This window comes from Phalacrocorax carbo, chromosome 5 (assembly GCF_963921805.1).
Source record: "Phalacrocorax carbo chromosome 5, bPhaCar2.1, whole genome shotgun sequence".
Lineage (NCBI taxonomy): Eukaryota > Metazoa > Chordata > Aves > Suliformes > Phalacrocoracidae > Phalacrocorax > Phalacrocorax carbo.
The window spans coordinates 39046715-40164152 of NC_087517.1; the positions used below are offsets into that span (position 1 = coordinate 39046715).

General features: G+C 42.7%; 2 protein-coding genes across 5 annotated transcripts; both read right to left on the bottom strand.

Moving 5' to 3' along the window:
* Positions 1-187318: 187318 nt before the first annotated feature.
* On the bottom strand, positions 187319-838832 carry ERBB4 (erb-b2 receptor tyrosine kinase 4). Of its 4 annotated transcripts, none has more exons than XM_064452100.1 (28): positions 838718-838832; positions 592519-592670; positions 501144-501330; positions 411277-411411; positions 390087-390152; positions 381565-381683; positions 377637-377778; positions 376122-376235; positions 374368-374494; positions 369009-369082; positions 367170-367260; positions 365474-365673; positions 355132-355264; positions 352576-352669; positions 350942-351096; positions 344760-344834; positions 324059-324191; positions 321389-321511; positions 320127-320225; positions 296352-296537; positions 226181-226336; positions 222624-222699; positions 220746-220892; positions 218705-218802; positions 216123-216293; positions 200671-200718; positions 198545-198836; positions 187319-196407 (listed from the first exon to the last, which is right to left on the bottom strand). In XM_064452100.1, exons 1-28 carry the CDS (start codon positions 838809-838811, stop codon positions 195971-195973), a joined length of 3924 nt encoding a protein of 1307 aa, XP_064308170.1. In that variant the 5' UTR covers positions 838812-838832; the 3' UTR covers positions 187319-195970. The 4 variants fall into 4 exon arrangements, with proteins under 4 accessions (XP_064308170.1, XP_064308171.1, XP_064308172.1 ...); XM_064452101.1 differs by lacking the exon at positions 344760-344834 and adding an exon at positions 344955-344999; XM_064452102.1 differs by lacking the exon at positions 200671-200718.
* Positions 838833-943411: 104579 nt separating this feature from the next.
* On the bottom strand, positions 943412-1066339 carry IKZF2 (IKAROS family zinc finger 2). The gene is made up of 8 exons (XM_064452105.1): positions 1066067-1066339; positions 1063299-1063347; positions 1062446-1062550; positions 1003723-1003989; positions 993965-994132; positions 971045-971182; positions 963570-963713; positions 943412-953815 (listed from the first exon to the last, which is right to left on the bottom strand). The coding sequence occupies exons 2-8, from the start codon at positions 1063330-1063332 to the stop codon at positions 953091-953093; spliced, it is 1581 nt and encodes a 526-aa protein (XP_064308175.1). The 5' UTR covers positions 1063333-1063347; positions 1066067-1066339; the 3' UTR covers positions 943412-953090.
* Between the last annotated feature and the right edge of the window lie 51099 nt (positions 1066340-1117438).

Consider the following 1117438-nt stretch of genomic DNA (forward strand, 5'->3'; position numbering starts at 1 on the left):
TGCGGTTGCATGAGAACTGTATAAAATAGAATAGTACAGTGCTTAATACAGTGTGGCTTCACTCTTAGGCTGTGTTTTTGGTGGGTTAGAGTGCTTCAGAGGTGGCATTTATAATAAGGAGATGTTTTCTCTCAAAGTAGGGTGCTGCTCTTATGGACAAGTCCTATAAAATTTTTATACACTTATACAAATTATGTAGAGTATTAGGCCCTTTGTTACAAACCTTGAGAGTTTAGCAGACAAAGACTTGCTCCCTCTGAATTGTGATAACTTCTGGAATTGAATGGATTTAATTTAATTACCTGTCCCGTGGAAAGTTATCACTGTCTATTCAGCTCCAGGACATAGCAGAAGGTAGGAGTCATTTGCTCTGTAGAAATGGAAGAATTAGAGTGTAAGTAGTATAGTCACAGAGAATTTATGTGGACAGTTTCCAGTCCAGCTGAATTACTTTACATAAGTGAAAATATTAATAAAATGGGTTTCATTAAAATGTGTTAATGGCAGCGAGGAATGCCCTCAATTGCTCAGTTCAGCAGCTAATCTGTCTATAGGCACTTGGATAAGCAGCACCACATATCACTTTGATCCCAGCTGGAGAGGATTACAGCCTTGAGCTCCTCCTCTAGGATGCTGTGATTTTTGCTACCCATCTCGGAAGGGAAACACTTGGGTGAAGCTGGACAGCCAGCTTATCTGGTCTGTCTGATCAGACCTGCTGCTCAGTGGTTTTCTCACATGCCCCCTAAGCACATGGGTTGCTTTATAATATGAGGAAGGATTCCCCCCTCCAGATATGTGAATTGTGCCACTAATAGCAATTCATCTTCCCTGCAAAGCTTGCTCTGGGCAAATGAGTGCTAGCATTATCAGGAGTGATCTGCTGTCCCCAGAGATGTACACCTGGTAGTAAGTGTAACCTAGCAGCTTGGGTGCTAAAGAGGGGTAATCCCTTTGATGACTTTGCTGCCTTAAGCAGGTCAATAGGCTAAATTCATACCTGGGGTCACAGGGATTTTCATTACTCTGGTTAAGGATCCCAGACTGAAGCTGCTGAGAGATTTTGCTGGCTGGTTCCCAGGTGCCCTGGACACATCTTTTTATCTGTGGTACCTCCCCTGGACTGCAGTGCTGGCATCCCATATCGGGACCTGACAGGGAAAAGTATTCACAGAAGGAAGTCTTATTCCTTTCCATTGGGTTTATTTCAGTGTTTCTTTTTTAAAAGAAAACAAGAAAAGAGGGAAAATGTTTAAGTCATCTTTTCAGGATCATTTTTGTTTATGCTTGTGTTAAAAAACATAAAGAAAGAAGCTCCTAAAAACCAGACTCTCTTCACAGTAAAACGGGTAGCAAATAGTGCCACTTCAGTAAATGTTACCATTCATTTTTCAATAAATTACCAATTTATACTTCTGAATGTGGTAATAAAAAGAGATAAAAGGACAGAAGAAGGAGGAAAACTTAGGAGGTTTATGTTTACTGCCAAGCATTTGGTTTTATGTTTATCTCATGGAAAGTAACTCCATATATCATGATAATTGGCTTCGCTAAGTACCTTTGGAAAAAAAAAAAGGGCTTTGCTACAAAATAGCATCTTATCATAGATAAGACTATGCATGGCTTTTCTACTAGGTAAAACATTCTCTTTTGAATCAATGGTTTAATCTTTTCACAATGTTCCTATTTTGTGGTTCATGTGCCCAGTTGGTGGCTGAGAACATGCATGGCCATGACATAAATAAAAGCAAAATTATTATAGTTCCCTTAAACCCAAACAAATAATCACTTGTCTACCATCACTCCAGACTAATTGATTCCTGAGAACTTTATGGAGTGAAGGCTTCCCTCCACCCCACTTACTTCCATCTACTTGCTTGTTACCGTTTTAACTGCAGTGATTTACAGGCAGCTCTTCCACACTCCTAACCAGTGATTTTGATCCAACAGACTTCCAAGGGGCCACTAGATTTTGCCTTCGTATCCTGCGACAGGAAACAAGAACAGCTTGAGTACTTAAGCAGCTGAGATTCTGAATTTTTTCCATCATTTAACACAACAAAAGCAAGTTTCATTGCTGATCTATTTTGGCAAAATCATTTGTGGCAGATTCCTCTCTGAGTCAGTCAGAAGAGCAAAGAATGGGATCGTGGCAGGCAGTAAAAAACCCTGCTGCTTCTATAAGGACTTTAATTACTCACCTCGTTACAGGTGAGACCAAGGGAGGCTGGCAGCAGTGCCAGCTCCAGCACAGCTGCGAAGGATTTATTTTTCTCAATGATGAGTGGAAAAGGTTGTAAAAATACTGTACAAGGTTGGCTAATAAACTGTATTTTATTAGCCATACTTACTACGAGTGTTTACAAGCTACTGTGCTGATAGGCATTTTGATGAGATAGTATTCCTTAATTGCAATCATTCTGGGATTACAAAACAAAGGATAGAAAGCCAGAAAGCTGGAAAACATAGCATATGCATATGTCATTCAAGATTATAGCCAGATAGTGAGTAGCTAGCTTGGCAGCAGGTACTCTAAATTGTTACAGTGCTGGCCTCGTCAAGTCATTTGCGGCTCGTTCAAAGCAGATTGATAGTGCTGATTTGTGGATGTTTGTGATAGCGAGGAAAATGCATGTGCTTTATCCATGGATCTCCTTGGAGCATCTCAGGCCCCTGAGGTCTGATAGCAGACCAGCAAGCCGATGATGTCCCCTTCAGCCAGCATGGGTTTATGAAAGGGAGGTCCGGCCTCACTAACCTGATCTCCTTCTATGATAAGGTGACCCTCTTAGTGGACAAGGGGAAGGCTGTGGATGTTGTCTACTGGACTTTAGTAAGGCCTTTGACACTGTCTCCCACAGCATTCTCCTGGAGAAGCTGGCTGCTCACGGCTTGGACAAGTGCACTCTGCGCTGGGTTAAAAGCTGGCTGGACGGCTGAGCCCGGAGAGTGGTGGTGAATGGAGTCAAATCCAGTTGGTGGCCGGTCACGAGTGGTGTTCCCCGGGGCTCAGTGCTGGGGCCAGTCTTGTTTAATATCTTTATCAGTGATCTGGATGAGGGGATCGAGTGCACCCTCAGTAAGTTTGCAGATGACACCAATTCAGGCAGGAGTGTTGATCTGCTGGAGGGCAGGAAGGCCCTACAGAGGGACCTGGACAGGCTGGATCATTGGGCCGAGGCCAATTGTATGCGGTTTAACAAGGCCAAGCACCAGGTCCTGCACTTTGGTCACAACAACCCCATGCAACACTACAGGCTTGGGGAAGAATGGCTGGAGAGCTGCCCAGCAGAGAAAGACCTGAGGGTGTTGGTTGACAGCCGGCTGGACATGAGCCAGCAGCGTGCCCAGGTGGCCATGAAGGACAACAGCATCCTGGCTTGTATCAGGAATAGTGTGGCCAGCAGGAGCAGGGAGGTGATCGTGCCCCTGTACTCGGCACTGGTGAGGCCACACCTCAACTACTGTGTTCAGTTTTGGGCCCCTCACTACAAGGACATTGAGTTGCTGGAGCGTGCCCAGAGAAGGGCAACGAAGCTGGTGAAGGGTCTGGAGAGCAAGTCTTGTGAGGAGAGGCTGAGGGAACTGGGGTTCTTTAGCCTGGAGAAGAGGAGGCTGAGGGGAGACCTTATCGCTCTCTACAGCTACCTGAAAAGAGGTTGTATTGAGGTGGGTGTTGTTCTCCCAGGTCACTGTCGATAGAATGAGAGAAAACAGCTGCAAGGTGCATCAGGGGAGGTTTAGGTTGGATATTGGGAAAAATTTCTTTACTGAAGGAGAGGTCAGGCATTGGAACAGGCTGCCCAGAGAGGTGGTGGAGTCGCCATCCCTGGAGGTATTTAAAAGAAGGGTAGACGTGGTGCTTGAGGATATGGTTTAGTGGTGGACATGGTAGTGATAGGTTAGCGGTTGGGCTCGATGATATTAAGGGTCTTTTCCAACCTTAATGATTCTATGATTTTATGATTCTATCCTGTTTTCCCTTGGTGTCTGTGGCGGACATAGGGAAAGGATGAAAAGGCCTGGACAGCCTCCCCATCCTGTCTCATGCAACAAGCCCCTTGCCAAGTTGACTTAAACTTGGGGTTTTTGAGTTCCATTCTAAAACAAGCAAGCCCTACCATGGTTTTGCTTGTGTGGAGTTACAGTACAATTTCCCTTTCCTAATGCCTGCTAGCAAACTGGAATCTTCCAGGTTGGAGCCATTTTCTTGAGTGCTTCCAGCTAGCAATACTAGTGCACTTCCTAGAAATGCTTTTTGGTTAGGGGTTTTGCTATGGTTACATGTTGGCAGCATTACATCTCAGGCTATGGTACAGCAATAGTAATAGTCCTTTAATCAATGTAATGACAGACTAGTGGGAAATTAAGTTTAATCTGAGAAGAGGCTCTGTGAAAATGCCGTTGTGCTTATTGTCTTTGGCGGTGTTTATTGCCTTTCAGTCATGCAACCAAAAATGTGCTCTGCTTATGAGCAAAAAGGTGTTACTGATTTTTTTTTTTTTTGTTCCTATTGTACTTCCTTCTTGTCCTCCCCCTTTGCTGGCAATCCTGCAAATCCAGCCAGAGTTCCAGGGTTGTGCTGGTTTCTTTACTTTTATGCCTAATCTCCAGTAGTAAGTGTTCTGCAGGCAAGCCACATCCTCAGTGGTAACTCCTCAAGCCTGTTGTGGGCTGCTGATTTGCCCTGGTGCATCTGCATGGTGCTTAGGTACAAACTGTGACGAATGCAAAGGAGCAGCTCTGTGCATGGCTGCACCACTTAGCCATGGAGGTTCTGCAGTTCTGACAGCTAAAAAGGGAAAAGGGCCGTGGAAAGCAGATAGCATTCAGGGCAGTAGTCACCTAGGACCAAATTTTTCAGGAAATTAGGTATGTGAAGATGCAGATCAGGGGAAGTTTCATAGCTGCATGCTTTTGTAAATCATACTTTGTACCAGTGGCCTCTTTAGGAGTCTTAATCCCGTTCAAACCTTGCCTTTTATCTCAGTCCTTCCCTGATAAAGATGGAAAAGCAGGTATGCCCTGTTCTGTTAGAGTGCTGTAAGAATACATCTGTGAATATCCATGATGGGAATGCAGTTTCTGACTTGAGGCCTAGTGAATCCTCTTGGGAGACTTTCCATTAATTTCTTTGGGTTTATGGAGATCCCAGAGGATTATTTCCTCAGATATGAAAGGATCAAATAGATTTGTAACTTCTCTTCTTCTCTCCCTGGGCTGACTCTCTTTTCATTGTTTGCATCTGGGAAAAGAAGCAAGAATATGTATATCGTAATATTTTAGGATGTAAGCAATGGCTACCAGCTGTCATGGGAATGTAATGCATTCATGATGGGCATAGTAAGTGTTCTGTGTATTTTGCTACAAAACAAGTAGCACGAATGAGGTAGTCATCCAGTTAAAGATGTGGTCCATGCTACCAGACATCTCTTTGCTAAGACAGGTCAAACAGCATCCAATTTCTGCTTGAGCTGGTGAGGAAGTTTGCACAGAGTTTAATTATGCTAAGCAGACTTTTACCAGAAGACTTCTGCAGCATTTAAATGGTTTATCAATATGTTCTACGTTGTGAGGGTTGATTTGTTTGGGTTTTTTTTTGTCTAGTTTTGACAATATCTTAGAAATTGCATGGGACTTTTATTTTGAAAATAAAATGCTGTTCTCTTTAAACTTCAAAAAGTGGTCTTGAAATGGTTTTCATTTTACAAATGCAACAGAAAAGCCCTCAAACCTCTTAATATGAGTGCTGCAAGAGTTAAAAACAGGGACTATTTTGAAAGCTGATAGATTAAAGACAATTTCAAACAGATTTATAAAAATTATTTCTTTTGTGCCCAGTGGTTTAACATCAGATCTTGAAACAATACAGCTAGGTAGAACAGCTGGACCATGTCGCTGTCAACTTACCAAAACCAGCCTCCGGCCAACTGCAGAGCAGGTTCACCATTAGGTCCAAGATGAAAGGAGACACTTTACTAAATCATTCATACCCCATCTTTTCCTTAAAGGTCACCTATCTAAATATTGAGTAAGTACAACCTTATGTAATTGTAGGGCAGCTGGAAGATTTTAACTTTTTTTTGAGAGAGAGATATCAATGCCTAAACAAAAAAGAAATCCAGCAAAACTGTCTGCATTTCTCACAAATCAGATGAGTACTCATTTCCTAATGAACAGTCTTTGTGTTTCTGTCTTCAGTTCAGGGAGTACAGTGTTTGTCTAGCTGAAGAGAGAAGGAAGATAACAAGCAGGGAAATTAGGGTTAGGTCTGTCAGTCTGTAAGTACTCTAAAGCTTGAAGATAGGAACAAGTTGGTCTTGCCTGTTTGATGAGCACCATGAGGATAGTGGCCATATGCATTAACATCTGCACTGGAAGATCTAGGACTAATCACGCCAAATGAATGAGACTCACACAAATACAACTGTGTCTCCCTGCATATGCTATCTGTAAAATTGCAGGTGGCCATTATGATGTGGGAAGGGGACATATGGCTAGTGATCTATAGAGAAGACGTTTGTCAGACCATAAATTTAAGATTTAAATTTAAGAGCAGGAAAAGATTGAGATTAAACCCCCAGAAGGTACATACACTTGGTGCAAAAGGGGAAGTTCCATAGTCAGCTGGTGTCAGGTACATAGCTGTGCCAGTGGAGTATGCTGTACTGCATCTTGTGGTTCTCAGCACTGTTGACAAGAAGGGAGGAGAAGGGAAAGTCTGCAGACATAAAGGACTGAAACTTGAGCCTTTTGACTCCGACTCCAATACTAATTCTAATACTAATCCTGTTCTGCCAGGAATTGCAGACCCACTTTTCTGTCTGGTCGTATAGAGGGGCTTGAGATCACAGGAGCTTTCTTATGCCTGCCTTCACAAACTTGGGGATTAGAGCTCCACAGTGGCATTCATCCCGGCTAACTTTTACTGTCTAAACATTGCAGATCTTGTGGAGAGAAAGAAACAGTTAAACATCCTGCTTATCTGAAATGTCTGTCTTGGGAAGATAAAAATCTCTCTTTGGAGGGGCCTGTCTCTATTCTGATGGTACAAGAGTTATTTAGGGTAGGGGACAAAGCCTGCAAACATCTTCATGAGACTTTGTGAGTGAGCAGTAGTGTGAGCTAAAACACAATGTAACATAATGCCATTAAGAAAAAATAAACCTAGCATTTTATGGAAAATGGTGGGCTTTGAGTTGACCATTACCAATGAAGAGAGAGATTAGAGCTACAATGGAAAGTCTCATGAAAATTTGAGCCCAGTGCTTAGCAGAAGCCCCAAAATACTTGTGGGATTGGGAGAGCAGTAGGGGACATGTCTCAGCACTGCTATACAAATCGATGGCTGGCCCACACCTTGAATCCTATAGGCAGTTCTTCTCTCTACATCTCATAAAGAATATAGTAGAATGGAAAGAGGCTCAGGAAAAGGCAACAAGGCTGATGAAGAGTTTAGTTTTCACAGGAGGAATAAGTTGGAAAGCTCTGATTCTCTGTGGTGGAGTCTATAAAAACCTGCATGGGAAAGAGACAACAAGTGGAAATCAGAAGGTCACCATAAGTTTATACGTATTCAAGAGAATTTGGAACATATTCATTAAAAAGAAATCCACTGCATTATAAATGCACAGCAATCACGTGCAGTGCTGGAAGGTGATGAGCTGGAAACAGTTGGAGGTACAGACATCTTAATCAGAAATTATGGCAAAAATTCATAGGGAGCTGATTCTTTGGCTAGATAAGGTTGTGCCTTTGTATGAGGACCACATGTCTGTGGTGGTTTGGTGGTTTATAGTTCATGAAGAATCTAGTAGCAGACACTCTGGTTTGTGGCTGACTACACTGTGCTACTTAAGATCCCTACAGAATTCTCCGTGTAAGGTCTCAAACCTGTCAAGCTAAATTAAGCTCCTCTGCTAGACCAAGTTTTTAATGTCCTAGTCTATGCTTACAAATTCACATAGATAATGCTAAAAAATTAGTATGCCTGGAGTTGTCTTAAGGAAAAATGCTGCTCTGGAATCCGTGCTGGGATATGTGCAATGAAGGCAGGTATCAAAGATAAAACCGCCTGTGTATATCTTGTAGTCATTCACACAATCTTTTTCAGCAAGATGTGAAAGAGGGATTTGACTGGGGCTAATCCAGTGCTTTGTGGCAGCAAGTGTAGAAGAGGCATTGAGAGCCTGAGTCTCGGGGCTGTTACAAGTTATTACAGAGATGTCACGACTGACATTGGCTTAATGGGACAAACTGTGGTGTAATGGGACAGATTCCTTCTTTCAGTTGTGTATGACCTCCTTGATAGTGAATGTGTGAGGACAGGACTTTGCCTCTGTGAAAGGGTTACCCACCAAAGGGCAGGGGATGTGATACTGTAAGTACTGTGGATTTGCAGAAAGCATAAATCAGGTCTGAACCTGGTCTGTGGGCTGCTGCAGCCTTCTCTCTGTCTGTTGCTCCCAATTTCAGACACGGTTTGGGACTACTGAGAAATTTTGAAACTGATGGTCTGATTAGATTTGAAATCCCTCCCCCAGCATTGTCCCTGCTTAAAATTCCTAGCTATCAAACAGCTACTTCCTCACAGATTATTGGCTTTTCATGTTGCTCAAGTGCAGGCTTTTCATCAGATCGCATATGTTCTGATCACTTTCTGGCAATTTTTCTTATTGTAAATAGAGCCCATTCAGCCACAGTTTATATAACCACTATCCAGATAATACCCTGCTAATGACCATTTTCCCTGGAGAAACACAATTATATCTCTTTCCCTATTTCTGCCAATTGCATTTGAGTTTGCCACAGAGCCAAACATGGCCCCGCTATTGTACTAGTGCAGATGGGTGGGAGCCACAAAAGCCTGAACTGGAAAATTCCCAATCTCTGGGTGAGAGCTTTGGTTTACTACTTTCTGCTGTAGGGGCCCTGACTGGATGAGCTGGATAGAACTTTTCTGTACTTTCAGACTTTTTTACAAATTTGAAGTGACATGATTTCAAAGGGTTTGTGGAAAACTAGAAGGTTTGCATTTAGATAGGATTGCCAACAGGAAATGTACTCAAATTCCTGCCTGATGGAGCGTTGTCTGCAAGTAAGGGCATGGACCATGGACTCACTTTTGCCATAGGTATGCATTGTTCACTTCTAAGATTATTAGGGTCCATTTAAGCTGCTACAGTTGTATGCAGCCTGGGGATCCAGGGCAGGTGAGCACTGGAGGACAAGTGAGAGGTTATCAAAAGGAATAGCCAATAGCTTTGCCAGGGGCTGGCGGGCAGTAGCAAACTGTGCAAGCAGACATACTGGCAGCAGGCTACACTGGTTGGTTGCATTGCCAAAATTCCACTAAATTCTGTGGTATTTGAAAGTGCTGAGTTCCGAAAACATACCTCTGACACAGTGGAGCTGGAGTGAGGAGTAGTGCTGAGCATGGTGCGGCTAGGTCAGTACTTCTACAAGTGTTGACCCCAAAGCTAAAGTGCTTGCTGGGTAAAGCCTACTTCCCTGTCTCAATATCTCTGTGTGAGTAATTTGGGTGCCTGTGTGTGTCTGACCTGTTCTCGTGAGCCTGGCAGAAAAGGGGCAAGAATATCCTTGCCCCTGCTTTTCTGCAGGTTTCCCTGAGCTCCGTGACAGAGGAAGATCTCAGGGAAAGGGGAACAAGAGCACAGATGCCAAATGAGCTGCACATCTCTGAGCCAGGAGGTCAATATTACCTCTCTCCACCTCCTCATCATGTGTCAGGTGGGGCCAGTGAAGAGTAGGTGTTTGACAAGATGACCTCTTTTGGTTAGATGACAAACTGAACAGTTTGGGAAACTAGAGACAAATTTTAAAAGGCTTTCACCAAGCTTTTCAGCTGCCTGCATGCTTAGGCATCCACCAGAAGGCTCAATACAGGGACCATATTTTCATAGTGTTTTCTAAAAAATGTTGGTCCTTTTAATACATTTGAAGTGCAGAATGTGAAATTGTTAGTTAGGTAGAATTACTAGGCTGCAGATTTGGCTTCTTCAAAAGGGAAGTTAAATACTCCCAGGACTGCTGCTGCTGCAACTAAAGTGATCTCAGGTCACCCAGAAGACAGTAATAATTACCCAAATATCAAAGCAGGTGCAACTATTTAATTCTGTAACTTTTAGACTCAGCTAGAAAAATTGAAGGAGGAGAGCCAGGAAAGTCTGAGCTAGGATGGTGCCTTCCCATGGGCAGCGATGGGTATGATAATACAGGTTTAATGTTATTCTTGCACAAATAAATGGCATGTGGCTGTTTTAGAAAAGGCATGGTGGCCTTGTATCTGCTTACAAAGGGTGATATAGATGTATTCTAAGAATAGCTGTAGTAGTATGCACATGTACACGTGTAGATGCATGCAATTATAGACATTCAGAAAGTAAAATGTCTCTCAGAGGAATACTGATGTGTTTAGAATTTATTTTGGTTTTAGGGAAGCAAGACAAATTGTGCATTATTTCCCCTTCACAAATAGCTAAGTAACACAGCTTAGAAATATCCCAGTAAGGAAACCTGCTGGCAAAATGCAAAGGCATGTTCTCAGATCAAGCAGAACAAAGAAAGGGAGGGGAAAACCCAAAATGTCTTTCAAATGCCTTCATGTGAATCAGGCAGACAGAAAGTTAATTATCATTCCATCCTTTTCTGGTGGGAATAACATAATTTGTTGCCCTCTCTGGGAAAAACTCCAGATCCCTTGCAGACAATGCATGTTGTCAGTGCTGAGAGAGCACAGCTTGCTTGTTTTAGCTGGAAGCACATTGACAAGGTGGAGCTCCTTGACTCAGACTGGATGCATGGCTCAAGGCTCCCTGTTTTGCCAGGGGACCATGTGTACAACATGGACTGACAGCCTGGCTGGAAGTAATACGTGGCAGAGGTTTCCCATTAGGCAATGAGAGAGAGAAAGAGAATCAGTTTTTGATGTCTGCAGTAGCCTTTGTTCATCATGAGAGCCCACCCGTCCATTGCTCTTCCTCATGTTTCTTTCCCAGCAGTTCATTATCTGTAATAATCTCAGCCTAATGGTAGGTTGTGGGCCAGTAACATATTGTGCTACGTGCTACATGGACCCCAAAGATGACCGTTGCTGCTCACAAGATGTGGCCAAATTGGAAATTACACAGCTAGATAAATGTACCCCAAAACTGTGGAAAATTAATCCCCCATTTGTTACATTAGGCTACAGCAGGATTTTTGCAAACTATTAGCAGGGAATTTTAATGTGAAATATTTATAAATTCTTTTATATTTTTAATATTCTGTGGGGATTTGGCTGATACCGCAATCATTAAAATTGCACAGAAACATGATATATGGCATACTCAATGGCCCAGAATGTATCGGCATGTCTCTCCAAATCACTGCTAGCACACTGGGGATGTTTTCAAGGTATGTCTGTATGGTAAAATCACTGCTGGCTCAGTGGTGTGAGTGTCAGTCCCAAGTCCTGTGACACTGGATCACAGCTTCCATTGCTTCCAAACACCCTGATTCTGCTTTGTTACATTGCCAGTGACGCCCTTGTGAAAAGAAATCAAGCCTGGGCTCCTTCTTGGGCCAGGTGGCCTCTCAAACCTGGAGGTCAGGCTCCAATCTTGCTGACGCAAGGCTGGAACCACCGCAGTGTCACATCACCCTTCATCTTGCTTGAGTCACACTGGGCTTATGTGGGTAGGTGACAGAGAGCTGTGGGTTTGGCTAAATGATCAATGAGGCCTTTGTGGCTTGCTGCAAAATTTTAAATCCCTCTGTGGGGTCTTGCAGTGAATAAAACCCTGGAAGGAATTAGCCCCAAATGACTAATAGCGGCTGGCTCAGACAAAGGTGTCATCAGCACTCAGACTCTCAGAGAAAACAGTAGCAGATTTTCAGTCCAGAAAAAAAAAGGGAAAGTGAACCACAGGGCTCAAAGTAACAGTCTGGCAGAGAAAATATATCCTGAACACCAAATGATTTAAACAGGCACACTGATTTTGCTGCTCTCTTGTGTCAGCGCTATCCATCTATTGCTTTATTTATTTATTTGTAAGGAAGGGATTTACAGGGTAATGGCCAAGTAGTAGAAGCTCCCAAAGTCTAGGAGACTGATTTTTCTACTGCAAAGGTTGCTCACAGCAGTGCGTCCCATCAGTTGGATCAGACTTCAGCTGGGGAGCATTCAAATAGTATGAGTGGGGTCCAACCTCATGTTAGCTGGCTGCAGCATTTCACTGTGTGGTTCACATTACACTGGGTAGAAGCTCGCTCCTGTTTAGCAGATTACTTAATGTTTGCTTTGTGAAACCTCCACATGGCATTGTTCACAGGATCTGTCCCAAGTTTTGTTTAAAAAAAAGGTGTAATGAGAAATTCTGAACCCTAATCTTGGTGGACAGACTGCCACTGATCAGAGCTGTCCTTGCCCAGGTGATTTGAGCATAGCCACAGGTCAGCGCAGTGACCCTCCAAGGTCAGGCAGAAGAGTCCGTGGAGCATTTCCTGATCATCTCAAGAGGCATCAGAACCTCTTTTGTACACACACATCTCCATGGCAGAAGATGTGTGTCTGGACCTCCTCCAGGCATCCCCAAACTGGCTGTAAATTACCAACTTCAAGTGTTGCTACCAGTTAACACTGCAGCCCTGGAACTGCCTGAAGGAGGTTTAACCTTGATTTACCCTTTATTTTATAAAGTTTACCCCTTATTCAGAGTAATGTACCCTACGTACAATACCTCCAATCAATCCTGTTTAAGATAGGCACCTCTTCCCAGCCCAGCTCTGGTGGTAAGAGAAATGGGCGATGATGAAGCCTTGTGTTTGTTCAACCCTGTTTGGAATTTATAGCGCTTCGTAAACGATTTATTGCAATCGTAAATAATTGATGTCTCTGGAAATGGATTCATGTCAACAATACATTCAGACCTAGGCCTTCATTTCAGCATCATGGTGGCAATATGCCTTTAATGGGGAAATTGGCCTGGTTCCTGTAGGTTCTTATTTATGTCTTGAAATGTAGTGCTTATACACCTGTTGGTGGTTCTCGCTTCTGTAAAAGGAAAACTGTGGAAGGTGCAGGAGCTGTGGTACACGTCCCACCTGTGTTGGGCAATGCCCTGCTTTGTGGAGGAGTGATGCGAGGAATTGCAGCATGGGCTTTCTGTTATTCTGTTAGTCTGAAAAGTGGAGTCTTCCCAGGAAAACAGCATCCCCAGAAGGTCTTGACTGATGGGGGTGGACATAAACAGATGAAAATGTTAAGGCAGATCTTTGTCTCTCACTATTCACTTCCCCTCAGCTTGAGATGGAGACTCCTTCGCTTGCCTTTTCTCGTCAAGACTTCTAGAGACCATGTAGGTTCTTACTTGTATTCCTTTCTGGTCGTAACTCATGGTAAGGAGATAGGAGAAACATCTACGATGCAGACCAGTTTTAGGCTTTTCACTAGGTTTTCCCTTTCTTTCTCCCTGACATGCTGTGAAAGCTTCTGGATGAGAGTCCTGGTCTTGCAGGATTGGGGCTGTTGCCCTGTTGTTAGATTCGGTTCCCATCTGCTTCCACCAGTGTCAAGAGCTCTTCTACTGACAGCACTAAGTGCTCTCTGCCTACATGAAACCGGGACACTGTCGGATTGTGGAGAAACTGGCTGTTCCCCCGTAGATGTGGTCACAGTTGCTCCTGCCAGGGCAAACATCACCATGGAAAACAGCAGCCTGGAAAATATGGGGATGTTGCACTCGTTCAATAACGGGCATTTGTCTGTGAACTCACCACCACCATGTGAACTGACTGCCAAGGAGGAATTCAAGGAAGGAAAGGTCCCTTACCAGGACGCACAGATCTGCTGGCTAAGTTGGCCATATCTGCATTCACAAGTCCATTCACCCTCTTCTTCAGAGTTTTGATATCTACAGCTTCAGCCACATTGACCTTTTGACTCAGCTGTGAGAATAAGTATAGTTCTGTTAAGTGAAGCACATTGCTTATGTATTTTTGAAGTAAGGATAAAAAGCTTGTATGGATTTGTGAATAAATGCAATAGAAAAATATTTCAACTTGTCCTTTAGAGCCAGTAATCCCAAATAGCCAGAGGTTAGGCATTTCACCTAGTGCCTGATTACTATTTTCAATCATCTCATTAAGTGCCTGGTTTCACAGTGACTGTAACACATTATCTCTGAGGGGATTAGCACACCAAATACAGAGTAATGGAGACCTTGTGATCATTCTGTCACAAGTATCAGCAGAAGGGAGGAAAAACTGTTATTTTTTTAAACAAGATACTTCAAGGGAAGGAATTGCCTTCCAAAAATAGAAGCTAACGCTTTCAGAAGTCACTTGTGATTTTAAGGTGTCACTGTTGTTTGATACATGACTTGGTACATCTTAAGGGCTGCAGGTTTTAGAGAAGTGATGTCTCTTCACTGTGCAATTTACTGAGTTGTGTATAGGGTCCAATCAACAGCACAAAGGGAATATAAAGGCTGGCTGGGAAGTCTTTTCTAGGTATGACCCTCCAACATGCCCATGGGTGGGCTGGCCTGACCCTGTAAGATAGCCCTATATCATGTCTGGAGTTGCCTGAAACAAGGTGGGACAGACTTGATGCTCCAAATGGCTTTTTTGCTTTTGTCTTAAATACTCAAGTACGGTTTGTTTTTTTTTAATTATTTTTGGTTGTGGCTCAGAGCAAAGCCACCTTTGAGCCCACAGCAAGAACAGATCAGCTGAGATTTATCTGCTGGGGACTCTTCTTCAAACCTTTGCCTCTCCCTTTCCTTTGGGTAATTTCCTGGCTGATCAAGATCCAGTTTTCATTATTTTCCATCACATGTGTTTTGCTGGTGGGTTTTGTTTTAATGCAAGGCTGTCTTTGCTCCTATTGGGAAGACTGAGACATGGTGATACGCTGCTAAAGTCTCGGGATGCATTAGTGTGACTGGCAGATGGAAACAGCCAGCATTTTAGGGACTAATCAAGATGACATGGCTGCAGGGCCTGCTGGAAAGCCTTCAAAAGGCCAGAGGAGCCAAAGGAATTCAACAAGTTTCCCAAAACCTAGCTGCAAAACAAGGGGTGTAAAACTGCTTCGCTAATTCAAGCAGAAACGAAGCAGGACATTTGATGGCGTTGCCACACATGCAGGCTGCTGCTGACAGCTCGCAGCTTCGCCTTTGTGTTTCACTATTTGCTGTGGTGGTTTTTTTCTTCCAGAGATAGGTACATAATCATGAGCCCATGGGTCCCCAGGCATTAGGTGCTTGCACTGGTGTGCTGTGCTCTCCTCTGCAGCAAGAAAACAATGGTGCTGGTTCCTGCAGACGACTCTGTGCAAGTAAGGAGTGAATATTAAGCAAACCTATGATAGAGGCTTCCCTGAGCAGTGCTGATGGCTCAGCAACAGCAGCTTGGAGCCACTGTGCTGATGAGAGCTCGATGACAGTTTCACAGGCTGTCAGTGACCGTTGTCCCTGAGTGAGCCAGCTGAGGGGTAATGGGTTTTAATTGCTCTTTGGAGCAGAGGAGGGGGGGCGGGGTTGGGTTGGGGTATTATTTTTTGGCACTGTGGGATACATTTATAAAACACTTTATGAGGTGAGGTTGGAGGGGGAGAGGGAGAGGAAATGGATATCTGCCTTTATGGAGTAGGACGAAGCAGCTTTGGAAAGCAAAGAGAATTCTTTGATACATATTTAAGTGGTTCTGTGGATTATAAGGTAGGTAGTCAGCTGACACAAATGGTCTTGGAAAGAGTGGAACAAGGTGGTTTTGCCCTGCTGAGCATCTGCCCCTCTTCTTTTTGCGTTCCCCAGCCTTCCCACTCCCCCGTGGCTCACAGGGCTCAGGCTCTGATGACAGGCACTGCATCATGGCTGCTGGGTCCATGCTGCCATGGGGCTCCCAGCCAGTCTGGGGGACTCCATGGGACTGTTTTACTTCCATTCTCCAGACTGTCTGTGCAAGCCACAGAAATCACCTGGTAACTTAATTTGACTCCATCTCATAGAATCATAGAATCATAGAATCATTAAGGTTGGAAAAGACATCTAGGATCATCAAGTCCAACCATCAACCCAACACCCCCATGCCTCCTAAACCATGCCCTGAAGTGGCACCTCTACATATCTTTCAAATACCTCCAGGGATGGTGACTCCACCACCTCTCTGGGCAGCCTGTTCCAATGCCTGACCTCTCCTTCAGTAAAGAAATTTTTCCCAATATCCAACCTAAACCTCCCCTGATGCACCTTGCAGCTGTTTTCTCTCATTCTATCGCCGGTGACCTGGGAGAAGATAACAACACCCACCTCAATACAACCTCTTTTCAGGTAGCTGTAGAGAGCGATAAGGTCTCCCCTCAGCCTCCTCTTCTCCAGGCTAAAGAACCCCAGTTCCCTCAGCCTCTCCTCACAAGACTTGCTCTCCAGACCCTTCACCAGCTTCGTTGCCCTTCTCTGGACACGCTCCAGCAACTCAATGTCCTTGTAGTGAGGGGCCCAAAACTGAACACAGTAGTTGAGGTGTGGCCTCACCAGTGCCGAGTACAGGGGCACAATCACCTCCCTGCTCCTGCTGGCCACACTATTCCTGATACAAGCCAGGATGCTGTTGTCCTTCATGGCCACCTGGGCACGCTGCTGGCTCATGTCCAGCCGGCTGTCAACCAACACCCTCAGGTCTTTCTCTGCTGGGCAGCTCTCCAGCCATTCTTCCCCAAGCCTGTAGTGTTGCATGGGGTTGTTGTGACCAAAGTGCAGGACCTGGTGCTTGGCCTTGTTAAACCGCATACAATTGGCCTCGGCCCAATGATCCAGCCTGTCCAGGTCCCTCTGTAGGGCCTTCCTGCCCTCCAGCAGATCAACACTCCTGCCTGAATTGGTGTCATCTGCAAACTTACTGAGGGTGCACTCGATCCCCTCATCCAGATCACTGATAAAGATATTAAACAAGACTGGCCCCAGCACTGAGCCCCGGGGAACACCACTCGTGACCGGCCACCAACTGGATTTGACTCCATTCACCACCACTCTCCGGGCTCAGCCGTCCAGCCAGCTTTTAACCCAGCGCAGAGTGCACTTGTCCAAGCCGTGAGCAGCCAGCTTCTCCAGGAGAATGCTGTGGGAGACAGTGTCAAAGGCCTTACTAAAGTCCAGGTAGACAACATCCACAGCCCTTCCCTCATCTACCAGGCAGGTCACCCTGTCATAGAAGAAGACCAGGTTAGTCAGGCAGGACCTGCCTTTCATGAACCCATGCTGGCTGCGCCTGATCCCCTGGTTGTCCTGACTTGCCTGGTGAGCTCACTCAAGATGAACTGCTCCATAACCTTCCCTGGTACCGAGGTCAGGCTGACTGGCCTGTAGTTTCCCGGATCCTCCTTCCGCCCCTTCTTGTAGATGGGCATCACATCAGCAAGTGTCCATTCATCTGGGACCTCCCCTGTTAACCAGGACTGCTGATAAATGATGGAGAGTGGCTTGGTGATCTCCTCTGCCAACTCCCTCAGTACTTCTGGGTGGATCCCATCCAGCCCCACCATTTCACATGGTTTGGCTCTGTCTCTGCAAGAAGGAAATGTTGCTGACATTGGCAAGGCAGCACAGAAGTGAATCTCACCCAGTGGTAGCAGGGAGCCCCTGTCCACACCGTGCCAGGCACCAGCACCAGCTCTTAGTCTCCCCCTTAAGTCCCTCCTTCCCAAGGAAGTAAAAAGAGATGTCTTGGCTCCTTTCTCCCCCAGCAAGTGTCCTGGCAATGGAGGAAGGTCAGTAATAGTTTTTCCTTCCCTTCTTTTTTCCTGTTCCTTTGGTCTGGCACAAGGATCCCTGGCAAATCCAATTTATTTTTTCATTTTTCATTCTTGGTTGTGCATTTGAAGCGCTAACTGGTGCCACAGGAAATGAGCTGTGGTAGAAGCCTGCGGGGACTTGGGGCTGCGCTGGCACTGATGGATTGTGCAAGACAGGAGAGTAAAGGAGCCGCTCTCTTCATATTTAAAGGTACCATAAAACATACTGCCTGGGATGAGCACACCCACAGAGGTTTCTTGTTGGAGGCATGTTTATCTATATTACAAATATTCATGGCTCCTTGTTTGTGAAAACTCTTGCAATTTTCCTTCTTTAAGAGTGGGATAAACGTAATTCACTATCTGTGTTTAAATAGTTTTCCAACACAGGACTGCATTTGGCTTTACCTACTTGCTTCTAGGTCATAGTTGTATTATGTTTTGTTTTCTGCTTTGTTTATTAATTTCTACCAAATTAACCTCTTCTTTTTCCATCTAGCCAGGAGATAATGAACTTGAATGAGTCTTTCATGGTGTCTGTTAAACACTACTTTTGAAGCAAGCTAAGCTAATGACATGGGTAATTAAACCTCACACGTCATCTTATAAGATGATTAGTGGCAGACTCAGAATGGCTTTATTCCTTCCCCACCTCCGCTCTCCCTGGCAACTGTGGCTATGCACAGATGCCTACCACCATTGTGTGGGGGAATGTCACCTTTCTCTGGAGCAGTGAGTTTTATGAGAAAGACTAGGGTTAACAGGGGGTAATACACACCCATGGTCTGTACCAGTGTGCCAGACTTCATGAATGAGGGTCTGGGTGTCTCAGCAGACCTCAGTTCCCTGAAATCTCAGCCTGAGTCCTGGCAAGGGGATGCTCCTACCTGGAGTGAGGGAGCCCACATGCTTTACTGTCCAAGAAGCATCTTGGACAGGCCCTTGAAATTAAAGGGTGACTCTACCCATGTGAACATTAAAAGTCCTTATGGAATCTCTAGTAGCTGAAACAGTCTCCTTGGCCAAAATTAATGTTCCTTCCAGATAGCTCTTCACCTTGCTATGCAGTTGGATATGCTCCTTCCTTTCCTTATCCTGCACTTTTTGGGATGCAGAGACACCTAGGCACTGGCATGCACTAGAAGCAGCCATGCATAGATCAGGGAAGGGTTGGTGCTTTGCTATCAAGAGTAGAGAGATGATAGTGATGAGCACTTGTGGAAAAATCTCACCCTAGATCTTCTATTTTCTATCTGCTTTGGCTCTGAAATGAGAGAGAGGAGCTCACATTTTTAAAATATTACTTAATAAATTAGTAGAGATTAATTCCTATCCTGCAAAAGATGGAACTTCAGCATAAGAAACAGCAAGCAGATCGTTAGCTGTTAGAGATGTGATAAGTTACTTGCTGGGGAAAGTGATAAAATTGTTCTCTTGCACATTTGCACACTTTCCTCTTACCTCCTCCTGTCCTTCCTCAGATAGTTAAGACCGTTTAAGGGCAATTACTGTGACCCAAGCATGTCACTGACCCATGCTGGCATGAGCTGATGAGTCCTCTGTGGCATACAATGCATTGGTGCTCGTTTTTGCAGAGTTCAGGGTAACACCACTCCAGTTGTGGGTACCTGTATCAAGCGGGCACCATCTATAGCATCATATAGTTGTTCAAAGCAAATGGAAAAGCAATGCAAAAAAAGCCCCAAGGGAAAAGATAAACTGTAGATAAGTTTATATTTTCTATTCTGAACAATAGATCAGAGACTTGCAGTAATAACTACATCAGCATTTATTGCATCTCTGATCCAAAAGCTGTTTGATAAATTCTAGCTAATTTCCAGACTTGGTTTAGAATGAAGCAGCAATCTCTTCTGAACCTGTTTTATATGCTCATTTTTATTGTAAAGCCATAAAGTAATTTTTTTTTATGATTTGCCTTTTAATGTCCTCCAGTGTTATGCCTCTGCTCATCCATTAACTACCACACTGGTCTGACACACTGCAGCCTAGCTCTGTTAATACTGAAAGGCAGTACCAGTCGATGCTTCAGGAGTCACAAGCTTAGTTTCAGAGCTGATCTAAACTTCACACTTGCATGACAGAAAGCGTACAGCCTCGGTCAGCAGGTCCTCTGCAGGACTGAACAACAACCTTTCCTTGGCAAAGCCGCTTAGGCCCTATCTTCAGAGATACTGACTGGAGCGGGAATTTATATACCCTGAGGTGTAATGTGCATTCCTTTGTAACTGCATTCTGCCCAAGCTGAAGCTTCTCGGCACTGTCCTCATAAGAACTTAATATTTTCTAATAAAAATAGCTGCAGTTTTATCTTTTCGTTATTTCATTACAAGTACTTCCAACAAGTATTTTTAGACAATATTCTACTTTATTTTCAAGAGTTTGGTATTAATTTTGGGTGTTAACTCTTGCATTTTCTTAATATTTTTTGCTTTTCACAGTTATATGGCCTACACCTTTGAATTGTTATTATTATTGTGATTTAAGATTCTTACCAAACCCTGTGTTTTTATTGTGCGTCTTGTGCATCTGTCCCAGATTCAGGACCCTGAATATCAGTATTGCAGCATATGTGATAAAAAGCCAAATCCCCAGAGGCTTCCAGTTTGGAAGCCCAGCTCCCTTTTTTTCTGATTTCCTATGGAAATGCCACCAGGAGCCCCAGTTTGAGCAGAGACCAAAGCGGCCACTTCCTTGGGAGTAGGAGCGCCAGCTCCCTGGGAATGCTGACTTGCTCCTGGGGAAGGACAGTAATTTGGCTGCCTAAAAAGTGCCCTCGAGGGTGGGAAATCCAGGGACAAACATTAGCCTCCATTGAAATGAATCAGCAAGTTAATGGTCTTTCTAAGACCCAAGCCTGCAAGCTGTTTGTTTGCAATGTGGTGTTAACCATCCTAAAGGGCTGACGGTTCAAAATAAGCAAAACAAGACATTCTCCTTCCCCCAGTCACCAAATACTTTCATAGGGAATTCTTCAACACTGGGAAAAAAAATACAATAAAAAGAATGAGCCCTCTCAAGGACTCTGTTAATGGCCCAGGGACTGAGCTATAGCCTGGGAGATGGAGCTGTCTGGCTTATACAAGGGCTGCAAAGCCTGCTGGAAAAACACATATACCCAAGAACATGTTCATTACGACTCCATTAAGCTCTGCGTGATATGCTGAAAGATAAGGACAGAGTCTAGCCAGTCATCATTTCTGTCCCTTTCTCCCTTTACTCCCACATTTCCACACTGAAGCCTGGAGTTCCTGGTCTCCACCAGCCCAGTGAACTTTTTTAAAGGCAGAAAATGTGGTAGAGCAAGTGATACTGTGTCCAAGAGAAAAATCACCTCCCCCCTCCGCCCGTGAGAACTGCTGGGGATCTGATGTAAACGAGCGTGCTTTCACTGATACCAAATTACTTCAGTGAAGAAAATTTTGATGATATTGAGATTTTGATAGTATTTGGGGGAAGGTGTGGAACCACCACCGATGACACATCTCTTAGGATATGTAACCTAACTGACCCTACATCCCTCTCATGCAATCTGCTGAGCTGCAAATGCAATGAAGCATTTTTAATTCCCCACTCATATTGCTTTGCAGAGTTCACATAGCCTCTTTGGGTTGGGTGCTCTGTGGTGCTGAGGGTTGGGAGTATGTTAGCGCAACCACCTTGTGGTTACGAGGCCAGGGAGAGGTGTGTGATAGTTTTCTTCAGCTGTATATGGAAGAGATGATAAGTTATATGTTAGAAAATCAGAGCACTGGAGCACTGGATATCGTGAAGATGGTGTCACTTTGCATGTGATGATGGAGGCTGTGGGAGCCCTGGGCAACCAGCTCTCAGAAAGAAAGGGCAGGATTTTTGAAGTGCTCAGCAAGAACACATGTAACATTTTGTACTGATGGCCATTCCAAGAGCCGTGTTTGTGCTCACGGCACCCTCTGCCTGCAGGCCCCCATAGAAACTCCTGGAGAAAATTGGATGCCTGTGGATTGAGAGTTGCAGAATAAAATCAAAGCAGGGTGCAGAGACTGGAAACCAATAACTGCATAATCTGATGTTAATTGTGTGTGTGGTATCCTTTGCATGGAGATTAGTGTCGGGCTGATGATCTGGAAGTGGCACCATCTCAAGTTTAGCTTAGACAGAAGACCTGGACTCAGCGAAATCAAGTATAAGCATCCCCAGCTCTCACCAATAAAGAGCAGACACTCACTTTTCAATCTAGTTATCAACCATCTCTGATCAGATCAGTGGGTTGTTGTTTTGAAAGACCTAATACAGCTTTGTGGCCAGATCTCTTAAAGAAAGAGTATATACCTAGAAAATACTTTGTTTCCTTTTGTTTTGCTGCTGGTTAATAATCATAACAAAGGGAGAAGCGATTTAGGCTGTTATGCCATCATCAGTGGTGGCTTTTTTATATCTACTAGAAAAAAAATCCCTTGAATAGAAGATTAGAAGGACAGTAAAATGGCACATGGTAGAGGACAGGAGAGTCTCTTTCGTAGCATGGTAGTTTGGTCCCAGTGCTGTGTCCCTAACCTCAGGAGGATAAGGCCAACTGTTGAGAATCATTACTTACCTCGGTGTGTCTTGTGAACATTTATAAGTGGAATTACTGGTATGACATTTCTGATGGAAGTCTTTAGCTGTGTATCACCGAGGGTGGAACAGGATGGGAGCTCCAGTTTTGGAGATGAAATTTTACTCCCAGCTGAAGTTTAGAAAGCAGAGTGTGTTCTCTGAAGCTGTTATTTTGATAGATAATGACCAGGTCTCACCCAGCTGAAACCTCCCTGTGCCTTAGCAACCACCTTCCCCTCCCGGGAAATGATGGATTAAGTAATCTGTGTTGGAGCGCTGCTGGCCCTAAGGTTGTAAATCGCATGCATGTGCTTCCAGAAATATGAGCTCCCGCATTGGTTTTTAAAGAACTACCACAACAGTAATGCTGATAAAATCTCCCTCTTTCAGGGGGTACGCGCTGAACCAAAATCTGCTCTCAGACAGGCCCATGCATCAATGGGTGATGAGCACACGCCTCTGACAGCAGATGCTTCCCTTTAAGGGCTGCTGAGCTGAGTGAAATATCTCTTCCTGAGACATTTTGCAGTAGGTTGGCATGTTACTGTACGTGAACTACTGCTGAGGCAATTGCAGGCAAACAAGAGCCGTTTAGAAATAAAATGAGAATGAAACAAATCATAGAAACAAAGCCTTTCCATTTCAAAAGGATGCCTCTGTCACACAGCCCTGGGCCTTGCTGCGGATTGGGTCAGTAGCTGGTGCAGTTGTCCGTCTTTTTTGTTGGCTTCAAGCAGGTGATGCCAGTTTGTACCAGTCAAGACCCAAGGTCAGATGCTCATGTCAGCAGAGCAACAGAAGTAGCAATGCAAGAGCAATAAGCTCATTTTTATCATCCTCAGCAGTGACTTAGTAGGACCTCGGCAACATCTGCCTCCCAAGGAATAAGCTGTGGCTCTGAATCTGTGCTTCGTGCTGACTGTTGCCTTTCTCTGGCAGTAAAAGTGATGTTTGCTATCTCCCACTTGTTGTCATCCAAGTAATTGTGGGGCCATGCTCTCCAGTCATAACAGTGCAGTAATAAGGATTTCAGTGACTTTCAAAGGCTTGTTGCATTTGGTTTTTTGATTTGCTTCCGTGTTCTGGTTAGAGCAAAGCCTTGCAAGCTGTTGTACTGGTATAACTGGGGGGGAAAGAGAGGGGTGTGCCATATCATCCACAGGCTGATGCCAGGAAGAGAACAAAATACTGCCTCGAGCCCAGAGGGAAAGCATGAAGCTTGTCTCTCCCTGTAAGCCTGGCTCCTCAGATGGGCAGCTGTCTGAAGGCTGCCTTGCAATAGCCCATTCATCTCGTGGAACTGCCCTCTCTTTTAAATGAGCTCCTCTGAAAGAGTCTCTCATTTGGATTTTGTCTGTTTTGTCCCTGTGCTTGGTCTCCTGTGTGCTAAAAGCTGTGTATTTCCTACCTGCTCAGAGACCACAGTCTAGCTGGGGCCAAACTCATGTTTCAGAGGGAAGAGAAAGGCAGCAGAAATCCAGAAGTGCATTCACAAGGTGGGATGTGATTTCACTCCTTTTGGGTCGATGGGACCGTAACTGAGAGCTGCTCATCTCAAGCAGAGCCAATCTCCATTTTGGAGCCTGGCAGGAGCCCCAACACTGGCTCCAATTTTGCTAAAGATGATGTTTTGGGCTGGCAGCTGTAATACTGCACGGCTGTCTGACAGCAAGGGGAAAAGTCCCCTTCTGGCATTTGTTTCTAAAGAAAGTGCTGCAGGGATCTTCAGAAATGAAATATAAAGCAGTAGAAAAGTGAATTGTCTCCAATCTAGCTCACAGTCACCCCAAAGTTGTTTGTAGATGAACCGCAGGTTAGGAAAGGCAGTAGGACCTGGACTAACAGGTAAGGGGAGGTAACTAACATACTCTGGGGACCCTGCAGCAGTGTTGCTTTTTGCTCAGGGCTAGAGGTTTGACCCCACCTCATCCCTCTGGGAATGGCTCTACTGGGAAGCAGCAGCTCCCAGTGTGAGCTTGAGCGAGGTCTCCTGTAGGCTGGCCGTCAGCCAGAAAGGCTCGCCCTTCCCTCCCACCCAAGTGTGGCCGGAGTCTTCCTGCCACGTCAGTCCACCAACGAAAAGCCAAGCCGCCTGTTAAATGATGATTTTACAATACAGCCCAGAGGGGAATTGAAGGAGTCCAACAAACTGACTGTTTGCATTAGCGATGCAAGGTGGAGCATGGCAGCAGTGGGCAGCAACTGCCCTGTCCAGCTACTGCTGCTTCCCGAGAGCCAGAGCAGGCAGGAGCCTGTGGGGGCTTTGCTCCAAAATCACTGCCTGCTCCATCCAACCAGTAGAGAAGCTGCCTTAGCACTGCTAGAGGGAGAAGTGACAGAACTGCAATCTAAATGTGGCTCTTTCTAACTCTCTGAATGACAGAAAACCCCTGACACACTGTGTTGGGAAAGGCTGGGTGTTTCTTTCTGCATGCTGACAGGGGCATTAAAATGTATTTATAACAGCTGGGGATGGCTTGCCCTGAGGAGTGAACTTAATTCTTAGTCTGCCAGGCACTGCTTTGTGAGTGACAGTGATTTGTCCCCTGTGTGTTCGTTCTCCTTCTTGCCCTCTTGCATACCCCTTGCATTTTATAGAGCTGTATTTGACAGTCTAATTTCATATAACTAATAACATTATGTAGTGAAATGAACTCAAATGTCCGTTTATCTCTCCAATGCTGAACTACTTGGTAAACACAACTTTGCCCACCTCTCCTGTTGAGCCTCTGCTGTGGTTCAGTTTTCTGATCTCCCTTTAAAGCAAATATTTTTATGAGAGAAGTACTCCAACTTCTCTATTCCATGTGACTAAGCCAGGGAAGTGCTCTACAGAGCCAAAAGAGGCCCTTTGGTGACAAGTTGCAACAAGTAACTAAGCAAAAAGCTAACCTGAAATCGGTTATTTTAATTTTTCAGGTAGAAATCTTGACAGTACATCTCAACCCTCCCCCTCACCTTGACATCAAAACAAAATGAATGCAGAAATCCCAGCTCTGCTGAAATCAGGGTGAGTGCTGCTGTTGACTTTGGCAGGCATCAGGCTTTGCCTCTGCAGCGTCTGGTCTTTCTTATTCACTGTTGAACTGGAGCCACGGAGATCTGGACTGTCTTGTCCAGCCGAGAAGGGCCTTTCAGGTAGAGGGCTTGGATGCGTATGTTACAGCCCCCCTCTCGCTGGGTGGGGTGGTGGAGGGGGGAACTGTGGAAATGCAGAGCTTCAGGTTGGTGCAGGACACCTGAGACAACTGTCAACCCTGGTTGCCTAATTAGAGACATTTTCTTAATAAGGCTCACCAGGAGGTTTGTAGCTGAGGATATATATTGCACACAGGCTATGACTGCATACAGGTTCCATTCACCCAGAGAAATGACTGATGGGTTTTGTAACAACTTCTTAAGTTTTTGCTCTTGGCCACCGAAATACCTCAGGGCAATCAGTTCCACTGGGTAAGTCTATAGGGAGAAATTTTCTTTCAGTAGCTCATCTTAATCACAAGCAGGCAGACACATCTCCTTGGTATTGTGTGGAAAAGGTACAAATGAGATTATAAGTATCATCATCAACTTCTTTGTCCTGCTCTTGATCTTCTAAACTTCCATCATCCCCTTATTGTCCTCTTTGGAAATCCCATCTTCATCCTCTGTTCCTGCAAGGAAGAGTCAGATGCGAGTCACTTTTGAAGAATCAAACTTTTCAGACCTGTTTTGAAGATAATTCTTTTAAAATAATTTTCATTTTTATTTTTTTCTGATTCTTTGCTTTTTCCATCACATTACAGCTATGAATAATTTGTTTTGGTAAATCTTCCATCAAATGCTTTTTAGCCAGGTACAACAGAGCCCTTTGATTGAAAACTGCATCTTTTACAATGTAACTCTAGCCCCTGGCCTCATCTTTTCCTAGCCATGGCTCAGCCTTGGTTTCTGACATTAGCATGGATTTTCCTGACAAAATAAATTCTCAATAAAGGGAAGAGGAGGGGGGAGGCACAGTTCAAAGCTTGCAGTTTCACACTCATCCATTTAACAGAGCAGTGCAAATCACTCTGCTTATTACCTGCTTTGCAGGATATCATAGCACATCCTCCAGAAATAGGAGAAACAGATGTTTTTCTACTCATTGCCTGTACTCCCACTTCCCAAGTGGGAACAGAATGTGAAGGGAGGCGGCTGGTAGCAGTGCAGCACACCTTGCCCACCTGTCCTGCCACAGCATATATAAATACATATGTGAATCCATAGATAACTTGCATATATGAGGTGGGTTAGCCTTATGATTGTATACAGCATGTGATAAAGCAAGTTAAAAGCATGGACACAGGTCCCTCAGGTACTGGAGCCCTCCTCAGCAGCAAAACTGTTTGCTTTCTTCCTTGGCCTTTGCTCCTTTTCTCTGTGGGCTGAGAGTGGTGGTCTCTCAAGAGGGAAACAGTGGTCCTGCCTGCTGGACCACCACTGCTACTCTATGGCTTGTTTATAGCCACAGTATGAAGCAAATTTGGGATATAGCTGCAGTTGACAGCACTGGTTTCTCCTGCTATAGGAAGCTGATCCACAAGACACTGGATGTTTCCTGCCCATTGAGGGATCGGTAGGGATAGAAATAATAGCTACATGGTGGAGTTTGGGCAAGATCTGTGTGTGTTGTCCATCCTCTGTAGTTCAGTAAAATGGCTTTAGGTGAGAATGAGGATCCCATTTGCTAGACGTGCACTGAAAGACTGGTCCTGCACCGAGTGATTTGCAACTAGTCCAGAGACAGAAAGGAGGAGAAATTACCTCAGTTTACAGTGAGGAAGCAGAATGCTAGGGAGAATAAATGAGCATGGACAAAATAGTGGGTCAGCGATATATTTCAACTCAGACTTTGGAGCACTGGATCTAGCCCTAAGATCCTTCCGCTCATGTTTTGCCTTTTCTGTTCCTCACCATGCCATGAAAACAAAAACCAACAAGGAACAGCAATTTCCCTTCAGGATGGAGGAGGAGGGAGAACATCACATGGATAGCAAGTGTGCACTCCTCATTCTCTCAGCCCATATGGAGTGCAAACTCAGTTCTGAAGAAGAAGCTAGGAAATTATTTAATATTTTATTTTTAATCATAAATATGGCCATATGGAGTAATTAGAAAGATGGCAAGTGCTAGACCATGAAAGGGTTACTTTCAGATGTTTCCACTGACATCAGTTCTTTTGGCCGGCCTCAAAATCACAGTTGATATGACCTAAATTACCAGAATTGAGCTGCAAAACTGAGAAAAGCTGCAGATCTTTTTGCTTCCATCCTAGCATTCTCTGTAAGGTTGGCTCAATGGTTTTTTTCCTCTCAAATTCATTAATATACATTTTATATGCTTAATTTAGAAACAACCGCAGTTCTTGATCACCTTCCTGTTTACATTTTGACGTTGCACTCAGAGCAAAGGGACCCCTCTTGTACTTCTTATCCCTCCTCCATTCTCTGAGCTTTGTCACCATCCATCGGGATCTCTTTTCAAAAGATCAAGAGTAGAGAAAAGGCTTCAGATGGCATAAATATTTCAGGAACCAGTGTTCATCAGAGAACGGCCTCCTTTAAGATCAATATGTCTTCCTGAGGGGGCATTCAGTCCTTCAAAGTAAACAAGCTGGGAACATTAATTCAAATGCTTTTATACTAAATACATATACATGAATTAGTCTGTGTGGCTGTGATAAATAAGTATTATATAAGTGAGGTTTAAAGCAAACTACACATGCAAAAAAAAGGCAGACTCTGCAAATTTGCTAGGCACAAGCCAGTTTCTACTGCCGATCTTCTGATGACCGAGATAATTTTGTTAAAGGGCTAAAAGGAAATTCTCTCCACCTTTATGAATGCATTGATCTGGGCTCTCAGAATCTTTTCTTGAGAGGAGGAATACCATTATACTGATGTGTAAGTTGAGATATTTTGCAAAATATGCTGAGTCTACATTTTGCAGTCTGTTATTATCTGGGTTTGGAAATGCGGTTGTTTCTTGGTGCAGGGAGAGAAATGGAGACAGGGTTACCTCCATCTCAGGGAGGGAAGGTGGAAGCAATGTGTCTTTATTTCTTTCTGTGTCAGTCATTGAAAACTGGCTAAGACTGATGTCAGACATTCTGAGCAGGTTTGTAACCTGCCAGTCCTCCCCACAGTGGGCGAATTGTGGAGCTGTAACTGCCCTGCAGTGAGAGCAGGAACCTGGCAAAGGTTTGGCTTGAACTGGAGGTGGGTAATACCGTATGATTCTTTCATGATTCTGATACCAGCTTCCCTCTTCTCAGTGCCACTGCGTACCAGTACAAATGAAACTTGTTGGTGAAGGGGACCATGGAAATTCAGGAAAATTGGGATGGTCCTGAATGGAATATTTGGGTCTGTTCATGTTCAGGATAGCCTCTGTCCCTCAGTGAAATCACAGTCTCCTGCAACCCTGGAGGAGGTAAGTGTTCTTAAGAACATTTGAGTCTCTAGGCTATTAACTCTGGATAATGGTTTCAAGAAAATCCTTCCCTCATAAAATACAACAGGAGCGAGAAGACAGCAAAAAAAATTGATAGTAACATAGGAGAGGTTGATAATAGAGAAAATGTTTTTCATTATGATGCATTTGAAAAACATGTTAGAATAAGAAAGTGGAAGAAAAGGGAAGGAGAAATAGTCTAAATGAGTATGAGAATTAATACAAAAAGAGCCTTGTGGTCCTTAATTCAGATCTGGCACAGCTGGTAATTCAAAAGATACACTTCATATGTCAAAAAACAGACTGACTGGTGGCCAAAGCATAAGACAAAATGGGTGTTTGTTGTTTCATTTTTTCACACTGCTGTGGCCTGTGCCTTTTTTGTGTTTGGACAACTGGAGGATTTCCTCTTAACCTATGAGCTCTCTAATTCAGCAGGATGGAAAAAATCAAAGCCTTCAGCATGACTTGGCAAAACCTTCTGATTGTGCCAGGTGTCAGTGCAGCAAAAGTCTCTGGGCCCATGCAGACACAAGCTCAGAATTTTGCAGACATGATAGAGTACCAGCATCTTTATGTCAATGAAAGTACGTATGTTTTCGTTTTCATCCCTTAAAAGAGTTTAAGCCTTCTAAATTTTTGATCAACTAACTTTATGCACTGTTTAATTCCTTTTCTGCCAGGTGTTCATGTCTGAAGTCTCTGATCTTGGGTTGTGGTGAGCAAGCAGATTTATATCACAGCATGGGGTGCTGAGCTACTCAGATGTGAGGATGTACCTTCCATGCACTGAGGCCGGGGTGAGTCCACCTGTTTTTCTGAGCACAGTTTCCTTCGGAATCACATAATCTCCATCCAGCAGCCTTGAGTGCTGTGACTAAGAATCATGAAGAGACCAGCACTAGGACTATGCAGTCCGCAAGGGCAGGCTTTGCTGGGTCCTTAGTAGAAGAGAGCTTTGTAAAGTGAGAAGCAGGGCAAGCAGCTAAAAGGTTGTAGCTGAGAGGTGGTCATGCTATCCTCCAAGCTTTTGGTGTTGAAGGGTGGAGTCCGCTGGTTTTCTGCAGAAAGATAGAGTTGCAAATAATTTTGGCAAATGACATTGCCTGCTCACAGGTCCTAAGGCACCTCTAGGCTTCCCCAGCCAGCCACTGAAATGGAATTTCAATTCATCGTACACTTTACCCTTAAACTAATGGGCTGAAATCTCCAAGTAGTTTTCTTCTGGTCTTTCCAGTTTGGGGCTGTGATTCTATGAAAGGAAGACTAAGTGAATGCAAAACTACGAGCCAGGAGGGTCAGTTTTCATGTGGGCATTCTCGTCCTGACATGCCACAGATAAAATTTAAAGGGATTTCATACAGGAGGGATAGAGAACCAAATGGTAAATCCAGCAGGCCTGGTAAGGCTGCTGTGAGTTATTCCTTGACCTTGGGCAGCTCCACAGTATTTATGTGCATTTTGTTCATGGCCTTCCATCTCACAGATCCATCTGTGCTGACTACTTAATGGGGACAATAAAGACTCCTGATGCATTTCCCAGGGCCTCTGATACAAAAGCCACAAACTCCTCTCCATCAACCTCATTAGACACTGTTGGCATTGGTCTGTTTGATTAGGCCTGTGCTTATTCTGTTCCTCTGAAAGTGTTTTATACTCTGAAAAGTGTAAAAACAGCCATGTGCGCAGAGTGTGTGGAGTATCAATTCAGACTAAAATCTGTGTAATTATATATATTTTAATCAATATTTGCAGCATTGTAAATAACTACGAGGTGGTGTTTGACTAGCTTTTGGACTTACTGGATGGACATATTTTCCACATGTATAGCTTGGAGGTCTCTTTCCGAATTTATATTATTCTTCTGCAAATAAAGTTTGACAGGAATCAGAATAAAGCAAAAGCATCCAAACAACCTTGAAGGGAGGTGCCTCCTGCACAACGCATTCTGCAGGATAAATGTACATGTCTCCCTGAGCAGCGCATCATAATTTGTCCTTTCATTAACTCTAGCTCTTGTGCTCAAGTCATTGTTTCACTTCAATGAAAGCTCTTGATAGCTGCAATTCTCCCCCTTCTTCCCAAATCAAATTCTGGTCCAAAGCCTCCTCTAGGCAATGCGGAGACTCTTGTTGACTTCAGGTTTTTTTGAATCAGACCTTAGTGGGTTTTTTTAGACAGAGAGAAATGTAGTTACAGCCTCTCCATTCCACTCTTCCCCTACTCTTTCTCTTGGTGTTCATGGTTATGAGTCTGCAGGTTCTTTTCTGATATTAATTTTTCTTTCTCAAGAAGGGATTCCCTGTGCTCCATACCATATAGACCACATGTCCATATGGTCGGTATTGACATGGAAAGCCAATTCTACCTAAGCAATGGGCTAGTATAATATAAACCACCAATCTGGAAGCTGTGAAACAAGTTAGGGTGGGTTTGTGCCCAAGTGATTTAATTTGCTGCTAAAAATCTGTTCCTCAGGCTCAGCAGAGCAGTGGGGTACGGGTAGCAGTCCAGCAGAGAGCACATCAGGCTGCTGAAGTTGCACAAAATGAGACTTTGGTGTACATGAGAGCTTGATGAGAACAGGGCAAATACGTAATGGGATTAGCTCTGTGCAATGCTTCCATAAAAACATACCTTTGTCTTTTACCGTTTGGGATTTTCAGACTACAGGGAGCTGGGCTGGTCTGGTCCTTCAAGGCCGCGTGAGGCAGGCTGTTGCTCAGTAAGGGTGGCCTGGGAAATAAAAATGCAGCAAAAGGTTTCCTGCAACTTCTCATTCTGTTGTAGCTCTGGTTTAATTTGACTCCTGCTATGTCTAAAGGTGGTGAAGACACAACACAAACAGGCAGGCAGCGATATAAAAGGTTAGCTTCAGAAAGAAGTGTGGATGTATGAACAAGCAGAAGCTGACACTAAAAAAGGTCAGCTATTTAAATGGCCTGATTTAAATAAGGCACACAGCAGGCTGTACTGCCCCCAGAGGAGATTCCTCGTGTGGGTTTATGAACTCTGGGAAAGGGGCCAAGTTAGCCCTAATTATATTTTGTTTAATCAGCTATTTAAATAGCGAACTGTTTTCTTGGCTCTCTTCCCCATCGAGATTACATCTTTATACTCTTGACCTTTTTATTTTATGCAAGAGGCTCTCTTATTGGTTTGGGACATACTTCTGAATCCAGGTAAGACAGCTGCACTTAGCTTGCTCTTACATCATCTCTCTTGCAGGAGAGAAAGCCCAAGGTTATTTATTCCCCATGCTCTCTATAAAGAAATATAGAACTTCATTTTTTTCCATTTTCACTATGCAAAATCAAGAAGACCCTCTAGAATAAAGGGAAGTATGTTTAAGGATGTAACGTAAGTGGACTTCCAGACAATACCAGGAACATCTTGTAGTTTTGCTTTGAACAGTGTTTGGAGAAAACCACAGCTTAGCTATCTTCCACAGATATATTACTCCTCTCTCCTAAAGCTTCATTTAGCTGTAAAGAAATGACAGGAGGGCAGAGGAATTAACTCTCTGAGACATCCATGCATTGTGTTTCACAGGACCATTCTCCACCATGAACACTGCATTCCTTTGAAATTCAACAGGGTTTGGATGTATATTGGTTGAAGAATAGAAGACTGAAACGATGCTCATGCCTTTCCCACCTCTCAGTTTGGGAATGAGAGACATCTGGGCCATATACAGCTTCCTTTCTAAAGAGCTAATATCATATGTTTTAGCCTGGAGCCCACCTGCTGGTGGACAGAGATCTGCATGTTACCTTTGGAAGATGGAGACAGTCGTATCACAGTTAGTTTTGTCATTTCCTTCACAGCATTTCTAATCATTTCAGTTAGTTCTCAAGAGCTTGGAAAACAATTTAATTACAGGTGTGGGTTTAACAAGAACAAGACACAATCAAACAGCAGCCAGGTGGATTTTAATGAGGAACATGCTGGTCCTCCAGTTTATCTTGTAGCTAAGACTCTTGCTTCCCAAGCAGACATGGAAATTTTAGCAGCATTTTAGACTTTTTGCCCTTGGCTGGGAGCAGCTCCTCTGGCTTTCCCTCTTGAAAAAAGAGCATCCTCACACTTTAGTCCCTGAGCTAGCCCTCTCCAAGAGAGATCTCTTCCTTCTCACCTCATTATGGTGTGTTTGTGGTTACAGAAATCTTGAAAATAGGGTTGTAAAAAAAAGTACCACTGATGCTGCTGAACCCTGTCTAACTGAGCCCTGCTCCCGTTCCCCTTGCTGCCCTCACTGCACGGTCCAGGGAGGTCAGGTTTGTCTCTTTGAATGCCACAGTTCAGATTGCCGTGCCCCAGTTACAAGCTCCTCTCTGGACTCAGCAAGTCCTGTGTGTTTAATCATCCCCTCTGCAGTGCTGGCAGGGTGATGAGGGGATGGTTTCCTCTTTGCTCTGGCAGCAGGGTGGGATTCTGCTTGCTCAGGAGCAGGAGACCATGGGTTGCTTGTGCACCGAGGTGATATATATCCTGAGAAATATACAGGCTTTCAAAGAGGTATGAGCATTACCATTTTACTGGTGTGACACTGATGTGCTTCTGGTGCAAATTCTGCTTCCTACTGTTGTCTCCTTTCTCCCTAATCTTCCTCTTGTGCTATGTGTACCCAGGGGTGGCATCTCAAGGAAAGTTAATATTTTTCTGCAGTGTTGGTAAATGCAGTTTTTCTAAGGGGGAGGCCTGTAATTCTTTGGCATCAAGTGCATCTGTCCCCTCACCCCCACACAGCTCATTTACACTCTGGTCCTGAGGGGACAGACAGAATGGATTTTATATGGCAAATTGGCACCGATCTTTCCTTGGCACACCTTGGCTTTAGAAGGAATGTCTGAAAACAAAGGCAACTTGCATCAACGGGGACCTTGGACAGGGGAGAGAAATATAGCTAAAAATCGTCTTCTTTTCAAAACAACAGAGTTCCCCTTCTGCCACACATTCCCCTTCAACACCTCTGTCTCCCAGAGGGAAATAGCTCCGCGCATCCAAGATTGGGAGAGCCTAAATGAGTCAGACCTCCCTTTCCCTCTTTGGTAAGGTAGGGCAGGCTCCAGGATTAGTTATGCAGCTGATTGTGCCTCTAATAAACTAAATGTAATTAAAAAATAGAGCTGGGCCATTGCATTTTAACAGCTTGGAGCTTTCCCTGTGGAAGGATCAGCAAACAGAGAAAGAATATGAAGATTCAGCTCCCCAGCACCTGCTGGGCAGCCTCTGTCAAGATTAACAGCATCTCACCAGTTTATTAGAGTGAACATGAATACTTTGGAGGCTCTGTGGGTAGTTATGGTATCACATTTTATTATCTTCCACTGAAATGAAATTACTTATTGTAATTGCTTGTCAGTCACAGGCCAACAAATCTGACAAAGGAAAGCTTTTGTGCTCTGAACGGGGAGCAGGAGACAGAAGGGAGAAGATGGACTGAGCAAAATTCTGCTCTGATGTTTTTGGGGGAAGGGGGGATGCTGAGAAAATATAACTAGAGAGGAAGGGAAAGAAAGGGCTTCTGCCTTGCGTAGTGAGCTGAGACAAACAATTCTGGCCAAATGACCTAAATCAAGCAAGCGTCTTTAAGAGCTGTGAAGGGAGGGAATGAGCTAATCCAGGGTGGTGCATTAGGCTGGGTGGCAGTGACTGCTTTGTGGGTAGTGTATCAGCCACAGCAGCTCAGCAGTTTCCTGATAACATCAAATATTATCTCTCTTGGAGACACTGCTGAAGTTTGATGCCTGGGGACTACCAGCCAGCAGGAGATGTAAGCTTTGCACATTGCAGAGATCTGAGTCAGACAAGAAAATGATCCATTTGGTTTGTTTGCTTTTGGATGGTTCAGTCTTTTCTGTTAGACTTGGACTTAAAGGAGGGAGAGCGGCATCTGGGAACAAATGGGCTGGGAGCAAAAGAGAGAGCAAGGGAGCACTACAGATATTTGGAAGTGAAGATTGCTGGACCAGCAGATAGACATGCTCTTTTAAGAAGAGCTCAGGGAGCCAAGATTGCAGGAGCCCAGTAATCATGCGTAATCTGTTATGGTGCAAGGGAGAGATGTGATCTCTGACTGCAGGCAGTCAGCAGTTCCAACCCTACCAGGAGAGAGGAGCTTGCTGCAGCTGTCAAGGCAGGGGTTGCCTTTTCCATCTGAAGAGCATCTCTCAGCTTTGCACCAATGGAAGGCAAAGGACTCAAGGTGTAATTAAGATGGAAGTGTGCCACTGATGAGGCAAATGGCCCCAGTGTTTGCCATTTGCCATGAAATTACATAAATCCACCAAGTAACCACGTTTCTCAGCTGTTTGAAAGCATTACAGTGAGCCCTAATGGGGTGTGACAAAAAAAGAATAGAGGAAAAAGAAAAACAAGACAGGCCCAATTTCAAAATTTCTAAGAGAAAGGATGGCCTTGAAAGGATTCTGTGTCTTGTGTGCAGCCATAGCCAACATCAGGCAACAGGAATGGGTAAGGCCTCAGGAACAAGGCAATCATTCCCTATTTCCCCAGTCTTCATGCTGTTTCCTGGCATTTGCAGCTCCAACTTCCAACTCAGAAATATTGCATTTCCTTTTGCATCCATGATGCTGATATTTCATCGCTTTTGGAATCTCTTTTGGTATATTGTAGTACCTGCAGCCTTCTGCAATATTTGAAATACATAGCTTCCTTCATGTACTCTGAACTTGTTACTTCCTGACTTCATTTGATGCCTCCTCATTGCTGCTTCAGAAGAGACTGAGCAGCTGCTCCTTATGCTACAGCTCATGCTACTTAGAAAATTATGTGACTCAGTGACCAGTTAAGTCAAACCAGTTATATGAAAAGCATGGGAAATAGCAGCTTCTAGCTTCATCGTAGGCATAGAAGCAAACCATAGCAGTGAACCTGACAGATCATGTTGGAAGTCCAACATCACATAGATGACCAGCCCAGATGGTTCTTCTGTGCCACAGCTGAAAGATACAGTCCTGCATTTACACAAGCATAAATGTACTAGATGCTGTTCCAGAAGCAAGTATGTTCAGCTCTTTAATTATTGTTTTGTCTACTGTATCTAATTTCCTAGTGCATTAATCCCTGTCTTGAGATAGTTTTTGTTATGTAATTGCTGTTAACGATTAGAGCTCAGCATTAATTAAACAGATCGGTTTTCATTCTCAGACATTTTAGTTAAGATGCCTTCAGGCTATTAGACTGGGAGGGGGTTCTTTTTTTTTTGAGCATGTCTTCATTAAAGCTTATGCCTCTTTTATCTGCAGATGAGGATTCTCTACTTCCTTTGTACTGCAGTATCAACCGGAGTAGTATCAGCTTTTCCTCCTCTCAGCAGAAACTAAACTCCAGCGCTTTATTAGAGACATAAAGGATGCCTAGTGATACAATTACAGCTCATACCTTTTGTTATTTTGGTTCCTGTGCTACTGGCTGCTTTTTAAATCATGAATGATAGCACGATATTTATGTACCAATTTTACAACTTAATCTTAAAAATAGCTGTATGCCATGAGCTGGTGTTTTCAGCTAAGCTCTAGAGTTTAACAATATAATTTCCTTCTTTAAAGTTTATTCTATGATGAAGCCATGTAAAAGTGGACTGCTTATGATAACAATTGCAAATTTTGTTAACAACAAAGGCAGGAGGAATCATTGGAATTGTTCAGACACAAAGTGAAAAATGTCATTTAATAATTCCTATTTTGCTCCTGTCTTATGTGTGAGCTACAACAAACTCTTGGGAAAGTCATCCAGTCTTCACTTAGAGCAGAGCTGAATCCATCACATTCCTGTGTTCCCATAGTTAATTGTCTTCATCACTGGAATTGTGAATCTTATTTTGAATCAGAGCCTGTGCATTTTCAGTGTTTGGGCCCTGAGCCTTGTAATTTCTCTGCCTGATATATGTAAAGTGCCCTCATATAATGAAAATCTTCACTTCCATAAAGATAATTATAGGTGCTCAAGTATTATGTCCAATTTGAATTTCAAAGTGGAAGTGATTAAAACTCCTGTAATCATTAGTGAGGAGGTTTGAACCATTCTAGATTTTAATGATTTTAGAAGGTGGGATGCTTCTGTAATGAGTTAATCAATATCCTTCTCTAAGAGGTAGGAGTTGGTTCTGTAGGTCTCTGATCAGAAAATCTGACCAAATGAGCAGGGCCAGGTGGATTTGCTGCACCGTATGCTGGTTAGTGTGAAACAAGTGCCCCTCTTTTCCAGGAAGGTAGGATTTTGGTTTTGCTGCTTGTTACTTCATTTCCTACTGGTCTTTGGGCTATAGATGATAATGTTTGATGACTTGTGTTGCACTGGGTAAAGTCTATAGCAATGTGGACACCTTGTGTACTATGGGTATTGTCCTTTATAAGATGATCTGATAGCCTTCGTAGTATTAACCTGTGAACTGTGCTGTGCATAGCTGTTTAGAGTCATGGCCTAAGTTCACTTTGAAGAAATTAGTAAGAGCTTGGGTAGGACTGAGAGTATAGAAAAGGCCCAGATTTTTTGCACTCTGTGGCAACAGTTACCCCAAAGTGCCTTAGGTCTTGTGGCTCAGAAGCTAGTGGGAAAGAAGAAAATACAAAAGCAGCAACGAAATATAACCTTGCCTTGGTTTTCTCAATATCAGGTGACAGAGGCCACCAACAAGAAACAAATAACAGAGCTGGCTAAATAGTCCTGAATGCTACTGTCCGGCCATTTGCAAAAATGAAGGTTTCTTAGCACGACACGCTTGTAAGTACTTCATCTTCTTTTGGATGCCTGTAAACCCTTTCACAAATTATTGCAGTTCCTTATTGATCACTTAGTCGTATTACCTAACACAAATCACAATTTACCTCTTTTTAGTTTCAGTCCATTGCATCCTGCTATGACACATACAGCTTGGCCACATAGTGGGATTCTTCTCCTAAGCACTCATGGTTACTTACAACTTTATCTCAATTTTAACCTTCTCTTTGTCATCTCCTCATGCTTCTGGTCTTGACCTCTTTGTGGAGAGTGTGTTAGAGTCATTAGTTAAATGTTAGGTTTGGTTTTATTTACATGGGACAAATATCCAAACTACAAGGCTGGGTTGCAATTTCACCTCTCTCATTAATGGCAGTCTTCATGTTCATGCCTTCTTCCATTAGCAAACAAACATGTAATAAAGTAAATTGGAAAAAGAGCAAGGCTGGGGTTCTGATCCTTGCTTTGCCCTAATGCTGTAACCAGGGCAGCCTTCAGCACCACAGTCTAGCCCTAGGGGCCTTTTTCAAGGCTCTGTTAAGTCAACTGGGACCATTGATTTAAAGTGATGAATTGGCTTTTTATTGCTCATGTGGGTAAGCTTTGCAAAATAAAGTCCTCTGGATGGAAGTAATGGCCAGGAGACATAACCCCATCCTGATTTCCCAGTATATCTTTCCTTATTTGAAAAGATTTATGTGATTTTTTTTTTAATATAATTTTCCTCAGAAATTAAATTGTAACCAAATACATTGTGATACAGGTTTCAAGGCTCATTTCCTTGGTGGATATTCTTAAATCTCTATTGCTCTAATGCTTTAACACTTTCAGAGTCAGTAAATTACAACTTGGTGACAGCAGTTTTCACTCAGAAATGTTTTCCTCTGTAAGGTGTCTTCATAACAAGGGGGCTGCAAAATATAATAATTGTGTGGTATTTTAAAATGACTGTTTAAATGTGCTTTACCTCATAGTAAAATGGGTTGATATAAACAGTGTTTTGTTTAAACACTGTTTAAAAGGACATATTTAAAGCTCCTAGAAGCACAGCTGGCTTTTTTTTTTACTAGCTAATCAGATTAAGTGTAATATACTACGCCTTTCTGTAAAGGAAAGTAGAATGCACTTCTCATCAATTTAAGAGGAGCCTGTGGCAGTATTAAAAAAAAATTAATTAAAAGTTGTTCTGTTTAGAGGAGCCAGCCTGAAGCATAGATCCTCCTACACAAGTTTACATTTCTAAAGGCTGCCTGCAAGAAAAGCATGTACTTCTGCAAAATGCTCCAGTCCAGCTCGTTCACACTGATGGTTTATGGGGTTTACAGAGCAGCCAAAAGAGCAGTGGGGGACTGGCCGTAATCGGGAACACTCCAGAGTTACTGATTTTGTACTTATTATAAGGCTCCACCCTATTTTCCATCTTGGATCAGGAAATTTCACCTGGGAAAATGTAAACATTTGTAAATAAGTCTCTTTACTGCCATCTGTCACACGGGGTTTCAGGTCTTTGCTGTATCACTGAACCAAAATACAGAGCAGACTAGACAGAAGTAGAAAGGAAAAGGCCAGACTGCGGAACTGGCTTGCACATATCTGAAAATCAAGTGAGATTTTGAAGACCTGCATTTCTAATCTTAGTGCTTTTGGACATGGGCAAAGCATTTGCTCCCACTGCTTTGAGTAGTGCCTGTCTCCCTGAAGATAATGAGAAACCGTTGCTATCCTGTCAGCTGAGCATTTGGTGGCCAGAAAAAAAAGGGAATAAAATAAGTCATTCATAACCATACAAAAGTAGCAGTTGGCGATTAAGAAACACAACATGCTTTTTTATAGGGCTTGATGCTCTTTACTTGCCTGAAGCCTTTTTTATCTTTTTTTTTCTTCTTTTTTTACTTTTTCTTTTTGCAAGGTGAGATTGTGTGGTTGAAAGTGTGTGGCATCTCATTGCTGAGGGACAAAAGCTGTGACTGGGCTATGTTTTCAAGCAGACAATGCAAAGAATGCATGAAATCAGACAAATGAAATAAATGCTCTATCTAAATTCCGTAGGTCTAGTGGGGGATCCTCCTTGAAGAGCAGTATGAAAGGGAACGAAGTAAGAGCCAAAGAAATTGAGCAGCCTTGAAATTGCTCCATAGTCCTCTTCCTGTTCCTGGGGCTGGGGACACTACATTTACACCGAGTGGTGTTCTCTCTAAAAGGTAACTAAATGGGGCATGAACAGCAATTCAGGTCCCTGGGGAAATATAAGGAAACTAAATCAGATTGAGCATGTAGGAAAGAATTGTCAAAAACATCCCAGGTGATAGAGTTATGGGAGAACAAAGAAGGACGTAGACAAATGTGGGAAGGAGAAATAGATGGCGAGTGCTGTGAAGCCTCCTGCATCAATCCAATCGGGACTAGGGGCATTGTGACCTTCCCAGGAAGGAAGGAAGCTGCTCCGGAGACTGATGGCTACTTGTCCTCAGTGTCTTCAAAAAACAAAGCTGAAAAAGACCTAGCTAGTAAAAAATGAAGGCTGTGTAATTCTGAGTGTTTACTAAATGAAGGTCCTAGCCCAGGATTTTCTTGCGCCAGGTAAAGAAGCACATCTGCATGTTTTCTGGTTACGGATGGAATCAGATGTTACAAGATGTTACACTGTCCGGGATCACAGCCACTGTGAGAGCAAGCACTGTCAGGTCAAGCAAACCCAGCCAAAAAATTGCTCATCCCTCTGCAGTCATTTCTGGTTTATAAAAAAGACTATTTTATGATGCAGCAAGGAACCTGAGTTAAGGAATTCCTACTCATTAGCTGTCCACAGATCCAGAATCAAGATCAGTGCATCATTTGTAGCCGTGACTGGGAGCAAAGGGAATTGAACAACTGTAAGAAATTAGTTCATTGTCAATGAAATGTATCCCTTTTTACTGGAGTGTAGGGGAATAGACAGGGATCGGCGACCGGAAGATTACGGGATGTGACGGAAAGATAGACTCCTCCCCATAGGAGTGGCAGGAACAGGAAGCGCAAGAGCTATATAAGCGTGTGACGCAGCTAAATAGACGGACATTTTGTATCCATTATATTGATGTCTGTGCATCACTGTCCCCAGGGTGGGTAGAGCCCTGTGTCCCGGAGGTATGCGGCCCAAGATAAGTTCTCCCGTAGAAGCGTACAGCTACACTGGAGTATCTCAAGATCTTGTAAGTACCACCTCTTCTGTGGCCTTTGCCACTGGCAAAAATTTCACAACAAATGAAGGTTTATGTATTATAATTCAGAAAAAAATATCTTCTGGGGAATAAGAAACCCAGAAAATAGATGACAATAGATAGTCTGTACTGGGGAAAGAGCATCCTAAGGTAATCCTAAGGTATCCTAAAGGATGCCATTAATGGCATCTTTGGAAGAAAGGAATTCAGGGAAGAAAATGCAGGTAACCTCTCCATGGGAAGCTACTTAGAGATGACATTTTGAAGAAAACTGCCTATAATTGAAAGAGACATGAGAGAATGAGCATGAAAAAGGAGCACCCTGTAGGTGAAAGCAAGCAGGTGCAAAAATGAGAGCAGCAAATCCCTCCGCCCCTTGTCAGCTTCCTCCATCTGCAAATAAGTTTCAAGATAAATTGTTTAGAAGGGAATAATGGACACAATGAATTAAAACTGAAGTAACAAAGACTAAAAAAGCAATGCACAGAAAGGAGAATAAATGAGAAATGCACCTAATTCCTGTTGTGTGAAGATCAAGATCTGTCATCTAATTACGCACTCCGTGATACGTATAAGGGATGGTATTGGAGATGGCTCTCCAAGTTTTTAGCCTTGTGTCTATGTTCAGAGTTGGCTGCAGGCTAGCAATATTTTCCTGCAACCAAGTCGATCTATAATGAATTTGTGTGGGATGGATAATTCTTTCTTTTCCATCTGAACTTGAATAAATTACATTAACTGTTATTGGAATTGGAAGGGAATTCCAGGGGAAAAAAAAAAAAAAAAGACATCTTGAGTGAACTGCAGTGACAGTCTACAATTTTATGCCTCTCTTTCTCTTACATGGCTCTAGACAGTATATGATAAAGCCTACTCTGGGTGGAGATTCTCCAGAAGGACTGATTTAAAAGTTACATCTGGGGGAAAAAAAAGGGGAAAAAAGTAAAAAAGAAAAAAAGGCAGGGGGAGCTCTTCAGGTCCTGAGCAAGATTGGCTGTGGTGCAGAAAAAGCAGGTATCGATTCAAACTTAGGACAAGAGAAGCTGAAAATACGGGAAGGAAATGCTTGTTTTTCTCTGCTGAGGACACAGCATGGAACAGGTACAAGAAAGGCAGATAATATATATGATCCCTGCAGGATAAAGGTCTTGTCTCAGTCAACATTTACTCTCTAGATGAAGGAGATGAAATCATCCCAAATGTACACACTGCTCTGTCTCTTCCTCATACCCTTTCCCGGGGGTGCAGTCTGAGGTGTTTCAACCTGCAATGGTGGTATTAAATTACAGAGTATGAGGCTTTTCCTGTGCTTCCTTCCCTGGCAGGGAAGAGTAGGCCAATGAGTAGGTTGTAGCAGCATGAGTAAGCTCCCTAGTATCCACATGTAGCACCGCTGAAAAGGGGCTTAGAAGAGTGTGAATCCCTTTGATTATGTTCCATGCCCCAGATGGCTGATTGATTTATGAACATGGAAAATCACAAGTCCACCAATGCCGGCCCAACAAGCAGTTTGTTTGTATAAAGGTAGAAGAGGCTCAAAATTACCAGTTTTCATGTTTACAGGGATGTTTTTTGTTCAATATTTATGTCAAACATACTGTCCTCCCCCAGAAAAAATTCAGCTGTCAGCGTGATTGAAAATAGCAGGGGACTCTTTCCTTTAACTGTCAATTTGATTGAGGAAATTCAGCAGTACAGATTTTATAGTATTTCAACTTGTCATTAAAAAGTGGCAAGTAAAGGGTGACAAAATCCTGCAGAACTTCTCCCTGGCTTTGCTGCTGCATTTCTTGATTCTGGGAATTGCAGCAAAACAGTCGTGTGGGACTCTCAAACCAGAGGGCTCACGTAGCTTGTGTTCACCTGTTACTTTTGTCTAGGAGAACTGCTGGACTCATAGTCATGAGACCATGGTTAGAAGAAAATAAGTTTGATCTGTTTGCCATAAATCTGTGAACCAAACATCCTTTCAAGTATGTATTGTCTAGGTATTTTAATGCTGTTTCATTATATTTGGATGTTCAGAATAGTACCTTGCTGCTCCTATATTACTGTAGCTGTCCTGAAGGCAGAGCTGAATCCATCACAGTTTCTTCATGGTGTGTTAATGAGTTGTTCATGTCCAAGAAGAGAGAGCAAAGATTGTTTTCAGAGAGGTTTCTGAGGTGCAGGTTGTTTACATGTATTTCAAGCAGATATTTGCATCCAGTCTCCCACTTGCTTATCCTAAATACCTGAGTAACAAGATGTCTGTAAAGCAGCATGGGCTTTGTCCATCTTCTAGACTGTGACTCTGACTGTGTGAAGTCTGCTGCCCTGGTGCTTAAATAAAGAGTAGGTTTTATCATTGTACTACAGAAGTAAAAAAGATTTCAGCAAAGGCCATGGTTTTCTTCAAAGCCTTGGAATTATATGTTTAGTCCCTGCCAAATCTCAGTGAGATTTTGGATACTTACAGATGCCTTCCAAAAACCCCAAAAAACTCTGTCTGAATATTTCCTGTGTTTGCTGTTCCCCTCGTCCAACAACCCACTCCAAGAGGTCTCTAGGCTTCATCCAGGGGGAATGTGCCCAGAACAGGCTGAAATATTTTGGAATGTGCCCTGGGGCATGTGAAATAGAATGAACCAGACCAAGTAATAGGAATGACTTATAAAAGATGGCTGGACTACTGCCTATGCTGAGATCACTCAAAGAGTGAATTGGGAAGTAATGGGGTAATAGGGAAATATATTCAGAATTAATGTATTCATATAAATACTGTACAGTAAATTATTTGCCAAATAGCATTCATTACTTTGCAGCAGAGGTCAAATAATGGAGAAAATGTATTTGTGAATAAATTATTCAACAATTAATGCAAAACATAGCAGCTAAATTATTCACAGAGACTAATTCAACCAGTTCAAATTCATTTCCACTTTGAAAGTGTTTCTGGATACATCTACATGAGCATTTCAGCTGGGGTCATGAGTGCACTTTTGAAGTGAATTTCCCAGTTGCCAGCACTCGCACAGCTTCAGCTCCCATCTCTGTGTCGCCTCGCAGCACATGAGCAGGATTTGGGGGAAGCCAGACCGGGAGGTACGCTCTGGGACAGCTACTGACATGCTCCCTCCACAGCACGTGAGGGTCAGTCCTCCTCCATGCCAGAGCGACCACCCTGCAACACACGCATGATGGAGCTGCCATGTCCTCGGTGCTGTCTGCTTCCCTCTGTGGATGTGTTTCTGCGGTGCCATGCTGCTGCCTAACCTGGGCGTAGCCTGTGGGGAGCCCACACACCACAGCCAAGCCCTGTAGGAAGGCTGAGGTCCTGGTGCTCCTTAGTGGTGTGGGATAGGGGGAGGAGGAATGAAATGTGAAATGAGAGCAACATGGGATTTGTGCAAGAACGCTGCCCTGTTTCACCCACCCCAGCATGGAGACCCAAGCTGATGGGAAACGCGTTTAATCTGATCAGGAGCTGCTTTCCTGGAGGGGTGCTAGATAGCAAGCTTGCTGTGATATCAGCTCATGGCTTCCGCAGCGCTCAGTAACTCACACTGCAGTTACTGAATTTCATCCACTAAGGCCTGTGTGGAGCTTGATAACTTGTGCTTAACTACATAAATCCATAAAAGTGTTTATTTTTGACTTGAAGATACAAATAACGTATTGATTTTCTGGACCATCTCTCCCAGTGTTGACTATCCTGGTATAAAAAAAACCCAACAATAACAACAAAAAAAACCTCTGCAAATTATTCTTAAATTGCATTTGGTTTCAAGAAGTACTTCACTGGAAATTGTTATGCCCCTTCCCACCAGCCCAAAGACTTTGTAGTAACCAAAACTCATTCTGCTTACGGATCTTAATATTCTTTTTCAGTTAGATAAGTGGTTCTATCTCTGGTAGCTGCAACCTGTGAGATTGTTTCTCGATCCTTCAAATCATGGATGTGCAGAAGAGACTCAAACTCCTTTTTGTTGGGTATGTTCAAAGAGAAGTAAGCAGACCTCCATGAGGTATTTAATTACCAGTTTGACTAATAATATAGACCTGGAATAATGGCACTGCTTCTGCTCATTAGCATTTACTTTTCCTTTTTCTAAGGCAGGGAATGAGCAGCACTATTTTGTGATGGCATTGCAGTCAGTCCCTTTGCAAAGGGCCCCCATATAGGGGTGGTTTTGAGGGGCTGTTGGACCCACTTTGCCATGTGGCAGCTCTGATTGTGTCAGAGCCTCAGATGCGTGTTTGTAGGACCAGGGAAAGGCTGGGGATGGTTCCCCATGGCTGCTGTAATGTCAATCAAACTAATGGAAGTGCAGGAGGGAGATAAGAATTACATATGTATTAAGGAGGTTAAGACATGTCAGCAAAGATGACTAAAAAATGTAATTTTTCATAGTTAATTGCAGTTTAGAGTATCAAAAAGTACAGTGTGCTTCTCGAGGTAAAATCTGAATGCAGAGAAACACAAAAGGGAAACATAGTAACATGTTTTGAGCCCCCATGTTTCCTTTGTACGAGTGAGCAAGCTGCTTTGCCAGCAGTGCTCCCCAACTGCTGTGAGCCAGCCACTGAGCGGACTTTAGGGGACAGTCAGCTGGCAAGTGGGTTTCCCCTGGGCAGAGGCACCTCATGGGCCCATGGCACACACAGGTCACTGGTGGTATCTAGTTGTCTAGCTTGAAGATGGCTTTTGTTTGAATTTCATTGTATGGAGTCAGGATTTCTGGGTGCACATGCAGGAGTGTGAGCAGGAGCAGAAGGTGGTGCAGAGCAGCAGGGAAGGTGGAGGAGCATCAGGAGGTAGTGCAGGTACAGGAGCAGAAGGTGGTACAAGTGCATGAGATGGGCATAAGCACCAGGAGGTGGCAGAGGAGCAGGCAGTGGTATGGGTGCAGGAGCAGGGGATGGTGCGGAAGCATGTGTATGGCCTGTCCCAGCTTGCTTAATTGCCTGACTGCCCAAGTGGGCTCAGGTGTGCACCTCTCCTCACCCAGCCCTTTGCTCCTCAGAGCAGCCTTAGCCCAGGCAGGCAGGAGGTGTGGGTGCCATAGGAAGGGTTCCTGGTGTGTTCACAGGTGGTGGGAGCTGCTTGGGAAGCACGATCCCCTCAGCAGGCACCTGAGGGAAGCCCTGTGTGGGCTTGCAGGTTGAGACCCTGAGGACTTCTGCCTTTCTCCTGCCTCTCCTGACCCAGCTTATGGCATCTACAGAGGATTTGGGCTTGGAAAGGTGCAAGCATGCAGGTCAGACATCCCCAAGTCCAGCAGCCATCTCCTCACCATGTGGCACAAGGCCCAGGAGATGGGTCCCCCTTTCCTGGTGGAAAAGGGCATAAAATGGCACCTGGTCCCATGGGTGTGGGGGGCTGTGGGGTGAGGTGGCGCTTGGGGCTTTTCCGAGGAGAGAAGGATGGGGAAAAATGTCTTCCAAAGTGAAACAGGTATCCCAGCAACATATGCCATGACAGGGCTGCTCCATAGTTATTTTAGGGCTGCTGTGAAGAAGTGAGAACTGGTGGGCTTTTGTTATGAGGTGTGTTAGAGCCCAGAGCTCATGGAGGTGTGCAAGCAAGCTGCCCAGCGAGGGTATGAAAATTATGCCATTAGAGAAGGTAAAAGTTTCTCTGTTTCTGGTGGTTTCCTTCATCAAGAAGCGAAGCATAGTGTTGACTGGTTGCTATCATCAAACTTTATTTTCCTTCTGAGCCCAGTTTGAATCAGCCTGCTAAACCCTGCTTGCAAGTGGAGGAGCAAGTGTCCTGCTCCTAAAACCACAACATTTTAAGCCGGCCACTTTGTCAAAAAGACAAGTTTTTAAGCTCAGAAATGTTAGGAAATGAGAATCTTAGTGAATTTATGGCATGTGAGAAGGTGTTACGGGCATTTGTTGATAACTGCTTCCAGCACAGACAGGGTATGGTAAGGTACATCAAAAATACCCAGAACTTCAGGAGCTGAATCTATGGTGTTTATCTGGATTTACTTTTGGGAGATGGGGTTTAACATAGCCTTTATCTGGTAGAGTGGAAGTCTTACCCAAAGTGAATGAACATTTTAATCTTTTTCTCTATTTCAAGGACATACTATTTTAAGATAGCTGTTGTCTTTTAATATTCCTTACTTCTTTTCTTTTTTTTTTTTTAACATTTTCTACCATATATCATAACCAGAAATTTGGAACAGGTCACTTGTTCCATTGACACAATTTCTTATTCCCACTGAACTAGAATCCCCAAATTTGCAGTATTCATTTACGCCTTCATTACGTGCCACTGAAGTGTAATGAATACATGGACACCTCAGTAGCAGACCCAGGTGCCTGGCAAAATAATCATGAAAATCAACCAGCTCAGGCATAAAATGCCCTTACCACAGTTGTATTGGTATTAATCAGGGGGAAAAGAAGATATTAACTGACTCACAAAGACTACGAAATAAATTATTCATTTCCAGTGAGTGAAATGCTGGAGTTTTCACTAGAAATCTGTATTTTGCGGTCTCCTAAGAGTCCGAGTGGGCGCTGCTGCTCAGCCCCTACCTGCCCATGGCCACAGGGTCCTAGGGGTGAAGCTTTTCGGCAGGCAGGCCTGGGCACAGGATCTTGGCACTCAGTGGTGCTGGGGCACCAGCACCAGCTCAAGATGTGCTGCTTTTGCTCTATGTTTTTATGGGAGGCTTAGCAACAACTTCTGTGTGAAGAAAACACGTTAGGCTTTGTAGCATTTCATGCTGTGGTCTCCCGGGACTAAATCTGCTTTTGTGTTGCCAGTACCGGGAGTAACTGCCGACACCTCTGGTGTTACAGCAATGAAATACCAAAATCTGTGCCTGAAAGAAGAGATCCAGTTCAACAGCACTCAGGCTCAAAATCAGGTTACCAAGGCTTTATGTGTTTTCCTGCATTAGCTGAACATTATGCGCCTTTACCCAAAATGTGAAATAAAGCCATGTTAGAGAATGTCTCTGTCATTAAGGTTTAAAACAGGTAACCTGGTGTTTGCCACGTTTTGAGTGGATGCCTGGCAGCTGTCTGCCTGGTGACCAACAAGAGGTGGCAGTGTTTCTGTGCTGTGGCAGTGTTTCTATTGCTGGCTCTTCATTTACCACAGTGTCTGACAGAAGGGTGTTGTGACTACACAGAAATATACTTTTTATAATCGCCTCTAAGAATTTTATGTCAGATGATTAATAATCTCACAGCAAAGTAACTATTTTTAATGGCTTTAAATGAACACTTTATTTCATCTTTGAACTGATCCTCCCTGTAATCCTGTTACTGCAATAAAAGTTCGGGTGGCTGAATATGTGCTGGCCTCGCTCTGCCTTGGTGAGACCTGTGCTGGCAGGAGCAACATGTCCAGCACTAACACAAAAGCCTCAGGGCAGAATTGGCCTGATGGGGCATGTAAATATGGGAGCAACTTAGTTATAAAAACATGTTAATTAACCTCAAAGCAATATGGGGTTTTTTAGGTGGTGATTTTTGTTTGGAGAGAGAATTTCATAAGTTTGAGGATATACACCTGGTTTTTAAAGAGGGCCACTGAGTTGTGCACAGCGTACTCCAGAGCTCTGGTTTTCCTGTTACAGAACATAAACCTTCATGCAGATTCTGCTGAACTGAGTTTAAATAGTTTGCAAGGTGAACTTGGAGTATTCCCAGCAACTTCTGTGAGCTTAAGATGAAATTTTGCGTAGCTCATTGGTACGTGAGCATCCTTGGTAAGGCTTATTCTGCTAGTCTGATCATAGGTACCGGCTTCCTTACTCCTGGTTTCCACCTATTGCAGTTTTCATTTGAGAATCTAAAACCTGCTGTTAATAAAGTCCAGGGGAAAATGATGTCTTGTCCTTAGATACAGCTTTTGAAAAATAATAAACAAAGTCACTTGGCACCTGTAGAGAAGGCTGTATAGCTTTCAGCTAAAACTATGGCACTTTAGCAACATGCTGAACTGTACAATAAATTGTTTTTTCCTGTACTGTGTGCCAATACACAATGTGTGTATTTGAATATACACACACAAAATATAAAATATTTTGAATGGTCATTGGTAAATGTTACATTGTACATGGCTTAAATCCAGAATGTGACAGATACTGCAGCTGGCTGTGATTCAGGTAAGGAACATGAATGATTCACAAGGTTGGTAGAAGTGGAGTAAGTAGTTCTTTCATCTTGATCATTTTCTCCCTGAAGCCAAATATCTTGCATATGCTGACAGCTTTGTAAAATAGTGTGATGGCCAGTAAGGATAGGGGGAGCTTAGAAAAGACCTGCTAAAACAGATTTGATTTGGATGTATGAGATGGAGCCTGTCTCTTTTTTTTTTTTTTTTTTTTTTTCTTTTTCCTCCTCTTTTTCTTTCCCTTTCCCTGGCTTTCTCCCCAGGTACGCAGGGAATTGTTAGGAATGAAAGGTAGCTGGTCCAGAATGCTAATATCTCTGCTTTGATAACTCTGAGAGATGTTTTAATTAGGAAGAGGATGCTAAGACTTAGAAGAATGTTGTTATTCGTGTAATTTGAAAACCCTGGAAACAATCCTAAGGGGCAATAGCCTGAGGAACAAATGCAGTTTATTTCTCTGGGAAAATATAGCCAGATGTATCTTACATGTAGATTTCTGATGAGCTTTATTGGAAAATGCCCATGTGATTCAGTTTCTGTTGGCTGTTCTCCAGACAGAAGAGCCCTAAAATGCACTTAGCAGGTTTGCAACTGCTACTACCCTGGACCTTCTCACTTGCTTTAACAAAGTAGATAAAAAGCATCTTTACCTGAGCCAAACCCATAATCTAGTAGACATAGGATGAATCCATGGAGGAATCCCTGCAGTTAGTTGGAGGAGAGGGAATAATTTGGTACACTGCCAAACATCAGTAAAATTCATTGCCAGAAGTTGAATCTTGCCAAAGAGGCTTTGCAGTACCAAACCTGGCCATTCGAGCCCACTGGAGACTGGCCAGTCACATAAAAAAGGAAGGACAGTCTCTGTGCCAGCCCTAGCATAAATAGTTAGAAGCTCCTTGTTCCTATGATCATGATCACCTCAAAATTGCTGCCAGGCTCAGTACTCTGGAGAGGATGATTTAACATAACGTAGAATTAACTTCAGTATCTGTTCCTACCTTCTTTTTTCTCTGCTTCTCTTTGACTTTTTTTTTTTTAATTTTTCCCTTTCTTTCTTCTTCTGTCCCCTACTCTCCTGAGGCCTAATTGCAGGTCATCAGCACAAGGCTTCCTCCAGCCCACCTTCTCTGCATCAGAAAGAGGAGTTTCATGAGCCAGTGGAAGGCATTGTTGCCTTCTCTCTTGCCTGCAGTGAACTCCTCAACACAATGATAAACTACTTGTATTGAACAACAGAAGAAGAATTCTGAGGCAATAAATAAATCTTCTGCCTGCAGAGCAAATCAGTAAATGTGAACAGGGTAAGCTTTAAGCAGTTCCAACCTCAGGAGCCACAGCATGTGTAGGGATTTGGTCCAACCCTGCTGAAGTCAGTGAAAAGAATCCTGCAGGCTTCTAGGAGCTTTGGATTGAGATTTGTGATTTCTGGGGGAACATGAACTGTTGATATTCTCATTCCCCCAGCTGCCTCAATCAAAAAACTAAACAAGTCTCACATGTTCTATTTTCACTCTGATCCTCAAATGGCTCTCTGATCCAGCAGTGGTACTAGGGCAAGTAGGAAGCTGGACGTTTGCAAACACCAGTATTACCATTTCTCTCTTCCAAAATGCTCAGTGGCAATGTTTCTCTTCTTGTCATTTAGAAAAGTAGATTTCAAATGAGTTATTCACAATAATTTGCTTTCTGCTGCTTGTTAAGTTTTATGTTTTGACAATTTACATTTTGACAATTACTTTCACTGATAACACCTCAATCAATTTTAATGTTTACTGTAATTATGAGCTTTGTGAGCCTATAATCCACTGTTTTGCATTTATTCCGCAAAATGTTGATCACGTGACCTATAAAGGTGATCAGAAACTTGGGTTTTGTTTTGCACAGAGAAAGAAATAGCCTTTAAGGTTACCTTATCCTACCTCCCTTATTGTCTCTGGTCACAGAACTTTGTGTATTGGGATGAAAGCCGACCTTACTCGAGAGAAAGCAACGTTTCTCAGCAAATCCACTTGCAAGAAAGCTCAAAAGCAATTACATTAGGTAAACAAGAAAGGATGTTGTAGATCTTGTCCCTTTTTCTAGCTGGGTACTAAATGCAAAGCTGATGGGATTATTTGATTTCACCCTTCCAAATCCTACTGTGTGTTATCTTTGCCGAATGACTTTTTATGTAATCTTTAGTGTGCATAAATACATGTTAACAGAAAATGATGCAATGAAAGCAAAATGGCAAACATCGAAAGCAAAGCATTATCATGCAAATATCATGATACTTGTGAACTGTGTTTTTTTTTTTTTCCCTGTGAAAGGTAAGCCCATTGGCTCGGATACCGCAAGAATTCATTATGTTCTTTCTCCGGAGTGCAGATTCATAAGAAATCTAATGTGGTATGGGAGCTGAACAAATATTATTAGATTAAAGCAACGAAGAAAGCTTTGTGTGGTTGTAATCATGATTTTCACCTGATTTAGTTGCATTTGTTCTCCTGGTTTCTATCGGATACTAATCAAACTGAAGGGAATCTTGCTTTCAGAGCTCTAACTCTGTTCTCTTGTACATGTTTGTCCTTGTAAGTCTTGTAGTCAATGTATACCATAAATCTCCCCAGCCCATAAGGAAATGCATGCCCTGTTTTAGAGGGCATGATGAAACCTTTCGTCAGAGCTTGTCACCTTTTCTTCAGGGGGGTTCTTAGGAATCAGCAGTAGAGAAGGAAATGTAAAGAGCTGTGCAGCAATGATGATGATTCTTCATCTCATCACAGCTGCTATCCGGAGGGGCTGCTGTCCCTCATTGCACATTCCAGATGGTGCTGTGGCTTCTGTGCTGAAGTTTTGAGCCTCTTTAACACTCCTCATAGCCGTTTTGGAAGGAAGTAAATTACATCCTTTGGAATCAAATGGACAAGAGGAAATCAACTAGATCGTTCCTCATTTCTGCATTTCAGGGAAAGCAAAGTACTCCAAGAATTTAAACAGCAGTTTAGAAACACATATTCCATACTGGCTATGTCAGGTGCATTAACCATTGAAGCAGCATGCCGCTTTCTGCTGTGTCCAGCTTCTGCCTGTGACCTGCACTGTAACACGGTGGGCATGCAACCAATTCTTCAGTTCCATTGCTCAGATACCAGCCTGGCCTTACCTTCCTTACCTGAGGTCCCAAAGGTGTGCCTAGGGAATGAGAGCATCTACTTTAGAAGTTCAGGGAGCAGTGCCTTATATTACATCTTGCATTTCTGATTGTGAATTTGCTTCTATGTTTGTGGAGTATATTGAGGTTTAACGGCTTGCAAAGCGCCCTCTCTTCCAGATTTGATTGCACATTCATTACTCGTTACCTAGCAGTATGCAGCTTGCTCTACCCAGTAGCAGTAGTGCTATCAGTAATATCTAGGGTAATTAGCGTTTGAAGATAGGAACTCTGGAATCAGGCCAGCCAAGTCCAATTTTGCATCTTAGAAATGACAAACAGGAAAACTGTGCATGCATGAAATAATGTCACCTTAGGCTTGGGCAATTTTCTAATTACGGCATGATGGACCTTCTACTGTAGGAATGGATGGGGGGTGCAGGTCCATCTCCCTTCCCGGACCGGAAAAAGCATCATGAGTGTATCACTGCAGCAATGGCATCTCCATGTCTCTGCAGCGTTCATACCATTCATAACTGCTGTCTGATCGCATTTCAATTCAGCCCTGTCTGACATTTAGATGTCTTGCAATAGGAAATTCCATCAGGTGCCCACGTGCTGTGTAAAGTGGCATCTTTCATTTTTTTAACACTGGCATGCTGGTAATTTCATTGCTTGAACTTCTGTTCTTGTATTATGAATCAGTAGAAAAAGGAGATGGATCATTTTCACATTATGCCCTTCATAATCATAAATACTTTAATAAAATTGCTTCTAACTGTACTATAAAGTGCGAATGCAGATTTAATAGTGTTTTACAAAAGATTTGAACAAAAAAGGCTGTGTCTTTTTTTTTTTTTTAATTCTTTATGATGGTTACAGAACAGGAGAAAGGATTGGAGATATAATGTTTTTTAACTTAATTGTAGCTGGAATGGAGTTAGCGAGAACACTGTGGGTAAAATAACAATTCAGTCAAAATGTTATTTTATCAAAGCTGGAGGGTTTTGCAGAGGCATATTTATTTCTAAGATCCTCTTGCCAGGGACTCTTGGGTCTGTGGCAGAAAGCAGGGTTTTACGCACTGACCTCAGTTGCAAAGAACTCGTGTTCAAATCCCTTATTTTAGGATGAAAGGAAAAAAAAGGAAAAAGAGAGAATAAAAAAGTGCTTTATAATTTGCAGTCCTGGGACTTTGCGTATGGGATTTTTGCATTGCAGATCTTCATACGTGTTCTTTTAGAAAAATGTGCAAATGTTTCTCTTCTTCGTTTGGCAGGAAGGCAAATTTTGGCGTCTTAGCTTTTACCTTGAAATTACAATTGTTGCCTTCTGCTCCAAGTACTTCATCTTCTCTGGATTTGCTGGGGAAGTCTGGGGTACTCTGGGAGAAGGCTGCAGCAGATTCCTGGTACCTGCGGGGGGAGGGTGTCAGTCAAATTGTTGTTTAAAGGTTTCTATGGGTATTTGTTTTAAAGTATCACCCAGGGGACCAGTCACAATTTGGATTCATTGGTGCTACAAATGCTGCAGAAAGGGATGCCCTTTTCCTGAGGAACTGGAGTCGTAAAGTAGGTGAGGCAGAAAGTGCATGGGAGGAGGGAAATGCTCTTGTGGTTTTATGGAGGGGAAACAGAGATGTGGAGATATATAACGATCACCTCGAGCTTGACAGGAGCCCACAGTAGTGTCAGAACTGCAGGTCTAAGATTGCCCAAGGCTCAGAGGAGTCCTTCAGCCTCTCCTCGAGCCTGGGGAGTTCCTCTGCCTCCCCCTTTCCCAGAGACAGCCAGGAGGTGCCTTGCAGTGAGCCAAGGCAGGTGCTGAGTGCAGTAGATGTTCCTTTTATGTTTAGTGCTTTATTTCCTTATGCCAAATGAGGTAAGTGACGTTGACTTTCATAAAGCTCCTAATGGAATACACCCACTAGACAGTAACTGTGGCACTTTGTGCTCCACAAACCCTCCCAAGCATCAGGCCCTAGTTTCATTGGTCACTGTGCAAATGAAGAGCTGCATCTTACCACTGCCCCAGCTGAGGATGTGGTTTCAGAGTGCAAGTGGGGGATGATACAGAGTCCTCCACTCTCCTTGCTCGGAAGAGGACAAGGCAAGGTAAATTTAGTAACCAAAACTATGAAATGAAGACGTCTCAGCTTACCACTTCTCACACCAATTTTTGGGAGTCCTTTGTGGGCAACTGCCAGATGATGGAGCTGAATGCAATAGGATATTATTAGTATGAGAGTAAACTATCAATTGAATGCAAATAATATTTCATATAATAATGTGACTTAGTAATGCAATGCAAGTTAAAGACTCAATCATGAGTACCCAGCCTTTTTTCATGCCAGGTAGTGGTATACTTAGGTTCTTCCACCAAGACACATCTGGCTATTAGCCCCCCTTCCGTGGACTACCAACGGCTTGGCAGTCTGCACCAGAAAGACTTCTTATTCCTCCACTCAACTTTGCAAGAGTTTGTCGTTGACTTCACAAAGACGAAGACTGCAACCTTATACATTGGCACTGGCGGTTAGTGTCACTTAACGATTTCAGAAATCCTTAAGCTGGGTACAGAAGCACTATGTCAATGCAGCAGCACTTCCAGACCAGGGACTAGTCTTTCTGTGATGCAGGATTATGCCAAGAAGGCTCCATGTGCTTTCACAAGAGCTGGAAGAACGACAGCTGGTTGTTATGATGCTTTATCACAAGATCCGAGTGTTGGTGGAGGGAGGGAGGGAGGGCTGCATTACCCCTTCATTAGATTTGTACTCTGCTCATGTTGCTTGGTGTGAAATTCTGGTCTGCTGCAGTTAGTGGGGCTGCTAGCACTGATGCTGAGATTTCACCACTGGTACTTTAAGGGTGACTAAGATTTGCATTTGGTTTCCTGACAGAAAGTTGAAGGAACTGAGAGATGGAAGGAAGGCCTGCAGCCTGGTTCTCTTGTGCCTTCCTATGGGGTGTAAGAGAAACAGCTCCTTCTCAGAACACCAACTCTTCAGATTCATTGGCTGTTAGCTTATTGTAAAATAGTCTTGATTTAAGGGACATTGAAGCAGCTGCAGTCAGGCTGATTTTAGGCCTTTCTGAATTGTTTCCTAAATGTAATGTAAGTTGCAGTGAGAAATTTACAGCAGTATGAGAACAGGCATTTCAAAATGTCAGATTGTGTCTGTAAATTGCCATGTCTGGTAATAAACCCACCTGTCAAGTAACTGGCAATCGCAGCCTACTGGTGAATTTGATTTTGCTGCGTGCCATTTCTTGAGTGAATCACAGACAGAGCGAAACTAGTGATTCTTTCTCGTACTCTCAATGAATTTTTGGAAATTCAGGTGAAAGCGAAGGTGAAGTTGTTAAGTAAAATGCCAGAGCTAGTTAAAAGCAACTTGGGAGATAAAATTTTAAAGCTATACAGTTAAGCACTTGAATCAGGAATTCTCTAAACTAAGGTTTTATCTTCAAACCTGATCCTTAGTGTTGGTTATATGCATAAGAAACAGTAGCCTACAAGATCTTCCTTTAAATATTTGGTTCACTGTATATTGTGTATTATCCTTGCTGAGCATTTTGAGCACACACATGCGGTGTAATGTCTGACGGGCTTTAATTCTTTCAGCTCAGCCATCTGATCTGAAGAGGGAAGCAAAATTATAGCCGTAAAACTGTACCCTCTGATTCACCTTCCTGTTCTATTTATGATTTTTGCAACTGAGATGAATAAACTCCGTAGTCAGCATTCAGATGGGCGGGTGTATAGTTAGCTTGTTTCTCTGCACGTGTCCTCAGAACAGAATAGTAAATCTGGCTATTTTTGAAAACACTTTACTGCAATATTGTCATTATAATTCTTTTGGCATGTTTGTGTTTCAATGTGGTATATGAGGTGAATGAGACTGAAAGGCATTTTTGGAGTGCTACTCGTGAAGGTCATGCGTAAGTTCAGTAGATGTCAATTGTATTAAGACACTGAAAAGATAGTGGGGACCAAGGTCTCTGCATTGGTAATTATCCAAAAAGCCTTGACCATTGTCTGTTACTGTCTTGTCTTCCTCTCACCAGCACACCCAAAAAATGGTAACAAGTAGAATTTGCAATGGGGCGTGTTCTTAATAAACAATGGTATCCCCAAAATGGTTGACTTTCAGAAAGTGCGTGCCTATCTCTTTAATGGTTGCTGAGGCAATTGCCACGTAAATTGCAAAAATGTACATCTTGACCCTGAAATTCTGCCAGCATCCTAAAAATCTATTTGATCTACAACTTGCCCAGTTAGGTGGGCATTTGTTTGGTAGTTTTATTCTTCTAATTTTTTTTTTTTTAATTTTCCCCTTAATTAATTTTTGCAAGTGTTCAAGCTCAGGCATTGGCATCTTTTCCTTGCAAGGAAAACCACACCAAAACCCCTGTCCCGAGCTTGAGTGCTAACAGCTGTACTTCAGGTACCAGCAGCTAGGTGGGGTCAGCAGCCTGGTTTGAGGCTCTGTCCTCTCAGGCTACCTGAACGGTGAATCTTTCAGTGTTTATGACCTGGTGGGGAATGTTACAGTGTTTATCAGTAAACAGTGAGGCTGCAGGTATGCAGGGTTCTATATTCTTCCAACTAATCTGTTTCAGCACATCTTGATCCTGGAGATTTTTTGAAAAATTTTGTGACTTCTAGGGCATAGTTTATTTTAGCCTCCAACTATCCCTTGCTATGGATGGCAATACTTTCTAGAGCTCTTCAAATTTCCATTAGTATTTCCACGGTAAAAATCTTTCTCCGTTGTAAACTCTTTGTAGGAGCGGGGAGAAAAAAATTGTTTTCCTTTGTCCTTTGCATCCTATTTGGCAAGGAAGATTCACGTTTAACTGTACTTCACTGATCTTCCCCACCAAAGTTGAAGCTGGTGCTGCGGTGCTGTTATCTCCTCTTGTGCAGTGGAGGCAACTCAGCAAGGGGAGTCTGAGCACATGCAGGAGATGAGGGACAGTGCAGAGACTGGATCCCAGGTTGGTTGTCAGCCCTGTTCAGGTGCCCCCGAAAGGATGTTCATTTGGGCAGAAGAAACATCAAGATGTAGCAAATACACAAAACGGGCTGAGGGATTTAACGAGATAGTATCTTGTATAATTACAATATCACTCATTACAATATATCCACAGCCTAATAAAGGAGCAGACTGAACAGAAGTGGGAGATATGCCAGCTTGGTGCTGTGCCAGAAATCAGCCTGGCATTTTAAAACCCATTTCGGTCATTCTTTTCCACTCAACAAAGTACTTCTACATGTGCTTAAGAAATGCTTTCTTGTTGTGGGACGTTACATGCCCCTATCTTTGGTACATTCCTATCTGCTCTCCTATAGGCAGTGCTTCACCTGGTATGGTGTGTAGCAGAACAGTTTTAGCGCAGCTGTATTGCTGCAGAAAATAATAAATCAGGTTTCTTTAGGAGTGTTATAAAAGCATTTACACAGATGACATTCCTGAAACTCAGTAATAGCACAAATGTATTGGGGATGTTTCTCAAGCATTTAATATCCTCATACATCCCCTTCCCCCATCTCCTTTCACCCCGCTCCTTGTAACTTCTAACAACGGGGGTGGCTATGACAAAAGAAAATAGATTTTTCCCTATTCATGATAAAGCATGAAAATTCAAATCACCTGAGGGAAGCCTACAAAATCACAATAGCTCCAGATATCTGAAGATGCTGCAGGTTTTACTGAGAATGCAAATGCTCTGGTGAAATTGTTTTGGATGCTCATAACAGGAGATTAATTCAATTAGCAGAGCTGGGAAATGCTGGCGCAACTGAAGGATGCTTGTAACAGGCCATACTGCTGTTTATTATGGGAAACTTCATGGGCCAGGGATAAAGGAGAGCGATTCTTTTAGGAAATTTCTCTAGTAAAGCCGATAGCCTACCAACTAATTATGTCACTTGTCCGCTAGCCCAACCTGATAGAAAATAAGTGTCCTTGGAAGGCTGTTAGTTAGGGGGTCACTGGGCTTATGGGAAAATAAAGGTTAGGAAATGGCTGTTGTACCAGAAATGAGCATGGAGAATTTCCTAAATCTAACAGGGTGCATTATTCATTGCCTCTCTTCAGAGCCACAGAGGTGTGCCTGGCAGGCACACTACTAACTGGGGTGTACAGAGTAATACTGAGTGCGCACTGGTGGGTATATTTGCTACAGATTCAAGCTGGTGTGGATGCACAACAGAAGAGATCATTTCCTTAAGCTGTTTTTAGCAGTAAGGTCATAAAGAATGAAATCGCTTCTCCTCTTTTAAGTGACTCCACTTTAATCCAGCTGAGAAACAATACCAGCCTTTATTGGTGTAAAGGGACTTTCCTCCTCTTTGCCTGTAGAGTTCCTATTCTACAAATCAATAAAAGCCTGCAATATTTATGTGACGTCTTGAAGTTCCCTATACAAAAGCTCACTCCAACAACAAATATATGAAAATTCCCTCCACTTTCTGTCCATTAGAACCTTCAGCTGGGAAATGTCAGCGAAGGACTGCTCAGTTGAAACATGACCTGCAGTTTTTCTTGAATGAGAGAGACATTGATGTTGCAAAGTATTGATGCCATCAGAAAGATGCAGTTAAAGAGCATTTTTATTTACTTTACAACATCAACCTCTGTGCTAACTCAGTGCCCACAAATGAAGTCACCTCTTACAAATGACTCTAACGCAGAAATAACCAGCTCCTGCTGCAGTTTTCACTCTAAGAGTTGGAAAAGATCTCTGCTGGAGTAGCACTGGGAAGGAAAATAGGAGGTTTGTTTATTTGGCTGTTATTGGTAAAGACCTAGATTTACTAAAGCTTTGCCATACACTCCTGTTAAGGTCCTTGTTTTGGTCATCTTCTGTGCCTGTTACCTGATTCTCTCTTTAACTCTATAAATTAATATTAACTGATGCTGATTCTGTTTTTTATTGGGACATTCCTAGAAAAGCAGGGGAGGGCAGAAGCCGCTTCGTGTCCTTGCATTCTACGCTTAACTTAGCCCATTAGTTCTAATATTACAAACTGGTTTTAGACCTAGATCAGATTCAGCAATTAGCAAGTGAAATACAGCTATTGCAAAAGAGAGATGTAATATTCCTGTTTGTTCTTTTGCATATACTGTGGCATCTCAATTAAACATGATGGTGTTTTTTCTAAAGCTGCTGAGCAGAATATTTTTAGATAAAGAATCTGGCACAGCCCACTAATGAGAAGTTTGTTCCTTGCTGCTGCTAGCCATGGCCTCTTTTTTTTTTTTTTAAAAAAAAAAAAACAAACAACTTTGCTTAAAAGCCAAATAAATATTGCTGGGCTTTTGCTTTTTTAATCTGAAGATCAAATAATTCCCATGAGGATCTTCTGTCTCTTCTCATACAGCTGTAATCCTTCATAATCAAGGGCCAGCATTTTAAAGTGGCTGATACATTGAGTGCCTTAAATTCTGGGTGCTCGGTTTGCCATGTTCAAAGGGCTAATCTTTGGAAAGTCCCGAGCAACCCACTATTAAAATACCAGGTTCTGCTAGATGGCTGCACAAAATTCCCAGCCAAACACTACTACTTTATGTCATTGGTTTGAATTTACCTTTGGGACTGTAAAACAATATAGAAACTCAAATGTATACCCCCTGGTTCTGCCTCCTTGTTACCAGATACAGGCGAGGAGAGGGTGACCTGGGGATGGGGATGAAGTCCTGTGGCTGTCAGTGGCACTTCATGGTGGCCAGGTACTGGGACAGGCAGGGTGAAGGGAGCCTGCAGAAACTGAGGGCTGCTCCCTTCAGCAGTCATCAGGGGCAATCTTGGGTAAGCGCAGTTTTCGTCTTCTCATTTTAGTACATTTGCTCTCTTCTCAAGCATACCAATCAGATAAGCTTGCATATGTGTGTGTGTGTTTACTGCTCTGTTGCTGTTCTTCTACCATCCCAGAAGCTTGGTGAGTGAAGCAAATTACAAACTGCCACTCAGCAATAGCTGGCCACAAACAAAACTCATCTCTGAAAGCAGAGCATGCTGGGGTCAAAGCACATCCCCACCAGTCACTCTCAGTTTTGCCATCAATTTCTGAGGCATCTGGCAATGACTTCAGTGGAGTAAAATTGCTTTCAGCCAGCTGACGGTCTGCTTCTTGGGCACCTTTGTTTGCAATGCATAAAAACATCTCTTCCAGCAGGATTTTCACCTGTGGTAAATCCCTGCACTTCCATGAAAGTCAGCAGAGCTGTGTCGATTTATGCCAGATGAGCACCTGACCTTTGCAGTACAACTTGCTGAATTCCTTCCTCAGCAGCACCTTAATTCTGAGTGGGCATTATGCAGCTGCAGAAGATGAGGGACATTGCTTATGGTCTGTCATAAAGATTCCAAAGCTTTCCAGGGAAAAGTCCTTAATTTCAATCACTCTCATGTCTAATATTTCATAATGGAGACAGTCTATCACTGGTGAAGCTTTTTCCTCGTCTCCTGCTATTTCAGTGCTAAAGAAAGCGTGGTTCTTAGAAAGAGGCTTCTGCTGTTATGGCTAAGAGAGTTGATGATTTTTCAGCCTGGGTGTGTTAAGATGAACAGCTTTTAATTTGTCATGGAAATTAGTAATTTAAAATAGATGTTTTCATATTTAAGTGGACTCGCTCAGTGTGAATCACTGTGTGAAAAGCCACACAGAGCCAGCCTCACTTGGTGCTCCATGTGAATATGGAGCAACACTTCATCAAAATCAGTAAATTTAATTTAAATAAAGTAAATCCATTGTGAATGAGTCTGGAATCAAGTCTCATGTTTTCAGACATCTTCAGTGGTTTCAGACCGAACTGGAAACTGTTGAGAGACTGCCACTGGGTGATTTTAATGGCCCACTGGAGAGTGCCTCTATAAAAATGATGGAGTGGCACTACTCATTAGCTGCAAGCTCTGAAGGTGAAATAGATAAACCTCACAGTAAAAAAAGCGGGTCTGCCAGCCGTTTGTAGGACATGTATATGTCACGCAGTTGAGTCTGAGAAAGCACCCACTGAATTGCCTGTCTGCATACACAGCGTGGGGCTGCTGTAGCTGCCACATCGCTGCTGCTGTCTGCCACGTGCTACTTCCCTGCCCTTGGCACACACTGCCTGTAGGCACAGAAGAGGTAACTCATTTAGGTCCTAGACGGTTTGACTTTTAAATAAGTGATATTGGATCATAAGGTAGGATTTCAAGTAGATTAAGTGATTTAGGAGCCATGCATAATTTTTTGCATTTGCTCTAGACTGCTTTGTCAGTGTCAATCCACCTCAGAGACCACCAGCGTAAGCAGTGGGGGTTGAGTTTCCCATGTCTGGGCTTCAGGGCTGGAGAGTATTCCTGTTATGTGTCCAGGATTAGTGGCCTCTATCATCTGTGTGGACCTTTGAAGCTTTTTAAATCTGTAAATTCCAGATTTCCCATGATGTTCATGTAAAGGCAGTTTTCCCAGGTACTCCACATTGGGTATGGACGTGGCCCTGCCCTGGCTCATGCCTTGGAGGATTTATAAGGATACCCATGGGGGTTCTACTGAAGTGCAAGGGCCCAATTTACTAAAAGGAGTGTGAAGAAAGTAAGAAAAGTAGCTGGTTATCCAAACTTCAAAAATTCAGATATGCATTTGAAAATGTCTACTACCACTGTATCTCTGCATAGTTTCATAGCTCCTGCTGCTTGGCCAGATGGCAAGTTAATTAGTAGCCCATGCAGCTCTGATGACTTTTGCCAAGAGCTTGCTAGCAAAATGGTGCTGTGGATTTGTATTTCTTTTTTTCTGCCATCACTGGATGCAGCAGCAGAAAGCTGATAGCAAGGCAAAGGAAAGCACATTCATATGTCCTCTTTTCTGTGAGCAAAACGGCATTGCCAGTTTGTTGGAGGGTTTCTGATTAGCAGATGCTGGCTAGAATGACTTGGACCTTGGAATACATTTTGGTTCCTTGTTTGCAAGTGAAGAGGTATGGAAAACCCTGATGACATTCAGTTCTATTTATTTTAAATTTAACCTTTATTAATTTTTGCAAATTATGCCCTTTTACTTCTGGAAGAGCAGAGTCTGGATTGCCTTAGCATACTGTGCTAGACATTACAGAGTCACAGACTGGCAGGGGTTGGAAGGGACCTCTGGAGATCATCTTGTCCAACCCCCCTGCTTGAGCAGGCACACCCAGAGCAGGGGGCACAGGAACGTGTCCAGGTGGGTTCTGAATGTCTCCAGGGAAGGAGACTCCACAGCCTCCCTGGGCAGCCCGTGCCACTGCTCTGGCACCCTCACAGGAAAGACCTTTTTTCTCATGTTTAGCTGGAACTTGCTGTGTTCCAGCTTGTGCCCATTGCCCCTTGTCCTGTTGTTGGACACTACTGAAACAAGTCCAGTACCATCCTCCTGACACCCACCCTTCAGATATTTATAAGAACTGATGAGATCCCCCCTCAGTCTTCTCTTCTCCAGGCTGAACAAACCCAGGTCTCTCAGCTTTTCCTCATGAGAGAGATGCTCCGGTCCCCTGATCATCTTGGTAGCTCTCCGCTGGTCTCTCTTCAGTAGTTCCCTGCCTGTCTTAAACTTGTGAGCCCAAAACTGGACACAGTACTCCAGATGTGGCCTCACTAGGGCACAGTAGAGGGGAAGGATAACCTCCCTTAACCTGCTGGACGCACTCCTTTTATTGCAGTCCATTCCTGATGCAAATCAGACCACTCCCCTGACAGCTAATGTCCACCAGCTGAGGATCTGGCCTGTGCTATTTTATTACTTGTTGGTTCTCCTGTGATATTCAGATCCCGCCAAAATAAAAAGCTCTCCGATGGAGTCAGATAAAGCATGTCTGTCTGGAAATGGTGTTTTATGTACGGAGATGATGAGTAGAAAAGTTCTTCCCCACCACTTGTCTTGCTGAACTCAGAAATGCTCCAGTTGGAGTAGACTGGGTGGACTAGGCTGACAGAGGCTCATCGTTGTTATGCTGTGGTCAGCAGAGGCCTCAAAAACTTATGTGTCTCTGAAAAATAAGGTGTTGCTGTATATTCCTCTGTGCTGGATGTGGTATGTACTGGTGATGAGACTTTTCACCCTCAGCACTGTGAGCTAATGACAGAGGTCTCCCGAGTAAGAGTAAGGTTTGCATGTTATATGTCTGTTACTGGCGTTGACTGTGCTTTGGAGACCCTCCTTCGGGACCTGGTCAGTGATCTGGACAAAAGGTGGAAAGATACAAGTTGCCTTCTCCTCATACATGATCGCTTCCCAGCATGGATGTTCAACTCTTGCATGTTTGGGTGCCTGGTGATTTCAGCAAGTGATAGACAAGCGGTGAAGGTCAGTTTTTGACCTTACATCTTGTACTGGTTTTTCCCTGTTTCAGTGTTGAATTCCACACCTGGTGTTAAGGTAAGCAGCTCCAGGGAAACCACTGTTCTTGATTTTCTTCCCCTCCATTATAAAATTAAAAGGCTCTTGAAGCTTCTGATCCTGCAAATGAGAGCACTGCTGGGAATTTGAGTGCATCATTGGCTTTATTAGAGCTAGTCCTGAAAGTAAATTTACTTAGGTGTGTTAGTGTTTGCAGAGGGAGGTTTTGATCCTATAAACTGTCATGCAGGGGAGAGGGTTTCCCAAGCATTTTGAGGGATAGGAATGAGCCCCTAACAAGTGCACCTCTAAGTCATTTAGAAACTTGTAATCTTGCTTTAGTGTTAGCACACTTTCAGAAGAGTAAGCTTCCTGTGCACCATGTCTGGCAACACTTTACTCAGGAACCAGTTAAATGCAGCTGGGGGGAGCTGGCTGAAAATGTTGGCTCAAACTGCCTGTGCTTCATTCTGTCTGGATATTGCTGACATAAATATGGATGATGAGAGTCTCTGCAGCTGTCAGTGCATTTACCCCAGTGCAAAACCAACATGACAGGGCTATGTCTGGTGTCTGTCAGATGTCACGTTGCTTAACTTTTTCATGTCAGGATTTTTTTTTCACTTTCATTTTAGTTTGGCATGCCAAACATTTCAACATATGTAATTTTTTTTTTTTAATAAACCCTAAACCTTGCATGATGATGATGTGGTCCTAACTATTTCTGAAGTGTGAGGTATAGTAAAACAAGGTAGTTGTTGAATAAGATAATTCTGATTCTTCTGGGTCACTGTGTTATGTCTTGGGAGTTATATGTGGGCTGAAATAAAGCAGGTGTTTAGTCCATTTTGATAAGGAAATGTCAGCTTTAGTCTATGACATACAATGAAATCAATAAGCTCAACAAAGCTGTGAATGGGAGAGTTGGCCGACTAAGCAGAGGGTTGAATCCCACAGCTCCGTTTGCAAAACAATAGCTGCTCTCTAGAACTGCCAGGGTGAGATTGTAACCTGGGCGTTGCCAGGGGCTCACGAGAGGCTGTGGGAAGGCTGGTAACTGCTGGAGCTAGCAGCAGCAAGTTGGCTGGCACCAGGCAGCTGTGCAACTTGGCTAGAGAAGACCTCTGAAATGCAGATGTTACTTCAAAGCTAATGCCAACTTCAAGGCATTAAGCGTAGTTCTGTATGGGATGAGGCCAGAAATGCTTCACATGTGTCTTCTGCAATGCCTTTGTATCCCTTTAAAGCCCAGGAATGCACAGACTTCTAAAGCAGGATCTTTTTAAAGGTTTTTTACTCCATTCATTTAAAGCTTCCTAGAAAACGCACAGCTAATTTTGATCAATGGGCAGTGGTATCATTAGTCTCTTGAGCTGTTCCTGCCCTAAAAGGGGGCATGACTGAGGACTTATCTCCAGATTTTTCCAAGGGTGGTATGACTCAAGGAAAGAAGGGCTAGCTAAAAGCTCTGCCAGTCAGCTGGGGACCCAAAGAGCACGAGCAAGGGGGAAGGCCGGCTCTGAAGAACAGCGATGGTTGTTTTTAAAGTTTGAGGGAAAAGGTTCATTTGTCTTGTGCTGAGTGTTGAGCACGTCAGCAATCTCAGGACCACTATGTTTAGGCAATAGGGAGAGAAGGGTGAAAAACTCAGGTCAGATTTGTTTCAAGCAACTGCTTGTGTCAGGTTCACAGGTCTGTTTTGAGGAATGAGCAGAGGTTTGTGGCGCGTCATGCAATGCAACTGGTTCAGCCATCCACGCAATATTAATGCGGCTTCATGTAAGAGAAACCACTATAAGGGGGTTATAGGTGGCCTGACCTACCGTTAGGGAACCCTGTACAGGTAAAATTCGGTTGCTTAAGATGATAATTGAGCTGCTGGGGAAGACAACAGCTGAGGCCTGACTTGGATCCTCTACTGACAATGCATGTTATGAACTCAGCAGGGCTCTCTGGCAAGGATGGGTGCTGTGGGTAGCAAGAGCTGCCCAGGCCTCCATTTAGAGGAGAAAACATAACTTTTCAGGTCAACTGTTACTGCTGGCCTTTCTTTATTTGTGTTTGGTTTCTCTGCATGGTTGGTGTCCTTTTTTTGCACGGCGTTTTTGCCTGCCTTGCTATGCCAGGTGTATCAGGTGCCAGCCACTGGCTCAAAGAGGTGGAGAGGAATGGAAGGACCTGCTCACCAGGGAGGATGCAGTTCTTCAGCATGGCCTGGTGCTTGAAGGAGGGGTGTTTTGGATCCTGGCACCTGGTCCATCCCTTGTACAGATCTAGGTACTGTGGTGGTTTTCTTCCTAGTGTAGTAAGCTAAGGGGATTTCAGGCAAACTACTCTCTTGAAGTGCATAGGAGGCATTCTGATGTGGGGGGGGGGGGGTATTATAATATGGCAGTTGACCCTCTCTTTTTGTCTACAGTATGACTTTGTCTCATGAATTTTCTTTGACTTTCACATAACATCTTCAAAGTGTGGATACAGCTTCTTCTTTTTTGTGGTTTTTCTTCCCCTCCTTTTCCTTCCTTTGATAAAAGTACTGTGGATTCTGGGTTGCATCCTGCATTCACATTCATGAGCTTCACACTCTTGTTACTCCATGGATGCCCATAGCGTTACTCTGATTCACCCTTGTGCAAGTGGAAGCAGAATCAAACCTTTTATCTATAGCTGGGTTATGGGACTCCTGTCAAAATAATATATTTATTTTTTAATACATTGCTATTCCAGGCCAAATTCTGGGATTTTTTTTTCTTTCTTTCTCGACAACCCTAGGGACAGAAGGGACTGACTGTGCAGAGTTTCTTGAAACAGTAGTGTATGATGAGTGACTCCTGCCATCTGTATGGAGGGCACTCAGCAATGTGCCTCCTGATACACAGTGATTTTCTGTCTTTCCAAACCTCTGCTGCATGGGACCAGTGCCCAGGTGAGCATGTTTGCACAGCCACCGGGCTTTGGGGAACCACTGACCACAACAGCAACTTTGCTGAACTTACTGACCAGTTGGAAATGCTGCATCATTTCTTGCCAGCGCGCAGCACCCTTTGTGTTGACTGGCTGATGCCTACTTGCACATGTGTGTGCACAACGCTTGGGACCGGCCAGCCTGTGAGTGCTAGAAACATATATGCCCAGACTTTCATATATCAGAATAGGAAGAACATGTTTCATACAGGGTCGTCTTAGTTTCTGTTTCTTATATTCCCAGTTCTGTGGGAGTGTGTGTAGTTTTATTAAATGTACTGTTTCATTTATAATTTCTCATGTGATACATTCACATGCCTACAGAAGTGTCGTGCTTATGAAGCACACTCATAGCAGGGTTATGAAACACAGCTGAGTAGATTAGGTGCCTCAGTGTTCATGTGATGCACGTCTGCTTTCCTTTCAGCTCCTCCTTCGCTGTGCATGATTCCAAAGACATTTCCTGTTGTCTACCTACACTCGAATGTAGTGTCAGGTGGGGTTTCTTTGCCTTTACCTCTTCTCATTTACTAGCCATTTTCCCTTTCAGCAGGACTGCCTGAGGCTGGATGAAATAGTAGTACTGAGGACTCTTAATAAGAGGATGTATTATGGCTCCAAAACGATTTCCTGACATTAATTAATATATTATAACCTCATTCTAATTTAGTCCCACCTTCTTCTTCCTCTTTGCCTTCCCACCCACCTGCCCTCTTTTTATAACCTCCAATATTCTCCTTACACGGCAGAATGTGTGTGATCTCGTTACAAAAGCAATTTCTTCTTTTTGGGCAGTAGAGTATTAAGATTTCCCTGTGCATCTGCAGTAATAACATAATTAAATAAAGTAATAATAATAATAATTCTGATGTTTTGCTGTAATAATGTGATGGCCACTACTAGTGTGATCAGCATGGAGATGTCTCTTGCTGCTGGTAAATATTTGCTATTAACATGGAGCTCTGGCGTTTTGTTTTTTCCATTCCATATTAATTCTTTTTTCTTTTTTTTTTTTTTTTAATTGTGTTTTTAAGGAACACAGAAAGAGCCAGTAGAAAACTTCCTGTACCTTTCACTTCATATTGCCCACCTTACTCAACCCATGAAAACTGAATTCCAGCCAGGTTCTTCCTGTCTGTCATGCTTGCTGGCTGTTCGTGGACCTCTGTGGCATGAGGTCTTAGGTATCGACATACTGAAATTTGTAATGAACAGCCATTACTTATGGATGGCCTGGATGTTTTTCTCTCACCAGAAGGCTTGAGTCATTCATGTTTCATGTGTTTCTCAGGAGGCAATGGGCTGGAGTGACCTCAGGCAGCATGTACTCTTTGCTGCTGGAAAGGTAATTAAAAATGAGAACTGGTAAATAGGGCTATGGCTGGTTCTCAGCCACACAGGAAACAACCCCCACTTCCATGTTAGACTTCTTCCTGGACAGGGAGAATGTGCACAAGCTTGAGCTTAAGCTCAGCATGTTTTGCTGAATCCCCAGAGACTGTTGGCAAAGATCACCTCCTTGCTCTCTGCTGAGACAGAGGAAGAGGTGATAGGACACAGGAGTCACGGGCCTCTGCTTGGAGAGAGTCACAGCCGACATCACTCCTGCCCCAAAATATTGCAGCTCCTCTCAGCTCCCGTAGAAACAGCAGGAGTCTGGTACCACCGTACGTGGGGGCACTGCAGTTGTAAGCATGTCTGCCTGGACCTGATTTGCGAAGATGCTGAATGTAAAGGCTCCTGCCAGCCTCCCTGAGTGCTTTCATGGCTTAGCAGCCTTTCAGGAAAGGTCAACAGAGGGGTGAAAGGCTGTAGTTTTCCTCCTGTTGTGCAGGTGAGCGGGACTGCGGCATGGGAGGGGAAGAGTGCATTTCAGTGGGGTGGTGGCAAAGGGGAAGGGGAGCCCAAGCAGCTGTCTGGCCCCCAGCCCTCCACCTGAATGCCAGTGCTGTGAAAGTGGCAGACTGGCCCTGTAATTAAATCTCAGCAACTGTGCAGTGCTCAAGAGCCTGTCCTCCCAGCTCATCAAAAACCCATCACTCAAGAGAGATCCTATTAATTGCCCATGGAGATAAGCAAGAGGCATATGCAGCAAGGTGTGTCAAACTAGCTGCTCCCAGCCCACCAAAATTTGCTTCCAGAAGGCTGCATTTAGTCAAGCCAATGTGTGGGGCCAGCAAGGACTCAGAGCTGTAATTTGCACCTCCTAGCATGATTCAATGGTAATGGGATGAAATGTTATGGCAGGGTATTGACCTCTCGCTGCTGCAGTTGCTCTGGCATTGAGAGTAAACAAATATTAACGTGGGGGCGGTGATTCTCTCATAAACAGGCAGCAGGGATGCTTGGATGCTGTTTTGTCACAATGAATAGATCACACTGAAAACAACAGATGCTGATTTCAATAAAATAATGGCATTTTCAGGCAATGGGTCTCTGCAACTTCAAAGAGCTTTGCAGGCCAGAATTAATAAGCTGGCGTTACTGTGGGTTGTTGCTGCGCAGCACAGCAATAGACCTGTTCCATTGCTGGCTTTCAACTAAGCCCCTGTTCTTCATTTCAGTTAACAGTAAACTGCTCTGCACAAAGGTAGTTTAAACGAAAATGTTGTACTGGCTTTTATGAATGGGCAGAACTCTGAATGACAAGAGGTTCGAGGTGCATTATCTTTTCAGGTATTTAGTAATGTGGCTGGTGGACAGCCCAGCACGGTACTGAGCATAATGTACTTATCTGCAATTAATAGAGAGGTCTTTTTCAAGTCCTTACAGGGGGAGAACACTGATTGTTCCAGCCTTCTGGCTCAATTTGCAATCTCGGCACCACTCTCAGCTGGGTGAATCTGTGTACTGAAATTGCTCCCTGCCCTGATTCACTATTCCAAGATCTCTGAATCTTAGACATTCCCTGAAGAGCAACGAAAAGCTGAAATGCAAAATTGAACAGGACAGTGGACTGGAGAATACAGAATGAGAATATTTTATTTCCTGGTAGCAACATGGCAGCAGATATCTTTTTCTCCGTTTCTACTTTTCTATTAAGTTGGGAAAGGAATAGAAAACCCGTTCTTTTGGGGTTACACTCTAAACATACTGCAGGCTGAACAACTGTTTGGTAATTACATTGGTACAAAAGCCTGGTGGAAGACAAATAGTTTAAAGCTGTGTATTACTGCAGGAAAAGAAAAGCATCAGTAAACGTTTCCTTCTCCATGCACCATTTTTCTCATCCCCGTGGTGTGGGACCCCTCTATCCTCAGTGCCAGTCATTTTCCAGTACTGACACTGCACAGTTAGTGAGTCTCCACCTTTCAGGAAATGTCGTCTCCTCCCAAATCTGTTCTGCAATGTAAACGTTGCATGTATGTGAATAGAGGGTTTAGTAAGATGTTTTGGGTAATCAAGAAAAGGTTTTTAGTACAAGCTCTGTGTATTGCAGTCCCCTTTCCTGGAGATGAGGTAGATTTTCTGACCCTCCTTAGGAGACTGTTCCAGATCCTCGCTGCTGCAACAGTTGGAGATGTTTTCCCCTTTTTTCCTATGCAGGTACTATGTCGTCCCTTCTCTAAATGGTGGTTATGACTTAGAAGATGATCTGAGATCAAAATGAACTCATTACCCTCACTTTAGTGCTTTGAAAGGTCTCGTGCTCTTTGTGTAGTGCTCTCTCTTTTTTTTTTTTTTTTTGTTGTTGTTGTTGCTGAAAGATCTCTTATTATTTGTCCTGATTTCCTTCAGAAGATATGACCTGGTTTGTTTGTCGGGCAGCCCTCATTCTGGGGGGGGAGTGCTCCTCCACTGCAGCAACAGCAGCTTTACTGGCTTTCAAAAAATAACAGGCTCAAGTGTTTTCAGAGACCTGCAGATGGCACTGCCTTACTGGGCTATTTGAGTGCCCGTTGCATGCCCCTGTGGTGGGCTCTGTAATCTTCAGTGACAAAGGCTCTTCTTGAAGCTGGAGTAAATAGTTCAAAAGTTCTGGCTGTGGGATGTTTTTAGTTAACAACAAAAAATAACATGGAAATTGGTAGGAACCTTTCCCCTTACTCCTCCTCAGGTGGTTTTGTTTCCTGGACTTCCGTTCTTTTTGAGGTTTATCTTCAAAGGGTTTTCAACAACTTCTTTGTACAGCTATTTTATCTCCCCCTGACATTTCCCTGTGCCAATTAAGTACCGAATTGGCCGTGCAGTTACTTGCCTTTTCCTAGGAGGACCATACTAGCAGGGACCAGGGGAGGGAGCATTTTTGTCATCAGTGTTTCCTGGAAGACTCCCCCTCCCGGGGCAGAAATGCCTTCCTCGTAAAGAAAGGCAGCATCAAGGATATTGTGGTAATGATGCATCTCATGTTGTTGTTGTTGCCTCTTTCCTACTGCTGCAGTTGCTTTGTTTTCACATACCGTTCAGTTCCCACAGCTTTCCCTGAAGGCTTCTGAGGTGTTGGGGACATACCTTTCCCATTATGCGAAGATGGAGCACTGCACAACCCCTGGGAACCTGCTGCCTGTAGCTAGCAGTGGCTGGTTCTCCAGGGGTGGTCATACACCCTCTAAGACTCTTACCCTGGGCCTTCCAGTCCATTTTTACATCATCTTCTGTCCTACACTGGCTGCAACACAGAGAGACTGCGACCGGTTCAAAACCTGCTGATGTTGCAAGTTGCTGACAAGCAAATGGAGGTCTATTTTCTATGATTGCTCTCTCTGGGATTTCATGGCAGATGAAACAATTTGTTCGCTGTTGCAGTGTTTAACAGAAGCAGCAGCTCTCATATGTGAGGGATCTGCCATATTTCCCAAGAGTCAAAATGAAATTCAGCCATGGTGAGGTGTTCTTGGTTGCTCTCTGTACATAAATCCTCAGCTACCTTGCTTCAAGGTCAATCGGGTATTTCATGCCTCATAAGTGGTTCGCTTTGTCGAGTGACTGGGATGTAATGCTGCCCAGACATATCAAATCTCTGATTTCACTGCTTATATTTCTTCTGTATGGAAACACTTGAATTCTGCTTTGCTTCATTGCCAATATGACTAATCACATATGCACACTAGCAGTTCTGGACAAGCTGCTTTCAGGATGATGGCCCTGCAGCCGTTTGTAGGGAACTCCATTTTGTGATTGCAGGTGGAGAGCTGCTGCCTGCATATGCCGAGCTTTTTTTGCATCTAGCTTCCCGGTGTGGAACGGATGTTTGAAATGCACCATCTCCTTGGGATCAGTTAGCGCTTTTCACTTGGAGTATTTGGAAGGGACGTTTTGTGTCTCTGCTGCCAATAAACTTGACTGAGCTGGCTTTTACGTTGAGAAGGCTAATCTGCAGCACGTATGGCAAAATTTCTGGGTTTGATGCTTTGATAGTTTTCTTCATTCCTCAATATACTTTTAGAGTGGTTTTGTACATTCATACATGTAAAATTAAGTTTGAGATTTTTTGTGTATCTCAGCTCCCAGAGACAAGTGGTCAATGTTCAAACCTTGGGTTGGGAACAAAAGGAAATGAAATCTCTGCCTATGAAGAAAAGCCTGAAAGCCAATGAACGGTTCAAAATCCAGAAGGTAGCCAGGCATAAATTCAGAAATAATATTTTGGTCGGAATGTAGTTCACCTGGTTGTACAGCCAGATAGGTTTCACCTGCTTGTGACTATGTATTGCAACAATGTGAGGACTGGTTGAGGGAACATACACAGTCTGGGTTCCTGGCTTTGGTGCCCCAGAGTACACAAACTTTACCCATTAAGCTGTACATCAAATCCTCATGATGAGATTAATTAGCAAAACTACCATTCATGTTACAGTATTGGTAGCATCAAATTATTTTAAAAATTTCTGTAGGACATGGGTCTTTTATGTAGCCAGTTGTGTTTTTAATTAGCGTTGGTCAGGAATTAGAAGTTAGGTTGCTCTTAAATAGCTGTGCTTTATCTCAAAGACTTCGTATATCTTTGCCAAATTTAGGTGGGCGGTAAGCTGTGTGTGCCTGCCGCAGTGGCTGCTTGCAGGATATCAAATACATGTTCTTTGGTATGGTGATGACAGAATTTTCTGCAGGGAAGAGAACCATCTCCAGAATAATTACTATTATTTTTTAATCCTTAAAACAGTTTCCCCTCCTACCCACACCCCACTTAATTTTGCAAATAGCTAAACTGTTAAAACCAAAATTCCCTTTCTTCCTCCAAACAAAAAGGCTGCCTTTTACAACACCTCTCACAGAAGACTTCAGTCTGAATGGGGGTAGTCTGACAGAGCAAATAACCAAACCAGCATGCCATCATGTAGTGGGAAAGTTTGAGTAATGGTAGTATCCGTGAACATTGTCTACAGTTGCGTGGGGTCAAGAACTGGAATAGGTTTTGGTTACTTGAGCCTTTAGAAAAAAAGCCCTTCAAATACTATTGTTGTCTTATTTTTGAGAATTAATGAGCATTAGTATCCAGAGATACAGAGGGAGGGTAACAGGTGAAAGGCATTTGGAAAAGTGAACATGTGGAAATATGTATGTAGGGGTCCTGGTGTCTTTAGTTCTGCCGCTCTCCCGACATTAATCTTGCTCATTCCATCTTTATTTGTGCATGTTCTGGGGCCAGGTCTTTTCTTTTCCATTCTTGGCATGTAGATGTAAATTTGTAGAAATTTAGTGTGGGAACAGCAGCCACAAAATTCTCAGCTTTCCACTCCCTCCTTATTGTCCTTTCATTTTTTCTGGGGCATGCAGAAATACTCAGTACTGAACACACTGAGTACTGCAACCACTTGGAGCCCTCCTGCTATGCTTGCTTCCTATCGTAGCTACTGCTCAGAGGCAGCAGCCAGATTTCCTGAAAGTAAACTGAATGGGTGAAAGAGTGCACAGAGGAGTTTATCAGCAAGATCAGCAAAAAACAGTTCTGGCAAGCAGATGGGCACCAGTAGAGAAGGCCTCCTTGCAACTTTGTGGAGACTTCCACCAAGGAATGGTAGATGCGGGTGTTAGAGTGTAAGGACCATTTCATGCTGTGCTCATGTGAAACTTCTAATGCAGGCCTCTAAAGCACTGTAGGAGAAATGTTGTAGCTTCAAGGCTTGGGGTGATGCACAGTGACTCTTCAGCTAGTGCAAACAGGCAGAGCTGCAGTCTGGGCCACAGGACCCTACTCTTTGCCCCACAAACCAGTCTGTGGCAGGCTTTAGGCTGCTCATTTGAGGATAGGGTTGCCCCACAGTGGCCCATGTCATATCTGCAGAAATGTGCCTGTTTTGGAGAATTTTCATTTTAATGCTTTAGGATATTTGTGGTTTGGGAAAAATTTTGGATGTCAGCAAATGGTAAGAAGATGCTGACAATGCTGGCAAAGACACAAGTTTTCTCTCATGGCTCTGAGCTAAACCCAAGCAAAAATATCCTTTGAAGGGTGACTAGGGCCATGCTCTGTTTTTATATTTGCTTAAAATCTTGACTTACAAATGGGTTCTTATTATATGCCTTTCTAAAAATTAGATCATTTTTTTTAAAAAACTGCCTTTTGAAGTTATTGACTTACCAGCCCTGTTACTAAAGCAGAATTGAATCTAGCACCTCCTGATTGTTATCAACTGTTCCTGGTTGGCTACAGTGCGTGATTGGTATCGATCTTGTCGGAATAAAACTAACAATGCTTTTGGTTTTGGATCTGGAAAGATATTTATCTTTTCATCTGTAACTATCATTTTCTATAAAAGAACACATCCAGGTCTGTAAATTCACATTACGGTTATACATTTTATTATTTTCTACCAATGGTTTTCACTGGAAATATTGAGCAAGGTGCTGGGTTTTTTTGTACAACTTTCCACTCTGCTTTTGTCTGGTAATGCTCCCAAGGGCTAATGGATATCGATATGTAGTATTCTGGGAGATGGAGAGGGGTGGAATCATTTTACAGCCTAGGTCTTCATCATCTATCAGAACTATATGATGATTTAGATTTTATTGCATATATATTTTATTTCTATATTGTATTTGGGTTAGATGCACAGCTATTTAATGAGTGTATTGATTATCAGGTTTATGGACCTATCAAAAAGGGAGGAGAGACATGAATGTAATAAATAGACATTAGTATTAGTTCATCTTATGCCATGATGTTTATTCAGATGGGTTTTCTGCATCGAACTCAATCTGAAAAAGGGGAAAGTAGTCGTAACCCTTCTTTTTGCTCATTTTCCCCCTCTGATGCCAGGGTACGAGGTTCCTGGGAAATGGAGGGAATGGAGCAGCTGCAGGGGAGAGTGACCAGATCCCTCCATTTGCCAGGTTTGTTCCTGTTATATCTGGCAATCCCAAACAATAGGACGCTACAAGAGTATCTCACTGCTTTAGTGTGATGAGACAAATGGAGGCATCTAAGCCACTTTCTTTAGCTGCTTCTTTACTTCCAGCCTGGGAGAGTTTGCTGGCCTGGATGAGGTTGCTGCTCACCCTTGTAGAAGCAGCATTCACCTCCCATGAGTGCTGGGGCATGTTTCAGTGTTAATGTCGTCCATGGGGTTTGTCTGCTTGACTTAAGCGGGTACAGGCTGAGACATACACACAAGCCTGGATCAAATTAAATACTAGTGTTTATTCTGCTATGTTTCAGCAAAGCTCCTGTGCATGAGTTCGTGACAGGATCAGTTTCAGGTTAATGGGACCTTGGAGGTGCCAAAAGGTGGATCCTGGCTTGTGTGGTGTGGTGGTTAGAAAGGGTTTGGCCATTGCTCTAAAACACGTTGCTGAACTGAGGCTTCTAAAGTTCTCCTTAGAGCCAGAAAAGAAATCAGAAGGGAGCAAGCTGACAGCGCAGACTGGTTTGATCTTATGACGTTACGAATGCTGTAGAGTGAAAAAAAGGTTGTTCCCTTTTAGTTTGCATATGGAAATTACTAGAGATGTACAGAATTTAACACAGGGAGAGAAGCCTGGTTTTTGTTGCCCTTCACTCTTGAGGTTTCATAGCATTGGTTTGAGTTTAATTTAAAATGCTTCAAGAGGAGCCCATCTTATGGAGCAAACTGAATTTTCTGTGAAGCATGTATTGATATAATGGGGTTCGTTTATTTCACTTCCTTTTCATTAAGATGTGCACTGCTTGATATGGCTTAATCATTATTTATATATTAGTAAATAATATGCTATTTTAGATTCATTCATGTAATTTCTAAATTCATGTATATGTGATAATAACTTTTTACTCATCTTCTGTCATTTTCAGTGAATAGGAATTTAAACACTGCCTCCCAAGATGCCAGAGCAATTTTGCTTGTTGTTGACCTAAATGCTGTATATAGAGAGGAATTGTAGCCAATGTTTTTCTGATACTTTTTTTTTTTTTTAATAAAAAATTAACTTTTCTAAATAATTTTTCTGGAAAAATACTGGACCACAAAATTATCACCGAAGTGTCAGCGTCCTGGAAAGATGGACTATTGGCAGCACATTATGAAAAAAACATCATAAAGTAAACTTCATATCGCACAAAACTGAAGCACCTTCAAAACGTTGTGGTGTATTGTGGTTCAGATGAACAACTGTAAAATTGTCACATGTCAAGAATTGACTGGACGTGTCCTCTAAATTCTCCACTACTGAAGGGACAGTTAAATAAAGGTAGTACTCACGGTTTTCTGGTGCACCTTTATAAGCTGCATAATGCCGTGAGACACTCTTAATGGTAGGCAAGTATGATGGGCCACAGAAAGAAGCTCTGCCTGAAGAAGAGTGAGGGAAGAGTGTCATAATGCCTCTCTGAATTCTGCATTGCTAAGTTCTTCAGTTTGTTTGTATGCACAGAGAGAGCTGGTAAAACAAGACAGAATAATCTGAATAATTGCTGTCAATAGAAAAACATGCAGAGAGGAGATATAATGAGAGATAGACGGTACATTAGTGTGTGAGTTGCAAACGTTATCAAAAGGTTATCTTCAGCTGCTGCTGCAAACAGGTAGTGGAAATAGCAGCAGAGCTGCTAAAATGAGTGCTTATGCAGGAAAAGAAATGAAAAAAGTCTTCTAAGTTCCTGATTTTCTGAGCTTTATATGTGGAGTTTTGGAATTCGGACAGCTTTCCCCATGTGAGAGGTTTGAATGATCAGAAGGAGACAAGGACTCTGTCTTACAGGCTGCTAAGAGAAAATCCAGAGTGCTGATATTGTGCTCTCTGCAGCAAATATGCAGAGGTCATTAGCTGGTGAGTGCTGCGAACATTTAAAAACCTAACTTGATGTTAGTTTCATTGCCCTTTGGTGGAGGAATGGGCTCTTGGGATATGAGATAATTACATTTCTAGGTTTTCCTGCATCATCATGGATGTTAGGAACTACTTTTCAATGAAAACATGATTTCCTAGTCCTATGGGTCTAGGAGCTAAGATTTCAAAACTATTTTGAGAGCTGGCATTAAATTTGTGGCAATCGGCCACTGCCTGTTAGCTGTGATCACTTTGTATGTGTTCAGCTCCTATAAAGAGCAACCTTCCCTATAAGAGAACAGCACATAACTCGTAATACAGTCTGATAAACCAAGGTCTGTCCCTCCACTGAAATGTGTTTATTGCTGACAGTGAAAAAGTGGCTATCAATAAGGCAGTAGAAGAGACCTGAAGAAAAAAAACAGGCATTAAATGGTGTTTGACATAATGGCAATTCTTAAATTTTTTCTTATTTTTTTTCCACTGAGGGAAAACATACTGTCTGAGCTGTGTGGCCCTCTCTCACGTGACTTTTTCCGTTGCACTGAGCAGGGTGGTGGCTGTAGGTGGTGAAGACCCTCTCCAGCACCCTCTTGCAGAAGAGTGCTGTCATCCACACAGAGGTTAAAACACTCAGATGAAAGGCAGAGTCCCAGCCTTAAATCAGGAAGGTTTCCCTGATCTGCTTTAACAAAAGTTAGTATTTCCTTTCCTTTTCACACAAGCAAATGGAACAAAACATTTCATTTCAAAGCAAATGGAATGTCAAGTGAAATGATTTGGTGGGGGGATTTTGTTCTGCAGAGAAAAAAACAAATGAAATTTGATCCAGGACTGTTTAATTTTTTTTATTTTCACTCTCTATTTTTTGGTTCAGCAGCTGAACCAGAAAACCAATTGTTCCTACAGCCTCTGCATAGAGGGGGAAATACAGATGCAACTAGAACCATATCATTTTAATCTGGGCTTGTGATTTAGAGGTGGCACCGAAAACTCTTTTGAGGTACACAAAGGTCTAAATAGTGCTTTAAAGAGAGTGATAGAAATGTGTTTGGATAATTGTCATTTGTTCATAGAATAATTGCATAGAAAAACCAGGCAGAAACTGTACATTTTAAAATAAGAATTATGGCATTTAATCCTGATAATTTAAATTAGTTTCACAGACTTTGTTATCCAACTTGATTGTGATCACATGCATGGCTTAGCCCACCCAATGAATGAATGGTTGTTAGGCACTGAAATTAGATGTTTCTGCAAAATATTGTTTTATTTATGTCTCTGCAACAAATGAGCCCAGAGACAAAGCTGGGATCAGTACCCTGCCTGCTATGTTTGAAGCCAGGTAGGGGATGATGACGTTGAGGCAGCTGCTTAGGCAGGATTATGGTGAGAAACGATGTGCTCAAGACACATGTGTGTTATGGGTAAGGTTAAAACTAAGGCTGGGGGCAGCGTGGGGTCATGGATTAGGGATAAAGTTGGAAACATTTGGAGTTCCCCTGGTACTGTTAGGATGGGGCTGGTAGGAGTTAGTTTCCCAGACAGGATCATGGTTGGCCTTGTATAGGTTTTGCTGTTAGTTTCATAATTGCTCTGTAATTATAACAAAGAAGCGATAATATTAATATGTAAAAGCCTGGTAACCTGAAGAGCGAAGTGATGCAGCCTTGCAGCAACTCTGGAGCAGTGGGAGTGAAGAGTTATTGATCCAGACATCCTAGAGGCACAGGTCCCCTTTTAATCAATGACAAACAGATTTCAGAGAGTCCATGGCTTCATTGCAAGTGCACAGATGTTTGTTTGGCCCTCTTTTACAGCCACTCTGTGACTGGTTTAGAAGCTCGTCTCTTTAGGCTGTTAGTCTAATCTGTAGAGAGAAGATCCTCCAGAATGGAATGTGGGGCTGTGAGTCATTTTCAGAAAGAAGCTAATTTCTGTCACCTGATGATGGAAGTAGCCTAAGGGAAAGCATCATCAGGCTGAGTGAACACTCCCTAGAACAACCACCTCCTGCTCTTTGTTGTAGTAGTTTCCCATTAACTTTTATAAACAGCTTTACTGCTGAAGGATGGAGCAGTCTCACTGGGTTTCAGGTCAATGTACTCAGTTTTTATAGTTTTGTTGAATGTTTTGCGCTGGGGAGCACTTCAGATCTTCCCCAGATGGGAATTCAGCCTACATCATAATGATCTTCCCTTCTCATAGCTGTCAGTGATCTCTGCTGGTCCCAACAACTGATTTGGTCTTTCTGGAGCTACCTTTAAGTGTTGGCCTCAAAGCTGCACAGAGGCTGAGATCTATCCTTAGCCTAGTCCCTTCTCATATTCATTAAACACCTTTATTCAAGCAGCCAGTTGGTGGCCAACTTCAGAAAGTGTCACAGCTGAAAGTCCTTCTAACTTGTATGTTGGTGCCTAGTGTGTGCCTAGTGTGTGCCTGTGGCTGCCAGGGGTGGCACAGGCACTGGGTGTCCCTCAAAGGGTGTTGTGAGTTCAGCAAAGCTTACGCCTCTTCTTTTTCAGGAAATGAAAACTTGAGCAAATAATTGAGCATAAAGAAGCTCAATTCTTGTTCTTAGCTCAATTTGAGCTGGAAAAATGCTGTATCTGAGGAAAGCATGTCACGCTGTTGGTGTCATAGGCGGCTGGGGTTTAGTCAATGGCTTGTAGTGGAAGCAATGCTGACTTAAATTTTTCATCTTAGTCTAGAAATTCTTCTTGAATTAAATATTCCAAGGCTACTATTGAAATCTGTAAAGGCAACTCCTGTTTTTAAGACATACTTAACATAGTATAATATTCCCAAGTATAGCAAAACTCACTGTAGACAGGTCGTCTTTAACTTACAAAATGGTCTTGTGCTTCTTAAACACCTTCCATTACTGTCTAACTACACTGGGGAAAAAAAAATCTCTCTTTTAAAAATTTGCAGTGTATTTTAGAAGAATACTATGTAATTTATAATGCTGTAAAAGCCCTATTATTGACTCATGGGTAGACTCCATTAAAATATAAGATTATAGAGCCTGTCTAAAAAAATCACTAGGAGAGATGCATGAACTCTGAGTATTTAGATGGGTCAGTGTAACTCTAGTTACAGCGGTGGGTCACTGTAATCCTGATACCATCACATGGTTCTTAGTGACAGCAATCGTACTCCCACACAAACGAAAAGTAAAATTTCAGCATTTCCAAAACTCTGAGCCCCTGGGAATTTTCCCAGGCTTGGTGAGTTCAAAAATTGGCATCTGTTGTTCCTAATTATTCCATAATAATTAGCGATGCAAATCCCACTTGGGGAGGATCTTCTCTGTGCTTTTAGAAACTAACAACAGAAGACAGAGCCCTCCGAGCTGAGGTTCAGTGCTCAGTGAGGTGATTATGCAGTTATGTTAGTAAGTTTCTAATGAAGGAGCAAGCCAGCTGCCTCTGCTGCTCCTGATAATCCAGGAATTTGTATTTTCTACTTGGTGTGATTTTTCAAGACAAAATGCAAAATATTATCTGATGCATCAGTGATTTACAGCTGAGCAAGTCTATATAGACTAAATTATAATTTTTGTTTTTAAATACCCAGCTCCCCCCCCCCCCCCCCCAAAAAAAAAAAAAAGTTTAATGTTTTACCATTAAAGCAGCTAACTAATTAGAATTATTTCAGATGGAATACATTTCCAGTTGGTTGACAAAATTCCTCCGGTAATTCTGTTCTCAATGATCTTATCTTACATGATGTCTGTCAAACCCAGTTGTGAGAGAGGATTTTGGCCCTCTGATTTCAATCTTTTCTGTAAATGTTTATCTCAGCTTGAACGTTTTTCTTGTAAGATAGAAAATTATATCTTTTTGTACAGTTACAGTAATTACACTATATCTCAAGAGAGATTGTGAATAATTCAGAAAAGGATGTATACTGTCTAGCAACAGTTATCCTTAGGCAGTATGGAGTCAGAATAACATGGGTAATATGGAAGACCATTCATTCTGGATCATGAAATAAAAAGATTTTGTGTTTCTGTTGTTCCTGTTCCCAAGAAGAGGTGGCTCTGATTTTGTGCTACAACTTCCACAAGGTATCTCTGCTGTCCCATCTCCAGTGTCATGGCCAAATGTTTCTCTCTGTCAGAAATGGGTGTTGGGCTTTCCAGTAAAGAGTCATCGCTACTGCTGTTTCGTCATGCCAGGCCACCCCTCAAGACCCTTTTTCTGTCTCTCTCTTTCAATTTGTCTCTCAGTAATATGTAAAGTCTGATTAGTCCCAGAAGTGATCAGCTGTCTAGATTGCATCAGGAAATTTCATATTCATGAAATAACTTAAATATATTTCTTACCCTCTCAGATGATTTAGTTTCAGTGTACAATTTATCTTTGCAGACTCTTAATGTCTCATGAAAAAAACAAGAGGTCACAGAATGACAAGAATGTTGGCTGGGGGAGCTCTCTGCGGGTCTCTAGTCTAGCCTCCTGCTTGGAGCAGGACTGTCACCAACACTAGACCAAGTCAGTTCTGGCTTTCTCCAGCCAAACCTTGGAAATCTCCAAGGATGCACTTTCTACCACCTCTCCAGGTACCTATTTCAGGGCTGCACTGCTGGCTTGATGAAACAACTTTTCCTAGTGTCCAGTCTTTACCTCCTAAGCTACATCTTGTGGCTGCCATCCTGACTTTCACAGTCTGCCACTACCAGGAAGAGTTTGGCCCTATTGTCATCATAACTCCTTTCAAGTATCTCTAGGCTCCTCTTTGTCAGGCTAACCAAGCTCAATTCCCTCAAGCTCTTTTTCTAGGTCTTCTACCCTGAACCCTTATCCCTGGTTGCCCTTCCCTGGATTCTCTAGTTTCTGGGGATCCAAAACTGGGCACTGTTAACATCACGTTTGCAGTCTTGCCAGCAGAGGCACCATGTAGAGGGTGATTATTGTTTCCCTCAGTCTCCTAGCCAGGATCTTCTCAGGCATCCCAGTAGGCAGTTTGCCTTGCTTATGATGGGAGCCCACCACTGGCTCATGTGCAACTTTGTGTCTGCCACAACCCTAGCTGCTTTTCAGCAGGATAACTACTCAGCCAGCAGTGATGCTGCGTGTGACCATTTCAGCCCAGCTGCTCAAGATTTTACTTCTCCTTGTCGAACTTTGTGTGGTTTCCTTCAGCCCACTCCCCAGGTGTCTCAAAGTCACCTTGGTTGAAACAACACGGGATACAGAAAGGCGCTACTAATGCAGAACTGGTGAGACCTGTTTCTCATTAATTTCTAGTGTGATGAGAATGAACCTGATATCTTTGTGCAATATCATGCGATACCATACATATATATCGTAGTTGAGGAAGGGGATCCATAGTCACCCACATGCATGCAGAAACACACACTATCTTTGTCATGTAGGATGCAAGGTTTGGTAAAATAGCAGGGCAAACATTTTCAATGCTTGTTTTAAACTTCTGGTTCATCATCCATGCTCAAAAATATATCACCTTTGTGCTGCAAAGGTTCTGGCTATTGCCCTTGGCTTGTTTGAAGCACATCGTAGCACTGCCTTGTGTTCTATGAGCCACGGCACATGAGGTATCTACAGTCAAAAAAACTACACAAGAAGCTAATGCTTGGTACTGGATGCACACCTGAAATGGGAGCCATGGCTGTTAATTAAAAAAAAAAAATTGAGACCCCCATCTTTGACTTGCTGAAGTTAATGGAAAAGTAATCTGCCATTGCCTTTGGTGGCTTTTGGGCCATCCCTGTGCAAGACCACCGCACAAGGGGCTGCTTTTCTATTCTCTGTGACTTACTAAGGTTTTGGAAAGCCTCTAATTTTGCATGCAGAGAGCAAGCAGGACATTGTGTTTTTTCGCTTAGACCCTGAGCAAGACACCCCAGTGGTCATGCGATCAGAGTCCTTTGCCTGAATGTTACACAATGAACTTTAAGTTTCCTACCTGCCTGCGTCAGCCCAGGCTCAGTTATCTTGGCCTCTTACATAGCAGGCAAGTGCTTTAGCTGCTGCTTCTGCTCTGCACCTCTCTGGTTTTGACCAGATATTTCATTCAGGACCTGAGGAATGCAGACAACAATAAACACTGTTCAAACTTTCAGTGGTAAATAACAGATGCAATTTCGATGAGAACATATTCTGACAAAAGCAAAATGCGATCAGGAAATCCCTGACCTGATCTAAACCTTGCCAAAGTTTTGGTCAGTGTGTAGATTTTCTTCACTGCGAAGTTGTAAATCATCACTTTACCATGGACATTGAAAAATTCTGCTCTCCTGATGCAGAAACAGTGCTGCCATCTCTTCCGATTAATTTTCATCAGCCTCTTCATAGTAATTGTTGTTTTTAAATCTCCTTCACATAAATTCCTGTGAATATTGGCTTGGTTTCTGTCTGTGGGGGTTTGTCTGTTTGCTGGGGGGGTGGGGGTGGATTTTTTTGTTTTGTTTTAAGCAATTTTTCTACCCTTACAACTAAAGAAAAAAACCTTTAAAACCCAGAAGCAAAACCCAAAGTACAAACAGAAAGAACAAATAACAACACTCCCCCTGGATTTTTCAGCCAGCTTTAAGAACATTTAAATGTAGGTACTGGTATTACGTAATGTGGGCTGCACATACCTCCTGTTGGAGTCGGAGTAGGAGCTGAATGACGGCAAACTTTGTACGTCATCTGCATCATCTACATCTTACACCAGACTGATGTTTTACTTCCACATGTAAATACTGTGATGTTTTCCCTCTCTTCACTGTTCTTTCTGCTGGCTGTTTTGGTTGCATAATTAATTGTAGAGGTGTTTATTAAAAGGGGCTTATTCTTTAAAAATACTTGGTCCAGACTTCGCTGTCCCCTGCTGTTGTTGCAATAAAGTGCGCTTCCACAATTAACCATTAAGCGGGGATGTAAATTAAGCTGCTGGACTAGCAGATAAATGAAACTGTCACATGTGTAATTGCTAGGCAAAGTGGCTACAATTTTAGCTATTTTCATTGTCCTATTATTGCAGCTTTCTATTGCTAAAATAATAAATCATTGTTTGTGTAAAAAGAGGTATGTACCATATGAGAGAGGGGGAGAATTATTTCATATGCAATAGGTAGAATGTCGGGAGATTTTTAAGCAGCGATTTTGTATAGGAGAGTTTTGGCAAGGCCCCAGGTCCATTTTAAGTTAAAAAATAATTGTTTAAATGGGATGTAGTGCTGAACTGGATGCTCTGCCAGTGTGTGTGGACAGTGTGCTTGAAGGAGATGCTGAGAGACGAGCGTGGGGGTAGGCACGCCAGGGAAGCACCAGGCTGGTGCTCTACCAATGCCCGTTCCCTGGTGGTGCCCAAGAGTGGGTCAGTAGCTCCACATGAAGTCACCCTCTGCCTTGTCTGTTCAACTGTGAGCCTGTATCAGGGACCATATCTCACCATGTGCATATACCATAGTTCACTCAGCGATTTGCACTGGGACATAAAGCAGCGCCATGATACAAAACACAGCAAATAACTTTAAAATTATTGGCAAGCTTTAATTTTTTCCCCCCAAAGTAATTATTGTTTAATATTTTTTTCCGCTTAAAGGAAAGTATGGGTGTATTTGATCATTTACTTTCTTGTATGACATCCAAGAAACTTATTCATATACTAGGTGACTAGAACATATCTTTCACTTAGAAGTGAAATGAGAACAGTTTGGTACATGCTTTTTTTGCATTTTTCAGATTGCTCTGTGTAACTTTATCCTATCTGTTATTGCACAGGTATTTGGACCACCCAATAGTATTTGCTTTGGTATATCAACTGGATGTTTTGATTAGTTAAAACTTCCATTTGGGGAAAACACAAGATTAGAAATTCAAGTTTTATTAACTGTGCCTACAGCAGAAAGTCATCAGAGTTTCAAATAGGTCTCAGGAGCCCAAGAAGCTATAAATCATTGAAGCTCATTAGAATGTTGCTTATGCTCTTTTGTTTACTACCTTAAAATTCTCTATTATGCAGTATTTTATCCTATATATAGAGTCCCTACAACTCATTGTTATGAAAAATAAATCCAGATCTTTGTAATTGTTTGGTCTGTTTTCATAGAAGAAACTTTTGAGATATCACATGAAGGATATATATTGCACGTTAAGGAAAAAAAAAAAAAACCAAACCAACCAACCAACCAAACAAAAAAAACCCCAAAAACCCCCCCCAAAAAAACCCACAAAAAAACCCCAAACCAAACCAAAACAACCACAAGACACTGACTTCGGGCACTTTTTGACAAAGTTTCTGAGGATATTCAATTCCTCAAAGAGATGATAGTCCAGTGATGGAAGCCCCATCTTTAGTAAGTTATGCCACTCTAAGGAGCCTGAGGTGAGTCACTCAAACATACTGTCTGCTTCTAAAAATACTGACCTCAGTGTCTCTTTTTACCCTAAAACTTGCCAGTAGCATTGACAAAGGAACCCTATCTTGGACTGAATTTCTTACTTTCAATTGGAGGATATCACATACTGTAGGCTCTGAATAGGTCCAGCATAGTTGCAGATCCGATTCAATATAAGCAAGGTGTTTGGTCTTTCTGCAATTTCCCAATATTACAATTTTCCCAGAAGTATTAGCAGATAAAGATAAAGCAATTTTAGTTATTCCTCAGTGGCATCCTCTGTACTGATTTCAGGCTCTTCTTGAAATGCTAATATATCATCCCCACTGCTGTACCCTTGCAGCCTGTTCCTCGATGGGGATTCATTTTGCCTTCTTAGTAGCCGATTATTTCCTGATCACATTTCTCATATTAGGGAATACATGCATTCAGCAAGAGGCCAAAGCACAATGATCATTTTACAATTTAGCTTTATCTAGTCATCTATTAGCAAGTCATATGATATTTCAAGTCCTTTTAGCTTTGATGAGGAAAAGAGCTTACTAAGACATTAATCACTCAGTAGTTTGTATACAAAGCAAATCGGTGCCTCAAAGCATCTAAGTAAAAGACTGTCTCTTTGCGTAAAAACCAGATATTCTTGCTATCAAGGGCACTGGAGGGTGTTTACAGATGCCTTCATGTGTCTACTTTGCTGGACCATTTGATGCTAATCTAGTGTTAGATTACCTTTCTGAAACTACTAATAAAATCTGTTACATTACTGTGTTTAGCTGAGGCCCCAGGGCTTCTGAGATGAGATTTCTATCCCCTGACAAATTGTGGCTGGGTGAAAACTCAAAGCAGATACTTTTCTGCATCAGGTGTGAAACACACTTGCATCCTAATCCTGCCAAATGATACGGTAATGGAGAGATGTGTAAAAGGTTTGTTTATTCCACAGAAGAGATTTCATCTGGGGATGAGGGCAGGGGAAATATATATCCTTAAGCTATATGCAATTGCAGGAAGGCCAAAGTGAATGAAGTGAATGTAAAATGCCATTTGGCGCTCAGGGAATGCATATTTTAAGGTCTGTACACAGTGCAGATTGGTAAAGGCTAAGACCCTATTTGTCTTCCCAGACCTGCTAGTCTCACTGGTTCGCACAGGCTATGGAATTCAGGAACACAAAATGCACCTCAGTGAAGAAGGGCTTGATAAGAGATTTGCAGCTGGCATAAATCCATATCATTCTCTCATGTCCTGGTGTAATTATGGCTGTTAAACTTTTGGGGCAAGGACTGCAAGAGTTGGTGAGTAAAATGGGCCCTGCAAAGCATCCCTCCATATGGCAGCAGAACTGGAATACTGAGATTTTTCCAAGACTAATGTGACCCATTCGAGTTTGGTGCTCATGTTATTGATGGAGTTACTGTATTGCATTTATTGTCCAAATGACAAACTGTATTTTACAACTCTTGGTGTTCTTGAGGATTCCCCTGGAAAACATCTCAAATTCCTCTGACTAGGATGCTTTTGTGGGTCTTTAATGTTTTGGATGGATTGTGCTGGCTAGTGCCCAATAGGAACACAATTTAGAAGGAAGCTTGAGTTTGATTTTTCACAGCATTGTATCTTGTGCAGCCCTTGAAATCCAGGCACTGAGAGCAGGAGATAAAACACCTCCCATACAGAAATTCAGGGCACTACACTGGCTTTGTTCTCTCTGTAGTGCCACCTGAAACTGGAAACCAGCAGGAAATAAAGCCTTCTCTTTCTGCTTTCCAAGTAATGCATCCAATTCCTTCTAATTCAGATGGCAGCAGATGAGCTTCTCATCCAGACTTTCTTTATAATCACTGGTAAGAAATAGGCATTTCTAGAGCATGATTCATCTGATCTATTTCAGATGTCTGCATTAGGAGGAGGTGGGATGCACTGCTTCTCTCTGACACCTGTGAAGGGAGGCTCTCCATGTCTAGTTCAGAGGTAGGCATCTAATCTTAGCTGACAGAGATCCTAGCCCATATGTTTAGCCCCTTCCTTTGACAATCTTAGTTGTCCCTTCTAGAGAAAAGTCCTCTTCTGAGTCAGACTCTGTGGTTTTTTTGGCAGCTGAGCAGTGCAAAAACACAAAGCCCAGTACAGGGATGTAATTTGTCCTCCAACATAAAAAAGGTAATTCCCAGATTAAAATCGACATGTTTTCATGGCTTGCTTCTGTTGGAAGAAATGCTCAGTGATGGTCTTCCACCAGAAGCACTGAGCTCTGCAAGAGGTGAATTACTCTTTGCCAAAGTAGAACCCCAGACCTGGTGGGACGTTGCTTCCCTTTGGCTGCTTCTAAAAGGATATGGCAATTGCCTTTCAGAAGCACATGTGAAAAGCAAAGCTGGGGCTTGACCCCCAGTTGTCTGCCCTTATTACAGACAAGGATCAACTCTGCACATGGCAGCCTTCTGCCATACTTCTTGCTTCACCTGCCCACCCCCTCTCCTGGGACATTTTGCCTGGGTGACCAGGTTTTCAGACTTACCCCTTGCTGCCAGTCTAATGGGAGAAAAATGAAGAATGACTCAAAGGCACCATCTGAAAAGAAGAGCTAAATAGCTTTGTTTATAAAGGGGGAAAGAAGTTAAGAGTTGGTCTATAAAAAAGGCTAGGAGATTAAATGAAGATAAACTAGAAAACAGCAAGCAGTCAGTAGACTGGATGGTCATTTTTTGTTCTTGAAAACTCTTTGCTCTTATGAATACCAGTGACCCTTGAAGGATCTCTTTGATTGATTGGACAACCCCAGCTAAGTGGGGAACATGGTATATTTTTCATAGACCCTAGAGACAGGCCTGCTAGCACAGGCTCAGTAGCAGCTTGGATGGCTCTTTTCTAACCATTTTGCACTGCTGTTAGACATTCTGCAGGCTGCCAAAGGAGGGATAATGAAAATCAAGCCAAGGGAGGTCTAAAAACCTCACTCCATCAAGGACAGTGTCTGCTGTGTGAATTGTCAGGAAAGGTTTAGATATTGGCACAGTGTTCTCTCCTGGAGGCAGGACAGTCAGGCAACTGAATTCTCCATAAATTTTCCTGTCATTCATCTGCCAGGAGTATTTTTCAGAAAGGCTGCTGTTCCATACAGGTACTCCCCTTTTGTAATTGAATGATGATTTATTATCGAAGCAATGAAGAAAAATATTTTACCTTGGAATTTATGAATGCATAATGGTATGTAAGTCATAATAATGAATCACTCTTTTCCCTCCCCTCCTTCCCTCATGTATATTTGGATGTTTATTTCCATATAAATTTCCATTTATTTATGTCCTCCAAAGTTTTCCTTCACAAAGGGGAATTCCCAAGTTAAGGTGTTGGAGAGTTTGAGATACCTGAGTTAAAGAACAAATAATCAAAACCTATACCCCTTCTAGCTTTCCACTTCCCTGTTTACTTGCTTTCCCAACACTTGCTCGCTCTCCTTGTCTGACCTATCAATACTACAGCTCCTTGCAGATGTGTTTTTGACTCTAGTAACTATTTACTTAAGGTCTGGGTGTGGAGCATTGTCCAAGTCTGAGCACAGCCTAAGGCAAGCCAAGGTCCTTGACCACTTTGTTGCCATTGCATGGTTCATCAAGGACTGGTGTAGAGTCAGAGAAGTGCTGGATCCCCTGCAGGTTGTCCTGGTAAGGGATGGCCAAGGGATGACCCACAGGATAGCAGTGTTACAAGCCTTAGAGCCTTTCTTTAGGCCATAGTCTTAAGTTTTATTTATGTTTGAGTAAAATCAAAGGAGCCAAGGGTCTAACATAATCCAGGCTGGAGTAGGAGAAAAAAAACCTGTTGTTAAACCCTTGAGGGAGCAGTGCTGGAGAGTGAAATTAAGCTTGTGACACAACCTGTTCAAAGTAACTCCAAATGTATCTGCTGCATTCAGGTGTTGAACTCAGCTATCATGATGCCTAGCCTTCACTGCAAGGTTATTTTTCCACTCTAATGCGTCACTCCATCTGGACCCATTTGGAAGACAAGGTAGTGACATGCACAATGGCAGAGCCGTTATGAAAGAAGAAATCTATCTGAACTGGACTGAAAATTGTTTAAGTTGATTCAGTGGCATGGCCTTGGCCAATGCTGTGCTCTACAAGATGGGGTAGATCAAGAGTAATTCCATGATAGGTGGAAGTGACACCAGTTAAAGCATACCCGATTTCCCTGCCACACACTCCTCAAGCCTCTGTTGCTGGTTGCCAGGGAATCTTCTAGCTAGGCTGTTACATATGTTTATTTTCTGGAGTTATTTGCAAATATTTGTTTGCCATTTACACATGCTTCCCCTGTTGGTTACTGTAAATGTGTGCTTGAAATGTAGTTGGCAAAATGAGTTCTTTTAGTCTGGAGATGTCAAAGGAACGTTGTGGTGCTTAGGGACACAGATCTACTGAAATTTGCAAGGAGCTGAGTATCCAGCACATAGAAGTTTCACTGAAAATCCCAGGCTAGGACATTTGTTATACTTGGTATATTCAGAGCATGTCACAGAAAAAAAATTGTTGCCCATAAAAGCTGTAGGGAACAATCCCCCAGTTTTGGCTGCTGTTAAAGTCTCATAAGGCAGGATAGACACTGCAGCAGGCTTCATCCCTTTGGGGCTACAACATGTGGTTCTGAAGGGATTAATAAACCCACTGTATTTCAATGAGTGCTGTAACAAGACAGTATTGCAAAAGTGTCTCAAATACTGAGTAGGACTTTGGCCAGAGGCAGGCTTTTCAGTGTCTGGAACTGCACACACACAGGCGCTCTTAGCTCACTCAAGACTAAGTTGGTCTTAAGCAAAATGAAGCTGTTACTAGAAAAGCATAAAACTTTTTCCATCCTTGCAGGCTGCATTTGCATTTGAATGGGTTTTATTCTTTTCATGCTCATAAAAAGTGTTATATTAAATATTAATATGGTATTTTTCTTGTGTTACTGTACGGTTTCCACACACCTGTAAATTAACTCAATTGTAACCACAATAACCCCTAAAAGAGGACAAAAGACCTGTTTATACTAGTGGAGAATATTGCAAAAGCAGATTGAAGTTTCATTTTTCCAGAAGCCTGCCAAATTCCTTGACTGACATCAATGAAGATATATTCATGACTATATTTATGTTCCTTTATTATTAAAAGGCAGAAGAACAGCAGGGCAGGCAGTGTTTGGTAAAACATGGGGAAGGAACTCTGCTTAACAGCCTTATCTTATCTTATCTTAGGGAGTTTCACTCTATGGAGGCAAGTCCAAATGAATGTGAAAATTTTGGCTTGAGCTGCAGGGTGTGTCATCCATGATTTTTCTGCAAGCTGGAGTGGGACATGTATGTGCGTTGTGGGGAGACAAGATGGGAGAGGGACCACATGAATTCCCTTGCACTGGCTGGTGCCATGAAGGCACACCAGAAACATCCTCATTAATGTTGCCATGAACTCAAGGGCAGGTGGTTGCCATTGATTCTGGTGCAGTTCCTTTTGCACTTACACTGTCTTGAGTAGAATTTGGTGCAGGTTGCTCGCTGAAGCAATATCTCTGCTCTGATTGCTTTCAATTCTTTCAGTGTTAGGTTCTGGCATTTCTGAGCAAGATGTGACTATGTGAATTTAAACTTGAATTTAGAGCAGCACAGAAAACGAAGAAGGAAATTTTCCATGGGTGTAATGGACTTTAGACACATAATATCTAAAAGCACAGTAATTACATTTTCATGCTTTCAGTATGAAATCTACTAAGGAATCTCAGCTGTAGTCCCTCATTAAATTGCTATTTTATCTGAAGGTTTGTCCTGGAAACTCCATGTCAAACTTCACACCTAAGGATGAAGCCTCTCTTCTTCTGAGGAACAGACTGATACATATACTTATGTTATGCCAAATTCTTCCTGCCAGTTGCTAGCGATTAAATAAAAATAGGGAAAAGATTCTTTTGCATGGTGCTGGTTGACTTTCTTATATGTTGCATACCAGCTGACTGGTCTTCTTATCGGGCTGACCTTACAGAGAGGGGAAAAGGTGAAAGAATCAAGACCGACCCTGCATCATAAGACAAGAACCGCTGACTCAGCTAAGCCATATGTTTGAATTGCACATGCTAAGCTAACAGACCATAGTATTTACAACACTTCACTAAACACTTAAATCTATTTTGTGGACAAAAGGATTTTAAGTTAATTTATTTTGTGGAGAGAATAATTTAAGCAAGTTAGCATTTTGTTGACAGAATTATGATGAAATTCATTTTGTCTACATAACTGATTGGGCAGTTAGCTGAATGCATTTCCTCCACAGAATCAAGTATGTGCCAGGACTGTCAAACAGGGTTTCCTCTACAGTTTCAAGTCAGTTTGTCAATAAAATGAATTCAAAATCCTTTTGTCTACAAAATGAACTTAGGTGTTAATTGTTTGTCAATAAGGAGTGCAAAGCCAAATGATCCTCTGTTGAACACTGATAAAAATGTATAGGGGTATGAGGGTGTGTGTACACAAACACGCAGAGCTGTGTACCCTATTTTGTTGTCAGAGTCCAAATGCCACAAACCAAGTGCCTGACAGGGAACAGTGTCCAGTCCAAGCTGGGATGAGACATGGTCTGGATATCATGTTCACGTTGAGAGCATCACAAGGAATTAACTAGTGTAGCAATGCAAAACACGGCAGTGGAAAGCTATCAGTATTGTTTCTAGCAGGGATTCAAAGCCTCCCATTGTGAGTGTTATTTCCAGTTCTACTTGATATGGTACAAGCACAGGTGGGATGCAGTGGTTTTCCTACCTTGAAGAATTGTATCACAAATAGATGTGGCAGATGAGGAGCAGGGAGAGGACATGTTGTGTTCAGATCATGCTGGCTGGGAGCTAAGGCATAATGAAGCAAACTCATTAGTATGAAATCCTACAGGGAAACACTTCTCAGAGACCAGGAATAGATTTGAGTCTTCTTGACCACATAAACCACCCTCTCCTTCTGGACAGACACTAACTAAGGTGGTATACCATGAACCATGTGCCCATACAGGATGGAAATTTCACTGCAACCTTGATTTTAAGCACAAATGGGCTCATATGAAGCCCACTGATGGGTAATTTTCTTTTGGTACTTTCATTTTTTTCATATTTTTGCAGGTACAATGTGATTGCAAGTATTCCCAGGGCTCAGTTTTGAAGATAGCATCTGGGGTGTCAGCTCAGAGCACCTCTGGGGTAGACCTGGAAACAACAGAAAATCTGTGTGTATTTTATTCTGAAAATACCATCGTACTTTTGGACCAGTCTGCTTAGTGTTAAATATTTGAAAAGACACAAGAAAAAAACCAAAATATTCACTCATTAATTATGTCATTAAAATTGCATAAAATCTTTTTTTTTCCTTTTCTCTTTCCTCCTTTATGCTTTTAAGAGGGTTAAAGTCAACGGAGGGTAGGAAAAATATGAAATAGAGCTATGAAGAGATATGACAGTGTCATAGTGCAACATAAAAGTTCGGCCCTCTAATATGTTTTCATGTTCATTCAGGGGGAAACAACCAACTAATCGCCAAGTTCATTTATACTGTTTAAAGTACCCTGGCTTTCAGGTCTGCTAATTGTCAGAAAAGCCAGAAGGAAAGAAAAGCAGTCACTTTTCAGCTGTGTTTTCTTTAAATATTCCAGTCACTGCCAGAGTGTTGAGGTTAAGGAGAGGTACATTGCGTATGGAGAGGCGAGGTTAAAGGCACGAATGCTGTATCTCCTAATGAGGTTTGTCATTTACAAGGGCACAATCATCTCTGTTTTCTGCAAGGGAACATTTATGTCAGGACCACTACGTGAGACGCCGTTTTCACATTCTTTTTCCAGAATGTGACCTTTCAGAGAAATGCAGCCCTGTACCTGAGGCTGCTCAGACATGGCACACATTGCAGCAGCACTGGCAGGAGCTTGGCTGATGGGGGGGCCTTCCAGCTGACGTTGGACACAAAGAGCAACTGGCCTCATGACAGGAGGTGACAACCCTGTTTGGGTTTGAGTGTCCATTGCTCTTTATCATGTGCATTTTTTACAGTCCTTCCAAAAGGCTTTTGCCTTTTGCTTTCTGGTGTGAACAACTGGTCTGTGGCGCTGAGCAGGAGCAGCAATGGGGGTTTTGCAGTTTGATTATACCATTTATTCACACTTTTTCGGTTGAGCACATTATGCTGTGTCCTGTGAAGAGCCACGATTGCTCTTGCTGCGGAAGGTAAAGCAAATCAGACGTGTCAGACTCCCTTGTTGCTCAACAGTCACTAATGACTGCAGCATATGTTGTTGCTTCCCAGGCCACTGGGAGCTTGGTGCATCTGTTACTTCTCCAGGAGCCAAGTCCTGATTGTCAATACCATGATCCCGGTACACTTAGTCAGCAGAACGGCGGTGGTGTTAGCTGGTCCCAGGTCAGTGCCAATGAAGCTCGAGAGGGACCATGCTGGAGAGGGAGTGCTGGGAAACCTAGGGAGAATTAGGCAACAGCTGGGGACCATGGCGTGCTAATCTGTAATACATAAATGCTGTGTTTCGCAGAAATCCCAACCTGGAAATAAAAAGGTTGCAAATTGCAGATGTTGTATTAACAGAGGTGCATAAGACACTCACTGGGGGCTGCATGCATAAATTGTCCAGGTAATAAAAAACTGCAGTGCTAGTGCTGAGGGACCTCTCGAAAGCCAGGATTTTTCAAAAGGATGCAGTACCTGTAGTGTGGGGTGTCTGGAAATCTGGCTAGTATGCTATGAATGTAAAGCTGGGAGACCACATTTTTAAAATAGCCTACTAAAAACAAAACGACAAAACCGGCTTTAGTCACCTCTGTATTTCAGATACCTCCTCACTGCTCACCAGCTTGTATATTTGCATACTTCCCAGCAGATCACACTGCATCTCCATTTTACCCTGAGGTCAAGCCTGCGGTGTAGGCATTCCAAGTCACACCTATTCATAAAACTGATTTTGCAGCCTAATAACTCTTCAGGGCCAGGGAGAGGAGAGTGGGAATTTAATGCAGGCAAAGGCAGGACACTTACTTGGAAAAATAAAAAGTCTGTACTATGTGCTGTAAGGAGGAGAGAAAGGAGTACTTGCTATTAAACTTAAAATGTCATACCATATAATAAAACCAAAATTTGAACCACTAGAAAGGGCAAATCCTGCTCTCTTTTGCCTACGTGCATTTTCTTTGCTAATGTAGCTATTCCTGCTGCCGGCTCTAGCACAATCATCTCCTAAATGACTTCGCCTACATTACATCTCACTTTCTGGGGGAAACCGCAAGTGTCATTTTAGTATGTTGAGGTGATGTAACAGACCTTCTCAGTATGTAAATTATTATCAGCTTCGTTTAAAGCCCTAATAACTAAGTGCATGAATGACTAGAGACTCTCAGTAAGGTCTGTCTGCAAAGGTCATATATGATTATTTTGAGTATAAACTGCAGAAATGGGTTCTGGAAAGTCTGTGTGGTATTTTGATATGAGAAGCATAAATGGCAGTAGTGATTCCACCTATATCAAAAAGAATCGAGATGTATGTGGTTTACAGCTTTGTGTGAACTAGAGTTCTGTAAAGGGTGGTTGGATCACCCTGGCTGCATGCAGGTCACTGGAGGTTTCTGCTGTTCAAGGCATTTGCTCTTGTTTTGTCCAACAGAATCCCAAACTAATGGAGCTGTCATTGTAATCTGACAGGTAGCTAACATTTAAAGGGGGAAAGATACATGACTCAGAGCAGCACTTGTTTGGAGCTATCTCATTAGTCATATGTAGGAAATCAATCAGAGTGCACTGGGGCCCCTGTAATTCAAATGAAAATAAAATAAAATAAAATATATGTATACTTCATAGTCTGCACAGGTGACCATTTTAGATCTGTGCTGGAGAGCTTTTCTGGCTCTGAGACAATTTTTTGTGGTACTCCCACAGGTACTTCTGGGTGTAGAGAGGTTAACAGTACCTCCCTGAACACATTTGCTTAAAGACATGATCCAGCTACCCTGCCTGTCCTTGCAGAAGTGACAACAGGCTGAAGAGATGGTCTGAGTGCTCTGCTGGGGGAGCACAGAGGGAAAAGGGGGCAAGATTTCCTTCTTGGAAGAAACCCAAGCTGGTTTGCTACACAGACATACTGGATTTGTAGATAGCCTGAATCTAGGGTAAGGGCAGCCTCCTTATAAGAGGCCCTGTGGATGGGCAATGCGCGGTCTTGGGGACAGTCTGGGATTCAGAGCAGAGTTGCCCTTTCCCATGGCCTTGGAACGAAGTTGTCACTCGTCAACATGCTGAAGCCCTTGTGCATGTCCAGAAGGCTTCTGTGTTGCTCATTTTGCTGCTTCTAAGTCTTATCCTGGTCACCTTGTACTTTCCAGCAGCCTTGCTCTTAGTCTCTCACTTACCTGGATCTACGTGGCTGGCAGGGCCACCTCTCCATTAAACACTCAGGGTGCCCATCATGAAACAGGTGATTTCCTCTCTGGACTGCTCAGCGCAGGAGACCCACCACCAGATCCCTGCGTTTGAAAGGAGCAGGTAGAGGCACCTGGCAACTGAGGTGCTAGAGATGTGTCATATTAAACTCTTATTAAAGCAAATAACTTTTTCAAGCTTACCTTTAGCCTGATTGAGGCCCCACTATACCCATCTTGGAAATAGATTTCATTCTTGATGACCAAAGACAAATTCTACCTTTTTTTTTTTTTCTCCCAAAAGGGCTCAATTCTGTTCAGTTTATTAGGGCAGCTGCATCAGTGTTATCTTTCTTCACTTTTTATAGCCTAATGAAAAAGCATAAGAATGATGCTTAGAAACAATAGCATTGACTCATAAGGGATGACTGTATATGACTCATAAAATGTGAGATTATTCCAGAGACTTGAAGTACATATACATGCACTGACACTTGGGCTTGGGGGGGTTATTTTTCGTAACTGGAAGAAGAATGTCATGTGTATTTTGAGATGTGCCTGACACATAAAATAACATGTTCCTTGCTGTTGTATATGCAACTTATAAGATTCAGTGGCCTTTCTAAAATATTCCCAGTCTCTGAGGAAATCCAGCATTAATCACACTTTCCACATCCTTTGCTTTAACTTGGAAGGCTACAGCTGATGGCTGGTACAGTGGGAACTGTAACTTTCTGAAGAAATTGAAATCACCAGCTTCTGTTAGAGACAGCCTGGGAAGGAAGGGTCCCAAACCAAGGGTTGGCCTGTGAAGATCCCCAGTGTCATCCTGGGATTTTGCACAAACTGAAGCCAGGTCTACCCTTTTGCTTTGAAAACCAGGAAAGCCTGATTGAGAAATGTCTGTGCAAGGGACAGATACCCTGAGGATTAATGGCCTGTCCCTTTAAGCAGCACAATTAAGCACCAAGTGTCCCTTAGTGACAAAGATGTGCACTTTCACTGTTACAGCCTCTCTAACAAACCCTTGTGATCTATCAACCGTCCTGTTCAATTAGAAAAGAAAGATGTCACTTGCCTTCCTGCTACCAAAGGTGTCCTTGCAGTCAGCTGGGTGGAGGCACTAACCTGACCCCACCTGGAGCAAGACTGAGGGTCACTGCTGACAAATGCTTGTTCCTTGCCCAGGGAGCTTCACTGGTTTCCCAGCCAGAGAAGGCTTTTGCAGCTCTTTGTTGCCATGTGCTGGCAAGGAAAGACAGCATGATGGATTAATGAAACAAGTCTGCTTGAATGGGGCTAGTAAGCTATCGATGAGTTTCCCCTATACTTCCATTGCTCTCCTGGATTATAACCAAAGCTACTTTTTCCTTAAAATGAAGAAAGCTCTTGGGATTACACCTGCCAACATTATTTTCCAGTACTTTGACATGTAGTGGCATATCGTCCCATTAATTTGCAACTTGGAGAATATAAAAATCTTAAAAGAACAGATCACAATAAGGCGGGACAGTTCACACATATGAAACGCAGGGACCCATTAATCCACAGGGAAAAATCTCTCCTTCCAGCTTGATGGTTTCCTTTATTTGACTGCACATAGCACAAACAGTAGCTTTTCCTCATATGCATCCAGGTCTTTACTGCCCTTGAACTGTGTGCCATGCTCTAGTTATTGAAGTGCCTGAATAGCCTAAATGAAAGGAGAACATCCTTGGCATACTTTTTATTTAAAATTGATTAGTTCGATGTGCACCTTGTGCTGCATATGATAGTTTAACCTGGGCTGTGAGGATACCTTCTGAGAAATCCCAGCTGCTTTGCAGTTGATTCAAGCAGACGAATTGCTCCTCCAACTTGTCACCTTTTTAAAGAGCCATCAGTTGGGGTGGAAGGGAAAATGCCAATGTAGCTCAGTTGGTCTTTTGGGCCACATCCCAGGTGATGGTTATTTCCAAGATGATGCTTGCATGTTGGGCTGTGCAGATGCTTGGGTGGGATGGAATCACAGAATCACAGGTTGGAAGGGACCTCAGGGATCATCTAGTCCAACCTTTCTAGGAAGAGCACAGTCTAGACAAGATGGCCCAGCACCCTGTCCGGACGACTCTTGAAGGTGTCCAACGTGGCTGAGTCAACCACTTCCCTGGGGAGATTATTTCAATGGTTGACTGTCCTCACTGTGAAAAATTTCCCTCTGGTGTCCAATTGGAATCTCCCCAAGAGCAACTTGTGTCCATTCCCCCTTGTCCTCTCCATGTGACTAATTGTAGAAAGGGAGTCTCCATCTTCTTTGTAGCTACTCCTTAAGTACTGGTACATGGTGATGAGATCCCCTCTAAGCCTCCTTTTCTCAAGGCTGAACAAACCCAGTTCTCCCAGCCTATCCTCTTATGGCAGCTTCCCAGTCCTGTGATCATCTTGGTGGCCCTTCTCTGGACCCCTTCCGGCCTGTCCACATCCTTTTTGTATAGAGGGGACCAGAACTGTACACAGTACTCCAGGTGTGGCCTGACAAGTGCTGAGTAGAGTGGGATAATGACTTCTTTCTCTCTGCTGGCAATGCTGTTTTTGATGCAACCCAGCATCCTGTTGGCCTTCTTGGCCGCAGCAGCACCAGTTTGCTCATGTTGAGCTTCCTGTCCACCAGGATCCCCAGGTCCCTTTCCACAGAGCTGCTCTCCAGCCAGGTGGATCCCAGTCTGTGCTGCACTCCCAGATTATGTTTTCCCACGTGCATGACCTTACACTTCTCCTTGTTAAACTTCATAAGGTTCTTGCTGGCCCACTTTTCCAGCCTATCCAGATCTCCCTGCAGAGCAGCTCTCCCTTCTGGAGTGCCTACTTCCCCACTCAACTTGGTGTCATCTACAAACTTCATCAGGCTACACTTGATGCCATTATCCAGATCACTTATAAAGATATTGAATAACATTGGGCCCAATATTGATCCCTGGGGGATGCCACTTGTGACAGGTCGCCATTTGGAAAAGGAGCTATTTACCACCACCCTTTGGGTGCAGCCCATCAGCCTGTTCCCCACCCACTGCACAGACCACTTGTCTAGGCTATAACGCATCAATTTCTCCATGAGGAGACTGTGGGGAACCGTATCAAAGGCCTTGGAGAAGTCCAGGTAGACAATGTCCACCGCCCGCCCCATGTCAACCAGGCAGTCACTCTGTCATAGAAGGCCACCAGGTTTGTCAAGCACGATCTGCCCTTAGGGAAGCCATGTTGGCTTTTCCCAATCACGTGCTTCATTTAACTTGTGATGATCCCCAGGAGGATTTGTTCCATAACTTTCCCAGGGATTGAGGTAAGGCTGATGGGCCTATAGTTACCTGGATCCTCCCTCAAGCCTTTATTGTAGATAGGGGTAACATTTGCCTTCCTCCAGTCCTCTGGGACATCCCCCATTCTCCACGACTTCTCGAAGATTATGGAAAATGGCCTTGCAATGATGTCAGCCAGCTCTCTCAACACCCTTGGGTTGTTGATGTGTAGGGGCCCATTGTGATGGGCCCATTGATGTGATGGGCCCATTGATGTGTAGGGGTCAAGCTCCTGTAGTAATTCATGTACTAACTCTTCCTTCACTGATGGTGGGTCAGTGTTTGGATCAACCAGCAATTTTGTTCCCAAAGCCTGGGACCCAACAACGTTGGTAAAGACAGAGGTGAAGAAAGTGTTGAGGATCTCTGCCTTTTCAGCATTGTTGGTGATTGATTCTCCTTTTCCGTTTAACAGTGGGCCTATGTTTTCCTTCTTTTTCTGCTTGTGGTTGACATGTCTGAAGAAACCTTTCTTGTTATTTTTGACATCTACAGCCATTTTCAATTCGAGCTGGGCTTTTGCTTTTCTAACTGCATCTCTGCACACTCTGGCAATGCCCTTGTAGCTCTTGACGGATAATCCTCCGCTTCTCCATCTCTGGTATGCTTCCCTTTTGGATTTGAGTAGACCCAGGAGGTCATCGTTGAGCCAAGGGGACCTCTTGCTCCGCTTACTTCCCTTTCCTTTGTAGGGGATAAATTGGCTTTGTGCTTCCAATAGAGTGTTCTTGGGGAACTCCCAGCACTCACTAGCTCCTTTGCCGTCCATGGAAGCTTCCCATGGAATCCCTCCCAACTGAGCCCTGAGTGAATTGAAGTTTGCTCCTCTAAAATCCATAATCCTTGTCTTAGAGCTGACCTTCAGCACGCTTAGCAGGATCCTGAACTCCACAATATTGTGGTCACTGCAGCCAAGGCTATCACTAACCGAGATATTACAAAGCAGGCTTTCTCGGTTTGTGAATATCAAGTCCAGCAGTGCCTCATTGCTGGTTGGCACATCTAACATTTGTACCAGGAAGCAGTCCTCTATACATCCCAGGAACTTGGTGGATGACACGTGAGCTGCCATATTGTTCTTCCAGCAGATGTCTGGGTAGTTGAAGTCACCCATCAGGACCAGGTTCTGTTGGCCTGAAGCTTGCTTTAGCGCCCCAAGTATCGCTTCGTCAGCATCGTCATCATGGTTAGGAGGCCGATAGCAGACGCCCACTGTGAGGTCCTGCTTGGAGATGACCCCTTTGACTTTAACCCAGAGGCTTTCGATAGAGCAGTCGCAATCACCATAGTTGACTGTGATACATTCAAGGTTTTCCTTAATGTAGAGTGCAACTCCTCCACCTCTCCTACCCTGCCTGTCCTTATGAAAGAGCCTGTAACTGTCCATTGTGATCCCCCAGTCATTTGAGTTGTCCCACCACGTTTCAGTTACTCATATGATGTCATACCCTTCTGAGTGGGCACAGAGCTCCAGTTCCTCCTGTTTGTTACCTAGACTGTGTGCATTTGTATACATACACTTGAGGTGACTACTCTTCTGTTTCACCTCTTGGGAGACAGCTAAGGAACCTTTATCACCGCACTGCTTGGCCTGACTTCCTCCCCCGTTGGACATGCTGGTGTGAGCATTTTTGCAATGGATCCCACCTCCCAAGTCCTTCAGTTTAAAGCCCACCTCACCAAGTTAGCCAGCCTACTGCTGAAGATTCCCTTACCCCTTTTAGACAGATGGGTTCCATCCCTCCCTAGCATGTTGTCGTCATTGAAGAACACCCCGTCGTCATTCAGCATTCAACATTTTACTGCGTCACCAAATCAGCTAATGTGAAATCAGAGGTCAGAAGATTTTATTGGGAAACTTGCACCTTGTACCAGCCCAAAAACCCTCAAGCTGCCAGACATGGTTCCCAGCATACTACAGATGTATGCTCAAGCACTGATCACCTCTTCTCTCCATACTCTATTTGCAATCGTTTATCAAAAGGAATGCAAAGAGGCTGTTGTGAAAGTGTGCCGTGCTATAAATAATGGCTTTGCTGTGCTGAATATGAGCCACTGAGTGACTGGAGCAGAGACTGGAGCTGTTGACAGAAGGCTGAATTGTTCAGCAACAGCAGACACCAGGATTAAGTGTGAGATTTGGAAACTGCCTCATAACTTGCACAGGGATGTTAACATGTGATATCAAAGGTTATTGGTGTTGTCGGGCATGCATTCTCAGAGTGAGCTTTCTTTGGGTCAGATTTTCCTCCTGGAAAAAAATAATAACACAGATTTTTGTAACTCTTTCCAAATTCTTAGCCTATTTTGAAGCTACAGTCTGTCACTCCCCTCTACAGCATGCAGCCCTTATCCCAGCTCTAGCTAGCATCCATGCAGCAGTGCTTAGGGTCAGATGTGCACATACCGACTACAGATAGTAATTTAAAGAACAAGGTGTCTTCTGAAAAAAACTCATTTGATAAATTAACCCTTTCAGTCTTGTGTGTGTCCAGCACCAGACTTGTCCACCAACTACATATCATACGCAGAAACCTGTGCTCAAGTTGGGATTTAGCCAGCATCAGAGAGCTCAGTACTCCTAGCCTAAATTTGCCACCTTTAGATAGAGATTGAGTTACTTCTATACATGTGCGCACATTGGTGTGAACATGTGCCCTGGCCCCAAGGTGTCAGGGTGCAGTGCAACCCAGCAGGCTGGAGCACACTCAGCACTCTTGCTGTGGACTGCTGGGGCACGGGGAGGGAGTGAGTGAGTTTGGCAGCTCCCCTTTCAGCTGAGAAACTACCCTGGGCCACTCATCTGAACGATTTGCAGGGTAGCTGCTCCTGGGCTTACCCAGCAAGGCGCAAGTCCTGGTGGCTGCCTTGGTTAAGACTGTTCAAGGCTGGACCACAGTGTAGGAGTACTCAGGGCACCTGAACAGCCGGGTGTATGACATCCTCATTTATTAAGGAAATCCACATTATGTCTCCGACACCGGTTGCTATAAACCACCACGAGGATCTGCTTAGATGGGAGAGAGTAGGATGTAAGAGGAAACCCCCTATTTCCTTGGGCCTGTTTTTTGTTTTGTCTATCTTTTTACAAATAGCAAAAATAATGTGTTAAAGACTTTACAAGACACAGAGGTACCTTTTCATGGTAACTATGGTTTGGAAAAGGGGGTAAATATTAGACCCCCATATTACAAAGTGCAGCAATCCAGCAGGTTCATATTTGGAGCTTAAAATCACAGGTTTTGTGATTTTGAATATCACAATTCATTCCTTCTTGCTTGTAACAAAATCAATAAGCAGAGTCTATATTAACAGTGAAACAGAGCCTTGTCAAGAGATCCAGAATCTTGGCAGGAGTTAAAAAGAATCAGAGTGAATCCACAAATCTTTTTTTTTCAGGAAAGGAGTAATATTAATTGTGTCTGACCATGCAGTTGGACATGTATGGTGGGGAAAAACCAAACTATTCTGTTATGGTGAAATAGGGACAAGGTGGGGGTATAACTCAGCATGGTTCCTGGCTTCAGAGTGGAAATTGGCACTAGGAATTTGTCTGTGTGCAGCTGGGAGGGTTTTGAATCTGTGCCAGTCTGAGCTAGCTTGATTGTTTTCCGTCACTGACGAGTATTTTTCTGCTGTAGTATTTAACATACGAAACAGGGCTTTTCCTGCTCTCTCTGAGCGGCACTGCCACAGACCTGTGAGATTAGTTGCAGGAAGGTTTTCCTGGTGGTTATCCTACATTTTCCCTCACACAATTCCAGCCCATTTTTCATCATTAGAATTGGTTGAAGTGGGACAAATAAGAAAGTTCTTTATTTTAGGGAATTTGTTGAAAATCTACCCACACTGCTCATCTTTTTTAAGGGAGAGACGTGTAATTGGCAGCATCGGAAGTTTTGATGAAATGCTTTGTAGACTTATTAAGGTGTAAAACTCTCTCTCTACTTGGTAATGGTGAGGTAACCTTCTCGCACTCCTTCCCATCTCTTCACTTGAGAGTTTGGGCAAGCACTGAACTTTCATTACAACCTCATTTCACTGCCAGCTTCCTTGAGGACTTTCCTCCATCCCTCTGTCCTCTCCAGGAGCTGCTTGGCACCAGCTTTGTTCCTTACAGCAGTGGTGCAGTGACACTTTGCCAAGCTATACTGGTGCATGGGGCTGCCAGTGGCCCTGTGAGGAGAGGAATGCAACTGTTTCCAGGTGGCTTCAACAGACCCATCAGTGCACAGCTGAGGCTGTCAGTGTTGCTGGTGGTGTCTCTGGGGGAAGATATTGAAGAAAGGGAAAAAAAAAAAAAAACACCACACAGAGAGAGGAATGGGTGGGGGGAAAAGTGAGAAAGGGAGAAGGCCAGAGTCAGAGAAGGAGGAGGCAGAGGAGGTGCTCCAGGCATGAGAGCAGGTGCCACCTGCGGTCTGTGGAGAAGACCGTGGTGGAACAGGTACCACCAGCAGCCCATGGAGAGGATCACAGTGGAGCAGGTACAACCTGCAGGCCATGGAAGACCATGGTGGAGCAGAGGGAAGGTGTAAGAAGCAGCAGTGTTCGCCTCCACCCCCTGTTTCTCATTCCAGGGAGGAGGTAGAGGAGTTGGGAATGAAGGACTGAGGTTGAGCATGGGAAAGGAGATGAGGGGGAAGGTGTTGGTTTAGTTTTGCTTTTGTTTCTTATGCTCCAATTCTATTTTAATTGGCTATTAATTGATTTTTCCCCACATCCAGTCTGTTTTGCCCATGACAGTAATTGGTAAGGGATCTCCCTGTCTTTATCTTGATCCATGAGCTTTTCATCTTATTTTGTCCCTGTCCTGTTTGAGGAGAGTAAATGATAGAGCAGCTGGGTGGGCGTCTGGCAGCTGGCCAAGGCCAACCCACCACAGAAGAAACATGAGGGCATGTGGCATTGGCAGAAGTGACTCTGCCGGCGATGCACCACACAGAGATTTGCCGTGATCACATTTGCACCTCCCCAGTCCTCCTAGCTGCGACAATAAAATGGAGGCACCATTTTCTCCTTCTTTGGTGCGGAGTTGGCAGGAGGTGTCTGTTGATTAGGATCAACCAGCATAGCAGCCATATGTGTTTGCTTCTGCCTTGCCAGGGGACTGTGCCTGGCAAAAATTCAGCAGCTAGCATTCAAGGTCTTCTGAACCTCCTTGTGTTTGTCCTGGATGGAAATAGGCCCGTTGGACTATAAACACCCTTACTTGACTTTGGGATTTTTGTTTCTGCCTGTAAGGGTGGTTGAAGGTCTTTGAGGTTGGAAGCAATCAGTGTCATGTTCACTGAGGTACAAACTGTCTATTGTTACTTTACAAGCTATAGACACAGAAAGATTAACGAGGAATAAGCTACACAGGTTGAGGATGGGCTCGTTTTTTATTTAATTTCTGCAGCACTTCAACAGTACTAAGAAAGAAATAGAAAAGAAATAATGCTAAGGAGTTTCAGAGATGAGTAATTATTGTTTTGGGAGTGAAATCTCATTTCTTTTCAGTGTCCCAAATAAATACCTGATCATTGCAGGAGGAGGGATTAGCAGTTACCCCAAAATATCCCTCCAACATCAGTCACTTTTTGCAGTTGACTAGTTTTCTAACTCAACTGGTAATCCAACTTGCCTATTTTTCTGGTATGTTTGAAGTCAGCTGCCTCTTCCTTACTGGGTACTTTTCTTCTTGGAGCCCAGTGTATGTAATTAAGCAGAAGATGATATTGCAATGTGTAATCCATCATGTGGAAAGCAAGAACTTCAAGACAGAGATGGTTGCAAACAGATACTAGAAATGCAGCTCTTCTGAATTTCTTGCCTCACCCTCAGCAACTGTGTACCTCCCTGCCTCCCTGCTTTTACTGGACCAAAACTGGATCATCTTATGCTGCATCTGCTGGAACATGTTTGTCATAAGTGTCTCAGCCACTACTCACCTCTCTCCAAATCTCTGCTGAAAGCACATCATCCTTTGCTGCATCTTTTTTTTTATCGCTTTTCCGTTATTATTCATAGTCCCTTGACTGTCCCCTCTTTCTGAAGGACAAATACTCTTTTAGATTATGTGAAGCTGGAAGCAAAGCCGCATATCTTTGTGGATCTTACAGGTACAGATACAGAAATTGTTCATGTCCTGTGGCCTGTATTGGACATAGTCTTGTAAGCAGTGACTTCAAAGTCTGCCCTTACCTGCTCAATGCTTAAAGAAGTTCACAGTGGTTTCACAATATAGCAAGGCATAAATCTACCATCTACATACAATTCACGTATTGTATGTATAAAGGCATGCATGTATATATTTATATAGATAGTAAATATTTTCAAATTAGAGCTTTTGTTTCTCTTCCTTGCAAGTGGCTATGCTTCCATATAATTTAATCATGTATTTACCATCTTAGCATGAATAAATAGAGGCAGGATGGAAAGGGAGGTGGAATTTCAATAGACAAGCCTTAGCGGGAAAACTTCAGGTGGTATAAGCAGAGGAGGAGGACAGGTGGCTCCGAAGGCCTTGTCAGATGCACCTGCTTCCAGTTAAAAGCGCCTGCTCCCAGTGCGTAGGCAGGGCATATACGAGAGCAGGGAAAAAGCAAATTTATTCAAGTGGGATCTGATTGTGCTGTGAGTGAGAGGAGGGTGCAGAGACAACCCCCTGGAGAAAAACTCCACATCAGAAGTGACCTCTTAGTCCCACAGCTGATTCACAGGACTCCTGCCTCCCACTTGCAGAGACAAGCTAAATGTCTTTGATCCTGTGCAGGGCTTGACCCTGCAAGAGAGGATGAGGATTGCAGGAAATTCATTAGGGACTTGGCTCCTGCTTTTTATGAAGATTATAGAGAAAGGCAGCAAGAAAAAACCTTGCAATGAAGGAAAGGAAAGATTAGGGTGTGGTTTAGGCAGTGATGTAGCCTGGAATGCTGGAGGTGCCAGGGCGCATGTTCAGAAGTCACTGTGGAGGAGGAGGATGATTGCCGCCTGCTGCCCTGTGGGGAGCAGTACTTGCCCCCTTGATAGCTCCTCTCCTTTCTTTGGCACTCTAAGGTTTAAGGATAGTTTGTCCCATTGTAAAGGTACACTACTGCTACTTGTGTCAGGGAAAATTGAATTTACATGTTACGTATATTGAGCTTCATAGTATCTTACCTGTAAGGGGACTGCTGTCTCATTTTCATTGCAAAATGAGACAGTCACAGATAGCTGAGGGGATAGCAAAACCTATGCAAGCAAAAATAGCTCTGGTATTTATCCAGTGTGTGAACAATGCTGCAAAAAACTGTGTGTGAATTACAATAGATGTGTCAGATAGTGCTTTCTTTACCTCCGTTTCCTGGAAATTGCAAGGCTGGTTTTAGTTGCTGATAATTTTGTCAGACTTAATTGCTTGGGCTGATCTTCTCTACAAACACAGCTGTAGGCTGTGTGTAGGTATTCTAAAATTACTATTATTTTAGCCAAGTCTGTTCACCTGTTTTTTGGAAACAAGGCATTGTGAATGCTGCTTTGATCTGTACGTACTAAAAAATTCTAGAAACTTCTTCATGAGCAGTTTGGGTGGTGGTGGCTGTTGCATTCAGCATGTGGCTTTCTGCTCTGCTGTGCAAAGTTAGACTATGCTTGATCAGTTGTTTGGGAAATAAAGTTTGCACATGGTGGAGAGACCTGTTGATTTTAGCAGGGAAAAGCTTCCAAAGAGTTGAAACTCTTGGAGCATGTGCCATCCCTTTCTATCCACTAGCTGATGGGTGCAGGTTTCACTCCCACTGAGTGACTGCCCATGCCTCCCTGGCCCAGGACTGCAGTGCTAGGTCAGTGTTTGAAATTACTGCAGCTGTCTGCCTGGGGGGACATTTTTATTGCCATGTGAGTTTGCATTTGTGTGTCCCCCTTGTGTTTGCACAGTGCAGGCAGGGGACCCATCCTGTTCAAATGCAGAGCAGATGCAGGGGTGAGGAAAATTAGGCTTTAGTGCTGGTGTTCTGTGACCTCTGAGCGCATGATGTTGCAGTACTAACAATAATATTTAGTATGTCCTGGAGCTCATGTACAGAGTTATGCTGGAGACAGCTTTCAGCAAAGCATCTATGGTGCTGAAGTTCCTGTTCTGGTTTCAGCTGGATGGAGTTAATTTTCTTCCTAATAGCTGGTACAGTGCTGTGTTTTGTATTTAGGGTGGGAACAATGTTGATCACGTACTGATGTTTTAGTTGTTGCTAAGTAGCGCTTACACCAAGTGGAGGACTTTTCAGCTTCTCATGCTCTACTGACTGAGAAGGCTGGAAATGCACAAGAAGCTGGAAGGTGGAACAGCCAGGACAGCTGACCCCAACTGACCAAAGGGATATCCCACACCATATGACATCATGCTCAGCATATACTACTGGGGGAAGAAGAAGGAAGAGGGGGACATTTGGAGTGATGGTGTTTGTCTTCCCAAGTAACGGTTACATGTGATAGAGCCCTGCTTTCCTGGAGATGGCTGAACACCTGCCTGCCCATGGGAAGCAGTGCATAAATTCCTTGTTTTGCTTTCCTTGCATGGACAGCTTTCGGTTTACCTATTGAACTATCTTTATCTAGACCCACAAGTTTTCTCACTTTTACTCCTCCGATTCTCTCTCCCATCCCACCCGGGGGGAGCAAGCAAGCAGCTGGGTGGTGCTTAGTTGTTGGCTGGGGTTAAACCTCAACAGTTCCTTTTTAAAACAGCTGGGACTGGTAAAGGGACAGTTGCTCACAGCTTCAGAACAACATTTCACTCGCAGAAGGATTCACTTGTGCTTTATCAAATAGGAAAACAATTTGAAATATGCAGTGGATTTTGAATTATAGATGTCCAAAGCCTGCAGAAACCACTGAACCCAACTCACTTATCATTCTGTATCATCACATCAGGATGATTCCTGATTTCCCAAAGAAGGTCCTGAACACATATTGGTTAAATTTTAAAGATATCAGGAAAGTGTCCAGATTCTGTCTTCTTGCTTCTGTTCGTTATTAAATTGCTTGTTAACATTGCAGGTGGGTTGAACTGAACCTTCTAGCACACTTGCACCATGGATCATAACTGCTACATGCTCACAGTGGGATGAGTATGCTAATTCCTGCCACATGCACCCAGCTACCGTCTTCTGGTGGGCTGGTTGTTCCAGATCAGTTCATTGATTTGAGCAGTGGCCATGCCACTTCTGCATCTGGAAATCCTCCTGAAAGTAGGAATATAAACATAATCCATGCAGGGACCAGAAAGGATCTTCTGCAGAGCAGGAAGAAGACTTTGCCTCAGAGGATCTGTGGGCGCACGAGCTGAGGTTTTTGATCTCAGGCTGTGGCTGGCTGGGCAGCCAGCAAGGGTCTGCATTTCTCTGAAGAGAGCAGATGGAGAAAACTCCTCATCCCAGCCTTGTTTCCTCTTGTGAGGAAACTGAGAGTGAATTGCTTTCTGGAAAGCATGCAGAATGGAGATACTGACCTGGCATTACACATCTTTAAGCTCTGGGCAACCCCATCATACATCATTGCTGACCCTGCTTTGAGCAGGGGTTGGACTAGAGATTTCCTGAGGTACTTTCCCGCCCTAATTATCCTATGATTACCACATGCAACAGCTGCCTCAGAAATTTCTGTCCCAGTTCACTCACCTGTTCTGGCACAGGCTTTGCATAATGAGCTGGAATGATACTGAGGAGAGCTGGAATTACAGGCAAGGTATGAGGGGCTTTCACCAGGTCCTGTTGGATGTCCTGGCACCTAGAGCCTTGGGAGCATCCTGCAGAATGTGGTGGCTCTTCGGCCACTGCTTTCTTCTAGAGCTGGATTTATGACAGAGTTGGGGGAAGCATGGGAAGAGAGGTTCCAGTGCTGCTCCATGTCCTAGGTGGGAGTTGGTTTACTCTTTGTTACAGTCCCTTCTTCCCTTCCTTCCCAGGCATTTGGTCTGATATTTGTAATGCAGCTCAATTAAGGCCTCTACATTGTGGTTATTATGTGTGATTAAATGCAGAAGGAACAGGACAGTTGGGAAATATGGGGTGTTGGTTTCTTCTGGTGTGAACAAAGGGTAAAAGTTGACCTGTTCAGGAGTCTGGATATTTGTCACCCTTGTTGAATATTAAATTCGGGCTCTGTGGCTGCAGTTTATTCTTTCCTTTAGTGCCTATTCACCTTCCCTCCTTCTCCCTCTTTTTATTATTTTTCAGATGCCTAAATGAGGGGCTTTGCAAAACGCACAGTGTGTTTTCCTTATGTTTCTGCCCAGTGTAAGAATAAATTATAACTTAAACTTGGGAATGCTACATCTGTCACTAGTTGTAAAGCGGCCTTGAAGAATTTTGCCTTGGCAAGCCATAATTGCTGATAACTGCTCCTTTTATGCAAATCTCAGCATGTGTGGGACTGCTAATGTGATGGTGGGCTCATGGAGGCACGCAGCTGCAGTGGGCAGGACGGCTTCGCAGGCACTGCTCTGCATTGCAATGGGATGCCCCAGGAATCTGTGTTTTGAATTATCATTAGTTTAGGTACCTGCAAACAAACCATGAGGCATTGAATCCAATCTAGAAAAACCCCTACTTCTCTAAGTTCCTGCTCATCACTAAATTAGTCTTCAGTATTTATTTTTAAATACAAAGAAATTACCTTTTGAGCTCTGGTTGCTTTTATTGCCTGGCTCCCTTGCCTTTGGTGGTAAATACAACTGCAATGTGATCGCGCTGCCTGCCAGCTTGGCTCACGGGACTCTCACTGAATTACTACATGATCTTACCTGCTTCTTGCTTATCGTAGAAGCAGTTATTGCTTGGCAGAAGCTGGAATTATAAACTCATAAGGCTGCCAGCCCCATCCTTGGCCTCCAGATGTGGTTATGGTGCTAAGTGAGCGGCTTTGCAGCCTCTGAGCTGCGATAACCCATATGTACCTTGCAGAAAATAAGGTGACTCATTCTTTTTCTACTCCTTCAGCAAAGGAGTAACTGCTAAAAGGGTGGTAGCTGGGAAGAACGTTAAGATAAGGCTACATGCTTTGCTGAGCATCCTATAGAGCAGTCTTTTCTTGCTTTAAGGCTTTGTGGAAGCATATTCACATCACTGGGAATCTGACCACCCAGTTAACAGTCCCAGAGACAGGTACTGTTACGGCAACAAATCTGAGCATAAGGTGCAAACCATTAGCTAGCTGGCATCTAGCTGCTGAGGTTTGCACTACCAAAAATGGAGTGATTATAGAGCACAGTGAGGCTTGGTACAGTGTGTGAAGCATATGTTCAATGCTGCATGGCTAATAGTACAAATTGTAATACCTGACTTACCTGGAAAGGTCAGAAAGCAATGCAGCTGGGTGGCTGTCTTGCGGTTGGCTGGGCTGTCTCTCTGCAGCCTCTTGTCAAAGGCTGATTTCAGCACATGGATGCTCCAGTGAGGCTGGCACTCAGTAGACTTTTCCTTTTTTTCTTCCAGGGTACAACAGAGGTTCTGAATCCCAGTGTGGTACATGATGCAGATGTGCAGGGCCCAGCAGGATAAGACAGCCCGGGTTCAGCAAGTCCTTGTCCTTGCCTTGTTAACAGGGAACAATTGAGTGGTGATTTGTTGTTTGTGCAGAAGTGGCACTTCCCTGGGTGCTGGTGCAGGAGAGTCCTCAAGCTGGGAGGTGTGATAAGGAGCATGAATGCTCCGTTTGTGTGAGAGCTGGGCATGTGCTTTTGGAGAGGAGAGGGCTTTGCACTGTCAGCTTAGGAGTGTGTCCTTCAGCGTGGTCCTGCTGCGAGGTCTGCTGAGGAAAGTTTTCCTGCCCTGTGAACCTTTTCAACCAGATGTAAGCTGGAATGCAACAGAAAGCTCAATGCTGTGCTGCAAATCCATGTGGAGCAGCTGACACAGGGAGGGAGGTGAGGAGCTCACAGAGGGACCCTGAAATTAAGTATCAACTAGACACTTTGAATGAAATCTGGGCCCCACTGTAGTAAACCCTTTAAAAATACATCAGGACAGAGACACTTTCCTTCCTTTTTACAAGTGATGGGGTTGATTTCCTTGAAAGGTGTGCTGGCACTCTAAGGGACACTAGGTAACATTGACCAGGAGATGAGTTATCAGCTCACATGTCTGGGACTTTTTATCAGGTTGCACCATTTGCATTAGCAGCAGCTTGCAAGAGCAGAGGCAATATTTTGTTGCTGTAGTGTGAGTTTGGCAGGTACAGTTATCAATGCCATAGACTGTGTGTCCTCTCATTTATCTGTTTGTAGTTAGACTCCTCCTAATATGTCATAGATTTCACTTGCTGAGGAAGAAATAGGGCTTTAATTGCATAATTCAGAGTGTACAGGGACCATATCAACCTGAAGAATTCCTGCTGCGTCCCACTCCATTTCCATCACCTCTACCGCACTGAGGTCCTTGCTCAGGTTTGCTGTCACAAGCATGTGTGACACCATGCTGCAGACCAAGTTGGGGTACTACAGTAAAATGGAAATAACACAGCTTACTTTTTCTTGGCTCTTTGCATACTTCTGGAGGGATGGTTTTTTTCCTGTTTACAGCACAGCTCCATGAACAATTTGGGACAGTCTTGATGCAAAGTAGGATGACATACTGGGAAAGGATGGAGAGGACAGGCTCCTTCACCTGGCCTTGTCATCAGCACCTCTATGTGGTGAAGCTACAGCCTGAAGAAACTTTTTGCTGAGGGGTGGAGGGTAGCATGACTGGGTTATTTATCTTTTCCTGGCTTGAGATTTTTGTGACCTCTGCTGGAGAAAGAAGGAAACCTTTGGTCTGACTGTATACTGGATCTTCTTATGTTTTTATGAAAGGTAATGCTGGGTTGCCTCCATTTCATGTGCCTGTTGAGAGATGGGCTCAAATGTCTGATTGATTTGCTACTTTTGGGTGCTTTGTGTTTCCTGAAGTTGGGTTCTTCTAAGAGATTTTCAGTGAGAAATACAGAAACTGAGGTGGTCTGAGATCACCAGGGATTTCTGAAAGTTTGGGTTTACATTCACTCCAAGGTACTGTGGGGCCCAGCATAGTTCACTGTGTATCTGTATTGCCAACTGAGACTGCTGCCCCTTGGTACTGGATTTTACACAAACATACCATGAGAGATGGGGCCTGCCCTGAGAAAAGTATAGGCTGCCCAGGCAGCAGATGTGCAAAAGGAATAAACTTCTGCAGATCATCATCTCCTCATCGCAGTGCTTTGCCCACTGGACCATATAACCTCTTGTACCTGCAATAGGTTCTCTCTGATACCAAAGACTTAAAGGCAGTCAGTATAGCCCCATACATCACCAGTTGAATGAGGATGTTACCCACGTCTCCCAGATCTGATCATCATTCTGCCCACAGTGCTTTGGAAGTTTGGGCCACAGACCTAGTTCTTACCCTGCGAACTTGAAAGAAGGTGCAGGTCTTACCACTGCACTATTTTGTCTGCTGGATTTCATAGTGTTTCTGGGCTTCTTAGGAGGCAAGGTGCACACCGTTTAAACCATGTCCTTGCAAAATAGAAAGCAAAGGTGACATTGGGGTCATCCTTGTGAACTCCACTAATGAACTGATTATTGCCTTTCTAGTAGCTAGAATAACAATGAAGGAGTGCCACTGTGCTTATAATCTCAGGGACAAAAATCGCCTGAAAGCAGGGTTTTAATACGGAAGGCAGAATATAAAGTGAAATAAATTTTGCAGTAATTCTCTCACAAATTGTTCTAGACATGTAAATGTTGCATGGCTATCCCCTATTAGTCACCTAGGGGTCTTTATTATAGAGTGGGAAGACTCAAGAGTAGACTAGGAATAGTTGGTATGATTATACCCATTAAGGAATAATTACACCTATTCTGCAGATGGGCAATATAGATACATAAAGGTATTATCTTACTTGTTTCACTTAATAAAAGTTCTGAGGTTTGGGGAATTTGGAATCCTTGCTCTTCCCAGCAATATCTCCTTCATCTCCCCGGTACACGGGCACACCAAGCATTTTGCCTGGAGAATACAGGACAATAATAAGGAAAAGTGTTTAAACTTACTGACTAGGCATGCTGCTTCAGTGTTACCTGGCACTCAGGGCCATCAGATATCTTAGCTAGCAAGTATATCACAACAGAAGGAGAAAAATTAGGTATTTGTATGAGTAATGAAATGTTTAGTAGTGCAAATGAGAACACCCAGGGAGATTTTGGAAGGATAGCCTTCATGCTTCAGTCTACAGAACAATTTTGCAAAGGAAGAAAGTTCCTTTACAAGGAAGAATATTTCCTTGTGGAAGCTTTTTCTGCAGCAGTTCCTTTACTTTGCTCTGGAGAAGCTGGTGTGTACTGGCTCCATCAGCATTTGTTTTAAGTCACTGTGGTGCTCCTTGGGTCTGGTGTTTCAAAGCCCTGCACTGTAGCGTTTACAGCCCATAATAGATTTGCCTGGAGGAGAACACTGCATAGGCATACACTGAAATGTGACTCCAAAATTCTGCATTTAATATTGTCAACAACCTCTGCAAACTAAAACCAGAAAGGAGAGTGTATCTAGTCTGTTCCCCTGATAACCACGTATTCTTGACTAGTAGTAGCTTTGGGGCAAGATGCTGCAGGATGATGGAATTAAATAGACAGTTTAAAAGTCCTAGTGTAACTTTCTTTTTCCTGTTCAGGTAGTTGTGGTTTAGGCAAGGAAGCGAGGGAAGTGGGTACCTTTGAAAGCTTTTGTGGCAATGAGCAGAACAGCCATGGCATCCGCATGAAAGTGGCTGTTCTCTCTCAGCATGGAAGATCACCACAAGCCTTACTTGTAGCTCAGTCCTTTTGCCCTCGCTGTGTTTAGTGAAGAAACTCATGTAAGCAAGACAAAGGAAAAGATGGCCTTTATGGTTCAGCTCCATGACTACATTAGTGCCTGTAATTATTTAGAAACAAATATGACTGTAGATATCTCCCATAGTCACAGGCAATATTGAACAAGTCATCTACTTAACGGGGACTGTACATCTGAAACTGCTTCAGCTATGTGGACGGTTGGGTCCTTTCTATGTATATAAATCTGCAAATGTACAGTAGGTTGTAAAATTTATGAGCACTTTAGCCCTTGTAAATTTTTATCAAGTGTGGCCTTTAAAACCAAGAGTTATTATTAGTGTTACATGGAGACTTTCATTATTATTAACCCCCTGCTCACCCTCTGCCTTATGGGGGGGAAAAAGACGGAAAATAAATGCTAAAGAAAAGGAAGAGAGAAGATTTAGTTCATCGGATGAAAGTAGTGAAACCATTTTCAGGTCCACAGATTGGTGGACTAAGGCCTGCTAGTAAAGATTATATAATCCAGATGGGAGGAATTTAAAGGAGGATATTCCCATTAAATTCTAACTGCCTAAATGCAGTGATGCTAAAATAAAATATTTATCAAATAAATCACTGTTAACTACAGATAAATGGAAATCGAATGGTTTTCTTGCCAGAATTTAAGTCAATTAAGAATATAAGACATAGTGCTGTTGAAACTTGCTGGACTAACATTACGAGGAAGGAATTGGTAACTGGAACCTTGATTCTGCATCTGTGCTCCTTTTTCCTTTTTTCCATTATTTCATGTTATTCATAGGAGTCCTGCCAAAGCATGTGCAGGGCTGGAGCATGCTGGGGACTGGGGGAGGATGAGGCAATGCAGAGCTGGGCTGCAGAGCAGAGCCACTTTGCAGATCTAGAGGGACCCTGGGAGAGACATAGGGAGCCACGGTCCTCACAGATTTGTTGGTGGGCTAGAAAAACTTATCCCAGTGCAGTGTAAGGATATCCATGCTCCATTGCAGGCTTTGGACCCGTCCTCATTACTATCAGTGCGTGGTATGTTCTCAGTCCTGTATTTTCTTCTTTCCTTCCATGCTTTTTTTTTTTTTTTTTTGTCGTGGAGTCCTTTTTTCTCCTTCTTTTTAAAAGAAGGAAAAACTGCTGTTAGGATTATGTCCTATTACTTAAAGTGCTTGTTCTGCTACATGTACACGTAAATTTAATTATATTGGCCATATGAAAGATGCATGAAGGTTCGCTTTTGGGAAGTATGCCAAAGATATCTTCAGAATGTGTAGCTGTTTGATGTAGGCTTGTGCATGGTAATTGAATTACTGATCAAGTACTGTATCAATGAAATAATCTTGGTAAATTCTGTGTACTTAAATAACTATAGCCTTGAGGCTGTGGTAACTGGAGTAACCCTGTTATTGATTTTTTTTGTTGAATATGCATATTTTATACCTCTTAATAAGACTGTCCTTTTCTAGCTGTTTCTGTGTCCTTCAGAAGTGAGATTTTTCTTTCAATCACTCGTGAAGGATTTTCCTGTCACTGCTTATACTAAGGGACTTCTCAGACGTCCTTCTCACAGCCCTGTTGCTGCCTTCCTTCTCAGCCGTGGGGAATCTTGCCGCAATGCCACCCCAGTGAATGCCTTCTGCTTCCCCCTCTCTCTCCTGTGGCCCTTGTGAGACAGGAAAAGTAGGACGTTCTTATCCTCTTCTCACTGCTTTCCATACAAAAAGTCCTTGCTCTAATTCAGCTGGAGTTTTGTGGGAAGTCCATTTGCATCTTCTCCATTGCTTCCTCCTGGTCTATATGTCTCTATCTACACTTCATACTGTCAGGGAGACTTAAGATCATAGGACTGGGGCATGACAGTAGCAAATATAATCCAGCCTGGGAGGGTCCCAGGGACCAGAATTGAGTCCATCAAGATCCTGTTAATATTACAGAATCTAAGTTAATTGATTTGTCTTTCCCTTCCTTCCTTGTATGTTTCTTTTCTCCTCTCCATTAGGCTGCTCCATAGTTAAGCTCTGGTCCAAGGAGTAGCTAAATTTGTGCTCTTCACAACATTGCTATCAAATTGCAGAAAAAAGCAGCTGAAGTAGTAGTGAGCGTCATCCTAGGATCAACTTCTGCAAACAGCTGTTGAAGACGCTTCAAGGCAGTGTACAATGGCAAATATAGTAACCCATAACACAGTAACTCCATGAATATATGACCCCACCCACTTATATATAGGGGCATGTATAGTATGCAGTGGATGGACTTGAGTAGAAGTTATTTTACAGACCTTAATTTTGGAGTCAGTCTGAAGCTCAGAGTGAGATCTGAGCATGTACCTTCCACATTTCCTAGAGCAAAGCTGTTTACTTCACCTTTGTCAGCACTAGACATGACTTATAGTATAGATGGTAGTAATATAAATGACTGATAAAGGTCATTTAAACTCATTTCTGGATATAGGCATTACATATAAACTCCTATAGTATGGCATCAGCAAAAAGCGCAGCCTTAAAAATTGACCCAAACCTTCTGTCCTGAAACGTATGACTTATGAAACGCACTTAGTCAATTCTTTTTGGTATTTTAGAGACTGAAGATTTTAAAGAAAATTTCTGGCTTGTTTGAAATCATTCATTGTTCACTGCATTATGCAGGTATTGTTACAGGTCGGATCTGACATGCTCCTTTAGCAGCTGTAGTCTCAGGTGGCCTGTTCCAGCAATTCCTTCACGCGTTCAGGTTTTCCAGTGAAATTGAACCCCAGCATTGCGCTCAAGAGATATGGCATGCAGAACCTGGCTTTCTTCAGCTGGAGAAACAGCACTTGGGGGCGTATTAAGAAGCTGGATTGGACACAGCCAATGCATGGGGAATTGAACGACTGTTGTTCAGGTTTCATGGACAAAAGCTTGCAGCCGGATGAGCTGCATGATCACTAAAAGAAATTCCTCAGTGATCAGAGTCTCCTGGCAAGAGCTGAGCAGGTCTTGGACTGCGTAGCCTGGCTCAGGAGGGAGGCAAAGCATCAGGCAGATGCGATGAGATGTCTGCTAAGCGTGCACTGCTCTACTCAAGGGAGACTCTCACTCTTCATTTTGAATGTTGCCGTGTGTCTCTTCTATCAGCGCATCTGCCAAAACTGGAGGGACAGTTTTTCTTTTCTCCTCCAGGATCTTGGCACTTTGTGTCCTTTGTTTTGGTGCCTTTTTTTTTCCCATTTAAAGAAAAGAGAAAAAAATCAAAATCAGAAATTATCAGGCATTAATATGTTTCCACTTTCTGCTTGTGTCCACACAGAGAACTTAAATGCAAGTCCTCTTCTAGCAAGAAGAATTAATTGTTTCCCACTCTTTGTTCTTGTTAGGGCTGATGTGTGAAACAATGGAAAAAGAAATGTTTGATTTTCTTAAGCTTGAATAACCCTATAAAAGAGGCACTAAAACCAATGTGTCTTCACTTGTAAACCGAACAAAAGTGATGTAAATACCTCTGAACACGAGTTTTTAGATTGTGATCTAGCAAACTGAATGCTGTAACTGTTCTTTCTTTGATGTTTGAAGTGAGAAAAAGCCAACGTCTGACATCACATTCATAAAAATAACATCCTATTTCTTGTCATTGATAGCAGGTGGTGCAGGAACTTACGCATCAAACAATTTTTTCTGCCTTCTCTTCTTTCCCACAAACCACTCTTTTGGCATTCTGTCTCAACATTATCAAGCTATAGTTTCATTCACCTCTTTGGGTTTGGGGTTTTGTTTTGTTTTGTTTCCTGCTAAATAGAGCAGCCAAAGGAGGTGGGAAGAACCAGGTGTCGGAGGCTCTAGTGTAGAATTTATCATACTTGGTCTACTCCTTTAATTCCCACCCCCCCAGCCCCACCCCCAAGATCTGCAGTGTGTTTAGTTATGTTTTCAGGCCAGGACATAGTCAGGCCACAACACGTAATGGCAGTTCGAGTGTTGATCACACCTTTGCTGCACATGACAGGGACGTCTCAGCTTCATTAACAAGGCTGCTGCTCTGAGCCTCCCGAGCGTCCACTGGCACCTGCCCTCTCCCTGCTTCCACAGACCTCTGGCAAATCCTTGTTTTCTCCCAGTGCTTTGGTCTGCCAAGCGTAGAACACACAGGTTTTCTGCAAGGGAGCAAGGCTGTGTTTTCACAGCTGCTAGAATCACATAGGCCGGCTCCATCACCAGCATTTCTAATGGCCATGGCAGTAGCAGTATATATGAATAAAACTGAAGGATTACAGGCCAGATTTTGGTCCTGTAGGGCTTGGTAAGGATTCCTGACCTCAGTGGAGTGTGTCAACTCGCAGCAGCTGGGGGCACGACCTCTCTCTCTGTGCTTTTACTCTCTGCTGTATTAACTTGATTCAGAATGGCAAGGATTATGGTTGGGGACCGTTACCTAAACATTAGGCAGAGGGCAACAGCAAGAATGCATTTATGGTTATTTTTATACAATGCCATGGCCAATGAAAATTTCTGAAGTCTGTTTAATGCTTTTTACCCAGGGTAATTGATGTTCAGATACTCTCAGACCTTTAAAATCAGCAATACCTCAGGCTTTGTGGTACTGTCTCATTCCTTTACCCCTGCCTTTTTCCCAGTCTCTTGCAGTTCAATACTTGCATTTCCCTCACCTCTGCTGTACAGTTTAGCTCCAATTGCACTAAGCCCCAGAGGCCAATTCTTTATAAAAATCAGCCAGTAGTGCCACTGGGCAGCATTAACAGAAAAGCAGCTTCTTCCAGCTTTCTGCCACAAGAAAACATCCGTGTGTAACCCACGCCTGGGGAGGTGGTTTGTGTGAAGCTTCCCCCAAACCTCTGTGAGCGATGTGGGAAAGAGTAGCAAGACTATACCTGACTTATACCCCCTTCATTGCATCTGTCCTGTTGTTTAGAAGAAAAATTATTCCCTTTACAGGTAGGCAATCTCGCTCCTGCAACATGAAATTAATTTTCTCAGTGTTAATCAGATTTTGAGTCCCTTTTAAGTCATGGGATGTAATTTTAATAGCAGATGATTATCTGTTTTTAAAGAGGCCTCTTAAAACCGTGCCTTCTCAGATGGTCTTTGAGATCTCCATGCTGAACTGTTTTATTTTTAATAAAATTAAAGTTTTCTTTAACTCCTGCAAATATTCCACTGTATTTCCTATTGCCTGCCACCCAGGGAAGATGGAGAAGAGATGCCCAGGAAGATGAGCACTGTTTCCCCATGTGGGACTGGTAGCCCAAATAAAATGGTATTTTTGGAATTTTCTGCTAAGCCATAACAATTAACCATGTTTTGCCAGGCTCACAGAATTTGAGGGCCAGAGAAGAGAACTGAGAGATAGGGAAGCACTTGTTTTATTACTATATCCTTAAGGAGAGCTGAGAGACTGATCAAAGCAAACATCCCACCTCAGAAGACACCGAGAACAGGGTGATAAAGTGTATAGAAGAACAACCAATTGGTATGTTGCTAAGAACTAAAACAAAGTGCTCCTCAGGTGAACGAACTATCCTCATTATAATACTGAAAATCATGCCCATAGGCCAGGACCACACCCCACCGCACCCCTTAAATAAGCCCCTTACTCTCTGAGCATGCATGGTAAATTAAAAGGGAGCTGTACATTTAAGTTGAAGCGAGAAAGAAATTAACCAATTATTAGCTGAGACATGTGAATATTAGCTGTGACTGACACATTATCTGTATAAATGCCTTGTAGTTTCTTGGTGCAGTGCGCTAGCGTTGTGGAGTTACTGCCTAGCACCCATCTTTGCACAAAAATGAATTAAATAAAATACCTCTGCTCTGTGTGTAGTTTGGCATTTTGCACACCTGGCGAATGAACCTGCTTTTCAGGGTAAGAGGACCATGGCAAAGGACTGGGCAGAGCTGGCGCTGCTGGAGCCCCCCCTGTGCTGGCCTGCGGGGTGCTCCTCTGTGCCTGCAGTGGCCTGGCCACAAGGGCAGCAGAGATAGGCTGCTGTTAGGTTGTCCTCAAGGCACGATATACTTGATGATTGTTTGCACATTTTCTTGAAGAGTCAGGATGTCTCCTATTCCCTCCCAGTGAACAAACCTGGCACTGAATATATGTTAACTTCATTGTTTTCAGAGATTCATGGCAGGTGTTCTGAAAAGGGAAATAGGTTACAAAAATTTTCAATAGAGAAAATAGAAGAGGGGAGAGGGAGAGGGAAGGGAGGGGAGAGGCCCCCTCTCAAGGAAAAGTTCCATTGTTCATGAAAAGCTGTGAACAGATTTCAGGGAATTGACACTGTATGGGAATTTGAGGGATCTGCATTATTCTGAGAAAGGACAGTAAGAAAGTGTATTGAATTTATTAAAGGTTCCATTGCTTTTCTATATTTTAATTTCAATTTCTAATCTAATTAATGTATTTAGTTAAAAAATGGCATAATAGCAATCCTTGAAATGTTTTCCAAGGCATGTGTAAACATTTTAAAAAAATAAACACAAACAAACAAAAAACCCCAGACCTTACAATGTGATGCATGTTTTGCCTCAGAAGAAGTATTTAAAATAAGTGGTCATGTTTAGAAACCTGTATAAACAGAGCCCTTTAAAAGTGGTAGAAATGTAATCCATGGAGATTACAACTATAGAAAATATTGCACTACTAAGACTTACGCTTTCCTCAGCAAAATATAGCTAATGAGACCACTTCAGCTTCCAGTTCTCATATGAATGCTAAATTCATTGTTGAAAAAAATAAAAAAGCAGGAGTGGGAGTATTATTTATTAAGCATGGTAAACAGTTTGGCTGTCCCATGGGGAGCAGTTGCTTCTGCAGATTCCAAGCGGAGGTAACGGCCAGGTTTTGTGAAGGGTAGATATCATTAGTGGTTTCATTTCACATGGAGATTAATAACCTCATTTTCTGTTCCTTTCTCATGACATTAAAACTGTTACAAAAGCAAATAATCTGGTTTAAGGTGTGAAAGAACAGTGGAGAATAGAAGTTCAGTACACACACAAAAATAAAAGAGAAGGAGGCTAGTACCTCAGGGTAACATGTGCAGAAGGACAGAGTGTAGTACAGGTAGAGGAAAGCATTTATTAATTTCTTGACCATAGATCTGACTCATTAGAAAAGTCTGAGCTAAATATATGCTTGCCTCTGTGTATCTGTTTTAATAAAATCTTTTCTGATTTTATTCCTCCTTGCAGTTGTGAATCAAAGACCGATAGCAGTGATAAATTGGAGGTCAGCAATTTAACAGCATCTTGCAGAAAAGATTTGGAGGTGAGTGAAATTAAATGGTTGTCTGAATTAGACATTTCTCCCATGAGGGGCTTCAAGCTCAAAATTCATTAGGTCACCTGTAGGGATATTTGGGATTTTCCAAAGCAGCAGGATCCATAATGTTGGGAACAGACATAGAAATTGAGGGCTCTGTGACAACTCTTGGAGAACCTAACTGATATTGGGGCCCCACTGTGTAGTACCATGTTCTTGGCCTGAAAGCTTTTGGCTCTAGTCTCTGATTTACCAGCGAGATGAACTGATTAAAGTGCCAAATTATTTTCTTTCAATTCATTGGATTTTAAATACTTAGAGCTAAGCTGAGCTTCAGGTCCTGCTGGCTCAGAGGTTACAGGGACAAAAAAAGAGAGATTATAATGTCAGCTGTACTGGGGCAGACCAAAAGTACCTGTCTGGGCTGCCTCTCTCTGGGGTCACAGCTGTAGACTATGCTGGAAATGTGACTTTGGGGAACGTCATGAGTGGGAGACTGTGGTCCAAAGCCCTTTTTGCTGGCTATAGGCTGCAGGAACTGAGTGATGCTGTATCCATCTGGGTTGTAAATTGTTACTGGAAAAAAGGTACAGTAACTGTTTAAAACCAAAGCAGTGCCTCAGAGAGGATGCTAAAGGCAAGTATAAAAATGAATGAAGGTCTGACGATCACTAATTTAGCAGGAGAGAGGTTTGTGAGAGGTGAGGGTTGACAGGTGGACATAAAGGGTGGGGTTGCTCCATCCTGGGATCTGATCTCTAACCCCAGCCAACACTTCCCTTCAGGAGAGTCATCCTGCCCCGCAGCAGCATCTCCCCACTCTTACTCAGACTATTATCTCGTACTCTAAGCTACTTTTTGGGAAGAAAAAAACCCAAATTCTTCAAGCAGAAAGCAAAAATGTCCAGCAGCTTCCAAAAGTTTGTACTGTGCTGTATAGGAAGATTAACGCTCTCTGCATGTACGTCACCTACTGATGTTTCTACTTTGTTTTTAAATTTCGTTTTCTGAGTGTGTGAGCAAGCTGTGTCTGTCGGGGAGATGTGCTGTGTCATTGGCTTTGGGTTACAGCTGTGGGATAGAAGGGCCTCTGTGAGCAATCAGGTGCACTTGCTGTTCTGGCTGTAGTTTGTTTTTAAGGTGAAGTTATCCCAGGAGAGCCAAGAACTGGTGTGTGCTGTATTTTCTTCAGAGAAAGGTTTGTTTGCACGTAGTTGAAATTGTGGGTTGATGTAGTCATGTAACACCTTCAAGTCTGCATGGAGGCTGCTCTGCTGTATCTCTGTTCTGGGAACCACATCCACTACTAGCTGAAAGAAAGGCAGTACTGGTAACAAAAGAAGGTATGAAACTGGCTTAAATTGAGATAAGCCTTAGCTTATAAACTCAGATATGAATTAAGAGCAGAATTTGGAGTATTTTAGGGTGCTCAGGCCTATGGTTTTGCTATGAAATTTCTGTCGATGCCCTACTTTTTGACTGCTGTAATAAACATCAAGGGGCTAAATTTTCAAAAAGTGCTCTCCATCTGTCCTCTCAGTTTTACTATTTAAAAACTTTTCTCTGTTTAAAAGGTCCTCATGTGAGGGTCTTCAAATACCTGAAAAAATGTGAAGTAGTTAAATGCTTGGTTATGTTTTGGTTGTTTTAAGCAACTCCAAATTTCCGTGGTATTACAGTCACTGCTCTGATTTACATCCAACCACTGATTATTCAGATTCGGTAACTGCTGATCAATACAGTTTGTGGCTCTTGTACATTGTTGCACAGAATAATACCAGTTCTCAATCTGTATATGTCAGTTCTCCTTTTTGTGGCTTGAAAAATTAATACAGCTTTCCACTCAGTAAATGCAGCTACCACTGTCTTCCTGTTGGAGTGATTTAAGTCTGTTACTGGAGTAGGATACATGCAGAAATGTCATTAAAAATCTGGCATCTCCAAAGAGATAGACAGAGCAAATGTAATGACAGTCATAAGCATTTGATTTTTGAATACAGCCTTCACAAATACTCTTCTCAAACACCATTTTGCTGCAAAACTGTAAACCATTGTGAAGTGCAAACTTCACATCTCTCTCTAAGTGATAAAAGAAAAAGAAAAGCTGATCAGATCAACACATTGTAGGTAAATGATAGGTGATGTTTAAGCCTTTTAATATAATAAATCCTATTCATCAAAGCCTTCAGGGATGTAGACAGGCCCAATATGGGCTGAGGTTTTGCAACACATCAGAAGTTGATTTCTTTCTGCCTATGTGACACTTTGTGAGAGTGCAGGTGCTTTTTATAAATGTCTCTCAGAGGGCTATCAGTAATGATAGTGGGAAGGGCCACCACATTTTAACTGATAGTTGCTGGGTCCCTAAACCCATCCATAACACTCTCTGCCAATGTGCTTGTTGCTGTCTCCCACAAGAGTTGCTTGTCTGCAAAGTCCCTTAATCATTCATGAACTCTTTAAAGAGGGATCCTCCACAGAAAGCATGTTTCAAAATCACCTCTGCTTTTGCCTTTTTTTAAAAAAACAAACAAACAAACAAAACAACAAAAAAACCAACAACAAAAAAGATCTGTGTGTGATTTTTAGTCATGCCATCATATTAATCATGTTACTAATGCTCACAGGGAGGGTCTGTTCCTACAAGCACTTGTTACTATGGTCTTTCTTTGCTGTTGCAAATTCCTTTAAGGCCCTTATGTTATTAATTTAGCAACAGTGGAAAACCTTCAGCCCAATCTTTAAAAAAGATACAATAAATGAACTCTTTAGGCACTGTAAAAGATGCAGTTGTTAAGCAAACGAAGAATAGGGGAGGAATAAGCTTCTCCCTTAGCACCCATATCTTGTCTGCACAGGCTCCTTCCTAGTACAGAGCTAGAAGCCCCATTCTGCACCACGGGCTGAATGCCCTTTGCTCTGCCTTGTGTAGGAAAGTTGCACCTGGGGCAAACTGAGTCTGAATTTATTCAGAGCCTGTTGCATTATAACAGACTTCTCAGCCTGGAGGGAAAAAAAAAAATCACTGTCTGCAGAAAGCATGCAGCTGAGAAAATGCTTTTACAGACTGTTGTAGCCTTTCTTCATGGTATCAAGCTTGAAAAGAAGTGTACCATTTTATGCAGTCTGAAGCAAGAGAGACCGTTTCCAATGCAGTTTGCATTTCTATTGGCTGTGTATCCAATACTAGGCCTAATCTGTAAGCCTGGTGGGAAGGGTTTACTGCTGAAAGGTTGTAAAAATAAAAGGATTCATAAAGATTCTGTCCTCTCTTGTGAACTCACTGGCTTTGTGATTGATGTGCTTTACTTCCACTGCATGCTGTAGTAATTTGTAAACATTGGGTTTGCTTATTTGACCAAAGCAAATCAATTTTTGCCAGATGAAACAAGAGAACTGAGCAGGTTTAAGCCAATCCTTGTAAAAAGAAGCAGCTAAAACTCTGTGCAGAGTCTCTGGGTTACCCCAGGAGGGTAGGGGGCTGAAGCTGTAGGACTGGGTCCTGCCCCGTTGAAAGGCCGTTCCTGAAAAGGGAGTAGCCAGAGGGCATTGCTGCTGTTGGTATTGTGGTCCTCTTCAAAAAGAGCTGCTAAGCCACTTTCCTCTCCCTGTTTATTACCAGGAAGAAGAAAAATGACAACAGCTGCCTGATCTTCAACTGTAGCCTAACTGGCTAGAAAGCATGCTATCAGTCTGTCCTGTTTTCTCTGTGTATTTTCTTGATTGCTTTATCTAGTGATGTTTAGTATTCTTCATTCCTTTGTCATCTGATCTGTTGGATGATAACAGCAGACATCAATAGTGAGGATTTTGTTTTAGAAACCCTCTCAAGGACAGCACAGACTTGATGTGGCAGAAGCAATAAGCTCTGCATCTGCTGGTGTGCAGTGAGAACTGTCTTATCAATTAGACCGTCACTCACGGGTTTGTGCCAGCTTGCCAACCCTGCAATGTGTGCTGATAATAGCAAAGTAATGATGGAGATAACTCTGCTTTCTGTATCAGGTAAGATTGTTTTGCTGTAACTTTCTCCCCCTCTGTATTTCTCTCCAGCTGTTTTCTCTCCAGCTGTACAACTCTTTAGGCAAGGGCCATCTCTGAATTGCGATCATACGCTAAGAGTTGTGTGCAAAACACTGGTGGACCTTCAGCATCAATATGTGCATGGCTTCAGGTCAGTTAAGTAGTCCTGGCCCCTCCTTGTTTAGCAAACCACCCTGTACAAGCAATCAGGCTTAATCCCACACTTAACATTCAGCACAGTCACAGGAGTTTTGCTGCATAGGACTTGATCCTCTTTCTGATGAAAATTACAGGTCCAAATATATAATAGACAAATTTAACGGAGGGTGAGCACTGCCAGGGGCTGGGGGGGTGCCCAGAGGAAGGCAGGGCAGAGGCAGTGTGTGCTATGCCCATGTGTATAGGAGCTGGGAGAGGGTGACAGCCTGCCAGCACATCCCAGGCAGCACATCCAGCCCCACTGGTGATAGATGAGTGGTCCTTCCTTGGGTCCTGGGGCAGATGGCTCTGCAGGGTGGTTAGACCCTGCAGATGGGTTGTTTGTAGGCAGTGGTTAATGCAGATTATGGGTCAGAAGTACCTTAACTATAAACAGAATCTGCCAGTCTGCTGGGATATGTGGAATTTTGTGGTCCAAAAGCCCTTCCCCAGGCCAAGCATGCTGTACCAGCTGCGAAATAGGGGCTGGGGGTGAGGGAGACTGTCATCCTTCTCCTCCCTGGGAGTGCCAGGCTTTGGGAGGGAATGGGAGGGCTCGGGGGGTGCTAGAAGGCAGCCGCATGGCAGAGAATGGCAGTCGTTAATCCCATCTGTAGCCAAAGCATCTGGATTTGAGACCTATGTTCTATTTTTAGAAAACTGAAATATTGATAATGGAAATTTTTTCCTGCTTTTAGAAAATTGGCCACGTTTCTGACATGTTCCCTGAGAGTTATAACCTAGTAGCTGTTTTTTATGTTCTTAGAAATCACCTGTTCCTACCCCTGGTTTTGCTTCCTAGAAGTTGAAACCATCACTTTCAGTGTTCCTGTATGCGAGAAAAGTATTTCTCCTCAACCAAAACCAAGGGGCTGCAGACTTAGGACTAGAAACTGGCCTACTTACGAAGTGTACTGGGCTCCCTTGAAACACAGAGTTTTATAGAGTTGGTCAATAATAAAAAAGCCCCAGCATAACAGTATTAACTGCAGCTTGGAACTGAGAGTTATGGGCTGCAGTCTAGGCGAGCTTGCAGACTTCCCCATATCAATCCCATTCAATTCCATACTGTTTTACAATTATTCTTGTAGTTCCTATGGATTTATGTGTTCAGATCTTTTTTGGAAACACATTGAAAACTGAACTTATCCTGGGCAAAGGTAGACAGCATTCCCAGAGTTTTTAGGAAGCGCATTACTTTCGCTTACAGACCTGTCTGCAGGAAAATGCTGCAAAGTGTCTAGCCAGATGCTTGTAATACTAAAAATGCTATGGGCAGGGTTCTAGCAATTTAAACACGCTTGGTTTAGGATGATTATTCCCCTCTTCTGGTCCAAGCAGACCAGTATACTGCTTGTTTTCTTCTTTACACCAGCAAGTGTTGGCACAACGTGGTCTTTTGGTAAGCTTGCAGGGGTCAGTCCTCAGTGTGTGGTGGGGAAGCTCAGGCTGCCTGCACAAAAATTATGGGGCTGGAGGCAGCAAATACAGTGCCCAGACACCTCCAACATGGCTGCTCTGCATAGGGTTGAGCATGTTGCCTCCATGTCGCACCTTGGATTAGCTTGACTTTTGTGTCTTCAGTGGGGCCTTTGAGCAAAATTACGTGTTCCACATTTGAGAAATCCCCTTCTGCCCTTGCTCTCTGAAGAGCTGAGGAGCCAGATGGCAGCTATCTGTAACACGTAACACACTTCTCAACTGCTGCTCCTCTCTCTGCCACAAGTTGCTGCTCAGGGCACCAGAGTTTTGAGTCCAAATCAGAGGCTGAATGGTCAGGGCTAATTCTGAACTGGCCACATTTGATGCTGGCCCAGATTCTCATATAGCATAAGTTACTGACAGAGTGCACAGGACAGACAGTCAAAGGAAAGATCACTGGTTTATTCCCTGTATGAACTTGTTTTAAGGATATTGTGCTGGCTAAAGGTGTGCAGTGAAATTCTGGATGTTGCTGTTACAATTACTGGGATTTACATAATCCTTTTTAGAACATCTGAAATTAATTTCTTATATATAATATAATTTACAATAATACGTCTGTGTCTTTTGTTTTGTTTTGTTTATTTGCCTGTTCCATGGTGGTAACACTATTTCAATTCTAAAAGCAACCCAGCGGCCAGATCTCTTCATTAGAAAGACGATATTTGAGGAAGACTCCCTTGCCCTCCGCCTGTCCTTTGCCCATAGCAATCCAGGCCACAGTCCTAGCCAAACCCTGGCAAAACATAATCCAGCTCCTCCATGAGCTCCTGCAAACATGCTAACTGGGGTACTGAGATGCAGGCAGTCCTCCCAGAGAGCTCATTCCCTGGGGCTGCATCAGTGTCTCAGTTTGTCCCATCTGCTACCAGAGCTGTCCTCTTTCCTTGCACATCAGAGTGGATGTCTCCCGCACTAATTGCTGGAGACCAGAGCTTCTGCAAAGGTCCTCATTTGCTTTGGGACTAGGAAATCATCTCCCTGGGACACTGCAAAGTGCTGCCTCAAAGGCAAGTGTGTTTATTTCAAGGTGTAAAGGCTCAAAGCCCGCTGTGGACTCAGATGGCCACATTCTGTTCATTTTAAAGGGAACTGGGAGAGCGGGAGAGACACTCTTTTTGGCAGCTTTGAATGTCTGTGCTTAAAACTACAGAGTCTTGCTAATGGAATGTGTTGCATCTGCTGGCATGGAAAATGAGAATCTTATTTTTGAACTATTGTTCTTTGACTAACATAACATGTGCTTCCAAACTGCTTTGTTTCTAAATACCCAAATAATGTAAAATTTCCCAGGAATCAGTGTGACTTTCTCCAAAGTTTTCATGTCCTTCCTATTTTTCAGCATATTTCTTTTCCCCTTTTAGGCCTTTGTTATTTGCCAGACTTGTCTCTAAGACTTTTTCTGTCCCTGATTCTCTGTGCGCTAGTAGTATAGCTGTTTTACAAGCATGATATTTGTTTGTGGGAGAAGCTAAAATGCTTTCCTGGCATAGGAGAAATCTCTGCCCTGAGGAGTTCAAAGATTAAGACTAGAAAGCCTGGACTAAGAAGATAACAGACCGTTAGTGGTTCGGGTATTACAGCCTGACTCGGGTGACCAGATTATATTCTTCCCGCAAGCACAAACCTACTGTTTGACCTGGGGCAGATCATGCAGATCCAAATAGTCAAAGATATGCAGGCATCAGTGATTTGGGCAATAGATAACCCCACTCCTCCTTGTAAGATAGCTCTGCTCCCACCTCCATGGAGCACTTCAGCAACAAATGCATTAGAGACAGTAAGACCTCCAGATACTAGCAAGAAGGAACAGATTAAGTGCATTAGCTGGGATCAGGGAAAGGGAAGCTCCTGCACAAAGGACCATCATTTGTTGCAAGCTGGAATTAAATTTTAAAACACAAGAGAGGTGGTTACACTGAGAGCTCCTTCACAAAGTAATCTGGCATGTACTGAACCTCTGCTGGCACAGGGAAACAGCTTCCTCAGCCCAACCATCCTACTATGTGCTGAAGGGATTCATACTGTATCGGCACGCTGGACAGAAGGAGGAGACGGCCAAAAAGTAGCAGGAGTTCGAAGCTGAAAAGTTTGGATATGATGTGAAAATTTCCAAGAACTGCTAAGGAAGGAGACAAAAAGGTGACTAATAATTTTAATCTGTGAAAGGGATTTGTGAGATGGTCAAGCATATAGCCCATGCTGTATACTCAGCAGAGGTCAAATATTTTCCTGCAATCCTCTTTCTGTGTTTGCCTCATTGAACTTTGATGGGTGCATTGCTGCATATCCTGCCAGTCAGCCTGGAATTGCCCATGTACCTAGTGGAAAATGACCCATACAAGCAATGGCATTGTTTTTTTCAAACCAAGGATACTACCTTGTGTTTGAATTTGCGTGGCATGCAGGATACCCATTTCTGTATCAGACAGCTTCAGTTCAGAATGAATAGGGTTAAATGAAGGCCAAATATCCGGGAGTAAATATGCTTGTTTTCTGTAATACAGACTGTCCTGCAAATCTCTCATGGTGAGTGATGGACAAAAATGGTGACATAATAGAGTAGTAAGGAACTACCTAGCCCAAGTCAGATGTTAGCGCAGATAGGTCCAAGACTAACGGAGGTCCCAGATGACTGGATGCTTGCTGATGTGATGCCCATCTACGAAAAGGGCTGGAAGGAGGATCTGAGGAACTACAGGCCAGTCAGCCTGACCTCGGTACCGGGGAAGGTTATGGAGCAATACAGCTTGAGCGAGCTCACCAGGCAAGTGCAGCACAACTAGGGGATCAGGCCCAGCCAGCATGGGTTCATGAAAGGCAGGTCCTGCCTGACCAACCTGATCTCCTTCTATGACCAGATGATCTGCCTGGTAGATGAGGGAAGGGCTGTGGATGTTGTCTACATGGACTTTAGCAAAGCCTTTGATTCTGTCTCCCACAGTATCCTCCTAGAGAAGCTGGCGGCTCATGGCTTGGGGGGACGTACTCTTTGCCGGGTAAAATCTGGCTGGATGGCCGAGCCCAGGGAGTTGTGTTGAACGGAGCTAAATCCAGTTTGCGACTGGTCGTAAGTGGTGTTCCCCAGGGCTCAGTGCTGGGGTCAGTCTTGCTTAGTATCTTTATCAATGATCTGGATGAGGGGATTGAGTGCACCCTCAGTAAGTTTGCAGATGACCCCAAGCTGTGCAGGAGTATTGATCTGCTTGGGGGTAGGATGTCTCTGCGGAGGGACCTGGACAGGCTGGATCAGTGGGCCAAGGCCAATTGTATGAAGTTTAACAAGGCCAAGTGCCAGGTCCTGCACTTCGGTCACAACAACCCCATGCAACGCTACAGGCTTGGGGAGGAGTGGCTGGAGAGCTGCCCAGCAGAGAAGGACCTGGGGGTGTTGGTTGACAGCCAGCTGGACGTAAGCCAGCAGCGTGCCCAGGTGGCCAAGAAGGCCAACAGCATCCTGGCTTGTATCAGGAATAGTGTGGCCAGCAGGAGCAGGGAGGTGATTGCGCCCCTGTACTCGGCACTGGTGAGGCCGCACCTCTAGTACTGTGTTCAGTTTTGGGCCCCTCACTACAAGGACATTGAGTTGCTGGAGCGTGTCCAGAGAAGGGCAACGAAGCTGGTGAAGGGTCTGGAGAGCAAGTCTTATGAGGAGAGGTTGAGGGAACTGGGGTTGTTCAGCCTGGAGAAGAGGAGGCTGAGGGGAGACCTTATCGCTTTCTACAACTACCTGAAAGGAGGTTGTAATGAGGTGGGTGTTGGTCTCTTCTCCCAGGTCACTGGCGATAGAATGAGAGAAAACAGCTGCAAGGTGCATCAGGGAAGGTTTAGGTTGGATATTAGGGAAAATTTCTTTACTGAAGGAGTGGTCAGGCATTGGACCAGGCTACCCAGAGAGGTGGTGGAGTCACCATCCCTGGAGGTATTTAAAAGATATGTAGACGTGGCACTTCAGGGCATGGTTTAGGAGACATGGTAGTGTTGGGTTGATGGTTGGACTTGATGATCTTAGAGTTCTTTCCCAGCCTTAATGATTCTATGATTCTATGAATCTAAATGCTCTGCTTTTTATACATATGACAAGAATTGCGCCCTCAGAAGTACTAGGAGTAAGGTGTGGGAGGTGTATCAAGATTTCAGTGTTCCTTTGAGCTTCCAAAGACAACATATATTGACCGTACAGCTGGGGAGACACTGACTGTGGTGAGCAGGCTGCTGGGGTGTGTGAAATTGCCACTTGAAAATCAGTATTTCTAATACATTGTTCCCTCTTGTCCTCTATTCAACAGCTCTGAGAATTAAATGGTTTTATGCAATCTTCTGGTCTATAACAATTGATTAAGCATTTATTAAAATGTCTATTAAGCATGTATTACCCCTTTCCTAAAGCATTTATGAAGATATTGCTTGAGCACTGTGTGACTGTGTTACAGTTGCTATCCATGTACTCCAGCAGAGTTCTTTGGGATGTAAAGATGCACAGACAATTAAAAGTCTTATTATATTATAGCCACAAACATCTTGCTTGGTTTTTTCCACTCTAGATGACTCTAGTTAGCAGAACAGGGTGGTTCAAGAAAAACATGTCTGCAGCAAACTGTCTCTCGGATAATTTTCCATGAAAGGGGCCTTCAGTTCTTGTTTTATTGCAGCTATGTGTGCAATGAATGAAATAAAACTTTGGGATAGGGTGTATTTTAAAGGGCTAAAAGGGACTAGAAAACCAAACTGATTATTTAGATGACATATGTTGCATTTCTACCTTGCTTTACTTAATTAAATATGGTAAATTTTTATGCTATCCTATCCACTTTAGCTACAATTTACTTTGCCTCAGATAAGAACCTTTGAAATATCCATTGGCACAACCTGAAGAGAAGACAGTGATGTGCTTGAAGCAGAAATTTTAAGAACAAAAATTGTGGCCATTTCCTAGCAATAATAAGAAGATGACAGAACCTATAGCTCTCTACAAGGAGGAACAAGTAGGTAATGGGCTCTCTATGAGAACTGATCATCACCACTTTAATGATACAGACCCAATGCCAGCATTGCATAAGCCGTGAAATCTATAGCCTGATGAAACCAGGGATGCTCTGCCCATGTCTTTTGAGTCTGGGAGCCCACTGCTTCTGTTGGCACCAAAGAGTGGGTTGGTTTGAAGTGCTTGCCTTTCCTAGAGCTCAGTTGTGGCTAATAACGTAATATTAACTGACAGTTCATCTGTCGAAGCTGTGGTTCTAGTTGTGATGAACATTTACATGGAAATTAACAAAGTATCCCTCAACAGAAGTTTTTTCTGCCCATCTGATGGGAAAAATATGTGGTTCAGGGGTGAGAGTACCCAGTCCCTCCTAGACAAGACCCTGCCACATGCCCAGCCTGCTAGGGGGGCCCTTATCCTGGGGTGTTCCCACGCTCCATCCCTTCCCACCCTTTCTTCCCTATCCCCACTGGTGACTGCCTGCTAGAGGCTCTGACACAGTCTTTCTCTTTACCCTTCCCCATGAAAAAACTCTATCTGTATTCCTTCTGGATTCACAGGGTCAATCCTCAGCTGCTGTTTAATGTCACTGGTTTCAGAGGGACAGCTGTCTGCCACCTTGGGTTCTCTCTGTCTTAGGTGCTCATGTTTCAGGGGAGCACAGGGGTGCCAGGTAGGCTGATGTCTGAGGTACATCTTCTCTGTCATACCACCACAGCTGCTGACAGGGGCTGCTGTAGAGGGAGTTAACTAAGGAAACAATGAAAAGTGTGTCACTTGCCCCCCCGAATTTTATCTTAACAGAGACTAGGCTAAGCCTGGACCTCTTTTTTTGAAATAATTGCTATAATGTGGAATAGCCTTCTTACCCATCCAGAATTTCTGTTTTGGTGTTATGACTGAGTAATACCAAAATTAGAAAAAGGAGCCAGTCCTTTCTGTTTTATTACAAACATCTTTCCTCCTTCAACATTTTCACGTAAAGCATAGGGGTGAGTTAGACCTGAAGTGCACAGGAAACAGGCATGCATTCCCTAAAGGGTTCCCTTCCTCACTCTGCTTGAAATGACTGCTTGCGGGTGGGAAAAATCTGCAGCAGTGCTGCCTGGGCCTTGCACAGTGCTGTAGGCAGAGATCAGTTTAGCTCACTGTGCCACACAGGCTATGCGAGGGTATGGGTATGCCTGGCAAGGCAGATGTGGGAAGCATGCCATGGTTTTGTCCATCCTCACCCTGCATGGAATGGGGCTGTCAGGAGTCACCCCCCTCCCCTTCTGGGCAAGAGCAGAAACTCAGTCTGTCATTGTTAGGTCTTCATTAGCCCTTGGCGCAACAGAACTTGATTTATTGTGCATGAAAGTGTGCAAATTTACATGGGGGTTCATTCCTGAACTCACGCTTTAACTTTATTCTTACCTTTGTCTTTGAATGTCTTCTACAAAAACGCAGCTGAAATCTAAAGGATTCTGTTTTTAAGTAAATAGCTATATAAGATATTAGAGTCCTGAATGCACTCTGTGGTGAGGCTAGCAGTGAAATGTTCACAGGTTTGAGGTATTATTTGAATCTTCTTTCAGGTGGCTTGCTGAGGGAAGCATTCATCATCTGCCTGAATTTCCAGTGTAGCCAATATAAAAAGAAAAAAAAAGTTGGAAGCAGAAGTAATTAAACTGATAGTTAAACCCACACTGAAGGAACTGCGGGGTGTAAAAGGCACATAGCCTTTTTTTTTTTTTTTTCAGGAGTTTTCCTTTTGTTGCTTTCTTTCAAGTGATTTCAAAGGCTTTTCAAAGGGAAGATTAGTACTGTTCCTGAGTTATGCTCCACGTCAGAGCAGTCGCATGGGGTTTGTTTCACCTAGAGTTCCTTGCCCAGCCTCCCTGGGCTTAGGTCCTCTGCCTCAAAACCTGCCACACACCAGGGTATCCATTTGTGTCATGAATAGTGCTGTGTCTCATTATCTTCCTATTCTTGTCTGGATCAAAAGCAAAGATTGTGAATATATATCTGTTCTGGTCATGCCAGTTTCAATGGAAGCTGAAAACAAGTTTATAATCTTTTATGTTTTTGAATCACAGATCCAAAATCCATCTTTGACCTCCTCCTTTTGCCATAGGCTTGGCTAAGTAGTAGGTGGCACCCTTAGAACAACTGTAAAACAATATATCCCTTGCCTTCCTTCCTGGGTCTGCCCATGTGGATAGTGCTGGGGCTTAAGGCACAGCAGTCCCAGGGGAGAGGAAAGAAACTGAAAATTTTCTTTTGGGCTGTACAACTCCCTGTGCTCTCAAGGAAAAAAAAGCAAGAAGAACAGTTAATAGAATTTGTAGGGGGGATTTACAGAGTACAAATTAGCCATTGCGCCAAATATCTCATTTGATTGTTGTGTCATGCACTAGTTTTCAGTATTGCTATTGCTGTTACCAAGTAGGAAATAAATGAAAACAAAGATGCAAAAGGAACATTTATGTATGAATTAATTCAGTTGCCTCCAAAGCTAAGGCTGTTCTTATATTTCAACGCTGCAAAAAGTGCCTGCATTTTACTTTTTTCCTCTACTTCTACAGGGTCATTCAGGGGCCCCTCTGTTTCTTTTCCCTCTGCCATGTGAATGAGTGAGCAGATAAGTGCTTGATCAATACAGGGGAGTACAGCTCTTGCTGGAGACAGCTGGAAAGAAACTGGTGGGATTTTTTTCCCTTGCAGCCAAACATTTTGCATTGAACTAACATCTTTTCATCACTTTTTGGTGCCTAGGAAGTGGAGAAGTGGTTAGGGGTAAACCACAAAACCTTTTGCAGCCTCTCAAGCCATTGAGCTCAAAAAAGTATAAACATAAGTGAACAGGAACCTATGATTTCTTTCCCAATGAAGTGTCAGTGCTTTCTCATGTTCCCACAGGACCCATGCACAGAGACTTGCAGTGAACATTAATAGAGGGCTGGGCTGGGAGATGACGGGCACCAAAATGAGTGGGGTTTTTTTTTTTTCCCTTTACTTGGAGGAGGAGGAGGGGAGATAGATGATTCCTTTCATTTCTGGTCTTGATACGATATTCTAGAGTCAAAGATGCGAGGCCAGGAAAAAAAACCAAGCAGGTAATATTACATAGCTCATGCTAACAGTGGCAGGAGTATTTGTGTGCTGCAAGATGAGCATGGGCTTGGCTTGCTGGCTGTATTCAGGCTGTTTTAAACTGAAAAAATGTGCAAGTAGAGTTTTACAGAGATTTTGCTGAGGGAAGTCTGGGAACAGAACTAGAAAGCTTGGAAATTTGTCTTGAATTTATTTCTTGCATGTTTGTTAGATAGTTTTACATTATTTTTTGTCATAACATAATAGAATTGATGTAGTTTTACTTTTAGCTGTTGGCAGGGAATTGAAATTTAGTGATGATTGAAATATTTTAGTAGTAGCTGCCCAAAATTGTTTTGAAGAGAATTATTTAAAAATGTATCATTTTATTCTACTAAAACATGCCAGTAACGGCCATGTATATTTTGTAGAATGCACACATAAATATAAAAGTGAAAAAGAAGCATGGTATTCTGAAACTCATAATCTTTGGATGTATTTGTTGTCAGTCTGTATTGGAAAGAAAACAAATGTTGGCATATCAAAATATTCTGCAGACCAGAAATCCTATCATCTAGCCAAGTATGCTGGTTAAAAAGAAAAGGACAGTGAAAGAGAAAAATTAGAAAGCAAACTTGAATGAGAAACAAATGAAGTCTCAGAAAGATGAGAGAGAGGTAACAGAATTTATTTTTAACAATTAATATTCAGAGTCAGGCAAAACAGTCAATGACAGAACAGCATGGTATTCCCAGAAGGAATCAGGAGCAGTTCAGTTCCACATACCATCCCTTCTTATGTAGTAGTCTGTAGCTGTACGCTTCTACGGGAGAACTTATCTTGGGCCGCATACCTCCGGGACACAGGGCTCTACCCACCCTGGGGACAGTGATGCACAGACATCAATATAATGGATACAAAATGTCCGTCTATTTAGCTGCGTCACACGCTTATATAGCTCTTGCGCTTCCTGTTCCTGCCACTCCTATGGGGAGGAGTCTATCTTTCCGTCACATCCCGTAATCTTCCGGTCGCCGATCCCTGTCTATTCCCCTACATCAGTCAAAGTAGATATTTACCATATATATTTATTTTTTTATTAATAAATGATGGCTAGATCCTCCCACTTTGCTTGCACCAAGTGACCAGCTTCTCGCTGACCCTAAGGTCTGTCTACATCATCCGAGGAGAGTAAAACACCCTTTGAAGTTACTTAGTGCACTTTAACACCCCCAAAGGGCTGGTAATAATAATGGGGGATGCACAAAATATGGTTGAAGGAAGCAGCCTTAGATATGGTTTAAGCCAGAGGCTCTGTACTTCTGCCTGGCAAAGAGTGTAGAACAGCATTAAGGACAGGAATGCAGTGTCCAAGATGGGAGTTTGTGGATCTGGATGTCTCAAGGTCTCTAACTCTCAAAACATCCCCAAGAGAGGTTGTTGTCAGAGACTTCACATGGGACAGTGTCTGAAGAGCAGAGCCTGTTTCAGCTAGTCATCCTTTCCAGTTCAGGTCAATATTAGGACTCTCAGAAAAATGCATTAAAATAAAAATTACTGATCCTTTTTACTTCTCTAATTTTGAGTGAAAATTGAAGTAATTTACAGATTAACCTGATTTCTTGCATCCAGCTCTCCACCTCAAAGAGAAGCAAATGTCTCTCACCACAAGGAACTTTCCCCCTGCTTAGTGAAATGTGTCCATGTTGGAGGTACAGAAGCAACGCATGGTCCTAATTTGTGCCTTTTCTTTCCCCTTGGAGGAAAAAACACAGGTGTCTTTTCCAGCGTGGAAGGTTCAAAGACCATGTATACACATATGAATACAATGGGACCAAATGTAAGGTTTCAGTCTTTGCTGTGTTAATGAATAGTCACACCCTGGTGATAATGGCACAATTTATTAATGCCCAGTGTAAATGTTGAGGGGGGATATTGCTGGAGGAGAGGGCAGCGGCGCTGCTGGAGGACGTTTGTAGGTTGACAGCTTCTGCCTAGAAGTCTCAGGGTGATGTGTGGTTTATTTTGTTGATTCGGAGGACATGAGTTTGCATGGTATGCTACCAGAGGAAGGGGTGGAATTATTCTGAATGCAGGTTAAATAGACAAGTGTTCCCTTCCCATTCAGTGCTCTCTTCCTTGCTTTTCTGTCTTTGCCCAGGTTTCTCTCCCTCTGCCTCCCAAGTGAGTCTGGTATTGTAGAATTGGTTTGACAGAGTAGCCATGTAGTTTGTGAATAACAGCATGGTTTCTCCTTGGAATATTGCAAATTAAGTACCACAAGATTCAATCATTTCAGCTGAATTTCACATCTTTCCACCTGATGGATAGCAAATAGTGGTCAAAACAGGAATAAAAGGATTAATTTGAATCACACTGGAGTTTCTCCGGTGTTCCTTGGCCTACAATTTAATCAGAGATCTGATTGAAAACTGAGTGAGCTAAAATGAAACAAACTTCACTGGATATTGTCTCAAGCCTTCTCAGTACTGCACCCTAGTAAAAGAAATTTGAAGCCTGAGTGTGAGGACAACACGACGAGTGCTTCAGAAATTGGAGAGGTAGGCCACTTAATATCTGTGCTGTGATTATTCCTTATGACAAAGTTCAGGGTCTTACCTCATTCCAAGACTGCAAGTCTTGGTTAACTGACCCACTTTTTTTTCAGTATGATATTACTCTCTTCTGCTCCCAGATTTAAAAAAAAAAAAAGTTTGATTTTTTTTGATTTTTTTCCCAGTTGTCCCTTTAGTCTGAAGGTAGGGTGCATAGGCAGGCATCATTCATCCAGGGAAGGGATAGAAACCTAAGGCTACAGAAAGCTCCGAACATCATTTCTCTGCAGAAGTGTAAATGTATTGCATCTCTACATCCCATGTCCCAGAGCTCTCAAAAGCCATGTTTCCACCCTTTACAGCTCCTCCATTTTGCCACCCCTTTCTCTTGACCTTTGCTCTTACCCAGGGCTTCCTGCCTGCTCCTGGGAGTGCATGGAGAAATCATGTCTGCTTGGAGGTTGCTGGGGAGCCAAGTGGGAGTCCATGGGGGGATCAGTCACCCTAGGACATCTTGTGTGGTCATATTGGCTCTAGGAGGGTTGTGGTGCTTGTATGTCATGGGGCAGCCCCCATCTCCTCTCTCCTTTCCTTCTCCACAAACCCAAAGTTGGTGTAGCTGCAGCCAGCTGGAAATCTGGCCTTGTACCAGATAACCACAGTATAACTCAGACCATTTTCCATTCTCCCCTGCCTCTCCCTCCATGAATTAGTGGCTGTAAAGCACAGCTATGGGCGGCAGCAAATCTTTCCATAATTTCTGCTTTCCAGAGCCAGGTAACAGTCCAGGTTTCTCATCATCTCTCTCTCCCCCTCTTTCTTGCTCTCTTTTAGGGGCAGGTAACAATAACACTACACATTACATGTCCTCCTTACAGCTAGATAACTAATGATTGCCATTATATCTCTGCCAGAACTAGGTAACTGCAATACTCTTCGTTATATATCTGTCTTAAAGACAGTAACAGCAGTACTCTAAATTATGTACCTTTCTTCCTTTTTCTCTTCCAGGCAGGTAATTGTTATGCTCATCTTTATGTGTCTTTCCTGGAGCTGTAATAGTTTTCATTGTATGTCCTTAGAGCTTATTATGGTAATGTTCCTTACAGAATATTTCAGAGTCATAAGCTGATATTTTTGGAGTCACCTCTGTAGTATTTTGCTTTATATATTTCTTACAATTTAAGTAATTAAAAGAGTGTCCTTAGGTTAACAGCTTTCAGAAGGAATGTGCTTTTCCTCTCAGGAGCTCTCTGTGGACTGTCTTGGGGTTGGAAGTATCCTGTGAAGTGGCCTCTGCCCGCTCGTGACCCCAGGGCTGGCTGGTGCCATTCGCCTTTTGGATTTTAGCAGTGCTTCACTGCCAAGCCACCACAACTGTGCGTTCAGCTGTGGAGGATGCCACAAGGGGCTTGGCCTCCCCTGGTACTCGGGGCCCACCTTCAGAAATCAAGTTGTCCTACATGTCCACATTTCCATGTCCAGCATTTTGCAAATTGAGAGGCCAAGTTATTCAGAGGAACTGCTGCTCCTTTACAATGCCTAGCACCGTTCCTCCTGATTTTGATCTCAGCCTTCTTTCTTATCTCATAATATAAAATCTGCTGTGCATGGGTAACTGAGGCAAGTTTCACAAACTCAGCTATGACTCCTTGATTATTATTAAGAAGTATCTGGGATTTCAGTGTTTGCTCTTCATTTTTCTTCTGTGAGGTCCTGATGGATCAGAAATAATACTGTGCGGTTTAGGTGATCTTCCTCCTTGCAGCTTGTATACTAAACAGGTTAATAAAACAGTAGTTGGTGATCAATTTATGTAAAATAACTCCAAGAAGCAAGCCCAATCTGAAAATCACTTGATAAACTATTCAATAAATGTATCTGCATAAATAACACACAGGAATAAATTGGAACTGGTTTGAGAGCAGAATAGGAGGGCTACATTTGCAGCATGGTTCAGAGACTGTAAATCAAATCAAACCAATTTTGTCTCCTGTTCCAGCTTTTATTAGAGAATCAAAATTCAGAGCAGTCTCATGAAAAAATTTCCTTGTACTGCTTGAATCTCGTAAGTAAGCCTGACTCTACTTGCAAGTGAACACCGCCTCTAAAACAAAAATGGAAACGCTGCCTGCCCATATCCCCAACATGAAATAGCTGAAAAGTAAAATACATTTCAAAAAACATTTTGTTTGAATTTTGAGATGAACTAGAGCAGAAGCTGCTTAGAAAAGCAACGTGACATGGCTCCAGGTTAGGGTCATAAAGTATGGAGAACTCTTAAACTTCACGGGAAATTAATAGGTATAGCTGAAGTGGGTAATTTCAAGACTGGAGCCATAGAAGTTGATGCAGACCTGTGAATAACATTACATCCAAGAGCTGTGTTATTAAAATTGCCACCTTATTGACTGGCATGGAAAAAAGTCACAGAGGAAATCAGTCAGAAGTATTAAGGTCTAATCACAACAAGCCAGCAAAAATGGAGGGCATTCTGCAACTTAGAAAGAAGCTGCAAAGTTCATTGCAAAGAGCACTGTATTTAGGAGAAAGGCTTCTAGCAAAGCCAATCTAAGTGAAGTTACCTTTAGCTTAGATGAGAAAGATATGCTGGAAATATTTTTTCATATAAAAGAAAATTGTATTCTTAGCCAGAATAAGGAGAAAAAAAATCAGAATCTAGTGTGATTGTGAAATTCCCTCTGTGGTAATCCAATCTGGAGACCATCAGCCAGGGGAGGCTTTATCTGTCATTGCCTGACAAGGAGAATTTCCAAAGTAAAATTTCCAAAGGAGTCAGGAGAGGTGATTGCTGTCAGCGGCAAAAGTCCATTGACTGTCATAAGAGCAGAGCTAGGGTAGTGCTGAGCACCTCCTGTGGCAATAGTTCGTATATAAACTAATGCCATGAGGTATTTGGTGTAAATTGCTGTTGATTTCAGTGGGTATAAAACCAGCCTTCATAAAGAGCTTGAAAGTAATGTATAAGTACCTACTGCCCAAAGTGCTTCACTTCTCTGCACCTCTGTTTCTTGGATGAAATGTTTTTATGTCTCATTTCCCCATCTATAAAACAGGTATGTGGGCACTCCTGCCTTTGCCTTATACATAGAAGGTGATGGACAGTGAAAGGCTACCAGATTGCATCATAACTTTAAATGTTAAATGATCAATTTATCAAATTGAACCAGGGTATGAGTATTAATGTGGTATCTGCAATACAGTTTTGTGCAGTCCATCCCAGGCTGGTTTTTGATCCCCAGAAACTCAACAGACCATGAGTTCACCAGTACTGGGCAGCTCCTAGGCTATGTGGTACACAGCACCAAACAAGCAGGCTCCCTTGTCTCAGATGAAGTGGTTTTATGTTACAATCCCTGCCCCCCCACTCCCACCCCCCCCCCCAAAAAAAAAAGAAAAGCCCCAACCTGCTTAGTACTTGTTATATTGCAATGACTAAGTTAAATAAATTATTTCTATCTACCTGCTAATATAAGGAAAAACAAAATGAGCCATACTGTGTGTGACAAGGTCTACCAGTCTCAGCTAATAACATGCCAGCGTAGGCAGCTGTAATGAAAGCCAAGCAACTTATTGATGAGCAGCTGAAGGAATCAAATTCTGATAAAATAAATAATTTACACTGAGGCATTTCTGTAATTATTTTCAAATGAGGTCGAGTCATTCGATTCTTTCTTTAAACAACTGGAAAGTTTTTACAGGTTTCATAATGTGTTCAAGGTAGCTTATGCTTTTGCAAGAGAGCTGCTTTCAGAGAGCTTCAAATACTTATGTTCTGATGGGGGTGGTACTAAACAAAGAAGAGTTACATAAATGCATTGTAGCTTAGGCTTCATGTGTTAGGAATATTAAAAATAACTCCTTAATGCTCACAGGGTCTTATTTCAGTAAAGCGTGCTACGTTTTCCATCCTTTTATGCATGACTTCAACTACAAAACCATTATGGAATTGAAATGTATCTGAATATCCAATACACAATGCCCCTTGGCAAAACCCATGTGGAAATAATAGGGCTAAAGAGGGAAAACATTTAATATTCATATATTAATTGACTATATAGTCAATACACTGGCTTGCATTTTTGCTTAGTCTTCAGTTAAGTGTAACCATTTTGTGTCCAGTTTCCATCACACTTCAAAAAACCAGCATGCAAAAAAGAACAACCTATTTGTAAGCAGAGAACAGGTCACAAATATAAATTTGACTTCCCCACATTTGTGATTGGTAAGATCCACAGTTTGGGGCTTTCTGTTATAAGGCCAGGCCCAACTTTAAATGTCTAGGTCCAGATTTCCAGATTCAGAGAAGGTCTTGAAGTCAGACTCTCTTAATTCTGCTTTCAAGTTTTATATGAATCCATAGCAAATCTCTTCCTGCACTTCTGCCTGACTTCTCATATAAAATGCCTCTCTGGATGGGACAGTCTGTCATTCTTTCCCCAATAACTTTTGAAGTTGTTCAGTTTCAACATTTCCCAAGGGATCAAAAGCTTCAAAACAGTATTCCTATAAGCATAATGAATACAAACAGTTGGATAAAGGAGAAAGATTGTAGAACTGTTCCCCACTACAAAAAAAGAGGTTGCAATGGACCGTCTTCATAGCCATCCAGGAGTTGTGAACCATGAGAAAATCTCAGGATAGAGCCCTTTTCTCCTTAGATTTCAAAAATCTAAGCACAAGACGTGGACTCATAGTAAAATAGGCTCTTATTCAGCTGTCTGGGAACCCTCACCTGTTTTCTTTGCTAGTCTGGGAAAATACTTTTAAGCTTTTAGCATAAGATTTGTTCCTATCTGAGACTAGCAAACAAGGTGGGATAGGAACCTATTACCTTTGAAAATTAATGTCTATATGCAAACCAGTTCCTCAAATACACACTTGACACCTGATTCACAGAAGACATAAGAGTGATTGAAACCAGATTGTAGTCCTGAAGAGAACGAAATAATTTTGTGAAGAGTTAGGGTTTAGTTTTCTGGTTTTTAAATCTAATTAGTTGGGAGGAAGAGAACAGAGAATGAGATCTCTCAGGACCTTTCAGACCTCTCTGGAGAAGAGGAAAAAAACCCAAGCAAATAGAAAATCTTGATTATTAAAGCCATTTTTAGGAGTTGCCAGGAAATTTGAATACCATAAATTACTTATGTGCAACACAAATTCCCATGTTTTTGTATTCACAAAGGCCTTAAAACTAATGCGGGGAACTAATTTCTCTTAATCTCACATGCAGTATGTAAATCAAAGAAAGACCTCTTTTAACAGAAACAGTATTTCTAGCACTTACAAAATCTCTAATAACTTTTGCCTATTTAAAATTTCCGAGGTGCATGTACATGTGCTTTCCTACGAGGGCCTGTTATCTGTCTCCTCCTAATGGCAAAAACTGGGTGTGAGTTTCCAGTTTTCGTCAGGTATCTCTGAGCCAAACTGCACTGGACAGGTGTCATATTAGATGGTTGGCTCATGTTTAATGTACCAGCAGAAACTGAAATTGTATTAGTTTGGAAGTTTTAGAAATATAAGGCAGTGTTAATAGGTTTTTCATCTTAATCACTCCCAGGACATGAGAAAGGATGAAGAGTCTTGGGGGAAGGATTAAAGGAGCAGCTTTGGCACAGTTTTGGTGGAGGTAGCGATTGCCTGGCATCGTTTACTCTCCATTCAAGCTGGGTTTCAGAAAAATGTTCCCACTGTATCATATAGGTCCAGCAACATGAAATAAGGCTAAATCTGTGTAAGGGGAAATCTTTCAAGATTAGTGTTGCAATGGAAAACAGATCAAGATATTTCAGACTAGGCATGGTAAATTCAGGATTTTGTAAGGGAAGGAATGAAGAGAGTAGTTTTCTTCTGAATAGGTCATGGCACAGAGAGCAATGAGGAGAGACAGGCTTTTTCTAGGGTTATAGCAGACACCAGTTTCCCATGTCTCTACCATGGTAAGGCTAGGGTTTTTGAAAGAAAGTAATTGGAAAAAAAATTTCAATAATTTTTTTGTTACCCTAAAAGCTGAGCTGGGAAATGGCATTTGTGAGAGAAAGTGGCTTTACATGAAGTAAATTCTCATACAGCACTGTTCACTTTGGCTTTGTTCACCTGGTGTTAAGCATTAGGGTTAGGATTCCTAAAAGAAAGAGGGACCTTTTTTCCATGTATGTTTATATGTCTGTAGGTATCTTCATATGGAATTATACCTATATATATAAAAACATATATTTCAAACATATATAAATATGTATCTGTAGGTATGCATTCAGTCTTAAAAATTGCAATGGCAAGGACCGTTTGTCTGGAAAATTTTTCTTGTTGTTGATTCAGAAACTACTTATCATGGTGTAGTTGAAGGTAAGGGTGAAGGGTAGCGTTACCCTTCCAGAAAGGCAAACAAAGGGAAGAAGTGTTTCTGGTGATGAGTTTACTAGCTATAAAGATAGCATGAGAAACAACAGCTTAAGGAAGTGAATGACATCTTGTATGTTTTTGTAGAGGCACCACCAACCCAGGTGTAGTTTTTCCTGGGGTTGTGGTTAGAATGAAAGCCGAGGAGATTGTTTTCTACATATTCTTTTATGGCCAAATAAGATCAAACCATTTTCCATTGGTTTGGATACAGATATTACTATTGTGGATATGGTTTTCTAGGTAATTAGAAACAAGGTTTTTAAAAGAAAGTGTCGTGCAGAGCAGTTTTCATCCAGGCATGGTACCGTTTAGAGGGAGAACAGTCCTTGTAGAAGCAAATGCATTTATATAATTTTTTTTTGTGTAGACACTACTTAACTGGATGTGGTTTTTGCTAGGGATTTAGGAAGAAAGCAATGAGGTGTGGAGTTTCCTACTGATTATTTTATGGCCCTTGGGATTAGTAAGAAGAATCGTGTTTGGTAGGAGCAAGCAGCCTCAGATTTGTTTCAATACAGAGACTGCTTAACTGGGTATGGTTTTCTGCCCCACCAGCAATCTCAGGGACAGCCAGAGCATGGCTTTCTGGAAGAAAGCACTCAGGAGGGTGATCATCCACGGCTTCTGCTGTGTCCAGGCAGCTGGGTAGAGAAGTGGGATTCATATGAGCTCTGTTGATGTAGGGCAGGGGTTTCCAAAGTAAGCAGTCAGGAGAGCAGCTTTCTTCTGATTCTGCTGGATTTGGAGGAAGAGGGTTTCTAGGAGCAAATGCTGAATTACCCTGTCAGTTAGAGAAAGGAAAGGAGAGAAGGGCCTGCTGTCAACTTAGGGACAGATATGGGAAGGGTTTCATGGTTCTGGTTGGGCACAAGCTGGTTTGGGTTTTGTTTGTTTTGCTAGTGTTACATTTATGGTCTCAGAAAGGGAGCTTTAAGTGTAGCGGGTGCTCTCAAATTCTTTCATGGTCTATAGATTTAGAAAGAGAGAATGTGTCTGTAGGAGTGCATGGCTTTGTATTAGTATTGGTGTAGACTCTGGATTGCTTTCATTAAGTTTCATACACATCAGGTTAGGGTTTCAGAAAGGCAACATCATGAAGAGTACATTTTTCTTCTGTTTTCTTTACCCTGATATTAGAATGTGGAAAAATGCTCTATAGAATTGGATATATACACTTTATTTTTTATATAGATACTATTTGTGCTGGTACATTTTGGTCAAAGTTCACTATAGAGATCAGGTTTCAGAAAAGAAGCACTTAGGAGGATGGTTTTCCACTGAAACTTTGTTTGGCCCACAGCAGGGACAATTTTGAATGAGACCATGATTTTTATGTTTTGCACACAGTGGTTACCCAAGTGCTGTTTTCCTCAGAATTTAGGTTACATGTATTAACCTGTAACATTTTGAAGAGCAAATATTAAGGAAAGACATATGTCTGGGATGAAGAATCATATTGAAAGGAACAAGTAGTTTTGATTCAGCTCCTTGAGCAATTTGTTTTACACTGGGCTTATGATTAACATTAGAGTTTCAGAAAGGGAGCAGGGAGGACTTTGTTTTCCTATTGATTGTTGAATGTTCCACCAAAGTATGATAAAGACCATGGTTCACAGGATAAACAACATTTATTTAGTTTGAAGAAAATATCAGCCACTCAGGTTTAGAATTAGTGTAAGATTAAGATTCTAGAAAGAAGAAAACAAAACTCTGGTTTTCTACTGCTTCTTTATTGGGTACGGAATTTGGAAGAAAGCTCCTCCCCCAAAAAATATTTTTAATAGAAGCTTGAGGATTTGGGGATATTTCAAAGCAGAACAGGATTAAGGGAATGCAGAGCTTTTGTGTAAGTGTCACAATTGCACTGTAGTTTGCTGGACCATCTGTCTAACTGAGGCAGATCACTTCTGAGAGGAAAAAGCAAAAGTTAAAACAGACTGATATGTTTCCAGGGAAAGGCACTGTCCTGAGACTTTCTGACACCCCTGTAGGCTGGGCAGCCAAGGCACACGGAGAATGAGAAACACTGTTCCAGAGAATGATCTCTTATCCCCCAATTGCCAAGTCATACTCTGTAAATGAGATGCAGGGCTCAGGTAAAACATGTTTGCCTGTGTCTTTCTTAAAACTGGCTGAACAGGATTGCACTGCTATCGAGGAGTCCTAAAATGACATACAAGCAGGTGAGCTCCATGTGCCCTGTCAGCCTTGACAGTGTGCTGGAGGCAAGCGGGAGCACCTAGCATCCAAAAATTTTGTGGATGGAGACAATGTTGTTAAGAGCCACTAAGAAGATGCTCTGGCTTGTAGCAGACGTGAAGGCCAAAGAATGGAAAGATGCAAAAGTGTTAGAGTCATGGCATGGCTGGACCCAGGAGTTTTTTGCTGTTAGGGTTCTTATTAGATTATTAATTGGCTCTTGGCTTATTAACATGGGCAGTGTCCAGCAAAAAAACTGAGTTTACCGTTGTCCTAACCCCCATGATTACAGTAGAGTAGCATCATGGTGTGCTGGAGTGAAATGAGATCATAAAAATATAGCAGTAACAGAGCAGCAGCAGATTTGTCAGCCTGGGGAGGTTGCAAGAACTACATTAAAGATGGGCAGGGTGATCTGGGGACAAAGCCTGTGATATCTGGAGCTCTTATAAATGGTAGTCATTTTTAATGGGAGGTGGTGGAGCTTGGTAGCACTACAGCTTGTTATTTCAAAAAAATGTTGTAAAGGTAATGTTATGCCCTGTTTCTGAAGGAAATGACAACAGTTTCCCCTTTGGAAAAGACTCCCCAGAGCCAAGTTGATGATTGAGTTTTGCATAAATTAAAGCATATACAGACTCATTCAGAGGGGCTGCTGTACCAGTGAAGGGGAGGAATAAATCCCTCAGAGACAGAAAATAGCAGAGACAGATGTGGTGTGTATGAGATTGGCAGCCCTATACAGTGCAGTACAGGTATGTGGCCTGCCCAGAAACATACAGTCTGAGTCAGAAAGCTATCAGCAGTCCTCATCATCCCTTGGAGGTGAGAGAAGCTCTAAAGGATGGAGCTAGGCAGTGGACTAGCCTGCCAGCAACATCCTGCCAAAACCGCTATACTACACCGGCTGGTAAGGGTCAAATAGCATTGCAAAAATATCTCCAAGGGGGAATATCCGAGTGAGGAGTTGAGAGACAAAATATGTCAAACATATAGCCTGTGTCTGAAAGAGCCCTCGGTGGCAGCACGCTGCTGCCAAAGCATGGGGCTGGGATCTGCCTGGCTCAGGGCTCTCTGCTGCCAGGGCAAAGAATGGTGACACTATGTGCCATGGAGGCTCTTGATCCTCCACAGTGGGAAACGGCATGCCAAAAGACCTGCATTTCTGCTCCTGCTGCATGAAACTTCCTAGGCTGTGCAGGATGTAATGTGATCCTTCTGGAGGCTGGCAACAATTCTGCCAGGCAGAGTTGGACCCTCAGTGCCAGAGGGAAACACTCAGTCTGTCCTGAAGCATGCTTCTCACCCCAGTGCAGACTAGAAATTCTGCCTTCTTTCATATTATACTGGGAAATTCCTTTTAGAGATAGCCCTACAGTGTAGATCACTTAGGTATTACAAAAAGTGCTGTGCATCTGCGGTCTTTAATACAACAATACTCCCTTCCTCTGTTTTCATGTGTTCTAATGGGAATTTGCAAGGACTGTTCTAACAACACGTGAGCAAGACAGATAAATGTGTCTGTGATTTCGTGTAGCTTATGCAGTTGGTTTTCTATAGAGGTTGGATGTTATTTTGGATGATATTGATTGGTGTTATTTTGCTTTTGCAACTGGCCAGGTTTTGTATAATCATACCTGTGTGAAACGAAGTCTCTCCTTTAAGGCTATGAAGGGCTGGAACAATGATGGAAGAAAGGACATTTATGCTTTTACTTTCTCCACAGATCTGGAAAGCACCTTCTGCTTTTCTGAGTGGAAAGCTCTTAGAAGAGAAGTGCCTTTTGGGGCAAAAGATAAGCCTGGAGGGCAATGACCCAGCTGCTCCGTGGGCCAGTAAACACCAAGGGGAGCTTTCCCAGAGCAAAGCTGTCCATTGTCCCCAGTGTGGGGCACTCAGGGACACTTCTTCCCTGTGTTGTTCCCCACCCTGCATCTAGTTTGTCTTTTTGCTCTGTACCTTCTTCAGGACAGGCATAGATGAGGCTCTGTTTTGTTAGACACTCCACATCCTGGTTTGGCATATACCGTCTTAGCCTGTCTTTGCAGAGGGGTAAATATTTTTTACTTCTGGATGGAGAACACTTTTTGATATTTTTTTGAATTACTGGAAGCTAGTACTTACATATAATACTGAATGTATTAGTTATATGTGCAGCCAGTCTATTTCAGAGGTGTCTCATTTGGCTATGATCATTTGGGTAACTGCTCTGTTATGTGTACCTGAAGAATCCTAGAAAATCTTTTATTGGCAAATAAGACATAGTCCTAACCTTCAGCAATTGGGAAAAATAGAGAAAAGAACTTAACAAATATGTAGTTTTGTGTTTTTTTTCAGCAGTTCTCTTTTTATTAACTCGGTAAAGCAATTTTCAAAATTACATTTCAGGGCTTTCAAATGACCATAGTCTCTGGACTGATCATTATCTTTAGGCTATTCAATACATTTGTACTCTATTTTCTGCACAGTGTACATTTTTTGCTCTTTTTTTTCGTGTTGAGAGAAATATTGATTTATCCAAAGAAAGATAATTAATTTAGGGGTAAATGTGTCATCCGCAAGGGAAAGATGGAGAGCAGGAATATTTGGACAATGCATATATAGTAGAAAACATTCTTTGCATAGTTGACCTCATTGAGGTTAAAGGGAATATAGTTCCTCGCTGCTCTGGAGAATAATTTCATCACCGACTGAAGACAGGTTTCCTGAATCTTTCTATACACAGGCAGTGATATGGACACTGAAATGCTGCAGATCATCTGATGTCGATCCGTATGTTAGGGTATGGTCACAAATGCACTATACTATATTAGTGCATTCGGTGCCCAATCCAGTCAGCCATGTCCTTCAATGTGTTTTAGACAGGATTTTAGCAAATATCTTGAGAAGGAAGGAGTGGGAGAAATCTTTCCCATGCAGCTCCTTCCAGGCTCATGATGGGAAAAGTCATGGCATGCTAAATTCCCATGGTCCAGGATGAAAGATCAGACAGTCTTCTGCACATTGCACCCACTCAAGCCCCCTTGGGTGGTCTTGCATCCTGCAGGTTGAGACTGATGGTTTGTGTTTACTCTTTGGGGTATTGTGCCTTCTAGTGGTTTGGCATGGAAATAATACATGCAGGTAGGTGCTGGGAAGGAAGGTTGAAACGGGCTGAAAGCTTGGTCTTGCCAACACGAGCTGGATCTAGAAGCCTAAGACATGGTGGGTGCAGGCAGATGGCTGAATTTAATATGGCAATGAGGTGTTATTAATCTGAATTATTGGTAGTAGAACATACAACCAGAAATTTGCAGGTTTAGTTATATATTTATTTTAGTATACATATATAATTTCTATGTGTATTCTCAAATTTGTATCCAGCTTGCAGCTCGCAAAATAGCCAAAAAGACCTCAGGTGGGACCCACTCCCTGGACTTTAAGGCCTTGTAAATATCCATCTCCTACATGGCTCTTGATGTGCCTCTCCACCTGGGAGATGAACTCTTCACACAGGAAAGCTGCAGTTCCAGCAAAACTTTAGCACTGTCCCTGTTTGGTTACATCAGTATAACTGGGGTTGGCACTGGAGTCGATACTACCTGTCAGCTTTGCAGGTGTGCGTGCTTCCTACTGAAGGGATTTGGAGAAGGATATGAAGAAGGGTCATGAGGTCATGAAAAATCTTGTCTTGAGGCAACTGGATGTTGGATCCTGAGGCTTGCTCTGGCCTGAAGGCAGTAACTGGGTCTCCAAGTGCTTTGGGCACAGACTGCCCCTGCACGGCGGTGTGCCTGCCACACCACCTGCAGCCTGCCTTGCTGGGGTGGGAGAGGAGGGTGACATACAATCAGATAAATCCCCTGATCTGCTCCCTCATGAAGTCAGTCTGCACAACAGCCTGATTGGCAGCTGGAGACCAGGAGGAGGAATATTCCCCATGACCCGTCTTCAAAGCTGTTTCCCCAAATCCCTGCACCTGGCCTACCTTAGCCATAACAGAAATTGCTGGGAAAGGATATTTGTCTTCCATTTTGTGTGTGGTTTCTTCTTTTCTTAAAGTATTAGCGTTTGTTCTGTTTTTCCTTTTTGAGGGGGGAAATTCTGTCTCATGGAGAGATGAAACTTGACATGCTGCAATAAACAGCCAGTGGGCTAGTTATATATTTAGACAATTTTGAAAACTTGTCATATTGCTTGTATTTTGGAGTTGTGCTATCTTTCGCATCGGGTTAGCAGAAAGCTGAAAGAAGTGCTAACCACACACCAGGTGATCAGATTAAAATCACCACAGTGACAATGGACAATGGAAAAAAATTTTCAAATGCAGTGTTTAGTGTCTTACTTTAAGGTGACCTCCAAAACAAGCCAGTCTAAAGGAGAATGTGGGTTTAATGCGAAGTGTGACTGAAAGCGGATGTTTGAGTGGATCCTTAGTCATGCCTGGAGGCACTTTAGTGCCCAGCAGTTATATGGGCAAGCTCATCTTCTTCATCTCAGTCACTGTTCTTGAATTTGTTTAGTTTTGGTCCACAGTAAAATAGCAGCCTCAGGGGACTATCTCTTCAGAGAGTATTTCATTTTACTCTCTGAATCCAGATGTATGACCTCTGGAGCATAGTACAAATATGGAGGTAAATTTTCTTTTCTAAAAGACCAGGATATGGTCTTCATTTGTACCAAAACAGCTCTTACTACACCTATTGCAGTCCTGTGGAAATATTGTCACAGCTGGCTTGGCTATCCAATATTTTGGTGGTGTGCAGAGGATCGTGTTTTACCTGCATTCTCCTGGCTCCAAAATAATACCATGAGTGCCCCATGTTATTCTGCCAAAGTATGGCTTAGAAGTGTAAGAAGAAAGAAAAATCCTTTTTCATTCCCTTACTGAGATTCCTTTAAAGTGCCTTTCTCCAAATGGCTCCCACTAGCTTCCCTACAAACAATTAAAATAAAAAGAAAACTAGCAAAAATTTTGAAACACAAAGGCTAACGAAAATTAAACAAAAACCATCTGTCTATGCACAGTAGCCTTGACTAAAGCACATACTTTCCTATGAAGTGTAATTTACCAAATACTTAGATAAACAGCAATAGTTAGTCTCTTTTGCAAAATCAAAGGCTTTCCTACATTTCTTTATCTTACTTCAGCTAGTACCAACTCCTCTCATTAATTTAAACCTGAAGGGAGTACTTCTCTTCAGTGTCTAGGAATAAACTTAAAATATATTAAAATAAATGCAGTAGATCCACTTTTCTTTTTAGCTTTGTGTATATAAGAGACATCCAGTAGCAAGTACCATTCTCCAGATGTGTCTGATCTGATTAATCCATGCTCCAGGTTGAACAGAGCAGCCAAAGAATGGGCAGGGTGCAGTGGACAGGAAATGTTATTAGTAGGAACAGCAGTAGTATTGATTCCCCGGGTTTCTTCAGCCTTTTCAGCAGGAAGTTTCAGTGCGCTTAATGGTGCCAGGAGCATCCCCATTTCACGAGGGAAGAATCCAGTCTACAGAGGGGGAAAGTAGCTTGTCCCAGAGAGCCAGAAACTGAGCCCAGGCCTCCTCTGCTGCTTTCAGTTTAAATACTCAACTGCTTCCCAGGGGATAGAGGAGAATGTGCTGGGAAAATAAATAATTTTGATGCTTACTGAGAATAATAGTGTTTTTCTTCTCTCTGGGTCGAGGCAGCTTGGATAATAGGGAGGAATTCAGATATTGGTGGCCTAGAGCCTAGCTGATGTAAATAACTGCAACTCTCTTGACTTCAATCACAACAGTTCATGCCAACTGAGAATTAGGGCTGTGTTTGCAGAGCTCTTTGAACAATAAACCAGCCATCTTCTCTCAGTACCATTTCCCTCTGATGAGAAGCTGTCTCCCAGAGAACAGCTGGGAAAATCAAAACAAGTCAATGTATAAGGGGGTGACAGGACAGAAGGCTGTTTTGCCGTCAGTGAAGAGGAGCTGCTCTGTCCTCAGGGGTGGCCGTGCAGGGAACAGGGTTTCTCCAAGGTGAGTCATGGTCAAGCCCTTTTTGCCATACAGGAATGGGAGGCATAATTGAAGCCTTCCTCCACATGGTTCTTGTGGTATAGATGAGTTGAACTTTAAAAGAATAATAGGGGTAATATAGACGTTCAGTTACTAGCAGCAGCCAGCAGCAGAGGGAGATGAAGCATGAAGATTTGAGTGTGTCATCACTGAATGCTTTGCCCTCAATTACATATGTAGTGGAGGAGGGAAAGCAAGTCTGGGATTTTTTTCTCCTTAGCATGATGAGAGCCTTGGACTGCAGTAACGCTGTTAGCCTTGACATGGCGATGTCAGCACTAGTCCATGCATTAAGATTTCAGGTTTTATTAGGACATCAAGCAAAGACAATAACCCAAACAAATTTTTTTTAAAATTTAAAAACTAGATGCAAATACCTTTATGGCAGTATCAAAATGTGTAGCACCTATAGTATTTCCAAAGTGGATGGCAGAAGTTATTTACAAAAGCCTTTTTTCAAGGGCTAGGGGCTCTGCACCTATTATCCTGTGAGCTTCCTCAGATGACAAAAAAGGACAGTCTCCTTTATTTGGCAACAACCTGTGAATGGAATGAGTTCAGGAGAGACACTTTGCTAAGGCAGCAAAGTCCTCAAATGTTACAGGCAATGTTCCAAGTTCAGCAGAGCAATTGCATTCACAAAGGCTACTGGGGAACAAAGACAAATGATCACTTAGTGAACCAGAAATGCTTATTTTCTCTCTGTCTCTTACCCTCTCTTTCCTGTGAAGCAATGCACTCATTTTGTAACATTTCTACTAGTTGTTTTAGTTTCTGCATGGAAATCTGCAGCTGTAAGGGTATTCCTTCTACTTCTCATCCTACCATGAGTGAGGTCATTAACTTTGAGAACATCTGGGTAGAGGTAGAGTGAATCCTTTCTCTGTAATTAAAAAACAGTCAGGCTATAAGGCAGCTGTGGCTCTGTAATGTGTTTGCTGTTGTGCTACCATGTGTTTTGCAAGGTTATGGTTATTAATTAGAAAATATTACAAAACAGAAAGACCAGTGCTTATGTCAGTTGTTTCTTATGGTAAATACATAGCTTCTAAAGATGCATCTATTCGCGGTTTGAAATTGCTGTTTCAAACTCCAGATTGTTGTTCTGCCTTTTTTCCTTTAGTTCAAAGAGTCCTTCAGTGCCTCGGGTTTTCTTCCCATACAGTGGTTTTTCACATCTCTGGATCAGTTCTGAAATTAAAGGGGAGAGCACGTTTACCAAGGGAGTCTTCTCTCTGGCACTGGGTGAAGACGTGGCGCTAGAGAGTCCCTCTTCCCTGTGCTGGCACTGTGGAATGAAAAAATATGTCTGACCCAGTCCAGATGTCTTGAATGTAACAAATAAATCCTGTTGGATCCTTTGGGTGACCAACCCCACGCCTTCCTTGTAGCCAAATGAATCCTCTTTTTAAGGGAAGAGTTAAAATTCACTCCTTTGAACCTAATCAGCTTTTGCTCAAGCCCTTTTCTTGAAGAAACAATTTACTTTCTGTTATTGAGTCTATCCCAACATACACACTCACACATGGATGTGGCAAGCTCTGTATTGATCTTGTGAGTGGCAGTTGCAGAAGGCAACACATGACTTGGGGACATGCTTCTCAAAGGGCATGGCCATGTCCTTCTGCTGTAGCTTAGGCACTGTCAGGCTGAAAATAATTTGGTTTCAGTATGGGGGAGATGCTAGAAAACTCCCAAAAGCATTTTAAACTGTCATACACTTTCTCCCTTGAGCCCATAAATTGTGTATGTTCAATCCCTCAGCATACAGCAAAAACTATTTCCTCTTCTAGGCAGGTAGAAAGATGGGACATAGGCTTGTAATATATAGATGGCAATTGATTAGGACTGGCAGAAATTATTTTAATTTCTCAGCTTTTGTTGGGTTGGATTGGTGAGTTTTGGTTTTGACCATTAGCAATAAAAGATAGTGAGGATTTGAAAAGACAGTAGTTGGGTGTTTGACACTTTTCATTTCAGCCCTCCTTTGCAAATACTATCAGGGATTGGCCCATACTGGAGCATGTCTGGTTTGGAGGATGCAAGAGAAATGCTGACAAACTGGAGCAAGTTCAGTGGAGGACCATGAAGGTATTTGGCAGATGGAGCACACAAGCCAGGGAAGTGGGGGACAGGCTTGTTCAGCCTGGAGGAGAGAAGGCTTTGGGTATGGGGGGACTAAGTGCAGACTGTCACTACCGAAGTGGGGTCATTACAGAGGTGCTAGACCATTCCCAGGGGAGCACAGCAACAGGGCAAGAGGCATCAGGCACAGGTTGCAACGTGAGCAATTCTTGTTGGGTAGAAGGTTTGGTCCTGGTTGTCCCAGCTTCGTGCAATTTCCATTGTTGCAGGTTTTGAGAATTTGAGTGGGAAAGGTGCTGAGCAATCAGACCTAGGTTTGAAGTTAGCCCTGCTCTGAGCAGGGGACAGACTAGAGACCTCGAGAGGCCCCTTCCCACTTGGATTGTTCTATGATCACGTTGTACTTTGCACACATTACAGTTATGTGTGCTTTAGCCTATGGTTACAGACCTTTAGCAAAGGGGAATAAAATCTTAAAACAATATGATTATAATTCCTATCGAATTCACTTGTATAAATATTTATAAATATTCAATTTCCACAATGAATTTTCCTGAAGATCTCTGGTTAGAAACAAAAGCATTAAGAGCTCCCCTGTCCCTGCTTAACATGGCACTCTTGGCTTGATAGTGAAACCTGCCTGTTGAGTGCCCATCTGTACTCATTCTGTCCTCCTGAAGAGCAAATCCTGATTGTCCTGTTGCCATAACCTCACTAAGTCTATTTATTTGCTGATTAGCTCTAGGCTTGATTATTCCCTTTAAGCACTGAGAAAACATGCTGAAAACAAGGTATACACATGACTAAATTTGGATAAACAGAAGTATCAAGGAAATACTAGAGAAAGTCCAGAACACAGCACTGAAGATGTAGAGATGTCTGTTCACAGCCATTAGTCTTAGGTGGAAATCAAGGGTAGATTTAGGTGAGTAATGTGGGGAAAATGGGGAATATATAGGTGCTTGTGATAAGGGACTCAGATTTTTCATCTCATGACAACTGATCAAACTATGCTTACTTCAGTGGAACTGCACTGATTTATTCTAGCTAAGGATCTGGCCTTGTGGTTCGTAAAATCAGCTGTGAATATGCAATGGAGATGGTTTGGGTTTCTTTAGAAAATCTGAGACCTTTTAAATAAATATTCAGCATACTTAATATGTTGCTAGAGGAGGACCAGCTGCAGGAGAACCAAAGGATTTCATAGTGTCTTACACATTACATCTCATAAGAATGGCACCCCGTGGTTTTAGACTGACCTCGAGAATAAAACAGCCCATAGTATTTTGTCCTGTGCACATTCCTGTGTTAAGCTGATACCCTTTTTTGAGTTACCACAGAGCTTTTAGAAGGCAGATTTCCTGCTTAGTTTTAAAGACATCAGGTGTTTATATCAAGTCCCTAGGCCAATTGTTTCAGTGGTTAATTACTCCTCACTGTTAAAAGAAAATAATGCTTAATGTGGCCTGAATTTATGTAGCCTTATCCCCTGGCCACTGGATCTTTTTATGTTTTTATGTGCTAGGTTAAGGAACTGCTGGTAACTGAAATGTTCTCCCTGGGTGTTTGGTTAGAGACTGGCAATATTTGCTTAAGCTTTTAGGTTTCAGTTGTGGCTTTCTTACCAAAGTTTGTTTCCCAAGACAATAGGCTAAACAGCTTTAAAGTATGCTATGCAGCCCATATTTACCTGGCTATATTCCACCCGAACCCTTGTTCCTGTTGGTTTCAGCCACCTTTGGTCCCGCAGAAGTGTCTAATTGATGACAACCACAGACACAGTTTGAGATGGAGTTTAGACTCACTACATCTGAGAATATCTTTAAAGAGGATATCGCCAAACAGGGTTATTGTAACAAGTTCTGGGATTTCATTTGCCTGTTATTGCTAATTTAGTCACAAATAACAATGCATAAAATCAGTTCATGAGAATATATACAGACACTGTGCAGTAGTAATGAATTCATATCGTTAGTGTGATGAAAATAGCAATTGTGTTAATGAATATGGAAAGAAACACGTTTATTTAATACAGACTTCTGGAGTCAGATGTCTGAACTTTTTAGAAGTAAATAATAGACGTGTTATCTGCCCAACACACACTTTTCCATTTTCCACCCTTCTGGTTTCTTTGGTAAATGTATGGCATTAAATGATGGGAACAGCTTAGGTCTGTCCCATAGAGCAAAGCTGATTCTTACAGGTGTTCTGCATTGCCAGCACTCCGCAAACCTGTCCAAGGGTATCAGTGCATATCCCCTACTACACTGATGTTGTATTGTCTGCTAATGCAATTAACAAACTTTGAAGGATGGTCCCTGTACATGGTACCACGTTTGAAGTTAGTGCTCAAGTCTGTTCCTATTCAGATGCTCTTATTTACTGAGTTTTACCTCTGGCTCCATTGAGAGAAGACTTGAGCTGGCCTTTGTGGGAGCTTACCTTTCATATGATTTCCAAAGTACCGTTTTTAAAGTGCTTTCTCTCCACTTCTATGATTTTAAAATGGCCAGATAGATTAAAATTTGGGCACACAAAAATATATTGCCTTCAAAATTCATCTTTTAGGAAATATAGCTTAGTGCTGGACATGGAGGGGTCAGAAAGATTTTAGATCATATCCAATTGCTCACCTTACTCCCCAGCATGTTCCTGCACAGAACCAGAGTCCAGGAACATAGAAAAATTGCTGTGAGTAAGAAGTAGAAACAGGCAAGGAATAAATGAAGATTTGTTCCTGTCCCCTCTCATGCCGTATGATGCCTCCTGAAGATACTGGTTTACCATGAACGTCAGCCAGCGTTGCAAGAGCTAAATAGAGGAAGGAGGTTATTATACACTCTGTAGTTCACTGGACCTTATGTAGGCCATCTCTTATTTGTAGAAGACTAGCTGATAAATATCACAACATATTTTTAGCAACCTGACACATTGTTCTTCTCCTGTCATGGGTATGAGGCAGGAGAATGCCAATCTGCTGTCTGCACAGCAGTAATTCCCCACAGTGAATGTTAGGAGTAATTAAAACAGCTTCTCCACAATGAAAAACACATTGTAATACCTAATTAGGAGAACTTTTGAAACAGAAAGAATATAATGCCTGATGCTTCCCTTGTCCCTCTGACAAAGGTGTTACTGTGGGACAGACTTTGTTGCTTTTAAACATGTGCAGGGAACTCTTTATTTTAATTCTCCTGAAGTATACAGCAGTGTTTTCCATGTGGGAAGCAGCTTCAGGCCTTTATTTTATTTGAGGTCAGTAGGAACCTCAAACTGAGGGTGCCAGAGTGGTGGCACAGGCTGCCCAGGGAGGTTGAGGAGTCTCCTTCCCTGGAGACATTCAAACCCCACCTGGACATGTTCTTGTGCCCCCTGCTCTAGGTGTCCCTGCTCAAGCAGGGGGGTTGGACAAGATGATCTCCAGAGGTCCCTTCCAACCCCTGCCAGTCTGTGATTCTGTGAACTTCTTGCAGCTGAGGAAGCGCTAAACATGAGTGCTGCACATCCCCTTCCCCGGGTGTCCATCGGTCCAGGAGGCCAGGACTACTGCTTACTTTCTGTGCTGTCCTCTGTTTCAGCCTCACTTGCAAATCAGGTAGCAGCCTGGCTGCCTGCAATACAAAACTTCCTCTAACTCTTAAAAAATGTAGCACAGTGCTATAACTTTGAGTGCTAATTGCTGACACAACCTAAATTATGGAGTCATAAACAGAGAACTTTTACTGTTGCATGGGGGATTATTTACAGTAGAGGAGTATGAGAATACTGAATTCTCTGAGTGATTCCTGGGTGGATTTCACATTTAACTTATATAACTACCTTGATAAAAGCCCTGGGAGAATAATTCCATCTTGTAGGTTTTTCACGGTTGCTATTGTACAGGTTATAGATCTTACACTTTTCATTTAGATATGCTAAATAGGTTTTTTCTTCCATTAAAAATGAGAAAATTTCCCCTTTTTTGTATGCTTTTCAGAATTAAAATTAGTATTAACATTATTTGGCTATCTGGTTGTGAAGGGAATTTCAATGATGTGAGCATGAAAGTTAATTTCATTTTTAGGAGAATAATACTGGGTGGAGAAGAGTCATACAAAAGAGAATTTGTGGGATCAGTCTTCTCTCTATCAGATTCATGCCTGCAATAATAAAATTATTTTCTTTTTGCAGAAGTTTTGGAAACCCCAACAAGCTCCTCCCTGCCTTAGAAGTAATGTCCTTATTGTGTAAAACTCTAAAATTTGGGCTGCCAATGAAACCACATTTTTGTAGCCTCTTTAAAGACCTCAGATTAATGGTGATGGAAGGGCTAAGCTGTGCCCTGCCTCAGTTTCTCCTGCACCATAGCAGAAATGAGTGCAGCAGTTTGCAGTGCCGGATGGTAGCATCTCTGCTCCTGGGGCTTTCTAGACTGACTGGGCAGCTTGTTTTGCTGTTTACGTCATCTTTGTGTCCCTGTCCCCAGTGCTCTCAACAGGTACCTGGGTTCCTGTGACATGCCTGGCAATTGATTTTAACTAAAACCAGTCTTAGCAAATATGGCACATTATGGATTTTGGATTTCTAGCATAAAACAACTGACTCCATCCCCCTCCTCTTTGTTGCCTGGATTTTTTTAGAACCTTGCCTGGTCCCAACCTACTTCACAAATGTGGTGACCTTTTTCTTCCAACACCAACCCTACGGCAGGCCCAAATGGGCTTACAGGTATAACACAGGGGAATTATTTCTAAAGGCCAACTTTAGCTTAATAAGGCTAATCTCATTAGGTGCCCTGTATAGTCCATGGAGAGAAACTTAGATTCTCCCCAGGGACCCCAGCGAAGAATGGGTTGTTGGGTTAATAGTGTGTTAGTCCTCTCTTGTCCATTCTGAACCCTCGTCTGAAAGGCCTTACCCCATCCATCACAGAAGTAGAGAACAGAATTTTTATCATTTCTCAAGACTGTTATTGGGCCCTGCCTCAGTTTTGCCCTTTTAGGGTAAACTGTTGAAATTCTTGCGGTCCTTTCCACATAAATTTTGTTTTCTGGACCTCTGATCCTGTTCAGTGCTCCAGTCTAAACTCTTCCCGGATGGCATCTGATTTTCTAGAAATGCAGAGCACAAATGCGGTTCTTCCCCAAGGCCTTTTCCCTGCTGAAGAGAGCAGGAGGATTGTTCCATGTACCTCACAGGTAAAATGAGCCCTCGGACCTATTAAAGAGCATTCTGGTGTTTGGGGTTAGAGCTCTCATTTGTTAAATCATTTTCAGTTCCAGGTCTGTTCTCCAAAGGATGTGTTGCTCTTCCTCCACTGGCATCGCCTGCAGACTTAATAAGCATGATTTCTGTTTTATCATCCAGATCATTAGTGGAATTATTGAATAGTCCTAGACCCAGGGCAGCCCCACGGAACACGTGGGCCCATACTGCTATTCTGATGCCGAAACATTGATAACTTCTTTCCAAGTACTGCTTTCCAAACACTTTTTCATTCTCCCTGCAATGTCAAACCCCCACGTTTCCTTACTTCAGCTATGAGACTGCTATAAAAAACAATGTCTGAAGTCAGGATATATGGCATCTGCTGCTGTTCTTCTACCTACAGAACCTATCACCCTCTCACAAGAAGAAATTATATTGGTTTGACACTATTTGTTCTCGAGAAATCCATGGTGGCTGCCACTCAAGTCCTGCTTTCTCCTAGGGGCATACATGCAATGTGTTCAACTATTTGTTCCAATTTGTTTTTTCTTTTCTTTTCCCAATATTTCACATTGCTTCTATTTCATTTCTCCTTTCGGAGAAGGAGCCAAAACCAAGAGCTGTGGATTTAGAGAAATGGACACTGATAAGACTCATTCCACGTGTGAGTACTGCTTGTGGTAGGGGGAGGGATGGCTTTTTTGTGAGGACTGGAGGCAGAAGCGTTCTCCTTGAGGCTGCCACATTTCCAGGGTAATAAATTTCAGTGCCCCGAGGCTCTTTGCAGAAGGTTTCCAGGTAAGGTTTCGCTGCTCACACAATTCTCATTAGCCTTTTTGGGTTGTGGTCTTTTTGCACTCATGCTGTGAGTCAAGGACTACTACTACTACTGGCTCAAGAGCTCAGAACTGACCCTGATTTTAAAGTGTGATTTAGTTTCAGGTATAAACTTTACAGGCAGTTACAAAATGAAAGCTATCTGTTACAGAAAATGGTGGTGTTTTCTTTCTTTTTGTCAGTTCCCTCCCCTGTAAATGAGGTCAGGAATGTTATGAAGCTAACATCGTTAATGGTTGCAAAGTGTTTTGAGATCCCTGAATGGAAGGGCTTATATAAGCAGGAAAGTCTTATTAGGATAATTATAATTGCCAACTGTACTGGTACAATATAGATCACTTAATGAATTATTTGGTTTTCCTTTCTCTCTCTCTCCACCCCTCAGCTCCCCAAAGCAACATAAACAGACTGATTTTAATTGTCAACTTTCATTTCTAGCAAATGGATTTTTTACTGATGTTCAAACCCAGCAGCAACATTTAGAAAATAAAAGTTGGTTTCAGATCAATTGGAATTTGCAGGGCCACTGTAAAGAGGAAAGTCTCTATGCTCTTTACTAGAGAAGTACCTGCCTTTTGAATTATGAGCGCTTCTCTCTCCGTTACCTTGCAGGCTGTTCCCTGCAAGAGCTGTGCTCAGCTGTTGACAGATGCTTGTCACTAATATGATGAAGGTGAATTGATGACTTAGGCTGGCAACTAACGTGTTATAGCTAATGGTCTCTGTAGAGGAAAAGAAATCCCCTTTGTAGTTTGATCTCCCACTGCTGTGATTTACTCTCTTTGTTTTGCCAGCATTTCACCTGTGTTGGTTTGAATGTGTGGTCTTCTGGAACTGACCCAGAGGTGGGATGAGGAAATCAGCTCTTGCTGGCTTTTTTAGGACTTAAAGGACTATTGATGATCAGCTACCTTCCTTCCCATAAGGCTTTTTCTCTCAGAGCAGTAACCACTCATGTTCATCCCTGTGAGTGAGAAGTGGATACTTAAGGCTTTATAAAAATGGCATAAGAAAGCTATTAAGATTTAGGAAGTTATAATCTCCTTGTACATGTTACTACTTTACAGTCAGTAATAACAGTGCTTAAATCAGTAGGAGGTTACTTCTTGTTGAGCCCTGAAAATTGTATCTAATATGCAGCGTGGACCCATTTGGAAGTGGCAAGTGTGTTGACTGCTATAGAGGATGTATGCCCTTTCTTTCCGTCTTAGTTCTTGTGGGTTCCTTAGAAGTGGTCCCAGAGGTTGTTTGCCCATGCATTGAAACACCATGTGTTTAATTTATACAACTGCCAAAATAAGGAATGTGATACTTTATTATTAATATTGCTATACAGTATTTAGCTGGAACTCATTCCTATAGGTCTGTCCCTTTCTGCTAAATGTTTTTCAAATATACAAGGAGTGAAAGCTCCACCCTTTAAAACAAATAATGTAACACAAAAGGTTTTTCCCCAGCTTTTCAAGTTCACCTTCATTCCTGCTCTCAGCATGGGGGGAAAACAGCTCTTACAGCACAATCCAGAGGCTCGTGAATCCTAGTGTTGAGGAGAAAGTGCCTTTGCTCAGCTGTGAGACCAGAGAGGGGTTGGTTGCTTAACCATCACCTATCTAGGCTTAATGCTGAAGGAGCTGTGAAAGAAATTCTTAGTGAACAACAGCAACCCAGAGGACTGTGCAGTTCTACTCTGCCTGTGCCTAGCTGCCAAGCTGAGAAACCCTTGTGGAATAGCACAAGGTAAGATGATGTGCAAATGGGCATATTTATGGCAATGTCCAAGGGTTGTGATGATAGTTTTTTACATCATAAACGAGTGATGTGGCATAGCCCTGCAGCACTGTATTCAGTTGGGAGGAAGACAAGTCCCAGTCTGTATTTGCTGCTCTATCAGTATTTTGCTCTGCACAGTGCTGATGACCACACTACTTAGCAACAAAACAAAGCCACATCTACTACTCATTTCAGCTTTCAAAAGCAGCTGAGGTTTTTAATGCACTATTCTTTAGGTTGCTGTATTTACCTCTGGATAAATCACCATGGACTGAATCATGCTTTTAAAACACAGGGGGTGTCAGATGTGTAAATCCTGAATTGTGTCTAAGAGTCCTTCTGAAGCAGCAAAATGGGATGGGTTCTGCCTGTTCCCCTTTCCACCACCCCCCGCATGCTTGGCGGAGGGGACAGCTTATGCTATAGAGCTGCTGTCAGGTTTTTCCTAGGACAAGTTAAAAATTTAAATCTCACTGCCATCCTTACTAAAGATAATGCTGATGTTTACAGCCCCTGGAAACCCTTAGATAAATATACTATGTCCATATTGCTTGCCTTGAATCCAAAAATGTTACAGCAGGAATCACATCCCATACAAGACTACCAGCTATGGCCTTGCTACAGCAGAGCCCTGTTGCATGTCTAATTAGCTTTGTATCTCACTTATGTGTATGTGTGCATGTATGTCAAAAAACACCCTGACATTAAAGCCCCAGAACATGGCCGGGTCTCTGGGGGGATGCTGCCTCACCTCTGCTCTCTGTTCAGCCTCAGACCCACCTTGTGGATAATACTCAGTATAATGTTCCTGGTCCTGTTGGCAGGGTTTAGCTGAACATTTCAGGTACAGCTCTGGGGACTCTTGTTTTGCGTGCCTGTTCCTTCAGTTAACTGTTGTGCCATCTAAGCCCAGGGACGAGGAGATGCCACACACTGAAGCATGCTGCTGTGCACCATGGCTCTGCAGTAAGCCCAAGCCATAGTTTTGTGCTGCCCCAACAGCGTTATCTCCCTCTAGACCTCCTCAGCCCTGTACAGATACATGCATCTGCATGGCAGCCCTAAGAAGAGTTTGGGTATCTTGAGATACCCAGTCTGAGATACCCTTGTTCTGGCCAGCCATGCCAATGAACAGGAGGAAATCTAAGACTAAAAACTCCAGTTTTGTTTCAGTCTCAGAGGTGTGATCTCAGTGTGTACAACGTGGCTTTACTTTCACTAGGACAAATAACCCCAAGCAGCCCAGGACCTGGCTTACTTCTTCAGGAGCTTCAGTCACTGCTTCATCTTCTGTTACTAGTCAGCCTGTTTCCACACGGATTGAGAGCACCAAGGTGCGATGCAGCGCCACATGAACATCAGTAGCAGCACTGCACTTGGCATAGGAAGCATTTCTTTGTGTGAGGAGTTGTTAGTTGTGGTGACAGCTCTCATTTTTTCCCAGGGAAAGGTTATTTTAAAAGGCATTTCCCTTCAGTTAAAACAGAAATTGTTAATATTGAAGGTACATTACAGTTTTTAGAAGCAGAGGGAAAAAACGCTTAGAATAGCCATTAGTGACATTTTCCACTGTAACCAGTGCCATCAGCCTCCTTGCTGAGCAAGTTTCCATTAAATGCTTCATCTCACACTACCTGACGGCTCAGCATCGTGGGGACCTGTGCGGCGGAGTGGACTGCTGTGGTTACAGGCTCAGTGCCATTCCTGGGGGCTCTGGGCACTGTGAGTTAGAACGAGGAGGCATTTGTATAATTTCACGAATGTGTTGCCTTTTCTTCATATGAAATATTCCCATGCCCTTAAAATACTTTTTTTTTATTAACACCATAGTTCTCTCTCTGAGAACTCTAACACTTTGAAGGGAAGATCTGATTTCTGATGTTCTGCAGAGGTGATGTGTTTATAGCATCCCTCCTCACTCCTTTCTCCCAGCTTTTACAGCTTTTAAAGAAGGAATTGGACCAGGACTATGCATCAGCTGTAGGTGAGGCGGGTGCTGGTGGGTGGCAGGTCCAGGCAGTCCCGCCTGCTGCTGGCCGGAGACTGCCCAGAGTAGCGGTAGGAAAAGCTCGTGACAAATAGTGAATATATCAGAAAATGGAAGAGAACTGACATCACTTACTGGTTCAGTGGGGACTTGGCAAGCCCTAATAGCCCCAAAAGGGGAAAGGAAAAGTTCTGATATTTAAAATCTTTCTGATTTCCCCCTTTTTATTTATTAATGTCAAAGAAATAGGAAATTCTCAGCTAATTCATTCCTGTGGTTTGCAAACAAAACTTGGTTGTTTTTCTGCTTTCCTTTCAAAAAGGTGTTTCTTTATTTAAATACTGACCTACCAATTTAAAAGGAGAAGAGGTTTAGAAAAAGGATCAATAATCTCAAAATGGGATGAAGGAATTTGTGTTAGACTGAATGGAGCATTTTACCCAAAATGTCATTTTTAGGGATTTTTCTTTTTGTTGGCTGAAATATATTTTTATTTGGACTGGAGTTGCTTTGTTTCAGCTTTACAAACTGCTGTATAATTCCAGAGAGACACAAGCAGAGGAGACTCCAGTAATTGTTTATTAGCTATGGACAGTGAAGCTAAGGGAATTAATTCTTGGAGTTAGGATTTTTTTCTGCTGTTTTCCCATGCTTTATGTGTTTTGGCTAATCTTTTCTTCTTGCTCCCTTGCGTTAACCCTCCTGCATTAAGCATCTCTTTAGTTGTGAATCTCACAGCAATTTTTTGTTTTCTCTCTGTGTGTTTGTTTTATTTTAACTGCTCCACATACAAACTGATGAAACTCTTCAGGTATCATCAAGGAGAGGGAAACATGGATCGGGACTGGGCCAGCAAGTGCTGCAGGCTCAGCTGCGGCATTCCTGGAGACATGGGCTTTTAAAGTAAAAGAAATGATGATTGATAGGTGTATAGCCAGGACATTTAGGTGCCAAAATTCAGTTCAGGGCACTATTATGATGCCAACCACTAGTGCAAGAATTATTCCCTGCCCAGAACACCTCGTAGTCTAGGTAGACACTGGGATAGATAGGTAAAAGCAGCATATTCAACAGGTCTCGAGCAGAGTTGCAGCACCAGAAGATGGAGGTGTTTGCTGGGAATTAAGGGGCCATCAGCAGTGCAACACTGGCTGCAGGGACCTGAGTGTGTACCTGTGCCATTAGGAGGGATGGAGCACTGGGAAGGAGCTGTGGGAGATCCCCGCTGTCCTCACCAATTGTGAGCAAAAAAGCCAGAAGGCAACGTGCCATTTCATAGAGTCAGCCTGCTGTTATCCTGATCTAGCATGACAAATTGGTGTTCCCAGAGTGGCAGCAGAGTAATCAGACTGTGACAAATGGTTTACTTAGAGCAATTTGTTTTCATTTTACCGAAAATTTCCGCAGCCTTAACAAAAGGTTCCCCCTGCCTCCTCACTCCCACTGCCTCCTTCTTCCTTTAATGGCATTTGCATGTTGTTGAGAGAGGGACTTGGACCCGACCTGTGGACAAGGGGGCAGCATGGCAGCAGGGAGATTGCATTTCTGGGGACCCTGGGCTTTTCTTGGCTGGAAGCAGTTGCTGGAGGCAACGCGCTGATGGGTGTGAAGCTCCTCATCCATTAGCCATAGGGCTGTCCACATGTTTTTGCCTACGTTTCTCACACAGGAGCTGAGCTACCTCTCACCTTTTGCAGATTGATTCCTGGTAGATGAAGGGTGTGTGGGAGCACAGGTTTCCCTGAGGGTCCAAAAAGGGTGTCTGTCAGTCTGGCACCTTTCAACAGGCACTAAAAAACAAGCACAGCACTATAGCAGTGATATAACTGGGAAATGAGAGGTGTGTCTACCTGAAGCACTGCCAGCCGTATCTGCCCTGTAGGTGACAGGGCAGCTGTGCAGCTTCATCCTCTTTCATGACACAGCTGGATCCGTCTGCTTTAGCATGCTTGCAAAAGCCAAAGAATACAGAGAGAAGGGGAAAACTGCTATAACTGAACCAATGCCAAAACCTGCTATTTCAACTGCTTAGTTAAAATAACTAACTAGGAATTTGGGAGTGTTCAAGTCCCTGTCATGAGAGTGCTTCCAGCTGACCCTAAGATGACCTTACTGCCCTTCCCTGCTCAAATATCAGCCCAGTCTTCCAAGGGGCTTCTCAATACTGCAGTGCCACTGCAAGGTTAAAACTTGGGTGGATTTACCTGTTTGGCTTTCCTGGCAGAGAGATGAGAAATGGGTAGACTCTGCATTGCTTGTTTAGCAGAGCTCCACCCTGCCCTGCTACAGGGAAGTAGCCAGTGCTTTCCATGCGCTGCAAATAAGGGAGACTGACACCTTGTGTAAAATAAAAGGGTGGTAGTATGGCGGGGGGGGCGGGGGGGGGGGTTGGAGCCAGGGGCTCTGTGCTGCGGAGAAGAGGCTGGGAGGGCAGGGAAGAGTTAGGATGGTAGCAGGGGAATCTGCTGCAGTTGGCCTTTAGACATGGGTTATTGAGATGAATACTGAGAATGCCCCACTCAATACCATTCTCCAAAATCATGCACCAGGATGGGCTTTGCAGCAGATGTGGCCAGCAGGCCTATGCCATCCGGCTCTTTTTCAGTTCTGGCTTCTTTCCTGTCTGTTCTTTTCCAAAAATGCATTGCTGCCCAGAGCAGAGTACCTGGGGCTCTGCAGGCATGACATGTGCTGCTGCACTCCTTTGAACCCACAACAAAGCCAGAAAAAATATTTAGGGCCTTCTGGATGAATGGTGGGCCTGGAGCGTTAGAGGGTGAAGTGATGGAGTCAAAGATTTCTCCGTCATGCTGCTTGTGGCTGCTACTTTTTTATATCTGCATGCAGTTGTTAAAGATTGCTTCAGTCTAGGCTAATGGGATGAAATGCTCAAGCCACTCTCATATGGGAGGTTGGACATGACAGCCTATAATGCTCTCCTTTGATTCCGAGGTCTGCCCGTAACCTCAAGGGCTTGATTTGGCAAGCTGCTGAATTAGATGCTGGTACTACATCTTGCATCCTTGTGCTACTGCACAAATACTCAGCAATGTGATGCAATTCACTGCTGCGTCCCCCATCCAGCCACCAGAGGCATCCATCAAGGTCTGGGGAGCAGCCAGCCCTGCCTTCTCCCTGCACTTTGTCGCAATGGCAGTTTTGTCTGAAAACAGCGCGGTGCCACTTAGAGAGCCCGGCAGTGTAATGGTTTTCCTTAAATGACATTCTCATTCTGTTGGCAATTTTGCTTTTTGCAGAAGCCCTTGGAAATAGCATAGTGGTGTGTAACTAACTCATGCCCGCTGGAACGTGTCCCTGGCCTTGGGTGGAACGCGCTTTCTGGTATATGCTCATACAACAAAATTACTTAAGTAAGACCGTTATCACAACATGGTTTTCATAATGTATTAGCAAACATAATAAAGCGATGGAAAATTACTTGTACTAATCGGACGTCCATAAATAGACTCAAATGGTATGTTTGACTCTCAACTGGAGAGAGTAATTTATCAGCTGATTAAATCTGATCATTTTGTACAACCTGCCAGTAGTTTTCCAGTTCATGTTTTTACTGTCCATATGTCTCCATTAGATTGACGGATTTGGGTGGTTCAGAATGGTAATAGTCAGGGAAATGCCACGTGTAAGTAAATAAAGCTGGATTTACAGCATTGGGGCACCTCTTTCAGGTAGCTAACACTAAAATGGGGTGCTGTTACATGTTTAAATAATAGCTGCTCTGTACCTCAAAGGTGATTTCTGTGATCTAGGGAGAAAAAAGAAAAAACAGAAACCCAAACCCCCAACTACCAAATATAACCTTCCAGATATTGCAAGTAGGGCATGAAAGCTGCCCAGAGCCCCCACACCACCTTCTGGGGTTGCTCAAAGACAGCACTGGGGTGGGGTGGCAAGCAGAGGGGATCATGGCGCTTGGTCTTTCAGTCCTGCTTTGTCAGGGACGGTAAGTCCCGGTGGTGAACACCCTTCAGATTCCATCTTTCCATCTCCCCTCTCCTCTGTCCACATCTCCTCTTGCTGTACCTGCTCCCATCTGCATTTGCATGCTGTCTTGCACCCACATGGGGATTTTCTGAATGGTTTGGTGTTTGCTTTCCTACCTTGATGTTAAATACTAGTTCTCTTTTGCTGTTTGGATATGAGACATTTCCTTTGATGACACAGTAAAGTCTATATTTGGGTGCAGAATCCCATATGGCTGCAAAACTTCCAAAGAGATACAATTAAAAAGAAATTGCAATTATGCATAAAGTGAATATTAGATGGCTGCAGAGGTCTTAGGCAAAGTCTCCTGAGAAGTGTGCTATTCGGGTATTAGTGAAGGCAAAGCCTGAGAGCCCGTGCTTTGGCTTGCTCTGTAAGGTCACCTCATCTTGTGCCATACAGACCTGAAATCCCTGCATCCCCACACCTTTGGAGGCTGGTGCAGGATCCCAGGACGCTGCTCCGGTGCCCTACAGCAGGCAGCGCGGAGCTGACATTGCACCCTGGCCAGGTTGGTGCCAGGAACTGGGCTGCTGCAGGCCCTGAAAGGGGAGATGGACTCCCCACTCCTTCAATATGTGCAGCTCACATTTAATCTGTGGAAATCAGAGGGCGGTCAGTCGAAAAGGGTGATGATGAAGCTTAATTGCTCTTTACTCTGCAAACAGGATAGGTGTACAGGAATGCAAATACAGATACTCTCTGGATTTGTTTGGCTTCTTCTTTTGCACTGAGGGAATGTGCCAACAGTCCGTCATAAACCGAGGAGCACCAGTTTCAGTGCTTAGTGTGATAGTCCCAGTTCTGCTCTCCTTTGAGAACCATACCGGTGAAACTCTTGCTGACTTCTGTAGAAGGAAAGGGAGGAACTTGGCATCAGATGATTTGCAGGGTTGCTTAGCAGTAATTTAAAGGAATTAAAATGAAAAGCACCAAGGGGATGAACCAGTCAGCCAGGGAGCATTCGTAGGGCTAGCTGTGTGTGAAGCAGGGATAATAACTGTTGCCTTTTCCCTTCAAATTTGTAGCTGAAATGTCCCTATTATCCCCAAAAGCTGTCAGTTCAGTCCCTGACTAAGGAATAAGGAGAAATGAGAGAAAGAGAACAGATTTTCAGTACTGGATAAATACTTTGGGCAGATAGAGGTACTAGTATAGAATTAGTATAAAAATATAACTATACACCAGCATATAAAAGTAGGCATATGAAATATATACCTTTTGCAAGTCAATAAAGTCAGTGTTAGCGTTGTTACTTTGTACTGGAAGTATTTCCTGTGCCTATCTCAGAGTGGTGGCAGGTTAGGACCCAGAATTAGCAGTGGTTGATAGGAGAAAAAAAAAAAGCTTTTTTTTTTCTGTATCAAATTGCTGCAAAACTAGATCCCAGCCTGGACTGGCACAGAGACATGAAACCTGGAGAGTACTTGGGAAGATCCAGTGTTATTTTGAAAGGAGAGAGGGTCTATGTACACCAGGAACACAGTCATCGTTTTTCACTCAATGACAGTGTGGCTTGTTATTTAGAAAACTAAAGTAGTTTTTCTAACATTTCCTTTTGTCACTCTTCACGCCAGCCAGGGCTCAGTATGGTGTGGATGAGGGATGTGGCCCAACAAGGAAAAAATGGCCAAAGCTTTGGATTTGGCAGAGCTCCCTATGCTTGCATTTCTTGAGCTCAGTCCTGGTCCCAATGTGTCTGTGGGAGTACTGCTGCTGCTTTCAGTGGGAATAGCTTTTGTCCAAGGCTCCGGATAATTAGCACCGCTGGCAGCATTATTCTCCTCAGATACACTTAGCCAAATAATGCTGTTGTGTGGCTCTGGGCTGGCAAGCTGGGACATGCCAGGGCTGTCATTCAGAGGCTGGGGCTGTGTCTTGCCTCTTGCCAGCCCTCGCACAAGAAGAATTTGCTTAAACTCAGATTCACTTGTTCAGGTCTTCTGGGAAGGCACAGAAATGCTGATCCGCAACAATTTCTGTTCTAGCTTCTTCAGGTCTGTTTACACTAATGAAGCTGATGATGTTTTTAGCCCTAGCACACAGCTCTGTGTCTTGTAGCACTGGCCATGATTCCTGTAATACAAGGACTGGTTCTTCCAAAATGTCTTTCTCAGCTTGGACTGGACAGTGTGATTCATCTCTTCTTTCTCCCTTGGGGATAAAACCCAAGTTATTCTTGCACAACTTGTTGAATGGAATGGTGTATGGGAGTATGTGCCAAGCATGTCTTGAAGGATGGCATCAAAATTCGTAATGGGGTTTCATAAAATCCAACATTTTCTTTGCATCATTAAATATCAGTCTTGAGGACATTCCCTGGGTTTTGTTGTTTACAAATTGCTAAGGTGACATTTGACACTTCAAGTAGGAAAGACAAATTGCAGTGTTTGGCAAAGCTGCTAAATGTTCATCAGTTAGTGATGACCTAGTTAGTGATAAGAAATTGATGTTCAGGTATTTGGGTAATATCCAAAGCAAACAGATAAGGTCAAATCCTTTACCCATCTGCATCAGCATCCGCCTGTTGACTTAAGTGGGGTTAGACAATTTACCAGCTACATACCTCAAAAGAGTACTTATTTCCTGGTGCATTAGCAGCAACATCATTGCCTAGGAGAGTTATTTAGCTGTGAATATGCAGTATGTTCAGTGCTGATTCCCTGCAGGCTCCCTTGTGCGTGCAGGCAGAACTCACTGCTTCCTTGCTCGCTCAGTCAGCCTGCTCTTCCTTTTGGACATGGCGTGTGTTTCAGCATTTGTTGTTTGCTGTGTGCTTTTCTCTTTCAAGCCTGACATGGCCACCAATGATTTTGTGTGCCCCTTCTCTTCCTACCCCAAATAAGGAGACCAGGAGCTTCTTAATCAACAGTGTTTCATTGTCATAATTTTGCAGACAGATAGTAGCTGCTGATAAGGCCACAGCATTTTCTGTCACCATTTTATATGACACCATTTGCAACTGGAAGGGAAGATGGTGATGTAAGGGAAAACACTAGGCTTTACTTCTCTGCATCATCTTGCCCAAGGAAGATATTCCTTTTGAAACTCAAGGAATTTGCAGCTCAGCTGTTGCAAATTATTATAGCCATAAAGCACAAAACCTGAGACATTTAGCAAGGCCAAAACACCACTCAGGACTGAGACAGATGAGGCAGAGGAAGGTGCAACCCGTCTCCCCTCCCTGAGGTTGTCTGGGGATTGTGGAGAGGTTGACAAGGGAATGGGGTTGTGGAAAAACATATCTCATCCCAGTTACACCCCAGTTATCTCTGACTTGAGAGCTGCAGCAGTGCACAAATGTGTTTGTTCCAGGGACAAAATGAAATGTTACGTTTTTGGAGAGCAGCATCAGTGCTTTTTCCCAGTGTTTGCTATGGCAGGGCTCTGGCCTGCGTCTGATATAGTAAAGCTGGAAAAGGAGGTTGATTTCTATTTTCATTCATGACCTAAGGCTTAAACTGTCTTCTTCAGCCTTGTACATTTGTCCAGTATATGATCTACTCCCCGATCCTGCCAGTGACCTGTTGATGCTACATTGGCTTTAGCACAGCATTGCCATCTTTTAACATTGCTCTGAGGTTCATGGCTGCATGAAGCAGGGATGGGGGATCACAGGAAAGACTGATTTCCAAAAACTGAAACAACATATTACTGGAGAGCTCTGGAGGTAGCCCTGGTAATGATTAAGTCTGCAAGTTTGCTGTTTGAGCCTTTACCCGCTGACGTGTTTGAGTATTCCCAGCAGGGAGGAGCAGTGGCTGGGTATGCAGTCAGGGTTTTGTGTCTCCTAAAGATTCATGAACAAACCAACCATCAAATCCTGAGGAGTATAAATAAAGCTGGAAAATCCAGGCAGATATTCACCTTCATTCCCTCCAAAGTGGAAAGGACTGACTGTATGAAATTCCATCTGAAAGAAAAAACCTTCATATTTACTATTTATTACAATAAAACTGAAAGCAGCCCACATTGTCTTTGAAATAGGAAGCGTGACACAGCGAGTATTACATTTTTCTTTCTGGATGCAAGAAAATGACCTTCATAGCTCACTTGAGGCTTTGTCTCTTTAGAGTTATGGGCCATTCCCTTGTTAGTGGTAATAAACTGCATTATATTCCACTTCACACTGATGGGGTTTTTCTACATAATGCCAGGGAACTTAAAAAAAAAAAAAAAGAAAGAAAAAGGTCAGTGAGTTTCAAAATGTGCTTTATTAAAAAGGATATAAAAGGGAAAGAGCTCGTATCACTTCTCAAATGGTATGTGTTATATTAATAAGCCATTATGTTTTAAGCACTATTTGTAAGTGTTGTGCACATGTAGTTTGGGATGTTATTATACCATACAGGAGGGTACCAGATGTTCAGCACACAGAAGGGACTGGGACAAAAATTAGAGGACGCCATGGAGAGGGTTGCTTCTCCGCTGCTGAGCACGGTCGAGTAGCTTCCCCTTGGCCATCTGAGTCAACGGCAGGTCGCAAAGCCCCAACCCCTCCCAAACTTTTGGCTCTGTTCTTAAATAACCCTACATGAATAACAAAGACCAGGACACTGTGTTAGTGCAAGTCAAAAACCCCACTGATGTTGATGCCGTGCCTTTAAATAATGCTCAAAACCCCCTTATCGCCCTCTGCACTTTCAGCCTCCTGACAGGCCTGTAATTAGCACAGATTTTTTACATTCATGGATAGATTGGAAATTTGGAAGCACTTAATGAAAAAGGTCAGTTACCTTGACCAGGCTGAAATTGCAGTTAGAGGACATTTGCTTGCTCCCAAGGCTGGCAGCATACAAATACATGAATATAACGTACTGCACGCAAAATTGGAAACACTGTGTGTAATGTCTGCAAAGATAGGACCTCGCATTCAGTGTGACTCCAGCCCTGAGGGCTTTCTCATATTTTTGGGGCATTTCCTCCAAGGCTCACTAAGGCAGGGCTTGCACACAGTCCCCATGTCTAGAGCTGGATTAGGACATGACTCCAGGTCCAGATTAACTAGCAATCAAGATTACCACCCTCCCATATGATTTGAGCCAAAGACTAGGTCCAAGCCACATATTTCTTTCATGGTAGGTCAAGCACCTTACCCACCACAGCTATTGCACTTGGTGGTGGTGCCAAAGCCTATTTCCAATAGGTTTTGTCTTGGGGAGCTAGTTTCAATAGGAAAATAGGTGGTGTTTTGCTTTGGGGTCAGGACCAGGGCCTCAAAGGTCACTGCCCAGTTTGGTTTTATATTCCTGAAATAAGTAAGTGCAGGAAACACCCCACCTGCAGTCTTTTGGGCTTTGGGGTGACATTAAAAAATACAGTTAATAAAATAACACCCTCTGGATACAGGAAGGGAGTCCTGCTGTGGCGCGGGACTGGTTTTTCTCCCATGGCATCTTCTGTGATGCGTCCTGTTTGATATTTGTGGGCTGGAGGATGACAGTGGAGGTCAGAGGAGGCTGCCTCCTAAACTTTACATACAGGCTGAGAAAGTGATTAGAAGAGTCCTGTGGAAATAGAAAAAGATATGTGAAGCATAATATGATTTCCTGTCTCTCTGTAGTTCATTAGTTTAATGCGGATTTCTAAGGCACTGGGCAATAAGTGCATAATGCATTTTTATTTATCTGTTTTAATCTCTTAGACTATGCTAAATTATGACAAAAGTAAAATAAGAAACTCACACAGCAAATCTTCCAAACAACTGTTAAGTTAGGAAAGCTCAGATCCTTTCATTTCTGGATCTCTTAGGTGCATTTAATACATAATGGGAGAAGAAGAAAGTCCCTGGTAATAATTATGCAGTTTGAACTGAAGCTTAGGATCGGCAGCAGCAAGGATTTTTTACAATAATGTGCAAGACAACATGTCCTATACTCATTAAAAAAAAACCACGTGCCTTTTAAACATTTATTTCTACTGTGTGTGTGTTTAATACTAAAAGTGATTATAGCACATTGCTCTTCACCTTAATTGTTTGGCAAATGTCATACTGTAAAAGCAAATCCCTCTCTCGTACTTACGGAGTACTATGACATTCTTGTGCTGCCAAGAAGCCTCTGCAAGATGCTTACAAGAGCACCCTCCCTGTAGCACAGTTTGTGAGCATTTCATAAACCTCTCCTCACAGAGCACCCCTCAGAGAGGAAGAAATTATTTTATTCCTACTTCTTCACACCTGTAGAGCTGAAGTACAGAAAAAGCTGCTGGTCCCCTATGGTGCTCAGATGCATAAATCTTCTGTGACCAAGTCCTAAGTTCATTGCACCTGACTTTCAGGGTGTGGCTGAAAGGAGGGTTGTGCTGGAAGTTTCATTACCCTTAAAAATCAGTCCTCGAACACCAGACCACTTTGTTGCTTCCCCTTCCATCTCTCTGCAGCCTAAAGCTGGCTTGCCCACCAAGTGCAGAGCTGGATCTCCAGCAATGCATGGCCAGGTTGCCAAAAGATGTCAGCACCAATTATTTGAACATCCGGCACCATTTGGGCCTAGTGGTTTTTTGGGTTTGTCTTTAGAAACTGTGTTTGTTCGTTTTCAGAAACTGTGCACCAGTGCACATGTGCACCATGTGTTCATTAGCACGGAAGAATGACAATCGTGATAAGCTACTCTTACCTAGGAGTAAAGCAGAGCAGAGTAAGACTCGCAGCTCAACACAGCCAGAGCTGTCAGGGCAGAACCAGCACCTCTGTGATAAGCTAGATGGATACAGCAGGGACAGTTGGGTCTTCTCCAGGACCGTCTTCTCCTTCGACTGCCTGTGAAGGTGCAGGTGGTGAGACTGCAGTGATATGGCTGAATCACCACTAGGAAAGGAAATTCAGGACCTTCAAACTTGTTGCCTCTGGGAAAGTTAGTGCCTGGCTGATGGTGCTCTTTGCTATTATTTGCTCATTGTCATTTATAGAATAGAGCAAATAAAGCTATCAGCATCTCAGGAGACGCCTGATGCCTTGCAAGATCAGGTTCTGGGAATAAGGAATCTACTTTATATCACAATGACTGTCACCTGCACGCCCTGCTCCACTAACTGGATGTATTGTAAAGCTGCATCAAACAAATGGAGTCATAAGCTGTGCTATCCCCAGGGTGACTGGAGGAATTAAAATATCCAAGACAATGCTGAACGCTACCAAAGGGTGTTGATATTGGGCTGCTGGACCTGTGGTCTCCGGCAAAGCCCAAAAATAGTCTTGTTGCAGGGAGACTCCAGAGTTATCATTATCAGCAACAGAGGGGAATTGGGTTCCTGTTTCCTCTGCCTTTACTATCAAAGGGGCAGCCAGGCCCTGTGATAAAGCGTGTTGACTCTCCACACTTCTGAGAATGAAAAGCTTTGTATCTTCAAATGTAGCTTTCACAGGTCTCATCACCTCCTTCCCTCCACTGCTCCAAAATTCAGCTAAATAAAATGTAGATCAAAACATCCAGCAAAATATTTTGGGCACTATGCAGCTCCTGCTGAAATCAGCAGTGACAAAACTCCTTGTTGTTTTGATGGCATGAGATCAGGCATATGGTTGTACATTTTGGCTGTGCGTTGTTATAATATTCTTTGTGTGTGTCCGTGCACGTGCATTTTATGTTACATATGCTTATACAGGTATCTACTCTTAGGAGAGAGGAGCGCCAGGTTATCTTCAGCAAGCATGTGTCTGTGTACACGTGTGTGTATGTCTGTCTGTCTGTGTGTGCGTGCGCATGCTGCTAACATACATTTAAACTGGCATAAGGCCAGGACTGTGTGTCTTTGTAAGGTGGCTATCCCTGTATGAGTATGTAAAAAGGTAGTCTGCTTTCAAATTGCAGAAGCCAGTTCTAGATGTAAGCTGTAATGGAGACCTTTGATTTATAAAACCTTCTCTCTTGGTGGCTCTTTATGTAGGATATCCATGTGATGCAAAATCTGAAATTGATGATGGATCATTATCTGCTGGGCTGCAAGGAGAAAGCTCCGTGTGTAACACCGTCAGGTACAAGCTCCTTGTACGATGCCATTTTACTTTACAGGTGGGCAGCCATCCGAGGGGAAATTTTAATTTGCTGTACTTAACAGCAGCCATGTCCTTTCCATCAGCTCCTTTTGTTCCTTTCTAAAGAATGATTGGGAGGCCCTTCACGGGGTGGGGGGGAAGTCAAGGAGGGTAACAATATGTCTGTTCGAAGGAGCAATGGCCAGCCCGGCTCTTGGCTGACTGCTGCCTTGTGCTGACAGCCCTGCAAATGAGCCCCTGCCAGGAAACATTACAAAGGAGAGGGGTTTTGGCAGTGCAACCCTCGGGCACTCACGGAGTTCCCACGGAGGAACTGTGACCCCTGGGAAGGCCAGGAGCGGGCTCTGTGCTTGGAGGAGGAGCAGGGTTACGCATGGGCCCCTGTGCTCGGAGGGTGACTCAAAATCAGAGTGAGGTGGGCATGGATCTGCTCACATGCAGAAGAAATCCATCCATTGCACCTATGTCAGCTGTACTGAATCAGTCATGCAGCTGCAGCCACCCGGGGCTGCACACTTATACACAGAAATTATACAGCCTCACCTCCAGCAGCCCCCTTCTCACCTGGTGCGCATCTTCCCTTTCCCCAGCCTCATCCTCCCCTGTTTGCACATTTCTGTCTCCACAGAAATCACTAAGGGAGAGAGATATTTCTTTTCAGCATCATTCTGACCCCCTTTCTCCTCCCCCCAAGCCCTGAAATTAATTAAATGATGTCACGCTTGATTTTATCTGATTTGGAAGTAATTCATCACCCCTTTGCTGGTTCTATTAGTCCAAGCGATCAGCACATTAATTCATTTGTGAGACTAAGCTCAAGGGTAATTACAGTGAGGAAGCTTAATGCCTAAACGTGTTAATGTCTGTAATCAGAACTATTTTCTCAGTGCGGAACAATTGTTAGACAATTACACTTGGATATGATTGCCCTGGTAGGCAACAGACGCTGTGTCAAGAGGGGAATAGCAGAAGCTTGTTTTGCTAGTAGTGTATTATCAGCAAATTCGACTCTTTGCAATCTCTCCTTCTCTGGATGCTGCGCAACTCGCCACTTCCTCAGGTTTTGCATTATTAATCCAGTTGAAAAGTCATCTCTCTCTCTTTTCCAGGCTGCATAGTATGAGGCACAGAGGGAAAAAGACTCCCCTGCTTTTTACTGACATAAATGTCAGAGGCTTTTGCTTCTGGTGGCCTGGTTTATGACCATAGAGAGAAATCGTGAATGTAATAGGTGTCCCTTTACTTCCCAGTAGACCCAATTTTTTTTCCATCTAACAATCAGTGCTTTCCAGTCAAAAGATATCTGCAATCAGATGGACTTCAGGATTGAGATTCTCCCTCTTTTGCCCATCTGGAGGACTCTCTGTTGACTTCATGGTGGGGAAGTGTCCTGCCAGGGTGAGTCTAGACTTACTTCAAAGGAAAAGTAGCTGTTGATCAAGGGACCCATACACAAGGCGCAGTGGGACCACACAAGCATAGCAAGCGGGCACAAAATCTTTCTAGGCAAGTCCATTTCCCCTTGCTCTCTCCTTTTCTGACTGACGTGACAGTGCCCTTGTCTGACCAAAAAGCTTCTAGTTTTAGGTCAAGTATCCTAAATGCGTCTATTTTCTTCATGCCTAGCTCCAGAAGGAAGAGATAAAACTTAACAGCTAAATGTAAAAAATTTGGCTCCTAATAAAAAGGCACGTGCCCACAGAGTGTCAGGAAATATCCTGTCCGTGTGATTACCCTGCTCAGCGCTCAGCGATAACCCCACATACGCTGCGCGGCGTGTATGATACACAGCGGTAGCGTCTGCTAATACACGGCCGCGTGGGCTGAGCAGGCACACCGCAGACTGCATGGACGCCGTGTTGCAAAGGGGTTTTGAGGAAAGATGCAGTTCTGGCTCCTGCCTGCACAGGGTGGGCTGTGGTGGAAAGCAGTGTTGCTTGGCCACACAGAGGCTGTTGCCTCCATGCAGCAGGAAAGGGACAGGGGCACGGCTAGGGGTAAGGATCAGGAGTGTAGCAGTGAGCACAACGCCATGGGAGAGGCAATCATGCCCGCAGCATGGACCAAGGGGAGATGGGGCAGCCCAGCACCTGCAACCCAGTGCTGCTGGTTCAGGGCTGGTTCAGGCCTTATGGGACTGCTGACCCCTGCCCACCTTATTCCTTCCTCCAGCTGGTGTGTGGCATTTGCAGGTAGGTTTTGTTCAGCCTCTTCCCTCCGGATGCATAAGCCCTCTCAAAGTGAGGATGAATTTGCTGCAGTCTGAGTGAGCTGGATGGTGTGTCCGGGAAGAGGGACGGCCAGGAACCCCGCAAAGTCATTCCTCTTCCTTCCCAGATGGCCACAGTGACCTCTGCTTTTGTCAGGCAAGTCGAAACACTTGTGCTTTTCACTTGTGGAGAGATTTTATTCCAGCTCAACCTGGAGGTCCTCCAACGTGCCAGGCACTGTACCTTGCAGAAATTCTCATTTGGGGTAATGTCCCATACACCGCTGGTCTTGAAAAATGCATTTCTTGGTATTTGAAGAAAAGACTCTAGCTGTGCTGGATTGGCAGCGTCCTCAGAGGCCCCTGTGTTAGTTCTTAGCAGCAGTCCCAGCCTCCTGCCACAAATGAGGCAGGGGAGGAAATGAGTTTACAATGATGTGTTTTGCAGACACGGTGAAGCTTGTGCCAGTGACAAGCACAAGAAGAGCAGTCTGCTCAGATGGTTTCAGAGGCTGTTTGCACCCAGAGGAAGGTAGGAATAAATCTAAAGTTTCTGTTGGCATTAGTGGTAAAGATGAAGAACAAATTATTTCTTTTCCTCAAAAAAGCAATCCCCTCTGGTCTCTGGCTGCACTTGCAAAAGGGCTGCGGCAGTGTCCTCCTGTCTCCACATCTTACTCGGCAGGGCTGGTATTAGCACCTCCCTGCTTTCTCTAAAACCTGGGACTCAACAAACCCTTGAGAGCGTCCCAGAAGAAAAAAAACAGCATATGCCAAGGGTTTCATATAGTGCCCAGCGTGCCAGCGAGAGCAGCTTCAGGGGGCAGAGTGGGAAACCTGCCCAAAGGGCTGTGAGGGCTGCTGCCGCCCGAGGGCAGCGGTTAGGGCTGGGGCAGGCTGCATGGGGACAAGGCAGGCAAATTTCTCCTGCTGAGGCTGGCCGGGCCATGGTGATGGCTGGGTTTGCTGTCCGTCATCCCAACGTGGTCTTCTGAGGTCTTGCTGTAGCTTTGCCAAGCAGCGTGGCACAGCAGGCAGATTTTGACAAAATGCTGTGAAAGCCAACAAGATATCTCCACTGTTGAACAAGTTAAAAAAAAATATGAAATTCAGCACAATCTCACATCTGTTCCCACCCAGCTATCACGTCTGACAATAGAGAACGTAAGCACAATAGGATGTTATGTGAAGAGCTCTGAATTTTGCTTTGCTTCTTCTCTTTTATGCTGGAATACTTTCTTAGCAGTGTAGAAAACCCATTTCTCACCCTTTCGCATTCTCCAGGTAGATCTTTGAATATTAATGCTGACACTGGCTTCCGTAAGTTGAAGCGCTCTGCACTGGGTTGATGAGGGTTGCAGGACACAAGTGATGTTCCTCTGCCTCCCCCTCTCCTGTGCAGGCAGCAAGCAAAGCCCCGGGGCTGCAGTGGCGTGGCATGCCGCAATACAGGGCACTCACCTGCTCAGCTGGACCCTGGCCCGGGAATCAGGAGGCTGGGATTTATTTGCTGGCTCTGGCACTGGCTTGCCGGGGAAGATTAGGCAAGGCATCTCCTCCCATCTTTTCCCTGCCTTGTGATTTTAATCCAAAGTCCCTCCGGTCCTTGCGCTGCTGGTGAGGTTGAAAGCACATTAACCCTGTTGTTCAGAAAGGCACTGAAGCCTGGATTGGCTGAGTCCATTGTACCATTCAAGGCCTCCAAATTTTTCCTCTGCTGTCCAAGTTGCAAGGAGACATAGCCCATCTGTTGTGTTATGGATCTTACTCCTCAAAATTAGTCCCAAGTTACTGTAGATATCATTTGACACTATGTTATTCGAACAATAGCTTCTAAAATATTCACCTACTCCTCCTCTTTTTGTCTTTATTAAAAGCTACAGAATATTTCTAATGTGACAGGAAACATGCCCATTGTTTCTCCACTATATTTGACTGAAATGAAGTTGCTTCCCTGCACAAAGGTACCCACCTCTGAATAGTTTGCTATTCTGAGCCCTGTTAAATTTGGAGTCTAACTTAGTTTAACTAGTGCAGTCTCAGAGAGCCACCCTGTAAAGTTCTTCCATGCCATTAAAGCTCAATGAGGTTTTACCCTGTTCACCAACAGAGACCCAGAACAATACATGGATTCCAATGAAATACAAAATACAATCAGCTGAATCAACTAGGAGATTCATTTCTCCATCTTTTCTCTTGTGTTTGGTGGGTGAATGCTTTGAGATCCTTTCTGCCCACCAGAATGCAGTCTCCTTCTCCACTGCACATTTAGCCAGTGGTGCTGGGATAACAGATGTAGTAAGAAGAAAAAACTAAGTTGCCCAGGAGATCCCAGACCCACGGATGAGATCCCAGTGCTCCCAGCAAAGCCTGCTGAGCCCTGCTGTGCCCAGTGAGGCTGGCTGCAGGGCGCAGGTGCAAGGCTTGTGCCATAACCCCATCGCCAGACACAGCTCATGCACCAGCATCCCCCCACGGGGAGGGCTGTCTCCCCACGCATCACTGCGGCAGCCCTGTGCAAATGCTCTCAGACCTCTCTGTCCCATCTGCAGTATTAAGGGATGGCTCTTGAACGGTTCTTCTGTGAGAACAACACTCTTCTCACAGACCTGCCAGTCGGGGGCAATGCACAGGTAAAAGCCAAGCAGCTCTGTGGGTACAGATGACTTGGAGAAGTGAGTTTTTGCTGAGAACAGACTGATGCATATCATCATGATGCAAGAGGTGCAAACGCTGTCAGTGTTACTACCCTGGATGCGATGAAGGAGGGGGGGTAGAGGCAGATCTCCGCCATGCCTGGGGTACTGCAGCTTCGCAGCCTCAGGTGTCACAGGCTTTGTGCTGCAGAGCAAATAGCTGCCTGTATTGATTTACATTGCAAATGCACAACTATAAACCACCTGCAAACTTCTTTGCAAACTTGTCTGACTGCAAAACTCATCAGAAGAACGAAACTCCTTGCTCACAGATTTCGGTTCCTTTGCCCCTGGTTATGGCTTACAGAACCAAAGAAAACAGCCTTTTATGATGCAGGAACACGAAAGTTACTGAGACTGAATTGTTTTTCCTTGTCACACAGCCGCGAGTGCTGGAGGACTCCACCAGCATCAGACCAGAAACACCGCTGGACTAAAAATAGCTGGAGTTCAGAGGGCTGTGGGGAGCGGAATGGCAGCACTCAGCAGGACACCTGAGGTCTCCTCCAGCCAAAATGATCCATCACTCCTGGCCTCACTGGTATGCACAGCTTTGCACTCACCGAAGGATGAAGCTGTCTGCGTATGGTTTGGCGTGACATACCAGCATGTCTGCCTGCACCTTCCCTGAAGTCAGTGAGCAGATAGTGGGTGCGTTGGTGTAGGCAAGCCACGGCTTGCCAGCCTTAGCTCGTAGTTCTGCTGCCCTTGAGGGCTTGGGAGCCAGCTCCGGACATGGTCACTGTGCCATGGACCAGCACTGGAAAATTACTAGGTTGCTACTCCTGCCTTCCATACATGATCATTTTCTTCTTCACCCTTACAAATACATTCAATCAAAATGAGCATGTTTTACTCTTCTCTGTAAACAATGCAAATGCAATGCAAACATTTCACTGTCTGCTGCTCGGTATTTCTGCATAATCTGGCAATCCTGCACGGAGCAGATAAAACGGTAGAGAAAGGAAGTTCTTACCTCATTTCTCTTTTCTGGCCAGGACAATACAACTAATGGCAGGACACGCAAGCTGTCTGCCACAGATACACAAACACTTCCTGGCTAAGTCTGGCTAATATCACCTCTGCTGGGGTCCTGGGGGGGCTTTGCAGTCCCCAGTTCCTGCCATAGCTCCTGATTCCTGGTTGGAAGCCATCATCACTCCATCAAATGCTCTCAATTTAGCAAATCAGCAAAGTCAGACAAGAAAATATTTCTTGAACAATTTCTCCTTTCCTGCTGCCCTGCTCCCTCCTCAGGTCATTTGGGCCACATTGCAGAGCATGACAGTGTTTCGGCAGCTGGCTTTGCTCGTGGGCTGGTGCCCACGTGTGTGCGCCTCCGCTTGCTCAGTCCCTCCCAAAATGCCTCATTCAGCGATGTGAATTGCTCTGCTGCGGGTGTCTGTAGCACGCTCAGAGCATCTTAGAAAGTGCAAACTTACTATCTTGTAAACTTGCAGCAGAGGGGAAGCACCCTGACAGCGCCAGGCTGGGGGCTCCTGCTGGGTTCCTCCGGGCTGTCGGGGCAGCACATCTGTAAATTATGTTTTATAGACAGCAGTGCAGGTGGGGTGGCCTTTGGGTAAGACTGACGTTGCTATTCAGGGTTGTCCTATTAAGTAGGTAGTCATTAACTATAGTTTATTTTCCTCAGTTTGGCAGGATTCAGGGGTGCCACAACCCCTTTGAAACATAAAGCAGCGAGGTGGCATTCAGTGCAGCATAGTGACCCCAAACCTTCCATCTGCTGTGTTAGAAAGCAACAGAAGAAGGAAACAACTCACATGTGGAAAGCTGCTCCTATACACAGCAAAGGAGGAGCAAAGGGCAGGTCGTTCCCATCCCCAGGTGCTGCTTTGTGCTCCTCGGAGCTGACGGTGCGCAGGGCCGCTCGCTGCTGACTGACATGGTGGTTGAGTTGCTGGGGCCCGTTGCTGGCAAGCACGATTTCGCTGCAGCCTGCAGCTCTGTCCGGGTTTGCTTTCCAGGTTGCCTTCCCTGTGCTGTGCTGCAGCGTGCGATGCCTTGAGCCATGGTTCAGCTGCTGAGGAAAGTGGGGGGAGTCCTGCAGTCCCCAGCCCCAACCAGAGCAGCAGAGGGGGATGGAGGCAGAGGCACAAAGACACAAGTGCCAAAGCAGCAGGTCGCGAAAGCAGTCAGTTTGCTTTTCATACAGTACAGTTGTTTCTTTGTCCCTCCCACCCTCCCCTGCTCCCAACCCCTCCCCAGGAGCACACTTTGGTACAAAGGTCTGAAAAGTCAAGACCATTTCTAGTCTGTGGGAGCAAAAGTTTTCCGACGTTGTAATTCCTCTGGTCAGCTCTGCACAAGGCCCTCGCATGGGGCACAGCAACACACTCCCTGTATGGCAGGGACAAGAGCAGATTGCTGTGGGGATGGCTGAAAGGAAACCATGACCCGTTCTGTCGTTGCTGCATTCTTGTTGACTTGCCAGTGCTTTGAAGGCAGAAATTCATACAGATTTTTCTTTGCATAATAATAGTAAAGGCTTTTCTTGGTGGGGAAAAAACAGGGGGTTGGGGGGGATTTATCACAGGGGCAAACACAGCCTTGCCAGAAACAGTTAATACGATTTATGGACAATGAAATTATTTTTTCTGCTTCCCATTGGCGCTCAGTGTTATGGACCTGATTCAGCGTGGTGGAGAGGGTGATGTGAAGGGCTGGGGCTCAAAGGCCATGTTAAACTCTCATGTCACTGCTGGCCACGACAGGAGAGTGCAGCAGAGAGAGAGGAGAGCAGCTGGGCTTTGCTAAGACCAGCCTGCTACACAGCTTGACTTGGTGTTGGTGTTTGGTGTTTTTTTTTTAAAAAAAACCTTTTGCATATATTTGGAAAAAAAGTAGGCCTGTGTTAAAGGTCATGATTAACATGCACTTGACACCTCTCGGACTTCTGCAGCCCGCTCCTGCTGTCTGAGTCGCAGCCCACTGTCCTGGTCCCGCTGTGCCCAGTCTGGTGGCCTCCAGCATCGGCTACGAGGGTGGGGGGGGCCAGGGTGGGGGAGTAAGCAGTAGAAACACCCACTTTTACAGGTTGTTTGGGGTTTTTTCCTGGTAAGGAAAGGTGGCTTTTGCACCTGTGCTGGCTGTTTGTCAGCTGTTCCTTCTGGGGAGGTGCGCAGGCACAACAGGTTGGGGCCACAGAGCGGGTGTCTCTTTGGAGATGCCAGCTGTCCCCTTGAACAAGGAGTCTGGGAGGACTTCAATGGTCAGGCTTAAACCCAGCGATGCTCTGGTGGAAACAGTTTTGTAAGTGTAAGCATTTAATTTCCCCCTCCCCCAACAGTGACTGAGCTGGGCTGCGGGCATGCTGGAGGACTTCACCTAGCTGCCTGCTTCCAGCTGCATCATCTCTTGGAAGACATGGATGCTCCCGGCAGTCTTGGGGGGCTCTTCCAAGGGCAAGGTGTTCTCACAGGCAGTCATGACTCTGCCCACACAATTAACTTTTAGCTCCCGTCGCATCATAACCCTCCATCTCCCCTTTTTCTCTGTGGCTGCTGAGGTAGTCTGGGTATTGCGTGGTGGCCCACAGGGACATACCCTTGGTGGCTGCACTGGAGGCTGGAGGGGGCTCAGGCTCAGAAACAGCCGTCCCCAGGTGAGAGAGGAACAAAGGCCTGAGCTGTTTGACAGCTGTGCCTCCTTCCTGGCCAACCTTCAGAATCAGTTTTGCCCTGGGAAGGACGAAGACATGGCTGCAGGAGAGCAACAATACAAAACGCTCAGGCAACAAATCCACCTTTTCAGGTAAGAGCCCCACCCACTCCCGCTCCAGCACTGGTCCCAGCGCTCGCTTGCAATCGCCTGTGCCCTGTCCCTTTTTTCACCCATCCCTGGGGCAAAATCTAGTCAGAGGATGGTCAAATGCTTGAGACCTGCAGTGCTTCTGGGCTGAGCTCCTCATGCCATTGGGGTGAGCACTTTGCACAGCCTGTACCTGCTGGTGTGATGAGCACTTTATACTACTGGCAGGGAGAGCGAGCAATGTATTGTAGGCAGATCAAAGAAGCCAAAGGGAAGGTCGTTTGCTGCGCTTTAGCTTTTTGGTTTGACTTTTTCTAGCTTCTAGCAGCAAGTACTAAAATAAATATTTGCTTGGCCAGTTTGCGCTCTGATATAGGAAACACATTGGGCTACTGGGCTAGCAATAGCCACAGCCACACCAGTGGAGCTGAGCTCATTTTTAGCTGCTGGTGGTTTCTGCTTGATATACATTTTTTAATAATGCATTGGGGCGGGGTGGGTGTGTTTTAACTGGGATGTTCTTTGGGCCTCTTGAGTAGCTTCAGAGTCATAGTCTGGTGTGTGACCTGAGAGCAAATGTTAAAGTGATTTCTTTGCCTTTTGGGACTGATGCAGTGTTACTGAAATTGATAAAAAAGCCCCTCCTGCCTGGAAGGTCCTAGGCCGTAACGGAGGCATTACCGTGCCAGCAGCACCTGCGTACTTTGATTTTGGGGAAAGCAGAAGCCACCTCCCAGTGTTCAGGGCACGGAGCTGTAGCGGTGGACCAAAAAATGTGCTGCTGGCAGTGTGAGCTGGCCCAGTGTGCTGCTGCAAAGCCATGTAAGCAAAACGCTGGGCAGTCGTGGGCCAGGTTGTAAAGCCCAGTGTTGGGCTCCACCGCCCCGGCGGTGCGGGGTTGGTTCTGACTGTTTTGTTTGGTTTTTTTTTTTTTTGGGGGGTGGGGTGGTGTGTGTGTGTGTTTTTTAGTTTGTTTTTCTTAATCTGAAAGATTGACTTTCTTCAGAAATGAACCCTCAGGTCTGAACAATTTGACATGCATGTGCCCATCTGGTCCATGAGTGACACAGAGAACATCATCGCCATTAATGCAGCCTGAAACCACTTGCTAAAGCTGAAGTGTGCTTTTCAGTGGCAGCTTTAACACCTGAAGTCAAGGGCCTTTGCGGAGCTTTTCTGAAGGAGCCACAGAGGGCCTTAAATTAATATTAGTTCACTGGAGAATGGTTGGTTAATTGTTTTGGAGGGGTGGGTTTATTTGGTGCTTTTTTTGTTGTTGTTAGCTGGTTCCTGACAGCTGGTAAACCCCACTTGGGGAAGGTATGAAGGGGAGAGGAGGTATCTAATGCCACTTGGCTCTGGGGTTTATTTGTTCTGATGTATTGCTTAAATTCTACTGTGATCCTGGCACTAGTGTTTATAGCAAGTCTCTGCCTTTGCCTCAGACAACTCTGCGCTGGATTAAACTGGCTGCGGCCTCCCGCGGCGTGCGTGCTGCTTGCGTGCAGGTCTGCCATGGAAAGGCCCTCAGGGTGCAGGGGTGGACATGGCCTCGCCTCCTGCGAGCGCCTTCCCGCACAGCCCAGCACCCTCCTGGGAAGGGTGGGCTCGCAGCAGCGCCCAGTACCACTAATGACCAGTGCTTCGCCCCTATGGAGAATATAGTTTATAATATGTACAGTGTAAAGCGGGCATGCTTGATAATGTAGCACCAAGAGCTTTGCAGCGAGAGCTTGTGCTCCTGGCTGAAGGCTGGCTGCCTTCATCGCACTACCTGAAACTAGGAGGGAAAGTTAACAGCAAGGCTCCAAGCGAGCACTGTACCAGGCCCTTAGGAGAATTGTATATATCTGTGCAATGACCTTTCCAGACTGCTGGGTATAAAATGCTGAGGTCATTCATGAAACAAATAGTTGCAATCCAGGGAGATTGAAGTATTTTAAAATGCACCTCAAAGAGCCAAATGACCTTTACTGTTTCTAGCTAAATTTAAAATGCTCTCCAGGGTCCCGGTAATGCGGTCAGCCAGGGCAGCAGATTGGGGGCGGTGAGAACATTTTGATTTCGGGTGCGTGCCAGATCCCATGGGATTAATGGCAGCTTTTGAAGTGAATGCCGAGCTGGGAATGGCCATGAGCTCGGGGGGGGGCAGGGGGTCTGGGCAGCCCTGGGACTGTGCACTGGTCATGGGATTTAAGCCAGCCACGGGGCGACAGTGGGCATTTGGCTGAGGGTGTGTGGCAGCACCCATGGTCTTATTCATCCCCTTTGGTGGGGGCTGTGGGCAGCAGCCACACATTTTCTAACTGGATTTAAAGGTGCATCTGCCAAAGCCTGAGGAATAATTGGCCAGGCTGCGGCACTGGGGGAGCGTTGCCAGTACAGGACCATGAGTGCTTGTGCAGCCTGGAGGATGCCTGCTTGCATAGTGGGGTTTTGGTTCTTCCATTTAAATGGTATTTATGGCACTGAGGTTTTGTGTCTTAATAAACGTGTCACACTGCCACATGCCCCCACCCCAATATCCTCTGCAGCGAAGAAGCTGTAAACCACAGCCTGGCTCAGGCTGGGGCTGCGGTGGGTGAGGGTGGGGTAATGAGCTGCAGCCAGTCACCAGGTGGGCAGCTCAGGGCACAGGGCATGGGACTGAAACCACACACCGGCCTTTTTGTAAAAGGAATAAAAGCCCTGAATTGCACAACCCTGGGACCAAGCTGGGGGTACGACACACCCAGAGAGGTGTGGGTGTGTCAGTGTTCAGAAGGGAAGTGTGTCGCTGGAGGAGCTAACTTCAGTGCCTGTTAGCATGGGAGCATCGCTGCCCCAGTGGAGCATGGCAGGCCTGGGGTGCCAGAACTGGGGGTTCGGGCAGGGGTGGGGAGAAAGGGAGGGACTTTGGGTTTTGGCAGGGTGATCTTCCAGCAGACCCCAGGGGCGCCGAGGGCTGGGAGTGGGCCGATTCAGGTCAGGACGGCCTGCCCCGGCCCAGCTGAGGAGCCCAGCATGAGGCTTCCCCCAGGCAGGTCTGGGACCACTCACTCTGCCGGGACACGGGGAGTCCCTGTTGCTGGAAGCTCTCAAGCCTTGGCAAGAAATTTCACACATACAGAGGGACTTTGTTTCATATTTTATTGAATTTCATTTATATTAAATTAAAAATATATTTCTGACAGATTCATGTAACAAAAAGGCAGAACAGTTTTCAAATTGTTCAGCTGGGATGAGCGTGGGTTGATGCAAGGTGGGTCGCAGTCTACATTTGCCCTACAAACAGATAAAGCTCTACCCCAAGGACCATGAGGAGAAACTCGGGACTGCACACGGGGAGGGGAAAATATAACCACACAAAGAGAAGATCCACAGGTTTCTCCCCAGCCTCCAAACATGACAAAAGGGGAGGGAAAGGGGAAGAAAAAAAAAAAGAAAAAAACCAAGAAACCATGAAAAGAAGGGAAATTATGCTAAAATATGTACCTAATATTAACCCAGGTCAGTAAGTATTTTAACAGTGCATAATCCTCAATAGCTAAAATATGAGAAACGAAAGGTTAAAGTAACATTACGCCACACACAATTGGCATACCCTACTGTGTAAGCAAGTGCAGAAAGTCGTCTGAACACACCACAATAGTGCTAAAACACAGAGTCACACAGAATGCCAAAATGGTACTTCTAACCAAAACCAGAGGGTGGGAAGGGAGAGAAAGAAAAGGGGAGGAGCGGCTTAAATCACAAGCAAATTACCTATATACAAATCAACCCTAAGGACAATTATGTTCCAAATAATGGTGTCCACAAGGAAAATAAAAGCAACATTATCCTTATTTACAAATGCAACTAGCTGTGTCTTTAACAAGCTATAAAAATACTATTCACATTTTCAAAGTAACATACAGTAGTTTTTGTTTGTTTGTTTGTTTTTTAATTTTTGTTTCAGAAAGGCAGCTAACTCTGAATGCATCACTGCAAGAAATGAGTGTCTTCCCCAACATGCTGATGCTTCTCTTCTTCTGAAGGTACTTCATAAGGCAGAAATATTGTTGTTTTGTCTCTTTGCGCTTTGAGAACATGGAGATTGGCTAAAACCCAGAGGGCCCCACCGCAGCCTCTCACCCACCTCCCGGTAGGTGTCCGGGCTGGCTCCTCTGGGACAGGCTGGCTGCAGCGAGTGCGGCCCATGGAGGCAGCCACCGCCAGTGGAGCATCTGGCAGGAGCTCGGTGCTATTCCCACGTTGCCTCCCAGAAGGGCTTGGCCTTTGATTTTGAGGGGACAGTAATGTCATCCTCCGGGCCTGCGACTTTGAGCCTCATCAGAAAAGAAAAAGTCAATAGTTCAAGACCGCCAGGTCAGGAGATGATACATTTTAGATATCTCCGTTTTCGGAGAGAGACTGCTTTTTCCCCTCAATTTCCCCTCCCTTCACCAGGGCTGCTAGCTCTTCAGAAGTTCCAGCTTACAATATTGGGGAAATTGCAAATACTGGGCAAAAAGAAGGGTTAAAACCATAGTGAGTAATGTATCGAATATGTACCAATTTTCAACATCAAAATGCTATAAAAAATTATCTTTTCACTGACCTGCGTTCTCCTTTTAACACACCCCACCATTACAAGGCAAGTACCCACAACTACTTTCAGTCCCCGTCTTCAAAGGAACGGTGGTTTAGTGCATTCAAAGTTAGCTACCCCTTACACAGCTGCTCAGTTAATAATCGACCCATTTAACAGCAGTACCAGTTTATGCTACATATGTCATAGTTACCTTACCTCAAAAGAACGGCATACATATCTACACTTACTTATAAAATACCATTCACAGTTTATTACTGTGGTTATCCCAAAAGGGTTTAGTCTTCGGAGTGCTATGGACAATACAGTGTTTTCTCCCTAAGAGGGCTCAAAGGTTGGGCCGGGCACAGGGTCGGCGGCGCCACAGGGACCAAACCGCTGGCACACGGAGCTCACAGCCGGCGCACAGCAGCGAGGGCTGATGGCTCGATGTGCGGGTGCGCCCTGGTCACACCAGAGCCATCAGCGAGGGGGTGCTGTGTGGGATGAACCTTTGCCCTGGCAGTTTCATCCACAACATGCCTGGAGCACGATTTCATGGCTTTTTTTTTATTGGGGAGGGGAGAAGAACTGGGACATAATTACTCACACTGTATAACACCTTACCAATCTCCCCTTAAAACTCCTCTCTTCCAAGGTCCACAAAGCTCTCTCTCAAAATTAAATAATACAAAAGGAAAAGAAAAACCCCAGCTCTGAGACCTCTAGTTTCCTAATCGCGATAGCGTCCTTAGGGTCCCCCTCAGACCTTTTCCTGGCTTGTCGGCACAGGCCCCAACTGGAGGATGCCTTGGCTGGAAGCACCCCTTTCGGTCTGGCTCTGGTTAGGAGGTGTGCTTGGCTGGAGGCCAGGCAAGTCCTAGTGAGTCCCACCACCACCAGTCAGACCTGAACACCTCAAGTTTCCCTGAAAGGTGCTCTGCATCCCCCAGACCTGCAGGCAGGTCCCAGCCATCGCTGCGGTACCACTGACGGCAGCCTTGCCTGTCAGTAACTTCCCCAAGAGCCATGAGCCTACCAGCATAACGACGTACTCATCCACACAATGGTACAGGAATATGACCTTGTGCTGAAATAAAATTAAAACAAAGGTGGAGGCATGTGACTTCTGGACATTTTAGAGTGGTGCTTGTAGCCACAGAGCTTTATTTCTGTTATTTATTCCCAGTTCAAGAGCCCCATTTATAACAGTGACGTTTTCTACCTGTGTAACGCTTAGGAAGAGCCAGAAAATTTAAAAAAGAGACGGGATCTTGCAAACACAGCGAGGCTGCACAGAGGCTGCCCTGTGGGATGACCATGGCTCCTTGCACGTGGTGGAGCATCAATATTGCAGCCAACCGACCTCACTCCACATAGCCTTGGCTTTCTAATATAAAAGTTTGAACCCAAACCCAAGGTTTTATAGAACAATAGATGAGCTGGTTTGTCAGCAGCAGAGGTCTAAGCTCCACGGGAATGAGAATATTGCAAGTGACAGAGCTAAAAATGAAGGGGTGCACGGTCTTCATATAACTATGAATAACACCACCTTGTGAAAAATATTTGCCGAAGGGAACTCGAGGTGGTACTGTCCCCTTTGAGGTGCTCTCTAAGAGCCAAAGAGGTGATGGATAACTGGAGACCTGGCTCTGGTTCATGCTAAGACCTCTGTTCCGCCAGTCTCCCTTAAGCTAAAGAGCCTTCAAAGCAGGTAAATCCCTACCTGAGCTCAATAGCTCCAAACCGTGAGTGGGAAATCAGGGTGAAAGCCCCAACATTCCAGTTGTGCAAAGCGAGGGACAAATCCATCCCAACAAGTAAGCGAGCTGTCAGTCCCTGGCGCTTTTCCATTACTCCCATTCCCTCCCCCTAAATGGGTCGGCAGACAGAGGGTGCGAGTGTCCGGGTGTCCGTGCACATGGGCACTGCAGTGGCTGCTACCCTTTCCATAAAGAGATACCTGCACAGGGCTACCAGGGGAGGCAAGGCTGACTGGGATGCCCCCAGTTATCCTGGGGAACTACATGACCAACTGCCTAATTCTGTCCTGTGCCAAAGTCTCCTCATCTCCCGGGTGGTATAAAGGAGCCCAAATAATCCCTTCATTCCTTTAGCTGCCACCATGCTGCAGGACACCTGCACTGACACCTCATCAGAAAAAAAAAAAAAAAAAAAATTTTTTTTCTTTAATATCTGAGTTTCCCATATAGGCCTATCCTCAAACCTCCCCCCCGCCCCAAGCTATACCTCTGGGCTGACTTACCTGCAGCTAAAGCTGCTCAGCCCTACCACCACCTATAACTATAGAAAGAACTGATCCATAGAGAGTCAGGGTCTTTCAGAGTCGCTGTTTTCTTTGCTTCTAGGCTGGGATTGGTGGCAGCTGAGGGTGGGGGGAAAGGCTCCCCTCTGGCTCCCTTTCAAATCTTCAGTGCAAACAGGTGTGGGATCAGTGGCATGCCTGCAGGCTGCCCAGCCCCAGCACCGCTTCTACACAGGTGCCCTTCACTCACAGCCTCCGGGCTTACCAGCTGTGGGGCAGGACGGGAAAGGGATTTCCCATTTAATCAAGGGAATAAATGGAATGAGATCATTGCATACAACTCCTGCAGCAGGAAATGCATTTCCAATCAAATAAGCGATACAACCAGGGCTAACGCAACCTTTCTCTGGGCAGAGGAAAGGATTTCTGGACTGATCTTAAGGTACCCGAAGCAGACCCGCACGGTGGCTCCTACTGCTGATGCTCGCTCAGATTTATTTCTGTTGCTTGCTACCTGTGAGAGATGACCTGTTTGAAAGCAAGTTGTAAATACACTGCCACATCTGAGCAAAGGTCATGTAAGAATCCCTCCTGGCTATTTTGCAGAAAAAGAAAAATTTGAAAAGAGCTGAAGAAGGAAACTCAGAAATAGTTGGTTTCAGACAATTACATTACAGCAAGTCAATCAGATCCCGCATCTACGTTTGTTTGAAATACCCCTCAGGTAGATAATAACATCTAAGACAAGTATCACTGAAAGAGATTAGGAAAAAAATAAGCTGTTATTCTCTTTCATTTAGCGCTTTTGCTCTGTGCCTTGGACAACGGCTGATACACACTTGGGTATCTGCTCTTGAAAAGTCAGTCGCTGCTCTTCTGTCACGCGGGCTATGATAAGGGGAAGGAAAACATTTACAAATGGGAGACCGCATTATAAAAACCATAAAAACCTACAGTGCTGCGCACACATCCCATCGTAGAACTAGAGAATTAATTACAGCCAGTCAAAATACTTGTGCTGATGCTCTCACCCACTGCTTTGTGCTGACGAAATGCAGCTTGTGTGTAGAAATATCTGCTTTTCCCCAAACTAGTAATTATTTATTAAAAAACCTGACCCTCCTCTTTCACATAATCGGTTCAGTATCTGCCATGATTTTGCCACGTGTGTTTGCCTGACTCCTACCCACAAGCCAGCAGCTGTACCTGCAAAGGCAAATTTGTGAGTTAGGGCCAGCCAGGTATTTCTGCTGATCAGATTAAAGCAGCCAAACAGGTCTGCTCCCAGTTTTGCTTTTTTAACCATGGTTAAACTTTATTTGGCAAAGAGACAGAAACCTGCCAAGGTAGCTCAGCGGCACTACTGTTCCGGGGGAACGTTCACACTTCCAGGCCGTGCTCAGAGGACTGCTGTTCTTACTGTGGAAAAGGAACTGGCTAACGGGACGCTCGGCACCACACAGGCCCACGCGCTGCAGCAAAGGTCACTGGCACAGTGGGAAACGCGAGGGCCATTTTGGGCAACTGCACTTCAAACCAGAAGCTCAGAAAATAAAACAAAAAAGCCCATTTGTGAAGCTGCAGTCTGTTGAGTTTTCCATCATCACAAAACACCGTGTTCATTAACCCTTTGTTTGCCCTCTGCTATTCAAGACACAGCTGGCACAGCTCAGCATGGCTGCCGTGTCAGGGCCCCAACATAAGGTAGCTCCCGTTGTGGCCTTCATGCTGCCTCACTTCAAGGAACCTCTGCACTTCCCTGCTACTTAATATACCACACCCACAGTCAACAATTAAAATGAATAAATAATTCAAGTATTGTAAGAAATAAAATGTTAAATTGTTAAAAACCACAATTATTTACATTTGGATTATTCGATGGGCTTGTTTCCAACACCGGTGCTACTTAATTACCAGAGAAACAAACAGGCCTCACCTTCCTTTAGCAGCTACATCCCAGCACCATCCCACATCGGTTTGGCGGTGTGCGTGCTTCTGCCCCAGCAGCCTTTGAGTGCGCCTCTTTGAACTCAAACACATAAACTGTACCAGGATTTTTTTTTTTTTCTCCATCAGGAGTTACTCTGTTACAAGACTTGTTCAGGGACAAATCAACCCTCTTCTCCACCTAACTATGTAACCGAGCTGCTTTTGCACTGAAACACAACATCCACAATTCTGTGCCGGTCTTTGTCCCCGGGCAGCTTGGCAATCATGCCCCAACCTGGCAGACCTCGGCCTGTGCTTCAGATGACACCCTGCAAGCGCTACCACTGGCAAACCTTCCTTGGAGCAGTGGCTCCAGGACCTGTGGCCACCACTCTGCGCCCCCAGCCCCTGCACAATGCTGGCCTCTGTCTCCTGCCAAGATCATGAGGAGTTATGGGAGGGCACCAGGAGGAGGTAAGGCCTCTCAGATGCATGATGTTTTTGTAACCATCTATCCCACTTCTGTGGTCTGCTGATCATTTTGTTCTGCCACCACAAACCACCATAGCATCACCTGACCCAACATCTCTTTTTAATAGCTTCAAAGATCTGTACTTGTTCTTGCTGTTTTCAGACTCTTCAGCTACGTACTCAGTTCACAGGTTTAATATCCGCCCTGCAGCTGGTTCAAGCTGCCCTGAACACACCTGATGCAGAAAGTGATCATAGACAGTTTGTTTCCCATCTACAAGCATAACAGCCCACCCAGGTTTCAGATCTCTTCATACCTTTGTCAAGCTGACCCTCAGCCACCAAGATCTGGGTGACTATTACTTATTCCTTACTCCTTCCTCTGCTTCCCTACGATCCAAGGCGGCAAGCTGTTGAGATGGTAGGAACTGGGAGGAGGTTGACGTCATTTCCAGACCACTGGTTGCTGCTGGTTTTGCTCCCAGCTTCGGTCACCCCAAAGATCTCGACTTTAACAGTACTGAAGTGCATAAACTGAAATACTGTTGTATCACCTAAGGCGGCCATCCACTGGGGATCGTTCCTTCCCCTTTAAAAGCCTGATGGATACAGGCACAGGCAGAGCTTCAAAGGTACTGAACAGCTCCTTAAGATTTTTTGGTGGGAACCAGGTATGCAAATGCTCTTACACACATTGGTCTTGTCATGTCAGAAGCAAGCCGTCAGTGTTTCTGGCCCTTCCGCCTCCCTTCCCAGCTCCATCTGCCTCCGGTTGCTAAAAACGTCCAGAACTCTCGCTGAAAGGTATTTCCAAAGAGGAGCAGGCTGGGGGGTGGGGTGTCTACCTAAAAATTGAGGTTGATGAAAGCAGAACTAAATGCAAGGAGACTGACTGATATTTACTTACATTTTTGAAGGAAACCTCTGCGAGTCATGCACATTTTGACTTCTCAAACCTCATATGCACCATCTTCTGTGCCAGAGTAATCCTCCTTTTAGAAGAAAACATTCCATACTGTGCTGCAAGCCAGAGCAAGACATTTGTCTCCAATCCCTTTCAGGGCATGCTCTGCTGTCCTTCACATGGCAGTAGTAAGAGTTGGTTGCTCTGTCACTGTATTCTCTGAAGCAGTCAATGCACTGACCTCTCAGAACTTGTAGACATTGTTCCAAAGACTTAATTTGCTTCATTTTGGCATTTCCACAGTCATCCTTTACATATAATTTTTTTTTTAATTTAAAATTATTGTTTTGTATTTTGCTGGTCACTTCCATATTGCTTCATTCAAAATCCAGAAAACAGTTCAAATAAAATCGGAGCTCAAGTGCAAACTAACTTTCCAGTGAACCGCTATATGTGTTTTCTCCAGTCCAGTGTCTGTCTTCCAGTTTAAAGGACCCTTCCCACCACCACCCCACAGAATGCCAGCAGACTTCATGACCCATATCAAACTCTCCAGTTCTCCATCTTGTCCTCAGTGTTGCCTGACAGCATCCCCAACTCCCTTCCTGATCAAGAAGAAGAAAAAGAGGGAAGAATTTGTTTGGGTCTTTTTATGTATCTATATAGCCAGCAGATATAAAACAGGAAAGCAAAGATTTTTGCATACAAATCTTGGTTTCTTGGCCTGTCTTTTAGCCTCAAAAAGAATGTGTTTGAGGTGTGGTTTTGTTACCCTCTTCTGAAAGGGTTTTTGTGTTTAAAGTGTTTGTCATGTTGGCACATATACAAAAATGGTCGTGTCATGTACCAGTTCTGAGCTGGGGTCTCTGCAGTTAGGAACTGGCACAAAATCATGGTGTGGCCCAGAAAAAGAGTTTAGCCGTATATTAGAGTCACGTCATCATTTCTTGGAAAGCCACGATGAAGATCTGAACGATTATGAAAAGCCACGTTAGCCATTCTCTCTCAGTTGCTGGGATAGAAAGTGTTAGAGAAAGAAATTGGATTTTCAACCCCAATTACTATGCTATCACACGATATAAAAATTGTCCATTTTTCCCCTAATGGAAACTGCATTGAGGCTTCCAGGAATGCTGTACAGACTCTCATCAGTTCCTGCTGAAAGAAACAGCCTTTCTGTGGCTTCCCTACAGTGTCTGGGTTCAATCACTGAGGACTAGCTTGGCAGCAGGCAACACTGCCACTGGCCTTTACTGGTACTGTCTGGCTTCTCTGACCATCCAACACTCTGGATCTGTGGAAAGTGAGAAAGGCCAGGTTGTACACACCTTCTTCCAGTCTCTTTCTTTCCTTCTTTCCTTCTTTCCTTCCAGGTTCCCAACCCAATCTGCAAACGACTCCAAGACATTCTTTCACTTGGAAATATCAAAAATGAGTGAACTGGCAAGAAGAGGAAGCTCATGGAGAAAGAAAGGGAAGGAGGGGAGAGAGAGAAAAGGGGAGCGAGAGAGAAAGAGTGAGGCAGCTAGAAGGGGTTGCCTTTCCACTTCCATAAGACCATGGTCACTACACCACGGTATTTCGGTGTCTGTAGGGTGGTGGGGGCAGCACAGTGCCAGGCTTCAGGGAGAACTCAGAGAGGTATTCAGGATTCTCTGCCACAATGGGCCGGATCCGTCCATTCTGTTTGTAAAAGTATTTTGTGCTGTACTCTTGCAGGTAGTCCGGGTGCTGGAGGGTGCTTCGTGGGGGCAGGCTGTGATTCCAGTAGTCTGGGTTGTCAAAGGCCTTCTTGGCTTTCTCTGGCAAATTGTTCTTCAGGTACTCAGCATTTTCCAAGGTGTTTGCAAAAGTGTTGAGGTACAATGGCTCATTTATGTACTCATCCTCTGCTTTGGGCTGCCCATTCGGAGCGTTGTGGTACTCTGGGTTGTCCACAGCTTGGAGATCTCCATTCTTTCGTCGGGAAACAAATGGGTTCTCTTCCACTGGGTTTAGGTAATCTAAGGAAAGATTAAAAATACATCAGCGAAGAGGGGGAGTAATCCATCCATGCAGCAAGCATCATGCATGCGTTACTACCAGGCTGTACCAGAAGCAGTACTCGGCCTTGTGCATCTTTCCACCCCAGCCACTCATTCCAGCAAAACTGGAAACTAAACTAATAGCCTGTGTGCCTCGTTTGGTCCTGAACTTCCTCTCAGAGCATGACCTACAGAGCCAAACATGCCGAGTGACTTTTGCTGACTCCCTTGGCAACCTTGGACATATCAGTCTGCAGTCTTTCCATCCAGAAAGCTCTATAGAAATCTTAGTTAAGCCTCTCTGCACAAAAACCATCCCCAAGGGCTAACTTCTAAGACAGCTTCATTTCTAACAGAACAATTTGTCTGATTAAAAACCTTCCATCCCTGAAGGACAAAGGGCCACGAAGCATTATGAAAAAAATAATTTAAATGAGCCCTGGAAAGAGTACAAGAGAATCCTACATCAGCTCCAAAACAGGACCTGGAGCAGGTAACAGTTGCTTCAAATCACTTTCTGTGGATTAACACCACAAAAAATTGTAGCTGATTTGCAGAAAGGTTTTAAGACATATGGAGCTTTCATGGAAAGCCAGACAGGGCATGGGGATGGAAGAGAAACATAAAAAGACTGGTGGTCCTAGGTTAAAAAGACATGTTTAGTAAGCTCCCTCCCACAGTCACACACAGGTAACTGACCCACAGAGCAATGGATTCGCTGGGTGTCACTTCCTGCCTTGCTCTGTGCATAACGAGGTCTTGCTGCAAAACACAAAGCCAGTCAGCCAGGGTGACACTGCAAGTGGGCAGCAAAGGAAATGGCTTGGAGCTGGGCCACAGACAAAAGGAACTGGGGTGGGCCTTCAACTCCGCTTTTATCCAGGAAGGGGCCAAAACTATTAAATGCAAAAGCTCAAGACTTAATACCTTTGACCACAAAGCTAAAGCTTTGCTGAATCTGAGAGGTGGAACAGGCACATGTGCCCACAACAAGAGCACAGTGGAAGCAACGACAACCAAGCATTGCTTGATTTGAGTCCCCCAGCTGACAGAAAGCATGCAGCATCATGGCCGCACTGTGACATCCCTGCATCTGTGCCCAGAAAGACAAGGAGGTGCGTTCTCCTGAGCTGCTACTACCACATCCCCAAGGGCTCAGGTAGCACCTGTGAAGTGTTAAGCTCCTGCAGAACTCTGAGGCTCCCCAGGGTGAACCTGTATGTGAAGATACCGGTGGGTTCACACTGAAGCAAGCTCACAGCATCAAACCTCTTCTTGCAAGGGCTGTTGCTGAAGAGTAGGGCCACAAGTGCACTCCCACAATTGCTACTGCCACGGGTCAAGCCCCAGGACTCCCTCCATTTCCACCATGTAACACAAAGGGTAAGTGGCTTTCAAATTCTGGAGCAAACCCAGTAGTTACTTGACATTTACATTTGCATTAATTGATTTCTTTATAGCTAATGCAAAGGTTTGAAAGCAAATGACTAATGACACATCCCCTTACATCTAAATGAGTGCTGTCACTATTTAAAAAGGAAGAAACGAATGATGGCAAACTGGGAAGCGTAGCACTCCAAGCTGGCACAGATCTAGGCAAACTTCACCTTGCAGTGATGGTCTCTCTGAAGCACATCTCGTTCTTTCAGTCCTAAACTTCTCTTGGGTATAAAATGCCGGCTGTGTGTATCAGTTCTGTGATATGTTCAACAGGACATTTACCATGCACAATGCCATGAAGATAAAGAAGATCAATAAACAAAGCGAAGTGGAGACTACGGCTGGCCAAAGATAGATCCTTTTCTTGGAAATAACTGAATATTTGTGTTTGGAAAAGAAGGCGGTTTGGGTTTTTTCATTCCTTGTTATTCCCCAGAAAAAAGACTTAAAGGGGGAATTACCAAACTTGACATTTTGGTACATTTGAACTTTTCTAAGTAGCAAATTGAGCAAAGAGAAAGGAATCGCCATGCAAAGAAATATTAACCAAGTCAGAATGTTTCAACCTTGCTGGGTTATTCAATAAAGCCATTTTTGGTGAAAAGCTGCTGATGTAGAAGAAAGAAGAATGCAGTTAGACTAGAGCAGGAACTTCTCCAGAAAGACAATATTTTACCTGTTTTAGGTTTGTCTCGCATTGGTGTCATGTACCCGTCCTCATCCAGCTCTCCCCGGATGACCCGCTCGGGTATGAAGACCGTGGGATCAGCGCTGTACCTCTGAGTGCTGCTGTCCTCTTTTGTCAGGGTTGCCACCTGTTTTCGTAGTGTGCCATTACAGCAAGTATCTTCAAAGATCTCTGCTGTGGCCCCTTGAGCAACGGGGGCTTCTGGTATTATGCAGCCAGGAGCTCTGTATGGCATCGGCACTTCTGCAGCATAGCCACCATCTCTATACACAAACTGGTTCTGTTGAAAAAGAAAAGGCAGCATGAGAAAGGACGTTACAAAAGGAGGTTCAACAGCAAGTCACCTCTGTGGCTCTTGTGCCTTTCCTGCCACACTTGCTCAATGATGCATTTCACCGGGCAGGTGAAACCTTGTCCATCCTGCAGACTACTGTGTTTCAAGTGCTGCAGGATCATCAGCAGCACAAGCTCTGTTGTGGACTGGCAAAGAGTCCATCTGCCCGGTGGTGCTGAGCTGGCTTCCCCTCCCAGGGAGGCACCGTCGGTGTAGCCAGGGGGGTAGGGAAGCAAGCTGGCTGCTCAGGGCTGGAAATGGGGCTAGAAATGGGGCAAGAAAACTTGTCTCCTACCTAGACCTGTGGAGATTGGATATACACAGCTGTAAGAGGCAAATACGGTATCTACTCTTCTATTACTTTGGCAATCTCCCGTGATTTCTGAACAAAACCCTTGCACCTCATGTTAGGGAAATCTCCTTCTTCAAAGGGGACTGGTGTTAGAGGGCATTATTATGTTTGAACTCTTGGGGGGGGCCTACTTTTAGGGTGTCCTGCAGTGACAATCACACGGTCACCCAAACACACATGTAATTCCATCAGGTAGTGCATTTCAGGCTGGTGAACTGTGCTTACATTGATACCTCAACTCAATGGTTCAACTCAACCTACCACTTTGCTTGTCAGCAAGGGTGTGCAAGGATATTTCAACAGCATGACCTATAAATAGGACAGAAAAATGTACAGATTCATTCAAGCCTGTTACCTAAATGGTTTTTCAAGAAAAGTTGGCAGTTAGCAAAATTTTGGGTGTAGGTCTATATAGCTTGCACATGAATTCAGGCTGAGTGTAGAGGTGACAGAATCACAGACTGGTAGGGGTTGGAAGGTACCTCTGGAGACCATCATGTCCAACCCCCCTGCTTGAGCAGGCACACCTAAGAGCAGGGGGCACAGGAACGTGTCCAGGTGGGGTTTGAATGTCTCCAGCGAAGGAGACTCCACAGCCTCCCTGGGCAGCCTGTGCCACTGCTCTGGCACCCTCACAGGAAAGACGTTTTTTCTCATGTTTAGCTGGAACTTGCTGTGTTCCAACTTCTGCCCATTGCCCCGTGTCCTGTTGTTGGGCACCACTGAAAAGAGTCTGGCCCCGTCCCCTTGACACCCGTCCTTCAGGTATTTATAAGCACTGATGAGATCCCCCCTCAGTTTTCTCTTCTCCAGGCTGAACAAACCCAGGTCTCTCAGCTTTTCCTCATAAGGGAGATGCTCCAGCCCCCTGATCATCTTGGTAGCTCTCCGCTGGACTTGCTCAAGCAGTTCCACATCCTTCTTAAACTGGGGGACCTAGAACTGGACACAGTACTCCAAATGTGGCCTCACTAGGGCACAGTAGAGGGGGAGGATAACCTCCCTTGACCTGCTGGACACACTCCTTTTAATGCAGACCACGGTACCATTGGCCTTCTTGGCCACAAGGGCACAGTGCTGGCTCAGGGTCACCTTGCTGTCCACCAGCACTCCCAGGTCCTTCTTAGCCGAGCTGCTTTCCAGCAGTTCAGCCCCCAGCCTGTACTGGTACATGGGGTTGTTCCTCGCCAGGTGCAGGACCTTGCACTTGCTCTTGTTGAATTTCATTAGGTTCCCCTGGGCCCAGCTCTCCAGCCTGTCCAGGTCTCCTTGGATCCTGACTATTTTATTGCTTGCATACACACTTCATTCACTGTTGGCTTTTGGGCTTTTTATGTAGAAAAAGGAGTTTGAAACAGAAAATACATAGTGAAGGAGGGAGGAAAACCTAAACGATTGTGAATGTGAATGTGAATGTGAAATACTTACTCCTGACATAGGGGTGTAGGCAGGAGGAGGGCTGTGTCCAATTTCACTCTAATAGGAAAGAAAAATGGAATGATGGATACGTAATAAGAGGTCACATGAATGAAACAAGTCACATGAGCTGTATGAGCTAATGGGGAGAAACATGCACATCAGTTAGATTTCCTAACTGAATCCAAAATTCAAAGAATTCAGTCATGGCAAATGTCTCACCAATGCCAACAAGCTGTGTGCCTCATCAGTCTGAGGGAGGCCTAATGAGCTCCTCTTGCTGGGTAAGGCAAGTGCCACATTACACCTGCTGACAACTGTATATCCTGCAAATGTCTTGTGTCTCATGTTTGGAGAGGCAGATTGTACAGAAAGAATGATAGAGGTGCATTCAACTTCAGAGGAAATATAGGCCAGGTGAAGTGCAGAAAGTATCTAGCTCCAAGCCAAGGCTTCCTTTCCCAGGGACCAAGCAGGAGAGGGATAACCGGGAGGGCAGGAAGGCACAGGACTGTGATTAGAATGCCACAGCTAGCTTAGGTATCACAGGAAAAACAGTCCCTAGGCTTTGGTAAACCCAAATAGTACAGCAGCTACTGGCTTTCCAGACTCCAATGTGCCACAGTCCTGCTCTCAATATATACCACCCTTCTAATGTTACCTCTGTGTCACAGGCTAAGGGGTTTTATCAAGAAGTATAGAGGCTGTACATCAAAGTATCCATGCAGAGAGTACATCAAAGTATCCATGCAGAGATCTTAACTTTGGTGTCTGGAAACATCTTGCACTGCCGTGTGGATCCTGAACTGCTATAACATTACCAGCACAGCAGCTGTATTTATAATTATTACCACTACTCAAAACCGGCCTGTTTTTCATTGAGGTAACACTGATTTCTGGAGGAAAATAAAAATAAAACCAAGAACCCTTTATTTTTCATGTGTTTTTTCTACAGCCAAAATGTTATTTTTGAGACTACAAGTTCAGTTCTTCATAATTACTTTGTTGCCTGTTTTGTTTCAAAAACTGTATTGTATTTCCCCCGTCTCCTAGTTGGGGGAAAGAAAAAGTCAGGGTTTGAAAAAAGAAGATCTAAACTTGAGATGAATTAAGAGGAGAAACCCACCACCTCAGGAAAGAAGTCTAACCAACCTCAGGGTCACTGTCAAATACCATACTTTATGAAGGAATGTTTTGTGGTTAAGCAAAATACCTCCATCAGGAAAAGCCTTAAAAACAAACATAAACTTTTTTGAAATGCAGGCTGCCTGTCTGAAGACCCTTTTCTGCTGATTAAAAAAATATATCCACTTCTTTCGATCCAGAGAAGAAATACAAAGTGGTTCCTACAGAGTCAACTCTCTTAACAGCGAGGAATCCAAAGCTCTGCATAGAATCCTCTACCTCCTTGTAAAGCTTCCCAGCTCCCCCTCCTCCCATCTGCAGGCTGTGAGACTCCAAAGAGGGAATTTGCTTCTTCTGGTTTCCAAGGTGGCTACAGGACTCCAGACTGTATAAGAGTGAAAAGAGCTGCAGCAATACTGTGTTAGTATTATATACAGGAAATTGGAGTTCACTGCTGTCTGCTTTTCACAGACACTAAACCAGTGATTGTAACCACTCCTTTCCTATTTGGTACTCTCCCGTGCTATACTACACACCTTTCTTCTATGTCTTTCTGTTTTCATAGAGGCACTCCCATGAATTTCAACTTATGGGTCATTGATTCTGGATGACTAAAGGGAGAGCTGTCTTGACCCACTTTTAGTTCACAGTCAACAGTGACCTCTTAAGGGTAACTCGGAAAAGCAAGTCTTTTGTCAACAGGCTTGACTTCAGTACACGGGGCTATGCTCCTCCACCAGTAAATGTTTAGATGATTAGCAACTTTAAAAAAACTATTGTTCTAGGATGGCTGCATGATCTATCTGCGGGCATGTTTTGCTCCACCCCATCACAAAAGGCTAAACCCATGGTGCTATCTTTAGATCTTCTTGGCCATGACTTCAACATTTAAATACATACTATGCAACTATAACAACATAATAACAGGCCCTCTTAGAATAGCCCTGTCCCAAGATGTCAGGAGGGAAAGGACTAGCGTTAATACATTTATTGCTATTTTTGCTGACACGACCGTTCCTAGTCAGCAACGTGCCAACTAAGATCACAGTAATGGTATTTTCTTCATGCCTCCCCTTTAGCTCTGTACTAAACATAGCTGTCTTGCACACCCTTAACAGAGAACTTTACAGCTTGACTCTTCTCCAAACCAGTGGTGCCTGCACACTTTTTTAATTCTTTACTGTTCTTCCCCATAAGTTAATACCATGGGCCACTGCTCCAAAAAAAGGAGGCAAAGAAAACAGCTGTGGTGCCAATCAGTGGGGCTAAAAATGTGATAGAATTGTTTTAATGCCTTTAAATTGCCTGCTAATTGCAATATGATGTCATAATTTTGTAGGCTTCCAAGATAAGTACCGAAAGCCCCAGCCAACTCCTATTGGTCAGGACATGAATCACACTGTGGATAGAAAATACATTTGGACCTTTCCAAGTAAAACTTAAATAGCTTGATTTATATGTGTAATCCGATTTACTTTGTTCGTTCTTTTTTTGGTTGTTGTTTTTGCATCTTAAATACTGTACTGAAAAAAAGAGCTGATGGTCCTTTACTGAGAAGATCTGGGTTTTAGATTTCTGATCCTGAAATTCTGACCTGAATGATCAAGATCTTTAGCTTGTTGAGATGGACAGAGATTTCAGAGGCTGGTTACTCAAAGATCTCACTACATAAACCTACTTAAAGTCTCAACATGCATACTAAAAAAATTTTTAAAAAATTAATCAATATTCACCCCCTTTTGATAGTATAATATGCATTATATCCATTAGTTCTGAAGTGCACACATCCATTGACATTTAAACTCCAAGGATCCTCCAGAAGGAGCCTTGCCTTTTTAACTGCCCATGAGCAGCCTTAACCAGAAATGCCCAAGATTTCATTCTTTATACCAAGACTGAATTTTAGGGGCAAACGTGACATAAGGGAGAAAAGACAAAAAAACAAACAAGCAAATGTCCTCTAAAGCCTTTTTAGAGGCCCTCTGGTATTACCTACCAGTGACATATCAGCTATTATAACTGCTAATATTTGTGTAAAATGAGCCTTGATAAAGGGAGGTAAATAACACTTCTGTGAATATTGGCTTGTGTTATTGCTTTCTATTCATTAATTTCATTTTCCAACTCCTTGCTTCTAAAATCTCCCAAAGGTAAATATCTCCTCCTTTATAGCAGGGACATAATATTTTCTGGCTGCATGCTAAACTCTAATGAAATCAAAACCTTGTTGGGTCCTGTGCTCATATTTACGTAGTTGTGTGAATATACCTCTGCCTTGAGTCTTTTCATTTTGAGTCTAACATCATGCCTGGAGTATAGCACCCAGAACTGTGTTCCTCCCGCAGCTTGCGCTACAGCTCATCCCACAGCAGCCCTATGGTAACCACAGCTGCTTTCAAAGCTGCACCCACAGCAGATTTCAGGTGGAAGAAATGCTGAAGGTACTCAGTGATGTGATGCTGCTGTGGGACTATGGGTGGTACAGGACTATCAACAAATAGGAAAGAAATAACACTTTATTTTACAGCATGATTTGGTACCCACGTGCTTTGCTTGCCAGCACAGCCTCCCAACATCACCCTCGCTGCTGCAGAGCTGGTTTTCCTTGTCACCCACTGAGGCACGCACACACATTGCATAGGGTTGCATAATTATTACTGTTTCTTGTTCTTAAGCAGCCTACTAAGCTCATGGGACTGAAAGATTTTTCTTTACTAAAGGCAAGGCTCTGCCATCATCAGTGTACACACACACACATTTGAACCCACTCTGAAACTGCTCTTATCCACGTGAAAAACCAATTCCCTTTCACTTTCCTTCTGCTCTTGTATGCAAAAAGCACCAAACCACAAAGCAGGAGTAAAACACTCCCACCTTGTCACTGGGATGCTCCTCACATGTACTCTTCAGGGGCATCTCATGGTCCATGTTTTGGGCAACACAGTGATTATCTGTTTTGATCAAGCTCTGCAACACTTCTTTGTACCAGTTCATTCCTGGGCTGTGTGCCCGCAGAAATAACTCTCTTTCCTCCTTCCCCTAGAAACTGTTTACCTGATTTGAAACCAAGTCAGTATCAAGGCTCAAGCCACCAACATACCAGGCTGAGCAGATCTTGCTGTATGCACCAAGATTTCAGCAGTTCCCTAGGAAGGAGAGCTGATTTATGCGAGTGGATCTGAATAATGTGTTTGGGATGCTCTGGCGGGGCTGCAGGCAGAGCACAAAACACAGAGCTGTCCCATCAGCCCTGAGTAAACTCCAGATGCATTTCAAGGGAGCAGCCTGCTATTTACAACTGATCTGAACTGAAATTCAAATAGGAAAGACCACCCCAGGAGAGCAGCCACCTCTGCTCAGGAGCCATCCCGCTTCCCTCTGACCACAGAGCTAACAGCTTATTCTGCCCTGCAAACACAGCAAACATGTCTGAGATGAAAATCAAAGGAAAGAAAAAATGTGTACCATGAGATCACTGTGTAATGTTAAATAGAAATGAAATGCTGTTTATACAGTAATAGCTAGAAGGCTTTGCAGACCTCTGGAGATTTCCGGTCCTAGCCCCTAATCAGAGCAGGGCCATATACAAAAAGAAAGGACTAGATGCCCTCCATGGCTGTTACAGTTAATGCATATCCATCCCTACAGCTTGAAGCAACTGATACATGTCTGGCATTCCTCATGTTCTCTCTCTCCTGTTCAGCCCGGACTCCTGACCCTACTTAAGAAAACTCCGTCCCCACTGGGCACTTTCCTCCAGGACCATGAAGAAAAGTTCCCATTAGCATCACTGCCGAGCGTCATGCCTCGGTCCTAGGTACAGGTAGGTCATTGCTGGCACCCTGCGTCATTTCAGCACAGAAAAACAGTCCCAGCGTATGGGAGATGTACATCCTCTGAAACTGGTTTGGGATATGTGTGTGCATGTCTCTTACATCACCTATTTCAGGCACACAAACAGCAATGTGGCCCACCTGAGGTAATGTAGCAAGACAGGACATTTTTCCAGTGAGAGGAATGAGGAAACTATTATTCAACAACAACAACAAAAAAAGGTAGGAATAATATACACATGTGTGGACAATAGCTGTGCAACAATTTACAGTGCCCTTAGTTCAATGGCCATAAAGTTCCATTGGGGATCAATGAATCTTTATTGGAAATGATGAAACCTGAGTCCCTCTGCCAGCATTACCCTTTCTCAGAATGTGTGTAAACATTTTAGCTTGAATGTTGATACACAAGTACAGAAAAGAATGTAAGCACCATTCTGTGTTAGCTAAAGTGTTTGTTCCAGTCTCTGACCACTGCTCCTAAACATACAGTTTAGGTCAGTGAAGGAAAAAAAACCCCAAAAAACAAAGAAAACCACAGAATAAATAAGGAATAAAGTCTTTTCTGCACATAAGTTTTTTGGGTCACTACCTGGCAGAAAAGGGGTAAGATTTGCAGGCAGCCTGAGTTCTAACTCAGTTCACTTAGGCTGCCTGTATCATCTGGATGTGCCAGACCACGTCCTGACAGCATGGTGGGTTTAAGACATCCCCGAACTTGTTCAATATCAGTATCGATGTTTCACTGGTGACCAGGGTTCAAGTCAGTACTGACTTACTTCATAGCTTCAGATGAGTCATTTAAACTCTCTTGCATAATTTTCTCTCCAAACAGCTGCCTGTTTTCGGACTTATAAACTCTTTTAGAGAAGTCCATATGCAGTGGATGCCTAAATCTGAATACAGCCTTCTAGGAGTAAGTTAGCCTGGACTGTGAAAAGTAAATAGCAAACTGCATATATCACAAACAAAACATGCCTAACAATCTTGGCATAGTGGTATAGGAAACAACATACCTAGGTATTGCACAGAACATTTCCTGTGCTGTTACTGGAAAATACCAGACATGTACCATGTATTTTCAGTCTAACACTTTACCAAGTAGAGTTACAAGATGACCAATGGAAATAACCTGCTAAGAGATGCAAAATGTGGCCACAAAACTCACTATCCAGGCATGCTGACAGGGAAAAATAGGTGAAATGCTTTTCCGTAAACTCATCTCCTATACCTGGGCTGGGAATAAAAGCATTCTTCTGCTGTATAGCATGAAAAGCTCTCCCTGGAAAGCCCCCTGTCCTCCAGACCTCGGAAACCTTTGCTGTTCTAACTTCAGAACGCTGGCAAACAGGCTTCAGCTGGCACGCTATGTAATTTGATCTAAGCATGACACACAAATGAAGATGGAAGAATTCATTTTCCCTATTATTTTTTATTAACACACCATGAGTGTCAAACAGACAGCAGAGTAGGAAGAGAGACAGTTTGCATGTGTCTATCTTTCCCTTTCAGTCTCTTTTACTCCCGTATCATTCCTGTCACCCTTGACTAGCTTTCTGTCACTCCTTTTTGAATACACTCTCCAAGACATTTTACAGTAAATGGCACCCTCTAACACTGGGCCAATTCCCCACAGTTTGGAAGAGACAACATACCATTTCCTAGCTGCTCTAACAATTCGCTGGGGGAGAGAAGGGTCAAGGCACTTTTCCTGCTCATATGCTGTAGCATCTGTCCAAAACACAGGAGCAGCAGAAGCTCCTTTTCTGTACAAACCTCGAGCTTCAAATCCCAAAACAGGGAGAGGATGGGGAATGGGACCGAAACCACAACACGGTCATGATTTTTGATTGCGACATGGCAGACAAGAAAAAAAAGCACAAAAGAAAGTTGATGAGCAACACTCGGAGCAGCAGCCCCCTCCTATGCCGCACGCTGCATTGCCATCTTCCCCAGTCTGTTTTATACAGTAATCAAAGGATATTCTGAGCCTCTCAAAATGCCATCAACCCTCATTGAGAATGAAATAGAGCACATCTCCACTGAAGCCTTTACAGCAGTAATCATTACAGCATGCTGGCCTGAACAGGGAGCTCTTACAGACAAAGATGGGTTTTAAAAATAAAATAAAAAAGCCTTCCTAAAATCTGAATAGAAACTTGATGATAATCTCCCAATTTTATTATGCAAGGGGGAAAAGAAACTCATAATTGTGCACTCTTGGTCTCTTATAGCAAAGAATAGGCTTCTTGATGAAATGCTGAGTTGATTTAGAGCAGGGCTGAGGTTCTGGTGGCAATAATACACTAAAAGAAATAACCATCCAGCTGATTTGGATAAAATAATCATTTTTTTAACCTCTAAATCTAAACTTCATCTGTGCCTCCTCCCACTTCTCCCCACCTCATTTTTTGGAGAGTCTTTTTATATCTTTGAGAATTTTTTTTCCCTCCCCTACCACAGCATTTAACAAGAAAGACAGACTCTACTGTGGCTAACAAAGTACATTTTAGGCTGTGCTGGCATTTATCCCCACTGTATGTATGTACAGAAAGTACAGTATTTGGCACAGGATGCTCCGGAGTCCTCCTGCCACCTTACACTTGAAGCATTACCACAGGAGTCCCATTGCCATGGGACACGGTGGACGGCACTCTCTGGCTCATGAGCCCCTACCATCGCAGGCAGACAGGTGTTTAAATGACAACTCCTTGGAGCCCTGCTGGGTGCATTTCCAAATCACGGTCCCTTATATTTTCAGGTGCTTTTATTGTTTTAAGAAAATCACAAACATGATTCCTCAAAAATGGACATTCTTCACTAACAATTTCTGTTTCAAATCTAGCCACTGAAGGAAAATTTTTTTCCCGGCTCTCATAATTATTTCCTGACTCTTAGTCCACTTTTCTATCTACTGAATTATGTAGAGTTGTTTAGCTTGCTGTTTTCCAAGAATGCCTCATCAGTGCTGTGTAGAAATATTTATTACTTACGCTCTTTATATCTATTGACTTTTTTTCTTTTCAGGAGAGAAAAGAAAATGGATCAGCTGTGAGCTCTCTTGACTGTTAACAGAGCCAGCAGCTATTCATGGATTAAGCAGATGCTGCCTGATTTTAAACCAGTTTGTATTAAAGCTCAATAAATTTACATGTCACGCATTAAGGTTTGAAGCAATATACAGCTACTGATTCTTCCACCGACACCACTGAGCGTTAACCTGCTGTAGATCTCACCAGGAAGTACTGTGAGTTGGTGATTTGTAATTAAATACGTATTAAATTTGTAGAAACCAAAATGCCACCCACCACTTTTGGAAAGTCTGACTCTAAATCTATATGCCTAAATTCAGGAGCCCGAATGTGACAGAAAACAGCTAACGCATTAGAAAAATTCCTGTTTTAAGGCACTTGTCCTGCAAAACCATGAGACTATTTGACAAGTTGGTCCTGACAATCTTTTCAGGCTGAGAGGGGCTTACTCCTTGAGAACCACCGCTGATTTCAACTGGCCTGGTTGCAAGGCAAGAGACTAACTTCCATAAAGCACTTTCAAAAAATTCTCTGTGAAAAGTGGGACACCATCTATTCTGTTTGAGTCCTTCATATGAATTGTCTTCCTTTTTCCTCCGGCAAACTTAGCACATTTTAAAAAGGTACTTAAATACTCTAAATATACAGATTTTGTGACAAGCTTTCCTTTTTCATTTAAATTATTAAGACTAAAAAAACCTTTCATCTAATGTACTTTACAGTGTATTTTTGCATGTTTATTCTTCGTACTTCATTCACCCTGAGTGATGAAATTAGGCTGACTAGTATCAGTCTGGGTTCACCTCATGCTTTTCATGGACAAAGATGGCCTTATGTAATCTACATTTCCAACAAAGACTAGAAATAGACCCAGAAGAATTTCTTAGAATTAGAAAGTTACAGTAGGTAAAATACTTGTGATGGCTGACTAGGTACCAACAAAACACTAACAGCTACTGAAAACTGCTTAATGTAAAAGGCAGAGCAGAACAGAAAGGAACCTCCCAACACCAGGATGTCATTAAAACTTAGGGAAGCAGAAAACGGGAATTTGAGATCTTGAAAGAGAGCTTGGTGGGACTTCCAGAATTACTCTGAAGGTTTGATGGCAGCAACTGCAGTATCCGCTACACTGTTGCCTAGACTCTACTAGGAAAATACACAAAATGTACTATTCAATGAAAGACATACAGAATGGATTCACACAAACTTTCCTAACTAATCAAGCAGTTTTTCAAGAAGCAAGAGAGCAAATATAGAGACAGTGTCAGTGTAATCTTCTGAAATGTCATGAAACCCTTTGATACAATATCTAGTTAATTTACAGGCTCATCTGTTCTGGCATTGGATATTTCATTGCAACACTTGCATAAGGAAGCAACAGAGTCTAGAAGAAAGGCAAGAAAATGTCTACTAAGATTTTCAGAAAGTTTTGATCACCTTTTAAAGAGAAGGAATTAAAGAAATGGGATAGAAATAAATGAAAAAGTCTACAACCTGACAGACTGCAGTAATAAGCATCAAATTTAAGGAACGATTTGGTCATATTACTTTTGGGAAGATATTGAAGAAGCAGAGGGGTGGCGAACACTGCAAATAAACCAAATAAAAAGGAGACATCAGTGTTGTCCTTCTTTAACAACAATCATGTACAAATGGTAATATTCTACTCAGCCCCTTAAGCAGAAGAGATTTCTGATAACTGGCAGCTCCTTAATCTAGCACAAAAAAGGGTGTGTGGCAGACAGTAATAGGATCCAAACCCTGCTGAAGAGTCAGCATTAATTGCCCAGTGAGACTTTTCTACACTGTGATGTATTTTCAATCCCACTGGATGCAACCAAGAAAATCTTTTTAGAAGACAAACTCTACCTGAAATAGAATTTATGAACTTGATGCAGAAATTAAGAGACAAGAGACTCTGGCCTATGTTATGCGAGAAGGTTAGACAAAATACTTGCTATGGCCCCATCTAGCCTTGATATCTCTTCATACAAAGTATCCATTGACTTCAGGATGAAGTAGTTTTACTGCCATCAGCCCCACATGGCCAGGACACACCTGGAAAGATAACTGGAGCTTGGGCAGGAGCAGTTAACTGCCTTTTCGTACAGAGAAAGGAACAGGGACCAGGAAGGCACTGATTTCTCCTAATGCCTTGGACACATGGAGAATCATGGGCAAATCATGACTCCCTCTTACTGCCTTCTTTGCCAAGAGGAAAGAATGCTATAACCAACTGCTAGCTCTCCCCACCTGCAACGACAGTACCTCTCAGACTATCTCAGCTGTGATGACATACTGGGAAGTGCCCCCCCAAATTCTGACCGCTCTCCAAAATCCCTCCTTCCAGCTGTAAATGAAGATGGTAGTGCTTACAGTCCCCACCTTCCAAGTCTGCTGTATTTCAGTATGTAAAGGAGGTCATATTAGACCTCAGATCTGATTTTGTACCACTGGAGCACTGCAGGTGCCTAAGAAAATCAGCCCTGTTACTTAAAAATCTAATAAGAGACACTTAATTCTGGTAGTGATCCCACTGGGTGAATAGTTCCTATTGTCCGTGATAAGCTTTGGAAGGAAAGATGCTATATGCCATACTGATGTGAAACATCTGAAAATGACTAACAACCATCTCCTTTGTAATCTTGTGATTTGAAAATGGCTACCTTTCAAATTTAGAAACCAGAACAAATTAATCATAAAGATAACTTCTTGCCTGGTTTCTCTCTGGAATAATCTTTCTATATGCAGACACATACAGCTGTTCAGCCATGAAACACTACAAGACCTAATACCACACCAGGACTGCCGCAATGGCATAATAGACGCTACTCTGGGAACTGAAAACTGGCCTTTGGCATACCAGAGTCTGCTTTGGCCAAGCAGAATAGTCTCCCTGGACATATGAATTAGGCATCTCTGAAAAAAATAGCTTGATATTTACTTGCAGGGTTGGCAGGTACTTCCATGATAAATAGCATATGGATTAAAATTAGAGGGACAGTATCAGCGAGTAATAACCAGTATAGACAGTTTTCAGCAGGAATTAGCCAAGGATTTAGAGCAAAAAGCATCATGGGGTACACAGAGTGCTTTCTGTATTTGTATTATCTCTGTGCACACAGGACAGTACTCGTTACAAATACCTGAATGAATCATCTAATAGCTGTGAATGTAGGACACTTGAGCACTAGCTGGGGTCCTGTGCTCATGGAAACGCTGCCGAGGATTCAGCTTATCTCTCAGAAGCACAGAGCTTCTAAAACTCCATATTTCTAGAATATCTCTAAACAACACAAAATAAAAGCTGGAAAAAGCCAAAGAGCTAAAATTGTAACTAAAGAGTTTCAGATTAAATGAAAGAATTCAATTTAGTTTAGGATGCTAATTTTCATTTAAAAGCTGCATCAGTCTTAGGCTGGACTTCATAACAGAGGGCACTGTTATGGGCTAGAGTGTGTGCAGGCTTCTGCTCCTGGCAGTAGAGGTCCCAAAGACATTCTATTATGGAGCCAGTGTGGGTGTGATGGAAATCTGAATCTGTGTCTGAGCCTCGCAGCTTCGTAAATCTCAGTAATCCCTGGAGGAAGAAGGATGTGACACTTCCCAGGGAGCTGGAAACTCCCTGGAACGCTTCCCTCTTTCCAGTCTTCTTTCCATGGCTGCAGCTCTGTGCTATGAATTCATATCCAAATAGCTTTTCTCTTCACATGGGACGGAGATGGCAGGCAGTGTTTTAGGCAAACCTCATCCAGCGGTGCCTCTCCCAGGCAACGATCTGCAAGGATTTAGGACCGAGACCACCCTAGAGAAACTTCAGAGCTTTCCTTAGAAAGAAAATGTTCTTACTCTTCCTTAATTCCCTGACTTCAAAGCCTAAGTGTGAGGAGGCTCACGATCTCTCTGCTTTCTTCCTGCAAACTTTTGTCCCCAGTAGCGCTGTGCTGCTGGAACATTCAACTAAAGCTGTCATTACAACATGTCCAGAGAAGGAGCACAATGCTCTGCCATCACATAAGTCTTTCTTCACTAAAACTACAATCAGAACAACTAAGATGGGAAAAATCTTTCATACTTCTGATCTCTGAAAATAGCATGAAGATCATGTAGCCCTTGTCTGTGTGTTTTACTTCACCAAATTGCCTGGCAATCTCCCCATAAAATTTAATTTGCCAGACACAGTGGACACAAACTACCTAAGCTGTATCAATTCATTTGGCATCTACGGCTGCAGCAGCACCATAATGAGTCTGTGTAATATTAATATTCACTACAGCAAACAAGCATAAATCACAACCTATCCAAAGGAAACACAGACAAAATCAGACAACTGCAGAAAGAGCGCTCTGACAGCATTTCATTCTAAGTGATTCTTGTAGCTGACATCCATCTGTACTGAACTATCCACAGCAGATGCACTACTACCTTAAAGGAGCTACTGTGTATTTTGTTTTAAAACAACACAAATCTTCACTGGAAGAATAGTTAACGTACCAAGAACCTGAGTGCTTCAGAAAACCAGTACGTAGCTTTCTGCACAGAGGAAACAAATGTATTACATCCAGAAGAAACCTCTCTGCAAAGGAAACCAGGAATGCTACACCTATATGGCAGTACTAGGTGTACGTTTAGGAGATGCAGAATTGTTAGAAAACAAAGCTGAGACTGAAGCTAATCTGAGACACTGGACAAGTGTCAAAATTCTACTGGCAATCTTGTTACGGGACAGGAGTCGGTCTCCAATGATACCAGCAAGTGCTATTAGAAATCGGCTGGTTGTTCACAGGGAACTTCTTTGCCCATCTCTTATTTTGGCCTTAAAAATGACCCCTCCATAAAGAGGCTTCTACAATAAATAAGAACATTATAAAGATGGAAGGTGTGCAAAAACACAGAGCTGAGTGCAAGCTTTCTGTCCCCCGGCTGCTTTTTCTGAGGTTACCTGGGTCAGAAAACTTGGCTCAGAATCTGAAAACTCTTGACAAAGGCTAATTCCAGATTTAAGCATTAGATTGTTGTATGATGCCAGAGAAAAATTCCCAGCAGTAGGAGTTACTGAAAGAAGGATATAGTCTCACTACTGTCATTAAATTGAATTGCAAAGCAAAGCTCCTACTGACTTTAGTGGTACAAGATCACAATCTCAAACCAAGATGGGAAACTGTGAGCTGCCGAGAGGAGATGTCACATCAAGAATGTGATGGAGCCTCTGTGTGACAAAAATAAAGGGATGGGGTATTTTCCTGCAGCTCTGCTGACTTCAAGGGGATCACATGTGTGCAAGCAGCTGCAACAGTGTGGTTTAAAGTTGGGCAAAGGCTGTGAGAAAGTTACTTGAATTGTCATGTAATAATAATACAAATAAATGCCTGTGTTTGCCTTCTGTGAATATCTCAGTGAGCATGTTGGCTGCCTGAACAGCACATTTTAAATAACTCTTTCAGAATATTTACTCTAGGATTTTTGTTGGTATTAATTCCCCCAGCTCTAGTGCACTCTTCTGCTCAGCTGGCACTAAACACAGAGGGCAAAAGGAACTGTTGAAAATTTTCCTACTAATCCTTTCTCCTTTAAATGTGCCCCAGTGTTTCCAGTGAATATAGGAGTGAGACAAACATAGCAAACCTTACGGGTCTGACTCTGCTCTCTCAACCCTACACTGGTGTAAATGGTAGTACTCCACTGTATAAAACTAAGCAACAGTGATTTACGTCAGTGTGACAACAAGCACCTTTCAAAGGTAACTATTGTTGTTTCCTTCTTCTCTCAGAAGTTGGCAGCAAAGGAAACAGAACCTTTCCAGAGACAGCTAGGAGCAAAACTGACTTGTTTCAGATCAGCACCAACACTAAAAATTAACTCTTGTTGTCATAAAGAGGAAGTTTCTTGCTTATTACTAAATCATGCATCATCCCCCCTTCACCGCCTTTCAGTGATGCAGGAGGAACACGACATGAATCCAGCTTAGCCAGTGGGACCAGAAGCCAGCCTCTTCCAAAGACCTCTCTAGTCTCCTTGCCTTTACAAACAGTAGCAATTTCCTTATGAATTGACTGGATATTATTTAAGATCAGATTTTGTCTTCCTTATTCCAGAAAAGCACGGCTTTACTCAGGAGAGATGAAAGAACTCCATGCAGTGTATGGTCAGAGCATGAATACTGACCCAGCTTATCCATCTTGGCTCTTTTGCTTACCTCTTCCCTGCCTTACATGATGTAATCACTTCAGACCAGCATACAAATTTGGAACTACCTCAGCTAAGCAGAAATGTCCAAAAGGTTTCTAAAGCATGAGGAATAAACACCAACATTTCAATGAGACTCCGCTTAGCATTTAAAATGTGACTTTCCACTAAAAGGAGCACAGAGAGAAAAAAGACAAGTCCCTAATTACTAAACACATCTGACGCTTGTGCTAATGTCCTACATTAGTAATGCACTTCACCACCTCTTAGTTTTGTGAGAAGGGGTGGCACCTGAACTGTTAAAAGAACAGAGCCAAGTGCAGGAACAGGCAGAAGTCAGAGCCGCGGGTAGGGAGCTCAGGAGTGAAAAGGAATTCCGGAAACCTGAACTCAGGACCTCACCTGCAGCAGGGCTCTTGTGACACTGAGGATGAGGCATTTAGGACAGGGTCCAATTCACCAGAGCTCACGCACCAGGTCTGAGACTGCTCTGGAGCTGTCAGTAGTCAGTGGATAGAAAAAGACACCTCCAGAAAGTAACTTATCCCACTGTAAATGTCCAAGGCAGGCAGCAATAATCACCCACTGGACGCATCCACTTTTCTCCAATGACACAAAATGAAGTCTAGATGAAGAGCTTAGATTATATCCCTATTCTTTTGATGGTTAGAGTTATGTGAGCTTAATTCCACCTGAAAACTCTCTGTGCCTGAGGTCCCCCTGTAAAATGAACACCATTTCCTCCCATGACAGGGATGTTACCAAGATCAACATGCTAAAATCTGTGATGTGCTCAGCAAAAACACATGCTTGTGAAGGAGGGCCATGAATGCATCACATACAAACAGGAAAAGGGGCTGGGTCTGAAATCTGGCTCTGTACACAAAAGCAGCGTTATCTATATATTCCAGCTGCCCTCCATTACATCAGTGCCAACCCTGTCAAGACAACGGGATTGCAGGGATGGGAGAATCAGAGCTCTGCACTTCCTGGCCAGAATGGTATGCAACTGAGAAACAACACTGCTTGACTTCACAAGCGTCAGCTGTATTTTCAGGACAGGCAGTTCAAGTCAAGCCTTTGTTCACTCAAGGCTGAGCAATTAATTTACAATTCACTGAGGCACAATGAACAGGGAACCCAGTGACAACATTTTTATAGTCACTCTCCTTACAATGGGAGATTGTAATTCCCAAGGCAAGTCTGGCCTGTGTTTGATTAGTGTACTTAAATCTCCACCTGTGTTTTTATATAAGCAGTATTTTCTGTCAGAGCTTGCTCTTACCCTGTTGGAATCAATTCTTGTCCTGGAGGTGTAGATGGGAGGAGGGATGTTGAAGGCTTGAGGAACAAGATACTCTTCAGCATCCATCATATCTTCCAGGTCTTCCTCATCGAGAAGGTTTTGGAAGAACTTGCTGTCGTTTGGGCTTGGGAGCTTCATACGATCATCTCCCTAAATAGATTGTATCAAGAGAGGAAAACGGTCAAAAGATGAATTAACTTCCCAAACAGGGAACTTCAGCCTTCCTCATTCCCTGGCAGCCAGGCTGCAGGGACCACACATGCTGCTTCGCTTGTTCTAAAGCACCATATCCACATCATTTGTTTTTGATTTTTTTTTTTAAACCGGGAATATGATGACAGAAAGGGAATAACTGCATAAATCAATGCATAAATCAAGCAAAGTAATTTTTTGGTGTTCTTGTGATTGAGCTTTTATTCTTTCTTCTCTCTTTTTCCTATACAAGCTCAGTTTCTGACCCAAGTTCTGTCAAGGTCTGATGTATTTTGTGAAATATCTTGGCTATTTAGGCTCACATGGTGGGGGAAAAATAACATGGGAACTGCTGTGTCTGGGTGTTTGCTTTATTCTCATTTGTATTTTTTGCGACTTAGAGGCCAAATTTCCCTCTCATCCATATGGAAAGTTCTGCAGAATGTAACAGAGCTGAAAGCAATAAAAATCAAACCAGGGAACAACAGCAACAACAATGATATGTATTTTTATTGAAATAGCATCTACAAGCTGAAGAGGCAAAGCAGGGCTGCACTTTGCTTGGCGCCACAAAACATCACAAAAGGCAGCCCATGCCCCAAACACCTAACAGCCCATATAAATGATGCTAAACTTAACTGCATGGCTAAAGAATGGCCTCCCACTCCACAAGAATTATTATGCCATGTGTGGAATCTAGCAGGGAATAACGGCTGTGCTACAGGGTGCACACAGACCAGTTTAAAAGCTCAACAGCAAGCTTGTCATTCTTGATGGCATCTAGGGGGAATGGGAAGTCATAATGGCAGAGATACCAGTGCAATGGAGTTACCCTGGTTTCTCCTCAAGAAGCAGCACAATGCCAGTATTGTCTGCAAGGATCATTGGGAAAGAAGCCTCGCAGGATGAAATACTCACCAGACTGTACAACAGGGGAGAGAAGGGCAGGGGAGAGAAAGAGAGGGAAGAGGTATTTGGAATAGGGAAACATGTTCTATCTAATGAAGTAATTTAATCAGACTGATTTTTCCAGAATCTCTTGTATCAGCTGAACTTACAATTTAACACAGTGGGGAATATTGCAAGAGAAATTCCACATTCAACACCACAAATCCTCTTGACTAGTATTTTACTTTTCAAATATACTTTATTTCTTCTCACACTGAGAGTAGTGTACATTCACGTTGTGCAATAATATACCATGAGTAAGCTAGCATGTCTACACAGTGAAATGAAACACCATACAGTGAGACTAGCACTAGATCCAAAAGAAATCAGGAAACCTAAAGTAGCAATGACTGTATTTCTGGAGGCTCTTCAGCTAGAAATTCTTATGCCAGTATGAAGCTAAGGACCAACTGGATGCAACTCTGCCCTGTACTCCATGATGTGGAGTAGATACAGCATGAGATAATAGCATGAGAGTATCATTACCTGGATCAAACTAATTCCACACTTTCATCTCAGGTGTTTCAACAGTACCTTACCTTACTTCTTTTAATTTTTCATTTTCATTCAAACTGCTCACACACTGGAACCATCCAAGGACCTTACCAAATAGTTGGATTAATTTTCTGTGGCTTGAGTGTGAGTTGTAATAAACATACATGACTCTAGGCTTCTGCAGAATGTAGGAGTGAAAGGACAAAAATTTCCACATAGACCTGTACTCAGAGCATACACAGCTACAGCTAGATGTAAACAAATATGGCTATATTGGTATTGCCCTGCTGCCACACTGTAGTTTCATATGATGAATCATGCTGTTGTGGGTCTATCACAGGGACTGTGAAGCACTACAGAGCCTACACAGCCTAAGGAGGACACAGAGGGAAGCTCCTCTCCAGCATCAGAGGTACCAATGTGACACAACTCCCCGTCTTCTCATAAACCTTTATGTTCAGACTATGAAAAGACACTTTCTTATGATCTCAGCAGTGCAGGGAAGAGTCTTTTCAGAACAGTCCTCTGAGATTCAGCCTAACCACGTGTTGAACCAAGCAAGTCCTTGGTCCAAAGTAGTCCACAGTCCACTGATGGACAAATCTTGTCCCCACTTTCATGAGAGAATACAAAGTACTGAGCAGCTTGCAAAGCCAGATCTTGTATATGTGCTCACAAATACAAGCTTAGGAAGTGAATTTCAGATTTTTTTATTGTTGTTGTTGTTGTTATTATTATTATTATTATTATTATTGAGATACTGACACTAGCCATTCTACTCGTTCTTGTATAGTACTGTGGTCACTGTTTGCTTTAAGTTCAAGAGCACATCGAACCTAAAGAGATTCAAAGGCAACCCCTGTAACAGTCAGGTTTGGCAGCCAAAATGTTTTTTTTCTTCCCCCTGATACTGCAGAGTTGCTTACCTGAATTACCAGGTATCTCTGAGGGTCTCGAGCCATTCTAGAGAATTCAGCAGCTAGCTCCTTGAATTTTGGTCGACTGTCAGCATCAATCATCCAGCCTGGGGACAGATGAAAGATGAGAAAGAAAATAGTTATTTGTCAAGGGAAGAAATCATTCAATTTAAAAAAAAATGCACAAGTTTGAAGTCCTTGATATCTTTGATAGCTCTGTCCTAAAGAAAGTTGCAATAAGGAGCCCAGAAGAATGGAAAGGTAGAACTATATGATGCATCTAAAATGCGAAACATCTGGTCTTGGCCAGAGATGACTAGATTGTTCCACACTGCATGAACATCTTAATTTCCTCTGAACTCCTGTTCCCCATGCCCAAAACCAAGACACCAACAATGCCCTGCAATTTTCTGTGTCTGTCTTGCCCATTTAGATGTCAGTTCGGCTGTCTTTTATTATGGACGTGTCCAACCTCTAATATAATGAATCTGATCTCATCTGAGTCTAGTGGGTTTATTACAAAGTTACAACTAAATACAGTCTTACTTTAACTGACCTACTGTTCCACAGTGACTTAGGTTAAAAAGAGCTGTTCAACAGATCTACAGGATGACTGACCTCGCATTTGCCTTTTAGGTAATATTGCATTCACGTGTCTGCATTATTAACACAGACCTCACGCAAGGCATTAGATGCTATTTTAATTGAGTAAGGGTAATTCATTTGTCCTTCACTCTCCAAGAAACACTCATTAGGAACAACAGAACAACAGTTCTCAATCCCTGCTACCGCTTTCTGCTAAAGAAGCAAGTAGTATAGACAGTCACTACCAGCAACTAGTTTATCTCAGTGACAGCTTTTTCTAATGGAAGATCCTATCAGCAGCTTCTCAACGTGTTCTCATTTGGCAGGGAGGCTAAACGAAGGAGGCCTTATCTCCTTCATGCTGTTTAACTGAAGAAGCGACCAATGCAGGAAAAACAAAGCTACTATAGCTTATAAAGAATTTCACACAAACATTACAGGACTAAGTCTGTACATCTAGCTGTTACTTTCCACCTTCCAGAATTCCCCATCTACTAGGACTTCCTTTTGCCCACTGAGATTCGCCTCATACTCATTAGAAATCCTATCAGATGGAACATTTTTGCACTCAACCAACATTAACCCCTTGCACCATTCAGACAATTTCCATACCTGCATGCACAGTACAGCTGTTTTCAGAAGATATGTTATTTACCTCTCCTAGTTTTATTTTCTTTCAGTGTTTTTTGTGTATGAAGCAAAAGGGAAAGGACTATGTAAGATGGATGAGATGTCTGTATGTTAATCTCACTTAAATTAAGTCAGAAACGCCAGAGAGATGTTCCAAATTCTTTTTAAATTAGAAGCATAGCCTTGGAGGATACTGTCACTAGTGTAGGTATCTTGGAGATAAAAGGGTAGGAAGAAACCATGGCCAGACTGTTTTCCTTTCTTGCTAAAGTAAAAATCCTCATAAATTATTGTACTGGACTAGGAATGGTAAAAAATTACCCTCTCTGTAGCATTTATTGTATTAATTTAATTTTAGTTTTTATTAGTACTGTTGCAATCATCATTCTCGTTACTAACAATAAAACATTCATGTTTTCTTTCCTCAATATTTGGAACAAGTATTTCCCCTCACAACCTTCACTGGCTGTGTAACCATGTACCATAATTATGTTTAATACTATTTTTTTTTAACACCAAAATCAATTGGCATGGAAATGACAAGGGTTTACAATAACAATCATACAATTTTGACTTCACAGCAAGAATATGAGATACCATCTGACAGTAATAAGAAGCTGAGTTAACTCAGTCCTTCATGGCTAAATTTATATCTCTTGCAATTGCAAAAACATGCATACAGTATTTAAATGGAATTTACGGTATCTTGGGAAGCTTTTGCTTTGAAGCAGCCTGCCCTATTACCCAGCACTGTCAGAGACTATAGGTGTAAATGTTCTAAAACAGTGTCCCTCTTGCACTGAGCATATGGATATTAAAAGCGACAATTACTTACACTTCACCATCACCATATAAACATCAATAGTGCAAATTGGAGGTTGGGGCAACCGCTCTCCTTTCTCCAAGAGGTCGGGGATCTCTCGAGTTGGGATTCCATCATACGGCTTCCCACCAAAGGTCATAAGCTCCCAGATAGTGACTCCTAGACAGAAGAAAAAAAAAAAAGAAAAGAAAAAGGTACAAGAGAAAGGTCTAAGACAAGCAAACAGTGGTAAATTGATGCAATAACAAAAGAATGCATCGCACTCTTTTATCATATCAAAAAAGAAAATGAATGGCTGATGTACTCTATTATTTTAAGGGGAAAAAATGGAGATGCTCCCTAACTTAGAGCATCAATCTCCCACAAAGCTACAGCACTGAGCAACATTATGTCATTGTCTTTGCTTTGTAAATCACTCACAGCCACCTGTATTATTTTTTTCCTTAAATGCCCTTATGGATTTGAGTGATGACAATGCTGTGCTTCAAAATCATGATTATCCTTTTGAATAGCCATAGGATTTGTTTTGGCATTGGAGCTGGAAATAAAGATCATAAGTAACAGAATTCATCCCCCAACAAAATCTTAAATATTGAAAATTATGTTCTCATACCACTTTAACTTTTATTTTTATTGCAAAGGTCATTTTAAACACACCTCCTGATCAGTAACCGTATTTTGCCAGCTGTCACGCTAATGGGAAAGGTGATGGGCAAAATTACCGTATGTATAAAACATGTATTTATTTCATCCCCGTTCACCTCTTTGTTGATGTTCATTACCTATAACTTGCCATTTGTTTTTGGTCTTGTCCTTTCTGATTATAGATATTCTGGGATTCCTGCATTTAAGATGAATTTCATAAATGGAGGCATATTTTTTTCCTAAGTGATATGAGGTATTCAGAATTTGAGGAGAATTTGAGCTTTATATGATTGATTTAACTTTCACATGTTTTTCTCAGCTGAATAGGAGAGGGCAGCTAACCAGTCACACAGCAAACAGTGTCTTTTGCTGCTACCCACAGGTAAAAGTGAGTAATGAATACAACTGTACACCTTTTTGTTTCAAAATTATATGGCAACAGGAAATACAAATAGGACTCCATAGCCCTAGATACTGTTAAAGAATTCCACTTACAAAGGCACATATGATTTTATTAGTAATAGCTATACCAGATAAACCGGCAGACACCTCAGCAGATGTGGCACAATAGCTTGTCTGTATAACAGAATTAACAAGAGTAAATGAAATCTCATTTCTCAAATGTGACTTTTTTTTTGTGTGCGTGTGGAGTCCACATAAGCTGACTTGTCTAACCAATTCCCAGGTTAACTGTGAAATTAAAAGGATGTTTGTTTTAGTTAGCTTGGAGAGCTCATCTCTTTCTCTCCTTTTTCTTGCTGTATTTGCTCTGTATTATGACAAATTCCCTTTTATCTAACTGTAGGTACAGAAAGTCCCGTAAGCCTGAAAATGGTTTTTGACACTCATGGCCTTTAGAGTTAAGATTTTCAAAGGACTGATGAAAATTATGACCTGCAGCTGTATTTTTATGAATCTGTGACTGAGCTGAAAGAGGCCTTCTTCTGTCATAATAATCAGCCAAACTGCTACCAGCCCAGACCTTACGGCAGTCACCCCAGCAGGGACATCATGATAATCTATTTTAGTGAGCGGGGAAGTAACACAGGAGACAAGTAACAATTGCTGTTTGGAGTTACACACATTTAAAAGAAAAAAAAAAAAAAAGGACAAGGAAAACCAGAAGAACCAAAACCACTAGAATTAACTCCTCTAGGAAGAGAGCATATCTTTAACATCATAACACAACATGGTTTAATGCTTTACAAGAGACAAATTTTTTAACTAATCACATGAAGATTTTACCATAGCTCCAAACATCACTCTGATGGGTAAACTTCCTGTAGTGTATGCACTCCAGAGCCATCCACTTAATTGGCATCTAGGGAAAGACAAGAGAAATGTAACCTTAAAAATATAATTTTAAAACAATACAGATAGATCCCGTATGTAGACGTCAGCTTCCTCCGTGTTTCCTTTTTCAACTTTAAGCTTAAAAACCAAGCAGCACTGCCCAGCAGAGGAAATCTTTGCTCCTGCCCTCTAGAATGGGGCTTTGCCTCATAAAACATATGGAGGTGAGAAATACAAACCAGTCACCTGCAAAACTTCTTGTACCACTCAAATTTTACTGATTCAGGTGTAGTGGAACAACTTTTTCATCATACCCATGTAAAGATGGGATCAATGCAGAAATTACATCCAACCCCCCTAAAGCTGAAGTGCAGCAGAGAAGGTAGAATACAGAAGCTCTTTTGCCTCAACAGTCTGCAGAACAAGACACTGCCATCTTGATTGCTCTCTAATGAGGTTAGTTAATAATGCAGTGTCCATAATACACAGAATCACAGACTGGTAGGGGTTGGAAGGTACCTCTGGAGACCATCATGTCCAACCCCCCTGCTTGAGCAGGCACACCTAAGAGCAGGGGGCACAGGAACGTGTCCAGGTGGGGTTTGAATGTCTCCAGCGAAGGAGACTCCACAGCCTCCCTGGGCAGCCTGTGCCACTGCTCTGGCACCCTCACAGGAAAGACGTTTTTTCTCATGTTTAGCTGGAACTTGCTGTGTTCCAACTTCTGCCCATTGCCCTTTGTCCTGTTGTTGGGCACCACTGAAAAGAGTCTGGCCCCGTCCCCTTGACACCCGTCCTTCAGGTATTTATAAGCACTGATGAGATCCCCCCTCAGTTTTCTCTTCTCCAGGCTGAACAAACCCAGGTCTCTCAGCTTTTCCTCATAAGGGAGATGCTCCAGCCCCCTGATCATCTTGGTAGCTCTCCGCTGGACTTGCTCAAGCAGTTCCACATCCTTCTTAAACTGGGGGACCTAGAACTGGACACAGCACTCCAGATGTGGCCTCACTAGGGCACAGTAAAGGGGGAGGATAACCTCCCTTGACCTGCTGGACACACTCCTTTTAATGCAGACCATGGTACCATTGGCCTTCTTGGCCACAAGGGCACAGTGCTGGCTCACGGTCACCTTGCTGTCCACCAGCACTCCCAGGTCCTTCTTAGCCGAGCTGCTTTCCAGCAGGTCAGCCCCCAGCCTGTACCAGTGCATACTTCACAGTCCGCATAATCATCATCAGAGTAAAAAGGCAATGGAGAGAATTAAATTCTAACTCCTAATATTCGTTAGGAACTTTGCCTTCCCAGTTCTCTGTATCATTACTGCAGTGAAAAAAGTTGCTCCTGAAAGCAAGTCAAAAGTCCCAAGTTAGCCTTTGGTTCTGAATCACCCTTGGGGGGAGCTCATCTCTTCTGACAGAGAAGGCTGTGTAGGCAAACACAAACCTAGGTTTTACATAAGGGTTTGCCCTCTTGAGTTTGTGTTCAAATGATATTCACGGTGTTTCCTATTCCTGAGCTGGGCCTGTGAAGCACAGTCTTGCAGTCCATTAATTTCTAATGGAAGGACATTAAAAACAGATTTTTACCTGGCATGGACTTGTATGGGTTGCCTCTAATTTGGAAATATTGAAGATGTACTGGAATAAACCAGAGAGATATGTAACTGCATGCAGTATCTGAACAGACGGGGGGTGTAAAAGCAGAGGATGTATCTTCATTCAAACCCTTATGAAAATACCTTCCATGAAGTCGACTAATGAACATAACCTATACAGTTATGGCAAAAATAGCACTCTTTTAATAACGGTTGGCTTAGCACTTGCAAAGACAGTTCATCCTCCTCTACTAAACTCTACAGAAGTGTATCACTTTCATTCCATTTAAATACGACTGGGTCATTCCAAACTCGAACAATTGCTGAAGTAGCAAAGCTGCATTGCTCATCATGGAATAACTCAGGTTGGAAGGGACCTCAGGAGGTCTCTAGTCCAACCCCAGGCTCAAATCAGGTTCAGCTATGAGATCAAACCAAGTTACTCAGGGCTTTATCCAGTCTGGACTTGAAAATCTCCAAGGATGGAAACTGCACCAACTCCCTGGGAAACCTGATCAATAACCTGATTGTCCTCACGGTGAAGAAGTTTTTCCTTTATCCAGTCTGAATCTGTCTTAGCATGCTCTCAAGACAACTTTAAGCTGCAGTTGTTTTCTGGATTTCATAGGATACTTCTCTGGAACTGGCAAGTGACACATGTTGTGTGTAAGTCCTGTTCCAGAACTCCCAGCAGTGTGATTGGCCTCACAAGTTCAAGACACCATCTAACAGCTGCCAGGGAACAGCTGGTTTGCAAGGACAAGCTCATTTTCAGTCAATCCCTGGCTGATGGAGGGAAGAGGCAGAGGGGTTACTGAAGAGGGGATTAGAGAACTGAAGGAATCAGGGAAGACTGCCAAAACTCCACCTTCCCTGCCAGGAGGTCTCTTTGCTGGGGAAATGGGAAAGCACCGGTGACTTCTTTCGAACTCTTCACCTCATTGACTGAAATGCCAAGGTAATCCATGCAACAGCTGCAAGGGCAGCAGCCACACAAATAAAGCAGCAGCCCATCCAGGAGAGAGGCACACACTGGCAACAACTGTTTGTCCCAGACAAGGGCGTGAGTGAGCACAGAAAAACACAGCAAGTAGACAGAAAGAAAGCCAAACATTCAGGAAAAGGAATGACAGGAGAGGCAGAATCCCTTGGGATTTTGTGACAGGTTGAAATGTGGAATTTCAAGATGTTTAAGGAGCAGCCGATAGCAGTATGTACTTAGAGCCTTTACTTACAGCCGCTGAATTATATAATTTGTTAATCTGAAGACACTAGAAATGAGGTGAGGGACTACATGGATGTTGTGCGGTATGCTGAAAAGTAATATGGGAAAATGTCTCTTTTCAGAATTATCCTCAAGCCATCTTTCTAGTGGCCTGGCATTCAGCATGGTATTGGAGACTTGATGCAAGAGATAGCATACGCAGACTCTTCCAATGTGATAGAAGAGGTGGCTCTTTGCTGAGCATATGTAAACTCCCATATGCTACAAATACAGTCTCTTCCATATCTTCCTTTTTGTTTTCTGGAAAATTACTTGTCTGGGAAGATGGGACCACAAACTATTGAGGTCCATACTGACCAGAGAAAGAGGCTTGGCAGAAATGCCTTAGAACATCTGTCACTCATTGAACTGACTTCAGAAATCTTCAAAACAAGACACAAAAAGAAGCGTATGAACAAAACCTAATTCTAAGTGTGCAAACTGTTCAGATAATTATATTTTAGCACCTGGAGAAGCTCACTGGGCAAAAAATTAGCAGCCTTTATGTGTGCTGGCACCACACGGTTTGTTAAGTCACTGACAGACTTTCTTACATAGATAATAGTCCCACAGGGATACACTTCCCTAAAGAGTAACTTCAGGAGGTTTGTCACAGTGATACTTTTACTTCCAGACATGTACAGCACTCACCTTCCCTCCATCAGCATTATACTCCTTCTCATCCCCTTCCAAAAGCCTGGCTAAGCCAAAGTCAGTGATCTTCACGTGGTTTGGTGATTTCACCAAAACATTACGGGCTGCCAAGTCCCGGTGGACAAGTCTCCTCTCTTCCAGGTACATCATTCCCTGAAGGACAAAGAACAGTAAAATAATCCTAATGAGTCTTACATGACTTTTTAGACCTTCTTTTCAGTGGTGACATGTAAAATTTATGGTTCCCTTATTAGTATTCACAATAAGAAAATGGCCTAGAGGGCAGAAGTTCAAAACTGCCCTTGCTTGGAGCAGTAGATGGGATTAGATGACTTAGGTTCCTTCCAATTTGAACAATACTACAAGATTCTATGGTAACCACCAAAGCAAAAAAACCCGAAAACCCACATAGATATCTCCTTTGCTCCAGGAAGTTTAAAATCTGGAAATGTGAGACAAAGAAAAGAAATATTACAGCCCTTATTTTTCAGACAGGAAAGCTGAAGACCATAAAATATATTCAACTCAGCCAGATCCCCACAGAAATTAGGCCAGACTGGGAAACAATCCCAGCTCTTATACATTCCAGGCAACTGCCTTCAATTCAAGATGAAGCTTCTTATCCGTCTCCAAATGCTTTTAAGTTGGACCCAAATTTTCACTATGTTCAGCGGTTAAGAAGTAAAACAATTCTTTATACCAAGTGCTGCAACACACTTGCCTTTTCACTCCCTTAAAATTTTGCATGTAGTCTTATAATAAGACAGTAGATCAATGGCCTTTTTTTTTTCTTTAATGAGCATATATGTTCTGTTAGAAGTACTTTTGTTAACAAGCCAATCCAACTGCCTTTAAAGGTAAGGTAACATATACTCAAGCTGCCTGGCCTTAACCTTATTCTTTCTCTGATGAGAGACTAACCATCTACCATCAGTATGGAAGTTTACATGATGCCTTGTGACACTGAGATGAACACCAAAGGTTGGTTTTATTAATTATATGACACACAAAGGATAGTCAGGCAGGGATACAAGCCTATAATTTCATTAAAAGGCATTTATGACATTAACCATCATTATAAGAACCTACAGAGGAAATTACACACTTGCTAATTACCCTTAAGGTATCTCTTAATATATTAGCTCTGTATAATATATATGGTAATTTTTAAAAAGTCATTGTTGAATACCGAAGAGATCATATTATCCCATAATACAGATGATAATTCAGAGAGTCACAGGTAGTGATTAAAATAACCAGATTACTCAGTGTCATGGGCCAGATTTTATTCCCTTTCACAACACAAGAAGCTCACACGCACCTATTGCCATATATACCAGGAGGACAATGTGTATGCGTAAGCCACCACTCATGGTCACCGGGCCAGAATGTAGCCCATTCTTGACAGAAAGTAGATGTCTTTACAAAAAGCATCAAGTGGAGCTCTGAACTGCTGTGGCTTTTGGGTGAAAAATTCCAGTGCAAATGCCACTAAAAGGTTTGAAAATATGTGGGAGAACATTTGGCATAAACTCTATTTCCTTTTTAACATGGTAGGCTTTGCTGCAGTTGACATGAAGGTGGATTGAAAGGGACACAGGGACTCTTTGGCATAAAGCAAATGGAATTAATTTTGAAAAGCACTGCTAGTTGAAGCAAACACCCTCCTGCCAACTGCAAATCAATACTTTTGGCTGTTGAACATCAGAACTGTACGTCTTTGAAAGCATAATGGTTTTTTGACATCAAATTAAAACCTGTAGAAAAAGGACAAATAAATCTCATAGGTCAAACAATCGTGAGTCACACAACAAACACACCATGAAATCACAGGCACCATGACTTGGTGCAAGAATTACCATCTGAAGAGAACCAACTAGAAAAAGACAACACAGTCAATAGTACCAACACTGTGTAATAGAGGACAACCAACCACAAAAATGGCCCTGCAAAATTCAGACAGATTGGGAATTCATACAAAACCCGTTTCACATCTCTACCACTGACTTGTAACCAGAAAGCACTTCAAGGCAGTGTCAACATTGCTCATACCAAGTACTCTGGGAAGTAGGTGGACTACAGCAACCTCCCAGTCTCATGTCCCTCCCTTTCACCTGGAGGTCTTGCAGCCATTCAGATGAGATGTCTGTGGGTAGGTGCCAACCAGCCTGTCTGGACGTGCCTCAGAAAGCCACTGAGAGAGCACCATGCCCATGCTGTGTCAGGCTGAACAGTGTGTGCAGGAAAGCAGGGCTCTGCATGTTTTGCAGAGCAGCCTCTGGCCCATAATAACATGCCCAGTTTTGCTGCTCCTAGATAGTGAATCTAACCTTAAGAGTGGCTTCAGGGTGCCTTTAAACATACTGCATAGTCATTCCTCACACATCTAATGTTACACTGGTTCTTTGCAGTTCCTGAAAGTGCTGCCCTTGAAGTCAGGATTGCAGTCATGTAAACAGACAGGCGCCCTTGTGCTTCCCCCAGACACTTCTCTCCCGCAGCTCACAGTCTCTTCTTCTAGCTTCCATGGGATTAAGCACCTCTCTTCAGTCTTGCATCTTTCACTGCAAAATAGCTCCTCCCTGAACAAAAAGTCTCAAGGTGCTGCTTGCACTTCCTTTCTACTTAGTTTAAGAAATCTCAGATTTTTAGAATGAACAGAAATATTTCTAAAACTTCATAGATTTCACATAATTTCCAATATTCTTATTTGGTCAAAATTCTCAGTACCTCAGAGTGGGGGGTGGGGGGATAGAAAAGAAAGGCCCAAACCTGCAGACAGATCTTTGTGGGAAGAATCTGATGAGGACACAAGAACCCAGAGAATTTAATGACAGAATTCTGTTGGTATCAGAAGACATTAGGCACGAATAAAATTGTCATTTTTATTAATTTAATTTGCACCTATCTGCACTGAAATGATATTAAGATATTGCAGATTTATTTTTGCAGAAATGAAGTAACAGAATTTATGTCTTGTTAAAATCAAAACAGATGACCTGTATCAAGGCTTTAGCCTCACATCTTTAGCTCATGATTGCAGGAATGGATGGTAAGGTGTCCAGAAACATTTTTCGTTGAAAGAGTTAAACAATCAAACCCTTAATCATGCCTCCTTGGTCTTATTTTACCTTCTCTACATATTTAGCTTCCAAGCATTTTTTAAACATGTAGGCTAACACTTTAGGATGTTTCACTGTTTATTCTACTCATTCAGTTCCTTTTATTTAAATCTTACGCTTTTGTTTAGTATCGTCTTAGTAAGATTATATTTTATTCAACCTAACCTCATACTCTCTTATGAACTAGGAAGATGTCTCATCACCAGCTTGAATACTCCTAACCAATATCACACCTGGTTTTCTTTTCTATCCAGAAAGAGGGCAGAAATAGCTGCCTGTGTATCACTGTACTTATGGTTTACTTCACCTCTGTCAAACAAGCTTCTCAGGGCTTTTTCCCAACTATGTTATCTGCAAAGCTAAAAACAACCCATGTAGGATTGACAGCTACAAAATCCTCTGCAGGTCCATGACCTAGAGAAATGTAAAACCTCTTAGGAATACCCAGTGTAAACATGTTTGATTTTCCTGATATCCTATCAAGAAGTTTTAAAGGTGGATAGTGGAAGTATAAGAGAAAAGGTGTGTATATATATGTATATGTTTTCAATAAATGAGATTGTACGAGCAGAATGAAAACAACCTAAAAATGGGAATCCTACAGTTATCCACTGCAGCAATACTGTCTAAACATATACTATGCCAAGAATCATCATCTGAAGGCATTTTCAAACCTGGCAGGAAAAGTGCTCTATATGCATCTCTAATCTTTTTATATGACACAGAAATACAAAAACAAAAATATACTCTCTACATGACACAGCTGATTCCATCACCACTCAATAAGCCTATGATCAAATACTAAGAGGACATTTTATGAGAGTTACAAGACAGAACTACAAGTGATCCTAGACCCTGACATTGGAAAGCAATCTGTTTGTAAAAATGACACTTTAGAGCTCGATCTAAACGACACTATGCTGTGCCATTTGATGTGTGATCTGTGAGGCTGGGGAAATGAAGTGCCCTTCAGGACTTGTCCAAATTAGAGCTATGCAGATCCCACATAATTATCAAAGCATAAAATGTCCAGATAAGAAACCCCACACTTTAGTACATGTATTAGAATATCCACAATCGGGTGGGACTTTTAGGCTGAAACCACTGAGAGGAAAAAGTTCAACATTAAGCCATTGAGGGTCAGTTGTCCCATTATCTCTGAGCCCAGATTCCTCTCACACAAACACAAGAATCGGCCATGACCTATCTGTCACTGACACTTCCTCATCACAGTCATGGCAGAGGTTTCCTCACAGAGAATATCATTAGAAATGCAATTACTGCTAGGATCCCTTAACATAAAATCACTCTCTGAATCAGCGCCTAATGCTATTAAGAAGTCAAACAGCCACTGCAAACAGCTATAACACAGATAAGTTGAAGAAGTCCCTTTGGAACCTCAGGATGAGTAAGGAATAGCCTTTTATCTTTCACAACTGCACCTCTTATCCTCACCCAGCACCAGAGTCACGTACAATGACAAACGTGTGCTATATGGATCTCTACCTAGACATACATAGCAGCATAACTGCCTGTAGCCTAGATTCCTTCTACCCATGTGGTTATGCAACTGTGAAAATGTAAATTTTCCTTTCAGAAGCAGACACAAATGCCCTTGCCAGGACATCTGATTAGTGTTAAAGGTCTTTTATCCTTGCCTACAAAATTACTAACCTGACCTGCCCACGTGTTTATACATTTTACACAAGGCTTGCAACAGCACCAGGAAAACTAAAAGCAATGCTGAGGGGCTTGTAAATAGCCCAGACATCTTTGTTTAAAGAAGGGAGGTGGACAGGAAAGATGTAAATGGCCACGAGGAACTTAACTCCAGTAAGAATTTCCTACCTGTCACTTTTCAGCCTTGATAATTTTCTATGTAATAACTAGAGGGGAAAAAAAATCAGCAGTTGTATTAGCTGAGATGAATTCTGCTCTCTACCCATCTGTTTAATTTTGGAGCTGGCTAACAATAACAGAGAACAAAAATTATCTTCTTGAATAAGAGTTAGTCATTAAGAGCTATAAAAGAACAAAGTCTTTCCCAATTTTATTTTGCAGTGTTTGTGAAGTGTCCAGGACTGTGGGATAGACAGATGTGGTACAGTCATTTCAGGTACGGTCAGGTATGCTTATGCTCTTTTCCTGAGGAAAATGACAGACCTGAAAATGAGATAACGTGTGCCAGCAACAAACTGAAGTGGGACAGTGGAAAGGAGACTATGTCAAAAAATCCATGGGAGGAGAGAAGACAATGAGATGGGACAGCTTTTTGATTTTTCCAAATGCTGAGCTGCAGCAGAAAGTATCAAATCAGGTTCACAAAATACCAGGACTTCCAGTGCTGCAGACACCTTTAGAGGAGTATCATCAAAGGTGGGCTGGTGGTGGAAATAAAGGAATAGAAGGATTTTTTTAAAAAAGCAAAATGAAACTTCTCTGAAAAGTTACGTGTTTGTCCCCTGAGTTCTCCTGCTTTTAAGACATGGTCACAATTTGCTGTTTTCTTACTTTACTACCAGCATTACTTTCTGCTGCTGTCATTTGTCTCCCAGTTGCTGAGGGCAGCTTTTGAGCACAGCCTCCATTTGTACAGCTCAGAGTGTAAGAGTTTCAAGCACAGACTGTTTCAGATGCTTTTATTTCATTTCCTTCACTTTTCTGGACTTTTCAGAGCCCCACCTCCCCACTGAGGATGCTTCTCGATTCGTTTCAAAGGTAGCAGCTGCTGTTCAGGGAATGTCCAACTCTTTGAATTGCCTGAAAGCTCTTTCCCTTATGTGCCTGTACCACATTTCCAGAAAAAAAGGTATTCGTTAGTCAGGACAGAGTTTAAGCAGGTACATATATTTCATTAAATGCAAAGTCCCTTTGGGATGATTACTGGAGATGAACTGAAGTGTGTTGAATCACTAACTGAAGTGTATACATATGTCTTTGCAAGATACCATTCTGCAAGACCATTCAGATAAAAAATACATAGGATAAAGACCTTCACCTGCCCCAAGAATTTCAGCAGCACCCGCAGACAGCAGGTGTACTATACACATTTTTTTCTTCTGTTGTGGCTTTTTGCTGTTTTCTATAATAAACATTATTTCCTCCCTAAATAGAGGGAACATTGATCTTAACCCATCCAGAAATTAAAAGCAGCCTTCCTTTCTTCAAAAATAGCTTCCACCCACTAAAGCCAGCACACATGGCAGATTCATCAAACAGGTATGCGAAGGAAGAAAATTTCAAACCCAACTCAAATCTCACGGACATTAATCTCCAGCCTTGGAGACTGCCCTCTTTTCATCCTAATAACTGGGGGCTAGCTTAATAACAGGAATTACTACAGAAAACTTGAAATTATCATCTTTCCCTCTGCTTGCCCCATGGAAAAAGTGTAATTTTACCTGGGGCTAAATATGCTTTCAAGGAAAATGCAGTGCCCTTTGTTGTCAGGAGCAACCAGAATCGTCTAAGTAGCTGTTACTCCAGAGAGAGCTGTGGGAGGGAAAAACTGACACTGCTCTGAAATACACTGACTCAGCTGTAGAGGTGTGATTTGTTATGTAGGTCTTCTTCGGAGCTGGGACTGGAGGTCATCCTCACAGCCAAGGGAGAGTGAAGGATGCTAACAATTTCAGCCAAAGCTGCCTGTCTGAGCTGGGGACTCACACCTTCTGCTATGCATGCTTCCACCAGCTCAGCTGCCAAGGACTTCCAAAAATGTCTGGGGTTCATCCAACTCCAGTAAAGCTAACACAGGAGGTCCATTCCTGCATCCCGGGCTGTGGTGTAATCCCAAATATTTAGGAGCTCAATTACTTCAGATTTATATGGGTCAAGTTAATAACTCTCTCTTTGGTAAAAGTAGACAAAGACAGCTTATGTGATAGCAATATATTTTTTCTCATCTCCTGTTCCCTTGACTAAGCTTGCTCTATCAAGGCTTCTCTACAGTTGACTTAAGTTTGAAGCAATGAGCTATTCACATGTAACAAGCCACATCTTGGTGTATCGGTGCTTTTATCTCAAGCTGGCTGTCTTTAAATGCAGCCTTACGATACAAAGCTGACATAACTAGCTGGCTTTTCTGACAGCCACTTTGGACCAGTCCACCAGACTGGGACCAGACAACTGAAACCTTGCTAGACCTGCACATGAGCAGTGTGGATGCTGTGTATTCATGCCTGCTAATAAATCCCTTTTCTCTTAGTCCTGTTGTGATGTTGCTAAATGGCTTTGGACTTAACAGTTCAAAGTACACAGAAGCAAGCCCAAGGCTATCTATATTTGCCTTAAGTGGCAGGATCCCAGTGCAGCTGGATTATTACCTCTATGGAAAGATAAACAGTGCACATACAACTCCTGCACAGGTAACTCAAGCTAGTTCTGCCATGAAAAGAGTTAGCGGTGATGTGCTGCACACAGGTTAGTCTTACATCTCTCCACTTGTGGATCACCCAGAAGTATAAATGCTGTCTGCTCACACATGGGAGTGTGATTGCACATTGACTCAGCTGAAGCACAAAATTGAGATGAGCTGGCTTCATACCAACCACAGGAGGACATGCGCTACCTGTGGCAATATAAATGTGTCAGTTACACATCAAAAGAACAAGTCTGGAAAAAACAAAGTCTACACAAAGATCTTTGCTCTGCATCATGTACCAGTATATTTGTTGCAGTAAATGGAGTTCTAATGCCTGATTTACTGCATTGCTGAGCTATGGCCCAAGACACAAAATAAAAAAAGACGCTAAAGTATAATAGGTCAAAAGAAAGTCAGGAAGCAAAAAGGAAGGAAAGAGGCTAGGAGGCTAAAGTTTAGATGAGAATTACAGGAAAAAATGCAGGCTACTCCAAAATGACAGGTGATTCATAAAGGGAGAAAAGACTAAAAGAAATGAGAGGAGAAGCAAGTTCATAAGCTTATGACATTTCAAGACTTAATTGACTGGACTGAGCAGACATTTTGATGGTCCCAGACCCATTGCAATCTTAAATTAAAATATCAGGAGTGCCTTCTCACCCCTTCAAAGCACAGATAAATGGGCCACTGCTGAACTGACTGACTGGTTCACAGTTCTTAGGTTGTGGGGTCCTTAAAAAGATGCTGTCTATCTTAGGTGGGTGTTGAAGTTCCTCTGGGCATCACCAGGAGGGGAGTTTGTTCCACTGCCATCATCGAATGTCCTTTGTCTGAACTACTGTGAAAAGTATGAGTTGTCTCCCTGGCTCCCTCAAATTATGCAGATATCTAGATTAGGTGGTGCTGAATATAAAGAGTCTGTGAAGCACTTCATGTTCTTCTGATGAAAGATGTTACATAAATATATTTAGTAGCATAAGGGATGAGATGCAATACAGGTATTTCTATACTGTCCATATTGTGTGCGCCTCCAAGTTCTGGTCCCACCTACAGGCACATCTGTGTAGCTGCTACATGGGCTGTTCAGGATGGGAGAAAAAAAAAAGTGCATTCCTATGCATGACATTACCGAGGGAGGGAGCTCTGGAGTTGTATCTAATCTCCATTTTGCCATTTACTCAGACTCTTGCCGCATGCCTCCTTAAGAGAGCTGGGTGCAAGGTGGTCTCCTGTGCCAGCTTTAGTGCCTTCAATGGGCAAAGTTCCTCATATAGGCTGCATTACCACTTCCCTTAGGCCAGGCGTCTAAGCCTCCTGGGCTGTGTGGACACAGGCTACCTTAGTCTCCTGAAGTACCTTCTCCCTATTCTTGAAGTGATCAAAAGGGCAGGGATGTTCTCCTATAATCTCTGAAGAAAATCACAGCTCAAGCTGCCAATACTGCAGCCCAAAGAGGTGACAGAAATTCTAGCTTGTAGCTGTGCTTATAATAAGCATATCACCAGTAAGGACACAGTAACCTGGATACAGCTTTGCAGCTCCTCTCGTACCCTCACTAGGCCAACACAGACGCGATGCACAAATATATGTTGCAGCAGAGACACACCAAAAGAGTTTCTGCCCCTCCAATTACTGATCGGGCCCAAGAGCTGTAACAGGAAAAACTTAATAAAGTCAGGGACCCATGGGTAAAGGGTCACCCCAACACTTTGATAAAGTCCTTGGCATCTGATGCCTTCCTGCTAGCTCTGCAGTATCTGCTTCTGACAAGGGCTTCTGAACGCGTGCACACAAACCAGTCAGGTGTTTTCAAGAGACTGTCCTTTGGGTACATTACCCTATGTAGGGAAAAAAAAAAGCAGGCAGAAATGTACTGATGGTCCCTGTGTAAGAAAAAGACTGACTGTTTTGACACAGATTTCTGTTCTGCTGCAGGGATGCCCTTCCCCAGATGTACCATGGGGCCTGGGCTCTCTAAGTCAGAATTTAACACTTGCTGTGCCCACTAATGCTACCACAACGCACCTTAGTCCAGGAAGCACAGAAGTACTTAGCACTCTTTTGGCTGCAACCACGGCTACGTGTTGTCAAAATCTTTTTCTGTAAAAGAAGCCTTTAAATAAGAACTAACTGCCTAAATAAGAGACTTATTACTGCAAAACTCTTCTTTCTGGGCAATAAATACGCATTGCCAAGTAACTACAGTTAAGAGGCTGGCAGGAACACAGACCTTATGACAAAGGCTGTGAATTGTTTCAAAAGCAAATCCTAGTAACCTGTGCTACGCATGCCAGCAGGAAGAATCTACGTATCCTCTGATTTGGGGAGTGCTCAGAGACTTAAGGTTTCAGCTCCCAGTGGATCACATACTCCTGGAAAGTGTTTGATGCTTTTCAAAGTGGCAACCAGAGAGAGAGGTATCAGCGCATTAACGATTTGAAAGGGCTTTTTGAATGCTATTCTTCTCTCTTAGATTAATTGCTACAGTTAGACTAGCTCCAGCTCCTTCCTCTGAAGAGGCAGGCAGGCTAAATCTGTCCTATAAAGGAGCTCCCAGTGCAACTTTAACAGTCGAGCTCTGACCAGTGCTTTCTTAATACTCTGTAGTTATAAATTGCCCATAAGGGAGGGAACTTGGCTTTCTTGGAACGATGCCTGCAGAGAAGCCTGCGCTTGGAGGGCCAGCAGCATACTAAACAACGGGCTACCTTTCCCCCACCCCAGCCGCTGACCTCTTGCCAATACAATTACAATTGGGAGAGTATATCGTGTAGTGCATTCACTCTCTCCAAGAAAGTGTATTTAAAATGGATTACTTCTGCTCCTTAGGCAGGCGATCAATAGAGATGTGGACTGCAATAAGTACAGAGATGTCTGTGGGCTGCAGCACTTATCCTCTGTGTCTCTTCAGAAATTAATTAAAAATCAATGAAGTGTGCAGGCTATTAATAAGGAACCTCCAGATTAACAGATACAAGCACAGCCTTCCCTCAGTTTCAGAATGAATGCAGCTACAGTACAAACATTAGAAGTTCTCCAGCACCTCAAACAATACCATAAGAACAGTGACCTTTCATGGCTCTGCCCTGCAACTGACGGAACTGCAATATTCTCAACTTTATGCACCCTTAATAAATTATATGCTATTTGTTTCAAGTTGGTTAAACAGGAGGACTTGAGATAAGCATTTAGAAGTTTCAGAGTTTCTGTGCTGGCTTTCTAGAAAATGGTCTTATGACAAAGCAAAATCACCAGCATGAAGATCGGATCCATCAAACACCTAACAGAGGGCTAAGTGCACTTTGTATCCTGGAGGTCACTCTCACGATTTGGCAATAACTGGCAAATTCAGTTATGTGACGACTTCTCTAACACCTTGAAACCTGAGGAATGCTTAATTATTGTGAAAGAGTGAATTTGCCTGGGTTTAGAAGCAGCTGGGCAGGGGCTGGAGAAAGGCATTTTGTTGCTGGTTTCTGTCAGTCAGGACACCCATTCCTACCTACCTTTCCACAACCCAGTACTGTTGGCATGCAATGCACAAAATCTAGACCAGGTTATAATACACCTAGAGCTGCCAGCCCAGTTCAGGGCCCCAGCTGAGCGAAGAACAGCACACATGCGTAGCAAGAGCTTTCCCCTGCTTTCAAGTGATCAGAATCCAATTAAAAAAAACACTCTATGTTAATAAACATAGTAATATAATAGATAAATAAAACATTTAATAAACAAAGCTGTGTTTTAGAAGGAGAAAGATTAAATGACTTGCCCAAGACCGTCGATGCTGGGACAGAGACAGGGACTGCTCCTAGGTCTCAGCAATCCCTGGTCCAATACAACACCTGCCTTTCCTTGGCTAAAACCCCCCTTTTCAGACAGTTTCCTCAGGAAATGAGTATGGGCCCAGCAGCAGATAATAATTTTCCACTGGAAGTGCACTGATAAAGTGACATGTCATGCACTAGATACAAGGTTTTCCAGTATTCTCTTTGAGTTACGATAATAAAATATGTGAGAAAACAGGTCTTTCCTGTACTCTGCACACTTGGATGGTTCAGATGACACAATGTTTTTGGACAGCAGAACCTCTTATTCTCCCCTTCTCTTGGGCAGTGCCCATGGAGCATACAGGGAATGCTGTGGTGGCTACTATCTTGTGTGTTTGGATGAAAATCCTACAAGAAGAGCACACAGCAGCTCCCTGCTGTGCAAAAGGCAAATATGTATATAATTCCACTGATCCCCCTGAAACACTTGAGAGGGGAAGTTTTTGACCCCAAGACATGTTTCATAGGGCACTTCTGGTCCAGTTAAAAGCTTTTAACATTATTCTGTGTTCTCATTACATTAAACGTGATGATTTTTTTTTTCTCTGCAGACAGCATGATTTGGGCTGAATTTCTGAGGTAGACACTTTTACTTGAAAGATGCCCCTAAAGCACACACAGCTCAGGGCTCTGCATGACCACTTCTAAAATAATCATTTCAGTGTAAATAGGAATACAATAGGACAATGGAAGCACCACTTCTTCTAGAATCCACCACTTTCACAAGCTATTCCACTGCAAGGGCCACTAGGCTCTGCAGGAGAGAAGTGGAACAAGGGCATATTTACCCTCTCCTACTCCTATTTTCTTCTCACGTGAGCAGAGCAAGCAGTCGGTCTGTATGATGGCTTCTGCTTAGGACTGCAATATTGTTCTACAAAATAAAATGTTCTGAATTTATTCTAAATGCTTTTGATACTCTGATTCAAGAGAGTTCTTGAATAAATTAAAGCTTTGAACTTCCAAACTCTGTTGCCACTAGGTTTCTGAGCACTTCTTAAAAACCACATCACAGGTAACCATAGTTACCTATTTCCTATTTTTTTCCCCCCTTTTCTAATTGAGAAGCTTATGACAGCTGACGGAGCAGGAGAGGCCAGCCACACAAACCAAGCGTGCTAGCTGATAATGGCTGGAGAAGCCTGCTAAATAATCCATTAACCTTATTCAATAAATCCAGACGAATGCTAGAGTGGGGCGGATGGAAGACAGAAATGTGGTTTCAAGAGACACATATTTCCCCCCAGCTGTAACGTCACATTATTATTAATGGTTCAGAGCATCGCTGTGTTGACAGTGAGAGCCCACAGAGCGTGAGTCAAACTGCCACCGTGCCCCACTCCTTCCGTGCATTCAGACTGCATAGCCGTTAGTGTGTGGGGGGTGTTAATCATTAAATACAGCCTGTCACTTTTTTCTTTTTGCTTCATGATGCTGAGGAGGATGTTTATAACAGATAATTTATCCAAGAATGTAGGAAAGGTCCATATGCTCCTTGAGTGTATGGAAACAACAGCCAGTGACTCTGCACTGGCAAAGGGACAGCTGCGCACTGCCCACTGCATTGGAGTGCATGACCTGTTCCCTTCCCTGCTCCTCTGTGCCTCAGCTCAGCCCCATCTAGACAGTAACACCAACTCCATGGAGATGTGGCAAGTTTAGGCAAGCCCTCACATTACCTTTTTAGAAGTTACTCACACAAAATAAAGTATGATTCTACCCTTTAGGTATATGGACTCGGATAATTATGGAGTACTGTCTGCGGCAGTATTTTGTGCTATACATTGGTTCACTTGTCCTGAAAAGTGGTTCCACAGTTTTACCAGGGGACCACAATCCTACACAGAGGAGAAGCTACTTCTGTAGTTGTAAATGCCTAAGAAGAAACCTTCATTATGTCCTCAAAACAAAACTGATTCTTCTTTTTTGCCTAGATCGTAGAAATATCTAAATGTGGTTTGGCTTAAGCTTTCAAAAGCCATTAACTTTTAAGGTGAATCCCAGTGCTGGAGGTTTCAGTTCCCAAATCTGAGAAACTTCTCAGCAAGTGAGAACTGGCTGTTTTAATTGACTTCTGTACACTTTCCAGCTACAGCAAATACTTCAGTTAAAGCTACATTTTTGTCAAGCTGTCTCCAGAGTTATGGATGCCACGATTTATTCAAAAAGAAAGAAAAAGACTCATGACTTTGACATCTCAAGATTTGTGCATGTGGGTGGGTGAATACATTGGAAATTTTGAGAGCTGCTGAGCTAAAACAGGTGACCTGAGTAGAACAAAGAGGAATTGGGGCAGGTGTATTTCCACTGATAGTAACATTTCAAGTGTCTTAAGACTCAATTCCTGAGACACTAAACTTAAAGGGAGTTTTTCCATTAATTACAACTGAGATGGGTTCAAGCCTTGGCTCAGTGCTGCTACCACTGCAGAGCACACAGCTGGAACCTGCAAAGTGGGTTGAAATGCTTTTAACCATTGGCAAAGTAATGCACCAGGGAAGTCCAGGAAACCTAACACCCTTTGGCTGCTCTAAAATCCCCAGTCTTCTGAGAAGACTCACATTTGACCTTTCTCCCCAGCTATGAACCCATGCCTTTTTGCCTCTCACTCTAAACCACAGCCATCAATTAGAATTTCTAAGATTTACAATGACAAGCTGCTAGCCCTGGCTATAGAATATGCATGGGGTATTGCCTGGAGTATCCAAAGGCTTTTCAGCAGGAATCAACTTCTTCCCCTAACTTGTGACCAAGACCAGCCACTAACACGCTGCCTAAGAATTTGTCCCCTCCCGTGGTTCTGCGGCAGTATTTCCATGCTCAGACTACTGTTCCAGCATTGCCCATTTGCTATATAGCTACAAGTGTTTTTTTCAAGTTGCCATCTAGACACATGAAACTTCTCTTAGTACTGAAATGAGAAGATTCATAAAAGAAAGGGTCTGCTAATAGTAAAATCATTGCAGTGAGTCTCGTGTTGATTTTGGTTCATTTAGACCAGATCCAAACATATAAGAAATCTCCGGGCACAGTTTCCACACGTCTCTTGACTGGAATTTTTCAGCCATACCTCTATCTCTTTTCTGCTTCATTCACAGTTACTTCCCTCTCTCTTTTACACTGTCTAGATATTTCAAATGCCCAGCTGTAGATACTCACCATATCCCCAAGGACCCAACATGCTGGGTTTTTTTCTGCTCTTCAATTTAAATTAACTGGCACCAGGCTTAAAATGTTTCTCTACCTTGACCAAAACACATTGGTTAAAACATAGGCACAACAGGACCCCCAAACAGAGATAGCTTTAAAAAGGTCTTCACAGTAATGGTGCTTTAGGAGCATGGCAAGGAGAATCAAGCTGTCACTGAGGAAAGCATAAAAAAAAATCAGGTCAATAAATGCCACACAGTCACCAGGTGGTATGGACTGTAATGGAAAGAACTCCATTTTTAGAGGGACTGAAATAGAATCATAGAATCATTAAGGTTGGAAAAGAACTCTAAGATCATCAAGTCCAACCATCAACCCAACACTACCATGTCTCCTAAACCATGCCCTGAAGTGCCACGTCTACATGTCTTTTAAATACCTCCAGGGATGGTGACTCCACCACCTCTCTGGGTAGCCTGGTCCAATGCTTGACCACTCCTTCAGTAAAGAAATTTTCCCTAATATCCAACATAAACCTCCCCTGATGCAGCTTGCAGCTGTCTTCTCTCATTCTATCGCCAGTGACCTGGGAGAAGAGACCAACACCCACCTCATTACAACCTCCTTTCAGGTAGCTGTAGAAAGCGATAAGGTCTCCCCTCAGCCTCCTCTGCTCCAGGCTGAACAACCCCAGTTCCCTCAACCTCTCCTCACAAGACTTGCTCTCCAGACCCTTCACCAGCTTCATTGCCCTTCTCTGGACACGCTCCAGCAACTCAATGCCCTTCTCATACTGAGGGGTCCAAAACTGTGGCCTCACCAGTGCCGAGTACAGGGGCGCAATCACTTCCCTGCTCCTGCTGGCCACACTATTCCTGATACAAGCCAGGATGCTGTTGGCCTTCTTGGCCACCTGGGCACACTGCTGGCTCACGTCCAGCCGGCTGTCAACCAACACCCCCAGGTCCTTCTCTGCTGGGCAGCTCTCCAGCCACTCCTCCCCAAGCCTGTAGCGTTGCATGGGGTTGTTGTGACCGAAGTGCAGGATCTGGCACTTGGCCTTGTTAAACCGCATACAATCGGCCTTGGCCCACTGATCCAGCCTGTCCAGGTCCCTCTGCAGAGACATCCGAGGGTACACTCAATCCCCTCATCCAGATCATTGATAAAGATATTAAACAGGACTGGCCCCAGCACTGAGCCCTGGGTAGCACCACTTATGACCAGCCGCCAACTGGATTTAGCTCCGTTCAACACAACTCCCTGGGCTCGGCCATCCAGCCAGTTTTTACCCAGCGAAGAGTACACCTCCCCAAGCCATGAGCCGCCAGCTTCTCTAGAAGGATACTGTGGGAGACAGTGTCAAAGGCTTTGCTAAAGTCCATGTAGACAACATCCACAGCCCTTCCCTCATCTACCAGGCAGATCATCTGGTCATAGAAGGAGATCAGGTTGGTCAGGCAGGACCTGCCTTTCATGAACCCATGCTGGCTGGGCCTGATCCCCTGGTTGTGCTGCACTTGCCTGGTGAGCTCACTCAAGATGAACTGCCCCATAACCTTCCCCGGTACCGAGGTCAGGCTGACTGACCTGTAGTTTCCCAGATCCTCCTTCCAGCCCTTCTTGTAGATGGGTGCCACACCAGCAAGCCTCCAGTATCTGGGACCTCCCCTGTTAACCAGGACTGCTGGTAAATGATAGAGAGTGGCTTGGCGACCTCCTCCGCCAGCTCCCTCAGTGCTCTTGGGTGGATCCCATCTGGCCCTATAGACTTGTGAGTGTCCAGGTGGCTCAGCAGGTCATGAAATGCTTCCTCCTGGGTTATGGGGCGGTTTATTCCACTCCCCATCCCTATCTTCCAGCTCAGGGGGCTGAATACCCCAGGGATAACTGGTCTGATGGTTAAAAACTGAGGCAAAGAAGGCATTTAGTTCCTCAGCCTTTTCCTCATCCTTGGTGGCAATGTTCCCCTCCCCATACCCAACAGAGGGTGGAGAGTCTATTTGGTTCTCAAAGAGGATGGATGAGGATGCCTGGGATCACATATGACACCTATCAACTGGCTTCTTGCCCATGAGATTTTTACTAGAACATAACACACCCATATATAATTCTGGCTCTGCCTCTCCAGAAAACTTGCACAACTTCTCCAAAATGCACCGCTGTGAAAATTGCTTTTATTACATCAGCACACACAGCACAGGTCATATGTGACCCTCCAATCCCAGATTCTAGAAATATTAGTATTCACATGTAAACTTCTAGCCAAGCACATACAGAGTGAATGGTACCAACACTTCTTAAAATCTATTCTGCATCTGTCAAGGGTCATGTCAATGGGTTGGGATGGGATGCAGCAGCTGCAATTCTTTCCTGTTGCAAGAGCTCAGAAGTGACCACTCTCTGTTTTCATTTGAATTGACATTTACTTTCTGCCCCCACCCCTCACCTTCACCCCCGTTTAATGTATTTTTAACTCGGCTCCCTAAGAAATCAGGCTGGTGCGATCATGATGTGAGCACATTCATCTTTCTATGTGACCTTCTCTAGTAATTATTGATGCTTTTGCTTACTTTCAGCCCAATTTGGCACTACACTTGTCTCAAAAGTTTTGCATTCTTATGAGTTTCCTGAAAGCAGATAGGCAAGGAGAGGTGAAAGACTGTAATAGTTTTCCTGCTATTGTGATCGCAGTCTTTCTTGGGCACTAGAGACTCCATGTAAGAGTGAGACATTATTGAGGATACTTTACCTAGCACTAGGAACATATTAAATTCCAGATAACCTAATCACTAGACATAAATCATAGGCAACCAGCTCTCAGCCGCTCTACTGCTCATAAAACTGCTTTTCTTAAGAGCTCCAGGGGGCCTCACTGATGAAGGGAAGAATGCAGCCCTATTTACATATGCTTATCTAGACTAAAAGTAGGGCTTGGTGCACCTGATCTGGAGAGCTGCAGACCAGCATACAACTTACTCATGGGCTGCTGGACCCTCTTGCCCTTGAGTTGCTAAACAACACTAAAGGGCAGCTACAGAGATGCTGGTAATGGGGCCAGAGAGTGCCTTTCTTCAGGAAAACCACTGAAAGTTGTGTCTTTCATGTGGAAGTTTCTGTGACGTAGCTTGACCCAACTTAGCCTACGAGGAGCTGAAGACTACCTGGCCCCAACTTACAACAGCTATGGTCCCCTGTGTGGTGGTGTACCTTATGGACAGTAAGTGTTCAGGAATGGGAAAGACACAACCAAGCACAGTTTCCCCTCACTAACTCCGGGGCTGGAAGCACGGCATGGGGCGTGCAGTTTAGGAAAGCCTAAGCTGTCTGCACAGAGCAAAGGCCAAGGTTGGATGCACTGCAACTGTTTTAGCTTCCACATTGAATGTAGGTAGGGAGGGAGCCTTCTCAGCCAGGAGACACTATAGCAGCAAGCGCAGGACACTGCATCTGGACCAAGCTGGTGAGTCTGTATGGTGCCCTACTGCACTGCACAGTCCTGCTTGCAGGTCACAGGTTCCCACTGACCTCTATATTTCTTCCCTGTCTTCCAGTCTGCAGGGGGGCTATGACCTGTAGAGCAATTATGACATTCCCAGACCACAAAAAGATTAATTTATTCCTCCTCAAGGATCTTAAAGCCTCTTCTACTACTAACTAAAAGCCCCCTCTGAACTTTAGAGGGCTTGAGATCAGCTAGTTTTGAGGAAATTAGGTAGCTTTCCAACAGTGAGCTCTCTCTAAAGGTTCTGATGCATCCTGCTGATGCTGCAGGCGCACTGATATCCTGCTCTAAGAAAGAGGCAATCCTACTACAGATATATCCAGGAAAAAAAGACATGGGTTCATTTTACTTTTCTGTTTTTACCACTGGGATGCTAGGCAACCTGGGCAGCAGAAGAAATGGAAACAGGAGCAGGCAAGACCCTCCGAGACAGCCTGAAGGTAGGTTTTCTATGGCAGTCTCCTGCATAGACTCTCAGCTATTTAATAATGTGGTTGAGCCTACAGTGCCTTTTTTTTCCTTTTGCAGGAGTACTAATCACAGTCTCATCTATCTAGATGCCTATTTTTATGAAACTCATACAAAGATAATATCGCTGAGACCTTTTCTTCCCTGTCAAATCTGAATAAATTCAACCAACATTTTGAAAAGTTATTGCAAGGGAAACTGAAGACAGACACAGAGATTGTGATGAGGCTAATTTCCATAGAAAACCAGGCTAAGTCCAAAAAGTTTTAAGAAAACTTAAGCCCTTACACATTCCTTTCTTTTAATGGAAAATGGCTTCCCTTCAATTTTTTAAAGGAGATTTAAAATAACCATCCAGCCCTGTCCCAAGGGGGAAAAAGCCTGAACTACATAAATACACTTTGGGCCTTATTTTATGGATGACAAACCTCACGTAGCTCTGATAACTACCACCTGTTTCATCCGAACTGTGAGCTATCGTTAAGGAGAGAGACCGCACTGGAGCTTCTCTGTATCACAAATGGGACCACCAGCTCCCTGGCACATCTAGGCCAGCAAGCTTGGGCAGCATCCAGGTTTTTTTTGCCAGGAATATCTTTCTGATTTTTCCTGTAAGTGCAGCAATACTATAAATCCCAGCAGCCAGGCCACTATAGAAGTCCCTCAGTACTCCAGAAGGTTCAGCAATACACATATTATATGGACAAATTTCATGTCTTGCTATGCAGTGGAATTACAGCCAACCTAACAGACACAATACTGCCAACCTCAAACACTGAAAAAATCAAGGCCAGAGCCTCTAAAACCCAAGATGTTTACTTACCAAATTCTGAAATTGAAAACACTTAGGGGGTTATGTTCTTTTTTGCCCTTTGGCCTCTGAGATGTTAGGGTCTACTTCAACCCTGTTTGCAGGCTCACCCACTCTTTGATTTTGCTTTAAATGAAAGTAGAAAATTTCAGAGTCTGACCGGAGGTGGAGTTTTGAGAATATCTGGAGGAATGATGGTTTACAACACAACTGATGGCAAGAGTGTGAACGTGCAAGAACACGTGGATAGTGAAAGACATTCCCCAAACAAATGACTCTCAAAGGTCTAAAAGTTCAGTTCATCCTTTAAATCTATTGTAATTTATACTGCAGTATTCACACTATTAATTTATATCTCCTAGTCCCACAGTGTTGGAAGCCTTCTTCTGCCAATGAAAATACAGTCCCAAGCCAATATTAACGTATGTTTATATTTTCAACACCCAAATAGCAGAGTCTTGGTATGTGTTGAAAAAATAACAGGTAAATCACAATAAGCTGCTGACCTAGCAAACACCAAATGTTTTGGAAACATTACACTGTATTTTAAGAAGGAAGCTGGTTTGCTTATTTCTTAGGATAGAGTTACCAGTGGCAGAGGAAAATGGATAATATCATCCCAGGAGTTGTGTGAAGCAACACAGAACCAGGTGGGAGTGAAAACCGGCTTTCATTCAGTACAAGTGTGAAAAGGGACTCAGTCTGCTGAATGGATTAGATGGCTGAAGCAAGAAAGGCCGCCCCCAGAAGCCCAACCCAGAAGCTCAGATGTCTCCTGCAGGGTCAAAAAAGAGCCACAGAGAAAGGGAACTGCCTGAACGCCAGTTTGATGTCTGTATCAGACTAAGGGCTGCTACAGGATGACATGCAGAAAGAAGGTAAAAGTTAGAACATGACTTTTAGCACAACTTGAAGGAAAACCTGAGAATTATGGCTTCTGCACTGATTTCAGGCAGGGGTAAGTCAGGAGCTGTCTCCACAGAAGGAGGGCTTTTCCATATATTCCTAAATTAACCAAAATTCATTAACAAAGAACCTGAACACATTATCTCTCTGCTATGCTCATGGAAACAGTGTAACAGATCTCAATTTTTGGCTGATTGTGTAAATCAGTCACTACCGATGTTCAATCTTTACATGTCCCTGTGGCTCCAAGGCTCTGTGACACAAGAAGAGACACTGTACTTGGGAAAGGCGACAAGAATATTTTTCAGGGCCAAAGAGTTGAATATGAACAGCCTGAGTTGCCAAATATAGGCTTTCTCAAATTCAAACCCAGACTCCACAGCGAGCTGCTATACCCTGTTTTGATGACACAATAGGGGCAATCCTAGCCCCTTTCCCCCAGCTTTGCTGACTCTCCTACCCCAGACTCTTCCAGGTTCTGCCATACTGCTGTATTTTCTACTGCAGGCAGCCCTCAGGCCTGCTTATCCTGCGAGGTGCACCAGTCCCTTTGGAAATGGTGAGAGCTAAAGAACTGGCAAATGAAAGGAGTGGGGAGAGTTCACTGTTTTGGACAGAACTGATTTGGCTAGAGGGATGTGGTTCGGTAAAGCCAGAAGAAGAGATTGTAACTTTTATTTAAAAGCTCCTAGGTGAAAACAGAAGCAGACGAAAATGGGAAGGTAGACAGAAGAAGAGGAATTTACAAGGGCAGTGTCCTCCATTTTCAAAGGACTTCAGGTAAGGTCATATTTAATGTTTGCCATTTTGAAGGAAATTATTATATTTTCTCTTGTAATTAGCCGAGCATTAGAATCAAAGCTATACTACTTACACAGTTGCAATGTGTTTACTATTTTGGGTTGCAGGTTTTTTATGTGTCTAATGCAATTTTAATACTTTTATCTTTTATGACAGGCCTTGGTTCAGACCAAAATAATCACTGTATTAACATTTTTTTCTTACCCGCTCAAAGTAGTTCAGTTCATTACTGCAGAAAAAGCAAGCCTCCTCAGCCCGTCATTAAATCCTACTGTTTTAATTATGAGAAAGAAAAAAAATTCTCTATGGAAGATTTTGTGCATAATGACACTGTAAATACAAATCTTAATGCAAAGCTGTAAAGTACAAACCAGACAAGTCAGTTGCTAAAGTAAGATTCTGGTAAAGATCACATATTATTTGGTAGGAACTTTATTTTTCACTTTGCCAAGCCATTCTTATGTTGCTCTAAACCCATTGAAATTAACTGCATCACATCTGCTTGGAGAAGAATGAAGCCCTTAAAACTGCCCTAACAATGAGTTCAAACCACATCCCCATATCTTAATTTGACAAAGTTCATGGAAATGTCAGCTTCGAATGGAGTAGAAAAGACCTACTTCTATAATGAGCATGAACTGGGATTCTAATTCCAAACAGCTCTTCAATGTGGGGAAAGTTTTGATGAAGATTTGAACTTGAACTCATTTCTAGTTTGGGCTAGTTTCTTCAGCTGCTTTCACAACAGAAGCCAAACCGATAAACCCACTGCTTGCAGACAACATCTACAATAATACAGATAAGCTACACATCTAAGAGGGATGGGATTTTCAAAGGTATGAACAGACTCAGTTAGGACCATTTTGACCTCAGGGCTTTTGGATCTCAAACTGAAGCATGAGACAAGTGCCACAAAATAGAAACTGTATGTCCACATTTCCAGAATTGAATAGTTGAAGTTCAGTGTGTACATATGTGGCACCTCAGAGGCAACAAATTTGCTTGCAAAGTAGAAAATTCAGGAAGCTTAAGGTGATGAGGATGAATGCACTATACATATACATCCAGATGTGAAAAGCTGGACCATTTTTTTTATTTTGAGAGTAAGTGGCATGAACATATTTCAAAGTGGTGAGAATTTGATAAAAGAAGCTAACACGAGGAAAAAAAACCTCATAATTATTGTTCTTTTTTTGAATCTTGAAAGGGGTAACATGAGTGACCCTCATTAACATGCAAGCCCACAAGATAAAGATGCAGACTGAAAGGATTTTTGTGTCTGTTCCTAGTCCAGCCCAGAGACTTTCTGGCTAAGAGTTACATCTGACTCAAATTCATTTGCTTCCAACCACTAAGACCTTCAATACTGGGAAATAGATGTGATTAGACAAATAGATAAGAAACTCTAGGGATCTTGTTAATGGTCAAATTTTCCTGCTTACTTATGACTACTTTAAAAGAATACCAATAGAAGCAAAGAGGACAACAGGGACACCTGGCATTCATGCTAATAATAAATTCAAGCAAAATCAAAACAAAAATTAAAGCAAAACCAGGACCAGAGAAATAGCTTATCCTATTAAAAAAATAAAATTTTCTTCTACTGTCTGCCAAAGTTAATTACTCTTTACAACTAACAACTGCTTGCACCAGGACATTTTATTTGTTCATATCCTCGTTACATTATATTCAGTTTAACTACTGAATGATCCAACAGTCATTTATTAGATGTAGCACAATCTTCTTCAGATGACAGACAGGGAAAAGCTTCTTGCATGTCTCTTTGCTTATTAACTGATTCTAGCAGTAATATCTGGAGCAACAGTGACCATTCCCAACAGCTTACTGAATAATTATATTCATATATATACACACACACACGCAAAAAAACAAATATGAAATATTTACTGTGATACAGAAAATCTCTTGAGAACCTGAACTGACATCAATGAAAAGACTTTTCAAATCCCATCACCTTTGGATTAAAGTGAGTAAAGTGAAAAAGCTAGAGAGTGGCTGAGAGAAAGCACAGTGTACCTTCACATTGACCTTCAAATACTGCATAATTATCAGGTTCAGCTTTTACAGATCAATATTTGAAAATTAAAAAAAAATTTCTCAAATTCTGCATTGCTGCTAGATACTTGCCTGTCAAGTTCACAGCAGATCTTACCTTGGGACTTTAACCTTTATAAAAATCAACACCAAGCTTGATTGTATCACCAGTAACCAAAACCATTAATGGGAATTGCTGCATAAGGAAATGAGCATTTTCACTGCTTTCAGCACCTTTGCTGGCTATCCAAACTGCATTTGAACTACCTGTACTCTGTCTCTACCCCTTTGGCAAACACTTCCAGGAACATGGGCATCAAGAGACTTAAATCCCTACTGACAGATACAAGAGCTCCAGATATTGATCATGTCTGCCAGTCACTGCAGTGTTACCACAGGTCCCTCCCTTGGCTTCACAAGATGGAGCCAAATTAGACCTCAAGCCACTTCTGCTTCTATATAAAGCCCAATTGGAGATCACTAACAGACTGAAGATGATGCATAAAGCAGCACCTCTCTGTTTTACTTCAGACCCCGGGCAACTCTGAGCAGTAAGGCAATATCTGGCAAGGACTAAAGGGCTACAGTCTACATGAAGGCTGGCTGGCACGGGCAGAGTAAGAGCTTAGCCTGGTAGGACGGCAGTTGGATCTGCTAGTAAGGACTAGAGAAAGCATGCATGAAACATGTTTTGTTTTCTAACAAAAAACAATTTCTACAGAAATGTGAACTCTATTAGGACTGACCACCTTTGGCTGGAGCATTACTCTCCTTCCTGATCCCAATTCCCTGTAGTTCTTCTATCTTCAAGAGGCTGATTAGACCCAACACCCAACACTCAAACAGAAGACATGTGACTGCACTTCCAGGATGGACACAACCCATCCCCTACTGGGCAGAAAATAAAATTCTGCACCCCAGACCAATTTCTGAATGTTACTTTTGATGGAAAGTGGACAACAGAGTTAGTATAGACTTACTACAGAAAAATCAGGAGTTTGTACAGTGAGACCACCACACTTAGGAAGAAGTAATTTCTTTTTTCAAAAAGAAACTGTTCTGGCCTTGAGCTGTCTCTGCCTACCTGCCTGTACTTCAAACAGCTGCTGACCTCTTTCCATGGGTACCTTGTTTCACAAAATCTAGTGAGGCTGTTCACAAATAAGCAGTGACTGGGAAAGCTGGCATGGAACAAAACTTAAAAGAGACTACTTCAGAAACCCTGAAGCCTGAGGTATCAATAGAAAATGACTTTTTTTAAAGACATAGTTACAAACAGCCCACATCTTTTTCAGAAAAAAATTAGCAAAGAGAGCCTTCCAATGGCCTTATTTAGAACTATATTTACTAAGCTACAACAGTTAGCAAAAGATGTAGACTTTCTTTTCATCTTTCTCCTGTAAAGTAGGTTTTTCTTTTTTACTTTGTATTTAGCATCTCAGGGCGTATGACCCATTTTCAGCAATATGAAAAATATTGACTTCCCTTGTAGCTGTCTACTGGGCTGTACAAGGAACTCTCCCTTTTCTAACAGTAGCACACAGCTGTTGTGAAGATACGCCAGGCTAGGGACTATCACAGGCATTTAACATCTAACACTCTGCCCACTTCAGCCAAGGATGCCCACTCACATGGAGTAGGACTATGTGTAAAATAAGCAAACTGGACACGTGCTGGTAGGATATGGGTGTTACACTGCTCCAGGGACAGCCTGCACATGGCTCTGAACAAACAAGGCACCAGGTACCTGCCTGACAATAGACACAACTGCAGCAAATACCTCCTGTCAAATATTTCCCTGCCTATTTCAATTTCATGCGGGTTTTTTTTGTGTGTGCATGTGTTGGTTTGTTCCCTGCCTCCACCCCTCTCCCCCCTGGTTTTGAGCTGCCACCCACAAATGAACATAGAAACGTAGAGTCTAAAGGCCGTATTCAGCCAGCAGGAAGGTAACAGACCAGCATTTACTTATTCGTATCAAATGACCTCTTCTCCCCTTGCCCCAGTTCTGACTGGACCCATGGTAATTGCCACTATTTAGTGGAGAGGGCTCCTCAGGAGCCCCCTTAGCTTTCTTAGGAAGAGTAGTAGAAGTAATCACTTTAGCTATTAGCTAAACAAAAAATGCTGCCCGTTCTCACAGGGCTTGTGAGACTCATCCAAGCCACACTATGCTTTGACTGGCTGGCAGAAGAATGCCATCAATGTTTGCTAGCTGCTTATAAAACATTTTTCCAAAGGGAAAAAAGTGTGATCCCTTCACCTCTTCCCTGCCACTGCCACCCCCACACCCCAACCAGCCATTCAGCCGCTCGGCTGCCTGCTCTCCTCTCTCCCACCCCTCTGTCTGCCGCTCTGACTGTCTTTTAAATCCCCTTTAGTGTGTTTCCTTAATGGACTGTCACACATTTTAATTCCAGTTCTTAGTCTGTCAACAATGAACTCTGCCAGCTAAACAGAGCTGAAACTGCTTGCAGTTGGCGGCAAAGATCTATTGAAGTGGGGGGTAACATTTTTTCAATAGCAGGCTTTCATGTAAAATACTAAACTATAGTGCAGTCTTTCTACTATAGACTGTGATTAAACTGTAATTCCCTGATAGACTTATAACCATGATTTCCTACCAGCTGGCCTGGGAAATTATTTCTGTACTTCACCCAACAGAGCTGTTATTTAGATGGCACACAAAAAATGCACATTCAGATTTGCAGTGCCTGTATTTCGAAGGGAGGAATGTGCTGCAGCTCCAGTCAGCAGCAGGCTTCTACAGTAGATGGCAGCACCCAAGAGCTCTGAAGCTTTCCAGCTGGCCAGGCTATTCCAGTGGCCCCCTCCTGCAGTCTTAACTTCATTTCCACACATCATGCACAACAGGGATGTCCTCCTCCTTCCCTGCCCTGCCCCTGGTTGTAGTAACCTCAGCTTTCCTTCCAAAAACCTTTCTTTATGTCTCCTCTTTCAGAACAGGTGATGTTCAGCTTGTTCTGCTACAACAGCTTCCAAGCAGAGTCAGAACAGCGAACCTGACCCCCTGCTGACTCTCTTGTTTGACAGATTTACTTCACCCCATAAAAAGAAAACAATATGACATATTCTTCAGGGCATGAAACTTAAATGGGCTTTGTACTTCACTTGCAGCATTCATGGAGGGAAAACAGAGGAGCAGTAACAGGTAAGGCTAACACAGATTATAGGCCAAAAGAAAAGAGATATGGAGAAAGAATGAGCTTCAAGCAACTGTTTTTAGCTTTGCAAACTGAGAGCACAGCATATGTTGTCTTTATTATTCTCCCAGTCTGGCAGAGAGGCATCCTGCTACTCATTTGCACCAGGAATGGGGCACATTTCCCTCTATACCTGCTCCGGGTCTTTCACATGCTTCCCTCCCGGCTGTGGCTGTGCACGCCAAGGCCTCTGGATCCAGCTTACCTTCAGTGACATGTTACACCTGTGTGGCTCACACAAATGCTCACAGATTTCTCTCAGGTCAGAGTAACAGTAAGCACCACCTTTCTGAACTGTTTCACCCAGCTTAGGAGGAGTGACCTCTTCAGACAGCACAATCACAGCCAAAGGGGACAGTGTCCCCCAACACCCCTGCCTTGGCTGTTGTGGCTGGCAGGTCAAGGAGCAGAGCAACTGCTCTGGGTACTGCATGTCAGTTACCACCTACAGCAACACCAAGGATGCTCCCCTAAGTGCTATGCAAGCGGCAGTAGTACAAGGGACCATTGCATTCCCCTAAAACATCGCTTGTACATCTTTAATATGGAGACAGGAGTACTGAGGTCCTCAGAAGAAGAAAGGGATGGAAGAAAAATCAGCAGAAAACATCAGATAAGCTCACACTTCTAGTGACAGAGAAACGATAAAGTACACTGCTGCACTGCAACTGTCTGTTGGATGCCTCTGCACAAGGCAAAGGGCTGTAAATCAAAGCCTACAATGAACCATGGCATAGCTAACAAAGGCCACTATATGAAGCAGACCTAGTTTTAACCAGAGAATAAAATGACCCAAAACTGCAAATTAAAAAATTAATATTTACTTATCCTGAACTTTTCCTAATACTGCCTTTTCAAATCTCACTGCCTTAGTTCATGCTGATTTGGCAATAAAGGTGTTAAGGAGATCTGGAGTGGCCCTGACAAGTGTGTGGAGCAACACATGCTGTTTTCTTTTTCCTCCAGACTTCTGGGCTGGCGTAATGCACTTGAGGAAAGTATGACAAATATGAATGGGGAGGGTTAGTACTACCTCTACTACTACCTTGCAATCACATTTCAGTGTGTATAAGCTGATTTCTTAGTACAATGCAGAAGCCATTGCTCCTGCAAATAAAGACCTGGGATTGTTTTCACATTGTGCAGCTGATGGTTTAATTTTAGGCCTTATATTTTGTGAGGGACATTTCCAAGCCTTTGTTTAAGTGCCCAGACCTCCGTGTTTTGCCTCCTGCATTCAGAGGTAGCACAGTAGGCACTGAGGACAGGGAAGAAAGGGAAGATAGCACTGTTTGCTGTGGCTTTCATTCTGTTCCATTCTCTTTCCCAGATGAATGCAGTAACTTCCACTGCTACTTTGTCGGTGAGACAGAAATATGCAGCATCAAACATGTCATGCTGAAGTGCTGTCTGGGATATGAGCTGAGGGAGCTTGAGCCTTTGCTTGTGTCAACAGCATCTTTCACATCTCACAGGCATGGGGAGATGAAGGTCACTGAGAAAGAGCACTTGAATCAACACAAATTCAACTGACAGTGTTAAACTTGAAAGAAAAAATTGCTCCTGATTTTTTTTTCTCATTTGTGACCAAAAATAATAAGAGGAAAATATCTATTTAAAAATATCCCACTGCTAACAGCCACACACCCTTAAACCACCTGCACCTTTAAAATAAGTATAGTACTGTGCCTCCCCAGGACCTTAGCAATGCGAATGCTCCCGATGCACTTGCCATTTCTGGCGTTGTGCGGAACGGAGTTCTGGGACTGGAACTTGCTTTCCCCTCTCTTTAAAGTCACCTTGCCAGCCAGACCTTTGTTGCCACTGGGGAAAGTCCCTGTATGAAATACCAAGTGGATTAGCAGAAAGTGACAAAAGGATTGAGAAATGCACACTCTAAGTCTGATCCACGCACCTTACCAACAGTGAGGGGTGATCAGAATGAACTGGGGATCAAGCTCTAACCATTTTTTTCTCCTGTGTGCACAGAGGTGAGTTTTGTCTTGAGATGAGGCTCCAAATACATCTAGTTTTAAAATACAGAGCAGATTATTTCACTTGGCAGCAATACTATACTCCTTTATTATCTTCCACAAATGAGTTCAGAGAACATGAAAAAACCCACCTAATGAGTCACTTTCATTATGTTTATATATTAAGTAGGTAAGGACTTCCACCAGCATTGCACAGAGAATATGAAACACAGCAGGGATTAGGAGGCCTGCAAAAGGTGAGACAGAATGTCTACGAGTTAATCAGAAACATGGCTCCCAATCTTGTGCTGTTATCACTGTCTGAAGACATCCTGTGCTTGCAGGACACTACTATCTGTTCTTGATACAGCACGATGTTAACATCAAATCAACAGCGAGGTTATCGGTCTCCTAAAGGATTGGGAGTTTAGTTCCCTCCCTTAAAACAATCAACAGAATAGCTACTTGAACATAGCTGCAGACACATTCAAAAGATGCTAAATCCTGCCACGCTATTTCAGGAGAAGGCGAGATCAAGACTAATAAAGCAACAACCCAGGACATTGATTTTTCAGGTTTACAAGCTGTTTCAGACAAAGCTGGCTCTGTGGAATGTGGGATCTTGTAAGAGTTTAGCATGGAAATAACATACAGTCTCTGCCACATATTCAACTTCAGTATCCATGGTAAATTTTTATAATGGGAGTGGGGGTTTACATTTTTGTGCATTATGAAATTCTTAATTTGCCACAAAACCAGAAAGAATAAAGTTAAACTCTATACAATGTTGCCCACAGAGCTGGCAATTTCCTTTTTGTCTTTCACTGCATTCTCCTGTAAGATCTGTGCTGACTAGGAATCTGATGCTGGAGAAGGCATCTGAACTGGACAGACAGCCAGGGATCCGCTACCAGAACCACAAGGATTCCCGTACCACGAGACAGAGGATGAATATTAAAGTGCAATAGCAATTCCAAACCCTCTGGCTTTTCACTCACTTTGCCATAGGAATACATGCCAAAGCACAGCTAATCTTACTTTTCCCTTTGTGTTCCTTAGCTAAGCAGTAGCTAGAGACAGGAAGACAGGAAAGGAATATGCTGCCAAGACAGTTTCATCATCAGGGCTGTGTCCAAACACTATTTATGCCACATCATTCTGGTTCTTCTCCCCTCCAGGTGAAAGGAGAGCACATACATCCTCCAGACACAAACTCACAGTCCTTTGTACTTTCTCACCTGAAGGAAAATTCCTATTGCAAAGAAATGCCAAGTTGCAAAATAGTGTGAGTTTGGAAAAATACTTGGTTCAGATAGTAGGAATCTGTAGTGTACGTTTGAGCACAATATTGAACAGCAGTCAGCAAGGCACCATTGCAGTCATGAAGACTAACCACATACGGAGCTGTACGAGCATGAAATAGCCAGCATCTTAAGAGAAGAGATTATTCCCCTCTGTGTACTTGAAATTGCATATGAAACCTCACGTACCTCTCCACAGTACAAGAGAGATGTCAACAGATCAGAGAGAGTCCAGCAGAGGACAGCTAAGATGGTTAGGGGAATGGACTAGATAAAATACAAGGAAAGGCTGAGGAAGCTGGGTTTTGCTTACCATGGAGAGGAGGTGGCCAATGGGGGGATCTAACTGCACACTTCCACTACCATGTGGGAGGTTACAGAGACAAGAGGCAAGTGTCCTGTGGCAACAGGCACAAGTTGCAAGAAGGGGAATTTCAAGTGGGTAGAAAGAGGCATCTGAGTTTTTTGCATTTCTGTGTTTGCTACCTCTCCCTTGCAGACTGCCTTACTGGTGAGATGAGGGGGGTTGAAATGTTTAATCCAGGCACTTAATCCCATTTTCTCATCAACAGAATGTCCATCAAAAAATGAGAGGGGAAAAAAAGAGAAGCACACAGATCATGGCCCTCTAAACTTCTTTCATGCGCGACTAACGTGGAACGGGGGAAAATACCTGTCCCTTATTTCTAGGACTAGCTGTGCATATTTGTCCCCCACAGTCAGTGCAAACTGGTGTGGCACGGTGCTATCAATCTGCAGAAGACCCCTGAAGAGGGATTCCTCTCACCTGCAGGGCTACATATTTTTTACAAGTTTATAAAGTGATTTAAAAGAACATATTACTTGCCCCACCCCCCTCACTCCCCAATCTCTTTTCTTTGTACTCTGAGCCATTATGGAGATTTCCCCTGAAGTATCACAGGCCATCCTGGCTGCAAAGTAAGGAGGCTGAGAGCTATCATGGACAAGGAACCAGGCAGGCGGCTTTATGCTCAAGCCACCCCCAGTGTATCCTGCTTTTAACCACCACCTGCCATTAAAACAGGATGTCACCCTTAAGCTGCAACAGCAAGCTGACTTTGATATCCCTTGAATTACAAAAGGAGAAATACTGCAATGGCCAAGTTAATGCGAGTGAGGAAACTGCAGATAAACAATAGCTTCTGTTGCAAAGGTGTGACAGACAATTTGTGAACCTCTGAAAGTATCAGTTTATCGTTCTTATTATGAACCAAGCACTCACTTTCCACTTCTATGTAGTATGCTTGTGCATGCTACTGTCAAAAATGAACAAAAGGATTTCATATAAATCAGCAAACAGTAATGAAATCCTTTGCAGAGAGAACCTGTTAGAAAGCTGGACCTGGTAGAGTTACCGGACTGATCAAATGATGGCCTATGCCAAGAAAATGTGAACTTCGCAGTGCACTTCAGCTTTCTGCCTCTGAAGAAGGATATTTCTTTGAAATACAAATATTCTGAAAAGTACCAGGGACCTCCAAAATGCAACAACAAACAAAGATTCTGTAATGGCAATTTCAGACTTCACTGTTTACAAATCCAGCTTTAGATAGTAAAGGTCAATTTCCTTTTTCTGGGAACCCTGCCCTGCACAAGTACTGACCTGTGCAAAAGTGTTTTTCATTATATTTGGCTAAAGACTGAAAGCTGCAAGGTTGACTCATATGCAAGAGGATTGGTGATCTTAAAAGTGTGTGTGTTTCTTCCCATGAATAAAAAAACCCTCAACATTTCAGCAAGGCAGGCTTAGCAGCTCTCAAGAAAGATTTTATAGAACCTTTACACAGGATTGCTTTCCCATTATAAGTTAGCATTGTTGTTCAACACAAGGGCCTTCACTTAGCAGGAGGCAAGGGTCAGCAGTCGTTTTGTGGTAGGTAAAAAGGTGCCTCATAGCACTACAAGGAGTTAAGTAGATAAAACATTTTAGCTGAAAGAGAAAATACCTGGTTGCAATGACATACGAATGGTTTTATGCCCTGCACTTCATGTGTAGCTGTAATGTAACTCTGAACAAACTCATTCAGAGCTTAAGAGAAGGGAAACAGTGTGTCTGTAGCTTCCTCGACCTCACGAGCTCATCTCAGCTGGGTCTGAGGTTAGGGTCAGTGCACAGTAATTCTGTGAATGCACTCAGGTTTGCCTTTTGCCTGCTCCTCCACTGGGTCCCTACAGTTTCTGGGATATAACTAATCATCTCCTTGTCAGTGAGTGCAAGGTTTGATAGTGCCTTGATTTGGTTTCACCTTATATTTTTCAGCAATTTAAGTTTTGTTCTGTTTTGACTTAGAAAATCACTCAGTTCTCAGAATCAGGAAAAGGAGGGGCTGAGATAATCAGGCCATTATCACTATTACACTTTGGTGGAGAACACATAGCTTTTTTAGCTGACATACCCCTATATAAGCTTCCTCTGGCTTTCTGCAAAAATGCACTAATGCATTTAAATAGCATTATATTAGGTATGCTTGTCCCTTTCCTAGGAAGATGATGTTTATCAACAGGCTCCCCGAACAGCTGACTAACCAGAAACAGTTTCTGAGTTTTGCTTCTACAAATCTGAGTAATCTAAGTAGCCAGTTCTGCAAACAGTTACATTATGAAACAGCATAGTAATTTCAGCCTCTTAATGTCCCCCTCCCCTCTCTTCTTAATTATTAGACTCTGGTCCCAAGCATCTGAATTTTGTAAACACCCCACAGAACGACTTGCCTAGACAAGAGTTTGTATTACCTACATAAATGTCTATTAGCAACTGCAATGATCCACAGCAGACAACAGACTTCCTAAAGAGAGACAAAAGACTATTAATTTTATTTAGTTGCACTTATAAAATAGGCAGCAAATAAGAAACATGCACAGGAATGTACACAGCCCTCCATGAGGACAAAACTGAGAAGTAAAAACCAGGAATGTTAGATAAAAAATAGTACTGCTGAAAAACATTAGGCTTTAGAAGTAAAGATCAAATGTTTGCCTGTGAGAATAGGAAAACAAACCACAACAGGATCAGAGAATGTCCTGTTGTGCGTGGGATTCCGGCCATGATATGGCACAGGGAGATGATGTTCAAATAATATGGTTATTTTGACAATAAGGACTATTGTGCCAGTAAGCATTTCATATGAAAAGCAGGAAATACTCCCCAGATAACAATAACAACTTTGGGTGTCTGGTTGCTAGCACTAGCATTTTCCTAGACGTGAAAGAGCATGTGGATGTCTGCTTTTATGGTTATTTGTTGGGCAGGAGGGGTGTCTATGATAATCACGGATTAAAAAAAAAGTATCCTGTAAGAAGTTATCATTACACACCAAATGACTAGGAAGGTCAATGTTATTGACTGACTGATTAAAAATGAGATTTATAAAAAAGAATCAGATGAATAGCTTGTATACATGAAACACTGCAAATAACAGATAATGCACCAGGGGATTTATTACTAAAACTAATCTGATTTTCTAAGCCTTAGGTAATTTAGAACCTGCAAGTGAGTGAGAAAAAGGCTTTTCTCTAGAATATATTTATTCTGGCAAAAATAGAACGAAAAAAATAAGGGGGAAAAGCATGCTAAACATCTCCCCCACAAAAATGAAAACAGAAAAGGAAATTGAAAAAAACACCCAACCCTTAAGGTAGCTGAGCTCTATGCTTCATAACTTCATGTACTGCATTGTCAACTAGACTGGCAGATATGAGAAAGCTGACAGCTCTCCAGAGGACTCCAGCTGAAGCCGCTGTGCAGAAGTCTGGAACAGCACAGACCTGATCCTGCATGTAATGAGACTGAAGAAAGCTGGAAGGTAAACTCCCTCCCCCAGCTGTAGGGAGGGAGCAGACAGGCTGTCTGCCACGCGTTGTGTGTGCCCCTCTGCGTGTGCAAATGCACAGACATAGGCATGGGCCTTCCTTCCCGGGTGGCACTGCTTGCGGGAGGCATCCTCGTGGGGCGGGTGAACCAAGAAGTCAAGGTTCTGTTTGCCATAAATGCACTGCAAAAAAGGCAATAAATTATATTACATGTAAAAACCCAACTTGCACTCAAAGTGTCTCACTCATGAATCCAGAGAATATACAGTCAAATCAAAGAAAAACTGACGTATTTGTGCTCCTCTTTTATGCCTTAGGTTAAGTACACTGGAAAAGCCTCATTAACTGGTGACAGTTTTAGCTGGAAGTCTTGTGCACCAGGCTGGCTGACAACATTAGGCCTCATTAAATTAAAAAAAAAAAAAAGGAAAAAAAAAAAGGAAAATAAAAAGGAACAAACATAGTTGCTGTAATACTCCATTCAGTTTGTCTAATTCCACTTTAATTGGTATCCATGTAACTGATCTCCTGCATTCCTCATGGAACTGTCCCAGACCCACATGCTTCACACAATTGAACACAGCAAACACAATCAGTCCTTTACTTTGCTGCTGCTGATGCTGTCCCAGAAAGGGTCTGGAGGAACATGGCGATTTTCCACAATCTCCCAGCAGGTGAGGCAATCCAAAAAATATGGCTGTGATGGCAACTTGGAAAGTGCACAGCTCAATGTCAGGTGCCAGAGGACTGGCGGCCCATCGGAAGCTAATAACTGACCATGATCGTTGTATGAGACAACATACCAGCACTTCACCATTTACTGCAAATTCATCACCACCTGTAATGAACAATCAACATTATGTGACTTCTCTTATTGAAGATACACCACTACCATGTTGAAGTCAGCTCTCAGCGAGTTCAGGCTCTCTCTGAAGAGCATTTAAAACAGATGCCCTGCCTCTGCAGGTCATTTATTCTGAAAACCCAGAGTAAACCTGCTGAAGAGGTTGAGGGTAGGACTCATGGCGAGCTAAAGAGATAGCAAGCTCAGGTTGACACTGACAATTGTGTGTTTGCTGCCTATGGAAGGACATATCCTGTTACATGATCACATTGTTTACGACTTAACAGGATGAAGGCTCAACAAAAGAGACTGCAAATGAGAATGGCCATCCTAAAGCAATGCAGATGTCAGATCATTCCTACTTCAATAAAGCATTCTGAATTACCAGTGGTATGCTGATGTAAAAGGCACAGAACAGGAATGGGTTTGCAATCTCCATGCTCCTTTCTAAGGCAGAAAAAAGCTTGTTTACAGGATGGTCGTACTGCCTCCACATATGATGAAATTAACAAACATACATCTGTACATTAATACACACATATATGTATATACGTAGACCCGGAGAGAACCTACACAAGACAGAAAGAAAAGGAACACACATCTTATTCTTTGCATAATATTCACAGATGTGACTTAGGGTTGTACCTGCTCTGACACGCAATCTCTCATTGTATTGCAAAGCAGTGGTACTTTCCTTTAAGGTGCGCAAACTCCTTAGGAAAGGCAGTTGTCACAATAAGTCCAAGAAGTCAGCATCGAATGGAGATGCTGCTGGCTTGCAGATTTTTAAAAAAGTATCTCATTTGACATTCCTTTATGTCCAGTATACTTCAATTAAAATCAGCCACTGTGCAACGGTAAAAAATACCAACAGAAAAAAGAATTATTTTATAGCCTGATGCCTGCAGTGAGTTGGATGCATATGAGGATTATGATAATTCTGACAAAATTAATAGGAATCATCACGCTATAATTTGTGGAAAGACAACACACTACTCAATTATTATGCATATGACACAGACGATGCTGGCATCTTTTAACAACACACAGAAAGATTATGGCCAGGTCTCTGCTTCTCCATCAAAGCCCTGTGGTTCCACTGCAGGACAGCCACACTGACCTAACTGGCATGGGCTGCCAGACCCCTCGCACCTTTTCACCCTAGGCACCTTCTCATGAGGTTCATCTCTCAAAAGGTTTTAAAGACAGCAGGAGAAAGAGTCTTGTTCTTCATCAAGAGTTTAAGTTAATAGAGAAACGCTTGAGACAGGACACACAGCTTCACTTTGAAAAGTGCCAAGTGAGGCTTTTTTATTCCCATTAAAGAGAGCTTTAGCAGCATTGCAGAATGACTTGGAATAGGGGAGGGAATGGGAATTTTCACTCTTTGCTCAGCCTGAAAGACTTAGCTAAGGTACATGACCCAGCACACACTTTTTACTGCACATCATGAAACTGAATCCCAGTTTCCATTCACAAGTCCATTCTTGCTCCGCTCATTCTTGCTAACATGCTGCGTTCTCTCTTTCTGCCCTGCTGTTCTACTGTGTTGTTGTTTCCTTTTCCAGGACATAATTAATTAATGCATGAACTACAGCAAAACTAAGCGATCAGAATACAAACTAAGAAGGAACAGTGAATTGGAAAGATATGAGTTATTGCTTTTAAACATCAACCTATATACAAATTGACCTTTCACTGGCCAGAACCAGTCTGGCCCCTGGAACTTGGTCCAAGAGGACACTCCTCTAGAGCAGATGTTCCCTGGGGTGCTCTGCATGGGAGAACATGCCAATGATGACAACGTTTTGACAAAGCAACACTTCCATGATGTCACCACCACCCCCAGTCAAGTGATCTCAGACACTCACCCTCAGCATCCCCCAAACTGATCACAGAAGTTGTAACATGCTCGTCCTCTTCTCACTTCCACGGTATCCAACCAGACCACCTATTCTATACAGGAGCGTTTGAGCCATGCTTAGTGAAATTCCTGGCCTGTGGAGATCATGACTTATTCCTCACCTCCACCACATGGCTCTCTGCCTTCCCTTGACTTAGCAGGTCACTCACAAATGCTGACAGTTTCTTAAGGTGATTTCTCTCTCTTTGCTTTCCTCAAAACCAGCAGAGTCAGGCACTTTCAAAGGACTACTCGGAGCATGCCTCTGTTTTCTGTGTTCTTACTGCCCCTCTGAAAGTACTGTGTTTCTCCATTAACTGAACAGGGGCAAGAGAGCTATAGGCCTTGACATCAGTTACCTTTTCTGACACCCTCCTGCAATCTTTGGGAACCTGCACAGCTGTGTATGCTGTGATGTGACTGTCTCTTCCCCACTCCTCCATACTCAGGCAGGCACACATAGACATACGTGCAAGCATTCCCAAGACTTCATCACTGCAGTTTAGGCTGATGAAAAGAGCAGCTTTATGGAAAACCCCTCTGGGACTGACTGTACATTCTGCAAAACTGCCTCTACAGCAAGTAAATAAATAAATAATGGGATCCTCGTTTTTGATTTGGACTGTAATTTCCTTTTTAATAACTATCTGCTTTCACAGCACACTCACCAACTCAACAGTATTTAACAGGAGGCTTATACTATTTTCAGGGGACTTCAATTATGAATTAGACTGTAAACTTCTTCCTCTCTTTGTTTTTCATTTCCTCTAACACCTTACTAAGTGGCAGTGTATTGAAATTCCTCTTCAAACAGACATATTGCTTCAAGTTTTTACACTAGGGAATATGGCTATTCTTCTCCTGCCTGGCTTTACTGTTCCCCTCATGGTCATCAGATTAAAAAACAAAACAAAACAAACAGAACAAAACAGTATGCTAAAAAAGCTCAGGAACCAAATAAACATTGTCCAAGATGAATCCTATGTTTCAGTCAATGTTCCTTCATCTTGCTTCATACAGCATATTTGGTTGAAATAAATAGGAACACTTACAACTCAGAGTCACCTCTGTCCATTTCAAATGACAAAACACATTTGACTTTGTAATGAACCGCAGAGGTGTTTATATAGCCTTCATGGTTTAGAATTAAACAATAGTCCCCATGAAATCACTCATTACCATGAAGTTTGCCTATTAGAGCCTCAGGCAAGTGTAAGGGCAGTTAACTCTCTAACACCATGATTGCCAAGTCCAGTAATGACTTATTCCCAGGTCTTTCTTCTGTAAGATATGCCACTCCTTACAGAGCAGAGTTTTTACAAAATACTTTAAAAGTTACATCTCTGACTGATCATTCATTAATAAATGTAAAAGTAGATATGTGGGGTAAAGTTACTGGGAGAAAGCTGTATCCTAAAAGGGCTACAAACAGGACAACCTTCACTTAGGAGTCAGAGTCACAGTCTCTAGGCCAGTAACAAGAAGCCTGAGAAAGGGGAAATGCTGTCACGGATAACCAGCCATGAGACATTCAAATTTGGCAAGAGAGGTCAGGAACAAAGTGATGCTCTCAGACCACTGCCAGTGAGAACAGGCTAGGTGCGACGGGGAGCCAGCCAAACCTTCCGGCTTGCCACTCTTACAGTAGGTTATCAACATCAAACACAGAAAGCAAAGGAATTCCCAGCCACTTCAGCTCCTCTGCATTGCTCAGTGTCAATTGTGATTGTGTTCTGCTGATTGTCTCTTCAGAGGTGAAAGTAACAACCCTTACTCCCAGCTTAGGAAGAGGGCAGAGATGTATTCTGATAATGAAAATGAAGCAGAGTTAAGTTACACTTCAGGAACTCATACACCACATGGTCGAAGCTTTGAGAAGGAGGGAAATGTGAGAGGCCCTGTATTTCACATCTCTCTCATGAGAGGGTCTCTCTCATCGGCTGTCGTTCTGAGCCATGTGATTGGACCTGACTGCACCTAACAGGCCAAATTCAGACTAGGTTTATGAGGATGAAGCTCATACAAGACAAACAGAGGTGTTTCTGGTTGAAGTTAGTCTAAATTGAGTCCCAGCTCTTCAGGAATCAGGAATTTTGATGGCAAGAAAGGATGCTGGCTTCCTTGCAAAGGGAATTTGCATCTATTGTACCACTTACTTCAGTTAGTTATTGACAGGACTGCAAAACTGTACCCCGGTGTGGCAGGATGCTCTACATAAATCAAATATGCTTGATTTTTCTGCCTATATTTATTAATATATCTGATCAGCCTGTGAATACAATACCTCAATACGCTAGGAAAGCGGGGTATGTCCTGAAGTCTACCAGACTGTAAAATGAAAGGGGAGAGGCCATTCCTGTCTTCAAGAATGGCAGGATAGAGACTTCTGACTTAATTGTAAAGCAAACTTCCGCACTACAGATTTACAAAATTACCTTGAGAAAAGGATCACAGGCTACTTAAACATGGTTCTAAGCAGTGAATACATTCAATAACCAATTTTGCTCATTTTCTATTTAGTTTGTAAGTATATATCTATTTATACTCTTATGTAAGTATTTGAGTATTTATATACTAAGTATATTCTGTTTATTAACCTGTTAAAAACCACTCTGGCTTAAGCTTATTTAGATCAAGAAGGAAGCCTTGCTTTTTTACGTATTAAAATTATTCTTCTATTAATATAGTGTCTGAATGGCTCTGATGGAGAATGCTACAACTGCCAAGCTCTTAAGATGCTGGTTCTATGTCTGCAACTATCAAGCTGTTAAGACCATGGCTCAATGCAAGTCTGTTTTCAGATTTTCTGTTATACACCCAGAATCAACCATATTTCACACAGTCCTGATACTAGTGTTCAGACTTATCAACTGAAAGTTTAACACCACACGATAACATCACTGTGTGCTGTCAATGGAGTCAAAATATGAATATATTGCTAGACAGCAGGAGGATTTATTTTCATCCTCTCTAAACACACACAGGCACAGATATATGTATCTGTGGTACAGCGAGGGACAGAGGGAAGTGAGCTTTTCAAAGACACAAAGAGAAATTAGTTTCCCAGTACCTTTCCATTACATAATATACACATATATATTATATATATAGAGAGAGTAAAAACATACCTATGCACTTAACTGTTTTAGAGAGAAAACTACGTACATACTTGCAAAAAAAAACCCAAAACCAAAACCAAACAAAAACCCACCTGCATTATACTAGCATTTTCAAACTTTTCTGCTAGGAAGGGAAGCTGAGGTACTGGGAAGTTGAAAAAATTACTTATTCTTACTCTACTACTTACAAGAAGAACAGCAATGAACCCATACATACATATATATTTTAAGGCAGAGATAGAAACAAAATTCCTTGCAGATCTCTTTTTGGTACACCGCAACTTCAGGGAGTCACCAGTATTAACTGATGTTCCTATATTTTTCCCAGTTACAAGCACAGGTTGCCACTCACTCGAATGCTGTTGATCTGGCAGCTGAGCTTGATAAAAGAACAGAGCCTTTTAATACACGTGGGCCAAGCTCGAGCAGTAAGAGAGCATTATGCTATTACTGTAAATTACACTGACAGTGCAGGGCCGCTGGGGTTATAGGGGATAAGCAATGCTGCACAGCCACCAGTAGTAGAAGTAATTAGCCGGTGTAATGAAGAGCGAGAAAAAGGAGAAGAGTGTTGGACAGCAGAGTGTTGTACTGTCAGCATTATCATTCTCCAAGGCTTCAGCAGAACAATGCACTGCTGAGCCTCTGGTAATCTCTACACATGGCTACCCATGAAGAGAGTAATTAAGAAATGTCATTGCCTCCTTGGGAAAATACCATTCCGTCTCAAAAGAATGATGATAACCTCAATAACGGCTCTGTTCTCTCTCTCTCTTCTCTTTGTTTTGGTAGAGAGTAAAAATGCGTGACAATGCACTCTAAGCAAAATGCGCTTTTGTTCTTCCTTTTGTTACACATCAACCCAAATAAAGCATTGTGGGCTGAGGCAAAACAAAGCTAGATTTAGAAGCAGGTATGGGTTCCCAAAATCTGTATTACCAGGCAAAGCTAGATCTGCATTGGGCATACATACTAAAAAGAGTATTTAAAAATCAAGTGTCTGGCACAAGAGAGGAAAAATCTTATGGAGTAAATTCCCCAAAAACCCTTTACAGGAGCTTCTGGATCTGACAAGCACTGAATGATTCGGTGAAAGAGGCAGTGCTACAGCCCTTGTCCAAGGGCCAGGGAAGTCAATGGAGGACTGCTGTTTCAGGTCTGACTCCAACTAACAAGCAGCATTCCTGTGGTTCTGTGCAGCCGTGTTACCTAGGAAAAAGATCAATACTTCCAGTCCAATGTAAACAAGACAATTGCTATTTTTCCAGCACTGGTCCAGACATGTCATCCACTCACTAGGTGACCTTCGTATCATACTCATTATTTGTCAATCAGCCATAAAAGAATGGCCCTGTTAATTGACACCGTGCCTGAAAATATATGCATAAAAGTGACCTTGAAGTTTATTGCCTATAGTTTTCTAATAAAAATTTTTCAGAGAGCTCCATACTGCTTGGGAGCAAAGCAGCAGCACTTCATTGCAACACAAAGGCCGTTGCCAGGATTCACTGAGGAAGCTAGAAACACCTCTGCCGTTCTTCCTTTCCCTGCCTACTAGATATGTACCACTGGAAATGCATGAGAGCTGGAAGATATCTTGCTTGTCACAGCTGTACCTGTATAAATATCAGAAATCCCCTTACAAAAGGTGTGATTAATTACACAAGCAAGGATTTCAGAGAAAAAGGGTTAGTGCAGCAATCTACTAATGAGGCTGATCAATCCAAATACCTTTTTTCCTTCCCCAAAGTTTCATTCCAAGTTGTTTACTCTGCTCTCTGAAATTAAGCAGTTGTGTCTACGCAGCTAGCATACCTTTGATTCTCTGATTCACTGCACATTTGGATTGTACTGAAGGTAAATATTTGCAGCTGGAAAGTAGACAGCTGAGAGTTTAAATGTAACAATTGCTATTTCTGTTTATTCCAGCCTGTTTCTCTGGTAAAGCGGAAAAGATGAGATGACAAACTTTCATACAAAAGGTGTCTTTGGTAAGGTTTTTGAAACACAGTGCAGAAGGCCCAGGTTCCCAACGCAGGCTTCTCAAACACTAGTACAACTCATAGCCACTATCACTACTCACATTTTATTCTGGAAACCTTTAGGCAGAAATACAGCATTAATTAGTATATTCCGAGATTCTGAGCAATTTTTTCTACAAGCACAATTATATACAGAAGGCTGATGCTATGTTGAAGGAATAAATGAGGGGAAAATTAAAAAAAAAAAATATTTTCCAGCCTCCACTGATTAAGGTAACTGTCATTCTCTATCTCTAGCTTTCCAATTTCAATACATTATCTAGTGACACTGCTGGTTTAGTCTGGCATTCCCCCTCAGAATACAGCTGAAACCAATCAGGTAAGATAATCACAGCAAAGTTAAAAATATAATGGAAAAATGAATATATAAAAATAGCTGAATACACAGTTTAGAGAAAATGGAAAAGATGGAAAATGACAACATCTTATGGGCAGATTCACAAAGAAGAGCTAGAAAAAAGTAAGCCTTTTTAATGGCTATTGGAAGAAGGGCTAAGTATTTTTAATTTTGGCGTTGAACTATTGCAAAAATAGTAAAAAAAACCCTCAAGATCTGTTAAAAGTCCAAATGGAGAATTACCTCTGCAGCAGACACAGAACCTTGCCTGACAGTTACAATCCCTGCAAAGGCTGTATTAAGAGTTTTGGCTTCCTCTATACCTTTTCTTTGCCTCCATCTACAGCAAATGACATTTTTCTTCAACTACAGATTGCTGGATTTGTATGAATACAGAGGACACTGTCTACATGATTCCGATACATTCAGTAATGATACCCCCGAGTCTTTTATTTTGAGTGTAAGTTGCAGAAAAATATAGGTATGACAGGGACGTATTCAACTGATACAGCCTGAAAAAGCTGCATGGATCCTAAATCTCCTTTTGATTTCATGTACAATATGAACTCTGAAGCAGTGGGCTATGTCCCTTTCTGCCCATTTATGTTGATCTCAGTTGTTCTGTCACCAACTTCAATAGATCCCTGATCTTAATCCAGAAATGTCCACATATGACAAAAGGACAACCATTTTTTCCTTGGTTTATCAAGCCTAAAAGTGAAAAATCTCGCTAAGAATTCTTGTGTATAAGGCCCTGAACCAGGTGCTGACAACTAGCCCAGATCATTTGGATGAATACTTATCAAGTATGTCCGATGAGGAATGGTTTTTGAAAGCAGTGTTCTTCATAATAAGAAAAATGATTTAATGCCATCGGTATGCCTAACCTCCCATATTTATTTAGCCCGAACAAATCCCCGTAGATGCTTTGACTCCAATGGATTTCCACCTAGATGGAATTGGCTCACATATATTCAAAGGGATTTACAATAAAACATAAAGATCTGAGTCTCTACTATTACGACTAAATACCCAATTGAATGGGAAGATACAATTTCATTCTCATCTTTCTGTAAAGCCACTCCATTTTCTAAGACGGCTCCCAAGGAGCAAAGAACTATAGAGCTTCACAGTAATGGAGAAACACTTGACTGAATACTCCGGGCCCCAGTAAAACAGGCTTAGTTTGTGGGCTACTTTGCTATGATGCTGTAAAATGGAAAAAGAGCGAAGAGTAAAAAATGCATGTGGTGGAGGGGAGTGGAAATTACATTTAATAGGGCTATAAAGTTCTGCCTGACTCAGATCAAATGCTTCTGTCATTGCTGTCAGGCAAAATTACAGCAGATCAGTATATTAACAGTGTGTTCTTTTGAATCTATAGTCCTACTTCTCATATTGATTTGTGGCAATGGGTCAAGACAGAATCTTTTAAAAAGTACACGTGTATATATATGTGTATGCATATGTGAGTTGTAGCAGTAATGCTAAATTTGTGTGTGCATGCATGTGTGCATTTAATTTCATTTTGCTCCCATTCACCACATGAACATCTTTTCAAACACATTCATTATTGTGACAACAGGTTGAATCTGCAATTCACCATCTGCCTAAACAACATTAACCTTCATGCAACCTCATATTATTATTGTTAGGCTTTGTCTGAAATTTAAAATCCTCCCAGTAGAAGCTGGGGTACAACCCTTGCACTTAACATCATCCCTTCTGTTACACCCACAACCATCCTTCTCTAGTGCAGTTAGAAACTTGCATTTGAGACTGATTTTATTACTGAAACACATGACTCTCTTAAGACAGCACTAGTGTGTTAGTAACTGCCTTGTACCACTGGACAGTCTTCAGACACACCTCCACACCCCTGCCTTTCAGCAGCTGCAACTTCTGAAATATGCTGCTGGGCTCCTGAAGTACATCACCACATTTCCTCTTCTCCACTTCTAGAGACACAGGTACAAGATTTGTCAACCACTTTAAATACCACAGTGCTATTCCTACAGAATCTTTTCAAAGGACTGCAAGTAGTTCTGTGTGTTAAGAGTTTCCACTGAAAAATACAGCAAAGTCCCTCTAGTGGGAGTATTAACACAGCTTGCTGTTGGAACATAAGCACTATAAGGCAGTGGCACCACATCCAGCACTCGCTTCTTGACTGCAAAACTATGGAATGAGACTATGTTCAGTGAATGCTGAATACATCACACATTCATTCCACTGTTTTCATGAGAGCACAAAGCCTTTCCGTACACCCAAATCTAACCCTCCTGACTGAAAGCTGATTATACATACTTATAGCATGTGCAGATTTGAATAAAGGATCAGCTTTATTACTTTTAAAAAATATCTTATATTAGAGTATTTTAAATCAAAATCCAATTCAAGACTCTTTCCTGAAAGTATGTCACCATTTAATAACCCAGATTAGAGCACCTCTGTGTTACTCTTCCAGAGGAGGAGGAAGGAGTCTTCCTCATTTTGAACTACCAGCATGTTTGGCTCAGACCGCAGCTGGCATTCACTCCAAGCACTATTCAGTCAGGAGACACTCCAGTTCAAGAAAAGTTCCCTGTGTGTGAAAGGGCACATTAAGCACATGCTTAAGTTTGAGCACTTGCTTAAATCCCTTTCCTCAATCACACCCAAAGTCAAAACTAATTTTTCAGTTACTTGACTTAGAGGTGACTAAGGTAGTAACAGAACTTCCATTGACTTTCAGTCAGCGAGAGGGTCCAGAGCCCCCCGTCATGGATTCAGGGGCTGTGCACAATGAGACGGTGACAGTCCTGCGCACCGCTATCGGCTACTGTCCACATATTTCCAATTCAAATTTCTTAATGTCATTTCAGCAATGTGCCTCAAACATGACCACAGAAGACACAAGAAAAGAAGCCCATTAACCACTTCACAGTTCATTTCATAGTTTCACTCTTGAAACTGCCAACAGGAAACTGAATCAGTTTTTCTGAGATTCAGATATTTCTGCAATATTAAAGGTATCTTTATATAAAATAGACTTATATTGTTGCTTTCCTAGTGGCACTAACTTCCATTGTCTGTCAACTACCTACTCAGCTGTACTTTGATCCAGAAAGGAGAAATCTAGGTTTGCAGCTAAACGCATTCTGAAAGATAATAGTTTGCTATTTTTCTTTTTATTATTTCTGAGAACACCATAGTGGTTCCCTGGTTTTCCAGAAATGTAAGGCCTTTACCCTCTTATGTTTCCTCTCCTTACAGACCCCACTGCTCCATGTTGTTAGTCCTCTGCTCAGTTCTAAACAGACCTTTCCACTGTTGCTACCAACATCCATTTGCAAAATATTTTTATACATACTGCACAATTTACTTTCATCATCCACTACCACTCTGTACTTAACATTCAGAAATTAAGCTGACAGTGACTGGTCGCCATTCCCACTGCCTTTGAAATCTAACTTTTCAGTGAGTGCCTCGGATGGATTTTTTGCAGTGATGAGGTGTGAGCCCAGTTGCTCCCATTTTACCCTTTTCCCCCCAGTGTAATTGCACTGGCACAAGTGAAAACTGGTATGGAATTACAATAAAAGCTAGCTACTAGAATAAAGCTCCCAGACATCCTTGGATCTCTGGAAAAGGCTGGATCTGGATCTGAATTTTTGACATTTCTGCTTCTCTCTGGTCATGACTGGGGCTAAGTCTTCCTGCACTCATCACACATACCACTAATAAATACTGCACTGGGAATGCCAGGGTCCCAGTCCTGCAGAGGCTGAATGATGTATCTGAGGATTTTGATGCCAAGGATGGTGAAGATGTGTCACTTTGAGAATAAACATCTTTGTTTTGTTTCTGCATGCTTGTTTGCTATAAATGCTTTAGCTAAGCCTCAATAGCTGTATTTCACTGGGAGAACATTATCTGTTGACAATTATGCAATTCTATTAACATCATTGCCTTTTTAATCTATGAAAGGTTACATTAAACAGAAAGAAGGCACACAGGAGACTACAGAAAGGAAAGTACCTACCCTTTTGGAAAAAAAAAAATAGATTATTCAAATTATCATCCTGACATTTATTTTTATATGAAGGAAAACAGAACAAGAAACATAACAGGATATTTTGGTGACCTGAATATCAACAGAAAGTAAATTAAAACTCACACAATAAATGCAAATGACAGGACAGATTCTTCCCTCTGCTCAGATATGTTTACAAGGGTGGGGTGAATAAGATTAACTGGGGAATGGTTATTTAATGGACTTGTCTGCACCAGCCATTGCTGGACTGCCTGACAAAGCACCGTGAATATCGAAGAGGATGACCTAATGTATGCTACCTTACTGTAGACCCATAGCTATCTGGAAAGACCCATAGCTATCTGGTTTTCATAGGAAAACCAAAAGCAACCTCTACTTTTGAAATATTAGTGTATGAAGCCATAGGATGAAAGACAACTACCAACTGACACTTATACCCAGCACTGGATGAAAATTCCAGCACAATTTCCAGCAGTCAAGTATGCCTGTTGCAGGGGCTTTACGGAGAACAGAGCCGTCCCACATGCACCCCTTCCCACAGGCACAGCCCCAGGAATGTGCATTCCAAACCCACACACCCAAGGGAGCCGCCTGGAGCAAAAAGGAGCTGCAGGCCTTCTCTGCATCTGGAGACAGAGTATTACAGCATCGATGAAAACATGACAGGTGGACAGGATGTGCTTATTTTTCTTAAGTCACAAAGGGGGGGAGGGAGCCCTAATTAACCTAGTAGGTTATACACTCTGAATACTGTGCTCAGTTCTACCCAGAAGGCTCCCTCCAAATCAGGACTACAATTCAAAATTGTCTCCATGTCTAAATGTACCACTGTTTTAGTCATTCCAAAGCATCACCTTTCAGCTGGAGTGGCTGGCCAGCAGCATACTAAACGCTGGAAGTTGGTAAATGCTTCTCTCACTCATCGAGTATTTGCAGCTTGTGGTTTTTAATTAACTCTGGGACAAGGGTGGAAAAATACATGGGGAAGAGCTGCACATTCTTCTTTCCAAAACTGAAATTAATGTGCATTTACATTTTTCATCAAGCACAGGCAAAGGACAGTTCAGACAGCAGAGAATTTACTGATGCTTAGGACATTGCAGTTGACTGACTTTCCTACCTTAGAGATCCCATTTGTTATTAGTTAGGAGATTTCAGAAAACTCTGTTTACAGCCATTATCTGTTCAAGTACCTCTGGATGGGCTTGTGACCTACAGTTAACTGGCTCTCTGCATCACTCAAGTACTCCTCCCTTTCTAACACTACGCTGCCTATTGCACAGAGTATAGGAGGGATCTGTAATCACAACCCAGAAAGTAGAGAGGAGGAGGTTATTTTTTGTAAGTTCTGTTAGTGCTTGAAAGGTTGTACATCGAATGGAAGGGGCAGCTGAAGCAGAAGAGAAACATGAGGGCATCTTTCTTGGGAGCTGACACGATGTTTTGCAGAAGTTGAACAATGGCAAAATTGCTGAAGAGTTCTAGCAATTGCACCTCTATTTGACATTACAGCAATATCACTAAGAGCTGGATTATGATTTACTATGATGGACAGAACTTTGCTCCACATGTATGAGCAGAGGTGTTATAAGCTGGTCCTTGGAATTCCAAATGCTACCAAGGAAATAACATTTCCTATGAAAACGTGCATATTCAGCTCTTTGAATTTCCACTGTTCCTCACTTGCTCCTTTCCTAATTTCCACCTTGACACTTGTGCTCTGCACATGGTTACTGTCAGATAGAGGTAAAGAAGGAGTAGTAGTTCAGTATGCAGAGCCAATGTAAGGCATGCAAATACAGGAATACTTTCTATACTTTATTTTGTAGCTGTGATAATTTGTATTACTAATGGCGCTCCTCACAGAAGTATTTGCTTGCCCTTTACTGAGCAGTCAGAATTACTCAGTCTGGAGCTGCACTTTCTTAACTGTCTTTACCTGAAATAACTGATTAGGAAACTGTATTTGTAATAGAAGTAATGGGTAATGCCTGCCACAAGTCATTATCTATAAGGACCTAACACTCAGAAAAAACCTGTACAGAATCTTATTTCATTTGTGACTGGAAAGGATTTGGGCTTAGAATAAGGCAATTTCACAACTGAGAAACTTACACCAGCCCACATGTTCTCTGCGAAGTGCTGTGAACAGACATGGACATGTTAACTAGAAGGGACCTCTGGAGATCACCTAGTCCAACCTCCTCCTCAGAGCAAGACTGTCACCAGTGCTGATTCAACTTCTCCAAGTATCTTTAAAACAAACTGGTAATTTGCAAATGTTGTGTTTTCTAAACAAATCACTTCTTCATATGCAATGAGGAAAGAGATCTATAACTAAAACCATCCCTGAAAATACAAAAGATCACACTTCTCTGTCTAGCTATGAGAAAGCCTTTCACTGGATCTGTGAGTTGACCCATTGTCACTATTACTTTAACTTGCATTGAGCTCAAACCACTAACCAGCCTCCGGCTGGCCTTCTTTAATCACAGGGAAAGCTGGTCATGGCGCACAACTGCATTCATTTGAAGACAGTCCTGCATTTCTCCATGAAGAAAGACAAGGCTATGCCATTGAGAATTTCATATGTTCTGGTCAACCACTACCAAGCAGATCCCCAGTAAGTGGTTGAATACATAGTGGGCTCTTCCTATGAACTTAAGAACTATTTCTATGAAAAAAACTCCTACTTGCAGTCATGTTTTTTCTACTAAAGTCTGCTTGAAATAAACAGGACTGAAACAACTGGTTGCACCAAGATGATAGAGCAACATTTAAGTTCAGAACACCACATTTCTTGTTACTCTAGGCTGAGGTTAAGTATAACCTATTTAGGCACTAAAATTTTGTTGAAATCCCAACAATTGCATTAGAGAAGTGTCACTAACTCACTAGCACCACCCACACATGCCAACAGCCAATAACGATGCACTTAGGCAACATTAGTACAGCCAGTAACTACAGAAAAGATAAATTAGTCCCTGTGGGGGCATCATGGGGCTGTAATTTTACTTCAAGTTTCTATGACAATACAAGCCAAGAGACTGAAGTCTGAATCATACTGAACCTAATTAGAAATGGCAAGCTTTGGAAAACCATCTGTAACTTTCCTTTTTAATGGCATGCTCTACTAACAAATGAAATGGTTTTACGTGCCTTCTACCAGTTTCCACTAAGGCTAGTTCAATTTCAGAACTCATTCTTTAATTGTGATGCTATCTGAGAAAAAGCCTTTCCAAATGCCAAGGTAAATGAGCACCAGCAAGGTGATGGATGGAAAAAGGAATGTGCTCTGTAGGCAGACGTCACTATGTAGATAGAGATTAAATCAAATAACATACTGGGAATCTTATGTTCCAGTCCTGCTATTATATCACCACACTTAAGCCCAGACACCTTGAAAAGATTGTAGCTGGCCAGGAAAATCCACTTCCTGGAATGGGAGAAGCTTTGGATATGTAAATGTTTGGACTAAGTTTTCCTCTGATTGCTAACTAGAATAAAAGGAAGTACCATCCAGCTCCATATGGTACCCAAGTACATCAGAGCCTTGAAGCAGGATTACCAGACTCACTGTATAGCAAAGTAGAAAGTGTGTCTCTTCTGGAGACTGCTGATGTTCGAAATGAAGGGCTGTCTTTCCTTTGGTTTTTTACTTGGTTTTTCTTTTTCTTCCTAAAGAATCACAAAAAGTACTTGGCAATAAGCCAGGGATTCTGTTTTAGAAACTGTACAGAAGACACCCACAGAGATGTGTTTTCCATTATTGAATCTGTACTGACTATTAGAAACTTTAGAAAAAGTGGCGTGTTACAGATCTGCTGAAGCTAAAATACCTGCTGATCCTAACAATGTCCAATTTGCTGCTGGGCTCAAAATACCCATTAGTTGTCTCTGTTCAGGGCAGTGAAAGATTAGATTATCAATTATAAAACAGACTGCTTATGAGTCTCTGCTATCCATTTCTGACAACAACAATAGGCCATAAATGATGTGTTGTCTGTGTCAACTGCATCTGGAAAGCCGAAGATTTAAATTAGATGGTGCAACTCCACAGATACATCTGTGTTACTAATCATTCTTTCTCATAGTATTTCTGAGTAATGTAACTGGCTCAAACACTTTTGATTTTGCCAGACAATGTTACTGGTGAGAAAAGAGAGATAATGATATTTTTTAAAGTGGTTGAGATGGACATAAAAGTATTTCCATGTAACTTGAGAAGATTAGCTGTGTGGCATATCCAACACCAAGATGGCTTTTATGCATCTTCCACATTTATTTAGACTAATATTATCATACCTCAGACCTACCACCTGTCAGCTCTGATTTGATAAAACATTGTGTGCGTGTGGTACCACCCACTGAGAATGCACAGTACAACTGGTTAACATAAACGACCTTTATCTAAAAAGTTTACCTAAAAGGGACCTCACATAATCACATTGTTGTGCAAGTAAAGAAAGCTGTAACATACAGCTGGTTACTATATGTCAGCTGGTAGGTGGAAATTTATTAAGATGTGCCAATTCACATACTTTCAGGTAACCACAAAGGTGAATGCTTTGACTGAAAATTGGAATCTAACTATTGCACTTATCTTCAGGTTGACATAAATAAACGAACCTGTGACAGGTCTGGCATATGTAATCTTATGAAATTCTCTCAATTTGAAGCAGTCGAGCAATAACACTTGGCACTTGTATAGTGCCTTTCACTAGAGGATCTCCAAATGCTGTATTTCATTAAGGGATGCAAGCACATTTGCTGAAAAGAGTTTAAGTGATGTGTCAAAACCTCATTTGAAAAAAAAAAATCTATAAAAAACCCAGGAATAGAATTGAGTCATTTCTAACCCCACATCTTGTCTTTTGCCATAAAAACATGGACTCCCATTTGAATCTTTGCCTTCTGAACTAAGACCGAGTGCAGGCGCCACTGAAGCAAGAATGCTAGCAACTGGCTAGAGTAGGTTTTTGCTTAAGAGTCAATGGCATTTTTTATCTACTGCTTTAAAATGTAAGTGATCTTTTCTTCACCTTAATTTGTTCTGGGGCAAACATGTTCACATTCAAGATTAAAAGTGTATCTCTTCTCACTGCATGCAGCCTGGATGCTGTGAAACATTATCATTCATGAAAATGATGAGAAACCAGAAAGCGCCTCCTGACAGGTTCTGCACACAAACTGACTATGAAATAAAAAATGGTCTGAGGTTACCTTTACAGTAAGTGCCAGATGACTTCACGTGGATGACTCTTCAGCTGTAAGCCACTACCCATGCTTATTCATCATAATTCTTACACTGCATAAGCAGGAGGCATGTGCTTGGCACTTAGGCAAAATTCTCTGCAACGCAACTGCTTTTCTACTTCTGATTTTGCAGATTTCCAGTTTAGATATACGCATCATATCAAGCAACAGAACATTAGACCTTACTAAGAAAATAAATTCAAGAATGTCATGTATAATTTCTTTCTTTCCTTGCTGGGCAAAATACCAAGAGGCCTAACACTTTGCTTCCAATATAGAAATGTGCATGTACATGCACTTAAAAAGGAAAAGAAAAATGTAAATGAATACACCACAAAAAACCCCATAGGTTGATATGTACAACTAATTAGAAAGTTATGAGAGAACATGAAGATAGGCTACATCAAAATAGCCCCTGGAATCTACTGCATGCATTTTAATACACTTGGACTCCCATATGTCCATCAGAATCTTCAGGATAAAAACACAAGCAAGTGTACTCTGGAGCACATATATAGTAAATCCAATGTGTCTCGCATGAATTGTGCATAATCCGTGCATGCTTAGATCATCAATGCCGTTGATTTGACATGTCCTGAATGTGTTGCAGCTTTGGGCATGGTGCACAGTCTACACATGCACAGAAGTGCAGAATTTCTGGTCTCCCAGAACCAGGAGATGAGCAAACCCCACAGAGCATCAATCTGCACAGCACCTGAACACTTCAGCCTTCCCCAAAACCCAAACACAGGTTGGGTTATTACAACTATTCTGGGACGTGATACGTAAGTGGTAAAATCCTGATATCAGTCCTTCACATGGTTAAGAGCTTTTAACATTTTTATTTCTCTCCCTTTCCTCAAATAATTATATATTATTTTATATTGTTATGACATATCTACTCCTGTAATCATAATGTGATACTATATAACGACAAAATATATAGTGAAGGTATCAATTTATTTTTTATAAATTTTTACAATGTTAGCAAGCATTAAAAGCAGCTACTACTTAAAGAACACTGCAAGAACACTATTTATTTGACAAAAGCATCTCCTTGTTTGTGTTTCAATGAAATGGGCACTAAAAAAAGTATCTTCAAAAGTTTTTCAATTCTATTTTATAATAGCAATAATAAAATAATTCTATATTATGTCAGAACCAGGTATGTTATCATATGACACACTTGGCATAGCACATTCTACCTTCCAGGAAATAAAGTAAAAATATGAGATGAACCTATTTTAAATGAACTTTCTTGAGTTTATTTCAAGATGAAATATGCCAAGTGCATTTTTGCAGCTTCTTTTTGAAAGCATAATCTTGTTCATCATTCAAATGTTGAAATTCTGATAGCTGGCCAGCTCTGTCAGGCAAAAGGAGTTTCCTCATGTGTTTTTGGTCAGTTCTTTAAACCCATTCATACAGCAGCCAAGGTAAAGACTGGAAGTCAAATTGCAACCAGCTCCAAAGACGGTAAAACAATATACAAACCATCCTTGAGATTTTTACAGACACAGAAATCACCAGCTGAACTGGACAAAACCACAGCCTACTTAAAAAAACCATGCCAAATCTTAGACATTCTTTTATTCCATAGAGGGAGTCTCCCTCACTCACTTATAACAGACAGGGAACGCAGAAAATAGGTGTTATGTAGGACTGTATTAGACAAAGGCTGAAAAGCCTGCTTGCTTTAGAGACTGCTTATTTATTATCATTTTCTGAAATATAATCCTAAAATAAGTGTGTTTCTTGACATCACTGGCTGACCATCACTTAACTCTGTCACAGTCCCTGAGGAAAAACAGCACTAAACCAAAGTCAGTCTTTTCAATCACAGAGAGGCAGTTTAAAGCTTTATCCTAACAAAGGGAATCCTGGGTCTGTTCCTAAGAAGTGTGACAACTGGGGGCCAAGGGACTGCAGCACATTGGAAAAAGTTGTGACTATGTCAAAGATGTATTTTACCCTCAAGTTTTGACAAACGGGAGGGAGGGGAGGATGTGAGATGGGAAAGGAACCAGATCTGAGTATGAAAGATAACCACTCCCAGGTCAAAGCCTGCCTCTTTGGAACGCAACACAAAGGAGTCGTGTGCACTGGTGGTACTGGGATTTGCAGAGATTAGAAAACCCAAACAACACTCCTCTAGCGTAAAAGAAGAGTCTGGAGATGCACAGGCAGGCTATTAATGGGTAATTGAATGTTTTCCTCAGCTTGCTTCTGACGGACTGTATTACAACAGTTTTCCATGAAGACAAAATAAAAATTTCCTAATAACTGTCTTCTCAAGATCAGTTAAGAAACAGTGAGAAAGACTAAGGAGGGATTCAAAGGCAGGTAAAGAATGAAAAGAAATTGATATAATTTAACCAACACATTAAAATGGAGTCTGTGATTGAACTAACATAATAATGAAAGGAAGCTCTGATGAATGAAATTAAAATAACAAGACTTAACACTTTTTGAATAAATGCACTGTTGCTCTTTAATGATCAACTTGGTAAAGCAAAAAGCTTAAAGGAGGCTGAAGATCTTCCATTGCCTGGTTTATAACAGGGCAGACGTTCATGAGAAAAAGCTTCTTAATTTGTCACAAATCTCCAATTCAAGTTGGAATGTGCTCCCAAATAAGGCTTTGTTTAATGCATAGGTACCAAGCACTCCTTCCCATTCATTAATGTCCTTCTACTTTTTTTTTTCCTTGTCTTTATGTTTAAAGGAAACATCTAAAGAAAAAAAGTAGCTCAATTAACCAACATGCATGGAAAAACCCTGAATCTCAGCCCTTCAGGTAGCACCACTCAGTGTAGCTCCATTAACTTCAACGCCAATTTGCCCTAGCTATGAGCCTGTTCAGAACAGCATGGAAGATGAATGCAACAAAGAGAAGCAATGACCACTTAAACCCAACCCAAAACAAAACAAAAACCCCTCAGGTTTAGGAAGGTTATTCTGGATGTCCACCTGGCACAGAAGCATAATTCTGCATAAAGATTGCCAGGAACTGAAATGTCCACACATAAGAGAACACAGCACTGTGAGCAACATCACTGCCACTGGGAACACTGATGGGGAGCAGGAAGAAGGCTGGGCCACAAGAGCCATTTGGCTCTGCTAACCTCATGGGATTGCTGGCCAGAAAAGGGAGAGCATCCTTGAAGTGCAGTAACAGCTTGTGCACTGCTCAACTGCATGGGACACTACTAAATAATATATATGTCAGTGGCCCAGACGTGATCCATACAAATGTCTGAATCTAGGCACTTGGCAGCAACATCAAGTAACAAGGCCAAGTCAGTGTAAGGATCTGAAATACCTTCTCAACTGTTAAGATCTGCTTCAGAAACACAGAACTCAATTCAAAGAAGCGGGTTGTTTTGCTTTGTTTATCATAGTGATGACTACAAATGCCTTTGCAATTTTCTATGAAAAATAAACGCCCCAAATTAAATCTATGCTTACCTCAGTTTGGGAGGCAAAGCAAAAAAAAAAACAAACCAACCACAATGTAGTACCAATATAGAGCTGTCAAAACAAAGTTTTTCTACCATTTCTATGATTAATCTGACATTCTTGGTTTTAAAATGAGATGTAAAAAGAATTGTTATTAGTCTCACATTTCAAGATACACAGAACTGTCCAGAGCATAACACCGTTATTAAGATTTTAGTCTAAAAAAGACAGAGCAGTATATGGGAAAGAAAGTCAAGTAAGAGCGAAATTGGAAAGATTACAGAGGAGGAGGTAACGAGCTGTACTTGTAAGAAGCAGAGTAGAAAAGAATTCATAACTAATGGGAGGAACGCAAGAACTGTGGCAGACAAAAGATGAGACATTATTCTGTGAATACCGGTAGTCCAAAAAGACGTGTAAGCCTGAATATCTCACGAGAAACAGAGTTGGAAGGCAAGACAGATAGGAAAAAACTTGGAGAACATGGAATGTTGTTGAGGTGGGTGAGCTCTGAACTACAATGAAGTATTTTTAAATGTAGCCAAAATCAAAGACACTGTAATTTCATCTTTTCCTTGAACCGTCGGTTTTGCAAAAGAAACGTTGCAGGTCATTAGTCTCCAACACAAACTAGAACACTGAGGTTTAAATGTAATAAAGTCTTCATTAAACAATTCCATTATGTGTGTTTTCTACCTACTGTACACATACTATGAATTACTGATAGCAAGCCCTAGGCAAAGGCAAGAGGAAAAAACAGAGCTGAAGGGGAAAGGGGAAACGTTTTTTTCTTGGGGTAAAGCAGGCTGAACACACACGAGATTGATTCTGATATGTTTACTCACAAGAATAGCACCATCACTGCATGAATAAGCTTGCTGATTTCAATGAAAACTCAGAGTAATGCATTATTCAGTTCAGCTAATGGAATCAGAATCTTGATTTAATTTGAATTAAGAATGAGTAAAGTGAGCAAGTAAGAAACAGAAAAACAAGAAAAAATCCAAAGTGCAAAACAACCTGATCTCTATCTGCAGAAGCTCCAAATTTCAGACCTGGGCTGTTGCCCATCAAAGCATCAGAACACTTCCATTCATTGTTTATTCTTGCCCTGTAACTCAGCTTTGACACAGGGAACTAAAAGCAACTGTGTCATCAAATTCTGCCCCTTGAAAGCAACTGTACCATTCAGTCCAAATCTTCTTCATAAACTTATCAAGCTCCATCTTAAAGTAATTATATAAAAACATCATTATTTTTCCTCCATTATTTCTACTAGAAGGTTTGAGGACCTTACCACTTATAGTGGCTAATAACCTTCTTCTAAACTCCACTCTAAAGTTATTCATAGCCAATTAAGATTCATTCTCATGCCAGTGTTGTCCTTTACCTTAGATACTTTCTTTTCCTCCTGGGTATTTAACCATGCTAAATTTATAGCTAACACAGCATACAAAGCTTCATTTAGCTAAACTAAACACACCCAAACATTTCATCTCTTTTCATATGATGAACTTTACATACCCCCAAACTACTACATCTGTTGCAATTTTATTTCACTTTTCGGGTACAAGTGGATGTTTTTCACTGTTATCTAGACCTTCATATAGTAGTAACAACTCATCCTGTCTCTATCAAAAGTGACCTGGCTGGTGTATTTTAGACTTATTCTTATCTTTATGTGGGACTCCAAAGTTTGTATTTAAATCTGAAAATGTGCAAAAAAATAAAACTCAAAAAAACACAAACCAAAAAAATTGCAGAAAGAGTCAGCTATGTTCCTCCCGATTCAGAAACACCAAATCCTCTATTCATCTTATACATATAAATAGCATTTATGTCTTATGGAAAGAAAAGATTGTTCAAAGGTTAGGAAATGAAACCTACATTTTGGAAAATAAAGGCATCTGTTCCAACCTCAGAGTTCTGACATTACCTGGGCTTTTGATTCTGCAGTTCCTCACCTACTAGGACAATGATATTCCCCTGCTTAGCAGACATGTATTAGGAGAGCAAGGTGGGAAGGCAGTACCATTTTGAGGGAGCCCAAGTATGACAAGGGAGTGCAACAATGACAATTTGTAAATTTGAAAATTTGTAAAGCACAGGATGAGGTGACTCTAAGCTGCCTTAAGTGCAACACTTCAGAAACGCTTGCAGCCAAGTCCCAGCGGCTTCACATCCCAGACCTGCGAAGTTCTTTTTATGACTTAACACACCCACGTGTGTAAGCAGCAATATACCAGCAAACACAAAACAGGACTGCACGTCAAGCTTTCTCACCAACATAGCCAGCAGTGCACATAAAGATTATGCACAGGGATCCCAGCATCATCCACTCTCAAGGAGCACTGGAGATGTAGTAGTAGATGCTACACCATACGCACCAGGAGCCTGAGCTGACACGGTAATTCCCAGGAATCAGTAAAGCATGGCAGCATACTCTCATTTGTGCCATCTCCAAAAGCCATAACCTAAAATCGACATCACCTATCATTCATAGTGTTGCACTGTACCTTTCCAGTCTACTCAAAATGTCAAATTTCTCCTTCAGTGACACCTAGCTCTTAAATTATCTCCACTCCCAAACATACAGAAATTCATGTACTTTTTGCCTTTTCACGTCTCCTTCTGATAGCTTATGTTTCATTTCTTTTTCCCCATCTACTATATCATGCTATCATGCAATTTGGATTCGTTTACTGAATGCTGAGATGGGAGACATTGCTGTAGGCAAGTCCCTATGTAAAGGAATTAATGATGCAAATAATGCAAGTTGAGCCTAAACACAAACCTAAATTGTATTAGAGTGTAGCATATCAGTTATATACACAGGTTCCTAGGAAATATTGGTCAAAACAGGGTTTTTTTTTTTAAAGGAAGTTGCTTCTCTAAAATTGACATTGGTAAGATGTATGAAACAACCTGACAAAATATCATTTTGAAAAAAAAAAACAAAAATATTTACGTAAGTCATCAGTTTTTTTTTTCATAGAATCATAGGATCATTAAGGTTGGAAAAGAACTCTAAGATCATCAAGTCCAACCATCAACCCAACACTACCATGTCTCCTAAACCATGCCCTGAAGTGCCACGTCTACATGTCTTTTAAATACCTCCAGGGATGGCGACTCCACCACCTCTCTGGGTTGCCTGGTCCAATGCTTGACCACTCCTTCAGTAAAGAAATTTTCCCTAATATCCAACATAAACCTCCCCTGATGCACCTTGCAGCCGTTTTCTCTCATTCTATCGCCAGTGACCTGGGAGAAGAGACCAACACCCACCTCATTACAACCTCCTTTCAGGTAGTTGTAGAAAGCGACAAGGTCTCCCCTCAGCCTCCTCTTCTCCAGGCTGAACAACCCCAGTTCCCTCAACCTCTCCTCATAAGACTTGCTCTCCAGACCCTTCACCAGCTTCGTTGCCCTTCTCTGGGCACGCTCCAGCAACTCAATGCCCTTCTCATACTGAGGGGTCCAAAACTGTGGCCTCACCAGTGCCGAGTACAGGGGCGCAATCACTTCCCTGCTTCTGCTGGCCACACTATTCCTGATACAAGCCAGGATGCTGTTGGCCTTCTTGGCCACCTGGGCACACTGCTGGCTCACGTCCAGCCGGCTGTCAACCAACACCCCCAGGTCCTTCTCTGCTGGGCAGCTCTCCAGCCACTCCTCCCCAAGCCTGTAGCGTTGCATGGGGTTGTTGTGACCGAAGTGCAGGATCTGGCACTTGGCCTTGTTAAACCGCATACAATTGGCCTTGGCCCACTGATCCAGCCTGTCCAGGTCCCTCCGCAGAGACATCCGACCCTCGAGCAGATCAACACTCCTGCGCAGCTTGGGGTCATCTGCAAACTTACTGAGGGTACACTCAATCCCCTCATCCAGATCACTGATAAAGATATTAAACAGGACTGGCCCCAGCACTGAGCCCTGGGTAGCACCACTTATGACCAGCCGCCAACTGGATTTAGCTCCGTTCAACACAACTCCCTGGGCTCGGCCATCCAGCCAGATTTACCCAGCAAAGAGTACACCTCCCCAAGCCATGAGCCGCCAGCTTCTCTAGGAGGATACTGTGGGAGACAGAATCAAAGGCTTTGCTAAAGTCCATGTAGACAACATCCACAGCCCTTCCCTCATCTACCAAGCAGATCATCTGGTCATAGAAGGAGATCAGGTTGGTCAGGCAGGACCTGCCTTTCATGAACCCATGCTGGCTGGGCCTGATCCCCTGGATCAGGGGTCAAATAGTTTCAAAACAATTTGTTTTAAAATTAATTAATTAAAAAAAAGGTAGTATAAATCCAAAGATGTTTCAAAGGTCTTAGAAATATGTCTTCACTTGGAAAATTCAGAACTGTTCAGAACTGTTTCCTTTAAGGGCAATGCATTCTTTTAATGCTCAGTATTTCTCATGGGATACATAACGCAATCCTATTTCCCCTCTAATCAGCAAATACTAATATGTTGCAGGACTTCAGGTTTAAGTCATGCACTGTGCAGAACATGATCCCCTCCTTTTGCTAACATGGACAGTTAGTAAATAAAAACAGAAGCAGAGAGGATTTTTATCTGGCCAATAGACAGAGTGAAGTTTAAGGAAGTACGAAAGTCACAAGAAGAAAGAAAACCAAACTACAGTGAGAACTGCTGCATACTGAGAGCTAATTTGCACAAACAGGCTGGGCAGAAACAGATGGGATGTGGGAAAGGTGGAGAGCGTTGACTAATGACACCTGACTGCCAGATGACCCTGTAGGTTTGAGGGCCGGCATGGCACCTGAAATGGTGCCAGCAGCCACTTGGAACTGCCCTCTCCCCTCTCATATTTCATTAAGCAGACTCACCTTGGTCTTCTGCATCGCACAGGAGTGCACACAGAGATTACACAGTATCCCTGGAAAGTGCATTCTTTCAGTCATGCTGCCCTTCTATCCCCAGTTGATTGAGGAGCCGTTTAACTGACTGCTGTTCACTGCTGCAGGTGTATTCACTGCTGTGTCTCAGGGGAATTCAGCTTCAGTAGATTTTGTGTCACATGTCCCAGTGTTTTACAGTAAAACTTTATTTTGGAATGGAAGGAATGTATCAGCAAAGTACCAGGATGTATGGTGCTATCTTCAAGTCTTATTTATGGCTTGAGATGTACCTCCACAAGGTTTCATAAAGGGGTACAAAGTGACTGCTGTTTTGCACTTTTTTCATGGGCCCCTGATACAGCAAGTCACACCAGGATAAGGAGACAACAGGCTTCAGTCCGCTGCTACGCCTGGCTCCCACTTGGACAGAACAGCAATTATACATGGAGAGTGACAGTTCTGTTTTTTCTAAGATACAGCTGGATTTAGGACATGGTCAGTAGCTCTTCCGCTAACAGACATCTGCTAGATTTGATCTCATACTTATGGACCACAGCCTTCATCTGGAATGGCTTCAGAAGCCGAGGATCTCTCTTCCCTTTCAACAGGCCAGTTCTTTTTTCTTGTACAAAAGGCTACTAGATCTATGCCTGAGCATTGGATTACACAGGAGAACAGAGATATCTAGATTTTGCTTTTGCAAATAGCCTTGCAGAATTTCCTGAAGACTCCTATGCAGTTTTAGGAGCAGGTTTTTGTGAGGCAGGTGCATACTGTGGTACTCTGCACAAATGTGGGGGGTCCTAACTTTGAACATCAATGCCTTGGCCATCCACTTTTTGTAGTTATCCAAGCAGGAAAATTTATGTTATAAAATAAAACGTTGAAAGGAAGGCATTCACTAGGGAGAGAAGAATTTAAATTTACAGGTGTATATATAGAGAGAAAAACAGCTTTTGTTTCATAACTCGAACAACTTAAAAATAGCCAAATACATATATTTCTCGAATAATAATAAAAAAATGTTTTGGGCTGAGACATTTCATGCCAAGTCACAGTCCAGAGTGGAATTTTATGGTTGAGTTATAAACCTGAAAAATATGGGCTTATAATAGAAATCCTGACAGACTGTAGTAGGTGCTCCTATAATATCTTGAATTTGATTTAGGAGTGGTTTTCAATAATGCTTTCCCAAGCCAGACTGTTGGGGACTGCTAGGAAAAATCTAATGTTCCCCCATGGCCCTCAGTGCAGCTCAGTGTACTTAATGAGAATGCTGGTATGTTCAGGCAAAGCCAGCCTTTGGGGTTTTGTAGCCTGTGGCTGTCAGGCCCCCAATATCAGAGACCCTATAAATGTCAGTGCTAAGTGCACCCTTCGTTTAACAAAACAATAAATTGTCTATCTCTGTGCAAAAAATTGCTCATTTCTCTGCCTTTGCAAAGGCTGATATGATTTGTAAATAGCTGAAAAATCTGCCTCTTCACTGTTTTTTCTAAGAACCATGGAACTGTTTTAGGTAACGCTGGGTTTTTCAGGAGAAGAGAAGAGGAAACCTAGATAATCCAGAAGGAGTCAGATTAAGACTGGAGAAAGTATGTTTACTACTTACTATAAACCTCTCCTGGTCACTGACAAGCTGAAAGCATGTTATCAACCCTGCTCACAGGACCTTATGCAGTACAGAAGGGTACAGTTTGCTAATAGTGTGCAGAAAAGAAATCTAACCATGCTTGTGTTAGAAGTTCTGACCTTAGCTTAGTCCTCCAGTACCTGCTTTGTCCCAGATCCTCTGTGCGCCCTTGTCATCACCCGCACCCTTCACATTTATCCCCCTGTAAATTAAGCTATCAGAAAGCTACAAGGCTAGCCTACACTTATCTTCTAGACAGTGTAGTCTGTAGAGATAGTCATCCTCAAAGGTTGAGTCATTCCACCCAGCTCTAGAGCTAATGACCAAATATATGCACACACACAATAAAGACCATAAACAACTCAAATACTATCGTGCTGAGGTTGTTATAGTATGAAGAAAAGCCTTAGAGAATCAGAGGTCAGAGCACAAAGCTGGAAGAAAGATACCTCTATAATTTTTATATAAACCCAATCTTACATTTTTTTTCCCCGTGGCTCTGATGCAGTCTTCCAGATTCAAATATCCCCCCCCTCCCCCCCAACTAAAACAGCACATGGGGTTCATGCAGTCATCAGCTAGCTGCTATTAAAACCCTCAAAACCAAATGCATTATTATGAGAGAAATAAGGAAACTGAGGTCATCTCCAAATCCTGTAATGAGACACGATGACATAAAAACTGTGGTGGGTGGCAGGCATGATGCTCCTGTGCTCTTTCAGAGCACTGAATGGGTACCAGCTAGAGGGAGCCAAGCAGCCAGAGAATGAGAATGAAGGAGAAATGACAGTGAAGAGCGAGCAACAGGAAACAGGTTGACACAGAACACTGCAAAAATACAGAAAAGACAGACAAAAAGAATGCAAAGGACAACATTACAGAGAAAGAAAGTGTGGATTTGGTCAGTGGACAGTCAGTCTGAGACAAAAGGAGAAAGAAAGAAAGGAAAGAAAGGAAAAAAACTTGTTCAACATTTAAGTTGATGATTTTATCGCATGTTCCATCATTGTAATGCTTTTCACAGGAAACTTCTCCTGGGGACAACTAGGTTTGGTGGAATAGATAAATAAGGTACTATAGTAGTTCAATACTCCAGATGAAATGACTGGTGAAGAAAGGGGGCAAAACTGCATGGAAGTCTCCCTAAATAGGTACATAGCTGTGCAGGAAAACATGGAATACCGTGCCTGTCAAGGAAACACACAGAGCACAGAGATGCTGTATTTATTTTTAATAGGATCCAATACCCTGATTTATTTGGAGTAGTATTTCCAGCCACAGCAACTAACAGTCAAGGGAAGAGTTGCCAGGCCCTGATCCAGCATACTAGCAATGGCTGCGCTCAATGTGCACGTGTTCATCTGAGCATGGCAGATCACAATGATCAAAGTCCTAACATTTATTTTCTGCCCGGCCTTTGATGGAAAAAACATTCTTAATAACTGATAGGATCAAAAGAAACGTGGAATTGGAATAAGAAAAGAAAACTACACAGAGGGGTTCAGGAGAATAAGATGATACTTTCCCCACTTATTCCGATTTTGGTCCTCCACACAATTAAAGCCTTGTTTCAATATGGCTTTAATTTCATAGTCCTTGGTTTAGATCCTACTCTTCTATACACTGCACTTCCTAATAGAGCAGCCCCATTAGTAAACTACATTTATGCTAATGTACTTGCTTGCAGTGATAATTATCACAGCCCTTAGCCCTGGTCCTTGCCAGTGTGTGCATGTCAGGAGGGGTTGGTATAGCATTATAATTATACAATTAGCCTTGTCACGGCAAGGAGCTCTGGGAATAGAGACATCTTGAAGCTTAAAATGTGGACAGCTGATAGATGACTGTCATTAAGCTCCTTTGTTCACTCCACGATGGAATAGTCACTGAGCTGTCGGGTAGGCTTTTTTAATGAAAAAGAGACCTTGAACCACAGCCACTATCCTCCACCTCTTCCCAACCTGTCCAGTCACCCCCGTTTCCTCCCACTTTACACAGCTTCTCTCTCATCCCATCTGCAGCAGAATAACAAAAGCTGTCTCTAAGACCTCATTCCTAATCCATCAAATCTTGATGGAGGAGAAAGGCTCCTCACCTCACAATGCAGCCAAGGGGACCTCGCTTGCCTCTAGCCCTCCCTGCTCAGAGCCTCCCTTACTCCATATGTGAAGCGCTCAGGCCAAACCCCATTTAATTTAGGATGTGATGTGAGTGCCGTACCAGCTTTTGGGTCAGCTTCTCAGTTGCATAAATCAACACAGATTGTTTGAATTTCACATAGCCTGTGAATTTACATCCAGTTGAGAAGCACTGCTCTGGGCAGTAATAAAACACACATTTCTAAAAAGCTTCATGTGGAGGGAGACTTCGGGAGCAGGCAGTGGACAGGCCCTCCTTTTTGCCAAGAGAACGGCACAAGGGCACTGAGCCCTGTAACATGAACCAGCTAAAAGGGACAGATAAAAGCATGGCAGAAAGAAGTGGTAAGCAGGCTTTGCAAGCTTCTTTAGCTTGATGGCTCCTGGAGACTCCCAGCTGCAGATCTGCACTGTTGGCAGAGAATCCTGAGAGGGAGTAATAACTGCAAGTGTGCTGGAATAATACTCAACAGACTTGAAGATGTGCATCTGCTTCATTAAAATTCGATCCCCAAGCTCCTCTCTCTTCTTCTTTCCTAGAGTGTTTTCGAACATTGTTTTCCTGCATACCTGGATAACTGATGCTGTGCAGGGCTTTAGTTAAGGTAATTTGAGAATTCTTTATATTGAAATGGTATAAAAAGTAATCCCCTGAAGTACTTGATTTTCCTTCCATGACATTCCACTGTATCAACCTACTTCTGCTTTACCTCGTTAGTATCCTGAAGGGTTGCGAATGAATTATTATAGTTCAGAATGCAAAAAACAGGTCTGGCAGCCCCTGGGGATACAGGGCAGAACAGAATGGGGCACTAGCTAGGACCCCGGTGAGCTGACCTCTCCTGCACAGGATGCTTTGTTTTAGGAAGATTGCTTGCTTTCTCACTTTCCTCTGCCTTGCCTTCTTTGGGGCAGGGAAAGTTCCTCCGCATTCAAACACTGCTCAGCAAAATTGGTGCAGATGTAACACAAATCAACAGCAGCAGAATTAAACCATAAAGAAAATTACCATAAAAAAAGAAAAAAACCATAAACCAGAAAGAAAATTAAAACAGTAGATAGGGCTGCCTGGGTTGAACTTCTATGTTGAATTTAGGAAGTGTAATGCCAAGTTGCAGAAGCAAAAATGCATTTCTATGTGCCCTTGAGAGAGACAGATCCGAGCACAGCACAAGTAATTCCAAGAGGAGCCAGGCTAATTTTTCCACTAGAGTAACAGTGAGAGGTTACAGCCTTGAATTCAGGTGCCTTCTAGTTAGCCTCACCTAGTGGCAGAATGTAACCAACTTTTTCTGACTAGACACCTTGAGACGTTTCTTCTCAAATGCATTTCAGTACGAATGCCCTCACCCCCACACCTCCAAGTTGCCAGGGAGCGTGTCTGAGCAGCCCTTGCTAAGAGAAATTATATAAACACATTGAAATATCAAAGCACATACTACCTTTATTTCTTTTCTTTTTCTTTTTTTTTTTTTTTTTGTTAAATCTTCATGATTGACATATATCTGTCATACACTCTCTGACAAGGATGTAATTCACCTATGGAGAATTCACTTCTAGGCTTGTGGTAACCTTACAAAATTTGATTCTCAATCCATTTCTCAAGTAGCCAACACTACAGACATTCATGAAGTATTATTCCATCCTTCTATACCCCAACGCCACTGAGCTTGTCACTCTTGCTCCCACTCTAGGAAGTATCTTGATACGTAAGCATAGTTCACTGATGGACATCAAACTCCACGTAATATTGCTGTGTTGAACTCAGAGCAAAAATGTTAAACATTCAGTCCCTAAGCGACTCAGTACACACAGAAGTGAGACACAAGGAGGTGCCTTGTGTTTCTGCAAGCAGAAGGGAAGAACCCCCTTAGACGCAGCTGCTGTCTAACAACCATGTTTTATACAGAATGCTTGGGGGCCACTCTACTTTTACAACTTTCATCCATAAAATAAGAAGCTAAACCTTCTGGAAAGAGAACACAATTACCCTACAATGATGTAACAGTCAAAATAAACTCAACACAATCTGTATAAGCAAAATAAAAAGCATCCAAACCTTTTTTCAATTGGCAGTAGATAATATTTAATAACTGCCCTATTGTCAACATTCAGAAATGATCTCCAGAGCCATATGCAGGTTGGCAACCAGGCATAGCACCTAACTAGTTTTTGCATCTAGTTGTACAGAAGTAGAGACATATGGAAATGAACAGCCTGGCAGAACAAGTGAACTCTGAAGCAATGACTTCAATAAATAAATGCCTGCACATTGGCAGATGGAGAAAAGCGCAGCAGGGAGGAACTGTATTGCAGTAGCAACTTGATTTTAAACGATTCGGAAAAATCAGCCTGAATCGAGGTATTTCCAGTTTCTTCAGTTGTCTTCTTGTTGGGGAAAATTCTCACCATAAAAAGAGGGAAAGTGGGGGTAGAAAGATGCATCTAAGTAAAGATACCAGAAGCTACTTCAGGGAGCAGAGAATAGGACTGGGAGGTCACTGATCATTTTTTCCTCTTATTACATCACTAATCACCTTTTTAGTAGCTTGCAGAAAGAAACTACAATTATTCCCAAAAGTCTGGAAAAGCAAGATGTGGAGTGATATTCTCAAGCTGTATGGCAGGGCCTGAAATGTGAGCACAGTAGATACAGGTATGTGGGACACACAGACCTTCCTGCAGCGAATGGAAACTTGTGCTTGATGCAATGGATATCTTCCGCACTCATTCCTCTGGAGATGGTCTGTTTGTAGGCAAATTGAATCTCTCCTATACGCAGGCTGCATACTGATTCCTAGTCATTGTTAAATGTGACAGATGAGTGGAAAACAAGTATTACTGCTGCCCTGACACTAGCAGAGGACTTGCATGTTTATTCCACTTTTTGGGATAAAGGGACTCTTTGTCTGGTGATCTTGAAGATTACTCTTCCTACCGGTTCTGAAACATTTTCCTGCGTAGGTCCTCTAACACCAATTGACATTACAGTCTGAGAGACAGCAAAAGAATAGGCATTCCTGTTTCCCATCAGAAAGCAGAATACAATGCAGAAAATTCTGTGCAACATTTGCAATACTCATACATTATACAGTGTGCACAGCCTTATATGTTCCTACTTCTTTCCTCTGTTCACTGACAGCCTCCTATATAATAATTAAGATATGTAACTATATGCACAGATGCAACCTGATGGGGAAGATTTTCAACACACAACTCACTGAAGGTCTCCAAAGACAAGAAAAAAATAGAGTTAAAGGCACATTTTAATTCTTCGTGGTTTATTTCTGCAGTAGGATTGCACCATACTGGTGTAGCACACAAGTAGTCAGTACCTGTGGTGACCTTCTCAACTTTAACAAGCGATGCCCTACTAAACACCACTGATATGCACGCAAAAGCAGCAAAACGCAGAACTCCCTGTCAGACCCCAGTCAGATTCTCTCCATGTTCAGTACCAACCACTGCAGAAAAATAAGAGAAGGGAAAGAGACACATGAAGAAAATGTGGAGAAAATAATCCAGACAAACTGTGGTGGCCCAGAGTTAACAGGTCAGCCCTATGTACCAAGTACTGCACTTTTCCAAGAAAACAATCACTTGCTGCCGTCCCCTTTGCGGGTAGCCAAGCGGACTACCGTCATGCTGTAATGTGAGGTCAGGGCAAAATTAAACTGAAGAACATGGCTTCATTAAGGGCAGATCGTGCCTGACAAACCTGGTGGCCTTCTACAAGAAAGTGACTTGCCTGGTTGACATGGGGTGGGTGGTGGACATTGTTTACCTGGACTTCTCCAAGGCCTTTGATACGGTCCCCCACAGCCTCCTCATGGAGAAATTGATGCATTAAGGCCTAGACAAGTGGTCTGTGCAGTGGGTGGGGAACTGGCTGACAGGCTGCACCCAAAGGGTGGTGGTAAATAGCTACTTTTCAAAGTGGCAACCTGACACAAGTAGAGTCCCCCAGGGATCAATATCGGGCCCAATGTTATTCAATATCTTCATAAGCGATCTGGATAACGGCATCAAGTGTAGCCTGATGAAGTTTGTGGATGACACCAAATTGAGTGGGGAAGTAGGCACTCGAGAAGGGAGAGCTGCTCTGCAGGGAGATCTGGATAGGCTGGAAGAGTGGGCCAGCAAGAACCTTATGAAGTTTAACAAGGAGAAGTGTAAGGTCATGCACGTGGGAAAACATAATCTGGGAGTGCAGCACAGACTGGGATCCACCTGGCTGGAGAGCAGCTCTGTGGAAAGGGACCTGGGGGTCCTGATGGACAGGAAGCTCAACATGAGCAAACAGTGTGCTGCTGCGGCCAAGAAGGCCAACAGGATGCTGGGTTGCATCAAAAACAGCACTGCCAGCAGCGAGAAAGAAGTCATTATCCCACTCTACTCAGCACTTGTCAGGCCACACCTGGAGTACTGTGTACAGTTCTGGTCCCCTCTATACAAAAAGGATGTGGACAGGCTGGAAGGGGTCCAGAGAAGGGCCACCAAGATGATCAAAGGACTGGGAAGCCTGCCATATGAGGATAGGCTGGGAGAGCTGGGTTTGTTCAGCCTTGAGAAAAGGAGGCTTAGAGGGGATCTCATCACCATGTACCAGTACTTAAGGGGTAGCTACAAAGAAGATGGAGACTCTCTTTCTACAAGGAGTCATGTGGAGAGGACAAGGGGGAATGGACACAAGTTGCTCTTGGGCAGATTCCGATTGGACACCAGAGGGAATTTTTTCACAGTGAGGACAGTCAACCATTGGAATAATCTCCCCAGGGAAGTGGTTGACTCAGCCACGTTGGACACCTTCAAGAGTCGTCCGGACAGGGTGCTGGGCCATCTTGTCTAGACTGTGCTCTTCCTAGAAAGGTTGGACTAGATGATCCCTGAGGTCCCTTCCAACCTGTGATTCTATAATATTGTGATGCAGAAGATTAATTTAATTAAACTTCAATAAACTTATGAAACTTCCCCTCAATAATAGGCTACCTTTTGATATAAAGAATCTCCCTTTTTCTTCCTGACACTTCATCAGTTAATATCACATGTATGATCTCACTTCTTTGTACTGCTCACCTCCTCAGAACTCAAATATCTGTAATACCTCATCTTCTCCCACATCCCATGGTGGATGGTGATCAAGAAAACCAGCAGGCAATGATTTTCAAATGAGTGTACCTAAATCCAATCCCCACATTATGCTGAAACTATTCACAATGGAAATCATTTTATAACCCACTTCACTTTGGTAAGCACCACCATCGGGAAAACCATGACCTGCCTTCCACACACCCTCCCATGGATCTGTCAGCTCTGTAAGCCTCTGCTATGGATCAGGCTATTTGCTTCCCTCAATCAGCTGCCCACATAAATTCCATAGCAAAGCAAGTACAGCTATTAGTCCAATGAGTCAATGGCCATATGCATGCATAAAGTGAAAATAAAGGTGGATTATCTTTTCACGTATGCCACTGTGTAAATGTTTTGTAATAAATAATGGCCACTATCCATCAAGACAGTGGAAAACAGATAGGAAGGAGGTTATGTTGAGGGAAAGGACTCAAACAGGAATATGTATTTTTTTTCCTCCCCTACCTTCCCTGGTCTGATAACAACCCTAAATAAACCCTTTCAAATCTCCAGATACAAGCAATCCCCATCAGTCTGTTCCATTATTCTGTGGAACTCTGGCTGCTTTATCACCAGAGCCCAGCAGAATCACAGATATTAACACATCTACAAAATGCTACAACATCAGAATGTGGGTTTGCGATCCCCCCCACCCTTTCTATGGATCAACCCCTCTACCCAGCATTATGATAATTTAATCTACTGTCACTGTCAGGCAGGTTTGACAACAGATCTGACCCTGGGAGGGGGGGAAAAAAGTCCCTAATAATGATGAACCTCAAACAACTCCTCTTCTTGAACGGAAGCTCACAGGGCTAGCTGAATTTGCCAGTTTTCTTACTTTTGTAAGAAAATATTTTGCATTGAAGTTTTTAAAAGTGAATGTTCACTTGATGGCTGCTACTCTGTCCACCAAAACAATTGCTGAATCTCCAGGTTTCTCTCCAGTGCTAAAAGTTTAACATTACAATTTGAATTAAGATTTCTTTATGGATGTTGCAGCAAACTCACTTAAGGCTGCAATTTAATATAAGAGGGCAGTCTGTGGCACACATTTGTATGTAACAAGCATTTTCACCAAAATAATCTAAAACTTTTTATTTAGACTTATTTAGAAATTATTTAAAGTGGGTTCCAGATTATCATTCGTAGTAACATCATTGTACACCACTCCGGTTGCAAGAGCCTTTAAAATGGATAAAAACTATGGCCCTCTACACTCCCAGATCTTGTTACTCTTTGCAACCAATTATCAATAACTTGGTCGTAGTACAGCGCTGAATATCTAAACACACCCTAAAATATATGTAAAACATTGTGCAAGGCTTACATTAGGGCCGCATTTATGACCTATACTCTGTTCCACCTCAGATGAAGCGCAGTCTGTATCTGAAGGATAATGGCTTCACTCTTGCTCTTGAAACCCCACAGGAAGGCAGTGAGCATTTTACCACGTCAAGCAAAGCAGGATCCAGCCCCTGAGATTTCCCATTCTGCAGAGACGAGCAATATTACCCTCCAGCCTCAGCTGTTGTGATAGGTCTTAAACACAGCAGAACCGTGGTGGTTCCCAAAGGAGTGACATGAAGTGAATATTTATCTTCTTGGCAGTGTGGGGGCAGACAATTGATGGCAGATCAGAATATAACTGGCAATACAGATTCAGAAAGGTTGAAAACTACAATCAGGTTAAATCAGTATCTATGAATAGTGAACAGTAGGAGAGGATGAAAAATCATTCTGTGCCCAGTCCCAGATGTCCCATGGGGGGCTTCTCCCCCACTACACTTTTTTTTCCCCTGTGAAAGACACACACACACACACACACACACCCCCCCCCCCATTAACACTGACTTGGAAAGACAGTCAAGAGAAACATTTTGGTTTACATATTAACAATTACTCTATAATACTGCAAGCAACCAAAACAGTGTGTATTTCAAGAACTACCCAACTTTCTTGAAAACAAAAACACACCTGAAAAAACCCAAACAATTTTTTTCTTTTTCATGACATGCTTTTCAGTTAGTTATGAAAATGAGAAAAAAATGACAGCATGAACTACATACCTTAGCTATTTGGACACACCAGTTTAGCAGAAGCTGGGAGCCAATATTGTCCTTATGTTCATGGACATAATCCAACAGGCAGCCATGAGGCATCAGCTGAGTGACTAGCTGAATGGTCGGGCTCAAGCAGACACCCAGGAGTCTCACCAGGTGCGGGTGGTCCATGCTGGCCATGATAAGAGCTTCCTGTAACAACAAAAGTGACTCAGTTACTCTAGTGTGCTTAAAGAATCTATGCATAGAAGATCCCCCATTTCCCACAGAGCATTTAATGGGGATCAGTGGCCCCTAAGTACCATGAATTCCTGTGTTGTCTATCCAGAGCTAGGCATACCTAGGCAAAATCCAGTCTGATGTAATGTATGCTTGATGTAATGAGCCCCAAGCAATGGGTCAGACTGTCTGAACAGATCCATTGAAGGCTCAGATTAGGAATTCTGAACTGTCCTATATTCCCTGGCCAGTTACAGCCACAGAAGCAAAAAGTGGGACGCAGTTGACTTTGCTTACAGGTCTCATTGGTCTTATTTTACTTCCCTTAATTTTGTTTCCTGAACATATTTTCCCAATTTGTGGTTGATTCATTGGGCATCAGCTTTTTTTTTAATGCAAGCAAACTATGCCACTTGTGTATAGTTAGATGGCCAATTAGGCTCATTTGGCAAGACACTTGACTAAGCTGTGCTAAAATGCCTTACTGGATCCAGGACTTTATGCTTGGTATTTTGCAGGCTTAAGCATGTAAATTTTACAAGTGAATTGAAGCTTTCCCAAAGTTCAGCCTGCGAAGGGTTAAGAATTAGGAGGTTTAGTGTGGGCTTTTCGAATGTGTCTGATGCTTGTAAGCCCTACTGAAAGTCAGCAGATTTATTAAGCTTTAAGATATGACCATGCCGCCATCTGTACGACCGTTGTACAGCAACAACCTAAACTAGCAGTCCTGATGGTACAGGAGTCGCCCAGCTACAGTAGCAGTCCTGCCTGTCTCCTGATGTTGCCACAAGTAGTCCACTACACACAGCAGAAGCTTTCTAAATCTGAGCCTCTTAGCTTAGCTCCTGATTCTTCCAAAACCTCTACTGACAGATCCTGGGTGAGTTATTTCATTTTTTTCCATGCTTCAGCTTCACACACAACAAACAGGAGAGGATATTCCTTTCCTCCTTCTACACTTCATTTATCTTTTCCAGATCATCAGTTTTCAGAATTTTTCAGTGAGCAAGCTAGGTTGTCCAATACCAAGGACCAGAAGGACTTCATCTTGGCTATGCTATTCAGCCCTAAATCTCATACCACTGACAAGCAGCACAGGAGCTCCTTATAACAAAGCTATGTGTCTGTTCTTAGAGGTAATGCTGCCATCACAGGCAACTGGCATTCAAAAAAGGCAGGGAGAAAGCTTTTCTCATTCACTAAGTTGAGTCCTCCATTTCAAGACCACTTCATCATGGCAATGGAACAATGAAAAGCGAGATGAAACTGGAGATTTGTAAAGCTATTTTGGTTCTCTTTCTTTCTCAAAAAACCTATACAACATCTTTCTGACAACTTAAAGAGTAATAGCTGTAATAGTGCCAAAGAAAGAAAGAGAGAAAAAAAGGATGAGAAAAATTTGCCATCAGAGGAACATAGCATGCCTTCCCAACTCATAAAAGTTTGGGGTTTTTTTTCCCTTCCCTATATTAACACACAGACAAAAAAAACACGACAGTCCTGGCAAGTAGGCTGAGTTTGTATTAAAGGAAATTGCTCATCATAGTACAAAGAATATTTGAAACCAAATTGCAGAGTATTTGCATAATAGTTCTCTTTCGTTCTTTCCCTCTCTTTTTTTATTAAAACGAAAAGATGAACAAGACACTAATTGTAGGGTTTTTTCCCCCCAATAAGAAAAGAACAGATGGTCTCGACTGGGGGGACTACCTCCTTCCTTTTTCTTCCTAAATGTATGTGAAGAAATAAAATAAATAAATGAATAAATAGGGGCTATTTGGTGGGATGACTGGAGGAGGAGCTCTGAGGAAGATTTCCTATGTAACAAATTAGAAAAGGGATCTTTAATTTAAGTAGTTTTGCTCACGTTCAAATGAATATAGTTCTCGCTCACTCAACTCGTATGTATGGGGTCTCCTTGAAACCATTTTAGCTTCTCTTCTGCTGTCACTAGAAAATGTCACTGAAGGCCACCAGAATAAATACACGTTGACAGGTGCATTATCCAGTTTCAGAGCACAAAATTACTCTGCCTCCTTTTTTCTTTTTACCCCATTCATTTTTCTCCTGCAGATGCATAAGGGGATAGTACTTGTTGCCCTCTCTCTCTCTGAGTAAAGGTAAGAGTTTCTCCAGGAACTTGGAGCGGGAGTACTTTTCTTTGTAAGGAGGACTGATTAGAACATAGACAATAAATTCTTTTTGCTCACCAAGGGACCAGATGGAAAGCTTTGAAGCATGTGCTCCATTAGTCTCCAGTTACTTGCCATTTACAAGTCTGAGTCCAAAAGAAAGACACTTCTGTACAGTAATAAAAGCAAGCAGTACCATTTGTCTCATTCTGATGTTACGGGAAATCACATATTCTTCCAATAGTTTTGGGCAATGGTTCCAGAAAAAAAAAATAAATGTTGTTAATAAAATATTATGGACTGCTCTGCAATGAATAGAGACACACAACAGAGAGCAAGGAAGCCTTCATTGTAGATCTAAGTCACTAATGGATACTAATTTAGCATGAATCCTAGCTTTACATAGTTATTCTCATTAGTAAAAGTATTGTTATTTTTATTGAACTTGCATCTACAGGAGAACTAAATTCAGGGTTATGTCTATCTGGCAGAGCACAAACACAAAGTAAAATAGATTGCAATTGTTCTGCCAGAGCCTAATTAGACAAAACAGACAAACAACAACAGAAACATTATGACTTAGAAGCATTTTTAAAATCTGTTAAGCAAATAAGGAATACTAGTCCCCGTTTTAAAATCTGTTTGGTCATGAAAAGACCCTAGAGCTACAATCTCCATGGCACTTAAGCACTCTGCAGCCTGGTTCCCAATTAAATTTGCTAAAACATTTAATCAGGTAAGGCATCTAAACTCACAGACTTGGCTGTCTGACACCAGCATCTTTCAAAACCGGCCTCTGCAATTTCCCACATCTTTTGGTAGCCTTACATCTGCAGATTACACCTACCTATTCTGCCTATTGTAATTTAATGGAGAGGAAACTGAAGTACAGAAGACACAACCACACAGTCACATCAGAAGCCCAAAGCAGAAGTGAGAACTGGGGTGTAGATCACATTGTCTTTCTCTCCTGAAAAAAATCCTATGAAGGTTGAAATAAAAAAGGGGAGGAGGGGAGAGAAATTACTAAGTTATGGTACTTTATCTTTCCCCCAGGAGTCAGAGTCTTTGTAACATTGTGTGCTCACACTAGCATCTACGAAATGACAGAGTGGTGACAGTTTTGAAAGGCTGCTGTTGGACATGAGGCATCCTCCTTTATCTACCTGCAGAAGGAAGAAGTCTTATCACAAGAGTAACTCCGCAGCCAAACCAAATCTCTTCCTGGAGTTTGTTCATGCTACTGTTGCTGCTCAGTTATTAATTATCACAGCAGTGCATGGCAGCCATGCACAGGTCAGCTATAAGCCAGCCAGCTTAGACACAGGTAGCTCAGCTTGCCCTTACCTCTAAGATATATTTTGCAGTCTACAGTGAGCCCTGACCAGCTGAGGCTAGGGTACTACAAGATCTCAAATGAGTTACTTAAAACCAAGGCTATGTATGTATATTCTATTCACAGCAGTGCTTACAGTGTTAATATTTCCGAGGGGAAGGCTGGTAAAGAAAGACCTTAATGCAGAAGGCAGCTAGTCCCGCAGGTAGCTTGGCAGGGCCATTGTTGTGTCCCCCCAGCCTTACCACAGAAAGAATAGCAAGTGACTTTAATTAAGCCTTCCACGTTCAACTCCATAATATACTTCTCAGATATACTATTTTGTATAATCATTCCTCTCTTTTGCCCCTTTTCAATGTGGTTCAATTATTGCCACATTAAGGTCAACTCCCGTGATTTATATACACAACCCTATATTAAACAATTATATTAAACAATGACACAAATGTTATTTTAATGCTTTACACTGATCCATCTGTCATGTGCATTTAGTAACACAATAGCATATCCAAGAAGGGTGAGTTTGTAGGTCCCAGTGAGCCATCACCAGACCTGGTTTCTATCAGCAGGGCTATGTCAATAGGGGTCTAAGGAGGTGCAGTTGCTAACCCACAGTGAGAGGCCAGAAAAAGCCCGCATAGCACTTGCCATCAGACTGCCAAAACATGCTTAGACGGTAGAGTTTCTTTAAGTCACAAGAGCTGGCCATCACTGTAACGATACAATGCATAGTTACACCCAGGCTAAAAGCACTTGTCAACACAGATGACAAAGGGAACTAGCCACTCGCTTCTCACAGGTCACTTAAGTCACCTTTCATTCCTTAGATAGCTTTGAAAATCCTACCTAAAACTGTTTCCTGATCTATCCATATACTGCAGGCATATTTGAAAAGCCTTTAATTTTACTGGTGTTGATGTAAGAGAACAACACCTCCTTGGAAAGAACAGGTATTGTATATGTTTAATCAGCATGAATCTAGACTCCTTTAATATTTAACCTAAGCTTAGGGATGGGATATCTTGACTGTCAGCAATTCTCCATTTAATCAAGGACAAGTATTCCTTTTAGAAGAAAATTATGGACAGTTGGCAAGAGAAAATAGCTATAAATTGTCCTTGTGTAACACACTACCATATATGGGTAAAAGGGAAAGGGTACTTCGCCTGTAAAGACCACCAAGACCCCCGAAGAGAGGAAGGCATGCGCAGAAGAATCTGAAGTGGAGCCAAGAGAAGTGACTTACTGCCATTATGCAACCTATGTAGATTAGAATGAATATGTATTAGATAGGTAGAATATGTATGGACTTATTGTACAAATATAATGAGGTAGCCGGCTTCGGTGTGCTTGACTTGTGGAAAACCACTAAGCACCCAGGCTTGTACAAACCTGAAATGAATTAGCAATGTCTCTCCTGAGTGTGTGATTATTGACTCACTGCACACCAGGCAACGAATCTGCTTTTCAGCCAACAGTGTTTCTGAAAAGTAACTCGAAATCCAACTAAAGTAGGATTTTCATTTCAGCCTTCCATGATAAGGAAGGAAAAACAATTCTCAAGACTGTGAGAAGAAAGGGTGCTCAGAGTAACACCTACAGCATACCTTATATGATGGTATTTAACTTCCCCCTTTCCTACTTTGATGTGTTACTGTTAACAATTACAACTGAACATAAATATTAGCCAGCATGATGGTCCCTGAAGAGCATCCTTTGACAGTGGTTTTGCCTCTCTGACCATTTAGTTTCTAAACCAGTGGACTCAGCAAGTTCATGTGCCACTAGCAGTAAAATAATGCCATACCTATGTCCATGTTGAAAATTTATTTTCCACCCAGAGTGGTCCAGGATACAACTGCCTTCCAGCACATGTCCTTGTTAATTAGTACACCTGTTCAGTATATGGTCAAGTATCCCTGGCCAGACTGTTCCTGAGATGCTAGAGATGGCGTACCAGCAACTCTTGAGACTCCTGGGGTCCTGGAACTGGGTAGAGCTGACAGCAAGCCATCACCCTGACAAGTGAAAAACCATGCTCCAGAGGAAATCTGGACATCAGAATTGGTCAAGAGACCTTCCCCCAGCTGCTTACAGAGGCTCTGAAACATGTTAACAGGTTGAGTCATTAAGAGTCCTATACTGCGTTTTTGGATCCCAGCACCTTCTAAGGCAGTGCTTAATTACTGCATCTTCTTGTTGCTGAAGACTTCACCTAACAAGAGAACTAGCATTTGAAGCAGTATTGATTATCCTTTACACCAGATTTAAATATCTGACAGAGGGGAAAAGATACTCCTTCTGAAGGCTTGTTCTTTAACACATGAGCTTCCTGAACTGCTATGGCCATACCACACAGAGCACTGGGAGGAAGCTCACTTATACGTAGCCGATGTCCCCTTCCAGTGCTCCACCTACATGTGCTATCCCTCAGAGCCAGTGCAGGAAGAACATGCTCCCTGTTCCAGAGAAGTATCACAGATCTGCTGCCCCAATTCAGCTGGCCCAGGGTGTTACTGCTCCAGTTAAGCCAGATGAACACATCCACCTGATACAGAGCTCAGTAAGCAGGGACAAAGTTTGAAACACCTTCTGCTTCTAACTGTTCTCGCCATAAAATGCCCTGAAACAAAAGAAGCCAGAAAAGAACAATCCACCTGTTTTTCCTAATCATTGTTGAGTAAATAAATGTACTTAAAAGCTGACTTCATACTGTGCTCTGCATTTTTCTGAAAGCACAAGGTGTGCTGTGGTAACAGGAGAGATACTACAGTGAACACACTGCTTTTTACATTACTTTTACAATGCTTCTAATGGCTAGGGCAAACATGTCTGGAACACGTCTGGCCTGCTTCAGGGCAGATCCAATTACAGTCCAACATATTTTCAATGCCTTTTGTTTGTCTGCTATGTCTCACAATTTTTTTAGGTTATAGCTGACTTAGACATATGACAATGATACCCATTGTTGTATTTCCCCTGTACGTCCTATGCAAGATGCTGGTTTTGGTTGCTTTACAGCATTGCTATACTTTCAACCCTTGGGCTGCAATTTTTCACCTCTTGGGCAGATACTCTCTGGAAAGCTTCTGTTGAAATGTCTCATCCATTTCTGAAAATGAATCGAGAGATGCAGCTGTAGAGACCAACAAAGGATATCAGAGTCCCACAGCAGGACAGTAGCAAACAGAGGGAGGACAGTAACAGCATAAACCGCCACAGCTGTTTTTCCAGGAACCGTTTTATAGCCATTAGGAGCAGACACATTTAACAGAGCACTTTCAGGCAAAAGTCTTATTTGGGACTTGGCAACAACTTCTAGAATGAATTTTACTGCTGCGTAATACAGTGAACAACACTTGAATGCTGCAAGGGCAGATTCAACCCTGAGGTTACTACTGCAGGACTGAGCTACCACGCTTTATCGTGGCTCATGTGAGTTTGGCAGCATATCCCGCACCCTGTGACAAAACAGGTTTCTGTCACTGTACCCTCCTGAGATGGCGATACCACCTAAGTTGTGTACAACAAGTTCTCTCAACTTCTCACTGGAGAAGCAGGACTCTTAAGCAAATGAAGAAAGGTATTTTAAAATAAAAAATAATCTTTTTCTATATCCACATCCATACTCCAAGAGTAAAGCAGATGAATACTTATAGTAGGTACAGTTTCATCAGTGGTTGTTGCACAGAAGTGTAACAGTGCACATTCATGTCCAAATCCTATATGCACACTCAAAGACCAATGGCTTTTTCTTTGGGGAAACAGTGAGTTTGTCTGGCACAGCAAAAAATAACGAGATGTCTAAATGAAGGCCCTGTTATTAAGGAAGTCTAAGTTAGCTTAGAGTTTTGCACTAACCACCACCTCCTTGAAATTTGCCCCATGCTTGTTTTGCTTTAGAAAGCCATGTTAAGGAAGCTATATATGACTAAACAGAGAAGATAATAGTATGAGTCTTGTTAACATGTGTTTTCTCAGAGCCATGACAGGCTTTTGTGATTAAAGAGACTACAGGCTTTGAACAGGTGGGTTTGGACTTTATCTCTTTTGGACATAAGAGATTTGAGCTTTTTTGAGTTCAGTTTCCAATGAGGAGCTTGACCAGAGCTCTGCTGGGTAGTAAGTGGCGTCACTGTGTACTTAGACTGGAGAACAAGTGTGCTGCACCATTAAATGGTGCGATTAACTTATTTCTTCAGAAAGTTCTGGAAACCCAGCTGCCAGGTGTGCCACTACACCCAACACTTTCTAGGATAAAAACTAAGAATGGAAAAGAAACTAAAATAAAATTCCACAGCAGGGACCACCACACACTGTGGCCTATCATGCACAAATGCAATGGAAACAGCATCAGGCACGTACCGCTCATTCGGCTCTGACCAAGCTAATGCCACTGGGAGAAGCTGGCCCCAGGTCAGTGTCTCATCCTGTATCCAGGCTGCAGCCTGGTGATGAGCAGGACATGGTACAACACCAGAATAATGTGCTCTCCACTGTCCAGGAGCAGATCTGGTCTCCAGCCAGGCCACTGCTAAACAGGTGCACAGCCTTTTCTGGAAGCAGTATGTGTCTTTAAATGTGCTGCACTTCTCAGAGCAGGTATACCTACTGAGAATCCTCTGCTTGTCACAGCACTTGCACACAGCAGAGAGGGCTATGTAGTCTCAACTGACTCAACACTGCAGAAGCACAGCCTGCATTGTTGACACTGAATTCAAATATGTGTGATTGACCCATGTGATTCAAATGCATGAGAGATGGCCCACTTTCCTGCAAACACTTACTTGAAACTAGCATAATTCAGGGATTTGAAAGCTCTCCTTCTCAAAGGTGATACTTACAGACTGCTGGATCAAATATTCTGTGACCACCTTAGAGAAGCAGTAGGTCCTATTCATGCACTTAGAGAAGCAAATCTGGCTCATTATATATTTTGGAGCAACATAAACTAAATTAAAAAACAAACCAACCGACCCCCCACACACCCACCCACTCCCTGAAAAAAAGTAGGACTGTGATCCCTGTCCTGCAAACAGGGCACAGGGAGCCATGCTGACTCCAACAGGGCTCAAGTGCTTAGAATTAAGGGCATGCTTAAATGATTGAAAGTGTAGGAGATACATTTTGTAGAAGCCACACCCCATATGCTTCTTACTTCTCCCCACTGACTTTGTACCAATTAAGTCTCCCAATTCATCAGAGCCTGTGTTAGACAGCTGAGGAAGAATCTCAAGTCTAAAGGAACAGACCTCTAGCGCACGACAAGTGAAGATTTTCCATCAAACATCCAGTCACGGGACAACTCCCACCAGCCTTTCTGTGAACCTTGCCTGAAAATATTGATTCTGGTGATAAGAAAGCATAACGTAGCCCATTTTCAGCTCACTTCTATGCATAAACGGCCAAGAGTTCAGGAAATCGGCAACAAGAAATGTTTCCATTGAAAGCTGTCACGAGAAGTAACAGTGGGTTTCAGACTGGCCATACCCCATTGCAGATCGGGTGTAAGTAGTTTAACAGTGTGCACACCTCTCTGTAAAAATATTGTATCACTGACAAATGTTTTATTTACAGTTTGTGACATGCATCATTATTACAGAATAGTCTGTCAAAAGCGGTTTGTTTCTTACTATTTTGATGCAACTAGCAAAAATGTTTGAAGTTTTAAATGTAGTCTAAAAAAAGCAATCACTTTAGCATTATTCAAACTGGAGGGTAAACGGACCTTACCACTGACCAGCTTATAAACATTTCCAGCCTTAGCTGCAGACTCCTTTCAGGAGGAGGGAGTTATTGCTTTGATTTTTGATTTAAGATGAGTGATGACAAGGTCTCCAGAATGAGTGATAGAGAAAAAATCTATCAAGTTTTCACTCCTTTCTGAAGAGTCTTAGGGCACTGCTTTGAAATTTTCTAGTACCACTGAAAAGCTTGACTTTGTAATCATACACTCAAAGCTCCTTCCTCCTTCAGGATCAATTTAAAGGGATAGCATCAGATTGCAACCTAATTTCATCGAGTACTATTAACATTAAGAGTTGTTTTAATCAAAGATACATTCTGCCCATAACCCAGGTATTTCATCTCTCACAATTGAGAATTCAAAATAGACTCATCTCCATGCTTCCCTCATCTGTATTCAATTGCCTAAGAGCATCACACTCAGGACTCAAGTGCTGCAAAGGGATGATGATATTTAAATATAAAAGGTTGCAATGGACTGTTTGGTTCACTATCAGATGATTTTTTTTTTTGACCAAGCTGGCATCAGTGAACCACGAAGTCATCAAAAGCTGCCACACATTTCCTGTGTTACAGCACTTTCTTCCTTTCAACATTACTCTGACTGCTATTTTCCCCTGAATTTCTACAGTTTTTCCTCCACCCTTTTCTCCCCTACTTTCTGCGTTCTTTCTTTTGCCATCCTGTTGACCTACTCTTCTCCCAAAGAGAAAATTAAAAACCTCTTAAAAAAATGCTTGAAAGAAAATCACTGTCACCACCAAAATTCATACACCTCCTGTCTTCTATGCACTGCATTGCCTCTCCCAACTGCTGCGAGGTTGGGCTCTGCCCTGCGCTTCACCTGCCATGGCAGAACCTCGAACCTGCCTAAATCCTCTGTGTACAGTGATGTGGCCCTTGCCCCTGCTCCTGGGAAGACGTTGCCCAGCTTTAGGATACCCCTAGAGTGGGAAATACTGGGAGCACTGGGTGCGAATGGCAGGGCTGCGGTAGCTGGGGTGCTGCAGTGGAGGCCCCTGTGGGAAGAGGCTGGGGCTGCCCCAAAGCAGATACAGCTGGCTGCAGCCAGGCCACACTGCTGCAGGCTACACCCAGCTGGGAGGAGAGCTGACTGGAGTTGAGCCAGGGAAAAGCGGAGGAAAGGTGGGCTTTTGACACAAATGTTTTAATATAGGGTTCTTTTTTGTTTGCTAATACTGAATCAGCTATTAAATATTTATGTTAACTGGCAATAAATTAAGTTAAATTCCCCAAGTTGAGTCTGTTTTGCCTGTTATAGTAACTGGGGAGTGATTTCCCTATCCTTATTTTGACCAAGGATTTTACTCTCGTGTTCCTCCTGATTTCTCCCCAGTCCTGCTGGATGTGGGGGGTGTGTGAGAGAGTAGCTTGTGAGGGGACATAGCTGCAAGCTGGGATGGCTCCTCCACCCACTTCCATGGCCATCCATGGGATGATATCCACCCAGTTCAGTAACCTAGCTCAGAAAAGTGGCCAGAATTTAAGAAGTCAATGCCAAGGAGAGCAAAGGTAGCTCACATCCCTAGCATTTGGGGGTGTGTGTGTGTGCAGTGTGTAGATGGATGTTCTTATAAACCTTAAGACTGGCAGCTTGTCATATGCTCTAATCATAATATTTCACATCCATCCCTAAACTTTCATAAGATTTGAGCATGTCCTATTGTCACAGTAATACACACACACATATGTATAACACAATATAACAATAATAAAACTTTTTTCATGTTGATAAAATCTTGACATCTGCAATAACCCCCACATCAAATACTATGTCTGATCTTCAGTGCGTGGCCTTATTCAGGTCTAGACTTCTGTCAGGGAGAGCCAAACTACTCCAAGAACAAACCTGCATAAATGAACTGCCAACTGCCTGGTACCAATACAAAAGCTTCAGTCAAATCTATCAAGACAACTGTATTAGTTTGTATTTGTGGCTCTGTAAACCCTCTCATAAAGACAAGATCTCACTTAAGTATAGAAGCCAAGAACAAAGTTATGGGCAAACACCACTTAAACCTGCAGTACTGCAGGAGGAAATGCTTATTTTATAAGTAATCAGTAATTTGAGAGTGGTATTAATAGGGCAAAAGAATAATTTATGTTATACTTTCATTCTCTTTTGTGAATTAGCACAATCCCAAGAACATTTAACTACATTAGCACGATGGCATGGTATCACAGATCCAGAATTTCTAAAGGTCTATTCAGCTAAAATGACTCCATAAGTCAAACTCCAAACCTCTTTTCTTGGCATTTCCTACAGCAAACTGAAACAAGGCTGACTAGGGTAAATCTGCTTTTCAACAGCCAGCCATACCTTGCAGCTGTCTAGGAAAGAAAGTGAAAAAGGCTCGTTTTCTAAGTGACACTGCCAGGGAAACTTGAGGCAAAGGAAGCAAAATTAGAAAACCTGGAACTCCAAGGCATGACCACTGTGCTAAAGTTAGTGCCAGAGACACATTCACAGCAGCTTTAGGGACATGCCATACAAAGAGCAAGCTTGCTTTCAGATCTGAAGCACAGTCAATTTCCACCCTGAATATGCAGCGGTAACCCCATTCACAGCGAATTTTGACAGCCAGCACCTATTTTGCATCTTATTGTGAAGCTCAGTAGTCAAGGGGTTGACATTTAATAAAAAGCGTGACAAGGTATCCATAGCTGTTACACCATCAGCCTTTCTAACCAACAGAAATTACCTGTTTGGGATGACTTTTATAAAACAGGAGTAGAGTTACATAAAATTAATCCATCCTGATTATTCCTTGTTTCATGCATTTACATTATTGCATTTTAAAAAAGTTGTTTTTAAAGACCTACCCTACCATGGCATGACACCTTGCTAGGATCAAAGAATACGCTGTGCCTCTAAGAGGCACACTGTGAAGCTCAAAACAGCACCAAGGCGCCAGTTCTTTGTTCATCCTCAGCAGACTTCTGTGCCAGTGAAATGCCAAAGCCACAGCATGCTGCTGCACGTCACCTTGCAGGCATGTTCCCTGAGAGGAGGTTTTGGAAGTAAAGTTGGCATGTTTAGATTGTGCTGTGACTATGTACAAAAGAAGAAAACAGGTATCAGTCACCAGCTATGGGTAGACCAATATGAATTTGAAAGTGACCAGGAATTTTGTCTCATTTATACAGTCAGGGGAGTGAGACAGGCATCTCAAGTACACTAATGCATCTTTTAGGACTCGGCTCCATAAGGATATTGCATGATAAGAAAATGCTCTCTCTTTGTGACACTTTTTATGTCCACATGGAGCAGTAAGTGCCACTCACTTTTTCAGCACGAGCTCAAATGAAGACCAGAGGGCTGATCTGCAAGTTTTAGTTGAGCTAGAAACATTTATATGGTGACACAACGTGGTTTAAGACACTTCCTGGAGCTCTAGGACACTTTGAGAGCTTGCCAAGCTGTTGCATACACATTGACATCAATAACCTTTGGTAGCCTAGAGTTTCACTCAGATCTGTGCTCTCATCTGAATGACAGCATTGTCAAGAACGTAAATTGTGCTCTCACCTGATAGAAGAGATTAGTCACAGAGGGACCAGAAGCATCTCCCCACTCTGCTTAAAATCAGACGGGGTACAGCATTGAGATCCTCAGAAAAGACCTAGCACTGAAAAATGTTTCCCATCCTTTACTCAGCTAAATAAAAAATTTCCCAGTCCTCCCTCTCCTCCCTGCTGTCCACAACTTAACCACATGGGAAAAATGTTTAATATTCCAATTTGGATCTGACAATGTCTAATAAACATAGTCTGACTCTTGAAACCAGTGACTTCAAAACAGAAATCCACCAGAGTTCTTTCAGAAAATGATGAAACAGTTTTTTCAATCACTAACATATTTCTAAAATATCTTCTAGCTGAGGAATGCACTGGAATTTATCTCCCACTGAAAAGCTGCAGCAGAAACTCTTCCTTTTAGTTGAACAAGTTAATATATTTTACCAAAAAATATTTTTAAATTATTTTGCCAAGAAAACATTTCGCCAAGGAAACTAATTTTCTTCCCCCATTTCAAACATAATTTCTTTCCAAACCTCCTCCAAACACTTCTATTACTAAAATAACTTCTCAGAGGACTTGTATTTTTAGCAGGTGACTCTCGCCACCAACTTAAACCAACAATACTTCATTAAAAATGAAAACAAAAAACCACAAACACTTTTTGCTTGGCTTCAGAAAACATACAAAGAGCTAAATTCTGCTTTTATATGCATGTACAGATCATCCCACAGAACTTCACCAAAGGGCACTGCCAAGCCAGCAAAAACATCCTAAACACCGCAGAATGTTTCCAAATGGATTCAGTCTGGGAGTTGGCTATCCACTGATATGACCTCCACCCAGTAAATTGAAGCCTGGGGAACTGCCCATAGGTAGTCCTTGCTCCAGGTGCCTCTACTTTATTGAGGTCTTACATTTCCATCAGATAAACTGTTATTTGACTGTACCTCAGCCGTTCCCTTCCTTTGCGTCAATACTGCTCCATATCACAGGATTTACCTATGCAAGTCAATCGATGAATGCCTTTGAATCTAGTATTGAGCAAATGCAACACAGCTGCAATTTGTCATCATAGCTCAAAAATCTACATTACTGTATTTTCTTAAACATTTTTGTATCAGTTGTCATGTAAAGCATTAGGATAAGAACAGGCCCTGGTCTATCTGAAATCTATTTAATTGTATTTTGTACTATGCATATTTGTCTACGCAATTAAAAACCTGATATTCTACATAAAGCAGAAACCTTCCAGATACAATTGCAGTCATCTTATAAGTAACTAAGAGGTAGGAATACCTATTCTCTCTCTTCTGTTGCTAATACACAATTTGCCTTATATCAAATGTCATCCAACTTCTTTAAAATACCTGACTTGGGGGCAAGCACTGACTGATAACAAGATATTTTGAAAATAGTATTTTAGACACGTTCTCAATGGGTAATTAGATAAAACAGTTTTGTCTGAAAACAAACCTCATATAGTAACTGCTTGTCTAAGTAAACATTCCAAGCTGATTTAAAATCAGAACATAATTAAAAAGAAAAATTAATTTAACAAATTAAATAATTTGCTTAGAGGTTATGAGATCTGTGCTGTAATTAACAGAGTCCCATCTGTAAATGGGTATAATAATAATAATAATATTAATTCCCCTATCCTTTATCTTTGTGTCTCTTCTGATTGAAAGCCTTTCAGGGCAGGGACGAGCTCACCATGTTTTCACAGCATAAAGGTTTTCTAATCTTAATAGGTCCCTGAGACGCAGTATATTACAATGAGAAGCAACACCAAAGTTAATATGGAAAATATTGCTCTGCAAAATCTCGTTTATTTTTGGAACTACAGTTTCAGTATTGAAGGACCAAGCATTTCAAACCAGCGATTACTGCTCCGTGGACTGCCAGCCACATTGTGACCCGAGCTCTATATCTGTTTATCCTAGTTATTGCACTGAAGTCTAAAAGGTATTGGCAGAATATTACAAAGATTATCAGCAAGCCAGTCATGTACCAGATTTCCCGACTTATTTCTCCCATTACAACTATGTGACAAGCAGCAATAGGGACAATAGACTATCACTTGTAGATAATATGTAGAATATGAATACAAATTATTAATTGCATAATTTTCATAAGCCTGTGACAGTTGCTGATGTATCAGAGGTGTCTAGATCAGCACTAAGACATAGAATACACTTAATTTTTGAAGAGTTATCTGCAACGAAGCACTAAGGTAGAAGTATTCCAAACTACAGTTTCTTAGAAGACTCCAAGATAAAATATATTTCAACTGTGATACTTAAGTTCAGCTCCTAAAAGCCTGTGCTTCTGTACCGTTAAATTTCTATTAAAAATGGACACAGTGTGAGTATTTGTATGTATAAAATGGTCTTGGATTTTTTTCCCCTCAAAACAACACAAAAAAACTTGTTGTCCCTTAACTTTAAGTTGACTTGGCACTTTGGCAGTACAAAAACAAGTATGACAAATATAATGCATTGATCCTCCAGCGCCCTTTGCCCTTGCTCACTTTCTGTATTGTCACTGATCCGTGAGTTGCAGCACATGCTGGAGCTCACACACAGCCCCATCAGCCTGCTTTCATGAAAAATCTGATATGTAATAGCCTACCCATCTGGCACTGAACTAAATCACAGACAAGTCTACTTCAAAAACGATTAGCCAGCACATATATAGAGCTTTACAGCCAGCTCCTCTAACTTAAATACCAAGACATTTCTTTTTTAGCCTTTCCCTTAAACCTCATTAGATTCACTGTTAACCTTGACCTAGTGATGGCTTGTTTGGGATGCATTACAGTTAAGCCTGTGGAAACAGTACCCCTTTTCTTCTTAACAGAGGTCCCATAAAAACCTGCATTTTTTTTATCAGTGTGGCAACATTCTGGCATATGCATTGCCCTTTAGGAACTTAAACATTAAAATGTGTCTATTTTATATTGCTAACGTGAGCTGGAGGCTCAAAGAGAAAATGCAAAGCAATACATGTTTCTTAAATAGAGGCTTCCAGTATTTTTCAGAGGTAAGCCAGCACTAGTTGTCCAGTTCTCAGTGCCTAAGTCTGCTTTAAAAGCAGATATCTGTGTCAGCTTCTTCTCACAACATATCAAGCATTACTCAATAATCTTATCTTCCATTTTACCAAGTTTTGCCAGTTTTACTTCTGCACTTTGCATGTGAATATCAGAAAGACCCTGCAAAGAATTCCAGTGTTCCTAGTCACTTTGCTGATGTTTAAGGAAGGCCGTTTCTCGTGTGAGTAATTACAAGTCTATTAGCTATAAGCCCACCACTCCAGCAAGATCTGTTCCTACACAGGTAACATCTTCCCCTCTGCCTTAAATCACACCATCCACTGGCTGTGTGGATGAAAAGACTAGCACCTGCAGGCACTATCATGCTGGGAGGTGAGACCCAAAATTTATGGCCTTACACGATCCAGTAGAAATTTTTACTGAAGTGCATAAGATTGCTCTCCTAAAAATCACATCCAGATACAAAGTACTTAAAGTCCTGGGAAAACATGAAGCTGGAGGAGAGCATTCTGGCTCAGGCCCAGACCAAAGGACAGCAACATACAGTGCAATGCCAAGAACTAGAGACCTACGGTACTGTAAGGAACAGAAAACTCATCATGGAAATACAAATCCCAAGAGCTACTGATTAAGCCTCCTAATTAAACTACTGTGTACCACTTTTGATACTCATAGCACCACTTCTCTGCCTTTTACATTTTATTTAATATTCCCATTCTTTGCCTGTTCAATTTCCAAACACTTTTTAAAAAATACTCTCTCCTACTGTGTCCCAATAAAACAGTGGCAACTATGGGATCCTGACCTTCATAACAACAACACATACAGCTAAGCAAATAACTGAGTTCATGTTTCAGTAACCAAGCTCAAAGACACACTCCAAGGCAACAAGTATCAACCATGTCATTGGTGTACCTCATATCTTTAAAAGAAATCACAACACAAGATATCAGTTCAAAGTGTTTCCTTCACACACACACTCTTTACAGCCAAAACTACTTCTAGAATTTGATTAGAGTTTTTAATAGTTTCAATTAATCCACAATTATGTTTCCAAGTGAATAAACTAGCTTTCCTTCCTGATCTTCTCCCCACCCACGGATCTACTCAACCTTATGGAGCGTTTCCGACTCATAATGCAATACAAATTTTAAATACAGAGTTCTGTCATTGCCATCAACAAAAAGCTTCTGAATCTACTTCCTAACTCATTTAGGAATAACTCGCAATGTCAGTCACTCTCTAAAGCGTGTCATCCTCTCGTAAACCTGTGGCATACTTCTTGGAAGGATGACTCCAGAGGTGATATCCTGGCCCTGCTGAATTCACCGGCAAGTTCACAGCTCCCACTGATTTCAACAGGGCTCAGATTTCCCCCAGTACCAGTAGCAGGCAAACTCCTTCCCCCAGTGTATTTTCCAGTTAGAATGTTACGCCAGCAGAACTGATTCCAAACAGCCTGCCTGGTCTGCCTGTGCTTCTGCTTCATCCTTTCTCTGTACATACTTTCTCCATACAGCCACATGCTTTTGCATATGGAAAATTAAGTACCCCGCCCCCCCATATACACACACATCTTACCCTCACATGTTACGGAAGAGAAAAAATACTGGAGTAAGTAAACATTCAAAGAGAAAATTATTACTTAAGATGGAAATAACAGAAATGTGGCTTTGCAACAGTTAACCTTCAGATGACTAAAAGCAGTTAACCTTCAGTAATGATCTGATTTCCAGCTTCTAGAGGCTGATCACTCTCGGGGCTTGTGCATGGTATGCAGAGTTCTCAAGGACAGCTTGATTTCTGGCACCTCTGGACAAGTTGGAAATTGTAACTGCAATCACAGTGAGCTTCTGTGCCTGGAACTGACAGGCAAACAGTTCCCCCTCCCAAGTGGCTACACTTACAGTGTGTGTAAGTGGGAGGAAGAGCGCACAAAAAGGAGTCTACAGTCAGATGAGTTAGGTCACCCCTTGCCCCCCACCCCCAACAACTTAACATGATGGAGTGAAAATCTGTTTGAATTGCAGCTGAAGCACACTGCCAGGCAGTGCAGCAATACTACTGTTCATTATCAGCTATTCTCCCTGACCCCTTATGCCAGTTGGAAAGGAGGATGTTTACATAAATGGCAGCAGACAAACATAAGGAAAAAGGTCTCACTGCTGCCATAAAGGATTTAATTTAATCATAAAGCTTCCCTTTAATCTGAGGTTTAAGATTAACTCAGTTGTACTTCCCAAGCAGCCATGCACTCTGTGGATGACTGCGGGGTGCCTGGATGTACTATCCAACTACTGTTAGTGTCTTTTCAGACTTTCAGAAGCATCTAGAGGAACTGTTGAAGACCTGGGCCAAACACTTGGCTAGGTAGCATAAGATGTATACAAGGAATGAAAAATAATTCAAGGGACAGACAAAAAATATTTCTCCAGTCGTCTACATGGTCATATAAGGCAGGATTTTACAAGAAGACTCAGTGTAAATGTATCTGTGTCAACTGAGAAACTGAACATCATAGAGTGTGTCACAGGAATCCCCAAGGGCTCTATGAAAGCCACCATGGACCAGGGAAGAAACCCAAAAATTTCAGCTTAGAACCTTTCTATGTCTAATGCCAATGGTGGAAACCAAGAAAAGGTAAGTCTTCTCTCACCTTCCCCACTTAGCTAGCTGGAGCTAGCTGTATCTCCAGTCTACTTTCTACAGTGGCGTCTAGACATATCTGAAGAAATAAAGACAGCGTCTAGACCTATCCGCATCTCTGCAGGTTTTCAGCTGAACAGGAGACAAAATTCTCTTTTGCTAGTCCGCTACATGCTTTTTTTCCTCTTTAAACCTCTGACCCAAAGGTAAGTTTGTCACATCTTGAGGACTTGTCTTAGAATAAAGACAGCTTACAGGCTTACAAAAGCTGTTTCTTTTTGCAGTACAAGACGACTGCTTTATTAATTTAGTTAATTAGGCCAGACATAAATAAAAGATGTGGGTATCAGCCCCCTATATGCAGCTTTAATTTGTTTGCTGCATGCCTGGTGGAGGTCATTGTCACTTATTACCTTTACACTTCACTTGACAAACGCTCTCCTGCACACTGAACACTGCTCCCAGAGACAGCAGGGAACTGTACTAAGTCCAGGCGAAGTCAAGAAGCCCCCTAGATCTTAATTATAAAACCATAAAAGAAAGCAACTGCCTCTGAAGCTCTCTTACCAGGAAACAAATGAGAATGGGCAATTTATTTCCAACCATAAATCCCAAACCCTTCAGTTTAATTTTTCCCAAGTTAACTTTCTCACCTAGCTAAGCAGTGCTGCCTTCTATTATTAGCTTCTGGCCCAATATCAGCTGACCACCATCAGTCAAACTGTCTTCATCTCAATGAGCTCAGGGACTCCCAAGGAACTCTGTGTATGCAGACTTGTGCTTGCAGCCTCTAATTATTTTCTAACAGATAATGGAGCATTTAAGTTCAGAGAGGATAGATTAAACTTGTAAGTGTATCAAAACCCTGGACAGAATAACAGCTCGCAGGATTACTTCCTGGAAATACCACACTTGGCGGGCTAGACAGGAAAGGCCCTCATCAATTGTCTGTTTCCCCATGACACGTTAAAGACTTTTTTTTAGCCTCAAAGGCAGTTTGCTGTGCTTTCCAACTGCAGCATGACTTTGGAATGTATTACATTATCTGTCAAGCATCTGGTTTGATGTTAAACCACCTGATAAGGCCAATGGCTACTTGACTTATCAGACAATCATAACATTCAAATAATTTGAGGCTGAGGAGGGGAATTGTTTTCACAAGTGAAATTATAAGTCCCTGTTCTACTATCAAGTAGCCTCTTGGCTGCATATTGCCTTTTTTCCTCACAACAAGCCTCTCTTCCCTCCTTAAAACTCAGGACCCTCATATGTTCTGTTAGCAGCCTTAGGGTGAGGAGCAGGATATCCTTCCCTCCTGATACCCTTGTGTCCACTGGTGGCTCCCCTCCCAGACATGCTTGCAGGCAGACCAGTAGCAAGAACACCTGCACTTGGAATTCAGATTCCAGCACCCTTCTGGGGACGATGAAGTGTGACCAGCCAAGCAGGGAGGAGAAACTATGCCCCACAACTTAAACAGCCAACTGCTTCAACACCTGAAGAGACATTGTTTAGACTGTGAAATTATTCCAGAGATAATACGTATTTCAGAAATAGGTGGAAAAAAGGTAAACCTGCATGTTACAAAACAATAACAACCACCTCTGAAGGATGAAAACAAATCCACAGAAGTCCACATGTACATTCTGCTTCTGCCCTCAAGAAGGCGGTATGGGTTACTTAGCAGACTTCAGCGTGCACTATTGTAACAGACACGGACTACTGAAGTGATAAAAACTACGTAAGAAAGCAGGGAGCACAGTACAAGAAAAAGAGCTAGCTGGGAATGTGTGGAGAAAGCAGAGAAAACAGATGCTGTTACAACTCCCTGAAGAAAAGTTCTAAATAGGGGATGCACTTTTTGATGATGGTCAATTCATCATCTCCTGATGGGAGGAGGGTGGAAGGTGTTTGGCCATAGCAGGTGCTAACATCATGCATTATATCATTATAGTCATTACAGATCCATTAGTGGGTGTTCAAGGTGCCGAAATGACAGCCCAGTAGCCAAATTGTTGTTCTTGAGTTTTTTAGCATAACATTTAGCAGAATTTAAGGAACTTGAAGAGCACTTTTAGACTTACATTCTACCAACTTTAGAAGTTTTAACCAGAGCCTATGGGCCATGCCACTAACATCTATACCAGCTATTTCTGTAGACACTGAAGTGTCCCAGGTACCCTCTCTGTACACAAACTGCTGTTTACAGAGGCTTTATTTTCCAGAGCCTCTCTAAAAGGAATGCTGTTTTACTTGCAAGTACAAGGACACACACTATTGAGTAAAAAGGAATTACTGACAAAAGCACACCTATACTTGACAAGTACAAAAAAATTAGTCAAGGGTGTGACTCATATGACACCTCCCTCCTCTTCCCTTTCATATCCAACATGTCAGACACTTACTTAAGAAAGACTTAATCCCTACTGTGTTTGTAATTGCGCTTAGCCACCTATATACCTTTAAAGAAAAGCTGATACAACTGCTTTTAACCAATGACTATTCATAATACTCTTTTTGCTGAAATCACAACTGATGCATTTTGCTTTCATATGTATACTTTAATTTTCCTAATAAAATAACGCCAGTAAAAAGTATTAAGTTTTATCAGGATAGTTATACTGACCAAAGCCTTGTTGTGTGAATGAGTAAAACACATTTTTCTATGACAACTTACTCTTCAATGAAAGATATTTAAACTATCTCCTCATAATAGCTTAAAATTTTAAAAAGTTGAAAGCTATATCGTTTCTGGGACAGAGAAGAGTGAGTGGTCACATTAAAACCATAAACAATGTCTAGGTCATCCTCTTAAAAAAATGCGTCTTGTTTCCGGAAATAAATGACTGGGTTAGGAGGTGAGGATGGCAGGAACAACTGTACGACTGGCATGAGCAATTATTTCAGAAGAATGAAATTAAATAATAATCTTCTTCAGTGCAGTACAGCAAAGGATGTTACAGACCGCTGCACACATATCAAATGCAGTATTGATACAAAACATCTTATTCCTCCTTACTAATGATGAAGTCCAATTCTTTTTTATTGTGATTAAAAATAACCTTTAGGTTATTACTAACCTCTAGGACTAAAAATTACCTTCACTTTTCTCTCACCTTTTTACCACTGGGTAGGAGACTCATAAGAAACTGTTATTTTAAAGCGAAACCTTTCGTAGTGTGGCTATACCTTAAATAGTTAAAATCTCTACAGATTCCAAAAACCCTTATAACTTCTGAGCCATTTATCAGATGTTATGATGCATACACTGGAGTGAAACATGGTCCAATGAATTAAGTCAGCTGATCAAGCTGAGCTATGAAACCTCAGACAAGTAACTTGTCTTTTAACAAGGACTTTACATTTTCTTTGTAAAGCGTTTTGAGGTTAATCAATACCAAAGAAGGACATATTACTATTATTTCCCTCTTAGGTAAAGGGTCAGATCCTCAGCTGGTGCAAGTTGCTCAGTTCCACTGACTTTCATACACTGATAATAATTCTCTCATCTTGAAGCTGGAATTAACATCAGACATGGAGTGCAGGCTGCATTCAGTGTCCTTGTACTCCCTGCATCTTAACTTCAAAAGGGTGTTGGATACCAGCTCTCCTCTTTCTGGAGCTCTACCATTAACAATACTCTTGATCATTATTTCGTCCATTAAACAAGCTTCTAATATCTTTATCTCTTTAGTGCAATTCATTCCTTTTCAACAGGGCCAAAATGGCCATTTTTCTTTTTATTTGTGCACACCGACTATTGAATATCATCAACATAAATGTGCGGTGCTCTGTAAACAGCACAGGAAATCCCTTCACCTATACAGCCATTGTTCAATTGCCTAAGAACTCATGCATGATAATTTCTCTGAAGCAGCTAAATAAACGTACATCTCTATTAATATCTAGATGGAAGAATAGACTATGTGATGGGAGTATGTTCTCCTTGTGGTTTACAGTGTCATTAATGATAACCAAATTAAGCCTATACACTGAACAGATCTTCAGGGCTTAAAAGTCCTATGTAATTTTCAAGTTCACAGGAGGGATTTACAAAAAAGTGTAAATTTCTATGATTTGTCAAAAAATTGTCACAGAATAGGACATACACATTCACAGTGTCAACAAGGCTTGACCTTGACATGGAGCTAAAAACTTGAGTGCATAGTCTCTGTGAACATAGAACATTCATGAAAATTGTGATCTTGACCTCTTATTAACAGTATTTCAGATCAGTAAAGCAAAAAGGTTTTAAAAATCCAGTGTACTTGAATTTTCTTTCCCCTCCCTGTTATGCTTTGATGCTGCTGACAGCTCCCAGACTCTCAGTGCTTAGTTCTCAGGAACACTGCAGCAGAAGAGAGCTGAGGCTGAATTTCTGATCCTGTGAGTTCCACACCAGTGGAGACCTGCATACATGGTAAGATGCTCCCCTGCAACTACTTCTGAACTTGTCTCTAGCTTCTCTGCCATGGAAAGATTGTCTCACACATGAGACAGAGGAGTTTCAGCCTTCCACTGTTGGGAAGACCATTTAATAAGAAAACTCCAGGCCTCTTCGGGTCCATGATATCTCCACAGTGAAAAAGCCAGCCCTTCATTACCATGGCACTGACAGTGCAGGTAACTTATGGTTCTGGAATGGAATCATCTACATGCAGTAAACTAAACAGGGCAGAGCATTGCCTCATACAGATCTGCCTAGCTCTACAGCTCCACAGAAGCTGCACTGACCTACTCGCAGCTGAGGTGTAACCTTGTTTGTTTTTTTTTTTTGGTTGGTTGGTTTTGTTTGTTTGTTTGAACATTGCTGCAATAAAGAATGCTACAGATATGCATTAACACTGAGACAGCTTGTCACAGGCTAAGGGAAGGAAGGAAATGGCCTACACAAAAAATGTCAGCAGCTGAACTTTTCTAGGGACATGGTATTGTAGCACTTGCTGAACATCAGCACAATTTCAGTCCTGTGTACAAGCCTCCTTCCACTATTTAAATATAAGGAAAGAAAACTGGCAGAAATTCCTCTCTGCAATCTCTGTGGACTACAGAAAGACGGCCCCCACCCCACCAAGACTCAGAGATGCTGATCATCTCTTACTTACATCCATAAACTCCACATTGGCTTTCGGACCAGTGGTTTCATTAAGGATTTTAATGGCCACAGGAATCTTTACAGTTTCTCCCTCGGGGACCCAAATGCCCTAGAAAGATTTTTAAAAAAAGTGACGTAAGACAACAATCATAAAAACTTCATTCAGAGTTATAGTTCTTTTTGAAGCATTTTGTCACGTTATGTAGTTCAGTTATGAACCTCAGAACTGAGAATACAAAGTTATAAAACAATAAAAATTCCACTAAACTACTTCCTAATTGATATATGAGAATTAAAAGCTGAGATGGCTAAAAAGTAAACTTTAAATTTAAAATTCACAAACTGTTTGTCTCTTGGGCTACTTTTTCATCCTTCTTGAGTATTGCTGCGTCCTTGGCAACCTCATGGTCCCCATCTCTATAAATTTATTATTGCCTAAATATATTCAAACTGATTATGCAAAACTGCATTCCCATGACCCCGTAGCTGTAGTGAGCTGGTCTGTACTTCCTCCATTTCCTTCCCAGTTTGAAGACAGATGCAGTATCTGTCCTCCTCCACTGCTCTGACATACTACCTCGATTTGGCAGGTTTGCATTGCTCCCAAAGGGTTGGTTGATCGGTTTGACTTGCTCATTAAGCCCTACTTCATGCCTTTGAGATTCAGACATGACCAACAGATCATAAAAAAAAAAATAAAAAATCTTTAACTGAAGTATTTTTTCCCTTGTGGGCTCTGCTCCTACGTCCCGGTTGTTAAAGGGTGCATTGACATAATTAATTTTTTCTATTTAGATGGAAGAAACAAAAAGTATTATGGTTTAGCTAATGACAATATTGTTTTACGAGGTATGATTACTATTACAAGACCCATGTGACACTTGCAAAATAAGAGACAAAGTTTAGCTAGCCTTCCAATAGTGTACTGCAAAGCCATTATGTAGGAACAGAATGACAAACTTTGATACTTTGATATATATTAAAATATATCAAGACAGCCCAGCTTGCATAGTCCTCTTTTCATGCAAGGATACTTGTGGCTGACACTCCTTTCCTCACCACGAAATACCACCTGCATGTCTGATTAAAACTGAAGTTAACATTTGAGCCTGGAGATGTGCTCCTCCCACACAATTCCACTATCCTATGAGTTTCCCAGACATGTAGGACTCATGAACCCGCCCACGGTATGGTATGCTTTGCTGCAATGCAGAACTTGACTGTTCAGAAGTTAAATGAGGGAACTCACTGCTGTGTACTGAAGACTCTTACCTTGTATACAGTTCCAAAGGCTCCAGAGCCAAGAACCTTGACTCTTTTCAGCTCAGTTTCCTTCAGAATACGAAGCTGTGCTTGGTTGGGTGCCGTGCCACTTGGAGTCAAGGGTTCCACAAGCTATGAAGGAAAATCCAACAGTCTTATTTATTTGAAAATGTGAGAACTCGTCAGAAGTTTATTCTGAAAACAACCAATCCCACTAAATACTGGAATAAGACAGTGGTGGGGTCTACTGACCATTAACCTGACAACTTGTGGAGGGATTTCTTACCTTCAAGGCAGATGAGCAACGATAAGAAGCCAAGAGATGCAATAAAGAAAATCCTCACTCAACATGTAGTAATTTCCACCAGGAATTGTATGATGGAATTATGAACTGGAAATTGAATCAGTGTCACAATAACACACCCAAGGACTTTTGCTAATGGAGGCAGTATAAATATTTTCTACATGACAGAAATACAGCATTTATTATCAGTGCACCACATTCTATTTTTGCCCATTTTAGTGCCTTTTAAGTTGGCCATATTTCTTTTTAATAGCCCTGACTTAATGGCTCATCACGTTCTTATTCTGTTTTGGGGAAGGGACTATTTTTCTGAACTTCTGTTACACCACACAGGAGGACAGCTTTAAGGAGAAAACATCTTACAGCATACAGCTAATTTATAACAGCCATAAATTTACTGCAAAAAAGGCACAATTAAACAATTTGCACAAGATGTCCCAAGAAACTTTGTAAATGAGCCACTATAGCACATTCAGTTAAAAACACTCTCAGATCTCAACGTTATACTGTCTCCGTCAGAAAAAAAAACAACCCACAATGCTTCTTTAAAAATAAATTAAAAATACATGAAAAGGACAATATGCTGAACAATGAAAAATAGCCTGTTCCTTTACAGGATGTGGAAAATAATTCTTGGCTACTCCTACTCAAATCGGTTTGAAATCACTGCAGTATTTCAAAGTTGTCTGTTTAGAAGGCTAAACTCATGATGCTCTGCAGTTTGATAACTACTTCTATGGCTCTTTAAGCATCATGAACTGCTTAATTAGTTGACCAGACTACTTTGATTCAGGTGATCACAGAAATAATTTGTGAGCTGTACTTTTTTTAGAGTGATTTCTGTTTCCTCCTTCCCACTTTAGATGTCCAGTACTCACATGGTGAAAGAAAGAAGGTTTACTGTAAAAGAAAAGTAGACAGACTGGCGGTACACTTCTGTATTTTCAGTATGGGAAGGGTAAAAACAGCTTCTGTGCCACAGTCCACCAGCACAGGTATGGCAGGGAAAAGTGTTGTGGGCATCTAAAAAAATGCTTGTAGAGTTTTACTGAGAATGATCTACAGAAAGAATAGGTTTGTTACAGCCTCCAGCTAAAAAACAGACTTTAGTTGAAGCTGTAGTCACTTGTATGTTTATTTCAGGATGAGCTGATTTAATCTTCAGTATCTAAGCCAAGACAACAGCTTCCCCACATGTTCAGTAGGAGACCTTGGAGCTCCAGGAACTGCTGTAGCCACAATTTCTATCTGACCAAATGGAGAATGAGAGCTGGACTTCAAAGCTAATACTTTTCAAATCCAATGAAAACTACCTGCTGAAGATCGTTTATGCTTAAGTAGGGGCTGATACAATGGCAAGATTTACATACCTGAAGGCAGTGAGTATTGTTAAGCTTTCTATAAAACTGAACAGTATTTAAGAAGCAACAAAAATTTTAGCCAAGCATAAAGATACTTAGGCAAACAGATTGGGGATGCATGTGTCATTTGCTCCCGGACTCTACAGTGAAGGTGAGTGGGAGCAGGACCCTTGAAACAGAACGGAAAACAGCATTGTCAAAGAATCACTAGCTAATATTCCCAAGTTTTATTATCTTACAAGGGGGACCCTAATTGCAAAGTGTCTCAAGCATAGGACAGAGGAGATGGTAGTAATCACCTTTGCTGTAGCTGACAGATAAAGTATGTTTAAATACACTTCCTAGATTGCCCCCTCCACTACTGGCATTTCAAAGTGTAGGATGGAGTGGGGACAGCACTCTGTCCCATAGCTCCACTACATATTTTTCCCAGTAGAACTGTGAACCTCATTTGGTTAAGCCCTGGGAAGTATCTTGGCTTAATAAAACACAGCATTATTACTGATCATGACTACAGACTCTGACAAAATCTGGACCACAAAGGCAATACAGGCACTGAGAACAACAGTAAGTGACAACCTCTGTGTTTAAGCATTCCTGATGACCTTAAGTTTGCATCAGAGCTTGCTGAACTTATTTCAGTCTTAGAAGCTGACCTCAGTGTACACTGGATGAAAACCCATAATACCTAAACATGAGAGCTGCTAAATGTACTGATGAACTGGGATAGAAGTTCAGTTGAGATCAGGATGGGAGTTCAAAAATCTGGCAGAACATGATGTTGCGATCATGTAGATCTCTTTTGGTCTTCAAAAGCCATGAATCTATGGATGTACAGAAAACTAGTATCTTGAAATAGCTTAATTCATTCTGTCAGTTCAGTCCTTCAGAAGTTAGCAAAAAGATTTCTACAGACCTCTCTGGTAACTGGATTGAAGACCCAAATGTCTTTAATATAAAAGCAGAATAGCACTGCATATTTTTTCAAATATACTGCAAGAAGTGCACACTCACCTCAGTCTCCAGGAATCTTCTCAATGCTCTCTTCTTTTTAATGCTTTTGCGCCGAACATACACAGCAAATGTCAGGCCCACAATGACGATGATGAAGAGGCCACCAATAACTCCCGCAGCAATCAGAGGGGTTCTAGCAATCAGAATCAGAGACTATTTTTAGGTAGAGTGATAGACCAAAGAATGGTTGGGTACATAAAACACAATCACTTGGAAAGCTTATTAACTGTCTTATGACCAGAATTTCTGAGTCAGTCCAAATAGGAAGGCAGGGGAAATACATTAACAAATGCTAGAAGTTTTCTTGGTTTTAATCAATATACCAATTCTACTTTTTTTCAAACTGCCATGCATATGTGAGGAGTTGTGTGGACAAGGAGATACAACATGCACTTTGATGGCAAATGCAAATCTGCAATGGCAAAATAAGGATACAGGTATCTGCAGTTTTGCTGCAAGAGCTTTAACTATGTTTCCTCTTTGGCTCCATCTAGATTAACTCACGGGCTTGTGTATTTAGGGGAAAACAAAAATTCCCAAACTAGCAATATGATGTGCCTTCCCTGAGGAGGAAGTAAGATGCAACTTCAAACATGGTGTTTCATAGACAAATCTTGGAAGCATCATACTCATTCACCTTCCTCAAGTGGAGGGTATTTATATATGGACAACATAATTCATGACTAGAACCACACACACTCTTGGAACTCCTGGTTCATTACTATCACACACAAACATTTTGGTCCGGGGTTATGGCTGCACACATCTGGTTTTGTTGTGGCTTTTCAGCACAGCCAAATCCCAGATCAAACATCTGGTGTGTTGGAACCAAAAAGCTCCTGTGAACAATGCCAAGGGAGGCTCAGCTTTTGCACAAGACCTGTTGTCCCCCCACTACTCCCTGTAACTCCTTTCAGCTTTCCAGGATCTTGAGCAGCATGAGCTACAATTACTGATTTGGTTTTCCATAGTGATAAGATATAGTAGGCCGGCATCATGGTAGATACTACACATGCACAAAACAAAAAGACTGTCTCAGAGAGTCACTCTGTTTGACTTAGGTGCCCACATTTGGAGATTGCCTACACAGTCAGTGGAGAAAAGCAGGCTCTCTCCGAAAAAAAAAGTCAAACCAATAGGTGCTCTGACTCACTCTCTTTCTCTCCCTGCTCTGTCTCTAAAGGGTGGGTAGCAGCCTCCAAACAAAACATTCAGTTAGGCATTTTCACAGAATACCAACAACTTACTAGCATAACCACACTCTCAGTGTTTACCATCTCTCCAACAACAGCTGGACAGTAGCTGAAAAGATGGGCAATAAGAGACTGCATGACAACTGCAGAGTATAAATGGTGCTGAAACCACTGCCTGGTAACTACAGGAAATAGGTTAACTTTTGCCAACATTGTGGAAATATCACTGCTATGCTTTAACAGCCTTCCTTGATTATATCTGAATGATGATGAAAGATACATTATGGCCTATTAATAAAAATGTATCACACAGCTATGGAAAATTTAAAAGGAGCCTCCCAAAGAAATAATAAATTGATTTATCTGACCCTTTATTCTTCTTTTTATGTGCTACCACAAAGCTGAGCAGTGAGAAGCAGTGCCATCTAACTGGGTTTGGTATATTAAGGTGTGCCTACATTACCACTGAGTACCATTTTGAAGGCCATCTCTAAACTGTCCTAACTGTCCCTTGTTACTGCAGTTTGGTTCAGAGAGGTCTCAAAGCACACAGCCTGGATTCATTTCAGATGCCAAACAGAAGATATATTTCTGGAGTGCTCAAACCTCTAACTGGCATTAAGGTCCACAGGATCAAACTAGCGCTGACCCAAAGAAAAATCCCTTGCAGCCACACAGCCTAGAAATTGGGACCATTACCTATTTCATCCTCCAGATCGAATCTGACTGTCACTCACTTCACATTAACAGAGACAAAGCCATGTCTAGTTATTAAAGCACCATGTTTAAAGCACCACTATTGTGTTTGCCCAGGGAAAACATATTAACATTACACAACACTGTAAGGCATATTATAATTCAAAGACTTTACGATGGAAACCACAAAGCCTGCAAATAAAGGGAACTGATTGTTGTTTGGCTGTAAAATGGATGATGATATTTGGGAAATACAAGTCCAGTACCACCTACTCCTCAGGCAGACACACTCCTACTTCATCTACTTTGGCCTTAAAACACATTCCCCTTTCTAATTCCATAGGTTACTCTGCTGTTTCTGAGTGCAGAACTCAGATTAAAGGACCTGGCATATCCACTCTAAACAATGCTCCTTTTTATTTGCATGTGTTTTCTGTGATGCTGATGCAAGAAACTCTTTAATAGACAATTATGAGAAACTCTGGACATCAAAAGACTTCTGTGGAGCTAGTACTGACAAATGATCTTGAGCAGAGGAATTTTTATTTTTTTTTATGCTGAATGAATATCATATAATTTTCAGCAAGCACCACCAAACCACAGACTGACAAAACAGGCAGGAGATCTCTTGGCTTTAAAGTGCATATTAATAACTATCATAACAGCTGTCAAAATAAATAATTAGAGTTTTATGGTACGATGTACACTAAAAATGGTCCAAACAATATTTACATGACAGACCATAATAAGGAAACTGCTCCAAAGGAGACAATGACTAGTGAAGAAAATAAAATGAAGTTACAAATTCCTTGCAGCCCTTTTATTGCTATAGAGTTCAGGGGTCCAAAATGAATTTTTATGATCCATTGCATCAACTCTAATTGACTTTAAAAGAAAGTCCTCATCATTTTTAGTAATGAATTGAAAAAAAGCAAATAATTTTCAAAAACTTCACCAAACAAGCATTTAGACATTAATGCAAAATATGCTGTAATTGCATATTATACCTGAATTTTCAGGAGGTACCATCTAAACACACTATTAAGCAATCTTAGTAAGAGGAATAATAGAACACGAGGGAAAAAAACATATTTAAATGCAAAACAAATAACTGTAATGCAGAAGTTGTTTTATTTTGAACTCAAATAGAGATTAGCTTCCTTCACTCGTAAGTCCACTACCCTTGCATAAAAATCATGTCAGACACAAACATCATGGACCTAAACGGATACGACTGTATACCGTACAGCTTGCTGCACTCTGCTACTGAGCTAAGCCCAAAGTCAACAATCACGTGTTTTACTTGCTACAATACCAAATGACAAGTCACTGCCTTTGGTGCTTTCTGGTACCATCAGTGCAGTTCACTGTTGTTTCCAACCACACGTAGATTATTTTCTAAGCCCCATTTTCTGGGTATCATCAACTTTATTTGGGTTAATTTTTACTTATGTTCGTTAGACTGAGCTTGCTTTTCTATCTATTCTGCTAACATCTTCAAGTCTCCTGTATCATTTCCCTACTATTTTCATGTTTGCAGTGTCTTATATTTAATACCCTGGTGAATTTAATTAACCTGCTGTTTACCTTCCTTTTACTTTTTTTTTTTCTTTGTTAAGGTTGTTTAACATGCATCCCTGCGAGGTGCTGCTGATTAGAGACACTGCTGAAGACAAGGAACCTTTCTCCCATTTTGTTTTCTTTATCCAATCCTTTTTTTTTGCATATGCCTCTAACCAACAGTTCAGCTTCACATACAACTGGACACACAAATCTCATCATCTCTAGTGGCATTAAGGGCTTAATCCACTTATATTTTTGTTACATTGCTGTCCCACAACCACCTCTGTGAACACAATTCACTATATTTGCCCACCTCAGACTACTGCCCGCTTAAAACTAATTCCATGAAAGTTAACAGAAGCAGTGTTGATGCAGAGACAAAAATTTCACTATCAAAAACCCCATTTTGTTAAAGCCATTTTTAAAGGCATGGAGGCACCATTTCTCTGTTAGGGCTCAGAAATACTCAAGTCAAGCAAAGAGAGGTAGTTCCATGTCAGTCCTGCCCATCCAGCACAAATAATGGACAGCTAAAAGTTGACCCTAACTCACATTTCTTTCAGCTCCGCTATGAACCCACCAACAGGAAATTCCTGATACAGCCACTACTTTCCTTTACACACTGAAAATCTACCCCAAAGGGTTAAAAAAAATCTCTGCTAAGTGTTTCTGGACTTTTATGCTCATCAAAATAGACTTAACAGTCCAAGAAATATGGCCCTGAATCATAATTCAACCCCATATAATTAACTTGCCACCCCCACCCCTCCCTCAGCTGAGGACAGAATACCCAATTAATGACTGGAAAAGGCAGCAAAAGGGGAGGCAGTGGAGGGAAAAAAAAAAATCACAATGTGAACAATCCTGCCTTTTAAACTGAAAACTGTGTATCTGCAGCTAAAAGTTGAAAGTAAGATTCTAGTATTCCCTTCAGGAGAAATTAGTAATATGTATTTCTTTTTAAATGTGTACTGTGTTTTCATATTTAGAAGCATGTAACACTCGCTCCCACACGCCAGAACTGTGACAAAAAGTTCAAAGTTAGCATTCCAAGGTGGACAAGGATGCTCAACAGGGGGGCTCATATCATTCCACCCCCTCCAAAACATCTGCAATTCCCACAGTGCTTTGAAACCAGGTATTGGAGCCTAATTACTGATTTAGATGAGAACAGGGTCTCACACCCTTGAGCGGAGAGTGCAGCAGAAAGGGGTAAAGGAAATAGAGTTGTAGTCCATGGAGTAAAGCTGAGAAAGAAAACCTGTTCTTCTATATTTGGCATTAACCCACCTAATCTGATATGTAAATAAATTGAGCTTTGAAGCTGAGCTGTTAGAGGGCTTTAAGTTCCTGTATCAACCTTCCCGTTCTTTGAGTTTTATCTATATATCCAAACAGGATTCATTACAACATTGAATATTTGCTAAGTATTTGCTTCTTGTAAATTTTGATTATCAAGGCATTATTTTTCCCTGACAGATGTCAGGAAATATGTTCTGCATTCCTCACCCCTTCCACCAGGGGGGAGTTTAGCTGATTTTGAAGCTGTGTTTTTAGAGATCTAACAGATTCTGCTAATCCTGGAATTATAATCTTAGTATTTAAAATATGTAAGATAACCCGACTGGGAAGCAAATGTGTATATATTTTAATAGCTTCTCTCTGCTGTGCAGCGTTCCCTTGGCAGAGCTCTACAACCACAACTTCCAAAGTGCCTGGTGTTCACAAAAAGCTGCTCCTGAAGGGTGGGAAGAATTCATGTTTTCCACATTAAGACATGCTTTGCTTTCTATTTTTCTTTTTCAAGAACGAGGCTCCCTTCCCTCTTTCTCCACCTAATCTGAGCGTGTTTGAACACTTACAAATGTCACCTTTAGATACAGATTAGGAGTTTTTATAACGTGTAAACACAGACTTTAACTCTGAGTAATCTCATGATTGCTACCAATTCTGCACTTAATCTAGATACGGGCAAACTGCATTCCATTGTACTATCAAGCAGCTGTAGCTAAACTCTGGTGGCAGGAATTTCTAGCCACAATTTTTCAATAAGCAAAATAACCACAATGTTGCAGTCTATATCTAGGTCCATTTGGCAGTTAAACATCAAACACAATTTCCACTTTGGACAAGGCTAATGTCAACAAACAGGTATCTATAGTCAGAATTGCTTTTTCCTTACCCACACTGGTTCCTATATTAAATCCCTCCTCTATCAAGTATTTAAGGACATTTCTACATCACCATAATCAAGTTACCTGTATGCTCAAAGTTTTTTCACCAGCTTTGCCAAATGAGAAGAACATGTGCAGAACAGAGACTTGCAGTCTCTAATTGACAGCATATACCCTTTCCTCCTCTAGTGTACCACCGTCCAAGATGTGCTGTTGAGAGCAACTGTGCTGTTAGGATACATCAAAATCTTTAACATATGGTGACATCTTTTACTGAAGGTTTGCAAATATCTTGGTTATCAGAGTGTCTACTGAAAACAAAATACCAACAAGACACAAACAAATAAATACATTATGTGCACTCCTTACATTGTAAAAGTGTGTCCTACTCATGCCTCATTTTTTTCAAAAAGGTAGAATTTGTCATTTTACTCAGGAAAATAAATGAGGACAAAGAAGAAAACATTAAGTATAGCTTTGAAAATCATTATAACCCAGAATTCTAGGCACTAATATGTATCGATTATAAATTTATGACATCTTTATTATCATTAAGCACACACAGTGCACAATGGATTTCTTTAATACTAGTTTCAAATCTGAAATGGATAGTTTAGGAAAACCACCACATTTCTGTTATGTTTTCACCATAAATTACTAAGAGCTCCCAATTTTAACTCACTGTTAATACAGTTGTCTGGGAAGAAATACTAAATCTCTGGGATTACAGTATCAATAGGGAGGCTTATCATGGGCTTCTCTGCCTATAAAACTGAAAACTCCATCTGACAAGTCTTGCACCGCCAGTATTTTTAGGCTGAGACTTTTCTCTTCTGCCACAACATACAAAAGGAATGCTGCTGTTATGAACTTGCACAGTGACTTTGTTTTGAGGCTTGTGCTTTAAGTAAACAGATTAACATTCCTGGTAAAATATGCCAAGTCAGGCCCCATATAATGTAGATTGATTTATCTGTGACAGAAAGCCAGTTAAATCCACTAGATTGGACTCAGAGGTGAAGCCAGTTCATCAAGTAAAAGAACAATCCTCTTTATAAACTTGTAATATTTCCCATTTCCTTTGGGAAGAACGATATTTTGCTTTAAATAAAGAAAACTAGTCCTGTAATGACCATGGGCGCTGATGAACTGCTCTGAAACCAAAATCATCAACATCAGCTCAAAGAGTTTCTCTCTGCATAAAGCATTCCTGTTAGAAGCAATAAACTCAGCCTGCTTCTCTGCGACCAGTTGCAGTCAACTGGCTCTACGATTAGGTCTGTGTATGTGAAATTACTAATAAGAAAACATGCTTTTCTCAAATAGAAACATGATGCGCATTTTCCTGTATGACATTATATGCTGAAAGACTAGTTTGTCTGGTGGCACTGCTTTCTATTCATTAACTGTCAACCCCAAAAGTACCACAGAGCAGTAGTCTGAGGCAGAGCGCATTGCATCGCTTCAGGAGCTGGAGAAATAAAAGGTAGTGGCCATACTAAATCAGTAGGTAGCCAAAACATTCAACAGGAGCTGGGTCATAGAGAGAATACAAATTCTAGCATAAAAATGGCCATTGAAACTGAGCAGGAATGTTCCTTCACTCTTCAATAGGTGTTCAGGGCAGATTTTTATGATGTTTCCTTCATCGCTACATTTGGGTTTCTATTATACTTTCTAGCAGCCATGGCCAGGCCAATTACCTTCACCCTACATCCTGTACCACTTCTCAAGCAGAAGGCTGAACTCAAGCCTAAATGGCTCAGAAATTATTTCAACCTGCCCTCAGCTTTGCTCCACCGGTGACTATACAGCTGAGTGAAGACTGCAGTCAGTATTCATAGGAATTCATTAACATTTCAGGTGGCAACTTGATTCATCTAACACATGCCTATTCATTCTTTACAGTTAACAAACAATTACGTAGATAGGTGTGTGCTCCAGAGTTTGGAATAACAATCAGATCTCTGAGGACATGTATTCATGATGAATTAAACATTCACTACTTTGTTCTCTAGAATTTTTGGTACCCAGTATTTGGTACAGGACATGGAGGGAAATTCACTTCAGACGAGTGATAAATCAAACCATAAAGAATAGCAAACAGGAAGGAATGTTCGGGGATATTTTAAACAACCAACAGGAAGAAACCTGATTGAATACTGTGCTCTTCCTTCTGCCATTTTTAAAAAACACTTTCCAAATTCCACTGGTGATAGGTGTTTGTAATTCACTTAAGCTCCAGTTAAGTATTTGCTGAAATTGAGCTATGCAACATACAAAATATACAAACCAATACACAACTAAGCAAAATCTTGCCTGTAGGACTGCACAGGTGGTTTGCCTACCTTTAAGGAGCTGCGAGAGGAAGATTTCCCTACCCCATGCCCTTCATTTTTACTTTACTTGACAAAACATCATCTTTCTTTTGAAAATGCATTGATCTCTCTTTTTATACCTGCCCCCTTTGATTGTTTTTGTTACGCCCTTTTTTTCCCTGAGAGTAATCATTCAGAAGATTCAAGGAGCACAGAGCAGATTTTTTGCCTAAGTGCTTGTGAACACTAGACTCTCCTGTTACAGCTTTGAATCATACAGGGCAGTCAGCATGTGATTTCATGAGCTCCAGGAGTATTTCACAGTAGGGAAACTTCAAGGATTGTATTTGGGGACCAAGTCTGAGATGCTGTCCTGGATTCCCTCCTTCTGAAGTCTTTATGATTTTACATTTCTCCTTGATGAGAGCAGATCCTGTACATTAAAGAGAGCCTTAACTTCTGTCAGACTGCTCTGGTCCAGCTCCACATCTACACTCCTGTGAGCCATCTCACCAAGGTGAACAAGCCTCTTCACATGAGTGAGCAGTCAGACTAAGGTTCAGCACTGGACACTGGCAGAGGAGAACAAAAAAACCCCATCCAAACAAAATGGGACATGATAAGCTGAGAACTGTCACACAGTGTTCCTGATCTTCAAGTTCCTTGCCTTATCCAATCATTTATTTTATGATAAATGTAGAGCTTACATGGGTTTCAGCTGAGGTTTTGTAAAATTGGTGGCATTAAAGCACATTTTGGACCTATGCTTGAGATTAGAGTGCATGGAGGATTTCTGGAAGAATGGGTTTGGAAATACGCACATATATCTCATGCATGTATTATATACATTCATACATACATACACACGATTAAAAATTTTTCCCTCAAAGTCTAAATCAAAATAGTAACACTTCATTCTGCAGCAGTATAAATGTATATATAAATATAGCATTTGAGACATTTATTAGAATACTAGTAATGGCCATGATACTGTTAACTTCAACATGCATTTGAGCTACTCCTCCTTTGACTTCTAAATATGCAGAATTCATCTTTGTGGAGCATAGCAAGGAATAAATGCGGCCAGCGTTCATAAATATCGAGGAAAATCCAAAGTAGATAAAGAGCAGGGTATGAGGAATTTATTTCTGAGTATGCCTGATGCTGCTTTCAGATTTATCACTACTATTATTTTACAAGGATAGCATTCTGTCTGAACTCCCTACACAAATTATATGAATCATTAGAAAATCCCATTTGATTATGGAAAAAAACTCACATAAAATTGAGATCCTACTTCTGACACAAGGCTTATAAAGGATCATCTCCTATACAATAATATGCCCCAAAATTCTTCTATCTCTGTAACTTATCGGAAGTTCTTATATTTCTAAGTGGAGCAGAGAGAAACTCTGGTGTATCTTGCAACTTCTCTTAATTCTGATCATCATTCCACTGCCAGCATTCCCCCAGAGGCCATTCGGAAAAAAATAAGTTCAGCTTAGAAGTTCTGAACCCACCCACCTTCACTCCTGTCCTCTGTATCCACAGTCACCCAAAGGGATCTGTTTCACTTCACTGGCTGTAAAGCAAGCCAAGGGAAAACAGTCCTTCTGAATATTACCCTCAGCTTCTAGTCTCAGTTCTACTGATGATTTTTTTTTGCCTCTATGTACACAGCAACCTCCTATCATTTTGATAGTCACAGATGTGACTTGATTAGAAAAACAGCTTGTGTCCATGGTGAGGATACTGCGCAGAGTAACCTAGACTCTACAACAGCTGTTTTGTTATGATTATTTTGCAATACAGTATGGCCCACATAAAGGCAAATTATAATTCAGTAAAACAGCTTTCTTGTCCCAAATTTCAGTATGCTAGAACATTCCATAATTTATTGCAGATACCGCCTTATCTATGCATCTTCCAAATGTTAAAAATACTCACCTTCCAATAGCTGCTAAACTTGCAGAACAGCGCAGACCAAGCACCTGGGGAAATGGTGATCCAGCTTAAAAATATCTTTTTCCTCTTTCAGCCACAACCTCTTCTCCCACCACCACCAGACCTCCAAACCTAAGTACCAGCCTCTCTGGGAGAGAGCACATCCTGCTGACTTTTTGTGCCTTTGGGTCTCACAGCTTCTGAAGCTAACTAGGGCTCAAGAAAACGAGAGAGAAGGCTCAGATATCTTTTTTTTCCCCGCCCCTATCATAAGGGAGAGAGGGATTCCCTCTTGCCCCACTTCAGAAACATATGTATTTGAAGTATTTAAGTGAGAAGAGCACAAAAAGGTTGATGAAAGCAGCTAGAGAGAATACACACAAACATACTGCTACAGCTACAGGTTTTGGCTTGCCTTCTTAGTAATTGCCTTTTTCTCACCAGAATTTTCCTGGAAAGAGGTCCCTTATTTTAAAAACCCATTGATTAAAAGGTGACTCAAACGTCTCAAAGTTTGGAATTTAGAGTGTGATGTGCTGGTTGATCTAGAAAATCAAAGCAGAGAGTATTCATGCAAAGCTGAAGTGGTGAGACAGCACTGAACTTAGCCTGCATCCAAGTCATTTACATGCAGAGGACATCATTGCCATGAGGGAGGGAAAAATATATCTACAGGAGATGGGACTATTTTAAAGCTATAATATTATCTCTTCAATCTGTTCTTTGTCTATTATACATACTGTGATTGAGACTACGCATATTAACAACTACTGGTCCATTTTTAAATGCAAAAATACTTCCCCCTCACCCCCCACCCCACATCAGACCATGAGAGGCAGGGAAAGAGGTAATTTATTTCTGAAATTTACACATTTTCTTTAAGGAAGGTTATTCAATCAAACAAAGCAATACCCACTGATATGGAGCCCATTGAAATGAACTGAAAATTCCCTCCAGTTTACCAGGTCATCGCTGATTCTTTGCTTCTAACCAACCAACCTACAGGTTCTATATATCAAAGTCCATGCTCCCAGCATTCTTTTCAGATTAATTTGCAGATTAATATGCTATATTACCAAAAGTAGGGATCACAATGTCTTATCTCCTCTTCATCATGACCTGTAAGACTATACTCAGCAACACTGACATCAAGCCTACAGTTTCTAATTTGGCTGAACCTTAACAGCAATAACCAGAGCAAAACAAATAGTAACAAGCAAGACACATCCTGTTTCCTTCTGTTTGCTTCTACTTTTCCACTGTCACCTCTTCTTTTCACTCACGTTACATTGCTTTACAGCTTCTGTGCCATCTAAGAAATATCTGCGGTACTTAATTTAAGTGACATATCTAAACATTGTTAGGTTTACTACAAGTAGACAGCTATGACTTAAAATGGAACAGTGAGTAAAATAAGAACACATAATGAAAATCTGAGTGAGCATTTTAAGAGGCAATGTTGTGGCTTAACCAGGCAGGCAGCTAAACACCACGCAGCCGTTTGTGCACTCCCCCTCTGTGGGATGGGGGAGAGAATTGGAGAAAAGGTAAAACTTGCAGGTTGAGGTAAAGACAATTTAATAGGACAGAAAAAGAAGGGAAAATAATAATGATAAAACAATATATAAAACTGGTGATACACAATGCAACTGCTCACCACCTGCTGACTGATGCCCAGCCTGTCCCCAAGCAGTGACTGCTGTCCTCCGGCCAATTCCCCTCAGCTTATATACTAAGAATGACATCATATGGTATAGAATATCCCTTTGGCCAGTTGGGGTCAGCTGTCCTGGCTGTGTCCCCTCCCAGCTTCTTGTGCATCTCCAGCCTTCTCACTGGCAGGGCAGTACAAGAAGCCGGAAAGTCCTTGACTAGTGTAAGCATTACTCAGCAACAACTAAAACACCACTGTGAGATCAACATTTTTCTCATGCTAAATCCAAAACACAGCACTAGACCAGTCACTAGGAAGAAAATTAACTCTATCCCAGCGCAAACCAGGCCAGGCAAGTAACATCTTGGTGTATTACTTTGATAGCCTATGTTTCTAATGGACACACTATGTCAGAGGCAGGGTATTGGGAGTCTAAGACAGAAACAGATTGCGCTTTTTACTTAAAAGGCTGATTACACTTCAGATAATTTTCTGGCAGGTACTAAAAGTAAAACTTCATATACTTTACAAATCAGGGATTACATCACAACTGGCCCACATTTAACTGAAGTTTGGCCTTTGTCCTGATGACACGGTTGAATTCGTTCTCAAATTTCTGCAAAAATGCCACAACTCTTCAGGATGAGGGATTACCAGCTCTGTTGAGAGATGTACCAGAACAGGCAAACACAGAGTAAGCTCCTCACAATCCCCTGCCAATCAAATGCTTAGTCAGAACTAGCCAGCACCTGGTTTTCACATTATCCCACAATCTTTCCTTGCCTGTTTGATCATTTCCTCAATCTCAGAAAACTACAGAAATTATCTGAATTATCTTCTATTGATTAAACGGACAACATATCTGCAAAAGAGCTTGTTCACCAGTGTGTGAAGATGGCATCATTAAAACTTTACAACAGATTGAAAAAAAGCATGAAGTTTTTTGATTAAAATAGTCATCCCTAAAGAAAACTTCACTTTCAAAGGTTATGTACAAATAAAAAAAAACCCCATCCAATATCTAGATAATACATTTTCTAAAACTTCATGGTACCGAAGATATGGCTTTACCAAAGCATCTTCCAGGAAAGGAAGGGAGGGACAATATAAGATACTGAGTACCTCACTAGCATCTGAGGCTTAGAAAACCTGATAGAGATGGACAAATTAGACCTTCAGACTTACGTCGTTAGTGGAGAAACTTAGTCATGGGTAACAATTTGCCGTCAGTTGTACGACATCAAATAAAAATGCTGAAACACTAACACACAAAAATGCTACTATATTTATTCAAAAGAAATGTCTCATTCCAGTGAATACAGGCATGATGCAAGAGAGTTCAGTCAAACTACTAAGTTCTGAATTAATTTCTCCTTTCCCCTAGCAATGGCCAGTCTGAAAACTCAGAAGTTTAACTGACCCAACTGCTAATTAACAAGGTTTTGTCAGCATAACAGAAACCTTGTGTAAAGTTGCGCGGAAGTCTCACCGTGTGCCTCACTAAAGCTGACAGGAATCAAAGCCCAGTATTCAGCAGCTATATTTGCTTGTCTCTGTCCAACTGGGTACTAGCAATCAAAATTCAAAGGAGAAATGTTGGGTCCTAATATTAGAGCATGAGCCAAGAGCTGATCGTAGCTGGAAACTATCATCACAGACCTGAAAGTGTCATGTCACACACTGTAAACAATGACAGGAGGCACCAGGGAAATCCTCTGCCTGAGAGCACCTGTATAGCACAACATGCTGGCTTGCCACAAATTCATCGTGCTTGCAAGAAAAAAGTCCCAGTCTTGATTTTACAAGTCTAGTGCTGGAGAATTGAACATTACCAGGGAAAATAATTCCTTAAAACCTATAGCTTGCTTTGTTAGTTTACCATTTTGTATTTGCAGGCTACACACTGGTGAAACTGAAAAATGTCTTATCAGATTCGAAGCTAGTATTTCCATGTCTGCAAAAGCAAATAAAAAAGATCGACTGTGAACTCTGTTATCATCATTAACAAATTATCCATTATTTTTGATCTAATGCTGGAAAAGCTGTTGCAGATTAACTGAGAAGTAAGATGTATACTTTTGTACATAAACCAAAAAAAAAAGGTAATGTCACTTGCAGACTTCAAATACAAATCCTCATCTGCAGCAAGTGGTCTATGCTTCATTGTACCAGCAAATATTTAACTGGTTTTAAAAAGGCAATGGAAGAGCATGCGTGGGGGAAAATTATTGCAAAATCACTTTATAGATACCAGAAAGGAATAAATCTATCCTAAACCCAAACACAGTCCCCAACTACATAGCTTGAGATACTAACTTTGATCTGAAGAGATCTAACTAAGCAGACTTGACTGTATACATGCTTACAACACAAGCACACCACCACCAAACTACTGTTCTAAAGAACCCCAACCAATAGCTTCCTATTTTATTCAAGAATTGCAGCTCATTCATCACCTGACTGGTTATGGCGAGTAAGCCAACATACAAAGAACTCAGTTTTGGCTGGAATCTAAGCTGAAATACACTTGTCATGTAAATTGTCTAAATATGAAAGAGCGACAAATCCTGCATTACACAGGTAGATTAGATGTAGGACCGCAAGCTTTAGTTCTGATTTATTATATGTTAAATATTAATGAATTATTAAGAAACCATTCACTGAGGTTTAAACAACTCTACATCTTACATATTTCTAAAGCTCTACAAATGTATTTTTAATAATAGAGAATTAATTTATAACAACATTAAATCTAAATTAAATCCTCATTTCAAGCCATAAAAGAAACCCATTGGAGAGTGGTGAGATAAATACTGTTGCTCTATAATAAGGTCACTTCTTCATGGCATAGTTTTATTTCTGCATCATATATTATTTGTGTAGCCAAACCAATACAGACACACTACACAATGCTTATGCGGCCTGATGAGAAATATAGCAGTGACCTCTGCAACAGGGCTGTGTGTTGTTTTCCATTTTAATAAACCATTTTCAATTTGGAATTTCCTAATGCTTCTTGTCTTTCAGCAGTGACCTATCATGTTTGGCCTAATCACTTCTTATTTTTTCTGCTCACAGTTTCAGTAAAAATAATGTAGTCAGTTTTCTGAGCAAAGAAATTTTTTTTTGTTTAAATATATTTGAAAATTGATTTTGCAACTTGTGGTAGCAAAGCATTAAAAAAAAAAAAAAGGTTTTATTGAGAGGTTTCTACAAAGAAATTTGGATATGACCCGACAAAACTCCAGTGCTTGGTAAATATTGTGTTTAGTGCATTCTGTATATTTTCCACTACGCTGTTCATGACACTGAGAAGCTTGCTGGTTAAGATGGGGCTGAACATATGCATGCAGCTCACCAAGCTGGCCCTTGTAGTTAAGCCATAGAGGGGTAAGACTTAATGAACACTTGGCATGAAGTTCAGTGATAGCAGAGGTACTACAAATTTGTGCTAAGCAGACCAAACACAAGTGCCTGCATGTTTCTGCAGGAAACCTGCCTGCTTGCTTTGTAAGACTGGGAGCTCAGAGCCTAGCAGCTGAAAGAGGGCTGGGACAACACCTAATGAGACAATAAGGACTGCCACACTTACCCACTAGGAGACACGCTAAGCCAACTTCTATAACTTCATTTGGGCATTTCTCTGTTTGGTGTGCACAGTCATGCATACTACCCAAACCCACCAACCAAGCACAGCTACTGAGAAACTTGGTCTATGAGTATTAACAATCTCAATATACTGCAAGAGTATTTCACTCATATCCCACTCTTTGTATAACAAACTACTAGAAACATCAGGTTTCTGACCTTATTCTATCCTGTACACTCTCACCAGGATCCTGAAACTACTAGAGCCACAGAATGGATTTTAAAAAGCACTTGCATGGCAATTGCTTCTAGTTCCTTCACTATTCCAACACTAACAGTTTAATTCTCTCAGTAGCAGATCCTACCAAATCATTCCATACTATGAGACCATACAAGTCAACCCTGCCAAGTAAAGCAGATGAACTAGAATGCCCCACAGACCCCAGATAAATCTTTCTGAACATGTTATAGAACAGAAGTTTTAATACAATGAGAACTTTTCTCATCTATGGTCAGACCTGTACAGCATAAAAGAAGGACATCCCCCAGCCCCTTTCCTAAATAGAGCAGTCTTACTAAGTTGGAGTGGTAGAAAGTGGGAGAGCTCAAGACCTCACTGCAGTGACTTTCATTCATGTCACAGGGGTACTCAAAATGTACTCCTCCTAAAGCTCTAGGCAGTGAAATGTTGTGACAATAAAAGTGCCCACAGCAAAGGTCTGTTTAAGAACCAGTTCAGTAGCAGCAAATTATCACACAGAACAGGGCTTTTTCTATCAGTCTGTCCTAAACAGATCAAGTGCAAGCTCTATGCAACTCACAGAGGCAGGACAAGAAACTGCCCATTTTTCTAGACTTGATTCTTAAAAAATAAAAATAAATCTGTTTCTTAAACTGCTCTCTTCTGATACAGCATCAGAAAGCTCCATATTAAAAGTCTCTCAAGAATTGCATCTTTCACCAATCAAGTAACGTAGCTTAGTTTGTACTCACAAATCCTATTTTTCCTCTTATTTTATACCGATATTCTTTCTCTTCCCTTCCAGAATTACTATTCTACAAAAATACAGAGCATATGGAATGCTTTCCTCCAAGCAATGGAACAGAGCGCTATAAAAGCAATGAAGATCAGCAGTTTTTTAGAGGTGGTTTCCCTTCCCCATCATCTACTCAGGGCTTCTGTGAAATGCTATTGAAGTCATACTGTGCAGGGGTACAAAACAGCTATGAAAGGATTTGCCTGCATTACATAGGGTTTACTGTTAATTAGCTCTTGTACACACACAGCGTACATAAAAAACCAGCTTTTTTATTTAGGAAGTGATGATTTGTTGAGAGGACATCCTTTGTTGATAGAAAGCTAGTGTTAGGATTGTAATTTGAGTTAACATCTACACATCATTTTATGTAACCACTTGACAATGGTAGTCCTGGCTAATTGGTTTCTGTTAGTTAAAAGGGAAATGTGAATGAAATTTTCTTAGGGCATAAAGAGAGATATCAGCTTACTCAGACCAATAACATCAAGGTGCTATTTCTTTTCTATCATATCCACCACATGCTTCTGATCACATCTTTGGATTTGCAGTCTCTCACGCACCGGAAAACAGAAACTTCACTCCTCCTTTGAGGATATCTTCTCTCTTAGTATTAAATTGAATGAATCACAGGAAGGATGAACACATTTAAAATTCATACTTTAAGTAAAAACTTTGTTCACAGCCTAGCTTCAATATCTGAGTTAGCCAAACTCTTCTGGTGGATTTGGGAGCCAGGGAATGTAGAAGAACCAGCCTTACATAATTTTCTTCATGGACATCAAAGTATTATTTTTACAGTTTTTTCATTCTTCCTTTTAGGCAATGGTGATCCAAATCTATGAAGTAGGCATACTGCTCTTTTCAGTCTTTGTTCCAGACCTAACAAGTATGCTATTCAACTCAAAGAAACCACTGGCTACACTGTCAGAAGGTACTGAAAGGAGGAATGTCATTCTTGTAAGGGGTGGGAAAGGGGGACTCCTTAGGGCACCCTGGGAAAATCCAGCCTTCATCTGGCTTTCCATCTTTGCTTTGGTGATTTCTAGGAAAGGCTGCTATAGAAGGGAGGACCCAAACTGAAGCCTTATGGTAATAATCTAGTACCTACTCTCCCCACCCCCAAAAGGCAGAGAGCAACAGAAAGAGCTACGAGTGGCTGAGAAAGGCCAGGACACAAGGCTCTTGTCTCCTCTCCATTCCCTAGGCTGAGATTCTCAGCGTGGCAGGGAAGGAAGGAAGGAGACAGAAAGGAAGGCAAAGCAGCAGTGATGTTAGTTACATGCCAGCTAAGGACTCCACCTTGCATGGGGAATTCTCTGCTGGCAAGGCCTGTCCCATTCCTTTGGGCCTCTGTGTCATCTGAGCAGCCCAAAGAGGTCAGCCAGAAAATCTGCTCAGCACGCTGACTCAGTGAATCACATAAATTACAATCAGACAACATTGTGAGAGGGATTCTATGAATTAAACATGGTATAAATACAAGCAGAATATGTCACAAATGTGAGGAAAGGCTTTCCCTGCCATACGATTTCAACCACAATAAATCAAGAGCTATAATGACAATAACCAGAATTTGCAACTAACCACAAGCAGAAGAGGTACTAATTTCTCCCGTGGCTTCTAACTCCTTAGAGTTTGAACTTTTTCTGGCAGTTAAGAATACAGTGAAAGCCTTGTGAAAATAAATTGAACACATCAAAAATAAATGTGGGTCCTTACAGGGAAAAAAAAAAAAGGCACATGACATCCAGCAAGTAACCTAACAGTCATCTGAAAAATCTATCAAATAGTCTGGAGGAAAAGGACTAAGATGACCCTTATCTGTGGCACTGAGCTGGAAATGGGCTCTGTCTTTTGGGCAGAGCTCTACTGAAGCTAAAGGTTTTAAAAAAACCAAACACCTTTGCAGAATGACATACAATGCCAAGAGTAAGGATTTTTTTTCCACGGAATATAAGGGACCAAACATAAGCAGAAAACGAAGTTTCACTGGTCATCTAGAAAACAGGCCATGTGATGCATATCTAATTCATCTTTATTAAATGCAACAGTAAGAATTCCTTGGCTATTCTACCAGACTCTTACAAAAGCCCTCAAGTCAATGGATCATGGCAAAACCAATTTGCAAACTGCACAACTGGAAAGAAAAGCAATACTGGTATGAAAACGGTAAAGATGAGAAACATCTCGCTGGTTACAGCCCTGATCTCACTTTCAGCTGCCTGAATAGCAGAGAACCCTGCCCTTCAACTCACTGCTGATTTACAACAATGGAAGAAATCCAAGTCAATGGCAAGGGCAAAACTGTCTATTAATTATCTTAAGGTCTGTAAGTCTACGGAGGGCACATGATTGTTATAGGGACATGAAGAAGGTTTTATCTAAAGTGAAATGCATCCTTTTTTTTTATTTACACCCTACCATATAAAAACTATCACTTTTGCCAGTGCAGTTTTGCCCATTTTTAGCCGAAACCAAACGAACCATTTTCACAAGGGGAAAAAAAAAACCCAACCAAAAAAATCTGGCACAATTTCGTTACTCTAATAAATATAAAGGTATGAAATTTCCTTCTTTAGTTTGAAACTGAAAGCATACATACTGACATTTAAACACAGTGCAGTAGTTTTCCTAAAATAAATTCAGCAAAGTTGGAATAAAAAACCATAATCCATCAGATTTTAAGGAAACATTTGAGGGTCTTTCCCCTCTGACTGAATGGAGCAGGACATTATTCACTTGAGTAGAGTAAAACAATTGCTTTAATTTCTACTCTCCTCAATAATTTGTTTTTACCACCTTGAAAGTAGATTCAAGGAGGCAAAACCTATGATTTACACAACATAAAAACCAAAATAAGCATTGCCTGCTAACACATGGCTTAAGCCTGGCACCTTACTAGATAACAATTTTAGTGTTGTGTCATCATGTTTGAGGTTCTACTCTTAAATACAGGGCCCAATCTAACATCCACTGCAATTAACAGGATTCTCTCCATCAAATTCAGTGGGTATTTGGCAGTACCTCCAGGCACTTTACTACCACCTAAACATTTTCAATGCAAAGGTGAGTTTTGGAGTCATACCACTTGAATTAAATAGTGAACACGGTCTGCCTGGCTTCTTGGCTAACAGAGGAAGCTAGTGGAAGCTAGAGTGAGCAGCCTGTACACTTTAAGAGAGGTACACTACAGCCAACAAGCTGTCTTCCTAGTATAAAGGTCTTTAATGCTCCCTCAAAACCTGATTAAAAATCCAATTGATGAAATACATGTTATTTTAAAATTGGTTACTAAAGCAAAGAACTTCAGCACGGCCTTTATTCTCTGTAGTTTGGTAAGTCTCTTAAACTTATGCAAGTAATAATACATTTTCTATATTTGTGCATTAGTAAAGTTGACAAAATGGAGACCTTTAAAACTGATTGCCTGTTTTGGGCAACTCAGTTTGCATGAGTCCATCTGAAAATAAGTCCCCCACAGAAGTATCTCAAACTCAATACCCCAGCTCAGTAATACTAAAAAAAAAATTTTTGAAAAATTGAAATATTGAAAAATTCAGTCTGCTTCCATTGCTTATTCACTGGTCCATTATTTAAGTCAGAACTGATATTTATTTAAACAAGTACACTATTTGATAGCATTTATGGAGTGCTGTTTTTGAAGTCTACTCCCTCAACAGCTAGAAATAGGAATATTCACATTCCGTACACAACTAGCAAGGAAAGGCAACCTTAAAATCTTTTTTTAAAGACAAGAAGAAAACCCAGAGTAAAATCCTTAATGAGGTGAAGTTGATTGAAATGATATATCTTTCATCCAGTCTTAGCTCAAGACAGTAATCCCAAAGCCTGGGAGTCATACTAACCAGTTTGAATTTAAAAATAAACAAACTCAATGCCAATGAAGGGCTTTCATGAATAAAAATGTAGAGTGTAACTGGAATGTTTTGGGAGTCTTCCTGCATTAATTTATTTTGATCATCATTACTGAAAAATAGAATTGCTGCAAGGATATGATTTAAAAAAAAAAAACAAACAGAAAAAGAAAAACTCAAATAATAGTGTTAGGTGAATTAAGGAAGAAATTCAGTTTAGCTGAAACTTTTTCCCCCCCCCCAGAGATAATGTATGGAAGAAAAATCTTCCTTTGCTTTTAAGCTCTGTCTTAAATAAAAACCCCAACAAATGAAAAAAACTAAATGCCAATTAAACCAGAGTTTTTGCTATGTTTACTTCTAGTAAAATTTCATCAAGAAACACGTATTTCGGCAGAAAATATCAGAACCGAGCCTTTATTGATTTAACCTAGAAATAATAATAATAAAAAAGTAATCTCTAATCAGCCTAAATGAGTAAGATATTTAATTTGTTTTCAAATGGAAAATTAAACTTGGATGTTCAGAGGCATACCTTAAGTACCAATTATATTCTCCCCATAATTTGCGATTCTGAACAAACTGGATAGTATAACATTCCTACGGCAACTGGGGAAGGACCTTGTGTACGAAAATGGAAAAGTGGTGGATGTTACCTAGCATGTTGTGGTAAAGTGGACTGTCGTGTCCATGGATAGTAAATGCAGTCATGACTAGCGGGACCTCTACACCTGCAGGCAATTACAGAACAAAAGACGTCATTTGCCATTCACAAGGACATGCACACGCATGCGCCCTTGTCCACACGTGGAGGATGGAAGACACACAGGGAACGATCACTCAGCAAATACCTATCCATCAGGCCGATGCAGTCCTCAATACGTGGCCCTATGCACCTGCAGCAAATCCAATTGAAAATAGGGAGAGAAAAAGAGAGAAATCTGTTATTTACAGATCAAAGAAGTGGGAATCCTTTCTTTGTGCCACACTCTTAATTATGAATCTCAAGAGAGACCCAAATCACCAGAAAATTGTAGCTTGTGACAAAAACAAGCTTGCCATGCGAACAATAATAGCAACATAAGCAGCACTCCAAGGTTGGACATATCATGGCTCAAACAACACCTGAGGCAGGTTTCACCTGCATACGTGGGAGTCCTGACAATAGAGTTGCTTCTTCCTGATGTTGTCTGAATCATCAAATCAGTGATGACTGCACAAAAAGCTGTTTATTTGCAAGAGGAGCCCTCCAAGAGCATAATGCAAAGCTTTGTTTTCTTTCTCTAACTGATGAAATTGTTCATTCTGTTCTAAGTTCCTAGCTAGGGCAACTGCAGAAGTATTTCAGAAGCTGACTATACTTTTATCAGGGAAGCTCAAGGATGAACTTCCAACAACAAAAATTAGAGCAAAATGTTGTCTGCGGTTTCAGGCATCTCTATTCTGCTTTCCTTAGATGCTGCCAAAAGTCCTCCACCTGCAAAATCAGCAGGTGCTCACCAAAGGCAATGGAAATGCAGGGAATCACTTTGTGCAGCAGCACTGAAACACAGCAATGGGAAGAGAGTCTGTTTGCAGAACATGGATACACGTGGATTTTCCTTGCCCTCATGAAGAACAGTAAGTGAAGTGGTGTCCTAGGTCCTCTGCATTCAAATAGCAAGTCAATTACACATTTACACTCAGAGACAGATAACCCTAAAAGCTTAACTTTCAGGTAAGACAACCAGACATTCTTTAGTGCTGAATTCCCAGCTAGTCCCTCTGTAGCTATAGGGAGTATCTAGCTATCAGCACTTTAAGGAAACCAAAACACTTATTTCAATTCTTTACAATATCTCAGAACCATTTTATTATCAGGTTCTTTGGGTATAGGTCTACTACAGGAGCAGGCAATCTGACACATCAGTAGACTGAAACTCACTTTTGAGGCATTTTAAATTTAAGGTATGATCCCCAACTCTTTTTTAAAAGTCTCCTTCTTTCAGTTTGGCTTTGATAGAAGGATATGCATGTCAAAAATCTGAAAGAGTTCAAATATGCTCCCATGAGATCTTCTTTCCACTTCACCATCACTTGCCACTCATCAGCTTTTGCTGCATTTAAATTAGCTATCACTCTGCCATTATAAAATAAATTCAGAGAATTCAATTTCCCCTTACCTACCCATCAGGGAGAGCAAAATGATAGTGAACCTTACCTGTTGTTTGTTTACTTGAATTTTTATTTTTACATAAAAACTGTGACATGCAAACACAGATTTCCTCAATAACGGTTTTCTTCAGCAAATGTGCAGACATAAAAAGAATTCATTAACTATCCAGATGGCCAGATAACGCATAAATGGAAAGGCTGGATTTAAATGCAGTTCAAAAACTTAGAACTCTTGATAGGTGTTTTTTGAAATTTCAGCTGTTCAGGACTTCAGAATTCAGGACTGTCTGAATTCTAACCAGTCTCAAATATATCCAACATTTCTTCCTTTCATGGTGTTCTCAGCAATTTGCAGAAAACCAGTTCGGTAACGAAGCAGGCTGAAAGAAAGTTGTTCAGATCTTCTATTTCCTAGCATGTCAAGAGAAGCTGAGCTCAGACTCTTGCTATAAATAAAGGCCCTCTTCAAATTAGAGGTCTGAGAGCCCATTACTAGCTCAGGTAACTGCCAGACTAACATAAAGAGCCTATTGTCTTGGAGTCATTTCATGTCTGTACATTTATTCTCTCAGACTTTTGGAGAGCAGGACTTGAATCCAAGAGGAGAGCCATTTGGACTTCACCCACTCCAAGTTGAAATACCACTGATTTTTATTTAAACCTGCAATCTTCTTCAGTGGATTTCCCAGCCCCAAACAGAAAACCCATCCAGGTGCAACTTCCATTACTACTCCTCACATTGAACAGTTCCTACTCTCTGACTGTCTGTCCTGATTATGTGCAGTAAAGTACAATACTGTGTGAGTAATGGCAATATCTATTAACAAGTTATTTTGCACCACCAAGTCATCAGTTATTTTTCCTCTGGAAGTAACTTCCTTGGCTTCAGGCTTTTTGACAGATATAACTACAAGCATGACACAATCATATATCACACTGGTACTCCATTCACCCCCAGGGTTCCTTCTTCTGCTTGGAGTCTGGATGATACTTCAATTTCCAAGTTCACTCTGTAATATGAACTGGTTAACTGATACATACCCATTTATTAATGATATATTCAGTACCTTACAACAGTCCAATGTATCTTATGCGGAAAACCACGCTTGAAGCTTATTAAAGCTTTACAGATAATCATCCTCTGAAAGAAAATGAGTTAAAGTAGTTTTGAAAATTGGAGTAACAACTGTTTTTTTCCTGAAACACTCCTTTTCCCCCTCTGTCACAAATACTGTCTTTCATCAGTTTTCCTTAAGATTGAAAGGTGAGGTCTTAACTGTTCACAGATGTGGAGTAGCAAAGCCATTTCTAGTCAGATGAATTCTCAAAAATCTTTGTCACTGGAAACAAACAAAACTGATTATACAATGGCATAAATGGATTAACCCTGAACAGGAAAAAACCTTAGTTGTGGCGATGACCTGGTCATCCAACTATTGCTATGGATAAAGCCAGACAACTCAAAAGAAGAGGGTTACTTAGACAACAGGAAGTGTATAATGGTGGGGATAAGAAGAATGTTGAACTGGGGCAGGGGGCAGAAGGAAATTTTGCATGAACAAAACAGTAACAGTTCCTTATTCAGAATTCATTGCCACAGAATTTGCACTATTGTTTCATCTGGAATTCATAATGCCTTCCTAAAAATACACCTAAGCTTTAGGGGCAAGACAGTCCTCCTGCCTTCAAATCTCTTCTGGACCACACATGTTTTGATAGGTTCCCATGACTTCTCTGGTCTTGGCTTACAAGGAAAATAAAATTTTGGTGAAGAGTAATACACTTCCTTCAAAAAGCTGTGTGCAAAAATGGCTTTCTATGATGAGGGGAGGTGTCCAGTGAGATCTCCCACTTCCGTCTGGCCCTGCAAGGAAGCAAACTGTCAAATGCTATTATATAATTAGCATCCTATTTCCGTAAAAGTGTTCCATTTTGGCTAGCTCTGTAAGAAGAGGTGCCAAATGCTTTCTGACTCCCTTGAATTAAATGGGATAGCTGTCCCCCATGCCTCATATCTGCTCCAAACTGGCTTCAAGTAGCTGATGTTTATCATGGGGATGCAAGGCCAAGAGCACAGTTGTTGCATGTAAGGAAGTCACCTGATAGTTCTCTTAATCAATGTAAGATCATTAACAGGGCTGGATAATTACATTAACAGAAGCAGTCATTATACTTAAACAAGGGAAGAGAACAGTGTTATCAAACCTCATGCTCTAGGCTGTAAAGGAATCATCTACAAGTGCCATGACAAAATTGTGGCAAAACGCTCACAGGAAACACAGAGGCAGGACAGCTATCTTTTTTGGTGACAGCAACAGGTGGGGATGACTAGAAGCAACATATGAGAACTAACAATATATTTTAGCAAGCACCCTGCTTCAAAGAGAGCAGCCCTGCAGGAATGAGATAATACCACACTTGGAGCACTGCTCTGCAGCAACTCAACACTTTTTGATGATTATCCAAGCTGTACTGTGAGGGCATCGTATTCCAGCAATTGATCTGACAGAGAGCAGAACAGACATGCCAGACGAAGTAGAATTACAATTTCTCCGTAGCATTCAGCCGTGAGCCAAATATCAAGATATGTTCCCTCCACAACCTATTTTGCTGAAGAATCCTGAGTGAGGGGAATTTAAATATTAATTTCTAAAGAAAGGGTATGCAACTAGAGAATTCAGCATCGAAGGAGAAAAGGGGAGAGAGTAACTGATTTCACTTCTCACTGTGGGCATATTCAGCCCTTGACAACATTGGCAAGAAGATGGACAACCCATAAACCCCAAACATCTGGGGCAGTCATTAACAGTTTCATTAACATAATCACATGCCAGAAAGTCTTTAGGAACACTAGAAAAGAACACCCATGCTTACTCAGATTTTGGGGGTTGTGGGATGTTGTTTTTATGAAGGGTAACGAAATACCTAAGAATAAACACATTAACTCTTTAATAAGAGAATGAAGATTTCTATAAGGAATAGTATTTGACTCATGGCAAAGGGATAGCTCTTCACCTGGGAGACAGCCACACCTTTGCCAATGTAACCTGGGTGAGACCTTTGGCCCTTTTACTAGTGGTAGTTTGTCATATCTCTGACGATAAGACATTCTTTCACCTAATCAGCTGCAGAAAACAAAAAGAAGAGAAAATTGAAAGTTCAAGGATTAAATGACAGCGTAACTCAGCATAAAGGAACCCTGTGTCACCAAGGGTTGCCAGTGAATACTGGTAATTTCAGTTACAACTGCCTAATGCTCTTCCTATTTGTTCATGAAACTAGAATGTCAGATTTTCATCACAAAGCATAAAAAGCCTCACTTCTTGATCCTGTTCTATCCAGGGAGAACAAAACAAACAACCAATTGCAAAATACTTATGCATATTCAGTGGAAAGGCATTCTGCTCCTTTCCTGGTCTAGGAGAGACAGTCGTGCCACAAAGATCAGTAATAGATCAGTTAGACCTCTGCAAAGAAGAAGGGGGGAATGGGAAGAAGTGTCGCATCCTGGTCATCTTAGAAGCCAGCAGAGCTGCAAGGCACTTCATACACAGTGCAGACAGTAAATCTATCATCTATAACTGGGCTTGTCAAATTTGATCAGAATTGGAACTTCTACCATCTATTAAAGCCAGGACCAGAGCTCCTGCAGCGAGATCATCTTTTCATATTGTTTCTTCTTACTCTCTTCTTCCACAGTAGCTGCATTTTTCTTATTGCGTAACTGATTTAAAGGGTCTGAGGGGAAGACAAATCCATAACAGATCCTGGCTGTGTCTTTGTGATCTCACTTTCATTTCCCTAATGGCTCTATTGTAATTAGATTTGCAAAACCAGCAAAAGGTCTTATTTTGAATGGCAACAGCTGTTGACATCCAGATTACATTGAATAATTTACTGGTTTAATTTTAGCTGCTAAACAAAAGCCTCTTGTCAAAGATTATTTCACCGGCTGAAGTTTTCTCTTTTTTCCCTGTTGGTTGCCCCTCCATTTCTTTACATGCTGGACATCACCAACCGTCTCATCAGAAGATATTTATAACTTACATGGCCCATGCAAAACAACATTTGTATATGAGACTACTATTAATTTGTTGCAAAGATTCTTAATCCTGGCTCAGACATATTGGCTGTACATTTCCAAATGAACAAGTGATTCTGGGCACTTAGACAGGACTTGAGAAATTGATGCTCAGACTCCTGTACAGAGTCTGATTTCAGACATACCCTTTGCATCAGCTCCCATATGAAAAAGGGCAGTAACACTTTCATCTGAAGGCAGTGCTGCTGGGTTTGTTCATCAATACCAAGAAGCAGAGACGAAGATTCTGTCAACAAGTAAATACTAAAAATAAAGTAATTGTACAGGCCTACGCTTATGTAAGTGTCAATGGCAGCATTTGCTACAAACCCATTCTAGCTAGAAGGAAAGCTAAGAGCACTACCGTGAAAAGTTGTTCTCTATAGTTTTCAATGGGGATGTAAGCTTTTTTCTGATAAGCTGCTAGACATTCATGACTGGAACCTGAATGTCATGAGAGACCTGGAAATCAAATGTTACGTTACTGCTGCGCACACTGTTTTCAGGAGTGGGACAAGTGCTTTACCAAGACAAACTGTATCTAAATCATGATGTGCTATAAACAGTAAATAGGATGGCTCACTACACAGAATTTGCACTTACCCTTGGGTGCAGTTTGGATGACATGGATGGCACTCACGATCCTCATCAGCATATTTGAAAATGAAGCTGTTGGCCCCCTGTAAACCATCGGGACATTTTTCCACACAATTTGGACCATCCTTAAAATGGAAACACTTTGTGCAGTGGTCAGGTCCCTGAAGAGCACGAAAGACAGACATGCAGTTCATTCAAGTCACTCTGCCTTTCCCTGCTGCACTAGAATTGTAGGTTCTAGCATGACACCACACTCAGCAATAATTGTAGCAGCATTTCTTCTCCAACAGTTCATGGTTCCAGCCTCTGTTAGAGCAGCACACATGTAAATCCCAGTGCTTTTGGCCATAAACTTAATCTGTAGCGTGACAGACTCGATTCCAGCTTCTAAACAGGTTTCTCAATATTGCTGGTGTGCTTAACACAAAGGACATGCCCACCTGAGAAACTTCCTGCAACACTGTTCAGTACTGAACCATATCTGAAAAGCAACTGCAGTGGCCTTTCAGTGGGATCCCCTACCTCTGCACTCCAGAATTACTTTTTACACTGTGCTTTCCCTATAGTATCTGGTCACAACAATACCAAAGAACTACACGGTCCGCTTCTTAATACGTATGTATACTAGACTGTTAAGAACTACAAACCAAGGCTCATGGAGAATGTAAAAGTAAAATTTTAAAGCTGCAATGAGAAGCCAGTGTATAACCAAATCTGGTGTTCAGGTTGGGCACTGGTCTAGGATTTTATGTCCACAAATCCTACTACAAATCCCAATTTCCCTCATGGGTTGAACATTTGAAACATTAGCTTCTTGCTTTATGGTTGTGTTGCATAAAACACAGTATTGCCACAAAAATTAATATGAGAATGATTAGCAGTATAATGCCCTTCTTTTTTCCCCATTCAGTAGGTAAATCACAGAAATAAGCTACAGGTTAAATTTTCTCAGTGATTAAGAGCCTAATATACAACTCCATATTGCCCAGGATAGTCATGACTTTCAATATTGGCAATATTCAAAAGACTAAAAGAAAGAGACAACTTCTATACCTTACAAAAGAGAAATAACCTTTGAAAGACGACTCACTAGCCACTATAAAGGTGACAGCTGCAGTTAACATTGCTTTAGGGTGCATGAAAAAAATTATCTATCAAAACAACATATAAGGTTAACCTAAGGAAATAAACCTCCAAACAACATACTGTTGATGCTTGCTGATAGATTGAGACAAATTAATATACTTTCTTTTTGGGGAAAAAAAAGGTAACTGGAGTTGTAGTAGAACAGGACAGAGCTGAGTATAAAGAATGAAGACAGTGATAAAAGAGGGCACTCAGATCACAACGCCATCTGTCATTTCAAAACTTTGCGCATTTCTACCACTAAGGCATTAAGGCAACTCAAAAAAGGACACTGCTTTTTAAACCATTGTCTTGGGGAGGCTGATCCAAGGAAGTTTATTCCCAGCATCAATTTAACACGAGCAGAATTACTCCCCTACATGCAGAACATGCATATTTTCTGATTTTGTTAAATTTAATTTTCAATAACCACTCTAAATTCTATAAGCAGAAAATGCCTGTACTTTAGTACACTTTAACAAGCTAGCCAATAATACAACAAATGTTGTTCTTACCGGCCCATAGCACGTGATCATGTTTTCTTCCATCTTTTCACACTGGGGATCACACTCCATGCAGACAGAACCATTTGCAAATTCTCGAAATTCCCTACCAAAATATTTTGCAGGCAGGTTAGGAGAAAGCAAAAGCAAGACTAAAACTGAGACAAAATGGCTGGCTCTTCAACCTGGTAGAAATAATTTCAGCTTCGCTAAGGTCAGCAGACTGTTCCAGCTGAGATCACTTCTGTTAACAACATTATGCAGCTTCATACCAGCTGAAAACCCAGCCCCATCAGCAACCTCATTCATAGGCAGCTAAAGCAGTAGACATCTTGTTTACCAGTATAGAACTAGAGTTGTTTTTCTCCTCATTCCTTAAGAAATAAGGATGTCATTAACAGGACAAAGCAGCCCATTTCTCAATTTTTATCTCTGGAATTGTCCCTCATGGCTCAGATTCAGGAAGCCACTTGTTATATGTGAGACATCACTATTAGATAGGAAAGGATTAGAAAAAGCATTGATCACAGTGCTTTTCTTGTTATTTTAGGTAAGTCTCTGTGCACGCTCCTGTTTTAAAGCCCATTCTCCAAAAGGCTCATAATCAACAATTTTAGACTGAGGTCTGAATCTATAAAATGTCAAAGCAAATCCTTTTGCTCATTTATTTCATGCATCCACAAGAAACTCTCACCCAAGTGATTGATTGGGTGTGTTGGGGTTTTTTTGTTAACCACTTAGAGGAGGGGGAAAAAAAGTAGTGATAGTAGGTGGGATTTCTTCCTTCGAACACCAGATGTCTCATTTCAGCTTTCAGTTGCCACTCACAAAAAATCTTCAACACCTTCTCAACACAATTCACCCCACCTTCTTCCAGGCTGAGATGAATTATCACCTGAACAGGTCACTACTCTCCCACTAACCACAGAGAGAATCTATGTAACTAGCTCAGACTGGAGACCTAAGCTTTGCAGATGGATCTCATCTTGTTGCATTAACCAGTTAAAAGATGTGCCACGCACTCCTGTTAGTGGGCTCCAGTAATAGTCAGGTAAAGGCTTCTATGTTTAGTTTACCCATGTTCCCCCTCTGCTCCTCTACAGCCATAAGGATCTGTTGCAACAATACAGCTGAGCAACACCTCACTTGACCATGGCAAGCGAGCTCACCCTTCTCTGGCTTTGGACACAGAGCTTTCCTGTTGAGGACTAAAAGAGAAGTCAAATAAAACTGACCCTACCCTGAAATACCATTGCTGCCCTGGGAGATCAATGTGCAAACCTCTGAGACACACAAACAAAAAACTTCTCCTCAAGCCCAGGATACAAATCACTTCACATATTTAGGAAAGAACTGAGCCTGTGGGAAGTGTAAATACTTTTCACTAATCTATACAGATCAGAACATCCTGACTGGAGGGCTGGTCATGACAGCCTCCTCATGATCTTACTGTGACAGATGTCATGGAGACATCACCCACCAAATGAGGTGCGGTATATTCCCGTGCATATGAGAAGACAACCATAGATGGCAACTGGTTTTTTTTTGTGTGTGTGTTTTTTGGTTTTTTTTTTTTTGTTTTTGGGGGGGGGGCTGGGGGGAGGCAGGCTTTTAAGCATATAAAACTGTACTCTGACAAGATTTTTTTTGCATGCATTGTCCAGATAGAAGATTTTAGAGTATTTTCACATACATATGGGAATTTATTCAATACTCTTTCCAGAACAGTTACATGAGTTGGCATCCAAGGCAGGAAAAGAAAGAGAAAGAACCATACAGTGATCTTATTTTCAATTAGCAGGTTGAGCTGAAAAAAAAAATTAAAATAATTTAGGTTTTTTATCTTGACTTTAAAAGAGGTGCCAGGGACCTTGCTATACTGTTACACAGAAGTGAAATTCTACCTGCTTCCTGCCACAGCCTAATAATGAATTTCTTATGCTGCAGCTAATATAAGCAGTTCAGTTCTATTTTTCTGTCATAAGCCAGACTCAGCCACATTGGCTGTGCTGTATGTAAGTATTCTCCCACCCATCCTCCAGAAAGATGATTCACATGTGTGAGCGGGAGAAGGAAAGGGAGGAAGAACTCATGTTGGTTTTATTTTTTATATTTGTTTGTACACATACATAGTGTATTATGAGAGAGAAAAAAGAGATAGTTTTCCTACTTCGAGGTCCTTATGCTTTATCACATGCCTAAATCTAACTAATCTGAAAGAACATAATTGTATGTGTTTCTGAATAGGTGTGTAAATATTCAAATAGGGCCAAATGGTGGTTTTTTTAGTCTTCACATAAATAAAATTGTTCGTATCATCAGGAACGCAAAAGATGCAACAAATTTTTGATGTTACATGAAAATTTTAATCAGCAGAACACTAGGTAAATCCTTCTACACAAGTTCAGATTTGGAAATACTTAAAACTTAATCCACAATATATTTCACTCAAAATCAGTAATATTGGCAATGGAATCAGATTAATGTAAAACCCAAATAACTTACTCAATGAAGTCCTGAACAATGTTTTCAGTAACTTTAGGGAAAAGTACATGGGAAATATCTTACCCATCATAGAGGTTACAAGAGTCTATGCAGGTCCTTCCCCTGATGAAGCGCTTGCAGGAGAGACACTGGTCTGGGCCTGGCCCCCAACAGCCATCACTTGAGCATAACTCATTACACACCATTCCATCAGCAGCTGCAGAGAGAGAGGATACCTTAATTAATTTACATAGTCCTCCAAAATCCAAAGGAAAACATTTCATTGAGCATTCTGCCACACCCAAAAAAGTACAGGTGTTCAGATTTTCTAGAAACAGAATAGAGAAAAACCAGAACATTATCATACCACTACAGAAACACACCATGCGCTCACAGTTTGAACAGTATACATACTCCTTGTCTGTTCCTTTCAGAAAGGATAAGTAGAGTGAGAAAAAGGTTTAAGAGCACTGCAAGGATCATAAAACCTAGAGAAGAGCTTCTATACCTGGAATAAACAGACAAGTAGCCTTAGACATGGCTGAGAAAGAGATGATAAAGGTCTATAAAATCATGAATGACAAGATGATGATAAGTAAGCATGAAAAAATTGTTCACTGCTTCTTCCATGTCCCTCATGGGCATTCAAAGAGACAGGAGACCAATAGGGCTAAAAACTGAGATTTTTCCTCATAGAAAGTATAGATCAAGCTGCAGAATTCCCTCATGCAGGACATTATAAATAAAAAAAATCTAAAGGATTTGAAAAAACAATTGCCCAAATCCACAGAAAGGCTATTAAACTAAAATACAAAACACTACCTCTGAATTGAGGACCCCCTGATATAAAACTTATGGATGGTGGGGAAAAAGTTGAAGAAAAGTCATCATTACCTACATTTTATTTTTAATTGTTTATTACAAAAGCACCTGAAGAGCCAAAGAGCCTTTACATTAAAACCTGAAAAACCACGTAAAAAGAACAATGGTCCCTGACTCAAAACTAAAATTCAGCTCAGATAAACAAAATGAACAAAGGGTGAAGGGGAAAGGTTGTTTTAAAGGATGTAATTAGTACTGTATTTTTATTTTATATAAATTCTTCTCTACATAAGTTTCTATTTGACTGTGACAGATGGAGAAAATAAGCAAAGAGCAGAACGTGTTCTCTCTCCAGCATCTGAAAAAAGCCCAGTTGCACAGATTCAGCCAAGACCTGGCATGTGAAAGGGTAGACCTCTTGATTTGGACTTTGGATTCACTTTTGCATGATGAAATGTTTTATGCGATGGTTATGTAGTAGATTGAGTAGATTAAAAATAGCAAAGATCTGAAACATCAGAGATGGAAAATATATAAACACTTGGTTTTGGTTGTTTGTTAGGGTTTTTTGGTTTTTGCTTTTTTTGGTGCTTTGTTTTGTTTTTAACCACTGGAAACAACTTGAGGGAAGTGTCAAATAATAAATTAAAAGTAGGTTTGCTGGCAGAGTTCTACCACCTCTTCCACGCTGTAGCAATGAAGATGGCCAGTTGGGAACAAACACAGAATACACCTATAAAACAGCAACTGAATACACCCAGCACACATTTAAAGAGGGGTAATAGCAAAATCAACAGCAAATATTTTCGCAAAATGCAAAAAGCCCTCTGGCAGCTTTGTATTAAATAAAAAGACCGTAGTTCTTTGCACACTCTTTTTTGTACACTTCCTTCAGTACAGCAGCATAGCTGAGTGACTGGAAAAAAACACCCTATTTTCATTTCAGGATACCTGATGGTCTTGTCTCCACTGTCAAGGCTCAACACTGTGCAGTTAGGTACTGTCCATTACAGTCTACCTCAACAATTAAAAAGCATACTGGGTTTTATTAACTGAGAAGCACAAAGACCTTCTAAATCATGAAAGAGTCAGCAGAAAGACGTTTTCTGCTCTCTACAGCATGTTTTAACACTGGTTATTCTGTGCTGTGTGTATATAATGTCCAACATTTGAACCACTGAATATCTGTCATAGCAACCAGGTGAGCACACTGCTTCACACAGCAACTCGCTCCTTAACTGCACTTTAATTGCCACTTTCCATCATACAGCACTGTTTGATGTTGGCACCATGTTTGTCAAACCCGTCTTTCTTATCTATACGGCATGCCTAGCCTATGTCCTCTTCTGTTTCCTACCAGGCAACTCCTGCACCTCCTTCTTCCTGCTGATATGGAGGAAGTTCGTGTCATACTGGCAGAGTGCTTTCTTTTGATATACACTACCTGTCCTGGCCCTCCTCCCACTATCACCCTGCTTTCTGACCACTGAATTTATCAGAAAGCACCTCTTTCAGAAAAAAAATATGCAACAGTTGCACACATGGTTTCTCTCTCCTAGCCCATGTAGTGAGCAGGCAGGAGGAGTGAAACTTTGTCCATATTTCCTCTCTTCTTGTAATATTTTGTGTTACTGAGAATGGCAGATTTTCATCTACTTATTTCTTTTTTTGCCTAGAACATTTTCATAATTCAGTGCTGAAAAAGGACATTTCACCTTTACAAGCAGCGTAGGAACCAATCGAATACTTCATGTCCTCCAGCCCTTGCAGGCAAACTGATCGAAGACCAAGAGATTCGCCAGCATGCTTCCTAATTGTACAGCGCTGTTGCTGACCCTGCATGGTTCTGCTGTACAATACATGCAATTCAGCAGGTAGCTGAGCACTGTACAATACCACAAATAACCTCAGACATGAAAAGTCTGCACACTCATGTCTTCTCAAGGGTGGAATGCTTAAATATATATATTATTTTTTTATATCACATGTACTTTCTTAATGACAACTCCAGAAGGTGTTCAGAAGTATCTTTCCGGTTCTTCTTTTGCCTCAAAGCTCAAATCAAGTACAGCTAAACTTAAAATAATTTAGGAGTAATTTCAGGTGTTCAGGTGTTCATTTAATTCCTTTAAAGCATATTAATTCTCAGAGATTCCAGCATGGCAAGAGAGACCTGAGCTATTCGGCCTGCCATTACATAGAGATGTCTCATTCTTTTTTCCTGAGCTCTACTGTAAATCAGGAGTCATTCTGCTGCAGTCGAAGGAACCAAAAAGCCAGTATGAGCAGAGACAAAAAAAATACAGCTTTTTATTATTGTCCTAACCCTAACTTTTTTTAAGCGTGGCAACATTTTTATAACATCTAGCAGATGTCAGCAGTTCCACTATGCTGCCACTGATTAAACTTCATAGAAATTGAAGGAACTAGGCGAAAGCTTTGCTTTTGCATATGCTACACATATAGCCCACACAGTTTCATTTTTCACCTACTTTTAGACATTTCACGTATATCTCAGTCTAATGCTGGCTCTGTGCAGTACAGTTCAGGAAGCGCATTGACTTGGTATTAAAAGCCAGTTTTGGCCTATTTCATGTTCATTGCCTACCAGAGCACCCAGGAAAAAAGTTCCAGGTGATACAGCTGGTCATTTTAAGGGAACCCAAATGATGCTTTATGATTTAGAGCACACTTGAGCGGTCCCTCAGAGCAGATTCCAGCACTCCATGCCTGGCCTGCCAGTCTCCCTTGATCTCATCCAGTCTCATGGTGATGTGTGACTGACACTGACCAGACAAATGTACGACTTCTGCCTCATGCTGCCTGCCACAGGGACACCTGGGATTAACAAACAGCCTCAGGCTGAAACTGTATCAGCAAATTAAAAGAAAAAAACAAAGGAAAAAGAAAAAGAATAAAAGCCCCAAACCCAGAAACCATCACAGTTCTAATTAAGCAAACATTTATATGAATAATTTTCTAGTCAATTACTCACCTTAAGTACTTGTCATGCAATAAAAAAAACTCACCCTGCTTTGGAGATCCCTTTGTTCTCATTTTCAGCCTTAAGAATATTAGTAATTGTGATTTTGTTTTACACACTCCTGTCATTGAAAGGTGCTTTCCTATTTGCTTTCTCACCTTTTTTTGTAACTTGAAGTTGTGCTTTTATTACTAGTGATTTCCATTCTTTTCACTGTTCTCAGCTGTCAGACTACTCTGGGATCAGAATTTATTTACACATGCACACACACAGTGTTGCACTAAACGATCCCTTCAAATATCAAGTAACACTATTACAAGATAGCTCAGAAAATACACTGAGTATCCTTATGCAAATAAAATGAGAGCTTTTCGGTAAAGAAAATCATTATTGCCCTATTGAAATCTAGCCAACACTGTGCCTGCAGTCTATGAAAAAAGCAATAGAAAAAAAAAATCACTATTTCATTCTGCTTATTTCTAATCACACAAATGTTTTCAGTAATTAATCTTGGCAAGAAGGGAGTGGTTTTTTTGACAAGTTATAAAAACCCATTACATTTGTCTTTCTTCCTCTTCTTTAATTATAGGAATGACTAAAGAAATGTTTCAGTTTTATACACTCTATTTGGCATTTCCATGGGCTGAGAATGTTCTGAAGCTCCAGTGTATCGCATGGCCATATGTGAAAGGAAAGAACAATAATGCTTTTGACAGGAACTCATTTTCATCAGGAATTTAGAACAAGTGTTCGTTCTTTATTAATGGGGTCACACAGGTTAGAAGCAGAAAGGTTCAATGTTTTTCCCTAACCTAGATAGAACACAAGTGAATTAGCTATATAAAGAAAGAAAAATTATTGTTATTTGGCTATAGCCTTAAGGGCCTGATCCAAAGCTCCGTGAACTCAATAGAAAAGCTCCCGCAGACTTCAATTAGCTTTGCATCACACCTGATAATGAATGTAATCATTCATTCAAGTTATGAATTATGCCAATTTAGCCACCAATTAACAACAATCACATTTATAACAACCTTTGCCTGGAAAGGTTTCACTGTACATTGCAGGTGTCTCTAAAGCTGAAAGGAATTATTTAAATAACTTTGTGTAAAAGAACATTTTTTCTATATTTATTTTGTGTGCACTCATATTTGACATGAGTCAACTCTGACTGTTCCATAAAAAAAAACATGCTGGGGAAAAAAGGCAGATTCTTCACTTAGCTCAGAGCAATGGTAAAATCTAACTACCGGATCACATTCTTTAGCAAATAACTTCATAGTCATTCACTCTGTATTAATAATGTTCATAACTAAGTTTTATGCACAAAGTGTGTTTAACATTACAGCTTACAGTAGCAGACAATTAAAAGTCTACATCAGATGAGAGCTTCATGCTCTGCATTTTAAATAAATGTTCTCCAATTAACTTCCGCTTGGCTTATCAGTTTGAAGGTGCCCGTTTGACACCGGAACTCTTAAACAACCTTGGGAGATACTATCAGACACTAAGGATGCAATAGCCATTGAAGCCTCAACTTGTCCCTTGGCCTCAAGTCTTCTCTTGCAACCGGCCCCCAAGCCTGAGTGTCTTTTAGGGTCTACACAATTCAGAAGTCTCTTGCTGATGATCACGTACTGCTGCCCTTTCCATGGTGCTCAGCCTCAAAGGTGCCACTTTCTTCTATATGCTCCCTGTGCACGCAAGCCTTGACACTAACATTTCTGTCCCTGATTGTGTGTAGGGAAGGTGAAGAAGAGAGCAACCACGTTCCTTCCAGGTACCCACCCCCCTCTGGCCCTGCATGGGACAGTATTAGAAAGACAAAACTATAATGCTTTGTGGGGCTTATGGATTTTTTTAAGGGCAAAACACACATATGTTTTGCTCCTGGATTTTCAACATTCTACAAGCAAGAGAACTCTGCCCTAGGCTTTTAACCAGCTTTTGGAAAAGCCATCTCAAAGGTGGTGAAAAAATTCAGTATTTTAAGATTGTTAAGAAGTGGCAGAAATAGCAGGATGAAACAATTGATGGTATCAGGAGCATAAAGGATATTTTGTGTGTTGAATAACTGTAGCATTTTCCACTGACTGAAGTCTGTTGTCTTTATCTTCCTATTTAGAAAAACAACAACAAAAAAACCAGAGTTCTGCCAAACCCTATAATGTCAGTGTTATCTCAGAAATGATACATTGCTATAGACTGAACCTCCCAACAAATATTGTACTCCCTCAAAAATTTTTTTAGTATTTCCTCACTGACTTATATGGTCAGCTGAACACAACGTTAAACAGTATAGAAAAGATATCATCATCATGTGATATATCCTAACAGTAACGTAAACATGATGCTGACTAGATCTTGAAAGCTCTTACATGAGTTTTAAGAAAAGCTACACATGGATATTAAATGTTTGCTGTAACTTGCTTTAAGCCATTAACAATCACTAGGTAGGGAGGAGATCAAAAACAAGCTGATAGTGACTCAAAATATACAAAAGAATAATAATAAACATACCTGAGAGTGGCTGTAATAATTAACACGGTCTAGACTGGTTTCTTCACTGGAAACCATGTGAAAAAAATCTTTAATGGATATTTTTATTAAGAATTCACACCCTGCTCGTTACCATGCAAGCCGACAGTATTTCTACCTTAGAGGATGGATTCAGATCCTGCAAGTAGTTATGTACTTCCCTTCCCCATTCTGGTTAGTCTTATTTGTCACTCAGGGAAGCACGAACATATGCCCAAGCATCTGCAGGATCGGGGTCTAGAAACGGCAAAATAACTGAAAGGCAGAGATAGAAACCCTAGAGTCTTGCCCTCAGATCCAAAACATTCAGGCAGTGGAAGATTCAGAGAAAACTCTCCTAAACCCCAGTGCATTGGCCTATCCTGAAAATCACAGATATTTCAGAGGATGCTGGAAAAACACATCTGGCTCTAAGAAACAGTTCTGCCTTACTCCAAGTAATTGTAGAGATTGTAGTTAGACATCTAACCTGCAGCAGAACCCATTTAGCTCCAGAGAGGTGCTGACTGACAGGCAGAGTTGAAGCAGCAGGATAGCTCTTCTCATCTAATGCTGACTCTCAAAAGGCCACAAAACATTAAACAATTCATTCACACATATGTGCACGGAGAGAGAAAACCACTGTCCCCTGTCAGGATTCAGAAAGTCAATTAAGACACTGCCTTTTAATCGGAGTAACTTGGCCCCTAGCCTACATTCATTAGATACAGTCCACTTAATGAACACAGGTTAGAGTCCATTTTTAAAACCAGTCCCTTGGTACTGTAGCTTACATTGTGACTCCCTAATATGAAATGAATGAGAATTGTTTTCCTCATGAAGATTCTCTTGGTGTTAAATTTCATAAAATATCTTTAGAAGTGTTTTTCTTCCTGGAAAATAATGAGTCTCTATTATAACAAATCCTTTCACAAGCTAAAAGTCAAATAAAGTTGACATCTTCCCTTTGTGTGCAAATGTAGCACCAAGACGTACAGTGCAAGAGGATGATGTGACAGTACATCCAAGTTTCCGTTTGCCCTGGAAACCCATATTTCAGTAATTGTGGCTGCTTCAATGGACTCAAACTTAGTGATCACAGGAAAGGGCAAAGAGGGATTTGATAAGGGACTCCTGACAACTAATATGGGTATATCTTCCAGACTACTTGCGTTCAGCTATGTCCCCCAGCTTTCAAAACCAGTGAAACAAAGGGACACTATTCCATGAAGGGAAAAGTACATTACAAAGTTTACCTGAGTGGTTTTTCGCTGTCCTCTAACATATTGTGAATTATAGAGAGTTTGAAGCAAGGAGGAAGCATTTCTGTATGAGACATGGGGCCTATGTTCTACTCTATGACTGCTTATTTTATTTTTATACTAAATCTCTAGCAATGGAAGACAGCTGGTTGTTCTTTCATTAAATGATGCATCATTATCAGACAGCTATAGCCAATCTGCTGTTAGAAAACATCAAAGAGCAGCAAAAGCAAGATGTTTCTCCCACAGCCAGCAGTTTTTCATATGGTAGAGAGGAATCTTGTGCTCTCTGGAAGATTCACAGGTTCCTGTATCTCACAGGAAGATAGGACCACTAGGATCCTGGAATATAACCTTAGTGATTCTTCCACGGTCACCAAGGCCTTGTGCTTCTTCAGACAGATTCTGTTCTGTCAGCTGAAGAAATTCCTTATGTGAGATCTCAAAGGGCTAATTCTTCCTGTTACGACATACAAAACACACTTGTTACTAGACTGCTAGCACAGAACTAGGCTCCTCCCCACCACTTGATCCTATACCACTGCAACACTACCAGGGAAGAGCAACAAGCAATCCACCATCCCTGGGCAGATGTGATTATCTTTCTTGGCAACACCTCTATTTGCCAAATAATATACCATTTTTCATAGTAGGCTTTGCTGGGGTGGGGTGGGGCGGAGGGGGAGAGCAGGAAAAACAGGGTAAATAGCAGAACTTCAAGCCATCTACAAATGCTCTAGCTGGCAGGACTGAAGGCACTAGCTATTCATGGGAAGTCAGCAGCTTTCCTCCAAGTTTCTAAGGAGCTGACAGTACCAGGAAACACATGCTTTTCTCTTGCAAGGCTGCTCTTATTCAATATTCAGATAATATTAATACTCAGTAGAAGAACTCAAAACAAAGAAAAAGTCTCAAGATGGAAAAAACCAAATAACCAAGAGAACAGAAGCCATTAAGATGGTACAAAGCTCATGGACATTGAGCAACTGGAGCTAACCCAGAACAAGTTAAAGTTGGGTGTGTTGAAAATAGAGACTGTGCAACCTTCTTTGTCCTGTACCTGGTTAACTCATTTCATTATTCAGGACTAATTCTTGGACTCTTCATCAATGCTTCATTCCCACAGGACATTATCATAACGTGTTTGATCATCTCTGCATCATGAAGAGAGCTACGCTACCCTCACAGACAGCCACCTGGATTCATTTACTCATGCCTTTGGCTGTGTTACAGCAGTAAGTACACCAGGGCATAAGCTGTTCAACACAGAGGACACCCTTGTGCAATTCCTCACCAAAGAAGAAGCAGCAGACACTACATCTCTCCTCCACCTTCTGTATTGCCTTCCCATAAAACGTTCTACCAAACGTAATGGTATAATCCATAGTTTCACCACCTACACCTAGGACATCTTTTACAAACATACACAAAAACTTCTACCAAGAAAAGTTCTGTTCAACAGGTGCTTCTGTCTCACATAACAGAATGTTTACATCAAAGGATAAAGTATGCTGCAGTTTAAAAGTGGACAGTGGTCTGCTGGAGGTTAAGAAGCAACCCTTTTCCTCTACAACTCAGGCATGGTCACAATTAAATGATCTATGTCAACAGCAAGAGGCATTTCTTTAACTTTCACTTTTTTAACTTGTATGTAGAGAAACAGCCAAACAATAATAATAACAACATCAGTAATAACAATTATATCAACAACAATAACAACCACAAACAAAAAAAAAAACCATGCAGAGACCTGCCAAATAAGACTTTCCCCTTCATGTAGCTCTTGCATGGTAGAAGAGATTAGAAAAATAACTGAGCAGCAATGATAAATGTGTAGTTGTGTTTCACCTAACACTGGAAGGTACCCTCATATTATAGTGATGAGCACAGCCACAAATTCTCTCAAAGCATAACAGAATAGTACTTCAAAGGGAGGAGAAAAAGCAAAAAGAAAAGAAAAAAAAGGAAAAAAGAACTAAAAGAATAAGTTAAGAGTAGGACCACGGCCTGAAAAAAAATGAAAACAAACATTTCTGGCTGGTTCAGGCACAAAACCCGGAAGTATCACTTAAACATACAGCAATTCAATGAACCTCCTCTCTTGCTAGCAGACTAACAGATGCTTACCATGAACTGCATTGCTGCTACAATATGACTGTATTTATGTAATTTGCTGCCTGATTTCTGCATAACCAAATTGTTTCATCTGCTACGTAGCATTCATTTGCTTTTCAGTACTATGATCTCAGTCCAGGTATTGGCATGTAAGTTTTCCTGAAAGACAGTCAGGCCCAATTGAAAGTAGTCTTCCTTATCACATAGGTCAAGTAGAGAAAAGAGGAACCTAGTGATCAAAAACAGTCCCAAAAGTCACCTTTCTGGATTAAGACAGGGCCACTTTCGTGAAGAATGGTAGGAGAAACAAAAGATGCTAATCTCATTCCATAAGGAAAGGGATTTTTCAAATCTGTAAAATTAGTGCCTTTCATGAACATTACATACACTCCCCATTTATGGCTTTCAGAATTCGTATCTGTGAAACCTGACCTCTCATCTGGAAAGTTCACATCACAGTAAGGAAGCAGTGCCCTCTCTCTTCTCCCTTTCATTTGTTCATAGCTTAAAACATCTCATTTACCTATAAATCTGCTCAGAGGCGGACTGGACCGAATCCTTAGTCTGTAAATGATCATAGCTCCACTGATGTTCACAGAGCTCCAAGAGACATGAGCCAAGTTTCTGGCCTGCTCACTGCAGTGTGTCCTATCAGTAGTGGTATGATTTTTACCCGCATGTGAGCTAATCATAGGCAAGAACATTTGCACTGAGCAGCAGTACTTACTGCAGTTCTCTGCCTTTTTATTTCGATGAATCACCGTCTTTTGACTGGGTGTGCTGAAGAGGCTGGTCCAATTGACAGTGTGGTAGTAGCACAAATTGCTGTTGTCTGTTATGTAGATATTGCCAGCACTGATTTGCTTCAGGGACTGAAACTGCAGAGAGGTAATGCCTTGTTGCTTTAGGATGAGTAAGGAAAGGCCACTGTGATGAAAACAAAAGTAAGAGAGAACAGGAATTAGCTCCAGAAGGCAGAAGTTATTAGAGCTGGTAGGGAATTTCCCACTAGAAGTAGTTTCTAATGTCAAGATGATCTTTCTGGCAAACCTGAAATTTGGTCAGAAAACTTTTATTTTGGGGTGACACAAATATTTTATGTATCAAAATCCAGTTGTTGACAGCAACAGTTCTGTTGCCTAGAAAATTATGAGCCCTGTGAGACTTGTGATACTGCAAGCTTTGATGCTCACAGCACTAGGCCAACTGGGCCAGCAAAACACTTAATCTAGTTCCATTTCATCCATTAACATATTTTGTGAGATAAAGCGCTGTTGATGAAACTGAATGAAATCCAGATATTTTTTTTCTAAGACAACAGAATTAATACTCTGATAGTTTATATGCTAAGGAGAAACTGACAAAGTCGTGCAAAATGTATTGCCTCTGTCAGGCATCAAATTAATGTAATTTCTCGTAATACAGGAAGAAATTGTTATTTTCAAGGAAATTTTTCCAGCCCACTTTCCACATTTCATTTTTCTTTTGTTGTAATATGTGGTTATCTCCTTTCTTCATCAAAGGAATGGTAAATGATTGTCTGTGTAACATGGAAATGACTGCACATATTTTATGACTAAAGATCAGTGAAGACAATATCCAGTTTCTGGGCATCCTTCAAGTTATTGTATTTTAATGGTGAAAATTTTTTTCCAGCTGTTGCAAATAAAAATTGCTGCTTCCAAACAGAATGCGAGGCTGTAATTTAATCTCAAGGTTTCACTGCTATTCATAATCTACTTGGGTTGCTGTTTAAGATGCCAGCAGAATCCCATGACTGACTTGCTATATTTACACAATGGGGAACCAGGAGTTGCTGTATATATCGTTCAGGTCCTTTCTTGTGTTTCCCTCATTATATCTCACTTCTCTTCAAACCTATTCCTCCATATGAGTTTTCATGTGGAAATATCTCTGGTAAAAATGGCACTACAGAGCTAACGTTCACCCCACCTTCAAAGTTACACCCCACCTTCAAAGTACGTCAGTGATTTCAGTGTTCTTCCGTGTATTTATCTTTTACCATTTCTTAAGACGGCATTGTTCCTTGGGCACATAAGCCTGCACTTCCAATCTCAACGATGTAAACTCCCTGATAAGGGGGCTAAGTTCTACTATTAATGCCTTTTAAGTTAAGTTTCACATTCACAGGTATTTTAAATCATAAAATGTACTTTCTGGACAATGAGTTAACAGCTACAGCAATGAACCAAGATTTTTTTTTTTAATTGTAATGTTCAAAAGGTATTACCCATTATAAACAACTGATTAGCAAAGATACTGTTAATGAATACTTTAGTATCAGAGAAAAACCATATCCATTTATGATGCCCTCCCCAAAGGATGTTGCATTCTATGCTACTGAACAAGGAGTCATTGGATACTAGTAAAAAACGGTTCCAGCAACAGAGAAAGTACCTTACCTATAGAGAGCTCTTCCACCGATGGTAACCAAGTTAGAAAAGACCCTGAAATCTGTCATATTCTCAGGCCATGACTGTATGTTCAAATACCCTGAAGAAGAAAAAGGCAAGCATACAAATATCAATTACTTCAGCCATAAAGACTACTTTATCACATACATGAATTAGGATAGGCTTACCCTATACAGGAAAGACAGTGCTGGTTTGAGAAAAAGAAATAAACAGGTAATTAATGCTGCAGACTGCTGTCTTTGAATTCATCAGGCTGCTTACCACTGTCTCCTCCAAGAAGGCAAAGGAGGCCTCTAACAGTCACAGCACTATTCCGTCCACTTTCAACATCCACTGTGAGGGTGAACTTAAACACCAGCTGAAATCCTGTAAGGCCTCCCAGCCTTTTCTAAACAGCAGCAGCAAAACCAGAGAGTTGCCTGAATTAAGAGCATTTAGTTTTAAAATGTGCTAGAGAGTTGGGACAGAAGTTAAGAGATCTGTTATGATGTACTAAAAGATGACAAGACTTTCCTAAAACAAAGAACTTGCGTTTGTTTCTGAGTGTGTGTATGTGTGTGCACGCACGTAAGGACTGCTCATCACCAGAGAGCATTCTCTGCACAAGTATGTGGGACCACTTATTTTGTGCTACACAGGCCTCTAGAGAGTGCAGTTCCCTATGATTTGGAATTGGTACTGGACTGAAATGTAGCACACCTTTAAGCATAGGGGTAATTCTATTTAAGTAGTAAAGCTGAGACTGTCAATTAGACAATGTGCTTAAGAATGGCAAATTAGACACCCAGATGCCAGATTATCTTTGACGTTAATTAGGGAGAGATTTAAAGCTTACTTTCATTTTTTAATCCTACTGGTTTGCTGAAATACACAACTTTTGAGAGGCAAAGGATGTGGGAGAGAAGTAATTTCAAATGCCAAACACTTCACAGAATCACAGAATCCCAGGTTGGAAGGGACCTCAGGGATCATCTAGTCCAACCTTTCTAGGAAGAGCACAGTCTAGACAAGATGGCCCAGCACCCTGTCCAGACGACTCTTGAAGGTGTCCAACGTGGCCGAGTCAACCACTTCTGTGGGGAGATCATTCCAATGGTTGACTGTCCTCACTGTGAAAATTTTCCTCTTGTGTCCAGTCGGAATCTCCCCAAGAGCACTTGTTGAGCTCCACCCAGCTACAATCATGCTGTGGCATCCAGAGAGTTGGAGTTTTTTGTGGTGCACGGAACAGATTTTTTTTTTTTCCATTTCCCTACCTATACATAATCAGCAATCCAGAACTCAAAGCTGTAGTATCTTCCTGTCTGTCTCCCCAGTGGTGAAACAACAAGAAGCAAGATGCAAGAAAACAAAGTAATAAGTTCTAGCTATATGACCCCACTGAAAAGCCACAAAACATGGGAAGGACTACCACCCCACACAGTACACATTTGTCTTTAAATTACAGCAGCATATTTGCAGCAGCATCTGCTATTGGACCAAAAGAAGTACCTGCAAAACCAGATTGGCTTGTCTGGTTTTTTTCCAAGGCATATTTCAAATGCTTTCAAGCGAAGACCAAGACCCTTCGCCCACTGGACAGTAAGGTCTTGGCCTTCTGATGCTTGTGTACCCCAAACATAATGGGTATTTTGTATTTATGAACAAAGGAAAACACATTGTGAATAACAACAGATACTGAAGTTGTTGTGTATTAAACTTTTATGAAATTTACACCATGGTGAGTTTAAAGAAAGAAGCACTTTTTGTTCTTCAGAAAACCCAACAAATGACAAACATAAATGCAAAGTGAGAAGTTAAGAATAGATGAAATCAGAAGTGTGTTACCTGTTATCTCTCTCACTGTTTGGAAGATATTTAATTTCTCTGGATTGATTGCAGCGATTGTGTGATATGGGTCCCTAAAAGATTAAAAAGGCAAAATGTGATACTCTAAATAAAAAAAAAGATCAGGTTCTCAAAGCTATACAATGTGGAAAGCAGTATTCAGGAGGTCAATTCTTTGCTTTTAGGCAGCATATGTTCCAGATTTCTTCACACTGTTCCCAGTTTCTTCAGACTGCTGTTCCTGCAGAAACTGCATCTAACTTCTCCCAAGTCGTCATGAAGGAAAATAATGGTGCTTAGCATTTTTAAGGTTCAAGCCATTAATGTTTCAGCAAACATTTATAGAAAATTAAGGGCTTCTAAACAACCATGGGTGACCTCCCTAAAGGAAAGATGAATTTTCAACATTTTTTCCAGGAATACTAGCTCAAATGGTACAGCTATGAAACTGTACTCCCAGGACTAACAAAAACTGCTACTGAAATGACTGACAAGCTATAGGCAACACAAAACTAAATGCTTTCCAGGAGTTCCTCACACACATCATTAAGAGGGTACACTTTATAAGGTGTTGAACAGGGAACATCAAAAAGCACAGGTCCTTGCCAAGCAAGTTTGTCACCTGAGAGATGAAATACTCCCAAACATTAAAATTTCAAAGTTAGATACACTACAGTGTAAAAAGATGAAGCTGACCTTGATTTTGGCAGTGCCATCATTTAGCAAATAATCCCACCCCCACCAATTTTAAAGGAGTAAAGACCCTCCAACTATTTGAGAAGCTGACTAGAAGCCTAATCCAAACAAAAATCCTTTAAAAAAATCAGGAAAAGATTCTTCTCTCACATGTTGTTTTGTTACTTTTGTGGGTTTTCTGAGGGTAGGAAACATCCTCAGTAAATGGAGAGCATGCATTTCCACCTCTTCTTTTGCTTTCCAAGAGACATCGTTCTTGGAATTGGAACATGCAGGTAATCAACCAGGCTGTCTTTAGGGACAGGCCTCACAAGTCTGTGTGGTGACAGACTGATGGGGTCACTTCTAACCATCCTGAAGACGACCCTGTTAGCAGCAAGAAAATGAGTTCTCAAACCTTAACATAAAGCCCTGTGGACCACAGAAGCATCACATACACTTAATTTTAACAATTTGGGGCTCTCAGGAAACTAGATAACATGTTTTGACTGCCTAACAGAAACACAGCACTTCACTTTTACAATACATTACTATTAAAAAAGGCAAACCCTTGCCTGTACTGAACACGAGGTTGCTGAATTTCACCTACAAATACTAACATAAAGTAGTTTTTAAAGATACAAATATACATTTAATCCCCTTAAGCAGCAAATGTCTGATATGTATTTAGGTCTACCTTCATCCCACTTAACTTCTGGACACTAATTAAAGCCAATTCATTGTTAGCTAATTTATATATAAACTATTATAAATATTTGTGCATAAATTCAACTCATAGTTAAATATATAGTTTTTATATCAATCATTACAAGTTCATAAAGACTTAGAAGTTCTAGTACTCAGGAAAGGGAAAGACAGGCTACAGAATCACAGGATCAAAAATATGCCAGGATTGATGGTAATGGCACAGTGTCCAATGAAAACAAACAAAAAAATCCGCTCAGCTTCTTTCACTGAAGTTATTCTCTGCCACTACAAAAAGTCTTTCAATTCCCAACAGACAGCTAGCCTTTAAGTCCCTACAAACTGAAACACTGAAAATTCATACTTTTAAAAGCTACACTTCACTCTGAGTAAACAAATTTGTAACAGAAGTTAAATAAAAGTTGGAGTGGAAATAGATATTATTGTTGTTGTTCCATACTATTCTTTTATCTAATAACCTACTTGTGCAGCTAGTGTAATTTTTTAAATTACCTTTCTAAATGATTGTTTTGCAAAATGCAACAGAAATTTTTAAACAAAAAGGTGTTCCAGAAATATAAAGTTATTTTAATTGGTTCTCAAATCTTCTTCTCTTCTTTTAATATATACTACTGTAATTTATGCTGTGGAAAAATTTAGGGTTGCAAAACTCAGTGTCCTAATACTTAAGACTTGTTGGAGTGAGTTTTCTACATAAAGAATGAGAGACAAAGTACTAAACAGTTTCAACATTACATGTCCTTGGCTTATATTCTTCTATTAAATTAAAACAAAATATTTTAACCCTCTGCTTTATAGTACATAATTTAGATATTTTTCAGATTAATACGTTTTTATTCAAGGTTGGTTTTGGTCCCATTAATTCAGACATATTTTTTAATGAGACTCATCTTGTAACTTTGCAGCTAATATAAGTTTTGCAACAAAAGCATTGTAATACCCAAAATTACATTTCATGTAATGCACTGGAATAATCCACATAAAATTGCTTATGTCCTCTAGCTGCTTGTCTTGCATTTACTAGATACTTCCTGTCTTGTGAGATTTAGTAGTTTTACATATAGCCTCTCAGTTGGTCATTTGGTCAGATGAGAAAGTGTGACAGCCTAAGCGCTGACTCCTGTGTGACCTTCTCCAGGGTTTCATCAAGTTCCAAGCAGCATTTCCTTAAGCCACTTGAACCAAACTCCTTCCTCCCTCTGCTACATTAACCTTTCACACCGTACTCCCTGCTGGAGAGATGAGAGGGCCAGCTACACAGTCAAAGCTCACATTTGCTGGCCCTTTGAGAACCATTGAGCTGTAGGGCTCCACTGAAGTGGTTTTTCCACTGTCTTTCTAATGACTGGAGTCAAGTTGTAAGTGAAGTATTACAACCAATCACTCTATCAAATCAAGGAAACAAGTAGTTTCTTTCCACCTCACCTGGTAGGGAAATGTGAACCAGGCAGCCTAATGTCATCCACTTCATTATAATCTAACCATATCTGAATACATAGAAAGACTAAAGAAAATCTGCTGGCACTACTCATGCCAGAATTCCATTTCAGATCAATTTGCTGACTTTCAGTTAATCACATATTCACTATGCCATAAAGTGGCAAACATGGAGTTTGTTTGAGAACTGTATTTTAAGATATCAAATCTTGACAACGAGTTGCAAGCAATGTTGAAAGCTCTGAAAAAAAAAAACCCAAGTTAAAATTGGAAGTCTACACAGCGGTAGAAGCAATCGAGTACTTTACACTGTTAACATACCACAAAATATCTGCATACACAGAATACACAGAATCATATAGGTTGGGAAAGACCTCCAAGATCATCAAGTCCAACTGTTAACCTAGCACTGCCAAGTCCACCACTAAACCATGTCCTTAAGCACCACATCCAAATGTCTTTTAAATACCTCCAGGGATGGTGACTCCACCACCTCTCTGGGCAGCCTGTTCTAATCCCTGACAAACCCTTAAGGGCAAGAAATTTTTCCTACTATCCAATCTAAACCTCCCCTGGTGCAACTTGAGGCCATTTCCTCTCGTCCTGTCAACTTGTTACTTGAGAGAAGAGACCAACAGCCACCTTGCTACAACCTTCTTTCAGGTAGTTGTAGAGAGCGATAAGGTCTCCCCTCAGCCTCCTCTTCTCCAGGCAAAACAGCCCCAGCTCCCTCAACCTCTCCTCATAAGACTTGCTCTCCAGACCCTTCACCAGCTTTGTTGCCCTCTCTGGACACACTCCAGCAACTCAATGTCCTCTTGTACTCAGGGGCCCAAAACTGAACACATTATTCAAGGTGTGGCCTCACCCGTGCCGAGTACAGGGGCACAATCACTTCCCTACTCCTGCTGGCCACACCATTCCTGACACAAGCCAGGATGCTGTTGGCTGCCTTGGACACCTGGGCACACTGCTGGCTCATGTTCAGCTAGCTGTTGACAAACACCCCCCGGGTCCTTCTCCATCGGGCAGCTCTCCAGCCACTCCTCCCCAAGCCTGTAGCATTGCATTGGGTTATTGTGGCCCAAGTGCAAGACCCAGTACTGAGCTTGTTGAACTCCATACAGTTGGCTTTGACCCATTGATCCAGCCTGTCCAGGTCCCTCTGCAGAGCCTTCCTACCCTCAAGCAGACCAACACTCCTGCCCAACTTGGGATCATCTGCAAACTTACTGAGGGTGCACTCAGTCCCCTCATGCAGATCATTGACAAAGATATTAAACAGAACTGGCCACAACACAGCCCTGGGGAACACCGCTTGTGACCAGCTGCCAACTGGATTTAGCTCTATTCATATAACTCTCTGGGCCTGGCCATCCAGCCAGTTTTTCACCCAGCAGAGAGTACACCCATCCAAGCCATGAGCAGCCAGTTCTTCCAGGAGAGTGGTGTGGGAAACAGTGTGAAAGGCTTTGCTGAAGTCTAGGTAGACAACATCCACAGGCTTTCCCTCACCTACTACTTATCACAACGAAGGGGCAAAAGGGTTTAATCTTATTTGTAGATTTTGAGGATTTTGTTCATTTTAATAGGTCCAGAAATACCTCAAAGAATCACATGTAACTCACTATGGCTGATTACAACATGAAGGATTGAATTAGTAAGAAGATACAATCATATTTGTATTCTCTCAATGATAGAAAGAATACAATGCAGGAAAGCAGCTAGTTGCATTGGACTTCACCTGACCATCAAAACAGGGTATGTCTGTCTTCCCTGGATACATCCCATCCTTGCAGCATTTGCACCATGCATTCACCTTTGCTACAACAGCAAACACACAATGCACCAAACTATAAACAGCATGGCACTAGTTATCTGGCTGGTATATCTTCCCTTAGAAGGACATATTGGGGATACTTTTAAATACTGGTTCTGTACCTCCCCATCTTCAATCGTTACTAAGACTTACTCAATATACCACCATATTTAAACCAAAATACTGGATTTAAATACCAGTGAGTTTTGTGTATCTCTGCAATTGAACTTGGCTATATCCTTCAAAAGTGATTAACAAGAGGGCAGCCTTTCTGCATGTATATGCAGTGACAGCCACCCACTATGACAATTTATGCTAGGTGAGGCACTCTCTCTGTATATTCTGCACATTAGACTACTAGTCATAGGAAATTTAAACCAAACTAATGGAAAGTAACCTCCCTTTCTCCCTTCTGTTCTCTAATGAGCCATTATTTTAAGCCAGTACCAAGGATCTCATAAAGTAACCAAAGATCACAGTTGTCTTTTCTCTTTCTAGTGCAAACAGTCTACTTCATCCTTTTTTTCCTAGAGGTTGAATCATAAGAATCGAGGTAACAGTTTCGTTCATAATGGAAGGTAGAAAACTGATTTATCCTGGATCTGCTATTCTGTAAAAGAAGCCTGCAGCCATCATTAAGGTGTTGATGCAATTCATTTCAGCTGGCACCATGACATAACGTCTTAACATTTTGTCACTTACCCATGAATCCCAGTAACAAGGAAGATAAGGTTGCCATTGATCTTAGTACAGTTTATGAACTTGTCAATGTTGCTGGAATCCACTGTCTGAGCCGACACTAAACTCCCTGTTCCAATGCCATCACATGCTGCCAAAACAAAGAGTTTGTGTAAAGAACCAGGAAAAACAATTACTGCATCAGAACATGTTGGCCTTCTAGTTATGAGTCTTCACTTTTTCCAGAGATAGAGCAGCAGAGAGGTGTTAAAACAGCACCCTTTATCCATATTCCCAAAGAAGCACATGCTAATTTAAAACAAACAATAAGCTTAAGTACCTGCCACAGAAGGACATCCTGGCACAGAGGTTAAGGTATTTCACACTTGACCTAAAGGCAAGTATAAACCACACAAAAACCCACTCAAGCCAGCTGTAAACACATAGTTTACAGACTGAGCTCAGACTAGCCTGGTGGCCATGCCATTTATGTGTGCACTACACACTGCAGAAACAGAGGCGTCCTAACACTGTCAGCTCAAGAGGTCCCCTTTGCACTGGTGGGTTTGTGAACTTAACTAGTCACATGCCATAAGGTCTTTTAGAAAGGATGTACAAATAATTCTTTACTGATCATCCCCACAAATAAGTCAGCTGGGGCCTGGAGAAACTTTGGTATCCAGTGAGGAAACTTCTCTGTGTAGCCTTTCTATGTAATTTGGTTGCATTTTCTGGGAATACAAAACCAAATCCTTCATGTCTTCCATCACATAATGTATCCTGTCTCCCTAACTGCGATCCTCTAATGGCAACTACCAGCAGTACACCTGAACCTTTTACGCACGTGATAACTTTCCTCCTCAGAGAGTAAGGCTAAGAGTTTGACAGGAACACTACACATGCATTTTCATGGATGTTTATCCAGCAAAAAAAGTTCTTTACTGCAATTAGGTTAAAGGACTGGACATTGCCTTCACTTAGAGTTCAGCATGTCAGTACCCTGCCTTGGTAGAGATCTCTGTGTTGGACTGTTTCAGCCATGTGGAGTGACTGTTGATTTACAGAGGTTTTCAGTAGCTTCATTTTGAATTCCCTTCCAGATATGGCTTACATGAGGACTGGAAAGAGGCATAGGCCCACTTGGGAAAACTGATGGTGTTTTGCTCCCGAGACCTTCACACAGGGAGCAGAAAATCTCCCTGGTGGTGCTTGGGACAACAAAGTAACCTATAGATTTCAGCCTTCTCAACAGCACCAACACTGAAAAACTTCTAGTCAATGTTTTAGATGCTGAGAAAAGAGGTAGAAGATTCAGGGAAAACAGAGACATTTTTAAAAATCAAAGGAAATAAATGGAGATCTTGTATTGACAAGTATGAGACATACCATTCATTAAAGCCAAGGCCTTAGTATGCCCTCCTTTGGAATGGCGAAAGGACAGGAAACACCTCCAGGAAATACCTCCAGGAAATGTCATTAAAGTAACATAATAAAGAATTCTTTCAGATTTCTCTAAAACCAACAGAGAAATCCCCTTCATTTTTATCTAATAAAAAGTAATTGGTGTGATTATATTACCACTACAACTTATTGAATTTTCATTCCATTGTATATACTTCACACACAGCCTACGTAGCTCAAAGTTCTGTGGATATGCAAAGGCTATTAATATTCTACAACATACTCACAAAGGGTATTTCACACCAAAATAACACCCTTCTCTGCTCTACTACAGTGTCGATCACATTCAAGAAAATTTATATTAAACTGCTGTTTACCTTTAGGACAAATGTCAGTGCAGGGCTTGCACATCTTAATACCATTTTCTTCAACCTCCATCTTGGAGCTTGGACATGCACGGACACAAGAGCTGGAATCTACCACGAAGTTGTCTGAAGAGAAAAAGAAGATATTGGCAGAGAGCAAACACTGGACTAAATACTACTGGGACACATGTTTATGGACTCTATGTCAATCCATCTTATTAATTACCTCAGCACTTCCACATTGACATTAACATTTAATGTTCAGTGTTTTCAGAAGTGTATAAGCAAGCAAATTAGGCATGTCTTCGAAGACTTATGAAAATCCATGAATTGTCAGGGCTGATCCCCCCTTTCCCCAGTTTCGTTTTATCACTATTTGTGGCAATAAAGCTATAGTAATTGGAGAGAAATGCCCTGTCCCTTTCATACATACACAAATTTATACATCTGGGAGAAAACACTGCAATAGACAATGACAAGTATTTCAATTTTGCCTTGTAAAACAACTGCCAAGGGGAATATAGACTGATCCTACCTAAACGAAAGCTTAATAATGTCAAGTAAAGGGGGGGGGGGGGGGGGGGGGGAGAGGAGAAATTAAAAAGCTCAAGGAAGTATTTGGACAAAGAATCATATCCCTTAAGTAGTGCATGGTATACCAGTTTTGAAAAAAAAATTTGGATTTTGCTTTAAATTATGGTTCCATTTATTACAGATTACTCATCCTTCTTATATGTAATTTATGTATAAAATAATTAATGCACAACAGCACTGTAAACCTTGGTGGGAATGAAAGGAGAGCCAGAATACTGTCTGCCTTATTTTTCTTTCTAACTAGAACAGCAGTATCAAAGACTACATCAGTGATGACCCTCAATATTTTTCTGTTACTTGTCATCATCTGTCTGGCATCTCAGAAGCATGTGTTTTTTACATGCATGGGATTATTCTTTTTTTTAACTCCCTTCTCCCCTCTAATTTTACTCTGGAGCTTTAAGACTGTATTGTTGTCAGATTTCAATGTTTTTGCTTCATTGGGACAGAACTGCTCAGAAAATACTTATGGGAACTTTCTATCAAACCATCATTATTCCAAGTTAAGAAAAGGGAATCAGTATCATGAAAGCATTTGGTGCCAGGTAGTACTGGTGGTGGACTGTTATTTTCCTGAAACAGAAATTTCTACCCTTTTACAATCCCCCTATTTTAACAGTTCATTCTGAAGTTTACAAATGCTGATCTAAAGCATGAACGTAATAAGTGGTGGTCATGAAAACAGAAACTTAGTGAATTCCCTTTCTTTAAGAAAATCACTACAGTATAGCATACTTGGAAAGTGTCAGCAATGCAGAATGTCTCTGTCTTTAGTTAACACGACTGAATTATTACAGGCTGAAAGCACATGTGGAGTGATTTGAGATCTTGCACTATGCACTTAGCTCTCATTCTCTCATTGTTTTGTAAGGCTCCTGAAATGCAACTCAAGTTTTCCATCGCTGTAGGAAAAGGCAACTAACACACACTTACGTGGGCACTTTTTGACGCAAAAAGCCCCATAGGTGTACTTGGCATTGTGATTATGCTCCAGCTGGAAGGTGGTAGGATTGTATACAAAAGTCTGGGGGCACTGCGTGACACATGCACCACTATCATTGAAATTCATACAGGCCTGCAAAACAAGGGAGAAAAAAATATTAAATTAAATCTTATAGCTGCTTTTGGTTTGTTTTTTGGTTTCTGTTTTTTTGTTTGTTTGTCTGGTTGGTTGGTTTTTGTTTGTTTGTTTTTAGTTTAAAATACAGTCTCGGTTGTTCAGACTTGCTGCAACCGTGAGGAATGTGACATATAGTTTTCTAACATTCATTTTGGCTACTTAGTTTTCTTGCTAGGATCTTGGCAAACACCTGACTTGCAAAAGGGGGCTCACTGAGCCGCCTTAATTTGAAACACAGTTGACTGTTAAAGCACTTCCTACAAAAACATAACACCACTGTAATTTGTTTCATAACTGTTGTTACTACTAGCAATTAACTAATTCTCAACTCGATAGGATGTTCTAAAACTGCCAAGAGCAAACAGCTATTTATCATAGTCAGTCTAAACAAATGCTAATGACTTTTTCAGAGGTCCAACCTTTAGATTTCTTACAGATTGAGTCCGACATCCAGCTGAAAACTCAAATTCCCAATTAGAAAGCAAAAGGATAAGAACTTTTGAGCTAGCACAGGAGGGGGTCATTTCCCTAAGTGGCCAGTTTAACAAGGTCAGTTGCTTCACACACCAAAAGAAAATAGGACTTTGTATCGCTTAGCATTCAAGCTCAGCCACCCACAGCTGACAGAGGACAGGGCCCTGACAAATGAAGAGGCAAGTGTGTGGATAAATAAAGTAATGGTATGCAGGGAAAATAATTGACCATGCAAGGTTGATAATTAGTAATAGAAAAACTCCACCAGTTTTGACATTCCTTATCACCACATATCATGTCTATGACTTTAATCACAGCTTGTAAAAAATTGTTGGAATGATATTCAAAAAGCCTACCATAAATGTCAAATTTCATATGAATGTGAAAGCTGGCTTTGATCCCTTGATCCCTCTAGCAGTTTAAGCAACCACTGCTACTGGATTCTGCTTCCTCAACAACCTGTCTTCCAGAAGCCAGGTTGCTTTAGAAGTTTTAGTCTAGGGATGAATCCTTCTGGTCCTTCTCCAGTTGTAAAAAATACAGATGGTTTTGAATGTGTCAACAAGTATACCAACACGTGTGTCATGTCCCCTCCTCTGCAGGGCTGGGACTGAGAGAAAAGTAAAAAAAGATTCCTCTGTTCTGCTGCTTTTACGAACAGTCCTTATCTCCGTTCAGATCAGGACCCCCAGGACTGAGGGAGGTTACTTTTCATGTCAGGAGATTTCAGAAGGGAGAGGTTAATAACGTAACCAAGGGAGAAGGACAGATCTGCTGCTAAAAGCGACAAACCGGGAGTTCCATGATGAAGGCACTGTCCTATATCGAACATGAGCTAAGCCAAACAGCTGATCTTGTCTTTTCTGGGTCCTTAAAATGCATATTACAAAAATTGATGGTTTCTCACAGAACCACATTTTTTTTTCCTTACAAAGATAAATACAGTCAGTTACTTCTTCACTTATAAGAAATGGATGGGAAGTCCACCCTACGAATAGGGTTGTGTCACTTTTCTTGTTCCACTGGGCACTCAACCAGGCCCTTCTAAGCATTTCAAGTTTTAGATCCAGTTTGGTTTTGAATGCAAGATAAGAACATCTCTAAAACTTTGCGTTAGCATGTTTGCTTGCAGTTGTGTCAAATGATGATTACTGTCTTGGTTTTAGAACTGAATATGCAAAAGATTGTGTGGCAGCATACAGAGGAGGATGAATGAACTTTATTTAGAAATATTAAAACCATATTTACAACAGGATGCTAATATGCTAAAGGATTTGTAATGCTTCATAAACTGTACTTTTGCTTAGTAATAAATACTAATTTAGTTTGTTTCCTCATCATAATTTTTACATCTGCTGTTGACTTAAAAGGTACTCTATCATGTACATGACAATCCTCTGACAATGGTTCAGCAAATTCATAAAGTAAAGCACACCAATACTCTTCGGAGAGGTGGCACTTCTCGAGAAAAGCTCATCTAGAAGATGTGGGAACTATTCCTTTATGACTATAATGCTTTGTATACATTTGTAATTGCTTCAATAATATATGTAAACTTCTAGCATTTGGTGCTAAATGCTGCAAATTTGTGAATAAAAGCACAGGAAAATACACAGGGGAAAAACGAAGTTCTGTACATCAGCTGAAAGCTAAGCACAGTTGTCCATAGCTTAAAGGATTACACCTTTTACCCAGTGTGTACTAAGCAAGTAATGACTAGTCCTGAAAATTGCCAGACCCCTGCTGAATTTCTTTTACATTGCTCTCAGGCAATGACGGAATAAGAATAAAGACCTGGGTGCTTCTCTGCTGGATTGGAACAGACATGCTAGTTGATTTTTAGCATATATATTTCCATAACTGCCACAATTCAGACAGTCTCACTCATTTTCTTTCAGGCTGCAGTGTTACAGAACTTATGCTGCAAATAACTTAACCTTTGAAAATGGACACGCATCAGCTTTGAGGATATTCCTCAACAGCCAAATGGGAACAATAACTGCATTTTTCTTCTTTCGTTTACCTATTTTGATTGTACCTGACATGGAAAAGAATGTTATTTTCCCACCTCTCTAGCCCAAAGGCAACACAACTTCTGGTGAGTGTTGGATCAGGCATACCATGTGTGCTGAATATCTACATGTGCAAAGCCCTAGCCACAATAAACAGCTTTAGTAAAACCTGTTAGCCACAAATCAGGCCATCACTGCACCTCATCAGCAGCGAAAGAATAGCATTTAGAATGTGTTTTTGAAGCACAACACCTACCAGTATCAGACAATATATGAACAGAAAGAAAGTTTCAGGTCCAGCCAGGGAAAAATTCGGTTTTGCCAGTTTATTATGATCCACTTGCCTACACTATCAGAACATCTGCCATTTCCTATACCATACAATACCTCCTCTGAATCCTATCTGGCAGATTTTTAAAGAAGCCTACCCAACTTTATAGATATTTGTCTCTTCAATCACTTGGGTACCTTTGAAAATCCACCTCTCTGTGCATGTTCTAGTTCTAGGCTTCTTTAGGCCTAGGTTTGCCTCCTCTGATAACATTAGCAAAACTTGTCCCTGCAAGCCAGTGTGATGAGCTACACAGTTTTTGAGATCAGTGTTGGGTTCTGAAGCTGCTTACACTCGTATAAATAATGGACTACAAACAAATCTGTCTAAAGGCCTCTATGTTCAGATTGTCTATTTTTTTAAGGAGAAAGTTAACCTTTTCCTCTTTTCATCGTAAGCACAAAAAGCAGCATGCATTTGAAGTAGAGTATTTTGGAAACCACTTTCCTTCCATCTCCACAAAGAAGCATGCCCAGTAAAAAAGCTGAATTAAAATCAAGTCTGGCAGTAATAGGGAACACTTTCACAGAGAAGCTAAATTGTATTCTTGCCTTTCAAATAAAAAGCACACAGAGCAGTAATAAAAGCCATGCTCAAATGTAATGATAAATACCTCTAAAAATTCCCTATCACCTCTAAAAGTTAATTTCAGAAAAGGAAAAGATAAAAATCAGAGAGATTAGCATATTAATAGTTCCCAACCTGTATTTACAAATCTCATAAATCTGTTAATGGGTAATATTAAGTAGATAAGTGATGTTAATGTAATGTGAAAAATATTAAATGCTAAAATTTGCAGTCTATACCTGGGAGTGTGCATGCAATACATTAAAAGGGACAAAATCATGAATTTCATGGATTAAAGCATTAAGACTTTGCAGTGTGACTGCCAAGAACAAGAAAAATGAGAAGCCTCACACATACAAAGCAATCAGTGTCTTTAGGTCCAGAACAGCCTCCAGCGCATTCCCGGTGGCAGCAGTCGCTGACGTAGGGCCCATAGCACCGTCCATCACACTGCTCTGCACACACTGTCTTTGTTACTAGGAGGAAGCAGGAGAAATTATCATGTCAGAATCAGAACTAAGGAGAGAGCTCTTCAACTGCACACTGAGGAAAACAACAAGCCAAACAGCATACTGAAAAAAAACCTCTCAAGTTTTAAGGTAATTGCTTCAACGGTACTGGCCACTCATATCCTCCAGAATGCCTTCACAATACCTTCTTTAGGGACATATATGTTGCTCGAGGACTGCAGAGGAAGAACTTCTAAAGCATTTGCTTTTACCCATGGAAATTCAGGTGGAATATTATTTTCAAATTATTAGATTTTGTAAACAACTGATGGAAGGATATGAAAAAAAAATCCACGCACAATAACAGAAGAGCCCACCAGTTCTGAGTGAGATTTGTCCCATGAAGAACAGCAACACTGAATACATGGGTGAAATTCAGAGTGAGGCCAGCAACCTCAGAGCCAAATGCTATTCTTGATGGCAACCAACTTGACAAACAGGCAATGAGATAACATAACTGAATACCAGCTGCAGATTGGAACACATCTGGAAACACCACTTGCCTTTTCCAAATAACAGAATCCAACCTTCATTCACAGGGAAATAACTATATTCTACCAACTGGAAAGCACGGTGATTTAAATGGTACCACACTACCCACTATTGTACCTCAGGGTTTAGTCTTGTGCAGAGAATGGTCAACAAGTGGAGCATCTTCCTCCCCTCACTCAGCTATAGCCTCTACCTTTAGTTTACAGAAAAATAAATTAATATTATTCTCCAGACTATACCAATCACAGCCTACAGAATGCCAGGAAGATGTGCTATCAGCTGTCTTTTGATAAAACCAAGTATGTTGTACTTCTGTAATTAACCTTTACCCTTTATTTTGTTAAAAGCATTTAATTACTTACCTATGGAAAACACTTTTCAGGAACCCAGAGGACATGAAATTCTATCCAACTTTCTGCTCGATTCTGCTATTTAATTTATCAGTAACTTCTTTATAAGTACCTTCCAATCCAATTTCCCTCCACTTCTCACTGGAAATACTTCAGGTAATGCCAAAGCTTCTTCATATACACAATATTTATTTAGGACATAAAAATGTAAATAATCAAGGAGAAGTCATCACTTACAAAATGCACAGTAAAAAGATGTACTTTTAGAGTAATTCCATCCTGCCAATACCAGAGGCAAACCTCCAGACAGAAAACACTTTCATGCCTTATACAACCTTACTTAAGAAATACGGGAAATTTCTGTAAATGCACTTGCTGTCAACACTGCTAGAGAAAGAGACTAAAAGGATTTGTTTATTTAACAAACAGTATTGATAAACATTAGGACAGAGATACAAAACAGGGGCATATGTTAAGCAAAACAAATGTTGCAGCAGGCCACCACCACACCATTAGCTGACAGGGACAGAGCCTTGTCTCATGAAAATGAATGAAGACCTCATTTAGTCAGCAACTGCATAGTTTTCTGCCAGTTCAGAAATTGGTCCATAGCACCTTGATATGCACTGGCCTGGGCACTATCTGCTTTGACCTCAAAGTGGGGCAAGGCCCAGACTTATCCTGACTTGACAGAGGACCCTATTTGCCACAGGCTCCCCCTCTGCTATCAGCAGAGGCACAGATGCCACCCAAATCGTCTGTGTTTACCTGAGTCACCCCTCAGACAAGAAGTTGGCCCCTAAGCCAAGGGAGCACCATCCAAATGCTCTGCCTCCCTTTTACAGAGCGACTGCTCATGATCATGCTTACCTCATTTATTTAAAATGACTGCTCCTCTGCCACTGCTTTCTGCCCCTCTGGCTGGAGTGGCATTACCGCCGCCAGCGGCAGGGCAGGCCCCGAGGCCATGCACTGAACCACTCCTCCTGGCAGCAGCACGGGGAGGCACTAAAATGGCTGCTGCCCTCCCCAGCATGCTCAGTGCCCTCTTCCAGAGTCTTCCACAGGCAGAGGGCGTCACTTCCAGGCTCCCCTCATCAGCACCACCCCACCTACCGCACCGTAAAAAATTACAGTGCATATTGCAGCAGCATATTTCTTTCCTTTTTTTTTTTTTTAATTCTGAATTGCGCTAGAGGCAGAGAGCCTAGGAGCCAAATTTCAGGTGGCTACAATCAACACTTACAACAGGAAATGAGAAGAGGACATGATACCACACCACAGCCACTCACCGGCAGGATGTTGTTAAAAAGCATTCCTCGCTATTACTCCACAGCAATTTAATGGGTTGCTTAAACCTGAGAAGTTTTGGTGTAAAGCACCTCTGTGCTGAAAAATCAGTATGAGCCACCTAATTAACTCAATTATAATTTATTTACCTCAGTGCCAGCTGCTGTTGGGAGCGGGTCATGATGTCCACCATCACCATAATAACCATTGTTTCCCCGTGGAGGAGGTTTTCTGGCAGACTTTTAAACAGGCAAAGAGGCCAAGGCCCAGCAGAGTGTCCCATACTATCAGCTGCAAGAGGTACTGGGAATCCTCCACCGCTGCCTCCCCAAAAACAAGCCCTGAGAAGGAGAATCCCCTGCCACGATGGGAGGAGGGACCTGCCTCTCCTGTGCCTGGTGTCTGTGCCCACAAACCATGCTGACCAACCCCAGGCATGTCTAGAAAAGGCACAGTCGTCCTGTCAACTCACAAGTTACTACTTTTAGCAAGCCAACATCTGTATTTGCAGGATTACACACCCCTTTCAAGCTGAGCCACAGATAATAGTGCTTCCCTAGGCTGTGTAGCTTAAACAGGGGTGGGAAACAAGCTCCAACAACAGCAATGGATTTAAGCAACTTACGGACATCTATTCAGCAGTTTTCACACTATTTAGCTAGGACAAAACCATCTAAATTGTTCACCCTCCTCTTGATCCCCACAGTAAGGTCTGTGCAATGTATAAAGTTACAGATATTGTAATTTTTAAAAAAATTCCCTAACTTTTTAAGAGACTACAACAATTTAGTCCAGAGTATGTTTCCTATTTAAAAAAAGCCAAAGCACACCTCACACCAGGGCTGACCTGGAGGGATATGGTGTTCTTTTCAGCACAATACTTAAACAGAATGCCTTCCAAAAAAAGCATACTCTGCTTATGATTAGGCACCAGCTTAATGGGGGCCTCTACCATGCTGTTCAGGATAGGGAACATTTTGAGTTTTCCTGAACACTAGGAAGTTATTATGTGGTTTGCAAAATTTACAATTACAGCAAAGGTTTGTCACTGTTCTTCCCAAGTTGTTTATTTTGCTGGGAAAGCAAACAATGCCAACAGAAATGCCAACATTTCATTCTAGGAAAAGGCCACAACATATCATGTTTATCTTCTGGTAAACTGCATGCTGTGTTTGCATTATAACTGCTACTGAGGGTCCAGCTCTGAGGAGGACCTGTCAGATGTCTTCAGTGGCACCACACGCCAAGACAGAAAAGAGCTTAGTGGCTCTGAATGTTTTTAAGGACTCATATTCAAGACAGTTTGCAATGAAGGGTTTTCCCCAAAGCAAAACAAATGCAAGGCAATACTATGTATTGTTTGAAGTCCCAAAACAATCTGATTGTTCAGATTCCAATAAACATAACTCAACAGTTCAGCTTGCTGCAATCATTATCACGGGGTAACCCTGCAGAAAACGTGCATCACTGCACTGGTTTAAAAAGGTAGCAAGCTTTTTCCCCAAAAATTTTCATCCAAAGGCAATCAATTGATTTTATACCTATGACTCAAGACCTGTCCAAAAGAGTGAAATGTAAAGGTAAATATTACCCAAAATATCAAACTATATATTCAGGCTGGTGAATGTTGGTGGGTGGCTCCTAGAGGGGACACATGGGTCGAGATGGTGCTGAGAGTGGGGACAGATGAAAGGGAACTGGGCAGCAGCTGCAAACACGCAGCATCAACAAAGAGCAGCACTGCTGCAAGCTGAAAGAGAACAGTGGAGCAATACCAACCTCCTCCTCTTGATACCTAGTGTGGGGACTGTTCACAGGGGAGCTGGTGGACAGGGATGATTATGAGCCCTCACATCATGTCGTCCTTGCAGCCCAGACACACATGTGAGATTGAGGAGTTCTGTGCTGGGACCCCAGAATAATTTTAGGCACCAGATACTAATTTCTTTACCCAACGTAACTGTGAAGAGACCCTTCACTAATCACAGCTGAGGCCCCAAATTTTGAACCAGACTTTTGAGGGTCAGCACAACTACCTGCCCTGATGCCCACTGACTCTTTGTGGGATCCCAAGATATCTAAGGGTTCAGCTGCACAGAACCGTCACAGTTGGGCCAGGACAGCAAAGGACAGTGACAAACACCAAGGTCTTGAAAAAAAATGTGCCATGCATTGGGATGGGTTTCTGGAGGAGTGCAGAACACTGACTGTCAATCTCTACTCGTACCTCACTGTGATATAGCAATAAACTGTGTTGGGCATGGGGTGGAATGGGCACTTCAAATATACGTACAATTAATCAGTCTCTCATTGTTTCCCTTAATCTTTAATTATGTCAGGGCACTATAAATCTATGAAGGAAAAAATAGGAATTAACAGAAATCAATGAAAAAGTCTTATGAACATGCAAAGTTATTAGAAAAATACAAGGACTTTAATTAAAGATACTGGCTCCAAGCAAAAATGCAGGGTTACCCTGATTGATCTAAGCTGCTGGTTCAGCTCTTTCTGTCTCCTCCACCAGGCTCCTGCTTGCCTTTTGCTGCTTTAATTGGGTACTTACTGCATCGGCACCTTCTTTTTCTCAGCAACATCAGCTGCACAAGGACTGTATAAATGCAATTATGCTCAGGCCAAACTCCTGTACACATACGCAGTCATGGAGCATTTTTCATTTGCTCAATGTTTATGTTCCCTGTTTGATTTAAACGCTATTGGCCTTTTTTACATTCCCTTAGTTGGGCCTATATTTTAATTTAGATTTTTCTCTTTTGTTTCAGTTACATTCCTCTAGAACAAAGTGCATGATCTGTCATTTTAATAAAATGATGCATTCAATTTGTAGAAGTTTCAATTTCTTTTCATACGAAAAGTAAAAATCACCCAAACTCTTAACAGACATCAACAGCAAAAATAATAGCAATCTAACCATAGATTTCAAATGTTAGTAAGCATTTGTTTTTGTGGTTTTTTTAAAGTGGTTTACATTCTATTTAGTGGGTGCTCAATACTCCTTGAAAAACAGACTCTTTTTAAAAGTATTTCCACATTAGTCTTTCCTGACACTGAAAAAAATACCTTCTAGCTTTTAAATGTTCAATATTAATATTTCCTAATATTTTAACTCTAAAACAAAAATGGATTGTTAATTGCATAACACAGCACCCTGAAACTACACCTTCTCTACCTCCTAATAGAACAGCTTATTTTAAATTTCCTATTAATTGTCTTCTTAAATACATGAATTTTCTTGTCACATTTAGAGAGACATTAGGTCAGAGTTAGATGCAGGTGGTGTTTCAGACAGAGTTAGAAGTACAGAGAGACATTGCTGGAAGGCAACATACAAAGAAGCTAGGTAGATGATATTAATGCAAAAACTAAAGGATTTTGATTTTTTTTTCATATGTAATTTGAAATGAAAGACACAGATTAAGATCTTTCATTTTTTATCCTTTCCTAGAAAAATAATTTAAATCTTATCTTGGGAGGGGGGGCTCATTAGAATTTTTTGCTTCAGTGACTCCATAAAAAAAAAGAAATGAAATTATTAAAATGCAGACGTGCCTCTGAGTTGTTTCTAGGAACAAAATAGTTTGACACTGGGATGTAGTACAGCTGAAGTGTTTTCCTACGTCCATTTGAAAGATGTGCATCCCCAAGGTGACTAGGTTAAGGTACATGCTATGTTTGTGGTACCATTCATCCTATCTCCGGCTTGTACCTAAGAATAACATTTATGAGCTTGAAAGCCAGGCATGTTTTTTAAAGTCAGAAATGAAGGCAGCAAAAGCACAGCACCACTTGCATTTTTGTGTCTGTAGTCCCTACTCATATTCTTGGCTTCAGTTTGCAGAAAATGACATTTTGAGAAAGTACAATGAAGAAATGCCCATTGCCAGCCTAATATTCAGGTTTTTTTCTTTAAATCCTGCTGTCTACCCAAGGCGCAGCAAGGTCAAGGAGGCAAAGAGGAAATATACAATATCAAATTAACTCCTGTCCCTGACAATCAGAGGCTGCTCGAAGGTAAAAGGCCATAGAGTAGCTTTTTCAAATTAGAAATGTGTGATCTGTGTACCTCTCTGGAACTTAGATGGCATATGTCTTTCCACAGTTTATTATTTTAAATCCACAGTTGTACCTTAGCCTGTTGCCACCGTTTGGATTTTAGAGGGCAGTCACCGTGAAGAGAGATAGTTGTCACTCCTGGAACAAACCTACTGTGCCGCTCTGCTAAGCTTCTGACTTCACAACACTGCAGATAAGTTTCCCTCTCCCTGGTATTACTACATTAATCCAGCAAATCAGTTCACTTATCTGAGAGCAGTGTTCTGTTGAGGTTGAGAGCGTGGGAGCTGATCCTGCCACATGGACTTCTGCAGCCCCACAGAGTCCAGTTGGACTTTCCAAATCTACATAAGGCTGGAACCTCTGCTTGCTGGAGCCAAAGCCTGAGCCAGGATCATGTCATCCTTATATAATATAACTGTCAAGGTTTTACAGTATTCTTGGATAAGCTAACTGCATAAGGCCTGAATAATTCTACTCAAGTTTGGATGAATTACCCAGGTTCTTACAGAGTTACTAGTTTTAATAATCAAACAGGCTTCCCATTAGGACAAAAAAAGAACCAGCATTAATTAATTCTAACCACGACATAAAATAATTTGGTCAGCTAGAGTTTAAGTCCCTTTCCATTATCTACTTCAGCACATAACCTTGATCTAAGGAGGCTTTCTGAGCACTGACTTCTTTGGTGCTTTCATAAAGGCTGCCAGCAAAGGAAGGAGACACACTAGCTCAACTCAGACAAGGAAGAACTTGCTTAGCATCACTGTACCTGGTTTGTTATATGGTTATCCCTACAACCTGTTCTAAAGCATTTTTAATCACACACATAGATAAAGTTCAATATGAAACAGTAATATAAGAATATGTTAACTTTAGCAGAGCTGTAACTGTCATCAGCTTTGCCAGCAACATCAGCTAATGCTTCTGAACAAAAAGCAGTCCCTGGCAGGGTGGCAGAGCCTCTGCAGGCATGCAGCTCCATCACCTGTGCCCCTCACTTTGCCATGGACAGGAGGTCAGCTTGGATTTCCTGGTTGTGCTCACTTGTGAAACATTCATGTCAAGCTGTCTGCCATTTCTAATTTTCTCTTATCTCTTGCTCCAAGCAGTCAAAAAAGAAAAAAAAAAAAAGAGGCATAGTTGCACTGTTCCTAATATTTCCAACAAAAAAAGCAGATAACTTGGGCTATCATCAGTTGAGAGGGTTAGTTGGTGTGCTTATTTGATAGCAGTTAATTTGTCACAATCTCTTCCTCCTACCTACAACTCAGCCAAGAAAACCAGCACAAGCTAAAGCAGTGCTCTCTGGGGGAGGTATCAGCAACCATTTCATTTCCTAGGAAGAGTGACCCCAGTAAACGCAAGCGATTTCCACCCTCCTAAATTTCAAAGAAAGGAAATGTAAAGGATAGCTCTGTTCCCATAAAGGGGGAAAAAGAAGAAACTTGTAGGAAAAGACAGCTCTCAATTTTCTCCTCTTTTATATTTGCTAATATTGTGATGGCACTTTTAGCTCTTTAGTGCCTATCCGAAGGAGCTGAAAGCACAGAGGAAGAAACTGACTCAATACAGTTTTTATTCATTTTAATACTCTCTAAATTCAAGAGGACAGACAGACATCGTGATCAACCCTTCATTTACTACTTCCTTCACAAAAAATACTTATTCTCTCAGTACAACTCAAATAAATTCCAAAGTTGTTATAAAGAGAAAAATTCTGCAAGATAACTAATATACCCAGGCTCCCACTGAAATTATCGGAGTATTTTGGCACTAGGAATTTTGCAGTGTCAGGCCATCATTAATGATCTCCAAATCTGCCTTGTAGTTTTTTCTGTTCCTGTAGTATTCATTTCAGTGTATTCAAAAATAACCATCAATATTCTCAGGAGCAGTGCTCCACGTTGCCGCCAAGAAGTGAAAAGAAAATTCACATTAACTTAAGCATTTTTAGAAAGCACAAGGAAGGAAAGAAAAACATAAATTCACAAGGGTGGAAGAAAAGAAGATCATCTGTTTGTATAAACATCTGGAAAAAAATTTCAAATAATTTAGAATTATACTAAAACCTGAATTTATAGTATCCCTTCACAAATGAAGAAAAAGTAGGATCCCCATTAGATCATTTTCCAGTCCTTTGTTTCTCAGAGTCTTGCATACTTACAGGTCTGGCAGTGATTCTCTGTGGGTCCCCAGCATCGGCCTGTGCAGGACTTGTGGCATCGGCCACCTGCAGGACAGATACACAGAGAGATTAGAAATGTGGCTTCCTTTCATTTCTTCAACATCCAGCAACTGCTGAAGAGAGGGGTCCATCTTGTCTTTGGAGGGTTTTTCATGCTTTACCAAGGTTTAAACAGTGCCTGTAGAAAGGATGCAGATAAATAGCCAGAACTGGTGTCCAATATATATGAAATATGGCTACTTATCTAAGTGCTTTATACACTAAATACCTCTCTCCTATTTACAATGACTGGGACATTTTAAAACAAAAAAGGTGAACAACTCTGGAGGACTGCGGAACAATTTCATCACCTAGTGCTATTACTATTGCTCTCTACGCCCTATGTAAGACCCACTTGTTCCTCCACAGAAGAGACGGCTGTGCTACAGAGGATATCTATCTATCTATCTATCTATCTATCTATCTATCTATCTATCTATCTATCTATCTATCTATCTATCTATCTATCTATCTATTCTATCTATCTATCATTCAGTTTCATCTGAACAGTGGGTGATACGCTCAGTGCCCCTGATTAAAAGCCACCCCTCATCCCCAAAAGCTTGCGGAGTCTTCATGTCCAATATCATAGCAAAGGAAATGTGCCCCGTGTGACCACTTAACCCCAGCGACAGCTAAGCTCACAGGACCTTTCTTTTTCTGGCTGCTAGTTCTCTAGTTGCCTGCCATTGTGCTTCTGAAGGAACCTCGTGTTCCTTCAGAATCTAGGTGATGCTCTACTTCATCCTTCTGCTGACAGGTTTAGTCCCTCAAGAAAAGGAACTGTAGGTTCTTTCATTGTAAAATACAAATGGAGGAGGAAGAGTTAGCAATGGTAGCTTTTATAAACTACCTAGAAATCACTGGCTGAAACCTGCTTTGACTGAAGAGGGAGTTGAGTTCACATCTTCCATGTCATGGCTAAATGCTGACTGCTGCACGAGGAAATGGAAAGCAGGCAGAAGAACTGGCACATTATCCTCCAGCTGCATCTTATGTTATTTGAAAAAGCACTTGGACAGTCCAACATCAGTCCTGACTGCAAGCGAATGGAGACCTCATTCCGTAGCCCCCATCCAGATGTGGCCAGAGCTCAGTCACATTCCTGCTCTTAGTGCTTCTCCCTCTTGAATGCCAAATGCTTCCAGAGCACATATGGAGACCCTGCCTTACTGCACCCTGAGCCCCAGCTGCAGGCAGCCAAGCCCTTTACACCCAGCCAGACCTGAAGGGATGAACTGAGAAACCCAACATAAGCATTGCTGAAGACCATGCACAGTCCTTACTGCTGCTCTTTTGACCACAGGAACCTAACCTTGTCTTCGATTAAACTTTTATTCATCACTGAATAACTGCTGAGATTCTACTAAGCAAATTTCCCCTTTGAACCTGATCTAGAAGCTTAGCTTTCAATCCTGTATTAACAGCAGCTGCTCCATTACACTAAATCAAATAATTCCCACATGCTCTGATGGTAGATAGCATTGGAGAAAATGCAAAATGTCTCTCAGCAAAGGTGGGATCTCCCCTAAAGAAAACACTGCTCCTCTGCTAGCAGTGTGCTTATACCTACAAGACACTATACAGCTGAGCGAACCCACTGTGATAGTCGTGTGAAGTCAGACTTCGTCACTACTTTTTCAAAGCTAGCATTCTTTCCTCAGCACTTGTGTATCATTCATGGTGCTGTTGATGATGATGTATGGTAATTACTACACTGCATGCCAACTACCTTGTTAAAACTACTGGCTCCTTGCTGCATTCACTTCATTTAAAGCAATTATATTTGGGAAGCATTGTTGCTGACATCACCAGCACATAATTTGCTGTCACATTCTGCCATCTGTTTATTTAGATCACAAATGTACTATAACTTCATAACGCAAACTCCTTCTGGCTGACAGGGAGGGGACTCCATCTGGCATGAATAATGCAACTTTAATCTGTAATAACGATTATTATGATTATTAAGAGACTACTGGAACCCTGCGCAGAAAGCAAATACATCCATATTGATTTATGAGAATGGAAGTTTAAAAAGAAGGTGAGGTAAACAGCAAATTAAAGAAAGAATTTTAACAGAAGACACTTGGTAAGATACAGTTCGTTTGTTGGCTTTGGTGCTCACCCAACTGAATAAAAATTATCCCAAGGAGGCAGGTTTTATAAACCGGCTATTCCTGACCAACAGAAGTGGAAAGGAAAAAGGGTAGGGCCCTGGATGTATGTTCAATAACCTTTTCATCACTTGCTTTGCTTAGTCCTCACCTGAGCAGAAGCACCCCTATCGGGGGCAGCTAGGGAGGAACCACAACCCATGGACAACAGAGCCTCCTCTTACAAGACTATTTTATGCCCTGATCTTCCTTGCAGTCAAATCTCACGCCTGTCTAGCTTAAGGGGTCTGGAATTTAGGGAGAAAGCCAGAAGTTTTGCAACTAGATGCAGTATAAAGCACTGCACAGATCACTTGTAACCACATATTCCTGAGGCACAACAAGGCACCAGCTCGGTGGTTTCTTCCTCTTTCTGTCCCTGGATTCTAACCCCTTCCAAAACATATTGTATGTGCTGGGCTTTCCACTGAAGCACATGCAGTGCGATAACACAGAAGAAACTTCAATCATCCCTCCATGTGATCTCTAACTAGAGAGACCACCCACACTTCTGTGAAAGTTACACTTAAAATAAAAGTCTTCAGATTTGAAACTCCTAGGTGCTGAGCTGGCCCTCGGTGCACAACCAAAAATGTATTGAGCCAACTCTATCCGTCCTGGAAATAAAAGTGATCCAGCATCTTCAAAAATAATTTAATCTTTTTTTAAACATGCGCGCCTGTTTCCTGGAAGATGACTTTGTTTGGCAGTGTCAGATGATCATTTGCATTTAGAGATCATTAACAACATAGCAAGAAAAGGCTGCCACTTTTCTTTTTTCTTATTGGGAACTCGAAGTATCTGCTCCATTGTTTTAACTTTTCTCAGCTGCACAGACACAACAAGGAGCTGAGCTCGTAGGCAGCACACCTCTAAATTGCATTGTTACATGTCCTTTTGAAGGTCAAATATACTGAGAATTAAAAACAAAAAACAAACTCCCTCCAAATCGTGTGTCTATATTGGTTTGTTTGTTTAAAAAGAAAAATAACTTTTTTTTCTCTCAGTATGTACTCGTCCAGATTCTGCCGTCACGTAACTCAGTATTTTACCTGTTTTTTCCCACTATAATAAAGACAGATTGCTACCCATTAAAGATCAGCTCTGTAAATCTAACACGAAAATAGTCCCATGGAAGTAGAGCAGAAGTTGCCAGGAGCATAACGAGCATTCATGTGAGGAACAGGTCTTACAATTAGATCTGTATGTCAGGCTTAAATGATAATAAATCTATTGGCCCTAAGACTGACATGGTAGATTTGAGAAAAATTTATCAAACAATTCTGGGCATGGAATAAATTATTCCCGTTATTCCTTGTGTCTCTAAAATATTCTAAAACCCTCCAACATACAGCAGTAAGGGTTAAAAGAAACACCTAATGAAGAAATAGCAAAACTGCAGAAGTGTTCTTCCTTTTGTTTTGATGCAGCGGAGAGTAAAGAGGTAGAACTTCTTCCTCCACTGGTTCTTGACATCAAAAGATGGTGAGTGTCCTAAAGTCCTGGTGGCAATTGGTGGGACCTAGGAACCCTTGGCCGCAGTAATACAGCTCATCTGTAACAACTCATCCTGTATGTTCTTATTACAATCAAACAATGATTCAAGAATTAGCTGGAATTTGGTAAAAAAAATATTCTGCAGAGCTCTACCTAGTACCTTGCCCATCCACTTAATTCTTGCACCTTAGTGAAGGTACGTAAGAAAAAAAGTGGGTTTTTTCTTTTCTAAATGAGATTTGGAAGAGTCTCCTGCCTTGTTACAGATGTGATGCTAGAGTACATTTCTGCTCCTAAGTGGTACCATTGTTTTGCATGCATGATGACATTTTATTCATTAGATGGCAGAGGAGGATGGAAAGAGTTAAAAGGAGACTTACATGATTCTTACAGGGTTTGTTATGAAATCTAAGTTTAGAAAGGGTAGATGCCCACTGGAGCGTGAGAATTAATTTTGCTTTGGCAATTTCCACGTGGAAAAAAACCAATGGCTCCTCTCCTGGCCTCGTATTCCCTTAGCCAGTACTACCGCAAAAGATCTTCCTTATGGACTCTGGTGCGGAGTATCGCTGTAACTTCTAGGATAGAATTTTATTTCAGGAGATGCTTCTGCTCTCCCAGTCAGGGAAAGTCACCAGCAGAAAACATTTGCTCACTTGCTTGGGAAAGACCAAGGTTACTTCATCCTTGTGCTTTCCTGAGAATTGAGAAGGGCTTTCCTTCGGCTCCAGACTGACTTTATTATTTCAGGAACAGTAAAACCACAAAGGATTAAGTTACTGACAAGACAAGAAAAATGAAGACCTCCTCTTCGCTCTAAGCTCAGTGTAGTACAGGGAAGACACACAGCTTCTTCCCCATCAGCTATGCCAGCTGCCTCAAGCAGACGTCTCTCAGTAGGAGAAGGAAAACAGAAATAAGAGGAGAAATGGTCTCACTTTGCACAAAGCATGCTTTTACAGATGGTTTCCACTAGATTAATAAATAATTAATAAATGTTAGCATATCTGCAACGTGCTGATACTGAACTGAGAAGAAACACAGCCAAAATAAAGCAGCTTTGATAGTTACAAGCCATGGTTATAAGCAGCCTCTTTACTTATCTAACAGTCTAAAACAATTGATTAACTATTGAAACATCTATAAATCATTTATTAGCTTCTGTAAACTACCTGTAATCTCATCCTTCTCCTAAAAAATTCAGTCCTGCAAAAACGCTAGAGATGCCATATAGATGTTTCTAGACATAGCGAGCCCTAAGGTCCAACAAGTTCCAGGTATACTCTGCGGTAAGAGTCCCAGTCCCTTTTTTCCATTGCTTAAGTGGGACAGAAGGTTTAAATACATTTGCTTGTTGTTTTTCTAGGCAGCTAAACCTACTTAGATTTAAATATGAAGAGATAACAAAATCAAAATATAATTCAAACACTGCAGCACAGCATTAACAAGAATTAAAGATACTGTTGCTGTGATGGATTGTTCTGCCTTCATCAGGCTGTAATGCTTTCTGTGTCCTTGTCTGACTATTCCTATTGTCAGACATTCAGTCAGTCAGTCACACTTCTTTGTTAAGTAAAGTAATTTTGCATTTTCTACCAGCCCTGTGCTAGCCTTCAGATCTCTTCTACTGATTTGAAAGTTAATTACCTAACAGAGACTCACACTTTTCAGGATTTCCTTTCTTCGTGGCAGGAGAGACACATGTCACAAGAGAAAGTAAAACTTCCTGTAACAGAAGAAAGTGTCTTATAGAAATATCTAGTGCTCATCTTCTCTTCCTCTCTGTAGAAGTGTTATGAGATACAGTAATCCAATGGTCAATTCCTCTACTGCTATCAAACTATGTTGCTTTCACTGATGTCAGATGAATTCACTTTGGGATGTATCATCAAATAGTTTTCCAACATGGAATTAGTCCCATAAAATTCAGGCTTTTCTTTAACAAGCTGCACCTGCACTGATATTGTTACTTTTATTGTGGTAAATGGCAGCACTTAACAGACCTTTCTGTTTTGTATCTATATCATTGCTTCTGCCCCGAGGTCTCCATGGCCTACAGAGGTTCTCTGCACAAATTTTAACAGGATCCCTTTTCAGTGAAAGCTCGCAGAGCGTTTATCAACGATGAATACTTACACTGGAAAAGTACAGTGCCTTTTGTGAATGCTACCACTATCTGTAAGTCAAAGTTTTCTAGCTCCCACCCCAAACTGCCAGGTGTTTGCGCATCCAGCATACAGGGACCCCTAGGGCTGAATAACAGTGAAAGGAAACTCCCTCTAATGATCGCTTCTGATAGGGACTTCCAACTCTGTCATTCAATGCCTCTGTCTTCCCCTCGTCTTCCTCAGTAGATAAGAAGAGATGCACACAAATGGAGAGGTACTCACACACAGGCAGTTGAAAAGAAACTGGCATGGGAAATAGGTCTGAGAAATGAAAACAATCTGAGAGATACGCCCTGAAAGACAGGCACAGGGCAAGATACGGGGACAGTGTGAGGGCGAGCGGGGAGAGGGAACGGTGATAAAACTGAACCAGCACTGAAGAAAACAAAAACTGAATACTCAAGGGGGGGGATGCATTTTCCTGAGTAATGTGGGATTGAGAAAACACTCGCATGTGCATAGGGACCTGGGATCTGCCAAGAACTGTGAAATTACAGATAGATAGTCTGGTAGCAGACAGTTTGGATTTTAAGAGAGATTGGCCACCAGAGGTAAAGGAATAAATGGAAAGTCAAGAAGAGGATGTCAGCAGCACCGAACAGGCTCAGGCCGGTGGATTTGTATCTATCGCTGACAGCTCTGAGCTGATAGGAAGCTCACTGTAACATTACTTCAGCTGCTAGAGAGAAATGTCTTCAGGCCACAGTAATGACTACAGAAAGGGACCTGAGGGGGGGTAATGAAGACACTGGTTATTTTTCTCTGCCTGGAACAGACAGCACTGGTAAGGCTGTATGACTCGATGCATTAATTGGGGGTTTAGTCATCCACACAAAATAAAACACTTCACATATGACATAGTCTAAAACTTTACACTGATTAAGCAATTAGGAGCTATTAATTATCACTGCTTATAGCGGTTAGCACAGAGTAATGTAAGTGAATTCCCCCCACTGTGGCGGTGAATTAGTTCCAATCAGCGTCAAATGCCTTTCTGAACACACACAGAGGGATCCTGAGCAAATGGGGAGACACAGCCAGAAGGCTAAGAGGATAGGTCAAGTCATACCTGCTGCTTGGCAGGCTCATCAAGAACAACAAGCCCTCAGTAATCTTTCCTTGTAATCTTATTGTTAAAAAAACATCCCCCTCCAGTAAGCCACAGATAACTGCCCCTCCTCACACACTTGCAGCAGGACCTCTCTTCCTGAGCAGCAGAGCAGCTTGGTCTCTGTCTAACGGGGGTCTACACTGGGGTAGAAATGAAACACCCTTCCTCATCCAGATCATCCTCAAAGCACGCAGACCAACAGCCCCAGACCACTTCAAAATACAGGGGGTAGCTCTTATTTTCCCTTTCCTCTGTGCAGGAGGAGAGGGAGATGTTCCAGCAAGGTGGCTATTGCAGTGTGATGAAGACTCTTGCCTACCAGAACAGCTACCCAAGAAACAGTCTGCAGGTTGTTGGAAGGGGAGAGCACAGAGCATCATGCACCCATCTCTCCCTACGATGCAGGGAGCTCACTGGCCCCAAAGGCAGAGAGCTGGACACATCACACAACTGTTCTTGACTTCTTGCCCCACAGCTCAGTGGTTATGATCACTGGGGAAGAGGTACATCTAAGGATCAGTCCATGCCCCCAGAACTATTTCTGTATCTTACCTGATGACTACTGAATACCTGAAATTCCAAAAGAAGCAGTAGAAAAGGCCCTAACAGACCAACCTGGGGCAGTTTCGCCTGGGAGGTGGGAGATAGGAGATATGGGATTGAATGCCTTTGGGCAAGGTAGGAAACTGAACCCTGCTCCCCCACAATCTGGGGAACTCCTAAGATGCTGATTTATTTTGTACAAGGAAAGAAAAGACCTTCTTATTGAGGAAAATTGTGAGCAGAAGACAGGTCAATAAGGGGAAGGCAGCAGGCAGGTAAGCACTGCAGATTCCCAGCAGACAGAGACCATAAAAAGCCAACATCTTCTATGCCTTTATATTTATTTCAACATTTTCCCCAGTTTGCCCCAGGTGGTACTATTTTAATGGGCTCCTTCCTGTGCATGGGGTGTCCTGAGGTGCACAAATTTCATATCTAAGAAGCAGCTATTGCAACAACTAACGCTGCAATAGCCACCTTGCCCCAGGATACTGCCTATTAGCTCTCAGCCCAGGTGCTTTTTATTCTGGCTCACAGCAACAGGTGCTTCTGTTTGTGGTGTGACAACACATGAAATTAAAAAACACAAACAAGTGAAGCAGCAGCAGCTCCTATTGAACACAGTAATCAGATATGCACCTGTATTAGTGCCTGTAATAAATCTTAAGCCAGGTATCTGTCCTCAGGTGCAGCAGCAGACTTACTGTCCCATGCATAATCCTGGCTGCGAACGGAAGGATGCAGACACAGGTTTCTTTTTTTGGATACAATGTGTAACACTGGGTGAGAAATCCCCGCACTGTTAGAGGAGATTTTCAAAGCAGGTTCTCAACAACCTCGAAGACACACTGAAAAGTAAGTGTCAAAGCTGAGGGTGTTCTTATGCTTGTTTAATACCAACTCCTCCACCCCTCAAACAGATCAAGTCAGTCAATACCACATAAGTCAAAATAATGTCCTGTAATAATGTTCCTGTAATGCTGCCAAAGCAGTAATAAAGTTCGAACAGAGGGGCATACAGTTTTCATTTTTTAAACAAAGTAATAACCTCAAAGAAAGGAAATGAGAAGTTGAAATTGAAGTGGCTTTTAAATTTTATTTTACTTTTTCTTGATGCCATGTAATATTCCTATAGCCTGGCTGGGTGCAGTTAGGTGGGCTATTGGTTTAACCCACTTTTGACTCAATTAGATGGAAATACTGAAAAGGAACTCCCCATTCCCATGAAATCTGGAGTCCAGTTTTAGACAAACTTTTGAAAAGTATCATAATATGCTTATTCAAATGTAACTGCTTATTCAAAAGGTATCTCTGGCTACTCAAAACAAATCTGATTATTACAAAACAATACTTGGACAACAGAAGCCCTACCTCTGTTGGAAAACAAAGCTTGGCCATATACTCTGATATTTAGATTCGGTTGTTTGCTATCCACAAATATTCATTGAAAACAACCATACAAACAAATTTTAGACTGCAATTTCCTGGAAAATCTTCAGCTATCAGAGATCTGCATAGAGGTGATGCTGTTTGTGGACATTCCGTGACTGTCATGTAGGTGTAATACAACAAATTCAGTATGAAGTTGTTTTCATATGTAGCAATTTGTATAAAACCACTTGAAAACCTTGGATTAAGTATTTTACTCTGCAAATATTCCCAACGTTTCCCCTATGCCAGAACACTTCACTGATGATGGCTTTTATGAGGTTTTGAAAGTAGATTACAAGTTCCTACAAGAGGACCAGAAGCAAGATTTTGAGATGTAAAAGCTCCTTTGAATACTAGCCCAAGGAGGTATGAATGTGGAGTTCCTACCTGGGGACAGAAAGCATGAGGGACTGCAGCAGTGTAAAATACGCTCTTCTTTTTTGCTTTGCTACTTCCTATACCTTGTCTGTTGTTCACCAGACAGAAACTGCGCTCTCTTCACTCAGCTTCATTTGAAGGCACAGCACTGTCATTTCCCCTGCAGGAGGTGCGAAGGGATCACAAAACGGCTGTGGGTTTGAGCAGACCAGTGGCCAGAGCTCTTTAGCCAGGCTGTCCACAAAAGCAGGACAGGAACTTCAGTGGCAGTTCTAAGAATTTCTGCTGAAACAGGCATCCTTAAAAATACACAGATATGATAGCAATATAGGCTTGAGGTGGTTTTGTGTTTTATGCAAGCAATAGAAGAGTGTGTTGGGAGAAACCCATCACGATGCTGGCTGGCTAGTCCCAACATTGCACCCACCTACTGCCACTGAGCGATGCACCTACCCTCAAGCCCTGCGCAGCAGCACCAACCAAGCCTGCTCTGAGCTGGTGGCTGGGACATGCATCTTGCAGATCTAACAACAGACAATTTCAAAAGTGTCGGAGGTACACAGCAGCTTCAAGAATCAGTAGATGCAATTAAGCGGATGATTTTAGAGTCTTTCTTTTCCTCCTCTTTCCCTAAGCAGCTCTTCAAAGGCAGCTAGCTAGAACAGCTGGAGCTCCCTGTGAAAGACCAATTCCACCCACCCACCCACCACTCACAGCAAATCTGCCAATTACCATTCAGTTAGACTATTTTAAATATTTGGAGTATTTGTGGTTTATTTCCTACTTTCAGGAAACACTAGTGTTTGTGATAAAGCATGCTGCTTATAATGGAAAGGGATGCTTTCATTTAAACTGAAAGTCTCTCCCTTGTGCAATGAACTGCTTAAATGCCAATCTGCTTATAAACAGGTGGTATACAGTAATACATTATACACACACAGGTTGCCATTAAAAGATAAGCAATTACCAAGAGTTGCCACACACTACTATGTGGACCACCACTTAAATTCTGCAGCTACAGAACTAGTGCCACCTTGTAATATTTTTATACATCAGCATGGTAAACTGTGCCACTTGGTGGGTGACTTTCACCCTGTAAGAAGGGAGGAGGATACTCAGTAAAACAAGGTCAGCACTTTGGCAGGGAGGGGGTTGGTTTTGGGGTTGGGTATTTTTCGTTTATCTTTTTGAAAAATATATTTTTTCACTGCAGAGTGATGCCCATGTCCGAGGTTCTTAAGAAAATGTTAATGCTGGCTTTCTCAGTGCCCTCCTTTCTGTGTCCACTGCTCCTAAAGATCCCCAGCTTTGTAGCAGTTCCTTTGTTAGATCCCTGGATTAGGCTTTGGCATCCTAAGGAGTTCTGTTCCTCACAGCATTATTTATTCGTATTAGCTAGGTATACTTGTGTTTGTTACTTACTTTTTTATTCAGTGAACTCAACTGTTAGGGGCATCGTATTTCCATTAAATGCCACATCTGCCTGCCTTTCAAATCTGTTCCAAGGGCATTCGCCAATTGACAAATCCCTTCTGAAAATGCTGGCTGAAGGTATTTATTAGGGAAACTAAACTGATTCCCTTTATTCACAACACACTGTTCTGGGTTGAGGAAAAACATTACAGGCAACTTCAAGCAGTTCAGCTTGCCACACTGATGCAAAACAAGTTCATTTATATCACTGGATTTCATGTATTCCTCCATCTTCAGTTACATATGCTTGGCAAAAACTATTCTTTAAAATAAATTTCTTCTGTTACTATATTAATCTTTCAGTTCCAGGTAAATAAATAATTTCTGTCCTGACTAGAGACGCCTTAATGGTAGGAAAAGCAACCTCTATGTATACTGGGGGCGTGGGGGTGGAGAAGTGGTTGCAGGACTTGCTATTCAGTTCTAATATAAATTTTTCTTTCCAACTGAGGTATCCATGAAACTGTAACTGCTGCTAAAATGCAATGCTGCAAGCCCTTGAAGTGTGTTCCACACGGAAGGAGCTTTCACAAAATGGTTTAGTTATTTGTGGCTTTTTATTGAAAAGAACAGCTTCTCCTCCTGGCTTTGCCACGGTGACACTGGCGGCAGGGAACGCATTCTGTACTAAGACCACCTGTCTGCAGAGGCCCTATTCGCTGGTCTCCAAACATATATTTAAAATGTTAATTGAACTTCAAGTAATAACCTCAATGAAAGGTTATAATTTAACAAACTCCACAATAACAAATGTCTCTCTCAAATGCCATTTTCTCTGTAGGTAGTTTCCAATTTAGACGTACACTAGAAATGATACACTAGCTATTCTGAAAGTTGGCTTTAAGCATGAATTAGTCACTTCCCTCTTTTCTTTTTGCCAGCATATATAAATATACTACTGTTACTCTGGCCTTCTGTAGGGCAGAATCCTTGCGCTCTGAAAAAGCACAAAGTATCTTGCAGGAGTAACTGGACAAAACGCATGTGCTCACTTGTGTCTTGGTACTGAGGGCTTGATTTACACATAATTGTCTGCTGTTACAGTAGCATCCACTGGTCTAAAGGAAAGCTTTCTATGTCCTTATATCTACACTGTGTTTAGCTCTTCTGATTTTTTTTTTTTACTAACTGATGGCATTTTTACTGCAGGAAAGGACTCTATCCTACCTCCTGCTCTGATCCAAGACTCCCCACTTCATCAGTGTGGCTTCCAATGGTAGCGGGACTGGTCCTGCACACCAGTCTGTTTTGGATGGTCCAGTTGGAAGCACTGCTGTGCACATCTGTAGTAGCATGTCATACAATTTAGCCATAGCGTAACTGAGAACTGGAAGGTTGGGACTCTGGGGAGAGATTGCACGGATTTGAGGAACCCTGTTCTTCATAACTATCACATAATTACTTCAGAATTAAATACCCAATGGTTTGACCCAAGTATAAATTTCCAGATAAGTCACTATCTGTAAAAATGATCCTTTTCTAATACTGCAACTACTGGTACAAAAAATGAGTTACTGTGCTCTGTGAAGAATTACAAGGCCACTACTGAACATTAAATCAATAGGCTGGCTACCCATCAGACCTCATTCTATAGCTGCAACCAGTGGCGGTACACAAATTCACCTACAGCCCTTGTCAGCAACTCCAAACATGGACTGTTAACACCCAGAGGAGAACAAAGCTTATCACTTATACAAAATCCCATGCAAATATCAACTCACACTTGTTGTGAAACACACTACAAGAACATACTAGGTATGCTGAAAAGGATGCACATATCCACATGGCTGATTTTCTCCTCTACAAATTTAAAATAACGTAAGGAGCTTTTGGCCTTAAACTAGTCTGATATAAAGGGACATTTCTGCTAAACTAAGTTTCTACTAAATTGTTCCTATTTCTGAAATATTTTAAAGTAGTACATTTTTTAGAAACTGTATTACTCCTTTTGCTAGTATGTTGAAAACTTGCAGTAGAACATGACCCAGCAAACTCTCAGTTATCAGGGCCAATGAGGTAGCAGGATAAACTAAATAAAGCAACTCTTAAAGAGAATGTAACAGAGGAAATGAAGAAACGGAAGGAAAAAAAAGAATATGGACCCAGCTCACTGGGTCCACTGACTCACATCAAGCAACTACATACTATACAGAGATAAGTACGTCAGATTGAGCTTTAATGCTTCCAAACACACCTGCACCCAGGTAAGGTCAATCACAGCCTGGACTGTCTGCACCAGGAGAACAAAGAGCTGGCTTCATAAGCAACTGTGCAGCTGGCTAGTCCATATTCTATTCCTTTAATTAAAATGCACAGCAGTGGCTAAATGGTAAACATTTAATTATATTTGTCTCTATGTTTCAATATTAATAAAACATATGGAAAAATGCATTAATAACCAGCTAATTGGGGGCTCTCCAGAAGTAACTGTAAATGAGCAACTATAATACAATTGGGGTGTGGCTCCCCAGGGATCATCGCAGAACTGATGCTTTTTAATATTCCAGCCAAAGGTTTAGAAATTATTAAAAAAATCCCAGGCAGTAAAACATACAGATGACAGGAAGACTGAAACCCCAGCAAATTACAGTGAAGAGCAGGCAGTATTAGAGCGTGAGCCAGGCTGGCAGGCAAGCTGGAGTCACTCACACCAAATGTCTTTTATAAAGCCAAACTAAGATTGCACGTTTCATAATAAAGCATGCAGGCAACATTTTCTGGAAAACGGGGAGTCTCTTAAAGCACACAGATGTTAAAACAGCCCGAACATCGGGTTCCTCATGTGACACTGAAACACAAAGGATACAATTTTTACTTCTGCAGGCTATTGGTTAAATTCAGTAATAAACCACTATGCACACTTTGGTTTCCACCTTCTAAAAGCACACTGAAAAATACAGATATTTCACATTGAAGAGCAACTGAAATTATTTTAGAGGTGGAAAGAAATTCCTCACCGTGAGAGATGTGAGACCCTCTATCTGTTTAGCTTATGAAATAAAGATCAAGAGGTGAGCTGATTACACTGTACGTGCCATTTCTGCAGGGAAAAAATGCTGGCTATGGGAGAGTTCTTCGAGCTAGCTGGAGAAGGTGCAAGAGGCAACAATATCTGCACTTTAAAACTGTGTCCAAATTGAAAATAAAGGCATCTACTATTATTTCTTTTAATACTAGGGAAATAACGAGCTTCCTGAGGGATGGCTGCACTTCTGTAAAGCTTCAGACCAGTTCCAGAAGAGCATACAGAGGTCCAAAGCCCCACACTCGCCCCACCCAGTGGCTGCGGGAGCTCCAGCCACTCTGGGGCTGGGGCTGCTTCTGAAACTCAAAGCTGGGTTGGAAGATACGCTGTGGTAAGGAAAGTTACTCAGCTCAATGCCAGGCAAGAGAGTGATACTTCAGGGCCTCCGCATACAGGAAATCAGGGCTAATGATGTTTCAAGGCTTCTTTTGCCCTTGAAAAATCCATGAATCAATAGATAAAAAAGAGGAAAGATATTTTAAAGCAGTGTTTCCCTTGAATACATCATGGGATTTATTGAATCACAGGTACACAGCTAAAGACCAGGCCTTTTCTTCATATGCATCATGTAACAATGTAGAAGTACTTCTGCACAGCTCAGAAACTGGGTATTTTTACATTACCAGGTGCAGTTAGATACAAAGCAATGGCAGAGGAGCACTATGTTATGAATAGCAAGTAACTGAAGTTGTTCTGCATGAAAAAATATCTTGCAAAAAAATCCAGCTTTTTTCACAGCTAATGGGCTCAGTCGAAGAGCCAGATCAAGCCAAGAAAAAATCTTCCACAGATCTCACAGCACTTCAGAGTCTGAGCAGAAATTCCAGTTCAGGACAATACTTTAAAATGGGCTTAATTTTCACAGAGCTGAGTTTTCACAACTGGGCAGATGCCACCATTCTTCTTGAATAATTTCTCAAAAAGCAGCATTGGAAAGTAATTTTTAAATCTTTATTACCCAGTTACCAGCCCCATCATCAACATGCATCCATATAGTTTCAGTATTTTTAAATGCATTATTGATTTATTTGAACCTATGCTATTAGCTATGCAAGCTACCTCAACATAATAATTCAAACCCTTCAGGCTTCGCTGTGAAACAAAACCTCAAAGTAAAGCTCTACTGAAAATTCTGATTTAATATTACGGTCCTTGTCGAATCCTGCAAAAGAGCTTACCTGGCGCAATGTGGGGCTAGTCCAGCTCCTGCTAACTACCAAACCAAGGAGGACATTGAGGGTGCTGAGGACACTTATCAAAGCAGCTGAGTTTTCACTGTACTTTCCCTAAAGCTGGTCAGAGAGGAGTTGTCTACCAATCTAGAGTCATTTTAGGCAAGAATTCTAATCCTTATTTCCTGCTTTATTTCTTGTACCATCTCTGGGAACTGCACCTCCGGCTTCAAGGGCAAAGCTCCAGCTCTTCAGTTAAGGGACTAAATCCAACAAGTGGATGTAGTTACAGGGGAATATGTCTTGCAAAGCATAGCTTTAGCATGCTTGGCTAATGCTTGAATTCATGGCTTATTTTTGGAAGGAGAGAAAACAGATTTTTATCATTGCAGAAACTAATTCAGTAACATAAAGGGAAAATGTTGCTCCTTAGACAGTTAAGCACTTTTGAGATTCCCACTGCAAGGTGCCCATCTTAAAAACGGCAGGCTGATAGCGCTGATTTCAGGTAAATAGAAGGGGAATGCTCCTTTCAAGGTGCAATTACTTTAAAAAACTTCAGGTATTAGATACCAGTATGGGAAAGCTCTGCAAACAGTAAATGCTAGAATTATTTCAGAGTATGCGTCAAGATGCCAGGCAGAAAGATATCTGTTGTCGGAGAGCTGAAGTATGTTTGGTCCCTGGAACAACATTTGTTTATGACATTTCAGCAGTACACGCTGAGCTCTGCACTGGCAGCCACTGGCTGTATTCATCTTAGCAGTAAGACCATGTAATTCAAAGGCCTCTAGCATGAGCTTTTCTGCATGCATTTGATCAGAACATGAAGCAATGGGTATAATGCATTTCAGGCTAAAGAAAAAGAAAAAAAAAAGAGGAGAACCAGCACTTAGGATTCATATGTCTGCAGTATTTCTATCATAGCAGTTAAGATGCCACAGCCTTTTCAGCTGGCTTCTTAACAAGTGATGTGACAATGAAAGCCCACGAAGAAGGGAATCAGAAAAGCTTTATTCCCAGAATTCACTGGCCATATTCTCTTCTGTCTAGCACTGATGTAAATGAAGGGAATTTCCAGAGTCAGCAGATCCAAGGCATGTAACAAGCACAGAGGCAGGGGACTGATTTTATTTCAAAGCATCTTCATTTCACTCCGCCCTTTTGTCTTCCTCCTTTGCTGATTGCCTTGGAGCAGCTCGGAGGGTTCCAAGTGAAATTATCCCTGAAGTGGGACCATTATCAGCTCTTCTTTCTGGCTGGGGAAGAGAGCAGCACCACAGCTTGCAGTGTTGGCTCCCTCATGGGGAAGACGAACATGGAGTGCAGCTGAGCCCTGAGCGCACACCCACGCTGATGCACGGGTGATCCCAGTATGAGAGCACACTTGTATCAACCTGCTGGAGTCCACTCTGGCATTGGCAAAAGCCCAGCAAGTGTTGTAGGTTGGGCTCTTCTCTAAAGGTGGGCCCTTGTTCTTTCGGACATGTAGACACCTTTTGGGAGATTTCACACCTGCTACTGACTGTTGGAAACAACACTAGTGAGGCCGAAACACCAAACTGTGGTTTAGGCTTTAGGACCTGCTGGAATTATGAAGTGTCTGATTCTGACATTCATGGCAGTTTGCAGTCTTTTGTCCCCAAAATATTCTCTGCCAGGGAGCACTACTGAGGTGGCCACGGTGAAACAGCCCTAACAATTCCTGGGGCATAAGCTACCCTCCAGTCCTGCCAGTCACAGCTAAACATGGCACACAGGCCGATGCATCTACCCAGGTCTTACATGATCACAGGTTTACACTGACTTTCCTAAATTACTACTAGAATGGCCTTTGTTGAGCTCGACACAGAGGTTTGGTTGGTTTACATTCATGAATTGATGCACCCTCTCTAACAGACATTCTCCCTCTCCCGTAAAGGCTCTTAGATAAGCAGTAAAACCCACTCATTCTATTCAAGATATCCTAGCACAGAAAGTCCCAGAGTGCTTTCTTTGACATCTCTTGCATTTTGGATAGTCTCAGTAATGCCAAGCAACGTGTATTTAGAATCATTTAGTCGGTTCCAATGGACTTAGCCAAGATTTGTGCTTGATAGGAGGCACCTGAGACTTCAGGCAATTTAATACATTCATGTAAAATAACAGTAAATATATTTACATGCTGGATGTCAAAAAGCATGATTCACAGTCTGTGCAGAAAAGTACCACAGAGTTTGTAATGCACTGAGCATCGTTTGCAGCACTGGAAAAATAGCAAGACTGAACCCAGCAAGCACCCGTGTTGCCTAGCAGATTATGAAAAGTGACCCGTGAGCCAAATTTTAGAAGAATGTACCTTATTTAATGATACTCTACACTGACTTCCGTTCTAGGGTTATAATTCAGTGTTCATGCCTCCAAGACATTTCTTCACCAGTACAAATAAGTTGTCTTAATTCTTTCGTAAACAACGGGTGTAGCACATTCCCTTTCTCCTACCTCTTGACAGGTAGTAATAAGTTTCCATATATGAGTGATTTCATTTGAAGACTTTATACATATACACACAGCTCTGTGTGTGCATGTGTATGTAATACATGCACGCACACACACATGGACAGCTATTTAATTTTAGGCTATTTTAGATGGTGATTTCTGTACCTGAATTCTTCATTTCCCAAAGCCTTAACACCTTTGTTAAACCATTTTAGCCATTTGTTGGCTTTCTGTATAACAGAGTTTAGATTACCACTATTTAAGTTGTGAGGACAGAAATGGTTTGGATTAGCTAATTTAATCAAATTTCACAGGACTCATGAATAGTATTGAAATCCAGTTTCTTGGAGAAGGACACTTATGTTTATTAAATTAAATACAGTCCAACTGAGCTCTGCTCCATTCCAAGCAAGTTTAAAAAAAGGCAAAATTTGGTGGCTATCTTAATGAGGTTACCTTGGTACATAGCTTTCAATCATCATTGAAATAATGTTGTTTATCAGGTTTATCAAGCACTAATGGAAAAGCGCAAATTTTTCCTTCCCTGTTTCAAAACAACTCAAAAGGTATGAAAAAATGTTTTAAGAAAACTGGACTAGGTACATACATTCTTTCATCTTCCTGTGGCAGCTAATGTTTGCCTTTATTACTTTAAGGGTGTGATTCTAAAAGTACTCAGCGCTGATCATTTTCTGATTCTTCCGAAGTCACCAGTAAAACTTCCATTAGCTCAAAAAGATAGTATTGATGTTGGCTGCTTTTTAAAAAGAGCTTATTACCTTTCTGTTGCGGAAGCATTTGTCTTGAAGAAGTGGCAAAGGTTAAAAGAAAAACCCAGTAACAGAACAAAACAGAATAACAACCAAGTCTTTTTCTTGTTGAAGTAATGACTCATAAAAGGGTACCGGTATTCCCTAACCTTCAAAGGTTTGATCAGTTCTGTTTAGAATTGATCATCACCAGTGACGAGGCTTTTTAAATATGCAAATAAGATAGCTGGCTGCATTACAACTATGTCAGCTTTCCAGACAGAAGCCAGAACAGATGAGCCTCAGCTCCGGAGTTGGAAGATCGAGGAGGAGTGGAGTTTGGCAGACTCCCAGAGGAAGCCGTATCTCGAGTACCTGTGCTCTGTTTTTGAGGGTAGCAGGTGAGACGCACAAAAGCAAGTCAGCCTTACATAAAATCTATTATACCACAAAGCACTTGGTTAAAACAAGTTGTTGTTTAGAAATTATGGGGACTCATCAAATGGTCTTTACCCAGAGTCTAATTTTTTTAATCTGAATTCCTAACATGCAACTGAAGTTGTTTCTTGGCTGTAGTGGAAGATAAAGAGAAAATTCAGTCATTTAAACATCCTTGAGGGACACTTTAGGATACAGTAAGCGACCCAGAATGTCCCTATATCTGCAATGCTCAGCACAGTATGTCTGCTGCGGTGTCACTCCTGACACCAGATATAAACTTCTTCCTGAGGGTACTGTTTAATCACATGGTATTAATTTTGAATACACTTTACTATATTAAGGAATACTTTACCTAAACACTTTGTATCACTGCCACCACCATTCACTAGAATTCATTATTGCTGCAAGAATCATCAAAACACTACAGAAGATAAATAGAGGGAAATACAGAAATGAGCCGGCAGAAGCCACTTCCAACCATTAACCAGCAGTCCTGGCTAACAGGGGAGGTCCCAGTTGACTGGAAGTTAGGAAATGTGATGCCCATCTACAAAAATGGCCAGAAGGAGGATCCAAGGAACAACAGTCCTGTCAGTCTGACCTCAGTGCTGGGGAAGGTTATGGAGCAGACCATCTTGAGTGCCATCATGCAGCATATATAGGATAACCAGGTGACCAGGCCCAGTGAGCATGGGTTCATGAAAGGCAGGTCCTGCTTGACTAACCTGATCTCCTTCTATGACAAGGTGACCCACCTAGTGGATGAGGGAAAGCCTGTGGATGCTGCCTGCCTAGACTTTAGCAAAGCCTTTCACACCGTTTTCCACAGCATACTCTTGGAAGAACTGGCTGCTCATGACTTGGATGGGTGTACTTTTCATTGGGTGAAACACATAGTGGATGGATGGATGGGCCCAAAGAGTTGTGTGAATAGAGCTAAATCCAGTTGGCAGCTGGTCGCAAGCGGTGTTCCCCAGGGCTCAGTGTTGTGGACAGTTCTGTTTAATATCTTTATCAGTGATCTGTATTAGGGAATTAAGCGCACCCTCAGTAAGCTGGCGGATAACACCAAGTTGGGCAGGAGTGTTGGTCTGCTTGAGGGAAGGAAGGCTCTGCAGAGGGACCTGGACAGGCTGGGTCAATGGGTCAAAGCCAACTGTATGAGGTTCAATAAGTGTTGGGTCCTGCACTTTGGTCACAACAAACCCATGAAATGCTACAGGCTTGGGGAATAGTGCCTGGAAAGCTGCCCAGCAGAGAAGGACCTGGGGGTGTTGGCTAAGAAGGCTAACAGCATCCTGGCTTGTATTAACAATAGTGTGGCTAGCAGGAGTAGGGAAGTGATCGTGCCCTTGTACTCAGCACTGGTGAGGCCACACCTTGAATAATGTGTTCAGTTTTGGGCCCCTGAGTACAAGAAGGACATTGAGTTGCTGGAGTGTGTCCAGAGAGGGCAACAAAGCTGGTGAAGGGTCTAGAAAACAAGTCTTATGAGGAGAGGTTGAAGGAGCTGAGGTTGTTTAGCCTGGAGAAGAGGAGGCTGAGGGGAGACTTTATCGCTTTCTACAACTACCTGAAAGGAGGTTGTAGCAAGGTGGCTGTTGGTCTCCTCTCCCAAGTAACAAGGGATAGAATGAGAGGAAATGGCCTCAAGTTGCACCAGGGGAGGTTTAGATTGGATAGTAGGAAAAATTTCTTGCCCTTAAGGGTTGTCAGGGATTGGAACAGGCTGCCCAGGGAAGTGGCTGAGTCACCACCCTCCCTGGAGGTATTTAAAGAATGTGTGGATCTGGTGCTCAGGACTTGGTTTAGTGGTAGTCTTGGCAGTGCTAGGTTAATGGTCAGACTCAATGATCTTGGAGGTTTTTTCCAGCCTAAACAGTTCTATTATATGGATCAGACAAATTAATCAAAATACATAGATACTCCACGTTTGAAATTGAGAGCATTAAAATAGAGAGAACATAGCAAAACGAGATAAATATCGGCTGTATTGTGATGAGCACCCCATCCTCTGCATTTTCTCTCTCTCTCCACAAATACACATACGACAACAGGATAACTATTTCTCTGAGGTTCATTTTTCATCTAAAGTCAGAATATCCATGAGCTTGTACCCTAATTACTCCAGCAGCTAATTATGATGCCATAGACAGACCATTGTGACTCAAGGACTAGACTGAGCTGCAGGAACAAATGGAAAGCAAACAATAACGTCTGTGCTTCCACAGCAGCCCAGTGGCTTTAGCAATAAATAGAAAAAAGAATATGCAGAATAGAGAAAATTCAGAAAACGTATGATGTTCATAAATATTCTCTACAGACAAAGTGTGTTAAGATTAGAATAAGTGATCCTACAAGCAGCGTACAAACTTTGAAGAATGCAGCTTAAGGGGAATATTTACCAATACAATTCTCCATAACAGAGGATCAGGGAAAACTTGTGGTCATATTTATAATGTTTCATGCTGAGCAGGTGACAAGGTTAAGCACAAAACTGTTACTTACATCCTGAGCTGCCATTCGTTGGAACCAAAGTGAAGTTGGAGGCCCAGGGGTTACGCACGATATCCTGCCAATGAATGGTGTCTGCGAAGCAAAGGAATTTGTTCTGGCCAACATACACCCCTCCATTCAGTATTTCTGCATAAAAGAACAGGAGAATATACTTGTAAGACTTTAGACATACAGCTGATGAAATCTATTGCTGCTTTGTGTACTGGAGAGAGAGGGCATGAAATTTAAATGCAAAAATTTCTCACTGTAATCTCACTTAATACTCTGAAAACTGAAGAGCAAGTATAAACAGGAGCCATTCATTTATATGCAGAAGAAACCTGATGAAGACAGCCATACAGCTGCTAGATGAGTTATTGAGTTTACCTGTTGTTCCAGTGTAATCAAGTATGGAACAGTACCGTTATTTGTGGGTAAAATAACCTTCAAGACTTAACTGACTTTAAAAATACAAGCTATCAACCACACTATGCTGTATTTCATTAAGACATACAAACACTTAAAACATACAATTAACTAATGTGCTCTGCTGGAGTAGGAATTTCCTGGGGTCACAGTAAATGGGAAGGGTCCAGTCATCACAATGTCTGGAAAAGCATGTTTTCTGATCAGACCGTGTTGCTGTCAGACCATGATCCAAAATACTGAAATAATATCTATGACCCAAATCTTAAATACTATGATCCAAACCCACCATTGACATGTGTGCTGAAAGCTTTGTGTCAAAGGGATGGTTTCTGAGCAGATAAAAGTGGGGTGTTTTTTTAATTTTCATGTTTATCAGTTGGCTTAAAAAGAAATGGCTTGTTCCCCTATCTCTAAAGACTTGATTTGTCAAATATCAACACAAAAATGATCTTACAGTTGTTGGCTGTAGCACCAGGGCTTCCTCTGGAGCAATAACTTTTTTTTTTTTACCATCTAAACTCTTGTTCAAATTCACAGTTTCTCCTCTTAACCTGACTCTCGGATTGTCCTTTGCTTTGGAAATACATGTGACTTTGATTGAAGTTAATATGCACTGTGCAGCTAAAACCTCCTGCACTGCTTAGTGTCAGAGATTCAAGCCTCAGCAAAGAGATGTTGAAGGTTAGTTACTAATGGCACCTTAGAATGACATTAAGTGCTGCTACACAACCAGGAGTGTCACACTTCTCACAGAGACATTAAGAGTAAATCTTGACTGTAGTAACAATGATTAAGGTTGTCCAATAGTCCCCACGTCCCAAGAAAACCTTTAAAAGCTGTAGTGGGAATGCTGATGTTGACAAACAACAAGGAAGAAATTACTGCATATTTTTTTTTAAATATTCAGGGTTTACAGGCCATAGCACGTAAAGCAGGTAGCCCCCAAGAAGAGAACATATTAAATAAAGGATCATCTGTAAATACATCCTTCCACCATATTAATCTGTTCAGAGTATTACTATTTCTTAGAAACCTCGGGTTTAAAAGCTTGGCTTTTCATTGAAAAGGGGCTTAAAAATGAAAACAATAATAATAATAATACTCTCATATAGAAAAGAGTCCAGATTAGAGATACAGCAGTGATCTGTCTGTATGATATTCTTATGATCCCTGAAAAAACTCATGCAGCATCTGTTAGCAATTTTGCTGTGGGGAAAAAGTAGGACTTAGAACAACACTTGAAAACATGACTAGTGATGATTTCTCTGTGCTGTCCCAGCTATATAGGATTACCTAATCCATTATGGCCCAGATTCTGATTAAAAATAACATCTAACAAGCCACAAAAAAGTGTAAAATATACATTCATAGCTTCTTAAACACTTGCATATGATTCCAAATAGTGTCACTATCAGTTGGTACATCTGAACACCTGCCACTGGCATAATTTCTGGTTTTTAGAGCATTCAGTCATGACAATACCTGTCGAATTTTCTTTTCTGCTAGGAACTTCGAAGCATTCTTGTACAGAAAGCAGCACCTCACTCTAAAAGTAATTCTCATAGTTTCAATTTGTGGAGAAAGACTTTTTTTCTGCATGAAGTTAACCAGAAAGATTCCCTGCTGTATTGTAAGGAAAGCTGACTGCTTTCCTTGTGATTTATTAAAAGCAAACAAGGAAAATGCTCTGACTTCCCTCAACACTGAATAATAAGCGTTGTTCCTGCTGCCCTCCCCCAAAAACACGATGCAGTATCTTCCTTTGCCCTGCACAGTACTATTTTTCACAGGTGACAGGATTAAAGTTTACAGATCCATTCATGCGGTGAGGTGCTAATAAACCTGAGTAATAATATCAAAGATGGGCTCACTCTTACAGATATTAATTAACCGCAAGTTCAAAGTTTAGTACAATCTTTAAAGTACTTGTGCTTGACTCTTCCTGCTCTGTGGGATCCATATTCGTTCCCTTTCTAGCTTCCTGTTCCAACCTGCTATCCTACTTTTCTTTATGCTGAGTCCTTGGCATGTGTAAATCAGCACAGATGCATTGGCTTCACTGACTTAAACTCAAATGCATTTTGCACTTCTCTGCCCTCTCTTAGCAAAAACAATGCCTGGAAAAGCCTAATAAATCCTGTTACATGTTAAGCAAATGAAGCACAAACGTAATCAATATACAATACAGTTTCTGTAAAATGAACTCATCATCATAAAGTCATCATCTCATTTTAATTTACAGCACTGAAAGTAAGAGATAAAGTTAAACAATAAACAGGAGGAGAAAGGCAGGCATCTCTGCCTGTGCAGACGAGCTAGCAAAGGAAGCCAGGCAAAAAGAGCTTTCTTCTCCTGCATGCAACACCTGAGGTGCCACTTTGCTGAACTCTTTCCAAGGCTGGAGCAGGAAAAAGAATTACAAGTCCCCTAGTGAATTTTGTGATTTCTACTGTGAAGAAAGAAGATAGTTTCTGCCAAAGCAGCACTAAAAAGGACTCCTCGCAGTGGAACATATTTTAAATACCATTTTGGGGAGAGCATTTTTCTCTTCTAAAACAATTTTCTTGGAAAGAAATTTTTCTAAAACATTGGAAAATTGGTAGCCTAAGTACAACACTGCTGCTGGGACAGGAGGCAGAGCACTCGGCTCTATCAACTGCTGCCTGAAATACCTACCAAGCCGCACTGGCCGGAAACATTACCCTTGGACTTCTACACTCACAGGGACACAGTTACAAAGGGGGGTTTTGAAGCACAAGTCCCACTAGCTTTCATTGGGAAAAGAGTTTCTAAAGGTGTCAGACAATTTTGTATGCCTTCCTGTAAGGTACTGAGCGCCACACTTAAGAGTACCATGCTCCCCCATTTTGGCACCAGGGCTGCAGCCAGTGCTCTGAGCAAATGAATAGTTCCAAGGTCTTTTGCCACTTGATTCTGAAGTGAATGCAAAATCTTACCATCTTCCTTATTAGAGCTACTTTACTGGCTTAAAAGCAGTGTAATTCTGTAACCAAAGTTATATGAAAATAAATCAGCAAGTGCACTCACCACTGAATTCTGTCATTATTTTGCTTATTGCTGCCAAATCATTGTGGGGAACTTATATCTGCATATTATTAAAATTCTATTAAATGGTTATTTATTCAGGAAGCTAAATCAGAAATGTACTGTTATATCTGCTATTTTCTTGCTTCCATTAGCCTAGTGATGAAGCAGAACCATTACCACATAAGTTTGGTAACCTACTATACAATACTTACAATACTAACAGGAGAAATGGAAACACAGAGGTCTCTGGCAACCATGAAACACACGGTTTACACTTAGTCTTTCCATAAAGTGCAACTGAACACAGCTAGGTACATCACACACAATTTATACTTAGTCTCCTAAGTTCACAAAGGGGCTAACTTCATAACATCTATTCTAACAAAATCAGTTTGCCTGCAGTCAGTGAAAATGCTTTACCAGCAACCAGAAGCTTAAGCTTAAGAAGGCAAAGGGACGCTCTGCGAGCGTGTTGTCTGTTTAGGCCAGAGATGGAAAGAACCCTTCTTCATTCATCTGTTAAAAGCGCGTTTTCCCAGCTGACTTTTTCTTGTGTACAGTGTAATCCCTCACGGTCTGTTCTCTAATTTCTAATGTGGATTAAACTGGCAAAACATGTTCACATTCCGCAGTGTATCCTGCAGCGCAAGTAACTCATGGATGTTGATACGCAGTAGGGGCTGTAGGCACCTATTTAGCAGTAGAATCTGGTTCTAAAATTGTTATAAAATTGGTTACAAAATTGCTATTGCTATTCAAGGTTGCAAATGAAAAGCTATTCTCTTTTGCTATGAAGCCAGCTGGCATGATGTACTGGAAGAAGGCATAGTGAGAGGGAAAAGAACGAGTTCTAAAGTGAGCAGAGAAAGGCAAGGGAAATAATTAGGAAAAACTGCTGGGCACATCCACTGTAACCACTTCAAAAGTGAAACAGAAGATATCTTATACCTTCCAAGCTGATGGTCTGCTAAGGAAACAGCTTGCTTTCACACTACACCATATACAGTTATACTCTGCACATACATATTATATAATGCATGCTGATGATACCTTAATTTCCAAGGTCAGCCTCCATTAGAGCTGAAGCATCTTTGCAGGCTGACAGTGCTGCGTCTTTGCCATCAACACTCAGATGATGGGGACCTGTCATCAGATACTGTATCACCCTGAAAACACTCGTATTTTACCCAAGATGCTGAATGAATTATCTGAAAATGGCTTTGGCCTGGAAATTTCATAGCAAACCAAGTCTTTTGATCTCTTAGCACATTTGATTGCTGATGACCCACTGGGAAGACACTTCAGGTCCATCATTAATAAGCTATGTCTTAAAGGGTAATGAGAACTGGGTGCTTTAGGAGACAATAGCTCATCCATCATCAATCAAGATCTGAAGTTTTTATACAGATGATTTAAGAAGAGTTGGACTGTGTAAAATTAAAATGTCACATTTGTATTGGGAGATGGGGGGAGCTTGGTAATCAAAATGAGAGTTTTAACCTTCTCCATTTCAGCTCAATGACCATACTCAAAAGCTCATGGATGTGGAATCTGTGTACCAGCTAGAAGCCGCAGACAGCCTTCGATCTCAATTATACAATTTCAAGTAAAGATTATTTGGGTCATTAGCTGGAAGTCAGTTTCAAGGCTTGATGGTAACAGCAAGATATTCGTTATTTCTATCAAAAGCAATCAGTGTTATGTGCAGCCTGTAGGTCTGTACTTCCAACTGCTCAATAACTAAGAACTCTGGATTCTAGCACCTGAGCATAGATCTTCCAAATCTAGCTACATATTTTGCTGCTTAAATAAAAATGGAGTAATTTGATTACCTTTCACTGAGTTTGATGGGGTACCTTTTTCGCCATTTCACCGCAAACGTGTGTGAAGATGGGCTCACAGGGTCCTTGTGAGACATGTAGCTGCTTCATTAAAGGACAACAGGCTCCAGTCAACTCACTCTTCAGTGATCTCCCCAAAGGGAATATCTGTTTCATGAACGGGTTCAGCCACATTAAACCACCTCAAAGAAGACATTTGTATCCATTTGGATTATTCCTCTGTCCACGCATGCCCTGAATTCTTGGTTCTCACAGCCTTATTAAAATTAAGACACCAAATCATGTAGCTGGTTTCTTTGTAAAAGCAAACAACACTGCAAATTATCCCAGCTCTTTGTCGTAAACACACCAGAGTTACAATGTCTGTTCCATGACTACCTTGTTCTCGGGCAAGTGCAAGTCGGCGTGCAAATCTCTGTCAGGCTAATGGGCCCCATTTCACCTTGCACCCTGAGCAGTTACTGAGACCATTGGGCACATAAAATGTAGCCACATGGCCCCAAAGGGTTCAGTGCATGGAGAAAGTCATCCAAAATACTATGGAAGAGAGTAGAAACAGCTGAATCAAACAAGTAACACAAAACACTATCACTCATTCAAAAGGGAAGAAGACAGTTGGGTATAAACTCAATTTAAAATGTGCTTCTCTTCACAAGAAGCAGTCCTGTTCCTAAGCATAATTCTTTCCACCCAACACACTTGGCTTGTGCTAAAGGAAATTATCTCTTTCCATAATCCAGCTGGATTCACTTGTCCTAGTGGCTGCTCAATTTAACCCATCTTGCAATGATCACAGCAGTTTCTGCCTGCTTAGATCTTGACTCTCCAAAGTGTTTAGGCCCAGGTTTACATTTAAGTCATTTCCTCCCCCTCCATTCTGGAGGAGGCTTCCTGCTCCTGTAATAACTACTCTGCTTTGACAACGGAGAATAAAAAGATGTCCAACCAACGCTACTTTCGTTAACCACACACCTGCTATCAGTACCACATACCCCTGATGTTAATTCATAACAGGGTAGACATAAAGCTGTATGATCAGCCTTAGCTCTGGCATCTCCTGCAGAAGCAGCGGTAGCGTTTACAGTGTTACTCACCTCATTTGTTTGTGTCTTTTCCCATCACTGGCTTTTGAAAGCTATTTGACCCTGTTGACTTTGCAGGTGAGGAACGTTCATGTAATATGTTGACTCTGGTACAGGGATATTAATTTTCAGAAGGAGATGCTAATTGCCTCACTTGATTTGTCCAGTCAAATTCTGATCCTGCTGTTAGCAGCCAAGTGCTTGATTTACTGTTTTCTTAATGTAATTTTGGGGGTAACAGGTAGATTAACAGATCTAAAACATAACATTGTAACAATCCACATGGCTTCCTGTGGGTTTCTCCAGATCAGGGACAGAGGCGGAAAAGGGCCTGGCGGTTCTTGTGGGTGCTAAGATGGACATAAGTCAGTAGTACACCCATGCAGTGATCAAGGGTGATCACACAGTGAGCTGCAGAAGCAGAGCCAGCAGATCAGGGAGGTGGTGATGCCCATCTGCTGGGCATTCATGAATGTACATCTGAAGCACCTGATCCATTTCAGGCACCCAGTGCAACAAAGCTGTTGCCAAACTACAAGAGTGTCCTGCAAAGAAAGACTGTGGTGGTTAGAGACTGGAGGACTTGGTCACATGAGGAGAGGTGAGAGGACCTGGGCTGGTTTAGCCTGAAGAAGAGATGACTGGGGAAGGGGGGCACCTAACTGCAGACTGCCTCTACCTAAAGGAGGACTACAGGGGAACACAGAGCCAGACTCTTCTAAGAAGTGCACAGCTTAAGGGAAAGAGGCAACAGGCACAAACTGCAACATGGGAAACACTGATTAGACATCAAAAAAAAAAAAAAAAAAATTCTTCACAACAAGAATGGTTAAGCACAGGAGCAGACTGACCAGAGGAGTGGTGCTATCTCTATCTCTAGAGATTTTCATAAACAACGACCAACCTGATCCTTGCCTGAAGTTAATCCTGCTCTGAGCAGAAGACTGGACCAGATGACCTCCAGATATCCCTTCCAACCTATATTATATTGTCCTTCTACGATTATTAATCATCTGCTACCACAGTACTTACAACACTCCATAAGCAATCCATTCTCTCAATTTTTATAAAACCGTACTTAATTTTAAACTTTTATCTACTGATAAGCATTTGGTGATGCAAAACACCCATCTGGATGATAACATATATTTAAAAGCATGTCATGTGCATGTATAAAGGAGTGCTACAATATTTGAAATACAGAACCTATGTTACCATCGTTGTCCCCCATTTCATGCAAAGGGGACATCTGGACTAAGAACCATTACAGCTTTCAGTATGAAAGAACGGTTGCCCTTCAATCTTTTGATTTTTGTTAGCAAAAAGAAAATTGTATTCATTTTAGTCACTGTAATGAATCACTGATGAGTTTCAAATTACTGCTTATGGAGAGCATGACACATCGCTACCTCACCCCAGAAGGCAAACTCTTGAGCTCAGTAAGAGCAGAAATATGCCAACAGTCAGAAATGAGCAGTCATTCACATGAGCTGTAACTTAACATTCAGGTAGCACAGCACTACCCAATGAGGATATCCGCATCCCGGTTAGCAGTGACCGTGTGCTCAAGAATAGGTGAGCTGCTTCTGCAGCGGGTGGGTACGTGCCTCTTCAGTGAGCCCTCTGATAACACACCATTACTTGGCAGTGCTTACTTTCGGTTGTCCCAAAACCCATACCTCTGAGTATGGACTTCAGCAAGGAAGCACAACTGTGGGCATCTGATTATTCAAAAGTTACTAAGACATGCTGAATCCGAAATGATCAGTCTCACTTCTGCCCTTTTATTCTTTGGCAGAAAGCCAACAGAAGGTGGAGAAGGGAAGATGATGTGCAGTGCATGGTGAACAGTCTCTTTGGTGTCCCAGTGGGCTCCAGAATGCTTGGAGGCTCTGAGGGATACCCAATACTGGAATGCATTTCTGCTGTCAGGTCACCTTTCACAGTGAGCATCCTGTGGGACATAACCTGGTGTAATAACCCAAAGCAGCTGTACCAGTGCTTGCCTTGCAGTCTTTCATGACACAGCCCCCACTTTCTGTGTCAGACATCCTCCAAATTTGATCAGTGAAGACTGAACAGACCTCAGAGTCACTTCTTCTGCCCTCCTGAAATGCTACCCATGCCCTATAGCTGCAACAACTCCTCCATCTTCACACTGATCAGCCTCTGCAAAGGTACAGCAACAATGTACAACCAAGCCACCCTTCCTGGCTCACCCTGATGGTTTCACATGCATTTTTCCTCATACCTTCTCCAGAGCTTTTGCTGTGATTGAAGCATTTCTCCAGATAAATGGTTTCTACTCCTGAGGGGCAGTATGTTTATTTGCCAGCCCTACAACATGAGTAGCTTCCAGCAGTTTCCTAGTGCCTCCAGGACACTTCCACTGGCTGCAGATTTATCCACAAACTCTACAGAGAACCACCAGTCAAGGCTTCCTGGGCGTGAGATTGTAGACTGATGTTTTGACCATCCTCCTTCGCCTATGGCCAGCTGTTCTGCAAGTTCTGAGTCCTAGTGTACAACACTGGGACCTAAACTTTACTGTCCCACTGCTCCAACAGGGACCCAATCCCACCTCCTTCCTCCCCTGATCTCAAGGGCAGGCAGCCAATAATCAAGGGAGTCTGAGGAAACATGGTACAGCAGTGAAGAGAGCATCCTATTCCAGGCCAGAAATAGTGGAAGCTGGTGCTCGGAGCCACCTAATATATATGATGTCCATTGAGTCAAACGGAACCTGTAAGGAAACCATCTCTCCACTGAAGACTACCTTCCATTTCATATCATCTATGTGGGCCAAATTTGAGAAATGGCACTGAGAGAACTTATTTTTATTTTTTCCCCTAAACTTTTTGCAAAGTTCTCTCCTCACTAGATGTTCATATAATTTCTCCATGCAGGATAAGGCTACACACTTTGACTAATTCAATTCTATGTTGCCAAGACAGACACAAGCCTTTTAAAAGCCTCTCCTTGTCAGGACATTTGCTATATAATATTGTGATCAAATCTGTAATGTTTCATGTCTGCTGGTGGCAGCTCTCAATCTATCTTTTCCATCTGCTGAGATACGTAACTGTGAGACTACCGTGTCCCTGTTCTCCTGACATCAACTCTTTGTAAGAAGCATCTTGTGAGTATATGTTGCATCACAGTTTGTCTGCCATTGCTACTGCACCCTCTCCAAGCAGGCTTTTCACGTGGAAATCAAACAGCAGTAGGAACAGAAACCTCAGCAGGGCCAGGGCATCTGAATGCAGCAGGGTTTCCCTGCAGCATCCCCAGGAGCTTCAACTCTGGCATTATCTGGTGGTGTATTTTTCAATTCTTTTCATACAACCACTGACAAATTCAATAAGCCTGCTTTCTATCCCAAGCACATCTGGCACTCAGGCCATGCACTTGGCAAACGGACCGATGGCCTTCTGCATTGGAGCGTATAAGTGCCTCAAGTACATCCTGATTGGCATCAACATGTAGAAATTCCTTCTCCCTTTGAAAAAAATAGTTAGGATCTGGATGTAGTGGTAATTTCCTCCATTTTCTGAAAGGCTGTAAAAAATTACTGGCTCCATAGAGCCATTCTCTTTCAAAACTGTCATAATGTGGCTTGGAAAAATCCTGGAAGGGTGCCCAGACCCACGTCCAGCTGCATCCTGCGTTTCAGTACAAGCATTTGCATACGGGCTGGTAATTGGCATGCAGCTGGTTTTATGCCAGCTCCAGCAATTGCATAACCTAACTAATCTTTTTTCTGGGCTCAAAAGAGGAGTCTGTGTCCGCTGAGCTTAAAATTTCTATATGGGATCTGTTCAAGCACAGTCTCACATTTCTGTGCCATGTTGTTAACCTCTCCTGAGATACGGTGTCACCTCTTCGAAGAGGAATTTTAATTGAAATTTTTCTGAGGTGGGAAGTGCCTGTGCCTTTCTCTGGCTCTCCTGTACTGAAACTGTGCAAATGACATGCTGAAAATCCTCCTCCTACACAGAGGACTATGAAGCAACTCTTCTTTGGCTCCTCCAAGCCATAAGGACCTTGGATTGTGCTTGCCCTCCCAGCATTGTGGCTGGGGACAGCCAGATAGCCAAAGGAAGGCCTGTAGACTGAGGAATATGCAGGTTAATCACAGCAATCAGTAAAGCCTTCTTTGAAAGTTAATCAGTTGAATAAGGTCTGAGCCACGAGTATCTCAAGTCACATTTTCTCCCCTTTTACTTCTATAATTGCAAAGAGGTCACTGTCAGCCCTGCTTCTTGCTTTTGCATGCATACCCGGTTTCAAATCTGACGGGATGTCAGGGAACCTGATCGTGCTGCTGAGCCATTGACCCTGTGGAAACAACAGCTGACATGTTCCTGCTAACTGTTCTCCCTTCCCAAAACTCACATGCCTTCTGTGATCGTCATGTTTGACCACATCCTTTTTGACTTTAATTATGCTCGTGTCTGTGCATCTATTACAAGGTAATAGTGAAGCAGTGGCAACAACTAAAATGTGGCTGTTACATAAAAAAATTTTCAGAATTCAGGACAACTTTCCTTAAACTATTAAACTCAAACCAGATGCTTAGGTGAGGCAAATAAGCACATGCGAATTCATGCCAAAATAACACTTTGGATAGAGGGAGGTAAAGCAGTGGATGACAAGGTCCTAAGCGTGAGGTGGAGTTCAGGGTTAATTAATTGACTTTTTAAAGACTAAGCTCTCCTCAAGTATTCTCCAGTTGTTCTGCCCACTCTTAAATATGAGCCCTTCTCATCTCCCACCAATCCTAATTTTATAAATGCCTCATCCTACACGTCTAGCTTCTTAAAAGCCACAAGGAAAACATCCTCTTCTTTCTTTCCATCAATATTTTGATTGTGACCAACGTGATTGCAAACTTTCTCCCAACACACCTCTTTCTTTTCCCAGCAGATGAATTGCATTGAACCCAAGCTGCTCTCAGTTATGATGCAGTAGATCAGGAGTGACACTGTGGCCTGGAGTCACATGGAAGCAAAACTGCAGTGAGGTCTATGCCTCCATTAACAGAGGACATACTCTGCTCCCAGTAGTGGCTTGTCACATGGTGGACAGTCCCTTTTCTAACTCGCTTCTGCTCTGTACCCACGTATCATGGGCTGTGTGGTGTTTAGCTGCCTGCAGGGTTAAACCACAACACCATGCAACCTTGGCAAGAACGAGGGTTGCCTTCCTTGTCATATTTGATAGCAGAATACATTTTCTTCCTGGAAAAAGGATCGGTTCACTTCCAGCATTTTACCACTCTGCAGTTAAACTAGTCCAAACAACTTCTGTCTGCAGGCAGTGAAAGCACATAGTTTGTCCTTGTCTACACTTTAGCTAAACTGCAGCTGGCACTGATTGATGATATTTATTTCAGTGAGATCATTTTTAATAATGTAGACAACAGGAGGGAAGAGTAAGTGCCCAGACCTACCAATCCTGTCATACTAACTGCTATCCTTAGTATTAAGAACGAGTCTTAGTAATTTTTTGCCAAAGAGCTTCCCAAAAAAACCCTACACAAGAGAGGGAGAGCACACGAACAGACCTCGGGCTGCGAACAGAGTCGCTGAGGGTGAAACAAAGCAGCTATTCTCCTGGCTTCAGGGCTTGGCTTGATAAGGTTCAAGACTGAATCTCTGCCCCTGTATTGCCCATGGTTAGCTTTGTGGCTTTTCTCACCATAGCCTTTTAAGGCTGATGAATCTCAGACACAGTTTATAAATAAACAAACAAACAAACAAACGAGAGATCCTGAATGACAATTTCTCTCTCAGTCCACTGAGTGCTGTGCCCCAGAACTGACTAAATGTTGGTAAAGGGATGGGGATATTCATCCAATCAAATATAGAGGGAAAAACATAAACTTTGCAGTTATTATAACTCCTTATTTGGCTTTAATAGCTTGTCTTTCTCTTGGGCTTCAGAAGCTGTTGCTCAAATTACACAGCCAGTCAGTGTAAGGCTGCAGAAGTTATATACCTGGCCATTCCTGGTCTTCAAAGGCTACAAAATGTCTGTTGGTTGGCAAAAGCAATTAATTAGCAAAACTGAAAAGATGGTTCCTTATTACAAAGGCTTGGATGAAGCAGGGGAGGGGGAGGCAACTCCAGGAAAGTCAAGCCTTGTGAAGGCCTGTAAGCTGTGTGCCTCTGGGTAAAATCCCAAGGCTGAAACCTCAACGAATTTAATGGTTCTTAATTCCACAGAATTTCTTATTACAGCCAAGAGAGGTAATGAGATGTGGTGTAAATGTTTAAATGAAAATAAAGAAAATAAAAAGCCTGTCAAATTTACTAGCCAGTCTCCCAGACACAGCTCCCCGCAGGCTGAGTGCCCGGGCAGGTGCTCAGAGCAACTAACTGATTCCACCGACACAGCAACAGGAGAAGAAAATAAAAAGGCTCCCAAACCATCCTCCCCACAGCTCATTAGAGGCTGTCTCCTAATGAGGAAGGCCGTGTCTTTCAGTCCACCTCTACAGGTCTGACAAACTTTGGTGGCTATAAGCTGCATCCTGGAATCTCCCTATATCTGTAAGAAAATCTCATTCCCATCCCAGACCTCCCATATGGCAGCTCCCTGCTTTTCTCCAGGGCCTTCTCCTGGCTTTGGGGCTTGCTCACAGCTTCCGTGCCTGCCCCACCCTGCCCTCTAAAAGCACGCAGGCACAGCAGTGCGGGCTCTCAGCCAGGGCCATGTTCGTCCCAGAGTGCTGCAAGGAAGCAGCCTTCCTCCCTCTGCCCCACCACAGCCTCTGCTGCAGAGAATGTGGCATCCACACGGGAGCTCCTGCCAAAGCACCCTCCCCTATGTCATCCTGCACATTTCTGACTGTTCTGAGCCACAGAAGACAGCAAAAGCCCGCAGGTCTGTGTCCGCAGAGAAAAGAGGGAGTTTGTTAACTGCTATCACCAATGTCTCACCTCCTATTAAAAGCTGTCATTTTCCCATTGCAAGCTCAAATGAAGATTCCCACTCCTGCAGGGTGAAAGGCCCTACAGTAATTTGGGGAATCCTGGTGCTGCAGAGCATGTCAGACAAGAGGAGAGAGCGAAGGTGGGTAACTCCATGGAGCACTTTGCAGGGAGGGATGGGAAAGGGTTGTTAGGCTGAGCACTGCGGTGTGAGCAACATTTATTCCAGAGTTTTAAGCCTGTTAATCACTGGCTTTCATTCTTTAACATACGCAAGGATCTTGTCCTTCCATTTTTCCCATTTCACACCATTTTAGAAATAATGTGTCCTGTGAATGACCCATGTGTCAGATGGAAACACCTACACATCACTAGCAAGGGGCAAGCAAACAATCCTGAGCACCACCCATCTCTGCAGACATGAACACCTGTGGAGAAATCTCACCAGGAGCCAAGCCTGGAGTGCAACGTGGTGGTGCAGCATCACTGTCCATCCCCACTAACAGGCCGGCAGCATGCCTCCAGTGTGCAGCAGCCTGCAGGACTGCCTCCAACCCCTCTGCCTCTGGGCAAACCCAGGAGGGGAGGAAGGAGGTAAAAAAAGGCTCCAAGCAGCACAGCATAAAATTCAACCTTGATCTTCTGGGGCAGTACCATTAGCACAAATGACAGCCCGTGAGTGAATAAAACCATCTCCTTGCACATAGAAAGAGGGAAAATTTCTAAAGCATGTAACATGAGCCTCTGATGATGTACCACAGCAAGAGGTACCACACGAAGAGGCAGAGGCATGTCCGAATGACCTCTGGAAATGACACTGCTGGTATATGTGCATTTTGGAAAGAGCTAGTACTCTCAGATGAATTGGACCAACATCTGCTTAGAACCATTTTGGTAATTATGGACTTAAATATAGGTTTGGGGCTTTTTTTTTTTCTTCTCCTTTTTAAGGCACTGATTTATTGTAAGCAAAATTTTCCCACTACTGACTGTGTCAGCCTCCTATCTCAGCATCCGTCTAACTTAATATCAACTCAATGGTTCAGCAAAACTCCCACTGGAGCATTGCGCGGGATGCACATGCATTGCCAACTCTAGTCTGCAGTTTTTAGACGTTTGGTTGTTTTTCACTCAAAAGCTGCCAGGTGCTTTCCAGGGGAGCTTAGGATTGCTAAGAACAGTAGAAGGAATTTTTGCAAACAACAAACAATATTCTTCCTCCCTCTTTCCCAAGAAAACACCCTGGTTTGACAAGAGGAAGCACGTTCTTTACAATGTGACTTGGTGCTCAGGCCTAGCACAGCAGCACTGTACAGGATGCAACCAAAGCAGATCCCAGCTGAGGATGTGCAAGAGGGGAAGGCAACATCTCCACTGCGTCTATCTCTCCTATGAATTTGCCTTGTGTGACACTATCTCTGAGGGGGTAGGCCGAACAGTTGGGGAAGGAAGAGTCGGACCAGAGGAAAAATCTGGATAAGCAAGCTCATCCCAGGCTCATCTCCCTCCTCAATCTCTGTAAAGCACTCCACCCACATGAACATCAGTTCAGCCTCAGCTAGCTCAAGCCTTGCCCCTTCCCATAAAGTGAACGGAGGAGAAAATGTCCTTGACTGCCTGCCAGCACTTGTCACAAGAGGGACAAAGTACTCAGGGCTCCAGCAGGCACTCCGAGATCTCTGGATTCACACATTTACTGGTCTGGGATGCAAAATATAGCTCCGAGCAGCTCTAAGAATATGCTGTCAGCATTGTCAAGACTTGACGGCTGCTGTCACAGGTGCTGATGCCTCTCTTGCACTTGTTCTTCTTCACCTGCTTCTGAGTTACAGAAGAGGTGATTTAAGTCCGAACAAGTTTGAACCTGTAGTTTCTGTTCACAGGTTGCCTAAATCTGACATGGAGATGACAGCCAATACCCCAGAGAAATGCAACTGCTAAAACACAAGCAGCTTCTCCCAGACATAGTGTGTGCCATACTGGATGCAAACACTGCAGCAGGCTGAACTCTCCTGCATGCTGCCCGCTCTCCCAGTACCACACAGTATATTGGTAACTGCATCTTACTCAGGAGACAAATTTGCTATTGTACCTCTGGCAGAGCAGACAGAAATCAGAAGTCCTGGCAGCTCTTACTGCAGGTAAATCTCAGTGTGCCCTGTTGAGACTTGAACTCGCACCTTGCAAAAGGGCAGGGCCAGCATGGCTCAGTAGCACCCATAATGTAAATTAAACATACCATATGGCATATTGGTACTTGGAGGGGTCTTAAAGAAATCTCAGCTAAGAAAATAAACCTTAAAGGTAATCACTGCACTCATTTGCAAGAAGACAGAAGGAGAATATGACCACACATCAAATACATGGAAGAACAACTTATGGTAATAAAATTCAGCAATATTTTTCTTTGGTGGTTTTGATTAATTTCAGGAATAATTAACCTTTTCTAGTGCATGAAGCGTTCCTTGCCAGACAAGAATAAACAGGAGACTAAATATGTCTCAAGGCTGGGGAAAAAAAAAAATTCAGATCTTCTGTTAGGTCATGGGGTTCCTGTACATCTTCCCTTTAAACCCATAACTCAGTTTTATATTTACTTTGTTAATTAAAACTGAGATTTATTAAATTTGTAACTTAAAAATCCAATAAAGAAGAAGCCACCATAGGCAAAAGCATTCCCTTTGGTATAGCTGTTAGAGCAGGCTATCAATCAGCTATGAACACAGATATACAAATTCACTGCGCCTATCAGAAAATGATAAAGCAACATCCCACTGATGTAGGAAAGTTTTGCTTATCAGCAGCATGTGTCATTATTCCACAAAATACAGAACAATGTTCCATACAGGCAAATTCAAGGATGAGGTCTTTTTCCTCTGAGATACTCCTTACACTATATTATTATTATTATTCCAGTACTACCTATCTCAGGAATTAATTTAATGCAAGTATCCTGGATGCAGGGAAGTTGGAGTAGATAGCAGTCTATACATAAGGGATACAAAAACCATGCTGTTCTTTACCTCAGAATTTTTTCCAACAATTTTGAGCTGTTCACTAAATAACCAATGCTCTTTGTCTGAGCAAGCAAGTCACTGAAGTAAAAAGAAACCCTGAAGAGAAATAGTGCAAACTTGCCCTGAGAGCTTTCACGTGCTTCCTGTTGCTAAGGGGTACAATGGGCACTTGTTCAGGACGGATATATCACTGGGGTCCTTCTGAAGAGCCTGTTGGGCTAGACAGGAGGTATGGCAGAAACTAGAGGGGATGTGCTCCTCCCTCACTGCTTGAAAAATACATAAGAAAGAGAGAGGAGTCTCTAACTTTTAACCTTGCTATATATTTGAGGAAGGATGTACCGACTTCAGAAGCTTATGTTTGTTTGTTGATTCATTGTGTAATTAACCTTGTGCTTACTACTTAATGAATTGCTAAAAAACCCTGTGTATGTGTCAGCGCCTTTTTAAATAAAACCCATTCAGGATTCTTAAATGGTGTTGTACTAGTAAGAGTAAAAAACAAAGCCTGGCCTAATTATACAAATTATTGCAGTAAATATTTAGGACTGAGTATGGCTTTTGTGTGGTACTAAACAGCGGTAACATGTAAGAAATGAAACTTGCAGTGAACCTTAACCATTCTGTTGCATCAAAAATTAACTTTTAGGCTTAGAGTTTCTTCACTCTCCATATAAATGAGATTTCCCTAAGACTGCAAACATGTTTTGCTGTAGCTCCCAGATGTTTTCATTTATTTGCTGTGACTGTTTGCACAAGTAAATTCCTGCTCAAGAGAAAACCAGAATGTCTTAGCCACATAAAAGAGCTCACGTATCACTTTAAACCAGAAAAATCCACATGGATGACCTGAAATGTCTCCCACTGTCTATTTCGGCATATGGGAGTTTCAATCACTCCACCAAGGGCCAGAAATGAATGCTGTGATCAGCACGACCAGCCACCGTGCCCTTCAAATAACAACTAGATTTAACTCCACTGCCATGGTTTTATCAGCACCTCCTAGCTAAACCGGATCAGCAAAAATACCTATTGTGTTTCTATTGACTGAAAGATAAAATCATGTTAAAAATAAAAGTTTTACAGCAACAGACCAACAGGGCATCAACCTAGCTGTGACCTACTCCAAGCTGCAGTTCCGTCAAGTATAGGTCTTTCTGTATTCTCAACCCACTGGGACTCACACATATTATTTGCACAGCTGAGGAACACACCCCTCTTACCATTTCAAATGTTCTTTATAGTATTTTGATTTGAAACAAATAAAAAATAAGCCTGGGTCACTTGAAAATATTTCTACCACCACTGAAGTTTTTATTTGCTAAAATGTATCAGTGTTTGTATATATTATTAATATATTACTTATTAGTACAAAATGGTCTAGAAGGCAAATAAATGGAATGACCCATTTAAATGCCTTAGTTGGCCTTAAATGCACCAAGACAAACAAAAATACAAGAAACTCATGTCAATTTTAAGATAATCAAGGCCTTTAGGAAAACAAATTAATACCCAAATAACTGTCATTCCTGAACTGTTTCTTAGCCAAGATAACTTAGTGACTCAGCTCCCAGCCTGGCAATTAGAAATTGGCAAAGTACTTGATTGATACAATAACAGTAGTTAAATTAATGAAGCAGATAACGCCTATAATCAAGGAGAAAAACCTAGAAAGGGTCTAGGTAGCATGTTATTACACTACAAAAGAGTTGATTTGTTTTGATTTCTGTTGTGCTTCAGTATGTTTGCTAAATGTGGTTCATTTTACAGGGACTTTCATCTCTTATGTACATAGCAGTTTCCATTAAAACGCCAACTTGGTTAATGATAAATCCCAGACAGTTTGCAAGTTTATGGGATGTGAAGCCTATAGAAAATTTCAGTTGCCTCTCCCTAAAAGCTATTGCTGACTATATAGGGGCAATCAGTTTGCAGACCAGAATTTCAGAACTGTTCAGATGTGGTACAGATAGAAAATGAACTGATGTCAAAATGAGCCTCTGGAAACTGTCCTCTTCTCAGTGACTTCAACTTGCGTTCTCTAATGTTTCTGACCACTTAGAACATTCACAAATTGATGAAAGCATGCAGTATTTTCATTTCTGACAGATTTTACACCACACCTGGTGGCCCACTATCACGGTGCCTCTTCTCAGGGATGGGAACTTTCAGCGGACTCTGGTGGAGCCGCAGGCTCTCACTGGGGATATTTCAGGGCTTACTGCAATTGGCCTTTTGCCAGCTTCCCACAGTGAAAGCCAGACTAACAGAAAGATATATCACCAGGCCCTGACACTTCATATTTCTCCATCACTGGCAGGACCATCATCCTTCAAAAGTCCATTTCCAACTCAGCTGTCTGAGAAGAATGAAAAATTATTCTTCTAAAAAGTCTAAGCAAGTAAAAAAAAGATAAATGGATTTGATCTAATTTAAAAGTTGTTGAAGATGTAAAATGACATGAGAAGACACAAGTACTAGTTTATTTAGGACAACAGCCTAAGGCATGGGCTTAAATGTCCATCTTTGGTAAACGTAGGCAAGCAGTCTTTTCCAAAGCTTTACTTCTATATGGGATTCATATTATAGAGATAACCTTGGTATAGATATGATGTCCTTTGCTCTAGCACTTGTCACAGATCCACTTTCTTGTCTTGCCAAGCTCTTGAGGGGCATGCCTGCTCTCCAGAGTAGCAAATGGAAGGTATCTGTCAGAGTGCCAGAGGTTGTCGTTAAAAACAAATGGAGAAATAACAACAAAATGAAGAAACACCTAGTGCTTGGGAACTGCCGCCAAAACCTCTCCAGTTTAAGGTGTCACTATTACTGTAACAAAAGGACTAGATGAAACACACTTATACATGCCAGTGTTGCTACCTTCATAAACTGTTGGATTAATTCCTGGGTTTACTAATAATATATATCCACAAGCATAAACAGCAACCTGTATCTACCAAAAACAAAGAGGGAGAGAAAAGGGCAGTTGTGCAGGCACTCAGAGCTTTGAAAGACTCCATATTTATATTATGCAGAGAGGGAAAAACCCCAGGATTCAAATTCTAACACCTCCCCTTTCTGTAATCCAAGCAGATTACATGATCAACACATTGTAACAGAAAGGATCCATTCAGACTACATCTGCCAAAAATATATGGACACACAACAGAATCACACAAGCTATTTGATTTAATTTGCCTTTTCTCTTGCCATCACTCTGCTGCCAGAGGCTAAGAGCCCGGGCACTCAGCTAGCTTTGCCATGTTGCTCCAGACCTCACTCTGCTCTGTACATTTCCAGCAGTGGGAGCAGAGACCAAAATGATTGAGGCACCAGGTCTACCAACTCCCACAGAAAAATTACTGTGTGCAGGCTTCACATATTGTGGAAGCTGCATTTTCCTGAATGGATGCAGAATGTTAGCTTTAACAGACTAAGATAAAATCTCAAGTCCATGAAACACATCCCAGATGCTGGAGTCAATAATACAGTCAATAATAAAAGACCCAGTTTCTCCTTCCCTGCCGGTAACATGGGGTACTTTCAGCTCACCATGCAAGCGCTGCCGCCTCTCCTCGCGTCTCTCTCAGCTGCAGTTCCAGATTGAAGCTTCCATTGATTCCTACTTTCTACAGACTGCAGGATCAAACACTGTACCTACTTATTTATGACCAGAGGTTTTTAGGCAATAAAATGAAGCAAAACAAAACTCAAAAACCATAAAATGTCCTATTTTTAACTTCTCCCTTATACACACTCACTTAGCAAAACTTCAGCCCAGGTTCATCTGAAATCCAGTCCAAGTATCACTGAAGACAGCAGGTTTAAATGCATGTTAAAAAGCTACACCTACAGTATTCAACACTATAAGCCTTTTTGCTTATCACTGGTTTTGGCAGACTTGTGAGGTTTCCAGTCCAGAAGTCAAAACAGACAGCAATCTGCCCATGGTATTCTGGGTGGAAAGGCCACAAAACCCTGAACTTTTGGTGTCAAGAACCATTAGAAGTCAATTTCAAATACCATCAGCTCTTTTCAGCGTTCTTCTTTTCATTTCATAGCACACACCAATGAACAAAAGGAGTTAGAGCTGCAGGATCACGAGATCATAAGAAAACACTCAAAATTTACAAAAAGTAGTTTCCACATGGAATTTCCCTTCTTCCTCTATAATTCAGATTAATTTTTAAACTCTGACAATTGAAACAGCCTCCTGAAATGTCAGCAGTGCCAAGTATATGGGTGTGCATATAGTCAGGCACTCACGTCCTCATCAAACCAAGGCCCCTCTTGGCAAGTTTTACCAATAGGCAATGTATTACATAATTTTCCTAATGTTATAGCTGACTGAAGTAAATAAACGTGATTGTAACTCGTAAGATTTTAATTTCTTGATTAATCATAGGCATAAGTTTGCATACTGATTTTATCCTTTGTTTAGGACTATGCATGCAAGAGGTAGCAACACAAGAAACTAGTCACTTATTGCAGCTCAGAAGGAGGTGAAACAGCTGATGCATTCAAGGAACCAGATGTTCTTGTAAGTACTTGTAAAACTGAGTTGAAGCCATCTGGTCTCAGTGCTTTGCCACTTGGAAGATGTGATACTGCATTCTCTATTTCCTCTCTCGATATTGCTGATTCCAATTGAGGTTTCTATTCCTCTGAGGGTCATGGGACGTTAAGTTTCTTCCAGAAATTATGCTCTGGTTCAGAAGTGACATTTTCCAACGTAAAATGAAGTTTAAATAAAAACAAACAAAGACCCCTGTCGCCTTCTCATTCCCTGTATGCCCCCGAGCTGGTACCATCGGTGAAATTGGAAAGGCGTAGCTAAAATATGAATAACAGATTGACTTTTTCTCCAAACCTCGAAGTCTGCTTTTGCATTTCAGTTAGAGTTGACACTTTGTGGTCTTGACACCATGAGGCTGGGAAGCAATGAACTTTGGTTTGCAAAGCCCAGAGAGTTATTTTAAGACCTTCTGCTCTGTGTCTAGGCCACCCTTGAACACTTCTGGCTGCCAGGACTGCCCTAGTGGAGGTTATTATCTCGTACCAGATTCCTCTTTTGCCGGGATTCCTCGTGAGGTGTAACACTTCCAGGGCAGCCCTACCCTTCACCTTCCCATATGTTCACTAAGGGTTATCATCAGATAATAGGGTTGTGGAGGTGACTGCTCTGGCTTGCTAGGATTTGGCTACCATCTGGCCCACTGGAGGCCATCAACATGCAGCTTTAATCAGAGCATCTCTGAAATCAGGAGGACTTGCATGCCTTTATTTTATCAGTGCTGGGGCCTAAGCACGGCTGAGGATCACATTTCAGTCCATGGAGCCACGCTGATTTACAGCATTTGCAAATTCAGCCTTACATCTTTGCTTTGCCCTTTAAGCACATATTTTTGCCTTCCAATGTACTCACCCTTCTCCGTGATAGCTCACAAGTCACCACTCAAGAAAAAAGATGCTCCATCAGGATAAATGCCAACTGCCCTTTAGAGATACTTGCAATAAAGCAGCTTTCATGCTGTATGTTCCCTGCATTTGTTCTAGAAGTGGACTCCAATTCAGGACTGCATTACACCATATGTGGAGACATCAGAGGCAGTGCTCAACACATTTACTTTTTCAATATGCTATGCTTGGAACAGTGCTTTTGATTTTTTTTTTTTTAAACTATTGAATGGGGTACACAAAAGAAATGTCAACCTAATGGTTTATAGCGACACATTTCTGGAGAACAAATGTTAACTGTTCATCATGACTGAACATAAAAAGTTCCTGCTTTGGATGCACACAGGTTTCATACACAGAGTTGCACAGAAATACCATTCAGAAGTTGGGAGTTTGCATCACACTGCCACCTGCAAAACACGCCTAACAGCCCATTCCCAAAGTGCTTTCTCTGGGCTAACTTCAAGGAAATTAGGACAAAGAATTTTTGACACTTCTGAAGTCTCTATCATAGCGTAGGCAGGCTCTACTACTGGAAAAATTTTCCTACCAAAATTTTTCGGTGCCCAGTTGGTTTGTTACTTCTAGTTACAGTCCATTCCCTGTGCCTGGGCTTTTCCTTTCTGAATTAAGGCAAAGAAACAAGCTAAGCTTTCATTGCTGCGGCATTCACAGCCCTCTGCAGTATTTCATGCAAAATTGAAGACTTTCTGAATCTGGATTCTTTTTGAGTTGGAAAATTCTACCAATACGAAGCATTTTCTAATATTCCCTGCTGCCACCCCACTTCTGTAATGGTAGGCTTGCTTCCTTTGTAGTTTCTTATAACATGCCAGAACAAAAACCACGGCACGTCAGGACTAGAATTGTTGCCCATGTACTGAGAACACGCTGCTGTTCCCACATGAGCGCATATTGTTTCAGAAGAGGTTTGATGACATGGTGTCAGAAATAAACCAGCAGAGAGATTGCTCCTGTCAAGTAATCACAAATACCTAATTTTAGTGCTGCAGGATGTTTCAGCTCTAACAAGCCCCCAGACTAACCAGAGTGAAAGCTGTACCGTTGTAGTCTCTGCCCCTGCAGAGTTTAGGAAGAACAAGGTAAAATGTAAGGTGGATTGTGGTTGCTGGTAGAAAGGGTCTGTGCAGAGTGCCAGACCTTCAGCCTCTCAAGGGTCAAAAAAGCTGATGTGCATCCCTTGAGAATGCCATGTATTGTGTGTATTGTGCCCAACTGTAGGTTTCTCCAGGAAACTGGGTTGGAGAAGTTGTGGTAAAAGTCAAAGGCCTGGTAATATGAAAATGCTTTTCTTGGCTGCCTATGGAGTTTAGCAAAATTCTGCACAATATTAGGAGACATGTGCTTGGATCTGATGGCCCATCCAAGGCCTCCTCAGACTCCAGTGGTGCACCATGTGCTGCAGACCCCTATGGAAGGGGAGGTTTTTCCGTTATTATGCACTTTGCATGCTCACTTCTCATGGCAGAAGGAAGCACATTTGGGATGATCTCCTCATTAACTTTTTCTATGTTGATATAACATTGAATCTTCTGTGATATACAGAAGATACAAATCCAACAAATCACTCTGATGACAAACCACCTTGACATGATTAATTCCTGACACCAATTATAACACTGGGAAGAAAGAAAAAAAGAAGGATGTAGGAAACTTGAAGCTCTCTTAGACGGGAATGTCTCTCCTACACCAAGAAATGGTGGAGGCAAACAAAAAATGCTTAAACAAAGCAAAAGAAGCTGATAAAAAGGCATAATCATACCTACATCCATGTCATTAAATGCATACCCAAAAGCACAGAGGTCTAGAGCCTCTCTCAGAAACACCAGACCAAAACAGTGAGAGATCTGATAGATGGACAGCAGTGTAAAATAGGTGAGATGAAAAAACAAAAAGGCACAGAGTGCAAGATCTACTGCTGGTTTTGGGCTTATCCACGTGTGGTAAATTGTAAAGTAAGTTTTGCTCATTCAGTAGACAGCTGAATTCTAAAATAAACATAGCTGACAACCAGTGTTCTATTTATTAGTTAGGCACTCACCAGCGACTGCTCAGCAATCAACCAATATTCAGTATGTAGTACATCTCTGGGTACCACTGCAGTACAAATAAAGAAATCAACGTACTTGTCTGGGTGCTTTACAGGTAAAACAGAAAAGCTGTAGTGAAAGAAGAGAGACATCTACACAGCCAGTCATGGACCAACACTGACTGCTGGATCCTTGTGTGGTTTTGGCTGGGATAGAGTTAATTTTCTTCATAGTAGCTGGTACAGTACTGTGTTTAGGATTTGTGCTAGAAACAGTGTTGATAACACAGGGGTGTTTTCACTATCACTGAGCAGTGCTTGCACAGACCTTTTCTGCTTCTCACCCTACCAGCAAGTGGGCTGGGGGTGCATAAGGAGTTGGGAGGGGGCACGGCTGGGACAGCTGACCCCAACTGACCAAAGGGATATACCGCACCATATAATGTCATTCTCAGCATATAAAGCTGGGGAAGAAGAAGGGGGAGGGGGACATTCAGAGTGATGCCGTTTGTCTTCCCAAGTAACCATAACACGTGATGGAGCCCTGCTTCCCTGGAGATGCCTGAACACCTCCCTGCCAATAGGAAGTAGTGCATGAATTCTTGTGTGTGCGGCTTTTCCCTTACCTATTAAACTGTCTTTATCTCAACCCATGAGTTTTCTCACTTTCAGCCTTTTGGTTCTCTCCCCCATCCCACCAGGGGGGAGTGAGCGAGCAGCTTCGTGGTGCTTAGCTGCCAGCTTGGGTAAAACCACAACAATCCTGCAACATGGGAGCAGAAAGCAGGGACGTTTACACAAACCTCTCGGAAGAGGTGGCCAAAGCAATAAACCAGTGCAGTAATTTTATGTGATGTCATTTCCAGGAACTCCCAGGCTGGCCACCCCAGCAAGAAATATGGGTATTCTGTTAGTTTTACTACTACCAACACTGTGTAATTACACAGGGCTTACATGATTTAAAAACATTGAGATATGGGTTTGGCCAAAGTCCCAAGAAACTTTAGTGGTGCAGCATGAGGCCCAGAGCCCCAAAGGACTGGGAGGTTTTTATCATTAGTATGTATTTGCAAGCTCTTCTGACAAATCCTGCTGCATCCAGAGAGTGCCCAAATAGCTGTTAATTCTATTTGCCTGATACTGTTTTCTATATTAACTAGTCTGGCCAATGAAACATCTCCACCACACAGGACTGAATTGCTGCAGGGTGGAGATAAATCTATGAGTGATATTTTGATTTGGGATTAAATCTTTAGCATTATCTGGCCTAGTTTTCCAAATCAGTAAGTGAAGACATGTTGTTTTAGGTCAGAAAATAATCCAGCTGTAGAACGGCTACAGAGAGAAAACATGGGAAGGGGTTTCATAATGATATTACGTGAAGATTGCAAGACCTGTTTTCAGGGGATTTGAAATTCTGAAGTTTGACTTCATTGTCTTTTAAGCTGAAAGTCAAAAATTTAAATTCCTCTGGCAAAGAGATCTCTTTCTCAGACTACTTGAAGCATTTCATTTCAGCAAACGTAAATATTTCCTTTTGATTTACCCTTTGAAAAATCTAATATATATTATAAAGGAAAATATTCAAAGCAAAACGTATTTTTAAAATGAAAAGCTAAAATAGTGTATCATCAGACCCATCTTGGGAGAGTCAGGAAATCCCTACAGTAACTTCTGCTGAAACAGCCTCCTCTACATAATCGTTTCCATTTTGATAGAGGCACATATTGTCACTGAACACAATTCAGTTGCAGCTTTGCCAACAAGGTCCCACTTAGACATGTTTCATGCACTAGAAAAGCCCATAGGACAAGCCCTGAAAAGATGCGTCCTTCCATCAGTTAGGCTAAAAACATTCCTTAGGGCATAATGAAGAACTGAAGAACAGACATCTTCCCAGCTGAGACTGAAAAAAAGAGATAACTGCTAAAATGGGCTACTGTAAAGGGAGTATTATTACTTAATTAGAAGAGTATTTTCTGCTCTTTGTTACTACTTTTCAGTACTCAAGATGCCTTGCAAAAAATGGAGCGTATGAAATCTGAAATAAACAGGTTTCGTATTTTCATCATGTTCAGAACTAATTCTAATTCAGATCTTGTCTCAAAATATGCAGAAACTAAATAGAAAACATGCATTATCTTGGGAAACTAAAAATAAACTTCCCAAGGCAATAGTAAAGTTGTACTGTCAGAAAGCTCCCTCCTGCCTTGAAATCTTGACAAGAGAATATGATGATGAACAAGATATTAGCAGATGCACAAAACTAGCAAAGATGACTGAAATAAAGCATATTATAAGAGAGTCAACTACTTTTTCACACTGCCAGATTGATTAGCAATGCATAAAAAAACCAAGAAATGTTTTCCTCATCATCTTCACAAGAAAAGTCATGAAAGGGCTTCCCATCATCTTTAAGACAAGAGATGACAACACTGTATGATAGTTCTTATTTGGAAGGTGTAGTTCATTATATTTGTCTGAAATTTTCAGATCTTTGGAAAGTTTGCATTATTCACTCTGGGTAAACTGCAAGCCACTTGTTACAGTTAATACACAACAATTTTACACAGCAAGGTTTCAAGTTTTCAAGGAGACACCATTTTCAGAACGTTACTATATGTCTTCATTATCCCCAAAGCCAGGAGAGAAGCCAGAATAGCTGTCAGGGCAGTTAAGAAAAGTTTGTAACATGATGCTGCCTTTTTGGCCCTAGTAACTTACAGAGTAACTTGTTCTCCCTATCACTAAATTCACCTCCATTCTTACTGAAAGAACAAGAGCTGCAGTTGTAGTCACCTGAGACAGCTGGAGTCACCTGAGAGACTTGGTGGTACCTCCTGCTCCCTGCCTTGGTAACTGGAACCTTTCTGCCAACAGAGGTTAATGGGTAACAAGCTTCCTGGATGAATTCTGGAATGATTATTTAAGCAGCAAATCAGAAAACTTTCAGAATTCATAAACATCTTCTGTCTCCTTCCCAATACAAAACGAATGATATAACCTCACAAAGCAAACGCAATGGGAAGTGGTGCATATATTTGCAACACTAAACGTGAATCGGGCACCTGGAGGAGATTGCCAATGTGTCTGTTAAGTACCAGAAATGCCCTGCTAGGCCAGACCAGTGGTCCAGCCAGCATGGACTGTCTCTCTGCAAGGCAAAAGGGCTGGTGCTTAGGGACAGGAGATAGGCTGGTCTCTCCAGCATCCCCCACCATCCACAGCTGTTGTTTTGGGGATGTCAGGTCCCTCCTTAGAGGTTTATGTACCTGTCATCCACAAGCTTGTCCAAACCCTTTTGAGCCTGCTTGCAGGGCAGCGAGTCCTGGGTGTTCACCACCTCCTGGGCAAACAAATTATTTCTTTTATCTCTTACAAATTATTCTCCTACTTATTTCACGGAGCACCCCTTGCTCTAGTATCACAGGATTTGGTGAACAACAATTCTACCCAACTTATCCATCACCTTCCTGATTTTGCAAACCACGGACATATTCCCCCCACAGCCTTCAACTCTCCAACGTGAAGTCTCAGACCTTTTAGACATTCCTTATGAAGCAGCTGCTTCATGCACCTGATCATTTTAGTTGCCTTTCTCTGTACCTACTGTAATTCTCCAGTGGCCTTCTTGAAATGGTAAGACCGGAACCTACATGCACTACTCTGTTTACTTCTTAATTATTGCTCTACATGGTCCAGTTCAACTAGCTTGCCTTTGAAAAAGCAGGGTGCAAAGTATATCATGGAGCATCTCCCACAGGGCAAACAGATGCAAGTTTCCTTTATTCTTGCATTCAATCTACTAAAGTCAAACACTCTCTGATCTTTCTAGTAATGAGAACCCCATCTCCTGAGTTAAAACCCCAGTTGTTTCCAGCAGATATTTGGTTTACCAACTCCTAGGCCTCTTCTGATTTTTTTTTTTTCCTTCCTACACATCTTGCCAGTAGAGCAACTTTGGATATCATGCTACAAGAGGAGAGGAGAGCTATAATTCTGAGAGCAGAATGTGTGGGTGGCTGGAGCAATGTCTGGGACCCAGAAGATCCAGGTGTAATTTTCTTGCTATGCCACAAAATTTTCTGTGCCCTTGGGCAAGCCATCCCCGTCCTGTTACTCATTGGTACAATGGAGACAGCAGCAAGTCTCTGACTACTGAGGGTACTATAAAGCTACAGACATTAAAAACTACTAAATCCTCCGTCAGCCCAAACCAGTACATAAAAAAATAACAGCTGCTTAATCAGAGAAGCACGGACCAATCTCCTGCTTGGAAGGCTCCCATTTTAAACCCTTTGTCAAATGTGTAAGACTGCTCCCTGGGGCCAGGAGAACAAAGGACATTCTCTTAACCTGAAATCATAAACTGCTCCTTTACGTTTTGGCTGTGGAAAGGCTGTTCCATAGGCTAGTGAGGATCTGGAAGAAGAAATATGCTTCACTGTGTGTGCAATGGGTAGGGGGAACAAAATCCGTCTCCTGTTCTTTATGAAGCACTTCGATATCTATATAAGAACACCTAGTAATTATTTATTGTTTCCAGCCTGGAAGTGCACGTCACAATGGCTCTGAGGAAAATCTTTCATCTTCCATGCTGTGTATTCCTCTGAGTGGAAGGGACTTTAGTACCGCAGTGTCTTGAGACCTTGATGCTCCCACAAGTGCAACAGAGGTTCATCACTAAAACAGAATCATTAAGTGGTCTTATTAACTTCCAAGTTTGCTCATTGGCTAAACAACTAATATGCACCTTGGCTCCTTGTCCCATGAGAGATCTTGCTTTCTTCAGTTCCCTAGAGAGACTGGTTTATTCATACCCATATTGTTCTGTGAAGGCAAATGTGATTGCTTTTAATATAACATTAATGTTATGAAGTTTTGATTAAAGCTAACTACTATGACAGGAAAATCACTGATTTTTTTTTAACAGGTTGATTATTTGGCTGTGTGCACAGCCTATGGAGAGTGTAACAGCACTATATTTTAGAAACTGAAGGCATATTTACTCTCAGTAAAAGGGTTATCAAATTTTTATAAAAATAAAAGGAGATAAAGCAGTCATCACCTTTCAAAAAAAAAGTTACCATAAAGCAGCATATGAGATAGCTCTTTCTAAATAACAAAAATGAGAAATGATGCACCTCTTGCACTTTCCGTTAACAAGCAATATCCCCTTTAACTTCCTCTGCCAAATGGGCACCCAGTGTTTCGTAGTTTTTCTCAAAGGCTGATTTCCACCTCAAAGCAGGTTGCAATACAATATATGCATAAATATTTTGTTTCTGAAGATGTTCGTACAAGAAGTGGAGAACTGCAGGATTATTTACTGTGGCAAGAGGTAATGAAATACAAATACACAAGAAAGTATTCTTTTTATAAAGTTGGCTTTAAGTTAGGACTATTGTGCTTATAGTATTCCCTACTCTTTTTTACATTTAGCAGGGTTTTTACTTAGTTGAAGGTTTTGAGCTCTTTGGTCTTGTTTTTTTTTTTCTTTTTTTTTTTTTCCCCAAGAATGATGAATGACATCCCACTTCAATGATTCAGTCCGAAAAATACAGAAACTTCCCTTGGGAATTTCTGAAGTTTTTCTTCTTTAATCGAAGACAATATTCTGTAGCTACCCTAGGGGCTAGAGTTTGAAATTAATGCTGCTGTATTTTTTTCAGCAGTTCTCACAGAAGAAATGAACCAACACTATGAACACTGTAAATCTAAAATGTTTTTATTAGTATTATTTTCATGCCTATAAAAGAAAAGAAAGGAAAGAAAAGTACTAGATTGGTATGATCCTTAAATAAAAACTGCTAAGTTTGCAAACCCTGGGCTAAGACAGAATTTGGAAAAACAAGAATGACTTTCAGACAGGTAGAATGTTTGCCTAAGAAACAAAAAGTACTCATATATGTCTGTTATTTATAACATCATAGACTTATCACAACCTGTAATTAAATCCTACTAAGTGTTTTGATTGTTTTAACTTTGCTGCTGTAAACACAAAATCCTCTGCTGCTTTTTCAGAAAATCAAGAATAATCACAAACAGAAAAATGAAAAAACTAAAGGAAAGAAAAGCTATCCCAGCCCAAAAGCTAAACCACCACAGCCTGTTTGCTGTAGCTCACTACAATACCTGCTGCATTATAACAGCTTAGTGCTTCAGGAATCTGTGTGCTGCTCTGGTAGTATTCACTATATTTACCAACACTATTACATAGTAAGGAGGAGTTATGAGGTGTAAGGGGAAGCAAAGTCCCTTCCAAATGAAAGATCCCACTATTTTGCTTCTCTTCTGATTCCTTACCAGAGCTTTACTAGCAGTGTATGTGAAAAGTACTGTGCATACCATGGTGGCATATCCACAAGGAACTCCTTGTGGTCCTGCTCCAGCTCTAAGTGGTACTGGATGCTGAGAAGAGCTGGAGGCTGCCCAGCCAGAACTTTCCCCAGCTCTGACCACATCAGCAAGACCCAGAAGGTACCCCTCAAAAGGAAAAAGGAGCTGCGGTTAAGGTTGATCATCAGATAAACATATTTCAACATCACAGTCAGAACTGAGTAAGGCAAGACAGCAAATGCTGTAGGCTCAGGAAGCACTCTGCCTATCTAAGGGAGGCACCTCTCCAGCATGGCTCTTCTACACCATCCCACCCAGCACAGCTCTATAAGTTCAGTGGAATCAGCTTCACCAGTACCTGACTAGAAGCAATGGTCACTGTACTTCCCAATCAGGGACATGATGCCACAGTCCTTAAAATTACTGGTGTGAGGATTTAGAAAAAAAAAAGTAATCAAGTTCTACACAAATAAACCATTTTAGATGGCAATGACAGAGCACAGAAACACTGCAAGCAGCAAACACCAGCTAATGGCTGATCTGCATCACTTGCTTTCAGTTTTCATTGTTCAGCAGCTCCCCAAGTACTTTCTTTCCAACATGCTGTTGACAAAAGACACTTTTCTTACACAGGATTCAGCATTGAGAAAAATTCACAGCGTTTGGAATGGACTGGTATTTTCTTAAGCTACTCTGACCCTTCCAAATGAAACTTGCCTACTTCTCCTCCCCATCTGCTCATCATAACCCTCAGCATTTAACCTTTGTCCACGCCAGGGAAGATTCTGCACTGAGCCCAACAAATTGGGTTGTGCAACCAAATTTATGTATTTAGTGAACCTCAGGAGTGGTGTGGCCTGTGTACAACAGCAATGCAGATACTTAGAGTGTCTGTGGACACCACATCCCAGAAGGTACTGAAGAATGAAAAGCTACCAAGAGATTTAAGAAGATACAGTTCAGTGCCAGCAAGGCAAAGGTACACAGCATACAGATGTGTGCCATAAGACTGGAGAACCACGATTTCATTATTCATAAGTGTTTGTAAGCTGGGATGTACTGAAAAAGAACAATGTAAATTTAAAGACCTGCTTCAGATGGCAGAGCACAAGATCTCCTCAGCAGTGCTGGAGACTCATGTGGTCTAAAGCATGGAAATACTGGTTTTAGTCACCTAAAGGAATTCAATACTGATAACTATAATTCACCATCAAAGTAAGCAAACTCTCTGCGAAAGTAGGAATTTCACAGATTTAATATTTTCAACTACACACATTTTCTTCTAAGAGTTATACTCAGATGGTAGAGCAACATCACACCATACATACCAAAATGGTCCACTTCTCTTACGAGGACTAAATGAAATAATAGCCTGCTTTCCTGTGTTTATAAAGCTTGCAGTACCATTTCTAGGGCAGAGCCAGCATCTTGATTTTCTAGTATACACTATAGCCTTGTGAGGTTGTCTAGCTTCTCATCTTGTGTTTCTTACTCTGTTTTCAAAAAGTCTGTGACAAAAACATCTGCTATGGAGAAGAAGCCACCGTGTCCCTTGCTGGGAAAAAAAACAGGTGAGTTTATGCTGCCCTGGCTGCTGCAATCTGGATCTATTCTAGCAGCGGGAAGAGGTGGCTCAAGGCCTTCAACACAAGCCCTTTGGAAAAGTCTGGCATCAGCTCAATGCGTCCCTCCCCATGCAGATGCCTCCTAACACCTGTAGCTTGCCTTTTAGTATAGATCCAAGCATGTGCCCATTTTGAGGAGCATTAGGTCTGTCAAATCACACTCGCCACCTCAATTAGGATCACTGCTCTGTGGGAGATCAGAAGCGCTGATTCCAAACTGGCACTCTGCCAGCATGCTCCTTTCTTCAGCCTTGATTAAAGCATTTCTATTCTCTGTAAGCACCTGCGGGAAGAGCTGCCGTGCTGGGAGCACTGTCTCCTGCCAGCCAGCCCGGCAGGAGAGTGCAGAACATCACAGAGGTGTTCACCTTGGGAGCTTCTGGCTCATTTCAGAACGCCAAAACATTAGAAAGCAGGAGCATCTTTTTAGAAAATATATATTCTTCTATTTGGGATGGAACATAGGGTTGTCCTGCCTAATATTCTCATAAGCAAACTAGAGAAAGATTGTCTTTGGAAAACATAGAAGTGGGTGAAGGCTGGTTGAGTAGCTGTGTGCAGGGAATAGCTATTGCTGGCTTGAGGTTGAAATGGAGCCCTACAGAGAGTGATGTTGTCTGATGCTCTACAACTATGGCCCAGCTGATGGACAGGAAAGCATGTGCATACATTTTCAGAAAATATCAAGCTGTGAGGGACCTCAAATCAACCGGGAACTAAAATTAGAATTCAAATGGTCCTGGCAAATTAAAAAAATAGTCGAAAAAGAACAAAATTCACAGAGACAAGTGCTGGGGACTATCCTTGGACAGAAATAATCCACTGTACAAACACTGAATGAGAAAAGAGGAGAGAGAGAGAAGTTCTTCAGGAAAACATTTTGATCCGCAGCCCTAAGATATTGTCATGAGCCAGCTGTGACACCTTGTCACAAAAAGAGGTGAACACCATACTGCAGTGCACAGAGAGGCAGCACAGAGCCTGCAATGTTTATGAGATAATCCTTTCATGCTGCTCATCCCTGGGAGGATGGCAGCTCAAACACTAGCTGAGTTTGAGCACTGCACTTCAAAACGAGGTGGACCCATGGAAAATCCGCAGGGGGGGAAAAAAAAAAAAAGAGAAGTGAGCAGAGAACTACATGGGTGGGTAGGTAGAAAGGGGGTTATTTGGTCTAAGGAAAAGAGGATGGTGATAAAAGTCAGTAAAGTCACTCCTATACAGAGGGAGGGAATAATTTCCTCCCCCGTCCATGATGAACAGACATGGAGCAACGAGCTACAGCACAGGGGAAAAAAGGTACAGAAGAAGTGAAGCACAGGGACCAACACCAACTTGCCTTGAGGTGTCATCTGGGATCTAAGACCTGCTTACATTTGTAATGCTGATGCTGTGATTTCCTCTGTGCAATCCTTGTTGGATCCCTTCGCTCGCTGTAGGAGTTGCTTCCTCAACCCACCTGCAACTTCTACTGACCTGGGGACTCAATAGTCTTTGCTGAAGACATGTAATGCCTGGCTAAGAGGGGTGCTCTGGACACACGGAAGCACTAAGCTTCCCGTGCTCTTAAACTAAAACAAAGCAAAACTAAAGCAAAACAGTGCTTCCAGTGAATGAAACCTCAGCCCTCAAAAGATCAAAATTCATTGAATCATGTCATCTACAAATAAAAGAGTACAAATCTGACTGGCAAAGTCAGATGACACATTCCTTTTTGTTCTATCTGGAGTTGCTAGTACTTGCATATAACAAAATGAACCACCAAAGAAAACTAACGGACATACAGCTAATGTAGTTTTCTTACACATGTGTCAAGGCCTTCCAAGGAGTTTTTGGCAACTATCAATGATAACGCCAGCCAATCCTGACAGTACCTCTGCACAGCCGGGAGGCAAGCAGCAGGTTCAAGGAGGGTGTTATTAACAGTATATAATTCATATCCCTTACTATTATATACACCAAGTGCAACATATGTTATTCAGCACAACCAATACTCAGAAAGGTTCAGTCTCCAAATACAAGGGGGACTATTAGGAGTGCATTATGTAAACAGACTTTTTAAAGCCACCAGCAATAATGTCTTTTTCTTCCCTGAACTTTATTCAAATTTAAATTAATTATTATTTGTCTGGTTAATTTATTTTCCTTAAACTCTTCTGTGATCAGAGGAGCGTAAGGCAAAAATTTCCCAATTATCTGATACCCCTAATTAGAGCCAAGGTTTCGAAGAATTCTTGTTTATGCCATTGGGCCGAGGTTTTCAGATGTGACAAATGATATTGGAAGGAGATAAGCTGACATATTGAGAAAGGGACCTGTTTTTAGTAGGAAAACCAACAGTCCTCTTGGAAAAATAAACTACCTTAAGGGATGCCAATTCAGACCTCCAAAGATGGAAGTACCTTATGAAAACAGAAGCCTAAAATAGGTCAGTGTGTTGAACCATTTGAAACTACGTATCTTCAGTCATTTCTGAATATTTCTGAAAAGAATAGCTGAATGTTTCTGAAGAGAATAGCTGTTATTTACATGCCTAAACAGGAAAGGCAATCTTCTGCGAACCTGGCTTCAATCCCGAATGATGAACAGCTGATATTCCAGGTACAACAATTATGAAAATCACACTTTTACAACTACTCCTTTAAAGAAGCAAGCTCAAGATAAGTGGGGCCACAACCCATGGTATACCGCAATATCACAATTCAGGCACAGTAATTGAAGCAAATCATGCAGGACTTTCTACCCACATGTAATTGTTTTTCAGCAGTTTGCAATGAACCCTTTTAGGGTATCAAGGCTAGTCCCTCAGAAACCGTAGGCTCACCTCTAACACCTCCGCTCCCTGCAGCACATTTTTATCCTTCCTGTAAACTGAATTACATTTACGGCCAAAATACACTACTTGTGGAGCTATAACAAGCACATTTTGTATTGAAGCAAGTTATCATAGAAGCAAAAGGAACCTGTCCATGAGTGAGATGTCTAATTAATCATATCTATAGAAGCAACAAGGACTTCAAAAGAGAAACCGGTTTCCTGTAAAACAGTGATCGGGACCTCTTAAAATATTTTGATTCCTGGACATTTTTTTTCCCCAGTATTTAAATGGTCTTCCTTCTTTTCACCCTAACTGTATCATAATTCGTGACATTAAAAAACACAGAAAGGACAAATACTGCATTTCCTGCCATAGCTGAGAAGGCAAGTAGGAGAAAGGTTGTTTTGCAAAGTTGATGTTTTAAAGATTTCAGACTGCATTTGAGGGTAGGCATCAAATCTGCAGAGAACTGAAAGGCAGTGCTACCTCCTTCCCTTCCCAGTGAGGCTGTAGCTTGCTTCCCTTCTCCTACAGAGCTTCTCCTCTGGCCTCCTATATTTCCTCCCTTCCTGCTGAACGAGATAAGCCCAGGGAGAAAAAATATCCATTAACATGGTTAGCAAGGCCAAGCTTAAATTTTCAGTGTTTAGGCCTCCAAACTCCCATGAACAGTTCAAAAATTCTTTGTTCTTTTTTGTCCTTTCACAAAGATAGATTCTGTTTCATGCCTTGTTTTTGAGCCTTTGAGATATATGTTGCTTTGTTCCTTCTGCGCCACAAAGCCTGCTCTTTCTTTTAATCCAAAAGCTAAGCATCATAGAATAGGTTGGGTTGGAAGGGACCTTTAAATGTCATCTAGTCCAACCCCCCTGCAGTGAGCAGGGACATCTTCAACTAGATCAGGTTGCTCAGAGCCCTGTCCAACCTGATCTTGAATGTTTCCAGCGATGAGGCATCTACCACCTCTCTGGGCAAACTATTCCAGTGTTTCACTGCCCTCATCGTAAAAAATTTCTTCCCTGTATCTAGTCTGAATCTACGCTCTTTTAATTTAAAACCATTACCCCTTGTCCTATCACAACAGGCCCTACTAAAAAGTCTGTCCCCATCTTTCTTATAAAAAAGCCCTTTAAGCACTGAAAGGCCGCAATGATGTCTTCCCAGAGCCTTCTCTTCTCCAGGCTGAACGACCCCAAGTGTCTCAGCCTGTCTTCATAGGAAAGGTGCTCCAGCCCTTGGATCATTTTTGTGGCCTCCTCTGGACCTGCTCCAACAGTTCCATGTCTTCCCTGTGCTTGAGCCCCACAGCTGCTGCCTGGGCTTCTCTGCTACAACCATTCCCCCATTTTGTACTTGCACAAAATCATAGAATCCAGGCAACAAGTAGGAGGGTTGTTTTCAGAAAGCATTTTGAGACCTAACCTCACAGTTCTCTTACAGCAAACTTTGATGTGAATATACATCACACTGTTTTAAAACTGCATTATTTGGGCACCCCTCCCACGCTGTTCCCCCAGACCTTCAAGTTTCCATATGAAATTAATAAAATGCATTCACTAACTTCAGTGATCTCTGACTCCAAATTATACACTGGATTTACTTGTTGGTTTAACACAAACATCTAATTATATTTAGAAAAAGTTTAAAATCAGAACATTAGCCTGGGCAAATCTTAATTTTTAATACATGTCACAGTGCCAGCTATGCATTCTGAACCTAATAATGATCATTTCACACAGCATTAATATCTGCAGTAGGATTTGCAGTATGGAAAAAAAGCTCAATTCTAACATTTGACCACTATATACTCTAAATTGCTTATTACCAGAAAATTGATGCTGAGGGAATTGCCTATTTCAAAAGCAAACCTATCTGACCCATCAGAATTAGGCGATGAGCTGATTTTGTTTGGTACATGCAACTGCTGCAAACAGAGTAAAGTTGAAGAGCAGGCTGGCTCACTAAACTGGCTTTGCTCTGAGCATGACAATGACAGCTTGGTTCACACATACTTACCTCCCAGCATGGAGCAACACTCTCAGTTATCTCCCATTTCTGCCCTTTCTTTCCCATCACAGCAGAGCAGAGAAGAGGTTAAGAAGTGCAAAAAGCTCGCTAGAAAATTATTGCCAAAGGACTTCAGTGATTTGCTTTTGTAACTGTCGCTAGCAATGAAGGGATGGTAGGATTAATGGATTTTTTTTTTCTGGGCAAAAATAATTATGATCCTGTATTTGTTCATCCTTTAGCTCCTATGAATTACATGAGTTCATTTAAATACATGGGGCTTAAGGACCTTTTTCTTCTAACAACAAAAAAAAGATGCTAAGCTCCATCTCCATAAGCATTATCATCATAAGCAAAGCAATGACAGACACAAGCAAATCCAAATATGAATTATTAGAACCTAGCAGAGGACTGTAGCTATCCACAATTGCATTCTCAATGATTTGTAGAGCTTTGACTTTATACTGCCTTGTCTTTGCATACTGGTCAGTAAAAACCAGACAGTTTCACCCCTGTGTTGGAAGGAGAATGTATAATGAGGAGGAAAAAAAAAAAGTAATGAAAGAAGCTATCACTTTTTTTTTTCCCTTTAAAAAAAAAAAACAACGACTTTGCTCCGTTTGGTCACAGGAAAGTCTGGTACAGGAGGCTAGAAGGAGGGCTTGTCCAGGTGCTACATGCTTTAATGGCATGGTTTTTTCCACTCCCATTACATGAAAAAATGTTGGCCTTTGCATGTGAAGCCCAAGGTTTTCCAAGCTGATTGCTTACATCCATCAACAACCTCAAAAAAGACAACCATAAATGCACCCAGAGTGCTGCTGAACTGGATCCCCCTGCATATCCAGATAGAGCCAAAAAGGGACGATCCAGAAGGCCTAGATGGCAGAAATGTGATTAGTAAAGATGGCAGCTCTTAAGCCAGGATAACTGCTGCAGATGAGATTGGCAGATCAAGCTAGGCCTTTTTATTCCTCTGCATCAAACAGTGCATCGAATGAAACAGTTTTAAAGGTATCCACCACTTTCCACGGTATAGAATGTATGTATAGAGAAAAGAACAAATAAATAATACAAGTGCCAGTGCACTTCATTGAACAAAAGATATCTGGTTAGATACAATGATACCTGAAACACATTCATAGCATAGGCTCAGCTTGGTTGAAGTCTAGGAGCACACACACAGCAAGCTATTTTAAATTCTTACACTTGGCTTGGAAAGTCCACAGAAACCAAGACTGTCACACGATTACAACATTTAAGATTCTAGTTACAACCAAAGTAGCCCTTTTTTTCAGGGTATACCTATTTTTCAGCTTCTGCTGCCAGAAAATGACAAACGAGTTTAAACAACATAGCATATGGATACAAAATTTACCCCAAAGTATATATGAAATAACTACTTCAGATGCCTCCGTTACGTACAAAAGCCCAAATTTCAATCCAACTTTGACACCTCACAAGATTTTTAAGAAAAAAAATGGAGGAAGAGACATGAATCTGCACCTCTGGTTATGGGTTACGCCCAACTTGAACTGTGCAGAAGACTACAAATGTTTCACTCCATCTTGGTTTTGAACCAAGCCAGAGGTTTCACGCAGGCATCAATTTTCCCCTTGCAATGTTTCACCGCTCTCTAGGTCGAATGCAGACTTCTACGTCTGCCTCCATATCTAAGGGGCTTCTTTGACCTGAACAAACCCACTGAGGACTTTGCAGTGTTCTGGGGGGATTTACCTGCCTGCAACGAATTTGGAAAGACTGGTATGTAGAAGTATCAGCAAACCTCATCCACCTACTCTAAACGTGGAGAACAAGCCTCCCACTCCCACTCCAGCCCCATGTTGTGTGTCTAATCAAAAGCACTAGATAGAAAAATTAAAAAGTTCTTTCTCCAGGCATTTTTTTCCAACACTGCTTTCGTTGTTCAGCTCTTTAGTTCTGTTCTCACTTTTAATGGTTTGTGAAACTTTGACTAGCACAGAAATTATGGTAAGCATACTTTAAAGTGGTGCTACCTATAAAATACTATATTTACAGTTTTGGAACACTGGAAATAAATATTATTTGTATCATTTCAGAACAACAAAACAATTAGCACTTTATTTTGTTAACTCATTTCAGCCACAACATCACCTGGTGATCACTTGCTCACACAAATCAAAAAACACTAGCCAAAAGCCATTCCCCATTAGCACTGCTGAGTTTGTCTTTTGCTTATCGTGTACCCTGACCAGACTGTAAGTATTTCTTAAGATTTGATTTGAGGTTTTGTACAGCTAGGAGAAGATTTTGAGAGGCAGCCAGCATTTGGTAAAACACGCTACAGATTTGGGAGAGCCTGTTAAAGCCTGAAAGACCCCCCTTGATTTCGCAGTGCTTGGTAGGACTATTTCTGTCCTTGGGAGGCGATGACTTTGCTTCTGTGTGCAGCCAACCTAAAGAAGTTTATTCGCTTCTTTTAACATGCACCTACAATGCTCATTTGGCCCTAATAATAAACAGCGTTTTGCTGAAATAGACGATGAGTTTCCAGTCAGTGCCAGAGTTTCACAGCTCCTCATAGCTATGTGTGTTCATGTATAAAGTGGAGCCACTTGCCCTCTGACTTGCCTAAAGGCACACCCGGACCCTAAATTACTTTAATCCCTTCCCTTGGCTAAATCAATCACTTAATCTCCGTGTTGCATGAGCTTGCTGGAGTCCCACCTCCACTGCTGAAAACCCCTTTTGCAAACACAGTTGCTGTCTCCATGTCTCCTGCAGGAACTTTATTTTTAGGAGTTGAAGGCTCTAGCACATTGCCCACACTCCTGACCACTAAGGAAGAACAGAAATGAGTGACTCTCATGATCCCAGTGTATGCAAGTTACTGTTTGCTCTTTCCACCTCATCAGAAAATTAAGAGAGAGGAAAAAAGAAAAACATCATCCTCCCCCATAACAATTTCAGGTGAACTCTTTTTTCTATTACAGCACTGGTTCATTCCAGCTCTTGCTAATACCCTGCAGTTTGTTCACCTGTAGAAGCAATTGCCCCCTACAACTCTTCTCTCTTGTCCCCCTTTCCCTCAGCTATTTTGGCTTAAGACATATTGCTTGCCAGAACAGAGAAGATTAATATAGCTTCCCCACCAAATTTAGGCAAGAATATTCACATGCTTTAGCAGCTGCCTGGGCTTTTAAGAACTCAGTAATCCTTTAATCTCCAGACACTTTTTTTTTTTTTAATAGATTCACAAGCAAAACAATGCAATATGGATCAAAAATTCAATCAGAATGCTTAAAATGCAATTACATTCATCAGGGTTTTATGTTAGGTTGGGTATTAAATCTGGGTTTTATTCAATATCTTCCTTTTATTATAAAGCAATATTTTTTCACTCTGTAAATCATCCAATCCCTAGGTGAAAGACCTCTCTGCCCAAAACATATAAAAACACAGAAAATGGGACACACACACACGCGCGCGCTAGTTCTTCCTGCAAAAGACTGTTCCAGTGGAGAAATAAGAAAGAGACAAGTAAGACAGTGAGCAAAGACATTTCTAATGAAGCACGGAGGCTAATTTCAGAATCTGAGATTCTGCAGTCATGGCTTTAATAAGTAGTTGTCAAATGAGTTCCTTCTTTAACTCCATTTTCAAAGCAAATCCATGCGCCTGCTTGCACCTCTCTGTGCTCCCATCTTGCAGTTTTAAAGGAGTTCTGAAATTTAATCACACTGTTTTGCACCAGAGCTATTTGGAAATTTTCCAACCCAATGGATTTTTCTTGGGAAAATGCCAACAGGTTTAAACCAAAACTTTTTGTGAAAATGCAGCTTCAACCAAGACTTTCAGCACAGACACATTTCAGACTCCAGAGGGAGCTCCGAGGGAGACACCCACCCTATTCAGCCAACTTCACATGCAGTTCATGCTCAGGCTGGGGGGTTTGCTCTTCTGGGGCAGAGCAAGGAGTGAGGTGGTCCCACGCTCAGACCATCAGCTGGGCCAATGAGCTATTGGCTGTTTTGGGGAAGGGGCAGTAACACATCCTCCTTCACTCCCTCTCCTGCTCCTCTTCTTCCCCCCATTCCTCCTACCTGAAAGGCTTTGCTTTTATCAGAGTCTACAACCAAACCAATGCCCAAAACCTCTCTTCTCTTCCTACAGAGAGGTAAAACTGATGCACGTACAGATGCTCAGCAGGCTGTCACCATTAGCTTCCCACAGAGTCTCCAGCACAACCAGCCCCAACCTGCTGCGCGTACAGTTGCTTTCCTGTCCTGCAATTGAGTTCCTCAGCATTCAAGCACAACCAAAAGCTTTCAAGTAAATGGCTGGTTTTCCTTCATATCAGAGCACAGATGTCGCCTGACACTACCTTTCTGCTACAAGGAAGGGGCAGTTCTCACTTGCTAGGTTGTGGTTTAAGATGACTGTCTCTACTGCTTCTCAGATGTTAGCTGACAGACCTTCAGCAGCTCTTATTATGCTCAGTGCATCGACAGAGGGGTTCAAGCACTCAGTACCTTGCTGTGCACGATCAAAGACCAGGGATGACACTGGCTTAATGATTTGGATAATCTGCAAATCAGGGCTCAGAAATTAATCTAATTAATATTTTATCAGTCTCTTTAATGCTTTGAGACAGACTGGGTTAGTGTTTTTATGACTAGCTTGGACAACATCAAGCAGAGTATGAGTGGGGTTCCCCCTGCATATACATTACAAAGTCCATTATGATTTGGGTTGTGGAGTGGTCCAGAAGCTACAGGCAATAACTTGCGAAGCCTTGGTAGCTCCGCACACTGCCCTCCACCTGTTTCTTTACAAAATTAAGCTGTGATGTTGTTAGATGCCTGAAATTTGCTGTCTTTTATGACAGCTGGGCAAAATTCAGTACTGCTGCTCGTAGCAAAGTACAATAGTATTTTACCAGCAGACATTCATCTGAGTTTAACTGACAGCTGTCACAATCCAGTGTCTGTAATATCTCAGCTTGGCACCATGGAAGGGAGTGGGATCTCTGTGAAATAGTTGTGTCTGAGCACACTTCACCAAACTGATTCTATTCCTCATACAATCCATGACCAGCAGTGCTGCCACCGCCATTTTTGAAGCAGAATGTGTCAGCATCCTAAAATGTCCTTCAAAAAGCTAGAGAGTCATATTTCCAACTTCTCAGACGCACACTGACACACCCTCTTCCAGCTGACACAACCTGCACTTTTCTTCCTGGGCTGTCTACTGTAACTCAGTACCAACTGGGAATACTGAAATTGAGATTTCTGAAGAAGATTTTAGAGGTTTCATAAAAATACATCATTAATGTAATGAAACGTTTTGTGCCAACTGGAAGACCAATTTTGAAATAAATTATTTTGAAATAATAATACCAAGTTCTTTGTTAACCTAAATTACGATTACTGACATTTCCATTTCATTTACTATAATAACTTTTTCAAAACCAAAGGTCACTTTGGGTGACACTGATTTTCTTCATTTAAAATACTCGTTGACAACAATTAAATTCCCTCAATTAAATGAGGAAAATCTGTCAAAATCAACCCCAATCTACATCAAATTTTGATTTGACCACATTGACAATTCTGGTGGGGACACTGTGTCACCCTGTTCCTGGGCACGTTTCTCTTCCAGCTGCAGGGACAGGACACACAGGAACTAGCCCAGCATAGAGCTGCCCCCAAAGCCCTGGGGGATCTGGGCTTTCTTGTCAGCTCTTGTGTCGAGAAGGATGACAGCATTCTGCACAAGGGAATCGTGACTCTCAGTTCGAAATGAGCAATAAACTATAAAAGGTGTCAGTGTAGCCAGATGGAACAATTTGTACGTTGCTTCCAGTTAAAGAAACTACTGCTGTTCTGTAATTCTCTTCTGTTTTTCTATTTTTTTTTTCCCTTTTGTTTGTTCCAGAAGATGCAAAGACACCAAATTAGGAAAAGAACTTAGGTCTCTAAGCAAATAGCTCCGCAAGGAGCATAATAAAGACACTTTTCTCTTTTCGTAGCTGAAATCATACATAGGCAAGATGGAGAATGCGTGGTTTACAACACAAAAGTATCAGTGATCAGTAACAGTGCGAAATGCAGAAAAAACCCCCAGTATTAAATACATATATTCTTGCATGTTTATAAAAGTTAACTACAACATAGACAAAAATCTGTTAAATTTGGAAAGAGTTCTTTGATAAACTGGTTCCTAGTAGGCATAAAACAATCTTAGCTAAAACCAATAGCTCAGAGGGTCTGACTTCTTTCCCCTGTGATGAAAATGTTAACTTTTTTTAGCTGCTAGGTTATTACTGTCATGCATGGAATGGGCTTTTCCTGATTTATAGACACAGTAAAGTACCTATTACTTACAAAAAAATTGCCCTGAAAAATAGTTAAATTTTTAATTAAAAATTAAAATATTCCATGAATTTAACTGAAGAAGGTTATAGACTTTTGAAAACCACATGTAAAATAGGCTGTCAGAAACATGAATATCACATTAGGGCTCTTCGATTAGGTTGGTGGATCACTCATATAGCAAAACCAATTGCAAATCTTCATTGAATAGTTAGGGTAGATAAAGATGCCCTCGAACAGCTAATGCTTCAAACGCAAGGGCTCACATCATTGAAACCCCTGTAGCGGGGCTTCAGGCCAGTCTCATAAACCAGAACAAAAGGCCAAAGGAACGCATTCGATGTCAGAGCCAAGTCAAGGGGAAATGCGCAGCTGAGTTCAGTGAGAGGTGATGCACCAGTACCTAATTTGCTATACTGCCTGTCTCACGGAGATGGATAATACCAATGCTTTTAATATGCATGTTTCCTATACTGCAGTTTTAGCTGTTCACCTGCATAACCCCAGAAGATTCAGCAAGTTCTCTTTGCTTCATTTTACCTTTGCCTGTGCCATTTCCTTCTCCGCTGATTTACAGTAACATCAATAAGGAGGCAATCAAGGTCCATCAAGAGGTCAGCTGCTCCACTTTCCTGACCCCTTAAGTAGGTGTTTCCACAATGACTGCAGAGCAGGCAATTGGGCAGCACTTCAGGCCCTCTTCACACTTATTTCAGTGCGATCTAAATGTGCACAAGGTCAGCTTTCACATACACCACAGCTCTGTTGCTCACTGCCCTCCACTCCTGTAGGCATCCTCAGCCCCTACAAACTGCAAAATGTTCTTAAACCCTAAAAGAAGCAGCCACATTAGCTTAATTCACTGCCAGCAAAAATCACTGCACAAAATGCAGGGTAGTAGTGGTCCTGACCCAACAAGCTGTTCTTGCCACAAAGTCCAAGCAAGGAGGGTGAATCTGCCATGCTCTTGAAAGCTGGTCTCCAACAGCCTCATCTCCCCAGCAGACAAGTTTACACCATTCAGAGGTATACAATTGACAAAACGAGCCATGCCAGATAGCCTCAGTGTTAATCACAAACATACTCATTAAGTATAGTAAGCAGATGAAGATTGAAATCAGATGTTACCCGGAAAACTAACTTGCTTAGATTTCACCTTTTGTGGCATCTAATTTTTAAAAAACTTCCTTTATACTGTGCTTCATTTGCACATACCTTGCTTTCTCCTGCCTGATTCTTTCTCTTCATTTCCGTCAGGGTCGTTGCTGAATTCCAATTAAAACATAAAAATGAGTGAGAACAAAATGAAGAGCAACATAACCAATGCAGACCTGAGCAGGTGACAATTGCAGACTGGAGCTATCACAGAAGGTAGTTTAAAAGTATCATGTCAAACGAACGAACTAATTACAACATGCCTTCAGTGAACCCAGGATAGTATTTCATGGCAGAAAAACTCTACGTCTAAAATAAATCCTAATGCAGGAAGAATAGCTTGTACCCAAAACATTGCTCTTGCAGCAATGCAATTGGAAAACAACCTAGCTTCATAGTCAAAGGTGCACTCTTAGAAGGTCAATCACAGGTAAATGCAAAAAACTAGTCACAAAGTACGAGAAGCATACAAGCACAAAAGTAGTCAACCCAACTCAGACTAGGTTTTCTTCCATGTCCTTCCTTCTTCTCTTGTTACACAGCGTTAGAAAGAAGCATCTATTTTTAAGGAAAATGGATTCCTACTACTGGGGAGTTGTGGCAGTTTCATGCTCTGAAAAGCACTATAATGGTGAAAGCTGGTATTACCTGCACCAACAGCTGCCCCATTACTCAAGACTGCTACGCTCCTGACTGCAGCAGGTATTGCAGCAGTGAGTTCCACAAATCAGCCAGCTGTCTACAAATGTATTTATTATTCCGTGTTTCATGCTTGTGGTGTTAGCCTTTCTCATCTGTGTGATGAAAACCTATGAAGAGGAGAGTTATAGAAAGCATTAGTCTGCCTGCTTGCATGTGCCATTGCTAAATTGAACAATTGCCCAGTACTTCCATTGGAAAGTCCCTCTGCACAATTTTCTTGGGTCTGCTCAGTTTATAGTACAACACAGAATGAAATACACATCTTAAGTCTCCATGCAAAGATTTGGATGAGGTGTCTGGAACAACACACACCATTCTAGGGATGAGTGAGCATTTTGGGATGGTACAACTGTTGCACAGCACCGTGAACAGCTTGTTACAGGAGCAGCAGTACTTTCTGAACTACTTCAATAGATGTTCTTTATACACATCTTGATATAATTTTCTTAGAATAGCTTTGGGTAAAAAAAACCCCCCATGTCTTCATTGAATTGTTGATCCTTTGATAACAAAGCAAGCGATTTCTGGAACAGCCCCAGGGAAATTCACGTTGGTTTTTAAGCAATAATACAAATTAGTACCATAGCTTTAAAGGTTACCAGACAGAATAAACCCATCCAATAGCAGGGGAAGAAGATGAAATTATTAAAAAAAAAAAAAATCAATTTTTTGCTATGTTGTGATGTTGTTTATTATCAATAATAGCATAAAATCAGCTCATCTGCATACCATAAAGACCTGATTCCTGCACATAAAGTTACACGTAACAGTCTCTGCCCTGAGCAGCTTGTATGGCAGATGGACAAGGCAGGTGAAACAAAGGCAGGTGAAACAAAGGCATGGAGGAGCAAAAGGGCATCGCACAGTGGGACAGAGTGGCCGTGTCAACCCTGTGGCCAGAGCCACAGTCATTGGATGCACAACACAAGGCCTTATCCTGCAGTCCACCAAGCTTTTCAAAGACACACAACAAAACGTAACAAAATCCCACCCCCAAACGCCTGTCTCATGTATCTGTGGAGAGCAGTGTAGCACAGACAAAATGCTTTTTCTCTGTTGCATCGCATCAGAAAAGATTACGTGGTCCTGGAATGTAACACAGAAACACCCGCTTCTGCCCAGGGCTGGCAGCAAAGGAACTAACTCATGGATACCATAAGCTGGCAAGCTGTCGCACACACAGGCATTTCCAATGGGATAATATATTATGTTGCAACAGCTAGGCTGTGCTTGGTAGCTAAGCTGGTTCACTTTGAGCTTCCTGAGTAGGTACTCATCTGATACAGATGAGCAAGCTTTATCCACGCTTCAAGTCCCCTAAAAGCTATACAGCTGCTTTAGCACAGTGCTAGACATGGGCTAATACATTCTGACGCACAACTCAGCATGGTGTTACTGAAGAGAGACAGCTCAGGTTCAGGTATAGGCATGAGCAAGGCAAACTCATACTGACCCATAAAAGACTGCAGACATAACTTCAGCCACCCTGCAGTTAGCAGTGTAAGCAGATCTCCTCCTAAGGAGCAAAGTCTGATTAATTCTCTATGACTCCTTCAGTGAAACACCAGGCACAAAATGAGATGGGGCCATTCTCCTCTGAAAACCATGTAACACCCTGCCATTACCCAAAACACCTTCAGGCTATCCCCTCCCATCACAGACAGACATACCTATCACTTCAGCCTCTCGGGATATAAGGCATATGCACAACAGCAAAAAAAGAGGAAGAAACACAAATGCTAAGAAATCACCCCTTTTTCCCGGAGCTCATCAAATATGCCCTAGGGTAGACACCTTCCTTTTTCCCACCACAGCTCACAGGGGTTTTCTGACTGTCAAGACAACACGGAGTTCACATCTCCCTTCCCTCTATGCCCCTAAATTTTCCTCCCCTTCCACCAACAAGCACTAGAAAAGGACAATGGGGTACAGAAACTACAACAATGGCTCTCTACCACTTGTTGCAAGGCTCAGCTAAGCCACTTCTTGACAGCTTTGGGCAACCAGGACAAAGACAGAACAGAGGCTGTCCTGTCTTATTGCTGTAATTGCACGTGAACCTCACGCAGCACCTGGCATTTCTGAGCAGGACCCTGTACAGTGACCATGCTCCAGTTCACTGCACTCAGGCACTGATGAAGTGCCACAGCTTCAGGTAGTGCAGCAGCTCCTCCGTGCCATGATGCTTCCAAGATAACAGCTCAGCAGCTTCTCAAGTTTCCACCAGTGTTGGAGCTTTTATTTTTTTTTTGGTCTTTTGGTAAGCAACTGTAGTTCAAGTTGTACAGAATATCTGAAACAGACTTGGGGCACTGAGAGGTCCTGGCACGGGGAACTGCAACACCTCAATGACACAATGTCCCTTTAAGGCAACAGGTTGATTTCCCTCCCCCCGCCCCCCCCCCGCCCCCCAGCCAAATAACCAGTGGTCACAGAATTGCTGGTTATTTACGAGTCTCCAGGTCAGGGGTTTGAAAAGCTGTGTTGTCTGGAGCATTTAACAGTGGTTTTCCACATGGATGATTTTACCATAACTGAAAACTGCTTGTTCCATCATCCCACAGCAGCTTGCACCTTAGAGCATAAAAGAAAGTTATTATCTTCCTTAATGGATAAAATATGCTTGTCCTGAAGAATATGTTTGCATAACACAAAGTACCAAAACATGCTTTCTTTTTCCTTTTTTTTGATTTATTTTTTACATGGAAATGACTACTAGCATTGCCTCATACGATGGAAAGAGGAAAGAAATAAAAAAGGGAGGCAAAGAGAGCAAAAAACTGCCTTGGATGAGAGAAAAGAAAATGCTTCCTTTGGCAAAACCAAGACTAAGTGCAAAGGACAAGGAAAAGATGAATGACAGATTTTGAAATCTAATGTGATCGGCATGGTGCCATAGCTTAGAGAAATTGTTAGCTATAGGAATGGGAAATGCCAGGAGTCTTGTCCAGCTCCACACCTGTGAATGAAGAGAGTTCAAAGGCGGTTCATTGGTGGTTGTGGGCGCTGGACCATCCTCTCTCTGGTCCCTTTTTTGCCTGTGACGTTAAAAGCTGCTCTGCAGAGGTAGGTGCGGAGTCCCAAAAAGTGAGAAAGCCTGGATCAAAACAGCACTGGGATATATAGTTTAACACCATCTGGCCCTCTTTCCCCTCCTCGGTTTGGGCAATAAGATGTCTGAAGTGGTCAGAAGAGACCATGAATGAGTCTGTGGCAGCTTGACTCTCATTGAAGGGACTAAGTTGCCCTGAAATGACTCTTGCTTGCACCAGGACTCCTGGCCAGTCCATGGGCTGCTGAGACCACTGCCCCAGCCTCACTTCTCTTCCTGGTTGTACTGGGGCCAGTTTGATATCTCACCATTCCTTCTTTCTTTACCTTAAGGCTGTTTGCCATGACACTTCCATACTTGGTACTCTTCTGTAATGGGATCCCACAGGAAAATACATGGTTATGTGACTCCCTTTTCTACTAGCACACCTTTAAAACCTTCCACTTCAAAAGATGTAGGAAAAGCCTTTTCTGAATATGGACAATCTGGCTTCATGTGCCACCTTCTACATTTTCATTTGAGCTTCTATGTGGAGTACAAAGAAACCAAGCAGTATTTGGGTTCTTCTGGCACTTTGAAATCAGTGGAGTTGAGATGCCGTGCTTGCATTCGCTGTTTGTTCTAGAAAGACAATATTATGTTTTCTAGTATGGAAATGAAGGTAAGGATTCCCCAGGTGAGAAACTGTGTATTTGACAGATCTGCAACAAAAAGCTATGCCAAGTACTGGTCTAATGCTTTTGTTTTTAATATGTAATGAGCAAAGGTGTTAAAAATTAAAACACAAGAGGAATAATGCAACATTGCTAAGCTATCTTTTTGCCATCTGTCAAGTCTGCAATATTTTCAAACTATTCTCAAGTGTATTACTAATTCATCACAACATCTCTCTTCCTGTCATATGATAAAATAGAATACAATTGTTAATGCAGTACATTTAACCTCTGTCAGGAGTTTGTATATTTGTGTGGAACCATAAACCAGTTGTTAGTGTGTGCCAGAAGGCTCCTGGCAGCCTTCCTATGGATTTGTCAAAAAACAGTTTGGATCCCCATTGCAGCAAATGTGGAGCCACAGACCAATTGTTGCTGTACGTCACAATCTTGTCAAAACCAGCCTCTGCAGTTAATAAGAATCTAGGGCTGACGGACTTACTGCAGTGGACAAAAGCATTGTGTCTTCTTCCAGCATCTCTGTGACTTGACAAATATCACACTTTTTTCCGCAGTTACCCAAATTACCTCCTGATCTTTTGGCAGGTTGCTGATTGCTTTACAGCAATCAGGCAAGGTCTCACCTCCTGCTTTACATCTACTGAGACAGCTGGGGAATGTTCTGATTTACAGGTGGTCCAAGTGAGACCTGAATCATGCCCACTACTAAACCTTGAGTGGAGGAATTAAACTGAAAAAAACTGCTGAGCTCATTGTTCTTTGTTTTCTATCTTTTACATGAAGCTAATGGAACCAGTTTATTTGTATCCAATTTTTGATTAAAAGATTATTCTTTTTAAGTGTTAACAAAGCAAACGCAGAATGAGTCACCCCAATTACTGTTATCTGTGGATTTTACACGTCCTACCCATCTAAGATAAATAATTAACTAACCCTTCTACTCTGTAAACTCTTCACACATCTTAGCCTGCAATTTTCTGCTTTTCTGCTCCCTTGCTGATACAATTTTATCTTACAAGTTTATTGACAGTAAATATCATAAATTTTTATTTTCTCGGAAGAAACCTCTGGTGCTTTGGGCCCTGCTAAAGCTGTGGCTCTTCAGGATGATATAAACTTTGCATAATGAGTTACTATTGAATATTAACAACTGAAATTTTAATAATTAAAATAATGCCAAGCAATAGCAGCATTTTCCAGATTACGGCCACCTAAGGATCACCACTGAATAGGAGGGAAGTTTGAGCTTGAATAGAAGCTTGTACAGAAGCAAAGCTGTGAAAATAGAAAGGGTGGAAAAGTTGAGAAGGGAGGGAAAACTGATTCAAGGTAATAAAAAAAAAATCTGGCAGTGTGATTGAAGGAGAAATGCAAAAGCTATCTTGATACAAAGCATGCTTCAATTTTGCTTTAAACACTCTAAACCATAAGGGCATGCTTTCTTTTGGTACACTCCCAAATGCTTTATTTCTCACTGTAAGGGAAACTGCAATATATTGCAGGTTACAGTTTTAACTAAGAAAGCTGTTGGACTGACAGATATCAAAACCACACCTGACCATTGGACTATTGAAGCAACCAAGACTGTTTCATTAGTGAGACCAAGAAGAGATGAAAATAAAAGTCCATGTGTCTAACTGTCAGGGCAGGGAGTGATAAAGCCAAAACAGAGCTGAGCTGGAAACTGTAGTAGTGCTATCTTTATTGAAAAACTGGCAGAGGACTAAGATTAGCTAGCTTAAGGAGTAGGAGATGGGCAGGAGGTTGCCGAGGATTGAAGCCAGGCCTGCTAATTGAAAGAAGAGAATAAAAACGATCAAGCCAGGAACAGAAGAAAAGACAGCTAACATGGATGTTAAACATTAGCTTGCTGCTTTTAGTAAAGTGCTGATTTCATTAGTTAAGAGCCTGCTTCAGAATTTCAGGGGCCCGAATCAAAATAGCCAAATTTATTCCCACCTTCATTGCTAAACCTTCCATGGTAATGTCATCTTAGCACTTTAAAAGATATGCGTGCACCGCCAAAACCACCCATGTTGTAAATCAGGTTTTTGGTCCCTGGTGAGCTCAGGTCTCTGCAGCCTCAGCCTGAAGACGAAGAAAGTTATCTGAAGAAAGTTGCCTCTGAATTATCATGACAGCCACCACTGCGTGGTAGAACCACAAGGAAAAGGCCAAAGAAAACTGCTTTAATTCAACTAACAAAACCCAAAAGCCCAGTGTACAAATTACTATTGTTCCTGAGATCTTCAAAAGCTTTTTAAATACACTTAAGGGCCCCAATACATTAAAACCACAATGTATTTTCAAATACCATCCAGCCTGTCACATTATACACAGAGTGCAATGCACAGGAAGGATGTCACTGCAGCAGAGGAGGTAACATTTAATACTTCAGCAGCGAAGAGGAGTTTTGCAATTGCATTTCAAGGGACGTGGAACTGACACTTGCAAGAGTATATGCTGCAGCTTCACCCCTGGGTCACGAATTAGCAAAAAAAGATAAAAACATATTTGTTTTAAAAGGGTGCTGATAGATTTTGTGTATGTAAATGTCTGTGGGCTCCTGAGTTTGTTACCAACTCTGCCATTGCATCACACTACCTGCTTGCTGCTCTCTCACCAACAGAAATTTTTATATTAAAAAGAAAAGCACCAATTGATAAAAAAGAGCAACTCTAACTTGTAATGGCACTATCTAAGGTAGGACTCCAGCTAAATGCCTGCAATACTACCCAACGTCACTTTTTCAATATGTTTTTTAACAAGCTGCAGGAAGTAACAAGCCCCAGCCAGGCTGGAGCACGTGAGACATAACGTTCTTCCAACCGAGATTACCAAAAACGGTGTCATTTGCGGCAGCAGTTGGCTACCTGTCAGCCTGGAAACGGAGTAATGTCCTTAGCCGGCTTCCTGAATGAGCGAATGTTAATGCAGATGATGGGCTGAATGGGGCAGTAAAGATGCAGGCACCAGCAGAGAGCACTGACCTTCCACTCATTGCTGAGCTGGGGTGAACCTGGCACAGCTACTGAGAAATAAACAGATGTCTAAGTCTCCCTTTGGTCTCTAAATGCCTTTTTTCAAATTGTGGGCAGCATCCTCAGCAGATATAAATTTGCATAGCTCCCATGATATAGTAAGCCATGTTGATTTACACAACATGAACATCTAGCCCTATACTTCCAATGGCTTTCCAGTTTTAGATGGGCTGGAAAATTAAGATTTCTCAGTTCTAAATGCATTCCTGAACCTCTCTTCTGTCTAATATGACTACACCCCATCTTTCTCCCTTCCATTTTAACCTACAATTTTTCAGGTCATTTAGTTCAGAATGCAAACACAGATGAGTTATTAGGAGTTGAACATTGCCAACTGTGCATGTAATGTGACTTTGTTTCACAAGGAGTAATAAGCATATCTTCACTATCAAAAAATAAGGGCTCACAGTTCAGGAAGACGTGATACAACTGGAGAGGCCCCAGCAATCCAACAAGCAAACACTCTTCTGCCTAAAAATTTGATAGAACTTTTTCAAGTACTTTTGAGCTGAGGATATAAGCTGAGAGTAGCAGAAAGGACTAGGCCAGTGAAATTAGCTATAATTTTATGTACTGACACCACTACATGACCAGGATGAATAAAAAGATCATCCAGAGGGGAAAGGGTAATAATGACTATTCTTCAACATGTCAAATACAAAATGCTGCAGAAATGTTGAGGCTTGGAAAAGGGCTAAGTTAAAAGGAAAAGGGCGATGGTCGCACAGGATTGGAGAAAGTAAGAGCTGACCCCTAAGAAAAGTGTCATTTATTTTAGACAAGCTGATCCTCCAGGCCCAGAATTTAACTTGTTTTTACTGCTGTTTTATTACTTTTTCCATTTTGCCATGACAAGCTAATGATTTTTGCAAATATGTGCCATGACAAATCTGCCCCTGCAGGTGGTTTTACACATACTACGTTCACAAAAGACTTTGATCCCTCCTCTTAGTTTTTCTCCTTGTGTTGTGTTTTCAAGGTTTTTTCTTCTTCCAAAGAAAGATTAAAGGAGAGAAAAACAGGCACTGAGGAACTCGTAGGTAAGACAAAATCCAACACAGTCCCACTAAACCAAGAGGTACAAGGCTAAAGGAAGGTTTGCAATTTACTTCCCTCACATCTCCACCTCTTACAACTGTTGTGGGTCATTTGCAGGCCTGCTTGCTGGTCAAGGACATTCAATATGATACTTTGGTGGTCACAAGGCACTGAAAAGATAAGCTACTCCCCCTGAGGAATCACAATACTGACTTATCACTACCACTGAACTTTAATGCTCCCTGCCCTAGGACATCCCATGCGCTGTCAGGAATAGCTGAAAGCACTGGCAGGATGACTCTCATAAATGGAGGTCATCTTTAGGAAATCTTCAGGTAAGGGCTTTTGTTATGGGAGCCCTATCTAATGAACCTATATAATGCCCATGTACACTTCTGATTTCTGTGCTAAACACACATCACACCATCACCTGAGCTGCGGTGCTCTGTCTTTGAAGCTCCATGTTGTATTGCCATCAGGAGATGCAGTCCAGCTACCTACCATGCCGAGGACAGCTGAGCATCAACCATGCTAAGTCAACAGGAGCCACCCACCTCCTCAGAAAACTTGGCTGTATTACTCTGGGTCATATTCCCTAACAAAATTATTACCTGATACCTGTGAACGGGAATAACAGCAGCGGTTGCACAGAGGCAGGGAAGAGAAGACGGGGGGTGAGATGGACTTTATAAACACTTATAACTTCTAAAGATTATTCCTTTTGAAGCTAGACATACATTTTAATCAGCTACTTTCATCATTATTCATGAATGAATTATTAATTAGTCCTCTTGACTAAAAATATCCATTTCCAGCTTGCTGCAAAAATACACACACGCGCACACAAACATGAAAAAATAATACAAGAAAAGGAAGATATTCCACATCATTAGCACTAGAGTAAAGGCTGAGTATTTGATCTTGGTTTAATTATGAATGCCTAGTTTGAAAGAACATTTCCACATCACTAGTCAATAATGCTGCTTTGTGCACTTGGGTGTAAGACACGTTAAGAGGCAGTGCCTTATTTTTCAGCAGCTTCACTCACTATGTTAATGGGTTTGTGTGCATAAGTACCTATAGAAATACATCCCTTGCTAAAATGCCTTTCAACTTCATATACAAAACTGGGAAAAACCCAACAACTCAACCTTGTGGCTATTTCTGATTACATGGCAATCAACTTCAGCCACTCTAAGAACCCTGAGGAAGACATAGCCTTTGCCCCCAAACTTATGTGGACACAAGAAAAAGAAAAGAAAAATCCGAAGAGGAGTACCACCATTTCACTTTACAGATGCGGAAACAACGTAAAGACAGTAGAGGTAACTTACCCAAGTCAGAAGTAAGGTCTGAGCCCAGATCTCCAAAGGAAAACCTGTTAGGCTGCATGATTCCTTCCACTTTATTATCTATCGATCTATCTATACCATTCAGCATGGGAAAACTCTCCAGAACATGCACATTCATTCCCTCTCTGACCTCTCCTTTCCCCAGACTGTCATCTATGGGCATCTGGCCAGCTGAAAGCACAGGTTTTCCATGAGGGAACCCAAGATGGCTTTTAATGACCATTGTCATGTTTCCTATTGCATACCACATAAAGTAAAGAAGCATCTTTATAGTGGGGAGGGTGGGAAGAAGATGGTGAAAGGTGATATCTGGGGGCCAGCAGCTACAGAGGACTCTGATCAGCTTGCAGGGTCTTTTTTTCCCATAACGATAGAGACAACTAACAATTGTGCCTTTTTGTTATATGAATTGGTTTCCTTGATGAGCACATCCCTTCAGAAGTCACTGTAATGTTAATTTCCTAAATGATCAAAAAGCTTCTAAACTAGAAAAATGCTGCACACTCAGGGAAAGAGGGGAAGTATTCAGAGGAATTGGAAACAACTTGTTATTCTTCAAAAATCTGGGCCATCCTCTGAATGCATGGTTTGTTGTTTGGGGGTTTTTTGGTTTGTTTTGTTTGTGTTTTTTTTTAATTATTATTAAAACAGATCGTGTTTTAGGTATGTGGAGGTAAATAAACACTTGCAGAACTAATAAAGTTGAATGATTCAAAAAAACTCTTGCTTGCCAGAGGCCTAGCAAAAATTTTAACTAAAAGATTTCATGAACCTTGCTTGGGCTATTTTAACTGTTACTATATTACACATCTGCCTCAAGCCTACTCCAGTCCCCTGTAAAGTAGCAGTTTCTTAACATGTATTTATCATGACCAGGGCAAACAAACTAATGTTACCAACGGAAAACACCTCCAAGACACAGCTTTCACCTCAACTTACCTGAAAAGGCCAAAGTCAAAGATGTACAAAGATGTTACGAAGATAAACACACCAAGAAGAGGGGGATGTGGCGTGTATTGCAGAGCAGCAACTGTTCACCTGCACAGCGCTGGGGGATGGAATTTTAAAAATATCAGGGAAGGTCCTTGAAGAGGAAACTGTTGAACTTGGGTAATTCTGTCCTCTCAGAATCAAGATGGGCTTCTCTGGCAGTTCCACCTCTTTGAACTATGTTTACAGCTCTGTCCCTTTTTTCTTTTCCTCCAGACGTCCACAGAGATTTTGTTCACTTAGATTTGTTCTTGCCTGGTTTGCTCTTTTAGGTCCATTTTCAGCTCAGCAGGTTTGTAGATCTTAAGCTGTCGCCCACACCTGACTGCTTTACCTGTGGATTCCTACTTGCCAACCCAAAAGAGTAACCCCAGGGACGCCATGCTCAGCATGCTCAAGGCAATGTGGAGTACACATGATCTGTGCTGACTTTTCTGCTCGCAGAACACAGTAAGTGCAGAGCACATTCAGCACATTCAGGTCAGGCTTTTCCAAAGTGCAATCATACACATTGCTTTGGTTGTTATTAATATTTCATTAATTTCCCAGCTACAGTAGTTTTCCCTTGAGAGATCATTAATAAAATACCACCCAAATCAGCAAGATAACAGGCAAAGTGACCAAACTACAAAACAAGTTTAATTACCTTGGTGTTATAGTTTTGCAAGCACCAGCTTTAAATTAAAGAATTGTATAAACTAAAGCTTTGATGATGAGGAGGTCTATTGCTTCCTATGTCTTGTCATTTTAATTACTTCACTGATTTTCCCCCACTGCCTGTATTTTGTTTGGAAGAAGAATGGAAGTGCCTGTAGACGTTAATGGAGGGTTGCTGGGAGGATCTGAGCAAAACTCTCCTGGCACAAATCACTGACAGCGGAGCTACCTCACCAACATGCAAACCTCACAGTGAATTCACAACTGCCCAAAGCTGTAACTTTTTCAGGGATAAAGAAAAAGATGAGATTGCTCAGTTACCTAAATCCTGTTTCTTCTGAGGGTCTCTAGTATCTGAGATTTAAAAGTAAGCCAAACAAGAAGAGAAGATAATAGCATTTCCAGGTCTGCTCACAGAAATGACATGGCAACTAACCAATTAATGAGTGTGAGCTACACAAAGAACTAGGGTAAGGGGACAAAGCAGCACAAAGAAAATGCCTAATGTTTCCTTAAAAATATTTGTACCTCGTGGCAGTGCTACACACAATGTCAAATCTGCAGGAGATACATGCTCCTCCCGGCAGGCTTTGGACTACAGCATATATGAACATCCCTTATGAAACAGAGTTGTTCATTGGAATCCAATCACACATGTACAGAAATGCTTCAACCCTCTTCCATTTCTTTATCTGCAGATTATTTTCCTGAGTTTCATCCCCAGACTGCTCTTTTCTCCAGTTGTGAACAAAAACTTATTTAATACAAAAGTACTTATCTACGTTTTATTATTTCTATGGCTCTCCTTGGGATTTTTTTTTTTTTTTGATCTTCTACTCTGGAATGTCCCAGATTGTCAAAAAATAAACTACGTACTACTTGTGTTTAAAACAAATTCAGATGACAACGATTTCAAATCAGATCTACTAATCGCTGAAGAAAACATGCTAGCACTTTGTTTTCCTTAAGATTCATTAAATCCTCACAATGCAAAATATCATCAGCATAAACAAGATCATCAAAATTTGGCCCATAATGATTCTGGCACCAATTCCTTTTGTGAGATAATGAGCAAGGGAAATGCATTTCACACTTTTACATTGATTGCTTTTAAACTTAAAGTAGGAGGGTTTGTAAGTGTACATAAAAGTATATGCCATATGCACGTGTATGCATGTGTGTGCATGTGCCTACCTGGGTGTATACGAATTTTATTTTATAGAGAGTTCAACTGAAACTACAACAGAAGTAAACCTGTAATGTTGAGACCAATTCATACCTGCCTTAATTCTTGTAAGAAAAAAGAAAAATTTTTAAAAGTGCATATGCAGATGTATACTTCTTACTCTTAAAGTTTCTTTCCTGTTGAAAGTGTTCTCAGTTTCAGCCTGGAATTAATTTACTGCACAGTAGGCCCTGCAAAACTGTACCCTTTTTAAGCCTAGCAAAGGAAAAAATGAAGTAGATTTGTTACACAAAGAAGCTGAAAGGTATGCATTTCTTTGGCCAAGACAGAAAGTCAATAACTGATTCTTTGATGGTTCACTAAAAAAGCTGGATCTTTAGTGACAGAATGGTGAAACCATTTTGAAAAAGTAGAGCTAGAACAAAGAACAAGCATAGACTGACACATAAAATAAAGATATAATTGTTGTAATCTTCTCTAATGCTTAGTATGACTTAGATCCTATTCAGTAACTCTTGTGATGAACCGCAAAATCAGTTCCAAAACAAATTTGCATACAGGAACTTCTTTACAGTGCTCAAGATGCATTTCTTGAGTCACATGAAAAAGAAAAAACAATTTAAGTGAGATGGCAGACAAACATGGCACTAACCAAGCACAAACAGACACCAGCAAGTAATTCTCTTTGCCCTTCTGACAATGTTACATTAAACTTTTTCGTAAGCAAAAGAGAACATTAACAATGGGGCTGCAAAGTGCTGAACTGCGCTTGGACAGCCATCAGTCTACCACATATTAAAACCTATAAGATTGTTCAATGAAAAACATTAATAATACCAAAGCTGTCAAAGTGTGAAGAAGCAGGGCTGCAGGAGGCTGGGCTCTAAACACGGGAGCCCAACGCAGGCTCCCTGGTCACGGCTTCGGCTAAAATGTCTGATGAGTAGGTGCTGTGTTTGGCACCAGTAGGACCTTGGAGCATTGTGTCCAGTTTTGGTGACAAAATGGTAATAAAGATGAACTGAATAAAGTTCAGAAATGAGCCAAAATTATTAGAAATCACTATTTATAGTGAAAGGCTTCTGAACCTCCAACTATTTTCTTTTCTGAAACAGAGCTAAGTGCTGACCTTATCACAATCAGCACATACCAACGCAGGGAACAGACACTAGATAGGAAAAGGCTGTTCATTCTAGCAGAAAAACATCCTGGACATAACAAGTAACACTACAGGTATTCAGGCAACAAATACTGCATGTGCTCTGAATGGGAAAAGTTAAGAGCCAGCCCAGCAAATGGCCAGAGCTGAGGCAAAGCTCCTTTGTGGAAGTCTACCTTCAAAAGGCAGATGGGCCATTGCCAGTACAGATGAATCAATAGGCATTTTCTGGGCAGTTTCATGCAGGAGATGTAACTACATAATCACATACCCTTTTCAGGCTTCCTAATGAGATGATCTTTGGAAACCGTGGGGTCAAATGAGGCTTAGTCTTCTAAGAGGCTGAGCATTTGAAATAAAATATGCAAATAATAATATGGAAGTCTATGAGCCTACTCTAAGAGGTAAACTCTTTGCTAGATTGTGCTCATACCTTGCAGGACTCACTGGGGCCAGCGCCCATACATCCCCATGCTATATGGGTGGGGTTTTCGGCAGGGATCTAGTGAGATTTTCACCAATGACTTCAGTGAAGAAAAGTCCTGCCAGTACACCCCCAACACTGATTGATTTAGAAAATCCTGCCCTACGTACATGAACATTTATTTGTTTCATCCCACTTTTACTATGTAACATGCCTTAAAACATTGCCCTGGGGAACCTGAAAAAATATTAAAGTGATTTATGAAAATCACTGTGTTAATTTTGAAATTACTTAATTCTATAAAATGTCCTCAGTTTTTAGTGTCCTATTCTGAGTTGGCTCTTAAAACACTCCTTCAGAGGTGTGAACAAGCAAAGGTGTTGGAACAACCCTGAAGCGCAGTCTCTGGCACAATGTTGCAGAAGCACAAACAGAAGGAAATGCACATCTTCAAAGAGGCCTCAAGCATTTCCAGAGGACAGGAAGTCGTAGCTGCTCATTAGGGTCGACCAGTACAAGAGAAATTAAGAGCAACAGTAAGAAATGCTGGGAGCACATGGGGCCAGATACTTCTCTAACAGGAGAAATCTCTCTTCTTTTTTCTCTTCCCAATAACTTCCTAACTCCTCTGCAAACCTTGGTTTACCGTTTGCTAACTTGGACTGGAAGTCATCAAATAACAAAAGCTTGTACCTCTGCTATCCTCAAACCAGGTCTCAGGGAACTCCAAAATAGATACTGCAGGAGCAGCTGTGTAGGAAACTAATATAATGCAATGAGATCTACTTGTAGAAAATTTATTGCCATTTCTGATGTGAAATATTTCCTCTTTACATATCATAATTCCCACTCCCTGAAGACCCTTTCAAAGGTTCTTGCCGGTTTCAGACAGGTTTGCTGTTAGCCATTGCTCATCCAAAGGTGGCCTGTTCTAGAGCAGCAGTGAAGCAAGACGGAAGGAGGATGGGAGTCCTTGTTGCAGCACAGAGGAGCTAAGGAAGTCCTAGGGAAATGACACTCACTTGGAGATGAGGGAGAATCTTTGCCTACTTTCAGTGAAGGAGGAAGAATGAATGAGGATCCCCCAGGCTGCTGCAATTCTCAATGGCTGGCCTTAACCACTAGGAGAGGCTCCACACCCAGCAACTAGAGACCAGTGGACATAGCGATTCCCTTTGGCCTGAATTTCTACGAAGTCCGAATTCTAAAAGCGGCTAAATGATAATTTCATCCATTTATGATTACTTAGTTGTGATTTCCTTGATGGAAAAGACCTCAAAGAATGTGAGAAGCATCTACATGTTTTGAATAAATCAGTTTAGAGTAGAGATTTTATTGAGCAACACGTTAAAGCAGATGGGCAGAGCAGAATAAGCTTCCAGCCTTAATTAGTAAGGAAAACAGTGACCTGCTTTCAATTTAAAAAATATACACAGTAATAATTTACAGGACACAAAGCATACCATGGTCTAAGTAAACTCCAGGTCTAGCTGACTGAACCACCAGTACAGTATGTCTTGCTAATGCTCAGAGTATGCTTTTAATATGCTAAATGTATCCCTAAAAGGACACTAAAAGCCTTACATTAGCATATTCTGGCTGATCTTTGAATATATGATCAGTGCAAGACAGGCAGAGACTCGCTGTCACGGCCTAATTAAAAACGAATAGTGTAGCATATTGACCTAACAAAAGTAATTTCTTCACCTCAACTTACTTCCATTCTTTTCAGTCCTTGTGCTGGAGCCAGAGAATAAAATTGAACCGAACTGCCTTTAATAGCTGGCAGCTTTGGGGTGCTAGTTTTTTATCTCAAACAATCTTCATATTTTCCCAAAACTTTTTTTGGGTGAACAGACTACACCACGACTTCCAGTGGGAAGAATGCTTAGCGCACTCATCAGATACCTTCTGGTGCCTGCAGCACTCAGGAATGAGGTTGTCTTCCTCAGCAAGGATCAATACTCGATCTGTCCCAAAAGAGGCGCAACATATCACCTCCAAAGTGTCTATGCATCATTATAAACAGAAATTGATTTACATATGGCTGTCAAAAGCAATTCACCCAAATTATCTAGATGCAGTTTCTCCAGCCAATGCAAATAAGAATACTTAAGTTATGGTAACCAAGCACAACTTTGTACTTGCACAACCCCCTCAATGTCAAATCTGCTAAATCTACTAATTCGCATAGTAGGAAAACCCCATGAAACTTTTGTGTGTGTCCCATTTCCTCGCTACACGTTTAACCTCAGCGACATGGGGAACTTCAGGAAAGCAACACAGAAGAACCAGCAGTTTACCTGCCCATTTCCCCAGCTGTGTAAAATGATGGAGCAAGGACCATCTCTCAAGCTTCAGCTTAGCCTTAGCTCTACCACATTGTCCCTAGCCTATGTGTCCACTGCCCCTAGCTTATGTGGGGAAATATCCCTTCGCAACAAGATGGGTGTTAAAATCAGGGCTCTCATTTGCCACGGTGACATTCCCCTTCTTTCCTCAACTTTCCCCCCTCCCCAAAGTATTCTTTTTATTAAATTATAAAACAGGAAAGGTGAGAAAAGTAAATCATTACCTAATTTATAGCTTTCTACTAACACAATTAGTATTTGTAACTACTTCCTCTCCATTTCTCTTTTCCTGTACTTTTTCAACATGTAGCCAGCCACCTGCACCTTCATTACACACCCATCGAGCAGGGGTTTAAATCTCTGCTCTCAACAGAAGTGACAGGGTTGTGTATTTTGTTTTTCTTAAACAGGGCCTTGATGCAGAGGTATAATAAGTGTCACAGATGTCTTATCAGTTCCTGGCACGTTCTGTAACTTTGTTTTCAAGTCCAGTTAATTTAAAAGTCAGTCTTTCCATTTCTATTAAGTATCTAGTGATTTAAGAAACACCAGAGCGAATGGTGACAGGCAACGTAAAGGAAAAACGCACTATCACAAAGTCATGATGAAATTACTATTATATACACGTGTGTTTGGTTAACCAAAAGCAAGTCACCTGTTTTTGCTAAGTGACTTTGTCTTTCTGCTAAGAACAATGCAGCTAAAAGGTAGCACGTACCATGAGTCATGTAACCGAGGTCCGCCTGTATCTGCTAAACTGCTCACAAGGTGTTGTAACTTTGGTGTTGCAAATTAGGCATTCAGGAATATTCTAAAACCAGATCCCAGGATTCTCATATATCAGAGCTGGCTGAGACTGAACTGTTCCCTTCACAGCTTAGAACTATCAGACAGAGAAATCACAGCCAGCTATAATCTTCAACCCCTGGCAGAGAAAAACACATTTTCAATTCCTGCTAAAAGTAATACCTCTTGCTGGTATGCCAGAAACATCTCTGGCAACTGACAATGTCTTACATACACTGACTTGTTTTCTATTCTGTTTTAAAATAAAAAATTGCCAGCTTCCTCTGAGGAAAATAACACCTTAAAGGGCGCAACCCTGCTCAAATAAGGCAAAACGTACATTGGATGCAAGAAGTCAAGTGAGCACCCCTAACATTTACGTTCATATTCTACCTGGGGACCTATGTACAGGTACCTTAGCTTTTTGTAGTTTCAAGCCTGAAAACCTACCAGGAGCCCGGCATGCTGAATGTACAAACACACCTTTCAGTTCCACTGGACTCTTTTACACTCAAGCAACTTCCTGTACTTACATGGTTTTACAAAGGCAGCTGATGCCACTTTCAGACTCAGAAACTTACCTCATCCAGCCTTGCATGCATATATAGATAGGCCTATGGCTTGCTTAAAATTAGAGGTCCAGAGCTCAGCTGCCTGGGCATACCGGGATACTGATACAGAGATTCTGAAGACAAGAAGTCTGGCTCTTCCCACTGTGGTACACAGCTATTGCAAGCAGTGACCAGATGCATCTCCCATCACCGGCAGTGACCAAGGGAACGAGGCATTTGCTGACCTTACGCGTTTTCCAGAGTCTATTTTTGGTATTTGTATGTAATGTAGCAGCACTCGATATGCAATATAAAGAATAACCCAATACATGTGATGAGGAATAGGAAAGGCTGATGCATTTGCTGCAAACATCATCAAACCCGCAAAGAATTAACTGCTTTGAAGCAGGTGAGAAAACTGAGTAAGTCTTATAGTTGTGGAGATATTTTCCCCTCCCCCTGACACAACAAGTTTGGCTTGGCTGGTTCGAATTTAACTATCAATGAAGTACAAAACTGCTGTTCAGACTAGAATTGCCTGATAAGTGATTGGGCTTAACATGTCATGAGTGATAAGATGCAGACACAAACGATGAACAAGATGCACACTCCATGGTGGCAGGGATGTTCAAGCAGCACAACCATGCTGGCTTTGCTCTGGTTGGTCTTGGGGGAACTCCCCCTCCTGATCTGAGTGCAGCCCTTTGCTTTGTCGAGAGCAGGTTTTTGCACACTGTCCCTTCCCTGAGCTACTGTGGTTCAGCCTGGGCTCCAGAAAGTGTTGCTTTCGTGCACGGCTCCCGCTTCGGCAGGGCCCAGGGTCACCAACCTGACTGCTTGCAGCCGCAACTGTCCTTGGGCTGAGAAATGCCTATGAAGAGTGGGAATTCCTGAAAATTCCTGAAAAAGGTCCTTCTCTTTGCTTAGCCCTCTTGTTAAGTGACATCTATTTCTGGACAGATTACAAACACTGAAGACAGTTGTTGCCACATTAAAAATAGCCTTGAAAGACGGCTTAACCTTTCCCTGACCAGCAGCAAATTGTATTTGCTACTCTTAGATCAAAAAGGCAATTATTTAGCAGGTCCTGTAAAGGAATGAAGGGATCAGGAACATGAGATACCTTCAGGAGTTCCTCACCCCACCTAACCCTGAGTTTGCACCCAAATAATTATCCCAGCGTCCAAGTCCTAGAATCAAATCTCCAACTTACTACAATGCTGTAGCAACACTGATTGCAGTGCTCCACTACCCACACTTCAAGTATTTAGAAACCTTCAAGAAGAGCAGGAAAACGTCCTTGTGTTTGAAGCCCACAGGAACTTCCATTCACACAATATTTTACTTTGCAGATCATTTAAGCTGTGGCAATCCCTGTTTACAAGTGAAATGCTTTATCTGTCTTAAAAACTAACGCTTAGTGGAGCTGCATCATAGCATATTTGGCAAGGGCAGCATCCTGACTAAGGGCTTATATACGCACGTTGTGCTAGCACCATTTAAGGTATGAATTTAAGGTGATATAATCAAAGCAGAGCACAGCCTCTGTGGATGGTCTTACACAGGTATACAAATAGTGTCCTTCAGTAGATATTTAAGAAATTAGGAAAAGTTTTCATCTGTTAAATAAACCCCTCTCCTATTGAAATTTAAATGATCATACAGTCCTATGAAACTCTATCTCCAGTAATTTAAAAGCTTATCAAAGTTACACTAGTCACTGTCCTGAAAAATTCTACTTCCGAGCTCAGTGTCAAGCACTCAGATCACATTTACAGCCAAGCTGCACACTGTGTACAGTTTCACGCACAAGTGCATCTGCACAAGGTGGGACCTAAAGGGAAGCATCTCCCAGCCCTACCCTCTCTAAATTCCTGTTAGACTCACACGATGCTGCTTGACCAAACAGTTAAACCCAACTCCCTTCAGCTTGTTGTGTGAGCAACTTGAGCTCACATCTGCAAGCCAACACTCCATCTCCTCTGCTCTTCTGGCTGTTCACATTAAATATAATGGAACTGTACAGTGAGGGACTATTTAAAATACCTTTCCAGGAATAGTCTCAAATAAATGCTTCCCTTCCTATAATCAGATTTTAGACAGGCCTTTTTGGACTATGGGGTTTAGAAGCTTAGTACTGCCTAACACTAAGGGAAGCACAGCTTCATGGTATGTGGGTGGCTGGCAGGGGCATAGTGTGGGTGCCAAACGCATTCCCAGACGCATCCCACCCATCAGCTCCCACCCCAGCCCCACATAGCACCCAGAAAACAGAGGAAAGCAGCTTCCTCACAAGAGAAATGATTAAAAAACTAGCAGCAATATTTTCAACAAAACACAATGGGGTCACTGGCTAGATGTAGGGTCCTCTAGTTTTGGAAACTTCAGGTATACACCCTTTTGAACACAACTCTATTTTGCACTAGAGCCTTGACATTTCATATAGCTATGGCTTTCCAAAACAATATATAGAGAAAAGGGGTAATACTGCATATAAGGAATATGTATGCCTTTAATACATACCTAAGTTTTTTAATTTATGTATGATCAGTAGGACAAAAACTTTAAAGCAAATCCTGTGGGTTTAGGCTGTATGTGTGTAGGCATATATACACAAAACTTTCTTTTGGGCAAATGTTCCTCTTATTTGATTCATGCTGTAATAATGCGCAATTTTCATAGAGCAAATCACTAAAGGATCTGATGTTGTGTAAGGAAATTCCTCATTTTCATTTTAAATCATTCTTTTGTCATGGGAAATGTAAAACAATTTATGAAATTAAAATACATAATAGACTAATGATGAAAGGTCTCATCCAAAGTCAATGGAAAAAGTCAATACATTTCATTTTGATTTGGATTTATCTCAGACGTGTCACTCCATTTGAGGACTAACTGCCTTGCCACAAAGAAAGAAACAGAGGGCCATGCGTGTTCAGAGGGCATCAGGCAGCACAGTAGGCAGCACAGCAGGCAAGGGAGCGCTGGTGCAACCAGCCCATCCCAAGCCTAATGGAAGGAGGTTCAAACTGGATTCAGGCCATTCATAGGTGAGACTTGCTGGCAAGTTAGCAAGCTCCTGACACAAAAACTGACCCAGCTCAAACTGGTTTCTAAATAAAAGCAACTGTAAGCACAGCAACCTGTAAGGTAATGAGCTAATATATATGCCAGGACACTAACTATGGGACCTTACAGTTCCAAAGACTGTAGGAAGATAAAGAACCCTATACAAAGCAGAGGGAAGTTTAAGGTCATAGATGCAAGGGATCTTGAAAGCAAGAAAGTCCTTTGAACACACGAATGCTGTGGGCAACCAGACACAGCATTACTACACTAAACACAGAAACACTGTAGAAGTGTGTCTGTGTAAAGACAGTATCAGAAAATCTCACCTCTGACCACAAAATGCCTCCTCCATTCTTAATATCTGCGCAATGTCAGGCCATAAACATGCAAGCAGTTCCCTTATACCTATTGAGAGCAAGTTTAAAAGTAAGCTCCTCTTAAATATGAATTCTATAATCAGTAATGATAATGAAATAATGCTGTTGGGCTCAGCTACCCATTCCCTATCCTGGAAACACTATCAAAGTGCTCCCAACTACTTTTCTCCTGCCACAGGCAGGACAACATCCCACTCCAGGAGCTCACGGGCGACAGGAGTGAGAAACTGTCTTTTCAGAGCAGACGAGAAACAAGAAAGGCATCTTTCTGCTACAAGTAAGGACAGTGCTACAGGTGTCTGAAGCCGCAACACAAACCAGAAACTTCATTTCTTCTCTGCAACTGCAGTGTTGTTCTGGGATGGAGCATATTGCTCAGCAGTAGTGCTGGTGACATGCAGGAAATAATTTCCACAGCAGTAATCCGAGCAGACTATCTGAGTAGGGATGCTACTTTTGTGCCTCTTTTGAAGATAAGTCCATACTCTGAGATACCAGCATTAAAATATATTAGGCAAGCTGCAGGACTGCATTGGATTAAACTACTTTCGAGCCATTTGTGAATTTGTAATCCCTTTGATAGGGCTATATGTATCTTCTCTTCACACTGCTTTGGTAATTGCGGATGGTTCTGATATCGCTGCATTTTGGGGGGAAGACTCTTATAACTGGGTGACACTTAATGTGTTTGTAGCAATAAGCATGGCAACATGAATTCAGGGGTACCATAGAGGAAACATACCATTGTCGTTAAATACTTGCCCTACAGAAGGGTGGTCAGGGCCCCCATGAGGCTGGTATTCCCCTGTGTCACTTGTGCTTCACAGGAAACTTGTTTTAAGTAACTTACAGGCTAAGTTTACTCTACTGGCTGAACAAGGATGGACAACATAAGGCACAAAAAGAGGTGCAACTTGCCAAAGGTCGTACAGGAACGGGGTGCCTGCACCCACAACGGCAGCCACATCTTTGGAGCCTCAGACCAGTGTCTGCCGCCTGGAAGATGCTCCCTGACACATCTGGTTGAAACCCTCTGCACAATTTCTGACTGCAGGTGAGATGAACCATCATAGTACTCTAAAGTGGCTATGAGCATATATGCAGGCTTATTGAGCCATAAATCTAGGAAGCAATGTGTTCAGGTGATTTCCAAGTTCACCTAAGTTTTATGAAACCTATTTTTTTAGCCAAACAACTGCAAATGAGCAGTGTCTGCTGACATTTTATTACATTTTTTCCCTTATTATGCCTTGGTGGTAAATTGTTCTCACTAATCAGTGTTGCGGTATCAGAGAGACAGTTAAAGACAGTTGCCTGAAGAAACTAGAGATAAAAGATTTGACTGTCTGCCTCTATGAAATGGGCTCCTTTTCAGAGTCCTGATTAAAATAATAAACCAATACAACAATCAGTTAAGAGAGTGGAGAAGCAGGTATGCCAGTCAAAACTAGCAGCCATATTATAGGAATAGATCAAAGTAACAGCAGCACTTGAGAAAGGAGTGGTTTACCCTGAACGTTATACCAAGTATTATAGAAATTTGTGTTTTACAGTGATGCTCTTAAGCACATTTACACCACACGAATGAGGAAGAGAAGACCATAAAGTATTTTTCTTTTCCAGTTACACTCAATAACAACATGAGTACTGGATTTATTAATTTGCAATTATCCTTATATCACAGAAGAATATCCACCCATGGAGACATCCATGTTTTTGTGGTGCTATTAATGAAAAGCACCTTCATTAAGTTTTCAAAGACTGATTGAAAAGAACAGGAGCTTAAAAACAAAGTGTGTTTACATTTCCTTCCCATACATTTTGGTTAATAGTATTATAAACTTAATTGCCCAAAAGCCAGTCAGTTGAATACTCCTTTTCCTTCCAGTTCTAAAAGACTACCACAGGGTCACCCCACTTTGCCACTTGTGACTTCTGTGGGCCTGCTTAATGGATACCAGAAACCTACTGCCGCATCCTCCTTCTCTCTCATACATTACTTAGGAGTTGGCAGACCCTGTTAACCATTTGGAAAGCAGGCCTATCGTGAGGTTAGCAGCTCATTAAATGCTGTTCCTCAGAGCTAATAAACTCACATTAGCTGAATTCTACATTGCAAGTGACTGGCAAAGCTCAGACCTCCCTGTTGCATTCCCTGGCCATCACACAGCACGGTGCACTACAGTAATTAACACGAAAACACATGCTAATTCTGTTGATATTTGATATTGAGCAGTGTTGCCTCAAAGTGGTTGTCAAAACCATGTTTGCAGATAATAAACGGTTCCTGTGCAAGCAAATGTGGCAGCCTCCAGCCTTGGTGTTTATCATATTACAGTGTTATGGGCTCTCAACTCTGAATATTCATGGTGGGAAATTAAGCCGTAATTTTTGGATGCCACCAGTAGTTGATGTTTATTGTCACTGGGTTTGGGTAGTGCTTTAGGTTGTGTAAGAAATAAAAAGCTAGACGCATGCTCCATTTTTAAAGTAGCAACTGAAAGGCAGCCAGCCACCTAAAGGTCACATTTAGGCATGAAAATGGAACACATTCAAACAACTGCATACTGGTTTAGAAACAAACAAAACACTCTAGGCCCTAATTCTGCACATGTTTATACACATGCTTCCCTAAATATTTGGGAATTACTATTTTATGTCAGTGCCTCACTTTCAGCACTTGGTTTTCTAAACCCTGCACCACAGCCTGTTGAAATACTCTGAAGCAAATAACAAAAGAAGAGTATGCTAGTTACTCTGGGGATGGGTCTGCGGCCCTGCTTATGAATCAAAGGGTCCACCTTCCTCCAGCTTGTCTTTGTTAAATGCTCCAAAAAGATTCACTCATTGTTTTCAACAAACCGTGAGTAGGATAAACAGATTTGATGCCTGAAAAGTCCATTTGGGACAGACACACCAGGGATAAAGAGTGCGCAAAGAGCTGCAGTTCTTCACAGTAGTCAGAAGAAGATCAGAGGACGACCATTCCCAGAAGAAGGGCCTTTGCACCTTTCTAGGACATTCGACAGATCAAAATCAGTGAGTAGCTGGTAATGATCCTCCACCCTCTAAACACACACTGTACATGCAGATATAATGAGGTTCCATCTATTTGACTCAGTGTCGGTCACCAGATGAGAGCAGAAGTGGCATAGCAACAGGAAAGCAGAAGACAGCATGGACCTTGAAAAGCCTGAAGGAAAACTCACAAAAGGCACATAGTTTGCCATCCATTTTATGTGCCTCCATCTGTTCACTGACCTTCCTGTACACTATTCTTCCAATAGGCCCTGAAATGAGCTAAAGTATCATTCCTTACAAACAGCTGAACAGTTACTAAAATCAGGAAACAGAAACTTTTCATGAAGTAGGCTATCTCGGAGACCTGTCCTATCCCATCTCTTTCTTCTCCCTGGTCCTCCATAACTAGTCCTGTACACCGCGTTACTTTACAGAGCTTGTTGCTCTGGTATTACCCTAGAGCAATGAGTCCGTGGCTTTCAGTTGCTATGCGATTTTTAATTGTAAAAGGGAGTAATTTCTGGCGTTCGTTGCTAAGGAATGTATGGTTCCTATCCCAGACTGCAGTTTCTCACAGAAATCATATATCCCCTTGGACAAACATGTTAATTAAAATGTCATTGTGACACTTCTTCCTGCATGCAATCACAGTTTTGTTTTTAAGAAGAATGCAGCAACAATTACATCTTCCACCTGCCTGCAATCCTGTGATACTGCTGAAACGTAAGCATGAGATCCAGCACAAGCAACAGGCTGCAAATAGGATCCTGGGCACTGACCAGCTCCCTCTGTTCCAGCAGAACCGATCTGGATGACTTTAATAAGTTGTTCATGCCTTTCAGCTCTCAGTCACAAGGCTTAGACAGAAGACAAAGATTGATCTAACAGAGAACAAATGTAATGCTCTGCAAGTAGCTTAGACTGCACCAATTAATCAATTATCCAAGTACATTCCACTTTAGCACATTCATTACTATTCTAATCTTTAATCAACTACTTGTTCCATATACTATGCAGTTCCCGTGTTTCTGTGCGAAGAAGAATAATATTCATTTTGCAAAGGAAAAACAGCACTTCCAGTGCCAAACATGAAAAATCAGAAGCATGTTGACTGCTATATAATGTGAACAATCTTGTAAGTAATGGCTTACAGACCATGCTGGCACTTGCTGTAGCTTTGTTTGATACACCCGTTAAAAACATTTATTGGAGATTAGGAGCAGAAACTGATCTGAAGAATGTTTTCACCTTGGCACACGCAACTGAAACTTCTATAACCAGATACTGAATTTCCTGAAGTCAGAAGTGCTTTCAAAGCTGTGATTTGATTTTTTTTGAAAAGGATGTAGAAAGTTAAAAACCTGTTTGCATCACCTCCAAGTCTTCAGTTGCATCACTACCCTCTCTCCCCGTCTTCTGGCTCTAGTGTAGGGTAACTCCATTCCCAGAGGAGACAGCCCACTCCAGTAAGGCCTGATCCGAAGCCCATTTAAGGCTGGAGAACCTCTCCCTTGAATTCAGTGGGTGTCAGAGTATGTCCATAACAGTCTGTTGTTCATTTTTTGATCCACTTATTCTATAAATTCAGTGACCTTAATGTGACCACTTCAACTCTATCAGTCTCTTTGGCCCTATAGGAATTTCACGTTTGTTCCAGTATAGGAGGGTTTCTGCCAGAAAGTGCTCTGAACCCACACCACCAGCCAGGAGCTGAGGAAGGTCTTTCTGTAAGACCACGTCTTCATTACTGTGCCATGAAGGAGTCCTGGTGACAGAAGACCAGGGGGTGCATTAGGGGAGGAAAAATGAGATCTCAGATTGAAGGTAAAAGTGGATCAAAAATTATCTGCGATAGTGAGAAAAATGCATTTGTTGATTACAAGCCCAGTGTTTGATGCGCATACATACTTCACTATCTAGCCTTTCATCAAGAGCCAGAGGATTTATCCTTCAGGCATGAGAGATGGAACAGCTTAAAATGGTCAGTGACCACAGAAAGGATTAGCACATTATTATCTTTTTAATCCACAACATTTACTTTTTCAGGATTTACTGGAGCTAATACAAAAGTGATTAGTGCTCTGGTTTTGCCAAAGTAAGAGGTTGTTTATGACTCCATTCCCACACATGGCCTGTAATAAACAGATAGTGCTGGCTGGGAAGTGCCCAGCAACAGAAAGTTTCATCACCTGCAATATATTTACAGAAACAGAAATTACTTGTGCAATTCCTAATAAGTACCTGCACCTTCTAAAAGTAAAGCAAAATTATGTTGCATTACCCCACCCTGCAAGCACAAAAAAAAAGGTGGTGTTTTGCCTTTGCTAGACATGCTATTTTTACAAATGTGGGTAACCAGCCCCCAGCATTCCAGGATCTCAGTCAGTCCCTGAGAACTCATGACTAAAAAATGCTGAGATGTTAAAAATAATCAATGCTATTTTTTGTATGTGCATTCTCGCTTCTGAGAATTCAGGATTTGTATTTTTCATTTTTGCTCCACATTTGTGATGGTTGGGAATGAATTTATTTGGTTTTAAATGGAAGCTGGAATTCTCAGGCCATCACAAAACTTGAGCACTTAAGGTTTTAAAGAATCGTCAGACTGACTTTCTCAAACCTGTCTATGTAATTTAAGATGTTCAATCTCTTTTTCAGAATAGCACAGGAACCCGAGACTTCAGGATTGTGTGTCCCACCCTTTCCAAAATGGACTTGTGTTCCTAGAGTGCATACCATTTTAAAGGTATTTAGATGGGTAACTCCTACTAATTTGAGTTAGACGCTTCTCTATTTTTAAATATGTGGTCCTTGCCACCTTTTGAAAACAGGACTTCTTATTTTAAGTCTTTGGCTTCTGAAAGTTGTACTTAAAATATTGCCACATTAACAAAATGTAGAAGAAAACACTGATAAGCTAAAAGGATGGATAGATGGACACATCTAGAGAAGTAACAAACTTTCTTCTTCCCATCTTACTTACACTGATTAAATTTGTCTCTGTCTGTGTTTGGAGCAGACTTAGAGAAGTGGAATTTGTTTCTCGAAAACTCTCTAACACTTAACAGAATCAAACCAAACTCTGTAACAACTGAATGCTGCCAGTATTTTACATATTAATAACTGGTCGGCTTTTCAAAGACAGAGACATAGGAATGCCCTTGAGTCTTGCAAATGGCATGAAGTTATACAAGGCAAACAGCACAGCTTACCCCTACAAACCTTTGACTGTGACAGTTTTGTCTTGCAGTTAATCCTCTTTGGTAGTTACAAAAACAGCAAGCAATGTGTGCCTTCACACACACACGACCCAGTCAAGATTCTTATTCTGCTCGGTATTTGAAAACACATCCCAGGCCTTAATATATTTGCAGTGAATACCTCTATTAAATGTCTCCACCATGTAAATGCTCCTTTCTCAAGAAAGATGCTAAAATCAAAGATGAAGAAATTTAACTGTGGGTTCCTCTAGTTCTTCATTCACATTGAGGCTGAAAGGACAGCAGACATGCTTGAGAGAGCTTTTTCTTCCCCAGTTCGGACTGCAGATCAAACATGAATTGTTACAGAACTCTGAAGCAGATTAGGATTTCAAAATGTCTTTTCTCATTTAAAGGTTACATCTGTATTGCAATCACAGTATCTCAAGTAGATGTTCTGGGCTGGCTTCAGACCACTTAGATCGCGTACTGTGAACAGTGTGACTTGGGCAGCATGGAGACAGTTTTTGGCTTGCAGCCCAAATGTTTACTTAGTATCTGGGGAAGCCTTTGTGGCCTATGCTGGGTTCCCTTGCTCCACTGCCAAGAGCAGCTGAGCCAGGCAGCTAGCTGGGGTTTAAATCCCTGGCTTCCATGGTGTAGACATGCTGCTTCAGCACTTGTGCAGACAAGGCAGACCATATAACCACCTTGCACCGTCAGGCCACAGAATTACTAAATTGCCACTCTTGTCCTTCCCCTGGCCTGGTACTTTGTGAGGCAGCACCTGTGTTGTGGGTGCTAGATGCTTCGTGTGTCAGCAAATGTCTTCTCAACCACACAAACTTTTAAACCTCAGTTTGGGCAAAACTGCATGGTGCTGGACTAACACTTGGCCGATGTGCTGAGAGCGCACTGCCAGCTCACGCCAACCTTCCCTCTCCCTCCCAGCTTTGGCGCTACTGGAAAGTGCCTGAGCCCAAAAGGAACTAACTCCCTGGGCAGCTGCCAGTTCATCCTGCTCTGTGGTGCCAGAGACACCCAAAGGGGCCAGGAAATGCCAGAGCTGTCCCTGTATGTCTACATGTAATGAAAGTTAGAAAGGATTTAAAATATATTTAAATTAGTTGTCACTCTCCTTCCATTCCCTGTATGCATTTCATACCTGCATCTCCGTTTCCATTAGGATCATTTCTTAAAGAGCGAGGGTTTTAAGACAATAGTGCAAAAAGCTCTCGCAAGGATTCAGGTAATATACTTCCCAAACACATGGCAGACAGGTGGAAGACATGAAAGGAAAAAAGTCAAGAGCTGCTTGCTATCTCACACCCCCTCTGAACTGCAAAAATTTCTTAGGCACTTGTGAATTACTCCCCTATTGTTCTTGTTACATTATTATTTTGAAGACGCTCATGCTTGTGTTATTTGGTTGCCTTATCAGTTTGCTGGGTGATGTGTAATTAAAAAAGCCCTGTTTTACCACTTCACTCACAGATCCCTTTAGATAATACACCAAGTGTGATTAGCAAGAAAAACACAATATAAACTTCAACCACTGCAGCTTCCTTGTGCATTTATTGAAACTTTCCCTTCTGGGATACGTGTCTCTCATCAAAAATGGGTTTGTGCTACAAAAGCCAGTATTTGTTTCCGGGTGACATCTGCGAGCACGGAAGTTTGTTGACATAAGAAAGCACAGACTCTGATAGCAGGTGAGGCTGGACAATCCTCTCCAACCACTCAGCATCCCCAGTTCCTGACAAAACCTCCCAAGAGGTACTTAGCATGCGGAGATACACCTGGAGATGGTGATCATAAATTAGAGCTAGAAACAGCTAGAGGAGTGGCTGATACACCAGAAGGCTGTGCTGCCATCCAACAAGACCTGGACAGGCTGGAGAGCTGGGCCCAGGGGAACCTCATGAAATTCAACAAGAGCAAGCACAAGGTCCTGCACCTGGGGAGGAACAACCCCATGCACCGGTACAGGCTGGGGGCTGAACCACTGGAAAGCAGCTCTGCTGAGAAGGACCTGGGAGTGCTGGTGGACAGCAAGGTGACCCTGAGCCAGCACTGTGCTCTTGTGGCCAAGAAGGCCAATGGTACCATGGTCTGCATTAAAAGGAGTGTACCCAGCAGGTCGAGAGAGGTTATCCTCCCCCTCTACTCTGCCCTAGTGAGGCCACATCTGGAGTGCTGTGTCCAGTTTTGGGTCCCCCAGTTTAAGAAAGATGTGGAACTGCTTGAGCAAGTCCAGCAGAGAGCTACCAAGATGATCAGGGGGCTGGAGCATCTCCCTTGTGAGGAAAGGCTGAGACACCTGGACTTGTTCAGCCTGGAGAAGAGAAGACCGAGGCAGGATTTCATCAATACCTATAAATATCTAAAGGGTGGGTGTCAGGATGATGGGACAAAGCTCTTTTCAGTGGCGCCCAACAACAGGACAAAGGGCAATGGGCACAAGTTGGAACACAGCAAGTTCCACCTAAACATGAGAAAAAACTCTTTCCTGTGAGGGTGCCAGAGCAGTGGCACAGGCTGCCCAGGGAGGTTGAGGAATCTCCTTCCCTGGAGACATTCAGAACCCACCTGGACGCATTCCTGTGCCCCCTGCTCTAGGTGTGCCTGCTCAAGCAGGGGGGTTGGACAAAATGATCTCCAGGGGTCCCTCCCAACCCCTATCAGTCTGTGATTCTGTAATACATTTCTAAGTGCCAGGCTAGATACTCCACAAATGTTTGTCACAGAGAACAAACTCTGCACCTCCTCTCCCATGCACACTCTGCCCTCGTTCTTTCAGCCCCAGCCACTGCAGCCAGTGCTGCCGACTGCCAGTGATCTGGAGTCCTTTCTCCTTTCACCTCTTCTCCAGAGTCTCAGTCTGTGTGACACAGCTGACACCACCTCTGTTCTCTTTCTAACAAGGCTTTTTCTACCTATCACTGAATCTAGAGCTTCTCTCCAGGCTCTACTCCTGTCTTGATAACAGCACCTCTCCTTGAAGAAGCAACTTCTCCCTTCTGTTTCCTTCCAAATTCCACTGTGTGACTACCTCTTTAGCTCACCACTCTAAACTTTTTCTTCTCTCCCCATTTCATGCCTCCTTATCACACCAAATAAAAGCAAATTGTAATCACTTTCAGGATCTTCCAGAACCTATCATTCTCTCATACACTATTTATGTCTACTGCCACCTTAAATAAGCCCATCGTACCACCTTTCATCAAACACAAGGTGCATTTTCAAACACCTTTTGAGCTGTATCTCAAGGATGTGGACATCCAGCAAGTTACCTCATTGACTTCTTTCAAATCCTTCCCCATGAACCTTCTTTGTCTTCATACAGAAGTGAAACTTGGCTGCCTTGGTAGCTACAGTTGTACAAAATTGATGCTTCCCATAAGACGCTGCTCTGTCTCCCTGTGTTTGCTTTACCCACCTCTCTGGGTCCACTGGTGGCCTCCTGTCATAATCACACTTAGCTATTGTCCTCGTTTCAGATGGGATAGAGTTAATTTTCTCTGTAGTAGCTGTAATAGGCCCAGTAATCCTATGTAAAAATAAGGCAAAACAGATTCTTGTAATCCATTTAGGTCACAAAGAGCATACACATCACCAGTTATCACAGCTCAACCATTGAGTGATAATTTATGAACAAGTGACTCATGAACCTGTGGTAACTCGCACACCTGCAATCATCTTCCACATCCTATCTTCACGGAGGATTAAAAGGGTAACGCTGGCCCTTGCTGCAGGCCCAGCATCCAGCTCAGGAAGACAATGGGTTAGGTTTCAATTCCTTTCCACACTGTCAGTGGAGCAGAGATTTGGTCACAAGTGTTAGCATGGGCACTTAAGATTAGCTCTGGGTAACTGAGATAAAAAGAGCCTGTCAGCTTCATGGTTGAAGGAACTCTGGTGTATAGCACAAAGGGACACCAAGCTCAGCCAAAGCTGAAAGACACTGAAGAGGGGAAGAAACCTTTGCTTAAGGGCTCTTAACTTTTCTTGTTTGACTTGGGAGGCATTAGGCAAGACAGTAGAGATGTAGGTCTGTAAGTTGTCACGTTGGTCTTGGTCAAACCAGTAGCAACAAACAAGAATGGCCTATTCTTCACACAAGACTTGCATTGGTTTAACTAAAATCAGTTCTGAAGTCAGGTCAGTTCAGCAGGTATGAAATCCCCAGTGAAGGTACTTAACTTAGTGCACAGATATGAATTTAGCTCATTTGAGTTACTGAAGTAGGCTAAATCAATACAAGGCACTTGTAAATGGAGCTAAAAGAACATTCATGTGGGGTTTGTTTTAATTTAACAAGTCATGTTAAGGAGCATTTTTAGTTAAACCCAAGTAAGGTTTCTTTGTTGGCTATCCTTAAACCCTAGATTATGACACTAATTACCAACATAAGAAAGCACAGAGGAAAGCAACCCTTGTATCTCCGCGCAGACTGCCCTGAGTCTCTGCATCAGATCCCACAACAGATGGATGTGCAACCGGCTGTCAGAACCTCATATCCTAAGCCTCCCTTTGCTGGGTCAGTGAAACCACCATCATGCAATGCTACAGTACATAAACACCAGTCACATGCTAATGCCGAGACACAGCCAGAGACCTTCTCCAGTAACGTCTGAAATGCTGGGAACAGTACAGCTTCCATCTTTGATACTACGCTTGTGCTGAGTCAGAAGCAGCAAGGCAGCTTTCTCATGCTGCTCATGGGAAGACCTCACACTCAGTCTGGATACCAACAACAGACAAGCACAAAAGAGTTTTGAAACAGCCCTGTAAGGCATAGGCAAACAATCCCTCTACCTGGTTGTAAGCCAGTGCTTGCCAGGAGTCACAACTCTGGCCAGAACTGCCACTGCAGCCACACAGCTGTTTGTGCGCCACGTAGCGTGCAAACTTGCCATCCCAGTGGAAAGCGGGAAGGAAGCTGCAACTCCATTTGTCCAGCTCCCTCCTCCCTTCCACAAGTCCATACCTGGCCCTTGAGAAGGTTGTAAAAGGATTACATATGCTATAATGCTTGTTTGAACTCAAACGGACTGAAAGTAGTCCCTTCCAGGCCTCCCTTCCTCAGCAACAGGACATTATTACCATGTCCCACAGTTTCTTTCCTAGGAATGGCACAGTAAGGTAACCTGTCACAACCTGTCTCCATACATAGAAACTTTATTTCTTCCCAGAAACACCCAAAGAAAAATAAGATGGAGGGCAGCTGTCTCCAGAGAAGGATGCAAGAAAGGAGAAGAGTTATTAAATGGGGATGTTGGAGGATATATGCCCAGGAAGCAGGTGCCCCATGTGGCCCTCCTGCTGTCACAAGCAAGCAATAATCTGCCCCACCAAAATACTGTGGGATGGAAAGTCCCCTGAACAGAGAAAGACACAGGCAGCACTGCCACTTCTTCCCCAGATGTAAAGCAATAAAGTTGGGTGGGCCCACTGCCAAAACTATGATTTCAATTATGTTTTTTCTATTTATACCAGAGGCTAAATTAAGAGATTAGTGTTTACTTCCAGGCACTGCTACCAGCCTGAAGGGGAAATGGAGCAGAATGAGGTCAGCAGAGGTCATAGCTCATTCAACCCATCAGTAGAGTCAAATTTGCTCAACAGAGCTTTGATTACTTTTCCAAACCTCAAGGCTGGTTTGTGGTAGGAAATTTTTTTAGAAAGGGAGGAACAAAAGGCTAAAACTAAGGCCATGTTAAGATATTAATAAATTTTTCAACTAGCAAAACTATTATCTTTATTTGGGAAGCTGAATGCTTCTGAATATTAAATCAAAGCCACTCAGCTCTGAATATCTAGAAGTCTTGCTCCTGGATGAAATGGGGGCTGTAGTGAGATTTACCGAGCTTGCGCAGGGCTAACTGTACAGCCCATGGGATTAAGCGTTATGAGGTCACAGCTATTAAAATATCCCTCTCAGCTCTTCTTCTGACACACACAGAGGAGGATGCTGCCCTTGCAACCTCACTCTATGCATATTTTAGCTTGGTGCCTCCTTTTAAGACATCAAGTCTCACTTAAAGATCAGCGGACTCTAAAGCAGAAGAGCCTTTGAGTCCAGCCATTGCTGAAGCATTTCACAACTGTCACCTTCACCTGACTACAGCATGCACCTGGAACTGGCCTGTATCAGCACTTAAGTGTGACCACCAGAAGTGCGGTTACCACAAGTAATAGCTAACTCAGCAGGAGTGAAGAAAACCACAGCTGTGCAGTCACAACAGCATCATTTCAAAACTCCTACGCACCCTGTGTAGGCAAAGAAAAAAGAAAGAACACTCAAGTCCTGATCCACCCAGTTCATCTTGAACTTGGAGTGTTTCAGAACAATAATCCCTTCCACCTTTGACTACCTTTGCTACTTCCCCCACAGCCTCCAAGACAGGGCTCAGACAGCCATGCTGACAGCCCAAGCTGGCAGCACTACTCCAAGCTGGCTGGCTGCACTTGCGTGTTACTGCGAGCAAACACCAGGCAGGGGCAACTCTCAGTACTGGGGCTTTGACATCTAACTGAAGAGTAGCATACATCTCCTCTTAAAGAAATAAATCAACAGTGCTTCGGTCTGTTAGAAGAGCCAGCAGTGTGCTTCCTTCTCAGGAATAAAAAAAGGGAGCATAGTATCACCATCTCAAAATAAAATGCAATTCCTGCTCCGTTCCCGTGAGGCTGACAGAGAGCACCAACACTATAGATACACCAGACTTTGGATTTCCTGCCAATGCTGATCAATGTCTGACTCACCCAGAACACAGCTTGTAACTATCGATTCAACATGAGGGAAAATCTTTTATCAACCCCCATGGGTTTCTTCCACAGCCTTTTCTTACATGGTCTAGGACACATTCAGCTGCATCCACCCCAGCTTCCCCATCGACCACATATAGGACAGGGAGCTTTGACTTTATCCTCCCTGTATTTGTCTTACCCTTTTCTGCATTACAGGGGTTTTTTATTGTTATTAATGTTTGCCCCTCTTCTGCATTACATTTTTTATTAGTGTTTGCAACAGTGTACTCAGGATAATGGATCTTTAACTGGCTACGGCTTGTAAAGAATTCAAGTATTACAAGAAGATAATCATTACTATTTCATGGAAATGAAACTCAGTTAACTCCACCAGAGATGAGAAACCCATCTCCTGGGCTACACATTCACTTTGCTTCTCATACAAAGCTAGTAGAGAGTAATTTCAGTAGGACCTGGACTTGACCCTCAAGCCAGGGAATGAACTCAGTCATGACCTAAAGCTCACCACAAAGCTTTCCAGTAATTCAGATGCACTCATTTGACATAGCTTTGGCTTAAAAAAAACAAGGAACCAGCATGCTTTTATAAAAGAAATTGTAACAACGGTAAACCAAGGGCACCACTCCAAGACACAATGTGCTCCTACATTTAATTCTCCACTCCAGAACCAGACAGAGACATACTGGGAGCTCAGAGTCCATCATATCGCTTAAAAATGAGCAGAGATGCATCCAGTGTAACCTCAGAAGTGACTGCAGCCTGGTCTAGGGACATCCACAGTACCCTGAAGTTAGTATATTGGGTTAAGTTCAAACACGGCAGCAAGCAGCTCCCGAAAAAACAAAGACTTTTTCCTGCTAAGAAGCAGGTAGGTCATGCCAAACCATGTCGACACACCTGCACCTCAACCAGCACTGAGCTGATTAATTTACAGCTTGCTCTGTATATCCATTTTCCATTGGACACACTTTTGCAATAAATGAAGTATCTTTTGACTGATATTGGGATTAAATATGAGCAGAAAACAACTTTTCAACACTTTTTAAGGTTTTTTTAAAATCTGTCATTTCCTAGAGCAGGTAAACAAGCCAAGACTAGATACTTCAGTGAGCTGAAATCCAGTGGAAAGAAAGTTCCGTTTAAAACAGATTCAATTACTATTGTTCAATTAACGCAAATTATTTTAATTTGTTTGGTTGAAAATGTGAGTTAGCTATAGAAGAAAGCATGAAAAGCTGTTAAATATCATAAGCCATACATTTTCATTTTTAAATGAAAGAAGGTGCCTGACAATTTCAGCACTTTCCCCCTTGTTTTTTAAACTACTCCTTTCTCATAGAAAGCTTCCCTGTCAGATATTTCTCATTTTTAAAAAGTTCTCAAAAAATCTGCTACTAGCTCTAACTGAAGTCTACATACAGGAGACTGGAGCAGATGAGCTTATTTCACCCTGTGCAATAGTCTTAGCAAGATCATCTTGAACCTCTGCACGTAAAATCAGCCTCTGCCCTCAGGTACCCGTGCCCCAGAGCCACTTTTGTAGCTGACTGACTCTACAGCCCCTACACTGTGATGGATCCAGCTCCCACAGCTTTTAGCATCAATCTGAATGCACGCCCAGCTGACCAGTTAAAAAACACCACCACACAAACTAAACCAAAAAACACCACCACAATCTCCTCTCTCCAGCACGGTAGACAGAGACATCTTTGATGCTGCCTTTCCTTCTGCGCTCCCATGTCAGGAGTACCCACGGTTTCAAACTCCAGGCATGTGGCTATGCTATTCTGGTGGGCAGAAGCCACAGACAGCTCCCAGGGGAAGTCCAGCGTGAGCATGCGTTTGTACGATGATTGGATGCACTCTCGCTTCTAAGCCTTAAAGAAATGAAAGCACATCTATGAAAGTTTCACCAAGGAGAAAAAAAAAAAAAGAAGGAAAACAGGCAAGGCAAAGGGGTTTCAGAGAAGACAGCCCCCTGAGCGATTTCCAAACATCAAAGAAAAAGGCCTCCAGCGTGTTCTCCTCATCTGATACCTTTGTTCCCTGACTCCACACCTGCAGGCATGTTCCTAGCGATACACAAAAGGCTCCTTACAGCCCACAGACAGCTCTGTGTCCACAGGCATTACCTGCCTCCCACTCCGATTACCTCATGCTGTCACTTCAGACCAATCAAAGTTCATTTTATATGAAAAGCAAATCTTGTGAAGCTAGGTGAGACTGACCTGGGAGTCTCCAGTCCCAGAGAACTCCAGCAGTTCTGTATCAGACACACTCCTGTGCAGCCTGTCTGCTCCTTCATCTGTAATGCAGTTACGGTTGAGGTGAGTGCTTCTGCTCTGCCATTAGATTGTGGAGCACATACTTGGGTGTTTCCCACTTCCTTACCTCTGTTCACATGGTGATCTCTCCCCTTCTACAGGTCTGCATTTCCACTTTCATGGTCCCCTCAAGGTTACCTGCTCTGCCCATCTCTGTGGTTGCCTCAGCAGCTTTGCAGAGATACAGGGTGGGTGGCCATGTGTTTCAATGTTCACAAAGCACACTCACAATCACAGCATGCCCAGCTGCCTAGAACTCAGAACTGCTGCCCTTGAATGCATCCCAGTCATCACATCCACTCCTGTGGGGCAGGGTGCGGGTAGCAAAGGAGGCAGGCCAGAAAGGGTCTCTGGAGATAACTGTAATTTTGTCAGTCCCTTTCACCTTCCCGCCCGCTGCCCCTGTCATGTATGGAAAGCCCCTGATGATAAACTCTTTGCTCGCCATCAGGAACTGATGTTATCAGTGGGCAAATTCAGAAGGAGTGCTCATGTGGGTAAGCTAAAAAGAGTTTTCCTCACCCTGGAAATTGCAGGCAGCACCTGTCAGAGTAGCACTGCAGGTGGGTTCAATCTGTTGGAACTTCTCTCCTAGACTAGCACATAACGCACCCTCATAACAGCAGCATTTCCCTTTCACACCCCAACAGACAAACCTTGTGCGATCAAACTCAGTTTCAGATAAACTCCTAATGAACTGCTGCTCACTCCTGGCCCTGCACTGCCACACATCTCAAGGCTGCTGCAGACCCACCCAAGTTAAAACTACCCCATGCTGGTTTTGACAAGACTAGTCCCAGTGCTGGCCAGGCTTAGACTTGTGATGCTGCAAGAAACAGGCTTGTGTGTAGGCAAGGAACAACCAGCCTGGGATCAAGTTGGCCAAGCGGAAGATGGGAACACTTGCCCCTGTCAGCCTGCAGGCAGCGAAGGCTATGTGACAGTCTCACCCCTGTGCCAAGTGTCTGGGAGGGCTTCTCTGCCTCCTCTGTCTGCAAGGGCTTCCCTGGAGCTAGATATAGTAAATAAAACAGTTTTTGGTTCATTGCCTCTCCTGTTTCTCCATATAGAGTTTCTAGGCAATTTCCCTCAGCAGCAAATGACATGAAAATGAACAGGCATGAAAATATCCTAGGAACACCAATTATTTCCACTGTGTAAACCTAGGGTTATGATCCAACCTTCTTTGAACTCAGTGGGACTTTTGTGTTCGCGATGGTGTCCAAAACCCCAACTCCTTATTCCTATAGGTTGGCAAGGAAAGCTAGAAAAGGGAGCTCACTCTTGGATTTGGGTTTAAATCCAGCTCTGTAAGCATATGCTGCCTTGTAGACATATACTGCCTTACAGACATATGCTGCAAAGCACTGAAATGCCTTTGCGGAGCTTTGCTGATCTTTAAGTCAAAGCACTAAACTTGACACCTGATCCCCAGAGTCTCACCCCATTTTGAGCCCTAGACATCAGCAGCCCCACGCTGCTGGAGGCTGGTCCCACTGCCCCACCAGTGCCTCACAGCTCACGTCCCCATTGTGGGCAGGCAGACAGAGCCCACCAACCTGTGTAGAAAAAACCTTCTTGCTCAGTAACCTGCCCTTCGCTAGGGAGGCCTGATAGGTTACATTCCCCATGTAACACAAGACTAATTATTTTACAAAAGCACCAAATTCCTTGTCAGTTGTAGCCTGTCAGAAGGAAATAAGAAAATCAATGAATTCAGAAAACTGAAGAGAAAAGGGGCAGAGGGGAGAAAAAGAAAAAATCCACTGAAATTAACGCTTCTTTCATTCTTTTGAACTGAAGAAGATATACTACTGGAGTAAAAATGATATTAATTTCTAAAATACCTAGTCAAGACCACTTGGCCTGAGTACAACCCAGCTCGCTCTCTCCTTTCCAAGCAGGCGGGGAGCTGGGATATATTTTTTCAGGAGTTCTGTTGCTATGAACTGTACGATTTCTTGCTGAATGTAATGCTTATTGCATTTTACTTAAGTTACAGTGTAGCTCAACACAGATCTGTCTGCCAAAGTTGGATGTTTTGAAATGCCACCCATTCCTGACCTGTGTGATTGAAATGGAGGGATTACTCTGTTCAGATGTTTAACTCCCTGCTAAGCATACGGCCAGAGAAATCCCTGTGCTGCTAAAGCTCTCAAGTCACTGAAGTCAGCCAAAGCTACTCCATTACTTGAAGGCTTCAGTGCTACTGGATTTATCTTGATTGTCCATATTTCTAAAAAGCTAAAGGGTGTTTCACACCTCCAGAACACAGAGAATTTCTCACTTCGTAATTGAAAAATGCACAGAGAGAGAACTACTGCAGAGAGGTGAAAAGGAGAAACTTCCAAGAAAAAGAGATTGAATGGCATTATTATTTTACATGGCATTATCAGGTGACAATGGCAGCACGCCTGGATGTATTTTATAATGACATTTAAACTAACATTTGTCAGTGTTAAAAGATGAATTCCACATCACACCAGATCCTCTCTGAGTAGTATTTTCATCCAAAACTCTAAAAATTAGCCTAACTAAAGTAGGCAAGTATTATTGGCTCTGTTGTAGAAGTGGTGATTCACAACAGAAAGCAGCAGAGGCGTAGGTTATGCAGGGCTAGGAAGGATTTCCTCTATCTACTGTAGACCCCAGTCCTTCTCCCAGTCCACTACCCTTTTTTACTCAGCAGCCATGTACTTAAGACCCTGAAAGCCCAAGACAGCATATTTCTGTTTGCACAGGCCATAGTGAGGGGGAGCAATCTGCTCTGTCTACCTTGCTGGCTTATTTAGCCCAAGCACGAGACCCAAGTGGTATGGTTAAATCTCTTTCTAAAGCTAGCTAGGCTCAATGCTAGCTCAGGGAACCCTGTACAGAGCTCCACTGCACGGTGTAGACGTGCCTTGAGTCAGCTATCATTAGCTGGTATTAATCCTGACAGAGCACCCAGAACAAAACATTCTTAAGAGGGCTGAAGTGGGAGTTAGGCACTAGTTAACTTATAAATTAAAGCATGAATTAAAATATCCACTGAAGAAAGCAAAGGACAATTTAAATTTCACCTCATTATGAAGCCAAAGCAAGTAAGCCAATTTACACCAGCTAAGGATTTGGCTAAATTTCTCCTCCCCACAATTTTAAGCCCTATTTTGTTGCAGAAGAAGCTGAGAGATGTGAAGTTATCCCGTTACATGAGCCTGCAGACTCGCATCAAACACACTGCATGTTACTTTCAATAAACTGTTTTTGACTGTTTGTAATCCATTATATGAATTTCACAGTTTATGTGAAAATACTGGGGGGCAGGGAGACACCAGCAAACAATTTTCTGTGGGATCCTTTGAATTTCCAGTTTAAAACATTTACCAATATACCATTACTATTATAAGCTTTTTGTTTAATTCCTTACCATCATCACTACAAACAAGGTTGCACATTTCTAACACTAGATACACAACTAAAAACAGTGAAGTGCTTTGAAATAAAGAAAACTGAGCATAAATTGTTGATCAACAAGTTGCAAAGAATCTCAGACATTAGTTATACCATTTAGCATGGCAAAAGCATATCCAAATCCTTCACTGAGACTGTGCAAAATTCTAGCCTTACTGGAATTCAAAAGACAATGTCCCACCCTTGTTACTGAACATAATAAACTCATGAGTATAGATCTCATGGGGCTCAAAATCATTACCTACTTCTTGCCATATACAATACACCTATTTGCCTTGATAACACCTGTGAGCAATTTTCTGCTAGCTGGAGGCAGTTGTTCCTCAGCCTGCAAGTCCCTTATCTGGGATTCCTCGGGGCCACATCTGCAGCCATAAGCCGAGGAGTGCCTGGAAGCCTTCCCAGGCACTGATGCCAACTGGCAGGAAGCAGCCTGAACCCACGCTAGTAACTGCCTCCGTCCTCAGCACAGGGTGGCTGTGTACCGACTGCCAGCAGAGATTGGTCTCTGGACTCTCCTGGCTGTCAAATCATGCCTATGACATCTGAGGAGAGAAGTAGCTGAAATGGGGCTTTTTTTTTTTTTTTTTAACCTGGAAATAGTCTAACAGTGTCCTGGGGGAGAGGAGACAGACGTGTGCTAGCAGACATACTTGAATTTATGAGCGTGGGGACAGCCTCAAGCCTTGGGCCTTCTTTCCACAGGAGTGAGGTGAGCAAGGAGAACCCATGGCAGGTCTTGCCCTGTGCCACCACACAGAAGAGCCCTCCTTTCCCAAGGGAAGCACAGCTATGCTCTAGGTGTTTCTCCCTTTTCTCCTACCCACCGGCCAGTCAGCAAAGATGTGATGGGATACAAATGCCTCTGTGGTCCATGCAGCTCTGAGGATATAGGGAAAGGAGCACTCCTGGGCAGTCACGGAGCCACTGTGGCTTCTTCTACAGGGCAGATACCTCCTGCAGCAGACCTGCATGCTGACAGTACCAAAGGGATTTTTTAAAACAAATTCCTCATTCTTCCATGTATCCTAGCAACACCTCTCTGAGGTTAGATATGTGATGCCTTGCCAACCTGTTGCATAGGAAGCCTGGGGCAAATTACATATTGCTTTCTTCCCAGCTTGCCCCACTAGTACGAAGCCACAGTGATTAAGGAATATGCCACAGTCAGCATACCCCAGTCTTGCCTGCTCAGGCAGGGTGTCACACTCAGGCATTCGTGTCTCTCAATACCGTGAACTCAGCAGTGGCTCGTGCAGTGTGCATGGGGCCCAAGGAAAGGTCTTGCTGACAAAAGCTGAGGGCTTTGTGATCAAGGCAATAAAAAGGGGGTGGCCTTAATACCTGCCACAAAAATGCTTTACGTGCAGTCACACGGCACTGAAGGAGCTCAGGCCCTGAGCAGGTATCTAAATAACATTTCCAAAAACACTGTAGGTCCAAAATGTGCATGCAGAAAAAACGGAAATAAAATTCAACTCCCCCCATGTCCCTCCCTCCAACCTGATCAAGCTGCAATACAATTATAGCAAATGTGCAGTCCTTGTTAAAACAAACCCACACCTTGAAAAGCAACCTTTTCATAAGAGATATCATTCTTTTTCTCCCTCCTCTAAAGCACGCCTTTACAATTTCTATTTCTTGTTGGGGAAGAAAAGAAAATGGATATGTTATAGAAATTACCGTTGTTTTACAGAGCAACTAAAAATAAATTTAACCAAAACCTAAAAAAACCCCCACCATTACAAAAATCTGTAGAATGGGAAGTTTACAATGGAACATTTTCTATACCCAGTGAAGATGGTCCTTTCCCTGTGATTCTCCTGCCCATCAAATTAGATTTCCTTTCTTTGTCTATTACTAACCAAGTCCTTTCAGCTACAATATGCATTTGTCACTTGAAGCCCAGTTATCTTAATTTATCATGTATCTGCATTCCTGCAAAACAAGCAGATAAGAAACTACATATTTTGCTGCTTTTCTGTGTAACTGAACTAATCACTGCTAAGCCCAATTTATTCTAATATATTAAAGGAATGCAATGGTTACACAGGCACATGCAGGGGAGCCTCTGTCCCCAAGGCCAACAGGGGAGATGAGCTTATCACTGTTCAAAGATACATCATTTGCTGTAGATCTGTTATTCATCTTCACTCAGAGGAAAATATGGGATACTTCATAAGTGGTTTTGGCACTTGTGAGTTATCCCTCTTTCCCCACTCATGAAGATAAATGCCATAATGAAACGCAGCCATCAGGTATTCTCTATATTTGGAGTACTCAAAGTGTGAGCAATGATTATGCCCTTTCATTGGATAAGTTAAGGTTGACTGCCTAGCTACCTGGGGAAGACAGGAATGATTTGCACTAGCTCACAGGCAATGAATGGAAGAAGGTGGCATACCTTCTCCCTCGGCATCAGTTATTCTGCTAACCTCAGGCTGAATAATACATTCGGTATGTCAAACCTTCCTTTTTACTTTAAGGCTACTCAGGAGCTGAATCTGCAAGCTGAGTCCAGCTGAGATGGCAGCAGCCACTTTGTTAGTTCAATGTCTGTTTGTTTTTGACACTTTTGTGGAAAATTGACTAAGTTTTTATAAGAAGTGAGAAAGGATTTTTATAGGTAAGATTTTTTGCCAGTGTCACGTGAATTCTAGGACATGGTCCTGGCCTGTGCTACACAAACGAAACTCCCTTTTGGGTTGACAGACATCATGAGTGAGAACTGGATTGTGTTTTCTGTGAGATAAGACTTACTGCCTTCATAGCTGCTTTTCGGGTTTTTTTAATAGTGTACGGGAGGAAATTCAAGCCTTTAAAGTTACATTTAAATATGAAAACCTGACAGATATATCTGAAAATAAAAACTCAGCTGTTAATAACACACTGAAAATAATGCAATGGTACTGCACAGGAGGCTGAAACCTGTTGCTGGTTAAGTCTGGGGGTAATCTGCAGGTGACAGCAGCTTCCTCATTTATTTAATACAGGGAATAGTGCTTGTATTTGTATATTGAGCAGTACTGGGCAGAAAACCCCTCAGGAACTTATAATCCTAACACTGCACAAATAAGAACAAAACTTCCCAAACTTCTGTGAATGAGGCCTAAGCCCTGGAAAGACAGTTCTTTGTATGCAAGGCAAGAGTTATGTTTATATCCTACTCAAGTGGAAGAAATGCACCGTTCAAATCCAATCGCTTGAAATCTGCAGTGGACTGGAAGCTTGAAGAATGCAACCTCAAACGGGCTGCTTCATCTTAAATTTAATAACAAATCACTGGTTGGTTGTGATGTAAATATGGAGCAGTTGGTAGACACAGGATAGGTTCAGACACAGCTGATCTATCGCAGCCTTGCAACATCACTGACTCCCACACCCACCAGCTATTTTTATGCAGCTACTAATGCTGAAGATGTGTTAGGAAAATAAATTAAGTATTAATATGCTCCAGGGAGAGCATTTGTAACTAGAAGCAGGTTGTGGGTTAAAATAGCCAGGTACATCTTAACCAGCATAGAAAATGGTCAAAGAACAGCTGCTGAAGACACTCATGAGGCCCTGGCACATGCTATCTAGAAAATATTGAGAGTATTTTGAAGCACGCACTGGCTCATATTCAGCACCCAGAAGCTATTTTAAGTGCTCAGTGGAGACAAGCTAGTGTTATTAGGGAACTTTTCTTCCAAGAGACAACAATATATTTCGAGCCAAATAATCCCATCAGAGGGCTTTGTAAACACCTAAATCAGATGAAGTGGCTGTGATGATCTCACGTTGGGAAAGATTCAGGAGGCTGAGCTAAGGCAGGTTTTCTTATGACACTTGAAAAGAACGTCAAACTATTTGCTGGCCAGTTTTGGTGCTCTGCCTATTAAATAAAAGTTACTTCCAGTGAGAACCTCTGGAGTCAGATGAACTGCCTACTGGCACAGGGCAGCTGGTTCAAGAAGAAAATCTTGAGCAAGAGCCTACAAGATAAGGTTTTTTTACCTTCCTGAGCAGCAAAGCCATGGCTAAACACGCACTGAAAATACAACTCTCACTTTCCGGCAGAACAGCAGCCTCAGACTCACGGGGAAAGGGTTCCAGTCCTCCTCTGGCCTTGGCCTCACCTCACCTCTCTGTCTCAGTTTCACCCAGCCTAATGTCTTTTAACAACACCCACAGACAAGAAAAAGTATATGAAGAAACACATAATACTATTATTACCTGATGCTATAGCTCTGTATTATATGAAGGCATAGACAGTCACAATGAACACCCTAAATCAGAAAGACGGGAAGAAATGTGGGAACAGAAAAAGAGGAAATTGGATTATGGCAGTGATAGAGAGAAGAACAGTAGATGGCAGGGATTTAGAGACTTTGGGAAGCACTCTGATGTCAGCATGATGGTATCTGTAAAGAAAACTGTTAAAAATATGACCAGAAGAAAGAGCCTGATCAGAAAGAGTCAGACAAAACTTTTATTTTGTAAAATATTTCAAGCTTCCTTTTCCCTCCTGTTTTTGAAAACTTAACTGTACGACGCGGCAAGGCTTGAACAACACGGAACTGTAATCACTTGTGTGCCACTCTGAATACCGTGACACAAAAAAAGCAGAGAGTGAAGGGTGCCTAAATATAGTTCAGAAGGCTCCCACCTCCCTGTACTCAGGATCAAACTCCACATCCAGCTCAGGTCCGTGATTTTCAGGCAGCATTTAGCAGAAATAAGGCCATTTCACAATTACCAAAGCTTGGGGTAGAAACAAAGATAGCTGATGAGGAATCAGATATAAATAAATTACTTCCAGTGAACTCCCTAAAAAGAGTTTGCCACTGCCTGCACTTTACTAAGTTACACTCCAGTGATATTTAGCCAATTTTTAATCCACCAAACCACTGACTGTAGATACTCAGCTGGGAGAAGTAAAATGTTGATCTACCCCACATTGTGATCCAGACCTGAATTTACAAAACCATGCACTTCACTTACATTTTTGCTTCAAGAAAATAAGCACTATACACTATTTTTGCTTAGGGAAGGGAGTTGTAAAATTAAATACACCAAAGATACAATATCCCCTTCCCATCCCCTTTCTCTCCCCCTAACCACCCCAGTGCAACAGCAATGGTGACACAGACAGCAGCAAGAGCAGAGACAGAGGGGATGCTAAAGCTAAGCTAACTTGGAAGAAAATATGTAACACCTGAAGTAACATACATGAAATAACTAAAGGTCACAAGGAAACCAACATGCTTATGTTCTTGAAACTAAGAAAAAAGTTCATTTACTCTTTCAACAACCATTTTTGTTTTGAATATGCTCTTGGCATTAATTCCATACACAGCCATCGATCAGTACTGAGAGAATTACAGTGGTGAAGCAAAAAAGGAATGAAATGAAGTACCAAATAGCCTCTCAAACAATGTGCAACTGCCAGCCTCTTGTGGTACCTCTGTTATTTGCAGAATGCAAGTGACCAAGGGCACTGGAGCAAGTATTCAACAAGCTCTTTTTTTTTCCTTCCATCACATTCATGAGTTCCTCTTACCAGTCAAGTTCTTCAAGCCAAGTTCCCTGAGTCCGAAGTTACCATCCTTTCTGTAGTTAAGAAATATCGCCAAAGCATATCGCTCTTCATAGAGTTTGGTCCCACGAACAATGCGCAGGTTCTCCAATGGCAGGTATTCAAACTGATTCAAAGCCACCAAAACGTAGCCTGTGACTTCTCGGATAGACTGAAAGACAAAAGTTAAACAAACACACTAGAAATGGCCCATTTTTAATTATTCTGCATTTCTCACAAAATGGATGCTTTAGTATAAGGTGCTGGCACCCAAGAAAACAAAAAACAAAAAACACCCAACTCCAGAAAACAAATTCTGTTTCAACTTATTAATTTTAACTACATTTCTGTTTCAATTTAAGTGAGTTTATTAGAGATACTGGTTGGAAAACTAGAAAATAAAGAGGCAGACATTCCTTTCCGTTTTATTAAACTTGAGCAGAAATTAACAGTAAGTATTAAAGATGCACGAAAGGTTGACTTCGCACAACTTGAAGCAGAGAGCAGGTCAAAGGCCTCTGCAGGACATAAGCAGAATCAGCTGGGGCAACAGTTCAGGTAAGATTGTCTGTCTGCAGGTAACTCTCTATTGTACAGGATATTCCAAGGTGAGACTGAAGGGACACAACATGGGGTAAATGAGACATCTCTGGAAGAGCTCACCATCAAGCAGGAATGGATGGTAGAAATGAGGGGCAGGCATGGAAGAGTAAAGACAAAGTACATATGTATTAATACCCACTTTTGTACTTCTGAATGAAACCAACCCCTGAACATTTGCAAAGATTCAACTTCAAGTTTCATTTGGAAGTGGTGGAACCATATGTGTGATATAGCCCAAACTTTGATCAAAACCGTTATCAAAACCTTTAGCAAAATAATTGCTGCATCTTTGGGTTGGCTGACATCTTTGTTTGTTTTAGATTAACTACTCAGTAACCCTCCTGCTCATACTCAGGAATTTATTGCCTGGGTTGTAAAGGGAAAAAACATCCCAAACCCCAATAACTGGAAACAATTTTTCAAAGTCCAAAAGATTTACAAAACTAAGACATTTTTCAAGAGAAAAAAAGATTTTTAAGTATGCTTTTTCAGAAAACAAAGTTCATTCTAAGCCATTTAAATCAAAGGCCGAGAAATCTGCAAATGCCTTTAAAAAGTGTTGTTTAAACACTTGCATAGAGCCCCACCATCCTCAGCAGGACTTCGCACAACTGAGGGGTGCTCCTGGCCAGAGCTGCTCCCAGAAACAGGACCTCCATGTTGGGAAGGGTGTCTCAAATATAGTTTTCAAATCTCATCTAATTCCGTGCTTGCAACAGCCTGCAACCACTGTACACATGTACATTTCCGTATGGCTGTACATTTAATGGACAGAAATTGATATAACTACTTGTGTGTTTAAGTGGATGCATGCACTTTTTTCTTCCCTTTGGCAAAGTCAATACCTTAAACAATACACAGAAAGAAAAATTCTGCTTAGAGTAACGTGCATACACTATAACTAACATGAATGGGACACCAGTCAATATTGTAATAAAAACAAACAGGCAAACAATAGCAGGCATCGAATTAAATGTGTTGTGTATGTATCATTAACAAAGAAAGGCAACATGGATTTGCAGCACAAAGGACAGGCTTTTGCTTTGCTGGTTAAGTGCTGCTGTCATGATTTCATATGTAAGTGTGCAAGAGCCTTTTAATTAGGTTTGTAGCTTTATTAACAAGTATGGCAGTATACATAAGGAAGGATTTATATGCCACAAACTCTAGACACTAGCTGTCCTTCTAAAGTCAAACATCTACTCAGCCTAAGCTGCTGAAAAAGTTCTTGAGCTATTTCAAGACTTGCTTGGCATCTAAATAGAGCACAGTGTCATTACAGGACTTTGATGATAACTCAGTGAGTTGAGCTAGGTCAAGAAGTACGGTTCAGTAGCTCAATATTAAATGTAGAGCTGCATTATACCCTGGGACACTGATTCCATTATAATCAGAAGCTTTCCAGCATTTTCATGATAGCTCTTTTGCTTTCAGACATTTCAGCTTTGCCAGTTTCATCAGGAATTTGTTTTTCGTTGTATGCAAAAATTTGCTTAAGCTGTCTTTTTTAGCCTCTCTTCAGAATTCAGGAAATTTTAAAATCATACTCATGGCTTCAATTTCTTCACTGATATTCTAGGGATACTGTGATTAACCTGGAATTGAGGTGAAAAAAATTAAAAGCAGTTCCAAAACTGCACCTGACCAAGTCCTCCCTGCCAAATTTTATCACTCAAAACCATGTTTTCTATTTTTAGAGTATGTCTTGTTTACTGCTGTACAGCAAGTCCACCTGAAAGGAGCCGTAATTCAGCATGGCACTGAAATTACACACACACACTCTCTCACCAGCAAATCTTCATTTCAAAATTAAAAAAAAAAAAGGAGAAAAGGACAAAGTTTTGTTGTTGATAATTGCGAACTGCCACCCCTAACTCAGAATCCTTGGTACTTTGCTTGCTTGGTTTATCTGACTGAAATGACAAATTATGGCAAATATTTTAACAAGAGCTAGAGGGTCCTTTCCAGTCCCGTGGTTTCCATCAGTATTGCCACACCTTTTTATTTGCTGGAGAAACTGCCATGTTAATCCTTGCAAAAGAAAATTATGAAAATAAACCAAAGGATTTCCAATTTACTAGAACATAGCAACCTGACCGACCAAATCTGGTAGTCTGTTATATTAATTTGGGGGTTTATTTTATTTTTTTTATTCATATTTGAATGAAAAAGGCAGAGCAATAACATGTTTTGCAGGATGGTATGTTTTCTGACTGGTCCAACTTGAAAAATGTCCTGGGAGTGCTGCAGGCAGCTCAGGTTTTGGCCACTCCTAGCTGACACTGTCACTTTGACACTCACTGCAAGTTTTGATGTGATTCTTACTGAAAATGGACACCTGCCCACTTGGAGCTCACTCCAAGGCCTGTTGGAGTCATTGCAAAGATGCCTATTGGCTTCCACACAGACTCACAAATCCTCACACCAGACGGGATCAGCCAGCCTGATCCTCTGAAACTCATGCCAAGGTTCAGCATAATTTTAACCTCCTATCCTTTGTATACAAGACTGAATGCTTTCCTGTTTGGGTATCTAGGACTCAGGTATAAGCCCAGATATCTTAATGCTCTGTTTTAGCTACTTTTAATTCAGCATTAATCATTGTCCCACCAAGAAGGTGGAATGGCTCACAGCAGTGGTAGTTTGAATGTCACCTCCCTGTTTGAGTCTCCTGCTAGGGCTGGAGGTCCTCACAAAAATACATTTCCCATGAGTCAATCCCTCAGGAAAGAAAAAGGGAGACAAGGACATGAGTAACTGCATTTCAGTTCCTATGACCTACAACTAGAATGGAAAAACACAGATTAATCACCAACAGACTTAAAGCTGAAACTTTCTGACAGGGAAAACCAAATGAACTTTGGCAACCTCCAGTCTTGCTTGCTGACCATATTGACTTTGCAGGAAAGAAAAGTGGGGGGGGGGGGGCCCGAAGTATTAATCCTTGGCAAATTTAAAGCCTCACAAGTTGCTTTAAAACCACAACAAGCCACAGGATTCAAGTCTGATATATTTACCAGAGAAAAGCTCTTAACAGAAATTTTTGGACAGTAGATAAGTACTCGTACTCCAGTTTGCTGTCCCATAGGCCCAGCGCTGCCCTGCACCCAAAAAGCAGGTACGGTAGCCTATTAACCAGTCTCCTCCTGGCCTATACTTTCCCTGACACCGCCTATTTTTTGTTTTTAAACCTAAAAACATGTTACCCTTTGAAGACAACAGACCCAAAGAAGGCCATATATCCCAAAACTCATCGTGCTTTGAGGCGCTGCCCTGCCCTGGGCTGCTCCTGCGCCTCGGCCTGCTCCAACATGGCAGCCACTGCTCCCCTCAGCTATGCTAGGGCAGTCACTTCGGAGTGTGCGGGTGGGTATGCACAGGGTGAACAGAGAAACAGGGTCCCAAAATAATACCAAAAAAAAGGGGGTTATTTTCAGCAGTTCTTTTTCAGGTGATAAACTGTAAAAACAAGCTCTAGAAAACCCATTCCCTTAATTACAACTAATATTAGCTGAGCACAGGTAAAGCGTTTTAAGTTCCAAACAGCAAAGTCAGAATTATCCTGTCAGCTGTGAGTCATAGGCAAGATTGTTCCTTGCCATCTTAAATCGTCCTTCAGCTCAAGTCAAATGAATCTGAGTGAAACAGAGAAAAATAACAGTGAAAACTTCATCAGTCTGCCCAGAACAAAAGATCCATGAACGATTAGGGAAGCTGATATTTCTCATAAACACTACCAAGTCTCTTAACATCTATCGGGGAAGGTTAGACTGTGGCTAAGGCACCAAAGAGAGCTATATTGTGGGAGTACGTTTCTGCTGCAGATGCGTTATTTATCCAGTCACTGGACCTGATCTAACAAAGCCCTTGCAGCCTCATCTGACCGGACATATGTCCCCAGCACGGGTGTCGGAGCACAGGCAACCTGCTGCAGGGGTCAGCCCACACTTGTGGGACTCCAATTAATTATGTTTTAGGTTCATTTTGCCCTTTTCCATAAAAGCTAAATATGCTTCAAGTCTGCTTTGATCTCACTTTGAAAGCACCAATAAACACAAGTGCAGGTTGTGAGGATCACCTGAGAAATGAATGTGTTTAATTCACAAACACTAAAAAAACCAAAAGGCATAGCATATATATATTCAGCATATTCACTTGAGAGACAAAGAAAAAAGCCTTTGCTTTCCCAGCACTAGTTTGCAGTGAGACAGAGGTGCTTTGGTCCCCCGAGGAAGTCAGGGTGCCAGGTATACAGGCAGCTACTGGGAAAAATTTGAGGAGACACAGGGGTTTCCATAGGAAACGGGTTTCTTCTTCTTCCACCACAAGGAGGGAAGTAGAAAGGGCAAAGAGCTTTAAATTAGATATACATACGGAATAAGCCAAGTGGACACTTTTCATCCCACCTGTTACAAATAGAGTGATTTCTATTATCAGGGGATATCCATTTCACCAGGCAGCAGCAAGGCTCAGCTGTGAGCAGATAGCAGGCATCTCCTGACTCTGATCCAAGGAGCTAGGCTGACCCTCGAACATGAACTGTGTGCTTTGTCGCAATACACCAAATCCTAAGAAAGTCAGATTTCTAAGTGATACAAAGGGGAAAATACTTCCTACGTGCATCATCCTTTTTTCTACCTTAACAAAGGTTAACATGCCGCAGCAAAGTCATGATTAAAATAACGAACATGAATAGTTACCACTGCGTCATCTCCTTCAAAAGCTTTTCACTTCTCGAGTTGACTTGAACAGAGTATTTCATATTTTGCTTTTTGATCAATTAAAAGGTACGCATTTATAGCCAGATAGAACTGTGCAACACCCAACTGGCCAAATTCATTTCCTGTTTTTATTATGAGGAAAACAAAAAATACTGCTAAGACAAAACTTGCTTAACTTTAAACAAGTTCTCAGGATGATCATAACATCCACCTTCACAAAATTCAGTCAGGCATGTTTGTGAGTGTGCTGGTAACCTAAAACACCATCAATTAGTTTTCATTATTTTTTCATACATTTTTACCCATGCAATACATCTTTCATTGTCACAATTAAAAAATTAGTGTTTATTGGATAACCACAAAGCGGCATCTAAGCAGCTACAGCACTTGCAATGCTAACTCTAAGGGAAATACTAATATCCAAAATGTGGAAATAGCTAGCCTACTGCAATTTCTGGAGCTCAATTAGCTGCTCCATGCATTGCTCATTGACAGTTATGTATTTTTAATGACACCATAAGCTGAGATTTTCAAAGGAATTCAGGAGACGTATTTACAGGACTCAGGCATGTGGCTGTTGCCAGCTTCTCTCAAAACCTCATCCATAACCATGAGAAATACGTAGTACATACTGACATTTCTCATGTCTAAGATGATTCTCCATTTAGAGACAATGTCAAAGCTAACACAGAGCACTCACAAAAGGAATTTTGTTCCACAACAAGCTCGTGACTTGTCTCCTTCCATGCTGTGCATCCTTCAACTACGTCAACACTTGTGAAATTGTGATGTTACGCCCTCTGAGCACCAGGAGTTTTTCAGGTACACTGTACAAGCTTCAATAAACCCCCCTCAAGTTTGAGCACACTGATGGATATCAGAGCATAGCTTGTGAAAAACATTTTTCTGGTGCCTGATCCAGAAGCAAGTGGTGTATTGTAACAAGAGGTGCCCTGGCAGCTGCAGAGAATTTATTGTCCAGAATGCTGAAGTTGCAGCTTAGATTCAAATTTGTTACCAAAAAAGAGGAAATTCTTGTAGCATTTCAGTTTGCTTTAAGATGTATTAAAGGCAAAGGAAGGGCTTGGCTGTAGTTTTTACTTACATTTTGTTATTCCGGGAGTGGAACTTTTCATACATTAAAACTGGAGAATTAGCTGTGTAGTTATTAATCTACAGAGTCTGATGTAGAAATCACACTGTTTCATGCATAAGGCAAGCGAAGCTGAGTCTGAGCTAATATACATTACAGAAGGGTCTAGGGAGGTCTTGGAGACAAAACAAATACTGGTCTAAAATTCATTAAACTGCAGATCAATGCCCAAATCTGGCATTTGGAAAGGAAGCCCCATTAATAACACATAAGTGATGGTAACGGACAAAAACGGGGAGCCTTTGAAATGTGTAACCTGACTCATTTTGCAAATTATTGCTGGGAAAACAATGTGGGATGTGAAAAATAAAATTATAATAAACAAAATAATAAAATAATGTAGGTATTGGAACATTACATAGAAATAATAGGTAAATCACTGGACAAAAAAAACCAAAATCTTTTGCTTTCAAATTTCAAAATATTGTTTCTAAAGACGTATCCAAATAAAAGATGTATCCAAGAATTCTTCATGTTGACTGCGTTAGATGTAAGCTCAGGTGTCAGCTTGCACTGTATATCTACACCTGTTTTACAGTCAAAAATATCATACAAATAGAGAAACTGATAAGGCTTACATCAACATCTGAGAGTCTTCCCAATGTTCTCTGTCTAAAACATAATTCCTCTATTTGTGTATCTGCTTAGGAAGTGTCTAACTTTTAGGTACACAGGTTGCCTAAGCGCACACAATAAATCCTAAGCAGTTTATGTTGAGCAATGTTATGACCTAGACAAAGCCTCTACTCTGTAACAACCCAATCTTCACAGCTAACATCTTTCTGTCCTGAGGAAAGCTATGGATGATCTGTAATACCTGATTGGCCTTCAACACACTTGCAGAGCGGTTTCGAGGAGAGTTTATTGTATTGTCTCCAAAGGGAAAACTTAGTCATAAATTAGATCAGAAAGACTAAAATGAAAGCATTATGCTGCTACAAAATGCTTTACCATTTAGGCTGTTTAATAGTGGCTACATTTTGCAGAAACTCAAAGCACATCAGCTAACAGCTGCCCGGTTAGAGAATTTCCAATGGGAGATATTGATGCCTTTTGCTTTCTCTGCTTTTGGGAGCTTCAGTCAAGTAAAACATTATTTCTTTCCAGGCAACATTAAATTGCACAAATGGCTACTTCATAAACAAAATAATATCAACACTCTGGAAAGATTTTATAAAAGTAATAACCATGGGAAAACACATTCCCTTTTATCAATTTGACTTAGACAGCCATAGCCTATGAGAAGCTGTGAGCACATTCAAGGGTCTCCGAACACTTTCACCCAGAAAGACAAAGCAACGGCTGCCTTGTGCCCCTGCACTCGGCACTGGTGAGGCCACACCTCTAGTACTGTGTTCAGTTTTGGGCCCCTCACTACAAGAAGGACATTGAGGTGCTGGAGCGTGTCCAGAGAAGGGCAGCGAAGCTGGTGAAGGGTCTGGAGAGCAAGTCTTATGAGGAGAGGTTAAGGGAACTAGGGTTGTTCAGCCTGGAGAAGAGGAGGCTGAGGGGAGACCTTATCGCTTTCTACAACTACCTGAAAGTCACTAGTGATAGCACAAGAGGAAATGGCTTCAAGCTGTGTCAGGGGAGGTTTAGACTGGTTATTATGAAAAATTTCTTCACTGCAAGAGTGGTCAGATATTGGAACAGGCTGCCCAGAGAGGTGGTGGAGTCGCCATCCCTGGAGGTATTTAAAAGACGTGTAGACATGGCACTTCAGGGCATGGTTTAGGAGACATGGTAGTGTTGGGTTGACGGTGGACTTGATGATCCTAAAGGTCTATTGCAACCTTAATGATACATTGATTTTATGACACCTGAAACTGCTGTAGAGAGGCAGCATGGGGCAGCAGCGTGAACACTGCATTGGGATGCCTGTGTCTGCTATTAGCTTTGGTATTTCTTTTTTGTAGTTAGACTGCATTGTCCTTGGAGTAGAAGTGCTTTCCTAACAACAAAAGGAGCCTTGACCCCAGTTGTTACCTTCACTGCACAATGCCTCACAGTCATATTTACACAAAGTGCCGACAGCACTGCTGTGGACATCCCGAGATGTCAGTGGACTGCACCAAGTTGGTATCTTTATTTTGGCAACACAAGATATCATCTACAAAAGAAAAAATACCTTCTGGTGTCTCAGTGCTGTTCTTATTTGTGATGCTCTAAATCCCCATGACATTTTTGATTGTGTCAAAGCCTTGGGAGGCTGCTTACTTGGTCCTCCAGATCATAAATTTGGTCGGAGCATACCAGGGAGCCCATCCATGCCCAAGACTCCTTACCATGGAAAGAAAATGGAAGAGGAGGATGAGGAGCAGGACCAGTGCTCCCAGTCTCTCCTAGCACAGAAGCATTCCTGACTTCTCCAGCTTACATGCAGCCTGAGACAGCAAGTGGATGAAGTTTTATACAGGGAACAAAAAGGAGAGGTGAAAAAGGATGTCTTTCCCAGAATGGTGACGAAAGGTCAAGTGTCCGATCAGAAGTCAAATGGAAGAATACACATGACAAATGCGGTGCAGTCCGTAACACGGTGTCCAGAATTACACACTGCTGTAAGCAAGCTGCCTACAAAGATCCTAGGAATGTTCTGTGGGCATTGAAGAGTAGAAAGAGGCTTTATTTGTTCATTTAATATATGATGAGTGACAGGCTTTGTGCATCAGACATTGCAATTTCTTTTTTCCTAGTACCCGACCAGGTTAGCTGGTATGAATTACTGGCAAGTCTATAGTTAGCCAAATAAATTAAATGTGTTTATTAAAATTTCTCCACTGTCTACTGTGGAAGAAATGGGAGGACTTGGCTGGCATGATTCCCACTCCTTGGAGCAACGCAGAAAGAATTAAACATCACGGGGATCTGGTACAGAGGTGGAGCTGAACAACAGGACATTTATATTTTTCTATTCAAACAGCAGGTGAAGGTATCAGGCCCCTCCTGAAAGCAAAAGGCTGTTTCTATTTCTGAACATGGGAACTGACTACACATGGTGAAAATGTGTTAACCTTGCCAAATTTCAGCTAAACAATCTCTGTCTAGGCTTTTGGGTTTTTTTGCAAGAAGCAAATGGCTGGCTGTCCAATCCTGAAAAAGCAGATAGGTTATTTTTAGAGAGCTTTGCTTTTCCTTTCCCAAGAAAATACTTTCTTAAAAATATATTGTCAGTTTGTTTCATATGTGCAACAACCACTCTTTAATTAGTATTTTGAATCCATTTCCTGGGAAGAACTGACTTTATTGGCACTCCAGGACAACTCTGCACACATAAATTAGTCAATACTGGAGTTCTTGCTGACTGTCTGGTTTCACTGAAGAGGAGAATCTTCATCCAAATACTGGACTTTAGCAACTCTTATTTCTAGCTGAGCATATACAAATACAACTTCTGAGCTCAACATCACGCCTACCTATTGAAACTATATCAGCCTCTGTAACTCTAATCTCTTCAAGAATAGAAACTCTGGAGAGATTCATTAATCACTGGCTTTTGATTAAGGTTATTTCCATTGAGATAAAAAGTGAAGAGGCTTCTTGTTTTTAAAGCTGTGTTTTTGTTTCATTTATCTAGAAGCTGGAGAATAGCTCTGTTATTCAGGCTTTAATAGACTGTTTAAGTCTCCTTCAAGGATAGATCCATAATTTATAAGATGGGAGCAATTAGTAAATGCATCTGATTTTCAAATTCAGAGGTATTCTTTAGGAAGGACATGTAAACTCCAGATTTTGATATTATGCAGGATGCCACCAACCAGGAAAACATCCTGTAATCTGCAGTGACTGAACTAACCGTAAGATAACATTTTTCTCTGCATTAATGCCAATACTTTTCTTCAAGGGGGCATGTTAAAAACTTCTCCCACTCATTACATTTTCTGTGTGGCTCCCGAACTGAGAAAGATGCACAGTCTTACAGGAGATGGGAGCTTTTTTTAATCATGTCCAGGATAACCAGACACCTTAAAAACACCATCATTCCTACATGAAATTATTGAAACAATGAGCAAATTTTTGTTCCCTCAAGGTTCACAAACAACATCTTTTTTTTGTTTAAATTATAGATGAGTTTATGGAGAGGGGTGCTTAAAAAGTTCTACATAAAATTATTTCTCTTTTCCAGGAACAAGACTAGAGAAAGTGGTTTGCTCTTGATATAAAAGTTCTAAAAAGCTTAAAAATTAACAGTCCAGAAGAAATGGTAATTTTATGAAAGGAAAAGATGGGGAATGGGGCAAGAGATCAGAGAGGAAAGGGGAACTTCTTATGATCAGGAGCAGAGAAGGACAGAATGTGTCTCCCCTAATGCAAGGCAGACTCAAGCAGTAGTCATTCTGGCATTATCTAATTTCCGAGTGCTTGAGTTTGCAATCTTACTGCTTTATTTCTACATCATTTTCTTCTTTTTTTAGGGGAATCATGGCAGGAAAAGTGTAATACTCCATACAAGATATAATTTCCTTCAATACTTATCACCAGCAAATGATTGGACAAGCAATCTTTTGCCAATGGCTTAATTAGAGGAAACCTCTATATTTAATAATGTTCCTTAATTTACTGAACCACACACAATAGCTTGTCAAAGGAGAAAACGCAGAGTGGTTATTGTCGTAGCTAAGGATGGAAAAAAGGTTCAGTCATTACAGTCATGACAGAAACAATGTTATTAACTATATAGGAATAATCTCAAAGGAGTTCCCAGCTGATTGACAATGATAAAATAATGCAGCAAGCTAAAAAAGAGCCTTCTCTCCTCACCTGTTTTTATTAATACCCTTATCACCTTTCCCTGAAAGACAGCTTTTCAAGAGCTATTATTGTACATAATATTAAATAAAATTAACCACGGCAAAATTGAATTATGTCTTCTGAACCCCTAAATGGAGGGTGCTCACCAGTGCATCCCTCTGCTGGGATGTGCCCTTCAGCAGGTGCGGGGTCCAGTGGCTAGACCCCAAAAAACTCACAATCCACTTGCAACCCTGAGACGCTGATCACTGCACCCAAGTGAGCAAGGCTGTGTCTGGAAACAACAGAAAGAGCAAAGTCTGGGCTGGACTGGACTTGTCCATTCACTTTTGCCCCCACTGACCACACTGGGGACACATCCTCCCTCAGAAAGAGGACCCCAGGAGTTGAGTGGTCATCCAAGACCAGGCTTTTGCATATCCAGGAGAGATTTCACTTCCAACAAGAGCCTTCTCTGCCCAAAGCTGACAGCCAGCCATTGGCTTGGTAGGTGTCTTAAAAATGCGTCTGCCATTCAATATCCAGGAACACAAGGAAAGAAAAGACACCTCAAGAGAGAGGGAGAAGGGAGCGTGCAAGGACCCAGCTACATCAGAAGGCCAGCAGTGGTATTTCATAGATATCAATTACATTACAGTCTGTAAACTATACAGAATGTGCCAGCTGCTGTGAACTATGACCATCGAAGGTCAGATTATCATTAAATTGTTTCAGGAGAGGCTGCTCTTACTTAGCATATAATTGCTGAACCTAAGCACACTCCATATAACCAACAGAAAAATGAATTATTTAAATACTCTTCTTTTAACAAATAGTATTACCATTTTATTTATACCAGTATTAATTTCACTCTAAAAATTGCCTCTGGATTTTGCAGAATTAAGTTTTGCCACTCTGGGGTTGTCAGAAATTTCAGAACTTCTGCATGATACCTGTGTGTGTATGTATATGTGTATATATAGTTTTTACATGTATTTAAAAATATACATATACACAAAGCAACCAAAAAGCGCATTTGTATTCCTGGAGAATTTCTTGTCTTCAGATATTTTGGGTGTCTAAAAATGTAGGTAGTTTCCTCACTGAATTGCACGCTGTTGTGAGACAAGAGAAAAATCCTGGCTAAAATGACAGTTCTTTCTCAGCTGAGCAAAACCTGTTCTCATTCTCGCAGCCCCAAGCCTGACTTTAGGGCAACTATAATACCAGGTTAAAGTCACAGGCTTTTCTGGCTCCAAAGGACTTACATTTTTTATTTTTACCTAATTCTATTCTACTTGTAGCAAGCAGTGCTTTTGAGAGCCAGTTGGAAAAACAGAAGATGGCAGGTCAACGGTATTTTACTCCTGGAGATGGAGCATGCACTAAGTGCCAGCTCCCCCTATATCCACACACACAATTTCCTAAAGTACCATGTTTCCAGATATTGCAGCCAGGCAACTACCCTCTCCATATTGCTCCACAGCCTGTTTATTCAATTATTTTTCTCCGCCCTCTTTTCTCACATTGCCCTAGACAGAAGAGACCCTTTGATTTCCAATACCTCATTACTCCCACCTGCTCTGAATTTCAGTTTCTTTCTTGCATTGTCCCACTGACCAAGGGCTGTGTTTGCCCTTGCCTCCCGACCCACCCTACCCAACCTGAGAACCCTCTATCAGATGCACCAAACACACCTTTCAGGCTCCCAGAACATCTTACTGAATTAATAAATCCATTCAATTTTATTGAATTATTTCAATAATTTTTAATTGAATAAATTTATTTTGAGAACATTAAGTCGGACAGTGTAAGTCTTGATCCTCTGAAGTCAATAAAAGTCAACACAGCAACCTTGCATAGATATTTCCAGAATGTCTCAAAACCAGCCTTTTCTGTCCCTTAAACCCCTGACTTGTTATGTGCAGACTGCACCTCACATGCTTCGCTATTTGGAAAAGTTTACATATGTAACTATATAACCAGCCAAACACTGGCCCCTTTGGTTGTCTGCTCTTCTGAAATATTGTGTGTGTTTGAGTGTGTGAGTTTGCACATGTTGCACTTCAAACTTTGGAAGTCCTACACGCCGGGGGCAGGAGTGGCTCGTGTTTACCTCTGTGACTCACAGATGTATCAAGATATTTACAGTATTTTTCCCAATGGGTTTCCATGGATGGCTGACCTTTCAGCTGAATACTTTAGCATCCTACTTTGCCAGTGTCTGTTACAGTACTTTCCTATCCCTGTTTGACCCTGTCAGTCCATGAATATTTGATACTAAATTAAAGCATTACAAACCAAGGGATAAATTCTGTCCAGGATGCAACCCTCGCAGACCTTAATTGCATTTGCTGGTGTGAATGTTAAAGGCCCATCATTGCAAGGGCTTCGGGCTTTGGCTTCTGTTGAACCAGAGCTTGAGAAAGAAGGGAACTGTCAATGGCCCATGCCTTCTCAAAAGCAAAGGGTTTTTTATTTTATTTGGTATTTTCTCGAGTGCTGGCACTGTCCTTTAGTTCAAACTGCTCCCAGGTATTGACAGCAATTAATACACCATTTGAGGTTTTGTTTTGCTTCTACTAAACAAGCTAAACTCAACTCTTCTATTCTCTTCTTCTTTTAGAGGCTCTCTATTCCCTTCCACCAGCCCAGCAGTTCATCTCTCTGCTTCTCTGTTCCCCATCTATAAGAGAGGATTTACCAAATTTTCCTTTCCCTTCATAAAATTACCACCTTTTCTCTCCTTGCCCCCCTTGTCCATTTAGGCTGTAAGCTTTCCAGAAAAGGGGAAGGTCTATGTCATACCATGTCCTTACACTGTGTAATGGAATTCTTAACTGAAATGAAGTTGCAAAGTCAAGAGTAACGCCCAAATTATCAGTAACAGAGAAATGGCCATGAACTTTGCAAGTCAGTGCTTAAAGTTTAAAGAAAAGAGCTGAAAAGTGCCTTTTCCATCTAAGCATTTCTTTCAAATTACTCATTAAATCCAAGCCAATGGTAACATTTGCATACCCAGTACTACAAATCCTGGCAATCCCGCCATTTCCAGTGAGGGTTCATTGGCTTTTCCATCTTGTCTTCCTAACAATTCATGTTGCACTCACATGGAGCCCAAAGAGACAAAGGTTAATCTGCCTCATCAGCATCTGAAAATCAGCAGGCACCCCCTATCTAAAGACATAATTACTGCACTCGAACTCCAACGGCTTTGTTTTGACAGAATGTTATCAAAGCAGTACAAATGGCTACATGGGACTCCCAATAACCCCAATGACCAGATTCACAACAAACTTCAGGGACCAAAGAACTGACCCCCTAGCTCTCAGCACAGCATCATGGTCTAAGGGATAACGTCCACTAAAGAAACTTCACTATCACAGTCTTTGCCACCCTCACAGCAAATATTAGACTGAAGATAGATGAGACGAAGGTCTGGTAGGCGCTGGAGTCTCATTCTCATGTCACTTCACATTCTGGTGTTTCCAACAAGAAGGCAAACTGCTTTCTCCTTTTCTGCCATAGCCAAAGTTAACTCACAGGACACCTACAAATTAACATGTGTCCTTTACTTTGGCTGTTCTCAATAAGATTTATAACTGAAGCTCAATCAATTAAAACAGACAGAACTCTAACAAAGCATGGCTTTAAACCAGAATTTCATCATTCCTCCCCTAGGGGCCAAGTAGTGAGGGGAGATACATGAGGCCAAATTTGCCAAATTGTTCCACAAGAAATCCTTACGTTTAATCACAGGCTGATTCAAAGGAACTCCCAATAGTTTTAGTTAATTATCTTCATGCTATGTCCTTTCATGGAACTTAAAATATTCCCCCACTCTTATCTTTGCCAACGGGCCACCACTTTCAGCACTGCAGGACACCTGAAGAACAGGACTGGTTGGAACCAATGATGGGATTCCACGTGTGCATGTGTGCGTGCCCACGAAGAGGAGGGCTACAGAATGGGTGGCCACTCAAAGTGGTTTGCCTGCTTGCATGGCTCCTCAGAGCAGGTATTTTCCTTCTAAGAAAGTTGTGCTGGAATTAATTTCAACTGTACTAACAACACTGAGTATGTATTTCAATACTAGCAGTTATGTGAGATGCCAAATAGAAGGAAATATTTTCTTTTCAGAGAAGCACACAGGCTTGGGGCTGATCCAGAGAGCTCTCAAACTGCAGCATAGACCAGGAACTCACTCTCATGTCCCTGGAGGCTTTGCTATGCTTACCACAGCTGTAGCCAGCTCCCGCACAATGATGTCCATCTTCCTCAGCAGAGGCTCAATCTCAGTTGGGACAAGGACCATGTTAAGGCCAGATACAGTCAGGGGAATTCAGCTGAGGTTTTCACTGAGAAAAGACTGGAACTGAAACTGCCGCACTTTGGGGCAGAGGCACAAATGCGTGGGCATGGACTGGAAAAACTTAGCCTTGCTCTGTAAGCTAAAGCACGTGCTTAAATACTTTCTGAATTCTGCCTTTAAGAAAGTGATCCAAACCATGCAAGTTGTCGGCCTGTCCCTGCTCTGCGAAGTACATAACCACACACAGCTGCTGCTGTCATAACGCAGATGGAAATGTCTTCTTTTCTGCCTCAGGATGTCCTCCCTGGGTCATATCAGCATGTCAAACTCCATCATCCTTTCCAAACTAACAGCATGTTGAAGGGAAAATTATTTAGTCAGAAAAGCATCCTCAGGTAAAAAGTTTCTGATACCTTTTTTCTTTGAAGCTATGCTTCATGCAAAAGTCTGGCTGGCTCATATTTTGGAGGCCAATGTCTCAGAAGACTGACATGGTGCAGACATTTGGGTACAGTCTTTTCTTGTCTTGTCACATTTCCTGCTTTGTTAGGAAGAAATTCTTGATTAAATCATTGAATGAGTCTAGAAGGCAGCCCTGGCTTAAGGCATGGAGTCTCCCAGGTCTCCCACCTTCAGAATCTGACATCCATAGCGCTGGAGAAGGACTATTGTCTCACTCCCTGAAAACCAAAAATTAATCACAGCATAGCACAGTGTATTTTGGTGGGTCATCACCAAACAGGCTCCACCTGAAGCTGATCAGTATGGATGAAGTTTTGCTATGGGTCAAGGTGTTTGTAAGTTACCAGAGCCGCAAGCTCTGACTTGAAGGCTTGTTCAGAGCCTAACTACAGTACAACCAGCTCTAGGAATTACTGCACGGCATTCAGCTCTTTAAACATCCTAACCACTATGAATCAGGCGACAGTGGTAGACGATTGGGGTGCTGAATTGCTCTCTGCTCCTTGGCTCCCTAAGTTTACCCTATTCAGCAAGTTTATGAATTTTTTGAGACAAACTACAGAATGTGGAAACTGCCAGAGGAGGTTTAGCAAGTGCAAACACACACTTTAGAAAGATAGTGTTATACTAGGCATGCGTCTTCATCTTTTAGAGTTACTGACTGCCTTTCCTAGGTCCTGCTTTTCTGAGCATTAATAGGAATCTCTCTGGCAGCTGCTGAAGGGCTGATCATGCATGGGGTGGCCAAATATTCTTCCTGCTCTTCATGTTCTGATTGAACTTTTCTCCTCCAACCACAACACTTGGCTAATCAGCACCATTTACATTTCCATATATATAACACTTGCTATTTCTGAGGCACAGCTAAGGAAGTAACTCTTTACCAAAGCTACTTACGTACACAAGAAAACTCAGAGCAAGAAAGACAGGGGTAAGATAAGGAGTGAGAGAAAGCGCTGCTTTCTAGGTGGGCAAAAAAGCTGACATGACGGATCTTCCCCCTTAATCAACTTACTCACCTTTTCTTGAAAGCTCATGATGACAAACTACCTGAACTGGAGCGGCCTGGGAGCTGATATCCCTCAGCGTCCGCTGCAGTAAATTATTGCCTGGCTCTGCTGATGGAGATAGAGAGAGGTGATAGTGTTCCGTAACAATAGATAAATGGTAATATCCACCATTTCTTACTACTCTGCAACAAAGCTGCTAGTATAGAGTGCTTAGATTAGGAAGTCAGTGCTATTAAAATAAAATTGTTTTCTCCCTTTTTTTATTTTCTCCCTAAGGTGAACAATGGCTATAAAAAAGCCATATATTTCCTAATAAATACAAAGCCATGCTAGAATCAGATAACTGAGTTTATGCTAAGTTTTAAAATGCATTTTTTGGCAACAAATAGTCATTCAGATATCAATAAACATTGTGCACTTTATCATCATCCTGCTGGGTTTTCAGCTGGCAAAAGAGCTTTTTATGTTGTGTGTCTTCAATTCCCAATTTCTCAGTACCCCGCTGCTGCTATTCCCACCCTCTCCTCATCTCAGAGATGACTTCTGAGGTGCACATGTGTCACTACTGAGACCGCTCTGCTCCGTTGTCTCGTTCCGGCGTATCGTATAGCAGATAAGCTTCTGCTCACCACGTCACAGATGCAGGCTGGGAACAAAGTAGGCAGACTACAAACACTTCCTACTGTCCTGAAAATACTGATATATAACTAGTGGTAACTCCACGGTGTGGTTCCACTTTGGTAGCTATGGCTTTAATTACACACTCCAGAAGGACACAGCCATTAGCATATACATGAAATGCAGTACACAGCCTTTTACTAGATGTCTGTAACTACTGCAAGGCAAGAAATATGGTTCAGGGAGTAGAGCACAAGGGAAGAAGGAGGTCATAGCAATGGAATATCAAAGTAGCAAATGGAGACAGAGCAAGGAAGCAAGATTCCTCCAGTCTGAAATTCTGTACTGAGATCAGCACAATAAATAGGATGCCATGAAAATGTTGATTAGAAGCAGCAGTGCATGGTTTCAATTTCTCAAAAAACAAACTGATGCTTACTGAGAGTGAGCTGAGAATCTGCTCGCTTTGCATAATGTGGGCAATCAGCAGAGGAAAAGTGCTGGAAAAACTGCTTCGATCCTCTGTAGTGTCAACTGTGAACATCCCTTGGAGTCAGCAGCTACCATGGCAATCCCCAAGTGAGGGACTGCCCAGGACATCTCTTAATTTCCCACTGCCAGAGTCTCAACAACTCCCTTGTACCACCTTTAATGCTCCCGAGTCTCAGTGTGGCAATCCCAAGAGAGGATTGCGTTGGTTTCCTTTCAGGGAGTGCTCAGCCCTCTTAATGGAGGAGAAAGGCCGCTGCTCGCTGACAAAACACACCTGCTTTCCACCAGCCCTCCCGAGGCACTGGTGCTAAGCGGGTGCTGCACCAGACCTCCTGCCATCACGGTTCCTGCATGGAAGATAATTCCCTGAGCAGCCAACACATCAACCAGCACTCATGCCCGATCCTTCACGAGCTGAAGGGCCTGTGTTTGACGCTGGCTGGTACCAGCACATATCCTACACAGCCAGGTAACCAGGATCCCATTAATACCACAGGCATTTATTGGAATTTACATTTGGCTAGATATTATGAGAACAGCATCATAACCATATTTCTTTTATCTGAAAGGCCTCAAGTCCTGGGCATTTCAGCTATGGCTAGTTTTGTGGCATTGGCCTTTTCCCCTCCTCCTGAAGGCCACTTGTAAGTGAACATTAGTTCACAAGCTGCAGACAGAGCAACAACGTTGGCTCTAACACAGCCCTACAAGCCTGAAAGTTAGGATCAGGGCTGCCTATGGTTGAGTTTGCAAGTCATACCTAACACCCTGCAGTCTGGTAGTACTTGGCTATAACCATGAGGACAGGCTGTCTTAGGAGCCAGAAATACAAAATTACTAACAGCACTGACCATTTACTTGCTAGGCAGGTACAAAACCACAGGAACCCTCTACACAGAGCAAAGCAGAGAATAACACTGAAGCAAATATTGTCAGTGATGCTGTCACGTCAGACATGTCTACATTCAACTCCTAAGTGTTATTAGATTTGGGCAATTTTTAGTTAAACTCACAGGTTCCCAGTTTCAGCAGATATTATGACTGTTTATTAGGTTCTATAACGCAACACCCGACTTCTACCCTTCTTTGGAAGTTGTTTCATTTAAGCAAGACATATTTGAACCATCCTGCTCACTTAACTCACCTTGCCTGCCACAATTACCCTCTTCCATGAGCAGCAAAAGGACAGATAATGAGAGCTCAGGAGGCTGCAGGGCTCTGCTCAAGGGCCAGAGACAAGGGAGAGAAGCATGTTAGCAAGCAGCAGAAAGCATGTTTTCCCTAGTGCTTCCTGGGGTGAATTTTCTCAAGACTAATAATGTGGGCAAGCTCAAGCTGCAGCGAATCCCTGTGGGGAGGGACTGACTTCGGTCCTTGCCATTCACCCTGTGATCATTTTCCTAATCTTTGCTAGAACATAGTGCCATCGGACACTCGACTAGCCAATTTGGTTGAAATCAGACAACGGAAGTTAAAAGGGAAGGAGGCTAAGTAACAGGTACACACAGCCCTTGAATGTTCAACAAACCTGTCTGTAAAAGGTCTGTGTAAGGGAGTCAGAACTAAAGAAATAGTAAGTTTATTCACCCATTTACCTTCTCCCTCCTCATATTCAAGCCAGAAGCCAACATGTACTGGAGTGAGCTGACTCAAGATCATTTATGATTTTGACCTCTAGCTTGGAATGAAATTCAGTGGGGACACCATGCTAATGATGCAGGATTATTAAACCCATAAACTGAATCTCCCTGGATAACAAGGACCAGCAACCCCGGAATCTACTGAAGACCGATGTGGATGACCTGAGTCAGGCCTTTGAACAGTTGACAATGTTGATGGTGACAAGATTACATGATGGAGGCCATCCAACTCTTTCTCCAGACGTTTCAGACAGCAAAAGTCTGGAGAAACAAGACAGGACTAGGAAGAGGAAGACTCTGAAGGCAACAGGCCCCTGTGTTAAGCACGCTCTGGAGTGGTGAAGGGACAGTGTTCGGACACGCTTTCAGTATCCTGGGTCCTGATGAAATGTGTGCCAGCCCACCCGCAAAATGAAGCCTAGGACAGGGCTGCCCCCAGGAACCAGGGTGTCCCCAACCCTACGCTTAATGCTGCAAGCCCAGAGAGGAAAGGTAAAACCACCATGGCTGAAGTTGGCACAACATGGTAACGCAACATTTTACAGAATTCAGGAGCAGAGACAGAGAAGATGCCAATCTCTGGAGCCAAAATGTCAGTGCAATAATAAAATGATTCCTTCCAGGGTACGTCTGGCACTTCCATTCCTCAAATGCTAGATTTACTTGGATATATTTAAAAACCGTTGACTATAAAAGATGTCAGCATGATTGACTGACCAGAAAAGTGTAAATAAAAGAGCCCTAAATTGCATCATTTGGGTAAATATGTATTTATACAGTTTGGAAAGAAAAGCCTTGTTATTCAACTGTTGGACAGCAGCAGCGACACAGGAGCTGTTCTGGTTTATAATGCAAATCATGTAATTTGGGACACGCATTATGTGTATTAAAAATGCAAAGTAAGATCCATGTAAAACGCTGTTAATTTGCAGTAGCCACTTTTCAAAGTATAATTTCTCAGGCATTTACATATTTTTTCAGTAAAAAAAATAAATTAACCATTATTTAGAACATTTGCCATATCTCATTTGTTGGATCAAGATACTTTTGAGCTACAGAGACATGGAAATGGCCATAGAAACTGGTAAATTACTAATTTCCTTCTTTTTTTAAAATGAAATATAAATTAAATATAGGAGCCTCATATTTCTGATAGGCCAAACATTTTTAATTGTAATTAACAATCCGATCGCAATTGAATTATATGATCATCTTTGCCAACTCCCAGCCCCTGGAAGAGTATTTGTGCCGAGAAAACAGAGGCACAGAGCATCCAACAGTAAGAAATTCCAATGTGAAGCAGAGTTGTGCTCTGTGGGCCAGCCCCCCACGAGCTGGGCCATGAGCAGGGATCAAGTGGGACAAAGGACCAGTTTTGACCTCCCTAATAGGAGAGTCTGGCTGGCCCTACCATGAGTCTCACAGCTGCTTTAAACCTCTGCTGTAACCCTGTATGTTTTGACTCTGTTCTCTCCACATGCCCGGTTAAAGAAGCTTCCAAGCACAATGGCTGGGAGGTGCACACATCCATGACACATGGTGGTTGCACATTTTTCCTACAGTTACCTCACACAATCTCTGAGCCTTTCCATGGCAGGGAGACCCCCACTCCTGACACAACTGTCCTAGAGAGGAGGCTGCCTTCTCCCTTCCTACTGAACTGGCAGATTTAATCCCTAAATTTGCAGATCCTTAAAAATATCACAGAGATTCTTCTTGGGGATCCAAAGTATAGCTCTGTGTTTCTCGTTGCAATGTCAGCTTCACTTGGTTGCTCTCCCTGGTCTCAGAAGGGTTCTGAACAAGCTGGCACTTGGGCCCAGACAGCTCTCGGCTGTAAGCATCCTTCCTCTCTTACAAAAACCAAAGGGCTATGACTGCCCAGGACCTCCCTGCAGGCACAAGTAGCCAGAGACTGGCAGTTCTCCTGCATGGTACTAATTCCCACAGCTGAGACAGAGCATGGAAACAGTATCTTTGGGTCCGAGCCCTTATCCCAGCTCTGCCACTGCATTCAGTGCATAACCCAAGGCAAGAGTTTTAGAATGTGCCCCAGTTGCTCGCTCTCTAATACAAACCCTGTCGTATGCACTGGGGGGCAAGCGAATCCACAGGCTTCAATAATGTTTGGATCGTGCCCAGTAATACTTGGTAGCACCCCTGGAGGTTATCGCATAGAAAGTATTATTCAAACCTAGCTACTTTATTATTTTCCAAGCGGCATGTCAAACACTAACCCTTGAAGTGGTGAAGCCATGCCATAGTCTTTGTCAGATTAACCTTCCTAGAGGCCTTCTAAAATCAATTGAAAATGTTAGCTCTGAAGGACCAGGCAGATAAAAAGCAGTTTCTAGCCCCCCACTAACTTTCATTTCAAGTTGCAAAACCAATCCACAGTCCCATTACAAATCAGATCTGAAAAATGCTGCTTGATTATTTTTTAAAGAGCTCAAACTAGGTCACCAAAAATAGAGTCTCTAATGGGCTAAATGTGGAAAATGACTGCTCAAAATTAACAAGTTCCTGGGCTCCAGGACTACACAAAAGCTTTTTGAGTAGATTGCTTTGCAACTACACAAACTGTATCCTCTGCCACACATGGCAGAAACCCAGCCTGCCAGATGCTAAGTGATCATTTGTGCAAAGTAGTTTTCAAAAAACCATAAAAGAATTATTCTTAGAAAATCATTCTCCAGCTTCTTTTCCCTTCATTAGGAAGTGCTTTATAAACACAGCTCCTGAGGTTGGCTGGCTGGCTGGGCCACTGCAAAGCTGAGACTTTCAGCTCCTGTTGCTGCTCTCAGGCTTTTCTCAAGCACAGGGCAGGTGACAGCATTTGACCCCTGCACTAACAGACCCACCAGAGAGTTTCTGTAAGAATACACCGTCACAGGCAACAAGAGGTGTTATGGGGCAATTTTGCCGGGTAGCTCTAATCAGAAACCCCCATTAAATGGTTAGCAAGCCCTACAAGGCAGCCTGCTGAAGAGCCATGCTGAAAGCCACACGAAAAGTCAGAATGCAGAGGGGTATTTGCCTTATTTTCAAAAATAGGATACCCTCAACAGAAATACCCTCCAGGCAGTGACTGCCAAGAGCCAACGACGATACATCAAGATGCTATAAAAACACTAGTGAATGCTGGTGCATGGGGTTCACTGTAATCTTGTGCTAGCTACTTTAGCATCAATGTTCTCAGCATTTCCGTAAGTCACAGCAAGGCATATGCAAACCCTAGGATCTGGAGAGTTATAGGAAACGTGCTGTTTTTTCTCAGAGACACCATTTGACCCACACGCATCAAAACCAGTGCCTAAACCCTAGAGGAACAAGCAGGTCCAAAGAGCACCTACCTTGGGCATGACACACTGTCACACTCCCTCTCCCAAAACCAAGGAATGGCTAGCCCGTGACCTTGACTCCTTGCAGCATTGCCTGTGGCACCGTGCTTAAACCCAGCGATATTTTCAAGAGAGATAAAGCAATGGGAGACATCCTGCTCTGGGAACAATCTCTGGCCCCCATTTCACTAGTATCCCTGCAATGATGCACAGCACGTGTATGTAGCTCTCCTAGGTTGCTTGTCTCCATCCTAACTGGATTTAATGCAGAAAACTATGATAAAGGGTCTCAAAGTTGTGGTGTGTAAATAAGGAAAAAAATGTTATGCATCCGGACTGCCTTCTCCCAAGAACCTTCCATCTTTTGAACAAACATTTCCATGGATAAAAGCAAGTTCTGCCAGATCCATGGAAAGAGGTAAAGAAAGCATCCTTCTGAGAAGTATATACAGGCCTTGAAACAGATGCACTCGTGTTTTGGACATGAGTCACCCTCTGCACAAAGTTTATGAAAAATTGATCAAAGAGAAGGACAGTCTTCCTTTTGGAAGAGACTGGTTCAGACATAAGTTTTGGTGACTGTCTAGTGAGCACATGTCTGAAAGCCAGGAAGCTGAAGTGGTACTTTATACCCCCACCTTCATCAAAGGGTTAGTCAAAACACTTCATCTCTGCCCGTTTCCTCTACTGTAACATGAGGAATTTGTGTAACACCCAAGACCCTTGGATAAAGGATGCTTCAGTACATGCCAAGCTGGATCCTGACTCTCCTGCAGCAGCCCGCTGTCACCCACACCAGGGATCTGACTTGGAGGTTTTAAAGGCTGTGTTTGTTTGCTCGAAAGCACAAGCAGGGCTAATTTGTTTTGCTCTGCATTTTATTTTTGCTGTACATGCCTACTGGATTGCATCTCTCACAGAAATGTCACTTTCCTGCAGACAGGCCTTTGAAAAAAAGTGAAGCATTTAAAAAAAAAATCTATGATTAAAGCCCATCCATATGCTGAAGAGAACTCCTTTTCTTCAGATTTTCCACCTACACAGTGAACACCTTACTGCACTTGTCCTCTTACATTATGCTACATGACATGATGGAACAAGACATCGATAACAACATGATGTGAAGTGTAAAACAAAATGAGAAAGCTCTAACCAGATACTTCTTTGAAAAGGCTTCTTTTTGCAGAAAGTGCAGATCTCAGGGTACAGAGACACAGAGTGGTTTCCCACTTCTGGGTAGGTGGCATGAAAACAACCCGCATACGCAAGAAGTACAATGGGGTGTTCTCCAGTTTCAGCTCAGGGGTGGTGACAAAGTGGCAGACTGCAGCAATACCCAAGGGTGAGTCCAAACCTGTTTATTAACAGCCTTGCAGCTGGTGTCAAGAGTACATGCAAGGAAGAAGGCACATAACATCGTCTTATGCCTACTGGTGGAATCAACACACAACGCCTGTGCTGAATGCAAGGAAGACTGCGGTACAGTGGCCACTGCTAGTACAGTCTTTTCCACCTGGCAGTGGAAAAGGGATGGGGACGTGGGCAGGTGAGACTTACAAAGATGAAAGCATGACAGTTGTGGAATTGGAAAGGCACTGAAAATAACATAATTTTGCTATTGGTTGTAAGGCCCATCACCAAAATTCATGCCTGTTAGCTCACGTTGCAATTTTATTTTTAACAGGTCCACAGAAATACTGTAATTAACATTACATCGGTATGTTTTACGTTGATACATTCACACACTTTTTTCCTTGATCCCTTCAGTGCAGTCAGCTGTCTGGCACTGCATGGTGTGTAGGAGTCCGAACAGACTTTCTTCACAGATACATGAGTGTGGCTTTCCAGTGTGGGCAGCCTACTGCAGAGGTCTGCACAAATTCATCAAGGGTTAGTGTGATATAGTTCCACCAAAAATGCCTGTGGGATCAACATAGTTTAAACTGTAGGCACTAGTGTCATTTCAGCATACTTGTACGTGTATGTGAATACTGTTTAGCTGGCATTCATTTTCTGTACGTGGTCGTAGGAGTTCGTACAGGGGGAGACTAATTTTATAGGACCACAGCCTAAAAGTCTTTTCAGGCAAATCGCCTACTGATTCCTGAGAGAGGATTGCCAGATTTTAAGAATTTTGTCGGAAGACCCTCTCTGTCTCTATATGAAGCTGAGACGTCTTAACATAGGTTGTGATATACTTGTTGTCACATATAAAACTTTTAAAACTTTATAAGCAACAAGAGTTCATCAACATGATACAGCAAGTGTAAGAAAAGGTGGATGGAGGGGATCAGGTGAAAATTCAAATTCTCATTCATTAGGGCAGCGAGGGAGAGCACAGACACTAATCTCAGCTCCTTCCCTCCTCTCCTTCCATCTTCCAAACAGCATTTCCCTTCCCTTAAGCAAAAGACCCCCAACATCTTCCATTTAATGGCTTTGCACAAAAGCTGCAGCTTAAAACCTTGATGCAGACTTATGGCACAGAGAAGAGTCGAACCACAGATCCCCAGTCAAGCTTCAGGAAAATCCATGATTTATACTCTGATTTTACACTGCGAGTTATACAAAGCGTTACTGTGCTCAGGCAACCAGCCTGTTGTAACCGGGCTATGGGCACAGCTCTTACAAGAAGAAGATGGACTTGAGTTTAGTCAGACAGAATACACAACTCATCTGGTAATTCCACACGTGGATGTTAAACTGGTCATAACTAAACTTTACAAAGGCCTAGAATAAGGAATTATGAATCAAAGTGCTCCTAAATTGTACATCAGGAGTGAGACTTCAGATGGGGTCCCATAAATATGTAATGGTATCAGAACTGCTTGTGAGATGCAGGGCACAGTAAATTATAGCAATTACTCTATTCTGTCAACTAGATGAAAAATGAGCACATTTTCTTTTGCCCCTAAGTAGTGGATCACAGATACTGCTGGAGAGAGAAGCAGCTGTAGCAGGAGTGTGGAGGGCTTTAGGAGAGGGCAGACCACAGAGGGCAGGACAACGGAAAGATGGGGACAGCCAGGACAGGGTCAGTAATCACCAAATGCCTTCCAGCCATTTCATCATTTAGTGCTTTGAAACAAGCTATTTCTAGCACTAAAGACTTGAAAATAATGCAAGTTTTTACCATGTGGCAACACCAACAAATGCTCACTGAACACTTGTGAGCTCTTCCTTTACAGCCATGCAGTGAAGTTGCACTTTAAAGTTTCAAAAAAGAGACATGGGGAGAGCATTAGTGCTTTCATTAGGCACTTTACCCACAGGAATACTCATCAATAGCTGCACAGTCAGTTTTGAACTTGGGCAAAGCATGTTCTCTCCATAAAAGAGTAAATAAATTAGCTTTTCCATCAATGCCTCTTGTTTTCTCGCTTGACAAAGAGTAGTTTTTTATTACTCAAATTGCTTTGTGCATTAGTCAATGAAGTCCCAAACATTACATTCTGCTCATGAGTTCGAAAAATTCAGTCCAGACAACTTTTCTTTTGCAGCCTTTGTTGTTTTTTTTTTTCTTTTTTTGTCAAAACAGAAATGTTCTTTTGCGTGCCTCTGCTAGGCATACACATTTATAGCACTCTCGCATCTCCTGCAAAAAACACCCGCACTCTGGAAGGCCCGTACCCCTTTCTCCTGGCTGCTGTCATTAACCACCGAGCAAATAATTTGATAATGAAATACCAGCATCCAAAACACCTGCGTGTTTCTGCCACACACCACACATCCGCGTCCTTTTCTAGACAGCAGTACATCTTCCTTTCTAATGCAAACTTCCACCCACCCACATACCATACATAATGACTCAAAAGCAGAGGCAGTGGATTAATTATGCCTCTGATGTTCTCCAGTTTTTTGTTCTCACCATTATCCAGTTCTGAAAGATTGGCATCCCTAAATTTGCAGAAGCCTCTTTCAGCGGCTCCTGTGTCTGTCAGATGGCGGGCAAAGCAAAAACACCATGAATGCCAATAGAGCAGTGCTGAGTTATGCCACGATGAGATCTGGCCCTCACTTTTTGCATACCATCTCTTCAACCACATTTCCACTGAAAAAGTTCAACAAAACTGAATTTTCTTTATTTTCTTTCTTCCCCTTAGAAACCTGATTACTCCAAGAATAGGACTAAAACTACTCCGAGTTTGTTGAACTGGCAGTGCAGAATATAAAGACAGCATGTTTTTGTTTAAGGGGATGATGAAATATTCAAGATCAAGTCCCTTTAAAGCATCCCTTGAAGTACAATAACCTAAACACTAGAAAACAGTGACTTTTATTTTAATCATCTCAGAAATATATAGATAGATACAAAAACCCGTAGCTACTACTGTCCTCTTCAACTTCATTCATGAAGACCAAAAGCTTTCTTCTCCTTGCAGAGAAGCTTCTGCTTTTATGCTTTTGCCATGGGCTCTCATTTTTTAATAAAAATAACAACTCAATCTTGGTGCTGAACTGTTTGGGGCTTCATTTCTTATTAGAGACTAATTTTGGAGATTTGCCATAATTTTGCTGTGTCTACAGTTTATTTGATTTTTATCGACTACTTTAATTAAAATTACTTGTAGTGCAATACTAATTGATTTTGTGATAAAATAATTAATACCAATTAATTATTTTTTATACAATTAGCATATGTAATTTTTCCTCCAGCTGTCATTCTCTGCCTCTCAGAAGCCATGCCCTTAGGGCAGGAGAGGTACAACAACGTTTCTTTACCCAGTTGTCCACAGACGATGCTCAGCCCTTCCCCCCATCTCGGCACCTTTTGCGAACACTCTTTGGTATTTCGATCACTCCATCAGCCCCAAATAATATCTGTAGTGCTACTCAGCATTCATCAGGCAAGTTACCTAGCCTCTCTTTAAAAGAAACGGTGAGGTGTTTCATAGAGGTGCTGTGAAAAAAATGCGAAGACACTGCACTTTAATTAACCTCTCTTAAGCTATAATCATTTGCTTACCAAAAGCATCATACACACACTATAAAATGAAGGATTTTTTTCCACGTTCCCAGCACTTTTCTCTCTCCCAGCCCTTCACTTTGGCATACACAATGTAAGTCTCAGATCAAGCATGCATCCCTGTGAAGCACATAGGATTTTTCTGAAAAGAGCTCATATAGTGCAAACTCATGTCAAGTGCTTACTTTTCCCTACGGGCCTAAAATTACCTGGGGCCTATGTCTTATTTTCGGAGTGAACTCCCCAATTACAACTCAGACGACCTTTGGCTTCCAGTTGAACTCAAGAGCCTAACTCTTTTTGAAAACAGGAGCTACGCATCCCGTGGATCTGCAAAGCCATGACGAGCAGGGCAGGAGGAGACGTGCCTGCATGCTGCACGATGCCCAACGCGAATAACTTTCAAAAAGCCATTTTATCAGCAGTAGCAATCCTGCAGGCTGTGAAGCAGTGACCCCAGTGCAAAGATAGCCTACGAATGCTGGGTAAGAAAATAGCTTTAGAAGTACACAGAGCCTCTTAATGCAGTGTCAAACGCAAGGACCAGACCCTGGCGCAGCAGGCGCTTGAGGATCGTGAGTTTTCCATTTGAAAATCTTTTTCTGAGGCAGCAGCCAAGAGAGATTTTGCTGCTGGTAGGTGTGAAGTGGAGCAGAACAGATTTTATAGTCTTTGCTACCTAAAACCATGCATCTAAGTAATCTTCTAGACTGCTGAAAAACACCAAGGAGCTATCAGCTAGGAACCTCTACACCATAAAAACTTCTAAAACTAGTAACACACTGAAGAAGGAAGAAGGTGACCTAAAGGTGCAAAACAGTCCTCAACCTCTACAGCTTTCAGTGGAAGGAATTAAATCCATCACCAGGTCAGCGGGAACTGCCCTATCACGGTGCAGGAGAAGACACTGCCACAGAGGCTGCATCAGGCTGCAAATGTAAAGGATGGAGAATAAATGCACCTGGTTGGTGCAGCCACTTCTTCAGAGAGATCAGTGGCAAGGCTGTGATCCCCTTACTGACAGCATCCAAATCTGACCCCCTGACACATCACTGACCTGGCCATGTATGATGAAACAAGATACCAAAAACCAAAGCAATTTACATGCCAAATTTAGTTCCTGTGGTCAGGACATCAGAAAGCTTTATGTACAAACATTTTCCCTTTAACTCTTCTTCTACCTTACTGTTTTTTTATTACCTTTTATTTTATATTTTAAAAATTTGTTTTCAAACTCCTACTGTTTCTTTTTCAATTTAGACATATTTCTGTCACCTAGATTTAGAGCTGTCTTTGCCTAATATTGTGAACTTTTGACAGCCCAAAGGTGAATTATAATTTCTCTGGGAATTGTTTTTCACACCAGCTCAGTTCTTTCCACAAAACTTGTAAATTCCCTTTTCGACTGCTTTTCTCAAAACCTCCTTATGCTTGTGTCCAGTTTTCAGCAGCTGGTACCAGCTCCCTTGGACATACCAATGTTTTAAAAAGTTTGTCTCCTGTAGAAAACCACTTTCTATCTGCAGAATAGCTGCCTTGGAAGACTTCATTAGTGATCCCTGATTTATTACACATGAATTCACAGCCCAAAGGATTTGCTTGCTGTTTCAGATGGGTATAATCCGGAATTTTGGGCACGTTTGAATTATGACAGCATGAAACCAGTCAGTTCTATACAAAACCAGAAAATCCATTGCCTTTGTTGCACAAGTTTTGTACTTTGTCATTGCTTCCATCAACTCTTTTTAGAGGACGTACAGAAGCCCTAGAGCCTGGCACTGTGCAGTCTATTGTCGTTTTGATGGGGGGGACGAACGATGATTTCACATCCCATTTCTTACCTGTTTCTGCTCAGTTTTGACTCCCTCCAAAATATTCCTGTGAATAAAATCTATACCTGCTTTGTTACAGATTATGTAAAATAGCACAAGAGTGACAGAATTCTCATACCCTGGAATTGCAGCAAATGTGTCACAGCTGTTTAGCCCAGAAACAACAGTCACAGCTTTCCTTAAGGAGGGAAGAGGCAGTGGTAATAGATTTCAAGCTCTGAGCCAAAGTGTTACACTGACCCGAGCCTAGCGTCCCAGCAGCGCCGCTTTCTCTTCCTTTTATCTTTTTATTTTACTGATTATATTTGTTTTGTACACTTTTTTTCCTTTTACAGTAATTTTGGAAACCCCAAAGGAATAAAACAACATTTTAGCTGAACTCGGGCTGAAGTATTTCTGATGAGCTGGGCAGGAATAACCTGGTTCAGTTCAGTTCAACCTTAACTTGCCAACATGTCGCTTCATGGCACTTATGATTTATAGCTTTGCTAATTTTTAAGCTGAAGTTGGAACTTAGGCAACACCGTGGTACAGCTGGTACCAACACAGCTCACAACATTGCCAGTAAGTTTCTGCCTGGGCATTTCATTTTGCTGAATTTCTGTATATTTTAACTTGTCATCCCAAATCAGGATTACCATAAACGTTGAAAGAGCAGAGTTTTCCCATAAGGTAGGAATACCACTGCTGCATTTAGCCTTGCAGTCTACACTGCTATTGTTAGTAGAGAGGTCTTCTACTGCTGTTCAATAGCTCCCTTCCCAAAATTGTTTAGAAATACATACTTTAAAAAATTTAAAAAGAAGAAAAAAACCCTGCCAAGATTTAATAACCAAAAAATTGAAGGGGGGGTGGGGGGTGGGGGTGGGAAATAAGCCATTTGGTCTTGCTGACCCTGCAGTTAGTGAAAATCAACACCGAGGTGATGGCAGGGGGAATGAGTTGTGACAAGATGAGAAAGTACCTCTACGTTAGTTATAAAAGAAAATCTATGAAATGCTTAAGGAGATAAATAAAATCTGCTTCACGCAAGAATTACCAAGGCCTTATTGTGTCAGAAGAAAGAATAATTCTCTTCTCCTTATCTCCCTTTCTCCATCCTGACTGCTAAACATACAGAAGCACAAGCTACCGATGAACTGACATGGAATGGAGAGCTTCTAGCCAGTTCAACAACCAGAAGTATTTTAACTGTAGTTAAACCGACCCAAAATAAATATTTCTTTTCAGCTTTCCAAATTAGTCTTTAATGAGATAACAGGAAACAAATGGATTTTAGACTCCTTCCATCAAGCAGAAATGGCATTAAAAAAGAAACTGCGCCAATTACACAGACATTCTTGTCCTCCTGCCTTTGCACAGCTCCCAGCCAAGATTACACCAAAAAGTACAAATACATAATGCAGCTATAATTATCATCTACTGGACTTCACTCAGTCATCCTTCTTCAAGAAGGCTCTCAGCAAAGTCACCAGGGAGCCCTGGACAAGGGCCCGGTGGATATTCCTAAACCTGTACTGCATGCTGGCAGAGGAATAGCACATCTTCAAAGAGGAGAGTACATGAGGGAGATGGAAGTTTTGCACAAGACTAGTCAAAATAGATTGAAATAATTAAAAAGGGCTGGAGGGAGAAAGAGATTGAAGGGAATATAATGAGCCAAAGCACTGGATGTTGCTGTCAGTGGAACAAGACAAAGGCAGAACAGCTGTGCAAGACAACAGGATCGCTACCAGCAAGCTGGAAACGACATAAAATGCATGTGTCCATAATTTATTCACCCTTTGAATGTTATTATGTAGGTTCAGTATTATCAGGCAGCAACAAGTGAATGACAGTACATTTATTTGTGTCACCCTTCAATATAGAGCTTAATAGACTGATTTACAGAGAAAGTTTGGCGCTTAGTTGTGGCATCTCTCTTCAGGGAAAACTAACAAGCTTGTAGCCAACCCCTCTTGGGCTCTGCTGCTGGCCCATATGGGACCATTTAAAAAGACAGGGTCTGTAATGCAGTAGATGTTGCAAAGTATTTAAATCTACATTTACAGGCTCTAGAAAGTTGCTGAAATTTTAAGGACTGAAGGAATTTGAAAAGCTACTGAATTTCATATTTGATGCTCAATTACAAGGTTAATCAACCTGTACAAGCACTGCTAGCAGGGACTGTGCCCATGCCAGGCTAGCTGTGGTTGAGAGTGCTTGCACTTCAAAGTCGTCTGCAAGAATAATTCAGTGTATTTGTATATACTATACTGAAAATATATAATTTTAGTATATTTATATGTGCATAACCTTGGCACAGCACTGGCCCTTTTTTCCCCACACAGGGTGCCCCAAAACCCTTCCTCAAACTGGCAGCCCCACACAAATCCAGCTCAGCCCTCACAGCTCCACAGCACCTTCCATGCAGGAGCTTCTCCAGCCCCGGCAGCTCCCTCACGCCTGGCTCCAAGGGCTGCACCAAGCCTGGCTCCTGCTGCACTGCAGCCAGCCCAAGACATCATGTTTTCCTGAAAAATCCCTAGCAAGCTCCTGGGAAACTGTGCAAGGTGGTGGGCCTTACTCTGCTCCCAGCTGGGCTGATCTCAGAAAAATGCCCTGAGGCTTTTGCCCTTAGCACACCCTGACCTCCTCGGTTTGCCACCCAAGTCTGGTAGTTGACCACTGAACTTGGCACCCAGATCTCCTGGGTTGTTTTACAAAGCCTGTCTCATATCCATGCTGGATTCCTCAAATAAAAAGCCTTTTCACAGGCCACGTCATAAATCAGCATGTTTATGTGGCAGCAAACATGCCTAGCCATGAACGTTTTGGATAGCATAGCTACATAAAAACCACATGCGTATAGAGTTCACATTCAAGTAATTCTGACTGATGAGCAACATCTGATTCATGGGACATGGAAGACGAGCTGCAGAAATGGCAAAGCACAAGAGAAGCTGATCACTTTGTATCACACAGCTCTCTGGAAATCAGTTTGCAACTTGGCTTTGTGATTTCTATTCCCAACAGTGGACACAGTTTAAATATATAATGAGAGATTCGCACATGATTTTGTGAATCACAGTCGTGAGTTTGATTCGGCTTTGTTTACTGAGTCAAGGTTTAAGAGCATTTGAATAATGCGAGAATAAAATTATTTGCATACTTTACAGTTACATGAGTTTCAGCACACATGAACCTCCACTCAGTGATTCATATGATAAAAATTATTTGTCTCTAGCAATTCATTAAAGCCATTTAAGAAAATACTTCCAGTCACCCAGTGAGGGAATAGAAATTATTAAGGAGTACATAGGTAGATGGTAGCAAAGATTGTTGTGACTGAACACACCTTACCAGTAAAAAACATTGAAATATCCCTCAGGGTAGTTCATTGCCAACTCATGGTAATACTTGGAAATATTTTTCCAAAGTACAGCATATGGCAAATTCTGGTAAATACCAAAAGCATGTGAAGAATATGAAATTGGCCCTCATCAGAATATGAAATTTGCTAACCACATCAGGAGCAGAAACCTCAGACCACTAGAAAATGAACATTTTAAATAAGCAAGTGCTTAAGTTCATCTTTATTTAGTATAGTGAAGCATGTACTTCAAGTTCCACAAGCCAAAGATATTTACCCGCATGCTCGGAGTTCAATAGATGTCAAAAAGCTTTGCTGGATGGTCTGCTACAGAGTCCAGGATGGAATGAATGGTTGGTGCATCTACAAGATGGACCCCAGGTATGATCAGTGATGGGAAATACTAACACAGTGACAAATGCATGCAGAAAAGATAGTAATACACAAAAATGGTGTTCAAGAGCTGAATGTGTTGGACACACTTCTGGTGATCTACATGACATTCCGCTGCATCTCTCCTTCCTAAACTACATCTAGTTCATGCAGAAGCTTTAGTTCCATATGTTATAACTCTTATGTGGACAGAAAACACTTGGGGAGTTATAGATGCTCAAAATCTGAAAGCTCCGCAAGACCCGTGCTTTATCTCTTGAGTTAGTCCCAGTAACACATGGAAGCTGGGAGCTGTGTAGGCCAGCTGACATGCTGCAACAGGAAAGCTCTCTCTACCTCCAGAACAACAGCAAACTAGGAAAATCCTTCCTCAACTCCACTTTTTCAATTTCTGGAAATGTATGCTCAAGTCCGTAATATAACCTGGAGCCTTACAAAGTGTGACTTCCCATGGTCTCATGGTCCAGAGCAGGGATCTCATGCACCACCTCAAGGAGCCTCACAAAGGTCAGTAATTTTCAGCAGGAGGGTTAAAACATCAAAGTTTCTTGCTCTAGAAAATGTATGTTCTCCAGAAAAATATGCATTGTTAATAAGAAAGTACTGCAGCTTGTCAGAAGTAAGAAGTTAATTTTGAATAATATTAAAAATGCCTATTATTGCACGCCCAACTTCTCAGGGCTGGGGCCCATCTCAAAGTAAGAACACAATCCTACCAATTTAAACCAGTAGAAACTAGCACTTAAGTCCACAGAGTCTCAAACTGCCTCTCAAAACTACCATTTCCTTCAGGCACCGTAAGGGTCACCAGCACAGACTGGGAAATGTTCACTGCCTGCTCGTTCTTTGAAATATTTCAAGGCACTACATTTGCTCAGTGAATTCCCTTTCTGGCTACTTTTTAATCTATGGGAAAAAAAGCTGTCTTAAGTGTTTTGATATTAAGCACACAAAGACTCTTTATCCATGTCATTATAGCACAGCTTTAAAGTTTTTGCATTTTTTTTAAACTGTTGCGGGGACAGAGGAAGACACAGGGAAGAACAACCAACAACAACTGAATTTATAAGGCTGGCATGGATTCAAAGCTAAAGTTGGTCAGAAAAAAATATTTGAAAATAAGACACAATAACTAAGCCAGTCCTGTGAAGCTTTTGATAGATGTAGTCTTCCCTCAAGCCATGAAATCCTACTGGAGAAACTTCAGCTTGTCATACCCTTTTAATGAATATCCAAAGGCTCCCCAAGCCCAAATCTCTTTGGAGTGATTTGAGAGCATCATCCATGCTAAGCGTTATCAACTTCTCCATGCCTCAACACTTGAGCTACTTGAAGGTTATCTCAGTGAAGCAAAAGAGGCACTCAGATGTGAACACCAAAGTGAGAGGCAAACGACCTCCCCGGGATATACCTATGAAACTTTGCAGCAGGTCACGTCAGGAGCAGTCAATTCCCCTTTTATAGTTTTAGGGGAAGAGTATGCTCTCCGAAACAAGAGTCACTTCAGTGCTAAATTCCCTCCAAGTGCCAAAAATTAGCTCCAGCCAACGAATAACCCAAGAGCAAGAGCTCATTTGTATTGATTTATCATTACATATAATGAGCCTTGACCTAGACCCATTGCAATCAGCCTAAACACTGCCAACACTGGATATATCTTTTCCCTCAGTCTTGCCTTAAAGTCCGGAGGCACTTTCCTTTAGAAAAGAGCAGATTTGATTTTGATCACAAACATCTTTGCATGATTCACTGCCACTTCTCCAAGTCTCCTGAATTCTTCATTAGTTTGCAAAACAAACATGGGTAATTGCATTTTATTTTGTTCAAAGCCTTGTTAACTTATTACAAGAGTATAAAAATGCCCACTGGCAGTCAGAGCTATATCCTGAGATCATTCAAAGTCATACCTTTTCTCTAGGTCTCAATTTTTTTTCACATGAGTGACACAAGGGCAGAAAGTCTCTCTTCCCATTTCTCTCTGAAGGGACTGATCTGAAAGTCTGTAGTTGTGCCCATGTTCAAACCCTAACTGAAATACCATAATGACCAGACATTTTCTTCTCACCTTGGTGTATCGCTTCCAACTGCCAGAATACAGAGGTGAGGGTAAATAATCTCACTTTTCAGGATCCTCCTGAGAAGTCTGGTTTGAGCTTGAATTAGGAAGGCCTGGCCTTCCCCTGCCTGCCATTTGGCCACCTTTCGTATGGTTCTGGTGTGGCTAAAAATATCTCCTGTGGGCTTATCAGAGACTTGCTCACTATTTGCACTGCTCAGAGCACAAATACAAAAGGCAGCTCTCATGCTTCCACAAACAAACTGGTTCGACCGAGTCCTATAGGGTACATGAGCATGCAACACAGTTTGGGGAGTTTTAGCCCAAGTACAAAGCCACTTGAACTACCTGCCCAAGCAAAGGGAAATAAAGTCAGTGACACAGAAATCTTTCCTAAAATACCATATGATCAGCAAAAGGCACTGAAAAGTTGATGGCTGCTGCTTGTGCTGAGCTTTAAGTTGTAACTAAAGCCAACCAGACAGAGGCCAGTGAAGCTGGGACATGGCACAGGACAGGCACAAAGTGTACCTGTGTAAGCCCTACAGGAAATTCCTCTGCCTAAAATACAGACTCTTATTTTTGCACTGCAAAAGCCAGCAAAAACAGCAGGGATGGTAAATGGAAAATAAGGCAGCTTTTCAAAGTGTAAAACACCTGGGCAGACCATGTAGTCACACACCTTCACATGCAACCTGAGAAACAAGAATAAAAACCCCAGCAGGTTCAGCCAGTGTTCACGATCCCCTTACAACTGGTGGCACCGCCCTCTTTTTACAGAGCCAGCTGCCCCGAAACACCTGTTCAAATACCTGGGTTAATAGGGTTAACCCCACAGGAGAACACAGTCTAATGCAGCCTGTGCCCTCTCTAGCAGTTCTGTGGTTTTAAGCTGAGGGCAAGTCCCTCAGCCATTTGAGAACTCATTTGCCAAATTTGCAGAAAACTGGAAGAAGCAAAGTTGACTGCCCCAGTCTCCAAGGCACAGCTGGCAGCTCCGACAACCCAAGCCCATAAAAGACCAGTTGCTACCACAGACTCCAGGGATGAGCTCTGCGTCTGAGCTGACATTTGGCTTGGCCCTCGTGAAACAGGGCTGCCTTGATTAGGTTTGCACTGACCAGGGCAATCTTCTGAGACCAGGCAAGAAATAACACAGAAACGACTTTCACAGTAAAGCACATTGTGCAACCATTTGCTGGTGGCTTCGTTAAGTAAGCTCTTATTTTTTGTTTTATTTTTTTCACAGGGAAGAGACCTAATGCACAAAGAAGGTGTATATAAAAGAAGAAAGACTAAAAAAAGGTTTAATCTATAGGTCACTTGGTCATAGGCTGATTTATCCCCTGTAGTAGAATGCAGCTTTTGCACTGTTAGTGTCTACTGGAGTAAGATTTCTGAGTAAGTCCACGAATTCAAAGGATGTAAACTGATTAGAGAGTGAATTAAAGTAACAGTGGGCACAAAAACATCACAGAAATTAAAATCAATTTTAAAAGCCCTCCAAGAAATGGGGTATTTTGAAGGATATTCAAACTGCCTAACACCATCTAACACAGCTGCTCTGAAGCCTTCCCCGAAGGAACACAACTTCCTATCTAAGAAACACCATGCAGGTATCTGAATTTGCAACCACCAGTACTCTCTTTGTCTTGGTAAGTGGCAGAAGCAAACCTTACAGGACCCTCTCCAGAGCTGATACAAACATCGATGCAAGGATTAGAGAACTGTGAACAGACTGAGTTTAAAAACAAAAACCAAACATCAATTAGAAATTTTTTCTATAGCTGAACAGGGATTTTAAATAAGCAGTTTTATTATTCTCTTGGAAAATTCTGCCTGCCTTGGAAATTAAGGTCTTCAGGCTAGGACACTTTAAAAAGAAAAGAAAATCATTGGACAAAGTTGTTTTTTTTTCTTTTTATTTTCTTGGTTTTAAAAATCTGTGGATATTTGAGCGCTCAGTTTTTTGCTTTTCATATTTTTTCAGTTTGTTTTGTTTTGTTTAGACTTTGCAAATAGAAGCTGATTTCCCTGAAATCCCTCCTCTGATCACTACAATTGATGCAAGTTCTAATCTGTCCTACTGTTTCATAATTCAGAGATCTCGTCACGCCTATAGGGACAGAGGCTTCAAAGGAAGACTCTTTGGAGACTTCTTCAGTGCCCCTATCTTCAGCAGACACATTTCTAACCTATTCCTAAACCCCGTAACAGAGAGTTTGCTATGGATCTGATAGAGAGATAACTATACTGTCAGAAGCTAAAAAGAAACTTTTTTGTACCAAAAGCTTGCTACAAAAACACAGTGAAGAAAGTGGAAATAAAGTCATACAGTCTATAAAATTAACTAAAGCATATTAAGTCCTCACACATGCTTTTTTATACACAGGAAGGCAGGCTTGAGTTCAGGCGGTGTGACTTTGTGCCAAGGTAATAATAACTACGATCCTTGTCTCTTGCTAGCCTGCCATCTTTCAGGGAATTACAGTTTCTAACATTGTAATTTCAGAAGGAATCGTGGGAAGTCCCATGCCTCACACCCTGCTGTGTGAAAAAATTGCCCCATATCACTCTGCATCATGCTTTTGCAGCCACTGTACCAGGAGCCAAAACCTTGTTGCCCTCCCATGGCACAGGTGCTGCTCGGGGCAGGTTGTCTGATCATCTCCCACAGTTAACTAGGAAACATGGAGGATGCACATGCCAAAAATAACAGAAAACTCATTTTTTCAGATGAAGGCTGTTTTCCTTCCCCATGCCCCAGCTCCACTTTTGACAAGAAAATAGCAGGAAGGAAGAGTTAAAAATGTCAGCATCCACAGAAAATTTTCTGTGGATGATTTCTGAAGTCTGACTTGAGGTTCTTTCTAAGAAAACCTGACTCACCAATTCTTTTCACCTACATGCTGCTTGTTGACAGGATACTCTCTGGAAAAAATCACACCTGTACAACCTAAGAGAAATACACTTTGTTTGGGGTAATTTCCTGAAAAAAAACCCAAAGTCATTTATATTGCTTTCAAAATGCAGCATAACCTTGCAAATGTCAGTGATTGACAGGAGGAGGTTTAAAAAGGGGAAGAGCAATATTCAACCAGAGAAAAACAGACACGCTGTCAGAAACATCTGGCCAAGAAATGCCAGTTTTTAGAAAAAAACCACAGCAAACTATAGATCACAAACACCTTCTAGGAAAAGTGAAATTAAATATTTTCTTAACAAAACCAAATTCTGAATCGAAAGGAGGTTTCATAAGAACATTTGTTTTGTTCAAAAAAAAAGTTTCACTGAAAACATCTGGAGGAAAAAGCTCAACCATAAGGATAGTTCAACAATAGGGATAGTTCTTATTTTTATCTTTGTCCTTAAAATCAAGATCACTTGATCAGCTTGAAGCATGTGAACTGAGCTATTTTGGAGATGCTGAGCCACACCACATGCAGTCGATGGTGTTGCAACCTACTCCACCAGCTGCCTGTGGTAGACCGGTAGCTGCAAGAAGTTTGAAAGCTTTTCCCTACTCTTTAGCTGAGGACTGTGGAAAGCATTTTGTGTAAAAAAAAAAAAAAAAAAAAATCAGGATCGGAAAGTGCCGCTTGCACTCAAACTCTTTTCCCAACTGCCCAGCATCAAAGTGCACCCTCTTTAAACAGAGGCCTTGCACTTGCATAACATGACACCTGAGCCTTTAACTGACCCGTTTTTGTGATTACTTGCTGTCCTCTCACAGGATCCAAGAAAGATCACCAAATGTATTGCTTTTGGTAAATGTTTCTTACCCACCCAAGCCAGGACAAAAGTGCTTGAAAGAAAAACCTGATCATGTCATTACATGGCACTGCTACAATGTTTTCTCACTGTTTAACTTTCCACGCAGCCCTACTCTCTGCACAAGGTTTTCAACTGCACCACCTCTGCAGTTACTAGGTTCTTGGTTTATACTGTTTTGTGAGGCACAACCCTGACAAAGGAACATATTATAAAAGCAAGAGAAAACCCACTTGTCACACTTCTCTGTAGGCACCGGGGTGGCCATTTGGCAAGTGGCTGCTCACAGCCCTCCTGGACCCTCAAGCAGAATAGCTCAGATCTCGCTCCCAGCCTTTGCAGAATGAATGAAGATACAAGAACAGTAAGGGAGGAGAAACACAAGGAGTTATTCAAGATGGCCACATTTCAGGTGAAGGGCAACACAATTTACCATTTTCTTGAAATTACTGCCACACGATACAGGTAGCTCATAGCTCATCATTGCTTCTACCAACTGTTTTCCAAAAAAACACTTGCTGGTGAGGCTTAGAAAAATTGCAACAGGCCGGATGCAGATGTCTGTTTAGGTACCAGCCTGTCACTGAAGCTAAATGAATTTAAAATGGCTCAGCCACAGGCAGAGGCACAGAGAAGAAAGTGATATCTAAAGGCACTATAGAAATTAATAAATTCCCCCGGATGGCTCCAATGCTACCACATTTTCACTGGTGAAAGCAGCCTGGACTACAGCTGCGCGCCACACCAGCCCTTATCATAACCATGAAATAGGATGGAGCAACAGCACATCACCTCGCTCTGAGCTCTCCTTTATTCCAGCACCTCTAAATATTTATTGAAACTGATAGACCAGGCACTGAGCTTCAGCTGCTGTATGGCCAACTTTATCATGCTTTTCCACACAGGAGGATGCTAATAATTGGGATCCTTCCAGATTTTGAAAATAATTGCAAATCTCCAGTATACAGGGCTAACAATAGCTTTAAAGAAACAGCTATAAGCTATTGCTCATATACTGGGGATGAGTTTACTCTACTGAAACCTGCTGTTGCCTGATTCACATGAATAACAGGTAAGCTGCAGAGTTTCACAGTTCAGAGAAATGCCTGTGTTTTAGATGCTTACTTGAATTACCCTGGCTTCTTGTGTCTGACAGGGCTGCCACAGAAGCTCTTCACAAGCGATCTCTTATGTATTTCTGGTATTCCTGATACTTACAATACCTAGTATTTTTGACAGGTACAGATGGAAAAAACAACCCTCCACTTCAGCCTGTTGCTGTTTTTCTCCTGGATGCTATTTATCACCTGCACTAGCAGCTAGGAGCATCATCAACCAAAAGATAAGTTCCCTCCCTTGGGCAACTGATAGCCAAACTCAAAGACATGAGCAAACCACAACATGCAGCAACCTGTTGTGAAAAGTAGAAGGAAAGCTCAGGGATGAACCTGAAAAGAAGCATCAGCTGGGGAGAATGCACTCACACTTCCCCACGCTGGCGAGTGTTCAAAGGAGATTGGAATTAAGGCCAAATTGCAGGTTTCTGGGCTCTCCTCAGGAGCCTCTCTCCCACCAGACAGGGGGGAGGCAGCATCTGAAGGACATCTGAATGGAAGGGATGGCAGGTTACATAGCACAATAAAGTGAAAAATAATGGGAAGAGTGAGGTTAATTAATTAAACATCTCTGAGCCTTTAAAAAACGCTGGGGTCACCCCTTCAGCAGAGGCAATGCTTTGGGACAGAGCAGACGGCATCTCTCCCGCTAACAAGCTGGTTTTCAGCCTTATTTAGTGTTCAACTGAGTTAATTTTCCTAAAGCATTCAACTATGCAGCAGCACAGGCACCTCACACAGCATGTTGTTCTAACAGATCAAAACTCTGTTGTTTTTAAAATCTCATTAAATACATATTCAGCTGTCAGACATTAGTGCACATTACAAAAATGAAATTGATGGTTGAGACTGAAAATCCAGCCTGATGTGCTGTCCCTAATTTACCTCAGCTATTTCAGCAGACTCTTCGGAGTGTGTGATCTGTTAGAGCGTATTCGCTGTAATGCCATAACGCAAAAACGGATGAGTCAAAGGCAGAATGTCAAGTCAAATTTTTCAGGCTTAACTCAGGATTTAATTTCATTTAGAGGTTTAAGTCAGACTATTACAACCACCTTTAAAGTAATCTCATGTGGGAGGGAGTATATATGTCCCACACCCAGGTACACCTGTTAACCCTCTCTGCTGTTAATCGTTGCTCAATACAGCTGCTATAAGGCCCCCCACTTCCTCATTTTTAAATGACTGCTGCTGAATAATCAGTTTAGCCTGTAAGTCAGGAAGCTCAGGCATTGCTCATGTCAAGGCAAGGGACTGACCTCCAACTCAGCTACGGAGGCACTTAGAAACTCTGCAACAGGGATTTCACAAAGAAAGGCTCAGAAATTGCGGAAGTTGGGAGCTGAAGCTTACAGGAGCAAGGCACTGTGAGCCTCTGCAGGATTTTGTGTGTCTAGTAAGGAGTCAACCACTAATGTGAATGCATTTGAGAGCTCAGCCCACATGAAACAAAAAGTACGTTGCTTGGATCTTGGCTGTGGGCTTGCTTTTGCTGGAGAGGTACGTGCTTTTAGTATTAAAGCTCATGGGCATCATATGCAAATTTTTCCAAGGGGAGGTAATGCACTGAATTTTCATGCTAATGCCAAGTCAGCAGTTCAGTGCAAAGGGACGCACAATCAAATCCACCACTGGAAAGAAGAAAGCAGAGATCAAGGCACCTGGAAAAGCAGCATGCCCAGGACAGAGAGCACAGCTGCTGCTTTGCACATAATAGACAAACCATAAGCAATACCACTTCTGTTGGTTAAAACGTGGACATTTTAAGCCAGGCACCCACCAGCACACCTCAGTGAAGATACACCTGTCCATCCTAACCCTAACAATGGCTGTGTCCACCACATGATCCGTTTGCAACAATAGCGCTGCCATCCTCGTGGGGACCCTATCCATGCAGTATTCAGTCAGTCCTCTCCCAGTGTTTGCTGACCTTCCCTCCTACCACTCACATATGTGAGCTCACCTATAACAAAAATAAGCAATAAAATAACAGAATAAATAAAACCCTTTCTTTTCCCCAATACTGCAAGTTCATGACTCCTAGTCCAGGGACTATTTGGTGTGGCTGAGCAGAGGACCAGGCTGGACATTCAGACATCCCCTGCAAGGTCTTCTGCACATATCGGTTCTTTCTCTCACTATTCCCCAACCTCTCCAATTCCCTGGGCTATTTACATAGAAATACCCCAGAACAGGACTCTCCTTTCCAATAAAAAGTTTCCTGTAATGATACTCCGGTGAGGCTCTTTGGACCATATCATCATACAAATACTGTACAAATACTTATAGACCAAATGTATTATTTTGTGTTTTCTGACTGAGCCTTCTTGGGCTGTTTGTATCAACCAGTTCAGCAAGAAGTGAAATTTCTTCTCTTGATCTTCAGATAGCCTTTGAATTAAATACTTGTTGCAGCAACAGAAAGTTTGGCTTGTTTTTGTCATCAGATTTGAGATCAAGAAGAGATGAGATGCTCTAGGATGAAAGGCAGAAATGCCAGATGAAAGACTGAAACCCAAAGAAGATTTAAAATAACTGCACAAAGGTGCTGGGAGAAAAACATGGATAACTCCACAGTGCCAGGCTTGGTTCCAACATAAGTGCTCTCTTGGTGCCTTGAGCTGGAGGCAAACAAACACCAGAAAGGGCCAAAGGGTTGGTTATGCAGTGCTGACAGGGATGGAGCCCACCACCCCTGATGTCAGCATCGCCCCTGCCTAACCCTAACTGGAGATCTGGAGTGCCCCAGTTCAGGTTACAGAACCCATCTGCTGCTGGAGCCGCCTTGGACGAGCTGTAGACCTTAGCAAGGTGCTTGGGGGGAGATTTCTAGCAGCAGCTTTCTCTTGCCTTTTGGCAGCCTATCCTGAGCAAAGTTGCCACTGCAGGTCTCAGCTTTCTCCTTTTTGGAAACCTAACCCTAACGCTGCACTAGCCCTGAGGGGAGACTTAGGCCCTCGGGTGTTCCAGCAGATAGACCCACTTTGCTTTGGCAGCCCCTTCTCCACCTTCTCCTGTGCGGTGCCTTGGGTGGCCTCTGCCCGGGGCCCAAGGGAATTAGGGCTCCTTCACAGATCCTGCTGTGTTACCACATCCACCACAACCACTACACTGCAAATTAGTAGCCACTTTCTCCCTGGTCCAGCCTTTACTCCAAAGTTATTTTTTGGGTTGGCTTAAATTCAGCCTGGTTGCACGTAGGATCTGCAGATGCAGCGCCCAATTTTATCAGTGATAAAACATGCCCGTCTCATTTCCTAAGCCCAAATTTATGAAGGGAGTACAGCACAAATGTCTTTTAATCACCAGATATTCTTCTCATGGAGAACACTCTTCATTTTGGGGGGTTTGTTTTAAAGTTCCTTTTTCAATTTACAAGCCCCCTACTTACTTTTCATCAGGATCACATCAGGGGGACCCTCGGATAATCAGACAGAAATGGGTTCAGGATAGGAAGAGCTCCGACAACCTGTGGGAAGTAGGCTAAAATCCGTAATAACCACAAAAAACAAACTCAAATCAAGGTAAATCAACAAAAATCATAATAAAAAAGGTACAGATTAGAGATAATCAGCTATTATTTCAGAGAAACAATTTCAAGCCAAAAAAAAGGAAAGAAGGGAAAGCAAAAATCGACTTCCAACCTTAAAAGACTCAATTCAGTTCATGTAGGTTCAGCATCTTCACTGCTAAAACAGATTTAAACCCTTCCTCAGTCTGGAATAAAACACACCGAAATTGCTTGCTAAGGACTACAGCCCATCCAAGGCGGCTCCAGCAGCAGATGGGTGCTTACAGAAAGCTGAACTGAGGCGCTCCAGATAAAACTCTGGGCCAGGGGTTATCAGGTCCAAAACACCTTGCAAGTACTTTTCCCATCCTTTGATTTTTATTATACCATAAACCTGTTGCTCTAGAATAACCACCAAAAAATTACTTTGTAAGACACCCAACATTAAGACTCTCTTTTTTTGTGTGTGTGTGTCTGTGCCCTTTCCTGCATTTTGTTTAGTAATGTTGGTAAATTCAGTGGAGGTGCCTAAGGTGCTTCAAAAAAAATTACAGTTGAGGTATCAAAACATCAGATCACAGTCTGTTTCTTACAGAACCCCACTAGCAGAGAGAACAACATGCCTAAGGGCCTAGTAATTCCAATTTAACTAAAGAAGTTAAACAAACAGCTTCACAGCAGCCAAATACTCTAACTTATAAGCAAACAAACATTATAGAATTAAAAAAGAGGTGCCAATCTAATTAAAATCAATCCACAGATATCTCTAAACACCAAGGGAGCCTGATTAGTAGCTGTTTATAGTAGCTGCTTAAGCAAATTGTGGAGGAGTAATAATTCTTATCTTGTCACTTGCCAGAAAGATTTTTCTCACCTCTAAAACACTCCTTCGGCTTCAATTTGATATCCACGTTTTCAAACAAAGCATCTTCTGTGGCATAACTCCTTCTGAATAGCAGTTTTACAAAATGCATGTTATAGCAGTGTCTGTTTCTTGTGCATCATCACACACTCGTGAGCACGCGCCAATGGTTCCTCTTGGCAGAAAAAGGCGGCAGTGGTGCTCAAATCTGCCCAGCCAGAACTGCCTGGGACTCTGGCACTAGTTTTCTCAAATACACTGCCTCATTGCAGAGGAACTGATTATAAATAGGCCCCTCTGTAAAATTTTCATGGACTGTATTAATCCAGACCTCCTCCACCTTTTCCTTTCTCCCATCAGCTTGAGTGGCATGTTAATGAATCACTGTTGCAAAACAAAGAAATTTTTCAGAAGATTTTTGTAAATGTTTGGGACAGAAGTGGCAGAGGTGGTAGAGACTTTAAAATACAGGAATAATTTCAACCCCTCCTGATATCTGCAGGTTCCCCCTGCAAAGTGCCCACATTTCTCATTCAGGCAGGTGGCCCCTCTCCTGCACCCTGAATTGCAAGGGCCCAAGACCCTTTTGGGGTGCTCTGCTCTTTCATCTGTCTTGAGTGTTAGTCACCTGTGAAACAAGCAATACTGGACACCAAATAGGGGGGCTGCAAGGAATAAAAAAAAAAAAAAGTATGCGATCCAGGTAGGCACTAATTATAGCTGGGGAGAAACCCAGACATAGGGATTAACAAAAAGTGAAAGGGAATAAATCTCCTAAGACAAGATGTTCTGATCCATTCCTGTAGACTGACTATGTACGTGAATGGCAGTGTCGATTGGCTGAAGAACAACAGCACCTAAGCACATTTGGCTCATTGGGAACACAGGACGTATCGCACCCTAAATAAAATGAGGGGGTTTTTTCTGAGGTTTTTCTAGGGGTTTCAGAATGACATTCACCAAAGAGAGAGAAGACAAGAGTCCAAAGAATATAGATATCTGAGAAAAGAATGAAATTGGGGTAGAGAGATAATACTCTGAGAAAGAAAAACCATTTTTCAAATGGACACACAGTCCAGGCTGGGAGAAAACTGGTTGCTGGACAGAGACGCTCTTTAAGTCAAGAGGAAAATTATAAGCCCCAGGCAAATTCCTAGACACCTTGAAGATGAGTAAAACCTGAATACTCCCAAGAGAAGTGGCAACGCTGAGATCGAGCATGGGGTGGGAAGTGCTTCTTCCCTTGCATGACCTGTGTATTTCACAACTAGTCCGAAGACAGATTATATTAAAACCCCCTCAGCAACAGCAGTGAAGGGAGCAAAAACTGAAATGGGAGATGGGGGTCATGCTAGATCCTCTTCAGAACCAAAAAAATCCTTAGGAAAGATGGGGATCAAAACACAGCAGCCTCAGGATCATCTCACCTGGACTGTCTGGAGATTTCACAGGGCCCAGCTGATACATGGGAACTTCTGGGGCTGTGATAGACACCTAAACAAAAGACCCTGCTCACGTACCCTTCCTGCTCTTATTCAAGACCTTACAGCCTAGAAAGTCTAAGGGAGAGGAGACAGCAGCGCTCCTTGAGCACAGGGACCTACTCTCATCCCTGTAATTATGTATTTGTGTCTGAACTATTTTATTTGTTATTAGCCATAGGAACAGTGTCCCCCGTGAGATGCCTCCAGAGATGCCATCTCTACTCTCCCCACATCCTCCTCCCTTGGCCAAGCCCAAAGGTAGCAACAGCAGAATGTGCAACCTCAGGCTGTGCAAGGACATCTGCAGCCCCAAACAATACCCAGCCAAACAAATCATTCACTGTTGCTCTTTTAGGCGCTGAGTGGGAAAGCGAAGTCTAGAGGCTCAATCTGTGCGTGCCACCCCTCCCCTGCAAATGGCACAGCTGCTGAAATGCATTTGTTTTTAGAAAGAGGAGAGAAAGAGTTTTTTCAGTATCCAATTCACAGAGCTTTGCTTTTTCCTTTTTTTTCCCTAATGTGAAAAGTGCTTTGTGAATGGGCCAGCTAAAATTATTTATAATGAGCTAATTTCCATAAAATTGGGCTAATTAATTTCCATGCTGCCTGATGAAAATTGCTAACATTGGATTTTTACTGACAATTGAGGTCCTGCAGGCAGTCTCGCACCCATCTGACTGGAAAGAGGTCCTGGCTGGATCCTCATCTAGTGTAAATCAGCAGATACCTACTAAAACAAAGACAGCAGTGTGCTCATTTAAAAAGAAAAAAAAATAGTTTGGGCCACTTTACAGTTTATACGGGGGTAACAATGTGTTACCTTCAATTAAGTGCACATATAAATAGAGAGGAACAATGGAAAGTTTGTTCTTCACGCTCCTGAAAGCCAAGCAAAGACTCAGCCCAAGTAAAATGCATTTACCCTCCGCTGGATTTAGAGAAAATATCAGTCTTGGTGCAGTCAACCAGGAAGCGACAGGAGGGGCAGCTCAAAGGGAAAATGAAAAATAACCTTACGGGAGTGCTTCAGTGCCTGGAGGTTTCACAAACAGCCAAGGGATATGTGTGCTCCTAACTGATTTGCATACAAAAATTTCCGCTGAAGGGATTAATACTACCCTTTCTAAAACCATTTCTCACAGTATTAGACACAAGTCCAGCTATGGCTAGTTCTGCTGAGAACAGTTGACTTTCTAAAACAAAACAGTTATGTCCTACATCAATGGGATTTCACAGGTATAATTAAAGGCAGTATTCATCTTGTCTCAGAAGCTGGAAAGTGCTCGTAGTGCTCCTCATGCCGTCTTTGTGCTGTGGGCTACACTTTGACAATATTTTCTAAATAGCTTAAGCTTTAAGTCCCTAAGCCCACACACCACCAAAGGCAACTACTGTTGGCACGTAGGAAGGTTGTTTATTGAGTTGTAACATGGGCTTGAGATGTTTCTTGGACTCCAAAGAAATATTCTATTGTATTTGCATATTATTCCCATCTAAACTCTTTCCTGTAAACTTAGAGGTGTAAGTTTGTGACTGTCACACTTCCTGTAATGTCAACATCTACCCCTCCAGCCTCCCTGACAACACAGACCATCTTTCCCAGACAGAAAAATTTTCAAGTTAACACTCTGGATCAACTTGTTTATTGTACCACAGTAAACCTAAGTAAAGCAAAACCAAACAACTTGTTTTTCATGTCTAACTACTGCTAAATGATACCATATCAAGCTAATTTTGTCAAGGCTTATTAACACAAAACGAATCTTGTGCTAATCATGTACCAAATTGGTATGCAATATGGAAATGTGCAATTTGCACTGACTGCTGTAAAATACAGTACATGTATTTGTGCAAGACGTATCCTGTAAAAAAGCCCACAATTATTAGTAGTCACACAATAGCTGTAACTTACTAGATACTGCCTGAGCAATTTATCTGCTCTTGGCCTCAGGCCTACACTTTCAAATGATCTCCATAAATTAGAGGGCAGATATTTTAGCTTTTGAGTTTACCCATGCCCCCTCACCTTCTAGACCTCAGGCTCTGCATGGGAATCTGCAGCTCCCAGGATACTTCTTTCCAGAAATACTGTGAGAAACATGCGGAGGTCTGACTGTGGGCTATGACGGTCACTTCTACAGCAAGGATCTCTGAAATACTCCTTGTTTGTCAGTGGGATCAAGCAGGGCAAACCTGTATGTTGAGGTATACACCATGGGATGATCTGCCCTTCTACAGAGACACCATCCTGGGCAAAGGCTGCCCCACATACAGGACTGGCACTGCATGTCCTCTACGGAACTTCTGCCTGCAACTGCAACACAGTGTCCACCTCCAAAATCCCGATGGGCAACCACACAGGGCGGTGTTGCAGGAGGAGGAAGGGGTAAGGGGTGTCATGCTGATATTCTGGAGCCCCTATGCACTCCCGTCTGAAACAGGCCCAGCTCTCTGGGTGCCTCTGAGGGAAATACTTACTTTAACCAGTGTGCTCAAGGCTGACATCTCTTCTTCAGCTTAGCCTACCATAAACACAGATGCTTTTTTGTAATTGATATAAATGCCCACTCCTTTTTTGCAAAGGACAACCCATTTTAAGAGGACCAGAGCTACCTATTGCCTCGTGATACATACATATGCATATACTTAATACATCCCATTCATAATATTCTTGAAGCATTGCTTTAAGTGCTCAATTTGAAAGTGTTGTAAAGTGTCCCCACCAAGAGGAAATGCAACTCCATGACTCCTGCAACTTTAATATCCAAGACTTAACCCCATCTCTGAAAACTGATGGAAACTCTTTAAGAACTCACTTAAAGGTTTTATTTCTATAATGCCTTTATGCTCCCTATTAGTCGAACATGCATACTAGGTACAACCACATTATAGATTTATGCGAACATATATAAAATATAGCTAAAACCTTGATATATGTCAAAGTAATATCTTTTTCTCCTTTTATTTCCACTCTTGTCCTTACAGAGGCACTTTATTCTACTGAAATATTAATTATGATTTTTCTTTCCCTGGATGTGCCTACATTCGTCTTCTGCGCCTATTTACTGCTTCATGACAGCTCATGAAAAGGCAGTCAATAACTCTGTTTTCCACTCTCAGGCCATTTGAATGGACAACTTGCAAGAAAAGAAATAAATTAAAAGGTATATGGTGATAGGCAGGAGGACACAAATATTAGGCCAGAGGAGGACACAACTAGTAGGCCATGGTTGTGCTGGATGACATTTTCCAAAGGGGCTTCTCCACCTGCTTTTTAGTTTTTAATTCAGCAAGGCATAGTTTCTGCCTGGCTTTGGTACCAAGAGCAGAATGAGTGCTCTTTTAGAGAGGGAAATAAGGCTCACTGATGTATTTGTATTTCTCCCTCAAAACAAAAACTCCCTGGCGAGCTTTTAAATTCCACGTATGGATCAATGGGGAGGAAAATGGCTGGAATGCAGTGGTACTGGGGGGGGGGGACACCAAAACATTTTGATTGACATTACCTGCAAAGATGATCTCTGTGAATGCAGTCATGACAGGCAAAACCCCCAAAGATTTTCAGTATGACTCCAGGTGAAGCCCTGAAAGTTTGCTAGATCTTTAATACCTTGCAGGCCAGGCTGCTTTGCAAGGCATCCAGGGTGGAGCTGGGACAACAGTACAGCAGACAAGTGCACATACAACGTGAGCAGAGAGGTTACAGGCAGAGAAGACAGGCGCGACATCCACCTCAATATGTGACCTGAGGTTTTAATTCCCTTTTGGAAATAGCAATCAAGTACTTCTGAACAGGTCAGTCCTGGCTGTTATTAAAGGTATAACCCCGGATTTAAATGCACTAGCAATCAGAAAAGAATGTAAAATATTAGGAGGATTAAAGCGAGAGCAAATACCAGAGAGATACTGTAACACTCTGTGTGTATACGGAGTCCAGGTCCATGTGGGACATCGTGCTTACAACTAGAAAGTACAAAGCCAAAATAAGGAAAGCCACAATAAAAGGGTGACTGTGGAAAGGAAGAGGAGAAATGACAAAAATACTCCCATGACTAAGTGGTGGGGAGGAGATGGATTGCAAAATTCTGTTCAGCCTGCCTCCAAATGCATAACCGTCACCAAAAAGATGTGAAAGCCACCAATTTTAAACCTGATAAATGGACACAAAACATTCATTCCAATGCCCAGTCAGCTGTGACTCTTGCCAGTCTAAAGTACCATTAAATTCAAGCACTTAGAAAAAAATTTCAGTAAGGATCTCGCAGCTCAAAGAACAACAACAGTATCCTGAGGTATAACAGCAAATCTTTTAAAGGTGTAAATACAATCCCTCCAGGCCTGGGGCACAGAGCTGTACCTGCAATCTGGGCCAAGAAGGAGCTTTGCCTGTGGGATAGGATTTACCAATGGCAGCAGTCAATGGCAGATCCATGGTTTTCTGCCTGGTCCAACCCCATGGGCTCTGCTCCACTGGGCTGGCAGCCCCTCGAGAACCACCTTTCCCTCTGCTGCTCCTGCTCTTTTCTGCAACGAATAGCCTTTGAACCACCTCTCATATTATCAATTTCCACATTTCAATTGCTAGGTTTGGCCTGAAACCAGAAATGGAGAGGTAAAGAAATGAATAATAAATATTTTAAAACCAAGCAAGTTGAACCCTCCAGAAAGAATCCATTCAGGTTTTGACAAATGACTTGGGGTGGATTGACAGGAGCACTCATATCAGCTGAAGCGGTTGGAATGTGGCAGCAAGCTTCATCCCATCAGGATTTTGGGGCCCCCAGACTAAGAGCAGGTGCTCAAGTTGAGATGTGTGGTGGCAGTTCTTGAGGGACCCCATCCTAATCAGACAACTGGATTCCTCCACTTGGAAACATTATACTGGGTTAGTTCTCAGCTCTTCGCACAGTGTCAGCCACAATCCATCAGAAGATTTAATCAAGCTTCTTATGGGAACAGTCCAGACAGGAGGTTACACCCTATAGCCATCCGTCACTACTGCATGCTCACAGACTAAGTTTTCCTGTTTTACTTAAAGGAACTTTTCCAGAGTGCAATTCATATGATACATGGAAACCTAAACAGACTTGTTAAAATGACACATCATCTATGCCTGCAACACAGGCACTCACAAAGTACAATGAAATCCTTATAAGACAGAGAAATGTGTTTTTTACCACGGAACAAAATTCCCCTAACTTCTATCATATAGTGGGAAAGGGCCAACCAAAGGAATACACATTCTGCTCAATAAAATGTTTTTCTTTAGACGAAGGCAAATATGTTCTAGAAAAATATTGAAGCTTATTAAATTCCCTTTTTTTATGCAATAGCTTTATTCCACTTTGTCTATAATTTGTTGCATATAGGTTGTGTCATTTTAACTGCCTTTTAAGGCTGTTTTCTTCACAGATATTAAAAAGACGTAGGTGTCTGATTTTCATCTGTTTTTAAGAGTAACTGAAACGCTACTCAGTCATGCTGAAACGCTCAGCATGCTGCTAATTTGTGAACTTAGTATACACTATGTTATTAAACAATAATGAATCGAGGTCCTAAACGATGGCGTTTCAGATGAAGATATAAGACATTTTAATCACATTTATTTACTTCACTCCCATGGCAGAGTCAGCTTAACACACCCGCACATCCCAGTGCACAGTCATTGCAAGCTGCAAGAGTTGTAGCTCCTCTCTCTAGCCCCATCAAGAAAAAAACAAACCAAAACAGAAATTGTCTGCAGGGAGCATTTGGGTTTTTTCTGGATCAAGGTAGAACAAAGTGTTTTGAATGCAAGACCTGAAATACCCTCTTTCTTGCTGACATTATAGCATGTAATCCCACCTGAAACTCCACTCGCCATTATGACCAGAAGGTTGCTCCAAAACCTCTGACCCTGATACTCAGACACCTTTTTTTAACCTAAACTCAGTCCATTCACCCTTACCTAACTCTGTCCCTTCAGCCATCATACTGCTTTTTACTCTTTTGTGTTTCTTCCCTCCCCACCAGCAATCTTATTTCCTTTCAGGCCTCTCTTTCAACTCACCGAAATAGGCTCCTGGCTTGCAGCCAGCAAGTGCACTGCACTGGCCATCTTTGTAGCGAAGCTCCTAGCAGCTCAGCTCAACCAAATCTCACTTGCTTACACCAATCCCACTTTTCTGTTACTGTACAGTACCCATTTCCACATCTTTCACCAGAAGCATAAGATCCTCCTTTCTTCTGCATGACATTATTTGCCTTAAAATAATATTTTAACATCCCGTTCATTTTTTTACTGACCAAACACCCAGTACTTCCACTGGGTATAGTACTACAGCATTATGCCTGTAAAGCCTGCAAAAGGATGCAACACTTAAATAAAATGTACTAAGACATAAAACTGAACTGTAAAGCAGCATGTCACTAAAACTGATCAAACCTGTCCCACTATTGCCCTCATTTCATCACAAATTGTGCTGTTGATGATAACCACCGTGAGGTGGTTTGATTTTCAGTAGAAAACTATCCTGAGGTGAAGGAGGTAAGTTAAGCCAAAAATAAAAAAAAAATGCAACAATATCATTAGCTCTCCGGAGAGGCGTGCAGATTGCAGTCTTGCAGAAGGTGTTGGTTCTGAGGGTGTCCCGACGGACCAAGGACGGCGGAAAAAGCTGCCCTGTGCTATTAGCCAGTTCTCTCTCTCCACACACCACTGCTTTTAGGTTTAGACTTGACTGGGAGATACCCTGGCAAAAATGATTGATGTGTCAAAATTTGCACATTGAGATGGGAATAAGATCTTACAAGGTTAGAGTAGACACATGTGTAAGTATACGTTCGTGGGTAAGTGCACCCACACATTTACAGCACCGGTCTAGTAACTTAAAGCACTCCTCTGGGATGCAGGAGACGGGGAACAGAAACAAAGCTGGGTATTTAAAAGTAATATTTATATTGCCATAACTTGCTACCCAAGATACAAGGGATTCTTTATTGGTTTTGTACAAAGCTGAAACCAACACTCAGTCTGTTTCACCAGCAAATGAAAAAATCAAACTCAGATTCATCAACCTCCCTCAAAGCACTGTTCCTTATCCTGAGCAGCTTTTTACTACAGTGTTAAGTCAAATTGCACAGGCGGAATAGATCTCACATCCCTCTTCGGGGCACAAGTATAAAACCACCAATTAGTCCTTAAGCTGTATGACAGCTCCCCCCCGACTGCAGCCACAGCCTTGCAGATCATGGGGAGTTGTGCTGTCAGCTGTGGATGGGGGTGTGCCAGGTGGCACCTCAGCACCTTCCCTGCTGGAGACCAGACTGCCGGGCACGGTGGATTTGATCAGATTAAGCAAGATTCCCAGCCTTGGAGTTTTGTAGCAAGAGCCAGGCTACTGCCACTTTTCCCCGGGGCTCTGGAGGCAGCAGGAGTGAGATATGGGCACAGGATCAGCAGAAGTGCAGGGCACCAGCTCTGCGTCTCCATTTGTGCCCCTGCAGGGATGCCCCCAGCGTTCCCCAGCACCCCAAAAGCAGCTGCACAGAGAGACAGGAGAAGCTTGAATGCACTTTAGACAGTGGTTTCGCTCCAGCACTTCTGTGAATCAGTTCTGCCCATACTGAATAAGTGTCTTTGATAGGAGGTTAATTTGCGGCAGCATCAACTGCCCTTTAGTCCCAGACACCCACCCATAAATCGGTTGCCTCCACAGCAAGGAGGATCGGGGTGGATCTTCAGGACAAACGGCATAAAATAACGATTGCCATGCTGCCGGTCTATTTTGCTGCACGCGTCCTGACAACTTTCCCCCGCTCAATAAAATATGTACAAGGAAATAAGAAAATAACAGTATCAATACGGAGCATCACCTTCTGCAGCAAATGCAGGAAGACGGCCCCGGAGCAGGGAAGGCATGTCCTTCAATATTTAACTTCTTCACTCTTTGTTCTCTGTCTCAAGTTGAACAATACGTTAATTACCTGATGAAGCGTTATAATTACTCTAACAGCTCTGCTCTTAGTTATAATTACTGCATCAACACTTTCTTTTTCATATGCTTCAATCTATACCTATTACATTGTCATGATGAAGACACATTAACATTATAATACCGTATAATTAGCTGATGAGCAATTAAATTATTCCACTGCTCTTGTTCCTCTTTGCCAAGAGGTTGCTTTCCAAGCGCTATTATCTTCTTTTTCTCTGGTTTGCTTCAGAGGTTGGTTTTTTCCCTCCATTTTAAAAAAGGACCTCATATACTTTATTCAAACAATTTCATTTAAAATTCCGAGACAGTATGGTAGTTAAGGTCCTAGGAGAAGCTAATTTGTTTAAAATATTTTAAACTTCTTTCCTCTCAAGTTCAAACTGGTTTGTTTTCCAAAAGCTGCCTAGAATAGGAAATTAACAGAGAAATATTTGTGTAAAAAATAAATGAATCATTAATTGCTCATTTAAAACACTTTGAGCCACATCATGGAATTATGCTAATAAGGAAGAAATGGAAAAAACCAAAACTGCTTTTGTTTTTATCCCCATATTTATGCTACTTTATACCTGAAGGAGAAAAAAATCAGAAGTTGGGTGTTTTTTGCACTTTTTTCTAACATCCTGAAAGACCTTGCTAATAAGCTCAGCGTAACTGTTCGAGAACACTGACACAATCTACAGCATCGGCAAATTCTCGTGGCGTACAGGAAATCTCCTAACAAACACCGCACGGTACACGATAACGCTGTGCTAGACTTTTTTACCTCTATCTAGCACTTATCTTCATTATTAGCCTCTCTTGTAGGTCTCATTTGCTTTGTCCTCTCACTTGATTTTTGTGGCTGAAAATTACACATTTGCTTTTCAATCAGTTCAGGTAATTCATATGTTATTGTATAGCCTTTCCTGTCTTGCCCTCCTGGCTAAAGTCATTTTAATATGGTTGTAAAATATCGACAGCGCTGCGTCTGTGATACCAGATGCATTGGTTTTACATGGCACTGGGTTGCCAGGTTTCCACTCTGGGATAATTTCTTTTTTCTTCCTTTCAGCCGTGTTCTTCTGTCATAGCTGTTACTCTTCAATTAACACTTAGTAATCAAACAGTTCTTTCAATGTAATAACACAAATACGAGCAAAGCGCCTTGGTACAACAACGGGGCAGACCCTGGTGATGCAGTCTGACCCCAGATGCTTGGGGAGCAGTCTATCACCAAACACCACTAACCACAGCTTTCCACAGGGGCCTTTCTCCATCTCTCCTAGTACCAAAACCCCTCCATTTCCATTTGAAGAGAACTGCTTAATCATGTCCATCATTTGCTATGTGGATTAAATTCCTCAATTTCAGACCTACCCACTGAGCCTTCTGCCATCTACCATAGCAAAGCTGAATTTCTCGCCTTTATGCTCAAGCTGTTACTGGGAAAAATTCCTCATTTGCTGTAGGCACCAGCCCTTGAAGTGCTCCAACCTGTGCTTGCATTCATCTCTACCCAAGAAAACCCTGAAGGACCTGACTAAATTTGTCCCAGTGAGTATTACTAAATATGTATGGCATCTGAATAAACGTCCAGAGGATGGAAAGTTGGCGTGAAGAATTTGTTTTTACTCTCTCCTGAAGGCTCCCTGTGTCTGCAACACCTGCATCCACTTCACTACTAATAACAGACTCAACGGTTTTCAGCACCCATCACCTGAAGTCTGCCTTGGTTCTGCTCATGCACATCCCTGCCACCGCAGCTCTTTCCTCTCCAATGCAGAGACAGGTTTCCATGCAAACAGTCTGCTCACATGATGCTTATCTACTCCCTACATTAGTACTAACGCTTCTGGCTGAGGTGTGAGACTTTGGAGGCTTTGTCAGATGGAAAAGCACCAGGAAAATCAGCATTTATCCTCTCTGATGCTACCACTGTTTCCCGCAGTGCTCAGGGCAGACTGCGTTAATCCCAGACAGAGGGACTGACGGCTCAGTTCTCACAGCCATTCAAACATGTAATCAGTTTTGGAAGTTTCTTTTCATCTATTGGCAGCTCTCCCACATTTAAGTTATTTCTAAATCATACAGATAAGGACGTGTTATTTGTTTTATCACCCTCTTATCTTCCATGAAAACTCCTATTTATTGTCTACAAAGTGATACTGAAAAATAAACAGAACTGAAAAAAAGCACTCAGAGGCTGATGCCTTCCCATCCTTTGATCCATCCCTGCAGCTCTATCTCCGCACGGACAGGTCACAGTATCGTTCACACGCAGCCACATCCCTTGCACCATGACGCCTGCACTGAAGGAGCCATGGGCTGATGTTGCCATCTGGGTGCCTTCAAGCTGCCTCGTGCATGAATAAGGGAGAACAGGAGCATCACAAACAGGCAGCGACCAGCACAGCGCTTTTTCTTTCTTGATATCTCTATTTGCTGGAGCAGGGATAGAAAGTTCAACATCCTGGCAACATTCTGTTGTTTTGGGCTTTTTTTGGCAGTGCCTTTTCCCCCAAAAATGCCATTTGGCAGATGTGGCACACAAACATAGCCAGCCAGCTCATTTGTTTAGCCTCAATCCTTAGTCATCCTCCAAGGGCTTTGCTTGAGCAACATACAAGCCTCAGGCAGCCAGGCTTTATTACTGCAATTTCATTTTTAGCAGAGCTTCTAGAGAGACTGCCCTGGCACACAACACTGGCTCGGGTACTTCCTGAACACCAATGTACCCAGTGCCTTCATCCAAAGGTCTCCCCCCTAGCTGCCTCCAGAAGAAAAGCTCAGCTTTTAAAAGTTTTCTAGTCTCCCCCTGCAGTGAACATCACCCCAGCACTGCTGGGGTCCCGCTCTCCCAAACGGTCAGGGATACGGCTTTTCTTATAGTATTGGCTAAATTCAGAAAAAGATTTACAGGCACGTTCCAGTGCCTGCTAGGGTCACCACCCGCAGCTGAAGAGCTGAACTTTACAGTTAATGTTTGGAAAAAGGGTCAGCCTGAGTCTCTGCAGCTACGCTGGACTGATCTGACCTCTCTCCCCCCTCTCCCCCACAACATGCTTTTTTTCAGCGCTCACAGCTTTTCGACTCTCAAAAACATGTCATCATTTTTGCCCATGCCATTTATTTCCCAATGTTGTTTTAAACTGTTTGCACATGGCCCCTGGTATCTCAGCGGGTGAGCACTTTACAAATAAAATGATGAGGAGGGTTAAAAGGATGCAACTTGATAATTCACACTGGTAGCAGCCAGATGTCTTATTGCCTTAGAAAGAAACAAAAAGAAGAAAACAGATCATCCTCATGTGGGTTTAGTTGTACATAGAACACTTTAAAAATGAAAGCAAAATAATATAGCAGATGCAAAAACTGAAAAGCTTAATACAAGCAAGCTGAAAACCAAATGTACAAAGAAATGACGAAACGTGCTTCCTCATGCTGTTCCCTACCATTGGTACCCGCACTCAGTAACGTTTTGGTAGCCTAAACCTCTCTTCAAGCAAACAGCTTCTGCATACTTTATTGCTAACGCAAGACAGATTTTTCTAGTTGCTAATGAAAGACAGGATATGCACACTTTTGCAGCATGGGTTACAGGAACAGAGATATGGCATAGGAAGGGCAGATCCTGCCTTAGTGCATTTCACTGACGCTCCTACATTACATTTACTGTAAAAAGCTGGGTTTATAGCTTGTCTTTGCAAAGAAAAACCCACAGGCTGGACAACATGGTACTCCTCTTACAAGGTAACACATTATCGTGCTACGGCATTTAAAATAAAATTATCACATGCAGTATCAAGCTAAGTACAATTCAGAGCAGACAGGGAGCTACAAACCCCGTCTCTCCCACACTGTGGCGCATGGGAAAAGCAGCATGTACTTGTGCAGCGGCTTCAGGCTCCAAGGAGGGGAACCAGAGGGTCGTTTGTATTTTCGCATGTTCCTCTGGCACTGAACTGATGTGGAGCAGCAAAAAGTCTCATCTTAAGATGACATAATTCAGAATCACTTGATAAAACACAAACCGAATGATTTAGAAGTATCATTACCCATTTCCAATCCCCAGCTGAGCTGCTGTTTGGGTATACCCAATACAATACCCATACGATGCCTGATATTCAGGGCGTCTCAGACCCCGTTGGCAGCTTGGGAGAACTGTGGCCCCACTGGACCTTAGAGGACTGGGTGAAAAAATCCGCCTCTCCAAAGACCCCACAGCAAAGTCAGACCAGGCTGCAGAGCTGGCCATCAGCCCTCCATGCCACCGAGACACACACGCATGCCCGGGCACTGGGAAAAATTATGCTGCCATCTCACACTGGCAGGAGGAAGCCTGGTGGAGACAAAAATCGTGCCAAAGGCTTTGCAGAAAAAGATCTTTTCCTTTATAGAACTATGAAATGCCATAAAGCATTTCCAGGAGCACACATCTGAGAGAGCAGGGTTTAGCTGTAAGGCATGGAGAGAGAAGCAGCCATGCACAAATCTCGGGTCTGTAAATGTGATCACCTTCTAAAAACCATCTGGAGCCTAGTATTAAGCCTAAATCTAGTTTTGCCTCAGTAGCAATAAATAAAATAGTAAAATACTCCAGGTAGTGGACAAGTTCAAACTTGTAGGTAAAACAGTGACTTTAGTATCTAAAGGTGCTCTTCCCACCCCCAATAAAGAAGAAAGACCTTCACTGAGAACCTGAGTTAATGCTCCTTGAAGCCAATTTTCCACTGAATTTCACAAGGCTGTGGATTTTGCTCCTGGTGAACTTGGTAGTAGTTTCAAGAATGGTCTCTTCAAACACACAGGTTGCAAGCTTAAGTGTGCCTCTGTATTTACTTAACCCTTTGACACAACGTAGGAAAAACTCAGGCACACAGACTGTCAGCACTCACAGAAGCACAGCAACTATGCTCCCTCTGAAATCACACCAAAGGCTAGTTCACAGGGTCTCAACCGCAAGAAACCAGCTGCTTAGCAGATAAAACCTTGCACAACACCACTGGCATCAGTCGAGCTCAGCTAATTTATACTGGCAGCAGGTCTGGCCTTTAGTACCTAAAGGTATTTACTGAAATTCTAGAAATCATTTAGTTTGGACAGAGCTTGTATGTCCAATATTGATATTAGGATAGGGGTTATCATAACTCCAAATAAAATCAGGATACGCATTTTTGTGGTTCTAGAAGTTATTTAGATTGGACAGAGTTAATATGTCTAGTTTTGGGACTGGGGTTTTCAGACACCCAAATAAAATTAGGAAACAATTCTTGTGATTAATTTCAAAAGAATCTTGATAAAACAGTGAATTTTCAGCTTTTTATGTGTGTCACCCCAGATGCAGTACCTGCACCAGACCTGGCCAGGGCCCCCATAGCCAAGACCGGGCCAAGGCACCCGTGATTAAGGCACATACAGATACAATACTAGAGCTGGGGGGTGGGAGTGAGGCATTTCTAGGGTTTTGTGCAGGTCACTGGAAAATCTCTTCCCTTACAGCTCCAGAAATCCGATACGCCCAGAAGACTGGCATAGCCTGGAGTGCTGCCCGGGCCATCCACCTGCCAAGGAGCAGAACCAGCATCCGCAAACTACCACACCTCTCCTGCTCTCTGGGGGTCCCCCACAGAACCACTGGCAACTGAATCACACTCCAGCAACTCCAGTACCTGTTAATGAAGCTCTCAAGGGGCATGCATGAGCCAAAGCAAAGACAAGAACGGGCGAACAACACTGAGTTTAATCACCACTAGAGTTGTGTGACTCCATTTTGCATCAGTAAGGCAGGAGAAAGCAGTCCACACAAGAGATTCAGTGGAGCTGGGTAAGCAGAGTTTCAGCTGCGTACCTGGCAATTACACAGGTGTAACAAGTGGCAAAATTAAATCCATCCTTGCACCAGCCCTTCCTCCTTTTACATCCCAGCTACCACTCCCTTCCTTTATCTAGAAAGAGCGTAAACTGCTGAGTTTCTTGGTCACGGCACCATTTCTTTGACAAGGGCTGTGGTCAAGCAAGAGAGTGCCACGCCAGACTCATTCAAAGCTTAAATAAGTGAATATAGTTTTCAAATATGACATGTACATATTCACATGCTCTGTCCTGAAAAAACAAAAGCAATGTTAAAATGGCTTCTACCTGTTATTTTAAAGCTGTAACTGAGGAGTAGGAGAAGTAAGCAAAATTGTCAGCTTCTACTGCATGCATAAGTCTTTCCAATAATCAAGATAGGAGAAGAGGGATTCCTCAGACCTGCCATGCAAAGGGTATTTTTTTTTTCACCAACGCTTCCCATAGTACTATTAATTTTAAGCAGAAATCTCATCCCTTCCATAGTACACAAAAAACCTGGGCAAAATCTCAACCAGCTTTACACAGACACCTATGCTGAGCATTGAGCATGATTTCCACCAGAAGATCAAGGCCTCTCCAGTGTGACAGACATTGTTATTTTCCAAGGCGGAGGAAATCAATGCCCATTCAAGTCTACAAGGATGCACAGAGAGCTGGAGAAAGAGGCAGCTGTCACTGTCGGGCACTTCTTTCCATCTCCACCATTTAATGCATGGCGGTGTGCCTTGGCCAATGCTATACCTTCCAGCTCCTGCCGTGGGGGAGGCAGGAGGCCTGTAGACAATAAATGCTGAAACCGGTGGGGACAGACGCTACCCCTCCTCTGGGATAAATGGGAAAAGCAACTAGGGCCGGTGACTGGAGCGCAGCAGATGCTGCCAAAACAAAAAGCATGTCCATGTCTTGGCTGCATGGGAGGAAGATCTGCTGGCATGGTGAGGGACAGCACATGCGTGGGAAACCAAAGGCCTCAGAGAAACAGAGGAGGAAGCAGAAATACAAGACAAGAACCCCAATAATTGGAGAAAGCCCAGCCCCATGCAAGGACAGCACGCGCTGGGCATAGCAGAGACTGCTGGGTGAAGCTTGGAAGAGTAACTAAAGCAATTACATCCTCTTATTTTTTGAAACTCCTTCTGCATTCAGAGACAGAGGGCTTTGGGCAGTGACAGATGGCCCCTCGTGAGTCTTGCTGTGTCAGTTTGAGGCTTTGGACGTGTCCAGCCAGCCCTTCTGTGCTACAGTCCTGCAGCAGTGGCGTCAGCAGAAGGTGACCAGGGGCCAGTGCTCACAACCCAGACATATCCCAGGTGGAGAATGCAGGCTCTTGACTTAAGCTGCCAACGGAGGTGGGCTTTCACTCAAATGTTGGCCAACAGAGCAGGGTAGCTACAGCCTGAGCCTGAAGGACTTTGCTGGCGGGCCAGGCAGCTGGAGGTGAACATGTCTTAAACCAGTGCATGGCAAAGCACACCGCAACAGGGCTGCCTAAACCCTCAGCAGTTTCCATGCAAATAAGCGTAACTGGGAAATAAGCATTAAAAATGCCTGTCTTCAAAATCCATCTCTCTTCTTGGACAAAAATATTGCTAGGCAGAAGTTTGGACAATGGCTTAGATTAGGAAGGGTAGCAATACTCTAGTGTATATTGATGCTGCCCAGGCACAGAGGAAAACAGATATCCAGAGAGGAAAAATAACTGTACAGCAAGAATTGCATCACAGTGCAGCAGGGATTGCATCATTCCACAGACATGAAAGTGAAATTAAAGCAGCAGGGGTCACCTTTTTCCAGACTTCAATTCCAACCTTTACCCAGATCTCCTGGAGCAAGCTGCACGTGTGCGTGGATGCACAGAGGTGCGCGCACACCGCACCACTTGCTTTAAACTAGAAGCCTTTGGGCAATGTTATAAGCAAAACATTCCACTTAATAAAGCTAATAACCAGGCGCTTAGCACCTATCTGAACCTGCCACATTACTCCCTAGCCAAACAGTGTGCCCTAATCAGCATTCTTCCTGACAGGTTTACACTGTAATTGATAAAATTAGACTAAGTGCTATTGTGCCAAATGGCAGCATAATTTGAATTCCCTCTATTTAAACAACTGCTAGCTCTTGCACAGAAAGTACTGTACTTGAGGTAAGCACGTTACTTTTAATTCCCTACTTTCCTACTGTGTCAAGTATTTCCTTGTGGCTAGGCTGACGCCCAGGTCTATTCTGTTCTGTAACCCTTCTTTCATTTATCACTATAAATCTGAAATGAGGCCCTTGAATTATCGTATCACTCAATACAGCATCTTTGTTTACGCCTGCTTATGCATAGCCCCCGGCAATCTAAAGAATAGCCCTCCAGTAGAACATACCAACACATACCTCTAACTGAAAATGCAATAATAGACAATAAAAAAAAAGAACTGAGAGCCCCCGGTATCACAAAGTGGTAGGAAATACCCAAAATGCTGAACTATCTCCACGAGAAGCACAGCAGAAACGTTGCCTTTGCCATCAGTGCTGGGCTTGTAACAGAGACAGTACTTGTGCTTTCCTGGGGACCAAGAGGAACTCCGTAAGTAAAACCTTGTTACAACTGTCAGGTCACCAATACTGTGGGGAGAACAACAAAAATTGCACAGAAGCAGGGACTAACTGGTAAGGAATACATGACATTGAGAAATGGCAGTCCAGAAAACACTGTCATAAGGAACAACGTAAAAAATGTTTAAAAATTATGTAAAAAAAAATTAATGCAAAAGGATATGTTAAAAACTGCCCCAGACTAAGTTTTCCCTCCTCCTTAGCCACCCGCTTTTAAGTCTTGCTTATAGTAAGAAATAAATCTATTTCACATCACACACAGTAATAACAATGTTAAAAAAAGCTACCCAGCATACCTCACTGAATTAACTTTTATAGCCTTTTCTTGCATTTTAAACATAATTTCCCATGATGTTAGTGCCACTGTGTTCTTATAAGGTAATGTGAATAGATCAGGCTCGAAAAGTGCGTTTCTATTTTTCAGCCACTTGGAGATAAAAAAAAAAAATCAGTTTTCAGTTTGCACTGGCACAAAATCCCCAGCCTATATTGATAGGTTTCTGTAAAAGATGCTGACTAGGCAAAACCAGCATTTCCTAACAACAAGAGAACTTTTAAAAAATCCCTCATTCACTACTTCATTTGAGGAAACAGAAAAAGCTAACTGGAACAGCAGCAGCCTCCTGGGGAAAGAGCTGTGGGCATGGCACCCCAGGAAAGGGACTCCGAGCATGTGATCTGGGTTTAGGAAAAAAATGGGGGAAAGAAAGGGAAGACCTTTCAAGGAGAAATGGAGGAGCCCCTCCCTGGGGAGGGCCCACACTGACCAGTAGCATCAAATGCATTTGGTGAAGCAGGACAGGAAAGATAAAACTCTTTGAGGTGCAGATCAGCAGTTCTCAAGTTTCTGGTACGTGATGAGTGAAGGAGAGGTTTGCTGAGACGAGTGATCCTATGGGGATGGGACAGATAGCTACTTTGCAGTAGGATTCACACGTATATACTCTATAAGCACAGAAATATTATCTTAGTATTGCTTTTCCATGTAAACAATTGCTGTGCATACCTCAGGGCAGGCACAGCTGTGATCAGGTATCCCTGGCATCAGCCACAGGATGTGGTCTAAACCTTCCAGAAGTCATATACCACATTTAGCAGGAAAGATTGGCAACTCTTAGAAAATGTTCATTTTCAGCCTACTCACTGAAACAGCAATGTCTTTTCTCAAAGGTATAGATAAAAAACAAATTTAAAACTGAGCTCACAAAGCTGCAGTTAAACACACCGTTGGGCTTATATCTCTTACTATGCCTTAGCACCACCTTCTTGTTCAATGTTAAAAAAACAAAACAAAAAACAAAAAAACCCACAAAACAAAACTAAAACCATTTTTCCTTTTGGACTACTACCACAGATATGAAAACCCCGTTTGGCTGAAACAGCTAATTTTCTGTGATTTATTGCTCCTTACTTATTCATATCTGGCTGATAATTTATCTAAATGAAATCTCTTTAAGACACTTGGCACTAATGCCAGAAATCATGCATTACCATACATCTTTAAAATATCTGTGAGTATAAAGATTTCAACAAGGAAACGGTGGCCGAGGAAGGGTAATGCATCACCGGATTGCAAGTAGAGCTCTTGTCCATTATCTATATCATGCAGCAGTAGTGATCTCAATTCTCATCTTTCATGAACCTGCGAGAAGCAGAGCCCACAGATGATCAGCAGTGGCATGTCCACATGCTTTCGGGGAAAACCAGGGGACCTATGCTCACCCACACCGGCCAAGGAGCTACCCCTCTGACTTCACTTGGTGGCTCCCTTGCAATTGCTACATTTGAGCAAAGTTACCATGCCTCTGGAAAGCAAACCAAGGTTTTAATTTCGAGACCAACCTGCGCCAGTGTTTGGGGGCTACATTGCCAGACCTCTGGGGAAGGCGTGAAGGATAAACAGCAAGGCAAAATGCGAGGGGGGAGAAATGGATGAAATGCTAGATTTATGATGAGAACAGCATAAGAGAAGAGAATTTGCAATCTTAGCACAAATTAAAGTCAGAAAGACAAATGTGACCTGGCTTTGGCCACAGCAAAGGCCATCAAACCAGAGTTTTGGAGCCAAGGAAACACATGGTTCTTTTCTTGATTCCCTGATGGTTATCAGCATTTTTTTTAAGGGCTGCATATGCTAAGCATGCACTACCTACACACACAGCATTTCCATCCTACCTCTCTAATTGGTCTAATCATGCATTTCATTATTAAGGCAATTTCTAATGTCACACATTGCATTAACTAAGTCTTTAATTTTTTTTCTTCCTCACTTTTCTCAGCTAATAAAAGGAGAACAAGGAGAAAGGGGAAAGAAACTGCCCATGTTCAACACTTAATATTTAAACGAGCTCTGTGTAAGCTTTTGAAGTTAACACCACCCAGAACAAGGGTGACTTGATTTCATTTTTACTGTGGCTATAGATTAGAAATTATTTCTCTAGAGATGGGTTTATAGAGCATTGGGACACTGGTCTCTACCTGGATGGCTGTAACAGGTGGCTCAGAAATGCCTACAGCCTCACTAGCTCCCTGCAGCCTGGCTAGCTGTGGTCTATTCCTTTTAAAAACCATCAGAGGCAGGTGAGTAACTCAGTTGTCACTCATCATCAGGGAAGGGGATCCTACATCATGGGGCTGATCATTTCCAGCTTGTAAATTCACTAGAAATACCTTCCTTGGCCTTCTCCTTCTCACAAGCTCCATGGTTTACTTTTTTAAATGGATTTGCTCATTTATTTGCTGTCAGCTGCTACTAGTCTTGTGCCAGGACCTTAAATGAGCAAAGGACATTGTCCCATTGGCTCAGTTCAGTGAAACACCACAACTGATGGCTGCTTAATTTGGTTGGGAAAGCAGCAGCAACTGGCCTGCTAATCCAGACAAAAATAAATCCCTAGGGCAAAGTATTAAGGGAGGGTCCTATACCCAGATCTGTCCCACTCTAAAATTGTTCAGGAAGCCCCTTCTAAATCCTTGGCAAGCACCTCAAGTAGCATAGGGGCATGCTGCAAAGGCAGGACCAAGTGCAGAACAGGTGCCACTGAATGCAGAAGAGGACAAGAGAAGTCCTTGAGATGTCCCAGCCCAAATCCCTGCAACAGTGTTCTGGCACCTGCACAGACAAAAAGTCCTCTGCATCGCTCTAGGTCTAGATAACTACACTTTATCCTGACTTTATTGCACAGTGATGACATACATGCATGGAAGAAAGCTGAAAAACAGCAAAGTGCTCTTTTCTAATCTTGCTGTCTTGCTAAAGACACTATACTCTAAGTGATAAGACAAGATCGGTGGAGAAGGTTTTCATAACTGAAACCAAACATCCATTATCTGGCTTTCAGTGACTTCCTTGGCATGGCTGTTACGTTTTGTAATACCTTTACAAGCTCAGAGCAATTTAAACTTAAGATGCTATTTTAAGCAATTTGATGCTAAACATGTTTTTGCCATCAACAGGAGTCCGACACCTCACAGCAGCTGTTTAAAACGTTTGTCCCTGTCTGCACTGACCGTAAGACATACTGAATAGCAACTTAGTTAATATGATGAAAAACACTCCTAATCTTCAGCTGAAGATAGAACTTCAGTTATTGATCATTCACCGAGCAGGTCCCTTTTCCACTGATCGGTGTCCGACGGGACAACTGGCGCTGGACAGCCAAAGCTTTGTTTCACCCAAGCCTTTGTGAGCACCAGTAGCTGGACCGCTCACTGGAATCACTTTTGCTCCACAGCCACACAACAGCCACAGCTATGGGTCGCTGCATCCCTTTCCATCCCAGCACCCCACAGCAGCAACATAACATCCCATCGCCAGTCTGCAGGGCCTCCCCAGGGAGACGCTCTGCAGGAGAAATGCTGGGCTTTAGTTTCCACTTAATGCCCCACCACAGGCCAAGGTGTGTGCTTAAAACACTAATGGCCTATATTCTTCTGCACCTTTGGAGAATGGAGGCTGGGAGAAGGAGACGCAGAGACGAAATGGCTGCAATCACTAATAGTGACTGCATATTCGGTCCTGTGGCCAGTGTTGAGGTCCTGGGCAGGGGAGATGGCCAGCAAGCAGACAAGGCAGGTTAGGAGAGCCCCCGAAAAATAAAAACTAACTGAGAGCCCCAACGCTGAGCTGGAATAAAATTGTGCATGTGCCGTGAAATACAGTAAAAGGTAGCTAGAAGTGTGTAACAGATAAACTTATTTAATAAGCAGCTTACTTGGAAGATAACAGGTATCTCCAAAGCGTCATGCATGATCCTGCACCGCGACTCAGGCCATGTATGTCCTGCCAGGCCCTCGGTACAAAAACCTTCCCAAATACTAAACATGGCCTAAACACAGATAAATTTAGGTACACAGATTAACTGCTCTTTGCCACAGAATGACTGACAGCTTACAGAAACTAGGAAGAGAATTAATGTGTTTAAAAGTGCCGCAATAATCACAATATATTTACATTTTTCTGACACATTAGTCAAACATTTATCATTTCTTAAAATGTAGCTATGATACTTTGTCTAAACTGTCATGAGTCACAATGTAATTACATGGTAATCATATGGCAATTAATTTATATGATATTCATTTGAAACAGAGAAGAATTAGGCTTGTGATAGCGTGCAAAATTAACAGGCACACCAGACAAGGAATGGAAATTAAGTCACTGGGAAAAAAAAAAGTAGGAAAATAAATGTTAAAATCAATGTTTAAACAAATTGCCCCAAGCTTTAGGGAAATGCTATGAGAATAAACCATGCAATTTTCTGTTTCTGAATTTCTGAGACAACCTCTCAAAAGTCTTTTTTAACTTCAGTTTAACCCTTTCCACCCATCTGCCTACAATGTGTATATTAACAGATTCCAATCTGTTAAAGAAAACAAGCAAACAAAGGCCGACAGGATAATGCAAAGGACCCCTGCACTTTTCTGTGCCCCATTTTTAGGATTTCAGCCCTCCAGATCATCATCAGGACTTCTGACCACAAATGCTACAATATGGTGCACACCGGTGACACTTACAAGCTTATAGAAAATCAGTGGCAATACCAAGCTCTAATTACTTCAGAGACCTCTAGCCATGCAATCTCTTATTCTTATTCTTATTTATTAGATAACTCCAGGTCAAAGCTGGCCACCTCGGGCACTGAGCTCTGGTCACCGAGCTGAAACCTATGGCAACAGAAAACTCCAGGAGGGATGAAGCTGGAGGGAGGCAAAGGTGGTTTGGACACAATTATAATATTGTCTCTGATGAAAATCCATGATCAGGACAACAGACAACAGGGGATTAAAAAGAGCTAAGCTAAAAAACCAGGACCCACCAAAAAAGAAGTTTTGAACTTACAGAACACTTTTAACAGCAACAGAGAGTAAATAATAAACAACTGAAAACTACTTTACAGTGAAGAAAATTAAGATGCTGTACGTGGTGAATTATTCCATTTACAGCTTCCTTTTTAAAAGTCATACTAATTAATGACTTTAGCTAATCTCATTCTTATTCACAGGACAGCCTGTATTTATTTTGCAGAGAAAATGTTTAACTGGAATGGCCTATTGAGGTCTTCCTAACTCATCTTCAGCAGTTGTCTTGGGAAACAGCACTGTAGTCATATTTAATACATGCACTGTGTACAGCAACTTTGATGAAAGAGGAATAAAATTATACAATTATTTCATTAATTATACATTATACATTTTTGTTCAGTGGCCCTTGGTACTTTTCAGAATAGCTGGGTCACCTGGAGAAAAACCGCACCACAAAGCTTTCTCATTAACACTGCGAAGGGGATGCCTTGGGCACTGCAAGCAGCTGGTAAGAACGAAACCCAACGTTTACTTGAATATAAAGCCCGTAAAAGTAGGTGAAATAGGGTACAGGGGTCACACAGGCAGCTGCAGGATAACCTTCCCAGCAATCCTCTTAGCCTGTGTGGGTCAGTATCTTGGAAAAGATTCCAAAACCCAAACCCACCCCAACTCCTCACCTTGGGCTGCTCTTGAAGCACACCTGGAACTGCTGCTTTTTTTTACAGCAGTTTAAATTGCACTGACATGGTGCTGCTGTAATCTCCCTGTCTCCTTCATCCTCACCCACTCTCATCCAGTCACAGGGTCTGGCCCAGGAGCTCCCCTCCACCAGAAAATGGGAAGCACCATGTTTTTCCAAATGAAAAAAACATGTTTGGTTGAATGTCCCCATTCACCAAGGAGCAACCTGTGCATCCAAGATGAGCTTACCCCACAGGAACATGTTTTCTCCCCATTACTGCAGGTCAGGGAGCAGCAAATCCCAAACTACAGAAACTGTGAGCTGGCACAGGGTCTGAAAGCACAGAGGCGCAGCCACCATGGCAAATGTGGTGCCAGGAGTTGCAATGTCCTCACTGCTCCTGGTCTCCAAGCCCAGTTGCTGACCAGGCCACTCACCTCTGGGCGGTCCTTGGCAAAAATCACCAAATGAGCAAAAAAAAAACACCAAACCCCTTTTTGAGGAAAAAGCAGAGGAATGGTGGTTGCTGGGAAGCTCCAACCACAACCACTACCAGAAGATGGTGGAGGTCACACTGGACACCATGTGGGGTGGGATGCTAACAAAGACGCAGGGGACCTTGCGAAACACGGTTAAGCTGAATGGTTGCAGCTGCTCAGGGCCTTTCGTATATGTTGACCTATAACTTCTTGGTGCCTCACTTGAACAGATGTAAAATGGGGCATGATTCGTTTCTGGCCATCCACCACCATGGAGCAGAGATGATCTTGTTCAGGCCACAGATGACAAATGACACTCAACAGCATCCCGTCACTTCTTATATGTCACAATTTCACTGCTAGCTGTCACACTACAGAGCTGCTCCTGGGCTCCCCCTCTGCGCTATGGAGAGGAATATGGATATTTTAAGCTCTTGATCACATTTACTAGTGACTTTTATATTTGTGTGGGGTAAATACACCAAGACTTAGGCAAATAATGAAAAAATAATTACCTAATGAATTATCTGATTGATTTGATAAATACTCTCCAAACAGAGAGGAAAATGGAATCATAAATAATGTACTCCTCTGCTGATGGGAACAGTTTTAAATAAACTCACACATGTCTGGCAGTGCTTGCCGAGATGGTTCCAGCATGACCACAGATACTGTGCCTGCCAGGAACCACCGACATGAGTTCTGGTATGCTGTTACTCCATCGGATGCAACCCCTGGTGGAGGGTATGTAAAGGAGCTGAGGTAAAAGGATCTCCTGGTCCAAAGAGGTGAGACAGTTACATCTTATATCCATCGACCACCATGGGCACAGCATGCAAATGTTAAATTACACTGAGTTTCTGTTTACAGGCACACAGAGAAAGACTTCCAAGTGGTTTTGCCTTTTATAAAACCTGAAGTCCCATCCGGTTCAAGCTCAAACACAACAGGGAGCTTCTGTGTCCAGGAACAAGCTAGTACCCCTGCACAGCACCACGCATGCACCTCTTACCCTAACATGTCTCCCTGACACCCAAAGCCTTCTCCAAGCTCTACAGCATATCCATCCTCCTCTCCTCAGTACATGCCTAAAGCAGCTGAGCTCGCAGGAAAGGCTTCAGATGAACTTTGTGTTTGTTTCTTGCTGCCCTCCCTGTCTGCAAAGTTAACCTCCAGGAAGCACACATTCAGCTTTCACATCGTACCTATGCAAGGTGCGCATAGAGCAGGCTGGGAAAAGTGTCAGCAAACAAATTATTTATCATATTATTGAGCAGGTTTAGCTTGATGATCAATATGAAAAAACCCCCAACTGCTCTGAAATGCGTAACAGGGCAAAATCCTTGGATCCACCAGATCAGTACACCAGTCTTTGCAAGGACTGGATTCTTCTCTGGCATTTGGGGGATTTCAGGTTGGAAATAAATGATGAGCTCTTCCACCTCCCATGCTTTCTGCCACCTTTCCTGCATGGGTGACTTCACAGTGTCAGTTCAGGCTCACAAGGGCCAGACGCACTGCACGCCTTTCTGCCTGCAGGCTCATCTAGCAAAGCAACACCTCTCTGCTGTGCTTTGCAGCTTCCAGCTCTTTCTCAGCTCTCCAAGAGAAACCATAAAACCTTCTGGACGCAAACCCAAAACACTGCATTTTCCAGGTTTTCTGGAGAGGGATTCTCAATGTACGTATATATACGTATATATGTACGTATGCAAAAAAAAAACCCCTAATGTTGCTGACTCCTTTTGCGCAACTCCCCAGGGCTTCGCCAGCTGGCTGGCTGTGGGCCAGAAGAAAAGTATTTTCAAGACCTACCAAAACTACATCTATCTTTTTCCTGCTTTATGTGCCCAAAACAGTTTTTACAGACGACACCTGATGGAAAATGCTCTAATGGACTATAAATTCTGCAATCTTTTCTATGCCTGCTCTGGGCTCCAGTTAAACATGGCAAAGAACTACTTCCGTGTAAATAAATTATTCTCCTATAGATACAACTAGTCAATGTGGGAGATTGAATCCAGTTCAATTAGTGCCTCCATGACAGTAATGAGAAAAATACTCTACCATGACCTATTGTAAATCTAAGAGAAAAGGCTCCAGCAGGGACTTAGTAATTCCTGGGCTAATTGTACATAATTAAACAACGTAACAGCACCATTTACAATAATTTCAATGAAGTTCAATGATACACACATTTATTAATTTTATTACATCTGTGATATTAATTTTATTTCATTTATTATATTTCTTATGGAGGCAAGAGCTCTTTTCAGTACCACAAAAACTGACCCGCATTTTTATGAATAATACTAATTTCCATCGAATTTTAGCCCAGCAAGTAAAAGGCAGATTTGATAAAATGCCATGGGGGAAAACAAAGAAAATCTATCCTTATTAGGTTGGAGAAAGTTTTCAAAGAATAAACATATCAGCACATGGCGGACAAAAAAAAATAAAAAAGAGCAGTTTTTGTTTGACCAAAGTAAATTTAATATTAATCTTGAATGTGGCAAATAGCTCTGGCTGGGAAGGGGAGGAAAAACACACTTGAAACACCAAGGTGCTCATTGCTTTGTAGTTTACCAGAATGTATTATTTTAAAACTAATTAAGAACTTTGAAGTGAACAAAAAAATTTCAATTCTCATAAAGTAAGATTTTCCAGTATTTTAGTTTTATTGGGGGGGTGGGGGTTGGGTGTGTTGGGGAGAAGATTTCTCACTTGGGTTAACCTGTCCTGGTTTTGGCTGAGATAAAGCTAATTTTCCTCCTAGTAGCTGGTACGGTGCTGTGTTTCGGATTTAGGATGAGAATAACACTGGTCACGCACTGATGTTTGAGTTGTTGCTAAGTAGTGCTTACAATAGTCAAGGACTTTTCAGCTCCCCGTGCTCTGCCGGGTGCACAAGAAGCGGGGAGGGGGCGCAGCCGGGACAGCTGACCCCAACTGGCCAAGTGCTATGCTATACCACATGACGTCATGCTCAGTATATAAGCTGAGGGGAATTGGCTGGGGGCCAGCAATTGCTGCTCAGGGATGGGATGGGCATCAGTCAGCAGGTGATAAGCGGTTGTATTGTACATCACTTGCTTTGATTATTACTATTATTACTACCACTACTACTACTATTTTACTCTACTTTGTTTCAATTATTAAACTGTCTTTATCTCAACCCATGAGTTTTCTCACTTTTACTCTCCCGACTCTCTCCCCCATCCCGCTGCGGGTAAGTGAGCGAGCAGCTGTGTGATGCTTAGCTGCTGGCTGGGGTTAAATGCGACATAACCCCAAATTACTTTTCTAATTCTTTCCCAGTTCAGTCACCAAACTGAATTTTCCAATATAGGCATGGCTCTGGCTTTTACAGAAGTTTGCTTCCCTTGGTCACACATCCTCCTTTCCAACCCCCCACACCCAGGTGACTGCTGTCACTATTAGGTGTCTCATTTATAAAACATCACCCATTACATTTTTTCCTTCTTGCAAAAGCTTTGTCACCTACAGCAGGACAAATACTGATGAAACATCCTTTCAATGCCACCAAAAGAGCACCCACACCCCAAAATCCACTCCAGCTTCAAAAGATTAAATCACATCACAGCGATACCACAAAGCCATGAACAGTTGTGCTCATGTTCACCTCTCCAGTATGTTTTTCCCCAAAAGTGCTAGGCTGGGTATCGCCTCGGTTTGGCCTCAGTGATGATTTTCAGCTAACAGCCCCAACAGGGGACAGTCCCCCGAGGCTCTGGCGTGTGCATAAAGAGCTCAGTGTTAAAGCTAAAATGGAATAATTCATTTGACTTTTACCAAGGGACTAGGATTCCCCCGTTCAGTGTAATACCTGGTTGCTGTACAGTGTGTATGTTTCAGCCTGCACCAGTGGTCCTCAGAGGTGCTAAAGAAAAACAGCTGTCTGGCTTCAATTTGCCATTGCTCCAGTGGATAAGCTTTAGAGGTCTCCTGAGGAAGACTTAAAGTGGAAGCCCCCAAATGAAAACAGAGGAATTAAACTAGGAAACTTAGAGGCAAGGATGATTATGCACTTTCTTCTATTTCTAGGATGAAAACCTCTGCCAGGCACCCTGAACAGGAGAAGGAGCACAGGTCTTAACATAAGATAAAAAAACTGTGTGCTAAAGGTGAATGCGTGGCTTGGTTGAGAGCCAGAATGAGATGGGGAGACCTGGATTTCTGCCTCTAAAAAGGCTTTCCAGACCCCAGTCACAGGCAGGAGCAAAGCTGCCTGTTACACACAGTCAGATATCAGGTCTGCTGGGATCCCTGGATGAAAGGTCTCTGCTCGGCCATCAATGCATGCAAACCATGGAGCGACCCAGTAAATGCTCTTTGGCAGAGGTCAAAGGGGTTTCATGCTGACAGGCCCAACATAAGAGACTGTGGTTTGTCACCTTTGTATTTAGGGAAACAGCATGTATGTCCTACTTGTCCTACCGTTCCTCCCACCAGCCTTGCTCCACAGCTTGCCCAGTTTATTGCCTGTCTTTGAAGAAGGCAGACCTCTGGGGAAGTGTATCAAGAGCAAATAGCAATCAAGACTTCATAAAAAATAACAACAATAAAGAAAAAAGCAAGATTGCGCACAACAGCTGGCAGCTTTTCCTCCTATAGTTATCTCTCTTGGCTGCACCATGCAGATCTTCCACTCTCTCTACCTTGTGAAGCAAGCCAGAAAAATGAGGAGACGTCGAAGAACAGTAAAGAGAAATTGAAGCTCAGAAATAATAGGCAATGAATCTGAAATTTGAAGAACAGCCTTTTTTCTCTCTCTCCCCACCCCCCACCCCACCCCACCCCCCCCTTTCTTTTGTGGTTCCAAGCAACATGGGCTTGTAGAAGTGTAATCACTTCCCATCCGGCTCATCACTCACACGAGGGAACCAGCACCACACACAACAGAGTGAGCCTGAAATTGGCTCCCACCAAAAATAAAAGATAGCAGAGAAGCACAATCCCTTCAGAGGATTGTTTAATAAATCTTGTCTAGACAGGGAACACAAGAGAAATGGAAAAGATTTCTTGGAAGACCGTGGCCATTCAGTCCCATCCCATTTACATTATTGATATGTGCTTTCTGCAACCAATACTTTAATGTGAATTTTCGTATTTTGATTCTTGTTATTCAGCATCATCCAAAATTAAACATTAAACTTTAAATATTTAAAAATGGGCGAAAGTAGTAATTGAAGCTGATGGAAATTGCACGCTGGCACTATTCCTGCTGTGTGTGCTTGCCTGGCTGCAAAAATGCCAGAGACACTGTTGCTACTCCTCTATTTTCAGTAGTTGCTGACATTTTACTGTAATTTATTCTCATTTTCTCCTCCTCTTCTTAAAAATAACAACAACACTACTATTCTAATAATAAACCAACAGCTCTCATGTCCGAAAGACCTTTCAGCAGAGGACTGTTTCTGCCAGCAAAGGGGCCTAGCTCAGCATGCACGGACGGCTTGCAGAGCATTCACTGTATAAAACCCAACCGGCTGCTCACGTTACACTCAGCGCTACATTACCCTTTGGTTCCTTAGTCATAAGTTTTTCTTTTGGTAGCCTGTCTTTTCCAATGCAGGGGCCTACTGTCAGCTACCAACAAAAATCCCGTTGCAGCCAGTATTTGGCATATTTTTTGATAGCTTCCTCCTCCACTTTTATCTGTCAGAAGTGCTAAAGACTCCCACAAGCCATAAAGTGTTTCTGACATTCATGGCTTTTAGATCCTAGGTTTCAAAGAACCGCTGAAGGTTATGTTGATTAAGCCCAAAGACATATTTCTAGAAAGCTGTAGCTTAAATAAAAAAGGTGTTTTGCTGTCAGAGTGATCAGCCAAAACTGTGACTGAACCAGAGCATATGGGAGCTGAAAGCCATCAGAGGAACGTGTGATGTTCCACGCTGCTAAGATTTGCTCTCTCCAGCAGAGATCAGAGGCAGCAGGAAAGCAGAAGAGGCATTTAGCTCAATTAAAAAATAAACAAATAAAAACAAAGCCTTGTATTGAGCGAGATGATGGTTGATTACCCGCCAGTTAAGCAAGGGCTAAGAAAAATCACTGCCTCTTAAAAGTGCTATCAGACAAGAGCACTTTTTGTTTTGATAGAGCCCCAGAGAGGCAATCCGAGATGCCTCTGGATGATGGAGCTGAAGACGTTTATTTAAGGAAACAAGAGAAGCCTTTACTGGGAGCTTTCCTGAAACCCAAGATGAAGACCTCCTTATTTTGCCTCTGAGAAGTCCCCGCTAACTGGACACAAAGGGATTAATCCCTCTGGCAAATTAAGATGGAGTGGATGCTGTCTGCAGCAGATCTGATAAATATTTGCATCCGCTACAAATTCATGGCATAATGCAGCATTAAAATTTCATGTCGGGTTTGGGCTCCTTGCAGTTCCAGGCATAGTTACAGGCAGCAGCCATTGTAAAACTGCCAGTTGCTTTACCTAAGAAAATTTCAGCCCTTATTAGACATTAAAAAATATTTAACTTCCTTCTAGAGGTCAGAGTTAAAACCCAGCACTTTAAGTACAGCAGTTCAGCAAAGGCTTTAATGAACAACTAAAAGTTTAAAAGGAGGAAAACCAAAAAACTGGACTACTTCTCACAATCCGAAGGCACATTTGGAGGAATGTGACCTTTTATGGGAGGAGCTGAGGTGCAGAAATGCAGTCAGAATTATTTCTTTCAAACTGAAATCTCAGGGAGTGTGTGAACTCTAGTCAAAGTAATTTAAATAAATAGGAATTTTTGTAACTCCTGGCTATGAGCTCAGCTGGCTCCAACGTGTTTGTGCAAGTGTGTGCAGATTACCTTATTTGAAATGGTTTCCATTCAGTGCTCATCTTTTCACATTCATATCATCAGGCTGATCGAGCTTTGGACACCAGCCCCAGGGCTAATGAGTGCCATAAGGTCTCTTGGAAACAGCTGCTCTGCACCTCCCAACATGGGACCATTAGAAATCACCCTTACAATGTTCCCCACACACACTGCCTAAGGAGACAGAAAACTTCCTAATGCTGGTTATTCCAAATGCCATCTGAAAAACGCTTTTTCAGAAAATAAATATACCCACAGGTAGTTTACTCCTCCCTCATGCACAAAAGCATGCAGGCATCAACAACGGATCCGCAGTGGGATCTCTATTGAGCAAATCAGATATATTGCACTGCTATGACGGAAATATTACAAATACAAGAAACAAGGTCTAAAACATCAAACCAGGTGCAAAACAGTGGGATGAAGGTTTTTTTTTTTCCTGCCTTGAGTCATTCTCCCTCTATCCAACCCTTGGGGTGTGGGTGCCTGCACTGCAGGACACAACCCGGCCCTGCTGATGAAGACAGACCTCACATGCCAGCTCCAGGCACACCACCTTGTTCCTAACAGCACCCTTGTGTTCCCTCCCATACTGTTTTCCCAAGTAGCATGTTTCTAACAGAATTTTGAAACAGAAAAGGTGACCAGAAGTGCATAGAGCCAAGTGCACAGAAAAGCACCCACTCGCATCAGGAACCACATGCATACCTAAAACATAATATTGAGGTAAATTACATAAACCCAGTATCTTCCATCGACACTGAATAAGCATTTCAATCCACATCTCAGGAACACCAGAGACCACGATGACCGTATGGGGTTGAATGCCCGTGGCACGAAGAACTGGGGAACTTTCCCATGATAACTGGCATGCGATACCTGCATCACTGCAATCCATTAGGGGAAAAGCATACTTAGTAATTATCTCTTCTATTAAATAAAAACAACACATCTTGGTCAAATGACAGGATTACAAAACCAAAGCAAAGTGATATTTTAACATTTTATCAAAATTTGCTTTTTGAATACTTGCAACTAGCTCTCTTTAGCCCTATGCTGCTCAGCTGCACATCCACCGACACGAGCTGAATTAACCCCAAAGCAGGCAATGGCAAAGCTGCTGCAGAAGATGCAAACATATTGATGTTGGTATAGATTTAAATGTGCTGGACCTACTCTGCCCAAGGAACTGCTGGCTTGCCTACTAGGAACACCTGTAGCAATGACATTATTTCATGATTTTGAGACTTTGCCATTTCACGAGCATATTCTAGGCGTTTGCTGGCTGAGCGCGTGCCAGATCAATTTGCAAGGTGAGGGGTCATCATTGCAAATGAAACAATATTCCTCAATTTCACTGGCCAGCAATGGAGAAATTTTTGATCAAAAGGCCATAACAATGTCAATGAAAAGATAGCGTGAAAACACTTGCTCTGCAATGACTGGATGTTCTTGCACACAACACACAATGCTTTCCCGCAGGCTATAACTGTATGTATTCTGGGCTCTCCAGTTCAAGAAAGACAGGGAACCACTGGAGAGAAGCCACTGCAGACCTACAAAGGTGATCATGGGACTGGAGCATGTCTCTCATTAGGAAAGGCTGAGACACCTGGGTTTGTTTATCCTGAAGAAGAGAAGACTAAGGGGGGGATCTTGCCCAAGCTTATAAATATCTGAAGGGTGGGTGTCAAGGGGATGGGGCCAGACTCTTCCCAGTGGTGCCCAACAACAGGACAAGGGCAATGGGCACAAGCTGGAACACAGCAAGTTCCACCTTAACATGAGAAAAAACGTCTTTCCTGTGAGGGTGCCAGAGCAGTGGCACAGGCTGCCCAGGGAGGCTGGGGAGTCTCCTTCCCTGGAGACATTCAAACCCCGCCTGGACACGTTCCTGTGCCCCTTGCTCTAGGTGTCCCTGCTCAAGCAGGGGGTTTGGAGAAGATGATCTCCAGAGGTCCCTTCCAACACCTACCAGTCTGTGACTCTGTATTTGATTTTACATTTGATCAGTTTGAGTGATTTTGGTGTCACCCAACCAGGGACACTTATGGGCACTGTGAGAAATAAATGCCCTTTTAACCGCATTTTGTTCTTACATATGCATTGTTCTGCTAAAATAATTCATTGTATCCTAATGAAATGAGCACGATTTGCTCCAAGAATGAATGAATAGTCACTCCCTGGTGATGGGTATTTATGTGCAAGGACAGAGGGTCCGCAATGAAAGATCTATCGTTAGCGCCTGAACCCATTTTATCTTCATTTCACATGACACGAGTGAACTGAGTGTTGTTTTGGGGGTATAATTGATCTATAGCTGAAACAAATCAGCTCCGCAGCTAAGTGAGGAGATGAAGTAGTGGATAATCTGTAGTTTAAAACCAGCTGTTCTGCTGAGATCAAATTATTACTTTGGCACTGAAATGATTAGCTGACAAGGGAGCGTGTTTCAGCATCCGCCATCATTACTGGGCACTGCTGCCGAAACCTCCGGCCACGCTGGTGCCAGGCACCAGAGCTAATTAATAGCATGGCTGGGATCAGCTCCTGGTTTTCTAAACTGATGGACCTCACCTGGCCTCAATTACAAATATCAGCATTTTCAGGAAACAAATAGGCAGAGGAAGCAGGGAAGGAGGATACTCAGCCCGCGGTTAGATAACTGTGACTTCAACAAATGCCAGCAAAATGTTTTAGGTTTACGCTGCATGTCTGTTTCTGCTCTCTACAGTAGTTTTAACACAGCATAAATATTTGCAAATATTTTCCTCTTATTTCTCTCTGCTTGCACATCTCCGACAATTATTGAGAACTGAAATTCATCCCATCCCTTTCTGCAGCGCCCTTCGGTAAGGATTCCTGCAATGGCTGTTTTTAATAGGTTTCCCTATTTTAGGCAAGGTACCACCTGCTCATGAGAACATCAAACGTATGGGACAGAAATGCAGGAGGGAACATGTTTGCAGTTGCCTTTTCTTTTTCCTTAATCATCTTCTGTGCTTTCAACTACAACAGCCTTTTCCAAATAACCTGAAGATAACTGAGGTGGCACAGCAGGTGAAACATAAACATGTTCGCATATCAGGCTGCAAAGACCAGCTACCAGAGCAGCAGGGATGTTCTGCATTGAGCTTGCTGGCTCAGGGAGCGGGAAGGTAACCCATCTGCAGAGTGCACTTCCTTTCTTCTTCCTCTTACCTAAAAATTCACCAGACTCCAAAGAAATTAAAAATGGTATTTCAAAAAAGACAGCAATCTATAAGGCCTATTAGGTCAGGTTTTCCACACCAGACATCAAAGCAAGACAGCTCCTCACAATAGATACATTGTCTTCGAGTTGATCACTTGGTGGGTTTGAAAGGAACACAATAACGTCATCTGCTTCCTGAAGACGTTACTCCACACTTTTCAAGAAACAGCCATTAATTCCCTAGTATCCATTATGGATTTTCCTTTCTTAGGCCTTCACTCTGCACCATACTTTTGGAGGACGAACTGTCATTATTATTCCTAAGGTATGTATTACTCAGGGCAGTTGTTTTTGATTCACAGCAGCAATACAGCATGCGCCTCATCATCCCTTTCTCTCTCTCCTGCCCTGCGGCCCTTTCTGGAGGGGAAGCCAATGAGTATGGAGCTGGAGGATTGTTTTCAGAAGTCCCCTTCCAAATTCAAAGCAGGATGATGGGTCCTTCTATGTATAAACCAGCAAAATTGGTATGAAAAGGATTTAAAGCAATAATGTTCTGTACCCCAAGCTTCCCCGTTTGGAGGCAGCAACACACCTGCACATAGCTCTGGGGGTTGGTGGGTTTCCTTGTCAGTGTTTCATGGGTTGTCCCCTGCAGCAAGATGCATACACTTTCACCATCTTCATGATTATCCAGAATTATTAAAAAATTGATGATGTTTTACAGCTTCTCTGCTGGCACTTCAGGATCTGAATCAATCCCAAAACATCAGAAATCAGAACGAGTTGTGGCATCAGGCTCTGGCCACCATTCAAGCTCTTGGACCACTTGGCTATGTCCCTTCCATCCTAATCAAAACTGAACAGCATTTACTTTAAGGGTGTTGTCTCCTTCTTGGGCTCAGTTAAGGTTGTTTTCTTAAAGCATGAGCATAAAGTGTCTACAAAATGTATTTCTGGTATAACCTCTCTCTCCAGTGAGCAACATTACGCTATCACTGTTATTCTTCCTGCACAAAACAGTGCAGGTTTGTCAAAAACGGCATGATATTTCTACTTTGCCTTTTTGACATTTTCAAGTTTATTATGTTCAGACAGTACCTCAAAGCACTTCATTCTTCCTCTCTGGTAGGACTAATGACCACCAAAGAGGGAAAAGAAATGCTATGCGCTATTCACTACAGCATGCAGGCACTATTACCCTTCTACTTAACTTCAAACACAAGTACTACACGTCAATGAGACCAGTTGTCCTCAACCACCTGAAGAAGCACTGCCTTGAACTAGGTCCTTGCCACTTAAACCAAAACCTCTTCATTTCACCTTTCCATGCTGATGTTTGACACTAGGGACCTCTCACCTGAGAAGTCAGTGGTACTTGATTTCATACCCTGTAGTGCTAAGCACTCAGACAGAACCAGCCTGAACTGTACAGCAACACACACCGCATGTAGTTAATGGAGATATCTCTGCTGGCTGCTTGTCAAGTTGGGCAAACCCATCCTGAATCCGATAAAGACAAATCCACTACTACACCCTTGCCAACTCCAGTCTCCCTGGCTCCTTGGACCAGCCCCACACAACAGAGTAGCTTTCACCAGGACACGCCCTTGTGAACGTTCTCTTGACATGCTGTTTTTGAGGTGGGTTCTCAGGAAGGTCAATTTCTCCCTCTCCCCAGCCTTCCTGGGCACCTATGCAGGATGCCTATGTATGTATGGCCATATGTATGTATGTGGGGCCATAATCAGATGGCCCACTGCTAGTATCAGGTTTGGGATAGCAGTGTTGCTGTTGCTGAGTGCTGCATTCTGCACAACTGTGTTGACATTTCTGAACCATAAAAGCCCTCCGGCAGGCATCTACAAAGGAAACCTTTAAAATTGATCCAGTTTAGCACAAAAACTGTTGGCTAAGCTTCCATCCATCCCTCTGCTCCTCCACCCCTTGACACAGCTTACAGCAAAAGATTTTGCTTTCCCTTTCATACGGCTTTTAACAGCAATTCAAGCCCATTGATCCAGGACTCTGAGTCAGTGTATTACAATGCAAGATTATTCAAGCTCTCTGACAGTCGGTTTGTTTAATTTCATTTTATTCCATAGTAAAATGGCTAGAGGAAAAGTTGGCAACGTATTGCCTAAATGCTCAGGAACAGAAAAATGTCACTCAAAGGAAAGTATAAAATACTTCCACTTGGCGCAAGCTGCTATACCACAATTATACATGTATCTATATGCCTGTCCATACCTTGTCTGTGCCTCCTGACTTCAGTCTCTGTTCCGTGGAAAGATTTGAGAGGGCAGGTAGACAAAAAAGAGAATAAACAAACCTTAACGACATCTGAGCAAAGCTTGTCAGTGAGCAGCGTGAAACAGTGGAGTTTATGCCATCTCCTAGCTAAGGTTAAGAGTAGCCTTGAAAACTCATTTCACTCACCATTTACACCAAATAACCCTTCTTTCTAGGGTTGGAAGAAAACTACTAATTTGCTTTATAATCCAATAAACGTATTTATAATTTAAAGCCTTTGCAACTATGGGGTTTTTTTCCTGTTGGCTAGTTTAACTTTACTCCATTGTTTGCTTTAGTCCAGCTTCAATTAGGCCAGCACTGGTAGGAAAGAAGTTTACATTTACAAGAGTAAGATCATTAACAGCATAAGATTGTTGAAAGGGAGGGTATAATTAGTTTCACTCACCTAGAGGGGAGATCAGCTTCTGAAAGAAACAATACCTAATTAATAAGGTTTGCACTGTTTTGTTATTAATAATGTCCTCCCCTCCACTAGCAGCATTTTTATAGTACCCATCACAGTAGCTTCTGGTTTCTGGCTTAGACACATATATTTTGCAGATATGCAGGAGCTGACAGCATCAGACCTCTTGGTAGACAGACAGAAGGAAGAGTCTGATGAGATGGCAAGCAACAGGAAAAGAAATAAATTAATGGTCTATATTCAATTTAAAAAAGGAAGCCTAGACAGAGCCATGAATCTCAATAGTTGCTTTTGTTCACGTTAAGAATTTGACTCCTGATCTATATTTTTGTTGGTGACTGAGATGCAGGGTGCCAGGACCAGTTGGAAAGCACAACCAGTTTGTCAGTCACCCGGCTAGCCGTTCACAGGCAAAGGCAGGCCATACAACACACCAGCAAGGTGACAGCTACCCCAGACCAACACGGCGCAGTGCGGGGAAGGAGGTTTACCTGCACCTCAAAGATCCCTGGCAGGTATTGCCCATGGAGAAACATGCTTCCACCAGCATGCGTTGATCACAAAGGAAAGGGCTGAGGTCAACATCTACCCTCAAATACAGCCCCATATAGCAGGCTGTTAGGAAGGGAACAAGATCTGTTTTAGAGAAGAGGAGAAGGAAAACAGTCTTCCTGGCTATTGCTGATGCTATACAAACGAAGCGGAGGAACACATCCATTTCACAGACTACTCAACAGTTTAAGCAAAGAGCCCCCAGACCTGTCCACGACATTCCTGGGGTGATGGTACACTTTGCCAGCTCCTCCAAACGCTTTCCCCGACCATTAACATCTTCCACATGCTACCCAGGCTAAAGTGCCACTAGTCAGCAGCCCCACCCAAGGCGCTACCTCTGCCAAACCTAGAAAGCACTCCACCTGCAGCAGTGAACCCCTTGTCCTGAGCATATTTTTGCAACTGGGGCCTCTTGCACCTCAATCTCCCAGCAATGGGGCTGGGAAGGGGGTGGCAATACTGTCAAATGGCAGACATCACTTGCAGCTGTGGCTGGTTCCCATCACAAGCAGGAGTGCTCCCACACCGTGCCTCCCATGCCTACCTGGGCTTGCAGGTACCCCTGCAGCACCCATAAACTGCCAGAGGGGCTTGTGAGGGTCAGCAGGACCAGTAAGGAGGACAGACCCCCACCTCACATCATGAGGCAGCCTGTGCAGCCCCTGAGCATGGGGGAGCCGCCCCACATCACCTCCCCAGCATTCTGCTCTGCCTAATGAAGGGCATCTTTGCTGTAGCTACGAAAACAGGATAGCAAGCGAAAAGGATATTACTCATCTCAAGCATGTGCATGGGTCTGGGTTACTCTGAATAATTTAAATCAGGCTTCTTTTATCTCTCTCCTGCTCCAGCGTTGCTACTGCTGCCACGCACATGAATCCGACAGGCTTCCCGGGTGGCCAGAGATGGGGTGCCTCCTGTACAATGAGAGCTGAAAGGGAAACGCTAAGACAATTTAAAGAGACTCCTTAATCATCCTGGACTGTAAATATTTACCTCTCATCTCCAGGTGTGATACAGCTGAAGGATGCCCCAAACAAAGGGGATGCAGGCAGAGGCTGCAAGAGAGCTGGGGAAGCTCTTGGCCATTGCCAACACAATGAAGCGGGAAATGAAGCCCCAGGCTGGGGATCCGTCCCCACGTCCTCCCGGAATCCCAGCAGGGGAGATTGTCCAAACTCCTGTATGTGGACGTGCGTATGCCAGTGAAGGGCCTGTTGACACCACCTGCTAGTCACTCCGCACAGATGACTGCGCATTTTACACAGCAAATAGATCAGAGGGATGTGGACACAAGGGAATGTAGCCTCTCGTGCTTCCAGCAGCTTTGGGAGCGCTCCCAAGAGCCAGCCCTGCAGCAGATGGGACATGAGGAGCAGCCCAGTAACAACCCCAGCAGGCCTGGTCTTCCCTGCAAAAGGGCATCATCTACAGCCCTCCCCCATTACAACCTCTCCAAAAAACCACTTCCAGGGGTGGGGGGGTGGGGGTGGGGGGGTGTGTTGCACAGCACCTGGCACACACAGAGGCAAAGGGCAGCTTTACAGTCCATCCCTGAGCCAAAACAGGAGCCTGCATTTCCACAGCACATGACTCTCCTCCTAAACACAAGTGGTTACTTGAAACTACATCTTTCATACAAAGCCACCAAAAATAATTGCTAAATTAATGGGGCAATATCTAATGTACATATATTTGGTTACAGCTTGGCAAACCCAGCTCAAGGAGATTAATTGTATATTAATTCTCCTCTATGTTTGTTTTGCAGAAGCTAAAAATTTAATTCAAGCAGAAGACTATGAGCTTGCAGAGTCTTTAAGTTTCTCTCAGCTGAAAACGAAGCCCAAACTCCATTCCACAGCTGACCTGGGGTGCTTGCTGGTGTTGCATTGCTGGTAGGGAAAGGTTGAGAGGGGGACGAGAGGTTGCACAAGTGGGTTTTTCAGTTTATTTTAGGGAGAGGAGGTTGGTATTGGCGTACAGGAGAGAAAGGAGCCTCCTAGCCCAGTTATTCTGCCTGTTGCAATGCCCTGGACAGCTATAAAAATAAAAGAATAGGGCTGGGAGGAGTATAAAACCCAAGTCAAAAACTGGCTGTGGGGGACTAGCAAAAGCATTAGCTGCTTGGAGAGATGAAGCTGCTGGGTTTGTAAACAATGTTAAAAAAAGGCTGTGCAAAGGCCAAACAGAAATAGCTGCACAGCAAGCAAGGCCACTACGGCAGGGCAAGGAAGAGGTGGGAGGTGGAGAGAGGGCTTGCGGTCACGCGGTACTGCTCTGCAGCTCCATCGAGGTCTGGTGGGAAGGAGCAGCCACCACAGCGCAGGGCAGCCGTGAGCTGCTCAGGATTATCTGTGCCCCGTGTAGGCAAGCGTGGCCAGGTGCAAGGGGCAAATCTTGGCAGAAAGACAGGGAGGGAGGCAGATGGGAGGCTGGTAGCCGCACAGGCAGCTTTTTGTGGGGAAGGAAAGGGAGGTGTGAGCAGGGTCCCTGTGCTGCCATGTTGCATCTAGCAGAGGAGATGCACCAGCAACAGCTAGAGGTTTACACCAAAGAGGCCTCAGCAGTGGCACAAATCAAGCGGTACTATGTCCTGTATCTAACAAAACTGGGTTGAAACCAGACAGGCTGTTGAAAAGGGGTTTTTGAACATCCAAGGAAGAGAGGCACAGAGGTTGCTAAGGGCAGTCTGCAGAGCTACAAGGACACACCTGCATGACAGATGACTGACTGGGACAGCACAGGAAAGCAGACACTGTGGAAACATGGATGCTCACCTACAAGCATATCACAAACGGGGAAAGCAACGGAAGCACAAAAATAACATAAAAGCTCTAAGCACATTTATGCCAGAAAGCACTGGCTACCTTTTACCTACCAGATTGGAGGCTCTGGGAGCAGTGAGGTTGGGATGGAGCTGGGTGAGATTATGTGTAATATTTGTCTTCAATACCAAGGACGAGACCCTGACCGCCCAGGTGCTGTCCCACACATCAAGGGACAAGGGCAATGTGAACAACAGTCACTGTAATAGCACCTGGCAATCAGCTAGTCACCGCAGCTGCAGCACGAGCTTCCTATTTCACTACCCACTTCTGAACACAGGACAGGTCTGGAAGACTCCGTGAATCTGGGCCATTCCTCACCTTGATAAATCAATACTTCCTGGCCATTTTGAGACCACTCTAAACTGCTGGGATTATTTTAAGCCACTGTTTCTGCAAAGCAATGGGAAATAGCAAAAGAAGCTGTCCTCCCAGAGGAGAGCTGTATCACACATGCTTTTTGCAGTTAGACTCTGCTCCCACTCCACCCTCTGAGTTTGGGATCCAACCCACTTTAAACACGGTTTCGGTTCATCCAACACAGTTGGTGGCTGATGACGGCCAGCATAAAACATTTTGTCAACACCAGAAGCTTGGGCTGGCATCCCGCTGGCCTCTTGTAACCCACCCAGCACAGCAGTTGTGTTTATAGCCGTGGACGCCCCAGCCAGGTTTGTGCAGCAAGTCAGAGGTGTCCTCTTTCCACCTGGATTTCTGTGGCATGCAGAGTCCTGCCCATCACCTGCTGCTGTCACACCATTCGGCTCTTTATGCTTCCATTTCTAGTGGGTAAGGTCGGGGAGGGGGGGGGGAGGGGGGGGGGGGGAGTGGGGAATTACAAATAAATACATACACATATTTGATTTCCAGGTATATAACTACCTGGAGGCCACTGACTCTTTTCCAGCCAAGGACAACATGCGCTGGCGAGGCTCTCCTGATGCAACTCACAGTGGGAAAAATGCTACAGGGCAGCTTTGCCCAGCGAACCGCCCCTCTCCCCCCACCACCACTTGTAGGGCTGGACTGCAATGCTTTCCAAGCACCTCAGGGGAAATCCCACCACCACACAGGTGAAGCAACCCTGTAGCCTGTCTTTCTGGGGATTCCTGACAGGCACTACTCCACATCCTGCTCCCTTTCTGCTGAGCTAGGACCTTATTGAAGCCTGTCAGCTGGGAATTATGATACCATTTTGTTACAGGAGAGGATGCAGAGCTGTGCTGCCAGGCCTTCAGGAGCCATATGTATCATCACAGTGATCTGCCAGGAAAACTGGACAAGACAATACCTTCCCATCTCTGCGCTCCCCCCTTCCAGACAGGTCCATTAAAACTTGCAGGCTCTCTCTGTGCCCATGTCTCTGCTGAGCTCTGCTGCCAGAGCTTTCAGAAGGGTCTGCTTAGACCCATTCTGCTATAAAAGACCAAAAAGCTTTAAAAAACAAAACAAAGACAAGCAATTACTTTTCTTTTTAATCCAGAAGCAGCTCTGAATGCCTGGGAGCCAGGCAGCATGGTTTGCAACCAACATTTCCCATGGCTGCTCCGGCAGTCCGACCCCTTGGAGGGGTCTGACTCAGACTTCCTCCAAGGCTATAACATAACCAGAAGCAAAAATACATAAAGCCCAAACCCCCAAATTCCATCTGCCACAAAGTCTAAAGCTGATTGTACGGAAAGTGATAAGTACAGGCTGGCGCAGGTTTTCACCAAGCACGCAGTTATGTATGCTGACAAAAGGAAGATGGGGCTATACATCTTTGCAGTAACTGTAGTGGCTGTAAAGCTGCCCACCACGAAACACCCACCCCGTTAAATGGCAGGCAGATAGCTGCCAACGTAGCCATGGCTGAGGGTGCTACAGAGGCACCATAGAGGTAAACAAACATACATAAAAATTTATAAAGCAGTAGTAGATAATTTTCAAAGGCTGTTGATTGTGGTCAGAAATGAGTTTCATAATCATTTGGGAGAGTTATTGCAGGGAACAGCACAGAACTTCGGTCATGTCTTTAAAAATAAATAATCTGAATTGGTTAAATAAAATCCAGGCGCAAGAAGACAATTTACTGACTGCAAATTGCTAAAAGCCTAGGGATTAGTCAAAGATAACTCTCATTTACCAAATATGTTTAACAGTACAGGAGTACTTGCAGAAAATTGTTTTGTGGTATACTAATTGTGTCTTTTATTTCGAAAATTGAACGCAGAGATGCTATTAAGAAATAAGAACTGTCCGCCACAGAAACCGTCAGCTTTGCTAATAGAAACTAAAATAGGCTTTCATTTCTGAAACTAAACAGTCATTTGCAATATGAACTAGTGCATGATCTGAGCTTTTCTCAAGATTTTTTTCTGAAATTCAAACCAGGGAAATAAATCTCAGCTCTAGCATTGACAAGACTCAAGACATGCACCAGCTCAACCAGCTTATCTAGTTTCACAGAGCAAGTCCCAGTGCAAAATCCAGGCCTGTGCTATTAGTTGAAGGATGCCAGTGGGTTGGGAAGCAGTGGGAGATGGAGCCCAACCTCTTCCCATCTCCACTACCGACTTTCTGGGTGAGCCTGGATATTGGACAGGGAGAAGGCAGCTCTCAGGGCCTGTTTTCCACCCAATTACTTGTCCTTCCCAGGTGAGTCACGCTCTTGGAAACAGTAAGTGCCTTTCCCTACTGCAGCACCTACACCACTGGAGAGTCTGCCTTGGCCATGACAGGGAGATGCCACTCCAGCAGCAATGCGCTGCATTAACCTAAGCATTGTTTTATGGCAAAAGCTCATGGTGGTGGGACTCCAATGACTGAATTACCCCAGCATGCATTTTCTGTGGGTAGGTTGAGCCACAGAGGAATAACAGAGAAAATCAACTGTCAGCCCACAGGCAGAAACATGTTGTCTTTCCTAGCACTCAGGCGTTTCTCCCTCCTACCGAGCGTTTCTTCCCTGACCAGGACTCCCGTCGTGGCCACGGCATATGGAAGCACTGAGCAGCAGGACCGGAGCTGATGGAGCAGGAGGGTAGACACTCGCAGAGCACAACTTCACATTGCAATTGCTCACCCTTGTTTTGGCCACCCACGGGCAAGTAATACCCAGACACTAACACAACCAGAAGTAAAAATAAAACACGTAAAATTACAACAGCAGATTTGTACTCCTGTTCTGCACATATACGAAAATGCTGGGGAAAAAACCACTAGTCTATGTAATCCTTTCTTACATGAAGCTACTCATGATCTCAGAGCCATGCACTCATTTGTACGCCTGAAAGTTTAAGTGGTTGAGCGTTTCGTTCAGGTGATAGGCAGCCCTTTTTAGTCTTAATCAGCAGCTATCTAGACAGCTAACTCATATACATAAAGAAAATCTACTTAGGGAATAAATGTCTAAATAAATATGAGAGATGGGATGCTGATCTTCTAATGTTCCTCTGCAGGGTAAATAGAATTATGGGGGTTTTTTCACTTCGATTCATTTATGGTATTAGTTTATTATTGCATGATAAAAAGGCTCAGCATGCCTAGCCTGCTAGGTCTTCCCTCTATCGTGGAGTGAGGGGCTGCCCAGCTAAGCTGAGCACTAATGAGTAGGCAGGCGGGCGGCACACAAAGCCACGGTACTCATCAGCCAGACATACAGGGTTACCAGGGTATGTCAACTGCCTGCCTGCCTGCCTGCAGTCAGTTTGGTGGAGAAAGAGGGCAATTATTTCAACAGAGACTAAGGAAAATTGGAGAAGGCTGGAGGAGCATCATCTTGCATGATGACTTCACCATATTTAAGTCTGAGAGAGACAAACAGCCTTTCTTTTAGTTATCTCCCATCTGCCACCTTCACTTGGCCATTAAAACCATTTTTAGAATGATAAAACAAGTAATACTGCATAACTAATGGATGTCGAATTATCGGCGTAAATATGCCAACATTTATTTATTTATTTGCCTCACCAAGAACATGTTCTCCTCTGTTTGGTTTTCTGTTTTAATGACTACAATTTATCATATTAACTAGACTTTCAGTTTGCTGGGTTTTGTTTCAAGTTCTGCTTTTTGCTGAGACATCTGCGAGAGGGCAGTCTCAGGTAAGAGAAGTAATAAAACCAATAAAAAAAGCAATAGCAACTATCACCAAAAAGCACAAGTGACCGAACCACCTTCATTTACTACACAGGGCCTACCTTTCTTCCTCTCATTTGCTAATTTTACTGCCCACTTTCCACCAACATTTTACTCTGCTTATGGCAGCTCTCTGCAAGGAACCTTAATTCCCCAGTTCCGAAATAATTTGCTTTCCCTACCTACCAGCAGACCGCGTAAGACGACAGGAAAGCCAAAGCAGGAGAACCTTCTGTGATGAATTTAAGCCATGCGTGATGGCCCAGTCAGGGGTTTCAGGAGGCACCTGAAACTCCAGGGATGCCAAAATCAGTGTGGGGATCCTGCCCACGCAGGAAGTATCTATCTGCCGCCTGTCTAACGCGGTGGGAAATGTTAGTCCAGCTGCACCGAGGCTATGTATTTCACAGCACAAGCATATGTGTTTTACCCACCTGTCACAACTGTGAAATGTATAGATAGCATTTACTTCCTAGGCATTCATCGCTCAAATTAACAGGCAACCTGTTAGTCTGAGTGCAATTAGCACCCCAAACTTCACTTCAGCCGTATCTGGTAGCTAAATTTTGCTTGCAGGTCTTTTAGCAGCCTGGTGTACACTTTGAGTAAATATAGGGCAACATATAGAGTGGAAATCCTGTGAAGTCCCCGACAAATTTAACAGGAAGCAAAGCTAAGCACAGTGTTGGAAAATCGGCTTTGCCTTTGTTAGAACCCGTAATGGAAAGTTCACATTTTTACAAACTGAAATTGAGCACTAGGTTCACCCGAGACACAGCAAACTGAATGACTGAGTGTAACACAACCTGCTGGGGCTGACTCCTGCCGCCCTCTTCCTGCTCCCGGATTTAAACCTGCCACTCCCTCTGCGTGCTTTTTATGGAAAAGCCAGTTACATACAGACACGCATCTTGAAACATGACATTAGCATTTTGCAGAAGTATATGCAAGCTATGCCATATGATATAAGGCGTGTAAACCCATATCTCTGTCATGGCTTGACAACTTCTATTGGAGAGTACGACCAGCACAGCCTGAAACCACACCACCACAGGCTGCGTTTTCTACCACGGCCCTCATATCTACATACCAGTTTCTTCCATGTTGCAGCCACATAGTCTGCAGCATCCTCAGATGCCCACCTCTGCGCACTGGATCACCCCTTTAATGGGTTATTTCTTCAGACATAATTAGTTTTGGAACACCAATAATCATGGCCTTAAATTCTTTTAATTCAGTATTCACCTTTCCCTCCTTGTGGCTGCTAGCATGTTAACAGGGAACACACAAACCACACTGAAATGTTCCTTCACAAACCCAAAAGCATGACAGTTACTCAGAATTTGAAGTAAGGAGGGCTGAGGGAGCACACAAGCCAGGCCCTCATCTATCACAGACCTCCTCTGGATGCTGGAGATTCAATTAGGCTCAAAACTCCAGCCTCGTACACAAAGAGGTTTTTATGTTCATTCAGCAATCACCTGTTGTTTTTTTTTTTTTCTTAAACGCTCTACAGATGTTCCCTAGAGTACATAGTATTTTATTAGGACTAGCTTCCCGAAGCCTCCAGTGCTTATCTGCATGATTCTCTGACCTTCCTAAACCTTACCTTACCTGCTCCATACCTGCTGGCAACAAGCACAGAGTTATTACTGGAAGGTGTCAGCTTTCTGTGTAGTGACATGGCTTTCCACACCTGTAACATTTTATTTTCCTTTTATACCGCAGTGGTGCTGGCGGAAAAGAACCCTGCCCTTCTCCAGCCTAGCATCCATGTCTACTTTCCATGAGAAAAGAAGATTGCTTACCCGCAGGAAGGAGAGGTCTCGGTTGTGCTCAATGCTGGTGATTTCCAGGTTGCCCATAACTACCTCACAGTTCTCATAGTACTTGCGTAGGGCCCGATACTGCTGCTCCAGGTCAGAGAGGGAGCTCAGCTTGTTCTCAGTGCCGGCACACACTGCAAGAAACCACACAACACAATCAGAATTAGTACAGAAGAGGGTCACAGGAGCTGAGCAGGAAATAAGTTTTGTATACAGTGATAGAGATAATTGTAACAAACCCCCTCAATTATTCACAGGATTGGGTCCTAAAAAATAAAATTAAAAAAAAAAAAAAAGAAAAACACGAAAGAAAACAAACCACAACCCGCAGCACAAGTTACTTGAGTATCAGCAGCAGAGGTGGGAAGGTACAAATATGGTCCACGATAATCTCAGCATTTTAAGTACATCTCACCAAATGGGATGAAGTTCCCGTATTTACTGCCAAATGTGCAGAAAGGCTAAAAATGCAGACATGCAGGAAAAATTCAAAATCAGTTGACCCCAGAACCTAAAGGGCCAAACCTAGGTCTCAGCAAAGCCCCTACTAATTCTACCAATGACAGAATCAGAGACTGAACACGGATGTGCCAGTCATGGACATAATGCATCCAAGCTGACCTGGGTAATCCAACATTTTCCCCGATTCACCTGATGCTCAGAAGGGGTCTGCCAGACAAGCCAAAAGCAACCTGACCAGAAGGCTCCAACCAGAAAACCCAACTTGGTTTTCCCCATTACTTTCCTTAAGACCCTAGGTGTTCCCAGATTTATGCAAATAAATAGGAGAAAGACAATAGCAAAAAACATATCATCTTTCCACGAGTCACCAGACTGTGATCTGAACATACGGTGGAGACGTGCCAGATGAGTTACGAGTTCATTTTCAGATGATGTCCTGTAATATTTTACTACTCTCTTCTAAATTTTGAAGTCCAGTTCAAAGCTACTGCAAAATCACAGCTCTGCTCAGCCTACAACCTTGCTGTGCATCAAGCAGTGACAAAAGCGAACGGGAAAAGAAACACAGAAGCAGCTTTTTACAACAGCAGTTTTTCATGCGGTGCTCAGCTGACCAGGGCAGCAATGCTACTTAAATAGCCAAGCATGGGGATGGGATTTTTTTTGCATGCACTTTTCCTGATTATCAACACCTTGTGTGTTGTTCTTATCTGTGAGTAAATTAACCTAAATATATCCAAACTTTTGAATCGGGCATTATATTATGCAAAACATGATCCAGACCAGAACAGCATTTCTGGAGCCTTTCCCACTCCTGGATTAGATCAATACAAACAAAACGCTCCATGACTGGAGGCATAATCAGTAAAATTGGCTAAAAAAATGCTCTTTTGAATTATGCAGGCCCTTTTTTTAAATACCGAAAGTAATTAGGTTTTTGAGTACTACTGTTATTGCCTGTTTGCTTACTATGCCCCCCCCCCTTTTTCTTGTAATAGGAATGGCAACAATTCTCATGTCTCTTCTCCGCTGTGGTCTCTCTGCTGCAAAGCAATCTGCTCTTATGCCAGGGCAATTCAAGCTTCTAGCAGCCTCTTGGCGAAGGGCTTCAGGAGGCAGCCAGAAACCCACGAATTGATCAAAGTTTTCTCCCAAGGAAACTCCCTCTGACCTAAGAACGCAGCAGAAATCTGTTCCTCCTGAACCGTAACTTCTCAGCAGGCAGAAACAGCAGGGGTTGGTTTCATGGTGAGCCATGCATGGGATGAAAGTTTGATCAGATAATTTTCAGGTTTTGTGTTTCCAGTGGCTAAAGAGCATGGACCAAAGCTGAACAGGCACTAGGTAGGACTGCTTTTCCAGATATATATATTTGGTCTACATACCAAAGGAGTATTGTAAGGGATGCAATTTTTTTTTTATTTCTTTCTATGACTCAGTAAAAGCAAAATTTTAAGGTCCTCACCAAGTTTAAAAACTTGAAATACTCAACATATATTCATTATATCCCGTGTTGCACAAAAACAAAACCTATTTGTTTCCTGAGGTTTTAAAATAAAAACTACCACCTCATTTCAAGGCTTAATTTAAAGCACGAACATTCACATTTTGAAAGTTCTCGTAAAAACCTTACACCACTTAGAGGAAAACATATTGTTTACAAAATTTTTAATAGCCATTTTTGGGGATTCTCAGGATGAAAAGACATGGTCCCACTGGGACCTGACACAGCTCTGCTGGACTGGGAACACCTAGAAGGATTAACCACTGCTGCTAAGGGATGGCACATCTGTCTTTTTGAAATACAAATCCCTGTCCTTTTTCATATTTGAGTTTTATTTGGAACAACCTCGAGATCTGCCATACAATCATCTCCACTGGAGATGGACGCCTGTTCCTGCCAGAAGACTTCAAAACTGTTTGCTACTGATCACAAAATCAGTTTGCTTCTTTCTTAAAAGCATCAGCATCAGCATCTATAACAACAAGATTGACTGTGTTTCCAGCCGAATAAGTATTATTCAAACTAATAAATAATTTCTGTTCCATTTCACAATTGATGCTATGGATCAACACAGCTCAAAAAACAATTCCAGCAGCTCAGTTAATAAAGCTACGTACTGCAACACTGGTATTTCGTGTTGCACACCCATTAAACATTTCACGAAAGGTAATTTAGCCATTTGTTGCTGTAAGGAGGCAGAACACCTGGAGCCTGCTCTTGCAAGAGGATTCAACAGGGATGAAGCCAGCCCAGGTGAAAGCCAGGGCTGCAGGTTTTATTCAAGTAAGATTAATTTTGTACAACCAAACCATTGCAGTACCTACTCCCAGCTTTTGATATTGCTACAGAAATCAATTCTTTCGGATGAATAAAATCTTAAAAGCAAATTTAGAAGAAGTCATGCTGATCCTTTAAATTTATCTCATAGGAATTCCAAGCATTTAATTTCTGTCTTAAAAAAAGAAATCCCCTCTAGTCCTCTGTTACACAAAACATCTCCTCGTTCCAGCTCACACCTGGGCCTCTGCTGCCTGCTTGATAAGCAGCAAAGGTATGTGTAACCTGGCTTCTCCCAGCCTGCTCTGCCACAAAACGTGGGAAACCAGGGAAGGTCACTGCCCAGCGTCAATCCTCCCAACTACTGCATGGCCTGGCTCAGTTTTTGCAACTCTCTACTGTCCTGACAGGTCACCTCCCCTCAACAAAAAAAAAAAAAAGAAGAAATTGGTTATGGATTGACTCAAATCAAGTTGTATACCGAAAGTGAGACTATCCTACATCAAGCGGGGGGTGCAGCAGTGCAGCTTTTTTGCCATCAGTATCCAACCAGCAGTGCAGCCAATGCAGAAACAGTACTCAGAACAGGAGAGCGCCCCGACCTGGGGAATGAATTCAAGTCCCAAAGCGAATGCAGGTATAACCATTGATCATTAACAATCCATTATTATAGTAAGCCATTAATCTCTCTGTGCCTCAGCTTTACAGTACAGGTTTTGAACATATACTTTTGACGCACCTAAAAATTAAGCCAGATTCAAAATACAAAAGAGAACACTACAAAAGTAATGAAGAAAAGCAGATTAGATCAGTTGTCACTTGCAGGAGGATAGAGCTGGGACAGCGCCTCCATCCTTTGCAAACAGCCCTTTAAAACATAGAAATTGGATACGCTGTTGAGGTTTTTTTAAGGCAAAATACAACTAATAGAGTAAAAAAGCCATTCCTGCCATGAGGGAGAAATGCTGCTGCCATGTACAATTAGAAAGGTACTCCTGCTTGCCCACACACACCAGGGAGCCAAACCTGGAACTGTTCATTAACAATAAGGTTTACCCACCACCACCATTTTGAGCCAGAAGAGGCAATTCCCAGATGCTCGGGGGGTGGGGGGGTAGGAATTCCTTCTGGGTCTGATTTGCCAAAATAGTTAAGAAGCACTAATGTAACGGCGTGTGAGCTGGGAGCTGAGCAGGGGTCACACGGAATCCCCAGTCCCTCTGCCCCCGACATCAACAGAGCATGAATATATCACCCTCTCCCTCCTGCTTGTCTCTTGGAACAGCAACAGGCATCTATGTGTTGTAGCAGCTCTTTAAAATCAAGTGCCAAAACCAGTCCATACTTTCAGGAATGCTCCAGCCATATACAGGCATAAACATGAGCACAACAAAATGTATTTCCTTGTCATGCCATGCAAAACCACCATAATCTGTATTTCATAAACTCTCGTCAAAGCACTTTGTTGTATATTGTTAGACACATTATTTTATATAGCACCAAAAACCAATGACCGGCAAGAAAATGAAGATCTCATGTTAAAAAGCAGGCCCTGCAGCAGAACCTCTCCTGCTTAATAAAAAATTACCGATTCCCCTGCCTCTAACAGAGGTACAAAAAATTATCAACTTGACATGTACCTCCAGTCTGCAGCTTGTCTCACTGTTGAGTATCTCTGAGCACGTATACTCCTGACTTGCTCAGGTGGTCTTACAGAGGCATCTCAATGAAGGAAACCCTTCAGCACCAGTTAAATACACACCCAGGAAAATCTGATGTCCCATTATGTTTTCCCACACAGAAACTGCAGCGAGTTTTGACTGACAGCCTGTACCAGGTAACCAGCACGCTCTGAAGCTCTCAAACACATCTCCACCAACACGCACTTGGACATTCCCTCTCCATATTCTGGCAACAAACCTCACAGAGTATGCGTGTGAGGTTGCCCAGAGAGACCCACACACCAGCCTGTGGCTGCTCCTCATCTACACCCCAAACATGGGCAAATTAGGATGAGTGCTGGGGCAAGAGCACTCCTTGGCCATCACAAAAGTGGATTTCAGGCATTACCCACACGTTCACATTTCATGTTCCATTGTTAACTTATTACCAGCTACCTAAAAGTGACAAAGAAGAGCTTCAGCTCCTAATGGCCCCAATTACAGCAACAATAATAATCTGTATTGAATTGAATTTACATTTTTCATCAATATTTATGCACAACTTGGAAATTAATTTCTCACTGATATTTTTTTCGTAACAAAGCCAAATCCATTAAGATACTCAAAGGCAGCAAACAGTGGAGGCATTTAAAAATATCCTTTAGCTTCTGCTTTTTAGGCCATTATTTTTCTCTGCTCTATTGATGATAAATCTATACGTTAAGAAATCACATTTGACTCAATCCAGTTCTGTTTCTTGTAATCCTAATGGATTTTATAATCCTCCCAGCTCAACAGATGAACTAACTTTTGGAAGGAGGTCAAGTTGTTTCATTTCTTATTTGAATCCTCTCCAGATCTGCCTACATTTGAAGTTGTTCAGGAAGAGCGAATCCCATCACCTCTGGCATGGTCACCCCTGCCTGAAATACCAATGTCTTGCTCCTCTCCCAAAGCACATTCGGTGAAGCAGTGATGAGGCTTTATTGTTGCCAACTCCAGGAGAGTTATCTTGAGCATCTGGATATATTCTTTTGTATCATAACACATTTATTATTATCTCTTTGGCAAGGACACGGAAAAGCAGTGTGTTTCCCCACACCAGCCTCTGCCTGAATGAAACACAACCTCCTTTTTTCAATCAGATCATCAAGCGGGCCAAAAACACAAAAGGGGGGTTAAACTCTCAGCCTCACTAGTTTCAGGAGCATGCTTATGAAAAGAAAATCCCATGTTCCTTCATCCCAGTCAGGAGTAGTCCAACAACAGTCAGCACCTCTTTCTAACACATTCTTTCCCCATACTTCCCACTTATTTACTTAATTAGCTTTGTTTTTACAGACAACGCCATCATCAGGGTTTCTTGAAAGGCAGCTAACATAACTGTTTATTAATAATTGTAAACTCTGGTGGCAATCTGTAAAGGCCCCCAGATGGGGGGAAATACTGGAGCCCCTTAAGGAACAACTAATTACCAGCAATACCACAGCAGTCCCCATTCATTTCATTATGCTCTGCAGTCTCAGCAAAGGCCTGGGCACCCTATCATGTACGCACACAGAAGAAGGCGTAAACACACTTTTAATCCTTTCATTATTATTTTACAGCTCTCCTTGAATGAGCTGCAAAAGCCCCGAATTTTCTTGCAATTAGGCACATACTAATGAAAGGAGGGACCGCCTGCACTTACAGTCTTGCAGATGTCTCCTGGGAGAAGGCAAAACACTCCTTGAGGTCACCAGCCATTCTCCCACAAACCCAGTGGTTTTGGAGAGTGTTTTAAAATTAGAGGCTTGCTTTCCCTAGGTGAGAGACTGTAATGAAGGAGAGCATAATTTTCTCTGTACTCCTAATTAAAAGCTCAGCTGGCATAAAAGTGTTTTCCTTCCATGAGGTCTGCTCTATACTAGGAAATTATCATGCCATTTTAATCCAGTTGCATGCAATCAACCCAACTGCCATGAACCCCTGGACAGCCGCATGGCCAGAAGAAGAAAAGCTTAGCATTGCCAACCAGCCACTATTCAGTCCATCAGGGTGTCGTGGGGATGAGGTGACACAGTACAGGCTGGCCCACAACGGCTATAAGGCACACCATCATGGCTTTAATCCCTTATACCTGCATGCAAATGGCCCAGAAACACAAGCCTAGGAGTGCTATTATTTGTTTTTATTTCCAAGTTAAGCTCTCCTCAGCTGCTAAATAAAGTCAAATAAAAAAAATATTAACTATAATTTTCATCCAGACTTCAATCTGCAATGCTAAAAGGGCAGTCTGAAACAGTTCTACAGCCTTTCTTCTCTTCGCATGGAGAAGAGGTCCCTGCGTTGATAGCATAAATTCCCTGAAATTTGCTCTCTAAACCCCCAAATACCGTTTCATATGCCATTGTAAAAGCTTCCCAGCACTTCCAGAAAAGTTGTAGGAACGTGTTTTATCAGGGTGGTCCCACCTCCAGTAAAGGCTCATCAGATGTCGCCTACAAAGGTGTGCTGGTTTTGGCTGAGAAAGCGTTAATTCTCATCACTGCAGCGCCTGTGGTAGCCAGGGACCTTTCCCGCTTCCCGCGCTCTGCCACGTGGGCGGGAGGCCGGGGGCGGGGCCACGGCCGGGGCACCTGACCCCGGCTGGCCAACGGGACGTTCATTCCTCACCACGTGACGCCACGAGCAGCACATTAACGGGGCAGTTGGCGCGCGGGGGGCGGTTGCGGTTCCGGGACTGGTGGCGTCGGGCTGGCGGGCGGCCAGCAGCTGCGTCACAAGCAGGTTGTTTTGGTTGCTCGTTCCCCCGCCTTGGGTTTCGTGCCTTTTTCATTGTTTTCCTTTCCATTGCATTATTGTTGCTGTTATGATTGCTTTATTTTAATTATTAAACTGTTCTTACCTCAACCCACGAGCTTTCTCACTTTCACCCTTCTGATTCTCTCCCCCATCCCGCTGGTGGGGGAGTGAGCAGCTGGGTGGGGCTGAGTTGCCGGCTAAACCAGAACAAAAGGGAAGATCTTTCCCAGTTTTATGAACAGGAATGCAAATAGGCACAGTAAAGTCTCACAGTGATTGTAACTTCATCAAGAAGGATTAGTTATGTGTGATAACACTTTCCTGAGCTGATGGCACCCTCTCCTTGCACCGAGCTCTCAAAAATCTGTTTGGTGGATGCTACACAGCATATTTTACCAATGTAGCGACTGTTTTTTCCAACCAAAAAACAGCATCAAAATATTGACTAGATTTATACTGCGAGATTTCAAGGATAATTGCCTGTGCCGACCATGTCAAACCACTTGTTATCTGCTTGTGTTATGCCAGTATTTCCAGCATTGTTTCTCTGTAAGTTTCCTCACATATGTATTATGATACAGCAACTGGAAAGGATGAAATGGGAAAAATATACTGCAGGACCTATATCATACAGGTACCACTGAAGAGAAAAAAGCAGAAATTAATACAAGAGGCTTTGCCAACTGTTCTTCCCCCCACAAAGCCTTTATACCAAATTATTTTCTCTTGGTACTTCTCCTTTCCTCTCTCTCCCTACTCTTCACAGACACACACACACGCACACTTGCTTTCCTCATTTCATTCTATTTTGAGGGTAAATAGTTGCTTCTTAACTATAACGTAGGTACCGGACTTGACAAGCAATTAAAGCAAACAATTTCCACTCATCTAACTTTGCCAAATTAGTCATCTGCCATCTGCTCTATCATCTGGCTCTCCTTGAGGTCTTGCTGTGAATCTGGAAGCGCTCACTCTGACAAGGAGGCAGCGGATCAGCCTCCAAGCTGGCAGGGAACCTGAGGGATGGAGGTGACATGGGAGTGACATGTGGCCCCACACAGCTCACTGCCACCCCTAAGGAGGTGCTTGCTGACTCCAGTGGTCAAACTGGCAAATTGCCGGCACACAAATTGTGATAGAAAAGTGTTTGAAAGTAAAGATTTCTTCTATGGCCACTTGTGGGCGACTGCTTATTCCTCCACTAGTCTCCAGTTTGGCCACTTCAGTGCAGCATCCAAAATTAAGCCTGTGAATCTAACTCTCAATGCCAAAAAAACCAAATCCTTCCCTACAGTACCAAAGCATAGACCACCACCAATGCCTTCTAAGATTAATAAGTCTGCAGATAAACACGGCTGAGTAACACAAGGCCACGTGTTCTTGGGAAGCTACATGCAGCATGAAGGGCCAAGCTGAAGGCCTAAGAATTTCCAAATATTGCTCTCCCTGCTTTCCAACCCCCACCCTTTCCAAGTCCCACTCAAACACAGCATTAATCGTTCATCCAACCTGCTTCTATCATTGCATTACAGTGCATCCTGGCTCCCTACCAGAGCAAAGTGGTGGAAATCTCTACAGGTGTCAGCAGTGGGAAGAATTTGGGTTGCTTTTTCAATGCCAGGGGAAAGAGTTGGTGGAGGATGATGGAGCACAAACCACAAGCAGCAGGTGAACACATGCACAGGTGGGAGCAGAGGGGGACCAGGCACTTGGACTGGGTTTTGTACACGTGCTTTCAACACAAATCAATTTAGTGAGGGATGCCAGTAACATCTGCTGCAAGGTTGGCCCGAAACCACTTCCCAGCTCACAAACTAGGCTGCTCTGCTGCAGACACAAAGGGCTTCTTCCCCCCTGCAGTGCTCTCCTGGGGGTGCTCAGCTTGCACAGAGCACTGCCACGGTGCTGCAGCAGGAACCACTTTCCCCAGCAGCTCCTGCCATCCCACTGGGACTCATGTGGCTCCACAACAGCCGGGGGCCTTTGCCTGCCTGCCTTCCTTTGTTTTTTTACTTCCCCAGAGGGCCCTGAATACCACCAGCATTCACTCAACTTAAATGCATTTTAATTAACATTGTACAAACACACCAAGTTTGTGTGTGCACAAGGGAGCGCATTCATTCAGCTTCTGCCTGATTCTCAGCCCGAGAAATCCAGCGGGAGCATTGGCAGCCACTGCGAAGGGAACAGGATTGCAAGTCCTTGCTGTCTGTCCAATATTTAAAATACACTTGGCAAAATGTGCACAAGTCCTCAGATCCTACTTACTACTATTTAAGCACCATTTATGTAAAAGATACAGCTAAGAGAGAGTGGGTGGGACAGGTGCTTTTATATCTGCTAATGTAACTGTGGGTAATTAGTCACCACTAAAGCACACAGCAACCGCTGCACCGTTAAGGGTAAGCACAAGCCACCTGCGACATAAAAAAAGGTATTTCCCCAACATGTCCCATAGAAATTTTTTTTTCTCACACATTACATTAGTAATCATCACATAACCCACATACCACCTAAAAAAAGGGTTTAAATAACTATGAAACTTAAACACAAAGAAATGGACTACTACAGAGAGAACAACCTCCCCAAATTCTGGCAACCCTGCAAGGCAAAACTGCAGAGGAGCTTAAATAAGTCCCTGGAAAAAGTATTTGTGGAAAGAAAGAAAGAAAGCCAACATCTCACAGGGAGCACCTGCGATGGCCATGGTGGGGCTTAGGTGTCCCCATCAACCAGGCAAGAGCAAACCCAACATTTTGGAGCTACTTTGCCCAACTGCTTCAAGGTGACTGTGCAACACAGGAGAACACGATTTAAAAAAACACCCTATTTTAGCCAATAGGCATGGGTCTATCAAGTGGAAACTGGATACAGTTTCTTTTTCATTGATGAAAGTAACAGGGTTTCAAGCAACACAATAACCTTGCCAAGCAGACAGGAGAATACAGCTCATGTAAGACAGCTGAAATGGTAATTATTTAAACTTGGAAGTACTGCAGATGAGGGGAATGGCATTGCAGTTACAGGGAGAGGCAGGCCAGGCCCGTGGGGTGGACACCGCACTTTGGAGCCAAAACACACTACACCTGGGAACAGGGATGACATCCTGGGATCTGCAGCAGTCATACACGTTAAAATCGCCACGTCAAAAAATTAATCTCAAGTGCTCTCTTACACAAGCCTTCTTTAAACCGATAGTTATATTCTCCTAATTGCCTGTGGCTAAACTAAGTAATAAAACCCATATGTTATTAAACCAAGTGCTTTCAGATACCAGTTTATAGGCAGGAAAAACAAACTTTCAGTAACTAAAGTCTATACAGGAACTTTTTTACTTCTATATGCAATGTATAAAAGCACACAGCCTAATCTTAAGATAGCATCACTGGCCACAGACAATCCTTCATCTGCTGAAGTTCACACACATTTCACACAGCTTCGTACAGGTTGCTGAGCATGTGTAGCATTACTGCTGGGCACGCTCAGGAGCAGAGGTTCACCTGAACGCCAAACTCCCACCTTCTCAAACCTGCATGTTTTGAATCAAATACTGGACTGCACAATTTAAATTAAACATAATAAAAAGCTAAATTAAATCAGCCTATCCTTCACACATGCTAAGCACCCAATAAATCCTTCCATGTAACATCAATAAATGTTTCCATGTATTGCCATACCTCTACAACCGTGTTGTTTTTCCCATCATGAAAAAAAATAAAGGGGCTACTTTTTACCCTCACTGAGGCTGTTGGCACAGGATGCTATTAAATCTGCACTGACGGGACAGATGAAGGACTTTTATTTGAACTGATAACCCAATTGTATATGAGCAGTATATTCAGGGCAAATGCCTGTAGTGCTGAAGTTCCTACTTATTTTACCTGGGAGGTGAGGACTGTGTGTCTGTGTTTGATGAGCTTCTTGGTTTGTTCCATTGATTCTTCAAAAACAAGCGAGCCGGCAGCTGAAATCAGACTGACTTGCACCTCTTCATGCAATCCCTACTGAGCCTTTGTAAATGGTTTCACTTTCCAAGGCTGAAAGAGGGCATGGGGGGAGTCAAAGTTGCCGTGAAATTGTCCCTCAAATGCACTTCCCCTGCAGTCAAATCTGGTAAAATGACTTCAAAAATCTCTTAATTGTTTTCCTTGCCCAACCTACTGCTGCGCTGGACTAACCCAAGGCATATTTATTGGTTACTTTTTTGTCTCATGTACTTTCAGAAATCATCCCAAAAGGTAAGTTCTAAGTAACCGTACTTGTCAAAATCGTGTATTATGAATTCTTTATAGACCGGTTTGCTCAAATATGCTCCCTGTTAATACTCTCTGTTCCTTCCATTGGGCTTTTTAAAACACACTCCATATATATTTTATAAATGCTCAGGTTTATTCCCGCCCCCCTGCCCCAGGGACTGCCCTTAAACTTCTGTCCATTGATTGTGATGGTATCAATTTGTAAAGGTCAACAGAAAGCTTCTCTGACAGCTGAACTCAGAAAGCAATTTTTAAATGAGCTGTTTCTCTTCATCTACAAAGCAAGATGCCAACAAAATCAAAACCCAAGGTCTTTATTTCACTGGCCTGACCAGTGGCTTTGATAAGCTTTGGATCTCTCATGGATGCTGAACACTCCTTGAAAATCTAAGTTTGTCTGAAGGTCTTAAAAAATAACAACATGTGAAAAAGCAGGTTTATGAAGAGAAGGGAAAAGGTTTCTGAAAAGAACATTAATTTGCTGCTCCTCTGAAAACCTCTGCAGACCCCAAGTAACAGAGCTCCCAGGGGTCGCCACACAAGTGTGACACTTGTGTGGGTTTGGCCTCATGCATCCTTTTATCATAAGTGAATAACTTACATTTTGCACTTTAAAAAAAAAAAACCAAACCAGTCCCACAACCGGCTGGCTAGTCAAGAAACAGACTATGCCAACATATTTTGATGCTTGCTTCACACTTGTACTAACAGAACAGGTTATTTTGTCCAGGGTTGTGATCAAAAGCCTCTTCAAAAGGATTCCGCCCTTTCCCCCCATCCCACAGTTTACTGAATATCTCAAATTCATAACCATTGAAAGTACGGCTGCACAATTTATGGCACTGTTACACATGAAGAAAGCCTGGCATAAATCAAAGAAAACAGTTATATAAATGAGCATAAAAGTGCAGGGAAATGTCACAAGATAGCAATAAAGTATCTTCCCAACGGTAAATCCCAGGAGCAGAAGCACCATTAGTTCTGAATCCTCCACTCGGCAACAGCAGGACTGGTTTATCACTGCAGTAATCAGTACTGGAGCTTGCCTCCCTTAATAACTGTGGATTCAGGCAGAACTGCACGCCCTTGGTGGGAAAGGCATAAGGAAACAGAGACAGCAAATACACATCTGCGCTTGCACCATCACACAAAACGGGTAGAAGTAACACCACGATCCCATGGTTTTTCCCCTGATGCTAACTCTATGTGGAACACAGGAGCATACCGCCGGTAGTTATTCTCACAAATATACACACACAAATATATAGACACAAAAAAAAATATGGTTGGTCTTTTTGGAGCCTGGGTGGCTATTTGCTTGGCTCTGTTTCACTGACATAAAGAAACCATGGAGGGCTGATTCTTGTTTTACCTGCAAGAAGTGAGATGCCCACCCCATGGTGGCCAGCCAGGTCTCCTCTGCAGACATTGCAAAGAAAACTGCTTTAGCAAAAAGATAGCTAAACAGAACAGGCACAAACCTTGCATGGGGAATGAACTGCCCAAGTCTTCCAGCCAGACCTCTCCCAGGGATCAAGGAAGCTATGGTGAATACGGCAGTCCTGGGAAGAAGTCGTAAGAGCCTCTGAAAGAGCAGGGTGAGGGAGTTTAACCCAGCAAATGGCCATAAAGCTTTTCACCAACTTCCCAGGCCCCAGCTCAGGCTGTTATCTGATATTTGGTCATTTTTCTGCAAACGCTACTAGCAGAAAAATGGACATGTAGCAGCGAAGTGCCAAGGAATTTGTTGGGACAAAGGAAAGGCAATGCCTTGTACAGCCTGGAGCTGACCCAGGAACAGCGCTGGCAGCACTGGGACGATCTGTGGACAGATTAAACCTTTACGCAGTAGCACACAGATATAATGGCAGGAGAAAAATTGCTCTGAGACTGAGCTTGGTGCAGAAGACTACCACCCCAACCACATGTGATGCTTCTCTGAGGGATTCCCTTTCCATGCTGCTTGCTCCAGCGAGGCCACGCCTGAGCAATCTGGAGCAACCACCAGCCTGTGCCCTTGGGCTTATTTCTCATGGCTGTGCACAAGCATTGTCGGAAAATTCCCAAGACTATTCCTGACCTCTTATGAGAACATTTATGCACACCTTAATCCTGCAAGTGGTAACCATTAGCTCACTGTTAAAATAACACGTCCCAGTGATGTGCCAAAATAATCTGTTTTCTGGTTCTTAACCCAAGGCAAGGGGGGAAAAAAGGAAAAGACACAGCAGATGGCCGGTTGCTTTTTTTGAAGACGTGGATGACATATTCCCACAGACCAAAAGCAGCTTCATATTCCTGCCTCTCACAAAAAGATGACAGCGCTTCTGCCCGAAGACGTCCCTGCCTGATTTTATTTTCATAAACAAACACTGGGAAAAGTGCATAAATGACAGGCGCCTTGCTCCCTGTCACTGGGTAGAAAGCAACAGGCATGTTATTAGCAGCCTCATTAAGAAGAAAAGGCCAAGAAGCAATTTTCCTAACGCAAGCCCTCTGCGAGGACGCTGCTCCCTGGGTCCCTGTTTCATTAATACCTTCCTCTTGCTCACTCTACTCAACGATCCAGTTCAGTTAAACCTGGGAAACAGGAGGAAGTAGGCAGGGGGAGCTCCGGCGGGGGGCACAGGGCACCCATCATGTGATCCCGGCCAAACCTTGTGCCAGGGGCTTTGGCCACGGCCAGGTGCTTAAGTGATGCAGGAGCACGTGCGGCTGGAGCAGCTCAGTGCAAATTTAACCGTTGCAAATGTCCTTGAAGCTGCCTGCCTGTGACGGGCAAATGGCAGTGAAGGTCAGTGAAGCTAATTTGATGGTAACGAGCCTGGCTTAGCACCACTTCCCAATGTGGTGGCCCCATCCTTAAAAACACCCACAGCCACCCCAAAACCATCTTGCAGGGTGCAGAGGAGTTCCCAGGAGCAGGGCTCCCTTGTTTTCCCTCCTTAATACTGTGCTTACTAAACGCATTCGCTTTTTATTACAACCACAAAAAAAAAAGCGCAACCCAGCTAGGACTGCTAGGAACAGCTTAATTAATAACAATTAGCCGCAGCACAATTGTGATTCAGGTGGCGTTTTGGAGCATGAAGGAGAAACTTGACACTTTTGCTTGTGTGCATGGACATAAGAAATTCCAGGCAAAGTTAATGGAAACTGAGCAGCTGAGCGATGCCAAAATTCAAATGTACTGTAAAATTAGTAAATTATTTCAATGTCACAGGAAGGCATCACGCTACTTCCAGGATTATTAGCCCTTGCAGAGTTTTAATAATATTTGGTCAAACACCTCAGAAGCACATTGCTGGTTTATTATAAAATCACTGGGATAGTATAAAATATTTTCATATTGGGGGGGGGGGGGGGGGGGGAATCTCCATTTACAGCAAAGGGGAGGTAACAGCCTTGAAAAGACTCCTGATGGGGTGAGATGCCAGCAGGTCATGGGGCATGCAGGCTGCCAGCCCCATGGCTCCCCAAAGTCACCCGGTCCCTGCCTGGTGGGGGGTGCCCTGGAGGGGGTCTGGTGGTCCCCGCCTTGTTGAGGAGAAAGGGAAGGACACTTTATGAAATTGCTGTTGTCTAAAGCGGTCGAAACACCTGCCAGTCATGGCGGGTTTATTGGCCGCGCTCCCCACAAGGGGGGCTGCATCTGAGTGCCTCCGCCTTCATTAGTGTCACTACAGTCAGATGCAATTTATGTTTAAATGTACATGGGGAATATGAAGACAGTCCCAGCAACTACAGGAGGAAAAAGGTGGAGGCTTCAAAGCTTTTTGTTGGAGAACAAGGGAAACTCTTAGCCAGAGAATGAGAGGACCCTGCTATTAACAGACAGTATTTCCTGGCTCCTGGTGGGACGGCAATGACTGGCTTCATCTTATTAAAAATAAACAAACAAAAAAAGGATAAAGTGGCCCTACAGGATCAAATTCTGAAAGCATGAAAAAGCATAGAAACATACATTCAGTTTGCATATTAAATGTGAGCACACAAAGGGCATTTGTGCAAGACATACTAGGCAGTTCCAGGAATGGTCATGAAACTCAGCATGAAAACTGCACACACATGCCTAGACCGGTCTTCACAAGGCTTCTCATAGCTTTGCATGGACCCATCACCCTGATCTCAGAGAAATAAATGTCCTATACAGACCAGTAAAGTACATGTATTTTCTGGCAAAAGAGAACATACCATAGCCATCTTTCAGGCAGAGGGAATTCCAGGTGGCAATGCCTGGCCAGAAGGGAATATACTTGGAGGTTGTATGTGGTATGCTGTATGATGCAGCTAGACAACCAAGTGCTTCAGGCTCCTTATCAACAGTAAAAATGGCATTTTCTAAAGTAGGTAGACTGAGAACATGTAGGCTAAAATGGGAAATGAAGGAGGGCAGCCCCCTCCCCAAAACCGTGCAATAAATCCTACCTCAGCAGAGCACTACCTCCCAGGAGAAAGCTATCATATGTTCAGTAACATATGCTTTCCTTATATTTTAAAAAATCTAAGCCGTATTGTTTTAAATATGTGTCTCAATGCATGAAAACTGAAAACTGTTCTGCCAGAGCCTGCAGATAGATGGGCCAAAAATATGCCTCCCAGCAGCACGCATCCATCCTACTTGTCCGCAGCATCACCATCCTGAGAGCACACAGCTGGCTCGATGTCACTGGCACTACCTAACACTCAGCAGCCAATGAAATAGAGATCACCATATCATGAACTTACCAGCTTAACTCTGACACCTCCTTTTGACACACGCGGGCAGAGCATGGCACTAGATTTTTCTGTTGGATCCTTGCAAGATCCCTCATTTTGCCATGACAAATTCCCATCAGACTTAAGTTTGACAAAATACATCATCATGAGAACTGATTGGGCATCGGTCTCCTTCTTGCTGGTAGTGCAGGACGAGTAAAAATAGCATTCGATAAACAGCTTTCGATCCTATTGTGTTACCTATATCAGGCTGAAAGGTCTGTGGCTCTCCACAGCCAAGAAAAGGAGACATTAGAAGAAAAAATATGCCTTACAGATCATTGGGAGTTAGAGAAAACTTAAGAAAACTTCTCAGGTACCCCTCAAACTCAACCAAGGCCTTCTGTGAACATACTATTTGTATATTTGTAGTCATTAGTGCAGGTAATATTCCTGCTTAAGAAAAGCATCCCTTTTGGTTTGGCTGCCTTGCCTGTCCTCAAACATATTCCTTCCCCAGAAAGGTAAGGTTGGGCTTGAACCTGAAACTAATTGTCCCATAGATTTGGTTCTTAACGCCACAAACCTAAGTTCAAAATGGGGCTTAATACTTGCTCAGTTTTAGCCTGACATGCTTCTTTCCAACAGAAATTACAAGTGTTTGTAATTTAAGATATGGTGGCCCTACTCCTCCTGAAAGGCTGTAGAAATAACCCAATACAGACACCACCATCCTCTGCAAATTTGCCATTGGGACACTACAGGCACTTTCTGAAATTAATAGTTCTCTATTACCCATGCCTCTAAAGGAAGGGAGGAAACTCTCTTCCACTGAGCTTGGAGATAATGGGAAACACCACCCAGAAAAATACAGGGCCTGGCAAACCCACCTGAGAGTAGTACCCCAGGCCGGGGTGCAGAGGATGCACCTGGCTCACCTGGGAACGGGATACTCATCCCCTGCTTGAGCAGAAAACACCTCCCGAAGTCAGACACATACTACGCTAAATACTTCCTCTCCTTTGCTCTCGCTGGCACTACATGATTAATATCATATCAAATTTGTCTTTGTACAATATCCCACCGATCTTTCTTTGTGTAATGTTCACTTTACATCAGGTGACAGTTTTAGTGATTCCTCCTTTATTTGCATGTCCCCTTGAAGAAGCTTCATTTCTCCTTCTAATCAAGTCATTAATTCTCACAAAAATTGTTCCCACCCTGAGATGGCTGGGTTCTAATTTGTCTCTGTCACACAAATGACAAGTAGCACCTCATTGCCATGCTGTGATGTTCCTCCACATACCTGTATTTGAGTAGGAAAAGCACCAAGATTATTTTTCCGCAGCCATAACTGCTTTTCTCAGTGGCAGTTTGATTCTATCATGATCCTTCCTTCAGGTGCTTTGTAGTAATATTATACAGCTGCTTGCTTTTTATTTCAAAGCAGATCTTGTTCATGATTTTTTTGTAATGGGAGAAGTGGAAATGACGGTGCCAAAATGACTTTTCCTTTTTATCTTCTCTGCCTTCTGTTTAACAACAGTGCTGCCCACCTGGGATGACAGCACATACCCCCCTGCTGTCAGATTGATGCATCTTTCCAAAACCTCTTCCCCTTCCATGGTGTTCAGCACGTGGATTTTCACACAGTCCTGTAACAAAAGCTAAATGCATCACAGTATGACAGAGTTTATGCAACCTGAAATCCCACCTGGGAAGCTCCTCCCTTCCTAGTCTTCTTCCAATTACATCCCTTGCTCCTCCTAGACTTGATTTTGGATCCAAAACTGTCCTGCCTAATTCTGGTGAATTGTGAAACGCTTTCAGAAAAGCTAAGATGAAGTGTGGCTGTAAAGGATGATAGAGAGCTGTACACTTTGCAACTCATTTCCTTTGGCACCTGCCTTTTGTTATCAAAACAATAAAACTACTAACTACATCACTGATCTACTACAGCACTTTCACATGTCAATCTTGAATGTAACAGGAATATGCGGCAAAGAAACCAAAAGACTGAAAGTCAGGGTTGGCGGGCTCCTGCGCCTGTGTCATAGCCACTGGACCATCCTTACTCTCCTCCTGCCCACGAAACTTGCTTCCGACAAACCGCGCTCTGCCACCACTGAGCCTGCCTGACTACAAACATGGACTTTTCCAAGAGAAAGATCTTACTTGACTTGCAGCATACCTGTGATTTTCTTCTGCCATTTACAGTAAGACATTAACTTGATCAAAAAATCTGGCCTCTCATAGATTTTAAGAACACTGATCCAATTCTTTCTCATCTTCCTCCTCTTCTGCTTGTGGGAATGTACTTGAGCCCCAGAACCACCCCCAAAATCACATTTGGAAAAAGTCTGGGGCTGCAACTCCTTCACTAGCTATTCCCAGCACACAGGATATTAGACATCAACAAATTCCAGTCCAATACCATTGAATAAATCAAATCTTTCTCTTAAAGACAGATTCCTTCTGCTTCATTAAAGCGTCATGGTTGTATCCACACCCTCAAGGACTACCCTGCCTTTTTGCTTTCTTTTCTGTTGTTGTGCTTGCCATACTGCCTTGCAGAGAACACCACCAAAAGTGATGGGAAAAGAAAAGTGGAATTATTCACAGACGATCTGAAGGCCTTGCAAGGGTTTGGGGTTTTTTTTGTTGTTGTAGTTCAGCAGATAATTTGCACTGATGGATCTGGATTACCTGGTCATATATTCACACAGTGCCAAGGGTTCATGCTGTTGCTACAAGGTAATACTGAGCACAGCACTCCAGGGGGAAGGTTATTCACCAGAACAATCCCCTGGTCCTTGCCCTCAAGGTTTTTCATAGCAATGTCTCTCCTTCCTTATCCAGCCAGCCTTCTCCCTTATCACCTTTCCTTCTGCCCCTCCTCTCCCAGTGATGCCCCAGAGCTGGGTTCATCTGCATCCTCCGCGCAGCCCTCATCTGTGAGGCCGCCCCATTTGTTCATACATCTCCTAAAAGCCCCCATCTCCTCTCACATGGAGCCAAATCCACTTAAGCGAGGTAAGAGAAACCTGTTAAACAGCAACCGACCCAACGTAGCCAAACTACACAGCACCATCGAGGGAGCACTCTGCCAACAACCCCACTCCTTGGGAGGGGAATTCAAATACTGTGCTGGGGCTCATTTTAGTGCTGGCAGGAGCAAGCTCCAGGGCACCAATTTGGCAAATTACAGAAGCACATGTTCAATTGCAAGTGTTCAAGACTCAGTTAATAGGAGTGAACTGTGACTGAACGGATTGATTTTGTACAATACCATCTCCCTCCCTCTCCCACTCTTATAGGCTGCTATTATGTTGTGCGCAAACATTGGTCACATTTTTCCAAACTTGTAATTGCACAAATCAATGAAATTCTTAATCATAAAAAGGCAAAGTAGCAGCAGGTTTCCTAACATGTTTCATCATGGCTGAAGAAATCAGAGAAGATCAAATGAATCATTGTATTTGAGTAACATTTGAAACCCCAACTTCTGGGAAAAAAATATTTTTTTTTAAATGCAAAATTTAACAGACAAAGGTTGTAGTTTGCATTTCTAATGTGAAATCCTCCTCCAAATGCATTTCAGTGTTTGGGTGAAGATAGAATACAATAGACTTAAAGCATGTGCACGGGGGAAAGCATGTGTACTTTTTAATCATCCTGAAGTAAAACTTCTACAGGTGACAGCTCGCAGAACAGCAGAAAAGAACCTATTTCTAGATCTGGAGGCAATGACATTATTTGTAAAGGTTCAGTCAGTCTTGGAAAAAAATATGTGTGAACTTCAGAAAATCTCTTTTTTCCCAGCTGGGAGAAATTGTTACAATTCTTGTAAAGTCTTGTAAGAAAGAATGTGAAATAATACCAAGCAACACTACCCAGCAAAAATTCAGATTCATTTTGTATGATGGATTTGTCTTGTTGGTCCCCAGACTAAAAACTTTTCATTCAGTTCTAATTTACTCAGCCAGGCTCCTGATTTTATAGACACGCAGCAAACTCGACACAGATGAATCACCTTGCAAAGAGCAGACCTGAAGTACAAGCAGACATTAAGCTTTTGCTCTGGTGTAAAAGCAGACAGGAAGAGAGACTTCCATGTTTTGCAGGCTGTTGCACTTAATAAAAAAGAAGTTTAATTGAAAACTCAAACATTTTCTTTCTTTTCCATCAGATTATTGTTATTGCTTGATCACTTGATTCTAAAAGAGTCTATAGCTCAGGGGAAATCACCTCGGGTAACACTTTTGTTCATTTTAGGTGCATTCTGGGTTAACAATGTCTGCTGATTATAGTTTGCCTTCAGTCTTCAGGTATCTGACTACAGATTACTGTGACTTTATGTTGTGCATCAGTACAGAAACGCTGTCTGACCAGGGATGCATGTCAGAAAACAGAATCTCAACTAGGACCAAATTCTGCGCCGGATTCAGGCTCTCCCCAAGGCGGCTCACACTTGTCCCCCGACTGCCCAAATCCACCTCTGTTCCTGAAGCAAACTCAGCAAACCCCCAATTTCAAGCGCCCTGAATTCAAGAGGTCTCAAAAAAACTAGAGGGTAGAGAAAGCTACTGCAAAGGGGAGACTCACAGATCCAAAATCATCATCTGGAAAAGAGTTCAGAAGGACAGACATGGGATTCTCAATACCAAATAATCAAAGATGTGGGATCTGCCAAACCAAGGAGAAAGACAAAAGCCAGTGGAGGAATGCCTGATAAGAAAGCAAGCAAGATGGCAACACGGCTTTAAGGTCAGGAAGGTGCAAGATACCACCAAGTCTTAAATAAAAGCATTTTCATTACTGTTTTTGAAGGCTTTTATTCAGTCGCCTGGCAATCAGTATGAGCAACAGGGTTTCTTTTCATATTTTAAACAGCATCAGCTAAATTAACCTCCCTGTAAGACTCCACACCTCATTTTAAAACTTCCAAGGCCTTCTTTGGATACTTAAGGAGCAGTCAGGCATTTAATCACTGTCTGGATTTCAGGTAGTGCAAAGAGCTGCATCCCATAAATTGAAGCATGGTTTATCTGAAAATACATCTGACAGAAAGCAGGCCAAAATATGGATTATTTTTTTTTAGGTCCTACAATTAAAATATCTGCTTCAGAACGTCAGACCTTAAAGAGTTATACAGGTACAAGCATTTTCCAAACCTGATGGAAAATCTTACTGAAAGTAAGGAGATCTTTGAGAGAATTTGGGGGCCAAGCATGTTCTGAAATTTAAAAAAATCCCAAACCTTAAAAAATTTAGTCTTATTGCCTTTTTAGGGAGGAGACAGAATCAGGTAAGTGTCTGAAAATATTCCATTTGCTGAAATCAGTGAAAAAAAAATAAAAAATCCAAAATATATCACTCAAAAAAACCTGCCCGATTAAGATAAATAGCATCATGTGTTCAAGTCCATAGGACATTTCTTGGGGATTAATGTTATATTTTGTGTTATGTGAATTACTTGCTGTATATCACATGCATAGCATTGTCACAACCATCAGATAAGCAGGATCCCTTCTACCTTATTTTTACTTCAGTTTGTTTGGTGAGTGGATGGAATAAGCAGTTAGTTTTTCCTCCACAGAGGATAATAATAGGAAGAACACAAAAATTTTCATCTTTGCTTGTGTCTGCATTTAAGATTTTTAACTTGCTTCTGGGATCCCAGAGCAGTAACGTTCCCTCGGATTAAGTTGTAAGCCCTCTGTTGTTAGTCGCGTTTGATTTTTAACTCCACCACCTTCAAAATTCCCACGCCCTAAAGCCTCTGTTTTCTTCTCTTCCTCAGTAGAAGTTGTCTGGGGGAGAGAAGGACAGGGCTGGACTGAGATTGATCATCCTCCCGGTGGCATTTGAAGATTCAAGCTGTGCCTTATCGCCAGGCACAGCAGGGAGGATGCAGCGACAGCAGCTTTGCAGACATCAGTGGGGGCTACCTGTTCAACTGTCGAGTTTCCAAGGGTTTTAACTGGCTTCTGAGCACTATCCATTAGCAGAACAGGTATCCTCCACTGCAGTCCCTCCAGAGTCAAATAAAACCATCATCTCAAAGAGAGATGTAACAGCACCTGCCAACGTTCACCTGTTTAGGACGGGATATGATAAGGAAGAAGAGACAACTGTGACTGCTTTATTCCTCAGACAAATTTACCAAAATGATTTGGGGACACTGATGACTCTACGATGATTTTTTTTTTGCTTTAGAGGAGGACTGCGCACCAAATATGCTCAAATAAGGTAGTAGGTTTTTTCAAGACTTGCTCCCAAACTGAAAATGCACACTCTTTTCTATGTTTTCAATTGAGGGAGAAAAGATCTTTAACACTTAAGTACTTGTTGACTGAAGTCACCAGGAATGGAGCAATTCCTAAAGCCAACCACGCTGAAGTGTTTTATTGTATTGGGTCATATACCTTTGACCACAAGTCATTCAGAGATCAGCTTCTCTTACCAGACACTGCTGAGAGTCTAAGGGGAGACAGACTGAGAGCAAGACGAATATGAAGTGCATAAAAACTTTCTACTATCAATTTGCTTCCGATTATTTCCTAGTAAATCACAGCTCCCACAGCTTGTCCCAGAACTTCATTAAGCAAGAGGCTCTATCTAGCTGGAATGTATCCATACTGAACTGCCAGATTCAGGTTTTCTACACTAGTTTTGAATGAACTGCACATCTTCCAAACATGATAGTTTGAAACAAACTGCTCCAGTACTGTTTATAGTCAAGGATATCGTTTACAGTCAGCACCAATAATTCTATAGCCTCCAAGTAAGGGACATGAGGAAATAATATCTCGCTCATCTCTGTATCAAGGACAGAAGTCAATTTCTTCTGGAACAGCACATATTTTCATTTTGTGAACGTAACAAAGGTGAGTACCCTTGAACCACTGTGAGCAAAGCATTTCCATTCTGAAATTTTGATTCAGACAAAAGCTGAAGTGCAAGATTGCTGAACGATGCTAAAGTTTGAGCATACTTTTATAAGAGTATGAATAAAGAGTAAGCCAGTACACCTTAGTGAAATGAAAGAGACAGAGGCACTCAGCCCTAAGGTTAAAAGAAGCTATTTGGGCAGACTCAAAAGTGCACAGAAAGCAGTACGACAAGGAAAACCAGGGAGATTTGCAGCAAAATAACTCTCAGAAAACTTTTCATCACAGAATCAGTGGGTCTAGAAGAGGCCACAGAGCCCTTCCCTCTGCCCAGTCACATAATCCTCCTTAATAGAATTTAAAATTCTCTATGTATTCTCACACGCTTATGAAGACTAAGATGACTGGATATAGTTCATTATATGGCCATATGACTACCTGAGGCCAGAGTCCACTGTTAAAGCGAACGTATATGCCAATGTGTCTCTGCTACAATCCTGCCACCTTCAGTTCCCATTTCCGTTCCCACTTTCGGTCCCCTATTTACTTGTGGCTGTCCTAACTGCTATGCTGCAAGATCTTGAGAAATTGGACTAACTTTACATTATTTGTACAGCACCTGTGACACCTACTCCCTCAATCAGTTTTTAACATACGTATGACAGTAAGAGGAATGGTAACCAAACTAATTTTCTTCTTCCTTCTGTAAATGTGAGGGAGAACACAGTGCTTTTTCTTCCCTACCTCACCTACATGGCTTTTCCACAGCTGACTTTTTACCACTGCGAAGGGAACTTTCTCCTGCTTCTCTGATTACTGGATTTTGTAAAGGTGACTCATTACTGCAGATCATACGCAGCAAAGGACAAAAGGTGCCACACGCTTTGCACTCACAGTGCGAGTCAACACCCCTCACCTCTTTGCAGCAACCCCAAATGAATGCCCAGCATGGCAGTACCTACTACAGGGTCAAGACCACCTCCTTGCTTGAGGTTGCTGACAGCAGCAGACCGGCAGTGGGCTATGTACCCAGTCCTACATCGCCAAATACAGCCCTCTGTTCTGATGGCTCTGGCATCCATATGGATGCGCAAGGACAGTTTTGTGGTCCAAAGAATGCAGAAGAAAACGGTTTTTTCCTTCCTATTTCAAATTAGTTAGTATTTGTTAATAGCTTCAGAACCACACCACATAAAAGCCTTATCTGCCATTCAGTGACAGTCCCATCCATGGTCGACACTGGGGTTTACCCAGAGGGAGTTCACCCTCTGCAACAGCTCATCTGATGCTTTCTTTTCCACTAATTTAAAACCAGAAAACTTAATCCCAGGTAAGTAACATTTAGATGAAAGTGAGGATCGCCAAGATGTCTCAGCATAGCTGCATTTGACTCCCAGTGCAGCCTGGTGCAACATTGTCACAGCTAATACCTTAAATTCTTTCATGCCAGGACAGGACTTCTCCAGGCTAGAGCCTTTTTGAAGAGTAAGAGGTGCAGGGAATCCCACAGCTGATGTTCACTGGTATTTACCTAAACAACTTCTATTATCATTCACTGAAATAAAGAAAAAACAAGCCAAATCACCTCTATTTATTAGTCACTGAGCTAGAAGAAAAACACACAACAAAAATGAGCAATGGGCTACATCCAAGCAAATAACTTGGAGATTAAGGATGCAAAAGCATTGCTGGGAGAGCCTCTGGGAACTCTGTGACCACTGCCGGGGGGACCAGCCTCCCACCTGCATTGCATCTGTAAACACAGAGGATGAAGGCTGTGCTCTGACCAGTTCAAACATGATTGTCCAGGCCTTCCCATGTGCATGGCAGCAGGTGGACGGGGGAACAGCACAGCCGAGAGAGCAGAAAGGTGTCTGAAGTCTTTCCCAGATAGCCAGGCAGATAAAAGACGACAACTACAAAGTACACAGCCTGAAGAGTGAAGGTTAAATATGGGCTCCCACTGCCATTATTTATCCCCTGAAACAGCTGGGAAACTTCCGAAGTAGTTAATATATCACAGGAGCAGAGGAAGCAAGACCGACTGTATAAACACACCTCGGGGCCTGCTACTGTTCCCATTAACTGCCTGTCTCCAAAAAGGTCTGCTATTAGACAGCCTCCTGCTGCAGCTGCTCTGATTGAACACTGCAGGTAGGGCAGGGAATTAGAGTGCAACACATCTCTAAAGATGACTCACAACAGGTTTTTTTGGGAAACAACATTTACATGGCAATTTTGGGAGGGGCTGAGGCCACTCACATGCTAAAGCCCCCATTCTCTGCCTGTCCCCCGGCAAAGCTGCCTCCGTCACATTAGCTCTCGTGCATGGAGAGATGCAAAAGAGGATGCACTTGTGCATTAAATGGGGGGGGGAAAATGCCAGCCTATTCCAGTAAGGTTCAAGCTGGAAGAGGCAACATGGATGAAATCAAATGGAAAGGACCTCATTCGAATTCACACAGGATGCAGGTGAACCCTGAAAAATTACCAAGGTCTGATCTCCTAGGGGCCAGAATATGTCAGGGAGAAGCATGCTGAGGCTAGAAGTCTATTAAAGAAGTCTTATGGGTGCAAGAATCTGAGACAGCTAAAATTCCTTTTCTTGGTGTTACCATCATACTGCCCACACAATAAAAGGAGGGCGAAGCTGCAGAGCAGTTCTCAGTTCTACTTTGCAGGAAGCAAGGGGTAACACTCCTGCATGTTGGAGCTGTGAACTCAAACACAGCCAAGGTGACATAGCAAGTTTTATCTCCCTTGAGGAGGAAGCCTGGTAAGATTATTGAAAACTGTCTATTTTACCTCATACCATAGCCTACAGTAGGCATCTAGTGTCAGCGAAAATGCCCATCCCGATCTCGCTTTTATTTTTTTGCACCCCAAGTACCATAATCTTTCTGTTGAGTAGTTTGAGAACAAGTGAGTCCATAAGCTCACCTGACCAAAGCTCTTTATAGAGACAAAATGCATGGTGGTAACATATTTAAGAGAAGTACAAGCAAATCGGATGATGTCTGGAGATGCCAGAGCTGTGTGCATGTCCAGCCCCTTGCCCTGAGCAGCTCCCAAGCAGCGCAAAGCACACAGCCTTAAGCCGGCGGGTCTGTAACCACACCAGCTCTCTTGAGGGCAATCAGCTATTGGACTTGCCCAGAAGAAATGCCTGAAACAATTCAAGCTAAAAGGAAAATAGTATGGCAAGGTTCAAAGCACCTGAACCAAGCAGAAACTCTCCTGCAACCTTAACTGTCACTGCTATTTTCAGGAACAAAATGTAATGCAAATGGTAATACAACACGTCACAATTAGAGTACGTCAGACAGATGCCTCTGAAATGAAGGAATGGTGATAATTATGGTGTATAAGCAAAAAATTTGGTTCTACTCTTCAGAAATCTTCTTCCCTTTTATATGGGGGAATGTAGCATCTGCTACTAATATAATGCACCAATAATTGAGGCATATAGTGTATACTCATGGGAACCATAAGGCTGTTTATCTTTGCAGTTGGCCAAGAATAAATAAAACAGATTTCACCGAAAGCGGTACATATGGAATCCTATCTTCATGGAGAGCCTATATATTTCTGCAGGGAATTAAGTACTGAAACACAATAGAGTCTCAGTTGTGAATGCTAATGGAACAAGCAGAAAATGAGGCAGTACCATCAAGTTTGACCTTGAATCCTCCCCTCTGGATGGAGGAGTGGCATCCAGGTTAGCTGAGTACCTGTGGAGGGAATAATTTTAAGACTTCTTAGGAGTCCAAGCTCACTGAAACAAAAATCAAGCTGCAAAGTCCAAAACTACCTCAGGTGCTTGCTAGAAACGCTAGCAGAGGCATCTACATTAAAGATAAATAAGCAAAGAGTGAATACAACTCCCATTCCCTGCCACAACACCTTGTGCACAAACAATATATTTGTACACTGCTTGACACTTACTACAGATGACTCAGGGAAGAAAAAAAACCCACAACACAAAAAGATATTAAAATAAACATGCACACACACAAACAAATCCAGTTCATAAAGCCTGGCAGGTGGTCAGTACCACAGATGACTAGCTAGCACTCATATCCACGAATTTATCTTGCACACAGGTGTTTCATTTTGGATTTGACAACCAGCCAAGAGCGGACATATTTTGGGGGGATCCCTCACAGTTGTTGCATGGAGAGACTGGAAAGGGAGAGCTCTCCATGCCAACCTGTACTCATTACAATAATCCTCCTTCCTAATGGCTTTAGCATTGCAGCCAGATCTCTCACTTTGCTCTCATGCAATGTGATTATGAACAACTCAGTCTGCCAAGGTGCACAGATCTTTCAGACAATAACCCTAACACAGTATTTGCTCTTTCTCCATTCTCTGCTAAGTTAAATGCTGCTGTCTTCATCTTTTCAGGTGAGCTGTAGACGATGGCAAGAACTCCACCAGGCCCAGCCTTTCGATTAACTCCAGCATGTAACAATTTGCTTCTGATGCAGTTTGTAATTAGAGAAGGAAATGACAACTTTGCCTATGAAGATGCTAGACAAAAAAGTCCTAAAAATAACACTTCCACTGACTCCATAAAAAAGCTGTTTGGCTTTGCACAATCTCAAACTCCACTGAGTGCAGTGAATGGAAATCTGTGGTAGAAGCTTTCCAAATACACACAGGAGAATATTCATTTCTCTTCCCAGTGTTGTAAGCAAAAGATGTGTATCAGCTCTGCTTATGAATGAGTACATATTACAAGCAAGGCTTTTTTAAAAATACCTAACCTAGTAACTCAGCTTCTGTCACCAACTAGCTGAATGAGAAGCAAATCATGTCTCCAAAAAAATGCTCATTGGCTACATTAGAACAATCTCAAAATTATTTTATTAACATATGGTGACTCAAACTTTAACATGGTTACCGAGGACTGTGCCTGAAACGAGAAGCAGTCTTTTTTAAATCCCATTTTGCTCAGGCTATGTATAGCCTGACCTAATCAACCTTTATCCCCTACAGGTTTCCAACACAGACGTCGTGTGCATCTGAGCAGAAAAGAGGAGTTACCTCCTTCCACCCTAGATCTCTTCTACCCCAAATTTTTCTTCTTTCTTCCCCCTTTTTCTTTTTTCCACTCTGCCCAAAACTGGGTGCAATGTAACAGCCAACAGCTGACTTCACATCCCCTCAAGAGATAATCTGTTTATAACACCAAATACAATGCTAGCTTTCTTTACAGGATCTCTGACCAGCTTTCGGTTTATGATCCTCAATAACATCCACATTCACAATGGCCACTACAGGAAAATCCTTTCCTTTTGCAACCACTCCAACACAACGTGCTAGATCTTTTACAGCAAAGGTCCTGCCACTCACAGGATTAGGCTCCAGTTCTGAATTGTCTTCTATTTAATGGCTTTTAGATCTGAATACATTTGCAGTAGCAGTACCTAAATGAACCACTTCCATTAACACAGTAAATACAAGGTAAAGAGTTTACCAGGTGAGTCCCCCAGGTAAGGGCTTCAAAAAATCAGTTTGAGCTACCCAGGTTAGAGATGATGCATTTATTTCCTCCAGCCTCACCTAAAAGTCAACAGTCCCCCTTGCCCACCGGCTGACAGGCTCCTGGTACCAGTGAGGGAAGAGAAAGCAGAGAGCAGCCACATGGCTGCAGGGGCTCAGCAAGACACAGCTGCCATCACTCGCAGCCACCGGCCTCCTCTCATCTACAGTGCTCTTGCCTCAGCTCCATCCCTCTATCCCCCCCCACCACCAGCCAGTCTTATCTGATTTACTGATCTGTTACCCATTTATATTAGGAGCTTCTTCAGGACAAAATTGAAGCCTGTGTCTCCATGAAAGGCTATAAAGAAACCCACACACATTCAAGAATCATTACAGGGTGATATTTTACTCTGTTAGCCCATTAAACAACAGATGAAATACCAGGCTACTGAAATCACAGCAGCGGTGTGGTTTCTAAGACACAGCCCTTAAAAGACCACATAACTTTTATTCTCAGGATTCTCAGAAACGGTATTTTTTTTATATATATATTCCAGAAGCCATCATCTGCAGAAGAGATTTTATCTTATCGCTTGGCAATGGCAAATCTATTTTCAGTAAATAATGGGTGTTCAGAGGCTACTAGTATCACTCACTACTGCTTGCAAACGTTGGCATTACAACTGTAATTTCTTCTGAGTGGAAGGAAGAATTACATTTAGATTAATAACTGAGACACCAAAAAAACTTTAAAATGTATTTACCAGACATTAGCTCCAAACTGGGTTTGCAGCTTGGATTTGTTCTCCATCCCCTGGACTTGTGCATCAAGGTCTGTCCATGCTGAGGAAGTGCTTCACACTGAAGTAGAAATAATTTAATGCAGCCTAATTGTTTCATGGAAGTATCTTTAAAATGATGCATAGGGTTTTTTTCCCAGAAGTCCCTGTAAAATAGCTCAAGATGAATTGCACTGCTCTTGTCAACGCAGACCAGACAGGCCCCACGCTCTTCAGTACCAGTCTCACTTCCACCGCCGTCACTGCAGGGTCTGGCAAGCTCCAGAGCCCACAGCGTGCTACGCTCATACACCTTGTTTTGCCCCTTGACACAGGGGGGCATTTTGAACAGCTTAGGGGGACCCACAGAAAACACAGAATTTGTGTAGCCCATGAAAATAAAGAGCAGTTTTGGCTGGAAGCAGCCCCAGGTCTCAAAGTTAACGGAATCTCCCTCTGCAGCCCCCAGGATATGCTGAGCCTTCAAGAAGCTGTATAGCCCTGCCATGCTTGTAAGTAACGCTAACCAAGCAAGCTTGGAAACCAGAAATATCTCCCATTGAGGCCAGGACCAGTTACATTCACAGTCGATCCAAGCCATAAACATAACATGTTCTTCACCAAATTCCTGCCAGAGGTCCTGATGCTTTAGAGCGGCTTTTAAACTGCTGGCTTTACATCCCAAACAAGGCACCTCCCAGGAATCCTTAAAATACCTCCAGCAAGAATTTGTTTAAAAAAGTTTTTACACAAGCGACCTTTCTATATTTCCTCCCTCCCTGCCTCCTGTAAACTCTTGTCTGCTCAGATACATTACAACAGTTATGTTTCGTGACTGACAATTATCTCATAACGAAAAACAAGTCACAATTAATAAAGCTCAAAACTAATACCTGCTAAACTCATTTAATGATTTAATAAAGTAGGTGAGAGTCTTATGAAAAGATTTTAAAAGCAGGAAACTCAATTTCCAATTAGAGCCAACAATCATTCAAGAGCCTGCAGGCTCCCAAGGTAAGAGAAGGGAAGACGGGAAAAAAGAAAGCAAAAAGAGAAAAAAAAAAACCAACACAAAGAGATTTTTCATTTGGGTTTTTTTTTTATTTATATACTTTTGAAAGGATAGACTGTCCTCTATGCTATTCGCACTGAACCAGCCTCTCCAGGTGGGACCGTGCCATCCATCGATTTTAAGAGCTCAACAGAAACACACAGCATGTTGCCAAGCTTCGCAACACTCCCGGCTTCTCACGTGTGTACTTGTGACATCTGAAATGGGGACACCCGAACCAGGTCTCGCAGTAAGCATGGCTCGGTAACAATACGGCACATTTCTGAAATGCGGTGAGGGCACCGTATGGAAATAAAAACAGAAACCAAAAAAGTGCTATGCCTCCGTTCGGGCAAGGGAACCGTACCGGCATTGATAGCAGGCGAGCCCTGCCGGCGCGCCCTGCTCTGGCAGCAGGGAGGCGACCACAACGAGCCGCTTCAGCAGACGGCCAGGCCCGCATTCGGAGCGACACCCGCTGCTCCCAGTGCAGACACTGGCGTCCATCCGAGCCTGCGCCCACGTGCAGGATACCATTCCCGCTGCCAGGCTGCAAACGGACACGGTGCTGGGTGGAGGACAGGTTCACATACACCAACAGGACCAACTGGCATTAACCCATAAACTATTAACCTTGACAGCAGGTGCTGCGACCAGCAGATATCGATTTTGCAGGAGCAAGAAGCGCCGTGCTAGCAAGTTAAAGCCAATTACTAGATTGCACGTAACTCCACAGACAACGCAAGTTCAATTTACAATTGTAAATTTGATCCTTGAATGATGATACACCTTCAAATGTTTTTGCACTCAACCAACTCTGCTAATAAGCCCAAAAACTAATTTAATGTTGTGCTGTTCATTAATCACTATTATGGAAGAGAAAAACTGAATACAGGGGGCACCCTACAGAGGAATTTTCACAGTGTTAGACTTCTACCAAGAAGTATGCCACACCGCCCCAAGCACAAGAGCCTAAGCATCCAAAAAAAAAAAAAAAATCCATAATCATTTCGGAAAAAAAGCAGGACTGAAGGAAAACACCAAACAGCAGGCTTTCAAACAGACAAGAAAAGTGACAGTTAGGGAGAACATTTCCTCCATCATCAAAATATCCAGATTTTGCAGAAATGACATCAGACCACAGTTTGGTTTATAAGGCACTTACGATTTTGGGGAAGAAAATCCCAGCAACTTCAACGGGCTTTGCTAGAAGCTGACAACTGCAGGTAATGAAGCAGAGGGGAAACAGTGAGCTTGAAGCCAATGGATGTGGGTAAGTCAGATCCAGCTCAGCACCAAGATTTCATGTAGAATGGAGGCATTTTTTCTTTTTCAATCTATTACACCTACAAGCATGCTCTGTGTTACCCCTTTTTCCATCTGTAGTACTAATCCTAGTATTTTTGTACTTATTTTCCTCTAAAAAACTGGTGACTATGTAGTTCTAATAATTAGATTTTAACATCTCATTTCTAGACCTGTCAGGCGGCACCTGTCTTTGATGTCTTCAGCTCTAGCGAGAGTGACAGTTTCCAGGCAGGTTCCAGAAAGCTAACCTAAGGCTGTACATCCATGGGACTCCCCGGTGACTTCAGGGCAGCTAAGTAGCTGAATCCCTCTTAGTTATCCATGAAACTCTCAACTGCCGGTAGTTTTTAAGTCAGAAAATCCTACAGTTCAAGCCCAGGAAACATAAACCTGAGTCCAGGAGGATCTACAGATGAATTCTAAGATTTTACAATGGGTAAAACAATGAACACACATAAATTTGCAAAGAGCTGAATCAAATCTCACCTTCCATTCTGAATATGCTCACAAATATCTCTGGTTCGCAGCTTACTGTCAGGCTAACGCTCCCGTTAGCTATGACTTGTACAAATGTTCCCACCCTCGCTCTGAACTCAGCACCTGGACCTCACCAGGAGGTAACCACTCACTCGGGGGATAAGGACAGGTAGGACAGAAGACTACACTGCACAGGCAGAACAACCTGCAGGGTTGTTAACACTAATTTCTCCTCTCCTTATGATTTTCAGCAGTGATACCCTAATTTATGTTATCTCCCCCACACTACAGGGACAAACGAACACAGGCAAGCAGCTCACAGCAAGAGTAAACACTCCACAGACCAGCTCTCAATTGAGATCATGCTCTTCACTTGCCTTACATCCAGATGAGCTCTCTGCCCATCAGAGTATTATATTTATTATCCATCTGTATTATATATCTCATAAAATGAAAAATCATTCGGCACTCCTTCATTTCAAGGCTGCTAAAGGTCACCCTGCCTTGAGGGCTAAGGAAATTCTGGAAAGTGAAACAGAAATGGCACGTGCAGTACAAGGCGCTCCCTGTCCCCTCCAGCCCACTCCTATCCACTTTCTCTCTCAAAAAAAAAAAAAAAAAAAAAAATTTAAAAAATTTTTGGAAAGTTCACAAGTCCCCCTTGTGACGAATACTGGGGCTCCAAGCCCAGAAGAGCAGACTGGCTGCCTGGGCTCCTGCAGTTATTACCAAGCCAAAGGAATGACAGTGCTTTTTACAGGTCTGAGGGTATCAACTGGTGATTGAACCGTGCTGTAAATTGCCAAAACTCTATTTACTTCGATGGCTTATGCCTGGCTCAGTGATGATTCACACCAGCTCCTATCTTGTCAAGTCATACAGGATTTGTATTTTATTTTTACTGGACCTACAGGAGTTTCACATACTTAAAAATAAAAATGTTCCCATGATTTTGGCCGGTGGCATGTATGCTCAGCTCCTGTACGTGTATATCTCCAAAGCAAAGTCAGCCTGCCCCCAGCCATATACAAGCCAAACTGTGACACTGAAATCACTTTTCCCATTATTTTCTCTTACATGAAAATAATAATAGGTATTATTATTTTCACACCCAGGGCTCTCATAAGGGTTTGCAATATATGACAGAGCTGCCAAAAAAGCAGGTTGAATCTTTTTCAGTTTGTGGGCTCCAGAAATTTCATGGTGAAAGCTTGCAACCATGTACAGAAAATTTGTGCCTGTTGCAAGCAAGCCTCCTTTCTTACTTGAGTTTCATGGACCCCCTCAGAAAAAGCACATAGGCCCCTAAGATGGTAGATCACAATTTTAAAATGCTGTTCTAAAGGGATCCTGAGCTGTTTACAGGGACATTCTCCCTATATACTGCGTACCTTATGTATGTAACCTTGATATAAAAGTGCTTATTTCAGAATATAAAGCCCTGAATCCCATTCTTTTCTCTGAAACCAGATATTCTCCAGAAGAAAAGACCTAGAAGCAAATTCAGAATCTGTTTCCCAAAATGCCCATGAATTTTCTGAGCTCATTCAGCAGCTCAGTTCCACGTACTACACTAGATGATGGCAACATCAGATGTCTTGGACCTCTCAGGCTCCAGAGGAGAAATAATCTCTCCCTACTCAGTGTATGACAAAGACGACTCATAGAAGACTTTACATGGCTAAATAAACCACTTCCTTATTCTACACACAGGAGAAAACAACCACAAAAGTATACTTTCCCAGAGGTCAGGTGGAGTCAGAAGGAAACTGTGTCACAGTTCCCTGTTGCAACCAGGAGCACCTTCCACTCCCTTCGCCAATGAAGGAGGGCAGGTCTTTTCAGCAAGTGGGAGATCAAAGCGGTTTTCGCCATGGCTGTCACTGAACACACAGTAAGACAGTACCACAAACCTCACCTGCAAGAGATTCACATCAAATACCCTCAACCATGCTCCAACCTGCTCGGACAGGGGAACACCATGATTTTAAACTTCGCTGCTGCTATACAAGTATAATTTATTTAGTGCTTAACTTCACAGCTTCACTGAATTGCTGAACCAGGATGGATTTATGCCCTTACTTAAATGGTCTTGCTTAATCAAGGTCTATACTGGATTGGAATTACTACAGGAACATTTCTGTGGCACCCAACCTCCCTCAAACAAAAAAGCTCTGCCCAGATCTCCCTGTCCTCTCCTCCACAGCCCACCTGAGAAGCAACAGGAAATATTTTAAGATCTTATTTTCCTTCCCTTTTTAATAAGATGTTCTCTCCCTCTACCCTCAAATCAAATTTAAATACACAACAATAAAACACGCATTAGCCTTTCTGTCAAAAATTGCAATCACATCTCAGGTAAAGACAACTGACTCGGCCCCAAGGCTGTAGTTAGCTAGGTTTCATTTGACTATTACGGTCTCTGGGAAAAACAGAAAGAAATCTATGCTGACACAATCAAGATTTCAATAGCCAAAACACCACAGCTGTTCTCTGAGTATTTCAGATAATACTCTGCCATTGCTGATAATAGTAGGAGCACCTGCCTCTTCCAGTGCTCTGCTACAACAATCACCGTGCCAACAGGAAGACCTGCCACCCTCCCAGCTGCAGAGGAGCTTCTAAAGATTTAATTCTGGCTATTATTTTCTCTCTGCAACACTGTATTTTTACATCACAGGCACTAGAAACAGAGGCCACTCAAGAAAAATGAAGAATTTAGCTACCCCAATGTAACTATAAAGGAGGGCAGCTCTTGGACTCAGTACACGGATCTCTCAAGACAGCAAGGTGTTCCAGCATGCGCTTACATTAAAGCACGTGAGTAATTCCACCAACTTCAAAGCGACTTATTGTGTGCTTTAAACTAGGCGCACATTTAGGCCCAGATCTCCAGATGCGCTTAGTATTGTGCCCCATGAAAAACAGCTCTATATCTCAGGTGCTGTGTTTCATCAGAGGATGGGCACAGAAAGCATCAGTTCACACATGTGTGTTCAGATACCATTATTAAAACTGGTCATCCATTTTAAAAAAAATAAAGCTTTTATTTTTAAATAAAACTGCGGGCATTTTTAATCAGATTAAAGATCTTAATTAAATGTTTCCAGTTTAGGGGTTTCTTCCCCCACCTAGTTTATCGTGGAAAGTAAATGTGTATGACTGAATTATCTTCTTCCTTTCTTTCTGTTAGCCAGTAACTGCAAAGGCATAAAAAAATATATACAATATAGGTCTGTTTTTGTCATTTTTTTTGCTTCTTCTGCAAAACCATGGTCAAACTGAGAAAAGGGGAAATGTCTTACAAAAGAAGGAAAAAATTTGAAGAGATAATTTATTATATTGCCCTTCACTAACAATGGAAAAGTTAGAAGAGGAAAAGTAACAATTTAATATTTTAAAATAAATCTGAAAACTGATGCCATGAAAACTAGATCTTCAAATTGAGATGTCTTCACATCGAGCGCTTTCAAAGGCCCAGATCTTTGGGACATCACTGATATTTATATAAGTCCTATCTGATCTATGGTATCTTTCCCAAGAGCATGTAAAACTTCTTATCTGTGGAGCTTTCAGAGACTCAGAGAAGGCTGAATTTTTGTCTTGGAATACCCTGCTGTAGTATTTAGAAATATGCTGACAACACAGACTGAACACATGTGACAAAAATAAATTAAAAGGAGGTTTAATGAAACAGTCGTGTAAGATGTCTTCTTCAAATGTAAACCCGGACAGCTTTCAGTGAATGATACTAAATTGCAACATAAGACCATTTCCCTCAGCTATTCACTACTGCACAAATGCCAGTGAGTTCACTGAATTCATAACAGCAGATTACTCTATGACATTTAAGCATGCCCTGAGAAACCACAGAAACCCTGTAATATATTACTATAATCTATATAAAGCCTTCACTAAAGAGGTTAATTATGGATTAAACAGTCATGCTTGCTTACGTGTCTTTAGGCTAGTGATTCTTAAAATGCAATAATACAATCAGAAAGATCTTAATAATAGGAAGACTGGGATTCCTCTATGCATATCTAGCCATCCAAACATGCAACACAGTGCTACTACTAAGTTTTGCTTATAGTCTGGGAGAGAGCATGCTACTGAAAGGGGGCAATTCAACCTCAAATTATTGTTTTAGTTGACATAAAATCACCCTTAGTGGCATCTATTGATGAGAGAGGAAGCCTGGCACACTACCTTAGTAAGCTAAATTATATTTCAGCAACTTTTAAACCTAACTGAAGTTAACCTTCCTAGTTTCTGAATATAGGTTTACTTGGATTTCAGTTCTTCCTTGCAAGGGATAGATTCAAATCATGAAGTCTGGCTGTGATGCCACAGCATCACCGCACATCTCAGTCATTTTATTTCCCTCATAAATTTACAAAATTTACAAAGTAGGGAGGAGGTGGATTCAGCTTGAGGGAGGTTGTCCTGCTGGGAACACAGCAGCCTGGAGCAGCGCCAGCTGAGCCCACAGGTCAACCTTCAATGCATCTTGAGCTACTGAGTACCTGAACTGATCTCCACAGGGACACGGAAGTTAGGTTGCTTTTAATGAGTTTACCAGGGTTTTACAGTAATTTGCAATTGATTTCATATTCACTGCAAACCATTAATTAGTATCTTTCAAACAGAACTTTCGACGTTGGACTTGCAGTTGAACAAGAATAGTTTCCCTATAAGATGATTTAATGCACTGGTTTGACGTTCATTACCAGACCGGGAGGAAACCTGCGTTCAGAGGACTGGCCACTGCTTCAGTAAACAAACTCTCTCAGACATGTGCTCAGCCCACAGAAATTTACATTTTTAGACCTGGGACACCGCAGTTTCTTTCCTGGTCAAGACAAAGATGACTTTCATCACCCTGACGTTTTAACTTGGGATTCTACTGGCAAACTAAAATGCCAGTTAAAATAAGTTGCAGATTTAGTACTGCCAAGCTGAGATAGAAATAGAAGAAGTCAAACAGTCAAAAATTCCTCCTTGCCTGTAAGTAACACGACACTTAGAAACTTTGGTTCCAGTGGGTGATGGTGGAGAATATACAGAATAGCAGCCTGCAGTGCCACCCAGGTGATTCAAGTTTCTTTAGTTTCTACAGCTGGCCAAATTCATTCTCACAAGACACATTCATACAGCAAAAATCAGCACTGATGTTGTCTTGCCCCCAATGCATTTTTCCTGAAAACTATCCCTGTGGGCTGGGAAGGAACATAATATGATATGGAGTCAACAGTGGAAGACTAAGCGCTTGCCTTTATAAATCACTCATTAATAAATAGCAGAAAGAAAGCCTATCCCTGAATCCCTGAAAAGCCCAGCAAATGACATAGCTGCGATCTTAGCGAGGATCTTACCACACCGTGCGTAAGAAGCCCATGCAACAAATGTTAGTAGTAAAGTGCATATCTGGATATCACAGACAGGTTCATGGGATGATTTCTGTGGTCCTTCTGCTGCTTTGCCACAAACAGTCACACTTCAAAATAACACCAAATTTCTAAACTCTTCCTCATATCAAATTGAAGTGTTGGGAATATACTGGGCTGACACACTGAAGCCTACAGTAATTTTGGAGGCAGGTTTGCAAGGAGAGAAGGGGAAATGTGTTTCATAGCATGATGTAAAAGTCTGACCTTGAAGACTAAATAGAGATGAAACTCACAGAGATTATTTCAGAAACCCCGAAGCAAATTACCTGTGGATCATTTTACTGATCCCCACACAACTATTCCACATATTTTAAACATTCAGTTTAGCTGCCCTCTTTTTTTCCGCAGCTTTTTCATTGACCTAGGGCTAGGCTACTGCTGCCATTTCAGTTGGAGGTCGGTCTGTCTCTCTTTTCGTGACTTGTGCTGTGTTCATGGGTGGATTTCTTGAAATTGGCTTGTGACTTACCTGAGAAATTGTCCTGATCTGAGAGTGGGAGAGAGATGACAAGAAAACATTAATAGAAAGAGAAATACAACAACGCTCCGCTGGGAGAGACATCCACTGACTGGCATTAACTCCCTTCCTACTCCCCCCAAAACCAAGTGACTGTCTCATTTATACAGGACCCGTCACAGGTTGCCCAGGAGGGCCAAGCACAACGCAGGTACCAGCTTGGAGAGCAGCTGTATTTATATTCCCAGCCAGTTCACCTGTTTCCTGCAAATTTTGCAGTTATACTGCAGACAGATCAATCCTGTGATTTGCTTTCTGCAGGGAGGTGGGAACCCCCTCTGGCACTTCCTATTTTTAAACAACTGAAGTTGTTTTGTATTTCCTAAACCATATTGATCCACAAGGCTAATGATAGTTTTTATTAAAGCTCTATTTGTACACTCTGTCGCAGAGGAAGCCTTGGAAATTACAATTAGTGATACGGAAAATGTTTGAAATCTATTTTACTGCACAAGTCTGCCGCCAGCTCCTGCTATGTGCAAAACAGAACAATAACCACAAAGTCTGTTGCTCCCACATGGAAGCATAGACAGATGACTATACAAGCAATGAAGAGCACTTATATAGGGTGCAACAGCTACCATACACTTTTAATTTAGACCATATTGTCCATTATGTGAATGAACAAGCACATAGGCATAATCCTACAGTTCAAATATTGAAATATACGCAGAGCTCCTCCCCCAAAGTAAATTAATTTTCAGTTTGCCAATGGAATGAGAAAATGAAATTTATTTTTAAAATACTTCTCCACCCTCAGGGTGTGAAAAAGTAAAGGTCAGTTAAAACAACTTTTTAACATAAAGGGCATTTGTCAAAATAAATATATTAGCAAGGGACCTCATCTCTGATGGACAGACCTATGCAAAAAAGGAAAAGCCACCCAATTCGTGTGTGAACCTGGCCAAGTCTGATGGAAAACAGAAGAGAATGAGCAGGTTTGGGTCACCAAGAGGCTTTTTGTCATTCGCTCCCACTGGGCCCATAGTGTTCACGCCTGCCCAGCGCTCAGTCACGTTCTCTGCTGAAAAGGATGACCCTGCATGCCTGCTCCTTGTCCCCTTGTGTTGTCTTCTATCTCTGTCAAAAGAACTTGCAACACTATGATAAAACAGGCATTTTGGGGGAAGTAAAAATGAAAACTTGCACAACCCACCCACTACCATTCCCCCCACCCCCCGTAAAAGTAAAAAAAAAAACCAACCACCAAACAAACAAAAAAAACCCCACACCAAAAAAAAACTCACAAAAAACCACCACATTTTCATCATCTGGATCTAAACCACTGTTTCTCCTCAAGAAAAAGACTGGAATACACACTTCCATAAAATGGTACTGCTGGGAATTAACAAGCTAATAAAAAGGACTTTAAGGATGCATTAAACTCGGGTTGGGGAACTCTCTTGCATTTGCAGCATAAATGCTAATAAAATTATAAATCTGCTATTAACTTTTTATAACCCTGTCAAGTGATAAAGACTTTTTAAAAAAAGACGTTAAAAAGGCTATAGATGTACATTTTAAGATGAAAAACTGAATAGTCCAGACAATGCAAAAATTACTTACACTGTATGAAATTTTCATCCAGCCCTGGAAAAAAAAAAAAAAACAAAACAAAACCAAACCACAACTACACACTTGTCTCCCCAGGGCAATCCAGGATTGATATCTGATACGTTGTGAGGGTAAGGAAGGAAAAAAAAAAATTTCCTTAAAAAGCTGATTAAAGCAGGATCCCACCAGCATGTGCCCAAAGGGTAGGGCTTCCCCAGATGTCGCTTACCCAACAATAAGCCATTTATGTCAAGCCCTGGCTGACAACATGTTACATTCGCACATTAGAGCCCTACAACTTTGGTGTGTTTAAAGTACAGTGAGAAACTATTCAGTGTGTTCATTGTTCCAGCCAGTAACAACCACTGGCTAATTGCTACACGTGGAAGGGAAATTAAAAGGATGGTCCTTTGAGACTGCTAGGTCTGCTTCCAGATGAATTTAATTAGCAGAGGAGGGGAAGAGACTGTAATTGCTGCAGACATAGTGGTATAGGGAAGGATTTAGGGATTAATATTCTGGGGAACAACAGATCTGCCAGCTCAGTATTTGGGAATGCAGAGTAACAACAGGCAAAGGACCTTACACCCAAAACCTGCAATCCTTCATTGATGGAAAAACAAGGCAAATAATCCAGAAAGAGGGCCAGAGAAGCTCACTGGGGAGATGACCTCTTGGCACTTTCAGGGAGCTGACATCAATCACCAAACACATCAAGAGGGAGGTCCCAGCCCCTTGCAGAAGCAGGTCTTGAGATGCCTTGTCCAATACTGGAAAAACACGTTATTACAAGAGATGGAGGAGAGTGCACGGCCTTCTTTCCATCATTGAAAGACCTCATGCTCACATTTGGTAGCTGAGGTGGCACAGACACGCACATTACAAAACCTAAGACAGAGGCAGAACCAACAACAGAAGACCTCCTCTCAGCTGTAGGAGGCAGCAATGGCCTCAACTACACTAAAAAGCTCTCTTACAGAGGAACAGCTTTGCTAAAGCCTAGGTTTGTGATACTGGGGGCTCATGGCTCCTCATCACTTTGTGCAGAGTCTCACCGCCCAGGGACTGGGGAGCTCAGCTCCCAACGGGACCCCTCTCACCAGCCAGCCGAGCCAATCATCCCACTCCAAGCCACCACAAGCACATACTTTTACTTTCTCCCATGCCACGCTGCTGGGAAAAAAAATTTCAGGAGATATTCTCAGATGAAATAAATGCCTATTTAGGCACCAGAATAGAGTTGTGTTATTTAAAAAAACCCTTATTAGCAGAGAGCCATCTGAGGTCTGGGAAGTGCTAAAAGCCTTCCCATTTTGAAAATTCAGTCTTGTTTAAGTGAATTAATGGGTGCTGAGTAGCTGGTTCAGTCTGAACTCAGTACTGTATGCTGAGGTTTTCAGCTTCTGCCCAACAGTAAAAACAGTGGTACCTTTAAAGGACTGACTGGTAACAGAGGAAAAAGCAGACAACCAGTTGGAAAAGGAAGGCACAACCCAAAAGATTTGTGTCCATTTTCTCTTTGCTAGCTCCCCTGAAACATTACCTCCTTCCACAAAAAAAGCTTCGTTTGTAGCCCTCAACCATCACAATTCACTTCAAAATCTGCATTAGAAATAGCACTTTTGTTAATTTATTTGGAAAATTATTTAATGAGATTATTTTACTCTGCATTTCTCCTCCTGGTGTCACTTGAACTATGATCCAGCCATAGCATGCTTCAGTTACTCCCTGGGTATCAGTCTCCATATAAGCCATATGTCTATCATGTAAGTCTAGCTTAAAAACCAATTGTGCCTGAAGCTAACTTATTTTTTATTAGCTTCACAAAACCTATTTTTTGCCCAGCCCCTCACAGACACAACAGGTACCATTTCACCACAGATCTCAGGCCACACAGGGTATGTTGCCATGGAAACACAAAACCAAACGAAACAGGCAATAAATGCTCTCATGGTTACAACTCCCCTGGTCTACCACTCCTCCCTTTACCTTCCCTTCCTTTGGAAAAGAGGAGAAAAATGTGCTGCTATTGTGATTCAGCCAAGCAGAGATACCTAGAGCTGCTCCTCTCCCCTCCCTTCAAAAAGTCCCCAAACTTGCTTTGAAGCAAGTCAATGTCAAGGTGGCAGATGCAACACCAATGAAGGACTTCATGAAACAGTCTGTCCATCCCAATGCATCTCCAGCCTTTCCTGAGGGCAGGATACACAAAGTCTGAAAAGCAGGAGGCTCCAGCACCTCACCTTACCCTCCTGTGCAGCTGCCATGCACCTGGATGGCTCCACAAAAGGCCCCATCAGATAGCATTCCTCCAAGGTTTTAGACTCACGCTAGGTGAAAGCACAAGTACTTTTTGTCCTCAGGCTGTCTTCAAATTACATGTATATACTATCAGTCTTATCGGAACATATATGTGCTTGCAAACCTCTGGAAAACAAAAGACATGGATCATCTTCAGCACTCTTTTGTTTGTTTTCCATCACAGTATTTTAAAGGCTCACCTCAGCACCAAATGGCTAGGGAATTAAAGGAGGACTACATTTTACTTACACTAAGTTTCTGTACATAAATCACATGAGAAATCAAGAAGCCACTGCGATCAATAGGACTCTCCCCAGGAGTTTCAGTGGGCCTCAGGTCACTGCCCTCAGTGGCGCAAATTCCTACGCCAATGCCTGTTGTGCATTTGACATGTCAAGCTTTCCAGTTTTCTCCCTTTTGAGTGACACCACTGAAAACTGCCAGTCAAATTGAATTTCTCAATTCAAGATCTTCATATAATGCACAGCTAAAGAATGAAACAGAAGTGACATAACTAAACCAATAAAAGATTGCTTGATCCATTTTTATATTCTGTGATTCTGGGTCATGTTTCATCACTGGTTTCTTATCAAAAACAATACAAAAACCACCAAAATTACGTCCCTCCTGCTGCCTTCTCACTGCTAGCTGATTGCCCCATCTTGGTCTTTTTTTCAACAGGCTTTGAAGAAAGCAGGGTCCAGCCCCAAAGTGTTTGAATATCTAAAAATACCATTATTTTCCCTAAAGACTGAGTAAATGGCAAACTGAATAGCGCTTCATAAAACCACGTATTACACATGCAGCAACAGCAGATTACCATTTCAAAGTGCCTCCAAAACATGAGTTACATAAACCTCATAGACCTATAGTAAATAAGGAGTTTGGATGGATACTTACTTTACAGCATCAAGCAGCTGAGCATGAAATGCGATGTGGCTTTACAGCTGGATCAACCGGTCTTTGGGGCAACTTCAGAACTGAGGTACAGCATCACATCTGCTCCTCTCAAGCACCAACTCCTAATGGTGACATGGTCACTGCTCCCCACAGCATCACTACAGCCGACACACAGGTCAGTGCCTTCATCCAACGTCACCCCTGCTTTAAGCTGGCCCTTTTCTTTTCAATGTCTTATCTTTTAATTCACACTATTTTGTCAGGAATGTTTTCTCTCCGAATTCCTGGAAACTAAGGCTAAAAAGCAGTAGACGTCTCCAGTTCTCCATTTAAATAGGTGATTGCCCAGCATGGTATCTTCTGTACCACTCCATGCTGTCCCCATGACTACAAACACAGAAATGGACAAAACCTACCTGCTTTCTGGGATTAGATTAACTAAAAATTCAGAGCTCCATATTGGTAAATACAGATTACTTGTATAGGCTTGGTGTTAAGGAGAATGCTTTTCTGTAATATGCACGAAGTAAGTTTTCAGCGTTGTGCATTTTCAATGCAATCTAATTTCATCTACAATGTTTGTTTTACCCTGAAATAAGCAACTTCAGGAAGCCAGAATTAAAACAAAACAAAGGACAGAAAAGACGACTCTTGACTTTCCTCCTCAAATTCTCTCTTCACTTGTCATAATATTTAAGTACCTAATGTCTCTTGATTAATTTCCCTCTTTATCATCACCTAATCAACATGCAGCTCCTACTAAGTCAAATTACCTTAAAATGATAAAAATCAATGGAGTGTGTTGTTTTTCCCCTTTACAATATGCAAAACCCTACCTGAGAACAATACCAGAATAACTTTGGAAAACAGTGGAGATAGTTGCTCAGCACAGAGGTTGATATAGTTCATTTCAATTCTAGTCATGTCTTGAAAAGTCCTTCAACCAAACTTCTCAAGAACAAAAATGTAGTTAGGACCAAGTTTTTTGGGCTGACTTCCTTCTCTCTTCTGCTAAACTCTGAAGCAAGATGGGATGTGTTTTTACACACATCATTCAGATTTCAGTAATTCCACAAAGTAAATGAGAAATAAATACATTGATGTTAGGAAACTTGCTGCAAAACACACAACAGCAAAATTTCCTGGTGTTCTTGCTGTAAAGCATCTGCAGCATTGCAGACCTTGTTTTGTTATCAGATAAATTGACCATAACTAGTTTATTTATTATGCTAACTCCTCTGTTTTAACTAATTCACAGGAATAGGAAAGTAATACAACCCAAATTGTTGGCAGCACCTTCTATTAAAACAAACAGCAGTGATATTCACATTAATGGGATTTTATGACAGATACATATTCCCATGCAGCTGACAAATACAAAGCACATTAAAAATTACATTAAGGTTATGACAACAAAAAAGATAAAGTGATACTCAAGACTTCAACCTTGTTGTGGGATTCTGCAATGTAGTGTGTGCTCTGTGGACATGGGTCTAATGTAACGAAGGGACAGCTCTAGAAAAACCTTCTACCAGTGATCTTCATAGCAAAAGTAGAAGGCTCTTCTAAAATACCACAGTTTTTCCTCTTGAGAGGGGAAATGGTGGCATTATGTCTGATGCTGCCCGCAACTGGCTCTCCCTTGTGTTCACCACAGCATGAGTCAGTCACATGACTGGCACTGAACACATCCTAGGAGATAAACCCCTGAATTTCCTCATTTCTTCATTGCTTTTCTATTCCAGGACTAGCAAATGTACTAGATCTATAAATTTCATCGCTGTTTTCCTTTAGAGTTTGTAATTCAGTATCAGATGATCTGGCTGATCTGCATAAACCTGCACAGATACTTACAAGCATTTTTTCAAGATTGCTGATAGTTAATCAGGACCAGAGGTTAGTTATTGCCCAATATTGTATGTTTCCAAGCACATCTGATGAAAAGAAAATAAGCAAGGAGAATTTTTTTTAATATACCTCAATATAGCTCAACAGCATGTATTGTATCCCATTGCCCCAACAAAGCCACAGAGAAGTGTCGTGGACATCGCACAGCACACACTGGCGCAAACCTAAGGTCTTGGGGCCAGCTGCCTGTCTTTTTTTAATAAACACCAATTATCTTAGTAGAAAGGTTTAAATGAACCTAAGATGTTGTTTGCAGGCAGCCATTACATTTTTATTTCCCTAGGCTTATGGATGTAATCGACTGTCACCCATTGACCTCGTTAGATAAGACATGTAAACTGCCATCATGAGGTTCCGATGTTGCAGTGCCACTTCTGCAACCCAGAGCTCAGGCAGCGCGTAAAGACTTTTCCAGATTCTCTAAACCCAGGTCAGTTTTGCATCCAAGCCAGGGTAAAGTTACAGTAGATATATCTTCAAAAGCAGTCTAAAAGGCTGTACAAAACTTCTCCTAGGAGTGTTCCTGCTCCCAGACTTGCAGCTTGCTAAATCTGTCTGTCCAGAGATTAATTTCCCCGGTCCACATAGCCAATCCCACCTCAATCTCCACTACTACTTCGCCAAAAATTCAGAAGAAAACCAGAGTAATAGAAACAAATAAGAGTGCAGATGACATAGGAATTACAAATCATTGCCAAGATGCCTGCAATCGCATAGTCCTCATAATTTCATCATCCAGACTCCAAGCTAGTCCTTGTTTTCAGATATGCTGCGGGACTTGCCTTTGGTGTCCTAGCCAGGTTATTTTGGCAGGACTGGGTCTGGCTCAATGCCAAGGCATCACTCGGCCTCAAGATCAAGGCAGAATGATACTTGTTCTTCTGCCATGTAGTACTGGCTTAAATAAAAAATAAATAAAGATACACAGACATAATTTCTGCCTTTTTCTAATCACATGAAAATGAGCAAAACTCCCACACAGATCCCACATGAGACTTTGCAGGTTATCAAAGACTTTGCCTTTTGTTTTGCTTTTATAAATTTCTTTTTCTTTCCTGTGAAAACAATGTCATCTATGTCAAAAGACTTTGGCCAAAAGCAACCAGCTGTGAAATCCTTGCCAGGTTTGTTTTTTTTTTTTTCCCAAGCAACATTCTTTAGATATTACCTTGCTAAGTGTCACAGTCAGATTGAATTCAAGGACCGGGGTCAAATGTGAAGGTACACTTCTTCCCAATGATAAAAAACTCTTCCTCTGCAACCCCCCTAATTAAGGATGTCCTAATGTTACAATTTGAAGACAAAAAGAAAACTAATATCAGATTACGCACAGTCATCATCTGCCAAATATGGAGAGAAGAAATATTAGATAGGAAAGGGTAACAGACATGGTGTGTTAGGCACCAAAATGATTCCTGCAATGCTGGGCCTGGTATACCAACAAGGCAGAAAACACACTGCCGACTCTTGTCCTCCCAGTTTGCAAGCCTGGAAATAAATCAACAATGAACTGGGAAAGGTAATTAAAGAAATAACTATAAATTCTTTAAAAGACTGTAATAAACCTCCTGAAGCAGCAGCAGCCGCCACAAACTTTAGAGATGTGCAGCTGCTTTATTGGGGTATAAAACTGGAGATGGATCAGGGCAGAAGGTGAGAGAGAGGGTCAGGATAAGCAACGGCAGGTGCTGCTATTGGGATTTTAAAAGTCTGTTTCTAACCATTCCACTGATGGAGCTTTTGTGCACGTGTACTAAATACAGCAGATAGATTTCATCTATGGGACTCCAGAAAGCACTGGGCAGTCTGGAGGTCAGGGCTTAAGGGCTTCCTGTCAAAGGTCCTGAGCCCACTGCTTCCAGCCTGAGTCTCCACGCAGGGTCGTACACTCTTTATTTCCTCCATAACCATCAATAAAACACTGCACAAAAATGCTGGGAAAATAACTACACACTTCTACACTCTTTTGATGAAGGTTGGTCACATTTACTTGAACAAAGACCTATACACTCCAAAGACCAAACATTTTATTTGAAACATCACAGGTTGGACTACAGGGAATTTCTTATGAAATGGCAAGCTCTGCAGTCCCAGGGAAGGAAAACTCCATTAAAAGCTGCCAATTCAGGCAAGCCAGAAACTGGTCCCTTTTATCCCAAACTATTATTCATGTTTAATTCCAAAAAGTTTTGCGGGAAGTCCTATGTCTCCATGAAGCATTTAAGCTTAAACAAAATGACAGATAAAGAAACTTCTAACTACATAAGCTTGAGAAGCTTTTGAAGGGCTTATGAGAGTTTGTAACAGAAAGAAAGAAAGAAGAAAGCTTTATAGCTTAGAGGGGTGACATCTACAGTTTTTATGATCTCTCAAGTACAAGAGGACGTCCTTTTCAAAAGTGACCAAATCAGCAGCTTAGTTTAACTCAAACTGAACCCACGAGGCTTTTTATCTGGCAAGTGGTGATGCCTTTTTTTGACTTACAACATTACCTTTTACCACCTAATTTTGGCAGAACACAGGTTAAATAAATCTTGACTTTATTTTGAGTTTGTTGCAGCTAATGACTTTGAACTTAAAGGTCCATTAACACTAAATGGCTATCACCAGGCAAACACACTAAGTTACCACAGGAAGTAGAAGCTACCTTGAAAGAAGAAATTGCACCAATTTAAGCCAAGAAAACTGGACATCAATGAATATTTTGTTGGACTCTCCTCTGCAATGCCAGGTTTCTGGCCCAGACAAACATGTTTCTCATCTAGAGTATTTATCTCCTGCCAATATAAATCCAGCCAAACTGGCTCCACGTAATTCTCACTCAATATGCCCTTGCAGAAACAAACACAGAAAAAAAGAAGTCTTTATCAAGAAACAGTCCTGCATAATGCAGAGCAACTCGCCTCCTTGCTCGCTCGAGGTAATTATCTCACCATTTTAGATACTCCCCTTTTATCCTCAATTTTAGAGGCACTGCTTATAGGGGAAGGACTGATGAAATAAGGACTGTAACCTAACAGATTCTCAAATACAGCCAAAAATCACTTGACATTTGCTGGAAGCTCTGGGTCTTTGAAAGATAGCACAAAGTATGTCCCCATTCAAGACAACAGGAACGTTGCCTTTTTTTTAACGGAAACTAACGTTTCATGCACAGCTCTTAGAAGTTGAAAATCTTGTAGATCAGGAGAGGGACACAGCAGATTTTGCTCTCTGGTGACTTATAGCTGTGACTGCAGTTCAACAGATAGCACCACGTGTGCTATGCAAAAACACTTATTCAGAAATATGCTCAGAAGAAACACGACTCCAGTATGCACAAAGGTGGAAAAGCTCAACCAATATCTAAAATATGTCATCAGGACATCGGTTCAAATTGTGTATCTCAGTATTTACCAAACAGTAAATGAAAGTAAATGTCTCGATCAGTTCCAGACCCATGCAGTACATGACCATTGGTACACAGCAACGATGTGAAGCATGATGGCTGAACTTTAGGTGAGATACCAGAGGTATTCCTCTCCCCAGCTCAACTGTGTTTTTCTGAGTCTGAACCCCTAGATTCTGAGAACTGCAAAAACACTGAAGCCCTGCCCATGCTGCAGAATAGCACTGTATTTATTTCTATTATACTTTGTTAAATAGACACTCACAACCATGTAACCATCCTTTACACAACCATCATTTTTAAGAAGTAACAAATGAATCCCTTGTGGATAAACAATTCAGCCACAGGAACAGGTAAACAGAAAATTATTTCCTCCTGCTCTTCTAGAACTATTTTTCCTTTAAAGTGTAAAAAAAAAGTTAGATTGGGCTTGGGTTTTACCATCTTTCCCTTATTAAATACTCCCAGAGCAGGTAGAGGTGGCAGCCCAGCAATAATCTTACATGTGGTAACATTCCTTTGTCTTACTCCTTCAGTTACGCTATGCCTGAGACCATGCCAAGGATCTAGGGACTCAGCACCCTTTTTTTGAAGCCACCATCCATGTCAGCAATTTGAATTGACAGGGCAACAAGGATCCCCCCCAAGCTTGTCTGAATTTATTAAATATTTTGATTCAAGTTTCTTAGTAATTTCTTGCAGACAGGTGGGTGTTTGCCTCTTCCTGAGGGGACACATTTACTGCACACTCTGCTGTGTTCTCATTTCTGGGTCCCTGAGAGGTTTCAACACCCCAAAGGTTTGGGTCAGACTGGATCCAGATTTGCCTTTCATTAGTCATCCTTGCCAGCAGTCCAATGCTTCACTGGACATCTCTCAACAGAAAACAGCTACAGACCTAGTAATTACATCACCTGTAGTGTCATCACATTTTAATCAAATGAAACATGTCCTGTTATTTTTTTTACCAGATATCACTACTCACAGATAAGTTTTCTGCTTGATAACTTTGCTGCCGCTCTCCAGAGCCATGCTTTACCAGTGCTCTGACTGTGAGGTTAGCAGTGAAATTGTTAGTAAGTGGATGTAATACATTCTGGGACACGTACTATCACTGCTTCCCTTTGTAGAGAGGCAAACACAATTCTTCTGCTGGAGTAACGCATGGAAGATGTTCTGAAAAATCTTACAGCAATTAAGCTAATTTATCCCTGCCAAGCAGATGCCAGAAATTAAAACTTGCAAGAATGACAGACTTGCACGATAGCTAAAGACAGAAGAAAATTGCAAGATCCAAGATTATCATTCTCTTGCCTGTAGAGAAGTGATTGTAATTATTGTTTGGTTCTCAACTATTCTGGGGCAGGCACCAAGGAAATACATCTATCAAGATATTTGGATTCATTTAGGCACTCTGCTCAAAGGGGTAATAAACGCTGGGCTAAAAATACCATTGACATTTCAATATTAATAATGATGTGTGCTCAAGTATCACTGTAGTGATCCTTCTGCAATAGCTTTGTGATGTCTCTGTTTACAGCTGGCTTGCGTTTACCTTCCAGCTTCCTAAAGGTGATCTCCACATTGTTGCAGTCTGAGCCACTGGCTGTCCAAAAATCATCACTTGATCCAATTCCTGAGTACATAAGAATTTTAACTTGCCTGTTCCCAAACCCTGTACTTTACATCAGTAATGTACAAGATTATAAGAAATTAAAAACTGATTCAAGAAATGACAGTGGTCACTAACAAGCTTGAGATTACTTAGGGTTCAACCTTGTAAAGCGACATAACAAAGTAAGAGAAAGCAAAGATCCCAGCCCTATTTGCTGCTTAAAACAACTTCCAAAAGCATCTATCTTTTATTCATCTTTCCCTAAGCTTATAGGAAGCATTTGGAGGATACTACAGAAACTAATTTGAATATTCAGTGCTTGAGCACTACATGCAACTGTAGCTCCTACTCAAAAAAACACCCCTCTCCTAACAGTTCAATTTCATTGAGTCCTCTCAGAGTATTGCCCAGCACTCAGCAAAAAACAAAGATATCCATTCTCAACAGACCTGTCTCCAAACCTCTGCAGTCTGCCTTCATTCTGTACATTAAAAAATGGCAAATACATTTTCACAACTTTCATCCTTGCCCATTCTACGAGGTCAGCACATCCACGAGAGAATGAGCCAGACCGGCCCACAGAGGTCCACCTAGCAGTACGTCTTCACAGAATCACAGGCTGGAAGGGACCTCAGGGATCATCTAGTCCAACCTTTCTAAGAACAGCACAGTCTAGACAAGATGGCCCAGCACCCTGTCCAGATGGCTCTTGAAGGTGTCCAACGTGGCCGAGTCAACCACTTCCCTGGGGAGATTATTCCAATGGTTGACTGTCCTCACTGTGAAAAATCTTGGCAGGAAGCATTTCCTCTCAAAGTGACGCCAAATGGTTGGAGGTTAAACCCTGACGCTTCAAATTACAAATCTCCCTCCTCCCCTCCCAGACCCTGGCACATTTGGTACAGTAATCGTTAGGAAATAATCAACATGGAGCTTGACACTGCCACTGTCAGAGCATCGCTTCTCCATATACAATGGCACCCTAAGGAAGAAGCCCCCGGACTTAACATAGATTGAAGATTTTCTAGAGCAGGGCTGACAAAGGCGTATTTGTTCACTGCTGCCTTATTTTAACCTCTGCATTTCACAAATTCTTTGTAATTATGTGCCCGGGTTGGTTTCAGCTGTATCGCCCTCTCCGAGAGTTGTGAGCATATTAATAAAAATAAATAAGCCTGGCTTGCTAAGAGAGCTTTAAAGAGGTGGATGTCCAATTAAATTCCCAGGCTTCTTTGAAAATCCTAGCATTTTTCACTGTCAGGTGCCATTAGAATAAGAAAGGTCACCGGCAAAGAGGGATCTCATGTAATTCTCTATGAAGAACACAGTCTGCAAACAGACAGCATTAGGAGATGCGGCAATGAATGCTTCCCAGCAGAAATTCAAAGTTTGCTTTGCAAAAACTATACTCCGCAGCTGAATTTATTTTGGTTACAACTAGGTGAAGAGAACAAGCATTATTTTTGGGAATGTTTTCAGAAACTTTTGCCTAAATATTCTTCAAACACAGACCAGCACAGGTTGTTACTTTAACTCTTGGATTAATAAGCAGAAAGACAGCACCAATTCAGTGCCTCTCTGCATGGCACACGCTTGACAACCAGGAAAATAAATTTTGGTGGAAACAGAGACAGGAAGACAGATGTTTTGTGTTTTAACAACTCCAAGAAATGCTTCATGCAACCCGATCAACAAAGCCCTATGGGCTGTTTTTAGAGTGTGGATCTATCTAGAAGGTTAAGTGAGAAAATTAGCTTTAGAAATATTACTTATTGGTGTACTGTCACAGCGCGGTTACTGAGGAGGATTATCCTACACCAAACAAACAAAATAAGCACCAGGAGAGAATCCCATTAGTGACTGAAAACCCACGGCCTTGTTGTGGGTACCATTTGCATATATTACAATTGCATAACATTTAAAAACGGCAAATTGGATTTCGTTTTCCCCTGGCTACCTGCCCATTTTTCTTTAAATTGATTTATTAATGTCCACTGTTGCTTTGCAGTTTTATCCTTTTAGCAATAATAGATGTAATATATCACAAAAACAAATTTTTAAGAGTACATCATTAGAGTGATGTAGCACTGGTAATAAACCCCTTCACACTCGGATGAACTTAAATCAGTTTCTCTTTATTGATTTTTGGTCATAACATAATTTTAAAGTTCAACTCAGTTAATAAAAAAAAGATTTGCTCTGGTGTTGTGTGTAAAACGCTTGTGCTGTAAGTTTTCACGTCATCTGTTGCAAAGGCTCTTACAGATTTATATATTCCCTCAAATGGTGGCTCGTCATTATATAGCCTGTCTTATCTTCTTCGCTGACCCGCATTTATCTGCCTATCTTTATCGCCACATGACTTTGTGTATAATAGATCTTTACTCTGTGACCATCTATCCAAACACACGCAGTCATTTTATCTTTCCAGCAGCATTTTGAGTAAGTCATTTTGCATTTTACCGAACTCTTACTTTACAGTGCATTCTGCATTGACACAACCAGATGCACAACCATGCTTCTTATTTTCTTCCCGTAGAAAAGCAATAATTCACCATTTCCACTTAGCTTTTTTAACAATGTGTATTTAAAAAAACAGATGAATATTTGCATGCTTCTGTTTTAGGTTGGGGGGGGGGGGGGGGGGGTGTGAATGCACTTTTTAATCTTCCAGAACCACAAAGTCGCACAGACAGAATAACTTAATGACAGCTGAGCTGCGGGATTTATTGGTTCAAACTGCTTAACTGCTTGATAAGGAAGCATATGATTTAGACAGGTTTATAATCACTTATCTCTACTTTTCTTGTCCCCCTGAAAAGGATCCTGATTATGTTACAGCCTAAAGATGTGGCTTCACTGTCATCACAGTCTCCAAAGGACAGTGTAGATGTTCCCACTCCTTTGGCCTACTGGCATATCTCCATATCATGAAAAGCATGGAGAAAAGGAGTGGCCAAACCTACCAAACGAGGCCAAGGGTTGAGATCATTAGGAAGGGATTGTGCTTTCATCCAGCATTTGTGCAGGACCCAGCCCATCACAGTCTCAAACCATGACAAACTGCTCTCATAATATAAATAATTGGGCAATGGCAACTCTGAGCAAAACCTGTGGTTCTTTGTGCCCTTCCCTCCACCCCAACTCAATCAGCAGCTCTGAGCTCTCATATGTGGGCCTTGGAGCCCTCCCAGAGCTTCCCGTAACACCGGAAAATCAACCTGCAAGCCTGGGTGTTCCACAAACTACTACCCAAACATTTTATTTAATTCTTTTTAATTTTCCCTCATTTAACAAGTCACAGAGCATCTCCAGAATGGTCTCCTACAGACATAAAAAGAGGGTGATTGGTCCTGAAAAAGATCGTAAAGTTGGTAAAGACTGGTAAGATACGTAGCAGTTGGAAAGCAAGATAGGTCAGACTCTGACCCCAGATCAGTTCAATCAGATACCATGCTACAGACTTATCCGTCCAAGGGCCTACCTAATCCAGGACTTTGCCTACAGATATCTTTACTTGTTGGCTCACTCCAGAAACTTCAAAGTAGTGAACAAAAATGAGATCACTTCAAACTGGTGGCCTTTATGACTAATGAAGATAACAGTTTGCTTATATTCCAGACAGTAAATTAGTCACATATACATTCATTCAACAGGAATCTCAGGGCTAGTGAGCTCTATATTTACTGGCACATCATTTAAAAAATTTGTGTTCTTAAAATCAAAGAAGTGAACAGGTGAATCATATCACAAATCTTATGTGCTACCCACCAAAACAAATTACTCTTGTAACAATAAGGAAATTTACTTCTATATATTATCACCAACTTGGACTCAAGAAGAACAATTCATTCTCCAGAGTAAGCACTTATTTCTGGTTTTCTTTCACTTAAAAGGCTGCTTGTCTATGGTCTTAATAAAAACATACCCATGCATCCATACACACCGAACAGCTGTAGGTAGGATTCAGATTCATACCATGCCTATGCAGTGACATACAGGGAAACTCTGCAAAAGCAAAATAGGTTGTTATGACTAGACAAGGAAAAAAGAGAGGTTTTAAGTTTTACCATTCTAATTCCCAGTCTGCAGTAGTTTTGGTTGGGTTTTTGGTTTTTGTAGTGTTTTTTGTTTGTTTGTTTGTTTCAATGGATTTTAGATTCATCCCTCTAACTCTGTCCTGGAAGATTTGCATCAATAACTACTTACAAGAAAAAAATGAATCCTCTACCTGACATGTAATGTACAAGAAGAATAAGCAGTTCAGATTCGGCCATACAGACGAAATACACAAGGCACCAACTCAGAGTGTGTCTGATTTCCTGAAAACAGACCAATGTGTTTTCCAAACCCCAGGCTCGGCAGCATGCTGAACTGCAAGCACCGGCACATCCCCAAGCTGTTCTGTCCACGTGGCGATGGCCCCACTCCTTCTCATTCAGCTCTATTACAAGTAAGCTGCTAATGAGGAAATCCATAACCTTTTTACAACAGATGCTGTGAAACATTCTTTGTTGATACATAATGGTGTATTGATTTTTAATTTCAAAATATGCAAACATGACATTTGCAATAGTGACTCCATACACACAAAAGCTGTATTTTTGGATTTTTCGATCTGTATCACATTTTGCGAGCATTTCCCATCAATAAGTAGGCAAAAGAAACCCAACCCTAACTGCAAGGGATTGCTTGCCTGTAAAAAATAGTACAATTATGGATTTCCGCCTGAATAAAAATTGTCTCGTAAAAAGCTGATGTAAACAGCTGCATGCAATGAACTTGTCAAACCTCAAGGTTAATTTAATGTCACAGTGACAGAGGTAGTATGGATGGGGTAGTACCTCAACTTTGACTCTATGACTGCTCTATATTTCCTGTTATTAAGAGTGAATCCAATAGCATTGCTCAGGCTCCCTCCTCCCCTGCTGGATGCGTGCCTCTTTTTTCTTCCTTTGAAAGGGTGATGGTGGAAATACCAAAACATATTTGTCATTTGCACAAATGAGATTTAGGAAAAATATGGTTTGCGTCCATAAAAATAATTATGACTGAAAATTGAAAAACTGAAAAAATAAATTAGCACCACATCCATTTTCTGGCATAGGTCCTTAAAACTGGGGAGGAGGCAGACTGGAGAGGTCACTGCCGCATCAGCCACATGTTTTTCAAGTTAAAAAAGAAATAATTCTGGCCATGCTGTATAGTACCGTTACTGATACTGTACCATTACTATGCCCACTATAAAGATGTACCACAATTTGAAAGAAACTATTGAGAAGGTCAGTTCATGCCACAACTGCCCCATTCTTTGCTGAAGATAGGCTCCTTCCTCACCGGCCATGAACCCTGGAACACGACAGCACTGAAGGCACAGACACCCCACAGTGCAGGGACGGGCTGCCCAGGGGCAGGAGTTGACACGAATGCAGGGTACGGGGGCAGGAGATGAGGAAAAGGACTAAGTCAGGAAAGACAAATCAGAGCCACCTGGCTGGAAGGCAGAGAACGAACAGTATAACTTGCAGAAGAGATGGGGTGTTTTCAATCATTTAACAAGGCTTGACTTCACCACTTTTGCCCATGTAAGCCTGGGTTTGCAGGGTGCAGAAGGGGTGGCACAGTCCCAAACCAATCCCATCTCCCCAGTGGAGAGCCAGTTGAATTAGAAATGGGTCACTATGTCCCTGGCTGGGTAAAATTTCTATATTGCTGGGAAACCACTGAGGAAATACCCGGTAATTCAATTCATTAGATGATATCTTGATTTCTTACAATCATTATTAGTTCAGACACAGGTGGGGGGAAGAAAAAAAGCTATTCTTTAATGTAACCCTTGTCTCTGTTTTATGCTGGAGACACAACTATTTAAATCACTTTTTTAGTTCCCTTACAATTCCAAATTACTGAGCCCCTCTTTTCCTCAGACACATAAAAATTTTACCTACGGTGGCAAAACCAGCTCTGCCCTATAAACAAATGGAAAAAAAATAACCATAGGGCACATCTCCCAGTGGAATAAACTGACATGGTTTTACTGACTTCAACAGAGCAACATTGATTTACACCAGTTGAGACTCTGGCCTTCCATTTATTTTTTCAATTCATTCCTCATGTATTTAAAATATCTTCTTGGAATCAATGTCCTGTAATAAAATATCATCCCAAGAGTGCACACTCTGAATGTCAAGGAGAGAAAAAAAACACATCTTGCATAGACTTATGCCGTGTTCATAATCATTCCCTTAATTTTTAAGCAATTCAAAAGGGGAAAAAAATGCTGAATATTTCTCGCGATGTACCCTATAATCTTACAACATATTTAGAATAGGAAATTAAAGCTGAGCTAAACTACCAATTGTGTCAGCAAAAACAGCCTTTCATGGCAAAATGACAATTTTCTGTCTTTGAAAGCTGCCTTTTCCAGTTCAAAAAAAAAAAAAAAGATCAGGCAGGAATGAAAAGTCGTTTGCCCTTTTATTGTGCAAACCAGCAAAAATACATTCCTCCCTGCAAGACTTTTTCCAAATTAAGTATGTATTTTTTACTGTAAGTCACTTGGAGATCAGTCATTTGGTAGCAAAAGATTAAAAACCCCAGCATTTAACTAGACAAAGGCAAATAATCAAGCCATCGCTGTTTTGAACAGCCACAGGTTTATCCAAATATTCAGTGGGTTTATTTTTACCTTCTTCTAAATGCTCTCACTCTGTGCAATTTTGACCCCACTGTGTAAAATGGCACAAGTCCATCTGACTTTAGCACAGCTAACCTATTTGTAAGTCTGGGTCTCTCCCCATAAGCCACGTTTAAGGACTACTTTGAATACTGTAAACTAAAAAGCTACAGCATGACACAAGCAATTTAAAATGAGAATCACATTACATCATCTGGTAAACCCCTAATTCTAATCTCTGCCCCAAGCTCCTGTGGCACTATGAACATTTCAACACACACCTTTAGGCTTTCATGATTTAGTAGGAAATTTAGTTTTCTTTTTTGTTCCCAAGATACTCTAGGTTATTCTGTATGAGACCCTCAGCCCCTCCATGCTCCTCCAGGCACAGGACCTTCAATGGGAGCTACAAGAGGACCTTTTGGTACGACAAGTTCTCCAAAACACCTCTTCAATTACTTTCTGTACTGCTGGATACTTAAATCATTCTCAGTTTGGACCCATGGTGTTTTCTCATACATGTCCTAGCATATATATGCTACCTGAATCACAGAGCCCGTGAAGCAGATGCGTAACTACAAGCAAGGTCTAGTACCAGCTTCGCACCTGGTTGCATTCCTTTGGCACCGGTAGCTTTAAAGCAGAACCTGTATGCAAGTAGTACATGGGACATCCAGTTATTCATCCTGTGCAGCTAACACTGCAACAAGCTTCCATAAGACCTGAGCAACAACACTTCTACCCAAGCCATTAGTCGGTGTCAATGGAGAGTAACTTGATAAAGACAAGGCTGTAGGTATAAATAAAAATAAAATTACCTTAAATAGATAGTCCAGCACAAGAGGGCATAAAAATTGGGGAGAACAGAAACCCAAGTGTTAACCTCTGCCCAAGGAATAATAAGAAAAAGAAAAGGCAAGATCAGCACTCAAATCTTGCTGGCCTGCTAGCGTCCCAGAAAGTAGCTCTGAGGGGCCAATTAAACTGCAGCAGTAGGAGAGGCAGTGAGTGTGGCAAGCATGATGCCGGCTGAAGAGGTGTAATGAAAGGTGGGAGCAATGGATAGCCCACCTGCCTGTGCCTTTGAATAAGATGCAAATCCATTAACAAAGCAGCAATGGGGGCGAGGGGTCCCCATGCATGTTGCCCACTAGGTGGATCGAAAGCAAAGCACCGGGCCCTCCCCTTCTACTTCCAACCCAGAGTTTTAAGGTATACCAAAGTGCCACACTTTGTGAAATCATGACCTCCTGTGCTTTACTGTGGACCAGTGTGTTTGCTGACTTCACATCTGACCCATGCCAGCAATGTTTGCGTGCCCACTGGGCAAAGCAGGCAGGGAATGAGCTTTGAACCTGGCTCTGCATAGGTCCCCTTCAGCTTAATTCTGGGTCAGAAAGGTCAGGCTAATAAAAGGAGATACTTAGTTGAATGGCATTTATTCCTCTCCTCTATCAACACTTAAAGAACCACAAATGAAACCGTGAAGATTACATGTCTCCTGAGTGCATGCTATAACTGAACTGGTGGAAACCATTAGGAACAGCAATACCACTTCATCACTTGGGATGAAACTCCCCGCTGCCAGGGCTTTCCTCAGCTTCCCAACAGGGTGGGCATATGACCTTTATCTCTTTTGCTAGCTGCATGTCAAGATTCAAACATCAGAAATGCCAGAGTGGCAGACAACAGGGGCAAAAAAAAAAGTATAGAATCATAGGATCATAGAACGTCCTCAGTTGGAAAGGACCCAAAAGGATCAGAGAGTCACATAGTGGTAGGGGTTACAAGGAACCTCTGGAAATTTTGAAGCCCAACTCCTGTCCCTGCTCAGGACAACCACAAAATTCACACCATGTCTCCGAGGGTGTTGACCAAGTGCTGCTTGAATACTGTCAGGTTTGGCACCGTGACTGCCTCCCTGGGAGCCTGTTCCAGTGCTCCACCACCCTCTGGGTGAAGAACCTTTTCCTAATATCCAAACTAAACCTTCCCCTGGCACATCTTCCCACCATTCCCTCAGGTCCTACCACTGGTCACTAGACAGAAGAGATCAGCGCCTGCCCCTCCTTCTCCCCTTGTGAGGAAGCTGCAAACCACAGTGCGGGCTCCCCCCAGTCTCCTCTTCTCCAGGCTCAGTAAACCAAGTGACTTGAGCCGCTCCTCATATGCTTTCCCCTCTAAACCCTTCAACAACTTTGTGGCCCTCCTCTGGACACTCTCTAGTGGCTTTGTATCCTTAATGTACTGTGACGTCCAAAACTGCACACAGCACTCAAGGTGAGGCCGCACCAGCGCAGAGCAGAGGGAGACAATCACCTCCGTCCACCAACTAGCAATAAATACAGCGCCTGATGCACCCCAGGACACGGCTGGCTCTCTTGGCTGCCAGGGCACACCGTTGGCTCATGTTTGTCTTGCCACCGACCAGAACCCCCAGGTCCCTCACTGCAGAGCTGCTCTCCAGCCGCTCGGTCCCCAGTCTCTATGTACATCTGGGGTTGCCGTGCCCCAGGTGCAAAATACGGCACTTGCCCTTCTTGAACTTCATACGGTTGGGGATTGCCCAGCTCTCCAGTCTGTCCAGATCCCTCTGCCCTCTCCCTCAAGATCCAGGCCTCTCTGCCCTCGAGAGTGTCAGCAGCTCCTCCCAATTTTGTGTCATCAGCAAACTCTATTAGTATTCCTTCCAGTCCTGCATCCAAGTCATTTATGAAGACATTAAAGAGTACCGGCCCCAAGATGGATCCCTGCAGAACCCCACTAATGACTGGCTGACAGCCTGATGTAACCCCATTTACTAGAACCCTTTGAGCCCAAACCATCAGCCAATTCTCACCCGCTGCATTACGCATTTATCCAGCTGTGTGCTGGACATTTTGTCCAGGAGAAGACTGTCAGAGACAGTATCAAAAGCTTTACTGAAATCCAAAAAGATCGTATCAACTGGCTTCCCTTAGTCAACTGGGTGGGTAACCTTACCATAGAAAGAAATAAAATTTTTAGGCAGGACTTTCCCCTCATGAATCCTCATAACTGCGTTGCCTTTCAGGTGTTTTTTCAATAACTCCCAGACTAATCTTCTCCATAATTTTGCCAGGCACAGACCTGAGACTGACAGGCCTATAGTTACCGGGGTCATCCCTGTTGGCCTTCTTGAAGACTGGGACAACCTTTGCCAGCTTCCAGTCAGCTGGGACCTCTTCAGATTCCCAAGAGCATTGAAAAAAAATCACTGGGAGAGGTCTTGCTGTGACATCAGCTGGCTCTTTAAGTACCCTCGGATGAATCCCATCAGGCCCTATTGACTTATAGGGATCCAGCTGGAGCAGCCAGTCCTGCACAAGTCCAGGTTTTATTAGGAGTTTATCATTTCCACAGTCACGGTTCTCTAGCCCAGGGCTCTGGGGGTTCCAGAGCCCATCAACCATGTTGAAGACCAAGGAGAAGAAAGTATTAAACATCTCTGCTTTATCTATGTCCCTGCTTGTGAGGTGACCATTTCGGTTCACCTCACAAGCAGCTGAACAGTTTCAGTTTCTCAGTTGAGTATAACTGAAAATAAGGCTGGCAAACCCAGACCAGGTAGTGGTTTCTACTGGGAAAGACACAGTGAAACCTGAAACTCAGTTAAAAAAACCCAAATATCTGAGACACATCATCAACACTGTGGGGCATGGGGGGCACAACGACAACATGACACGGACCTAAACCACGCACACCACAAAAAACCCCACCTCATTGATATCCAACTGAGAGGAGGATAACCCTCCAAAATCTCTGTTCACACTGAAACCTCTTCATCCAGCCAAGAACCCTCCCTTCAGGTTTACAAACCACAACCTCTTCTCAAGTTGCCCCTGCCAGCTAGAGGACAGCAGCTCCACCAGCCTGTGCAGGCGATGCTGGCTGCACCGCACCAGAAGGAATACAGTTTCCAAAACCTTTTTGTGCCACCCAAGCAAGCACTCAGTTTTCTAGTAGTGCTTTTAAAAGACCCTGAGGTCCAAGAGCATCTCATGGTGAGCATGCAGATGATCCAAGGACACATTTACAATTGCAGGATAAGCCAAACCAAGGACAAGAGAGCACACTCTCCAGGAGTCTCTGGCTCGACCGTGGTCTGCTTTTTCTCCCCAGAAAGCCCTCCTACCCATTGCCCCCCCATCGGTCTGTTCCCCATACCCAATAAATCCCCGATCTTGGAGTTTTCCCATCTTAGCCTCCAATTTCGCACAGGGTATTCGAATACTTCATTCCACACATCCACACTGTACATGTGAAAACACAAATTATATGGCAAAAGGTGACTTCTGCTGTATCAGATAGTATCACGAAAATTAAACTCACTCCACTATGTTTGAGCTGTCTTACTGAACAGCAAAGTTTCAGAGAGTCCCTGTTCTGCTGAATACCTTGCATTTCAAGAGGGAGATTTGCTACTGATTGGATTATAACATAAGTGAAAATTCATGAGTATTAATGATAAAATCCATTATTAGGGGTAAAGATGAATATATAGTCATGGTGCATTTTAGTAACTAACTTTTTAAATGGAGATTATTTCTCCAAATGAAAAGCCAGAAATAATCCTCTCTAAACCCGCTTCATTTTTAATACTTGCTGCCAACAGCTAGATCTGCTTGCTTCTTTTCCTGATATACTGTAAAACCTTAGAGCTTGTAATATATCCTCTGCCTACATGTCCCATCACTTACACAACCAAAAAAGACTAAATCCAAATCTGTAAAACTAAAAATTGGAAAATCATCTGTGAAAAACTGGTGATCAAGGGAGTTCCCTGACATCTGGGGAAAGGCATGGGACATGCTGGGTGAGCCCCCAGGAGCCCATCCTCCTGGCATTTGCCTCCAAGCAGCAAAGGACAAGGAAGAAATTCGGCCAGTTTTGGGGCCATCATCAGTGACATGTGCATTGACACTGAGCACGCCCTCTGCAAGTCTGTAATCATGTATCTTTCTTACTCTAGGATTTATGCTCGCTATCACAGCCGGACAAAAGAACAAATAAATTTGCCTTCCGTCAGGCAGTATTGAAGATATGAATGAGGCATTACAAGGCAATTTCAGTAACACAGATCTTTGAACTGTGCTTGTCTTCCCCATCACTACACCCCTAACCAGAGCAGCAGAAAGAAAAATCCCTATTCATCACACTGGTACCTTCTTTTGATGTTGACTAAAGATGGAAGAGAGCGTGCTCAGACCCTACGGTTTATAGGTCAGTATATAGAGAAGTCATGAAAGACGACTTCTGCCTGAAGACCCACCCACAGTGGTGCAGGATAAATAGCAGCGAGATTTACAGCAATGAACCACCATGTCCTTTGACATTGCACTATCAAAACGAAAACAAGTCAGATTCACTGGCTCCCTCCCAGCTCAAGGTCATGCGACACCAGTCACATTATTACACTGATGAAGAGCTTGTATACAAGTAAGGAAAACTGTCCATCACTTACTTCAACCTCTATCTAAAACTACTCCTTCTAGTCTCTGCTCTCCTCCTTCCTAACACTTTTGCTTCCTCATCTCCTTTTAGTTTTAGCCACAGTTTCCAGAAGCAGTTACTGACTTGCAGTCCTTAGGATCATACACATTGAAGAGGCTGAATGTTTAGTTCATGGTATGCTCAGAGGAGCTCAAAGGTGGGACCCACAGATGGAGTGACCCAAAATCAAATGCTACTTCTGAGCACACCAGTCTGACTTCTAGCCTTTTCCCTCCCTCTTTTTGGAGCCTCATCCTGCAACATCATTCATACAAAGCTCCTACTCGATATAGTAGGATCAGACACAAAATCAGCAGCCTCTGATACTTGTTTCTTATTTACACCAGGTTTTCCTTTAAGGTCTCAGTCCTGTAAACACCCAAAGCACATGAGCATTGCCCTTGATTTCTGGGAGCTACTCACATTTAAAGACTTACAAATGCCTCAGAGCTGGCAGAAGCCAGACATGCATAGGCATAGAGCAAGCTTTTAAAAGTAGAGAAAGCTGTTCAGTTAATGAATTACTTGTTAACTGATCCTCTAGTTCCAAACAGAACAACTCCAGTGATTACACTCTGAAAACAACACAGAAGAAAACGTGCATTTAAGAGTCCAGCCCTGCAGGACCCCCAGCACCTTTCCTTCCCAGTGACTTCCAAAGAAGCCTGCACAAGGCACCCAGCCCAATGCATGAGCAGGCGTTTCATGACAAACAGGATCATCCTTTAATTTTCTCCATTACTTCAGTAACCAAAAGCACTCGTCTAGAGATCTGCCATATTTCTGACAGTAAGTAATGCTTTTACTGCAGTTTATTCAGTTAGTTATTCTTCACAAAGGAGTTGTTTTTAAGGACATCCCGCTGCATCCCTACATTTTATTGGTGAGAGCAGAAGAACTTCTGCCCCTGAATTGTACTCAGTGAAATATCTGTAGACATACAAGATAATATATTTTGTAATGTGAAGACATCTTTTTCAGTGAGTAGTTGCACTGCATTTTATGCATGACCTTGTTATGCTCTTAATTTGACCAAATCAGCATCCCAAACTCATGGAATGGACTTGTTCAGAATCATTCATGTTACATACACAGATTTTATATACATATATATCTACATCTCTCTCACAATAAAAGCTGGAGGTTTTGTTGGCTTGTTTTATACATTGAATGTTTACATTTTCCTGTCTCTCTCTGATTTTATCAAAGCTGATATTATCATGAATCACACAGTTCCTGGAGTTTGAGTTTTAGGAATGCAAAACATCACAGCATTGATTTTTAAAAGGAAATAAAACTTCAGCTAGAGTTAGGGGTATATACAGATTCTCAGCACCCAAACACTAGACTTGATGCTTTGGGCTGACAGAGCAGCAGTTTATACAATAGTTTTGCACAGTTAAAAAAAGCTTACATGTAGTATCTTGGAAATAAATTTAAAATAAAAAAAGCAGCTGCTCTGCTTCATGGTTGTTTAAAGTTACAGAAACTTTTATCATCACAGCACCCAAACCTTTCCTCAAAGAGTCATGAGCTTTTCTGACTGTGAAATGACAATGTCAGCTCTGCTACTGCAACGGCAGGACCAGCAAATACCACCTTTCATAGGAGCCAGATTGTCCAGCATGTGGCAAAGCAACCCGATTGTCTCTGGCAGTCAGTTTTCTCCTGATCTCCCTGACTTTCATCAGCATCCTTCCTAAAATCCTACATTTCCAGTGATGGCTTCAATCATCAATAACAGCTCAGGGTACATTCCCCTTTGTGGGAAATAGTCAACCCTGTTTCTAATGGCAGTTTTGACAAGCTGAAAGGTTTTTCTGAGGGAAGGGAGTGGTGGGAAAACTACCCCACCAGCACCCATTATCTAAAAATAAAAGCATACACGAGCCATTGGGGGAAATGATAACAAAATGCTATTGAGAATAAAGCCATGAACTCTTCAAGACACTGATTTCTTGCCAGAAACCCGTGAAAGAGCACAGTGCAGCATTATTTGGCTGTTTGCTGATCTTCCGAGCGCACAGAGCAGTACCCAAGCACCCAGTCTGCGCAGCAGAGGCCTCTGTCGTCTTCCAATTTTTCCAGTATCACAGGAAACAGCCCTTTACATCTGACCTCCACAAAGAGCAGGGACTCACCCCCAAATTATCAGCTAATGCTAGCTTCTCATCTGAATAGATGGGTTTAATAGGTAGAGACCCCACACCTTCCATTATTAGTAGCATTGTTCTGTGATGTCCTCTGCTTCTCAAAGGAGTGGGTTTAACAGAAAGCCCTTCTTACACTTTCCATTTCTTATCCCTCACCTCATCCCTGCAGCCCTGAGATATATTTTGATAAAAGAGGTAAAATTGTATCAAGTGGTTTTCAATCAAACCCCTACAATTTATTCCAAAACAACACCCTAAATTTTTTGCTTGCTTTTACTAATTTACTTTTTATTTTGATAAAAATCTGAACAACACCTATTTGCACATGAAATTAATTTTTTGAAGAAAAGTAAACTAAAGGAAATGAAAGCAACTTTGCCACGAGGCATGCAATAACCAGTGTTAATCCTTCATGCCAACATACCAGCACTCCTGTATCCTGGCACAAACACTGCCAAAGGAGGGCCCGTATTTCACCCTTCACACAGCAAAGGGACAAGGCATCTGTAGCACTAATGGGGCAACACAGCAGCACCCAGTGTAGCTGAGACCTTAAAGAAGGTTTCATACAACAGGACTGCACCTTCTTAAGTTTCCTTTGTCAAAAAGGACAGGGTTTTCTGGCCCTATTTCTTTTGTCCACTGCGGCACCTTCCTGGAAGGGTGGTAAGGATGAAGCGACTCCCAAACTCTTCGTGCTACCACCTGAAGGACATGCTCCTCTCATTCCTTCAATTAAATAAAATGCCACTACTTAGGGATAATAAAAATCTTACTGTAGCACATAGTCTCAGTGCCTGATTAACAAATGTAAGAACATAATATTCAGCTTTAAGTAGCCAATCTCAGTTTGTAAAAAGCATTGCCAACAATAACCGGAAAGCTAAATTTAGATTTTAGAGCAAGTATTCTTGGAAATTGCTAGTGGTAATTGTGTCTCAAGCTGGTACGATTTCATAAACAAGAAGATCTCATGCAGAGCTAGGAATAACACTTTTTTTTTTTAATACCCCTCGCGCATGATGAGTTACAAACAACCTCTGAGGGCTAAACTAAGCTAAGGTAATATAAAGATGTTGGAATGGTAAAATACCTGCAATTAAACTGAACGCATTTTTGGGGGAGCTACACAAAAGGCTCCAGTAACAAACCCTACAACTATGAGAGTTTTGTTTGCTAGGGGGTCAGGGCTTCGGTAAGAACTTCTCAAACTTCTTAAAGTTGCAGCCATAAAGACCATGCAGAAGACCTCGTCTACCAGTTGTATACTTGATCCACCCATAAATTTGAAGGTTGAAACCAAAGAGAGCCTAAGGACCATACTGCAGCAGCATGCAAGTCTCCCTCGCCTCTCGTGCAGCCCCATTCCCTTTCTTTAATCCTGTGTTTTTAGCTTGTCTGCTAAAGATACAGGAGAGCATCCAGCAAGTTTCCTATGCCATCTTCTGATGACTGGAAGGGCTGGGGCATCTTGCCCTATGGTCCCAGAGCCCCTGGCAAGGCAGAATGCAGCACCTGGAAGGCTGCGCTGACTGACTTGGGAACAGAGCTAGCACCCAAGGGGACTCTATGATCTGCCTTGCCACCATGGTCACGGGACCTGACATGGCCAAAAGATCACCCAAGTCAGCTGCTGTGGGGAGAAGAATAAAGACTGTCCTGTTGCCCACCCAACACAGACCAATACAACACGCTTTGGACTAGTGCTATACAACCTAACAAGCTTTCCTGCCCTGCTTCAACACCTATTTCCCATTTAGCTACTTCATAAAAATAAAGGAGGTGACGTTGCACATGAAGTCCTTTAGCTGCTTACCAAGGCCCCAAAGGAGCAGGTATTTTTCCATGCATCTTTAAAGTAATGCTAATTACATTATACACCGTGGTAAATATACACAGGGAACAACAATGTATCTTTTAAGTAAGTATTACTATTGCTTCCACTGTCTCTTATCCTTATTCCCATCAGAGACGAGTAAGCAAAGTACCCTCACAGATTGCAAGCCTGCCCCCCCTACTGTGCTGGGGCAGGTGAGCCTCTGGGTCTGAGTCCCTCTAGGAACCTGCCCCTACCTGATGGTGGGCATCAACCTCTACATTAGTATTTTAAAGATGTTATTCTCCAATACTAAAAACAAACAAAACCTACCATGCCATCTTAAAGTTTCCTGGGAATGGCTGGCTGTAAGACCACAGTACTGAAGAGGGACAATCTTTCACCCAGTGGCCCCTCATCTTTCAGCACTCATGGATGCATCCACCTTAAGAAAATACATACACCAAGTTCACAGTCAACACCTCCTCTCTGCTGAGCTCGCCAGTTCTTATTCAGCTGATGGTGCCTTTAAATCATAAGTGTATTTACTTCTCCAGCATTAAGTTGTAAGCACAACTTAAAGGATGCTCAACACAGTTAGTAACTAAATACTATAAATTCCGCAGTGAACATATGTAGTAATATATGATCATCAAAATTTATTCATCCATGCACATATGCAAACAATTTTTTTCAGGTATTACTCTTGTAATTCCCTTATAAAACTGGAGTATCTCTCTTCTCCATCGTCGTCTCTTTAAATTTTTTACATCAAATGCCTGCAATAGATTATAAGGATGGGTTATAAACCCAAGTTGTTTTACTTAAAAATCAGAATATTTTCTCAGTTTCAGTGTGATTTCTAAGCTTCCACAGTAGAGCCCCAGCCCTACTTGAGCGTGAGAAAGGAAGACACAGGAGTCCTGCTGCATAGCAGTGCTGGATCTTGGGCACAGGGCACCAGCAAGCCATTTTGTAGGCATATGCCTACATGCAGAAAGATCCCTCTATCCCATGGCATTTAGAGCTAACATACAGTAAAACAAAGCCAAGGGGAAAGCACCGTACAACCACTCCTCCACAAAGAACTCGGGCAGGGAGCCCCTGTGAGGGCTCCTCCATCCACCCAGGACATGTGGGTACAACCAGGCAGCTCTGTGAGGACACAGCGACAACGTGGCTTGAAAAGTTCAGGTGATACCCAGGTGCACAGATATCAACATGCACTGACATTTTATGTACTCTCAGACATCTTGCCTGGCCTCCCCCTGTCACTGAAGGTCTCCTGTGGGTCCAGTGTCACATCTACTAGCACTCAGCAAGTGTCTGAGCCACCCTAGTGTCTAACAGACAGCAGAAGCTTGTTTTAGTCTTTTGAGTCTCTCCGTGCCCAAAAATAAGATTTGCCCAGGGATGCTCCAAATCTCTGCACCATCCGCTTTGGGAAATGTGGAAAGAGCTTGTTTTCACAGCACACTTCCTGCATGGGGTCAAGGCACTCCTTAACTGTATTTCAACTTCTCCCCTCCACATGCTGCAGTAACTACACAGCACTACAAGAATATTCCTCGACGATTTAGCTCTTCCACGCAGAGGAGCTTGAAAAATTGCTCTCCATGCTGTTCATTTGAAACAGTTTCAGTCTGGACTACAGACGTAATAGGGTGGTGAGTTCAAGATAAACATCTGATTTAAAAAAAAAAAACAACTGTGGAAGAACAAAGGACCAAACCTAACTATCACAATCATGCTTGAGCTGAGCAGAATAAGAACTCTTCTTCCAAGTAAAACACTGTTTATCCTCCTTACTCAACGTGTGTTTATGCAACCAATTCTGTACAAGTCTGTTACAGAGAGCTTCGCAGACCAAGATGACAGGTTCCATAGGGCTGATGATAACAGGCACCAGTGGGTATGTTAGGCTCAACAAATGCAACTCTATCTCATCCAGGTCCAAGGGGCCCAAATGATCTTTTAAAAAAGAGCAAAAAAAACCCAAAACCCACCAAGCAAAACAAAACCACAACAAAATTCTCCTAAGCCAGCCTACCCTCCCAGGACAGTCTGTGCAAGGGTGGAGGAGCACATGCTTAATGGATAATTTAACTGAGGGTTAGCATGCTCAAATTGAGCATGTTTCTACTTAACAGAGGATTGCTCAGACTGGCTTTGCCACAGCACACTGTTCTTTAACTAGTGGGAATATATAGAAAACATGCAGAGTGCATTATCATTCAATTTTCAGTGGAAATATTAAAACAAATTAATACTGGTAGAAGTCAATTTACTTTTTCATATTCAAAAGAAAATACTACCTAATTTATCTTCCTACTAATATAAAGGACATCAAGCTTGCATGTAACTTGGTTAGCATCTCTCTAGCGCTGCACAACAAACCCTAAGGTAGTCCATACAGCAAGTTCTGTCGGATCTAATTGATAGCAATAAGACAGGCAACATGAGAGGTGCTATAATGTGAGCTGGTGCTCCAACTTTTCTCTTCACTTGCAATATGCATGCGTAGTTTGGGGGCAGTAGAGCCTGTTACCGCAAGACAAATTCAGAGCTAAAAGGATATGGCAGCCCTCCACACTCTAGTCTGATTGCATTAGACTGAGCACAGCACAAGAAATAAATATTTAGACAGGGTAGATGGCACCCTGAACACATCAAAGTGTCAGTTCTGATCTCCGACAAGGGAAAAGCACCCTCCTCTTCCTCCGCTCACGTGAAGCTCGCCACCTCTCACTGTCTCATCCAGATGGTGTGCGGGCAGTGCTCTTCTGCTTTGTTCCTAGACAGCTAAAAACCACAGCCAATCTGCCATGTTATTTCTGTCTCTCTCTGCACTGGCTCATCTATCACTGCCAGTACATCTACTGCAGTACATGCTCCTTTCTCTGTTGCTGTTTACAATTAAAAAGGAAAGAAAAAAATAAAAATCTCCGAGTCCTAAATTACAATTGAGCTTCAGCTGCACAGTAGGTAATTAAGAAATTTGGGAGCTTGCAACTTCCCAGGAGGTAGTGGACTTAATTAAAATTAAAGCATTTCATTTGAAGAGGGTGGTGTGACCCTCTTTCTGCCAGACTTCAGGCCCATGGAAACCCCTCACTGGTAGCTATGTAAGCTCTGAGTATTAGGATAAATGTTTTCATATGTAAATTGAGCAAGCATTCCTCAGTGGCCTGCCTACAGAGCCCCTTTGCTTCTCCCATACAGTTGTGCCCAGCAAACAACAAAAGGCAACCTGTGTTTATAGGACACTGGCCTGACATTCAAGAAATCTGTGCTCAAAATACTCAGCTGTGCCAAATGCCAGCAATGTGATGTGGGCAGGTCAAACACTGCTCTGTCTCCTAGATCCCCCATCAGGAAAAATGGAAACAATTTGTACTCCTCTCCCACTTAACCTATATAAAACCATAAACTTTCAGAACAGGGATGGACTCTAATCACACAGAAGCACAGCAGCGAGGCAGGCACCCTCTCCTCTTCGTCAGTGCCACCTCACACAATGGAAAGAGCAAATAAAAAACACTGGATCAGGCACTCTGTCCTCTCCCTCCTGCTTCTCGGACTGTCATAAAACCAATTCACACTGGGTACATCTGGTCAGTGCAGTCCCAGCCCCATCTGGGCTCAGCAGCCATCAGCTGCTTTACAGCGTGTTGGACGGCAGCATAAGGACTTTGCTGAGAGGGATATGTGGAATGGCAGACCCGTCTGTGCTGCAGCATTTGATCCAGTTACAGCTGCCCATAGCAGAACAAGGGAAAACTTAAGCTACAGAGCTTCTGCTAGATTCAAACTAATTGCCCACCATTAACTGTAATTGGTGCAAAGCCTGTGTTTATTTTAAAAGAAGCAACCATACCTACAAGGGGTAAAGCAACCATAAGCATATTCCCTATAGTAACATTCATCAGGGCAACCACAGTGTCCTCAAGGATGGCAGATCAGTGCCAGCCACGCTTCCTTGTCCGCTCACCCTGTGGAGGCTTCACTGCCCACAGCAGAAGGGCAAACAAAAAGCTGTACCTCCTAAAAATATCAGCTGTGGTAGGGAACCAAACAGGTAAAGAGCTAAAACTTGTACAGCAATGCAGGTGAAGCCAAGAGCACTTTAAGGCAGTGGATCACCTAAGAAAGCATTGGAGAAAGGCGGCCAAGTGACCAGATGATCTCTTGTGCCACAGGATGTAGTGAGAGGATGCAATCAAAAAAAACCAAACCACAATCTGCAAAGGAGACTAATGACGCACGTGGGCAAGGATTTTCAGGAGACATCTTGTCTGCTTGAACATGACACAACCCAAAATGGAAGCTGACAGCACAAAGGGAGGAAAAATGATCACAGTGACACCACCTGAGGTTGTGGCTGCCCAGCTCCTGTTCTGACATATGAAAAAAGCACTGGCCCACAACAGTGAATCAAGACAACTTAATTGCTGTTTCACGATAATTACTATTAGTTGGCTGTTCTTCCTTCAGTACACATTAGGCCTTCTGAGCTGTTTAAGTTCCTGTTTGCAGTCTCCCAGGCTCTCTAGCACTGTCTCGTTACAGCTTAGCTAGACCAGGGTCATCTCAAAAACCATGGCAAAACAACAGGATCAACCAGTGCTCAAAATGGTGGAATGAAACAGCCAACATCTGTAACAATTTATTTTATGCAGCTTTTGACTATCACTCAACTTTCCTGGCAACTGTTCAAGAATTCTCACAGCTCAGCTCTTGCTATGCAAGAGGCTGAGGCTCTATGGTGGAAAGCAGAAAAGATTACAGTCATTGGAAAAGAGTATTGTCGAGTTAAATTTCAGTATTCTCAGTATCAAGAAATAAAAAAAGCCCACGACCAACATGATTTGGAAGGGTGAAAGGAAACTGCAACAGAAGCAGGGTCTTCTCTTAAATTAACTGCATTGGCTTCTTGCAGCTTGTAGAGTTGACGGCAAAACCCCATCAGTTCATGTCTGCCCCAGTAGCAGCAGCACGCTGCTGCCAGCATGATATTTTCCTTTTCGGAAAATACCACCATTTTGGGTAACCCAATATGTTCTGTCCTCCAGGACACAGGGTGTTCACTTCCCTGGTCAATACACACTCTTCTAGGTGTTTTGCAGACAGGCACACAAAGGATAGATGGATTCTTTGGTTTGACCCAGTACAGCTGTTCCAGAAGCACAGCAAATTGGCACCGCCAGCGGACATCTGAGTGATGAGGGGTCTCCAGACAGTCAGTGTTTCTGAGGACTGCAGCTTCTATGTACCATTACAGAAATCAGTAAGCTCAGTTCTCGCGAGGAAAATAGGAAAGTTGCCTTCTCTTTGCCAACAAATTACAACTAATTACTCAAGTTGTCAAGAACAGAAACAGATTCTATATATCCATTTTAAATATCTTAAATACACGTGAATGTATAGGAGGTTGTGCATATACCTGTAACGCAATACTGGAACAAACTGAAAGAAAAATTACTAATTTATACTAATAAAATCATTCAAAGCAAGCAGCTAGTTGCCAATTGCTGTGTTTAAAAAGCCCTTATTAAATGTGGCAATTTTTCATTTGAAGTGTTTTGATTGTGACTATGCACACTGGCACCTGAATTTCTGTAAAGATGAAACTGTTGATTTTGTCAGTGTCTGCATGCGAAAGAAAAAGCAAAAAACCTCATGTTTCCTTTTTTTCAGTCTATTCCTAGTCAACTAAGCACTTCACAAGTGTTTCAGAGCACTGAAGTCCTCTTCAGTCTTAATTAGGCCATTTATTCAGTGAGGTTCCCAAGATCTTTGGTGAGAACACTTTTCTGCATTGCATTCTGCTTTCGAACAGTTGCACAACAGACTCTGAGAAAATCTTCCAGTGGCCCGGCAAGCCATAGCATATGACATGATGCTGCTTCATAGTGGGGGATAGTTCGATCCCACATTTTCATGTGCTTAACTCAAGTAGGGTGTTTTCAATGCTATGTTTTTCCTTACTGACTGAGGTTGGAACAAGACCAAATCACAAAGCAAGTTGTCTGACAAGGCCACATCTCCCATTTCAGTCTCAAAGCAGTTCGTATAAAGAAAATTTGACAAAATTACAATGGGAAATTTGAAACTCATCCCCCAGGTACATCACAGATGATGGGAACGTTCAAGGACGAATTTCTGACAAAACAGTGCAGTTGTGCCCAGTGTTTGGCTGTAGATTTCAATAGTTTCCTGAAGAACAGCTGCAGGGCTGCTGGAACAGGAGATTTTGAAACTACCAAGCTAGAAGGAAGCCTGGATGAGTACCTGAACAAAGGGCAAGTATTTATTTCTTGGCTAAGGCCCATTTGAGCCCTCTAGCTGCCTTGTTCTTCCAGCTATTTGCCTCCTTTGAGGCACTGGAGTCAGCGTGTGCCCCCGTGGGGCTACAACCGTATTAAAGAACAAGAGACAAATTACTAACTAGCACTAATCTTCCTTACCTGCTTACAGTTAGGAGAGTTTGCTTTAGAGAGATAAAAAGCATTGCTTTAAGCACATCTATGACTGAGATCTTGTGCCTCAGACTTGGTCTTGATGATCAAAATCCCTAAAATGTTAAGGACAGACTAGTGAGACAGAAATGCAAAGCGTACTTACATTTACTAGGGTGCTTACTTCAAATCAGCAGTTACCCCAATTAGCCCACAGGCTGAGGAAATGTCTTCAGAGAGCACATTTTATCATTACCATCTCCAAAGGAACACGATTAAGAGAGTTCAGGGTATCTTTGCAACAGCATGAGCATCAAGTCAAATGTGAAATAAGCAGGGAAGGAAAGCAGACCACTTATTTCCCCCGAGACAAAATGATGCACGCTGACAGGCTGATAAAACCGCTAAAATCTGATCCTACTAGCCACGTGGCAGGGCCAAATAAATCCTATGCAAATCTATTCATCATTTCCCACAGCTGTACAACAGGGAAAGCAACGTCAGGTAAGGATTAAATGAAGAAATTAACTCTCCAACACCACAGGAGCTGAACACTGTAACATTTCAAAGTCTTTGAAACCTATTTCCCCACCCAGGTCTTTAGAACCAAAAACCCCTCCCCAAGAAGTAAGCTCTAAAATACCACACATGAATTCACATGAGGTGGTCACTGTAAAACATTAAATAAAGATACAGCTCTGCAGAGGGAGATGTTTCATTGACCGGACTGAGCTTTCACAGCGCTGCCTTCGTGGCAATGAACGCAGGAGCATGTTAGCAGAGGTCTTTACAGCCCACCTGAAGGGAGACAGAGCCCATCCTCCTTGGTAGCTTATCTGCAGAAACAGTATTTCTGCCCTGGTTCAGATTTTGACATTTACAGAGCGGCTTAGAGTGAGGTTGCTTACTTCTACCAACCACACTCAGTATTTGTTTGCCCTGTTAAGGCACTTAGGTTTGGTCTCTGTTTGCACCCTGAGACACAGGTGCTGGCTGTGCACTGGTCCGTGGGCCCCATCCAGACTATGCTGCAGGTGTGAACCACCTCAGCCCACAGACACATGCCCGAGGTGAGGGTGACTGTGCCAAAACCCACAGTAGCAGCCTACCTCGCTTGCACTGGGAGAGGGTATTGCTGCACTGCCTCCCCACCCGCCCAGGAGGTGCCAACACAGAGGGTGCCTTTCATAGCTCAGTTTTGCCTCTCAGCAAGCATAGGTGATAACTTCTGGCATCCCCCTTCATCTAAACCTCACTATACACAGCTTGTTCCCGTGCTGTTGCTCTCCCAACTTTCCTGCTTTACAGTCAACTCATTAACTGCTTTCATAAAATCAATAGCAGCATTTCACAGATATTCAGCAGAAAAAGCTTGCTCCTTGCTGTTTCCACAAGATTCAGGAGCCATGAGATCTTCGCATTTCCGGCCTCTGCTAAGCACAGCGAGGGAGGGAGCACAGGTTTGGCATATGTCTCAGGGTCACTGAACCCTTGAGCCATGCACGCAGGGTGGATGGGGCAGGGCAGGGCAGGGCAGGGCAGGGCAGTCCATGGGATGCTGGCAACCTCCACAGAAACAGCCCCGGCCCCTCAGCAGAGCTATGAGGCACCGACAACCATGTCAGCATTTGCAGGGTGTCTGGGATCCAAAAACTCCATCCATGCATCAGACACCCAAATACTGATGGCAAACTCTGCCTGCAATGTTAGGCAAATTGCCTGGACTCTGTGTCTCTGCTTTTCGGTTTCCCTTCTGACTAGTCCACAGTGTGTTTGGGATGGAGACTGTCTCCTCCTGCACAAGGAGCTCACATCTCAGGACGCTTGTGTTGTTTTTAAAATAGGTAATAAATCATATTCTCAATTCTGTGCATTTACCTTACTAGATTCCCAAACCCACCCTTGACTTGCTAAGCTGGCAGGTATATGAATGCTACAGATAGGCAGCACAAGCCACACTTGACCATCATCAGCCATTTGTAGGGCTTGGATTTGCAATGAAGAAGAAACCCAGTCACGAGCTTTTAGATTCCTGTTCTTCAAGAAACAGCAAGTGTTTATTTAATTTCTAGCACAGACCCCTGCAGCAAGCACACCTTGTCAGAAAGAAACCCTTGCAATGGAAGTTGCACGCTTCCTCTGTTAAGTCTGTGCTGTGAATGTGACACATGCTCAGTTTTCAAGGAACCAAATCGGCTGTGAAATCTGAAAGGCAGGGCCTGCAGCTCAGCTGGAAGGGCTGGAGCTGAAGTCCTCTGATGAGGAGGCCCATATGCATCTGAGATTTCCTCAGACTACTCTAATTTTTCATAGTCAGACTGCTGGGCAAACTGGACACCGCTGCCTCCTGTGAAAGCTGCCAGGGAGGCTGTATACTTGGCCAGCTCCTCAGCACAAGCAAAATGGCACCGGCCAGGCAAAAATCAAAGAAAAAATTTAAAGTGTATTTTTTCCTTCGCTACCCTGAGCACCCTAGCAGCCATGCCCACCCCATCCCCACATCCACCAACATGGTGCGGTCATGTCTCTCCCCCTCAGCTGGCCTTACTAAAAGGTATAAACAGGATCACCCTCCTCCTTTTGAACAGATGCAAAGCTACAGGATGGGGCAGGAAAAAAATCTCCCCTGAGCCCTACAGCAGGTCCCATAGAGTCCTTCCCACTCCACCTCGCCTCCCTAAAAATCCAGGCAGCCTTTTAATCCACACAGCCAGTGCTATGTGGCAACATAGCACACAACTAATAAAAAAAAAGGTTTCAATTAACTTTTTACGACTTCTTGAAAACCATCTGTGTAATTTTGCAGCATTTCCTTTTAATCCCACTGACAGAATTATGTTCATCTGCCTGAAACACCGCATTTGTTGTGACTATCACAAGACCTCATTTGGTGGACGCCACGGTCCATTACCTTTTTTTAATAGCCAACGTCTCTCCAGTTTCTGTGCTGCAGCAGACTGCTCTCCTGCAACTGCCGGGAGCAGCCCCAGCCCCGTGGCTGTCCCACAGCCCCTGCTTGGCAGCACCGAGCAGCAGAGAATAAGGAGGTTTTCCTTGTACAGCTATGTACAGGTGGTTTTGAGCTATGTACCTGCCTTCCCATTGCTTTGCTCCTTTGGGCAGCTGTTTATGCCCATGCAAAGGCAGTTTTCAGCATTTTACACCCACTTTTGGCAAATGCTGAGGAGTGCACTAGAACAAAGGCAGCCTGGAACATATCTGAATACATCTGGAGCCTGCTAAGCCTTGCCAACAACCCATGGGACAGGGCAGGACCCCAGGGGAGGGTTGCGAAGAGGGAGCTTGCAACCTCAGGGCCACTAGCAGGGCAGCCCCCTCAGCCCCTTCCCTATGTGTGCCTGCACAGGGTCTCGTTTGTCCCCTGCTGCCCTGTGCTGGGGAGCCGGGGCCCCCTTCCCCCTCTCCCAGCTCTGCCTTTCCCTTTTCATGTATCGAGTGTGCGAGTGCTCCGAGGCTGTATTTGCACAGCCCTCAGCACTGTGTGTCCCTGTAGCGCAAGTAATCTCATCATAAAAGTTGGAGAACGGGGCTGCCTCTGCTCCCTTCCACTCTCCTACTAATAAAGGCTTAACGCCCTGATTTAGCAGAACTGTCTTTAAGGGGCTGCTTTTAATTTTACCCTTTTATGTTGGTTTTTCAGTCTTTACAAGAGACTAAGAGCCAAGCAATAGTTTTGAAACCGTATTAATGGGGCAATTGCACAGATTCAGTCCACCTGCTACTCCAGAAAGCATTTTTAGCACTGTTAATGGGGATGGCAAAAGCACCACTGCTAAACATCCAACCATCAGCTGACAGAGTTAAAAGACTGATGTGGGCTTCAGCCAGTTACTCCTGTCCCCGGGCTCCCAGGCAGCTCCTCAGAGTGTGCCTGACACCCTCTGATCAGCCTCACGGTATCTCTCTATCTGCCTGTCAGAGTAAATATCAGAATGATTTTTTCAAGTGTCTGTCTCCCCAGTTGGCATAATCACACAGGGGGGCTTAGCCACCGACAATTAGGTAGTCCTTGTTGCAGCATGTAAACCTTTGAAATGGAGGTTTCTTGGGAAAGTGAGGGGTTGGGGTTTTTTTCTTTCTACAAATCCAAATGCTGTCAGAATGTCATGTCATAAAAATCTGTGAGAAAAAAACTCCTAACAATCCCTCAGGCTAGAAGAGTCGCTGCGTATTGTATTTACTAAGCTACTGTCTGGGAGCCTGAAGCGTGATTTCACACCAATCCATTCATTAAACATCTAGATCAACACTGTACAGATTAGGGTGAAATGCAAACAGCAACACTGGATCTGCCTGCAGAGAGTACAGCAGGAATGAAACAAAAGCCCTATGTGTTTTTCCTTTAAAATCACCCTTTCAGCAGTACCAATAAGCATCTTGCTCCTCCTTGCTGTGTTCTCCCTCCCCTGCTCTGCTCTGCCAGGTTTTGCTGGCTCAGTCCCCTCCGCTGAAGGATCAACAGCCCAAACCAAAGCCTGCAGGTGATGGTATCAGAGGGAGCCGAGGACACCACTGTATGGCACGTGATGCTGATTTTTCATGAATCTACAGTCTCATTTGTTCCGTGGAGCTCTCACAGGGGATACCATAACATATGATTGACTGTTGCTTAAGCTGTTTCTTGCTGAAGAGGAAGGACTCCTCACTGAAAGGAGAACAGTGTGGTTTCCCCTGTGTATGTTTTCTCTATCTTAATGAGCTTACACAGGAAAGGTTAAAGCTAATATCAGAGATATAATTGCTCAAAATCATTATCTGATAGGGAGAGATTATCACCCTGAAATGGCTCGTTTAAAAGGAGGCAGCTAATAGCTATACTTAAACCTTGGAAATTCTTTTGGAATATATTGTACCCCTACACTGACAATGTGCTGTTTTGTTTTGGTTGTTTTTTTTTTTTTAAAGAAAAACACAGCCTTATCTTGAAACTACTTTGAGTAACAAAGGTTGTCAGTGCTTTGACTTTTATGTTCATGGTTCTGTGCTTTAAAGTGTCATTTCTCTTTTCTTCCTCCATGTTACTGCCTGGAAGACCACAAAAAGCATAAGGCAAACTAGCTTGGCCAAACTGCTTACACAGAGAAGAGCAAAGCTTCCTACATGCAAGGATCTCCAGAACCGTGCTGTCCTACTTTGCATGGAGAGGAGACTCCTTGCAAACCACAACCAGCGCAACAGGAGAAAGAGAGTCCAAGTGCTAAAAAGTAAGAAGAGTCAATAAAGTAAAATGATATATCAAGAGCATATTTTCTCATTAAAAGGCACAGTTTGGTAACCTAGCGTGTTGAGGGTGATGAAACATCCACAACAAACAGATCTCTGAATTGCCCACATCTCTAGTATTTGTAGCAGCTGCAACACCAGCCAGTTCACAGAGCAACTTTTGTGCAGGATCCACCCACCTTTGCAGCACTCACAAGCCTCTGTTCCCAAAGCAGCTCAACAGCTCAGTCCTTAAAACACTGCTGCACTATCCCCTCCAGCACGGTACAGGGCTGCTTGTTCTCCTTTTGGTAACAAAGGCCCCAAAAAGTTTTGCAGCTTTCCCAAAGTTCTGGATCCGTCCCTCCAGCTTCCAAGCTGAAACCAGCTGAATCCTGTGAACAATTGCCAGGGCCAATTCAGCCACTCACAACCAGCAGCGCTCTCTTGATCTGCTGTAAACTGGAGTATTTAAACATGCCAATGATGGGGCATTTGGTGCCCAAGATACAAGATCAGCCGCCCCCTTGCATAACACCCTAGTCACGCACGTCTTTGCTCATGCAAGTGGTGAAAGGGAGCAGTTACTCCCATTGCAGTAATAGCTATACACTCGATGCCAGGTCATGGCTCTTCCATGTCAGATACACCCCATTCAAACACACACACATATATATGACTACCTATAAAGCCCTTCCTCAAAGAGCTTTAAGCCTAACTATGGGACTAGTGAGCTGTAAGCAAGACCCTGAACAAAACTCTGTTGCATCAGGCATTAGCACTGAAACCTGCAATACAACCCAACAGAGACAATACAACAGAATTCTCCTGCCATAAAAATAAATAGATCAATGAACACTTCAAAGAGTGCAGGAAAAGCAGAACGATAATCCAGGTTTCCTAGAAACCCATCTCAGAGCCCAGCACTGGCAGAAGTGTTTCACAGAGCCACATGGGAGCCCCAATCTAAGCATTCTCCCAAGACAGTCACCTCCAAGGGGCCAAATCCCACCCTGTCCTGGGAGAGGGGCTGGCAGCCATGACCGCTCTCTGCCAAGCCTTGTTCTAGCAGCTCCTGTCCTCCAGTAAGCTTCTGGTGCTGTTTTTGAAAGAGAAAAGGAGACCACATACCAGGAGTAAACAAGGGCTTTTTTCCAGCCTTTCTTGCCACCCTCTCTCCCAACAAAATTTCTCTGAAAACCGAGGACAGCTGCTGTCCTCTGGAAATGCTCTGAAGCAATCTGCCTCATTTCACAAAAAAATCTCAAGCCTTTTGATTTGCAGCACTTTCTGGTTATAGGCTAAAACATTTTATATAGAAGAGTTCTCCTTTTCAGACTTGAGTTTCTAAAATGCTCTAAAAAGAAAACCCACACCAAACAACACCAAGAAAACCCAAACCCAATGCCCATATTACTTTAAACTGCATAACTGAGGCTGTAACTGGAAGGAGAGAAAGACTCCACCCTCTCTCACATCCCCACCTCAGGCACCACTCACACCACAGATGAGCTTTTTTGTAAAGCACAGCTCTACCCTTCCCACATATTTCACAGCCTTCTGCCTAGCAATGGACATCTGGCATTGTCTGAAAGAGCAGAAGAAGGACAAGACACATCTCCTCCTTGGTAGCAAGGACATCAGCTGCTTGGCAGGTATTAAAATGAAAGACCTCCGTGTACTGCCAGAAGTAAAAATCCTATTTTTATCTGTTGGAGACTTCAGCTTCCAGACCCTCTTCTTCCCTAATGGTATTTGTTTCCACATTTGTGCTGGTCTGAAGAGGTGTGAAACAGAACTCATTATCAAGATAAATAACCTAAAACACAAGCCTACACAAGTGACAAAAGCAAAGGTTACACAGCACTGTGCACATCCATATTCTCCAGCACACAAATCCAGGTTAACCTACCACGTAGGAGAACTTGGTGGCAAACAAAATCCCAAGTCATTACATCTCTGATGCTGAAGAAAAGTTGACATGGGATCTTGCAAGCTGGCACACAAGAAGCAGCCCTGCAACATTTACAACAATCCCCTTCCGTGCCATTACCAGGTTGGATAAAAGCAGACAAGACTTCTGCTGAGGTTCATATCCAGGGTGCTTAGGTTCAGCGGAGGCAGCATTTAGCCATCCCAGCCCCAGGCTGTCTAATTAAGCGTGACCGCGTGCTGCTCCAAGTCCCTGTTGCACAGCTCCAAGAAATGCAGGACTGCCTGGCTTTTGAACATCTCACTTTTTAAAAAATCAAGCTGCTTGCACTTTTAGGAGAGCAGAGATACTGTTGATTCAACAACCCAGGATTTTTAGAGTTACTGCTGAGGTTTACTGTTATTTGCCCTGAGGAAGGAAAAAAATAAATAAATACAGTGACACCACCAGTGGGAAAGAAGCTGAGTTATCCCAACTCCACAGCAAGGGAAACATCAAGTAAAATACAACATAAAGCTTTTTCAGAGTATCTGCAATTTTTCCCTCCATCTTCTTGCTCCTGCAATTGCATTTTAAGTCTGGAGCAAACCTGCTCCAGCAAGCTTTCATATCCCCCTTGAGCCATCCCAACCTGTGCTTTTTGGTGCAGGTTAAACCTATGCCACACAGGCATTACCCCCTGCTAAATCTGTAAGAGGGATATTTTCCTGAGACACAGCAAAGGCCTGGCTCATCTTCAAGCTTTGGGTAAAGACTGAGGTTGGGTTAAGGCAGTTCATATTTCCCCTGCAATGGCTCACTGTCCCTTAGTCATGGGAGGAATGAAGTAAACTCAATCACCGTTTTATCTTACAAGTCAATGGAGCTCTAAATTGCCTTTAAATCTGAGGTCTAGTCTACCACCCTCTGCACAGCAAACAGCCTTCTCACAGTGTCTGCAGGGGCTGGAGAGAAACTCTGCTCCTGCTTGCTTCCCAGGTCAGGCACTAGTATTAATATCCCAAATACAGCTGAGCTTGGTCACCTTGAAGAGTCCCATTTGCCTCCTACTCCTCATATAAGAGCTCCTCACTGATCACTCTTCCTGAGGGTCTCCAAGTCCAGCAGCAGCAGAGAGTGTGAATAATCACTTCTGCTACAGCTCTTCGTCGCTGAAGTACAAACCTTTGTGCTGAGGTCTCCCATTTTGACAGCGTGGAGAGGAAGGTTGCATGTGCCTTGCACCAGGGCTGTAGCATGGTCAGCCTTGAAAATCAGGCATGCTCGACCTTGTTTCTTCGAGCAGCCTCCTCCCAGTGACAGGGCTATGGATGCAAAAGGCTCTCAGACAGTTTTCATCCAAAGGGAGATTAATAAAACCAGCAGCCACAGCCTAAGACACACAGAGAGTAGGTATGACTTTCATCTATTTGGGACTTGCACTTCCCAGCGAAGCACACGCTCAGGTGGAAATAACTTGTGACTAGAGACACATCACCTCCTAAATCCTGCGTCCAAACACAAAACAGGACACAACTGATGCACAGACTTTATTCTGAGGATGTCACACTTTGCCTGCGTCCCCAGGAGTAGAGGCGGTGGCCCACCCTAGGACAGTGGGGACTGCTGCTATTTCCCCATGTTAAACTGCAGCAACCATAGAGGGGGACCTCATCTGCCCATCTTGACTAGTTTCTGCAAATGTCTGCATATTAAAAATGAGCACAAGTTCAGAATGCACGATTCAAAGCCTTCATCTACAAATACCAGTTTAACTTGATGCCACTGGGTGTGATGCATGCGTTTGGGCTAATGTTAGTGGAAGAATGGAAGAAAGGGGATTTGGGCTAAACACTGGCGTCTGGGGAATATCCAAGACGATCCAGGGCTGATCCCTGTCTGCAGTGGGACACTTGGCTGAATGGACTCAGTACAGAAAACTATCTGTAGAAGGCAGTCCCTAAATCATGGGAAAAAGAAGTTAGACATAATGCAGCCCTTTTGTTTTTCCTCTGTATGTCCCCTTATTTGGCATGAAGGCAATGACATTCACTTGTTCCGAGTACTGAAGGAATTCGGTAAATGCAAATCTTTTGGTTCGCTGGTTGTTCTAGTGAGTTGAAGCACTGATTATCACTCCCAGAACTCCATGTGCTTCCCTGCCAGGTCTAGTTATTACAGGAATTTTACACATTTGATGATGGATTCCTCCTCCTTCCCCCCCAGTGAAAAGAAGAAATCCTCTTTGCAGCTCACGTCATTTACATGTCTAATCTGTTCAGTTCCGCCCATCAGCTCTACCCAGCAGGCCCATTATAGCTGAAACTCCTGGTCAGAATAGCCAGACTAAATACATTATTTATGATTTGGAAAATTCAGATTTCAAACCTATGGCTTTCTTTGAGACTGTTTTTCTTGCTTGTTTGGATACACAGTAAGACACACAACTTCAGTTTATATTTTGCTGCCTGCCACTTATGCTTTTGTTACAAGTTTAAAGAAAAAAGGCAGACCGGTGTTCAGTCCCCTTCCCTCATAAGTGATTAAAACATTGGCTTGAATAATGCTGGGATGTGATTTTATATTCTTTTTTTTTTTTAATGAAACAGTACTATTGAAGGTAATACATGGCATGTGATTTGTTATTTTATTTTGCTTTACCCATTGTGAAGACTGCTTGTCATAGCTAAGTGATGAGCAAATCCACCATGGTCCTAGGTAACCCTATCAAGCCTTCCTGGTAACACTCAGGACATGCCTCCAGTCTGGGCTCAGCGAAAGATTAAGAATGATTATTTCAAAGTATTTGGTGGAAGAACAGAAGAGTATGTGTGTATAAACAGCACACATAAATAAATGAGGGCCACAACCCTTACAACAATGCTGTCCATCACAGACCCTGTGTAAGCTGGTTGTGCATCACCAGGACATTTGTGTACCTATTTAAGCACATGCATGCATACACTGATGTCTAGTCAATGGGTGTGCCAATAACTTCAAATGCCTTGCTGAAACAGAGCCTGCCCAAGAAAGTTTCTCAGGTGAAAAGAATCATGCAGTTGAAGATCACCTCACATTGCATTTGAAAAAAGGTACAATTAAAGCCCAATCATCAATGGAGTTCCTCAAATATTTTCTAAATGTTCACCACCGCAACCCTAATGCTCTTTTAATAACGTTTGTGGGGGTGTATTTGTTCTATTATATATCCTTCATCCTCTCAAGAAATAGAATAATGCAAAAAAAAAAAAAACCACCTGTACTGGCATGATTTATTGATTCATCATCCCCACTTCAAACTGTTCAGTGAATATTATGGGACCAACCATATTAATACATCTCACATTTCTCTCCTCCTAGCAGGGATGGACCCAGGAAGCCAATATGTCCACATGAGGAGCAAGGCAGTCAGGGCAGCACCCTGCAGCGCCTCGTGGAGCACCCAACAGCAAAAGCAGCACAGCTGCAGCGCTACCTTACATTTAAGAGATGAGACCATGCACAGGTCTCAACCGGCAATTGCCTCAAAGCATCTTCCACATTCCATGTCCAAAGCCTCATTTACTGCAACAGCACAAAGCCCTTCATCCTGTCCCAAAGCAAGGATGGTGGCACCAGTTTTCAGCACACAAAGTTCTCTCCCTCAATCTCCTAGACCAAAAGTTTGCAGGAGAATTCATTACCATTTACAGATCTACCTGTCAGAGAGAAAAGCACCAAGTTTTTCTGGAAGGTAATTGCAAAGGTTGTATCTTTAGGAAAAGAAGTACTGCCTTCCAGAAACAACGCAAAAAATTCCGGTCGCAGACAGACCACTGCCACTTAAACCACCAAAAGAGTGAGTCATCCATTCTGGTCCTGTCCCCAGGGAGGCTACCACAACAACTATGGGCATTTTACTGGAACACAATGTTCCAAATATGACAGCAGCAAGGAGGACTGGAATCCTTTATTAAATTTGAAACATTGTTTATTTTCAGGAATTGCAACTCAGCCAAATACCTCCTAAGTTATTAAAATTTCTTAAGTCCTGGAGCTTTGCATGGAGCTGTAGTATTGCTGTCATTTTGTTATTTCATTAATTATATTAATAATTAGTCATTTTACTAAGAAGCAGACGTGACAGAAAACAACATCCACAAACTCAAAACTACCTTAAAACATGTAACTCTTTCTACAAGAGGAGCTGTGGTGAGGAACATGGGCAAAGCTGAACTACAGAATATTCCGATGTGCCCTTCAGAAATAGCCACAAGACTTCCACCAGAAATCCCGCAACACGCCAGCGCTTCCAGCAACCCTCCCGCAGTATTTCCTAATGCCAGCTGCCCAAGAGAACTCAGGTTTTAAGAGCATCAGCTTTTCTGTAGTTAGGTGGAGCACCTCGCAAACAGGCAGCATACGTGCAGAGTCGCAGCAGGGTGAGTGCCATTCCCTTGGGGGGGGCGAAGCTGCTGCTGCACCCCACTTTTGGCTCCGGGAGAAGTCCAGCTCAGCACCCGCAGGCGAACACGCATCCAGGAACATCAGACGCACACACAAGCAGCAAACACCAGGTGAAGCTTGTCCGCACACTAGATATCAACAGCAGAACTGAGTTATATTGCTTTGCATTAATACCACCTGCCTTTTTTTTTGTTTGTTTCATAAAAGCAAACACAAAGCAAGTGCCTGACTACCACACACATGCAAAGGCTGACTATCCTCACCTCCACAAAGAGCCCAACATTTTCCACACATCAAAACAACTTAGCTACAGAGCTCATGCCACAACCCATCACACACAATTGAGAAAGGTTGTAGCTTTATGTTCCTTCCACTCCCTCACAGTATTAAAAACATACACTGAAAATCAGCTTGCTCAGTAGACAATTTTCTTTAATGACCAGACCAAGGTCTATAAATTACAGAATCACAACAAAAAGATCAATAGGTCCACCCAGGTAGGGGAGTGGGAGGAGTAGGACTTCTACCAACACGATTATAAATATTCAGACAAATTATCATCACATGCTTCAGGAGGACTGCGTCTATATCCAAGAGACAGAGCACGACTGATTGATTTTGAAGCTCCAGGCCCAGCACGAGAGGTCATGTCCACTTCTGGATGCACCTCTTCAATGCCTTCTGAATGCAACAGGCAGGGAAAAAAGCATATACTGGCACAATTAAATCAATTACAGCATTTGTGTAGCAGTATCACGACTTATTCTGGAAGGCTTGCAAAGGGCTACATGTCAAAAACATCTCTGCTAGGAAATTAATATTCAAACAGGTATTAAAGCACAGATTAGCTGTATACAGTAACTCCCTCTGTGCTTATCAGCAGCATTAATCACAAGGCAGGGATGAGAAAAACTTCCCTGCAAATAAAGCAAAGCAAGCTGGTGCTGATCACGATCTGATTTGTTTTGACATAACTGCATTGTTGAACATTTGCCATTGTGCTTTTGTACGACGAGGCATTTAGCACTCGGTGCATTGGGCTTGCGTACCCCCGCCTTCTCTCCCTGACATTACACTGCTGTTCAGTGGCAAGCAAGCACTCTCAACAAAATGTTTAATTTGCAGGCACGTGCGATTCCCTTTTTGATTATCCATCTCCCCACACAATAAAATCCAGCTGATGCAGAACTCTATGAGTGCTGCCAAGTCAAACTGCAGGCAAAGGTTCATTTGGCGGTGCAGAAACACCTCTGAAATTCTCATTTATTGGATTCTGCTGCCAATCACATTAATTCCAACACAAATGTCAAAATAAGATTAAAAAGAAAGGTGCCTGATTAAAGGAGTGAGCAACGAATTAGGGTCTCTACATATAGTTAAAAAAAAAAAGGTCAATCTATCTAAATTAAGTAACTCCCTTTTCTGCATCTGCAGGCAAATGCAAACTCTTGAAAACAAGAGGCAATTATTTAGCCCGGATAAATCAGCAATAACTCAGTCCCAAGATCAGCTGCTTTTGGTAACTCCAGTCCCAGATGAACTTTTCTCTGGTGTTTCATCCAGTGTTACTAAAAATCAAAAGGAAACAAACATCTACCTTTGCTAGCAGATTTTCACCTCATACGTCCCCACACCAAAACCTTAAGCATTTCATCCCAAGCTTTACTTTTGATGCACATGTGGCCAACCAGACACAAGCCAAGGACTTTGCCAAACAGGCAGCAACTGGACTCAGAGCTTGGTGGAACAGGCACCCACAATGTAGCCCGCTACCTGAGAAGGGGGAAATGGAAAGGGGATGACTTTCTTTTGCTGGAAATTTACTAATTTCAGCATGCTCCAGATGTCAGTTTACTAATACCATCATTTTACCCTTTTCTCATTACTTTTAACAAAACTTTTCAATGAGTTTTTCTTATTTTTAACATATATTCAGGCACTGTCTTTGTGACCTGGAAAAAGCAAGAAAAATCTATTCCCGAGCAGAGACAGCTTGCCTCTATGCCGGTAAAATCTGCAAAAGACAGCCCATAAACATAGCCCACCATGCATACACAAACTGTAAATAAGCAGCAGTAGCATTTTTCAGATACATAAATGTATATATTTGCTTTGTGTTTTATTATTCATGTCTTTGTTTTTACACATTAATAGGCATTCCCCACTGAAAATGACATTTTACTAAGGTCAAGCCAGGAAGGGCTACAATTAAGGTAGCTTATTCAGCCATGATCTCTCCCTCTTCTGCATATATGTTCTGATGCCCTCTCTGCTAATAATATCAAACCCATTTATAGGATTTATTTTCTTCTGCAAGCAGGCTTTGCCCTAACCCAGGGCTGCTCAGGGAAATGATCCACGGCTGCTCAGTCTTCTCAGATGTACAGGACCTCACCGTATGCACAGAAGTCCCCTTTTTATCTGCCAGCCTGCAGACAAAACTGGGTGGACACAAATCTCTCTGGCATACCGAGTGCCTGACCAAGCACTTCTCCTGAAGTGACATCTCTCGGAGGCTCTGCAGGCCATCGATCGCACACCTCATCTGAGATTTGTCTCCTGTTCCTCACCACGCCTGCTCACGCATTCTGTGCTTACACCTCAGCTCAGGGATGTGAGAAGATGATGGAAGAGTAGAGGCTAGTTAGGCCGTCTGAAACATCTGGACCCTGGGTAACTTGCACCAAAAATAACTTACATTTGCATGAATAGCTCACACGAAATCAAGAGCAACGTTCCCAGAATAGTCAATTCAAATAGGACTGAAGGCTCTCAAGTCCTCTGGGCAAGCCCCCAGCAGGCTACACTATCTACCTCACACAAAAAAACTTGCCAGGACTCCTCTTTCCCAGTGCTCCTAATGGGAAACCATTCCAGCACTTCGTTTGCTAGCCAGTTAAAAGCCCTCCTCTATTTCCCAGCCTAAACTGAATCACAAGTACTTTAAAGCAGATTTTCCTTCTCATAGGTGTTTTTTACATAGCTCTTGCTTTATGATCACAGGTAAAAATAAGGTTTGTGTTACCAAAGATGACAAACTGTTCACAGAAAATACATAAACAAAGCTCCTATTTGAGTGCAAAATTCACGTTCAAGTCAAAAGTATGCTTGAGGCAGCTCTAAAACAACCGCTGCTCTAAAAAAAAGTTGAAATCAGATGCCAGAGAGCAATTCTGATCGCAAAGAAGTTAGCAGTGACACTCTGACCCTAATTTAGGATCATGAGCCGAGGGCTCACTCTCAGTACCAGGGTGAATTAAACCAGCGTCTGAAGTCTATACAGTGCCATCCCTACCCATAAAGGCACAACATCTTACATCCATATTTAGAACCCTGCTGCCTCCGCTCCTCTCCAGCCTGTTCAAAATTAACCACCTTCCCTCCCTCCCACCCATGTACGGCAAAGATCAAAGCAAGCCATCATCCAGACAGTTTTGACTAAATACATCTGTCATGGTTTAGCCCCAGACAGCAACCAAGCACCACGCAGCCGCTCGCTAACTCTCCCCCTGGTGGGATGGGGGAGAGATTCAGAAGAGTAAAAGTGAGGAAACTCATGGCTTGAAATAAAGACAGTTTAATAGGTAAAGCAAAAGCTGCGTGCAGAAGCAAAGCAAAACAAGGAATTCATTCACCACTTCCCATGGGCAGGCAGGTGTTCAGCCATGTCCAGGAAAGCAGGGCTCCATCACACGTAATGGTTACTTGGGAAGACAAACGCCATCACTCTGAATGTCCCCCCCTTCCTCCTTCTTCCCCCAGCTTTATATAGTGAACATAATGTCATATGGTGTGGGATATCATTTTGGTCAGTTGGAGTAAGCTGTTCTGACTGTGTCCCCTCCCAGTTTCTTGTGCCCCCGGCAGAGCATGGGGAGCTGAAAAAGTCCTTGACCAGTGTAACTGCTACTTAGCAACAACTACAACATCTCCACATTACCACCGCTGTTTCCAGCACAAATCCAAAACAAAGCCCCATACTAGCTACTACAGAGAAAATTAACTCTATCCCATCTGAAACCAGGACATCATCTTGTCAAGGGAAAATAAACTGGCACAGCACACCTCAAATACTGTGTTCAGTTTTGGGCCCCTCACTACAAGAAGGACATTGAATTGCTGGAGCGTGTCCAAAGGGCAACGAAGCTGGTGAAGGGTCTGGAGAACAAGTCTGATGAGGAGCAGCTAAGGGAGCTGGGGTTGTTTAGCCTGGAGAAAAGGAAGCTGAGAGGAGACCTTATCGCTCTCTACAGCTACCTGAAAGGAGGTTGTAGCGAGGTGGCTGTTGGTCTCTTCTCCCAAGTAAAAAGCGATAGGACAAGAGGAAATGGCCTCAAGTTGTGCCAGGGGAGGTTTAGACTGGATAATAGGAAAACTTTCTTGACCTTAAAGGTTTGTCAGGGATTGGAACAGGCCACCCGGGGAAGTGGTTGAGTCACTATCCCTGTAGATGTTTGAATAATATTTATATGTGGTGCTTAGGAGCATGGTTTAGTGGTGGACTTGGCAGTGCTAGGTTAATTGTTGGATTTGGTGATCTTAAAGATCTTTTCCAACCTAAACGATTCTACAATTCTACATCACAGCTGCACAAAAATGCATCATCATGAAAAGCCATTCAACAAAAAAATATCTGCATTAAACTGTCTGACTGATCAATTGCTGGCTTTGCCAATTAAGCAAAACCAGAGCTCCTCTATCTTTTAATATAATAACAACGATGAACCGTAGGGGCCTGAGCAACTCAACTTCTCTCACCTTCATATCCTATCTTGCAGTAACCACTGAAGCAGCATTTACTATATAGGACACACAGAGCCATTGCACTAATCGGTCCCTGCAGACCTTATGGTGCATTTTGCTGCAAAAGCAATTTTCATTTTTTAACTCCAACACCCTGTAAGCGAACAACAGATTTTCAAAATCATCTCACAGCTTGAAAGACGCAGAATTGGTGGCCTTTCCACTTCCTTCCTTTTTCCCTTCCTTTTCCTTGAAACACTTGAGCTTGCATATCATTCACTTCAAGAGCTAAGAAAGGCACCATGGACTACAGCAAGCATTCTGGCGGCTTTTCCACTGACAACTTCACCCAGTCTCCCTTTTGAAATAGAGATGCAGCACCAGAAAAGAGGTCAGCTTTATCACCAGGGGGTTGGGTAGCAGGGAAAGAAGCTCCCACTTGTAAGGGCATGGAGTTCTAAAAGACCCAGTCAACACAGGAAGGTGGTGGTGGACAAAGAGAAGAGCAAGACCCACCCACTTTGCTTACACGCTTTTTGACACAGAGACCAAATTCTAGTTTAAATGAAGCAACTTTCTTCTTTTAAATATGCAATTAAATACGCAAAACAATAAATTAGCTGGGTAAAAACAGAACCCCCCACAAGCCTGAAAACAGTGAAAAATAATGCCATTTTAAAGCACATCTGTCCACACAGCATTTGCACTTGATTTTTAAACAGTTCCTCTTCTACCAAAACAATGCAGTGCACTATTTTCCTTTCATTTTCCAACTACTTTTCCTAGCTTTCTTCTTCCTGCCATCCCTTCACTTCTGCGAAATGCAGGTAGGTCAGACAATGAAGTCGATGGTTTTGCTTCAGTCTTCAGAACAATATATGCAGCCCAAATTTCTGGTAGTCAGTCACAGGGTTTTGGTTTCTTTTATCTAAGCCTGTCCCTAAATGGCTTTCCATATTATTACTCACAGAAAGAAAGTGGCATTTCTCCTTGTCTAGCAGACAAACAAAACAAAGCTGAAATTCAGGCTGTGCAGGAATATGTTAATTTCACTTTAATAAATCACTTATTTTAAAAATAATCTTTTCTCACAAACACAAGCTGATATCACAAGACCTTCCATGCTCTGAAATGTGACATTAGGGCTGGATGTCTCATAGTCATGTTTATCTCAGATATTTTAGAGGAAGTCATAGATGTGCTTCCTACTATGGTGACATGAGCTATTTTCACTATAATGCTGTGACAATGCAACAGCGCAGATCATTACTAGATACCGCATTTCCAGTTAATATGTCTGGGAGCAACTAGTCAGCACTACTGCAGACAGGAACTGTCACTGGAGTTATGCTGGCAGAGACATAAACCTGAACAGAGATTATTTTCAAAACACTTTCAATTAAGTTGCCTATACACACATTGCAGTTGAATTTAAAACAATATTTAAGGCTTTAAAAAGTGTTCTTCGGACAGTCAACTATAGAAAGTCTACTGGCTTAACAAAACTTCAAATTTATTTTATGTTAATAACTAGTAATTCCCATGTTACTGATAATTGCTAACCTCCCATGCCGACCTTACCGACCCAATGGTTAGATATCAAAGTACCAGATACCTAATCTGTGCATTGGAGCCACCAAGAGCTGATGGAGTAACTGGTAAGTGATTCACAGCCTATATGGAAAAAGTTTTTAGCAATTTTAGTTTCAGATTCAATAGATTAGTTTTTCAAAATACATCAAAGCTAAAGTTTTCCACTTGATTTTTAAAAGGTCAGGTATGCACCACCTGCACTTTTCCTCCTAGTAGGAAAACACCGTTTTACACGTGGCATTTCCGTTAATTTCCAAGAGCAGGGAAATCGAGGCAGGGATCTCCAGACCCTGGCAAGCCCAGTGATGCCTGAAAGCACGACTGTAGCAGGGGTAGCTCAGGAAACCTGGCTAGAGGAGATGATGTTCATACAAGACTACCTTCTCACGGCAGTAGCATCGACAGGGAAAAGGCCCCCGTTAGCACACTGTACTTCTGCACTCTCTCCCGTTTGAACCTTAGCCATAGGCTCTCTTCTTCGTGGAGGGTTTTGGCCAGCACTACAAGCACATGGGTGCCATAAGTCAGCAGCTCTGTGTAGAACACTGGAAAAAATTCAATTATTCCCATTACCTCTTCATTGGGTCCTTTGTCTTTGCTTAGTGGGCTTGGAAGAGAGTGGTGCCTGTGTGTTATTCAGAGCATGACTGCTTTGCTCTGGTTGGCTTTCTATGCCTAACATAATGTCCTTCTTTACGAAGAATACTTTTTCTTTTCTTTTTAACATATGTACTAAGAAGTAGAGGGACCACAATCCTCTAATTTAGCCATGGTTACAGAAATTTTAAGACATGACTGGTACTTAGAGCATGCAACCCACAGAAACTTGTCTCATCTGCAATACACACATTCATTCTCATATACTGCTGGAGAATGGAGGAGTGAGCCATCTTGGCAGATTTCATATAGCTGCTACCAAACTACACCAGATACTCTGTTTCTCTTCTCTCATGGTAAAGATGGAGACTCCCCCACTGCCAGTACAGTCAATAAACCTAACTGCTCTGACACAAGCCTTGTTCAGTCCCTTTGGAGGCATTTATTTTTATCAGTAGATAGACATGAGAACTGGTGAATCAGATAGGACTATATGATGATCTCTAAATTCTCCTCCCTGGAAAGCCGGCAGAGGATGCTCAGACAAAAAACAAACGCCTCTTTCAATGTGACCATAAAGCACAAAGTGAATAAAATAAAAATCAAGGTCAGCCTTTTCCAGGCTGCTAAACTAAGCCTGCAGATAGAGATAAACAAGTGTCCAAGAAATATGTCTCATAATCTCCTAGATCTAGGAGGAAACAGTTCCCTGCCCCAACAGGAGCTTTACCTTGACAGGATGCAAAGCTATGACTGGCACGCTGCCATGGCACATTGCTTCCTCTCTCCCCTTCCCAGAGGGAAGAAACATTCAAGGTTGGTTTGAGCCTTGGGGAACTCATGGGAGCCTCTTGTCAACAGACTACCCAAGCACTGACTCTATAGTAGAGAATTTTTAACTTCCAAGGGAAATAGTAAATAAAAAAAAAAATCTAAGCTTGCAGCCCTTTCCATTGCAAACCCTGTGACACAAGTGAAGATGTGCATTTATAGTGTTAAAAAGAAGCACCTGACAGCCAAGCCCTGCAGAGCATCCCAAAAGCAACAGTCCAGCCAGCAAGCACTCCTCTCTCAAAACCCACAGCACTGAAAAGCTGCCGCAATCCTTTCCCCAGTCCTCCCAGCTCTCCCCTTCCACCCTCGCCCCTGGGAGGCTCCTTTTCTGCTTAATTTTTTGTTTTCACTATTTATTTAATTTAATTTCTTAGAAAAGCTAGGTCATAAGCCATCTGATGACTTTGTAAATGTAAAGGGCCAATGTTGTGGAACAGACAATCTAATGACATAGTGTTTAGTGTTCCCTAAAGCAGGAGACAGATGAAGAGAAACGGTGAACCGGCAACCTTAGCATAATTAAGACAAGCCTGAGTGCTTGCTGTAGTGCCATTACATTAATCTCACATCGGTGGCACCTGGCTAAAATTTATGAGATATGTAAAAAGGGCCTTTCTGACTGACCTTGATAAGACAGTGTTATTCATCACGTGAGGGAGCAGAAAAGGATGCTAGGTGGGAGGGGGTGGACAAGAAACAAGCTAGGAGGGAGATGAGAAGCCATGGACTAAAATCCGCTTACATCTGAAATTTTAAACAAGAGTATGCCTGTATAGTAGTTGCATCTGGCAACTATAATCAATCAATACAATTTTGTATTACTAGAACACCACAGAAGATAACAGTGGAGCACCCCAGGCATCCAGCATAGTGCAGCAGCCTTGTGAAGCTGAAACTCAAAGTCGGCAGATTTTTCAAACTGCCACATTTTTCCATCCAAGAATTCACTCTTACTTTTCAAAATTCTCCTATCCTGAAATAAAATGAAACTTGTACATAAAGTAGTGACCTCAGGTTGAAAAAATCTCTGCACAAAAATTATATAGCATATACGCAGCACAGAGTTAATAAAAAGATATATGATTTCTTGATGCATTTCATGATGTTCTAAATATACAAAAAAACCCACCACCTGAGGAGGATGAAACTTTAGGACAAATATTTACTTCCCAGAGAAACAATCCATATAAAACCTCAAAGCATTGTAATAAAACAACTTTAAAGTACCCAGGAGCCTGTTCCAGCCAGTGACTGTGGCTGCAGACACCAACTGTATGCAAAGCTGGGCCGAAGATCTCAAACCACCTCCCTGCCAAAACAATACCTATCTTTCCATTTCACAGAATTAACCGAACCAGAGGCTGCTCCAGTCCTGATGGGTGTCCATCCAGAGCAGGACAAAGATTAGACATTATGTTTTTAGAGAAAATCTATATAACAACTAAAGGGATCTAGGCCAAACCTTTTCCTACCCAGTAAAACAAAGGTTTAAAGTTGGGTTCTGAAAGTCAAAAGCCTGTAAAACATACCACTCTATTTTGCCTAGTGCATTTTCAGATTTCAGACAGGGCTGTTTAAGTGAAGCCTTTCAGACAGGGCATTCATAACTAACAGCACAAATTAAGAAGCTTAAGTGCAAAAAGCAGGAATTGCTTTTCATGTCTGGTCTAAAGCATTTGTGAGATCTGCAACACATATGCTCTCGTACAGTCCCAGCATGGGGCAACCGAACCTATGTCAAGACAGCACAGCTTGCAGAGGGCAAGCACAACAAAGTATTCATTGCATCTCAAGGTCAGAGAAAGTAATTTCTTCTAAGAAATTGGCATTGGACAACTCTGGCTCATCCTGAAAGATAGAAAGGAAAACCACCAAGCTGTATTTCTTAAGCACTAATATTTTTATCCACCTTTTTCCAGCAAATGATAGCAAATCTATTTGTTGGTGTGAAAAATGTAGTCATAGTGAAATACCTTCACACATTTTGAGTTACTGCTTTCTGTTCTTCAGCTGAAGCCCAAGAAACAAGAAAATAATTCGTCAAAGGCTCTACTAGGACTGAAACGAGGTACAACTGTGTGTGATTTTTATCCTTCTGCAGTCCATCACAAGTTTGGTGACAGTTACTGGCAAAGTCGTAGCATATGCTAAGGCTTCTGCCAAATTTATGCTGCATGACTAGTGTTGTCCACTTTTATAATCTATTACTACTACAGCAAGAAATCTGTCAGATTCACCACATAAGTTTCAGCTTCTTACTTGCAGATTCTTTCTTCCCTGCTATTCAAGCGTGGGCACCCTGTCTCCAAAGAGAGTTTTTCTTTCAGAGGATATTGCTCAAGGACTTGGAAAAAATGAGTGCATGACCACCATACCCCAGAGACCACCTCTCTCCACCAGTACCTTCCCTTCAGTCACTAGACTCGCACCCCAGCTGTTCCCTAACGAAAACCTAGGCCCATCGAAGCCCCTGTGAAACACACAAGCTTGCCTTTTCCTTTCCATTAGAAACCAAAGCTAGGGGGGCAGAAACGTCCCTGTGCTTTTATTATTCATGCCAAAATGCAGACCTTTCATTTTGAACGGTAATCAAACAAACGTGAAAGTTGACAGTTCCCCACCGACCTTTCCAAACTCAAGGATGCAGTAAAGGCAAAGAAACTACCTGTGACACACACTTGTCAGAACACTAAGCTGGAAAAAGAATGTAATCAATTTCTGAGGGGTAACTACCACACCCAGGCCAGGTTACTTTCCCTGGGGAATGCCTTTTGCAGAGGTTTAAAAAAAAAAAAAAAACAACAAACCCAAAACATATAATTTTGAGCCTTGCAGTAGTATTAATCCAGGGAAAGGAGAAAGTTCTAACATTTTGTGTAACTTGAACCTCTAAGTAGCATGGATTTTCAGCATCACAACAAAACCCCTAAGCTACCTAAAAAACCCAATGAAACAAAAAAACAAACAAACAAACAAAACAAAAACCCACAACAAAATCACCTCCTATAGACCAGTTCATTATGGGGCATATGTCATGCCCCAGTCTGTACTCTTACCAATGCAAAGGTGGTATTGAGATGCGGGGAGCAGGGGTGAGATGGAAAATCAACTATCTAGGCCATACAAAGCTAGGGCTCTGCTCCAGATCACTTTCTGGTGGAACCTGTTGTTTTCAGTGACTGAGTGAGGGAGCTGAGGCACATCAGCTCACAGTGGTTAGGACTGGCCCCAGCAAATATCATCTTCTCACTGTCCTCCACCTTTCAGTTTTATTCTCCATCAGAAGTGTTTAGAAAACTTCAGAGAGGAAGAGAGCAGTATGCACAATCATCCTTGTCAGGAAACCATACCTCTGACAGCTAAGGGGCCTAGCTGGGATCTAGAAAACATTGCTCCCACACACAAGGTGGCAGGACTAAAAGCTATTGCTGAGACTCACTGTCCCTTGGCAGCCCTTTCACAGCCCCACAAACACTGGGGCTCTGTGCTTGGCTAGCCTCCCAGTGGTCCCAACACACTCCCTCACTCTCACCAGAAGCCAGTAAGATTTCGTAGCTGGGTAGCAGCCTGGGTCTTCTGGGATTTTAATGTGTTGTCCTCTGCTCGCTTTCTGCCTTTTTTTAAGGGTAAAGGAAGGAAATGCAGGAGGATTTACTGAAGCATCCCTGTTGGGATGACCTGCACCAAGCTCACCTCAGGCAGTAGCAGGGAGCCCCAGCCTGAGTCAAGTCTGCAGCCAGAGAACCATTTTCCCTATCCCACAGGTCCAGGACCTGGCACAGACTCCATCCTCCTGGCACAAACCCGGACATCTTTTCTCAAACAACACTCCCTGGGGGATAAAATAATACTACCTACCAGAGTCAGCATCTCTGAGCAAACAAGCAATACTCTGCAGTATATTTCTGTTGAAACTAGTTACCTTGTAAGACACTTCACACACTCAGAGAACCCTGCTCCTATTTGATCTGGCCTTCAGAGTCAGTGGATTTGGTTTCAGACAGAAATTTGTGCTCAAATTTCAGGGAAAAGCACTGAGACACAGCACTACCTTTTTCCTGCTTCACCAACCCCTTGTAACAAGGCTTTATGGCTCCCTCTGAAAAATGACACTTTCTGTCAGATAAACTAGTACAGATTCTGGTCCCAAGTCTTACATGCTTACAACCACACCTCTGCTGTCAAAAGACAGAGGATGCTTCTTACATTTTAAACAAAACCCAAGAAGCACAAGGGGTTTTTATGATCCTAAGTATAAACATCATTGCGCAACAACCACCAGCAAAATTCAGCAAAGTCCAGCACAAAGAAATAAAAACATCAAAAATAAACCCAGATCGGGATTTGCCAGAGATAACTGAAATGCTGTAGCCTGCCCTGAACTATCCTTGTGTAAATGTAAAATCACAACAAAGTTACCACGTTATTTCATATCCAGAGGGAGATTTTCTTCAGCTAGGTTTGAAGAAAGAAGTTATGAAGATTGAACAGAAATTATTGAAATACCTCAAGCAATTTATTTGTTAATGATATTGCATGCTTCCTTATAATAAATTATTTTAATCCAACCTTGGTCCCACTGAATTTAGGGACCAGCCTTCATGAACTAAATATATGGGCGTTTTTATTTCAACAGATATTGCTTCCTTCACCTGACAATAGAAGCCTACAGAAGGCAGTAGCTGTGCCAAATGTAGCAATAATGGCAAAGATACCACAGCTGACTGCATGACAGGCAAACAGGATCCTTTGCATGCCAAGATTATACAGTCCGCCCTTGTGCCGACAGCATAATTTTCACCTGATCACCCTCCACAGGGGTGCCCTTCCTCCCATGCATGCACGCACGCCTGCAGGAAACAGGAAAACCTAACCCGTCTTGTCTTCCCTGGTACTGCTCTCTAGGCTTCCTCCCGCTGCTGGAAATATTTTGGCCAAAATCTGTTTTTAAACTGGTGTCTGAAAGAAAGGCTGAACAGCAAATGGAAACATTATACTGTGATGAAAAAGTATATCAGAGGAAGATACCATGAATAGCAAACTGCAACACAGAGGAACTATTTACACATAAAAAGGGTTATCAAAGTTGCCATTCAGCTTCTGTTAATCAACAAGTTTGGATAAGACTTAAGTCCTTCTCACGGGATAGGCTTCATCAGACCTTCCAATTTAAATAACCTTGTTTATAACTCCTTTTCATCACTACACAAAGACTCTATTTTCTCTCTTGCTCTCCTCTCTTTGTTGGTGCTGTTTACTCCCAAGTCTGTCTCTGAACTCTCTGTCTAATTAGCTCTTGATAGATCTGCTGCCCTGTTTCCACAAACATTTAATTCTGCCGTCAGTCCCGTTTACATTACAGCATGTTGCACTGTCTTTTACCAACCTAATTTTGTTTGAGTGAATGTAAATCCCATTAAGCAGTCACTATGTACCTATTAGACTGTGGCATATAAACTCAAAAACCCTCTTTATTTACAAGAACGAACATAAGGCCCAGTTCATAAAGGATTTCTAGGACATTGCAATTTGTGCTTTCTCCCAAACTACAGAAAACTCGTAAAGGCTGCAAAACTTTTCTTCAAGGTAGTATTGTTGAACTGCCCAAAACTCAACATGTTCCAACCACTGCATAACCGACAGTAATGCTTTTATAATTCTAATGAGTCCCCAGGCAGTGCTCACTAATTAGAGCAGTGATTTAAAGTTGTCATTATGAGTTGCTCTATGCCTACTCTGGATTTTACTTCATTTTTTTGTTTGAGAAGAATACTTGGGTAAGCTGCCCAATTGTAATGAAACAGCCCTGACACATCACACTCTTTCCAAAGCTGACTACTATAGCACAAGGAAAGAAAAGTCTGTATGGAACTCATGGAAGTGATTAGTATGGTTTTGAAGTTTCACCTGGAGTGAACTTTCATTCAAAACACAATCTTCCTTTTGCCAAAAATATTAACAGCTTAACCGGACTCACCTCTTGTCTGAATTCTTCCTCAAGAAGGAAAATGTTCCCTGCTCTACTAACACAGGGCAACCCAGGACGTTCCCAAAGTGCCAAACCCAAGCTGGTCATGCAAGTTTCCTCTGTTAGGGACCAAAACAGCAGCAATATTTTGCGATATGCCAAATCCCACAACCTCTACAATCTCCAGTCACCCTGTCAGTCCTCACCAGATTGGCCTCGAGCAGAAAGGTGACATGGAGTTCCTTTGGGGAGGGTACAAATGTCCTTCCCAGCAAAGCCACGAGTTTGGCTGGTGCACCAGCATGCATATGCTGTCTGCAGCCTAAAACCACACTGAGTAAGAGAGCAAGTGCTGCTTTTTATTATTATATGGATGCTCCATGCTGGATGCCAGCAGCAACTTGGACTCTCAAGCACTCTTCAATCAACACTAAGTCACTGTATACTGCATAGCATACCTAGAATAGAGCAAAACCTTGGCTGAAGGGAGGAGCACATGGTACGAAGTTGCCACTCCACACTGGGAGACAGTGGAAAGCACAGAAAATTATTAAATCTAATACTACACAGAAAGAAAGTCCTCTGCTGGGACAGGTCAGTGTAATTTAATGGAACTACACCAATTTATATAAAAGTCTTTCTCAGCAAGTGCAAAGCCCAAACAGCAATAATATTCCTGCCAGAGTAATCTGGGAGAACTGGTTTCATCAATCGACACACTTCTCACACTGTAGTAAAGCCTCCAAATCGAAACTCAGAAGCAGCTAGAGATAAAAATATTCGTACAGATAACTACCAAGTTCTAGGTACTAAGAAGTTCAGTTTGGTCCCAAACACACCGCAGGGGTTTCCTTTTACAATATTGTCCCATTAAAAAAAAAAAAAAACACAACACAAACAAACAAAACCTGTCCAATGCTAGTCGATTAAAATTGCAAAACTTCGTAAAACAGAGTCTCACTATGGCCACAGAAATAGACAAAAAAGTTCCAACTAGCTGCACCAAAAATTAGCTAAAAAGCACAATTTCAAACTGAATTAAACAGCTTTCCCAGGGGAAAAAAGGCAGGAATTGTCAAACTGCCAATATGTTTCATGTACATTATTTTTAATTTTCTAAACAATGAAGTTTTAAGGTTTTTTTAACTAATTGTTCATTTGTTGGGTTTCTTGGTAGTTTTGTTTGTTTTTCATTTAGGAGGTGCAATATTTAATGAAAAGGTAAGATGAAAGGATTAAATAACTTCAGAATGAAATAGCATCAGAAAATAACTCACCCTGAAAATTAAGTAAACTGTTGCTTGGACTCTGAATGTAAATTCCATTACTTGTCCACTTGTGCTCAAAAAGCCAGAACAGCGAGCGTTTAAGTCATTGGTATTTTCAATATGTCACTTAGATGCATGGTTCTTATCAACCATTATTAGAAGTAAGAAGCACAACTCCCTTCTGAATAAAAGCTTAGGATAAGTGCTTTCATGATCTCTGCCATCACTTAAATGATCTGAAAGGATGATATGAGTTGAAACAATAACTACCATGCCAGTAAGTATACAGAAGCGTACCCATTTGCTAATGATTTCATCTATGGCTCGCATGCAATCAGAAGTACCATTATGTAATTAAACCGAATGGAACGTATAGTTTTCAACGTACTCTAAAATATTTCATTTCAGCCTTAGAAATAAGCAAACAAGCTCAAAAAGATAATTTGCATCCATGTCCACACTTACTTCAGGCCACCCATTGCCTGATTTTGAAGCAGAGAACACAAAGGCAGATAACACCTCCAGGTGTACGGTACAAACCTGCATTTCCGCAGCAGACTGCTAATTTCTTTGCCACATATGCTTTAATTTGGGTAATGGCCTGACTTGAAATTACAGCTCACATTTGATGGATCTAGCTGATCAGCATTTCCCCACTGTTTATACTGTGGGAAGCAAGCAGGACTGAAACAGAAAAAACAAATGGGAGGGAAGGTCATTTCATTTGCAGGATTCCCAGGTGACTCAAACACACACTTCCCCCCTAGCTGGCTTCCCTGGCCCCCATGCCCACCTGCTCAGCTTGGGAGCAACAGGGTATTTATTAACTCCTACACATGGCTGACAACTCTCCCCACTCTTCTGAGACTACAGCAGGTTCTCACACTCTCTTACACAAAGGTCCTCAGCTGGTAAATGAAATACCAGCACTCAGAAGCACATCAGTGTCAATCCTGACGCTAATTTTTCATTAATGTCCAAACAGGCTGTTGACTGGCACTAATTTGTTAGCTATAGATTACCAAATCCTTTGGGATACCAAATCAGTATGATGTACTTTACTGTGCTATTACAGCACACAGTCTTTAAAAAGGTTACCTAACCCTGACACAGCCTTCAAAAATGTTATTCTTAAGAGACAGTTCATCAGTCCAGTAATATACACAAGAGATGCATACTGGAAATCTTACTAAGAAATATATTTCAATGCCTCTAAAAGCAGATTCAAAATCTGTTTTACATCCTACCTGCAGTTCCCTGCAAGTGACTCAAATGCAAATGAAATTTGACACCATGGTCAAACCCATCTCTACACATCCCATGGTGAAATATTCAAGCACCCATAAAAAAATTAAAGCCTGCAACTTCTACACCAGTTCTACAGAAGCGCATAACATGCAAACGTAACTCAGAAGGTTGCCCTAAATCTGCTCCCTGTGCCCCACCCCCGCCATAGATATGAACCTTAATGCTGATTTCACTTAATATGGAGCTGAACTACTGCTATCTGCTTCCATGTCGTCTTAAATTAAGAACTTCATAGTATTGAAGCAAGAGTTTTCTCCACTAAACAGTACACAACCCAATGAGATCTCACTCTTGGGGTCAAACCCTCATGAAAATAGCAGAAAATATTGTAGAAAACATGCAAATCGGAGCCTTTATCTATAGTCCTAATTTGGAAAATAACTGAACTTAAATGGCTCTTCAGTCTACCTTTTGTTATCATTAACCTCAAAAATGGCACAAAATTTTTAAAAGTAACACCTAAGCAGTTTGGAGCTCCAGTAAACTGAAATCCTGCTACATGGGACTGGGATCAAGACATACTTCTCTGTCATGCCTTGAACACCATGAGCATCGTGTTGCATACAGACATCCACATGTTCCCTGCTCCACGACATAGCGAGCTGCCCTCCATATGCAGACGGTAAAGCTTTGCTCACAGAAGAGATTGGGGATAAGGCAAGTGGGTGTTTTCCCAGTGCTCCCTTGGTAAGGTGATGTTTCCTCCCTCCCAGTGCACAGACCTCCCCCCAACTGGTCACCTCTCCACCATTCAAGGGCATCCTTCACAAACTGTATTCTACATTACTTAAATGATGACTTTGAACACAAACACAAAACTCCAGTTTTTCTGGCCTAGATGCTTGGCATTAACAAAAGCTAGTCCTAATCCCATCACCACTCCTTAGACTCTGTATCTGATGTAGTAAACCAAAATACATTTAAAAAACTTTCTGCACAGCAGTTTGTTTGAAGCAAAGGCAGTGAAGCACTGATAGAACAGTAAGAAATTATTGACCTCATATTTCCTATGCTTTGGAAAAAATAAAACTATTGTATTTTTATTGGGATCATACCTTGAAATACTACATTTCTGATGTGAAAAATGTGTTTCATCTACCCACAAACATAGCTTTTAGCTTTCCACCTCAGACCTTTCCTGACTATGTTCCAGAAAACATTTGGGTTATTTTTTCTTTCTGAAAGCATCTGAAGTTCTACTTCATCCTCTGTTCTTTTATCCTTGCTATCATCTATATATAATTTACACTGTCACTATATATCGTCTCTCTACCACATATTCTTGAGGTTTTTTTCTGCTAGGTATTAAAGATAAATCTTTCAAAATAGACACCTTCCAGTGATCCCTACTCATCCTCTAGCTTTAAAGAAACGCATGCTATATAGGTGTGTTTTGCTTCTTGCTTTTTTTTTTAATCCATATTTGTACAGATGCAAAGTAGAGGACACTACAAGGAGAGACCCACACTCTGCAGGCTGCACATGTGCACATGCACAACTAGGAAGAAACTCTTTGGTTACACTCACGCAGCTGAAAGAGAGAGGTCAGCAAGTGAACAGCCAGAAGGGCATAGTAGGGTGCTAAGTCCTGGAAACCTCTTAGAGGCAGTCTTTTAGCAGATTGATTTTCATGTGCCTTCAGGCTGACACTAAGCCACGCGTGAGAACCCCTCTCAGTTACCCAGTGAACTGGGTCGTGTGTGACAGTATTAGTTAGATGGTCCTAGGATGTGACAGGAGAGAGCGAACCAGCTGTCCAAAGCTAATGTGCCATCTGTGCCTAAAATATTCTGCCAATTGTGTTGGCAGAATATAAAAAGTGCGTCCCTTTATCGGGCTATAAATCACAAACAGATCTTGCACGTTGTCAATTAAATGCTGATATATTGAGTGGCCCGGATGCTTCGTTGACTTCCAGCCTTTTGAGTCTGACGTTTGGTGGTATGACCACTACAGAGGTCATTAGCTACAAACTTAAAGCACCAAAGTAGCCTGAACAACTCCCAAAGTGACAGGTCCACTGTTTACTGCTATCCAGGAAAGCATTCAACACTCCCATTTGGTAATACGTTTAACTACTTGGGGCAAAGGAAAAAAGGAACAGCCACTGCAGAACAATTTATTATAATTCTGTTATTGTATTTTCCTTACTCCTGGGAGACTGGGTTGAGTATTCTTCCATCTTTCTAGTTAAAATCATAGGCAAAGACACTCATCCCATCTTCTCACAACTGGTGTTTTAGCAGAAGAGTCATCAGTCCTGCAATTAGGGCCTTGTGCCTAGGCTGGCCAGACTCAGCTCCTGGATGACTGTAAAAGTCAGGTAAGCAGAGTTTCAAATACTCCATCACATTCTTCTACCAAAGCCTTAACCCTTACTAGTCCTTAGTCCATGCAGGCCAACAGGCATATTAGAAAACTGCATTGTTCAAATAAAAAAGTAGCAAGAGAAGAAGTCAAGCACCACTACTGCATACTGAAAATATCATTACAATGCAGCCTCTCTACTGGGTCAGAAGAAATGGCCTGCTAGCCTTTGACTGGACTCTAACCACAGCTGAAACAGATGCCTACAGAGGACTAAGAACACGGCAAACAGAAACAGCTCTCCCTTCACAGTATCCTCCCAACAAACCCCAGCCTCTGGAAGCAGACGTGGGTTTGCATGGCACGCAATTGGCATAATCTGTAATATGACACACAGATCTTTCCGAACAGAGAAACAGTGTATCAATGGATTCGCTTTGAGTTGCCAATACAAATAAAAGAGAGGAAAAACCAAAAACTGAAATCACTTTCTATGACACAGCTTCCTAATAAACAGCTACTCACTGGGGCAAAGAAACAAGATACTGCTATCTTTTCAGTTGCCAAACATGGTACATTAGAAAGATAACCAAATAACATTTACACCCCGAATGAACCACATTTTATGGCACTGTCCTTGCAATTCACAATGCTATAAAATATAGAACTCAAATCACTGATCCTTAACATGGAAGCACTGAATATCTAACCAACTGGCCAATCTGTGCTTTTTTTTTAAGTTGCTGAAAGTGCAATGTCATCTCATGTTCTCCTTCTGAAATAAGGAAATAACACAAGGTAGTTCAAAGGTAAGTTTGCAGTATTACTTAAGTCTTGCTTTTAATGGCAAGAACTATTTTCATGAATCATGGAATACCCTGAGTTGGGAGGGACCCACAAGGATTGTGAAGTCCAACTTGCGCCCCTGCTCAAGACAACCACAAAATTCACACCATGTCTCCGAGGGTGTTGACCAAGTGCTGCTTGAATACTGTCAGGTTTGGCACCGTGACTGCCTCCCTGGGAGCCTGTTCCAGTGCTCCACCACCCTCTGGGTGAAGAACCTTTTCCTAATATCCAAACTAAACCTTCCCCTGGCACATCTTCCCACCATTCCCTCAGGTCCTACCACTGGTCACTAGACAGAAGAGATCAGCGCCTGCCCCTCCTTCTCCCCTTGTGAGGAAGCTGCAAACCACAGTGCGGGCTCCCCCCAGTCTCCTCTTCTCCAGGCTCAGTAAACCAAGTGACTTGAGCCGCTCCTCATATGCTTTCCCCTCTAAACCCTTCAACAACTTTGTGGCCCTCCTCTGGACACTCTCTAGTGGCTTTGTATCCTTAATGTACTGTGACGTCCAAAACTGCACACAGCACTCAAGGTGAGGCTGCACCAGCGCAGAGCAGAGGGAGACAATCACCTCCGTCCACCAACTAGCAATAAATACAGCGCCTGATGCACCCCAGGACACGGCTGGCCCTCTTGGCTGCCAGGGCACACCGTTGGCTCGTGTTTGTCTTGCCACCGACCAGAACCCCCAGGTCCCTCACTGCAGAGCTGCTCTCCAGCCGCTCGGTCCCCAGTCTCTATGTACATCTGGGGTTGCCGTGCCCCAGGTGCAAAATACGGCACTTGCCCTTCTTGAACTTCATACGGTTGGGGATTGCCCAGCTCTCCAGTCTGTCCAGATCCCTCTGCCCTCTCCCTCAAGATCCAGGCCTCTCTGTCCTCGAGAGTGTCAGCAGCTCCTCCCAATTTTGTGTCATCAGCAAACTCTATTAGTATTCCTTCCAGTCCTGCATCCAAGTCATTTATGAAGACATTAAAGAGTACCGGCCCCAAGATGGATCCCTGCAGAACCCCACTAATGACTGGCTGACAGCCTGATGTAACCCCATTTACTAGAACCCTTTGAGCCCAAACCATCAGCCAATTCTCACCCGCTGCATTACGCATTTATCCAGCTGTGTGCTGGACATTTTTGTCCAGGAGAAGACTGTCAGAGACAGTATCAAAAGCTTTACTGAAATCCAAAAAGATCGTATCAACTGGCTTCCCTTAGTCAACTGGGTGGGTAACCTTATCATAGAAAGAAATAAAATTTTTTAGGCAGGATTTTCCCAAGAGCTTTGAAAAATCACTGAGAGAGGTCTCGCTGTGACATCAGCTGGCTCTTTAAGTACCCTCAGATGAATCCCATCAGGTCCCACTGACTTATAGGGATCCAGCTGGAGCAGCCAGTCCTGCACAAGTCCAGGTTTTATTAGGAGTTTATCATTTCCACAGTCACGGTTCTCTAGCCCAGGGCTCTGGGGGTCCCTGAGCCCATCATCAGTGTTGAAGACTGAGGCAGAGAAAGCAGACAAAGCAAAGACATTTAATATGGCCCTGTTTGTGAGGTGACCATGCTCATCAAGTAACAGGACAGTGTTATTTCTATCCTGCCTTTTGCCATTAACATATTTTTTTAAAAGCCTTTTTTAATTTCCCTCACATTACTGGCCAGCTTCAATTCCATTTGAGCTTTGGGTTCATAATTTCCTCCTTACAGTGGCGAAGAGCATCTCTGTAGTCCTCCCATGTCACCTGACCTTGCTTCCACTGGCCATATACTCTCTTTTTTCACCTTATTTCTAGAAGATCTCTGCTCAGCCAAGCCTGCCTTCTGCCTCACTTGCTTAACTACCTACGTTTTGGAACTGCCTCCTCCTATGCTCTTAGGAGCAGGCAATGCATTTATTTTGATATATTCTGTAACTAGCTCCCTAATCCTCTTTGTTTGTCCATATGCAGAAGTGCGAAGTGATGAAACTCAAAGAAACACATTTTCTATAGACCCTTGGAAACTAAACAGCTGTAATGCAGATTAATATATGGTACCGCTTTTATGTTGCTATGTTGTGAGCTACTGCTAAAGAGCTGGCATCAGTAATTGGAAGAAGCTTTCACATCTCCTGAGAGAAGCAATTTAGCATACATCAAAATAAATATAACATGTGGGTGCCTTGAAAAAAAACAAACCACACCCAAACAACCCAGGCCACCAAACTTTCAGGTACAGTATACATCTGCTGATTCCAATCACGTCGTTTCTGGGAACTGAACTGCCACAGACCAGAGCCTCTGCTGCCTGAGCAGAGGGAAAAGCCTCACACATTTACAGCTTGAGGAATATTCATGACCAAATCAGGGAGGTACTCTGCCATTCACCTGCACAGGAACTGCACAAGCATATTCGAAAAGCTGCTGGGTGTTTGGGTTTCATGGGGCAAGAGGGTGGAGTTGGAGGAAGAACTGTGGAGGGACAACCTCCGCAGTAAAATCTCAGTTTTCACCACAAACACATATATTTACTTTTTACCATTTTAGTGAGAAATAAAAAGACAAAAGGCAGATTCCCTTCAAAGCCCCTTTCCAGTTCAACTGCATGTGCATTCACATGTGTATTAAATGCACAACAAGTCTGAACAGAGATTTTACCTGTGGATTATTACACCAATATCAGTGAACATTTTGGAATACTTGTATTGCAAGACATGAAGATGATCACTGTTACACTTAACTGGTGCTTTTCAAAACCCTGGCCTACATTACCACCACTAGGGAAAGAAGCAAGTGTAATTTTCTAGATATCCATTGCATTTATAATTCACTGTTGACCTCCGCCGTCTATCTGTGACCAAAATAGCACTTTAAAGCCTATGTGAAATGCTATCCCCCAAAATAAGTTACTTCTGAATAAGCTAGCTTTTCCTGAGGGTTTTTGTAATAGTAATTTCTACACTGCAGTGCCATGGAGGGGGAGCTTTACGTCACAGACTTGACAGTAAGGGTAGGAAATCCAGTAAGCATCTAGCCGTCAGATGGTTTTCTTATCAAGAGGCAAGATAGAGGCAAGATAAGAGACATGAGTAGAACAAAATAAAGACCTATTAGCTACTGCTAGAAATAGCTGGAAATTTTTCTTTAATTTTAATCTTTATGCCTGTGCTTGATCTATTCACACCAGAATCACAATAGGCTGCTGGGACTTGGTCGCGAATCACTGAATGTGTACTTTCAATCCATCTTTCTGTTTTCCTGTGTGCTGCTTCTGCCAGCTTCCTGGTTTTCTTGCAGATTTAATCCATAGCTCTCTGCCAGCTAACATTAAAGCTGAAAAAAATGAAGACAATCGGAAGAACAGGATTAGGAATGATATAATATAATATAATAGCTGTATGGGCTTATAACGCCTACTGCCAAAAATCACCCCAGAGAACTAACATTAAAATGCTGTCTGGTATTCCCCAGCTAGCCCCTGGGCTAATCACAAGGAAATCTGTGGTAACATCATCTGCTGGCAAACAAAAAAAACCCACAAAGTGTTTAATTGAGAATTAAATGTCATTGAATACTCCAAAGGTTGCTAAGAGGTCATCACGATCTTCCGTATGCCAGGAGGTAGAGGAAATGAGGTTCAGCCTGAAGCCGAACATTTTTCAAAGGCTCACTCACATGAGGTTAACGCGTGCTTTCTGATTTTTCCTGTGTAACTCAGTTAAGAGTAGGAAGAGAGGGTGTGTTAATATTTGGCTTTTCTAACACTGCAGCAGAAGCTGTAGTGCTTCATCCCGGGTAGCTTTGTTCTACTTTAGAAAGAAATACATATGAATATAATTTTGATAAAGAAAATACCTTTAATGATGGAAAATAAAAACACTAGTGTTACTAGTTGCACCAGAGGATGGTATTACAAAAAATTCTGATTTCAACATTAAAGTTATTAATGGCATTGCTCACCAAAATGGGCATAGTCACCAAAAGAGCTAAGCAAGAGATACTGAAAGTCATTAAAGCAGACGCATTTTTCTGAAATGGGTGATCATTTCAGTTAGCAGGTCTCACAGGAGGATATTCAACAATCCCAAGGAGGTGTTTGCAAAACTACGAATTATACCTTTTGGCTTTATAACTAGTTGGCACAGTGGTTTCTAACAAAACATTCTGTTGAAGGGCTGAGTTACACATCTCTATCACAAGGTTCAAGGGCATCAGGTAACCCTATCCACTGATTTTAGTCATTCAAGCCCACCACAGTATTAAGAAAAATCAAAACTATGTCCCAAAATAATTTTGTAAGGATTTGTTAAGAGGATAAATCAGACTTCTCCTTCAGAGGAAGCTTCAGTTGACCAGATGAAAGAAAAAGTTACATTCATTTACTTTTAAGCACTGTTTCTATAGAAAGTCGTCTTTTAAAGGAGACAAATGGCAGCTGGGCACCAAGTTCCCACTGATGCTCGAACCTAATTCTCAGCAGAGCATATGGAAATCTCCCATATGACTTCTTATGCTGGACTGCCAAATAGCCCTTTCAAGTTAATTTTCAGATAAGCACATGGTTTTTCTTGCATTCGCTACTAACAAAACCCCCACAATGTGAAAAGAAAGAGGCCATTTACAGACAGTTCACAATCAGAGTTGGCTAGAAATGCTATAATGTGCATCTCTGCTTTGGTCAAGCATGAATAACCAACAACATCTGCCTAAAATGTGCTATACATTCACTTATTAATTGCATGCCCTTTGCAAAATATTGAGTGATTTCTCTGGAGAGATCAAATTGCAGCTCATTATTGCCAGCTACATGAAACAGTGCTTGAGACACAGCAGTAATGATATTGCATTATTCAGAGATAACATCTCCAATAATATCTGTGCCCGATCACTGTTGTAAGCCACGAGGATAAACAGTGGGCTGTAGCAATCCTAGACTCCAGGCACAAATGAGCAGGGATAGCCGACATGCATTTCTCTTGAGTGAAGAGATCACGCAGTATTTGTGGTAACTCTTTTTCTTCCCTCAGGAAGTATAGCTGCTCTTCCAGTTGAGCTAACTTTATTTACAGTAGTTTCTTTATACACAGTATAACATGCTTGTTTTTTAGCCTCACAATTTAACTACAGCAGGTCCTAGATTAGATCAGCCTGGTTGCTACTTGCATTTGATTTACAGATAACAGCTTTTCTCCTATGCACGTGCACACTGGATCTTCTACCTTGGCTGCTGGAGCAAGTTGGGGGATGTCTTTACATCAGCAAATTGTTTCACCTAAACAGCACCCTCAAAAAGCGGGTTAATTTGCACTGTTCAAACATAATCACTTTAAAAAAGGAAAGCACTCATTACTTTAGTGATGCTTCCTGGTCCACTGCACCATTGTTGGAAACTCTGTCAGTAAACAAATTACATCTAACACTGTGCCCTTCCACTAAACAGATCTCCCGAGAATATCTTGTTATACATAATGCATTCTTTCATGCCTCTGTATCTGGCAGAAGAACACAAGTATCTCTCTATAAATGCTGGATACTTTCCTCCCGTATTTTCCATCTAAAAAAAGTAAATAAAGTGGGGAATAACTAAAGCTTAATATTGAAACTTTCAAGTGGCACTATCGAAAAAATCATTTTTCTCTTAGTAACAACCACTTTTGGTACTTTAACCTGCATAGAGAAAAAGGACCAATCTTCAGAAAGTGCTCAGGATCCCCTGCCTAAAAAACAAATAAAGCAGATACTTTGTAGATGTCTCCACATTGGGGTGTTGCAGTCTTTGGGGGTGTTTGCACATTTCAGAACCACTAACTAGATCAAACTACCAGGTTCACCTGAGGAGGAAGCTAAACCCCAACATTATGGGCAATTTTCCTCTTAACTGACAGCCAGGACCACGGAAATAGTTACCTTTCTGGAAAGTCATCACTGCAACACTGTACTATTATCGTTTGCCGATGATTTTTAAAGGACAGATGGAACTTGCAAAACATGCTGAAAGCTTTGTTGATGAAACAATAATTCTTGTGAATTAAATTCACCACTGAGTTGAAGGCTTCCCTCCCCACAGTAAGCCCTCTGCTCACCCAGAGGTTCCTTCAACAAATACTTCATTTGTATACTTTTTGGTGTATCAAAATTGTAGCGGTTACCGAGAATTGTAATGGACAAATTTTTTTCAGTTATGGCTATTTAAATGCATTATCCCCTGTGGAGTTTTACATCAAATCAACCATCCGCCCAAACATTACTAGACAGATGTTACACCGAGAGGTTTACATACCCCATGCCCAAGGTACCAACAGAAAGCCCCCTGATGATCCTCCTGCCTAGCACAGCAGGGGTCACCCCCAGTGACCACAGTTGTGCCCAAGAGGAGCTGCAGGATGCCAAGCGCTTTCGAGTATTCAGCCCGAACAACCACCTGGTAACCACATGTCACTTTAAAATGTGAACCCCAAAGAATCTCTAAAACAAATGCATAACAACACGACTTCCCAAGATAACCATATTTTTTCAGAAACAAATATATTGGAAAACTCCCCTCCCATTGCCTTTGCACAGTATACCTTGATTTCAAATTTCAAACAGTATTTGCCTGCAGCCACTGCTGGCCATCACACAAAACAGAAAAACAGAGCATATGCAAACCAGGCTAGGGGGAAGGGAGAAATCTCATGAGGAAGGATATTACACATTGGAAAACAAAATTATTAATGCAGGACCTGGGTAAGAAAAAACAAATTATGAGGAAGAACAATTATCGAACTACAAACCTTTCACTATATGATAGGAAAATACTCCCACTATTTTGCTCACCCCACCTGTCCTTTAATTTTGAGTGGATGTACAGTGGAAAACCCTGTGGCACTACAAAAATCTGTAAGACATGCAAGAAATGGGAAGGAGTTTTGAAATGTTAGAGGCAATTCTGGCCAGAATATCCATGCAAGGAAAACTTTAATTTCATCTGAAGCCTTGCTTTGAGGGTTCAAGTAAGACCCAACACTAACTCTAATGTATGGAGAACTACAACAGAGTTAGCTGTCTGCATTAGTGGCAAAGTAAGATTTCAAGTGGAGAATCTGTCATCAGGACAAAAAAAGTCAGAGATTTGGGAAGGAGAACCAGGAAAGTAAAGGATGAACAGCAAGGGCTGTTTGTGGCGCATAAAAACTGCTTTGCCATACAGGACACTACCAGAGGAAGCACACAGAGCAATGAAAACACCACTCAAAATCAAAACGCTCCCATGTAGAAAACAAGAGGGGCAAAATAAAAGCACAGGCAGAAGAGCCTGATCAAAAAGACATGCATTTAACTCACATCTATTATTCTAAGTCATCAAGGATATCAATAAAACATCAACAGGTCTTCACAGGTTTTTTTCTAAACTTAATCTGCCAGCTAGCAAAGCATTTTGAGTGACCCTTCAGTTTGAAGAAATCTCAGGGAAAGCTTGTTTTCTGGCTGTTCTTCAGTACAGAAAGGATAGCCCATGGTAAACTTCACAAGTGCTTGCACACAGTCTTACAATTTCACCAGGCCCAAAAAACTGGAAAAATCATCTCCAGAGTAGCAGGAACTGCCAAGACCCTCCAGCTCAGATGCCAGCACAGAGCTGCTGAAATGAAAAGTAATAGTCACAAATCAGTGTGCGATCATCTGAGCACGTTTTCTGCTTTGGCTTGTGAGGCAAGCCCAAGGCTTGGGAGAAAGCGAGCTGCTAAACAGTATTATTACACTCACATATAATTTAGAATAATCTGCTATAGGATTTAGGAAAGAAAAGAGATCAGACAGGACTAAGACAGGAAGGAAGGATGAAATTATACCCCAAACAGACCTTTTAACACAGAATTTTTTACCTCTAGCTTTTGAAAATGAGAGTTCAGTTAATTAACAAGCCTTACAAGAAAACCTGGTCAGGCAAAATGAGGAAGGGGTTTCCTAGCCACTGTTTTTAACAGGTTGGTTACAGTATCAGAGGCTACTCTTGAAGCCTGTCAGGAACCAATCCAGAATCAGGGAGCATTGGGCTGACCTCCCTTTCTGTCTGCTTGCCTTTTTTCTGGACACCAGCAAATTTTGGTGGACAGCTGATTTTGCTGACAAACTCCAGTTGGATTAACTTTCAGGAAAGGCATTTTACCAGATATTTTTTAAAAAAAACCACCACACCAAAAATGGGGAGCTGCAGGAAATGAATATTTTGTGGTGTTGGGCAAGACAACATAGGAAATGAATGCAGTATCTGCTGTGTAAGTGTGCCCAAGTGGGTTCTTATATCACAATCATCATATCACAATCATCATCAACTTTGTTCCAGCTCCAAAAGGTGTGTTTTGGAGATGGCAATTTCAAGGCAGGCATCACTTATTTTTAACTGAGTCAGGCTTATTTACTGACTGTACTTCCTATTTTTCTTGGACAAGTACATTACTTGAAACAAGAAAAACTGGAAAATGCTGCCTTTATGATACGGTGGGTAATACTGCATATATTCATAATGTATCCATCCAATTTTGCTTACAAGATGCATTGACGCATAAGTAATCATAACATACAACCATGTCCCTTAACCTCTTTGACACTGGTCCTCAGTTACATCTCAATATGTTGTGAGCTGAAAGTGATAAATGCCAGAACTATGAATGCTCAACAGGATAACTAACACTAGTAGTGAAAAGCAAAACACATCTGAATATGAATTGGTATTCTCAAATTAAATAGCTCTGATTTTGATAGCTAGTAAACATATTTATAATCATTCAGATGCTAAAATATGTGCTTCTAGTCCTTGGATGAATAAACATGAAAGCTGTGCCTGTTGATAAGTACTTACACATTCATTTCTTCAGTTGGAATACAAATCATACTTTTAACTTTTTCTTTTTATTCTTTTTTTTTTTTTTTTTTAAATTAAATGGGCTAGGACTCTTTCAGCAAGTCTATGTCATTGTAACACCACCACTGACTATGAATGGTGCACAAAACCATTATATGCAATTACACTGGTGGTCCGACAAAAGCCATTCACACAGAAGTAAACCCCCTTCAGCGCATTTGCTACTTAGGTTCATCAACAGTCTGGTTAATTCCTTTATGTTGTGTTTTGGGCGTTTTTTGGGGGTGGGTTGGAGTTGTTTGGGGGTTTTTGTTTTGTTTTGCTTTTTAATGAAGATGCATTCTCAATTCAGCATTTTTGTTTATGTACAAATACCAGATAATGCTTATAACCACAAAGAACAATACCACCTAGTGTGGTTAGACGCTTGGGGACAAGAGAAGGGGGGAAAAAAATACCAAACAACCAAACACAACCAACAAACAAAAATCAAAGAAAGAGGTACTAATTTTTTAAGACATGCTTTCAATGGTTAAATGGCAGAGCAGGGAAAGAGAAGGTGGTATGCAGCATCTTAAACCTACAAGCAGTTGGACCACCTGGCATGAAACTGTCTTCCTGTGAGTCTGAGCAGGCTGAATTTTAGCTCCTGTGAGTTTTGGAAGGAAAAGAGCTGAAAAGGGAGGCAAAATATAGTGATCTAAGTACATATTTGGACATAATAATTTATCTAAGGAACGGAGCATAAACACGCAACTGCTCTTACAACTGCTCCAAAATCTTCTAGGAAGGTAAGCAAATGAAGCAAGATCTTCCCGTGTGGGCACTCACCTGTCCAGGAGCACTAAGAAAGCTGACAGGTGCCATACGAGGCAATGGACCCCTGCTCCCAGAATCAAACTTTGCATCAGTACATGAGAGAGGAGCCAGTGAGCACTTACTGTCAAAGACCTAAGAGGTAGAGCAGTGCTATTTATCATCCTCAAGAGTCAAGAGAGGGGCACCTTACCCAAAACAAAAAGGAGAAAAAAACACAAAAACAAAAAAACACACAACTCTGGAGGAGCTAAAAACCAAAGGTAGTTTGCAAAGCAGCCAAATGATGCTCTAATCACTGCAACATCCTCCTCTTCACTCTCATGAGAGCTTATGTACTTTACTTGTCCCCTCATGCAGGTATTTAATTGCAATTATGGTACCTGAAGTTGCCCCTCAATATCCAACCCTGTTGGACTTCCTAAATCTTTGGAAGTGTGCACATTGCATCACTTCTTTACGTTTTCCCCATGAAGTTCAGAAATCACTTTCAAGAAATGAAAAAGGTGGCAGCGGAGATCACCACATAAGCTAAACAAATACAAGAGCAAAAATTCCCAAAGAAAACTAAGTATCATGAGATGTATGAAAAATAAAACATGAAACACTCACAACGATACATACAACTAATACTTAGTTGTAGCAATGTTAGCACGACACTGATTTTCTCAAGGATGCTTAAATAGGAATCTCCTCATCTCCCACCCCCGAAGTATTAAACCAACAGTAAATCCAAAATTGATTTTGGCTTCCATCACTTCTCTCTGAAGTTCCTGGAGGACACCAAACTCCATTGCTACTTTTTCCCCATGCATGTCAATTGACCCATTAATGCACGTGTCTGCAGCTGAAAAGTACATGAACACATAGGGCTCAAAAGGGATAAGTGTGTCACAGATTTAAACTGACTCCAGTCTTCTGAAAACAGCCTCTCACTCCCAGTCCATGGACACCATGAGCAGACCCCTCTGTCAGGAAAACATCAGCCCTCAGCTTTGGCCTGGACAGGGCTTCTTCCTTTAAACAAAAGGGTCAGTCAGAACCATAGCCTATGTAGAGACAAAGATGCTTTGCAGACTCATTCTTCTTCCTTCAAATGGCACTATTAATATGAACACAAACACAAAACTTCACAATCTAAATTAAAATTCAAGAGGAAGAGGGAAAATGTGACACCCTGTATTTTAAAGCATAATGTGATGCAGAGACTGGACCACTTTTACCAACCAAGCAAGACATGACATGAAGTTTAATAAATATTCAATAAAAAAAAGGAATGAATACGAATTTGATGAAGTTTGCAGGCAATTAGAGCAATTTATTTCACTATTAACATGACAGACATGGAAATCGGCTATGGGTGAAAATGCAGTTTTACTGCCCGGCATTCAGACCGCTGTATAATTAAATAATGAAACGGGTGAGGGGCATACATGAATGACTTCTCTAGCAAGGCAGCCATCCATCACAGCCTTGCCTCCTGCCAGCACAGTGCTAAGACGGAATTTGTGGGGATGTCTGTGCGTCTGCCTGCATGTAACACTGCAGGGGGGATTTCTTTCCACTAAGCAAAGAACATTGCCCACCCGGCTAGTTTATCCCTGCTTCTGCTGCACTGAAAATGCCAGCTCCCGTTATGGGGTACCAGGTTTAGTTTACTGCTTGTTTTCTTTATAAAAAAAGAATTAATTAGATACTAAAGAAGTTAACATTTTAGTTTCAGCCTGGAATTGGATGAAAAGCCATGCCATTCCTTCCCCCATCCCCACCACAGACACTCCTTAGGAAACCAGGAGTCTCTTATATCACACCCTGTAGAAACATGAAAAAATAGTCCGTGCAGATTATCTACCTTCCAGATTTAGAGCAGGATGACTGCAGATATACCAGAACATGAAGACTGCATCCATTCTAAGTTTAAGCATATGTACTCCAGTATTTCAAGAGAAATTTCACTATTTATGTATGTTAACCAATGCCTAAATATTTCCTTTCCCTTTCAGTAAAAGGTACTGCTCTGAACAAATCTAGCAAGTTGGTCTCAGTCACTAAGTTGCTGTTCCTGACAGACTTTCGAGCAACAGAGTTAACAGTCAGTTGTGTTTGACAGATTGTAGATCTGTTTGAGGTTAATAAAATGCTCCCTTTCTAAAATAGCCACTTTGTCTGGCAGCACATACAGCAATAGATGTGCAAAATACTTGCTCTAAATAATTCCTCCTTTGGACTAACTTCCCCCAAACACTGCCTTTTTGCAAGAGGATTTAAACAAAAAAAAAAAACCACCACGACCAAAGACAAACTTCAAGTATGTCTGCCTGCACACTTACATCATGTATAAAAACTAAAATAGGCAAGTTTGGAAGGTCTGATTTTTAAGAAGCTTTAAAGGAATTTTCTTTCAGGAAATGCACACAGTATCTAGGACCCTGAAAATCTCTTCACAGGGGATCCACCTGGTCACCCAAAAATTGCCGATAGATTTGAAAATCTATTACTAAACTACTCTATCTTGCAACATATAACATACAACTTGGCTAATGCTACTTACAACTTCAGAGCTGGTCCATCTACTAATAGCCATCACCATGGGAACAAGTGAAAGGGAAAATATTTTCTTAATCCTTGGAAACCTACAGAGATGTGCATACCTTCCCTCAGTTGCATCTTAGCCATCAACTTACTGCTGAAGCAACTGGGACTCTGCAACACCAAAATCAATGGTATTCCATCTAAAATGAAGAACATTTTTATGGATCAGAATTTCAGTTTGAATAAAGATACCCATGTTTGTTCCAACGACAGAAAACATACTTTACAGATCAATGTCAGACTCAGTTTCAAAAGCAAAAAAAAAAAGGCTCTGAAAGCTTTGATCTGGTAGACCTTGAGAAAACAAGTGTCAATATTCCTATTTATTTCACCATATGACTACAGACATTCAGGAGCCAAACCAAGAAAAGGAAACAAGAAAGCTATCCCAATTAAATCTACTCCAATGAGCTTAATTTCAGCTATGCATGTTACATATCCACCTATATAGCAAATACTACAGCCAAGTCAATGCAGCATCAATTAATCTTTAGAGCTGACACAGCGCTGTAAATCAACGATACAAGATATGACACAGTTGACTTAATATTTGTATTGGTATATAGAGTGGCAAAGAACATGCACATGATCAGAAAGGATATGTACATTTTAACAGCAATAAGCTACCATACTACTTTGTACTAACAGGTTAGGTAACGCCCTAGCCCTATTGAAATGAACAGAAAGCTTACAACGGGCTTCAGCATGGCCTGATTTATGTCCTGGCACATTCTGCAGAGGCCAGCATGGTGCAAAAACCTCCACCACTCCTGAAATTAGACAGGGTCCTTAGAAGGTCCACTTTAAACAAACAAACAAGCAAAAAACCCATTTGATGCACAGAACAACTTGTGAAGGATCAATGACACTTCTATTAGATATAAAGTTGTGTTGTTCTTGTATTTTAAAAGCATGTGTGGCACTGATGCGTTAAAGTAAAAAGAGAGCTGAGTCAGCCAGTCATCTTCTATACCAAGAGGAATACCTTGATCTCAAGTTGCAGCTCTGCTGCCTGCTAGCTGGTATGTTGTTCCTTTGTTAGGGTATCAGAAGGCTGCCTCAGTAACAAGGAGCCTGTAGCTATTAATTTTTCATAGGGACTACATATCACTGCAGCATTGTGAGGAGTTATTGATAAGGAAAAATGAGAAATCAAAAAGAAAGCAGCATCTTTAATCATTGGTATTTCCCCCCCTCTCCCACACTGAAAAAGGAGAGCACCTCATTAAGACAAAGGCAACGGGGCACAGGCACCACTGCAGGCAGGTTCCCTCGTGGGCACCCAGCAAACTCCACAGGCCTGGCGGCAATGATAGCATTGCGGACAACATACACAGCCCAGCACAATGCCATGAACCACTTTTAGTGGAAGGGTAATGAAATGCTCTGCCTGCACTAAAGCAAGCAGGCACCTGCTCTCTACAGTCTAAACAAACCCTTCTGGTTACCAAATATTTTAAAAGACTGCAAAGGAACAGCACAGCAAAACTAACCACAACAGTCCTTTTCATATCAACTGCATATAAGCATATGCATTAGAAATCTCAAGAATTCTACCCCACCCCGCTATTAACAGAATGCATTAGTAACGACATTATTTTAATACTTTTTCAATTTGCATTTGCATTTATCCCAATGCCATTGTGTTAAGCAGCGTTAATTACATGGTTGTGTCTTGGACATCACATTTACAGTAGCATCTGCTGAGCTACTGACATGCAGGCCCTGCCACATTTGAATTTCTTCTGACAGCCATTGCGCTAAAGAGCTGATGATGCTTCAGCAGAGCTTCCCCGAAGTTTCAGACACTGTGGCTTCTGCTCTGCATGCCCCCCATGTTTTCTGGAGCCAAAGGAAGACCTACGTGGAAAGACAGTCTCTTTTCTCCAAACCTCTTAGGGTTCTCCTGTGTATTTTTTTAAAATTTCCTCCATATATGCTCTCCAGGATGGATTCAAGAAGTTTCTTTCCCCAGTGGATAAGCATGTGTGGTTTTGTTACTGGACTCCAGCTTTGTCTGTTGTCAAGTCAGTCCCCCAGAGCTGCCCCAGCCCAGGGGCTGCCCGCGGCCACTCTGTTTTCCTCAGCACCATGCCCTCAGGGCAGAAATGTCTCAAAAAGGCCCCAAAACTTCCAGCGCCCTTTGGGTGACACCAACACCCAGACAGTGATGTCCCCCCAGGAAGAGGGAGCTGCAGGGCGATATTTTGTGCAGCCCATGGCCTTGATGAGCACCTCAAGGCAGTCTGTCCCTGAGGTGGCAAAGGAGCCAGCCAGGCACCCACCACAGCAGGGCTGCCATTTCCTCCCTGAACCCCTGGTTTCCTGAGCAGACCTTTCACGGGAGAGAGAGGATTAAAAAACACACCAACAAAACACAGAACAGAAGACAACCCCAGAAGGGCCGATATTAGAGAAGTTAGGTCTAGCCAAAACAAGTTCTCAGACAGCATGAGACCATGCAAGCAGGGTGGCATTCACCAGAGCGCGGTGCAGAAACTTCAGTGGGAAAAGGCAGATGAGCAGACCAAGGCATGCGACCTCAGCCCCAGCAGCCACAGTGCAGCCCATGTCAGCTGGACAGGGAGAATCCCAGGGCCAAAATGGCCCTAGAGAAGGTCCTGGGAGCCAGAGAACACTGAGTCCAGTTTCCAACCCTGCTAAAATGGTAGAATTTATTATGAAGAATAAAACCCCTGGTCACACAGATAAGCAAGAGCTTGTTGGGAAAGAGCTGGCATGTCTTCTACAAAGGGAAATCCTGCCTTGATAACCTGGAGTCATATGAGGTGGTCAAGCTGGCATGTGAATGAAAGGGATTTTCAAAATAATTGGATTTTCAAAAAGCCTTTGACGAAGTCCCACGCTAAAGATCATTAAAGAAACTAAGCTGTCATGGGTCTGAAGAAAAGTCTCTTATAGACCAAAACCTGGTTAGGAAGCAAAAGGTTTTGGGATGAAGAAAAGCTAGCACTTGGGTACCCCAGGGACACACGTTCGTGAGGATTTCATTCAATACCTTCATCACAGACCTGGAGAAGGGAGAAACTGTGAAATCTCAGAGTATGCAGATGAAACTAAACTATTTTGGGTAGCCAAATGGCACAGCAATGGTGAAGAAAACCAGCACAACATCAAAAACCTGAATGAGGGAGCAAGGAGGCAGCAGCTGAGCCTTACTAGATAAGCTTAAAGATAATACATATAGGGATAATAACCTAAACCATGCCTATGTGATGCTGAACTCATGATAGTCACAGCTTCAAATCTTAAAAGCCATCACTGATAGTCATCTGAAATCATCAGCGCAGTGGCCTCCAAAAAAAGAAGCAAAAAATGCTGTGAAACATCTGGAGGAATACTGTGAGAGGGACAGGTGTTGTTTTGCTACTTCATAAGCCCTTGGCACATCCCCATCCTGCATGCAGTCCTGGTCTCAGGAAGGTTGCAGCAGTTAGGGACGGGCAACTGATATGATAAAGGGAATGGAGCTGCCGCCTCGCACAAGGGAAGAGAAAGCTGAACAGGGATTGCTGTTTTAAGGTTTACAGAAACATGGATGTAGTAGATAAGCTTAAAGAACTGCAGTCTGCCAAGTGCTGCAGAAGGAGAAGTAGGGGGAATCGGTAAAATTAGGAGATCGATTTAGAAGATAAAATAAAGAATTTCTTTGCACAGGTGGTGGTGAACACCTGGGACCTGCTGCCACACAAGGCTGGGTAGACAGGCAGTGCCAGGGGACTCAAAATGGGTTGGACAAACTGGTCCACAAATAGATACTGGGATGGCAGGCAGAGACCTCATTTCCCCAGAACTGGGGGTGGTCGGGGGATACTGTGGGAGAGGCCAGGTTACCCACTCTCCCTGAACACTAGCCCTTTTTGCCATGCAGAGAGGCAGAAGACTAGGCTGGCTGGACCACCGGTCTGACCCAACAGGTACAGTGATACAAATGCAGAGAACTCTATAGAATGACCTTGTAAGGTCCTTCAAAATCAAAAAAATTTACATTGGAAAAATCTCCCTGTTAACCAAATCTTTGCAAAGCCCTGGAATATTTTCCAGTGTTGATGTGCGAACAGTACACTGGGTCAGTGGGTGGTGCAGAGCAAAGGAACAACAAAAGGAGAAGGAAGAACAATGTCCAAATCTGAGTTAGTTTCTTGCAGGTTTTTGAGGGGTTACTTAGGGCTGAAGGTGCTCTTGAGGGCTTCCAGCTCTGTCATAGAACCCAGCCATGCACGCCAATGAGAAAACAGGCATTTCAGAAAGAGAATAGGCCGGATATTGAAGGACCCACTACCACAAAAACTACTTTCTTAGTGGCAACAAGCCTCAGATAGTAGCTGGAGTCAATGCAAAGCAATACTGCAAGAAATTAAATTTCCCTGCTGGGAACACGGTAGAGTGATTCCATTTGAGTGTTTCTTCATCTCCCTGTCCTCCCCCCACCCCATTTTTCCTTCTCTGTTCACCTGATTGCTTCCTCCATAGCATAAGACAGCTGCTTTCCTCCAAGGAGAACACCACAAATAAAACACACGTGCACAAAACCACAGAATATTTCAGGGACAATGAAAATGATCTAGACCACCCCAGTCTTCAGGCAACTGTATAAGTGAACTGCTAACTGAGAGAGATGAGCTCCAGATCTGATGTGGATCGGATGCCCTCGGTCTGTGTGGCATGAGTATTTAGCACAAATTATACACTTTGCCAATGGGGAGACAGTCACGTAACACCTAGCTAACCTATACAAGCACATTGAGGTTTTTACAGGTGGCCGCTCACTGGAGGTATTGTAAACTGCCACAAGAGAATCTGACACAAAGGAAAGGGAAGGGAAGGAGCAGAGCAAATATGAATAAAGCTTGTTTGCAGTCAGGATCCCAACTCCTGTTCTACTCTGGAAGTTTTAAAACTTGTTAAATTCATCCGCTATGAATGATATGTATATAAGGTTAAATGTCTAGCAAAAATAAGACTATTCAGCTAATAATACAGTCTGAGATGGAGTCATTGAGAGGCAGTAATTCTCAATGAGATTATGTTTCGCAGCTTTCGACATTAGTAACAAGATATAGATTTTCAGCATCTAGTTATTTTGGGTGGCTTCAGTATGGGGTATGAAACTTACCCAAGAGAGACACGCTTTTCTGAAAAAGGCTGTGTCCCACCTCTGAACTCCCAGTTTCTAGTATCCAAATTCACTAACAATTTAAAAAAAAAATGCCTCCCGCTATATTTTTGCATGTGTTTGCAAAAACAACTACCCATGCCCTCTAGAAGAGAAAGACAAACACATACATAAAATACTGCAGTGCAAATATATGACCCTACATCCGTTGTAAAATTGATCTAGTATAACAAGAAAAGACTCTGTATGATCCACTGTCACCACTGGAGCTATAATTATTCATCAGTCCAGAACATTTGAACAGATACTGGGGCAGCGTAAGGCCAACCCAAATGCCATTTCTCCATGTGACCAACACAAGAAAGGCCTATCCATAGTACTTGGTGCTTGTACAGCCCAGGCTTGCAAGGTACAACCTTCATACAAATAAGAGACCAAACCCAAGGCTCCTCCAACCTGCAGCTGGCACAAAAGCAGCTCTGGAGACGAATTGAGCTCAGGTCTGTACTTAGCCCCAGCACTGGGAAACAGCATTCAACCCTGCTAAGGTAGCACCAGTTGTGTACGCTAGTTAGCAACAAACTGAATCAACTCTAAACACACACAAAACAGCTGGACTCATGTATGCTTTATTATCCAACTTCTCTAGTTCAGGTCTTGAGTTCCTGTTTTTACTGTCATGACAATTTTTTGAATAAGCAAAAGCTGTTGGCAAACACTGTGCTCATAGCCTTGTTCAGCAAACTATTGCACTTTGGTAACTTTCACCTGCCTCAACTTTTGAGGAAAACATGACTCAGACACCAACACCACCTGTCTTGATGGAAATCAGCTGGTTGGCCTTTTGCGATGACAAACATCCAAGGCTCCCCAAAGTTGCCCTTTCACCAGATTCAGTGATTGCATATTTGCAGCAAGCAAATACTCCAATTCCCACTTCACCCCCTTTCTTTTACCATTAGATTTCTCCTACTCAGTGTACACAAGCTGCATGGTAACTCTCACTCATGCTGAAACAAGCTTTCAGGCGAATTTACCTTTAAGCCCCCAGTGATTGTGAGCAAGTTCCCAATCACACTCTCTCAGAACTGCACCCACACTGCCCCCAGGATTTGGATAAAAGTGGTTTGTCAATAAAGCACTGAAAGAAATTGCCTGCTCTGAGTATGTAGTGTCAGCTGACGGACAGGGACTGAGCAACTAGCTTCTCCATACAAAAATAGGACAATTTTTAAGTGTCAGGAAAGAATTCAGGCCCAGTTGATTTTCAAAAATATCCCCCCCCCCCACCCCCCCAAATTCATTTTTCATTCAGCATTCCAGCATGGCCTCTCTCCAAAGAGGAGCAGGATATTTTTCTTTTTGGTGTGCAAGCAGATGTTGATGATTAACAGGTAATACAGCTCCAGGCATTATTATTTTTCAAGCCACTAACAGCTTGAATGTGCCTTTTCTTTAACTGTGGCATTCCAGAAATTCCTAGCTTTAACCTTATATACTGAGACAAAAGCCCTATGTCTTTGCATTAATTCCAAGTTACAACTGCTGCATATCTACAGAGTCAAGGAACACTAAAAATTAAAGTTACCATGTCATCTGACCACAAGTCTAATTAGGGACAGCTTATTGTCTCTTTACAACTAGAACTGCCTAGATCCCTTGCGAGGCACATGACCTGCAATTTTGAAGTTTGGTGGGGTTTTTTTTTGTTTGTGTGTGGTTTTTTGGTGTGAATTGGGTTTTTTTGTTTGGGTTTGGTGTTTTTTTTTTTTAATCAATATTTGATTTATCCTACATATATACACACAAACATATGCAGAGGTCATCTTTTTATTGTTAATATTGACACACCACAGCTAATAGTCTTGTCAATACAGGATCTCACTGATTTTAGGTACTTGTCACAGTGAGAAGATGATGGATATGAATGCTTGTTGTCTTAGGTGAGGCAGACATGAGATATTATACCTCTTCAAACTGGAAAAGATGAATATACAACTACATATCAAGCAAGACATGACTGAAAGCATCAGACCAGTAAGGAACAGCTTGTAAGACACAAGGCAGGAGGTGGAAAAACTTTTAATACAAACAAAAAGAAAAAATTTGAAATTAACCTGATTTCAAAACCACCTGAGTTGCCCTCAGATAAATGAACAGCGCTAAAGTTTATGCACTTCACTCTAGGCAGGACCATGAGGAAAAGCACGGCTCCTAGGATTTCTCTTCTTAAACTCTAAGATTTATCCCACTAAATCCTATTCAGCCAAAGCAAAGCAAGTGAAGTTTTGAGAGTAATGAACACCTCTTTCCAAGCCCCACCCTACTCCGTCCTTCGGTTTTACTGCCGTATTTCTTTCCATCATGCTTGTAGTGCTTACTATTAGAATACAGAAAGTGAACAGTCAGCTAAATCAACATCTACCTGTCATTAGGGAGCTAGATGACATTCCCTGTCATACAAGAAGTAAGGGAAGATTCGTCTCAATGGCCATCCTTCACCCCAGCAGATGCCAAAGTTGGCAGATGGCTGGAAGGACAGTGGCTCAATTCGCTTGTGATCACCGATCTGAGATTAGAACAGCCGCTATGCCCAGGTACTCCTGCATTCAGATGTAGGAGCTTTGAACAGAAGAGGCACTTGGTGATTTGACAACATTCATCTCTCTCTTCTCTAAAGGATATGAAAAGATGGATTAAGACAAACCTCGTGCCAAGCTTTATAATGCACTGCTAATGACGTACACTAGAAATCAATGCTTCTCCAGTGTCCTGCCATTTCCTTGGACTTGCCAGCAGAGTGGAAAGCAAATATTCAATACTTGACACGGATTACTTCTGAATGCCAAAATATATTAACAAATATATTCTGTTGGGGTAGGGTACATATTCAGTTCCTGGTGTTTGCTATTAAAAAAAAAATCAAAACACAGTCTTAAAGTAAAAAAACAACAACAACACAAAACAAAAACAATAAAAACCACCCAACTGAACTCTACTGTCTGTCAATAAGTTCAAGTGTTTTATGCAGGGGTTTGACACAACCATGGACAACATTAAGGAATTCTTGGCTGGCCTGATTCATCTTGTTAATCCCTTGATTTCAGCACATCTCATTTGTTCTTTTTTCTTCCCCCTCGGTCATGCCCCTTTCCAACATGACATACATTGTCTAGCTTCTGAGAACAAGACAGAAGGTTTTTTCTTTTAAAGACTGCTGGTGGTGACCCTAAGGATACAGTTCATCTACCCTCTAGGGGTCAATACATTAGAGAGAGAATGAAAGGAACGTAAAGTTTTCTTAACCTATCACGACCTCTACAAATACAGAATGTGCAAACCTTTCATTTCTCCATTAATTTGGGGACAGAATCACAGCAGTCAAACACAAAGTCAAAGCCAGTTTCTCCAAACAGGATGCCAACTCCCATTTCAACATGAAGGCTACATTCAGAGAACTGCTCCACGCATGGGTTTTGAGACCACCACTGCCAGTCTTAAAATCCTTACCCACCAGCCTGAGTCAAAACACACATGTACAAGTAGAGGAATGTTGCACAGGCATGTACGTTATTGCAACCCACGCAGAATCAGAATTAAACCATCCAAAAGCTTATTTCTCATAAAAGTAGTGACCAAGGAGTGGGCAAGGGGAGGGAAGCTGTGGGGTGCTGCTATGGGCAAGGGATTGGTAGTGCAGGGTCAGGTCAGCAGCCGGCATGGAGGAGAGCAGCCAGGCAGCCCAGGTGTCTCCTGCTAAAGGCGAAAGGTGATTGCGGTGAAGGAATAGAGCCAGCTGCCTCAGATGTCTCATGCTGTTGGAGGGGAAAGTCCCTGGGTGTTTCAGCACAATGCCCCCTTCCCAAGATGGGCCAGCAAGGGGGAGAGGACACAAAGAAATAGGAGAGACCTCAAGATCACTGTTACCTTCAAAGCCTTCTAACAAGGCAAGTGATGTTACTGTCCAACAAAACAAATATTTCACTACAAAAAAAAGAAAACCCACAAAACCACTGTAAATCCTCCCACAAAACCATTTTTAAATATTGGTATCAATAGATCATATAAACCAACAGGGAAGAGATGTGGAACATACCAAGAAAAACGCCAGCATTGCTGGCAGAGAGCACTGGGGAAAACCCACTGGCAAAACCACCAGCTTGGCTTTTGCAGCTTACCCTCTGCTTTACATAAAATGCTACCTTCAGTATTAGTTAAACATTTATGATTCTACAACATACACATACCTGCACAGACACAGGGAGCTTGTTCTACCATCCCAATAGAGTGAGGCAGAAAACAGAAAATAAATATGCCGGGGTGGGGTGGTTTTTGTATATGTAATAAATGTGATTTTGCCAAGGACTTATGACTGGCGGAAGGGAGGCAATGCAGAAACTGAAAGTGACTTCACCGACAGAAGCAAAAGAAAAGTACCTCAATATTCAGCCTGTCATCATTACATCACATTATGCCAACCCAGCCAGTGGAAATAAAATAGCAAAGCTGTGGATGGGTACAGACACTATATTTCCTTGGTTTTATTTATTCATAAGTGACAAATATTATTTGTCCTTTCATTTCAGCCTCTGGTCCTGCTGCGCCTCAATACACCATGGTACCTCAATGGGCGTGTCAGGCAACAGTGTTGGGTATAGAGGCATACGGCTGAATTTGTACCCGAGTTAGGAAAAGTCAGATCTCCTCTTCCAACATTTCCTGGGGTGAAACTGGCCCCTTACAGCTACGCAGCCTGACAACCACATTTGCTTTATTGCCATGCAAAGTCCCACATTATCATCAAACACACACAACCAGTCTCTATGTTACTACAAACATAGCTCAAGATGAATTCACATCCCTGTATGAGTAAAATACCATAGCAGAACAAAGGCAAACATCAAGACATTTTAAGAAAGCTGTTCTGTGTTACAGGGCAAAGTGCTGCTATTCTTTATGCACAGACTCCAGAAGTGGGGACCCAAATCCTACCTCTTCCATCCTAAGAATTAGAGACAGCATTTTCAACACAGAAAAGTCAATGCCCTTAATAACATGCTTTAACTTTTCATCAGCCCTACCTTGGTCAGGCAGTTGGACTAGATGATCATTGTAGGTCCCTTCCAACTGAAATATTCTGTTAAATAAATCTCTGGTCAGTCCAGGGATCTGCTTGCCCATGCCCGAGGTGCCAGGGAGAGTGGTAAGGAAGATCTTTCTGTGGAGCTGCTTAAAATTTTTTACTATGAGGCAGAAAGACTCTTTTCTGAAATTGTTTCAACTGATCAATATTAGTGGCACAGGAACCGGAGAGGTCCTGAACAGGGTTTTACTTGTCCAGTCTTCCTCTGAAAATCTGACATCTGAAACATTTACTTCCTGGCAATCAGATGAGCAAAGTTCTGTTTGAAATGTTCCAGCTACTGGATTACCGTGCAAAACCTCTACAGCAGTTACTTGTAAACAGCAAAAAGCTAACACCACTGTGCTACATAACTATTGACATACACCGAATACTTATGGAGGCATTCATCTATAGGCTGTGCTATCTTTTATGGAAAGTGGGGGGTGTAGCAAGTCTGGAAAGGACAGATCTTTCATTCACAACTAGCTCTGCATTCCTAGAGTACTTTGGCTCCACTGTAGGCCATATTTCTGATGTCTTTTCTCTTATGTTGATTCACGTCATTTGACTTCTATTGCATCCTTGGGTCTCATTAAGTCAATCAAACTACAAAACACACAAAAGGAAAAAGGGCCCAAAATGCATTTGGGATCTCAAGAGATAGATTCATGTAATCAAGTCTACTTCCATGGGAGCTGGCCACCCAGCTCTTCTGAAAATGCAAGACTAGGTCACTTGACCTTGTTATGAGAGAAAAATCCTATCTAGACATGTAAGACAAGCACCAGCTCCATCTCTCCCTGCTAATTACCTTACTTCACACCTCCTGTTATTTAAGCATCCAATCCACAGAAGACTCTAGTAGGTGAAACAACAGAGGAACAATAACCCCAGAAAAAAAAAAAAATAGGGAGAGTAATTCCAGCAATGTGAAACGCAACAGGCCCGTCCTTCACCAACTGCAGGCCCAGAGCTCAACAGCACTAATTAATAAGGTTGTGCTCAAGGTTTGAAGACCATTCTCTAGACGTATCTCACATAATAATGGCACCTACTTCTTGGCCTGAACATAGACAGATATTCCTTGTAGGCAAACCCCTAGGAGAAAAAAGGGTATTTGATATCATCCTAAACTGCCGATTAAAACTAAATTACCTAGTTAAACTGGACTCTTACTGTAAAGCAGGGAGTATCGCTGCTGACATGATGGATCACAGTTTATAGTTACTGTTATCAGACACCAATAACACTGACACAGGCAGCTGAGGTTCTGCTGTCAGCCTGCTGCATGACACTGGGGGTAGCTTCATCCCTTTGTACCTCTGTTTCCTGCTCTCCTTCATTGCTTTGCTGAGCTAAAAGCTCTTTGTAAAGGCTTTTGGTCCCTTACTAAGTGTTTGCCCTACACCTAGTAGAAGACAACCTCAGCAGCATTTGGAGAGTGGAACGCAACTTTTATTCCAATGTGTCTAAGTGCATGCTATATATGCATAAATCTTGCAGGCAGAAGGTGTCACTTTTCCTCTCAGCCCCCTTCTCATTCTCACCCAAAATTCATCATGAAAGGAAAAACAGACTGGTAAATATTTAAAAAAATACATCTTTAAACACTCAAAAATATAAGGAAGAGATCTCGGAATGTTAAAATTCAACCAAGTTGCACATGCAAGCACACATATGCACACTTTAGAGCTTGTATCATATTCATGGCATGCAGCGTAACCATCAGGGAAAGCTTTATTAGATGAAAATAAGCCTGTTGTAAGAGATTTCCTTGCAATTATTCTGTTGCCATTATCCTGGCCAGGCATTCATGCAGCTTTTCAAATTAATATGCTTAGTTTTCTGAGCAGGAGATCAGAATAGTGGAATTCTATGGGGAATTCAATTACCAAAGAAAATGATTGCTTGAGCATTCAAGAAATTGGAACTACATCTAATTGTGAAAAGTAGATTATTATCTGGATTATGGAAGACACTTTGAAATGAACTCAGACTTATAGCTATATACATCTCGAGGATGGTACTTGCTAAGATTTCTAGGGCTCCTCTCAGACAGAAGGGCTTGCTCTCAACAAAAAACTGAAAAAAACAATGTGGTTTTGATGGCTTTCAGGCAGGCATGCAAAAAGCTAATATCCCTGCTGAGAAGTTAAAAAGCAGAGAACAACAAAATCACCAAGGGAGTTTGCTTGGGACTTGTTCCTTTTCTGTTTTGTATTCCTTTGGTATGGTCGAACATTAGCACGTTGCTGTATGTTGCTTCAAGACCATGCTGTCTGGTTGTAGATGCTGGTGCATTCAGGTGGTGGCTATACACCAAGAGTGGCACAGCTCTAATAAATGAAGGTATTCTCCTGCCTTTGAGCTCTGCTATAGTAGAGAGATGAGCTTAAGTGGTACAACAGGAGGGCAAGAAGAAAAGGGTTTAAACCCAAGAAGTTTGGGATTTTTCAGAAAGCAAAACAGGAGACTTTTTAAGGGAAAGAGATTTGAGGATTTTGTTCAATTTCTCTCTGAAGATTAGCAAGCACTAAAGGGAAAAAAAGATTATAGGATTGAGAAAACATTTGAGAATTACAACAAACATGAAAGGATACAGGATCCATAGGATGCACACTGAGTAAATATCTGGCAGAAGTGATGCATGAAGTATACCTTGCAGATTGGCATCAAAATGGTACGAAGACTAGAGAAGGAGCTGAGAACGACACTTAAGCTCAGACAGCGGGAATAAGGATATAATAGCAGAGGGGCAACACGGACAATTCAAGACCTGCGAGTACTTATGTGCAGATTTTACACAAGAAAAATATATCTGTGGCACCAAAAAGAAGTGAAAAAGCTACCCGGGAAATGAGACATTGAATTGTCAAAATTTGAGAGCACACTGAGAAACCAAAGACAAAACTGCAAGGAAGAAGTGAAAAGCAAGTGCTGGGTTTTATTCATGAAAGTACTATGAGGCAGCCAGGAGGTATTGCAAGCAGGGTCTCTTCAGAGATGGGGAAAGATCTGTATTAGTGCCTAATGAGAAAGCCACAGGAACTTCCTCTGTACAGATGATTTCAAACAGAAAGAGGCTGGGAGAAGGCTTGCATGGTAACCAGGGAGCCCACTTTCACAGGGGAGACTCAGAAACTGAGCTTATTTTGCCTCAGAGAATAAAGGTTAAGAGGGCATTTAGTTGTTTACTACCCATGCATTACCAAGGAGAGAGAATATATTCCCACAAAGAGGAAAAAAAATAAAAAAAAAACACACCAAACCACACCACAAAAAACCCACAAACCACCAGAAAACCAAACTTGTTTAATAGAATGCTGGCATCAGAACAAACGAGTAATGTAGGCAGAGTAGACTCAGGTTGGAAATAAGGGTTTCTTAATATCCCAGGAAACCCAGAACTGTCCTCCCAGGGCAAAAGCTAAAGGAAAAACGGCAATGTAACACTCTAAGGCAGGGCACAATTAATTAATTTTACAGATAGAATTACATGGTACAACTGTTTGCAAGAACCAAGGACTAAACTGGACAGCCTTCTGCTCCAAATCAGGTGACATCTCAGATTTTTCACTTACAAAAGCCATTTTACCACCACAGCCCCAGTTAAGCTCAAAGAAAAAGGCAAACACTGCCTCCTAATTTTGGCCACTGCCGCCTCATAGTATGGAAACCTTCTATTTATTACTTAAAACATAGGTGATTCTCCTTAAAAATGCCTTCAGAATTACCTTCTCTATACCACACTTCCACATGTACAGTTGTGTACACATTCACCCACAGATGGTCAGAATGCAAATGCACTGCAATACAGACTCGCCCCTTCCAGACCTGGCTTTGTAGTACAAAGACAACTTATCTGTAACTCACTCCACCACAGCCTTTAAAACCCATCAGAGCACGCTGCATTCTTTTTACACACCTATAAAACTTGAGTTGTGACCAACCGCATTGTCTGCACCCTGACTTCAGGTAGTTCAGCCAAGCCATTTCAGCTATACAACCTTCTGACAAAGAACTGGAGCTACACAGACATTTTGAAGATTACTGCATTGCCTGCCATTTCTTACTGCAGAAAAAAAATTACTTGAGCCTTGAGACTTCAAACCAAGTGCCAATGAAGGATCTCAGAGAAGTTTAATGCAGGAGCCAATTCAGAAGGAGAGAAAAACCTGTTCATGAAGTTACTTGACAGCAAATTTGTACTTAGAGGCAAGTTGTTTTGATTTGCTGGGCTTTGTCTTCTATTTAATTGCTGATAGACAGCAAAGCTAGAGACCAGAAATGTGATTCCTTAAATTTTGCTTTCATTTCTACCCCTACTCCCAGTTTCATCACCCATGAGTTACACTCCAGAGCACAAGTGAGCCTTCTGTAACCACACCATGAAACACGTATAGACAAATGTCCAAATGAAAAAATAAACCAACTCTTCCTAGGTTTGCAACTATCACCCACTTGCCCATGGAGCTCTTTGCTCCACAGCTGCTAGGACTTAACCTCCAATCCAAACAAGTCTGCTTCCCATTTCACCCTTCCCTGCTTTCCAGGACAGTTTTCCTTTGCTTCAAAGCACAGGATGAGTTTGCAAATTCTTTCCATGCTTTTAGGCAACATCTCCTGGCCTGCTCCCAACCTGAGAACTAAGCCTCCCAGCACAACTGGGCTGACTTATGTACTCTCCAGTCCCACCAGCAATTAAAGAAATTGCCTCCAGTTGAAACCAGAGCTTCACCTGCCACACATGTATTTGAACACCAGTCCTCCTAAAGGGCCCTTGAACTCTGACAAAAACCCAGTTTCTCCAGCCTTTTCCTTTACAAAAGGAAGCTGAACTGGCTGCAAGAGGGAGCTTGGCATGGAAAGTACATCCCATTGACTACTCAACTCAGGATAAACCAGAACAGTCTGCCTGCTCAGCCCTGCTCTTGCTTGAATTTCTAGCCCCACAACAGCCACCCACTGCAAAACTACTAGGCAAACCCCACCAACACATAGCACTTTATAGACACCAATGCCAGCCCTCTTATTTGCCTTTGAAGAGATGATAGCATGTCCATAGGACATATCCACACAGATCTTGAATTCAGAATAAACAGAGCATTTTCCAGACATTGCTAGCAGCATACTGAAGATGTACCATTAAATATTCATTTTAGAGCAGGTTTCAGAGACACGACTCCCATAACCAACACGCTGCTTCTTCCTCACACTAGTCTTGTACCTCCTCATGAAAACACTGCAGTTTCCTCAGTCCAACTCCAGGAGGTTTGCATCAAATATGTATTTGTGCTAGTCAGCTCTCCACCTAACAAAAAGGCAAAAATCATAGTAACAAACTGGAGACTGTCCATAGTATATTATCATTATAGCAGAAATACAAGAAGGATCAAAGGCCAGAGATGAGACAGCCATTGCACAGTGAGGAATATGACATCTTTCTCAGACCCACAAGGGCAGCTTAAGATGACGCAATGTTAACACAGGCACGTCAACTCCCACCTACTGATGGATATTTTGAATTATAAGTCATTTCACTTCTCGTTCTTTTAGTGGAAAATGTCCAGCTCATACCGTTGTCCCACAGTTGTGAGGGAAGGAAAAATGTAAACATGGTTGCAGCATCAGCTTTGTCTCATGGAGCGCAGGACTGGTTCTCAGCTTCCCTGACACTGCCTTCACCATCTGGACAACCACTTGGCTTGTGCCTTGCTCCTCTGCCTGTAACAACACTAGACTTGTTAGTTCATATTTTATAATTATTGGGAGATATTTAGATGCCTCTGGAAATATGTTGTCTTTCTGCTTAAGAGCCACAACCAAGGGCTTCTACCAGGTAGTCATATGTGGACACTGATAAACTCTGTGGCTTACTGAAAATGTAAAGAGAAAATACAGACTTTAAATATATTAATTCAAATAAAACATAATTACTTCAGTATCACACCGGATGGAATTAGGTATTGATGAAGATTGTTCTGCTGAACCAAAATGTCTGTTTCTAGACTGAAGAATGTTTCAGCGTACTTATATGTGCAGTCCCAAACTCCAACAGGAGACTTTGAAGAAGACTTACAGCAATGGTTAGGACTAGCAGCTATTGAGTCTAAGTGGCCATAGCCACCACTGACCCATGAAAGGCAATCACCAACAGTTTTTAAATGGGCATCTCCACTTCCAGGGTTATCCATTTTTCTTGAAGGTACAGAGCTGCTCTGTGGTGATCACTCATTTACACTGCCCCTTCCCAAGGAAATCAAGACATACAAACACAAAATGAAAGGAGGTAGGAGAAAGGCTTTCAGTAGATGGGTAACCAGCTGTATCAGTTAGAAGCAATTCCACTGGAGCACCTTGCATCTCAAATCCAACATGGCTTTTTCTACTCTACATTTAATTTTAAAAAATTATAAATGTGCCATTATCTGGCTAGAGCTTTAGGGAAACACAAAGGAACTCACAGGCAATAAAGCACCAGCTGCTTCCCTGTAGCTAAGTTTATCACAGTTTAACAACAAACACTTTTTATATAATTTATGGCCTCTGTATATTAAGTATCTCCAAGCAGAGACTTGCTGGAATGGACATTTCTAGCCCTTGTGCTCAGAAACATATCAAAGAAATGCTGTTCACCAAACAACAACATGTATACATATAAGATTGTATATGTGTAAATTAATATCTTTATATCTATATCTTTTCTATATGTGTTTATAATTTTTTTTTAATCACAGGTGGTAGCCAAAACCAAAAGTTTGTGGGCAAAAGCCTTCCACATATACCAGTGAGGGCCCCTCACTGTCATCAGTAAGACCCAAGTTCAAGGATAACATCCCTTCTCTTGAAAGACCATAGCCTATATGAGCTGAGAAAGAATTAGATACACCTGGAACAAGAAGTCTGGTACCCCTGTATTTGGATATAGGGCATTTATTGGGGGTGGGAATCAAAGACATAACATCATTGCAGCCGGCCATGGAGGAAAAACTTGCAGGTTGAAAGGGGTGGCCCTTGAACCAAGGCCTTAGTTGACCACACCAGTTAAGCAATGTTGAATTCCCACAGAGCTCAGTCAGGTTTGCACTGTGTTCAAAGCTAAGCACAAGCCTAAGTGCATTCCTGAGTAACAACAGTTGCTGATCCGTTATGTGAAGGTTAATAAGAGGTTTGAGGTAGATATAAATACAAGATACAACAGCTAGACATCCTTTACTCTTCCAGCACCCATTGGCACTGTCAAGCTGTCTTTGCCAGCCATGTTACAAGGGTTTATACAATAGCTTGACTGAATACACTGACCTCACTTGACAGCTACAATCGCTTAGGAATTACAAAATTAGAAACTGGAGTTGAGGCCTGTTATATGGTGATCATCTCATGCCCAGACCAAAATTATAGTTCTCACAGGTGCTACCTTACACAAGTTGGTTATTTTTATTTTCCAGTCTGTTATTGTTACTAAACACTGCAAAATTCCACATCCCACACGCAAAATTTTCATTCAGCTATACCCAGGGTTTGTTTTTCAGCTCCTCCTACTCAGTTTTGTTGGGATTATAAGGGCAGATTGAACTCTAATTTTTACTTAGACCCAGAAGTACAGACCACACCATGAATGGAGAAGCACATCGTCTCCAGGGGAGAGGGACAGTGAGGGGTGTCATCAGCTGTGGCTGCTGCCCCCCATGACGAAAGTCCCCCATCCATAGCAGGCTGAAAGCTAAGCTCCACTTCAGTCAGTTAAACCTTTGCCCCTCTTTCGCCTCCCAGCAAGTCCTCTTCACAATTTCAAATCCATTTTCCCCTCCTAAAAGACTTGATCCTTGTTCTTACTCTTCTTGCAATCAAAGAGATTGAACAGGGGTAGGTGATTTCTGGTGTAGGTTCCAGAGAGACAGAAAGTATTACTGCATAATAGTCTATGACCCTTCTTATCTTCGACATATCCAGTGGATCAGCAGAGCCTACAATAGGTAAAATGTACACAGGCCCTTTTGAAGGAAAATTTCCACAGAGATCACAGAACAAGGTCTGAAAGACAACCCAAAGAGTCAACAACATCACTTTTCATGGCACCACTACATAATACAGAGAGCTGTCAGAAACTTTGAATCCCGCAGAAAAAAATTAAGTAGCATCTACTAAAAGTAGTATAGTGTTCACCAAGTATACTAATCCTGAGTAGGCTCTATTCAGTCTTCTGGTAGTTCATATGGTAGCAGTGCAGTAGAAGTGAAGGAGGTCTGCCTTGTCTCACTGGAGCTGACAGAGCATGAGAATTAATGTACTGAAGTAACTACAATCTCTGTGATGCCATCAAAACTTCTGGTTTCCAGCCTATAAACACTGTAAGCCCTCAAAGTGTCCAAAGATAAAACAAAACACAGGATTTAGTTCCAAAGTCATGGCTAATGACAGCACAGCTCAGAAGTGATATTAAACTGTAAAACTTGGCGGCAAAAGCAGTCTCTCACGATTTGAGATCAGGGTGAAGCCTATGGCCATATTATCTTAGACGTCAGCTTCACAAGTTTAACACTTTCCTCCAAGCCTCTCGCATTCTGCCTCTAAGAGTTACAAGGTATACAGAGGATTTAATAGACTTAAATGCAATACAGGCTGGAAAAAATCCTATATTCTTACTTTTTCAAATGTAAGAAAAATATCTAATAAGTAACAGATCCTTGATATCAATCTTTGAGGAAGATTCTGACAATGCTAGGTTATTTCCATAGAAATGGGCTGATTTTACAAACCCATGGAGATCCATATAACAGTACTCTTCTACATAGAATAATTATTTCTTTAGCCTACTAGATTTTTTGCCTCTAAACAGATTTGAAACCCAGCTTATGAATCCTCACAATTATAACATTAAATGAATTCAAAATTTTTATTAACTAGCAGAGGATTCAGGAATCTCTTAAGAGTATGTGAAGTAGCACAGGATCCACGTGGCTTCCAGTAAGCTGAAAGAAAAACAACCAGAAATAACCGACTCTGTTATTAACACTCCTGTTTGGAAAACAGTACAGACCATGGTTCATGCGAGAGGGGCTGGCTTTTCAGTTAGCTGCTTGTTCATCTCTATTTTTCAGTCCTCCCACTCCAACAAATTTAACTAGCAACCTTTATAAATCAGCCAATAAATTACTGTAAAAGGAGAATATACTTCCTGTCTAAATAAATGATAGCTGAAAAGTTCCTAATGGGCCTTGTACGTGGGAAGAGGCTGGCTTTGTTCAACACGCTGCATGGTTTTTCATAAAAAACAGAGGCTTCATTCACTCAGCCTCCTTATCTGCACCTGTCATCGCTGCAGCTTGGCAGCTTTTCCACGGTGGCGTGCCGTACGTTATTTTCTCTCGAAAACCAGAGGTCAAGCCTGCCTATAGGGTGTCAACAGGGGGTGGCCATTGCTGCATCTCAGCATCGCTCCCTTGATCTGGCACTGCATCTCCTCGCCCCCCACAAGCATGAGCAGCCTGCACCTTTTGGCACTTGGATTCAGCATCCTGTGATGCTGAATCACCCACAGGCTCATATTGGTGTGAGTAATGCATGACACCAATCCTCTGGAGTCCCCACAGGCATGGCTTGGCTCACCCTCCTCCCCCAGTGATGCAACTTCTGCATCTATATTTTGACAGTTTGAAGATTTTCTATTTACACAAATATGTTACCTAATGCTTCTGCATCTTAGAAACAGCCCCAGTATGCAAACATGCCCAAAAAACATAATGAGAACCTACATGGTTGTTTTAACTTCCCCAATTCTCTTGAGAATAAGTGGAAATTAATCTTGCAAATGTTTTCACATGAGTTACCTTATCCTGAAACGGGTATGTTCACCAAGCTAAGCGAAGTCTTTGATGAGTAAGAGAGACTAAGAAAATTGAAATGTTGGCAATTAGCTGCCTTTATTGTATCAACAGACCAGATACTGCTCTAATTATACTACACTCAACTTTGCACCAGCACAGCCTCTTGAAAAGCCCTGCCTTTCACACATCATTAATATCGCTCATGTCATGTGCCAATGCAGGGCTAACATCGCAAGATAAACAACACTAATGCAATGCAACAGTTACACTTAAAATACCCATTTATTGTCAGATTAGCCCCGCTCCCCATTTGAGAAGCATACGCTCTAATCTACTACAGCAGTTTCAGACAGTGCAAATGCCAAAGGATCCTAAGTGGAGCATGTCGTGGGGCACTGACTTTTATTTAGGCTTATGGCAGGCACAGACATTGAAAAACTTGCTTGAAAAGAGGTCAGAGACATTTGTGTGATTGACACAATGTATGTCTCCTTCAATTAGATCACCAATCCCATGCTATTCTGTAGTCACTGAACTTCCCATTTTCAACTAAACGAGGACGATTTAGCGGACTCTATAGAGCGCACAGTTGCAGTAAAGGAAACCTACAATTTTGGAGCCTCCTACCAGTACCAGATGTCACCCTCAGGAGGTTTGCAAAAATCTTAATCAAGATATCTCAAAAAGCATCTGCAATTAGGAGAAGGGATGAAAAGAATTACTACACCCCTCCTATTAATGTCAGCTGGAGCCAGCTTCATCTCCATGCACGGTCTTCAGGAACTACTCCTGCAATTCTTACTGAGCTCATATTTTTCTGTTGCTTATAGTACATGTATTTGTTTGCAAGTGATAGCAATTCTGGCTTCGCATGCGTGCTGTGGTTACAAAACACACGATGTATTCACTCAGGCAGGAATGATATCACATTACCTTGTCTCATCTCCAAGTTACCTTGCATATGATCACAGACCTCCAAACTGAAACAATTGTGTCCCAGTGCCAAGCACTCTCAGCACCTCATTTTGGCTCTGGGTAGGTTTGAAAGCAGTGTGTCACTGTACCCCAAGCTCCTTTATTGCTCAGCATATCGCCTGGCGTGAACAGCTTCTCCTCTCAACCTTGTTCTCAAGCCTTCACAAACGCTTCATTATCTTTTCTGAAATAGAAATTGGTACAGCAATACAGCTGTTCACCCAGTTATCAAGCTGTGTCGACCTTCGATGGTACAGGGCCAATGCTTGCAGTGCATTGTCTGCTAATAGAGCACATAACACAACGTGATCTACACCAGGCTGTGAATTTTACTTTAGAGCAAAAAGGAAATTGTGGCTCAGACAACTCCAACTCTCCTATACACATTTGAGCCTGTTCTCTACTTTCTTCCTCCAATCTAATCTACTTTGTTCCTGAGATGCCTCCTCTCTGACTTTCTACTCCCTTCAGTCCTTACCTAGCCCTTGGCACGTTCATAAGATAACCATTCCCTTTTAAGACAGGCTGCTAGAAAAAGAAAATAGGTTTTGGAAGGAAGAAATCCCTACATATGACTCCATCATTACTTAGCAAAGTACAGTAACAACCACGGACCACTGGGGAAGGAGAATAAACTCCTTGCAGATTCACTAATATAGTAGGAAACTTGTCCTAGGTGTAAAGACAAAAAACTTCCCAAAAACTGGAATTTCTGACTAAAATCTTATTTTGGAACTTAATGAGCGAGAAATCCTGATGTTCCCTGGGAAGAAACAGAAATGAGCCCCATCCTGAAACTATGTCAGTCTCCTCACTTTGCTGCCCTAACCAGCACTGCCCAGGCAATCCAATTTGTGTCATTATAATCTGTTTGTACGGGGCTCTGCTTGGAGGATGGCGCAACTACGAGAGGAAGTGACCTGCGTTAGAACCACAAACACACCTGGTGTGAAAGCAGTGAACTTTAAAAGCCTTTCAGAAATTCAGAGTATTATTTAGTCAATCATATACCACGGAGCTGCCCCCAGAGCTGTATGTCATTTTGATAAATTAACTTGAAAGACTTGAAGCATAATCAAGTCAAACCTGGACCCCAGACTACAGCAATCATGCTTGAATGCTGCATAAAATACTTCCCACAATAAAAGTCACACTTGTTACTGTTTAATGTTTAAGATAATTTTGAACCTGATCAAGGTCAGCAGTTGCACAATGTGTTTGGGCTTCACTGGTTTTCTTGTGCATTTTGGTGCTCAGAACCCGAGTGATACTAAAAACATTAATCTCTGGGAAACACCTGCCTCACCCACAAACACTGCTTAGGATTCAGCACCCCTGCAAAAAAAACCCAAAACTTTTTCAGGGAGAATTCACGAAAAATAAGGCATTTCGTTCGCTTGAATTTCTCCATAGACTAAAGTAACACCGCACAAGACATGAGAGGGCAAGAGGCACTGTAGACGTGATTGTACTAATTTTACATGAGAAATGAAGGAAGATTGCTGAGAGGAGAGCACATGCCTTAAGTACAAATACCCATGGCGGTTGGAAAACCCTCCTTGCACAGCACCCTGTCTCTCTCCAGGAACGCATGAGTCCAGAACTGTTTGGGAGACCACAGCTCTGCACGCCCTCCAGCCCTTCCCAGGGCACCATGCCCTTGTTCTGACATTATTTTTGGTAATTGCACCTCTTCTCTTTCAAGGAAGTCCTTCCAAAAAATCCCTTTTTTGGCCCAGTTTTGATGCTGCCCCTCATTTTGAGCATCAATTTAGCACAACTCACCAGATGTTGCTGCTGCCTATCAACTTATAAAATAATTTTTCATGTCTGAGCAGGGTTTTAGACTTCAAAGTAATACTGCATGGAGAACAGGGATATGCCACCATTCTTCAGAGAAGCCGTGGCAGTGCACAGAGTGGGAGACCGTACTGCACTGAACTCAGCTTGCCTGCTGGGAAGCCTCTCCCAGAGCACAGCTGGTTTCCCAGCCCCAGGTACAGGCACGTCTATCTTTTTGGAAGAGAATATTGCTTCTCCTGCTGTTTCTGACTATTTCTATACCAAAATCAGTAAGTAAAGCATGTTACTCAAAGTCTAACCAGAGTCTTCACGGCCAGTAGTTTCTCTTTCCATCATTATTTCTTCACTGCGCTGCCGGAAGGCACAGCAGCGGCACGATGGGCAGCCACCTGAGGTAAGAGCAGCCCCCATCTCCCTCAGCCGTTACTGCCAGCACATTCCCACGCTCAGGGCCACGAGCTGCTGAAGGAGCAAGTAATGCTCACGCATTGGCCTTTTAAAAAACATAACCTCAGGGAGGGGAAAAAAGAGCATTACTTTTCACAGGGAGTAAACACTGTGACTCAGTTTTGTTTCACAGCCACCCTGACTAGTTTAGCACTGGAGGAAGGAAAAAGATAAAGGAAGTTTTCCCTACCAACATTTATAAAAGAATCTAGTATTTGATCTGCCAATATTTTCTTCACCTAGGTAATATCTCTGACACAGTCTCATATGAGCCCCAGCAACAAGTTTTGTGAGTAAAGGACATAAGAGTCAGCCCATCACCCTAACAAGCAGCTGAACTTCAGACACTTAAGGCACATTCAGAACAGCACAGCCACTCTACAGTCTACAAAAAATTCTCTTTTTCCAATCTACTTTCCTTGTTGGAGCCTGCTGAGCAGACCTCACTCAGCTCCCCTCCCAAAGGCAGCCCGGACAGCTCTGCCACACAACCTGGAGTCAGGCTCCTCTTTGCCTTGACTCAGATGTGTCTTAAACTGGAGTCCGAGTTATTGCGTTTTATCACTGACTGCGCAGCACAATCAAAAACTGCTCTGTTTTATTTGGCATTAAACTTTGGGCATTACCTTACTGCTTGTGGAACAACAAATAAGAAAACATCATGGCTCTCTGCAGAGCACTTGTGGCATGCGGCTGTTAGTAGTTGTCAAGTTTTGTATGTCCTAACGCTCACTTCTCTTTACCAAACCCCCCAAATATTGTGCATTGCTGTGCTTTCCTGAAAGCCCTCCTAAGAGTGCTGCCTCCCTCCCTCCCTCGCTCTTCCTTGCAAATGTTCCCTTTAACCACCAGCCCTACGCAAGAGACCATGCAGGCTCTCTGGGCTGCCCTAGACAAAAATGACCTTCCCAGCCTCCAAATATTAATCGCTGTTTTGTTCAAGAGTCCACACCGCCCTGCTTGCTTAATTTACACCAGTACTTACTCTTATCCTCTGGCCTTGAATGCTGTGGGTGATGAGCAACGTAAATCACACCTGCCCCACCTTACAGAGCCAGTCCTGTGCTTCTTTTCCACTGGTGGAAGCATGGTCAAAATCTTCGTAAGATAGCAGCTCCTCTCCATTCCCCATCACCCTCAGGCACCGAAAGGAGACCCTCCCCACACATTTAGAGAAACTGTCCCCAGCCTCTGATGTACCTCTTCTTACACCAGAATTGATACCTTAGTATTGCGGCTTTGGGTTATCTACAAACCTTAGGAGACCATAAAATATTTGTATTGTCTTCTTTTGTAAAGATTTCCTTTTTGCCATAAGAGCTTTCTGCATAAAGAATATTTACCTAACATAAATATGCAACCAAAGAAAGAAAAGCTACGATTCCTGAAAGCAACATGCACATCCGATTGCTTCTCCACCTACTAGTTTTTCTGTATCCTACACATCAAAGCATCTAGGAAATGAGGCTGAAAGATCTTCTAAGGTTTCCTGATGTTATTTGTGATAAAAATAAACAACTACATGAGATTATTTACTTGAAAATTACTACCCCTGAGAGATGCCATTAGTCTCTGCAGAGAGGGGGTGTTTTGCCCAGTTTAGATTTTTGCAGCTACTCTTGGTCACAACTGGGGCTGCCTGAAATATCTGACACAGCATGACCACATCCAGCAGCTTCCTGCATTTTCATTTAACTTTGCTAAATACCCTAGTAAGGAGTGGGGGGTGGGGGTGAAATTCATCTGCCCAGAGTCACAAAAGCCCCCTTCTTGAACATTTTTAAAACAAAAAAAAAAACACCTCATACTTGGGTTTGTTTCCCTGCCCCTCAGCTGGGGTTTGATATACAAACACTTTTGAAGTGGCCCATTTTTCCCCAAGGGGAAGGACACCAGCCCCGGGTGCTCCTGCACAATCCACAGCCACGGGTGCTGTTAGCCAGCCCTTTCCCTGTGAATCGGCAACTGTGCCAGCCAAATCAATAGCAGTCTGTGCGCAGACAGAGCCCATGTCAGTCCAAACCCAGAGCTGGTGGCGGTAGCTCAATGCTCCGCTTCACACGTAAAAGTTTTGCTCGCTATTGAACCAGGAGTAGGTTAACATAAACCCTGGTTAAGGCAGGGAGGAGGGTGGAAAGCACTACACAAATATATGCATCGGCCCGAGCATCCTCAGGCTGTGACAAGGGATGCTTGTCTACCCTCCCTGGCAGATCAGAGCTACAGGATGGTTCGTTTTTCGAGGTTTTATCTCTATTAGAGAAAACTGGTTTGCAAAGGTCTCAACAGGATAATCAGCATGCTGTGCCTAATATTACGGATCTGAATCTGTGGTTGTACTTAAGAAATGCTAGTGCTACACGGCATATCACAATGAGCTTATTGTTCTTGCTATTGAGTAGGGGTCATGTTTTAATTTTGCTACTGATGAAATAAAAAAATGGCCATTTCCATAGAAAATCACAAGAATTAATTAACCAGACCATAAGAACACTCATATCCTGCTTTCAAGCCTGGATTTCACTGTGAACTCAAGGACATCCTAGTTCCCGTACCTTAACCATTACATCTCTGAAGAATGAACTCTAATTTGGGTTTGCATGGAGAGAAAGAGGCACCAAGGCTCACTATGCACATTGCTGTGCATGAACTCACCTACTGAAGTCATGTGCATATTATGCATTCCTTCCCAAAGAACACTTGTTCAAGGTTTTCCAGCTACTCCTTGGAGTCAATAGGTCTTATCTTTCCTACCTGCCTGCTGGATTAGGCACAAACTTTTCGCTAAGACAGAAGCCAAGTAACCATGACTACATTTAAAAACCGGTCCGCAGCATTCAGACTTTTCCACCAATCTTGAAAAGCTACTCTGGTTTACAACTTGTAAATTGCATAGCACTTTACCTCTCAAGTGTAATTAATTCTCAGAAATGTCCTTGATTTTGCCTGAAAATAATTTTAAAATGTTTCTAAGGTGAATGTCACTTGAGCTTCAGGATCAAGGATGTCTCAGCCAGTCTCCCTTGGAAAGCATAAAGAGTTTTCTCAAATATTTTTAAACATAAGTCTCAGTTTTGCTTTCAGAGATCACATCCCCCCCATATGAAAATTACTGCCCCAAGACTCCTCTGTGTTGAGGACGGTGAGAAGAGCAGCAGGAACAGTCAGACTCCCTCAGTGGCATGCAGAACAAGCTCTTCCTGCTTCTCAAACCAGAAGTGAAGCCTTTGCAAGGTCTGGAGGAAAAACACATTCATGCACATAACAGGAATGAGATGGAGATCACTTATGCTTGTTCCAAATAATGTAGAAGGCTGGGCGCTGCAGTGCTGGAGCTACCCACAAAATAAGGTGCCTGAGTCAGGATTTAAAGGCTGACTTGGCTTAAGCTACCAAGTAGAAAAATATTACCTTTAACAGGCGTGATTGAATCCCAACTACATTATTCACCCATAGATTTTGGGTTCTGAACAGTGCACAGCTCTGAGCTTCTTTAAAGGCAGCAAGATCCTTGTATTTGTGCAACAGCTTTAAAAAGCCAACATTTGTTTGAGCTTACAAACATACTTAAGTCTGTTCTTCAAACAGCAGTTGATGAAAACAGCACTCCTCAATTAAACTAGCATATATTAACATTTATTAATTTCCTCTCACTCCTTTCGTTTAGTCTCAGGGACCATGAAGACATGATGCCACGGCTGAAGAGGAAGCCCAGGAGGCGCATGTGAGTACCCATCTTCTGCCAGTATCATGGACATATGAGTTTTGCAGTGAAGTTCAGCCAGGACAGAGGTGGCTTTCTGTGTCCCCTGACAGCAGGATGCCATACATCTTAGCTCAGGGTAGGACGCAGCTTTGGAGAAACTGTGACAGGTTCAGATCAGCAATTTCCTCTGTGTTTGCAACATGGCCCTGATTCTGCAGCCATGCATCCGAGGAGCAACAGTAAACGGTGGAGCTGTGGCAGGGCTGCCTGATCACCTGTAGCAGTGGGGTGATCCAGGCACCTGTGGCTGCAGCTCATTGCTCTTCCTCCAAAAAACAGCCCGCGCTCAGCTGGCAAACCTCCTCCTGCAGCAATTCAGCACACGACACTTTCTGTGGGGACACAGCATTTCCCCCGACAAGACAACCAATCTGTGCCATAGTTGCACACACCATCTCTTTTATATTCATAACAGACCCAAGCAAAACCAAAGCACAGACAGAAATATGTGTATTTTGGCACCAAGAGCAACACCTTTGAGTAATCAAAATTACTTCTCCATAGTGCAGTCTGAATCTACAGCATCGTGAGAGATAAGTAGGTGCTTCCACAAGCTCAGGCATGCTGCCTGTCTGGTGGCTGCCATGCCATGGGGTACCACTGCACACAGCCCATTTTAACTCCCCAATACAGAAAAGGAAAGCCCAGACTGACCTGTGATGCCCTGAAATCTAGAAAGCTGGTCAACACACTTGGAAAACCGGAAGTGGCACAAAACAGAGGTGCTAATACATTCCTAGTAGGTGATGAGGTGCTACAGCAAAAGCCTTCCAGATACACAAGTATTCTTCCATTTCTACTCCATCAGATCATAGGCCCATGACAAAGTCAGGATGCACGATAGAAAAACAAACAAAAATCCAGTGTATGATGTGCCTTAGATCATGACTCATGCACTGACATACAAGTGTAAAGTTTGCCCTTTCCTTTTTTCAGTGAAAGGTTTCAAATACAGCTCCAGCATTGCCTCTGGTTCATTGTTTGCAGAATAAAGATGCTGCAGCATGTAGTGCCAGAAACACTTCCACAACAGCAAGTGACTGAAAGGAAAAGGTTTTTCAGGAGCGAAAGGGAATAACACATTTACTGTATAATGACATGGTGTATATGCTGAAGAGGAAAACAGAACTGAAGCACTCTTTTCTTTTTCTCACCTAAAGTCAGGAAGGACGGAAACCCTCTATCAAAATAAGTAGCCTTGCTTTCCAGACAGCACCAAAAATTGCAGTCACTGAAAAACGTACGCTTGTAGATGACCAGAATATATCTTGTCCTCCAGGAAAAGAGAGTGCCAGAGAGTTTTAAGGTCTTGTTGAGAGTCATGAGAGCATGTTCTCCCCTTCCTTTAAACTACCAAGAGAACTGTAAACCTGATGTATAGCGTCATCTAAAAAAACGACAGCTTCCAGCCATCAAAAGTAGTGTAATGTAAACTTAAATATTTGATTCCTAGGAACAGCCATATAACAAGATAAGGGAACATACCTATGAGTGCAGAGTAAACTCATAACCACATCATTTACAATTCTGCCCCTGAGCTCCTGCATTTCAATATATAAAACAGAAAGATAATCTCCATATGGCTTTCTCTTCAGAACTTAAACAAAAAGAAGTCAGAGCCAAATGAATGCATTTTATACCCACTCCGTATGTTATTTCCTATCTCATATTGCAAAGTTTCTTTTGATTTCCCCCGATGGAGGCTGTACTTCCCTGTACCTGTTCAATCAAGGAGGTTGCTGGCCTGTAGCCATGAAACCTCCCAAACCATTGTACCAAAAAAGACAGAAGGTTTTGACAAACCAGCACGACTGCTCACCATACAAATTGGGAAGCCCAATTTTTTTATTATAACAAAGCAGCAACAGAAAATTAGGGGGAACAGTGCCTTGTTCCAATTAAGTCAATAGCCATCTTATCACTGACTGTGGTGGGATGAGGACGTCGGTCATTGTAATTAAATTCTTTTTTCCTTTTTGAAGTTTGGGCTGCAATATATTAATTTACTCTTCATCTGACAGGACATTCTGGCTGCAATTTATTTAATGAGGACAATCAGAGGAAGAAAAAATGACACAGGACAGGAGCAGAAGACTCATGGTGGGTTGAAAAGAGAAGAACAAAGCAGAGATGTGATTATGTCCCTACATGTCTATAAGAACCACCACAAACCTGAGCAAGAAGAAAGACCTCACAAAGCTGATGGAGCTCTAAGATGGGGTTTGTTTTCCCCAAATGATATGAAATCAGGTGGATTTAGCACAGAGGTTTTATCAGTATCTTGTAAGAAAGTAGCAATGAGCAGAGAGAATGGCAAGCAGTAAAAGGCTACCCAGAGTGAACAGACAGCATGCAAGGAGACCTCCTCCCTCATCCAACTGTCACACCATGTTGGATGCACAATCCTGGTGCACATAAAGCAGAGCCAATTGGAGTCACTCCTTTCCCCGCGCTGGACATAGGACGTGTCCTGGGGTGCACGTACACCACCCAGCTCCAGGCACCCTCCCCTGAACCTACATCAGCTAATGGAGCTCAGCAATGCCAACGGACATGCAGAACAAAACAAAGCAGCACCCAGGACCCAACACCTGCAGCACATGCATTTTGAGAATTTTAATGCAGGCTAAGTCCAACCCAATCCCACAGACTAAATGCTTGTGAGCAACCAGAGAGCCTTAACAGAGCTTGGGAGCACATCATCCAGTGGAGTTTCACCCCAAAGAAATTCACAACAGGCACCCTGAGGCAGCTCCCCAGCATGAACAGTAAGTGGGGACAGTCAGGAAATCCACTTCAAAAACACACTCCAGGTGGGACCTGGAATAGTAACAAGAAAAAAAGCTTTCTCTAGAGGCATAACTAATGGGTATTGCCCAAGGCTGACCTGTCCCAAGACTGAATGTAGCCACATCAAATTGGTTGTAATTTTTAATTACTAGGAAGAATGCCCCTTCCACAATCACGTAAGTAGGGCCAGCCTGGGCAGATGGTAGGTAGAGCTGCTCAGTATTCATTCAACAGATTACGAGATCTCTGTACATACGATCACACTAATTTACCAGCTTAGACACTGCAGAGGCAAGCACTTTCCATGTTGAAGGAGTCCACAATACACCAAAATTTGTTCTTTTACACTGCAGTGTTGACCTGTGGTTACAATACCACCAGCCAGAGGCTCTGCACCAGCTCCTTTTCACCTTCAGATAACATGCCCTGCTCTGTTGTATAAGAAATGAGTGTGCTATTCAGCTCTGATTTATTCAGGCAATATCCATTCAAGCTGACTACAACCTACTGAAATGGCAAGTACTAGACACATTTAAATACAACTATCTATTGTGACACAGTGATAAATTCAGACTGGCTCCAGGACCAGCGTTTGTCTCTATACGTCACTTTACAGTAAAGCTGTATGCCACTGAAAACCTCTGGCAGCCCTTAAATTGCTGCTGTGTCACTTTTTCCCAAATTTAGCCTTTTAAAGAGCCCTGGACAAACCTACGGAGACGAGATGAAGTGTTGCTACCACAGCTTGGCCATGCACAGCCATCGCTGCTGGCTCTCTCTCCGTGTTAGGCACCCACTCTGCCTGCACCACAGTGAATCACCTCCACCATCTTTTTGTCACAGACACACACAGACACACACAGACACACACAGACACACACAGACACACACAGACACACACAGACACACACAGACACACACAGACACACACAGACACACACAGACACACACAGACACACACAGACACACACAGACACACACAGACACACACAGACACACACAGACACACACAGACACACACAGACACACACAGACACACACAGACACACACAGACACACACAGACACACACAGACACACACAGACACACACAGACACACACAGACACACACAGACACAGTAACTAAATCAAAAAAGGCCATCTAATGCTACAAAGTCAATACCTACAATAAGTCTAGATAGCCCACTCAGTAAAGTAGAGCTTGTGTAGCACTGGGGGCTCAGATAGCTCCTTGCTTGGGGATTTGCAAAGTGCTGTTTTACTCCCTCCCAGGACCACCGGGGCTGGAAATTCCCCCTATGTGCCATGCACAAGCTCAAAATGCACCAGCACTTGCAATTTTTCCTCTGTCTTGCCCTTTATTCTGAGTTTTGCTGAAAAGGTGCGGGGAGCCCGGAGGCACTGTTCAAAATCCTCCTCCGGAGCAGATAGCTGACTTCACAGGGGCAGGTTTTGGGGGGCAGTGTACTGAATTTCTACCCCTCTATGACTCAGGTATGAACACCATGAAAAATTAATGTATCCCTAGACATTCATCCCCAAAGGCAAATCGTTTTCCCTGTGCAGCTCACAGGGCTATCAAAACACCATGTAAACAAATGTTCTCCATTACAACGGTAACCAACCCATTAAGAAAAAAACCACCACAAGCCAAAATCTACACCTTATATTTCTTGCTTGTGTTTTCACACACGCTACTGCTCTGCACGTTTAAGCAGCAAATAAATCAGTTCCTCACACAAAGGTTTCAACGTGGGAACACACTAATAGAGAATTTACTCAGTATGTGGTCTGTGCAGTCAAAGATGTATAAGAAAAGCTTCTATTTCTCAGGTTCGCTCGTCTCGGGAACCAGCACTACACTGCAGTGAGGCACAGGAATACAAGGACAATATTCAGCAGCATGGTTATTGTGTTAGCAAGGTAAACACTGATATCTCTGCTTGCTCCTGCCCTGCTCTGCCTGTTGCTCCTGCATCCATCTGAGCAGCTCTCTCATGTATAAAAATCACATGTGTATAGGAGGAAAATGAGCGACCTTATGAATTTTTCCATTAGAGCAAAGTAGGTGAAAAGTTTGTGTAGCAATGTATAAAAGGTAAGTATAGTTATTGCCCAGTTTCCATAAAACCACAGTCCTTGCCCTGACACTATCATCTCACCCAACTTTTACTCACAGTTGGTAGATCACTTAAACCTATGATGGTTTTTCACAAAGACATCTGTAATAATGCAGCCACAGAACGTTTAGTGGGAGATGCAGCTAGTAAGGGAGTGAGACCAACCCACATCCATGCTGTTATCCACTGTAATTTATTTGTGGTTGGTAAAGAACATGGATGAGCAATTTCCCCATGCTGCGCCTCCCTCAGCAGCCCTTGATGGACAGCCTCTCCGTGCTTCGCCTCTCCAAACCATCGTGATGCATCATCCTTCAGCAGCAGGCTCATGCTAACAACAAGCACTGTCTGTTCTGGGAACACTAGGGACACGCTGATGCCAGAGCAAGGTAAGTTACCACTATCTTTAATTCCTACCGGGTATAATATTAGAGACAATGAGGATTGAACGGGCAAGTGCAAGGCTTGCGGGCAAACAGGTGTGGGGTTTCTTACCTCAGCAGAGATCCTCCAATCCGTGCCTGAAAAATTATCCTCAGTATAGTCTACCCTGCCAGTATCTCCCAAACATGTTTTTCTGCCAAAATAACCCAGGTCTACAATGGAGTGGGAAGAATATCCTTGGCCTGATGAGTCCCCCCAAAACTTTCTGGAAAAGTATGGATGTACCCTTACGGCTTAACAGTGTTCACCTTTAGTAAAGCTGAAAAGCAACCACTAAAATGATTGCTCAGATGAGATGAGTTACATAAGGAAAAGGACCCCTCTGTAAGCACTGCAGCTGTCAGGTGAAAGAAAGCAAAGCTCAGATACCGAAGGCAACACCCATTACGCAGCAGGGCCAGGATATTCGCGCACCTATGGTACAGCCAAGCCCTGGCGATGAGATCCTTTGGGAACACCCTCACGAACACCATGCTGGCTTCCTTATGGAGAAAAGGGGCATGGAGACATGGGGGCACCTTCTTGCCCCAGCATTAGACAATGGCAGTGCCTGCCCTTGACTTTGCCCATGGGAAAAGGCACCTCAGGAGACAATAGCTCAAGGTTACCACTACCTCCACTCTGGTCCTTTGCTGGAAGGGCTGGAAAAGCCTTTCTGGAGCTCCCTGACTGGACTGCTTAAACATTGCAGCTTGCAAGGAGCAGGTCAGTGGAGCCCAGCTAACGGGTTTCCACCTGGCTGCTCCTGTGAGCAGTCTTCAATAACTACATATAGCAACTTTGCACAGATTTGTCGACAGTTGGCTTTCCGCTCTCCAAAATTATTAAAACAGTAAAACAGAAAAAGACATTCACTTAGGAAGAAAAACGCCCTTTATACAATCACTTAGGGAGAAAAAGAACCTCTAAACTTTGAGCAACACAGCTAGATGCCCCAATCTTGGGGAGGTTTAGACTGGATATTAGGAAAAATTTCTTTACTGGAAGAGTGGTCAGTCATTGGAACAGGCTGCCCAGAGAAGTGGTGGAGTCACTGTCCCTGGAGGTATTTAAAAGACATGTAGACGTGAAACTTCAGGGCGTGGTTGAGGAAGCATGGTAGCGTTGGGTAAACAGTTGGACTTGATAATCCTAGAGGTCTTCTCCAACCTTAATGATTCTACAATTCTATGAAAAGACAGTGCCCTATGAGTTTTGAGGGATCAACTAGGTCTACTGCTATTGTCACGGCCCCACCCCCACCATCTGCCTCTGGCAGCAAACAGCCTCTGGGCATTGTGTCGCTCAAGGCTCTGGTGCAGAGGCACTTCTCATCTCCTCTCTCTTGTAGGGAAGAGAGCTGCTACATGTAATCAAACACTACAACTGAATAGTGACATTTTAAGTCAACTGAATATTGATCACATTTTTATGCTATCATTAAACCACTTGAAGATATTGTAATACCATCCCTCAGCTCCCAGAGAGCACCTACTGCCAGGGAGGTAATGTGCAGCAGTGATTACCCACACAGCAACACATAACGGGTTCAGATGATTGCTCGCTTATCCCCTCCTGGTAGGAGCAAGGAGCCACTGAGCACAGCGGGGGGGTGGGAGGGGTGGGGAAGAGCCCCTCTTCTGCTGAGTGCTAATTTGGGTAATGGATACAGGCGTTGGAGCTAAGGAAGCAGACTCCACCTGACGTGCTCTGGGTTTTCACGCATGAGCTGACTTCTTGGATGCTCTCATTGCATTGTTACTTTCAGAACAATTTGTCTTATTTTTAACCAGAGGTCAGACCCTGATGGCATTAGTTCAGTCTCTTAATAGTTACTCCGCACATCCCAGGTTACAAAATGACGCCAAGTCCTAGGATCCAGCCTCGGATGTGGCCAGGAGCAGCAGTTCTGGTCTCATGCCCAGGATTGCTGGGGCACAAGCACGCTGCCCACACCAAGCATTACAAGTATGGTATGGTTTTGAGTGGGGATCAGCCCACGCTACGGGCAGATGAACGGACCAGAGAGCAAGACATACTCCATGCATGGGCCACAAGCTGCAGGTGGGGCACTTCCCAGCTGGGGCTGCAGCCATGCGGTGCTCAGGTCCTTGCTCACCTGCAGGAATGGGCGATGCAAGACCATAAGGCAGAATCACACTTTGAATAAGCTGGGAAAAGAGAAGAAAGGAACTGAACCAAGGAGATCACAAAAGGAAAAGACAGCAAAGAGGGCAACAGCAGCCACATGAGCCCTCGGCAGCATCTCCTGCAGCACTTAGCTCTCAAACTGCCAGAGCCTCGCTGCATTGCACCGAACCCCGGCTCTGGCACAGCAGTGAAGCTAACTGCAACTGCCTCACTGGGGCCTCCTGTCAGGAGGCTTATTTACTAAACCAGGGAATAATACATCCCATGTAACATAATTTACTGCACAATTTCATAGCACTTCTAGAAAACCTCATCCTGGTGTCACTGTGATTACCAGCCATGAACTCTGCATCTGTCTTTTTAGCTGGATGCCGTTTTGTGCTATTTCATCCATAATTGTAGTGCAGAAGAAATCAGATTTCTCTGATTTCTAGATTTCTTCAATCAGTTGGTTCGTTATTTATTTATTATCCCAAAAGATAATATCCCACTACCCTTCTGCATCATTTTGTAAATCAACACTCAAGGGGTTTATGTTCATTAAATTACATCACATAATGACGCACTTCTTTTTCAGCACAGAAAGAAAAAAAATATGAGCTACAATTGTCAGGCAATTCTCCCCCCTACCTGGAGGCTTTCACAAGCTAGGTACCTGCACCCAGAAGCAAGGACACACTAACAAGCCAAAGAAATAATACACACCAAATCGCTGAACATGGATTTCCAGGGTTCCTGTTGGCTGGCACAACCCCCTTCCCTACTTCCCAGCAATTCAGCAGAAGAAGAGCAGAGGGCTGGAAAGCACTGCTTTAATTATTACCATCAGTCTCCTAGACAAGGCACTTAAGAGCTTTAGCTGCTGTAAACACTCCCTTGATAGCAGATAAGGAATCTGCTGAAAAAGGGTTTTGTGTGGGGAAACCTGAGGGGTGTAGGGGTGAGTCTGAGGAACATGGCAGCTTCAAAGCCAGCATGAAAGGCAGTGAGGGGGCATCTGAAAAATATTGGCTGGCTTCATCCCATTGTGATGACTCTGACATCCGTGAGGATCCACCAGGGATGCGTTTGGAGCAGGTACCATCATTCATCTCTATATTTCTCAGAATCCTCCCCCAGACCCCAGCAGCTTGCAGCGGGGGACCTCCCCAGCCAAAGGTTGTTTCTCTGCATTTAATAATCCTCTGTGGATTTTTTTCTATAAATGTCCTCCTCACTGTATTTCAAAACATGTCATCGATTTGAGTGGTGTTTAAATGAACTCAGGCTTAAAGCTGTCACCACCATAAATAAGTGATTGATACCAATGATGAGTTGTGCCTACTCTTGTTAGAGATTAATTTGGCCCCTGCCATTCACTGCAGACAGACAAGTCAGCTTTCCTGGAAAAGGCATCTGGACTTTGTGTCTTCCCACGTTTGGGGCCAATTCGTTCTTTTGTAAAAGCACTGAGGCAGAGCCCAACCTCCTCCTGATCCCCTCTTGCAGCTCTTCACCCCAGAAAAGCCACAGGGAGATGGCTTCCCTGGGGTGAGATGGGGAAAGAGTCCTGTCCCCTGTGTCCACTGCAGGTACCCCACTGAAAAGCCGTTTTTTTGGAAAGACCTGGGTGGGTACATCCACACACCTCTATAGGTGGCTGACGCAAATAGCCATTCAATTAGAAGACAAGAAATGTTTGAACGCCACTTTGTATCTATGGCTGAGTCCCACCTTTATCTGTTTCCAAACAACATGAGGACAGCAGTGCACAACTCAAGAGCAAGCCACCAGGCTGAAGAAACCCACCTCTAAATTTCTGCTTCTCTGCTTATTCCCCTTGCTTTGCAACCTTGTTTGAGTAATTATTTATTAAATTCCCTGCTTAAAAAGTTAAGAAATAGTCAAGCATCAACACCAAGGACATTTTGCATAGATACAAATATGGTTTTAATCACAGCCTACCGCCTGACAGTTTCCACGTGCCAACCAAGAAGCAGCTTTTTACTGGGTAAACACCACATTGATGAAAAGCTTCAAAATTTTGCCCTTCTACCACTGACTTTTGAGCACTGCAATTTTTATGCTGGTGAATGCTGCACAGAAGCCATGTGATCATATGTGTATTTTTACACTTCCTGCAGAATGGTGGCATGCGTGTCTGTCCACACACAGCACGTTTCAGTAAAACAGCAGTAACAGCTCAGAAGGTAACTCGGAGCCCTTTATTCTGAAGGCAAGCAGGTGGAGATGAATGATGATAAACAGAAAAGGGGGAGCCACCTGTTCATGCTGCTACCAAACTTCCCAGTGACCCGTTTTTTAATGACTAGAGAGTCACCCACACAGCTTGACTTCTTATGTAGAACACACTTAAAACAGGGAAAACGTAGGGACAGACTCTAAAGAAATATCATGGAGCACCTTGAGGAAGGCTGAGGACAGCCTCAGCTGTCCCCGGAGGCCATCCTCAGCACCACTGCCTCTGCCCTCTTCCCAGGTACTGACTGACTCTCACAGTGTTTTGCCCAAGATTTTTTACAAATGCACAAAATGCTTTTCCCCAGGCATTTCCAACTAGAGTTCCTACTTTTATTTATTAAAAAAATCAACATGTATTTCTGTCTCAAGCCTCTCAACTCCTGCTACTAAAGCAGCCTTGGTCAGCACCCTCGCAGGCTGGGGCAGCCTGCTTTTACGGAGGGGAGGAAAAAAGAAACACCGCAGAAAGGAGCTAAAAAGGCTGATAAACAAATATACATTCTCCCTTGAGATTTCAATTTTATTTTTCCTCCAAAAAAGAAAAGAATCAACAAAACCAATTCGTTTTTTTCTGCAAAGCCAGCAGAATCAGCTCCTCCAGCACTAGTGCATCACCCCAATTTATTACAGCAAAATATGCTGTCACAGTTTAACAGAGGGTCAGAGCATTGTGTGGCTTCTTCCAGGGTAGAAACAGGGCCAACAGGACAAATGCAAGGCTGGGAGGAGACCATACAACCAGGATCCATCAGTCTAAGAAGGCAGGAAGAGACCAGTCCTCCTGGGGCAGTTCAGCAGCTATCAGCCCGGTTTCATACCTATCTAGCTTCAGAAAACATATATATGACACAATTTCCCAGCGTAGGACCTCACCTCCTCCTTACCTTCCCCACCACATGCATCAGACACAGCGTCAAACAGACACACTGCAAGAGGCTGCCCAGGACCCGTGAGTCACTATGGCAGATGCACAGGACCTACAATTGGGTGCAATGGAGAACGTAAATAGTTTGTATCTTATTTTAAAAGGCACAGGTTTACTGAAGGGAGTTGACTCCAAAAAATAACCACATTATTCTTACCCTCTTCAGCACCACCACCCCTAATTTAATAATCTCTGATTATTAGTTGGTAAAAGCAAAAACATCCTCCAGGTGGAAGGATAAACATCAGATAAAATCACCTTAGCAGTGGACTGGCCTGTGAAAAGCACTTCCAACTTCTGCAGAAGGGATCTGAAACTAAAAGACCTTTTCCCCTCTCCTTCAGCCCGAGACCCTGGGAGCAGCCAGGCAATTTCCATACTTTCTGTCATTGCTCTCACTTTCCTTAAAACGTGCCCAACCACTGCAGGGGGAGAGTTTCATGGGCACAGGTTGCTTCATAAAACCACCATCACAAGCATGCTAAATCCCAGCCTCCTGCCCACAGCTCTGTCCCGGGCGCCGGCATGTTGCCAGGCACACAGCTTTGCCATAAACCTTCAAGAAAAGCAACTGTTTATCTCTGATGTAAAACACCTTCCTTCCTCCACTTTATCTGATAATTTGATGTCCCATCACCACACAAAAGCATCTCAGTATTTTACACAGCAGTATAAAAATTTATGAGTGAAACCCCCCCCAACCATGGTGGCAGAGAGAGACATCCAGTTCAACATGACTAGTTTAATATTTTCTGTGCTTCTCTACCACGCTGCATCACCTTTTTTATTGTTTAAATGCACCCAACATTTCATGCCCTGAGGGCTATCACAAGGTGGAGAGCTCACCCCTTTCACAAGCGCTTTGACCAGCCATTGCAGCTCTGGGTAAGCAAGGCTGCTGTGTTACTTGCAGGAGTAATTTAATCGATTTTACAAAGGTTAGGACAAAATTAAGATTAAACTTTTTATGTTCTCAATACTTCCTTTTTTTCTTTTTTTAAAAGGTATTTTGAAGAAATTATTGCTGCAATAATGGAAAGGACAAATACATGTCAGTAACAAAAAACAAATTTATACTCCTGCTGTGACAAATGGGCCATGCCACGCTGTGCCCCTGGTTGGAGGGGACACCCCAGCCCAGCCTCACTTAATGGCAACTTCTCATTCTCTACTGCCAGGCCAAGTTTCCACCTGGAGATTTGATATTTGCCTTCATGGCTGGTTCTTAATCAAATAGGGTACTTCTAGAATGAAATTACTATGGCTGTATTATGGATGTAAGACATCTCACTTCAAGGGCATAAGCCAACCATTAAACAATGGACATTAGAAAGAAAGTTTCCTTGCGAGAAAGTTATTACATCCCAATGGTGCCACTCATATTGCTGCTCAGAGAACGATGCCTTTGCACAGCACTGCCCACCTTTGCCCATGCACCTGTATCCTACCCGGCATGCAGGACCTGGTCTTTCCACATCATCCCTTCCCCTGGGGACACAGCTGTGAGCCCAGAGCACCCAACACCTGCAAGGGACTAGGAACTTGCCCCAGCACTGTTGGCGGGGCAGTTTAACCACCGGAGCCTCATCACCACGGCAGCTGAGCGGGGAGCGCGCGCCTCCCCTTGTCTCGGAACACGTGTCCTCTGCGCATGCGCCCGGGCCCAGGGGCGCCTGACAACGTACGGGGGGGGTGGGGGGTGGGCTCGGACTCTCTAGAACGTTCGAGCACCCTCTAGTGACGGCACCGGGCACGCGCCCCGCCGCCGAGCGCGAGGCGTGGGTGCGCAGGGCAGCTGCTGGCCGTGCAAGAGAGCAGCGCTACGGAAGGGGAAACCGGCGGAGGCCGTGAGCAGGGCTCTGGAACATCCCCCCTCGCTGCACCTGCAGGTGCCTGGGGCTGGCGGGGCGCCGCAGGTCCGTGGTGGTCCCTGTCGCAACTCTCTCTTTCCCTTTCTCTCTTTTTTCCTCTCTTTCTCTCCTTTTCTCCCGCGTCCTCGTTGTTGGTCAAATAAAGTGACTTGGCACTTGACTCCGCTTTGAGTCTTAATTCTGTTCCTGAGAATGTAAAAGGAACCTAGCCACGATAAAACATTTGAGTTAATCAGAAGTAAAGCCCAGCCGTCCCCAACCTCCCAGAATTATCTGAGGTTGGTTGGAAAACGGGGGTTTAACCTCTGCCAAATCGTTCAACCCAACAGTGGGTGGTGACAACACGCCTGCACACCTTTCCCCTTGCAGAAAAGCAATTAAGGGTCACAAGAGGGACGATGGTAGAGGACAGGACTATTTATATTTAGCAGCTCAGACCCTGCTGCCCAAAGAGGCTGTGGTTCTCCAGCCTTCACAATGTACCGACGAAGTCCTAAGAGCTTCACTGTTGCCTTCAGCCAAACCAGGATGAAGCTCTACATTTGTTTCTGGCCCTCAGAGGCACCTGATCTCCATCCTCAGGGGTATGCTGTGATTTAGGAGGGCTGGAGGTGACATCTCTCTCCCCTCCCTGGAGAACACTACCATAGCCACATGCATTGGCTCCTTCTTCATTATTGCCACTTGTTAAGGTCATGAAACCACCTACATCTTGCACCAAGAGGTGCCACCAGCCCACATGCCCACCACAGTCAGATCTGCTGCACAGTTTCTGGGGAAGAGTTGCCAAGATCAGAGCAAGGAGAGTCCCCTTCCACAACGCTAACTTCATTCAAACTACCTTTAAACATCCACACTATGGCAGGCTCCAGATGACTAAGGTCCTGTTGTGTGCACCTGTAAAACAAGTGGTTCAGCTGAGAAGGCAGGGACTGAGCTATACAAGATAAAATTACGGGCCATCATTTTTAGTGGTATTTCTGTGTAGTTACTTTCAAATTATCCATTATCCTAAGTTTTCTTTTTCTCCCAGCTTGAAGATAATTCAAAAATAACTTGATTACACACACTTCCCATCAGTGGCAACAATACTGAAGGAAAAAAAAAAAAGGTTTTCCTTGTTACTGTCTAGTGCTCAATTTTCTGATTTGATTTTTTCACGCATTTAATACAGCTTGTTAAGTAGCAATATAATCAAGAATGGCAAGTACAGAGACCAGTTTTACAGCGATTAAATCATCTCTAAAGAAACCAGCAATAAAAGAGTTGGAAAGAAAATCTGATCCTGCTGGAAATCCATTCATTTTAAAAAGGACAGACTTGCTAAAAAGGGCACTGATTAAATCAGCTGAGGCACTGTATAAAATGATTGGGTTGGGGGGAAGGGACTGGCTAATTATTATGCTAAAACATTATTATGGCAAACCTAAGTATTTGCAGAGATTACAGTCCTGTGTGTGTTTTTCCAGTGATGAATCTGTGAGATTTGTGTCTGGAACAACAGGCATATATAATATATACACACACATGCTGCATATAACATACAGCAGTTTAAGAAAAAGAGGCAAACCAAGGCTAACGCTTCCCAGCAGTTACTGCCATAAAGGTTGCTGCAACACTTCCAGAAAATAAACCCTTGCTGCATGTACGTGATATCCCCAGACACAGAGCACAGCCCACACTGGGGAGCAGGGTGGCACAGTTTCCCTCCTCTGACACTTCCCCCCCTGCAAAGAGGAGCCATCAAGTGAGGACACTGGTATTTCTTCCTGGTGAAGCTCCTGGAGATCCATGACTAAGACACCACATCTGAGCCACCAGCACCTGCAGGACTGCTGATATTCTTTCCTCCTCCACCCACATAATCATTTTTAATTAACACCAGTTGGAGTATCTCTAAATTATAAATGCAAGGGTTAATTGCATTATTTGTATAAAATATGACTTTCTAAAGGTTTTTAAAGTAGATATCCTGGAGTTAGGCAAGTAAATGCTTAATATGTGTAAATTTCTTAAATACTACAAATTCCAGACTCTTACAACCCATCTCTTGTATTACCTTTCACTTTTTTTAATATTTTACTGTACTGTTTAAAATTTTCATTATAAACACTGCCTGCATGCCATTGCTAGGCAGCATTTCAAATGACAGAGGTTAATCTGCGTACATGGCCCCCTTCAAACAGCCCAACATCCGCTGCCATGTGCCAGCAAAGTCACATAGCCTATTCCTTCATTTAAAGGAGTGAGCTCAACTGTACATGGTTTTAGGAGTAGGTGGCACTCCTCAGGCAAGTCAAAGCTTTGAGATTCTCTTGCATTACATTCAGTTATATCAGAGCAATCAGATCTTCATTACTCTTTAAATATTCATGTTAAAATCAACCAGGCAGCAACAACCAAACCTACCGATACAGAGAGCATCTGTTCAGCAACAGATGTGTTGGGAAACTACTTTGACTGGGCATACTATATGTGTACTTATATTTAAACATACGTAAATGCATATGCACACACACACACATATATATAGGCACACAAGCACTGAATCTTCGCATTAATTTTAGGGGTGTTAAAAAAAAAAAGGATGTAGACTTTGAAAATCACATATTTCACAGAAAAGGCTTACAAGACAGGAGTGGCATCCTTCCCCATGTTTTGCATGGAACTGCCAATTCTGCAATCCCTTATCTAATGCTGCTGCTTTTGGCAAGGGAAGAGGAAAAACTAGGAAGCTGGGAGGAGGAGAAAGCTGTCCCAGTACAAAACACAGCAAACAGAGCAAGAGAAAAAAAAAAAAAAAAAAGAGAATAGCAGGAAGAGTGAGGAAGCACTGAAAGGTTTCCCACGGTTCTCACGGCTTCCTACAGCCACTCTTCTTTCTGGAATTCCTCTATAAAACACGTACCACCTTTTCACATTAGCATCGCTTTCATGGCATTGTGTCGTATCTTGGTTTTCTGTAATGCAACACCTTTCCCAAACAGAGGGGAACCCAAAGGTGCTCCAGGACATTCACAACCTAGAAGCTAAAAAGAGAGGCCAACACTACTCTGAAGTGGTGAGATGCTCACCTGCTGGGGATGGCTATAGGTTTGTCGTTTCCATTAAACACAGAAAATGGTAACAGTGATAGCAAAATGGTCACTTCTTTAACAAAATATAAATATATATATATATACGTCCCCTAGTACACGCATTCTGGGGTAGCCCATACACCAGTGAGTCCCCATCTGGAAGTACAGAGACCATGCCAGCCCTCAGCAACCCTCCACATGGACCAGGTAGAAATGCTCCCCTGCTGGGGTGGTACCCAGCCTGTGGCTCAGGGCAGCCTTCAGTAAGTTGTCATCAGCACCCTACTCCCACTTTCTTCTGGTTTCTGCCTATCTAGGTCATTAGCTTCAAAAATACTGCACAGAGCATAGGAAAAGGGCTTACAAGAAAAATAAACACATCTTTGTTTGCTCTGAAAATGGAAACTATAGGATTAAAGGTATCTGTATAAAAACTAATATTACAGATGAGCTAGAAGCTGTTTTGTTTTTTTAATCAAGAGAGTGACGACTCAAAGGTATGCACTGTGCCCCGTTAATCCACCAGCTATTTGAATACCCTAATCCTTTACTTTGTTCACCCCTTTCTTTTATTTTCTTACCCTGACTACTTACAGTCTCTTCATAAGCAGCAATCTTTACCTATAGCACAAATCTCCTTTCCCATTGTCAGAAATATTTACCTTGCAACTTCATACTGCTCCTGGTTAGCTGCAAAGATGCTTCTATGCCTACGATCTGGATAACTGCAGGAGACCAAAGTGAATGAGCAAACACTGCCTTGGATTACATGGACTGGCTCATCCTGAGATGTACCGAAATCCAGCAGTGACTGGGAGCCTTCGGCAAAATTACCTCAGCCCCAATCACAATTTGGCCAACATAATGTTGCCTTCAAGAGCATTAAGCAGAGCTACGCATCCAGAAAAAAGTCACACATTGAAAGGAACTATGCTACAAAGTTGTTATTCCAATTTGGTGACTGCTGCCTTTTTCCCCCCCCTCGTTATTTTGGTTATTCCCCCTTCAGTCATGTCACAGTAAGATGCTAACAGGCTGCCAAATAAATCCTTTGGAGAACATAAGGATGTTACATGCTTCGTGATTCTTAAAGAAAATATCTAGTACTGTATTAAGGATTTTACACAGTTCTATTTAACTCTTCAGTACTAGCATTAGGCTCCCATGAACAATGACTCCCCGCAAAGATGTACCCTCTGCTTTCCTTCTTCTCCACCTCCACTCAACCCCTGCTTCTCCTTCCTGCACTGGCTGGCTGCAGGAGCACAGAGGTGAAGGGCATCTTGGGATGCCAATGGCAGACAGGCCAAGAGCTGTGGGGCTCACAGAATCACAGAATGGCAGGGGCTGGAAGGGACCTCTGGAGATCATCATCTCCAAACCCCCTGCTTGAGCAGGCACACAGGAACACGTCCAGGCGGGGTTTGAACGTCTCCAGGGAAGGAGACTCCTCAACCTCCCTGGGCAGCCTGTGCCACTGCTCTGGCACCCTCACAGGAAAGACTTTTTTCTCATATTGACGTGGAGCTTGCTGTGTTCCAATTTGAGCCCATTGCCCCTTGTCCTGTCGTTGGGCACTATTGAAAAGAGCCTAGTCCCATCATCCTGACGCCCACCCTTTAGATATTTATAGGTATTGATGAAATCCCACCTCAGTCTTTTCTCCAGGCTGAACAAGTCCCAGGTGTCTCAGCCTTTCCTCAGCCCAGCCTGTCCAGGTCTCGCTGGATGGCAGCACAGCCTTCTGGTGTATCAGCCACTCCTCCCAGCTTAGTATCATCAGAAAACTTGCTGAGGTTACACTGTCCCTTCATCCAGGTCATTGGTGAATATGTTGAACAGGACTGGACCCAGTACAGACCCCTGGGGAACACCACTAGTGATAGGCCTCAATCCAGACTCTGCTCTGTTGATCATGACCCTCTGAGTTCTGTTGTTGAGCCAGTTCTCTGTCCACTCACCCTGCTCGCTCCTGCCAGACACTGCCTGACCCTCCAAGGATGGTCACATTTCTGCATTGACGGCAGGACATCATTTTGGGAGCCACACGTGCAAAAGCCATGAAGAAAGCCCTCCCCTGAACTCAGAAAAGATGCTTTCAAATGGCTACTATTATTTTTTAATAAACTACACCTGTCCAAAATGGCAGGCTATGTAAGAGAAAATGACACTAATTTATGTAAAAGCAAATTATATAATTGCAATATTCATTTCTACCTTAAGTCAATTTTCAATGTGGTAATGGAAACCAGTACGGCTTGAACGGGAAACATCTGGCAGGCAAATCCAAGGAGAGATGCTCGGTGCTCAGAAAATGTAATGACTGCCAGGAGATGTGGCCAATTCTGCTGCAGAGGTGTCACCACCCACTGTTGGGTTGAACGATTTGGCAGAGGTTAAACCCCCGTTTTCCAACCAACCTCAGATAATTCTGGGAGGTTGGGGACGGCTGGGCTTTACTTCTGATTAACTCAAATGTTTTGTCGTGGCTAGGTTCCTTTTACATTCTCAGGAACAGAATTAAGACTCAAAGCGGAGTCAAGTGCCAAGTCACTTTATTTGGCCAACAACGAGGACGCGGGAGAAAAGGAGAGAAAGAGAGGAAAAAAGAGAGAAAGGGAAAGAGAGAGTTGCGACAGGGACCACCACGGACCTGCGGCGCCCCGCCAGCCCCAGGCACCTGCAGGTGCAGCGAGGGGGGATGTTCCAGAGCCCTGCTCACGGCCTCCGCCGGTTTCCCCTTCCGTAGCGCTGCTCTCTTGCACGGCCAGCAGCTGCCCTGCGCACCCACGCCTCGCGCTCGGCGGTGGGGCGCGTGCCCGGTGCCGTCACTAGAGGGTGCTCGAACGTTCTAGAGGGTCCGAGCCCCCACCCGTACGTTGCCAGGCGCCCCTGGGCCCGGGCGCATGCGCAGAGGACACGTGCTCCGAGACAAGGGGAGGCACGCGCTCCTGTCGGGTGGAGCTCACGGGGCTGCCCTGGGGATTAAAGTGCCCCGCTCAGCTGCCGTGGTGATGAGGCTCCGGTGGTTAAACTGCCCCGCCAACAGTGCTGGGGCAAGTTCCTAGTCCCTTACAAGAGGTCAAGCCTCACACATCACCACCCAGCCACGTTCTCCTGCGCATAGGCCGTTTTCACTGTCCAAATTCAACCCAAGGAGGGGAGAAGCTTAGCAGAGTGCTGCAAATGTGGCACAGCGGCCACTCCAAAACAAGCCTGGTTTGGAGATGCGTGACTCGGCACATACCCCTGGTGGCAGGGGCAGAAGAAACAAGTTTCCTGGCAAGACATTTTACAATGTATCACATTAACCACCACTGCATTCGCTCCCTCTTCCCAATCCCTTTTACAGACTAAATTACATCCTGGTGCCCTGGATAAAACTTCCTACCACAGAGCTAGCAAGCATCTAAAAGTTTATTCAAAGCACTTACTAATTACTCATTTGAAGCAGAGAAACTGAAGAAATCATAGTTAATGTGTTTCTGCTGTAAAAAACATGAATCCTTCAATTGATGATGAAAAGCTGCATAGAACAGTAGAATATTTTTGACTTAAGCAAGTCTACTCAGTTACCTTTTTCTGCAACATTAGATCTAAAGCTGAGAGTGTGCTTTGTATGAGAAAGCACGGGGTACCAGCCTAAAACCCCGCGGAGGGGAATTCCTACACCGCTTCAGGAAAGAACTGCTTTCTCGCTGTATCACTGTATCTGTCTCGCGATGTTAGAGCTTAAATAAACCTCACAAAAGTGTGCCGTGATGATGCTTCTCAGTTCTTGGGGGAAATTAATGAAAATAACTCTTCTACACACATATAAAAAATTTATCTAAATGATAGCAAAGTCACATAATATCTGCTATTATGGAGAAGAAAGATAGCAACGAGTTACAGTAGTGTTCCAGATTCTTTTTTAACTTTTTTTTTCTAAGAATCACCATCCAAGGACTCCAGATAACCAAAAAACAGCACTAAACGGAACAGAGGGGCACAGAAAGGACTTCAAGCCTGACCACAACGAAGGAAGATTTCTACTATATTCATAACCCTCTCATTAAAAGTTGCTAGAAAGAGAAGTCCTGATGCCTTTTGTTGAAGAAACGCTAGTTTGTGATTAATACATTGCAGAAAAGGTTGAAGAACAATTTGTCTATTTGAAATTCTGGACTCAGAAGTATTTCATTACCAAGGTTAGAGAAAGCTTGGATGAATCAAAATTCTTTGTGCATCCACTGCACAGTTCAAAGCTGCTTGTCTGCTGATTTCATGGCTGCACACACGTCTATCAAGAACTTGAAAAACTGTATGGAGAAAATAAAAAGTTTTAAATCTGCATCAGTTTGTCATTTCTTTCTTCCTCCTGTTTCTTTCTCCATTTTCTGACCATCCTGAACATCCCTACAGCACTCTCTCCATTAACCTAACATTTTGCTTACTCGTAAACAAAATATTTAGCATCTCATTTCAGGCAATAATCTATTTACTCTCTAACAGAAACTGCCTGAAAGTGCCCAAGAGTCCCATGAAGTCCTGCACAGAGCTCCTGTGGCATTAACAGTGTTGAAAAGGTCTTTACTTACAGATGCCTTTGAATCAGTAATATCTATTACACCTGTTACTTGATCTTGATCTGGAGCATCATCTCAAAGCCCTCTGACAGTAGTCTTGTTCTAAGTTACCTTCCCCAGGTTAAAACTATCGAGGCACAAAGTTCAGACAGGCATGGAAATTTAAGGTCAAGAACGACTGTATCTAACAGAAACAACAAAAACTGAACTTTTGGGATTCCCTGCTATCTCGGAGCAGAAAGCAAATCTTATGGATGACAAGATGGTAAGATTAAGACACTTGCAGCAGTAACAAAATGGGCAATTAAATGAGCTTTATCCTTCCCAGGTAACTTACAAGGATCTATGGAAACGTCACACTGGAATTCAGCTATGCCAGCAAAACATGGTTTTGATTAATTATGGGAATGAGTTAATTAATCCAGTCATTCATGGGGAGAAAATGGACATGGAAACACTCAAGTATACTCCAGTCTGGAGCATTATCAGGATGGCTCCACTCCACAACCAGCTCTCTCTCAATGCAGTCTTACAGCAAAGTCAATGTTGGCCCAGCATTCCTTAAAAAGAGCTTCCTTTTCCTGCTCCTGAAGTACATGGCAAAACCCAACAACTCCCACATGTTGAAAATCATGATAGTTATGAACTTGCATTACAAAAAACAAGTATCGATATTCAGTGTTTCTGACCTTCTTGTTTCCTTAGGGAAAGTCTGAACTTCAGACTCAGTCTTTCACCCAAGCTGGACTTAATTGTATTGAAGAAACAAAGCAGAAAAGAAAACACTGTTTTACTTCTTTTCCTTAGCAAGGCACAGGAGCTAATGATTGTGCTTACAATACACTAAAAAGCTAAATTGTTTATGTAAATGCAAGACCTAACTATGGAAAGTTTAGAAAGAACACAATCAGCAGTTCATCATCACAGGCTGTTAGGAAAGCCCGATACGGATCACTGGGATATTACAGCAGAGACTGGAGCTAGCAATACAGGACTTCTATCTTCAGCTAGTTTTTAATTGCACAAATAGACATGGTAAACATTTCACAACCTGAGCATGCCCTTGGTGAGCTATGCTGGAGCTGGTGATGTGCCTTTGTTTTTTACCACCATCAATGCATGGTCTGGGACCAACCCAACAGTCCCAACTGCACGACTCTGCCAGCAACCATAAAGCCATCACTCAGTAACAACAGAGCATGAAAACCAGACTAGTTTTTATCAGGAAACTATGCAGCACAACAGCATAGTAATAACATTCATGTTATGGTTTCTGAGGAGTCATTTCGACCTGGACACATCCCCAGGTCTGCCTTCATTGCAGAGTTACACAGTGAGCAGCGGGACCCTGAACAACTTGATGTGGAATTGAATGCCCCCTCAGCCAGTTTGCCAATGACACCAAGCTGTGTGCGCAGTCGACACACTGGTGGGAAGGGCTGCCATCGAGAGGGACCCCCGACGGTCTTGAAAGGTGGGCCCATGCAAACCTCATGAAGTTCAACAAGGCCAAGTGCAAGGGCTTGCACATGGATCGGGGCAAGCCCAAGCACAAATACAGGTTAGGCAGAGAATGGACTGAGAGCAGCCCTGAGAATAACAAGGGCTTGGGGATGGTGGTTAATGAGAAGCTCAGCATGACCCAGCATTGTGCACTTGCAGCCCACAAAGCCAACCCTATCCTGGGCTGCATCAAAAGCATGACCAGCAGGTTGAGGGAGGTGATTCTCCCCCTCTACCCACTCCTGTGAGACCCCACCTGGAGTACTGCATCCAGCTCTGGGGCCACCGGCATAAAGAGGACAGGGACCTGTTGGAGCGAGTCCAGAGTAGGACCACAAAAATGATGAGAGTGCTGGAGCACCTCTCCTGTGAAGACAAGCCAAGAGCTTTGAGGTTGTTCAGCCTGGAGAAGAGAAGGCTCTCAGGAGACCTTACTGCAGCCTTCCAGTACCTGAAAGGGGCCTACAGGAAAGCTGGAAGGGGACTTTTTATGGAGGTCATGTAGTGGTGGGACATGGGATAATGGCTTTAAACTGAAAAAGAGCAGATTTATATTTGTTATAAGGAAGAAATTTTTCCACTATGAGGGTGGTGAGGCACTGGAAAAAGTTGCCCAGAGAAGTTGTGGATACCCCATCCCTGGAAGTGTTCAAGGCCAGGTTAGATGGGGCTTTGAGCAACCTGGTCTAGTGGAAGGTGTCCCTGCCCATGGCGGGGGGTTGGAACTAAATGATCTTTAAGGTCTCTTCCAACCAAAACCATTCTATGATTCCACGTGATGTCCATGTTGGCTCCACTTTAAGCTGGGGCTATACCCAATGACCTCTCATGGTCCCATCCAACCCAAGCTGGCCATCTTGATGGTGCAAGGCTGGAGGGTAGGAAGGATGGAGGCTGTGGTTGAAGCCCCTCAGGCAGCCCAGAGAGAAAACACAGCCCAAATGCCATGAGTCAAATACGCAGGCTACTCTCCATATCACACAGCCCTTGTGCTAACTGCAGCCCCAGTCAAATGCTGTTTTGACAGCTTAAAATGAGGGAGACCGTTCTTCATGAAGGAATTCAAGCTGCACCCACTGAATCAGAAACTACCTCTCTCACACTCTGCATCTGCCAATCTTACCAGTCCGCCTAGGACTTGGAAATAAAGGAGAAAATGAAGGTAATGTGGCATGATATGGTATTTATTATTAAATTTATGTCACATAGTCGATTCATCTATAATTCATTACAAATTGCATTGTAAATACTTGGCTAAAGTGCTATGATGTTGGGAAAGACAACTTCTTTTTCCCCCAGTTTAAACAAAATGAGACAAGAAATAACACATCACGCAGTCTGGAAACGAGTCTGCCTCAGAGCAGACATGAAGGACAGCCAACTCCCAAATCCTGTGGACTTGGGGTAAGAACTAGAGGGCAAGAAACTCTCACAATTAGGGAGGATTCCTTCAGAAAATACATGTAACTGGTGCATGTTGTTCCAAATTGGCAAGCACCTCCACACATTCGTGCATGCCATTGCAACAGAAGAATTCATTGAAACATCCTACAAAATTGCTATATGGCTATGCAAGGTAAAAAAATACAGTCAGGTCAAACAAATATATTTTTTATTTTTAAAATATTCACACACACATATTATTCCCTCAAGTAGGTCATCCAGACATTTAGGCAGGTGGTTTAACAGGAAGCTCAGGCTTGAATGAAGAGAGAAAGCTTGTCTGGAATGTTGCTGAAAGATATTTTCTGCACTACAGAAGCTCAAAGGTGGGCGGGCCAAGAGAGCTTGCTTTCTGTCTTGAAAGATCAACACCTGCCAGCAAAATTTGTGACATTATCATCTGTAGCCTACAGAGACCTCCAGCGACACCAACTACCAAGCCAAAACAGAACTAGTTATAATCCCTTGTCCCCTGGGGAACCACATCCTTTGGTTCTTAAGCTCCTGTAAGTTAGATTTTGTTTAATTATGATTATTATCGCTCTTTGAATGCTTTGGCTCTGTTGAGGTGATACAAAGAAAGAGCAGGCATGACTCTAAAAACACATAACACCTGAAAAGGTTTGTCTTAGAGATCTCATGGTTTACTTGCCCATCCAATTGCACTGCATGGGAAAATACATGTAACAAAGCACAAGACAAACATATAGAATTCTTTTAAAAAAAACAAAACCAAAAAGCTTTTATACACACCACTCTTCCTGAAGCAGTTGTAACAGCTTGACAGTCTTAAGGCTGAGACAGAGAAGATATTTAGGGGCCCGTCTATTATTAAGCATTTGAGGAAGTTACTAGAAAAATCACTAGACATCACTCACTGGCACTAAATTCTTATGCTTGAAAATCTAATGGGAAGTGTCTCTCCATCAACAGGCTAACACAGATTCACACAGCATTAGCAAGTGACAGCCACAGCTGTAAGATTTCACCTGCGTGCCCGGAGACTGCAAGGGTGAATTTACAGCCAACACAAAAGAGCAGAAGCCATCTGGACTGAATGTGGCCATAGGAGCTGCTCTTTGAATTGCTTCTGGGCATCAGCAGGGTTTTGCCACTGAAACTTTGCTGACAGGAGGAGGCTCCTCCAGCCACTGGGAAACAACAGGCAGAAGAGAGCAGAGGGGAGCCCTCTCTGATTTTTCAAAGCCTTTCCCAGGTGTTCCAGCTCCCTTGACAAGCATGACCCAGAGGAGTTCACACCAGCTGTAACCATTGCAAAAGACCAAGAAGCAGTCATCCTATTTTTGCTCCCAACTGTCAAAATCGCAGTTTACTTTGCCATGCACAGTTAAACAAACAAAACCAAACCCTGCTCTCTTGCATCAACAAAATCAGTTTCAGACTCTGAGGAAATATTCTTCTACCAAACATTAAACAAAAGACATGCAAACTCCACTGATCTCACTGGAAAAGCTCCCACGAATGTAATGGGGCCAGGATTCCGCCCCCCTGCATTTGAAAAATTACAGTATTACTGTGGTGCACAGGATGGATTACACCAGCTTTGCTAATTCAGGCAACCTCTGAATAGCGGCAAAGCCGGCCGACGAGTCAGTGCCTTTTATTATTCCCCCATTGCCACTTCCTTAGTATGCGACCGAGTGTGTGTGGCAGAAAGCATCAGCCTTTTCTTAGCACTTCCGCACGGGGCAGTGCTGTTGTGGTAACCTCGGTGGCATCTCTCCCAAAGTGAAGGCTGCCTTCATTCAGAGGGGAACGCAGGTGTCCTCCCTCCCCGTCAGCAAGGGCAGCAGCTGTACCAATGCCAGCCAAAAACCCATGGTCCTGAACTGGGCATTCTCATCCCTGGCAGGGCTGCTCAGCACAGCCAGAACCCCACACCTTGCCAAATCCCCAAACTGCATTTAGCACTCAGGGATGCTCTGGACAGGAGGGTCAGGAGAGACCTGGCACCAGCTGGGTCCTCACAGAGGAAAATAATCTGTGTATATGCATGCACCTGGCATCCAGCTAATGCACCCTTTGGTTATGGGAGAGGCACTCAGTGCTGATTTTGGTTGTCTTGAGGATATAAATCATTAGTTAACCCAACCCATTCAATGGGATCTCTGCTAAATAAGTTATCATATAGACTTACTGGCAGTTTCCCCAGGATAGACTGATGAACCAAAAATAATTGGATTGCTCTCATTTGTTATCTACCCCAACTAAATTTTCTTTCATAAGCACCTCAGCTGGTAGAGCAAAATATCTCGTATCTCCCAAGTGCTCTTCAACAGTTTAGTCCTACGCATGGTCAAAGCCCACTTCTGGAAGATAAATGTATGTGCTGGCACACAGATGCTTAGGCATGCTCAGGTGGTACCAGTGCCTGTTGCAGAAGGTATTTGCTAAGAAGATAAACCATTTAATACGTAATGGCCCAACAGCCCAGATATCTCCTGCAGAAACCATACAGAGCATAAAGCTTGTGCCCATGTATTTGCCCCCAAAAAAGCAGTGCCTTCTTTTATATGTTTATAAAAGAAATAAGCTTCTGGCTGTATGAATATTACTCTCATTTTTAAACTAAAGCTCCAATAAGGAATATTTGCTTTTGCCTACTATTATTGGGGGGGGGGGGGGTATTTTTTGCTACAGAATGACAGATGATACTGTCTTTTCAAACTGACAGAGCAAAACCGATTACAGTGATAATCAGGTTACCTTAGATAGAAAGAAAAGAGATTCAGAGATACTCTTCTGCCTAACAATCCTCAGACTTAATATTTTCATCTGCTGGGTGAGCACTATCTCTGTAAGGTTTATTTGAACATATTGCTTACTCACTAGAGCATTTTCTGGCTTCTTAGACTTTAACCAAGGATTTACAGCTAAAAACACATTATAGTTTCAAAGTGTGATCCTAGCAGAAATTAGACAAGATATATCATGGTAATTTTGTTTACCTTATAATAAAAGAAAATGAGGAATATTCCATCTACTTGAACTGGTATTAAAAAAAACACTAAAAGGGAATAAAACAACATTTGTCCATCACCAACAAGTCTATAACCAACCCATTTGAGCCCATTGCCCCTTGTCCTGTCGTTGGGCACTATTGAAAAGAGCCTAGTCCCATCATCCTGACACCCACCCTTTAGATATTTATAGGTATTGATGAAATCCCACCTCAGTCTTTTCTCCAGGCTGAACAAGTCCAGGTGTCTCAGCCTTTCCTCACAAGGGAGATGCTCCAGCCCCCTGATCATCTTGGTAGCTCTCTGCTGGACTTGCTCAAGCAGTTCCACATTTTTCTTAAACTGGGGGCCCCAAAACTGGACACAGCACTCCAAACGCAGTCTCACTACAGCAGAGTAGAGGCGGAGGATAACCTCTCTCAACCTGCTGGCCACGCTTCTTTTAATGCGGACCAGAATATTGTTGGCCTTCTCAGCCACAAGGGCACAGTGCTGGCTCAGGGTCACCTTGCTGTCTACCAGCACTCCCAGGTCCTTCTCAGCAGAGCTGCTTTCCAGTAGTTCAGCCCCCCGCCTGCACCAGTACATGGGGTTGTCCCTCCCCAGGCGCAGGACCTTGCGCTTGCTCTTGTTGAATTTCATGAGGTTTCCCTCAGCCCAGCTCTCCAGACTGTCCAGGTCTCGCTGGATGGCAGCACAGCCTTCTGGTGTATCAAATTACCTAGACACAAAGCCAGTAGCAGAGATTTATGTTCCTGGGACGCATACAGAGACTGTGGACCTTTGAGCCATGGAAAAGGGAAGCTCTGAAACCCAAAGTGAATGGATTGGGTAACCCACCTCCAGTCCCATAGGCACGATCACAGTTCAGTTTTCCTTTCCCACGTTGCGGGTGATGACCTCCAAGCTCAAGTCTCCAAGTTTCACCCAGTTGGTGAAACTGTGCCCCATTTTTAATGTTGGGCATAGAAGACAAACCATGACTGGTGCCACAACTTCCTCTCTAACATGCATTTGAAGATAAAGAGGGTGGTATCAGAGCAATACCTATAGTCCTCTGGGATTGGGTTAAGTCCCCCTAAAATAAATGCATGAACCCCTCACAGCCCACAAGTCTGACCAAATGCAATGGGAAGATCCTAGTTTTCATTTCATTTGTCCAGGCTCAGCAACTCACATCTGGATTTAATACAAAACCAGCATCAATTTCAGCCTTAGGAGGATCTGGATCTTTCAGGTTTGATTTCTTCATCAGCTTACAGCCACAACACTCAGCAAACGCATGCTAAAATGAAACCCCTTTGCTATCATCCAACTAAGAATATGATTAGGCAACAGAGGAGCCGTCTGTGTGCATCTTCAGCTGTGACAATCTACAAAGTCCATTCCCAAGGAACACTGACAGACCTGGCAAGGCTTGCTCACCTGCACAGTACCTTTCACTTTGAAAAGGACCCATCCTCACAGATGAGTTCCTAGGACATGTCAGACCATTTGTAGGATCAAGGGGCCACAATACAGCTTTGTGAATTCAAGATACAAGTTAAATTTGGATCTCAAAAGTACACTTGATCTACAACACCAAAATTCAGAAGAAAAGACTGCCCAGATATAACAGCTACTTGGGTTAATAAACAGGCAGTGTTATCAGTGATACAGATTTAAATCTCAGTACTCTTGGGCTGATTTTAAAAATCAGATAAATTAAAATTGCTAATCATTCCAGTTATTGCCATTTAAAATTGATACATTAAAAAATAATTTAGAAATGGTTAAGTATCGAGTTAGAAATCTTAAACGGGGTGGAAGCTATTTGAAGGCAAAATACTAATCCAGAGACGACTACTGCGTTAAAGCACATGCAGGTGAACCTCAGGGCACCTCTCCTTTGCCCTTTAGACAGTAGCTCCCAGGGAAGGGTCTTTCACTCGTGAGTGCTGGGAGAGACATGGTAATAGGTGTAAGGAGACATGCAGCTCATAGCTGGAGGAAGTCCAGGTCTTCAGTTTGCTTTTTATTATCCTTTTTCTCTCCAAGACATATGACAGGCACATTGGCTTCCATTTTCTTGTTTCCCTTTTGTTGAATTTATGAGCACCTTATTTGTATTCATAAAGGCTGCAGGAATGTCAACATTAGAAACATAACTGTAAGTACTTATGTAAGGGTCTAATCTAAAAAAACACCTCCAAGGAAAAGCGTCCCAGGACTGCCCAGCTTAAGCCTGCAGCTCTAAATTAGACCAAGCCAGGAATCTTTTTTGACAAAACATTTTCTTGTTCCTTGACTGAAAATACTGATTCCTCAAAATCCAAACACATTGGGTTTGAGGAAAACTTTGACTGAGAATGCCCATAATTTCAATAATCAACATCTGGTGAAAACCAGAGCAAAGATGAAAAGGCCTCTGAAAGCCAAAAACCATCACAAGGTAAGAAAAGCATTGCCCGCTGCAGAGGAAATCCAGCTTGGGCTACAGGCATGAGCCCCAAACCAAGGAGAGAGACAACCCCGTACCCATGTACTCCCCGTGCCATTGGTGTGTTCACTCCCAAATCCTAAAGATTTAATGAATTGTTACAAGCGCTGGAATTACAAGCACTCTTCTGGTTCCAGAGGTTGAACTTTCTGCCCTAATAAAACTTGCCCTCTTCATGCAGCAGCTGCTTTTGAAGGCTTTGGTGAGTGACAGGCAGAATTACTATAAAGGCGATTCAGTGATTTCCAAACAAAATATGCAACCAATGTCGACTCCATCCTCTGAAAAACACTATCAGATGAAGCCAAATGGCCAAAAAATTATTTCTTATTCAATTTCATTTTACATTGCTTCACATGGTAATTAAAAAGCTTATGGCCAAAGATATAGGAAGCACTAAAAATGATGCATACAAAAAGATCTTACTGAACTTAATGCAGCATGAAATTATTCAACAGGCTGGTTTAAATACTTCGCTGTAAAAATACACAGTATAAAAGCATGTTTCACTGCTCTTTGTTTAATAGTTGAGATAATTTTAAAAAGACAGTATTTCCAAATACTAAAGAAATAACAAAATCAAGTATTTATGTTCTCAGTGAGTTCCTAGAAGTACAGCTCACTGACTGCAACAGCACTAGACACCAATGTGAAAGGCCACAGACTCACTTCTCGTTTTTTAATTCTCTGAAACCATCCTTTTGAAAGCAATAGTACAGAAGTTATATTTCTATTCTGATTGACTTTTCATTTTACCAGGCTCAACTTGTTTAAACCTCCATCTTGCTGTGATCTGAAATATTTCAGGGTTATGGTTATTTTACAAGTGATTGTCAAGAGCAAATTTACAAATTAATCCTGAAGTAGCAAAAAAATGACTGATGAATAATTTCAGTGACTCTCCCCAATGTTTGCACAATTCTTTGCTTAATTCCTACTAGCCAAATGCCTCTGCTGGCAACGAGAGCTGGAGACATAGCACAGGCTGTGACTACACTGTGTATTCTGGCCAGAGAGGTTTAATTTTATTTTTTTTTTTAAACCTAATCTTATTAACTCTTCCAGTGCCGACGTAAAGACATATATGCCCATTAAGCTTTCCTTTTTAAAGGTTAATAGGACCTTCTTCAAACAACCTGCTGGCAGCCCACTGGTAACCCACTGTATTCAGGCAAGATCTCACAGCACCCATCAATGAGGGACTGCATGTATTTTGACAGTGATGATCATAATTTATTTCCTATCCTGCACTGTGTCAGGTGGCTGGCACGGCCGCATGCTAATGCTCACTCCCTGCCATTTGAAATGCATCCCCTCCTCCTGACGAGCTCAGTCACAAGAGCATTCAAGATGAAGAGAACAGCGTTTCTAAAATTCAGCAGGAGAGAAGAGGATGTAAAATAATTATTAATAAACTAAATTAAGGAAGAAGAACGTGAGTTGTGCCCACTGAACACTTCAGCAGCAATTTGAAGTGTGGTAAAAGCTGTCAAATATTATGTTAATCTTAATTTATTTTTAAAACCTTGCAGTTGATAGAATACTAAAAAGGGAACTTGTTAAATGTAGTTGGTATCATTCCGCACTCCACTGTAGGCAAACTACCAGGGTTTTGGGTTTTGTTTTTTTTTTTCCTTTTAAAGTATGCTTCAACATGCTTTTCTATTGTACTTTTTTTCCCCCCTCACTAGGAGAGGGAGTGAAAATAATGCTGAGGATACTTATTTTCCAAAATACTCTAATGAAGTCAGTGGAGACTCCAGGAGCTCGATACCATAAATAGAGAAAAGAAACAGAACATATCAATCAAACCAACCCAGCTTGAATTGCATCTATAACAAAAATGAGGAAGGAAACAACAACCTATTCAGCAGGGGAATAGCAGAGAAAATATTGACTTGTTAAAGAGAAGCTACAGACTTATTTTGAGCTCTGAGGAGGCTGTAATTGTTTCTAAATAAAGTTAAAGGTCCAACTGCATGGTCAGCCTCTCCTGAAAGAATTTTTACCACTGAACTACAAATGGGTAGGATTATCATTGTTTCTCCTCTGATTTTTTTTCCTAAACAACCCAATACCCACTAACTTTCAAAAGGAGATAAGGTGGGCATGCTGGCACACTCTTATTGGCCACTGAAATACTTCTGTATTTATACTGCACTTCATTCCTGCTTTTATTGACCTTTTGGGTGGTCTTAAGTGAGTCTGAAGTGTAACTACAGTTGCGGCACAACCACAGAAGGGTTTCCAATGCCCGAAAGTTGTCCCCCCCCAAAGCCATGCCTCAGTACAAGCTCAGGTAAAGGAGCACCATGAGGACCCCACAGGGAACATCCGCGGTCAGCACTGCACCGCTGGGGAAGATAGATGCTTGCTGCTGGAACAACAGTTTCACGGTACTTGCACAAGAAATGTTCACAACTGCCTCTCTAAATGAACCTGGTTTAGCCTTTGGCAGAGACTGTATCAATTACTGGTAGGACAACGGCTGTGGCCCTCCCTCCCTTCCCTGACACCGACCCTCCTGCTCAACACCGAAGTCTAACGGCCACATGCTGGCCGAGAGGCAGAAAAACCTCTCCTTTTCTGAGTGGTAATTATAATTCTCCTTGTTACAATAAAATCCTTTCTGTGATTAAACTTCAATCTGAGGCTCATTTTCTCATTTGCAGAGATTTTTAGTTTGTGGGAATGTCTGCTTTCCCTCCTTTGAATTTATTCCTGAATTTATCTCCTTTTTTTCCACCCTTCAAAATCCCTCTTTTTCAAGTGACATTTGCCAACATTAGTGTGATTTAAGAGCTTTTATCCAACCCATTGCCTTTTACTTAACTGTATTGCTTCCACGACCATTGGAATCTCCAGGCATTAATTATTAGCCATCACGCTGAAGCTGGCTTTAGGCAACAAGTTACCATTTCTTTGGGGAACCCTGTGCACCATCAGCTGAAATGCTCCAAACAGTTTGCTCTGGTAAATTAACTCTAAAAGCTAACTCTTCCCATGCCCGTCAATGCCCATCTTCTTAAAACGCCTGTTCTGCAGCACCGTGGATCAACTCCACGGCTCAGACTGGCATACCCCATACCAAACCTTACCTCGTCCCTTAATTTAGGCTGAACTTCCCTACCTACCCTCGGTCAAGGGAAGCAAGGACCACTGCCTAACCTCAATACTGTGTTTTGGAGCAACATGCCAACACCATCTACTTGGCCAAATTGGTCAATGGCGTAGTCCACATCCACCAGCAGGCTTAAATCTGGTTGTTGGAGGTCACCCTGAAGTCAGCAAGATGAAAAAGCCCAGACATCCTCAGCTAGGAAAGGCAATATGTTACTGATGTCTCATAAATTTGTAAAATGATGTTACAAGCTCAACAAGGCCACCCAGCCAGGCATTAAAGGGACAGGGATCAGCACTGTCAAACAAGCATGAGGCAGACAGCACAGCAGCTCTAAATGCAAAATGAACTGCGGCTGGTACCGAGCATCTCCTATGAATAAAAACAAAAAAAAAAACCCACACCACACCAAACAAAGCCACCTTGCAATTGGTGTTAGGTTAGTTACAGCAGCACAACCTCCATGTAGCTGAGAGCAGAGCAAGAGCTCTGAGCATACTCTGTCCACTCTGCCACGTAAGCAAAGGCTTCACATGCAGCATCAGAATGGCTGCTACACTCCTATAGCTCCTATAAGCCACTATCATCCAGAATCTGCAAAAACAGAGATGTACCCTTCAGTTGGTCTGAGCTCAAACCCATATTCAATCACTGTGGCCGTTTAAATCAAGGGAGTTTTTGCATTTTGCAGAACTGCCTCAACTCCATCACCTTGTACTCAGGGTGCACCCAGCCAGTTGCAGACACCACATATTAAAACGCTGCGTAATTGGTTTTTCCAAACACATTACAATTTCCTAGCTCCTTTTGCTTTATTTTGGGTAGCACTAGGAAATAAAATGGGAATAACACCAATCAACATTAGCCTCACTTAAATCTGATGATGTCTCCCCCTCCAAAATAGCTATGTCCTTGCTTTCAGTTTTAAGCTGCATTTTGCATAAATCCCAACCATGGGTGCTGTGTAAGCCTACGCTCTTTTCAGGGTGTCCAGAAACACCCCAGGAGATTTCCAAGGTTCACAAGGATGCATTAGACCCCCAAAGTTGACCCCTGATCACAAAGGGCTTGCATGAGAGGTGTTAGATGTTATTCTTCTGAAAGTACACAAGAAATCTTGCATTGTTTCTTTGTTCTCTTGGTGTTTATTATTAGAGAGCTGATGTCACATTCTCAGTCAGAGTATATCAGCGGCAGCACACACATTTACAGGTTGTGTTTCCAAAAGCATCAGGTACAGGGGGCTGCTGGTAGACACCCGGCAAGGTTTTCCAAATGGTGTAAGGGGGTCCAGTGCCTGGCCCTCATGAGCTTTTGCCGAGATGAAGGGCTGGTCTACAAGGTGAAATTAGCACTAAGCCAGAGCGTGAATTTAACACGTTCATGTTTCCCAGCGAATTCCCCATGTGAACAGATTTAATCTGCATTACAAATGTCTTTTCATGGCTGAAGTCAACCCAGAGCTCTTCTTTCAAGGGTAGGGGAAAGCAGAGTCTCTGTTATTATACATTTCAGCTTGAGTTTCCAGTATATTTTTCTTGCTTTAGGAATGTGGACTTGAAATTATACTCCTGATTTCTGCAAGTCTAACCCAATGCATAACTAATATTCTTAGGCATCTAATAATGCAACTGAGACGTGCTACCTATAGGAGTATTTTTTCAAAACACCATTAGCAGGCTTTGAACATAATAGCCGTGTCTGTGTTAAGTTTTTGTGTCTTTTCCCCGTGATTACAGCACAAGGGTCAAAGAAGCTCTCAGTAAATTCAGCTATTTCAAGAAAATCAGCTGTACAGGCCAAATAGCCAGACATACACATACACGTACATGCACGCAATTAAAATCAGATGCCTAGATGATCATTTCAGTTTTAATTAGATTTTACCAGGACTATGAGTTAAGTCAAGGCTGCAGGCTGAGATGTTGATTTAAAGCTGTAGCTAATGTGTTTTATTGCCAGATTTGCTCATAGTCAAAGCTAATTATCCCTAATATGCTTACATGATTTTTCAAACAACAACAAAAAGCATTAAAAAGACAAGCTTGTAGAAAGCAGATTGGCATGCTAGTGTCTGTGTGTACATGCACATGCATGCATGTATTTACCAACTATTTAAAACCTAGATCTTCAGTCATACAGGAAAAAAAACAAAGCAATTAGCAAATGAAGTGTAGTATAGTTAAATAAACATCTCATTTCCAAGACCCATCAGGAAATACTTAATGCAATGAGAAGATCCTATGCTACTCCTAAATACAGTGATATTGTAGAAAGCATGATGGGGGGGCGGGGGCTAAGAAATGCTGAGTAGATTTATGCAATCATACCTTGGAAAGTAAAGAGGTGTTAAAGAAAATTTTCTGTCGTTTTCTACACTGAAAATTTTTTTTCATGTTTCTCACTGTTAACATTTCTTTCTTAATTTTAACTCTTGGAAAATGATGAATGGGAAATGTTGACGAAAAATAACAAGTATAAATTTGAAGCTTTTTACATCTTTAGTTCTTAAAAATTCCAAGAAATGTCAAAAGAAACAGCAATTGGCAAAAAAAGCGCAACCCTCAATTTGAAGTAAAGCCTTGCCTCTTTCTCAGAAAGAGTCCAGGTATGTCTTGAAGAAGCCTTCACCACTGCTCTTCCCTCCTCCTGGAGCAAGGACCCAAGAGCATTCCCCTCTTGGTTTTATCTCTCTATTCATTGTCTCTACCTTGAACAGGTGCTGAGGGTCTGCCATCCACTTTCTCTTCTACCAGGCAGCCTCCTATGATGCATGGGGCTTCTAAGGAGACTTCCAGAAACTTGTCTTCCATGGGGTAAACCAAAAATAGCATGCATACAGTCAGCCAATACTACTTCTCCCCCCACCTCCCGGTCAAAACAGATGTCATTTTGCTTCTGTTTTAATTTTAAAAGGAAAACATTCTGGAGGGGAAAAAACTATGCATCCCCACTGGCAAATGTCAGGTTTTCTTAAAAAAACAAAACAAAACCAAACCCACAAACAACCAAACACCACACCCTAAAACCCAACTGTTGAGATCTTGACACTGGGCTGCAATGACTCATTGGCTTCTTCTCCAGGAGAGTCCCCTAACATGGGCAGGGCCACCAGGGAGGAACGGCCTGGGTGAACACAGGACACTCGCAATGGTACTTGTTAGTCAAAAAGTGTTCAGTTTTCAAGTCTTTTGTCTGACCGCTGAAGCTACTGGTCAGTTCTCCTGCAAAAGTGAAATTGTCTTCCTTGATGCTTTTGCAGGAATGCAATGGGGGTCTCCAAGCTGCTGGAGGCACCTGCAGTGGCTGTGAAGGTGGAGTGCAGCATGGCAGAAAGCCCACGTAAACAGTGTGTTTTAGGGCAAAAAGCCAGAAAGATAAGAGGTTTTGTCTCTTCTGAATATAATGCTGTATCGCTAAATATGCAGATGGATTTTCACTACTCACAGCCAGGATGTCTTCTATTTATAACTTTTGCTTACTAGTAGTTACTCCCTCACCATGTACAGGGAAATTATTCTTTCCTAATTCTTTCTGTTGAAGGAGACGCCCAACCAACCAACACCCAGCCATACAACAGAGTTCACTGCACAGCCCAGAAACATCAACCCCAACGCAGGTAGGTGTGTGGAAGGACCTCCTCAAGTAAGCAGACAACTGCAGATGGGCTGACTGCTCACACCCTAAGCAAGCAGGGATAACCCTGTCCCTTAAATGCTGCTAAAGTAGCAGTTTGCTATCATTAGATAAGCAAACCACTTTCTCAACATTATTAATGGAATAGCAAAGTATGGACTACCTGTACCTCCCCAGTACCTCACATACACAGCATTAAAAGACATCCAGCAAATATGACAGTAGTGGACAATGTAAAACCTTGCTGAAAGGTTAAATATTAGTCAGCTTTCTCTGTTTTTCTTTAAGTGCCACCACATTTGACAATTTTAGGTTTGGGTAGAAAGAGGACCAAACACACATTCCTGCTATTAATTGCTTTTGCATTGACAGTCATAAGCCTCTTAAAACAATTTTTATGAGCAGTACTTGAACACTTACAGATTTTCTCACTTCCTTAGCCTTGGCAAAAAAAAAAAGGGTAGGAAAGTACTCAAAAACCATACGTGTTTTGTTAAAACCAACTCCTATATTGTTTTGATCAGCCCCACTGCTGTTTCAGACCCAACACCAGAACTGAGTCCAGCCCCATTGCCTGAGCACCTCTAACATTAATGACCATGTGAGCATCCCCCATTTGGTCACACACAGCACAGCCCGTCTGGCTTTGGGGCATGCCCAGAAAACTATTTCTGGGTCTTTCCTCAAGGGGTTAAAGCCTGTCCTATGGTCTCAGCAGATGCTGGGACAGTCTGACCATCACCGGGAGGCTGCACAGACACAAGTGCAGGTGTGTGCTCATACCTGCATGCTGCGGACCGCTAGCCAGTTTTATTTTATCTTTGCTGCAGTGGCTGGTTTTACTATCACTTGCTTTAAGGGAACAGATGGGCTTGCTTATTTTGTGTGTGTATTTCCAAGCAAATCAGCCAAGAGTGGCCTGTGAATACAGCAAAGACAGACCCCTCTGGGAGAGCCTTTCCTTGGGCATCCAACAAAAGAGAAAACGAAGAGCTAATCCTGGACGAGACCCAAGAGCTCTTCATATGAATAACTGCTAATGGGAAAAAGATGCCCCTAACAGACAGAGTTGGAGGCAAGTTGTGACAATGGCTAATATATCCCAAGGCCATTAGGACTGGGGATTATTTAACAGCTCAGCATGCCTGTGGCATTGGATGGGCACCATTGCCTACTGAAATCCTGAAGGATTTTGGTCGGTCTGCTTATAAATTACACCTGCAGATGAAGACAGAGTTTTTGGTTTTTCCAGCATCAAACAAAATATCCTTTCAGCAACACCTGGCCAGGGTTTCTGCTTCTGTCTCACTCTCCTGGTACCTTCTTGGTCAAACTGAATCCCGCAACCATTTTAGCTTTCAATCCACAACAGGAAGGTCACATCCTGTGAACAAAGGCCAAAGCCTTTGTTTGCAGTGCCAAATAGGATTGCATTGGTTAAGCCTTAGCTGCCGTTCTCAATTTTCTTCATTCACACTACACGCTGGCAGCTGATTTGGTTGAAAGAAATCTGGCAAGTGCTCTTGGACCTTCATCCTCCACTGTTCCTTTTTCCCCCAGTTAAACCAACTATTTTCCTTTGCTATTAATGACAGATTCTAAAGCATCTCACTAGTGCCTGAGTAGAGCAAACAAATGCGTGCCTGTTCAGGAGCAACTTGGTTCAAACTGTAAGGATCTGATAGCAATTAACGCTTATGTACAGAGACTTTTTATTTAAGCATTTTCATATATATCACAAAGCACATCACCATCCAGCATGCATAAAGTGACAAGGTGCACAAGATTATAGATCTATTAAACTAAAGAGGAATTCAATCCCCAGATAGCTGTGGAGGGATGACAACATCAGGGCACAAAGACTGAGACTGCAAAAAGCTTCGATCCCCTGACTGCATGCATGGTGGATTTTTTTCTACTGATCAAGTTGATATTATACTTGTAGTTTTTAATGCTATCGTTTCAAATGTCTAGCACTATCAAGTACTATTTAGGAAGGACTAAGAGCATCGAGACCTTAGGGCTTCAAAAGTAGCCTTGAAATACTGCTTTTCATGTAACACAGCCAACGGGACAATTTCTAATACTGATCAGGATAAATGAGAACTCCAGCATCACCAGAACTCCTGAACTAGGGAAGAAAACACTGTTCTGAAGATCTATTTCAGGTGTTTACGGCACACTCACCTTGCAGTTACAAGTGCCTTTGTGCTGGCAGAAAGCAGGCCTGTATCACAGCCTCCATAGCAGTGAGCTCAATGAAAGCTAACAGAGGGCTTTAGAGATGGGTACATTCAATGCAATTATAGGAGCACAATTTAAAGGCTGCAGTGTGAAAATACACAGGTAAGATCTCCTTAAGGACACCAGACCCGACCTTTCCTCTCCAGAGAAGGGTTATAGTCTCCTACTTACTATGGCTTCGCTGGTTTTACAGGACAAAAGCCGTGCAACATTGGAGTGCCTTGACCAAGCCCACCTGGCCACTCTCCCTCCAGACCTCAGGTCACACAGCAGAGGAAGCACTTACAGGCAATAAACTTCTGAGATTATAAAGAGCTTTTCTCCCTGGCAGGTCACACCTTTCCCTGGATAGATTAACTCGGTGACATACGCCAGCACCATACCTTGCAATGACTTGCAAGACTCAAAAGACAATGCATGTGTCATCTCCTGGACTACACCACCAGCATGCACTTATTACTAATATTTGTTTCTATTGAGTAAACCAGAACTGGCATACACATTTAACTTGCGTAGATAGCGATCCCAAGGAAAGCAGCGTGAATAGTGCATGCAAACACCTTTGCGTGGTGGAGTCTTCCGACTGTTCTTTCCCAAAATGAATGGCCATGAAAGGCAAATAGCATTGAATGCAATCAGTGCTTTAATTTATTATTCTATTCAAAAGCTGCCTCGAGTTGGATCCAAACTCACCCTGTCTGCATTGTTTTGTACATTCCCGATGTTTTATTTACACCTCTTTCATGTTAGGAGAAAAGACACTGGGTTATCCATGGGTCCCTGCTGCCAATAAACATCAAGACTGGAAGCTGCATTGTCTGCTCAGCCCAGTAATGAGAGGTTTGTAACAAAATCATTCAATGCTGGCACCGTTTATTGACTTTGTAAAACAACTAGTTTTCTAACTCACTATCATTAATTGATCCCATGAAAGTCAAGCTCAAAAGAAAGAGGAAGACCCATTGTTATTAGCATAGTAAGGTTTCCCACTGGCAGTTCACTGAGGAACTGTCAGTTGGATTATTTCCAGGTTTAACCACTAGAGCTCAGAAAAACCCTTGCGTTTTCAGAACTGATGGAGAAGGTGAGCTGAAACTTGTCGCTAACCACTGTCCCTTCCCAGAGCTCACCCAGCACCAGCTTTCCTGGGTGAGGATGTGCCAGCACCAGGTGGACTTGGAAATGTGAAATGCGACCCGTTTTATTCAGTTCAAAAATTGTTTTCAGAGTCAACTACAAATTTCAGATCACACAAAGTTCAGATCTAAAGTAAAATATGTCCAGTATCAGTGAGTCAGGAAAGTGTCCCTTCATCCATTTACAAGGACTATGTTTTAAAAACATTCCAATACCCAGGGATGCAGATATACCTAGAGCAAGATCACCACTGTCCTTCTGAAAACGCTGCTGACTAAGGAACCTCAAGGCAGCTAAGACAGACACCACAAAAACTACCACATCTTTAGGTAGCTAAGGCAGACTTCAAGTGTCTCATTACATTCTTTACTGAGAAGGGGCTGGACTGCACAACACACAAACTTCTTCCACAATTAAGGGCATTATTTCAGAGACAGGTGAGAAATCTTGATCTTATTCCAGATGTCTCCAAACACAAATATTTGGCCAAATCTTAATTTAGATCCAACACTTGTTGCTACCTGCGAAGATACTGTTGGTATAATGATAGATGTGTTTCATGTTTTACAACAGCAGAGACTCATTGGTTATCCTGCACAGGTTTATTTTACCTGTGGAAGAACTTTAACATGCCAAAAATGCTTGAAATCCTACATATTTGACAATTTTTTCAACAAGTATGATATCCACTGCAAAATCCACCTCCACCAAAATAAGAGTGATTCAATGGAACATATAATTTTCAACAAAAGCGTAATGGGTAAAACTCCAAGATAATTGTTTCATGCTCTTTCATTTCAATACAGTCAAAACATGTCTGTTCAATAAGAACAGAGTAGCTGTTTCAACTTTGTCATTTTATTTAGACATGTATATTAATCAAATTGTATTTCTATTTATTTTACTCAGTACCATTCTGTTTATACGTACCCAGTGATTTATTATATCCAAATTATTTTTTTCGATCCTAGCTATTCTGTACTACTTAAAATATTGCATTTTCTTTCCAACTCTGAAGCCTTGTTTAATGCCTAAAGACATCTCACAGAGCAGAAACACCACCCTTCCACCAGTCCTAGAGCTCCTAAGCTTTACACACTACATTTTTTTTTTTCAGAACAGATATAACCAACTAGGGGAATCAGCAAAAACTAACCCTGTTCTGTTTGACAAACACTGAAGGTACTAGAAGGAAGAAATAAGTAAGGAATAACAAAAAAGGATCTAAAGACCTTTTTAAGGTCTGAAGAGTGTGAATTGGAGCCAATACTCTCCAGGTAGTGTCTGTATGAGATCTACTTTGGCTGACAGGCGGCCAGACTTCATATCTGAAGGCACGTCCCAATGGGTTTCCCAAACCAGCAGTGCACCTGCAGCCTCACACCAAAGTACTGCACGTTTCTTTGTGTAATACTTCACAGTACCACAGCAGGATAAGAAGTTCCAGCCCAAGGGCAATTGATCATTTTAAAGGAGTGCGCTGCACTCCTTCCCCCAACGCTCTGGTGGAAGCTGGACATGAGATTCATGTTGGAGGAGCTGAGTTAATGTGTGAATGACTTTGCAAGGTGATTATAGATTAAACTTGACAGGGGCTAAATTCTGATGAAATAAACAGAACTGGAGGAAGGCATCTGGGACACCATTTGGACCTCCTGGACAAAGTCAACATATAAATCATGTGAAGGAGACTCCAAAAAGTCTGAAAAATGTGCAACTATGAGAGGCAGTGTGTCACTCCCAAACATTGCCAGCAGCGGGTGGGAGGAGGAGAAACTTTCTTTACCCGATACTCATAATCCAAAATCTTTGCCTCTGCTCTAAATAGGTCAGTTGGGCTCTTCTGTAGTCAACACCTTATATAGGTGCCTGATCCCATGCCAACAGGTATCTTGAAGCACACAGAATCGGTTGGTCTCAGGGGGAGCCTTCCTGATGGGTTTAAGCTCAGAGCCAGAGTTTCAGACTCCGGAATGAGGTAAAACTCATTTGAGACAAGAGACCCAAGCGTATCTGACCAGACTGTACCACAAGCAGCTCAGAGGCGTACCATACAAGCAACAAACATAGACTGTACTTAACACACACCTCTGCTGTTCCCACCAGCACCTTGCCAGTACCCTCCACACCGCTGGGCAGCTTTGCCAGCTGGTTTGTTCATTTTAAAGATGTTTTCCCAGGGAACCTGCCATCAGTTTGGAAACAACAGATGCATGCTGGAACCCACCAAAACCTAGAAAGGGAGACTTTTTAATCTTTACAAAGCCAGAAAAACATCACTCTGATTACAAGGAGAGATAGGCTACCGGGGACAGATATTTTAGCATTCAAAACCTGACATATACAGAAAAATGCTTGGTGTTTTTCTTGAAAAAGCAGGGAGGTGGGTGGGGGGAGAGGTCAGAGTCAAGTATGTTTTTATTCTTTTTTTAAAAAGGCTTTACAAGTTCTAGAAGTCACTGATATTATAGAAATATATTCCTACCATTTTTCTTTGGCCATCAAAGCAAATGCTGCAAACGGGGCGGGGGGGTGGGGGTGGGGAAGACGAGATATACACATAATATCAACCACAACACTGACATGAAATAAAATACTTTGGAAACATTATGATGTAGTGATGCACCTTCCTGGCTTGTCTTAATGATGTCAAGTGTAATTCAGACTTGACTTCCTCCACTGTGGGTAACCCAGACACCAGAAATTTTCATCATCAATAAAAAAAATTAAGCCACATTGCTTAAAACTCCCCATATATAAACACTAAGAGGATTTGTAAACTGGATTGTAAATTTAGTGCTCTCAAATTCCAGTGCTGCAGCCAGCCAGCCAGATGCAGGGTGTATATCCTGGATCAAGATTGTAATGTCAAATTACCTAATTTTCTTGGAACAAAAGTTCTGAAGAGTTTTGGTTATAAAATGCTGATACATTTCAATTCCCTTTGACAACTAGTTGGCCTGATGACACCTGGGAGAGAGGGAAAGCTCTTCCAGCTAAATACCTTCCCCAGTTCTAAATGCTTCACTATATTTATCTTCATAATAATACCCAAAAATTTGAACAGCACATACGGGGAGACACTTTTGCCTTTTAAAACAGAGATAAGGCATGACACATGCTGGGCTGGGGTCTTTTTTATTGTTTTGGTTGGGGGGTGGGGGGGGCATGTTTGTATGTTTATCTCCCCTTCTTCATTTACTGTGCTATATGCACAGGGTGTAGGTGGCAGGGAAGCACAGCAACGAGAAATTGGGAAGACCAGCCTGGACATTAGAGGTTATACCCACACATGCAAGTAATTTGGTGTAACATGAGGAGCAGATCAGTAGGTTAAAACCATCAACCACCACAACTGTATAAAATTTTAGGGGGAGGGTTTGGGGTGGCCCATGAGCCCATCAACCTTGTTACATATTGGGACTGAAGATGGCTGGCAGGACCGGTTCAGACTCTTGGTCTCTCAGGGAATGCATCTGGTGCACACCTGAAGCGGAGCGCCAGGTTTTGTTTCCTGTAAAGGAAATTTAGAATACCTGCACCAAGGACGTGCTGTGAACCAAACTGGCATGCCGTAAGTGAGGGTGATAGACAGTGCCTTGAAACTGTGCTACTGCTTTGAACAAAAATGCTCCCCTACACACTACTGGGATATGAACTACGGAGAAGGCAAAACAGCATAATGTTTAGCAAAAGCTATGGCATAGCAAGAAAACCAAGCCTGAGAGTGGAGTACATTGAGCAGACAGATTTATAGTTGCACATAGGCTTACAAAGTCGTTAGACACCTAAATACATTTACAAACAGAAGGATGGACTCAAAACGATCCTTTGGATTCAGAGGGTATCTTTGCTTTTTTGCTTTATTAAAAAAATATTTCAACATCTGATTCTTTCTCTCAGGTGTGATTTTTGGCTTTCCTATCCTATAGAGAAAAAAATACCCTCTGGATACAAACATACCTGCAGGAGGGAGCTCACACATGAGCCTGGGTCTTCACTGCATTTATTTGCTGTTCTGCTCCCCATGAAGCCCAACCAAAGGATGCAACTGATGTGTTTGATTCATCTTTCTGTCAACAGAGCCTTGATTTCATGGGGGGTTTGTCAATTTACAAAGACCTTAAATTATTGCAAGAAATATAAATTGACAGCGGAATATGAAGGCTTTGCTTTGTTTTTACCCAAAGAGGTAAAGGCATTCTGTGGTGCCGAGATCTGCCCTGATACCTCCCAGAGAGCTGATGTCAATTCTAGCCATGAGTTTCAGCCTGTGGCACTGGGTGGGGTGGCCAAGTCAGGAGAAATGATTACCAAGTAATAGTTTTCCATCAGAAAAACAGCAGTTAAAGGTAATACCCCTAAAAGAATCACAAAGTGGTAACTTCCAGGGTGTGACACGGAGAAGAACAAACATCCAGGTCCTCACGCCCTGCTTTCCTGTGCTCATACCTCAGTAATAAGAGGAAGTTGTAAGGGGGGGAAAGCCAACAGTATATGTGAAATTCAGTTCTATGTATGTCAGTTCTACATATAACATGGTGAGAGTTTTCCACGAGCCACAAGCAGCCAAGTTTGCTAATGGTATCTGCTCACATAAAATGTCACCAACACAACACCCTTTCTTAAGGGGATGTTTTGTAAAACTTCACAAGTGACAGCTTCATAGTCCTGTTCGCAAAGGGTCATAAAAACCGGTATTCTCATTTTCCACTGCTCTAGCCGATAGCTGTGATTTAGAGCCTGCAGTTTGACGGCATGATTGCTGCCACACCGAGGAAGAGGCTCTGTGGATACCGACACCGCGGCTCCAATTTGGCAGGCTAAAAGTCCCCTAAAATTGTGAAGTGCCACCATAACTTTATACGACTTCATTCCAAAACCTCAGCTATTTCTGAAGTGCTTAAAGAAATTTCAGGGCTCCAATTACAGTATTTAAAAGGAAATGTACTGCTGGAGACCTTGCAGCACTCATGCTCGGATCCTCCTGCAAATCTGCACTCAATTGCTTCCAAATTGGTTCCCGCAGAGTAAAGTTACTAGAAATCAGAGCAGCATTTTTTACTTCATTTTTCAACGACTTTATATGGCTGGGAAGCAAGAAGCATATTGAATGGATTTACAGTAATGCCCAGGGATGCTGTGATGCCACAGCAAATGGCCACAATGCCGATTTTTATGTCTGTGTGGCCTTCCTGCTGCAGATAAACCTTTCCAATGATCAGCCAATTCTTCCACACACCTGCTTTGTTCTGTTTGAGAAAAATGAGTTTAAAACAAACCAAGAAGCTACGGCACAAAAGAGGCTCTGCAAGCCAGAAGTGATCCCTGGCTGTGCCTGAATACAGTCAACTTTTCTGAGCAAAACCATCTGCTGAGGATCAGGCTCCTGACAGACCTGCCCCGTTAACACTCCTCTTCAGCCTCAATCTTGCAGCAAGTTTCACGTATCTATTTTGATCTCTGAGCAGAAATATCTACATGAACAAAGCTCAAAGCAGGAAAAATAGCCCAAATCCTTTGTTGATAGAGATTATATAAATACCTGCGAGGAACATAACATTAATTATGGTATTAATTTACCATAACATACAGGTACTTGATTGAGAAGAAAATGTCCATTGAGCCTTTCATCCTGGAAAAGAGCTCTCCTAACAAAACAGGAAAAAAAATAGTTCTGTTTTTGCTGAAAATGCTTAGTTTCTAGAAAGGGAACATAACAAGCCCTAAACCAAAGGCATTGAAAGGTCTGACACGGGGAAAAAAACAAATAGGAATATATGTTGGGGAAGGTTTTCAACAGTTTTCCAGTGTTTTTAAGGGAATATTTCCTGTCAAATGTTTGGTTTTCCCAACTTACTGCCTTCTCAGATGTGGTCAGCACTGTTAATATTATATGTTGACATATATAAACCCATGTAATGCTAGGACCACACCTGCAGAATGCAATATGTACACGATGGGCTTAAAAATACCCCGCTAAACCCATTACCACACTGTTTGCTTGCCCAGCACTGGAACAAACTTGTGTCCAAAGGCAAAGGGCCCAACACCTCACCCCAGTATTAGCACCTGAACTGAAATTGCAAAGTTTGGATAAATGCAGCTCCTAAACGATGCCTGGAGAAAACTGCTTTCTAGCAGCATTTCCCAGTTTCTTTAATGCATGAGATAAAAATCCGAATATTGGCATTCCACACTTTGCTGACTATGAACCAGAAACGATAAGCTAGATTTCTTTCAGGTTCCTTTGGTCCACAGAGTGCTTGGAACAGTCCTGATAAGATTTTATCGCAGATTATTTTTCCTGCAGGGAAAGCAAGGCTGCAGGAGAAAAACATAGTATTGTTTGTGCGAACAGGGAAATTAAAAGAACTTGTAATTCTCACATGATAATCTCAAAGGGACATAGTCGGAGACACAAAGAGCTGCTGATCGCAGTGGGAGCTCTGCATTTGTGGCTTAAAGGTTATCTAGACCCATAGTTGGAGTCAACTGCACCTCTCTCCTTTCCTTTGCAGCTCTGAAAAAGCAGGTGCACGCGTGATGAAATAGCCGTTTGCTGGCACGCCTCTGAATCCATACGCCTGCCCCACGCACATCCCACAGCACAGCATCCAGCTTCGGCAGGCTTCTCCCTCCTATACTGCTAACACCCAAGCAGCCACTGCAAACACCACGGCAAGCAAGGCACTTGACAATTATGACTAATCACTATGACAATTTAAAGATTATTAAACCTGATTTAATCTCTTCTTGAATACCTGACATGATTGAACACACAATATCCTCATTCCTAAATGTCTGCAGAAGATTTACAAAAGTAAAGACTAATACTTTATATTAAATATGCTTTTTTAAGCTGTTCCTACAAAACCCCATTAAACACACCCAGAAACGCACAAGTCAGCCCACAACAAGCTCCATGGGGTTCCTTCTCTTGTGAGTGCCTGATCACGTTGAAATCAAGGTGTTTTTGCAGAGTGCTGCATTTGGCTACTGCAGATGACTGTGGGGAAAACGCACATGAAATGAGCGATTCCTTCCTGTCAGGCTGCTCCTAAGGAGTGAGCTGAGAGAAGGTAAAGGAATAGATCTGTTTATACTGTGTTCTCCCATTGAGATGCAGATTCTATTACATTTTACATCATATAACCTGCATGTCTCAAGCACAGAGACAGGTTCGGGGTAACAGGTTGTTTGAAAGTTATCTTTAAATGATTTATAATCTGCTAGTTTTTACAAGGAGCTGCAGCTAAGAGTTTTTCCTCGAAGGCGAGATAAATTTAGTGGTAACTACGGGAAACCTTTTTGTGGCAGAGTTGAGACAGGGAAGAAGGTTAAGTGAAAGCTGTCAGAGTATATCTTAGGTGAGATACCTTAGCACATCCTCATACTGTAAGTTAGCACCAGCTCTGTATGGCAGCCTGTACCTGTTCATGCTTTCATTTTGATCTTTTTCATAATTTGTCTTCAGTTTTATTAAATAGTGCAATTTGCCTTTTGTTCTTTGCTGCAATAGTTAATTAATCTCTCTCCACCATACCGCCTACCAGAGTGGCATCCAAATGTTCCTAAACCCAAATTTTCATCTGCCTTTTTTCTAATAAAAACAATATACTAATGGGTGGAAAAATATCTCTTAGAAAAATTAAACAACCATCCCAGGTCCTCCTGATTAACAAGTCTTATATTTACTCAGTAAGGTGTTTTAAGGAATGCATTTACTCCCCCCCCCCCGTTTTAGACCTCAAATTTATGGTGCAAGGCAGCAGCAGCATTTGCAGGTTGGATGTTTACCTAATTAGCTGTAGTTAATTTAATGGAACCTTTTAGATAAAGCCCTTTCCCAGTTCTGGTACTTCCCCAACAACATCCTCCAAATTCGCCTGTTTAAGAGGTGATAAAACAGGACACAGAAGCTATAATGCTTCACCAAGCATCACATCGCCTTGCTAGAGCAGCCCTAACTGCCAAACCTCAACCTTCACCACAATCTATGCTACAAAGATCAGTTTTACCCAACCTCATTCAGTCTGACACCTTTCAGACCAGAGATGACAGCTCCTTAATGGGTATAGTCCAAAACCAAAAAGGGAGTCAAAAACATTGTTATGCACTTCTGTACCTTGAGCTAAGTCTTCTACAAGCTCCACAAATGACCAGATATTCTACTATGGAAAATTTGCTGACAGATGCTGCATGTCTTTTGAGCACTTAAAATAAAACCTGCTCCTCCATTTGCAATGCCAAACAGCATTTCTGCACATCTTCAAAAGTACACCCCTGTGTAATTATACCACAGGACAAATGTTTATTGATACTTCAACTGTACTCTATTGGGTTTTTAATAACAAAGTGTCTTTATTCCATTCCCAGTAATATTCAGTCTGAGTCATTGTTTTCCATTCCAGAAAGTGTCTGTGAAGCCAAATGGGGAAGAAAAAGGAAAAAGCTCCGCACAGCATGTTACAATAATTGTAATAGTTGCTCTGTAATACCTACGTGTTCTGTATTTTTTCTCTTCTAGATCATTTCAATTTCAAAATATAATGCACCCATCACATTTGGAATACATATAATTTTTTATGTTTTGCATAAAGAGTATGCAACAAATATTAACTCGTAGTAAAGGCAGCCCTGGGATCTCCAGGAAACTATGTACTAGAAAGTTGCAGCAACAACCTGTCTCTTTTATACCATACCAATCTCCATCTTCTGCCAAGCGGTAGGTCTGTCCATTATCTCTGGTTGAACAATTTGAGCTGCATGTTCAGTTTGTGGTTTGGGGGACCCATTTTGTCACTGTTTGCTTCTTTCATTTGGAACTGATTGCTATTAAATTCTCACGAACACTCCTGCACCATTACCAGCTTCACCAACTGAGGACAAGTAGTTTCCTGCCCAGCAGCTCTTGCATAAACAAGCACATCGTGTCCCATGAATGAAGTGCTGCAACGCTCCACATGGCTATTTGCTCAGGGAAAACCCAGGACATGTGGCGCTCCCTTGCTCTGTTGTTCTTTTGTTATGGCTACTGTTGGTATCCCTTCTTGGTCTGTCAGACCCCTGTCTCACATCCTCTCACCTGTTAGAAGCATTTGGATTTCTGTATAATAAAGTGCAATCCTAATACCAAAATCCTGGAAACCTCTCTGTTCCCATAGCATTCTCTAATTCCTTAAAGACAAATCTCCACATTTCCTTGTGTTACTCCCTTCTGAGCCTAAAACAACACCACCACATAGAATAATTTAAGATAGACCTGGAAGGGACACCAAGACAATGCCCACTTCAGCTGCCCCATGCTACAAAGAAGGACCAGCAGTGCCTAAACATTTCAACAAATATATGTAAAATATATGAAGGACCTAAGTAATAGAGCCCACCATGTGTCACTACACCTTCTGATGGAATATATTTCCTAACATCTAACTTGATGATCCCTTGCTACTGCTTCAGGCTGTCTCCCCTTATCCTGCCTAATCTGGATGTGGACATCTCCACCTCTCCGTAGCAACCTCAGAGTTGTCACCAGGTCTATCATCATCTCTGTATGCTGAACAAACAGCCTACACCACATATCTTGTGCCTCAGGCCCCAGATAATTCTTGCTGCTCCCATTCACACTCTTCCCAGTTGCCCCCTCTCATTGGGATACTCAATGTCCATCTGAGAGCCGTGCTTGGGCTGAGACCTGCCACATGTTGACCAGGTTGGGGGGGATGAGGGGGCAGGGGACAACACAAAAGCAAACAACAAATCCATCTCACAAACAGTACGTGAGATGACAATGTGCAGTCCAACTCCTTCAATGGCTGTCTTGCTGCACCTTTGTGGGCGGGCTATGCCCTGCAATCCCATATATCACTGTCATTATGATATATCTGACTAATTCATGGGCTCAACACCTTTATTAACTCCATATGTCAAGGTGTTAAAGTTGGGAAAGGGCTGGATGGACTGATGTCAACTGGCAGCTGACGTTGACCTTTCTGAAGCACCTGCTCTGAGAACCTCAGCTCAGACAGTAGCATCAAGTGTGATTTCACAAGGCACAATCACTGCCAACTTCAGGTCCAAAACTCCTGCAATTGACATAAACCACCTACCATTCTAACCCTTTCAAGAAAAAAAACCCAGCTATTTCTGTTTTGATGACAAACTCTTGTTGACTATCAAGCACAGCAGGAGGATCTCAGCTGCTCCTGGTACAGTGGCTATAACACAAATAATTCATGGCAATTGTTCAGATACTCAACAAGTATGAATCACTGCCACTCCAGAGAAGTCAAGAGGCCAGAACCCCTGTTCACATTAAAAAAATATATAGATCCCCAGAGTCCCCTGCTGATTTTTATCTGCTTGTGATCTAGAACAGTGTGTTCTGACTAATCCTTCGAAGTAATTCTTTTTTTCAGCCTCAACAAATTCCTCACACCCATTGCACCTGTTGGGACTTTGTAACTCGCCCGAAGTCTTCACTCCTTATATACTTGATTCATCTGTTACTGCCTTTCCCCCCTTTGTCTGGTTCACCAACAATTCAAATTAGTACCCAAGATAAACCCAAGGCTTTTCCATTGACTGGTTTGGGTAAGTACTGTCCTGCCATAAATTTTTTATTTGAAGGCATTGGTGTAGCCAGACCAATTGATATGGAAATGAGTGCAACTACCAGTGTAAACAATCTGTTATTTTCCATACAAGTCAGAGCACTAAATCACAATGGTCCACTACATTACCATCTGAACAGGAGGAGGTAGCTAATGGGCCATATGTTAAAAAGCAGGTTACTTGCATCTTCATTTGCAAGTGAAAAGCAAGAATGACAGCTGGACAGTAAAGATCTGACCATTGATTATATTGCCATTCCCAGGACCCCGCCGTAGAAAACCCAGGTATCAAACAACCACAAAAGCTTCTCAGCTCTGAAAGCCATCCAATTCATGACAAGGCTCCAAAAATTCCTGACAATACACCGGGCGTCACCCAGCCCATCTCCAGTTCAACACAGGAAGTTCTGCAAATAAGTTTCAGGTATCACAAGGAAGTATTTGAGAAACTACACTACCAAAGTTACACATTTGCCTTCCCACGTTGTGATATGTATCAATGGATTAAAGTTTCCCAATGAAGCTGTGGAGAAGCAGCAAAACAAGCGCTGTGTATGAGCAGTACAAACCAGCAGTTACACAACAGATATTCCTGACACTGCACCATCTCCAGTTCTCAGTCCCAATCCTTACCCATGAACTACATGATGCCTTCAGAAGATCAGTTGGGCGCAACTGCTGGGCTGAAAAAAGCACTGGGGACAGCAACTATGTACACTGACTTTGTACCAGGAAAAGCACCATGGGGCCCTTGTTAAGCAGGAATTAATCACCAAGTCCACCTGTAACAGCTAAGATGGGCAGAAAAGTCTCCAGCTCCATGATGGCAGGTGTTTAATGCCAAAGCTGAATTAAGGAGTTATCCCTCTCTACCCTGAGCTGCTTGCTCACAACTGCAGCCAAGTTCCCAGTGCAGCCCCATAAAGAGCTACATAGACACAATGACAAGGACGTGCAAGTGGTAACTTTTTAGTCACATTTAGTGACATTTTTATGTGACCAAACCAAAACATGAACCCTAAAGTGTAAACCAGTATCTTCTGATACTGTTGCTTCTCACACTGCATCAAGTGAGATTTCAGGTTTTTTTCTGCACTTCTGCAACACAAACACCAGGTAGGACTGGGAGGCCAGTCCCCAGCTCCAATCACAACCACATGCCTTGCCTGTGAACTAGCATTGCAGCAAGGCTGTTTGCTCAAGGCACGTCCCCTCCAACAAGAAGTGGCAATGCATGTAAAGGCGGTTTTGGGACACTCGCTCCCTGACAGATGTCCAGCGAGAGTGATAATAGCACTGTGTTCTGCCTCAATTGCACTGCTGCTGTTAGCAGTGTTTATATTTAATATATCCTTGCAAAGATGCCACTTTGTTGTTTAGGAAGCGGACTTCCTCTCTCAGTGAACTGTTTTCCCCCTGTACATATACTCTTGACTCACTGGTTAAAAAAACCAAGAAAACTAAGTTGAGAGGAGGCCAAGCCACTCTTAAATGCATATGCATTAGAGCTCCCAGAAAGCTCTAATTACACTGAAAATGATGAGCTAAACAGAACCAGTGTGACACAAAAAATGACCACTCAAGATGTGCTAATAAGCTCCAATACATACATTATTTCTCACTCAAAATGAGACTGGATAGCTTTTTAAAAAAAAAAAATCTAACTTTTTGCAAAAATAATCCTGTCAGTAATGGCATTTACAGTGCAATATGCATGTGAAGCATGGCAGCCCTGGCTTGGCTCTGGTCCCCCACACCTCCATCGCCCCTACAGCAAAGGGCACCTCTCCCCTCCCAGGGGAGGCATGCACGCAGAGCACCATGCTCAGGGCAATCCTCCAGAGACCCAACAGTCCCTCCCCAGTAGGAAACTTAATTGATAACCCTGGGAGAAAACGAAAACTACCTACATAGTCGATTTTTTTTTTTTTTTTCTACAAGAGGTTTTTCCTCATTCTTTACTGACTTCCAAAATTATCTAACACACCCTCTTTCAGTAAGGAAGAATGAGGCAGTCAAATCATAAACAATATTCCAGCATTTGTAGCAACTAATGGATATAAACAGCATTTTCAAATCTGTCAAAATAGTTTACAGTATCACCCAAAGTTTCCTTTCAGTACATGCAGTTGCTGAGTTAAATGGTCTTAAAATTGCAAATAATTTTTGGGAACAATCTAAAGAATGAGGGTACTCATCAATGGGTTTATTAATATGGGTAGAAATAATAATGGATGCAGTATCTACTAAGGGGACATCACATTATGATACACACTAACTAATTTTCAAACTAAAAAAAGAAAAAAGGAAGAACAAGTGTGCTGTATCCCAGGGAGGCTCTTATTTGCCTACTGCTCTCTCTTTAGACACTTTTAGCACCTGATTAATTAATAATTGTTGCTTGGGTTATGCTGCTCCACAACTGCTGTACCCTGGCTGTGAATCATAATCTGGCACTAAAACTAGGTGCTTTGCAATGCTATCTGAGAGCACCCTGTGGAGTGTTAAGTAACTTATTTTTTGTAAATATAGTGGTTTGGGGTTTTGGTTTTTTTTTCCTTTTCTTTTGAACCTCACAGAGGCATTATGCTTCGACAACTCTACCTGTCATCAACAGCAGTAATTAGCACTTCTATTGCTTCACTGAAAGATTACATGATAGAATCCAATTAGGGGTTTCTCTCTGCCCCCCCGGCCCCCCCCAGTTGTTTTTTTTTCTAAAGCCATCTCCACGCATAGGCTCAACTGCATTTTCATGCTGCGCAAGCCAGTTCATTAACACAAGTGGTCAGCTAGGGGGTGGGTTTTTTTGGTGCCATTTGTAAAAGCTGAGCCCTGGGAGGCTGGGGGTGGCACCACAGATCAGGCCAGGCAAGAAAGCTTCAACGGCTTCCGCCAAAAACACCATATGAAACATTAGTTTCTGGGACAAACAACAACAGAGAGAGGGAGATCTGCTGTATCACCACTACAAGTAAATAACAATAGCAGCGATGAAAGCAAAGCATCTGTCCTTTCAACATCAAGTCCCCCAGCAATCGCAGGGATCCAAATGATGGGATTAAAATGTTATTTCAGTACCAAAACTTGCCCTGGCCAAACTCTTCAGCAGGAAAGGCACAGAAACAGTCAGACTAACAAAGCAAGGCGAGTGCAGGAGTGCCAGTATCCATCATTAACACAGCAACAACATACACCGCAGCCCGTTTTGGGATGACCACCAACGCTACCCACCCAGCTGAGTGACCTGCAGCCCACCAAGGCAGCATCTCAGAGTCTTGGGAGGGTCCAGCCCATCACTGGGCTGTGCAACAGGACCAAGCAGAGCTGGTTAATGAGCACACTTCATCACATGGAGGATGGTGGTGATAAATGAGGTAAATCCTGACCTTGCAGCAGCTCTCCCGCAGAGCCCGGCAGCTTTCCAGTGGCTGTGCAAGGACATTGGGCAGTGTCCACTAACTAAGCCAGAAATAGTGCAAAATCTCAAGGCAAGCTAGAAATCTCAGCTAGCAGGCAGGGAGAACAGAGGGCCACGGCAGGCTTAGAAAAATCATTTAGAACTGCATGTTCTAACTCTGAAAAATAGTTCCCTGCCCTCTAGGAAAAGCACCCGCGATGCCCTCCTGCAACCACCACCAGCTCCCAAGCATGGTTGCTGTTATGGTCCCTCCCCTACAGCTTGGCGGAAATGGTTTGCACACTCTGGGAAAAGGTGCAAGCACTAGGATGGACCTTATCAGAGGGAGTTTCTGAAGGCCAGCTCAGCATGGTGGAGCTCTACAGAGCCACCCACTGACTAGCATAGATTGTCATGTTCTGCAACTTAAAAAAAAAAGGCATTTGCTTTCTGATTTTGCACCCTATTTTTCTAGTATATGCAAGTTATCTTCTGCATAAAGTAACAGCAGCAGGAGGTTTAAGCAGGATGTCCCAAGAAGGATGATTTTCAATTCTGAACTCATGGAGAGGAGCAACTGGCTGCACCACCTGGTGCTGCCCAGAGGTTTGCAATCCCCCCCACCTCCATCAGCAGAGCTGAGGCAGCTGGGTGAGCACCAAAAAAAAATTCAGTCTTTGGGTGCCAAAGGGCAGTCAGCAGTTACTCTTACTTTTAGTTTGTGGATGGTTTGTTTGGTTTTGGTATTGGGTTTTTTTTGTTGTTGTTGTGGGGGTTTTGGGGGTTTGGTTTTTTATTTTATTTTATTTTAATTTTTTAATTCCTCCATTCTGAATGAGAGCTTCAAAGACATACAGATAACAGGTACTGTTTACCTTCATGTAACAAGGCTCTTGAGGGAAAAAAATAAAATAACCATAACAACCAATTGTTCAATAACCTCAGCTCACTCTCTGCACTGCCTGGCATGGATACCATTTGCCACAGCTCTTCCGGGCAGAGCTGAGCACTTCAGAAGAGCAGGCTTTTGGAATCACAAAGTATTTCAGACATGCTGACATGCTGTGCCAGGAGGTCTGAAAACCAGCATCTTCTTACAGCACTAAGGATCACAAATATTTGCCTTTGCCTTGCCATCACTTTCATAGAAATAAAATAGAAAAGAGTAACAAAGCTTTTAGTTGAACTAATTAAAATTAAATTACTCACAATTTACAACCTGCTTTTTCTGTATCCCTAAAAATAACATCAATAAAAAAGACAGACATTCTGAACTCTCTATTAAATAAAAAAGTTTTGGCTTCCTTGCTTTTTACATGTCAGCCAAAAAAATACTGCCATTACACCCGCATCTTCACCAGCAATAATTCTGCACAAAACCATTAATCATGAAAAATTTATGCAACACATTTTGCCTTTTCTTCTACATGTGAATAATCCACAAATTAAAAGGAGACCAACTAGGGTTACCACAGTGACAATTAAAAGCTGTGGGAAGAAATACAAACACTTGTGCTTCAGAGTGTGTGCTGACCTTGCAGTTAAAAGCAGCTGGGAAGAGCTGAACCAAAACCGCAGCAAGCGAAACCCGAAGTGCCTTCAGGAGAAGGGCTTCCCCAAACAGCCAGCACTGCCCCGTGCCAGATGGACCACAAACCACAACTTCTCAGCTATCTGGGCATACTTGAAAACCCCTTACGTATTATTTGTTGTTTAATATACTATGTTTCCCTAACCCCAAAGCAGCACTCTGGCTCTCAGGGTGGTGGGAAGCGTCACTGCCACCAACCCTAGGAAGTATCACAGAGGTCTCTAGGCAGGCTTTTGCACAGGACTGCACAAACTTGCACATGCATATAGCCACCTATTCTGTATGCACACACCCATATACAACTGCTACTTGTATATACACATGCGAGCATGGGATTGTTTCTGTATGTTGGATCTCAGTCTGTCCATGGGGTCCTCCCCAGCCCAGGCAATTCCCCACCCCAGCTTCAGTGTAGTCCACACAACACAGAGCAGCTCGTACCAGGCACCGGAGACGCCTTGTTACAGGTGACACAGTAAGTGTGAATTTTGGGTAATTGCTTTTTTTTAAGCCAGAAGAGAGTGGGAGGATGGAATCAACTACTTGACAAAAACACTTCTTGCTGCATTTGGGAGACAAGCAAATTGGTGAAAAAGTGAACTCTCATCATCCCCAGGAACATTTTCCTGACTTACAGCCAAAAAAAAAAAACCATAGTCTGTGATGCATGAAAATCTCCTAGAACACATAATTCAAAGAACAGTACAAAGCCAGAAAAATACACGTGATTTGGGGAGTGCTTTTCAAATCAGTGACAGAGCAAGCAACAAGCGCGTGAAATGAGACAGAGCTAAGATGAACTTAAGACAAATGTTAAATATGGATGTAACAATCGAGGACCAACCCAAAAGCAGAAGAAAAGAGCCCACAATTAATAGCCCTACGTTTCCTACTCAGGTAGACAATCCCATTTATGATGCAAACATTACCATGTCCCACGCAGAGAATTCACAGAAATACCGTCTTTCTCAGGAAAGGCACAACCTCCCTTCTGCAGGCACAACAGCAGCACGGAAATTTGGGTTACATTTTCAAGAGGACATTAGCTCGATTCCCAAATGTTTTCTGGGTATAGTCAGGTATCTCCTCAACCCTCACTGCAGCTTTTTATAGAAAGTATCTCAAAGCACAGCTCACGAAGAAGCCTGTATGGTTTTTACAGATGGAGAAACTAACGCACTCCTACTTTGCAACAGTATAAAAGCCCAGGTATCAAGCCCCTTTCTTAGTTCTGCAGAGCTTGTATATGCTGGCACAAATCAAGGACCCCAGATGACAATTTCAGGAAGCGAGGAAATGTTCATCACAGCTTTTAAAGCAGACACTGGTCGACCTCTTCAGCAGCACTGGAGTATTTTTCTTTTGCTGCACTGTTTATTATCTTCCCATTTATTTTAAGTCCTACTCAGCCCAGTGGAGAGTGTTTGCATTTTACATTGTGCTACACTGATCCTCCTGCTTGGTTTTTTTCTTGCAGCATATGGCCATTGAGGTTATAGCCTTTCTTCCACTTCTGTGTCTAGCTTTATTACCTCAAATTTTTTTTAATACCAAACTCTATATGACACTTCTCTCTGCAGGCACCTCTTCTGTCCAAATTCTGATTTTATCTCCACCTTTTTTTGCCCCTTAACTATTCTGGATGTCCACGACGTACCAGTGGAAAGCCTGCAACACCACCAAGGGGTTCAGCTGTGAGAAGAAATCAGTGCTCATGCTCAGAATTTTTTTTTTTTTGTTACTTAATAGCAACTTATCAGCAATAACATTAGCTCTATTTGTTAACTGCTAATAATTAGCTATTGCTAAACCTTAGTACTAACAGCAGCCTCTTACCTCCACTCCGCATCTTGTCACCAAAACCAAAATCCCCACCCAATTTTCCATTTTCCTTTACTGTTCCAGGCAATTTTCCTCTTGGTTTCTCCAGAAACTGTTCATGACAGTCCTTACTGGTGTGATGAGTACCAGCTTTTCTCATAGATCAGACAGTCCTCGGACAAAACCAACATCCTCATGGAAATGAGAAGGACCACAGGTCGATCTGTTCAAAGTGTTTTCACTAGGAAAGTTTCCTAACAAATCACTTTCACACCAAGATACTGAGTTTTGTCAGGAACTCACTCAGTTTTGCTTTAAATGCTACCAAGTACTCTAATGTTTTTGCAAGTGTGTTCCTGCCATTTTCACAGTTTGCCCCAAACCACCATGATCTGAACAGTCCTTTGTGGCATAGTGCCAACAGCCTACCTCGGACCTCAAGATAGCAATGGCTGGGTGATGTGTTTAACACTAACATTAAAGCCAGAGGAGTGCTCTTTGGAGACCGTTTTGTTTGTATTGCTCATCACACAACAGGATACACCACTTTTATTTAAATTTCTGCAACAGCTCAGCGCTTTCCACCTGTGTTCGTCCAACTCACTCCTTTCTCTTCCATCATTTGCATTTGATCAATGTATTTCTTGGTCAATTACAATTACAATTACAATTAAATAGGATGGAAAAATCCATCCTATTTATCATCTTACCCACTATAAACTAAGGAGCTTATTTTGATAGGCATCCTGAGAAGCTGCCTCATACAACGTCTCACTCATCTGAATGGGTCTGCCAACACTTCCAAAGCTATATACTTAATATAAATATCAAAACCCAGTCCTTACAGGTAGGAAGGGACAAAATGCATTCTCAGGGGACTACCCTCAAGGCCAAGCACAGCTCCTTTTCTGTTTCCTTTCCCATATAAAACAAAGTTGAAGACAAAAATTTTAACCCTTGTTAAAGTAGTAAAGAATAATGTAGCTTCAGATCAGGGGAAAAAACCCAAAAACCTTTCTGTCTACAAAATGTCAATGGCAGAAAGATCCTGCCCTTTTCATTTACTTTGTCTCTTCTAATGAATGGCAATTTATCACTGAGAGCTATTTTCTAACAGAAGTACCAGAGTTAAACAAACAGTGAAGGCTTGATCTTCAGGTAATGTAAATCAGAGCAGCTCCATCAAAGTAAAATCTATTTATACCAGCTGCGGTCCTTGTAATGTAATTTCAAAGAATTCTTGTCATCTGCTACTGACTTTGCATGAGGGGCAGAAGGCAGAAAATTTACCAAAAGCCAAAGGAAAAAGATAGTAATAGAGATCTCTTAGTGATGATTGCAGAATCAGTATGACAATGACAGAGACTAAATGGCTATGAATCATCTTGTGAAGTCTAGCCGATCTGCAGGACTGCCCCAAACAGAGCAAACAAAAAGAAAACCCACCCGAAGTGACTCATTCGAGCCCCGTGGCTACTGAAACCGTACAGAGGGCACGGTGCTGTCCCGAGTGCCACATCACCGGGATGCTGAGGGACATGCCAGCTTTTCCAAGTCCCCAGTCAGTCCTCATAATGTGCCACACCCTCATGCCTGCCCTGCATCCCCTGGACTGAGCCGGGTTTCCAGGGCCAGGCGAGCTGTGGATGCCAGAGAGGGAGAGTGGGACAAGGGTGACATTGTTCCCCATGCATCGGCTGGGTCACCGCAGTTCATGTAGCTTTTTTTCCCCAAAACTCGTTTATAGGAGGCAGTTACCATCATTCATTTTGACATTAAAAAAAATTATAGTAATAATACCATGGGGGAGTGAGGGAGAGTGCCCAATGATGACATGGGCACAAAGGTATGCAAGGAATGAGGAGGAGGAGGAGGAGGGAAGAGCCCCAGCCCCCCAGGGCCCATAAATCATATCTGCTGGATTATGACCTTTCATGCGCTGCCCACTGCTAAAGGTTTCTGACGCACAGAGTCCTCCTCTCTGCTTCGTGAGGACAACGGGGGCTCATGAGTTATTAAAACAGGGCCTGATCACAAGTCAGAATGAATAAAGCTACTTCGAAAAGAGGAAGATAAAAGGTATGAAAACTTTACATAAGCAAGGATGCAGGTCAAAAATCTCCTGAAGGGATGGGTGTTTTGGGGCACGTCTATTTTTGTCTTCATGGGCGATGGTGCCGCAAAGGAGGGCTGTTAACATCAGCTGCAGTGCTCACGCCAAGACCCAGAAAGGGCAACAGCTCTTGGCCAGCTGGATATTGGTTTGCAAAAAAAGAAAGCAATGGGAGTTTCATTGTCACTTTATAGGACAGCATTTCTGATCAGAAAGAGAGCTGAAGCAGTGACTTTCTTTTCATCTTTTGCCACCATCACCCCCAATCATTTTAACCTGTGCTTTGAAGAATATTAAACTCTCAGACCACTCGACCCAGAAGTCAATTGTGCTCTTTCTCTGCATAAATAATCAAGCATCTTTGGTGGAGTTAAAAAAAAAAAACACTCCAGTAAAAATTGGAGTAAATCCAACAAGAGAAACTGAAGTTTCTTGTGCACTCTGTAAGTTATATATAGTTTACATATACACGTGTATATATAGTTTACAGTATACCTACATGTAAATACAGTTATAGTCACAGTACATAAATATAACTACAGTCTAAAAGATCACATTTTCATTTCATTTCAGGGCAAAACACAAGTTTCCTCATTTCTTTATTTTTGCAGAAGGAAAGTTTTCTGCAGAGACTTGCATCTGGCTGATGACTTCTTGTAGGAAGAAGCTAAGCTTCTCAGCGGGAAGGACTGGTGGGGCTGGGTCCCTGCATAACAAACAGATGGGCAAAATTTTCTGCTTGGACATTATTTTTAAATGTGACAGGATCATCAAGACATTATATAGTAATTGTCACACCACGAATTCTTTGCATGCCACAGATCAGGAACTGTTAATAAACTCCCAAGGCAACAGATATTCTAGCACGGGCTTTAATCTATCAGATATGGTAATTGTTAGCACAATCTAACAACTCACTGGCTCACAAATTAATCACTCGGTCTTAGCAGCAAGGTGCATCTTTTTATAACTAATGCTTGGCATATGAAGTGTGGCTAATCAGATGCCTCTAATTTAAGAGTGTCACAACATCCCCTTTAAGGAGGTAATTGCTCACATCGAAGGCCTCGATCCCGAAAACACAGCAGAGAACACCACTCAGCACTGCTCAGCAACTGCTCCCAGCCACAGGAGGGGAGGTCAGAGCAGACCACCTCTGGCTAGACTGTGGAGAAGGACATCACAGGCTATGCAAAAAACCAGTATGGAATTACAACTCCTCCATATATATATGACCTGCTGGACCAGAAACGTTACATAAATTGAGCCAGAAGCATGCACCTGATTATTCAAGAATTTTTAACTATTTTGAACAATATAGGTGCAAAACCTGTAGATTTTGAACAATGCTTATAGTTCCTTCCTTCTAGCATCACCTTACCCCTCTTGCTGTCCAGACCTAATCAAGTATCAGTCTTTTCCTGCACATAGTCCTCTTTCGCCTAATCAGTGTTCAGCTCTGCCCAACTGCCCCCAAATCGCTTCTCCAGCTGGTCCCCATCCATCTGCTCCTCAAGGAGGCAGCCAGTCTCATGAGCTTCAGCCTCAGGGGTTCTCCCCAGAGCTTTACTGCATTATCTATCCAACTGACTACCCTTTTCCTGGTCCCTCCTTGTGACGCCCTCCCACCCCAGACATGAATTTGTTTAAAAGACAAAACATTTCTTCTTGGTTGAAAGGTGCAGAACTCACCCATGCTCTAGGGCACCACAATGTAATAAATGACAACAGTAGGGTTTGTCTTTTCTACATAATGTCTTCATAGTATGCAGCGATTTCAAATAAGGTAGTGAAAAATCAGAAGAAAACTGAGGAGCCAACTTGTTACAGAATATTAATGCACAGGATATAGGTCCTGACAGACTTAGGGCGTTTCCTAAGGAAAGCTAGGGAGAAAAGGAATTTACTGCATAACTTGAAAAATAGTAGTTGGCTAGTAAATACACCATATCAGTTGATGTGATAATCAATTGCATATTTGCCTGCAACTATTTTTGTTAAAAATGAATCCTCCCAAAAATCACAAAGATGGGACAGTGCACACGGCATGGTAAGTCAGGGGTGTGACACTAGACAAAGCAGGCTGAGTCCCCCAAAGCACAACATGAATTTGTGAACAGTTCAGAGATGCCATCTGCCAACTACTTTTATCACTGAAGTTAGCGAAGAGCACAGATACACACTGCTTCTCCATTATTTCTGAAGAACTAGACCTGAGAGCCACAAGGCTCAGGCTGGGTCCTGGATAAAACCCCGAGCACCTGTGAAATCTGGAAGGAGGTAGAAACAAGCCTTTTTGCTCTTGATTTACTATGCCCAGCAATACCACAAACCTCCTTCTCCACTTCTTTGAATCTTTGTGACCGCAGAGGCATCCAAACCCTAGAGGGCGACTGGGGGGAGGGGGGCACATCCCTCCCACTCTCAGGTCACACAACAAGTTGATGAACAGCTTTGAGAGTAATCTACTGCACATACATCACAAAATTTAAGGGAACAAGAAGAGGATCATTCAAGGTTATGGTGGGTATCCAAAACTTCCCCCCAGGGTAGCTTGAACACTTTTGAGAACGGCATTGTAGACCAAATTATACAGCAGTGACCAGTAACACTAAAAATTCCCCCATACAGCACAGACTTTCTGTTTTATTTTGTTTTCACTGGAAGTCATCAAAATATCTACTTTGAGTATGACAGCAGATCACTGCCAACCTGATGAGACTGAGCTACTTCTAAATTGGGAACTGTGACAGGAGAGTAGCAGAGCATTAAAGATTACCTGAAGAAATTAGTCACTTCAATTAGAGAAGAAGCTATAGAATTTAAAAGAAGAAATTGACATCAACTAATCAATGCTTATGATTGCTATTATCAGAGGTTTTACAGAATTATAACCTAGATATCACTATAGAAACATAAAGCTGAGTGAATGATGTACACAATCAAATCCCACTATACTTCCTTCTTTCAGTATGTAACTGCTTGAGGAAAGTATGGCGGACTGATTAATCAGTTAAGTTCAAAGGACCAGCACATTATCGGAAGGCTGACACTGTATCGAGTTAATTGGCACTTGCATTTTTAGTTTAGTATTCCGTTTCTTAGTTAAACTTGATTGGTTACCCTATTTATAAGCCTTTTATCTTCTTGAAAAGCAGGAGGTACCTCTTCAGTACGATTTATTGTTAGAATTACATCGCCCTTACTTTTTCTTTGCATCCTGCTTTCTGATACCAGTGTGGTCCAAACCACTCTCCCTGCTGCAGCTGCTGAGCAGTAGCACAAAAAAGGCATAGATTTGTTTAGCATATGCTCTTCCCCATACATTAAAAAGTGGGAAGGAGACCTGGCTGTTCCCTTATAAGAAATTCACTTTGCTCTTTTCACCCCAACATTACAAAGAGAAGAGTGCAGCAGTTTCTCCTCTGCACCTCCAAGGCTCATGGCTCAGCACGACAGCACAGTAAATAAGCTTCAGAAGTAGTATGTTCAGAAAGTGTAACGCCTGGGTAAAAACAGCCAGACAAAATCTGCTCCAAGTCCTCACTCCTACAGATGTGTGAATTCACACAGGTCTCCTCTGCATACCCTTCTGCAAATATTTAAGTGAATAAGTTTCCCTCTCACCAGTTTAAAAACTTCACACCTGTGTCTCTTTACCATGAGTTAAGTTTTATAGGCTCTGGGAACAAGGGAAAAAGAAAAGAGCAGGCACAGTTTACGAGCCGAAGGATGGTGTGACTGCAGGCACTCGGCTTGCATTCCTCAACATGGAGAGGCTGGGAAATGAGCTCCGTAAAGGCCATGCAATAATGACACCTCAAACTGGAGGCAACAGCAACATGCCCCGCAAGAGGCAATTTCCAAACTCGTGACAAAGCGACAAAGCGGGTGAGACAACTCACAACTCTGCCCCAGGACGAGCACAGTCCCATGCCACTTACTGGTATTGATAGGACCAGGCAGCACGCAACCCAAATGCCACGCACCACCAAGATGTCTTATCTGACCTCCTTGTTCCAGAAACATTGCTCCAGGCAAATCTGAAAAAGGAAAGAGCTGTCGTTTCTGCAAGGGCAGGATCCCACCAAGTCAGCAACCTTTCCAGGAGAAGCATGGAGAAAAAAAGCACATCCCTCTTCTGCTTGCAGCCCAATCCTATACAGCTTTTATACACACTTAAGCTCAGCCCCCACATTAAAGCACTTATGATGAACTTTAAGCACCATGTTATATACCACGGAAGCTTCACAAAAGGTACCTCTGGAGAACCTGGTCCTTGACTGCCCACCAGACTGGGCTGGTTTGGCATTAAAAAGGACCATATTAACCCCTGCACTGGTCCACACACCAAATGAGACCATTACCATAAAAAATGGTAAACACAGCAAATCCAATGCACAGTCAGATCTGATCAAAATTTTTCCCAAAATGAACTCCCTCAGTCCCATCCCCATCCTTTCAGCCACTTTCTAGCATGACCATAATGGTGTGCTCCACACAGACTATTCCTAACCTCTTGGACCCTACTCCCATGGACAATGACGCAACGTCCATCCACCGGGGAGAGTAGGACCACCGAGCAATCAACTGAGGACACCCCAACATGGGTTTCCCACAGGTAAGTGCCCATCTTGCACTCCAAAATCAGGTTTTCCCTTTCTACATGAGGTTGTGGTACACATCCTCTATATGAAAAATACGTACTCACTAATTGCTCTAATTTATTACTATTGCACTGCCTCATTCAAAACATCACTTAGACCTATGTTAGGAACTAGATTGCTAAATATGCTTTAATCATAATATTCTTCAAAGAACGAAAGGCAGGCAGACAGCAGCCATTTTGCCTTCATCTGTCTTCTCTTGTTGCCAAAGCCCTTTCAGATGCTCACCCATTTATCACTTAGATAGCAATCGTTAGCTCTTTTCATCCCAACTACTACAGACTGATGAGGGTTGTTAGACTTTTTTTACTTTACTTTTTTTCTAACAGTTAGTGCTGTAATAACTTCTGTCCTTTTATAAAATTTCTCATTTAAAGGGGGACACTGAAAATCATATACAACCCTATGCAGTCTGTATGGAGACGTGCCCCTGGATAATGAACAAACAAGGAGATTTTAAAGTAAAATGTAAGCAGTCAAATACTGCAAGCCCACACTGTTGACAAAATCTGGATTTTACTTCCATGGCATTTCAATAATCTTATTAATATACACCTCAAAACAAGTCATTCTGGGTTAGAATTGTAGTTGTTTGCTCAAACATATGAAGCAATTAAATTTAAGCTCCAAAGAATATATGAAATGTATAATCTGGACCACAAACTACATTGGCTATCCTCACTCATCATGGAAGGTGATGTAGCTGTATTCTCCTTTCTACCCAAGATTTCACGGGACCAGTACTGGGTCCGGGCACACCACAGATGGGGCGTGGCCAGGAGAGCCACCAGCAGTATTATCACAGCAGTGCCTGCTGGAGAGGCACTTAAAAGACGACTTTGCTCCCCCAAATGAAAATGCCTCAATTTGCCTTAAAGGAAGAAGCAGCACTGTTACCGCCTCACCTTCTTCTGCCTGGGGAGGCACAAGAGGCAGAGCAGAATAATCTCCTCTGCACCTTTCAGCGGTGCCATGGAAGCAATCCTGCTCATTTATTCCCTTACTGCAAAACACAAACCAGCCAGAGGTATTTGCGATTTCTTGCAGAATATTACCATACACAAAAAGCAAAAAGTATCCTTTTATTGTGAAAAATCAAACTTTGGAAGTTTCCTTTTAGAAGCACAGATATTTTTCTTCCTTTCGAAAAGGTGCCTTCCCAGTTTTAGTTTACTTCCAAACACCGCTTGCTGTCCAATTTTGCAAAACATTTGGGTGTCCATTTCAGGATGTTGAAGTCTTATTTCAGTTCTGTTTAAGGAGAAAGATACAAAGAAGTTGACGGAGAACAGGGCAAATTATCAGTTTCTTTACAGTTATGAAGCTAAAGCAGTCTGAACACTCAACTATTAGGGAAACAAATGAAAATAAACCCAAAAAGAGTAGTTTTGTTTTCTAGAGAAGTTTGGCTTAAACAAAGATATCCTTAATGGGAAAGTTATTCATGTGAAGAAGTTTGACCAGCTCTAGAAATAACTGAAATATCCTCACAGGCCGCTAAAGTGAATGAAGGCAACAGCCCATGTTCATTAAAGTCAGATTTGTGGACATTAATTTACTCAAGGCCATGAAAACATCACCTTTCGCATCCAACCCACCACCTCTCACCCCAGTTCCCATGTTCACTCAATGGCAAACAGCCCTTCTTGGGTACACCAGGTAACCCTGCACCTCGTTTTTCACAGCTCTTCACCTACAATGGATGGGAGAGCAGCTCTCCCATGCCACCACACAAGGCTCAGCTCCACACTGCAGAGACTCATTTGGGCATTTAATGGGGACAGCAGGTACCTGCAGAGAGCCCTTTTCTGGGGATATGACAACAGAAAGCAGATCAAGTCCCTCTACCAAAAAGCATCTGTCTGTCAACACCACCACCACCCCCCACAAAAAAAAAAGGAAGGGAAAAGTGCTCTATAGGCTGAAAACTGCTGACTTGCATTTGTTCAGCTAATGTCCAGTTATTACATGAAATTCTACACGAGGGGGGAAGGAGCATAACAGGAAAGCTAATGAAAATTAAGTATTTTACAAGAAAGTTACCTAAGCATAAAGTCAACTAGATATCACATTGGTTTTCAAATCCAGGGGCACCAAAGCTGACATTCACACAGGAATGAGTTCTCAGCTATGGAGGAAATTAGGTGAGCCAAAGTCTCCAGAAGTCCAGTCTCACCACTGTACCTTTATTTTTTTCCTTAAGCATACCTTTCAATAAAACACAGGGCTTTCCATACAGTAATTGAAACCAGTTCTCTGTGCATTTTGAACAGAAACTTTGGAAAATAAGTGCTTGGTAGAAGAAATGGGGGTTTGCTGTGGAGTCCAATGGGAGAACAAGCTTCAGCCCTTCCCTCACAGCCCCAAATAGCCGAGGATTAGAGATGCATGACAAGGGACAGGGTTTCACCTCTCTGCAGACTGCTGCACTGCATAAATGAAACGAGTAGCAAATTGTTACATTGCTTGCAATTCATTACTTTTTTCATTTTGATTTTTTTCCCCCCTCGATTATAAGCTTAATAAAAGCCTCTGCTGCATTTCAGCGCAGACAGATTTCACTGCTACGCTCTCCACTGACTTCAGTCATAAAGCCACGCTAATTACTCTAGTAGGCTAATGGGAGGAAAAAATAAAAGAGGTACACAAAAACACACACATATTCCTAGTGAGCCATCACGGGCAAAAGAAGGCTACAGCCCCCTAGCTTGGCCAGCCCTGTTGAGAGAACAAAGGAGCTTCTGGCCTGGCAGTGGAGAGCAAAAACTGTGGATGCAAAGAGCAGAAGGGGGGGGGGGGGGGGAGAGGAGGAAGAAAGAAAAGGAAGTAACGCTCATTCTTGTGTTGCGAGGTCCTTACTATGCAAAGCTTTCATGCTGCAAAGAAAAGTGCTATTGAGAGAAGATGGAAGGGACCAAAACACTGGGAGGCAAATGAGCAAACATGCTGTGGTGCCTGCTACGAGGGGCCTGGGACTCTTCAGCAGCACTGGCGTCGCCTGCAAACACCGAAAATATTTAGGAAGCCAGATGATACAATAGGCACCTAATTTTAAATTCTTGAAATAACTACTTTCTTAACAGATTTGCTCTTATTACGCTGCTAACAACCTGCAGGTGCATACCGCTATGTGCATCTTCAACAGTGCAAACAAAACACAAGCCACCACAAGACAGATCATGTATTCACCTTTACTATCCTAAACATTACATGTGCAGTCACCTAAATTAGATCTACTTTTTTGTAAAAAGAGGAGGAGAGAAATTGAATTATGAGCGAACACACTTCAGTCAGATGGGTGAAAATGACAAGAGAGGCCCAAGCCATTAGGGCAGTCCCGGCTGCAACCAGCTCCCGCTGAGCACCCCGTGGGCTTGCAAAGAGAGGATTTACCTCCATGTTAGCTCCCAGATAGAAACCCGTCTCTTGCCATATTCCTGAGAAATTGCAAACTCCAAATGCTGCAATTTACCACAGGCATTGATAACTACAGGGTATCTCACTTGTATGGAATAAGTTACCAGCAAGTTATAAAAACTCCCCCTCTCTTCGATCTTCCAAAGAAAACTTGGACAGAACTTGCATTTACAGCCCCACCGATACAGATGAAAATGTTTCATGTGCTGAAGTTGTTATATGCTGGAGTGCTTTCCTCACTGAAGTCTTCCCCTGCAGCAGTGAGCACCAGGACAGGATCAGTATATAGCAGGTGCTCCTACCCAGCTTAAAAAAACCACCTTTTTAGAGGATTTCCACATTTTTTTCTATTGGATAAAACATTGGGAAACACAAGCCACAAACAGCATCACACAGTCTTTGCTTGCATCTAGCTCCTGGCAAATGAAGGGCATTTTACTGAAGTAAGGACCACAAGGCTTATACCTTAGATAACATTTCCTAACAAGTACTACTTGGGTTCGGATGATTTTCACCCACAAATCTCAAAACGCATTGCAAACACGAGGAAATCTTCTTTCTACCACTTTCTCCATTTGGCAGAAAACAGGAGGTGGAGTGAGGGAAAACCCCTTGCCAACAGCCAAGAAATAGGACAAGAATGTAACCCAGGTTCCCCCCATCTTACCACAATTTTACTGGAGCCTTACCACCTCCCTAAGCCCTTGAGAAACCACGCACATTTGGATCACTTTGGAAATGTGTTTGGGAAGTCCTCTATGAAACATACAATATTTATTTCCTCATTGCTGAAATCTTGATATCTTGACAACTGACGAGCCACTTTCAGCACAAAGCAAGCAAGCATATTTTCTGGCTTTCCATGTTAATTATACTTTTAAAATATGTAAATGGTAGTCATGGGAGGAAAATAGAAGAGGCGCAGAGAGAAACCCTGTTACAATAGCCACATATTGACAACCTAACAGACACAAACTAATTATTTTGTGTCTTTCCCAGCAAGTTTCATTCAATTAGCTGCATCGCTGAGTTCAAAAGGTGATTAAATGAGGCCTATTCTGCTTTATGGAATTACAGTCCCTCAATGATGTATGCAAAGACATGGGGAAATCTTAGATTTAAGCTCAGCTGCCTTGGCTAAATATTGAAAGAAGAAAAGCAGAGAGGTGGGGGAAGGTGGAAGGCACTCGGCATTCAGATCTCGTCTGTAGTGGAACAACTAATTTCCCACTCTGCAATGAGATGACTGACCCAGTGGTGTAGCGCACACATAAATACTTGTCTATCAGCACTCAAAACCTAAGGCAGGAGAGTACCAAAACAGCTCCTCAGTGACGTACTGCCAGTAATGCCTGGAAGCCCCACAGGATGGTTACCACTGCACCCAAAAGCTCATCTTTTTAGCCACGCTTTAAAATTACTTTTGGTTTGTTTTTTTTTAAGACTAACAGCTTTTTTCCCTACACTTAATGCTTTTTTCATTATTTTGTAACATTATTAAGTAACTTCTTATTCTTGCTTTCTTCATCCATCCTGATGGGGGAGAACATACACATCTGGGTGCTTTTCAACTAACAAGTCACTCGGGATGCTCAGGTCATTCCTTCATCCCATGTGGAGGAGCAGGAGGAAAAAAAAAAAAAAAGAGAAACATAAAATGAACTTAAAGTTATGATCGTGATCTTTTCACTGACCCCTTGCAGAAGGCTTGCTGCCTGCCCACACAGCTCTAAACCCAGCCAGATTATGTGCATCAGGGCCTGCTTCCAGCATCGCCTCGGGGTCTCCAACTCTCTGCTTTCATTAGGACAGGTTTCCAGGAACTGAGGAACCAGACAGGTTCAAGGGCTCCTTTGGTCTGTATCCCACCCCTGGTTTTGCAGATTACCAAAGAACCACCTTGCCAGGTAGCATCAAGATGGATTTAGCTGTTAGTACCAGCAGTGGCAGCCAAAGCAGCAAAAGAATGAAAGCAAAAACACCCTAACAAGAAAACCAATCCTGACAATAATCTTGAAAAAGACAGGAACAAAGTACGTTTTCAAGACTCCCAGATTTTATGGACCCCCCCAGTCAGTGCCTGTAGCCACATGTTTCCCTCTGTATCTTCCCAGCACCATCCAGACTTTCTTTGACCAACAAAATCCAGACCTGTGGCCACATTCAGACCTGCTGCAAAGCACCTCTCAGGCACAAGAGCTGTGACTGCCAACAGCACCAGTCCCAGAGTAATGCTCAAAGCTCTGCTCTGATTTACAGCAGGCAGCTGAGTCTCATGTCAGCAGAGACAAGGACGTCTCCTCGGCTGAAACTCGGCAGGAGCATTATACATTTCTTTATGCAGTATTAGCAAGGAAGCTCCTTTTAACTTTCAGTGACTTTAGTGTATTATTGGCTTGCCTGTGCCCCACAGACCACACAGAGCCTGTGGTTTGCAAGTTGGCATTGCATCGCACCTGGAGACCAACATCACAAACTAACAACCGAAAGCCTAAACAATCCAGTCCATCCACTTTAGAAGGGGAAGTCTGCATTCTGCAACTTGCCAAGTGTTTATCCAAAAACTCACAGCTGTGGGGTAGCACTGACACCACACAACATCATGCAGATCAAGGAACCTGTTGGTCAAGCCTCCTGTCGAAGCTCTTTCATCATACAGGCTTGACATCACCCCTCAGGTGTGAGCATGCATGACCTCTCTGCTACATACATCACCCCAGAACAGGGGCCCCAAGCCTCAGCTACTCTGCACAGCACAGCCACTTTAAGAAAACAAGAAATATAACAAATGACCTAAAATAACCTATACTAGCAGGGGTGAGATTTACTTTGACTGTTACCTTTATTTTTCTCAGAAGAATGCATGGTGAGCACACAGGTATATAATGTATCAGCCATATTTCAAATGGCCTCTGATTCAGAATATATTACTACTACTATAAACTGCAGGAGTATGGCTCTAAAATTATTTAAAATTCAAACAGCTCATAACAAACATAACAGTCTGACTCAGTGGCAGATGCATTTTTCATTTATTCCTTAATGTTAAAGCACATGTAATGTTAAAAGCAACAGGTAATTAAATAGATGAGAGTAATACAATGCTAGGTAAAAAAGTTGCCACTTATTATATCAGTAAAGTGATCTTTCCATTATTCTTGTTTTACAGGTGTTGTTGTCTTTGCCCTTGTAAAATATGTAGGTTGTGCCTTCTATAGCTTAATAACTGTTTCACTTTTTTTGCTAATAGCCACTGGCATGTCCAGGCCCTATTTAGACAATTATTTGTTGTTCAGGTGTAAGAAATTCAGCATCATACAACCAGAGGAAAAAACAGCTTGGAAAATATACCTGCAAGAATGATGCTTACAGACAATCTGACTCTACTGCTTGGGCCCACTTTTACCCTGGACAGTTTTACAGTCAAGTAAAATGGAATGAGCGTATCTCATTTGTACTAGAGATACCTCACGATTAAAAAGAAAAAAAAAATAACCAAAATAACAGACATGCTGGGATTCTTATCATGGCAAATCTAGCATGTGTAATTCACATTGCATCTGAAATAGTCCTTCTAATTATGTCAAGCCTCATCTTTCTTTACAGCATGGTTTACTTTGATTAGTGAATTAGCACAGCACATTCAGGCTGGTGCATGCTCGAGAGCTCTCCTGATTGAACTGGCCCACTTCAGTCCAAAAGCTTTCCTCCACGCTTGTATTTTATAAACCAGAGGAATAATAAAATAAAACTGGGAAGCAACTAGAAAAAGGTCTTAAAAACTCATCCCAAAACCAACAGTAACAGCAATCTATTGAACAGGTATTTGTAACAAATGCAGAAAGTGGAAAGCTTAGAAAAAGGGAAAGAAGCCGAAGAGATGCAGGGTAAGGCAAAGTCTGAGTAAAGTCAGTACCACTTGAACACATTTCATCTTACAGGGCTCACAGGTGTAAACATGGAATTCTAGTCATTTAAAAAGAAACTTTAATATTCTAAATTAGTAGGTGTCAAAAACAAAGAAATCAGTCCTCTGACAAATGATTATTATTCATACCAGCTTGCATTTATGTCCTGATAGTATGCAACAGGCTACTATCACTATGAAAATCTGAGCAGCCCCTCTACGTGCACTTACACTAACCTTATAACACCCCAAAGAAGTTAAATGGAAACAGGAGCAGACTTAGTGACAGGTTTTACTGAAGCACAGAGAAACAAATCAATGGGATGTACATCATATGCTTCCTGATCACAGGGAAAGGACAACTTAGGTCAGAGGAAGAGAAGAAACACCTGCACCTTAAACAGCCCTTAGGATCTAAGGTACAACATCCCAATGAAGGGGATGGCCACCACCACGGCTGCATGGAAACGATTGTCTCTTTGAGGAGCATTCACTCTGCAGAGAGTGGAGAAACCACCTCTTGAAGGATTAAGGAGGCACCATGAAAGAATTCTGGCCACAAGGGGCTGTTACATTCCAGGAGTGCCCATTCACCTTGACCAGATGACTTTCAGCCTGGGGACCCAAGAAGCAGCTGCAGGCATAAATACACAGAGCAATAAAAGACAATTTTCTTCTCAGCCTTTAAGGCTAGACTGTGTTTTGGCAGACACATCCTCTTTGGCCGTGTGAGAATTTTGGGAAGGTGCAATGTGCATCTCTCGAGAGCTTACCAGTGACCCCCAAGAGCTGCAAGGAGGTGGCAGGACACAGAACCCACACCAATGCCAGGGTGCACACCAGGCACAAGCTATGCACAGCTATTAAGCCCGCTCCTCAAGCCCTTGAGCAGCACCTTCCAAAATATACCTCTATATATATTTTATATTAGAAACAAAAGAAAAACAACAAAAATACTAGGAGGAAAAAAGATTATATGTATTCATATAAATACAGGAAATAACTAACTAGAGAAAACAGGGACAACAGAGAAGCCCTGCGGCATGGCCAGTGCCAAGGGAGAAGCAGAGACAGGAGCTCAGGGATGCGAGAGAAAGACGTTTCAGGTGCCAGTATGTGCAGTATGCCATGCTGCCCAGAAAAGGAACATTTACTGCCAAGGAACTGTAAAGAAATATTGGTGTAGGTAAGTATGCAAATATTGTTGTTAAGAAAGGAAATAAATAGGGTATTCTTTCATTGTTTTTTCCTTGTGGTAACAAGAGGCTCCATGCCCCTCTTTAAAGGCATCAAAGAGCAACACTACAAGCCTCACCATCACCCTCACATTTGACAGTTTAAATCCATAAGCACATACAAATACATGTATATACACTCCCAACATACTTTCCCCCTTTTTCAGAAATGAAGTGCCACTTTTAAATATTTCCACTTTACTTGCTTTGAATTGCCGGAGATCAAATGAGTCAATTAAGTGCTGTGTCTTTTTTGTTCAGAGGCAAGATGAAGGTAATTTGCCGCTCAGTGCATCTGTTTCCTCATCAGCACAGTAAGGACCAGGCTAATTAGGGGAGGAAAACAATATGGTCATATGGATAGGCCAGATTGCCTGTCACTCAGCTATTCAGCAGGCAGGTTGTGCTAGGAGGACAGCAAACAGATGAGGAGTCTTCATCTCCTTCCTCACTGTGCCTCAGAAGGGGGGGGGGGGGGGGGTGAGCTTCAAGCACTCAGATGGTTACCTGAATATTTTTAGCATTAATCCCAAAAGGTTCCTCCCCAAGTCCTGTCATCGCTTATGTGCCCGGGATGAAGGTTGCTGCTCTTTGCTCCGGCGAGGAGCCGAGGCAGCACATGCCAAGGTTTCTATTTGAGCAGCTCACCCACACCAAGGTCAGGCATGCGGCACCACTTGCTCACCCACATGGGCAAGGGGTGACCCCAGCTCACACGCGGGAAGCACGGGCAAGCTGCAGCACTGGCACATGGAATTTATTACCAATTAAATGTGCAATGCTAATGAATTAATTCCAATTCCCTCTTCTGTTGACTTTAATCTACACTGCAAGGCATCACTCTGCTTTCCAGTGGACTCAGTGCAAGCGAACACAGGGCTCTCCCTGCTCTGAGACCTCCCCACGCAGCAAACGGGAAGGCACCCATCTGGCGGCTGACTGGTTTTGTAATGTATCAAAATCTTCACAATCTCTGCCTCCCTAATGCCTCCCACACCAAGATTTTTTTTTTAAATACATGTTTTAAAAACAATTGAAACTTGTAAGCAGCAGTGCATGATCAAGACCCATCTAAAAAGCTGTTATTGCTACTCCATGATCCGACACTGAAAATTCTGTATTCTTTTTCATCTGTTTTAGTTTCAATAGATTCAATTAGGCATATGATTTTATTCCTAGACACCTCTGACTTTGCAGCATTGCAGAATCACAGACCCCAGCTCAACAATCACGTGGATGAGTGCCCTGATTCAACTTTAAATCCTAAATCTGATGTGAAAAATTATTTTCTTGGTAAACTGCAAACATGCAAGTGCATGAGAAAAACAACTTTAAGGAGACAAGCTAGAGATAAGTAATTCCCAGTCACTCACATGCAATCCCACTGCAGCATTTCGGTTTATTAGAAGAAGATATGGAATATCAGAGGAAGTTAATTTATTCACTGGCCTGTAAAATCAAGCAGCAGTACACATCACATTTACTACATCTAAGCTGTATTTGCTACTACAAAATGAAATGGTGTAAGGTAGAGAAAACAAGTTAACTTATATCAAGCATATCATGAAGGCAATCAACCTAATCAAGGGCTTTCACATCTCCCTGTCAGCCACCACAAGACACAGACTGAGTGCTTGATACTGCAAATATGGCTTTTTAAAAAAAATTTTATTTTACTACAGTATTCCCAGCAGATCTCTGGTTTTACGTTGATCAGAAACATGCCAATGAAGTCTGCTCCTCAAGCAGGGAATAGTTTTACAGGGATTGCTAAAAAAAAAAATCACAAAACACCATGAAACTCAGAACAGATTTGTAATGGAGCCCACCCTCTTTGCACGCAACAGGACAGGTTCACTCATAAGCCATTTAAAAATTCTCCAGGGAGTCTTAATGGTTCAGCCCAAAATGAGGCCAAGTTTCATCCCAGATTTTGGCACACATCCCACACTGGCCTTGACCCAGTGGCTTTGCTTAAACCAAACCAGGTCTTTGCTCCCATTCTGAGGCTGCAAAGTCTGGGATGAGTCACCAGTTAATCTAGATCCATAAGTAAATAAACATCCAAGACCATGGATCAGACTACAGAGCTCCCTCTGACCTTCAAGTCTTTACCCTTGCATCCTCACCGGATCTCACAGCAATTTTGTTTCCTCCTTACCAATTCTTCACATCATTATCTACTGAACACCAACACCACATTCAGCCCCTCAAACAGGTGAATGTTACCTGATGATACACATCAAGGGATAGGGGCCAGTATTTGAGACAGTAGCATAGGTGAAAATCAATAAGTAGTAAGTCGGCATGTCACGTATTCAGTAGGAGTACCCAAACTGCTTTAACCATAGCTTTATTGCACTAGTAACCCACAAAATTAAGGGCAGAAGCTATGATTCATATCTTTCCATTTCCTAAAGCCATTTAAATTGTTCCTTCTATGAGTGTGCAAATATTAGAACTTATCCAAATGGCAAAATCAAACTAGCAAACTAAGCAAGAAACATCAGTGGCTGCAATGGCATGCCAGACTATTTGCTTCATTAAGCAAATAGTCCTCCCCAGGAACAAACACTTGACAGGAGCCATGAGTCAGATGAAGGGGTGACACGGATGTCCGGCTTGTGAGCAACAGAGACCTGTGCTCTGCTCAGGTGCTCCAAAGCTTTCCCAGCTGGGCTTTTGACGCAGCCAAGTAGTATATTCTTGTACAGACAAATTCACAGAATCCCAGAATGGCAGGGGCCGGAAGGGACCTCTGCTTGAGCAAGCACACCTAGAGCAGGGGGCACAGGAACACGTCCAGGCGGGGTTTGAATGTCTCCAGGGAAGGAGACTCCGCAACCTCCCTGGGCAGCCTGTGCCACTGCTCTGGCACCCTCACAGGAAAGACGTTTTTTCTCATATTGACATGGAACTTGCTGTGTTCCAATTTGAGCCCATTGCCCCTTGTCCTGTCATTGGGCACTATTGAAAAGAGCCTAGTCCCATCATCCTGACACCCACCCTTTAGATATTTATAGGTATTGATGAAATCCCACCTCAGTCTTTTCTCCAGGCTGAACAAGTCCAGGTGTCTCAGCCTTTCCTCACAAGGGAGATGCTCCAGCCCCCTGATCATCTTGGTAGCTCTCTGCTGGACTTGCTCAAGCAGTTCCACATTTTTCTTAAACTGGGGGCCCCAAAACTGGACACAGCACTCCAAACGCAGTCTCACTACGGCAGAGTAGAGGGGAGGATAACCTCTCTCAACCTGCTGGCCACGCTTCTTTTAATGCAGACCAGAATATTGTTGGCCTTCTCGGCCACAAGGGCACAGTGCTGGCTCAGGGTCACCTTGCTGTCTGCCAGCACTCCCAGGTCCTTCTCAGCAGAGCTGCTTTCCAGTGGTTCAGCCCCCAGCCTGTACTGGTGCATGGGGTTGTCCCTCCCCAGGTGCAGGACCTTGTGCTTGCTCTTGTTGAATTTCATGAGATTCCCCTCAGCCCAGCTCCCCAGCCTGTCCAGGTCTCCCTGGATGGCAGCACAGCCTTCTGGTGTATCAGCCACTCCTCCCAGCTTGGTATCATCAGCAAACTTGCTGAGGTTACACTCTTTTCCATCACCCAGGTCATTGGTGAATATGTTGAACAGGACTGGACCCAGTACAGACCCCTGGGGAACACCATTAGTGACAAGCCTCCATCCAGACTCTGCTCCATTGATCACGACCCTCTGAGTTCTGCTGTTGAGCCAGCTCTGTCCACTAATCCAATCCACGCTTCCTTAGCTTGTCTGCAGGATGTTATGAAAGATAGTGTCAAATGCCTTAGTGAAGTCAAGGTAAACAACATCCATTGCTCTCCCTTCCTCAACCCAGCCAGTCACACCATCATAGAAGGCTCTCAGGTTGGTTAAGCATGATCTTCCCTTGGTGAATCCATGTTGACTGTTTCTGATAACCTTCTTGTCCTCTACATGCCTGGAGATGACCTCCAGGATGAACTGTTCCATCACCTTTCTGGGGATGGAGGTGAGGCTGACTGGCCTATAGTTTCCCAGGCCCTCCTTCTTGCCCTTTTTGAAGATTGGAGTGACATTTGCTTTCCTCCAGTCCTCGGGCACCTCTCCTGTACTCTGTGACCTTTCAGAGATGATGGAGAGTGGCTCAGCAAGAACATCCACCAGCTCCCTCAGCACTCGCAGATGCATCCCATCGGGGCCCATGGATTTGCGAGGATCTAGGTTGCATAGGTGGTTACGCCTTGCTTTATGCTCTGCATCCACACAGGCTGATCCCACCCCATCCCTCAACTCTTCCTCATTAAGCCCAACTAATAAGCCCACCCACTGCAAAGGAGAAGATACCCTATTCCCTGGTAGGAAGCACTGAAGGAAGATTAAACTGGGGGGTGGTACTTCAGCTTCATTACAGTAATTATAACAGTCTGCAAGCACCTAGACTGAGCAGAGCTAGCCACAAAGTTGCTATGCTGCCTTTTTGGCTAGAAAATTAGAAAGCAAGCCGCCTCTGCAGTAAGTATATAAAGAAATACCCACCTCCAACCTGATAAACCATTGCATCCAAAAAAAAAAGAGATGGATGCGCTGCTTCATTTTGGCAAATGAAACCAAGGGGTCTAACAGAGTGAATGCAAACCTCGGAAATTTTAGCAATGATGTGCATTAATCAAAAAAACAAACCGCAAATGGCAGCTGACTGAAGGGACTGGTGGTGTTTTAAGAGACACCTTCAGTCCGGCCAACACTGAAAGCCTTTAAATTCTGGCAGCTTTAGAAGTAAGTGCCAGCATGAATTTAGATACTTTGATACATTCAAAGTCTTCCAGTTGCAGTTTTACTAGAAAATAATGAAACCGTCCACAATCAAATCATTATAAATAAAGTTTTTTTGAGCTCAGTGGATGACAACACTGATGGATTCATGATCTGTGCTGTTGTAATAGAGATAGTAATAATTTTGATTTATTGATTTATTTTTTCTTTTTAAAATAATCTCCATTTCTGGAAAGAGTGCCTGCTCAGGAATTTCAGCCGAGCTGAACACTGCATGCTGCTGACATTGTCACTATGCTTTAAGTCAATTAGGGAGACTGGAGCCAGATGGCTGAAAACGACCAAAATTACACAGTACATTCTGTTTATTAGTTAGGATTATTATTCAGGCCATAATTGCTTTTAACAGATTATTTATCATTATTAAGATCACAATGATGTGCAAGAAAATTACAAAGTTATGAAAAACATGATTTTTCAATTGCGTCTGTCCCCTCTCTGTTCAAAACTTCTTACGTGTCTGAACTAATGAATTTTTAAAAAATAAATACAAGAAACCCATTTCACTACCCAGACACGCCAAATTTGGGACACGACTAGACTGCAGAAGGATGCCAGCAGAGGGGAGTTTCCCAAGGCAGTTTCTGCAGCGCCACTCACCCGTGCAGCTAGGAGCCTCTCGCAGGTCCAGAAGCATGGGTGCTTAATGCTTGCAACTCCTCCAAGAACACCTGCACCCCATCATAACCTCAACCAGGCCCTCTTTGAAAAGGGCACCTTGCAGTCCTGCCTCTAAAAGATTCATTCCTCCTCAGGTCCAGACAAATGCAAAAACACAGACAAGACAGGTTTCATAAGAACTAATAACACAAAAATCAATTGGGAGAGGCATCCCAGACCTAATTTTAAAGCAGTGGCAAGTACATTGCTCCAGCAAAGGCCAGGGCTTGCCCAAGGGAGTATTCAGTTGTTTACACCATGGGTACATTTTTATCTCCCTCTTTCAGCAGCTGAGATGGTCCCTCTGATGGGTTTTCCTAGAGCCACCATCTTCAATACATAGTTGTTTTTTTGTGGTTTTGTTTTTTTGTTTGGGGTTGGTTTTTTTTTTAAATCACCCATACATGCCATCATGTTGAGGTAAAGATCGTCAAACGCTTCCACCTATGAGATCAGCAAAAGGCTCCTCCAAACTGAGTCCACCAGTTTTGGGAATTCTGGTCCCAGAACTCTGAACCCTCAAAAGTATAAATCCAGGCATCCGCAGCTGGAGATCAGTGATATATTGGGACTGAGAAAAAAAGGCAAGTACTCAGACCAGAGCCTACTCTGAAAAAGAAAAACACACAGAAAACTCACCAGCGGACAACAGCCTCACACAGCCACAAACCCTACTCCTTTGATGCTGGGAATATTAAGGAAAAAGATACACATGCAATATAGGTTTCTTTCTCTGCCAGAGATCCCAAGATCATAATTGAAGGCAAGCAACAACCATGACAATCCAAGCCTCCTAAGCTTTTAACTTAATATATACACAGCAATTACCTTCAGGTTTATCTTTATCCTACTGCCTTTGGGGAGCTGTTAGGTTTAGCCTTCCACTGAAACCCTAAAATGCAGGATGCCACATGGCAACTACAGTTCAGCTTTGAAATACAGTCCTTTTGCTACAGTAAAACAGGTGCTTTGACACACTATTTGTGGTTAATCCTGAATTAGCACTTGGCTTGCCTGTGGGTTTTTCAACAGCACCACTCTTCTCCCTTCTATTAATACAGACAACTTAGTATCTCAACCCACTGAGACATATTCTCAATGCTTTTGGATGCTGCTAGGTTGGGTTTTTAAAACTTCTCCTAAAAGGAGGGGAAAAAATGGCATTAGTAATATACATAAAGCATCCTATAAGGTGGACAAAATATGAGGCACCATTAAGAAAGAGGGCACCAGGTGAGAAAAGCATCACCCTTGCTAGCAGTGATCCTCACCATTAAGCTTTGGGCAGAAGAGTGAAGAATGGAGGGAAGAAGTAGGCTGTCTAATCAACAGGTACGTCATGCAGATACCCATTAAAACCATATTACATTTTCTCAAAATCCATACACTTCCCATGTTACTTCATCTTCCCCCACACCTACCTCCTCATTGCCCTCAACTTCTAATAGCAGCAATGACCTTGGCACATGGCATTTTCTTAGAATTAATAGTTGGCTGGTGTTAATGGCCCTTGGCTACACCTTGGGCCATCAACTCCTCCCAGATAGTCATTAATCCCAAGGAAATACCCTGCACCTCAATCATTATTACTTAATTAGCTCCACACATAATCTGTGGAGCTGTACACCACACCAAAGGGTTGACTTGTAAATTAAGAGCAAGGAAACTTTCAAGTCAAAAGATTCAAGATACTCCACCAACACCTAATTAAAGGCATTTTAATGTGCTAATAAATAAAGGATAATTATTTTGGGGCTGAATCAGTTACTTGGCTAAGCAAAGCAACTGCTTTTGACTCAGAGGAGAGTTAGAAGGGCTGCTTTATTTTGCAATGCTATGGTGCATGCTGCAGCAGCCAGCTAAAGCACAAACCCAAGCTTGCACTTCAGCAAAGTGCTGCTTTTTAATATGCCATAAATTGCACCAAGCAACAGGTTTTTTCTGCTGGGGGATACTTTGAGGAGGATACATGCAGAAGGGCTACACACAACAAATAAAGGATTTGGGACACGTTTGCAAGAAAACTGTCATAAAGGGTACCCCCAAGCACTACTGAATACTCCTACAGAAGTAGCCTGGGCTGCTGCAGCTCCCCTTTCCATTTCATTGCTCCTCTCACATACTCCTGCCACCTTTAGGGCAGGTGTTTTTTCCAGATTACATATCCTCTGCAGAGCCAAGTATGATTAATTATGTTCTTTCATTATCAGTCACCCAAAGTGAAGACAGACCTCATATTTCATGACGCTACATTAATATCTCCATCCCAAAGGAGACCCAACCTCATCACTGGCTAATTCAAGCCCAAAGCCTCTTCCATCTCCATCCCCACTCCTTGAGGACAATGGGAGAAACAGGTTTTGGTAGCAGCATTGCTGAGGGAAGATGAACGATCTCATCAAAATAAAATACAATAAGAGACTGATACGCACAGGAAGATAAGCTCGAGGAAACAATTCAGATGAAGAGGATGGCTGATGGTTTAAAGATGGAGCTCAAAGGGAAAAATGAGACTTCTATAATTATGAAAGAAGTATCTTTTCATTGCCTGGACTGTTAGTAGCTGGGCTGGGAAACAACATCACAACCGGAGACTTCATAAGTCAGCCAACACCATGTGTCACCACTCGTTGGCATTAAGCAAACACCTGCCCACACCAGCACAGGGAGTCACCAGGATCCTGCAGTTTGCTTAGGGGCTGGCTTTCCTTCTTGGCTTGTGTCATTCAACTAGTCAACTCCATCAAGCTAAAGAGCAGCATACAGCCAGCAGACCGCCAAACCAGAGCATCTTCCAGACCTCACCTTTCCTACATGCCACAATCTGCCAGATGGGCATTTTCGAAGATTTTTATTAATGCTCACACCAGCAGAAAGAGGGCTTGTGCATCATGCTGCCACATTGTGTATATCTCCTCCTCTTTCCTATCATACAGCTTTTCCCTTACAGTTTGTTTTTATGGGTTTTCCTAATAAGGATTCACCCATGCTGCTGAGCTCTCCTCCTGCCCCCAGGCTGGCTATCTACCTGCCCTAATAGCTGCATAATTAAAAGAAAAACCACTCGAGGTAATTGGCAGGCTTTGCTAATTGAAAACTGAGGTGGTGATCATTTGGCCCAGGGAAAAGACCCACTCGTATGCCGCAATACGGACCACCATCTGTTTGCTAAATTAGCCGTGGTAAAGTATTAACATAGAAATGACTGACACCGATTATTTTTTAAGGAGTTTGCCTTAAACACAAAGGCCATTTCACCTCCTCACTGAAGCTCTCCTCGTGACAGGAGGTAATTCCTGTTCCAAGGGACTAAGATACAGATGTAGTCAAACTTCCTTGAGCATAAAAAGCCAGTAGCTTACTAGTGATGGACCATCCCAGCATCATCAATTTAATAAAATCAGCATCCTCAGCTCTCACTGCCTCTAGCAAGCATGCAGCCGTCCCACAGGGACACGTGGGTCCTCCTCTCCAGGGCAAAGATGCACAGCCCCATACATGACAAGGGCAGCCTGACACCTAGGGTCACTTCTTTATTCACTGTGATTAACCAAACTTTGGGAGATTAAGGAGCTCTCAAGCTCTGGCTGGCTCATGTAAAACAAGGGACAGAAATACCACCCCTGCTTTGTCTCAGATCACAAAGCTGGAGCAAACCAGCATCTCCCAGGGGAGATCACCTGCTTCTCTTCACAATTCCCACTCAAGCCAAATCCTCCTCATCTAGGGTAGAAACTCAGTCACTTTAGAAGCTAGCAGTCAAACCCCACATTTTTTACACCCTGCCTCTGGAACCAAACACAGTCAAGGAGCACCCAAAGTCAGGACAACCTTTGGCACAGATGTAGCATTACCTAGCAGAAAACAGCAGCAAAAACTGCTCACCACAACATACAGATGACATAATAGCCAAGCTCAGTTCCATCTTCATGAGAATATTACCATTGTGCCAACTGTCTCCCTGATGCTTCCACCACAAACCAAAATCCAGGAGCCACTGTGCACAGCCACATAGGAAGAACACCCCTTACCTCCAAAAAACCGTACCATAAAAAGAAAATGAAGAAGAGAGTGGGAACCAAGGCAGGGAGAAACAGCCAGCACAGAGGGATGTCATGAAACCCAGGGCCCTGGGAGCCTACAGTTCTGGACCAGCTCCCTAGCATCATTGCAAATCCCTGTTCAACTGACCTGTCCTGAGTCCTAGTGAGAAACCACATTTGAGGAGGAGTGGGGCCCTTCTTCCTCTCCAACCTGCCTGTATCAAGTGGAAGGCACACCACAGTAAATTAAAACAAGAATGCTATTCAAGCAAGGGATCCAATTTTGCTAATTAAAATTGTAACAATGGCTGTAAAACATTAAAACATGCAATATATTTGCCATTTAAAGTTCCCATCATTTAGAGAAGGCCCTACTTCCCCAACACTGCTTGTTTACTTATGGAAAGTAAAACCTACGAATGCGCTATTATTCTCCTAGATTTGTATTTTTCCAGTGAATGCACAACCTCTGCAGATGACTGAAGGGACAGGGCGCTCTCAATACCATAAGGCTTTCAAAATACAGACCCCACCACTTGCCACACTGCTACACAGCATCAGTATGTTGCAAGGACACATACATGTGTTGTATGCTGTACAGATGCATATATAGCAGGATACAAGAAAACAGATATGTTGCATTTGGTATTTTCTAAGCCAAAATAAAGCTTATAGCAGCAGTCAGAGAGGCTCAGTGAACTGCAGGAGGTCCCAATACCGCCCATACTACTATCCCACACAACCATGGGGACTGCTCAGGAGAAAGAGGACTGAAGGCACTAGAGCTGCTTCCCTAAGCCACACACAGCCTTAAAACTCGCAGCCAGTGCACTTTTAGGAATGTGGGGTCACATTTTAATTCTTTACCTCGACACGTGATAACGCTAGCAATTAGTACTGTGTGCAAACTGCTTCCCTCCATCTCTTTGATGTTCTTTTTTTTGCACTGATTGTTTTGCTTAGAGAGAAACTTGGATTCTGCATTATCCTTTGGGGACAACAGAGAAGTGCTTAATGTAAAAATAAAACTTAAAAAAATCACCCACAAAGCCTAACATGAGACTCAGTTAAATCTGAAAGCCTTTGCATCAAATGTTATAGTTACCAGGGTCACATCACCATCTCAAACATTCACTTCTCCCCGCACCTCTTTTGTAAGAGATCTATTTTTATTTTCGCTTAAGCATCAGAACAAGCAAAGGGGAAAAGTTTGAGGAGAGGCCGAACAGAACTTCCTGAGGCAAGAGCTCATTAGTGACTCACTGCGATAATTAACAGTTAAGCTGACCCCATCAGGAGTCAAAATGCATTTTTCTGATGGAAATGGAACACGTCTCCAGAAACCTCACCACTACATTTCAAAACACAGGCATACACAGGTGGCACCCTCAAGAAACACAATTTATCATTACAGACTGCATTTATATTAGGACATAAGTAAACAACAGTAAATAAAGAAAATAATATTTGCGTGATGCCTTGATACATTTCCCTCAGACATTTTCAGGTGTCAGCTGTAATAAATGAAGCATTTACTGGGTGCAGACGACACTTTAAACAAATCGGCGCAAGTCCCTGAAGGAAACAAGCAGCAGCATATTCGGTAGTATTTCATCATTTTGGAGCCGGCAGAACAAAGCTGACAAGTACAGAAGATAAATACTTTGTTCTGTCACACTGTGTCATGTCGGTGAAAACATAAAGTGTTATATGACCTTTGGAGGGACAGCCCACGGAAGCCTTCCTTCTTGCTTCCACACTGCTGTTTGCAAGAGGGGAAAAAAGATAAAATAGAAACACCCTCCAAGGCACTGCCTTGCAGCAGCTGTAACTCAGGGGATTTCACAGCCACCTTCCTGGCAGAGGTTTTGCTGCCAAAGCCCAAAAATGGAAGAGCCATGGGAGCAGGAGGCAGTGCCGCTGCACCTCCCGCTCGCTGTGGCTCTGCAAAACCTGCACTAGCGTACTCCTCGCAGAGGGGAAAGAAATAAGAAGGTGCAAGTTAATTACTATTGATCACTATTTTCCACCAACTGAATAAGCATTTTTTTTTCTTTCTAATAAAATACACCCTTATGCTTTTGGTGGGCTTTAAAAGCATGCGCTAGTCTGAGCCGAAACCAGCCCCATTGCTCTCAGCAAAGCATGGCTGTGGCACAGCAGCACAAGCCAAGGACTATGCTTTCTGCACCAAAATCACTTTAATGGCCAGATGAAATCACACCAGGACACCTCTCCTTCAATAAGCTGCACCAGACCAGCGTGCCCCAACAGTACCGCCAATTCAATCATTATGCACATAGTGACATAAGACTTGTAAGTAAAGCAAAGCATGAGGTCCATGATGATGCACTGAAACCTAAACACTGTACCAAACACCCGTTAAGGCCCTGATAACTTTTTGCTCTTTCTCACTATGTTGAAATACCACTTATTTTAATTTATTTTTCTGCTGTTTCCAGCAACATCCTCCAAAGATCCCTGTCCCCAGGCAGCCAGGGCAACAAGCAACACAGCACATCCATCAATGCTTCCTACATGGCAAATAGCCTCATCACAAGTACTTTGGGACCAGAGGAAGGAGCACACTGATGTGCTTTAGAAGGGAGAGCTAGTATTAATAAACAGCTTTGAGTCCTCAAGCACAGTGCAATGGGTGTTTTTAAACAGCGAAGGCATTTGCTGGGACACACTGTCCCGTGTCACCTTACCTGGATGTGCCTGCATCCCTCCCACCTGCCTCTACTGCGTCTCACAGACATTACGACAATTCTTATTATTGTTTTTTTAAATGAGCTTCCATTTTTAAGATTAGAGGTAAGCATGAAAACTAATTTAAAAAAAGAAAAATGGTTGGAAAGCCACAAAGACAAGCAAGACAACTCAGAGCTGGGTTTGGTGTGCAAAGCTGGTTTCAGCGGTATTTCAAGGCTAAGTATCAAACATATAATTTTATTTAAAAGTAATCACTTCACATTTTCAGATAACTATAATAGCTAACCACAGATACTGTATTAATCATAAGCATGGAAATGTTTGGCTTTTTCCCTTCCTCTTTCTCCCATGAAAGATGGCAAGCAAAAGACCATCCTCATTAATTGGACTGTCACTTTTATGTAACAACCTGCAGTTACAGAATCTCCATAATAAATTATATATATTTACATAAACTTCCTAGCTTTCACACTCATGTATCTAATTACTATGAAAGAGACAAATAGGTAATTAAGCTATTTGCAGCTATAGAAGTCTGGAATTATCAGTGTAACAAGGTAGGTACTAGAAAGCTGGCACTCTAGTATACATAGCAAAAAGCAGTAATATTAAAAGTGGATAAGGTAAAAGTGCATCTGTAATTATTAACAATAAGCTTAACATTTGATTTTAAGTGTCACATTATTATGAATTAATTTAACATTCATTAGAGTTGCTCTGATCATAATTAATCCATTTGCCAATTGCTTTGCCTTCAGATAAGACTCCTGTAGTTCCATCATAACCTAGTCATTAAGTGTTAATTAATAAACGCTCAACAATGAAGCACTAAAAAGAATAGTTAAAGTGTTTTGACCTGCCAAAAACATTGTATAGCAGAAAAAGAAAATAGACAGACATAAAGAACCTATTTATTTTTAGCTGGGTTCCTTTAGAAAGTAAATTCTAGATGACTGCAGAATATGTTGCGTCTGTCCAAGTGCTCCAAATCTTTGCGTTTTGTGGCCAAGTTCAACAGGAACAGCCTGCCTTGACCCCAGTGATGCTAAAGTTACTATAGGTCTAACAGGACAGAACAGCCAGCTACCCAGACAGGCTGCCCACCAGACCTAGCTATGAAGCCAAGGATAAAGGAACACACACCTCCATGTCCAGGTAAGGTCAGCCCAACGTGGGCAGCATCCTCCCACGCCCCAAGGTGGGGCAGAGAGCAACTACCACCTCCTCACCCCAAAACAGTCACAGAGACAGGACAGCTAGCAGGCAGCACTGCTCCAGTAGCATGTGTGTGTTTATCCTTCTCTCTCTACAAATTACCACCACACGATGTTTTAAGCATCATATGAACTAAAACAGCACGGCACTCTGTTAAAGAAGAAAAATACTCAGTAGAAAGAAATGAGAGGCAACCCGAGTGATAATGGTTTACTGTAAGCATCCATTAACTAACGCTGAATCATAATAAAATACTTCCAGAAGTACACATGGCTTCCCCAGGAATACTAAATGGCTTCATTATTTTTACTGCTTATAGACTGAATATCAAAAGAATTTAAAATAAAGAAACTGCTGCAAGAAAATTTTACCCCACCAAGAAATAGAAGCAGGGCAAGAACTGCTTTTAGTGCATATCTTTCCGTCCCCTCGATCTGGGAAAGCACAAGAAGAAAGGGTTAAGCACCCTACTCTTCTCATACTGAGACTAAATTTAAAAAAAATATATATATGCTTTTTTCCTCCCTGCATTTCTGTCCTGAAGCCTCCCTTGGGCATTGCTGCCAGCATGCCTTGCATCCCGCTACCCCGCCTTTTACCAGATCACCCTGCACCCCTGCCTTCCCCCACCAAAGTTCACGAAGGTGACAACTCCTCCCCGTGGAGCATCTCTGCTCCCTGCCAGTGGGAAAGGGCAAGCCTGGGCAGCCCACATGAAACCCTGGCAGAAGCAGGTGTGATTTTGGGGGAGATGGCACCACTAAGTGAAAAGGATGCACTTCACAGATGGATGCAGCCACCGATGGGATGCACATATCCATTTCTTCTAACGAGCTGATGGGAACCAGAGCCCTTCCCAGCAGAGGGAAGCGAGGTTTTCCTGCTGCAAAACCTGCATTTTCTTACCACAAGGAGCCTTGACCAGGCTTCCTGCTAGGGGAGATAACTGCATGCAATTTCACCAACATCAAGCGGGTGCACCTCCTCTGCTCAGCAAGGACAGGGCCAATAACTGTATTTACTTCAGGATGACCCAGCAAGCAAGTAAAGCTTGCCTGAAAGGGCTCGTAAAAATATATATATATAAAAAAAACTGTGTGTGTTTTCTCTCCCCTGTTGCTCGTTTCCCACTGCCTCCTTGCACCCTCCTCACCTTGCCAGGGGAAACCACATTTTTGCAGGCAAGAGCTATTCTCCCATCTCCCCCACATGCCCATGCAGTCATATATAGACAGACAGGCGGACGGACACACACTAAAAATAACACCAGCGCTGCGCTCAGAAGTAACCTGATGCTAAAACAATATGACAGCTACCATTCACCTTTCCCAGGTGAACCAAAGGAGGAGTTTAGTCATCCCAACCTCCTGGATACCACAGCAAGTGTTGGGCTGTTACGAGGGGATTAGCAGGTCCCACTAAAGGTTACCAAAACATGGCACACGGGGTGCCCATGACATCCCATGCCGCAGGCCAGGGGGGTCAGAATGGAACTGGATCCAGACCCACAGCAGAGGGGCACGGGCTCCAAAAGCCAGCATAGTTTGGGGAGCCATGGGGTCTGCTCCACAGGGGTCACAGGAGAAATGTGAAAGCAATGCTCCTGGTGTTTCTTCTCCTTCCGCCTTCCCATTCCCAACCCCCAGGAACTTTCTTTCTATCCCACCAGAAAGAAGAGCTGGAGAGTCTGGACAGGGAAAGGGGAGGCACTTGCTGACATAAAACCAACACGTAACAACCCTAAGAACACAAGATTTTTTTTTTTTTCCAATGCCTCTTGCAAACTTCAAAATAAAAATCAAATACCCAATGAGAAAGGAAAAGCAAACCTTCCACAGATTTAACAAAGTTTTACAGATGTACAGAAGTACATTCCATCAGTCTGTCTTCCAGAAGCTCTCAAATGCCTTTTACATTTTCCCCCATTTATTATGGTACCTAATTTAGAAGAAAGCTTCCAAATTACCTTAACTTCATAAACTGCGACAAATCAAGGAGATAAAAAAATAACAGACTGCAGAGAAGGTGTCTGACTACGTTGTGCCTCATTCTATAAACTTTTCTTTCTTTTTTCGCATTAAAATATTTAAGCCTTCCAAACCTCTGTCTTTTGCCAATTAAGAGTTCAGCTAACGACACTTTCAGGCAGCCAGAGAAAGAGGCATGGACTGTACTTCATGCACTCCAGGCTGAATAGCTTGCAGTAACACAGGCAATATGCTGCCTGCAAGAATAGCCAGCGAAACTTCAGTCTCCTGCTGGTAGACTGTTCTCTGGTAGTACGGGAGTGACTGCAAGCCAAGGTCAATTCTTCCCTTTAATTCCCCTTCTTTCTCTCCACCGCCCCCCCCCACCCTTTTTTTTTTTTTGTCCAAGGCATGGGAAGAGAGCTTAGTTATTTCTGCATGGATGCAAGGTGAATGAGGCTGTCGCTTCTCATTGCAGTGCTATTTATTACAGGTCTCTGACATAGTACAGCTTCCCTCCCCCCCCCAGATGCAAAAAAAAAAAGCAGGGGAGAGAGTTCTTTAGCATTGTCTCACTCACTTCTTTGAAGGGAATGTATGAACAGGTTTTATTTATTTATATAGCTATCTCACAACTGAGATGCATCAGCTTGTTTTCAGAGGCTTCCTGCTGAAATAGGCAAGTTACCCTGTTATTAGGAGTTTTAAGAATCCACACGCACAATAGAAAAGAATACATGTCAGGGAAAAACTGCAGGATTAACAAGACATGCCGATGAAGAAAAGAAAATTTATACTGAAATCAAGGAAGAGGCAGGGGGAGTATTGTAGGCTTGCTCCTGCATAAGCCAGATTCACACTAAGAAATGAAATACGGTAGTAAGAAATTAAGTTCCACTCCCTCAGCTGGTGTAAATCAGCATCATCCCTCCAACTCCCCTTGCTACATCAGAAGACCCATTCCTAAAAGCCTGTCTGGTTTAAGGGTTGGTTCTGGTCTCTCATCAGCAGTTCCTCCCAATTTAATTCATAGTTTCAGATGAAAAGATTTTATAGATCTCTGTTCTGTCTCGAGATGAGTTTGCCTAGAGCTCCAAGCAATAAATTGATGATAAATCAATTTTCCTGACTGTGCTTTGTAGTCTGGTTTTTTTCATACAGTGCCGAGAGCTGTGTATAAAATACCACATTCCTTACTTGTTTTTTAAAGGTAGGCTAATGCCTCTAAAAATCAAGAATTTCCACAGCCTATTTTTAGGTCACTAACAGTAAACCAGAACTGCCTTAAAAAGTTCTTTTAATTCACCTCTAACATTTTATTTCACAGCCAGATTAAGAGATAAACAAGTCTGTACCAAAGGCTATGGAAGTTGCAGCGGTGACTCAGAAGGAGGCAGAGCGACCCAAAAATGAATGCAAAAGGGCTTTTGCAAGCTCCCCGTGGGCCTGGCTTTCACCCACCCATGGGGTTGAGCCTGACAACCCATGGACACCACAGCACTTAAGTCATGCAGCCAACTCTTGCCCACAGGACCAATACATGACTCGGAAGAGAGCGGTCCTGTGTCCTGTATATCAGTTATCACTGGGTTACACACTTTAACCCTTTAATCTGTGTTTTCTTGCAGCAATATCTGTAACAGAGCATAGAGTTGCTATGGAGCATGGACAGCTATTAGCTCTTCTGCTGATAATATAGTTAGTATTAAAAATTACAGAGCATATTTTTTTATCCTCTTCTATCCTGAAATGCTTTATGGATTTATACCTTTGCTAAGAAGACTGTCCATCACATCAGCCTGAACTGAGGGACCATGGACCAGAAATGCATGCCTTTGGAGAGCTTTCAAGTCTTCAAGACTGTGTTTCCCAATCTCAAGGTGTCAACAGCAGAAAGGTGAGTTGGTGGTCACAGACAGCCACCAAAGCCTTTCCAGCAGCATCTAAATGCTCCAAGAGGTCCAGTAACACCAACCCACTGCTCCCATCAAGGAGCCACCAGCTCCTGCCCACAAATCCCCTACCAAGGTCCCATCCCCCCCAAAGGCAGGCAGCTGATGGGTGTCTACACAGAGGAATAAAGAAAACGCACTGGAATTTAGAAGGACTGCCCATGGATCCTGCAAGGAGTCATAGGATTTTCAGTTTAATAGAAGTGCTTTAGAGTTTTTGAGACAAACACACGGGGTAGCTGAAGCCTAAACAAGCAGGGAAGGTCACCCTACCCTTACAAACCAAGTAAAAGACATGGGGGTTTTGTGGGGTTTTTTTGGGTGGTTGTGGTTTTTTTTTTTTGTAGGGGTCTCAGCAGTTCCTGCAGAGCAGCTGATGCACAGCATGTAGTTACATTTACCCTACTGCAGCAACTCCTTTGCAGTTACAACCCATATGTGCTTTGCCAAGATGGGTGATGAGCACTCAGTGCACAAAGACAGAGCTCAACAAGCCACCCCCAGCTGCCACCTTCAAACATCGTTTCAGGGGCAACCCTTCTACCTGTGATTTTGGCTGCAGCTCACCTACAAACTGTGCTTTTTTATGCCATCTCCTTCACCCTCTGTGGATGTGTAATCCTCAAAGCTACTGGGAAGGTGTGAGGAAGAGTTTTGCAAGCTCTGGTTTATATGCACTTAAGACATGTAAGATGTAAATTTTGCATACAGCAACCTGCAACTCCCTGTTCTTCCTCCCCATAACCTCCCACAAACACCAGCCAAAAGGAATTAAATGCCATACAGGGATAAAGAAAATGAAAATACAACGTTGGTCATTTGAGTTTTGGGCTTGGATCTTTTCTCCTTTTTTACAGTAGCTGTGCTAACATGGCGTAGGAAGGAAAAGCAGCTTTTTAGTCTGAGCTCTCTCTTCCAGTTCTATCACCGAGGCTACCCAACACACTTGCACTCTTATTTGCTCTCCCTTCTACTGTGTCCCAAACTGTGAAATTAATATGCACAGAGGACACAAACCTCACACTCAGGAATAAAAAGTGACCTTAATACGCTCCTGCTTAATCCTTCCCAGGCTCAGTGTACCATTGCTCTGCGAAGACAACCCAGCATGAAACAGAAGTGCCACTTCGCCCTCCAGTGAAAGCACCCATCCCATGTGTGCATTTGGTGTCTCCCTGCAGCAAATCTCTCCTTGTGGAAAATCTCTTGGCAGGAGGGAGCACTGCAGTGGCAGGAACAGAGGTACCACACAGGGCTGTCAAATAACCCCTCTCCTGCACAGCAGCACACCAAGAAGAGGGTGGCTGCATCCATACCTAGACAACACAGTGCTGGAAAGCACAGAGTACAGACTTGATTTGCAAACAACTACTTAAGAAAGTTCGTTCTAACTGAATGCCAGGGGGGTTTGGGCTCAAAAAGCCAGGTTTATCAAGGACGTTCATGTAAGAAACTGCTTTTGCTTCTCAACACACCTATGCAGGAGTGATGGGCACCTTGCATGGAAGCACCCATCCTGCCACAGGAAAGCATAGGGGCACAGCTGCTGTTGAAGCTGCAAGGAAAAACTCTATCCAGAATACTTCTTTTTTAAAAAAAATATATATGTTTAATTTATAATGCCCACCTGCGCTCTGCCCTCTGCCACAGGCTAGGCCCAGAGGCTTTGCTAGCTTTTGGCTTCTCCCATTTAGAGTTTCAAAAATCTGGGGTCCCAGACAACAAATCCTAAATATTTTAGCCAAATCCACTGTCTCACACGTGAGAAACTGCCCCATCAAGGCCTAGAATGGGCACATGCACTAGAAATTTGCACTGGGAAGCACGGTATAGTTGGATGGCACCCTGGATAGCAGCGTGGCTCCCCGCCCTGTGGCAACAGTTTGAGCAGCACTATTTCCTTCATCCCAGTCTGGAGAGAGGAATAAGCACACACCTTTAGAGAAAGGCATAAACAAGTACTCTCTCCTTGGAAGCAGCGCCAAATTTTGGTAAGAAATTATCACCGTATGTCTCTGGGAGTTAGTCTACATGAGTCAGTTACACAATTCTTCTGTTTTTCTTGCAGATAACATTAATTCTCCCTCTCCTGACACACCACATGGCCATGGCCACAGTGACCAAAGACCATGCCCACACCAGCACTCAGGGACCGTGCTGGACAAATGAGAGCTTGCACTAACTGCAAAGTGGTGGTTGCAAGTATTTCTACAGATTCTTCAGCTATAGTTTTGAATTCCTTCATTAAAAGAAATATTTTGGCAGCACACAGCCAAAAACAAAAAAACTGTGTGTGTATATATAAACAGATAAATCAAACAATTCCTTTTGCCATTGCAAAAGCATCACATTACATGTTTCAAAGCAGTAAATTCCAGAGCAATGAGGTTGCATGTATGTTAGCAGGTCTTAAATTTAATACACACACACAGGTGTAACACACACGTACCCTTCATGACCCTTTCAACAACTGTCACAGATCCAGAGCATAATGCCACAGGAAAAGAAAAACCCAAATGCACTAGACTTACATCAGGAAAGCTCCATGCTGCTTTTGGCTTTGCCCCCAACTTGTACAAGGGTGGATACATAACATAACTCCTCGACATCGCATCCTTTTCTTTCCACCTTTGGCTTTAAATTAGTAAGCTTTTGGAACACAGGCCATACTCCTCGCCAATGCTTTGCTTGCATGCATTACACCAACAACATTACTAACCTCAGCTGCAATGCTATTAAATCTACTGTTCAAGTAATATAAGACTGCAATATAAGAATCACACTCTACATCTGTGGAGGAGAGAATTATTGCTAAGAGGAGGCAGCAATACTGATGGCTGAACACAGAAAAGCACCTTTTGTGCTGGCTCACCTGCAGCTGAAAGAGCACTTGCATCTACACCTTTACTATTCAACCTGACACCTGCTTACTAAACATCTCCACATAGCTGCAAGTAGCTTTTGGTTTTCTGTATTTATTTATCTGGTGCTTATCGTTACCAATCAGGCAAAGTCTCCAGCACGCCTTTTGCACAGTAATGAACTACTTTGCCACAACCTGTATTTCAGGAGCATTCTCAGACACTCATAATTTTTTACCCATTAAAAGCTTACCAATACATGTCAAGTTTCCAGAGGAAAAAGACACTTTTTCCTTCAGTTCCAGCAGCTTGTTACTAATATTCAAGCAAAGACAGAATGCATAACACTCATAAAGGGAGGACACCAATGGAAGGGGAAGTGAGACACAATGCAGCCATCTCTAGAAAGTTGTGTTTTCTACCACGAACATTCAAAGCCCAATTTGCAAAACTGTTTAATTTTGTATGCAAACGGACAGTTACACATATAACTGACCATTTGTGCAAGCAATTACACACACGATTACCTAACTGCATAATTGTGTGGGCCTAATTTTGAAACCGGGTCTTATATTTTCTGTTGAACACAAGTGCTATATTTAATAAATAGACATTGAGTAGTTTTGAAACAGTCATCCACACCTACTAACTCAAAACCAAATATTGACAAAACATGCTGAAATGTGTATTTAGCCAAAAAAGAGCATCACGGAACCATGGCATAAAGCAGCACGTGCCCACCAAACCCAGCCACAAGTTTCTCTGCTGAAACTCCTAATCCTTTAAATTGCAAAGGACGGCAAAAGACATAACGAATGTAGGCACATGTATCTGTACAAACATGTCACATATCTTCATCAGAAATGCTGGCAAGTTCCTTATTGTAATTTTTTCCAAAGGAAGACTTGTTCTGGGGCATTCTTGCTGCTTAGGTTGTATTCTGGGGAGGAAAAAGTAAAAGCACATTAAAAGAAACCTACTATTAGCAAGCCAGTCAGCAGGTTGTGAGCGTGGTTTCAGACAAACCCTGTATATCAGGCAGAATTCAGGCTTGAATGATGAGATGGCACAGGTTTTTTTTTTTGCTAGTGATCCAAGCAGTTAATGGCCCAGGCCTTCGTATTGCTGACCCCTAAAGAGAGGTTTCCATGTATACCTAATCATCCTCAAGTTTTTTCAGCCAATCGTTAGGATTATTCCATAAAAGAAAAATACTCCTTAAGACCATCAATTTTCCTGTGAATGTCATCCACAAGTCTATTTTACATGTCAACCAAAAGCTCTTTAAGATTAGCTGTCAGAGGCCTCAAGTTTTGGCCAAAAATCAATTTTCTGTGTGGATGGTGCATTAAATTTAAGATGCTTGTTGCTACTGTGGGCAAAGCAATATAGCAATTACCAAGCTATTTCTGACTTACAAATCCATAAGTAATCATATTGTTGGAAACCAATGAAGTAGAGTGTTAAAAACAAAGACTATCACCGAGGTAGTAACTGCCAGCTCCCTCGGGATGCATGTTGGTGGAAAGACCTGATGTCACAGCCCTTGAGCAATACGTAACATTTGCAGAGACCTGGGAAAAAGCAACTCCAATGCTCTCAAGCCTGTATTCAATCCATTACACTTATACTTCTCTGTAGTCTAAAATTTGAGGTAGCGCTTGCTCCTCTCTCCGCCCTTCCCTGGTACTTTGGTACCTGCTGCTTATGTTTATTTCTATCACATCTCCACATGCCACTAAGGCCCCGTATCACTTGGTGCCCAGATACACCCTTCTCAATATTATTAAGCCAGGCTCATGTGACCTGAGAGGCGATGCTGTTCCAGCACCTCACACTGTTGACTCCCAAGGCAAGCCTTGTTTCACTGGGCAAAATAAGCCTCTGAGCCTGTGCGACCAAATAAACAGGGGGTTTATTCCAGATATTCCTAGAAACACAGGCATGCTTTAGTTCATACAAGTTCTCAGAAAATTTAATCAACAACTGGTTTAAGAAACACACATAAGATGAGCTTCAGTGACATTAGGCACATTCTGCAAGAGACAGCTGGGATCCCGAAAAACCCTGGAACTTTAGCTAACATCAGCACAATCCAAATTGCAGAGCAACAACCCAGGTAGCAGTGTATCCCTCTTCTTTGTCTGGCATTGCTCCAGCACTCATCCTCAAAAAGCCCACAAGAGCACTGCCTCCATAAAGTACTTAAACATCATCCATGCCCTGGGGAGACACTGGCATCATTACAGCTCAGGAAGAACCATAAAAACCTTAAATTGGCCCCAGAAGGCAACACAAACAAATCTAAACCTGACAGAGACTACCCAACACGGGAGCTCCCCTGTTGGAGGAAGGACCCAGTCATCAGTCAGCCAAAAAAGGATGCTCTTACAAACACTAATGTTGTGAATGTATCAATACTGGAAGTCATTTTATCACATCACTGCAAGAAGTGGTCAGGCTAGACAGAAAAACCCAAACGGAAACAGGTATCACACCAATTCTTGCATAACCTAGAACAATCTAGAAACTTTTAACCCAGAAAAAGCCTGGGTAAAAAGACATTATTTGGGGCAGAACCTTTCTGCCCAAATGGACAGGATCAATCTAAAATAGGCAGGACCTACAGAAGTCACACACCTTCATATGGCCTTCACTGGGAGAAGGTTACTATTCACAATGCTTTTTTCTCATTTCTATGGGCCATCAGCAAGACTGAGATTATTCAGGTTGACAGCAGAAGTTTGATACTGGAAAATGATGTTGCCAAAGGACACCTACTCAGTAATTGCTCGACTGTAGCATGAGGCATGACCCATATATTTTAATGCCTTAACCACATGTCATGGCAGCAATCAGACTAAAGCTATTAAGAGTCTTAATAAACCCATGTTTCCATCTCCAAAATCACCAGCAATACTTCCCAGACATTGGAAAACAGTAAGCAAACCAGCCCCTGCATAAAATCTTACAAATGAGTTAAAAAACATGGCTTTTAAAAACAATTATTGGACCTTTTCCCCCATTTCTTAAGCTACAGGAGTTTTAACTTTTCTCTGTGTGCAGAGCAGCTCAAGATGCTTTTCCTTCTTTATGCGAAGACTAAGATTCTCACGACTCCAAGATCTTGGTGTAATATTTACAATGAAGAAATTTGTGGCCAGTGACCCTGTGTGAATCTATCTGTAAATCTTAAAAAAAAGAAAAGAAAAAAGCATTCTCCTCCTCTCCCTAATTTTTAGTTACTACAAGAAAGTAAATGCTAATAAAAGACTATTTAAAAGCTATTTTATTTAAGGTTTCAGCTGCACACCGAAACCCTTGGGCAGCCAGAAACATTCAGCACAGACTAGAATTCTATTTCCTTTCTGAGAAGCTGGACAGAGCCACAGAAAATGTAAAGCATCACTAGTTGTTAGCAACAACAGAAAGAAACCCCCCCACCTGTGCTGCAGGCACCACATTATCAATGCAGCAGCTGCTTGTTATATCGTGGTGTAACGAGGTTTCACAGTGACACATGAAGCAGCACTAGAAGCAAATCTAGCCCATGACTTCAGTGTGTTATGCAGCACAAGGGCAATGTAAATGCTGTAAAAGTTATCACCACTATTTATAGACTGTAATAATTTTACATTTTTCTAATATGATCTTCCCAACACAAAGTACAGCCCCTTGGTGACACCCAGCTACGTGGCTGTGCAAGCTGGCAGCAGCTTTAAACGTGTTGCACAAGAGGACCCAAACACGCATTATTTTAAGAACAGCTGTAAACTCTGGAAGACAAAGAAGCAGCTCTGCACAGAGAAGTCTGGGGAGAAACTTGCAGCAACTGGGGGCAGCGCCAGTACAAAAGCCCTCCTCTGGCTAAAGGAACCGACAAAAGGAGAGAGAAAAGCTGCGACGGCTTTACATTTGTTTTGAGAATTTCCATTTTCTCTTAATAGGATAATTCCCTTGTTCCCACGAGCTCTGCTGGCTCCAGGGAGAGGAGAGTCCTGCCTTACACCACAAAACCCCCGGCAGAATCTGGTCCCCAGGACGCTGCAACAAGCAACTGAGTCAGGCTGCGGAGGGCGTGAAATAGCAGGGATCAGATCTCAATTTGCTAAACAAAATTAGCTGCACACCATTCTGTTTGCATATCAGTTTCTCCTGCTCAAGATGTGCTAATTCGGGCAGCAATTGCTGCAGTACATACGGATAGAGTAATAAAGGCAGCTTTCAAATAAAGCAGCCATATACATTATTTTGCCTCCTTCCTATACTATTCCATGGCTTTTTCCACACACTCCAATGCGTACATCCTCTGACCATTATTAATAGCTACTAAAGAATATTATCTGCCTACCAATCACTTCAGCTTCCTACTTGATGGCAAGTACATTTTTAGAGCATCAAATATATCAACGGGGACAATGGTTGCTAAATTTGAAGTCAACAACTGGAAAACGTTAGCTACTTCACTGGTATCTTTATGTGCTACACAAATATCTCTTGAAATAAATGAGCCTTTTTTTGTCCTTTCAAAGAGATAATAAAAATAATACTGAATTCTAAATACTGTCACATACCCTCACCAAACAGCAATTTAAATTTAGATATATACATTTTTACTGCCAAAGATAAAGAGCAAAAATATCCACAATTCAACTTTGCATAGTAGATCAGATCAAAAAAATCTTAAAATTATAGCTGGATGGCAGCCACCATGCGGCCGAGGAACAGTCACCACTATACAGACGCTCTTGGAAAAGGAGTTTAAGCAAAATAACTCTTACAAACAAATGTGTATCACTGCATCTGGCTGTGAGGCTAACCCTAAAAGATTACTGAAATATTCCATTAGCATACTAACCATGGTACATAAACTTTTATGCTTAAAACGTTCGATATTTCAACGTAATTTCAATTAATGGAAATTGAACATTAGGATGTGTATCAAGTTAAGTGTGATGATTTTTCTTCCTGTCCACGCACCAAAACAGCTCCATCCTGCCAGTGCCGGCTCTTGCCGTCGGAGTTGCGTCCACAGGAGATGGTACTCAGCATCTTGCTGTGGTTCAAGCGAGCAAAACGCTGCTGCAAATCTCCTGCCAGCATGTTCAGCTCTGCACACCAAGGTATTTAAGGACATGGTTAAATGTAAAGTGTGCAAGCGGATCTCAGGATCTCCTCTGGCACCTCACCAAGCCGCAAGCATGAGGAAGGGACACACACCTGCCCTGTAGGAGACGCTTTCTTGGGAAAATAGGAAGAGTACGGAAATACCACTTGGAATGGCCTGGATGAGGCACAGGAGCCAAGCCATGCCAAAAGTCAGTAGGACAGGGACAGGTTTCAGAGCTTTACCCACTGTATTATTGCTGACCCTAGATACAAGAGTAGTGTGCTCTCTTGCAGCAGTGCTATGGCCGAGGCTGTGTCACCATTTCACATGCAATTTTGTTCAGAAGTGGTTTAGTTTTTTGTAGTGTGCAACCTTTTTTCTTCAACTTCTCTCTGACTTGACTCGTTTCTTTCATCAACAAGAATGCCACAAAACTCACAGGAGGGGTTAAAAAAAAGAGAGGTCAGGTATCACAGCTCTTAAGACATTTAATAGGCAGTTTAGTCAAGCAGCTGTGGGTGAAGTCAGATATGTCCTTCAGAGCCACAGTAGCCTCCCCACCTGAATTTAAAACCTGTAGGCAGCATGTCCCACAGCTCTGCATCCTCCCCAGCCACACTGGGGGCATGCCCTGCAATGGAGACCTGCCTGTCATGGGGTAGCTCAGCCCCTGGCCCCACTGCCAGCACAGGGCTGAACCGCACCTCAGGGGCCGAGCCCTCGTCAAGCCCTGCCAGACTCCATTTCCCCAGCTCCCTTACTCTCCCAGTTGCAACTGATGGTTTGGTGTACACTCCAAAGAACGGAGGCACTGAGGTTTATGGCAGGTAGGAGCCACCCCAAGTAACAGCAGGGGGACAACAGGCTCTCGCATTTGGTGGAGTGGGGCAATGCTGCTGGAGGCAAGGGTGCATCAGCATCACCCTAGCGTGGCTGGAAACCAGCCATGACCACTAGGGAGGAAGGGTTCATCCCTCCCTGGCATCAGCTATGGGCTGGTCCCCAAGACCTATGCCCAACCAGACAGGTTTTGGAAGATTTCTGTAAGCTTAACACCAGATAGTGATGAGATGCAGGAGTCATGTCACCAGGTGAAAAGAGCCCACGTTGCCACACTGATTTTTGAGGAAAAGATTAAGACATATCAGTTTATAAATGCCCATTCAGTTACGGTACACCCAGCTGCCCAGAATTCAGGAGACAGAGGAACCAAACATGAAATCAGCGCATCTTAGAAATCTCTAAGAAGGACTTCATAGAAACAGTATACAATGAGTGGTCATTTTTTATAGCTCTGGAAAGAACTGCATCCACTAGAAGTTTGACGCTTTCTTTCCCATTTATTGACTTTATTTTCCCGCCTCCTTCTTTGTCAGAAGCTAGATTTTATAGGCTTCTGGCATGGAAAAAAAACCAGTTATCACTGGAAAGCAGAAACACTTCTCAATGTTCTTACAGTATGAATTTCTATTCCTCATACGTATTTATATTCTTGGTTTCCTTACAGTACAAGTTTACAGTGTGACTAGTACGTGCTCCTGCAGTTTGAATTACAGGCTTTGCTGTCCAAACGCCCGCCAGTGTCAGACCCTGTCAGACTGATACACAAGCAAATATTCATCTGTCCTGGACTTTGCATCCCCTTTATGCAAAGTGGGAAGAAGGACGAGTTTCCCTGGCAGGCTGAGAAAAAAAAAAAGATATATATATAGCAGCAGCTGTTCAAAGACTTCAGGAGGCTTGGCATGTGCCCGTATGCCCAGCAGAGGTAGCTGACAGTGCAGAAATGAGACCGTCCATTTATCACGTGGATGCACAGCTCATCACAGGGAAGCTGACACCAAGCACGGCTTAAACTGTTCGTCCAAAGCAAGAAGTTGCTAAACAAACATTAACTAAAGTTGCTGAAATGATGAATCTTTCTGGCGGACTCCAGTGCTCCCATGGGATAATTCAGCTTCAGATACGTGGGCACACAAAATCCACCAGCAGCCTGCGCTTGTTTGCAAAAGGAAAACATTTAAGTCAGTGAAAGCAAGAGCTCGTTGCACACTCCGTGGACTTGTCAGCACACGGTGACCTCGGCTGTGCTGTTTACCATGTGTCACACTCCTCCTGCCTTCGCTCATGCCACAGCAAAAAGTAAATCCCAGGAACAAGCCCCCACTCCTTTCCCAGGAAAACTGCCTCAGCACACCAAGAGTGGCAGAGTCCGTGGGGGCAGGCAGACCTGGCTTAGCTGTTCCTACAGAGCTGCCATCACTTACCAATAGTCTTAAGAGCACAAACGTCTGGTTGCACAGTGTTAAATCCCCATCTGTGCAGGCAGGACACAAAGCAAGTTCAGAAGCTTCCAGGGGACTATCGTATTGCCCCATACCAACCACCTGGCACCAGCTCACCCTTACTGTCCTAAAGAAATCAGGAGAGGGTTCACTGTGATGCTAAAGCACCTGCTTTTTGAGAAAAGGACCAGAATGGACATTTAAAAAAAAAAAGAAAAAAATGAAATGTTTGGGCTACACCGTCCTTTTCAGCAAATACATGTATTTTAGAAGGACCATGCGATCAAAGTTAGTGGTGCTTGGTGACAGGGTACCTTTTTGATTTCCTAGCTTGCCACAACAGTTACTACACTATAAAGAGTATACATTTCATTTCCAGTTTGAACTTGTTCACCTTCAGTACCCAGTCATCAGTCCGGTCCTGACTTACTGGTTAGCTTAACAAGTTCTCTAGAATATAAACCTAAAGATTCGCTCCCAGTTTTAAGCACCTTTGAGTATGATCAAATCATCCTTAACTCCTCTTTGAAGTCACCTGAGCTGCTTCAGTTGCTCACGTGAAGCACTTCATAGTCTTTGAGTCAGTGGGACAGCACATTATTACATCTCCCCATCCTGCATGAGAGGGCACAGGAGGTGGGGACGGGACTCTAGGGATGGACAATTCCCTGCACCCCTTTTCCCCTCCAGCCACCCAAAAAGCTGCTCCCCAGCCCAGGAGATAGGTGCAGGGGGTTGCTCAGCAGCGGGACCAGAGCCTGGGAAATCACATCTTCCACTCTGTCTGCGCGTCCTGCTGCCTGGGAGCTCCTGGGGGCTGCTGCCACCTAGAGATGCTCACGCAGCAAGGCTGCGGGCACGCCGCCCCGCACACCCCATAGCAAAGGCTCGCAGCCCACCAGCTCTGGCATTGACTTGCATAAAGCTTTTGAGTACGTGCATGCTCTTGATGATAGGCTGCACTTTCACATGCAGTGGGAGTGAACTTGCTGTGGTTTGCTTGAATTTACTTAATTAAAAAGAAAACCCAAACAACTCTAACATCCCCTAAAAAATAGAAGAAAACATTTAGTTAAATTAAGGGCTGTGGATAATTCACTGCTAGAAAACTGAGGGCAGATTTCAGAATAACTCACTGTTACAAATGCAGGTCAGGAGTGCAAAGCAGCACTTGCAGCTTGGCTTGGCACACCTGCAGGGTGCTGGGCCCTCCGCTGCCGCTCTCACAAGGGACACAATACGGCTCTCCCCACTCCCTGTCCTGCTTTGCTACCGTGTGGGTTCAGGAGGACTTCTGCCTTCATGAGCTGCTAATGCCAAGTCTCATTTGGTTTACTCATAGGCATGTATTTCAGGTCCTTATTATTACAGTTTTCATGTTAATTACAAGTGCAGCTCTTAGTGCCAGAATCCATATACATATACATCAATTACCATCTCTTTAAAAGCAAACAAAAAAAGACAAAAAAGTCACAACTAAGTCACTCGGGCACTTTGCAGCGTATTGCCTGGGCAGGCGCACACACACAGGCTGCACGGTACAAGCCGGTGCCGAAGCTGCCCCAGGCTCCCTGGGCATGCCCCGAACAGCAGGGCCATATCCAGTCTCCTCGCCCTGGAGCAGCACTGGCTCGCAATGCCCTCAGGGGACACACAGGGACAGTGACAGCGTGCCCTGGCTACCTCGCAGAAACCTCCCCACGCACCCACACACCACAGCCCTGACAGACATGCACGGGAGGGAGCGGGGCTCCCAGGAGGGACGCAGGGCTGTAACAGCACCCACTCCCCTTTGGTAAGGGGGCTGAGACGGGACGTCCCCTTTGTAGGGACTGACTCATTTGATGGCAGCTACAGGCTGAAACTCCCAGTCAATATTTATCATGCCTTTGCAAAGGCACTCGGAGCTCAGCCTAATTTTAACCATCAAATAGACATCGTGGCGGAATAAACGGGAGAGGTGCCAAGGAGGGCTGCTGCAAAGGAGAGTTGCTGCAGCTCTCCAAAGGCGTGTGGCATGTCCCATCCGACATGGCCTAAAGAGAAGCAGTGGCATGAAATCAAAGCCTGCCCATACATCAGCCTGAATGTGCTCCTCACTGGGGGAAAAAAAAAAAAAAAACCCACACACACCACGAACAAACCCCGGTGCAAAAACATGTGAAGTACAATTAATTTCTCAGAGCAGTTGAGTACTTCAAACAGTGCTAAGTTAATTTGGTTGTAATTATGTAACAACTCAACAGCCCCATATATCAGAAACGGGAGTTAATTTATCAGCTATTTCCAAGCAGAACAAAGACTCACCAGCTTCCAGGTAACAGCCCAAGCTGTTTGGCTCACGTGACCCTGGCTGGGCTGTGCACTGCAAATATTATATGCCCGAGCTTGGAGATAGAAGAAATCGAAAAACCCCAATGTATTCACATCTTTGCATCTTAGCCAACAGACACTGGGGTAATGAAATCAAAAGTTAGGGCAACGGCTTGCTTGCACGAGCAGAGGGGTTGCCATCTCCCTTGATGCACTTAAAATGAAGGTGGCAGCCAGAGCCCCATTCTAATGCCCCAAAAGCCAGGAGAGCCCTAAATATTTACAAATCAAAGCTCACCTGTCCAGCCTGCCACGCTAGTTTAGCAAGTGCCAAGCAGCAAGTATCAATCATTAATAGCTGCCATCACCCACAGCGGTGCCCAAACACCTCCAAATAGAAAATGTCACTCCAAGCCCGTTATTTTAATAATCAGATTTTCTTGTTTTGCACAGTGCAGGGCATAGAGGCTTTGCTGCAGCACAGATCCAGGAGGCTTCCCGTAAGGCAGCAGGAAGGTAGGCGAGCCACCCTGGACCAATGCCTTTTATTTTCACTGGGGTATAAACCTAGTAAGGGAGCATCTTTGTGATCCGAGTGGCGGGCAGGAGGGCTGGAGAGAGAGCACGGGAGCAGCCCAGTGGAGATGGCTGCCACCCGAAATCGGGGCAGGCTACAGGGAAAGTCTGAGACAGAAAAGTACCAAGCCAGGGGGAAGAGAGAGGCTGCGTATGAACAGGGAGGCAGGCAAAAAGGTCCAGCAAACTCGAGCCTGTGAAACAAGGAATATAATGCTCCTTCAGCTACGATTTACTGACTCAAACTGCAGGAAAAGAAAACATAAGAGGAAACAGCAGCAGCCCAGCGTTTCACCCCTCCTGATTTCAAGGATTAGGAAACAATCACACACAGAAAAAAAGTAAACTGTGCACCAAGATCAAAACTGCCTGTGAAGCAAGCAAAGCCGGGACACGCTTCTTTCACTTCTCATCAAACGTATCATCATCTCAGTTACATAAAGCCTCAAAATATAAACTGAATTGTGAGAACGAGGAGCTGTTGCACCAATACCGCCCAAACATCATAAATTTTGCATCACCAGGGAGGAGAGGGAAAAGGAAAAAAAAAAAAGGAAAAGGAAAGTTACAAAGATTGAAGAGATTTCCTTTTAATGTTTTATTCACAACGAAGGCTCCCGAGAAGCGCGATGCAGCGGGCGGCGATCCCGGTGCCCTCCCCGGGCGACTTATACCGGCACAGCCCCGTCCTACGGCGGCGGAGAGCGCTGCTCAGACGCCAAAGGAAAGGAAAAAAAAAAAGATCAAGCCAACGCTGCAAGTTTCCCTCCAGAAAGTTAAAAAAAACACCGGGGCAGAGCCCACTGGAGGAAAACGCTCCTTTGCTGGGTTTAACTTCCAAGCCGCCTGCTCGCGGAAACCGTGCGGGAATACACTTGGACCTATGTTTATGTTGCAGTGTTCGGACACACCTTATAGAGGCAATATATACGTGTACGGGGAAAGCCGCTTCCTCGCCCGCCCGGCACAGCCCGAAGTTTTGGAGCGCGCAGCCCCGTCGGGGCGGCCGCGGCACCGGCACCTGCCCGCGGCGGGGACCCCGCGCCCGGCGGGGGTCTGGCAGGGGAAGGGCGACCCCGGAGCCCGGGCAGCCGCCACCCGAGCGGGGACACACGGGAGCTGCTGCCGGGAAAGGGTTGCTGTCACGCCGCTGCCCGGGCGCGGCGGGCTGCGCGGAAGATGCGCGGCCACCCGCTCCCCTCGGCTTCGCTCCGCTGCTCGCCGGCTCCCGCAAGGGCTTGTCGCCCTCTGGCCGCCGCCTCTCCGCGGGACCCGAACAAACTCCCGCACGCCGCGGAAGGGACGGGGACCCTCCGCCCGCAGCCCCGCGAAGAAGTTGGCGGGAGAGTGCCGCTCACCCCGACCCCATAACACGCCCCCCCACACACACCTTCCCTCCGCCCCTCACCGCGTACCGGGCCGCTCAACCCACCTGCCTGCGCCGCCGCGGCGGCCCGCGGGGCCCCGGCCGCCGCCGCCAGCACGCAGCAGCTCCACCACAGCAGCCCCCCGGCCGCCGCCGGCATCGCGCCGCCGCCGCCGCTGCCTCAGCGCCGCCGCCTCGCCGCCGCCGCCGCCGCTGCCGCCGCCATCCCCCGCGCAGCCTCCGCGCTGCCGCCGCCGGCTCCCAAAAGTTGCCGCCGCCCCCAGCGCCGCCCCTCCGCGGGCGCTCCGCGGCGCCGACGGGGCGGCCGCCGCTGCCGCCGCCGGCCACGGGGCGCTGCGCCGCCAACACGCGGGGAGCGGAGCGGAGCGGCGCGGAGGGAGCGGGAGGAGGAGGAGGAGGAGGAGGGAGGGAGGAGGAAGAGGAGGAGGAGGAGGAGCGGCGGGACGGAGCGAGGGGGCGGGGGCCGCGCGGGACCGCCCCGCCCCCCCACACCCACCCCCCTCCGCACCTGCGGAGCCGCGCGGGGAGGCTGGGGCCGACGGGAGGCCCGGCCGGCGCGCGCTCCCGCTCCTCCCGCCCAAAGACGAGGGGCAGGTGCGGCGCGCGCGGGCGTCCGTTTCCCCCCCCACCACCCCAAAAAAAAAAAAAAAAAAACCCACCCAAAAACCAAAACCGGGCCTCCGTGCGCGCGCTGCTGCGCGCTTTCACTTTCCCCGCCGAAAATGCGGGGGGGTCGGGGTCGGGGGTCGGGGCCCTGCGTGCCGTGGAAAAACAGGGTTAGCTGTGCCTGTGCGCGCGTGGGTGAGAGGGAGCGCGCGAAAATCGCAGCTGGGTGCGCGACTGCGAGCGCGCGGCGCCCGAGGGCCGGCGGGAGGCCACGAGGGGAACTTTTCCCCTTCTGCCGTCCCGTGGCAAGAGGCAGCCGGGGCGCGGGGGCGCGGGGGCGCTCGGGGACGCCTCCCAGATGGCCGAGGGGAGCCCCCGGCAAACGGCAGAGGGAGAACCTTAACGGAGCAACGGAGAGGCCGCATGGGGTTGAGCTGAATTTCCCTTAGACTCAGGAATTTCACTGAGCGTGAAAAGCCTCAGGGACTGCGTGAGCCCGCTCAGGCTCCTCTCTGCTTTGGGCTTCCCCCGACGCCTCATCCAGACGGGGACATGGCATCGCCCTCCTCCCCTTGGGTGCTCCCCCCGCACAGCACACGCACCCCGCCCCCCAACGCTGGCCCCTTGCGGCCTCACACCTCCCCACGTCGCTTCAGTGCAAAGACCAAAGTGTCCCGCGCTATGCTCTCAATGCCGGGGTGCCATGCTGGGCAGCTGGCCCCCAATAAATCTGGGGGGGGACTGGGGGTAGCTGGCGCTCAGGCAGAGTGGCTGGAAAGCTTTGGGGTAGAAGAGGTAGAAAAGAGGGTGAGGTTTTAAGGGCGACGGGGTGGGGTGGTGGCACCTTGGATCTCACTCTCCAACACGGTGGGTGGACTTCGCACCGAAACAGCTGACGAGCAGCCACATTTTCCAACTGACCTGCAAAGCCGTGGGGCACAGAGGTGTGGTGGCATCTCCCACAGGTGCCTTACATATCCGCCATCTTGATGGCCCCTGCCAGCCTGGTGGCACCTCATAGATGCACCCCGATGGGGACAGTGGCAGTGCAGGGGTCCTGCAAGCACCAACGAAGCTGCCACAGCATCCCTCTCGCTATCACCCACCCCAGCACAGGATTGAAATGCCAATACACACATTCTCCCTAATGGCTCCAGGGGACTGGCGTCTTGGCAAGGCTTGTCTCGACAAGAGAGCGACTGAAATTCTCAACGTCTCATCACAGGTTTGAGACAGTAGCTGCCATTTATCACTCTTGATGAGTTGATTGGCAACCTCAGAGCCTCAGTCAGAGCTGAAATGAACTCTGCAGGCATGCAAGAGAAGAACTTAGAAGCATCTTCAGTTCTTCATTTTATTTCCCTAAAAATGTGAGCTTCAAGATAAGTTTTTGCTGCCTCCACACCCTGATCCAGCCCTTGTGGAGCTCCTCAGCATGAAGGAGCTCTCCTCACCCCTTTCTGTCTGGTCTACGCAACACTTCTTGGAGTGTTCCTCTTCCCAGCAACCCTCACAGCTTTTCCCAGCACCCCCAAGCAGAGTTAGTGGACGAGTGCAGCAGTAAGCATCTTCCCTCCAGTCAGCTCCAACAGAAGAGGAATCCACTCAACTTCAGAGGATCAACCCCACCCCCACCCAGCCCCTCCTGCCATACTGCTTCTGTTCCAGTGAAGCTGGAGGCTTGCTCATCTTTAAAAAAAAATAAATCCCCAAATCTAGACGGTATTTCAACTCAGATTACAGATCTTTTCCCAAAGAGCTGAAAGTTTTAGCTGAAAGGAAGTAGCTGGACTCTGCAGAAAAGGGACTGTAAAGAAGGAAGGTTTATTGCCCCCAGAGCTGCGTCTCACCTCCCCGTGACAGCTCGGCGTACATCAGCGGTGGCAAAGTGGCAATTCCACCGGCCAGCGCAGAGGCAGGAGAAAGAAAAGGCAGTGGGGAAGCAGAGCCCTGACGTGTGGGTCTTTAGCAGCTTGCTTAGGGTTTTCCATGCAAACATCACTTGGGTGAGCCCAGCCAGGAGAGGCCGGGAACCAGCCGGAGCCCTTGCCGATGGGATTAGCAGCAGTGCTAATCGTCCCTCCTCGACAGCCCAAGGAGAGAAGCGTAATTCCTTTCTATCGCAGAAATGGATCCGGCGGCAGGCTGCGGGATGAAACTCACTCAGATAATGAACTAGAAGAATTTTGCTCTATCTGCCTTTCAGTAAACAGTGACTAATTGCTCTGGATGGAGCTGCCTTTACCTTCAAGATTGGAAGGTGCAGATGGAGCAACGATAGCAAAGGCTCCTTACCTAACGTAGGCTGTACATTAATCACAAATGTTTGCTATGCAAATCTTGTCATACAAAGCAATTATTGCTGTTCCCATACTGACCTCATGTTTATTTATTACTTGAGCTCTTTATTTGAACCTTGTCTGGTCTCTTTTCCCGTATAAGCGTATTAGCGTGTGGCTTCCAAAGGCACCAGGCTGAGAAATTGTAGATTTATGTGGGGCGTGGAGGGATGGCGCGCACCATGCCAACTGCAATGCAGAGCCGAGAGGCTCGGCTCTTATGCCGGTAGCTCTTCATGCAAAAGATTTTCACCCTGAGGTCTTGTGCTGGGATGAAGGATGCTTTCTAATGGCGCAGGGCCATGACACTGGGTTTGCTCTGACTCTGCAGTATTAGCTGATGGTTAATGGAGCCTGTCAGCCTGAGGACCCGCACAATAAAACCCCACTTGGGCTTTTTTAGGGCCCACTTAGTAAAAGTGAAGTTTTACACAGTCCTCTGTCCTTGGCTTCGCCATCTTCGCCTACCTCCACGATGACAGTGTCTTTAAGCATCAAATATTCTCTTGCCACAGGAGTTTTCTCCATGTGATTTAATGTTGAGCAACAGTGGCATCCGGTGGGCAGAGGGTTTCCTCCCTGACAGCTTGCAGCAGCTCGCTCCCTTGGTTTTGCCGTATGGCTTCTCTAGATTATCATTAAACATGATTTCTAAATTTGTCTGGATTTAGGATTCTTGTTTCTCCCCCTTTCTTCAGTTTGGCTGCACAGCAGGCAGAGCCATGTGTTAACTTTTGCAGCACTACAGTTTTTTTTTAAAATGCGCCAGATTATGCTCTGCTATATAATCTAGAGGCAGGCAGGACTTCTAAAATCAGCCGCCCCTCCAAGGCGATTGGTTTTGTTCTGCCTGGACCCTGCACGGCCAATACTGCAGGCAAGGCTCCATTCTTCCACCGAGGGTGGGGGGAAGGCTCCCCATGGGTGCCTGCCTCGAACCAGCCCCTCCTGTCTGACCTTTCATGGGCACCCTCCACATTCACAAACACTTTTTGTGCTCTTTTATCAGGGGAAAACTGTACAAAAGCCCCCAGTCCTGCATCAAATGAAAATCCGCTGTTGTATCCCCCCGGCCCTCTGCTCCCATCTGCAGCCTCCCTGCATCCCTCTCTGCTCTTCTGCTCTCACTGCCAGTTTCAGCTCTTCCCAATGCAGTGTCGTTTTCCACTGTAATTAACACAATGCTTCCCATTGCTTCCAAATCATTAATAAAGCTGGTAATGAACAGCAGGCCTGATGATGAACCCAGCAATGCCACACTCTGTACTTTCCCCTGCCCAAATCACCCCTCTCCAGCATCGCCCTTTCATTCAGATCTCGGCTGGCTTTTCATCTGACTACTCGCATGCCCAAGTCGATGTGAAACATTTCTTCCCCCCAAGTATTTCTCCTTCGAGAAATACTCAGTAGAGCTGCAGCTTTTGCTAATTGTTCATGAAATGACTTTTTTTTTTTCCCTACAGTAATATTTTTCTTGAGAGGCTGAATTAAAAAGGGGCCATAAATGACTAATGGTAATTAATAAAAATGAAGATATAATTGGGCAATATCTTTAAATGTATATGCCTGGAGTCAAACTCCTAAATCCCTGCTTCAGTTACAGCAGCCTGGTTTTTTTTTTCCCCTCCCCTAAAGGAGCAGCGGTTCTTGTGACTGTCAAGGAATACTCCAAGTGATGGAATAACCCTCTGAAAACCCCAGAAAGCTGAGGAATGGGAGAGCGTGCTGGACCACACCAACAGCAGACAGCTTGCTGCTGCTCTCCTTCCCTCTCCAAGAGGCGAAAGACCATCTGTGCCAAGGCAAGTGGGGATTTGGGGAGCTAGTGAATGTCTTGGTCCTCTTGAAGAACAGCAGATTTAACCCGTGGAGAGCCTCACTGCTTCCACCAGACTGTTAGAAAGGGATTAGACATTTAAGGGTAAGACAGTTACATTAAAAAAAATAAAAGCGATAAAAATCTTTAAATGATTCAGAGCATAAATCAGCCTTTTACTGCTTTCCCTTGCAGGGAGCACAGCCACAGACATCTAACTCAGGGATTTTTATATCTATTTGTGAAATATCTGGGAGAGAGCAGCACCAACTAGCAGGCACGGGTCTGTTTGCCCGAGTCAGTGCTGCCAAACCAAGGATGCCACACCAGCCTGGTCAATGGCTTGGGGAGGGAGGCTGTGTGATGGCATGGGGTCGAGCGTATGGTCCTGTCGTATGGAGCAGGACTCAGATGTGCACAGAACCATTTTCCATGGCTGCTTCACCACTGCTCCCCTCTCCTGATGATAATTTATTGCCGGTGCTTTCCCTTTGCCAGCGCAGACTAGCAGAAACTCGGATCCAACCCCCAGATCTAAACCCAAGCTCATTAAAAGGTCATGTTTTACAAAGTAGCGCAGCCACCCTAACCAAATGAGTGCCTGGCTAATTGCCTTCTGTGTGAAATTGGGTTTGTGGTTTCCGTGGGATCAAACATGGTTTCCTCCTCTCCTCCCCCAACTCTCTGGTTATGTTCCCAGTCACTGATGAGCATTTGATTTGCAGAAAATATGGCTTTCTGTGGCCACAAACATGCTTTCCAAACTCCTGGGTTTGGAAACCCAGGGTGGTGCAGGGGCAGGAGGGTTGCAGAAGTTGCGATGGAGCAGGGCAAAAAATGCCACACTGGGCTAAACTTCAGCAGGCAGTTTGAGAGTGCAAAGCACCTCCCAAGATGTCACGCAGATTAGGTTTGACTCATACATGTAAGCCATTAGGTCAATGAATCACTTTATTTTCATCACTTCTTGCAATGTCAAGTGGGACAGAGCTGGTCAAGCTGGCACATTGAATAACAAACTCCAGGTTCCTCCTGCTCGCTGGGCTGAAGAAGGATATATACATCACAGTAATAAATTGTTTAGCTGGAAGCATGGAAGAACTTGTGCCTTGCACAGCAGCACCCTATGTTATTTAACAAAGCAAGCGTGTGTCAGCTGCAGTGACAGAGACGCTCCGTGCCAGCCACGCCGAACCAGAAGCCCTGATCATTAGGCAACATAGGCCGGAGCACTTGAGGCTGGAAGCAAGCATCTCTGCAAGGAGCAGGTCAGCAAAGAGTTGCAAGCAGACTTGAAACAAACATATTGCATGAAAGAAATATTCACTCAGGTACCTTCTCATCTGCTAGCACAGCCTTACTTATGCGTGATGAGAGGCCAAAACCTTGTGCAAGAAAAAAGCTTGTGCAAGAAGATGGCTTCTCACCTCCAGACAACTGGGGCCTTTGGAAATGCCAACCAGCCCACCTCAAACTGATGTTGAGACAGTTCATGATGGAGGGGCTTTTGTAATAGGTGCAGACTTTTCCCTTCACGCATGGACAAGCAGGACAATAAGCACAGGATCAGTATGCACACACCCACATGAGCGGCACTTTGGAAGTACATTGCCTTTGTGGATAACAGTTGGGAACATCTGCAGGGAGAAAGAGAGTGGCACGGAGGCATCTCCATCTCCTGCAGAGAAGATGCTCTGCCACTTGGCTGAGACCCCCAGCTCCACGTTTAGAGAAGTGGGACCTACAATGGGAGCAGTGTGGAGCTCAGCTGTGTTTGCAGGACTTCAGAGATGATATCATAACCCCAGAGGCAGCGCAGAGTGGAGCTCCAAGCAGGCTGTGAGCTCAGCCGTTCACCGGGGCCAGTTAATCCAGCATCAACAGTGGGCCCATTGTAGGGTGGTGCAATGCACTAGTTTGTCTTTTTTTTTTTTTTTTTCAGAATTATTGTTTGGGGAATAACAAAAATTCCCCTGGAGCACAAAGAAGGTTCTGGGAACCTGAAAGAGGCCAGCCAATTATAGAAAAACTGTGAAACATGAAATTTCAAAAGTAATAGGTAATCAATAGAACACAGACTTCGTAACTATTTTCTGGAACTAAGGACTGAGCTCAAGAAAGCATTTTAGACCATGCTTGGTTTTTAGTGGTGTTTATGTCTCATTCATAGCAAAAGGATTTAAGTACACTCTTAATTTAAGGAGACCTAAGACAGATCTATGAGGTCCTCTCTGAATTAGGGCATTATATTTTTTATTTTATTTTATTTTTTTGTGGTCCTCCTGTATATATCAATCTCCTTGGTAACCTGCCTTTCCAAGGGCCTCACTTACTTACATTTCACAGCCCCTTCTCTTAAAGTGCTCTGGTTCTCAGCACAGTAGAAGATGCAGCCCTTTTTTTTCTTGTCTGCATGCAAAAAGGTGGGTGTGTTTGTGTTTTTTCCTCATACCGGAGCCATATACAATATCCAAATACAGCCTCCTCTTGCCTAGATCTCTCTCCCTCATCCTTCTTTCCCACCTCTCCCCTGCCTTCTTCATGATCCTGGTGGTGGGTCTCACATCTGCAGCCAACTCCTCACAGCTCAGTGATTTCCTGCCATATTTCATATCTTCCCTCTTTTTAAAAATAAAAGAGCCTCTTCCCAGCTGGCATTGAGCAGAGTGCAGTAAAGACAATGTAGAGGTCACCTGCTTGATACCAGAAGAGTTTCTTCTTCTTGGTGGTGGATCGTACTTCAGTCCGGTCCGGATACATCACTTCTCAAGCCATACAATGCAAGCATATGAACATACTAATAACATTTGCATTTGCTCATGGGGGACTCCATTTTGCAAGATGACTGAAGGTGATACAAGCTGTGGTTCAGCTTTTTGCCAGCCTGGTGCTATAGACTGACAATAACAGGGCTGAGATTTTTCCTCTAGGTCAAAGCACCCCACTGTTTTCAACACATTCAGGGTTGTATTTGGAAAATTTTAAGGGGGGCTAAGGTATATCCGCCCATTCCCCAGAGCGTGTTTGAAGCTGCCAGTCACGATTATTTGTGAAGCAGTTTCTCATGCCATTTTTTGTACAAAGTTTTCCTATGAAAAATTCATTTATACAGCATAGAATGTGTCTATAAATAATAGACACATCAGCTCACCTGCCTCTTTACATTTCTATAGGCTATACAAGCTCTACTTATAGCAAAATAGAGAAAATTAACAACGCTGCGTTATCAGCACACATCCCCGGTCTGGCACAATTTGCTGGATGGTCCCGTTTGCCCGATAATTCATTGTTTCTATAGCAATCCTGCCAAGAAGAGTTTCCCATTGTGCTTGAGGAGAAGGGCACTCCCAGGACCTCGATAGCTTTATTAGCTCCAAATACATTACAAGTAGAGCTTCATTATCAAAATCGGCTTCCAAAAATCACCGTTATTTCAAGCGTGGTCGTTAACGTGCCCGGGACGAGATGTTCGGTCTCTTCCAGGGGACCAGCCCATTTGCTTATAAGCGGCTGAACGCAGGCTCATGCCAAGTTTATTTGTAGGAATGGCTGCACCAGTCAGCTCCTTTCAGGTTGTTGTTCCTGTGTTAAATGGTTCTATTAATTCTTAATTTTCCATATAGTTGTAGGAGTCACGAAGCTGCCAATGTGAGCGGAAACACTCAATAACTTAGCAAATCACACCAAAGAGGATTTAAATCAGCTTGTTAGAAGTTCAGCGAGGAAAATCAGTTGTCCTAGTCAAGGTGGCAAAAGCAGAGGCAATGGGGGTGACGTGATACCTGGGGCTCTGGGCACCGCTTGGCAGGCGGCTCACGTGCGGGTGCTTTCACATGCAGGGCACCCCCACCCGCCTCCTCCCAGGGCCAGAGCCCACCGGGAACTGCAGCACAAAGCCGAGCAGGATTTCAGGGCACTGCTGCCAAGGCAAGGGCAAAACTTCCGCTGGCAGGCCAGGAGCAGGCAGCAGGCCAGTAGGTCGCCTTGTCTGCAGGCAGCCTTGCAAATCTCCGCCCAAATTTTCCCCTTTTTTCTTTTTTTTTTTCTTTTTTTCCTGGAATCCAGCCCTTTGTGAGGTGAATGCTCTCTTCTTGTACTGCTTTTTTTTTCTTTTTTTTTTTTTTAAAGAGCGTGCACTAGAAAAATAAACTTTCAGCAAGTACTATATACTAAATATATTTTAAAAAATTATTTTCATATTTATTTTTAACCTCTGTTACTGATATTTGGCAGTCAGCAAAAAAAAATAAAAGAATGCTTCTTCAAGTTATGACAAAGGTCCTGCCACCCTGACAACACTGAACAGAAGAACTGATTTGGCATGAATAGCCAGAGAAATTAATTCTGCTGCTTTTTGGGCCTTACTCTGTGTGCAGAGGGTCTGGCACGTTCCTTAGAAAGACATTGCTTGATGCCTCTTATCACTGAAAAAGCTGAAAGCGAGATGTATGAAAAATCACAGCCCCTTCACATTTCTCCATGATTTCCCAGCTTGTAGAAGCACTTGCAGAAGCAAATATAAGGTCCTGCTTTAATTTATTTTTCTCCCCCAGTTTTGTTCCCCCCACCCATGTCTAATTTAAAAATTTATCTTGAGTTCAATAGTAACAGTTTAAGTTATCTCCACAGACAGTGTAAAAATAATCCAAATTCAGAAATTTACACTTTTTTTCCTTTTTAGGTAAAACTAGCAATGCTGTTGTTGGAAGATCAACCAAAGAAAAAAACAAACCACCCCATAATGCCCCATCCTGATTTGGAGTAACCCTCGTAGGAAGGGAGAACCCTTGCCTTTCAACCCACCAAGCCCTCCAGCTCTCCCCTTCCACCCTCTTAATTTCCTGCTCAGCCTGCTTTGATCATGCAAGAGGCGACCTGAGTCCAGATCTCATCTCACTATCCATGATATAACCGCTTGATCACTTACCGGCTTCAGTGCAGTTTTTCTGAGCTTTCCTCATTTGAGTAGTTGCCCTCTTCTGCCATAAAAACCTGCCACAGAATACATCCATCCCTGCAAGTGGGGAATCCTCGCGCAATTCCCTCCTAAGGTTTAAATGAAGACTTAATGAAGACTCAGAATTTAAGATTAAATGTTCAGCCCCAGGCTAATTATGATTGTAAGGTTCAATTTGCTTGGCAAGCAAAAAACAAAATCTAAACAAATCCCAAATAATATTTACACGTTTAAGAACATAGGGAATCTTCCCTTGAAATGGCACAGGAAGCCTCCATAGAGCCCCAGGATGCTTTCAGCCAATATCCTTTTATTTTAAGATTGTCCGATTTCCAGAAAAAAAACCAAGTTCACTATCTTTGTGATTTAAAAAGCCACTTGTTCCCATTTTCCTCCCTCACCCTGCATGACTGGTGAGGCGTCACTGATCCAAATATTGAGTTGAGTCAGCACGTACATTGGAAAAAGACCCCTCAGATGGAGGGGTAAAAGCTGCAGGCAAGGAGCAAGGCAATGGGGCTGCTGCAGGGTCCTGAAAGGCACCTGAGTTATTGGTCCTGACATTAATTTTTTACACCGCAATGAAAGGAAATAGTGAAATACCTCAAATATTTGTGCTTGTCTGTCCTGGAAGCTCCCATGTAAGTTATAGCTATACGCATATAGCTATATGTTCATGTAGCTATGTTGCTATTCCACACCTCTACATGGGTAAAGATCTGAAGTAGAGATCCCCTTCGCAGCTATTCTGCACCACTTTTCAAGAATTACATTTAAAGAATTATGTTAAGCTGGTGTTTACCTTCCAGTTAGGTCTTTCATTGGAATTCCAGCCATTGGCTGGATCAAGTTTTCATTTTTATAGTAGTTTTCCTCCCTCTAGCAATGTCTTGTAAACAGCCTGCTTATTTATGACTACGAATGAGATGGAAAAGCCAGGGAATATCTTGTGGTATTAAAAAAAAAAATAGCTGTGGTTACTGTCTTATATAATGCACTTGATAAATTTGAATAATCTGAATTTTTATTGCAGTAGTCTTTAAAATAAAGAGCTACAATTTCTTTTTTTTTTTAATAATGCACAAAAGTTCTAATAAACAATTTAGTTTGAACCACGGCGAGAAATGAAAGGCTGTTCATACGTAGTGACTCACTGGATTATTGAAAACAACTATGCGGCTGCAACTGCTTTGACTTGCCGATATATCTTCTCCCTCTGTTTTTAATACAGGATCACTGTAGAGCTTTTATGAAAAATGAAATTTCCTTCTTTTACAATGGACAGAAATATTTATGGGAGTTGGAGAAGTACAGCTAAAATGATGAGACCTTTAACACAGCTAAAGTCTGCAGGCACAGATTTTTAAGTATGTAAGTTGTAGAAATCTGTCTGCCCACCTTAATTCTCGTGACTTATGCCCTAGCACGTTTTTTCCCTTCCATGGATCAGCTGATCAATTTTTCCTCCTTCATTATTAATAAACCTCCCTCAGAAATGAAACACGAGGCTTGCAGTATCTGAAGGAACCTCTGCCACCAGTGTGTACAGAAGAGATGTGAATTGAAAGGTTGTTCAACTGTGTGACATTAAATAGATTATGCCTCCCACTATACCAAAAAGTGCTGCTGTCACAATTATACCAACTTGTTAATAGCCAGCTGGCTTTTTTTCCCTTCTTTTTAAATGTATTTACTGTTAACTCCAAGAAAAAGGACCACTGTTTCTGAGAAGGGTTTCCCTCTAACTGGTGGCACATCTCTGGTAGATGCTCTGAACGTCTCCATCTCTCCATAGGCATGCAGAAGCATGGCTTTGTCAACCTGTCTCCAATACTGTTACTGACATCACACAAAGTTTAAAAAAATGAGCGATTAGCTGTGGGATTCAGGAGGAGATTGTTTGTTTTGTTGGCGCTCGGCACGCTGACAAGCAGGTGAAAAAATGTTGCCCTGTAAACATAGTTGTCTCAGTTGATAGAGAGATGCATTATGGAAAGGTATTAGTCACTGTAAAACCCAAGATACCTAATAAAGATGGATTTCAATAAAAATAGTCATTAAACTAACCCATCCTTTCTTCACAGGCTCAGGCATAACAATAAATGTTATATGTTAACTTCTGTTGATCTCCGTGCTTAACAAAGCCATGAGCAACTAACATTTCTGATGCCATCATGTTTCTTTAAACTACCAGTAAAAATTGTCCAGAGGAATGGACTGAAACCCCAGTTTAGCATCACTGATACAGTTAGACAGACAGATATTCCCGCCATCATGTTTTGGGGTGGATTTTTTTTTGACTGTGCAGAACAGGTAGACCACTTTCTTCTTAAATATTTACCAGGCTAATTAAAGATCAAAATGACCAAGCCTTCCTTCCCTCTCTGCGTCAGAGAGCAGGTAAAAGAAACCATACCTGCCAGCCAGTTGGACTGCTGTAAAACTCAGTGCTGCAAGGGGCTTTTTTCCAAGCAACGTCCTGATCTTCACAAGGCTTCACCTCATTTTTCCTGATGACCTCTCGGCACTGAGTTCCCTCGCAGGAGCAAGGCTTGGGGACCTATGAAGGGCATGTCCCAAGACATGCCCCCAGCTTTCCAGAGCATGAGAGCCACCTTGCTAAAAGGTGATGTTACAAATGTCACTGCCTTTTCAGATTATTTTAAGGAACGTGGGGCTGTCGCTGGTTACTTTTCTCTTTCGCACATGTCTCCTGATGTTGGGGGGAGCTGAGGGTGCAAAGGGAACAGAGCCTGCAGTGGATCAGTCAACTCAAAAGCAAGATTCAGTCCCAGAGATAATCCTTATCCTCTTGAAACTTTAACCTAAGGGAGTCCAAGAAAAAAAAAAAAGTCGTCATTGTGCTGGTCATTCACTTTGCTTAGCCTGACAAGTGCTGCAGAAAGGGGTACAGCAGGGTATGCTTTAGATGAGGAATAACTTCTGTTCCAGTCATTGCTGGGGCTGTTCAGTCCTTCATTTTTTTTTTACATATTAAGGAAAGCCTCCACAATGTAGACAACTGCAGGGAAGTAAGCGGTTGGCTTGAACATTAAGAACCCACTTTGTACAAGTGCAGAGATGTTAGAACTGTCTGCCTTGGCAAGACCGATCCTTCCACTCCTCTCAGTAGACACCCCCTCAGCAACTGCGAGGTGCAGAGCTGGTCCCTCAAAACTTCGTCTTTCCCTCCCACTCGTAATATTCTTGTCATGTAGCCTAGGAACCTAAAATGAGCTGGTGGCTTTGCTACAATAGTACAAGAAAATCATCATCTCCTCATTGTTTGACCTTGTGAAAGAAAGGTGAAGTACCTGAACTCCTGTTTTCCCGTCTTGAGATGCCATTTATACTGATAAGTAAATTTTCACCGAAGAAAGGTAATTATCTGTGAGTGCTCTGGTGTAGTGTGGATTCATCTGTCCTACAGCGTCAGGTAAAGGTGAAGGCAGCTCACTACCGCACGCATTCAAGTGCACTAGTTTGCACCTCTCAAAAGTTTTTGGTTCCAGGAAATCGAAGGAAAGCAAATAAGAGAAGATAATTTGCAATCACTTAGCATTTGAAAAATGAGGAAATACAAAGCAGCGTAGGGAAGCGGCCACGGCACGTTTTCACCTGTTTGAATTGCTGTCACTAATGAGTCTTTTTATCCTTCTGAAACTAGGGAAAAGCTGTGGCGTAACCACTTCTCGGTCTTGAGAGCCGGAGGGTGGCGGCGGCGGCGGCCGCAGGGCTGAGGTTTGGCTGGCGGCAGCCCCGCAGCGCGCGGGGTGCGGCGCGGGCGTGGCGGGGCGCCGCGGGCTCCTCCGCTGGGGACCTGCCCCCCGTGAGCCGCTGGTTGCGGGGATGTTGAGCTAATAAAGTCCCCCTCCAGCCCTCGGGTGCTCCGTAAGCAAGGCTGTACAGCCCGAGCGCTCCCTCCAAAATAGCGGCTTTACGTACATCTTTAAACGCAAAATTTAATCTTGCAATAGGGAGCCTCCTGTTGCAACTACTCCCTGTTGCAAAGTACCACGGCTTGACACCACAGAATACAGTCAAAACGCTCCTGGAGACCGTCAGGGACGCCGCAAGCGCTGCCCCTCCCCCGCCCTCCCCCCCCAGCTCCCGCAGCGTCCTCCTCCTGCAATACAACACTGCCCTCTCACGGCCCCTCTGCTGCCGAAATGCAGCATTGACGGGGCACGCAGGTAACCCCGACCTAAAATCCTGGGGTTATGCCCCTGTATAGCTCTAGCATCGCTGGGGAGTACACACGCCGCATTATATTGGGGCAGAGGATCCAGCCACCCGTGTCCCAGCATCCGCTCCCCAGGCTGAAGGTGGGATGGGTGGGTTGGATTTATGCTCCGCAGACGTTCATCACCAATATGGGAGGGATGAAACCAAAGGGAGAACCGAGCCACTGATGCTTGGCATGGTGCAAGAAGTGTCTTCTATGCTGAACTAAGCAATGCTGCCTTCCCCCCAGGTTTGCACCCGTGCAAAAATCAAAGAGCCGAAGAGCACATCATTGCATCGATGGCTGCTGACATGGGTTCTTGCTTTGACCTGGTCATGCAAACTGAAAATAAACAGTTTTCCTTCTCAACATGGAAGAAACTTCCCTTGGTAACATCAAGTCAGCACTAAGCACAGGTAAAGGAGACGTTTGCCCTGAGCAGGTGTCCTTGATGGGTGACAAGGCAGCAGGATCTGCCACTATGGATGCCTGGGAAAGCTGAGCCAGGTGCTGCCCCAGGCCCCTGAAGGATGGGTCAGGGTGTGTGGGCAGTGGACGCGGCTGGGATGGAGTAGAAAAAAAAAAATGCAGTGTGGTCCCCCTGCCACCAAGAATGGGTAAGAAGCCCCAATAGTATTGCCCATCCTTCTCCCCCCATATGGCCTCTCCCCATACTGACCATGGGGTCCAAACCCTGCTTTGGCTGTGCTGTGGAGGACCGGGAGGTTGCTCTTTTGCCCAATCTCATTCCCACCAGCTCATGCACATTACTTTGGCTTAAGCATATCAATCGTGCCCATGCCAAATAGTGGGTTTTTAGTTTACATGTGCTGGAAATCAAATGCTTTCATCTCCAGCAGGTAGGTGTGCCCCCTGAGCTCTAGCCCTGCAGGTCTCCTCTGTAGAAGCAATTCCTGGATTCGCTTTTCAAGTGAGTAACTCCCGTGGCGCCTCAGGCACTTTTACAAAAAAAGAAAAAAAAATTAAATATTGACCATACAGCCATCTCTGCTGCACTGCTCAGACTCCTGAGCTGGAAGTAAAGCAGGCAGGTACAAGCGTGAGGTGCACTTGGATGCTGCCAGCCTAATAATAAGCCATCCACAATAATATTTCCATCTCTCCATTTCATTCTTTTTCCTGATCTGGAAGTCTCACTGAAAAACTTTGACCCTCAACTTTTACCTTCTGTTCGCAAACTTGCAGCCTCTGGCTCCACACTCCTCTGTTCATCAGCCATCATCACTGCCTGTCTCCACCATGGCTCTGACTGGATGGTGCATAAACTACTGCCTCAGTGAAGCACTGCCAACGAGCTGAGGACCAAGGTCTACCAGAGCAGGAAAAAATAACTGTCAGTGTTTTGCCTAGAGATCAAGCTCTCCCAGGCTCATTTCCAATAGGAAAATAAATGGCAAGCAAAGAAGTCAAAAGGTGTTTCTGCACAGGCCAGAGTTTTGTTCAGTATTAGCTGCAACCCACTACTGTGCAATGTGCTGTCAATGGAAAGAAAATAGATTATGGACTAAACTGTGTATGTAAAAATGAATAATCCACAAATCAGTCACTGACATAAGCTAACAACATAGTCTCAGGCCAAGAGGCTTAAAACTGTTTTACAAAGGCAACCAGTCTTGATCTCTGCTAAGTGCAGAGTCCTCCCACTCTTGTTTCTTCCAATAAAGCCTATTTTGCAGGTGCAATTCTTCAGTGGCTGAGGCTAACCCAATGCTCTGAAGGATGAAGGTAAGGTAATGGACTGTATTAATCTTAGTATTTCTTTTGCAGCTCTCTGGGTTTATAAATACAAGATAAAAGATTATCGCAGGAGGCCAATATTTAACAAGGTATCAGCCAAAGCGAGAGGACTCCTAAATGCACGGGGATGCTTTGCTGAGAGTGAGAGTGTTGGGGAACCCCATGGTAAGAGGCCAGCATCAGCGAGCAACCGGACAGAGTCTGGCTGTCAGGATCCCATGGGTCATGCTAACGGAAGGGCTCATGAGTCCAGTGGGAATATGGGCACTACCTACAGGCTGAGATGCAGTTAATCTGGGACAAGCCTGTGCATCCTTACTGCAGGACTTCAGAGGATTTTTTTTCAGGCACTAAATTCCCTTTTGCCATCAAGAACAGAGGTTCAACAAGAAGCATCCCAAGGGCTGTTTTGTCTCCCAGCCCTCAGTGACACACAGGTCCTAGCCCCCTCAAATGAGCCCCCGTTGTTAGTCATGCTGCCCCAAACCATCCCTCAGGCTGAATTTATCTGCCCACCCCACTACCTTCTGTGTTTGATATCGCCCTTTGCCTCTGCACAAACAGGGCAAGGTGAGGTTTCTGATGTCTCACAGCTGTAAGACTAATTACACAGTGACAAGGGCAGCACCCCCACCGGGCAGTTCATGACACAGCACCAGTGCTGAGCTCCACAGGGACCAGCAGAACAAACGTCTGCACAGAACCCTAAGGCTGGCATGGAAATCAAGACCGTTTGTAGGGTTGGGAAAAAGTCTACACATGCAGCGCCTGCATTCCTCATATACATCCTATGTCCCTGTACATAGTGTTGAATCAGACCTAAAGAAAAAACCCATTTTTGCTAGTTTTGGAGAAAACTACAGGTTTCCAAAACAGCTTCAGTTCAGAAAAGGGTTTTTTTGCAAATCATAAGGCTTTTTGGCAAAGGCCTCCACCCAGCCCCATCCAGGGTTCCCTCACCTAGTGCTGGGATCCAGGGTGCCTGTTCCTCTGGCAGCAGGGAACTGGTCTGGGGTAGATGGCAATGCTGGACTTTCCCACTAACAGGGGACATTCGCTGCGTCCATGGGAGATTTTCCATGGGGAAAGGAAGGTTTAGAAATACTTTAAAAGTACAAAAAGGGATTAGAGCATTCAATGCCTGCATTTAACCTAAGTAGCTCTTCAACTTACACTCATTGCCTACCCTTTGTAAAATTCTTGGCATTCCCAGGGTCTTCTTTTTCCTTCAGCTCAATTCCAAACCCATAAAAAGCTCAGAGACATTTCTAAACCAAGAGATACCAGACCACGCTGCCTAATTGAAACCAATAAAGTGCTATGCTCCAAGGTTTCCTTGGTGGCTTCTCTCCTGGCAGACAAGTCTCAGTCTTCAGCTATCCCAGAAAAAGGTCAGCCAAGCCATCAAATGTTTCAAAGCACAATTAAGGCCCCAAATGAGAGAAGTTAAAGTTTGATGCTGAAACTTCACTGCCAGTTGATGCTCACCAGTTATGAGGGTCACTTGAAATACAATCAGCAGAACCACCTCATGTGTCAGAAACCTGTCTCTGCTGATGGGAATTAGGAAATTTTTTTTGCAAGGCAAACAACCTTACTATAACAATATGGCTGCTGCTATTAAAAAAAAAAAAAAAGAAAAAAAGAAATTCAGCCTGTTGCTGACAGTTGGTGACAGAAGGTGCTTTGAGTCTGAAGAACTTGAGGTGTTTTGATGCCCTTAAAACAATTCAGCTCCCATACAGCTGTGGTTGTTCAGAAGAAATCAGAAACTAACTCTCCATCCCAGGAATATAGCATTTAAGGATAAATCACAGACCCAAGGCGGGGTGGGGGGAAAGTCCACAAAATAGACTAATTAGTAAAATACCAAGTAATTTCTTTCAAATAAAGCCGAAATTTTATACAGATAATATTTCCCTACCTTATGAATTCTTCAGTGCAACATCCTGTACTTAAGGTTAAAATAAAACAAAGTACAAAGTCAAAACCAAATTAAAGAAAGTTCAAGTGAAGCATTTCAACATCAAAATGAACAAGTAGCAGATAAAGATTTCATGTTTGACATACTTCTGTCCACCACTGATTACATCTGACACATTCCTGCACTGTGTTTTATTTGAACAAATCCCATCTTTTCCAACAGCAAAATGTTTCGTGGGAAACTCTCTTCACTACTATTCTACCTGTGCCTGGATAGACTTTATTTCAGAGGAGGGACACCGAAATACAGTGGTGCTGATAGGAATTTCATGCCGGTGAAGTTATTACCAGCAAAAGTGTGTGTGTGTGTGTGTGTGAGTATCTAACATCTCCAGTACATTTCCTACCAAGCTGCCACAGCAAGGACTGTCTTCCATTAAAAATATGAAGGAATTCCCCAGATCAGCCAAGGAAGATATTTCAGGATTAAACAAGACATCCGGGCTTGCTCCAACTTTAGCTCCATTTCCCCAAAGTCTCTGAAGTTCAGGAATTCAGATAAAGAATTGCACTTCTCATGCATCAGAAATAAATTACTTATTGGCGTGGTTCTGGACAGCTGAAGATCAGCAGGAGTGCAGGATCATTCACAGCTTGCCAAAGAAGTTCCAGGAGACTATACTGCTGTCATTTCTCGCTGCCTGTTTGCTTACCATTGCTCTACCTCCATTTCCTTCATGCAAGAAGAGTCACCATATCAAAATTAGATCTGGTTGTGGAGGATCATGACCCAGATGCCAAGAGAGATGCTCCAAAGCACTATTTACTCCCAACATTGTTTCTGATAGTATGACTTCCCATGGAGCATGATCTCATGGGAAAGAGGCATGAAAGGACCTCTTGAGAGTTTCTAATGAACCTCCTTCTCAGAGAAGCTCAAACATTTGCTTATGGCCCCACAACATTCACAAAAACCTCTATACCTTAGTGCAAGAGGGATCTGTCACTCTGAATTTAGGATCAATTGGAGACTCTGAGTGTTCCAGAGGTTTGGTATATCTTCTAGGAAGCCCCAGCATGTCTATTAAGTGGAGTCTAGCATGGAAGTAGGCTATTGACCCATCCTGTCAGGATCAGGCTGAAACATAGAGGCGTTGGTGTCATCCAGGTTTGTGTGTGGGCACGTAAAGGTCTTATTCACAGAGGTCAGTGTTCTAGCTACTATAAAACACACTACAATGGGGCTGTTATTTGACATAGATCCAAGATATGTCAGATGCTTGTAGCTGTACGCTTCTACGGGAGAACTTATCTTGGGCCGCATATCTCCGGGACACAGGGCTCTACCCACCCTGGGGACAGTGATGCACAGACATCAATATGATGGATACAAAATGTCCGTTTATTTAGCTGCATCACACGCTTATATAGCTCTTGCGCTTCCTGTTCCTGCCACTCCTATGGGGAGGAGTCTATCTTTCCGTCACATCCCGTAATCTTCCGGTCGCCGATCCCTGTCTATTCCCCTACAGATGCTGAGGAGCCCTGGAGTGGGAGAGGTTGTAGCACATGGTGCTCTTCTCCTCTGCATCCTCTCTATTCATGGGGAATAAGGAAGGGTAAAGGAAAGGGCGAAGGGAGACTAAGTTAGGGACAATCAGTCTGATAGCTGAAGGACAAACCCAACTTCAGGCTGCTTTTCTTCTATCTAAAGAAATGGCATTTAAAAAAAAAAAAAAAGCAACCATACCAAAAAACCCGCTAAAGAACCAACAGTGAAGCCAAAAGCAAAACTGAGATTTACTGACACCATTTGTATTGATTGAAAACTGGCAAAACACCACTGAAGACAATTGAGTTTGGCTCCTCTTTTGGCAAAAGTCTAGCTGATTTATTTCATGTTCTCACATATGTTTTTTTTTAAAAAAAATTCTCAGCTCAAATGCTACCTTGACATGTTAGCTATCTACTTTCATTATATTCATCTTCATTTTTAGTGTAGGTTATGAATGTATAATGTAAGTCATAACATAAAGTTTTCTCTGTGGTAGTAAGAGTGACAATATAAGACATTACACCACAGGTTATAATGCCAGTGGAATAATTTTTCATCAAGGGTTACAAAAAAATTTTTGATAAAAAAAGATGTTATGGGATGTAATTACACCCCCCCCCCCAAACTATTAAACTGTAATAACTCAGATATGATTTCAGGTTTCCTAAAAAGACAGAAACTTCCTATGCCAGCCTGTAATTCCTCTATTTCAGTGGCCAGAATGAAACAAAAGTATCTCGAACATATTCATTACTTCATTTAGACAAGAGATGCAAAACAAATGCAAAATGGGGTGTTTGTGGCAGAGCAAACTAAAGCCTTGCTCCTAAGCTTAGATCCCAGATACCAAATCTCATCTGAGAGGCAGCCTGTCTGTTGGCTAATCCCATAAATACAGTTATTTAGACTAGAAACTGCAAATGACATATAACAGCAGAAAAAGGAAGATAAATCTAAGATACTTAATGGATTATATAAAAAAAAGTGAGAAATGTCCTGTAATTATTCCAGGCAGTTGAGCTGGTTTCTTAGGTGATTTTAAAGACTTAGCTACCTCCTCTGGAGAAATAAGTATAGCCAACTATCAGTATATACATCTTTCTTAATAGCCCACTCAGTGTGGCTTCCAGCCTGAGCTATAGGCTTGCCTTTCTGCTTCTGTCAAGCTCATCAGCATGGTACACAGCACGAGCAAGGCGAGGGACTTCTGTAGCATTGTGCCTGGGAAGTCTGAAGAACCTTTTTTAGGAAAGCATCTACCCAAAAGCCGTTTGGCTTTGTTCATTATCATACCTGGAAACACCAGAGTTGCCTGTAGAAATAACACAAATTAATATTTGCCTTGCCGGTTTCTGCACATAGAAGTACCTGACAAATATTTTTCTGTTTGTTTGTTTGTTTTTAAAGACATTTAAGTTGGTACATTATCAGCCTGAATGTGAATTTCAAATGCTCTTTTATGACCTGGGGTCTTGCAGGGACAGAACTTGTGTTTTTATGTGGTCGAGCCACTAAAACCTGACCTACAAAAAAAAAATAGCCTTGTAAATCCCACTGTATTTTTGCTCTCCTTTGGTGGACTCAGCTGTGCCTATCTGCACTAGTCATCTTGCAGAATAACTAAAAAAATATTATCATTAAGCATAAAAAAAATGGGGAAGGGGCTAAGGGCATGAGGGGGCAGTGGTACCAAAGCAAACCAGAGCTTTCTTCTGTAATTTTTGCAATGGCCTTGAAATTGCTATTAAAAAAAAGAAAAAATTTAAAATGCCAGTTAAAAAGATATCTGCACACAGGATGCCAGAAAAGCATGTGGTGCCTGAGCCTCAGATGAATTAAACACACAGCTGGGTACAGCAAGGGAAAGAGCATGGGGAGGAGGAACTTGTTCTCAAGGAAAAGGCAAACTTGTACCCACTTCAAAGAGAGCACCTAAGACCATGAGACCATGCCTGTAAGCTCCCTCTTGCTACTAAATTGTCTCAACAAGACTCTCTTGTGCAGAACAATAAAACAATGAAGGTAAAGAAAAAAAAAAAAAAGAAGCATAAGAAGCATGAGAGGAAGGCATTTTAACAATCCACTTGGCAAGAAAAGAATTTTAGGCAGACTTTGCACAGGCTTCTTTATTTGTAGTGGGAAAAAAATTATAATATCTAGAGGCATAACTGTAGTTTAAGGGGGTTGGTTTTTTTGTTTGGGTTTGCTTTTTTTTAAGGCACTTTAAGGAGTGAAGCTGGGGCAAGGAGTCTGCTGCCAGGATTGTTAATTCCTGGAAGTTTTGGTCCCTGAGATTGTGGATCTTTGAGGTTCTTTGGAAGCATTTCCTGGAAGTCATTGTTAATACAGATCATCATAAACAGAAGGAAATAAATAATTCTAAGGACCCGTATAATAATAAAAGCATAAAATGTTAAGTAACACATTTTGCAGTGAATAATGGCTCTGCTGCTAGCAAAGTCCATCAGCTGGAAACAACTGAAAGGGGGAAACCCCTGGCTCATCAGAGACCTGTAGGCTGCCTCTGGACCATCAGCAGGAGATTGCTACAGAAAAGGCAAAAGCAACTCCAAAAGGGATCAGTAGACCCTTTTTTGGAGGAGATGGGAAGGAACTGAGTGTCCTGGTGAGACAGATCACTTTAAGAAGCTGCTTCTATCAGCTGGTGTTTAGCTCAGCTTCTCCTTCTGTCTCCTGCAGAAAATGAAGATTAGCAATGGCACAAGAGCAAGTCAGTCTAGATGGCCACAGATATGTTAAGTTTGAACTTAGAAACAGATTAGAGAACCATTAGCAACATCTATTTGTGGAGCAGCCCTCTAAGAGGAATAATACAGTCCAGAAGAGATAGCCATTTCTCATACGGGGCCTGACACAGCTATGCAAGGAGTTACTGCATAGGAGTGACTAGTGAGGACCTTGCAGTCAGTCTCCATCAGCTCTGAGGAGTCATCATGTCCTCCCAGGCTGGTCAGTGGCATACGTTGTCTGTTTATTTTGAAACTAGCAAGATGCTTAGGGACGTGCTAATCTTTACACCTGGGAATAATAAATGTCAATTAAAACAGTCCAAATTTAAGAGTTAGGTGTTTTGTGACTGGGTTCTGCACATCTTCGCCTGCCACTCAGATAGGAGACCCACTAAAGATATCTGCAGATTTTACAAACCTTTGCCCACATACTTCCACACACTAAATCCTTCAGGGGAAGCACATCCACAGCAAACTGCCCCAGGATCACACCCTGCTTATTTGTATCTCCAAACACTGATGTCTTTATATTGCCACCTCCCCAAGGAGTGACCACCAGCAATCAGGACCAGCACCACGACATTCCTACAGCTGGGGTGACAATAATGAAGAAATAGCTGCTCTGGACTGCACGTCCAAGACACATTTTTAATCAACTGGGTGCTATTGTGGCAGAAGCACCTGCTAGCCCTGTTGTACTCTTGGTTTCCAGAAGGACTGTTATTTTCATAGCTGCTTGAGCCAAGTTAGTAACATACCAGAGGCACAACAAAGCAGGTTTGTTCTCTTTTTTTGCATTCACATGGGAAAAGAGCTAACCCTTTCCTCTTGGCTGATGCATTTAGTTGCAGGTGATATAGCCGGGAGAGCTGCTCAGCAAGACCAGACCAGCTTTAAGTCCCATGTTGATCAACTGGCATATAGGAACAAGTCTGCCAAACAAGAGAAAAAATTTGTCTTTCTGTTGGACATCAGCTATTTCTAGTTAGGGGTGACTCCAAACAGTTCCAGTTTTTGAGCCAACATAATGCATCAACCCAGATTTATTTATTGAGGCACAAGACTGCATGTCCTTACAGGTATACTGCTTTATGGTGCTGCACACCAGGTCCGCATCCCTCCCATGTGCTGGCCTCCACAGGGATTTTACTTTGAAGTTTGTAGTGTTTTGGAAAAAGCCTCCAACACACTGAGCCACCAGCACCCAAAGCATCACACTGTGAGGCATCAGCAAACACTGGGCTGAAACAGAAGTCAGACATGTGGGTGGCTTTAAAAAAACAAAAAAATGGAAACAAGTAAGACGTGGAACATTATCAGTGGCTGCTGCTCAAAAAATTTCAAATTTTCCTAGTATATTTTTTTTACCATCACAATTAGCAATGGCAGACACCAGGCTGGTAACAGTAACAACTTGCCCAAGGTGTTGGGTGAAGGGTGCTGCTGACCCCTCAATGGCACTCCCTGAGAAAGGGGAGGGTTTTCCAGCTCTCAGACCTGCCCTTGATGGTCATTTTCTGGACTACAGCCATTTTTTGTTTAACAGCTTTGCCTTTGCAGGTCTTATGAACAATCTGACCCTGCAACTCCCTTCCAATCCAGATCAGTAAGGATGGCACTCAGACTCATGAGTACACATCCTGTATTTAAATGTTCTATATTACTGTATTTTAACATGAGGAATTTCAAAATATATTTCTTTTCAAAACAGTGAGAAATAATGTGTAGGTTTGGTTTTCTTATTGTTTGACCACCCCTACTCCTGCATCCTGGTACAACCAGCTCCCAGTAGATAGAGCCCATCACCCACATCATCTCATCAAACACCCTCCAGTTGTATTTCCCGATATCAAGTGCACAACTAGCAACTTCCTTTCGCTGATCCAGAACCAAACTATAGTATTTATATAATGACCATAATATTGCCCAGTTTGTAATATTATTGGACAGTCAACGTCCAGCACAGAAGACACAAAAGTGGAGTCTCAGAGCATGTTTGGATGCTTTATTTTAGGCACTAGATGTCAGTGTTTTACCTACACTTATCGAAATTTCCAGTCACGGTGAATGAAGAGTTACTCATAAATAAATAAAAGTATAAAGTGTCTTCAGTACCAAGACCCCATCAAAACAGCAGCAAACTCTTCCTGTCTCAGGTGGTCAAAAGGCTCCCAAAAGAAAGCTGTGCTTTCCCTCCTCCCCAGTTTGCTTATGTGCAGATATAGTAGTTTAAAGAAGAGAAGCAGAGTCAAACAGATGCATGACACCAACAGTACCTGCCAATATTACCTAGAGTTAAAAATATGCCTATGTTCGCCAAGAACTGCTTAACAGACGTAACCAAGAATTTTTAATATAAGGAACGAAATATACCTGTTTCTTTGAAACCTTTTTTCTACATTGTATAACATTCATCAAGGTTTTGACCTGGAAAAAGAAATGAGATAGTTTTTCAGCTATACGAAAAAGTTTTATATGTTTGCCAGAAGCAATTTCACTAAGATCTTAAACTCTTTTAAGTTCCGGTAAGAAAATGAGTTCAAACACATGGACAACATTAACTGAAGCTGGTAACTTTAAAATTTAGTTCATGCAAGTAGGACAGCCACCCTTCATGTAGATTTGAATTTAGAAAACCAAAAATTTCTCAAATCAAGTGACTAAGAAAAATGTAACCCACGTATATTGTATCCCATTGTCATCTCAATATCTGATTAGCAATTCATTGCATGGTTTAAAATACAGTCCTATTGCTTCTCCTTGTGCACACATGGTTTGTTTGTGCAACACACTTAAAAGAACTTGGATTTTAAAAATTTTGGGGAAAGTAGGGAAGGGACAGAAAATAGCTCTTAAACAAGCCTTTTGCTTCTGTCTCAGCACAAAAGAAAATACTCCAGCATTACCAAACTTGCAATGTTAACTCTAATGAATCCTTATACTTTTCAGTTAATATATCAGTACACCTGCTACCCTGCCTCCCACGTACTTGGTGGCATGTCCCACCTTCATCTGGCTAAGGTGTCGGCTGGGATTTATGGTGGTGACAGAGAGGAGAGGGACTGCATTAACCCTGCTGCCTGCCTGCCTAGAGCTATGGCCTCAGCCTGCGTACAAACCTGGTGAAAAGAAACACCTTCTTTAGTTTTCTAGAAGTTCAGGCAGGATTTTGAAGCTGATGTGAGCTTCTGTTCACAGACGAAAAAGGAGCCCGTGCACTGTGAGCCATGCAGAACTGGGATATGGATCTAACGAGACCTTTTCCCATACGGCAAGGACCCTGGGGAAACTTTCATGGCTGTGTGTTTTCCACTAAGTGCATTGCTGTTAGCCAACATCAGAAATGGTACCTAGGGTCCCAAAAGCAGGATGGCTGCATATATTTGGATTACATTTTTTTAAGTCCAAGGTTGAAAAATCTTATTAAAATGAAGCTGGTGTTTACTGATGCACACTGACTGTGAGGTTACTAATTAGCGTTTCCTTGCAGATCATCCCACATGTGATTGCCTTACACCAATTAAAATTATGTCCTCCTGAAACAAAATTTTTCAGTCCTTGAAGAGGAACATTTCTGAAATAAAGGTTGTAGCAAACTGCCATGCAGGCTATTGGCTTGACTGGGGCTGGACAAATCCAGTTTAAATTAACCCATGCAAACTCCTGAGATACCAATAACTGCAGGAATTAGCAGATCTCCTTGCCTTCCAGGTGGTCCTGTCTCTGATGTATCACCTTTCTGTTCATTTCCCCAAATCCTTCTGTTCCCATTCTCCCCTGACACAGGGCTGAAGGAGAACAACCTCTTGACTTGTCTTTGACCATCAAAGATGCTCCATGCTGGACAACCACAACAGATTGTCATTTGCCATTCAGAGCCCTCCTAAGTTAGAAAAAACAAAGCACCTATAAATGAGTAGTGAACAAAAAAATACTGAAAAATGAACACCTGCAAATTTTAAAGGTAGATTTTTATTAGTTTTTATCTACCAGTACGTGTAGGCTCTATCTTTCTCTGCATATGTTGATTGGATGAGAAATTGTGCACCTTCAAGTACGTATAACACAAATCCTTCTTTTTTTTTTTCCCAGGCTACCTATGCATTAAGCTCAATATGGAATTTCAGGTATGTGGTGCTAGTTGTACTCAATGGCAGCATACGGGCCTCGGGGGAAAGGTAGGGGAGCACCTTTGCTGCAGAAAGATCAGTGTTGATCTTGTTATGTCACTACTCGTAAACAAAGTGTTGCAAAGGTCATACGGATTCCAAGCAAGTACGGAAAACTGTAAAACTTTACTGAAAGGACAGAGATATACTCCTGTTTGAAATTAAATCTAAGGCTAAGTTGCCCTCTGGAAGAACGTATGAGGGATCCCTGCACTTCAGAGGTAGCTGGTAATGATACAGTCAAATACAGTGCTACATTTCTGGCTTGTTTTTAGACAAAGCTTGCCCAAAAGGGAAAAAAAAAATATTCCAATTTTCTGGTCTACTTCCTGAAGAATAACAGCCCTGCTGCTTCCCCCTTCCCCCCATGAAACCAAAACTATCAGTGACCATCTAATGATCCATCCCATCTCAAATGTTGAAAAGTTGTTAGTGTTCCTCAGCCTGATGAGTCCAGGCCTTGAATCAGTGCAGTATGAACAAGTCAAAGCAAATCTAACCGCTGTGGGCCACATTATAACCTGACACATGCTGAGGAAGATTGGCATCCATTACTCACATGAGCAGAGGAGTTTTTCAGGGAGAAAAGCTTATGCTGGGCAGACCAAAGAGCAGCAGGATAGGGCGTAAGCAAGGGAACAGTAATCGCTTCCCTTCTTAACATGGGATTTTAAAAAGCTTTTGACACAATGAGGTGATTTCTCCAAAGAAATACGTGAATGCCCTGCAAAGTATGCTGTATCATGGTTTTCAGAGCCTGATGTCCCCGCAGCAGTTGACCAGAGATGTCTCCCAGCTGCCTTTTGTTCTGCTGCTTTAACAACGGCTAAAAGGGTCCCTATCAATGTAAGTTTGAAGGGAAAATAATATAAATTGACGTCTCAACTGTTGTATTGGCTGGAAGCAATAAATCAAATAATCAACCACAAACCAACTTTATATAGCAGGACAAAATAATTTGTTTTGGTGAAATTCAGTCTCCATTGAAAAGTCGAGTCAGCTTACCAGGAGAGAAAGGAGACCCAGCAGATGGATACTGCAAGAGTTTAACAATCCACAATGAGCTTATTTTTAAACCTTGTCAGGAACCACTTGTCAGCACCTTGCATGTGGTTTGCTATGGCCACAACTCCCACCAACATGAAAAAAATGCATGATCAGAACAAAGTGTTGCTGAAGGAAACCTGTGGCTGTGTCATCTGTTCACTTTTTAAAGCAAAGCACCCAAACCTCTGAAGTCTTATGAGTAAGCCATCAGCCACTCACCTTTGGTTTTGCAGCCATTGCTACCAAGCAAGACAGAACTAATCCACATACTGCAGGCTACCCACTCATCATAATCTTTTCCTTATATTCAGACTAGTCCGGACAGGATAAAATTGATCAAGAGCCCTCAGCCATCCCAATACTGTCTAAAGACATTGTTCATAAAAAGGTGTGCTAGTCTGGAGACCACCAAAGGACAGAAGAAATACAAGCTGGTAAGCCCTCTGTATCAGAGGTAGGTAGAAATCAGTGTTGCTCTGTGCAACTCAAGTTAGGCCTGTGTAAAAGAATATATGTAGATCAGCCCCAAGGTTTTATGCCTTCCTTTTAAAGCGTTGCTCAAGATTCAGTTAAAGTCTCTGGCAAATAGAGAGCATTTGCGTTCTTGCCTAGTTCCTGGGAAATCAGTGATAGTTTTGTCATTGATTTCAATGCCAGAACAATTACTGTGAGACTCAACGGGCCGGTTAAGCAACAGGTTCTCAATCATTTCATATAAGACCATTAACAGCTGTAATTTCAGCCAACTTCTACATATTTGCAAGTGTTTCATGTTTATATTTAAACTTCAAAGGTTCTCTCCCTTTCTATCACATTCAACAGAATCTCTCTTTATGGTGGTACATCAGAAAAGGGCCACGTGCCACATAGCCATATCTAATTAACACTGGATGAGCAGCCAATTTTCCATCTGCACAATAGCAAGAGAGATAAATTCTCATGTCATTACACATTTCTGCTGAAGAAGCCCCCACTGACATCACAGACAAGACTGCTGAGGTAAAGGATGCTCAGTCAGGAATGGCTTAAAGGTGTGGGCTTAAAATGGGATGGGAATGGGAAAGCTTTCAAGGCTGAACTAAAAAACAGTATTCGGAAAGTTGTTTTGGCTTCGTATTCAGTCACAAGTTGACTGCAAGGGTCTGAAATTTGGCTATTGACTTGACTGGGTGATCACTCTCTTATCACTCATCCACTATTGGGCCTTCAACTATTCATGTAATCAGCTACATTTTAAGACTTCTTAGACCTAGACAATTTTATTCTGAAGCAGTTCTGTGTTTGGACAAATTTTCAACTATTTGAATGGGACAAAATGAGGATGCAAAAGTCTACTCAGTATTTGGAGAAGTAGCATCATTGCATTCCCACATCTGTGTGCCCAAAGCAGCCTGGGGAACCCAGCCACCTAGCTTTTCTCCCTGGGAAGGTCCCTAGGTCCTTAAAGCACCGTTATTGGTATCCATTAATACCAACTATAACCCATCAACTCTAAGAAAGCCGTGAAGTTTCTCATCTTGCATGTCTTAGGCGTTAGCGATTTCAGGGACCAGATTCAGGATTTTCTGGATTCTCCATCTGGATCTGTAACTCCTGGGCTGAACAGGGAGCATTTCCTCCCACTTGTCACACAACAACTGCAAGGCACGTGCAACAAATCTATCCTGTGGCCATTGCCCCTTGCAGAAAACTCATTAATTTCATAAAAATGTTTTATACTTGGCAGTCCTCCAAATGTCCTACCACAGAAGGTGATCAACAAGAAAAAGAAGTTATAAAAGAATAAGGAGGCCAGCTTTGCCAGGGAACGGTCTTTGGTCTGGTTTGGTGTCCAGGGGTGGATAATCTGCTAACAGTCCTCATACAGCTACACATTGGGGTCCTCCACTGAAGGCAAATGGTTTTAGATTTCTTGCATGGCCAACCCTGACAGGATTTCATCAGCCATGGAAGACTATATTGTGAACTAGGATTAACTTTGAAGAAAATAGAATGGATAATTTCATGCCCTGTTAAACTAATAATTTTTTTATGCATTGCTGGACTTGGGCAACGTTCTCCCCACTCAGCTTTCCACAGCCTCGTACCCATTACTGTAGAACAGTATTAATTAAATACAAATATTCTCCTCATCAAAGCACTGACTATGGAACGTCAGATCTTTTCTCCTCAGATGCCATAAGGGGCCCATTAAGTTATCTAAACACTTCCAGAAAGCATTGCAGTACACCACAAATCAGCATTATGAACAGGCACTCAAGGTGCTCTTATCCACAAGCTCCCAGCCCTGTTGGAAGCCCCACCGTAATATCGCTGTAAGATCTGATATGGGCTTGCTTCCCCTGACAACATCAAGCCACAACACACTATTTTTGCCAACCTTTGAGGCTGACGAAAAACAGAAGAGAAACCTGTATCTCCACAGCATAAGAAAGACCTTGTACCAGATAAGATGTTTCCTCTTCTGAGCAGGCTGCTGGGAAAAGCCAGGTATGTATCAGTTCATCCTCCTCTGCTCAAGGTGCTTGGCAGAAATGTTTTAAGAGATGAAGGACCCAGACTTCAGAAAGTACCTCTTCATAGCTTTTAAAGATCATATACAGAAAGACAGAAAGCCTTAGATCACAGCCAAGAAAAGGTACACAGCCAGGTCCCCCAGCTTAAAACTCACACAACCAAGAATGCATGAACAATCCCACCTCCTCCTTTTATCCACACATGACCTTTCCTACTATGTAATTTCCAAACCAGTTTCACCTGCAACAAGCTCCCTGTCAGGAACTCCTCTTCTTCTCCTACCAGAGGTGGTCTCCCATCATCTTGGAATAATAGAATCATTTATGTTGGAAGAGACCCTTGAGATCATCAGATCCAACCATTAAGCTAACACTACCAAGTCCACCATTAAAACATATCCCTAAGCACCATGCCTCCACATCTTATTGCATGGCAGGGCAGCAAGGCCCATGTAAATTCTCCTGAAGCCAGGGACAGGTACCACCAGGGCTTTCATGGTCTGCTTGCCTCACCTTGGGGAGAATGGCACTCCAGGATATTTAATGGGGCAGAGAATGTACCTCTGGAGTAGTAAGAAAAACACTGTTCAAAAGAGAAGGCAAGAAGAAGAAACCTTTCAGAACATCATTCCCTGAAGTAACAGAGTTGATTAACTGCAAACCCAGCTTCTTCAGCATGAAAAGTTTCAGCAGAAAGGCTGTCAGCCCTGCTTTAGGCATCAAGAAACTCTCCAGCAGTTTTGCAAAGGCCTCAGGAACACTCTCAGCAGGAGAGCACATGGTCTTTTCTGAATGCCTGAAAGGGAAGGCAACTGCAACCTATTTAAACCACATAAGCAGCACTCAGCACCCTTGGCGAGAAGCCAGGAGTGACTCTCCAGCAGGTAACTGCACCTGAGAAATTTCTGAAGATTTGAAGGGAAGTGCCACAGAAAATATAGGATTTTGGTCCCAGGAAAATTAACCCATCCATTTTGTTTGCCAGAACCATGCACAGTGATGGAGATTTCCCAGAAGTCTTGTGCATTGCTACTGAGTCAGCTGATGTCAGCAAATATTACCAGCCTTTGTTCCTGAACACATGTTGGGACCCAAACTCAGTCACAAATCTTCTCCAGTCTCGCTTTGTCTTCAGCTTCCTTGGAAAATGGGAGTAAGGTTTCTAAAGTGAGGTTTACAGTTTCTCCTGCAGTTGCCCCTTTCGCTTTACACAAACAGATTAAAACATGTTTCTGAGCATCTTTCTAAGAACAGACATCACATGTCTTGAGAGCATAAACAGTTCCTAAGGTTTCCTATTAAATAATGGTGGCAACAGCTCCCATACCAAAAGTTACATGCCAGATTTTTGCTATGTCACGCCAACCTTTATCTCTTTTTGTTTTCCTCATGTAGGGGAGCATCTTATTAAGTGTGTATTTACAGACTCAGGAAACTCTTGGTGCTTCATCCTGTCACTTGTCATTGAACTAGTTTTTAGTTGAAAATATTAATCAAAAAATGCTTCCTCACTGTAGCTGTATAGTTTCATACCTGAAGAGCAAGTAGTTTCATGCCTGAAAGTTGTTTCAAGTGACCTTTTAATTTTCAAAGGTAATTTTCTAGTTCTTCAGAATTATAAAAAGAAAACTAGGAAGATTCCCCTTCTTAGAAGTTTTTTAATAAAAAAATGCTCCTGGTGTGATAGATGTGTCAGATGAGCAGTCATGTTGGCAGAGCAGCGAGGAAGCACTGCCCTTTTGCTTTCCTGGGCTCCCTCCAGCCACTGCACCCTGTTGGCATCTCTTCCACCTTCTCCTGCTCCTCTACTACTGCAACATGTTGGGGATGAGCCACCTTCATCTCCCTTCCACACCCCACCACCATGCCTGTGCAGCTCCAGTTCTTCTTGTTAGAAAGCTTTTCTTTGTCCTTCCAGGTTGTATTTCCCTTCCCCCAAGAAGATACGTGTGTAAGCTTGCCTGTCTCATCTCTTTGTGTTCAACCAGAAATTCACATCGGAACCCTGCCAGTCAAATTGAAAACCTCACCTCCTCTTCCTGCTCCCAAAGTCAATGTGCCCCTGTGAAACCTTGCAGGAGCCGAGCTGGCTTGTAGCACAGTCATGAAATGCTCTGAGAAGAGCTTCCAGAGCCAGAGAGAGCAACTGGGAATATAATTCTCTTTTGAGAGCTTCCCCCTCCACCCGAATTGGATAACCTATCTTGTCAGAGTCTGAGGACAAATATTTTTCCTTCCAAGAGCGTGGACATTCATTGCCAGTAACAAATATATGGACCTGCTGGCAGGCAACCGTATAAATGACTATTATAGCAACATCCCATATATCCCTTGTAATATAGGCTCTCAAAAAGGCTTTGTTTTTTACATCATTTCACACCATCTGACATAAGAGTCATTCCTGGTGCTATTTTTAGTAAACTAATCTGTGTTTCTGGGTGTTTGATAACTGACACAGCCCCCACAACCTAATTATTTGTCATCCTTCACTAGAGAAGGTCACTTATGACCATTTTAGCACCTCCCAGTACTTAACTGTCACAAAGAAGTGATGGTTCTTATTGAAGTTCAGCAAATAAGCTGGCATTAAGTTTCCAAGTCCAATTATTCCAGACTATTTTTTCATATTGGGTCACAGGAAAGCAACAGCTCCTGGTTGAACTTTGGAGCCTGACGAAGTGCCAAGGTGCAGGATGAGACTGGGAAACCAGACTCTTCTATCCATGGCAGATAGAACCATTTAGCTCATCTGCCAGGGTCTTTGTCACACTGCTAGGATTCATGCCTCAAAACATTTTATCATTTCTGTAAGTACTGCAGCGAATGAAAAGAGAATAATGTGGCAATTCAGCAGTACCTCGTTTATAACAAGAAAACGGGGCAGGGCTGCATTGGGACCATGTTTATCCTCTCATCCAAAGTGTGCCACACTCTTAGAGGACAGTTTCTTGCTTAACGGTACTTGGTGGTCAAAAAACACTAGGAAGGTTAGTGAAAAATGTTTGCCATGGCCTCTGCAAACAGCTGTCCCACAGGAGCGGAGTTCCTCCATTGGGTCATTACGTGGCACTAACTCCCAGGAGTTTCTCCAAATGACAAGTCTTGTGTTGACCATGAGGAGCTCCTCTCGGGGGAGATTCGGTACTCCTCGGAGTCAGGGTGTTTGACGTTATATGGGTTACTGTGTGGACATAAAGTGCAAAGGCCCCCTGAGGCACAATGTTAGTGAAGCACCTGGTCAGCAGAGGTCAAGGTGTCCCCATTTTGGGTGAGCCAGTTCCTGATCTGGACAAATTTTATGTTGCTACGAAAAATTCCAGAGCTTTGAGACCTATTTCTTCCTGGAGAGACAGAATCCAGATGGAGGATTTAAAAGCACGTGTAACAAAAATGTGTGACACAAAAGGTGTGGCTGCCAAGGTAGGCACCAATGGGTTTGGATCCACTTCACGCCCAGATGGATGGGGAATACAGTAGGTAGCACATTCTGCTGCGTCCATGTGACTCTGCAGTCAGAACGCTGGCATCTGATTTTAAAAAGCAATTGTTTAAACCTCTGCAAAGCTCATACCATTGTACTTCAGCCAGTCAGGTGCCTCAAAATGTTGGCACAGCCCACCTTGATTTAAAGCCCTGGAGTGAGGAAACAGCTCACCTGAAAGGTTTGATATTCTTGTTCTTCAAACACTCACCATTACTGTCTCCATCTTATTTATCCTCTGAGTTTGTCTAGCAATTAAAAGAAATACTTAGACTATTTCTGAGCATTATTATATGTGGTGCAAGAGAAATTGGTCCTGTAACTATAAAAAGATTACTCCTTACTAAGGAACCTGTGTGAAACCTCTACGACACTTGCTATTGCCCGAGATGTTCACTTCACTTCTTATCCTGCATCCAAAAACAGAGGTAATTTTAAATATCCACATTAACTTGTATACATAATCTTTCAGGATTTTAATAGGATTTGTTGCCACCTGTAAAGCGCCATGAAATGTAATATTTTCCCCAGAACGTCCTGTGAAATTTGTCTACCTTATCAGCAATTTGGGTAGAACTTGCTTCTTGCATTAAGTGTTTGACTCACTGAAAGCCCCCTTCCCACATTCAGTCTATCAAATTGGTGTGTTAGAAAATACATGGTTCATCCTCTTATTTTTTTTTTTTTTTAATTTAAAATGGTAGTTGTAGTCTCAGAAGTGATAGCTGGCATTTTATTGTGCATGTATATGTTTATGTTTAATTGCTGGAGCTTAAGGAAGAACATTATGTCTAATTCTCTGCTGGAGTGACTTTATTGCACTTTACGCACAAGCACACAGCTACAATACCCAGACGTCTAGAAGCCCTGCGTATTGCTCAGGATCCTGAAGCTATACCATCCAGGGGAAGAAATGGTCCCCGCTCAAGGATTTCATAAACAAAGCAAAAAATAAGGCCACTGACTGGCACAGACTGGTAGTTTTAAACAGAACAGCATTGGTATCTTTGACCAGGAGCCCCACTGACCTATAAATAGGAGATTTCCTCCACCCAGAAGATCCCCAAAATGCAAAATACCAAGTTATTTGTAGATTTGGGGCTTATTCTTCTTCTGAAAGAGCAAACTCCTGGAAAAAAAAAAGAGTATGTTCTGATGATTGCCCCAGACTATAATTTAGTCTTGTATCTGCAAGTTTCAGGTTTTGTTCAAGTACATAATGGTGCAGTGGAATGCTTCCCAGCAGTCCCCCAATGCACACTCCTTAATAACAGAGAGATCATTTATTGGAGAGAATGAGCAGATTCTTGCATAAGCCTCTTTTGTATGAGAAGTTTCAAGGATATGAAAGCAGCAATTATCCTCACCTTGGCTAATACAATTAAGAAATTCTGAAGTACTGAGAAAACTCTGGAGCAATTAGACTTTGAAAATTGCCTAACTATGAATTGTCATTTGCCAGTGAGCTATAGTTAGATCAAATTAAATCAGAGATGCGGGGAATGATCTGAAAGCAGTCAGAGGCAGTGGGGTAGGATTTCCAGTGCAGTTTGTTATGGAGCGGGATCTGAATCCTCTGTGAGCTACGACCATGAGTTGTAGGCACTTGGGAGTTTTTGGGTGACTAATCAGGCATTTTTTGCTAATTTAGGCAGAAACATTGTATTATTTTAGTGATAACTGTGGAACTAATTCTACTCCCAATCCAAAGCAAAAAGTCTTAGGTAACAGGAAAAATGCTGCTTAACTTAAATCTCTCTTGCCGACTCTAGCCTTTGTGAAAGAAGTAGGTTGGTCCTTACAACGGGATAAAAATTGAAATAATTTTTCTTTTATATCAGGTAGAAGAAGCCCTTGCAGGATTATTGCAGCTTAAATGTCATCAGTAAGAAACAAAGCAGTCCTTGCATAAGTGCTGCACTGACTTTAAGGCAAAGACATGGACTGCAGAAGAGCACAGGCAGGAGAAGACGTCCAGAAGACATGATCCAGGAGAAAAGGGTGGAAGATCAGGCTGAAGAAGAGGAGACAATATAAAAATTCTTCTATGATTGCTATTGGCAGGAAGGAAATTATTTCTTCAAGGTGCTTATAAATGGTGGAAGTATTGAGAGGTTTAAACTTACATTAGGAAGCAGATTTCTGATGATGAGAAGGGAGAAGCACTAGGTGGCTGGGGATAGTGAGGAGCCTTCAACAGATCCATCTCTGGTAGATGTTTGATTTGACTGATTTTGCCTTAGCAGAGAGGGAGTGGGTGACCCTTGAGAAGGCTGTGATTTCAGCATCCTATTTCTTGTGAGCATGATACTCTTGGAGGGTATTTCAGCTGCAGATGATGCTGTTATAGCAGCATCCATGTCACCAAAGGGGAGAAATGTTAAGCTCAGCATGAAACTCTAGTTCTGACAAAGATTTGGTTTATTCCTCTAAACTAGAATATAAGTTCTAACTTATTGCTTCCAAAATGGAAAGTAATAGTAAAACTAATTTCACGTTTCTCGGCTGATGCTTCTTGATATTATATTAGTGCTTCTGAAAACGGGATTTAGCAATAGGCTCACCACTTATTTGCCTGAACAAGCACATTTACAGTAGCTTTGTAAATAATTTCCTAAGCTGCATGTCCATTGATATAATCTCTTAGAAACAGGACATGCTGTTAAGACACTTCAGAGTATTCCGCGGGTTTACACTCAGTTCCTAAATCTGGCAGTCCTTTTGTGCCCCTTGTCCCTTTTGTTCTCCCATAAAGTGGGGCAACATTTTTATTTCCATACCTTTGGAACTTTTGCAAGAGGAAAAAGGTACATACCTTTTGTATCGACAGCAAGGAGGATTTCTGCCTGGCTCGGTGCTTGGAGTGCAGAATGGCTTTGCTCAATGTATGGGAAAGGCCAGGAGTTTGCTTTAGTCATACTAATCTAAGGCTGGAAGAACCTTAGAAGGGGTGGTTCTCCAGACATGGTGTGCAGGGCAGCAGGATGGGGGTTCACACTGCTTCCATCCACAAAACACACCTCACCCACAGCAACAGCAAACAAAACCAGTTTGTTGAACCAACTGGAAGATAAGAAACCCACTGAAATCCAAAGCTGAACTTTCAGCAGCTCTTTCACATTAAGCAACTAAAGATGCGCTAAGACTGTGCCCTGAGGCACATACAAAAGAGACATGATCTTATGGGATGTCAGGGGTTTCCTCCCCTTTGCAAATCCTGCAGGGGTCATTGCCAAACTCCAGGTCAGTGCCTGTGTGAACTTTCCTTCCCACAGGGAGGATAAGCTGCCTTAAAGCCCCCAAAACCAACACCTGCACAACACCTCTTCCATCTCCAACCATGTTTGTAATCTCAGTAACCTAAGACCCGCTAAGGGGATTTTAGAAATATTTTATTCCAAATACCTGCCTAGAGACACCTTTATACCGCAGCCAAGCCAGGAGACAAGCAGTTTATAAGCCACATCTAAAGGAAAACACCAATTTTGATGGAAACTTCCCAAGAACCTGAATGAATACAATTTTAATGCAAGTGAATTGCTAAAGATAAGCAATGCTGCTGAGATTAAAGGTCCAAGCATGCACAATGGCCATGGGCTCTGCTTTAGGACCAGTGATGCTGCAGACACCATAAGGATGAGGAAGGGGACGGAAATCATCCCCAAAACAGTTCCCACAAGCTGCGAGAGGTGCTAGGCTGTGCAGATTTGGGAAGCATCAACTAGAGCTTAGCAGGTGTCAGACAACTTCTTCTCCTCAGGGAAATGTGGGTTTGCCAGAAGCAGATATAAGCTGTGGAAATACTGAATTTAGGCATTTTTCCCTCTTTGTGAGAACCCACTCAGTCACAGGCTTCCCACCAGGGCATGGGAGCCCCAAGCTGGCACGTTATGTGGGCATTGAAATGGCCTTCCCCATCTCTGCAGATACACATAAGTGTTGTGTTGGAAAGATTTCTTTGCTGTATTACTTACCCCAGCTTCTGAATTTGGAGGAGGGAGGTTTTGGCACTGGGTGATGACACTGTGAAGTATGCAGTTGTGCCTCAATGACTTGTGTCTTTAGTTACCAGACCAAGGCCTGTAAATCACATGGCTTTGAAAGACTATTTAACATCACCTCTAAATCTACCTTCTAGATGATAAAGCCCTGTTTCTTCGAGGTGGGAAACATTACCCTCAGCAGTGTTTCTGCACCACCACGCAGGACTGGGACAGCCAGTGTGAGCCATGGGGGGACAGGGGAGCTCTGGCTGCAGGAGTAGAACATGAACCTCTTACTTACATGAAAGCCTGCTGCTTGCAGTCATTTTCTGTTATCTTTGTTAGGACCCTGTCAACACATGACATCAGTGGCTCCTGAAGCTGGCACTAGACAACCTTGCACTCCGTAGCCTGAGGGGCTCAACTCTTGCTCTTCTTGCTAACAAGTTTCCTATCACTAACTCTTCCTATCACACAGTCAAGCCTTCTCAGGGCTTGATCCCCAAAACATGGGGATAAAACTCTCACTGCACTTCAAGCCCTTTGAAAAAGAATTGAAATCCACTGTGTAAAACAACCAGTATTTCCAATTCATTTTGAAAGACAATTCAGTGAAAAATAGGATGGGTCCAGTCTTTCTGTTGCCTTTGTTTTACTTGATTGCACTTGCTATCGCGTGCACATAGCTTCAGATTTTACTGGGAGGGTTAATGAAGCTCACTGTGCAGGGTTGCTTAGCACAGCCCATTGAAGGACACCCTGCCCTGGGCTCCAGCTCAACTGCTGGCATAGCCCAGCCAGGGGATGCTCCTGCCGGCCTCAGAAAAGCTATCCATCCACCTGCTGCAAGGCTTGCCTGGATGGACAACTTGATCAAATGCTAATCCCAACTTTCTTTTCAGTGGAAACTTCCTTCTGTGCATGGAGAACTGGATAATACTTAAGGGGGGGGGACATTGCCCTAGCCTTCAGGATCAATCCAGATCCCACACACTGAGAGCAGCTTACACTGTGCTCCTTCCCCAGCTTCCCGTTATCTTTGTAATAACATAACTTGTGAAGAACATTACTTCATCACATAGGTCTGAAAGTTTGTCCTGGATTATCTCTGTCCTTATTAAGAGTAGACTTATGCAGGCATCAGTGATCTACCTGTAGTTAAATTGGTAAACTACTTAATTTACATGAAGGGATTTATACAGGAAAGAAGGAAAATAATTTCATGCCTCATTGTTCTTCTGTGATCCCATTACACCAATGGGTGATGCTTCCTTTATATCAGTCAAATATGAAATAGGAGCCAAGGAGCAGAGAAGGGGTTGCTCTTGAAACCCTGACTAAAGAAGGATGGAGAATCTGGCCCAAGCTTAGTTTTAGTGCTAATTATCTTCTTCGCTCCCCCAGAAATCTGGTGATCTACAGGCTGTAGCCACTGCAGCTGACAAGCCTGTTGGTACCTGAGCAAAATGAGGACCCCTCCAAGCACCTCCTTACTCCTGCACCATCGAAGGTGAGGGCTCCTGACGTATCTAGGGGGCCCACCTCCACCATGTGTGTGTGGGCAGGAGCTGAGCAGCACAGAAGACAAAGGAAAGGCACTTCAGTAGCCTGAGGACTACCCACTTGCTAAAGCATCAAAGGCATGTTGCAGAGTGGAGGTGTGAGAGCTTTTCACAGGAGAGGTTGTCAAGATCTTTTTATAGACGGCAATCAGCACAGAGAGGTTTTGAGCGGGTTTTTCCTTCCATACAGTTATACAAATAGTTTGCTAGTCAAGACGAGGAGTCAGTTCCATGAGCAGCAAAAATGACTGAAGTCTCCTCTTCTCTGTTTTTGTTTGCTGCTGAATTTGTAGGAAACTAATAAAAGGTGAGCCCACGCTGGGTGCCTGTCTCTCCCTGGGGACCCTCTGTGGGGAGTGCTGCTTCACCTAACCTCCTCTCTTAAGGCCTGGAAAAACTATGAGATGTGACAGAAATCAGCCAACGAGTTCAAGTCTTTCCAGGGAGTGGCCGAGCGGTTTCATAAGGACACAAGACTTCTCTTTGTTTATAAAAATCATATCACCAGACGTTGCACAAATGCTGTAGCTTAATGGACAATCTCTCTTTTATATTAGCTGATGTATTGTATGATAATACAACACCATTTTGTTCATCTATTGGCAGAAAATGTAGCACCTGAGAATCTATTTTAAGAGATTAAAAATCCACAAGGCACCAAGGGTTTGACACCTAAGTTATCTTTGTAAGAAAAACGACACTGCAACCTTAAAATAGTTCATGAGCACTTCACTATGCAAGTTTTTTCCACTGCACCTAGATAGGCATCTGTGACAAGCATGCCAGGGTCAGCTGAGCCCCATCTTGTTCCAAAATGCCCTGTGCACCAAGGCTGAGTCACAGCTTTACTTGTAGATCTCATGTCTTAATTCATTTATTCCTGCTGCCCCCATAGTCCTGAAAGCAACCGTGAGTACTTATGGACCTCTCCAAACTCAGCGCTGCTCAGAGAAGCTGGTGGCCCTTGAATAACAACACCGCAGACACTTTGATCTGTAGGCACAAGGGAAAAAGAAAAAAAAAAAAAGAAATCACACCTGCCACCCACCCCCACCCTCATCCACACAGGCATTGGAGATGACTGAGAATAATCCAACTGTCCTTTCCAGTTTCAATGAAAAGGTTTCAGTATACAGTGTGGGCACCGTGAAGACACAGTGTTGGCTTCTTCTTGGTGCAAAAGCCATTTCCACCATGAATCACTGTTTCCTGATTCATCACCAGCTGGGCTTTTTGTCTGCAGGGAATAAGAAAAAGAGGTGACATGGCTAACCTTCAATTTACTGTGTGTCCCTGGTATGATTTTACCCAGCCCAGCTTCTTGAGTCAGCACCATCTTCAAAACCCATGATAGGAGAGAGCAACTATGGCCATTGCTCTCCCTCATCTTTGGCCAATGCAGTGAGTCAGACACCATCCAAAAAAGTTTCTAAACCAAGGTCTGATGCCAGTGGCGACTTACAGCTCTATTACACAATGTCGCCTTCAGGGGCATGACAACCACACTGGAAAAGTCCTGCAAAACCCAATAGCCACCTCAAAGAGCTGATCTACAACCTGATGTGCAGACAGGCACCCCTTTGTGCAGCCATGATCTTGTCTTCTGCTCAGCTCCATTTGCTCTGAGCTACCCCCCAAGATATTATGGATTAATTTATACAGACCCTTTCCAGTCCAGCAGAGGAAGACTTAGAGCAGCAAACCACCTGAATATATTTTGGAATTTATATTTTACTGCAGTTCACACAGAGAGGACAAGCTCAGTCTTCATTTCAAACCTGCCTGTGGAGCTAGCTAGGCAGCTAAGGTTTTTCTGAGGTTTTTCTATGACATTTCAGGCAGAATTAAGACATACTGTCACAATACTGCAAATTGTATCTGAGAGCTGAACTCTCCCATCAGACCCAAAGGACAGGTGCAGCTGTGCCTCCTTTCTGATGTAGTCCAGCTCCAAAGCCCAACCCTACAATGAAAATCGAGGAGTCTGGTGGCCCCACAGGCCAGGTGCTGCACAAGCATCCAGATGAAAACACCAGCCCTTGCCTACAGTGTTTTGAGCTGTGAACTGGTTTCTGGACAAAACCAGTCACTTTTCTGCAAAAGACCATTATCATCCCCCCCCTCCTCCCCTCAGTCCTCTAATGTTTCCTGCAGACCATGTTTTACCTGACTGACCTATAGAACAAGATTATTTAATCTGCCTGAAGCCAACAGGCTCAACCAGGTTTACGGAAGGCAACAAACTGCTTCTGATCAGAATGGGCTGGAAAACCCAGTGATGAAGCAGACAGAACCTCGCAGCTGATTCACCATGTGCAGCCAATTTCAGAAGTTTCTCCAAAGTGAATAATGGGTCAGATAGGAACTTGTCGCATTTTTAACTTATTTATGGTGGGTACTTTGTCCTGATTATCTGTGAAGAATATGGGAAATACTGTTATTCCTTAAAAAAAACCAAACCAAAGTCAACGAGAAAACCCCTTACAGACATGCAATGGCATGATGGCTCTGTGGCCTGGTTGCTGGCATTAATTTCGGTCTGAGTGCAACAGGGACCTCTGTTTCCACATGAAGGAGAGAAGTCAGCATCACACACCATGCAAAACTGCAGCTGCTCTCATTTTCCTCACAGAGATGCCCTGCGAATAGCATGGTTTCTCAGCTGGAGGTGACCTGGAGGATGACCACAGCTGAACCTGCTTTATTTGGTCCCCAGCAGCTTGCACTGAATAAGTTTGTATTCTTGTAGAGGAATGGCACTGTCCCAGCTGTGGCATGCAGACCTGTCCCTTCAGGTTGGGGAGTGGGACACAAGCAATACTCATGGCTCTCTCATGCAGTTGAAGGCAGGAGTTGCCACTCCTGAGCCCTGCCAACCTTTCAATCCAGGCTGCCTAGGAGCAGCGGTCTAGGCCCCAGCAGTGGGACCCTAAGGAGAACAGGAATGTAATCCTGGGCTCTATCAGCTAATACACCTAAGCCGTAGGAATTAACTATAATTTACAAGTCTTCAAAGCAACGCACAGGAGGACAAGTCTTTCAAAAGCACCTGAGGCTGTTCTGAACAAAGTCTCATTGACACTCAGTAGCACCTCTGCTGCTACGTGCCTTAGGTGGCTCCAAAAATCTTACCCAGAGATGTAACGCAACACAGGTCAGACAGGAGCATGCAGCTCGGCCTTCTGGTTTCTGCTCATGATTACCTTAAGCATGGCAGTTTGATGTTGTGAGGTTTCATGCAAAGACTTTATTTCTGACACATCTCAGAGCGTGACCTCTGTCTTGCAAGCTCTGCAGTGAAGCACTGATGTGAACAAAGTCTCAAAAAGAAACTCAGCCACCATGGTTCCAAAACTTTCTGATTTTGCATGAGTTTGGTATAAAAGTGATCATAATTCAACCCAGGGTACTGCAAAAGGGCCTTAAGAAGAATTGTCCATTTGCCGGGTTGGGCTGGCCCTTTAAAGAGGCAGCTCTTCAGCAGCTGGGCAACAGTGGGGCACCAACTCAACCTGTCCTCAGCCTTTGCTGCTGCCTTTCCACTAGAAACATTGAATTTTGATTCCCAGGGTGCAAGTCTGGAGTAACTTTTGCCACTGCTACTCTTTGGTGCAATCAAAGTGGGAAAGGATGAGTAGTACCGCCCTTGTTTGGGATGAATTGCCAGTCTGCATCTTGAGATGTGGGTCTTCAGCCACAGTGATCCTCAGATATAAGACAGGATATTTGTACTTGCACAGTTCTTGCAAAAAGAAAATTAAATGTTACTTGTGTACCTATTTCAGCAGGTATCTGCAGGTGGATGGAACACATGTTTCCACAGAGCATTTGAGAGAGCTTTCAGTGCAGCAATGCCATACTAAAAGAAAAAAAGAAGAAAAGAAAAAAAAAAGGATGTAATAAGCAGGACTTACTTTCACAGTGTTTTCACTCCCATCCCTGCTCTGCCGTTGCCAAAATTCTGCTTTGGCTCTGACTCATCACAACACGCTGGGGACAACGTCCATCCCTGTCTTTCAGCTCCCCCCTCCCTGCCCGGCAGCCCCTGTCCTCCCAGCAAGAACACTGCCGAGTGCTCCAGCTGGGCAGGGGACAAGGGCTTCCCAGCCGGCAGCGCTCTGCTCTCCCAGCGAGCACTTGCAGCCGTCGCTGTGCATCACAAGATGTCGTTGCTGTGCCACTTTTGTCCCTACTGCCCATCCCCGCTTCCCTCGCAAGGAAACGCACCACCTTTCCCACCCAAACCCAAACCTGTGTGCTCCAGGCCACTTCCTCGGGAGCACCCCACGCCTCTAGTGACATTTACAACAGGCTTCCCAAAGTACCCAGCAAAACAACATGCTCAGTGCTGCCAAAGCTACAGGCCTGACCTGTGGTCATCTCTTGCCAAAATACCAGCCTTGGAAAGAGGTATTCACATTTTGCTCATCCCAGTGTGTGAGGGTGTCCACAGGTCTCCTCTTATGCCGCAGCCACAGCATGGATGTGCAGGACTTGCAACAGCGCCTCGAGACATGGCCCAGGTCGTGCGTGGACTTCGTCCTGCCTGGACCTCGAGTGCAGGGCTGCCTTGGACAGACATAGCAAGTGCAGAAAGACTTGGATGGGAACGCAGGGATTCTGTCTTATGTGGAAAGGAGGGTTTAGGAATAAAAACACACCCCTGATTGCTGTAGGGTGGATGCCTGTGCTTGTACAGTACCCATGGAGAGGCCCAGGGGACCATTCTTCCTAACACCATGCTGGAAATGGAGATTTTCAGAGCTGTGGCTAATTCTGGCTCTTCACCAGCCCCGGGACTTCATTGAACCAGTCTAGCAAAAGCCTGGAAGGAGAAGAGGTGCCTGCAAAGCTTAGCAGCTAGCCTGAGCTCAAAGAAGAGAAAATGGGATTGCTAAATGGGCTTCAGCAGAACTTAAAGTCTCCTGTATCTGCCACAAGACCTTTCACAGCCTAACTCCGGATAAAATCTCCAGTCTTCTTCCATACTGTAAATTTAAGACACAGAAGTTGCATTTGGCAATGCCTAATTTAGTGCAAGCTCTTTTGGGGGATGCAGCGCCATGGTGTAAATCAAGAAAGGTTCAGGCACCCTCAGTAAAAAGATGCAGGCCTCCTGTGTGTTTGGCAGTGACCATCTTTTAAAAATCCACTTGTTCTTGGGTCATTTTGTGCACTGCAGAACAAAAACTGCGCTGCTGAAACCACTGCGGATCTGACAACATTTAGATATCTATTACTCAGATTGATGTTTTTCCCTCTGTAACATTCATACCAGAATTCCTTTGCAAGAAGCACCTGGCAGATGGTATTATTTACTTTTAGAAGAACTTGTACAGCAGCTATACTAAAACCCAGCAAGAATTTTTCCACAAAATGGGTTTCAATTACAGAAACTCCCGTTTCCTCCTAGAATGTCACCAGCTTTAACTCATGTCAGGGAAGTTTTCCCACATGGATCTAATCCATAGCCCTTCAACTCCAACCCAAGGGTTGACTGCATGATTGCATTGGACTTCTACCGAATTCAGACCAAGAGGTTTTAATCAGTTTTTAAAAAACTATATGCTACTTCTAGGATGTGGCATACAGACCCTTCCCTGGGGACTTTCATGGTGGACAAGCTTTAAGGGCCAGCACAGGGTTTGGTGGGTCTTTAGATGCTACCTTAAAAAATAAATTTGGGTATATTGGAGTCAGGATATTCCTTTAACTATCTCAAGCATCTTTTAGTGAATTCTCTGCCAAACCTTTAGTGGCGCTGCAGCTCAGCTCACTTATTTCTAAATCTTGTTTATGCCTGGTGAATTCAAGAGTGTGAAACTTAAGCACATTCACATGGTTCGCTTTATGCAGCAGGAGGAAGGTCCTCACCCTTCTCACTCCTCTGAATCCCCACTCAAAGGAAATAAGCGGCAATTCAGCATCCTTTTTTACAACCCACCAAAATCCTACAGGCGCTTTACATCCTTGGTCCCCCCTTGGGCAAATGACATGAAATAAAACAGCTCATAATCCCATCCATGGCCCAGCATGACAAGAAAGCCAGAGTCCCTCACACGTTCAGTAGCAGTCTCTGAAAGCTTTTTTGGAAATAAATGAGATTCCCTCACTTGCATTGCCAGAAGCAAAAGGTTTAAGATGTCGAGCAGCAGAAGCGTCGCTGCAAATCCACCCGAGCCCGCCCAGTGAAATGCAGGGAACCCTGTGGCCGTTCTGGAGGTGATTTTTTTTTATTTCACATCTCATGCAGAAATATGAAGTCACCCCAGTACATATGTTACCATCTCCTGATCAGAGGAGAGCATGTTATAAATACTGCCAGCTCCTATTAAGGCGTTTCGCTTTACTGAATCTGGCAAACACAAATAAGTGTTTGAGAGCTGAACTAGCTCAGAGAGCTTTAGCCTTTGGATTACTTACTAATGAACTCCCCATAGTCCAGCCATTTAATTTCATTAAATTGCCAAGATAGTTCCAGTTAAAGGCCTGGGTCAAGTGACATACTGTTGTTTTTTTCGGAGACCTCACTGGGAAAAAACACATTCCTCTGTTTAAATAGATCCAATTTTATAAATATCTGCATTGTGCAATAACCTAAACAGACTCTTTCCCCCCAGCGTATCACTGCAAAACACAGCAGGAGTCACAAGCAAGGATCATGCTTTTGTTTTTTGGGATTTTCTGCTTCTGAGGCCAGAAGGTCCCCTCAGACCCTGCTGACACAGCAGTACTTTCCCAGCTCCAGTTAGCTGCTCACATGTTCCTCTCACCTTCCCAGATGCAGGGACTTCAGCCCACAGAGGTGGGATACTGTAACAGGGATCTGCATCCTGGTTCAAGGAGAGATGCACATGGCTAATGTAGTCCCCTCTCACTGCTTCGAACAAGAGAGTTTGGGCTCTTTGGTCCATTAGTTCAGTCCTCGTTGAAAGGTTTCAGGCTGGGATGGAGAAAAAGGGAAAGCAGGCAGGCACCAGGGGAATACTGCCTGTCCTGTCCCACTCATGGCAGCGGGACAGCCAAGTTCAGCTCCTGCATCCCACAACAGCAGCAAAGGAGGTCCCCAGTCCTGTCCCACCCCTCACGCCCACAGCTGGAGGCAATGTGTGAGTTGAAACCCACTCCTGGAACACCTAGCTCGCGTCTCCCTGGGCTGCCGAAGCCTTTCTCGCTGATCTCACAGGTTTTGGACTCAGCCCACAGTAATCTGCGCAATCAGCAATCCTTCGGCAAGCAAGCAGGGCCATGAGCCGAGGATGACCGAGGGGAGTGAAATTTAATTTACAGAATGGATGGCTGTCAGCACCGCATCTCCCGGCTGCATCTGAGTGGGACTGCAGCACGCTCTGGCTCCAGGCAAGCGGCTGCCGCAGCGCTGGCTAGCCCCAGCCGGGCACACGGCCCCAAATTCACTTACATTTAATGATGCTGAATTGTCTCTTCTCACCTCCAGCTTCAGGATCTTTCCTTAAAACAGATGAATTTCTTCTTGCCCTGCTTTGTTGACTGCAATGTTGCATCGCCTGTCAGAGGGGCGAGGAGGTAACAATTCAGCACGGCCACTTTGTCCCCCAAATTCACCTTCACCAGCAGTTGCCCTTGCACCGCGTTGTCTACAAGGTGCAAGCTCATCTTGCTGGGATGCTGTTTCCCCCTCAGCAGCTCTCACTGCAGCAGCTGGTGTGAATCCTAGAGCCCAGAGCCAGCAGAAATTGCCCTGAGAAAAGGAGCATGGTCAGATTGATGTTGTGGCTCTCAGCAACATCAGGCCAGTGAAAAATAGGGTTGAGACACTGTGGGGTATCATTACACACAGATACACGCAGCAGAGAGGCATTTATCCCAAAGCAGTAAGGGAACCATTAGAAGACATGGTTTAATAAGAGAAGTACAGGTGTGATTCCCCAACGCCTGATTTCCACACTGGGACATGTAAGCCTCATACAAGCCCCACCAAAAAGCCAAAGAAATAGCCAGCAAAGCCAATATCAGCCAGACATAATCACCAACACTACTGCTGTCAGCAGCCTTGAGATCAGGCCCCTTTCAGTGAACACTGTTGATCCAGAAGACTGAGTAAGATACCCAAGCTCTCATGGTGCTTTAAGATGTGGGTGTAGAGGGTTAACCTGTCTTTTTCCCCAGGCTACAAAAAGGAGTGCTTCAAGCCTTATACATCATACTATGTTCATATTTTGTACCTGGAAAAAGATGATTACCCTTCCCCAAGATATGCCCTAGTTCAGCCACAAGTTATTTGGCTCTGTGCAGAAATCACTGAGTAAAGCTTTATGTCCTGTGTTATGTAGAGAGTGAAATGAGTTGGGCATGGTGTTTCCTTCTGCCCTAACAAGATGTAGTCTCTGTACATCCTTGTCCTGGCATAAGACTGCTGCCAGCTGCAGGAGAACCCCTGTACATCTGCTGTCAAGTGTCCCAGATGGAGAACTGTCCCTTTCAATTACAAACTTAGTGAAAAAAAAAAAAATTAAAATAAAATGAAGTTTAAAAAAAAAGTCACATCTGCTACAGATCCCTTTTGAAAGTGAAAAATCAATAGCTGGCTTTTAAAAAATTAGTAAAAGTGAGATATAGAAACTGCCACAGTTGTGTCCAGCTTCCATCCTAAGCCCCAGCGTGGGGATACTCCTGTGGAGTGTTGCTAGCCATTTCAGCAAAACTTCTCGAAATTCTTCCAGCTCTTCAAGGAGTTAGTCAGCAGGACCCCCTGGGAAATGGTCCTCAGGGGCAAGGGAACAGAAGAGAGCTGTACAGTTCCATACAGCACAAGAGCTCTCAGTTCCAAGGTGTAAGAAATCAGGCAAGGAAGGGAAGAGACCAGCATGGCTGCGTCAAGACATGCTGGTCAAACTAAAGAGCAAGAGGGAACTGCACAGGCAGTGGAAGCAGGGACAGGTATCCTGGGAAGAGTATAGGGACACAGCCCGGTTGTGTAGGGATGGGGTCAGGAGGGCCGAGGCGCAGCTGGAGCTGGATTTGGCAAGGGGTAGAAAGAATAAAAAGAAGGGCTTCTACAGGTACATGAACCAGAAAAGGAAAGTCAAAGAAAGCATACCCCCACTGATGAACAAGAATGGTGGCCTAGTATCAACAGATGAGGAAAATGCTGAGGTACTCAACAACTTTTTTGCCTCAGTCTTCACTGGTAACCTCTCTTCTCACCCCTCCCAAGCCAATGAACCACAGGATAGAGACCACGGGGATAAATCCCCTCCCACTGTAAGGGAAGATCAGGTTCATGACTGCCTGAGGAACCTGGATATACACAAGTCTATAGGACCTGATGAGATGCATCCCAGCATCCTGAGGGAATTGGCTGATGTAGTTGCTAAGCCATTCTCCATGATATTTGAAAAGTCATGGCAGTCAGGTGAAGTCCCTGGGGACTGGAAGAAGGGAAACATTGTGCCCATCTTTAAAAAAGGTAGAAAAGAGGTCCAGGGGATCTACCTTCCTGTCAGCCTCACCTCTGTGCCTGGGAAGATCATGGAACAGATCCTCCTAGAAGCTATGCTAAGGCACATGGAGGACAAGGAGGTGATTTGAGGCAGCCAGCATGGCTTCACCAAGGCCAAGTCCTGCCTGACCAACCTAGTGGCCTTCTGTGATGGAGTGTCTACATCAGTGGACAAGGGAAGGACTATGGATGTCATCTATCTAGACTTCTGTAAGGCCTTTGACATGGTCTCCCACAGCACCCTTCTCTCTAAACTGGAGAGATACGGATTTGTTGGGTGGACTGTTCAGCAGACAAGGAACTGGCTGGATGGTTACATCCAGAGGGTAGTGGTCAATGGCATAATGTCCGGATGGAGAAGGGTGATGAGTGGTGTCCCTCAAGGGTCCGTACTGGGACCAGTGTTGTTTAATATCTTCATCAATGACATAGACAGTGGGATCAAGTGCACCCTCAGCAAGTTTGCAGATGACACCAAGCTGAGCAGTGCAGCTGACATGCCAGAAGGTCTGGATGTCATCCAGAGAGAACTGGGCAAGCTGGAGAGATGGGCCTGTGAGAACCTCATGACGTTCAACAAGGCCAAGTGCAAGGTCCTGCACCTGGGTCAGGGCAACCCCTGATATCAATACAGGCTGGGGGATGAAGAAATTGAGAGCAGCCCTGCAGAGGACTTGGGGGTACTGGTGAATGAAAAGCTGGACATGAGCCAGCAATGTGCACTTGCAGCCCAGAGGGCCAAACATATCCTGGGCTTCATCAAAAGCAGCATGGCCAGCAGGTCAAGGGAGGTGATTCTGCTCCTCTACTCCACTCTCACAAGATCCCACCTGGAGAGCTGTGTCCAGCTCTGGAACCCTCAGCACAAGGACATGGAACTGTTGGAGCAGGTCCAGAGGAGGCCACAAAAATGATCTAAGGACTGGAGCACCTCTGCTATGAGGAGAGGCTGAGAGTTGGCCTTGTTCAGCCTGGAGAAGAGAAGGCTGCGGGGAGATCTTATTGCAGCTTTCCAGTACTTAAAGGGGGACTATAGGAAAGATGGGGGCAATCTCTTTAGCAAGGGATGTTGTGACAGGACAAGGGGTAATGGTTTTAAACCAAAGAGGGGCAGATTTAGACTGGATGTAAGGAAGAAATTTTTTACTATGAGGGTGGTGAAACACTGGCACAGGTTGCCCAGAGAGGTGGTAGATGCCCCATCCCTGGAAACATTCAAAGTCAGGTTGGACCGGGCTCTGAGCAACCTGATCTAGTTGAAGATGCCCATGCTCACTGCAGGGGGGTTGGACTAGATGGCCTCTGAAGGTCCCTTCCAACCCAAACCATTCTGTGATTCTATGGCTTTGTGCAAAGATGGCCATACAAGTCCCATCACAGAAAATGGCTTGGACTCATCATTCATTCAGTATATGCCGTAAAGATGTGTTTGGGATGAAAGTATTTTTCAGTCTCATTGAGGCATCTGTCTGCATTACTTTCTTATCTACAGCTTTCAAATATTCATAGGAAAAGTGTAAGTATTCGTCATCTGAAGTTGACCATTCTGTATGCACACTGTATTTTAATGAAAAAAATTACCAAAGCTCTTGTGTAAGTCACGTTAATCCTCTGTCTAGTAAGTTTTAGTCAGACAAACTTGGAAGGAAAACAGCAGGAAAAGGAGTTTGGAGACTGCTGACAATAATTATTTGGACATGGAGAGACTTCCATACAGAGACATAGACCGGACCTCTTTTAGTGCATTACAGAAGAGATTGATAGCCTGAAAGGGATATAATAAATGATCAATACACTGGAACTGGTCTACTTGCATGAAAGGAAAAAACACCTACTGTGCTTTTTTCCTCCCTCTTTCTCTTTTTTCCCTTCAGACAAGGCAGCATTTTTAGGAGGAGCACCCTGCACTCTGCAGCATCCCAGGGTGCCTGTGCCCTAAGAACAAAGGGAAAGCCTGGCTTTGCCACCCCAGCTTGATGGAGCTGTTTAAACAAGATCTAGCAGGAGTAAAGAGTTCTTTCTCTGACACATGTCTATACAGCAATCAACTACTGTCCGTGAGCTACGAAAAGTCCCTAGTCCATTGTTCACCAATCTGGGATTGGATTTACTTTGTTAAAAATAATTAATGGAATGTTAATGGCACTTAATTGTATTCATTGCACTGGTTTTGCAGCGATTTTTTTCCTCGATTCACAAGGATGGGATTAAGTGCTAATGTATTGCAGGCTGCTGAAACATATAACCTGCGGTCATGATTTTAAACACATGTAGAGGTGCTAATTGCATTCAGTTGACACAACTGTAGATGGGAAGATCATTTTTTGCACCTTATCAGCGCTGGGGCGGTGCTAACTGCATTCAGAAGACACCACTGCTGTTACAAAGGTAATTTCTTGCACTTCATCAGAGCTTAACACATGCTTAGCAGTGCGGCTAGCCAAAAATATCATACCATCAGAGTTAATGAGGTGCTTGCATGTTTTTAACAAATGGGAATTGTAAAAAATTTCACTTTTTTTTGTTTTTGTTTTTTGAAAGAGTAACAAACTCCTGCAAAGGCCACGTTGTTGGAGCTGGTGGTTGCCTACACCTCAGCACAATTTCTGAGCATGCTGCTAAGGCTTTCTGGTGGATGGATGCCTACACTGATGACGTGCAGTTTTGTGTCCAGGACCTGCAGAGAGTCCTGCAGCATATGAGCATATGAGCATGATAAGAGCAGGTAATAGAGTCCCTCTCCAGTTTCAGAGCCTGTGAGGACAAAGACTGCGACATCAGAAAATACTTCTGGGCTTCTTTGAACCTCAGCAGAGATTCAGGCAAGGCTACTTTTCTTACCTTGTTTAGTACTCTGTTACTGGGTAGTCCCTGAGGCCACCCAGGCAGCACATTTTGGCTGATGCTCTCCTACTTTCCTGCCACCATGTCCATCAGGATCCCAGGCACCCAGCCTGGTGGTTAAACCAAGCAGAAGCTCTACTTCTTTGCAGCCTGAGGAAGGGCAATGAGACACCCTCTTGGCCTTACCTAACTGTACCAAGAAGATTTGTGTGGTGTCCAGTATTGCCTGTATGGCAACAGCCCACTCCTTTTCATCTCTTGTTCATCGGCTCTACCATCTCCAGACTACCTCCAGGAAGTGTCACTCATGAAAAAGCTGAAACTTTTTTACCAGGTAGCCAAATAGAGTTTTGAGATCGGAACTCATAATTTTGCGCAATTTCAACGTATTTTACTATGGTAAAACCCATAATGGTTCTCCTCCCCTTTTCCTGTGCTTTGAAGAAACCCTTTGACTCTTCTCTGCATCTGCCCATGGGCTTTGACTGAAACTCCCCTGTTTACAAGGTGCAACACGCTGAGGTCGTTAGGCTATCGCATGTCATTTGGATGTGCATCAGATTTCCCAACCCCGTGGGGCAGGGCTTGTCTGAGGCAAAAATTCCTACTGAGAGGAGTTTTCCTCTGCCTTATTTAAGAAGCTTATGATAAACCATTCTGCTGGGAATGAAACTGGCAGGTGGGAGAACTTCAAAAGGCTCCTTTGGCACAGGCAGATGACTAAATAACATGACCCGGGACCTTTTGCTTCCCCCTCTCCAGCTTTGAAAGCACAGCTGATCAGGTTCTGTTTCTCACATCATCCCCCAAATTAATGCTCTGTTACTCAGAAGAACAAGTGGCAAGACATGACTGTTAAGCCTTCACAACCAAAAGTCCATGTACTGCACTCCTAACTTGCTGTCAGATTCCGAGCAGAAAGATGCACTTCTGAGAGGCGCCTGCAGGAAGATGAAGGGTGTACTGTCAGCAGAGCAAAGAGGACTGGACAGCAAAAGCACACCTACACAGGTGGTGCTGAGTGTTAATGTTTACATGTGTCCTCAGATGACTTACTGTAAGTACTGGGCTCAGCGGTTTTTCAGCTGTGCTGCTAAGCAGCACTCCCACCTCGCAAAAGCAGGAGCCAATGGTCAACCTAAGGTGTACTCACAGCAGTGAGCAGAGCAGAGACTTATCCACGATGGATTCAGTAACTTCAAGAAAAACTATTTAAAAGCAAAGAAAACATTGTGTCTCTAATCCTCAAAATACCCACTTTAGGGGCTTGCCTTGAATGACACACTGGTATGATGTTAACAAGAAGCAGAAATTTTAACTAAGAGAAGCATGAATATTCCCCCACATTACCTCCAAAAAACTTGAGCAAACAAACCTAATCTGAGGACACAAAGATAGATTCACAAAGCAAATTTACCCCAGTAATACACACATGCCACTCCTGGGGTGAAGCGAAGGAGATGCAAGCAATCACCCTGAGCAGATTGCCTGGCTGATGCCAAGGCACTGCAGCTCGACAGCACTGGACTGGGATAACAATCACAGCCTCCAGCCTATATCTTTTCATGTTGCCTCATAAGACTTTCTCAAGCTCTCCTTGCAGTCAGTCATCATGGGTCTCGCTCTCTCATTATTTTCTGTGGTTGTTTTTTTTAAATAGCCTTTTTCTTTGCAGAAAGAATCACAGCTTTCCCTAAACATAATAGTATGAGTGCCACTGGTTGCACATTAAAAGCTGGATGCCCTACTGCAAACTAGAGGGTTGAGCCCCAAATCACACCAACCACAGCAGGAAATTAGCACGTGGGATGACTTTCTTACTCAAGAGTTGCAACTTCTTGCAACTCCTTTCCCTACCAAAGCTCCCATTCATCCTGGGTCCTCCCAAAAGACATCCTTGTGGAGCACCGATCCAGTCCCCCAGCAGATGGATGCAATAGTTTTCTTCCAAATACTGCAAATAAGAAAAAAATCCAACAAAAAGCTCCCATCATTCAAGCAGCCCTCTCCCTCTCTCTCAGCTCCACCTGATGAAAGGTTATCTTGAAAAGCAGCTGGGGCTAAACAAACCTGAGAACATTAGTCCCAAGGCTCCAGTCATATGGTGCCCCAGCGCACACCGTGCAACTTCCGCTGAGTGCATTAGCCTGTCCAACCAGCTGTTTTGGTGGGCAGTGGACCCTCACTGTCATGCCCTTGACCACTACAGCTGGTGTGCAGAGCCTGGGTAGCAGACAGTACAAGGACCCATTGTTTGCCAGGCTGGGAGGGCTGGTGCTTTCCAAGACCAGGGCTGCAATCGCAACAACCAGCTTCCTGGCAGTGTAGTAGTAGCAGATTTATAAATGGGAAAGCAGAAGGTGGGGTCCAGCATTTTGCCAAAGCCGAGCACAATGGCTTCAATAGAAACAAATCTCAGCTTTCCCAAGCTCTGAAAGAAAGACTAACTCAGGGGAATAAAAGGAAAAGCCTTCAGAGGCTTCATTTTATCCTTCTCCATGATGAGTTCCCAGCTGGAGCTGGTAGCTGACCCCAGCAATTTAGATGTTTAGGAGCAGCTCACCCCCATGCCTCTTCTTCCTGCTCTCCCAAGAGTCCCCACGCACCCTGAGCCATTTCAGCTAGCAGTAATCAGGGTATCCTTCCTGCACAGCCCTCTTTGCTTCTCAGGTCTCCAGCATATTATTTGAATTGTATTTAATATAGAATAAACTGTCCCAAAAACGGAGGTTTGAGTGTGGGCATGGGTAGGTCAGTATTTTTTTTGTTGTAGTGCATTAAGCAGATAGAAGAGATTTGCTCTGTAGCATAATTTAACATGATCCTAAGGCAGCATTCATTTGCATTCAATGACACACCTTCTTAGGGAAATGCTTTTCTTATTAAGCATGCTTTGGGTGGCAAAGCTTGACTAGCACTGTGTTTGTGACTCTTCAATTCAGATGCAGATGGAAAGATGCCAACGTCCCAGGATCGAGCTGGGAAGCTTATTGCTGAGCCTACCCACAGCAAGACAGGTCTTGCAGCTGCTCATTTCCTCAGCACCATAGGAGAGATCACGCTTATGTGGAATCCGTGAGTAATCGACTTTGACAGCTGGAGGGGTTTCCTCATCTCCTGAAATGAAAAGTCATTCTTTCGTCAGACAGTTTTCACCCCTGTCAGCACACAACCTGGAAAGACCCCTCACCTCTTCCCTTTGCTACACTCCCATAGGTGAAATTGCATTGGTCACCCAGGTACAAAGAGCTTCCCTTCCCTGCCAGCAGTCTCTCTGCAGGTCAGTGCCTCACCTGACATTAACCTCAGGAGAAAAGGCATCTTCTATGTTGGAGTTTGGGAATTACATGTTCAATTCCACCTCTAACACCAGCTGGGCTCTGGTTTTTAGATGGTTACATGATTTGACTATGGTTCTTTCCCCAGCTGTAAAATGGGAAGAAACTTACTTATTTCCTCTATTACCTTTAGCCATAGCTATCTCTTTATATCTAATCTTTATCTATTTACAGTTTAAAACAGAAAGCGGGATTATTTCTAAAGCACCTGCAGGCTGACTGGGCAGCCTGACCTCTTTGGGATAATTAACGAGGCCGTTGCAGATACATCCACGTCACTGGCTTCGCTTGGGGTCTGCCAGCATTTTGTTAACACCAGTAGTAACTAATAACATGGGGGGAGCTGAGGACTCTTCCTCCAGGGGAAAAAACACAACCCAGCTGACTGCAAGATGAAATTGACTGCAATATGAAGGGATCACCATGGAAACCTCTTTATTTTATTTCAGCCAATCTTTCTGTGCTGTCACTAGCAATATCACCTTCTCACTAGCCATAAAGAAAGGATTCCCAAAGAGGTTTGTAATCCTTGCTGGCTGGCTGAGCCATCTGCCAGGAAGACATTTTTTTCTCCAGAAAACTCATTTTCTCTCTGGTTTCTCTCCTCACCAGGTGTGACTTCACCAGTGAAGGATAAGGCACTGCCCCTGTCCTGCAATCCTCTTCCTGCAAGGATGTTAGATTTTAACTTTGAGAATAAGAGGAGGCACAAGCAGGAAAACCTGCTATGGTACTGCCACCACTTTCCTCTGTCCACATACCTCCTGGCAGAGAAAACTGCTGTTTTGCCATGCATCTGCCCTTGAGCACCAGCCCTTGAGAATCTGCAGATCTTGAAACTCCATCAACTTGCTATGCTCTAGTGCTGAATCAAGCACCGACAACCTTTGGGCAAGCAGGAAAGCAGGATAAAACCAGCAGCTTCTCCATGGAAAACCTGAAATGAGAACATCTGGAGGAGTCCCACCAAGTGAAGCTCCACTTAGATCTGCTTTGCAGGAACCTAATCCTTGAAAAAAAGATAATCCATTTAGGCTTCCAGCTGTGGTGGAAAAGCTGAGGAAAGGAACTGCCGTCTCTTTGAAGAAACTACATCTCCTTACACAAATACTTATCAGAAAACAAAATCTTCACACAGCACAGACCCTGGTCTGTAGCTGTAGACAGGCAGCAGTTTCATACTCTGCATGTCAAAGTGAGAAGATCATCATGACTTGAATTGTGGAGGGAGCTAAACAGGACAACCTTTTCAGACACTTAGTTGGGTCACATCTGGGTTCCCCTTATATCCCATACAATTAAACTCTCCATTTCTATTTGTAGGCAGTAAAAAAGGCTTCAGGCCACCATCCTGCTCATTCAGAGGTGTTTCTAAAATGATCAGTGGCTTGGGGAACATCATCAGGATGCTGGGGAATGTCCATGGGATGCGCAACAACCTTGCATGGTTCTGCTTTCCCTCTGGGGGTACTTGGGATGCTGTGAAAGATCACCTCCCTTCAAGTGAAGCACAAACTCTACTAGCAAAGCCTCCCATTCTGGAGAAGAAATCAGACATTCCCTCTTCAGGCTTGGATGAGCACAAGCACCTATTTGCAAATGAACGCCCCGCCAGACCAGCTCCCATCCCCAAACTGTGCCAGGAGGGCAGTTAATGACTGCTTCCACCTCACAGGGTGCCCACATTCACCCATAGCAAGTGGTATCCTGAATAGATGTCTCCTGTAGCTCATGCTTATTGCATTAGCTGCCAGGAAGCGTGTAGATCTCGGTGACCTGATTTGCCCCAGAAAACACAACTGCCTCCAGCAAGGAGGGTTTGTCAGCAAGTGCAGCACTTGAGCGGGCAGAAGGCCATGATTAGCAAGCATCCCCATGCCTTCTGCTGTAAAATTGCTCTGTCTCTAATTACTTCTTGCCTCTGATATATCAGAGGAAGCAGAATCCTGAAGAGAGCTCACTAGCCGACAAAGCCCTCAGATAAGTTCAGAAAACAGCAGCTGCTAAAGGAGCATCACCTTGTCTTTTAGGCAAAGAAATATTATTTGCAAACTCTACATATTCTCCAGTAAATTCATGGCAGAGAGATTACAGCTGCAATACGACTCAGGACAGAAGAAACTGAAGTCCAGAGCACTCACATGGAGTGGCACAAGCATCCTAAAAAGGGCACTAGCAAAGAAATTAGGAAATTACTACAATACTTTGGAAAAACTGCACATTTTCAGATAATTTTTCTTTTCCCCAGAATAAGTAAGTAAATGATAACAGACACATTTAAATAAAATGAATCTGTAAGCCAGCTTCCTTTCTGAGCTTCAGGATGGATGACCCCTAAAGGACTAGCCTCACTAGACACGCCTATGAAGAGGTAACTAAAGCAATCACACAGGCAGGTGGGCTAGCTTGACCCCCACACCTTGCAAAGATGCATCCTTTGAGATGTACAGAAGGTGTTTCAGTTTATATTTGCTAAATAGCAATTTAATAGCCCAACTTCTCATGATGGATCAGTCATCGTGGTTTGCAAGACAGGAATGTCCACCCACTGAATGAATAAATTTAGTCATCCTCATTCCCTATCGGCTCATCTTCAGCTGAGTTACAAGGTACAACCTGGGGCATTTCTAGATCTGCTTCCTTAATAAGCTCATTTCTCAGCATAAACACCAAAGTGAAGCAGGCATTGTCTACCTCCTGTCAACAGGAGCATGTCCCAGGGCCATCCTGGCTGCCAGAGAGGAACGATGGGGAGGAGAGATGAATAAACAGAAAATGGTGGGATACTTTGGAAAGTGGCTTAGGTTTGCCACTTGTATTCCACCACTTCTGTGCGACAGTTTTAGGATGCTCCATTTGTCTTCTCCTTGTCTGACTTGTTTACCTTGAGTGTTAGTTCTTCAGAGCAAAGACCATCTCCCACCATAATTTGGACTCTATTTGATGCTAGAACAGTTTGTTCTCAGGCAAGGCCATTCAATACTCAGTGATATAAATAATGAGATCTCCAGTCTGTTTTTGACATGATGTTATTGTGAAGAAGACGAAGAATCGTTTTTTTCTTCCTATGAAGCACGGTTAAATACTTTAGAGAAAACATTGTACTATCACACACAGCAAACATCTGTGAAAGAGTTCCTAAAGACGAGCCTTAAAAAATTGGCAGGTGCACGCTTATCATAAGATCAGGTGGAGTGATCTCCCCCAAAACCTTTTTTGTTATAGAACAAACCTTTTGGGGATAAAAATATTAACAAATCATTTTTGACAAAGAAGCCCAAACAAGCCTGTACAAATCTGGCATTTTGCAGAAACTGCAAAATTCACTTGTTTTGTTTCAGATATTTTCTTCATGGAATTTTGCATTTTGGTATGCAAATATATGTTAGATTTTACTGCAGTAACAGTGCTGAGGAAGATACCATGTAGGAACTTTTGCAATGAAAAATTAGTATTGCAAACTATGGGCCAGCGTAACCGTTCAGGAGATTCTGACATAAATTTGGATCAATGTAACTTGGAAAACTTTAAAATAATATTTTCACTCCCCAGTTTAATGTGTGCTACATGGTTTTTATATAGGCCAGTCACTGTGTTATAGAGACTTCAGAAAGAGAAATCAGTAGAAAGAAATGGAGCCATATTACGGACTACTCCTATACTTACACTATAGATTTATAGTGCGGTTACTATAAGCTTATTTTGCCATACATTTCTTTCTGTCTTAGAGAGCGTAGAAGTAGAATTCATTTGTTGGGAAACAAACTGAGGATAAAATCTACAATAAAGTAATCCATAATAAAGATAAAATATACAAACCCATGTTTTAAGATCAGTAAAATTGCATATATTCATGAACCCTTCACACTTTTTTTTTAAGATAGAAAAATGGTAGAAATGTTATTTATTAAATGTTTTATTTTAAAATTATTTGTTAAATTATGCCATCATGTTTAATCTATAATCACCAATCTCTAAGCTATAAATATTAATAATTATTCTTCAATAATTGAACTAGTAATTAAATTATTAATGGGAATCTTAATATGTATTAATATTTTCATAATTTTGTCTAAGTTTTCCATCTGTCTAGGTGTTCCATGCAAAGCTACCATAAAGCCATTGAACGAGAGCCCGAAGTGATGCATTTTGCGAGGGCAGGTGCAGAGTGCACAATTTTGTATCTACTCCAAGGTCCCAACACACCGAAGCATTCAACCGCACTCTTGGCTTTAAGAGCAAGAGCGGTTCACCGATGGCAGCAGAGCTACCTTCATGCATTGGGTGTTAGAGCTCAGTCCAGCTCCTGCTAGAGCGTTTAGAAACATTCCTTCTGCTCTTGTTAACAGGAAAAAATTGCGCAAAAGACTCTTCTTGGGTACAAGGATCACAACCTTGTACAAGAGCTTGATCAGAAGTGTGGAGGGGAGTGTAGAAATGCAGTGCATCCTCAGCAGGCATGTCATTACTGTTAGTCTTGCCTTTGCTGTCTTCATCTGCCCATTTAAGGGCCACTCGTGAGATAACATAGCTGAAAGCTCTCCAAGGGGCTCTTGGGTGGGGTGCTTGCTAAGGGGAGCTGTCACAGAAGGCTGCATTCAAATATTTGCCCATTTCTCTTCTTTCTGTCTCCTTGCACATTCCAAATGTTGTAGCAAAGATCAAAGCCTGCAAAGTGGTTGCTTTCCCCCAGAAGGCAACCTAACCGGTTTGGTTTCCTGACTAAATTTATCCTAGGTAGTTATTAGGGGAGATGCAGACTATGAGGGGGAAATTTGGCGGCTTTCTCATACTCTCTTAGAAAATAAACGAGAGAAGGCAGCTCACCAAGTGCATTAGTCCAGGGAGAGTGTAAGAAAAGTAAACTCTGCCTCACCATTTTTCCAGCACTGCCCATTCCCAGCCTCCAATCAGAAGCAACCGCAGCAGTCCAACACCCTCCAAGTGGGTCTGGACATTGCCTGGGAAATACACGTAACATTTATTAACTGCAAAACTGGTAAAAAATTGTCCAGATTATTAACTGCTGGTACTTCTCACTTAAGAGGCAGCCATCCAATCACCTCTCCCATATTACCAATAAACCCCCTCTCCTCTACTTGTGCCCAATACTTTTCCTCACAGCTAACCTGATGCATATCTAGACTTGGAGGAACTGTGCTCAGCTTGCATTTAGCATTGAAATTTGCTGAGTTTTATTAACAATGTGTTTCTACTCTATGCTTGCATGACCTGAGGCTTCTGCATTTTCTCCTGCTAGCTACGGTAGTTTGTTCAATTCATTACTTGGTGCCTGCAGACCTTATTTCACCCATATCTTTAAACCAACAGAGTCACAGCACTACCATGAAAACTCATGCCCTGAAGCTATAGAGGTGCCTCACTTCCAAAGCATAACCCCTCAGGCATCTTCATGTACCCAGAGGCATCCTAAATACCAGGTTAGCCAAGGCACATCTAAGGCCAAACTCTAGAGGGCTTTGGAGGCACTCTGCACCGTGGTTTAGCCTGCCTACAGCTCCCATCTATCCTTGCAGTAAGTCATGTCCTCTCTGGGAAAGGCTAAAAACATATTTCCTGCCAAAGTAATTCTTTTCTCCACAGAGGCATGTGGGCTAGATAAAGGCAGCCAGACACAGAACACTGGGGAAAGACAAAGGCAGACAGAAAAAAAAGAAGGGAAAGTTTATCACAGTGTGCAACTAGGCAGGAGACACTCACTCAGGGGATCTCAAAAACATTAGAGAGGACAGATGTTTTCTCATCAGATTTATCTAGCCAAGAGCTGTCTGTCTAGTGAAAGCTGACCAGTCAGAGACTGTTGTAGACCACTGTCTACAGTTAACAACAATGAACAAGCCTCCCTAGGAGAAGACTTACAGCATCCTATGACAAGGGTAGAGTAAATAATCCTTGGGAGATGCCTCTCCCTCTCTCCGTTTTGCCAACAGGACTCTAAGTACTGTGCTTGAGTAGATGCTGAAGTTTTATATAGTTGCCATTCCAAAAGAAAGGTGAAGCCCATCTGTTAGAGATTCAGCTCAGGTTAAACAGATAAGAGTTCTCCAGCTTGCATGCCAAGTCAATGTAACTCTCTTATCTCCCTCCCTATCTGAGGTTAATGTGCCAGACTTGAAAGAGCTTACTGTCCCTGCCACAGGACAGCTGCAGGAGATGAGATGGTAGACAACCAGATTTATTAGCTGGTGCTTGCCTTGCACCAAGAATGACTTGTTTTCATGCAGCATAAACTGCTCCACTTACACCAGACAAGGCTAGATCAACCCAACAGAGATGTCAACACAGCATTTACACGTACGTCACCAAATAAGGAATTTCTCTTTAAAACCATCCCAAGTGTTTAATTGTAAGATGACAACTTGAAACAAGGCTATGCCTTGTCCTACAAGAGATACGCAGGTTAAAGAAGACGACAACGGTATTGCCTTAAGTAATGAGGAGAAAGCAGCCATGCTGGGTATGGTCAACGTGCAGGAGGGGAAGGAGAATGACCTGCAATGATCTGAACTTGGATTCTTGCAGATCAGTAGAAGATTGCCATTAAGCTCCCTGAAGAGTAAATTTTCTCCTGGCTTTAACTGTCTGTTGCCAAAGACCATGAGAAGCCTGCACAGCTGAAGTTAGATGACTAGAAATTCAAGAATTAGGAGTTGTCTGACAAATTTATTAAAGTGTACCCACCTATGTCACATTTTAATGAACTGATTATGCATTGGTTGGATATATAAATGGTAGCCATAGAGAAACAAACCCATCTCTCTCCAGAATAAACAGCATTTCACAGTTTTAATTGTGTCCTGATGTTATAACGATCACAACTAAACCGGGTAATCATTCATTAAACATGAGCTAATTCCATGTCCTGCTATAATTATTAGTGTTTCCTGAAAATATAATGTGTAGTACAAGTACAATAAGTGCAAATTGAAATATTGCTTTTGGAAGGTTATTTATCACTACCTTCAGCTGTAAACATTTATAACTGAAATTTATTGGTCCATGGTTTCTTCATATAAATATTTTATGTTCAGCCTCAGGGACCTGCATCTTCTCGTTTAAATGTCTCAGTCTTGGTGTCTGCACCAGCAACATAATCTCAGGAGAGAAAGTTTGCTGTCCTGTATTATTTGACCATCCTGATGCTAATGTAAGGCAGCATTATATGTGCTATATATTACCTGTCCATAGGTGCATGCAGGTGTGAGATAGCAGCAGGCTGGCTGCATTACACTGGCTTATAAATTTGTTGGCGTAGCACCTGTAGCATTCTTATATGCAAATGGGCAGCACTGAGTCATTATGTCTTTTATTGCAGTATTTCTGCTGAGATTCTTCTACTAGGTTGAGGAAAATATCTGGGGCAAGTGGAAAAGAAATCTGTAGTTAGTGAACAGGGAGGGTTCACTGAGAAGATGCTGATGAGTCTTCAGTCTCTCTGTTCTTATTTCTACTCCCATGCCAATAGGATAACAAGTACTACCCCAAAGCAAAGAAGCAAGGGTTGTTTAGGTATTGGGAAACAAGTTTAAGACATGGTGTTATAGATCAGCTTTCCAGGAAAGGCTGGGAGCCAGCTAGACATGGGAGACTGCATGCACCTCGGTGTGACAGCAAAATGACTAATGCAGAATAACGTTTTTCAGCAGCCCTGATGTGTGCCCAAATATATCAATATGTTCAATCTGCAGTATGTTCTGCATAAATTCTGCATAAATTTCTCCTTCTGGGAGAGGCATCTCTTGCCTTTACTCCTTCCAGTTCAGAAACCCAACGCACTTAAGGAAGGGATGAAGCAGGACAGCAAGCTGGGCTCTGCCTCCAGTTCAAACTCAGCTTGCTGCCATTGCCACATGGCCGAACAACTTCAGCAGTTGATGCTGAATGTGCTCTCCATCTGCTTGCTAGATCCTACCATCCCTCCTGCACCGGGTGTCAGGGCTGGGTTGCTCTGCGCCATGCCCAGAGCTGACCGAGATGTACAGATAGTGATAAAGAGGTGGCCGTTCAATCCCAGCCACTAAATTATAATAAATCATTTGGGTTTCCATGGCACCCATCCAGAAAAGTTAAAGGAACGAAGAACAAAGTAGCTGAACTGCTAACAAAAATAATGTATGCTATTTAATGATAAATTACAATTTCTACAATTGGAGGGACTGGAAGAAGGCCAGGTCTGTATCAATCCTTTCAAAAGGAACTAACGGTTCTCCCTGGACTCGCAGTCTCTCCCCACACTACCAGGAAAAATAGCAGCAAAGATCCTTAGGGAAAGCTGTAGAGCCTCTTGATGAATATAATATGCGAAGGGTGAGCCAGCACGAGCTTTGCCAGGGAAAAAACACCACTCTGTCCTAAATAATAAGAGTTTACTGAAAGGAGAAACAAAGTAATGGTTGAGGGATAGGCAGGAGATATAATGTGGACTCTCAAAGGAGCTTCGTCTTAAGTACCCCAGAAGACTATTAACCCTTGGAGCATGAAACAGGAGAGCATGCTTTCAGCACTCACTTTCAATTATCTGCACTGAGGGACTGCTGAGCATGTTTGCCCCTGGATTCCTCATTTTCATAAATGGATAAACACACAAGCGGGTGCCTCTCTCTACGGCGCCTCTTCTCATCTCTCCCTGCTCAGACTTTCCATCTGATATTGTTTTTGTTTCTACCTGTTTAAAGCAGGAATAAAACCAGAGGAAAGCCTGCCTGAAAGATTATCATCAGCCCCCAGCTCTGCAGACAAATACCCCATGTAACGAAATGGAACTAAGTCCCTACAACCACTGTGTGGGATTTTTTCTCCCTCTTGTTTAATTTCTGAGCAGCCCTTTATCACCGAATTTTTAACTGTCCTGGAGTACTCGATGCTACATCACTTATAGTATGTAAGGAGTATTGATCTCTTCAAGTTTATCCTTTTAAGTGGTTCCCGTCAAGTGCTGAGAAGTCAACCAGTTTGAGCTGTGCAGCCCATCTACAAAACTCAGGATGAGACAATTAAGTCTACTCGGAAAATGGGGGTTGGGTTGGTTTTTTTCCAGATGCAACTCGAGTGCTTGTAATGCTGTTAACACACTATGTTTGCATGCCCTTAAAAATCAGTTTATAGCTGTACTGAGTGCCTCCAAACATTAAATATATTTTATAAGTAATTGGCTAACTAGCTGGGTGTGCTGTAAAAGCAGTAGTAAATAAAACAATAAGACTCTAAATATCAGCTGTATTTCATAGTCAGGGGTACTTTTTCAGCCATGCAGTAATTCCCAATATTAACAACTTTGATTTTCTCTTTGTACGCTGCACTGTGGCTAGAATTCACACCTAATCTTTATAAGTTATGCTAAATATCTCTCACCCGTTTAACCTGCTTATCCTCCCACAAAGAGTGGACATGATTTATACTGAGTGGCTAGGAATGCTTTCTGAAGCTGGAAATTTGTTTCCTAGGCTTCTACATGCATCGATAGTGTTAAATATGATGCTGCTTGGTTCAGGTCCAGGTGCCACTAGAAACTTGCACTCATTTGATGTTGTCACTTAGTGTAGGCTTGCAAATACTGGGGCAGTTTGCATATCACCAAGCCTTTCCTGGGCAGAGGCGATTTTCCTGGCAAACTTATCTCACTCACCTGGAGAAAGCTGTGCTCTGTAGTCAGCATCTGCAAGAAGGGAAACTGTTAAAGTGCTATGGGCAGCTGTTCAGAATAACCCTTCCTAAAATTTTCTGTTTATGGCACAGCAGAGGTGGACAGAAAACAGAGTTATGTCCTTCACCCCAACTCCATGCCTCTGAAATCTGTTGGCTTAAAACAAGTGTTCAAGGGAGCAGGAAGAAGAGAGAGAATAAAGAAAAGATAATAAAAGAGAAAATTACATCTATGAGATATTTTTAAATTTTTTTTTTTAATTTATTTGTAAGTATTACACAATTTTTCTTTTTGTTACCACAGGATGGGATGAGATATTGACAGGAAAAGAAAAGGCATACTCTTCAGGGAGTGAAGGTTGTACTTCTGCCCAGCCTTGCAGTGCCCATTCTATGGAGCAGGACATCCCAATAGAGCAAACCCATCCACAGCTGGTACCAGGAGCAGCCTGTCTGCTTGACTGCACCCACACCTACCCCAAGCACCATTTCTTCAGCAGAGACACCAGCAGCAACAGACCTCAGCCCTGCCATGAAGAAACCCCAACCCAACTGACCAAAACAACTCAAAAAACTTAACGCGACCATGGCAGTCCTTCCACAGGCAAGCTTCCTTTAAAATAAAGGCTATTAACTCTTCCTGCTTCTTCCAGTATCAATACATTTTTGTCCTCCCAGCAATGCAGAATTTAGTTCATTTTACACTGCTGTAGGGACAAAAGTATTGCTTAGACAATCATTTACTGGAAGCCAGGAGGGTGAGCTGGGGCAGGACAGGAGTAGATGACTCCTGGTCACCAAAAGCACACACCAAACGTGACACTGACATCACTCACGCCATTCCAGCTCCACCGTACAGATGACTGCAGTGAGCTTCATGCTCTCAGGATGGGTGCTCGCACAGTGCTGCTGAGCAGCCCTGTCATGTAGCTCCACTATTGCTAAACCCAATCCATAAATCAAAATGGGAGGATATAAACCAGGACGGAGACATGACTGCAGAGTGCCTGAGATCCGAGATCAATATTCATTTTACAAACCTCGCCAGAAGAGTTCCTTAATTAATTGTTGGAATTAAAGTCAAAATTGACCCCTCAATTTGTTCCTGTGGCCTTTAAATCAATTTTCTTTTCTTTACAAATCATCATTTTAGAACTGGGAATGTAACAACACTTTATTTCTTTATTAATTATATATCAAAAAAAAGTAGCCACACTCTGAATATATCCTAAACAGGACTTAGAGGGCATGAAGCCAGCATCTCCCACTTTAATCTAAAACAAGGGAAATATTTCCCTATTACAAACCAATACGGAGAGTTTACCTAATTTGGCTTCCATCATGCGTGCGCACACCACTCCTTCCTTCCTCCCCTCCAGGCAAAAGCTGATGCCCAGGGCCATGTTTCTTGGTCCACTTACTAAGGCATGTCGCTGGCACAGCAGGGAGCTCTGATTGCAACGAGCAGAAATGTTTGCATGCTGCCACAGCCATGGCTTCCTAACCAGCCTTCACTTTCCTTTTCTTTACCAGATCTTAAATGGCGGCAGAAGAGCATAGTGCAAAGACTTCCTCATCTTATGCAACTAGGTACCTGCCATAACTTCATAGCCTTTTACTGAATTTATCCTCACACTGTGATCCACAAGGTAGGGAAAATAGGATTCAAGAGATGAAGGGGTTTACTTAATGTCACTGAAGTCCCAGCTGGTGCAGACTGCAACTTCCCAAGCTCTCAATGTGAGCGTCGTAATCCGTGCATCACGTTCTTCTGCGTCTTTTCCTGGATTCCCTTACTTCCACTATTTTGCTGACACTTTCAAAGAATTGCTAAAAATCCCAAATTAGATAAAGCTGGGGTTTTTTTCCTTGTAGCTGATAGGCTGATTGCACCCTCCCAGTATTTTATAGCTTGGTCCCTACATAACATTGTTCTCTAGGAGAGCAGGTAGCTCCTACCGACAGGTTGAGGATGCTTTCTCATTGATGATGCTCTATCTTGCAGACCCAAGATGGGATTAAGACACATTATTTCCCACACATTGTACCCCATCCATGGGAATTACCTGAAAAGCCCCACTCAGAGTGACCAGGATGGGCCTGTAGAGTGGCCTTGACAGCAAGAGCAGCCTCCGCTGGATTACACATTGATGGCAACAAGAGACTTCATTCATTCAATACACCTACATGTAGGTGTATTGCAGGCCGTCTCCTCATCCATACATGGGGCCAACACATCCAAAAGCCCTCTAAAACCTAGGATGAGAGGCACTTAAGCTTGACCTAAAGCATTTTTCTCTGTGGGAGTGTAAGTTGGCAGAAAGATCATTGTAAACCAATATCTCATGGATTTCTAAAATATTATTCTGAATATACCTATTTAGTTGCACTTCCACACTATAATTAAGAGAATTAGTAAGCAATTAGACAGATAATCTGCTCAGTCAAATTTTCCAAGGCTGTGCTGGGGACACCAGGTGGGCTCTGAAGGCACCTAGAGACGTTGGCAGGCAGAACCAAGTCTCTTCTTACCTGCTTATGCACCACGAAGATGGGCAGTGAAAATGGGCAGATATTATGTCTGCATTTTAATGGCACACTCCTGTGCAATTTTTTAAATTGATAGCTCTGCACAGCATTCACAGATGAATACCATCTGGTGTGGTGATTTATTGCCCCTGAATTTCTCAAGTTACTTTTATTTTTTTTTTACTTTTCTCATCATACCTTTTCCTTGCATTTTCTCTCTACAAAAACATTTTCTATAGAAATGCAGTTGAGAGAGGCATTTCCCTAACATGCTATTTTATCATAAGATAAACAGCAGCCTGTCACTAGACAGACCAACAAACTACTGATATATGGGATCTATTTAATATCTCTGCAAGTCCAGAGGCCTTCTGGTCATATACATTGTTCTTTTCCAATATTATAAGAGATGCTTATAACAGGTCATATGGAAAATTAATGTATCAAGATGGCATTAAAGAATGTGTTTAATGCACATACACAAGGAGAAAAAATATGTTGTACAAGCATTCCTAGACCCAGTCCCTCTTAATTTTAGTGTAATCTTCCTAACTTTGATTTACACTTTATTTCCAGCTCACATCTTACCTCTTTCAGCATATGTGATGTCCAGCACTATAGCTCCCAAGTTCTTTGTAATCCTTAATACATCTAGCCTTTTAGTGCTGGCCTGGAATGGCATTGCTTTCGGACCAGGGGCTGAGGAGGAGGAACACAGGCTACGTGGGCCAAGATGAACGATGCTGCTGGCCCATGTTTTGGAAAGGAAAAGGGTCTTCTAGGTGAAGTAGTGCAGCTTACTGCCCTTACAGCAAGGTACATCACAGAGGCATTGGAAACTCAGCCCTATGGTGATCAAATGGGTTCTTATTTTTTAAATTCTGAACTAAAAGATTTTTTTTTTTCTTTTTTAACTATGGAGAGCAATTAGCTAGATTTGTGCTGTTACACTGAGGAACCTTGCACATGTTCAGGATTGGGTGGGAAACCCAAAGCTCTACCAGGTTCACCACAAGACGTTTTTCTCCCACCATGAAAATAAATTTGCCCTAAACTGGAGTCTCCAGAGAGCGCTCGGAAGCCTCTCTATAGCCTGGGACATGTGGGAACCCCCATACCTCTGCCATGCCTGGTGTGGAACTGAGCCCCTCAGGGTCCTCCTCATGTCCCCATCTCCTTCCCAGTCAGACAGGGAGGCATCACCTCCCTGATCAGACACTGCCTGGGAATAACACCTGCAGCTGCACTCCAAAGTCAAACCCCCATCGGCAAACACAGGCGTAGCAAAGGCCAGCCACATTCAGGGCCAGGAGGGGAAAGCTTTCCCAGTGGCTCCAAAGGGAAGGTGAGGAAAGCGCTGATCCACCCTCCATTCATACAAAGAACAAACTCCGAACTATGTGTAAGTTTGGGATTTTTTAACCTATATCTACCACATTAGACAACCAAATCACCCTTTTAACCCTGCTAGGATGAAAAGTTTCCTTTGTTGTTTAAATATGTTAGACTGAATGGAAACAGGACTATAGATTGTCTGTCCTTTTACTTACATGAAAGTGTAATTAAAAGTCATGTTAAAGTTGGGAGATCAAGAGAGTTTGTGATAGATAAGAAGCTAGGAGCTGTCAAAACTGTCAGGCCATAAAGAAACAAAATAATTCACACTCCAGTAATTGCTTTTATGTGCATTTTCTTATAAATCCAGGAGACATGAGTCACTGGTCCTTACAGATGAGCCTTGTTTATCAGCCTCGACTATGCTATATTGCACTTTTACTTTCAGGAAGTGTTTGCCACCGGTATTGTTCTCTAAATATTTAAAGAAAGCGAAAGCAGCACTTGGTGTCACTGCAGTGTCCCCTTCTCCTCCCCATCCCGTTCCCATCTCCAGAGCCAGGGACGGCCTCAGGCACCACTGTGCCATGCTCTCCCCAGGCATCTTGCTGCTGGCAGCTACAGATTTGGTCCCAAACACCTGTAATGTGCTTAGAAATTTTGGCTTTGCAAAATGTCATGTGGAGATTTGATTTTTCTTTCTCCCACCCAGTCCTGTGATTTCTTTAATCTTTTGAAGCTGAGACAAGCCTCAGCTAAATAAATCATGCAACCAAAAATTTTGGAGTGTTAGCAGGCTTCCTCCAAACTGATATTTGCACCCAGGCTTCCTCGCAGCAGCTCCTTGGTATGCTTGGGGAAGCCACAGCGATGTATGAAGGGATGCCACTGCCACTAAGTATTATTTCCACACACTCAATGGAAGGAGGATTGAAGTCACCTGAAAAGTTTTGCTTCTTATCCGAAAGGGGTATTTTGGAAGGGGAAGGTGGGGGGGGCAGGGATGGCAAGAGGGATAACTTTTAAATCAGATTTTTGGCCTCCAGCTGTCGATAGTATTTGTGTAATGAAGGACGCTAACCTGTTTAGAATGAGAGGGCTGATGAGCTGATATTAGAGGAGGGTATAAAATGCATTGCAATACCCAACCACTTGTACAGCATCCAGCCACTAGATGCCCCTACAAGCCGTGCAGTCTGCTGGGCCCTGCCTGGGTTTCGGCAGGCAGAAGAGACAAAGCTGAGGCTCAACCCAGGTAGATGCTTTTTTTTTTTACTTTGCCAGGGTTTTTGACAGTAAGTGTTACCTCTTTAAACCAGCATCACCACGTTATAACAAGGGACATGGGACACGTGTGCAAAGGGACCTCAGAACCAATGCAAAACCTTAATGGCTCTTGACCGTCCCCTGTGCTGGTGTTTGGGCTGTTGCTCAAGTGAAGCCATGTCTCCTTTTTCACCGGCCAGTTTGCACAGTGCAGAAGAGCAATATACAGGGAGATGTAAAAAGCCAGCTAATGCTGCAAAAGCCTCCAGAAGCCATTTACTTACTGTGCTGCAGTATGCAGTGTCAACTAATTTCCACCAATGCTCTCGATGCTGTCTGTCCAGGGAGAAGGATGTTATCACACAGGCTGATTAGTGCTTTCATCTCAATGGTTCTCAGGCCCCCATTTATTTTACACACCTTTAGCAGGGAAACAAAGCCCCTCCAGCTTTCATATTCACCTTTCCTTCGTAAGACACAATCAACTGCAAAGGGAAAAGAAAGAAGTGAGCTTATGTCTATATGCACAGGTACTTATGGACCAAGATGCTGATGTCTTTAGGGGTGAGGCACTCCTCGAGTTTGGTGTATCCATGGCCACGACCAAGGTCAGACCAAAAGCTGGGCTAGGACCTGTTACTTTCCCAAAGCCTGTTTTTTGGGGTTGGGTTTTTTTTTTTTTTTTGGTGGTGTTGGTATTTTCTTTTTCGATTTCTTTGAAGATCTTCATGTTCTTTGCAGAGATTACCCAAGCCTTGTGTACCTCCGTGGGTGGGATGAGCACTGGTTTCACTATGAATTTCATCTACAAACCTGGCTACACAGTCCTGCGCACTCAGAGAAAAGAGATCTAGACCTGCAGCCTGATCTGTACCAACACGCACCTCCTGCAGATGGAGAGGCTGGGCAGGAAGCGCCTCGTGACTCATTTTGACTCTCACTGCTCTGTTCCAAGACACCACTGCTGGGATCATCCCTCATCAGTTGCTCGAGCTTTTCTCACAATCCCAAACTTTGAGTCACTTTGTCAAAACCCAGTGGCACTGTGCGTCCATTGCCTCCTCTCCCCTAGTGCCCAGGCCTCCTCCTCCGCTTCTGGGAGAGCTTCTTGCCCTCCCTTTCCCTCTCTGATACCAACCTAAGCCCTTTTCCCACCAGGGCTGTAAAACCCCACCAGGCACTGCTCATCTAGCCCACGCACTGGCTCTGCTCAGGAGACTTCAGCTCGCAGCCTCTGCACAGCACTGCCAAAACAGCTCCTGTCTCACCACCAAGTAAAAATACAATTCCTTGTGGAAATAAATGCCCATGAGAGCACTGGGGTAACCCATGCATCGGCTTGAATTTGTACTCTACACTGGGGAGGGACCGACATCTCTTCTGCTGCTTACTGTGTCCAGAGGAACATTCAAGGTCAGGTTAGACAGGGCTCTGAGCAACCTGATCTAGTTGACGATGTCCCTGCTCACTGCAGGGGGGTTGGACTAGATGGCCTCTAAAGGTCCCTTCCAATCCAAACCGTTCTGTGATTTTCTGGACAAACCTCCATGCATCACCTGTGAAACAGGATAAATGCTGGATTTTGTTTTCTGGTGGGTCTTAAAAAAAAAAATCTGAGAGTTGAGAACAGGGCTATGTGATCATAGAACTCCAAAGCCATTGTGTCTCAGCAATAGCCTGTGGCTCCTCAGCACTTGGACTTGTACCTGGCATGGAGAAGAGCTCCCCATCCCCCCTAAACCTCCCCTCTCTGCAGAGAAAGCCATTTGCTCTTTTCCGAGCAAAAAACACACCTCCCTACCTCTAACCATGCTCCCTGTCACCAGGGGATCATCTCCTCCTGGGGGAGTCACCCTGACATTTGTTTTAAAGATTTCCTGCTGGCAGCAGAGGTTGGGGTGCTGCAACCCGTGGAAGCACAGGTCTCCCCAACACAGGAGGGGTGATGGGGGGCTGTGGTGGCCCCACACACTGCAGGGCCATGCTGTGCCCACATCCTGTCCCCACCACCACCTCCTCTGCCACCCTGTTGGCTCACCCTCCGCCCCACGAAGCGGCCTCTCCTAAATATTTGCCAAAGGGAGATCCTCGCTGATAAGAGAGTGGGGAGGCTCTTCAGGGTGACGGCAGAGGGAGGATTAGGGCTGTCTGGGCAGGGGTGGGCGCTATGGGAGGTCGTTTCCATGGGGAGCAGGAATCTGGCTCAGCTGGTGGCTGCCCGGATGCACTGAGCCGATGCACTGAGCCGGAGGGATCCTGGTGAAACTGAGACATGTATTTGCCTCCATGTTTCACCCCATCCCCAGCATGAGGGTTCAAAGCAGAGTCCTTCATGCTAAGCCAGTGCTTTCAGGGTAAGGACAACCTCTGCCCACATGCTCAGACCGTGCCTTGCACAACACGTCCCCTGATGGATGATTTCCAGGGTGCACTTGGAAAGGACATTTCTCTTCCCTGGTGCCCTGCATCAAGGATGGCCGTGGAAAACACCTTTGGAATAAGAAAACATAACTATCATTCCTTCCCCCACCCTTTTTTCTTTGCTTTTGTTATTTTAATATTTTTTTAAATCTCACTCCCTGGCAGAAACTACCCTCTCCCATTTTCATGACCCGCCTTGTCCCCGGGCTGGCGTTGACAGCTGTGGGGAACAATGTGGCTTTGAGGCTCCCAGTGCATTCAGGGGAGGGGGTGGGACCTGGGTGCTGAGCTCTGCGGAGGCTGTAATCCCCCTTTAATTGCTGTATAAACACAACCATTGATTTCCATGGATCGGTGTAGCTGAATGTGTTGCCGTCCAACTCCAGGATGAACTTTTTAACTGAAAAAAGCTTGTATTATTCTCAGGTGGGTCTAACACACACCCAGCTCTCAGTATGTCAGCAGAGGTACTACAATTTACAAAACAGTTAATACCAGAAAACCACCACCATGGACATCGTTAAATAAGAAAACCCCAAAAAACCAAAACAAACAAACAAACAGACCAACCAACCACAAAAACATTAAAAAATCCTTTCCTTCATGGAAACAAGCACATTTATACAAACAGTTGCAGCCACATTATACCACTTTTCCCATATCAATAAATGAAAGCAGCACAAGCTGGGCATATCAAGCAGCCCCCAATTTTGCGGCTGTACACACGGCAAAACTGCAAGCTCAAATCACCGAGCGACACTCGCTGGTGCTGTAAATCACTGTAGCACTAAAGTCAATGGAGGTAGATTGATTTCAGCCAGCTACACTCGGTAGCTCCGACTCGGTAATTCTGCAAATAAACATTTCAGGTATCAAAATACTTTCCTGAATTTCAGGGTGCTGGACAAACGTTATAAAACTCATGAGAATTTTTCTGTTAAATATCTTGGAGGCTTTTCATGCATTCGGTTGGGTTCTTAAAGCCCCACATAAGCCAACTGCAGTCAAAAGTTCTTTCTTGTTATAGGAGTCTACTCTTAGACTGAAAATTGGAGGAAAAGGCATTTTGCTTTAGGAAGTGCTGATATGCAATTTTGGTTTTATCAAAATTTTCCACAGGAGGAAAATATTTTTCAGTAAAATATCATGACTCAAAAATGTGTCACTGTGCTTCAGGTTTTGCCCCTCAAGGATTTTTTTTTTTTTGACATTTTGTTTTGTAGCTTAAGTTTTTTTCACAGAAATTCGTAAGACCTTGAAAGCTAAAGACTTCCCTAGCTTAGCACATGCATTCTTTGTCTACGCACATCCTGGGAGCTGCAGGTTGCAACAAAACTTGGCCCAGAAAGGAGAATGGAAGCAGAAGGTACTGAAAACCACAATTCCCATGAGACATGCTAATGCCATTTCACACAAAAATGCTTTGGTTTTCAGCCAGAACAGCTTGGTTGTCAGTAGTATGACACATAAACACCAAGGTTTGGGGTGGAAAGCAGATATGCACATAGAAAAGGTCATTTTTAGTGAAAAAAAAATATCAGATTTGCACCAAAGGAGAAGAGGAATCTGCACCATAAATCTGAGAAGCTGTATTTCTGGGAGAGTCCTGTGGAATATCAGCCCCACAGGGACTTTGCTACCACCACATTGGGGTGATGAGTCCTCCTTTAGGATGTTAAACGCTGCATGGGTGTTGACCAAAAGTGGAACTGATGTTCACATGTGCAGACTGGCTCTCCAGGTCATGCTTTGCATGTGAAATGACAGAGGCATCCCATCAAAAACATCTCATTACAATAGCTACAACTAGGATTGGCCCATTTACTTGGGCTAAGGTCACTGGTCCAAAAAATGGCCTCAATGGCCCCAGACTGGCCCCCAATATTCAAACCATGTTTCTACTGGTAGGTACCTGAGGGTATAATAGCTGCAGCCATTTGCAGGCTTGCGCGTAAGCAGGACATGTGCAACCGGAAGATGCCGTGCTTGAGCAAATATGCTGAGCAGTGCTGAAAGCATCACCTGACAAAACCACCCCCCAACTCGTGTTTTCAAAATTGCTCCAATGCAACCAGAAGGCAGGGTGGCCAGGCCAGTGCAGTTCTGCCTGCAAAAGCCTGCGAAGGTGCAGTATAGCCTTTCACTTTGCAGGCCTATAACAACTGCCCACCTGCCTTGGAGGAGCACCTTTCCTTTCCTTGAGGAAAAGGGCTTGATTGCAGCAGATTCAGTTAAACCTTTCATATTAACTTTCTAAAAACTTAAAGATTTGTATGAATATGGAGACAAAGTAGAAGGCACACAAGTCGAAGACCATGAGTTTTTTGTGTACCCGCATCTCCAGCCATCTCAAGTGTTGTGGTGACCTGTTCAGGGCAACCAGCTCTATTGGAAAGCTTTGTATTCATCCACTCCTACAAAACTTTGCTCTCAAAGTTACTATGATTTTCTGATTCATTACTGCAAGGGTTGGTAGCAGTCCAGGCTGTGCATATACCGTAGTAGCTCAGGGATTTTCTCAAGAAGAACTTCATCTTGGTTACAAAATTAAGGCATTATAGGAAATTGCATAGAAAATCTGAGTAAAACACTGGTTGGGTTTGCACAGGCAAATATTCAAAGGATAAAGATTTGAAGCCCAGGGATACGCATCCCTTGCAATCCATTTTAAAGCACAGAATGACCAAACAGTATTTCCCATAAAACATAACCCAGTCTGAATAGCTTCCCATGCAACGTTGTGCCCAGGATCTCTCTAAGGCAGGACTAAAACTCTGGGTCTTCACCTGTCCTGTGACAAGACCAGTACAGGCACACAAGATAAAATATAAGGCGTTCCCCTTCCATTTGAGTTATTCCACTTAAATGCCCCAAAAGAAGTTGAGGACACACCTGTTTTCATGAGTCACTAGGAGGAAAGCCTTTGCATGTATGGCCTACCAGGATACCAAACTGAGCTAATTCAAAATGTGGCCCTTGGACTCCACAGCAGCACTTGGCTCTGAACAGTCTGGAAGTTGGATATGACATACCAAGGATAGGATGTTAGTTACTGAGAGGGAGGGATACAGGCTCTCCAATAGTTAAGGATGCAGCTGTTATGTTGTGAAAGGGCAGACTTTGGCTACCTTGCAGGAAATTTAAAAAAAGGTTGTCAGGCCTTTCCTGCAGCACCGAAGTTCCACAAAGTTTTAAGGAGATTGCTGCAAAAAACCTTGGTGAATTCCTATTTGCAAACATGCATTTCACACGCACTCAAAATCCATAAAAAACTCCCAATAACTATTGATAACCAAGTAATTATGCACTGGGGAGTCACACCTCTGCCTTGCCATGCCTTGTCAAACAGCTCTGGCGACAGTCTTTGCCATATAGGCTACAAACATACATGTTATAAAACATATAAAACATACTATGCTCAAAACAGAACAAAATGTATTTGCTGTCATCCCTGCATTTCATGGAAAACTGTTAAAAGTGAGAAGTATGAAATCATTATGTATCATTAAACTATAACCAAACCATAACCATTAAGACATCAAATCATAAATTTGGATGGGTAAAGGCTTTCAATTTAATTTCTTGAAGCATTGCACATGTAGGCACAGACTCTAAGCACTGTGGCGGTGCAAAGAGCAGCGTCAGTCCCCACTGTTCAGCAAAAAACATGACTGCAGAGAAGACCTATGTAATGAATAGTAGTGTATATTCTGCTATCCTACAGGAGACAGACTGTTTTGAAACATAGGGCACACACTGCTCCCAAGGAACCAGACACGATGGGATCTTGACTGTCTGCATCCTCCATAGCTGTGGAGGACAGCTGTGATGGGTTTGCTCCTTTCCCTTTTCTCTAGAGATGAGGCTTTCAAGGATAAGCTGGAGACTACACTGATACAGGGTTCCCCTGCACATTTCCATTCATAAGCCACTGAGCTGGTAATTTTATAAGCCATAATTAGACGGTTTCTGACACCTAATCCGCTCATGTCTGTTTTAATTTTCCCCATCAAACATGCAGAGGTAGATGACAGCAAAACAATACCCTCCTTATTCACTGCTTGTTGGCCTCGGGAGGAGAGCTGTGCTCGAGAGCTGTGATGGCAGGTTTCCGAGCTCAGAGAAACGATGCACCAGCAGCGCCGGGAAAAAGAGACAAGAGCGATGAGTGTTGCAAGACCAAGCAGGGCACTTGCCCTCTGCTCCCTGGAATGGGCACACAGCCAGCTATTCCCAGATAACTGTAAGGAGCAAAGTTTCCATTCTAACCCCAGGAACTAGAGAGGAGAACATTGCTATGTAGTGCAAATTGCTGGACATAAGCAAAAAGCAAAGGCCAGGGACAAAACAAAGTGAGCACTTCTGGACTACACTGTCCTCATGGCACAGGAATGCAGGCAGTGTCTAATGTTGCAGGAACTCGGGAAACCCCTCCTTTGCAGCAGGTTTTTCTTTTTTTCTTTCCTTTTTTTTTTTTTTTTTCACCAAGCCCAAGCTTACAAAATATGCTTTGCTGAACTCAGTCAGATTTTTCAGATTTTGTGGCATTTGCGTTCCTGCAGCCTCATTTAGCCCACAGATACACCTCTGCACACTGTGCCCCCAGTCCATCCCAGCAACCGGGGCACATCCTTAACTGCAGAGGCTTTGCCCCAGACATTGACGGCACATGTTTCAGCCTTGGGATGGTTCAGGACTGTGCAAGGTAAATACAACTGACAGTGTAATTGATGTGGTTTTTCTCCAAGTGCGTTGAGAGAGTTTTGTTTGTCTGGGTTTGAATGGCAGATTGCTGCAGCTCATTTCATCAGTGCATTATCAAATTCCTTTCTTTCAGGTAAGAGGGTGCAACCAAATCATGGCTAAAAGGATTAATGGAGATGTGTGGCACCTAAATCTGAATTAAGTTCAGGTGAGAGCAAACAAAAATTCATCATCTAATGACCAGATACCCACAAAGGGCTCACTGTTTCCAGAAAAGCAGCCAAAACCTGGTGCCAGATGCCATCAGCAGTCCATATGAATCATCCCTGCGGTGAAGCTGTAGAACAAGATGTTGGTTTGCTATGTTCTTGCTTGATAAACACCACCTTACAAATCCAGGGAAAGGCAGGAAATCTTCAAGATCTCTTAACACAGGGATCGTGAGCGGGGGTCTGCCCTAGAGAACATGTGGTTTTTTGAGCACCAAATGGAAAGGATGGTCTGACTAGACAGGAATGAGGCCCATGAGCAGAGTCTCACCTGCAATCTATTGTGTAACCTGGGTGATTGACTTTTTTTAGCCTTTTTCTCTGAAAACGTAGGCAAATTCTCCAACATTTCAATGGTTAACGTCTAATACTGACCACAGGGAGTTTTGATACCATGGTGATGTGACTGTACAAAATACAGGACAGGAGAAAGATGCTAAATAAATAGATGAAGGATTCAGTCCAAAGAGAAACACAGTGATGGAAAACAGCGAGGGAGGTCACTGAAGAAGTAGCAAAACTGTCCATCGATCTAAACCAGTGATGATGAGGGGACTGTCTCACCAGCTGCTACGCAGGCAACTTGATCCATGGTTAGATAGCCATATGTGGTACTAGGAAAAGGGAAAATGGCTGCGATTTTAAGAGGGTAAGACCCTTGTCCCCATGAGGCACTATCTTTGCGAACAAGGAGGCAGATTGGCCAGAGGCACGTGGGATCGGCACTTGCATTTAGTGCGATCAGAAAGGCAGAGAGCTGGAAATGAGGAAGGTGATGTTAATTTCTTCTGAGACTAGCAGGGACCCACCCATGAAGTATCAGGTTGGTTTTCTGAGGGGATTAAGGAGTCCTCACCCTTTTGGGAATTCTCTGTGCTGTTTTTGTTGCATTCATCCAACAAAGGTGCGGCACTGGAGAGGTCACAAGAGAGGTGAACAATGTGTTGAGTGCTTTGCTTCCCCCAGGATGGAGCAACACAGAGCAACCAGACCAGATGAATCAGAAGAAGGGGAAAATAATAGGGAAGACTGGGAACTTGCATCAGAGCTTCCCGATCAGAGCTCAGTCCCTTATAATTCTTTATACTGAAAATCGATGTTGATAGTTACTGAATTCTCTCTCTCTCTCCAATTTCAGTAGAATAAGCCATGGAGGAAAAAAAGTGAATGCTTCTTCAAAGAAACAGTTTACCCTATGGACTTGCATGGGTTGGACTTTCCCACCCTTCCTGTAGGACTTGGATCTGGGGCAGCTCCTCCCCAGCTGGGGAGGTCATGGCCACGGAAAACCACTTTCTCCTCCAGTAGCAATGCCAAGGAGTATGAAGAATCATTCCCTAACACAAAACAAATAAAAAAGGTAAAGTGGTGCCACCTTCTACACTCAAGCTCTTGCCCATAGGATATGAAGGGGAGTTGCAACAATGACAGGGACACTCTTCTTGGTACTGGCAGGTAGGGACAATGGCCATATATTGTGGCTTATGACACTCAGATTGGACATTAAGGAAAAAAAATTCCACTAGGTGGGTAGCACAGACCTGGAACAGGTCACCCAGGGAGGTGGTGATACCTCCTTCCACAGCAGTGATCAGGCTTTGAGCAGTCAAATCCACAGCTGACCTGATCTGGTGTTGGAGATAGTCCTGCTCCAGATGGGAGGCTGGATTACAGACCTCCTAAGGTCCATTCCCAACATCTCTTCTATGAGACCCTGGGGGAAGGGATAAAGTAGAAGTGGCATAAATAAAATAATCCTTCCTATTTTGAAGACTGTTGTTATTTTTGCAAGTCATCAAATATATATTTTTGTTCAAATAAGGACAATGCCATACACAAGTGGATAAGCATGCACAGGCTGCAAGTGTTCTCACATCCCCACCATCTCATTTAGGAAGCAATGGAGGCCAGCTCTTCTCTAGTCCTTCCCAGTAGGCAGAGGGACCTCCTTCGAGCTGTGGGTTGTGTCTTCTGGGGAACTGCTGGAAATTACTGAGGGCTGAGCTGTGCAGGTAGAGCATTTTTACTACTGACGGGTCAGAGAACTGGGTGTTTTGATTCCTAGATGTTCTCCTTTTTTTGACCACCTACAGGAAACCTTTTTATGTGGCTTTCACTGAGGTCTTACCAGGAAACTAGGAACAACTGGTTTTGAAGCATAATATGACAATCCAGTTTCTACTGCCCTGATGCTCCCATGTCGGTACTCTGGATAACGCCACTTTGTAAGTTATAAAGATGCTCTTGTGTTGATGCCACCAAAAAGCCACACTTGAAGCCTTCACACGACAGGAAAAGAAAAGCTTTCAGTATGAGAATACCAATACATGCAGCAGCTAGTGACTAGGCACGTGCTTGGCTGTTATCGGCTCTGCGGATGCCGCTGGAAATGACTGTGGGATTTTTTAAGGGCACATCAAATTGATTTGGATCTGTTAAAACCTAACACCTTGAGCTCCATCTGTGTTTCAAGTGTCCCTGCTGGAGGAGCAGAGGGAAGAACAAACACAAGCAGAGAACAGGATTTTCCTTGCCTTATCCCCACCAAGTACGTTTGTTTAAACAAGATGGGTGGAACCAAAGCCATGCATGGGTGAAACTAAAAGGAGTCAATATATGTGCCTGAATATTTCAAACCAGCACATTTGCTCAAGTACATTTCCTTGAAATGCAAAAGCCAATGGAGTCCTCACAGCTCACCCAAGTCAACACCTTTCCTCTGAAAAATTTTGCTTACCACCCAGGCCTTTAAATTGAGCCTTTTCCCCCACTGCTAGTTCACTTCTTCCTGCTTCCAGTATTCCAGGCGGCACGTTTACCTTCCTCACATCACACACCACCTTTTGAAACAGACACTATGGGGTGGGGATCACTACTCCATGCCAACACCAGCACGTAACACCCCAGCCTGATCTCTCAGCCCTTCCTTAACTCTCTCCCCATAAAGAGGGTGAACAGGTGTGTAGCTCATCCCCTTCCAATCAATTATTCCACCACTTTAACAAATTCAGTCTAGTAAATGGGTTGGGTGAGTACAAAACTTTACACAGTATTAATACACTTAATTTCAGCAGTAAAGTAATTCTGCAGGAAGTCAGCCATGTACAAAACCTCCTTTGCACCCCTTTGCTGTCTATGAGCAGACCTCTGGACCACATCAGATACCTGATTCACCCTTTCTGGAGTGAAGGTTGGAAAACATGCTCAGCACTTTTTGTGAAGAGCATCTCAGACATGTTATATACAATAAGGGGGAGATCTCTCTGGTGTTGCTGGATTTCAGTACTGTTAGACGGAGGATCCTAAGCTATTTAAGACCTTTGAGGGCACTGAGCCCAAGCTGTGCCCATTGGACTACTGGTAAAGGGTCTGCTATACTGAACCGAGGCAGACACAGATCTACTTAACCTAGAGTGACTCTCCTGCGATAGTTTGCTGGTAAATGGGTGATGCCTGACCATCAGGAGTCTGAGAGCTTTGCTCCAACATGGCCCACATATACTCCAGCACTTGCATGTGCCTCCACGGCACGTCCTACCGCACCAGTGAGCAACCTTGTTCCCACCAACAGCACCACGCAGAGCATTACAGTAATATACACAGTGAGATACCAGAAAACCTCGACTAGAGTGGATGAAGAGTTTGGAAACATGTCCTTGGTGAGTAAACACTCTTTTCCTTAAAACAAAACCAAACCTAAAACAACAACAAAACAATTTATTGACACTCTTCGGAAGATGCTAATTAAAGTTTACTTTAAAATACTAGCAGACACGAGTGTGGGCTGTAACAGGAACATACTGTGAAGTGACAGGTCTGCAATAATCCCATGCCTCAGCCAAGTCTAATTCATTCTGATCACACACAGGTCCGAAATCCAGGGAGGCTCTTGGAGCAAAAGCATGTGCACTTGTGGGAGGTGCAAGAAGTGGCTCTGGAGCTCTGGAGGTGCGAGAGTGAGAACAGGTGTGAGAGCAAGGGTTAATAAACGGGGTGCCAAACAGCCCAGCTCTGCAGCAAGCAGAAGGAAAGCTCTCCCCGCTTTCCTATGGCAGCTTTGTAGAGCTTTCCTTCGTTTGCCAGCTCAGGGAAGACATGTCCTTCCAAGGTTTGCTCTAGTCTAGAGCAATCCGGCTGCAGAGAACTGGAAGGAGCTGTGGGAAAGGTTGAATGCAGCTCAGTACTGGAGGATGAGCTGCCATGGCTGCTTTGCCTCGAAGATGGTGGGCACACTATCATCACGCCAAATGGCATAACTCTCTCAGCTTTTAAGAGCTGGCAGAACGCTTGCTCCTCAGTGAATCCCAATACTGCCTTGAAACTCATGAACTGGGGAAGAAAGGTTACTTGCCTCCTGCTTTCTTAAGTTTTTCACTCATGCACAGTAATTTAGGGACATGCCCTGATTACATGTAGATACAGTGCCCAGAAGAGATCCAGGTGCATCTCAGCAGGCATTGGGAGGGCCTGGGTGAGGGGCTGGGGAGGAGGAAAGCCAGGGCTGATGCAGAGCATGGGGCTGGGAGCTGCAGCTGCAGCCACCTGAGCAAGGGCCGTGCTTTCTACACATGACCAGAAGTCCTCTATACTTCATCAGTTATCTGGAGCCAGGTGTTAGGTGAAACACCAAGCATTGACAGAGCAACAAAAAAAACCCCATGAGAGCAATACTGAAATAAAAATCAGGTTCTTCTGGTGGTGCATGTTACAACCTACTCCACTATTGCCTGGGCAACACCATGGCATTTGGGCCCAGAAAGGTACAGGGTGCTGAGGAAAGGGCTGATGGAGATGGGCTCTGTGCCCCTGAGCATGGCTCTGCACCATGTGCTTCACCTCCCATTTAAACTCATATAATGTGTTCCAGGTTGGGTATGAAAAGCTAGAGCATGGGATGCATATTGATTTTTTTTTTTTGAAGATGCCATTTCCTAATTTACATGGGTCTATTTCTAAGGGACTCAGGAGTTACCTTCATTTCAAAGTCCTTCAATAAAAGAGGTCAAGAACATCAATACTGTAGCACATAGAGGTCATTGCATCTTGACTAGGCAGTAGCTGGCTTACTGTAAGCCAGCTAGCACAGGCAGTGACAGCAGCATAGCCTCCAGCAACCAGATTTCAGTGGGAATGATCTGATGCTACTCAGTGCCCACTGACTTACTCAGGTTGCAAAGACAGTGCTTGTTGATATACTCTGAGTGACCTTCCTCCTGTAAGACACCACAACTGTTGCAAGGTTTGGAGCTGGTCCTAAAGTGCTGCCAGAGCTGCCTCCTCTCCTAAGGAAGGTGCCTGGTTTTGCAATTCCCACACATGCCCCAGCCATGCAAAGAGGAATGCACCTCCCTGTCCCTGCATGGGGAAAAATTAGCATTCGGCAACTGACTTCAGGGCATGTTTTAACTTGCTGAACACCAACGTTAAGCAAAAGCGCTGGAGAAATCACCTCCAATTTACAAAAGACTGACCAAGCTTTCTGAAATTGCAAGAGTATCCCTGAAAGACTATCAGTGGCAGGGCAAGAGGTAAACAGCTACACGGGGCCCCTGTGGTGCAGAAGGATGATAAAAACTCATTTTGACTTTGCCAGCTCTGAGTACAGCTTGGGGACTACCTCACATGTGAAGCACTGCCCCACTTCTGCCTCTGTTCACTGGGGACAGCAATGAGGAGAAGCACGCTAGGTGTAATAGGAAATCATTTCACCTGTTTCCTGCATCCAGCATTATTTATTTTCATTCTATCTTTCTTTCCCCTGGTCTGCACATGCCCTGGGAAGGCATTTCAGGTGTAGGATTTCACTGGGATCTCACCTGCGCTTGCTGTAGCACTTCTCTCCCAGGCAGACTTTAATTAGGTGGGGCCAATAACATATGCCAAATGGGTGATTTCACTTTTAATTATATTTTCCAAAAGGTAATAAATAGTTCCATTAAAATGAACAGGCACTTGCCTGTCAAGCCTGCTGTCACACCACCCCTTGCAAGAAGCACCGCTTACTGCTGCATCAGATCTGGGGAGTCCAGGCTGCTTCTCACAGCCTTCAGCCCAGCCGATGCTCTTTGGGACCTGGCTCACACCCCTGCAGTGACACTGTGCACATGGCGCTCTGTATTTCAGACGTGATTGCTCCTCCTTTCACCCACCAAATATTTCACTGGGCACTGAAAATGTAAAAGGGAAACACATCCCCTTAAGTTATCGTAGGACTTGAAGTGGAAATGATGAGTCTCTTAAGCACTTGGGAAAATCATACCCTTTATCCAGGCTTAGGTGTTGCTCTCACTGGTTATACCATCAGAGTACTTACAGCCTGTCATCCCCTCAACTGTTCAAGAGAATTGCAACCTTATATGATGTCTTTAGGAAATCATTGTCACAGACACCAAGGGGAGAGGTTACCTCACCTCACTCTCCTCCCACAACCCAAAGGCTTTGATTTCCTTGCACATGAACCTGAGGTCCCACTTTGTACCCCCCCTCCATCAGTGCTTCTGGATATGCACTTACAGGTTACACACTCTGCAATATAACAAGGAACCAAACCGAGCTTGCTCACCCTGCTCACCTGCTATTAAGTTCCTGTCCATATGATACATGAAAGCACTCTTAGACCATTCATTGATAAACGAAGTTTCATTCAGGTGTTTTCTGGCCTGTGAAATCCCCATTACTCCCTGAGAGATGAATGCATGTAAAGACCCTAAAACCTAACCCAACAGATGGGGAGCAGTGTAATGAAGGAGCTTTACTTCTTATGGAGTCTCCAGCTTTCTCCTTGGGCCTCTGAAGAGGTGGAAAACAAGGTCAGTATAAATAATTTTGTATCCCAAAGCTGTTTAATAAAAACATCCCTATATTTACCAGAGTGCGCTGCTTAGGCGTGCGCTTGCTGACATCTCCCTAATTGGAGAGCAAGAACTTCAGGGTAGCTGCTTCACACTGATCGGAGTTTCTGTCCAGAAATCTAGGTCAGATCCAGTGTCAAATTCACTGGAATTATACTTTTTCCATATTAAGAGTCTTGTCTTTGAGTTGATGTTGCATTCGAAAATAAATATTAGTAAGTAATGTCAAGTATGAACTGCAACCCCCAGGGGAATTCTCCTCAAGAGTTTGGTTAGATCCATATCAAAGAAACACTCCTGCACATACCTTGTGGTCTTTGGGTAGCAGGGACTGGCACCTACAAAATCTAAATAAGCTTTTTTAATTTCTGCCACAAGATAGTGGTACTCAAGGATGAAGATTGTGGCCACTCAGTCCAGAGCACAGCCAGATCATATGGCCTGATTGTGCTGATCTTGCAAAAAAAGAAATAGGATTTGCACCATAATCTCTGAGCAATGCAAGTCACAGATCTAAAAAGCCTGAGAAAAACTCAATCTGTAAGTTTAGCATGTGAACATAGCATCTACAAACTGAACAAGAATGTCTGCATCCTATAGGCAGATAGCAGAGAGAGCTGCCATCAGCATCCATGGATGCTTCCCACTAAAACACCTTTAAATAGCAGCTTCTATTCAGTATCCTACAGGAGAAAATATAGTATCTTTATATATGAGGATTTTGTTTTGATCCAAAGTGGCATCTTAATTTCAGATTTAGCAAGTGCCAAGCTGCGTGTCAGATACTGCCCAGAAGAAACTTGGCTTCATTTAGAGTTGAAGCCAGTGCTGACAAAATGTGACATTTAACCTCAGGAAAAAACAAAATCTTCTCTGTTACCACTAACTTGCATCTCTGACTAATGCCAAGCATCGGAGAGGGTCCACAAAGGATCAGAGCTTGTGAACCTGTTGCTGTGAGTTCAGAAGAGGATGCTGTAGCTGTCTGGGCTGTGTTTCTAAGGACACGGATGTGTGAAAAGCTGGAACAGAGAACTGTACAGTCCATGTGTTTCTTCCCACAGGCCTTTTTCTGACATGTCATAAAATAATGACTGTGACTATGCCACCTTCCCCATCTGCTTTTGGGCTGTTGGAGAGCAAGGGAGCTACTCCCAGCCTTGGGAGAGGCAGCTTGCAGAGTTAAGCTTTCAGATCTACTCAGGAGCCCTGTGGCACTTACTGTGCACCATGAACAGCATTTATGTGACTCATTTATCATCTCTCCCTCCCCTCCACCTGTCTGACTTCAGATTTGCCAGACATCCGGAAGGGCACGAGCTCACTCTCCTTCTACCAACCTCAGTGCCACCCCAGGCTCCAGAGTTGGATTGGGATGAATGCACTAAAGGAAGAGAGGGGAGGGGAAAAGAGACCTGCATCCCAAATCTGAAGCCCCTTGGAAAGGCGCGGAGGAAGGACAAGCAAGGGGCTGGGACATACCAGAGCCATGTGCTGGACAGGGGGCAGCTGACTGGAGGAGGGAGGACATTTGGACTGATGGATTTTGCTACGGACACGACAGATTTCTTCTTTGGGTGAGAAGGGAAGAAATTTCCCCCATCCCCACTAAAAACTGGCTGTAAAGCTACAAAAACTGCTGGCTGAAGCAGAACAGTCTTGAAAAGACTTCATAATCCAAACTTACACAGCTTGTCCTCCTCCCCCTTTGCCCTGAGATCCAGTTGACAGCAGCTGATCAACAAAACATGCTGCTTACAAATGTGAACCAGCAGCCCTTACACTCTGCACTGATGTTAAAAATTCACTCCAAAGCAGACCCAAACCTTCAAATAATAGCAAATGTGTGGACAACTGCTGGAGCTGGACACTACTGCTGGGACCAGAGCAGTAGCATCCTGAGGCTCCCTGCCTTACACCTAGCGGGAGCTTCTCTTCAAGTCATGTCTTCCCCTCCTGCATGTCTGTGCGTAACAGGAGACGTGTCTCTAAGCCTGGGCTCCTCTTTCTGCCCAAGCCCTCCTGAAACGTTTCATCCTTTCCACCTCTACAGTTTTTAGGGTATCCAAGCAGATTATAACTACAGCTTATAACTATATGTAGCTTAAAATTATACAGTTTATAACTATAAGGGCAGTTATAACATACACCTTCAGAGGCATCTAGCAACGAGGAGGTAGGATTTCAAGGCAAGGCTGTCTTCAGTTTCCCTAAGCAACTTTATTGCACTTCGGTGTGGCATTTTTGAGTCTTAGCCTATCAAGAAACACATGGAGAAATGCCTTTGGGTACAAAAGTACCGAGCTGCACACCTGCACGGATTTCTGAAAGACAGACATCACCACTACGGTCATTTAAAGGCTATATTATTCAGTTCAAGATCAAATTACTCAAACAAGGCAAAAACCCTGTATCTTCTTCAAAACTATGGACTGCGTACAGGTGGCGTCCAGCTTACACATGCCACAAACCCGTATATTTTTACTGCAGTATTATTTACTACTTAAAAGTTATTTTTCTTCAAAATCTACGATGTTGTTCAAAATGCAATTACTTTACATATTAGAAGACAAAAAATGTGTACAGCCCACATTATGCATGAAAACTCATACTCAAAACTAATTTTTTTACCAAGTTTAAACAGCCTGATGGGGAAAAAAGGCATAATGCTTAATCTGTGACTAGGGGTAAATATTCTCAGCCAACTTTTAACCATCTGTTTCCAAGTTATGTTAAAGGACTATGAAAGTGCCCAAATGCCTGAAGTTTATATTTCTCTAGTTATGATGATATATTTTTTGTTCTTGCTTTATACATCATCATACCTAGTTGGTATCCCAAATACAAAGCATTCTTTACCTGTCTGGGAAGGTGTTCCTCCCAGAACAAGAGGGAAAGCACCATAAAACTCCAGTTGCCGTGCTACATGAGCATGCAAGAAAAAACATTGCAGCTGCACAGCACACACCCAATCCCCATTGTAAACAGCTGCCAAAATATATTAATCTTCTGTGTCAGGAGACCTCAAACACTCAGGCTTTGGGCTTATTTCAGACAAGAATCCCGTAGCCTAGTAGTGCACATCTTCTAGCATCCATCCAGTCCACAGGTACCAATTTCCCCAGCACAGATATTTTCTTGCCAAGGGGTGATGAAGGCTTACCTGGCCTCTCACTGTCCTTTTCAGGGAGGACAGAAAAATAGAGTTGGTCTGATATTTCCAGTTGCTGTAGTCAGGAGCAGGTGACAATATCCCTTCAGTAACTTCCAATGGCAAACCTTTTTTTTTTTTTTTTTTAAATGCTTTCCTGGATATTGTCTGAGAGGTATCGCTGTTGTCTGCTGGCACACTCTGAGCCTTAGAGGGCAAACCTCTTTCCATCCCATATGTCCTCTGTGCTTGGTACTCGATGGTTCTTACCAGAAAAGCAGAGGAAGGCAGAGTAGACAGTTTTCTTTCCAATGCTTGTCATATCCTAAAGAGAAAACACAATTAATGCTGATTAAAAAAAAAAAAAAAAGCATGCTTTCAAAGGGAAATTCTGTCCTCAGCTCCATCAGAAAGGAATGAGGGAGCAGGGTTTAACAGAGTAAGTAGAAACTCAGGATCATCAGAGTTAGACAGGAATTTTGGCAGCTATTTTCTTCCTAGTTTTGATGCTCTTAGCTATTGTCATACCTGGAACCAAGTCAAATGCATGCTTATCCCACTGTGCAAAGCTATTTCTTTTAGCTTCTATAATACATCGGGGGCATTAGCAAACTCTTACACAGGTTGCAATAGAGAACTATTGTGTACTTAAAATGCACCAACTTCCAGCTGAGATTATTCATGCTCCCTTTTAATTTTCATTGCTTAATTTTAAGCCAGCTAAACTCTCACTTCTTCCAAGAGCGCTCACACCAAGTGCTGAATTCCCCAATCATCTTCTGGCCGCAGCAGGATGGAGAGAGCCCTCAGCTCTCTGAGAGTCAGGCCCCAAACAGCTCTAGGATGCTATTGATGCTCTGAGCATCTGCTCCCTGGGGAACTGGTCTCACCTGGGTTGCTCATACCCACTTTTACTACTCATATGGTGAAGTGAATGTGCAGTTTTATGTATTTAGAAGGACATCCCCAGGCTGATTCTTAAAACCCTCATGGCTGACCCTGAAGCACTTCTCTCCATCAGTACAGTTTGCCACCCCATGGGACCTCCTCCATCCCCACCAGCCATGCACCTTTGCTCCCATTTTGCAGATGCAGATGCTGCTGAGTGAAAAGTTAGAGGTGCAGTGATCTGCTCCACGTGGTGCATCCACCTTGTAGTCAGGAGTGGGTGAGCATCCACGCTGCCTAGAAGGCTTTCTGGGACTCTCATAGCATGTCAGCATTATCATGGCAATGCCACGATGCTTTTCACTGTAACGTCAGAGAAATTTAAACAGGAACAGTGTCTACAAGACACTGGTAGCAAATCTTGCTGTCCATTAGTGGGGCCTCACTGGAGTGTTGTGCTTAATTTTTTATATATTTGAAACAATACTGTAAATCAACTTCCAGCCAAACCAGCTGTTTATACATGCTTATTCCTCCCTACAAGTCATGCACTCTGAAGTAGTTCATCAGGGCTTCCAGTCAAGTTAGTTTGGAAGGTTTGAGCAAACCCTTTCAGGGAGTTATGAGAATAATTAGTTCTGCGTAAATTGAAAAACGCCAGAGAAACAAAAAAAATATCCTGAAGTTTGCCATTTCTGCAATGGAGAAAAATGTTTCATTGGTGATCTAACATCAGCTAAGAATGGTCATGAAAATACCATGCAATTCTGGAAAACAGTGACTGAGACAGCTTTAGCTGCTGCTACAGGAGGATGATGAACACTTCCCCTTCAGGATGATGGCAACAGTCCTATATTATTGCTCAGACCTGAGTATTTTAAGTGAGTAGAGAAATCTGCTGCTCGAAATAAAATTAGACATGAATGGTTGAGGAGAGTCTTGACCTTTTTATGTCCGTTTTTCTGTGAAATTTTGTAAACTTTATTGGAGGCCACTTCCTGCATTCACAGAAACCTACTTTTCTTTGTTAATACCCCAATAAGTCTGCAGAATGACGTCAGAGCCAGAACTCTAAAGAACTGCTTTTAACCATTTCCTTTCAGATAAATGTAATCACCTGCTCAAACACAGTTATCGGAAATGAGCTGAAATATTTTGCCATCTCTTCAAGGACTTTTTTCTCACCTGAGGAGAAGCAAGATGAACAGTCACGTAACCAACTGCTGGCAGTGGGAGATGTGAACTTTGAATAGATTGACTATGTCATGCCAGGTCCTAGCTCCATAGCATTAACTTTAATTGCCAGACAATTTCCACCTGCTCCTCTAAAATTTTGTATGAATATACAGGAGATTTCCGCGATGAAGGAGCTTTCAACACCATATGGGAGACTAAGTTATTCCCATTTCAAAGATGAGTTTGTGAGACCAAGAAAAACAGCTTGTTGACACTTGAAAATTGACTAGAGCTTTTCTGGATGCTCTTAAGCTAGAATAAGAACATATATTAAGTCAAGTTAAAATAAATCAACTCTTATTCCAGAATAAGTGCTATTCTACTTTGCATTCAGTATGTCAATCCTTATGGATGCGCTTCTAGATATAGGTGAGTCCTAAGACTCACAGAAGCCATGGTTACACTTTCATTGACTTTACTGGGTCAAGCTCTTGAGAAAGAGACTGAAGGACTGCTGCCTTAAGCCTTATCAGAGCTCCCAAGAGGCTGGTCCCCACAGCAGAAACCTGAGCCTGGAGTGGATAGAGATGTTCCCTGGGCTGTGAATGGGTAGGAAGAGCTGTATGTCTCAAGACAGGATCCTTTTAAGCATCACACCAAGGGGAAGTTGCCCAGCTCAACAAAAGGACTAGGAAACCTTTAATGAGGGAATGATGAGGATGGATGTATCTTTCATCTCACTGCCCCATAACTCTGTGCTCCTGGGATGTCATCATACTTGAGATTCACTCCTCAATGTGGCAGTCAATCTTTCAGATTAAGAATTTGAGCATGATAATTCTCCTTCCATAAAGGAATAACGAGAAGGAAAAAGCAAAAAGCAAAAACTTTCATTCAATATCTCATTGGTTAAAGTATTTTCACCAAACACATGAGACCTAATTTCAACCTGTCAGATGCATCTTTTCTGCTGAGTACACCGGTGAAATTGTCACTCAAGACAAACTCATCCAGGCAAAAAGGTAACTTCTGCTATGGAGCCACCATCAGTCAGTGAGTCTCAAAGTTATCTGATGATAATAACTTGAACATAAGCACTTATCAACCAGACAAATTATGTTAATATTTGCAGAAACCTGAGAAGCCCAAAGCTGTCAGACAAAATGAGTGAGACTCTGGTGCCCAAGTCCCTTAGACACTTTTGTACATCCCAGACACACCTTATCAGAGAAATACCCCATGGATGCTGAAAGCACTGCCTAGTTTTTCTAGTATTAACACTCTCCATTTTAACCACCTGCTTAACCATAAGCATGGAGGACAATCCACTTCAGACCTCATTTGTGCATTCTTTGACTACCCAGCAGAGTCTTTATTGGTGGACTTGAGATCTTCCCCTTTCTACAAGAGAAAAATGAGATGGGTTTTACCCCAAGAGACTTAAAGCCAGATGTTCCATCTATGGCAGAATCCCCACTCACACTGGTCAGTCACACTGGTTAGCTTTTCTTTAATCAGCCGTTTTGTTTTTTTTTTTTTTTTACTAGCACGGCATTCACCCAAGCTTGGCCTTCTGTGTGTGCCTGGACCAAACCTTGGCCTCTTCGGCACAGCCATGGCCAGACGGCACTGCCAGTCCCCCTGCAACATCCACCTGCTCTGTGCCCAGCCCAATCCCGAGCATCCAAAACCTTGTTGAAGACCCCCACAGCTCTTCTTTTCACAAGGGACCTTAGAGAAAAGCTCTCCCTTGGTTCAAAGTGATGCACAGCACCTCAAGCCCTCTCTCCACACAGTGACCTGCTACCAGCCTATGCCCCAGTCTCTTCTGTCATTGTGTCCCCCAGTGTTCCTTGGGAAGCCTCCAGCCACAGCAGAGAGCGTCACACTACATTTACCTTCCAAAGCCTGCCTGAAGTCAGACCCCAGCCTTTGCCGCAGACACCTGCAATCACTCCTGTCGCAAACCGAGCCTTCTTCAAATCTTGCCAAGTCCAAACAAGATGACTCTAAGAAAATTCTAACATTAGAAACAAGTGACTCCATTTGGAGTCCAGCTCCTTGATAACCTCCTAACACGTTATCTCCCTTGCAGGGTCTGTTCTGCATTTCATCCACCCAGCACAGTTGACAAGGTGATTTCATAGCTGTCAGAGCTGGGATCTGATGCCCTCAGAAAGGCACATCCCTGGGCATTGTTTCTGTGGACACTTCTCATCGCAGCCTTTCTCACACTTGCTTACACATATGGGCCAGCTCAGCGGACACCTCAACTTTACAGGTACAGTTTTTTGGGGAAAAACCTGTTCTGGGCTTGTTTAACCCTGAGAATCAAACTTCGGAACAAAACCAAAGTGCTTCTCATCTTTCTCCCTAATTAAAGCTTTCCTTTAAGTGCACAGGATGCAAACAGGTTGGGGAAATCCATATTGCCCTTGGTGCTATGCCAGTTTTTTACCCTTGGCCTGTATCCTCTGTCTGGAGAGAGCAGAGAGTTATCAGCACCCTGATCTTCCTCTGACCTGTCAGCCTGGTGATATTTTCTTATAACTTACTGCTACACTACTGCTGACATATCTCACATGACACACTCTACAGCCAAGTGCCTCAGTTTCCCCTTCAATTTTGGCACACATAGATAATCCTTTGAGTGTGAAAGAAGCAGCTGGGGAAGAAATTAGCCAGCAAAACTTGAATAAAATGGAGCAGAGGATGCCTGGGAGGAGCAGCGTATGGCAGAAGGGACCACATCTTGGAAAACCAGAGGAAACCTGGGAGGAGCAGGACTACCGGGATGGCTCCATCACTATCCCACAATCATCAGCAGCCCACTGCTCCCCCACCACTGTCATCAGTGCCTTTTGTGCAGGGAGATGCTGTTCATAAAGCCATTCTGGGCTTTGGCACAAGCTCGCACAGCCGACACTGGCAAGAGGAGCAGCAGGGGTGCTGCAGGTTAAGCACCGCCCGTGCATGCCAAATCAAGCTGAGGAAATTCGTACGGCAACTGCCTTCCACTTTGCTTGGCTCCAGGCAGTGCTATTAGTCTCTCCGCTTAATGAGCATTAACCACCGCCACACAAACAAACACGCCAAGCGTTTACATATGGCTGCAGAGTCTGATGGAGCAATAAACAGATGAGCTAAGCTGTGCTTTACATAAGGATACATTTCACACATCAGTGCGGGAGGGAATGCAATTTTTCTGCCACAAAGCATATTCCGTGAGAAATTACAGGTGTGTTTCTCATGCCCAGAGAGAATAATAATAATTTTAGAATTCCTGAATTAGGCCAATCATTCATCCATGGGGTAAAAAAAAAATTAAAATAAAATCCTGCCTGACAAGCTGCCACCTGAAACCAGAGGCAGGTTCTTAACCTAAACCCATCCTTTGCCAGAAAGTTGTCTGACGGAGGTAAAAGGAAGCTCTTTGGTTTTGGAAAAAGTATTATTATTAATTTTTTTTAGAATACAAATCACATGGATCTTCAAACAAGCTGCATGGCTGATAGGACAGTGTAATGTAAGGGGTTCCCATGGTATGATCAGAAAAGGATAGTTTCTTTGCTGTTTACACACAAAGCAAGAAAGTTTGCCCCAAAGTGCTTGCAAGACATTTAGAAAGTTATTTTAGGCCTGAAACTGAAACATCTCAGGGTTGGGTTTGAATTTTTCCTTTTCAACTCCACACAGCAAAACATAGATGTATCTGGAAAATATTGCATTGCCAGCGTTTCATTTCCCATTTTGCTTCTTTGCTAGCATCTCCAAAGGCAGAGAAAACACTAGGTAGCAAGCAACAGGAGAAATAAAAGCATGGAAGGAAGTAAAACAACAGGCATAAATGAGGCTTTTTTAATTATTATTCTTTTTCCTTCTGTGGTGAGTGGGAAGGGAAGAAAAAGTTAAACCCCCTCCATTATGTCAACATTTTTTAGAAGTCCAGGCCTTTAAAAATGCTGCATGTTTAGTCCTCACAGAATAAAGCACCAGTTCAAGCCAAACACAAACTATTCTGATACAATCTGTAAAATTATTTTTCTAGTTATTTTGCTGAGTGCTGAACAATTAGCAAGGCAGCACCTGAAAGTACCTGGTTCTGGCATCCCAACCCTTGGGCACCCCAGCTCTAATACAAACCTCTCCCAGGGGCCAGGCAGGCGATTTCACCCCTCTTGCCCTGCAGCAGCAGCAATGTTTGCTGTGGTGCAATGGGGAAACACAAACCAAGGGACCAGAGCACCCTTCAGGGCACTGGGGAGATCAACCACACACTGCAAGGATTTACTGTCTCCACCTGCAAAGGTGGCCTGAGCAAGTACAGAGTGAAGATAGGCCTCGTCCCCCTTGCACAGTAAATCTCCCCTGCAGACAGACTGCACAACTGCTCAAATAAATATCCAGATTTATTTTTTTTTCATGAGAGTTAAACTTATTCTTGTCTCTGTGTGGTGTTGTTAGACTGTTTGGTCTCCTAAGGTCCATTTCAGCTCTATATTTCTGTGCTTCTAACTTATTACTGGAGCTAGATAAAAACTTATATAGGGAGGAAAGGTGGTGGAGTCACTTTTTTCACCTGGTTTTTTTTGTCAATCAAGTTTTAGAATGATCGTAAACCGACATGATTTCCTGGCTGGTGCCTGCACCTCTGTGCATATACCAGCATTTTCCAAATACACGAGGTGATTCCTCTCCCTTTTGGGCACAGAGCAGGTTTTTCCCCTTACACTATGCTTTCCCCAATGCCTTTCATGACATATTGCTGCATCATCATCTCTTCTTACCCCCAGTGATATTGCAGGCATAGGTGAATTAGCAAATACCACCCAGTCCGCTGTGAGCAACACTCAGCTATTCATCACTTGTTTGATGAACTTGGCAAAATGTGACCATTTTCCTCTTCTCCTCAATTCACTTCCTTGTGCTTTCATGGCAGGGGGTGGGGGTATGGGGTGGGGGTGGGGAGGAACACCAATGTCCCCACTACTGCTCTGCAATTCAGCAGGGCTGGAAAACCCCAACAGCAACATGTGCTGGCAACAGGAGGACTGCCACCTTGTAATCTGGCCAGTGTCCCCACTGGAGTAGGAAATTCAGCTACACACTCACCCACAGAGCTGAGCCCATGTCCAGTCTGAGGTAGGGTATCTGAAGAGGATGGTACCCTCAGAAGTCGTACTATCTCACTCCACCCTCTGAGACTCAGCATCTGTATGTTACTGGATGAACTACAGCTATGGTACAGGCGGACATAGGTGGACCTCTATCACCCTTACCTTTTCCATCAGGTTTGCCTGTGGATAAAAGCAGAGGCTAATCATTAAGTGACACAAAAAAGCAAGCCTCCGTGGTGGAGGTACACAGAGGATTGCACTGAGTGAGAGCCGTAATAATTTATTTCTTTATATTTGAGATCATTTAACCAACTTTTGCTCATCCCTTAGGTGATGTGTCTAAATATTGCAAACCCGCTCAAGCGTTACAGTAACAACAGGGACTTTAAAACCTTAAAAGTTTTTCACAAGAAGAGCCTGAATGGAGTCTTCTTTTGTAGCCCTACTTGTCACCAGTCCTGGCAATTGGGTACCAACCTGTTTGGTGCCAAAATGGGACAGTGCTAGTAGTCCCATGCCAGGTCTCAGAAAATAGGTATCAGTCACACACAAGGCACATTACAGAGACAGTGATCCTGGAGAAATATGGCACCACCTCCTTGCAGGCCATGTCTGAGGTGCACTGAGGGCCAGGGGAGAAGAGGATGCTTTATTGGGATTGGACAACTTCAGCCACAGGTGCCTTTCTGTATCTATAAAACCACAGGTTTTGAAAAAAGCAAAAAGGTAAAACTCTTTCTGAGTTTAACCAAATTCCAATATACTTCAACCAAAGCCCTGAGCAGACCACCTGAGGAGGAGGGCCACGTCCTGTAACAGGAATCATCATATGTGCTCCACTTCCTCTGCTCTTCTCTGCTCACCAGATCTTTATCATGAGAGATCGCTCATGCTGTGCTGTTTCCTCTTCTTGTTACAATCTCCTGCACAACAGGGACTTCTCAGAATTTTAATGCTTAATAATATTTTTGACCTTTACATTAGTCCAGCTTTTGGTTGGCTTTCATGTTAATGTTAACTTCTTTTTTGGATGGCACACATTGCAAACTGGGCAGAAACGTTAACTGACACCAATTCGCGTTAGAAAACACTGTAAAAAACAGATTAACACACTCTGCAATTAGGTTTCAAAGAATTCAGGAGTCATTACAATTTGGGAAATGATACCACCTTTTTCAAAACAGAAGTGGTGCCAGGTGTGTCAGAGATGACTAAGTTTTGAAGAAAAACAAGACATACTTCTCATTTATCGGTAAAATTTAAAAAGTTAAATAAAATAATATTATTTGACATTGCTGGAGGCTGAGCTCTCTCTGTTACCACTGCAGAAGTGTAGGGCAAACAGCAGCAATACAAATGTTAGCTGGTGCCGGGACTTCAACCCCACCACTTCTCATGTCATCCTTTTTGATATTTCCCAAGAAATTGGCACTAATGGTTTCTTTGCTTTTATATCTCTGCCGCTTGTGTTCATTCTGTGTTAAAATGCTCTTATCCAGGATAATCTGAATTTATCTAACAGCAGTATTTAATGCATCAGTGTATTAAAATGCTTTCTGAGGCCTACCTTTGGTTCTCTTTCGAAACAGATTTTAAACTAGACTAAATTAAGATACATTTATTGATTCCATTAGTATTGATTTATGCTGATTCAGGTGCTTATTTGGGAGTAAATAAAGTGAATGAATTTTATCTGGAATACTGCAGCTTTTATATGAACCCATTCCACCTGTGGGTGATTTTCTGGCTCTCCCTCCCACATTCCTCCACAAATATTTAATAGTTGGTCTATTATTTTAGTGAGGAGAGCAGTGATGGCAATCAATTACCTGATGGCTACTGTCAGGGTCAAGCCAACTTGTCATCTGAAGAACCCTTTCTGAACCAGTTTTGCCTTCTCTGGGCATTTTCCACTACGTTTTTCTAGGACTGCTCTGCAAGCATAAGGCATTCTTCAAACAGAGAATGGTGCAGCCTTTGGTCAAAATTTGCTTCTGTAAATTGGGCGTGAGTCACACATCAGCCAAGTCCAGCAAAGCCTACAGTGCCATGTCTGTGGGCTCTGAGTGGTACCCGATATGCTCCACACAACTTTTGTGACTGTGTTTCCTCAAACTCCACACTAATGATCACCGTTTTAGCACTTCCTACTTCTCTGTACTTGCATACAGGCCTCCAGGCCTCCTACATATCTATACACACATTATTGAAAAATAGGTGTACACATAGGAAACAGAATAATGAGAAGAGCTGAGACTGAGAAATGCCCCTGTTCCTCCCCTCCCTGAAATAAAGGGATTAAAGGTGCTGTTGCATTATTAGATATATACAAAGGACAAGTTGGGTGCCTTTATCTCATCATTGCTGGTTTACAGATACAAGGGCCTGTTATTCCCCTATGATGTTTCCTCTTGGGTGACAAAAATCTGTTTCAAAATGTTCCCAGCTGTGGTTTGAGGCTTCCTTGCTTAGGGCTGACAGATAAGGTGGCTCCCCATCACTACGCATGCTGCAAGCAGGGAGCGGAGCCCAGCAACTGGCGCCAACCAAAAAAGGAGCTCTGCCCTGATCTTATCCATCCGGCGCATGCAACACCCTGCCTTGCTCCACGCAAGCATCCTGTTTCCCAATGCTGCCATGATCTTTGCACAAGAAAAACACACTTTTACTGTGAGGATGGTCAAACATTGGCACAGGTTGCTCAGAGAGGTTGCAGAGACTCCATGCTTCGAGATACTCAAAACCCAGCTGGGAACAGCCCTGGGCAAGCTGCTCTAGGTCATCCTGCTTGATCAGGGAGTGTGGACCAGATGACCTGTTGAGGTCCCTGCCAATCCCAACCGTTCTGTGATTCAGAAAATCCCAGACTGGCTCAGAGCAGAACTACCAAAAGTGACTTTGGCAATAACACAGAGAAGATGGTTACTCTTTAATATAACAATGATTTACACGGTGTTAATGCCAAATCACCCCAATCATCCACCAAGAGCTGGGAGTGCTAGATCCCGTACAAATTCAGAAAGGAAGATTTGACTCCTTTCCTCTTTCTGCTCCCTTGTGTAGACTACATTGCACTATCTGAAGAAGCAATGCTCTGACCAAAGAGCTAACAACATTATTAATACTGTTTAAATTAGGTGTCACATATGGGATATATTAATTATACTGGTTCACAGCACAATTGTCAGGTTTTGTATTTCCCTCTCTTCATCCTCCCCAAATGAAGCATCAGGTAGTGCCTCGTGAGTACAAGAATATGGGTATCATCTCAGGGGAGTAGCGATTAGCAATGAATTAATTTTAAAGTGACAGGCAATAGTAAGAACATGGGAGGTGACAGGAAAAAGATCTGTGATACATGGCTGCAACTCAGTATGTCAGCATAATGAAATCATAGCTCCACGCTGGCAAAGTAAAGCAGGTTTCATTCTTCCTCTCCGCCTATGAATGAATGCATGGAAAAAAAAAAATAAAATCAAAGGTGATGTGGTGAAATTGTCCTTGGGAAGCAGTGGGTGTAACGGTGACACTTCATATGACTAATGGAAGCAATGAAGGTAAATGCAAGAATGTTAAAGGCTGTGTGCCATGTGAAGATATTAATTAACCAATTTGCTTGCTTGTTTTGCCATTTACCAAAAGCAGAACGTGGTGACAACCCTTACAAGTTGGATGTGCACACGATTACACCCCTTCTTTCCTCTCCTTGGAGCTGAAACTATAAAGTCAACTAAGCATCTTGTCATCTGCACCTTGGCAGCCCTCCAACCAGTCCCTTAAACTGGTTTGGGGCAGAAGGGAAAAACCCTTATTTTAGTCCCACTTCATAACCACGTCTTCAACTGCTGTGTCTGTGGCTTCCTCCCAGAAGTCTATCCTGGAGGTTCAGAGTCCCACCATTTAATAATCTTACTCACAACTATCAGAATTTTTATCCTTCCTTGTTTTGCCAGACCACCCAGTGGCGACGCGTGGACAGGATCATATCTATCACACCGCTGGATTTGTTTGCACACAGATTCAAAGAGAAGAGCATTTGCTGACCAGCCCCTGCCACACTGTGTAGAACAGAGACATTCATTAAAATTAACATTCAGATAGGAAACTGGACTGAATTCTGCTTAACTACATATGTGGTGGCTCTCCGAGAAACGATGTGAATTAGCACCAGTCAGCTCCAGCTGATAAAAACATTTTGATAGATAATAATTTACTAGGAAATGACTTTAAAATATCGGTCTAATTCCAAATAGATTAACAAACAAGCTTGTGTTGGTTGTACCTGCCAGTGGGCTGAACCTGAAATTTAAGAGACAATATATTCACTGCCTTGACTACCTATATTCAGTCCTTATCTATTTTTTGAGGCTCAGAAGGTGAACACTAATAGAAATTGCTCTGGATATGCAAGAGATAACACAGTTTTGGTTGGTAGTTCGGTTTTTTTTTTTTTTAAACAGGCAAAGAAAACAAGGTGACAAGCGTCAAATGATATTATTTAAGTTCCTTTCTTTGCTAGGACATTCTTAAGAATCCTTAAAACCCAATGATTTATATGAACCAAACACACCAGAAGTACATTCTCAAAGCTTTGCCCATAGTTTATCAGCTGATTATGTGAGCATCAAGCACTTGAAGAGTCTTCACATTAGAAGAAAGTGAATATTATTCATTAATCAAGTCTCCCTACCCCCACCCCAGCTCTGCTTAAAGCAGAAAGTTAAGTGGGTCAGGAGAAGGGTTACAAGTGATGCTGCAAGACCAGAGATAAGCCATCAGGCGGTTGGAGGGGAAAGCGTTTTATCTAGAAGAACAGGCCTGACATTCGTTCCATCGAGATAAGCACTAGAGCTTCTCTATGTGGGGAAATAGCCAAAATAGCTGTTGTGGAATACCCCTGCCTAAATACCTCCTGAAACTGATCCAGGGTGCTTTTCATTAAACCCTCCTTTTGGTCCAGCGTGCAATGGGATAAGCCAAGTAGCGCAAAGGCTCTGAGAATGACAAATTAGAGGGTACCCTAAGAAAGCAGTAGTGGGAGAACTACTGTGCTATAAAATCATTGTTTGGCTTATTCCACCACCATTTTCCCCTAAAAAGAAACTTCAGTGAAGGGTTCTGGAGGTGTGTAGGCTTGGTAGCAGAATGGGGCAAATGACTAAAAATAAAATTGTATTAGAGGTAATCCACAGTTTATTCAGCCTAGCTTAGGCTTGCACAGATCAGCCTGAATTAACAGCAAAGGCTTCCCTATTAACACCCTGGGTCTCAAAGAAGTCTTGGCAATGCAGCAATGCATACAATGAAAAGAAGTATGTGGGCAGTGTTGGGGTCATCTGAATTTGGCAGGACAAGAGAGTCAGAGGTCACTAAAAATTGGCAATTTCACATGAAGCTGAATGAACTGACTAGCAATGTTATCTTCAAAACCATTCCTTCCTGAAGAGCTTAAGTTTTCTTTTATAACCAAGCCTACACCAAACACAAAGTCCTTCACCTTTCATCTGTTACATAAAGCTGTCTCCTAAGAGCAGTTGAAGTGTCTTGTACAGGGTGCATCACACTAGCTTAATCTTAAAAACTTCCTTTCCAGCAGATATGACCAGCATAAAAATGGTATCCTATCGATACTGTTATCGCTTTCCCCCTCTCTGGAGAAAACAAAAAAATCAATGCTCAAGTATTAAATGGAACACAGCCTATCTATGTACTGGAGAGTTTTCAATAGGAACTGCAAATAGTCATCATCCAGCTGCAGTGTTTCTAGCAAGGTCCCATGTAGATCTGGTTTTGATGACCCAGATTATTTAATATCTTATCAAAAGATCTAACCAAAAAACCAGAGAAATAGAGCCAGTAACGTTCATGGATGAGGCAGATCTGTGACAGCACGATAAAGATTAGGGTGTCAGTTATCTGAAGCCACCCCGATCTCTTGGGCAGCTGGGCTCATTTGACCAACATGCATTTTAGCACATCTCAGCTTTGGATCAAACATCCAAGGAGCAGCAATATCAGTCACATTTATAAGGAGGAAAGCTGTATTCTGAAAAGCTTATTCAGCCAAAGCTTAGAGGTCAGCTAAACACAGGGTAAAAGTGTAACGTACAACTGTAAGCACAGCTCACTGCTCCACAAATACCATTTATGGGGGACACAAGGATATATATCTCCATATCTCTGTATCTCTATATATACCCATATGAAGTACATGGGGAATAGTCCCCAGAACAAGCAGCAAGACAGGTACTGGAATACTGTCTCCAAGTCTGGTATCCATGCTTTGACAAGTAAAGGAGTCAGAATAGCATTACAAAAATATCTTAAGACTTCTGAAAATGAGAAGAAGCTTGGTTTCTTTTTATAATTAGATGATAAAACCATTAGTGATAGCTAGGACCTATTTTTGCTCTGTGCTAGAACACCACCTAACTCTGAAGGACTTCTAAGAACTAACATAATGCGAATAATCAATATCAGCCTGGATTGCTTTAAACCTTGCTGTGTTCTTGTGTCTACTGACAACTTCTGTTCTCTTACTGGAAGAAGGAGGGGAAAAGTCAAATGCAATTAAAGATAACATTTGACTGAAGAAATTAATTTTTAAAAAGAACTACCAAGAAAAAGCTCTTAAAACGCCTTATCATGGCCACACAGCAGCAGCATAACACTCAGTACGTACTGCAGGCATCCGAACTGTGCATTCACTGCTTGGGAAATGCAGCTGCTGCCCAAACACTGCGCACCTCTGCCACTTCAGTAAAAGGAAAAGCTTTTCAAGCTGGTAGGACTTGGGTTGTTTTCAGGTCAGCCATCAAAACATCTCTTTGATAGATAGCCATTTACAGAGGTATCCAAGGGCAACTATACTCCACACTTTTTATAGTATGCTGGCTGAAATGGGCAAGCTTGGCCACCAGTTTTGAATATACAGCACGCAACACCTTACCTTTAATTTTCACGGAGGCCAGTGACTGATACTAGCCACAACCTCAGGCACAAGGACTCTATGCACCTCGAGCTAAGCATCCAAGAAACCCAAAAGTAAAAAAAATCTGCAGTGACTGTACTCCTAGATGTCTGGACTGAACGGACAACTAGCTATCAAGTTGCACTAACACAGGCAGATACTGTCTCAAAATCACCCATTTTGGTGGTTATAATGGCTATCACCAGAACCCATGAAAGGATATGCACAGATGAGAGCATATCCATAAAAGCACGCCCAACAGCCCAGGGAGCTCAGAGGAGCACTCGCAGCTCGCAAAGAAACAGGGTAAATCATCTTCGCTCCAGTAAGGCTGCTCAGGACATGTAGATTTGAGTAGCTGAGGATCTGGTCCTATATGCGATGTAACCCCTCGTGCCCTATACAGCAGCTCGTCCTTCCTCAGACGGGACTGGTTCAGAAAAGAGTTTTGGAGAGCCAGAGCTTCTGTGGTACTGCTGACAGCAGGCTGCCAAAATGCCTCTTCACAGCTTGTGTGAAAATACAGCTGTGTTTCAGGCATGTCTGCTATGGCTCGCGTGGAACTGAAAACAGCTTGACAACTTCACTTGAGTCCAACAGCAACCACAGAGCTCTCTTTTGTAGATTAGTTCTGTTTCTTCACTGTCATGAATCGTACTCAGAGGCAAACCTTTAAACTTGGTTTTTTTAAAGTGAGTTATCAAGAGACAGCCAGTGGCAGGCTACCATAGGAGATGGATTCGAAAAGGGAGGCTGGTCAGATTTTGCAACGAACTGATAAAAACAAATCAACCATAGAAACAAATTCCCCTACTCATTTCAAAGTAGGGGAGAAGAGAGAGAAAGGCTTCAAGCAAGATCTCTTTTTTTCCATCTTGAAGATTTCTGGGAGTGCTTTGAATGCTTTATTTTAGCAAGGAATAGAAGTCCCTGCTCCTGATAGACTGCAGCGTTCTCTGCCCTGAAGACAGATCAATATTACAGATCACAAATAAAATAGTCAGAAGGATTGAAAACAGGATTTACAACTGAATAGCTACCACACCTACATGAAAATAATAATTTACATTCCTCACCACACCCTATAAACTACACACAGGCAGCCTGAAACAGGAAAAGTAACAAAAAAAATGGGAAAGAGCAGCAAATAGTGTCTTGACGTTATTTGAACTGATATGAAAACAGGAGTTGAGGGCAGGGAAGTATTTCCTCTTGAAACCAAACAAAATAACCCAAAAACCTTCTGAGAGTTTAGAGTTTCAGGCTTTCTTATTGAGAATAAAAAATCCCCAAATCCTCCCAAATCTATGAAAAGCAGACACTTTCCATAGAGAATGGGCTCATTGAAAAGCAATTTTCTGTTAAAAATCAGTTTTGACAGGGTAGTTTCATCCAGACTCAGACGTCGGATGCCACAGGAGCATTTGCCAGGAATCAAAACAGACATTTAGCTCTGAAGGGCCGGGTTGCCAGGGTTAAAGACTTCTTGCCTAGGGGAGAGGTTCCTCCATCCCAGGGATGGCCGATGACAGATCAGAAAGGATAGAGGTTCACGATTTGTGTGGGAGTCTTGAATAATCTGTTCCTATTTTAATGTGAACATGGGTGGTAACACGGAATTACAGCGTGTGGAGGCGGGCTGGTGTGCATGGATTAATGAAAAATAATGAGATAATATTGAGCATTTATATAGTTTCAGTAGAAGGGCTTGGTTTCTCCACTGACAGAAATCCCTGGGAAATATCATATGCTGGGACTCCATCCCTAAACTCTGTACCAGGAATTAATAGGACATGCACAGGCTATTTCACAAGTATATTCCTTTGGAAAGGGCTTTCATTCTTAGCCTTAAAATTTAAGTGACCCATGTACATACGCAGTAATCCTTTCAACTCATATTTCATTGAATCCAGAAGTCATTGTGGCTCCTAAGGTACTCTGCTGTGAAAAAAAATGAACACTGATAATTGCATGCTGGAAATTATGACATGCTTATATGATGCACCACGAAGAGACAAAAATAAACACTGAAGGGCAGAAGGGTAAAGGTGGGGTTTATTGAGGACTAACTGCATTAGGATTGACTAAAAAGAAAAAAAAAACCCCAAACGTTCAAACTGCAATCCAAGCAAAATTTATGTTTAGTCCCTTGATTATTGTGAGTTTCATAATGAAATTTTGAAGGCCTACCATTGCCTCCCCTTGATACAGTTCAGTTATATACTCTGCAGTGTCCTGGTGGGAAATAATTCAATGGAGGGCTGGGGTTTGATATTTGAGCACAGAGATGGAGAAGAACGTACTTGATTTACCACATTTCAAAAACACAAATTCACCCTCAGATGAAACTTTAGTAATTTCTTGAAAGTATTACATAAAACCAGAAATATTAGCAGCATAGAAGCAACAGCCAGGAACCAACACCTAATCTTTAGTAACTAGAAAAATTATATTTGTTTTGGTAAAGCACTTGTCAGAACGTGCTGCTAAAGTGCACTTGTGCTGCCACTGCCTGTTGGTGACAAGAGGAATTTCAGCTAAATGCTAAGGCACTAGACAGGCAGATCAGATACATGTCACTTACCTGGCTACTAGATTGATCCAGTCAATCAACATGAGGGGTGATGCTGCAGTTTAAAAGACCCACTGCAACTACATAATTTGATCCAGTAACAGAGAAAACTACGAAATATTTTAAAACCAGTTGCCTCCTGTAGAGCAAATTAAGACTTGACAACGACAGTGTATGCAGACACTGGTCACCATAGTTATTTTTAAGCCTCTGTTGCTATAAAGCAGGAAAGGGCTATTTTCAAGAGCAAGGGTTTCCCCACAAAAGTGATACAGGGAAGGATTAGGCACGATTCCCTGTTGCCTAGATAAAGTTGAACGGGTGAGGTCACCCTGCCCTTTGCTTGCAGCTGCTGACAGGGTGATCTAGAGAAAAAGGCGATGGTACACCATGGTGTGACTCTCACCCAGACACTTCAACAAGCACAAACAACACACTGGCCCTGAATCATGGCCAGGAGATTTCTAAGACTTAATAACATGAGGCCATGCACAGAATCTCACTCCTGCAAATGACTCAGCAGCCTTAATGATTATAGTTTCTGCCTGTGAGCTCTCCCCTCATCTTCTCAGACCCTTATCTGAAGTAAATGCAAAGGGCATCACCATCTCCAGTAAGTTTTGGGATAGGATCTTGAGTCAGTCAAGCAAGTAATTTCTATCTTATAATGGCACTACGTGATTTCTCCTCCATGCATTAAATATTTGGACTGTCTCATTAGCTGACTCTTAGGTCTTTTTGAAGCAAAAGCAGTAGTCTGGCTATCCTGAGCAAAGGAAAATGGGAAATTCTGCTCATTGGACAGAAGCATTCCTTGGAGACAACATACATCAAGGTTTATTCAGATGATATCTTAAGGAGTTTCCATGCTCATGTCAATGACGAACACTTTTATTATGGGAGAGGCTGGTTAATCTTTGACCAAGAATTTACAAGAGATTCTTAAAACAAACTACAAACAATTTGAAAAGCTTCATGAGATCTTCCTTTTATTCTGAAGAGTTTGTACTGTGAACGCTACCAGACTGATAGCTGTGTTACGAAAGAAAGAACAAGTTAGGTGATGTGAACTACCCAATAAATCCCTACTGGGAAGATCACCTCTGGATACGACAGAGAACTCAGCCAAAAACCCATGCTGAGGGAAGGGTTCGGAGGAATTCTTTATGTGGTCTGAGTGTTTTCCTGAAAAAGTTGGACCTCGGGCCACTAACTCATTTCAAAAACATGTTAGACCAAGTGCCAGGTGACCAGTAGCACCATTTTACATAGTAGGACCGTAGGGGGAATACTCCTCTAACTTCACGCTGAAGCTGATGAAAAGAACGTCATTAGCTTCAATAAATATCAGAAGTGAATCTGCGCCCAGTTCACCATTCTCGTAACCCATATGCACAACCTCAACTTGTAACGCATGAAGTCTCTCTAGTTAATTAATAGGATTTGTTATCAGGTAGAAATGTGATTCCTTTGAGGTGCCAAATCGCCATGCGTATTTCCTGCTGCAAAAAAGAAAAACGTATGCATACACAAATCTTTCCAGAAAGCTTGAATGGAAAACCCTTTCATGTCAGAAGTTTATTTTTATTGGTAAAATATTAAATAATATACAGAATTAAAAACTGCACTTACACTTCTGAGAAGAAATAATTCTTGGACAAATTATATGCTTGTTCCTGAGATTCCCTACATTTATTCCAGTAGCTGTGCACTCAAGACAGTACAAACCTTTATAATATAATCCTTTTCACAAAGTATTACAAAGTTTCTGCAGCTTCTTTTATTTATACACACATACAGACTCACACTCTCACATGGCTGTACAACACTCACACATGTACAGAGTACACACATACAGATGTGGAACCATGTGTATGCATGTATACTAAGAAAAAAAAAAACCAAGTCCCATAGTTCAGTCTATAGCGGCAAAACATTTTTAGCAGGGGGACACAGGTTTACATTAGGGTTGCTCGCATGCACCGCTGTCATAGTGATCATTTCTGAACTCCTTTTATAAAAGCATGTTCCAATGACCACATAAAGCAATGGGACGATTCCCACTGTCTTCACTGGCTTAAGGAATAAACTCTGATTTTCTTTATGGTTTGTCTGGTGTTCTTTTAATTTTTTTTTTCTTTTTAATTTAAAAGATTCCTCAATTTGAGCTCAGAACATCTGTCACAGAACAAAAAAATTGTAACCTGGGAGAAAAGTGGTGATTTGCCAGATTGCTCACCCGGCTTGCTTCAGGAAAACAGCACTGAAGTGGGCAGACTGCAACTCTGTGTGAGTCAGGGAAGATGCTGTGATAAATGGGTCAGACCCCATAGCCTGAAACTACGCTCACAGAATGGTGCATGCTTTGCTATGATCCCACTGCTGCAGCGAGGTCCCATTTTGTGGGAGGACCCGAACAACCTACATGAGGTTACCAGAATTTGGCCCTAGGAGTGTGAACCCATGGGCAACCACGACAGTCACCCACCAAATGCATTTTTCTTCTTGAACTAAAACACAAGAGTCTGGGAAACAATTTTGGCAATCAATCAGAACGGGATATAGTCTTTTCACCTCTGTTATTATTAAAAAGAAATATCTTAAATACAAATTTTAGAAGACAAAAGTGGCTACTGTGCATGCGCAGTAACTGCCTTTCAAAGAAATCTCAACGGGATTTTTTTTTTGTTTTATTACATACCTAAATACATATTTACAGAACAGCGGCTTCAGTCTACTGGGGGGGAAAAAAGGCATTAAAAATACACGATATATAAATATGTATGATATGTAAAACAAGTCCCATCTAAACTTATATAAGACAAGGACAACTCTAAAGAAGCTTTTCTGGTCTCTCAGGTAGATAAAGGACATGAGTCCTGTAATTCTTACGCAGGCAGATCTCTCCCATTAGAGTAAATGGGAGTTTTGCCCTAGCTAAGAAATTAGGCCTAATCCAAAATCCATCATCAAAGTCAACAAGAGCCTCCGCTGAGTGGGTTTTGGGTCAGACCAAAAGATCTTTTTTCTTGCTGTTGTGATTTTTAATAAACATGAATATTAAGTGCTTTTCTGAAAAAGAAAGCTGCAATTATAAAAGAAAAGGAAGGAAGGGGCAAGAACAAGTATGTCCTTAATTCATACACTGGATGTTATTTCAATGTCAAATAAAAGCAGGAGTTAAGGTATGGGCTTTAGGCTTAAATTACAGTTTCTCAGCTTTTGTCAGTCATAATCTTAATTTATGTAGTTACTTGAACCTTATCTTTGAACTTATTTAAGACACAGCGTTTTGTTTCACTGATTTGTGTGGACTGGGGAAAGAAAAAAGAAACTGTTGTACAATAATAAGACGTCAGGGAAAGTATTGCACTTTAACAGAAAAATAACCCAAAACAGGTGGTTTTGTTGGTGATTTTTTAAAAACTAATATAAGCAAATCATCCATGTCTGCAACGAGCATGATTAGAAAGCAAGATCCAAGAAAGAAGCACAAGAAGCAAATTTGGGGTTGGTAACCCCCACCCTGGAATACAACAGTAGTAAAACTTTTTTTAAAGCGTTTTCTTCCAACAGGAAAAAAAAGTTATATGACTTTTTTTACTTTACAATTTTAAATCATCCTAAACAGTTGCATTAAAAGTTTCCAGTTTCTCATAAAAAGATACACATTTTAGGAAAAAAAAAATACAACCAGAAAATAAAACGAACTAAAGAGGAAGGCAAATATACAGTATTATAATTACATCACTGGAGTCATCTCAGAAGGTACCCAGATCTTTAAAGTGTTACAAAGAGTACGTACCTTTTTTTTTTTTTTCCCTCAAATCAACTATCTTTTTTTCTTTTTCCTGTTTTTAATATAAAACTACACTTGAGTACAAAAATATGTAAACAGACTGTACAGCCAATGAACAAAAATACCCCAAAAAACAAACCCCCAAATCCTAGACAGCCCAAAACTACAGGAGATAAGAGCAGGCCCAGACTTAAAGCTCAGAGAAGGAAAAGGGGGAGACAGAAAGAGAAAACCACTGGAAGCCAGAGGAGACTGTTACACGGCAGAGGAAGTGAACATGTTCAAGCTCTGAGGACACTTGACAATTTGTCAAATAATTGATCACAGTTTCAGAATCTGAACGACTACAAAAATAACCAAAAAGTCCTTCCCTTGTTACAGTGTGTTCAGGAATGAACATCCATTTCCAGTAAGCAATGTCAAATCCCAGTAAGTGCATAGTAGGGGATTCAGTGACCTCTACCCCTTCAAGAAGCTTTTCTTCTTCGATGTCACTTGAGGTAAAACTAAATGGCCCGATTTACTGCAAACTGGCCTTATTGTGCCAATAACGGAGTCATGCTCTCCACTACGCCTTGCGGGAGGCATCCATATTTTATCTGTGATTGATAAAACAGACTAGAGGCTACTGGTATTCATGTACCACTGAGTGCGAGGGATTAAGGCTACTACACAAATGTAAGCGAACGTGTCTTCACCGCAGAGCCCCGCCACTGAGTGCTGACGACTGAGACCTAACCAGAGCTGCTGTGCTGCACCAGTTAGAAAATAAGGCCCTAATCGCACAAATAATGGTACTTATTAAGCACACGGTTAACTGCAAAGCTCCTCTATGCTTCCAGATCTAATTGAAGGGATGGAAGGAGGCTGATCGTGTGCTTAAATGTTTTCTTGGGCTGCAGTGCAGTTCCTAAATCAATACCTGCTGCAGGAAGGAAGCATCAGCCCAAGCTTTGGGTCAAGCTGCTCCCTTTCTCCCAACAGAGCACACATCATATGCACCCCTCTCAAGACATGATCTGATTAACTTTGTCATCATTCACTCTGTTAAAATATGTCACATACTGCTAGTAAATATATCACAGTATCATTTTTGTAACTGTAAATAACATTAGATTTTACTACAGCAATGTAAGCCTTTGTTGAAATGGTAATTTCTGTCCACTGATTAAGTCCCATGATTTGTATGTAAAGGAGAAGTTTTACAGAAGGAGAGAGCATGGGCAGTTATCCTCCCAAATAAGGATCCACAGGAGCATACTGATAACCATCTTGCTAAAGGCTGGAAGCGAACAGGAACTGGGAATACTTGTCTGCACATCAACTGAAAAGCTAGGTGATCTAAATAGATACCAGTTTTACTGTTATCTTGGCCTGTTAAGTGTGCAGCATTGCAAAATGTCAGCACACCACCTCCCCCTGACTGTCCTCTACTCACTTCAGATCCTCAGTGGAGAAGGAAGACAGAAATCACACGCTTCCAGGCATGGCTGTATGAGGCTAAATTAGAAACTGGTGATGATCCTCCTTGGCCTACACTTCAGGACAACTCTTTATGAGATAAAAGGAAATATATTTACTACAAAGCAAATTTTGCCTCTTTTCTGCCTAATTCCTCCTCACACATACTCTCTGTGAGTGCTGTGGGCCCAGAACCCCACAGAGAGGTGCCAAGGAGCTGGCACCAGGCTGACCAGTTGACCAAAAGCATGCTGGCTTAGCCATATCCCCTGCTGGCAGGCTTCATGCCGTGCCTGTGCCGGCACACTTAGATGCTGCACCTATGCAGGGTAAATAACTAAATATGAAACTAAGTCATCAACCTGCCAGGGAAGTACCAAAACAACACTGCATTTTTCACCAAAGCATTACAGCTAATAAACCCCCATAACATCTTCTGCAGATGGGCTCCTCTTATCTCTGTGTCAATTATTAGGGTGGCAGCAGCGTGACAGTCCAACTTGCAAACCATTTCCAAAGGCCGTTTGTTCTTCCTGGCTTTCTTTTTCCAGGTTGAAGCAAGTGGCAGATGCTTTAAAGTCTGCTTCTATTCCTCAATGGGAACTTAAAAGCACAGCAAAGTCCATTTTCAAGCGTGCTTTACTTAAAGCTGTGGAGGGGAAGAAAACAGGAGACAGCTGCCCTGGCACTCTGTAGGGCACTGTGCAGCTGAGGGCTTTTGTAGCGAGTCTCGGTGCTGCTCTGGGGACGCTGTGTTGGTTGGGACCAGCTCTGAGACCAGCTCTGGCTGGATAGCTGGAATGCACTTTGCTAGGGTAATTTTCAGCCCTTCCCACTCCTAAAAGCCAGCTGACTCCAGGAAATCTCACAGCAAAGTACTAAGACGGTCCTCTCTCCAGGTCAAGCTGCCAAGGAGGGTGGCAGAAGGGGAGAGGGATCTGCCTCACTACGTTGTAGGAGAAGGGATGTTTACTTTGGGTTGGTTTTTGTCATGCATTCTGAAAGGGTGTGATAGGGTATCATGAACAACATCACGAACTTCCAAAATGCAGCTGAAAAAGGCACATATACAATAAAGCATACATCTAATTATACTGTAGCATACATACAAATATACTTTCTCAAAATCTCCAGCTGTCCTAGACCACAGGCCATTATGACCATCCGTTTTTGTTTCTAAATGATACTAAGCCAAGCTAAGATGCAAATTTCTACCATCAAAGCCAATTTCATCGCACTTTTCCTGAAATCCCACACTGAGCGCAGGCAACTAAGGTATCAGTGCAGCCTCCCTTCTTCCTCCTCATTACGTTATAATGCACAGTGAGAGTTAAGGAAAGGAATATTACCTAACGGAGGAACTGTCTTACTGCCGCTCCTGCGCTGGCTGAAATAAGTGCCTTTCCCTAAATTATCTCCAAAGTTTCTTTCTGGAAGAAGGAGTGTTGGTTGTCTGGCTTCTTTCAATGGGGCTTTTTTTTTCAAATATGAAAAAGCCAGCTAAGGACCTAGACAACAGTAATACTGTCCTATTAAAGGCCAGTTTAGAAGGGTTTGGTTTAATTCCTGGCCTCCTCTTCTGCCTGACAGGCCTGATTTAGGAATACCCTCGTAAACAGAAAGAAATCTGAGAACTCTTACATTTGAGAATTTCTTCACCTTTTACTAAATATACTTTAGTTCACATGGCTATTTTATGATCCTCATACTGTAGAAACTACTACAATTGAAAAATCAGGCCAATTAACAAATTTAGATTCTTTCTCTCTATACAGACCGATAGAGGTTAATGCGTAGACACCTTTCACATCACATCATAGATGGAAGCACTTTTTAAGGAGAATAAAATTGTTTTAATCCCATAAGTTACTGAGTAAAGAGCTGAAAAATGCTATATATTTTGATGTGCACTCCTAACTGACTGCAAAGAGAGGTGGCTGTAAAATTCATTGGCCGTAACAGAAGATATATAGATAATGGCCTTTGCTCCAAGAATATGGATCATACCAAGAGCAGAATAAGCAGTCACACTTCTATTTCATTTAATAGGCTTGTAATACTCTAAATTGACTCAGAATCTTGCCATTTTTGATGTAAAAAGAAGCGAAGGGGTTTACTGGCAGGGATGTGTGCAGAAATGTCTTTTTTTTTAATGAGAATGGGGAATGCTCATAGGAAGCCAATTCTAAATTTGCAAATGCATGTTTTTAACTGGAAACCTGATTCCAAGAATTTCAAGAGAGTCTAATAAAAATCAGCCAGGTTTGATCTCCAGCACCAAATACTTAGAACAAATGGATCTGCAGGCCAAGGAGTGTCTATTGAAATTCATAGTACATTGTGAATGAATAATGAACTCAAAAAACCTCAAGAGCTTTTCTTAGAAATCTGCAGAGAGCAAGCAAGGGGGGAAAAAAAAAAAAACCAAAACCAAACCAAAAACCTCTGAGGTCCCATTTTGCACATTACCATGTAAGGGCAAGCTAATTTATATAAAACCTTCCAATAAATTTCAGTAGGAAGTGAATGCTAAAATAAATGCTAGTCCAAAACTTTGTTCAAAATTTGTACACAACTTTATCTTTCTGCTTTCCCTAGCTCTAGGATGAAAAACTTCAGTGAGTGTTCAGAAAAGGACATTGATAATAAAAATTAATGCAATCCCCCAGCTTCTTGCTCTACAAAAAATGCATTTTTAAAAAGATAACTAAACCAGCATCTCCCTTCTTCCTCCCTAGTTCTCTCTTTCTGTGATCCCAGGACATAGCAGTGCTCACATACAGATCTTGCACACTCCCATTGGAACAAGAAGTTGGGCTTGACTGAAGCCACCTATAAAACCACTGAGCCTCCCTGTCCGATCTTTTAAACATCTACAGAATATACACTACAGAAGGTATCAATGAATCATCAATGAATGAAAGTGCACACTAACAAACTGCAGATATAATTGCAGCCAACGTACTTGTGGATACACAAGAGATTCTCTGCCTTTCATGTATTCCTATGCTTTCCCAAACACAGGCAGAATTTTTTAACACTTTTTCCCCAGTGCTAACTATTCCAAGAAACCATAGCCCACGTTCTTTCCACTGACCACAGAGGGGAGAACAAAGTGTTGTCCCCCAGAGACTGAAAGGGATTGCCAGCAACCCTTTCTGTGGCTCAGGCACGTGTACTTCTGGAGGTCCATGCAAGCCTAGTGACCTTCAGTCCCAGCACCCTTCCTTTTGCACATCGTTCTTAAAAGACCTGTGCTGCCTCAGCAGAAATCACATCCACTTTTTTGGGTGGTGACATGCTGTGAAAGCACCCCCCTTTTATGAATTTCCAAGCACATCCTGATGCAGAACATGGCCGGCTGCCTCCTAAGTCAACCTTCATAGCTGCAGAGAATCAGCCATATGGAATAGAAGTGATGCCCTCCCAGCATCTCCCCATTTTTCTCCTGCGCAAACTCCTTTGCACCAAGCACAAGAAAATGAGAATGGTCTGGAGGACGGCAGCAGTTCATTTGCCTGAGTTTCCTCTACATTAGGAGGAAGAAAGAAGGAGGGGGAGGAACCCAACGACATTAAGAACAATGTTGGGAATAGGTCTTTAAATCTGTCTCTCCAAAGCCCATATATTCCCAGCCTTGATAGCTCTCACATTACACAAGATGACATTTCTCTCCATATTGTATTATAATTAATAGGCTACTGCAAGACTTTACCAGCTCCTACTTAATAGCATTTCAGTGCTGGGAAGCAGTCATCAGGTAATCTGGCCATGATCTACTGTATCCTTTCTAAACACAGGTTCTAGCTGCCAAGAATGTCACCATAAAAAGATTTCAATCAATACCACTCAGCTCCTACTTTCAAATGCTCCAGGTCTAGGAAAAGAAGAAGAAAAAAAACCCCAGTACCCTCAATACAAACAGCAAACTGGCATATGCATCGAGTACACAGATTGAAGTGTGCAGATGGGAATTCATTATGGCCTGATCTTGCTCCCTCTTTTATACTTTAGTAACTTTATACTTTGGAAGAGGTCTCACCAAGTGCACGGAGACCGTGTGCACAGAGCGGGTTAAACCCATGCAGATCTTTCCATTCTCAAGCTGTGCTCTTGTTGCCAAACAACAACATTTCAATTGTGATTGGTACAAACAGTTGGGTTTCAATGGCAATCTGTCACAGAGGTTTATGCCCAGTTTTTACTGATGCAACCTGCAACTTGGTGGATGGTTTCTGGCTTTGTTATTTATTGGGAGAGAAAGAAAGCAAGCTAAACAGATTGGTGTTTTTTTTCTCTTGTCCAGTCTGTAGTTCAAGGACTCGCTCTGGAGTTTATTTCCCCATTTGTATTCCCTAGAGTGAAACGAATAAATTAGGAATAAAAGTGAAATCTGCAAATCCAAATCAAAGCACAGCACTTGCATCAGCATGCATCACTTTCTAAAGAAGTAGGGAAGGTCTTAGGTAATATGTTCATTTGCAGGGCTTCTGTGCTCTCCAAGAGCAGAGGCTATCCAGCAAAATCTGCAAACACTTCCACCCCTAAATTAAAGCAGAACTGATGACTTAAAAACAAAAGAAAGTCATTGGTTGAGCAAATTAGCAAATAAGATGTCAATAAGAGAGAAAAATGGTCAAGGCTCGGATCCTGATGTAGCTGAAGTAGGTGGGGTAGTTCCATTAAACTCAATGGAGCTAAGAGGATTCCTGGCTCCTAGCATTTTCCCAGCTGCAAGTCTTAGTTTAGGTTGTTGCCAAGAGGTTAACACTGTGATAACAGAATGAGAAATTATTTATATAGGTATATATAGATATATAATTATAGTTAAAGAACACTTCGCTACTAGTACTTTTGTCATTTTAAAATCCATAATTTTAAAACAAAATTATTTCAGAAGAGCAGCAGAACCTCTTGAGTAAACTACAGATTCTCTCACCCACTCCTAGGCCACTTACTGTCCTAGAAGCAAGTTTAAATGTTATTTCTAAATGCTATTTCTTAAAACATAGGGTGCAACTAAATAAGTAAGGCTCTCAAGGGTCTCTAAGAAGCCAGTGAGTCAACACATAGGCATGGAGTAACAGCAAATCAACAATTCTAAAAAAGGTGCTTCATAAGTTAAGGAAAATAAAAATACAAAGCCTCAAACTTACCACAGAAGGCCCTCAGACTTATGAAACTAAACTGCTGTAATGTGGTACAGTGTTAAGACGTACATTTATCTCTTTTTTTTTTTTTTTTCTCCTTATTTTTTAACATTCTAGAGGGGCAATACACACTGAACCCAGAAAAACAGCTCACCCTAGAAAGTAACTTTGAAAGCAATATAGACTTTGATTCATGCTCCTAAAACCCTAATGGTTTTGCTGTAAAAATTATTGTTCATTCTGCAGAATAAAGTTCCCCGCTTCGCCTCCAGCCACCAAAATCCTGCACCATATCTACACCTTTGAAAAAGGCTCTCCTCTGAAATATTTCTGCTTATTAGCCTCAAATTGTAAATGAGTGGCATCCCATTGGGACTTTAAAGCGCCTAGCAGGGTTGAGCAATATCCCAAAACAGGACATGATGTACAGCTGATGGAGACAGAAATGGACTGCCTTTCAATTCCCACAGTAAGCAAGGCAGGTCACTCACCACAAAGTGACGGCAACAACAAACCCCTCTTTTACCCCTTCCCTTCCTTCTTTCCATTCTTAAGCTGGGCAGAGCAAATGAAGTTGGGTCCACAAAAATAAGGTTAATAATAATAATTAAACAACAGCAACAACAACAACAGCAACAACAACAAAATAGGCGTCACAATGTCTGAGGAAAAGTGGGATTGTAAGTGCAGTATTTCTTCATGTGCAGTTCTTCTACTTCATACGAGTCCCCTTTGGATGAGAAGGCCTAGTGGAATGTGTGCTCCCCTCGGACTATGTGCGATGAGAACTCATAGCGGTCCTGGCTTCGGTAGCCACAGATGTTGCACTCTAGCGGGTCCCGGTAGCCATGGCAGCCCATGTGGATGGTGTACATGACATGGTCCAGGAAAAGGACGCGACAGTGCTCACACTTGAAAGCCCTAATCTGCTCCCCTTCTCCATTGATGACCTTGTATATATCCTTTAAAGAGCCCTTAGAAGCTTTTGTGGCATCCAAAGCCTTGGTGTCCTCCTTCATATAAGCCGGGCTTGGCTTTCTCTTGGGATTTAAGGCAGAGTTTCCTTGGTAGGACTGGCGGTCTTCATGGCTGCTCTCTGAGTCAGTAGAATCCAGGCAGCTATTGCTGGGGGAGCCCTCTCTATCCTGGGTTTGACTCTTTGGTCTGATGAGGGAGATTGGGCCATCCATGTTGTTCTCGTGACTGTCAGCTGTTTCCCTGCTAATGGGCCTTTCTATCCTGTTAGGATGATAGACCTGAGCGTAAGCTGAGCTGATGACCGGGGCCACCTCTGCAATTGTGCTTGGTGTGTGCTGCATCAGGGGGTGAAGTGCCTCAGCTCCAAGGTAGGTGATTGCATTGTTGATGGCTTGGTCCATCATGTGAGACTGCATCAGCTCAGCCTCCTTCTCATAGGTTAGGTTCATATCAAAGGGAATATCTGGATACCCAAATCTCATGAGCTTTTCACCTAAGGGACAAGAGCAAATGAATGAGAAAAATCAACATAATCACTCCAAGGTTTCACTGTAAAAGGGGTGGGGAGAGACAGAAAACCCCTGACTTGGGGTGAAATTCATTCCAGAGTTGAAATTTAGCCTCTTTCTACTTGTTTTCTGATCTCCTTTTTGTCCTGAGATGGGTAAAACAGCAACCTCGGCAACAGCTTTGGGTTTTTTTGTAATTCCAGGTGAAACACATGGCTGCAGTGACCTCCAGACTGACACCAAACCTTCCACTGGGGGCCTGACTGTGCCCATGCTTCAAGTTAGGAAATACATGTTAACTGGTAGAAAATGGGATTGAACCACTGAGGTTGATGAAGCTCCGACAGTTTATACCATTAGCCATACTTTCCCAAAATTAAAAGAGGGAGTACCATGTGTAGCCTGCAATCTAAGGTACCTCATACATACCTTACAATATGGCTGCATAGCAAGAAACCTAAGCAACAGGTACAGAGGGCTGGTCCAGTGTCACCTTTAGGGCTACAATATGTAAATCCTTCAACCAGCAGAAAAAAAAGTATAAAAGAACTGCATGCAGCCACAGAACAGAGCAAGTACCAGGAGCACTGGGGGCTGAACTACCATCTTGCATTCAGGCTATAATACCTTTGTAATTCATCCCCTCCAAAAAAAAAAAAAAGGAAATTCAATGTTTTAGACTGAGGGGAAAAAAGACACATACCCACACCCCCCACTGTCTATTTAGGCAAGAAAACAAACTAGAGAAACTGCATGTATAGCTTAGTTTCATTTGGTAAAAGGCAAAAGCAACTTTCATTGACACAGGATAAGTAAATACATAATGATGAAGAAGCTGGCCGATTTATCACTATGTGAATCCAAATTCACATCCTTGTAACCTTTTTAAATCCATGGCATTACAGATATGTGAAACGAGAACCATATGCTGGTAAATTATGCTAGTCACAGGGCATGTTACATATCACAGCTCTCCTTGAAGTTAACAAGTTTACCACTACTTACATCAGGGCTCAGCTCAGCAGCACTGATTTTTCAGTGATGGTTTTAGAGTGTCAGTACAAGGAAAGTTCATATAACTACTCTTCTTTTTAAATAGAAAAGATCATACGTATAGCTATATGTGTAAGATACAAGATACACATGCTCATACGTGTTCACACACACCAATACTAGCTAGTTGTTGACTGTTAACTTTTTAAGCTGATTTTACAAAGTGTGATAAATAATTTTTGTTGGTTTTCATTGTCTTTGTTGCTTTTCACTGCCTTGCAACATAAAACCAGATTTTTCTTCAATAGTGTAAGCTAATAAATTCAAGGAGTCACTACATACAACTGGTTTGGCTATCCAAGAATTAAAGAGCTCAAGAATCTTCTATGTTCTTTTGCCAAAATTGCTTGGAACAAAACGTGTACAAACCACCATAAGAAAGAAACAGAACGGTAATCCCAAATCTCTTCCAAATAGCATTTGTATATTTCAACATAGCTATCACTCAGCATTTTATTTTTGACTATACTAATTCATTCCACTTAGTGCAGCTTATCTTAAAGTGATGCATAAAGAGAAATAATTTTACATTACCCATGGAACAATCAGGTTATCCTTGGAGATGATGCATCAGTTTTGTTTGGGAACTTAGCCCTGATTAGCAAGGTAATTAAATGCAAGTCTAAAGTGAAGCACGTGAATATTCCTACTCTGCTTATGACCGCTTTCAGCAGTACTGCTCACATACTTCTGATTAGACACCATGTTCATGTACCTCACTGCGTTTCCCTAGGCTGGCTGTTACACTTACAGCTTACCAAAAGAAGGCATAATGCAGAAAAATGTTCTGTTGTTACACATTAGACATTTGGAGAAAAATAGGGAAGGAAGAAGCAAACAGTGCTACAATGATGGCCTTTGTAATCTAACATGACCTAAGGATGATTCTTGCCGTCAAACATCCTCTTTTCAGTGTTTCTGCTGTGGGCTGCCAGTTTTGCTGTCCGTGATGGCTGTCCTGCTGCTGATAGGATGGACAACTGTCTAATGGGAGGTGCCTCCAGCCTCACCTGAAATTGAGCAGCTTCTTCCCAGGTGGGGCCAAAGTGGGACTGGAGGACAGCTCCAGGAGGCATGTGGTGCCTTTGGCAGAAAGACATTTCTTTGGAAGAACAAATTTAAAATGGAGAATTCCACTGGTCCCTGTCACCTGCTCTGGCCACTTGTATCATTTCCGTGTTTGAATAAAGAACTGGATCTGGTGAGAGTCTGATCCAGCCTCCAAACACAGTCAGTCCTTTGTAGGCTGTATAGATCAAGAAACAATACCTATCCTTTATGGACTACTTGGATGAATGACACAAACCTTATTTTGATTTCTTTTACCTTCCACATTTAGTTACTCCACCACAGGCAGCAGAGTATAGAAAACTTTAAATTGCCAGTGTGCTGAATTTTTCATTCCTTTAATTATGAACCAGTTCCAATGATGTCAAAGCCTTAGAAATGGAGTGTGACATAAAAAGTAAAGTAAATGATAACATGGGGAGGAGAGGGTGTAAAACACAGAGCTCAGAAGAAACTTTAACAAACCAGTCCAACATTATTTTCAATTTTAATTACTCTTCAGCCAAATCTGTACTTAAAACTAACTAATCAGATTCACCATTTTGAATTTTCATGCAAAATTATGCTCAAATTCTATTTATTCTTGCCCAGCATTAGTGACGTAGAAGACACTTTCTCCACTGTGGTCATCTTGTCGTATGACATTCAAAAACACCTCAAAAAAGTTATTTGAAGCTAGATCAAAGCACACAGACACAGCTGTCCTGTGATACCAGTAGTCCATCTCATCAAGTATCTAAAGCAACTGCAATGCTGGACACCTGGGAGAAAGCTACAAGAAATCTTAGAGAAAGCAGTTACAGAATTTACCACTGGGTAAACTTCTTTCTGACCCCCATTAACTAGAAGCTGACTCTAATTCTGAAGCTGATTGATCTTCATCTGTTCTGAGATGCCTGTGTATTTTTAATTCTTACTATAACCACCATGGTCTTATCATAAGCCACATAAATGTCTCATTTTGTATCCTGTCAGTTCTTGAGTGACACTCTGTGAGAGTGAGCGCCACATTCAAACTGAAAACATTTGAACCTGCTTCATGTGATCAGTTTGAAGATGGTTGCTTTCAATTTCACTAGCATCTGCTTCTCCCTTCATTGAAGGAGAGGCAAAGAAGTACTCAGACTCCTGTGCATCATAAGTTATACTTTCTGCCTCCACTATTTCAATAGGTTTGGTGAGACCAGTTACATATCTGCTATTGAGGTACTAAGGCTCACTCAGAAATTGACTATTTACACAGACATACAGAACCGTATAGGTTGGAAAAGACCTTTAAGATCATCGAGTCCAACCGTAAAGCTAACACTGCCAGTCTACCATTAAACCATGTCCCTAAGCACCATATCCAAATGCCTTTAAAGTACCTCCTGGGATGGTGACTCAACCACTTCCCTGGGCAGCCTGTTCCAACCCCTGACAACCCTTAAGGTCAAGAAATTTTTCCTACTATCCAGTCTAAACCTCCCCTGGTGCAACTTGAGGCCATTTCCTCCTGTCCTGTTGCTTGTTACTTGGGAGAAGAGACCAACACCCACCTCACTACAACCTCCTTTCAGGTAGTCGTAGATAGCGATAAGGTCTCCCCTCAGCCTCCTCTTTGCCAGACTAAACCACCCCAGTTCCCTCACCCTCTCCTTACAAGACTTGTTCTCCAGACTCTTCACCAGCTTCATTGCCCTTCTCTGGACACACTCCAGCATCTCAATGTCTTTCTTGTAGTGAGGGGCCCAAAACTGAATACAGCATTCAAGGTATGGCCTCACCAGTGCTGAGTACAGGGGCACGATCACTGCCCTACTCCTGCTGGCCACACTTTTCCTGGTATAAGCCAGGATGCTGTTGGCCTTCTTGGCCACCTGGGCACACTGCTGGCTCATGTTCAGCTACCTATTGACCAATACCCCCAGCTCTTTTTCTGCCAAGAAGCTTTCCAGCCATTTGTCCCCAGGCCTGTGGAATTGCATGGGGTGGTTGTGGCCCAAGTGCAGGACTCAGCACTGAGCCTTGTCGAACCTCATACAGTTGGCCTCGGCCCATCAATCCAAATCCCTCTTTAAAGCCTTCCTTCTCTCGAGCAGATCAACATTCCCACCCAACTCAGTGTTGTCGGCAAACTTACTGAGGGTGCACTTGATCCCCCTGTCCAGATCATTGATAAAGATATTAAACAGAAATGGCCCCAACACTGAGCCCTGGGGAACACCACTTGTGACCAGCCACCAACTGGATTTAACTCCAGTCACAGTTCTTTGGGCCCAGCCATCCAGTCAGCTGGATGTACTTAGCAAAGAGTACACCTGCCTAAGCCATTAACAGTTTTCCCAGGAGAGTGCTGTGGGAAATGGTGTCAAAGGCTTTACTAAAGTCCAGGTAGACAACATCCACAGGCTGTTCCTCATCTACTAAGCAGGTCACCTTGTCATAGAAGGAAATCAGGTTGGTCAGACAGGACCTGCCTTTCCTAATCCCATGCTGACTGGGCCCGATCACCTGCTTGTCTTGTACGTACCATGTGATGGCACTCAAGATGATCTGCTCCATAACCTTCCCCAGCACTGAGGTCAGACTGACAGGACTGTAGTTCCCCAGATCCTCCTTCCGGCCCTTCTTGTAGATAGACACGACATTTGCTAATCTCCAGCATTCTGGGACCTCCCCTGTTAGCCAGGACGGCTGATAAATGACGGAAAGTGGCTTGGTGAGCCCTTCTGCCAGTTCCTTCAGTACTCTCAGGTGGATCTCATCCAGCCCCACAGACTTGTGTGTGCCTAGGTGGTGTAGTAGGTCACTAACCATTTCCCCTTTGATTATGGGGCTCCATTCTGTTCCCTGTTCCTGCCTTGCAGCACAGGGGGCTGGGCATCCAGAGCACAACTGGTCTTACTATTAGACTGAGGCAAAAGCAGCATTAAGTACCTCATTCTCTTCCTCATCCTTTATCACTATGTTTCCTCCCACATCTAATAAAGGCTGGAGATTCATTTTAGCCCTCCTTTTACTGCTAATGTATCTATAGAAGTATTTTTTATTGTCTTTTACAGCAGTTGCCAGATAAAGCTCTAGCTGGGCTTTGGCCCTTCTAATTTTCTCCTTGCATAATGTCACTATACCTTTGTAGTCCTCCTGACTTGCCTGCCCCTTCTTCCAAAGGTCATAAACTCTCCTTCTTTCCCCCTCCGAGTTCCAGCCCAAGGTCACCATTCAGCCAGGCCGGTCGTCTTCTCTGCCATCTTATCTTTCAGCACATAGGGACAGCCTGCTCTTGCGTCTTTAAGACTTCCTCCTTGAAGAAAGTTCAGCCTTCCTGGACTCCTTTGCCCTTCAGGACTGCCTCCCAGGGGACTCTGTCGATCAGTCTCCTAAACAGGCCAAAGTCTGCCCTCTGGAAGTCCAAGGTGGCAGTTGTGTTGATCCCGTCCTTACTTCTCTGAGAATTGAAAACCCTACTATTTCATGATTGCTATAGCCAAGACAGCCTCCAACCATCACATCACCCACAAGTCCTCCTCTATTCGTGAACGACAGGTCCAGTGGGGCACGTTCCCTAGCTGGCTCACTCACCAGCTGCATCAGAAAGTTATCTTCCTCATGTTCCAGACACCTCCTAGACTGTTTCCTCCCTGGTGTATTGTGTTTCCAGCATATATCTGGTAGATTGTAGTCCCCCAGAGGACAAGGGCTAGCGATCGTGAGGCTTCTCCCAGCTGCTTGTAGAATAGTTTGTCTGCCTCTTCATCCTGGTTAGGTGGTAACAGACTCCCACCATGATATCTGTCTTGTTGGCCTTGCCCCTGATTCTTACCCATAAACACTCAACCCTCTCATCACTGTCACTGAGCTCTAGACAATCCAAACACTCCCTAACAGAGCTACCCCACCTACCTGAGGAGGAGGCTACGCCCCTCTTGCCTTGCCTGTCCCTTCAGAAGAGTTTATAGCCATCCATTGCAGCACTCCAGTTCTGCGAGTCATCCCACCATGTTTCCGTGACGGCAACTATACCATAGTTTTACTGCTGTGCAATGGCTTCCAGCACCTCCTGCTTATTGCCCATGCTGTGTACATTTGTGTAGAGGCACTTCAGCTAGGCTGTCATCCTGTCACCTTCTTAGAGGAAGGTCCCTTAATTCTTTTGAGGTGTTTCACCCCTCTTGGCTCCTATTACTCAGTAGCCCTTAGCTCATCTTTGTCCAACTTCGGCTGTGCTCCAGTGAACCCAGCGCATCTCAGACACACAGGCTGAGTGCCCTTGCTAGCACCCCATCCCTCTAACTTTGTCTTGGGCAAGCCTGATATTAACCCCCTCCCACTCCAAGTCTACTTTAAAGCTGTGTCAATGAGCCCTGAAAGCTCATAAGCAAAGACCCTCCTTCCCCTTGAGAAAGGTAAATCCCATCAGATGCCACCAAGCCTGGTGCTGCATAGGCATTATCAAAAAATCCAAAACTGTGGCAATGACACCAGCCAGAGAGCCATGCGTTAATAGGCTGGGTGCATCTCTTCCTTCCAGTGTCACTGCCTGCAACTGGAAGGAGAGAGGAGAAAATAACCTGTGCTACAGAGTCCCTTACTAGCCATCCAAGGCCCTGAAGTCTCTTTTGATTGCCCCTGGACTACGTCTTGCAGCTTCATCACCTCCCACATATAAGAGCAGTAATGGGTAATAGTCCGAGGACCGTACCAGGCTAGGAAGTTTCCTAGCAATGTCGTTAACCCAGGCACAAAAAAGGCAGCAGACTTCCCTAAAAGGAGGGTCTGTCTGGCATATTGGACCCTCTGTTCCTTTGAGAAGGGAGTCGCCTACAAGTATAACCCGTCTTCTCTTCCTCATGGAGGCGGTTTTGATACAGGGAGTAGGCTTTTCTGACCCTGGCAACACAACTGGTATAGGTGGACTGTTATCCACATCTTCCACCTGCAGAGCCTCATAGCTGTTATATACCTCACCTGGGAAGGTGAGGTGGTCAAGGAGGGTGTTCACCTGCCACACCAAGCATGGACTTGCCTCCATTCACTCTTTTCCTTTGAGCTACTGCCTTCAGCCTGGTGGGGGAGGGATACAGGAACCCCTTGATCCTGTTTTTTTTTCTGGTGGCTGTATTTGCTGCTTTCTTTCCTCCTGAAATTTCAGCCAGAGTAGAGACTGTGGTCCATAACCAAGGCCCCTTGGAGACTGCTGATCAGAAAGAGCAGTAAAGCATTGATAGATGTAGCATGCAAAGATTTTAGCTTATGCTTACATGACCTTCTCATAAACACCATTAAGCTGTTTTGGACAGGTGCCATACTTGCAGTATGCAAAGGAAAATTTCCTGCAAGAGAACCATTACAAGTTCTTCCTGACAGAGTTGAACAATGTTTCATTGGGGAGAAAATGGGAAGAAAAGTAAGGTCATGGTGAAAAACAGAAAAGTAGCAAAGCAGAGACTGCTGTTTTTTCAGTTCAAACACTGTGATGCCGTGAAAGATCAGTAAAGGCAGAAAAATAAGATAAGAGTAAATACGAAAGAGGACACTTTCCCCCTACAGCTGGATCTGGATAAAATGCTACATGTCACATGAAACCCCGAATCCCTAGCCCCAGAAAAATGGAATCCCAAAACAATCTCTTACACCTATAGAAGAAATAGGTTTATCCAACAACAAAGTTGTATACCCTACTGAAGAGAATAGTAATCTGCTACAGCATATCTCAGACAAGAATTTTCAGTCAGTAAATTTGCCTTTGAAGACAACAGCAACATATGATCAACTGCGTGTGAGTGGACAAGTAAAATAACCTTCCTGCCTTAAAAGAGAGACCATCCAAGCCAGCTTCCAAAAATCGATTCAATTTATACTGTCTGAAAACTGGGTAGCCTCAGTTGTGAGGTATACTTATAACCAGTAAGCTATACTGCTTTGAGAGCAGGCATGGGTACACCAGAATTTAAGGGAAGGGAGCAAGGTCTCCAGCCTTCTCAGATAAAGTCTTTAGCCCCTACAAAGATAACCTCTGACAGACACTGCAAACACAATTCTGTTCAAGTCTGTGGACAACCTGGTGGGAAAAGAGCGAGAGGTGTGAACTGCCCTTCTTCCTTTTGAGGTTGTAATGTTTCTGAGGTCTAGACACACCAGTTTAAGCATCAGCATGGTTAACTATTTCACTGTTGATCACAACCTGCAAGAATGTACAGCACTTGCTGAGACAACACTAGGAAAACCTGCTATGATGGGGCCATGTTTACAATCTCGTAAAGCTCTATTTGGCTTGTCAGTAGAGTGTCCTGCTCCCATTTCCACCCTATTCAACTCCAGTTGTTGTCACAGCAGTAAATTAAAATCAGAGTATAAATCCTCCAGGTCTTATCAGCTATACAGTAATTCATTTCAGACAACTCTTAAACGGTCTAAGAATTAAGCTTGTATCTCAGCAGGACTAATAACAATACAGGAGATACGGATGCCTCCCAGCGTTCCTCCTGTGCGTTGGATTGTTCCTGACCTAACCTTGGCTTAGCACTGATATTTGGAAATGGTCAGATGACTGCGAGCAGCTAGGTCAGTGTGTCAGTGCCCCCCAGGTGAACTGCTGCACGCTGCTACTCCCCTACTATTCAAAACCATGTGGGTTAGCTTAAAACCACCTTTAGTGGTGATTTAACAAATCCACCTGAATTTGCATTTAGCTGAGGGGCAATGACTTTTCTAAATGGCTGTCTTAATTGCTTACAGTCTTCTGATCCTCTCTCCATAAGTGTCCTTAGTGTAAGCAGAATGAGTATATGACACACTTAAAATCTGTACCACTGTCCTTCGAGTGAGTGTGGAAAACACATATTACATGACTTCAGAGTCTAGCAGCATACATTTACCCCAAATAATTCTCTGTCCCAGCTGCCATCCTCAGTTTCACACCAAGTTTAGCTCAAACCAAGTAAAGTTCCCCATACTGTCTCCTGTTACAAGCTGAACAATTTTAAGATGTCAAGATACAAAGCAAAATATGAATTCTGGGCCTAGGATTCTAAATTTGATAACCAAAAGTCATCCAATGCCGCTTTATATTCATGCGTTAAGTTTATTGTGTGCAGAACACTGCACTTGGAGCAAGCATTTCTTCCAACAGAAGTGATGTGATTTTACTTCCTCATGCCAGTATTATCAGACCAGTTGTTGCCAACTCTCAAGAATTTAATACAAGTTACAAGTCTTGAGTAGTTTGTTTTGTTTTGTTTTTTAACACACACATACGGAGACAGATAATTATATGAGAGTCTTAGTTTTTATTTGCTGGGGCAAGGAGAACAACGGATGACAAGTCTAAATCTCAAAAGGGCCAGAGAAAAGTTTAAAAACCAAAACAGCTTTAAGGCACAGTAAAAAGCTCAAGATTTTCTAATCCATTTTCATGATTCTAGGGACCTCACTTTTGAATTCTCTGGGTTGGTAAAATTAATTCAATAATTTTCAGGACTTCTTGCTGTGATTTAACTATCTCCATTGTTGTCCCTCCCTGTCACAACCAAGTTCTGGGAGCACTTCTTGTCCCTTTGTTCTTTTGGCTATTACAAACAACAAGTAACCTATACCTATGCACTAAAAATAATAAAAGGCGTATTTCAAGCTTACCCACAAACTTCTGTGGGGTGGAGCTTTTACGCTTTCCCATGTTGCTTGTCAGCTTCTCTATAACAGCAGGTCTCTCAAAAGGCACCATAGAAATATTGTTGTCCATCACAGGCTCTTGTTCCTTACAGTCTTCCATAGGAGGTACTACATAAAACCAAAAAATTGTATCAGACAAGTCTGGTCTACACTTCACAAACACAGGTCATTTGAGCCCTGCTGATTGCGCAACAAGTGCAACACAAAATAAAGCAAGGTGCAGGAACACACTGGGCATCAGGATAGCATTCACCTTTAAGCAGAGCCACATTTACAAAATGCCTCTGTTTGGGACCATCTTATTTAGCAGAAGCCCAACTTTAAGCATTTATTAAAGGACTTGTTTTGTTCTGAATACTCAACATCCCCAGTGAGAAGGGGAAACTTTTGAAAACTCACTCTGTAGATGACATTTTCTGTTATTCTCCCTTCCATGTGGTCAACTGTTGCCAATGTAACTTTTTAGTTATCATTCTTTGTATATTCCCTTAACTTCACTCTTATCATATGGCACGCTTACCGTTCTTATTTTCTTTTTGCACTAACCTCAGTGACTAAAAAACATACAAGGCATTGATGACTTGTTTTTCCTCAGCCTGGCTGTGCATTCCCCAACACAAAGGCTTCTGGAATGAAGGATCTGTTTATTAAAGTGTGTTTCCTCTTTCTATACACAAGATTGTAAAAATCAACAAACGCTGTACTTGAATTACAGGATTAACACCATAATCAGTTGCAGAAACTATCCATTTTTTAAAATTAATATTCTATCCTTTTAAACACAGACCTAACAACCAGTGAAAGCAAGTCTTCTGTGTGTGTCTTACCACTTTTTGAGATCAGCGGGGAGCATCCCCTGTGCTAACTACATTAGAGGAATGCTTGTACGCTGCCTTTGAGACAATAACAAGAAATGAATGACCCCTTCTGTCTTTACTCATTTTACTCTTTGTTGTTTGTTGGGTTAGGGAATAAGGTGCTAGAGCAAAAGCAGTACAGGAATTGCATGGGCTACTGACCAGGGTAGTGATCGACTTGCACAGGGTTTTATGTCACTTGCTGACATAGCTAATCACTAAATACCTACAGACTACTCTCTTTTTGTTGAGCATCCTCTTATAAACACCAAGAAGGGTCAGTGATACCATGCTACGGATCAGGCTCAGAGAGTCCAAGTCGTTTGCAATATATGTCAAAAGCGTGATTCCACATGTAGCTCTTCCCACTGTTCTGCTGCCATGAATTTAATACATAGCTAATTGTCCCACATCCATCTTCATAAGGTAGCACGAGAAACCTGAGAAGGATTAGCCACCAGTCCATACACTAATGGGATGGCTGAGGTATAAAAAAATTACTTGAGAAGAGCAGATAGCAGGGAAACAGAAACTGGGATGATCTTGCAAAGAGTTCCTACAACTTGTAAACTGTGAGCAACCCGTTGCATTCTCTGTATTAGATAAATCTTCCAGAGAGGTCACAGGTAGTAATGCAGAGGTAGTAGAGAAGGACTGAAACCCACATCTTCTGCTAGTCTTCCTCTGGTCTCTCACCATAGCAGCCTTTTGTGTCACAGACACTATATCCTGAGACTGTGCCATAAATGAACATCACCAGACTACTTCCCTCCCATGTAACTTTACTACCTACACGGAATAATCGCTCCCTTGTTTTTAAACACACAGCTGTTTGCTAGTACATAATATATGAAAAATGGCATGATAAAAGCCTTGTCTTTGCCTTCTTTCTAGTACGGAAGAGCAAATACCAGGCAATTACAAAACAGAGTATCTGCTCAGGTGAACTTTGCAATTCAGACATTCATAATAAGAAAACATGGCAATTTATTCATTTGATTCCATTTGTGTCTCTGCTGCTAAGGAAAGCTGAGTACTCTAAGGCTTAGAATCTACCATATGCTATAAAATGATTTACTCTGCTGCTTTTTTATTTGTACAGGATGCTCCCCCTGAGAAACACAATGGTTTCTCATTTACAAGGCAGTCCTGCTGGCATCAGTGAAAGAGAGGAAGAAAAAGCATAAATATGAAATGAACCTAATGTTGCAACAAAATGGGATGCAGTGTTTGAGTGACCTAATTAATGCCCGGTGCAGACTGGGAGGTCTGGAATACTTCAATAGCTAAGGCTAAATTTTTAAGGTTATTTAAATACTGTGCTTGGTCAGGAGCTATCTGCACTAGTTCTACTCAAGTGTTTACTGAGGAGATTTTGGAAGAAAGGAAAGATTATATCTGTTGATTTTCACTGGGAACTGGTCCCCGACTGTCCTTCTGGCTTACCAAAAAGCAACATATGCATGCACCTGCACACACACTTTGCATGAAACCCTGGATCACTGCTCAGTGGCAATACCCATCCTCACTGCGACGGGCCAGGTTTGCACGAGTGCCACTTCAAGAATTTCCAGCCATTGGTGTACAGGATGCACAAGGCTGGTGGTGGGGATCAAGAGAGGTACAGAAGGCTCTAAATCCCTCCAAGGAAGACTTCCTAAAGGTATGCTGGCTTTGTAGGACTGTACTTGCCCACAAAATCATCTGAAAACCTCCTGATTACTTTCATAGCCACCTGATTAAGCCCCAAATGTAGCGACATTTGTATGTCTTATAACAATTAAAGAATAATTAAATAATTCTACTGTTGAGCATATGTGTGTAAAATTTCCTAGACTAAATTTGAAACCTTTCTTCCATGAAAAATGAATAGTGCTAAAAAAGACATCTGCTCTTCTCTAAGTTAGGCAAAAATTCTGCTTGGACTCCTTTTAAAAGTAAAATGATCACCAGTAAAAGCATTTTCTTTTCTATCTTTCATGCTGCAAACTCTTTTTCCCAGCCTCAGAACTCAAGTCTATAATCCAGAACATGGCTCTTTTGCCACAGAATCATTGAATCATGCCAATATTTGTGTTATGATGGGAATAAGTTATTGGAATGTGTTTTGTTATGTAAATTTACTGGGAGAAGGAAATCGTCTAGTTTCTGAAACCATTTAAATTGCATGAGAAACCAGACCAAACAGGTGAGGTGTCACATTTTAGAAACCCAAAGAGTTAAACTAAAGATCACGTTGTCCATTCTAGATACATTAATTTTCATTACAATTTAAAAATATACAAAAAAAGGACAAATAAGCCCAGCCTGCATTTTTTTTTTTTTTTTTTTTAGGAAAACAAAGATAAAGAAGAGGAAAAGCAAACTGATCATACTCAACCAACAGTTATCACAAATCAGCTCCTCTGTTGTAGAAACTCATGTGTACACATTTACTCTGCAGTTAATGCAATTCCTTTTTGGTTGTATTTCATTGTACTTCATTACCTTGGTAGGGGGAGCTACGGAAGACCAGCTGACACGCTATAACTAGCTTTAATACAGCAACTCATTTTATGCTGTGAACTTATGGTCTCAGGTCAGGAACGTATTTTATTCTAAAAATCAAGTGTCTAGTCCATGAAAGGGCCATGCTTGAGTATGTTTCTGTTCAGGGATGTTCTTAATCAGCTATCAGGGTGTGCTTCTGGACTGCCCATACAAATATTTACCGTCTCTGACACTGTCAATGTTCTCAATTGTGGTTAACACCAGATGTTGTTCCTAAGCCCAAACTCTCAATACACAAACATGGATGTTCTTCAGAACAGTCTTTATTTTCCTGAAGACATTGATTTTTCAATCATAGTGCTCAAATCAGCTATCTTTTAGTTTTTGCTCCTTAATTTGTAAGAAACCACACATACTATTAAAAAAGTTTATGCTGTTCCAGTGAGGAAAGAACACAGGGGGAAAGAGGAAGTAAAAAAAAATTACCCAGTGTGCGTTTTGCTGATAAATACTTTTGTGTGCAGACAACCGACACTGGGCTAAGTCTCAGCTGGTATAAATTAGTATTACTCCAACCTCAATTTCCTTTCCTAAGCTCACAATACTGCTATTTAAAAAAAGTGTGTGTGTATGTGAAGTGAAATGACAGGAAATATTCCCATGGACCCTGGTGTGAAGTCTCCTGTGGGACCAGCATTTTACCAATATTAAAGCAACTGTGTGAGAGGGAAGCACACAAGTCCACTGTGTGTTTTATGTGGAGCTGGCTTTTGAGCCTTGCACAGCCTAGGGCTATGCTTCTTTCTCCTTCTCCAAAAAAGAGTGCCCTTCTCCACTCTACTTTAAGAATTTCCCTGGACTTCTTGCTTTGTGGAGATGGAGAAGAATGCGTAAACCATAGCTAATGTTCAACATTTCTCCCTGTTCGTTCCCACAAAGGTCACTTTCTTGGCATTCAGAGACTGTCACTTTTGTCACCCCAACACACTGCTAGCTAGGAGACCACAGACTAATTTCTACCTCCAGGACCAGTGCTGCTTAGCCAAGAACTGCCAACAACAAAGTCACGGGAGCTCTCTTGCAGCTGCTGTCATGCTGAGCAGGGAACAGGACCTAGCTACAAGAAGGGGCTGCTCAGCAGGCAACTGGCACCCTGCTGGAGGATAAAGACCTGGAGACTTGTACATTCCTACACACACCAAAACTAGTTCTCCTTTGCCTCCTCTCAGTTCCCCCTGTGGCTTTACTCAGGTGATCTAGCCATCTGCAAGACAAAGATAATTGATATTAAAGATCTCATCAGGCCATGGCAAAAGCACCCAAGTAGATGTCTGTAGCATTCCTATAAACTGATCAACTTTAGCACAATGCCTGAAAAAAATCCAAGCTTTCTAGGGACTGCCTCCAGTTTTCCGGAACAATTCGTCTCTGCAGAAATAATTTAGACCAATGGTAAATGTTGGCCATATTGGTTGAGACCCAGCACAGCCACCTACATCCTTAAAGCAGGATGCCAGTAAGGATAAGAAAATCCCCACCTCTACCTATTCTGTGCATATCATGAAGTTGTGACCAGGAGTCACACCAAAATGCATTCAGAGGCTTCAAAACACTCAGCAAGAACAAAATACTTTAGAAGTATTTGGAAAGAGTCAGAAAAACTTAACACCAAATGTGATGCAAAATAAACCAATGATGAAAATCTCCAAAGTATACACTCACTCATCCTCAGGAATATCCTTTCTGTGAGTGACATGGGAGAGAAGGAAATTAATACGTTTTGCAGGGTTAGACTAAGACCTAACTTTAAGCTGACTAATCATTTGTATACTTTTCCCTGATGTCTTTATAGTCCCAGAAGAAAGGACTTTGCTGCAGACCTCTACAGGTTGGAGCTCATGACCTTCACTCCCATGCTGAGTTTCACAGGTGGGAGCAATGCTGAGATGCAAGGTGAGATTTATTACTGGTCCCAGCTGAATTTGGAGCTCCCTGTCTCTGCCTGTCCTTGCTGTGCCCTCACTAAACAGCTAAATGAAGACAGTGGATCAAACATCCCCTTAAACATTCACCAGGGGAGATGTAGACATATTTGCCCAGAGGAGAAAGAGGCACTAGTTGAATTCAAAGTGCTGTTTTAAGCTAATTTTGTTGAGTAAAGTGAAGTGGTTGTGTGAAGATTTCTATTTTAAGCCCAAGCAAAGTAAGTCAGGCTGTAAATAAAACTACTGTCCACATGGGGTTTGCACTGGTTTAACTTCAGTTGGTAGAAAAATCAATGCAAGGTCAATCATTCCAGCTTCTTTGGGTAGACAAGGTTAAGGACTTACCCCCCTTGTCATAGCATTAAGCAGTTTAAAAAAGCTTTCGATTTCCTCAGTACACTACCAACAAGAGTAAACCCAATTATAATAAATAACTGAATAATAAACCCAGAAGTCGAGTGGAATTTGGGGAGATCCTCCACAACATGACCTCCGAAACATCCTGGCTGTCATAACTGTATCAGCCTACTGTTATTTCCCTAAGGAAAGGCTGCCTGAAATCATCACCCAGCTGGTTAATAAGACAGGCACACCCTTGTAGAGCAAAGAGCATGTATTTTGTCAGGAATGGAGTCAGTGGTCAAAATCCTACTATCAACGAAGCACTTCATCTAACAGACCAAGCATACAACAGGTACCTGCAAATAGCAAAGCCCTGAAATCAGTCCTTCCACTGACTTTTACAAGCATAAAGTCAGGCCTAAAGCCTGACTTCACTAACTTCAATGTCTTTCAAGTCACGCATTACATTTTAAATGCTGATTTTAGTCTCCAGGGTGTCTACAAAGATAGTAATTACTTAATAGAGCTGTATGAATATTTTGGCAATATGCATTAAATACGTTTAGAATGCCTTTCTAAGATTAAATTGTTCATGGAAAAGTAGTCTTAAATTTTTTTTGGTGCTTTATTTCCACCAAAAAAATAGCCCGTATTAGAAAACCTGAATAGATTTTATTTCAGCTTGTATTTTTAGGTTTTTAGAAACGACCTTTCAGAACTTTTACATAATTAATTTCTAAATGAAGACATATGACTCCACTCGACAATGAAAAGCAAAATAAAAAAAAAAAAGAGGAACCGTTCCTTCACCTTGTCATTTACCTACAATCTAACTTTTTGGTATTCTTAGGTATATGCTAGTTTTTAATCAAAATGGGAAACGTATAATTTTTATATTTTCCTATTAGTATGAAATTTTAAATACTTCAAGTACCAAACACCTGAAGACAACTTTTAAGAGTTAAAAGATGTTCAGTTTTAGAAGAGTTTCCAAAACACTAATTTTGAATGAAATTGTAACCATTTTTGGACAGCTACCTTTCAGTATTTAGCACTGCAGAGAAGCCTACAACCCTGCAGTCTGAGATATTATACTCATTATCAATACCAATAGCTACAGAAATTTTTAAAAACTAATTCACGGAGTTTGACATTTCTCACTTTCAACAATCTTTTTGGCAACTTTCTGTCTTTAGGTATATTAACACATGCAGTGTTAGTTAACATATTAATACTAACATGTAAATGCATAGAAACATTTTTTTGGTTATGACGACTTTTGCTAACACTGTGGAATTCCATTCTGCTTGGAAGATTTTGATATCTATCCCCACCTTGTTTTGGGATATCAGTTAATATTACAGGGAGTAGAAATAATCTCTTCTGAATACCACCACCATCCTTATCTCTTATAATTATCAGTCACCGTCAGAAAGGAAGGGGAGGAGAATCATACATTTTACACGCAGCTTCGTTCATTTTTAGGGTAACTTTGCACAAGTGACTTTGCTTTATTTTCATGACTGCATATTTATACATACTAAAAAGTGAAATACCGACTTAAAAAAAAATTGGCAAAACCAGTGCTGTTAAATTGGACAGAGTGAGGCTTTTAGCCCATCTTTTCTCCTCCTGCCTATCTGAGTATAAGCAATCTATAAGATTGAAGTGATGCAAAGCTGAAAGGAAAGAAGAAAAACAGATGGAAAAGAACCCGCAAGCGATACTCCAAGTCCAAAGACCTCAAAAGGCAGTTTCCACCCACCATGGTGACTCATGACCTGCCCGGCAGCCTCCATACTGACATTCTGCAGATAGTTGTGGCAGCGTTCCTTGTGCTCCTCCAGCGAACTGCGCTGCTTGTAGCTCCGGCCGCAGTAGTTGCACTTGTGAGGCTTCCCCACTGCGGAAAGAACGAAAGCATCAGGTCAAATCCACTGCAACCCACTTTTTGCTTAAAAAAAAAAAAAAAAAAAAAAGAGAGAGAGAGAGAGAGAGAGAGAGAGAAAATGACACCCTTGCAACAAACAACTGATGACGGAAACAAACAACTGTGATGGAAAGACACCTAAGAAAGGTTGCTTAAGTCCCAGACCTTTTTCCCAACCCCATTTTCCCCACTACACACACCTCCTCCCACTCGACGGGTATTTTGCCCCATCCGTTTTTCACACTAACATGCAGCATCAGCAGAAGGAAAAAGAGGCGGACTTGTCGGTCGCAAAGCAAATAAACAGATGACAACAGGGGAAAACAAACCAAACAGCTGAATCACACCCCAGCACTGCCTGTGTGTCACCAAGTCTCGTGGGAAAGAAACTTCTGAGCCATTTTGCCCATGGCACGAACAGTTGCCTTCACAAAAACGAGCTGCCCCAGTGGCCTAATTCTGCTCCCAATGTGGGAAAACCCATTAGATGGCCCAGAGGAGTTGTTCTTTCACTGAGACAGCTTTGCCAAAATTACTAAGGGAAGACTGGGGATAAAAAAAGATGACAGAAAGTAACTTTGGTAACAGCACCGTTACATGCCAGAACTAAACTGCCACCAGTAATTCACAGAGATATGATAATAATAAAATGTATACAATATAAATGTATATACATTAAAAAAATGTAAAAGGCCATGGACAATGAAAACCAAGCCAAATGAAAACAAGACATAACTCCAAATTTTTTCTTCACTCAACAGCATTATGAACAAACAGCAAATGCCTCTTAATACATGCAAAACCTGGCACCAGATTCTCATAAAGTATATCCCTTTTGTAGCATGTCATTAAGAAACCACAAGAATGGCCTAACCCAAGGCCAGAAAGCTAGCCAGAAGTGTATTTTGCCAAGCTGTGCTAATAAAGGTTTTTAATACAATTTAAACTTGTAGAACATGAACATTTATTCTCTAATAACTAAAAAGCTATTAAGTCAGTACTGCAAGTCTAGTAAAACAGCAAGAGCTGTGATTTTTCAGAGATAGCTGAGGGATGGGGAAGGTCAAACTTCTTCCACAGTTTTAAAAATCTTAGGTAAGAATTTTAGTTTCTGGCCAAAGAAACTGAGAACATCCTCTGTTGGATAATATGCATGTTTCTACTGGGTTTGTCCCAATATTGAAAGCTTGTAATGATAATTTACTTAATGAAATCCAAGCTGTAATAATTGCAGCTAAAATGCACTGTCACCACTGGGATGGGAAAATGCAGGGGAGACTGCGGAGAGGACACCCATAGCCAACAAGGAGCCGGTCAGAGCCCTTGCACTGGGGCTGAAGTCCCAAACATCAAAAACTCAGAGTCAGGGAAATTCTCTGGGGCCTCTGCAGGACTAGCACACACCGCATCACCTATATGATGTGTGCACCCCACATCACCTATATGATGGAAGATGAAAAATCTGAGCCTCAGGTATCAGAGTTCATAAAAAAATCTCATACATTTTTGTCTCAGAAAAAAGAGATGTGGTGAAATGAACATGCTTGCAGAAAGTTTCTGTTTATTAGAAACTAACTTGGTGTCCAATAAAAAAAAATCCAACGCAACTGAAGGGATTAAAGTTAACCAAGCTGAAGCAGGACTGAATCAGCCCACCTGATTTGGCTATACCAGGTTACCAAGCAGCTTAGATAAACTGTAAGATGTAAGGGAAAGGGATGATTGCTTTCAGCTATTCCAGAGGCAGCTACAATTAATGAAATATATTATCTTTTAGCACAAAGAAACATATACCCCTACAAGCTCGCAGTACAAAAAATTGATTCAACAATCAAAAAAAGTTGGTATTATACCTCTTCAAATGCTGCATTGCAACAATTTCACAAACTATGCATGCACAACAAGGTTTAGCTTTTCCAGTGACGGTCAGCTATCCAAATTCCACCAAATTTCAAGGTTCATAGAGATGATAAAAGCTAATGATAAAGGCAAGATTTCTACATACAATATGGGATTTGAGGAACATAACTCCCCAACGAAAGAAATACTCCAGCATACACGCTCCTTCCTCTGGGGAAAAGATAAGAGAATAAACAACATGTGACAAATGTTAGTCTTGTTGCCTAATACACAACTGGAAGCTGCTCAGACACAACCACGAAGAACAAAGTTTGTGAGCTCCAGTTGAGTAGGATTGAATCCACCTCCCTTGGGTTCATTTCCAAATTCTGTGTCCCCTGCTCTGCAGATGCAATCACATCATAGCCCCACACATAAAATCTGATTTATACTATAAAATTACACAAAGTGACTGTGACTTGGGTTGCAGCGCAATTGATCAGGCCAGACTGCAACAGAATGAGTTCTGATAGCAGCAGTTTGTGGCACCAGCAATTCTCACAACCCTTTTGGTAAGAGGTGCAGCTAGCCGAGGTAGCAATTACAGTCTGGATTTTAAAAACCTTGTCATTGTGACAAATGTCAAGTCATTAAAATAGCAGCAAATTTCCCCTCGTATTCTTTAAGTAACTAATGACAAAAAAAAAAATATATATATATATTTGTGGACTTGAACATTACCAGTGGGTGTACATTCTTCTGTATTTCATATTACTCAATAGAAAGCTATAAAAGTGTATTAGAGAATACAGTTCTGGTGACCTCCTCAACAGCAGACTTTGTTCCACATAACAAACCACTGTATGAAACACATGACTGCCAAGAGAGATTTCAGCTGCTGTCAAATACTGTATGGTAGTTTAATAGTAAAAATTTGTCCCCAAAACATGTGGCTTGCACTACTGAGCACTAGCAGCCTTGGTCTATAGGCCATTGGCCTGAAAAGAAAGAGTCCAACAGTGCTACAGTCTATCAAAATCCTCTCCAAGCCCCCCCTAAAAACAGCTCTTTCCACCATGGAGCTATTTCCACTGTGAAGCCGCTCAAAGTTTGGCTCAGCTTGCTTGGAATGAAGCTGCCTTCTCCGAGATCCTCACTGAAGACCACAGTACACGGACACCACATTTGGCATTCTACGTTACTGTCGCTGCCAATGGTAGTGGCACCCAAGCAAAATCAGTTTGGAAATCCCTGGTTTGGGGTAGTTATTCCTTTATCACCTTCTCAGGGTAAGCAACCAGATAAAAAAATTACCATCACTCATTCTCATAGAAATGACACAGTACAGTGAATGCAAACGAACCCAAAATCTTGAGAAATCTTCAATCTGTTGTTGAACTGGGAAAGACCAGGGCACTGGGCAAAACCCAGCAGCCATATCTATGAAACAGCTAACTTGAAGAACATTAAAAAACACTTTGTATTTCTTACTGAAATGTCAGAATTTCCACACATTTAAGCTCAGATTCATACAGATGACAATGTGGCACAGAAAACCCACAGGAGCCTCAGCCTCAAATGGAAAATATTATGACAGTCACAGTGAAAAAAACATTTAAATTTGAAGTACAATTTTTACCATGAAACAGGTAAACCACTTGCTGAAATTCACATAGAAATGGAGTTTGCTTGTGAAATTAAATTGCTCATGTGGAAGGAGAAGGGGGAAGAGGAGGAGGACATAAAAGGCAAGGTGTTTCAGAGTTAGGAATACTTTGAGTCCTGTGGGTGAACTTTGATCGCTGCACGCAGACTTCTCAGCTACAATGAGATGGTGTAACTCTAAGGTCAATATTCAAGACAGAAAGCAGACTTGGGCCTAGGGAAACTTCTTTAAAGTCATAAAAAAAGGTCAGTGAAAGAGAAAGACCCTGTAAGGCATTTGCGCAGCATTTTGTTCTCAAAAGAAATGGGAGTGCATAGCAGAATATAAAGTGAGTCAAAGGGAAATAACAAGGTGTCCCAGGAAATACCTTGCCATAAGCATATAACATAAGAAAGGCTTACAGACAGGTTAAGAGCAATGATAAACTTTGCTGAGCTAAAATCCTGCCTCCATTAAGACCAGTGACAAAACATGCACCAGTTTCAGCAGTCAGGATAAGCTACTCCCACATTGCCCTATTTCAGGTACCACATTCTTCTCTGCAGCAGCGCAGAGCAGAACTCCTTCCCATCCACCTGCACACATCCCGAGTCCCTGTGACAGCTCAACCACTATCGAGACTGGCTTATACAGGAAAGTGTGTTACTACAGCCATGTGACGTACGTCAGCCTAATCCAAGGACTAGAGACTTTGCACTGAGCTTTGTACCACAATTCTATTATTTTTGCATTATTTCCCCATCAGGGCCTTGGAAGGGAAGCCAGCCAAGATTTCTGATCTAAGTGGCCATCTGACATAGCTACTTTCGGACTGAGGAAGTCCCTCTGATAGCAGTGCACTGAGCGTGACTTATTTCTGTAAAATCTGAATTCCTACTCGGCCCACTAGCACCCCAGAAGTGAAGAAAGCCCCAGTACTCTCCAACTGAAGCTTTCTGAAGCAGCATCAAAGAAGTTAAAATGTTCTTTTGGGCTGATACTTACACCTATCAGTGAGGTTGCAGAACTGTCTGTTATGATCATAACCAGTATTAATTCATTATTTCTTCTTTCTTCCCTAAAACTGGAAGCTGCCTGAGAGAGGGGAGCTGTTCTGCAGTTGCACAGTGCCTACCACAAAGCAGCCCTTTGCCTTGAACAGGACTTGTCACAGTAAGATCAGTTTTAACACAGAGGTAGGAAATATGATTAAGGCACTGGGCTGGGACTAGGGAGTGTAGGGTTCAACTCTTAGTTACACTACAAATTTTGGTGACTGCAGGCAAGTTATTCTGATTTCCTGTGCTTTAGTTATTCATATATATATGATTAAGGTAATAATTCCCTTCTTCACAGGATGTAAATGAATGCGTGCACTTTGTGAGATGCACAGAGGCTAATTTGGTGAAGCTCACACAAGAGGTAGACACAGAAAAATACAGCCTGTATCCCTACTGAGAATTTAAGGACTTAATACATAGTGATTTTATTAGATATGGGAGTGAACATTAAAGAGCAGGAGGAGATATTTAGAATAGTGCAGGGGAGAGAATCAAACAGGAATAAGAAAAATCAAATCAGGAAAAAAATTAGGTGACCTATGATGCAATTTGCAGCCATGGTGTCTTTTCATGCCATGTAACAGTCTGACTAGGGAAATGTAAAATGCCCCTGAGCTTGGTGACATTAAACACCATACAGGACAAAAAAAAAAAAAGAAGAGTGCGCAATAGTCAAAAAGGTGAATATAATATCTGCTGCGCTCTTTCCCACCTCCAGCTTCCCCAAGCAGAGGAAGCAATCATCAGACCCAGGGAGGGCCAAGGCAGCACTGAGGTTTTGGCAGGAGGGCTGAGACTGCAGAAAGGTGACGTAGTCCCTCCGGTTTGCTACTGTAATTAAACAGTGCACTTTGGCTTTTCCAGAGCTGCTTAGCTCTAAGCTTCACACACAAAAATATTTACATGAATAATAGACCCCTGAATGAATTAATCACAAAAATATTAAAGGGAGACCTAAACCCATGCTGGCTCTGAGCAGCACGTAGCTTTGCAAAGGAAACTGCCTCCCACTCTGATGCTGTATCTCACTGCTGTGCTTTATGACTGTAAATGTGTTCACTGAAATTCATGGGGGCTCTTTGATTTGTTGCCTTTTTTTTTTTTGCCTGGGAGATTACACACACATACACACAACAATCGGTATATACTAGAGTTCAGAAATGACAGCAAGTCCCACAGCTAACCTAAGATTGTCCAAGACAGCCTGCATGCAGAAGTCACAACATGTAAACATCTAAAATAAGGCTCCAGGCTGCTAGAGCATGCAAACACACAGACTTGAGACATGCAGTGTCAAGTGCCTCCACTTCTAAGTGTCCAACCTGTGACATCTTAAAGCAGTCTATTTTCAGAAAAAAACAAATCTCTAATCACATTATGAAAACTTTGTCTTAATCTTTTAATATTTTCCGGACCAAGCAGAGACAGAATACCTGGGGTATGTTTCACGGTTTGCAGGTACGTTTCTGGACCTCATGGAGTTGTGATGTGTCCATTCTACAAGCACCATTTAGATTATCATATCTTGGGCCAAGGGTTCATGAGGTGATGCGGTAAAGTACAGGTTCAATACATCATGCAATAGGAGAGACCATACAGCTACATCTGTGCTTAAAAAGGTTTCTGGACACTCTGGATACCTCAAAAGGTTCAAAAACCAAAATGCAGTGTTACAACAGGAGGATCCTGCATACATACCGTTAAGCAACTAGTACTTTCTTGACTTGGAGAATGGAACAGAGCACTTGATTCACTTTATCACCTCATGGCCCAATGCCTCTTCGTAAAGATTATTATCCATCGTCTATTGACATCTATGTGGTCGTTTCACCACTTTGTGAGCCTCCCAGCAAATGAAAAATGGCTTGTCCTGGCTTTTTGCACAGTGGCAGTCAATTATAAGTTATTGCTGTCGATAATTACCACATACTATTACAGTAGCCTACGCAACTAGTAGTGAAGCACCACTAGATACTCATGGTACATCAGCACACAGTAAAACAATGGCAAAACATTGCACCTTTGTTTTCTAGACATGCCTGCCTTTCCTATAAATATCTCCAGGGCACAAACTAGCAGCTTGACACCTGCATCTACCTGCCAGTTGTTTACGGTATTGTAAAATAAGTGGCTAGTGGTGAAATACAGTATTAACGTTCAGTCCTCCCTTTATCTTCTGCAGCAAGCAGTATTAAGCACCACATTATATATCCATTATATGTCCAAAGACTTCATCTGTGCTACATTTTGTCTAGAACAGCCTGCAAAAACATGTGTGCACACATGTGGAAAACAAGTAAGTAGATTAGGACAAATTTTCAAGTATCTATACCTTCTCTACATACAAAAACACAGGTCAGAATCTGGTGTAAATCAGTAAACATAGTGCTCCTGTACAACAACTAAGTGGTTGGGGTCCTTATTTGTACTTTCAAGGTGGTTCTGTCTGCAGTCTTTAATTACTTCAGTAGTTTATTGCGATTTATCTTGCAGCTGCTGGTGGCCCTGTTATTTAATCTGATTCATCAGATTGTGTTTATTTATTAACTGATCTGCAGGATTTTACAGATAAAACAATGTTCCAATCTGCCACATGGTTTAGAAATAAGTAGGTGGCATTTTTGTGCCAGAAGTTTAACAAACAAACAAACTCACTCCTGTTTCATTGGCACAGTAACAGAATTACTGAAATCTCCCTAACTGTCCAGATACTTGCAGGGCTCCTGCCACAGTGTCACAGCACCCATTAAGTAATTAAAAACAGAAAATCAAGAATCTCGCATCCCATTTTCTGCCTTTGCAGCACAGAAGACAAACAATTCACTTTGTAGGTTTGTATGTTATATCTATGTACATGTGAAAAATGGAGGAAATGTACATGTCTATGTGAAACCATGCAAATAAATTATGTACTAAATCAAGGAAAACACAGATAAGGACACCAACGCTGTATTCAGTTCTAAAATAGATGAAATCCACAGATACTTGCTCCAATTCCGTGTCCCAAGAAACATACTCTCCTCATATATCTCTCTTGGCTTAGCTTCATTTCCTTCAATATAAAAGCTTCAAAGCTGGCCAATGGCACTCGACACTCAGTTTATATTAATGGCAATGGAGCTCTCAGATCCCCCCTTACATATCTGCAAATCTCAAGTGCAAACCTTCTGTGCTCGTGCTGTGAGGCCACTAAGCCAGGCACACTGTCCTTATCCCATACCAACATGTCCCAGTTCTCCAGGCACCCCTGGTGGGGTTCCCAGGGATTTTATACCAACTCTGAAATGGTTAAATACTATTAAAAAGGGACTCTGTTTAAATAGCGCTCTGATGGTGAGATAAACTAACAAAAACCAGGAAGTCCACAAAAACCCTGGGTGTTTCATCACCTGGCCAGCTTCAAAATTACTTAAAGGCAGCCAGGTTTATGGCAACTTACTTTAAAAGGGGGAGAGGCCCTGCAATGAATATGAGAGGTGACTTCAGAAAGGAGCTTCCTCCCTGCAGTGCCTCTGCACTATTTGGATGTGGGTGGGAACCAGCTTAAGACGGCGGTTAGACCTTAACTGTATGTACTTGCTCTGTACTTTCCACTCCACTTCAGACCTTTAACATTATATTAAAGTCGACTTGATAAGTGGAGCATTAATTGGTTCACATGACAAACCTTCCAAAATATGCTCATTGGCTTCTCTTCATTTTAACCCGGCTCCTGGGACACAGCGAGTAGGAAAAATGAAAACAAGTTTAGGTTGGTCTGTTGTTCTTCTCTGCCCTGTCCACTCCCCATCACTGCCACAGCTCAGCAGGAATTTAAGGAGGTGACTGGAGATCCACACGTCATCACAAGCCAAGCTCCGCAGCGACCGACTGCAGGCAGAGAGGAACAGCTCACACACACAGAGTGCAGGGTGTGGGTACCTTGGTGCAGATCAGGAATGCTGCTGGACAAACACTCCCTTGAGAAGCGCTTTTGTTTGTTTGGGCTTTTTTTCCCCACTTTGGGCAAAACAAGTGTAGATGTTGGGCCAGATTTGTAGGTAGTATCAATGGAAGTAATACCTTGAAGTCAATTTAAATCAACTGCTTACAGTTTATATTTATTCCAAGCGCTGCCCCTCTGCATATCTTGCAGAAGTCCTTTAGCATTATAAAGCCAACAGAATCTATGAGTTATCTGAAGCAAGCAGTGCCAAACATAGTGTTACTAGTTATTTTATAATATATAAACAAAGGGAGACAGACAGAATACATAACATGTAACTTTCACTACAGCACTAGATAGTTTTCTTCTGCATAAAACCACTGAAAAAGCCCTTAACTCTAGCTTATTTCTTCTCATCCCATAGCAATGAATTCCACCATTCCACCTACATTCTTCTAATCCTTCTGATAAAGAAATAATGACATTTCAGCTTAAAACATTGCTTAAAGTCCAGGCATGAGATGTAACTTTTCATATTTTTGTAAACTTATTTAACCATTCCACCTACATGCTCCTGCATGAGAAAAAGCATTTCTTTTATCACCTGACACCTTTCAATTTTATGTCTCATATTAGGAGACAGGAAGAACGCGCACCAGTTTCCCTTTATGTAAGTTAAGTTTTCCCTTTTCTTGTCACTCTCAGAAACAAAGTTTTGGAAACAGACTATTAACAGCAAGCTGTCATGAAGATAATAGCGACATGGGAAGACTAATATTGACAGCTCCTCTTCTTTTCCCAACCACTGAAGTTGGGAGTTTTCACTTATTTTGATCAAGACCAGCAGTGAAGCGAACCTTGCTTCCAAAAGCAGGTCAGGCTGTGAAACTAATGGGCTCCTTTGGGACACAAGAATTTCTAATTCATACTCTCCTTACTGCCCAAGACCCAGCGTGGCCCGTGCTTTTGTGTTACTCTTACAAAGGTCTGCTGTTCAAGCATGTGGTTTTGTCATGTCTTGCACAGATGTCAAACAAGGTCAAACAGAAAAAGAGATGACTGACTCATTTTACCTATGCAGTTTTCCTATCCCCTCCTGTTGCTCTCTGCCTGACAACATATATATTTACCACCAATGTTACAGAGGAGCTTGAAATAAGGACGGGACTTTTCTCAAGCAGACGATGCTGAGCCAAGCTGTACTGCATACTCTGGAAAACCTCACGTGCTAAAGGCTCCTCCAGGATGTGGCCTTTTGGGCCAGCTCGCTGCTCCCAAATGCGTTTCCCAACACCCAGAGCATTTATGCCAGCTTCATGAAGGCAAACAAATCTGTTGCCATCAGGGCTGGACAGATGCCTCCTTTCCTTATCAAGCTGGTCACCAACACTTACAGTCTTCACTGCTCCACATTCAAACTGAGCCACAGCATTTGGCAAGTGAGCTCAGGTATATTTTGTATGAAGACAATTGTTAGCGCAACAAAAATTAGCAGTAAAGATATCTTTTAAAGGATGATGGGATTGTTTAACTCAGAGATGAATTTGGGATACTGGACAGCTTCTGTTCTAGTGCAAAGCTCTATATCAGGTGTCTATGTCTGACATTGAAGCTACATTAATCCTTTCTGGGTAATAAAATTCAACAATTCCTGTTATCCTCAATATCTTTTCTAGTTGTATTTTAATCTTTTTTAGCACAAAAAACCCCCCAAACCAATCCCAAACCAGTTCCAGAGCACTTCCTAAACCCAGGCTTGTTCAGTGGAGTGTTCTGTGTGTGCATGCGTGTGTGTGTGTGTGTGTGTAGAGAAATGGCTGTCTCTCATTATGGATTATATATTACCTGATACAAAATGATCCTTTCCCTTCTCTTCACCAATGGTGAGATCCTACGCAAGGGATTGTACACCAGGCAGGTCAAACTCGTGCTGGATTTCATGCTGATCAAGGCAGAAATCTCATGCATCTCAACCAAAATTGTACTTGCAATCTCCTGAAGTTGGCTCATCATTAGCCCTTTGGGACAAACTCATTGCTTGTAGAAGACTAATGATATGAACATAATGGATACATTTTTCATAGTATAGCTGATGTGGACATTTTCCTGTGGCACATAAAAGTCAAACAAAGCACTTTTCCCTTGTGGATGATCTATTTTTTGAGGGTGAGCAGCTTCATTCCAACAAAACATGCCAAAAATGCATCCTTTGATGCTGCTCAATGGAAACATCGCTATCGATATTGAGACAGACCTGATCCTATAGCATACCAACACTTGCAGTTACACCCTAAGTCAGATAAAATACTATGCTTTCCTTTATCTCCAGCTCCTGGAGTCAGTTGACCACAGAGAAAAGTTAGCTTGCATGTTTTCTCATTCCCTCCCTACTCATGAAATAAATATAAGGTAAATAAAAAAAGTCAATTTATTACCTTTCATTCTTCTCATCTGTAAGTGTCTATGATCTGAGTGATCCAGATTAATGATTTTAATTCCTGGGGTTAGAAACACACCAATGGTGTAAACTCTGAGGAATCGTGCCAATAACAATTGAGTTTCTTTGGATTAGTGGAACTACAACTGATATCAAAATCGGTCACTTTGTTCAAAAACATTTTCGTGAACCACCTATTTTCCCTTTGTTCCCTCAATGTGCTCTTATGCCTTAAATAATTTCCCTGTTCCATCCCAGTGTTTTATAGGAAGAAAACTAATATTATATATGAATCATAGAATAAAGGGCCTCCTACAAAAGATATCGCTCTACTAGGTACACATTCACTATGCATTTAATTTTCATTTACAGTATGCGCTCTATACCCAGTACACTGCCTGTATCAGCTTTTGTTTTCATAACCTATTCCTGACACCTAACAAGGACTGGGAGTGCTGGTCCAGGATTTGGCAAGAAGGAGCAGGTTGTGGATGAGCAGGTTTCTCTGACTCATCTACACGGATCAACAAGGGAAAATAAAAGGGCGAGGGTGGAGATTGTGAAGGGGGGCAGGGGGGAGAGAGAGAGGGGGGAGTGACGTGTTCCTTTGGATGCAGTGTGTAATGCAGCTGGCAGACTGCCTGCTCATGGTGCCACGGAGTTCCAGACATGCCAGTCCAGCTGACTCAGCTCTTTGGAAGAAGGAAAGAGAAGGGAGAAATTTCACAAACGTTTCTGATATCTGAGGGATGGGGATCGCTAGGCTCTCCTTGGGTATTGTCAAATCTGTCTTTCGCACCAGGGATTCAAGCAGTGTCCCCAGAGAGGTATTACAGAGATGCTCACTTGATAGATAACCTTGTACAGAGCTGCTTATGCTCGTATCAAATCATGCCTCTGTGGTTGTTGGAAAATTCAGCAGCACAGCGTCATCTCACAAACCAGAAATGTCAGGCCTTTCCTAGCCAAGGCTAGCTGCTCTCAGACAAGCCACTGTCTCCAAGGAGACGAGCAAAATGCATGTACATGAAGGGTATCCAAGTGAGAGAGTCTATGGCCCATGTTGCTTTTCTATATAAAAATTTCATCAACAGATTCTCAGCAGTGTATCCGTTGCATGTATTTTATTTTCTACTAAGAGCTTGAAGCCCTTAAATAGCCTGGGCTCTGCCTACCTGTGAGACCAGCTCTATCCCATGATACGGTACCATGCCATAGGCAGCTCAGAAGTGCCCTGGTCCTCTTTGGCTGGGACGAGACTGTGCTGTCCTAGCCTTCCACTCCAAACTGAGAGGCAGGAGGAAGAAAGTACCTATTTCCCAGCAAACAGAACAGAAACACAGGCTAATGCCCAGACTGTCAAAGACCCTAATTCTTGCAGAAATCAAGCAGACCTCAGTGCTTTTGAGGCTAAGAGCCATGGTGAACTGGCCCCAAAATCAGCCCTAGGATGAGCTTGTCTTAATTTTCCAGACAGGATCCTCACCATGGGCCCTCAACATGTGACAGCATCCATGCCTATCTCACTGGAATGGAGAGAAGAGACATGTGCTTGGGGAGCACATTCCCGCATTCTTAATACAGAGTAGCTGGCCCTCTGGGCAGGAGTTGTCTCACAGCAGCAGCAGCATCCTGGGCAACTCTCTTGCCTTACACTGAAAATCCTTCTAAATTACACTACCCCACTGATTCCTCACAGTGTTCCCCACAGAGGTACAGTGACTCTTGCATATTTAATACAAAAAGAACAAACAACATTTAAGTAGAGGTTTTTCTGAAAGTGAGTGCTTTGCAGCGTACAGATAACTGGGTGGTTGGGGAGTGTCCCAGCCAGGTGCTCTTTGTCAAAGTTTCAACAGGCAGGGCCTCAACAGCATTTCTCCAGCTTCAAGAATGAAGATAGAGATCTTGACTCTCTGTTGCAAGGCACGGAGGGAACTTGGGGCACCCTGTCTGAAATCAACACAGCACAGTTATGCAAAACATGTGTGCAACTGGCATCTCTTGTGTAATCCTGGCTGTAATCAACCTCTCTAACCACTCCAGAAAGGAAGGAGGGGCAGAGGGTGGAGAAAGTTCACACTTAGATCAAATAAAAAATGGGAAAATATCCAGAGAGCTTTAGTCAGGTAAAAACACAGTTCCCTCTCATGGGAAACCTCCAGGACAAGTTTCCTTGAACTTCACACAGGGTTATAAATAGGAGGAGAGTCACACAGAGTTCAGTACAGGTTCACTGTAAAAAAACCTAGACATTCTCATTTTCTTTCTTAAGTGATATCCATCAATATCTTAGCTGTAAGCCAATTCATAATTACAGGTTGCTGAGAGCTTGAGAGAATATATCAGTGGCAGCTTTCTGCAGCTCTGCTATAGTGTGTTGTTAACTGCGTTTTTTTCCCCCCCCTTTAGTTTCCCTTGGCTTCTTTTCCAGATGGCAAAAATACTTCTCTTACACTTTAAAGCACTCATGTATTATCAAAAATGTCAGTGGTAGTTCTCCATTTCACACTGGCCCATAAAACAACTCTGAGATAGCAGTGAAAGATGGCCTCAAACCACCATTGGTTCCAAGCTCAAATATTCTCAAGCTGAAAGATTTCACAAACTCCTTCAAGAACCGACAAAGGCCAGCTCCAGATGCTGGATCTCCTTTCCTCAAAGACAATATGCAAAAGCTTTTTGCCCTTGAAAATTATTTTCTCGGGGGGGGGGGGGGGGCAGAAGAACCAACCCCCTTTTTTCCTTCTTAGAGCTGCTGTTGCTGTGGTACTTTGCTGTACATGCCAGAAAGGGTCCTAGTTTTGCCGAGACATGGCTTCGTCAAGTCAAAACCACATTCTCATCTCAAGTGCACAGGAAAGCTTTCAGTCACTTCTTGGATCTCTGTTCTGCAAAAACCACTGCAGCTACTTCAGAAGACTGCTTCTGGAACAGGAGAACTCCTGATGCACTGCACCATGTCCTTCAAGCTTATTCTAACATGAGGCACCCAGTTCCCAAAGACAGTCTGGAGCCTGGTCATACAACACCTGTATTTACAGCTGCACCTTAAATTCTGGCTTTGTATGTACGTATGCCAACTCAAGCATAAAAATATTGGATTTGTAAAAGAATCCTTGATGACAAGGAAAACAAGGCCAAAAGAGGCCTCTATAGCTTGAACTTAAAGGAGCAAAGGACTACCCATCTTTAAATACCTAAGCTACTTGACCCTCACCTGCCAGCCTGCCCATAGCAGTTCTGGTGAAGAAACGCAAGTAATTCATATGAAGCTACCTCGATACTTAGGTACCTGAATTTGCAAATTGAGTCTCATAGGGTTTTTTCCTGTTTCATTTTCTCTTCACTGAAAAATGGATAACAGTGAGGCAACAACACATACCCACTTCACACAGGCTTTGGGCTGATGAAATAGACAGGGTTCATAAAAGAAACAAGACACAAAAATTGCAGGCTAAGTAGTAAGTCCTTTCACATTATTAATAATCACCTTACTATTGTGTCTAAGATAATCACGCCACTATCAGTGTATAATACCTCAGTGGTTATAGTAACAATACGAAGTTATTATTCCTTCCACTTTGTAATTATCTCATTTCATTATTGCACAAAGGCTAAGTAAAACTAAGGAGATAATATGCAATGCTATGCAGCAGGGGCACCAGCAGCACTAGAATACTCTGCTACATACTTACATGACCTTCACTGCAGCAATGTGCATGTGCCCTGCGATCATTTCTGCATCCTGCCCTCTCACCATAATGACAAGGTTGAGAAGTGCTCTTTATTTCGATCTCACTGACAGGCAACTGAGGCAGAGATGAGGTTAAGGGGTCTGCATCTGTACTGGCCCGTGTCTCCAAAGTGTAAAATGACTTTGCAATTTAGGTCCCTCATAAATGAGTGAATAAGAGTAGCAAAAAATTCAAATTAATAATAGGAAAAGAGATGAGAGGACTGGAAGGTAAAGACAGACTAGAATGGAATCAATGCCAGACATATGACTACAGCCTATCACAGTGTGAACTGAGCACAGGAGTTACAGTCACAGAAGGCAGTGTTAGGAAGAGCAACAATCTGTGGCAAAAGAAAGCATAGTTTAGGTTAAGTATCAGGATGAGAGTCACAGCTATAAAAAGCAGATGGGAAGTGGAATTGTCTCCCTATGGAGGCAAGAGAAAGACAGTCTCCCTGGATATTTAAAAAACAGGTTAGGTGTGCTGTTTAGAAGGACTGCAGCTCTACATGCAGAAGTCTTATCACATTCATCTGCTTTTTTGATGCCAGTGAAATCCCACATATAGTACTGTGACAGAATAAAAAGCCACAGGAAAAAGGAAGTCAGCATCTCATTTGCTCCTCCAAAGCAGGATGGCTGGCATAAGAACTGGCATCACCCAGAAGTGGAAAACTGTCCATTTTCTCTCAAAATTGCAGCCCAGTAGGGCAGGACCAGGTGCTTCCTTCGGTCTGAATATGGCCCAAGGCAACACAAGGAGACAGAATCTGGCTGATGATGCCACAATGTGAATTGCTAACATGGAGGAGAGAAGAAAACATGCAGAAAACTGGAATTCAGCAGTCCTGTCCCAAACACACACTTCCGTCTTGGCACAGGCATCCCCTGAGGGAGAAAGGAACTGGTCAAAACTAATGAGGAATGATCCCATGTGAATCTTACACTATGCTGCTGATGCTGTCTATACAAGGACCTTGTTACCCCTAAGTACTGTGGTGCTATCTGACCTTCTGGATGAGGTGACAGCAGGTTCAGGAGGTCTGAAGAAAAGGGCAAAGGACAGCCTGTCCCCTCTTTATGAGGGCCTTATTGCACTGCAGAACTGAAATCTGCCCTGGGGAACCTTCCTTCATGGTGAAACCGCAGTGTTGGGGCATTAGTACTTCATCTTCTTCCACATTTTGTGGTTCCGGACTTCCTACCTTAACACAAAACTCTTCCTTGCCAAGGGTCCAGAGACTTAACCTGACACCAAGCACATAATTCTGCCACCCTTCTCATTAAGGAGAGGAAACTTGGATGATCAGGGAAAACAAGGAGAAAGTACAACCTCCCTCCAGACCTGCTTTCCCCCTTCTGCCTGCTAAAGAAGGGAGGACTTGCTGGTAGACCTGCAGGTGGCAGAGACGTAGCAAAGCCACGTTCCACCAAGAGATATAAGCAGGAGGCACAAGACTTGTCTCACAGATACCATGATAAACTTAGCACTTACTAATCTTGCTGTGAACTGATATTTAGAATGAGGATACTCCCATAGTATTGGTGTGTCTCATCGCTAGCAGAGTGGGTGAGCCTCTGTTCAGCCAATTTACAGGCAGCCCCCAAGCACTAAAGGAACAGGGCATCTCTTGCTGACACTGGGGCACCATGAGAAGCTGGGAGCCGCACAGCATCTGTTCCCCTGTCATCTCAATCACACGCCCCGGCGGGGGGGGGGGGGAGGGAGCAGAGAGGGGGAAAAAAAAAAGAAAAAGGAAAAAAAGCTGATACCCAGAACTAAGAGAGAGAGATATTCATGAGGCTGGTACACAGCACATTTACCTCTACTTGCCAGGACCACTACTCCTATTTCTCTGTCATATCTGTCGAAAACAAGCCTCCCGAGCTGAACAGTCAAAGATTGATCCATAACTACCACAGATAAGAGAGAATCGTTATGGAATTTAAAGACTTTTAAGTCTGATAAAAAGTGAACACTTCTTGTGAACACCATATGTTTTCACAAGTTCCCCTGAAAACAAAGCTCAAATATACTCTTTCTGGAAGGATCACGTTCCTACATCATCTTTAAATCAAAGATGGTTTCTCAGTGATAATTATGCTCTGTAGACAAGGCTTAGCATGACCCAGCTTGTATAGTGAGATAATTATGAGGACATAAAAGATGATCTTTTCGTATAGCTGATGCTAATACTTGTCTCAGTAGTGCTCTGGAGGTGATGATGACCCCACCACTTCAAGGATCAGGTTCAGATGGGGCTTTAGTGAAGCACGGGATACAAGTTGGCTCTACAGAGGATTAGATGTTAAATAAGGATGCCTAGGGGATAAAAGACCTGGCATACCAAACTCCAACTCGTGTACATATTTTGATCTTACCTTTCAAAAACGCACATACAAACAATACGGAAAGCAGAATACCAGAGATTTTAGAGACTCTACGACACAAGAGTGAAGGCCTCTAGGTACTGGAAGCATTAATGAGAAACCAGAGCTGCTGCAGTATTGTGTACATGCTAATAACAGTTTGGAACCTTGAGTCCGATAAGAAAAAACACTAAATGATTTTGTGACGAGGTTAATTCCACTGAGTTTAACTGAAACAGTGTAAGAAAACCTGATTAAGTAGAGCTCTAGGTATCAGATCAACAGAATAAATGCCCACTGGTTCATCACAACTGAAGGAAGATGCTGTTTGCTAACTTATTTGCAGAACTAGGATTTGTATGCAAAATATCCCCTCACCTCTTCACATACTTGCTTCATTTTTTGCAGACAGTGTCCTACTCGTTCATGTTTAATTTGGGTTTTTCCCATTCACAATGTGTTTGAGTCAGTCCAGCTCAGAGTGGAATGAGAATTTCAGGTCCCAGGATTCTTCTAATTATGATGTTCCCATTCTCAAAAACATGGTTACAGAGTCTACCGTTTGAGAGTAAAGATGTTAATAGCGGTAAAATTCTCTTCAAGATGAAAAATGCAGTTTAAAACATTGACTCTTCATTATTTTTAATAACCATCCTTGCCACTGTTTCAATAATTCTCACTGGCTTTAGACAAGCAGGACTTTATGCACAGCATTGTATTTTTCAGCACTCTGCTTGTTCATCCAATTTTTCAGCTGGACTGAGACACTCACAGGTGGAATGACTCTCCCAAACCTGTACTGGGTCAGGCACGTCATCAGAATTAGGAACCAGATTTCCTCTGCCTCTGAGCAGTCACACACACAGATAACACTTTTCAGTTCTGCCAACAACAGTCATGCAATTGCAGGTGTGTAGGACATCTCGAATGGCTCACTACCGCAAAGTAGGAGCTGAGAAGAAAGTCCTTACGGAGAAGAGATGAGAAAGATAGACTTGTGAACCAAGAAACATAAAAAGAGTTACTAAACTACCTTTCCATGAACAGGGCATTTACCTTTTTAATTATACATGCCTTTTATCTTGCGCACTGTACATAGTTTGCTAAGATTGTGCTTTTGGGAGTTTTGTCTAAGCCTTTCTTCTCAAAACAAATGCTTCACTGCTTCTCTTTTGCAAATAAAATGATACTATTAGTTCAGTGCTACTGAAGAGCTGGGCAGTAATAAAACGTGCAGCAGCAATGCAGGAAGGCAAGGGGGAAGAAAAACCAAGTATTTGTTAAAAGCAGAAAAAGGGGAAAAAATCATTTTCTAAAAAGGAAAGAAGTATCTTGCAAACAAATTTTAAAATGTATTGTGAGGAAAAGCTTCTGTGACAGGAAAAAAATAATGATCTGGCTACCCTTTTTTTTTAGGAAGAAACAAACAGTAAAACTGCTTTCATATATGAATGACACTTACATACTCCCACAGTAAGGGACTGTGATTGAAGTTGCCAAGATAAAGACAGAAAAATCAGGAAGTTCCAGAGTTAAGGTTGCCTGAGAAGGCTTCATGCGGCCAGTCTGTCTGTATGCATAATGAGACGGTCTTAAAAATAAAAATAAAAACCAAAAAAACCACAAAATAATTTGCTCACAGGACCATCCTTGTTTAATGTAAAGGATGGATGAATGGTTCTCACTTAATGAACACCTATTGTGTATTTTGTTTTCCCCTTACCAAGTGATCCTATCCCTCATTTACGGCTTACTGCCCAAGTCCTGCTCTGAAACCTAATGCACTAATGTTTTCTATGGGCTCTTCCAGATTGTTCATCATTGCAGCCTTGAGGTTTTTTTTAAGAACTATCAAAGCATTTATGTTTACAATAGCATTATGAGGGGAGGGCTGACTTGGCTCCATTTCAGACACAGGAGAAATTCATGTCAAAACATAACTGCTAACTTACATGCCCATTTGAGGATGCCTGGCTCTTCAGGGTAAAACAGCATCAGGTTGTATGTCGTATCTTTCCAAGTACAGAGATCAAGATCTAGGTGCTTTAACCATCCGACTGATCTGTCAGATCAACAATCTTCCTTAAAACTTCTGCTTTTTGTTCATTAATAGCCCACAGTAGAATTCATCTCATCTGTTTTGTATCTGCCTTTGTCTAGTTGTGCAATTCTAAAGATGTTGGAGAAGATGGGCACACCTCAGGGTGAGATAGCAGGTACTCTGTGACTGCTATGAGGAGACCAGCTTTGCCTGGATCTTTTCCTCTTTAAAAACAGCAAAAGCTAGGCAAGGTGAAGCCAATCCCTGCTGGTTTGTCAAGTACATCCTTCAGGAGGGGGCTACTAACTTTTTCCCCAGCCCTCCACAGCCTGTCCTTACACTCACATTCTGGAAGCCCAGTTGGGCACATCTCCAATATTATCTGTGTTGTGGAACTACAGAGTCAATTCTGAAAACAACATCTGAAAGTCCTGTAAGTACCTTGAGGCTCATGCCCCCTCTTAGTGTAATTCTGTGCATGAATCTCTCCCCAGGCGTTATCCCACTGATGTCCTGAGGGCATCATTATATTCCTGAAATCAAAGCAGCTGCATGTGGGAGGAAAATATAGACACAGAGTTCACCAGAACTCTGTATGTCAGTAAACGGTAAATAATCATAGAGGTAAATCACTGCAAGATAAGTCCTTAATTATTTAGGGTTAAACAGCAGCAGCATTACAGATGCGAAGTAATATTTTGTTAACCACTCATCCTGTGAACACTTACATAGAAATATATTGTTTTGTACAAGAAAGGAAAGAAAAATATGAATTGTGATGCTTATAAACATTTTCAAGTAAGAAATAATATTAAAAAGCATGAACAACAACAATAAAAATTTATCTGAAGCACAAACCAAAAAACATGTCACAAATTAAATTTTTTAAAGTTAATAATACTTTCAGGTATTTCAAATATCTGAAATGCTTCTGCTAATTTCTGTTTGCAATTACTTTTCCTTATTTTTCCACTTCTCCTGTCTTACTGTACGGAAACCCTGCACTAAGCACAGGAAAAACTGACTAACTGGCAGTAGTGAGAGGGTGTAACTGACTAAGTGGTGACACAAAGTGCTTTCAAATGCACAGATCAAACTAGCTGGGAAGAAGAAAGGATACAAAAAAATTCTTCAGTTCCTTTCTTGCATACTCTACCTTCCACTAAAAAAAAAAAAAAAAAAAAAAAAAGAGTAGTTTAAAACCTTCTTGGGATGGAAAGAAGAGTGGGGTTTTTTGATTAATAGCACTCTTATTTAAGGAGGAAAGAAGACAACATAAAAGAAATTGGTCTTGCATTTATGAAAACATGTGCCAGATTCTAAGCCGGTGCAAAATAGCAGTACTTTCCTTGCTTAGGGAATGTAATTCCAATCTATATTAGCCGAGGACCTGATCTAAAGAGCTTTCCTCTTAAAAATACAAAAAACATTTTCAGACTCACCTCAATTTAGACATTAAATGTACCAGATTAGAATTGCATTGAAGTATCATATTTCAAAATAGTTTTCAACCTCTTCTTTCTATATTTTATCTGATATCCTTTTTTTATGGTCAGAAGTAGCAGAAGATGTAAACATGCAACGAAGTTTACTAGATTTGCTATACCTTCAAAGTCTACTTGCAGACTTTGATGCGTGTTTTATTAAAGCAGAAAGTGCTTGTGTAGTACACTGATATGAAAGTTTAAAATCTCTAGAGAACACCTACCCGTCTCCTCCATGAGCCAGGTTCACATACATATGCATAAACCAACCAAGTTTGCCTGTATGACAGGGACAAAAGACACCTTAACTTCCATGCTCACATTCAGATTGGCATTTCACCTTCGTGTAGGTGGTTGCCAAGTTTTAAGGCAATATCCCAGGTTTTTAACTCTTTGTCTGTGAGTGCTACTCTAATCGTCTTGGAGAGTACCGTGGGAGCACTTGGCTGCTCCTGCTGGCCCTCTGCTGAAAACTGTTGTAGCTGACTGCTTAGAGGGGTGACACTTTCTCCAGTGAAAACAAAACAAAATTACAAATTAGGCACAGCTGAACACAGCTAAGTCAGTTAGGGGAGGAGCTCCAGGGGAACTTGCGTGCCTTCTGAAAAATCCCACACCCTTACATTTCATCCTCATGTGAAAAAGCAGAAACATCAGCCATGTACTTTTTCACACAGGAAGAACGAACAATCTCTATCAATGGTTGTATCTAGGTAACAAAATCTATATTCATATTATGAAAACAATCTTCAACCACAATGTTCATGTTTTGTAATGTGGGCTATTTTATGTCACAACTCCCTTTTTTATTTTAATTGTGAATATTTTTATCGTGTTTTCTTTTTTACTAAATTTCAAGTTGAAACTACGGTTATGGTCAGATGTGTGAAAATTACAACTCACAGTTCCACAAACTCTTTCCCTTTTGACTTTCAGATCAAATCCTCTCAGCTGACAACTCTCAAACAATTCTCTCTTAGCCTAGCCCCACACCTGCACTCCCTTGGAAGCTCATGTTTTCTGTCAGCGGTATGTTTGCATCAATACAGCCTCCTGCATGCTCCAAAGTCTACCTAGAGAAGCTTACTAGTTTATCCTTTCTGATTCTTGGAAATGTCAAGACAACTCTGTATCCTAAGACCAACATAACACTCACAGAACTGAAACCTCTACTGAAGTGAGGCTGACCCTGTGGAAGAAATGTGTATGAAGTGTTAGGAAGCCCCATGATTACATTTGCACATGCAGAGTTTCTGTCTGCAGCTGCACTTCAACCACTGTGTTTCAGTAGTCACACATTTGCTAACACCTCAGAAAAGTTCATCTGTAATGCTGTCACTTGTAACCAGTCTAATTATCTCTGCTCATTCAACAATGAAAAACAGAGTCTCCTATAAACGGCCTGGACACAGGAGTTGAACATCCTAGGAGATAAAAAAAAAAGCACCAAGTTAAGATCTTACTCAAGATTCCTACAGAAATGAGTAAGTGGGGAGAATGTGGCCCCTTGGTGTAGCGTACAGGGACTAGAAACACATCTGATCCGGATCATCAGAGCTACCAACATGACTACTAACATGCAGTTATGCAATGGGTATTTCTTTAGAACTTATCAAGAAACTATATCAAGTAGACTTGACATAGACATGATACTGCCAAGTAGCAAGGCAAGACAAACCCAATCTCATTCTGACACCTTCTGCTCTAGGGTGAGTGCTGTAGGTGCCATGGATTAGGACTTTACAGTGAGATGTAACTGCATAAAAAATGCAATGAGGAGTATTTTGAAAGATGAACAAGTATGAATTCCAGAAGCATACGGCATTTATTAGATGAAGAAATTGGTATGAACTGCAAAGCAGGCTTCCAAGAGCACACAGTTACTCTTTGTGATCTTTGGAATTGCACAGCCACTTTGGGGCTAAAAGTGTCAAAACAATCTGCGAGCAAAGCCTGGATACACCCAAGGAGACGTTCAAAGGGAAATATGATAGCATCAGCAGAGGAGCTCAGTCACACAAAAGGAGAGGTGTGGCTGAACCACAACTTTTCTGATTCACGCCAAGGCTTTCCCAAAGCTCATAGCTGCGCTATCTGAAGAGGATGGTACAGACCCAGAGCCACCAGGAACACAGTGATTTTCATAACCCATTCCACCTGAATGGTAATGACAAAAGAAAAAACAAGAGGGAAGAGAAGACAGGGCGGGCTCACCAGAGTGCGTCCTGAGGTGTCCTGTGAGGGCGTCCCTCCGACGGCAGGCATAGCTGCAGAAGGGACATTTGAACGGTTTCTCCCCAGAGTGCAACTTGATGTGCCTCAGTAGATTCCCCTTCTGGGTAAAAGAAGCTCCACATTGGTTACAGTGGAAGGGGCGTTCACCTGGAAGAGAAATGCAAGGGAGAAAGCTGTCAAGAAATGTGAGAAGATGCATGGAGCCCATTATCCCTCTCTTTGTAACACTGCCATCTTACATAGGTATGGTCCCCACCACCACATGGCACTTGCTAGTGTCAGAGGGGTAAAGCCTCCAATAGTGATTTGGAGCTCTTTCCTTCTGTAGCATCAGCTTGAGGTCATTAATGCAGCCTGATTTTCATAAAGTTCTGCACCTTGGAGCAGTTATCCTTCATGAAAGATAAGCTTTGCTCAAAATTTAGATCCATAACCATGGTTTTGTGGTATTTAGCTCTACAGTTTTGCACTTATTTTTAGTATAGGTCCAATCCATATGAGTATTTAGAACTGATCATAACAATTGGACTTGGACAGATGTTAAGGTCTTTGTTTCAAACCAAATTTTTTTTCTTACTTTATACTTTTATTGAAATCCCTTTTGAAGGCTGCTTTGCATTGCTGAAGTCATATGAAGAAAATCAATGCAAGTAAGGATCAGGCCCACAGGCTTTGGGCAGTAGCAAACAATGAGAAAAATCTTACAGCATTAAACTGTGAATTAAGCAAATTTGTGCTCTGAGTAAAATTAATTGAAAAGACTTGTTTGATAGAGGGGGGAAAAAGAACCCAAAACCACAAACCAATCCAGAAACTCTACACCTTACCCTCTCCCTTCACCCCATGCATTCACACACACACACCCAAAACTGATGTGGATGTTAATCCTTCATATTTGCCCTGGACAGTGGGGACTGGGTCCATAACAACAAATAGCAACATTTTAAAATATTATTATTATCATTTAGAGGAAAACCCCCAAACTCACACAGATTTTGTGAAATATTACCAAAACCATCCTCTGTGTCAACATTTGTTGAGGACACTTAGTCTCTCTTACAGCATTCTTGGGCAGGCAGTCAGCTCTAATCATCTACTTATGTCCCACCAGGTACAGTGCAAATCAATAGGGCACAAGCATATACTCATGCTGGCCACTTGCCTAAGCGCTTTACTGCAGCTGGGCTCTAGATGCTGAAATGTTTTCACCAACTAGGGCCCCTGTTCAACAAGGTCTTGAACATCAGATTTCAGATGTAAGTGGTCTCATTGGTTTTTTCAGCTTATCACCTATCACAGACCCTTGGTCAATGCCTGGTGGGAGTTTCTGAGGTTGAATTCACTGGCCTGAAACACAGTTCACGTGAAAAATGTACTCTTTGATCTGTCACATCTCTCCAAAGTTTTTTCAATTGCTTTAAAATGATTATTCCTTTGCTGTACAAAATTAATGCTATGCTTTTATCATAGTAGTTCATGTGTCTAGTGGAAGGTCCAATATATGTCTGTCGATTCAAATGGTATGAGATGGGAGGAAAAGAGCTCCTACAGATGTCCACTAGCCATTCTTGCTTCAGTGGTTTAAATCACTACCAGCATTACAGTCCTACCAGGAAGGCAGTAGAAGACAAGTGTGCCATACATGCACCATACTTCTACAACCTCACTTCACACGTGTGAGCTGAAAATGATATCTGAAACAACAGCAAATGCACTGAAGAGATACTAAGGTTCCTACAATCTTGCCAAGAACATTATGGAGTAACGGCAGTAAAAAAAAAAAATAAAAAATCAGGGCACAAAGCTTATCTTCCAATACACTGAAGACGAGCTCATTGGAATTGATAAAGAGTTTGTGGTTTCCCTTTTAGACTCCCACACTATACTTAAAGGATCTGATTAGCCATTATCTTCTTTTATATAATTTCAAAATGTCCATAACAGAGATATGTAAAGAGACTGCAGTAGAAAAATATATGGGTTTTTTTTTCTTTTTTGTTTTGCTTTCGCTGTCTGAGAAAACAGGCAAAACCCCTTCCTTTGACACATTTCTCAGTATTCAGGAATGATAGCTTCAGTTTCAGGATGACAACATTAAAGAAGGTAGCAAGTTTCTTACCAAGTGTAAAGTCTTCCCTTTTACTCCTGCTGTATTTAATACTACGCAATTAATTTGTTTTATCCACTACATCAAAATATCTTTGATATTTTGAGGCCACATATGAGCAGGTATTATTCCTCGATAAACCGGCAGCTGAAAAGCCTTTGGTCAGCATTTCAAATAATCCCTGCACTAAAGATCGTGGCAAAGACAACATGAAAACACTCACCACAAAGTCACCAACAGTCTGCTCCAATCTTGCAGCAGACAGAATTTGCTACAATAGCACATTTTACCTTAAATAACCTTTCTATTTAAAGCCAGCATGAATTAATTTTTTCCTACAGCTTAATTCTGGGTAAATAATTGCTTTGATCTGTTTATTACACTTCTGTCCAATCATTTGATTCCTGCTCCTTGTTTAAGCTGCAGGCTTGTGGGATGACTGTTAATTTTAGTCACACCTTCTTGCTATTGATTAGTGGCTTTTACATTTAGCACAGCTAATCTGACCATTATCAAATGGAAGGGCTCACCAAAAAAAAAAAACAAAACCCACACTGAATAAGGAGAAGATTTTGCTGGTTTTCCAAGAGCTCTGCTGTCTGATGCCCACTCCAGATACTACCAAACCAGACGACTTCATCACTTCAGTGCCTTGAGAAGGCTATTTTCCAATTATTTCTACTGCTGCCTTCTTCTGGTAGGTTTGTAAGCAGTTCTCCAGTATTATTATTTCCTAATAAAGAAATAAGAACCTCAACATCCTTATTCACGTCCTTTACATCTTCGTAAAAAATAAGTTTTTATTCCTAGGCTGAAATGAATCACATTTCAAACTAAACATCCACTCACAAAAAGCCTTTACCTAAATACATTTCTTCTCTACATGGCAGTCCCTGACTCTGTTTAAAATGTTTTCCTGTCTTTGAGGGTGACAGCAGCACAGACATACCAGAAACCATAAACCAATTAAACAAGTGGAATACACGGCTACAAAAGGCTACTGATAATAAGCACAGTGTGTATTTCACAGTTACAGATATCTATGTATTCACTGTTCGACTGTATAAACTTATACTGATTTATTATAATAAGAGCTCCTTATAAGAAGGACATGTACTGAAATGTGACTAAGCAAGCTTTTTGCTTTTCAACACTGGAAACTATGTGTCTGAAAATATTTTTAGTCTACATTAAGTATCAAACCTTTTCTCTATTTTAGAGCTAAGGGAGGGCAGAAAAACCTCAAACCTTTGTGATTTAATTAAAAAAAAAAAGGAAAAAAATCTGAGAGGGGAAGAACAGCTAATCAAACAAAAAAATTGTTTCTTTTCAACTCCAGATTTAAGATCTAAGGCCAGACAAAAAATCAGGAATGCCTAAGAAGCCTTGTTCTCCAGCACAGGGAATTTAATTATCTAAAGTTACTTCAGGAATGGGCAAGGCAAGGTAAGCAGGGGCTGCAAAGTACTACCTTTGGTAAAGGCTTTGTAAGAGGGGCTTGTGCCAGGTAACAGACCTGATTATTTATTTAATTTAATTATCTATGGGTTTTTATAATTTTACAGTTAAATAAAAGGTATTATTTAAAATATTTACCTCTAAATTACAGCAAAATACTACTGAAATGTCAAAGTTCATTGTTTAAGATGCATCCATTACAGCTATGTCTCCTCCAGGAAAAAAAAAATTAAATATTACTGCTCTTTAGCTACACCAGTATCTAAAGTACACAAGTTAACTTGCTGTTGTGTAAACAAATACCTAGATGAAAGGTGAAGTGGACCAACAGAGTCAGGTTTATTAGTATTTTTAATACATGGCAGCTGGCTGGAAATTTCATAGCACAAGCTACAAATGCTGTCTAGCTGAGAAGACCTGAAACCATGCGAATGAACTGATTAACTTCCTACTAATAGTTTTCATATTTTACCGTGTGTATGTCAAATGTTATTTCAAAAAGCAAACCAACTCCCTTTTCTGCTTAATTGGAAGCTTCCCTGCACAATAACTCTCCTTTACCATCTCAGCACGGAAGTGCTGCGCAGAAGTTTCAGTATGAGTTAACCTTCTTCGAATCTCATACCAGTGCAAAATACATCAGTGATATTTTCTGTATTAAAACAGAAATTTAACTGAGGACAAAGAACCTGCAGACCTTGCAACCAAGGAGGTTTAGATTTTTCATAACCCTTGGCTGGTAACTTTTCTCCCTTTGAAATCAAATGGAACAACTCACAAAATAATACATAATAATGTTCTCATTAACAGTCAGGCCTGGTTATTTCTACAGCCATGCTCAGGTCCCTTCCTGGGAATGCTTTAATTACTTTTTTTTTCCTCTTCCAAATGCTGGTTTTAAAGTCTCTTCACAATAACATGAAAAGCCAGGATAGAGCCCTTCTGAACGTAAGAACCAGGTCCAATGGGGCTACAAGTTAACATCTGTCTTGGCTAAATGTGTATCTAAGATCTCAGCCTTTTTTGTTTAGCATATACTTTTGATATACAAAGGATAGTTTAAGTACTTCTCAAACATGATTTTTTTTAGCCTCTTAATGCAAAATTACTGTGCCCATGCTGCCATCAGAAACCGTTTGCTAATAGTACTAATATTGATTTTCACCTTTCCATAGTAGGCTTTTTGCTAATATTCAGTTAAAATGAAACATTTCTCTTGACTCACCAGATGCTGCAACTGCTCTGATTCTGCTCTGTCCCAGGAGTACAAATGAAATAGTAGCTGCACTCCCAACACACTGACAGGCCTTTACCCAAGCGAAATACAGAGCAGCAGACTTTGCTCCATTTCTTTATTTGTTATTCTGGGGACTATCTAGTCTGCATACCTACTTACTGTTCTATCAGATTCACTTAAAGGGCTGCACATCACTTGAAATCAGTGATTTTTACTAGGGTTTTTTGTTGGGAAAAACCTACTTCCACAAAATGCAATTTATTATGAAACAGCAGGACAAACCTCTCATGAAAAATTCCTGGGAAATCCTGGGTGATTTCCAAGTGTCCTCTGTACACAAATTTATGACTGTATTCTTAAGAGAGAAAAATCCTTTAAGAGAACTGGTAAAAATGTCAGAACAGTTTAGCTACTCAGGACTGTGAGTAAAACACATCCTTGTGCAGACAGAGATTTTAAAAACCTAAGCTCCCCTGACTTAAATATAAGTAGAAAATGAGACACTTATTAAAATTAGAGTTAGAAACCTAAGTAGAAAATATCACTTTTAGAAGTTTGGCTCTACAACTCTTGATTCAGTGCCAAATCGATTCCTATTGCAAGAGGTAGGAGCATGCACTAGGTTACAAATGGCAAATTAAACGAAATAAAACCTTTCTACTAGAAGAATAAGACAGGCAGTCCAACAGAGTTAATTGTAATGTGTTAATATGGCCACTTGTTTACATTTGTTCCTGGTTAGCTGCTTTAGGCACAGAAGTCTTTTATGCTGAACAGCATGATTGGGGTTTTCCTCATTTATTGTGTCCCAAAAATTGACCTCTGCATGAAGACGAAAAAATTAAATAGTATTTGGAGTTCCAGTGTTACCTATCCTCAGTTATAATGCTATGGATGCTAAAGCAGGACTTGAAGATTTCCCTCAGTTTGACTGAACTACCATAACACATTTATGGTACTAAAATGCAAATGGAGTGCAAGCGAAGATTTAAGATCCTCCTGTGGTTAGCACCCCCAAAAAGCCTAAAAATAACGTATCAGCAGCCCAAAGTGAGAATGGGGCAAGCCTGCTATCCCTACCACCTTCTGTGTCATGCCCTGTACCCATGGACCCATCTTTGCACTGCCACTGCCCCACTGCATCCACACAGAGAAAGCGTTTAAGAACACCCAGAGCTTAAAACAATGAGGATGATCCCAATCCTCCCTTAGAAATAAAAAGTGTTTCAGAATCCAGGACCACATATAAGACTAGATGTTACAGTGGAGAAGAATCACAATTCACAGCACGCGGGAGCAAAAGGACCTCACAGATCACAGGGGTGGCAGCACAGCACAGCTATACCAGCAAGTGGGTTCTCCTTTGCCAAAAATGAGGAGCGAGGAAGTTTTAAGGCTTTCTGCTAGTGGACCTGAATTATCTGCTTTCTCTCCCCTTCCCTCAGCATCCTCAAGCACAAGCCCCTGGAGTATCCAGTGGCAATAATACATAATCAGTCACCTCCTGTAGTAACAGAAAACTCTGATAAAGATGCTGCAACTCAGGGCATCTGCTGTGGAATATGAAATTTGGACCAACAGAAAATAGTATGGGAAACCAGGCAATAAATCAAACCTGACACATGCTATTTTTCTGACACGAGGATGTGTCATATGAGGGAGAGGTTGGGGGGTTACCCTGCTCACTGAAGCGGGGAGTGCATCACGCTTAATTCCCACTTTGAGAGTTATTTATTTTCTGTCAGTGATGACAAATAAATAGAAAGGCCTTCTGATGGCTATGCAGATTACAAAAACACTTCACCTGCATTATCAGTGTTTCAGAGAAATGTTGCGTTTGGTGGTATCAGATGAGCAATGCCAAGGGCTCTGTGGTGGAAGTGCCGTGGATCAAAGCATCACTTGCACCACATGCATGAGGCAGCGCTTGTGTGGACCTGAAGGATGAATGGGAAATCCCTGGCTCAGGCTCTCAGGGGAAGGGGTGACCGCAGGCATCAGAGGAAATAAATGCTCCAGTAAACGAAGATAAGAGACGAGACACTGAGCTCATCTACTCTGGCCTCATCCATGGCACAGATTATTTTCCCCATCGCTGTATCTGACTGAACTACCATAACATGGCAGGGGAAGACAACTGCTCCTCGGGAACAGATGAATAATGGCTGGAGAAAACTGTGCCCCTTTACACGCATAACGCAGCCAAAGCCATATGGCACAGCTTCTTGCAAAGCCTGGGTCCCTGGTGTAAGGAAAGCCATGATCTTGTCCCAGCATACATGCAAATTACAGCCTCTACTATGGACCGCAGCATTTTGTGTGATTTACATAGAATGCTGACAGGTTTTTTGGGAAGGGAAAAGGACTTCAATTTTTTGCCAATGCAAACAACTGGCCAGACTATGCTTTGGTTGTGTACAGATAAAGAGGAGAGTAAGGCGGGATTCAGCTCCCAAAACATACTTAAATTGGCTTTGAGAGGTAGGGATTTACATGCCAGTTGCATTAGCTGATAAAGAATATCATCCACTTCCACTCATTAAGGACAACCTCCCTTCCCTCCACCATTCTCCCTTGGGCTGCAAAACCAGACTATCCACAGGTCAGGGCTCATTCCAGAGCTGGGGCCAGCCCATTGCACCCAGCTGCCAAGGAAGTGGCAATATATTTTAACATACTGCACTTTAAAAGATAGATACCAGTATGTTAAAAATACTCCTTAAAATCAAGGATGTGGAAATCCAAGCAAAATTCTCCTTCTGTTGTGGACAGTGAAGTAGCATCATGAATTACAAAACAAACGAAGTGTGTGTGTGGGGGGGAATCCCTCGCAAAATTTGCCAACTGGTTTCCCGAGAGTAGAGCACCGAGCTGCACATTAGAAGGAATGCCATTTCTACATGCTTGAAATCATCTGTATAGAGCAATACATCACAGCTCCTCTGCTCAGATGGGAAAAGAGTCAGAGCTCTATGAGGAACTCGCAGTAGCCCGAAGGAAAAAGCTACCAGTTATGCAATTCCTACCCATGCACCCACATACAGCCGCCTTGCCTGCATGCAGATGAGATTTTGTTCTGTTAGCTTTGAATTTGCATGTCTTCTTTAACGTGAAAAAGGCAGCTTGTCGGTATTTAAAAGATGCTATAGCTATTCAGTATCTCAAAAATTGCAGACCATTTAATTAAGTACCTAAATCTAAATTTAGCAGGTCTAATTTAGCTGCTCCAGTTCAAATACATGGACTCCGATGCACCTACAATACATATGCTCAGATACGTGCAAGTGCAAATGGAAACTTTTAGGGAGGTTGAAAGCTGGGGACTCTGTTACATTCTCTATTCTCTCTCCCTTCCCTAGTAATAGCATGTCAAATTGTTAATCAAGATTTTGATTCTCCAGCTAATGCTCTTCCCCTGTCACACTGCTGTCTAAAATCATGACTGCATCATAAACGATACTCCAATGCTTTGCATTATACATTTATGTTATTATCAATATAACGTATATACAGGGCATTAACTATGTAATATATATTTATTATTCCTCTGTACAGAAATTCTATTGATTTCTTTCCCATCAAAAGCACAATACTTGACTGTAAACTACCAGGTTTACAAAGGGATTACACAAAGTCTTTCTTACTCTAACCTTAAAATCCCACTTTTCTTCTTACACCCTAGCAGATATCTCAGTGCCTCTCACCCCATTAAACCATACCATAGAAAGATAAAAAACCAAAATATCTTTCATTTTGTCCAAAAAAAATATGAAGAACAAACACCCACTGAGGTGCCAACACAGAAATCTGTGCCTAACCTTGATGAGATATGAGTATGTATCTTAAGCATATATTGTAGCACTTCAGGTGACTTACATGTGCTTAAATCTCATAAAAGTTAAGCACAAGCTTAAGTGCTTTTTTTGAATCAAAGGCTCTGCTAGGTAGACCTCTGCAAGACTGGAGAGCACTGCCTTCCGGCACCATCTGTACTTTTATCCTGTTGGAGGTAACCATCACTCCCACTTGAGCAGCAGAGGCCAGTGAGTACCAGCATCTTGAGCACCCCAGCTTGTCACATTAGCCAAAACTCCCCTGAAATTCCTTGTTTTGAACTTGAGGCCTCATCTTTCAGGTCCCAAAGACCCACTCAATCAGCATATGGCAAAGGTTTTGTCTGCCTCTTGAATTCTCAAATTGATAAGCCTAGTTTGTTTTGGTCTCCAAACAGTAATAGTACTAATAGCAATAAAAACAAATGATAGGAGAGTGTAAGCATTGAAAGATGCCACAAAAATAGTATCTGGATGGTGAGGGGGAGCCAAGGGTTAGCCCACGAGTGGTTCAGGTGAGGTTTCCCTGACAGAACTCTTACATGATGAGCAGCAAGCCCACCCTGGCATCAGCATTGCTAGCTACTGTGTGTCCCCCCTCAGGGGTTTGCTAATCCCAGGTTTGCTGGGCCAGGCCACCGGCATCATGCCCAGCCACTTGCAAAGGAGGTATGAGATCCCCAGGAAGCTGCTGGCGTTGTCAACCTGTGAGCACCTCCAAGGGAAGGCCATCTAAGACCCACCTTAAAGGCTCAAAAGCCTTGCACATGCACACACACATAAATGCACACACCCCCATGCCAGAGGATGACTCTCACCACCTTGCCCCTAGTCAAGAACAGTAGAAAGGTGATTTCCAGACTTCTGTGCTGTTTTCAAGAATCAAAGGCTGGAAATTAATGTCAAGGAAGCACCATGCTTGCCAGAAACACAGCATCACCAGAATCTGGGGAGCAAGGGGAGAACCAAAACAACTAAACCCATCTTCCCCCTCCCCAGCCTCCTGCTGCCCCATGAATGAAAAGGGAAGAGAGAAGAGTTGTCAGGTAATATCAACATCAGACGCCACAGGCAGTCATCAGGTTTTCTTTCAGCTGCTTACCAGTGTGGCTCCTTTTATGTACCATTAGCACATTGGGCCCAATGCAAACCATGCCACAGACGTCACATTTCAGTTTACCATTCGGAAGCCGGATTCCTCCCTCGCTCGATAGCTCCTGGATCTTTCTGTTATCCGCCATCTCGTTACTCTCAGTGAGGGGCTCTTCCAGGCTGCTTCCTTCATCATGAGCCCTGATCTCATCTTCCTGACTCAGGGGCTTCCTGTCACATTCCTCATCACTTTGCATTTCTAGCTTTACTGAATTTGCTGAAATAAGGAAAAAAAAAATTAAAACATGTATTTTCTAAGTTCTCAGTCACTAATATAATGATAAACTTATGCTATTATCAATATTAAAGCACAGCCTTGAAGCTCAAACCAACATGAGGGCCTCACAGTGGTGATGGCACCACAAGTTACAACTACATCTTTCTTCAAGGCTTTGTGGGGCTTTTTTGTTTTGTTTTGGGTTGTTGATTTTTGTTGTTGGTTTGGTTTTCTCGGTTGTTTTTTTTTTTTTTAAACTCCTAATTTCTATCCCTATTTTACAGCTTAGAAACTAAGGCATGGCATGATCCAGAGGCCTACCAAAAGTTGCAGATATGCGGCAGGCTTAAGAACCAAGCTCCTGCTTGGAGCCCCCTTCCTTTCAAGGAGCTCAAGTCACAAGAGCAAAGGACAGACAGAGCTGCTTCCTCCAGGTGTCTCTTGCCTAGTTCACCAAGATGCAGGGTTTCCAAAGAGAGGACATTGCACCACCACAGCTCACAGAAGCAAGCACCCTTTGCAGGCAGGATTGTTCAAAATGCAGGGAGCTAGTGAAGCCAGGCTTGTGAGTTGAGTCGCTAATCTCCAAATCACCTTGCCTGCACAGGCAGGTTTCCTGACAGAAGAGATCAATCTCTGGATGAGCCTCCAGTACCTTTTTTGCTACCTTTTCCTGATTCACATGGGACACTACCAAGGCAAACAGCTCTGAAGCGAGACCTATGCTGCTGGCTTATTTATGTTTACAAGTGAAATAAGTGCAGCTGAAGATCTTTTATATCTGTTTGGTTCACCACTGATTTCTGTGATCCTCAGGTCACAGGACAAACCTCTAACAAGAGCTTGTGGGATCAGCAAATCTTTAAAGAAAATGAATGCATCAGGCTTTTTCATGTAGGGGTGTTGGTGCAAGGGTGTTTTAATCACCAGACATCCCCATTTCAATGCCTCAACAGTTGGTTGAAACTGCTGAAAGGCCTGTCCCAGAGTCACACTCTCCATCCACAGTGTTAGCCAGAAGGCAAGCCCACGTGCCTGCTTCCCTAAGCCTTGATCCTGCTGAGGGTTTTAAAAAGGAGGTGATTCAGCCTTCATATCTAAGCAGTCTTTGACCTCTGTACTAAGGCCATTAGTACGAGTGTCCATGACAGCAGTGGACCCAGAGTGCAACTGCGTGCCTGGGGCCTGGCCAGTGTCTCTGAACGCCAGCCAGCCATGCTCCACAGCAGCCACCCAAGGGGACCCTGTCCGGGAACCCTACAAGGGAGTTAGGAGTAAATGTGCCTGATCACTGTGAGGAACCAGGGTTTCCAAACAGGAGGCCTGGAAACATCAGAAGAACAAACTCTATTACTTAGACTTCCTCGTTCATCGTCCTTTCTCCTCCTTCTCCAGAATCTACAGCTAAAGAAAACACAAGGTTCAGAGACTGATGTTGACGTTGCAACTCTAAATTGTTGCTGTTACTCCTAGGTAAAGCATAGTGAACAAGGCAAAGGCACCAGAGACCAAACAACGGTAAGATGCTGCTTTTTAATAATAAAATTGTTGAAACACATTTTCCACTATTCATAAAGGCACTAATAGGAGCTAAGGAATAAAAATACTACTACAGCAAAGCCCATCCAGAGCAAGGACACAGACAGGTCAGGTCACAGAAGACTAGTATAAGCACAGGCACTGTCATCGAAATGATCTGTAATTATGAAATATTTTAATGCTTTATTTATAGAAGGGAATTGATATTTTTGTTGCCACTGAGATGCATTTATTGTTTTAAAAAAAAGAAACAATGGCACTGACTAAGAGCTTGACCATGACCTGGCCCCAGCTGGTTGCCTGGGGCAGCACGTGGCCGCGTCAGCCTGGGTGCAGGATGGCTGTTCCCACCTACACCCAGTGCAGTGGAAGAACATGCCCCGAGGATGGCTGTCTGCTCCACAGTACTAGCCCTGGTACTAGCATCATGTGCAGGGAAATACGTGGATGAAAGCAACCTCTTGCTGGCTGTGAAAAAGATGCTATAAAACTTTATGTAATTACAAATCATCCCCCAATGACAAAATACAATTTTCTTAATGGCTTCTTCAGCGATGCCACCACCACCTCAAGAAGGGGAGGAAGAACGGCAGAAACAGGTCAACAGGAAGTGTTTCCATGGAAGGCACAAGGGGCCCTGCCCTACCACAGCAGCAAGAGAAGCAACGGGAAGCCATCCGACACTTCTGTGGAGCCCAAGGTACAGTGGGTGGCATAGCCACCACCAGCCTCATGACCAGGAAGATGCACCCTTGGTGGAGGGGCTGAGCAAAAGGGAGGAAGAGTGGGAGCTGTGCCAGCTCCATGGGCTGGCAGGGGGAAAGCCGAGGTCCTAGTCCCACCTCCCTGTGGAAAGCATGTGTTGGCGATTTACAGATAGCCCACTTTCAGAACTAAGGAATGGCAGTTCCTTCTAATAATAGCAGCCTCTTGGGGTATTCAGCAAGTCTGAGAATAAAGCCCAGATAAATGGTTTGCAGTCTTCAGGAGCAGGATTTAATACACTTGACAACACAAGTAGCTAGGGTAGAACCAGAAATAGTGCCCTGTGCCACTCACCTAAAACCCTGGGTTTCTGCCGCAAGCCTGTGCACTCTCCACACACAGTAATGCACAAAACTAAAAAACACCTCACACCAATTGCGTATATTTATAAGTACTAAAGAGAGAGAGAAAGTCTTGTATCTTACATGCCTTCTATGTACATAAATTTTTGTCTCTATTTCTCTGACATAGAATAATAAACACTTGACTGTAATAAGTGCTGAGCACCACAAGTTCTTATTCACGCCTGTGGACCTCTGCCTGCTCAGCACGTATGAAAGCAAGGCTGCAATAGCTTACAAACTGGAAGATCACTTACTTTATCTTGCCCTAGCGTTTCTTTCTGCCAAATGATGGCTTTCACCAACAGGATAAACAGCACTACAAAACGGAGCAAGCCATTTGCTGAAATGCAGCCTCCCCAGACACATGGTGCTCCACAACTCCTGCAAACATAGCTCCCAAAGCCCAAGTAATTAATGTTGCATCTTTCATAATAGCCCAGCTATTCTGCAAAGTTGTGCAGGCTGTTTACTCTTCTTTCTTCCATCACCTTCACACACAGCGCACCATCGTTGCCATTTTCAGAAACACTCCACTAGCTCTTGTTGCTGCGGGAAGGTTTCCTTCAGCTGAGACTTGGCACAGGTCTCCAAGGAGGGTCGCACTGGTGCAGCAGGGATCTCCTCAGCTCGTTGCGAGGGCTTTGCTAATCAGGTCATCTCCGCTACCTTACATCATACTAGTATATATATTAGGCTTGTGTGGTAGCCTGCATACAAACAGGTGCTTAAATTGCCTATAGTTTGTTTTCTCTGTTCTCAGACAGCCTTTGAAGCTACAATCATTTTGTGGCACTGTCTTTGTTTTCACCTACAGCCACAAACTCAGAAAGCATAATGAACTCTGCTGCAAAGAAAAAAGAAATATTCAAGGGATGTTTATGGCTATCCTGCATTGTACACAAGTCTTCACATCAAATTTTACCCTGGGTTCCCTTGCCTTTCTTGTTCACATGCTTGCTGAGTGGCAGGCCTTCTCATTCCTTGGCAGAGCAAAGCACAAGTAAGTAAATGGAAAAAAAATTTTAAGCTTTTGGCACTTTTCCTAAAAATCACAGCAAAAGAGATAGCAGTGATAAACTGTAATCCAGATCACTGCAAAAGCACAAAGTTGAAATCAAACCATTCCCCTCCAGTTAATACAAGTTCCTCCCACTTTTTCCCCAGTCCAGCACACCTCATGGGAGAGGGGGGGAAAAAAAAACGGAGAGAAAGAAGCAGCCACAAAAGCTTCTACCTATGAACATGAAGCTAATGGCACGTATTCACCAGACTACACAAAGTTTCTTTTTTTTTTTTTTTTTCAGAGAACCAACCAGCTGATCCTGAATCACACTTTATCCTGAGCAGCCAAATTGAATACAATTATCATTAATGTCTCATAAGTGCTAATTAAACTGCAATTCCCTGTTAAACAGCATTTGGGCAAGTTTTCAGTACCAAAATATTTCCTTCACCCACAAATTAGTGTGGCTACAAACCAGAAGTTGGAAGATCCACCTATGAAAAATATTCCTAGTATTTCATCCTCTATCATGGAAATTTGTTTCCCTCAAAACTAAGATCGGGGGGAAAAAAACCCCCACCCTCCTGTCCTGCTGAGAGATTTGATCCTCAAGTGGGGCGTAAATTAGAGCACTGGTCATCTTTTTCTTAAGCAAGCAAGCTAGAGTACAATTCCCATTACAGAACAAAATTCCTGCTGTCCAATACACTAGGGAACAAGCAGCAGGACTGTGCCCCTCTGTCTCCTCCACTGTCTGCTGTCCTAGGTCATTGCTTATTTTATCTGTGGCCTTGGAAAACCAGGCTGGCCACTGTCACCAAGGGTTTGTGGTCTCCAGCTAGAGGTTAGCCTTTCCTGGCAGCAGCCATGCACCACCAGCCTCTTCCTGTTGCCCCCAGAGCAGCAGAAAAAGCAAGCCTGACCCCTCAAGCCCTCCCGCGCCTTTCCCTCATCCCTCTTCTCTCACCAGCAGGAAATGAAGCTTTGGCCCAGCTTCAGATAGCCATCCTTGAAGAGGCAAAATTCAAAGCTGCCACCCCCAAAGAGCCTTGGAGTGGCTCTGTGGGCAAACACAGCAAAGTACGTTTGCAGCTAATGCAGACACAACATGCTCTCTAACCAGACTCATGTGGTAGAGGGGGGCAGGTGGTGCATTAGCTCTACCAGGGTCTGCCGCAGATTCCCTGTCCAGAACACAATATAATGCAATATTGAAAGCCAGGATAATGCATCTATCTTTACCCCAGAATGCAAAGAAATTAAGAAATTGCTACTTCCCTCCGGAAAATGAGGCCGAGCTCCAACTACTGCAGCACAGTGACAGGCAGCTGCAGCACAACTTTCTGCATATCGTCTTGTCAATGGTCAGTGACACCATCTATTTTAATCATGAACTTCTCCTAGGCAGTGGATTAATGACATTGCTAATTGGCAACTAAAGACAAATAGAAAATGACCCAGCTTCTCCCCTGTTTTGAACCTGGGTATCTAGTTCTTACACATCGCAAGACTCAGATGTGGAGTGTTTCTATACTTCTAAATACCCTGTTTCTATGCTATTAAAAGCACTCAGTAATGGTGAGTGGAATACATTTAATTTTAAGAGCTGGGGTGACAAACCAACAAGCATTTTGTAAAATGAAAATTAAGGGTGGGGGGGAGGCAGGAGGGAGAACTCATCCATCTGGACATATTTTGAAAATTCAAAGTAAGGAATGCCAAAAGTTGTAAACAATAAGCCCTGACTGCTCTTGTTCAATCTAAGAGCACTCTGGTAGCAAAAAGGGTCCTTAAAGAAGGTGTTTACACCACTCCAGAAGTGTAGTGAGATTTTAACGCATGTTTAAACATACTTTTCTCCTGAAATAGTATAAAGGGGTCTTAGTGAAAAGAAAACTTCATATTGGAGTCTCTTGTTGCTGGCAGAATTTGGCTCTTAATTAATGAGGCTTTTCAAGTCCATTTTGACTTATTTGTGAGCTATTAAATGTGTAAACAAGGGAGCATGGACAAATGCTCCCTTTGTAAAACAACACGCATACAAAGGGTGTGAATGCCAGCTAAGCAGTGGCAGAACCAAGGGAGGAATCTGGTGTTGTCTCCTCATAGCCACAAAGCACTTGGCAAACGAATTGACATTAGAAAGCAAATTAACTGGAAATTATATTTAGTTCCTGAGGAACAAACAGGCCTCCCCTTCTTCTTGTGCTGTGCTGGTGCAAAGCGGATCTCTCTCCAAAGCTGTGTAGGTGTGATGCTGAGGAATAAGGGGAGTCAGGCCTGCCCGAGGCACTGGTAGCACATCTGCTTCTTTGGGGTGGATAACTGTGATCTCTGGGAGAAAGAAGGATGTCTCTTAAACAACACTTGTGGGCAATGCTGCCCTAACAACACTGTAATGGAACATGTTTCAGTTTGGGGTTAGAAAGGTGTGTTTCAAGGGAGCCAGTTCTGCTTTCACAGTAGACTGAGGCTTTCTGGAGGCTTAGAGAGAAGTGAAGCTGTATCTGGATGGAACAAATGAGGATGAACGTCACCTGCAAAGAATGGGGAATTACCCAACTCCTTTCTCGAGTCAAGCGACAAAAGCCCAAGCAGCACCTCTTAACATTACACATGGACATCCCCGATGCTGGGTGTCATATTTGTTTATCCCAAGCTGCCAAAGATTTAGCTTTTGGCCACTGAGCCAGTGTAAATCTTGGATTGTGACACCATATTGTCTTGGTGACCTCAGCTGAGTTATGTCCATTCATAACAGTTAAACCATATATTTCATAACCAATATAAAGAAGGGGGAAAAGGAAGGATTTAGAAGCTTTGTGCTGAGTCCTTTCCTGCATGCTACAAATGGGTTTCTTCAAGCCCACATGGAGGCGGTTAATATACCAGAAATTCAGTGAGAAAAGATCAGCTTATTTAGGCATCCTTAGAAATTTTTAGTTTTCACATTGAAGAATCTCAGTTTAAGCCTGCTACCTCTGAAGTCAATTTAAACTCTCACTAAATGCAACAGAATACTTATTTCATATCTTCTGGAGGTGGTGTATGCAGTAAGTGTAGACTAACAGGTCTGTTACACCCAAGTTTAGTTTAAATTAGGATGTGGTTCCATAGCTAAGCCAAGCTTCAGTCAGGTTTTAGCTGACAAACCATGGTTGCTATCCTCTCGTTCCTTACCTCTTCCATCCTTTATATTGGCACCGGTGCTCATGAAACTGGGTGGTAAACCAATCTGGTTGAAAACTAACCTTCCTGAGAAAAATCAACCATTTTCAGCTCGATCAGGTGCCTGACCAGCTTTGGCCGACGTGGAGCAGTGCCCTAGATCTCACTGAATGTTTTCAGTAGCAATGGTTTGAAAATACCAGGCAGCTTCTCCCAGCCCAGCTGTCCGCAGCCAGACACAAGGACACTGCAGCAGTGAAACCTGTGGAACAACTTTTATGCTCAAATGGCTATACAAGATTATACAAATCTTAAAGTGAAAAGACCACAGTTACAGTTGGAAGGGGTCTGATTTAAACATGCAGCATCCCAGCAAGTGCAGCATTAAGATCTGAAATTTCTTTTCTATCACAAGACCAAATTCTGGTTTCAATGATTTTTGAGTTGCATTCAGTGAGAACCCTGCTGAAGCCCAAAGGCTGAGATGCTGAATAAGGAGTATCTTAGTATAAGTAAGGATGGTGGTATCTAGACCAGAATTTGCCCCAGATACCCAGCCTTTAGGCATGACTGTTTGCTCACCAGTCACCCACAGTGCATACCTCCATCTGGCAAGAGCAAGAGCTCCTAACTGAATATATATGATTGCTCAGTGTTGCAAGATTCTTGTCCAGAAGGACCTCAGACCAAATTTCACCCACAAATGCATCTATGCAACTTGTACTTACACAAGTGAGAGTCAGGTATTCATATCCCAGGGTAGGAAAAACACTTCCGCTCTCCCTCCTTTGCTGCCTATGCTTATAAAGTAATTATGGTGCCACAAGTATTGTGCTTAATAAAATACAAGGTTTCTGCTGATTCCCTGTAGGTTCAAGGAAAAGCATCCTCACCCCTATGGCCCCCATCCATTTGCAACGTCAGAACCAGGCCCCTGCGAAAGGTGAGTGGAACACAGCAGTACTCAGCTTCTAGCTGCTGTCCCCTCTGCTGATGCTCAAGATAAGCCAGTTATTAGGCTTGGAGTCATGGATTTTTCCCTAAGGTCAAATCAGGAGCAATTGTTGGATACCTCTCTATTTGTTCTGCTGCTTTTCAGGTTGTTTTGATGGGGTGAGAGGGAGCAGGGTTTTTCTTTTTCCTCTCCTTTTTCTGCTGCATGAAAGATGCCTTTCTGGGCAAATGTCATCTAGCAAACTTCCTGCCTTTATGCAGCACCTCGTCAGCCCTCGTGTTCCCCTGCTCTCTCCTGCCCCATACGGTAATCACTGATTTTCTGCCTCTGCCTTAATGACTTCACACTTGTTGCAGATGGGCAGGTGATGCTGGGGGGGCTGTATAGCATAGCAGGTGTTCTCCAGGGCCCCTTTTCATTGTAAACTTTTATTTCACAGTTACCATGAACTACAGGAGGCAGGATTCGGTGATGTGGGTGGTCTTTCGCAGCCCTTTCCCTTGCTGACCTGAAGCAACTCCCTCACTGTCTGCAACATGTACATTACGTACTGTCAGTCTCCTCTCCTACCACAGCTCTTTTTTACTTCAGTAGTTATTTCCGATGCACGCTGGAAAGCAGACAAAGGAAGAAAAATAAAATCAGGTTCAGTCCTGCAGTGAAACAGTCTGTCTCTCAATACATTAAGACCATGAACACCTTTTTATTTTTAAGACTGATTCAAATTCTAGTAAGGGAGCAGAAGCAGCATATACTCATTGAGCAATGACACAACATTCACCTCTAAGTGAATTTTCTAAGAGGCTGCTGAGAGCTCTATATGGTACCCAAAACTAGAAGTTTGTAATGGAAAATGCTGACAAACTACAGATATATAGGGATAATCTCTTATAAACAAAAATAAAGTGATTTATAACATCCATTTAAAGTGACCAAAACTTCATTGCTCACTCTTTGTCATCTCTGCTTCTTAAAAAGTGCGTGACTTCCTAAAATGCTTTCCAATGTATGCAAAGAGTAGTAATTATAACAGTAATGATTATTTCATTTATAAGGAACTTTCCATTAGGGATCTGAACTATATTTGAAAATACACCCAAAAAAGTTGTTTGAAGCCAATGGAACGACTTCCCTGGGTCTGGACCAGGTACTTTGCTCATCTTCTGGCATTTTACCACTAGAGATATTATTTTAAATAAGGGAAAGGCTTTAATTACACCTTTGGATCATTCACAGCTTTAAGAAAAAGATGTATTTATTTTTAATCATATAAACTCTAAATCATCTTAATGCAACCCAACCTAGCCATGTCCTCCCCCTCTAAAGAAGGCACCTCCCCTGACTCAACAACCCATGGAAAATTATAGGATAAGCACCTGTCACAAAAATATTTTCTGTCTTTGTCACTACATTGTAAAAAGGAGATTAACAACAAAACCTGTTCCATTTATTTGAGCCAAAGCCTTGTCTGCAACCTTGGAGGCAGGTGGCTGATGCAAAGCAATGGGCAGATCCCCAGGCACAGGACCATTTACAGCCTTGGATCACTGCAAATGTCTGAGCGTAGGACTTGTTACCATGTACTTCACAGTCATTGCTGTGATTAAAGAAAAAAGGGAAAGCAGTTTTGCCTAACCACAGTGTGACTGCATGAAGTTGAAGGAAAACTCTTAAAAGCCAGTATCTTTGTAAATGCTGAGTTCTGTCAGCACAATGCTGCTTCAAGACACGTATTTTTACTTGAGACAGCTGAAATAGTGTATTTCCCTTACATTTTTTTCCTTACTGATTTCAGATGGCCAATAAGGACCAGGTTTTGGGGATCTGGGATCTTGAGATACCTGCTCACAGTTCAGAGACCCCAGCAGTATTGAATTCAGCACATCAAGGCAGGACTTAGAGCACAAAAATTCACCTACATCTAAAGATGCACATGAAAGGGCTACTCCAAGAACCAGACACTGCCAGTATGTTACAAGGATGGCAGAATCTAGTTTAGACCCTTAACTTATCAAAATTTAAAAGTACAGAAGAGTTTATAAAAATTTTCCACTCTCAGAAGTCACTTCAAGGATCTAAATCTGTTTAAACCCAAAATTTAATATACTAAAAATGGGGGGAGGGTATCTCTGTTGCCTCCTTCCCACAACTTAAAACACACCAGCTATTAAAGCAGCAAGATATTTAAATGACTATTCATTCTGATTTTTTTTAAAGCAGTGCTAGGCTTTCACCTGTATCATTATTATGTAGGCAGTGACAGATGGCAATGGAAAAATATAAAATAACTCCTAGAGTATTAACTTTTTTTCAGTACCGTATGTGTCAGATTCTTTAGCATAAATAAATGGCATTACACAGTCTCATTAAATCTATACATCTGTGTAGTAACTTGCAATTTATGGATATTTTCTGACACAATGTTCAAACCAACAGGTTTAGCTCACATGTTTCTTTTCTCACCATGCCATCTCCAAGTCACCAGAAAAGCAAACAAAAGCAAAACCCTACAGTAAATACTCCTGAAGAATTCTATGAGAAGATTTGCTATTCATCATTTACACATATTTAAGGGAATGAGAAGGAAACAGGGTGGTAGGATCATGGAAGAAAGGGGCTGGAGGGAGTTGGCAAGTAAACCAGATAATTAGGTACCTAAAAATCTACATATCTAACAAGAAGGGAATGGTTCCTCAAGTTAGATTAAAACAATAAGAATGGGGACACACTCACACATTTTCTCATATCAGCCACTTAAAACACCAAAAGTACCCACCACATTTTCACCACAGTACTGAAGAGCACTGAGCAGATACCCCCATCGACTGCTAAAACAAGAAAGGACTAGGGATTACAGGACCGAACCCCAAACAAACATTTCAGACTGCTGAAGAGGTCATATGATGCACCATCACCAAACAAGCTGAAAGATGCTGCAAGTGGCTTTGAGCACCACTCGGTATTATTCCAGAGAAGTCAAGACAACATTGAGACGTAACCAAATCATAGACTAAAGCATCTGACACTTCCTCAGGAGATACATGCACCCTCTCCCAAACATGTCCCATAAACTCAGCTACCCTGTGGAAACAGCACATTCAACCACCACATACAGCCATGCACACAGCCTCTCTGATGGACAGCAGAACTATTTCTTTTGTTTGTCTTCAGTTAGCTATAAAGCTTTGTTTTATTAAGGGGCTGAGGCTGGGCGACATCAAGGAAGGTCCTTGTTTGCTTTGTTCTAGATTCTGCAACCCAGGTTACATGGGCAGGGCAGGGACACTGCTACCCCTGGGGCTCAGGGCCCTGAGGAAGGTGGGATGGGAGGAGAGGGCTGGTTTGTACACTTGTACATACAAATCTACTCCTGGGAGCGCTCCCAGTCCCACCTTCATTCATCCTGCAGAGCCCTTGTAGCTGCTACTGTCTGTCCCAGTTAGAGTCTCTTTCTGGGCAACAAGTTGTCTTTGGGAGCTCTCCCTTTAACAAAACAGCCCCCTGGTCCAGGTTGGTGGAATGGGATGCAGCACCACTCACTGTTACTAAACATTCATTAAAGACGCCAACAAAAGAAAAATCCCTAAGCATAGCCACAGGGATGGTCAAAGAACAAGCGCCTGCCACAGAGGAGTACAGCAGCCCTGCAACTTCATTCCCTATTGCTGTGTTTTAAAAAGCACTTCCTTTTTGATCTCCCATGATAGTACCTTTGGAGTTGTCTCCAAAGATCTCCAATGGATCTGGAGAGCTGTTAATGCCTCCAAAATATCACAGGGTATCAAGAAACACTCCTGCCTGAACATCAAGTCATCTTACAGACAAACTCAAGCCTCACGAATGTGACATATTCCCATTGGAAAGCTTAAATTTGGCATTTGGCAGCGACTTCTGCACGTCAACCTTTTGTCTCCTTGGGTAAAGGATCTGTTGGGAGCTATTTATGTACTGGCTCTTTTCCTCTAGGAGGAGCTGGTATCTCTGCCTAAAATTAAGATTGCTTGACACTTCCTACGATGAGGCCCTGTTTTTTACTTATCACTTTGCCAAAAACAATTTAGGCTGAAATTTGTAGGCAATATTTTAATTTTTTGTGTGTGTGTGTGTGTGTGTGTGTGTGTGTGTGTGTGTGTGTGTGAAACTGCAAATCAAAACACAGTTCAACTGGCTCTGACAAAGAGATTGGAGAAAACACCACCACTGGTTCTTAGCATTCAAGTAAGGCGTTTCATGACCAACCAAACTAATGAAGCCTGCTTTCCTATGAATTTGTACCCACGGTCTCTTTCAAGTCCTCTTTCCTCACAGTAATCCCACTTGGGGTACCTTCTGCCAAACAGGACAAATAATGTCTGAGTTCCACTCACCTTTTCCCTCACTAACGAAGGCCAGAAATCCCAAGAGATCCTCTGACCATACCCCAAATTTCATCTCATGGGTACACTTCTATTGAGTCAGTTCAAGAAAATTGAGACCCAGAGACACAAAACATCACTGACATGCTTTACTTTGTTTTTCAGGATGGGTCATGTGCATTTAAAAATCATTACTCACTGCAATGAAAAGAAGGGGGGGGGGGGAAGAATTTGGCATCCTAAGAGCTTCACTAAAGCTCTTTAAAGTGCATAATTCCATCACCGTACTGTACATAGCACACAATCTCTGAGGGGTAATTATCCATGGATTGGAAGCCAGTGTGAATATACACACAGTCAGTCAATATGATGTTGTGCTTGCTGCTGCTTCTCTCTCTCTTTTTTTTTTTTAATCAATTTTAATTGTTGTGGATCTATTTCTGCTAATAAAAGAGAGTGAACCGATTCTGGTCGGATAGATTTCTGGATACGGAAAATGAGTGAGCAAAACATGTGAGAGTACTTACTGTATTACCAGAAATATTTATAAATGGCTCTTCCCTCCCTCAGCTGGCAGAATATCAAAGCACTGAGGAAGCAGCATGGATGGCTTCTGAAGGGATGGAGAAAGCAGAAGTCCACTCCTCCATCATCAAACTGGGAAAGCAATGCCACATAGCTCCGGTAGGAGCCCAGACTGGAACTGCTCTAACAGCAACATCACCTCTCTTGTCAAAGGGCTAATGGTATTTTGAGTGCAAACTGTACTAGAAAGGATCACAAATGAGCCTCTACAGGGAATATATACTGCGTCTACTGGGTTATGACAACATATGAACTGCAGACCCAAGGTTTTTTTGTAATTTAGACATGATTCCTGGGACTGTCAGTCATTCCAGCTGAGGACAATCATATTCTTTGAAGGCTTGATGCCTACGTACACCAAAACCAACTTAGAAGCTTTGGGCTTGACAGCACTGCAGCCTTCTCTATAAAACACAGCAGTATCACAATGCATTAGGTGTATTGAGATCAGCAAAATAAAAACGTGGAGACAAGCACATTTCCAAGAGGCACACGGAACATCATCCATAATCTTGTGTGTGGACTTGGCTGAGAAAAAAGGACTCTGCACCACAAGCTCCTGCAAACAGGTTTCTGCAGAGGTACACACACACACACGGAGCTATACCATGATGCAGATTGCTGGCACAGACATGTGCTTTTGCATAACTCATACCTGCACACAGACTAATGAGGCTTTCTAGAATTGGATTAACCAAACAGGTAAAGTTCAGAGTGTGGAACATCACGATTTGTTTCCACATATCCCACGCACGTTAATGCAGAGGCATACAGGCCATCTGTGCCCTGCAGATTTACATGGGGGTAGATGAGCACCCAGCCAGTGTCCCGAGCCTGCTTTTCATTCCCATCAGTGGAGGGCTACAATAAGGTACGCCAATTCCCAAGTTAGCTTGTGCATGTGAAAATGCCCAGGGGTCCTGATTCAGTGCAATACTTAAGCAATCACTGATCTTTAACGTTAAAGTCAACAGGACTTCGGTACATACATAGGTAATTACATGAATTCATCATTGGGCTGAGCAAGCATGTTCCAGCTCACAAAAGCAATGAAAGGACAACGTGCAGGAAGAACGAAAAGCCTTCAGGAAAGGATTAGTAGTGTCACAAGTTAAACATCTCCTCCCTGATGACATACAGGATCGGGTCAACTGTGCAGACAAGCGAGAACTCTGTGGCATGAAGTTAGAAATGGTAATAGCCTGCTAAAACTACTGCCTGTAGAAGCATTTCAGATAACAAACACAGAATACTAATGTACAATAAGCAATAGTTTAATATCTCTTCTGTATAGAAGAGGTAGAGATTTTTCAGTGTTTCACTGCACATAATTTCTATTCCAGATCTCCTGCTTGGCTGTTTTAACTTACCTAACAGATTTAAGTGTAAAAAATAACAATAAACTTCTCTCTGTAATCAACCTCTGAAACATGGCAACTCTTGCTTTACGATTCTAAAAATCATAACCTAGGAGGGCTATAATCTAATAGCAATATGCTATCATTAACAGTCTACTGAATTACAGCAAATAATGTAGAAGGACCTGAGTGACAACTCTGCCCCACTATTTTTAAAATGGATAGCAGGGGTTTGGATAACGATAGGAACACACTTAAGTTATACAGTACTAAGGAGCCTACCACTAGTTATGACCAATCTTGGTCTTATAAAAGAAAGTTTTAAAAATTAGAAAAGCGTTATTTAAAACATTGTCTTAATCCACACTAAATATACAAGTTCCTCAGATGATTATGTCTTCTCTTAAGTACAGGAAATACCAAGAATTTACAGTAGGTCATTTTGAGTACCCTTGCTCACAGCAAGCAGAAAGTAGTTCAGCACCTGCTGAAATAATTGCCAAGTAAGGAAGAGAAAAAGATAAAAAACAAATTTATTGGCTGACTAGCAGACTTTACATTCAATTTGCTCTTGTCACATTCTCATCAAATGTACGTACCCACGCAATTCTAGTTGCAAAGGTTAGGATCAGAACTGTGTCAGATTCAACTACCCTGGTGCCAAATTCGATCTGAGGGGTTCAGGAAGGCAGTATGCATACTCCCAGACAGGACATAGAATTTTATATATCACATGCAATGCTTCATTTATCTGCTTTCATGTGCATGGTGGATCTATTGATTTCCTTTAGTGTTCCCTAACATTCATAACCACCATTACTCATGCGTATATGCTCAACAGTTTGCAGAAAGTGACTTGTTCATATAAGCAATGCCTTGCTACTACCCTGTTGTCAAGTTTCCGGCTTGGGGCTTTGGGATCATTGGCTTCCTTAAAGATACCATCAACAGGGGATTCTCACTCTAGGGTAGGAATAAAGCATCTGCCATGAGGCAGAGCCTCAGATTCTTAAAGCTGGGAGAATTATTTTAGGCAGCTGCACCCCGCACAAACACAGGTGGAATATTATAGTCTCCAACTTTCAGTTCTGGTGGGAGATATAAGGAAAAAGGAGTTTTTGCAGTGACTACTAAAGACAAAAAAAAAAGAAAGAATCATATGGGTCAAACAGAAATGTTTCATTTGCTATGAAAATAATTTGAGTTGACTCAAGATGTTTATTTGAGCAAAAAGAAAATAAAACATTTCTGAAGTTGTATAACTTCCCTCTTTCTAGTGCTGGCCCTTTTGAGCTGAAATACATAATTCTGAAACAAACATGGAAATGTTTTCTACTTTCAACCATCAAAAGCCATTTCAATGTCACTGAAGTGCTTTCTCCCCCAACATTTTCATCTAACTTGACTCAAATTTCATTCTGGTCCCGTTCACAGGCTGCCTTTTTTGACAAATTTATTACTTGTCATTTCCACCTAGCGGCTTCCACAGCAAACTCGTTCCCAGCAGGCTGTAAGGATGCAAACCAGTCTCAAGCTAGCCTTCTGCATCAGAAACTAAGGAAGCACTGCCCTCCTTTAAGTCAAGGAATTTCTGAAACAGGCATTGTTTAAAACTTTAAAAGATCTAAAAAATAAAAAACGCAAGTGTTTGAAACCCCTGTATGTTCTTAACTATGATGGCACAGTTACGTAATATTTTGGAGAGCGAAACAGCTGTGAAACAGCTGTGCATCCTATCCCTTTCTTCAGCACAGATCAAGAAATTAGGAAGCCTTCATTGTGTTTCTGGCTGTCTGGCCATGGCCAGGATGTAGGAACTCTGCAGCCCTTACACCTCCCAGTCGTGGGTCCTGGGGCCATACCCCCTGCTGCGCCTGGAATTTATCCAGCTAAAAATAACCTGAAGTGGAAAGGGGGTTGCTGACAGAAGTACGAGTCTGGGAATAAATGGAAACGGGGAGCAGTGGCTGTGTACGCCTGCGTGAGTAGTGCTATCCCCAAACGCAAGCCGCAGGCTCCTCAAGGACCTAGATTTCACCTCCTGCACACACTTTCTGCATACCATGAGGTGCAAAGTCGGGGTTCGGCTCTAGTTCTGCTCCCAAATACAGGTGAGACCAGGGAAGTCAGCATGAGACTGCCATAGATAAAGTTAAGCTAGGCACTGGAGCAAATCCCAGAGAAGTGAGGGGCTTTTAAAACTTCCACTCAAAATCAGTTTTGGCACTTTCATAAATCTTGCTCAGCATCTAGTTGCATCCTTAGGTGCATTAATACACATTTAAACAGGAATCTAAATCTCTTTGCAACTCAGTTCATCTGCAAAATAGAGGTTGTAATTCTTTATCTTACGGGGTTTCAGCAACAATAAATTGATTAGTGTTGGATATTAGTGTTCATGTGCTGAAGTCAATGGAAGCAGAAACAAATCCTAATTCAGCGTAAGTGGTATACACTGCTTACAGGAACCCCAGCATTTGTAAAGCCAGTGCCTTCTCTATCAAGGACAAGATACATCTGCTCACAAAGAAACTTGAACAATTTTCACTCCATATATTTTGGCTTAAGCTAGTAGTAGCAGCCTGCCTCTTTTATGAGCCCTTCAGAAAAAATATCTCTGTGCATCCTTTAAGTTCTCTACTTTTGGTTTCAATGAAATTGATGCAGAAAAACTTGGAACGTAAATTCAAGCGACAACTGAAGTTTAACACAGGCTGCAAGAAAAAGAAAGGCAGGCAGGACTTTGCATATGTTTGCACAAAAGACAAATTGTTCAAGTGAGTGGGAAGAAATTTCTAATGCTAATGTCTTATAGCATGACCCCATGCCAGTTGAGATGTCTTTCACAAAGACCACATCACGTGCTGTTGATTCCATGACTCATTATTTCCAATGTTAGAAGCAAAGTTTGGCTGGATACTGTGCTAAGAAGGAAAATTAGTTGGTGACACTACATTAAGTTTTCGTTACACTGCAAACAAAATAATAAGATTTAAAAAATAGTTTTTTGATATTAATTTAAGGCAAAATATGCCATTAATAGTAATTTGGAATGAAAAATTAACCACATCTGCTAAAATAATATCTACTGGAAAAGACAGGGAACTAAATCCTATCTAATATTTAACACATTTTATTCTCTCCCTCTATAAACACAGCACATGACTAGTGTTGGCTTTAAAGAAGGGTGTCACTATACAGAAAATGTCAAGGCTGTCATTGAGAAAAATCACAAAGACAAGGCAGACCCTCATTCAAGCAGAGGGAAGAACCCTATCCCTTTTGGGGTCTACAGTGAGACTTCGAGCACTTGCTCAGGTTGACTGAGCCCAAGCTCTCCATGGCACTGCGACAGCCTCTACCTTCCAAGCTGGCAAGGGTGTTGATCGCGCATCTGTTTTCATCAGAAATTCCATCTGGATTTTAGAAATCTTCTCAATTTAGATCTCATCAAGACTTGCACACATCTGCAGAGAGCTTTGATTTCTAGACACCAAAGGCTTCCAGCAGGAAGAAAAAAAAAAAGCTTCTCTGAATAGTTTCCCACCCACTCTCCCAGCAAGACTGATAACAGTACATTTGTGCCTGTGCTTTTGGACAGGAAAGGTACACACATATATACGTACATATATGTGCTTCTGCTGGTGAAGTTATGATCTCTTTGTAGCTTGGGTTTGGATGTCCCTGATGAAAAATATCACAGCCTCCTGAACTCAGAGCACTGTCTGCCCTACAGCCCAGCACCACCACTTTTAATGAGCAAATGCCTATCTATGCTGATAGGTTTTGTTTCTACCATATCTTTATTTGCTGGCTGGAGAATTTAGGTGCAGGAAAGAACAGGGAAGTCAGCTGGCCATCACTGGCCACTGGTGAGTCAGGCAAACGGCAGGACTGAATGGAATGGATTTGTCCCAGAGGTTTGCAATTTTTCAAAATTCTACACGTGAACATTCCTTAAATAGATTAGATGACACATTCTCAGCCAAATACAAACCAGAAAATGGGATGGTTATCCTCCTATTTGCCCTCTTTTCGGAAAAAAGGGAAGGCAAACTTTCAACCTTCTTAAGAAGGCAGTGAGCCTTCTGCATTCCTGACCTTTCACTTGCAGAGGGAATGCTGATTTCTTGCTGAGCTATGGCTCTGATCATTCTTGCCAAAGCTAAGATGTACACGAGCTGGCTTACCCTTGTTTCCACTGACTGCTGGAGCACGCCAAAGAGACTGTGTGCTCTACTGCCTTAAGCACCGAGCCAAGCAATGTGATACTTTTCAGAACCTTATATAGCACTTTAAGAGCTGTATAGAGGAGCTCGAAACAGGATGACATAGAGGGCAGCAGTGCAGGGAAGTTGCGAAATGTCTTCTACTTCTGCTGTCAAGCAGATCAAATGGTCAGTTACAAAGTGGGGCATCATAAACTCCCTAATTTTTTGGAGCCAAAACTTAGTTGAAAGACCAGAATAACACAAAGTAGAAGGGGAAAGGGCATGTGATCACCTACAGACAGAAAAGGTTTATTCAAGCATTGCAGTACAACAATTGTGCATTGCAAATGCCCCAGTGAAGTGAAAATTTGCAGTCAGTACTGGAGGCCTGAGGTTTCAGCATTCACAAAGTCAGCCAGCTAACCAAAGCACTCTGGGACTGTCATTTCTCCCAGTAAGCTCAACAGGAAACACTTGTGCTGAACTACTACTAAATACTCACGTTGCTGTATGAACAGACTTACTACTACTACCCCTTCCATCAGAGCTGTGCTTACAGATTTCAAATGATGCCAGGATCCCTTCCTGGCCAGTGCTCTGTTTTACACAGAGGAAGAAAAAGGTACAACAGCAGAAAGTCAGAAGGTCTGTATCTGCAGTGGACACTTATCTATCTTGCTACTTAGCATAGCGCCAAATACATGCCATAGTCCTACAACTCTAATTTTACTTCTGAATAAATAAAAAGGCATCACAGTTTCATTTTGGGATCATTGCAGCATAGATCTGGGGTGCTCTCTACCAATATCAGCACAGACAGACTGTATCTTCAGGCCTGAGGAAAAGAGAATTTGGCCCAAGATGTTAAAGGGTTATTTTAAGGAATGCTTCCCGCTGCCCCCCCCATTTGTTTGTTTTGGAATTGATACCAGGAAAAAAAAAGTAACTAGGAAACAGAATACATAACTGCCTGAGGTGATGTACAAGAAGTTTCTTCGCATTCTCTGACTTTTTCCTGGTTAAAACCAGTTTGCCTGGGGATGGGCCAGCTCAGTTTCGACTTCTCCTGCTTTCCCAGCATTCCACAGACTAACATGACCTTCATTAACTCAACACAGCAACTGGATCCAGCTAACAAAATCCAACACATGTAGGCACTTGTCCCCCTCGTCCTCAAGGGTAGAGAAACAAGGATACAGTTGTTCCAAAACTGGCCTTGCCATTTCCAATCCTTATCCTCGCATAACAGATGCTATCAGGACTGCTTGTTGCTGGTCAAAGGCTGTAGCAGCTTCTTGGAAACAAACTCAGCATGCTTTCTGCTTGTCGGATTAACACCCAGTTGCTCTCTTGAGGAACCGTGGATCTAGTGAGGGAGCTTCATGAAAAATTGTTTACAATTAATGATAAATAACTAGTAGCCAGCTCTATACTTGTGTTGGCTGGGTGTCAGTCTCTTTGCTAGTGATAATATGGACTTGTCCCAATTAAAAAAAAAAAACAAAACAACAAAAAAACCAAATGAAAAAAACAGAAAAAAAACCAGACCCAAAAAACAACAACAAAAACACCCAAGCAGTGACACACTGACGGATTGAGGGGTGGGGAGGAAAGAAAGATCTAGTCAGTCTGCAAAACTACATATCTTGAGATGCAACACAGATAGTGGGGAATGCACTGAAGATAACAGACTGGCCTCATATTTCATTAGTTATTCAAAGCATTCATGTTTTCTGCAGAAATTTCACTTTAAAAAAGTCCAATAGCTATTGGCAGCAGAAAGCAGGACAGTACTACGAGCTTAAAAAAAATTTCTATACCATTCCCAGGACCAACACTCACAGGCCCAGACTCAGCAGCAGCAGGTCTTGTATGCTGCCTACATCCTGCTGCCTTCAACAAAACTATTTTTCTGAATGTACAAGTTCTCTTCTGAACAAGAGAAGATTCATACTCAATAACTCAAAAACTGGACTTTGCACCTCATCTAGAGAAGAAAACTACAGTACACAGAGGGGCTGCATTATTTTATTGACTATGCTGTTTGACAGGCTATACTATTACTCGTGACAACCCTACAAATGCTAAATTGGATCTTAATCCACGAAGGCTCCTTCACTGAAACCAGCCCTTTGCAAAGTGTCTGTGCTGTCTAGATACACAGAGGCAGACGCTTAAGCCTTGCTCTAGATGAAGCCTAAAGCCATTCTGAATCAATTCAGCTGTAAATGGATATCTGCTTTATCTGAGTCAGGGAACCCAAGGCAGCTGGGTATGATGCCAGTTGGTCAATTCCTTGAGGAGACAAAAACTGGCACACCTCCTGCTCAGGGGCCATGTAAAAACAACTAAGACCCTTGATGTATTTCTGACCATGATATATAAGCGTAAGCCCTTACCAGACTGGGATCCTTTCCCCCGCTCCTTAAAAAATGACAGGAAACTTCATATAGGCCACAGACTAAATAACCAGAACAGATATGGGCAATGGGACATGGTGGAGGAATAAGCCTGAGTGAAGTGTTGCATACAGAGTGTTAGCACTTTAGTGGGGTTGGTTAGTTTAGTTTGTCATATCAGCAAAGTAAGCAGAGAAAAGTGAAAGTGTTTTGTATTTATAAAGTTCAATAAATACTTGTCAGGACTTTGCTCCTCAGTAAGGATTCCAGGTACCACAGTAATACCAGAAGGAATAAAAAGTATGATCAAGCTTGTACAGCAGTTGCTATTTCTCTGTTATTTGAGCAAAAGGAGAAGTCTGTCATTCTTTAACCCCAGTTTAATCTCAGACATAGTCATCTGGTGGTGCATGTATTTAACCAAACTCATTATAGTGCATAGGAGTTCCACTAGCAGACAGCACCCTGAATGATGCTACAAAGATCATTACTGTTATGAGCGTATAGTATATCAAAACAGCCCCTGTATTTAAAGTAACCAACATGAGATATGTCCTCGCCATATATGGAGAGGGACAATCACCTCACCATTTACTGCTGGCAAGGGCAAATTCATGCCACCTAGTTTTATGCATTTAGCAGCTAGTTAGCCAAGTCCCAGCTAGCACCCTCTAGGTTCCCTGTGAAGTCAATCCAAATAAATAAGCATCTCCAGAGGGCAAATAATTTCATCCCACCTGTTCTGCGAGATGATGATTTCTGGAGAAGCCTACAGAATAAGATGAAATTACTAGATTACTACAAACTACTAGATATCTAGCTTCTGAAAGGCTGAAGTTCCTCAAAATGAGCTCCACGTAGTGCAGAACTTTGCAGATCCTTCCACAGACAGTGGAAAAATCTTTTACCAGCCATTTCAGTTGAAACTGTTTATTACTAAGACAATGGTCCTAAATCATCTTCAGAGCAAGTCATCCTCACTAGATATCAAGCAAAGCCTTCCCAGCTTCAAGGGGACACTCAGATTGCCCACCACCACCTCCATTCTACTTTCTTGCCTGTTTTGTCCCTTCAAAAATCCTAAAAGGACATGGCTTACCCATGCCTTCATTTCCATGTTTTCCACGTGATGTTGAAGTCAAGTTCTTACAATATTATAAGCTCTGTCTGGATTTGAGAAAGTTTTAGTCAGAGTATTTTATGTTACTTGAATTTCTTATACCAAATTCCCTTTTATGGATCACTGATTAATTTATGCCAGAAGAAAACCTTTTACTTATTTTAATTACTTCATTGATTATTGGAAAGAGAAATACAAACTCAAGCTGGGAAGAGGGAAAGATAACATGCACTTATCTTCCACATACAGTCAAAGTCCTTCCATGCTGGTTTTAATAATGCCCAAGATCAACTCCACTGCTCTACAGTGGTAAAAACCAGACCCTTTTCTTTCCCCTATTCCCATGGGAGAAAAAAACTACAGAGAAACAGCAGGAGTGAAGAGACATGGAAAGGCACCTTCATTTATGAAAGCTTTCACATACTACAACTTTGCAATGAGATTACAAGCATTCATGCAAAGCATCATATGGTGAGACTGAATCTACCATTAAGTCACTGTGAAACAATGAAAGGAAAACTACCAATAGCGAAGGGGGTAGGAGGGTAGGGGGTAGGAGAAGTCCAGGGTCAGGTAGGATTTGGACACATTAAGATCAGAAGAGGTTATAATCTTCTAGCCTGACCTCTCTATGCACAGAGCTTCTCCTATCAATGCTTGCTAAGAAGCCACAGCTTGTTGGCTGTTATCTTTCCTTAAACAACTGACACTCACTCTTTGTGGGTAACTGAGGCAGGTAGTTCAAAGGTTTCTACCAACTTGTTTCACTCCCTTGTAAACGACAAGCACATTACATACACAGCTTTTCTGAGGACAGCCCTGAACTCCACTGGTGTGACCAAAGTAATTAACTCGGGATTCATTACAGGCATGCTGTGATCCGCCCTGAAAATACTGGGACACATGGCTGCACTTGGCTGTCCACCATGCTACGTCTTCCTTCCCATCAAGCTTCCAGCCAGGACACTGAGCAAGTCCAGGTTTAATCCCAGGTTACAAGCAATATGAAAGCACACCTCTGGAAAAGAGAGAATTAATAAAAGCTGGAGTTCCTCCTAGCTCCACGAGTATTGCTAGGGCAGCAGTCCTGCAAGCTGACTCACACAGTTCCCCACCCTCTCTGAAAGAAGCAATCTTGTCAAAGATACCTATAAACTCAAACAGAAAAGAAACCCTATGAGTTTTCTCAAGGGGAAAAAAAAGAAAAAGACAGACAGAAAAAAGGTCCTAAAGAAACACAGAGAATTTAGCTATGCTTGGATATTTTCTAGGACATTAAAAAAAAAGTAATGGAGAAAAATAACTACTTTCTTAAATTTAGAAATTTTTTTTAGGTAGTTTTTATAAAAGCTAGTTAGTGCTCAAGAGAATTCTACCAGCTATGTTCTAAACCAGATCAGCAACACGAAAATTAGAAATGAAAAAAATGCCCTCCCAGAAAACACTGTTTTGTTTTTTAAACTCTGGCTTTTCACAGCTCTAGGTTTTCTCCTGATTTTTGAAGCACAACCTGGCCACACAACTCAACCAGAAGAGCAGGCAGTGCACAGCCTGCAGTAGCAGGGATTTGGGAACAAAAAGGCAAGGGATGAGGGTCCTACCCACTTCCTGTTCCAGCAACACTGCTGCTAGAACAACAGAACAGCAACACCGTACGAGCCTGGGCCCTGATCTGAGGGATGGAAAAAATAAACACTTCTTCCTACAGTGAAACTGCAAAGGATCAACAGGTTTCTGTGCTATTTAAGAGGGGAAAAAAGTGACTGTTTGGCTTGTATTAAGAATGGCTGCTCTTGGGTTAGAGATTACTCTAATAGGCATTATCACCAGTTGGTTTGAGTTCTTTGGTTGCTGCCTGGGCAGAGCTGGAAAACAGATTTGTACTCCCTGCAATAAATTATTGACTGCTACGACTCTCAGGAAGCCCAAGGTGTGGTACTTGCTGGCAGGTATGAAAGTTTTTGTTTGCCAGCCTTTCCTCCAGTTGGAGGAAAGGTACTCATAAAGTAAAACTGCAGAAGAAAAGCTGAAGTGAGAGCCAGGATTCCACTTTGTGACTTTTTTGTGCTCAGTGGACATGCATATTTTGGCCGTGTTGAACAACCAAAGTGTATGCCACAGCACAAAGGCATCCCACACCAGAAAACTGGAGTTTATATTGCTCTGTATTAAAATGCACAGACAGCCGACCTTTGCTACATCTCCTTCTTCAGAGCCACAGGTAAACACAATGAGGAACGCAGAAAGCACAGATCACGCATGCACCAAACAGGCCAACTGCAGAGCAAATAAGGACAGACCACTGCTGTGTATCAGACCACCGTTAAGAGCCACTAGAGGATATTCATGTCCTGTATGATGATGTTTCTAAAGATTCAGGTGGGATCTAATTAACTATTCTGCCCAGCACCCATCCTGAGAGGGAGGGAGGCAGGCAGGCAAATGGCCTGATGAAAATGAAACAGAAAGATGAAGCAGCTTGCTTAAGTCTGCCCCATGAGCCAGAACTAGATTTCACCACCTCCTGCCTCCCAGCCCAGATTTCATTCCTGCAGACCACACCACCTCTCAGATCTGCTCCAGGTGAGCAGATAACACACATGTACTTCATACCACAGAGGAGGAAAAGTCATAGCAAAAAATGACTCAAGGATTCAAAGGTTTGGTGTGATTTATAACTAAGCACCCTGGGAACAGTGGAGGCTGATGATATTAGAAAGCAAGTAGGTAAAAGCATAAAATTAGGGCTGGAGCTAAGGTGCTGTGCTAAGCACGACAACCTGACTGCAAACAGCAACTCCTGTCGCATGACTCCAGTGCCCTCAGAAGCCTTCACACACAAAGGCAATTTGTATTTCATTCATGAATCCCTGGTACTACACCCAGTTAACATCTCAGCACTCTTTCCCCACATTTTTCCTCTTTGTGCAGCAAAAGATTAGTTATAAAAAGATTAGTTATAAGGTTTTTCTTGGGGGGGGGGGGGGGGGGGGGGGTAGGAATCTTTATCAATGGTATCATTCCTTAAGGCACTGCCAGTACAAAAACCCAAGGGATGTAAAATTAAACACCTTGTGTCCTTAAATCTTGTAAAGTGCATTTCCTAGGGGTTCTGGTTGTTGAAAGGTTCAAACAACACCAGGCTATTCAGAGTTATCCTTCATGGGTGTTTTTGACATTCTGACCTCCTATTCTAAAACACAGCTGCTATTTACTCCTAGTTAGAAATTGGAGATTTTAATAAACTGGCCAGCTCTACCTCATATCATTATGAAGTAATGCCCCTTGCTACCTCCTGGTTGTAAAAAGTTAGACTTTAAAATAAATCTTAGTCTCTGGAAACAGAAAGATACCATGCCTAGACTTACAGCAGTTGGAACAGTACAAGTATTCCAAGGTGAAACACACTATGGCCAGAGGTTCTGAAAAAGAGCACACTTAAAAGCCCTGAAGTTACAGGCTAATTTCAGTACTTGGTGAATCTTAAAATAAAACCTCCATGTAAGCCTTTTTAGAATTGTGGCCCTCATTTGTTTCTAACTGAAGAAGTAAAAACTATCATTATATAGCTCTGGAGAAGGCTTATTCCCAAATATATCCTATTTACAGGCCAAATTCTACCCTCCGATGTTTACATGCAACTCCCATAAAAAAAATTAAAAATTGTTCCCTGAAGATCATGAGATCATGCAAATACACACGGGCTCCCAAGCATGCTCAACCTGGCCAGAGCCAACTTTACACAGGTTCTTCTAAGGCAGCATCTGTTGCTCCCTTGCTCTCGCTGGTACCAATGCCACAGCCGCAGTGCCCGCGTGCTCCCCTGGGCTGCAGTCAGGGCAGATACCCAAAGCATGCTAAGCCCATGCTGCTGGGGTGCAGCTCTGGCCCTCCCTGCACCTAGATACAAGCTAATTTAGAGCCAGCCCAGGTAAATCTGCAGAAGCTGCATTCACACTTCTGATCACACCATAGATGTACTGTAACGGCAGTAGAGAGACCCTGAACTCTTGAAAAACTAGTCCTTAGTGGTCTAATATCAAACACAAACTTTTTCACGTATTACAGACCTGGTAAATTTACAATTGCAGAAAAATGAGCTTCCATAGACATTAGGAAGGTGCTGCATTTTAACTTAAGAGTTAAGATTTTCAAGATCACAAGCATTTTCCCCATCTCTTTGAAAGCACCACCTCAGCCATACCTTGGTGGGCCAACACCGGTGAAACCAAAAGGCTGTGCATGTCAAAATTTTACATCAAAATCGCCATTTTCAGGATGATGGACTGCAGCATTTCTTGCTGAAAATCGTCTTCAGTTTCTTTTGATAAAATATACATTCGGTTTTTTTGAATGCTCTTTTGTGACTAAGCAAATCTGCCTGGCAGCCCCCTCTCCACAGTGCTGCTGAATTTTTATTGCGTGGGGAAGATGGGATGGATGTTAACCTTTGTATCATTGGGTCCGCATCTCAACAACATGCTCCTCCGACAATCCCACACCTCCTTTCAGAGCATTCCTCTACCTCTGCTTGTTTTTCCAAGTTTTAATTAAATCCACCACAATTTTTTCCCATCTGCTGTGAGAGGTTGAGCACCTCTGCCTCATCTCTGTTTCTGGAAAGCAGCAGGAACAGAGGGGGTTAATGCTCTGTATTCAGAACAAAAACCACAACGCTGAGGCAGATCTGCACTCATCCAATCCATTCCCCGACAAAACTTGTTGCTAGTCCTGTCTGCACCATCCTAGATCTCCCAGGTTTCACTGGCCTCTAGCCAAAAGTGTCGTTTTACTCTCATAATGAAGGGGGCCAGAAGGATTTATCTTTCCCAACCTCTCCTTACATTATGTCCATCCCTGCAGAGCAATCTTCTTGTTTTTCCACATTTTCTTGCAGTCTGAAACCCTCCCAAGGGCATATCCCCAAGGATCTGCTGAGATGGAGGGCTTCTCATCTTACAGCTTCTGCCTACAATGCTGTATTTAGCCTATTAAAAATCCCAATAAGGTTACACATAAAAGCTCCTTCCAAATTTTGGCCCTGACACTTTACTCCTTGCCTTCTAAATCCAGTTATGCCTTATTTGAAAATCTTTAGGAATTGTTTGGAGGAGTGAATGACCTATTCTGAGGCTTTAAAATTAGATCAAAAGTATAAAGTTGCTTCCTCCCAAGCCACTGTATTACTAAACAAGGAAACGGTCACACAATAAAATTTCCACAAGAAGAATGGAGTCTGTAAACTGAAGCTGTCACAGGTGGAGTAAAAAAAAAAAGAAAAAGAAAAAAAGAAAAGGCAAAAAAGCAAAGGATGATGCTTTAGTATTTGTTAAGCTTCCAAAAGCAAATTCAAGAATATACAAAATACAGTTCTCATCGTCTAACTTGCATCAAGAACTGCCTCCCTCCAAAAAAACCAAATCTCTGGGTCAAACATTTTCCGTAGACATTAAGTGCATGCTGAGAGGCTCAGGTTAATGGGGGAGATGCCAATTTTACCTTTATCTGCTCAAGTAGTCTGCTACTCTAACGGAGTCAGGGGATTACAGACAAGTACAAATAACAAAGTCTGCCCACTGGATCCCTCCTTACCCTTTTCAGTCTCTTTTCTCCCTACAATATATCATGACCGAGTTAGTCACAAAATTCCTGCTGACTCATGAAAGCCCTCACAAAGCATGGAAAGCACACTTGAAAAGCAACCAAGAAATCCAACTCCCTACAATGATATGTTAGCTTTCTCTGATAGGATTTATTTTCCTGGAACTGAAGGACTAATCCAAGATTTAAATTGCTCTCCTCCTGGCCCGTGAAGAAAACCCAACAGTTAAAGTTCTACAGCTGGAACTGCATTGACAGGGCACAAATACTTGTTCTTCTAATGTGGCAGATACAACTCTACTGGCTCAGTCAATACTACAGGTGGAGTAGAAACCTCCCTTATTTTTAGGCAAAGTAAGCAAATACAAGTCTGAACGCAGGGGGACGGATCCCAAAGCCAGTAAGAGCTATTTTAACACACTAATTGCCGATAAAACCACACTTAAGGAAAGAATGAACTTCAGCAGCACATCCATTGTTCCCCATTGCCTTGGTCTACTGAAAGGAATCTCAACTAGATCAAGCCTGCCTTGAGTTTTACTTTGTGTTTTGATTCCAGCTTTGATAAGGTCGCACCTTAGGAGAGCCATACACAGTGTAACAGATGGGAATAAAGCTTTCAGCTACTGCCAGACTCCGCTAATAGCATTTCTAAGAGAAGAAAAATAAATTTGTTTTTTTTCTGTCTATATAAATAGGTATGGGTTTTCAAGTTACTTTTGCTCCCACCTCATCCCACCAACCCACACGGGGACAATTTCTGCTGCAGTGGAGGCTGTAACAGCTGAGAGTGCAGAGGCAAATACCCACTCAGGCAGGCAGAGCACTGGCAACTGCCTCCCCCCGAGGACCACGATCACGCCTGGCCTCCTCTTAGCTGAGCCACAGTCCTCAGGGAAGCAACTCCTACCACGAGCTCTGCAAACCCCCCAGATCCTCAAACTCAACCTACTCCTTCAGTGTCAAAGATCAGCTTATGCTCAGACCTTCCTTCTCAAAATAAGCCAGCTATCCTCCACTGCTGCACCATTCCTGGCACTAATTTCACACTCTGAATTCACCCCTCTGAAGTGTCAGACCCTTCCTTCAGTCTCCTTCCTGCTCCTAGCTTGGGATCCAACCCATCTTAGCTGTCAGTGGTAAGACAGCAACAGTGTCAACTACAGGATTAAAAAAAAAAAAGAAAAAGAAAAAGTGAGGTAATGGTGACCCAATTTCCTAGACTGTCTGTCTGCTAACCACAACTTTAAGGTTTCAGAGACTTTGGCTCACTATCAGCTTGCTCTAAAAATGCCTTCTCTGCAAACCAGAAATAAGCATATTATGTTGTTTTCAGATAATACCATCCCCCAAAAAATGAAGGCCACAGACTTGCATCCCCATGAGTAAAAAGCTAAAAACTTTTTTATTCTCGTCAAACTTTTGAAAGAAATATGAACTTTTTATAGAAAGTAGCTTAACTCCAGTCCATCACAAGAACGATGCTGTCACACAAATGATCCTGTACCAAGACTTCTATAATACAGGCTTAATCTTCAGTGATTTATGTTAAAAAAAAAAAAAAAAACAAACCACGCACATTCAGTTTAGTATCACTTTATATCAGGTCAAGAGATAAGCGGCCAGAATGCTGAAAATCAACTGTGGGTAGAAAGTTTTGGAAACTGCATGCCATAAGAATGAAATGCTAGGAAAATGTGGAAAATTATGTGCTTAAGGCTGTGGCAGCTGGACCAAGGCAGAAGAGGTCATGCTCAGCAAAGCCTCAAGAATTCCCCACGGACGGCACTGCAGTGACGTGAAGGAATTTCGGGGGATGTTGTATACTCAGATGCTAAAAAGCATTTCACGAGATTGCACCAGACAGCAACAGCTAAGGTGAAGAGTTTTGGAAGAAGATCTAAAGTAGGAGCCTATGCAGTAAATAGTTAAGAACAGGAGCCAAAGGATACCAAAAGTGAAAATATTTCAGGCCGGAATGAAATCAAGAGAAAAATCACACTAGAGGTCAGTTTAAACATCTTTTAAAAAAATTCATAGGTACTCATTGATTTATACAAACTCTTCTTGCCTATTTATTGTTTGACAGAAGTCCATAACATGGTTTTGGTTTGCTCTTCCCTTCCATGTATCAGTATATTACATTTGTGCATCATGCTACAGTTGCTAAAGAACAAAATAATGAGACTAAATTGAAACAGGACTAGAACAGTGAAGAAATAGAGCAATCATGCGTCAAGTGATGTTTGATAGATCTGAGCCTGAAGTAGCTACATCAGTATACAGCCACATGTGCCCAAATAGTTGATACTTGGGGGTTAGTATACACAAGTACTCAAAACCACAGCCCAGTTCATTGGGTCAAGAAAAAAGAAAATACTAGGCTGCATTTCCATGGGTCACAAAGACATTTGTTCTGGAAACCAGAAAAGGTCTAGAAAAGCTGTAGAAGAGACGGGGCAAGAAGCCTAGCCAGATTCAAGATGGAGCTTAAGGGAACTGAGACACAGTTGCCTCAACCACAGCTCCTCCATTCTTATCTAGGGATCATGGCAGAAATGTGGCTGAGGAATTCCAGTACCTTAAAGTAGAACCAGCAAAAAAAGCAAAAGTATGTGGGTTATACTTCTAGAAGGCTTCATTCAACAAGGCTCTTAGGTGCACACTTAAACCCTGTACAAGCCAAAGGGGCTTGCTAGTGTCTTCAGACCCCCAGTGTATGGGGAAAGGATTACACAAAGTTAAATGGGCGAATAACTTTAACTAAGTAGTGTGCTACTGAATTCTGATCTAAGACACTTGCTAAATACCCTTATTGATTAACTTGTATAAATCCCAGTTCAGTTCCTGAAGTACGTATTATTACTATCCCAGGAACCGTTCAATAAAAAGCAATCAGGATGGTGCCAAATACCAAACCCCATACATTATGAAGAACAACTGAAGGAGGCAGGTTGATTCCCAGTGGAAGAGACAATTTCTAGGAGACCTTTCTGAAATTTTTTATCATTACAGGAGGGACAGACATCGTTCACACACCAACTGTTTCACAGTAGTAAAAGGTCCAGGAACGAAGGAGCAGTGTAAAAAGAACAGAAGTAAACAGATTTGCTTCAAATGCCTGGTTAACTTGGGCAAATGTAACTTGGAGAAGAAAACTGAAGTTTTTAACTGAGCTTAGAGGAGACTTACTAATGAATCCACCTAAGCTCCCAGATCAACTGGTTTGTGTTGGATCAGTCTCTGCTGAAAAACCGGCCAACAGCAAAAAACAAGCTCCAGGAGCTCAGAAGGAATAAAAGGCAGTGAGCATAGGCCACCTGATTATTTTTCCTTTTTCTTCTTTCCTGAAAAAAGTAAGTTATTCCAAAGACTGTCTCCTTTCCCTACAGTGTCCTCAATTTTGCCAGTTCCACCACCATCAAGCAGACAAAAACATCAGCTTTGCTCATTTGCAACTGCGCTAAGTACCTCAAATGCTGCAGATCACTGACATGGTTTAAGAAAAAGAGGAAACAACGTTCTTATCACACAGCATTTCTTATATCCAGCTAAGCGTTAGCAAAGCCTTTGGCCTCTCAAAATATCCTATACCTAAACTGCAACTGTGAGCTTCTCTAATGTGTCACAGCTGTTTGCCAACTGATTATTCAGCGGAACTACCATGAGAACAGAGGAAGATGCCTCTTTACTTCCTGACTTTTAGACACAGATATTTCTCAAGTCAACTGTTTTGCTTTCCTCCAGCTTTACTGCAGGCCTCAGGCATAAGAAAATCCTGGACCCATCAGGTCTTACTAATATTGCTAATGCAAAATTTAAAGGATGCTGTGTTACACTAAGGTGTATTTGCACCCATAGACCTCAGGTGCCATTTTCAGCTTGCCTCTAGCAAAAAAAATTCCTTGATTGAAAAAAAAAAACAAAACCCAGATACATTATGTTCAGTCTTCCATTTAAAGGAAATGGGTGAAAACTCAGTGACTGTTCTCAACCAAAATGTGCTTTTCCTTCCTCTTGTCAAGCAGCCCTTGTAGAGGTAGTAACCCAGCAGTGGAAACAAGTGTAGACACAGAAACAAGTTTGCAAGAACTGATCCCTGTTTGTCACATTGTCCATGAGATAATGAATTATCACATTCCAAGAACCAACCTCAGCGCGAGCAAGTACTAATCTGTGGTGAATCTTACCCCCTCCAAAAAACCCACCACACCACCTGAATTACATTCAATACTTATGCATGCACAATTTCTAATTGTTCAGGTTTGACAGACAAGATATCTTGAGGTAAGGTGGTTAGAATAGCCTTTCTCCTCAATAGCACTATAGACATAGTCTCCTCAAGAAATATATGAATGTTATTTATCTCCTAGAAAAGCCCTGACCCTTTCCTTTGCACATCAGGCAGCCCAGAAACATGAAAATTCTGCATTAAAGGGTAATTTTGAGGTAGTCTTTTTATTTTTTTAAAGAATCAGTTGTAGTAGTTTCTTCCAGTATGTACTTTAAATATGATAAGAACTGAGAGCATCAGCAAATTCCTATTCTTAGTCTTTAAACAATATAGTAAGTCTTAAGTGTGTGTCCAGAAAACTTCTGATACTTAAGGGTATGCTTTCAAAGCAGCTCATGGGAGGTACATGCACAAATCCCATTATTTGTTAACAGGATTAGTGAACACTGCTTTGAAAATATATCCCAGACTGTTCTAGCATTAACATGCACATTTACAAGTCTCAAAGACATTATAATTTATTCTTTGTAAGAAAACACTGGCCTAATGACTCTTGTCCAAAAAGTCCAGTTAGCCAGCCCCAATTAATCCCTTGTCTCATTCACTATCTGGGCAGCATACCTTGTTTGTCAGACAGAAGTGACATTACACCATACTATTTCATAGTAGAGGAGAGGCAGATTGCAAAATTGAATTTTGATCATTGGAGTGAGTTCTTTATTTCAACCATACTCAGAAGAATGGTGTTCCTTCTCTTCTCATGATAAATATATGGGAAAGGAAACCAAACAACATTGTATTATGGAGCTTTATGTTAAATAAAAATGATGGCACATTTTTAAAAGCAAAGCAAATGAGAGTTAGTAAACTAGAACATCGATGATCTAAATCAGAAGGCCTGTATTAGATCTATACTTACGGCACTTTATACCAGATGAAAGTTTGGCACCAGCTGAGGATTTTGGTTCTGTATGAACATCTTCCATAAATATAAAAGAAAATTTGCCAGAATTTTTATACACAACTTACAGTAGGTTTTATTAAAAAATTATATATGGCTTAGTCGAAGTTTTCATAGCCATTAGAATTTCAGTTAGCCAAAGGAGAGTTAAATCTCTAGTGCTCCAGATAGAGGCCTAAATCTTGATTTCTGCCACTACTCATTAATTTAAAATTGAAGATGAGCCTAACCATGCCCTGAACAAAGCGAGCAGAAAAAGGTACACACTAGGTTTTCAGACTCCACATCTACCATCACTCATCACCAGAGAGGAACACTGAATCCTTAAGACTTACTCTCTTGATCTAACTTTTCCCTTGTACTCACGATTAGATTCTGAGTATAGGGGTATAGAAAGTAATATGAAAGTAACTTAAAATGCACATAAGGGGTATGAAACAATTTAAGGGAAAAAAATGTCAGACTGAAAACTATCTATTTTAATTATATTTATTAAGAACAGGGACATACTGTTTAAAATGTTCTTTTTCTGTACTCATTCTTCCCCTCCTCAGAATACTTAGCCTGCTGCATGGCTGGCCTCGAGTTTGGACAGCAAGGATTATTATAGAGAAGTGAAGCAACCTTGCTCCCAACAACTAACGAAAGAGCAACACTGAACAGTGCCAAAATGCCACATCATTTAGACTCCTTCCATAGCTGCTCAGCGAGATGACTTTCCTTCTTTCACCTTCCTCTTGAAAGAAAGGAGGAAATGCAAATGTCTAAAGACTTTCATTTTTACATTGCCTTGCCTTGTGGCACAGCAAAAACAAAAGAAGAAACAGACTCTTAAGTCCTCACTAACTCCAAGCTCCCCCAGCTCTACAGTAAAACGTGGAACATCTCATCAAACTAAAGGGAGTTCATAACCATGCCTCCATGTATCTCGGGGCTTCTTGTAAGCAACTGCTTCCTTGAAATAGACCTAGTACAGGTCTTACCAAGGAAAACCTTGGCTTTCCTCCTGGATCTCACATCAATCAACAGGGTAGCAAACTCATGCTAATGTTGCAGAAAGTTATGAAAAGTACATGGAAATGATGTTGCTGCTGCTGCACAATTGAACTGTGGGCCAGGAAAAGCAAGACCTTGTGTATGTGCACAGACACTGCAAGCATTGGCTTGGACTTCTGGGCGGAGAGGGACTACCATCAGCCTTTGAGTGAGAGTTTGAGAAGATGAGTGTTCTGGTTTTGGCTGAGAAAGGCCTTGCTTATGAGTCCAGGCAAGCCACACAATTGGTGACCTCTATAAAGTGAAAATGTGCCCCATTGTCCTACGTGACTTTCAGCCCTCCACTGCCAGGCCATCATGCCGCATGATCCCATTCAGAAATGTGTCAGACCGCTGCCCACATTCTGGCAGAAGCAAAGGGTAACTTTGTTGTATTCATTGGCTGCTGCTTCTTGTAATAATTTTTTAAGTTAAAAAAGATAAATTAAGGGTTGCCACCCTATCTGATATTTACCCATTCCTGTGCTTTTCAATGGGCCCAATCCCATGCCCTTTCAAAAGTTTTATCAGGCTGACTAGACTTGTCAGAATACACCTTCATTTCTTGGCAGAGAGGAGAGATTCCCGAACTAGTTTTAAAAGGGAGTTCATGAAACGGAAGATGTCTAGTCGCTGAAGTGCAGACCTCTGCGTGGGCTAAGCTACCCCGATTCTCAGGCTCGTAAAACAGCATCAACATTTCCCTTCTCCATTGGAAATGCTTTACCTGCAATATCACATCACGGCACGTGCCTTTTTCGTAACTGTATCGTGTTGATGCCTGACAGACATTTTGTGTCACCTAAAAGCATTCAGATCTTTTTCCTCCCGTCATTTTCAGGCACGCAGGTTACAACAGAAATTCATATTAATCCCTGTGTATCCAACCTTGCACCATGCACTATCATGTTTCATCTCATTTTCATTGCTCCAGCCCAAGTGCATCAACTCTTTCTGCACAATTTTCTGATTCTCTCTCACATTGATATTGCCTTCTGATTTGCCTTGGAAGACACATCAGTACCTCCTCATTTTTAATGGCAATTCATTAATGAATATTTGAAACAAATCCATTTTGAGAGTGAACCAGAAGCAGCTTGCAACCTTGTAGCCTGATAATTCCCATCTATTACAGCCTGCCATGATCTTCCATTTAGATGTTTTCTCATGCGCTTTATAATAGCCATATAAATTTCTATCTTCTTAGTTTAACTACCAACTTTCTCAGTAACAGCATATCAGCTGCTCTACCAAAATCTAGATACATTAGAAACAAGAAGCAGAATATACCTAAGAAAAATATTTTATTAAAGACATGGTGAATCAATTAATAACCAAGTGATTTAATCACCTTTTAAATTTGGGGTTTAAAAAAAGCAACCAAGAAACTTCAGCTTAACTACCATGGCTTAACCTTGTTTCGCATTTGGACTTCTCAGTTGTTTTCTAAACAAAAACTGTTAGCCACAGAGACCAGTGACTTTGCAAATAAAAAGTTTATAGTAGATCAGGCACTTCTTTTTATTACCTAAGGGGATATACTGTGCACTTATTTAAAGAGCTTAACATTCATTTATTCACACATTTGTTTTACATGTTAATATATTAAAGATAATTAACAGCATCATTTCCTAGATGATTTTGAAGATCATTATTTATGTCAGCCTTATCCTAAGCACAAAGTGGAATTGCCCTCAACCTCTCAAACCAGTTGTTATTCACCAGCCTGCAGAGAAGAACAAATCTTTCTGCTTTTTCATCTCCTAGCCGTCTTACCCGCTTTGACTGAACTCCAAATAAAGTGAAGAAAATATCCCTGTACCAACAGAAAAAGCAACAACTACAGTAATAATGCATTTTCAGCAACAAGCTCTGCTTTTAGGTGCTGATTTTGTGACATGCCCAATTTTAGTAGCTAGGCATTCTTTAACATTTCAGCAGCAAGTATTTAAGCAGCACTTTTGGTGTTAAGTGATTTTTCTGTTACAGTCAATTTATGTTTTAAAATAGGTTCTCAATTTCAAACTTAAGCAGAGTTTTAAAAAGTTATTGAATCTAACCTGAAAATCCAATTCACATTTTAAAACTTCCTTTTTAAAAGTATTGGATATTAATGCACTCTAGTGTTCAGCATGCTCAGCCTGTCTTTGGATGACTTTGGTTGCACATGATCCTGAAGGCATCTTAGGGTGTTTTCCCCCCATCCTCTCCCCCTCTTTTCTTTCCTCAGTTCTTTGTACTATGGAGGTCACACTAATCCAGCTATAGTTGCCCATATCGCTTTTGCCCTGAGAAATGCCAGGGGCTATTGTGCCATCCCTGTGAGTGGTATTTATTAAATTACGCCTTCATGGACATTTATTTATTTAAAAGTCCCAGACTTGTGCAAAATAGCGTTAGCTAAGAGGAAGTACACAGGGTTTAATAGACAGGGATGGGCATGTTTTGCTAACTGGCTAATCAGAGTCAGAAAAGCATAAACCCATTTAAAACTTCCTGGTAAAACCTGGTGCTGTCACAACCAGCCAGTTACTGGAGTACAGAGGAGACACTCTCCATATTGTCTTCCTCCCTTCATTTTCTGCTCCGTTCACTCTGTGGGTTCCTGCTTTGAGCAAACCAATATTTAAGGCAGCATGAGCCGTGCTCATCTGCACCGGCTGGCCAGGTCAAATAGCTTCACAGGGACACTTAACATCTAACAAGCACTATAGGATAATCCTGGAGTCCTGCCCGGCATTCCTTCTCTTGCTTTCCTAATTGTACATAAGTTAACCAGCACTAATGAAACGTTCATAACTGTGTGGAATATTGTTGCTTGCCTAATGCCTATCTTCAGGTGCATAATTAATTGCTCTGTGAGGCATTTTGAGGCAGGGGGAATAAAAACTCAGCATAAATGCTGATACATCAGTCTGCAAAGCCAGTGGACTAGAACAGAAAGGCCTCCGAGATCAGTAGCTTTCAGCTAAGGTTCCCACTATCGTTATGTGGAGGACTAATTAGGATATTATTTGTTACCATTTGGAGGAGCAGCTTCTCAGTTTGGTTAGAGGTGAGCACTAATCAGCTGCTGAAATCTAAACTGATTATGTCTGAAGTGTCGACAGATGCAGAACTCCCTGAGTGAAGAACCAACATGTGTCAGCTTTTTGTGACAAGCTAAGGGAATACTGGTTTAACAGAAAAAAAAACAAAACCAAAAACCACCCCTCACATTATTTAATACTGTGCAACAGTCATGTACAAATAGGATGAATCACATGGAGAACAGTGGGATTGAATGTACCAGTCTAACACATAAAAATAATTATACAAAATGTCCTTTTTCTTCTCAACATAACCAAACTCTTTCCCCACCAATGCTTTTCTCTTAATAGTTATCAAGAGTAAGAGAGGGCAGAAAAAAAGAAAAAAGAAAAAAGAAAAAAGAAAATCCTCTCAGACTTGTCAGCAAAGCATCCTGGTTCTTTGCTCTGTAGAATGTGCACTAACAATGAAATAAGTTTTCCATTTCTCAAACACTGAGCTCAAAATTTTTAATTTTGCCAGAGGGGCACTCCATTCTGTTTTCAAAATGCCATGGGACTGAACAGAGTAAAAACCAACCCATTTCCTTTGATTGTTTCCCCCAGAACAGCAGGTTCTCATCCGAAGTACTTCATAGAGTCAGGACTGAACAGCTCAACTCATAGCAGGAATAAACATCAACACTCCACTTGATACAAGTTATGCCAATGCATTAGTATTTGCAGGATCAGGGCTTCAAAGACAAGATTTGAAGAATGAAAAGAACAGAGGGATACACCATCAAAAATGGCACATTTCGGCATAATCACCTGTTCATATAATTACCAGATACAAGACAAAGCAGTTGCAGTCATCATGCTCATTGCATTAAGCGAGGCAACAACTTGCACACTTATCTGCTCTGTGCTGGACCAGGTATACAGCTAAAAATGTGCAACAGTTCAAGCTGCTCTTTCGTAAGTAGCATGATGAATTATAAAGACACTGCAAAAGCATCTAAACTACATAAGGTACTGAGCATATATATGGAAAGAGACAGCCCATATCCCAAAAAGCTTTAATCCTCCTGAAAATGAAAATCCACATGAACGTGTGGGTTTGAAATGTCATTGTTCAGCACCAGCCAATGAGATATTCCAGTCTGAGTTTCTGAACCATCTGGTAAAGCATCACAACAGCCTTAAGCATCCAAGGATCTGTCAAGGGCTTTGGTTTAGAAATACTAATAATCCCATCATGTGCAGCTCCTGCTGAATGGAAGATATACCTACTCAATGATTTACTCCCCCCTCCTTTTCCCAACCAAGCTAGGGAGAATTAGCCTGAACAAGATTTAGCATTTCTCCATTCGAATACAGCATTGCTCAAATGATTTGAGAACTACTACCCTCCTTCAGCTTTCGTGCCTCGGTGAGGACCTTTGGTGGGCCAAAAGGGAAGAACAATTTCCAGGACAAACATTTAAGGAAGAGAAAGCATTTTGCTTTGAACTACTTAATTCTACTGATTTTATGCTAGGGGTTTCTTTCTTTCTCACAGTTTACCTTGACTTTGGGGGGGGGCGAAGGGGGGGGGGGGGGAAAAGGGAGGGAGCTTCATTAAACACATTTAACACTTCCAAACAACCCACAGAGTGAGAAACGCTAGTCTGGTGAAGTGAACTCATAGCTGGAAGACAAGCATTTCGGCTTCTTTGTGGCTCAGTCGCTGACTCACTGCATTTCATTGACCAAGTCACTTCAGACCAACTCTTCAAGAGTCCAACTTCATGCATTCTTGACCCATTTTCAAATAGTCTAGCAATACACACCATCTCTAAAAGTCAGGCCTACAACATCTTAAGTAAGGCATCCCAAAGACAGGTGGCTTTTGATAAAAGAGAAGGTGAACTCTTCTCCCACCTCCACTCTCTGAAAGTACAGAGGATGCTGCTTGTCCACCATTAAAAAGGGCTTTGAAGTACCCTTTCCGAACCTTATCCATAGCCTGCTAGCACTAATAAAGGAGCTTAGGGTTCTTTTCCCCTTTTAATTCCAGGAGGGTTTAGGCCACGTCTACAAGCATAAAGTTGAACTACCAGTTTAGGACCGTTGGCCCTAACACATGGCTTGTGGTCAATGTGTTGCACTTGGGAGACTTTGATAATGCTCACAGCAACAGAAATAGAAAAATGAGGTGACACAGAGACCTGAGTACAATACATTTGCAGCACTGCTATTGCCCACAGCCTGAGGGTGGCTGGTGACTGTTTTCTTGAGCAGCAGTTTGCAGTCACTAGCGCACGGGATACTCTGGGGCGGAGGGGGCGGGGGGGAGGCACATACACAAAAAAAGAAGAAATGCAAACCTGTTAATAAACAGTCTTAAATTCAGTGAAACCCATAGCTACAATGCAAAATGCTTTGGGGTCTGGAAATTAGAAGAAAAATATTGAAAATAAGCACTTTTTAGAAGAAACCGGCCTTTGAAAGTAGCCTCACAGTCTAACCTCACTAGAAAGGCACTCTAAGCCTAATACGCAAAATCTTCAGGCAAGTTGTTTAGAAATGCTTTGTACACAGCCAATTAACTCTAACTTATTGATTGAGATGGCATGTCTTAATCGTTCAATTTGTTAAATATTTCTCTTTGAAGAATTTTCTTTCCAAAGAGCCACTTACACTGATTTCTGTAATTTGCCATTCAAGTTATCAGTGGACACATACACATTCATAAGAGTTACATACATGGTGATGAGCTTTTAGTAGTTCAAAAAAAAAAAAAACACAACACAAACTAGCAGCAATAACAGAACACAAAAAAAGGTTTGTCTTAGAAAACCACACTGGAAAATAACCACTCACAGGTAATTCTAAATAGAGACTTGTGAAGTAAAGACAAATGCAACTGAGAGCTAATAAAACACTATCTGTTAAACTGAGCATCCTGTGAGCTGATATTGGGCTTTTAGCACCCATCATTCTGCAAACCACTGGAAAAAAATGGTAATGGGTAAAACCCAAAAAGACGTGATAAAGTCTTCCTATTTCGCTGAAAAGCCACATGTCATTTGCATGAACACTTCGGCAAATGATGGCACAAATATCAGCTGTCAGTCAGCTGCTGCTTTTGTATCAGAAGCTGACAGGGGCAGGGGGCGCAGAGGGGAAGTGATTTTCAAAATGAAGAATTGTGTTGATGTATAAAAGTCCTTGATCAGTACCTGGGCCAACAAAGAAGTGATGTACATTACAAGGTATTGAATAAATAAGAGTCAGAACCCACAAAGTGCTAGCCCTCGCTAAACTCATATGCTACCAGAATCTGAACAAGAGCAGCAGTTTTAGGTAAACGAAGAAGTATTCTTTATTGATGGGAAAGCAACCCGGTATGCAGTTCATGGCCTTAAAGAAGAAAAAAAATAAAAGCAATTCACCAGACAAAAAGTCGATGCTGAATGGAAACCTACTGAACACAATTGACAAGACCAACTTTTTTTGCTGGCATCTGGGCCTTTTCCTATTAGCATCACAACCTCACACTTTCCAATGCAAACCAGTGAAAGTCAAGCTGCCCCACAATCACACCATGCATGAAAGCTCTCTCCATACAGGATTACAGCAAGGTAATTTACCATGACAGTAGCCTTAGATTGTTTTAGGGCAACTACACAGATGAGAAACAGTGTTTGGCTTTTAAGTGTCCAGTTTCGCTCATCACCAGCTCTTCCACACCCCCTGCCTAAGATGCAACCCTGTGAACACAGAAATGTGAGTCATTCTACCCATGTGGGTATTCCCATGGCCTACTCTGATAAGCCAAGGTATACATGTCCCAGATCACCAGCAAAACTCACGCTTTACATTTGCCAGATCTCTGGACATAACCTGAGATTCTCAAACATCAAACAAAAAGATATGAGGAACGCAGTAGAAGGCAGTCACCAAGTTATCATACTCATCCCAAGCCAAGCATGCATTTTACTGGGGCAGATGAGAAAACGGGAAGTGAAGTTAGACCTGGACAACAAATATCACGGATGTAAGACACAACTCTATCATGAAAGAATGCCCCATTTTTCAATCAACACCAGAGCTGGCTAAAAATAATAGTAATTTAAACTCAAACAGAAAATGGAGATATTTTTCAACCAGCTCTAACAAAAAGGAAACAGGAAGAATGAAAATCAAATACATGGAAACGTAATATTACAAGTACGCCATGTTTTGTGGCTCTTACTACAGTAATAGCATCTCCTTGCCCCTCCACAATTTTCTTTGCAAGATCAAAACCAGTCAGGCCCAGCACCTCGCTCCATATAATTTAGCCTTCCACCGAGGAGCATAAATAATACTCTCAGTCACCCTCATACAGCCTACTATTTATCAGCTACAAACACCTTTACTCTGAGATAAAGTAGGTTTCCAGCTCTCCAGATCAGGAGATTTCCAGATAGGAGCATTTCAAAAACATGTTTGCCTACTGGGAAGAATTGAGAGCAAAAAGGGAAGTCATGCAGGACACACTGGCCTCTGATAGTCAAATCTCTGTGCTGTTACATGAAGAGCCAAGATTCAATGAGGAGGAGTGAGGAAAAGGAAACATACACATACCACGACTTCGCACTTACACAACACTTCCTCTCCATAGTCCTCTACAGAGAAACAAGGCATGAATCTTCATCATCCCCATCTACCAGGGATGAAACTGAGGCAGAGAAGAGGGGGAATTTCCCTGTGGTTGAAAGGGTACTGGGGAGAAAGCAAAGTTCGCACTAAAAAGTTTTACTGTCTCTCAGGATTATGCTAATACTACCACCCTTGTTTTTCCAACAGAGGGGTCCTACCACATAATTGCTTCTCCAACGCAGCAAAGGAGATTGAACTTGGAGTTCAGGGAAGCAGGAGGTGGGGGGCGGTGAAGGGGAGACAAGCAGAGTTTCAAATCTTTGGTGCGTATTTATAATGTTGTAGAGAAACTGCATTTCAGGATGGAATGATTATTGATTTCTTAATGGATTACTGCTGCACAAATTTACACTCCCCCCAAAAAACATCAATCTTAGGATAATAATTATAAACCTATCACAGTGTATAGAGCATTCTGCCTGAGTAGAAACTTATCGCTATCTGCCGGGAAATGGCCAGTTTTCTATTTCTCCCACTCCAACCACATTTCAGCATGGCAAGGAGCTACTGAAAAATACATGCTATTATAAAACAAAGTTTGTAATTTGTAATAGCCACAGGACATGCCTCCAGTCAACTTTCATTAAACGGGCTCTTTTAAACTGCTGCCCTTAAGACAATGCTTGATCTGTTAATGAAGAAGTTAATTAGTTATTAAAATCCTTTTATGTTATTTTTATCATAGTAATGAAGCAGCCCCAGCACAGAGCGAGACTCCTTAATGGGCAACATACATTCACAAACCCACACACCCTCACTTTTTCTGTTTACCAGCCTACAGTCAAATGCTTCTGTAGCTAAGTAATTTTTTAGCGAAGGCACCCATAGAACAGCTTTGCTACAAGTAGCATCACTTTGCAAAAATGACTGAATTACCACAAGGACTCCTCCTTGACTTCAAGAAGTGTCAGTTCAAGTCACTGGAGATGGGGGCATTATGGAAATTAAAAAAAATATATATTATAAATCAAAAGACCTCAATACCCCAAAGTCTGTGCAAGGTGCAGGAATGTGGAAGATTCAAGTCTGGCTCTGTTTAGTGGTTCCCACCCATAACACCACTTATCTTCAGCCCCCTGTTTAACTAGAGACTTTATACAAGGTTATAGTCCGACTGTGAGCCATGAGCTAAAGGCTACCTGCAAAAGGGCTTATTGTGAAGCCAGTGCCTCTCAGCTGCTGGCCCCCCCTCTCTGCAAGAGGTGACCACCCTTTGCACAGGGGAAGAGGCAGCAGAAAAGCCAATTCACTGCCTCCTTGACCAACACAATTTAGAGATCTGTTAGCTCCAGGCATTATCACAGTTCAGCGTACCTTTGCCTCTGCAGAAGCATCAGCACCAGGAGCTCCCACCCCTGCTCAGGCACCTCTCTCACTGCGTGAGACCATGCAGTAAACTGGATCAGTGAATCGATCAGAGCTAAAAATACCCCATTTTGCTGTTTGGTTTCTCTTTTTTAGAAGAACTGCTGGCATTGCCACAGAGGACAAGGCACATTGAACTCTGCTTTGAATAGTCATCTCTGCTAGAAGGGCATGTGAAGCACTTGCCAGTCATAACATCTTTAAACAGTCCCAACTAATGACAGCCCACATATCCAGTGCCATTAAAGCACGTGCAGGTTAAAACCTGGCACACAACATATTTTCAAGCTCCTGCAGTGCTATTCAACTGCAGTTTGCTCTGGAGCAGTGTTGCAGTTACACCCTGCTCAACACCAATCCCACCATACCCAGTGCTGAGCCTTGCTGTAAGCAGCAGGTAACAGAACAGCTCACAGAAGCCAAGTGCTAGAATTTAAGTGGCAAGACAAGGTGCAACTTGATTGTAATCTGCTGTTCTCTTCCATGCCTAAAACAATTTCATACACAAATGCAGCCAGCTGATATTCCTCCAGATAAAGCTTCTCACTACCTACAGCTTGCCCCCATGATAGGGGTCTGCTCCAAAAGTGTGTGGAACAAGATGGAGAATCTCCCACAGAGTGCAATAGGCTTTGGATCAGGTCCCAAATTACTTCTGGGGAAGCTCTCCAGCTACACAGCACAGGATCTGCACCTGAACTCTCATTTCTCTAAGAGGCTACAATTCAATTTGTGCAGCAACTTCTGCCCTTTCTAACAGCCTGGCACTCCTCCCTTAGCCCAGGAACTAGATATACATAGCTGCTGTAGGACAGCAAGAGCATCTCCAAAACACCTCATCTACTCAAAAGGTAGTTAACAAAAAAAGAACACAGCCAAAGAAAGCATCATTCTCCAAGGCACACAGGCCACATAAAATAAAAGCAAAGGGTCCAAAGCACAACACTTGCCATCAGCTTCAATTAGTAGCAAAGTGGGGTTTGGGAAAACAAGGGCCTCTTCAGAGCTGCTATAGGGCAAAGATGAAATCCCAGAATTAAAAACAAAATCCCCACATGCACATTAATATTCAGAGGCAATTACCTTTCAGCTTAAAGTCAGCCAACATGCATCTTACTACAGCAGCTCTTAAAGCAATCTTGTTTACAATTGGAAATGGATTACATTATCTCAGCTCCACCTATCCACATAATGCAGAGCAAACTGTCAAACATAAAATTACAAAATGGTTATTGTAAGGTATCCCCTTCAGCACAGGAATTAATTTGACCTATTTTATTACTAAATTATTACTCCCACACAAATTTTCTATCATAGATATCTATCAGTGCTGACATTTATATTCCAGCGAGGCACTCAGATGCATATTTTCTTCTTCTCCATCTCAAAGGTGTGTTGAGTAGATTTGATGTAAACAGCCTCCTGCCAAGCTATTTAAAATCTTTACACTTTGTATATACAATTAGATTGTGACAATAACCTTTTGCTTTAAAAAAAAAAAAAGAAAAAAGATCTACAGTTTCAGATTCTGAAACAAAATGCTTCACAAGTTAAAGAAGTGATTAATCTAAATTTAAGGAGAACCTACAGTATTTTTACTATGGCTCTGGCAGGTTGTTCTGATTGTCACCAAGAGACATGATTTGACACAATGGCCCTGATTAAGAATGTGCTTAAGTCCTATTAAAGCCAATGGAAGTTAATCATCTGTTTAAGAGCTTTGCTAAATCAGGACCAGAACAGGAGACATTTCCAAAAAATCTGGGCCTAAACTGAACACACGCTAATTAGCTGCACACACCAATTACACGATTATGGATGAAAAGCAGTTGTTTAGCGTTTATAACAGCATACTTTGTGTGGAATCATTTAGAAATAAGGTCTAATTATCATTCTATAACAGGTCCCACAGTGCATTATAACCCGCATATACCATGTTAATTTTAGTTGAAGGAATAGCTTAAAAAGACAAAAAAAGATAAAAAAATCCTTCCAGTAGTATTTGTTCAAATTCTCAAGTGGATCAATATCTGACCCTTTTGGAACATCACTGTGTTCACCCTGAGAACAGCTGAGCTCTCCAGCTCAGCTCTCTTTTCTTATTGCTACATTTTGCTTACAGAAAATACTCACTCTTGCATTTCAAAATGTAACATTTGTACTCTTATGTCACCTAATGACTTAAGCCTTGCACTCAGGAAACAAACAAACTGGCACAGATTTGCATATTTAGGATTGCAGATATCAGCAAATTATTGTGCCCACAAACCAGCAGTTGCTAAAAGTATAATTGTGAATGATCTCAACCATTTGACATTAGCCAGGATTGCCTAGTGTCACTTTTATGTCTCTTAGCCCAGTATTTACTGTTTTTTCTTAGCAGCAAGATTTTCAGATAAGTGACTACAAGAGTCTCCACTTTCATTAAATTAGAAAAAAGGCATTCCTAAACCCAGAGATGGCTGAAAAGCCATGCTCCAGTGCAAAACACAGCTTAGAAATGAGAAGGTACATTAAGAATTACATTTATTAAACAAATACACAGACACACACAAAAAATCTCATGGCATGTAAGGCAATCTTGCGATTTAAAACTTGACTCATGATTGTGAAAGTTTGGAGTTGGCATGCCAACTTGGTGAGCCATCTGCCCACCAACAATTTATAAACGAGACTGCTGCCAAAGCCACTCGATTACTCAGTTCTAATATTAGTGATGTAACTAAAACATGCTCATAGGGTTTTTCTCCCCATAAACCAGGAAGCACAAGAAAAAACAACTTACAGAGGAGAAGTTAAAAATAAAATAGGTAATGCTCAATATTCCCTTCAAGTCTGATTAGCAGGAATATTCAAGATCAGCTCAATGGTTCAACTTTGCAATTCCCTCCAAATCAAGTCAGAAAGAAAAAAAAAATTGAGTAGAGTGGTTACAAATTATAAGAAAAGGTGAATCATATATTCTGTTTCCAATGCCCATTTCTTTATTAAGGAGTCAAACTGTAGTTTGTTTAAATAAAACATGCTATGCTAAAAAAAACAAACAACAAAGAAACAACAAACCACAACTCCTCATAATAGCATTTAATATCTTTTGACAACAGATTAAAAAAAAACCAAAAAAAATCAAGAAATTGTGCATACAGGATAGTAGGTACAACTGCCGATTTTACTAGCGATGCTAATTTTACCGTTAAAACCAGGCAATTTGGGATAGAAACAACCATCCTATTTAAACATTTCTTATGAAAACTGCAGATTACCTACAGCAGTGAAAAACTGCTGGAAGTTAACCTACAGTAAATAATCCTTGGGGAAAAAGATACTGTAATGAAACTGCATGGAAAATTACTCACTCAATCATTTTTAAAACACTGAGTCACAATTCAGTTTTGTTGGCCTGAAACTCCAGATCTATCTCCATGGCAAGTCAGTAGCAAATCCCAAAGCTCAGCCAGTATTCCCAGAGCTCAGACATGCAGATGCGCTGCTGCAGTAGTAAACCCAGGAGCGTGCAATGCCTTACACCAGCGCTTCCACATAGCGCCTTCCTCCCATTGAAGTAAATAAACCAGTTTAACCACTGGCTTCAGTGTGAGGAGAATTAGGACATTTCTGAGTGGGGGACACTAATAAGACTGAAAACACAGGCAATCCTGGTGGTATTAATTAAGAGAATGACAGCAATAAGCATCCCGCTTCATTTCAGAACACCTTTCTCTATCACTGCCAAAAGAAGTAGCTTTTAAATCTGCATTTTGAAATTGAATGCATCATCATTACACAATTACTGTTCTAATTAGCCTCCTCAACAACAGATCAGCTTTATTTACGATTAATTTTGGTTAATGAGTTAGTTGTAGTTTTATCTGATGGATAATGGGATAGAATTAATAATTGCTTAATCCACACAAAATTTTGTTGTTCTCATAGCGTACAAAATTTTGACAAATGTTTCTGAATCTTAGCCAACAACCAGCAGCACATTTTCACTATCTGAAAGCAGCCAAAGCTCAGCAAATGTTACCATATTACATTAGAGTAGATTAAACTGTTTATATATACAATTAGAATTATTATTATTATAAACTACAGTCATAATTATAAATGGAAATTTCATCTCCAGCTTGTAAGGAAGCTTTCCCCCTTCTGAAACATCTGGCCAGAACAATTAACTCAGGTCATCTCCTTGATGGTCTACCAAGACCTACTCCATTTACAGTCACACAAAACGATGCAGAGACCCAAGTTGAAGAAGTCGTCTTGTCCATGTCAGGCATCCTGTATATCTCATACCTTTGTCCATACCCCTCCAATGAACTCTAGCTTCTGAGGCCAGTTTAAGGTCACAGTCCAGGTTTTTTAACTACGCATTGGTTTTAAATGGTTTTAACCCATCATCTTCAGTTGCCACATTGCTACCTTCTTTCAAAACCACCTTCCCCTTCCCAAACACAGGGCTGGTTTTGCCTCCATCCAGACCCGAGTACTGACCTTGCAACAAGAGACACATCAGAAATTCCACAAAGGGACTCACACACCCCACCACTTTCATAAGGGTGTTTGGGTGCCACAGCAAAGACAAGGAAAACATGACAAGCTGGGGCACCAAACAACATTCATGCGTTTCGGAAAACAGAAGGGATGATAGCAATCATAATAAGCAAAGCAGAACTGACACCTCAGCACAATTTTCTTCTAGCACAGTAGTCTGTTGCTGGGGTGCTGTCTTATGAGATGCAACATAAAACTTAAGGATCGCCCCATATGCAGTCACTTAGGAGCCTTGGATAATTATATTGCAATTATCATTCATTTTTCTCCAATGAAAACACTATTTTTACTCTTTTTCCTGTATTCTGTTGTTCTAGGCTGTTAAAAAGGCAACCAGGGTTCCACTGCCAGAACAGCTGCAGCTGGGACACAAATAAAGCCTCTTGACATGAAGATGAGCAAGTACTTTACAGAGCATCATTATAGATTATTTCCTGGAATGCACTGCAGTTTGCTTTGGCTTTGAATACATATGTGATATATATTTACTATTGCAAAAATCTCACTACTATCGATTTTTCTATAAATATTTAATGGTTACCAGTCACAAGCTAAATTTAAGTAACAATAGCACTAATGACATTAAATAAACATAGCACTTCAGAAGTGTGAGAAAAAAGCAAATACCTCTTTACAGCATTTTAGCACAAGAGCAGTAAGACAGCAGCCTGAAACCATGTTACATGCTGATAGCCTGAGTCACGTCTGGTCTCATAGTCTGACCAGCAAGGTGATTTTGCACAAACATCTAACAAAAAGTAGGTTCTGCGAGCAGCAGACTTAGCAGAGACTGGCTCCCAACAACAGTTTCCCATGCATTTGACATTTCAAAAGGGTGGCACTTAATAGCTTTTTCTTCAGCAAAGGCACAATTCACATACCTCTGCTCTTTTTGGCTTCCTAATTTCATGAGGCTTGCATGATTGTAATATTTTTCAAGCCTGTACATCTCTATCATATGTGCCCGAAACTCTTTATAAGTGCCTTCAATTTGTATTTACACACATTGCGCATGTACAGGCTTGTCGTAAGCCAGGGCTGGACATTTCTTTCTTTTTTTTTTTTTTAATCTAGCTGCCAACCTTCTCCGCTTGGTATTAACTAATTTGGGGGCAGCTGACTGGTGATAACATTTATACTCGAGAACACTCTGGTTTAGGATTCACATACGAGCGCGTGGGATTCTGGAGAAATAAAGAAATTGTGTAACTGACAGAAGAAAAATTTAAGAGATCGCAAGAACTCAGAAAGCTCTCATAGTCTGCTAACGTCATATACTACTTGACCCTTAAATACATAGCTAGCACATCGTTCTTCTGAACTCCTGAGAGCTACCTATACTCTGACATTTTGAAGTCACATACACAAATGGTGAAGCTGACTGCCTCCCACCTACAGGAGCTGAATTCATACTAATACTAATTTCTCTAATTTTTCTCCACCTCTTCAGCCTATAATTTTATTCACCCATTTGTATCCCTTCAACTGGTATCCTTTGTCAAGCTCTTAAAGAGTTATTGTTGAAAAAGCATGATATAACAAGGAGATATTATTACATAACTCTCTAGAAGAATAGATTATCCAAAGAATAATACCTAACAGTGATGGAGAGAGAGGCCTGTGTATTTAAGCTAGAGGAAAAATTTCAAACAGGGGGTTTCAAGTAATATCAATACCTCAGATTGTTCCACACAGCTGCATGGAGATGTATTAAACACACCCAGGAACCACCTGTGCTGGTAACAAGGTCAAAACAACTGGTAAAGTTGACCCAATTTTGGGAGATTAAACTGTAAAACTATTATTAAGTCTAGGACATGCCTACATCTGAAAGGTGATGACGATTAAGGCACTGAGCGATTGAAGGCACGATGGTGTATTCTAAAATATTTCTGTTGTTGGGCAAACTCCGCACTTGTGCCAGACCAAACTCCAGAGATGCAGGGAGAGAGGCCCCTCACCACAATACTATACATGCAATAGAGAGGCCATACCTAGGAACAGAAAAACTTTTTAATTTTTGGTTTTGCATACTGCTTTTAATTGTTCCCTTTCAGGTGCCATTATCTGGACGAGGCAAATCACACACTACAGGATATCAGTTTCTCAAGAAACAAGATTGAAAACTTCCAAAACCAAACCCCATTTTCTTCTTTTGCCTGAGCCTTCTCCCCTTATCACAGACCTGGCTGCTAACCAGAACAAGGTCTTCAATCTAGTGCGACTCTTTCCTGGAAACTTTTAAACCATCCATGACTTAAAGAGAATAGCTACTCTTCCCCAAATGAATAGACCTCATATATCTTCTGTGTAAAATGACTTGCTGTTTTCATACAGAAAGAGACAACTTCTTTCATTTTCAAAAGTGAATTCACACCATCCTGTTTGCTGCTCTTTGGACAAAAGTGGGTGTTTAATTCATGCTGCCAGAGTTTAGAGGATAAACAAATATAGTTACCAAAAATTCTCTCAGTTTGTGTTTTATGGTTAGACCATTATCTAAGAGAGCGCATTTGCTTGCAGAGGGAATCATAGAATGTCCGAAGGCTGAGCTAGGGACTAGGAAAGAGTAGGTGTGAATTCACATATGACTGCACACATGCACATTCCCAAATCAAAGAGTAATTTTAAGAAAAATTAACACAGACTTGGGCACTCACCAACATAACTTTCACGGACTGAGGGAACACACAACCCTCGAGAAAAACCAGGGCATCACTTTCTTCTGATGGAATCAGGGGGTTTTGGAGGCTGAGAGGAATGCAAGGGAAACATGGCTAATAAGGATCTGAGAAGACTCCAGTCTGCTGTTGAAGGTCACAGCATAGATATCTTTAGGATGACGCTTGTTTTGTTCAAGTGGAGGAACAAAGGGCATAAACAAGAAAATATCCCTCATTGGAAATTTAAGCGTTGTCACGTATGTGGTTTAACTGCAAATGGAGCACCTCTATTGTAAATCCTGCCCAGGATCTCCCATTAGCTGGAGAAGACACATGGACTGTCTTACCTCCTCACATAAGAGGTGTGAGGAAAAAAAAGGTTATAAACAGAACAGGTGGACAAGTTGAATGGATTCTCTGTGCTTCAGTATGTCCTACCTTCTTTGGAAGCTGCTTCAGACCCCCAGGACAAACGACCTGACACCAGCAGCACCAAGATGTAGCTGGGTCTTCTATCCCTACCACATGAAGCTTCAAGGTGGACAGTAGAGCTAAATCTTCAAAAGGCCTTCTCCAGCCCAGTGATAGGGAAAGGACTTGAATAATCCCACTAATCTTCCCTTTTTCTCTCTCCTACTGCAGTGACTATACTTGCAACCAGAACAGCCTCATAAGCCTCAGCAACACCTCAGCAGAAAGAGATGAGGAAAAAAAAATACTCTCCCCCTCCAAAAAAAAAAACCACACCAAAAACCCAAAACCCACACAACAACAACAAAGTGTGCAGCTTCTCCAGGTAGCCATGGCGGGGAGAGTGGAGGCAGGTCTGGAATGAATCAGATTTCTTGCGTAAAACCCACAGCCTGATAAGAAAAGGGACCCCAACCTGTTCAGGGAGACAATGTACTTACTCTGCTGTCTTTTTTTATTCACCACTGGCTGGTAGATGCAGATATTCATGCCCTCCACACCAGGGCTGGGAGTGCAGTTTGACCCCAGGACTGACCTCTAACCACCTACAGGTGTTCCCCTGTTCCTGATGGGGCAAAGGCATCTGACAGGCTATCTCAGCTTCACCAGGTGGGAGACTGAGAGCTCTGTGACCTCTCTGGGAAGGCCAAACACAGAGCAGCCACGAGATAAAAGAGGGGGTACAACACATGCAGAGACCGCCAACTCTGCGGCACTTGCCTTGGCCACATAGCGTTTAAGAAATAAACACAAAACTGGAAAGCATGGTCAAAAATAAGAGGTGTTGAGAAAGCAGAAGTCAGTTAAAAAAACACACAAACAAAACAAGCCACCAAATAGGAGTTCTAACTCACAGAAGTTTAAATGACGTATAAGCACAGAAATGAGGGGTATGAGTCAATCCCATGCTTTTCCAGGAACAGTGTCTGCTGTTTTATGGTACACTCCAATGTCCCACCCACAACACCACCTGCAGGTGACCCTGCCAGCCAGGGCTATGCTCACAGCAGGAGCTTCTGCCAGCTTCACTCCACCTGTGAGGGATTACAGCTCTACAAAGCCACAGGCTGACGTGATGGTCCCAGCAGATGCCGGCAATATGGCAGATGCTGGCTCTGGATCAAGGGCACATTTTGCTGGACAGTCTAAACAGGGGTTTGTCCACACACAGACCTGGTAATGTTCAGCTGTATGGGAAGAGTTAAAATGCTGTGGTTGCTCTAACGTAATCACACAGGAACAGGGCGCTTTAGGACTACTGCAATTACTCGTGCGCAGGACAGGAAATAAGCTACACTAGTATTAAGGTACTTCTAAACACATCTCATTATGGGTCTGCAAAAATTAAATGCAAACCAACCCGGAAGCAAAGCAGCTATCATAATAGAATTCCTACTTCTGACAAGGCCTAACATGTGCCATCTAAACCTCTATCTTGAATGATCTACAGTCTCTCTGATTCAGAAAAAAGGCAAGAGGGGAAAAAAGCAGCACAGAAACATGAAGGGACTCGCCCCTAATGACAAGAGTTGGGAGAAAAACTGGGCCTCTGGTCACCGAGCCCAGGGCCATACCTGTCAAGCCTCATTGCTTCTCAGTGATAATCGCAGCTCTACTTCCTTGCGCTGGGATGCAGCAGTCAGCCTCCTGGACTCCAAACAAGTGTTCACCGCTCAAGGCAAGGGACAACATGCCACGGCACAGGCTCCGCGCCCAGGCTGGCAACATGTCTTGTTAATACAGAGAGCAGTAGCACAGCCTTCTCTTAAATTTTCTACAGAGCTGCTTCAAGGTGGGGGATCCCAAGGAGTTTCATTCACTGGTATGACTGAGGAGAAAGCAGAAGAGGGCTATGCCTTTCCCTCCTGGCTAGAACAGCATCGCTCCTCCAAGGTGCCCTCTTGGCACTGGAAGGAGAACAAGCACTGCTCCCCCACAGTAGTACACAACGATGACACAGGTAGCTTTATTTTCACCTGTAAAACCTAGTCCTGCAAAGTGTCATTCAGCCAGAGGACTAGACAGAGCCAGTGGCCCACAGGAATAGGGAATGAGCCCTTGATCCAATTTCCCAAAAGCAAATACTCATCAATTTCAGCAGGAGCAGCACCTTCCCTCAGAGCCAGGGATGGGAAAGACAGAGCACTCTCTAATGGGTATCTCATTGTCCAGCTGTTATCGAAGTGCCACATTTCAAGGAAGATGAAGATTGCTCTTTTCACTGGCATGTCTGAAAAGGAACTGAAATTCCAAATTCAACATTGAAGACTTTCTGACTACAAAGCTAGCGAGAGCACCAAGTGTTGTAACAGCAGGGTGTGCACCAACAAAAGTTAACCAAACCTGACAGTCCAAGAGAATAACAGAAGCTCCCTAAGAAAGGTGTGTACTGCAACAAAGACCCAGCAGATGACCTCTCAGGAGACTTCCATTGGAATGAATAAAAACCTATTTAATGAGCTTAACTGGTAATTTCGCTCCACCCTTGTTATAACACTCACTGAGAAAGAGGAATGTTTTTGCAGCCGAGTACCTGATTCCATAGGGAATGCCAGAGAGACCGTGACAGAAGAGATTAAAAACACAGAGGGGAACCCTCTGCCGTTGGAGTGTGAGCTACAGACAGTAGTTACTTAAAAACCTAGTAGTTTCAGCGGCTACTTGGTTTTCATGTACGAACAGAGTTTGATTCAGAGGAACTATTTCATTATTTTAATGATACCAGGGTGAAAACTCTAAGCTGATGGGTATGAAGGTACAACAATCTAAGGTGCATCCCAGCAGGGTTTTTCCAGGTAACTTTTTTTCTTTATTCTTAAAGAAAAAAAAGAGTGGTGCAACTACTCTACGGAGCTTCGGTTTCATGTGTGTGGACAAAAACCTAGATTTCTGCTTAAAGCCCAGTCATCACCTCTTATTATTTTATTTTTCCTCCTTAAACCTCAAGAAAGCTAAGCCCATTGGCTAAAACTTTCCTGGGTTTTTTTTCCCTGGCAATTATCAGGGCGTCTGAGGTTAAAAGACTGAAGCAACATCATTGCTTCTGCAAGTGTCAAAGTAGCTCACTTCTACCAGTTCCCCGCCACACTTTACTGAGCTCATCTCTTATGTCTAAGCTCATTTTGGCATAGTGCATCTTTACTAGCCTTCAACTTGTAAAACCACAGGTATGTCTATATCAGGTATCATAATGAAATTCCACAGCTGAGCTCTCTAAACATCAAACTGTTAAGGTTGGAAAGTCAGACACAAAGGACTGGAGGACCTCTCAAGTGACTGTCAAAAGTCCACCTCCCTGCACCAAGGTAGGATCAAAGATACCCAGACCAATAGATGTTGCCTACCCTACTAAAGGCAGCTGAAGAAAGAGATTCCTCAGCATCTTGAGGTTATCCAGGCCAAGTCTGTAGCACCAGATGCAGTGTTTCACACTTTCCAAGATGTTTGGAAGAACTGGAGACCTGAATCCGCACTTCAGAGCAACAGCAGTTTGGCTGCCAGAATTCTTCATGCCCCAGTGCACGTGTCAGGGGAGTGACTGCCTCAAAGCACTAATTCAGTTCCCCCCCCGCAGCCCAGCCCAGTTCAGCTTCAACCACCTTCCCTAAAGAAAATCCTCCTGCAGAGGCTCAGCCTCCGTCACCTCATCCTACTGAAAAACCACATACTGAGCCAAAAAGAACCCCAGTGCAAGGTCCAGCCTCATGTGCCTGGGCTGTAGACCCTGGTGATGGCAAAGCTTGTTTGCTATGTAGCTGAGGCATGAAGCAACCTCTAATTTTATGAATTTTCATTCCAAAAGGCAGACTCCATGGTTGCGTTTCTTCATCTATACAGATGTGGTGCTGATACAGCTGTGGTACGTGAAACTTCCTGCTTGGGGCAACACAACCATGATGAAACTAGGCTTTTATGATGATTTAGAGTTGAAAAAGGTAAGTAATCAAGAAAGATTTGGGGCTTTGAAGTTACAAAAAAAAGAGAGCGCAACTAGTAGTCCACCCCAGTTTACCCTGATCACTGGGAATGCAGTATTGACTATATTAAAGAGAACTCAGGCAATGTCTTATTATAAACACTGGTACTGAAATCACTCACACTTAATACTGCTGTCCCAACAGCTACCTTGTCAGACAGCACGATCATTCCCCACCAAGGAGAAAACACAATCCCCTTGCTATTTTCAGCAGAGTCACCTGACAATGCTTATTTTCTTAATAAATTATTTCTCATAACTTAGTAACACTTTAAGCTACTATAAACACACCTTGCAAGCATACCACAATTTTAATCAGTTTCAAACATCAGATGTTGGGTTTGATATTTATGATTGTTCTGACTGTTTCATAAAATGGCTCCTTCTGCCTATGAAAGCAAAGATAGCAAAGTTATCTAGGACACCCACTGTAAAGTCTCTAATTTAAGAGGAAATTTCCTCTGTCACTGACTGTCGGATGCTATAGCTGCTGTTACTAGTTTCCATATGATAGCGGGCAAGTTGCCTCAGAGAAGTATCCTTCATCCTATACAAACTGTTAATCAAGTCAACTAACCAAACAACTGTGCCCCTTGCAGTTTTTAAAGGGGACATTCTTCTGTGTCCCCTGTAGGGGACAAAAAGTAATATATATCTCAAATAACTATAGTAAGAACTCAGCATGGTATTACAAGTAGGTGAGTGGGAATTATTTCTTTTTAAAGCCTCTTTTATAAGGATTCACCATCAGCCTTTAATTAGCATGCCAGTTCCTATTCTGAGGTTCTTGATCACTTAGAGCCCAGTTCAACATTCACCGAAGGCAACAAGACAAGCCCTCCTCTAGACCTGACTGAGTTCAAGGGAGCCTAGGACCATGCAGGGGACTCTCCAGTACCAACACAATGTTAACTGAGCAGGCCTTCGACACCCAGCTCTTCATGTCAGCCCTTGGAACAGTTTTCCTACAGAAGATCAGAAAAAAATCTGGACTTCCAGATCTGGGGCTGTGTAAATGTATCATCTGTACTCAGCAGGTATAGCACTCATCTGTCTTTTGCTGTAGAGGAAAGCAAGGTGATCTATCAACCTATTCAGTTTGACTATTTACATGTATTTTAAATCATTGATTACATAAAACTACAAAAAAGTATTTTAGAACAGAGCATCTGCCAACATACATACAGAATTCTGCTAAAGGCAGATCTATACTGTAAGGTATATGTGAGATCATTAGTTAGCTATGACAGGATTTACCGTGATTCATCTTTCAGGATCATCTCATTCACAAGGAAAATTGAGTGTCAGCCCCATCCATAACCTACACATACTATCTAGATACTTGAAAATGGTAATAGGTTAAAGGATGCAGCAGACAACTCTCCAATAGCAACCAAAAAATTTAACCTGAAACCTTTTGGAATAGAACCTGAAAACATCAGTAGGCCAGCCAGAACTCCTACTAACATGGATTGCCAGGGGCTAATGAACACAGAAAACTCTTTACCTAGCACATAATTTTACTGTTGCTGGGAGAGCACTGCTCAGTCATTTCGGTACAGATCCAAGAAATTTAATTCTTATAGTTTCGTCTTTTTTTGAGCCAGACACAAATTAAGGCTAAATTAAGAGTTGTGGTTCAAAACGATTCAATGGAACACAAGAACAAAGGTCAAAACTTAGATCTCTGCCCTGCAGGTACACATCCTGAACACGCAGCTAAATAGGGCCATCTACCTTCTGGGGATTACTGGCAACAAAATCAGGAGTGAAACATTTGGGGTCTGATCCACGTATCGCCTTATGTACCACCTTCTCCATCAGCAAACCCTACCCAGCCAGAACAACATGCCTTGGGCTTCGCTGTAGCAGCAGGCCAACAGTAGATCAGCCTCCAGTGACTCCACGAGAAATTACACCATACTGAAATACAATGCAGCCACTTCCTCCACACACAACGAAGGACAATACATTGATCCAACAAGAGCTACCAAAGTCATACTAATTATTTTGAACAGCTATTCCTCCTTACTCTCCCACCACCACCTCTCCTTAAACCAGAAACAAACTCCCCCCAAAAAATCCCCAGAGGTCACAGGCCTCTGAGTTATTGAACCCTTAAAAGGATTTCCTGTACCCCGCAGAACAGGTGGAAAGCTCTAAAGCACAGCCTGGTGATTTAGTCTATACATGCCACCTTCAAGATTTGGCCAAAAACCTTAAGTGAACCAACATAACAGCTGCCACAAAAGCCAACAACCTCTAATCAATACCTTCAATGTCTAAGACAGAACAAACTGCCTCTCTGCAAAACTTCCTTAGGCCTACAAAGAGTAAATAAATTACATCAAATTTAAGAAGCTGGAGTTTTGCTTGGCTTAAGAACCACAGGGAGAGCCCCTAATTTTTCAACAGCAGCACATGCTTAATACAGAGCAGCAGTGATGAAAGCAGAGGAGACACCTGTGAGGTACTACAAAACACATTTAAACAAAAAAGATATTCACCAAGGCTGCAGATACATGTGTGTTGCAAGAGCTAACGAAGCTTAAAAATCATTGGAAGTGTTAACACAATTAACACATTCAATATTTTCGTGCTCAAGTATTTTTGCATTACTTCATCCTACATCTTTTTATTCCCTAATTTGACTCTGGTTTTTAGTCTAGATGGTAAAGAAGATTTAAAACAGGGAGCTTTTTTTCCCTTCCAGTGAAGGTTTCCCATTAATAAAAAGGAAACAAAGAAAATGAAGAAAGTGAGCAGTAAAACTTTTATAACATAATAAAATATATCAGAATCCCAGTGCAGCAGGATTGGAATTGTCTAAAGATGCTGAATTATGATCGGTTGTCATATAAAGTTCAGTCCAGAGTATTAGCAATCATATTCTCTAGCAACATGCATATAATTGGGAGATCTTCATAATAACCCTCAGTTTTAAAGGCTCATAAAAACTGTGTTTTACTTGTCATTTGCAGGAAGAAAGAAGAATTTTAAAGGAAGGTAACATCTTTTTCTCAGTCCGAAAGACTGTGAAGGCAATACACTCTGTATTTTAAAGTAAGCAACCCTAAAAGCTTTTTTTTTTTTATTCACAGTTTTCAGTGGGGTACTATACAAATACTCAGTTTAAGACGATAGATATGTATCTGTAGTACACACACTAGAGAGAAAATTAGTTTCACATGGAGAGGAACCCTCTGGAAGTGTATTGGAAGCAAAGCATGTTACATTATTTTTGAATGCAAGTACAGCGGTGCTTTAAGGTGAGTATCTTGCTGTAACTTTGTAACCAACAGTTAAAGCTCTGGCACTCGTACACACACACACAAAAAAAGAAAGGATGTTGGTTTTATGAAATGTGTGTAAACTACATTTATCTATCTCCAAAACAGAGCATGAAAATAATAATAAAAATATTATCAGCACTTGACACTCTCAGTAGACTCCCAAATCTCCACATTTTCTCAATTTCTCCCGACATACTAAACCAAAATCCTTTCAGTTTGTTAGAGGGTCAACTACTGAGTGCCATAAACTTCCAATCACCCCAGCCACTTTTGGATTTGCCACGGCAAAGCTGAGGTAATGAATAGGATGCTGAAATTTCTATATGGAATAGTAAAATACAACCTGTCATCAAACCCAGATATTTTAACTTTATACTTTTGCCAGAGTAAAGCCTTTTTGTAAATCAAATGTGTTTGTTTTCAAATAAAGCTACTTCAAGCTGTTTTGGGAAGCATAGTAAGTAATAATAACAACAACAACAACTTCCATTTGGATTTCAAAACCTGATGAAACAAAACAGCACATGTCAAGCCTAGCATTTTCCTACCTGGAACAGGTAAGGACCAGCTCTCAAATGCCGCCTTGGGATAGGTCAGACTAGTAATCCCATTCATGTTTAGGTGAGACACCAGCATGAACAAGAAAGAAAAGAGGAAAAAAAAAAAATCTACCCCGTCCTTCTCTTCTTTTATTACAACACCTACAGCAGTGGTTAAGACCCAGGGTAAGCAAGACAAGAACCTGGAGGACCAGACTAACCTAAACCCTCTGCTAGAAAGCAACAGGTTTAAGAAGAGACTTACTGCTTGCCATGTGACTGGGGGAGGTATGCTGCCCATTGGGTGTGCTGGAGGTGAGGTCAATGGCCATGCCGGAGTGCTCCCTTTCGGGCGAAAGCTCATTGTCACCTGCTTTCACAAAACAAGTCCCCCGTAAGTTTCCATCCCCTTCTTCAGCGCAGCAATGCAATGATTAAGAAGTACAACTCACTCGTTCCCTTCACCCTTCCTTCCTTTACCAGCAGGGTCTTCCACAGGCTGTAAAAACTGGCCTTTCAGTGGCCACAAGTAAACATTTGACTGACTGGTTTTAAAAGTCCCCCCAACTGTACTGTCACCAGTCTTCTACACACACACCTGTGACAAACCTTGCCCCAGCTGCTTCATCGGAAGAAAAGTTAGGATTACTTTTCCATTTGCAGACATTGAGAATCGGGGCTGGGCAGAAGACTGAAATAGCACTTTAACATATAAACGTCTCCACCCCCCCGAACCCCCCCAAAATCTCTCAGTTAACTGACAGTTGAACAAAGCACTTAAACTAAGACATTTTGCCCTGACACATAAAACTAGAGAAATGCATAGCACAAGGGCATAAAAAGCTCTGGGTTGAAATCTGGATTTCTAAAGATGAACTCTCATTTATAAAGTTCATTCATCCTCACTAAATATTGAAACCTAGAGCCACTCACCCATGCACCCTTCCCCATGCGTTTTTCAATCATACACAAAGTTTGTGTTTAAATGCTATTAATTCACTACCATCTCAATGCAAAGACCATGCACAAGAAAGCTAAAGTTTTGGGTGTCTGCATTATAAAAAAGATAGTGGGAAAATGAAAGTAATTCAGAATAATCAAGCAAAATGACTACTTACATGTTATATATCCATCAGCAGCCTCTGCTTCCATAGTCAAAGTGCAGTGCTGCAAGGCAGAAAAGTACACCCTCAAAGACGCCTGTCAGTATCAACCATTAAATGATTAAACTTACTTAAAGCCCTAAGTCGTTGCCCATTTTACTGCTGTTGCAAACATTGCCTAGAGAAATGCACAAGTGTACTGCATGTGCTCGTTTGCAAATCACTCAACTCTTCCTGCAAATTACCTGAGTAGAGAAATTCAGCTGCCTCCTGGGCAGGTGGCACTGGGATCACCTTGGTCTGACCATACCCCTCTCTGTCCGCCACTCATATTTTTACCTGATCTGAGAATTCCATCCCCGCCCCCCACCTTTCCACTTGTATTGTTCAAGCTGGGATGGTAATGTTTTATCAATTATCAGGTCTCACAGCCAGAACAGACTTTGAGGAGATGGATACTATTAACAATTACTCTTTTCACACGCGTTCCAAGAGACTCCATCCTGATCTAAACAAAATAAAGCTTTCCAGTGTCTGTTCCCCCTTGAGAGAGTTATTACAACTCTCTGTCTCACACCACTGTATGGGCACATACACCTGTACACGCACCTGTTCACTCTAACCCTATTTATCTGCCACAGCATGGGGCCGAACGTCACACTTAATACTACCAGATCATGCATTTTGTGGTGTGAAGCAATCTTAAAGTTTCTGGAAGCACTTTGCTGACACAGAACAAGCTATTACTTTCCAGAAACCCAAGTAACTGTATAGAATGACACCCCCTAGCTATCATTTGATATATATTGGGGGGGGGGGGGGGAGAGATCAATAATCATAACTATGTTCTTTTAAGTGGAAAAGTTAAGAATCTGACATGACCAGAGGAGAATTTTATTTCCTCTCTCCCTCCACGTCCTCTTTTTTGCCTTTAGTTTCAAAACTCTCACTGCACCAGGCAGCTAAATTATTCACAATGAGCCATTTCTGTATTGATCGCCAAGTATATTTAGCCCTGGCTCCTGGAATTTCTCCATTACTTACTGGAAAACAGGCAGCTTCACTTCTTGTCTCCAAAACCACTTCCCTCCCCCTCCCTTAACCCACTTTCCTCCCCCCCACCTTCCCCAATAAATAAATACTTTTCTCTGTGTTCTTCTTTGGTATAAAGCAGATCAAATTCCCAAGGCATTCAGCACACAACACTTAAATTTCAACCTGCCCAGCTGCTACCAAACTCTCTTCAATTCCTGATTTTCATGACTCTTAAAAAGAAATCTCCCAAAAAGTTTGCAAAACAGGTAAGCCACTTCCTCAAGCCTTTCAAAATTACCTTATCTTCCCCCTAGTCCAGGTAGGCAGGCACACACTGAGAAAAAGAAAGAAACATCAGAAGCAACAGGGAAAGATCATCCCAGCCAATGAAGTGGAAGGAAAGAAAGGGGAGGAAGGGAGGAGGAAGAGAAATAAAGACAAAAAGAAACACAGAAACATCCATAACCGAAATTAAAACACGGTTTGATTTTTATTTTTTATTTCTTCAAGGGGGGAGGAGGAAGAAGAGGAGAGGGGGAAGAAAAAAGTTTGGTCACCATTTTTAGGCTGGTGATGGCAAATCCCAGCTGCTAAGCCACCCTCTCCACAACGAGTGGAGAGAGAGAGAGTTTTGCTCGGGCTGAAGACACAGCAAGATGAGGAAAGTTTAAAAAATAATTTTTAAAAGAAAGAGGTAGAGAGAGGGGAAGGGTGGGGGAGAGGGAGAGGGGGGAGAAACCCGCCCCCGGCACTTACAGGTGGGGCATGCGGAGCCGGGCAGCCCCAGGGATGAGCCGGCGGGGAAACTCGCTCAGGAATGGCACATACTTTGAAGGAAGATGAAGAACAAAAAAAAAGAGGGAGAAGGAGGGAGGGAGGTCAGCCGGTACTACAGCAATGCGATTAACCAGCGGAGGGAGAGAGAGAGGGGAGAGAGAGAGAGAAAAACTTGATCTACCGGTTCGTTACGAATCGGCACGAAAACGGGGGGAGAGGAGGGGATGCGGGGAGGGATGGGGCGAGGGGATGCGGAGAGGGATGGGGCGGGGGGGGCCGGCGGGAGCACTCACACCCGCGCAGGAAACCTAGGCCAACTTCCCCGGAGCGCCGCTCCGGCCCTGGGCGACAGCGGGCTCCGCGCCTCAGCCCTGCCTCTCCCCGCCCATACCACAACCTGTCAAAGTCATGGAAGTCCTGCCTCGTTCGATCATTTTATTTTCTTTTCCCCCTTTCCCTTCCACGCACGCACACACGCAGACATCCCCCTTCCTCCGTTCCCCCCCGCGGCCTCAGGCCGCAGCCCCCCGGGGGCCCGCAGGTGGCGGCGGGCGCTGAGGGAAATGGCAGTTGGGGCCGGCGCTGACTAACGGACCGGGCGAGCCCCGCCGCCCCCCGCCGCCCCCCGCCGCCATGGATTATTCTGGGGAGGGGGGCGGCTTTTTTTTTTTTTTTTTTTTCCTGGGGCGAGGGGGGTCTGACAGCAACAAGTCATAAGAGCCCACCGCCGTGCGGGAGATGCTGCTGCTGCTGCACAACCGCACTTTAGTCGGGGACCCCTGGGCAGACACAGACACACGGACACACAGAGCCCCGCCGTCCCCGCCGCCGCCTCGCACGCCGGACGGAGCTGTCCTCCCCGCCAGGGAAAGAAGGACCGGGGGGTGAGGGAGGAGGCGCGGGGGGGAGGGGGGGGAAGGGGGGAAAAAAAGAAAAAGAAAGAAATAAAAAGAAGCCAGGCGCAGATTTACCTCAGCCGCGCAGGCAGTGAATCACTTCCATCACCCTTTTGTTTGTGTTTTTATTAGTGTCGGCGCTCTGTGCCTAGTGGAGGTGTGTTTGTGCACGGCAGTTGGCTATGGAAACTAAGGCAGTGGAGCTGTAGCTAAGGGTAATCCTGTTTTTACTTCCTCCATCTTCAGAGAGCAGGGTTAGCCTGGGACAGCTGGTCAAACCCCGAGAAACCGATCCGGCGGCGGCGGCGGCCGCACTCACTCGCACACACACTCGCAGACGGACGGACAGACGGACAGACACACGGACACACAGACACGCGCAGCCCCGCCAGCGCGCGCACCCCCACCCCACCCCCCTCCGCCCCATGCGGGCGCGCGCGCCACCCCGCGCGCCTCACCCAAGGGCCGGCGCGGCAAGCGCGCGCGGCGGGGGGGGCGGGATGGGGGGGGGGGAAGGCGGGATGGCGGGAGCGGGGGGGCGCGCGGGGGGCGGGTGCCCGCGCCGGCAGGGCCGCTCAGCACGCTCGGCAATCGATTAGAGGACAAGTGCCGCCGCCCGCCCGCCCGCCCGCCGCCACCGCGTGCGCCCCGCGCCTCACGCGGACGGACACGCGCGCCGCCGCCTCAGGGCACCGCCACGTCCCCCCGCCCCGGGCACCGGGGTACTCCGCGCCCCCCGCCCCGCTCCTTCTCCTCCTCCCCTCGGGAGCGACAGCCGCTGTCGCCGCCGGCGGGCGGGTGAAGTTGCCGGCGGAGTCATGATTCAGCACTTCTATTTTTAACCGCCGGGCGGCCGCGGGTGCGCGGTGGGAGCCCGCCGCCCCTCGCCCCGCCGCCGGCCCCGCCGCTCTCCCGTCTCTAACGGCGTTTGCCTAAGCACCCCCGCGGTGGGAGGCCGGGGACGCCGTAAAGGCGGGAGGGTAAGGGTTCTGAGCTGCCGTGCTTGTTACCTAATTGAACATTCAAACTACACATGAGGTAATTTCTTTTTCTTTTTGCAAGCGTTAACGCTTAGAGAGAAAGCCCGCTTAAAATCAAAGCCTTTCTGCGCTGGCTTTTGTCCTCTCTTAAGAAGTCGGTGTGGCTGGGAAAGGAGAAAACCCAGCATGACTCTCCTGAGGAAAACCCTCACTCCGCCTCAGCCAAGGCTGAAGCAACACCTCCCACGGCCGCAGTCCCACCTCGAGGGCCTAACCCAAGCCCACCACAGCTGGCCAGCACACCCGCACCCAGTCAGCACCCAGGGTCTTGGGTGCCAATGGGGAATGTTCGGTGTGCTTTCCCACAGGAGCTTTCCCTTGCCTTTGGCAGGTCTTGGATCAGATGCAATAGCATCATCCTTTTTCCTTCAAGCATCTCTTTGTCAAAGCTGAACTGCTGCGTGCTGGTGACTGTGGTAATGCCATCATTAGGCACCAGAGTTAACAGTCCATTAAGAAGCTGTGGTTGTGTGTGTCGTGTGTTACATACACAGATATTATTACATTTAAATTTGCAAAGTTAAGCACACAGACACCAGGAAGCGTCAGAATTCAGGCTGCCCATACACCCTTGAGCCTTTTCACCCAACCGAGCAGCCTACAGGAAGAGCAGGGAGTTATTCCTTCTTTTCACTGGCACCGAAGGGGAATAACACACACCTTTTGCCAGTGAGTTTCAGACACGCACTGATGAGGGTACCTCCATCACTACGTACCCGGGTGCTTTGTGTATCAAGAGCCTGCAAATGCTCTACAAACCTCTAAGTTTTGCTTTCAAGCCAAATCTTAACTACAGCCTTAATTCTTGTTCCAGCTATGCATGAGCGCAATGCTGTTATTAGAGGCAGTGAAGTAAAACCCAGGTTTTATCAGCCCAGCCACTTCATGTCAAGTGACGTTCTGCTTTGTAGTGGTAAAGCCACCCTATCCTGAGAGAGGGAGACAAACTCCACTTTTGAAAAGACATTAAATTATTCAGCCAGCCAAAGACACTGAAGGTAATAGACAGCTCTCTCCCCGGCACTACAAATTTTAGCCAATTAGTCATTACGCCACATCTGTGAAGTGGGTTAGTTTAAGTCTTCTCATTTTGCATAGGAAGGAGGCAGAAAGGTTAAGGGACTGGCCCAAGGCCACAAAGAGCACTCAGAGCTGAGCCTAGAAAGCAGACTTCTTGTTTCCCACGCCTACGTTTCAACAACTAGACTTGGCTTGTCTACATCAGAAAATAGACTGGCATAGCTGTAGCTGTGTAATTATACTATAACAGTTCATGCTGGAATAACTCTCCTTGTGGGCATTCTCCTCCAGATGGGAAGTGACTTCCCGAAAGCTGTCCAAATGAATGCACGCAACAGCACACACTTTGGGTTTTCCCCCCCTCTTTATTTTGGGGGTCAAAATTCCTGAGATATGGGTCTCGGCAGAATTTTGAAGCCTTTGGTTGCTTTTACTGACCATTGAAAAAGCATGGAAAAATGCAGAACATGTCACTGAGATGCTACAAGTCTTGTTGTCAAGATTTTTACAGTGCTTTTCATCAAAATGTTGAAAACTGAAAGCTTCCAGCTGGTTCTTCTTACAGGTAGTAATTTAATAGCTAACAGCTTTTTTTTCCCAAAGCTGTGGGAACCTGCTTGAGCCATAGAAGCTGGTGGGAAGAGCCAGACCCATCCTCTACAGTAATTATTTCTGATTTTTTAATCCTGCTGCTCCATAAGCTTTCCAACCCAAATGAAGCTGTGAAAAGAAGGAGTGACCAAAGGAAGAGGAAGGGGCAGGGAATAAAGCAAAAGGGTTTGCTTTTCAAAATAGTCTTGTTAACTCCAAGGACTGCAGAGGTGAGCGCATCTTCGCTACAGCAACACGGAGGTGAATCACCGGTTTCAATGCAAAACTCAGCTCTGGGGTTGCAGCAGGAGCTCCACGGTGGCTAACATCAATGACACACCTGCCCCCAGATGACACTCGGCAGAGCAGCTGCTGTGGTTTTGAGGAGCAAGTGATGGTTTGGGGATCAGGCAACTAGGGTTCACATCCCACCATGTGTCCTCCACATAATTTCAGCCAAGTCATTACTTCTCTGCATTTCAATTCTCCATTTCTAAAACATGGTGAATAACACAAAGGGAGTTTTTCCTCTGCCGAGGAACACCCCAAAGAGCGATTCTTAGCTTTGCTACGGACCTCTGCAGCATTAGAGAGGTCACTTCAGCACACCTCTGAAAGCCGTCTCAGGAGCTCCTGTGAGCCTAGTGGGCAGCCCCTTGCCCTTCTGTTTCCAGCGACAAGACCTAAGCAGCCTTCACACAGCCCTGCCTGCCCCAGGACAGCGTCCTGCCACACAAGCCCAGCTGCCCCCTGGGGAGCACAGGCTGTGCCAACAGCCACACGCTCTTGAGATCTGTGATGTCCCTCCAGGCGTTCACTCAGTCTCCACGGGCCTCGGTTCCCCTCCCATACGCTGAAGTAATAGAGCTCCCCCATCTCAAAGGGCCCTGGGAGGAGAATTTAATTCCTCATCAGTCACTCATCAGTAACATGCTTTGATAGGTCAGTGATGGGCTCAGCCTGTTTTCAGCAACATATTCAAACATTTAATCCATATATCCATGTGCGTATGCTTGTGCATGTACGTGAGAATTATTGTTCAAAACAACCATAATGCTTTTACGTAGATTCTGGCTTAAATTTTCTAATCCTCCTTTTCTTATATGCCTGTATAAGGTCAAGGTATTCTAGGAGTTCACTCCAAAAAAACTTGTATTAGGTATTCACATAAATAATTGTTCATTGCAGCAAGAGCTCCGGATTTATTTATACTTAGCAAATTAAAAAAAAAAAAAAAGAGAGAAACAAGACATATCTGACACACGGATGCCTTGGGCAGCTATGAACACGACAGATAGATGGATCCCTGCATCAGCTTTCTTGCCTTTAGACTGAACCCTCTCTTCTCTACCCACAGAAGGAGCACTTGGAAGACAAACTGGATCAAATCCCAATATGCTTTGAAGAGGACAAACATAGACCTTTCTTTACTTAACTGTGCATTGGGCAATCTAAAACCCATATATGTGCTAATCTATTCATTATTCCATCTCCTCCTCTTTACTACAGTAAAGCACTGTTTTATGCTTATATGCATCAATAAAGAGACCTATAAAGAAAATAATGAACATCCTTGAATATCTTCAGAGCATACCCTATTAATTTTAAAAGGGACACAACTTACTGTACCCCTTGTATTTCACCAAGATAAAAGCCTATAGATTGATTCCTATTAAAACAGTTGGTATTTTCAGGACATGCAGATGTAATTTATGGAGAGGCACAATACTCATAATAGCTCAAAGGCCACAGAAACTGTAGATCTGTGTCTGTTACTGTAGTTGTACAGACATTCATTGTACAGAGAGCAGTTGAAAAGGCAGAGTATGTAATCTGAATACTAAATTTGTGAATAGTTTCTCACTTGGGCTGGTTAGGCTTTTCAAGAGCAGCGGATGCATTGTGGGGGACTTTGTAAAACATTCTGCTAATATATCACATGGCTGCTGTATTTTCTTCTCTTATCTTTACTGTTACAGCTTTATTCGTGAAGACACAATATTTGATTCTTAAAAGGGCGCCAGCCCCTGCTCTGTGCTCTCCACCTGAATTCACTGCGCTCTGTGTGAGACAGTTTTTGCAACAAATACTTCTTCCTGCTTTTATCAAGTGGACAACTTTAGGTGTATATAACCCGAAAGTATACAAGACACAAAGATCCTTTCCCTCACCCCCATGTATTCCGATTGCTATATCCAAGTTACTTGGAAAATAGTATTATATTTTCTGTTTTATTATCAACAGTAAAAGTGTACAGGTTTTCTCTTTTATTGTGGAGATATAAATGTATATGAATATATCATTTATGAGGAAGGGCAATTCTAAAGTGTCCTAACAAAATTTAATTATGACACAAGCTACTAACAGAGAAGCCTAGAGCCTGGGATCATTTTTATTCTTTGCTTGTACAGCACCTAGCACAATGAGGATTTATGCATGACCTAGCTTCCCACTTAGTACTTCAACAAAAATAAGAATTAACTCTTACTTTGCTTACAGCTGGAAATCACAGTACCAACAGAATTACATGCATCCAATACCGAACAGTGAACAACACAGAATTACAAGGTTCATGAAGCAGCTGATACAAAAGTGTGCTGGATCTATTTAAATTACTGACGCTGCTGGAGGCACTTAGGCAGATAAACAGTTGTTACTGAAGCTGAAATTTGGCAAAATTATAGGTTTCAATTATGTTGAGTATTGCAAAGTACCATACAAACAGCCAGGTTCATGGCTTTGCGACATCTGAAAATTTGGTGGGAATGGAGTTCTTCCATTTCTCTATGACAGGATTAACATGAAGGCTGAATCTCAAAAGGTCAAAAGTTGCCATTTGGGTTTGAAGGGGCTTCTATGATACAGAAGAATTCTACCAGACTAGGCTGCAAACACCATGGGACCAAGTCTTGTAGGGCTTCTGATGCTGACCTTCTGGGTTCAACCCACAGCTATATTCATAGTTCTCATCCTGGGTTAAATACAGAATAGATAAGGCCACCCTGTGCCTACACTTCTGAACTTGAAAAGGGGTTCCACTGCAGCTCTTTAAAGCTTGGCAAAGAATTGAGGAATAAGGACATTTTCTCCTTGAATCCACCTGTACGCGCACAGCCAGACCCTGTGCCTCCCTGGGGCCAGGAGCCACAGCGGTGTCCTAGGGCAGCACAGCAGGAACCTCATCAGCCGGGGCCCATCCCGTGACTCCCAGCAAGGGCATAAGCCAGGCCAGAGAGAGTGGCCAGGTCTACCCAAGAGCCCTGATCTTCAGGCAAGTCTGCAGCAATGAGGCAGGTCTGAGGTCAAGACAAGAAGTCAATCTGCAGGATCAGCAAGGTCTATGGCTAGGCAGGGAGACAACTACATCCAAGCAGAAGACCAGCACTCCTCCAATACAGCCCAAACAAAGAGCAAAACATAGAGCTGAGCTTAAGTGGGCTCCTGGCGCCATGGCAGGAGTGTGGGTTGTGGCTCCAGCTGAGGCTGATCAGGGTCATTAATGTCCGCTAGTGCCATCAGCATCTTCACACTCCCAACCCAGCTTCAACCCTGAACAACTGCAGATGGGCGTTTTCAAACAAGGGAAGAAATAGCTGACCTTATCATAAAGTTAGATAGTCTAACTGATTGTGCACACTCTTGCTCAGCAGGAGCTGTTAGGCATCCTGCTCCTCCTTTGCTGAAGAGCGATGCTGTGCATGAGGGAAGTAACTGGCATGCTTTAAGCTCGCGTCTCACCTTCCCTTGCAGATCTCCCTAGAAGTTAAACAGGCTGTTTTCCCTCATTCTACCTGGGTGGTTGCATGACTTCCCTCAGGGACCCAGGGCCTTTATTCAAAACACGTGAAGGATGTCCTGTTTATTCACGTCACTCTTCACTTACCACATTTCCAAAACCAACACTACCCCCATTCAGTGTGCATCACTACAGAAAAGTCAGCACCTATTTACTGGCATGTACTTCACACTCCTTAGTCCTTGTCCCTATTCGTTCACCGCTTTTCCAGCATAATGCTGGTGCTTCTAGGGAGCCAGGGAGAGGCAGGCGTGCTGGGTTGAAAACTAGCTGCTGTGGTGGTCAGGGACTAAAGAGCTAAAGCATCTTTCAGGCTGACAGCAGCTCCTGCAGGTATGGGACCCTGTAACATGGCCTGATCCAGGGGACAGGCACGGCTGTCACAGGCCAGGGGAGCAGGGCAGGGATTAGTCCCCTCTGTGCGGCTCCATGCAATGCACGGACTCAGAGTGAGCAGTTCAGTGTGAAGTCCCACCTCTACAGTGAGTGCTGGGGGTGAAAAGCTGCCATCCAAACCAGTCTTTTGATTATTGCAGAGATGATATGTTGTCTGAGTCTCACAAGTAATTAAGTTGGAACACAGAATTGCCTGAGAAAACAAAAACACCCAGCCCTCTGCCTCCAGAAGTGGCACAGCTGAGCCAAAGGCTGACGCTCTGTCATCTCAGAGGTGAAGGACAGCCTGGGGACTAAGCCTAAGTCTGGACTGTGGATGACTCGCTTTCAATGCCTTGCTTTGGAAGAGGATATTCATTTCCCCCTCCATTTACAAGGTGTATGCTGCTATAGGCAACATGTTTAGCCTCCTATTCCTCAGCTGCTTCTGGACTCCACGGAAAAGACTGATGCATCCAGACTGCAACTCCAAGCACCAAAATTAGATCTCTCCTTGTAGTCACTCTCCAGAGGAGCATTTCTTTCTTCAGTGGCTACACAGGGGGCTGGAGATATCAGCTGGCTAAATTAGTCACTTATAGCAGGTGAATATCCCTGTTCACACTTCCGTTCTTCACCTAGAAAGTAAAGCTGAGAGTATTTCTTCTCCTCTGTCATCTCTGTTGAGAATCAGGAACACATTAGCGAGAGGGGCAGGGACTTGGATACAGCTGTGACGGAGGCCATGCGAGTGTGCAAGAGAGAGGCATTTAAAAAAACTAGGGGGTTTGTATGCCTCTTCTGTGCCCATAAGCAAAGCGTCATCATAGAAGTGTCCTGGGGTTTGCTTGTGAAAATTCAGTCACCTTAAATTAACTGGCCACATAATCAGTTTTAAAATGGAGCCAGGTTAACTTTGATTAACCACAAGCAACAATTTAGATCATAAAAATAAACCATTAGCATCTTTTTATGCTCCTCTCAGTGTTACATGAAACAACGTTTGACCGCAGCCTTTTAAAGCTGCATGTTAATTTTTATTGCAAAGCATTCCTCTGTCTTGCTCCAGCAGCAGAGCTGATGGAGTGCTCCACAGCCTTTTTTTAGGAGGCTGATTCATTTACTGGTAGAGGATTTCTTCATTTTTCACAGTATTTATTATTCCTATTTTTTTACTCCAGGAAAGGAATAACATTTCGCTACATCCAGACGTTACCCACACATAACTGCAAGCAAAGAAAACATAACTTCATTCTTGTGGTTTGAAAATGCCTCCTTTTTCCTGTTTGTTTGTTTGTTTTTAAGAGGGAGGTGTTTCATTTTTTCATTCTCCTTTGGGGATTTAAATCAATGAAGAAATCATTTGGTCTCTATATTAAAAAGACAATCTTATAGTCCTGGCTACTGCCAATACACTGTCTTTTTTTTTTTCCCGAAATCTGCAAGAACAAATGTTACTTTCTGTTTATTAACATGAGGGATTCTTTTAATTAAGATTCTGGGTGGTGGAATGATGGCTAAAGAAGATGTCATTTTATCAGGTATCTTTTCTTCACTGCATGGGCCTGAGCTTACACCACTTCACATCAACAGAAATTCTCCTACTGACTTCAGCTGAAAAAGACCCTCTCAAAAATCTACAAAAGTAAAAAAAAAAAAAAGTATTCCAATTTTACAGCATTATGAATGAGGACATAAATAGAAAAACCTTTGCAGATATTATCATCATCTTTCTCTTAAAAATTCCTCTGAATTGCTTTTGCCACTTTATTGCATCCATACACTGGTAGAGTGTTCTTCTCATAACAAAACTTTCCTCGTGCAAAACACTCAGAGACTTTATGATGAAGCCCTGTGGAAGTACCGGGTCTCAGCTTACTCATTGCATTAGAAAGGCAAATGCTTTTTGTAGTGTCTTGCTGCTGGTTTGGCTTTGTTGGGATGTTTTTTTAATTCAACAAGGGTTTAATTTTAAATTTGGCTCTGAAGTTTGGTCAAAAATAGCTATTGAAAATGATCCTTAAAGTCTGAAGATGTTTTCCATGGAAATTGTAGCCAGATTAGCTCTAGGTCTTCAGTCTTGACTTGATCTTTAAGTGATTTCTACACTAGACTGAGTTGCCTTAATTGGCTGACAACAAAATCATGACCCTCCAGCAAAGTTATCCTAGAATGCTCATGCAAGACTTTTGCACATTTGCATGTATGACTCTTTGAAATAAAGTGTTTGTCTGGCTATAGATGGTGGCTTCTTCTTTTGCAAGACAAAAGAGCTCTGTTGAAAATCCTCACTTAGTTGTCGTCCCCCTAAAAGCAGAGATACTGAAAGAGGAAAAAACTAAGAGGACGATTTCTCTAAGAATTATTATCTGGGGCTGCTCTTGAAGTAGACAGAGCTATGAAAAAACCAAAATGCCAAACTGTAGAGCTGACCTCACATTTCTCCATGGGAATGTCTTTTTCCACTGCCTCCTTTAAGAGGTAGTTTCTTACTTTAGATAAGGGGAGCTCCATCAGCTGCTTCGTAGAGCAAAACTGACACCCACTGGCCACCCCCAGTACTTGAAACATCCCGAGCTATTGAGCAATCCTTGCTTCAGGGCAGAGTAGGAGAAACGAGAGGTGGAACAACCTTCTAGCTCATCTCAGCCCTTCTTCCCTACAGCACATGACCTCAACCTTGTCCGTGGTAGCCCCGAAACGCTACTGCCGTGAAGTGGGAGGATGCATGGCATAACACAACACTCAGTTTCCCTTTCAGTCCTTAGGGACTTAGTCGTATAAAATCCTTTTACGTGACAAATGGCAGGGCTTCTATTCCTTTCTGTATGAAGATGGACCAGCTTTACTGGCCGTTTTAGCCCTGAAATTCAAGAAGATGTTTTGTTTGATCAGTCTCGGGCTTGTTGTGCGCATGGTCCACCACACTTCCCTGCACCAGCTCTTTGCAAGCAGCCGTCCTGGTTGCCACTCAGCCAGACGTACTCAATTCTGCCGCGGTAGAGGTCCATCTCTTTTGCATCCCAAATTTCTCTGCGGTATCCTTGTTCCTCATCATGCTGTCACCTCTGATCACTGGAGCTTTATTGTCAAGACTCCCAAAGATAATGTTTCCTACCACTGTGTGCTGTGTGAAGACAAGTCCCTCTCTGCGTCCCTGTCACAGCACAGGCCAGAATTACATTGGCATTTATACATTTATTTTTCAATGGCGTTGCATGCTCATATCTGATTTGCTATCCACTTAGGCACTTCCAACATGATTGCCTTTTAAGTAGCTCCTTCCTACCAAATATCTTTGTTTTAGATTATATTTATCTCCTCATGGAGAACTTCAATCTTCCCCAAGATTCAATCTAATTCTCTTATTTCCTCCACATGTCATATATCATCATGTGCTACTCTCTGGTATTATTCCTTGCTCCCATCTGGTCTCTGAAACTCCTCTCCACTACCTTCCGTGTTACTGATTTCATGTAGTACATTCTATTCTACATGGAACATGTCACTTTGCTAAAGGGTACATTATTAAATTTTATGTAATCAGGGTGCCCTTTTATGCCTGCACGATCAGTTCGCACTTTAGCTATTTTAAACATACCGGTAGTACATTATTCAAAATTTAGAGCATGGTATCTCTAAAGGTCTGTCCTGTTTCTTATCACAGTTTCCAGGCAGTGTAGAGTAACTTACGTTGTTAAACAGGGAAGAATAGTTTTTAACACTGAGCAGCTTCATCCACACACGCTCTCCCTGCCTGAGTTGGCTCAGCCTCCAGGGAAAAAGGAAACCAGGGTAAACTGTGCTCTCCCTTTCTCAACACTCATGCGTGCACATCGTCTCACAAGGGTTTTCAAGAATAGCCAAGCTGTTTATTTTAAATAATTATTTTTGGAGCCCCCTCACAGAAATTAATACTCTGACTTCATTTTACAGTTTTCCTTTAGCTTTTGTCTTCTCCAGGTGAGCACAGCACCACCATGCATTGCTTTAGAGGAACTTGATGAAGTTACAAGATTATTTAATGATGTTTAATAGCTTGTTAATTAATAAGTTGACGGCAACATGTGACAGCATCCTCTCTGAGGGGACCAGAGGCCACAGTGTTGCTCTGTATTTCCCTAATGCTCTATATATCCACTTCAGCCTCAACAAATTGCTCTCACCTGCAGCCTGATTTCAGGAAAGGCTGCACTGAGGCTGGGGGGTCCTTAGGGGACACAAGCATGAATACCTCTGACAGTGCCATCAGGGGGAACCAGCCAAAGATTTCTGAGCCACTCATTGCCACACAGACAATGTTAATATTACAAGGGAGGAAGATCCCACCTTGAATTCCCAAGTCCAGGATCCAATTGCTTTGACTTAGCCAGCTTCTTAGTCGAGCCCCAGCTCTGAAATATTAGCCTTTCACGGGGGTCGGTGAGGGACAAATTGTGGGCCTGGGTTAACAAGACAAAAGTACTTGGCCCACAGATGTACAATGTTATTTGTGAGCATGCAGAGGCGCTCTTTCTGCCCAAGCATTTGGCAGTAGCGGGGAATGAGCTGGAGGGAAAGTCCCATCCAAGCACAGACATATCGGGAAGAGGGTCGCCGGCTTCAGCAGAGCGATTACAGAGAGCGCCAACCAGGAACCTGTCCCTTGCAGTACAAATATTGTTTATTGCATCTCCCTCTTTGGTTTCTAGTCTTGCCTGAATTACAGTTCCTACTGAACTACAGTGTGCAGCATTATGGCCAGAGGATGAGGTGGTTGCTTGGAGTATATGGACCCATTCATCCCCAGATATCACCATGTTCCAGAGGCAGTGGCCGCTGGTAGGACGTAGGGGACATCTGCAGCCTCACTGCGGGGGACTGGGCTCCCTGAGCTCCCTCTGCAGAGAGAGGGTCACGCTCAACACTGAACTGGAGCAGCAGATATGTCTTCTCTGCTTTCCTTCTGCAGTGATAACACTACTAAAATAATACTAAGCTGCCGTATACATGGCTGACGGCTACACATCATTTATTGATTTTCCTTGCTTAAAGCTTAGCCATGATTTCAGGCATGCAAAAATCCATTACATCAGAATGATTTGTCAGTAAATTGCTTTTTATGTTAAAAAGGGAGAGAAATAAGGATGCTCAATGAAGAGTTCCGGGATTTTCAGGCTATGCCTTAGGTAATCGTGGGGTTGTGAGAATAAAGGTAAGTCCCTGCCTCGATTCCCTGCCACACAAATGATATGCTTTCTTTGCTCGCTTCCATTTGAATATTCTTTTCCTTATTCATACTAGCTTTGTCTCTGTATAGTGGGAATCCTGGGGGAAAGAATTGTTTATATAGGCAAACCTCGTGTTGTTTAGCTTTCAAATTTCATTTTTTCAAAGCAATTTCTGAGAAAGGACCCACCCCATCACCCTCCTGAGTATTTGCTTATTCAAGATCTGCAAAGAGGGATAATTTGCTCCAGCTCTCAGTGCGGGGGCACAAGAAAAGTCTGTATGTTTGCACAGGCACAGGACCTGTTTTGGTCATGCAATTTTGTGGACATGTTTGAACACTGAGTCCCTGCCCTCTCTCGTGCTACCAGGTCATTGTTCTGAAAGCCCCGTCCTGTTTGGATGCAAGTTTCTGCTTTGCAAATTCCCAAGTCAATATTAAGCATATGGCGTTGATGTACAACCCTGATCTTATTAACGTTTTACTCTTTAAAACTAGACATCATATACACTCTACTGCATCCTAGTGAGACCTCTTCACTGTGCCATAAACTGAAGTTAGCATCTTACTACCTGTGTTTCCATCTTCTCATATTAAAACTGAGTGATGTATTGGAGAATAAGTCTTCAGAGGAGTGGGTGAGAGAACTGGGGTCGCTCTCTACAACTACCTGAAAGGAGGTTGTAGCGAGGTGGCTGTTGGTCTCTTCTCCCAAGTAACAAGCGATAGGACGAGGGGAAGTGGCCTCAAGCTGCATCAAGGGAGGTTTAGATTGGTTATTAGGAAAAAATTCTTTACTGTAAGACTAGTCAGGTGTTGGAACAGAGAGGTGGTGGAGTCACCATCCCTGGAGGTGTTCAAAGAACATGTAGACGTGGCACTTGGGGACATGGTTTAGGAGGCATGGTAGTGTTGGGTTGGTGGTTGGACTCGATGATCTTAGAGGTCTTTTCCAACCTTAATGATTCTGTGATTCTATGATCTGCAGCAGTGGAAATGGTAGTCTTTCCTACATAGTAACAAATGATTCGAGGACACTTCTGAAATGCACGCAGGAGCCCTTTGTAAATGGACACTGACACATTGGAAGGTTTGGATGCTGAGAAATCCCTCAGAGAGAGACAACATAGAGACCCTTCAAAGTCATCTGTGAATATATTTCACTGGGATCATATGTGGATGGAAACGGTACCCAGCAAATTTGTGCTGCTGGGTAAAGACTAGTCACATAGCCCATACATTACTGTAAGTTTATATATGCTTCCTTGTTGGCTCAGGGCGTGGTATAAAATGAAAAGGACTACAAGACTCTGAAACCCTTAAAAAAGTCAAGGGCTAACAGCCCTTCTGACTTCATCTTCACCTCCTTCTTGGTGGAACCTTCCTTGAACTATGAAGGTTCAACACACCTTCACTGAGACATCTCAAAATCTATGCAGAGATCCAGACATCCGGGCTAGACGTGCAATCCTGACACTTTCTGTAAGTGATATGAATTCAGGGAGGAAATCCCGAGAGCCAGTTTTAACAGTGTTTTTGATGCAAACATGTTTATAGATTTACAACCAGTATCTCCATGATTTTACCAGCTATGTTTCTGTTGTGAGACGACTGCTTGTTTTTTACTTTGATAACTAAGAACTGCAGATGTAGTTGTTTCCCCCCCACCCCCACCCTGGTCTTTCAGCCTTCCTTTCAGCTGCATGAAACATGTAGACTTTTTCCTTTCAATTTTCAGGTTCAGGTCTCAATCCAACAAGGCACTTAAAAAAAAAATCTTCATTTGAAGTTAGTCCTTGTTTTTTTTTCATCAGGAGGTTGAATTAGATGAGCTCCAGAGGTGTCCCTTCCAACCTAAATTACCCCCCCCCACACACATTAATAGTAACAGTACTTAACATTTTCTGTAAGAGCCTCCCATGGCTATAGCAGAACAAAAAGGCTAAAAGATGTTATAATCCACATATACAAGAAGTAAGGGCAGAGAAAGAAAGAGCAAGATAAGGTGCAGAAGAAGAGTTGGCTCCCAGTGGTCAATTTTTTGCAGATATCAGGGAGAGGTTTCAAGGCAAACTACGTACTCATCCCAAATTTTTGCCCTTCATGCATATTTAAAATCTAGAGCCAATTTGCAGTCTTTCTATGACTGTTCTGTTTTGGGTTTTTAAATATTATTTTTAATGGATTTGAAAAATAAATACACCGATCAAAGAGTTTTCTGGAATTGTAGCTTGCTTTCTACCTTTCCATAAATAATGGAAATACATAGCCAAGGCGTAGTAAGCATGTGGCTGTACTATTTATTGCTTTCCTCTGGGGAGCCATTTATCTTACAACTACTACAGTTTACTTTTGGAAATGTGTCTGATTGTAACACTTGCAAATGCATATTTCAAAAGTTGGCTCTGATAATTTATGCATTCACTCCCCAGATCACAGACTAATTTTAAAGCTTTTGTTTTTACAATGATGTTCTCCATTTTCACTAAAATGGGGGGGGGGAGGGGGGAAGCCCACCTGTGACATACCTAAAGGGAAGCCTATGTAGACAAAGAATAACATTTCTATCACGTTGCTCTCAAAATCGCATTAGTCCTTTTGGGCTACAACCTAGCCCATGCATACTAAGATAAAAAAATAGGGGGAAGCTAGAATTTAGTACAAATTACTATAAATTTGTCAAGATAATTAGTTCAGAATAGGAGGAATTGAAAAAAAAATAGCTACACAATTTTATTGTATATGAAGAGCTGTCCTTTACAATTTACCTCAGCAGACAGAAAAATGTGCAATATGGTGGAATGTTTTCCATCAAACCTCCCAAACTGTTGGGTTTTCCCTCCATTTTCATTCCTGCCAGTCAAACTTGAAAAATGCCCACCTCAAATTTAAGTTTTCTACTTCTGGAAATGTATTTCTGGATTTGGGATCTGCAGTTTTCTCAAGATAAAAAAACAGCACAGTGAATGGAAATTATTTCATTGTTGATTTTTTTTTTTAGTTAAAATTAAAATTTTATGTTAACATTTTTTTGATTAAAAGTTTCAGCTATTTTTAATCTTTATTATTTCTTTTAGTCCATAGCTGCATATATGGCATCAGACTGAAGAGAGGACAGAAAAAAGAAGTCCGCAGCAAAAGCTCTGTGAAAGGAAAAAACATGGAGAATAACTAAGGAATAATATAATTTGCCTTATTCTGTTCAAGTTTCCAATATTCAATGATTTCTTGCCACCATATTTAACAAATGAAACCAAGGCCACAGTCACAAATATTAGGGTGTTCCAGGTAATTTTTTCTCCTTGTGTTTTACCCCCTGCACAAACCAAGGTTCACGTTGCCAAGCGTGAGTGGTTCCCATCAACCAGCCCTTATACAAAAGGGACTATAATATTTCTGGCCATTTTTACATTTGCCAGTAAGAAAACCAAGGTGATAAATAGTGTCCTACCCCTACATCTGCCTATTTGTTTTAGGGCACTGTAAGGCAATTTTGGCATGCCAAAGGCCATGTTTATCATATTTTGAGAACAGGCCAGGCTGTCATATTTTATCTAATATCAGCTACTTCCCAGTGAGGGTATACACCTTATCATCCCTGGAGGTGTTAAAAAAACATGTAGACGTGGCACTTGAGGGCATGGTTTAGGAGGCATGGGGGTGTTGGGTTGACGGTTGGACTTGATGATCCTAGAGGTCCTTTCCAACATTAATGATTCTGTGATTCTATGATTTACAGTAGGCTGGCTATCCAAAATTAATGTCAGATATTTTTAGGCATGCATTTTTGATGGATCAGGAGCAGATGATAAAATATTGCACCGCAGCAGTTGCCTTTGCAGTTGCACATGTTTGCAGGGAATCTCTCTGAACCCTTCCAGAGCAAAACATGTTCAGCATCTTTCTGCTAATGTATCTCCTAGTGCTCTCCAGATCCATCTATGTACAGCATCCATCCTTCCCAGACTTTTCACCACCCTCACAGTGTATCCTGGTAAAATCCCCACGCAAGAGGAAAGTGGGGTCACAAGTGCCTCTCGCAAAGCCAGAACTAGGGAGCACGTGGGCTGCTTGCTGTCTTCTCCAGCCTGAAAACTTTCCCCAGTGAAAGGTTTTAGAGCAGGGAAGAGAGGGGTAATTTACAAAACAACCCCCAAAACTTTCCGCTACACTTGAACTTTCTTTTTTCTGTGGTAAAAGGCAGAGGAGTTTGATGTTTATTATCAGTTTTTCCTATTGTCATTGCACAGACTTAATGTAACTGCCATGCTATAGTAATATACATCTGCTCTTTGAAATGCACCGGTGAATGTCAGTTAGGCAGTATCTATGCTTTTCCTGGTGTCAGCATAATTAACATCCCCTTTGTTTTAAGTATGTGATGAAACAATACATTAAAGTCTCCACAGAACATACCAGAAAGGGTTTAAACGGTAGGTAAAAAACAAAAAAAAATCATAAAGATCACGGCTGCATTTCAGCACAACACTTTGGGTATGGTAAAGTTTAAACCTGGGGCAAAGTGCCACTGATGGGAAGTTGGGGTGCCCGGGCTACACGCTGGCATGGAGAAGCATCGTTTGCTGAGGCTCTGGTCTAGAGACACCTGAGCTACCTGGATTCCCTTTTGTTCTCCATTTGTCCACCCTAAAGCCTCTTTCTCTCTTTTTTTTTATTCATACAGCATTGAGTTTCATTAAATGTTTATGGCCCTATTACAGGATACAGTTTTAGATTACTGTAATAAAAGGGAGTTGATAAAACTTCATTATCTGTGGTGGCAGAGGAAGAATAAAATCTTATACCTTCAAGTTTGCCCATAACATTGGTTGTAATAACTTTTTTAAAAGCCAAAGCACACACACAAAAAACCCTGAAAAACCAAATTCACTGTTACTGGAATCAATGTCACAAAGTCACCATCGGAAATTGGTATGTCGAGCACATCAGGAAAACTTTACCAAAGCCACAACTTCTTAATCACTACGTATATTGTTTCAGGGCAACACCTTTTTGTTCCCTGTGTTACTGGGGTAGGAAGTACATGATGGTTAAAGTACAGGAGCATCACCTCAGCAAGGACAAATTTATGCCTGAGTTGGGATGTGGAGCTCAGAAATTCCTGTGTTCTTTTCCTTTAAAAAAACAGATTGCTGGTACTTTAATCATTTATCAGAAGGAAGAGAGCATTTATTTCAAAGGCACAGAATGAGGACTTTAAATTAAACTCTACCCATTGTTGGCTTCTAAGTGAATGAAGGAATAATAAGGATTTTAAGATCTGCAGAGATGTTTTAATTCCTGTATATTCTGGAGGTTAAAAAAAAATAATCTCTTTTCATCCCTCTTAGTCAGTTTTGGGTTTTATAAAACAAGTAAAAAATATTACCAACGCAAAAATGCCATACCGACAGCCCCTGCAAACTACTCGCCTCTTCCCCTCCCACAGCATTTTAAGAGCCTAACTTTGTTTAGAGAATGAATTTGGCTGGCCCATGGAGTAGTGATGCTTAATCACCAACTGCTGGACTTGGATACAGGCACCCTGAGAGGTACCTCACATCCCTACAGTCAGGGGGAGGCCATGGGGGCAGTCTGAGGTGCACAGCCCAAAATGCCTGCGGGTTCGGGCTCTGACACCCCCGAGAGAGGGGTTCGAGTGCTGCAGCATCAGGGGCACAACTGAGGGCAGGCAGAGAGGAAGAGGGAATTGTGCTGTCAGGGTTTGGGAAAGGTTTCTGTGGGGAACCTGTTGTCCAGGCTCCTACAAAAAGTCTGCCCAAGGCTGGTCTCAGAGGAGCAACTGGGCACTGCATGAAAAACTGATCTCAAAGGGTCCTTCAAAAGCAGAGAGAGGGCTGGATGAGCTACCAGTTACTCCTGAGCTCAGGGGCAGCCAGCTTGACTTCAAAGGGTTGAAAAGAAGCGGGAGGTGGTGGCTTCCCCAGCTGCCCTGCTCTGGCTACACGCCCCACCCCTTCCATCGCTCCCACCGAGCTTCCATTTATTTCTTGTGCTTCCTTCATTTCTCACTCTTTCCCCCCAAATAGTTTTCTCAGCATGGAAGAGCACAGGGCAAGCTGTAGCCCCACTTGCCTGCTGTGGGCTCCCAGATGTGCTGGCAGAGAACAGACACCCACCTGGGTGCCTCCCCTCTCCCCACCTGCTCCCAGTCATGAAAACTGAGGGTGATGCTTGTTCTGATGGTGGTTACCTCTCCGTCAAACATGGCCAAAATGCTGCCGGGGCACCCAAGGGGTTGAGGGCTGGTGGAGGAAGGGAAAGGGAGACACCCTGCAATTGGGGTGTCCCCTGGGCCCCAACACAGCACACGGGCATCTTCCTGTGGGCAGAGGAAGGAAGCTAACCAACCAAAGAGAGAGGCAGGTGTGCAGGGGGAAGGGAGAGGAGATGAGAGATATGGGGCAGGATGAGGCACTGGATGGGAAAAGCTGCATTTAAGGAGGCATTTTCATACCTAAGACAGGCAGAAAGAGCTCGCAGCCCCTTCCTTACTCATGGCACCATGTCCTGTGTGCTGGCATTGCCTCGGCCACATCTCCTCTGTAATGTGCCAGGGGGATGAGGTGACCTCTACCCAATACAGTTGTCCTACATTTAATGCTGGGTTGATTGCATTTGAACTAGCACCACTCCGAATCACGAGGGCTGGGGAGGGCTGGGGAGGGCTGAAGGGTTCTCCCTTCACCCACCTGAAAATACATGTTCAGTTTGTGGTCCTGGCCCTTGCTACCACTCTGGTTTGGGCTATCAACAGGCATGCAGGTCCCATGCTTAGCCTTTCGGATGGAAGCATGAGTGCTAGAAAAAGCTCTCATTTAAAACCCTCTTCATATAAGCAGAAATACTGTGAGATTTGGCAAAATCAGGAGCTTCCTGGCTGTCCCTTGTGTTTTAGAAGTTAAAAGGGAAACTTAGAGCATTCCTGATCTTGAAAGGCCCAATAATGAACTTCTTGTACTAAAAAAGCCCTGTTGCACACACAGGATCATAAATGTGTAAAGTCTAGACACAGGATCATGTATGTGTGCTAGAGCCAACAGCTCTGCTTTGTAAAACCAAAGCAGATCCAGGCTTTGTCTCTCCCAGCTGGCACGTGTGCAGATGACCCACTGGGGCATCTGATGCTAGAAACACAGCAAGCCAGCAAACAAACTTTTGGTTTTGGGTGGAGAAGGGAGATGTTTAAATGGTCTTTGAGTAAGGTCTGTTTTCTGAAAGCAGGAGCAACCATCTCATGGTTGCTTCTCGATGGTTGGAAGCAACCACCTCCTGCCCTATAGTAAACTAACTTCAGGTACACTTCGTACGTCAAAATAAAATTTCAGTTCAATGTCTTGGATGGAAACTGCTTGACATGAAAGAGGCAGCTTCATATAGATGTCATTAGGATTCGGGGTTTCTGCCCACATGCAAGAGAGTAGAAAACTGCTTTTAAGAAGTTTGAGCAGCCGTGTTTGATACATCAGTTTGTGGGACAGACTATGCCTCTGAGGGTTTAACTAAGGTTTTAACTTAGTGTGGCTTGAGCCCCAGGGAAAAGAGGGGGCTCAGTGACTGTCTGCCAAGGCTCCTCAAAGGTAAAAATGAAGTTGGTGCCTATTAGTCAAAAACCACCACAAAGCTGCGGAGCCAGAGGATGCTGAAGCCCTGGGTGTGCTATTTAACACCTGCCAGCTTTCAGCGCAACTGTATCCTATGAGGCTGTTTCCACTTGCATTTGTGGTTAGCAAAACCAAACTCCAAAACTTCAGCAATTAACACTTTTTCTCTAAGGTTTCTGCTGAAAGGATTGTCACTTGCACGTCCAAATCTCAGTGAGGAAAACACAAGTTGAATGCTCAAACTGTCTTTTTACAGAGGCTTTCGTTTCTGGAAAGACATGTGGCTCAGTGATGGGGAGAAAGGGATCACAGAGATGAAAAGACAGCATAAGAAAAGGAGACTGCTGAGAACACATTGCCTCCGTGCAGTAAAAATCTTCCTGCATACTCAAATTCCTTTGAAAGTCCAAAGCCATAGGGATAAGGCAGTGAAGTGCCTGCCTTTTAGCTTCTTTTAAAATACCCTCCAGCCTGTGACCACTTAAACAGAGGTTAAGGAGGGGGATTAATTCACACTCCCCCTAAAGCAGCCTCCTGCCTGAAGCCCTGCCTGCTCCCTCCTGTTTCGGCCCCTGTAGCCCAGTTCAAACACATGAAAGCACGGCAGAGGGAAGAGCTGCCGGCACCCTCCTGCCATAAGCCTGAGTTCTGTCCTTCGGCTTGCCCCTTCTGGGCAGGGTGGCCTGGAAATACGCTCACAGCTCCAGATACGCTGTTTCACTGCACTCCTCCATGAATTTTGCTGCCCTGAGAATAGGGTGGGTCTGATCCCAAAGCGGGGGGAAAGCCTTACAGCCTCAACTTGCTGCCAGGTCAGGGTGCAGGGAGGGGAAGAAAACAGGTAAAAACTTTTTGGAGGGAGGGAGGTCTGCTTTGCTCACTTATGCAGGGAGGAGGGGAACTGTTGAACAGCTGCTTCTGCATATGCAGGTCCCTTCTAGCCCCTCTCCCTGCCCCAAAGCAATACAGACTCTATGGACATAAGGCCCTTAGAAAGCTTTGGAAACAGAAACATTTTTAAATTAGAGCGTCCTATGAGTATTCCTCTTTAACAAGAGGAACTAGAGGAATTGGGCTCTTGGGAGCAGAAGCAAATATTTATGTAGGAGCTGCATTTATTAAATTCTCTTTCACGGCTGACCTCATTTTTCCTTCTTTTAAGGGGTTAAATAGCTTAGAAACAAACCCTCTTTGGATCAGCGTTTCAGGCTGCTCTAGACCAGGCCTCCCCAGTAATGCTGCTGTTTTAACAGCAAACACAGCTCATTGCAGACCTGTTCTCCACCAGATATCTTAAATGTCCTAAATGGGAAGCCCTGGCTTTGCCTCACTGTTAAATTGACAGAATAAAACAGGAGGAAAGACACTATCCAGCAGTCTCAGCCCCGGAGCTACTGGGCTGTTCAGGAATGGTATAGCCCTCCTTGGACATTAGCAGGTGGCAGAGGTGGGAAGGGAAAGGAAAAAATAGCAGAAAAATATATCTATGCACAGCACTCACAGCAGCTGAGTCTGTCCCTTTCTCCTCTCCGAAAACGGGAGGCCTCCGAGGAGACGCCCACATGCTTGGAAAAAGGTGGAAGTAAATAATACACATTAGTTCAGCAAAAAACCAAATGCAAGCTCACACACATGTAGGTTTTTCAAGGACTGGGATGCTGCAAGTAATGTGATGGCCTAAATTGAGGCTCCAGTGTGATTCTGCACTGCCTGAATGAAACCAATGCTTCTCCACGTCCGCTGCGGGACACACTGGTGCCATAGGTCAATGGCTGCATAGCTGGTGACTATACATTATTGGTGTGGGCAGTGATAGATATTTACATAAGGCCTTCCTGCTGGAATTAACCATTGGGAAATAGAAACCCAAACGCTGGATGAAAGCAGTGATGAACAGATTCAGATAGTTTAGGCCTGCTTTGACTCCTGACAGTGATTGGTCATCCCTAAGGTATTTTGATGGTGGCATTTGATGTTCATCAGCTGCACCTCGCTGACTAAGTGGGCTGGGACTTGCATAGCACATCCATGTGGGTGCCTACGGAATAATGCTTAGACGTGATCCTGGATTTCCCGTGGGGTTTCCACACTGTCCAGTAACTGTGGGGGGTGGCTCCAGTGCTGTACTGGGAATGCTTTTTCAGAAAGCTTCCCTGCTTTGCTTCATTATCCCAGCAGCGAGCGGGTGCTGCACCTAGCCGTGACACATGCGTACAAGAAATAAGTTCTATAATATTCTTGCACAACTAACGTTGTAAGTTAGACTGCATTCCTGTCTTTCAGTTATCAGGAGAGTGTGGAAAGAAGATATTTATCGCATTAGCCCTGCATGATCAAGGAGAAGCCTGGCTGTTTAAGGATGCTTTATTAATGAATGCTAGAGGACATCTACCCTCCTAATGTACAAGTGGCTTGTTACTGAAAAATGCAGGGAGATAAACAGCCAAGTCCTCTGTCTTCTGTGGCTGTTCAGTAGGTGTGTTACACTTGACATGGGTTATTTATGAGGCTCAGATAGTGCCCAAGGCTAAACCTACCATTGCCATTAAAAAATAAAAGCAGATATAACTGACAGTGTTCTGCTGCTGCTGTTTTAATAACATGAACATCTTTCACATGACTTAAAAGGCCCAATCCAAAGTGTATCAAAGTCAAGGATAATTTTTCTATTGACTTCAAAGGGTTTCGGAGCAGGCTTAGTAATTCAGCCAGTACCTTGCCCCTCTCTCTCCCACACCCACCTGCCTGGAGGTGTATCAATACCTTAGACAAAACCAATGCTCTGTATGCAACTACAGCTGCTTACCTGCTCCATGTGAAACACGCTTAGCCACTGCTGGAGCGCTCCCCCAGAGTTCCCCGTCCTTCCACCAAGGTGCCCGTGCCCCACAGGGAATGCTGCCTGAGAAAGCAGGGAGCCAGAGGCTGCTTCTTCCCTGGCTGCCTCTTTCTTAGCGGCGCATTGACAGCTTGTATGAAGCTTAGAGCAGGTCTGCTGGCCTACCTTCCCCAGTCCTGGGCGCCGGAAAGGCGCCCCTCTCCGAAATGCAAACGTGAAGGTGTGTGTAAGGGAAGCCCTTCCCTAGGTCTTCACCTGCCTGCTTTTCTCCCTTTCTCCCAAATCCTCACACACCTACTAAATTCAACCCACAAATAGTAGGGTCAAAAAACCCCCAACTCATTAGTAAATCATGCTTTGTGTTAAATAACAAGACGTATTTACAGCCATGGCATTCCCTATGGCTCATTCAATCCTGCGACAACTGAACAAAGGGCAACTTTGCCATTAGAAGACACGTAATAACCCTATAGCCATTGTATACCATCCTAAAGCAACCTTTTCCACTCCAGCAAAGGGGAGCAGAGCAGGTAGGGAGGGGACATGAACTTCCCATACCTTGCTGTCATGCTGTTTGCTCCCTCTTGTGCCAAAGGCCTGGATTTTTACCAGCCACCCTTAATTTCCACAGCAAACCACAATATGGAGGCCCTTGTAACTGCATGGCTCTGCTAGCTGGATAGTTAAGGTTTCTAATTAAAACCAAAGGATCTGATGGCTCCAAGTGTCTCATGCCTGCTGGCAGCCTGGCTGTGGGAAGGGGCTCTGCTGTGCCCCTCTGGCCCCCACAGCTCCGCGAAGGCTCGGGAAGGCGCCCAAAACCACCCAGCCGACGGCGACTGTGACTTTGCAAGTAGGAAGCCAGGCACATGATCAGCCTCACCGGAGGCTGCAAAACCAATAACATCAGCTACGCACGCAAACCCACGGCTGGAGTAGAGCCTCTTAAAACATAAAGTTAATGAAACTCCAGTCCCTGATGAGCTGTTAGTATTTCAACCCTCCCAACATAAGGGAAGGTGTAAGGGCACCAATGTATGCAGAGTTGTCCCCAAACCAGAGGGGCTGAGGTGTCAGTGGTAACATGCCCTGGCTGCGGCGAGCTTTCTGGGGCAGGGAGCTGCAGCAGGGGAGAGGAGTGTATCAAAGAGCATAGGATACCTGGTGGTGGCAGCTTCCTCGCAAAACTGCTTCTAAAATGAAATGACTGAAAGAGCTTCCCCCTCCCTCCCAGTGCGCGCTTGCTGCTTGCTGCCAGCACATTGCAAGCGCTCTGCAAAATGCTGCTCACTTGCTCTGCGGTTGCTCATGACAGCTTGATTTGGATGAGAAGAGAGAGTTAAAACAGTCTTCTGAAGATGAACTTGCATCCAATGCTACCTTTTTCTCTTTCTTTTTTTTTTTTTTTTTAAAAGGAACGCTATCCTTCCAAGGGCCAAGTCCTCAAGACACTGTAAGCACCAATGCATTTTGAAGGAGGCAGTCACTGCTCCTTAGCTCCCCTTTTATTGCACACACTGCATGCAGGGAACACGACACCAAAACAAATTTATCTATGACTTGTACCAGCTCCAGACCCTGCGGGCCCATCGCCCCCTTCCAAACGCCTCCATGCAGAAAGGATACATTTGCCCTCAAGCAAGCGGTCTCGGCAGCACCGCACTCAGGTGAACCGTGCCGGATTTATCCCGCTACACTGGATTTATCCTGCCATGCCAGGTAGCAGCTCACGGATGGGTTAAACCAAGCCCTCCCTCCTTAAAACAGGAGAGCACCTTGCTCCCAAGAATGAAACTCCTGCGGCACATGCAGACAGTCATTTTAATGACTATACTTTGTTGTAATGTTACCAGATATTTTAAAGAGCATATCACTCTAGCAGAAGCCACTGCCATCTGTGCTTCCCCAATTAGGAATGCAAGCAAATATGTATTTTACAGTAACATCAATAAAATGTAACATGCAAGTGATGTATCTTTTTTTTTTTTTTTTTTTTAAAGACACAAATTAGAGAACCAGTCAGTCTTGAAACTGCGGAATTCCCTCGCAGCCTCGCAGGAAGAATGGGGGTTTTGTAACCAAAAGAACAATCCAGGCAGGGCCTCTGTCGCATGGATTTTAGTTTTCAAAGCAGAAGAAATAGGCTTTAATATATTTTGTTTTACTTTTTTTAATGTTTCATCACTTTGAGAACATGGCCTACACTTTTTTTAAAAAAAAACCCTGCTTGCCAGGCTATTCATTAGTGAGCATCCCATACGATACGCCTGAAACCTGCCTCCTGTCAGAAGACAGGTGCTGAGCGTTTTCCAGAATCTTGGCTCTTATTTTTCCACTACTGGCTCAGATGGGTCACGCATAAGCTCAGCCACCATAAATCAGCGATTCGGGGAAGAAAATGCTTTCATTTCCCTGTTACTCGCAACATGGAGATCCACGTGCTCTGCAAGTATTTTGGGTTATTTCCAGAAGGTCCTTTTCCTGACAGAGCTGGGCCGTTGCCCTCCCCATCACCCCACAGTGCCCAGCTCCCCAGGGAAAGCAAGAAAAGCTTTCAGAGGGCAGGAGAAGAAAACACCAGGGGAGAAAAACCAGCACTGCAGAGAAGTAGTGAAGGTGGAAATCCCTGGTTGCAGGGCTGGAGAGCCCAGCTCCTCGGGGGGATGAGGAGGTGCCTGTGGGGTGAGGCTGGGTACTGTGGGGGAATGCCAGGTACCGCGGCGTCTCTCACCGGCGATGCTTATCAGGCTGCAAAGTTGCACGGCGAGGGCTCGCTGCAGGCTGGGGAGGCGTTTGAAGTCAGAGGGGAGCCGTTAGAAACCTCCAGCCTGCCGAAACAGCGCTTTGCACTGCGGTCACTGGCCTCTTTCTGCCTTTCTTTTTTTTTTTTTTTCCATCCAACTGTGTCTTAAACTGTTTCTCTAGAGCACGCAGCCCCCAAAGGGGAGGGGGGACCAACCCAAACAAAGTAAAACAGCAACATATTGTCTGCGACTGCCAGCAAGACATCCCCTCCCTATCTTGTGCTTAATGCGATAATGAATTCTCTCTCTCCTCTTCCCCCCCCCCCCTGCAAAAAAAAACCCCAGATCTGATCAAAAGCCAGGCTGCAATTAAAACATAGCATAGTTTGGGTTTTTTTTCCAATGCCACTAGACAGTATTTCATGAGCAAATGAAAGCTAAGATAGTATAAATATTTTCCCCACAATGGTAATGATAAAGGTTATACTTTGTAACTCTGGTTTGTGCTTTAACACTTAGCCCTTTGAAGAATATTTTATGGTAAATTACTACGCAGATAACTAAAAACTGTGCGTCGCACTGAAGGGCTATACCTGCTTCACAACACAGGGCGAGGAGCAGAGGACTTGCCTTGGTCTGCCCGAGTTTCCCATTTCGGTGTCCCCGACCCCATCTGTAACTGTGTTGCGCTGACACGTGCGCCTCCTCCACCAGCTTAACCATGAATAACTTTTGCCCAGTGGAGATCTTGGAGCATCCCTATGTGATGCCACAGAGACACAAGAACAATGCTCCTTTTAATGGCGGGGAAAGCCATCAAGCTGCTGCTGCCTTTATCCATGTTTTTCAGCAACTGAATGGCAGAGAGAAGAGAATAAAGTCCTTCTATGGCTACAAAAGTCCTCCCTATGCTGTGGCTTGCTCTCCGTGTGCATATTAACGTACTCAAGAAACTCCTTGACATACCTGGAGGCTACACGCCATCTAAAGGAGCAGATATTGGGGAATAAACCCTAACTAACCCAAGTGAGGTGAACATACATAAGAGTGAGATGCGAAGACCTCACAGATGTTCACCATGCTGTGGCTGGTGTCAGTCGTGGCATCTGAGAAAATACTTGCAGGACCAGAGCTGTTCTCAGAGTTCTGTTCTCAGTCTCTTTTTGTGTAAAAAAGTATAAACATTAAGCTGTACATTGACGTGCAGAGATCCTTTCTTCAGTCCAACAGTGAAAAGGGACATTCTTGGGAGGAGCTTCTCTATTTTCATCAGGTTGAAAATTTTCAAACATGAAAGGAAAATAGGTCACCAAATTCTCACTCTCTGTATACCTTCCTATACACTAATAGTTAATGGTCTTCCTTGTGGGATACGGATGCAGTATCTCACTTGAAACCCTGATAGAAGTCACTCACATGCACAATTAAAATTAATTATGTAGCTGTAAAGATGTCCCTGGGCTTTGCTAATAAAGAAATAATTCAATTTGACAGTCATCTTCGTTTCTATCTTAACCACAGCGTGTAAGATTGGAAATACATGTGTTTCACTTCAGTTAATTACTCTGGGCACACACACAAATACATGTGCTCTGTGATTAATTACTCGGAGCTCAGTGAACTTTGCAGGGACTCCACCACACTCAACACAAACCCTTTCTCTGCAGTTTGGCCCTTGGTTTCCCCGTGCCCATTTGGGAGCCTCTTTCAGGGAGAGGTGGGCACGGGGTTTTCTGGTGCTGCGGGAGCCACAGCCACATGATGCAAGGCTGGCAAGGGGGTTAGGCGAGGGAAAGTGCCTGCCTTCCCCTCCACACAGCCACCTCTGATCTCAGCTGAAGACGAAATACCGGGTAAGAAGGAGCTTGGGTCTGGCCAGGCACAGCTGCTCTTATCTCCTTGGGTAGAAGAAGAAAGCCTTGGCACCAGTGAGTGGCTTGAATTAAAGCCTCTTAAGTGCCTCCAGAAACAGTTTTGCGTGGGAGCCAGCCCAGAGGAGTTGTAGCTCTAGAGAAATGCCTTTGCTGCTGCTTCCCTGGGCTGCCCTCAGCTCCTGCCCTCCAGAAATCGTCCTGTTTAGCCAGGACTGTTTTATATATGTCAAGACCAATGTTTGCCTGGTTTCCTTTGGCTATTTCTGTCACATGCAGTCTGCCTGACCTCCTGGGGAAAGCTGCCTCCTCTCACGGGCTTGTTTAGCACACGACAGGGCAAGCAAGAGGTGCCACCTGCAGCAAAGGAGAGCTAGGAGAGGCATTCTAATGTCAGGGGGACAGAGGCATGGGAACAGATGAATTGCCTGTGGAGGTTGTGGCACCTTTGTTATTAGTGCTTTTTAAGATTAGAGAAACTTCTCAGGAATGACCGAAGCAGCATCCACAAGTCTCAGGACGGAACCAGTCATCTTCAGTAACCTCTCTCTGGCCAAGCCTTCTGCAATTCCCAGGAGTCTTATCTCTTATCCCTCACTGGGACTCAGACACTCCCCTGTAGCACCAATAACCAAGATAAGAATTTATGACCCATCCAGAAAGTTATCTTATACCCTGATGAAATTTGAGTTGGAATTAAGTCCCGGTTGCAAATGACAATCAGGACATTACAGTATCCACGATGGAAATTCAGTAGTTCCCATTCAGAAGATGCTAGCTGCTGCACTGTGTTTATTTTGAATTTAGATGCTTGTGCTTAGCAACAGGTTGCCAGTGTCCATCTGTAGCTTGTTTTTTGTTTTCATCCATGCTGCACATTTGTGTGACAAGACGTGGGCTCGTTCAGCGTGGAACAAACCTGCTTGTTTTTCACCTCCAGTCTACCCACAGGGAAGGCTTGGCAGATCCCAAGCCTGGCAGCCTTTTCCCCAGAGGCACCTGGAGAAGATCAGCATCCCCATCCGCTGCCCTGGACATGCCAGGGTCAGGGGGGAAGAGGCTCTGCCGTTTGCAGGAAGCCTTTTCTGGCCAGGAGCAGAAAATCCCCTAAGCCCTGATGCTCTAAAAGAGTTAGATGATTTCTGCCTAATATTTCAGCTATAAAAGCCATTAGTCTGCTACACTTCTCATAGCCTCACGGATGGAGCAGAGGATACCTTTACCACTGTTATTTAACAGCTGGGTTCACAGGCCAGGGACATTTGGGCATTAAACGCAATCAGCCTCCCCCAAACTTGCAAGATGCCTTAACCAGGGCTTTACACCCCACGTGCCTCCTCATCACTTCCGAATTGGCACTGGGAAGTGCAGGGTTAATGCCTGCCAAACCTCACATGGCTCTTCCCATCAACTCTGGTACCCTCCCTGCAGACCTGAAGCTGGGCATGTAATAATTATCTTGGTCAGTTAATTAAGCATCCTAATTTCCCCCCCTCCACACTGAGGCCTTCTGTAGTATTTAGGAGAAACATTTAAATGTCCTAATAGCCCATCCTGAGAGCCCCCAGCCATCCTCTCCTATTTAAACTTCAGGCTGCTACAAACTGCCCACAGGAGAGAGGATGGGGAGACCAGGCTAGATTTTGCAGCAGATTTGGGGATTATCACAGCCCTCCAAGCAAATTCAGAAGTACACATGCATACAATTAACCAACGAGTACATTTCTTTAACAAAAGAGCCTTCTTTTGCCATTACTTGAAAGAAAAAAAGACGAGGTGATGATTTTTAAAGCAACCTCGTTAAGTGAGCAAAGGAAGCAATGCATGTTATGCAATTGCAATGGTAAAATAAGGAAGGGGTTTTTACCTGGTCTCAGAAATAAGCAAGAGGTAAAACAATGCTGATATCCCCACTAAGTCACTGAAAGCAAGCTAGCTAATGCACAGTACATCTTGCAGAAGCCTGAATTTTGGGTTTCCTTTGCCTACTCTCTCCTCTGCAGAGAAGAGCTCCCTGTTAGGGCACTGGAGCAAAAAGCCCCAGGAGGGACATCACATGTGTGAACGCAGGGCCACACACTGCCACACCGCCTCCCTAGCACGGTGCAGAAACTTCATGGTTCCTCACTAAAAGCTGTGCCCAAGGTGCCCTTCTGCGGGTGCTAACTACCGTGCAAGGCACGTGCTGCAGTCAGATGGCAACGTAGGAGATCCAGAAGTTGTGCCGAGGCTCTGGCTGGGGCGGGGAAAAGAAAAAAAAGAAAGAAAATAAAATAGTCACCCACGCAGAGCAGTTTTTCTTTGCAGGCTTGCTGGCAATGGAAAGCTCATTGGTGTGCCCTGAAAAAGCACCTGAGCATCCTGAAAACAGCAGAGAGAAGAGCCAAGCAAGCAGCTGCTTTGCCAGCTGTCAGACTTGGTTGCATGGGCTTTCCTTCTGCAGCGTGCACTTTTTAGGAAAACCTTAAAAGAAGCAGCAATCTCTCTCCATAAGCACAGAAGCCGACACTTGTGAGGCTCCTCTCTTACTAAATTTAAATTTTCACAATAATTCAGCTAAGGGAAAAGAAAGAAACCTTGATGGCAGCAAATTTGTACACGAAACTATCAAAGCCCTTTCAGGCAGCGCACTTGGAGGAGGTGGAGAGGTCTCAGGCTGCAGCCTGAGCTCCCTGGGAGGGTGTGCAGGAGGAGAGCAGGGGAAGCAGCTGACACACGAGATGGGTTCAGCAGGATGAGACCAAACATCAGAGGAAGCCTGCCCCACGTGCACAAACACTCAGCATTGGTATTTTCAGAAGTCCCCTGGGAAATAGGAAAGGGAGCAAGAATAGGTGAAAAGAGAAACTGTCGATTATTTTTACAAGAATTCCCTCCCCTGCAGGGGCGATATAAGAGCTGACAGCCTGCTCCTGTTCTGGGAACTACATGCAAGCTCTGCTAGGACAACAGCTGGCAAAGCCCATGTCCATCCTTAGCTCTGCCCTGAGCTGTCATGTAACCTGGAGCAATTCCCTTCCTTCCCATGTAACCCTGCTTAAGCAGAAAGATCCTCAAGGCAGAGACTTTTTTTGGTGTGTGTAGCACCTGGGAGAACAGGGTCAAGGAGTGTTGAGTTGACAGTTGGACTGGATCATCTTAGAGAGCTTTTCCAACCTTAATGATTCTATGATATCAGATATGATGTTTTCCATAATAATAGTGCCTGGCTGTCACCCCACCCTGTGTTCAGACACGAGCTCTGACAGTCTGGCCAGAAATCCAATGTATTTGTTGACATCCTGATAGCTCCTACCTTTATTACAGAGGGCTGCTTCCTTTGATCTACACACAGTGAGAGACTCCAGCAATTTCAGAGGCTTGGAACAAACTCCTCAGAAGGGCAATCAGCCCAGTGTGGGACTGGAGAATATTTATGGCCTTGTTAGCAGAAGTGAGGCTTTTCTGCCTGGACTATGTCTGGGCTGAGATCGGGCTCTGCAAGTGTTCTGCTGTAGAAAGCTAGGTGCATAGGGCAAGTTGTCTCTTTACAAGCAAGGTAAGAGAAAAAGCCAAACAAGCACAAACAAGGACTATTATTATCCATATTTATACTTTACTCACTTTGAGAGGACCAAGTTAGGACTCAAGCCACACTGTAACAGACAGACCCCACATGCTGTAGGCAGCAGTCACCAGCTGTACCCAGAACCAAGCTTGCAAAACCATCTCAGGGACAGAAGACCAGCTAGAGAACAGACCTCCACATTCCCCAGGAGATAAATACAACCGGACTCATTAATCAGCTTCACAACACACATGGCCAAGAGCTCAAACTTCTCCCTCCTTCATTCAGGGCACTCCTAAGTGGGGTGCAGGGGGCTTTTAAACCAAACATACTTCTCCTTTAACAAGCCCCAGACCTCAGGTTGTAGCTGATGGTAATTGAAAGCTGTCAATGTGACCACCTTCAGCTCCAGACAAATCTCAAAGCTGCTCCATCACCAGGCTTTTTTTCAGTACCCCAAGCGATTTCATAGTTTTTCAGAGGCAAATGTATAGCTCTCATGATTATGGAAAACCCTGGTTCAGCAACACTTAATGGGCTCAAAAACCCAGAAAGAAAACAAACAACAGATCAATGAAAAATCCTGGTTTGTGGTGCTTTTCTTTAAAACCACTCAGTTTCTGCAGGATTTGGCTCATAATTTTTTAATACAGCAGAAAACCAAATATTGCAGGTTTTGGAATCCAAACAAAGGCAAAATATTGATAGCATCCCTTGTCCTCGGGTGCTCCCCCAGTTCTGTGCTTCATCTTGTCCCTCCTTCAAGCTACAGCCATGCTGTGGGGCTGCAGTTATCAACCCCTCTGCAGGAGCAGGAATAGCCAGTGGGGCTCAGACATGCTTGATATGCATGCCCTGTATTCACTAGAGGATTTTCTTTTGTGGATTTGTGCCTTTTTTGGGGTCTTACTAATGAGGAAGGAGATATAAATATCTCCTTGGGTGTTCTTGTGATTGTTTTGTCCCTGTTTCGTTCAGTGTGTTGGCATTGCTTGTGCTTGTGACTTCAGCCTCGGTCTTGGGAAATCACCTTGTTTTCTAGATGTCCTGTTGGAGTTAGAAACATCCTTTTTTTGGGTTTTTTTTTGGTAAGTGAAAGCTCATGGTATTGGGGGAAGGTAGAAAAAAGTGAAAGCCAAGTACCTAAAAAGTAAGAATGTAAGCCCTAAATGCTAGAACACCGGCAAGAAGAGAGGTGGGGATTATGATCGACTGTAATGTCTTTTTCTGGTTTTTAATCTCTTACTGCTTGGTCAGTTATACTTTGGCTTTGCATTTTTTTTTGTGTGTGTTTTGTTTTTTTTTTCTTTAATGCCTGGGCTTGACTGTACTTATTGGTTTACTGTTCTTAGTAAGAGATGGGAAAAAGTGTGCTACTTGTTCTCCTGCTGCACATGGAGTCTGACAGTGGCTATAGCTTGAACTGCTTAAATAGCAGCCCTACTAACATGATGGTTTATTCGGTACAAGCAGGCAGGACACTCTGCCTCAGTTCTGATTTAGAAGGAACAGCCATCACTCACATATTTCCCCTCCTGATTTTGATATGAGGAGTGCCAAGTGGCTTGGGATTTTCAAAGCAGCACTCAGGAGCTGCAGAGACTCAGTTCATGGCCTTGCTCTGACAAGGGAAATCCTGAATTAAGTTTTAAAAGGCTTTTTTTTTTTTTTTGCCTAAGGATGGTAGATTGAACCCTGAGTTTTAAGAGTTTCAAACATTATTAACCTTTATTCATAAATGGTATGAGCTGAGAGAGACTTGCTGCAGGCATTGGGTTTCCATTCCTGCACACTCAGAACTCTTCCTGCTAAATTTACATTGTGAGGGCAGATGGACTTTTTAAAGGTTTTCATCATCCCCCCAAAATCCACATTCAAAGGTAATGAGTTGGCTATTAGAAAGAGACATCCCAACAACATGCTTGTAAAATCTATAAAATGGGAGAAACCCATGGAAGTATGCACCTTGCACTGACAGACATCTGTGCTGTCCTGGGCATCTTTTTCAGTCCTAGGAAATAAAAAAAAAACACATTAAAGTTGCAAAATATGATTTAGAAATACCATGCTCACAGGCTGCGGGGAGAGAGCACAGGTTGCATGTTAGCAGCGTCCCTTTGCACTGCTGGGCTGCAGTGGGGAGACCCCCAGGGCACTTCAAGGACTGGGGTACTTGCAAAATAACCCTGGTGATTTTACATCATTTTCTGTGAAATGCAGGATTTCCTGAGCTCTGCAAGCTTGGGGTATCGTGTCCAGCTCACCTGCTAAAGCAGGTTTTGTTCACTCCTGCCCATGAAGAGAGGGGAGCGAACACCAGCCCACAACCACTCCCTTGTTCACTGAGCACCATCTGACAGCAGCTGCCTTCTGGCATGTTTCAGTTATACTTAACACATTACAACATCCAGCAGTTTGATTACTGCCACAGTTAACTTTATTACTTGAAAAGTCTGACCAAGCTGAAGAAATGGGAACAGGTCTCCTGGTTAACACTGATATGGTAGCTTGGCAAAAAAAAATAAAATCCCTCCTTCCTTTCACCCAACCTGTTCCACATGTCAGGATGCTCTCCCTACTGGTCCCATGCCCAACCCACTATTGTTCAACTCACTTCAAAGGCTGCTCTTTCTGAGCCCACTCCCACCATCATACATACTTTGAAGTACCTGGGCCTCATCTTCATCACCAGCGAGGTACTTATAAATGGAGACTGAGGAGAGAAAACCGCTTTGTTGGCAATTCTGCCTCTGGAGCAGCTGCCCTCTCCCCATTTTCCTGCCACATCTTGTTAAATACCTGCAGGAAATTGCCTTCTTCCCTGGGGTCCAGCTCTCCAGTGCCTTATACAAATGCAGAACAAGGATTAAAAAAGTTATTAGTCTAACCTGGCTGTGTTTTCCACCTGGTGTAAGGGTCTGCAGGAACTGTAGGGCAACAGACCCAAGGTGCAGCTCTCACTTCACATGGTTTCAATCAGTGAGAGGCAGAAACCTCTTAAAAAGGTAACCCTGGCTGAGGCCCTGAGCAAACCCCCACTGAAACAGGCATTAAGGCTCATTGCTGACCTCTGACATTGCTCCTGTGGTGATGGTGAATGATAGAGCAATGTTTTATAGGTAGTAATTTTGCAAACATATCTTCTTCTGCCTACAGAATTAGCACATCCCTCATCCTCCCGCACAATCCAATGGCTGGTGTAATTAAACCAAAGTCAGACTCAACTAATTTGACACTCAAGCAGTTCAGATTTAAAATATTCTCTTGAAAAAATGCACTTTGCTGGTAAGCAGCAGCACATATGTTTATGTATGGATAATGAGCCTTGCTGGCAAGGACAATTAAGTCTCCTGTAAGCATCTGTGGTCATTCTCCACCCACATTTCAGAGGGAGGCTGCCTGTAAAATATTTGCCATTCTCTAAGGTAATTGTATCATCCCTTGTACCTGGCTCTGGTGGCTGCCTCAGTGATGCTACAGAAAAATGTTTCTTGCCATTTTTCTGATGTGTCTTCCTATCTCAAAGGAAGATGGCATTCATCGACTAAAGTGTGTTTTATCTTTATTCTCCTTTCATATTTGTGCCTTAGACCTAGTCTTGCATTTAGTTGTAAAGTAAGCATAGCCTAAAAGTCTGGATTGCCAAGTACAATGACAATATATCTAGTAGCAATTCCTTTTCCCCAGGTTTTTCCAGCTTCTTGATTTGGCCCCATCACATTCCTCAGCTGCTGGCAAAATAGCTTACAGGGTTTTACAAGTGTAGTGATTTAGTGAGAAGCTGATGGGAGTTTTTTCTGTGCCAAGTGGGGCTGGATGGGGCCAGCCTTGCTCAGGGACAAGATGAGGTCCAAACAGATCAAGTGACATCACCCCTATTCACTGCCAAAAATGACCACATTTCTGGGTATTTATGAGATTTTTCAGCCCCTGAGGTGGGAAGCTTTTCCCCTACACCTGGAAAAGAGTTATATTGTACTTGTTTCCAGCATTCAACTTAAAGCAGCCCAAGCGTGATGCTTTTTTGCTGGCTCCCTACCAGGTGGGACAGGCTTCTTGCAGGCAGCACACAGGCCATTAGAGGTGCAGCGGGCTAGGCAAGGGCAGGGTTTCCCCTGTACCTGCAGCCCTGCATCCACATGCAGCACATGCAACAAGAAAACACAGCTCTGCAGAAGGGGACCACTGTGCCCAGTTTTCCTGCTGCTCCCAGGGGAATGCAGGAGCTTTGCTGCATTTAAGCCAGCAGGATACATTAGCTGCTTCTGATTATTCCCTGCAGCTAGATGGAGCCAGTGCAGTGTTAGTGTGCACTAGGGCTTTGGTCAGGCTGGAGCTATTTCTGACACCTTTCCCTGCTCAGGGAGTTTGCCAAGCTCTTTGCCTTCCCTGTAATTCCCACTTGCTCTAACCTTACAGATGCCATAGGGCTGTACTGAAATTGCAGCTCATATTGCAAAGACAATGCACAGGTAGAAAGTCTTACACTAGGTTGTATTATGACAAGAGCAGCCAACAGGGGAAGGCATTATCTTAGGAGCGAGCCCTACCTTTGCAGGGCTAGTGATGCCCAGTTATCAAGCTATACCTAATCATTTAAAGAACAGCTTAACAGCGGAGTAGCAAAGGCAGCCCTGTGGATGTCAGCTCTGTTGCTTTTTAAAGTTTTATACATGTACAGGCCTTTGGGGCAAAAAATAACCCAGCATGGTCCTGAGGAGTCCCTTTCAGAAAAAATGTCTTTCCCCACTCACAGCTATTTTGCAGTAATACACTTTCAGTGTTAAACACAGGGTGGTTTTTTTAAAGAAGCACATTTGGGAACAATTAGTTAGCTCTGGACCCATCCATCTACTTTCACCCATCTCCACCCCTTTCCCCCGATATATTTTTGGCACCTTTAATATGTGCCAAATTCTCAACAGAAGAATAATAGTCCTGAATGACAGGCTTGGGAACAGCAAGCAGAGCATGTTAAAGGACCAATGCTGCAGCATTGCCCAATGTGGAGCTGCGCTCATGGAGCAATGCTGTTTGCAGCATTAATACCAAGCAGTGCGGTTGCCTCCCTTTTTTCTTAAATTCCTTATTTTATAAAAAGGATTCTATTTATTCACATAAGGAAATTTGAGGCTACCATAAGCTCAGGTGAAAGCAAAAGGCAGCACTAAAATATCATTAAAAATGATAGAAGGTTCCAGGTCAAGTTGGCTATTGCGGATAAAGCTACTATCATCTCCCGTTAGTGACTGGGACTGAAAGCCAAGTGTTTTCATTGCACACCAAGTAAGAAGTACTTTATAAATCACAATAACTCTTGACACGCAATAACATCCAGTCTTATTAATATAAACTGCAGGATTTTTTTTTAAAGTCTTCTGGCAGTAAAACTACCCCTTCCATAAACCGTTGGCATTCACACGTGCCCTGCAGCTTCTCACAGCACCTTCAAGCACTAAAGATGTTCATTACCTCATACACAGAAAAAAGAGTGGAATTGTATCCTTGCCTCAAAATACTTTCCCCTACCTCTCCCTAAACGCTAGTAAAGTTGGAAGATGCCAGCTGTACATACCCCCAAAACCCATGGAGATACGCAATTTAAAGCGGCCAGCCCTAGTACAGCACCACATTGCCTCTGCTGACGCATCACTGGTTTTAGCACCCTGGCATGCTGGTAGGGCTGAATACTCTGGATTAGGGCAGAAGAACATTGCTCTCCAGGCTTTCTTCCTCTTGCCATGTTGGCAGCTGGGTTTTATTTTATTATTGTGCTGGGAAGGACTGCATCTCCCTCATAGCAGCTTTTTGACAGAGGACCCAGTCTCCCCTAGCTTAGGGGTTGCAGGTGGGACAGCCTGTGCTTTAGGGAAAGGGCTAAGGGTCCTGGAAACTGTCCAAACCCCTTCTTTCCCCAAGGAGCTTCAGCCAAGATCATAGCGTGTATGCTCAGGTCCCCATTGCTGGGTGGTGGCAAGGTGGTCTGTGGCCACCAAGATCCCAGACTGCCAGGCCCCACCTTGCTGGCTCATGCAGTCCTTCCTCCTCCTCCCTGCCACTTACCTGGGAGCTCTTCTGCAATCAGTGCCCAGAGCATAAAGTCCTCCACCCTAGTGAGGGTCTGCCAATGTTTCCCTAAGACAAATAAGCATCACCACAGGAGACACTGCACTCTTGTGCAGGAGGAATAAGTGAGTCCCCTGCAAGAAAAAAATCTGAGCTAACCACAACAAAACAACTGGGTTAGCAGCAGCACTATGACCCCACTGGTCTTCCTGTATCCATCCACAAAGCAAACAGCTCTCTGTGGTACATATGTACAGCAAGTGAGCTGCAAGAGGCAGAGAGTGGTGCAATACATATAATAGGATAGAGAACAGCTCAATAAAATACCATTTTTTTTATCTTCCAAGAACAGGACTTTTTAAGAGGTCCCTTCTTTCTGATTGAGGGGAATGCAACATTGCTGAAGCGGGGGGGAAAAACCATTGCTCTTCCAGATTAGCCAACACCAAAGGAAGCAGGAAAGAGATTTGAGCCTAAATTGAGCAACAGAACAGCTTAGCTCAAGCTTTCCAGCATACTAGAGAGCCCCACCATTACCAACCTGTCTGAGGAGTTTCTCATCTTGATGAAGTCTTTCATTAAACAATTCTGACTAGACCAGCTGCTGCCTTCCTCCCAAGAGCCTCACCAACACCATCACCCCTGCTTAAATACACCTTGTATTATAGTTAAAATGCTCATCAGGTGTCGATCTTACATAGTTTCATGCCAATGCACCACAGCTGGGCCTCATGCATACTAGCTCTGAATATTGATAAAGATGTGAGAGTTAAAACAGGCACTGAGCTTCTGTTATTTTCAAGTGACTTTTGATGAGATATGTCAGAAATGGCAGGGTCATTTCAGATGTCTGTTGTACTTTGCACCAATAGTTGCTTGCTGTGTATAATGTGTCAAGGAAACACTAGAGGGAATGGCTGTAGTACCAGTTTATAAATACAATAATTGCTTATAATTGGGAGTGGTCCAATACAGGCACACTTAAAAATGCAATTAGGAATAATTTACCTTAAAATAAACTTCTGCAACTTTCTGATGCACAACTGAAAGCCACTTTGCTTGCTTTGCTGTGTGTGGAAATGGTGGACTCTGCTTATCCTCCCTAATGTATGCATGGCCATACACAATTTCTCTGATTCTATTAATTGCTGGCGTCTCTCAGTATCGCGTTTGGTTTGCAGTGTCAAGGTTTATTCCTCCCCCCGCTGATGGTTCCTATAACGTACACGACAAGGGGCTCCTGAATGTCACTTAAATTATTAGATTAAATTATTATTTAATCTAATTAAATTATTAGAGATGTAGCGTTCAAACACGGCAACAGAGGCACAAACACCGTTATAAGCTTCATTTGTAATCTTTAAGGCTTTTTTTTTTGGCAGTTTATTCCTTCTTGCTGCAGGAAATAAAGCATGTTTCCTATCTGCACCATGATGAAAAAAAGAAGATTTTAGTACTAATTGGATGAAAAGAACAGTGTAAAACTTAATAGAGAAAATAAATCTAGAAGGGTGAGAGACTTAATGCATAAAAGTCCTGTGGACCTCCTAAAGAAAATAAATGTTTACCTGCAGTATGTCTATTTTGAAGGTACCTCAGCCCATTACAAAAATGAGATCAGTGTTACACACCCTTCTATATATATTTGCACTTCAGATCGTTTTCTGGGGCTGTAACGTCATGACATTAGTTACATTTCCTTAGTTTATTGGTACGTGTGGTTGCCCTCAGCTAGATTTGTTATTTAATAAACCTGGCCCAGGGATAAGCCATCTGCGGGCAGATGGTGCAGGCGATTCCGAGCTGCCGACAGTAGATGTCAGCATTGCCATTTTCCTAACGGGAGCAGGCCCACCAAAACAGCTTCTCCAGCTGCTTTCGGGAGGAAATTTTCATTGGAGGAGAAATTAGTGAACTATTCACATAGAGAAAATATTAAACTAATAGGCAAGAACATTTCTTTTAGCTATTCTGCACATTTCTATGCTTTTTTAAAATATTCATGTTATCTAATGTCTTAAGATGGATAAAAATGACAGTGCCAAGTCTTTTTTCCACCAGTTTAATGCTCTGCTGGATACCCTTTTAAGGTTTCTTTTAATGATTTTTCACATCATATGGCTGTGAGAAAGAGCATATAAGAAATTATTTCTTCATTTGAGCATGCAGGGTCCGAGGAGGGCAAGTGTCCTCTCTTCTCCCCACTCTCCATCAGCGAGGGCTGCACCTATAGCACTGTGTTTTACCAGCCTGGGATGGCTTTCCGATAAACTCTGATGCCTTGCAGGGGGCTGATTGCATCTATTCTTGAATCTCTGAAAATCAGCAGATAAAACATCCCCTAGCACCGTGCTCCCAGCTTGATTCCCTGATGGGCTCTGCACATACACTGCAGGGCTGCGCAGCTGGGGTGCAGGGATGGGGATGGAGGCACTCCATTTGGTGCAGATATATTCTTTGCTTTGCATTAGGGTGGCAGCATTGGCCATGCAATGGGGATCTGCAGCAGCCCCGGCTGTGCTCGCAGGAGATGTGGACTTTACATGAGCTATAGGTGCCTAGCTATAAAGGCTGTGCAAGCAGAGGAGCGCAGGGCTGGTAGCACACACACCGTCAGGCCCTGCAAAGCTCCTCCGAAGCTGACATTCACCACCCTGAAATTAGAAGCGTTACTCTCTGACAGCTCTGGGATGGTTTGTGGCATGAAGTGGCCCAGGCAGCCCATGCGTGGCCAGCTGGTATTCACCGAGCTGAATCTGAGCGTGACATCTGCCATAGTGAGGACACATGTGAGCAACCAGCCTTCTTGTCCCTGCTGTCCCCTCCTGCTTTCAGTGTTTTGAAAAGAGGATGGATGGAGTTTGGGAATAGAAAGGCCCTGCTGGGGTGGGGGGAAGTGATGCTAATGAAAGGGACTTAATCTGGAGGGCACTTGAGTGAGAGCAAGAGACCAGTTGTCTGCCAATGCTGCACCTGCCCAACTGTTCCTTTTCTTCCTTAGGTCCAGAGGGAGAAAGGGGATGTCTGGCAGCGGGAGAGGAGCCAGGCAAATGGAGGAGAACCAGAGACAGGATATAGTGGTGCTTTATTTACATGGGAGGTTTTAAAATGATGATGGCATGCAATCACTGGTAAAGATGAGAAAGGATCATTCATCTTGGAAGACTTCTCCCCTCTCAACTTCTACCACAGCCCCTCTGGCAGCAAATGTTTTCAGGAATGCAACCCTCTGCATCTGGGATTTCAGGCTTTTGGATATCTAAAACTAGCACTTTATTGGAGAGACTGACGCATCCAAAGTCTTGCAGTCTTGTTCCACCAGCCCTCTTGGGATCCTATAGTGGCATTGAACTATTCTGCCAGAGCTGTGCAGTGCCATAAAATACTTAAAATTTCTTTTAAATTTGCACAGGAGTTTGAAAGCCTGGAGCAGCACCATTTATGAGCAGTGTAGTCCAATTTCTATCCCCCTGCAGTGGTTCACTGGTGGGAAATACCATTTGAAGATTGTCATCATTACCTTAAAAATGTACTCACCAGCTACAGTTCTTGGAGCAGCTGACGCTTTTTTGGGGGGCTCCAGTCTCACAGAAACCACACCACTTTGAACAACGTGAGTCTTCAGACGGTGCATGCAGGATGAAAACCACAGATCAGAATTTTCCATTACAATTACACACAATTGTTTAGACTGATCACAGCATCCTTCATTTCTGTGGTAATTACACTGGCTTTGAACACCATGTACTGACATCCCAATGCCTTCCTGATACTCAGTAACTGCTTCTGATCAATACTGATGTGAATGAATTAAAGTTAATAATATTGCCTCCTATCAGGGCAATGGTTGCTGGGCTCTAATTCAATCCTGCCAGCTGGGAGCCAGCCTGAGCAGGTGGTTTCACTTTAGATGTGTAAAGAGACATGATTTAAGGCCCCAGTGAGCAGCCTAAGATATTTTTTCTCCTGGAAAGGAGGGATTGATTGTATGTTGGAGAAGTGCTTTATTAAATATGTTTTTTAATGGCTGTTTTAGGATTTTTTGTTAGTGTGGTAAATATTAAAGAATGGATTTTGAGATTGAAGGCTTTACTTGATTTTGCCTTTCTGCAACAGAAGGACGAAAAATGCTTTTAAAAATCTGCTTCTGTGTTATAAATGAGTCATGTTAGGTTAGGTAGCTTTATAGTTAAAAATGTTTGTATAGTACATGAGACTAGCATCAAAATGCTTTAAAATCCTTGTTTATGTGTTTATACTACTCTTGAAGCCTAGGGCCTGAGTTTACCATTGTCCTGAACTTTGTTCCTCTAATTGTAAAGCAGATGCAAAATCTGTCTTTGCTCTAGATGAGTGAAATTAAAACCCAAGGTACTAGTGAAAATGACAGTACAAGACAGCTGGCAATGGCTTCTGTTCCTTGCTGGTACTTTCCTTCTGGTTAGGTCCCCTTGCAAACTGACAAAACATATATCTTTGCAAATCATTTTCTAGCCTGCACATGTGTTTAATTAGTCTCTAGTCTGCATAAGGAACTACAAGGAGAAATATAATTACGCAGGCTTCATGCTGTTTTGAGCTCTTGCGCTTTGCAATTTTTTTTTTCCAGCATTCAATTAAAAGTTAAGTACTTTTTGAGGCTATCCAATCCAAGTAGTCAGCTATTGATTCTTTATTCTGTAGCAGAAGCCCTTCTTATAGTTTGTCAATTTGTAAAGTTGCTGGTTGGGAGGGAAACTGAGTAGCACAACATCCTCTGGGAAATACCACAATGAATTCAAGGCATGAGCTACAAAATGGTCTCCCACTTAAGACCCAAATACCTGAAAATTTAAAAGTGCCTTGCTTTTTTAAAACATTAAAAATAATTTTCTTATTAAATGAAAGGAAAATCTGTGATGCATGGAGAAGTTCTGAAAAGATTTTGCTATGTGAACCAGTGCACTGAAAGCTGAGGTAAGGAAAAGGGACACTTAGGTCTGCCTATACTTGGAGAAGGTAACCAGAGCCTGAGGATCCATGGGCTGTTCAGGAAAATTTCAAGACCCTTTGCCTATGTTGACAAGGCATGAGCAAAGCAGTGCTTTGTATAGCTGTATGGTAATCACTCCGACAGCTCCCTGGGACAGATGAGAAGCTTGAGTAAAAGTGGCGCTTGGACTGTGTGGTTCTGCCTGGTAGCAATCCCGGCTCTGCCGGAGGTGGTTTGTTGTGTAGCAGATAAAATGCTGCAGGGAGGAATGGGTGCCGTGTCCTTTAACGCACAATTTAACTACCATGTATATCTTTTCTATGTGCCCTGCTTATCTCTTTGGAGGCAACAAATGTTTTGTTGGAGACGTGCTGTCTCTCCTTCAGTTGTGGACAACACACATGTGTCCTCAGTGGCTGTGGTTTATCACTGTCACAGCAGACAAGTTGATGTGACAACACCCAAGAAGATGACAAGGGAAGAAAATTGCAAATGTTTGGGCTTTTGCTATTAATGGGCTGCCTCAATAATGCTTGGTGTGGTGAAATTTACTGTGCTTTGTCAGGAGGAAAAAAGCTTCCACAGGGACTTAACCCAAAGGCCATTTACCCCCATGGGATCTTTTCCTCTACTTTAACAGATCTTGAATTTTTCGCTTTAATAAAGGAACAGCCAATACACTATTAGAGGAATTGACACAGTTGGAATATAAATTCCCTGTGCAGAAGTAAAGATCTTTAGGCAGTAATGGCTAAGGAGTAAAGAGGGTGGTTCAGACAAAGATTATAAATATCCCCATTAAGGGGCCTCATTTGCACTGATCTAATTACAGAAAAAAGCAGGGAACTGTATGGGCAAAGCCAACGCTCCTCATACAGGCTTTCAGCATTGATAATGGCACAGAACTTAATGGTGACCAAGTCAAATGGTCCCTTCTGTAAGCATTCACACGTGGAGACCCTCTGCTCTGCTGCTTCTTCATATCTGATCCCCTGGATATGGGCTGTGTTCACAGCAGCTGGGTACAAGCTTTGGTGTTGAAACCAGATGAGTCTGGTCCAAGTTTTGTGTGGTCTTTTCTCCTGGGCAGTTTTAATGGGGCCGTAGAACGCAGTGGCTGTGGCTGGGAGAGCAGTGAGGCTGCTTTGGAGGGTCCTGCTTCTTCAGGAGGTTTCTCTCACCCTCCTGTGTTGGGGACATAGGCAGGAGATGGGTGTGAGCTGCTTATGTCATCGATATTTTAGATCTACAACAGCATAGCTCAGTCCTAATTAGCTGTGACCGGTGGAAATGTAAAGCTGATAAGGTACGGTGAAAGAAGCATAACTGAATACGTGCCTAGGAGGAAGGCTGTTATAAAAATACTATAGTAGAAGATGAGTCTCTCTTTAATTAGCAGATTTATGGTACAGTGGGTGCATGACAAATTGAGATGGAATGGTTAACTGCGGTGAACAAAGCTGTATCCAAACAACTGGTGGCTCTCTAAAACTACATTTCCAGTGAAATGTCATCATGCTTGATAACTCCAAGGTGGAGGAAGCTGCAAAGCCGAGATCTAGATTTACAAATGTGTGCAAGAATAAATGTTCAAGTGTGGAGACTTCAGCTGAATTTACTAAGTCCATCTGTGAAACCTGGACCTGGTTTCTAGCTTTTGGTGTCAGTTCAAACTGGATTTTCAGAACGAAGCTTTTGGTCTGTATCAGCACTGCTGTCATCCCCAGACACAGGGACCAATTTCATCATAGCTTTCTCAGTGTTGAGAATCATTGTTACTTGTTAATATTAATTTACACTAATTGTAGTGTTAATCAAATGCTAATTAAGACACTTCTGTGTGATGATAAAATAGGTAAAGCACTTTAATGGTAACAATACATTTCATATACAAATTGCACTCTTCACTTGAGGATGTTGGGGAATGGCTGAAGTTGGCTAGAGGGTGTTCACCTCCATTTTACAGGTAGAGAATGAGAGTGCTAGCAGGGTTGCAGCTCGAGATGCCTGCAGTTTTGGTTCAGTTCAGGTGCTGCCATGCTGTGAGCCCAATTTCATACAGGGAGTCTCATGGTGGATTCTGGGAAGTGAGGCAAGTGATATGTCAAGTCCGAAAATGTCCAATTAAACAGCTTAGAGATGTATAGAAAACCAGTCTTCTGTTATGCCACTTGCCATAAAGCCACAATCTATAGGCCTGTTTTGCCTGTTACGTAATTTAGTGTGCAAGCTTAGAAATTATTCCTGATTCCTCCTGTGTTTAAAACTGCTGTTCTTTAGGCACAGTTTGGGAGGAATGATAATATTTTTAAGTTAGAATAGCTGATGTAGTTAGCAAAAATGGATTTGCTTTTGGTCCTACCTGTCTTCCTTCAGATATAATATTACACTGATCTTGCTGGCTGTTCTCAGTATGAAAAGAGACTGGGGCAAAACCATTATATTTTTTACTCTTTTTTTAATCAGAGTTGCTGTTTAACACATTATCTTTTTCCTGTGCAACCTATTTGCCAAAATTTCAGCTGTTTCATTTACACAAAGGTAACCCATGGGATATTATACAGAAGTAAGAAAGATGTTCTCTGCACTGTCTTAATATATTTGCAATCGAGATTCATGTACAAATTAGGAGAAAACAGACTTAGCCATGTGTTTATTAAGTATGGCAAATCTCATCTGAAAAATGGAGGGATGAAGAAAACATTGCTGACATCAAGTTTACCTTCCTTAGCCTTAGATTTGCTGGGCAATATCATATTGTAGCTATTGCTATTGTGCAAATCCATGTGCCCTGTGGCTGTTGAAAAGACAATAACAAGCAGGTTCCAAAAAGCCAGTAGTTTAAATTGTGATGAGAGCCTGTGAATGATGTACATCATGGGTTCAGTTTATTAGATCCAGTCCAGCTCCACCTTAAGTTGATAGTAAAACCTCCTGTGATTGCACTGAAGGTTGGCCCAGCAGTTTCTGTGATGTATGCATGTGTGGTACACACAGTGATTTTTAAATTGTTAATTAAAATCAGAGGGATCTGGACAGGCTGGATCAATGCGCCGAGGCCAATTATATGAGCTTTAGCAAGGCCAAATGTTGGGTCCTGTGCTTGGGTCACAACAACCCCATGCAACGCTACAGGCTTGGGGAGGAGTGGCTGGAAAGCTTCCTGGCAGAAAAGGACCTGGGGTGTTGGTCAACAACCAGCTGGACATGAGCCAGCAGCATGCCCAGGTGGCCAAGAAGGCCAACAGCATCCTGGCTTGTATCAGGAATAGTGTGGCCAGCAGGAGCAGGGAGGTGATCGTGCCCCTGTACTCGGCACTGGTGAGGCCGCACCTCGACTACTGCATTCAGTTTTGGGCCCCTCACTACAAGAAGGACATTGAGTTGCTGGAGTGTGTCCAGAGAAGGGCAGCAAAACCGGTGAAGGGTCTGGAGAACAAGTTTTATGAGGAGCGGCTGAGGGAGCTGCACTTGTTTAGTCTGGAGACTTTATTGCTCCCTACAACTACCTGAAAGGAGGCTGTAGTGAGGTGGGTGTTGGTCTCTTCTCCCAAGTAACAAGCAACAGGATGAGAGGAAATGGCCTCAAGTTGCACCAGGGGAGGTTTAGATTGGATATTAGGAAAGATTTCTTTATTGCAAGAGTGGTCAGGCATTGGAACAGGCTGCCCAGATGGTGGTGGAGTCACCATCCCTGGAGGTATTAAAAAAACGTGTAGATGTGGCACTTCAGGGCATGGTTTAGAAGGCATGGTGGTGTTGGGTTGATGGCTGGACTTGATGATCTTAGAGGTCTTTTCCTCAATGATTCTATAAATTCTGCAGTCAACATGTCTCACTAGGTTCAGTGGGTGCTTGTTAGAGACAGAGCCTTGGGTTGGAAAAACGGCCCATGAAGGTGATTATTTCTTTCTGAATTATTCATTGGGGAATCTTCTGCTTGTAAATGGGAATTGTTTTTGATGTATGACGTGACCACATGTCAGTCAGAGTAATTGCTGGCTCACTGCAAAATCACCGGGCATGGGCTAAGGGGGGTGAGGACTTGGCAAGATGTTCTGCCTTGACAAATGGAATGTGAAAGAAAGGCTGTCCATGTTTAGAAGTGTTCCAGTCGATGTCCAACCCCTGGTGTCCCATCATGTGAAGTCTCCAGGACAGCTGAAGACAGACATATACTGTGCATTGTGCCATATATGCATGCTTCCTCCTGAACAGAGAGGAACAGAGAGAGGGAGGAGGAATTCAGGTCTGGACAGATATCTATTCCTGCAACAACTCCAGCTCGCTCAGAACCCAACTTCATGTGTAAAGATGTCTTTGTCCGCAAAGTTGTTTTATGTTCTTTTTTTCTTTTTAAAACAAGCGGTCTTACCCTCTGCAAGAGTGGGAATTACAGCTGTTGTCACTTGTCATATGTTCAGAAATACTGATCTGTATGCCCTAGCTTGTGAAAACTGTAACATTTCCTTCTGCTTTAAAAACTTCATACAAAGCATAGAAAGTGAAAAATGGCACCTGTGATGGAGATGTCAATATGGGCTACTCAGCCTGCCTTCCTTCTCTTTTCATACTTTGTTTCAGATTTCCCACCATCGTATGGAATGGACTATAAGGAGCTACACTCTGTGGGGTCCGAATTATGATTCTGGTCCTGGGAAAGGGCAGTAGATATAGAATTGTGCGCTGCCCAGCTGGTATTGAACAGTCATTTCTGAACAGAACCGTTTCCTTTCAAGAGTGAGCAACTCCATAAAGCACAGCAAAATGAGTTGTGGATCTTCTGTAAGGGAGAAGGTGGTCAGACAGATGGTCACGCTGGCCTATGAAGATACTTGTATTATGTCCCAGTAAAATATAAATACTTCCTCAAAAGTTATTAGAGGTGAATTTAGGTGAGGGAATTCTGATTCTTGTGAATCAGCTGTATATTTTGAAAGGGCAGAAATGCCTTCACAGGAGGTATTTGTTCAAAAATCTGGTTCATTAAGAGAGAAATCTTGTAGTCCTTAACCAGCTACATCATCTTAACTTCCACTGGAATAAACCACTATTAAAAGTAAAGGTAGATTTCTCTCCTACTGACCAGTGGAGAGGAAACAGCAGCCTTCAGACTGCCTTGTAAATAGCTGTTTTAGACAGCTAGCTGCCTCAGGATGGTAGTACAGTAATCCACACACAGAGCAAGGAACTGTCTCGACTGGTCAAAACACAGCACTGTAAAGAGTTGTGTCTGAAATGAGGCTTGGGTATGTACATCATCCCTGACTTCAGGGGCTGGACTGGAGAAGAGCAGGGGCCCCCGCACAGCAAGCCTCTCAGACACTGGCACTGCAATTGCCCTTTTCAGAAAGGGGACAAAGCTGTTGGAGCCAATTTTGGGGATACACAGTCAGTGAAAAACTAGAGGATTCTCCTCTTGGTTTCAGGTGCCTGGATTCCTTTAGACCTCTCTAGATTCTCAGCTTGTCTTAGGGATTTGGCTTTAAATTACTGGGAACGTATCTGAAGTATAAAGTGGCATGAATTGTAGAATGAGTTTATATAAAGTGTATGAGCTAGAACATTATCAACCAGTTTGGGCATTTTCAAACACAATGCAGGGTGCCTGAGCTTTGTTTAAGAGAAGCTGAATTACCAATATTTGCTCATTCTATTCTATACTAAAATGAGCAAATGGCTTGATAGCAAAAGTTACGGCTGTGCTAGAAGCAATATGAAGGTAAAAGCAAAGAATTTAAACATAGTATTTTCAGACTTCAATTTTGTGGCACTTCAATATTTAAACAAAGTATTACAAAAGCCACAAAGCAAAATTTTGACATTTAAGTATAGGATATCAATATTTGTGCTATGGCTTTCATCAGAGACACATGAAAATGAAAACCACAAAATGCTTCATCCACATCACAAATTGTAATCGGTGTTGGATATACATGACTTTTTTAAAAAAATCATCTTTTATCCAAAATGTTGGATTTTTACAGAATTTTTGCCTGAAGACCTGTATCTCTGTTAACTGAAATGGAGCAAAAAGATGGACATAAAGACACTGCAGTCTCCGTTACGTATTAACATACAGAAGCTAGTGTACACCGCCACCCTCGGCTCAGTTAAGACAGATCAGAGGTGGATGATTTGACTTCTAATAATTTTTATCTTCACAGCCTGTATGTGTGAAAATGATGCTGCACTAAAACAAAACAAAACAAAAAAAAACAGGAGAGAGGAAGTTAAAATTCCATGATCAGTCTTGGTTAATGCAACTGACTTTAAGCAGTAAGTGAAGGCTTGGCTAAATAATTTGGTAGCCAATGTTGCTTTTGGCTACAAATCACCTGCTAGTCCTTGTGCATCTTGCATCAAATTCTGTGACCTCAGACCACTTTTTTTGGTTAATATCCTGGTTGCTCTCTTGGAACAGGAATACACAGTATCTCCTAGGTGTAGCTCTGAAAAGATGCGTGTTGAAGAAATATCCAAGAATTGTTAAATTTGCTAAAACCACAAATCAGAATGGTCAGATTTCAAAGGAGGTTGGTCAGAATAGGGGAAACACAAGCAAAAATGAAGCAATGAGTCTGAGTAAAGAAAGCAGCAAAGAGCAGGGAAATGTGTTTTGGGGCAACAAGGGTGAAGAGAAGTCCTCTCTGTTGGGCTGATTAAGATACAGATAACAGGGAGGATTGGGTGCAGGGAGAAAACTTAATATTAATGAAGCATCCTGCAGTTTTGAATAATTTGGTTTTGCTAGTTGTATTCCTTTATATATAATTTTTAATCTGTTTTTACAGAGAAAATTTGGTCATATCAGGTCTTCATATGTGCACATACATGCTCTCAAAAAAAATCAAGCCAGAAACCAGCTAAAATGATTCTGGCATGTTCTAATTAGTCTGACACTCAAACTTCCAATGGGAAGATGCACTACCTGGGTAACAAGTAGTAGATTACTGGGAAGCATGGTAAAATAAACAAAAATAATAACTTCTGCTAGCTTTTCTGTTGCTTATCCTTTAGTTTGTGTTTTCTGACATGATGGCATCTCAGTTCTTGCCTCTATTACTAAGCACAGAATAGGACAATACAGCATTTGGTTTTCTCGTCTTTTGTGTTAAGGACGGTGGCTTTCCTTTTTACAGCTATCACGTACACTTATAAATTTTTCTTGAGCTTCTCGTAGGAGTGTATTAGCTACTTTGTAGTCAAAGTTACCTAAACTTGAAAAGCCTCAATACGTTGAAGAAGATAACAACATATGAAATGAAAAGCCTCTAATTATCAGGAACAGATAATCATTAGTTCCTATAAGCTGCATAAATAACTTTGTGTTCATAAAGCTGGAGTTTAGAGAGAACATGGGTCACTTACAATTCAAAAATTAAAAAATCACTCTATGCAACCTCTCTTCTCTCTTAGCACAATTTATGCTTATCTGTGATGCAGAAATACTCCCGAATTTAGTACATGGAGAGCCAAAATGTACCATCTGTCCAATGCTCCCGAGAATTTCAAAGGCAACAACAGCAGAAGATGTGGAGGCTGTAGATCTTGGAAACAGCAGCATCAGCGTGGATAGAATAACTCTTTTATTATACATTACAGTGTACAGGCTAGACTATATAGATTACAATTCCAGTGTCTGCAGTGGGAAACCTGCACTTCCCAGTACTGCGCCCTGTAAAACCTGTGCTATGTGAGCGCACTGTCCTGATGTCACTCTATTATTGACAAAATGCTTGACTTCACTCCCAAATTTTTCTGTAAGTGGAGTCAAACCTCTTCATACTTCTATTTGCACTCATGTCATTGGGTTTTGAGCAAAGCATTGTCTTACACTTTCTTTCCTTTGAAAAATCTGAGTGAAATTGAAGCCAGACTAAATTTCAGAAATTTATCAAAGAAAAACAGCTTTTGGATTAGGTGATTAAATAGTATAACTAGTACTCCAGCCAATGCTAGTTATGGTTTTAATAAAATACTCAGGAGAATGAGCAGCAGAAGCACTGATGCACTGCGAAACTGACATTCTTGTTTTCATACTGTCTCAGCTCAAACCCTTCTTTTCAGAGGCTTAGTATATCCTAGATCTGATCTACAGAAATAACTGGAAACATAGTAGAAGCTTATACAATGAACATTCTTCTGCAGAGCAGAGACAAAATAGTACTGCATCTAATAACTTCAGCTTAACTCTGAATGCCAAACCTCTAGCATTTTAGTATTGCTATTCCTAGCATTCAAAAAAACCACCTCTTTTTTTACTTCTGGATATGCTTTTTTTTTTTAGGCTTAAGTTATTTGAAAATCATATGAACAACAGCACAGGAGGAGGTAGAGTACAAGATTTGTTGATTTCAAGATGTCATGGGATCATACTTACTGAAAATCCCACTCCACATTTTAAAGCACCCCATTCTGTTACATTTAAAGCCTAGGAAGGTTACTATGACCCCTAAGCTTTGAAAGCGTGATCTTTATAAACGTGAAAACCTAGCACTACAGGTATTACATTGTACTTCATGCTACAGTTACACTATGTTTAGCATTATTTGCATTTTTAGATGAAATTTCTGTTAAAGTTCCATCTTTTTGAGACTTTGTGTTGTTTGTACTAATCAATTACTTTAACTTGTTTCCTTTACCATAACTACTTTGGCATACATCATTGCAGGAAAAAAAAAAAGGAAACACCTGCTCCTCTAAGTTTGGAAAAGTGAATTTATTTCCGTAGCATGGCAGAAGTGTTGATACTTTTCAAGAACAAACATTTCACTAGATGCAATGTTCACATCCTTTGGAAATCTGTATGGGCTCACTCTTTCCTCCCACCCCAAAACTTTTATGGAACCTCTGTATAATAAATACATGCAAAATATAAGGATGTGTAACTTCCCACTCCCTGTTCCCCACCTGCAATACTCTGCATGTAATGACATCATTTAAAGCAACTTTCCTGGTAAGCCTTTTGTATTTCAGAATCTGTGTTGCAAGTATCCTTGATGTGATTCTGAGGATAACCGTTAGCCAAATTCTGCATGTTACTCTGTTGTTGTACAAGCAGCTGCCAGATGGTAATATGGAGAAAAGACATTTAACGTCAGTCACCTAACTGGAAGCCAGATGGCATAGCAGAAGCTGGAACAAGATGTTTGCCAACTCATTCTGGCTTCCAGCTGTGGTCCTGTGCTCCACCATGACCATGTGGACAATGGCCTCTTGACTGTCACCGTGATACTGTCTGTATCGTGTGCCTGGCCACGCTCCATGCTCATTCAAAATGCTGAATCGATGATATTCCCTTGTCCCTTCTCCCCAAAGGATGCACTGAAGAACAATCAGAAATGGGCGTGTAAAAGTCAGTGGGGCAGATAATTCTTTGCTGGATGCTTGTCTGTTGTGATGAAAGGCATAAACTGGAGCTTTTGGGTATCTTCCTGCAGGGGGAGGAAAGTCACTGAAAGCAGCTTGGATGAATGTTCTGGGTTTTTAACTCAACTTGTCAGAATTGTGGTTAGTTTGCTTGTTGAATTTAGTAGGAGGCTTTTTTACTCTGAATGAGAGGATAGTCTTGCAATCCTTCAGTCAGTGGAATAGACCTGGAAGAGTATCAGGCCTTTAGACCTTGGGAGCACGAGCAACACTTCTGGAGCATTCCAGTTTACCCAGTTTTCATGAATGGTCTCTTCAAATACTACAACTTATCTGGCTGAGGTGCCTGGCTTAGTCTTTGCTGCATGCAAAAAGTAAAC

Bases quoted from the DNA above. Each gene is read 5' to 3' on its own strand.
- ERBB4 (XM_064452100.1), bottom strand. From the start codon at position 838,811: ATGCCGGCGGCGGCCGGGGGGCTGCTGTGGTGGAGCTGCTGCGTGCTG. The intron at 226,337-296,351 runs GTATGTAGTTCA...TTTGTCCTTCAG, and splicing joins GGTGTGTCCAAATAGCTAAG to GGAATGATGTACCTGGAAGA. The intron at 218,803-220,745 runs GTAAGTAATTGT...ATCTGTCCCCAG, and splicing joins TTATATGGTGATGGTGAAGT to GCTGGATGATTGATGCTGAC.
- IKZF2 (XM_064452105.1), bottom strand. From the start codon at position 1,063,332: ATGGAAGCAGAGGCTGCTGATGGATATATAACAT. The intron at 1,003,990-1,062,445 runs GTAAGTCTCTTC...TCCTTATTTCAG, and splicing joins CCCCAGTCACATGGCAAGCA to CAAATTCAGTAAAGCTAGAA. The intron at 994,133-1,003,722 runs GTAAGCAGCTGA...TTTCTCTTCCAG, and splicing joins ACATAAAAGGAGCCACACTG to GTGAACGCCCCTTCCACTGT.